General features: G+C 42.8%; 10 protein-coding genes, 3 long non-coding RNA genes and 1 other non-coding gene across 24 annotated transcripts in view; 7 read left to right on the forward strand and 7 right to left on the reverse strand.

Moving 5' to 3' along the window:
• Nucleotides 1-35,846, forward strand: part of LOC125466291 (protein AF-10-like) — a 177,229-nt gene extending 141,383 nt beyond the window's left edge. For 3 of the 4 annotated variants that reach the window (XM_048560605.2, XM_059638737.1, XM_059638738.1), the window contains 9 exons: nucleotides 2,802-2,919; nucleotides 11,660-11,732; nucleotides 12,760-12,890; nucleotides 13,728-13,916; nucleotides 15,804-15,892; nucleotides 20,932-21,320; nucleotides 30,190-30,298; nucleotides 33,025-33,231; nucleotides 34,195-35,846. In XM_048560605.2, the coding sequence (XP_048416562.1) occupies nucleotides 2,802-2,919; nucleotides 11,660-11,732; nucleotides 12,760-12,890; nucleotides 13,728-13,916; nucleotides 15,804-15,892; nucleotides 20,932-21,320; nucleotides 30,190-30,298; nucleotides 33,025-33,231; nucleotides 34,195-34,230 (1,341 nt within the window). In that variant the 3' untranslated portion in view covers nucleotides 34,231-35,846. The remainder of the gene's footprint in view (nucleotides 1-2,801; nucleotides 2,920-11,659; nucleotides 11,733-12,759; nucleotides 12,891-13,727; nucleotides 13,917-15,803; nucleotides 15,893-20,931; nucleotides 21,321-30,189; nucleotides 30,299-33,024; nucleotides 33,232-34,194) is intronic. The other variant, XM_059638736.1, reaches the window with a different exon arrangement.
• A 15,966-nt stretch (nucleotides 35,847-51,812) lies between these two features.
• LOC125466460 (CDGSH iron-sulfur domain-containing protein 3, mitochondrial-like) lies at nucleotides 51,813-110,069 on the forward strand. Its single transcript, XM_048560983.2, has 3 exons — nucleotides 51,813-52,079; nucleotides 82,115-82,246; nucleotides 106,276-110,069. The coding sequence occupies exons 1-3, from the start codon at nucleotides 52,029-52,031 to the stop codon at nucleotides 106,456-106,458; spliced, it is 366 nt and encodes a 121-aa protein (XP_048416940.1). The 5' UTR covers nucleotides 51,813-52,028; the 3' UTR covers nucleotides 106,459-110,069.
• Nucleotides 110,070-146,635: 36,566 nt separating this feature from the next.
• Nucleotides 146,636-172,211, reverse strand: LOC125466095 (polycomb complex protein BMI-1-like). Its single transcript, XM_048560228.2, has 10 exons — nucleotides 172,113-172,211; nucleotides 162,566-162,694; nucleotides 157,057-157,153; nucleotides 156,512-156,567; nucleotides 156,369-156,419; nucleotides 155,339-155,447; nucleotides 153,813-153,855; nucleotides 151,330-151,428; nucleotides 151,150-151,230; nucleotides 146,636-148,965 (listed from the first exon to the last, which is right to left on the reverse strand). Exons 2-10 carry the CDS (start codon nucleotides 162,675-162,677, stop codon nucleotides 148,645-148,647), a joined length of 969 nt encoding a protein of 322 aa, XP_048416185.1. The 5' UTR covers nucleotides 162,678-162,694; nucleotides 172,113-172,211; the 3' UTR covers nucleotides 146,636-148,644.
• An 11,308-nt stretch (nucleotides 172,212-183,519) lies between these two features.
• On the reverse strand, nucleotides 183,520-198,844 carry LOC125466132 (uncharacterized). The gene is made up of 3 exons (XR_007250387.2): nucleotides 198,651-198,844; nucleotides 186,683-186,836; nucleotides 183,520-184,000 (listed from the first exon to the last, which is right to left on the reverse strand). It is a non-coding gene; the product is annotated as an uncharacterized LOC125466132 (long non-coding RNA).
• Nucleotides 198,845-199,160: 316 nt separating this feature from the next.
• On the forward strand, nucleotides 199,161-199,234 carry trnan-guu (transfer RNA asparagine (anticodon GUU)). The gene has a single exon. It is a non-coding gene; the product is annotated as a tRNA-Asn (tRNA).
• Nucleotides 199,235-214,627: 15,393 nt separating this feature from the next.
• On the forward strand, nucleotides 214,628-226,318 carry psmb3 (proteasome 20S subunit beta 3). Its single transcript, XM_048560598.1, has 6 exons — nucleotides 214,628-214,774; nucleotides 216,093-216,277; nucleotides 219,675-219,782; nucleotides 220,577-220,754; nucleotides 221,925-222,019; nucleotides 226,065-226,318. The coding sequence occupies exons 1-6, from the start codon at nucleotides 214,772-214,774 to the stop codon at nucleotides 226,111-226,113; spliced, it is 618 nt and encodes a 205-aa protein (XP_048416555.1). The 5' UTR covers nucleotides 214,628-214,771; the 3' UTR covers nucleotides 226,114-226,318.
• A 2,282-nt stretch (nucleotides 226,319-228,600) lies between these two features.
• On the reverse strand, nucleotides 228,601-340,392 carry LOC125466287 (phosphatidylinositol 5-phosphate 4-kinase type-2 beta). 4 transcript variants are annotated; one of them, XM_048560595.2, is made up of 11 exons: nucleotides 339,995-340,392; nucleotides 320,447-320,544; nucleotides 317,753-317,849; nucleotides 291,564-291,632; nucleotides 269,686-269,838; nucleotides 267,350-267,496; nucleotides 258,841-258,879; nucleotides 245,522-245,635; nucleotides 243,667-243,922; nucleotides 234,115-234,218; nucleotides 228,601-230,119 (listed from the first exon to the last, which is right to left on the reverse strand). In XM_048560595.2, exons 1-11 carry the CDS (start codon nucleotides 340,124-340,126, stop codon nucleotides 230,039-230,041), a joined length of 1,290 nt encoding a protein of 429 aa, XP_048416552.1. In that variant the 5' UTR covers nucleotides 340,127-340,392; the 3' UTR covers nucleotides 228,601-230,038. The 4 variants fall into 4 exon arrangements, with proteins under 4 accessions (XP_048416552.1, XP_048416550.1, XP_048416554.1 ...); XM_048560593.2 differs by having other exon boundaries at nucleotides 234,115-234,239; XM_048560597.2 differs by lacking the exon at nucleotides 291,564-291,632 and having other exon boundaries at nucleotides 339,995-340,391.
• Nucleotides 340,393-368,143: 27,751 nt separating this feature from the next.
• Nucleotides 368,144-387,965, reverse strand: cwc25 (CWC25 spliceosome associated protein homolog). 2 transcript variants are annotated; one of them, XM_048560906.2, is made up of 10 exons: nucleotides 387,836-387,965; nucleotides 386,376-386,548; nucleotides 383,841-384,077; nucleotides 382,647-382,716; nucleotides 380,945-381,048; nucleotides 380,250-380,319; nucleotides 377,668-377,885; nucleotides 376,511-376,600; nucleotides 373,757-373,918; nucleotides 368,144-369,864 (listed from the first exon to the last, which is right to left on the reverse strand). In XM_048560906.2, the coding sequence occupies exons 1-10, from the start codon at nucleotides 387,851-387,853 to the stop codon at nucleotides 369,750-369,752; spliced, it is 1,257 nt and encodes a 418-aa protein (XP_048416863.1). In that variant the 5' UTR covers nucleotides 387,854-387,965; the 3' UTR covers nucleotides 368,144-369,749. The 2 variants fall into 2 exon arrangements, with proteins under 2 accessions (XP_048416863.1, XP_048416864.1); XM_048560907.2 differs by lacking the exon at nucleotides 387,836-387,965 and adding an exon at nucleotides 386,048-386,103 and having other exon boundaries at nucleotides 386,376-386,419.
• A 1,441-nt stretch (nucleotides 387,966-389,406) lies between these two features.
• Nucleotides 389,407-397,674, reverse strand: LOC125466150 (uncharacterized protein C17orf98-like). The gene is made up of 3 exons (XM_048560335.2): nucleotides 397,438-397,674; nucleotides 394,640-394,739; nucleotides 389,407-390,150 (listed from the first exon to the last, which is right to left on the reverse strand). Exons 1-3 carry the CDS (start codon nucleotides 397,672-397,674, stop codon nucleotides 389,993-389,995), a joined length of 495 nt encoding a protein of 164 aa, XP_048416292.1. The 3' UTR covers nucleotides 389,407-389,992.
• Nucleotides 397,675-403,154: 5,480 nt separating this feature from the next.
• Nucleotides 403,155-408,992, reverse strand: rpl23 (ribosomal protein L23). Its single transcript, XM_048560996.2, has 5 exons — nucleotides 408,883-408,992; nucleotides 407,891-407,974; nucleotides 406,862-406,990; nucleotides 404,861-404,974; nucleotides 403,155-403,296 (listed from the first exon to the last, which is right to left on the reverse strand). Exons 1-5 carry the CDS (start codon nucleotides 408,893-408,895, stop codon nucleotides 403,214-403,216), a joined length of 423 nt encoding a protein of 140 aa, XP_048416953.1. The 5' UTR covers nucleotides 408,896-408,992; the 3' UTR covers nucleotides 403,155-403,213.
• A 16,728-nt stretch (nucleotides 408,993-425,720) lies between these two features.
• lasp1 (LIM and SH3 protein 1) lies at nucleotides 425,721-596,443 on the forward strand. Its single transcript, XM_048560575.2, has 7 exons — nucleotides 425,721-426,064; nucleotides 476,023-476,117; nucleotides 506,087-506,171; nucleotides 559,489-559,596; nucleotides 589,283-589,394; nucleotides 591,839-591,918; nucleotides 593,114-596,443. The coding sequence occupies exons 1-7, from the start codon at nucleotides 425,996-425,998 to the stop codon at nucleotides 593,285-593,287; spliced, it is 723 nt and encodes a 240-aa protein (XP_048416532.1). The 5' UTR covers nucleotides 425,721-425,995; the 3' UTR covers nucleotides 593,288-596,443.
• Nucleotides 542,417-974,878, reverse strand: LOC125466320 (plexin domain-containing protein 1-like). Of its 4 annotated transcripts, none has more exons than XM_059638864.1 (15): nucleotides 974,496-974,878; nucleotides 907,655-907,845; nucleotides 861,138-861,281; nucleotides 858,253-858,322; nucleotides 832,507-832,629; nucleotides 822,087-822,205; nucleotides 819,771-819,870; nucleotides 799,947-800,042; nucleotides 790,542-790,623; nucleotides 763,860-763,920; nucleotides 761,174-761,309; nucleotides 754,886-754,921; nucleotides 718,957-719,114; nucleotides 702,722-702,787; nucleotides 542,417-542,496 (listed from the first exon to the last, which is right to left on the reverse strand). In XM_059638864.1, exons 1-15 carry the CDS (start codon nucleotides 974,566-974,568, stop codon nucleotides 542,446-542,448), a joined length of 1,506 nt encoding a protein of 501 aa, XP_059494847.1. In that variant the 5' UTR covers nucleotides 974,569-974,878; the 3' UTR covers nucleotides 542,417-542,445. The 4 variants fall into 4 exon arrangements, with proteins under 4 accessions (XP_059494847.1, XP_048416632.2, XP_048416633.2 ...); XM_048560675.2 differs by lacking the exon at nucleotides 542,417-542,496 and adding an exon at nucleotides 691,816-693,268; XM_048560676.2 differs by lacking the exons at nucleotides 542,417-542,496; nucleotides 702,722-702,787 and adding an exon at nucleotides 691,816-693,268.
• Nucleotides 605,311-609,937, forward strand: LOC125466278 (uncharacterized). The gene is made up of 2 exons (XR_007250423.1): nucleotides 605,311-605,676; nucleotides 607,939-609,937. It is a non-coding gene; the product is annotated as an uncharacterized LOC125466278 (long non-coding RNA).
• On the forward strand, nucleotides 641,538-649,819 carry LOC125466448 (uncharacterized). Its single transcript, XR_007250455.1, has 3 exons — nucleotides 641,538-641,873; nucleotides 642,215-642,353; nucleotides 649,730-649,819. It is a non-coding gene; the product is annotated as an uncharacterized LOC125466448 (long non-coding RNA).
• Nucleotides 974,879-1,074,759: the final 99,881 nt, after the last annotated feature.

Below are 1,074,759 nucleotides of genomic sequence, written 5' to 3' on the forward strand. Positions count from 1 at the left end.
ATGGTGCCGGGGACCCGGGTTCAAATCCAGTCTCGGGCGACTACCTGTGTTTGCACGTTCTCCTCGTGTCCGTATGAGTTTCCTCCGGGTGCTCCAGTTTCCTCCCGCAGTCCAAAGATGTGCAGATTGGGTGGATTTGCCATGCTAAATTGCCTCTAGTTTCCAAAGATAGGTGGATGAGCCATGGGAAATTCGGGGTCACAGGGATAGGGTAGTGGAGTAAGTCTGGGTGGGATACTCTTTGGAGTGTCAGCGTGTACTTGTTGGACTGAATGGCCTGCTTCCACAGTCTAGGAATTTTATGAATTAAAAGGTGTTGGGACAGTGTATGGGGATTAAACCAGGCTTGGTATTTGAATGGCCTCTTCTCACTCCCAAATTCCCACTCTTTCTGAATGAAATTGCCTGGAACTGTTACATTAAGTCAGTTATGATTTCTATGTTTTATCACTTAGTAATTTGAACACAAACCGTTCCAGCTCCTTTTCCCTGCACACAGATAATTTGTGATTCTATTGGGAAATAATTCAGAACTTCAATTGGAGACCTCGTTTTTTTTTTGAACACGTAGCTAGTACACAGTGTAATTAAATGTTTATATCAGATGAGATTTATAACCTCGTTATGTAGCTTGTGCAAGCATGTTCTGTTTTTATTGGCGAGCTACTGAACATGAAGCCGAGACACTGCAGCAATGGGGGAAACCTTTGCTTGGGAACAGTCCACCCTTTACAGGGGAATTCATTCTGAACCAGGCTCTTAAAGGGGAAGGCTCACTGAGGGGTTTCCACAGAAAAGTCAACCTAACAGGAACACATTTTAAATAAGCTCATCAATGCTAAGTGAATTAAATGGGCCAACCCTTTATTGTGAAATTATGCCATCGGGTCCTAAACCATCCCATAAAGGAAAACAACTTCCCAGTTTTGAACTAATATATGAAGGAACAGTTGCTGCTTCTGATCGTTTCTGTACAGAAAGGACCGTGATGGATTAGCTGGGTTCATTACTACTTGGGAATGGATGTGTGGGGATGGTGCAGCTGGCTCCTCATCATTTACTGACTACTACTACCAACCAGTAATCAACAATCATTGATTGATGAAGGGAGGATGTGATGCAGTGCTTAGTTGAATAGCCCACTGTCAGTTGCTTTCACTCATGGAGGAGTTTGGATCAAAGGGCGTAATCAAAGAAATAACATTTCTTCTCTGAGCAGTAAATCTGTGAAATGCTTTGCCACAGAGAATTGTCACAGCTAGTCATAAAGCATATTCAGGACTGAGATAGACAGATCTTTAATCAGGAAGGGAATCGAGGGTTATAAGGAAAAGGCAAGAAAGTGCAGTCGTGGATAATCAGATCAGTGCTGATCTCATTGAACGGTGGAGCAAACGAGACAGCTCGCATGGCGTATTTCTGCTCCTACATTCTATGGTTGAAACCTACAAACTAAAGCCACTCAATTGCATAACCCCATAGCAAAGAGAAGTAAAAGAACTTAATGACATTATAATAAATGTTGAAACCTTTTTTCAAGTTCCGTTTTTTTTGTCATGAAATTAGAAATTTTCAAACTGCAAAAGCTGGACAATTGAGGGTTGAGAGTATCAGTAAGGAAATATAGACAGGATGGTTAAAAGGCATTTGGCATGCTTACCTTTACTGCTGAGTCCTTTTGAGTACGGGAGTTGGGACATTATGTTGAGGTTGTACAGGACATTGGTGAGGCCTCTTCTGGAATACTGTGTCCAGTTCTGTTCACCCAGTTATAGGAAGGTTATTATAAAGCTGGAGAAGGTTTGGAAGAGATTTACCAGGATGGTGCTGGGTATGAAAGGTTTGACTTATAAGGAAATGTTGGATTGTCGGGGGCTTTTACCACTGGAGCGTAGGAGGTTGAGAGATGACCTGATAGAAGTTTCTAAAATAATGAGAGGTATAGATAGAGTTGATGGTAGTTGTGTTTTCCTGAAGATGGGGATTTTCACGACTAGGGGACACATTTTTAAGGTGAGAGGAGAGAGATCTTAAAAACACATGAGGGAAGTTTTTTACATAGAGGGTGGTTCACATGTGGAATGAACTTCCTGATGAAGTGGTGGATGCGGATACAATTGCAACATGTAAAAGACATTTGGATGAGTACATGAAAAGGAAAAATTTGGAGGATATGTGCCAGGAGCAGACAATGGGACTAGTTTAGTTTGAGATTATGTTCAGCGTGGACTGGTTGGACCAAAAGGTCTGTTTCCGTGCTGTATGACTGTGAGTCTAAGAAAGGAAGTGCGCTATCTCCCAGCGATTTGGGAATGCAGCTATTACATTGTCTGTTTTATTGTCTTTGTTCAGTTTATGCCTTTTGGGTTTTTCTTTAATTTATAAAATGGTGGCAAACTTTGGAACTGTTTCCTAAACTTGCTCCACAGAGCCATTTAGTGGCAAGAGATTACAATTACACTTTGTTTGGCAAAACAAAATGAACTGAGAAGTTCTGACACAAATTTGACGATAGAAAGTGTTGACAGAAATATAGCAACAAGATCTCAACAGGAAGTCATTTTTACGAACATTATATATAATGCACGCAGAGATTTAAATAGTGTCTTGGTTTTAAAGTGCTTACAAAAGAGCTGTACTTAATGAAAGTATGTTGTCCATTAAAGCAGAATAAAGATTTGTTTAAGAGCCAAATGGAAAATGCAAACTGTCACGAACTCCACTTTAAAGATCAAATAAAAAGAGATCTTCCTCACATGGTATTGTCGCTCTTCCAACATTGTGCTGCTTTCTCTATACAGGTGCTATCTTTACCTGGTTCATCATATAATCTCACTCCTTCCAATGTCTTTGGAGGACCGATTACACCTGGTACATCCATTACTTCGCTGTTAAACCCAGTGGAAACCAGTCAAACAGGTAGGTGGCAATCATTAGGTGCTTATTTTTCCTGAGTGCTTTGTTGGTAGGTCTCAAAAGAGAGACTGTTGGGCTGGATTATACACTCCTTTGTCAAGGGGTTTAAAGTCAGGACAGTACATAACACAGAGCAGGCTTTGTGACTTATACCTGCCTGCCTGCTTCTTCCCCCAAACCAATTAAATGGGGACGTGAGCTCTTTGGTGTCCCACTCACACTGAGCTAATTAAGGCCCTTAAGTAGGCAATCACTGACCATTTAAAGGTCCTCCAGTATCCAAACTGCAGTCGGGGTAGGTTTAAGCCATCTGGGATGTGCAGCAACTTCAGCTTCATGGTCTAGTTCTGGGGGAGGAGGTTTGCAGAGGGGTCCTTAAATTAACAACCACAAGTACTGGAAATATGCAACATTTGTGGAAGTGGGTAAGAAGCAAGAGCTAATGTTCCATGTTGAAGACAAAACTTCAGAACACCCCAGGCTGATTATAGGCTCCCCACCTTCCACAGGGTCATTTTAGCTCCCATCCCTTCCTTGGTCAGCCACCTGACTTCTTGAATCTGGACCCCGTGCAGACCTCATCACAGAAGACAAGATGGAAGTCTTGCCTGTTCTCAGTATTGAATCGTTATGGAGGAGCTGTTAGTATGCTAGGTAGGGTCCTCACTGAGACAGCCTCATTGAATCTAGCCTTGTGGAGCAGAAATGTCATAGTCATAGAGATGTACAGCATGGAAATGGACTCTTTGTCCAACTCGTCCATGTTGACTAGCTATCCTAAATTAATTTAGCCTCATTTGCCAGCGTGTGGCCCATATCCCTCTAGACAGTTCTATTCTAATACATATCCAGATGCCTTTTAAATGTTGTAACTGTATTAGCCTCCACCTCTCAATCTGGCAGCTCGTTCTGTATACACACACACCACCCTCTGTGTGGGGTAAAAGTTGCCCCTTGGCTCCCTTCTCTTCACTAAGTGTGTTTCAAAGTGAACAGACAGCTCAGTCCTGTTCAGAGTTATTATTCATAATTTGTGGCTTGTCCTAATTTGAATTCCACAGGCCTGGAGGTTTGGATTAAATTCATTTGTGAATAAATCCTAAATGAGAACATCAGTTATTATAGGGAACTAGAGATGTCTACTTACATGCAATAACATGAATTTAATCCTTAGATGCAATTAATTAACCTCCCCTCCTTCTCCCTTCTTCCTACCTTCCGCCTTCACTCACCACATTCCTTGCCTTCTTGTCTCCTGTCCACTTCTCTGTTCATCTCCATTCCTTTTTGTGTCACTTTTTGTCTATCCTCCCGTCCTAAAGGTACCACTGCCTGCTAAGATTTGGCTATCCACTTGTAAACAGTTACATTATAAATCCCTATATCCATTAAGACTACTTCTGCAACTGTATCACTTTGAATACCTATTTCCTATCAGTAGCTGTGCAGGAAAAGGTACAATAGTGGTGTAGGAGACAGTAGGAACTACAGATGCTGGAGAATCTGAGATAACAAGGTGTAGAGCTGGATGAACACAGCAGGTCAAGCAGCATCACAGGAGCAGGAAAGCTGACGTTTCGGGCCTAGACACTTAAACAAGTTTACATAAGGAAATTCCATTCTGAGTTGGAACCTGGAAATACAGAAAGTATTGACTGTGTGACATGAAAATAGGGTTTGATTTGCATTTTTTATTTCTAGAACAATGAACCACCCCAAATATCCCCTCCACTCCATTCCAACTGTTCCAGCAGAGGGCATACACTTTGTTTTGACCATGTGACAGCACCACAGAGATCAGCTGGAAAAAGTATTATGAAAACTACATCAGTTCATTGATCCTTACAAGATCAAGGGGTGGCATGGAGGTTAGCATAGCTGCCTCACAGCACCAGAGACCTGGGTTCGATTCCAGCCTTGGGCAACTGTCTGTGTGGTGTTTGCACATTCTCCCCGTGACTGCATGAGTTTCCACTGGGTGCTGTGGTTTCCTCCCACAGACCAAAGGTAGGACATGCTTAAAAAAAAGTCACTCTGGAGTGCCCAGGGATGAGCAAGTTAGGTAGGCTAGCCATGTTAAAAGCCCCATGCAGAGTTAGAGTGGAGTAGGATGCTCTTCAGAGCGTCGTTGTAGACTCAGTGGGCTGAATGGCCTCTTTTTGCACTGTAGGGATTTTAAGAATCTATCATACGTTATAAAATAGACATGGGAATTTATCACGTGAAATGCTTACTTATGCATGTCATGATGTAATTACATTCTTCTGCCAGTGATGGCACTGTAGCATCATAGAGATAGTAAAAACTGCTGATGCTGGAGTCAGAGGTAACTGTGGAATGGGAGGAACACAGCAGGCCGGGCAGCATTATAGGAGCAAAAAGTTGATGTTTCAGGTCAGTACCCTTCTTCAGAAATGGGGAAATTCGTATATCGTTTCTGAAGAAGGGTTCTGACCCGAAACGTCAACTTTCCTGCTCCCCTAATGCTGCCTGGCCTGCTGTGTTCCTCCAGCCCCACACTGTGTTATCTCTATTTATATAAATTGCAGCGTCACAGTTGTCCATCCTTAGCTTGGACTCCAGTACTTTAGTTAACTCTGTATCTACACTGTCAGGCTCACTATTTAAAAATCAAAACATCATACAATCAATATTTGATTTGAAAATGGAAACTAAATTACATCTGAATGGCCAGATAAAATTGAACTCCAAACTTCACTGGAGATTTGGAGACCAAAGTGTCACTGCAAGACAGTTCTGTACTAAAATTGAAAAGATGAGCAGAGGTATAAGCTAGCAGATATTAAAGGATCAATTAAGGGTTATGGTGTAAAGGTGGTTGTTTAGCATTACATCATGGATCAGCCATCATTTGAACAGTAGAACAAACACATGGGGTTAAATAGACTTGCCCCTCTTCTGATGTTCCTATTTGAATAAGTTGGGTCATCGCATTTAGGTGATATCAACTTTTGTGTTTTTAAAATCTGCAAGTTGTAGGGCGGAAAAGATGGCAATTATATGATAGAGAGTAATATAGCTCAGTACCAGGAAATGAAACATTTGGCATTGAATTTGGAATTGACAACCTGCCTTTGTTTTCTTTAAAATAAACAAAATAACATCTTCAGGGACTGGGAAGGTGGAGGCAGAACTTCAGGAATTAAGGTCCTCTGGTTGAAGAGAAAACATTGGAGACTGTTTGGGGAACCACAGCATGTGAATTTGGGAGTGGCTGTTGAGGCTGATTTACTGATCTGTTGCAATGGCCAGAGAAAGTAAACAGCATGTAGGTTGGAAAGTGTTTGGAGAGAAAGATAAATGATAAATTTCAATAGAGCAGAGATCAAACACACATAATGGGCACTAAAATTGTTTAGGAATTGTAAACCCTGTGTACACAGGACAATCATTTAGCTATTTCTTCACATCAGTGATTCTTAGAAGGGAACTACACATGGAATCCCTGTAGTGCGGAAACAGGCCATTTGGCCCATTGACTCCATACTGACCCTCCAAAGAGCATCCGCTGTGGCTAGCCCACCTAGCCTGCACATTCCTGGGCACTTTGGGCAATTTAACTCAGGTGGTCTATCTAACCTGCATATCTTTGGACTGTGGGAGGAAACTGGAGCACCCAGAGGAAAGCCGCGCAGACACAAGGAGAATGTGTGAACTCCACACAGGAAGTCACCCTAGAGTGGAATCGATCCTGGATCCCTGGTGCTGTGAGGCAGCAGTGCCTAACCACTGAGCCACTGTGCCACCAAGGAAATAATTGGGAACTTTTTTTTTCCAATTACAAAAACCCACTTTTGTTAATTAATTTCTAGTTTTATTTGCCCAGGCACATGATCAAACAAAAGTTGCTGGCAACACTCAACAGGTCTGGCAGCATCTGCAAAGAAAAGAATCAGAGTTAACTTTTCTGAGGAAAGGTCACTAGATCCAAAATGTTAACTCTCATTTCTCTATGGAAATGCTGCCAGACCTGCTGAGCTTTTCCAGCAACTTTTGTTTTTGTCTGTGATTTACAGCTTCCTCAGTTCTTTCGGTCTTGCATTATCAAACAATTGTTTTGGAATTTGGTAGGTCGTGGGCTTTTCGATTTAAAAAATATTGATTTGTTGCTTCTAAGAGAAACCGGATTGTGGACAGTTGAGTAGAAGTAACAAGGCTGTAATGTACAACAGGATCTGAAATAATGGCATCGACCAGAAGCGGGGAGAGCTATTTTTTCCTCAAAGTATTATTTCAAAGAATTTTTAAGCAAAACATTTCGTTTCGAATATTACAGGATGTGCAAAAAAAATCAATTTATGACAATTACAACAGTTTTCATATTTAGCAAATATATTCCACATCCGTCACCTATTCAGAGAGCTAAAGAATGCAAATTACAAATTGCATTAAATGCAATAGATATAAACTTCTCTATACAACATGTTTCATTCTGACATGCCTTTCAGTACTCTTAATTTGTATCATACATTGTTGGTAAGGCGTAGAGCCTGAGAGGTTGTACAGTTTCCAGGCCCCTGGTATGCTACGGTTGAAAAGACTTGGACAATGTCAATGGCTGCCCCCAGCTTTAATGTGTCCCTGAGCACATAGTCCTGAACCTTGGACCTGTGCCAGTCTGCAATACTCAGTCAAGGATGACTCCTTGCAGTGGACAACCAGAGAAACTTTAACCTCCTGTAGCAGTTTTGGAATATCTGCATTTCTCTAACTCAAGCCTCTTGCATATCCCCAGTTTCCATTGATTCCAGTTTTGCTATGGCAAATCAGTGAATCAGTAGGAATCGGGAGCAAACTCTCCGGTGGCTGGAGTCATTACCTGACACATAGGAGGATGGTTGTGGTTGTTGGAGATCAGTCATCTCGGCCTCAGGACATCTCTGCAGGAGTTCCTCAGGGTAGTGTCCTAAGCTCCACCATCTTCAGCTACTTCAGCAATGACCTTCCCTTTATCAGAAAGTCACGGATGGGGATATTTGTCGAGGATTATACAGTATTCGGCGCCATTCTTGACACCTCAGACACTGAAGCACTTTGTATTCAGATGCAACAAGATTTGGACAATATTCAGGCTTGGGCAGACAAGTGGCAAGTAATATTCGCACCACAGCAATGCCAGGCAATGACCATCTTCAATAAGTGACTATTTGCCACCACCACCTTTGACATTCAACGATGTTGCCGTCACTGAATAATCCACTTTCAATGTCTTGGACATTACCATTGACCAGAAACTCAACTTGATTTGCCAAGTAAACACAGAGCCTACTACAGCAGGTCAGAAGCTAGGAATACTGTGATGAGTAACTCACCTCCTGACTCCCCAGAGCCTGTTCACTGTCTACAAGGCACAAGTCAGGAGTGCGATGGAATAATCCCCATTTGGCTGGATGGGTGAAGCTAAAAACACTCAAGACCTTGACACCATCCAGGACAAAGCAACCCACATGATTTGCACTGCATTCAGAAGCAGTCGCACCCTTCCTCCACTGACAGTCAGTAGCAGCAGTGTGTATTACCTACAAGATACATTTCAGAAGTTCACCAAGGATCCTTAGATGGTACCTCTCAAACCCACAACCACTTCTATTTAGAAGGACAGGGCAGGAGATACCTGGGAACATGGCCACCACCACCTGTGAGTTCCCCAAGTCACACTCTATCCTTACTTGGAAACATTGCCATTCTTTCACTGCCATGAGGTCAAAATCCTGGAATTCTGACCCAAAGGCAATTGTGAGTCTACTCCAGCATGTGAGCTTACAGCAGTTCATGAAGGCAGCTCACCATCATTTTTCTCCAGGGCAACTAGGGACAGGCAATAAATGCTGCACAGCCAGTGATGCCCACATCCCACAAATGAATATCTAAAAGAAAAGCTTTGGTGGCCATTCACTCATTCACCTGGGCTCTAAACTTCGGGATTTCTTCTGAAACAAAACTGCCACGCTGCCTCTCCATTAACGCACCCCTGAAACCTACCTGTTTGACCGAGCTTTTGAACTCTTGTCCCTCTGTGGCTTGATGTGTCAAACTTTAATTAATCATGGTTCTTTGGAGTATTTTGGAATATTTACCACATTAAAAGCACATTAAAAGTCCGTTGGTATTTTGTTCAAAGTAGTTACTCAGCCTTCCTTTCTATTGTCCATTTGTATTCTCTCTCTTTGTCCACGTTAGCAATGGTGCTGCCTATGCTGTGAGTTATGGTGGACAGACTGAGAGATTCCAGAATCTGCTCTGAACACTTGAACGTTATCCCAATTGTCACACTAGTGCATTACTGAGGGAGCGATCCCTTGTCAGTCAGGCCATTCTTCAGATGAGACATATAACCAAGGTCCTACTACCTCCTTGGGTGTTTGGAAAAGATTCCATGGCGCTTCATAAAAATGAACAACATCTTCCTCACTGGTGCCCTGGGTAATGCTTAAAAGCATGTTATTCTGTTGGTCTGTCATTGTTGCTGGTGAGAACTCACATCTACTGGCATCTATTTCCTACATTACAGTAGCGGTTATAGGATTGCCCAATTTTCCGGAATGCACTATGGAGATATCGTGAGGTAGTGAAAGGGGCTATACGGATGCACACTGATCATTTAATAGACTATATACAATTGAACAAAAGAAAGGGGGGAGAAAACACCCAAAGTGGTTCCTCTCAAGCACGGTGTCTTCTCCCAGGAAGTTTATTCGAAAATTAATTCCTGATTATTTAACAAGGCTTAGGAAGGGAAATGGAGTCATGCAGCATGGAAACAGGCCCTTCGGTTCATGCCAACCACGTTCCCAAACTAAACTAGTCCCATTTGCCTGTGTTTGACCCAGATCTCTCTAAATATTTCCTATTCATTAACTTATCCAAATGGCTTTTTAAGAGTTGTAACTGTACCTGCATTGACCTCTTCCTGTGAAAATGTTGTTGCCAGGTCCCTTTTAAATCTTTCTCCTCTCACCTTAAAAATATGCACCCTGGTTTTGAACTTTCCTGCCCGAGGGAAAAGGCCTTTGCTTTTCACCTTATGTATACCCCTAATGATTTTATAAATCTCTGAGGTCACCCCTCAAACTCCTAAGCTCGGGGGTGGGGGGAGGGGGGAGGGAGGGGGCGGGGTGCAGTGGGGAGGGAGGGGGGGGGGGGAGGGAGGAGGAGGAGAGGAAATCTGAACGTGTCCTTGTAACTTAAACCCTCCAGTCCTGGCAACATCCTGGCAAAACTTGTCTGAACCCCTCTCCAATTTAGTAATATCCTTCCTATACCCTGTACTCCAAAAGTGGCTTCACTAATATCCTGTACAACTTCAACTCTTATACTCGTGCGGCTGGAACAATGAAGTACAGTGTACTGAATGCATTCTTAACCAGTCTACCTGTGATGCAAATTTCAATTAACTATGTATCCAAACCCGTGGATCTCTCTCTTCGACAATGCTACCCAGGCTCTTATCGTTAACTGTATAAGTCCTGCATTGTTCGTTTTATCAAAATGCAATACCTTGCATTTATCCAAATTAAACTGCATCTGCCGCTCATCATCCTGTTGTCCCAATTGATCAAGATTCCATTTTAATCTTAGATAACCTTCTGTTGACTATTCCACTAATTTTGGTGTCATCCGCAAACTTTTTATCCATGGCTCCGATGTTCTCATCCAAGTCATTTTATATAAATGACAAATGACAGTGGATTCAGCACCAAACCCTGTGGAACACTCCTCTACCATCATGCTCTGTCTCCTGTCATCAAGCCAACTCACAAGCTCTTCCTGACTCCCGTAATGATCTGACTTTACTAAGCAGTCTACCGTGTGGAACCTTGTCAAAGACTTTACTAAAGTCAATGTAAACAACATCCACTGCTCTGCCCTCATCAAGCTTTTTCCTTGCGTCCTCCAAAAACTCAAATTAGTGAGACACAGTTTCCCACACACACACCCCTGTTAGCTGTGCCTAATCAGTCCTTGCCTCTCCAAATGCACGTAAATCCTATCTTTCAGATCCCCTCCAATAATTTACCGACCACTACTATCAGAATCTCAGGTCTGTAGTTTCCAGGTTTATCTGTATTGACATGCCCACCATTATTAACCGTGTACATTGGCAGTCCTTAACTGATTCAGCATAGAAACGTGAACAGCTGTGCTGGTTTCCACCTGGTGTAGACATCAGAACAGTTCTGAAGAAGGGTCATATCTGACTGGAAATATTGACTCTGTTTCTCTCTCAACAGATGCTGCCAGATCCTCTGAGTTTCTCTGGCATTTTGTGTGTTTGTTTCAGATTTCCAGCATTTGCAGTATTTTGCCAGTATTCAGGGCACCTTTAAGCTTTCACATAACCTCCTTTATAATACTTTTGGTGGAATAAATTGTTTTAAAGGCACACCAGACGAGAGTAATGGGGAGAAAAGAAAATGATTCTGAGCCAAAAGAACGTTTGGGCAGGTGCCCAAAAGGTGTGTCAAAAAAATTGATTTCAGGAAGAGAGGGAGGTTTAGGGAAGGGATTTCTGAACTTGTGTCCATATGGTGGGCACAGGTAATGGTGATGGGGTGAAAGAAGTAGGAGGTACTCTAAGAACAAGGAGGAAGAGAGTTCTCAAATGTTTGTAAGACTGGAGCTGTGATAGAGCTGTAATAGGCTTAAGATCAAAAGCTGGCTATGTGTACAGACTTTTGTTGTAAGAACCTGACTTTCCTTACCAATCATGTTTGTTTTTCAGAACCAGATCTGGATGACAACGATTGCAGTTTTGTCTGCAGGGGCAGTTCTTCCAGGGGAAGCCTATCTCCAACGTAAATCTTTCTTTACTTTACATTCCTTTCTTTTACTACAGAAAGATTTGTGTTGAGCAAAACCACCTCCCAATAAATATTGGGAAAATCTAGGCCTTTGACTTTGATTCCCAACTACAAGGTTCATGCCCTCAGTGCTGGCTCATCCTCCAACCCAGAAAATGTCTGAAATTGCCGGCTTCATTGGTACCCAACATCCACAAATGCCAACATTCAGGAGCAACAGTGTGCACTTTCTCCAAGATGCACTACAGAAATTCATCAAAGCTCCCTAGGCAGCACCTTTCAAACCCATGACCACTTCCATCTTGAATGACAAGGGCAGCAGATTAATGGATACAGCATCATCTGTGAGTTCCCCTCCAGGTAACTCACTATCCTGACTTGGAAATATATTGCCATTCCTTCACTGTTGCCTGGTGACAATTCAGAATTCCCTCCCTGAAGGAATTGTGGGTCAGCTTCCAGCATGTGGACTGCAGCAGGTCAAGATGACAGCTAACCGTCACCACCTTGAGAGGTTTATGGAGATATGGCTGGAGAATGGGACTAGCTAGATAATTCTTATGGGAGCTGATGCAGATATGATAGGTTGAATGGCCTCCTTCTATACTGTAAAATCTAATGATTCTCAAAAGCAACAAGGGACAGATAATAAATGCTGGTTCACCATCAATGCCCACGTCCCATAAATGACTTAAAAGAAAAATTAGAGCAGACTGTTTTCAATCTGTCAACCAAGAGACTGGATTCCAAATACATGTTCATGTCATTGCCCTTATTTCCACCTCTACAATATTGGCAACTGAGCTTCTGCCTCAGCTTATTTGTTGATACTGTTATCTTTGACTTTAGTTATTCTAGACTTGACAATTTCAATGAAACCGTGGCCAGCCTTCCATCATTCACCAGCCACTCCACTCTCCCAAACTTGAGTTTGTCCAAAATCCCATTTGCTCATTCCTTAACTTGTTTCTTTGGAGGTTCAATTCCAGCTCTCACCTCTTTCCTTCCCCCAACGTTACAGCTCTCCCATTGGCGGCTTGTCTACATTATATGATCAGACCATACCCAGTCAGCTGGAGAATGTACCACAAACAACGTCTAACATAGAGGAGCTCCTGGACAAGCATTGGAGTGGAGAGGGAGGCATTGACAGTAAGTACTGACTCATTGCATTGGGGGGTGGGAATGTGTGTACCCTTTGAGCCCCGCTGTACACTCTGCCAGCATGTGATGTCGGGTGAGAACATGTCATGTTGGTGCTTTTTGTAACCATACTGTCTGGAAGGTTAAGGCGAGGTATATTGGGAGCATTGAAAATCATGACTGATTTTGATAACAAAGATGAGAAGAAACTCTTTCACCGAGTGGAAGGATTGATGACCAGAATGTTTGGCTTGATGGTTTTTAGCGAAAAATGGCTAGAAGCAGACCCAGAACTGACACTGGAAAAGATTGAAATACCTATCAACAGGCTATTGGTAAAGAGCAGGGGAATAATGAATCGAATAGCTTTTCTTGTGTTCATTGTACGAATACACCCAAATTTCTGTGAACATCAATGTGTACAGATTTTGCACTTTTTAAATTATATTCTGTTATTCAATTTTTACCACCCAAATGAATAACTTCACACTTCCCTGTTACTCACCATCCTACTCCTTGCCGCCCGCTACTTTAATAATTCTGTATCAGGGTGCAATTCTTGTGTGCCCTCCAGCTTACATTCCCACCTCATTTCATATATTGTGATACACTTGGAAATATTTATTTGGTTGAAGATACCATCCAAATGCAAGTTCTTTTTGTCAGTATTCACCCCCCTAGGTGCGCGCGTGGTCACTTGAGCAAGCTGGGTTTTATATCTTCAGGAATGTGAAAGATAAAATACAGTGAAGATGTATAACATGGTGGCTTTTATTGCTTTGGGTGGAATTTGTTCCATTTTTGGAGGGAGAAACAAGATGCTGATTGTTGTTTTTCATCCTCTAGTTGTGGACATGTTAAAATCATTGCACCTGCTTCAGTTAGATAATCAGCGCTTACAGGAACAGATCATGAATCTCTCTGCAAAGAAGGAGCGTCTTCAGCTGCTGAATGTCCAGCTCTCCATTCCTTTTGCTAGTGTGACACCCAGCAATGGTCCATCCTCGCAGGCACATTTAATGACCTCCCAGAACGGTAAGAGTGCTTCTCTGTGGTGAGTAACACAAGAGCACAACTGGATGAGGCACTTCACCATTGACCCAGTCAGGGTTATTGTTAGGTACTCTTAGCCAGTGTCAGTTGAGATTTCATTTGTGCCAGGGTAATCCTTTACTGCACCTTTGGCCAAAGAGAAACAACCAAACTTGCAAACAGTAACAAAAACAAAGTTGCTGGAAAAGCTCAGCAGGTCTGGCAGCATCTGTGGAGGAGAAAACAGAGTTAATGTTTCGGGTCTGGTGACCCTTCCTCAGAACTGATGAATCAGAGGAATTTCTTCACTCCAGAGGTTGGTGAAACTTTTGGAATTCTGGATGGCTTTACAAGGGACATATTTGGAGAGAGGGTACAGGAGAGATTGACCAGAATGGCAGGCAGGGTAAGCAATCTCATTTGTGAAGCCAGGAGACAGAAGCTGACATTGGTTTCCTTTAAACAGGGAAGTTAAAGAGAGGTTTAATTGAAACAGTCTGAATTATGAAGAGTTTTGTTTGTTACTATTTAGCAAATCACGTCGAACTGTTTCCATTGGCCAGTGGGGACGGGGGGGGGCGTGTGGTTTACTAATGAGAGGGACAAAGATACAAGATAATTAGAAAAAGAACCAGAGAAAATTTCCTGAACAAGTGTCTAGGCCCGCAACATCAGTTTTCCTGCTCCTCTGATGCTGCTTGGCCTGCTGTGTTCATCCAGCTCTACACCTTGTTATCTCAGAGAAAAGATGAGGTTTTTCTTTTTTTAAGTACTCATAGTTATGATGATTTGCAATGTGTACTGTGTTTAAGAGCGGTGAAAGAAATTCCTTCATAATGTGCAAAAGGGAATAAACTATTCAAAACAGGAAATATTGCTGGGAAAGCAAGGGAGTGGGACAACTTGAAAAACTCTTAAGGGGCAACATCAGCAAGATGGGCTCAATCACCTCTAGTGCTGTCTGCCTGTATAAATCTAGAACACGTAACGGAATTTAATGAAAATAAGCGGCTTTTAATGCTAATAGCACTGGTTCTGGGGGTTTTCATATAGCAATGCATAGAATAGAAGATTGTGGCTAAGTAAAACGGTGGCAAAATTGGCATATCATAGAAATGTAATTGATCTTATTGAGGACAGTAAACTGCAAAGGTCCCTGAAATAGTGATGATCCATTATAATATTATAAGCAAGACATAGAACTTTGAACTGTACAACACAGGAAGACTGCCACCTTGTAATTTTCACATGCATGTGAATGGAATGGTTTGAATGTGAAACTCAAAACCCTGATTAGCAGAACGGCCCATCGCCAAAAGACACAGATTAAGTTCCATTGGCAAAAGAACCAAAAGTGAGGATTTTATTTGGGAATCCAGATCAGAAAGGCTGGTTACTTGATCTTACACCAAAGTTGATGGTGTGACTTTGAAAGAAGATTTTAAACTCAGGGGCCTGTTGACTTTTTTCCAACATTAAAGACCTCGTGGTTTTATTTAAACCAAGGGTGTTTTCCAGATCCACGTTTCACCCATGCTACACACCACATTTCAACAAACAGCAGATTTTCCGGTGTCTGTTGATTGCCTGCAGGATCTTGCAATGCACAAATTGGTCCATGTTACAACATAGTAACAACAGCTGTACTTTAAAGATATGTTTCGCAGATATGCAGCACTTTGGAACATCCCAACAGATGTAATGCAGGGTTTGTCTCAATGGAAGATTATTCTTCATTGGTTTCTTTGCAATTGAACTGAGTTTTTGCTTCCGTTGGATGGGTTCTACTGCGTTGTTGTAAGCAGAGTGGGAAGAGAGACACGGTCTGATCGATAAGTTGTTTCGGTTGACTGTTAATCAGTATCTTTCTCCTCTTTTCCCTGGATGCAGCTTGCAGCCCTGAGCTGCTGAACAGCAGTAAAAGTCCCCCTTCAAAGAGCAGCTTCATAACAGAGAACTCGCTCTCCGCATCATCAGAGGTATTTAATATGCAGCCTAAGGGTGTCGGACGTTTCCTGCACCTTCAGGTCGAATCGTTTGCAATATTCTGCTCAGTTAGATGCCTTTTGCTGCAGCTGCAGCAGACCATTTTGTATATAATTAACCAAATTTCACAGTGACGTCCAGGGACCCCCGAACATGGGGGCATAACCTTAAACTGAGAAGCTGTTTGGGGGGTGGATGCAATATCAGGAAGATCTACATCACACAAAGGGTAGTGGAAATCTGAGGCAGGAGTGGGAGCACGGAACTCAATTGATGAAATGAAAACTGAGATTGGACTTTTGTTAAGCAAGTGAACGAGAACCAAAGCGGGGTGTGAAGAGTAAAGATGCAAATTAGTGATGATCTAACTAAATGATGATAGTACAGATAGTAGAGGGTAGGCAATGGCCTAATGATTTTACCACTAGAATATTAACCCAGAAGCTCAGCTAATGTTCTGGAGACCCAGGTTCGATGGATGGTGTGATTTGAATTCAATTTTTAAAAGAATCTACTGATCACCATGAAATAATTGTCAGTAAAACCCATCTGGTTCACTGATGTACTTCAGGAAAGGACATCTGCCACCCTTACCTCGTCCAGCCTACATGTGACTCCAGATCCACAGCAACATGGTTGGCTCTCAATTGTCCTCTGAAATGGCCGAGCCAGCCATTCAATTGTACCAATCGCTACAAAGTCTCAAAGCAATGAAACTGAACAAATTACTGGCATCGACCTAGGTACCAGAAAAGGCAACTGCAGAAACAGCCCTGACCATCTTGGGACAAGGAAACTTTGTGTTGATTACCACATACGATCCTCCCTCGGCTGATGAATTGGGACTCCTTCATGTTGAACAGCACTTGGAGGAGGCACTGAGGATGGAAAAAAGCACAAACTGTGTATTCTGGGTCGCTCAGCAGCAGTACTACAGATCGAGCTGGTTGGTACCTAAAGGACACAGCTGCTAGAATGGGTCTGCAGCAGGTAGTGAGGGAATCAACGAGGGAAAAATATACCTGACCTCATCCTTACCAATCTGCCAGCTGCAGTTGTATCTGTCCATGATAGTATCAGTAAGAATGACCATCATGCTGTCCTCGTGGAGAAGTCGTCCCCCCTTCACGTTGAGAATACCCTCCATCCTGTTGTGTGGCACTATCACCGTGCTAAATGGGACAGACTTCACACAGATCTAGCAACTCGAGACTGGGCATCCGTGAGGTGCTGTGGGTCATCAACAGCAGCAGAGTTGTACTCCAGCACCTCCTGGCCTGGCATATCCCCCACTCGACCATTACCATCAAGCCAGGGGATCAATCCTAGTTCAATGGAGAGTGTAGGAGGGCATGCCAGGAGCAGCACCAGGCACACCTGAAGAAGAGGTGTCAACCTGGTGAAGTCACCAAACAGGACTACTTGCATGCCAAACAGCGAAAGCAGCAAGTGACAGACAGAGCTAAGCGATTACATAACCAACAGATCAGATTTAAGCCTGCTTCCTGCCACATCCAGTCGTGAATAGTGGTGGACAAATAAACAACTCACTGGAGGAGGAAGCTCCACAAATGTCCCCATCCTCAATGATGGAAGAGCCCAGTACATCAGTGCAAAAGATAAGGCTGAAGCTTTCGCAGAAATCTTCAGCCAGATGTGCCAAGTGAATGATCCATCAGCATCACAGATACCAGTCTTCAGCCAATTCAGTTCACTCCACATGATGTCAAGAAACGGTTGGTGACACTGGAAACTGCAAAGGCTGTGGGCCCTGACAGCATTTTGGCAAGAGTACTCCAGAACTTTTTTTCCCTAGCCAAACTGTAACAGGTCATCAATTTCGCTGACACCCTCCACTACACCCTCAAATTCAACTGGACCATTTCTGACCCCTCCCTCCCCTTCCTGGATCCCTCCGTCTCTATCTCTGGTAACTGATTCATCTCTGACATCCATTTGAAACCAACTAACTCCCACAATTACCTCAACTACACCTCCTCTCTCCCATAATCCCAATTCCTCTGCCTCAGCCACATCTGCTCTCAGGATGAGGCATTCTATTCTAGGACTTCGCGGATATCCTCCTACTTTAGAGACTGTCATTCCCCTCTATAATTAAGGATGCCCTAAACTGCATCTTACCCATTTCCTGCACTTCTGACCTCAAATCCTCTCACCCACCCCCTGCCTCCACAACAATAAGGATAGAGTTCGCTTAGACTTCACATACCACACCACCAAACTCTAAATCCAACACATCACCCTCTGACATTTCCACCACCAAAAAGATATTCACACCACCCCTCCCCCATCCCCGTATGCTTTCCGCAGGGACAGTTCATTCCCCAACTCCCTTGTCAGCTCCACACTCCCCACTAACCTCTTCACCACACCCGGTACCTTACCCTGCAACCACAGGAACTGCTACGCCTGCCCCTACACCTCCCCCTCACCTCTGTCCATGGCACCAAACAACCCTTCCAGATCCGGCAGAGATTCACCTGCATTTCATCCAACCTGATCTACTGATCCATCACTCCTGACGTGGTCTCCTCTATTTTGGGAAACCAAACACAGACTCGGGGACTGTTTTGTGGAGCCCCTGCGCTCTGCAAGCACCAACCAATCCGACCCTCTGCTTTCCATCCACTTTAACCCCCCGCGACTCCCCTGGTGACATGTCCATCCTCGGCCTCCTTCACTGTCAGACTGAGACCAAACGTAAACTGGAGGAATAACACCTCATATTTCACCTTGGGAGCTTACAGCCCAATGACCTGAATATTGACTTCACCTGCTTCAAAATCTCTCTACCCCCAACATGGCCATCTTCCTACTCACCCATCCATTCCACCCTTCCCACCAACCAACCACAATAATCATCAACCTGCAACCAACCATCTCCATCCCTCCCACTTTCCCCCCCAGCCCCACTATTTCCCCCCTATTTATTTGTAGGCTACCCTTGCCCTCCTCAGTGCTGACAGAGAGCTTCGGCCTAAAACATTGATTTCCCTGCTCCTCGGATGCCGTCTGACCTACTTGTTTTTCGCTGCCACTGGCTCGCAATCCTGGAATTCCCTCCCTAAAGGCATTGTGGGTCACCACCACCTTTTCAAGGGCAACTAGGGATGGGCAATAAATGCTGGCACAGTCAGCGATCCCACATCCCATGAAATGAACTTTTAAAAATTCGAAGGACAGCATGGCAGAATCCAATTTCCGTTTCCATGAAGTGGAGAGTGGTCAGAAATTTGATTCATGACATTTAAGGAGATTGTAGCAGCAATTCTGTAGTTGAATTTAATATGACATTCTATTTGTTTGAAGCCAGAACTTTGGTGTAATACTGAAGGAATGCACAGTGTTCAAGGAACAAAGATAAAACATTAAACTCTGCTCCCTTCTGCTGTTTTTGAGAGATGAACCATTTTCAGTGTCTTCCCCTGGAGAACAGTGTTTAATGGAAAGATTTGTGGGGTTGTAAATAATCTTACAGCAACAACAACTTCCACTAGTCTCGTGCTTTTAACTTGCAAAATATGAAAAGGTACCTTGAGCAGCGTTTTCAAACAGAATTTGATGCCGAATCATCTAACGAGCTAGATGGATAGGCAACCAAAAGCTTGGTCCAAGAGTATGTTTTGATGTGCACCTCACATGAAGAGAGATAGTTGGAAAGACTGTGAGCTTTGTAGAAGGATTCATAGGTCAGGGCCCAGGCAGCTCAAGGCATGTCCATCAGTGATGGAGAAAGAAACTTGTGGACATGCAAGAGGTTCGAGTTCAATGTGTGGAGAAATCTTATTCTCTGGTGCTCTGGTCATTTTTGAGAGTCCCATCCTATCATCCATCTGTAATAGAATACCAAATTATTAGGTCCTCCAGCCTTGCTGTGCATAAAATTTTGCCTACATAAAAGTAATTGGCCTTCGGATGAAATCATTATGTTTGACTTTTTTTTAAAATTTGGGTTTGGGTGCGGCTGGCTGGAGCAGCATTTATTACCCATTCTTAACTGCTCGTTGAGAAGGTGATAGTGAGCTGTTTTCTTGAACCACTGGAGTTTTTGGGGTGAAGGGACACCCACAGTGCTGTTAGGGAGGGAGTTTCAACACTAGGGAGGGAATGACAATATATTTGGGCAGCACGGTGGCTCAGTGGTTAGCATTGTTGCCTCGTGGCACCAGGGCCCCAGGTTCGATTCCACCCTTGGGCGACTGCCTGTGTGGAGTTTGCACGTTCTCCCCTTGTCTGTGTGGGTTTCCTCCCACAGTCCAGAGATATGCAGGCTAGGTGGATTGGCTGTGCTTAGTTGCCAATAGTGTTCAGGGATGTGTAGGTTAGGCGGGTTATAGGAGTTGGGTAGGATGCTTTGAGGATTGGTGTGGACTTGTTGAGCCGAAGGGCCTGTTTCCACAATGTAGGGATTCTAAAAAAAATATTTCCTGGTCTGACCAGTGTGTGACCTTAGCGGAGAACTCTGTTCCCATACGTCATCTGGCTTGACCTTCTGCATAGTAACTGGCCGTTCAGCCCAGCAATCCTGTACTGGTATTTATATTCTGCACAAGTCTTCTGCCTTGTGTTGTCTCAGGCCAACTGCAAAACCTCCTGTTCCTTTCTCCTGCATTTAGCATACTTCCCTCTGAGTGTCACTAGGCCATGCCCCATGGTGGCACATTCCACATCCTTATCAGGCACAGCGTAAGGACATTTCTCCTGAATTCCTTGTTGGATTTATTAAGGACTGTTTTATATAGATGACCCAGGGTTGTAGACTTCCCACAAATTGAAAGATTTGTACATCAGCTGTTTGATTTGCTTTGATCACTTTATGGACCTTGATCAGGTCTCTTCTCAATGTTCTCTGTTGTGGGATGTAGAGGCTGTTTCTTAATAGGGAAACTTAATTGTGATAATGTGTCCTGGTAACACGTTGATTCTGAATATTTCTTTTCGAGGGCTCAGTCAGGTAATTGACTCAGTCCCACCATGGAGTTTAATTGGATCTTTCTTTCTCTTTCTGTAGGATCTCCGCTTTGGTTGCCACAGTCGAAGCAGTTCGTCTTCCTCCTTACAGAGTACCCCACCTATTCCCCTCCCTCCACTTCAACAAAGTGCAGTCTCACTCCAGATCCCAGGCATGACTGGAATTCAGCAGCAGATCAATGGCCTAACCAGGACCTGTGTAGGAAGCCTGGGCGCTGGAGTTTCCATGGCAACAGCCGCCTTCTCTTCCACGCTAACAATGGGCGGGATGATGGGATGCCCTCCGGGGAACCAGTTGGCCAGCAACGGTATTGTCGGTCCATTGAATGGTGTCAACCAATCGTCTGCATCTGTGGCATCGATCCATAACTCCCTCCCACATACATCTGCATCCCTTAATGTTCCACCGCTAACCAGCCTCTCTAACAGGTCAGATTACCTCGATTTTCTGTGGACAAATAGGCCTCACTCTCAGGCTGCTGCCAAACATGTGTCTGTATCTAATCAGATAACCATGTGTTCATTCTGTAGACAGGATCAAGTGGACCGTGGAACAGGACATTCATGAGAAGCTGTGCCATTGAGCCAGGAGGAAAGCATATTTTGTAATGACATCCTTGTGCATCCCAAAGTTTAGTCACTGTTGTAATCTTAAAATCAGACTAGGAGCAGGATTAGACTGTTTAGGTTCTCTAGCCTGCTCTGGGAAGGTTGTAACATTTGATATTGTCACTGCAGAAGCCCGGGTTAATAATGTGGTGATGTGGATTCCAATCCCACTCTGGCAAATAGTGAAATTTGAATTCAATCAAAACTGCACCAAAAAAAAAACTGGCAACCACTCTGCTTTGTCGCAGAAATGCCCCTAGTTCACTAATGACATTTATGGAGGGAAATTTGCCTTCCTTGCCCAGTCTAGCCTATGTGTATAATTCTAGATCCACAACAGGATCTGCCCTCTGTCCAATTATGTTTAGGCAATAAACTGGTCCAGCTGGTGTCACCAAGATCCCTTGATCATGTCTGGTTAACTTTAGCCTTGCCTCCACCTACAGTCATTGACTGCCTTTTCAATCAAGAATGACTGTTGCCGATCCTTCGAATGAATTCACTGACAAGCCTCCATTGCCCTCTCAGGAAGAGAATTCCAAAGTCTAATGACCCTCTGAGAGGGGGGAAAAAAGTCTTTTGCATCTCCATCATTAATCTATGACCCCTTATTTTGAAATCTTGCTCCCTAGATGCTAGACTCCCCCCACCAGGGGCAACCTCCTCCCACCATTTACCTTGTGAAGTCCCCACAGAATTTTAACGGTTTCAGTAAGATTCCCCTCTCATTTCACTAAACTCTTAATGGTTATAGGCCTAACGAACTCAACATCTCCTCATAAACCTTTTCTTGAGATTTCCCTACTTTGTAGAGAAATGGCCAACCAGTTTCCGCACAGCAAGTTCCCACAAACAGCAATGAGGCATTGACCAAGATATGTCATTTTTAATGCTGGTGAGGATTGGTAGTTGACTGAAGGTTTTGGGGTAAACATCCTGGACCATTAGATTTTGTGGAATTGGTAGCGCAGATATTTGCTGCGCCTCAGTGGGTAGCGGTCAGTCATGAGTTAAAAAAATTGTGGGTTCAAGTCACACATCTGCGGATTGAGCACAGAAATCTCACCATTCATAGTGATACAGCTTATGGTATCAGCCTGTTTTGACCTTGGATTTCCCAGGTTGAATTCCTGGCTAGTATTCCGTTAGGGCACCAGTAAGAATGCTGTAATTAATCTCGATAGTCCTGGGCCAATGTGTTCGACGTGTTAACCGGATTCTGTGCACTCTGCAATGACTGTTGCAGGAAAATGTGACTGTATGGAGTGTGAATAGGGATACTATCAGGCCTACCAACCAAGTACTCTCTAGCAGTAACAGCACGTTTGTTAAAACCCAAGGTCTCTTCTTGAGATTTCCATGAGGGTTACTTTGAGTTTTGGGGGGGTTGCATTTTGGTTTTGGAGAGCTCCTTTCTCATTCTCACAAACTCATTTGTTAGGATACTCAGTTATAATGTGTTCAGCATTGGTTTTGTCTATTCTTGCACTGAATACAGTGTTGGACTGTCACAAAAGCAGAATTAGAAGAATTCGTTAACAGCCTCAATAGTTGCCACAACACGTGCGGAAAGCACTCATTTCTTAGACACTATAGTATTTGAATTGGTACAAGACAACAATATAAGTTAGCAAAATATTTCGAAATATCTGACACAGTTATGCATGCAAAAAGCAATTATCCTAAACACACCTTCCGCAGCTGTCACAGTTAATGCATACAGTTCAAACACTTGCATATTGCAGTCGTTTGCCAATTTTACTGCATCTCAGATTTAGATTTAAGAACTGACCATGTTTACACCCCCCATAAAGACCTTGCAACCTGCCTCTTTCCCTAAACTCTACAAGCAGCCTATTTCTTTCCACTAGCCCCCTTCCAGCCTCTACCTCACCATTTTCCCATCCCATCCCCACTCCCCGCAGACAAAATTGAGGTCCTGAAAAGTGGCTCTGTGGTCTTTGTACACTAGCAACAGTTTGCTCACTTCCTTCCCTCCCTAACCTGCTCATTGCTTCTCTCCCACTTAACTCGCTGTCAGCAGCAAATGCAAGACAGAACCATCCTGTGATTGGAGCTGCAATTCTTCAGAGAGTCTCTCCATTCTGACTATGCGTGTGACTCTTCTATGAATGTATGCCGCTGTGATTAAATTGTCTGTGGCATTTGGGTATTTTGGGGGTGAATTTGCCGCTGTGTACTTTGAACAAAGCTTTCTAACGTATTAATCTACTGTCTAACTGCCTACTCGAAGGACAGATAGTTGGGTGATTCACAGTTAGAGGCAAGCGCACACAATTTGGTGGAAGATCAACACAATATTTGAAGCTTCTGAGTTTGGGAATATTAAAACATTTGAGATTTTTGCTCTAGGTTTAGAACAACAGAGGGTCCATCTTGATACTGTACGTTAGAGATGGGGCCAAGTCGGTTTAACAGAAACAGGATGTTGCCAACCCTTGGTAAATGATCCCTGGAGCTTTATTACATGAACCCTTCTCTCCAACTTGGAGCTGTGCCCAGAGATTAATAAGTAGAAAAAGACATTGTGGCATTGCCTGAGTGAAGTGTTTGTCAAAACTTTTGTTCTCGAAACTGTAAAGATTGACTCAAATCCACAGCCTTTTGACTCAGAGGTGAGTGTGTAACGCACTGAGGCACAGCTGACATATGTAGAACTTGTAGAACAGTCCTGTAAGTTTGACAAAGCTAGCTGGGAGCATAACAAACGTCCAGGCATCAGTATGCACAGGCCCACCACTCTGGGCTTAACTGGCCTTATGTTTCAGTTTGTCTCTTCCCACTTCCTCCTCGCATGGAAGTTCACATTCATCAGTTGCTTAGTTGCTCTGTGTGATCTCTGACCATATCATCTCTCTCTGCCTCATTTAATGTTGGAAAATGATTGTGTAGATGGACAAGGAAGTCAGGATGGTCCGACTGCCACTCATTGCTTTTTCCTGGATGTGGCAACAACAGCTTGCTTTTACATACTGCCTTTGACCTAGCACACTGAAATCGGACACCCTCATGTTGGATGCCATGTTGGAAAATCTCTAGTTTTGAGGTTTAGTGGAAGGCTTTAGGTAGTCTGGGTCAAGCAGGATTGGAGAGGTGGGGTGCTGATGTTAATGGTAGTTGGTTGGAACCATGCACAAAGCAGAAAAGAGGGTAACTCGTCTGAAGCGACTCTGCGCCATTGCAGCTCCTGACCACTCTGCCCAGGGAAGTTTTTGTCTCATTTAGATTCCATTCAATTAAAATTGCTGCATGGAAGGTCACAGAAATATCCATATTTTAGAAACTGCCAATTTTTGGACAGATACTTCTGCAGTACTGTACAAATAAAACATATGGTGCTTCGTATGAGCATAATCTGACAAAAGAAATTGACATTGGACCAACAAAGGGGATATTAGGATAGGGAGCAAATGCTTAGGTAAAGGATTAATCTTTCATCAAGGTTTTGAACAAAGGCAGAGAACATTCGTGAGGGAGTTGAGAGTCATATTCAGCAGCTTGGGCCACCAGAGATTGAGAAAAGGGAACGATGAACATGAATATGAAAGGCAAGAATGGGATGGTTGTACGACTAGACAAGGTTACATCGATAGGAAAGATGAGACAGTGGAGGACTTTGAAAGCATAGATGAGAATTTTAACAATGAGGCTGGATGGGGATGTCTCTGTTGGTTTATGAGGACAGAGCTGTTAAGCGAATGGAATATGGGATAATTTTGGAATATTCATATTGAGAGCATGTAAGTAACTTTTTAATCTGAATTAATAGATGGATTTATTAGGAGGCTTGAATGTTTGATCGTAGTTCCCAAAGATAGTCCAGTATTTATAATCAGCAAGCTAACCTGATGATTCAGTATTTAATATAGAATTGTGATCTGTCTTTCTCAGTCTTGCTGCTAGCTTAGGGTGTTTTAATTTGAATTTTTATTAGGAGTGAGTAATTGTTGCCCTTTGGCAAGTTGGGTGATGTCATATTGTGCAAATAAGGCTCCCTATGATTTAAAATAAATGATGGTCTGGGAGACCAGGATTCAGAACAGCTGAACCCCTCACTGTTTGCTGTCACCGTGGATAGGTATCTGAATGAAATATGTAAAAGATTCAGAAATGGTCTCTCCTGTCATATGTGAGACAGTCTGCCTGGCCTTGTGCTGTAATGAAGAGTGTATGTAGAATGATGCAGCACAAAAGAAGATCGATCATCCAACCTCCTGTCTGCGCCAGTTCTTTTAAAGTGCTACCCGATCAGTCCCACTCCCCTGCTCCTTCCTCTCAGAATTGTGATTTTTTTTTCTCTCCTTCAAGTGTTTACCCAATTTTCTTTCATATGTTATTCCTGCAACTGATTCCATTACTGGTTTAGAAAGTGAGTTCCTGTTCACAACTGCTCACTGTGTCAAAAATGTTTATCTCATGCCACCACTAGCTTTTTTGCCAGACGCCTATAATTCTGTGACAAACAGAAATTGCTGGAAAAGCTCAGCAGGGCTGACAGCATCTGTGAAGAGAAATCAGAGTTGACGTTTTGGGTTGAGTGACCCTTCCTCAGAACTGATATATTTATCTTTGTTCCCCCATTCATTTCAAGAGCTTCTCAAGGAGCCTCGTGCAGTGATTTACTTTAGAATCACAGTGGCCTAATGTGTTACAACAGAATCTGGTAACATTAACAGAAATGAGCACTGAATCCAGAAGAGTTGGAAGGAACTGTTGGGAGTAACAGCAGGCAGATACCCAGCTCTTAATGAGAGCACTGAGACGTTTAAGTAACAGCACATAGCCTTTAGAACTTGGCTTAGGAACAAAGAACCTTGGCTTAAAGTTTTGCCTGAAATTTGGAAGTCTTCATCCTGCAGCTAGGGTGGGTATGTTACTAAATGAGCAATCCAGAAGCCTAGGCAAGCAATGTGATCGTATAAGTACAAATCCCATCATGGCAGATGAAAGTGGAATGTAAATATAATTGATTTAGTGCATATGGAATAAAAAGCTAGAAACACTGCCAATGACCAACTTTCAAGAAGCCAAGATTTCCCTCTTGAGAAGGAAATCTGCCATCCTTGATTAGTCTGAGCTGTATGTGACTCCAGACCCTCAGCAACATGGTTGACCCTTAAATTCCCTACAAAACCGTCAGCCAAGCTATTAAGTCATATCAAAAATGAGAATCAGCAGCAGTTGCCGTGATTCAAGAGGTCAACTTACCATCTCATTCAGGAGAACAGTTGGTACAAGAAACAAATATTGGCCTTGCCAGCGACAATCCTCCCCCCAATAAGTGAAAGTTTTAAAATACCTACTTGACTGATTGGAACTTCTTGAAGTACCTGATTCCTGTAGAGAGGCTCCTATCCCTGTGGTCAACAGCGCGACTGACTGAACCAAGCTCACCTAGTGCGTGTTCTCTTATGAGCCCTGATGTATTTACCTTGTGCCATTATTGTTGGCACTTCATTGAGAATAGGGTGAGGTGAACTATGGAGTATATGGTGCAGTATGAGTGTGCTGGGACACAGCACTCCAGAGAAAATTTAACACACAAGGCTTCTACTTTTACAGTGATTATCATAACCTTAAGGTGCCCCAACATGTTTTCCATTCAATCACATGCTCCTGAAGTGGAGACATTGTTGTGACGGAGAAAAAGCAGCTGCCAATTTGTAAGCAGTGTGTTGATGAAGTATCTTCTGTTATTGATTGTGTGGTAAATATTGGCCAGGACCGTCTAGAGAACTGTTTTTGAATATTGCTATGGGATCTTCTAAATCTGGAATTTAATGAATTGCTCGAGAGGCTATAATTGTGACAATTCAGCAGCCCTCAGCACTGCATTAAAGTGGTAGTTGACTTACCTGCAAGGTTTCCTGCTTTCAAGCAGCCTTTTGCAGTTGCCTGCCAAGGTTTGTCATCGTAGTCCACTCTCCTGAGCCGGTATGAGAGGATTTTGATTTTGATGGGGTATTGCAATGCTGCAGTACCTGCTGCAACCACCAGAGGTTCATAATGAGCTATCTGGCAAGCAGACCTCCCTAATGGAAATGAATAGACATGGTAACGTGTTCAGTTCTCAAAAACTGTTCTTCGCGTGTTAAACTGCGTCTCAACTCTTGTGGCGATCCTAGTTTCTGCCTTTAAACCCTTCAAACTACAGTTTCAACTGACAATCCATTTCTTTAACGCTTTTGTTTCTTTTCTGCTCCACTTAATGCCAGCAATGGCTGTGACAGGAGGGTTATCGTTATGTTAACTGGATTAATAATCCAAAAGTTTTTGCATTAATGACCCCAAAAGACAAATTCCAATTCTACCAGGACAGCAGAGGAATTTAAGTTCCATTAATTGAATAAATATGAAATAAAAGATTGGTATTCATTAGTGGTAACAGCTGAATTGTCATAAAGACCCATCTTTAAAGCCCTTTGTGGAAGGAAATCTGCTAACCTTACCAAGTTTAGCCTCCATGTGACTCCAAATTCTCAGCAACGTGGTTAATCCTGAAACACGGCTGCAATACCAAGCTAGTAGCACCTTTTCGAGTTGGCAGTAATTGTTGGCTTTGTCGATGATGTTGCCATCCCACAACATTGAAGTTCTATAATGAATAATTTCAAACCAACCTGAAGTCTGTGCTGAGATAGTGGGAACTGCAGATGCTGGAGAATCTGAGATAACGAGGTGTAGAACTGGATGAACACAGCAGGAAAGCTGACTTTTCGGGCCTAGACCCTTCCAACATCAGCTTTCCTGCTCCTCTGATGCTGCTTGGCCAGCTGTGTTCATCCAGCTCTACACCTTGTTATCTTGAAGTCTGTAGCTGCTTGATTACTGATTTCTTCACTTGAAGCAGCCTACAGAGGGCGATCTATACATTCACTGAACTGTGTGCTTACATAAAATGAGAAATCTGTCATCTGCTACAGTGGTGCTTCTCACCAAAATATCTGTGCTCCTTTGAATTCTGACCCCATGAGCATTCTCAATTATAACTGCTTCACAGTTGTTGTACCTTCAGCTGCCAATGTCCTGAACTCTGGAATTCCCTGTCTAAATTTTCCTGCCTCTACCTCTTTTTTTTGTTTTAAGGCAGCTCCTTAAGACCTAGCTTTCAATCATCTGTCCTAAGATGGCCTTTGTGAATTGTTGTCAAATCTTATCCAAAAATACTACCCGAGAGCACCTTTTGTTGAGAGGTGCTACATAGATGAAGGTTGTTGCAGCTGCTCAGCTTTTTGAAATGGGTGGGAGCCAGGGAAGGCTGGTCTCTTCTCAATTAGTGGAATCATAGTCTACTCTTAATTCAAACCTACCTTCAACATACTCGATAACTCCAAAATAGTTCCTTCTTTCAAAAGTTGCTACATCAAAGTTAGTTCCATTGTTTAATTCACTTCTGGTACTTTTAGTTACCAGAAGTATTCCCATTAAAGACTTACTTCTGTTTAGTGTCTTTAACAATCTCAGGACATCACAAAGCCATTGACATAGCTTTGAAGTGTAGTCATGGTTGAAATGTTGGAAAATTATGCAGTTAGTTTGTGAACATCAAGCTGTCACATCACGGTAATTAAGAAGATCGGTGTTGGTTCGGGGTAAATCTTGACCAGGCATCAGGGAGATCTCCACTGCTGAACTTTGAATAGGGTGAGGGATCGTTCATATGTTTCACATTAATAAATGTGGTCAGGATCCTCTATTTGATACCACTTCTGAGTTATTATACAACTGATCAGCATCAGGCGTTCAAGGGTCTGAAGTGGGACTTGAACCTGCAACCTTCTGACTGAGTAACCCCAAAGCCAAGGTTGACAGTTGATGTGCTGCACAAATGGACATTCCATAACACTGCATGCACTCCAACACTTGTGGGAACAAAGGGAGAATTCCTTTCAGTCCTTATTGAATGGGCAGATAGCTAATTTTGCTTCTTCTGCATTGTTTTGTTTGTGAGATTCTGTGTGAGGGCCAGAGCAGAGAATGGGGATGAATGTTGTTCTGCTGGTGGCTTTACAAGAAGATTGTAGGAAGGGCATGCAGCTGGTGGATTAAAGTGTTTGGTTGGAATTTGAGGTTCTCCAATCGTCTCTTGAACTATGACAAAGCTCTTGTTTTGTCATTTGAATAATTTATGCATTTTAACAGGCTCAGTAAATGGGCTAGGAGCAACATGGCATTTGTATGAAATACTAACAGCTAATGGCAAAGAACATTGAGTTCAATAATAAAGCGTGCTCGCTGTCTTGCACACATCTTCCTTTTCATGTCCTCACTCTCCCACACTTCCCATTGCACTTGTCCATTTGCTCTTGCTGTCCCTGTACTTTGCCCTTGCTCATCACCCCCTTCCCACTCTCCCTCAGTTTGCCCCTCATCAACCCTGTACCTCCCCTTCATTCCCACCCTGTTCATCACTCTCACTTTCGCTTTATTTGTCTTTCTGAGCCCTTTGCGAAGAAAATTTGGCTCAGGCACTTGATGTAAATGCTGCAGATCTCTGCTGTACCAGAGCTATTGTTCACTGTCATTACAACAGTCATATTCTCCCCAAAGTCCGCACTTGTGTTGTTGCAATCCGATAAGTCATGCACCCAAGGTCAGATTGTATCGCTATTATTATTGCCTCTTCGTTCTCACCAAAATGCTGAGCATTTTCTCTGTGTTCACACAGCAGCGTCTCCAGATTGGGCCAAATACCTGACCAGCAAAGACAGTTCCTGTACCAACAGCAACAGCAGCAGCAGTTACAACAGTTACTGACCTCTCAGCAACTCACTCCGGTAAGATTTGGTGTGTTTCTGAGTCGTGATAAAGAAGCCGAGATTTCTTAGTTGCGAATTTGTTGGAAATCTGACTCGAGGTCATGGTATAGCTAAGAATGGACTTTGGGATAATGTTGCCAAAATGCAGCAGGGTGACTGAAACAGAGTCATAAACACCTTATTCTGGATCTGGCCATGTCACATCCCAAGTCAGATCTTTGTTGATAACATTAGAAGGTCAAAGGATCATTGGCATCTTCATTTGTGGGAGGCCTTTAATTTGCTAAAACAAGCCAATGTACTTTCACCAGGTTTTGTTGGAAAATGAAACATTGAGCCTATTGTGACGGTACTAGGGGGAGAGCCTAGATGCATGAATTAAAATTTGGCCAAAATGATCAGCTTTTAAGGAGGAGTTTCAATGGTGGGGTGGGGTGGAGAGAGAGAGAGACAGTTGGAGAGGCAGAAGAGTGTAGAGATGCAGAGCATGGTGCTCGGGAGTAGATGGTGGCATATTGGTCATATCACTGGTTAAGTAATCTGGGCTATTGTTCTGGGGTCACGGGTTATAGAGTCATACAACACAGAAGCAGGCTCTTTGGTCCATCTAGTCCATGTTGACCATGTTCTCAAATTAAACTAATCTCATTTGCCTGCATTTGGCCCATAATTCTCAAAACTTTTCCTATTCATGTTCCTGTCCAAATGCCTTCTAAATGTTGTAACTGAACCTGTATCCATCACTTCCTCTAGCAGTTTATTCCACATATGAGCCACCTGCTGTTTGGAAAAGTTGCCCCTCATGTCCTTTTTTTAAAACTTTTTCTCCTCTCACCTTAAAAAATGTCCCCTGGTTTTGAACTCCACCCACACCCTGGGGAAAAAACTCTTGTCATTCACTGTATCTATGCCCCTTAAGATCTTCTCAATCTCGTTACAATCACCCCTCAACCTCCTACGTTCCAGTGAAAAATGTCCCAGCCTATTTTTATCATGAAATATGAATTCAATTTAAAAACTGGCCTAATAAACACGATGTATCAATTGTCATTAAAAAAACCCATCTGATTCACCAATGTCATTGCAAGAAGGAAAGCTGCCATCCTTATCTGGTTGAGGGGCTGAATGTCCTACTCCTGTTCCTATGTCTTATGATCTATATATGACTGTAGACCCATAGCAACGTGATTGACTCTTAACTGCCCTCTGGGTAATTAGAAATGAACCATTCAGCCTGGCCAGTGAGCCTAAAATCCCATTAATACATTTTTTAACAAGTGACAAAAGTATGCATATCCAAGGTGGGATAGGAGCGGGGTTGGTATATGTGACTTCAGAAGAAAAGAGATCTGGGGGAGCTAGTTTGTAATCTGCCACAAAGTAGAGAAGGGGCTGTGAAGTCATGATGGGGTGTAATCACTAGACCGAGAATTTTAAACCTGCATTATGGAAGTAAGGTTCAACGTAGGTCTGTGAAGATGGGAGTAATGGGTCAATGGAAAACTAGAATGTAGACAGTAGAGTTCTGGATAAAGTGAAGTTTACAAAGGCTAGGAGACCAGCTGAGGGGACAGGGAAATAGTCTGAAGTTGACAAATGAATGAGGAACTCTGCCAAAGATGGAGAAACACCAGCCATTGTAAAAACATGCACTGAAGTGGAGGTAGCAAAGATGTAGCTGTCAGGAAAAGCTGAATAGGCTGGATCTGTTCACCTGAGATGCTTAACAGTTTTGAGAACGATGGCATTGGCTATTTCCATTTTCAGTGGGGAGGGGTGTAATAATTAGGTGCTACACGCGTGGAACCAATTGAATAAGGTAGTCAAGGGAATCACCCTTAAGAATAGGGTGGTTAAGATTTGGAATTTCCTCTTCTCGGGTAGAGTGATCACATTGAACAATAGCGAGGCTGTGTGGACAAAAATGGATCACCAGAAAGGAATCATAGAAGATCTACAGACAAAGTCAAATAAGGAGGATGGAAGGAGGCTGTTATCAATCATTCGACACTGGGACAGACCAGTTGGGGCAAATAACCAATTCCTGTGCTGTAAAATTACTAAATAATCATATCATTGAGACATGGATGGTTTGTGACTATGAATTTTAGGAAGATATAACAGCCTTCCTGGGAGCTAAAGATAATTTTTTTTCGTCGCTGAGTGGATGTGGACTTTGTTGGCTGGGCCAGTATTTATTGCACGTCCCTAGTTGCCCCTTGATAAGGTGGTAGTGAGCTGCTGCCTTGAACTGCTGCAGTCCACGTGCTGCAGGTAGACCCTCGATGCTGTTAGGGAGGTAGATCCAGAATTTTAACCCAGCAATAGAGAAGGAACAGCGACATATTTCCAAGTCAGGATGGTGAGTGGCTTGGAGGGAACTTGCAGGTAATGGTGATCCCATACTGCTCTTGTCTTTCAAGGTGGTAGTGACTGTGGGTTTGGAAAATGATGTCTAAGGCTCTTTAGTAAATTTCTGCAGTGCATCTTGCTGATAGTACACACTGCTGCTACCGAGCGTCGGTGATGGAGGAAGTGGATGCTTGTGATATTGATGGTATTATGGCTTCACTGAGTTCAGAATAGGCTGCAGCTTGAAGTTGGCAACTTTATAGTCTTTGTTATTGAATCCCGTACTGGCCAACCTGCTAGGACAGCTTAAAAACTATTCTTGACCATGTTGGTCAGCCTTGAGCCATAGCTGAATGGGTTTTATATGTAATGTCTCCTGTACCCTGACCCAGGACCAGCAAGCATTGATTTATCAGATGATGCAACAGCAGCAGCAGCAGCAGCACAGACAGAGGGAGCTCCAGCGGCTACAAATGTCTGGAACGTCACAACTCCCTGTCAACAACCTCGTACAAGGAACTCCGTCCCTGCCTGTCCATTCAGGCCCAAATAACTCTTTCCTTTCTGTTCATGCTGATAGCAGTGTACAGAAAGCACAGGTAAGCAGACAGCTTTCGTACTTAGTGTGCACATAATCCACCACTTCCCCATGGCCTCCGATCCTGTCTCTGTAAAGGTCTCTCTCATGCTCTCTTTTTCTCTTGCACTCATCCTCTCCTTTTCTCACATGCTCTCTTTCTCCTACACATCTTTTCTCTGCTCCCCTCTTCTTTTCCTTTCCTGTCTCCCCTTGTCTCCTCTGTCATCTCATTTTTCCCCATTCCTCCTGCCCTTCCCCACCCTCGCCCCATGCTCTTCTCCCCGCCTCCCCGCCGCTCGCCTTTCTCCCTGCCTCCCCGCCTTTCTCCCCCCACCCTCGCCGTTCTCTTCTTCCCTCACCTTGCGTCCCCTCACCGCCGCTCGTCTCTTCCCGCTCCCGCCCCTCGCCTTTCTCCCCTCCACCCCTAGCCTCTCCTCACCCTCCCCCCTTGCTTTCCCACCCTAGCTCAGTTTCTTTTGTCTTTTTCTCGTTTCATCTCTTCCCTCTCTCAGCACAATGTCCCTCTAATTTGTTTTGTCTCTCTGCTGAACTCCCATTGCTACAACATTGTACAGATTGACCTGTGATAAACATGTTCTGTTTTTAAACATTCAAAAATCTGTCACAATTTTGTGAGACACTTCAAAAACTCACTCCTAATGACCAGGACCTGCAACTATATTGTGATAGTTGACATTATAAAATGAAACAGGAACTATCGTCATGGTTTACAGTCATACTTCTCTGTCACCGGTTCTTTTCGGACAGGAAGTGTGCCTTAAATGTTCTTGCTATTAATATGTGTGATTATTTTTAACAATGACATAATGTAAATCACATTTTGTTTAAAAAAAATACGGGTCTGTCAGTCTGAAAGACATTAATGTTGGCATGTCTAGTTTTACAATGAATGTTCTGTCAGTCAATCACAGTGCTAGTATAAATCTTACAGGTACTTAATAATCATCTTTTTGCACTTAAGAGATTGAATGACAAAGTCAACCAAGAGAAGAGCTGACGTCCTACATTGCAGTGTGATGGTGCATTGAGGGCAATGATCCTGGACTTTCTCCTTCACAACTTCTCTTGACGTCAAAGGCCGTGGGTCAAGAGTTGAACAGCCTTGGATATCTGCTGCTGACTGACAGGCTCTTGCACACGGAGGCAAAATGAAACAACCTGGAAGGAAGAGGACTCTATGCATCCTCCTGGGACATGACAAATTATGCTTCTTTGCAGAGTGGGGGTGTGGGAGCTACTGGAACTTTTGGTATCTTTAATCAAACAGCAGTTCCCTAATCCATAGTGAGTCATTGGAATCACAAGCAGTGGAAATTTGACTTTGCCACTGTGGTGGAAATTAGGAAAATGGATTGTTGCTGCTGTATAGAACTTCAAAGAACCACCTCTAGACACAGAGGCTTGGAGAAACATTTAGGATACCATCCATCTGTCTGAATTTGTGGTTAGCAATATCCTTGGAATCTTCCCCTGGCATTGTCTTCTGTGTCAGCTATTGCAATCTTATTTTTCTCTTTGTTTTGTGTGTATGTGTGTGCGTATTTGTGTTCAGTCGATATACAAAACAGGCAACTGTCTGAAGAATTATGATCTTTAAGTAGACAAAGCTGTGAGGCAAAGGATGGTTTGGGCTTGCTGAAGAAGTAAGTTGCTGCTGGAGGCACCCCTGCACATGGACAGTGTAAACCTCCCCTCTCTTTCCCAAACTGGCCGAGTGGAAATGTCTGGTGCTCACAGTGCGTGAACCATCAGACCAAAGTGTGCCAGACTTAGGCTTCTGCCTGTACATGTACCATGAGCTCCAGAGATTTTGCCTGGGATATGACGAGCAATATTTTTGTGCAGGTTTTTTTTTTAATCTATAATGTTATTCATTCAGGATTTGTAGCCTTTCATATTGACAAGGTGTTGGTGTGCTGCCTTCTTGAAGTGTAGTAATCCAGGCAATGATGGTGCTTGCCAGTGTGGTAGGTATTGCATTCCAGTGTGTTTACCCACTGATGCTCCATTCCCTCACCTCACTGGGTGACTTGTAATTCAGACCAGCTTAAGCAGAAGCCCAGTGTTTCGTCACCTGTTCCTTTTGATTTGGGAAACAAAGCAGCCATTGAGAGGTGAGAGCAAGGGGCCTGGAATTAAATAACGAAAATTTGTAAAATAAGGAAAAATTGGTTTCCTCACACTGAGTATGATGAAAACTTGAAATAAAGCTAGGAAATGCACTGTCGGAAGGAGAAAGTCTGTTTTAACCTAGAATCTCAATCAAAAGCTGACCTGTGCTTTCTCTTTCAGACACTGAGCAGCCTGTAACATGTTTTATTGCTGTGCAATCTGAGCCCAGATCGGCTAAGTTTTTCCCACTGTGGTTTGTTCTTCATCACAAGGAGACAGTGAAGAGTAGACCATAACTTTGAGGGGATCATTATCCACGTCACAGATTTATCCTGTGGCTCTCCACTCATCTCACAGTGAAGATTTAATGTTGACCTCTGTGAAGCCATGGGCTTACCTTTACACCCCACCTCCCTTTACACCCCACCTCCCTTTACACCCCACCTCCCTTTACACCCCACCTCCCTTTACACCCCACCTCCCTTTACACCCCACCTCCCTTTACACCCCACCTCCCTTTACACCCCACCTCCCTTTACACCCCACCTCCCTTTACACCCCACCTCCCTTTACACCCCACCTCCCTTTACACCCCACCTCCCTTTACACCCCACCTCCCTTTACACCCCACCTCCCTTTACACCCCACCTCCCTTTACACCCCACCTCCCTTTACACCCCACCTCCCTTTACACCCCACCTCCCTTTACACCCCACCTCCCTTTACACCCCACCTCCCTTTACACCCCACCTCCCTTTACACCCCACCTCCCTTTACACCCCACCTCCCTTTACACCCCACCTCCCTTTACACCCCACCTCCCTTTACACCCCACCTCCCTTTACACCCCACCTCCCTTTACACCCCACCTCCTTTTTCTCAACAGACTGAGACCAGTAAGCCACTGCCGTTAACTCTCATTGAAACAGTTTATTCAGCCTGGCACTTCACTGCACTTGATTGACTGCAGTGTCTCTGTGGGACTGTCCTGTGATTTTTTTGAAACGTTTCATGCACTGGGTCAGTTCAGGTCGATGTGTCAGCCAGTCAGAAATTACCTTGTCTGCTTGAACGTTTTCTCAATGTTGTGGAGACCTGGCGCTTGGGAGGCCCACCTGGGACTCGAATCTGGGTGAGGAACGCCCAAGGGATTGAGTATCTCAGGGCCCCTGCCAGCGATCTGGTGTCCGGAATGCTTTGTCAAGTCGGCAAAGGTCCACGGCATTTTTGAGAGGTGGAGCCTGATCTTTGCCAGCTGACCTTTGAATCGGAACAAAGCTACAACTAGTATGTAACATTCTACTGTCGCAATAACGTCACCTTTACCCGTTGACTACATTGTACTTCTAACTGGCCGAGTCTCGCCAGTTCCAATCCCACTGCCTGCCCCTTAAGCCAGTGGCAGTTCGGGAGAGTGATTGGCTGGCTGGCCAGGAATTCCTGCTATTTTATTGGGAGACAAAAACCATTCCAACACTGCCTCATCTGTGAATGATGGTGGACAGTAGACTGATCTGTTCCAGGCGATTTAACTCCATATGGCACAACTTTGCTGACAGCTGAAGGGACCAGTCTTTCAGGACAAGCTTCTGCCTCGAGTGTCGCACCTAGAGCTTCCTCATTGTGTTGGGTTGTTGCTTTTGGCGCTGGTGTCCTGTTGCCAAGCTGCTGTGGCCAATGATCATCCTGGTGTTACACAGACAGACAGTGTAGCCACTTTCTGCTTCCATCACTGCTAAATCCTGGGGACGAGGGGGAGGGAGCGACAGTCGACATCTAGAACCTTCACAACATCCTTGCGGTGGAACTCTGAGTGTCCAGCAGGTCATGTGACTCCAGCCACCCCACCATATTTAGCATCCTGCTGTCATGCCTGAGCTAACAAAATCCTTGATGAGCACCACCATGCTTGGGGCGGACTCCGCGTACGAGGGAACAAATGCATCCTCATCTGTGTGACCTTTCTTTTGATTAATTTCCAAGTATTGCCATCAAAACGTCTCAGGCCGACCTGTCAAGTTTGCTTTCTTTGGTGGTGGCCAGTGTCCAAGACTCGGTTTGTACCATGGGCCTCCTTCAGTAGAAACACTGCTCCAGTCCACTAACAAAAACAGCTACAGCAAGGAAAATGAAGGCTTGTGTTCCTACAGCGCAGAATTTCCATCCAACCGGACCAGCTAGCAATGATTAGGTTTTGGACAATCTGAGCCAAATATGTCTTGGAGGTTAGAGTGGAAGGCTGATTTGTGATACATCTTGCAATACCTTGCACTTTATATGGAAATCAGATTGCTATGCGTCATTGATTTGAGAATAATTTCTTCCCAGGTTTTTTGCTCTGAAGCCCCAACCCAAGGGACAACTCCCAACAGGTTTCAATCTCATGCTGTTGCAATTCGAAGCATGAATATACCCTGCCCTGTAGGTGCTTTGGCTGATGCTAAGTATAGCTGACAGTATATTTCCTCTTCTTGTGCCATCATCTTTGAGGTTAATGGGGGGCTTGTCTCAATTGCCAACCCACCAGGATTACCCTGAAGTTTCCAGGATTATTCAAGGCTGCATGCAAACCTTAGTGGGGTGGGGGTGACAAAAATTCATAGGAAGCAACAGAAAGTTGTGTTTTTTTGTCCTCAAATTCATTTTATCTGCATACTAGCTATCAAAACAATATCGATGTGGGAATAAAAGACCGTTTGTCTGAAGATCAAGACTCACCCAATTGGGTAACAGGCAGGCTATTAGTTTTTCTACTGCCATGGGCAAGTGAGCGGTCACCGTGATGGACCTGTCAAGCATCAATCGTGGGAGTTTGGGGGCTGGTGACCCAAGAATGGAACCTCCAGGAAAATGTCCAAGCAGAGTTAGCAACTTCAGTGAAACGCATCCCAATTTCTGCTCAACATGCTAAAAGGATCAAAAGAATTGCAGATGCTGTAAATCAGAAACAAAAACAGAAGTTGCTGGAAAAGCTCAGCAGGTCTGGCAGCATCTGTGAATAGAAATCTGTTAACGTTTCAGGTCCTATGTCCCTTCCTCACAAACCGTTAACTCTAATTTCTTTTCACAGATGCTGCCAGACCTGCTGAGCTTTTCCAGCAACTTCTGTTTTTGATGCTAAAATGATCATTTGGAGTGTGGCAATTTCTGCCGAAGGAATTTCCACTGTTTTTCAAGAAAAGCAATTTTAAACAAAAATAGCGGCTTTATTCTAAACCCTTTGTAAACAAAATATGCAGGAACTGTACAAAAGAGGAGGTGCTATGGAGGGATGCTGCAATAATGAAGCAGCGGTTTGTGTGGCTCGTCCTGTAGATGAGGAAGGCAGTCAGCTAGATCTTGGTTTTATATTGATAGAAAACTTCTAACTGAAAACGAGAAAAAGCTTAACATGTATTCAGTCAAAGAAAGCTATATGTTCTCAGGATCCCTAACCATCTGCCATGCTTTGCAATTGCCCAAATAACTGGGGTTCACACAGTTGAATGTTTCCCACACACTAACCCAGCTCTGTGGTGTCGGTAACACCAGCCAAGCTGTTCTGTAATGGGCCCCTCCACTTTCATTTACACTCTGAATAAAGGGTTATATCTGGGACGCTGGACTTTTGTTTAATTTCACTGTGTGATTGGGCAGATTCTGTGTTGTTCCTTTGGAGTTATTAGCTGGGACGTTGGGGTTCTCATGGGAATGGGGTGTGGAAGCTGGGGAAGAAGCTGGATGTTGGGATGTGGTGACTGGGAGATGTGATATCTGGAAGTGAGTGTCAGTGGCTGAATTCCATATGCTGATAGGACACTACTAAATGAAGAGAGAGCTTAATGTTTTAATGAAAATCTGCCACTTGGGTTGTGACTGGCGTTGTTGGTTGGTTTGCTGAGCTGACTGGTTTTAGCGCAAATGTTTCATCTCCCTTTTAGGTGACACAGCAGTGCTGTGTGGCCTCAGTTGAAGCACTGTTGTTCTGTCCTACTCTGAATTTATATAGACTGGTCTGTCATGGTGGGCAGTCTACTGTAGTGATACGTAGATGGGGTCTATTTCAACATATTTGATAATTGCATCAGTGGTTGAAAACCAGGCCTCCAGGAATTCTCGTGCTTGTCTTTGACTCATTTGTCCCAATACTGTAATTCTGTCCCAGTCAAACTGATGTCTTTCTGTGTCAGAGTGTATTGAAACGAGGGAGAATTGGCTGTTTTGTTTTGCTGCGAGCTGGTGTCCATGTATCCTGGTGGCGAGTTTCATGGCCATCTGTCCTACATAGTGTCCTACACAAACCAACGACACCATTACACCAGTTACTCTCTAAGACGAAAGACTCCATACCCACAATGAACAGGACAAATGTGATATATAAAATACCATGCAGCAACTGTGAGCAACACTATGTAGGACAGATGGCCATGAAACTCGTCACCAGGATACATGGACACCAGCTCGCAGCAAAACGACACGACTAATTCTCCCTCGTTCAATACACTCTGATGTAGAAGGACATCAGTTTGACTGGGAAAAAGTTACAGTACTGGGACAAATGAGACAAAAGACAAGCACAAGAATTCCTGGAGGCCTGGTTTTCAACTACCGATGCAATTAACAGATATGTTGAAATAGACCCCATCTACGTAACACTATGATAGACTGGACCATATAAATACAGAGCAGGACAGAACAACAGCACTTCAACGGAGGCTGCACTGCACTTACAATTTCACGTAGAAGGGAGATGAAAAGTTTGCACAAAAGCCAGTCAGCTCAGCGAACCAACCAACAACCCAAAAGGAGAGTTGGAAAGACCACGGTTCATCGCTTTCAGTGGTGCACATTTATTGTGTAAACATTATGGATTTTTATTTTCTGTTTCCCCAAGCCTGAGACTCAATCCTTGGTCTCAATCTTATCCACAGTTGGGGCTTGAATTGTGTGGAGGTCCCTGGATTGTTGAGCGGGTCATGGTTGGAGTTAAATTGAGATCGTACACTTGATCATCATCTAACAGCTGCTGCTGTGAAGGGCACATGTGTGTCTGTGCAGAAGATGGACCTTAAACCCCTTCAGGTGGAAATAGGATTTCAGAAAATTCCATGCTGTGACTGCTTCTACCATCATGCCATCGATTGCATTGGCTTTGAATCTAGTCCAGTGGATCATGCTGTAATTAAATGAGCGCTATCTTTCCCTTTTAGCTATTTGAACATTTCATGGTGCTCAGAGTGTCATGTGTTTACAAACCCAGTTTAATAATTTGGAGCTTGATCCCAAGATACTTTGCTGACAAATCAAAACTTTCATTGTTTCAATTTCTAAGAAAATTGATAAATTGGCAACTGCACCCCTTTCTGAGTAAAACATTGCAAATTTATCATATAATGACTAACCTTTTATATATGGAAGTCATGTAACCTATACTTCATTGTCTCAACGATGGACTGATGGTAGTATGATTTTGTGTGGAGCTTTTTGATTTTATACTGAGAGGAATGAAACTTGAGGGGCAGTTGAGGGAAGCTTTCTTCCACATGCTTACTGCACCTGAACCATAAAGGCAATCTGTAGAAAAAGGATCTTTTAATATTTGTTCTGGGATGTCGGTGCCGCGAGTTAATGCAGCATTTATTCACCATTCCTAATTGCCTGGGAGAAGATGGTGTGAACTGTCTTCTAGAACCACTGCAGTCTTGGGGTATGTGAACACCCAGAGCACTATTAGGATGGGAGTTTCAAGATTTTCACACAGTGATAGAGAATTTCATTATGATTTGCTTAAGTATAACTAGGGTCTAGGATAGGTCCAGGAATTATAGGTAATCCACTGCAGTGAGTTTAACTCCTGAGAAGAATTATAGGAGCATTAAAGTAAAACTTTTCAAATTTATTTATCCCATTTTCTCTAAAGTTGTTTTGTTTTATTTAGTTGCAAAAGCCTTGGAAATTGAGTGGGGTGAAACTCAATGACCAAGAGTCGAGAGTCATCCAGTTGAATGGCAAAGAGTTTATTTGTTTCTCCAATTAGTTGGGGAAAGGGGAATGTCATGGGGGACAGACTTGTGCAAAAACCAGTTGTGGGAAAGTGGAGGGGCAGTTGGACTTTGAAGGTCATGAAAGGCATCCACCCAGGAATATATCTAATCAGAATTGGCCAGCTCATATGTACCAGGCAGCGCAGTACCTTGTGTGGCCAGGCTGTAGATGGTGAGGCATGTTTTCAGGCAGTATACATTGTCATCAACATGATGAATGACCACCAGTTCAGTCAATACCATGTGTCGGTTTGGTTCACAATAGCTCTGATTGTTTGGTTTGTTTTAGAAATAGGTGACTTAACAATAAAAGTATCAGAGTGGGGATTGACTCGGATGACCTAGTTTTCGTCTTCATTGTAATTGTTTTTTTTCTTTTCCTATGCACTTTTTAAATGTGGGAGCAGTGGGCGTCTTGTGATTGACCGTCATGTGGCACACCGTAGACTGGTTTCGCTGTTTTTGGTAGAGTTTGTAGCATCTTGTATAAACCGGTGTTAAACCGTAGCTACAGACACTTCGACACATGGTGTAGCATCAGGATTCTGTGCAAGTATTGTAAATAATCAAAGACAAAACATCATTGTAAAAATGTCTCCTTTTAGAGTACAGCACATTTATAAAATGTACCATGCATTTTTGGGGAAAAAAATTTCTTTTTTTTAATGTTCAACTTGTTAAACTTGTGTAGAGGCTTATCTTAGGATAACACAACACCTACCGTGGATTCGTGTAATGCTGAGCGTGTAACTTGAGTCACGCACATACCTAGAAGATCCCAATTTTGGGTGACCCATCTGTTTCCAGTCAACTAATTGCAGTTGGTATGCAGATGGAGGGATGCTGCAATTTCTCTCGTGCACAATCCAGAGGGTTCTTGCCTCAGACGCCACCCGGAGAAACGTTCTTGAGTGACCTTTGGGAGGAGGATGGGATTTCTCAACGGCGAAGCTTTCCACAGTTGAATTGCCGTCCAACCCCCTCCCTCACGGATCACGCACTAGTTTGCATGAGTGGGTTGCCCATCAGATGTCTGCAGAGGAGCAAGTCACATTTGAGGGAGAAATCCGCTGGCCGATCAAGACAAGGAATGAAAGGATTACCCTGCAGCTGTGCCCTGTTTGTTCATGCATTTTTTTTAAAAATAGTCTGATGTTCGTAACTCTGAGTGGAAGTTGTACAGGTGCTTCATTCAATTTGTAAATAAACTCATTTCAAATATTATTTGTCAAAAGTAGAAAAAGACGAAAAATATCTAAATATTCTCATTTGTAATATTTCTATGGGAACATTTTGCCTTAGAAAGAGATTTATCTGTCTGGGTTTATTTATTTGTTTTTTAAAATAACTTTACAATTATACACAGAACTGTTTAGAGATTGCTGATGGTCATGTTGCCTGTGTGCAACGTGTGAATTGAGTAAATGTAAGAGAGATATTTTACTATGAAGGATTACATTTTTACTAAAAAGCAAATTGTTCAAAAAAAAGTTTATCTTGTTTATTTGCTTCGGTGTCGTCTCTATTTTGGTGTCGGCTGTAGCTCAGGCAGTGTGGTGCTCACTTCTGAGTCAAAAGGTGATGGATTTGACTCTCTCTGCACGAAATTTGAACACATAATCCAGATTGACACTGCACTGCAGTACTTCAGTATTGTCAGAAATGCAGCCTTTCAGATGAGACATTAAACTGAGGCCCTCCTTCCTTGGTACATAGCATTGGTCATCTGGCACTAATTGGCAGAAGAGCAGAGGAGTTATCCCATGTACCCTGACAATATTCATCCCTCAATGCACATCACAACAAAGGAGATTATTCTAATATTCTCAATTATGTATTGCTCAAGAATAATTACAGTATCTGCTGAGGTAAGGAAAATTTTATCTCTATTTAAGAGACCTCTTATTGTGGCTTCATTTTGCTACAAGGCTGTGAGAGATCAAAATTACATAAAATTGCATTAACTTCCTGTAAAGATGTTTGCTCTATCTCATCACCATATCACATGGCCAGATTTAACCCCTTAACCGATCAGATAATAATAGAATGTCACATTGGTGCATGCGCATTAACTTCCACATCTGTTACTTTACAATAGTGACTACACTTGGAAAGTATTTTATTAGCTGGGAAGTGTTTCTGCTTTTCACCTCTGGACAGCTCAATGTGAATACAATCTCTTTTCCCCATATATTTAAATTAATCCAGGCCTGGATAATGATTAATAAGAGATATTCTTTAACACATTGCTAGATTTCTTTTGTATTCAGGAATGTGCCCTGAATTCCAATTTCTATGAGTACGATTAGACAGAATCTACTAATGTGGTGCCTTCATAATCTAAACTAATTGTAATCTGAAGCCATTGCCCTATTTTTGTTGGTGACAAGGAGAACCTGAAGCCCGATCAGTTGCACAGAATTACATGTGGTATATCTCCAAGAAACAGGTCATTTGGCTCAGCCATATGGGTCTCATCCTGTCACCCAGTTTATCTAGGTTTTTGTTGACATCTGTTTTGTTGTTAGTTCTTCAAATTGTTATGCCTGAGCAACTGAGAGCAACAGTTAGGATCGGTCGCAGGTCACTTGATCAGTGTATGTTGCCCTGTGGAGTGGCTCAGTGGTTAGCACTGCTGCCTCACAGTGCCAGGGACCCAGGTTCAGTTCCACCCTTTTCCCCAAACTAAGGGTCCTGGATGACTGAACTGACATCTTTTCTTTGCTTTACTGTCTGTGTGGAGTTTGCACATTCTCCCTGCGTCTGTGTGGGTTTCCTCCCAAGATCCAAAGATGTGCCATTCAGATAGATTGACTATGCTAAATTGCCCATAGTGTCTAGGGTGGGAAATGTAGGGATAGGGTAGGGGGTGGGTCTGGGTGAGATATTCTTTGGAGGGGCTATGTGGACTCTGGACCGAAGGGCCTGCTTCTACACTGTAGGGATTCTATGATTTTTGTGTAATGACACAGAAATAACAAAGATGCTGTGTTATACCACATTACAGGTTCGTGGGGCTTAGCTTGAAGCACAATAACTTCTACAAATTTCTAACTAACTAAATTCTTTAGCCTGAGCAGAACCACTAAAGGAATGGTGATAGGTGCTGAGATTTATTTCATAAAAAGAATGAGCTTGTACTTCGGTGTCTGTGCAGCTGGTTTGATCCAATAAATACTGGCACCTGTAGACTGCCAGTTGTTAAAAATTGACAATGTAATGCTTGTTGATACAGTGAGGTACTGAGTGTGCTGTGTGTAAAGTGCAACAATCTTTCATACAGTGCAGGCCTGGACAAAAGGAATATCTCCTCTGTTTATGGCCAGAACATCATCTAATCTGTCACCCCCTTTATGTCCATAACACACACGGGTCTGGAGCTTGCTAACTTTCACTCCCTTTTTCCTCACTGTCCTTTTCCTACATCCTTCCCTTCCCAAAATCCAACTGCACCCACCTCCAACAAGTCACTACTGCTCTGCCTTCCTGCTCCTTTCAGCTAAGATTCAGGTTGAATATCCTTTGATTAAGAATATAACTCTGGTCTTCGAGATGGTTACCTCTGTTTCTCTTGGAGCAGAAAACCCCAGGTTTCCCCAACATTTTCATCATCTTGTACCTGCGCAAGAGAACTGTTGACTCTAAGTTTCACCATAATATATTGTTAATTCCCCAAACTAAGGGTCCTGGATGACTGAACTGACATCTTTTCTTTCCTTTACTGATTGCCAATAAGGGAGAAGTCCTGGCATTGGGGTAACATCACTGAACTATTAATCCAGACCCCCAGGATCACCAATGGTATATCTCTCCACCTCTTCATCTCTCTTCACAAACACACTTGGAACACTGGCCTTTAAGGCTAGACAACTGGAGTACAAGGAGATAAAGTCATACTGCAGTTACGCAAAATCCTGTTTGGTGTATTGTGAGCAGATCTGGACGCTACACTTCAGGAAGGATATATTAGCCATGGAGAGATTACAGTGTAGGTTTACAAAAAAAATGATACCTAAATTTCAGGGGTTATGAGGAGAGATAATACAAAGTAGGCCTGTTTTCTCTCGAATTTATAAGGTTGCAATCTTAGAAGCAAAGATAACTTTGGGATTCTTCAGTACTTGACATGGCAGGAAAACCAGTCATAAACCATGGACTATAACCTACTAGCTTCAAAATAATCAGGAAAAGACTATTTGAAAAGAAATAGTAGCACTGAAGACAGGCAGGATGTAGATGTGCTAAAGAAGATTCATAAAAGCATCACCTTGTGTTCTGGATTTGTCAGAGGATGTAACTAACAGGAAAGATTGGTGATCTACCAGAAAAGGCAAGGCTGGGGTTTATCTATTATAAGTTTTTTAACCTTATGAAGCATTATGTAGAGGAGATTTTGAAAAGTGTTTCAGCTTGGGGAGCTCTTGAGATAGTTATTTATTAATCCAAAGGGAATTCAGAACAATATTCTTTACCCACAGAGCAGAGAGAATGTGAGCCCCCTACCCACAGCTACAGTGGAGACACTTAGCCTTGATACATTTAAGTTAGGTCTTCCCAAGGTCGGGGAAGGGTGTGGTTCCAAGGCAGCATTGGCCAAACTCCAAGCCCTCCCCGCACATACCAGATGAAATAGTTCTTCTCCTCTCACTCCCACAGTTCACTGAACGGTCAGGGCAGTCTTCAAGCCTTGGAATGAGGTCACAATGGGAACAAGTCTGGGAAGCACGGGTGTAAGGGGAAGCTACGTACATACATGAGGAAGAAAGGAATGGAAACGAGATTAAGATAATGACCTTGGAAGAAACTAGAATCTAATGCCAGGATACACCAGTAAGGCTGGAAGATTTGTTTTGTATGGCGTTGTTTCCACACTCTGTGCCACCCATCTCTATAAATTTCTTTCTCCTGCCACCACCCCATCCAATTTCAACAACCAATGCAAGGAGCTCATTGGCCACATCTTAATAAGTTTGATGTCATTCATTCATGTGCCCTTAACCCTACACCTCTGGAGTGATCGGTACCACGTGAATCTTATTGAACATGGGCTCCTTGATTGGGGCTAATCAGGAAGCCCTGGCTGACCAGCATAAACAGAGAGTTCAGCACCCCCTTAGTTCAGGGGACTGACTCCAAGTTGGCTATGCACAAGTAAATAAAGGGTGAGTTGGTGACATGATACTGATCTCTGTGCAGTTGTTTCAGCCTCTCTGCTTGTTGTGTCAAACCACCCAATATTCCAAAATGCTGCAACATGCCTCCCACAAGTACTGAACTTACTTTTCTTCTATTTACATCCTAAAGGAAAGTAACTGACATGAGCATCTGCAGAGTATTTCTGGTCAGACAACTGCACCTGTTAACAACTAACATCAACTAGCAGAATGAGGGGAGAGAAATGTGAAGGTTATTAACATTCAAAGGGTTATTTTTGCTCAGAGAAAATTTGTAAAAGTTCGAAGATGCCTTCCATGTGAACGTCCTGGTTGCAGACCCATTCATTCCTCATTCCTGGCTCTGAATTAAGGGATTATTTCAGAATCTTGCTGCACTAGATGATAATCTTTCATTTCAAGGTCTTGCTTCTGCATGTATAAAAGGGGGAGAAAAAAGGTGTGGTTTGAAACTCTGCCAGCAATTATTTGAGAAACCTCTTGCCCTGTGGAAGACAGCCAATAAATATGAGATAATGCCCTTTGATCCTGGCATTTGTCATCCTGACAAATGAGGCATGAATGAAAATAGGAGTAAGTCAGTGCCCTCTCAGTTATCTGCATTTGGAATCAACATTTGCTGGTTTTGTGAACTCTGGCTGCAGCAATCGGGTCATTTTAAAAATCTATTTCACAAACTGAATAAAAATCTATTTATATTGTAGTTTTAAAAATATATATGTGTTTTACCCTGCAATTTTATGTTTGCCTGAAGATAGCCTTTAGTCAATGTTTTTCTCTTGGAATGCAATGAGTTATGCAGATTATTTGCCCAATATTAATAATAACAACATTTATTTATAAAGCCCCTGTATATTAATAAAATGCTCCAAGGCACTTCACAGGACGTTTTAAAGCAAGATTTAACACCAGGCTGTATAAAGTAGCATTAAAAATGGAAATGGAAATTGCTGGAAGAACTCAACTTGTCTAGCAACAACGGTGGGAAGAAAACAAAATTAACGTTTCAAGCCCAGAGATTCTTCAACATATTTGTATTTGTAGTTTTTATCAAAGTGAGTGGACAAGACCCAAGATAAGAACTCAGGCTGTCTTTTTGTGACCTTAAGACCAGTTTTGATAATATTTGCATTGCATTGAGTTAAATCAAGCAGCATAATTCTGTTTAAGTACAAAGGCTGGAAATTTCTTGATCTAACTCACTCAGTGCCACATGATGTGACTGATTATTTTATCGATTCATATGGGCAGCTAGAATTAAATTAATGTTATTTTCTTTTTCTTTGTTGTTACAAAATAATGGTCATGATCCAAGTCCCACTCTGGTGGTTTATAATCTTGGCTAATGCTCCAGTGCATTACTGAGTGGTGCACAGTTAGAGGTGGCACTTCCCAGTTGAAATGTTAACCGAGGTCCTTCCGCTTTCTTACATGGAATTAAAAGATTGCCTTGAACAAATTTGAAGGAAAGTAGGGGATATCCCCCTGTGACCTAGCCAATAGTTTATGCACCAGGCAACATTCTGAAAGCAGATTATTTGGCCATTATCACATTTCTGTGAGAGCTTGCTGTGTACAAAGTGGATGGTGTGTTTCCAGCATTTAAACAGTGATTACACTTCAAAAATGACTTCATTATCTACAAAGCACTTGGGGAGATCCTAGTGTCAAGAAAAGCACAACATAAATTATCATCCTTCTCTCATAACCAAAACGCAACAGTAACTGTGAAAACTGAAGTTGACTTCTGCCATTATGCAGAATTGAAAAGCAATTCCTATAACTCCAGTGTGCAGCAGGCCATTCAAACCTTCCTGTGTGCACTAGCTCCCTGCTACAGATTAATCCCACACCCCTGTTCATTCCCCACAGCCTGGAAAAAGTTTCTTTTTCGTGCTTTTAACCAATTCCCTTATTTATTTGACCTTTCTTTTCACTCATATCATTAATAATATTCAAAATCTACAATTTCAATGCATAGAAACATAGAGAATAGGAGCAGAAGTAGGCCATTTGGCCATTCAAGCCACCTCCACCATTCATTATGGTCATGGCTGATCATACAACTCAATAGCTTACTCCCATTTCCCCCCCTCCTTTGATCCCTTTAGCCCTAAGTGCTATAGCCACCTCCTTAAAACCATGCACCATTTTAGCCTTCACTGCTTTCTGTGGTAGAGAATTCCACAGGTTTATGTTCTCTCGATGAGCAAAATTTTCTTCATCTCAGTCGCAGGTCAAACTATAATATAGGGATATCAGGGAAGAACCTCATTCCTTAGCTTTTAAATCATTGAGTTCCTGACCTCTGTACCCTTAACTCATTTTCAACAAGTGATGGTCTTATTCATCAGTCACATTTCTGTTGGATGATTTTCTTCTCAGGGTCTTCACAGGTCTTTTCTGGGTTGCTGTTGGGAAGTTTCAGGAAGAGGAAGAGTGGAAGAGAGAGGCAGGATTCTCTGGGCTGTATGGTGTAGTGACCTCCCATTGGTTATTCTAAGTGAAAGCATTGTGGCTGAAAGTGAAAGATGTTGAAGCTTGCAGACTGCCATATCCGAGCAAAAGGAAGCAGCACAGAGATGGGGAAATGATACCTTTACGAAAGACAATTGGACCTGCCTTAATAAAACCCCTTTGTTTTATATTTGCTCATGGAATGTGGAGTTAGGTCTATGAATAACAGAATAGCTCCAAGGTCTGAATGGCCTACCCCATCTCCTTTGGCATGAGGGTGTTGCTGGCCTCACCAACATTTATTGCCCATTCTTGGTTAACTAGAGGGTAATTAAGTGTCAGCCACATTGCTGTGGGTCTGGAGTCACATGTCGGCCAGGCCCGGTAAGATTGGCAGTTTTCCTTCCCTAAAGGGCATCAGTGAACCAGATGGGTTTTTTTAATGACAATCAACAATATTTACATGTCATGATTAGCCCATCTTTCATTTTTATTGAATTAAAATCTGCCATGGCGGCATTTGAATCCTTCCACCCAGAAGATTAGCATGGTTCTACAATACTAGACAAATTGCATTGCCACTATTTCCTTTCACCCTTGCAGGGCATCACAAGGAGTGAACTATTACAATCAACACAATATTTTTAAATATGCTGATTGACTCCTTTGAAGTGGCCTGCAAGTTTTTTTTTTAAATAATCAACCTATTTGGACATGCTTTAACACGACTAAATCACAAGCTCCAGACAGACTCAAAACTGGATCTTCTGGCCCAGAGTCATGCACTCTCTCACTGCACTACTAGACCCCCTTTCCCTGTGAGCTTTTTTGTATAAAACTGTACCCTAGCATCCATTTTGCAACCATTCAATCAGACAGTCCACTACCAAGCCCAGGAATGGGTCACTATGAATGGCAGCAAATTCTTGCCCTGCCAATGAAGCACTGATCCCAAGAATGAAAAAAATTCAAACCACTTGTCTTTAGATCAACTCACCTCATTTCTGTTCTTTACATGAAAGCAAATCACTGTAGGTGCTGGGATAATCCAATGGTGCCCTCATTTAAGGGGATAGCATATTGAAGCAGTATCCTTCATTTAAACAGGACTTGGTGTCTTGGTCTGCTGTAGAGTTTAACCTTTACATCTAGTGTTTAGGTGTTTACAGTGCCAGCCAAAAGATTCTACACAATTATTTTAAGGATCCCCTTCAGTAAGTGAACTAGAAATGCTTGGGGAATTATGCTTGCTTTAAAAGACTTTTACTCAACTGTTCTTGAAATCATTTTCAAAAATTAAACTATTCAGTTATTCCAGTATTTTTGTCATTGTTCAGGTTTAGTACAGATATCTTCATCAATGGCTTTTTAAGAACATTGTGTAAATCAATTTGAATTCAGCAGGTATACTTGCCCACATTTTCTTCCCCATTTCCAATTTCTGTCAATTTACACTCTCTTCTCTCCTGATTTGTTATGAGGAATAGTTCCAGTCATCCACAATGTGCTCTGGTGCTCAGCTAAATGGTGATCCAGCATATGGAAGCCTCAACTGTGAATGGTCAGGAGATTATTCAACAACATTGGGCATCACTGTCAGGTGATGTATGATTTTGCTTTCATCCCTGTTCATTCATGTCCCCATTCAGCAGAGGTTGACAGCAAGAACCTTGGCTCCTATCCTTTTGCTGTCACCTAAGGGTAATTGCAGAAACCCACCACCCAACACCACTCACGCCGACTGAAATCCCTATGGCAGAAAAATATTTGCATTTATATAGTGTCGTCATTAATCTCAGGACATTTCAACAGCACCAATACCAACCATTAGTGTAGACAATATAGCTGGTAGAATCACATAAACTCACCAGGACACAGGGCAGCTCTCCCATTAGAGAAAACCAGCTGGTAGCGGAATGCCCTGAGGTTCATCACACTTCAGATCAGGAGAGAGATTGAAAAGGATCATCCTTCATGGTAACTTCAGCCGGCATGGGAATTGAACCAATGCTTTTGGCATTACTCTGTATTGCAGACTAGCTTTCCAGCCAGCTAGGCTAACCGACATGGAATACTTTCAGGATTCGTGAAGTGTCTGGAATCCATCAGGACCTTTAGAAGCTCAGAGACAAGCGTTGCTTTACCACCCACACACAGCTACCAATTCGACAGGAATCTTGTTTCTGGTGTTAGAGCTAATAGGAACTGCAGATGCTGGAGAATCCGCTGGGCCTGCTGTGTTCATCCAGCTCTACACCTTGCTTCTGGTGTTGACTGCCTGAGGAGCATGGACTTTGTAGTAGAAATCGGGCTGCGTGCAAAAAATGAAGCTGCAAATTTGCCTGAAAGCAAATTATAATTTGTAATTTGTTCTGAGGAAGGGTCATTCGACCCGAAACGTGAACTGTGATTTCTCTCCACAGATGAATTGAATCATTTAGTGTGACGTGTATTCAATGTAAAAATACAGTCTGCATACATTAACAGAATAAGACAGAAAGAAAAACTTGAGAATTCAACTTTCCACTGCCAGAGTCCCGCTCCGGGTCTGGCTGCTGAGTATTTCCAGCAATCTCTATTTTTGTTTCTGATTTACAGCATTCACAGTTCTTTCGGTTTTTAATAATTTGTAAGACAGACACTGTACTGAAATTAGAGGGGAAATACTTTCATAAATACAGCTAATAATAGTGCAAACTAATTGGGCTGATGACATATATTTGAGCTAGACCAGGTAGGTGTTGAATGAAGAATATTTTGACCGACAGTTGGAGAAATAACATATTTAAGTAGTGGTGGGGACTGCAAATATTTTTTTAAAGGAAAAAGATCTCGGGAAACACCTTTCTACCTTCGAGTTCCACTTGGTGACCCGGGAACCAAAATTGAAAAGGGGCGGACATTGCAGCTTTTTCTTCCGGCTGCAGTTTAATCTTTTTAGATCTTACTGGCCGATCCTAGGACCACCGCATAGAGAAAAATCCTTCAAGAACAAAGCGGGTGAAGTGAGTTTGCACGGCGCCTCTGCAATGTATGAGCTTGTAACGCGGTGTGTGGGTCTGCGGACTCTGTCATTGCAGGTAAGTGTGTGGTGCAAATTAGTGACTGCAACTGCTCTGTCGGGGCATTATTTACCTGGTCGGTACCTAAACGTTGTTAACTCCATCCTGTTTGTGTTTCCCCACCCTCTTTCACGTTTGAGAATTATTCTAAATTCACGTCCCTTTGCTTGTTTATGATAAGACTCAGCACCAGCAGTTTGGGTGTTTACAAAGTTCTTCACTGAAACAGCACTAGACTGAATTTCAGATAAAAAAGAACTTTAAACGGAGGCCCTCTCAGGTGGTTGTAAAAAATCCCTTCACCTTCCTTGCGAGAGAACAAGACTTATCACTGGTGTTGTTGCTGTTTATAGGAGCTTATTCTGTGCAAGTAGGCTGCTACTTTCCGACATGAACCAGTGACTTAATGCTGAATCTCAACCACCTCTTTCATCTCTGACTCTGTAATACCCTCTCCACCCACTCCCCAACCGCTAAACCTCTGCCTCCTGCTCAGCTGTTTCCTTCTCTCCTTCTCCACATCTCATCTTCACATTCTTTTCCTCCACACTCCTTCCTCCCACCCCGTCTCATTTCTGCCTGCCCCTCAGTTAAACTTCTCAGTCCTTGATTTCAAGTTCTTATCTCTGTATGTCCTCAGAAATGCTATGAGATCCCATTGCTGCTCCAATTCTGGGTTTTCATGTATTCTTCATAATAATTACCACTCTACCACCGGGAGCTGTACCTTCAGTGACAAGGCTCTCAGCTCTGGAATAACACAGTGTGGAGCTGGAGGAACACAGGCAGCATCAGAGGAGCAGGAAAGTTGACGTTTGGGGTCAGAACCCTTCTTCAGAAATGGGGAGGGGGGAGGGGGAAGGGAGCTCAAATAAATAGAGAGGAGTGGTGGGGCAGAGGAAAGGTAAGTGTGATGGTGATCTCCTCCTCTAAGCTCTGGAATTCCCTCTCACTTTGAGGAACTCCTTAACACCCACCTCCGCAGTTGCCCCAATTTCTCCTCCTGTGGATAGATGCTAATTCACCGTCCTCTGAATCAAAACATGACAATTGCAGTATAAATGCAACGTGTTGCAAAGTTTTGTTCACCTCCATTTAGAGTCTAGTGTAGAATGGATGTACACAATGTTCAGACACTGCCAGTTTTAATACCGTCTGTTCAGAATGATTTAATAAATTAATAAGTTAATGTCCAATTATTATAATTCTATAATACACTTCACTCCATTTTTTTGAGAATTTTACATCGCAAGCCTTTTCTGCTTAGAAGTTTAGTCTGAAAATATCTCACTGAATGGTAGAACAGACTCAGTGGGTTGAATGGCCTACTTTGAGTCCTACATGTTATGGTCTTATTGGCAACAATGTTCCCTTTAATTTCAGTTTGCTCTGCATGCCTGAATCTAAAGTGATCCTTGGCTACGAGCAGCGTGTTATATGCTGAACTGCTGTTCAGCAATACCCACTCAACATTGAGACAATATTGGTTGCCAGTGCTCCACAATTGGCCTGTAGCTTCCAGGAATTAAAGATTAAACTCCAGTGTGTTGTTGATGAAAAATGATGGGGGCATGTAAAATATTGAATGTTTCTTTTCATTTTCTTTGAACATTTGTGTTCTTTATTTACTGACTCTCCTAAAGATGCGATAGTACAGAAGGAGGTCATTCAGCCTGCCCTGGCTCTCCAAATGAGTTACCTGTTATTATCTACTACCTATTCATTATCTATTCTCCTGCCCTGCACATTGGATGATTGTTTGAATAGAAGCAAAGCAACCTTTAATTGACTCTACTGTCACACACTTCCAGGCAGTCAATTACAAACCTGAACCACTTATGTCCTCCTTTTCTACTCTCACAAATCACTTCACATCTGTGCTTTCCTCATACCCAATCCTTTGACGAGCAAGAACAGTTTCTCCTTAACTGTTCTATCGAGACCTCTTGTCTGAGAACTTCTAAGAGATCTCCTCTTAGCCTTCATCTCTCCAAGGAGAGCAATCCCAAACTCTTCAATCTGTCCTCATGACTGATGTTTCTCAAATACTACCATTGCCCCACAACAGCCCTGACACTAATTGAATTTACATCCCACTAGCTGCTGTAGTGGGATTTGAACTCGAATTGCTCCAAAGTACGAACCTGGGCCTCTACTTTACTAGTTTGGTGATAATACTATTTTACCACCATCTCCTCTCTACTTGTGATGCAGTGGTAATTTTCCTCCCTCTGAACCTGGAGCCCACGGTTCAAGTCCCACCTGCTCCAGACCTGTGTAATATCTTTTCTGAAGAGGTTGGTCAGAAAACAAATCTACAATCCTTCCAAGTATTTCCCTAAGTAACCTGTTTAGATAGTTATTACACATCTCTAGGGAAGGTGGGACTTTAAACCCAAGCCTCCTGATCCAGAGGTAAGCTGGTTATCTATTACTATGATTGTTGGGCTAGTCAGAGGAGCTGTGATCCAAATATTAGTTTTTAAATAGTTTGTGAACCCATATCTTGAACTGTTGAACAGAGGATGCTTTGCTCAGGAAAAGGTAGAGGATGCAAAAGCAACAGCATGCAATCTGAAGGAGCAGGGAGCTCAGAAGAAGTCTTACAGCCTAGAAAACGTTCAGGGAAAAGTCACAAAGGTCCACTGTGCCACAAGAGCCCTTTACAACTGTTCTAGGTAATTGATTAAGTAGCGCCCTACCTCTGTAATGTGAGAATGTATGTAAGTTATTGAGGAATCCTTTGAATTTGTTTGAGTGTGACAAGAATTGTCATTATGCACTTAGAATAGATCTAATGGGTAAGGGTGGTTTGACTATTTGCCTGTCTTACTAGAATTTGTGTGTGTACATGTTATCTTTGAGTGGAATCACCTCACCCACTATTCAATCTGTCATAATTATGCAGCACGCATGCGTTAGCTTGTTTGTTCCAGTCAATTATTTCAGTTAATGCCATTTTGTAGAAAAGCACACTTGCCATATACTGGTGGTTGTTACTGGGCACTGAAGGAACTTGATGCTATTCTTAATTCCAGTGAAATTGGTGCTTAGGGTCACTGCTCCATCCTGCTGCTTGTCTTCCTGGCCCAACCAGCCTCTGTTTATCTATTACTATGATTGTTGGACTATTCTGAGGAGCTGTGATCCAAATATTAGTTTTTAAATAGTTCGTGAACCCATATCTTGAACTGTTGAACAGAGGATGCTTTGCTCAGGAAAAGGTAGAGGATGCAAAAGCAACAGCATGCAATCTGAAGGAGCAGGGAGCTCAGATGGAGTCTTACAGCCTAGAAAATGTTCAGGGAGAAATCACAAAGGTCCAGTTGTGGGTGGAATAAGACTGTGTTCAATTTTTAACTCACAGAGAACTTAACCTGCCTGAAAATCAGCAGCCTATTGCTCTCTCCTTCTTTGCAACTGTGTTGGTTTGGAACCCACTGAAAGTCATCTTTATCACCTGTGGAGAATTCTGTCATCTGGAGTCAAGGGAACTCAGCTACCTACAACTGTTTCAGGAATATACCCCAGTATCTATGTGCAGAATAACCTTGGAATCAGAACAGTATTTGGGACAATCCATAGCTTACTGTTTTTTTCATGAGTTTAACTATTACTTGGCCAAATGCTTTGAAGTTGACACTTTGCAGAGTTTTCAATATTGTTGTTTCTCCTCAGCACAGTGTGGGTGTGTTAAGTTTGATTGTTGTGTGTGTGTGTATTTGTGGAGTCTAAGTGGTTAATCATAATCTTTGCATCTTTGTTTTGGTAAGTTTGTGTTTGTTTGTGAACCAATAAATTATCGTTCACTAAAGAAAACAGGCTGACACAGGTGGGATTAGTTTAGTTTGGGATTGTTTTTGACATGGACTGGTTGGACCAGAGGGTCTGTCTTCAGTGCTGTATGACTCTATAACACCAAGCCTTGCACAGACTGACACCTATATAATGGGAGATCACCAACCTAATAACAATGAAATTTTTTTGTGACCAATAGAGAACCAGAACTAGAAAAGGAAGCAGTGACCCCTTCAACCTCCATCATAATAGGACCATAAGTAATTCTGTTTTTCAGAACAGTCTGTCACAATGTACAAGTGCCTGTAACCTTTAGTCCCTTTTTTTTATCTGATAAACATTCAAGTATAGAGGGTGAGACCATAAAGAGGTTTGTTGACATACCAGTACTTATTTCAGAATTCCATTTTCTTACCACCGAGCGGAAGTGAAATTTACTGATGCCATAAATCATAACATTTGGCTGTATAATGGATGGATGATGTCACTCAGTGACCCATACACATTGGGACGTTCCAATGGATTGACAACAACAGGGTTGAAGGTTCTTCCTTATTCAACCCTGTCATGTGCTGAAAGACTAACATTTGCCTATGTCCATAAAGACCAATACTTGTAAGCCAAACAGCAGTTGTTGTATTTAGTTTCTTCAGCTTCAGGGACTGAATTCTTGGAATACACTTTACATAGAATTTCCAGCAAAGAGTCAGACCATTTGACCCAGCCACTCCATGGCATGGGGATATTCATCGTGCCTTCCAGTGTGTACAAGTTATTCGCTGAATCAGATGTTTGTTCTGATTGCTGTTTAGATATATTAGTGGCCAATATTCCCTACATTTGTTTTCAGTAAACAAACTTCTGAGATTGTGTGGGACAGCAACTTCCAAAGTTGGAAGTCAATGCAACGGTGCACTGTACACACCAATTGGGTATGCACAGATCCTCACAGCAGCAGCACAACTTAGAAGGAAGATTGTAGAGTGATGGACTTATACTGATGGTCCCAGTCTTGTCTTTTCCCTCAAGTGGAAACATCCTCTTTATATCTATCTGTCAAACACCATAGAGTTATAGATTCATACAGCACGGAAACAATTCATTCATGCTGACCAGGTATCCCAAACTTGTGCCATTAGCCGGTGCTTGGTCCATATCCTTCTAAACCTTTCCTATCAATGGACCTGTCCAGATGTAAGTGTTAAATGTTGTAATTGTACCTGCTTCTATCACTTTCCCTTGCAGGTCATTCGATACGTTCACCACCCTCTGTGTGGAAAATGTTGCCCCTTATGTCCCTTTTACATCTTTCCCCTCGCACCTTAAACTTATGCCATCAATTTTGGACTCCCCTATCCTTGGAAGACGACTGTGGCCATTCACCTTCTCTATGCCTTTCACGATTTATAAACCTCTATAAGATCGCCCACAGCCTCCAATGCCTCAGGGGAGAAAGGTCCTAGTCTATCCAGGCTGTCTTTCTAATTCAAAGCCTCCAGTCTGGGCAATATCCTTGCAAATTTTTTCTGTACCCTTTCTAATTTAACAACATTTTTCCCATAGCAGGACAGCCAGAATTGCAAGCAGTATTCCAAAAATAGTCTCACGGCCACCTGTACGGCCCCAACATGATGTTCCAACTCCTGTACTCAGTGCTCTGACCAATGAGGTAGGCATGCCAAAAACGTTCTTCACCCTCTGTCTACCAAGGAACTTAAAATATGCATCAGTGCTTCAAAGCATTCAGCACCTCTTCTTCTGTAATGTGGACTGCTTTCAAGACATCACAGTTTGTTTCGCCAGTTTTCCTGGCTTCCATGACTTTCTGCATAGTAAATATTGAGGTGAAATATTAGTTTAGTATCTCACCCATCTCCTGTGGTTTCATGCACAGACAGCCCTGTTGATCATTAAGAGGCCCTATTCTGTCCCTAGTTGCTCTTTTGTCCTAATGTACTTATAGAATCTCTTAGGATTCTCCTCAAACTTATTTGCCAAAGCTAATTCAGGTCCCCTTTATGCCCTCCTGATTTCCATCTTAAGTGTACTCCTCCAGGGATCACAGCTGTCTATACCTGACACAGAGATAATGGGAACTGCAGATGCTGGAGAATCCAAGATAACAAAAAGTGTGAAGCTGGATGAACACAGCAGGCCAAGCAGCATCTCAGGAGCACAAAAGCTGACGTTTCGGGCTTAGACCCTTCAGATATCTTGTATACCTGACACATGCGTCCTTCTTCTTCTTGACTAGTTCCTTTATTATCTCTAGTCGTCTGGTGTTCCTTGCACCTACCAGCCTCGCCCTTCACACCAACAGGAATATATTGTTGCTGAACTCTCATTATCTCATTTTTGAAAGCCTTCCATATGCCAGACATCTCTTTAGGTGCAAGTAACCTCCTCCAGTCAAACTTTTGACAGTTCCTGTCTAATACCATCAAAGCTGGCCCTCACTCTAATTTAGAAGTTTAACTTTCAGATTAGGCTTATACTTTTCCATATCTATTTTAAAACTAATAAAATTGAAATCACCAGCCTCAAAATGCCCACCCATTTATACCTTAGTCACTTGCCCTGCCTTATTTCCCAAGCAAAGGTCAAGCATTGCCCCTTTTCTAGTAGGTACATCCATATATTGAATAAGAAACTTTTCTTGAACACACTGAACAAATTCCTCCTCATGCAAGCCCCTTGCACTCTGGCAATCCCAGTCCATGTTTGGAACGTTAAAAATCCCCGACCATTAAAACTCTGTCATTCTTAGAATTTATCTGAGATCTCCCTACATATTTGCTCTTGAATTTCCTGCTGACTATTCGGAGGGGGGTGCCACTGAAAAGAATTTCTGAAAGGACCAGGTAACCTCTGCAAGGATGCCTCTTTTTCAAGTCTTTTCAATATGTTTTTTACTGCCTGGGATTTGGTTAGTTTAGATGGCCAATTTGCGATGCAGAATGACACCAACAGCGTGGGTTCGATTCCCACACCAGCTGAGGCTACCACGAAGGACTCTATTTCTCAACCTCTCCCTTTGCCTGTGGTGCCGTGACCCTTGAGTTAAACTACCACCAGTTGTGTGTCTCTCTACTTACTATGGTGACTTTACCTTTACTAGACATAATCTTCTCTGGGACCGGCCTTCTAAATCTTTTTATATCGTGCTGTTGCGCCTCCATATTTATTTCTATGACTAGGAGACCAGAATTTTGGGAGTTAGGTGAATAAGCTTATTCTGTTCCACATCTCACGTTGTTCAACATAAGAAAAACACTTCGTTTGTAACCTGTTATTTCATGTTATTCTATGCTGCTATTTGTATGTCTCGAGGTCGACAAGGAAGTGGAGTTGTGGAAATTTCATTCAAAAATAAGAAAAAAATGCCAGGGAAAATATCATGGGAATACCTATTGAATGGCAGGACACTAGGAAGATCAGAGAGATAGTGTTCTTGGGGTGCTTGTCCACAAATCCCTGAAGGTGCCAGGGCAGGCTAATAGGGTAGTTAAGAATGCGTAAGGGACACTTGTCATTATCATTCAAGGCACAAATTGTAAAGAGCAAGGAGGTTATGTTGGAGCAGTGTTGGACATCGGTTAGGCCTCAGCTTGTGTACTGTGTGCAGTTCTGGTCACCACACTGTAGGAAGGATGTGATTCCACTGGAGAGGGGAGATTCACCAGGATGTTGCCTGGGATGGAGTATTTCAGCAATGAAGCAAGGCAGGATAAACACACATAAACAAAGCATGGACCTGGAGGAACACAGCAGGCCAGGCAGCAACAGGGTCCCGACCCAAAACCCAAAAGCTTTCCTGCTCCTCTGATGCTGCCTGGCCTGCTGTGTTCCTCTAGCTCCACACATTGTTATCTATGACTCCAGCATCGGCTGTTCTTGCTGTCTCAGGGTAAACTCGGGTTGTTTTCTCTGGAGCAGAGAATGTTGAGGGGGACCAGAGAGAGGTGTATAAGAATATGAAGGACATGAACAGGGTGGATAAAAAGTGGTTGTGCTCCTTAGTTGAATGGTCAGGAACAAGGGGGCATAATTTTAAAGTGAAAGGCAGGAAGTTTAGAGGGGATTTGAGGAAAACATTTTTCATCCCCGTGCCCATGTACACAGATCCTTGAAAGTTGCCACCCAGGTTGACAGGGCTGTTAAGAAGGCATACAGTGTTTTAGCTTTTATTAATAGAGGGATCGAGTTCTGGAACCAAGAGGTTATGTTGCAGCTGTACAAAACTCTGGTGCGGCCGCACTTGGAGTATTGTGTACAGTTCTGGTCACCGCATTATAAGAAGGATGTGGAAACTTTGGAAAGGGTGCAGAGGAGATTTACTAGGATGTTGCCTGGTATGGAGGGAAGGTCTTACGAGGAAAGGCTGAGGGACTTGAGGCTGTTTTCATTAGAGAGAAGAAGGTTGAGTGATGACTTAATTGAAACGTATAAAATAATCAGAGGGTTAGATAGGGTGGATAGGGAGAGCCATTTTCCTAGGATGGTGACGGCCAGCACGAGGGGGCATAGCTTTAAATTGAGGGGTGAAAGGTATAGGACGGATGTCGGAGCTAGTTTCTTTATTCAGAGAGTAGTAAGGGAATGGAACGCGTTGCCTGCAACGGTAGTAGATTCGCCAACTTCAGGTACATTTAAGTCATCATTGGATAAGCATATGGACGTACATGGCATAATTTAGGTTAGATGGGCTTCAGATCGGTATGACAGGTTGGCACAACATCGAGGGCCGAAGGGCCTGTGCTGTGCTGTAATGTTCTATGTTCTATCAGTGGGTGATCTGGAATGCACTGTCTGGGAGGGTAGCTGAGGCAGGTAACTTCACAACCTTTAAAATTTAGTTAGATAAGCAGTTGAAGTGTCTTAAGTTGCAAGAGTATGGGCCTCGTGTTGGAAAAAGAAACTAGTATAGATTTAGTGTACCTTTGATAGCACAGACTTGATGGGCTGAAGGGACTCTTCTGTACTGTATGATTCTATTAAGAAGGACTTAAAGTTGCTGACAATCGCAACGCTGAAGGAGGTTTTTGATAAGTGAGTCAGAAATGATAGGTGGGCATTTCAAATTTCAGATGACCTGTATGGTTTGACAGGTAGTTCTGCTATAATGTGTGCTTTGTTAATGCAAATTGGCTGTAACTGTTGGGATAACGCAAACTTTCTGCTGTACAGGTATAGCGATTTTTTTATTAATAGCAATTTCCATATAACACAATTTTCTATGGTACGATTTTCTATAGCGCGAGGTCACATAGGAATGCAACTATCACATTGTAGGAGAACTGTCTCTGTATCTGATTCTATTCAAGTCATCTATGAGCACGTGTCAGCATTTACTAAACAAGGCCTTAATCATACCACGACATTATCTAGCGTTTGTAACAACAAAATTGCTTGTTTTATGAACAGGTTTGCATCAGCCTTATTTCAGTCAGCATTGTCAATTCTGACTCAGGCACTTCTGATCCCAATCCAGCAGGATGACCACACAGAATCATAGTCATACAGCATGGACAGTTTAGTGCACTACTGAAGGAGTGCAGCGCTGTCAAAGGTATTATCTTTGAAATAAGGCATCAAACCAGACTTTAAAATCTGCCCTTTCGGCAGCAGCAATTTCTAGGATCAAAAATTACTCATTTTACTGTACAATCTAAGTGGACTGTTTTTAAATAGATTATTGCACTATGCACGAGTTACCGCTAAGTTTCAGTCAAGATAAGTGCATTATTGCCTTCCCTATTGAGTAGTTTTACACCAGGTATTATTTGAATGTCAAGGTCAGTCATTTAGCATTTTGTACTAGCTATCAGATTAGCAGCCATACATAGGAGAATAGCAAATAAACAACAGAATGAAGGAATAAAATTCTGTAAACAAGTTTGTTTTTTGTGTAGCAGAGCATCAGATGGAACCTATCAATAGTTGGACTTACCCTTTTGCATTTAGGTTTTAGATTCTTTTGTGACTGAGTTGGTGAAAAGTGAGCTGATAAGATCGCAGGCTGGTAACTGGAACATCCAGGACCTGAGTGACCAGGCTAAATAAGTCTGTTTCTTCTGAACCAAGTGGATGAAACGTTGTGAAATTAATAGCACCAGGTTTGAGAAGGAAATAAAACTTCGGCGTTGTTTAATTCATTATCAGATCAGGCCTCAAAATAGAAATGGAGAGGGGGAGAGAGATTGGATAAGGAGTGAGGAAAAACACACCAAGTAATATTTGAAAAAAAGGCCATTTAACGTTTTAAAAATTTCCCACAATTAAAATACCTTGAAAGGGTAAAATATTTCAAAAAAGATTTTAGATTTTATTATCACATACAGGAGTACAGTGAGAAGTGTGTAATGTCGCCACATGTGGTGCTGTTTTTGGTACCAAGGTGCAAAAAAAAGCTTGGGTACAAAGTTTTAAAGGGAACAAGAGTTAAAAAGTTGAGCATCACTTCGTAGAATATCACACAAATAAAGAAATAGGCAATAGTTTAAACTAGGAAAATAAAGGAATAAGTTAAAATTTCACAATAGTTGAAGTGTCACGTTACAGCAACAGTAATAATAAATATCACAGATAAGATAAAATGTGATACAGGAATTTCTGTGCTGATGTGACATCATTTAGGGGATGGGCATCTTGCATCAAATAGCATGACCCTTCGGCTGTTTGCAACAGGCAGAGAGCTGATCATGCTCAACCAGCCCATTTCTTACAAAACTCAGAACATAATGTCTAATTTTACACGTGATTCTGCAATTGGACAGCATATGATGAACAATCACAAGTGTACTAAAAATTATACCAAGAACCAATTTAATTTTTTTTTGAGTTTGGCTCTGATTAGATTACTAATAAATCAGTTAGGCTCACTTGTGCTTACTGGAGACTGTATATATTCACATGCAGGGCTGTCTCCTCTGCAGGCAAAGTTGAATTAAACAAAAGGATGGAAGAGAAACTTTCTGGGTGCATTTTCTGTGGAAAGAAAATTAACCAAGGAGTATCAATTGCCAACCACTCAGAATTCTTTTCTCATGCAGTGTAAATTGTTGATCGCTTTTAAATCTGGCATTCTTGCATCTGCCCTGATGAGTGCAAGACTTGAAGCTTTGACAGCATGTCATTTTCTTGGTAGTGCTCAAGTTCTGTACTACCAAGTGACTACTTTTCACGTTATTAAAATGATGTTTGTGAATAAAGCTCCTTGATTTCTGAGGCAAATTTATACATTTATATCTGCTGTACAATTGCACCAACTTCTCACCATTCAATGGTGAGGCATAGAGCAAGTTACTGTTTCTCTGGAGCAACTACTGGAATGGGGAATTTCAACATCAGCATTATGGAAATCTGTAGTCAACAGTGCATCTGCCCTAGCCTGACATTGCAGTACCATTTACACATAAATAACTCTAATTTTGATAGAAAAATCTGGGTCACTATGCAAAAATTGAAATCCTGAAGTTTGAGAGTCATTAGAAAACAGTGATATAATTTCTGAGAGGTAGTAAGAACTGCCGATGCTGGAATCAGACATAACAACGTGTGGAGCTGGAGGAACACAGCAGACCAGGCAGCATCAGAGGAGCAGGAAAGCTGACATTTCAGGTTGGGACCCATTTCTGAAGAAGAGTCCAGACCTGAAATGTCAGCTTTCCTACTCTTCTGGTTCCGCCTGGCCTGCTGTGTTCCTCCAGCCCCACACTGTGTTATTGGTGATATAATTTCTGGTTCATGAGGATAGTAAAATCTTTTTTTGTGATTACACCTGTTCTGCACATGAGCAATATTCCATCTCCAACAAACAAAATTTTCCTGAAAATTATAACACACACTTTTTCCTGGCAGCTGGATTAAAGAAAAGAAAATAGCACCATAGGGAGCTACACAGTTCCATGCAGTAGTCACAATGATTATGGTCATTGGTACGGGTGAGAATTGGCAACAGTTCCAGATAGAAGCTTAAGTGTGAGAGTATTTTGTGTGCTCCAGATTCAAATGCAGCCGTGATTTGGCTGAAGTTTATAAACTGCTTGATCTTTCTTTCTTGTTGTTTATGGAGGTCATCCAAAGCCCTCTGGTGCGTTAGACGTGAAACTCGCTCCTAGCCATCTGTTCTCTCCTTAGTGCACCAGTCAACATACCCCATCTGTGAGATATTACATTTTATATCGGTCACAATTTTTGTAGAAAAATATGCATATACAGTTATGAGCCTTGAATCAGTGTTAAAACGGACAGCTCTGACATGCTTCAAATAACACAAACTTAGAATTTTATATTAAGAAGGATGAGATTGCAATTGCACATTACATTACTGTCTAATTATGTACTATCAATCTCTATTTATCAACATAAACCACTGAAAGCTCACAGAAGTGTGCATCGGGGAGGCCATTTGGCCCATCATACCTGCAACAGTTCTTCATATGACCATCTTTACCTAGTACCAATTTCCTGCTTTTTCTCCATACCTTTGCACGTCATTTCTATTCCTATAATCATTCAATTCCCTCTCGAATTCCTCAATTGAACATGCTTCCACCAAGCAGCATATTGTTATTTTTTCACATCACATTTGTGCCTTTCGAAAATCACTTTAAATCTGTGCCCTCTCATTCCTTTTACCAGGAGGAAAACTTTCTCCCTATGCACTTCATCGCGCCCACTTATGATCTTGAAAATCTCAATTGAATCAAATTCTTTGTTTTTAATACAGAATTGGCCACGGGACAAAAATACAAATCTACTAACATTTTTTACTACTTTGAACACTTATAACCATAGATTTTTCAAGCAGAAATTCTGCACTTTTTTTGAACAAGCACTGGAAAGAAAAATTTTCAGAAGTACTTCTTTTGAGATCTTCCTACATATGTTTAGAACAGGGTACTGATGCCTGCCACTTGATAAATTGTGCCTAAGAATAGAGCTATTCATACAACTCACAGTGGAACGTAACTTTCCCCAAGCATTTCCAAAACAGTGCAAAACCTACGCATTTACCCTATGCAAATTTTTATACTCTATTCTTGGTCACTCATTTTTACTGTTTTTGAATTTTGTAGTTGCATAGATTCGTAAAATGTTATTTGTCCCAATGGTTCCATTGATAAGTAACTCCTAATGTTGGTTTGCTGGCAGTTTAAGATGTATCGGAGTATTAATGGTAGTATCCTTTAGAACTTTGCATCTGCAAGTTACAACCTACTCTCACATGGCATACTTAACCCCAGAAAGCATTCCACAAACATAGCTCTGTTACCTAAAGACAGCTGTTTTGTCATCAAACATTTGCTGATGCAAATGTGGTCAGGGATTTCAATGCACTCTTTCATTCGTTTTGATGAGTACTTTTGTTGTGGGCGTGTAACTTTGGTAAGTTACAGTAAGAAGGCATTTAATTTCTATCATCATTCTTGATTCTTCTAAGCCAGTTGTCTTGCTGAAATATATCACGCACGAGCTGGATAATCAGAGAACCTTTGCTTTACATGTGCCACTAACAGTAGTGCGACACTACAGTTTGAACATGGCACCAAACAGTAACAGCTGTCATCACATTACCATTACCCGGGAATGCCTGATCATTTAATGTTTGTGAATTTGATCACCCATCTTTTTAAAAAAATCTCCAAATAAGCAATTTCAAGTGTGCATTCATTAATGTTGAATTTTCTGTTTTCAGTTCTTCTTCTAAAGTTTATTTGAATATCCCAAAGGTGCTTCCTCATGTCTTCCCAGTAATGGGAGATTTACAGGAGACAAATACAGGAAGCACTTGGACTTAATCTTGGGGGACTAGTGAGTGGGAGAGCTTTAGGGGTTAATTTCTTTCGAAAGCCTAGTTTTTCTTACTTTCTGCTTAATTCCTAAATTAATCTTTAATTTAAGAGAAGTCAAATTTTGTTTTAGCCTTAAAACAGGGATAAACAAGCTCTAAGAGCAGCTGCTGCAGATTAATGAGGTATTGTTTAATATGAGTTTTCAGAACCTTGAGTGCAGTTGTTTTTCAGTAAACATAGAAAAAGGCCTCCCTTAGTGACGAGAGGTAATGGGAACTGCAGATGCTGGAGAATCCTTGATAACAAAATGTGAAGCTGGATGAACACAGCAGGCCAAGCAGCATCTCAGGAGCACGAAAGCTGATGTTTCAGGCCTAGACCCTTCATCTGATGAAGGGTCTAGGCCCGAAACATCAGCTTTTGTGCTCCTGAGATGCTGCTTGGCCTGCTGTGTTCATCCAGCTCCACACTTTGTTATATCCCTTAGTGACGTTTTGGTTTTCGCTGACTGTTGCTTTGAATGCAGAGTGGAAATTGCGAGTTTGGTGACTGGAGGAGTTTGAAGAGGAAAAAAAGGTGTGCTTTTTTTATTTTCTAGCTTTATCAGCCCCCAGTAATTGGCAGTTATTTTGATATAGGGAGAGAAGCTGGTGAATAACTGAAGTTAAGCTACTTATTCTAACTGTGATTAATAGTTTTTAAAGGTTCATTACAGCAGAGCAGCTCAATTGAGTAGAACAGATATATTGTAGCGTATGGGAAGTTATGAACGCACCATGTCTCCAAGACGTATCATTATAAAGTATCACTGGCTATGCAAGCTTGAGCTCCAGGTTTGGAAACTCGAGTGCAGATGGAGTCTCGGTTGTGTATCTGAAAGCAGAAAACTGCATGGATAGCCCTTTTAGGGAGATGGTCTCACCGCTGGATAAGGTGACCATAGGCAGTCTAAGAGATCCAGACATGCCGTACAGGAGCCCCCTGAGTTTCTTGTGCTGACTTAGCTGGCTTTCCATTTTGAAGGTTATTGGTTGCGGTGGTTCCTCGGGAGACTCAATTTGCTTTATTTTTAAAGAAATGGACTTTATGGATATGTGAAAACGAAATATTTGGCTAAGACAAATGTGGATCCGTTACAAGCAGAGTCAGGAGAATTTATAACAAGGAATAGAGAAATGGCAAAGAGGTGAAGTACTTATTTTGTGGTTGTCTGCACTGATGAAGATGCAAGAAATGTCCCAGAATTAGAAATCCAAGGGAGCACGAGGAATTGAATGAAATGAGTATTAATGAGAAGGTTGTGGCAAAATGGACTGGAGAAACAAACTGAACTGAAGCTTAAGTCTGTGGTAGCTATGGAGATAGCAGATGTGTTGGCAATCATCTTTCAAAATTCTGTAGATTGTGGAATGGTTCCACAGATTGGAAAGTAGTAAAATGTCACCCTTCTATTTAAGGAGGGAGGGAGAGAGAAATTGAGGAACTACTGTCCTTTTAGCTCTGCATCCATTGTTGGGAAAAAAATCTAGAATCTATTACAAAGGATCTTTTGAGAAATGAATTCTTGGATAATAATTAACTGGATGGGCACAGTCAACATGGATTTGTGAATAATATATTGTGTTTGACTAACTTTGTTGGAATTTTTGAGGATGTTACTAACAGAATTGATAAAGGGAAATCGGTCAACAGAGTATACTTGGATTTTCAGAAGGCTTTACCCCACAGGAAGAGCGTCATCCAAATTAAAGCATATGGGAGAGGCGGTAATGTGCATGGATTAAGAATTGGCTAATATGCAGAAAGCAGTCGGGAGGAAGAAACAGATCATTCGCACCTTGACAGGTTGTGACTACTGGTGAACCACATAGATCAGTACTTGAGGCCCCAGCTGTACACGTTGTGTATCAATGATTTGAAAGTAGAGACCAAATGTAATGTTTCTAAATTTGCAGTTGACATAAAACTAAGTGAGAATGTGTGCTATGATGAAGATGCAAAGTGGCTTCAAGAGGATGGCATGGTGTCTGTGAGCAAGCAAGTACGTGGCAGATGGAATGTAAGGTGGACAAATGTGAGGTTGTCCCATTTGGTGAGAAATAGATTGCTCAGCACATTCCCTGAAATTTTCTTGGTACTGCGCTCACCTTCATGATTCACGCAACTTTGCAGCTTATAGAAGTGGAAGCCATTCATTGACGTGCTGATTGAGCTTCTCAGTGATTGAACAGTTTAGGGAAAACATTTGGTGTTGGATATTTCTTAACTGGTAAGAGATGAGATATGTAAAGGTATCTAGGTGTACACGTCAACATGTCACTGAAGGCTGATGTGCAGATGCAACAAGCAATTAGGAAGGTTACTGACATGTTAGTTTGTTTTTAGCAACAGGGTTCGAGTACAGGAATAGCAGAACTTTACCTCAGTTGTGTAGAACGTTGGTTAAATTGCATCTTGAATATGATAGTGCGGTTTTGATCCCCTTAGCATAGGAAGGATATTATTGCCATTGAGAGAGTTTAACAAAGGATCACCAGACTTGTTCCTGGGACGATAAGACTCACTGTCGAAGAGAGATTGGGGAAATTGAGCCCGTATTCTCTAGATTTTCAAAGAATGAGAAGTGATCTTCTTGAAACCCACAAAATTTAGGTAAGATATTTCCCCAGGTTGGAAATGAGGCGAGGTAAAGGGAGCCGGAATAGTCTGGGGAAAAAAGGCATTGGAATAGATTGACTATGATTAAATTGAATAGTGCAGCAGGTTTGACAGGCTGGATGGCCTACTCCTGTTACTATGTTCCCACATACCTGTGAGATTTCTGTTTTGTCCATCTCAAATGCTGCATATTTCCATGTTTAGTGACATGGAGTTATCCAGGAACATGTTTATCACTGCGGCTCCATTACCTGACCCATCATTGAGCCTCACTTGAATATCATTGGTGCTTTACATTTAAGGTTAGAAGTCAGATGACACTAGGTTATAGTCCAACAGGTTTACTAGAAATCACAAACTTTCTAAGCTCTGCCCCTTTTACCTGATGAAGGGGCAGTGCTTGGAAAGCTTGTGATTTCAAGTAAATCTGTTGGATTAACCTGGTGTCATCTTCCACCCCGGTTCAACACCAGCACCTCCACATTATACATTTAACTTTACAAGAGAACATTCATTTGCCAAATGATTCAGTGGGTTAATGAGTTTTGCATTGATGTTAATATGTCCCGAGCGATAAAAGTGTGAAACTCACTGTGATGTGGAATACAATCACAAGTTCATTGAAAAACTCAAATGGTGATTTGTCACAAATGGAAAACAGTGCTGACTGTGCAGACATTCTATCCAGGAATGTCTTCAGCACCTCTGATGTAGTGCAAAAGTGCCCAGTATGTTTTATGCAGATAAGGGGCAGCACGGTGGCTCAGTGGTTAGCACTGCAGCCTCACAGCACCAGGGACCCAGGTTCAATTCCGGCCTTGGGTGTCTGTCTGTGTGGAGTTTGCACGTTCTCCCCGTGTCTGCGTGGGTTTCCTCCGGTTTCCTCCCACAGTCCAAAGGTGTGCAGGTTAGGTGGATTGGCCGTGTAAATTGCCCGTAGTGTCCAGGGGTGTGTAACTTAGGTGGGTTATAGCGGGGGATGGATCTGGTGGGACGCACTGAGTTTCAGTGTGGACTTGTTGGGCCAAACGGCCTGTTTCCACACTGTAGGGATTCTAATTCTAATTCTAATAAGCAAATTTGTGAAAGGCAGACATGCAAATTTAACTGCAGTTGAAATGAATAGGCAATACATATTTAAAGTGAAGCTAGACCAGCCCATTCAGAAGAAGAATAGATGAGGTGAATTGAGGGAGGACAGCTCATTTGGACCAGACACACACCAATACTCTGATTCAGCAATTTAGTGCTATGCTGACTAAACTGAATGCACTCCTCATTGATCATTTTTACACAGAAACATTGAAAATCAGAGCAGGAGGAGGCCATTCATCACGATCATATCTGATCGTCCAACCCAATAGTCTAATCCTGCTTTCTCCCCATAACCTTTCCTCCGATTTGGCCCAAGTGCTATATTGCCTTTTGAATATATTCAATGTTTTGACATCAACTACTTCCTGTGGTAATAAATTCCACAGGCTCACCACTTTGGTTGAAGAAATGTTTCCCTATCTTCTTCCTAAATGGTTTACCCAGAATCCACAGACTGCAACCCCTAGTTCTGGACACACCCATCATCAGGAACATCCTCCCTGCATCTACCCTGTCCAGTCCAGTTGGAATTTTACAGGATCTATGGGAACCTCCTTAATTGTCTGAACTCTAGCGAAAACAATCCCAACCTAATCAATCTCTCCTCATATGTCAGTCCCATCATCCCCAGAATCAGCCTGGATAACCTTCGCTGCACTTCCTTGAGTGAGAGCATCCTTCCTTTGAAACGGAGACCAAAACTGCACACAATATTCTAGGTGGGACCTCACCAATGCGCTGTATAACTGCTACAACACATCCCTGCTCCTGTATTCACTACTTCTTTCTTTGCTTGTGTTTCTTTCAAGAACAGGTAGTTCTCCTGTAACAGGATAGTTCCTTTCTTGTGCAACCTTGTGCTATTGCAAATTGCTATAGAAAATCCCGTTATAGGGAAATCGCTGTAGAAAATTGCTGTACTGTAAAGTAGAAAGTTTCTGTGATCCAAACAGCATCTGTTATTTATCAATCAGCCAATGTGCGTTAATGAAACTTGTGTTTATAGCAGAAGTACCTGACCTTAGGAGGGGACTGTTTGCCCATTGCACATTTCATGAAACTGACATTGCCTTTAAATATCAGTAATTGACAAAGGTTATAACCAATGTTGAAAAAGTTTGATTTGGAGGCATTGCCTTCCTCCTCTTTAGGAAATATTTGCAATGTTTTTCTAGCTTTCTATTAACCTACCCCTATATCCAGAGGATTTTTTTAAAAATTGCATTTTTTATATTTTTTTCAGTACAGGGATCACACACTGATTAGCGTTTCTCTACGGCTATATAATTTATTTTGACATAAAAGTCTCTTAAATAAAATACATCACATGTCACTTTAATATGAAGCAGCATGGATTAACATGGTTGCAACGCAGGGTACCACAATCCAAACGGGATATTAAGATTGGGCTATTTTGTTTGTAAAATGGGATTTAGTGATGTTTTCTCAGTTGCTACTGATGATGAAAGTTTCCGTGATTATATTTCATCCTATCCCTCTGAACATTAGATTTGTTTCCAATGAACATTACATTTATCATTTCTAAAACTGCAGTTATTGTCCCAAATTCTTGCTGGATTACATCCTTCCTTGCTGCAGGAATAGGACTGATCCCTCAAAAATTCTAACTGAAAACCCAGTCCTAAGATTTTCCCAGTGCTGTCTATTCGCTTGATGTCCCTATGATTATTTTTCGCCTTTAAACTACATAATTACAACTTACTTTCTTTTTCCTAAAAACAAAACCTGCCTTACCACTTATCCTGACAGATCACTTGCAAGCGTTGATAACTGATCGATTAGTTCAGTTTGGAGCACTATTAGAATTTCTGACACCCGAGCCTGCAGGCACACCAGATTTTTGGAAGGAAAGTCAGGAAATATAAAGCTGTACCCTGATAAACATATAGATTATACCATAAAGTGGTCCTTTGAGAAAGTGGTACAATAAAATTTGTAACTTGTCAGCAACATCTTCCAATTAGTTCCATCAAGCTATTCAATAACCTTCACTATAATCCGCTCAGCCTCCTGCAAGTATTGATCTAATTCCCTCTTCAAAGGCGCAAATTGAACCCGCTTCCAACTTCCTTGTAGGCAGGGTTCCAGATCTTCATAAATTGTTCCTTTTGCCTGGCCTTTTGTCAACTACCTTTTAAATCTGTGCCTTGCAGGGGAGAAAGTAGTGCTGGTTATTCTCCTTGATTTGCAAGGCAGTAAAGTGATCTGTCTCTTTCTCTCAATCAAATTTTTAAATGGTCATGGAATATTTGGTAAATGTATTGCCCCTGAATTGAGTGGCTTGCTGGAGTTAGCCATATTACGTTAAGAATGACAGATTCCCTTCCACAAAGGATATTAATCAAGACTAGGGTATTTATAAAAGATTTTTTTTCTTTATTCATTCACAGGATGAGGGCGTCGCTGACCAGGAAACATTTATTGCCCATCCCTAATTGCCCAGAGGGCAGTTAAGAGTTAACCACATTGCTGTGGGTCTGGAGTCACATGTAGGCCAGACCAGGTAAGGATGGCAGTTTCCTTCCATAAAGGACATTAGTGAACCAGATGGGTTTTTCCAACAATCGACAATGAATTCCTATCTGTCATTAGATTCTTAAATCCAGATATTTATTGAAACAAATTATTCAAACATATGGTTTGGAAACCTGGGTGACAAGATCAGTGAGTTAACCACTATGACATAACATTCAAAAACACAGATGATGCTGGAAATCTGAAACAAAGACAGAAATTGCTGGAGAAACTCAGCAGATCTATGAAATGAGAAAGCTGAGTTAATATTTCCAGTCCAGTGACCCCTCAGAACCTCTCCATTCTCTCCACTTTCCATTTTTATGGTATCACCACTCCAAAGCACCTATCGAAGCTTTCCAGGAGATTTGGTAGAAGTATATAAAATTGAGGCATGGACAGTCGATAGTCTTGATAAGGTGGGCTGAAGGGCCTGTTCCTGTGCATACTGCTCTACATTCTATCAGTGCACACTCACCCCCTTAAGGAAATTGAAATAGAATAAAATAGAGCAGATGTTGGAAATCTGAAACAAAAATAGAAATTGCCGGAGAAACTCAGCAGGTCTGGCAGTATCATGAAGAGAGAAAGCACCTTTCACTTCTGAAGTAAGGACTTGAAACATTAACTATTCTCTGTCCATAGCGTCAGAACTTCTCCAGCAGTTTCTGTTTTGTTTTCAAGAAATTGAAAACTTGGCCATGGAGGGAGAGAGAGAATTGATTGCTATATTTTTGTTCACAAATTACCGTTGCTATTCCTCAACGCGCATGTGGCCTGCGTTTTTCCAGCTACGATACAAACAGCAGGTGGTGAGGTCAAGGAGACGCTGGAAACCTCTCTCCATTTCGATGGGGAAAAATAATCCATCGATTTGAAAATGTTAACGTCCTCATCCTGTCTGTAGCAACGTTGTCTGATCGACTGAATATTTCCCACTTTCTCTCCGATCATAACTGGCGCTTTCCTGCCTTGTGGGTCCATTTTTCATGCATTTTTAATGGTTTTTGTTTGGGAATTTCCCACTTGCAGACTGAACAGTGGTTTGTCGGATCAGGTTTGTCAATGAATTCGGATCATCAGCCTTATCTCTAACTAGGGACTGGGGACATTTGAATTGGGGTGTTTTTATTGTGACTGAGAAGGTGGAGTAAAACAGGACCCCCACTCTGCTCAAAGTGCAGACAGCATGTAAGATCCCCCCCACTGTGCACTCTTATAAGGGCAGGAATGTGGATTGAGGAATGTTGGATCAGCCTACACCATTTCCTACTTCTTACAGTCTTAACAACCTATATTATTTTTCACCTTAAGCTACATTATTATGACTTATTTTTTTAAAAAGAACCTGCCTGATCATTTATCCTGATCGTGTATCTAGACACCTCTACCAACGGGTCAGGTTGCCCACAATAGAAACACATTTGATATGTTATTGTAGCTAGGTACAGTGAAAAGTTCTGTTTTGCATGCTGTATAAGGCAGATCATACTTTACAAAGTACACTCCTTGTTCTCTTCTAATCCCTAATGCAATGTTACAGCTGCAGAGAAGGTGCACAAAGAGTGAGGTCAACATTAAATTTTGAAGTTTGAGATTTGGATGACTGGTGCTAAACATCCCTTAACTGTAGAGCCCCTAACCCCGCACAGCGATAGAGAGATCTCGTTTCACAGAACAGCTAGACACTCGCACTCAACGAACCCCCCCCCCCCCCCCCAACTAAATTCAAAGCGGTCTGAGCACGAGATTGTCGGGTTCCCTCACACCCCTTGATGCAGGGGCAAAGGCTGGTGCACAAGAAGTGAACTTGCTCACAGCGTTTGAAACGCAGGCCAGAGATAATGAAAAGCAGACCGTGTCTACTTGGCACAATAAATATAAACATTGCTGTCTGGGACCCCCAGCCCCCTCTCTTTAAGGCTCACCGACGCACACAAATTGAGAAAAGGGGTTTCAGATGTTGTCAAGAAGATTAGGTCGAAGAGGTCACGAAAAGCACACTCCCTCAAAACTCTTTCCAATTCTTCATGCTCCTAGACTGGATTCCCTTTTGATTTAAATACATCTCCCCCCTCTTTCTCTAATGTACATTGCTACCTCATTTACAAAGCACTTCTTTTGCTCCACGTCCCAGTTCAAAGCAGGAAATCCAATCAATTCCTTCTCATATTTATGATCTGAACAAGAAAAGTAGTTTCTGTAGATCATCCATCAACAAAGCATTCAGTTCATGGTCGAAAGGAAAACCCTTAGTCCGCGGTAGTCTGTGAACTGTATTGAATTGCTCCGGCGCCTATTGGGGTGTCAGTTTTGTTGCATTCAGTGAATTAAGTTTCAACACGTTCAAGGGCCTTGAACAACGTTTCAAAATTGGATGTTCAATGGGGGAGAAATTACAACTCTTTAAGTCAGTTTTGGAAACAATGCCGATTGCTTTCGGCCTCCACTGATTAGGAACATGCCGACATTATTCCTTGAATGTGTGTGTACAGGACAATCTGAATTGTCAGTAAATGCCTACCTCACTTAGAATGATAATTGTGCCAATGACAGCATGGGCCTCCTCAGTTTGAGCATGTTTTAGTGTTCTTCACGGCTTACGCAATGTCATTTCCTTTCAACTTAGTAAGATAAACAGAAACCCCTGTCGACTCCAAAACCTTTACTAGTGGCCCAGTAGATCGAGCTGTGACATTGCTCAGGGTGTAACTTGGCAGGAACGAGAGGCAGACTTGGCACAGGTTTAAAGAGTGTGCTTCGCCCATTAATTGCAACAATAAAAACTTCAACAACCATTTGTTCTCCATAATATTTAATCGTGGGTCACAAAGAACCAGGAAGGCCATTGGCCAGTCCTTAATCTGATGTACACTTTGAAAAAGCTCTCCAATTCTTTCCACTTCCTTGCATTCATTGCATAGCCCTGCATTTATTTTTGCTGTTTCAACGTTTTCTCCAATTCCTATATGAATGTTACTATGGAATACACTTCTATTTTTCTGACAAATTATCTTAAATACAGCCATTAACAGGCAATTACTGGATGTTTAGATCTCTCCCACAGAATCACATAAAAACATCTGACATTTCTTACATGAAAATGCACTTCTACAAATACTTGAAATGCTGCAAATTTCTTAGGAACATCCTGAGTTATTGACGTGTACTACATAAATGCAGGCCTTTCTTTATACTGTAGTGCCTAATGCACCCATTGTTGGTATTTATCCTGCAACCATCATTAGTTCTGATATTGTATGTAAATCCTGGTCCCAATCCGTTTACCCAGCTAACTGTATAAGCTTTTACTGAAATGTTGACATGGTCTCCTGTGATGGGAAACAAATTCTTCTGAGCTAGTTTCATACTCCTACCAATCACCCAACCAGCAGGCTGTTTAAGTAACTACTTATTTGTGAAAATAATGTCGCATCACATGTTTGCTATCAAAGATGCTAATTGCAACTGAGGAATGATACCTTTTATATATAAATACAATGGTAAAGTCACCATTGTACTATTGTCTCATTCAAGAAAGGTGACCAGTAGTGGTTTAATATATATTGATAAATTGAGAATTGCTGTTTTAAAGGGATGATGGCAATAGCAAACATGTTAAAAAGCACATAGGCAACCTGCAAAAGTTATTCAACCCAGCCTGGCACAAAAAAAATGTAGTTGGCTACTGAGGGAAATCTGTGATAGTATTAAATCCAAACAAGATACAAATAAATTGGCTGAAGAAAGCAACAGACCTGAGGATTGGAACACTTAAGATTCCAGCACAGGGAGACAAGGACTGATTAATAGGGAGAAAACAGTATGATAGCAGGCTTTCAGGGCATGTAGAAATCAACAGTAAAAGCTGCTATAGGTACATGAAGAGAAAACAGTTAGTAATGATGAATTTGTGTGCATTATAGTCAGAAATGGAAGGATTTATAATGGGGAACAAAGAGACCGTATTTTAATTAAATATATCCGTTTCTTCTGTCTTCTCAAGGGAAGACAAAAATAACATAGCTGATAGGAAGGTGGAATAAAAATAAATTAATATTTAAAAGGCAGCTAAATCCCCAGGGTCTGATATTCTACATCCCAGAGTACTTAACAAAGTGGCCATAGAAATAGCAGATGCACACATGGCCATCTTCTAAAATTCCAGATACGTTGGAACAGTTTCTGTGGATTGAAAGGTAGCTAATGCAACCCCACTATTGAAAAAGGGAAGCAGAAAGAAAACTGCAAAATTATAGACTGGCTAACTTTACATTGGTAGTGGGGAGAAATGCTAAAGCCCATTATAAAATATGCAATAGCAAACCCCTTGGAAAATAGTGACAAGATTGGATGGAGTCAGCACAGATTTGGGTGGATGGGGATATCATGCTTGACAGATCTGCTGGAATGCTTTGAGAATGTGAAGTGGATAAGAGGGAGCCAGCAGATGTGGTTTACTTGGATTTTCAGAAGAGTTTGGATGAGGTCCCACACAACAGGTTAGTATTTAAATTAAAGCAAATTGAATTGGAAGGCATGTATTGAAATGTGTTAAGAACTGTTTGGCACATAGGAATAAACAGGCAGGCAGTGACTAGTGAGTAGCACAGGGCTCACTGCTTGAACTCGGTAGGTGAAGGAGCTACATTTAGGGGAGGCAATGGCCTAGTCGTATTATCGATGGACAGTTAATCCAGAGACCCAGGTAATGTGTCTCACAGGGACCTAGGTTCAAATCCCATCATGGCAGTTGTTGTAATTTGAATTACATAAAAATCTGGAACTAAGACTCTAATTATGACCATGAATCCATTGTCGATTGTTTGAAAAACCCAACTCGTTCATGACTGTCCTTCTGGAAAGGAAACTGCAGTCCTTATGGCCGAGATGTGACTCCAGATCCACAGCAATGTGTTTGACTCTTACCTGTACTGTGGTCAATTAGGGATGGGCAATAAATGCTGGACTAGCGAACAACACCCTCATTCTACAAATGATTTTTTAAAAAATATCATATCTCCAAGTTTGTCAATGACACACAGCTGGGTGGGAGGGTATGCTGTGGGGAGGATAGAGAGAAGCTTCAGCGTGATTTGGATGCGTAAGTTCGGAAGTTGCAGATGTAGTTCAAAAACAAATTGCTAGAGAAACTCAGCTGGTTCAGTAGCACCCGAGAAGAGAAAGTAACGTTTCAGGTCCAGTGATCCTTCTTCAGAGCTGTAAATATAGTTATAGATTCAGAGTTAAATAGCATGGAAACAGACCCTTTGGTCCAACTTGTCCATGCCAACCAGGTTTTCCAAACTAAACTAATCCCGTCTGCCTGCGTTTGGCCCATATCCCTCTAAGTCATTCCTATTCGTGCACCTGTTCAAATGTAGAAACATAGAAAATGGGAGCAGAAGTAGGCCATTCAGCCCTTTGAATCTGTGCCACCATTCAATATGATCATGCTGATCAGCAATTTCAGTATCCCACACCCATTATCTCTCCATCCAGCTGGATCCCTTTTAGTTGCAAGGGCCTCGCCCAGCTCCCTCTTGAATATATCTAACAAACTGTCCCCAACAGGGAGAGAATTCCACCGGTTCACAACTCTGAGTGACAAAGTTCTTCCTCATCTCATTCCTGAATGGCTTGCCCCTTATTTTTAGACTGTGACCCCCATTTCTGGACTCCCCCCAACATCAGAAGCATTCTTCCTTCATCTAGCCTGTCCAGTCCCATCAGGCTTTTATATGCTTCTATGCAATTTCCCCCCCATTATTCTTCTAAATTCCAGTGAGTACAAGCTTTTCAAATGTTGCAACTGTACCTGCATCTACCACTTCAACTGGTAGTTCATTCCACACACGAACCTGTCTCTGTGAAAAAGTTACCCGAGGAAATTTCTCCTCCTCTCAACCCAAGTATTATGTTCCTTATCCTGAGATTATATCTCCTGGTTCCAGAATTCCCACAGCCGGGAGAAATATCCCTCCTACATCTACCCTATCAATGCCTTTAAGAATTATGTAGGTTTCAGTGAGATCACCATTCATTCTTCCAAACACTTCGGAATGCAGACCCTATCTCCACTGTCTTCCCTCACAGGACAGTCTTGCCCCCACCCCAGGCATTAGTCTGGTGAACCTCTGCTACACTCCATCTATGGAAATTATATCCTTCTTTAGGTAAGGGGACCAAAACTGCACACAGTGCAGTCACACTGAGGCTCTCTACAATTGACGTAAGATAGCTTTATTCCTACATTCAAATCCTCTAGCAACAAAGAACGACAAAACATATGCCTTTCTAACTGATTATTGTACCCCAGGTTAGATTTCAGTGATTTATGAACAAGGACACCCAGGTTCCTTCAGACATCCACATTTCCCAATATCTCATCATTAAAGAAATAAGCTGTATCTCTACCCCTCCTACCAAAGTGGATAACTTTATATTGTGCTCCATCTGTCATGTTCTTACCCATTTACTCTCCTGTCCTCATTCACTTGAAGCCTCCTTCCATCACCCCTGCTTTATTTTGTTTCCACACACTTGGAAATACTGCATCACTGTATTTAGACCCCACCCAAATCATTGGTATAGATTGTGAACAGCTGAGGCCCAAGCATTGATCCTTGGGATACCCCCACTGGTCACAGTCTGCCAACTGAGAATAACCCGTTTTATTCATGCTGTACTGTACCCTTTAATTAATCACCAAACAAACGTGCTCTGATTTTGTTTAATTGTGATTATTATTTAGTCACTAAAGAAATCAAGTGATATGTGGATTGGGAAGGAAAATGGGAGTTGAGGTCAAAAAACAACAGTGGTCTTATTGGTGGATAGGCTGTGGCTGAGAGGCCAACTCTGGCTCTTTGTGATTGTTTTGATTGGCATAATTCCCACACTGCAAATTGTATACAAAATAAATGAAAAAGCTTTTAACAATGACGTCAAATAATTACTTAAAGACAAGCGTCTTGAATCTACAGAAAATAAAATTGGAACGCTGGAGTAAGTACAGACAGTAACTTAACCATACTAAATGAAATGTCCCTTGATTGAAGCGCAGTTTTCTGGCTGCAGCAGCAGGTAGCAAATACAGAATTGTAATCTCAGAAAAGATCAGGTAACGTGTTTTATCTATGCCTGGACTAATGTAGAAGTAATCTACTTTGGCAGAAACTCATAGGTTCTCTTGTAACATCATTCTAGCCTACAACAGTTGCATTTTGGGTGCTGGGTTGCAATTACAAACAGAAGCACCAAACTGAAGTTGTTTCCAAGATATTTAGGAAAGGCTATGTTGCATCAATATGCTTTAATGTTTATGGGACATAAATTTATTGGGAAGTTTCCAAAATTAATATCGAAATCATTTCATGTTAATTTAAAACTGCTGCATTTTATTTGGGGGAAAAAGATTTAAATGAGTGGATGAGGAAGATTTTGGAATTATAAAGAGTAAAACAACGGATTTGTAGACTACCCTCCATTTTAAACAAATATTCAGTATGGTAGAAAATTTTATTTTGCCAAGTTATTGTTGTACAATAAGAACTAAGTGCAATAAGTGGTTACTCTAGCAGAAAACAGAAGCAGTATCAAAGTTGGATCATAGAAAGTATAGTAAATTAGTGTAAATATTTAAGATAACAACAGTCTAGGAGAGGGAGGTAATAAATACAAAATTATGTAAATGTGTTTTGGGAAATATAAAATGCTCGAAATATATCCAAATGGTGTAGTTGCCAATGAATTTGGTAGTCTCTTGAATATGAAGTGTGGGAGGTGCTGTACAAAATATTGGGCATAGCGTTGTTGGAGAATGGAGTACACATTTGGACCATGGAATAGCAAGGGGCAAGGACATGAGTTATGGTGAGAAACTTCAAAACTGAAGAATGTATTTATCACAACAGAACCAGTTCAAATGGATGTACAAAGTCAATGAATTGCACCATACAAATATTAGTCAAAATAGAAAATGCTTGATTCAATAATGATTTATCAGCTTAGTTTCAATTCAAAAGTTGAAGTTATAAAACAGGAATTTATTTTACCAACACTTCTCCAGCACACCAAAGCCACATAATCTTTTGCTAAGCAGGCAGTTCAAAGATAATGTGATTAATTTGCTCTGAACTTAGGAGATCACTCCAACAAAAATAGTGCAAATAGGAACCTACAAATAAACACAGTGTTACACCAAAATAAGTTGTATTATCAGCTTTTACAAAAAGGATTTTTGTGCTGTTAAATTCTTGTTACAGCCATATCTGATGCATGATACTGTCACTAATCATTGGCTATAGCAATATTGACCCTTGCCGTATCTCATAAGAATTTATAATGTGAATGTAAGAGAATTTTCAGCATCTACCACTGACATTCTGAAAATTCCACAATCTATTGAGTGATTTTTAATTTTATAATGATTTATAAAATGGATGAAGACAGTTCTCACTGCTGGACAGTGTTTTAAATCAAGCAAATGCAGTGGGATTGGAAAGGTGGTTTTCATGAGACACGTGGAACTAAACGACACTGTAAAGCAAAGCAAGAAGCAGAGTTTCAAATTATTTCTGACATAATATAGGCAGAATTTTAAAATTGGGTTTGGCAAATGAAGATCATGACTGAAATTGCCTGAATCCATCTCTTTCCACACTCCTTTTAATGTAGAATAATCTAAAGGTGATTCAGAGGAGGAAGGGAAATGAATATCTAAGGAGAAAATAAAATAGGTAACTGAATGAAAAGTTATTCAAAATTAGTTGCTGAGAAGGCTTTTTTAAAACAGATCCAGACAGGATAGGGATAAGAGATGTAGTTCTAGAATTCAGAGCCCAGGCAAAATATAAATACCAAGATACAGAAGGAGTTCATAAAGCAAAGTATGATAATGCCTAACCTTTGCTAACATAAATTAAGCAAACAAGTTACAGGCTGTATCAACACAGCCAATTTTTTGGGCACCAATTAGATCAGAAAGTAGATTCATATAAAATGGCCTGATCTGCACATAGCAAAAGAATCAAAAATGTGAGAGAACAACCACAAGGTAAGATTCACTAGTTATTCAATATACATTAATATTTAATTTACAGAGACTGGCAGTAATCCAATACTGTGAACACAAAAATACATGAGCTGTTTTTTTCTTGGGGAATTAGAAGGCTTATTCCAAAAGGTAATGATTTATGGTCTTATAGTTCTTAGGACTAAAAGGATCAAAGAGTTTGTGGAGAAAGCAGGAGCAACATAGAGTTATGATCAGCCATGATTCTATTGAGTGAAACAGCAAGCTTGAGATGCTGAATGGCCTACTTTTGCTCCCGTATTCTATGTTTCTGATTTCATCAGGGTATTCCAACTTTTTCCTGACTTCCGTACAGGTCTGTCTTACCCAGGATGTAGAGTTTTTCATTGTTACATTGATCACCTGCACAGCCGGATTTTATTAAACAGTTAGGATCCCACCTCTGTTCTTACTGAATTATTTGCTGATGTGGCTATATAATCGAAATGTATAGAAATTTCCTCCGAGGAATACTGCATACAATTTGGGAAGGTAAACCTTAGCTGACTCTGGTCTGGCCATACCTCAAACCTAAATTCTCACCTTTCTTTGAAATTCCTTCCTAGCTTTCCTCCTTCCTATCCGTGTAATTTCCACCAACCCCACAACCCTCTGATTTAGTGAGCATCCTACACCTTCATTGCGTCGCCACTTATACATGTGCCTGCATCCTATACAACAGCAACAACAGAATCTGTGCTTCTTCAGAATTTGCTGTTAAAATCTGGAATTCTGTCAAAGCAATATTTTCACAACCTAACTAAGACCAATATTTGAGTAAACCTGCAAAATAAACAGCTGGTTGTAAATACAGCAGCATTCTTTAAAGCTTTGTTCTGAGGAAGTTTCTATACATTTCTAATATATCGCCACATCAGTAAATAATTCAGTAAGAACAGAGGTGGGATCCGAACTGTTTTGTAAAGTCTGGCTGTGCAGGCGATCGTTGTAACAAGGAAAAGCTCTACATCCTGGGTACCGAACATTGGCTGCCAGTTGGTAAATGTGCTGGTAAATGTGCTAAACAAAAGTAATTAGAATTCTTTCAACATCAACCAGCATTTCACTTCCTTTTTTTCGCCTTCTATGCACAGATCAGAAGTCACAGGTACTACACCTCTAATGCATCAAAGAAAGCTGTCATTGCAGCCAAACACCCCTTTGAGGCAGAGCTTCAGGCAGCGAAACTCTATGCTTGGTGTGCTTGTGGGCATAGCAAAAAGCAGGTATTTATTCACCATTCTTATTTAAAACTGTTTAGTTACCTGTGGCATTGGTTATGGGCAAAGGCGCTTTTTTGAGTTTGGTGTAGATTGGACAAAACTCTACACATGTGCATATTCGACATAACATGATATAAGCTGCCTGGGTAGTTTTTCAAGTTTGTGCAGCCTTACTAATTGCCTGTGCAATGCAGGAATTCCTAGGTTTTTCATCCACAATTTTCCATCCATTAAAATGAGCGTGGTCCAAGTGTAGCACCAGGCTCTTAGAATTGACCCTTAAATAGAACAAGGTTGAATATTTAACTCACTCTCTACTAACCTCTTTCACTTTAACAAGCATGAAAATTAACTTCAACCCTCAAAATTAGCCTGGTGTGAACTCTCAGACTTCCCTGCAGCCAGCCCTCAGTGCTTGCTTCAAAGAATTTCTACTGAAATGACAAGCCACCTTTTCTGACAAAATAACAGTTTACGTTTTAGCACTCCAAGAAACAGAATATTTTTGATCAGGGCTCATGACATCACTGCTTTTATTTAACTCGTACCACAACAGTGCTTTTTTTGTCTGTATGTTTTCTGGATGTGGGCAAATTTATGGCTTTGGGCCTTCTAGCACCTGTTTGCTAGGCCTTTTCAGAAACCATTTGGAGACAGCCACATTGCTTTGGGACATTTTCCAGCTTAAATGTGCTATGTAAATGGAACTTATCATTGCTATAGAGGGAGTTATATGTGGAGCCCAACTAAATAGAGGTGACAGATTCCATTCCTTGGAAGAGAGGAACGTGAACAAGTTGAGTTTAATTTTATAATGTTTTATTCTCACTGTCTCTCATTCACTCTGTGTAGATGTCTGTCTGTTTGTCTCTCGCACTCACTCTCTACAGCTGTATTCTCAATACTCATGGTATGTCCTCAATCTCTGAATGATCTTTATATGTGACAAATGATTTAAATTCACTACTATGTTTGTAAAACATTTTGGAGACATATGTTGTTTCTCAAAGAAGAAATCTCATTCACTTTGTTCTACTACTATTTTAACCTGAAGGTATTTCAGGAGATTTATGTCCTCCTACATGGTAATAATATGACAGAGCAGTTTACTCATTCTTTAGAGAAAACATCTGGAGAAATTAAGAGAACGGGCATTCAATGGTTTTTTTTGCACAAAAAGCACTGAATTGCTCCAGCAGATGGTCACGTTGTTTCCTCTCAATGAACAAACTGTTGAATGAGATTGAATAGAACACGTCTATGTTCTCGGAACTTTGGAAGACTGAGTGTTAATATCCTTGAGATGTATAACATTATTACAGTACTTGACAAATAAATGCTGGGAGATGGTTTCCCCTGGTTGAACAGTCATAAATGTTATGTATTATAGTCTCAGGGTACAGAAATGGAAGGGAAATTCCTGAACTCAGATGTTTGTGAATACTTAGTTGGTGAATACTTTCAGGGCAAACATTGGATTTTTTGACAACATGGAAATATGGATGTATGATAGGCAAGCAGATTGATAGAGAAATTCAACTTTGACTGAGGGATTAGTCTCGAGATACCATACAACCAACTCCAATTCATGTTTATATTGACTTGTGTGGTGAAGATACAACTCCACCCATTGTGTTCCAGTTGGGAATGGGTAACCATCTGTTTGATTTTCCTCCCAAATGTTCATTCATTAAGAGTAAACCCTGACTGATGGTATCAGCAGCTATTAGTTGGCAAGGGAGCACCACATCTCCAATGAACCCACCACCATGTTTCTGGTATCTGGCTCAGAGGACAAGGATCAAGCTGCATTTCTTCCTCTTCTAGTGTCTCAGTGGTTAGCACTGCTGCCTCACACTGTCAGGGACCAGGGTTCAATTCGACCCTCGGGCAACTGTCTGCGTGGGGTTTCCACATTCTCCCCGTGTCTGCATGGGCTTCCTTCGGGTGCTCCGGTTTCCTCCCACAGTCCAGGGATGTGCAGGCTAGGTGGATTTGCTATTGGAAATGCAGGGTTACAGGATAGGTTGGGGGGGGGTGAATCTGGGTGGAATGCACTTCAGAGGGCTGGTGTAGACTGGATGGGCTGAATGGCCTGCTGCCCACAGTGCAGGGATTCTATGACTCAGATTTTATATTGCACAGTTACACAATTGAGCCAATTTTAAATTGGTGTGTAAAATTCTCTCTGAGTTAGAAGGTTGTGGACTCAATGCCCCGGTCACTGAATCCTAGGCACAATACCGGACCTTTTATGCTGCAAGTTTGCCAATTCTATCAACCCTCAGCTTATTCAACAGCACAAAGACTAACTAACTCCAATCTAAAACAACTCCTCTGGTATTCTGAAGCAACACCTGTGATTTTTGTGCTTCTGCACACTTCTGTGGCAGTGAGACTAGGAGTTCAAACTTGGACACGTGCCAGATGCTGAATGACAACAGCAGAGATTGATCAGTATCTTAATTTTGCTCCTTGACTCTGGGTCACTGATAGTTTGAATGAGAATGGCAAATGTCACTCTATAAATAATTTTTTGGTAGTATGGAACTTAAACATCATTAAAAGGAGACGCAGAGAAAAGCATTTTGCCTATTGCTCATAGAACACAGAACTGTGCAGCAAGGAACAGGCCCTTCAGCCCACTATGTTGTGCTGAACACACCAACAAATTAAACTAACCCCTTCTGCCTGCCCTTGTCCATACCCCTCCATTCCTTGCATATTCATGTGCTCATCTAAAAGTCCCTTAAACGTTGGTATTGTTTCTGCCTCCCACCACCCCCAGCAATGTTTTCCAGACTCCTACCACTCTTTTTGTGTTTTAAAAAAAACTTGCCCCTCACATCTCCTTTGAACATTCCCCGTTTCCCCCCCCCCCCCCCTTTCACTTTACGTGCATGCCCCCTTGTTTTAGACATTTCAGCTCTGGGTAAAAGATTCTGGCAGTCAACACTGTCTATGCATCTCATAGACTTTATAGACTTCTATCAAGTCTCCCATCAGCCTCCACTGCTCCAGAGAAAACAACCCAACTTTTTCCAGCCTCTCCTTATGGCTCATACCCTCTAATCCAGGCAACATCCTTGTAAATCTCTTGTGCACCCTCTCTAAAGCATCCACATCCTTCCTGTAATGTGGCGACCAGAATTGAACGCTTTTGGGACTAGGATGCCAAAAACCTCACTTTTAAAAAAAAACACCAGTCTATATAACAGGTGCATACATTGCACCGTTTTTTCATCGGGAAAAGAGGCCAAGGTATCTGCAGATCTCTGCTGTATTCCCATGGCAGAGTCTACCTGTCTACTCGGAGTACAGAAATTGACAGTTAACTGTTCTTGCTGCATCTCCACATCTTTATTCATGGAATAATTAGAATGTAGGACTCACTATCATGAACAGTTAAGGCAAAAGATGCATTTAAGGCACATCTTATTAACAGAAGGGAGGAAGGATTGGAAGGTGATGCTGACTGGATGAGATGAAGAGGAGGAGCACATGTGGAATATAAACAGCAGCATGGATCCGATAGGTCAAATTGCCTGAGCATCCACCTTCAAATCAGCGTGGAAAATTTTATGGTATGACAGACTGAATAGAAATAATATCTCGTATGTTTTTTTTTCAAGAAATAACAAGAATTGGAAATTGTATTTCCGTGAATAGAATAGTGCTACACATAGCAGTTAGAAAATTGTATCTTGAAGTTTCTGAATCGTGTTGGCTTTATGGTATATGCTTTTAACAAGTGCCTCTGGAAACAGTGGAAATGGCGATCAATCCTCCTGCATCTCTCCATGACCAAGAACAGTGGGAACCCATGAAATTAGTTCATCCGGCCCAGATGGAAAAGCAATTTGTGCCTTTTGCTAATTGGTGTAATCTGTAATTGAGGACGTCACAAAAATAACATCATATGCAAGGAATTAAAACTCTTATTAGATCTCTAGCTACTGTGGTGCTGGAATTCTGGTGTTCCCACTTTTCTGTTCTCTTGAATTTCCTAATAGGAAGTAGGTTCAGCATGCATGTAGTGCTGATTCAAGTAGAGCAAAAAGACTCATTATTTTCTCTTGTGTCTAAAAGAAAATGCATTTTAAAGCTCCTTCCATAATTTCCAAAAGCAAATCACAGCCAATTAAATAGTGTTGTAATGTAAGAAATGGGGAGCATTAAAAATGCATTTATAAAGCTCCTTTCATAATTTCCAAAAGCAAATCACAGCCAATTAAACAGAGTTGTAATGTAAGAAATATGGAAGCCAATTTTCACACAGCAAGCTCCCATAGTGACAATGTAATTATAACCAGAACGGTGTTAGTTAGGTTGAATGATGAGTAAGTGTTAGACAGGACAGCAGGGAGAACACTTTTTTGCTTTTAAAAATCATGCCACATGATCTTTTACATTCAACTGAGAGGAGACTTGGGATCTTGGTTTATTGACTTGGCTGAAATATGTTGATGCCAGATAGCAGCAATCTCTCACTGTTTGGCTGGGACAATCAGCGTTTGATTAGATGCTTAAGCTCCTGCAGTGGGATTGAAGCTAACCACACTTTGATTTGGAGGGAAGAATTCTACTGACTTGAGCCACAGGTTACATGCGAGTTGGGAAACCATAAAGGGATGTGTGAGATCAGTAGGAGGACTGGAATTTAACTCATTGTTTCTGCACCAGAGAAATATGGTTTAAAAAAAAATCTGAGAATCTCTGTCTTCATTGCTAATCAATGGCCTGTGCTGAAAATGTACTATTGTGGATGATGGGCGAGATTGGCATTGGATTGTTCAGATAGCCTGGTCATCCTGCTAGCTGCAGTCATTTGTGATGAATGGTCACTTGGTCAAGGTGACAAGATTGCTCTGGTCACCCATGGATCTCTCCGTCATGCGCCAATGTGGACAGGGATTGAAAACTAAACCTCATCCATGTATTACCTTAGGAGCAGGAAAGCTGACGTTTTGAGCCTAGACCCTTCATCCGAAATGGGGGAGGGGAAGCGGGTTCTGAAATAAATAGGGAGAGAGGGGGAGGTGGATCGAAGATAGTTAGAGGAGAAGGTAGGTGGAGAAGAGACAGACAAGTTAAAGAGGCAGGGATGACAAGAGAGTTGCAGTGGGAGAGAGATCCCCTGAGGTTTGTCTGGAGGGAGAAGGGTAACTTCTTCAGGTTAGGCATCCTTAGAAGAGGCCTCGCAGTGATGTTAAAATTGTGATCAGAGATAATGGGAACTGCAGATGCTGGAGATAACAAGGTGTGGAGCTGGATGAACACAGCAGGCCAAGCAGTATCTTAGGAGCAGGAAAGCTGATGTTTCAGGCCTAGACCCTTCATCAGAGAGGGGGGAGGGGAAGAGGCCCAAAACCTCAGCTTTCCTGCTTCTAAGATACTTGGTGGCCTGCTGTGTTCATCCAGCTCCACACCTTGCTGTCTCAGTTTGTCCAGCATCTGCAGTTCCCATTATCTCAGGCATGTACTGTGTGGGTTTAAAAAAAATTCTGTTCCCTGGAAGTGCAGAGGTCATTTTTTATTAAAAATGACTCTGAAGTAATTTGTTATTCTCAACGTTTTGTTGACCTGCGTAGCTCTGGACAATGCAATAGAATTTTATGTTTAATAGTTTTGATTAGTACAAAACTAGAGCACTTCTAAGGCTTTATTTCATTGCACAGAACCCTGACGGTATTGTTTAAAAAGACCCATTTTGTCAAGGCATTTTGATTTGTGCTCATGAGGACAACTCATAAGAAAACCAATGGCTAGCATGAATGCAAAAATGGCTGTAAAAATGGCCACCAACAATGGTAAAATAGACCCAATGATGTCAGTCCCTGGCAACAGACACCCCCAAGCTAGAATGAAACTGTGAAAATGTCACTACATTCTGTGCATAATTGCATCAAGCTGGTCCCCATATGTCTTACTGAGACGAAAGTTCCAGGAGCAAAGTCAAAGGTGATGGGTTAGTGCCAGCTGTCCAGCTGACTGCTCCACATGGTGGATAAAAGAGAGTTGGTGGCTCCAGCCTGAATTTGGATATTGAAGTTAGTGGTGGCATGGAATGGTGGCAAAACTGAGGACCTTCCCCTTGCTCCACTGAAATAGCCAGGGCTGGCTCTGGTTGGAAAACAATATATCATACCTTAGCAGGAACATAGCACTGCTAGGTGAAGTTTGTGCCCCTGTACACTTTAGTGCCACTCCAGAGGTGGTGTTCCTACAAAAAAGCTGTAAGGAATATCACTGTTAAGGGGAAACAACCCGGTCGCACCATATCAGAAGGTGTGCTGACCTGTTGACAAGTAGATTCTGATTAGTAGAGGCGTTGCATGGAGAAAGCACCAGTTAAATGATGATTGACTGTTAAAGACCAAGCTTTAGATTTTTTAAAACAAGCAGATTGAGCATTTGTGGTGAAGCGACAATGCCCCTACCATAGGTCGGAATGCCCCTACCATATGCCCCAGAAGTATATCATAGCAGATTGATTTGAATAACCGCCACAAGTTCTTTTAAAAAGTTCTTGTGGCAATTGATAGTGGCCCTAGCTCTGAGCTAGGAGGTCCAGTTTCAAGTACCATCTGCATCAGAGGAGTGTAATAACAAATATGAATGGACTGATTCATGTGTTTTTAAAACCGAAACTGGGCAAGTTGACTATGGTCAGGGCATTGCCCTGAAAAGTGGGCTAGTGAACGGCTGTCGCCAATTTTGTTGAGTTGAAACTAGCTCAGTGGGCACACATGTTCTTTATGTTTGTAATGAACAGACCCCTATGTATTAATGTGTAGCCTCAATTTTTGAGGCCCACTGACAATCTTAAATTGGTTATCAGTGTATTTTTTAGCACATTCAAGATCACTTAGCAAATCTTCTCATCATGGAATCACATCTTACATTGGACAGTGTGATTTAAGTTTTACAAATATGGGCTGGTTGGATAAGGTCAATATCTTTTCTTATTGAGAACAATCAAAAGGATATTCTGTTTAATACAATCTGCCAATCTTTGGGATGTGCAACCTGCACATGCAAAGCAGCACACCAGCACCAAAATTCATACACAACAATACTCAGTTGTGTGATAGGAAGAGTATCTCTTTGGCTTGGTGGCCTGTACCAGTCATTTGCTAACCAATGCCTTCTCATACAGTATAAATGTCATTTCCCTTTACTTTGGTATTCTTGTCAATTGTCCTGATGGTTGCAAGATGTAAAAATTGAACAATTTGTGTCTTTTTTTGCTGAAACTCATCTATGTGTTGCCAAATGATTCAGCATAATGATGTTAAATATATCTTAACACAATGTAGCATTCTTGTAAAACAAAGTTTTAAAACCCAAACTCTTGATAAGTTCAGGGGATTACCACTAGAATCACCATATTGAAGCTTTTGACTCATTTTGGTATTTACTGTAATGACTCCCTAACCACACAATGCACAATGTTCGGCACTGTTCGTGACTCGTCAGATACTGAAGCAGTCCATGTTCACATGCAACAAGATCTGGACAATATCTAGGCTTGAGCTCACAAGAGGCAAGTAACATTTGCACCACGCAAATACCAGGCAATAATCACCTCCAATAAGAGATGATCAAACCACTGCCTTTGACGTTTAATGGTGTTTACCGCCACTGAATGCCCCACTCAATATTTTGGTATCAATATCAATACCACTGACTGGAAACTCAACTGGACTTGTCACTTAAACATAGTGGCTATGAGTGGAGGTCAGAGGCTAGTAATATTGTGGCAAGTAACTCACCTCCTGACTTCCCAAAACCTGTCCACCATCTATAATGCATAAGTCAAGAGTGTGATGGAATACTCCCCACATGCCTGAATGGGTACTGCTCCAACAACACTCAAGAAGCTCGAAACCATCCAGGCCAAAGCAGTCTGCTTGACTGGCAGCACATTCACTCCCTCCACCACCAACATTCAGTAGCAGCAGTGTTTATTACCTACAAGATGCACTTTAGAAATTCACCGAAGATCCTTGGACAGCACCAACCAAATCCAGGACCACTTCAGTTTTGAAGGACAGGCCCAGCAGGTACATAGGAACACCACTATGTGTATGTTCTGCTCCAAGCTGCTCACCATCCTGACTTGGAAACATACCACTGTTCCTGTCACTGGTTCAGAATCCTGGAATTCCCCCCCTAAGGGCTTTGTGGGTCTAACTACAGCAAGTGGAATGGAGCAGTTTAAGAAGGCAGTGCATCACCACCTACTCAAAGGAAAGTAGGAATGAGCAATAACAGCTGACCAGCCAGTGACGCCCGTGCCAAATGAGTAAATTGAAAGTAACTCCTCTTAAGTGCACCGTGAGAGTTTAGCCTATTGCAAGTGTGGACAGCTGTGTAGCTCCAATCCATGCACACTTTAATGCTACTGGGTTCATCTGTTCACTTCCTTGAGGCATGCAAGCAAGTCATTACCTCCTCTAATATTTTTGCTTTGGGTTATTTGCAAACCTCTATTTGAGCCAAGGTCATTTGCTTGTCCACCATTTCATTATAATAGTGGTTTGGGAGCCATATTGCTAAAGAATCAATTAGGGGAAAAATACTAAACGATGCAAGAAATATGCACTTACCACAATTACCAACCATGCGTTGAAGCACTCTCAGATCTAATTTTCTGCTGATCAATGCAGGAGTGTTAGTGACTGGGAATCAAGCACTTTCCATTTTGGGCATTAGGATGTGAACATTGATATGTTGTAGTGGGACAAGATAGTAATATATAGTATTTCCAGCCCTCAAAAAACAGGTCATTTAGCCAAATGGCTCTAAGCTGCTTCTCGGTTGGCCTCCTTGCACCTTTGCTTCATCTCACCGCAACCATTTCTTTTCTTTTATTCTTTTCTCATCTACATATCTAGCTTCTCCTGATGTATTTCTCTGCTATTCTTCTCAGCTAGAGTGTGTGATTACAGTTGCCACATTCTAACCATTCTTGCAGATAAGATGTAAAAGACTCTAACCTCAGAAATAAGCATTTCTCAACCTGACTTAGTCAGTAGCACTCTGGTCTCAGTATGAGTCACAGGATTTTGGTTTCAGACCTTGCCCCAGAGGGTTGAATACCAAAGTCTAGGCTGAAGCTCCAGTGCATCATTGAGGGAGCTCTGCACTGTCAAAGAAGCCATTGAAGTAAGACCTTAAGAACATTAACAGTATAGCACAGTACAGGCCATTTGGCCCACCATGTTGTGCCGACCTATTATCCTACTAAGATCAAATTACCCTCCATGCCCTACATTATGTTATCATCCATGTGCCTATCCAAGAGTCGCTTAAAAGTTTCTAAAGTATCGGACTCCACTACCACTACCGGCAGAGCATTCCACATGCCCACCACACTCTGTCATCTCCCCTATACCTTCCTCCAATCACCTTACAATTATGCCCCCTTGTAATAGTCATTTCTACTCTGGGAACAAGTCGCTGGCTATCCACTCTATCTATGCTTCTCACCATCTTGTACACCTCTATCAAGTCACCTCTCATCCTTCTTCGTTCCAAAGAAAAAATCCCTAGCTCTCTCAACCTTTCCTCATAAGACCTGCCCTCCTGTCCAGGCAGCATCCTGGTAAATCTCATCTACACCCTGTCTTAAACTTCTACATCCTTCTTATAATGAGGCAATGAGACCTGAACACAATATTCCAAGTCTGGTCTAACCAGAGTTTTATAGAGCTGCAGCATAACCTCCTGGCTCTTTAGCCTAGTTCCCCTGCCAATGAAAGCCAACACACCATACACCTTCTTTACAATCCTATCAACTTGGGTAGCAATTTTGAGGGATCTATAGACGTGGACTCCAAGATCCCTCTGTTCCTCCACACTGCCAAGAAAATTAAACTAGTCCTATTTGCCTGCATTTGGCCCATTTCTCACCAAACATTTCTCCAAACAACCTTCCTGGAAGTTATAGATCCCATATTACTGTTTTGACGACAAGGAAGGGAGTTACTCCCTCATGTCTTGGCCAAAATTTAAACCTTAGTCAACATCATCATTCACTAGTCTTATACGAGGTATGAAAGGACTGTCTTTTGAGGAGACGCTGAGTGGGTGGGCTTGTACCCCTTGGAAGAGAGAAGAATGAAAAGTGACCTTATTGAAAAATACAAGGTTCTTAAAGGACTGGACAGGGTAGATTAATAAAAGTTGTTTCCTCTTGTGGGAAAGTCAAGGACCAGAGGGCGTAATCCTAGAGTAAGGGGACATCCATTTAAAATGGAGTTGAAGAGAATTTTCTTCTGAAGTTCGTGAATCTGTTGTATTCTTTTCAACAGAGGGCTGTTGAAGCTGACACATTTAATATATTCAAGGCTGAGATACACAAATTTTCAATTGACAATGCAATCAAGAGTTACGGGGGGAAAGCAGGAAAGTGAAGTTGAGGATTGTCAGATTAGTTATGATCTCATTGAATGGCAGAGCAGACTTTATGGGCTGAATGGCCTACTTCTGCTCCTATGTCTTATGGCCTTATTAAAATAGGTTAACTGTTGCCATTTGTAGGACCATGCTATGTCCTGTTTCACACTTTGCAGCATTGACTACTCTTCTAAACTACTTAATTGACTGTAAAATGCAACGGGACATCCTGACGTTGTGAATGGCATCATAGAAATGCAAGACTTCACTCACCTCCTGTATAGCTGTGATATTTCCCACAATATGCAAGAATGGCTTCAGTAAAATTGCTTGTTTAATGCAGATATGGGTCCTTTCTGCATGGGAGCCCCACTGACAGTGACATTTTTATCTATTCAGTGCTGGATTGGAGCCTTGGATCTAGAAACCAAAGAAAGTGTCTGATAAGCTATCCCACCCTGTAGCTTCGAGAGATTTTAAATTTTGATAGCCTGCTAAACTGGAACCTTTTTGTGGTTATTTATTTAACTGTCCTCAATATCAGCTGCAGGAAGGGATATCAAGAGTTTGATATATTTAAAAAAAAGGAGGAATCATATATCTGGTACAGCGCATTAAAAACGGAAGGCCCTTCAAAAATATAGAACGTGTCGGAGTTTGCGTAAAAAAGAAATTAGGAGGACAAAGGGAGGCCATGGAATATCGTTGGCAGATGGGATCAAGGAAAACCCCAAGGCTTTTTGTAAGTATATGAAGAATAAGAGGATTGTCAAGGAAAGAGTGGGACCCGTTTGAAATAACTCTACATAGACTGGTATCCCGCCACCAAGTCACCCTTGGCTTCTATATGTACAGTCCTTGACTATAGTAACGCTTCATAGCAAGTTGGGCACCAGAGTGACACTCAGCTTTTCATGTCAGCCAGGGTCCGTGATTGGGGCCGTTGATCTCGTCCAGTCAGGGAACTCATATTCTGTGACATCCAGCTAGCTGACCTCTTTGTAATCACTACAATGGGAGAGACTAAAGGGGTAACCTGTGTGCAGAGCCAGTGAATGTGGATGAGGTTTTTAAATGAATGCTTCACATTTGTATTCACAGAGCATAAGGACATTTAGCCTGGGATTTCAGCTAGAACAGTGAGGATCTAGAACATGCTGTGATTGATTGGTTCGCCGAGCTGGATTGTTGTTCTGCAGACTACCTCTGTATTTTAAACACTTCCCAATTGTTTAGAATTCTTCCATTCATGGCCCTCTAACTTTGCTGCAAAGAATTGAGCCCCATCTTTCATAGGTTTGTTTGAAAACAGTGCTGGATCTGATGTCAGTAGTCAGAAAATTATTGGAAATAGCTCTGAAGAATCAGTACTTGGAAAAGCGGGGATAATCAGCACTGATTTGTAAGAGGGGGATCCTGTCTGACTAATTTAATTATTTTGAAAGGGTGAGTAAATATATTGAGGGTAGTTGATGTGCTTTACATAGACTTCAGTCAGGACTTTGCTAAGACCTGACATGGAAGACTGGTCCAAAGGGTAAGAGTCTATGGGATTCAAGGCAAGTTGGTAAACTGTGTCCAAAAGTGGCTGACACATAGAGAGAAAGTATGATGATAGAAGGTTGCTTTGTTATGTAGATACAACTTGGATATGAATGTGGAAGGCAATTAGGTAACCCAGTTTGTAAATTTGCAAATGACATGAAGATTGGGGTTATTGTTGAAATTGAGGAGCACAGTCCCAGGCTACAGTCTGATATTGATCAGCTATTAAATTGGGCAGAGTAATGGCAGATAGGATTTAATCTTGATAAGTGTGAATTGATGCATTTTGGGAAATCTAATAAGGGAAGGATATACACAATGAATGGTAGGTCCCTAGGGAGTACTGAGGAGCAAAAGGACATTGGCATACAAGTCCATGGATCCCAGAAGTTGTTAGCACAGGCAAACAGGGTGGTGAAGAAGGTGTACGGGAAGCTTACCTTCATTAGGTGGGCCATAGAATATAAGAGCAAGAAAGTCTTGTTACAATTTTGTACAACATTGTTTAGACTACGGACAAATTACTTAGGGCAGTTCTGGTTGCCACACTATCAGAAGGATGTGATTTCACTAGAGAGGGTGCAAAGGAGTTTCACCAGGATATTGCCTGGGATGAAAAGTCTCAGTTATGAGGAAGACCGGCCAGGCTGCGTTTTTTTATTATCCTTGGAGCAGATGCGGTTGAAGGGGGGAGTCTGTTTGAGGTATACAAAATTATGTGAGGCACAGAGTAGATTGTGGGAATCTCTTCCCCATAGCAGACAAGTCTAAGACCAGAGGGTATAGATTTAAGGTGAGGAGCAAGTTGTTTAGTGGAGATCCGAGAGAACAACATTTTTTCATCCAAAGGGTGGTAGAAACATGGATCATGCTGCCTGAGAGGATGGTGGTTGCAGGTATTCTTGCAACATTTAAGAAGCATCTAGATAAGCACTTAAAATGCCAGTGCATAGTAGGCTATGGACCCAGGTAATTGGGATTGGTGTAGATTGGTGTTTGTTGGTCAGCAGAGACATGGTGGGCTGAAGAACCTGTTTCTATGCTGTTTGACTAAGGAAAAAGAAAAGCATTAAATGGTCATTTAATCTGCACAGTTAATAATGTGTAGATATTAAAAATTAGCTATTGTCACACAGTTTGAAAAATTCATCTCAGAAGGATGTTGTTTATATTTGCCTGATGTCAGTCCAGTAATACTATCTAATCAAATTTCCCTTCTATTCGGTATGTTTTAAAATATTTTTCCCCCAAGTGTTCTGTGTAATTTTTTTAACGCACTGTGATTGATTTAGCTTCAAGAATCAGTTGTGTTTAATCATTCCATTATTCTAATATCGTTTGTGTGGAACACTGTCCTCCTCAATGTCGCTTTTTTAAGGTTTTAACTCTAAATGTACGCCTCTATTGCTGATGATTTTAACAAGTAAGACAAATAATATTATCTGTATTTTAAACACTTGCCAATTTTTTTAGAATTCTTCCATTCATTCCCCTTTAACTTGCTGCAAAAAATTGAGTCCCACCCTTCAGAGGTTTATTTGAAAATAGTGTTGCATCTTTGTTCTCCTAGTGAGTGTCTTACAAGTCACAGAGGATGGGGGAGAATGCTTTGTTCCAGTCCAGCAGTCTGCTGATACGTATTTTACACGTGACCACCAACAAATTGTTTCTCGACAGGGATCCAGCCTTTATTAACTGAGAGAAGTCAGTGTTGCTGGGACAGGCCACACCTGATGCTGAATAGGAGACAACGGAAGGATGATTGTCTGTTGGTGTGGTCACTAAGGGTGCTTGGGCCCAGACAGGCAGGACCCAGTGAGCTGACTGTGAGGGGTTTGGTGAGGGCAGGCAACAGCATTGGCCAGTAGCAATGGGACCCTCTCTGTGGGCCAAAGTGTGCCTGGTTTTAAGAGGTTCCACTGGTTCCAGGCCAACTGGGAGGCCATAGGTAAAAATAAGATAGGTGAAAAAGCCAAAACAATGGTAAAAAGCCAATGGCAGTGGGAGGAGACCGTTAATTGGCCACTTTAAGCAACCTTTGATGAGGGAGGGATCAATTACCAGCTTCCCCAGAAAGGCATGGTATTCCACGCCTCATCTTCCCACACTATTCTACAGATTCACACACTCCACTTCCCTGCCAGACACAAGATGGTTTTAAAGCCTAGCTCAATACTTTTCACTGTGACTACAACTGAGTCTACTTTGCAATTTTGTTTATGACTCCAATATCCTTTATTATAATGGAATTTTATGGGTACGGAGGGCGCTGTGACAGATCACTAATCTTACTAATCCAGAACTCCAGGCTAGTGTTCTGAGGCCGTGGATTCGAATCCTGCCATGGCAGATAGTGACATTTGAACTCAGTAAGAGTTTGGAATAAAATGTTAGCCTCATGGTGGCCACGTAACCTCTGACAGTTGTCACAAAAATCCATCTGCTTCACTAATGTCCTTTTTTAGGAAAGGAAACTGTCATCCTTACTTGGTAAGGACTACATGTGACTCCAGACCCACAGCAATGTGGTTGACTCTTAAACTGACCCGTGTATAATTAGGGATGGGCAATAAATGTTTGCTTAGCCAGCAACACCCACATTCTTTGAGCAATAACTTGTGAAGATCCGTAGCTATTTTTGTTTCTATGCCTCTGCAAAGTCTCAATTTTTATTTTCAAATTAAGAGTGGTTTACATAAGAAATCAAGCATTTAACATTGTCTTACATCTTTTTATTCCACTCCATTAATTTTTCAAATGTGGTATATTTGTCTCACTATAATGTCAATCTTCAAGATAGCTCTTATCATCCTCATCATAGTTCATCATACCTCTTTTTTCATCAATAAACTACATGTTACATTTCACATTCCCTCCCACTCTAAAAGAATTTGTGATCGGAGATAATGGGAACTGCAGATGCTGGAGAATCCAAGATAACAAAGTGTGGAGCTGGATGAATACAGCAGGCCAAGCAGCATCTCAAGAGCACAAAAGATGACGTTTCGGACCTAGTCAGCTTTTGTGCTCCTAAGATGCTGCTTGGCCTGCTGTGTTCATCCAGCTCCACACTTTGTTATGTAAAAGAATTTGACTTGTTTTAGCTTCACGGGTGTCAAACATCGCCTTGGTATTAAATCTGCCTTTCCCTGGTGATACAAACCTGGCTGTCTATTCAAGTCTTGGCCGTTCCCTATGTTTCTGACTTTCTCCAGACTTGCCATCCTCCAACATATCTGAACTTCTTCAATTCTGGTCTCTTTTGTGTCCCATGTTTCAATTGCCCCATTGTATTTTCACCCTACTTAGACTCTTAAACTCACCAATCAGTTCAAGAAGGCATCTCACCATCAGCTTCTCAAGGGAAATTAGGGACTGACGATAAGTGCTGTCCTAGCCAGCCACTCCACATCACCTAAACAAAGAAAGCAATGACCCTCTAGACCCCTTCAGTTCTCTATTTACAAAGAACAAAGAAAATTACAGCACAGGAACAGGCCTTTCGGCCCTCCAAGCCTGCCCTGATCGAGATCCTCTGTCTAACCTGTCATCTATTTTCTAAGGGTCTGTGTCCATTTGCTCCCCGCCCATCCATGTACCTGTCCAAATATATCTTAAAAGACGCTAACGTGTCTGCGTCTACCACCTCCACTGGCAACGCATTCCAGGCACCCACCACCCTCTGCGTAAAGAACTTTCTACGCATATCTCCCTTAAACTTTCCTCCTCTCACTTTGAACTCATGACCCCTAGTAATTGAGTCCCCCACTCTGGGAAAAAGCTTCTTGCTATCCACCCTGTCTATACCCCTCATGATTTTGTAGACCTCAATCAGGTCCCCCTCAATCTCCGTCTTTCTAATGAAAATAATCCTAATCTACTCAACCTCTCTTCATAGCTAGCTTTAAGGCACTCCTTAAAATCTAACCCTTTGACCTGTGAACCCCAATTTCCATTTATTTGGCTCAGGGCCAAGTTTTGTCTTATAATGCTTCGGTGCAGTGCCTTGGGACATTTTAAGGCATCAAAGGACAATTTAACTGCGTGTTGTTAATAACACCCTGGAGGTTGACAAATTCCATCCCCATGACAAAGCTTGACACCACACGCTGGACTGATTTTTTTTTTTGATGAGATCCCATACGAAGAAGGGTCACTGGACATTAACTCTCTTTTTCCTCCACAGATGAAGCCTGTCCTGCTGAGTTTCTTTCGCAATTTCTGTTTCTGTTTGTTCCCATTCACATATTGTTCTGGTTCCTGGCTGTTTAAAATGCATCATCACTGGGTGGAAAGTAGTTGAGAATTCATCCAGTGTCCTGACATCATTCCTATCTCAAATAGTACCATGAAAAACCGATGAATACACTTGAGGACAGTTCAGAGACCTGATGAACATAAAACGTTAAGAAATTGGAGTAATGTAAATCACACACCCATCGAGACTGTGTTCTACCATTCAATTCAAACTGATCTTCACCTAAACTGCTGCGCCAAACCCACTTTCCTGAACCACTCAGCAAAATCCCTTTCCCCATCCCTGAAAATCTACCAAAACCTAACGACTGGGAGTCCATAGCTCCAGAGACTTCCAAAGATCCACAACCTTCTGTGTGAAGAAGCCCCACCACAAGATCATGACCATGCCAAATTCCAGAACTCTCAGCAAAAGGAAATACCCCTCCCATTCCACATTTTATCCCCCTTTCAGGTGCCCACAAAATGTTACCTACTTGAATATGTGATAATGGGAACTGCAGATGCTGGAGAATCCAAGATAACAAAGTGTGGAGCTGGATGAACACAGCAGGCCAAGCAGCGTCTCAGGAGCACTTGAATTACCCACTTGAATATGATCATCCTCCATCCTTCCAAGGCCTAGGCTCCTTAACCATTCCTAACAGGATGGTGATTTAGTGATGGTTTCACTTGACTGACATGGTAAGTAATTTTGACAGTAACTTTTGGGGAGAGTGAGTCAGACAATGTCTTACTCCATATGAAAACCATGCCTCACCATCCCAGCCAAAATCAGGTAAAACTCAAGCAATTTGCCACAAATATGTCTTCATTATCAACTAACCCATGTTATTTGAACTTTGCAGCTAAGAGGCACATCTAAAAGCTCTTGAGCAACCAGATGCAACCAAGGTCATTTTTCTTTTCACAGTTTTTAATCTATTTTTTGACAGTTCCACTTTTGAGTAGGAATGTGAAGCAGATCAACTTTAAATTTATAACATTGACCTCCCCAATCTGGACAAGTAGGTGATACTTTTTTTTAGAGAAAAAAAGCATGCTGCAGCCTTAAGGGGCCTTTTTGCATAATCCATTTGAGCTTCAACACATACTTGTATAAGAATAATTACAATATGTAGAGAAGAAAAGCGGTTATTCAGCTTTCTTTATGTTTCTTGAGCAAGGCTGATAGTCTGATAGTGAGACAGTTGTGACAGCAAAGTTGGGAAATATTCCTGAATTGGAAAAGGGCTACTGTCCCTCCCCCTCATCTGCTTCAGTCAATCTGTCAATTTCTGATGAAAATTTAATACTGATGGGAGAACTATCAGTTGCAACTTGATTAATGTCCTCAGACTAGTATCTTTAAAGTAAAACCGAAACCGTGTTCAGACAGGTTTTACCTTTAATCTACAACAAGTGACATATTGAGTGTCTTGCAAAGTCGTACACTTACCTCTTTTTATTCCTCCCCCTCCAATTTTTTTAAAAATCTATTTTCTCTCCCCTTACCTGGAAACTTTGAGTCCTTCCTGCAGGATAGTTCCACACACAAAAGCAGTGCCTAATAGCGTAGCCAAGTGACTTCTTTTGTTAGTTTTTAGCAATGTGTGGGAAGTTTTACAGCAGAGCTATATTATAATTTCAGCCCAGATCCATCCAAAAGAATGTGTGCTTGGTTGCTTTCTCTTTCTCTCTGTTTCTCTTTTCCTGGTTACATCCTCTTTAGAAATAGTTGCTGGATGGTAGCCACCAGTGACAAACAGCTCACCCTCCTTGTGCCGAGGGTGAGATTATTTGATAGTGATTCTACCACAAAGTGGACAAATCTGTCAGAACATGAACCACAGAGTAGCCTTTCCTGGTCTTTAGGCTTCAGTAATCTCTCACTAACCGAACAAATGAGGGAGCTTGAGAAGTTATCTCAGTAGCAAATGAAACTGTTACAGAGTCATAGATCTTTGCAAGAGCAATGTGATTTTTTGTGTGAACAAGTAGCAAGGTTTAATCTAATCATCAGAATTCAAAAATGTGTATTGGAATATTTTGTGTAATTATAATTCCATCATTCCACGTTCATTAGATTTATAAGGAAGCCAATCTGCTCAAATTTTCATTATTAGAGAGTATGAACTGGAATGATTACTGATGAAAATTATTGCCAAAATGTGTAAATTGTCCATTAGCTCAGATATTAATAACTAAAACACATTTCCATGTAAATGTGAGTAAGTTGCATGTAGTGGATACTCCTTGTTTAATCCAAAAATCAAAACAAGCCACATTTAGATATTCCTGTGAAACATTTCAAGGTTGTCCTTTAAGTGATGAAGTAAATAATGGATAGCGCAACAGATTTCCTCTTACAACATCCTGTGACATATCTAGCAAATTTCTACCATGTACCATAAATTTTGCACAGAGGCTTGGTTCCATAGTCTGCCTGGTTTTGGCCTTGACAAAACAGATTTCATCACCAGGAGGTTTAGGAAATTGCAAAGGATTAATGTTTAATGTGACTTATACGCCTGTGCCACAAGTTCATTCAAGAGCACATACTATTTTTCAGTGGGAATAACTTTAAAAACATGCTCAGAAAATTGAAATTAGAATGTCAGAAAAAATAATTTTGTTTCTTGGCTGCATTTGAAGACCTGTTTGTAACAGTGTGACGTAGCCCACTCAGACTCCCCGTGCAGACAGGAAAGTGACAGCCTAGTGGTTTTGTGGACTGTTAAGCCACAGACCCAGCTAATGTTCAGTAATGTCCTTGAGGGAAGGAAACTGTCATCTTTACTTGGTCTGGCCTGCATGTGACTCCAGACCCACAGCAATGGACAATTAGCGATGGGCAATAAACGCTGGCCTAGTCAGCGACACCCTCATCCCATGAGTGAACTTTTTTAAAAACGGAGTGTAATTAGTGGATACTCACGTTTGAGGGTCAGGAGCATGGTCAGATCAGTGGGTGGAGACTTGTTCAAAAAGAGGATTTGATGGATTGGTATAAAATATTCAGATGCTGTGTCGTCACTTTTTGCCCATAATTCCACCCACCCGTTAATTCTGTGTGATGGGCTTACGCTCACGATTTGAACATATCCGCGTGCACCAGAGATTATAGTCACCAGATCAGAGGTCGCCCATGTTGCACTGAGATGAAGAGAAATGTCTGCACTCAAAGGATTGTGAATCTTTGGAATTATCTACCCCAGAAAACGGTTCATGTTCAATCATCTTCTATTCAAGGAAGGCATTGGTAAAAGAGCTAAAGCTACTCCTTACACACTTTTATATTTGTTTTCAGAATTATCTATTAGAAGCATATGTCTCCAAACCCAATAGCCACTGTTGTAGTCTCAGTCCATTTTTAGAAGGGCTCAGGTGAATCTCCAGTTCATGCCCACCACCTGCATAAAATTAAACAATTTATATACAATTAACAATTGTTAAATGGATTCAAGACTGAGGTTGCTATGTTTTGGACACTAAGGGAATTAAGAGATAAAGGGCAGGGCAGGACTGTGGAGTTGAGTAGAAGATTAACTGTGATTATTTAGTAGCAGAGCAGGGCCTGTAGAGCCGTGGAACAGATTTCCCTCCCTAAGTGGCATTAATGAACCAGTTGGGTTTTCACAGCAATCCAGTAATTTCATGGTCACCATTGTTGATGCTACCATTTTTATTTCGGGGTGTTTGTTCCCAATGGAGGTGAAAGAGTGCTGCCTTTAACAGTGACTGCCATGCTGAATCTGTGCATGCACGTTTGCACTGTTCATCGCCTTGTGAAGTTAGTGAATATTAGTTCTCAATGTGTGTCTTACATGGTTCTGTCATTGCTGATGGAGGAAATCTATCCAAGTGCCTTATAGTAAATGGCTAAGTGTTTTACCTCTGCGCAACCAAAGAGGGGGAGGTTGGACCAAGAGTAACTAAAGGGGCTGCCTATCTACAAAAGAACAAAAAAGAACAGAAGAGAAGCACAGCACAGGAACAGGCCTTTCGGCCCTCCAATCCTGTGCTGATCATTATGCCCAACTAATCTGAAAAACAAACTTGCCCTTAGTTGGTCCATATCCTTCTATTTCCTCCCTGTTCATGTAACTATCCAGATGCCTCTTAAGTATCACCAGCATGTCTGTTTCCACCACCACCTCTTGTGGCAGTGCGTTCCAGGTTCCAATGACTCTGTGTGAAAACTTTCCCTCGTACATGTCCCTTAAACTTTCTCTCGCTCACCTTGGACCTGCCCTCCCTTGTAATTGAAGCTCCAATCCTGGGAAAAAGCCTCTGACTATCCACCATATCTGTGACTCTCATAGTTTTGTAGATCTCTATCAGGTCTCCTCTCAGCCACCGTCTTTCCAGTGAAAACGATCCGAGCCTTTTTTGACCTTTCCTCATAACCAGTGTCCTTGAAACCAGGCAACATCCTGGTGAATCTTCTCTCCATTCTCTCCAAAGCTTCCACATTCTTCTGGTAGTGTGGTGACCAACACTGCACACGATACCCCAAATGCGGCCTAACAAGGGTTTTACGTCGTTGCAACATGGTTTGCCGACTCTTGTACTTCATGCCCTGGCCAACTAAGGCAAACATGCCATGTGCCTTCCTAATCACCTTGGGCAGCTGTGTTGCTGCTTTTAGGGAACTGTGGACCTGAACACCCAGATCCATCTGTATGTGAATTTTCCTAAGGGTTCTGCCACTTACATAATAATTCATACTTTGATCCTCCAAAACATCACCTCACGTTTGTCTGGATTAAACTCCATCTGCCATTTCTATGCCAAGTTGCCAATTTATTTATATCCTGTTGTCTCCTTTCATAATTGTTGGCACTTTCAGCAAATCCACCAATCTTTGTGTCATCTGCAAACTTACTAATCAGATCACCCACCAGATCATTTATAAAGACTACAAACAACAGAGGACCTAAGACTGATCCCTGTGGAACATCACGAGTTACCAGTCTCCATTCTGAAAAACACCCTTCAACTGCTACCCTCTGTCTTCTGTGACCAAGCCAAATTTTGTAGCTATCTAGCCGGTCCACCATGAATCCCATGTGATTTTAGTTTTTATATCAATCTGCCATGTGGGACTTCATCAAATGCCTTACTAAAATCCATGTAAACTACATCCACAGCCCTTCCCTCATCAATTATCTTTGTAACCGTCTCAAAAAATTGAATCTGGTTGGTGAGACATGACCTTCCCCATACGAAGCCATGCTGCCTGTCACTAACTAGTGTATTTTCTTCCAAATGTGCATAAAACCTATCCCTCAATATCTTCTCCAAGAGCTTACCCACCACAGATGTCAGGCCCACCAACCTATAATTTCCTGGATTATCCCTGCTTCCTTTCTTAAACAAGGGAATGGCATTGGTTAATCTCCTGTCCTCTGGAACTTCTCCTATGGTCAAAGAAGATGTGAAGATATATGCTAATGCCCCAGCTATTTCTTCCCTTGCCTCTCACAAACACCTGGGACAGATCCCATCTGGCCCTTGGAACTTATCCACCTTGTTACAATTTAGAATATCCAAAACATCCTTCTTTAATATATTGACATTTGTAAAGCATTCACACACTCATCCCTGACCTCACCATCAGCCATGTCCTTCTCCTTGGTGAATACCAATACAAAGTACTCATTAAGGATCTCCCCCACGTCCTGTGGCTCCACGCTAACCTCCCTCCTTTGTCCTTGCGTGGGCTTACTCTTTCCCTTATTACTCTTTTTCTTCAAATTTATGCATAAATAGCCTTGGTATTCACTTTGACAGTCAATAAGACGAAAGTTGAAGTCACCCACCACAAGTACCCTGTTATTTTTTCCACACCTTTCCAGTATCTGACTACATTTCTGCTTCGCTGTCTCTCCTGGGCACTTGGGAGGTCTATAGAAAACTGCCAACATTGTGATTTCACCCTTCATATTCCTGAGCTCCACCATAATGCCTCACTGCACGATTCCTCCAATGTGTCCTCCCTCAATACAACTGTGATGTGTTCCCTAATCAGCAATGCAACTCCCCCACCCCTTTTGTTTCCTTTCATGTCCCATCTAAAGCAACAATATCCTGGAATATTAAGCTGCCAGTCCTGTCTCCTCCTTTTAACCATGTCTCTATAATGACAATAACATCATAATACCATGCAGTAATCTATGCTCTTAGTTCTGCTATGCTCTTATCTGCTATACTTGCATTGAAGTAAATACGCTATAGACCTCCTGTCCCTCTGAGCCCCGTGACTTCCCTCTGCCTGCTCTTACTTTGTGCTATGCATATCTCAGTCTCACGTTTGTTCCCAGTCCCTACACTTAGTGACCTGTTATTCTAGTTGTCACCCCCTGCCATTCTTCTTGTTTAAACCTCTCCACAGAGCTCTAGCAAACCTCCCACCCAGCTGCCCTCCAGTTCTGGTGCAACCTGTCCTTGTACAGGTCCCACTTTGCCCAGAAGACATCCTGATGATCCATATATCTAAAGCCCTCCCTCCTACACCAGCTCTGTAGCCACCTGTTCAACTGTACTCTTTTGTTGTTCCTAGCCTCACTAACCCGTGGCATGGATAGTAATCCTGAGATTATTATCCTGGTAGTCCTACTTTTTAGTTCCCTGCCTAACTCCCTGAATTATCTTCACAGGATCTCTTCCTTCTTCCTACTTGTGTTACTTGTGCCAGTGAGGACAATGAGTTCTGTGTTCTTCCATCCTGTTTCATGATGTCATGTACCCGCTCAGAGACACCCAGGACCCTGGCACCAGGGAGGCAACACACATTCCTAGAGTCTCATTCACCGCTTCAGAAATGCCTGTCTCAGCCCCTGACTATTGAGTCACCTACTACTATCACTTACCTGGACCTTGCCCTATCCCGCTCTATACCAGAGATAACAAGGTGTGGAGTTGGATGAACACAGCAGGAAGGCTGACGTTTCGGGCCTTGACTCTTGGTTTATGAAGTAGGGTCTAGGCCCGAAACGTCAGCCTTCCTGCTCCTCTGATGCTGCTTGGCCTGCTGTGTTCATCCAGCTCTACTCCTTGTTATCTCAGATTCTCCAGCATCAGCAGTTCCTACTATTTCTGTAACAATGTTATCATACCTGCTGACATAACATGGAATGCTGCACAAATTTGCATGTCATTCTTTTGTTGGGTTCAAGCCAATATAAACCATTGAACAGGGAGAGATATTACCAAAAGCTTTCCTTCTTGCTCCAAACAGGACAAACACAGAAATTTCCAAGTTTCAATGGGGAGGAAATGGCCAAGTGGTATTATCGCTGGATTGTTAATCCAGAGACCCAGATAATGCGCCAGGGGATCTGGGTTCAAATCCCACCACTGCCAATAGCAGAATTTGAATTCAACAAAAATATCTGGAATTAATAGTCTAATGATGATCATGAATCCATTGTCAATTGTTGGGGAAAAATCCGTCTGGTTCACTAATGCCCTTTAGGGAAGGAAACTGCCATCCTTACCTGGTCTGGCCTACATGTGACTCCAGGCCCACAGCAATGTGGTTGACTCTTAACTGCAATTAGGGATGGACAATAAATGCTGCCAAGCTAGCAATGCCCTCATCCTGTGAATGAAAAAAGGGGAAAAAAAACCAAATGCAACAATATTACATCCCTCTCCTCATCCTCCTGTAGTATAAATTGTTGTGATTATTCATTATTTGGCATTCTTGCAAATTGTTCTGCTAAACACAGGGTGACAAGCTTCTGTAATCTGTCTCCCTTATCAATAATACCTTTTACTGCCAGAGGATGTTATAATTTTACATTTTTTTTAACCAAATAGCTTTTCTTTCTTGTCTTTAGCCTTTCTGCGATGGGAGCCACAGGTCTATCCCCTCAGCTCCCACTCCACAGAGGTTCAAACTGCAAGAGGCAAAGAAGGTGTGGTTGTGTGGCTGCAAACACTCCAAGAGTCCTCCGTACTGCGATGGCACTCACAAAGAGAGCTGGATTCAACAGGCTGATCTGCGAACAAGCCCTCTTTAGAAACTCCTTATCGCCCTGTGTCCCAAAAGGGTCACGCAAGCAATTTACCCACACTGCAACAAAAAAAAATCATTTGCTGTAATTCTTTTTCTTGGAAAGCAGTTAAGGGTCAGGAATTTCTGGCTGCTGTCAGTTTATGGGAGTCTGTGTTAAATTTACCAGTTATTCGGGGTGATCAGGGAGAAATGTCCAAATGAGATTTAAGGATTTTCTGTAAAGAAAATAACCAAGGCAATTGAGATTTTTGCTGTTATGCTTTAATGCTTACTTCTAGCTTGGTAACCAGCTTGTAAAAATGTTTAAAAAGCACAGAACACTGCCTCCTGCAAGTTTGAATTCTGTCTTGTATTGAAAGTGTAGATGACTAGTTTACAAATGCATAATGGAACACATTAAAATTCTTTCAGCAAGGTTTACAGTTCATGTGAAACACTGGATACTGGATCTTTGACAGAATCCCAAGCTGCATTTTCACTTTTGATAGTTTGCAACTTCCTCGTAACTATTTCTGCAGGATCTCTGCTGGACCCCTGAGAGTCATGCCCACAGGAGATGAGGAAAGTCTTCCTATCCTGCAAATTTTCAGGGCCAAGAAAAGAGACGAAACGATTAATCTTCTGGATGGCAATTATATTCCCTCTCACCCAGTGTATCCTCTTCAATTGACCCACTCAATTTCCAAGTAATTGTTTTGTGTAAAGAAGTAAGGTGGGGACAATAAGCCAACCTGCGATTTACCGATCACGCAGCCTTTGAGCCGTACAGCACGAAAACAGACCCTTCAGCCCAACATGCCCACACCGATTCTATGCACCTGTCCAAATGTCTTTTAATAGAACGTAGAACAATACAGTGCAGAACAGGCCCTTCGGCCCTCGACGTTGCGCCGACCTGTGAACTAATCATGTTGTAATTGTACCCACCTCTACCATTTCCTCTGGCAGCCCAGTATATGCATCACCCTTGTGTGAAAATGTTGCCTCTCAGATCACTTCTAAATCTTTTCCCTCTCACCTTAAACCTATGTCTGATAGTTTTGGACTCCCCAGCCCTTGGAAAAAGACTTCGGCTAATCATCTTATCTACGCCTGTCATGGCTTTGTAAACCTCTATAAGGTCACCCATCAGTCTCCGACACACCAGGGAAAGTAGCTCCAGCCTATTCAGCATTTGCCCATAGCTCTAACCTTCCAGCCTCGGCAACGTCCTTGTGATTCTGATCTGCACCCTTTCAAACTTAACAACATCCTTCCTATAGCTGGACAACCAGAATTGTGTGCAGTATTCTAAAAGTGGCCTCACCAATGTCTTGTACAGCTGCAACAACCACCCCATAATTGGAAAATTACAAAATTCAGAGCCCCAATTTTAAGCTGACCTGCCACCCCAGTCCAGGATTGGGCCCACATTCTTTGGACAGTGTCACAGTCCGTTTGGAGATGGTATTTCTTGTCATCAACACACTGCATACCTTCAAACTAGCAAATTATAGTTAGGATTATCTCCCTGCAAGATGATACAATGCCTTATTTAAGATCACTATCTAAAAAATGTGAGTAATGAAACAAATCATTATATATTTCCCAAGGGATTTCCCTCAGCAAGAAGTACACCAAACCACCTATTCAGTAATATATGCAGATGGTGGGTGGCCAAAGCTACCAGTGTCGACAGCTTAATCCTTGCAAGAAACAGTTTTAATATTTCAGAGATCTCTGCCTAAACCCAACCCATTTTCAAATCCTACCTAAAACACTAATCTTTTCAAATAGAATATTTACTAAATTGCTAATACAGTACTCCAGTGTGTCATAAAGAACAGTGAGGGCATTAATTAACTCTTCATGTGATTTTTTGACTGCAGTGTTTAAGGTGTTCGATTTAAGTTCCTGCCTGCAGGATGCAATACATTTGTTAACCTTACTGCTGATTAATGATCTACGGTTAGTGTACACAAAGTATTGAAGGAAACTTTGAGAGCACTAATTTTCTATTTATTTTCCCTTAAACAGTTGATATGAGGAAAGAAATAACTTGCATTTATGTCATGACTTTACAAATGTTAGTAAATCCCAAAACACTTCCCAACCAATCAAGTATTTTTGAAGTGCCTTTGCTGTTGTCATGTGGCAGAACACAGCAAGAGAGACAGCACTTCAAAAGCACTTTACTTGCATTAACAACTCTTGCGAAACAGTCAATGAAGTGCTTTTGAATTGTGGTACAAATATTTGTTAGTATTTTGTTACCTTTACTACATTATAAAATAGCCCAAAAATAGTTTTGAATTGTACGAATGCTTGTTACTGCATCATGATCAATGGAACTAAGGCCATGAGTCACTGAGATGGCCGTGTTCTACCAAGACGTTGTGCTCTGACTGCTCAGCACTGAGGACCTGATTCATGAAACAGTGTTCCCTGGCCCAATGGAGCTGCTTGCATTTACTAATGCTATTATGGAGTCCAGTTTATCAATTAAACTCAGCATTGTACTGTGAAACCAAAAGGCATGAAAATGTTTAGGAAGCGACTGGATGCTTTGAAGGGATTGACTGTGAGTCCTTTCAGCATTCATGAGTTATGGGCTGAATGGCCTTTCTCATATAAGTCTTTCCTGTGAATAGCTGATTGCTAAAGTAAGATTTAAAAACAAACCTGCCTTTGCATATTATGTTACAATGTGCTGATCTCCCTCAGTAGGCAATTTCTGAATCAAAAAATTTGTAAATTCAAGCCCCGTGCCAGAGAACTGGTACGCCCAGTGTATCATGTAGAGAGTGCAATACTATCAGAGGGACCATCTTTCAGACAAGATGTTAAACAAAATTACACCTGAACTTTCTCAGGTAGATGTAAAGAATCCCATGGGGATACTTTGAAGAAAAGCAAGAAATTCACCCCAGTGTTCTGATCAATATGAAATGCCACAATGAGCACCAGTAGAAAAGTTTGTCTGATTATCAACACACTGGTCATTTTGGAAGTATGCTGTGTGAAAATTGGATGCCATGCCTCCTGCATTACAACAGTGATGACATTCCAAACTACTTTGCTGTATTGAGCACGACACTATATAGATGCAAGTCTTTTTTCTTATACTTTGTCTTCCCAATGAATAAGACTTAGCTGCAGGAAATGAGATCTACAAGCATGTTTCAACAAACGTGTGTGTCATCTGTTAGTGGTGATGAACAAGAAGTGTGGTTCAGTTTCCCCTCTATACACTGGAACTCTTAGGCCGTTAGGTTAGCCACTCTTACAACCAGTGCTTGCTACAACGAGAGGTGAAGACATGGGACCTTTCTTCTCTATCTATGTTGCACAACAAGTTATTTGCACAGTCACCAGGCTACTGACTTTCACTGCCACTGACACTGACATTTCCTGTAAGCTCTTGAGCCGGACACTATCCATATGGCAGGGTAATCTGTTTTAGTTTCATACAATTTATCTTATGTTACTGTAAGAAGTTTTGTGACATGATAAGCATTTGTCTGATGTGAACTGAATCCATCCAGCCTAAACCAAGGTCCATAAATCTCAAAGTAATTTTGTTGATGTTGTGAATGTGTTTACTTGAAAATAATAAACGTATAACACAATCTGTGTTAGTTGATGAAAAAAGTTATTTTTGGTGCTTGATTGTTTAGTTTAGAAATATCACTGCTCCGCAAGGTTGATTGCCAATCAGATCAAGTTTTTGAACCCCCTCGTTAAAGCCGAGATAATGGAACAAACAAAATACTGGAAGCACTCAACGAGTCTGACACCATCTGTGGAAACAGAAGCAAAATTAATGTTTCAGGTCGGATGTGACTGCTCTTTAGATAATAATAAAGAATCTAAAACGTCAAGGAAAGTCAATATGGACTCATGACTCAGAGATCTTATCAATCTGACCTTTTTTGTTAAGGATGTGACAAAGGAGCTTCTTACAGATAAAGCAGTGGGATGGAGTACAGTTTGATTTCAATGAGGCCTTTGACTTTGAAAAGGTTGTTCTGAAAGTCAAGTAGATCATGGAATCCCTACAGGTTAGAAGCAGGCCATTCAGTCCACACCAACTCTCCCAAGGGCACTAGCCCGACCAATCCCATCCCTTGTATTTCACAATCACAACCTTGTATTTCTCATGGCCGATCCACCTAGTCTGCACATTCCTTGATACAATGGGTAGTTTAGTATAGCCAATCCACCTAACCTGCACATCATTGGACTGTGGGAGGAATCCCAAGTACCTGGTAGAAACCCATGGAGACATTGTGTCAAAAGCACTTTATTTCGCAAGAGTTGTTAATGCAAGTAGTCAATGGAGTGCTTTTGAACTGCTGCCTGAAGATGGAATTGAACCCAGGTCTCTGGCACTGTGAGGCAGTTGAGCCACTGTGTCAACCTTATCAGTGGAGAATTTTTTAAGAATTTAATAATTAATTGACTAATAATGCTCCGAGGAGGCAGTGGTAGTGGTGCTGAAGAGATCTTCATCAATCTGGGGAAATGTCAGCAGTGGGGCCCCACTGGGATCTACCTTTGGGACTTCAGAATCTTTTCAATATCTTCACAAGTGATCTGGAGTTAGAAATTGCAAGCACATAGACAGAGGTTATAGAGCTAATGATGGTTATAGACTCCATTGCTGAACATGGTGTCCATATTTTGAGTCATCAGTTCAATACCTCCATGTTGCACAGTGTTAAATATGATGCTCATTTGAAGCGTGTTGCAGACAGGATGAACTGAATGGCCTCCTGCAGCCCTATAACACCTGGGTGATTCTGAGATGCAACAACCAATATGAACACAGGCAGTGACCATGGTAAGGGCACTGTAGTTTCTGTGGGAGCAGAGTCCTTGAATATATTGAAGGCTGAGTTAGATAGATTCTTGAATAGTAAGGGAGTCAAAGGTTATGCGAAAAAGGCAGGAAAATGGACATGAGGAATGTTGTTTCAGCCACGATACTATTGAATGGCGGAGAAAGCTTGAGGGCAGGATAGCCTACATGAGTAGGTCTTATGGTCTTAGCTAATTAAAAGGTAGACCAGGCTGGTGAATTGAATGCCCTTCATTTGTTCCTTTATTCTCAAGACTTTTAACATTGATTAAAAAGAGAGAATTTTTTTGCATCAATTTCCTAAGAGGTTGTATCAGATGTTATAAGAAACTTCTGGGGGGGAGAAGGAGGAAAGAGACCATTGGTTTTTGGATATAGTTGAATCATTCATGAAAGATAACAATATAACAAATCAGGAAGCAATGTTATCTTAAAGAGGTTCTTTCTCCCGATACGGCTTTTAACCCAACTTTTTTACCCATTTTCATGCATTGCGTTCCATATAAAGAGTGGTTTTCGTAACTTTCCTGTCAACTAAATATATTCAATTTCTAAATTACCGTAATTACATTAGTTCAAATGTGATTGCTGATGATAATGAGAGGGGAGCAAATTGGATGGTCACATTTTTCGTCCCCATATCAAATCAGCTAAGATCTCATTGAATAACAGAACAGAGTTGGGATGTGGGGTGTTGGGGTGAGGTGTTGAATGATGTCCTTATAGTCCAATGTGCCCGTATTAATTCTAACAGGTCGTCCATGTGTACAATACAGAGCTATGAGATCTTGCTTATGACATCTTGGCGCTGGAGTTTGCGAACAGTGACTAAATGAAAACGGCCAAAAGAATTCCAAGTCCAGTATAAGTTATGCTGTCACATTGCTCATTTCAGAACATTCTGGGCATAAAGTACAATGATTGAAACAGCCAGCTTCATATGTTCCCTGCTTTGCTCACCAGTACCATCTATGGGAACAGCAATAAAAGCTGTCAGTGCTGCAGATTTCCCAAGCATTTGCCAAAACAGTATCAGGGACTGAGCTGTTTTTTTTACCAGCCTCTGATAATCCATGTACTGTTAGAATGTCAGCAAGCTTTTTCTTTGATGTTAAGTTTGATTTTCTCTTTCTGTTGTTTTTTTAAAACAATAGAATTGTCCTACTATAGAAGACAAGTTATTGTTGTGGGTGTGAATTTATTTTAATCAAAAACTTGCCATCAGTAAATGTTTTTCAGGAGCTGACAAATATGCAGTGCACTTCCACTATTAAATCATTGTGTTTCCTTTGAATGGTCAGACAAAAAAAAACAGTGAAAGAGAAGGTGTGCTTTTTAGTAAATTTACCAATCACTTGGTGTTATCACTTGACCAGTCATCCAAAGACCCAGTTAATCTTCTGGGGACCAGGGTTGGAATCCGGCCATGCCAAATGAACACAAATCCTGAATTAAGAGCCCAATGATGATCATGAAACTGGTCAATTGTGGGGAAAAACCCATCTGTTTCACTGATAACTTTCTGGTAAAGCAACTTATGTCCTTACCTCACTGAAAATAAAACGTGCTGGAAATCACAGCGTGTCAGGCAGTATCCATGGAGAGACCAGCTAGTGTTTCAAGTCTAGATGACTCTTCATCAGAGCTGATGTCCTCTCCTGTTTTGTCTACATGTGACTCCAGACCTACAGTAAATGTGGTTGACACTTAACTGCCCTTTTGGTAATTAGGGATTGGCAGTAAATACTGGCCTAGCCAGTGATGCCCATATACCATGAAAATAAAGCAAACACCATTCCATACATGTACACCCCTAATTAAACATCTTGCACATATTTATAATGGCATGCTAGAGTTCTGATGACTCCCATTTTAATACCATAAAACATAGGAGCATAATTAGGCAAGTCAGTTCTTTGAATCTGCACCACCATGCAATCATGGCTGATATTTTTCTCAAACCCATTCTCCTGCCTTTTCACTAACTTTTTTTCCCTGTAACCCTCAATCCCCTTATTAATCAAGAAGCTGTCTATCTCTGTTTTCTGTACTCTCAATGAGCTGACCTCCCACAGCCTTCGTGGGAAAGTGTGAGGTTGTGTGCTTTGGTAGGAAGAATAGAGGCAAAGATTATTTTTAAAATGGGGAAAACCTCCCAACTTATGGCTGAAGAATTTCCTCCTGATCTCAGTTTTAAAGGAGTCATCCCTTCACTCTGAGATTTCTGTACAAGAGGAATGGTGCTAGTGGTGCTAGTGTCTCCTCCCAGTGGAAACATCTTCTCCACATCCACTGTCTCAAGTCTGTCAGTGCTCTGAAAGTTTCAGTGAGACTCCCTCCTCATCTTTGTAAATACCATTGAGTACAGACACAGGACCCTCAACCATATGACAAGCTCTTCAATCCCGGGATCATTCTTGTAAACCTCCTCCGGACCTGCTTTGACCTTAGAATCAGAGAACCTAAATTGCTCACAATACTCTAAAAGCAATCCAACCAGAGCCTTATACAGCCTCAGAACTCTGCTCTCGTATTCCAGCCTCTTGACATGCTAACATCCCATTTGCCTTCCTGCCAAATGAACCTACATGTTAACCTTAAGAGAATCCTGCATGAATCCTAAGTCCCTTTGCGGTTCAGAGTTCCAAAAGCTTTCCCATTTAGAAAATAGCCTGTGCCTCTATCCTTCCTACCAAAGTGCATAATCTCACACTTTCCCAAAGAATTACATACACAAACAGATAGGCACCAAAGGCACGGCTGAAGGAGGGGCTCATTGTGTAATGCATCATTGTTACAGAATCATCCAAATATTCTTCCTTTGTGCCACTTCAGATATAATTTTTTAAAAATTACTTCTAATAAATTTAATAAATTGAAACCTCAACTCTTACAGATTGAAGTTGCTTAAAAAATTCTCCATTTGAGACACATCTCAGGAGCTGCCTTCACCTAAGCTCTCATAATCAATGTTTCGACATCCTTACACCTCCAATCAATCATGCAACAAACTCAGTCATGTCCAGATAAATCCAGATTTGATTGTGACACAATTCAAATGCATTACTGCTGCTGCTCATTCCTCTTGTACAGAAATCTCAATACAGCGATAATCTCCAAAGTATAAAATATTGTGTGACAAGGCTCAGTTACAGACTTGACAGGAGTACATTATGTTGAACGTTGTCATATGTTGAAAACATTGGCCATAGTAAAAAGAGTTAGAAGTTACACTTTTTCTTCTTGTAAAAATAATATTGGGGATTTTCTTTTTTTCTTAATTACGGTTTACATAATAAGATTTACGTTTGATCAAAAAAGTGTTTTAAGTGACGATTACTCAAATCAATGGCACGTGTAGTCCACACAGATAAGTATATTAGCCAGAAAATGCCACATTGAAGATAAGTTTGGAGAGTGTCTGAGACTGGAGTCTGTTAAAAGGAAGAAGACAAGCCTCGTTACACTCTGATGACTATTTGGTGAAGGACAAAACCAGGGATGATCTTCATTTAGTGTAAATGGGATAAATTTCAAACAGATCCAACAGCTCAAGATTGGGGGTCCACAAGATACAGTGGACCAACTGCAGCAGAATTGTGCTCCAACACAATCTGCAACCTCATGGCCTGGCGTATTCCCCACTGTACCATACCATAAAGACAGGGGATCAACCCTAGTTCGATAATGAATACAAGAATGCATGGTCAGAACTGCACCAGGCATATATAAAAACAAAGTGTCAACCTGGTGAAGCTACCAAGGAGGATGACTTGCATGTTAAGCAGCACGTGATAGACTGGCTAAGTGATTTAGAATCATAGAACCTCTAAAGTGCAGAACAAGGCCACTCGGACCATTGAGCCTGCATTGACCCCCTCCTCCAACTCTCCAAAGAGCACCCCACCCAGACTTAGACCTCAACCCTATCCCTGTAACACCATAATTCCCATGGCTAATCCACCTAGGCTGCACATCCCTGGACACTGAGGGGCAATTTAGCACAGCAAATCCACTTAACCTACACATCTTTGATTCCACAACCAGCAGATCAGAGTTAGATTCTGCCTCATCCAATCGGTACACAAATCCACATGATATCAAGAAATGGCTGGAGTTGCTGGATTCTGCAATAACATTCTGGTAACATTCCAGCAATAGCACTGAAGCTCTGGTCCAGAATTTGCCATGCCTTAGACAAGTTGTCCATGCACAACCAGAATACTGGCATCAATCCTATCTGTGGAAAATTGCCCGGGTGTCCCATGTATACAAAAAAGACAAACCCAATCTGACCTATTATCACCCCAACAATTTACTTGCAATCATTTGTAAAGATATGAAAAGCATCATCAACAGTGCTATTAATCAGCACTTGCTTAACAACAACCCCCTCACTGATGTTCAGTTTGGGCACTCTCAGCTCCTGACCCCATTACAGCCTTGGCTCAAACATGGACAGAAGAGCTGAATTCTAGAGGTTAGGTAAGAGTGACAGCCCTTGATATCAAGGCTTCACTTGATTGAGTATGGTATGAAGGAGCCTTAGCAAAACTGGAATTAATGAGAATCAGGGGAAAACTCTCACTGGCGAGAGTCATAATAGCACAAGAAGTAGTTGTGGTTCTTGGAGGTCAGTCATCTCAGCCCCAGGACATCTCTGCAGGAGTTCCTCAGGATGGTGACTAGGCTCAACTATCTTCAGCAGTTCATCAATGACTTTCCCTTCATTATAATGCCAGAAGAGAGGACATGCGCTGATAATTCCACAATGTTCAGCAACATTCATGACTCTTCAGATGCTGGAGCGGCCTATGTCCAAATGCAACAACATCTGGACAATATCCTGCCTTGTTCTGACAGGTAGGAAGTAACATTCATGCTATACAAATGCGAGGCAATGACAATCTCCAAGACAATCTAACAATCATTTATTGACATTCAATGACATTACCACAGCTGAATCCCCCACTATCAATATCTTGAAGGTTACCATTGACCAGAAACTGAACTGGACTAGTCGTATAAATAGTGTGGCGACAACAGCTGCTCAGAGGCTAGCAATCCTGCAATGAATAACGCACCTCCTGAATTGCCAAAAGCCTGCCCACCATCTCCAAAGCACAAGCAACACTCCTGTTAAGCCTTATACCTGCACATCCACTCAGAGATTCACTGGGTTAAAATCCAGGAATTGCCTCTCTAACAGCATTTTGGGTTTACCAGCACCAAATGGACTGCAGCAGTTCAAGAAACCAGCTCACAACCACCCTCTCTAGGGCAACTAAGGATGAGGGAATAAGCTCTGGACCAACAAGTGACACCCACATCACATGAAGGAATAAAAATGCATTCAAAACTGAAAAATGTCAGAGCTGCAGAATGTTTCATGCAAGTTAAGAGACTGGTGAGCACGATACGCAGGGACACGGACAAAACATTTAGGGTGTAACTAGACTGTAAAATGTGACATTTCACATAACACACAGACTGGAGCAATTTATGCAATAAACACAATGCTGGAGAGTTTTGCTAAAGAATAACAAAAGAACCAGAAGCATGATGAGCAGGACTTTTTCTTACACAGCAAGTTGTGATGATCTGAAATGCACTTCCATAAATTCTGATAGCAGATGCAATAGAAACTTTCAAAAAATGCAATTGTACAAAGGAGAAAAAGAAATTACATTGCTATGGGGCAAGTGCAGGGAGAGTGGGATGATTTGAATAGCTTTCTCAAAGAAATAAATACAGAAAGTAGTGGAAAAGCTCAGCAGATCTGACAGTATCGGTGGAGGAAAAACGGAGGTAACATTTTAAGTCCAATATAACACTACTTCAGACCTCTTTCAAAGAGCCAGCACATTCACAGTTGGCTGACTGAGTCTCACAGCACAGAATGACGCCAATAATAATGCTCCAGTTCAGTTACACTATCCTACCAATCAGTGACTGACAGACATTAGCATGTGATTTGCAGGAAGCAAGATGCTTTGGTATAATCCACAGTTCCAAATTGTATTCTCCTTCAGGAGAAATGTGAGTAGGCAGGCTACAAGTCCTGTTCTCAACCAATACATTTCTAATCAACATCCCATGAAATACAATTCCTCCAACATACGTATCTTAACTCTGTTGTTGATTATTGGTCAAATTTTAGAGTTAACATTTACTGTTGTATGTTCCTATGTCAACAGTTCTCAATCAATTTGACAACAGCAAATCAGTTGTAGGTTCTGGCCACTAGATGGCCTTAAGGGATGAATCTCTGACATCTGTCATTGTCTTCTGCCTTTTAAAAAATCAACCTGTGGACTCTGGGACACACCAGGGAGGGGCAGATGTGCCTGGACACCCTGTCTCAGAGGCAGTCACACCCCTTAGATTAATTATTATCAAATCTGCCCAAAGTCAGGGCAGGGCAGTATGACTGCAAGTGACACAGATGTGGGATCTAGAATTTAACTTTGCAGGAGCCTCAGCCAGTGTCTTTGCCCAAAAGGTGTGAGGTTCTTACTACCAGTGTGAATGAGGGCACAGACTGCATGTAGGATGTGCAAACTGATTACAGCACCATGTTGCAGAGTGCCATTACGGTGGGGGAGTAAACAGATATTTAGTATTAATGGGGATAGTATCACAAGAGGCATAGACACTGTTCTGTGCTGGAAAGACAGAGAGTTCCAAAGGCTGTATTGCCAACATGGTTCCAAGGTTCAGGAGTAATGGGAACTGCAGATGCTGGAGAATTCCAAGATAATAAAATGTGAGGCTGGATGAACACAGCAGGCCAAGCAGCATCTCAGGAGCACAAAAGCTCCTGAGATGCTGCTTGGCCTGCTGTGTTCATCCAGCCTCACATTTTATTATCCAAGGTTCAGGACATGTTTTCTGGGCTGGAAACGAAACTTGGGAGTGGGAGGTGGTGGATCCAGTTGGCATGATCTGGATAGGCACCAATGAGGTATGTAGAATTAGGAAATAGAATCTGCTGAAGAATTGGCAAGCAGCTCATGACTACATTAAAATGTTGAATCATTAGGATAATTGTCTCTGCTTTAATGCACAAACCATGAGCAAATTGGAGTAAGATAAGTTGATGGCACAAGTAGAAATAACTTCATATTACTTGATAGCTATGATGAAGCATGGTTCTTGGTGATCAAGACTGAGGACCTGTATTCAAGGGTATTTGGTGTTCAGGAAGAAAAGGCAAAAAGGAAACAGTGATAGAGTAGCTTTGGTAACAAAGAAAGGTATATGTGTGGTGGAAAGGAGTGATATAGAATCAGATGGGTGGAAATAAAAATAGCAAGGGAGTCTTTGGAGTCATCTGCAGGCCTACAAAGAGTTGCCTCACTGTAGGACAAAGTTTAAATGGGGAAATAATGAAGGGTTGTAAGAAGGATACTACAATGTCATGGGTGATTTTAATCCATGTGTTTAATTCACAAACCAGGTGGACAAAAGTAACATTGAAGACAAATTTATAGAGTGCAGAAAGGGTTGTTTTTTGAGGCATTAGTTATCAGAATCCATCCTGGGCAGGATATTTTAGATCCAATTATGGGTAATCAGATAGGATTTGTTAGAAAAAAAACTTGTAGTTAAGGTTCCTCCAGGAAATAGTGATCATAACACGATAGCATTTCAAATTTAATTTGAGGGAGTGCATTTCAGTTTTATGTATTAATCAGTATCCTTGACTATTGTCTAAAATGGGCTGGAGAAATAGACAAAGGGAAAAGTGAGTTGATGAAAAGTGGTAAGCATTCAGGCAGATATTTCATAATGTTCAGCCAAAATTTATTCCTGTCAAAGGAAGAACCCAAAGTGAACGATGGTTAAAAGAGGCAATCAGGGAGGGTATCCATTTAAAAATAAAGGCATACAAAACGGTGAAATCTAGCAGTCAGCAAGAGGATTGAGGATTTTTAGCACCCAGCAGTGGATGACTAGAAAGCAAATAAAGAGGGATAAAATTGATTAAAAAGACAAACTGGCAAGAGATATAAAATCAAACAACAAGAGCTTTCATAGATGTATAAAAAAAGAAAAGCTAAAATAAGTGTAGGACCATGAAGGATGCAACTGAGGAATTAATAATGGCGATCATGGAAATGGAAGATAATTTAAACTGATATTTTACATGGCTTATCTCAGTGGAGGACACTATAAATACCTTAATGAAGGAAAGGTCTTGTAACAGTCTCTATCACAAGGGACAGTTTTTGACAAACTCTTGGGACTAAAGGCAGACAAGTGACCTGGACCTGGTAGCCTGCATCCAATGATTTTAAAGGAAGGGGCTGTAGAGATAATGGAGACATTGGTTCAAGTCCTCTCGAAGACCTTGGAATCCGGAGGGTACCAGTTGATTAGATAGGCACTATTGTGGCATACCTGTTCAAGAAGGAAGGCAGAATGAAAATAGAAAGCTATAGGCCAGTTAACTTAATATCTATAGTTGGGAAAATGCCAGAATTCATTATGAAGGGAAAAATAACAGGACATTTAGAAAAGCTTAAAGCAATCAAACAGGGTCAACATTGTTTTGTGAAAGGGTCATCATTTTTGACAAATGTGCTAGAGTTCTTTCAGGATATAACAAGCAAGATTGGTAAAGGGGAACCAGTAAATGCAATGTATTTGGATTTCCAGAAAGTATTTGATAAAGTACCACATAAAAGATTATTGCACGAGCCAGATTTGTGCAGTTTATGATCAAAAAGACAAATGGAATATTGATGGGAATTGGAACTTGAAGCAAGAGATATTTCAATTCTACAGGGTGTTGGTGAGGCTGCATCTGCAGAATGGTTTGTCGAATTTTGGAATCAAAGTTAAGAATGGATATAATTGCAGTTGAAAAGAAATTCACTCGGCTGAAATTTCTTTGCATTTCAGTTTTAAATGAGGAATCTCATATTCTGTAACCTAATCTGCACCTAGTTCTAGATTCCACTGCAACTGGAAACATCTTCTCAACATTGCCCTGCCAAGCCCCTTCAGAAACTTGCGCATTTCAATAAGATTGTCCCTCATATTCTAAACAATGACAAAAACAAAAGTCCAGCATGTCTGGCAGCATCTGTGAAGGTTAAAAACGGAGTTAACATTTCGGGTCCGGTGACCCTTCCTCAGAACTCAGTTATATCCTTTCTGAAGTACAGGGACCAAAGCTGTACACGGTATTTCAGGTTTGGCCTTATCAATGACTGTACAGTTATAACAAGTCTTCTCTAATTTTAAATTCTGATGCTGTAGCAATAAAAACCAAAGTTTCATTTGCTACCCTTGAATGCTAATGTTTTACATTTCATGCACAAGAACACTCAGATGTGATACACATTTTTGGAGTCTCGCTCAATATAATTAATGGTCTGCTTTTTGATTCTCCCTATCAAAGTACATAACCTCATATTTCCCTACAGTAAATTCCATCTGCCAAGATTTTGCCCACTCACTCAACCTGCCTATAAACCCTTGCAAATTCCAATGTTTTCATCACAATATACCCTTCCATTTTTGTACCATCAACAAATGTGGATAGATTACAATCTGCTCCTTCCTTCAAGTCATTATTATAGATGGTAAATGATCGAAGTCTTGAGACTGATCCGCGTGGCACTCCACGAGATATGTCTTTCCAACCTTGAAGAGGACTCATTAACCCTGACTTACTGTTCCTACCAAGAAAATTGGTAATATAATTTGGTTAATTGACTAATTGGTTTTGCCTCTGGAAATTAAAGCTTAGACTGAATGGTGGGATGTTTTTGCTTGTTTTAAGGATAAACTATGATATGGATCTTATGGTGGGATATTGTCCTTCAAACAAGTTCAGGATTAGTTGCAAATTTTACTCAGTGAAACTGATTTGGCAAATCACAACAATGTTAAACTCGGGATGCATCATTAAAGTTGGGCTGAGTAGAGGAATTTTATCCTATGTCAGGCTGTCGTGCTCCTAATTTGGGGGAGCTTGATCTTTAAGTGGGAAACATTCCATTTCTCGGGCTTTCAGAGTCTATAATACCCTAATAGCTCTATGTACGTACACCCTAAAGACTGCAGCAACTCAAGAAATTAGCTCACCACCACCTTCTTAAGGGTGATTAAGGATGAGTGTACATATCACATGAGTAATATTTTAAAATTGATAGGGACTGATCGGCATTAATATTCTGTTCTTATTGTGTCATGGGGCTACCAGTCTTACAGAAAATAGATAAACCTTAATGACTTTTTTCTCTCCTGCATCCCAAAATACCTAAAAGTCTCACACCTTCATGAGCATGCAAAAATATGAAATTACATGCATTATCCCATTAAATTATTTGCAATTTCCTCTCCAACTGTCCAACAACTTTTCAACGATGGGTGACTAGGAATCTTGACACCACAAAGTTTCCAAGTTTTTGCACTTCCAGCGAGTAGAAGAATTAGCTGTCTTGAATTCATTAAAAATGTATATATACTTATGAATCATTCTTTCCAACCATCAGGCATTCCCTGTGCACCCAGCAAACTCCAACAAACTGCAAAGTGGTAATCACCAGATAATGTATTTTTGATTTGTGTTTTAGTGGTGTTGGTTGAGGGATAAATATGGGCCAGGATACAAGAGATAACTTGTTTTCTGTTCTATGAAATTAATAGTACGACTTCACGTATTGACATTAGCTTTTTGTCATGTCTACTTAAGAAGGCAGACAGGGCCTTATCTTAAAGCCTATTGAAAGATGATATCTCTGAAAGTGCAATGTAGTACTGAGCTAGTGTCAGCCTAGGCTCAAACTCAAAATTACAACATCATAACTCAAAGGCAAGATTGCTACCAATTAAACCTTGGCTGAAAGTCTTAAAAAGCGGTGGAACTTGTTATGACTTAATTGGAAAGATTACACTAATAATCGTGCCCTATAAGCTATTCCACAGTCATGACAATGTATGAAATCCTAACAAGACCACCAAAATGACTAAATTGCTTGACTGATTTCTAATCAGAGCAAAAGCAATTCACTTCAGGTTTCATCATTAACAGAAAACTAACTCTAATTATTATAATAGAAGGGTCCCGACCCGAAACGTCAAACTTTCCTGCTCCTCTGATGCTGCTTGGCCTGCTGTGTTCATCCAGCTTCACACTGTGTTATCTGAGATTCTCCAGCATCAGCAGTTCCTAGTATCTCTCTAATTATTATAGTATACTTTAACAAAAAGTCAGAGAAGAGTAAGGATTTAAAATTTACTATTACATCACGTAAACTATACCCTTTACAAATAGCCAAATATGCCTACACTCCATCATGATCAAGATAAACTAAGTCAAACAAATCAACACATATTATGGATGGAAAAAGAATATACTCAATTCTCAAGGTCAAAAATCCAGATCACAAAGTAGAAAGTTATTTTCTTATAATCTTCTGATTTTAGCAATGATTACACACTGTTATATGGAGGATGATGTTCCTCCTTTGATTTCTGAACCTTTCTTGCTTAAAAATTCTTTCATTTATTCTTTCTTGGTTTTTGTTTTTTTTTACCCACATGTAGAGAGAGAGAAGAGATGAATGCTTTCTGTGTGCAGGTTCTGGATGAGTTTCTTTCCACTGTATTGCCATGTGCGGCTGTTAACGCTCTACAATTTAACATCTCAGAGGACCTTCGACTGCAGAAAATCTTTAACTTAAAGGGCTCTCAATGGCACTGACTGTGGAATCCTGCCTCTCACTGCTTCAAAAAGCAACATTGCTTGGCACAGCTAATAATTTGTAACACTTGATTTTCAGTTTGCAAAACTTTCCCCATATTTGAGTTATAACAGTTCAACTTACATTTCAGTTTATTGTTCCAAAGAAGTAAATATATGGTCCCTTACCAACTACATCTTTCTGTTGCTCACATCTAAAACTCATATCACCGATTGCATGCTTCAAGAAGAGTGTAGACGAGTTGTTTCTGATGGCCTGGCCAACTTTTCTCTTAATCAACATCATTAAAGCAGATTATCTAAGTTAGGAGTTGTTGTGTACACATGTGTCACATGAAAGATGGGTCATTGAAATTGCAATGGAGAAGGCTCCTTGTACATCGGGCTATCACACTCCTACCATGGGAGAACTTGATCCTTAAATGGGAAGAATTCTATTGCTGGATCTTTCTGAGCTCTGTAATGAACAATGGGGATTGATTAGTATGAATAATCAACAAATTTGTTATTGTTACATCATGTCATGACCAAGATGTGCAAATTGGATGGTACTTTTGCTTCAACACTTCATAGATATCTTATTGACTGTAAAGCAGTTTGAAAGGCCCTAAAGAAAAGTTCTAATCACCTTCTTCTTAAAAAAAAATCAGGAATGCTACATTTAAACAACATGCTGAATTTGAGTTAGCTAACACTTATCAATAGAAAATATTGATTTATCATAAAAATGGCTGCAGCTACATTGTTTTCCACATGTGCTAATGTTAGTAGAATTCTCTTTACATGCACACATAAGGCAGATAAAATGTTCATGCATATATTTATTTAACCAACATCTACTACCATGAGATAACCAAACACGTTTAGGACTTACAACAGCCAACAAAAATGATTACACACGCTGCTTTATGTTTTACCAATTTACCATGGAAGTATGTAAGGGTAAACTTGATATGTTTATGCCTTGCAAAGAATTGAGGATATATTTCCAATGACGATGTCTATTAGTCTTTTTATTAATTAATTGGGAATGCTACCAGCTGTATTTGGATTAATTCTGATTATATATAATTCAGATTCTGTGTATTTAACTAGGGAACACTCATTCAAATCTGCAAAGTGTTAACTAAAACTGGTACCAGAAAATGTTTGTTTGCAAATCAAGTGATCTTTCTGGAATGAACATGCATTTGACTTTAGATCAAGTAATTCCTGATTCAAATCCAGGAGTTTTACAAAAAATGTATGTAAGGTACCTTTAGCATAATAAAATATCCCAAGGTACCTCACAAGAACAATAGAAACCAACATAAGATAACAGGCAGGTAACTAAAGGCTTGGCCAGAAGTGTAGTTTTAAGAGGTGTCCTAAGGGAGCAAAGTGAGGTGGAGAGATGGAGAGGAAGGGAATTCAAGAGTTTGGGGACTGGCAACTGGTAGTACAGCCATTAATGGTGGGGCAATTAAGATTGTGAATGAGGCCAGAATTAAAGGAGTGCAGTTATCTCAAAGGAAAAGGCAAGGAGAGATTTGAAAACATGGATGAGAATTTGAAAATCAAGGTGTTTTTTGAACAAGAGCCAAAGTAGCTCAAAAGAGCGAAAGATGTGCCATGAAATCTATAATTGTTATATCTAAGCTGAATGAGAAATTTTGGAACAATAGCAATTTGACTCAGTACACCAAAGTACAACTCCACCCTGCTAGAGGACTCAGCGCACTCCTCTACAATGGTGAAACCTTACACTAGGCAGGAGAAAAGGTTCACAGCATTTCACTTTTGTTACAATACTTAAGGAGGCTATTCAAACCATCACGTCTGCGCTGACTCTCCAAATGAGCATCTCATCTACTGCTATTCTTCTGGCTTCTCCCCTTAAAATGGTTCACTTCTAATAATCATGTGATTCCTATCAAAATGTCTCAGTTGAGGCTGTCCCTGCCACACTGTCAGGCAGTGCATTGCAGACCTTAATCACTCACTGCTTGAGAGATAATGGGAACTGCAGATGCTGGAGAATCCGAGATAACAAAGTGTGGGGCTGGATGAACACAGCAGGCCAAGCAGCATCTTAGGAGCACAAAAGCTGATGTTTCGGGCCTAGACCCTTCATCAGAAAAGGATGATGAAGGGTTTAATGAAGGGTCTAGGCCCGAAACATCAGCTTTTGTGCTCCTGAGATGCTGCTTGGCCTGCTGTGTTCATCCAGCTCCACACTTTGTTATCTCACTCACTGCTTTTCCTCGTGTCACTTTGTTTCTTTTACAAACTAAATTAAATCTGTCCCTTCTTATTCTTGCTCCTTCCACAAATGGGAACATTTTCTCCCTGCTTGTGGTATCCAGGCTGCTTATGATTTTGAATACTTCAATCAGATGTCTTCTCAGACTTCATTTCCTCAAGGAACAGTCAGAAGTTTCTCATCCCTGGACTCATTCTTGTAAGTGTTTTGTGCACTATCTCTAGTGCCTCCACACTTTACCAAATGTGGCAACCAGAACTGTACACAATGCACAGCTGAGGCCAAACCAGTGCCTTAAATAAGTTCGACGTAAATTTCTCACTCTTCTAATTTATACCTCAATGAATAAAGCTTGGGATACCGTATGATATATGAACTGCTCTGTCAATCTGAGATAACAAGGTGTAGAGCTGGATGAACACAGCAGGCCAAGCAGCAACGTAGGAGCAGGAAAGCTGACCCTTCATCAGAAATGGGGAAGGGGAAGGGCGTTCTGAAATAAATATGGACAGAGGGGGAGGCGGATCAAAGATGGGTAGAGGAGAAGATAGATGGAGAGGGGACAGACAAGTCAAAGGGGCAGGGATGGAGCCTGTAGAGGTGGGTTTAGGTGGGGGGTGAGGTAGGGAGGAGATAGGTCAGTCCAGGGAAGACAGACGGGTCAAGGGGGTGGGATGAGGTTAGTAACGAGGAAATGGAGGTGCCCTACACCTCCTCCCTCACCCCCGTCCTAGGCCCCAAAAAGACTTTCTGGTCCTGCCCCACTGAACTTATCTCCACCTATCTCGACTGCATTTTCTCCCCCTTGGTCCAGGAACTCCCTCCTATGTCCGTGACACAACCCATGCCCTCCACCTCCTCCAGAACTTCCAATGCCCCGGTCTCCAACACTTCATTTTTCCTATGGATGCCCAGTCCCTATACACCTGCATTCCCCATGCAGATGGCCTAAAGGCCCTCCACTTCTTCCTGTCCTGCAGGTCTGACCAATCCCCCTCCAATAACACCCTCATCCACTTAGCCGAACTCGTCCTCACCCTCAACAACTTATCTTTCAATTCCTCCCAATTCCTACAGACAAAAGGGGTGGCCATGGGTTCCCGCCTGGGCCCAAGCTATGCCTGCCTCTTTGTAGGTTGCATGGAACAATCCCTCTTCTGTACCTACACTGGCCCAAAACCCCACTTCTTCCTCCGTTACATTGATGGCTGTATCGCACCGCGTCGTGCTCCCTCGAGGCACTCAAACATTTCATCCGCTTCACCAACACTTCCCACCCCAACCATAAGTTCACCTAGACCATCTCTAATACCTCTCTCACCTTCCTGGACCTCTCTGTCTCCATCTTGGGCAACCACCTAGAAACCAATATCCATTTCAAGCTCACCCACGCCCATGACTACCTAGAATACACCTTCTCCCACCCGTCTTCCTTCAAAAGTGCCATCCCCTTTTCCCAATTCCTTCGCCTCTGCCGCATCTGCTCCCAGGATGAGGCATTCCACTCCCAGACGTCTCAGATGTCCTCGTTTCTCACGGAGCTCAACTTCCCCCTTGCAGTGGTCAAGAACGCCTTCAACCATGTCTCCCGCATTTCCCACAACTCATCCCTCACACCCCATCCCCCCAATAACAACCAACTCAGAATCCCCCTTATCCTCACGTACCACCCCACCAACATCCGGATCCAACGCATCATCCTCCGACACTTCCACCATCTACAATCCGACCCCACTACCAAAGACATTTTTCCATCCCCACCCTTATCTGCTTTCTGGAGGGACCACTCTCTCCATGACTCCCATGTCCGCTCCACACTCCCCTGCAACCCCACCACACCCAGCACTTTCCACTGAAACCACAGGAAGTGCTACACCTGCCCCTACACCTCCTCCCTCACCCCCGTCCTAGGCCCCAAGAAGACTTTCCACATCAAGCAGGTGTTCACCTGCACATCTGCTAATGTGGTATACTGCATCCGTTGTACCTGGTGTGGCCTCCTCTACATTGGGGAAACCAAACGGAGGCTTGGGGACCACTTTGCAGAACACCTCGCCTCGATTCGCAATAAACAACAGCATCAGCCAGTCACAAACCATTTCAACTCCCCCTTCCATTCTGCAGACGACATGTCCATCCTGGGCCTCCTGCATAACCACAATGATGCCACCCGAACGTTGTCAGAACAGCAACTCATATTCCGCTTGGGAACCCTGCAGCCCAATGTTATCAATGTGGACTTCACAAACTTCAAAATCTACCCCCCACCCACCACATCCCAAAACCAGCCCTGCTCATCCCAGCCTCTCTAACCTGTCCTTCTCTCACCTACCCTCTCCTCCCACCTCAAGCCGCAACCTCATTTCCTACCTACTAACCCCATCCCACCCCCTTGACCTGTCCGTCCTTCCTGGACTGACCTATTTCCTCCCTATCTCCCCAGCTACACTCACCTTTACTGGCTCCATCCCCGTCTCTTTGACTTGTCTGTCTCCTCTCCACCTATCTTCTCCTCTATTCATCTTCGAACCGCCTCCTCCCCTCTCCCTATTTATTTCAGAAACTCCTTCCCCCCCCCCATTTCTGATGAAGGGCCTAGGCCCAAAACATCAGCTCTTGTGGTCCTAAGATGCTGCGTGGCCTGCTGTGTTCATCCAGCTCTACACCTTGTTATCTCGGATTCTCCAGCATCTGCAGTTCCTATTATCTCTGCTCTGTCAATCTGTTCTGTTATCTTTATTGGCTTATACACATCAAAACCCAGTTCCCTCTGCTCACGCACTCCTTCTTTATTTTATATTGCCTCTCTACTTTCTTCCTCTCAAAATACTTCACTTAACTCTGCATTGACAAATTTGCTGTCTTAGATATATTATTGGCATTCCTTGGCAAGGAAATCCTTGCATGAGACCACCATCTTGGAATGAACTAATTCCATCAGCATACATTCACTGTTCAGGCAGTGATACTATGCCAAGTCAGCAGCATTCTTTGTATGGATCATGATCATATCTACAACAATCTTCAGTACAGTGAACTAGGCATTGGGCCACCATCACCTGGGCTTCTATATATTCACTGCAAGAACAGCTGAAAGTGAGCTACAAAAGTAGTGCACAGTGATACTGATAAACGGGAAACTGCTACTGATGGCTGTGCCTCTGGAAGCTGACTGCTTGGCGGACTTGGAAGAGGCAAGGAGAATTGAGAAGCTCAAGTGGTCGCAAAGAGAGCCCAGAGACCAGTGGTTTTCCCACATTTTCAACCCACCATATCTCCCAATGCAGGAACAACAGAATGTGCCATGCCAGAGTGGGGCCTGTGAGCTACAGAAGATGACAATGAACACGGTTTATCTCCAGGAGCAAACCGGAATCTTAATTTTCTGTTGTAGGTGTAAAATAACCATTTCTTGAAGAACTTAGTATGTCTTGGGAGGAATGGCTTACGTTAGCCTTCTAAGCCCATCTCTGCCTTGTGATTTTGAGGAGAAGAAACCATGTGAAGGGAGAAATGAACATCAGGTCAACAAGCTTTGACACAAAGGCCATTCTAAGAGACTCCACAACCAGGTTGCAGAATTCACCAGGAAAATAATCACTTGGTCTGAACATTGCACATCTTCCAAAAACAGCACCAGGTACAAAATGCTAGTGATAATTACCTGTTTTCCTCATCTTAATGTAGGACATGTTTCACAGATTATAAAATGCATCAGTGGAAAACATAGTGAAAACAATCCTGAAAACTCATCAACCGAGTCTTAGTTACATTCAAGAAAATCAAGGCGAAGAATTGCAAAGCACAGTAAAACTGCACAAGAATGTAAGCTCTTCATCTGAAGTCTCAGGAGTCCCACCAAAATCTTTCAAAACTTGTAAAACCTTTCAAATGTCTGCACAGCCAGAAGTAGACTGGAACATCTGAAATGGATTTGTGTCAATCTGCATCAAAGAATTAAGTTCTTGAAGATTTCTTTTGGCCTTATTAAAATATCAAGAATCTGAGGTCTCCATGAGCTCTCCCGTGACCCTCCGCTCCCAGTTGGCAGGAATCCTAGACTAATGTGCGACTCAGAAACTGCAGTGTAGGATTCTAGTGGCAGCAGATTGCTTTCAGAATTAACTATTCGCTATTCCATGTAAAACACCAGTAAAAAAATGACTACTGGATGTTTTCATAAAATTATGTTTACCTTACTCTACGGTTATTTGATAGCATTCCAGTACTGTCCCTAACCCCTTCAGCTCCTGCTGCTGCACTGATCTTTCCAGCTGCTTTAGAGAAAATTAACAGCTGCTGTGTTCAGCAGCAGATGCACAGTAAACACAGGCTACAACTTTAAGAGTCTTTTTGGATCCCCATTCTTAGCTCAGTGGTATCCCTCTGGCATCCAAGTCAGAAGGCAATGGGTTCATAAACCCACTTCAGAAATGTGAGCACATAATTCAGGTTCATACTCTGGTGCAAAACTAAGGGAATAGTGCATTGCCGGAGGTGGTGTTTCATTGGATGAGCCTTTAAATTGGTTAGGTTTTGGAATGAATAGACATTTGTTTGTAGATATTTGTCAGCTACCACAGATATGATGCATTGAGTGGTCTTCTTCTGTGGCATAATGTTTCTATATTTCTTTCTAGGCCAAAATATGGCCTTCATGTGAACATCAAATTTATTACAACAGCATTTGAATGTCTAACAAAGGTCAAGAAACTATTACTTCAGTCTTCAGGGCAAGGAGAAAATTTGGAATCAGTAAATATCACAAACCACAGGGAATTAGTGCCTGTTTACTGCATATTTCAAACTTATGCACTTGGGTCATTATATGAAAATTCAAATGTCTCCTTCAAAGACATTGTATGAAATATTCAACTCATTTTGTGAAATAGGTGCCTTGGCAGCTTTGCATTATCTCAACAAGTCCAACTGTAAGCTTCAACAATGAATCCTAAAAGGCAAATCAACTCAATAGAGTTAGTTAGAACTGCCAATGCTGGAGTCTGAGATAACACAGTGTGGGGCTGGAAGCCAGGCAGCATCAGAGAAGCAGGAAAGCTGATGTTTCAAAGGGTCCTGACCCGATGGTTGCCCAGCAATCATCCAATCAACCAATTAGTATTTAAAACAATATGGAGGAGGAAAGCTAACAAAATTCTCCCTCCTTTTCTTCTTCCAGGTTTTCTGATGGTGAGTGCAGATTCCCCATTGTGTCAAGATGACATCAGCAACTGCAGCCTTAATGGAAATTGATTGCAATCCACATGTCAACACCGAGGGAGAAATCTCTTTACAACTGAATAATTTATTTAGTGCGCCCTTCTGGCTTAGTGGTATTGTCCCCGATCTCTGGACTAGAAAGCCTGCTCCAGATAGCTAACAGGTTTATTAATATATGTTCAGTACTTCATGTGCTGAGTTTGTGAGGTACTGTTATCTCAAGTGATGTTCTAGAGGTTTTCTATCAAAATGGATGAGCTCATGAGTACAAGCACAACATGGTGCAAAGAAGTAATGGTAAATTTGCAGCCTATTACTATGTTTACTGCACACAGTGTACTTTCCCAAGCATGAAATCGCTGCATATAATGCACAAGTCAAGCCTATCTATGCTCCTAATTTTCTTCCATTTTTAGATGATATTGCATCGCGCAATTGGCCCTTCACTAACATAATCATTTCATTCATTTCAAGAGGTGATGTTTGACAGGTTACAATTTGTCCTTGTCAAACTTTGTGGGAAAATGAAGACAACTTGGTCTATTCTAGTTCCTCAATTCTACCCGCACCAAATCATGCATAGAAACGTAGAAGATAGGAGCTGGAAGAGGCCATTCAGCCCTTCAGCCTGCTCCTCCATTCATCATGATCATGGTTGCTCATACAACTCAATAGCCCAATCTGCTTTCTCCCCGTAACCTTTGATCCCATTTGCCCCGACGTGCTATATCGAGCCACCTTTTTAATACATTCAATGTTTGGGCAACAACTACTTCCTGTGGTAATGAATTCCACCAACTCACCACTCTCTGGGTGAAGAAATGTCTCCTCATCTCAGTTTTAAATGGTCTACCCCAAATCCTCAGACTGTGGCCCCTGGCTCTGGACACACCCACCAACAGGAATATCCTCCCTACATCTACCCTGTCTAGTGCTGTTGGAATTTTATAAGTCTCTGATATCTCCCCCTCATTTGTGAAAACAATCCTAACCTAGTCAATCTCTCCTCATACGTCAGACCCACCATCCCTGGAACCAGCCTGGTAAACCTTCGCTGCACTCCCTCAAAAGCAAGACCATCCTTCCTCAGAAAAGGAGACCAGAACTGCACACAACATTCTAGTTGTGGCCTCACCAAGGCCCTGTATAACTGCAACAACACATCCCTACTCCTGTCCTCAAAACATCTTACAATGAAAGGCAACATACCATTTGCCTGCTTTACCACCTACTGCACCTACATGCTTACCTTCAGCAACTGGTGCACAAGGATACCCAGGTCCTGCTGCACACTTCCCTCTCCCAATTTACAGCCTTTCAGGTAACAATCTGCCTCCTTGTTTTTGTTTCCAAAGTGAATAACTCACATTTATCCAAAGTGTACTGCACCTGCCATTGATTTGCAGATTCACCCAAACTGCCCAGATCATGCTGAAGGATCTCTGCATTCTTGTCACAGTTCACCCTCCCACCCAACTTGGTATCATCTGCAAACTTTGAGATGTTTCATTTTGTTCCCTCATCCAAATCATTGATATATATTGTGAATAACTAGGGTCCCAGCACTGATTCCAATGGCATCCCACTAGTTACTGCCTGCCAATTTGAAAAGGACCCATTAATTCCTATTGTTTTGTTTCCTCTCTGCCAACCAGTTTTCTATCCATCTCTATACATTTCCCCCAATTCCATGCACTTTAATCATGCACATTAATTTCTTAAGCAGGACTTTGAAAGTCCAAATAAATCACATTGACAGACTTCCCCATTGTCAATTCTATTGGTTACATCTTCATAGAATTCCAAAAGATCTGTCAAGCATGATTTCCTCTTCATAAATCCAAGCTGATCCTGCCACTGCTTTCTAAATGCTCCATTGTAAAGATTTGAGTATTTTCCCCACTGCCAATGTTAGGCTCATTGGTATTTAATTCCCTGTTTTCTGTCTACCTCTCTTTTGAGGCATTAGCTACCGTCCAACCTGCAGGGACTGTTCCAGAGTCTATAGAATCCTGGAAGATGACCACCAATGCATCCACTAATTCTAGAGCCACTTCCTGAAGTACTCTGGGATATAGGTGTGGGGATTTATCAGTCTTCAATCCCAATTAATTTTCCCAGCACCATTTCTCTACTAATTTTGATCTCCCTCAATCCTTCCCTCTCACTAAATCTTGCATCCCCCAATAATTCTGGCATCTGATTTGTGGCTTCTTTTGTGAAGACTGAACCAAAGTATGTATTCAGTTGCTCAGCCATTTCTTTGCCCCCTACTTTACATTCCCCAATTTCTATCTGTAAGGGACCTACATTTGTCTTCACCAATCTCCTTCTTTTCACATATCTATAGAAACTCTTAGCTTCAGTCTTTACGTCTTGCAAGCTTACTGTCATTTTGAATTTCCCCCTTTCTTAATCAATCCCTTGGCTCTTCTTTGCTGAATTCTAAACTGTAGTTTTTAAACTTAGCCCACAGTGGCTGCCTCAGGAGGCCTTGGATCATTTGTTAAATGGATAATGTTCTTGCTAACAATCATAAAGCTACTTTTTTTGCTAGCTTGAGCCCAGTCCTACCCTTCATTTGAAAGAGTTTTCTAGATATTGTTTTCTCTTAATAGTATTTTGTTTAGGTGCCTGGGTTATAACTGAATAGAAGATCATTTAAGTCCCGATTTAAATGTCCTAGCTCAAGTTCATGGTGCCATCATACCTCTGAAGTGTAGATTTTTGGAGAAGAGGAAATGAAGGGATTTGGGGATAATTTAGAAAGGCAGAGCTGAGGCAATGGATCAGCCATGATCTTGATGAAGAATATCATAGGCTTAAGGAGCCAAATGGCCTACACCATCTCTTTTCTCTTATACCTCCATGAGGTTCCCTATCCGTTACCTATGTTTAAAGCTTAGACATTTAAGTTTTCTAGGCTTTTTTAGGTTCCAGTTCCAGCAACTTTTCTCCATCTTGGAATTCAAGATTTGAATTTCAGTGCCAAGAAATTGAAATATATTCAAGTTATCCATGGACCAGAACAAGGTGCATTTTGTGCTCAGGTTCCATTGGTTTATTGTTCTGTACAGATAAATGAGTATTGTATTTGTGTTAAATGTCAATGCTCCACAGTATCTGAACAAATGAAGTGCAAGTTGACTAAAACAAAAGCAAAATGTGCAGGAAACTTGAAACAAAAATAAAAAATTCTGAAAATACATGCCAGATCTGGCAATATCTATGGAGAGAGAGAGAGAGAAAGAGGGACAGAGTTAATGTTTCAGGTTAAGATCTTTTATCAGAAGTTTATAAACACGTACAAAAGCAAGGAAATGACAGAAGGGAAGGAAAAGAATTAAAGTCTGTGACTAACTAGAGGGCAAAATGACAAAGCAAGGGGTTATGATACCAACAAATGATTAAAAGTCAGTTCCAGAAGAATTGAAACTGCAACAAGAGAACTACTGGGAGAAAAGGACCAGTGATCATAACTTGAATTTGTTGAAATCAATGTTTAAGTTTGATAGGTTGCTAAGTTAAAAACGTTGAATTAACATACCTGCATCTCTTTCAGTTTGCCATTCAAATATACTAACACTATTCATGACAATTTTATTCAGTGTGTAATATTTTATACTTACCTACTTAAGTTTAATGTGCCATTTTCCCAGCCACTCATAAACTCTATCTGACTCATTTTCTGCTTCATATTGCCAATTTCATTTACAATTCTCTCTTTCCAGTTTAATATTAATTACAAATTTGTTGTGTTTACAGTGCAAGTTTGAATAAAAATTTTGTATAATACAGTTCTGAGAAAGGGTCAGCAGACCCAAAACATTAACTGTGTTTTCTCCTCCACAGATGCTGCCAGACCTGCTGAGCTTTTCCAGGAACTTTGTGTTTGTTCCAGATTTACAGCATCCGCAGTTCTTTTGGTTTTTTATGTTGTAAAACTTTACCTGTAGGAATGCCGAAATTAATTCTTGTGGAACAAAACTCATCACTTCCCCAACTCATACAGTATCAGTATTTTAACAGGTAATTTTTGGGTTTTAAAATTGTCGGCAACAACTTTTTACTTCAGTTTCCCACCCCAATTAATCTGAACTGCGTAGAATTTAATGTTGTTAAAAAAATACCCTTTGGATGTGTAAATGTACAATACCCTCAGGTTCACTTCCACAAAGTTTGAAAGATGCTAGTCAGACAAAATTCTCTCAAGTTGGATCTAAAGATACCCATGTTCATTAGCAGTAATCCATAGGTTTACATTATTCCATCATTTTATTCGCTATTGAAGCAAGAAAACCTTGTGTATTTATTGAAATAGCTTCTTTTATATTTTTAACATTTTATCAGTGTTCTTCCATATGTCTGTAATGACCATCAGCTCCTCAGAAATCCCATTGCATTAAAGAAAGGTCACTTGACCCAAAACATTAACTCTGATTTCTCTCCACAGATGCTGGCAGACTGACTGAGACTTTCCCTTATCTCGCACAAGATAGAAGAGAATACATTTGTTTTCAGTCTTTTAACCTCTCTGATGAGCTGTAACTGATGAGCTGTAATCTGGTGAATACCAGTAATTGAAGACATTGTACTCATGTCTTCCGACATTATTATTTTGTTCTGTTCTCTCTTAATATCGCAATTATTTCATTATCATTCAGTTTCAAACCCATTGGCATCTTTTAGATTGCCACTTCCTTTCTCAATGTTCTTTTTTTATAATTGTTTCTTATGAATTGCTTAACATCTCCAGCTGGTCTCACTTACCAATCCTTCTTTGCATGTCTACAATGTCTTTTAATGCATTTATGAATATTCTTACATTTGTCCTAGTTTACGTTTCACTCTTCTCCTTTTAGTATTTGCAGAATTTGTTTTTACCTTATTTGCTTTTGATGGTCTTGTTGATCTGTTTAAATTTATACAGTCTGTGCTTGTTAATTCTAGAATAATTTGACTTTGCATGCTCAGTAGCATGCCTTTTAGGAAATACTGCTTGACGTTAACTTTCGTTATAAGTTAATCTCCCAAAACAGGTTTTTACACATTTGTAGTTTATTTTCCTGAAGTTGGCCTTTTCTTAAAAAAAATTGTATTTTTGGCTCAATGTTGTTGAATCCCATATTATGTTGAACCTGAGTGTTCTCTGTTTGGTGTCACCCAGGGACCTATGACTTCTGTTTGCAATATCAGCCAACCATTGTAAAGTCAAGATGTGCACTCCTTCTCATGGTGCCTTAAATATTTGGGGCCATGAATCCCTCAAGCAAACTGTTTGCTAATTTTATCTTCCCAGATTATATTAAATTGCTCAGAATCTCCCACTCAGCTAAAAATGCAGGATAAAAATGAGGTTAAAACCTCCCATTTAGCTGAAAATGCAAGATAAGAATAGGTCACATTTAAGCATATTTTGTGCTGAAGCCACTAGAATGGAGTTTGTGAACACACAGCCTCTTAATTTGGAGTTAATTGTGCTCGCTTCTGAGCCACTGCTGAGTCTGCCTAACAAGTATTTGTTCATTGCTAATCTAGCCATACCATTTCCAGACAAAATTACTTTCCCATAGAATAAATTGTAGACTTTCCAATTTCAATCTGCTGGCCCACTGTATCCTTTTATGTTTAACTTGTCCCCATATATACCTTTCCACCTCTGTTAGATCAACTTCTTTAAATTCTATGGGATGCAGGGCTTCATCACATCTACAGTACCTTCCAGTCCTATATTAACATCCTGATCTCTCAGATTTTATACATTATCTGTTACCATTGTCTGAGTTTTCTGATTCTGCAGTTTTCAATGTTCGTATGTGTACTAGATATATAGCATACTCTGTTTGCTCCAAATCAGTTCTTATATTTCACAAACGTACATCCATCCATTCAGAGAATCTTATTTGGGACATAATTTGCTCTCCATCCCTTCCAAACATCCTCCCCTGATATTCAAATGATTCTTTTTAGCTGTTTAGTATTTTTCTCATAAATTTCACACTCTGTACGGATGCAATTCTTCTTCATTTTAACAGAGATGTCTAAAAGTGACATTTACATAAATTCTCAATTTTTTTGGCGATTTCTTGACTTTTACCAAGGATGTGAAATATGCCAGAAATCATTGCTTTGCTTTCTTTCTGTCTGAGTTTTACAATAATTAATTGCTTTTGAAGCGTAGTCTCTGTTGCTACGCGAACAATGTGTCAGCCAGTTTACTCATTCTGGGTGATCTTCACACAGACATCTTTCAAGCTCTTGTATAATTTCTCCCTTTGCTCACTGGTAGAGCCCCTTGCCCCACAGTCAGATTATCTATTTAAATCCATTTCCAGAGATGTGAGCACGTAATCTAGGTTGGCACTGTTAGGCAGTCCTAAGGGGGTAATGCACTGTTGGAGATGCTACCTTTTGAGAGAGACATTATAGCAAGGCCCTGCCTACCCTCTGAGATGGATATAAAGAGACCATGGGGTCTATTTCAAAGAGGAGGAAGGAGATTCACTTTGATGCACTGGCCAATATTTATCTTTCAACCAACTTCTCTGGGACTGATTATTTGGCCATTACTTTATTGCCACGAGTGGGAGTTTGCTATGTGCAAATCGGTGGCTGTTAATTACAACAATGACAACACTTCAGAAGTACTTACTCAGCTGTAAATCACTTTGGAACATCCTGAGGTCGTGAAGACAATCATATAAATTCATATTCCTATCAATCCGCACCATCTTCCTCCTTCACATTTTCTGCATAATACCCTTATAAGACCCTACTTTGCTGAGCTCATTAATTGTGAGCTTACTCTCCATTGCATTAATTCACCAAGTTAGAAGTGATTAGAATCCTTTTTCAAAAGACACAATTACCTTTTCTGTATAGTTATTTTATCTTATTTGTGTACACAGTAAACAGTTTATTGTGGGGACTAGTTTGAAGGAGTCACAAACCCAACGAAGCAAAAGAGCCTAATTAACATTCACAGATGAAGCAGACACTTCTGAGGTTAATCTCTTCCCTACTGATGTCAGTTCAGCTTCCCTGCAATGTCAGACTTGGTAATAAGGCCAGAACAGTTCCCTTGATAATATTATTGGCATTTCCTGTTTAAGCAAAACATTAAATAGATAGACGGCAAAGAGCAGAAGAATGCTTAATAATTAATGGCAATTCCTTGTAAATGACTTGTGAAAGAATATTGATGGTGACACCTGCTCTTTAAGCAAAAAAATTCTCATATAATAAAAATGTTAATCATAATACATTGTCAGCATTAGATTTTTGAAGGGATAAGTGAGAGAAACCTTCTAGCAAATCAAGCAAAATGCAGAGTAGCACAACATTTCACTGCCTAGTTAAATAGATTACCTGTAGTGTACTGAGTCATATAATTCAGTAAAGTCACAGATCTTACTGAGTTAGTCAGCATCAGTTAAATAACATCGTATGGGTTTGCTGGTAACATGGTTATTTTACTGGACTAATAATACAATGACCTGGACTTATAGCTGAAATAAATTAGTTAAAATCCAAACACATCAGCCAGGAATTTATCTTCAATTAATTGAACAAAGTATGGAATAAAAAGCTAACATCCATCATGGTAACCATTAGATTTACTGGTTTGTGGTACAAGACAGAGGGATTTGGAAGTCCTTATCCATGAACCACACAAAACTAGCATCCAAGTATAGCAGGTAATAGGGAAGGCAAATTCAACATTGGCCTTTATTTTATAGGGAATGGGGTATAATTAGGGAGGTTTTGCTAAAATGAAGCAAAGCACTAGTCAGACCGCAGCTAGAAAACTGTGAACAATTTTGGGCTCCTTAGCTAAGGGAAGATATAATAGCACTAGAGTCAGTTCAGAGAAGGTTCATTGGGCTGATACCAGGTATGGAAAACAGATTGAGTAAGTTGAGCTTGTTCTCATTGGAATTATTAGAATTGTTCTCATTGGAACAAGTTAGGGGTAACCGTATTGAAACATGCAAGATTCTTAGGGAACTTGATGGGATGGGTGCAAAAAGATTGTTTACCCTCTTGAAGAGTCTAGGACCATAGGGCATAATTTCAGAATAAAGGGTCACACATTTAAGGCAGAGATGAGAAGGAATTTCCTCTCTCAGAAGGTAATGAATCTGTGGAATTCTTTATTGCAGCGGGCTGTCAAGGTTGTTTCATTGATTACATTCAAGGCTGAGTTAGACAGATTTTTAATATGTAAGAGAATCAAGGGTTATAAGGAAAAGGCAGGAAGGTAGAGTGTGGATTGTCAGATCAGCCATGAACTCATTGAATGAAAGAGCAGGTTCGTAAATTGAATGGCCTACCTCTGCTCCTATGCCTACAGTTTTAACAAACACGTTCTGGTTTGTCAATGATTATTCAGGGAGGAATGTTTCTGCCTGTTCCTGATCTGGCCTATACATGATTCCGCATGTAGTTGCCTTTTAACTGCTGTCTAAGCCGCCATTTCATACCATTCATTTATGTTTAGGACGTGGCTTTTCAATCCAATTTCAAGGGTAATTGTGAATGATCAATGAACGCTGTCTTTACCATTGTCAACATCCTATGTATGAACTAAGTTAGTGCTGGAGTACTGCAAGGAACATATGTTAGAAAGGTACAAACAAAAACGCAAGAGTTTCAACTTCTAATTCCATTTTCACCATCTCTGTCAGAGCTTGAATACTCTGCATTTACCCAGGTGGGAGCAGCTCAAACAACACCCAAACTACCCAGGATAAAACAGCCAGCTAGATCGGCACCTATTCATCACTTCCAACAATAACTTCATCCATCACCGGTGCACAATGACAGCAGTATGTACCATCTACAAGATGTACTGCAGGAACACACCATGGCTCCTTTGACAACAACTTGCAAGTCTGCCACCTAGAAGAACAAAAGCAGCAGCTGCATTGGAATATCATCACTTGCACATTCCCCTGTAAGTCACACACAAGCCTGATATTTATATACTGGGACTCTGGATTCAATCAAGTCTCAGCACATGATATCCTGCAAAGCCCAATAGGCTGCGGATGCACTTACTTGCTGACTAAACTCATGAACAAAGAATTTTCATTGAGTAAGCTGGCAAAAGAAAATGTATTGTGTCTTAGCATGAATCATTGTCTTCAGAGATAAGAGGAGAAAGCAGCAGCTACACAGTGAATTCACTTAAATGATTAATAACTGTTTTGTTATGCTCACAAAGAGATGTGAATGCATTCAATGATGTGATCAGTGTGAGCTTGTGCTGTGTTCACGTGTGCTACTATCGCAACACATTTAATATTCCAAACTTTTCATACACCAGTTACTCATCCGTTGTTTTACCTTCAGAAATACTTGCACACACCAAGCACTGATTGACATATGTTTTTCTGTAATTTTTGTAAACAATCAATGTAAGCTTCAAATGTTGAAAAGATCATCGAATTTGATAATCCTTTCTTGGCTTATTTATGAATATCAAAAATAGAAATTATATTGATAGCAGCAATTACCTGATCGACTTATGTTTGCCAAAAATAACCTACAGACTTTTCTTTTCTTTCAAATTCTTTTTCTTCCCTTTGAAGAAGTCAAAGGGATTTCAATAAATATATTTCAATGCACTGAGGTCTGGCTTCCGATGAAGTGTCTTGTAGGTTTGAAACTTGAAAAAACACAACAGGTAAACTTTCTCAGCAGTTTGTCTCATTCATCCAATGTAACTTTGATGGAAGTGGCGCAAGAATGCTGCAGATAACAACCATTTAAATAGAGTTTCTTTGGCTTTGCCTGCAAAGTTACAACAAATAATTAGGAAAAAACCTATACAGAAATTCATCCACAATGGTCAAGTGTGACATGGCAGTTTAATCATGAAATAGAACTGCATTGCTAGTGGTGCCATTTCTCGTACAAGGCATTCATCCAAGGCTTACTTTATTGACCTGGTAGTTGATGTGGGAATAGGAGAAAGTTCGGAATGGAAGCAACACATTCAGTTCCACAGGCTTGTTCCAACATTCAATGAGATTATCGCTGAGCTGTCCCTCGAATCCATCTTCCAACCTTCACCCCATCTTTCTTGATGTCCTTCCCTAACAAAAAAAAATTGAGCCATTTCAGTTATGTCCTCAGCTTTTTGGGGCAAGGGAGTGCCAAATTCCTATATTGTTTGTTTGAAAAAAAAGTCCCGATTTTGTTCCTGCATTATCAAGCTCTAAATTTACTATTGTGTCAACTGGATCTGAATCTCCCACCAGAGCCAGTAATTTATTTATATTTATCCAATCTGTTCAAATATTTTAAATGCCTACTTATCTCTATTCAGGGGAACAAATGACAGCAAGATTCAATGGTATAATTTGAAAAAGAGCAAGTCATTTTACACTGTACTTTGAAATCATTCTCCTTCTTCCAGTGTCTTACAAAGAAAGGTTATTTTACATTTAAATTCAGAAGGCGATTCTTGCGCTTCTTTGGATAATGATCCATGACATGCCACTTGTAGATAAATGGGAAGAGGATCTCATTCTGGTGTGTTATCACTGTCAGCCTGCTACCATTATTATTCACATCTGGTCATGTCATCAAAATGTCTCAAAGTATTTCACACAATAAATTACTTATGAAAGGTAGGGGATGTCAGACATGTTAGTAACCAGAGGATACAAGTTTAAGATAATCGGTAAAATTGAAAGGGGAAAATGTGGAGAAATATTTTTATGTACCTAGTTATGATTTAGGTGGATTGCTGAAAGAATGGTAGAAACACATTAATGAGAAATTTTCAAGAGGAAATTAAACAGTACTGGAAAAAGTAACATGTAGGACAATGGGGAAAGAGTTGGAGATTTGTATTAATTGTATAGTTCATTTATTAAAAAGAGTCACGATGTGCATGAGGACCAAATGGCCTTGTTTTCTGCTATATAATTCTATAAAATTGTTTCACAGAGCATAAGATTGTGAAAGGTACTCATAAAGAGGAGTACCTGGAAAATTCTATCAAGGACCAATCATGTTGTGTTGAGAGATAATCTATGGATGATATTTATGTAATTTGCCCTGCCTGTTGGTGAATTTCTGCAGTAGATCCAAAGGTCTGTTCTTGGTATAAAGCAGTTGACTCTACCAGTCATTATTGATTAAAATGAATGAATGCACATGTTCTTTGCCTATGTATACACTAACACACACATATCAGCAGATTCCCAAGGGAGGACTTAAAAGGTAATGCAAAGCTTTTGTTCAAATAAAAAGCTGGAAGTCTGAAAGAAAAGCAGGAAATGAAAGAAAAGCTCAGCAGGTCATGCAGCATATAGAGGGAGAGAGAGTTAAGATTTCAAACTTCGAACCAGAAGTAGGAATTTAAAAACGTAGATGTTTCATCAAGTATGGAGAGGTGAGAGAAAAGGTAGCTCAAAAGGGAAGGCCTGTGATAAGATGATAAAAAGGAGATTTTGTTACCTGTTCATTAACTACTGAAAATTACATCGGGCAGCTAGGCACAAAACCAATCCCATTGCTTCACCTTCATAACAGTGGCCAATGGACGTACAAACTGAGGTTGCGAATATCAAACAGACTCCTTGGCAAAGGGCCAAACATTTTAGGCCAGGATCGTACGTTGTCTTTTTCCTTGTGGAACTATTCACAGTTAAAAGCCTCTATTCATCCATCTTTCCTTTCACCGAACATAGATTCACGCACTTGCCTAAGCCCAGCATTTCCTAGATTTGTTTCTCATAATTATGAGAATTATGTTGTTACTGTTTAAAAGATCGGGAAACGTGGCGGGAATCTGTGAACAATTGAAACAGGGAATTGGACAGCGTACTTGAGAATCAGGGATTTGAAGGGTTACAGACAAAAATGGAAGCACGGGTGTGGGAGTAAGGGCAAGAGCTCTTTCAGAATACAACAGCAGGGAGGACGGCGGGCCGAATGGCCGCAATCTGTGCTGTGGTGTCTGCGATTCTGGAAGGTTTGCTGAGCTGATGTATTAATGTTTCTGACATAAATATTTGGGCAGGTAATCTAGCCCGGCCCCCTGTACCCGCAGTGACAATTACTGGCTGCTGACGAGATATAAAGCCGTCTCCGCACCTCTCAATGGAACTGTCGGGTACAGCCGATATAATCGGCCGCCCACTGGCTAATAGTTCCAGCTGGTGACGCGGTGTTGTTCCTCATCACACTCCTCGTCCTCTGGAGCTTCCTGGGGTCCGAGCACTTATTTGCTAGAAACACGAATAATTGCTAAAAAAAAACAAGCTTTGCGATTTGTTTTTGAGAGAGCGATGGAAATCTTGTAACGTTTTTGGAAAAGTTCAACACTAAGAAAAATGCACTTTTCTGAAATGTCCGGGGAAATCTGATTTATGCAAATTCATTGCAACTGGAAATGTAATGTGCTCAGTTGATTGTTGGTGTTTAAAGCCAACCAGAATGAAACTTACCAACCTTTACCTATTCGTTTGGTAAAGGGTCTTTTTTTGTTTTAAACGGTGGTGTGTAAGAGTTATTTATTCCCTATCTTGTAAACGGATTGGCTTATTGATGACCCGGCAAATGGAAGTGAAGAAGCGCGGTGCCTGGAATAAAGGGCATTTGGGGAATTGTTCATTTTCTTCAGTTTGCGCAGAGTTTGGGTTGTTTTTTTTTGTGTACCCGTTCTAGAACAACCTCCGAAACCTAGACAGACGGCAGCGAGTTTCTCGTTCAACTGGGCAAAATAAAAGCAACAGAACCCCTGTATATGGGAGACATATTTAGATGAGGTTAAACTTCTGTATATCTACATTTGCCCAGCCTAACTTGAATTGAATCTCGCACATATTTGTTTAAAATGTCACCATTTCGAATGTACATCAAAACGGGAAAAATCTCCACAAATTTAAATAGGAACCTGCGACACCCCTCGATCTGCTTGACCATAAATCTCTGACCTCTCCCCATTGTTGATAGATCTGTCCCAGAGCCTCTGTTTGAAATAAACATTATCTTGATGAACATTTTGACGGAAATCTGCCATCGTTATCTGGTCTGACCTACCTGTCAAATGACTCTTAACTGCCGATTTAATGGCCCTAACAAACCACTCACTCCAAGGGGCAATTAGGGGTGGGGAATAAATGATGACCCAGACAGCGACGCCCACGTCCCATGAACGAATAAACAAAAAGAATGTATAGAGTAATTAACAAGAACTGCAAGTGTGCCTTAAGCTTACAATTCTCAGCACAGTGGCAATTAATTACACAATCTTTACCCAGAAGAACGAATTGTTGGAGGGAGGAAGCAACCGACAGAAGTTCCCAAGTTTCGTTCCTCATTCTCTCTTTTTGTTCTCGAAAGGTGACCATATTTAAAGGTTTAATACCGCCTCTGCAGACCAACCCAATTCGAATTCTAGTTCAAAAATGGTCTGCAATCGTTGTAATCGTGCAGATCAGAAATTCCGCCTTCACCCTTTTCCTACTACTGATGATTCGACTGTAAACTCTTCGATGAGAACTGGACAAATAAAATCGAAAGATTCGCTTCGGATCGAGCAGTGGAAAACCACATGTGGATTCGTGTTTTAAATCCTGGGTCAGGCCAACAACAGTGTAGCAGCTATACAGGTCTGGAGCCATTAATACAGCCCCTTCCACGACTGACCATCCTGAAAGATACCACCTCCTCCCTAACAGTAACTAACTAATCTACCCAAATGATCACCTTTCACCCACATGCTGACAGGCATCTCGGGGACTTTGAGTCCTTCACTTTCAGAGACGGGTCTATTTGATAGATCTCAGTCTGTCTGCGGCGGCAAGTGGCTGAGATGCTGACTCGTGACAATAGATAACACTGTCTACCCAACCCGTGTGTTTAAATCTAATCCCACTTAAAATTTCCAGCTTCCAATTTTGCCAGGCTTTCTTCCTCTTATGGGCCATGTGTAATAGATAACATCCGGCTGGCCTCTGGCCACGATTCACATCCAATTCTTGCGGTTTCAGTCTATGTCCTGAGGGAGAGAGAAAAAGATGTTTGGAATGCCCGCGGCGTTTTTCACGAGAAATGTGGAACATTTCTGTTGTCAGCAGCGCCTGGGAGAGCCACAATAATGAAACCAGTTGGGGGATGTGGAACCTGTGTACAGTCCTAGTCTCTGTAAGAGAACATTAGCCGCCGTCTGTAGGTTTGAATGCTGGAAGGTTTCCGCAATTCTACCTGTTGAAATTTGTTTTTCAATTAAAGATCTGAAATGGACACTTTGGGATTGGCGGGGGAGGGGAAGTTGGGAGGCGGGGGGGTTGGTGGAGATGACCCAGCATCGAGGGTTACCATAGCGACCCTCCTAAAAGGTGTATGATGCGCGGAGCTTGATGGGTAGGTCTGTTAGCTGCTCTTGTTCACTGATTTTGTTGCATTTCGGTCGGAGCGGGTTTAAAATCTCAGCCCAGTCGCTTTCCTCGCCCGGCAGCTCCCCCCACCCCTTACCACCGACCCCCGCCCCCATCTTCCCCGCCGTTCCCCTCGCCATATCCTGGCTCTGAGCACAATACCGGCGCTGCCAGTCTTTAAGCCAACACAAAGCCCCTGTATCTGTGGGAGAGAGACAGAGAGAGAGGGAGGGAGGGAGGCGGCGGCTTGGGGGTCGGTGGTAACGACAGCCCGTGAGCGCTGAGTCAAATTGGTTAAGTTTCAAGGCGGTGGGCAGAAGGAATTTGGGCATCAAAGCAGTGAGGATTTTCATCAACAGAGAATCACGGCATCGGGAGGGGGAGGGGGCCACCGTTCATGCCCAGACCGACTCTCCGAATAAGCAGTTCACCTGATGCTACCATTTCCCCTCTCAACCTGCACACTCCTTTTCTTTACAGATTATAGTCCAATTCCCTCTTGAATACCTCGGCTAGACCTGTCTCCACCACATTCTGGTCAGGAAGTGACAATTATCCCCTAAAAAACACACACACAAATAGGCAATTGCTATTGACACCCCAGTTATATGAATCAGCTCCAAACACAGCTGGCAGCTCCAATGCATGAATTTGGTGGCTTCATATTCACACACGATTCTGGGATCAATGCCGTATCCCTCTCCCCCCAGCCCCCGTTTGCCTTTTTAAAGGCATTTCCAGCTCAGCCCTGAGCACCTCTTGTGGTGTCCGTCTGTCAACAAAAACAAAACCAGAAATTGCTGGAAAAGCTCAGCAGATCTGGCAGCATCTGTGGAGAGAAAAATCAGAGTTAACATTTCGGGTCAGGTGACCCGTCCTCAGGACTGGACCGGGTCAGTGGACCGGAAACGTTAATTCTGATTTTTCTCTCCACAGATGCTGCCAGACCGGCTGAGCTTTTCCAGCAATTTCTGGTTTTGTTTTCGATTTCCAGCATCCACAGTTTTATTTTGCCTGGTGCCCTTCTGTATATGTTTCCCCAGGTGACTCCCTCCCCAGGACAAACCACAGCTGGGGGACGGACGGCTCCACTCCCTCGAAAACAAAACCGTTCCAGATCAACGGCGTCAACAACCCAATATTCAGAACTGAATTTCAATCAAGTTGCGTGCGAAAGAGACTAGAATTCTCCGGATTGTGACAATGGCGAAAGAGTGGAGAGATTTTCGCAGTACTCGGTTCCGTAACAACATAGACCTTCAACTAAAAAGACGTAGCAAATATATAAACGTTTCGCGGACGAATCCATGAGGAACACATTGAGCATATACGGAGACCGTAACTGGGTCTATAATAAGTCCTTATGAAATTAAAGCAGTTGCATTCCTATAGCGCCTTCACGATCTCGGGGTCTCCCGAAGCGCCTGATCGCCACCTTTGCGTGGCTGAAACTGAAGCACTTACTAGGGTTTCAGCCGAAAAGGCGGGACGCAAATGCTGAAAATCTAAACAGGTTAGAAAGCGACGGAAAAATATATCGGAGTTATTCAGCCCCATTGAAACCATAAACCTACCTTTCTCTTTCAGCTGCTGACAGGGCGCTGTGCATTCTCCACATTCTTTTGTTTATAGAAAGAATTTTTGGTCTGTCCCCTCAAAAACAAGACCAATTGGCGCACAATCGTTTACAATCGCTAAATAAGGCAATGTTGTGTTACCCATGTCCATTCCTTTCAAAAATTTATTCAATATTTTTTTCGCTTTAGAAAATAAATGGATATTGTCAATATTTTAACGGAATAGCTGCATACCATTCTCCAGTCTACAATCGAAAGGTTATTTTTAAACACTGGAAGATGTTTATAATTAATGTAAATAGGCTTCTAGATTGGTTTAATAGGTTTATCAAAACATAAAATAAAATTGATGCAACATTATTAATTCTGATCTCATTTCCTTTGTGCTGTTGTGTCGTAGCAAATCGTAAGCAGGACAGAGATACCATTTAGTTGCTAAGGTCCGTGTTTCATTCAGTCTCAGACTTTTTCTCTCTCTCGATAACATACACACCACGTTAAGAAAATGTTAGATTGTACAGTAGACTCCAGTTAATGGATTAAATAGAGAGGAAAAAAATCACAATTTGTATGAAGCAGCAAAACCAGTTTGTCTGAACTATCTTAATTCTTTTGCAGTGATTATTTGATTATCGTTGTCAGTGTTTAAAAACATCACATCTTCTACGAAGAAAATGATGGAGGGCAAAGAATCAGGAAAAAAATAATTAAAAACAATCGACTATATACAACCTTGGCATCATTCTAACCATTGTAGCTGAGAACTTGCAGCATAGGTTCCAATCCAGTTACTCTCAATTGCATTTCGTGTGTTTTCCACACAGTCAAACCATTCACATAAAACAGCTTCGCCGCCTCTGAACCGTCCCCCCTTTGTCATTCTAACCATAGCTGTTGAAGAGATTCCAGAAGGTCTAGCTGGAAATGTAGCAATACCCAGGAACGCCACAATGAATAGCGTTTCCAAAGGCGTTTGGATGATGGTTAAAAGTATCCCTGAGATTGGAAAGATTCCACCCAACTCTTACTTTGAGGGATACTGATTCCCACTGGGTGTAGTGAAGAAGACTCAAGGTGACCAATTTCTCTGGCGTGAGTAAGGGATCCGCTTTTTCCTCTTGCGTTAATTGAGATCAGAAACTGTTGGCTTCGTAACCCTTAATTAATTTATTAGCCCACAAATGATGTTGAAACCCAAATGAGTGAAACACAGCACTAGTTTGTAGTGTGTACTGAACGTGTTTCCCCAAAAAGTACAAAATGTTCCTTCGACCACGTCAAGTCCTATCGAGGACATTTTTGTTTAGAAAAGAATTCTCTGCGTAATGATGAACAACAGCTCTCAGGCTTCCAGTCGTTTTGTCGGCCTGATACCAAAAGACACACGTGAAATAAAACAATTTTTTTTTTAATATTCAGAGAAAAGCTTTGCATCTTCCAACACGTGTCTCTCCTGGACCTGGTCAACTCGAATTGACTACACCACCATCCAATCTGAACGGAGATTAAAATCAGTCAAGATCACTTTGTCACAATACCAGTTGGGAGTCTGGGGGCTGGGGGAGGTCTTGTGGCGTAGGGTAGTGTCCCTACCTCTGAGACAGGAAACCGGGTTCTAAATCCCACCTGTTCCAGAGGTATGAAGTAGCATTTCCGAGCAGATTGGTTAGAGAATATCGACCACAATACCGTGACTACAATGTCCCCCTTTTAACAACTGCCATGAATGAGGCTAGTTTTAAGGCAATTCTTTGTTAAATGTACAGGATTTTCGAAGAAACAAAATCTACGCCTGATTTCTCAGTAAACACAGTAGCGACCCAATAGTATCCTACGGCCCAATAATCCTTCATTAAAGATGAATCGACTATACTCGACATTTGCAATTAGAGGAAATGAACAGCGACGTGTGGGACCCCAACCTGGAGGCGTCTGTGTCTGTGTTATATTCGTTTACCTTTACAAATCTGCGTAGGGAATACAAATGTTTCTGACAATAACCATATTGCTAAACAGAATATATATATATGTATATATATATATATATATATATATATATATACACACACACACATATATATATAACATTTAATAAACGGCGCAGGAGCCAGTGTGGTGGTGGCCGCGCCGTGTTTAATATACAGGCGAGTCCCTTCTCCTTTGTTGGTTGAAAATTCAGTTCGGATCCGGCTTTCAGCAGGAAGCCGGGGCCGCCGAGCCGTTAACAGTCACTTTGCGGCCTCTACCGACAGATGGAGGCATCTGGTGACAGTTTGTGTTGCCGTTCACCACGGAGGCAGCGACGGCTGGGTACTGCGGGTTGGGAGAGACCGCCGGCGTGCCGGGGCTCGGCAGCGACGAAGATGTGGAGGGGACGGCGGCTGGGCTGCCTTTGTCACTCACTGAGTCACTCTCCGAGTTTATGCTGGTGTTAGCGAAGTCCTCGTTCGGGTGACTGAGTTTTAACCGTTTGCAGGCAGGCTGGACCTTGTATTTCAGAGGCAAAGGACCATTCTGCAAATGGAATGCAAAACAGAGATGATAAAGCCTATAAGGTTTGTAGTCAATCGGACTTGTAAATAACATGCAATGCAACACACACATCCTCCAGAACAAGTCTTTCTCGTGATGGCAATCTTTTGGAAGTCTTATCTCCTGTTATATTACCGACTTATTCAAAAGTGACTTATAAATGTCAAGGGGGCGCTTAGTTACAATTATCTGGATGCCTCATTATTTTGTGCTTCTGATAAAGCACTGTAATGAGTTTCTCTCAAATAAAAATCTCAATGCTTAAAAGATAGCGTTCTTCCAGTTTTCTCAACCTCTCTCCTACTCTTTTCAACATGGTTGTGTCCTTCACGATAGGCCCTGGGATTTGGCAGAGGTTTCCTAAAAAGCTATTGTTTCTGTCTTCTTAAGAAGACCAATTCTCACACCCAGTATCTCTTCTTAACTTCTAAAACCTTCTGTACTCAAACAGCAAAGCATTAACCCAAATACTGCCAGAGCATCAAATGTGTATATAATACATGAACTTTCAAACACAGTGCTACTACATAAGCTGACGCGTTATGGCCGTATGGGACAAGCTTTTTGGGAAAGGGGTAAGCAAGTGCAAAGGGTCACATCTGTGGAAGTTTTATCTGTATTACACAATATTCCTTTGTATATTTGACTTTCCAGTATTGAGTGTTTATATTTGAAATTAATTGGATACTTTATTATTTCCCACTCTGGTAAAACTTAGAAATGAATCAGTTCTGATATAACTGAAGGCCACAGAGTCGGCACAGATACATGTGGATTTGTCAACTTCAATAATCAACGTAATGGGCAACGTGGGAAAAGATCGCACAACACTCCGGTTGTTGCTTAAATATCATATTAATATCACGTTAAACATTTGCATTAAAAGACAGAACAGTTGGGCATTACATATATTGCAATTTTAGCTCAACCCATACACGAGTGTTTCCAAAAATCTGCAAGATTAGTACTTAACATCTGCAAAGTATTTGTATGTTCTCCAACGTTAACATAGCTTGTAGGGACAGATTCTATAAAATTTGAGAGCGCCTGTCTGGCATTTTTTTCAAGAGTAAAGGGCAAGGTGAGATAACATATGCACATACACCTTTTCATTGGCTCAGCACGAGGTACCTGGCTCCATATAGTGCAGCTAATGAAACGAACAGATTGACGTGGATTACCACTTTAACCACGACTAAACTACCCGTTTTATTTGGACTAGATAAATGAAGGCAGGATACCTGTTAAAGACATAGACTGCAACTCCAGCTATAAGCGTCTGTTAAAATACCCTGTATCTGAGTTCCCAACCTGGCCACGGGCCCAAATCTACTGCTGACAAAAACAACTCATTTCCTATCAATAGGCACCATACACCAAGGACTTGCCATATCCTCTTGTTCACGCCTGGCTGAAGAGCCGAAACCCGATTGGCTGTTTCTCTGTCTCTCAGATCACCTGAGGATTACCTAGAACAAGCGCCACTGGGAGCGGACAGAACCTAGCAAACATTGCTAAGAGCTAAAAAGGATTTATATATTTGGGAGTGGACAGCTACATTTAAGTTTTGCCAATATGTGAAATGGCAATAACATTTTTTGGCACACACAGAAGTTAGACTCTATTTTGTCAGCCGTTTACAAGAATGAGGTGGATTCATTGAAACGTATAGGATTCTTAAGGGGCTTGACAGGGTAAATGTTGAAAGGATGTTTCCCCTCATGGGAAAGTCCAGCACCAGAGGGCATGGTCTCACAATAAGGGGGCACCAATTTCAGACTGAGATGAGGAGACATTTCTTCTCTCAGAGGGTTAAGAGTTTTTGGAACTCCTTGCCGCAGAGAGATGTGGGACAAGAGTCCTTGTGCATAAGTAAAGTTGAGACAGATTCTTGATCAGTTGGGAGTCAAGGTTTCCGGGGAAATCGCGGGAAAATGGACGAAGGGATTGTCGTATCATCCATAATCCTATTGAACGGCAGAGTCGGCTGGAAGGGCTGTCTACTCCAGTTCCTATTTCTTACTGTCTTATGGTCTATTCTCCTCATTGCCTATGTTCAACATGGATACACTGCCATGTACACGCGCATGCGCAGACCAGAGCCATTTGTAAGCAATTTCATCTGAATGTAGGATTGCTTGGACCCATAACAAAAAGCTGAATTACCCGTCTCCATGTATAAATATATGCTATATCCATAAGTGTGTAGTAATCTTTGAGCGGTTCATCTTCGTACATAACGTCAATCTAAAATCAAAATAGACAGATCTCAGTCAAGGTTTTCAGTCAAGGAAATAAGTTTTGGTTTGATTTCTTTTTTTCGGTTTTAGAAAGTTACACACTTACTCGGAAATTGCTGGGAATATCCATTTTATTCCGTAGAAATTTTCCCAAATGCATCACCGTCATTGCAGCGGGACACCGCAGATACCGTACACTGTTAGCCTACAGAGAGGAAACAGACACAGGCTGTGATAACTTTCTGGATAAGGGAATGTAATTGGTTGATAGGTATCCTCAGATACTGAGGTGCAGGTTGTGGATCTCAGAACTTCGACAGTCCCGGTGAAGGCCAAGCAAGAGAAAACATTCTTCAAGTCATAATATCATGAGGGGCATGGATAAGGTGAATAGTCAAACTCTTTTCCCCAGGGTAGGGGAGTACAAAACTAGAGGGCATAGTTTTAAGGTCAGAGGCTTCACGCAGAGGGTGGTGCGTGTATGGAATGAACTGCCAACGGAAGTGGTGGAGGCTGGCACAATTACAACATTTGAAAGGCATCTGGATGGGTACATAGATAGGAAGGGTTTAGAAGGATATGGGCCAAATACTGGCATAAGGAACTGGACTTATTTATGATGTCTGGTCGGCATGGACGAGTTGGACTGAAGGTTCTTTTACCATGCTGTGCATCACTATGACTCTGTGACTCTAATCACTGAAATAAAACCAATAAACTGAATATACTGGAGATATGGAATATTGGACTTGAAACGTTAACTTTGCTTCTCTCTCTCCACACGGGTGCTGAATTTCCCCAGCACTTTCTGTTCTTATTATTGTTGGACTGCTTTGGTCAGCTTTGATAAACTTGTAACAGAGGTATAACAGAGTTATAACTTTGATTGCACGGCGCTAATGGATAAAAATATCCATTATTGTGCAGCGTCTTGCTTAACCAAAAGAGCTCACTGCAGCAGCTGTCGACGGTCAGTAATATCATCTAGCGCACCATAGTTTTGCACTGTGAGTTACAGAACACGAATTAGGGTAGGTTCTTTCCAAGACGGGAGAACTTAACCTGAAGGCAACTGTACACACAGGTTATTTTCAAAAGGAAAGATCCCAGAACAAATTAAACCCAATTTGCATGATTGTACGGTCAACAAATAACATGAGCATACTTCCTGCTCGGTCCTCATCGTTGCTGAAACCATTAGGGGCGGTCAAAGATAGGGTTTTGAGATTAGCAAATTTATACTTCGTTTAAACTCACTTAGCAACAGTGATTTAAGATTGCGACTTTCTTCTAAACGGCAAATTTATATGCACGACTGTACTTCCTTAAAGGGGCAAGGAATAGATAAGACAGAAGCAGGGAGGTTGATTCCACTGGTGGGTGAAACTAGAACGAGGGGGCATAGCCTCAAAATAAGGGGGAGCAGATTTAGGGCTGAGTCGAGGAGGAACGTCTTCACCCAAAGGGTTGTGAATCCATGGAATTCCACGCCCAGTGAAGCACTTGAGGCTACCTCCGTTGAACGTTTCTAAGGTACAGGTAGATTTTTGAACAGTAAAGGAATTAAGGTTTATGGTGGGCAGGCGGGTAATTGGGGTTGAGTCCATGAAAAGATTAGTCATGATCTTTTACTGAATGGCCTAGCAGGCTCAAGGGGCCAGACTCCTGCTCCCCTAATATTCTCATGGAACTGACATCTACATGCAGAGGAGTTTTCCAGAACTTCGCTGCTCAGTTATGATCAGGGAGCTCCAAAGATTAAAAGGGGGATGTAAGGCACTTTTACTTTAAAATGCTACAGGGTCTTTAGTTGAACAGAACAAGTAAATATTGTACTGAAGGCTAATAATCGATTTAACTACAGCTACACGTATGGCCACAAACATTTTGTGAATCCAACCCATAAAATTGCCTCTAAAAATACCCACTGTTGTGTTTGCAAAATATCATTAGCATGTTAGCAGCCGCCGACCAGGTATCCTAAATTAATCTAGTCCCATTTGCGAGCACTTGGCTCGTATCCTTCGAAATCCTCCCCTATTCATGTACCCATTCAGAGGCATTTCAAATGTTGCAATAATACCAAAATTATAGCGAAAAAAGGGGTCTAATTAGATATTGCTTTCAAAGAGCTGACACCACTTTGATGGGCCGAACGGCTCCTCCCATGCTATAAGCTGCTGTGATGTTGATTCTGACTTTCCAACCTAATATTTGAAACCTCAACCACGGAAGTGGTTTTCTGCTCTCAGACACTGCCAGCTGGAATTGAGTTTACTGAATATTTTAGACTCTCACGGAAGTGATCTGTTTATTGAGTTACTGATACTCTGAAGAAAACGGAACTGTGAAAAGGAGATCTTGCTACATTCAGTTCGGACCAATAAATGAATTAATAAAATTATAAACGTTTGCCTCTGCTAATATCAACAATCGCCCCTGTAGCCTATTAGAGAATTGCTCAAAACAATTCATCTAGACTGGAAACGTCAGGTGCTCTCTCTCCACGGATGCTGCCTGATCCACTGTGATTCCCAGCGTTTATTTTTGCTTTCACAACTTAATTTTACAAGTTAAACAGTAAATTACCTTATCCGTGTCTTCAGTCTGCAGGACCTCTTTCTTTTCTGATCTAGAACGACACAAGTTGAAAAGGATTGATTAAACGTGCCTTTTTAACAAAACAATTACTAGATTTCCAGAAATACGTCTGTAAAGCACGTTGAGTTCTTGATAAGCGCGCAAGAAACACATTTTTTCTTTCATTAATTACAAGGTCGTGTCGTCATTAATTTTCATTCCGATTTATAATCCTTTACTGACTCAACTGAGTGCTCGCTAACTTCCTCGTGGCCTGCAGAGTCAGACATTGTTAATTACAGTGACTTCGTCTCTCCAAAAATAGTAACTAGAATGTTCTTACAACTCTGTAGAATTTCGGCTCCTCATAAACACAATGCAGAATAGATGGAATTTGCGAGAATTTGGATAGAAACCCAATTGTTCTTGTTCGTCGTATTTAATCTCTCGTACCCTGCTTTCAATAAACTTTCCGATAACTTAAGTTGAAAGTTATAAAATGGAAAGCTCTCCACAGGAAACTGCGTCCTCGGGCAGTTTAGCGATGAATCAATAAATAAATAGAACATGGTGTTCATTAAATATGCAAATTGTAAAGGAATATAATGACCAACGTAAATATGACAATTGATGAACATGCAAATCCGTCAGTTTTACCAAATTTAATAATCCCTTATGCTTAAAATTAGTGAAACAATGTACATGTAACGTGGTTTTGTATTGACATAAAGATGGCTGCATAATTATTAAATATTTCATCATTAATCTATATCAAATGGAGGATCTGTTAGTAACAGATGGGTTTTTGAACATACATTGACTTGTGTTAAGGTGAAGCATTGGGGCACAGATGGAACAAGGACTGAGGAACTCTTCCCCAGCAACCTATCCAATATTAATCCGCCAACAAAACGTCACCAACGCGAGAGAAACTACTGGTCATTGTTTCACTGCTCATTGTAGGGTCTTGTTGAATGCAAATTCATGCCGTTCTACCCCCTTACAGTCAAAGAGGTTCTAATACAAACGGTACACCTAATGCGAGGTGATGCGGATTCAATTATATTGCACTAGCAAAATGTCATAATTGCACGGTAGACCAATTATTATCTTAAAGAGATTTGTAATTCCCGCCAACACAATATAATGGAGGACAGCTGTTCACAGACGCCGACCCTTCCACTTTAGACAAGGAAAATCGCCGAACTAATGGATTGCTGGGAATCCGATGACCAAGACTTTTTTTTTAAACAGGATGAGTATCTTTCATCTGATGTCCCGCAACATTGGCATGCTTTGTTTTCACTCCAGAGTTTGTACTTATACCCGGTCATACATAGTGGCTATGTCCAATATTCTAGTGGTCCCTGGTTACTTGTTAAACGGTATTTAGTGTCACGTTAATTCAAATAGATAAACGCGCTTTTGTTTCTGTAAATTACAGTGAAATGCTATGAAAATCAATACTGCAGTCAAGTTAAGACTTAAAGAAGGTTCAAATTAATCGTTGCGTTGCCAAAGACGATTCAACTTACTTGTTGCCCTCGTAAAACTCTAAAGACAAACTAATGATTTCGTCGTCTGTAATAATTCTCTTCTCCTCTTCAGTGACTTCCCCACGATCTTCGTTTGAACCATTTGTGACTGTTTAGGCAGGGAAGAAGTGCAGATATACTTGAATTGATAACTGGAAGATGGAAAACCCTGAACTATTCAATTAATTGAACCCGAGTTTATAGAAAGTCAAGTGTACAAATACTGGAGATCGAACGGCCAGAGGGTACATTCTCCGTTTCCCCGTAATTGTCATCTCTGCTTTACGCAACAGCCGGTCTAGGATTCGCCGGTTTATTTAACCCTTTCAAACTTCGCTGGTACATTCGGCTTCTTAAAGCAAGTTGGATTTTTAAAAACAAACTCTATTATGTTGACTGCACAGCCATCAGTATGTATGCAATAAATGTACTGCTTGGAGGCAGACTGGACAGAAAATGACTTCATGTAACCACATTAATTAATGTCCCAGTCCCATTTTTTTAAAAAAAATCATTAACGAGGTGAGGGTATTGTTTGCTATGGCAGCATTTATTGCCCACCCCTAATTACCCAGACGGTCTGGAGTCACATGTAGGCCAGACCAGGTAAGTGGCTTCCTTTCTAAAGGACATCAGTGAACCAGATGGGTTTTTTCCCCTGACAATTGGCTTATGGTTATCAACTGATCATTAATTCCGGATATTTACTGAATTCAAATTCCACCATCTGCCGTGGTGAGATTCAAACCCAGGTCCCTAGAACGTTATCCGAGTCTCTAGACTAAAAGCCCAGCGATAATACCACTGGGTTGCCTCCTCCAACCCCGTAAATAGAGGGCAACCCTCTGGTGTTTCTGAATTATCAGTAGAAGTATTGTGTTGTGTGATTCTGATATTCGACTGAAGTTGATCATGTAGCATTGAGTTCTAAGGGAGGCAGATTTGCTGCTGAAATAAGAAGGCTTTGTTCCCAAGACGGTCTCAAATTTACAGGCGACGTTAATCTCCTTTTTTTCACATTAACACTTACCATCTGCGGAGGGGTGTGCCGCGTAGAAATCTCTCCGTCTCTTCATCTCATCTGTAAGAGAAATAAAAGCAGCAAAATGAGTAGAAGTGCTCTACTTTAACCTTTGCAAAAACTGAGGCAAAACGTGAAGAGAAGTTACTTACCTTTGAAAAGGCCCGGAACTAATTTATAAACTATGTCTTGTAACGTTTTATCGCCCCTGGAACAGAGGGGAGGACAATGGTTGAAAGTACACGGGCGGCAATCTCAAGTTACGCCACATTTAACTATGTCTAGTAAATATGAAGATGCGCTCAACAGAAAAGGCCTCAGTAATCCAGTTAATCACATGATTTGAGGGGAGATTACATTATTACCAAAGGAGGAACAAGGGCTACCTTACGAGGGTGAACTTGGAAACAACAGTTTATACACATACACTGTGAGCTCGGCTCACTTTAGCGCCGTTTATGTTATAATTCTAGGTCAAAACATGACTTTCCGCACGTTGCTACCAGTTCTTAAAGGGGAATGGTCAGAGGGGGAGTCGGAACTCGCCAGCGTTCAAAAATCAGATGTTTGCCTGGAGCTACTTAAGGGATAGCGTTGATGAAGTTTGGTTATACATATCCAATTCTTCGGAGAGTAAAAAGCTTGCTAAGACTGATAATCACAACCAAAGGTTCCAGAAGGTTCCAACAGAACTCACCTGATGCTAAGTAGGGGTCTAGTTTTGTGAACTTGTACGTCACATATGGGACAATATTTGTTGGTCTCCAAGTAGCGAACGATACAAGTTTTACAAACTGCCAGGGTTTAAAGAAAAAAAGATAATTGTTAGACCATTTGACAATAGATAGTGGACGAGCGAAACTTCGAACTTTCTGATCACTTTGCGCAAATGTCCAAGAACTTGGTTTACGACACCTCAGTATTGCATATTATTTCTGAACATATGGAATGTAAAGCCCTGATATTGAGTTTACAAATATCTGAGCAGTCGAGATAAACTTGAGATGCATTAATGCTGGTTAGGTTTTTTTTGGTTTCGAATAGAACGCGGCTATAACTCAACGTCCAGATTGGCGATCATTTCAATTGTTTCAGCGGACACAATATAATTGGTTGATATAGCACTAGAAATGGATCTCTCTCAGGGTGGCATCTCAGGATGTGGATGATGGACTGACTGGGACAACCATAGTTACACTTGAACTGCCCCTCGCGTTTCAGTTCTGGAGGCCCCATCTTCCCTGGCTTGCCCTCAAGCGCTTGAGGATCTTGCAGAGTTCGCGTGGGCAGTCGAAGACTGTAGAAACATACTTCCACAGATGCAGGCAGACCTAACTCGAACAATGTGTCCCTTTGAGTGATATTTTACAGCACCCTGGTGCATGAGACCACTTGCAATGATGGGCATGTCGAGTTCATATTGGGGCCATTCGTATCTTCTTCAAAATGTCTTTTAAGCATATAGCAACAAGTAGAGGCTGTTGAGTCCTCCACCTTACACCCAGACAATGAGAACATGGCTGATCGGTATTGCTCAACAACATATCCTGGCTACTTATCCCACTCTCACCGACGCCACCTTTACCGAACAAAACACTGTCAATTTCACCTTTGAAGTTTCCAATTGGTCCACAGTTTTTTCGTGGAGACAACTCCTAACTTCAATTCCTCTCAAGTCTTAGAATACTCAAAATGTAAGTGCTTTCAAACAGGAAGTTTGCTGCATCAAGTGGCCTTTAGCTTTCCTTTTGTTGGTTTACGCCAAGTAACCTATTTCCAGAGACTTAGGGATGCCATTAAGTTTAAGTTTTTCTGGGCCTATTCTTCAGACAAACGCAGGCCGTTGTTGCTGCGGGTGGTGCCTAACTCCAGGAATAAAGTTTGATAGATCTGTTTACGTCAGAATATTATAACGAAACAGCAAGCCTCCCCCAAACCAGCAATAAAATCAATTTCTGTAAAATAAAACGATTGCGTAGCGAATGGCCCCCTTCACAACAACCCCACGCTAAATTCTGCAACACTGCAGGATCCACAGAGACACTAAGATACTCTAGTTTTCACATTAGCTAATAAAGCCTTCCAGGTTTTGCTGTCACGGTTTAAGCGTCATCTCATTTCATTCAATCAGTTATTGCTTTGCAACATACTACAGTTTTTGTTAACCTTGCTTGAAACGGTGATACAAAACGCCAACTTTTCACAACCTAATCCCGGATTAATTTATTAGTGAGGTCAATTATTTTTGAAAATGTTCTTCGCGGTTATTACGCAGGTTAACGCAGCCAAAACTAGAAACAATGTCAATACCAACCAGTGTGATTTAGAAATCCAGAGATGTGCAGGTTGGCTGGATTGGCCATGGTAAATTATCCATAGCGTCCAGGCTAAGTGAATTAGCCATGGGTAATGCAGGGTTACAGGGCAGGGGATGGGATGGGACTGGGTGAGGTGCTGTTCAGGGGGGTTAGTGTGGATTTGGTAGGCCGAATTGCCGTTTCCACACTGTGGGGATTCTATGAAATAGACATTGCAGGTATCGGGGTACAAATGATTAGTGAACTGGGTTTGGAAATTTTGATATACTCCTGCCAGGACATCTACTGCATAGTTTGTCACACTTATGCTCTATTCAAACACCAGCTCTAGCTCGTCTGAAACAGTTCTGTGATATCAGTCTTCCAACAATGCCTCGGTGAACTCCTCTTTCTGCTGCCATCTGCTTTGCCCTCTAGGAGAGTTTCCTGTAGCATTTCAGCTCTGATCAAATAGTTGAAATACTGACATTCTTTGATGTCACTGTTTGGAGTATATCTTGCTTTTGCAATTCCAAGTAACCCTTCATTCATTCTATGGTCTGTATGTGGAGTTTTTAGCATACATCTTAACATTCACATTTCAAAGGCACCTACCTTCTTCCACAGATTTTTATTTATTGTCTATGTTTCTGTGCCATACAAAACAATTGATATAATGCAGAATCCTGAGATTCCACAACCACCCACCACACCCCCCACCCCACCACCATGGTAAAAGTTTGAGTTTTCTTTTTGTTAACACACCCTTCGCCTTCACAAAATTATTTCTATCTACCTCTATCTGACTTTGGCATCCTATGTGCCACCATTTGTTCTGATAAACAAACTTGCCCACTCGTTTCAGTGTAACACCATCTATTTCAATTTCACTATAGTTTATTTCCCTACATATTCCTTCTGACTACCATTTTCATTTTTTTTTGCTATTCATGATCACATTCAATCCATGCAGCAAACTTGCAGATTTTGCTGATAAAAGATATTTTGTTAGGTCAAAATACTGGAATTCCTTTCTTAACAGCATTTTGGGCTAGCTACATCAAATAGACTACAGTGGCTCAAACAGGGGCCTCACATCACTTTCACAAGGGCAACTAGGGATAGGCAATAAATGCTGGCCCAGCCAGCAACACCCACATTCTGTGAAAGAAAAAAAACAAAGGACTCTTCTGATTCTGCAAGTAGTGCTCTTGGCACTGTTTGTTAAGTTCTGGCCTCTAATATTTCCCCTGAAGGACATCTAATTCACTAAATATTTGTTTTGTGTACAGACTGAATAACATTGGTTCCAGTTCACAGCCTTGTTGTACAGTTCTCTTCACTTAAATCATGTTAACATCCAGTCTGCTTCTGACATACATACAAAGCAATTTGTAATCTTTATAAGCCATGACAAAAATAAAGTTTTATTTCCAAACAAAACTCCTTCAACTTACTGAACAAACTGAAAAGACAAAAGAATTGAGACAAAGAATACATCTTTATATTTTTTTGCCTGGTTAGATTAATTTTCAACCAGGGTAACATGATTTGTTTTTGTTTTGAAACAATTTCAGGACAATAATGTGCTTTGTTTGGATAAAAATAAATTTGACTGAACGATAGTTAATTGTAACTGAGTATTTATAGAGCATTATAGGATGAAAATAGCTCCATGTAAAGCCTTTTTGATGTCTTGAAGAATTACACAGACAGTTTTCATGATTGGATGCAGATAAAATTAAATAAATGGTGATTGATTACAAACAGAAAAATGCACAGATGATATTGTGAGGCATTTATTTGATTAATAGGCTCAGATGATTTATATACGGGACAGAATACAAATGTACTCTTAACAGGGATATAATCTCATTATGCATTCAGGTTTTTAAAAATATTTAATGGACAACTTGTATGAGTTATTACAAACTTGTAATTTACTTTAGAGTCCACATTATTTACACAGAATTAAGGCTTACAGATGTTTGAGTTTCTATCTTTTCTCAATGTGTAAAGTTAGCCTGAATGACAAAGGCAATTGGGAGGAGGCTCAAAATCAATATTTGTAACTGATTTATGCAGAAAATTTTGCATGTGTACCATTGCTTATAAAGCTACAATTCAAACAAGAGACTGAGTGATATATTAATGAATAGCTGGAGTTTCTTGCTTGCTGGTAATGTAATCAAATTAATTATGTAGAGAATAGTATGATTGCAAAATACATGTATTGTCTATGACGGTTTTCAAGCATTAATGTTATCACAGGTGTTATATAGAGTGAAAGAGTCACAGAGCTATACAGTATGGAAACAGACCCTTCAGTCCAACTTATCCGCACTAATCAAATATCCCAAATTAATCTAAACCCGCATGTCAGTATTTGGCTCTAAACTCTTCCCATTCATGTATCCATCCAAATGTTTTCTAAATGTTGTATTTTTTGTGAATAATAGATCATGATAGTGGATACAAAATAACAATTCATTCAAAATTCTGCACTTTCCGAATGGTCATTTAAATTCTGAAGGCTCCTGCCTTCAATTAATCACCTTCCTGTTATGATTTTCAATCTTAATTCTTATTTTTGTCTGAACTGCCCTGCAGAAGGAAGTTAACAACAATAAAACTGTTTCACAGCTTCCATTCTGATCTATGCTGTATACCTTAATACTGTTAAGTACATCAATAACTAATTCCAACTGATTGCTCAAGTATTTATTTGCAATAATTAGTCTGTTCCTGATTCATTACACATAGGGTTGAAACAAAATAATTTAGCAAATAGGCAATAAATGATCAATTACATTTGCATAAAATGAACTGAAGTTACAAGGATGAAATGTTACAATCAGAAAGGAATATTACAATTACATATAATTAACATGTAATTTCCCAATAATAATTAATAGAATAATTTATGTTTCAAAAATAGTAACTGGATGGAGTATATTTAATTTAAAATAACAAGCAGATAAAATAACTTCAAATCCCAGTAGTATTGTAGCTGTCATACTGAAATCGTTTTTAACAAATTTGTGTGATTAAAAAGCTATAATGAAATTGCACTCATGATTGAAAACAACATTTTACTAATTATTTTGTGTCTTGTCTAACTCATGCATTAGCTACAATGGAACAAGCATATAGCGAAAAGCTCCTGGATACCTTGTTGGGGTTGGGGCTTTAACATAATGAAGGGATTACTATGACCTCAGCAACAAGCTGAACAAAGCTCCAGCTGTTCAGAAACGTCACATGAACCGTCAGATTGGGTTACAGCCTTTCGTCCAGAAGAGGTGCGTGTTATATTACAATCAAAGGTACTTGTACGATTCATGAACATTGGAGCGAGTTTGAGAGGACCAAAGGTTAAAGTTAAAGGGGCGCTAAACGGATATCTTGGCAAAGCATAACACCTGATTTCACTTCCGACCCTGGCACCTCGCGATGCAGAGAATGGCACTAATACAATACTCCCTGGGTTCCATCTGGTTTGGGGTTAGCAATGATGCGGGTTAGGCTTCGCCGCAAACAAAGACACATATTGATTATCACGAGGAAGCAGGTGAAGTGAAAGACCCCAGCGTGACAGAAAATGTCACGAGTTGAAATTGAGTTATTCAGGGTTCGGTACCTTTTACAAGTGAAAATCTAAAGCCCGGTAGCGACTAAGCGAAGTAAAATCGGATAGTGTTTACATCTTTGCAATGAACCCAAACTCTGTTCACTGGCCACGTTTTCTGAGTAAGAGACGTGAAAAGATGGCTGAGGTGAACATTACCATTAGAATTCACATGACTGGAGAGATACATGACGGCAAAAGGTAGTGATGGGCATGCTTTAGGTTTAAGCATTAAGCGTTCACATTAAGCATGATTAAACTCACGATTAAAATAAACTCACATGAGTGTAGACATTCAATGATGGTTGTCGCATCTATGAAATATCCCCCGCAAAGCGCACACATCAGGTGAGGGTTGAGTTCTGTGATTTTGATCCGAGTAGTTCTGTGCATTTTAGCTGCAGTAGACTCTGCAAAGTTAATAAAAGATTATTAATTGTTAAGGGTATTGAAACTCCTATACAAGTTTACTGAGATGTTCCAAACAGTTCAATTTTATAAAGAAACAAAGCACCGGAAGTAGGACCTTATGGAAACGAACAATTTCACTCTAACTTTAGTAGTCACTTTTCCATTATCAACATGTCCGAAATCCCAACATTTTTGAATAGAGTTCGAGGGCGTATTTAGGAAATATAATTAAGAAGGATTTTAAATTATATTCCATGGAATACATAAAGAACCCAGGAGTGCATTGTTTGAAAAGCGAAGCCCCAGGGAAGGCCCAAGAATGAGGTGACATACCAAACACTGGGAGTGTCAACGCTAGAAATACATAACCCGTGTTTATGCATTGTCACAATGACTCATCTCTATTTACTTCAACGTACAGGACCCTAAACTGCTAGAAGAGACAGCAACCTCAACGTTGGGGCTGCAAATTGAATCATTTAGTAATGAGTTGGGGACCCTGCATTATTACAAATACTAACAGCTGAAAGCTTGGAGAATGTGATGCGAGGCACCCCACTGTTAATCTAATCAGAAAACATAACAGTAAGCAGAAATGACAAAAAAAGGCGAGCAGAAGGTGTGGTGGAGTTGGGGCGTTACTCTGTTAACCCACTCATTTCTTAACCATTGAGTTCAATACGAGATTGGCAAAGTTATTTGTGAAAAGTTAAAGCTTTCAACGTTGCAGCAGTATCACGGGGATCATTTTGGCTTGAGGAGGCTATCTTGATACATTAACATTAAACAGCAACTTGCTATATTCCAACTTTAAAAATCCTAATCGACACAATTGTCTAGAAACTTGGGACGGGTGAAAGAATTACTCTTGTCGTTCCGTTCTGTGAAATTGCAAACAAATCCATTTGGAATCTGCAGACATAAGTCTAATGAACAGTATTAATCCTGCCCCAAGATGTTTTAATGTGGAGCTGTTCGTTGGGCACGCATTTCGGAACATCAATTCCTACGTCTAATGAACAGTATTAATCCTTCCTCAGTATAGTTTAATGTGGAGCTAATCACTGGGTGAACATTTTCATTTTGTAACATGTCGTGGTTGTGAAGGATCGTGTTAAGTAACTAGCGTTTCGCCACCATATATTGAGATTTATTGATTGCTTTTTCTTCAGCACTTCAGAATGAACAATTGGTTTGTTCAATGCTTGCGACTCGGTCATTGAGCAACTGGGAGCAAAAGCAATGTACTTTGGAAAGATGACTTCACATTGGATGCTTGAGGTCTCGATCTTAAATCATGTATCAAATGAGAGATAACTTTTTTTCCGTTAGTCTTTTACACGTGTATACGCCAGATTTACCCCAAATGCCTCCTTATATGTAAACGCTGTTACTGAGCAACTATCTTAAAAGGTAGGTATAAATATCCTTAATATATTTAACGCATATTTCTCAAATACTTCGCATAAATATGAGGTCTGGCTACTTTGAAAAGTTGAGCGTGCTGGGGGGAAATAAAACAATGTTAGTCAGAAGGTTGGTAATCAATTCTGCACATAGCCCATTGGTGTATTGTGCCTTTTAATCATCCCTCAACAAAGAAAGTCAGTGATTATGTGACAATTGGGATCCTATCTTTAATACATGAACAGACGATAGGTTTTGGGGATGGGAGTGCAGGTGGAAGGTTGGGTGTTTTTCACGATAAATTACGGGTGTGACGTAAAAAAGCTTTCCAATGTTTAGCAGGCGGCTTGCGCGTCCCAATCTAAAAGTGCATATACATTGCACCAGCAGCTTCAGAGAGTTGCGTCAGTGTTGGTGACCGCAGCAAAACCCAGGAAGATGCGACCATCACCGGCGCACAAGGGCTCCTCTCCTCTCCCCTACTGCACCTTCTTCATGGCCCTGTTTACAGACGGGGCAAAAGCCGCAACCTGCGGGCAGGAGGACACCCATGGAAAACACTTTGGGAAGCCTCCTGCTCAATGATTGGTATCGATTATGGTAAAGATCTGCCCTAATCAGAAACATCGAGCGCTCACTGCAGTTGGCGTCCTGGTATATAGGCGCCACTGAACTACTGAGAAATGAAAGGAAGAGGTAATGTTCCATTTCTGGTGTCTAAACTTTTATAAGATAGTTTCCCTCATTAAACTACTCATATTTTAAATGATAAATTCTAAAAACTTTATGGGCAGAGGAAAGGGAGAGAAAGAAAAGTCTGAAAATTACAGGCGGCCCATAACAGGTCATAAATATTCATTAATCTAGTTTACAGTCGAATTAGAATGTTCGTTATATATCACACGCAGACAGTATATGGGTGTGAAGCCATTTGGAGACTGGAAAGAGTGAGGCCCTGAGAGGTATAGCTTTTTGAAAGCAAGTGAGGGATGTACCACATTCTGTGCTCACTTGATTTGTAATGAACCATTTCAGGGACCTGTGCCAGTGAATCATTTCTGAAAGGAATCTGGTGTATGTTGCGTGGATTATATCGGGAAACACGTAAATGCATCTAAACAAAACACGGCTGGAGACGCTGTGAGACCATGTCTCTTTGTCAATCCATTCGGCCTCGGTAAATTTTCAATCGGGGAATGTCAACTTTTCCGGGTTTGCAGAACCCAGCGGCCTTTCCCGGGAGCGGCACTATGCCAACAGGTCATTACACACATCATACTCACGACAAGTCTAGATTCGTAGGAGACGCACGTCGTTTTGAGGTGGAAAAGAAACCCGATTCCGACAGAGAAAATGCACATTTCGATAACAAGAGAAGACTCAACTAATGTGAAAATAGACAGGATTGACGCAGGTTGCTGCATTCGATCCCACTGCACCCCATTTTCCAATTTACCTGTCCGTACGTCGCAAACCACCGAGCGTACGGCGCCTCGCTAAACAAACGGTACACGTTAAAGGCCATAGTCCTGCGCGTATTCTCGGGAATATTCCTAATCTCTTTTGGACGGTTGGTCTGCTACCGCTTCTGCAAAGCATGCACGCGTCCTATCAGCAGACTGCTGACACCGAATGTTTTATCTACAATCTCTCGCCCCCTCTCAGCTTACACTCACTGTTATTTTTACTGGGAAACCATACTCTTTCTCTCGTTCTACTACCTCTCTCCATCTCACACAACCGCACACCCCCCCCACCCCGCCATCCACCAACACAAACACACACACGCATACACATACGTTTTCATAGGCATTGATCCGTACAAAATCAGATAAATGGTCCGATGAGCATTTAACACGCATTTCATTCTGTAGAGTATTGCCTGCATTGGGGCACATACGCGGTTACTTAAATCGATGCTGGAGAAAGTTAATATCCCTTTGAAAATGCAGCATCACGCCCCCGCGGCCGGAGAGTGACACTACCACGCGAAAAAAAAGTATATGAAAAGAAGATTTAAAAAAACGCGCAGCCAGCAGACTTTCCGAATTAAAAACAACCGCATAGACATTACATCGGCTTGTACGTGTTATGACGTGGTTAGCGGCTGTAGTACCCACTTCTGGTTACTATAGCGACCGTCTTTACACTTGGTAAGATTCCTCCCTTCCCCCTCCGCAAAAAGAGATGGAAACAAATCCATCTTGCGAGAAGTGAAGAAACCCACCCAACTGTACCTGATATTTAAATCAGTTCTTTTGGAAACGACACAAAGTGGACTCACGATGCAAATAAGTTGAAAGGATCTCCAGCCTCCTGGGTGCTGTTTGTGGTGTGTTTGAGTGTGCGTGTGTTTGTATTTGGCTACATTCGCCTGTGTCTGTGTTGTCTATGTGTGTTTGAGTGTATGTGAGTGTCTTGTGTTTAGCTGCATGTGTCTGTGTGTCGTCTGTTATATGTATCTATTTCTTAGTGTGTGCTTGAGTGAATGCGTTAAAGGGCATTTGAATACGTACGTATTTGGGTAGGAGAGTATGTGTCTGCTGACTGTCTGCGTCTATTTAAACGTGTATATTTGAGTGTGCTTGTATTTGAGTGTGTGAGGTTATGTACATTCACGTGCGTATTTGACTGTGTGAATGAGTGCGCTTACTTGAGAATATGTAAATATGAGTGCATTTATATTGGTGCGTGTTTCTGATGGTGTGGAGTTGAGTGCGTGTTTCTGTGTGCATTTGTGTGTACTTCAACGTGTGCGCGTTTGCGCACGTACTTGAGTGTGTATATGAATGAATGTGTGCACTTGAGTCAGTGTGCAGTTGTGCGCATCTGTGTGTTGGTGAATTTACTTGCGTGTGTGTGTTTGAGCATGTACTTGATTGAATATGCGCACTTGAATGCGCGTGTGTATATGAGTGTGTCTGTGTTTGTGTGCGTTTGAGTGAATGTGTGTGCTTGCATGTATATGATCTGCAGATGACGCTCTTGGTCGACCACGTGACTGAATTACATTGAAATATCTTTTATTGCAACTGGAGACAGACAGTTCGATACAGCCACCAACCGACCTTGTTGCTGCATTTGTCGGTAGCAAAACGGGAGAGTGAGGGGGCGATGCATTTTGCTTTTTATCTGTATACTGGGCCTTGGTTGAGTCAAGCTTGTGATTGGGCGAAGGAAACAATACTTTTGCATCACGTCCCATTAATGCTCCATTTCTCTGGGAAATCATTGCAACGGCAAGCATTGGATTTGTAATTGTGGATGGGGACAGGGAAGATTACAAGTCGACCCACGCCTCCACCCCGCAAAAAGTTTCAGTTGCAATAAAGTATGACCCATGATTTTGGAATAAAGAGCTGGTGATGAACATCTGAAATAAACAAAGTGTCAATCAAACATATTTGAAGATAAATCCCACTGCTTGGAAGTAATCGACAAGCATTGCTCGTTTATTTTAAAGGCAGTGGTTTATCTGATGAAGTTACTAAACAGAAGAACTCTCCTGGGATGTTAGGCACACAGTCTTAGCGGACGCAAATTACATTACACGTGACACTCTCTTAATTATAGTTCTCCCCACCGTCACACTCTATCTCCACCTTTCAAAAAAATGGATTTCAGTATTCATTCGCTACTAGATCTTTGGCCAGCAGTCGGACACTCAAAGGTTGGAGGTCAGAGAGCTTCACCCGAGTGTTCCTGTCAGAGTCAACACATTACTTAACTCTCACGGTGGATTAGATTTCTTGCTTGTGCTATCTCGTAATTACAACCAACAACGAGTCAGCTTTTCTTTTCTGATTTTTGAGGCGATCAGACTGACATTATTACAGCAAAAAAAAGAGAAAAAAGTTTGAAGACAAATTGCACAGGATAACTGAAAGAATCCGGCTGCATCTTTAAAACTGAGATTATTTGCAGTGTATATTTTTTTTAAAAAACATAAGCCAAACTTTGAGAATCTCTCTTTAACGCTTCAGTTCAGTTCGCGGTAGACTACTTCAAATTCAGCCTATCTCAGAGCACAAACTAGTTAGGGTCTTTCTCTCCAAGGTAACGCCACTTAAATCTGCACATTAAAAATGCAACAAAACGCCAGGGTTATTACAAGCGCAGTAGCAACAATGCCGGCTTCTAGCTGACATTTCCGGTATAAAGGTTTTGTTCCCTAAATTAGAGCAACTTGCTTGTCTGAGCTTCTAATTTTTTAAAACCTAGATTGCACACTGTGTAATGTGTGCATCCCTTATCGATAAGGCCGCACATAAACAAAGCTAGGCAGCTCCTAAAACTGAACATCTAAATTTCACCCAAGTAAACCATGTGGGCCTTATGATAGGGGCGATAATGGTCAGAAGATTATTGTAATAGACTGGGACTTTGAAGCAATCTGGCTTGTTGCGAAGGCTTTGTTACATAAACCATCAGATAAATTCAACTCGGGTCAATATTACAAATGCCAGTTGAAAGGGTTAACCATGGGGTTCGAAAATGGATCCCTCAGGATCTAAAGCTGTTCGGGCTTTCTCCAGCATTTCCAATGAAGTTGGGAGATCCCCCTACGTTTCATTCCTTGTCCCCATGACCCGTGAACTTGCTTTTCAGAGCAAGGGCAGGCCATACTTTTGAATTGCAGCAGGCCTGGTGGGATGGTGGGAATCGCAATAAATTAAAGCTGCGGTTCCTCAGTCCAGTTGTCACTTTCAAACCCACTACCAAAACTCCCAGCTAAATGTTTGTTCACATCTTATTGCGATTGCATCTGTCTATAAACAAGTTCGTTACGTCTTTTTTTTTAAAAAGCACAAATCATTGAAATAAAACCGACTCTACCGCTATGTTTAATACAGGGCAAATGATTATAATTCTTGGATCTTTTTAAAGAGGATATTTTGGGCCCTGAACGATACAAAGCCCTATCTCATCTAATGGCCAACTTGCTGAATAATTACTGTTGCCAAGTGTACGGGTTACCGAATGCGTCAGAAAGTTGCTTTGGACTGGCCTGCGTGCGATTTCATTTCGACAGCGAAGTGTAATTTACTTCTCATTCAAATTCACAAAACCGGCAGCTTATGTCACCGCCGCGGACTCACGAGAGGCAGGTTTTGCTGAAAGGAGACTGGCGGGGCCAAAGTCAGAGAGAAGGAGAGAGAGAGACTTTAAAAATAAACTTTGCAAGTGCCCAGGTTGAAGTCCACAGAACAGGTCTACAATGTCATAAAGCGACCATTTGAAGAAGGGTCACTGGACACAATTGTTTCTCTCTCCACTGATGCTGCCAAACCTGCTGAGTTTCCCCAGCACTTTCTGTTTTTGCTAATTTGACAATGCATTAGCAATGTGTGTGTTGCTTGCAGTCACTGAGACATAGAAACACAAACCACCAAGTATAATTCTGCTGTGGGTTGGGGAATAGGAAATTCTACTGATCGGGAATCCGTTACCTACAGATGACACTTTTAACCGATAACTCTCCGAGATCCAGGAGGGCTAAGCCACACAACTCACATCGGCTACCATTCCCGTATTTTCACTCAGCGCAAATAAAACGGGTTATTATCGGTCAGACCCCCGAGCTCGTAAGGATTTCAGTCACCGATATCGATCTACACTTTCGCCATCGGGCGTTTCTATAACCCGGTGATGCGAACGTTTCATATGGCAATGAACCAGCACCGCGGTCGGATTCACGCCAGAATCTATCGGTGAATCCACAGCAGCCTGGCGACTGTAGTAGCAGCGGCTGGAACCCGGATATAGCAGACAACACGCACACACGTGATTTTTGTCAAGATTTTTTGCCGTTATTTTTGTTTTTTTCTAGAAAAAGACCCAAGATCACATGACTTTCAGTCATAGGAGACACCGGGACGAGTCAGGTAGTGAAAATGCAGAGCAAACGGTAACTTCCTCAAAAATGCGTAGAGATCATTAACTCGTTCCTCACACATAATGTCAACTCAAATCATCGTGGGTAGGTGCGTGTGGAAAATAACACCAGTGACAGAGTAATGCCGCCCGGCTTTTCTAGGCACATTTTGGATGAGTTTGGTCTGAGCTGTGTTCCTCCCCTCTGCCCTGGGTTAATAAACAATTATCCTAACTTGGACCGACTCGACCTCTCTCTAGGCTCATGTGAAGTCGCCAATGAGCGGTTCTTGTACTTGTGCGCTGGGGGCAGGCGGGGATGGGGGGTTATTGAAAGGGGGCGAGGGTTCGGGGGCTGGGGTGACCGCCGCACGCAAGTACTGAGATTAAGTTACGAGGCATCAACACGTAAACTCACTGGCTCCATCTCTAATGCGAATACTTCTCTCTCTCTGGAAAAATACATATTTTAAAAATAAACAAACAATCTCCTCAGCTGCACGAAATCCCCAACCCAGCCCCACCTGCCCCTCCGAGACAAATATTCACCATTTTTCAAAGACGTAACTGTTCTGATCGTCGCTTCACACCCAGATTTCAGTCTTTAATTATAGTTATCCGCTGTTGTTACATACAGACTGGAGAAGAACTGTCACTGCCGAAACCAGGCAGTGGTTTAAAAAAAAGTTAAAAAAAAAACACGCCGAGGAAACTCCAAAATGACATGTACTACCACCGCTGACCATTACAAAGAAGGGCATTAACTTCATAAAATGTAAACTAAAAACAGATTAAAATTCAATTTCATACCGTCTCCCAGATTAATTACCGAGATATACAATTGTAACAATTCAATGCTATCCACATTTTCACACAAATACACTCTTAGCATTACGCTGTAAAAGTCCAAACCTTTTGAACAGGGTGCAAATCTCGGAAAGGTTTCGCGTGTTTAAAACACATACATCAAGGGGGAAAAATATGTGCCATCAGTCCAAGACACGCAACATGCCAAATCTAAAATAAAATCACGATTCAGTTTAGTTTCGTTCTAACGTCCCTGCAACCCCTTTGCGTATCGACACAAGGCTCCTTGTTCTGCTCTTATTTGTGTTAAACAGGAGCCGTCCTGAGACCTTCACACACAAATAAAAATAAGGGATAAATGAGACCAGTGTCTCCCCTAACTCGCCATCCCCCTTGATCCGGCTTTCTCTGTGAAAACTGCGACAGACTAATTTCAATGCAGCCGCGGGGACGAGTCCAGTTTGTGAACTGGGGCCAGAGCCCTCCCGACTCACGAGTATTCCAGAAAAGAGAAGCTGGGGGAAATAAGTTCGTAAAATGCCCGGGCTCGGTCAGATCAACACGGGACCCTGACGGAGACAACCCGTACACTGTGCACTTTCCGATCCTATAAAATCATCTCGCTGACACCCGGGGGATAAACTGAAATCGGGGCCAATGTAGAGATGGTGACTGCCATCTGACCGCACGAGGTTGGCGGAGTCGAGCGCACCGTCTTTTCGAAAGCTCTCCCCGGTGTTTCGAGAGCGAACCGGAGTTCAGAGACAGCAAGGATCCGAAGCTGGAAGTCTGAGTTTTCCAGCGGTGCCGGGAGAGTGTCGCACGCCTCGGAGCAAGCAACGGTTTCGAACTTAATTCGGCGTGGAGAGAGTAGGGAAAGTGGCCCAGCGTCAGTATGAGAAAGGCAGAGAGAGAGAGAGAGAGAGAGGCAGCAGACAGGCACTGTGTGTGTGCGTGTGTGTGTGTGTGTGTGTGTGAGAGAGAGAGAGAGAGAGAGAGGAACCCAACTCCAATTCTGCAACAATTGAGAGCCCCGAGTGCTCTCTCAGGAACCCGGGCGGCAGGCGAAGGTAACACTAGGGCTCAGGACGAGAGCCCCGTGCCCCAATGAGTACCGGAGCAACGGAGACAATCTAGCAGCAACAATGAAAAGTAGCAGTTCAGTGGAAATGAATTCAAGGCAAGCCGCCATCTTGAAATAGAAACAGCAATAAGGATGTCAACCGAGCTCGCAGCTCTAATTTCGTTCAACTGTCGACAGCTGCCGGAGCCCCAACCCAGTCCCCCAGGCCGGTCGCAAAGTAGAGTATTTTTTAAAGCGGTCCCTACCTGGTCTTCGGGCCCCCGCCGTCTCTGGTGCGAGTAATCGAGCGAAGAAACAGTGTTTGGTTGGAGCTGTTACTACAGGCTCCTCGCACAAAATGGCTTTTTTTTTCAGCTCCTGATCGACCGCCCCGTTTGGTCACGTGGGTTCATTCCTTCAGGGTGTCCAGAGGCAGAAATACTGAGAGAAAGACAGTGAGACACACACACACAGAGACACACATACACACAGAAACAGAGAAACAAGCATACACATACACACACACATGCATACACACACACACCGACCGGGAAGAGATAAGCTAGGAGGGTGCACAGACAGACAGAGAGAAACACAGACAGACACACAGGGGGAGAGAGAGAAAGAGAGAGAGAGAGAGAGACAGTCCGCCCCACACACACAGATACACACACAGACGGAGGGAGAGACACTCCGGTTGAGACAGATAGCGAGATGTAAACCGAGCGAAGCACAAAGGCAGGGAAAGACTGAAAGAGAGACAGAGAAAGACACGGCGGAAGGGGAGGACGGTTGCTGTGGGTAGTCAGTTAAAAGGGTCAAAGAATAAAATGCGGATTTTTATAAAAATAGATGTACAAAACATTAATTATAAAATAAGAAAACGCGAGTGTATGACCCCTTTACTGTAAGAGTATTATTCACTTCAAAACCTCAAGTGACTTGGGACGTGTGGGTTTATTAATCAGACGTTTGAATCTTGGCGCTTTTGAGGTGGTACTTTTTTGCTCTTATTGGGGTGGACCATATGTTGCCCGCGATCCTAGTACAGATGTGCAGCTCAGGATTCCACCTTCTTTGCTGACTCTTCAAATAAAACTGCATACGACTTAATCAGCAACATAAAGAATTACTAACCATTCTACAATCCTGTCTTCCTTTATTGCAGCCACACTCCGACCAACGGGGTCTTTTGCAGTAAGCTTGGTCTAAATATTTGTATTAATATTTTTCCATTTTATAATTTTGATAAGTAATCTACCCCCAGACGATTTATTAGTAATGTGGAAAGGGATACCATGAAACCCTCTAAAGGTCAACGCCCAAGCCACACAATGCGTGCCGATAGATTGTCATTTCTATCCGATTTTTATTCGTGTTTGTTTCCAAGGCAGAAGTCGAGATCCAATCCCCGCCAATTTCCTCCCGGAGGTATTGCTGATCGGGTTGATGGTTTTATCACACGGCACTTCAGAGTTTCAGGGGCGCTACCAGCCAACTTCTGCCCGCAGCCATATATTATACTGAAATATCACACATATATAATATTGTACGTGGAGAGACAGAGGCAGCGAGCGAGGGAAAAACTGACTCAATCGTTTCTGTGTAACTTTACCGCTTGATATCAAAAGGAACTGAGGCAGAACAAATCCATTTTCAAAAATCAGAAGTGTGTTCGCTAGCCCGAGATTCGAAACAAAATAAGCATTTGAAATCTGCCTCAAAATTATCTGTCCTCGGATCATACACTAATTGTATTCTGCATTCACTCCCTGAAAATGGTAGGATTCCGCCTCCTGTCCTTCCGCCAACTCAATTTCACCCGTTCACCTGCCTTCCCCCTACTCCACGATCCCACAGAATCTGCGAGCCCAGGGAACAACAAAAATCATCTCAGTTTTCAGTGAGGATTGTGGAGTGAGATGAGGGGTGAACGTGACGGGGGGTGGGGGTGTGTTGTGGGTAGAGGAAGAGGGGGAGACGGGTAAAATATGATTTTAAATTTGCAACAGGTATTCCAATTCTCAAATGAGCGAGCAAGGGGAGGTTCACCTGAATGAACTGGTTGGTATCTGTCAGTAGATCCGAATTACATAATTGTTCACACTGTGGATTTAGGATTAAAACTAGGATCGCGTGTCCAGAAACGGGATGATTTTTACTCTTGGAGGGGCTGGGATAGGGGGATTTTCTAGCGCACAAATTCGGTTCAAAACAGTGAAAAGTGAAATTATTTGAAGAAATCATTGGGACATTGGTTTCATTGTAAAATCCTCAGCAGTGCGCCCTTGTCCCGGCAATATTTTAATATTGTGAGGAAGGGTCAACTCTGATTTCTCCCGATAGATGCTACCAGACCTGCTGAGCTTTTCCAGCAATTTCTGCACTCGTTTTACAGTTTATTTACGTTTATCAGTCCTGTTTGAACTGATTGAAATGAAGGCGGCTTCTCACAACTTGCGTCTTTAAACAAAAATCAAAGATAAAAAGTGATGTTCGGCAAAATGCCTTTTGATAAGCTCTAGAATTCGAGAGGTCAGATTCTCAGACTGTCAGAAGGGGATTTAAAATCCTCCATTGTTCTCAACCACTCCAACAAGGCAAAGACGCTTCTGAAAAGCTTAATGTAACAATATACGCCAAATAATGGAGACGCCGGGAATCTTAAATAATAAACCAAACAGAAATTGCTCGAGAAACTCAGCAGGTCTAGCAGCCTCTGTGGAGAGAGAAACAAAGCTATGTTTTGGACCCATTGAGCTGCTGGAGAATCTTTAACGCTTATACCTCACACTTGGTCATCGGGTTGTTCGAGTATCAAAATGATTCTTGTTGTACTGTAAGGTTCCATCCGAATTCAGGAGCACAAGGATCTAGCGGGAGACCGCGCGTTCGACGCCTCTGCAAGTCAGTGTCTGAGAAGCCCCTTCATTCCCCATCTCGGATGATAAATCCAACCCGAGACTGTGCGAACCTACTAGGTTATGCAAGTCATTTTGTTGATAAGTGACAGGGGTCCTTTTCTCTCAACCAACAACGTGGGTGGAGGAATATTTAAAAAGTCATTTATGACGTTAATTTTTATTCAAGTTGTAATTGAATGTAACAACTACAAAATATTACAATGGGTAATGGTTCCCTTCTCTGTGTCTCAACTGGGAATGCCGTTTTTTCACGTTATTCCTCATTATCAAGTGGTTTGATTGAAGTATAATTTCACACTTTAATCGCAGAATTCTGTTGCTTAATGGCCTCGTCTGCGGGTCTTTACCAATGAAAAGGAGCCTGCAGTCTCTTTAATCTGAGTGTTGCCTGGCGGGAGTGAAATGCCGAGGGATTCAAAGAAGGATGGGTCAGTTAAAGTGCTCACTCCCGCTCCACACTGTGACGTGAAGTAAAAGCTGAGTGGGGTTTTCAACTTCACTGCTCCTTCCTTCCTTTGTCTGCCAGACGAAATATTTATGTTTCTGCTTTGGCTTTTCCCGCATCTGTATCCTTACTGGTAAAGGGAACTGATGATGCAATCGTCAGTGAGGTCACCTCACAAAGTGAAAAATTCAAGAACGATTAACCCAACATCCTCCAATCATTAGTAAATCAGCAACTCACCATCACCATCAAGAGCTAAAAGGAAACGTCGCCGAGTGTTTAGCAACATAGCCCTCAAATCAAGTCAATTCCAATTCATATTTACCTCTCACCTCACCTCACTGAAAAAACAACAGATGGCCTGGCCACCTTCTCACTGTTGCACACATGCTTTATGGTAGTTACATTACAACAGTGTCTACAATTTAAAATGTGTTTCAATTGCTGTAAAACTTTTGAGGCCGTAGCAGTGAGGGGCCCCGCAGAAATTCAAATTAGTTAAGAGAGAGAGAAAAATTTCACAACTTGAAAATTGCCGGTCTTACTGAACCTGGTTAATGGGAATTTGGAATCGTTTCAAGCGACGCTTACTTTGAGTGGTGGGCGAGCGGAAAATTATGGAGTTCTATTGCCCCATTCTTGCTTCTTTCAGAATGTGCCATGGCCCTGGAAGTTCCCCGGGAATATTCATTCGCTTACGGAAATTCTGCCAGCCTCCAGTAGAAAACAAATTAAAACGTAACTCCATAAGAATCGTGCATTATTATCACAACGCTGTCTCTTCCAATACTTGCTGCTTTCCTCATGAGTTTGAGGAACACACTTTGAATAACCCTCGACTTCTTACTAATATTGGAATCAAACAAATCACCGATTGTTTCCTGTTAACCTTTCTGGAGCTTCAGAATTATTTCTGTCTTTATTTGTATAAATGTATACATTGTTCCTTCGCGGGATGTGAGCGTCGCTGGAAGTGTCAACCCGTTCCTACCAGTAGTAGCGGAACTGTACGGATTGCTAGACCATTTCAGGAGGCGGTTAAAAGACTCAAACACGTAGATATGACCATGGAGTCACATGTAGGCCAGGCAGAGTAGAGGCGGCAGATTTCCTTCCCTGAAGTGGACCTGGGCTTTTTTTCATTACAATCTGATCCTTACATGGTCTCAAATAGTAATATTTTATTCCGATGTATTTAATGGTTGATTTTAAGTTCCCAACCGACCTGAAGTGATATCAAGTCGTTACTAAAGAGACGTTTCTGCTTTAAAATTTCAACATCCTCACCACTGGTGTTACCATCCTTCCTGAAACTATCGACCTTTGTAAAATAAAACCGTACTGTTGCATGTGCTAAGTTTCAGATTCAGTTTTGCTTGAATTTATCAAACATTTATCCCTTATTGGTGTTGACTTTAGCACATATATTCTAGTTCCTGTCAGGTCATGACCTAACTGCAGTGTGTGTGCGTGTGTGTGTGTGTGTGTGTATGTATTTGGGGTTGGGAACGGAGTGGTGTCGCAGAACGATTCGGTGTGAATGACACAGAGTGACAGGGGGCGGGAGCAAGAGTTTAGCCATGAAGCTGAAGCCTTCACTGTATGGGAGCAAGATTGATGGGTCAGCAAGTCTCTCCCAGTCCTTCGATTTCGAAAGTTTGTGTGTGCTATTGGCTTCTCGGTAGCCTCTCCACCCTACTTGACCTGCTAAACTCTAATTTTTTTTAAAAAAGGCACGATATCATCACATGATTTAAACTAGAAAACAAATTCTACGCAACATGACATCAACCAGCTATGACAACTTTACCTTGAATTTAAATGGTCCTATATTTCGAGACAGAACAAGTCAATGGACTGAAATGCGTCAGAATCGCGCTGTTTACAAATATGATACATTTTAAAATTACTAGTTCTGTTTGCCCTGTCAGAAATCTAGTAGTGCGTCTATCCAGCTGCATTGCTGGGCGTTTGTTTGACACTTTCCCACGTGTTTCCGTACAATGTTACTCGGGTAACCGTGAAATTTGCAACCTTTACCCATCACCTTGTACACTGATGGGGATTTTTGATGCTGTTTATGTGCCCCAGTGGTCCATCATCTTTGAAAAGGAGGTAGCAACTGTCAGAGCCAATAATTTAACCGTGTGGGCATTTGAAACGCAGTTATCACAGTTCGAGGGGCTGCTCCGTTTTAATTAGATTATTCCCACGGCGTGTGTTTTTTTTCAACTCGAACATTAACAGAAGGGGAGTAATGACCCTCGTGGCAAGTAAACGACATATCAAAATGATAATTTTTTTAAAAAATCTTACTCCTGGGAGACGAGGGAGAGCTGAGGGCGGGAAAAATATTGTCGAAACTTTCCCTCGCCCCTCCCACGCTCTGTGGGCAGTTCCACTGGATGCGGTAACGTGTTTTAACCTGAGAGGGGAAAATGGAGGAATGCCGGTATATTTCAACAGTGCTTCGCCATTTTCTATTGATTTCCAATGTCGTACAAAGCCACAATATATAGTAAATGGTGAATGTTCTTGCTGATATAGTCGGTGCACACCTATGGGGCTTCTGCAATAGCTTGGTTCGCTTCTCTCAATGCCAGTCTAAAGGGGGGAGGGATTTAAAGTACAAAATAATGATTTCCTTCGCGAATAAATCCCTGCTCTATTGTCATTCGTTATAAATATTCGACGTCTATTTTGGTTATCTTGTTACAAGCAAAGTATAACTCCACCCTGCTAACGCGCACACAGTAATAATTGTCTGTTTTAAACTTTTATAACTTTCAAATCAATAGCAAAGCCTCATAGAGGCCGCATTCCAGTGGCTATCCTTCCAAAATGCCAACAAGGAATGCAAAACACTCCTCTTCTGTTTCATGGGCGCTGGATTTCAAACGGTCAATAGGTCGGGCTCCTTTTAAGATTTCCACCTCATGTGAAATCTATTCTATTTGATTGGTTTTCATTAACATCGCAATAACTCTTAATATTTTTCCAGACCTCCTACGATGTTTTTCCCGCAAGAATATTTGCTTTATTTTGTAGCTCGCCCAGCACACAATCGCCACCCCCACCCCCCAGATTTAATTGGCTCTCCGGCAAAAGGGATATTACCTCAAATGAATGCTTCCCCCTCCAGACAGGAGCCACTTGCTCCTGATCTATTCCTCAGTATTTGCTGATCAGGAGCAAGAAAAAAGGACCCGGCTATTTGCTGCTAGTTTTGCAAAGGGCCATTCTTCTCCGTTAAACAAACTGCTAGATCTCAGTGCTCATAAATGGACGACTGTTGGAGGTTGGAATAAAAAAGATTTTTTTAAGGAAAAAGAGGAGCTAGGGTGTCACTAGTGGCGCATGCCTGTCACAGGGGGACTGTTTTCATGACCCCAAGTGACTCCACAAGCAGGCAAATTCCTCCATTGTTGACAGCAGGTATTTAAAGCTTCATTCATTCCATTTTCTTCTCGTCTCCAATCCGTCCAAAACATTTACATTTCTCCCGCATTACTTCCAGTTGATTTGCTGTCACTGCTTCTTTCCCCCAACCCCGCCCCCGCCCCCCGCCCCCACCCCCACCCCGTGTTGTATAATAGCTTTCTCTCTCTCACTCTCTCTCTCCCTTCGCCCTTTCAGCGGCAACTCGGCTTAAGACTGTTTCAGAGGCAAGTTCCGCCTCTCTCAGCCTGATTTGTCCGTATTTCAGCTCTGTATGGCTAAGCACAGCGTCACTCTCACCCTCCCCCGTCTTCCCGGAATACTCCAGCGTTTTAGCAAAGAAAATGGATTGGAATGGCTCGCCACTTACATAATGCGGGCTTCGAATTCTTTCGAACTTAGTCCAGTTACAAGGAAATGGAAGAATAAAATTGAGCTTGCACTCGTCTACCATAAACACCAAGAATTGGAATAAGGGTCTTAAAATACATCCCATCAGCAATCTTCACGTTGAAAATTAAACCCTGAGTTGGATTTCAGGAAGTGGCCTAAGTAATGTATTAACTAGCACCTAGCCTTGTACTGTAGGGGCTCCCTGTCTGTTTTGGAAAACGTACTAAATGACACTTCGAACATTGCTTCAATAATTGCAGCCGCACTGCACAAACCTAGACCCGCGTGTGCCAGCGTGTGCCCCTTTCAATCCGCTTGGACAACTGCCCCTCTCCCATGCCGTTGATTCACTCCTTTCCCTTGCCCCAGTTCCAGGTCGCTCTGTTTCCCTCCCTCCGTCGACGCTCGTTCCACGTCCACTCCCCTTCCACTCAACCCGATGCCGTTGTTTCCCTGTCCGTCTCTTCTCCGGCCCATGATCAGCCGATATGTTTTTTCTGTTTCACTCCCCGGCGAAGCTGATCCTTTCCCGGAAACCATTCGCAAGATCGGTCGCCTCCTTTTCTGAGGCCTCCTGTCTACAAGGAGCGTCTCTCAGCTGCAAGAACCTACTAACTAAAATAGCAGCACTGTTGATTATTAACAACTGTCCTAAGAACTCAATAATCCCGTCGGCCTCAATTATAAAAATGCAATTCCAGTTTACTGCAGGAGTCCACAGTATAAACGTTCACTATTTTAAATATGAATTCATCCTTACAGTCAATGAAATGCCAATGAAAAGACTACTTTCAACTATTAAAAGTGCTCTGGAACTCTAAAACAGGAAGCAGCTCTGACATTACTATATTTTTTAAAAAGCCAACCAAAGCTCGTACAATAAGAGTGCTGACGCTGGATGAACAGTATACTATAATCAGTGCTCTGACTGCACACACGCGCGGCTCCAACAGATACAACAATTTAACCAGGATAACTGTTCCAACTGACTAACACAGCAACCTGCGAGATGACAAATCTCACGATTGAGAGAAAATTGAAACACGCCAGCAGCCCTCTACTTTCTCCCAAATTCTATTCGCCTCTACGAACACACATGCAATTTAACATGTAGGATTCCGACTAGGATTCTTCCTCAAGCCAGATCTGCTTAGGTCCGTATTTCCTAAGCTTTTATTGTCTCTGAGGAAGTCCTGAGACTTGAAAGGCACTATAGAAACACAGACACAGCTTCATCCTCTTCCCTCCTTTGAAACAGGAGCTACAGTATTGTCTGACAATCCAACCTCAGATCGCGGGTTGGAGGAATACTCCCTCGTTCATTTTCCAATTGTTCTTTAATTCTGGGCATTTATTTTCAGATTATCAAATGTTTGCCCCGGGCAGACTCAAAATAAAGCAACTGCCAGGGCGACTTAAGCATTACCTCACTAAGGAAGGACGTAGTGACCTATGCATCAGTAGTTTTTCTAAAAACAAATATAATTTATGGAGGATTCCGATGACGTCAGTATAGTAAACAGAACCTTATGTGAAGACAGCTCATAAAACCTTTATATCTGAAAGCAGACCGCATTAACCCTTCAGGAGTTTCTGCGCTGTCTGCAATCTGAAATCTACTGGTCTAATTTTCACTTTTTGAGCATGACCGAAGTTAATTTCTCCACTGTTAGCGGCCGCGCCTTTAGCCGCATGGTCGCCGAGTTCTACCTATCCCTCCTCAAACTTTACCAAAAACTCCACATCTCTTTCTTCCTTGATGATGCCCCTTGAAACCAATCCTGACCGAGCTTTGGCCATCTGCCGTAGTATCGTCTGATCTAGCTGGGTGCTCCTGTGAAAGGTCCCGTGGCGTTTCATTACGATCAGAGGCGCTATAGACATAGGTGTAGCTCAAACTTCTACATGTGCATACAGCACATACCACACTTCCTTGGTTCTCCAGTTGCTATTGCGTCCTTACTACTTGCGGTCAAACAGCTAGAAATATGCGCATACTTTCCCATAGAGAAACTTCTTGATTCTGGTCCAGCTTAGGCTGTGACTCTATGAAAGGGAGAATCCGGAGTAATGACGAGCCCCTAAAACATATCCTGGTGTGTCCTTAGTTTAGTTATTATTGAACGTAAGGCGCAATATACTCCACTACCTATAACAGAGCAAACAAGACTGCGCTCCATTATAAAACCACGATGTGTAATAATATTTCAGGCATTCTGGAATAAGATTTGACATATTTTCTATGTTTCTATAGGTTGTTCGCGTGAAATATTCAAGGATGTTCCTACCAACATGTGAAATTGATGGGCTGGAGAGGACCAGCTGCTCCATCAAATCTGCCCCATTAAATACTATCAACAGCCTAACTGTATTTAAACTTTAAGTCGACTGCTAACACCCCCATCCATCATTCCAACCAAGCCCCCAACCCACCCCACACTTACCCATATCCCTGGTATTTCCGCGCGGTTTCTCGGGACTGTGCACAACAACATGACATATTTGAACTAAAAAACAACCGTACATTAAATGGCTCATTTCATCATCTATAAGTATTAATTATAATTTTGCTGCTTGAACTCCAGATAGCGTTCAAACCACAGCACCGTGTTGTTATTGTGGTGATGAACTGTTTGCAAGTTTCAGGTGAAAATGTTAAATGATATAAAGAATTCATAGACCAACGATTAAAGATCGAGGTTGATTCCCAGTGGATCTCATCGTCATAGCTAGTCACACCATAGGCTGTGACAAGTATTGTACAATGAAGCACCGGGTTAGGTATTTCCATGGCTGTAAGGTTCCTAGTTAGTCTTGTACTTTGAGTCATGAAATAATCCCTCTATCGTTATCTAGCCCGGTTGGTCGTGCTGCGACACACCTCCAAGGAAATTGGGATGTAAACCTGATATGCTGGTCCCACAGCAAAAACACTCCGAGTCCCACTAACCGATTAGATCCCATGCCCGAGAGCATTAACCTACTTATGTCACAGATGACTAAATCAGTGATATTACCGATGAGCTATCACCTCACAGCATCATTGCCGTTCTGTTAAGTAACACTCAGTTTAGTCGACATCAATTGTGAAACCTCTTAGAACTTAACAACTGAGGAATGTAAGGAGGTGGTAGCCTTAGTAGCATTATCACAAGACTATTAATCCAGCAACGCAGGCAATGTTCTGCGGGCATTGGCTCGAAACCTGAAATTTATTTTTTTCAAAATCTGGAACTAAGTGTTCAATGATGACCTCGAGTCTGTTGTCGGTTGTCGGCGCGTGGGGGGGAACACATCTGGTTCGCTAATGTCCTTTAGGGAAGGAAACTTCAATCCTTACCTACATGTGACTCCAGACCCACAACGATGTGGTTGCCTCAACTGTCTTCTGAGCAGTTAGGGATGGACAACAAATGTTAGTCTAGCCAGCGACGCCTACATGCCGTGAAGGTTTTTTTAAAAAATACCTTACCTCGACGTTGCTCTTTGTACTCAATCTTCTTTCTATTAATGTCCTCCCTTCATATCTCACTAGCTGTTGAGAACATGGGGTAGCGCATAGCAATCTTTTCTTATAAATACGTACTTCATTATTTTTTAAACATTTATATTCTCCACGTTGTCGTCCTGTCATGTTCTTCATTACAATGACTATACTTGAGACACATTGTTAAGATTTGCTCTTCTGTCATGCCTCATGTTCCTGGGCAGGCGAATTGTCTGATTCAACAAAGTTTAGATCCAAACCCCAAGCAAAGGAGCCACAGAGAACAATCCGAGAATGCATGAATTTTAAAAAAGGTTAAGTAGATCTGGTTTTGATTGCCCTTTGCCTGGAGGGAAATAAAACGAGCCACAACATCTCAAACTCAATAGTGGTTCGTGGGAGTCGCAAAATCCCTAATGCTCAGTCGTATTGTCGAGTAGAGTCCCATCCATCCCACTTATCCAAGCATTCGGAAAAAGCAGATATCCCTTTCAATTAGTGGTAGTATACTTCATTATGATTTCACATACATGTTCTAACTGGATGAGGTGATGGTGAAGCACCTTCTGTATGGGGTTCCAGGTGAGTGGCGGGGATGGGTGACGCTGTGTTAGTTCGAAACAAAGCTGCCAGAGACCGTTTGTCTTAACCTCTCCAATAAACAATCTCCAAACTATTTCCCATTTATATGACATTCGAGAGAACATCTTCGATCAGCAAACAGTAACAATAATGGTGTCGAACAAATGAAAACGGATTAATTGATGCCAATTGTTCTTCTTTGTCAAACTTTAACACACAACGCAGGCGGTGAAGCCATTGTAGCATTTGGTCCTTCTCATTGTATTTTTACATTGAATACACGTGACAATAAATGATTCAATTCCCTACAGCCATGTAAATCTGGCTAATGGATGTTGTTTAATTTGTGCCAAACTGTGCCCACAAAGACATATTCATATATACGGAAATACATGTGCATTAGTTGTCGCACTAATGAAATCACAATTACCAACAGTCATAAACGTTACAATACAAATCTTTTTCGTGATTTCAGAAGTATCTGACAACTTGAGTTCAACTTTTTTTTTGTTTGATTGATGTGGGTGATGTTCCAAGACTGACAATAACAGGCACAAATACTGGGCAAGGGCAACCTTTAAAACCATACAGTTGTTTCGAATCTCCGACGACCATCCCGGCCCAAACCACCATCTCCCCCCAACTCAGAATAGAGGCAGTACAAATGCAGACCAAGATCATAAATGCAGCTGCTGTAAATTTGGGTCTCTCCATTCGAAAAGGACATCTAACAGACCCACATTTTGGGCACGCTGATAAAGACGATTAAAAGTCAATGTTTTGGAGTAGAAACAAAGGTTATTATTTGCGTTTGTACATAATTATTACCAGCCACAGAATAAACGATCCGGAGTCCGGAATAACCAACATTCTACCGAGTAAAACCTTTGTAGAGAATAGAAAAAAATGATGAAAGTAACACGAACAAAACATCTACTATTAACATGTTGCATAACTTTGATACAAAAGAAACAGTTTATATTTGTATGGCGCCTATCAGGACTCAAGAACACCACTATATGGCTTTACAGCGATTTGGGAAGTTTCAAAGTTCACTCACAGCTGAAGTTCAGAAACGGGCAGTCACGATGTGCACGCTATGCTCCCATAGGCAACAATGATATAGTGACCAGACATCTTTCTAAAAAAATGTCAATATGGGGATAAATATCAGCCTGAATTCCGAGTGAATTACTTTACTATTCTTTGAGATACAGTTAGATCTTGACGATACTCCCAGAAAGGGCAGAGGAAGACTGGAGTTAAACCTCTCAGCCAACAAACGGCGTTTGTCTCCAACAGTGTAGCACTCTGACAGAGCCTCTTTACGAAGTCTCAGCGCTCTGGTGTGGGCCTTCCAACCCAGATACAATGTTCTTTAAGGAAGGAAACTGCCATCCTTACCTGGTCTGGCCTACATGTGACTCCAGACCCAAAGCAATATGGTTGATTCTTAACTCCGCTCTGGGCAATTAGGGATGGGCAATAAATGCTGCCCAGCCAGCGACGCCCTCATCCAGTGAATGCATTTAACAAAATACAAATGTCACACTATTCACGAATAACACAGTGTGGAGCTGGAGGACCACAACAGGCCTGGTAGCATCAGAGGAGCAAGAAATTTGACGTTTCGGGTCGGGATTTCTGAAGAAGGGTCCCAACCCGAAACGTCCACTTTCCTGCTCCTCTGATGCTACCAGGCCTGTTGTTGTCCTCCAGCTCCACACTCTGTTATCTCTGACTCCAGCATCGGCAGTTCTTATTTTCTTACTGTTCAGGAAGCACGGTTTAATTTTAGAATTTATATTGGAAAAAAAACCCAAACTCTAGAGAGACAGACTACGCTGAGACTGAAAGTATATAAGAAAGAAGGAAAAAATAAAACTTTATTTTTAAATGCTGAATGATACCGGTCTCGGGTTTTAAGAATTTATCGACTGTGGGAGAAAGCATGGAATATAAAAGTGGAAGAACTCGTTGATGTAAAGTCATAAAAGAGTTTTTTTTAAGTTAAGCTTCGATGAGTTCAATGAGACTACTTGAATAGTATAATTATAATGTTGAATTCTTGAATGCTTCCCTTCATAACTGAAGTTACAATCAACTACTCTACAAATGTAATCGGTGATGACCTCCGCTCCACGTCCCGGTAAAATAGGCTAGATATTCACCACACTAACAAAACACAAATTGGGGAAATCAGACAGCTGCGGTTGAGCAAGGTGTGAGTAAAACTGCTCTGAGTAACGTTACAAGGAACAGGGGACGGTATAGAAATTTAAAGGGAAAATTGGCAATGTTTGCACAGTGACTCATAACGGATTGATCTTTACCTGTAGCATAAAGTACACAGCCAGACAGGACGATTTTAGAATGCGAGTCATGCCAGAGTGAGTGAGGCAGCGTACTAAAACCGTTGGGTTTTCACAAATTGATTTGAGAATAGGGCAGTTTGCCACAGAAGATTATTGTCCACTTTGTGGTTTGAATTGCCATTGCAATTGTATAGCGCCTGACGACCATTGAACATGCCAAAGTACTTCACACGAAATGAAACACTTTTCTGAAGAGTTGCTGTTATTCAATCTGCGATAGGCAGCAGGCAATTTGTACACAGCAAGGCAAGAACAGCCAAATAATTTTCTTTTGTGATGTTGAGTGAGTTGAATAAATGTTGGCCAGGATGACGCTCTCCTTTTCTTCCACATTGAGAGCCCAGAAGGCAGACAGGGGCTTATTTTAAACGTAATAAAATGTGAGGCTGGATGAGCACAGCAGGCCAAGCAGCATCTCAGGTGCTCCTGAGATGCTGCTTGGCCTGCTGTGTTCATCCAGCCTCACATTTTATTATCTTGGAATTCTCCAGCATCTGCAGTTCCCATTATCCCCGCTTATTTTAAACGTCTCTTCTAAAAGATGGCACCTCAGACGGCGGCGGCGCAGCACTGCCTCACTTTTACACTGGGTGGGTGGGGGGAGGGTCATAAATTTGGGTTCAGTCCCTGCTGTGAACCGCGAACTCGCGGCCATCTGAGAGAACGCAGCCAAAATGTTGCGCCAGTTGTGCAAAAGAATTTATCTTGGCTGTGTTCCATCCCTGTATTTGCCTTCTAGAGATAAGTGACCTTGCACGAAGTTGACACAGGAGGCAGCAAGGAAGGGGAAACACATGTTCATTCACGTAGTAAACGTTTTCACTTTAAATAAACTCGAGCTGCCAACGTCATTTTGTGAGTGAGGAAAGGCACAAGGCTTATCTATAGTCAGACCCACTTTCGAAACCCTTGCTCCTTAATAACACGTCGGATTGCGAGTTCCTTCTGTATAAACAATAGGTAGTAATGCAATATAAAAACCGAAAGAACTGCGGATGCTGTAAATCTGGAACAAGAACACAGTTGCTGGGAAAGCTCAGTTCTGAGGAAGGGTCACCAGACCCGAAACGTTAACTCTGTTTTCTCCTTCACAGATGCTGCAGACCTGCTGAGCTTTTCCAGCAACTTTGTTTTTGTGTCAGTAATGCAATAGTGCATAATGCTAAACCATAACTTCTTTATGTAATATTACCTTCTTAAAGAGGGAGATACTTCTCTGCCTTGCCTCAATACCTCCTCAACTTATTGACTGATATTTTTCGTAGCTTCTAATCATCGTCGGAATCAAAGTTATCGAGCAATAAAAAGCTGGAAGCGCCGGGGAAACTCAGCAGGTTTTGCTGCTCCTGCAGAGAGAGAGAAACAGAATTAACGTTTTCAGTCAATTAACCTTTCGTCAGCAGCTGGGTCAGGTGGTATTTATACTGGTGACAGTGAGTAGGGGAAACGGTCAACATTTTTTGTATGGATTGGTTCCAGCACAGCCAACACACTTTCAAACATGCACTGTTCTCGTTAGCACGCTATCCAGCATTTATCTCCTTCTGGACTTATCATAGCCAATTTCTTTGGTCTCTTTTTTTCCTTTCCGTCTCTATGCATTCTATTCCTCGTCCCCCCACCCCCCCCCCCCGACATCACCGTAAATGCCACCCTGTCCATAGATACTGCCAGGCCTGTGGAGTTTCTCCAGCACTTTCTATTTTTGTTTCGGATCTCCAGATCCGCAGTTCTGTGTTTTATCAAAGTTCCTAGGGTTTGCTGCTGCACCAGCTTAAACCCTCCCGCACCGAGAACGCTTGAAGATTCTGATGCTAGGCACACTTTCGCCAGGACAGTGAACTGTCAGATGCCTTACACTTTCCTAACGGTGGCAGTCATTTCCTCCAATCTGTGTTCTAGGGTGTGACTATGCGTTTTGAAAGAAAAATGCAAATTCGCACGAACACACACTTTATGAGTTTCCGGTCTGTTGCGAAAGGGGTATATCTCCGGCAGAGACCAGAAACTGTCTGTAGTCCAATAGCGTGAGTTTATTTCTTGATATGTAAGGAGTTAGTTTTATTCGTGTTGCGCACACAGAGTTATTTCTAGCAATAGGTACCAAAGGAATAAGATGAAGTATCATTTGATGTAGCTCTATTTCTTCTTCGGGCCCAATTACTAAGAAGCTTCCGTGTAAATGAACACTGGTCAGGACACTGCTGACAGAGACCTTTTGAACACATTTCTTCAAAAGCCTGAGCGCTTGCCACGCAAGAATGGAACAGCAGGCGCCAAAATAAAATCATTGCTGTATAAGATAACTCAGGTCAAAGGGTTTTAAAACTGCATGAGTCACAGAGAGTTAGTTCAATTAGATGTGATGGAGGGGACTAATCTCCCGAGATAACGGTTATGTTCTGCAGTGTAGCATCTTAATGAGATCAGATAACATGCCAAACAATTTCATATTATCATATGAGAGTGAGGCTGCGATTTGGATGTTGGTACCAGGTGGAAGATGCATTTTTTTAATATCCAGTTCTTTATAATAATAACGCTATTAACGCCGACGTTAGACCGGGTGTATTTCGGGATCATAATCACGACGCCAGTTTCCGTTTTGAGTCTTGCACCTCGAGTCGGTTGACCTTTCCCTACTTTTTGAAGAACTTGGATTATCGATGGAGGAATAAAGGACTTTTTTATCTGAGGGAGGGGCACAGTGTAGGTTATGATAATGGTTCGCAAATCTGAATACCAGGCGAAACCCTGCCAGCCAACATCCACAGGTATGTGAATGGGAAAATCACTATAACCTATTCCATAAATATTCATACGCAGGGAATGAAAAACAAGGTGGTAAGAAACTAGAACCGTCACGAAACAAATAGTTTTCGGCTCAGTCACCAGCCTCACAATCTGCAATTAGAATCAACGTGCCAATTGGAGGATTGCATTTTTAACTATGGTCACCCAGTGTATACTTTTTCACCATCATTTGTACAACACACACAATGCACATATCGTGCTTCTGGGTCATCAGCAATTGGGTAAATATAATGTCTTCCCAACAAACTATCATAATTTTAAGGCTCGGTAGGGTCATTATTTCGTTTTGGATTTTTAAGATTTAAGTTTACTGTTTAAGTCATAAAATAGAAGTGCAGTTGAAAGATCAGACTCAGAAGCATGTGAAAATGTTAAACATCAGATCTCACTATTTCCACATCGACTTTCCATCCGCACACCACCATCCCCACCCCCCGCTGCCCAGAAATTCCATGGTTTCATGACATCTCCACGGCAACAAAGATTATTAAAATATTTCAACTGGTAAGCCAATGGATTCAAACGTTCAAAAGCATTTGGTTGGATTTTAAGATGAAACCAGTTTCCCTGCCTTACCCATTTTTACAGAGGGTTCTGGTTACACAATGGTAGCGTCTCTATCTCTGAGCCTGGGGGGGTTCAAATCCCAACTCCAGAGGTGTGTAAAAACATCTCTGAACAGGGTGGTTAAGATGATTTACTCTTTATCATATATTTACGCTTATATCAGCAAATGCAAGCAGCAAAAGTACACATTAAACTTCAAAAATATTATACTTTACTCCTAACAAAAAAGTCATGTTAGTCGAAAGAAATTCGGTGCATCAGGCCAGCGCCGTGGTTTCCGACAGAGGGATGTCCTATCTAAGACCACGGTCCTGTTCTCTTCCTTTCTCCTCTACTTCAAACAGCTTTCCCTTAAATAATTCAATATTCTGAGGCAGAGAATCCCACGTTCTAATCACCTTATGTGTATTTCTTTTTTGTTTGCTTCTTCTTGGCTGTTTTTCCAGTTCACATGCCGTGGAACTTGTTGAGGAACAGTTGGAAATTTAATGGGAATATGTGTAATCTATTGGAAACGCCGTAATCGCCTTTACCACAATCATAAAACATTAACAGCAGTAATCACAAAGTGAACACAAAGCAATGCCAGTCAAATAATCCATATGGAAAAAGAAAATGTGTGGTTTGCATAGATACTAACGCTAGGTGAAAAATATGCTCGCAACGTATAAAAAATCGTTAAATTCTATGTTAAACTTGCAGTAAATTATGCGGTTACTCTCCATAAAGATTGTACATACAGTTCATTGGAAGCATCTGCAAGACCACTCGACTATGGTTAGAATAGGAGATCACATGGCGTGAAGGCTGTGTGGGACCACTAGCTGAACATCAGGCAATTAAATAGCGTACTATTAAGGGAACATACTTTACTTATTTAATCAACCTACACAGACATATCACAATCATACCTCTTAAAAAGAGACCAGAACAGAGGCCTCCTGGCTCAAAGGTAGAGACACTGCGACTATGCCATTGATGCCCCTTACATCTTGCTTCTTCAATATCCAACTCAAGTCATGCATTCATTGGCACTGTGGATAACAATAGAGTGCTCGACATCTTATTCCCTTCAAATCCAACGCGATGCAAACATTGAGAGGGATTTCAGTGATGTATTAGAGTGTGACAGGCAGTACCTATTCAATTAAAGGGAAGCGCCTCTAATGTCAGGTTTCATGATATCGACCACATTACCAAGTCTATATGAATCAATTTCAGCGAAGGTCCAGGTAGGTTATCAAAGTAACATTTTCAATTAAATTGGATGAATTTGTTAGCTGAGTTGCGTATTCCAAAAACCTCTTCTTTGTGACACGGCATTTCTCCAATTCTACCTCGTGATAACTGACTATTGGATGTCAAATTCAATTTCTTCAGGTACACATTGTCACGTACTCTCTATAGGCTGCCAGGAATTTAACTTTTAGTGGTTACACCACGGTAGATATGAAATCTTATTTTCAAACTCCTGCGCATTGCATCACGACCAGGTATAAAAGTGCTTCTTTGGCTAAAATTTTGCTTGTTCCACCAAAAGCTGCCGCTCTTAATTCTTGTTGCCTTCAAGAATACATCTTTGGAACACAAGAATTTATTGGGTCGGTATGAAATCTTCAATAGCTCGTAATTTGGACAACATTCCTATTAGTTCACAATTAAAACCAGTGTGTTCCAATTCCGGAGCCCAGGGGAGAACTTTCCTTGTTTTCCCCGAGACCCTGATAAAGTAACAGCCTCATTAGAAAGGCGAGTTATGATGGACGTTTGAAGAACTGAGTAATAATGCTTTGCCCTGGATCGACAATCAATGTTCCTAAAGGAAGCCAAGTGTCTATTTTAATGTTCTGGCATCTTAACAAGTGCTTACAAGCTGGAACATTCAAAGCATGTGAAAGCCATTAGTTTGTTGGGAATAAAAATAACTAACTTTGACATTTATAGCCATTAAATTTTGAAATTGACATTTTCATAAACTACCTGGGCCTTCGCGTAAACTGTTGTAAAAATCAAAAGATTCATATAGACTTGGTAATGTGGTCAATAACATGAAACCTGACAGTAGAGGCGCTTCCACTTAATTGAATAAGTACCTCTCAATGTTTGCATCAATATTCCTATTTTCGCGTTGGATTTGAAGGGAATAAGATGTCTAGCACTCTGTTGTTATCCACTGTGTTGTGGAAAGTAGGTATTTGGATCTGTTGCTGCACTTTGGAAACTTACACCTAAAATTAACGCTAATGACAGATTTATTGAAGTCAGTCAAAAGAGGCGCCTCGCAGACAGAGTCAATGTGCTGCATAACCGATTGTCACAAAAACAACCAATTTTACTCTATTCCAGTTATGTATAAGCGTGGTTGGGTGGGTCTTCGTGAATAGGTTACCTTTGGCATGATCATCCCTTTACCAGGGAATAAAAAAGTCCAATGGAAGAAGAAGCCAAAGAACGACAGATGCTGGAAATCAGAAACAAAAGCAGAAATTATTGGGAAAACTCGGCAGGTCTGGTAGCATCTGTGCAGAGAAAGCAGAGTTAAGTTGCAACTCCAGTGACCCTTCTTCAGAACTGTTCTTCAGGGGAAAAAAAGTATCCAGGACGCCAGTATTCGATGAAAAGCTTGTCAAACGTTTGCTTAATTCAGCTGTTCAGATATCCAACTGGAAGGGATTTGTTAGAGAGATTAAAGTGTATGTTACTCAGTCGAACTCACATGTCACTTACAATAAACAAAACATTCCATGCAACGTCTAAGTTTGAAACCCCAATAATATACAAACTAGTGTGAGTTGGTAGGTCAATTCCCCTCAGACAACGTGTGTAAGAACACTGGCCAAGTATAAGGACATTCGGCTCTTGAAATTCACCCACCTCTGTCATTGTAACATTGTACACACACTCATGCCTGAACATGTTTCCGTGCATGGTTAACCAATCACATAGCTTCACTAATCTTGCTTCCTTTGCAAACAAGATATCACAATTAGAATGGGAGATTCCAAACTTTTCTCTTTCAGAGATAAACCAACGAAGGATACACACCCAATTCCATTGAGCTATAACAGTCCCATGTTTGAACCTTCCTGTTTCAGTTTTACGGAATGTTGATATCCCAATTCCTACCTCAAACTTGTTTTGCCAATAGTTGAATTCCTTATCCACTTCCACTGGAACATCAAGAGTTGGGTTGAGCAATGTTGTGCAGTGAAAGGGGGCAGTTAGATCATTTAGACTGCCAGGCATTCATTCCACTTCCAAATATATTCCCACTGTTTCAGTGAGATCACATGGAAATGTGAGAACTTGGCATTGTCCCGGGTGTTATAAGTTCAACCGTCCGAGACCCAAGAGCAGATCAATCTGCACTTCTCGTCAGGTAGATCTCTCTTTTTGCGAGAACTGAGCAGTCTAAAGCCCAGCTGAAGTCTAGAGCCTGTGCTGGATCCAACAAACAAGAGTTACTGTCTCACAGGCGAACAGATCATGTACTGTAAAGCACGATGTTAGCCCAGGGACAGCCTCCAGCTCGCTAGCCTTCTCTGATGTGCTGACCAATTGTTTTTTTAATTGCAAGAACTTTTAAATAGACATCTACAATTATATAAAACATGTTTATACAGCCTAAACTCGGACACCGATCAGAGAACTGAACTCCACCTACTCAATAAGTCCATCCATTAATACTTTCTGACTCTAGCCATAAGCCAATGAAAAGCAGACAAAATGGCAGGTTAACGGAAAATTGCCTCTTCGTTTCCCAAGACCTGTTAACGTAGAAAATCCTTCCAATATTATCCACGCCCTAATTTCTATACAGTAACAAATTTTCACAAACTCTGAAATTTCAGTCCTGCCAACTCTACTAACATAATTTTACCGACACTAATCTTTGGATGTGTGTTTAAAAGTTTAAAGTTTAAAGACCTGATTCTTTCGCACTGAGTTCTACATGTATTTTTTAAGGATATTTGTAGATATTCAATACAGACAAGGAAACATTCACCATATTTTGCTACAGAGGTCTGATGTCGATACCGAAGGATGTTGACTGCATAATATTAGATATTGGGACGTTTTGCCATTATACGACATGACTTGGAGTTTTAAATTCTCAACTCACTTCGAATCTTGGACGAAAAGCTAATGATTGAAGCGGAGTACATGAACAGTGACTTATTTTGCTTTATAGAGAATAATTGCCGATTCCAATTGCGCATTCATCAGTGTGAAAGACGCACCTACGCGTTGATTTACGACTTTTGTATGCCGTTATAGGCTGCACGTTATTGGACATCTCTAGAGTACGTGGGACTTAAAGGCCTCCTCGCTCAGAGATAGGGACGTCATCACTGCATCACAAAATCCCATACCTTTTGACTTGTAGGATGTCGTGTACCTTGCAGGAGTTACTGAGCGGACAATAGAAACAATTGTCAAATTGCAACACATCTTTCCCAGCGATTCCATCAACAAGTACTTCAATAAACAAAGATTATTTCACCAACCTGGTTCTTCAATAGAGAGTTGAGGATTACGAAACAAATATAGAAAATGCTGGAGAAACTCAGCAGATCTTCTTCAGAACTTCAAATTTCTTCTGCTGAAGAACCGGACTCAAAACATTATCTCTCGTTCTCCCTCCAAGGGTGCTGCCAGACCTACTGAGCTTCTCCACGATTTTCTATATTGCTTTCAGATTTTCAGAAGTTGCCTTTATTATAGTTGCTGCCTCAGTCCAGCACAACGGCGTCATTGCTACTTTGTCAGCAAAGAACTTCTCTCCCCGCAGGCCAGTACAGTATCCACGTTTTGTAGATCTCGAGTATCCCATACTTTTGGGCAAGATTTTGTTCAGAGATGGGAGTCAGTGTTAGATCGGAAGCAATGATATAGAGCAATTATTTAATGATTGTCCTCAAACCTTATTGGGAGTTCGCAGCGCTATGTCTTCTGATTTGACTAAGGAGACCTGCTACTGTACTACCAAGCTTGCCCGGGATCCTTTCAAAAATCAATAAAAGCCACCCAAGGTGATGCAGACGGTTAATCTCCAAAATTGAACAGTTCAAAGGATTCAGCTCGAAAGAAAACGTACGGAATAGCAAATGATAAAAGTCATGAGCTCTCGCTTTAGGGCTTTTTCAGAGAGTAAATTGAGAAGCGAGGTAGATAATTGGACTGGCGACTATTAGCAACATTTCCTTCTCAGTTCTCAATTCATCCCCAAGGACAGCTACAAGGCAATCGCTTAGTTTATATAATCGCACACGACTGAGATGTTTCGTTTAGAAATAGTGCTAATTATAGGTCCCTTACAAATAGTATTTGATCTTCAATTCGCTATAAAGTAAATTGCGATTTGTCCTTCCGCCTTCAAAGGTGAGAATTTTAATGCATCTTTTATTCCATTGAGAAGTTAAGCAGCTGTTAATAATTATATGGACGAAGATGCAAAGCAAAATTTTTTTAAAAAATCGGGGAACCTTTACACTCAACAGAGTGGAAATTATATTAAAGTATAAAGGGAAATTAGGGAGATAGCCGAGAGACAAATAGAAGAATGTGTTGATATGATAAATATTTGAGTACAGCAGAGCCGAGCAACTTGTACATAATACAGTAAGGATAAAGTAGCCGTTGTCGAGAGCAGGTTTAACCTGAGGTGAGGGGAGGAACTTGAAAATGAGAATCGTTCATGACACCCTCAGCCGGTACAGGGAATTGAAAACACACTGCTAGCTTCACTTCGCATTGCAGACCGGCCAACGGAGCTAACCAACTACAATGCAGCAATTGCAGGGAGCATTGACAGACTGTACTTGCTGAAGAATGGCAATTCTACCAAGCCATGCCAAGCGGATTGTAACACTTCGTTTCTGACTAGGACTATTTGCCCCCTCCCCAAGTCAACACAGTTATTGCAACAACAACTCCCTATGGGTATTTTTTAAAAAGTGATGGGGAATAAAAGTTGGTGTAACAAGTGACACTCTCATCCTATGAATGTGTTTTCTTTAAAAAAAACCAATCAGCCCATTGAAAAGCCTAAAACCGAGGAAGCAGCAATTCTGTGAAAGTTGGAAAAATAAAGGAAATTCCTGAAAAACTGGAGAAACAGTCCGCGATGAATCTGAATTGTGACTCTCTCCACCGATGATGCCAGACCTGCTGAGGATTTTCTGCTGAAAGCAGAAAAAAAATGCTGGGGATCACAGCAGGTCAGGCAGCATCCGTGGAGAGAGAGAGAGCAAGCTAACCTTTCGAGTCTAAGTGACTCTTTAATTTCTTTCCCTCGAAGACCACCAGGTCGTGTTGCCTGTTCTCGGATCCTAACACCACTAGACTCTCCCTGTATCTTATCCCACTGTCTCAAATGAAGCTGGCAGCGCTGCGAACAAATTCAGCCTGGCCATGTCGATATCTGCAGTGGACTCCGGGCTAACCACTTGGCTGGTCGCTAGATCTCGGAACCTCGTCGCGCTGCCGCCACCTCGGTCAACGCAGGACAGATTCACGGCGAATTCGCAAACCAGCCAGCGGTGCTGGTTCTCTCATTTTTGTGGGATCATTCCGTGCACAATTTATCTGCTTCATTTCCGCTAAAGCAAACTATTTCCGCGTCGCATTATGAGGTGCCGTACAAATGCAGTTGCTTTCATTCTGATCCAGACTTTGCACGTGGAGTGATCTCGGTTTAGGCACCACACCTGGCGACGCGCTTTTGGTTTTCTGCTGAAACATGTGAACACAATAATAACAATAACAGCAACATAAATGGACCTAGACACGGCCAGCAACTGTCTCGAATGTTTCCTCTCAAGCTCGCGGTGTCCAGAGCGCTCAAAGAATTTGTCGGGTGATACGGAATTTGGCTGCGGGACGGACCACACATTCCGCAAAATGAGCGCCGAAGTCCTCAGATTTTTGTGGTCAAAAATGTTTCATGGACAGAGCGAAACTGTATGGCAAACGTTTCCCTCGCATTGCGGACATTTCCTGACGTTTTCTTATCTCCAGCCCCAGCTAATAAACATACGTTAAGTTTTTCCAAAACAAAAATTCTAGTGTTTTACGGGTTCAATGAGTGAGTCAGAAAATCTCTCCTCGATTCCAGAAGCGACTAATTCCAATGGTTTTCAGTTTAATCCACTTCTGGAAGTGACGAAGCGACCAATTAGGATTTGACAAGCCCCATCAACTACTCGTAATCTAGAGACGTCGATTTTTCTTTCATTCTGATATGATCGCATTTTATGAAAGAACGGTACAAGGTGGGCAAACAGAGGACAGAGATTTGCGATCATCGACAAAAAAAGGTCTAGGAAATATTAGGCGATCTTTAAAAAAAGTTATGATATTCTGGAATGTATTGCAAGTGGGAAATATGTTTAAGCTAAAATACAGACATGATTTAGATTTATAGAGCTCATATCAGAATCCCAGTGAAGTAGTAAATACAAAAATAGGTGTAAGACAATTTGCAGTAATGTGGAGGATTTAAATTTAGCCAATAATGGAAACTGCAGCGGAATTATTAACCTCCAAAAATAATATAGATAAATGCACCTCAAAATTGCAGGACTCCTGGCGGGGGGGGGGGGGGAAGTTGGATTCACGGCGAGGGACAAATTGAACAGCTCTCTGAAAGAGCCAGCACAGACTCTACGGGCCGAACAGCCTCTTTCTGCAATCGTAAAACCATTGAGTTCAGAAGTCAACGGACGTAAAATGCATCAAGTTCAGCTCGTTAATATAAGGTACTGATGCCCTTCATAGAAAATAATGGACAATGGGCCCAATGCAGGCTTGAAATGCTTTCACCAGAGCGACTCATTCTTCTGAGCTCATCGGTGGCAAACTGCGTTAAATTTGGCCGAAATTAGCCTTCTACAAACTGCCAACAACGCCGCTGAAAACCCACGTAAACTGGCAGATGATGAGTCCATAGTGATGTGAGTTGAGAGACCCTGGTAAATACATCAACCCAGATCACGTACGCATAACACTCGATGGGGCCCACTGCGTGGGTTCCACAATGTCATCCACCTCTTGTGCCCTTCAGCGTGAGATTGTTTCCTTTTCGGAGGCCACCTAGAACTGAAATGCAAAGCTCATTTCCATGTAGCTAAAAAAAATCCCTCGGACGACGATTTGCGGGTTTAGTTGTTTTTTTTCGCGGTCGGTTGAAATACGACACAGCCATTTCAGCAACAGAGTAGCGATTGGAGGCGAAACTGGGCTTTTAGTGGCACGGAGGAGGCGCGAGAGAGCGAGATACAAGGCAGAATGGTTAACATTTCCGCCGTTATCAGTAGATTTCTTTTTAAGGAAAAAGAAGTGTGAACTGAAAATAGGTCGAAAAGGCACTGAGCAGTAAAGAGCAATCACAGAAAAAACGAGGCGGGCGTCAAGAATTACACAAGGTGGAGTAAAAGTCCCATATAAACAGATTTTCGCCCTTCATAAAATGGAATTCAATGGAGAGTCATGAGATAATCTGTGCCTAACTACATTCTATTTTCAGACTGAATTTTAAAATTACATTTTTATGCAGGTGCGAATGGTTTGTTTTGCAGATTGATGGGTTTTTGTGGTCTTTTGATCGCAGGTAGCAAGAAAACATGACATCAGCTGAAGCGAGCATGTGTGTGTTTGTCCTGAAAGATTTCTTCAATGTTACTAAGTACAGGTACTTGGGGGTTTAATGCGAGGCCCAGGAATATCACCAGGGCAGCCATGATGACGATTCATGATGTAGCACGCATCTGGCGAAATGCTTAATGCTCGAACCGAAATTCAGGATTGAGAAATGTTCCAAGCGCCTGTTTTACACGTGCTTAGTAAGGTAGCGATATATTTAAAGTAAAATATATACATTATGTTCAATTATAGAACTCGTATCAGAATACTAGTGAAGTAGTCAGCAGAAAAATAGGTGTAAGACAAGTTGCGCTAATATGGAGGGAATTAAATTTGACCAATAATGGAAACAGTGCACCCATATTCCAATTGAGATTCCGATTAAAGCGACTGCGGACCACGCCGAGTATTAAAACGTACAATTCTGGTGGGGGAGGGGGGAACACAATGATTCCGTATTTTTTTTCACCTCTCGAAGAGCATGAATCAGGAATGTCGTTGCAATAATTATTTAGGGCATTATTTTGTAGCTTTACTCTCCACCTACTGTCAGTGATCAACTTGCTAGGTTATTAAATTCAAAGAAATGGAATTAGAAGATACAATGCTTTCAGTCACAATCCGGAATGAGTAATTACAATGAGAAACCGATTGCAGATGCTTTTTTAGGCTGCAGCCCGTGGAATCTATTACCTTTACCATTCAGCCAATTATCTCCCCTCCCCCAACAGGCAGATTCATTTCCATCAGCTGAGCAACCCGATCTGTCTGCAGCCGCCGGCTGATTGACAGCTGCAACCGGGCTTTTGCTGGTTTCCTGTTAACCATTTGATGCCTCAGGAAAATAATGCAAAAACAACCCCACTGCAATTTCCCCATCCCCCCCATCGTAGAATCGCAAGCACATCATGTTCTGTGAGATATTTTACTTTCATGTTGTGTTTCCAAAATACAAATTTGACAACACAAACACGTAATCCAGGGCAAAGTTCTACAATGTATTCACCTAATTCTGGACAAATCGCAGGGCAAGACGCTTGGGTTTTCGATTTAAAATCGTAAATCTACACGAAAGAATTGCAAATGAGTTATGAACAGAAAAACAATTGTCTGTTGTTTATAATTAAGTGACTTACTGTTGCTGTTGGAATTTGCTTGACAATCCATATTCATATTTAAAAACATGCTGAAAGGAGGATTATATCCCATGTGGTTTTATCTGCTACGTGACATTTTTCGCAGACTTTAGGCAACATTAATATAAAACAGCGAGACAAGAGCTGCAAAACTGCATCATGATACGATCATTCTTGTTGCAAGTTGCATGTCGCCCTTGCAACGACTCATTATACCTGCTGATTCCTACCAAATCATGAGATGTGCAGGATTTGGGCACAGAATACATGTGAATCCTAACTGCACCGCGCGTCAGAAAAGCTGGAACCTTCACACGGTTGCCGAAAGAGTTAATGCGACATGCAATATTTAAATGTGCGACCATTGAGCGTAATCTCCTTTCTTGTTATTTCTGGACTTTTGTCTTTTTCCCCATGCATTCAATACTAAAGCAAACACCCATTCAGGAAAACGTAAAGGCCAACATAAAATCTACTTCAGCAACAGAACTGGCGGATGGTTGTCAGTCAGTCTCTGTGGCGCAATCGGTTAGCGCGTTCGGCTGTTAACCGAAAGGTTGGTGGTTCGAGCCCACCCAGGGACGTTGTGTTTTGTTTTTCTCGCTACTCGTTCTACAGGAAAAAAATTCTAATCTTCTTTCCTTTTCATTCCACAATTTGTTTTTACATTTCAAAATAATGCTTAGAAAAATTACAGAGAAGGAAAGACTTCATTAATCTCTTCCATTGAATTCTGCTGGCTTGGTTGCTGGGAGACGAGGCAACTTAACAGAAGTGTATTTACATATTAATATTTTAATTAATATTTATATTTACAGGATGCATCCTTACTATAAGCGTTAATTAGGAAATGTTAAAATATTAAATTATTTTCTTAGAAATTATTTAATTATTCAATTAATTGTATGCATTCGAAGCCGCAGCATTTTTATTTTCTGTTTACTCTCTTGTTCTCTCCTGGATCATTAATATAGTCTCAAGGCATATTTCAAATTACCGTTCGATTTATTCAATGGGAAGAGTCTGGCGTTTATGGACGCTGCATCTCACGATGACTGTCAGCACAGCGGCTGTTTTAAAAATATATTCCCCCACCCAAATTCTAATTCCGCAATTGCAAAATTTCTAAAACGTGACCATTTTTAAGAGGCCAGAGTTTGAAGATGTTATACCTTTGGTGCATTTTCTTTTATTTCTCAGCCTCTCGCACCCCCACCACCTATTCAATCTCTATATGCGTTGTCCATCTCTTGAAGTCGAGACTTGGCATTAAAAAAAACAAAAATTCTTCAAACGTTGATTATTGTACCCTACATCCAAGCACAGCCATTTTGAAACTGCCTTGAGAAAATATGCTCACAAAGGCTGCCTGGCACCAAATTTTGTGCCATAGATCTGGGTTTTTCTTTGTCTCGCGGACAGCGTTTCAGGCGTTGGGGGCTTTCACAAATAATGCAACTTCATTTTGACTCAATTACAGTCTTGTTTGGACATCCAAATATTTTTGTGTGCACCATGAATGAAGTGTCTATTACTTGCCTTTACATGATCTCAAACTGCATCCAAACCAAATGCCAAGTGAACCCGATTAGCTGTTAGTATAATGCAGTGATTTCTGATCAAATTTAATGGGTTGCCTTTTACAGACTTTTTAAATTAGTTGATTATAGCTTGATCTTCATGCACTTACTAGGATCCAGTGCTCTGCTCAATGTTTTTATTACTGCACCTCAATGCAATAGGTATTTCTTTCACTGCTACGTTTATTTAACTGGAGCGTCATTCTGAGACCTGTATCAAACAGCGCCTATTACTTTGCTCGACGGCGTGTATATTGCCAAATTTTAAGGGCCTGTTTCTATAGATCGAGTGCATCTTTTAAAAGAAAAATCAGATTACTACAGCCTGTTTTAACCTGCAGAATGTGTTCTATTTTAGTTCATTGAAATAATGAGTAGATACCTGTCATTTCTCAGGCATGGTGACGCTATGGTCACTTATCAAAGCTCGCTACTTTAGCAAATCGGCCCGAGTCCATATACATCTAATACTGTACATCAATGTACATGCTAATATTACAGATTACTTAGAACATATCATGCTGTTTATTATGATATTTCAAAGCAGTATGACTGATTACGTTGCATTGTCATTGTAGGGATAATTCCAAGTGCTACAAACTTGTATTATTAACATAATCATCATTATTGTTATAAGCTGGCACAAATTGCTACATTGTATTCAGTGTTTATCACAGTGTCGAATACAGTATGTACACAATTACTGCGAATTGGGATCTGTCAACAATAGCGCTGATTTAATGGCCTGTCAGTCATAAAGTCTAGTGAACATCATTTATTTTAAAGTCAAACCTATTTCAGAATTCCTGGCCTTTTTTGTATTGGCGCGATATTGGTGAACTATCGCCTAGTGATAAACCTCTGAAATCACTTTTTTCAAGATTTTGTTTTAAGCATCGTCTGTGACAATGTGTTATGCTAAAGATACACATCAGCTGAAACTACTACTGAATATCCAATAGTGCATTTTCTGGAGGCGAAGATATGTAAAGTGTAGTACAGACTATCAAGGGTTTGTAATTACTATGTTGCAATTGTAAATGTTCACTATATTAAACAATGTTATCTACTTTTGTAAATGCATGTGTTTAACCTGTGTGAATACATTCACTTGCCTGGCTTCATTCCTTCAACCTGATTGAATTAGCGTTCAGTCTGCCTCTTTGTCAAACGTTAAATTCCATTTATTTACACAGACTGTCAGTCAAGCGAATATGTTAAGGAAGTAAGTACGATATCCAAGTGAAAATTTAAAAGATTCAACAATAAAACGTTTATCGTCACCGAGTACGCAAATTAACAAGCAGGGTTTACATTTTGCCGTGGATTGGGTCTTAGTGAGCTGGTATGCAACTTTTCTAATATCCCAAGTATTCAGAACATTATACGCCTACTAAGTTCTTTGTGAGGAGTGCCTCAAGATAACATTTCAGATCAAAAAACGATGAATCCAGTAAGTTGTATATTAAATACAAAACATGTATCATTTTTTAATTTTGTGGAAAACCATATCCGAACGTTGATAAAGATCCCGTTTCTCTCCATATTATTGATGCAAGAAAACGCTCCACAATTTTTAACTTTAGCAGTCACAAGAAGTTAAATCAAGTATTTTACTGCTTCTTGAGTTTGTTTTCTTTCCAGATTAATCTCCCTGAGTTTGCAAGCGTATTAAATAAGTTCCGTTTTCCAATAATATCAAGATGTGTACATAGCCTAACAATTAGATTCAAATCAATTCAAAAAGATTGAGAATGTGAAATATTCTCCTTTTCCCAACTGCATCAGACCATTGGCTAATTCACATATTTGAAAGAATAAGATTGAAGAAAGGAACTGATGGCAGAAAAAGAAAAAGAAAGATATAGAGAAAATCCATTGTCGCCCAAAATTACATCAATTAAGTTTCTAATCACTTAGAAGAAAGGAATGGGGGGAAATCATCTCTGTATATATCCTTAACCCCGATTGAATTGTGTTAGTATCTAGGTTAGCAAAATGGCAGACCCAGGTTAAATTTGGTTTATGATTTTAGGTTTGTTCCTTGCAATGGATGATAGAGCAAAGAAGTTATTCTATAATGTTCTGGAACATTTGACTTGATACCAACGCAGTTATACAAATGGCTTTATTTCAATGACTGCCTTATAACGTTTTTATTCTGCTATTCTTTTTCCTTAGAAATCGTTTGAATTTCGAACACTTTCATGAACTATAGAGTCCTTATTTTATGTCCGATTGTGCATAATAATTATCCCAGTCCCTTCTTATAAAAAAAAGAAAGGTGTATTGAATGTTTTCGCCGTACAGTTTGTATGCATGCTGTTTGCAATGGTTGGAGTCTGGAGATATTGCAACGTTCCGATATATATCAAATATTTCATCTTTGGATATGATAGTTATAATTAAACATGGGTAGTTAATATTTTCAGCGAACTATTGACATATTACGATCACAGGGAACCTGCTAGCATCATCCTCCGCTCAAAGAGACGCGGTGAAATAGGTTAGTGCAGGTGAGCAGCTTAAAACATAAATGGACAAGAGCTGCCAGTTTGTGAGTTTGCTGTTGTCCTTATGTGCGAAAGAAAGCGAATAAGATAGATCGATAGATAGATAGATCGATCGATAGCTAGATCGATAGATAGATAGGTAGATAGATAGATAGGTAGATAGATAGGTACTTAAGTACGTCAAAAAGATAATCAGAAAACGAGATAGGCAGAGATAGAGTAACAGATCAATAAGAAAGAAGGGGTTGGTTAAAGAAAACCAAATATATACCAACAGAGAGGCAACGGTAAAGAAAAGGAAAAAAAAAACGGACAGACAGAAAGGGTATGATTGACAGAGAGGGAGAAAAAGAGCCAAATACAGTACAGGGGAACAAAGACAGATGGAGACAGTCACATACAGTGAGACAGAGGGAAGGGGCCAACAGATAGACAGGGAAATGGAGAGTAAATGAGAGACAGGAGACGGATAACTAGGGTGAGGGGCAGGGAGGGACAAAGACTGGTTTTCTGCTCGCTCCTTCTGCATCATTCGGACATGAGCACAGTTTAACTTTCACGGCGTTCTGGTGATTTCGTTCCACCCGCAGCTATCATGTACATCGATCTGTTTCTCCGGTTAGTGATAATGAGATTTAACCCCATCTGACATCTTCTGCCTTCCGTCTGCTTGCTATATTCTTTCTGTTCCCTATTTTCTAAAAAAAAAGTCTTTCCACCAACGCGTGAAAGGCAATGAATGGTCGCAGATTAGCAGAAGCAGTGCAGCCATATTACCATAAATATATTCTCAAATACTGGACAATCGTTCAAACCCCACGAACGCAAATATCAGGCGTATTTCCCGAACGATTTTAAGCAAGCATATTTTTTGCCAAAATACTTGCAACACTAGTATTATACATATAATAAACACAGATTTATGCGTAATCATTGAGCATAGAAGTGCTTGTGAGTGTGTGTGTGAGTGCGTGTGTGTGCACTGGTTGTGAGGGTTGATACATTGCTTTCACTAATGTGACACAGCCTCTTGTCCTCCCTCTCTCCCGTTTCTTTGTTTCACGTAGCTATTATCTCCACGCCATCTATCTCTGTCTCTCATGTTTTCCACTCTCTCCATCTCTCTCGCGCCTTCCCCCCTCCCCACTCCCTCTTGATGGGTAAAGCTGGGGTGGGGGTCGGTTGGTGGTAGTGGGGGAATCGCATTTATGCGGGGGCGAGGAAACCTCAAGGACATGCTGACAATAAGAACGAAATTCCTTTTTCCAGAATTGCGCAGCACCCATTCTGAGGAATCGATCTATTGATTAGCAATGGCTAACTGACTCATTGCTGATTTCTTCTGAATAAACACAGGGATGGAGAGAGTGTGCATGCAGTAAAATACACATTGGTGCATACATTACATGATTTAGTGAGGAAATCGGCCTGTAGTGCTTTACTATAAGCATATTCATTTATTTTAGATTATTGTCAACCATACATTATAATAAGAAATTTAGATGATGCCGCATTTGCGATAAGGCATCGGGATAATAAGAGATATTAATTGTCTGTTATGCATACGGTTTTCTATGGAATGAACTGGATGTCTAATGACACGTGCTGGCTATTTTGACTGTCTGGATCCATACTATCTCCATTGCCCGCACAGCTGAACGGTGAGGACAGCGCCGATCGATATATCCTCTGCTATTAGAGAGGCGACAGAAGGGAGCATATGTCACCGTGGGAGACACTGGCAGCCTGCGAACAAAAGAACACTATTCCAGGCAGGAAAGACGCGGTTACTTAGCAACAGCCAGCCGCCCAGTTTTCCCCAAAGCTGGAGTGCTCTCTGCTGGTTGGGAACAGAATCAATACAATCAAAGCAGGGCGGCGATTTAATCACACATCAGGCCAATGGACATCATGCTTGGCAGCGAGGAAGCCTTGGAGCTGAACGGCTGCTGGGGGAGGGGGATGGATAGATATTTCATAGCGCATTTTTAAATTAAAAAACAACAAATATTCCTGGACTATTGATGTTGCTGGCTGAGCCAGTATTAACTGCCCGAAACGTCAGCCTCCCTGCTCCTCTGACGCTGCTTGGCCAGCTGTGTTCGTCCAGCTCTACACCTTGTTATCGCAGACTCTCCAGCATCTGCCGTTCCCACTATCTCTGCCACTTGAATTGACTGGGCCCATTTCTCAGATGGCAGTTTGGAGTCAACCACATTGCTATGGGTCTAAAGTCACATGTAAACCAGACTTGGTAAGCATGGCAGATTTCCTCCTCTAAAGGACATTAGTGAACGGGATGGGGTTTAACAATAATTGACAATGGTTACATTAGGCTAGTTTCTAATACCAGACATTTTATTGATTCAAATTTCACCATCTGCCATGGTAGGATTCAAACCAGTGCCCCCAGAGCGTAGACCTGGGATTGTGGATTACTAGATCAGTGATCCTCTGAACTAGTATACCATTAACCACTCCCCTTAAAAGAACATGAAAGTCCAATTGAGAAGACTACTGAAGTGGAAGGAAATGGTTTAGAGGGAGTGTAGTTTTCCCTACGTGTGGGTGATTTTCAAGTTGGCAATAGTGTTGGTTAATTTTTTTGTGTGTCCATATTTTGCCATTTCTTCTTTATAAAGTGGGAAGTGTGTGTTTCGGCTCTCACCCTCGCCGTCTATCTTTTTCACCCATTCATCAGATGACTACGATGTTCTAATAACCGAAAGAACTGCAGGCACTGGAAATCAGAAACGAAAACAGAAATTTCCGCAAAAAAGAATCTCGGCTCTTCCGGCAGCATCTGTGGAGCGAAATCATTTCTGGGGAAGGGCTACTGGACCCGAAATGTGAACTGAATTCTCTCCACAGATGCTGCCCGAGGAGCTGAGCTTTTTCCAGCAATTTTTTTCTTTGTTTCTGATTTTTGTTTCTGAGCTGAGCTTTTTTAGCAATTTCCGATGCAATGATGTTACGTTTCCTTAGACAGCAATGCCGGGCGGTGCACGGGTAATCTGACAAACCCCCACAGTAACAGGTCGGAGTTCAGGACACTAACAGTCCCGTGTTAAAGGCTGCATCGTCACAGAAAGGCATCGCGGTCTTCAAATCCGGTGGCAACTATTCTGAGGAAGGGTCACAGGGCCCGAAACGTTAACTCTGTTTTCTCCTCCACAGATGCTGCCAGACCTGCTCAGCTTTTCCAGCAACTTTGTTTTTGTTCCGGTGGCAACTGACTTGGGAGGATCGACTCCATGCCACTGTTGCTTTGTGGTTCATTTGGAAGTTTCTGTAGTGCTTTTCTCATTGTATTCGACAGGCTTATTCATAAAATACTTCATTGCGGTGGCTTCATTTCAACTCCCTTTGTAAATCCAGACCTCACTTTTTCTAGTGTCTCTCCTGTGGGCTTCCTGCCATGTCCCATTATGTCTCCTTAGTCGATCCTAATAGCCTCCAGAACGAACTTACAGGTACAGCGATCCTTAGCTTTGCTTACGAACGAGAAATGCCAACAATGTCTCTTCAGGCATTTGATTTTCAACGTCCCTTTTTTTATTTTCCGACTAAACCGGTAACCTTAAATTCACGCTTACATCTACATGCACATTGCTGTGATGCGACCCAAGGTTTTGGACACCCGAAGGATTGAACTTGGTCGGTGCTATTTACCAGACCCGCGCTTTCCCATTTTGTTTAGTTGAAAGATTCAAATAGATTAATTCCCTGTATGGTGCTTTTTTTTTAGAAATGAGCGATACTCAATACTTGGAAATATCGTAAATACAGAGAAGGTATGAACTTCGAAGAACATGAATAGCTGGTGGAATAGAAAAATGAGAGATAACACAGAATGGAGCCGGAGGCTCAGTCTCCGGCATCGGCAGTTCTTACTATCTCCAAATGCGAGATGCGTTTTCATGAAGGGCTGTTTGAGGTGATTGATTTTGCTCGCAAGAACAATTAGAGGCAATATCACACAGAGGATGATTGTAAAGGGTGGGGGGGGGGTGGTGGGCGGTGGTGTAGGATCAGATAAACCTAGGATTATGTGCTCAAATTATTGCAAGGCCCAGAGCAGGTTATGAATACAGCTTATAAAGCGAATAAAGTTAATAAAGACCAGATGATGGGCTTTGTCAATAGGAGCATGGAGTATAAAAACTAGGAGATTATGATGAACCCATGTTAAACACTTACCCAGCCTCAACTGGAATATTGTGAAGTTTTGGAGTAATGTCATGTAGGACTCAAAACATCAACTCTGTTTCTCGCTCCATAAGTGCCACCAGACCTGTTCGGGTCCTTCACAACCGCCACCCCATCATCTCCCGATTTAATTTTATATCTCCAGCAGCGAGAGTATTTTGGCTTTACTTGTGTTTTTTAAAAAAATTCTTTTGCTGAAGTGAGTGTCGCTGGCAAAGTCTGCATGTGTTATCAATCCCACGCTGCCCTTGAACTGAGGGGCTTGCTAAGCCATTTCGTGGTCAAATGCATTACTGTTGACCTGTAGTCACATGCACTTTCCTTAGAGCAGGGTAGGGACATTCTTGATTGCCAAGGGAGGGTGAAAGATGCAGGAATGTAGAGTTGTGGTTAATATGAGATCAGACAGGAATTTATTGAACCTCGGAGCAGGCTAGAAGGGCCAATTGGCTTACTGTTGTTCCTCGTTCGTATGTTGACTAAGTTGGGTAAGGATGGCAGATTTCCTTTCCTTAAGGACATTAGTGAATCAGATGTGCTTTCAATGATAGCTTCCATCACTATTTCTAGCCTTGGTTTATATTCCAGATCCATTCATTCCAGCAGCTGCTCTCGTGGAATTTGAACCCATGTCCGCAAGGCCTTAGCCTGGGCCTATTCTTCTTAGAGAAGGGAAGATTAAGAGGAGCATTGAAAGTAATGCACAAAGTGGTTAGGGTCTGTCAGGCGCTGCTTGAGAGTATAGTGAAGCCAGATTCAACGTGCCTTTCAAAAGAGAATTGCCCGATAATCTGAAGACACTAAACGTTTGGGGCTACGGAAGAAAGGCGAGGGGAAGGTAGTGTTGTGACAATTGCGCGAAGTTGTAGTTTGAGTGTTGTAAGTTTTTGAGGAATCGAACAGTGGAAACGACAAAAAAAACGATGGAAGTGACGACAAAAATCTGGAAAGAGAGAGGGTTTCGCAGTAAAATTAACGAAATCACATATTTCTCGGACTCTGCAGAGCACAGCCAATGAATCAGTACCATTTTTCCTTGATCTACACTAGAGTGATCTCAAATCTGTCAAAAATCATTCATTCTTCCTACAGTGAAAGATTCCTATTCCTCCATCGACCAAATGCAAGTCATTTCACAAAATTAAAGAGATGTGTCAAATATCAAAGAAACTGAACATTCATCCCTGAAAGCAAATAATTCGTCAATGCTTGCATGTAAAAGTGAGGAATAAGCTCTTAAAATAAGTGGCATGTTAAGAGTAAAACATTACGTGCTGGCCTTTGTCATGAATTCATTGAGAGTATAACATCGACACAGTTTGACTTATCAAGGTGTAAACGGAGCTGAAGAGTCTAGGCCCGAAACGTCAGTTTTTGTGCTCCTGAGACGCTGCTTGACCTGCTGTGTTCATCCAGCTCCACACTTTATTATCTTGGCAACCTACTTCCTCTGTTGTCCATGTCAACCAAGCTTTTGGGGCCTCGGTGACACAGAGAGCAACAGAGACTGGGCAGCTCTTGGAGGAAATGTCACGATTTCAAGCGTGGCGTCATTGCTTTTCAATTTCCTCGTGTCGGGGCATTTGACGAAGAAAGAAACAGATTTGCAATTGTCTAAACGGAAAGTAGACGGCAGGGAAGAGTGAGCTACGGTATGGTTCTAGTTACCTAAGCCTTGAGATCTGCAAGTCACTTTGTAGACCGCTCTACCTCTTTCTGTTGCTTTCCTCCTTCCAGCCCATCCTTGCAACCCACCTCTTTTAACCGACCTTTCAGCTAATGTCTCCTTATTTGTTTACGTGTCAGCCTCGTTTTACAATGCTCCTACTAAGCAACTTCGGACTTTTCATTCAATTAGACGCGTCATGTCAGATGGACGACAAATGTATCAACCAAGCAATTACTGCAAGTGTGTTTTGTGTGTGTGTGTGTGTGTGTGTGTGTGTGTTGTGGGAGCGTGTGTGTGAGGGTGTGTGTGTGTTTGTGTGTGTGTGCTTTGTGTGTGGGAGAGTGTGTGTGTGTGTGTGTGTGTGTGTGTGAGTGTGTGTGTGTTTTGTGTGTGTGTGTGTGGGAGTGTGTGTGTGTGTGGGAGTGTGTGTGTGTGTTGTGGGAGCGTGTGTGTGAGGGAGTGTGTGTGTGTGTGTGTGTGTGTGAGGGAGTGTGTGTGAGGGTGTGTGTGTGTGTGTGTGTGTTGTGGGAGCGTGTGTGTGAGGGTGTGTGTGTTTGTGTGTGTGTGTGTGTGTGTGTGTGTGTGTGTGTGGGAGTGTGTGTGTGAGGGAGTGTGTGTGTGTGTGAGGGAGTGTGTGTGTGTGTGGGGGGGGGAGTGTGTGTGTGGGAGTGTGTGTGTGTGTGGGGGGGAGTGTGTGTGTGTGTGTGTGTGTGGGAGTGTGTGTGTATGTTTTGTGTGTGTGTGTGTGTGGGAGTGTGTGTGTGTGTGGGAGTGTGTGTGTGTTGTGGGAGCGTGTGTGTGAGGGTGTGTGTGTGTGTGTGAGGGAGTGTGTGTGTGTGGGGGGGAGTGTGTGTGTGGGAGTGTGTGTGTGGGGGGGGAGTGTGTGTGTGTGGGAGTGTGTGTGTGTGTGGGAGTGTGTGTGTGTGTGGGAGTGTGTGTGTGTTGTGGGAGCGTGTGTGTGAGGGTGTGTGTGTGTGTGTGAGGGAGTGTGTGTGTGTGGGGGGGAGTGTGTGTGTGGGAGTGTGTGTGTGGGGGGGGAGTGTGTGTGTGTGGGAGTGTGTGTGTGTGTGGGAGTGTGTGTGTGAGGGAGTGTGTGTGTGTGTGTGTGTGTGTGTCTCGGGGCGATGCGGAGGAGGGGGGATGGTGCCGGACACCAATGAGATGAATGATCCCGAGTCCCATCACTACATTCCCACATTGAGAGAATGTTGAAACAATGTGTTGCATTATGAAGTCGATATTTGCGCTCAGGGAGGGGTTTGGGGAGAAGGTGGCATGGGAGGCTCTCACCTATCTAGCCCCCACACATGGCTTGGCTCTGTTACGACACGCTTCGCCTCATCCTCCATTTCAGGGTGCTTACTGGGTGTGGGGTGACACATGAACACTTTCTTTTATACACGGTTCACCCGGATACTTTTCAGATCAACTGTAATGAAAGCCAGAAAATTCCAGCCTTCCATAGAGCCCGAGGACGCAGCAAGCGGGCTGAATGAAACTACACCAACCTGAACGGTGAAAACTCCAACCTAAGACCCTGGATGCATGTCGATGCTTTAATGTGCTGTTTACTGTGTCAAATGCCCAACTTGGTACATAACAATGAAATGTATTTCACATTCAGTACGTGTTAAAGGACTAACATACAGCCAGGATCTTGGCCTGGATTTTGCACGTTTGAAATTGGCCCAGCGTTTGTACCTACTTAAGAATGCTAGTTATTCCTATTTAAACTTGGATCTGGAATATGCATTGAAAAATAAATGAAAATACATTCATAATATCCAATCATTTCAGAGAATCGCTAACGAACTGTGATAATTAATTTGGTTCGAGGAATAAATTGGTTTTGTAATTCCGAGTAGAATAACATCGAGAAAGAGGGGCATGTTTGTATTTTAGAAAGGAAACCTGCGAGGCTTCCCAAATTGTTCGGAAAATTCTGATTGTTGATAGATTGAAAGCCCCAAGGGCAGCGAATAGTCCTTTAATAATCTGGTTGAAAACCCTCATGCGCGACACAAATAGACTCCGTCACAGCGCTTTAAGTCTGACATGTGCTGGAATTCACCGCTGACACTCTCCGGTCATTTTGCTGAGAATGTATCAGTGACGTCTTCGTTGATTTCTTCCAGATTGATGGAAAGCAGCCAGTCGCTGGTTGAAACGACGCTTGGTGTCGATTATTATGACAACCTAATGCAATAACATCCAATTAAAGAACCAAGGTGACCCCACACTTCTCCACAATGTTTAAACAAAACGCCGACCAGCCTGGTGCCTGGAATGGAGCTGCTTTGTGCAATTATGAATCAGTTGGCACTATTCCAAATGTTTCCCAGGGAGCAGTAAGCTAATAGTTCGGGCGTCATTTTGGCGACGATCTGCGTTGCAGTTTTATTTTTGTTGCGTTTATATATAAATACCGCAGGCTACATTCTTTCGCAAGTCCATTACAGAGATGGAATGGAACACCAAACTCGCAACACTTCCTTCACTCGTCTGTTTATACTTTTTCCCCACTGTGCGAAAGTAATTTCCAATGGCAACATTGCCATCAAGGTTGGTTTTAGCGGCAGGTTTTATAATAGGAGTTACATCGGACCAGAAATAACATCTGAAACCAGAACCTGGTATACCAGGCAGGCGAGTTTCTCAGTGGGACGAATATAGCCACCAGGTCAATTTTTTTTTATTGGGCTTGGCTTAAGCATGAAAACGATCCTATTTTGAGGTTACAGTTGATTGGAAAAACGTGGTTATTTTGCAAAATATAGGACCGGAAACGGCTGTCTTTGACAACGATCTTTTTAGTATTATTGATGAATTAAATACTCTCAGAAGCAGCAGCTTCCTGGTGCCCGAGGCACTTTTCGGCCTTTCTGTCCCGCTGGTCAAGGAAATAACGACGATTCTCGACTTCCATTTTTGCAGTGTGGAGATGGAGTAAATGTAAACTCCCTCTCCTGTACCGTACGCACAAGTTTGCAGGTCGTCTGAATCACACACACTGGGGACTTTCCAAATGTGATTTAAGTCGCTTGTTGGAGACAGCAATGGGAAGAAAAGAAGAATCAACTGCACAGGAAATCTGTTGACCAGCAACATAGGGGATCCAAATACATGGTCAATGAATCCCGAATATTTTATGGGCAGATTCTGTGTCTGTTGCTTGTAACTTTCAAACAAAAGTGCAACCTATTGAGTTCTCCGATTTAGTGCATTCACCAACCTTGCAAAATCGACGTATCGATTCCTTGCTACAAATTAATAGCAAAAATAATACAAGGCTCGTACTGGATCAACACATTACAAGTGTGCGTCAGCTCTCAGCACTCTGGCGCTCATGAGGGACCAGAAATGTTCAATTCTGGTGGTGACAAAGCCTAAAAGTCAGTTTAAAACGTTGTATATCTCCCCTCCAGATGATTAGGAAGTATCTTAATTATCTGAGCTTTTATGGTTGTCCTTTGCGATTATTGTCGGTGCATGTTTTTCGTCGATGTTTTAATAAGTCTGCATGATATCGAACCACCATCCAACTTCCCCGATTACATTTGTATAGTTACACTCCGAGAAGAATCCCTATTGGTGCAGCGGTAATAAAAACGCAACATTTCAGAGTGAGACTGGATGGTCGTTCCATCAGGTATTTCAGCACATCTTGCGTTTATTTAAAGTTCTGGTCAGATAGAAAACTGTTTATAAAAACATTTTTCAATGCGCATTTTTTAAGAAAAAGGACATGAATTCTGCCCCTTGGCAAATTATATTTATGTGTTGGAACACCACATTAAACATTTAAATCACAGACTTTAACAATCTAATCACCCTTTCGTCGAGATTAAATGGATAAACATCTCACAATCCTTGTAATCAATGCTCCACATTGCGGTGGTGAAACGACAAACTATAACATGTTATAAAATATTACGGATCTCAGAAACATGCTTGAATCCTGGTTTGGTTCATTTTCCATCAGACAATATTTTCAGTACAAAATGAGCGAATGGAGGGCATAGGCGAAACAAAACGATCATTAAATGTGGCAACGGATAAATAAGATCCTATTTAGTGTAGTCCCTGATCTAACTCTACACCTTTCCCTATTTGCTCCCAATAGAAGCTATCTGCTTCCACAAATATCAGTTCCCCCAATTCAGAGTGTGGGTTAAACTAGTTCTGTACCTTAAGAGAAATCACACTCTCTACTAACCTTACTACGAGAAATGACATCAAGACGGCAGCTAGGAAAACAGCCACTTTAAGCGTGTTCCAATAAGTAGGCCCAAAACCATCACCCAGGATTGAAATAATCATTTTACAGGAATTTATGGTCAATGTCTATTCTGCAAAATGAAAGATCATCAAATCTCTTCAATTTCACTCTCCTGAAATGAAGATCATTATTTCCCAAAGCTCGAAGTACGAGTTAACATTCACAGGATGGTAGTCCTTTCAATAAACCTGCTTCTAAATTAACAAGAGGTTATCTAATTTTAGCATAAATTAGTCAAATAAAAGGGAAAAGCATTCTATATGGATTACTTCCGTCCATGTGTTCTTTGAATTATCTATTAATTCAGTGTGAGTATACATTTTTAACTTGTACAAAGGCAGTGGAGGTAAATATGTTTCTGGGCCAAGGGCAGATTCCAGCGTGCAACTCGATTTCCTTGCATCATTTAGAGGCATTAATTCACAGCCAAACTGAAAATCTAGCTATCAAGCGTGAGTTTGAATTTATTCCAATGATTGACTAAATGGCATTATGCCTGACCTATGATAATTATGTAACTAATTATAATATTATCGCAACTGGACATTGCCAACGAGACGGTTTGATTTTTTTAAAAGAAACTAATGTAAATTAACTCTAAAATGGGCCTGAATATCAACAGGATAAAAATTGTGGATTACTTCTGATACCGTCATCGTTACCGTTTTTTTCCCAACATTGCTGGAACAAATAACTTCTACTTGTTACATTTTATACCTACCTCCATTCACATGGTTCCAATGTAGTTGACTGGTATGACTGCTCAACGGATTTTATTATTATGAATAAACATATACACTGGGTTAGTGCAGTTTCCCTAATTGTCCGTTGTCTCCTTATCTACCGAAATTAAGTGCTAAGTTGTAACTTATTGGCCTACCACTAACATTTGATTTTCTTTTGTTAAACAAGACATATATCGCCGTCTTAATGAAACGTATACACTGTTTTAAAATATCCAGGATTACTCCCGCCAGCCGGAAGGATGCCTCTTTAATGGACAATGAACTTTTCTTTGTCGTGACCAGTCCTGAAGATAGTTTTAGTTTGTGCACCGCCTTTGGAGGATTGCAACAACAAAAAGCTCCCTTTGTATCATAGATATGAAAATGTTACATTTCTCACTCGATTCACCTGATCTGTTTTTTTTTGTCTGGTGCTTCCACACACCAGTGACACTTATTTCTCCGAAACTGGATGGGGACGTGGATGGCTGGCTTTTGGAGAAACGCATCTATGTTCCTCTTTGTCTTCTACATCAGATGTTTCCTATTATTATAACTTCTGGTTAGTAAGTTGGTGCATCTAAGGTTTACAGTTGGCAGTATTTCTTTGTTGGAATTCATGTTCTTTTTCTAAAAAAACCGCGAAATTTTATTGATTGTGATTTGATAGAAATGTCATTTAAAAAAAAAAATCCTCTGCGCATTATAAAGTGTAACAGTCACTGCCTAATTGTTAGTTTTTCCCTTCCCTCCCAATTGGCAACATCAATAATGTTTTCCATCCACTCTGAGCTCCCTTTGTCCTCACTCTTCCAGCTCCGGTCCTCCACTATCCCGGCATGCCTTCCACTTCAGGGCCCGCCCGCATGCCGTGACTGGTCATTTTCCTACCTCTCGCCCGGTTCCGTGCAACCAAACGTGCTTTCGCGGCGGCGCTGACAGACGGCACAATAGACCAATCACAACGGCATCAGAACCGGCGGGCCAATCGTACAGGTCAGGAGGCGGGACCATTTGCCCATTAAGTTTGGATGAACGACAGCCAGAAACTGGAAGTGGAGATTATTTTTAAAATTTTTTTTGCTTTGGAAGTTAGGAAAATATTGTAAAAATTACTGCAATTGGTTCGACTGACAACTATACAGAATGGTGAGTAATAAAAGGAAAGTATTCAAAAATATAACTCCTTTTGCGCCGATTTACAGCTTGTTTAATTTGCACATTAGAATGAGCCAGGCCTGACCTGACTAATGTGGCCTTTACTTTTCTCTTTTAAGGCAAAGACATTTTTTATTATTTAAGTTTCATTTTTAACCTTAAGACGGTTCGGGTAATTTTATTACAATTATTAATGGTCTTCCTTTACCTAAAGGTGTGCCACAGAAATTTTAGATCCCTTTTTAGGTATTAATCCATTACAGGCTAATCCACTCCAGTTTTAGGATGTTATTTTCAAATATAATTTATTTTTCCTTTCTTCATAAGGCTTGCGTTTACTTTAACTTTCCAGTTATGATCCATTTTATCTGAGGAAGGATTCCTTCAGGATTTTAAGGTTTTAATGTCTGGATTCAACAGTAACTCCCTCTACCATATTTACAGTTAGTTGACTTGCATTTTTGCTCCATTTTACAGTTTGATAAACTTCTCTTTTATTTTGACTTTCTGTCTAGACTACTGAATTTAAAAGAAAATTCAGATTTGTATATATTTGCAAGACTTCTTCATAACTTTAACACGGTGTGTTGTGTACTTCTGTAGCAGAATGAAATACCTCCCAGGTTCTTTAGTACAGTCTTCATTCCTGGAAACATTTTTTTTGTAAATCTTCTCTGCATTGTCTTCTTAATGCCTTTGTCTCCTTCCTTAAGCACGGTGCTCAGAAATTGATTTGATTTCTGTTGACCCAAACTCGTATTTTATGAAGTTTTACCATAACCTTCTTGCTTATTTATTCTCTGCCTCTGGTTCTAAAGCCTGGGATCCCATATCCCAGAACTTTCTCAAACTGCCTTATTTACCTGTATTTTTTAATATATTTTGATGGCAGTATCTTGCTGGCTAGTTTAATGCATTAAATGTTATCCACTGGATTTTGTAATTTTTTTGTGATATCTCAAAAATTGTAGTGCTCAGGACAATTTTTTAAATAATAAAGTAGTTGAGTTTAATTTTTTCCTTAATCGTGATTTGGAATTATGGTGAGATGGATTCACCCATCAAATGCTGCAGAGGTTTTGTGGCACAGTGGCAAAGTTCCGAGCATCTGGGCCAGAGGCACTGAGTTCAAGTTACATTTCAGGACTTGTTGACCATGGAAGTTGTATTCCTACACAGTTCAATATGATGATAATCATGCTGGGAATCCTTCCTCACCTCCCCATTCTTCCTCAAAGTATGTGTGATGACATACGAATAAAAAAGCATTGAACTCGTTCCTAACTTGTTTTTCCTTCTCTTCCAACAGTCGCACATGTCATATAATGGTGGGGCTGTTATGGCCATGCGGGGTAAGGATTGTGTGGCAATAGCAGCTGACAGACGGTTTGGAATTCAGGCACAGTTGGTGACGACTGACTTCCAGAAAATCTTTCCAATGGGTGAAAGGTTATTTATTGGACTGGCTGGTCTTGGCACAGATGTACAGACGGTGTAAGTACCCTGGCAGAGGTTAACTGTTTGACCTTTAAGACATAAGATGTCCTCAGGTAGACAGTAGATTAGCCAGTCCAGGTCTGTCTTGGGTTATTCATTTTAATAAAGGGAGCAGGTAAACCAGTTATGTATTTGGAAGTAACAAGGTGCAGAGCCGGTTGAATACAACAGGCCAGGCAGCATCAGAGGAGCAGGAAGGGTGATGTTTCGGGCCTCGAACCTTCTTCAGGAGGTCTTTTTCTGAAGAAGGGTCTAGGCCTGAAATGTCAGCTTTCCTGCTCCTCTGATGCTGCTTGGCCTGCTGTGTTCATCCAGCTCTGCACCTTGTTATCTCAGATTCTCCAGCATCTTCAGTTCCTGCTATCTCTGAAATGGATTTGGAAATACCATGTTTTGTTACCTGTGCTGGTTTTAAGCGATAATCCTCTTCCTGATTCCAATGTAGTGAATCGTGCTGTAAAATTCATGTCTGGTGAAGTGATGTATAAACAAAGTATATGGTTGTATGCGCCACCTGGTATTGGGTACAAAGAACAGCCTCTTCGGTAAGATACTGGCTTTCCAGCAAAAGATACTTTAGAGGGAAGGAGAGTAGGGAGAACTTTGAGAGCTCTTATGTTTAAGTGGCAGAATTTCACAGAATTGTTATGGTGCAGAGTGAGCCCATTCAACCCGCACTGGTTCTATTACCTTGTCCTGTCTGGTTTGATTTCCCCAGAATTTCCTGACAAATGCAAGTATTAACGATGCCAACTCACACTGTTGGCACTTGACCCATATTTTGCACTGAATAGCTCTGTATACACAAGAGAGTTGGCTTATGTGGAGACATTGAGTAGAAAGGGTTTATATTGTCTGGAGTTTAGAATAAGAGGGTGCTGTCATACAGATATTTAGCATACTTTGAATTAATCCCTTCAAGCCCTCTGAGGGGATGTTTCTCCTGCCTGGAAAAACAAGAATCTGAAACGAGGGATTAGGAGGGCGAAGAGTGGACATGAAATATTGCTGGCAACCATGGTTAAGGAAAATCCCAAAGCCTTTTATTCATATATAAAGAGCAAGAGGGTAACTAGAGAAAGGATTGGCCCATTTAAGGACAAAGAAGGAAAGTTATGCGCAGAGTCAGAGAAAATGGGTGACATTCTTAACAAGTACTTTGCAGCGGTATTCACCAAGGAGAGGGACATGACAGATGTTGAGGTTAGGGATAGATGTTTGCTTACTCTAGGTCAAGTTGATATAAGGAAGGAGGGAGTGTTGGGTATCCGAAAAGACATTAAGGTGGACAAGTCCCCTGGTCCGGATGGGATCTATCCCAGGTTATTGAGGGAAGCGAGAGAGGAAATAGCCAGGGCCTTAGCAGATATCTTTGCAGCATCCTTAGACACGGGTGAAGTCCCGGAGGACTGGAGACTTGCCAATGTTGTCCCCTTGTTTAAGAAGGGAAACAAGGATAATCCAGGTAATTATCGACCGGTGAGCTTGACGTCAGTGGTTAAAAAGCTACTGGAGAAGATACTGAGGGATGGGATCTATTCCCATTTGGAAGAAAATGGGCTTATCAGTGATAGGCAACATGGTTTTGTGCAGGGAAGGTCATGTCTTACTAACTTAATAGAATTCTTTGAGGACGTGACAAAGTTGAGTGATGAGGGAAAGGCTGTAGACATCATATACGTGGACTTCAGTAAGGTGTTTAATAAGGTTCCCCATGGCAGGCTGATGGAGAAAGTGAAGTCACATGGGGTCCAGGGTGTGCAAGCTAGATGGATTAAAAAACTGGCTAGGCAACAGGAGTCAGAGAGTAGTAGTAGAAGGGAGTTTCTCAAATTGGAGACCTGTGACTAGTGGTGTTCCACAGGGATCTGTGCTGGGACCACTGTTGTTTGTGATATACGTAAATGATTTGGAGGAAGGTGTAGGTGGTCTGATCAGCAAGTTTGCAGATGACACTACGATTGGTGGAGGAGCAGATAGTGAAGGGGACTATCAGAGATTGCAGCAGAATATAGATAGACTGGAGAGTTGGGCAGATAAATGGCAGATGGAGTTCAATCCGGTCAAATGCGAGGCGATGCATTTTGGAAGATCAAATTCAAGGGCGAACTATACAGTAAATGGAAAAGTCCTAGGGAAAATTGATGAACAGAGAGATCTGGGTGTTCGGGTCCATTGTTCCCTGAAGGTGGCAACGCAGGTCAATAGGGTGGTCAAGAAGGCATACGGTATGCTTTCCTTCATTGGACAGGGTATTGAGTACAAGAGTTGGCAGGTCATGTTACAGTTGTATAAGACTTTGGTTTGGCCACATTTTAGAGTACTGTGTACAGTTCTGGTCACCACATTACCAAGAGGATGTGGACGCTTTGGAGAGGGTGCAGAGGAGGTTCACCAGGATGTTGCCTGGTATGGAGGGTGCTAGCTACGAAGAGAGGTTGAGTAGATTAGGATTATTTTCATTAGAAAGACCGGAGATTGATGGGGGGGACCTGATTGAGGTCTACAAAATCGTGAGGGGTATAGACAGGGTGGATAGCAAGAAGCTTTTTCCCAGAGTGGGGGACTCAATTACTAGGGGTCATGAGTTCAAAGTGAGAGGAGGAAAGTTTAAGGGAGATATGCGTGGAAAGTTCTTTACACAGGCTGGTGGGTGCCTGGAATGCGTTGCCAGCGGAGGTGGTAGATGCAGACATGGTAGCGTCTTTTAAGATATATCTGGACAGGTACATGGATGGGCAGGGAGGAAAGGGACACCGACCCTTAGAAAATACATGACAGGTTAGACAGAGGAACTCGATCGGCACAGGCTTGGAGAGCCGAAGGGCCTGTTCCTGTGCTGTAATTTTCTTTGTTTGTTCTTTGAGAACTGGGCCTCATGTCAGGATGAGATATTAACAATTTAAGACACCGAAGGAGGAGCACTGTTGTGAATCTTTGGAATTCTTCTGCAAATCATCCTGGATACTCAATCTTTGATAAGCATATTCCAGAGTGAGACTGACACTTTCTTGGGTAGTGATCGAACTGTGGGATTGGATAGATTTGGAAAATGGAATTCAGGTAGAACATTGTGTTCAAGGGCATTTTGGTGACGGAACCAGCTATACGAGTGGATATTTTATTTTTAATGAGAATTGCAATTTTGGAATACGCGTGGGAGCTGTTCAGAAATCCGCCAACAGCCTATCAGCTAACATGCTGTTTTTGTCAAAAAGAGTTTACATAAAATCTGGTTTGCTCCATTTCCAACACTATATGCTTCTGCATTTCAGCATAATCTGCCAGATGTCACAAAAGTTAGTGAATGCCTCAGTGCAAGTTAAATACTGTCTCCCTTTATGGGTTGAAGTAGTCCACTACGGCTAATGCACATTTCCGTTTTATCTTATAGATCACAGCGACTCAAATTCAGGTTGAATCTGTATGAATTAAAAGAAGGCAGACAGATCAAACCAAAAACATTTATGAGCATGGTCTCAAATCTCCTCTATGAGCGACGGTAGGTTAAATATTCCAAATTCTTGTCAAGTGGTCGATGCTGTACACCGTAGTATTGTATGATTCTCAAATTTAAGTTTGCATTACTAACTCACACACAAACATATGTTCCATAAACATTTATCAACCTGTCAGGGGAGGTGATAGCCTAGTGGTATCAATGGTAGACTGTTAATCTAGAGACCCAGGTTCAAATCCTGCCATAGCATGGTGGAATTTGAAATGATAATAATAAGACCATCAAACCATTATCGATTGTCAGGAAAAAATCATCTGGTTCACTAATGTTCTTTAGGGAAGGAAAATCTACCATCCTTACCTGACCTGGCCTACATGTGACCCCAGACCAGCAATGTGGTTGATTTTAACTTTCCTCTGGCAATAAATGCTGGCCTAGCCAGTGACACCCATATCCCATGAATGAATAGAAAAAAGGGCCTACAGTTTTTACGCTCTAAGCCGCTTATGTAAACTGTACAGAGTCCTTATTGATTTTTGAGAAATCTTCAAAATCCAGTAACAGATAAGAACCTATTGTGGCCTGTAAATGGTGCAATTTACCAGCATGGTCCTGCTGAGGGTGCAGTCGAGCTATATTGCTGTGGATCTGCCATTGGGCACTGCAATAGTCGACTGAACCAGGACATTAAAACTGTAAATTAGTGTTCTGTGTTGTACGCTGGCCCTCAGTTGCCTTACTCAATTTGATGAGGGCTGGATCTCAAGTGTCTCTCTTATAAGAAATAATTTTTTTGTGATGTGGATTTGTTTTCTTATTACTTTCATCCTTCACAGATTTGGCCCTTACTATGTTGAACCAGTGATTGCAGGTCTTAATCCAAAAACCTACCAGCCATTTATTTGTTCGCTTGACTTAATTGGCTGCCCAATGGAGACCGAAGACTTTGTGGTCAGTGGAACATGCTCAGAACAAATGTACGGGATGTGTGAATCCCTTTGGGAACCAGACATGGTAAGTACTGCTTTCGCACTTTGACCTGTTAATTACCTGGGGTGAATGCAAAGAATGCTAGTTGTATTTTTTGTGTGAATATACTTTCTATTTTCTTTGATCCCAACATGACTTGTGCCTGGTGACGTTATCATTTTTTTTTGTGAAGAGTATGGATCCGATTTTAAAATAACAATGGCATTGTATGATTTTTCAATTGCAGCCATGTGGTTGCCTCTGTGTTTTGTCATTTATTGTGATGTTTCAGGACATTAATGCAACATTAAATCCAGGATTTAATGGCACACCTTCCAACAAAAAGGGTGTCTTTAACTTAGCACCAAAATGACAGTCAAAGGGCTGAGCTGGCACAGAATTTCTCTTGCAGTAAGATTCTTTTAAAGCTGATGTGGTACATGCTGATACTACTTTGTTCCCTAGACCAATGCTGTCTGCTGTTGAAGGCAGTGATTTACACTAAAAACTTGCACTGAAACTGTTACCTTTCCAGTACTTCATCCAACTTGCCACTTTTCTTGTGAAGCTATATATTGTTGAGAAAACATTCATTTGACCTGAGCTTGAACCAACTCCGTACAAGTTTTACACATCTGTAAGGCCACTAGGTTAAAAACCAAATTTGAAACCTTAGTTGATTTCTCGATGCCCCATACACGCAAACCCAAGACAGAAACATTGAGGCAAGAGTACTGTTTCTAATCGTCTGCACTTCAGCTAAATCGACACAGATCTGGCATTGAGCTTGAACTTTTTGTTAATGGTGTGGCTCAGTGACACATCCAATGGGGTCCATTACCAACTGAACCAGTAGATAGATATGGAGTTTTTATATCGATCACAAGAATAAATAATTCACTATTTTATTAAAAGGGGTCTGCCATGCATAGAGTTTCACTATACTGCTGAGAAATCTTGGATGGCTTGGGCTGTTCAACAGGTCCCAAATGCTGTTTCAGTGCACAAATTTCTATTACTCTGGACTTCTATTCTGGGTAACATGAAGCTTCAAAGGGCATGAGTTGGCCTTCGGAGGGGCACTTTATTGCACAATTGGGTGCTCACCCTGAACCTTCAAAGCAAATCAAATAGACCTATTCAGGGAAAAAAAAACTTGTAACGGTACAACAATTGTGTCCAAGCTAACGTACCAAATGAATGTTTCTATTTCAGGAACCAGAAGATCTGTTTGAAACCATTTCTCAGGCTATGCTGAATGCTGTGGATAGAGATGCTGTATCTGGTATGGGTGTCATCGTGCACATCATGTAAGTTTGGAACGCTCTTGTGCAGTTAGTTTCAGTTTGACTGAAAGTTAAGCTTCAGTTTAACAATCATAATATAAGCAGCTTAATAATGGCAGAAGGAAGTTTCCATATGTGTTTAACATTGTGCTGTCAAAAGTATTTACACTGCTGGGTTGCTGAACGGTGCTGCATGAACAAAATCAATCCATTGGATTTGCTGGCTGATGCAGTCCATGGTCAGGAAGGTTATGATATATATCCATGTATGTGACTTAACCAAGTGTAAGTTTGAGTTAGAGCCCCAGTGAGATAGTGAGTCCAACAATCCCTTCTGCAGGAGTTGAGAGGATAGGGGTAGTCTGAATTAATTTTGTGACGATGAAGAATGTGTTAACAGGAGAGCTCCCAAGATGCTACATACTAGCCACTTGCCAGTAAACCCAATAACTTGGCCAGTACGGAAAGCCTGTGGAAGAAAATAGAAGCCTTTGTAATATGAATGCTAAAATTTCAACATACAGATATAAGATGGATGATTCTATTGAATGGCAGACCAGTTGAGAGGCAAAACTCACTCCTGTTCCCGCTTATGGTCTTATTGAAACTGCCAGGTCAAAAGGAACACGTTAAAAATAACATTCAGAAAAATAACTAGTATTTTGTTGTTTTGATCAGAGTTGAAAAGCTACAGCAAGCTCTAAAGGGCAAAGTGGAGGACACTACGTAGAAGGGCCAGGCCAGATATTGTTGACTGATGGATATATTGGAGTGGTTGAAGAAGAGTTACAGTAGTTATGTGAGGATTACACAGAACAGAAGAGTATGTGTTGCAGGAGCAGATACAAACTGTAACAAATTTATTACATGTACGGTACATAGTTTATTGCATGAGGTTCACTAAACTGACTCCGATGAGAACTCTCCTGGGAGAGAAGATTGAGTAGAGTTAGACCTGTATTCTGTTGAGATTAGGAAACAGACAATCTTATCAAAACATAACCTTCTTGATAGTGCCAAGAGGATGTTTCTCTTGCATGGGGACTCTTAGCATTAAGGATCAAAGTATCAGAATAAGGTGTTGATCATTCAGAATTGAGATGAGAAGGAATTTCTTCATCCAGAGGGTGAAGTTTTCCTGGTCTTGCAGTGGTTGGTATAGAGATGTTGGGGTGGTCCAGAATTACTGGAATTGGGGAGCTACATCATGATGATTCCTGACAATGTCCCTGCTGCTAGAAAAGCTTTAAGAGTGGACAACTATCTGCTGTGTTGACATGTTCCCCACATTTACAGGTGGGGAACCCTTTATTTGCATATCTGAAAATCATAGAGACCTAAAAATTAAAAGGTCTTTTGAAAGAAGGCCTGAACTCTTGTTGTAGATACGCATCTGAAAACCAGTTGGCCCCAATATTTATGGATAAAGGATTCCTGACTTGTAAAACAGTTAAGGCCCCAATTGGGACATTTTTCAGCAAATGCTAGGGAAGCATCCACTTGCCATGTGTGGTAGCTAGCTCAACAGAGCAGGCTATAGGACTGTCAGAGCTAGATTCCAGGAAAAGTTATGTGCACAACCTGAGAGATTGCTCCACTTTTCATTCCAATGGCCTACTGGTTTCATCCCTTAGAAATTTTGATCGGACCTGATCCATACCTCTGAGGGTATGGCTATGTTCTGGCAGCCACATCATGGACCCCAAGAACATAAATGTCCATGGCAATGCTTTTACCAAGCAGAGGCCACTTGCCAGTCAGCGTTCTTCTCTCCTAACTCAACATGGTTTTGTCATGAACCGGTATTCTTGTGTATTGTACTCCCAAGTATGTGACAAAGCTCTGATAAAATAGCGTTTCGTCAACAATACCAAAGTAAATAGTTCAGGAACAGTCAACCTGTTTAAGTGAGGGAGGAAAGACAGGAAATTAGAGGGTGGTTAGCCTGACCTTGGTCGTTGGTAAGATTTTAGAATCCATTATTCTTGATGAGATTGCAGAGTACTTGGAAGTGCATGGTAAAATAGGGCTGAGGCATCATGGTTTTGGTAAGGGGAGGTCATGCCTGACAAGTCTGGAATTCTTTGAGGAGGTTATGAGCAAGTTGGACAAAGGAGAGCCAGTGGCTGTAATCTATTTGTATTTCCAGGAGGCTGCTAAATAAGATAAGAGCTCACACTGTTAGGTGCAAGTTGCTGGCATGGATAGAGGATTGGCTGACTTGCAGAAGGCAGAGAATAGAGATAAGGGGTCTCTTTCAAGAGTTCTGCAGGTGTCAGTGGTGCTCACATTATACATGCATGATCTGGAAGGAACTGAGGCAGATAGCACAAAAGTAGGTGGAGGGACAGGTAGCAGTGAGGCTACAGAAAGACTTGAACAGGCTAGGAGACTGACAAAGAAGGGGCAGATGGAGTACAATGTAGGAAAGTGAGAGGCCAGGCACTTTGGTTGTCAGAATGCAGGAGTAGACTTTTCTAAATGGGGAAAGGTTTCAGAAATCTGAAGCACAAAAGGACATGGGAATCCTAGTTCAGGATGCTCCTAAAGTTAATTTGGCAATTAGGAAGGCAAATAGTGTCAGCATTCAAGAGGGTTATACTTATAAGAGCAGGAATGTATTACTGAGGGTCTGGAATATTTAGAATATTGTGAGCTATTTGGACTGAATGTCTAAGGAAGGATATGCCGGTGTTGAAGGGGCCTATTGGAGGATAACAAGGATGATCGCCTTGTCATATGTGGAACGGTTGAGGATTGTGGGTCTATACTGGATTGAGTTTAGGAAGATGACATGGGGCCTGATCAAAAATTACACAATACCGACAGCCTTGGATAGAATGGATGTGGAGAAAGTGTTGTCAGTAGTAGGACAGACTAGGAGCTGAGGGCACAGCCTCAGAGAAGGGATGATACTTTAGAACTGAGATGAGGAAGAATTTCATTAGCCAGAGCGTAATGAATCTGTGGAACTCACCGCTGCAGAGGGCGGTGGAGGCCAAGTCAGTGTATTTAAGACACAGGCTCTTCATAATTAGGGATCAGAGGTTACAGGGAGAAGGCAGGAAAGTGGGGTCAAAAACCACTTCGGACATGATTGGATGGTAGAGCAGAGTCAATGGTTTATGGTCTAATTCTGCTCTTATTGTACAGTCCCTATTCAGTTCAATTGTTCAGGAGCATTTCATTCAGTTGACAGCGAGCAAATAGCGAATTATATAGCACAGAAACAGACCTTCGGTCCAACTTGTCCAGGCTGACCAGATATCCTACTGATCTAGCCCCATTTGCCAACATTTGGTTCACATCTGTCTAAACCCTTCCTATTCAAGTACCCATGCAGATGCCTTTTAAATGTTGTAGTTGTACCCACCACCTCTGGCAGCTCATTCCTTTTTCCCCCTCACCCTAAACCCACGCCTTCTGATTTAGGACTCCCTTACCCTGGGACGATAACGTTAGCTATTCACCTTAGCCGTGTCTCTCATGATTTTATAGATCTCTAAAGGGTCACCCCTCACCCTCTCCCTGTATCTCGAGCCGAAGGGCCTGTACTATGCTGTACTGTTCTATGTTCAATCCTGGTAACATCATTGTAAATCTTTTCTGAACCCTTTCAAGTTTGATAACATCTATCCTATAGCGTCATTTTCTTTGACCTGTCCCAGTTTCAGATTGAATTTGATGTAATCTGGCAAACTGCTTCAGCAGCAACCGGTCATCCTCCTTCAGACAAGGGTGTACATAAAACATTGTTTCCATCAGCATGATACAGAAGTAGGCTATATAGCCCATTGTGCCTGTCCCCACTCTCTGAACAGCTCTACAAGTGGTGTTGAACACTAAGTTTAACTACAGTATCTCCACATCCCTTTCCAAATATGCTCAGTTCTCTGCTGAATGTTAAAAATGAATTTCTACCATTCCTTTTGTATGCCAGATCATGACAACTAATTGACTGTCTCCAACATAATCCCACTGGATCCTTTCCCACCTAGATTATCCTCTAGCTGCCAGCCATCCACCTTGTCATATTTTATTATTTTGTCTTTGTTTTCTTTTGTTGCAGTGAAAAAGACAAGATTACCACCAGAACATTAAAAGCTCGTATGGATTAAAAGCAAAACTTCTGTAACCAACTTTGCAATACAATGTTTTTGTTGAATTGTAGTTTCTCTTCTGACACACCTGAAATAGCAGGAGATCGTCAGCCAATCTAAGAATTTTAATGGAGTAACTTTTCATATTCTGTTCAGCAGTCATTGAGTATTCTGTTTATATGATGTGTGTAATTCCAAAATAAACTAGTTACATAACATGGAACATCTTAAGTACAGATTTGTTTAATATGCCTCTTACCTACTGAGTGTGATATGCCATAAAAGTATGTTGATTTTTATCTTTACAAAGCAATCTTTCTTTGGGGTCAGGGAAAAAAATTCAAGACAAGCCGCCACCCACAATTTTAGTGGGTCCATAATAACCCATTGCTGTTTGGATACATGAATATATAACTTATAATCTCAGAACCTTCCAAAAAGTACTTTAAAGCCAATCTAGTACTTTCTAAATGTTCTAGTTCCCTGTTTTAATGTAGGAAATACAATGAGCAATTCGTGCACATCAAACTCGCACAAATAACAAGCAATAAGATGATCTGTTTTGAGGAATAAACGGGGACCAAGGATGTTAGAGAATTTCTGTACTCCTCTTTAAAAAACAAATGCCACAAAACTTTTTCATCCATGAGGGATAAACTTGGTCTAATGCTTCACCCAGTTCTGCATGATTTGAATCAAGATATTACCCGAAAAGTCCGTGACCTTTGGACATAGGCTAGAGAAGAAATGACAGGGGGCATGAAAGAAAAATCCAGGGACATTTGCAGGGTAATGGAATCTGCTTAAAAACTAAAACATCTCTCAGAATCTCACTGTATTTAGATCTGATCCAGTTGTACTCAGCTTAGTGACTAGTGGGAGAGTTAACCATCATCCGATTGGACCAGTGCAAATTTTACAAAAACATGTTTTTTTATTTGTAAGCTTTGGTATTACTGCAGTGAGTTTAAACACTGTCACCATGACTCCCAAACACAGCGTTACAAATTATTACAGTTAAACCCCTGATAAATGAATAACTGGTCAAACCAAAATCTTTGCATTAACGCTGATAATTTCCACTGTGGAACAGACAGATGTCTACAAATTTGAAAGAGTGTGTGTTGCAACCCAAAGATAAACTGGGTTCAGGTTAATATGCTGACACTTACTGAGATGTAGCACCTGTGGAATTTGGTTTGTTCCTAGTGCTTTCAGTCATAAGTCACAAGATCTTGGCTCTCATTGATTGAGGATATGCTGTTTTGTTTTGGTTTAGACATCTGAAACAAGGAGTGAAATAAGAAACCTGGTGGAAGAACAAAATGATATCTCCACTGGGATGACACTGTCAGATTTATTAAAACCAATAGGAAATGGGAAATGAATGTTTTTTTCATTGACTAGTCAAAAACAAAGTTCTGGTCCTGTAAGACAATAGCACTGTTTGAATGTGGGTGGATATTTTGCCTAATGTGGTAAGGAGACATACAGAACTAGACAGTCCTGAATTAGCCAGCTTCAACATTGATAGTAATGGAAACAAAAGTAAACTTGTTCTCCTTACCGTTGGGAGGGATTAAAACCTTTAAAAAGAGGTGGCTACTACAAGACAGTGCGTATGGTACCATGGCATTCATGGCCAAATTACCTACTCTTCGTCACCATCTGGTCTCACATGTGGAAAATGGTCTATTTGGGTGAGGTATGGGAAGGGAGCCACTATTATAGAATCCCTACAGTGTGAAACAGGCCCTTTGGCCCAACAAGTCCACAACCACTCTCCAAGCATCCCATCCAGACCTATCGTACATAACCCACCTAATCTACACGTCCCTGAACTCAGGCATGGTCTCCAGTGGGCATCCACAGTGACTGAAGCAAGGACAACTTCTTGATTTCAAAAAATTTTAAAAATCCATTAAAAAATTATGATCTTTCTGCTGTTAACTTTTGAAAGTTGGCCTGTCCTCACATCACCAGTGACATGTTGTGAGAGTACCATGAGAACATCCTCCAAATCTTGTAAAATATAACCCCATGGAAATTAACCGACAGCAATGGACTGAACTGAGCAGCTGTTCAGCTGACGTATTTTTTGGTCAGGTCCAGATTCTGTACATGAGTTATGCTTGCATTAGGAACTATCAACGTGTGAAACAAATCATTTGGCACTCTGAAAATCAAAGCCCAGATCAGATGTGCACTTATCCTGATGCAACTGAATTTAGACAGTAATTTTAATGTTCCTTTACAGTTTTGAATTAGCTACAGCTGCACTAGAACTTATATAACATACAGTGCACTAAATTGTACATTTTGTTCCAACAAAGGATGTCAGGTGTTTGTTCAAATAATGTAGTTTACACCTCTAACACTCTGTCTATTGTTCTCAATTACAAACTTGACTGATCACTTGGTAAAATGTCCACTGTCCTTTTAGTGCAGAAGATTTATGTATTAAAAACAATCCATAGAAAATAATAGTTAGTGAGGATTCATACATTAATTTGTAGTCTCTTTACTGATCGGAGGCATGTACATATCTATTAGTGATCACTTAGTCACTGCCAAATGCAGATTAATCTCACCTGCAGTATCCCTCCTTTAATATGTGTTAAGCTATACATAACAGCGATACACAAAATTGTTATTTGAGGGGTTAAAGTGCCAATCAATTCCTTCTAATAGTTCTTGCAAGCAACAATTAAATGGTTCAAATTTGATGCTTGCCTGCTTTAATCATGTTTTCATATACCCAGAATGTTCTTTTAAAACAGCACAAATATTGCTACAGCATTTTCATAATATTTCAGGCTTGTTAAGGATTCAAAAATTGACAAATCGGGTAGTTTTACAAAAGCACTACCAAGTAACATTATTGTCACAGCTACCTCTTTGTAACAAGATTCAACAGCAAATAGCAATACTTTGTTGAGAGAAGTTGAGTCTTTTAAAAAGTCCCTTACAAAGGAGTTAGCTCTTTTTAAAAAAAAATCACTTTTTTACTCATGTCTATTGACCTAGCAGACAAAATGCCACATTGTCCAAATAATTAGCTTAAAGCACAATTACAGACTGTACTCTTTTATAAAGCCAAGTAGCTCACAAAGTAAACGCGAGCCCTCCTGTTGAGTAACAAATAAAAGTAAACTTTTAGAATACATTAGGAATGCCACAAAGCCAAATGATTTACCCAAATCACATCTGATGGATTGATGGCTGTTCCGCACACTGCATAATCAGATGCAGACTCAATCTGGATATGTGGCATCCTACTGTAAATTTTCACTCGAGTAAACATTGTCCCCTCCCTCCCCTACCCACCCACCCTTAACGAACAATAGCTTATATATAGTTGCGTTGGTTTATTGATAAAGTTGCTGAAGTCCTTTTTTTGCGATTAGACAATATGGCAACTTAAAACATTTGAGAAACAGCGTGGCAAAGGCCTGGCAATGGCGAAACCAGGGTTGGGACGAGTGCAGCGTCACAAAGATACACGCAAATAATACCGTGACTTTGCTCCATTAGGACAAAATATGAATTGTTTTTTTTAAAAAAAAAGTGATTCTTGCCATTGTTAAAGTGCCCATCGTCCTTCACTGCGTTCAAGTGCCCACCTTCTGGTTTTAAGATTTATACAGTAAGTCTCACCATGGCTAACGGAGTGCCATTGAAGCTGCCGCCAGTAAAGACACACTCATAATACATGGCCGGGAAAACTTCAAGAGCAATGCAACATTTCAGGCAATGCAGGTTTGCCAGCAAGTATTTTTTTTTGTTGTGTTTTTGTTTTATTTCCAAAGGATGCAATTTTGGAGATTAGTCTCTGCACATCGAATACTGCACGCACCACTACAGCGTCCTCAGTTTTCATGTTCCTGCATTCGCTACACATTGGTAGTCTCGTTGTGCGTGTCATGTGTTGTCTACAGGGGCACTATGTTATGATGTTAGACATAAATTCCAAGAAACGCTTTGAGTACTGTTCGGGGTTAACGGTGGAGATCTCGGCACCAGCCTGCAACACACAAGGAAACAAGGCATTAATCTAAACTAATCCTCTGATGAAGGGTCTAGGCCCGAAACATCAGCTTTTGTGCTCCCGAGATGCTGCTTGGCCTGCTGTGTTCATCCAGCTGCACAATTTGTTATCTGTCACCTTGAGGGATCTGTAGCCAAGCCTCCACAAGATCCATCTATTCCTCTGTGCTTCCTAGTGACCTGTCATTCATTGAATCCGAGATAACAAAGTGTGGAGCTGGATGAACACAGCAGGCCAAGCAGCATCTTAGGAGCACAAACGCTGACAGAAAACCTGATGAAGGGTCTAAGCCCGAAAGGTCAGCTTTTGTGCTCCTGAGATGCTGCTTGGCCTGCTGTGTTCATCCAGCTCCGCACTTTGTTATCTATTAATCTAAAAGATGTCAGTGCTCAAGAAACTATGAATCCTTAACCAGCAAAGAGAAGAAATTGAAAGGTAAAATGGTCACAGCTTCCTTTTCATGAAACCATAACTAGTAGAAACAGAAATGTGAAACAGGTTTGATCATTTATTCACCATGTCCCCAAAGATATTGATCCACAACTGCTTCCCCCATCCAGCTCGCACCACAATATTTAATGCCCAAGCTGCACCCTGAAAGGAAATTGACTCATGCTGTGTACAGTTTGTCAGAATCCTTTGGTATTCTTCAAGTGAGGTTAGACAATGTGTACCAAACATGCTAATCCAATGTGTACAGAATAACAAAATTAGCCTGATCTGATCCACACCTGACATTGCTTAAAATTTATGCAATCTTTCCTCATCTCCGTTATTGAAAAAGAGAAAAGTTTTCTTGAAGTTTCTCATCCAAAATAGGGAGATAAAAATATTCGCTTCGTGGCTGACTCAGTTGTGCCGTTAGCTTTGGTTCATCCTATCAATCTAGATACTGTTAATCTTGAATGTTTATAATAATAGAACAGAATCATAGGAGGTTTTCATTACAGAAAGAAGTCACCTGGACCATCATGTCTGTGTTGGCTGAAAAGTGAGACGTCCAGCCTAATCCCACTTAAAAGCATTTCACCTATAGCCCAGGTTGTTTCATTTGAGATGCATGTTAGGGACTAACTTGTAAAGGCAACAAATTGGAACACTGTTGTTCGTTGGAAAGGGAATGGAATATAAAAGTAGGGAAGTTTTACTTTAACTGTATAGGTCCTTGATGAGACTATATCTGAAGCACTGTGTTCAGTTTTGGTCTCCTTACTTGAGAAAGGAAATAACTACATTAAAAGTAGTTGCGAAAACAGATCAGACTCCCTCAACAGTCACTTCATAACGTAATGCACTAAATTAGGAACAAATTGCTGATCTGACCTGATATGTGCTATTAAAATTAGCAATTGTGTACTTTTGTGTAAAATAACAGTACATTTATCAACCTTTTTGTCTAATGAAATAAATAATTTGGCTGGCAGTTTCCAACTACAGTAATTTGAAATGCTTGTGATTCTGTGAAACTTAAAACATTAGAAGAAAAATATGCATTACAAAATCATGATGAAACAAAGAAAGACGTGGCTGGGCTGCTCTAATGGGCAGTTACAAAATTATACTGTTAAAATGAATTGTTTTATTGTTGTTTCCTCTCCTGATGGCATTGATGGTAAGATTCCCCAAATGTGGTCATTCCTGATACACAAGCTGAGTATGCATCAACCACTCTCTCCACAATTAGTACACTTTGGCTGCACTGTCTACCATTCATATGACACACTGTATCAAGTCACCAAGTGTTATTAGACAATAGTTCCCAAACCCACAACACCTAGAACAACATGGGCAGCAGTAAATGGGAACACCATCACCTCCAGGATCCACGATGGAATACATATTGGGTTGAAGTCCAGGAACACCCCACCAAACATATGCTTATATGCATGTCTAAACAACAGTTTGTGATACAACAGCGTGGAGCTGGAGGAATACAGCAGGCCAGGCAGCATCAGAGGAGCAGGAAAGCTGATGTTTCAGGTTGCGACCCTTCTTCAGAAATCTGGGTTCGGATTTTCTGAAGAAGGGTCCTGACCCGAAACGTCAGCTTTCCAGTTCCTCTGATGCTGCCTGGCCTTCTCTGTGTTCCTCCAGCTCCACACTGTTATCCCTTCCCAATCTCACCTTCGTTCACTTGACCCAAGGACACAACTGGATGCTTCAACACAGGGACATGGAAATACATGAATTACCCTAAGTGCCAAAGCTATTTTTTCTTAAATTAATTGCATTTCCCTCTACCCTCCTCCCAAAAGAAAATTAAGTCACATTCTCCTTAGCCTTCGGGAAGCCAATGGAAGCAGCAACAAATCCATTTCAAAATTGAACCAAGTTCCCAGCGGCTTTGTCCGAACATGAATCTGGCGTTCCACCAATTGTCCAGTGCAGCGTCCCTAGCCACGGCCAGGAGCTACAGCTCACCCCGTCCCTGGTTAGACTCTCCTGTGTTTCTGAAGGGTCCCGACCTGAAACATCAACTTTCCTGTTCCTCTGATGCTGCCTGGCCTGCTGCGTTCCTCCAGCTCCACACTGTGTTGGAGTCTGAGATAACATCGGCAGTTCTTACTATCTCACAGGTTGAAATGTAATGGCCCTACAGAGACTGCAACCCTCCTACTAAGTGGTTAACCACCATGTCGTAAACGCTATTAGGTGTGGGTAATAAATGCTATCTTGTTAGCAACAGCCAAATTCACAGAGTGAATAAAATGTAGTGGTGAAGTTTACCAAGTTATATGATCAGCTTCAGCAAAAGTCACTAATAAAGCCAGTGATGACTTTAGGAGGAATGTCATTTTTTAGAGTGAGACAGAGCTGTTGGTGTGGCAGAGAGATGCATTTAAGGCAAAATTAGATAACTCCACGGGGGAGAATGGAAAAGAAGGACATGTTAATAGGATGGAATTAAGCACTTTGAAAGGAGGCCCGTGTGGAGCACAATGCCTGAACAGATCAAATGGACCAAATGACCTATTCCTGTGCTGCAAGTTTTATGCAATTTTATGTAACTGTGGCTGATCTGTTCCCACCCACTATACAGTGAGAAAGAAGTAGTACATTAAGGATTTTCCTTCAAAGAATCCCTACATTGTGGTGTAGAATCCCTGCAGTGAAGAGCATCCTATCCAGACTCACCTCTCTACTGTATCTCTGTAACTCCACATCTCCCATAGCTAATCCACCTAGTCTGCGCATCCATGGACACCATGGGCAACTTGGCATGGCCAATGAGCCTAACCCGCACATATTTAGACTGTGGGAAGATTAGATTACCTACAGTGTGGAAACAGGCCCTTCGGCCCAACAAGTCCACACTGCCCCTTGAAGCATCCCACCCAAACCCATCCCCATATAACCCACATACCCCTGAACACTGAGCAATTTAGCATGGCCAATCCACCTAGTCTGCACATCTCTGGACTGTGCGAGAGAGACAGCGAGAGCACGAGCCAGAGAGCAAAACAGCAACTAGGAATGCAAAAGGAAAGTTGTGAATGAAAAACTGAGAGACAGAAGAGTGCAGAGAGAAAAGAAAAACTAAGACATTGAATGTATTTCCCAATATAAAAGGATTGGATTTGAACTCTGCTCCTATAAACAACAATTGCATAGATATTCCTCATTTGTCATTAGCCTGACATTGACACCTCAGCTGAAAGACAGCACATCTTAAATAGAGCAGAACTCTGCCAGTTTTGCTCTGAAGTTTTCACATAGATAAAATGCTCATATGTGGCGCGGGACTTGAACCCACAACCTGCTGAGTGAGGAGTGGTATCCACTGAGCCAAAGTAACAGTCATAAACAACGGCCAGATACTGAGCAGCGTTCTTCATTTTGTCAACATAGTGGTAACATCTGTGAATGAATACAAAATTCATATTCTGCTGGTTTAAAATGCTCCCACCTCCTCTCAGTGAATTCTCTCCCCCAAAGCTTTCAGATTTCATTGACACAGGTCATATACTTACTCCATGTTTGACTGTTTTGGCAGCATGGGCAGCTTTCTTCTTTGCATCATAGTGAGTTAAAATGTCGATTATTGCCATAAAGAAAACTTCTTTCCTTGGCGCATCTGGAAAATCAGCCAGTATTACTGACATTAGAGAACAAGACTATTACAATGCAGTTACGATACCAGAATTAGAATGCAAAATGTTTCTTCGAGCAGTTTTGTACACAGTAACTTTGCCCAATTATATACTCAGATCTTCAGAATGCATGCAATTTTGAAGACCCTGGCAGGGAGCAGTGAGAAATGGAACTGAACAGTTAGTACGCTGCAGAATATTTCAGGCACTGACTTAAACATAATTTCTGCAGCAATGGTCAATTAGAGTTTCCAGTCATCACCATGACAATTGTGCCTGCCTCATCAGTAATTACACTGGTTAGGATAATGAAATGCTGACAATGTCACAGTCAAGCCAATAAGCCCATGGCTTGTAAAATTTAAAATAAAATCAACTCACATATTGTACTTCATGTCAAGAACTTCAATTGTAACAGCACCCTCATTACCTAACTCTCTGTAACATCAAAATAAATTGCAAGTAGCCTACTTCCAGTTGGTCATCTGATCTAAATGTTAAAAACATAAGAAACGGAACCAGGAGTAGGTCATCCAGCCCTTCAAGCCTTTACTGCCATTCTTTAAGATCAGGCTTTTCAGCCCCAGACCTCACCTACTCTTCTTTTGTGCCAGCTCATCATTGCCTTACATTACTAGACATTTCAAACAGCTGTCTATTTCCTCTTAAAACATCTTCAGTGATGTAGCTCCACAACTTTCTGAAGCAGAGAACTCCAGACATTCGTAGAGAATAAATTACTTCGCATCTCAATTTTAAATTAGTGTCCCGCTTTATGCGGTAACTAATTTCCCAAGTTCAAGATTCTCTCATTGGTGGAAACATCTGCTGAACATCTGCCATGTCCAGCCCTCGTACAATCTTAAATGTTTAAGAGCTATGTGCATTATGAGATCTAGGCACTTTCTGGATAACTAGAGAACTGAGTCTCTAACTTTACTGCTTTCAAGTGCTTATTTCAAATAGGTTAGTAATCACAAACCCACAACAATCTCCATCCAACAGAGAGCATTATATACTTATCCTGGAACAAAGGAGTTTGAGGGCAGAGGTGATCAGAGTGTACAAGATTATGATAGGTTTGGCTAAAGTAGATAAAGAAAAGATGTTCCCATTAGTTGATAGCACAAGGTCAGAAGGCACATGATACCAGGGATTATAGTCCAACAGGTTTATTTGAAATGACAAACTTTCGGAGCACTGTTCCTTCACCTGACGAAAGAGCAGTGCTCTGAAAGCTTGTCATTTCAAATAAACCTGTTAGACTGTAACCTGGTGTTGTTTGACTTCTGACTTCGGCTACCCCAGACCAACACTGGTACCTCCACATCATTGGTAGTACAAGGATTAGCAGGGTATGAATTGAACATTTTGAGAAGCGCTGTGGATGAGAAAGAAGAATTGGGATGGGACATGAGGAACAATTCTTAAAATTTTTTTCATGCAGTAAATAGGCAACACGCTGGTTCAGTGGTTAGCATTGCTGCCTCTCAGCAACAAAGAACCAGGTTCAACTCCAGCCTTGGCTGACTGTGTGTGGAGTTTGCACATTTCCCCCATTGACTGCGTGGGTCTCCTCCACAGTCCAAAGATGTGCAGGCCATATGTATTAGTCATGGGAAATATGGGGATAGGGTTGAGGGAGGACACTTTGTCACAGTGCAGGCATGATGGGCTGAATGACCTTTTTCTGCACTACTATGACTCAATGATCTGGAACTACACAATGGTTTCAAAAGGAAATCAACGGATGCTTTGAGGAAATTAAATGTGCGGTGTCACAGGGATAGAGTGGGAATATGGGATTGGCTAGCTTTTTCTATCAAGAGCTGGCACAGACTTAATGGGCTGATTAGCTTCCTACTGTGCCATTCTTACTACGATCAGGAAACTCGTAAGCTGCCAACTGAGTCAAGATGTGAGCATAGTAAGACGGGACTATCAAACAATGCCTGCACTTTTTAAACCACTTATTCATTTCACATTAATACAAAAGAGCTTTAACACTTAAGGGAGGTACTTAATGTGTATATTGACATTTTTTAAACAAAACATACATTTAAGTATATTCAATTCTTATAAAACTTTAAAATACAATGCAAGACCACCTAGTTGCAGTGATAATCAAATGGTAGATAAATATTTCAGACGTTAAACACATATTGGAGAGCTATATATTTTTACAACTACAACATCTCCCAAAGGTCACACCCCTCCCCCCCACAACCCTTACAGGCAGGTTGATCCATGCGTTTCTCTGAACTTCCCTTAGTTTCCAAATAGCTTTATTTAATTTAGACCCAATCTTTTCAAACAGGAACAATATACTGGGCATCTGGCTTACAGATGTTCAAAGTAAAATGACTAATTTTACTTAATTTTAACCAATCATGTTATTTGTCCAGTTGTTAATGACTCCCAAATGAGCTAATTTTCAACAGGCTCGGCATATCCATTAGTAACTGCAGAATAGTCAAGTCCACCTGCTACCCTTAATGTTTTTTTAATTACCAGGCCATGCAGTGCACTTGCATTTTTCACAGCATGTTTCTGGTGCTCATATTAAAAACATTTTGTTCTGGAGATTTGGGCTTTTTTGTTTTTTGAAGCAACTGATTTTAAATCTAAGTGGCTCATTTAGCAGGCATTCAGAATCAGCAACATGGCTCATATTTAAGACAGATTTGGAGGGGGCTCCAACTGGAAGGACTTAAGTTACACAGGCAGCAATCCAATTGCTGTTGCAGACATTTTACCAGAACACAATCGAGATTTATTTCACAATTTGCTGTTTTTGAATTCCAAATTGCCAATCCAATACCTTAACCACTGCACTGTCATTGCTTTTTTTTCATTCTTAGTGAAATATCATTGACCAATGCCTGCAAATAAGGATGGGCATTCAACCCACTTTAATTCATTCACAAACATCCCGAAGTTCCTCCGATTGTAGCATTCAATCATTTGTTAAGTACTCCAATGCCTATTGTCTTAATTCACCTCACAATATCATCCGACTTGCTGCTGGCTTAGCTAATCAGCTGCTGAAATCTTCATCTATGCATTTGTTATCTCTAGACTTGATTATTCCAATGCAAGTCTGGGTTTGCCTGCCACATTTCACCCTCTGCAAATTGGAGGTCATTCAAAAATCTGTCAGTTGTTTCAGTATTCAAACCTGCCCTGTCCTCATTCACCTACAGTGGCTCCCAGTCAAGTAATACCTCAATGTAAAAATTCTCATTCTTATTTACAAATCCCTTCATGGTTGCTCTTTTCCCCATCTCCTGCAACCCCACAACTCTTGGAGGTGTTGCTGCTGATTCCAACCACTTGAAAATTCCTGATCTGAAATACTGCACCACTGGGGGCAATGCTTTCAAGTGCGTGGCCCAAAGTTCTAGAATTCCGGCCCAAAGCTCTCCATTCACATTCTTTCCTTAAGATCCTTCCAAAAGCCCAATATTGTCTGATGTGGCTCAGTGTATATTTTTTCCTTAATAATGCCCCTTTGAAGCATCTTGGGATAGTTTATGATGTTAAAATCGCTATGTAAATATTGGGATGGTGTTCATTCCATTACAAACTCGAAATTAATTAGTAGGACAACTACCTCCAGCGGATTTTACTTCTTATGATTGTGCCGACATAAGTAGCCTGTCCAACTGTTCCTCTTTGAATCATTTACAAGTATATCAGTACAAAAACAGAAATTGCTGCAAAAGCTCAGCTGGTCTGGCAGCATCTGTGGATAGAAGTCGGAGTTTGTGTTTCGGGTTGAGTGACTCTTCCTCAGAATTCACTGAGCTTTTCCAGGCACTTCTGTTTTTGTTCCAGATTTACAACATCTTTCAGTTTTTACAAGTATGCAGATGCTTTGGCGACAATGCCATGCTCAAGTGCTATGATTGCTGCTGACCTTGTCATTTAATTGAAGCCAAGTGTTGGCGGTTCACATTGACAAGGGATACTGTTTCTGCAATACAAATATCCACATTACCCAAAAAAGATTATGACGATTGAGAGAACTGTCCTTCCTTATTTGAATTTGCGTGAGCAGCCTTTCACAAATACTGAAAGTGGGCCGGTAGGAGGCAACAAGGAGGGTCGCACCGTCCTGAAATAGTGACCAGATGGAATGATTTAAAACAAAACTCACATCAAGCCCATGAATAATGGTTATAGTATTTGAAATTAGATCCAAGAAAATATACCCAAAGTGAAATTTGAAATTAATGAAGAAAACGCAAATTAACTGCTAGGGATCTGCAAACAAATCATATTGTAATGGTTGCCTTTACCCACCAAACCATCTCTTAAAAAACTTTAGCCCACATTTCTCTCCAACTCTCTTATGCCCCTCAGCTCCATGCAACTCTATTCTGACAATAATTTAAACTGCAAATCTTTGTGCAATGTTAAAAATAGTCAGAACAAATCTATACAATCTCTCTTGTCAGGAAACAAGATATAAATCAAGTGCCACCTTGATCAGCTTCCTTCCTCACAAGTCCCATCCACTTTGCAGTCCCCACCACCCCACACAAACCCCTACAAAAACAAACAGTCTCCATCACATGCAGCAATAGACTCTAAAACAGGAGATGTACAGCATTTGAAATCATCAATTCTCAGGCCTCCAGCACCAAGCATCAAACAAATCTTGCCACCATCTTTGACCTGACATCCCACAGTGACTGATGTTACAGTATAGTAACAAAGACCAAGATAAACAGTATTTCCCATTAGTTCTGACAGTGCACATCATCTTGCTTGCCAACTGTAACAAACTCATGTAAAAGTCAATGAAAACAAATGTACAGCTGGAAGCAATAAGCTTCAATTAACACTTACACCATGCACTGCTGAGCTGTGGTACCAGAAACGTGTCAAATACTAAATAATCAAAAGCTAGGATAAGGTGCTGTATACACAGCCACCTCATTCTTAATCAGATCTCACCTCGTATAATTTAAGAACAGATTACATTTAGAAACCAACTTTAACATGGTAAGCTTCCTAAGGTACCTTATAGAATGTGATCAAACAAAATGCAACATTGAACAATTTATGATGATATTAGGACAGGTGACCAAAAGCTTGGTCTTGTTTGGAGGGGTAGGATTTAATAAATGCCTTAAAAGGGAGAAGAGAGAGCATTGAGGGGTTTACGGAAGGGGTTGCAGATCTGCAGGATTATATTGAAAACCAGAAAGCTTATTTCAGACCAATGTAAATTCTGGGGAGAAACAGAACGATAGTGTTTTTTGTATAATTTTAAGTGAACACAGAAAAAGGCAAAACAGAATGGACACAGAGATCTCTCTGCTCATCTACACTACTAAGAATCTTACCATTAGCCCTGTACTTTGCCTTCTGGTTACTCCTACCAAAGTGCATCACCTCACACTTGGTAAAGTGTTGGAAAAGGTTATAAGGGATAGGATTTATAATCATCTGGAAAAGAATAAATTGATTAGGGATAGTCAGCACGGTTTTGTGAAGGGAAGGTCGTGCCTCACAAACCTTACTGAGTTCTTTGAGAAGGTGACCAAACAGGTAGATGAGAGTAAACCGGTCGATGTGGTGTATATGGATTTCAGCAAAGCGTTCGATAAGGTTCCCCACAATAGGCTATTGTACAAAATGCGGAGGAATAGAATTGTGGGAGATATAGCAGTTTGGGTCGGAAATTGGCTTGCTGAAAGAAGACAGAGGGTGGTCGTTGATGGGAAATGTTCATCCTGGAGACCAGTTACTAGTGGTGTACCGCAAGGGTCAGTGTTGGGTCCACTGCTGTTTGTCATTTTTATAAATGACCTGGATGAGGGCGTAGAAGGATGGGTTAGTAAATTTGCAGACGACACTAAGGTCGCTGGAGTTGTGGTTAGTGACGAAGGATGCTGTAGGTTGCAGAGAGACGTAGATAAGCTGCAGAGCTAGGCTGAGAGGTGGCAAATGGAGTTTAATGCAGACAAGCGTGAGGTGATGCACTTTGGTAGGAGTAACCAGAAGGCAAAGTACAGGGCTAATGGTAAGATTCCTAGCAGTGTAGATGAGCAGAGAGATCTCGGTGTCCACGTACACAGATCCTTGAAAGTTGCCACCCAGGTTGACAGGGCTGTTAAGAAGGCATAGTGTTTTAGCTTTTATTAATAGAGGGATCAAGTTCCGGAACCAAGAGGTTATGGTGAAGCTGTACAAAACTCTGGTGCGGCCGCACTTGGAGTATTGTGTACAGTTCTGGTCACTGCATTATAAGAAGGATGTGGAAACTTTGGAAAGGGTGCAGAGGAGATTTACTAGGATGTTGCCTGGTATGGAGGGAAGGTCTTACGAGGAAAGGCTGAGGGGCTTGAGGCTGTTTTCATTAGAGAGAAGGTGGTTGAGAGGTGACTTAATTGAAACATATAAAACAATCAGAGGGTTAGATAGGGTGGATAGGGAGAGCCTTTTTCCTAGGATGGTGACGGCGAGCACGAGGGGGCATAGCTTTAAATTGAGGGGTGAAAGATATAGGACAGATGACAGAGGTAGTTTCTTTACTCAGAGAGTAGTAAGGGAATGGAACGCTTTGCCTGCAATGGTAGTAGATTCGCCAACTTTGGGTACATTTAAGTCGCCATTGGATAAGCATATGGACATACATGGAATAGTGTAGGTTAGATGGGCTTGAGATCGGTATGACAGGTCGGCACAACATCGAGGGCCGAAGGGCCTGTACTGTGCTGTTATGTTCTATGTTCTAGAAAAGAACAAAGTGACTCAGTTGCTTTATATTGAATGTAACCAGTGCTGGTTTCACCAGCTCTCAACTCAAATTTTGCAGAGTTAGGAAATGAATTTGTCACACTGGTTAGTGCTGGCTGCCAGGAAGGCTCAGAAAAAATAAACACAGGACTTTGGGCTTGCTGGACAATGGGAATTTAATAATTTTATTTTGGGGGCTGTGCATAACCTTGGTAGTTGCAAACCAAGTTTTCAAGGTAAAATCTGGATCAGTGAAAAAAAGCTTTTTAAAAGAGAACAAATTTACAGAATCTCTCTCGTCACAGTGCAAGGTATAAGGAACACCCATTGTCCTTCAATCAAGTTCCACCTTAATTAGCTTCTTACCTACCAAACCCCCAACCCAGCTTGCACTCCTCATCCCCCAATATGTACAAATCCAGTCTCCGTCACACACAGCAAGAGACTCTAAAACAGGAGCAGATATTCAGCATCAATTCTCAGGCCCATCAGCACCAAGCATCAAACAAATCTTGTCACCATCTTTGACCTGACATCGCACAGTGGCTGATGTAACAGTAAAGGAAAACAGACACAAATTAAAAAAGGATTTCTGGAAAACCTGACCTTTGAATAAAGAGCTTGCTACTTTATGGAATAGTTAAGGTGAATCACCGCTGCAGAGGAAGCTGGATGAACGCACAAAGTATGGAATAGCAGAATATGTTGATAGGGTGAGATGGACGTGCAATAATAAGAGGCTCAGGTAGACTCTAAATGCCAGTGAGTTGAAGGCAAATTCTAGACGTCAGGAAGAACTTCTTAAATAGTAAAGAAATTTACATTGATCTTTGTTGTATAACTCAAAAAAACTCCAAGATACAATGTGAAAGATAAAAATAACATCTGACAGCTAGCATTGCAATTCACAGACATGGACAAATAGGGGTGGGCTGCATTAACTCTGGTAAAGAGAACCTGCTCGTTGGCTGGAGAGCTGATGGGAGCCTCACATTACCTCCTTTGGGGAAGCCATGTTGGTATGGGGAGTCCCTCAGGCATTTTTCCATGATCTGATATCACTGGACTGGATTCCCTACCCTGGGGCACAGAGTGTGGGATTCAGGTCTGAGGGACAGCGACGAGTGTCAGCAGCAAGGGCATGTGTGGGGTTCTCACCATCCCCATATCTTGATGCTGGGTCTCTGGTTCAGGCACCAAGTGCATTTCAATGGGGGATTCCCTTCAGACTTTGTACTTCCCAAGCAAGTATAACAGGGTCAGATGTTCGGGCTATTTGGATGGTGACTGTCTGCCTACCATGGTGCGAACAGGGTGGGATGGAGACTTTAGGTTATTTGCATTAATTGCTTATCTTGAGGACCTCACTAACAGCTGGGTAGGAAGGTCATCCAGACATAATCTGAGGAGAGATACACAATTGTAGTGAGACATCTACTCATCATCCTCCTTACGGATTAAATAACACCTCCAGCCTGTGTGACAGCATTTAATTCCACCCAAGGAGCTTGAAAGATGAGGTTTAGAGGAAATGAAATGAACAACTTTGGGATGTAGCGCCTAAGCCATAGGTTTTAGGTTTGGGAATAAGGCACTTTACTGGTACAAAATAGAGGATGCATTACTTTACAGTTAACCTTTATTTCAGTCAAGGATGTGGACATCTCCAGCAAGGCCAGTATTCATTGTCCACCCAAAATGGCACTTGAGAAACTCAAGGGGAGCCACCTCCCTGAACTGCTGCACTCTGTGGCAAATGCGCACCCACAGTGCCCTATTTTACCTGATTTGAGATTGCTTAGCAGTAGTTAGAAACAACAAAATGAAATAATCCTTTTCCACCAACAACTTTCCTTTCTTTTAGATACTCCACAATCCCATAAAAAAAACCTTTAAAATGCTGGACTATGAACTGAGAATAAATAATTATTTCTGTATATTTTCCCAGTAATAATTTCTTTTTTGGTAACGCACAGAAACACTAAATCAAAGAGGAGCAGGGAAATTATATTTACTCACTATACATTCTTATAATATGACAGACATTGGCAAAGTCTCATTAAAAGCCGTTAAATTGTGACAGTAAGCCTTTTCCTATGAAACTATATTTGGTGGTCCTGTTCCCACTCCATGTATCCCTGAAAAGGTCAACATTTACCTGCCTTCTCATGGGAGGTCCTGGGTTGCGACCAGAAAGTACATTCGGGAAGGTAACAAATATGACAGGAACGTGCAGGGGAGAAATCCAAGTATTGGATTATAGGGAGAGCTTAACCCTCCAGATAACCAGTTTACCTTTAATCACCAACTATGCCAAATTGGACTTATGAACCTTACCAGACCCTATTGATCCTGGGTGAAACCCTTGATCCCAAGGGACTGTCCAAGCCAAAGGAGGTGTATTTATAACAGTAAGAAAGCGAAATACTGCAGATGCTGGAAATCTCAAATGAAAAGACAGAATGCTGCAGAAACTCAGCAGATCTGGCAGCATTTGCCAAGACAGAAACAGAGTTATTGTTTTGAGTCAGACAGGACTCTGCTTCAGTTCTGAACGGCAACCAGAGTGGACTCGAACCATTGACTGTTTCTTTCTGCACAGATGCTCCCACAATAGCGTTAGGTATCAAAAGCTTTAAACTAAAGTACCTTTTTAAAAAGAAATGTCAACAATCTGCTTACTGTCATGGCTCTTTATAGCATATACATCAACTGTTGGATCAAACTCTCCTGGTCCAAAAATTCGTGGGAAATTCAGCATGTTTCCAGGACTGTCTGGTGGGGTTCCATACGAGCCAACTGGATGACCCATTCCATCATTTTCACAATCTTCTTCATCACCTTTCTCCTCTACTTCCATTTCTTCTTGCTCAGCACGATCCACATCATGGATGCCGACTAACAAACTGTAATCCATGATCTTCAGCTGCGCTAAAAACTGTTAAAAGGAACCAATTAATAAAGTTAGATTGTCTGAGTACCTGGTCAGAGCTATCACTCTGGCAAAACAATATGACTGATCCGAGAGGTATCAAAACCTATTTATCAGTTTGCAATGAAAAACAAATACACCATGAAAACTCTTTATGTAAAAGAATAAAATTGCAAAGCAGACACACTAGCAAGTACATTCTTGATATAGCAAACTGCACCATCGACAGTAAGATCCAACAGTAGGTCAGTGGAGCTTGCTTCTAAGTGAAAGTAAATTTTCTGGGACCCAAAGTTCATGTCGAGAATACATAGAGTGTGTCCTGACTTTGGTGAATACTGACAGGTCTTCCTTTAGGTGATAGCCATCTGCGACAGAGCTATTGAGAAGCAGCTAACATCACAGGCACAGACCACAGTGCACCACAAAAGCAACATTGGTGCACGTTAATTAGCAGGTTCATTAATACGGATTGCTGAGGAAGGCCACTGTGGAGAACATTTTCAAAAATTAATTCATGGCACGTGGGTTTTTCTGACTAGGCCAGCATTTATTGCCCATTCCTAATTGCTCAAGGGGTTGGTGAGCTGCCTTTGAACTGCTGCAGTCCATTTGGTGTAGGTACCCCCACAACGTTTACAGGGACAGAGTTCTAGGATTTTGACCCAGCAATACTGAAGTATCAGTGACGTATTTCCAAATTAGGATGGTGAATCACTTGGAGGGGACCTTACAGGTGATGTTGTTCCCACTTATCTGCCATCCTTCAAGATCAAAGTGGTTGTCAATTTAGAAATACTGTGTATGCAGCCTTGGTAAACTTCTGTAGTGCATCTTGTAAGTGGTACATACTGCTACAACTGGGCATTGGTGGTGGAGGAAGTAAACGTTTGTGGGTTTGGTACCAATCAAGCAGGGATGTTTCGTCCTGGACGGTGCCAAGCTTCTCGAATGCTGTTGAAGCTACGCTCATCCAGGCAAGTGGGCAGTTAGCACATACGTTACCATTGCAGAATTCCTTGCCTCTTGCCTGCTTTTGTAGCCACAGTATTTCTGTGGTTAGACCAGTTTGATTTCTGGCTAATGGTAATGTCCACGCTATTGATAGTGGGGGGATTCAGTGATGGTAATGCCATTGAATGCCAAAGGAGCATTCAGATAAAGCTGCTGTGGCTTTGCAACGAGACAGCCCAAGTTTCTTTTGTGTAAGGCTGCTAAATCCCAAAATACGAACAACTAGTACATGAACAATACGTTTGCAAATATCAGAGTTTATGGTTAGAAAGGCAGGGATGTTTTAACGAGAGGATGCCATGCAGCCTTTAAATTTAGTTTTGTCAATCAATTAAATCCAGGCTGAAGTCTATGTTAACTCCAACTCATTTTGGAGGTGACACTGAAGCATGCAGTTAGGTGACAATTTCTGAGACTCAAAAACCCAATCAGGGGACAAGTAATCAACCCGCAAAGAAGGCAAACACATTGTTCAAAGTCAAGTCTGCGTATGACCAAACACACATTCAATTATGATTCATCATGGATGCACTGCACTTTACCAGCAGCCTCAGATTTTCTAGAAGTAAAATTACAACAACAAATACCAACCTCAACATCACGCTTGAGTTTGTCCAAAAACATCTTTTTGTTTTCGTCTCCAATGTGAATTCTCTGCCCTTCATTTAGGAAATCATTATCTTTCAGTGTTGGTAATTCCTTGGCCTGCAGCAAAACAAGACAGATCACAATCAAATATAAAACACTGTACATGATGGACTACACACTGGAATTAATTTTTTTTTAAAAAAAACTTGTTTGTGACATGTCCAGGTTACTCTTGCCAATTGCCTTGAATGTAAGATCTTCTAATGAATATTTTCACCCCCCAAGTACGAGGCTCGTTAGAGACAGCAATCTAGTTGGTTTCATGTAATACAAAGGTAACTTTTTAATACCCTTAAATAATGGGCATTTTCCATCGTATTGATCTGTAGGGGTAGCAACATTTTGTTTTCTGGTGTGCATTGCAGAACAAGTAACATTTCTTTTTTGCAGTCTGCTAGTTTAAGATCTTTACGCACTTATTCTAAAGCCTATAGCATCTGAAGTGTGACAAAACATTGTTGGACACAAGATGGCTACATTTGCACTTTTATATAGCACCAATAAATCATTAACACATTCCAAGGAACTATCAAACAAAATTTAACACCAGCTCATACAAAAGGTATTAGGACAGGTGACCTAAAGTTTGGTAGGTTTTAACAAGTATCTTGAAGGAGAAATGGGTGGAGATGAGGAGACAGGGGATTTTATAGTTTAGAGCACAAGTTGCTTAAAGCACTGCAATGAATGGTGAAGTGATTAATATTAGGGATTTGCAAATAATGTGACATATAATAAGGTATTTCCATCTGAAGAAACATATTTTCTATAGTGTGGACCAGGAATTGTGATTATGTTTTGTAAACCTCCAAAATCACGATGGACACCTCGTTTGAGTGCTTATTTTATCAAAACAATGAAACATGCTTGGAATGATAGAATTACAACAGTGCAGAAGAGGCCCTTCATTCTATCAAGTCTGTATTGCCAAAAATACATCATTACCTATACGAGTCCCACTTTCCAATAGCCTCGAACATTACTTTTGTTTAGCTCTAAGTGTTCTCCAGATAGCCATGAGCACATCTTAGAATTTGAAGCCCAAAAAATTCAATATCAACAAGCTCAAGCAATGGAGGTCACCACAATAGACATGAGTTCAATGGGCACCTGTAATGCTTACAACCAAAATTCTGTACCACATCAATCACATAGGAAATGACAGCAGAAATCTGAGTCACACACCCAGGTATAGTTACACAGATACCACTTGAAGTAGCTTGACTAAATCATTGTGCTTTTTCAGTTGGATACTTATCCACCAAATTCCATCTGCATCTTCAAAATTCAGAAAGGTTCTCCCAATTTCCAGTCGGGGCATCAAGTCCAACTTTATCACACATGTAAGCAAACTTAAAATGTGAAGCTGCGACATCAGCACAAGGCAAAGACTGAACTTAAAATGATTCTCACGATCATTGATAACTCAAACTGAGCCCTATGAGCTTTTTTATTTAAATACTACCCACATTTACAGTCAAATCTTTCCACACAAGCATGAATATACAATGTGGGGATGTCAATTGACTTTGGCTTTTTAATTCACTTTGTTGAAAATGACAGAAATTCTGGTGTAACAAATAAAAACTTTATTATTCTTCATTTTCGAAAGCCAATGGCATGTATAATGGTGATAAACCCAGTATTAAACAGTGTCTGCCACATTGCTGCAGAGGAAGAAGATAGTGAGCCAAATTGGTACACGATTTTCTGGCCTGTTTTTACCAGACTCTTCTCAGAATTTATACAACATAGAACACAACAGTACACGCCCTTCGGCCCACCGTGTTGTGCCAACCTATTATCCGACTAAGGTCAAACTACACTGCATACCCTACATTATACTATCATCTATATGCCTACCCAAGAGTCGCTTAAATGTCCCTAAAGTATCTAACTCCACTACCACTGCCAGTAGGGCATTCCACGCACCTACCACTCTCCGTGTGAAGAACCTACCTCTGACATCTCCCCTACACCTTCTTCCAGTCACCTTAACATTATGCTCCCTCACAATAGTCATTTCCACTCTGGGGAAAAATGTCTTTGGCTATCCACTCTATGCCTCTCATCAACTTGAACACCTCTATCAAGTCACCTCTCATCCTTCTTCACTCCGATGAGAAAAGCCCTAGCTCCCTCAACCTTTCCTCCTAAGACCTGCCCTCCACTGCAGGCAAATCTCCTCTGTGCCCTCTCTAAGCTTCCACATCTTTCCTATAATGAGGCGACCAGAACTGATCACAATATTCCAAGGGTGGTCTAACCAGGGTTTTATAGAGCTGCAGCATAACCTCACGGCTCTTAAACTCAATTCCCCTGTCAGTCAATGAAAGCCAACACACCATACACAATCTTTACAACCTTATCAACTTGAGTAGCAACGTTGAGGGATCTGTGGATATGGACCCCAAGATCCCACTGTTCCTCCACTGTCACACAGGGATAGATGCCCAGGCAGTCATGGCCCAGCAGCCAGTTCACCAGAGAGGTGATCTTTGAGCATGCGGTTGTCATCCATCTGATAAACATTGCCCACCCTGCACAAACATTGTTTTTATGTTTCAAATATAAAATCTACACATCTTACGAAGCTGTTTCAGAATATTTCCAACTGAAGAAGCCATCTTTCATCACAGCTCAATCTGAATTTACCTTATGCAATGGAAAAGGCACACAATTCCCATCAGCACCCTAAATTATTATTCAATTTGATTCAGCAAACACTGTGAAGAGAAGTCCCAATCCTTTATTAATGTCAAACTTTGAACTCTACCAGTGTGTTTCAGGATAACAAACTTGTTAGGTTCTTTCTCAAACTTCTGGGACTTTCCCTTCAAATTTATGGCATTTATTCCCACTGTAAAAATATTAGATGCAATGAGGTTCAGAGTGAATTTTACCGTACATATTGAAAATCAAAATGGCTTTGTCAGTTATGACACTTATTTGAGAGGGAAGATCTATCTGAGTGGTTTGCAGGAATCTTCACATTCTGATGCTTCTTTCCCCCGCCGAAATTCTTGTTGTATGTGCCAGTGCTGTATGTTTAATATCCCTTTTGTTTACTTATACCGTATTTTCTGAAGACCTCTTCAATGTGCCAATTATTTCCACCAGTTTACCACTCTACTTCCAACAATTGTGTGGCCCACATCACAGCAATGAAAACATATTTGTTTCTCTACATTACTCTGATTCTGTGTATTATACAATCGACTAACTGGAACAGTTTCTGCCTTCTCTCTGAAACCGGATTCTTACTCCAGCTACCCTATTGGTTTCCATATGACAAAGTTTGAAGATTTATTTGGGCAATAGTGAGAAATGACATATGCATCTCCCACTGCAGCTGCCTCTTTGACCTCAGCTACCTGACATTCATCCAAATAAGAATCTTACTTGTTAATGAAATACTATTCTTGAATTCTTCTGCAGTAATGAAATCCTTTGCATTTTCAAAGGTTTGCTCAAATTATTTAAATTAATTTGAGCCAACAAATGACAACAGGGATCCCATCATGTTTATTTTCCCCTAGAAAATGCAATAAATATTTGACTGGGTTTTGCCTTTAATTTCTAAGTCTTAATTGGCAAGCTTTAGGAATAAACACAACTGCTAGAATTTGAACTGTCTCACAATTTTTGGATAGCTGTTGTAAAACTAGGATACATAAAACACTTTGTAGCTTATCAATGAGATCTTTGGGCACTCAAATTCTTTCACAAATGAGAGAAAATATCTCTGTACCGTTTCTCATTATCAATGGGAGAATGATTTTTGGTTAGATCTTAACTTCTAATTGGATCTTCCTTCCTCATTCAAACTACTATACTCTCCTGATGCCCAAAATCTAAGCAGCTCTTCACCCAAGTCATGCCTCCTGATTTCTTTCTCTCTTTGAAGCTTTAATTCAAACATTTGCCTCTTTTTTTATCTCATGCTGCTTCATCAGTGACAGAATTCCAGCTAACCCGAGCTGCATTCCATCTGGCTTGGTTGCCTCTTCTTCCAATACCAGATGCTATTCTAATGACCTCAAGTGAATCCATCTACTTAGTTTCTATCTTTAATTAAAACTTCAACTTTTCTACTAATGCCATTACCTGGTGAATATTTGCCAATTATTCAGGATCTGATCTTTCTTATTCAAAATAAAAAAGTCATAGCCACTGTGAGACCCGACGATGTAGCATCAGAACTAATCCATTTAGCCCACTGACTCTGCACCACCATTCAATGAGATCATGGCTGAATTAATAATCCTCAATTCCACTTTCCTGCCTTTTACGCATTATCCTTATTTCCCTTACCAATTAAAATCTGTTTATCTCAGCCCTGAATAGTCTTAACAACTCATTTTCAATCCATTTGTGGGGTTGAATTCCAGATTCACTACTCTCAGAGAAGAAATTCTTCATCTCTATCCAAAATGGGCAACAGGTCCAAACCAGTCAAGCTCTTCTCATAAGACAGTCCCTCCTTACCCTGGATCAGCTTAGTGAACCTCCTCTGGACAGCCTTCAAAGCCAGTATATCCTTCCTTAGGTAAGGGGTCCAAAAAACTGTTCACTGTATTCCAGCTGTGATCTGACTAGTGCATTGTATAGTTTTAATCCAACATCCCGACATTTACACTCTATTCCCTTTGAAATAAAGGCCAACATTCCATTTGCCTTCCCCATTACCTGCTGAACTCAGATGCTAGTTTTTTTTATAATTCATGCACAAGGATTCCAAATTCCACTGTTCCATAGCTTTTGGCATCATTTCTCCACTTAAATAACATTCAGCCTCCTCAATTCTTTCTGAGAAAGTTCATAACCTCAGATTTTCCCAAATTATATCCTTTTGTCAAGTTTTTGCCCACTGCCTCAACCTGCTACATTCCCCTCTACAGAATCTTTGCATCTTCCTCATTTCTCGCCTTCCCACCTAATTTGATGCCATTCTTTCATGTACATGAGGCCTCAGGTGACATCTCTGTTTGGAAGGAGGGAAATTTCACTTTTGCACTTATAACATGATCAACACCATTTTTCTTCTGCTGTTAAGTGACATTGTATGCCCCAGTGTCCGAAACAACACATTCCTGACAGACTAAAAAAGTACCACTTCAATTATCTGTAGTTGCCTGCCCTTTAGAACGCATACATTTAATTTTATTCTTCAGATGAGTATCAGGAAGGAAAGCGATTTGCACCTTCCTTGCTCATCCATAAAATATCTACAGAACGCCATCACAGTATCAGCTGTTTTTTTCTTCAATTTCACTGCTTCTATCATCCAATGCTCTGTTGGCTGACCCTTAATTTGTAGATGATGTCTTCTCAGAGTTTATGTTTCAGCTCTGGGTCTTTATGTGACCGAACAGGCCAATTCTCTACCTTCGGGTACCTGTGCACATGGTGTAGGTCACACCAGGAGGTAGTGACCTGGAGTCCAGGATTTGCTTCCCTTTTGTTTCCTCCTTTGCTGCTGTACTGTTTCACTGTTTGGAGGTTGTGATTCAAAGAGTGATGCAGCTTTATGGTCAATTTGCTGCTGCTGTGAACAACAGTGTGAGAGCATCACCCAGTCATTAAATGACACTGCTGCTGAACTTCAGAAAGTGTTTTGGAACATCTCTGAAGCAATTTTTTTGTCTTCCCCTGGAAGCTGGAGATTTGACAGTTGAGAAAACTTGACCTGGAGTGAGACACTTTGCGGCCATCTGGACACAATGTCCAGTCCACTGTGGGTATTTTGGCTGAATGCATGCAAGGCTGGTTTCAAGAAGCTCACTAGAATTCGTTCACCTGTTCTCCTGTTGAATCTGGAACATGTGGCAACAGCATTGCTAACAGAATTTCTTTAGCTTCTCTCATTTCTTTTTACATTATTCACTCATGAGATACATGAATTCATTCACTGTTGCTGTGAATCCAGAATCACATGTAGGCCTGAGCAGGTAAGAACAGCAGAGTTCTATCCTTAAAAGGATATGATGAACCACCTGGGTTTTTATAACAGCTGGCACAGTCATAATTATAAAAACTGAAAAAAAAAAAACTGTGGATCCTGTACATCAAAAACAGAAACAAAAACAAAAATTTCTGGAAAAGCTCAGCAGGTCTGACAGCTTCTGTGGAGAGAAATCAGTGTTAATGTTTGGGTCAAGTGAACCTTCCTCAGAACATGGCCATAATTATATCAGCTTTTACTTCCAGACCATTTTAAAACTAAACTCAAATTTTCAATTGCAATGGTGAAATATGAATCCATATCCCTAGACCATTAGTCTGGAGTTCTAGATTAGTGACATTACCACCACGTCACTACTACCCCCGCCTCCTACTACACAACGTTGGCGCAAGGCAGTACATGAATGCGATAATGAAAAAAAACTGTTCAGTGTGCTACGATTTTTGTTGACCTCCGGTGGTCCTTATTGTCAAATGCTCACTGTCATTGCTGTAGAAGGTTGAGTTATGTTAGCTGATCTCCTCACTAGTGGTGCCCTTTAGAGAGAGAGTTGGCTGCAAAGGTACAGAAAAGTGCTCAACACAGACTATAGTCTCGACTGAAACATGCATGCAAGGTGGAATATTTGACAAACCAGTATCAGCTGTCCTCCTTCTGCTGCCACGTTTTACCATCATGACTCTTATGGTATTGTTCTGAAGTCTTATACCACTTGTTGAACTGTCGATGTATTTCTTCTTTTCTGCCTGCTCTGCTACCTCTCAAATTTTACCAGTCATAACAGATGTTGAACATTTGTCTCTCTGCCAGTTGCAAGGGGCGACTTGACTGAAACATTGGGTGTGGCCTTGCCAGGGTGGATGTGGAAAGGACGTTTTTTCTTGTGGGAGAATCTAGAACAAGATATTACCATTAACATAAAGAAAAGGGTCACCCATTTAAGACAGTGATGCAAACACTTCTTTCTCACACATGGAGATAGTAGGAACTGCAGACGCTGGAGAATCTGACATAACAAGGTGTAGAGCTGGATGAACACAGCAGCCCAAGCAGCATCAGAGCAGCAGGAAAGCTGATGTTTCACGTCTGGACCCTCCTTCAGAAATGGGGGAGGGGAAGTGGATTCTGAACTAAATAGGGAGACGGGGGAGGCATTTAGAAGATAGATAAAGGAGCAGATAGGTGAAGAGGAGATGGACAGGTCAAAGAGACAGTGCGGAGCCAATAAAGGTGAGTGTAGGTGGTGAAATATGGTGGGGGTTGGTCAGTCCAGGGGAGATGGACAGGTCAAGGGGGCAGGGATGAGGTTAGTAGATATGACTAGAGGGTAGGGCTTGAGGTGGGAGGAGTGGATAGGTGGGAGTAAGGATTGACAGGCTAGGGAGGCAGAGATGAGCTGCGCTGGTTTTGGGATGCGGTAGGGGAAGGGGAGATTTTGAAGCTTGTGAAGTCCACATTGATACCAGTGGGCTGCAGGGTTCCCAAGCAAAATATGAGGAGTTGCTGTTCCTGCAACCTTCGGGTGGCATCGTTGTGGCACTGCAGGAGGCCCAGGATGGACATGTCGTCCAAGGAGAAGGAGGGAGAGCTGAAGTGGTTCACAACTAGGAGGTGTAGTCGTTAGTCGTGAACCGAGCGTAGGTGTTCCACAAAGCGGTCTCCAATCTTCCACTTGGTTTTCCCAGATGTACAGGAGGCCACATCAGGAACGACAGATACAGTATACCACATTAGCAGATGTGCAGGTGAACATCTGTTTGATGTTGAAGGTTTTCTTAGGGCATGGGATGGAGGTGAGGGGGGAATACATAGGGGCAGGTGTATCACTTCCTGCCGTTGCAGAGAAAAGTTCCAGGTGTGGTGGGGCTGGAGGGGAGTGTGGAGCAGACAAGGGAGTCGTGGAGACAGTGGTCCCTCCAGCAAGCAAGGGTGGGGATGAAAAAACGTCTTTGGTAGTGAGGTTGGATTGCAGATGGTGGAAATGGCGGAGGATGATGCGTTGGATCCGGAGGTTGGTGGGGTGGTACATGAGGACGAGGGGGATTCTGTTTTGGTTGTTATTGCAGGGAGGGGGTGTGAGGGATGAGTTGGGGGAAATGGGAGAGACACGGTCGAGGGTGTTTTCAACCACTGTGGAGGGCAAGTTGCGGTCCTTGAAAACGAGGTAACACCAATGCTTGGGTCACAACAAACGACCGCACCTCCCACTCCCAAACCACTTCAACTCCCCCTCCCTCTCCCTCTCCTTGGAGGGCATGTCCATCCTGGGCCTCCACCAGTGCCACAATGATGCCACCCGAAGGTTGCAGGAACAGCAACTCATTCTGCTTGGGAACCCTGCAGCCCAATGGTATCAAAGTGGATTTCACAAACTTCAAAATCTCCCCTCCCCCGACCACATCCCAAAACCAGCCCAGCTTGTCGCTGCCTCCCTAACCTGCCCATCCTTTCTCCCACCTATCCACTCTTCCCACCTCAAACCCCACCCCAACCTCTTACCTCCCAACCTCATTCCTGATCCCCTGACCTGCCAGTCTTCCCTGGACTGACGAACCCCCAGCCTAACTCCCCACCGACACTCACCTTTACTGACTCCATCCCCGCCTCTTTGACCAGTCCATTGCCTCTCCACCAATCTGCTCCTTTATCCATCTTCCACCCGCCTCCCCACTCTCTCTATTTATTTCAGAATCACCTTCCCCTCCCCCATTTCTGAAGAAGGGTCCAGACCCAAAACGTTAGCTTTCCCGCTCCTCTAGTTCTACACCTTGTTTTCTCACATATGGATGTGTATCTTTGGAACTCTCTTCCTTGAAAGATGATGGCTGCACACAGTCTTTTAATATTTTCAAAGCAGAGGTAGGTAGATTCTTGGTAAGCAAATAGGTGAGATGTTATTGTGGGTAGGCAGGAATGTGAAATGATTAGAGTAGCCATAACCTTATGAAATGGCAAGCAGGATCAAGGGGCCGAGTGTCCTACTCCTGCTCCTAATTGTCTGTGCCAAAAGCCGAAAGAATTGCTCTTGTATTTAGGCTATGATCTGCAAACGCTCTTCTCATGTGGCTGCTTTCCTCAAAGCTCCCTAATTAGTAACAGGTAATTTCCAACTATACTTCATCCTGTGTCTCGGAAACCACATCCTTTACTGCCTTTAACCTACCTTTCACCATCATATTTGGATTCCAGCATTTACATTTATATAGTATCACTGATAAGATGTACTTTCCAGAGAAATGTTTTTATTTCTAAAAACAGATTCAAATGTGCGTGAAGGTTTTTTGCAAGCTGTTTTGCAATTGTGCTTCAAAAGGTTTAGACACCCAAGGAACTTCATGTTCATGCAACTGCTTCCAATATTTCCAAATCCATATTATCAAATGATAATTTTGTGCCATAAAAAACCGACATGAGCTCCAGATGTATTTTTTTGCCGATTTTGATCCAATTCTCCTCTCTGATGTCATTGGCCAGTGCTCCACTTTTATTATTTATGTAGCATTTCACGATTTTGACAGTAGTGGCGATTCTGAGACTCCAGCAGGGAAGCCACATTGATTTGGAGCCTAGGCCCTATGATGATAGAGACTCAATCATTCTGACCTACTCCATGTGATCACAGCTTCCTTCTGGGGACATGCAATTGCAGAATCATTCTTTTCAATGTCTTTTCACAGTCACTTTAGTAATAGAAGAGCATAGAATAGAATGTCCTTTATTGCCACTTGTGCTCCAGTACAGGAGTACAGTGAACAGTTATTACAATGGCTGCCTTTTAATGGCACCATCTTCAGTACAGGTGCCTAGATACAAATATTAGAGTAAAAAATATATATAATGTTGTTATACAAGAGGACTAAAAGTTAAGAATTTACATTACAGCCCAGTAAGAGTACCAAACAGCAGCAGTTCAGCATGTGGTGCCGGGCTTAAGTCCAACAATTGTCCCACATGACCCCAGCTTCTAGTTCACTCCTCACTGTCATTCAGCAGCAACAAGCTAAGTCATGCTTTACCAGGATTCCCCTCCCTGGAACCACTCCAGGATTTGGGATTCACTTCACTTAAATGTGGAAAATCCAATTTTAATGCTGTGCTTTCAAACTATTCCTTTGCTTATAGGATTAAAAGTAAATCCATTTTGAGCAACGTGATTAAAAAGTATATATTTTTAAATAGCAGCTACAAATAAATGACCTTCAAAAAGTGCCTCATATTAACAGACTCCCCAAGGAGGAAACAGAAAAATCAATATTTGCAACAGTAATTTTTATTTAAAGCTTCAATATCACGTTGCAATTGGTACATGAGTGATAAAGAATGAATAAAGCATTTCTCTTAGACAGCTTAGGGGAATTCTGATTTGAACACCAGGAGGCGGTCAAAGCAGATACCCTTTGCAAAGAGAGATTCTGTCTCTCCCACTGGATCCAGACATGGCAATTTTCGAGAAGTAAAACTTGGTAGATGGGTCATAATTTTTCTTACATATTTGGTCATGGAGTATGATGACCTTGGCTGTCATTTGCTTCATTTTGATACTACGAAATCATCAACACACACTCCACAATGAATGATCCCTTGCATTGTTTTAATTTTACAAAACTTCAAAGTAAGAGCTCTACATCGCATTCTAAAGATATTTTCCTACAGTGAACTTTTTCAATTGTTCACTATTTAGATACTGCCTGAGCCTAAAGCATGAAGGGACACGTTTCATTGACTCCGCTTGTCTATTGGTTTACATATTGTTATTCCTTGAAGTTGACTTACACTTATGTACTGTCACATGCACCACCAGCTGTGTTGTGCCCTACATAAAGTCAGAAGTCACAGAATATCAGGTTATAGTTCAACAGATTTATTCTAAATCACTCGCGTTTTTGGAGCGCTGTGCGTGTACGTCTCACGCCCCAGCACACGCGCACGCACCCTTAAGGGGTGAATCATTTCATCCAAGATGTTTGTTTACTTGCAGATACATTCTATTTTGTTCAAAAAAACCCACAATTTGTAGTCACAGTCAGCCAGTATGGCATCTGATAAATTCCTGCTTTCGGAATAAAACCCCAGCCTGATTCCAGGTTATAATTCAGAGACAGATTCTGATATTGACTTTATAAATAGCTTACTCACTGTCTAACACACTCTGTCACCTGCAGAGACTTATTATCTGACACTCCACTCACACCAGTTGTATGATCTTTTGATCTCTCTGCCCATAAACTCTGTAGCTATGCTCTCCTTGCTCATTGTGCCTGACAAAGGGGCTGCATTCCGAAAGTGTATTAGGTTTCAAATAAACCTGTTGGACTATAACCTGGTGTCATGTGATTTCTGATTTTGTGCATCCCAGTCCAACATAGACACCTCCACATTGTGCCAATCATAAGAGTCGACTTTTCGTCTGTAAGTACTTACAGTAACAGTCAGCAGGGTATGCAATTAGGGCAGTGTTGTCTGTTAGAAAGTGTGACAAGTGACTGAAGTATGACTAATTTTGAGACATGCATACATTTTAGTAGGAAACACACGTACACAACATAGACAAACTTACACAAATATAGATAATTTAACACATACTTGCTTAAACATCCATCACTAATCAGCAACCACGGAAGCAAAGCACTCAAAATGATTTAAAACAGGTTACACTCTCCAGTTCTCATCATCTTACTGACAAACACAAAAAAGTTCACGTTCATGTGCAAATGCAATGCAAATACAAATCCAATTCAGCTGGTGTCAAATCTGGGTGATTACAATTTATATGGCTTGGTGCCACAGTGAGCCGTGTCTAATGATCATTGTAATTTAATTTTTTATTTTTTGAGTCTGATATAGTTGTTACGTAACAACTATAGAGAGTTGTTGATAAGACGTCAATTACAGAAGAGTTTACAGCATAGAAACAGGTCATTCAGCCCCACTGGGCTATACCAATATTAATGCTCCACTCAAGCCTTTTCCAACCTCTCCTCTTCAACCTGTCAGCAAATTTTTCATTGTTTTAAATCCCCACCATGTGCTTTATCAACTTTCCCACAAATAGATCTGTGCTATGCACATTAACTATTTCAAGTAGCCGAGAGGCTCACAGTTTAAGACTTCCAGCATGGAGGCTTGGAAACCAACCTAAACTGTAAGAATTAAGCTCTAAATGCCTGTTAATATCTTTTGATGGATCGAGTGACTTTGTTCCCTAATAACTCCTACAATAACATACCACACGCATAATGCAATCGTTATTACCCTTCCACTGCAGTGAACCAGCCTGTGGTATAAAGCAAATGATTGATGCATGAAAAATGCACAGCAGCTAAACTCAAACTGACTGCCCATTCATCTCTTTACCATTTGTAAGGCAAAATGGTCACCACCAATGCTGCATCTGTCCCTGTCTAGTAAACAGACAAAATATTTTTCTTTCAGCACACTCTCTTATTGCTGGCTAGGCTTCTAGCTTAGCCTCTAGGAGGTGCACAGAAGTAGCAGCGTGTTTCTTCTTCCCAGTGAGCACACTGACAAGACAGTATGGATGATATTGACAAATTCAACAAAAAGGCAACTGGTGTAGCTCTAATGCAACTGCTTTGAGGCTCAGCAGATTGGAGCTTCACTGCACCACAAAGTATTGCAAACAATTCATTTATTTTCATAGCTGGCATTAGTAATACTTTATAGATTCAGAAGGAACAATGACACACAGATTACAATAGCTCTCTTTACTATTACAGGGCACATAAACACTTATGTCAATAACCACCCTTACATCTTACAATGGGAGTCTGGTCAGCTTCATAAATATCAAATGGTGTAATAATTCAAACAGAAAGAACTGCGGAAGCTGTAAATCAGGAACAAAAACAAAGTTACTAGAAAAGCCCAGCAGGTCTGGCAGCATCTGTGAAGGTAAAAACAGTTAACATTTCGGGTCCGGTGAGCCTTCCTCAGAACAGCAGTTTTGAGGAAGGGTCACCAGACCCAAAACGTTACTGTTTTTTTCCTTCACAGATGCTGCCAGGTTTTTCCAGTAACTTTGGTTTAATAAATTCATTAGGCTGTTTCTTCAATCACAAAATTAAATATATGTTTTGACAATAACAGGCACGTACATAAACACAACACTGCATTATTAAATCCTGATTCTGGTCGATGAATCAGGATTTTCAAATTGACTTTGCTTGTTAATATGTAGTAGGCATATTTTTAAGTCAAAATCAATGCATATAGAAGCAAGAATACTGTTGAAAGCTGAGGGAATAGTCATTCATCTCAAAAATGTAGATATTCTTACCTTTTCTTTTCCACTGGCTTCTCGTGATACTGTTGAGCCCTAAGGAAGCAAACAAGAAAAAAATATTACCAGTGTCCCTTCTTATTTTTAAAACTAATAGCATGAATGAGCCTACTACCAAACCTCTTTATAGCCCAATATTTCATTCACTTTCCCAAACAGAAGCAAAGAGAAACTATGTTGCAGAAATTTGAAATGGAAGAGTTCACCATCCAATTTCCTATCCTTTCCTTTTCTGAAATAAGTAATACTAGGTATTTGCTTGCTGCTTCTGACAGGGCAGATGTGAGACCAGAGCCTGCCTATATAGATAAGTATAGGAGGTGTAACTCCATAACTTGCCTTACCATGGCACAGCATAACTTTATAAAGGTGTAGAAAAATTGATCAAGTACTAAATTAGAAGAGCCAATTGGAACAATTCACCTAACAAGCAGTTTAAGCACTCACATTTTATCTGCTTCTCAGAGATGCAAAATTCACTGTTGTGCAATTTTTAAAAAGTACCCAGCTCCAACATAAGTCCAAAGTTAGGAGGTTTACATGATTAATGCATGCAGTTTGTATGTGGTTCAGCACCTTGCTGAAATAAATGAAATAGGAGAACATGTTGGGTGTTTAATATAATTATTACACATAGAAACATGAAAAGGACTGTCAACCCTTTGACTTTGGTCAATTAAATCATGAACGATCTGTGCCTGAACTCCAGTTACCTGCCTTTCATCCATACATTTCAACATCTGAGCTTACAAATCTATCATGTTCAGTTTTGAGAATTTCATTTGAACCCCAGCATTGTTATACAATGGCATCATAAGGTCTTCATTTATTACAAGCGCAATACCTGAAGGACTCAATTTCCATAAATGTAATTTGCACTAAAAGCTCTCATCCTGGTTTTCAAATCTCTCCATGACCTGACTCCCACTGATCTCTTTCATTGTTTTAGCTTTACAGTCATCTGAAAACTTATCGTTCCTATTGTTAATTAGGTGTTACACCCCCAGTTTTAGTCATTCCTTCATTGCTTTTAGCTACCCTCAAATTCTTAGCATCTCCTTTCAGATGTTCCTTAAAACGCTAGTCTTCACAGATGCTGACAGACCCATTGCATTTCTCTAACACTTTACTTTTGTTCCTTAAAACCCATCTCTTTGGCTATGCTTTTAGTCACCTCTTCTATTATCACCTTAGCTGATTCAATGGCAAATTCTACTTGGTAACAATTCTATAAAAGTACCTTGAAATGTTTTACAATGTTATAAGGCAATATGAATGCAGGTTGTTTCTATTGCTATTGTACTGATCATTATTGTAATAATTGCTGTTATTTGGACACCGAAATCCAAGTTTGATCCATCTCCCATGCACCATTCACATATGCACTTTGAAGCAACCAGGAGCAGGGACACGCATGGATGATCTTCTCCCTCTCTAATTGAGAGCAGCGAGTTCAACAGTAGCGTCCAAATATGGAGAATCAGAAGCAACCCAACCAAAGATCTTCTCATGCAAGAAGTGGTCAAAATTTGTAACACACCACTTGAGAGGTTAGTGATGATAGATGCAACAGTGACTTTCAAAAGCAAATCTTGACAGAGAAATATAGTCCTCTGGGATGGAACTAATGGGATTGCTGTTCTAAAGAGTCAAGCCAGACATGATGGACTGAACATCAATCTCATCTGTTCTATTTTATGGTTCCAAAGTCTTCCAGCTTGCATCACTGAAGTCAAATTTGTTCAGGAGTCAAATGGGGACCAATCTGTTTGCGTAGATCAGTATCAGAATGTGCTGCTTCTGCAGTCAAAGCTTTGGAGGCAATTGTGGGCTTTCAACTTTTATTCATATAAATGGAGAAATTCACTTTCAACAGACTACATTTAAATTGATCCAAATTAAATCTAAATACTTGGTGTTTCATAATTAATTACTCACTTGCTTCAATAATTAAATCACTGAATCCATTCTGTAATTAATTGACTTACTGCCAGCATTTTATTAATTTTACAACTTAATTTAAAGGATACATATGCTGAACACATCAGAATTTGGAAATTGTATAATTATATTTTCACACAACATTAAAGAGTCAACTAGACCTAAAGGTTAGAAAGTATTTTCTCTGTGGCTATTTACTGAGATCTCTCAGCCACTGGGCTATGGTTAAGCGGTAATTTCAGCAATACAGCCTGCCCATTTACACCTAAAATGTCACTCAGTGGTGTGCTTGTAACAGGAGTTTGGGGGAAGCTGGAGACGAGAAACAGTGTAAGCAAGTGCAAGAGACAGTGAGTGTTTGAGTCAGAGATCAGTGTGAGGAGTAGTAGGAGTCAAATTATATTGAAACTCATCCCAATAACACACCTTAACTACATTAATACACTTTCTACATGCAGAAGACATTTTCTTCATGTCCTGGCCAATATTTACCCCTCAACCAACATCACTAAAAGAGATCACCTGACAATTTGTTTTTGAGGGCATTGCTGTGCACACAATACCATATAATATTGCAACAGTATCTCAGCCACTCTATAGTCCAACAGCATAAAGTATCCTACCTATTCTCAAAACGCCAACTGCAAAAATGTAAAAATTGAAGAACACCCCCAAACCTTTCATCACAGACTCCTCAACTACAGGAAATACTCTTTGCCCTTTGTAGTCTGTCAAAACTTGATACTTTTTTCTTTATTTTTCCATGGGGTGTGGGCACTGCTATCAAGACTATTGTATCTCACACTCAAACTGACCGGCTTTGCTAGGACATTTTAGAGGGCGATATAGAATCAATCGGTGGGTCCAGAGTCACATGTAGGTGAGGACCTGGTAAGGATAACTGACTTTTCTCCCTAAAAGGACTTTTTTTTTTAAGAAAGACTTCTCTGGCTAGGCAGCATTTATTGCCCAGAGAGCTGTTAAGTGTCAACCATGTGTGGGTCTGAAGTCACATATCAATCAGACCAGTTAAGAATGGCAGATTGCCATCCCAAAATGACATTAGCGAACCAGAGGGGTTTTTTGAAACAAATGGCAGTGGTCAACAGTAGGCCAGCTCCTTATTTCAGAATTTTATTGAATTCAAATTTTATCATCTGCCATGGTGGTATTTATAATTCCCACAACATTGGCTTGGGGATCTGGACTGGTAATGATGCAACACTTGGCCACTGCCCACCTGAACAAACCAGATGGGATTTTACGATGATCAATGAAAGCTTCACAGTCACCATTCCTGAGTCTAGAATTCTATTCAAAGTTTCGTAATTGATAGAATCTGAGTTTCCATCAGCTGTTGTGGTGGGAATTGAACTGGTGTCCCTGCAGCATTAAGCTCAGCCTCCAGACTGGTCCAGTGGCATAACCATTATGTTACTCTGTCCTCTCAGTTTTTACAAAGTTTCAACATTTTATAAGTAGATAGAGACAGTTAGATATAAAATCCGCAGCTTTAAAATATGAATAGGCTGTGTGCCTTCAACATTACTGGTAGTCAGCAGTATTTTGCTAAGAATTCACTTACTGGGGTTTCCTTTAGTTAGGTCATGCTGATAAAAAAAACATCGCCACATCAAAGTTAACTTTGAAATTTGCTTTGACAATAGAAACTTTGAAAAGGGGCAAAGAATCCAGTTTTGCTGTATTTAATCCTTTTCCAAGCCTGTTTTTAGCACAGTTTAAAAGGAAATTAATTATACAGTTGAAAATTACAGGAACTATGTTTTATGGTTCATGTAGCACTTTCACAATGATGCAGTCAGGGGTCTGACTCACAGAACAGGCCAACATTCAAATATGCCACCCACAGCTGTGATGAGTTTTAAACGGAGTGGGGGGTTGGCAGGAAGGCATTGAGAACGAAGCAGGGCTATTTGTCTCAAAGAATGATTACTTAAACGATAATTTCCCCTATTATCAGCATAATTCTGGGGAAAGGGCAAGAGAGAGTGGGTGAACAGCCTTTATTCATTTCTGTCACTTTGAACACCACCTATTACCAAACTGATGGATTGGGGAATCTGCACGTTTAACTTACTTACAGTGCACAATGCCTTTGTGGTTTCAATTGCTCAGTGACAAGAGCAAGGATTTGCAAAAATAATGAAGCTGGCAATGAGCTAAACAGGTTGCCATTTGTAAATCACTGCACAATGGAGTGGCCATGCTGGCTTTACTTGTTATTTTATAGGACAGAAGAATAAAATGGGTAGAAATGGTCCATTTGGCCCATTGTCTCTACCTGTTCTCAATTAGAGTGCTGCCTAGTCCTACTTCCCTATCTTTTTTAGGTCGCTTTGCAATTCTTCGGATAATCTGAAGCTCATCATCGATCATGCTCTCAGTCAGGCAATCTGGAACCTAACCACTCGCTGTGAAAGGCTTTTTTCTCATGTCAGTAACTTATCTCTTGCCTTGATTCTTCCACACATGGAACTGTTTCTCCCCGTTACTCCATCCAAAGTCCTTATGAGTTTGAAAACGCTCAAATCTCCTCCTAATCCTCTCCAACCAAATCATGTAAATTAATGTTCTCATCCCAGGAACTATTCTCAGGAATCTTGTCTGTATTACTTCTTTAATGCATTCATATTCCCTCCTGAAGCACTATGCCCAGGATGGGATACCAAATTTCAGCTGAAGCCAAATGAATGTCATATAGTGGTTTTCTCAACTTCCTTGATTTGGAACCTCTGCCCCCATATATAAAGCCCACGAGACCATGTGTTTCATTAACTGTTCTTAACCTGTTCTGCAACCTTGAATAATCTGATGGCACATATCTTCAGGCTCCTCTACACTTACACCCAGTTGCGATTATACCCTTTATGTTGCGTCTTTCTTCACACCATACTGCATTAAATTTTATCTGTCAATTGATCATATATCCCTGCCTGTGCCCTTCTAAAGTTTCACATGATTTTTCTCAATTCACAAAACTGCCAATCTTTATGTCATCTGAACATTTTAAAATTGCTCCCTACATGCCTAATTCACTGTCATTCATATACAACAAAAGCAGGGGTCACAATGCTAAGCCCTGAGAAAGCCAATTATAACCCCTCACTTCTCTCTGCTTCCTGTCATTTAGATTATCTGGTGTCCATGCTGCTACTGTTCATTTTCTTTTACAAATAACTGTGCTCACAAACTGGTTGTGTAAGTGATACCTAATCAAATGGCCTTTGGACTGTATTTAAAAATCAAATATTCCCAGTTTTCTCACTGTTTCCTTTCTTTAAGGCACAGGCTCAACAGACTTTGGTCCAACCAGTCTATGCTGACCATAATCTCAAACTAAACCAGTCCCACCTGCCTGCCCCTGGCCCATATCCCTCCAAACATTTCCTATTCATGTGCATATCCAAATGTCTTTTAAACACTAACTGTATCTGCATCTGCCACTTTCTCCAGAAGTTCATTCTACATTCAAACCACTCAAAAAATTTGCCCCCCATGTCGTTTTTAAAATCTTTCTCCTTTCACCTTAAAAATATGTCCCCTAGTCTTGAAATTCCCCATCCTAGGGAAAGATACCTGCCATTCACCTTATCCAAACCCCTTGTTATTTTATAAGCCTCTACCATGTCACCCCTCAACCTCCTATGCACCAGTGAAAAATTGCCCCTATCCAGCCTCTCCATATAACTCAAACCCTCCATTTCCAGCAGAATCCCAGTAAGTCCCTGATTCTTGTTGGGGTACAGTTTAATTTGCATCAGTCATTTTCCACTATTGAGTCCAGATTGTGTGGAGCGGCAGACTATTAAACCCGGCAAGTTAGCAAAACCAGGGCCCCTGTTTGGACCATCACAACATCCATGCCCATGTGGTTTTCAGTGGAGACAATCACCCCAGCTGGAATCACTCCTTCCCTAACCCAGGGTACCACGACTGAATTAAATGTCTATCTGCTCTGGTGTAGTAAAACCAGCAAAATGGGCACAGTAACATTGCGGCTTTATTAATGATCTAGTACTTAGAAACCCACAGTTCAAATCCCACCACAGCAATTAAGGAAGGAATTACATTTGGAATGAAAAGTAATGGAAACTATGAAACTAGCAGATTGGTAAATTAGATGGGTTTTTATGACAAAGTCTCTTAAGGAAGGAAACCTTACCCATTTTATTTAAGTGATTGCAGACCCACAGTAATATCAGTGACTCTTAAATGGTTCAATAAACCATTTAAGCCAGTACAAAAAAAACACAAATCTAATACCCTGTATTAGTTTAAAAAAAAGAGGCATCTTAAAGACAATTAGGAATGAGCAATAAACAGTGGCCTCGCCAACACTGTCCCTATCCCATGAATGAATAACTGAGAACAAAAATATCAGAGGTTAAATCTGGACCTTGCTAAGTTATGGCTCAGCTATTCAGTTGACAAACTTGATGGTCCACTGTGGAGTAAGGTAGCTCTTGAGTTTTAATCAGAAGAGAAGATTACAAAGCAAATCCCACCACAGATACCAAAAAATGAGCAAAGGCTTATGCATTTATCAACAGTAAGCAATTTAATGATTGCTTCACCCACCAAGTGACTTCATGTGGGGATTGTGGAAGAATTTGTCTGATTCACCAAAACAGGTTTCTATTCACAGCTGGCATTCTGAATGTTTTAACAGACTGACCTGTGAATCAATTCCATGTCTTAAATATGAACATTCAGCAGTTAATACATATGATTTACTCGTGTAAAAACTAACTCTATTAACAAAACTGTTTACAATTCCTTTCTGGTACATGGTATCTTGATCAAGTAGCTATTATTCATTAGTAAGTTTCATCAGCAAATATCATTAAGGTAAATCAGTATGGTTAACATCATGGACAAGCCTCCAGGTGACATTCATACATGTTAGCTTCAAACAGGTCACTGAAGAGAGATCAGGGAACAAGAATCCCAGCTGATTTATTCTCCTTCCACAGCTCCAGAGCATAAGACTGAAGTAACACTGCCTTTCCCAACTGAGTTAACCTCAGTAGCTCGACACCCCAGGGAATCAATTAAAGATATTCCTTGTGTGTGGGGGCTCACAATGTGTTAAGACTTTGAGGAACTTCAATCTTTTTTAAATGTTTTAAAAATGAATAGTTTTCTTTTTACAACAGTAAAAATTTTTTAAAATGGGATTCTTGTCAATATCCAGATGCCAGCAAAGATGGCAGCATCACATCACCTTGGTATGACAAAGCTGCTGACCATTGAATGCTTCCCTCACAGCAGAGACTTCAAGATGACCCCTCCTGCTTGCTACCCCTTGACCATTCCCAAGCTCCAGCCCCAGTGCTGCACAGCTTACCACTTTTCTCAGGGAGTGGGCAGTGGGAATATTATTTAGATGAAGGAAGATGCAGAAAGCTACAGAACTGAAGGAATAGGGTGTTGGTGACGTGAATCACAAAAGAGCTGGAATCCAAGTTCAGAGGGCAATAGAGAAGGCAAATGAAATGCAATATATAAAAGGAACTAGTCAGATTACAGCTCGAATACTGAAAGCAATTTTAGGCCCTTATCCGAGGAAAGATATGCTGGTTTCGGAGGTCTGCTTCAAATCTCTCTCTTATACTGAGGTACCAAGGCTCTTTCTAAATGTTCCTCTCGATCAACGGTTTGCTTGTCCTTTTCAGAGGAACCAGGCTACTATATGAAAGGAAATATGAAGCCAATAGTCATGCATCATCGCTGGCAGTGACATCAAAGGAATTGTAGCTGCACTAGCACCCCAACATTTATAGCTTTTAAAAAGTCATGGAAGTCTCTTTGCCACAGTGCAAACATGAATGCTGCTGGTTAAGTAAACAGCTGTAGGTACTCAAGACAATAAAAGATTCATTACCTATTCTACATCTCAGGGGTAAGGGTATATTTTGAGAATAAATGGTTAGAACCTAAAGCATTCAGCACTGAAATGCTCACTGGTCCCTCTAGGAACAATCTACAGATGCAACAAAATCTGCTTTCTTGTCACCCCCAACCTGATCAGTTCTTTATTAGCTCCTTATGTCTCCCTATATCGCCTTTTGGCTTCAACCTCTTCAATTTTAATATCTCTCCGTTTACATTATGCCTTATACGGCTGAGCTTTAGTGCACATAGGCCCTACATACACCATTTGGATTCTGTATTATTGCTGGATCACCACCCCATTTCTCCCAGCATCAGAGATGTTCTTCGAGACAAAATCCCTTCCTTTTGGCGTATTCTCCCTGTACCACTTCACATCATTATCACACTCACTTTCTCCAGAAGCTGCCCTATGCTCACTTGCTGATTGCATCGTCCCTCTTTCCCTTTGCCTCGTTTTCATATGTGTTCGTTCTTTGCTTACCACTTGAATCTGAAGATACTTTGTGTGTGAAGAGCTATACAAATCAATTTTTTGCAGCTTCTCCTTCTAACACCAAATACACAAAGCTCCATCAGACTAATTGGCTCTGAAAGAAAAACAGGCAGAGAAATTCTGATGCAGGTCACATATTTCTGTCGGGGACGTTACCTTCAGGTCGTATTTCCTGTGCACCGTGAGTCTGTGACTAAAGACGTTTCTTGTTACAGTCATATAGGTCTCCACTCCATCTACTGTTAATCGGTACATGCCCAGGAATTGAGGAAGAAGTGTGTTGCCATGGCATTCCACAATATACTGGAAAAATAAAACAAGGATGCTTTCACGAACAGAACAAAATTAAATGTGAACATGCAATTTTGGTTACATTCTCAAATAGACTGTGTTTCTCTGGATCCACGAGGGACAAGGGGCAGCAAGGCTCTAGTACAAGACACACTGCACTGCAATCTTTCTCGCTGTTGTGTTAACTGCTATTAATTAAAGACACTATGTTTCCCATATGTTGCAAAAGCTAAAAACTCTTGCTGGGGTTTGATACATTGGGTGCTGGGCATTTTTCATGACAGTTAAGGAGCGTCAGCAGGTCACTCAGCCATGGAGGATAATCACAGATGAGTCTAATCTCACTTTCCAGTAGACATCCTAAAATTAGCAGCAAGAAACCTTGTCAATGTTTCGTCCTCATTCCAGGAGTATGAGTTAATTGCTATTCAAAGCAGGCTAGACTCAAAAACACGAACAAAATTATAGGGGTTTATAAAATCATGAGGGACATGGATAGGGTCTTTTTGCCAGGGTAAGGGAGTCCAAAACTAGAGGGGACAGGTTTAAGGTGAGAGGCGAAAGATCTAAAAGGGACCGGAAGGACAACTTTTTCCACACGGAGGATGGTGTGTGTATGAAACGAGCTGACAGAGGAAGTCGTGGAGGCTGGTACAATTACAACATTTAAAAGGCATCTGGGTGAGTATTTGAACAGGAAGGATTTAAGAGGGATATTGACCAAATGCTGGCAAATGTGACTAGATCAGTTTAGGATATCTGGTCAGCATGGATGAGTAAGACTAAAGGGTCTGTTTCAGTGCTGCAAAATTCCATGACCTTCCAATTCAAATTTAAAAGAAATCTGTTCATGGGATGTTGGCATCGTGACTAACACAGCACTTATTGCCCATCATAACTTGTCCAGAGGGTGGTTAAGTGTCAACCACAATACTATGCATCCATGTGTAGGCCAAACCAAATAAGGATGACAGATGTCCTTCTGTAAAGGACAGTCAACCAAAACTGCTTTTTACAACAACTGACAGTCTGTACATGTTCACCAGATTTTTTTTTTCTTGAACTGAAATTTCACCATCTGCTGTGGTGAGATTTCAAACTCATTTCCCCAGAGCCTGGGTTTCTGGATAACTAGTCCAATGTCATTATTGCTATGCCTTCAACTCCCCTGCAATAGTGGCCAATTATAACAACAGGAAACGATTTCACGTCCTAGACATTCAGTAGAACCCTCATCTACTGTTAATTTTTAATCTTTCTACTATTTCCAACAGAAATGCTGTAACTGAAGTCATACTGTATTTTGGTGCCGACAGCATGTGTCCCCATCTGGGATACTACCTTCGGGTAATAATTTCAGTGGTCAGCAAGTCTGTGACTAAATACATTTCCTGAAACCAACTTTTAATCGTATCTTTCATTGATTCGTAGGATTTCATTGAAACCTATAAAATTTTAACAGGATTGAGCAGGTTAAACACAGGGTGTTCCCAATGACAGACAAGACTGTGACTCCTGGCTCTGGACTAAGGACACATTTAGGACCGAGATGAGGAGAAACTGCTTCACCTGGAGACCGGTTAGCCTGTGGAATTCTCTGCCACTGAAAGTGCATGAGGCCAAAACACTGAATGTTTTCAAGAAAGAGTTAGATACTGTTCTTATGGCTAAAAGGAATTAAAGAGAATGGACAGAAGGCAGGAATAGGGTTACTCAGCTGGGTGAGCCATGATCATATTGAATGGTGGAGCAGGCTCGAAAGGCCAAAAAGTACTCCTGGTCCTAATTTCTACGTTTCTATGATTCATCATTCTGCCCACTTCACTGATTCTGATTTGAACTGTGCTCGTTGCAAGATTTAGCATTCATTTCAAGGTAACAGCCAAAGACTTCAAGTTTTAATTTAAGGTTACTCCCTGCTTAGTTTCAAATCAGTGTATAGTGACTGACCCCACAAGGAATAAAGGTCTTTCCCCCTCCCCCAACTGTCACTTTTCTTGAGGATTTAGTTAAATGTTCACCAACAAATCAAATGTGAAATCTCAACCCATGTTTTATTCCCCCCAGTTCCTGTGTCCTCACCATGTTTCCCATCTCATTTCAACCTGCTGCACATTCAATGCTTCGCAAGCTCTACAACCCAATCTTTGTCACAGCCATGGCCATTAATCCAAATGCACATAATCTGCATCCAAACGTACCTGATGATATTTCTTTAAAATATTGTGCATCTCTGCTACATCTTCACTGGTTATGGTTTTAATGACAAATCTTTTGTCGTATGTGGTGAGGAATCGAGCTCCCATTCGATTCTGCGCATCACTGTTTAAGGGAGCACTCCGTGTTACTGAATTCTGAAAGAAAGAACAGCTCGAGTGAAAATTGCAGGAACAACTTCTCAAACCAATGGTACACAGATTAACACTGTCCGAGTGATGAGTCACAATAAGCAATTAAAAAGTGTGGAACATGCTCCTCAAGGAGTAGGTAGGGCAAAAGATATAGATCAATTTTCCAGAAAACAGGATAAATCGGTGCTGAGAAAGATAGAGGGATTGGGCCAATGCTGCCCGCTGATATAGGTCAAAAGGTTTGCGTGAAGTCTGAAAAATTCATTCTGTTGCACGTCCCACAGATTTGGTGAATAAGTGCAACATTTCTGTCTTTATTGACATAAAGTGCACCTAGTGCACACTGAATGATCTCTGCAATTACATTACAGAACATTTCCAACCCAGAAAGGGGCCACATGTGCCTCTATCTGTGCTGGCTCTTCAAAAGGAGCAACCATTTCATGCCACACCTCTGTTTTTTATCCCCAACAGACCTGCAAAAAAACTTTTCTGAAGAAAAGGATCCAATTCGCTCTTATACAGTCATACAGCATGGAAACATACTGTTTCATTGAACCAGTCCACACCAACCATATTTCCAAACTAAACTAGTTCCACCTGCCTGCATTTGGCCCATATCCTTCCAAACCTTTCTATTCAAGAACTTATCATTGTTTGTTGTGTTTTTCCTAGACTACTAAAAGTTCCAAAATATGAATAAAAATTAAAAATCTTGTGCTTCTGATATAGAAAACCATTTTAAAAAATTTGGCAAGAAAGCCTATAACTCAGGAGCAGCTGCAAGATCCATCCTACTCTCAGTCCACCTGTTTTTTGAATGCCTCAACTAAACCTGGTCTCCAAACTCAAGAAATACCTGCCAGATCCTTACTGTGTAAAACAATTTTCTTCATGTCACTATTAATGCTTTTCCCAATTACAATGAATCTATTTTTCTCATCTCTGGTTTGCAGTTCACTCCGTCACAACAGTTTCCTGCTTTAAATCAATATTACGAAGGCCATTTATTGCTCCTTTTAATATTGGGCTCTTGCTCCTGTCGAGTGTGAAATGAACAAATGAACCAGTCTGCATGCTCTCCAAGATAATAAAAAGTGTGAAGCTGGATGAACACAGCAGGCCAAGCAGCATCTCAGGAGCACAAAAGCTGACATTTCAGGCCTAGACCCTTCATCAGACACACATTACAATTGTGCTCCAATCAAAACTTACCACCACATTAATTCCACTGGTGCAAATGGTTGCAATGAAATTGGGGCAGTAAACACAGAGCATTAAGAACAGAGGTAGAAATTTACCAATACTGAACTAAGAATGCTCGACAATATTAAAACCTATGGACATTAGACATAAGCAGTGATTTTCCTCAATTTCTTAAACTGGCCAGTTGGACCAAGTAAAGCAGTCATAGCCAGTAGGAACAGTAGAATCATTCTACACCTTAACATGTAGATATGTTTAAGGTTAGAGCTCAACAAAATTCAGATGGTGCACCCTGATATCAAAGAGCAGGAGGTCGTGCTCCTACCGGAGTCCAAGCGCAAAACAGCAAGTGCCAATACTCCAGTATTGCAATGTGAGGTAGAGCTACCATTACATGCAAGAAGTGGGAGGAAAGGCCCTATGTTCTTTCACGACATCTCCTTCAATCTGATCATAGTTGATCCTATACTTAGCTCAATTTTCTTGCTCTCCTTTGACATCAAAAACATCTACTGATCTCAGTCTTGAATCCACTCAATGATGGAATATTCAGAGACATCTGGAATATAGATTCCAAAAGTTCCTAATCGTTAAAGATAAGGAATTTCTTTTCACCTCATTTCTAAACAGCTGAACTGAGGTGGACACCCATTGTTCTAGACTCTACAACAAGAGTAGACAGCCTTGCAGCATTTACCCTGTCAAGCAGTCCAACTGAATAACTTTCATGCAGGTACATGCAGTGGAGCCTAGCTCTGCATGTTCAAAGCTAAAATAGTATGGTAGTCAACCACACCTTGAAATTTGGGGTTCACTCAGTTTCTCTGATTGATCTCCCCTCCCTCATTACTAGATGCCACCTTCTTTCAAACTGATGGCTGCAGCCTTTAAGTTGAAAATCCTGGTTTCTTCACGCCACCTTTTAACATGCATTCTCATAAATTCTGCGCAGTACCAAACAACGGCACACCGAAAAGAGACAGAACAAAAAGTCTCGTGTACACTGCCAACATACATATATTTTCTGCCCTCCTTTGTGCTGGCAAACAATGGTGTGCCTATTCAGGCTACAGATCTGACATGCATAACATAGTCCAATTAACAGGTTTGACAGCATACAGGAATTTTGGCATTAATTAATGTTTAAATGCCAGAACTTCCACATGAAATTCTCTCAAAATAGCAGTTTTGCCTAAGGCAACTTCACTTTCACAATTTTAGAAACCAAACTAAGTTAATCAGCATTTTCAGAAGTCTGGATATAAGCACATGCTGAATCTGATACACAGGTAAAAAGGCAGGCTTGCATTTATACACTACTTTATAGTGACTCTCAGAAATATTCTTAAATGATTCACGATCAACAAATTCCTTTGAGGTTCAGCTACTATGATTATGCAGGCTGTAATGAAACCCTTTTGTTTTGTAACTTTTTTTATACGGCAAGTGCCAGCAAGCCATGAACTTTGTAATACTCAGGGAGCTTGACGCTCCAAAATATACTAGCAACAATACTACCCAAGAACAAGGTGGGAGTTTGTTGATAGGTTTTCAACAAGTAATTTAGGACAGTTTAAGGGTTATTGGACATTCAATTTTAGTCAGAGAATCATGGATGCTAAGGAAAGAGGGGAATCAAGTGAGGATATTTTTGACCACATACATATTATTAGACAGTAAGTGTTTGCAGCCTCAGATCGCATTAAAGGTGGATAAATCCCCTGGGCGTGATCAGTCCACCCTCAGAGGTTGTGGGAGGCTCGGGAAGAAATTGCAGAGGCCCTTGCAGAGACTTTTGCTTCATAGTTAGCCATTGAACTTCCGGAAGACTGGAGGGTAGCTAATATTGTTCCATTGTCTAAGAAAGGTAGCAAAGATGAGCCAGGGAATTACAGGCCAGTAAGCCTAACATCAGTGGTAGGCAAGTTATTTGAGAAGATACTGAGGGACAGGATTAACCAACATCTGGATCATCAAGGTCTGATTAGACATAGCCAGCATGGATTTGTGCGTGGGAAGTCATGTCAGACTAATCTTTTAGAGTTTTTTGAAGAGGCAACCAAGAGAATGGATGGAGGTAGAGCAGTGGATGTTGTCTGTGTGGACTTTAGTAAGGCCTTTGACAAGGTCCCACACAGCAGGCTAGTCAAGAAGGTTAGTTTGCATGAGATCTAGGGAAAGCTAGTTAATCAGATTCAAAATTGGCTCGATGGTAGGAAGCAGAGGGTAACAGCTGAAGGTTGTTTCTAGGAGGCCTGTGACTAGTGGTGCGTCTCAGGGATTGGTGCTGGCACCTTTGTTATTTGTTACTTTCATAAATGATCTGGATGTAAACATGACTACAACATGAAACAGGCAGATATGCTTGAACAGGTTGATGTTAGGAATGATGATGTGTTAGAAATGCTGAAAAACATGAGGATAGATAAGTCCCCTGGGCTAGACGGGATATACCCAAGGTTACTACAGGAAGCGAGGGAAGAGCATGCTGCCCCTTTGCGTACTCACTGTCCACTGAAGTAGGACCAGAGGATTGGAGGGTTGCAAATGTCGTTCTTGTCCAAGAAAGGGAATAGGGATAATCCAGTAAATTACAAGCCGGTCAATCTTATTTCTGTGGTGGACAAATTATTGGAGAGGATTCTGAGAGATAGTATTTATGATTATTTGGAAAAGTACAGTTTGATTAGAAATAGTCAGCACGGCTTTGAGAGGGCAGGTCATGCCTCACAAGCCTTACTGACTTCTTTGAGGATGTGTAAAACACATCCACGAAGGTGGAGCAATGGATGTGGTGTATATGGATTTTAGCAAGGCATTCGATAAGGTTCCACATGGTAGGCTCATTTAAAAAGTAAGGAGGCATGGGGATTCAGGGAAATTTGGCTGTCTGGATACAAAACTGGCTGACCAATAGAAGATAGAGGGTGGTAGTAGATGGAAAATATTCAGCCTGGAGCTAGGTGGCCAGTGGTGTGCCACTGGGATCTGTTCTGGGACCTCTGCTCTTTGTGATCTATATAAATGACTTGGATGAGGAAGTGGAAGGGTCGGTATGTAAGTTTGCCGATGATACCAAGGTTGGTGGAGTTATGGACAGTGTAGAGGGCTGTTGTAGGTTGCAACAGGACATTGACAAGATGTAGAGCTGACCAAAGAAGTGGCAGATGGAATTCAACCCAGAAAATTGTGAAGTGATTCATTTTGGAAGGCGGAATTTGAATGCAGAATACAGGGTTTAATGGCAGGATTCTTGGCAGTGTGGAGGAACAGAGGGATCTTGGGGTCCACATCCATAGCTCCCTCAACGTTACAACCCTATCAACTCGGGTAGCAAAGATTGCACATGGTGTGTTGGCTTTCATTGGCAGGAGAATTGAGTTTAAGAGCCATGAGGTTATGCTGCAGTTCTATAAAACCCTGGTTAGACCACACTTGGAATATGGTGTTAAATTTTGGACACCTCATTATAGGGAAGATGGGGAAGCTTTAGACAGGGTGCAGAGGAGATCTACGAGGATTCTGCATGGACTGGAGAGCAGGTTTTATGAGGGAAGGTTGAGGGAGCTAGGGCCCTTTTCATGGAACAAAGGCGGATGAGAGGTGACTTGATAGAGATTTACAATATCATGAGGGGCATAGATAGAATGGATAGTCAGAGACTTTTTCCCAGGGTGGAAATGACTATTATGAGGGGGTATAATTTTAAAGATGATTGGAGGAAGGTAGAAGGGAGATGTCAGAGGTAGGTTCTTTACACGGAGAGTGGTGGGAATGTGAAATGTGCTGCTGGCATTAGTAGTGGAGTCAGATACTTTAGAGGCTTAAGCGACTTTTGGATAGGCACATTGAGGTTAGTAAAATGTAGGGTGTGCAGGGTAGATTGATCTCAGTAGGATAATAGGTCAGCACAACATAGTGGCCAAAGGGCATGTACTGTGCTGCACTGTTCTATGTTCTATACAAGGATGATACAAAATTAGGAGATATCATTGACAGCAAAGAAGGTTATGAAAAATTACAGAAGGATCTTGATCAGATGGGGAAATAGGCTGAGGATTGGCAAATGCACTTCAATACAGATAAAAGTGTGAAGTGTCGCTCTTTGGTAGGACTTATACAATAAATGGTAAAGTCCTGAGGAACCTAGGAATTCAAGTACATAGTTCGTTGAAAGTGGCATCACAGGTACACAGGGTGGTGAAGAAGGCATTTAGCATGTTGGCCTTCATCAGTTGAGGCACTGAGTATAGGAGTTGGGACATTATGTTACAGTTATAGACATCGTTAGTGAGGCTGCACTTGGAGTATTGTGTATACAGTTTTGGCCATTCTGTTATAGGATGGACATAGTTAAACTGGAAAGTGTGCAAAGAAGATTTATAAGGATGTTGCTAGGCCCAAATTAAAGGGAGAGGTTGGCCAGGATAGGACTTTATTCTTTGGAATGCAGGAGAATGAGAGGTGACCTTATTGAGGGGCATAGATAGGATGAATGCATATAGTCTTTTTTTCCCCAGGGATGGGAAATTGAAAACAAGAGGGCATAGGTTTAAGGTGAGAGGGGAAAGATTTAGTAAAGGACCTGAGGGACAACTTCGTCATGCAGAGAGTGGTGCGTATATGGAACGAACTGCGAAAGAAAGTGGTTGAGACAGGTACAACAGCTACATTTTGAATAATTTGGATAGGTACATGGATGGGAAGGGTTTAAGAGTGATATGGACCAAATGCAGGCAATTGGAATTAGCTAAGTGAACATCATGGTCAGCATGGACCAGATGGGGCTGAAGGGCCTGTTTCACTCTGACTCTATGGACACATTCCGAGAAGTTTGCTATCTTTGGATTGCGAGTCAGCCAGGTACTTAGGAGCAGATGGAAGGCAGAAAAGCTGCTGTTGTAACAGGGCCAAGCCATCAGGGCTCAGGAAAAGTCTGTGAGCAGGAGGTCAAGCTAAGTATCTAGGTTAGAATTCAGGAAAAACTGTGGCATCACAATAGAAGCTGTATGCTATTAACAGGTCAGTATAGCTGACAGCAAGCATAACGGAAGCCCACAAGCACTATTGGAGAAATGCAGGGACGGTACCAGTCCGAGAGGGGCTGGTGAGAACAAGTTGAAGCTGTGCCTCCTTGTAGGTACTAGAATGAAAGTAAAGACATCACGGTCCTACCGGAGCACATGACTGGTGGTGGTTTAACCTGAGGGTCACCATGCCCGGGGGAGAAGAGAAGAGAGGAGGAGGAGGAGGAGGAGGCAGAGAGAGACTTTCATGACAAAGCCGGGTAGCTAGCTGAAATGTGAGGAGGATGTTATTAGAATACAGGGTGACTTGGACAGGCTAGGTGAGTAGACAGATGCACGGCAGATGCAGTTTAATGTGGATAAATGTGTGGTTATCCACTTTGGTGGCAAGAGCAGGAAGGCAGATTACTATCTAAATGGAGTCAAGTTAGGTGTTGGGAAGTCCAGTGAGATCTGGGTGTTCTTGTGCATCAGTCAATGAAAGCAAGCATGCAAGTACAGCAGGCAGTGAAGGCGGCTAATGGCATGCTGGCCTTCACAACAAGAGGAATTGAGTATAGGAGCAAAGAGGTCCTTCTGCAGCTGTACAGGACCCTGGTGAGACTGCACCTGGAGTATTGTGTGCAGTTTTGGTCTCCAAATTTGAGGAAGGACATTCTGGCTATTGAGGGAGTGCAGCGTAGGTTCACAAGGTCAATTCCCAGAATGGCGGGACTATCATATGTTGAAGGATTGGAGCGACTGGGCTTGTATACACTAGAGTTTAGGAAGATGAGAGGGGATCTGATTGAGACATAAAATAATTAAAGGATTGGACACTGTGGAGGCAGGAAGTATGTTTCCGTCGATGGGGGAGTCCAAAACCAGAGGACACAGTTTAAAAATAAGGGTAGGCCATTTAGAACAGAGTTGAGGAGAAACTTCTTCACCTAGAGAGAGTGGTGGATATATGGCATGCTCTGCCCCAGAAGGCAGTGGAGGCCAACTCTCTGGATGCTTTCAAGACAGAGATAGACAGAGCTCTTAAAGATAGTGGAATCAAGGGTTATGGGGATAAGGCAGAACAGGATACTGATTGTGGATGATCAGCCATGATCATAATGAATGGTGGTGCTGGCTCAAAGGGCTGAATGGCCTACTCCTGCACCTATTGTCTACTGTCTACTGTCATAACCTCAGCCAACACAGGAACTGAACCTGAACTGTTGGCATGCTCTGCATTGTGAGCCAGCCATCCAGCCAACTGAGCTAGTCCACCCGCAAGGTGCAGCATAGTTTCCAGAATCCAGGAGTGCACTCCTGAGTGTAAAAATTAACTGCTTAACATGGACTGTCATTGATGCACTAAGTGACAGAGAGACTTTTGACAGAGGTCTGAGCCTAGCTCCTTAACAGTGAAGAATTGGAACACCTCAAAAGTTTCAATAGATTAGGTGATCCACAGTATAACTAGCATGTGGATGAATTACTGAGAAACCTGTGGGAATCTGTCTTGTCTGCATGAGCTACTTAATATGTGGTATCAGTTGATCAAAAACAGAATGTCTGTTACCCATATTTACCTCAGGTTAACTGTAATTGGATGTTTGAATCAAGGTTTTAAATACAAACTATATCATAGATTGTATTGCCATTCTGACATTATTTGTATAAAAGCAAAATCCAGCAGATACAGAAATCTGAAAAAAAGTGCTGCAATAACTCAGCAGGTCTAGCAGTGTCAGTAGAGAGAAAGGAAGTGAAGACTGGGAGTCCTTCAGTTCTGAAGAATAATCATGTGGGCTTAAAACATTAGTTCTGTTCCTTTCTCTACAGATGCTGTCAGACCTTGTGCATTGCATAGCTTATTGTTGCTTGTTCAAAACCATGGAACCTCAGTGTTCTTTCTTTAGTAAACACCTGGGACTTCACACTGCCTACTACAAGGAAAAAAAGGAGCCAGACTGTAACATGAATTTGGTGGCCTGGTCCAGAATTGTAATAAGGAAATCAGCAAACAATTTTACACAGAAGATGCCACAAAGATCAGTGAGATGAACAACCATAAAGTTAATTTACATGGCACAGGCTAAGAGAGGCACTGATCTAGAGAATGCTCTGTTTTTCCCTAGACAGTGCTTGGAAATCCAAACAACAACAGGTTGAGGGGTTCAATCTCATTCTCCAACAGGGCAATAGAATACTCAATTAGGCACTGCATTGGGGTGACAGCCTAGATGAGGATCTCAAGTTCAGAACTGGGATTTGAACTCTGATTCAGGAAGCTGCTAACCACTGCAGAGATCATCAGGTCCTTTAGGCAGCTTCTTCCAAACACACACCACTACCACCTAGAAGGTCAAGGGCTTAAGATACAAGGGAAAACCACCATAGACTAGCTCTTCTCAAAACAACTTTCTCTCCTGATTTGGAAATATATTGCCATTCCTTGAATTCACTGGTTTTAAATTGTGGAACTCCCTCCCTAATAGCAATGTGTATCTATCTTCAATCAAACGGACTGCAGTAATTTCCCACCACCTTATTGAGAGTAATAAGGAATAGACAATAAATGCTGCCCCAGCTAGCGATGCCCATATCCCCTGAAGGAATTTTAAAAGTGAAGCTAAGACATCATGTAAAAGCAGTTGAAAACTAAAATACAAAATATTTAATCTCACCATTTAACCAGCTCATTTTCAAATGTCATACTTCATGGATTCAAATCCACACTGACAAACCTTTCTTCCCACTATCCAGGATCTGTAGCACAATGTCTTTTCTCAGAAAGCTGCATATTGTACAGCAATGCTCAACAACATTACAATCTAATGCATTTCACCTTTTATGACCATGATGGATAAAAGCATTAAATGCAAAGACCTACTCTGAAAGGTAGCTTTCATAAGCCTTTAAGAATCCATCTTACAAAACATGTTTTATTTAAATATTTTAATGATTCTCCACTGGACCCTTGGGGACAAAGTAGGGTCTTTCAGCTTTTAAAAAGACAGCCTCTCCTTTCAACACAAGACCTGCAACAAATAAACCCTTTCTCTGAAAGCATCTGAAGATGTGTGGCACAAAGAATTTCAAACCTGAAAAATCAAAAAAAAAATTGTCAATTCATCCTGGTTTTGAACTGTATTAAAATTACCACCTTTTTTTAAAATTATCGTCCACAGTCTCAGAGGGATTTATAATGGAGTAATAAAATTCTTTGTTTTTTTTAAACCAGCTATAAATTTTCAATGTTTTAATTTCGCTGATGGCGGCATTTCGCTCTCAAAGCAAACAGACAAGCAAAGCTCTTGCAGTAAGTTTATGAAGTAGCCCTGAGGCACAGCGCAACCCCTGAGAGCTGTATAAGTGCCATTTTGCACTGTTCCATAGTCCTTTTGGTGTCAAACTCAAGTGGAACTGACTGGCCTCCTCAGACAACATGGTGGGGGGGGGTGGATGGAAGGAGGAATTTGTGTGTTCCTTGCATTTAGTATATCCCAGAACCAAATTGAGACAGAAATCTACACACAAGTTACATGCATTTCAAGTTAGCAAGACAATTTGAATGTGTCTTATATTATAATGTGGACTGATCCACCAGTTTATGGACAAAGGAGGAGTCTAATGGAAAGAAAGAACTTGCTTTTGGAAAGCACGTTTCATGATTTCTGGGTATCCTACTGTCAATATGTAGTAACTAATTTGCACATAAACAGTCTCATGAAAAATAAACGACCAAACGATCTGTGAATTTCTTTCTCTAATTTTGTATCAGGGAGAACACTGATCTGGATACCTAGGGAATTCCCAATTTTTTTTCCCAAACTGTGCCACAGGTCTGTTTATAATAACTTAGGCAGAAGGAGCCTTTAATATAACATCTTCCCAAAGATAATATTCCAAGAATGCAGCAGTTCTTCAGTACTGCACTGTCCATTACCAAGATAACAATGTTCAGGGAACAAAACAGTCGGGGCTCACAATTTCTTCTTGATGAATCACACACAATCAATTCTTGTCAGATCCAGTTCTTTTTACCCCTACCCATCTTCAGCTCTAAACTTACACCAACAGGCAACGTGGATCATTTTTACAACAATGAGGGTCTCAGGTTTTATCCCTGGGCTCCACAAGAAGGGACTTGTGTATTCAGTTTTCCTCACCTTTCACAACAGAGAGCGCAAGCACAAAGGCAGAAAGACAGACACAGAGAGAGTGACAGAATGGACGAAATGAGAAACTAAGAAGCACAGAGAGAGACACAGAGAGACACAGAGAGACACAGAGAGACACAGAGAGACACAGAGAGACACAGAGAGACACAGAGAGACACAGAGAGACACAGAGAGACACAGAGAGACACAGAGAGACACAGAGAGACACAGAGAGACACAGAGAGACACTCATATGAAGGTAGAAAATAAACAAGCTGGAGGGTGTTGTGGTAGAAAAGGCGTAAGGAAGTCAGTTACAAGAGAGATTTTCTGGTAGGTTTTGTGATCAATACCCACATAGAAAAAGCTTGTACTGAAAACAGCAGGTACACTCTAGTTTCTAACCAGTGGATCTCAAATTATTGCATCAGTTATTCTGACTGAAGCCCTAGTTTATAAAAAACTAAATTAATTGTGAAAGAAAGATGTGAAATGGTAGAACCATCAGCAAACAACCATTATGTTCAAATTTTACATCTAGGAGGTTTGCAAAATTGCAATACATTATATTCTTGGCAGCAAGTTGAAAGTGAGTTACCCCCATTAATCCTTCAGGGAGAAAATGACAAGCATGCTGGGCAATGAGAATCTACAGTATGTGAGAAAGAAAGATGAAGAAAAGGCCACTGTTTCCTCATTAGCTACCCCATGTCAACTGTCATCAATCATTAGAGTTTAAAAAGGGACATAAAATGATCGGGGTTATTAGTTGAAAAGACAGCAGAAACCCATAAAGTTTTCTTGGGGTCTAGGGCCCAGTAAACTTCTCAACAAAAGGGTAAGGGTGTACTGGTTTGTAACAGGAAAGGCATTTATAACCTCTAGTGCGATGCAATATTTGTACAAGTAGATCAGACAGCACAACATGCAGAAAATCTTTCAACGGTCTGTCAAAAATAAACAGGTGTATCTTTGTTAAGTTAGATTATACGCACCATAATTTACTGTCCACTGATAGGTGTTTACTCATGCTTCTTGATAGTCCAGTTCTGTTCTCGACTTCTTCCCTTCCCAAACAAAGCAGGTATTCAACTCTGACATTCCCCCAGGTGGACCCCCACCTCTCAAATCTTGACACCCAAGACCTCATGTGCACAGACCCCTAAATGTTCGTATGCTCATTTACAAAAGAGATTAATGGACAGTAATCAGAAATGGGAGCTTTGGCTGACCTTTACCCTGTCCCTAGTTCTGACCAAAATGTAACACACCCCTAATGCTACATGTTACGCACCTTCACAGATTGAGTCAACTTGATCTTCTACTCTGTACTGCTCAGTCTGACACCAGACAGCACAACTCACCAATCTGGTCAACAAGGAACCACATGAGGTTTAAAAGAAAATGGTCATGCGGCTTGATGGCAATTTATAACAGCTCAAACAAATCCAACATTAAGCCTTGCTGATTTAACTTACTAAATTAGTACGCATAAAACCAGATATTTTGAAGATTTGGCAGCATTTTGTCATTACATAAACTAATTCAAGAAAACAAAGTGCAATTAAAGTTTCAATCCAGAACAATGATTGCACTGGAAAACTTTTAACTCATTTGTAAATGTTGTGATAAATGAAGCTAATCTGAACTATAGTGTATTGTGGTTATTGCAGCAGCTGAATATCTTGGCAACTGTTACACAGCTGGGAGATCAAAGCTGTTGTGAGAACACATCTGTGCAGGGGCAGAACCAAAAACTACAAGAAATCAGGCAAGTCTTTCTTTCTAACCACAGTGAAGTCTGTGTGCAGAGGAGAGCTTTGGTAAAACACAACGTAGCAGTAAATTACTGCAGATGCTGGAATCCACACTGTAAACAAAAATTGCTGGAGATCACAGCAGGTCAGGCAGATCCATGGAGAAAGCAAGCTAATGTTTCGAGTTTATGCTTCCTCTTCACGAATGCTGCCTGACCTGTTGTGATCGCCTGCATTTTTTTGTTTTCAGAGCTTTGGTAAAATTCACCACAGAGAAAAGTAGGGTAGAAGTACGAACAATCTGCATTGATGGCAACACTACTTTAGAAATTTGTGTTTTTTTATATTTCCCTATTCTGAAGAGATCTGACCAGCAATCATATTAATGAATGCTCTTCTGCAGGCTGTCACAGTTCTGGGTGGCTGAGATGTGCACATATTCCACTTACTACCATTAGCATCCCTCACCTTGACAGACAAAAAAGTGAACGAAACATAGAAGATAGGCTGAAATCTAGTTAGAGACCCTCCTTCAGAAACTGACATAAGATATTTTATCTAAAAGGCTGCTGTGTTCATTCAGCTCTACACCTTGTTATCTAAAACACAAACTTTTCTTCAGTGTTAAATGCTAATGAACTCACAATGACTTTCCAGTAGTTTCAATTTTGATTTTATAGTGTTTGCAAACTTTGGCTTTCGGCTCTAAAGATTTTTATCAATACCTAATATGTGAATAATTTATGAACTCTGGCATTACGAGGATAACCAAGTCAACGGATCTAACGTTCATTACTGTTAAAGATCGGAAATCAAATTACACAATCAAGAAATTAAATACTGTTGGAATCTTAAGACATGGCACTGAGCCTGAAAAGGTCCCGATGTGAACAATTTGTTAAATGTATTCAAGGATGCTTACTAGCCATTGAGCCACAAGCCTCTCCCAAGACCCTACCTCACCTTCTCACCTCTGCCCCTCCCACTTCAACTCCATCCTATTCCTCTGTTTCCCAGCTCTCTCCTCTGGATCTCCAGACCCATGCCAGTCAGTTTTGCTCCCATTCAGATTCTTTCTGCCTCAACTTAGGCCTGCATCTCTCATCCTTCTGGTCTTACTGTCCCAGTCCATAGCAGCCTTCATAGCATCACTCAACAGTTTTGGAGGCCCAGACTTAGAAAGGAAAGACTGGCCTTGAAGAAATACAACACAAATTTAATGGCATGATGCCAATAAATTAAAAGGTTTAATTAAGAGGGCACATTGATTAAGTTGGCTTGTATTTACTTGAGGTCTGATAGTTCAGGTGTGTAAATGAAAAAGGATATAGAGGAATCACTTTCTCTGGTGGGAGAATATAGAACAAGGAGGTGCAATTTTAGAATTAGACAGATCACTTACAAGTGGAATTAAATAATGGTCAGTGTAATTTAAACACACATTCCTAAAAGGTCTTCATTGCTGGGTTCATTTAAGTTTAAAGACGGAGATGAATGGAGTTTTATCATTAGGAATTGCAAGCAAAATGAGGCAAGATGGATAACTAAAGTAAACAAACCATAACGTTCGTGAATGACAGAACAAGCTTGATGGGCTGAACGACTCACGTCTGTCTCTATGTTCCAAAGGAAAATTGGACTCCACATGAAGTAAAGGGACAGGAAAGGGAACGGACGCTGATAGAAGGTGGAATTACAGAAGATACTTCCAGTGAAAGCTGGGGAGGGAAAGCGCAGAACAAGATTGAAAAGAGGGAAGGAGTTCAATAAAAAGGGCTAAGGGTGGCAAATGATATCTGTAGATCCTGGTCAAATCATTACACGCCACCTGTAACTCAGTAGAAAGGATGAAAAGAGAGAAGCAACCGGAGAGGGAGGCACATGGAGGAAAAGACGGAGAAGAGAGACATGAATTAAAAGAGATGAAAGGAAGACGGCACATAAGAAGTGTATGGAAAAGGAGTGAAATTTAAATACAAAGCAAAAAATGGGCAGTTGAGGAACACACCATATGAATCAATTTACTGCATACAACATTATGGAGACAAACGCTAAGCTACAGCAAGTATTTACATGTGGAATCCATTCTCGATCATACTTATCTACCAACACTGAATTTTCCTAAGGATGATTTGATTCAAATCTCATGTCCATGTGAACTATTAGATGTTCTTCTGTTCATTACATTCACCCCAACTGGTCCCTGCACCATTTGATCAATTTCAGCCATGATTTTCCTAATCCCAAGCTCCTCTACAAGTCAACAATCAATAGAAGGACAAGGGTAGTAGATGCTTAGAAACACCACCAGCTGCCAGTTCACCTCCAAGCTCCTCACCATCCTGACTTGGAAATATATCATTCTTGCAGTGTCGCTATGTCAAAACCCTGAAATCCCTCACTAACAGCATTGTGACTGCCCCTACACACCAAGGGTTGCAACGGTTCAAGTTAATCATTACTTCAAGAGCAACTAGGAACGAGCAAAAGAAAATGCTGGCCCAGTCAATGATCCCCACATCCAATGAATGCATTTTAAAAAAGGCTCGATTTCCAACTCGGTCTTTCGTTCCCAACTTACTACTCCAAAATGACCCGTCAGTTTTGTGCCAGATGCTGGCAGTTTTTTCTTCAGACTTTTATATTCCTTTGATATTGGATGGCAAGCTCCCAGCAGTTTTCAAAGCTATCAAAAGCTTCTTTCTGGCCTCAGCAGGCTTCTGACCATATCCCCATCTGAGAGATGGGAACAGAGTTTCCTACTGTCAGCTGCAAAGGTTTTCATAAAGTACAACCCCTTTTGCTTTCAAGCCCTGCTGGCACAGCTGTTTTGCATAAATCTGTTCCTGCCATGCTTTTCAAGTGCCGCATTGAGACATTACCCCCTCACTCCATGTCTCTCTGGCAGTAATACTGTTTTCCCAGTCCGATTGCTCCCACTTCTATTTTAGAAAAACTGCAGGTGTGAATTTCAAAGCATTTTACCTGTTAAACTTTGAACTTTCCACAGTGCACCCTCCTTTACCAAAAAAATGTGCTTTGCTTGTCCAAATAAATTTTGGGAAGACTGAAGCCATTGTTTTCAGTTCCTGCTCTAAGCTCCATTCCTTATCCACCAATGCCAGACCTCCCCATGTAAACTGAGTGAAATTAAATTGATTTGCTCACAACCTTAGCAGTCTGGGACTACTTTCAGCAGCGGTTTTCATTGGCTTCAGTCTGGGTCTCCTTGAGGCAGCTTTGGTGTCAATCTGTGACTCTATCAGGCTTTCCTTCTGCATCGTGGGAGTCCAGCCTGGGACTCCAGTGGGGGAGACAGGCACAGAGGCCATAGCTGTGAAATGGACTAATTTCTCTTCTCTTTTCTTATACAATCATGGAAGGACTGTTAGTCTGAACTTGTTATGTATTTTTCTGATTTATTACTGTGATTTTGAAGGACTGTAATGCTGGACTTTTTTTTTAAAATCGTTTTTTCCTAAGAAGTAAACTCAAAAAATCTGTACCTAAGCACCTATGTATGTAAAATAGCACTCTAAGTCATGACTTATAAACTTTTCATTGTACTCATCTAGTACATGTGACAGTAAAGCTAATTCAATTCAAATTTGACCCTGTTATAACTTCCTGCCTCATAACTGTGCCATCATGAAGATCACCCACTTCCACCACCATAATGTCATTCACTTTACCCATGTGACAGCTCATCTGTTGCTGAAATCTTTGTTTTTGCTCTTCACTTTATCCATGTATGGCTGTGCCAACACATGCTTGGCAGGCTACCCACATTCCAGGCATTATAAACAAGAGATCAGTTAAAACAGTCCCGAGTCCTAACCTGCAGAAAATGACAGATCAGTTTAATAAACTATCCTCCTTAGTGGAGGAGACAATTACTACAGGGCACAGATTTAACATAACTGTTGTAATGGTTCCCACTTCTACCACCCTTTCTGGCAGAAGGTTTACAGGAGATTTAAGTAAAACATTTTCACAACTCACCACCTGAAAAGGCAATAGTGGGAACCATTACAATATTTAAGATATATTCAGCTTATCACTTGCAATGCCCTTGCACACAAGGCTATGGGCCAAGAGAAATCAGATTAGAGTGGAACCGTGCTTGATGACTGGCACGTTCTTGATGGGCAGAAGGGCTTCTATCCATGCTTTAATGACTGTGTTTCGGTCTCTCCATACAGGTCTCTATTTTCTGATCATCCTTGCGCTCACTAACTTAGTGACTTCTGGTTAAGCCAAATCTTGATTTTATAATAGGAACACAGGAGCTGGAGTAAGCCATCTTTGAACGTGCTGTATCGTTCTAGATTACAGCTGATCATTCATCTCAGTGGCATAATTCCATATCCCTCAATGTCTTTAGCAACTAGGAATCTACCAATCTCTGCTGTGAACTTAGTCAATGGTTAGACTTACACAGATTTCTGCAGGAGAAAGTTCCAAAAAATTCACCACTGAAATGAAGAGGTTTCTCTTCTCCCCAGTCCACAATGCTTGCCTTTTATTCAAAGACTATTTCCTGGTTCTATTCACAACTGCCGGAGGAAAACTGTCTTCCTGCATCTGCTTAGGCATTTTCTACGTTTCTAAGAGATCACCGCTCATCCGTCTAAGCTCCTGAGACTGGTGTGTTCAATCTCCAAAATCTCTCCTCATTCACTCAACCTTGATTTCAAATACCTCCACTGCCTTGCTCCTCTCTATCGCTATACCTTCCCTAGTCTCCAAGGTATCTGCACTCCTCCAACTCTGACCTCTCGAGTACCATTAACAGGAAAAGACAGGATAGATAAACTATTTACACTGGCTGAGGATCCTATAACTACAGGCATAGTCTGCAAATTAGGGCCAGACTGTTCAGGACAGATGTTAGATAGCATTTCTACACACAAAGGGGGTGATGTTTGGAATTCTCTTCCACAGATGGCAGTGGAAGCTGAATTAGTTGTTAATTTTAAATCCAAGATCATTTTTTGTTAAGCAAAAGGTATGCAGGAACATGCACCAAAGGTAGGTTTATGGAATTAAACCATATATTAGGCCATGGTCTCATCGAATAGTAGAATAGGGTTGAGGGGCTAAATGGCCTACTCAAGTTCCTACACCCAATTACAAATGCTTTTGGAATATTGTGAGCAGTTTTGACCTTCATATCAAGGAAAGATGTGCTGACGCTGGAGGAGATCCACAAGAGGAGGTTTACAAGAATGGTCCTGGGGATGAGGGTCTTGTTGCATGAAGAGTGGTTGAGGACAGTTGGTCTGTACTTGGAGTTTAGGAGGCTACGGGAGGAATCTTACAGAATACTGAAAGGCCTGGATAGAGTGTATGTGGAGAAGATGTTTCCACTGATAGGAAAGACTAGGGCCAAAGGGCACAGCCTCAGAGTGAAGAGATGTTTTAGAACTAAGAGGAGGAGGAATTTCTTCAGCCAGAGTGGTGAATCTGTTGCTGCAGAAGGCTGCGGAAGACACATCATTGAGTGTATTTAAGAGATGGTTGGAATTTTGATTAGTGAGGGAATCAAGTGTTATGAGGAGAATGGAGTTGAGAAAACATATGCACCATGACTGAACAGAGCAGGTTCTACAGGTCAAATGGCCTAATGCTGCTCCTATAGTTAAGGCTTTTACTACTGGTGGCTTGATCTTCAGTTGCCTAGGTCCCAACCTAGAGAATACAGTCTGCAAGCCTTTGTGCTTTTCTATCTACTTTCCTCCTTTGAGACATTCCTTAAAATAAGCTCTTTGTCCAAGCTTTTAGGTACCTGGCCTAATATCTTCGATGGCATGGTGGCATTTTGTGTTTTGAAACATTCTTATGAAATCCTTCAGGATGTTTCATTACATTTATCTAGCAACTTTCATGTGAAGTGCTGTTTTCTAAGCCAGTCTATACATAAGAATCCTGTTACCACTGTTGTTTCAAAAGATCTGATTTCCCACCTGATTCGAGATCATCACCTTTCCCCATGTTCCTTCTAAAATATCAACTCCAAGGAACTGAAGGGACCAGCATTGGGCTGTCAACTCAGGTTTGGGGTGGGGGGTGGGAGACAGAGAGGAGGCGGGCCATAGAGGGCGAGGGCGCACGAGCTCGAGCAGAGAAAAAATAGTGATTGAAACAGAAGCAAAAAGTAAAAAAAAAGAGTGAGAAATAATTTAAATAGGGAGCGAGAACCAGCAGAGGAGAATGACATAAGAAGAATGTAATTGCTTACTAATGATAAACAAAAATAGTGAAGGAAGCAAGAGGAAAGGAAACCCACAAAATTGAAACAGCAGAATGAGAGAAACATTGCGATAAAAAAGAGAGGTAAAAGAAGAGAGGTTATTATTTTGTAGACTGGACATTGTCAATATCGCCAGCTTGATAGTGTAACAGGCTCCTCCTTTGCAGGTGATGGAGAGTCCAAAACAAGGCTGAGGACCCTATAAATCAGATAGTTCCATTCAGATCTGCTGCCAAGAATGGCCTGAACTAACCCTTTAATAAAGGTTTGTGATCAAGGTACAGAATCCCAGAGTCCCTAAACCATTGTTACAATGTGCGAAAATAAGGAACAGTATTTACATTTTGTTTCAAGGTCCACTTTCACCATCACTCCGAATGACCTTACTAATCACATCTTGCGTCCTTAAAAGGGATGCAGATTCGCCTCATATTACATGATAATGTTTTGCAGCAAGTTGAATTTAGCAAGTTATGTTAACCTTATACAGAGCACTGGTGCAGCATCAACTAGAGTATTTTGTCTGGTTCTGGGCACCAAAGATATGAAACAATTAGAGAGCATGCAAAAAAAAAAGATTTGAGAGAATCAAATTCTTCATTCCTGGAGCCAGTTCCGTAGTTAGGCTGGAGAAATTAAGAGAAAGTTGAAAGGGGATTAGATACAGGTATTCAAAATCATTAAGGATTTGGATTGAGTTGACAGGTAAAAATATTTCCATTGGTGGAATCAAGAACCAGAGGGCACAGAGTTAAAAGTAATTGGAAAAGGGAGTGCCACTATAAGAGTAAACATTCTCACAGTTAGGATCTGGCACGTGAGGCTTGACAGCATGACTGAATCTGAATTTATCAAGACTTTCCAAGAGATAGTGGATCATTATCTGAAAAGAAAGAGAATGTAGAGATGTGGAGAATGGTGCTACGTGAAATATTCCTTCAGACATGACAGGCTAAGAGGTTTGTTTCCACTCTTGTAACCATTCTGTGATTCTGTGCAATGCAGTATTTATTCTTCACAATAATTTGCACAAACAGAAATGAGATAAATGACCAGCTCATCTACGCTTGGTGGCTCTTATCGGGGAGCAATGTTGGCTGGGATACTGAACTGGTAAGAAAAAAAGTCCTTTGACATCAGTTTAATGTATCTTTTCAAGGACAACTATACCAACAATGCACCTTAATCATTCAGTCACAGGCTGAATTGTCAATATTTGCTGAAGCTCTAGGATGGGGCTTGAAGCCATTTGACGCATGCCTACTGTCAAACAAGCCAAGCTGATGCTCGGCTAAGGACAGATGTCATATTTTTCTTTACGTGCATGGCTTTCCAAAAATCAGTCAAAGTTCAGAAAAGTGCCACAGCAATAGGAAGCTAATGCAGATCAACTACTACTCAGTGTGGTGGTACATATTTACTTTGTCAGACATCGCCCCTACTTGAAAAGACTGGATATCCATCTTTATGCTCACTGGCCTACATGAGCTTCTGGTTCAGTAATGACTCAGTTTTAAAATCCCAACACTTATTTTCAAATACTTACACTTCTCCAGCCCTACACTCCCTTAAGACAAATCAAATCCTCCAACCGTGGTTCAAACTGTATCCCTCATTTTAAATCATCCAACAGTGTCAGCCTTGCTTTCGGCCCTAATCTCAGGAATTCCCTTCCTAATTTCTTCTTTTGTCTCTCCAATTCACCATTTAAAGCTACCTCTCTGACTGAGTTGTTGGTTACTGGTCATACTATTTTTTTTAAAATGAGGCACAGAATCAAATTTTGTTCAATAACACTCATGTGAAGGGGCTTCGGACATTTTTTTAAACATCAAAAGGGACTATATAAAAGCAGGCTGTTGTTGATGCCCACAAAGTGAAACAATTCAGTGATATCCTAACCACAGAGGCAATCTGTCTCTGATTAAATAAAAATTCAGCAATCCAGGGAGCTGGGAACAGTAACATCAGAGAAGTATGTCATCAGTGTCCAATGGTCTTGAATTAAACAAAATTATGGTAGCCTTAGACTCAGTCTAATTCTTTTAGCATGTACATTAATGCCATGCTACTGGGAATCTCCATTACAGGCCTCATGAACTTTTGTGGCAGGCAAGGAAAATATCATTACGGTTCATTAAAGAGAAACCCTCACACTGTTAACGAAGTAAAGTACTCTCACTCATTTACAGTTTTGCATCTGATTAAAACAAAGTGCTTGGTGTATACAATTAATCATTCCACTTCCCATCTCCACTATTCCTCAACTTGATGAACATGAATTTAACTTATTAGTCTCCTATCTTGCAATGATTTGACTCTAATGTAAAACAATGCTATCACTAGCTTTACATTATTCCAAATGTGCTTTCCTAACATGGTGTAAGCAGAAAGTGACTGGCCACATCCTATAATTCCAGTAGATGCTTTCTGCACTAGACTAATAGATGCAGTTAACACATAATATACATCTACCAGCTGGCAATCTTTTCTAATCAGGACTAAGAATTCAGGCATGAATTTAGCAGATGTACATTGTTTGTCTAGCAGTAGTAAGGATTACTTTGACTTTATTGTAGCGATTGTTAACTCAGAGGATGAGAAGCACCAGAGCCAAACTTGCTTCCTGTCCAAAGGCAGCCCCATTCTTTGCCCAGAACAGTCCTATTCTTTCTCCAGACCTGCTTCACTAAGCCCCCACCCTCTCTGCACAAAGCATCGACTGGATGCTTCTTTCCATGCTTGTTACAGCCAACAGTTATTGGATCATTCTGCTTTTCCTGCTGGCCTGGGGTAGTGGTACAGTGATTGATTGAGCTGCCACAGTGACAGCTCCAATCTTGCTGCTGTTTCCATCGTGCTGAAGTCCAGTCTTTTCGTCTGTGGTGGACAGCCTTATGAAGCAGCAAATAATAACCAAGCAAGTTAAGCACAGTCAATGATTAAAATACACATACACTCTAACCTTCTCTTTGCTGGGAAAACAAAAAGCATGTTATGTTATCTTTGTTAAGAAGTTAAACAAGAAATGTCAACACACATGCACCGTGCAATTATGAGTGTCAGGATCACATGCTCAGAGGTTGTGGCTATTACCCGTTCTTCATGTGCTTGTCAGAAATGCAATTAGCCAAATCTGGATTCTTAACTAGGTATTTGCGGCTAGTACTTAACACATTGCACAAAACCGTTCAAAGTAAACTAACAATTCATTTCAGGTTGTGAAATTGCTGTCTTTTTACAGCATGTTAGTCGCAAACCACACAGCACCTACAGCAGTACATGCAGTGCAGCACAAAGGAAATCGTGGTAAAGCATACAGATGCAAGGTATCATTTTATAATCTGACCTGGCGGACTAAACCCATGTTCATTGTTACTTTATCCAGCTCCTGCGATGGAAGCTTTGACAAAGATCGCTATAAACAATAAGAATTGAAAGAAAATAAACACACACCTATGCCTGGGAGCATCAACTGTTATCAGTAACAAAGTCCCCACTTATGAGGCAACAAACAAAACACAAACATAAGAGAAATCAAAACCACATTGCAATCAATTTGATCCAACACAAGCAACACTCATTTCAACAGCCTTATTGTTCACACCAAGAATATCACAAGTGTCATATGTACTGAAGCTAAATGTTACTGAGACAGCAACCCATACTTCACTTAGAAAAGATCAAAAATTAAACCATAAATTATTATTTCATTCATTTCACTCCTTTCTACAAAACATGTGCATATAGTATAATTCAAAAGACTTCAAAATACAGAGCCGCAGTGATGGGTGGAGTGTCCTACATTTGCTACTCACAGTGGAATGTGGAATGATTTCAATATTCAGAGTCAAAAGAGTCATACAGCACAGAAAAAAACCCTTCAATCCAACAAATCCATGTTGGACCATGTTCCCAAACTAAACTACTCCCACCTGCCTGCATTTGGTACATATCCCTCCAAACCATGTATTTATCCAAGATAATAAAATGTGAGGCTGGATGAACACAGCAGGCCAAGCAGCATCTCAGGAGCACAAAAGCTGACGTTTCGGGCCTAGACCCTTCATCAGAGAGGGGGATGGGGGGAGGGAACTGGAATAAATAGGGAGAGAGGGGGAGGCGGACCGAAGATGGAGAGTAAAGAAGATAGGTGGAGAAGGTGTGGGTGGGGAGGTAGGGAGGGGATAGGTCAGTCCAGGGAAGACGGACAGGTCAAGGAGGTGGGATGAGGTTAGTAGGTAGCTGGGGGTGCGGCTTGGGGTGGGAGGAAGGGATGGGTATTTATTTATGTATTTATCCAAATGTCTTTTAAATGTTGTAACTGTACCCATATCCACCACTTTCTCTGGCAGTTTGCTCAACACACTAACCACTCTCCTTGTAAAGGCTGTCTCTCATTTCCTTTTTAAATCTTTATCCTCTCACCTTTGAAATAACTCTACAGAGGCCAAAACAGGTAGTTCTCCTGTAACGTGATAGTTGTGTTCTTGTGTGACCTCGCACTAAAGAAAATCACAATTATAGGTAAATTGCTATAGAAAATTGCTGTACCTATACAACAGAAAGTTCGCATTATCCAAACAGCATCCACTATTCATTCATCGCATGAGAGCCAATTCATGTTAACAAAACACATGTTATAGCAGAACTATCTGTATCTAGTTATCAAGTGACCATTTATGTACACATGCATAACACTTGACACTACTACAGCTTCCTCAGGGCCAGCTCTCAGAGTGAGCAGAACCTCTGACGCCCCTGTTTATCCCTGTCAGCTAGGGCTCCCTGACTGAGTTCCTTGACTGGGGCTGTTAACCTGGTTCATGTTCTTTGAGATCCACCTGGCTACAATCACTACAATCTTTAAAATATGTCCCTTAGTTTTAAGCTCTCCTACTTTAAAGGAGACGATTTTGATAAAAATCACCTTACGTATATCCCTCACGATTTTATAAATCTCTGAAAGGTCACCCCTCAAGTTCTTAAACACCAGAGAAAGAAGTCCAAGCTTATCCAGCTTATTTTACAACAAACTCCTCATTCTTGGCAAAATCCTGATAAATCTTGTCTGAACCTTGTCTACTTTAATAGTTTTCCTATAGCAGCACTGCATACAATATTCCAGGAGAGGCCTCACCAAAATCCAGTGCGACCTCAACATGACATCCTAACTCCTTTATCCAAAGGTCTGAGCAACGAAGCCAAGTGTGATAAGTGTAACCATAGTCTACCTGCGATGCAACTGTCAAAGTATTATGTTCCTAAACCCCCAAGTCTCTGTTCTACTTCAACCCTTTACTATGAAACTGCACACTCATCAGATCACCTCTCCTCCAAACAGCCATGCATCTGGTACAAAAAGCAGATTAACGTTTGGGCCGGTCTTTTTATGCCAAAACAGAGGAAGACAAGATGCCCAACTGTTATCCTGTCCTTTCTCTATTCAAGCAGTGGCTGATCTCTACTATCAATTCAGGTCCTTAGTATGTGTCATTTTCTTTCTGTAACCACAGCATCAACATCCTACTCACAGCCTTAAGCATTCACTCTCTCTACCATCAATGCACAAGCGGCAGTAGTATTACCATCTACAAGATGCACTTCAGCAAATCACCAAGGTCCCCTTCACAGCGATTTCTAAACTCATGGCCTCCACCATCTAGGAGTACAAGGGCAACGGATACCAAAGAATGCCACTATCTGCAATTTTCCTGCCAAGCCAGACATCCAGACTTGGAAATATACTGCCATTCCCTCAGTGGTGAAAATCCTGGAACTCCCCACATGCAACATTGGAGTCCTTAGAGGGTAACAATGACTCAAGAAGGCAACTCACATGCACGTTTTAAAGGGCAATTAGGTATGTACCATAAATGGTGGACTATCCAGCAATGCCCACACCCTTGAAAGACTATACCCACACTCATATTATACAGGTACTTCCATTAACACTACTCCTATGCCACTACCCCAAATTTAGGAAGTCATCACCTCAGTACATAGTTTTTTTTGCTAATTGTATCATATCTCCTTCCATCAGCTGATAAAACTGCATTTTTTTACCCTTGTAATCTGTACCGCATTCATTTTCTAATTTCCCGTTCTGAGGTTTTGCAACAGACACTGGTGTACATTGTAAACTAATTTCATAAACAGGGGCAAGGCTCTCCACAGAAATGGATAGAGACATTTCTCTAAGGTTAGAGGAACAATACAATAACAAGATAATTGAGAATAAAGAAGTGTATTGCTTATTTTATATCACCAATCCGATGGAAGCTCATTCAGTAGTCAATAATTTTTGAAAAGATTCTGCAATTTTGTTTCACTTATCCTTCCTGGAATTCTAGCCTACATAATGACAACACTTACGGAAGAATCTCCAGAAATCAGTTCAAAGTATCTGTCTCTAGTTTGAACACATGTCCTCTTGCCCAGTTTAACATGAAGCAATGGTGGAGAAAGGCCTTCTCCATTTCAGGAAGTAAGGCTCAAGTTTTGCTTGCCCATTGACAAAAAACATTCTTGTAAAGAATGCTTGCTAAAGAATGCTGCATCTCAGTATCTAACCCTGTGCAAAAGGGGATAAATGTTTCGTTCGCCTAAGGTATAGAAATTTAGCATAAATGCTGACAGTATTTGACAAAATACAGAGATATCTAGTGGCAAAATCTGGTACTGCATCTGCTGCCAAAATTGGACTTAAAGTAAGACAATTATGTCCAAATTAAGCATAAAAAGGCAAATATTATTGCACATGCTGACAATCTGAAACAAAATCAAAGTGATCAAGAGATCAAACAATCAATATCATCCAAATTGAGCGTGTTGCTGGCATTTCCTGTTTTATTCCAAACCTTATCAATAGGTTAGAGAATATTAGTCACTATACGATTGCACACTGCAGAACTGTCATTTGTAGGACACTGAAAATGTGGAATTCTGCGCTTCTAAGCTGTTGCAATTTTCCACCGAGCAAGTGACTTTTATCCGTTTTTTCCAAGAATAAAAAAATCTGGTGGATGATTCTATTTTCTCTCTATTCTGCCAAGAATCCTCAACTCTGTCCTTGGATACGCTTTCCAGATATTGGGTACATTCTGAAACAGTCAAATGCAATGAATTACTCATGTACAAACATTCCGGAAGTGCCGGGCAAACCAGCAAAGTGATAGCCCTGTCGTTGCCTAGATCCATGTTTGTCAGGGCAGCAGAAATCCAGCAGCCATGATCAAGAGCAGAAATTCTTGTTGATTGCCCTGTATTCTATCCAAGAACATGTATAGCAGGCATGGCCAAGTTGAATTACACAGCAAAGAAAGGAGGGTCAAACGTGACATGCATGGTTTAGCTACTAAACAGAGGCATTAAGGAGCAAATGTCCTTTATCACCATTCCATTACTAATAAGCCATTGATTACAATGATCCATGTAAGAATGATTTTAAAAAATACAAACAAACAGACTGTGAGATATTCATATCCACTGTTGTTTTTTCTGAAACAAGGTGAACTTAGATAGAAGTGTTCTGATGTCCCAACCTAACTGGGAAGAGTATGACAATAATTGCACCCCACTTTTCCACACGCTGTCATAAAATGGGCAAAATGCCACCAAGATAACTAATTGCTAATCAGAAAAAAATTCAGATCAGGTTCATCATGAACAAACAAAAATATTTATTGTAAAACAAAAAGAATTACTAATGTACTACTACGCATTTTAAAACACACACACACACACACAATCAATTATGACTAAGACAGCAAAAAGTCAGAGCCTTTCGATTTTTAAAAAGTCAGAGGGTTTGATACACATTATGGGCAAGAGAGAAAAAACTAAGATGACAAAATTTTGAAGATTGAAAGTACACATCTCAATGGAGGGTTAAATTGTTTCAATTTTTTTATTTCAGCAATGGCGACACTGTTGGCTGTCAAACAACAGTTGTTCTTCACTTTGACAGTTGAACTAGAAGACCTTTCATCGTTAGGATATTTTTATTCAAGGTTTCTGGTTTGCACCTACGTAAAGGGACAGACAGAGAGCAAGACAGCAAGAGGTGTTTGGTTGGCAGGCTGTGGATGTCTCTGGCTACACAGAACCTCCAGATTTTTAGCAAACTGCAGCCTTCCATCTCAGAATATTCCCTTTGCTGCTTTGAAAAGTAACATTGTCCTACATAGTTAAACTAATGCTTCACTTGATTTTTTTTTAAGTTGCAAAACCCTATGGTATTTGAGCAGTGCAAATTAACATTGCAGTTTGTAATCCTAAGAGCAAAACTGAGATTCCTTATACTGATCTTTCTATTCATCCCAATATTCCTCCAAGGTGCAGGAACACTACAACAAGTTTTCATACAGTGCCTTTATCATAAATCATTCAAAGGACTTTAGAGGGGTGTTATAAGACAGCATTTGATAGAGACACAGAAAGAGCAGTTGTAAATCCAGTGGCAGGATTAGTTCCAATATCAGTAACCTCTCAGGCCAGCATTGAGTGTGACCAGTTCCTCAATCAGTTGCAATTGATGGCCCTCATTATATGCCTGACAAGACTTCTAAAACAAGCTCACTACTTTGGAAGAGTTACGATAAAAAGTTAGCAAGATGGCAGAGGAACTGATATAAAAATATCTTCAAAACCTCCTTGAGAAGAACGCAATATCTCCACCAACCTTTGGGAGTATCTTGCCCAAGGCCACACAAAATAGGAGAAGCAGTATCCATGAGGATGCTAACCTTTTCAAGCATCTCCAAAAAGCCTGGAAAAGCCCTAGTGCAGGCCAAGGTAACTAGCAGAAGCAGTGTGCAAAAAAATTTTAAAAAAAACACAAGCATCCCACTCAACAACCTCATCAAACATCACTTCCTCCATCCGTGGAAGTGTGTAAAGCCAATTTTGGACTGTTTAGTCACTTCAGCACCCACGTCCTCAGTTTTGAGGGACCGCCCAGGGAGGAGAAAATTTTGGGCCATCTGCCCAATCTTTGACAAAGATGAAGGGTTTTGGGAATGTGTTAAAAGGAGAAAGGATAGGTGGAGAGGTTTAAGAGAGGCAATTCTAGAGCTTAGGGTCTATGCAACTAAAGGCATGGCAGTACAATTAAAATTAGAAGTGAGCAAGGTCAGAATTAGAGGAAGGTTTGAGGAAACAGAGGAGGTTGGAGAAATAGAAAGGGGTGGCAGATGAACAGAGCATGTTGGAATAAGGTGATAGTCATCCAACACCCTGTTGCCTAAGTTCACAGAAGGAAGAATTCTGGAGGCTAGCCAGGGTGAGTTGGGCTTGTCTAGTGTGGAGGAACAAAGGAATGCATGATGGTTTCAGGAGCTGATAAAGCAGAGACAGGTAATATAACAGCAGCGCAAGCAGACCAGCTTTGTTGCAGTAAAATATGGCCCAAAGTTCATCTCGGTGTCAAGTATGAAATTAAGGTTCTAAACAGTCTGGATAAGACTCAGTCAATTGCCAGGGAGACAAACAATCAGTTGGTAGAGAACAGGGTTAATAGCCTGTTTAATTTTGGTTAACCAAACTGAATGGTTTCAGCCTTCTCAATATTTAACTTGAAGAAATTTCTGCTCATCCAGTTTTGGATGTTGGACACACACAGTCTAACAGTACAGAGACACATGTTGCTGAGACAGTGCTGGGTATTGTCAGTGATCTCTGTGTGATTAACTGTGTGTAAATAAAGGTGCGTTTTGGAGTGCTTCTATTGTGTGGTAGTGTTCCTATCTCTGAACTAGGTGGCCTGGGTTCAAGTGCCCCCTGTTTCAGTGGTGTGCAATAATATCTCTGACCAGAGTGATTAGAAAATACCTACAATGTAAACAAGCAGTGTGTTTACATACTGTATGTAGCGGGGAGAATGGAAGGGACCAGGGTGGAATCCTTGGGAAACACTAAGGGCAAAAGGAGCAGGAGAAGAAGCTGGTGTAAGTTGCTCTCTGGTTGTGATTAGGTAGGTAGGTAAGAACAGAACCATGTGAGTATTGTCCCACCCAACTGGACATATTGGGAGATGTGGAAGCCGATGGTATGGTCATCATGCAAAGGCTGTAAACAAGTTCATACACAAGCACCTCAGCTACACAACCATGGATACAACAGTTTCACCGTCAGTCACTGGAACAATGATATTTGCTTAACTGACAGCTAAATATTAGTTCAGTTTTAGCAAGTTCGCAATCTAATCTGATTGTGATGTGGGGAGGTATAGAGAACTTATTTTTATTATCATTCTTTCATTGAATGTAGGCATCGCTGTGTGAGGCAGCATATATGACTCGTCCCCAGTTATCCTTGAAAGGTGGGAGTGCGCTGGTTCTTGAACCGCTGCAGCCCACATGATGTAGGTAGACCCACAAAGCCGTTAGGGAGGGTTTTCCAGGATTTCGACCCAGTGACACTGAAGGAACGGCAATATATTTCTATTTCAGGATGGTGAATGGCTTGGAGGGGAAATTGCAGGCAGTGGCCCTCCGCTCCAACCCCAACCTCACCATCAAACCCGCAGACAAGGGTGGCGCAGTGGTAGTATGGCGCACTGACCTCTACATCGCCGAAGCCAGACGCCAACTCTCCGACACCACCTCCTACCGCCCCCTCGATCATGACCCCACACCCGAGCACCAAACCATCATCTCCAACACCATTCACGACCTCATCACCACAGGGGACCTCCCACCCACAGCCTCCAACCTCACTGTTCCCCAACCCCGCACGGCCCGTTTCTATCTCCTTCCCAAAATCCACAAACCTGCCTGCCCTGGTCGACCCATCGTCTCAGCCTGCTCCTGCCCCACCGAACTCATCTCCACCTATCTGGACTCCATTTTCTCCCCTTTGGTCCAGGAACTCCCCACCTACGTCCGTGACACCACCCACGCCCTCCACCTCCTCCAGGACTTCCAATTCCCTGGCCCCCAACACCTCATATTCACCATGGACGTCCAGTCCCTGTACACCTGCATTTCGCATGGAGATGGCCTTAAGGCCCTCCGCTTCTTCCTATCCCGCAGGCCCGACCAGTCCCCCTCCACCGACACTCTCATCCGCCTAGCTGAACTCGTCCTCACACTCAACAACTTCTCTTTTGACTCCTCCCACTTCCTACAGACTAAGGGGGTGGCCATGGGCACCCACATGGGCCCCAGCTATGCCTGCCTCTTTGTAGGTTACGTGGAACAGTCCCTCTTCCGCACCTACACTGGCCCCAAACCCCACCTCTTCCTCCGGTACATTGATGACTGTATCGGCGCCGCCTCTTGCTCCCCAGAGGAGCTCGAACAGTTCATCCAATTCACCAACACCTTCCAGCCCAACCTTCAGTTCACCTGGGCCATCTCCATCACATCCATCACCTTCCTGGCCCTCTCAGTCTCCATCTCAGGCAACCAGCTTGTAACTGATGTCCATTTCAAGCCCACCGACTCCCACAGCTACCTAGAATACACCTCCTCCCACCCACCCTCCTGCAAAAATTCCATCCCCTATTCCCAATTCCTCCGCCTCCGCCACATCTGCTCCCACGAATGACATTCCACTCCCGCACATCCCAGATGTCCAAGTTCTTTAAGAACCGCAACTTTCCCCCCACAGTGATCGAGAACGCCCTTGACCGTGTCTCCCGTATTTCCCGCAACACATCCCTCACACCCCGCCCCCGCCACAACCGCCCCAAGAGGATCCCCCTCGTTCTCACACACCACCCTACCAACCTCCGGATACAACGCATTATCCTCCGACACTTCCGCCATTTACAATCCAACCCCACCACCCAAGACATTTTTCCATCCCCTCCCCTGTCCGCTTTCCGGAGAGACCACTCTCTCCGTGACTCCCTTGTTCGCTCCACACTGCCCTCCAACCCCACCACACCCGGCACCTTCCCCTGCAACTGCAGGAAATGCTACACCTGTCCCCACACCTCCTCCCTCACCCCCATCCCAGGCCCCAAGATGACATTCCACATTAAGCAGAGGTTCACCTGCACATCTGCCAATGTGGTATACTGCATCCACTGTACCCGGTGCGGCTTCCTCTACATTGGGGAAACCAAGCGGAGGCTTGGGGACCGCTTTGCAGAACACCTCCGCTCAGTTCGCAACAAACAACTGCACCTCCCAGTCGCAAACCATTTCCACTCCCCCTCCCATTCTCTAGATGTCATGTCCATCATGGGCCTCCTGCAGTGCCACAATGATGCCACCCGAAGGTTGCAGGAACAGCAACTCATATTCCGCCTGGGAACCCTGCAGCCATATGGTATCAATGTGGACTTCACCAGTTTCAAAATCTCCTCTTCCCCTACTGCATCCCTAAACCAGCCTAGTTCGTCCCCTCCCCCCACTGCACCACACAACCAGTCCAACCTGTCTCTGCCCCCCTAACCGGTTCTTCCTCTCACCCATCCCTTCCTCCCACCCCAAGCCGCACCCCCAGCTACCTACTAACCCCATCCCACCTCCTTGACCTGTCCGTCTTCCCTGGACTGACCTATCCCCTCCCTACCTCCCCACCTACACTCTCTCCACCTATCTTCTTTACTCTCCATCTTCAGTCCGCCTCCCCCTCTCTCCCTATTTATTCCAGTTCCCTCACCCCATCCCCCTCTCTGAAGGGTCTAGGCCCGAAATGTCAGCTTTTGTGCTCCTGAGATGCTGCTTGGCCTGCTGTGTTCATCCAGCCTCACATTTTATTATCTTGGAATTCTCCAGCATCTGCAGTTCCCATTATCTCTGGTACTCCCATCCATCTGCTTCCTTGACTTTCTACATGGTGGTGGTTGTGGGTTTGGCAGGTACTGTTTAAGGAGCCTTGGTGGATTTCTTCAGTACAACACATTCAAAAACCATTGCAGCCTGTTCTATCCAGTCACTGTATCGATATTGGGCCTCTGCAAGCATGAGGGTAAGGTCAAGATTGGATAGAACAGTGATGCTTTGCTAAGGCAGTCATCACTTGCTCCTCGGACTCAAACACAATTAATGATTGCTTTCGAAAGAAGGTACTGAGCACCCAATGATCTGTGCTGCAGAATAGAGTGATTGTCTTTATAAAGCAAGAAATAAGCAATACAAGCTTTTTACCATAATCAACTCTAACTGTGTAAACCACAGGAACCATAAACTTACACTGTGTACGTTGATTTTACTGCTTTCACAACAATTTGCTCTTGGCTGTTTGTTCAGATGTCTCACATTGCATCCTTTAACAAAAATTCCACTCTCAGATGACAGATCAGTAGATTAACTAACCCATTCATTCACTTCAGTTGCATGAAATATTTGGTTCTCAAGTGTCACTTAGAATCATTGAAATAACAAATCGGTCATTCACCTTCATGCAGCTGTGTCAGTGTATAATGAGGGACACTGTACATAGTCCAGGTGGAGATGAGAGATGGGAAAACAGCCAACTCAGTTGGTTGAAAAGCTAGCATGTGGTTCAGAACAACATAAATAGCGAAGAGTTCGACCATCATTCCAGCTAATTAGACTTTGGGCCTGTTTACCTTGTCCTGTCCCAGAATAAAGTAAAGACATATGCTATGGTTTGGTAATCCTTGAATTATCAAGGATGCTACTTGGTAAAGGATTCGACATAAAAAAAGGCAAAAAGGCAAAACAATAAAACAAATTTCATTCCACACCAAACAAAAGTGCCCTTATTTAATCAACTTAATTTTAAATGAGTAAAATCATGAGTGATTGCAAACAGAATCTCAGACCAAATTCCACTTTTTAAACTTGATTTAAACAATTTGCTTTTGAACACATTGAGCACTGATCATCAAACTTCAATGCTATTTTCAACAATTTAAGAAATCGTTGAAGTACCAGCCATCATTTAAACTGTCTGATGACCTCATATGCAAAATTTGTTAAACTAACAATACCATCAATAACCACAACCATATCAAATGATTCGGGGAGTGTTCATTAGATGGAAAATAGCAAATGCAAGTAGTAGATTTATTCAAAAAGGGAGACAGAAGGAAATTAGAGGCCCTTTAGCATATCATCTGTCAAAGGGAAGATGATAGAAGTGGTTATTCAAGATGCTTTAGCAGGACATTTGGAAATATTTGAGGCAGTCAGGAGGAGTCAAGATGGTTTTATGTAAGGGCTAATGGGAACTGCAGATGCTGGAGAATCCAAGATAATAAAATGTGAGGCTGGATGAACACAGCAGGCCCAGCAGCATCTCAGGAGCACAAAGGCTGACGTCTCAGGCCTAGACCCTTCAGAGATGGGGATGGGGTGAGGGCTCTGGAATAAATGGGGGGGGGGGGGGGGGAGGCGGACCGAAGATGGAGAGAAAAGAAGATCGGTGGAGAGGAGAGTATAGGTGGGGAGGTAGGGAGGGGATAGGTCAGTACAGGGAAGACGGACAGGTCAAGGAGGTGGGATGAGGTTAGTAGGTAGGAGATGGAGGTGCGGCTTGGGGTGGGAGGAAGGATGGGTGAGAGGAAGAACAGGTTGGGGAGGCAGAGACAAGTTGGACTGGTTTTGGGATGCAGTGGGTAGAGGGGAAGAGCTGGGCTGGTTGTGTGGTGCAGTGGGGGGAGGGGACGAACTGGACTGGTTTTGGGATGCGGTGGGGGAAGAGGAGATTTTGAAGCTGGTGAAGTCCACATTGATACCATTGGGCTGCAGGGTTCCCAAGCAGAATATGAGTTGCTATTCCTGCAATCTTCGGGTGGCATCATTGTGGCACTGCAGGAGGCCCATGATGGACATGTCATCTAAAGAATGGGAGGGGGAGTGGATGTAAGGGCTATCATGTTTCACCAATTTCTTGGAGTTCTTTGAGGAAGTAACTTGCACTCAAAATAAAAGGGAAGCACTACATTTAGATAGAACATAGAAAACTAGGGCACAGTACAGACCCTTCCGCCCTCGATGTTACGCCAACCTGTGAAACAAAACAAAAGCCCATCTAACCTACACTATTCCATTATTATACATATGTTTATCCAATGACCATTTAAATGCCCTTAACCTTGACGATTTCCAAAAGGCAACATTTGCATGGATTCGGATAGAGGGATCAAAGATGTGGTTGCTAAAATTTGCTCATGACAAATTTAGATAGGAAAGTAATTTATTAAAAGGGCATAAAAATTATAAATGGGTAAACAGAATAGGAAAATACCTGGAAAATGGAGCATAAGCTGAGAAAATGTGAAATTATCCATTTTGGTAGTAATAATAAAAAAACCACAACTAAATGGCAAGAGATTATAGACTCAGATGCTGAGGAATCAGTGTCCTTCGGCATGAATTTCAAATTCAGATACAACAAATAATGAGGAACGCTATCACCTCGTACGAGGAGACTTAAACTTGCTTCAGTTATACAGAGCATTGTTAAAACCACTTCTGCAGTACAGTATACAGCACTGGTCTACACATTTAAAGAAAGATGTAAATGCAGTGGAAGCAGTTCAGAGGTTTACTGGACAGAATGGGGGAGGGGCAGACTGACAGGACACTGTCCTGTGAGGCAAGGTTGAACAGGACAGATTCATATCTGCTTGAGTATAAGACCTAGACCTAACTTGATCGAAACAAATCCTGAGGGATCTTGATGAGGTACATGTGGAAAGCATGTTTCCTTTTGTAGAAGAATCTAGATTTATGGGTCATTTATAAAAATAAGGCATCATCCATTCAGAACAGAAGCGAGGGACTTTTCTCCCCCCTCAGGGATCCTGTATCTTTGGAACTTTGCTCCTCAAAAAGCTGCAAAAAGGAGAATTGTCATCTTTTTAAGGCAGAGTTCGATAGATTTAAGGTAAGCAAGAAGTGAGGTTGTTGACTTGCTCGGTCTCATTCAGACGTTTTGTCACCATGCTATACAAACCCAGACGGATCAAAGCCAAAAATGACACTACTCACCATAATGGACCAGACAGTATAAATTCCAAGCGGAGTGGAATGACATTGCTTCATCTGAGGCTCCACTGATGACGTCACCTAACATGGTGACGAAACACTTGAACAAGAACAAGCCAGTTCAGCGAACAAATCAACAACCTCACGCCACAACCCAAACTACAGATCTTTCCAAAACTTTAAATAAGCAAGAAGGTCAATGATTATTAGAAGAAGCAGAATGCGGAATAAATCAGATTGGCCACGATCTTATTGAATGAAGGACAGATTCGAGTGGACAAGTAGCTGACTTCTGCTCCTAATTCATACATTTGCACTTTCAACCAGAATGACTACCACTGTCACAATCTACTTGGCGGTTCTAAACTGTACATCACGTGAAGTCTTTTGGTGTTTACAAGCATGTGGCCAGAATTGGAGGGTTTGAGCTATTAGGAGAGGCTGAATAAGCTATTTTTTTTTTCCTCCTATAGTGTTGGATGCTGAGAGTTGACTTCATAGAGGTTCATGGTATCATGAGGAGCATGGATAGGGTGAATAACCAAGGTCTTTTTCCCAGTGTAGAGGAGTCCAAAACTAGATGGCTTAAGTTTAAAGGTGAGAGGGGAAAGTTTTTTTTCCCCCTCTATCTATTTATGGGATGTGGGCATTGCTGGCTGGTCAGCATTTATTGCCCATCGGTGCCACTGGGGCACAGTGGTTAGCACTGCCACCTCACAGCGTCAGAGACCTGGGTTCAATTCCACCCTCGGACGACTGTGCGTGTCGAGGCTGCACATTCTCCCGTGTCTGCGTGGATTTCCTTCGGGTGCTCCAGTTTCCTCCCAGAGTTCAAAGATGTGCAGGCCAGGTGGATTGGCCATGCTAAATTGCCCATAGGGTTCGATTAAGTGTGTTATTTGGGGGTGGGGGGGGTGGGTGTTGATCTGGGTGGGATGCTCTGAGGTTCACTGTGGACCTGTTGGGCCAAAGGGCCAGTTCTACACCGTAGGGATTCTATGATTCCTAGCTGCCCTTGCCATAAATACCAAGGAGTAATATTCACAAAATAGTTTGTTGCAAAAATTCCCCAAGGTTGAAATGTCCAAATGACTGACTGGCTCACCATAAGTTTAATTTGTTTCATGTTGTTTAAAATTTCAGTTGTCTGTGGGAAAAAAATAATTAAAGGGCAACTGAGTCGCACAAGACTGAAGGATCAGTCTGACAGATAATATATAACATACAAACTAGACATGGCCTTATGTTTTCGTTACAACAGTGACGACACTTCAAAAAAAATCTAATTGATTCCAGAGATAATGGGAACTGCAGATGCTGGAGAATCCGAGATAACAAAGTGTGGGGCTGGATGAACACAGCAGGCCAAGCAGCATCTCACGAGCACAAAAGCTGGCGTTTCGGGCCTAGACCCTTCATCAGAAAAAGACCCTTTTTCTGATGAAGGGTCTAGGTCCGAAACGCCAGCTTTTGTGCTCCTAAGATGCTGGTTGGCCTGCTGTGTTCATCCAGCCCCACACTTTTATCTTTAATTGATTCCAGGGAGCTGTGGGACACCATGAAGAGGTGCTTTATAAATTTAAATCTTTACGTTCTAAAGCAGTTTAAAAGGTAAAAAGAGCATTGAGAAAAGCACAAATAAAATGAAGCAGTGTTAACTGTATAGTATTTAAGACATTTAAATAAAACACTTAATTTAAATTGATCATTTCTTTATTTCTCTGATGTAGCATGTCAGTAAACCCAGCTGTACTGATTTAACAACTGCGTCTGTCAATCTCAAGGGGGTTATGTTCTAAAGACACATGCCTGTACATAGACACTGAAAATATCTGTGCACGTATAAAACAGGTGGACTTCAGAATGTCAATAAAGGTGATTTACCATAACACTGGTTGAACATCTTAAAATAAACAAACAGGGTTTGCACATTCACCCTTGCACAAACACAAACTCCAATTCAGGGGAACTAATTAAACAAAAGGCTCATGAAACAATTATCTAACTGATCCAAGCTATTGCAAGCCTCAATTTAGGATTTCACTGGCATTACAACCAGGAGTAGCTTATAGCTGTGATTCTTACAGTGTCAGAGGGCACAGGACACAGTCACTGGTGTAGTTTTCAATCATAGCCTAATTTAACACATACACCTTTTCTGATGGTGCCAATACACATTGAAGGCATCAGTGAACTTATGCCAGTTACAGTTCCCCTCCTATACTTCACATATCTGTGTTACTTAAGCTGCAAGTGTTACTGGCAGGTTAGCATCCAGTGGTGGATACCACAAAGCAGCCAAATCCCCCCTCATCCAATGTCCACACACACACATAGTAATGCCCAGTGAACAAAGATCAATTGGCTCAATAGTGAAGCCTTTTGCTTTCAAAATTCCCCAGAGTAGATGAGGCTATTTCTCTGTATCTTCGCCAGCCTTACAATATACTAAAAGAGTAGGCCCCCTTAAGTCTGGTCCCCTATTTAATAAGATCATCACCTACCTAATTACTCCACAATCCCACCTACACCCAAAAAAACCTTTCAACCCTTAGTGATTGTAATGAGGTTAGCCAGGTGGACCTCATAAAATGAGTTCCCTGATTGGGCCAGATTAATAGCCCTAATTAGGGAGCCTTGGTTGACAGACATAAACAGAACTGTCAGGGGTTCTGTTCACTCTGGAGAGTTGGCTCTGAGGAAGCTGGACCTGTGTCAAGTACTATGCACGTGTAAATAAAGGGTAACTTGATGGAGAGATACCAGCTTCTGTGGAGTTACTTCTTCCCTCTTGCTACCTATCTACCCCTGCCTTAAAAAAGAATTCAAAGACTCTGCTTTTACTGAGTTTCGAGGAAGTGTATTCCAAAAACTCAAGTCCCTCAGAGGAGGAAAAAAAATTCTCTCATTTTAGAATTAAATGGGCAATCCTTATTTATTAAGGAGTTCTATATTCCCCACAACAGGAAGTATCCTTGATAATAAAGTGTGAAGCTGAATGAACACAGCAAGCCAAGCAGCATCTCAGGAGCATGAAGTATCCTTGCCACCTTTGCCCTATCATGGCCCCAGAGGATCTTACAAATTTCAATCAAGTTTTCCCCCCTCTTAATCTTCTCAACTCCAGCAGATACCAGTCTAACCTATCCAACTGTGAGATATTTATACTGCTCGAACTCTGGCCTCTTGCGCATTCTTAATTTTAATCCCACTAATCTTGGTGGCCATGCTTTCAGAGGCTGTTAAAGCTATTCATTAAGCTACATAATCACACAGTATGTTAAGTGGTCAAAAATTAAAAGCCACAATCACTGGCTAATTTTCAATAAAGTTTGTCAAAACCTTCCTAGTTACTGAACACACCAACAGTAATCAGTTACAGCAACCATTTACCAAGCTAGAACACTGCCCACAGACTACAGTTCTAATTAAGACTAAAAGCCTCCCAGAATCGATACAAATATTATGAAGTGGGTATCCTGTGGCACAGTGGTAGTGTCCTTACCTCGGAGCCAGAAGATCTGGGTTCAAGCCCCCTGCCAAAGAGACGCATCATACGTGACAATGGTACAAAAGGTGTAATGATTTCTATCAAATTCTCGTTCCCTCCCTCTACTCCTGAACTACCTCGCTGGCAACCATTCTAATGAGGTCTGGCAACTACCAGGAGCTTGCACAATTCATCATTCTGCATATGGTGATACAAGCAATGTCTGCAGATTATTCCACGACAGTAGGAAGGTGGCAATATCCATTTTTGCTCTCCCGACACAATGTGCACTTTCTTCCAATAGTCAATGGATAGTGATTGGAGCTCTCAAAGGATTTTCTGTTTTTCGCTGCATTGCTCCATGCTTTTGAAGGCAACCATTTCACTTTTCAAACAGTTGGTAAATCTCAAGAATTCCTTGCAGATTCCAGTGAAAGGCAACATTATAATCTTGGGAATCACCCCCCGCAACTGTGTCTTTATCTTCTCTCCCCAACCAAAACTAATTTTCTTAGATCTCAATTGGGTTTTACAGTCAACATGTTAAAGTAACATTACTGCTTCAAAGATAAAAAAAGTTTAAAACCCACTTCAGAGATTGACCACAAAATATAAGCCTGGCATTCCACAGCAAACCTCAGGGAGTACTTTGGAGGTACAACAAATTTTGTTTTAACTGGCACCTTATCAATCAGTTCTTGGTAAATCGGCAAAAACAATACACCCCAAATCACTAATGTCTTTTAGGGAAGATAACTGCCATCCTTACCTGGTCTGGCCTACATGTGATTCCAAACTGACAGCAATGTAGTTGACTCTGAACTACCCTCTGGGCAATTAGGAATGGGCAATAAATGCTGGCCTAACTAGTGACATCCACTTCCTGTGAATGAATAAAAAAAAGTTTTAAAACTGCAACCTACCATGATGTCCAAGTACTTACGCTGTAAATAAAGCATAACAGTGATGTGTACAGTCCCAGCATTATGTTTCTATTACCTACAGTGTGTTGTTACATTGATTATAGGAGGTGTTCGTGCTTTTGTTTTTACATAGAACTTTGAAGAATTGGAGGTCTTCAAACTTTACTTGATCAGGGTTTATTGTGTTATATGTACCTCTTGATTATCTAGAATATTTGAACCAACGCATTCCTGGCCCTGTAGGTGTCACTTAATAAAAGGTATGCACTACTATCTTTCCTGTGAATTATTCAAGTGAGATTTGATGATTCCTCCCAGATGGATGTAAGAGATCCAATGACATTATTTCAAAGAATGGGGTGGGGGGGGGTGGGGCAGTGGGGCATTACCCCTAGTAATCCTGGCTAATGTGTCTCTCAATCTCTATCACAGGATCAGACTATCTGCTTGCTCTTGCACTGCTGTTTACAGGAACTTGCTGAGCACAATGCCGGCTGCGTGTTTCCTACATCATAACCAGTGACTAGGCTTCAGAAGTACTTAATAGGCTGTAAATCGCAGAGGCTCCAAAAAAGGTGCTACAAAACTGCAGCAACTCTGCACGAACACTGTCTCACCTGTTGAGTGTTTCCAGCATTTGTTTTTATTACAGCAATAAATCTGAAGTGGCAGAAGCAGATTCATCACACTATTAGCTCAAAGTATTTCTCACAGCATTCGCTCAGAGTATCATCAAGCTTTTATATTTGCCTACCATTGTTCCATTTTTTAACTTTAACTACTTTATTTCTCACATATGACCATTCTGTGCCTGATTTATCTTAAATGAGCTAACCTATAATCTGTATTTGACTTCTTTTACTCCCCCACCATTTTCCACTCAGACTCCAATAACCTAACCTAGATGAGACAGCAATTTAAAAAGTATTTTTGACAACATTTCTCCATCAAAATGCCAACATGTCTGCTCTTTGTAAGGATGTCGCCTGACCTCTTTAGCATTTCAAACATTTACTGCTCTTTTTAATATAAAAAATGTTGCAACAGGCTTAATCACAGCACCAAAACACCAGATTTCAAATAAGTTGAAAGCCAGGTGAAAGCTGGAAGAGTTGAAACTGAACATGATTCGATTCCATAATCACACCAATGTGTTTAATGCTTTAAGCAGGAAGGGATGAGGAAAAAAAACAGAAATTAGTTTTTGACAGTCCATTCTGTAAAAATGGCCTCTGACAAACTCGACAGTTACGACTCAACCAGTTACATACAAACACGTTCTATTCAAAAAGCTTTATGCAATCTCAGTTGGATCGGACTAGATGATTACAAAATCAAAGATCCTACCTCAATACACTGTAAATCACTCTGACTATAAGTTTTCCCTAGTCTCTATGGTCCTGACTTCAAAGATTATGAAGTCATTAGTCATAAAATGATGCTACATTTTAGACTGTAGAGAATTGCAAAAAAAAATAAAAAACCACACAAGTCTCGAGTTCAATTTTTCAGGAAACAAAAAAAAGTTCATTATAAAACTCTGAATTTTAACAGATTATAAACAAAACTATATACGTCAGCATCAAGATGAAGTTCTGTTTGTAAGGCTGTGTTACAGCACTTTCCCAACTCATACCATCCAACCAGCTGAATTAATGCAAAATGCTGCTGACCCTTGTACCCTAACTCTCTCAATTCTGTTCACCCATTACTCCTGTGCTTCTTGACCTATGCTGGTTCTCACTCTTAACATTACTTCAATTTAAACTGCTTATCGCTGTTTTCAAACCTGTCAACAATCAGGGCTGTCCACATCATTAATTGTTTCAACATGCTATATTCTGGCTTTGCAGACATCCTTTGTTTTAATCACTCCAAGATTGACAGCCATGCCTCAACTGGAAATTCCCTCCCTAATCTTGTCTACTTCTGTATTTGTTTCTTCTTTTTTTTTCTGCATAACCCCGCAGCTTTCCTCCTTCAAATCAAAATCCTGAAACTCCCTTCCAATAGCCTACCTATAGCCAATGACTTCAGCAGTTCAAGGAGGCAGCTCACCACCACTTTCTCAAGTAGAACTTGGAAATGGTAATAACTGCTGGTTTAGACAGTGATGCCTACACCCCTGAATGAACAACAAAACAAGGTATTTCTACAATTTCCTCAGGAAGGGTACGGTTGAATCGATATCCACCTCCCCTTCAGGCAGTGGCATTCAAAATCCTAAACACTCCATGGGTCATCTGTTTTTCCTTTGCCATTCACCTTAAATCTTTGTCCTCTATTTATCAATCTCTGAGCCACCGGAAATAGTTTATCTTTAGCTTATTCATCCTGAAGAAGCAAACCAATCTTTTCAACTCTCACTTCCTTCTTTTGAAGGCAAGGAATCGAATGAGGAAACCATGTCCCATACAGAGATACAAGAGGAAATCAAGACAGTCATAATGTAGTTCTTCTACCACACGTCATTTGCAGCCGATTTAGATATTCATTTTAATATGAACATATTAATTAGGAGCAGGAATAGGCCATTTGGCTCCCCAAGCTTGCTCTGCCATTGATGTGAATATGGCATCAACTTCACTTTCCTGTCTACTGACAAAATTCTGACCCTTTTGGTTGTCAAGAGTCAATCTACCTCTGACTAACATGTAATCAATTACCTTGCCTATCTGGGAAGAGGGCTCTACAACCTCCTAAATCAGAAAACCTGCACCCTCATTTCTGTCTTAAATGGGAATCCTCTTATTTTTAAATGGTATCTCCTAGTTCTAGTCTCTCCCCCAGTGGGAGAAATATCCCTTCAGCACCCACCCTGACAAGTCTCCTCAGGAGCTCGTGTGTTTCAGTACAATCATTTTGTAGCAGATTGGCTCAATGCAGGCAGAATGACTCAGAACAGAATGAGAGAAAAAGATGAGGTGTAACCAGCTGTGAGAGGGACGGGAAGTGATCAGTGCATATAAAACAGTTCCCCAAATTTGGATGGGCAGAAATAAAAGAGTCTACACGTAATATTACATCCAATCTCACCATTTCAGCACCCACATTTCTCCAGATACCAGAGTACTTTTCATCGATGCAGATGATTTTTCTTTGTATACGTACATAGTTCATCTGAGATTTTAACAGTTAATTAATAATCACAGATCATGAAGAAATTGTTTTAATAGGGACGTAATGATGTGAGTTGCAACATAATGTGATACAGTGGGATGAAAAGATGCATGATAGTTTTTAAGAACACTTATAGAACCTGAAAAAATGTGATCGCCCTTTCATATAACCACAACACCTCCGTGCACTTATATTTAAAGCAATTCTTCAATTTGTGGGGGCTATTTTTCTATCTCTTCAGCTCACTGTGGTCAGGGTCCACCTCAAATTCAGTCACTGCTGCTAAACATTTCAAAATCTAATCTACTAAACTCAGATAAAGAACACTTGCTGCTGTAGTCTAAGTATACACCAGGGCCGAGTCCCTGGTGAGCCACACCTCAATTATTAATGTTAGGAACTTTAAAGCAGAAGAAGCTGTCATAATTGCAATTGCGAAGTATTTGCTTTGCATACAAATTGGTTTAGAACTGCATTTTAAATCTTGATGTGGGTGGCTGTTCTTAGGTTTTGCTACCTGTGTTGGCTCTGTACCACATTAAGTATGAGGCACAGATTAAACAGAGAAGCAAGGTTCATCAGTACATTGAGATCAATAGTTTTGAATTTAGAGTGCCATGGTAATTAGGCAGATCCCTGGAGGTGAAAATTTGTATCTACTGGAGCCAGTCTGTCTTACTTTCCCCAACATTTGATGCTGTCTCTGTCTGTCTCTCGATGTTGCTTTTCCTCCCCACAACCCCCCAAATGTTTAAATATACGTCAGCTTGGAGCAAAGGATGTGGGGAGATAGGGCGATTGTGGCTGATATGATGAAAATGGTGACTGCAGTGAGATGTTACACACAGTACCAAAACAATACATCCTTAAAAATTTTTTGTGCTGTGAAATTCTAGACATTAAGGACATGGGGGTTCAGGACAATTTCTACAGAATGCCTCACATGAAGCTCTGGGCAGTATGGATGACACTGCCATGTATCTGGATTCAAACTCTACTGGATTTGGACTAGAGAGAAGACTGATCATCAAGGCCATTTATTTCCCACATCATCTTTTCCTCCATTCTGTTCTCACACTGTGATTCAGCAGCATTTGTTCAGCAGTTGCCATGTTTGGTGCTGAGTCAAGAATTCAAAATCAAACAGCCCACAGAGTTTCCACTCAAGTGGCTGCCACGCCCATCTCTCAACCACATGAAATTTTCTCCACAATTACTGATGCAGGGATACAGATCTCCCAGCAGAAAAAGCAGCTGACCTTAGCAATTCATCTAAGTGACCGTGGACCCAGGCCATTAGCAGTATAGTGAATGGTGAAAGGCAAGGTCTGAACAGGGTACTGCAACAAATCCCAGTCCTGCCATCACTTGGCATCTGCATAGCAAGACTCCACAGTACACCAAAACCATTTGATGTCCTCCAGAAACAAGAATACAGGCTGATACCCCAAGTCCTCTCGCATAAAGGAAAACTGCAGCATGCCAACAGCAGAACAGGATCAACAAACCAGGTGCCCAGTTAAAATCAAAGTGGAAATCTTCCAGTCTTTACAGTTTGGACTTAACACAATGCAACAGCTTTATCCATCAGTTGAGAATTTTCCAAATCATGGTCTTGGGCATTAGGCCACAAGAGTTTCTTTTTTCTGTTAATTTGCCAATTCTTGAATTCTATTAGCCTGTAGGATTGCAAAGGGGTACCGTCAGCTGTGCACTAATTGATGTATCCTAAATCAAAATATTAAGATCTTGCTCAGAATTTACCCTACTATAACAGTCCATTTGCTTTAACTGATCAAGTACTATTTGTCACTATAGTGCCACTAAACCTACCAGGATATCCCCCCTCTCATATTTAAAAGGAAGTTTGATAAGCATGTGTTACTTGCACCAAATTGTGTTGTAGCAAGTTCCTTATTCTGAGTAACAACTTTCTCCTGAGTTACATACTGGAATTTATCAGTCACAACTGTACTTCTACGATCGTGTAGCTTTGGGGCTCCCAGCAAGGGACAGCACGTTTTGAGTCTTTCCCATTTAGAGGTGATGTAAAAAAAATTGGAAAATACAAAAAAAAAACTGCATCAAACCACTCAAGAAGCTATCAGATTGTTAATGAACGTCAAATCGTTCACTGATATCCTTCCTGAACAAAGCCTTACTGAGCTGGCTGCACTGACTCAGGTGCCCTCAGAAACAGTTCAGCAAACCAGCCCTCAGTTAGCTTTAAGCGATCACACAGTCGGTAACAGTTCAAGGTGGTGGTTCTCAGAGGAACCAGGATAGGCAATCGATTCTGGCCTTGCCAGCGCTGTCAAAATTCCAAGAATAAGCCAAATAAAACTATAAAAGTTGAAAAGGCATTGATTTAATCATTCTCTGACAGGCATCATGAGACTTTTGCATTAAGGAAGCCACGCTCAAAAAGGTTTTCATCACCCAAACGTGATATACAACAAGCCAATGACCATCTCCAACTCAACACGCAGATTAAACTAGTATCAGAGATAATGGGAACTGCAGATGCTGGAGATTCCAAGATAATAAAATGTGAGGCTGGATGAACACAGCAGGCCAAGCAGCATCTCAGGAGCACAAAAGCTCCTGAGATGCTGCTTGGCCTGCTGTGTTCATCCAGCCTCACATTTTATTAACGCAGATTAAACTCTTTGGTTACACGCATTAGGAGCTGGAATGGGCCACTTGGCTTTTGTATCTGCTTTACCATTCAGAAAGATCACGGTCCATCTGATTTCTCTACAGTCCCACCTCGCCCCCAATAATTCTTCACCCCACCATTACCTATCCTCCCCGTCTTAAAAACAAAATCATCAAAGCCTTTACTCTTCAAAAAGGTGGTGGAAGCAAAGTTCCAAAGATTCACGGCTATCTGAGAGGGGGGAAAAAAAAACAAACAAACAATTCACCTTAACTTGAGCTAAAATGGGGAGAGATGGTGGTATAGTGGCAAATGTCACTGGGCTGTAAAACAGAACTCCAGTTTAATGTTCTGGGGACATGGGTTTGAAATTCACTGGCCCTTCCTCAATGATGGCCTGGCAGCTGTGGTCCAAAGTTTTGTGGTGGAATTTTCAACTCTTCAGATGGGGCTGAGCTGAGGCACTTTCCTGGTCTTCTAACCTGTCCAAGTCACACGCAACTTTGCTGTTGGAGCTTCCAAAACTCCATGGCTGCCAATCCTCGGACAGAAACTCTGATACAGGAGGACATTAGATAATTATTTGACTGGAAACAATGTGCAGGCGTATGCAGAAAGGTCAGGAAGCTGGCGCTGTCAATATGTTCATTCAGACAGCCTGTGCAAACACAATGGGTCAACCAGCTTTCTTACTGTGCCAGGACAATTCTGTGAATCTGCAGAATCAAGAACCTGCCCACCATCCTTCAATTAGGGTAATAATTTGGAAGCTACCTCTCAGAAGATCACTGAGCCAGTCTCATTGCTGCCAACTAAGGGCGTGGACGCCTCCATTAGATCCCAGCATCAGATTCCCAAAATACCACTGGGAATCTAGCCCAATTACACCGCTCTTCCCTCCAGGGAGGATTCTTGACCTGCTAAGTATTTTCAGAATTTCGTCATGGATTATATCACCGATGAAACTAGTCTCAACAGAAGCTGGTTAGTTTGCTCTGTCACGATCACCTGGTCTTCAAGTCAGTGTAACTGAATTTTATTTGTCAATTAGAATTCTATAAATGGAAGTGTCACATTGGAACAGAGAATGAATGTCTTTCAGAAGACAGTGTTCAGGGATCTTACTGTAGTTATTCAGGAGGAGTATTTATGAATGGTGCATGGCACGGCAGTCACCAAAAAAGGAGAAGAATAAGCAATGGAAACACCCATCAAAAGTAAAAAGTAGTAATGCAATCAATACAGGTTTCACATTTCACACAGGAGGTGCTGAGTGTTACTTCAATCCATACTTTTTGCAACCATAAGGTGGCACTCTCAGTTAATCATCAAAAGATCCAGGAAGGGCACACATCCTCTGTATCACACTGCCAACCACCAACGCATCATGTGACACCAATGCCAACACTCAGCATGGGTCCAAAATAATTCTGTTCAATGTAACCCTGCTGTGTATTTTACTGACTTTTCTCATTTTTGTTGCGGTCACTAAAATGCCTTTTGATAATTCTTCTTCACCCATTAGTCAACTACTCCGTCACTAATCCTGCTGCTTCTGCCAAGTGCCTCACGACTGCCTTTTTCTGTCCGGTGTTAGACCTTCCAGTTCTCCCTCATCTCCTCGCAAGTTGTTTCCCTCTCCACAACAAATGACTACAACATTTCAATCTTATCTCATCTACTTTCTTCTAAGTTTTTACAATTGTCACTGACCCTTTGGTGTACTGGTTCCTGATCTTGACCTTTAAAGACTCTGCACAGACATCTCAACAGTGCCCAGTCACTGTTCCTCTCTTCTTGACGTCACCCACATTTTTGCATAATATAAAATGAGACTGGTCTCTCAAGTGGCTTTAGATGCTTTCAATCAGATTCAGTGATGCTTCCCTATTACATGCCACTCTGGTGCACTGCACTCTAAGCAGAGCTAAACCCATTGTTGCATTTCCTTTTCCACACTTCCATCTTCCACTGCCATTGATCCCAGGTATTTGAAATAACATTTTTTCCAGTTTTAATGCAAATTCAATTGGTTTAATTTGCATTGTGTTTAACAATGATGCTCAGTGGGTTTTCCTTACACCCAAATCACTTCAAATCAGTAAAATTCAGCAGAGTTATATTTACGGGCGTATCTGGAATGCACTGCCTGGTAGGGTGAGGAAACAAATCCAATTGTAGCTTTCCAGAGAATTAGAGGAACAGTTGAAAGTCAAAATACTGCAGGGATATGGGGAAAGAACAGCTATGTGAGATTAACTGAATTGCTCTTTGAAAGAGCCAGTACAGACTAGAGGGCCAAACAAACTTTTTCTGTGTTGTACCAGTCTAGGATTCAACGCTTTGCTGTGAAAATATTACACAGTGTAGAATATTTTTGTTTTGTCTCTATTCTGAAACATATTCAGGAACTCTGTCTGCCCAATTCTCTCCTCAGTGCCAAAGGTGTTGTCTCATACTGGAGTATGAAGCCATCAGCACCACCTACATGCCTGCACCTCTCCCATATGCGAGAGCCTACCCATGAGCAGTCAGTATTCATATTCACTCAAGTAGGTGGGGTCACTGGAGAGCTGTTCCAAGCAGATTCTGCCTTGCCTACCCACCCATCCAGCTGAGATCAGCAAGTCAGTAACAGATGAATTCCCGATCTGTATGACTCAGATCCATCTGAGACGGAACATTTAATCAAGCAAGCTTTGTAGTGCTGGAGCTATTCCATTCTTTAAGGCCACTGAAATTCAAAACTTTGTAAAACCCTTAAAGACTTCCTCCCAAAGAAAATATTACTTGCAAAGTGATTAAATCTCAACCAAGCTGATATTAAACACAATGTACAACTGCACAAGGAACACAATTTTGTTCCTGCATTTTGGATCTATATTAGTAAGAAAAACATCAGTTCTTGATGAGTAATTTGGTGGCTGGTTTTGCTGACACCACAAAATGATGTTCTCTCTTTGGGGTATTTCCTTTCACAGAGAAGAAGAAAGTTAGCTGAATATAAACACAATGTTAATGAAGCAGATATCCACAAAAGCAGGGAGCCCTTATCTGCATACTCACAAACTCTAATTGTATTTTAGTACACAGCATGGCCAAACACTGAAGAGAAAACAACGATGAGTCAGAGTAAAGCTGACCAAATATTAAATGCAAACAGGGTGGATTGAAACTACAGAGTATAATGCTTTGTGTTCACTGTCAGAAAAACTAGTATGTATTAAGAAAAATGCCCTTACTGGAAGGTGGAACCTGCTGCAAAGCAAGGTACAAACTTCCGCACAGCCCACCACTGTATGGTTTATTTTCAGACTCCACTTAATGAAATTCGCTCAAAAGAGAATCCTGAATCCATTATTAATATTAACATGATCCATTGTCAGGGTTCAGTGAATGCTGCAGCATCTGATTATCGAAAAAGCAACCAACCTGATAATCCTGATCATCAATGGAAAATCTCTCTCTCAGGTTTCTGAAAACCATTGGACAATATTCCTTAAACTTGAAACGGCTTGGAAGATTCTCTCTGTGAAATAAATAATAAATGGTTTCATCAAGGAAGGGCTTGTAGCTCTGTTTTAATATGATAAAACAGTAAATGCCTAAGAATCAAATGTCTTTTCCTCCCACTCACCATCCTGTAGGAGTCTAGTCATGCACAGTGAATTGCAAAGACTTGGTTGATTCTATTTACATTGCTGTACTACCTAAATTCATTCTCATCTCTCAACTGGAGACAGTGGCCCAAATATTCTAATGGGAAGACCCTATTATCACTGCAGGGACACACCCTCCCTTCCCCCACACTCAAGTCTCCCTTCCAACAAATATCCCACCCCTAAGAGTCAACACCTCAAACTCAACCATGCCCACACCTCCACCCAACTAATTCCGATTCCTTCATCTACTTCTCTGATCCCAACAAAGTATCCACCAGTCGTATCCCAGACCCGAGCCCTATCATCAGCTCCCCACCCACCCTGACTTGGGGGCAACTGATCTCCCCCACCCCCTCCACAGACCTGGCATCCCAATCCCTTAGCCAACTGCTACTCAACTTGTCATCCTACCCACCCACTTATTTTCTTTTGGGAGCTACCTGAGTGACTTCAGGAAACTTGTAATCTGGCAGCCTTCTCATTCATTATTCCAGCTCACCCCTTCAGCACATCCTTCTGTTCCTTCATTCGTCTTGCTTTCCACTCAATCTATGCAACTCACCTCGGTTACATTCCATGTATGCCTTTAATTTGCACTTCCTAAACAATCTCTGGGTGAAGAAGTTTGTATTGGATTTATTATTGACTACTGTATGCTTATGGCTCTTAGCTTTGGTGTCATTTGGAAACTGAAACATTTTCTCTAGATCCACACTATTAAACCATTTCATAATTTCAGAAAACCCTGATACAGTCAGCCCTCAGTTTAACATCTTTGAGAGGGAAAAAAACCCCAGTTCTTGAGCTAATTAAATCTCAAAAATCACTGGACATTGAAATTTGACAATTATATTTACATAGGGAAATTTAAGTAGATTGGCCGTTGTGCACAATGCAACATTTCTTCTCTATCTCCTTTTCCTCATGTCACAAACCATGGTAAGATGGAGAACATGACCCTCTCTACATCAATGCAGCCAAGTTGGAAATGTCGAGAGCATTAAGTTCCTAGGAGCGATGATCACCAACAATCTGTCCTGGTCTATCCACATTGATACTACGGCCATGAAAGCACAACAATGCCTCCAATTTCTCTGGAGACTAAGGAAATTTGGGATGTCTGTAAAGACCATTACCAATTTTTACAGATGCACCATATGCATATCCAGATGCATCGTGGCTTGGATGGCAACTGCTTTTCCCACAACTCTAAGAAATTACGGAGAGTTAGACCATAAGACATAGGAATGGAAGTAAGGCCATTCAGCCCATCAAGTCCACTCCGCCATTTAAATTACGGCTGATGGGCATTTCAACTCCACTTCCCTGCACTCTCCCCGTAGCCCTTGATTCCTTCCGAGATCAAGAATTTGTCGATCTCTGCCTTGAAGGCATCCAATGTCCCGGCCTCCACTGCACTCTGCGGCAATGAATTCCACAAGCCCACCACTCTGTGGCTGAAGAAATGTCATCTCATTTCAGTTTTAATTTTACCCCCTCTAATTTTAAGGCTGTGCCCACGGGTCCTAGTCGCCCCGCCTAACGGAAACAACTTCCTAGCGTCCACCCCTTCTAAACTATAGTCAACATAGTCCAGTCCATCACATAAGCCAAACTTCCATCTGTTAACTTTATCTACACTTCTCACTGCCTTGGGAAGGCAGCCAATGTCAAAGACTCCACACTACCCACATAATCTCCTTTAACCTGTTCCGTCAGGCAGAAGATACAAAAGCTTAAAACACACGCACAAACAGATTCAAGAACAGCTTCTTCCTCGCTGTTATTGGAATTCTGAACGGACCCCTCAAATTTTAAATGTTGATCGCATTCTTTGTGCACCATCTCGGCAGCCACAACATGGTAATCTTCTCTATTATCTATCAGTACTGCATGCAAAACAAAAAACTTTTCAAAACCAAATTAGGCACATGTGACATTTATAAATCAAACCAAAAAAATTCTCATGCAAAATAATTCATAGGATGTTCAGTATCAATGCTGCTCTCACAGGCCATTGCATAGACGGTCAACAAAACAAGTCTAGCTCACTGATTCTTTCTAACATTTTAGAGAAGTGCTTGCCTCTATCATCATCTTCCAACAACCAAGCCCTTTTCTGGAAAAAAAAAAGGCTGTGGGCTAAACTCACAGATGGATTAGATTACTATATCTTCTGAAGACACTGGAAAATCATTCAAATGTTCATAATTTAATCTGAATCCAAAAGCAAACACAATTAACCAAAAATGACTCATTTGAAGGGATTCTACGATTCTATTAAAATTAATCTATTATATTGAAAAAACCTTAAGGCACTGCATGCTGTTTCGAGCTCAATAAAACAAGGTTCAAAGGCAGGATATCATGTATGAATGGTGGACAGCTAAATACGATCAGTTCAAATAATTAAACTCCCTTTTTTGTCTGTTCAATAAAATTAGAAAAAGCAACATCCACCTACTTGTTAAACAGGTGATTGTCCACTTTAATCTTGCTGTATGCTTTGAAGTCATCTGGCATCAACATTACAGGAATCTGAACGTGGCTCAGCTCGTTGATCTGAAAAGGAAACAGTTAATACCGTTAAATTCACTTTTATGGCAGACTGTATTAGGTTCAGTGGGTTGCCTGGCAAGGCACTGTAAATTTAAAGAAGGTTGAAGATGATTGAAGATGATTCACAGAAAACATGCTGATGTGAATCAAAAATAAAAGAAAATTAGTGGAAGCTAGTCAATTTCAGCACTATTCTATTACCCCCACGTCCACTTTTACTGGTTTTTAATACTTCAAAACATTTGAGTCAAATGTAATTTGACAGATTGGTTGCCAAATGCACTGGGCATATAAAGCTGGTCCACACAGAATATCAAAAGATCCCTTGGTCTGATTCCCAGTCTTTGCAAATATAGCCAAAGTGCCTACAATAGCATGGCAATTCACTTCAGCACCCCAGAATGGAAAAAACAATAAGGCGATGTCCCTGAGATAATGGGAACTGCAGATGCTGGAGAACGAGATAACAAAGTGTGGAGCTGGATGAACACAACAGGCCAAGCAGCAGAGGAGGAGGAGAAAAGCCGATGTTTTGGGCCTAGGCCCTTGATTGCTGCTGATAACTTCTATAGGTGTGTGTGTTTCTGCATGCGTGCATTTGTGAGCAAGGTGGGGGTAGTGGTAGTTGGATGGATGCATGTTGGCATGTGGCAAGGGTTGCGTGCGCACTGGTGTGCTCTGGAATTGGACTGTATGTTGGTGCATGCACGTTGCATGGTGTGCACTCTAACCATCCACATTCTAACAACCCTTGTTTGACAAAATTCAATTGAATCCCAAATGAACAACTATTTTGCGGGGAGCAAGTTCGAGATTTCCAACATGACTGGTGAAAAAAATGCTTCCAGACATCTTCCTTAGAAAGAATACCTCTAATTTGTCCTCCATATTCTTGACTACCAGAAAAAAAAAGTTTCTCTCCGTCTACCCTGCCAAACTCCCTAACCAATCCTCAAATAATTTCAAACTCAATTAGATCAGACATTAACCTTCTATTCTTAGTGGAAACAACTGAGAGGAAAGGAGATGTCAAATGTTGCTAAAGATGTTGCATTGGCACATATATTTTTGTGGGTTCCAACCAAATTCATTCTGAAATGAATCTATGTATTCATCTTCATAATCTTACCCTTTCTATCCCTGATAAATTTACCAGGATAAGTTGATGTTGGACACCTCGGCATTGGCAGAAATGATAAGAAGCACTCTCACTAAGCAAGGAAATGAGGGATGCCACAAAACTCTGCCTCAATTGCTAGCACCGATTTCTGGTTGGAAAGGTGTAAATTTTAATTTCATTCTTTATAAACTGACTTTAGTGGGTTACCTCTGCGTTGCAATTCGGAGAAGAAATAGTCAGCCTCAAGGAGAATTTCTAAAATCAAACCATTATAGTCAGAGATTTATTTTTGAAGGAAAAAAAATCACTACATTCCAAATTACAAATTCATTCAAACGACTTTAAAAGAAAACAAAACAGAAATCTGACTTGCAATTTCATGAACAACTGAATTTGTTCAATTATTTCTCAACAGCTTTAGACATCACTGCCATTAAAGAGATGTGCCATAGCAGTTTTTATTCCCTGACATGGGTGTCCTGGTATAAATGAGAAATTACTCCATTTTTGTTTCCATCAGTAAGACCACAGTAAGTTCGTCAGTATCCTGTAAATATTATGCAATGGTGTTATGCAATTTTGCTTCTACGCGTGTTGGAATTCATTCACAAAACCGGACCACCTCTGACAAGACCAGCATTTATTCATCAATCTATATTATCCTCAAGAAGGTGGGTATGAATAGCATTCTTCACTAGGTAAAGCCCATGTAGCACAGGGATGGGATTTTCTGGATTTGTAACCAGCACAAAGGAATAGTGCGTGATATTAAAATCAAGATGAGAGAGAATTGGAGAAAAAATTTCAAGTGGTAGTATTCCCATAAGTTTGCTGTCTTGATTGTTGTTCAGATTAGAAGTTTAGAAGCTGCTGTTGAATAGTTCAAGTGCAGAGCATTTTACAGATGATCAACACCACTGCTAGTGCATCAGTGCTGGAGGAAGTGAATATCGTAGTTATAATGATGCATGTAAGTTAAGTGAGATGCAGCTTCTTAGATGCTGTTGGAGCTGCCCTCAGACAGGCAAGTGGACAGTATGCCCGGTTCGCCTCCCCCTCTCTCCCTATTTATTCCAGAACCCTCACCCCATCCCCCTCTCTGATGAAGGGTCTAGGCCCGAAACGTCAGCTTTTGTGCTCCTGAGATGCTGCTTGGCCTGCTGTGTTCATCCAGCCTCACATTTTATTATCTTGGAATTCTCCAGCATCTGCAGTTCCCATTATCTCTCACATTTTATTATCTTGGATTCTCCAGCATCTGCAGTTCCCATTATCACAGTATTCCCTCATGATTGTGTCTTGCTCATAGTGGTCAGGCACTGGGAAATCGTCAGATTATTTACTTGCCAGAGAATTCCCAGCTCCTCTAGTAGGTATCAGAAACAAATTTCTGGAGAAACTCAGCAAATGCGGCAGCACTTGTAGTGAGAAAGCCGAGTTAATTAAGTTAACCGAGTTTCTAAACTTCTGCATTCTAAAGAAGGGTCACTGCAATTGAAACATTCTCTCCACAGGTGCTGTTGAGTCAAAGCAGAGTTTTTCCAGCAATTTCTGTTTTTGTTGCAGATTTCTGGCATCCACAGTTGTTTGTTTTATGCTGTCGCAGTAGTTGGTCCTATTAGGGTTACAATCAACAGGAATAACAAGGATATTGGTGGCAGAGAATTCAGCAAAGTTAATATCTTTTTATGGTAAGATCTGGTTAGATCTAAATAAGGTAGCCATAGTCCTGTTGTAGCATAGATCTGCTCTCTCAGGGAGAGAGTGCGAGAGAGCACAAATAATGGTTTAACCTGAGAGTTACCACACTTCAGGACAGGGAAGAGTTTGAGAAGGAGAGTCCTCCATGAAAACCATAGTTGTTGCTTGAACCCAAACTGCTGGCATCAAACTGCATCACAATTCAGCCATCCACCAAAGAATGTATGCTGAATTCAAATGCAGTTTGTGCCATTCACGAGCAATAGTGTTCACATGGCAGGGTGTACCACACAGGTGCAGAATCAAGTCGTCCATTTTGTCTAAATCTAACGCAAAAATAATTTGGAATAAATGTAGCACCTTTAATGACCTCAGGATATTGCAAACACTTTTATAGCCTGTGAAATATTTTTGGCCATTATTGGTCTCATGGGCAATGCAAGGGTCAAGTTACATACCACAGTATATTAATCACAAGATAATGCGTTCAATGGCACTAGAGGGAGGGTCACTGAACCCAAAATGTTAACTTTGATTTCTCTTCACCGACACTGCCAGACCTGCAGGGTTAAGAGCATTGCATTACCAAAACACTACATAAATTTTCTCTCTTTTAAATAGAAGATAATTAGCAAATCACTAATTTAACACATGATCATGCCACAAGTACACCCCCCTACACATTTTTGTATGCAAATCTTTACTTAATTCATGTTCCTAAGCCTGCAACTTGCCTCAGGTACACAATTATTAAACCCTACACGTTAGGATGCTACTGCTGCTGCAAAAAAATAAGGTGGTTCCTATATTTATCTGTCACTTCAGGAAACTCTTCAATTAACAACCCAGGTAGTAATCTGAATTACTAAAGCAATAATTCAAAATCAGAGTTGCCAGTAATTTTTATATATCTGATAGCGGAAGTAGTGCTAAATACAACACAATTATTACCCAATCACAGCACTGTACTGTAGCAAATCAAACTGCAGAAACCAAAAATCATTAGCCTACTGCAAGCAGTTCCAAGAGTAACTGTTAAGTTAAGTTATCTCTTAACATAACCTGCATAATTATGATTTTTATGTAAGTGTTTTGTTAACCCAGATGTTTTACAATTAAAAACAGTTATCATTCTTGGCAAGCTTTTTTAAAGAAACCTAACTTCCATTGCAGTTTTTTTTTTCCAAATTCACATGGGACATGGGTGTTACTGACTGGGCCAACATTTATTGCCTATCCCTAGCTACATTTGAGAAGCTAGTGGACTGTCACACTTTCCTACTGATAGAACACAAGAGCAAATTGGATTTTTATACAGCACCCTTTGAATAATTCTTTGTCCTGAGGCAATGTAGCCAGATTAAAAAATACAAATATCAAAGTAAGAGACTTTAGACGAGGTGATTGGTTAAAGAGGTTGGTTTTAAACGAGCACAGTAGAGAAATGCAGAGGGGGTGGTTTTGGGAGGGAGCATTTTTGTGAAGGGTTCTGACGAAGGGTCATTGGACCTGAAACGTTAACTCTGATTTTTTTCTTCATAGAGGCTGCCAGACCTGCTGAGCTTTTCCAGCAACTTTGTTTTTTCCCTATTTACAGCATCTGTAAGTAAAATCTGAAAGAACTGCAAAGTACAAGATGTTTTACACTTGCAACTTCAACTCAACAAGTTATTTCAATCAAGTTTCAAACATTTACAGATAAGTCATTTGCTTTTGCATGTTAAAATGCCAGCAATACTAACTCTTAATGGGCTGTCAGGCACAAGACTAAATATTGAGCCTGTATAGACAGTATGTTCTACTGAGCAATGGATATTCAGACAACTTCTGGATTAACAGCTGACTCAGGGGAAAGTCATCAAGTCAAAACACTCAATTTGATTTGACCTGGTTTATGCAAAATCAACCTCAAATGCCCATGAAAATTCTGTTAGATAATAGAGAGTTAATCAGACGTCTACCATGAACTATTTGAGAGTTTGTTCATGGCTTTCAATTTGGGTTTCTCATACGTGTCCTTGGCTACCAATTAAAAGAAAATCTATTGAACGTAGTCTCCGTGGAACAGGTGGGGAAATGGTCTAGATGTAGACTTTTACCTCAAAACAGCGTCAAATTCAACTCGGCCATTAGGGCAAACATCTAAAGTGCCCGCTGCCTAGAAAGATCCCATACAAAATGGTCCGAATACAGACAGAGGTTTACAAAATAAACAAGAGCAAAAAGTGGGATTCTCATTTGCCAACAACAACTGATAGTAACAGGAAAAGGGCATCCAGGCCCTTGAGCTTGTTCCACCGTAACATTAAACCGCGGCAGTCTTCAGCTCAACTCTAGTTACATGCCCTCCGAAGTGTAGATTTATCCGATTCTGCATTTGACTGTGTTTCTAAATGGGGAAAGGCTTCGGAAATCCAAGCCATAAAGGGAGTTAGGAGTCCTAATTCAGGATTCTCTTAAAATTAACATGCAGATTCAACTGGCAGTTAGGAAGGCAAATACGCAATGTTAGCATTCGTTTCAAGAGGGCGTGAATACAAGAGCAAGGATGTACTGCTGAGGCTGTATAAGGCTCTGGTCAGATCTCATTTGGAACACTGAACAGTCTTGGGCCTCGTTTGTGAAGACAGATGTGCTGGCATTGGAGGGGATCCAAGGGAGACTAGAATAATCCTGGAAAAGAAGGGCTTGTCACATAAAAGGAGTGGTTGAGGACTCTGGGTCTCAACTTAATGGAGTTTAGAAGTATGAGGGGGAATCTCATTGAAACTTACAGAATACTGAGAGGCCTGGGTGGAGTGGACATGAAGAAATTTTTTCCACTAGTAGGAGGGGCCAGGACCTGAGGGCACAGCCTCAGAATGAAGGAACAACTCCTGAGAACTTCAATGAAGCAGAATTGTTTTCTGCCAGAGAGTGATAAATCGTGGAACTCATTGCTGCAGAAGGCTGCGGAGGCCAAGACATTGATTGTCTTTTTGGGGAAAAAAAAATCCCCTTACCAATCAAGAACGTAAGGTTATAGAAGGCAGGAGAATGGGGTTGGGAAACATATCAGCCATGATTGAATGCTGGAGCAGACTCAATGGGCTGAGTGGCCTAATTCTGCTCCTATTCCTTATGGTCATGACAGGAATGCTTGATGTTGAAATGTTTGGCATTCTTTTCTTTAAAAAAAAACAGATACACTGCTGACAATGTTCTCCATCTCCATTTTTCTGAAGTGGCTGGATGGCTCTTTCTGCTCTCTGATGAAGGGGTCTAGGCCCGAAACGTCAGCTTTTGTGCTCCTGAGATGCTGCTTGGCCTGCTGTGTTCATCTAGCTCCACACTTTGTTGTCTCGGATTCTCCAGCATCTGCAGTTCCCATTATCTCCGGTGAAATAACTCCACAGAGGCTGGAGTCCGTCACCAAGACACCTTTTATTTATATACAAATAGCCTTTGACTTTTAGTACTGCCTCATTCAGAGTCAGGTACCAGAGCGTCAGTATCTCTGACACTCATTCTTTTTATGTCAGGCGGGCAGGGCTCCTTCATTGGAGCAGATTAACAGCCCCAATCAGGGAACTCGTATTCTATGATGTCCACCTGGCTGACTTCATTGCAATCACTACAACTAGTATCAGTTTGGATCTAACGTACTGTCCTCATAACAGTTGGTATATCTGCTGTTAGCGATATTATGACAAATTAGGAGCCACTGTTGCGTGTAGATTAAAGCCCGTGCCTTGCTTATATGCACTGGGCCATGACGAGTCTGCGCTGTGTAAAACGAGAAGTGCCCCAGTATCAGCTGTGCCTCAGTGGACAACACTCTCACATCTGGGTTCGAAGTTTGTATTGAGAGAGAATGGCACTTTCAACGCTGGAGTCTTTAGTTAACTGTAAAAGGGAAGTCTTGTCTGCTCTTCCAAGTGAGCCTAAGCAACCACGTTACATTATTCCAAAGAATGGCAGAGCGGTTCTCCCTGGGCAGAACAGAAAATCTGGTCACAATTACGTTCCTGCCTTGCTGCGTGTAAACTGACAGCCATATTTCTTACATTATCATATCACCAGCAGTGTAGTGGCGTGTCATCGGTTCAACTGGAACGTCAGCACTATTTATATACTTAAAGTCTTTTCAGTCGGGTGTGAATCAGTGATATCCAACTCAAAGACAAGACTGCCACCACCTATATATAAATGCTGAGAGTAATGCATCTAGGCTGTGGCAGAGGGTATAGAGACAGGGGTGACAAAACAAGTTTTACACTGGTCAATGTAAAATTTAATAGGCTGTGATCACATGACTACAACAACTGTCAGAGGAGGGAAGAAAGCTGAAGAAAAAGTCTTGAAATTGTTGCTTCTGCCCAGTTCCATACTGCAACCACATTAGAGTTTCATTAAAAGAACAGCATGTTATTTTCTAACTGCATAGGGTGTCAGCCCATGTTATTGGTGTATCACACCCAGAATGTTGGATTACCAAGTATTTCCAGTCTTGCAAGGGCCATTAACTAGAAAGAAAGAAAAAAATGACTGTACAAAAATTAGACTCAATACCCAACAGGTCCTGTAGTGTGTTCTCAGTTCTAGCTCTCTACCTGTTCAAACATTGCACCTACTTGGCTGACTGCATGCCTTGGAAGCTAAGTAATGCTTCACCTAAAGGACAAACAAGTCAGATTTTAATTTCCACTACAACAGCCATAAAACATAAACCATTGTAAAGTATCAATTGTTATTGAGAAACCTAGATGAAGGACTAAAAGGTTCAAAGTAAAGAATACTATCAAGTTTGGAGGAGTGGGAAGAGAGGCAAATCAAGCCATGATTACGTGTCATTAAATTTGTTTCTCTAAGAAGAAGAAGAAATGAGGGGGAAAATTCAGGGGCATTACAATCAGCCCCTTTTCTAATACTGTGAAGCTGCTGAGAATAGGAGAATGTGCAAGGTCATTCAGCTCATCTTAACTTATCCAAAAAGAATATACCCATATTTCTTCCAATTCCTTATCATAATCACAGCATTTAAGTTTCTTAACTGATCAAGTATTTCAGCCTCATACCTTAAAGCTCAAACCACAAATACAAGGAGAAAGAAAAGCCGATAATGGAGACCATAAGTAGGTGAAAATGGGTTGGCTGTGTTGAAGGCCACTGATGTGATGATAAAACCTGGGGCGTAGAGTTGCGTATTGAAAATGAAAAGGAGACAAAAACAGAAATTGCTGGTAAAGCTCAGCAGGTCTGGCAGCATCTGTGAAGAAAAATCAGAGTTAATGTTTTGGATCCGGTGATCATTCCTCAGAACTGAAACATTAACTCTGATTTGTCTTCACAGATGCTGGCAGACCTGCAGAGCTTCATGAGTAACTTCTGTTCTTGTATCTGATTTAAAACATCCGCAGTTCTTTCAGTTTTTACATGGAAGGTGATGTTCAGACCTGAAAATTATTCAGTCCTTAAGGCTGCGGGGTGCTCAAATGGAAAACGAGATGCTCTGTTGCCAATTACTGCTTACTCCTGTTCTCTCACAACCACAATCCTAGCGCATCCCACCCCCAAATGATCCCTGGCCTCCTTCTGCACATATACCACCATTTCCTCACTATTACTCTTTCTGAACGAGAGCCACTGGACCCAACACGCTACCTCTGCTTTCTCTCCACTGACTTTGTTAGGCCTGCCCAGTTTCTTTTGCATTTAAGCCTTGGTATCATTCTGTTGATTCTCTATGCTCTCGCTAACAGAGCTGAACTGAGTTTGGTGACCAAAACTGGACATTCAACACAGCATTCCAGACTGAATCAGATAAAGGCTCTTAGAAACTGAAGCATCACTATTTTTCTGAATTCCATTAGTTTTTTTTAAATTTCTCTTGCAGTGCCCTTTCTTTTACTGATCTGAATACATGACCTTCTAAATTTCTTCGCTCATTTATATTTTTTTTAAAGATCCAAAGTAGATGAATTCACACTTCCCCACACTGAACTTAGCTCATTGACTAACTCAGTCCACAGCTCTTTGTAATTTCCTTCTCCCACCCACACACTTCGCTTTTCCTGCTAACTTAATTTCATCTACAAACTTGGAAATACAAATTTTCAGACCAATTATTAATTTACACACAGTGAAAAGTTAAGCTCCCAGTATAGATTCCTGTGTTGTCACATACCAGCCGAGAACAAACTCTGTTTTAAAACTTAGGCACCTCTGCCCAACCAAATACCAACTTACATCAAAAGATTACCTCAAATTCCATGTGGAATCATTTTTTCCTTGTAATCTTTTGTTTAGAAAATTATCATGTTCCCTTTACGAACTGGTAACCAAACTGAATGCAGCATTGTCGAAGTGTGGCCTACATTAATATCTACAATCATATAGAATCCTTATAGCGTGGAAGCAGGCCAGTTGGCCCACTGAGTCCACATTCACCCCCCTACCTCAGCCCTGCAACCCTGCATTTCCCATGGTTAATCCATCCAGCCTCTGGATGCTACCGGCAATTTAGCATGACCAAACTACCTAACTTGCACATCTTTGGAATGTGTGAGGAAACCCACACGACAAAGGGGAGAATGTACAAACTCCAAACAGACAGTCACCCAAGGGTGGAATTGAACCCAGGTCCCTGGCGCTGTGAGGCAGCAGTGCTAACCACAGAGCTTCTGTGCTGCCTCCATCCTTTTCTTGTATTCCACTGATTTGGTTATATAGTTCAGGATTCTACCCGCTAGATTCTCTGCACATTGAGTAATATCATAGTAAAAGAAAACACCACTGATTTTTAATACACACAATGAAGTAAAAACTACTTGAAGTGAAATCTATGTGCAACATACACACTGCTGCATCTTAAATTTGGCAAAACAGAATGGATTTTCTCATTTCAGAAGTTTCAATAAGCAACGATAATTCTTGTGGTGGTTATTTAATTTTATATAAGAAACTGCTACAGAATAGATTTTGGTAAAATCATTAGCAGTTAGTTATTCGTAAGTAAGTTATTTGCAATTTTATTAGGATGACACTTTGCTAATACATTAACAGAAATTTAAGGACTTGATCAATTTACTTTCCTGCCACAAAGATCCCTTACAACACATTTGAGTTGAACACTTGGCTACAGGGATGGTGCAGGAGGGAGGGTTTTGGATTCCTGGATAATTGGGGGTCTTTCTGGGGTAGGTGGGACCTCTACAAGCAGCTGTACAAAACTCTGGTCAGCCGCTCTTGGAGTATTGCGTACAGTTCTGGTCACCGCATTATAAGAAGGATGTGGAAACTTTGGAAAGGGTGCAGAGGAGATTTACTAGGATGTTGCCTGGTATGGAGGGAAGGTCTTACGAGGAAAGGCTGAGGGACTTGAGGCTGTTTTCGTTAGAGAGAAGAAGGTTGAGAGGTGACTTAATTGAGACATATAAAATAATCAGAGGGTTAGATAGAGTAGATAGGGAGAGCCTTTTTCCTAGGATGGTGACGGCGAGCACGAGGGGGCATAGCTTTAAATTGAGGGGTGAAAGATGTAGGACAGATGTCAGAGGTAGTTTCTTTACTCAGAGAGTAGTAAGGGAATGGAACGCTTTGCCTGCAACGGTAGTAGATTCGCCAACTTTAGGTACATTTAAGTCGTCATGGGACAAGCAAATGGATGTACATGGAATAGCGTAGGTTAGATGGGCTTCAGATCGGTATGACAGGTCGGCACAACATCGAAGGCCAATGGGCCTGTACTGTGCTGTAATGTTCTACGTTCTACATTAAAGGTAATGCTAGAAGGAAGCAGGAGCCCATGGAGTTGCAGATCAGCAAGGACTACTGGTTACAAGAAAATTGGTGGAGAAAGGATTGATACTTGGGTAGGAAAGGGGAAAAAAAAACACAACAAACAAACAGATTTTAAAATTGTCAGAGTTGGAAAATAGAAACAAAATACAAGAAGAAGCAAAGCTTCATGCAAAGCCAAAACTATCTTGCTTAACTCAAATACAGTATTCCATAATGGACTGACAGTACAAAGTGTTGGTGCGAAATGATTTCAGAATTGTATGAAGTTTACACAGCTTACCAGTCTCACATTTGTGTAGAAAGATGGCATCTCTAATTCATTAACGGATGACCAATCTTCAGATGGAGTGGAGAGATTTTAAAAACAACATGTGTTGGATTACCCACCATTAATATATGGATGCAAATTCTAACTCAGAGCAAGGTATTTCCAATAAACCAGATGTAAAGTTTGCCCCTTGGAGTATCAACACATCTGGAGTATCTTACCCAGATAATAAGTTCTAAAGCTGGCCAGATGCTTCAGACATGAACAGAATTCTAATTCCCAAGTGCTGATCAAGTTTAAAGGTGATATTCAGAATCTATTCACAGATTTGTCCAGGGGCAATTTCAGATTACAGAGGTACCATAATAATTCTGATATAAAACGGATTTGATTAACACTAACACTTCTGACCAGTGCCAATTAAAATGAACATACAATTAGGAGTAGGCCAGTCAGCCTCTTAAGCCTAGACTACCATTCAAGATGTTCATGGCTAACAGGATGACTCCACATTCCCACCTACTCCCAAACAGCATCACCTTATCAAGAATCTACCTACCACTGTCTCACAAATACTCAAAGATTCTGTTTCCAGTAAGGCAGTGGATGAAACTGGGGCAAATGAAAGCAGGTTTCGTGATAAGCAGCGCTGTGTGAACTGGTTGGAAAGCAAATGGACTGTAGTGACAAGGTGCAGAGCTGGACGAACACAGCAGGCCAAGCATCAGAGGAGCAGGAAAATCTGGCGTTTCGGGCCAAGGCCTAAAGGTTCATTTCTGAAGAAGGGTCGAGGCTCGAAACGTCAGCTTTCATGCTCCTCTGATGCTGCTTGGCCTGCTGTGTTCATCCAGCTCTGCACCTTGTTGTCTCGGATTCTCCAGATTCTGCAGTTTCTACTATCTTTGGACTGCAGTGGTTGTGTGTATTAGGGCTCAGGAAGAAGTTCCAAGAATAGTTGGATAGGTCTATATTGTGACGTTAACTCTGTTTTCTCCTCCACAGATGCTGTCAGACCTGCTGAGCTTTTCCAGCAACTTTGTTTTTGTTCCTGATTTACAGCATCTGCAATTTTTTTTTCTATACTGAGAACTCAGTGAAGGATTTTAGGCGCTGCTTCGTGCAACTGAGTAAGTTTAGAGCTTGGTGAAAAACACCTTGGGCAGTACTAGTTTGATGAAGCTAACTGTCAGTGAAAAGCTAGCATCTAAATGCTAAAGTGCAGTTTTGAGAAGTCAGGTGAGCACAGGCTCAGAAAAGAAGGGTGATCACCCAGAATATAAGCAGTCAATGAAACAGTCCATCATGGAACATGTCTTAAGGGAGTCGAGACCAGATCAAAGTGTGAATTGTATTCCTCAAGAAGTTTTAACAATTTTATAACCCATTATGTCACTATTATTTTGGGAATGGGTGAGAAAAGATTGCTGATTAATCTGAGATCTGACAATCACATTTGCTAATTGAAGTGTACTGTGGGGTGTTACTTGTAACTTTTAGAATGAAACTTTCATATACTCACATAAACAATATACTAGATCATGTACCTGTACTAAGTCTGCGCAACTGAGTTTAATTTGTTCATTCAGAACCATGAAATCTCATGATTTTTTCCTCTTTTTAAGTATCTGGGATTTCACACTTTGATCCCTAGACTGATCATAACACACATCTGGCAGTCTAGTCCAGGATCATAATATAATTGTGATGTGACTCAGAGTCACACCTGATTTTGAAGGGAGTCAGAATGGAACTCTTTTCTGCTGTGACTGAATCCTTATGAAAAACTCAACAAGATTTAATAGGCAGAATAGTTCTCAAGTCATACCCATTCACTCATCCTGATTATTGATGGCTCCCGGTTAAGAAATGCCTCAATTCTATGGCCCCAGCTCTGGAATCTGCTCCAGTCCCACAACTCTCCAAAATATCTGTACTGCTCTAATTCTGACCTTGTGAAGATCCCCAGCTTCAACTACACCGTCATGGGTGGGGATGCCTTCATTGCCCTAAGTTTTCTTCTTCTCTATTTTTAAAACCTCTGTCTTTCCCAGGCCTTTTGTCATCTGCCTTAACAGGTCATTATGTGTCTTAATGCAAAAAGTGTTCGAGAATGCTCTCATGGATATTATATTATGAAGTTGCTATATGGATGAAGTTGTATTAATTTACATACTGTAAGAAAGCGTTCAACAATCAAATCTGTTTGGACCATTTACTGGATGCTGCAATGACAGCTTTCACAATGCTTCTTTGCAGAGGTAAATATAGAGGTATATACAGGATATCCTGAAATAGCATATGTTCATTCACCGTAAGGCTTGGAAAAAATATATAACATTTATCAGTAACATTCAGATGCAACAAATGAAACAGTTACTGTGACAAAATTGACAATGACAGGTATACTGCAGACAAAGGAAATAGATCAAGAGAATGTGGGTTATGGCAAGTTAATTGTCATTTCATACTGACAACAAAATTAGCATCTATTCCTGAGGAAGTGTAATTGACTTACGTTCTCACCTGCAACACCAGAATCATTGTGTTCATATGGCTGAAGCACAGGGTATACTTTGTTACTGTAAATTCAATTTCTCACCTCCAACGAACACTGAACCAAAACTGGACCAACAACTTTGTACAGCTAATACACACCTGAATTCAAACTTAGAAAGCAGGAAATACTTATTTAGAGTAGTATAACACGAATTAAGTAGAATTTACAGAAAATTCAGCCCAACTCACCTATGCACAGAGATAACAGGAACTGCAGATGCTGGAGAATCCGAGATAACAAGGTGTAGAGGTGGATGAACACAGCTGGCCAAGCAGCATCATAGGAGCAGGAAGGCTGACGTTTTGAGGCTAGACCCTTCACAGTTTTGCTCCACATGAATCTTTCCCATCCTACTTCATATCTCTAACAAGAAATTGTTCTACTCCTTTTTCTCATTTGTGTTTATTTATTGTCTTTTTAATACCTTTATGCTATCTGCCACAATTAGTTCTTGTGTTAATGAGTTCAACATTGCAATCAGTTAAATCTCTAGGTAAAAACAAATTGCCTGTATTCCCAACTGGATTTATTAGTGACTATTGCACACTTATGACCTCAGATTTTAATCTGCCACACAAATGGGGCCATCATCTCTATCGCTACCTTATCAGTGACAACTAGCATTTATGCACTGCATTTTACAGGGTAAAATGTCTTAAGATTGTTTACAGGGATAGGCTGGTACCATGTAAAATCTGACACTCAAGAAGTTTGGCCAAGGTCTAGGCTTAAAGAAGTGCTTAAAAGAAAAGTTCACAGAAGAAACATTTGCTTCCTACATCACCTTTAGTTGACACAGCCATCACAAAAGCACTTTACAACAAGACTGTGATTGAAAATTCACTACCAAACAGTTTCATATTTCACACTTGCTTTCTTTGCCACATCTGATAAACTGCATTCTGCTACATGGCTCTTGAAGAGCATTGTATTTTCGGTCTCAGCTTTGGTTCAGTAGTACTCTCACTGTGGAGACAAAAGGCTCAATGCAAGGTTTCAGCACATAATCCAAGCTGACACTTCAATGTAATACTGATGGAAAGAACATTGGTGCCGTCTTTAAGATGAGATATTAAATCTGAAAACTGCTGCAAGGTGAAACATGTTTCCAAAGCTTTTGATCTTGCATTCCTCAAAAGATCCCAATAATAATTTAACAACAGTTCTTCCAATGTTTATCAATCGACTGGCATTAATAAAACAAAATTAATTTATACTAATTAAAATAAATCTGATCCATTATAACAATGCCGTTTGTGGAACCTTGTTATTTATAAAGTGGCTGTCACATTTTCCCATAACGATTCCATTTCAAAAGTTCATTGATTTCACAGCATTTTGAACAGTCGTGAATGATGGCACATCAATTCAACATTTTTATTTTTCCCTCTCATTTTACCTTAGGCAGAGAAATCACCCTCCGATACACTGTTCCAGCTGCATACATCTTCTGCTATCCATTTCAATTTTACATCCCAATTTTTGACCAATTTCCTTTGGTTTTAATCCCTGACATAGCTGTGATAGTCATGGAACTGTCATTACTTATTAATATTTGGAAACCCTGATATTTATGCATAGAATTTTCAGCATCAGGAATTTGTTACAAATTTTACTTAAGTCTTCTTGATAATTTGATAAGCTTCCCTTGCTCACTTACTTTCATTTACTTCTGCTTTTGCAGTTCTTTGGATGATGTAAACAACACTACATAGTCCTGAAAAATTGTTTTTCCTTCCAAAATATATGAGTTCCACATGGAATTTGAAAGGCAATTTTTATTGAATGCAAATGTAAAATTAACCAACTCCTTACATTACTGTTTAACAAACCGGTTATGCTAAGGAATGTAAAGTTGGTATGTTATGTCGTTATCAATAAACTTAAAGCATAAGCTTCATAGCAACAATTAAATGAATTTTTAAAAAATGGGTGTGGGTTCATATAAGAGGCAACTAGATACTGTCGTGGGGAATTGTTAGAGTCAGTAATCTGTGAATGTGATCAAAGTAACATTAAGAGTTTCTCCAGCTAAACAGCTGCATGAACTTGTAATCAGGCCCCAAATGTAACGAGAGCTACATTCACAAAAAGGAGGAAAAGACATGATAAAACTTACCAATTTTTTTTAAGGGAACACGTTTCACAAAAACAGAATACTAGCCACAAAGGATCAATTTCAAAATAGTACCCCAGATTCAGTAAAGTTATGACTCACACTTATGACGAGGAATGTAGCAATGTGTGTCTTTAGGTGAATTTCATGCATGCCACAGGGTGTCTAAGGCCACACGGTGTTTAAAGCAACATTCTCATCAATCGTATTTCTCAAATTTGTGTTCCTAACCGCCACCAGGGTAAAAACACTAACAACCTTTACCAAATCTTCAGGCCCATAGAGGTTACTGCAAAGGAAAATGACAGCAACAACTCAGGAAGGCTCCATGGCAAGGAAGGGCAGTTGACACATGGGAACATTCCCATCTGAGCCAAGTACCATCCTGACTTGGAACTATAGCGAACATTTCTGGGTCAAAATTTCCTAACAGCACTGTGGGTGTACCTACATTATATGAGCTGTAGCAGTTCAAGAGAACAGCTCACCATCCTCTCATTCTCCTGAGCAATTTACAATCATTTTGGCATTTGACTTCCACAATACATAAATGGTTCCAATAACAATAGCATAAAATCTTGCAATTTCAACCAGAATCTGATGAAATGATAGCAGGGACAATTAACTCCATGGAGTTGTTCTGTCATTTCAATGTGGGAATGGGAGATCCCAGATAAACTTCAAAACTCTTGCACAATTTTCTAATTTCAAAGGACAAAGAGGCCAATTCAATGGGCATTCCTACCCTAACTATTCAGCTGGCAACAGAACAATCTGATGTTTGGCTGAACCATGCACATGTTCTAACTGCAGAATATGGCAAGTTGTAAGAATGAGAAAGGTTTGGTGATAAAACTGGCCTCAGAATGACATGTCTAGCATTCCCATTCTGAATGATTATACAGCTAGAAAGTCTGCACAGTATCAAACTCAGCTGTTTTAGTCCCCCATAATTAAAACACATGTGCATGAAATGGCTACTTGGCTGCGGTACCAGCCAAGCAAAAGCAAGCAAGAAAAAGCAAGCCATTTTTGGAGCTGTAGCCCACGATAGTAAAAAAAGTGAAGAACTTTAACATGGGTTTTGTACTTATTATCCTCCAGGTAAGTTGGCTACATTTTTAAATTTTTGTGCTGAACTGCTCGTAGAAGGTATGAAATAGGATGAATTAAAATGACAGATCAAACTCCACAGCACAAATCAGCCTAGCCAGAAAGCACTGCCCATCTAACTGAGTTAACAAAAGCATTTTTTCACTCGCTTAAAAAGGCCAGTTTTCTTTCCATTCCTTGGTAGATGTGAGTGTCATGCCTAAGGCCAGCAGTAATTGCCCATCCCTAGATCTCTTCAAGATTCTTGAACCACTGCAATCCATGTGGCATAGGCACTCACAATTGCAGGGTGAAATTCTGCAAGCAACATAAACAGGCCATTCTCTCCCGTGCCTGAAATGCTCAAGTATTGTTTAATTAATTCCTGAGGATACTTCACTCAGACAACGATCTGTTGACTTGATTACTATGGATTACAACATTACCACTCCCCTGAAATCCATATTAAAAGAAGTAGACTTTAGGATACAAACTTAATTTACAGAAGTAGCACTGACGTATTCATATTTCTTTCCTTACAGAATTACATGGAATTTAGAGCATAGAGATGGGACATTTTGCCAACTGACGTCTATCTACTGTCTCTACTTTATCCAACACACTTCAATTCTGTCTCTTATATCAGTTATTTGTCTCATCTTCATTAGGAGAGAGATTCACATTCTAACTAACTTATGCATTTAAAAAAATGATTAGTTACTTAGAAGACACTTGTTAGTAACATTCTTATATTATGTCCTGTCGTTTTACAACCCCTCAGAAGTGGAAACATTTATACAGATACAGATGCAGAACTGATTTCGAAACAATATTAAAATAAAGTCACAAACACAGGTTCTTCTGGTGGTTCAATGGGCAAAATAAAACAGATAAAGAAAGACCCAGGTTCAGTTCTCCATCTGTACTGGGGCTGATTGCAGTCTCAGTCCAGTCACTGCATTTGGTGAGAGAAAAGCCAGCCAGGGAGAAGGAAGGATCACAGTGAGTATGTAACTGTGGCGTTCTACTGCATTTCCCAGCCAACATGGGGAACAGGTGAACCAAGAACTTTCCAGAAGGAATAGGTAGATTGTAAAATCACTAGCTAAACCACTACACCACAGTCAGACTTTTTATTCAAAACAAAATCAATTCTTCAAATCCAAACCATCCACCACATATTACTGGGTGAATCCACTTAAACAAGGGCTAGCATTTATAAGGTAGCTCCTGAGCTATCCAAATGGAAACCACAAGTTCTGCCTTCTAACTCCAAATGTACTACTGGCAATGCTCCACCACCCCACAATGAAGGATCCTCAGATGCTCTGCATCAGCATCACTGGAACTGGAGGAGGCCATTCTGTCCCTCAAAACAGTTCCATTATCTACTGAGATAACACAGTCTCCACATACTTGTATTGGCTCATAACCCTCAATATCCTTACCTAGCAAAAATTCATTGACGTTTTATAAAAAAAAAATTGGGTTCACCACTTTGGCATCAAGATGGACATTTGTAGCTTCAGGAACTTTTATTGCCTCTTTATAAACCAGACGGTATCAGGACGCTAAACATGAGCTTCTCCACACACATACATACATACACTCAGTCATAAGCTTGTTTGAAAACGTAACATTACACTAAATGCTGTAATCCCAAAGTGAAATCATCAAATTACGGGAATTACTGGACCCAAAACACAAAACAAATTATAAACCATAACCCACAATTGTGCAAAACTAACACATGCGGCCCCCAAAATAACTAAATACTCGCTTAAATCATTGCCCTGCCTCCTTAAACTCGTGGATTTGTTTGGAAGGGAGATTTTGATGCCCATGAGCATTCTTAAACAATTATTGTGATAGATAAAACCTCAAGCTCGGTCGAGCTAGGCCGCAGAAGCCTCGGATTTGCCTGAGTAGAGAGCTCGACCTGAAGGGACAGTTGCTGGAATCCGGAGATTGCACCCAAAGAGGGGAGGACAATTTTTTTAAAAAATGAGACGACTCCGATAAAGTCAGTTTTATTAATAATAGACGACGATTTTTCCTTTCCACTGGTTTGTAATAAACTTAGTCAGAAATCAAGTCAAATGAGACGAAAAACAAAAAAGACGAAAATCTAGAGAGAAAGCAATCCACCACTGACAATGAGAGATTTAAATATTAATAATTATTATTTATAATTTTAAAATGGAAACTAAATAAAACCACCCCTCTTTGGACCCGAGGGGAAAAAAATGTACACGAGCCCGAAATAATTAAGCCTAAAAGTAGCTCTAAATATTCCAATAAATAAACCCTGCTTTAAAAAAAACTGATCGAAGTAAAATTATTAATTTTGCTTCTTTATTGAAACCCAACTCCTCCCTCCGCCCTAAACTGGATCTTAAACAAGACGAAAAAAATGCATTTCTGCTTTCCATTTTTATTAATGAAAACAATCTAAGTCATTAAAACATTGTTCAGCAACAATATATTTACTTGTCATTCATTATTAGATGAGGTTCCCTCCTAAAAGATCTCCTGTAAATGTAATAGGCCTCCAGCTCCAAACCCTCCCTCCAAAAAGGCTAGATTGATCCTTAAAAATTAAACTGAAAATCATTTTTAAAAGCTTGTTTTCTCTTGCAAAATGCACAATCTTAAATTAAGGTCTAAAAGAAAAAGAATATTAAACGTTTGCGCATCTTAAACCATCACTCTCTCAAGTTCCAGCTCCCCGTATCAAAGTACATTATCCTCTTTAAGATGCATGAATAAATAAATTATAATCATTCCAATAATTAAGACAGATTTGATCTTACTCACGGTGTGGTTGACTCCCCACATCAGGACACTGAGTAGGGGCTCACTGGCCCTGAAGAGCTTCACTTTTTGAGCCACAAAGTGTTTCTTCTTGGTTTTTGTCTTGCTGGCACTAGCAGTACAGTTGGCTGCCATTTTTGTAAAACAAAATTAATCCCCCCCCTCAAAAAACCAAATGCAAGAAGAAAAAGGACCTTAATATTTTCCTTTTGCACCTCCCCTTGCTTCTGGTATTTGTTAATTGTTAGCCTTTAAATTCCTAGGCTTGACGGCACATTGCAAACGTGAGACCAAAATGTCATGGTACCTCCTCATGAGTGGACGAGTGAGAACTAAAAACCCTATGAATGTCTCTTGTTTGTCTGTCTCGGTGTCTCTCTCGCCTTCTTTCTCCAAGCAATAAGGCTGCTCCCCCTGCTGCTATAAGACGTGTCTACAACCCAATGAACACAACTGTTCTTCCACACAGTGGAAGACACTGCCACCTACCAGTACCGGACGACAGTAAGATATGGGAGCAGAATTAGCCCATTCAGCCCATCGGGTTTGCTCTGACATTTGATCATGGCTGATGTTTCTTGACCTCATTCTCCTGCCTTCTGCTCGTATCCCTTGATCACCTTAGTAGTCAAGGATCTACCTATCTCTAGCTTAATACACTCACTGACTTGGCCTCTACAGCTGAAATAACTACACAGAGATTGGTATCTTATCACTAAGTCACCCTTTATTTACATGTGCACAATACATGGGTTGTAACTAGTCAACTCAAAGCTAGTCTGTAGACTGAGTAGACCCTCTGAATCTCCTGTTAATATCCGTCAGCCAGGACTCCCTGATTAACTCAGGTTAACAACCTCAACCAAAGGATCTCATAGTCAATGGGATCCACCTGGCCCTGGTTCTAATCACTACAACAGCCCTCAGTGGCAATGAGTTCTAAAGAGTCACTGTAGCGATTGTAATGAGCTAAACCAGCTGGAGATCATGGAATTATCTACCAATGTGGTATACTGCATCCACTGTACCCGGTGCGGCTTCCTCTACATTGGGGAAACCAAGCGGAGGCTTGGGGACCGCTTTGCAGAACACCTCCGCTCAGTTCGCAAAAAACAACTGCACCTCCCAGTCGCAAACCATTTCCACTCCCCCTCCCATTCTCTTGATGACATGTCCATCATGGGCCTCCTGCACTGCCACAATGATGCCACCCGAAGGTTGCAGGAACAGCAACTCATATTCCGCCTGGGAACCCTGCAGCCATATGGTATCAATGTGGACTTCACCAGTTTCAAAATCTCCCCTTCCCCTACTGCATCCCTCAACCAGCCCAGTTCGTCCCCTCCCCCCACTGCACCACACAACCAGCCCAGCTCTTCCCCCCCACCCACTGCATCCCAAAACCAGTCCAACCGGTCTCTGCCTCCCTAACCGGTTCTTCCTCTCACCCATCCCTTCCTCCCACCCCAAGCCGCACCCCCCGCTACCTACTAACCTCATCCCACCTCCTTGACCTGTCCGTCTTCCCTGGACTGACCTATCCCCTCCCTACCTCCCCACCTACACTCTCTCCACCTATCTTCTTTACTCTCCATCTTCGGTCCGCCTCCCCCTCTCTCCCTATTTATTCCAGTTCCCTCCCCCCATCCCCCTCTCTGATGAAGGGTCTAGGCCCGAAACGTCAGCTTTTGTGCTCCTGAGATGCTGCTTGGCCTGCTGTGTTCATCCAGCCTCACATTTTATTATCCTGGACATCATGGAATATTAGTTCCATGATTGGGGCTGTTAATCTAGTCCGATCAGGGAGCCCTGGCTGACACAAAAATGTTGGGTGTCAGGGATACTGACACTTGTGCCTGACTCTGGATGAGGCAATACTATTAAGGGCTGTTTCAGAGATAGTAGGAACTGCAGAATCTGAGATAACAAAGTGAAGAGCTGGATGAACACAGCAGGCCAAGCAGCATCAGACGAGCAGGAAGGTTGACGTTTCAGACCTAGGCCCTTCTTCAGAAAATCTGCTTGGCCTGCTTTGTTCATCCAGCTCTATGCACTATTAAGGACTGTTCGGATGTAAATAAAGGGTGACTTGGTAATGGGCTACCAGCTTCTGGGAGTTATTTCAGTTACCATCCTCTGGCTGAAGAAATTCATCTTCATCTCAGTTCTAAAAGGTTGTCCCTTCACCCTTAGGCTGTGCCCTGAGTCCTAGCCTCTCCTACTACTGATTTCTGAATAGACATGAAACCTTTCAATCATTCAGAAAGTTGTCTATTCACGGCACCCTCCCACCCTTCCATCCCCCAGCCAGTTGCACAGGCTTGGGCACATAACCTTATGTGGTACTTTAGTACAGTCCTGAGTGTGTGCTGGACTGCTGCAACCCTCTGCTTCAGGTTAAGTGCAGTCTTCATCCACATTGTTAGATAGACATAAAAGATGGTGTGATGCTATTCAAAGAAGAACAGGAAAGTCACCTGTGTCCTTGTCAATATTTCTCCTGTGGAGCTGAGGAAGTCACATTTTGTCAAAGCTTTTCATCTTGTATTTATCAGGATGCTTCGCAAGATTACCAATTCAAGGTGAAAGCCATTATTTGTACTGCATGAGAGGAGAGTGCTGATTGGTTGGCATGTGAACTCAGATTGGTAGAGAGTTGCCACATGGAATACACCCTCTAATGATGTTTGACAGTTAACAGCAGCCTTTATTTATATTTTAAACCAAGCAGGTTGACTCTGATTAGTCAGGGCATTGTCCTGAGAAATGAAGCAGCAAATAGCTATGAGCTATTTGTAGTGTGGAAACAGGGACAGTACATGTACATATTATTTTCTGTCTACAAAGAACAGGGCCTGTGGATTAATATATGCAGCTGCCAATATATGCCAGTGCACCATATTGTGAGCCTGACTGACAAATCTAAATTGCTTGTCAGCATTATTTGTGACATTAAGGGTTATCCACCAAATGGTGTCCTCTTGCAGGATCACATCTAATGTTATTATTTGTGCAATTACGTGTTGATTAAGTGTGCAGCCAGTATCTTACTTGTTGGGAACAACTAAAGAGATACCCTGCATGATATGATCTGCCAGTCCATGGATGTATCACCTACATACTGGCATCCATCTGGCCCTGAAATCCTATACCAAATTACTGATTTGCATGATAGGCAGAATGTGTTCTAATAGAGTCATAGAGATGTACAGCACAAAAACAAACACTTCAGTCCAACTCATCCGTGTTGACTAGATATCCTAAATTAATCTAGTCCCATTTTCCAGCATTTGGTCCATATCCCTCTAAACCCTTTCTATTCATATACCCATCCAGACACCTTTTAATTGTTGTAATTGTGCCAGCCTCCACGACTTCTTCTGATAGCTCTTTCCATACACATAACACCTTTGTGTGAAAAAGTTGCCCCTTAAGTCCCTTTTAAATCTATCCCCTCTGGCTTTGGACTCCCCAACAAAGACTTTGTGTATTTACCCTATCTATGTCATTCATATACTTATAAACCCCTATAAAGTCACCCGTCAGCCTCCGACACTCCAGGGGAAATAGGTTCAGTCTATTCAGCCTCTCCCTATAGCTCAAACTAAAGCTTTTGGCTTTATGACTGCAAATGAAAGAGCCAGTTTCTCCCATTGCTCAAACATTTTAACACCTTATCTTTCCACAGGTAGACTGGTCACTTTTCAATATTAGAGCATTTCGTTGTATGATACACAGCAAGAAATGATCTGAAACAAAAACAAAAATTGCTAATGAAACTAAACAGTCTGGCAACATCAGTGGAGAGGAAGCAGAGTCAAAATTTCAACAGAATGAGAGGCAGAATAGGCAAGGGCTATTTTCTCTGGAGTGTTGGTGGCTGAGGGGTGATGTTATCGAGGTTTATAGTATCGTGAGGGGCGTGAATTGGGTAAATAGACAAGGTCTCTTCCCCAGGGTGGTGGAGTTGAAATCTAGAGGGCACAGGTTTAATGTGAGAGGGGAAAGATTTAAAAGGGAGCCGAGGGGCAACTTTTTCACACATAGGGTGGTGCATATATTGACTGAGCTGCCAGTGGAAGCGGAGGAAGCTGGTGTAATTACAACATTTAAAAGGCATCTGGATGTGTATATGAATAAGTAGGGTTTGAAGGGATATGGCCCAAGTGCTGGCAAATGGGACTAGATTTATCTAGGGTATCTTGGGGGCATGGATGAGTTGGACCAAAGCATCTGTTTCCATGCTATACGTCCCTATGACTCTGGCAGAGTCACCGGACACAAAACATTGATTCTGCTTTCTCTTCACAGATATTGCCAGACCTTCTGAGTTTCTCCAGCTACTTCTGTTTTTACCTCAGGTTTCCAACATCTGCAGTTCTTTGCTTTTTGTTAAGAAATGACTTAATCAAGATAGCCATTATCCAAGGTATACAGTTTGAAAACGCTGAATTAGCTGGAGACCACTTTGGCATTTCCCTACAGCAATGCAAGTCTGACTTTCTTTCTTATAATTCAGTCCTCTGTCAGGAAATATCAGTCTTCCTTCTGTGACTCAATGATTAAAATTTGACAGAACGCTCAAAATGCATTCCAATCGGAGCATCATGTGATTTCCACATAGCGTTCTTCTGGTCTGCTTTGTGAACCATATCCAAAATAGAACTTCCAATGAGATATGCATTTGCAACTGTTTGGAAACCATTTGTCAAAACATTCGGTGGAATAAAATAAAATTGTATGACTCATCAGAAAGATGCAAATTTCTTGAGCTCATTCTGATATCTCTGAGAAACAATCAGCAGCGCTTCATATATGATGAATGACTTTTAAACTGCATGATTTGCTATGCATACATCCCCAACAGTGCAGCATTCCCTTATTGTTGCACTGGACCGTTAACTTGGTTCTCTGTTATCTCTGGATATCTTAAAGTGGGACTTGAACCCATACTGCTGTGACTCAGAAACGAGAGAACAACTAACTGAACCACAGTGATATGCAGGAACATAAAAAGTATAAGCAGAAGTAGGTCATGCTGTCCCTGAGGCTTGCTTGACAATTCAATAACATCAGAAGAACTAGGAGCAGAATAGGGGAGGTGATGGCCCAGTGGTATTATTGCTGGGCTTTTAATCCAGAGACCAAGGTGGATAGAGAAGTTTGAATTCAATAAAACAGAAAATCTGGAATTGAGAGTCTAACGATGACCATGAATCCATTGTCAATTGTCAGAAAAGCCCATCTGGTTCACTAATGTCCTTTAGGGAAGGAAACTGCCATCTTTATCTAGTCTGGTGACTCCAGGTCCACAGCAATGTGGTTGACTCGTAACTGCCCTCTGGGCAATAAATGCTGCCCTAGTCAGTGATGCACATATCCTATGAATGAATTTGAAAGTAGGAGTAGACAACACAGCCCCTTGAGCCTGCTGTGCTATTTGATATGATAAAGGTTGAACTTTTATGTCAACTATGCCTTATTCTTTTATTCTCTTAGTGAAAAATAAGTCAATAACTAAACTAAAATAATTTTAAAAATATATCCGCCTCAGTCTTGAGTATACTTCTCAGCATCCACAATTCTCTGGGCCTGGAGAATTTAAAAGACTCACAACCAGCTGAGGAAAATGGTTCATCTTCATCTCAGCCTGAAATGATCAAGTCTGCTTCCTCGGCTATGACACCTAATCCTGGTCTCTACAGCCAGGGGAAACAGTCTCAGAGCATCTACCCCATCAAGGTCTCTAAGAATTGTACGCAACTCAATTAAACTACTTAAAACCATAGACCTGTGCAGTTTGGAAACAGCCCATTCAGTCCACCTTGTCCATGCCAACCAGATATCCTAAATAAATGGAGTCGCATTTACCAGCATTTAGCCCATATCCCGCTAAACCGTTCTCACTCGTGTACCCAGCAATATGCCTTTTAAGTGTTATAATTATACCAGCCTCCACCACTTCCTCTGGCAGCTCATTCCCTACACGCACCACCCTTCTGTGAAAAAGTTCTCTGTAGGTCCCTTTTAAATCTTAATAAAAACTGAAAGAATGGTGGATGCTGAAAATCAGGGGAAAAAAACAAAGTTTCTGGAAAAGCTCAGCAGGTGTGGCAGCATCTGTGAAGGACAAAACAGAGTTAATGTTTTGGGCCGGTGACTCTTCCTCAGAACTTTGTTTCTGTTTCTGATTTGCAGCATCTGCAATTCTTATGGATTCAATCTCTCCTAATTGTTCAATCCCGCAATCCCAGGAATCAGTTTGCTAACGCTTCACTGCCCTCCTTCTGTAGCAAGAACATCCTTCCTCACACAAGGAGACCAAAGCTGTTCAGAATATTCCAGGTGTATCCTCACCGGTGGCCTGTATAATTGCAGCAAGACATCCTTGTTCTTGTGCTTGGATGTTCTTGCTATGAAGGCCAACATACAATTTGCCTTCTTTACTGCCTGCTCGACATAGAAGAATCATTTCCTCATTAGTATAGTGGTTAGTCTCCCTGCCTGTCACTTGGGGGCCAAGGTTCAATACCTGACGGGAAGACTTTCTTATGTTACTTGCTGAAGGGATTCTAGGGAATCCAAGAAGGAGAATGGGAAAAAACTGTGACGGTAAGAGCTGCACGTTTTTTTGAGGCATTTTCAGTGTTGGAGCTGATTTTCTCAAAATGTAGAGGCTGTTGCATTGTCTTGGAACTTTGGAGTTAAAAATGATCAGAACAGTGGCAGTTTAAAACAGAGGAAGAGAGACAAAGGCAGTGGCCACATGGGAAGTGAATCAAACGAAGAAATAAACCTGCACTGCTGTCTGACCTAGCAGTGAATCTGCACATCTGACTAATTCTGTTGTTTGATTTCAAGTGTATCTGGGCAACAGAGTTCATATAAGGAAAATAAGCAAAGCATTAATTTTAAAAGGCGGTCCTCAAGGGTAGTAATGTTTGGATTACTCCCAATGCTATGAGCTATTGAAGGTAGGAATAGGGAGATAGGGTTAATGAATGTGTGGTTGAGGAAAACAGTGTGTTTGGTTGCAAATCCTATCAGATTGCATGGATCTTGGAGTGGCAGTCAGCAAAATTCACAGCTGATCTTGGAGAAACCTGTGTTGGGGAGCTCACAGTAGGGGACCGGCTAAGTGGCTAAGTATAACCTTGCCGTTTTATTTTGTAAATCTGCCATAGTGAGCAGTTCGTTTTTTTTTTATTATACATTTTTATTGAGATCAGTCTCCTGATTAAACTTTAAAATATAAGAACATAGATCCTAAGTTAGCTTGGAGCAGTGACTTTAGAGCAGTAAGGCTGTGCTATTTTCTGGGTCTGTAGATTGTCAAGGAGCAAAGATGGTATTTTGTAGAGTGATGTGTTCTTCCTGTTGGATGTAGGAGTATAGGGAGAGTTTCCATGTTACTAATGTTTATGTCTGCAGGAAGTGTGTTTGGTTGCAAATCCTGTCGGATTGCATGGATCAGTTGGAATGGTAGTTAGAGGCCATGAGGGGTGCGATGGATGGTGGTTGCAGGAAGGGAGATAAACTGAAGATACAATCAGGTAAATGGGTTACCTCTAAGAGAGGTAGAAGAGGGAGACAGGTCATGTAGGAGTCTCCTGTGACTATCTCAATCTTAAACAAGTGTGCTGTTTTGGAAAATGTAGGGGATAATGGACTCTCAGGGGAATGAAGCACTGACAGCCAGGTTTCTGGTACCGAGACTGGCTCTAAGGTAATGAGGAGTACGCCAGTTTCCAAGCAATCAATTGTGATGGGGGCCTGTCTATTCAAAGGCACTGACAGATGTTTCTGCAGGCAATAGTGAGACATCAGAATGGTGTGTTGCCTCCCTGATGCCAGGATCAGGAATATCTCAGAGATGGTGTAGAATATTCTCAAAGGCAAGAAGGACCAGCAAAAGGTTGTTGTACACATTGGAACTAATTACCTAGGAAAAGATAAGGATGAGATTCTGATGAGAGTATATAGAATGTTAGGCAAGAATTTAAAAAGAAGGCCCTCAAGGGTAGTGATATCTGGATTACTCCCAGTGCTACAAGCTAACGAAGGTAAGAATAGGGGGATAGAGCTAATGAATGTGTGGCTGAGGAGCTGGTTCAGGGGAGAAGGATTTAAATTTTCTCGGATCGTTGGAATTTCTTCCCAGTTAGAAGTGACCTGTGTAAAGAGGTTGGATTGCACCTGAATTGGAAGGCAACTAATATACTGGTGGGGAGATTTATACTGGGAGAGCTGCTCGGGAAGATTTAAACTTGGGGGTTGTGGTTGGTGGTGGTGGGACTGAGGGAGTTATTGAGGAAAGAGATCAGCCTGAGACAGGTACAGTTGGGCAAAGGAGCAAATCAAGCAGTCAGGGCAGGATTGAACAAAGCAGAGAATGAGGTCAGACTGATGAACTAAACAGCATTTATTTAAATGCAGGAAGCCTAATAGGTAAGGCAGATGAAATTTGGGCATGGTTGGGAACATGAGATATCAGAGCTGTTACAGAGACTCGGCTCAGAGGTGGACATGCCTGGCAGCTCAATCTTCCAGGGCGCAGTTGCTATGGGAAAGATAGAAAGGGGACCAAAAGAGGAAAGGGAGTGGCATTTTTGGTTAGGGATAACATTACAGCTGTACTTAGGGAGAATGTTTCTGGAAATATATCCAGGGAAGTTATTTGGGTGGAACTGAGAAATAAAAAAGAGATGATCACATTATCAGTATTGTACTATAGACCACACCCCCATCCCCATAACCAATGGGAAATTGAGAAACAAATTTGTAAGGAGATCTCAGTTATGTGGAAGAATAATTGTGATAATGGGAGGGGATTTTAACTTTCCAAACATGGATTGGGACTGCCACACTTTTAAAGGCTGAGATCGAGAGGAATTTGTTCAAATGTGAACAAGAGAATTTTCTGATTCAGCATGTGGATGTACCTACTACAGAAGGTGCAAAACATAGCCTACTCTTGGGGAATAAAGCAGGGCAAGTGACTGACGTGTCAGTAGGGGAGCACTTCATAGGCAATGACCATAATTCTATTAGTTTTAAAATAGTGATGGAGAAGGATAGACCGATCTAAAAGTTAAAGTTCTAAACTGGAGGAAGGCCAATTTTGATGATATAAGGCAAAAACTTTCAAAAGTTGATTGGGGATGGATGTTAACAGGTAAAGGGACAGCTGAAAAATGGGACACCTTCAAAAACAATATAATGAGAGTCCAGAGACAATATGTCCCTGTTAGGGTGAAGGACAAGACTGGTAGTTCTAGGGAATACTAGATGACTAGTGAAATTGAGGTTTTGGTTAAGAATACGAAGGAAGCATATGCCAGGTATAGACAGCAGGGATCGAGTGATTCCCCAGAAAAGTATAAAGGCAGTAGGAATATATTTAAGAGGGAAATCAGGAGGCCATAAAGGGGACATGAGATAGCTTTGGCAAATAGAGTTAATGAGAATCCAAACGGATTCAACAAATACAATAAGGGCAAAAGAGTAACTAGGGAGAAAATAGGGCCCCTTAAAGATTAGCAAGGCTGTCTATGTGTGGAGCCCTGGGATGGGGGAGGCACTAAATGAGTATTTTGCATCAGTGTTTACTGTGGAGAAGGATATGGAAGATAGAGAACATGGGGAAATAAATAGTGACATCTTGGAAATTGCCCATGTTGCAGAGGAGGAGCGCTGAACATCTTAAAACTCGTAAAGGTGAATAAGTCCCCAGGACCTGATCAGGTGCAGCCAAGAACTCTGTGGGAAACTAGGGAAATGATTGCTGGACCCCTTGCTGAGATATTCGTACCACGGATAGCCATGGGTAAGGTGCCAGAAGACTGGAGTTTGGCTAACGTGGTGCCACTATTTAAGAAAGGTGGTAAGAAAAAGCCTGGGAATAGACCAGTGATCCTGACATCAATGGTGGGCAAGTTGTTATAGGAAATCCTGAGGGACAGAATTTACGTGTATTTGGAAAGCAAGAACTGATTAGGGATAGTCAACATGGCTTAGTACTTGGGAAATCGTGTGTCAATAACTTGATTAAATTTTTTGAAGAAGGAACAAAGAGGATTGATATGGGCAGATTGGGGGACGTGATCTATTTGGACTTCAGCAAGGCATTCAACAAGGTTAAATCACATGGAATACAGGGAAAACTAGCCATTTGGGTACAGAACTACCTTGAAGGTCGAAGATAGAGTGTGGTGATGGAGGGTTATTTTTCGTATTGGAGGCCTGTGACCAGTGGTGTGCTACAAGGATTGGTGCTGGGTCCATTGCTTTTCATCATTTATATAAATGATATGTATGTGAACCTAGCATGTATGGTTAGTAAGTTTGCAGATGACATCAAAATTGGAGGTATAGTAGACAGCGAAAAAGTCTACCTCAGAGTATAAAGGGACCTTGATCAGATCAAATGGGCACATAATTATATTCAGATAAATGTGAATTGCTGAATTCTGGAGAAACAAATCAGGACAGAACTTATGTACTTAATGGTAAGGTCCTGTGGAGTGTTGCTGAACAAAGAGATCTTGGAGTGCAGGTTCATAGTTCCTTGAAAGTGGAGCCACAGGTAGGTAGGATAGTGAGGATGGCATTTGGTATGCTTGACTTTATTGGTCAATACACTGGGTATAGGAGTTGGGAGATCATGTTGCACCTGTACAGGACATTGTTTAGACCACGTTTGGAATACTGCGTGCAATTCTGGTCTCTCTGCTATAGAAATGATGTTGTGAAACTTGCAAGTGTTTAGAAAAGATTTACAAGGATGTTGCCAGGACTGGAGGGTTTGAGCTATAGGGAGAGGTTGAATAGTCTGGGGGCTATTTTCCTTGAAGTGCCAGAGGCTGAGTGGTGACCTCATAGAATTTTATAAAATCATAAGGGCCGTGGATAGGGAAAATAGATGGTCTTTTCCCTGGGGTGGAGTCCAAAACTAGAGGGCATAGGTTGAAGGCGAGGGGGCAAATTTAAAAGGGACCCAAGGGGGAACATTTTCACGCAGACAGCAGTGTGTGTATGGAGTGAGCTGCTGGAGGAAGCGTTGGAGGCTGGTACAATATTTAAAAGGTATCTGGATGTTCATATGAATAGGAAGGGTATAGAGGGATATGGGCCAAACGCTGGAAAATGGGACTGGATTAATTTAGGGTATCTGGTCGGCAAGGTTGAGTTGGACCAAAGTGTCTGGTTCCATGCTGTATGTATCTATGAGCAGTTTCAGCGACTGGTGCACAAGGACACCAACATTTCATTGAATATTCCCTCCCTCACTTTACAGTCATTCAAATAATAATCTGCCTTCCTATTTTGGTTGCCAAAGTGGATACTATCACGTTTGTCCACATCTTACCATTTCTGTTATGCATTCGCCACTCATTCAGCCTGTCCAAATCACACTGAAGCATCTCTGCATCCTTCCCAGAGCTCACCCTTCCATCCAGCTTTGTGTCATGTGCAAATTTGAGATATTACATTTGATTCCCTTGTCTAAACCATAAACAGTTTCGGGAATGCAGAGTCTCCCTCAAAGTCCACTGTTCTGCTGGCCACAACATCTTCCCAGTTCCTGATATGCCCATGTACATACTTTACATTTGGTTCAGAATAACAGGATCCATCCACTAGATTTCTTTAATTAAAGCAAAACAATTGATTCGTGATAAAACTTGACATATTTGATAATAATGCAAAACTTATTATCACACCGTTTGCAGCATGACTATGAATGTAGATGTGTCCAAATAACCCAACATACACACACTAGCTAAAGGAAAAATATGCTGACATTTTCTGTGGAGGTACGCTTTGAAAAAAAAAGTTATTCTGAGAGAATAAAGGAATAAGATATGAAATGTTCCAGATGGCTTTCAGTCTGGCATCTTTGCGCATCTAGACAGGCAACACTAGACACATGCAGTTGTCTCTAGGAAACAGCCATAACTTCTGACAGCCATAAACTCAGACATGTGACAGACAAATGGTTGTTACAATAAGTGTCTTTAGGGAAGTATCCCACACTATCCTTTCCAGTGACTCTTAAAAAATAGAAAGCCCAGTATTCTCCTTGACACTTCATTTGAACAAATTTTCACAATCCTTTAAACATAAATCCTCAAAACATGTAATAATGGAAGTGCATTCATAACACTGTTGATATGTTTCTATCTGAATGATTAACACATTGCATGACTTTTCAGATAGGGCCGCGGAGCCAAAATGTTCTACCAATATTTATGAAAAACCTAGGCACTAGTAGATTGGATGAGATTCCCTTCAGGATGCAATTGGACTATTAGGGATATTAAAGGTTCTTTTTGGACGAGTGAGGTGCCTCCACATCTCTGTCTGGTTTGTGATCTTGGACACTCTTTCCAATGGAACGTTGGCCGTATTTCAAGGAGGTTGAAGTAAAAGAGTATGGAAATCTTACTGCAATTTACAAGGGGCTGGCGAGACCACATCTGGAGTATTGTGAGCAGTTTTAGTCTCCTTTATTGAAGGAAAAATATTATTTACTGGAGTGCAAACAGGGAATGTTGGTGAGGATTATCTCTGCTGTGGAGGAATTGTCTTTTAGGCAAAGGCTGAACAAGTTGGGACTCAACTCACTGGAGTTTAGAAAAATTGGGAGGTGATCTCACTGAAACATAGGATTCTCAGGGGATTGATAGGGTAAATGCTGAGAGCATGTTTCACCTCATGGGAGAGCCTAGAACAAGAGGACATAGTCCCAGAATAAAGGATTGTTAATTTAAGACTGGGCTGAGGAAGAATTCTTTCTCTTAGGTGTTTGTGAATCTTTGGAACTCCTTGTCACAGAAAGCTGTCGGGCAAAGTTCTTGTGTAAATTTAAGGTTGAGATAGATAGGCTCTTGACCAGAATGAGAATCAAAGATTACGGTGGGTGGGAAGCACAGGAAAGTGGACATGAGGAATGTTGAATCAGCCATGTTCCAATTGAATGGAGGAACAGGCTTGTAGGGCCGAATGGCCTATTGCTGTTCATATTTTTGTAAGGCCTTTTCACTCAGTTTCATGAAGGTTATATGGCTTACACTAATTATGTAAAACTTCAGTGGTAAAATATCTGAAGGTGCATTATCAGAAAACAAAATTGACACAGCATCAAGCAAGGAGATATTAGAACAGGGCATCAAAAGTTTGGCCAAAAAGGTGGGTTTTAAAGAGCACCTTAAAGAAGGAAAAAGTGGTAGAGAAACATAATGTTTGGGGCAGAGGAGGAGGTGCAGGCTCAGAGTTTAACGTCCAGATAGCCATAGTCCTGGTTTCTAAAGGCTTAGAAAGGAGATGCGATGCCTTCCAGTTTCTGGGAGTCTGATAATGAAACATTCCCTGATCAACTCAGCAAACTTCAGAACAAAATAAGACTAGGCTACAGTTGCATGAGTTTGTGATGTCTGCAAATTGCTCCAAGACTTGTATTATTCAAGGTTCTAACTATGTGGCGTGAAAGCTAATTGAATACTTTACATATAACAAAACAGGACGCCATTAGGCTGCAGCTGTGGTATCCATACCTTTGGGTCAGAAGGTCTCATGTCAAATCTTACCTACCACAGTTGGTTAAAATTTTTGAGAAGTTTGAAAAGTAGACAGATTCACCATGTAATGTTTTCATTGTGGCAAAGAAAAATTATTGGTTTGACAAAAAATACACATGTGCATTCTATTAAGTAACAATTTTTATTTGGTGAAGTATGCAGGGAGATTAATGGCTTCTGTGCTAAAGGCTGAGACAGCAAAACCGAAACATTTCATCAAGACTGGACAGCAGCTGACTAAGACTGCTACAACTATTGTCCAATACCTTCAGTCCTGATCACTGTTGCACAATTCCCATTTGTTTGCTACAATTCCTCCCTTTAAGGTGCTGACTCATGATGGGGGATATAATCTCATTGGCATTGCAATTTTTTTGTACGTGATCTTTGATGATGATTGTTGGCAGAGCGTCCAAATGTTGGATCCATGATGAGAGTCTGTCCACCCATATCCATTTTCCATCTAATCATAAACAGAAACCTGCCCAACGATCTTTCACTTTCCAAGGTATTGAATACCGATAGCATTGTAGCTCTTACGAAGGCGCAACATAATTTAGTAGAATAATATCAAAACTGAAAGGTTGCATGCAATTCAGTGATAAATTGAGAAGTAACCTCTTTACCTAGAGAATGGTTAGAAAGTTGTAGGTGCGACAAGTGACATAATCATAAAATATTTGAGGGTATGATATAGTAGATATATGGGAAGGAAAGGAATCAAAATGTATGCTGTTGGGTTAGATGAAGAGGGAAGGGAGGAAGCTTGCATGGAACAAAAACATCATTTTGCATGTGTTTTGGTGCTTTAAATCTGTGTAATCCCAAATGCTACTTTAATTTAAGAGTATGCAATGTGATTTGTAGCCAACTGTCTGTTAACTGTTATAGAGTCACACAACATGGAAACAGACACTTCTCTTCCAACACATCCATGCTGATCAGATATCCTAAATTAATCTAGCCTCATTTGCCAACATTTGGCCCATATCCCTCTAAACCCTTCCTATTCAAGTACCCAAGCAAATGATTTTTAAATATTGTAATTGTACCAGCCTCTACCAATTCCTCCGGCAGCTCATTCCATATACGCGCCATTCTTGCATGAAAAGTTGCCCCTTAGGTCCCTTATAAATCTTTCCCCTCTCACCTTAAACTTATGCCTTCTACTTTTGGACTCCACTATACTGGGGAGAAGACCTTGGATATTTACCCTATCTCTGCCCCTCATGATTTTATAAACTTCTATAAGGTCACCCTTTGGCCCCCAAAATTACAGGGAAAATAGCCCCAGCCTACTCAACCTGTCCCAATAACTGAAACCCTCCAACTCTAGCAAGATCCTTATAAACCTTTCCTGAACGTTCTCAAATTTCACATCCTTTCTATAGCAGGGAGACCGGAACTGAATGCAGTATTCCTAACCAATGCCCTGTACAACTGCAACATGGCCTCCCAACTCCTGTATTCAATGCGCTGGCCAATAAAGGCAAACATACCAACCACTTCTTCACTACCCTATCTACCTTAACTCTACTTTCAAGGAACTACGAACCTGTTCTCCAAGGTCTTTTTGTTCAACAACACTCCCCAGGTATGTATGCAAAGAAGTGAAGAGAGATAAAGAGTAAAGAATTTTAAGCCTCAGTGGGAAATTCTCATGAAGATTGGACTGGTCTGCAACATTTGAATAACTGGTTAGTATCAGTGACATTCCGGAATGATTGATTTTATATACAAATGGATGTCCAGTGATACTTACTAAATATTTAATAAATATGGAGCCTTTTAAAACGTCAGGATTTTCCATAGTGTTTTGCAGCCATTGATTCCTCTTGGGTGTAGACGGTGTTGTTATGTTGGAAATGTGGCTGTTAATTAGTGTACACCCAGGTCCCACAATCAGCAATGAGATAAATGGCAAGTTAACATATTTTACTGATGTTGGCTAAAGAACAAATGTTCACCAAGACAATATGATGCAAAAATCCATTAAAGTTATAGATCACACAGTGTTCTGCTTGCATTGCTATTACAAAAACTGGTCTTTATCGTCAGCAACTGATTATATGCTGTCTGAGCTAGCTAAGTGCATGCTGTCTGTCAGTGGCTAGTCTGGTATGATCCCTCACCGTGGGCTGAGGAAATGTGTTTCCACTACTGACCAAAATCAAAAATCAAACTGAATGAATGCATTGAATGAACTGTTTTACTTCAAAATGAAAGTATTGTGAATGGAAAACATATGCAAAGTTTATTCCTTATGGTATTTCACAAGAGACAGGGTTATTACTTCAAGTAGTAATAGCAGGGATGGGGACTCATTAGCATGGGGAAAGTGTGGCACAGGGATAATGGATTCGCTCTGTACACTGGGAGCACTGAAGAGAGGCCCAGCCCTACAGTTTTGGAATGAAGTCAAAGAATCCAACAGTATTTTGAGATGGATTAAATAGGATCAATCACGTGGATTTATGATCAGATATCACCAAATTATAATTGTAATGATGAAGACAGTGCTGTGTGTTGATAAGCTGTTTGACCACCAAAGCTGATGATGTTGCCTCCTATATCTATTCAAACTCTATCAGTTTGCGGGTTAGCAAAGAAGGTCTGGAACCACAAAGCACTGTCTTCCCCTTTATCAACTGGTTTAGAAGAATAGACGTAGACAAGATGTTTCCTCAAGTGGGGCTATCTAGATGAGATATCCTGGTTTTTGGAAAGGGATAGGCCAATTTAAAACAAAGATGTAGGGAAATTAATTCTCTCAAAGAGTTGTGAATTCACTGTCCAGAGTGTGGTGCATGCTGACACATTGGGTAAATTTAAGCAGGAGATAGACAGATTTTCGATTAGTAACAGGTTGAAAGGCTGTGGTGAGTGGGCAGGAAAGTGGTGTTGAGGCTGAGATGACGTCAGCCATGATCATATTAAATGGAGGAGCAGACTCAATGGCTGAGTGGCCTACTCCTACTCCTAGTCCTTATGTTCCCGTAAGGCCAGTCTCAGGTCCTGCTGTCGCCGTAATTGAGATTGAGAAACACAGATTGAGATTTATTTATTTATTGGTTGTAAGGAAGGCTTTCCCAGTGAACAAATGACTGCTTTTATCCATCGTTACATCTTATAAAACCAGCCTCCATTTAAAACACAAAAGATATAAAACAAAGATAGTCAAAATTGACATTTGCATACCTCTTTTTTGCATAGAATAAGATCAAATAAAAGGAAGCCAAAAATATTTATTCAAATTTAAACTTTTATTCTTGTGTATTCCCTTTTTTCCTGCCTTTCATTATTAATTATCATGGAATGATCTGACAGTAAAGCAGGTGTGTGACTTGCACCAGTTTTTGGTCATTAAATATCCATTTGAAAGAATTGCATGCTTCAGCAATATTTCTGGTTACTTTGCTCAATGCTTCTGCATTTGCTGACCCACATTGAGCTATATTTCTGTGCATGCTTTTGATAACAGTTCCCCAAACAATATTCCAATACAATCACATTTTAATATTTAAAAGTTAATGTCATTCCAGATGCCAACACAAACAAAAGCAGCATAGTAACATTTACTTTGTGGTTATTAAACACTCAGACAAAAACAAATTACTTCAGGTGTGGGAGGTAGAAATAAAAACAAATGCCCGAAAAGCTCAGCAGATCTGGCAGCATCTAAGGAGAAAGAAACAGAACTGAGTCCAGTATAACCCCTCTTCATTTCCAAGACGAGTCATGGGCAGCGCGGTATCACAGTGGTTAGCACTGCTGCCTCACAGTGCCAGGTGACTGTTTGTGTAGAGATTGTGCTGTGTCCCTGCATCTGTGTGGGTTTGCTCCAGGCGCTCCAGACTCCTCCCACAGTCCAAAGTTGTGCAGGTTAGATGTATTCGTCATGCTAAATTACTCGTACTGTCCAGTTATTGTTAAGTGGATTAGCCATGGGAAATGCAAGTTATAGGGATAGGGTGGGAATGTAAGTCTCCAAAAATGCTCTTTGAGGGCCCGTGGGGACTTGATGGGCTGAGGGGTCTGCTTCTACACTACAGGGATTCTATGTTGTGCAGGTTAGGTTGATTGACCATGCTAAATTGTCTGATCCAGGGATGTTTAGGGCATGTAGGTTAGCCGTGGGAAATGCATGATTACAGGAAGAGGATAGGGGGCTGGGTATGGCTGAATGACCTGTTTCTGCGCTGTTGGGATTCTACGTTCATAATTAGGAAAGCTAATAAAATTATATCTATTTTCTGAAGGAGCTGAATACATAAGTAGGGAGGATATGGTTCAGTAATACAGAACATTGGTGAGACCATATCTGGAATATGTATGCACTGTTGGTCTTTGGTTTAAGTATGAATGTAAATACATTGGAAGCAGTTCAGAGAAGGTTTACTAGAATAATATCTGGAATGAACGGACTGTCTTATGAGGAAAGAGCAGATGGTTGTATGTGTTGGAGTTTAGAAGTCTAAGAGGCTACTGGATTGAAACATAGAAGCTACTGACAGGCCTTGACAAGTTGATGTGGAAGGGATGTTTCCTCTTGTGGTAAAAATTAGAGCTGGGGGTTATGGTTTAAAAATAAGGAAATGGCCATTTATGACAAAGATGAAAAATTTTTTTTCTTGGAGAGTTGTATAACTTTGGAACTCTGTGTTCCTTAAATTACGATGGAAGCAGCCTTTGAACATTTTCAAAGCAGGGTTTTTCTTGATAATTTACCCAATTTGGGTAAATTTTTCATTAGCAAAGACTTGAAAGGTTTCGGAGGTAGGTATGAATGTGTGGTGGTAGGTCAGCCATGATAATATTGAAAGCAGAACAAGCTCAAGGGGCTGAGTGGCCTATTCCTGCTCCTAATTCATATGTTTGTGTGTAATCTCTTTATTCTGAGTGTGGTGACTCTGTGGAATTCTTTACCCCAGAGGGCTGGTGAGGCTCAGACATTCAGGATGTTCAAGATAGAGACGGGTAGGCACTAACAACATAAAGCATTATGTTGATAGAGTGGGTAAATAGCGTTAAAGTAAACAAAGATCTAGAATGATAAAACGGGCTCTAGGGGCTGAATGGACTTCTCTTGCTCATATGTTCCTATTATAGATAAACGCATAATATAACTTATAAATATGAAGATCTTGATGAAAATCTTGTGCCTCAGTGTTCAGGCTGCTGCTGGTCACTAAATGCACGTTGACCTCTATTGCTGCTGTCCCAGGAAATTGCTGATGTAATTATTTCAATACACACTTATGTCACTGCACTTCTGATCAAAGGTGTCTCAGTGAATCAAAGCATTGAATACTGAGATGTGACCATTTGATTGGTTACTATCCACTGCCAGGACAGTATGAGGGATCAGGCGATTACTTATCATAACCCCATTCTTTCTGAGACTTTAATCAGGATCACAACCCACATTTTGGAGCACTTGTTGTAGACAGTAAGCTACTGAGCTGTCAAGAAGGAGCTACAGATGTACCTCGGGCTAAAGGAATCAATGGTTATTAGGGAAAGCAGGGACAGGGGACTGTGTTGAATGATTAGCCACTGAATGTTACAGCAGATTCAAAAGGCTGAGTGCCCTGATCCTGTTCCTTTTTTTCTATGTTTCTATGTTCTGAGGGGGTCCTGGTCTTCCTTGTTAACATGCCTTCTGATGGAAAGGCATTATTTAGATATAGGAGGAAATGAAGACCAGATCAAACTGTGATACCATCATGGCCAAAGAGCTTATCAACACTTGGCCCAGACTTAAACAAGTTGGCAAATTGGGTAGGTCTGATCACGTGATTAGGTTCAGTCTGACATCCATAGTTTCTATTTATTAGCTAGTGTTCAGAATCAGGAATCAACTGTTGGTGCACCAGACAGAAACGACACTGAGACCTACTGCCTGTTGACTAACTCCAGGGATCTCACTGCACGTCACTTTGTCAATCAGGACTTAAACACGGTTTTGTTAATGCCATATCAAAGAAGCATGACTTTGTAACCAATATTTCAGCTGTGGTACACTGTACATTTTGGTATAAATCAAACTCTGAAGACTTGCAATGGTCTTCCAAAATTGGGAATCAACTTATACAAGGAGCCATGGGTATGGGTATGGGTATGGGTAGTCATCATTTTGAAATATTGGCATCAAATGCAAAGGACGAATGTGCCTTGAACTCCCGTGCATCTTCACACTGCAGCCCACACCACCTTTTTCCTTATTCCTTCATAGGTTGTGGGCACCACTGACTAGGTCAATATTTATTGTCCATCCATAATTGCCCAGAGGACAGTTAAGAGTTAATTACATTATTGCAGGACTGGAGTCACATGCAGGCCAGACCAAGTAAGGACAGCAGCTTCCTTCCCCCAAAGATATTAGTGAACCAATGGGTTTTGCTATTGTTTGACAATGGTTTCATGGCCATTCTTAAACTCAACCCAAAATTTCTACTGAATTCAAATTCTACCATCTGTTACAAATAGGATTTGATCCTGGATCCTAATTACCTGAGTGTCTGTATTAATTGGTCTAAAGATAAGGCCATTAGGCCATTGCTTCCCACAACCTGCTTGATCCCTTTTATAAGCCAGGTTACTTATATGCTGTGATTTATGGTATATGCAACCTACATTTTAGACTGGTGTGTTTTTTACATTCACTTGTGGGGTGTGGGTGTTGCTGGCTGGACTGGCATTTATTGCCCATCCCTAGTTTCCCTGGAGCAGGTGGTGCTTAGCTACCTCCTTAAAGTGTTGTCAGGAGTTTGTAGGCAGGCTTCCCAACGAGTGGATTGCATCTCCCTAACAGGTATGCAAAACAAGATTTTGGGCTCATGACCTCGATAGCAGCAACAGCTGCCATGGGACTCAGACTGATTGCAATTGCTTTCCTTGAAATGCTCAGGTCTTTATGTATTGGAGGGCACAGCCTAATCAGCTGCTCACTGAAGACCACTTGTTGCTGCAAAAAAAATTAGCTTTTGAAAAGGTATGAATTTGTTTTGGAAAAATGCAGCATTTTCATCAGCAGTTTTCCTATGCTCATCTCTTGCTTCTCCATTCCCAGTCAACAACTAAACTCCCTGCACCCCAGTTGCATTGAGTGACTGGCCTGTGTTCATCCAGCTCTATATCTTGTTATCTCAGATTCTCCAGCATCTGCAGTTCCTACTATCTCTGCATTAAGTGTAACCCTCCTATCGTTCACAACTGAAGTTTTCCCACACATCCCAAATCATTGGAAGCCTTGACACTCCCATTCAACAGCTCTTGTGTTTCCAACAGTTTTCATTCTGGGATCACACTAAGTCTAAGGCATTAAAATGCAGTCATTCCAGGAAAAGGTCGAGGAAGCATTGAGGTAGATTGTAAGGAGTATCTTAAGGGATAGGCGGAGGGGTTTAGGGATGGAATTCTAAGGCTTAATGCTGAGCCAATGGAGGGAGTGATAACCAACACTGGAGCTAAAACCCCAGAACTGGTGGACCTCTGGGAGCAGGATAGAGTAAACAACTGAATTATTTCTACTGCATCCTGACTGAGGTCAGTTAGCTTGGCTCACTTGATGGCTAGTCTGTGATGCCAACAGTGAGGGTTCAATTCCCACAATGGCTCAGGTTACCATGAAGGATTCTCTACCTCTTGTGACCTTCAGGTTAGGCCACCACTAGATGTTTCTTACTAATGAGATATTAGGACTATGATAACTTTACTTTTTTTCTAAAAAAAAACCTACCATGGATTTCTCGTTTGGTTCATGAACTTACTTTACCTGCAAAGCACAAAAGTACAAAATGTTTTTGTATGAGTCAGCCACACACTGCCTACAATTTCTGAGCCATAGGAAAGATTTGGAATGAACGGAAGTGGGGGGTATTGCCCTCACCACCCTGTGGTCATTTAAAGGAAAATATAATTTTTGGGACTTGTCGCTTCAGGTCAGTGACACTGTTTAATGCTTGAATCAGTGGCTGTGTGTACAGCAGACACTGCAAGTTGCTTGTCTGGCTGTCTTCTCCAGACTTATGTCATCTGGCGCTGCAACATTGATGAGAGTTGGTCCTGTATTCAGAAAGAACAAATGGTGTCACAGACAGATAATGGAAGATAGTGCAAATAGGGAAAATAAATACCAGAGGGAGAGACTGAAGGTCAGAGATCGCGGACAGAGAAAACGCAGGTGGAGACACTGAGGGCAAAGATCAAGGGAAGATAATCAATAGTGTCAAGAATTCTACAGCCAAACATAATCAGGGCTAGCTTAAGTACACAGGAGACAATCTCAGTTCCTTAAACGCATTGAGGGGCTTATTAATTACTTCTTGCACACCTGATAATGTCCAAATTATGCATAGTCCTGAAACTCACCCTTCTTACCTCAACTACAAATTATTTGTTCATTTAACAACATTTTGTTGTGTGAAATGTTTACTTTAGTCTTTAATAAATCACCTCTCACTACAATACATCCATTAGTAGTAATGTGGAAATTGATTGGTGACGTGTTGCTTTAGCTTTGCAAACAAAAAATTTCATTTCCCCTGATCTCTATTCTGTCATATGACCATTTATCCATAGTCCAGAAAAATCATTCACTATGCAAGGTGGCTCGAGGCACAGTCAAATCACTGAAATGGCAATCTAAGCTCATTCTAAGTTAATGTCTCAGAAATTTGTTTTGATCTCATGTTATATATTAAATTATGGCAGTCTTGAAAGCTACTAAAAGGCATTATGAAAGGAAACTTGCCACAGATATAAAGATCAATAAGAAGAAATTTTATAGTTACATCAAGGGAAAGAGGGTGGTCAGGAGCGATTAGACAGTAGAAACTGCAGATACTGGAGAATCTGAGATAACAAGGTACAGAGCTGGATGAACACAGCAGGCCAAGCAGCATCAGAGCAGGAAGGCTGACGTTTCACGCTTAGACTCTCCTTCAGAAATTCTGAAGGAGGGTCTAGGCCCGAAACATCAGCCTTCCTGCTCCTCTGATGCTGCTTGGCCTGCTATGTTCATCCAGCTCTACACCGCGTTATCTATGGTCAGGAGCAATGTTGGCTCACTAAAGACTGAAAGTCAGGATGTTGTCAATGACTACAGGGAAATGGCACTTACGGTGAAAAATTACCTTGCCTCAGTATTTACAGTAGGAAAGGATAGCTTGCCAGAATCCAGAGGAAATTAATAGTGTATTGGGGATAGGAACTGAATAAAATGAATGCAAGTAACCGATAATTAGAAAATTAATGGAACTAACGTGATAAATCCCCAGGACATGATTGTTTCCATCCAAGGGTGTTAAATGAAGTAGGGGAACACATTGTAGACGCCCTAACTATAAGCTTTTAGAGTTCTCTAGATACAGGAATAGTTCCTCGGCAGCAGAAAATTGCACATAGATTTCCTTTTCTGTCCTTCTAACAAAATGGAATGATAAGGAATTACAGACCAATAATATAACATCTGTGGCAGGGAAATTGTTTGAGTCTGTGTTCAAGGATGGGGGTAAATGAAATCTGAAAATTTTCAGATAAGAGAGTCAGCACGAATTCCTGACTGGTAGGTCATATCTGACAGACTTCACTTGAGAAGGTGACTAAAATAGTGAATAGTTGAATATCTATGGATGTTGTGTATATGGACTTACAGAAGCAATTTAATAATGTTTCATATAAGAGGCTGCTAACTAAGGTAGAGGCCCATAGAATTGCGGCCTACTTGCTGACAGGCTGGGAAATTGGTTGAGTGACAGAATGTAGGGATAATGGGTAGGTACTCAAATTGGCAGGATGTGACCAATGGTGTCCCACAATGATCTGTGTTATTCACATTATTTATTAACAACTTGGACGATAGCATAGAAAGTAATACATTCAAATTTGTTGATGAGACAATTTGGCCAGCATTGAATAAACTGTAGATGACAGCGTAGAATTACAAAGGGATATTAGAGAGACTAAGTGAGTGGGCAAAACTGTGACAGATGGAATTCAATGTAAGTAGGTGTGACGTTATCCATTTGGACCAAAAAAATGATAGATCAGAATACTTTCTCAGTGGTATGAAGTTAAGTACAGTAGATGTCCAAAGAGTCTTGGGGTTTCAGGTTCAAAGATCATTAAAGTGTCACAAACAGGTGCAGAAAATGATCGAGAGCGCTAATGGAATGCTGGGCTTTATAGCTAGAGGACTGGAGTACAAGGATGCACAAGTTACACTGAAATTGTAAAATTCCCTGGTTAAATCCCAGAAGGAATACTGCAAGCAGATCTAGGTACACACCTTTGGAAGGTTATATTGTTCTTGGAGGGAGTTCTGGTAGGTTTAACAGAATGAAGCCTGGATTTCAGAGGTACGAGGAGAGAGTATACAAATTAGGCCTGTTTTCTCTACAATTTACAAAGGTAAGTGGTAATCTGATCAAAGTATTCTGACATAAATAGAGCATTAAACTAATGATGGCTGGGTTCATTTGTGTGGAAAATTAAAAAATCAAAGGTAAAGAAGTTAGTAATATCCTGGGTTAGTATTGCGGCAGATTGTTATCAGAAGATTAGGAAAGAACGTGTCCATGTCCAAGGAACATTGTAAGTCTAAGAAAATTTGATAATAGAGCAACTGTAAGTTTTTTATCTTAATGCATGAATAATTTGGAATCAGGTAAGACAAACTGATGGTGTAAACCTAGATAAACGAATACGATCTCACAACCATTAAGGAAGCACGGTTACAAGGGAAAAAAAACTGGGAACTTCATATTGTGGGAAATTTGATCATTTAGAGAGACAGGAAGGATGCAAAAGGTGGTGGGGTAGCACTGTTAATAAGAGATAAATGGACAATAGTTGTGAGAGATGATCTAAGCTAAGATGATGTAAAGTCCATTTCAGTAGGGATTAATACAAGATGATATTGGTAGTAGTGTACGGAGCCCCAAATGGTAGCCAGTCTGTGGGAAAGACAGTAAATCAACAAATAATAGAACCATATAAAAAGAATGCAGCAATAATTATTTCTTCACGTTGATCAGGTTAATCAAGTTGGAAACAATAGCTACAATAATGAATTCATAGCACGTATTAGGGAATTTCCAAGAGCAGTATGCTATGGAGCCAATTAGGGAGCAAGCTATCTTGGATCTAGCAATATGTAATAAAGCAGGTTTAATAAATAACAGATGCCCTAGGGAGTAGTGATCATAATATGATAGAACATAATATTCAGTCCAAGAATGAGAAACCTGGGTCAGAAACAACAGATTTCATTTAAATTAAAGGAATTACAATGCCATGAGGATAGAGTTAGCTTAAGTGAACTGGGCAGATAGATTAGCAGGAATGACAGTTAACAAGTAATGGCTGTAGGGGGCCCTCTCGTGGTGCAGTGACAGTGTACCTGGACCAGAGGGGCCTGGGCTCAAGGTCCCCCCTCCTCCAGAGGTGTGTAATAACATCCCTGAACAGGTAGGTTAGAAAAATACATGAAATTAAACAAAAGGCAGTGGCAGATATTAGAGGAGGTAATTCATGACTCTCAGCAAAACACATCCCAGTAAGGACTAAAGATTCCAAGAGGGAGATAAGCCAATCATGGCTAAACAAGGAAGTTAAGGAGAATATTAAGTGGAGAGAAAAAGCGTACAAGGAGGTATACAAGGCTTCAAAGACTAAGATAAATTTGGGATCCAGCAAAGAACGATTAAGAAGATAATAAAAACCAAAAAATAAAACTACGAGGGAACACTAGCAAGGAATATAAAAACTGACAAGAGCTTGTTTAAATATATAAAAAGAAGAGAGGTCAAAGTGAACATTCACCCTTTAGAAAATGGATCTGAAGAAAAATAGCAGAGAAGTTAAACATATATTTTGTCCCTGTATGTACAGGTGGAAGATACTTCAAACGTTGTATATACTAAAGAATATCATCACCATCATTAAAGTCGTAACATTAGACCAACTAATGGGGCTAAAGCAGGTAATTACCCTGACCCCAATAACATGCATTCTACAATCCTAAAAGAGGTAGCCGCAGAGAAAGTGCATTCACTGGTTGTATTTTTCCAGACATTTGTTGGATTCTGGAGAAGTAACAGAGGATTGGATATCTAATATGACACCCCTATCCATAAGAGAGTGTGCCAAAAAGTGGCTGACTATAGACCAATTAGCTTAGTCTGTATTGTTGAAGTATCTGAAAATGATTAAGGTAGTAATAGCAGAACATCTGGAATGTAATTAGATTATGAAAAGTCAGTTCTGGCTTTCTGAAAGGGAAATCTAGTCTGACTAATTTAAGAGTTTTCAAAGAACTGCCAGCCAGAGTGGATAGAGGGGAACCAATAGATTTGTTGTATTTGGACTTACAGGTGTACAATAAGGTGCCTCATAAAAAATTTAAGTAAGTGTAAGATCCCCTTGCGTTACAGGCATATACTGCTGTGCGTAGAGAATTGGCTCACAGGGAGGAAACCAAGTGGAGAGAAGGGGTTTGTTTTCAGATTAGCATCTGTGACCAGTGCAGTTTCATAGAAATCAGTGCTGGGATTACAACTGTCTACAATATATATTAATGAATTAGAGTAAGGAAGTGAATGAACTGTAGTCAAGTTTATAGATGCCACAAAAATAGGTGGAAAAGAGATTGAATAGAAGTTCAAAATTCTGAGGTGTTTTGAAGAGAATAAATGAGGAGAAACTATTTGCACTTGCAAGCTAGTTAGTAACTGGAAACCATAAATTTAAGGTATACAGCAAAAAAGAATGGGGGAAGGTGGGAGAGATAATGGGAACTGCGGATGCTGGAGAATCCAAGATAACAAAGTGTGGAGCTGGATGAAAACAGCAGGCCAAGCAGCATCTCAGGAGCACAAAAGCTGACGTTTCGGGCTGAGACCCTTCATCAGAGAGGGGGATGGGGAGAGGGTTCTAAAATAAATAGGGAGAGAGGGGGAGGTGGGCCAAAGATGGATAGAGGAGAAGATAGGTGGAGAGGAGAGTATAAGTGGGGAGGTGATAGGTCAGTCCGGGGAAGACGGACAGGTCAAGGAGTCAGGATGAGGTTAGTAGGTGGGAAATGAAGGTGCGGCTTGAGGTCAGAGGAGGGGATAGGTGAGAGGAAGAACAGGTTAGGGAGGCGGGGATGAGCTGGGCTGGTTTTGGGATGCAGTAGGGGGAGGGGACGAGCTGGGCAGGTTTGGGAGGCAGTGGGGGAAGGGGAGGTTTTGAAGCTTGTGAAGTCCACATTGATACCATTGGACTGCAGGGTTCCCAAGTGGAATGTGAGTTGCTGTTCCTGCAACCTTCGGGTGGCAGCATTGTGGCACTGCAGGAGGCCCATAATGGGCATGTCGTCTAAGGAATGAGAGGGGAAGTTAAAATGGTTCGCGACTGGGAGGTGCAGTTGTTTATTGCAAACTAAGCAGAGGTGTTCTGCAAAGCAGTCCTCAAGCCTCCGCTTGGTTTCCCCAATGTAGAGGAAGCCACAACGGGTACAGAGGATGCAGTACACCACACTGGCAGATGTGCAGGTGAACATCTGCTTAATATGGAAAGTCATCTTGGGGCCTGGGATGGGGGTGAGGGAGGTGGTGTGGGCCAAGTGGAGCACTTCCTGCGGTTGCAGGGGAAGGTAGCGGGTGTAGTGGGGTTGGAGGGGAGTGTGGAGCGAACAAGGGAGTCACGGAGAGTGGTGTCTCTGGAAGACAGACCTGGGCAAACCCTCTCTGATGAAGGTTCTAGGCCCAAAGCGTCAGCTTTTGTGCTCCTGAGATGCTGCCTGGCCTGTGTTCATCCAGCTTCACACTTTGCTATCTTATTATGGGGGAAGGTGGGAATTTATTTTTGAACACTGCAAATTTTATTTGGAATGGACTGAGAAAATGGTGAAAGCAGATTCAATAGTAACTTCAGAAAGAAGTTGGATAGCTATTTAAAGGGAAAATATTTAAGAGGATTACAGGGGTAGGTCAAAGGTGCAGCACTGATTGGTTAGCACTTTCATGCTTGAATAGCGTCCTTCTCAGCTGTATGACTCTAAACTAGTTCAGGTCAAAACAAGCTCAGAAGACGATCCCCCGACGTAGGTTAAAAAACAACTATGGAACCTGTTACATCGTTGGTTAGATAGATTCTACAGGATGGGTAAAACAGGTCAAGGGGATATGCATGAAAACAGAAGTTGCTGGAAAAGCTCAGCAGATCTAGCAGCACCTGTGCTGAAAAAAATCAGAATTAACATTTCAGGTCCGATGACCCTTCCCCAGTCACTGGGTCTGAAACGTTAACTCTGATTTTTTTCTTCACAGATGCTGCCAGACTTGCTCAGCTTTTCCAGCAACTTCTGTTTTTGTTCCTGATTTACAGTATCCACAGTTCTTCCGGTTTTTATAAACGGGATATGCAACTGCTTGACAATTACAAATGTACGCTCCAGAGACATTTCTGATCCATAACAGGGGAATAATACCAATAGAAAGTACCTAAACAATAATACCAAACGGTCATTCTGGATTTTGTACATTTTGTAAGTGATGAAATAATATTAAAAACATTGACGCCAGTTTGAAAATGGGTTTACTAGATTTGAAAAGTACAAAATTACCATGAAATTAGAAACTTCTTTGCCAATAAAATTTCAGTTTTTACTCTTATTCACAAACCTTAATATAAAATATCTAAAGTCATCAGCCACATTTGGTTATTTACAGATTTAATATGTGCAAACCGATGAAAGGTGTCATACTGACAATATACGCTCCAGATCAAATATTGTTCATAACTATTTACACTGGATCCATGTGGATGCAGGCCTGTGTCCATTTTCAGTAAAATTCAGCCTTCTTTACTGCCGTAGTGGCTGAGCGGAAACACACACCATTTGGCGCTGTGGTTACTGAACAACATATTTGAACCTGTGTGAAGAGAGCATTGGGTGTGTCCTATGATGGTTCAATACTTACAATCCTAGGCAGGCTCTACCCCAGCTCCTATTCATATCTTCACCAATCTGAATGTACACAGCAAGTTAAGACCTTAAACTTTCAGAGCAATTGGCACAATGGCAGTTTGACTTGCACTTCCTCAAGCTCACCTGTCCCGATTGGGGTTGAGGAATTCCAAGAAGCCAATCCAATGAAAGAAAGATCAGACACAAAGTTTATGCACTGAGAGCTGGGGGAAAGAAAAGTAATATCTTCAAGAAAAATCACAATGCTGTTAGTCATTCTGCACAGAACACAAGTCCTATCCCTAAATCTTATTTCTTATCACCATGATGTTTTCTAACACTTTATCAACATTTTCTATAATCAAGTTTGCTGCTCATGTCGGATATAATTTTTTTTAATGTCAACTGTCACAATGTCTTCACCTAAAGAAGCTGAGTAGAACCTGAGTATTTCAGGAATCTCTCTCCAAATTCCATCATTTTGTTATATACACACAAAAATGAATCATGTAACAGGAACTCGCTGATCAGTGTGTGAACACTTCAGGTCAAGCATGTCAGAGAAACAAAGTGCTGGAGAAACTTAGCAGGTCCAGCAGCCTCGGTGGAGACAGAAACAAAGTTATGTTCAAGTTAACTCTCTCTCGCTCCACAGGTGCTGCCACCACTCTGTTTTAACGTCAGATTTCCAGCATCTGCAGTATGTTTCTTTTTTCTTAGCATGTGATACCTTAAGTGTCATATCTGCTTACACGTATAAGTTTCAAACAAAAAAATTACAAGCAGTCACAATTCCCTTGGAATTCCCAGCAGTTTGAGTGTGGTGGCTTTAAATGGAACAAACCTAATGTCTAAACACCAACAACTGTCCCTCATCCTGCTCAATCTACAAGAGATTTTATAGTCAGTTTTGGAAGTTTGGCTGTGACAATTTCTTAGGCATAAGCAGGGTGATTTTACTTATCTTAGCCATTTGTGCATCGGGGGACTAAATGATTTTAGTCCTGATTGATCGCATGTAGGGAATTTGAGAGGGGAAAAACTAATCTTAACAAGGTGTTTTCTGTGCATTCAAATCCATTTCCCTGAGTATTGATGATTTATAGCCGTTTCTGTTCAGTTAAGTATTTGTACAAGGAAAGGCAAAATTGGCCACTAACATCATTCAAACACTGTTCCCTTCTACAGGATTTCAGCTCTTTTTCATATTTAATGGCCCAGTTCACTTCTTCATGAAGTTCTTCTCCAGGGCAGCAGGTGTTCGCTGAATGGAATGAATATTGCGTTTCACACGATCTTCTAAGGATGACATTGCAGTGCTTTGTAGCTTAATTTTGCTGCAAGAGGGGGAAAAAACTTTTAAAATGAAGTCTAAATTCACAAATATCTTTTCAGATGAAATAAACAGCTTTTAAAAAATCTCAAGCAAATCTATGAAGTCACTACAATTTTGCGAAATGATAATTACAAGGGAATACACCATTGTACAAACATTCACACAAAGGAATAAAATGCTGTTTGTGGACTTAGATGATTTGAAGACATTCTTTAAGATTCAACCGAAGAACTCCAGGTTTTTGCCAAGTTGAAAAGATTACCCTCCAATCTCACAGCATTTCTTTAACTGGTGTCTGGGAAGACATATGACACTGGTTCATCAGAACCACAAAATCCCAACCTCAGTCTAAAATACATTGCTGTTCTGGAGATGATAATAGTATTTTGTTCACATAAGAATGTCAAATTCTCATGTGGAATGTAGGAAGTAAAGATCATACGTAGTTTTGGGGTAACACAAGCAGGTTTTGAGGAAAGCAAAGAGCTAGACTAACTACGCAGACATGTTAAATCTCACTTTAAAAAATGTAGACTGTTTATGTTTTCACATAGTTGCAGTTTTACAGTTATCAGAAATTTAGACCAACTTGGGAAGAAAACCAGCAGAGGCTGGAGCATTGGAAATTCCCTTCAGTAGGGTGACCTTTTAGAGGTTTATGAAATCATGAACGGCATGGATACAAGATCATTTTCCTAGGGTGGGGGTGTCCAAAACTAGACGGCATAGGTTTAAGGTAAAAGGGGAAAGATTTTAAAATGACCTGAGGGTAACTTTCTCAAGCAGAGGATGATGCATTTATGGAATGAGTTGCCAAAGGAAGTGGTGGAGGTGGGTACAATTACAACAATTAAAAGGCATCTGGATGGGTACATGAATAGGAAAGGTTTAGAGGGATATGGGCCAAGTGCTGGCAAATGGAACTAGGTCAGACAGGGATGCTTAGTCAGCACAGACAAGTTGGACTGAAGAGTGCATTTCTGTGCTGTATAACTCTATGACTAATGAGGAGCTTGGAAACACAAAACCAATTCTACAACACTACAGACAGAAGTATGACAAATTCACATCAAATGCTTTCAATTATGAATTTACACAGAGGAAATTAGAATGACAAAATGTTAACATAAGTGATTAAAAGTTGGACAGTAAGGTGTTATAGATGTAACTAAAAACTGAAGCTGCATTGGAGAAAGAAACAGCAAAGTACACAAAACAATCTGTTCCTTTCTGTTCAAAGGACTCGACCAGCAAATAAAGGAGATGACTCCATATTAAACACAAACTATTTGTGAATTCATAGGAAAAGAGGTCTAATTCCTATTTAAAAGTGATAAATATGGATCCTGTATAAAGTTATAAATGGTATCTACGTACAACTTTGAATCTCTATAAATCACAAATGGACATGTTTCTTTATTCATTCACAGGATGAGGGCTTCACAGGCAGCATTTATTGCCCATACTAATTACGCAGAGGCAGTTGAGGGTCTATCACATTGCTATGGGTGTAGAGTCACCTGTAGGCCATGTAACAATGGCAGTTTCCCTTCCTAAAGGGCATTACTGAACCAGATGGGTTTTTCTGAAAAATCAATAATTAGATTCTTAATTTCAGATATTTTTATTGAATTCAAATTCCACCATCTGCTGTAGTGGGATTCAAACCCGATCCCCAGAACACCATCTGGATCTCCGGATTAATAGTCCAGTGATAATACCACCAGGCCATTGCCTCCCCAGGCATGTATGGAAATGCTAATTCTGAGAAGCAAAGACCATCTTTTAAGGCAAGCCATTTTTTATCACTGTGAAATTTCACTGTTCCGAAGAAATGATCTATGTCTCATCTCATAAATGCACTACCCACACGGGAAAGATCCTCACAAGAGTAGCAGATTTTATTTAGTTTAAGTTGAGAATGCAGAACTGTAATTAGCCTCATTCCCTGAGGCATGGATTGCGTCAACTAGAACTTATAAACTGCTTTTCAGATAAAGTATGGGATTACAAAAGAATAAAACATTCAAAAGGTGCATTACAGAAGTGCTGAGGCTAAATCTGACAATAAGATACATAAAGGAGCAGATTAAAAGGAAAAAAGAGGCAGGAAAGGAAATCCATAACTGGGAGTCAAGAAAACTGCTCTCCCCTTGAGGCACTTTGAGGCTGAAAGGCTGTAATGTTGCCTTGACTAATTTTAGGTCAAACTACTGGTTATGGGTCTGCTGATCCCATTTACATCTCCTCTGACTCGTTTGTTATCCTTTGTTTAGTACCAACATTCCACCGGGATTTAACCCCAGCCACCTTGTAAGACCCTCTTTTTCAATCTTTCTGCACCCCATCCTTCAATCCCTGGCTCTGCACTTGTTTAAAAACTTGAATCTTGCTACTGCATCTATTTTTGATGTGAGATTTTCAAGCTGAAACACACACTGTTTCCCTTGCTGCCTGATCTGCTGAGTGCTTTAAGCATCGTCCCTTTTCATTGCTGTGCCTTCCTGATTGGTTACTACTGACCTCTGCTGGATAGCGTGTAGGTGACAACTGGGCAAAGCTTAAATCAAACTCACATCAAGGAAGCTGCCAACGTTCCTTGTGTGTCTTGGAGGACGGCCAGCTGGCAGTCAGAGCCATATCTAAACATGACATCAGAATAGGAGGGTAAACTTTGACATGACCAAAAACAGAAACGCAAGAACATATCAAAAGTAAATGCCATCTCATAACCTTGAGGGAGATGGTAGTGTAATCTACCTGCAGTAGTAAGCCAGAGCCCCAGGCTAATGTGCTGTAGACTTGGATTTAAATCCCATCATAGCAGCTAGTGGAATTTAAATTTAATTAATAAATCTGGAATATAAATCCAGTACCAGTAATGCTGCCATGAAACTATTACAGATTGCCATAAAAATCTATCCAGCTCACTAATGCCCTTTAGGGAAGGAAATCTGCCATCCTTAGCTGATCTGGCCTACATGTGACTCCAGACTAACAGCAGTATAATTGACTTTTAACTCCCCTCTAAAATAGGCTAACAACCCATTTAGTTGGGGATCACAACAAATGTTGGGTTTCCAGCAATACCCACATCCCTTGAAAGAATAAAAGGAAATAATAAGTAAAAAGTACAAATCAAGAGGTTGACAAAAATCACTCTGCAAATTAATCAACATCCACATGTTGAATTAGGCAACAAAACATTTTCAAGAAAGCTGAAACATTTTTTATTATTATATAGCTCAGAACAAATGCCAATGTGTTCAACCAACCATGATTGTATAGAATGGTGCAGCAGGCTCGATAGGCTGAATGGCTTACTCCTGTTCCGATGTAAGAGTATCCACTGTTCCTTTTTGGATTGTATTCAAAGGCAAATCCCCAGTGGGGAACAACCGAGCTTTAATTTTGGAAAATAAACCTAAACATGTTGTGAAACATTTGAAGCGAGACCTTCTGGCCTAGAGGCAGGGATACTAATACTGTGCCACAAGACACCAAGAACTCAGCTCTTTTTTAAAAAATGAACCACCACAACCATGACCATGGCAACCAAATCACCTGCTTAACAATTTAGCTCCTTTTCCTTATTTTATAACAGCCTGCTCAGACAATTATTACACACCTCTGGATTAGAATTAATCCAGGGGCTAAAATAGGCTTTTTGGCTCAGAGTTTCTGGATGCTACACCGCACCACAGGAGTCCCAACAATGCAGCTCTTTATTTGATAACCAACTTGTTCAGTGACATCATGACCCACTGCTCCAGACAGGTATTCTGCTCTCAGTAAACTCTGAACTTGTTCTTTTAAACGGACTTGCATTTCTGAACTGATATTACTTACTGGTACAACATAACTAACAGATCGCAAACCCATTTATTACTTACTGAAGAAACTTTCCGTCTCTGGTATCCCTTCTCTCCAGTTCCTGCTCCATTTCATCATCCTCTTTGTACCGTCTGATGTTACATTGGCGAGCTTCGTCATTCCATTTTGCATCCTCCATCATTTCCTGACGCCTACGTTCCAGTTCCTCAGCTGAAAGTTTACTGTGAAATCAAAGTATAATCAAATCAGAGCACTGGGGTACCACGATACAGACTGGGTGGGGTGTAATAAACAGATACAAAGTTGCTACATACCAGGACAGGAGAGGTATTTTCCCCTCTGGTCTAAAGCAAGCCCACCTCAGCCAGAACTACAGATTTCTATCATCTGTTAGCGACTTACTTTGATTTCTCATCAACAGATATTGATTTAGCTTTTCTAATGTTAGCAAAAATAATGAGCTGAGCACAAAAAAAATTCCTTTGATAGACAAACACCTGTTGGTATATTTTACCAAGTAAAAATGCTGAGCCAGAAACAGACCATGAAAGTAAACTGAGCTACTTCCCTGTTGCAAAGACAGCAAGGAATCAGATCATGGCCATTGGATTACAGTATAACATCTTTCAGCCACTATAGGCTAACTTCACAAGTAGAACAGATGCAGATGGGTAGAAAGAAATGGGAATCTAAAGTGAAAACTGAAACTTCTGCAGATGCTCAGCACATCAGCTAACTGGAAAAGAACAATGAATTAACATCCTGCAAGTTTTACTGAAAGATCATAGGAGAAACATTGTTTCAGATGGTGATTAACGTGACGTGTCCCCAGTACTTTCCTTTCTCTTTTTACCTACATCAGTTCTCCACAATTTCGAGGCTTTCAAAATGTTTCTACATTGGGCACATGACCTTGTCTGGTACCTCAATGCAGATTTGAGGCAGTGCTGCATTAACAAAAGTACCAGTTTTAAGATGTGTTACGAAATGGAGATCACAGCAGTTTATAGATGTCAAATTGCACTTGCTTTAGAAGCAGATACCGGTTTTAACTTAACTATTGATTTTTCAGGCCTACAGTTCCAGGTAAACAGGGCTGATTACATTGGGGATTTAACTAGTTGAATCAGAATGGGACACTTGCTAACAGTTAGGGTCTAAGAAAAATACAAATTCTTCCCTCACTATTTATTATAGGAGCATTTTGACAGCAACTGCTTTAAAAATAACAATTAGCATGAAGTAGGATAAAATCTCTTCCAAAAATTAACTTTAAATATTAATTGTTATAATCTTATGTTAATATTATATTTACCTCTCTCTTTCTCAACTGAAAAGAAACTTCATGAAAATTTTGAATGCTTTTTTATTCCTCATGAAGTTTTCAGCAAGGTTAAAATTCTAAATTATTTTAAAGATTTCTCAAAGTTATTACCCAAAACAGATATTGAGAAAAAGAATATACACTTGTGTACAGAACATTTGAAAAATGATTTAAAAATAGAAACAAATAGAAAACTAATTTGTTTGGTATATGTACTTTGCAGGGCCAGACACAAATTAGAATAAAACAAGTATAATTTAGCAAACATTTTTCTACTCGAAGTAACTGATTCCCGCTTCTAAACACAAAAAGCCATCACCATAAACACAGCTTCCAGACTGGTAACTAATGCATTTTCATTACATATATGTGAAGCTGGAAGGTTTTAAAGAGATTTTAATAGCCTTTTACCCTGATTCTCAAATCTGAGTCATAAAATTTCAATTTCAAATTTTAATTTAGCAATTGACTAATCATCAATTATAATAGAATCCACAACATTTTTTCTCACACAGTAGCTCCTGACTGATGCAGCTCTAAGCTAGAAATTCCACATTCATTTCCAAGGAATTCATTATCCCAACAATATCAGATTCTTCAGGCTCCTAGTTAGCTGAGTATTCCTTTGTTGACAGATTTAAAACTCTGCTCTCTCATTTGTAGTCTATATCTCTCCCTGTCACTTACAGTTTCCTTCATTCTCCCATCTCTCCCTTGCAGCTTTCCCTACTCACCACATCCCACTGAAACCTCAGCTTGCCTCCCCAGCCCTTTGCAGTGTTGCTTTCTCAAGCCCCATCACAGCCTCTTTCTTCCCCTCACTCCCCTTGTAGCCTCTTGCTCTCCCCAACCCAACCAGAGAAGACAGATTCCCACAGATGGCTTTTCACCGTGGTATCTCCAGCAAAACATTTCACAGTCAAGACCCTGCTTCTGCAGTCAGTACATTCCAGCCTTAGCAACGCAGTGATCCACTCGCTCACCTACTTTCTTTTCTTACCCAAATAGCTGCTTCTCTAATCACAGATTGTTTCTCTCCTGAGTTTAATGCTGATAAGTTTATTATGAAAGCACAGAAAAGAATTAGCCTATGTTTGGAGGAGCAGCTCCTCAGGGATTCTTTCCATTCCACTTACAGAAACGCCTTTCCATCATTAGTCAACTCTGTAATCGATTTTCGAGGACATTCAGGGAAGATTTCAGGGCGAATTCAAATGCTGCTCCCATGTACTCTGAATGCTGCTGAGGACTTGTGTTAATCTGTATCCACTACAACTGTTGCTGCCTACAGTCTTGTATTTGCTGCTCAATCGACTTTAGATATTTTTTCTCTTACTTTGAGGCACATTTACAAGATCAATTAAATGTTAATTTATACTTTTTACTCCTTTGTCTCAGTTAATGATCAACATGCTCTTATTTATGAATCTTGAGAGATTATTTTAATTAAACCTCCCTACCCAACTTTACGAAACTCCCATTTCAATACCTTGACTGATTAGAATAAGGCCTCCTGTGGGATCCTGCTCTTGATAGGGATGACTTTCGAGCTTCGACATTTCCAATTTTGTCATCATACCTTCAAAAACAAAACCTCATTAGAAATGACCTCTACTGGTCCTCCAATAACTGTCTTGCAGGGTATGGCGTACAGTGTTAGCAGTGATTGAGCAGGTAATGTATCCTTACCTCTCAAGCAGAAGATTGACTAGTGAGTTTTGAGAAGATTGACGGTTTGTTACAGACCAGAAACTTAAACACAAAACCTTTATCAATGCCCTTGTGCAAGCCTAAAGGAGCGATGCAGTTAAAGGTGCCTTCTTTCAGATAAGACTTTAAATCAAATTCCCCCACCCCTAGGTCTGCTATTCTAGTTTAATTGTGTCAAAGATTGAGGTTGATTAAGATTGCAGGAGGCTTGATAGTCAGCAAGTTTACATTTTATTTAAACATGGTGAGTACTAACCATGTAATGCTGCTCAATGCTGTTTGCAATCGTATGATCTTGCATTACTTACCATGCCATCTTCTTACACATTCACATTCATACACTGGACCTAACCGAATGCAAGAGATCGCATGCAAGTGCAGGGAATCTCCTCTAATCAATGCTTCCTCTTCAACTAACAGTAAACATGATTATCTGGTCATTATTCACATTCATATGCATAGGATCTTGTTGCATGTAAAAAGCTATGGCTTTTCCTACATTAAAACAGTGACTAGTTTGCTGTAAAGTATCTAACGACATCCTGAGTTTGTGTTAGATGCTATTAAAAGTCAAGTCAGTCTTACTTTCTTTCATAACGACAGAATATACCAGTCTTTATTTCTGAACTGTGTTGTTTTTGTATTGGTAATGTCAGCAGTATTACGAGTCACCTTAACAGCCTGGCTGGATAGGAAATTGTATCTTAATTATCAGCTAGCATTGGAAACTGTGCAGTTATGGACTTCAGGCTGCATCCTTATGTCTTTTACAGTTTAATAGCCTGCCAACACACACTGTTCAGATCTAAACTTGACAGAATGACACGTAAAGGCAATCTAGCCACAAAACTGCAGCATGAATCCTGGAAAGGAGGGGAGAAAATGAAAGTAAAATAATTGAAAACAATATTAATTGAATTAAAAGGATCCCCTCACCGTGGATGCACTTTCGAGTGTCTGGGTGGTGACTGAGATTTTGATCTGGATCTTCTATGACGTGAACCTTCACGTTTGACATCCTTACGAGATTGATGTATCACTGTCCTGGAGCGGCTCCCAGACCGTGACCTGGGTCCTCTGGTCTTGTGAGATACTTTAGCTGGGTCAGAAGATGGGGAATGTTGTTGTTGGATAATGCTGTGAGAATGTTTCACCTGCAGGGCAAAAAGGATGACTGAAGAGGTGAAGAAATAATCTCAGCACCAAAAATTATTAAAATGAAAAATAGCATGTTCCTGAATGCGTCCACTAGATTAAGACAAGATTGAAGATGCTGTCTTGTAAGTGAAAGGTTAGTGCTCCATCACATGGTCCTCTAAAACATGCCAAGAAAATATAACCATTAGTAAGAGAAGTAATTCTGTGTTTAAAATCATGAAAAGTTTTCATAGTTACTGGCAACGGCTGAAGGGTGAACTCGAAGGTCATTAGACAAAGAATCAGAGACAATAGGGTGTCGTAGAGACATACAGCATGGAAACAGGCCCTTTGGTCCAACTTGTCCATGCCGACCAGATATCCTAAATAAATCTAGCCCGATTTGCCAGCATTTGGCTCATTTCCCTCTAAACCCTTCCAATTCATATAGCCATCCAGGTGCCTTTTAAATATTGTAATTATACCAGCCTCCACCACTTCCTCTGGCAGCACATTCCATTCACATACCACCCTCTGCGTGAAAAAGTTGCCTGTTACGTCCCTTTTAAATCTTTTCCCTCTCAGCTTAAATCTACGCCCTCTAGTTTTGGAGTCTTCCACCCCAGGGAAAGGACTTTGTCTATTTACCCTTTCCATGCCGCTCATTTTACAAATCTATATAAGGTCACCTGTCAGTCTCTGACGTTCCATGGAAAATAGCTCCAGCCTATTCAGCCTCTCCCTACTGTTCAAACCCTCCCACCCTAGCAACATCCTTGTAAATATTTTCTGAACACTTTCAAATTTCACAACATCCTTCCTAAAGTAGGGAGACATGAATTACACACAGTATTCTAATGGCCTAATCAATGTTCCGTACAGCTGTGACATGTCCTCCCAACTCCTATACTCAATGCACTGACCAATATAGGCAAGCATACCAAATGCGTTCTTCACTATGCTATCGACCTGTGACTCTACTTTTAAGGAATTATAAACCTGCACTCCAAGGTCTCCCTGTTCAGCAACAGTTCCCAGGACCTTACCAAATCCCGCCCCGAACTGCCTTTCCAAAATACAGTGCCTCATATTTATCGAAATTAAACTCCATCTGCCACTCCTCGGTGCACTGATCGGATCAAAGTCCCGTTGTATTGTGGGGTAACCATCTTTGCTGTTCACTACACGGCCAATGTTGGTGTCATCTGCAAACTTAATTACCATATCTCCTAGTTCACATTCAAATCATTTATATAAATTTATCAAAAGACTTTTTCCCTTTCTGAATGGTTAGGATTTATAATACACTGGCTAATTACAGTGGGTAGATTTAATAGATGCTTTCAAAAATGGATAAATACGAAATAGATTTGCAGGGACATCTGGAAAAATCAAGACAGTGGCTCTAACAGCTCTTCAAGAAAGTTGACAATGATGGGCTGAATGGCTTCCTTTCAACTGGTTCATAAAATCAACAACTGCATGTGTTGTGACGTCCCCAAATGATGCACCAGATCTCGATTACAGAGTGAAGATTGCAGGATGATTTTTTTTTAATGCTTACTCCTACAGTAGTTTAATTATACAGGGCTGTTCAGCAGATTTAAAAATCATTAGGGGGCTGTCCAGTCTAAATAAGAGTTGTGTCAGCTAGGCAGAAAATAAAGTGGTTAATGGAACCACGTTAGAAGAGTAAGGTAATGAAATGATGGTGGCACTTGAATTGGTTGTTTTCTGGAGGAGATTTGATCTGTTATGGACAGATGGTTGAGCAGTTCCAATGTCACTAGATCAGTCATCAAGCAGTCCAATCTAACACTCTGAGGACAGCTCGTGGAATTTAAATTCAACTGACTCATCTAGATTATAAAGCATGTCTCAGTAACAAGGACTATGAAACCATTATCAATTGTTGTAAAAACCATCTGGTTCACAAATGCTCTTTGGGGAAGGAAATCTGCCATTCTTACCTCATCTGGCCTGTGTGAGAGTCCAGATCCCCAGCAATAATTTAAGTGCCTCTGACTGTCTTGCAGGCCTTCACTTCAAGTGAAGCTAAGGACAGGCAACCAATGTTGGCCTTGCTATTGATGCCCGTGTCCCAGAGAAAAGAAATCGGTGAGCTGAATTTGCTGCAATCATGAAAGAATGATAACTGATCATGTTTCTTGACAGATTTAATAATGGTATGGACAGCTACATAAGATGCATCACTGCAATCTTAATAAATGATCCATTCTTAAAATATGAACTGGTTGTGATCAGGAACCTCTGCTAGAAGCTATAATACAAAATGTCATATTGAGAGAATCATTCAATTAAATACTTCTTGTCTCAATCCACTCAAAAACAATACTAAAGAGTCAGAAGTAGCCACGAACCTTTAAGCCATACCCAGGCAGTTTCTTTGGAACAGATGTTGATGATGAATTCCTGGACTTTTCATACTTTCTGCAAAATATTTAACAAAGAAAAGCAAACATTTACATATTTTAAAATAAAAAACGCTTCTTTTTCCCCATTAATTCAATACAAAGTTGCTCTCAACACATGCCTCCCATTTAAACAGGGTCCTTGCACTTCTTGAATTTCACATGCTCTCAACCTCAGATCATTGCACACTTCCCCATAAACCTGTAACCTTTCCCCCTTCATTAATTCAGCTAATTAACTTTTGATGACAATTTTGGATTTGTATTCACCACTCTTGTCAAGTCGTGCATTTCAAAACCTGACTGTTCATTCTGTGCAAGTTCTTCTCTTGCTGCTTCTGGCTCTTTGGTCATTCACTTCAAATCTATTGAATTAACTCTTTAGCCAATGGAAACAATTCCTGTTCAAATATAGTGTAACAGAGCTGTTTATGATTCAATAATCTCCTGTTGGGCTTCTCGGCTTGAAGAAGAACGTACTTAAGCTTCTCCATGTAACTGTCATTTATCATCCCTGGAGCCATTTTAATAACTTTCGTATCCTCTACAAAGGTAGCATGGCCTCCCTATAGTATGGTGCTCAGAATAAGACCACTATCCCATTGCTAGGACAGCCAGACAGCCCTTATTTATTGATCCCTTACTTTGTGTGATGCTCGTTATCACTGGAGCTGGATCGTCGATGCTTTTTGTGCTTCTTCTTCTTGTCCTTTTTCTTCTTATCCGTTTTATCCAAGTTTTTTTGCAGCTTTAAAAAATATGCCATAAACATATTTTTATTACATTATAAAAACTTCTTTGATAACGGTTATAATGCTGAAAGAAGGGTGATAGAATATTCGTAGGAGATTTTGGGGCACAGTGGTAGTAGCCCTCCCTCTGAGCCACGATACCCAGATTCAAGTCCCACCTGCTCCGGAGGTGTGTAATAACATCTCTGAACAGGCTAATGAAAAACTAGAACTTTTTTCAGAATATTCATAGGACGAATGGAAGTGTGTCAAAGGAGGTAGACTAAGTGGAGATATTTTACAAAGAGCCACCTTTTGTGCTCTATGATCTCAACAGTTCATGTCCAGGCTTGCAGATTTGTTTGAGCATTAGCTGGTTAGGGTTTGCCCAAAATGTAACTCTTTACCTGATTCTGAATATAGACTGTAATGGCTTCTCCCACAGTACAGATGTGATAAATAAAACAAGAATAAAAAGCACTATATTTTATTTAACACAATAAATCCCAATTGCTCAGCCACTAAACACAACCTTGCATGAACTCAAGCACATTTACCAGAAATATATGCCACAATCAATCATGGGTCTGTGCAGCGATCCCTTTCATGATCGCCACATGGTTGAGTTCAGAGGATGAGTATCAGATAAAGAAAGATCCTGCTCCATCTGAGATACAGTCCCTGACTGCCCACTTTCCATATCTAAGTCCACATCCAAAGAATGGCACCTGTGGAAAATGCAAGGCAGGGTACATGGCAGTGAAAACCCATCACACTACAACACCTTCAAGACACAAAGGAGGAAAATATCAGGGCAGGAACTAGTAAACGTAAAAATAAGATGCTGAAAAACGTCATATCTTTCAGCACTTCATAGAACTTCAGGGTTTGAAAGAAGATTTGTAGCTTGGGTGCTCATTGTAGATGTTGATGTGTTCACCAAGTTGGGAGGTTTGACAGCAGACGTTTTGTCCCCTTACTAGGTAACAAGCTCAGTGCTGGGGATGAAACGTCTGCTGTCAAACCTCCCAGCTCAGCAAACGCACCAACATCTACCCCTTCACAGAACTGTTCTCAATACAAAACTAAAGTTAATTTTTCACCCTTTGTGACATTAAATCTGAATACAAGTACTTTATTTTTGGAAATCTGCGAAGAATTATATACAAATTTGCCTGACCTCTGTAGCTTGCGTTCATTCAAAATAGCCAGGTGCAATTTTAAAATTAAAACTCAAAAGAATATAGGTAGTTTACTAGTATGAAGAGAAAGAAGATTTGTTGAAATCATATTTTTTTTCTTTTCAGGAACGGCCAATATTTTGAACAATTCTGATTTACAATATTTCAGGTCATTCCTTTTTGTGGAAGAAGATCATTCAGTCACATTCATCATTTAAGGGTGTACTTATTTATATTTGGGTTGCAGATATAATCAGATTGAGGCAAAAGGAATAAATCCTGCTTAAAGCTTATGATTTACCAGTGGAAAGAATCTCATAGGTGATCAGATTAAACACTAGTTTAAAATGTTCACTAGTAAGGTCACTAATAAGTGTGAAGAGGCACAGGATTAGGAAAAGGGTAAATTGAATACATCAAGAAGCTCCACTTACTATCTCCCTGATCATCTTCATTTTCATGGGATTAGATAAAACTTCTCTCTTCTTCTCTTCCTCACGTTTCCTGAAAGAGCCAGTTTAAAAATAAATAATACAAGTAGGTTCTGTTAATGAAGTCAAAATAAAGTGGGTAAAGCAATTACCCAAGAAATTACAGGGTTCTCCATTCTTAGATTCTACACATTTTTATGAAATGATAGGGTAACCTCTTCCTCCTGCTCTGCACGTGAGTCAACAAACGGTTGCTACAGATGACAATGACTTGACACGTCAGATGGTCCCTTCCCTTCTCTGAAGGAAGTCTTTATTAAGTGAGAATACAAACCCAAAACAGCCATGAAAATGCATCCTGCTCACACCTTGCAGCGTGCTACGAGCTACTGACTTTTCTATCACCATTACTTTCAACACTCTCCAAAAGACAGCTCCAGCTGACATGCAGCAATCCCACCGAAGTAGCCAAAAACAATAGACGTAAGGAGGCTATTTGATGGTCAGTTTCAAACATTTCATCTTTCTTTCTAAAACAAAACCATGGGCTCATACATCCTAATTTTGGAATCCCCTCCAGTCTAAATGATCGCTAACATTTCTACATTTCTCCAATTCTGGAAGCTTGCGTATCCGCGATTAGAACTGACCCACCATTAGCAGCCGTGCCTTTCTGCTGCTTGGACTCAAAGCTCTGGAATTCTATCCCCAATTCTTTCCACTTCTCTAACTCTCTCCTGATCAAAGGTGCTTCTTAAGCTCTCTTTCTCTTTGACTACACTTTTGGTGACCTGCTTGTGCATCTCTATGTAGTTTGATGTCAAATTTTGTTTGCAAGGCTCCTGCTAAGAGCATTTGGATATTTTGGGCACATTTTAAATGCAGATTTTTGTTAGAAAGGGCATTCCAATTGATTCCCAGTACCAATATAGGGACTTGTCAAGAGAGAAAATCTTTTTGTATTGAAGTGAACTTTAGGATGTTTTACCAACTCCAACCCACAAAAATATATTGATATTATCCACTACAGTTTTGCAACAGTCAGCTGAGATTAGCTAACACAACACAATGAACATGTCCATTAAGTCTGGGACAAGATAATCTCAATCTGTATACTTCATTTCCATCACTTGACATCTTAGCTTTTATCTCTAAATCTGAGTTAACATGTATTGAGTAGTGAGCAACTTTTCCCACCTGATCATAAACAGTGGATCTTCTCGTATCTTAGATGCCATATCCAATGCAGAGTTAGCCCCTGTTGCGGTAAAAATGGAGCCAGGCAACAGTCCAGTCTCAGAAGAAGGCCCAGACTCTTCATCCACCATCTTGTCTGTGGCATATTTGTCAATGGGTCTACCGAGCAAGTATTCCTCCTTGTTCACCATACTGCTAGGCCCTTGATACATCCAATCAAGCCTGTCTGACTTTTTCCTGCAGACAAAAAAAAGTCAACACTATGTCAGTTTTGCAGCACAAAGCAAATTGAGAAGGCAGCCATATTTCTACAGGAGTCTTTAAATTAAGAGACTGTTCCACTTTACCATGCAGACAACATATATAAATTCACCATGGAAACATTCAAAAATGGAAAGGTCATAGAACTTGCAAAGGAGGTCGTTTTCTAAACTTGCGCTTTCATGGGACATAGGCAACAGGACAAGCCCAGCGTCTGTTGCCCATCTGTACCTGCCCTTAAACTGAGGGCTTTGCTTGGCCATTTTACAGGGCAATTAACAGTCAACCTTACTGATGTTGATCAGAATCTGCACTTAGCTTGACCAGGCAAGGATGGTAAATTTCCTTCCTTCAAGGAAATAAGTGAACTAGAAGGACTTCACAATAACCAATGACAGTATCAGGCTCATTGCTGAGACAAGTCTTACACTACACGTTTAACAATTTGCATTTAAAAATTACCAGCTGCTGTGGTGGAATGTGAACCCACTTCCCTAGAACATTATCCTGGGCCTCTGAATTACTACTCCAATGATATGAACGTGAGACCACCACCTTCACCTTTCCCGTTCCTCTTTTCCTAATCAGTTTATCATGGCTGTATCAAAGGGCTGTCAAAAGAATCACCCTCCCCTCAGCTTTCTCCCTTTACCTGGTGATTCCTTTTGGAATGTAATTTAAAACACTGTACTCTGGATACCAAATGTTCTGACAGTGGAAAGAGTTTAGCCTTATTTATTCTAGTAAAACATTTTATGATATTGAATTGATCAAATCTCCTCTTAACATTCTCTACTCAAAGGAGAATCCCTATTTTTTCAGCGGTATTTGGTCCAATTCTAATAAATCTGACTTGCAATTTTACCCAAGTCACAAAGGAAGGGTGCCCAGCATTGCAAACAATACTCCAGACGAATGGGTCATTCAGATGCCTAAACAGTGACTTATAATGGTTTGACTTAACCTTTTTGGACTTTGATGCTGGTAGGGGTCAATACTTCAAGATTCAAGTACATCTTTTCATAAATGGCTGGATGAGAGTTTATGTATTTTTTTCAATTGTATTACATACTAGAAACAAATCATGGCAAAGAAAGTAAGAGAACTCTTTGTCAAAACATCTTTAGTATGGCAGAAAGTGTTCAGTACAGAGAACTGTTAAGTAAAACACTTTGGGAAGTACATTTTAAGCCGCACAATTTTGCGAGGGGTAGACGATCATTGAGACCTTGTGGTTCATTTGCACACTCTTAAAAGACAGCAGGAAACTTGACAAGGTAGTTCAAAAAGCATTTGTCTTATTTGGATTTCAACATTGAGGACCAGAATATAAATGCAAGGAGATTATGCTAGAAGTTTATAAATTATTAGTTAGGTTGCAGCTGACGTTTTCCAACAGATCTGGGCACCAATATTGGGAAATATATAAAGACCATTGAAAGTGTTTCAATGAGGTTTACAAAACAACAGCAATGATAAGTGATTTCAGTTTTGTAGAGATATCAGAGAAGCTGTGCTTGTTTTCCTTACAGGAGAGATGGGGAAGGGAATAGTGTACAAGAGGTTTCAAAAGGTCAGCAAGTTTTTAACAGAAAAATACAATTCTATCTGACAAGTGGATCAACAATTAGAAGTCACAGATTTATAAGTGTAGCCAAAAAGCTCTAGAGGGAAGCTGAGATGAATATTTTTCACAGGAGCGGGAAACCTGTACATGAATAGGGAGTAGAAGTATGGGATTTGAGGGTAACAAACAACTAGAGCACTGACAAAAAGGAGGGGAGACCAAACAATATTACCGTTAAAACGCCAGCGCAGGTACAACAGGCAGAATGACCTATTGTGCTGTAAGAGTTTATGATTCAACACGTTACAATTGCAAATTATGCAGGATAGTTAGTTATTTTAAGATTTGAGCTTTATGCAAAGTTGAAAGACAGACTTGCATTTTATAAGGAGCCAAAACAAAGTAGGTAGAAAAGCTCAGCAGGTCTGGCAGCATCTGTGAAGGAGAAAACAGAGTTAAGTTTTAAGTCCGGTGAGCCTTCCTCAGAACATTTTATAAAGTGCTTTTCATAACCATCAGACATTTTGAAGCATTCCACTGATTTTTGTTGCAATCCAAAGGAATTCCAAGGGATCTTCTGCATCCATCCAAGCAGGCAGATGGGGCTCCAGTTCAACATCTTGCCCGATATTGCTCTTGAATTTTGAACTCATCCTGTTCCCTATTTTGCAGACCTCTCAAACCTCACAACCATGTCACCAACTTACTTAACAGCACCACTGTCCTCTGCATAGCGCTGCATCTCTTCACGAGCTCGTTCCTCACGAAGCTCCCTCTGAAGCTCCTCGATCTTTTTCTTTTCCGCTTCATGTTTCTGTTCTGCTTTCCACACGCGTTCAACATTTTTTAAAGTCTGCGGGTGCCAACTTTTCTTTAGATTCTGAAAGTGGCAAGCAGAAGAAATTAACCTGATTTTCTTTCATGCATGAAAAAGATATCATACAAACAAAAAGCATAACACCAATGTACAAGCTGAGAGAAGTCAATATGCTTCATGGAACTTTATTTTCTTTCAACAAGGCACTAGGTTTGTTTTCATGTGAACACTTCCCATGTTTTGCTCCAATAGTACTTTCTTCATTCATATTGAAATAAGGGATCAGTGCCAAGCATATTTCATTCTTCCAAACTGCTCCGAGATTGAATAAATTTACTTTACTCTTACTTTCTGCCCCATTTCACCCTCTGCCAATTCATTATTCATCTCTCCCTTAGCCCACACCCCACCTCCCTTACCCCACCCCCATTCCTCCCTTCCTCCCACACCCCTGTCCCCCCTCACCCCCTTCCTCCCACACCCCCGCCCCCCCTCACCCCCTTCCCCCCACACCCCCGTCCCCCCTTCCCCCCCCACCCCCGTCCCCCCTTCCCCCCCTTACCCCCGTCCCCCCTCACCCCCTTCCTCCCACACCCCCTTCCTCCCACACCCCCGTCCCCCCTCACCCCCGTCCCCCCTTACCCCTTCCTCCCACACCCCCGTCCCCCCTTACCCCTTCCTCCCACACCCCCGTCCCCCCTTCCTCCTTCCTCCCACACCCCCGTCCCCCCTTCCTCCTTCCTCCCACACCCCCGTCCCCCCTTCCTCCCACACCCCCGTCCCCCCTCACCCCCTTCCTCCCACACCCCCGTCCCCCCTTCCCCCCCTTACCCCCGTCCCCCCTCACCCCCTTCCTCCCACACCCCCGTCCCCCCTCACCCCCTTCCTCCCACACCCCCGTCCCCCCTCACCCCCTTCCTCCCACACCCCCGTCCCTCCTTCCTCCCACACCCCCGTCCCCCCTTCCTCCCACACCCCCGTCCCCCCTTCCTCCCACACCCCCGTCCCCCCTTCCTCCCACACCCCCGTCCCCCCTTCCTCCCACACCCCCGTCCCCCCTTCCTCCCACACCCCCGTCCCCCCTTCCTCCCACACCCCCGTCCCCCTTCTTCCCTTACCCCACAGACCCCTCACCTCCTTCCTCCCTTAGCCGACACCACTTTCCTCCCTCACCCTTACCCCACCCGACACTCACCCCCTACCCCCCCTCACCCCCATCCCCTCCCCTCCCCTCTTGAAAGAACTGCGCTGCTGCTGTCGGCCTCAGCCTCCAACTAAATTAGACATCGGCTCTCTCAACCCTCAACCTCTCCCTAGTCCAACGTCCCCTCTCACGCCGCTAATACTCACCAAGTCCCCACCGCCCATCGCGCCTCCAACAGACTCTCCGCCGCTTCCAGGCCCCGCTGCTCCTGGATCAGGAACCTCCGCCGCTGCTGCCCCCTGGGCTGGAGGGCGTCAAAACCGTGCAACTACCGCTCACCAACAAAGAGATTCAAAAGGTTTGTCAACTCCGAAAGTCTTTTCTCCCCCAGAGCTGCTGGATGCATTGTCCTCAAAGTTGAGTTCAACGATTTTAACTCATGAACTCTGCTTCATTTTGATTTGCATTAGAAAATAATCTCATTCGACCGTTCAAGCCTCCTTCGCCAGTCAATATAAAAATTGTTGATCTGATATGATCTTAACTTCACTTTCCTTCCTGCCATTCATAACCCATGTCCTCCTTACCCATAAAAATAGCCGCCTACATCAACCTCACATACATTCAATTGTACAACTTCCACTGGTCACTGCAGGCCAGCTACTTTGTACTTGCATTCCAGATGGATGTTGAACCGACAGAATTTTGACAGTGAGAATGCTATCAGGTGAGTTTCTGAAGAAGGGTCCAACCCAGAATGTCAGCTTTCCTGCTCCTCTGATGATGCCTGCCCTGCTGTGTTCCTCCAGCTCCACATCTTGTTATCTCTAACAACAGCAGTGGAAAGCTTCAGAGGAAGATCTTTCTCTGCACCTTTGGAGATGATGGATGGAGAATGTTATGAGAAGCCATGATCCACCCATCTCGGCTCCATATGCTTTTATTGCCTTGATGGTCCAGATTACAACATGCAAACAACTCAGAATCCTCAGGGGGCTAGACTGTTCTGTTGACTGGAAGGCCATTGTGGATCAGATTGCTGTACCATACTAGTATTATATTCAATTCCTGCTCCGCTTGTGATGGATTCAGGTCCTACCTTTCATGGTTGCATGTTGGACCTGCCTTTGGTCATAGAACTCAAGAAGACCAACTGTAGGCCTTGAACCCACAAAATATCCAAGCCAGAAATACACAGTGTTCAATGTGACCATGGCTGATGTATATAATAATTCCATCCATCTGCCTTGATGTTATATCATTTTACACCCTTGTCCAGCAAAGATTGTTGAATGATGATGACAAATGGTGAGGTTAGCATTAGCACCTATTAACCAGACTGAAAGATACTTAAAATAAATGTGTGAGCTCTTCAGGCAGAGATTGTCTTCATATGTCACAACCTATTGATTCCAAATTGAAAATAATAAGCTTATTTTAAAATACCATGCAATGAAAAATTTAAACTTTTCAATTTCTCTTTTATCTTCACCATTTCAGATGGTGCTAAAAGGTCATGATAGGGCACATTTTCACAGGTGTCACCTAGCTCCAAGCAGCTGATCATATGGGAGGCTAGTCAGTATGAGTGGCAACAGTTGAGTATGTCATTGACAACATTGAAAAACAAAACCAGAAATTTCTGAAATAACTCAGCAGGTCTGGCAGCATCTGTGGAGAGAAAAGAGAGTTAATGTTTTGAGTCCAGTGACCCTTTTTCAGAACAGCTCAGATCAATGAAGCAAGTGTCACTCGACTTGAAATGTTAATTCTGCAATTGCTGTTTTTGTTTGTTTCAGAACTCCAACATTTTATTTTATTGACAACATTGACCCTGCCTTATATAGGATTTACAGAACAGAGTAAGATCATTGGCCTGGCTGGTCAGTTTTTATCCAAGCAGTTATTTTTCTGTTTATGTCAGAGTTGTTAACATGACCTGAAGATAACCACAACCGTTCAAAGCAAGAGCTTCCCTTGACAAAAGAGAGGTATCAAACACAGAAATACATGGCTCAAATAAAATACATAGTTGCAAAATCCTGCCCTTACACACACGCTTTATTTTAGGATCTAAGGAGTTCTGTTTTTTTGATCACATACAATATTTTGTTTCCAATGACAGACTTTGCTTGATAGTCACCGAAGGATCGCATTCAATTTGTTTGCTTAAAAGAAGTCACTTGCTTGAAATACCAACTAAATTAAATCCATAGCGATTGATGGATTGATGTTTCATTCCTCCAAAATGTCAAATATCATCTATTGTCCTTGTAAAAAAAATGCACTGCAGCTGATGTTAAAGTTCATGACTTAAAATGTTGCAATCCTTGCTCTTTTGTCTCTTGTAATTTACACATATGCTAATGCAATGGGAGATCAGTAACCTCCCCAAAATTGGAAGGCTTTAGTCTCAGGCCAGGTGTGTTTCTTCTGAATCCAAACCTTCCATTGTATCCATCTATAGGTTTAAGATCTGCCAAAAATCCTCGGTGACCAACTATTTGATCATATGAATGACCTGTAAAATCAATAAATGCAGAATAAAACCAAGTGTCTTATTGAGTTTTACAAAGAACCTATAGCCAGTCAACCTAGTTGTCCATGTCAGCAGTTGTTCTTCAATTTGTTAATTCCACCTATTAACCAGCTCCCAAAGTTTTTTTTCTCTGTGATGTTTGCATCAAGCCTCCTTTTAACTGTGTTAATGCCATCTTTATCAATCGCTGTATCTGGCAGTGAATTTTGCCTTTACCACTTTCTGGGAAAGAAATACCCCCTTGTTTTTTTTTTGCTTGACTTATCAGTAGCTCTTATATTTATGCCGCTACCCCTCATCATCTTGCACTCACCCACAAACGACATAATTCCTCCAAATCCTTTCTACTGAACCTGTCATAGGTAAAGAAGGCCTCTGTCATATCTTTCTGTCTTGTATTCATCAGGATTTAAATGCAAAATAAAACAGACTTGAAAAAGGGCTTTCCTTCATCAGTACCATTAGGACTAGGCCTATAGCTTATTGAATCTGCTTCCATTATTTATGTTAATCATGGCAATGCTACCTGCCTCAGCTGAAATTTCCACCTTTCTTCAAAAACCCTTATTGAACACAGAAAATGTTGGAAATGCATGTTAGTTTGCATTCTTAAGAGAAAGGATGGTTTATAATGATTCAGATGCAGAACATTCCATAATTTTTTGCTCTTGTGGAATAATTTTATCTTTGAGGATTGTTTTAGAAGCTCTCAATATGTTCCAGAATTCTATATATTTCTTTTTACTTCAGATAACTTTTTATATGTCTACACGTCAGTTTGTTCAAAATACTTTTGTGCGAAGGGAGTTCACCTGACATATTCCAATCATTGGTTTTGCTAAGATTCTAAATTATGATCTTAAGGGCAAGGACCTTCTGGAGTGCCATAGTGCTTCTTTTGTCACTGTCTGAAGTCAGCAAACTCAGCACAGATGGGGGTCTGTGTTAGGGATTTTTCTCTTCTCTATGATTCAATTATACACCGGGCAGTGTTATCCTTTGAATCTTAAAAGGAAGACACTTTTGACAAGGCGTCAACAATGAGTGACAGTGATTGGGATTGCCAATATGCTACACGTTGGGCCTTGTTAGTTGTTCATTATTTGTCACTGCAATCTTTCCCAGTTCGCTCCGAGCTACCAGTAATTATCAGGATCAAAAATTATGGGGTAGACGTCTGCAATTTCCCGCAGTTTTATCTCACCTCATTTACAAAAATAAAGTCTTTTCACTGTCTTTGCATGTCACCTTGTTTCCAAAGGGGTGACACAACACCTGACAGAAGCAGATAATGAGACATTTCATGGGACAATGATGATCAGACAGACGCAGTTGCTATGTCATGTTGCTAGGCACCAAATAACCTCATGTGTCATTAAATTCAGTGGCTATTATCTAAACCCCCTGGGAACAACCAACAGGACATTAAAGTGTACACTGGATTCTGTCTGCAGAAAGCAAAGGTATTTTGTTTTTCCCACTCGTAACCTCAGTCTGAGAATGCAATTCTTCTGTATGCAACCACAGGCAATTTTTTGATGCAATATTGCAGTAATTAGATTCTTTCATGCTGTGCTCATCTCTCCACAGAAAATCACAATGAAATTAAAATGTTCCTTGGGACCCACAATTCCTCATCATGGAGAGTCTTCTTAGTTAATTATTTTGTGTTGAAATGAGAATTGAAATGAGAATGTTACAAAATTGAATACTTTCCACTTCAAACCTATCAATATCAACATCCACATTTAGAGCTTTGGTAAAGTTGATTTATCTTGGACATTCTTTATGAACCTTCATTGTAAATGCATTTGTCACATGAATAAAGTGACAAAGTTCTTCAATGTCACTACTCTAGAGGAAGTTCATTTCATCATTAAAGCAAAGGTTTTTGCTTTGACTTATTTTGTTGTGTTCATCCCAGGGTCAAAAAACACTTTGGAAAATTCCTACCGCAGAAAATGCTTTAAGCTCATCATTCATTTGATTTCATTTGACAGAAGCTTCCAGATGGAAGGAACTTTGAAACTAATCAAGCAGCAGTAAAATATTGCAGATGCTGGAAACCTGAAATAAACACAGAAAATGCTGGAAATATTCAGCAAGTTAGATAGCAACTGCAGGGCGAGAAACAGAAACAATGCATCAGGTTGATAAATTTTTAGCAGAATTGCAGCTTTCTTTTCCATATTTCAACTTATTCATTTTCAGAACTGTCATGTTCACTGCACATGGTCTAAATTAAGATGCTGATCACATTTTCATCATTTTCTTTTCACAATCTGTTGTAACCTATCCCATCTGGGAGCACTCTTGACCAAACAGTATTTTAATTATGGATTACATAAGGGACATTAAACATTGATTAGTTAGAAGCTGTAACAAATAGACACAATCAGTATTTTAGTGGTCAGATGTTTTCAGAACTCATGGGGTTAAATTAATTATCAGCTGCCGTGAATCTGAAAGAATATTGCTTTCACCATGGCCATTTAAGCTTAATGTGCTCCTACACCCTCTAGGAATAATTATAGCACACAAACCAACAGCCACACTTCGCCAGCTACTCGCAAAGATGAGAGACCCCATACCTACAATCAGCAGGATGAATATGATATATCAAATACCACGCAGCAACTGTAAGAAGCAATACATTGGAACCTTGGGCAGGAAACTCACCACCAGCATACACAAACACCAACTCATAGCAAAACAGCACAACCAACTTTCGCTCATTTCTATTCACTCCGACAAAGAAAGACCAAGTTTACCTGGGACAATGTAACTGTACCAGGACAAGCAAACCAAAGACAAGCATGAGAATTCCTGGAAGCCTGATTTTCAACCATTGATGCCAATAACAATAATGTTGAAATAGCCCCCATCTACATACCACTACATGGCAAAACCAGAAACAGAACTACCCACCATAGCAGACTGGATCATATAAATTCAGAGCGGAACAGAACAACAGCACTTCAGCAGAGGCTAGACAGCTCTGAGGTTGTCACCCAGAAGGGGGATGAAATGTTTGCATGAAAACCAGTCAGCTCGGCAAACCGTGCAACAATTCCAGCCACAACCAAAGCTACAGATCTTCACTAAAACATTAAAGCTTAATATTTCAGCTGAAGGGCAGGTGTTAAGATATTATAATTTTGGGGGTATTTTAATCCAGTTTTGTCATTTCTATCTGTATCTAAGAGACCTCATCCTTGCGAACTACAGTTTTCCGTCATTCTGACTGTGGTAAAACCAAGGCTCATTATCCTGTCTGTGAATGGATTAAAATTATGCAGTTTCTTGCTTTTCCAGTTTGCCCTCCTGTTTATAATTTCTCGCAATTAAAACGTTAACTTACGTAAGAAGTATTCCATGGAAAACAGGACCACTGTCAACTTGGTTCTACCATCCTGCTAGTCGCATGATACATTGACAGAGTCGTTCACAGATCATAGCAATTAAACACTATCTAGATATTAGTTAGTGATTTATCACATTATCTGTTGAACATTTTTGTCCTTGTAGTATCTTGCCAGGTGGACTGTGGTCCTTTAGTTAAGCTTCTCAAATACTGGAACCTCCCAAAATATTGGACAATTCAGGATAATCTTTCTGTGGGATTCCCCTAACTAGATGGACTGGAACTTTGCTGGGTTAGATGCTGCTCGAAGTCAGATATCATAGAATCCCTACAGTGTGGAAACGGGCCATTCGGTCCAACAAGTGTACACTTCCCCTCTGCACAGCATCCCATCCAGACCCACCCCCACCTCCACATCCCATGTCTACCCCACCTAACCTAAACATCCCTGGACACTATGGGCAATTTAGCATGGCCAATCCATGTACCCTGCACATCTTTGAACGGTGGGAGGAAACTGGAGCACCCAGAGGAAACCCACGCAGACACAGGGAGATGTGTGAACTCCACACTGACAGTCGCCCAAGGGTAGAATCAAACCCAGGTCTCTTGCACTGTGAGGCAGCAGCGCGAATTACTAGGCCACTGTGCCACCCCAGTACTCAATGATTTGAAACACACAGAAAATGAAATTGCCGGAGAAACTCAGTAGGTCTATCAGCAACTGTGGAGAAAAAAGACAGTTAGCATTTCAAGTCTGGTGACCCTTCTTGTTTCTGAAGAAGTGTCATTAGAATCAACGTGTTACCTCTTGTTTTTTTGTCTCCATATTTGCTGCCATTCCTGCTGAGTTTCTCCAGCAATTTTTTTGTGTGTTTCACATCTACATTTCCTTGTTTTATCACTTTCATGATTTTTCTTTGATCTAACCCTTAGTTGTAAATTTTTTCTATAAACAAACAAATCCACTTCCTATCCATATGAACTGTTGGATCCACACTTAAAACAGAATCAATACATTTTATTCTCCGGCATCTGCAGTTCCTATTATCTCCCTCAATACATTTTATAACAAGACTATTTCTAAGAAGGTATAAAATGATGTACCTGCTCCATACATATTTCTTTTGCGAAGGTACCTTTGAGCTGGTCCATATTTGTGAAAATAATCCACAAGCCAGCCACTGCTTGATGTCCCACCGTGATCCTAATAAAAATTATTTATTGATTAAATTGTCAAAATGAGTTGAAATAATAAATGAAATAGCCTTCTGCATTCCAGCCAGCCCGACTGAAAAAGAACAGAAATGTATAACAATGATGGGGAATGGTTAGCAAATTGCATTTGAACCCAATCCGAAGACAAGGGTGAATTCTGTCTGCTGACTGGTCCCATTTACAGTGAATGTAATCCATTCTTTTAATTACCATATCAAATGCATTTAACTGAAGTAAAGAAAAGCTATTGAAATGACAGTGATAATAGGAACTGCAGATGCTGGAAAATCCAAGATAACAAAGTGTGGAGCTGGATGAACACAGCAGGCCAACCAGCATCTCAGAAGCACAAAAGCTGACGTTTCGGGCCTAGACCCTTCATCAGGGTCTAGGCCCGAAACGTCAGCTTTTGTGCTCCTGAGATGCTGCTTGGCCTATTGAAATGACAACTGACATACCAAAAATAGGAGCAAGTTTGTTCAATGTCTCAGAAAATACAGAAATCGAACACCTGAGTGTCACAGACCAGGCAAATTATAGATTTCTTCTTGTTTTGCCCTAGTTTTGGTGACAAGGAGTACTATGCTCGGCTTCACCATTGTGAATTAAGCCAGAAATCTATTCAACAACTGCTGCTAAAAATGTGTATGGGTGGGCTTTCTATGTGGACCACAGCAGTTATTTATTCTAATAATCCAGAGGTTAGATTTATAACCTGACAGACTAATAGTGTAGCATGATGTTATATCATTTAACTACCAATACAACTGGAAATCTAAATTAAATTAATCTGGAACAAAAACCTAGGATCAATAATGACAACTATGTAACCACCAGTCTGTTGGAAAAATCAATTTTTTTGGCTACAGACAGTCTTTGTTCATTCATCAATTGGTGGGTCACTTGGATTAATCACGAGGAGTCCATTGCTGTCCAATCATATCTTTAAGAGTGGGGAAAAAAGTATTTGGCGTCGTTGGTTTTTAACTGAACACAGGGCTAACCCAGAGACAAAGGAACAGAATACGATGTAAAGGAAGAAGAAACACTCGAGGAAGGCTAAACAGGAAGAAATCAGAGTTAACTGAAACAAAAAATAAAAACAAAATAACGACCAGATAACCGGGGCAGCAAGCATATGAGGCAGACGTTAAGGGAAACGTATGAAGATTCATGGTACAGAATGAAGCTATTTCACCTGTCATGTTTGTGTCAGCTGAAAAAGAACTGTACAACTTAACCCCATATTCCAGAAACCAGAAATTGCTGAATAAGCTCAGCAGTTTTGAACTGTTCCGAGGAAGGGTCACTGGATCCGAAACACTAAATCTGATTCCTCTCTGCAGGTGCTACCACATCTGCTGAGCTTTTCCAGCAATTTCTCTTTTTGTCTCTGATTTACAGCATCCGCAAATCTTTTAGTTTTTATTTATTGCTGTCCCTCCAGCCCAAGAGCTGGGTGAATACTTCCCTCTAAATCACCATTTCAAAGAGCAGGGGTATTAACCCCACTGTCCTGCCTAATATTTATTCCTCAATCAACATCGCAGGAAAGCGGATTATATGGTGATTATCACATTGCTGCAGAAAGGAGTTTGCTGAGTGCAAGTTAGCAACCGTGTGCTCCTTACATTACAGCAATGGCTAAACTGCTGACGTTCTTTTGTTGGGTCGTAAAATGCTTTGAAATATCCTGTGATCTTGGATGTGATCTTAATGCGTGTCTTTCTTTTTCCCTTTCTTTAATCGTTCTACCGATTGCAGCACTTTAAATCTGTGTTAAGGTCGCCACAGTCCCAGAGGATCATAGGGCTGCTCTCTCATTACAGAGAGGCAATTCTGGCGGTTTAACCTGAAGGTCACCACGCCTCAGGCGGGGTTGAGGTTGATATGGTGGGACCTCAGCTGGTGCGGGATTTGGACGCACGCTGTTGGCATCCCTCTGCATTGCAAACAAGCTGTCCAACCAATTAAATCTATGTTATCTGGTTATTGATTACCCTGCAAATTAGAATTGATCCTTCCTATCCATTTTATCTACATCCCTAATGTATAAGGTTAAATGCAAAAAATACATTCTTAATATGCCTACATTATTAGACATTACAGTTCTGTGGATGCAGACTCCTCATTGATAGATTATTTATTTCTCCTAAATGAAACGAAGCCAAGTGAATCAATCAACAAAAGATCAAATATCAACCAAATATGGGTTTCTGGTTCTCCTTGGATTCTGTGTGAACAGCTGTCATCTCCAGCATTTGTTGATTTCAGTGGATTTCTGACTTGTTTACACTTGTTTTCAAAATCTACGCATCACCAGTTCACAGAATCCCTACAATATGGAAGCTGGTCATTTGGCCCATCAAGCCCACACCTACACTCCGAAGAGCGTCCCACCTAGACCCACCCCACTACCCATTCCCCGTAACCCTGCATTTCCCATGGCCAAATCCACCTCACCGGCACATCTTTGCACTGTGGGAGGATACCGGAGCACTCGGAGGAAACCCACGGAGAGAATATGCAAACTCCACGCAGATAGTCACTCGACGGTTGAGGGAGCAGTGATGGCTTTCACTGCAATAGCGTTTATACTGTGCAGTCAACTAGACCATTAATGTTGTTTACACCGTGATCGTCAGCTCCTACAACTCAATTGTTCCAAAGAGCAAACCCGAAGATACCTGGTTGGTCCGTTTGAGAAGCTTTCTCATTTGATTGCTGTAGAAATTGTACTTAGTGTAAGGGTCAGCCTGGGCGTTGTACGGCGGAATAACATCACACATTTTGGGATTGACGCTGCCGTACCCCAAAGCGTTGGAGGCGACGGCTACACCATCTAAGATGAACCCTCTTTCTTTTCTGAAGAGGTCAAACTCCAGGCAACAAACCCCAGGAGGACAGGAAGAGTTATTGTTCATGGTGACAGCACGGTTTATGTAAAGCCTCAATCCTGTAAATCAGGCACAACTATCTCAAGCCTACTTGGTAATGTCACTTAATGTCACAGGGCTCACTATTACGTTTCACTAAATATAAAATTTACCTGGCAAAAAAAAAATTTTTCAAACCTCACAACATCGGCGCCAATCAGATAGAAATACAATGAATATTTATTAATAATAGCGTTAGTTTGAAGTTTCTTCACTGATTTACTTTTCCAACCAACACAGATAGATATGTCTGTAGACAATATCTGGTAACACCTGGAATAGATAGGAGTTGGCAGGCACCGTTGTCAGTACCTCGGAACGGGCATGATTACACACGGATTTTTAGAAAAGTAATTTTTTTTCCTCATCACAGCGGCAGGCCTATGGTTACAGTATATTGTTAATCGGTAATGCTAATGTTTAAAGCATCGCCTCGTGCAAGCACCTCTTCAAGACGCACACCAACTTCAGTCGGGACATCGAGGGGCTGAATGGCATGTTCCCGATTCATATGCTGGCCTTGCCAGTTATAACCATATCCCATAAATAAACAAAGACAGTGGAACAATGAGACATCATTAATAATGAAGAGATTACACAGTATGGAGCTGGAGGAGCAGAGCAGGCCGGGCGGCATCAGAGGAGCAGCAAAGTTGACGTTTCGGGTAGGGACTATTAATAATGGTGAAAATACTTCATTGGCTGGAAGCACTATGAGATTTCATCATCGCCTTGCTCCCCAGTACCTGTCCACCATCTTCAAGACACAACATTGTGCTGAAATACTCTCGACTAGCCTGGGTGGATGCAGCTCCAACAACACTCAAAGGAGCTCAATGCCATTCTGTCTAAAACAGTCCACGTGATTTCGATCTATTCCCTCCCTTCATCACCTATGTACGTAGCAGCTATGTGTATGATCCAGAGGAGTCACTACAGCAAGGCTTCCCCAACAACACTTTCTAATCCACAAACTCTTCCATTTATAAATTCCCTTCAAAACCATTCTTGCATTGCCATTCCCTCACCGTCACTACGATAAGATCCTTGACTACCTTACAGCACTTGCTGTCCCTCCAGCCCAAGAACTGTAGCAGTTCGGATTGTACATTTTAACCTAATGATTTGTTTGACAACCTGCAATTGGAGAAATATCCAATTTTGATACATACACTTGTACAAGTTCAAACAGAAAGCATAGATCACACTTCAGTGAGGATAAATACAATTTGATAAGTTCACCCAGAAATATTGCTGTTGTTCTCTGCAGCACTTTTGGATCTCAAGTTTAAATTCTGTAGGAAAAAAAATTGGTGTCAGTTTCAGAGGATGGTGAAGGAACTAACACAGTTACCAAAATAACCAAAAAGGAGCCAATTTTGCATTTAACATCTGTGCTCTCACACTGTAAAAGCAACTCACCTTGACTCAATTAACTGCCTTCTTCCAATAAAACTGGCATTGCAACCTCCTCTCTTCAGGTGCTTACCCAACATATTTTTTCCCCCACAAGGCATCAGTTGAATCTGCCACAACCACACTCTCAAGCAACATATTCCTGATTCAGTCCACTGAGACAAAAGGTTTCTCTCATGTAGCCATTACTGAATTTGAGAATCAACCTCTGGATCTCAATTCTTTTGCCAACAGGAAATTGCTCTCTATTAACATCCAAACTCCTCAAATTCTGAAAGGCTCCATCAAAATGCCTTCAATTCTCCAACCTCTACCTGTAACCGAATCTTTTCACATCCAGGACCATTCTCTGAACCTTTTCAACACCCCAAATGCATCACATCTTTTCTGAAAGATGGTGCCCAATATTGCACACTACATTCCAGTTAAGACCAAACTACTTTTATTCACCCGACTTCTTTTGTACGCTGCTCTTCTTTTTCAATTCATTTGTGTGATGTGGACATCATTGGCTGGGCCAGCATTTCTTGCCCATCCCTAGTTGCCCTTGGGAAAGTGGTAGAGAGCTGCCTTCTTGAACCGCTACAGTCCACCTGCTGAAGGTTGACCCGCAATGCCATTAGAGAGGGAATTGCAGGATATTGACCCAGCGATAGTGAAGTAACGGTGACACACTTCCAAGTCGGGATGCTGAATGGCTTGGAGGTGGTGGTGTTCCCATATATCTGATGCCCTTGTCCTTCTAGATGGAAGTGGTCGCAATTTTGGAAGGTGCTGTCTAAGAATCTTTGGTGAATTTCTGCAGTGCATCTTCTAAATAATACACACTGCTGCTACTGAGCAGAAGTGACGGAGGGAGTGAATGCTTGTAGATGAAGTGCCAATCAAGCACGCTGCATTGCCCTAGAAGGTGTCAATCTTCTTCAGTATTGTCGGGGCTGCACTCATCTTGGCAAGTGGGGAATATTCTATCACACTCCTAACCTGTGCCTCATAGAAGGTGGATAGGCTTGGAAGAGTCAGGAGGTGAGTTACCCGCTGCAGCATTCCTAGGTCTTGTATCCAGTGAGTCCACTTGAGTTTCTAGTCAATGATAAACTCTGGGGCATTGATAATGGGGGGATTCAGTGATGGTAACACTGTTGAATGTCAAAAGAGTGGTGGCGAGATGGTGTCTTCTTGGAGATGGTCAGAGCCTGGCATGAGTGGCACAAATGTCACTTGCCAGCCCAAGCCTGGATATCAAGCAAATCTTGTTGCATTTGAACAAGGATTGCTTCAGTATGAGGAGTCACGAATAATGTTGAACATTGGACAAGTATTGGTGATCTTGTCTACTTCTGATCTTATGATGGACAGAAAGTCATTGATGAAGCAGCTGAAGATGTTTGGGCTGAGGACACTACCCTAAGGAATGCCTGCAGAGATGGCTTTGAGCTAAGATGATCGACCTCCGACAACCATGATTATATTCCTATGTGTCAGGTATGACTCCAACCACCAGTGGGTTTGCCCCCGATTCCCATTGATTCTATTTTTGCTAGGGATCCTTGATGCTACACTCTGTCCAATACAGCTTTGATATCAAGGGCTGTCACTCTGACCTCACCTTTGAAATTCAGCTCTTTTGTTCATATTGAGGTTAGGAGCAGAGTACTCTGGCAGGACCCCAACTGGGCACCAGAGCAGGTGCTGCTCGATAGTACTGTTGATAACACCACCTAGCACTTTGCTGATGACTAAGAGCAGATTGATGCGGTGATAATTGTCCAGGTTGGTTGGACCCTACTTTTTGTGTACAAGACATCCTTGAGTAATTTTCCCACATTTCCAGGTAGAAACCAGTGTTGTAACTGCTGGAACAGCTTGGCTAGGGGAGTAGCAAATTCCAGAGGACAAGTCTTCAATACTATTTCTGTAAAGTTGTCTGGGCCTGTAGCCTTTTCAGTATCCAGTATCTCCCAACTGTTGCTTGATAACACATGGAGGTAATCGAATTGGCTGCAGACTGCTACCTGTAATGCTGAGGACCACTGGAGGAGGCCAAGATGGATCAGCCACTCAGCACTTCTGGCTGAAGATTGCTGCAAATGCTCCAACCTTATCTTTCGTACTGATGTGTTGGATCCTTCCATCATTGAGGGTGGGGATTTGTAGAGCCACCTCCTCTAATGGGAACTGCAGATGCTGGAGAATCCGAGACAACAAAATGTGTCGCTGGATTAACACAGCAGGCCAAACAGCATCTTAGGAGCACAAAAGCTGACGTTTCAGGCCTAGACCCTTCATCAGAAAATGTCCATCAGCATTCATGGCTGCATGTGTCAGACTGCAGAGCTTAGATCTAATCTATTGGTTGTAGGATCACTTAGCTCTGTCTATCACTTGCTACTTTCGCTGGTTGGCATACAAGTAGTCCTGTTTGCTCCTATTCATCTTTATAGATTTACATCAATCTTGCAACTCTTAAAATATCCTGTTTCCTTCTTTGGCAACATTTTTGACACTGAAGTTGAGGAAACATCACTAGACCTGAAACGTTAACTCTGTTTTCTCTTCCACAGATGCTGCCAGACCTGCTGAGATTTTCCACCAACATTAGATTTGTTACCGATTTACAGCATCCACAGTTCCTTTGGTTTTTATCCAATATACACTGACTTGCTCAGCTGCATTGTCTACATTCTTCAAAAAGGTTACAACGCAACTACATGGAAAAGCATTATTATACTTCATCTCTGGTTCAATGCTTTACTCAAGATCTAGTAACATCTATTCAAAGACACTAAACTCACTATGAAAAGATACATGAGATAGCACATCTTTTAACTGAAGGAGAACTATTTAAATACTCAATTTTGCACATTCGACAATGGGCTTGCAGCTAGTGGAATTTCCCCATCTAAATAAAAGGCTTCCATTGAGACACCTATTATCTCAAACTTTGAAAGCCTAATTTGACCAAAGACAAATGATATTGGCACATCATTCAACTGTGAAGAACAAAATCTGACCCTGCCCTTACTCCCTTTTGCACAAGTACACTTTCCAACAAAAATTGCTGATCAGGAACCTACATCATGTTTTCTCTCCATGGACCTCAGAGGTGAACTGTCAACTGAATTGCAACGGCTTGTATTGAAATTTCAATAAGCCTCTGAATTCCAAACAATGATCCACGTAACCACCCTCTTCAAAAATAATCTACTTTAGCTTTTCTCATCAAGGCGCTGCAACATCCGAGGATTCAATTTGTCAGTGCTAAGACGAGCAATCCTAACAAAAGGCCAAGAGCAAAGGTGAAGGGACACATAAATTTCAGTCCAAGTTCTCCTGTTTGAAGATCAGAGAAGATTTGCAAACATTTTCAGAATCACTACATGTCCCAAAGTGCTTCAGTCAATTTGTACACCAATACATATGTTGCATCAACTTGGAGAGAAAACCAGAATTAACATTACGAGTCTGATAGGTCTGTTTCCACACTGTAGGTATTCTATGATCACTCCTTTAGAACTGATTTCTGTTGTGCTCATGTCATTCCAGACTCAAAAATGTAAAACTTTCTCTCTCCACAGATGCTGACAAGTTTTTCCAGCATTTGTGCCAACTGCAGATTTACAGCATCTGCAGTATTTGATTTTATAAATTTTGTATAAACCTAACTTATGTGACGAATTTGGAGGTGGGTGGGGGCAGTGTAAACAATTTTCATTTGTCCTAAGTTAGACTGTCAATCCAGCCTCAAAATTTGCATTTTAACCATCTCCAAACATTCATTCAGGAAATAACATTTTAAATCAACAGATAGATTACAAGTTAACAGCTTGCTTAGCTAAGTCACCTTTTCGGGAGATAAAGACAGTGGAATTTCCCAATTACGTAATCTGCAGAAGAGAGACAGTTGATATCAAAATGTAAGACTTGAGTGAAGATTATCAAATAGAGGTTATTTTATTTACAAACAGCAAGTGCAAACCACATCTGATTACAGAACGTGCTACAGATAAATTAGAGAACAATTAAAAATAAACTCAATGACTTCTCAAATCTCGGAGTAAAAATATTTATTGAATTGTACAGGTGTTGTTATAGAAAGTGTTTATAATTCTTATGCGATGCTCCCAGCATTGGAAGCAATCCTGGGCCACAGATCTGCACACTCCTTGGCAACAGGGCCTGTGATTGCAGAGCCTAGAAACAAAACCAGGTATTATTAGCAAGTCACAAGTTGACCAGGAGACAAATTGCTTAAAATATGACAAATGCAACATAGAAACAGATATCTAACTATTGATTAAAGTTAGAGGGAATAATCATTTCTCTTCTATCTGTAAAAGATCAGTGTTAAAATTGCAACTGTATCAGATGACAGGTAAAATAACAGGCAGCTCTTCCACAGTTCAAGGGGGACCAATCTACATCAAAGACAGGGATGCAGGTCCAATCTACTTCAGGGTAGTGTTAATTACTTGGATGAGGAAAGTGAATGAACTGTCGCCAAGTTTGCAGACGACCAATAGGTGGGAAGGCAAGTGGTGAAGATGATAACTTGTAACGGTAAGCAGGGTAAAAACTTGGCAGATGGTATAGAACATAGGGAAATGTGAGGTTACGCACTTTGGCAGGAGGGTAGAGCTGAATATTATTTAAATGCATAAAAACACAAAGTTACAGAACAGGGGGACTTGGGAGTCCCTGTGCAAATATCAAAAAGGGAATGGAGTATGAAAGAAAGGATTCTCTGCTAAAACTATATGAAGGAAAGATATGCTGAGATTGGAGATTATCCACCCCAAGGTTCACGAGGTTGATACCAGGCGCGGAGGGACTATCTTTTAAGGAGAGGTTGACTCGGTCCATACCCATGGAGTTCAGAAAAATAACGAGTAACCTTATTGAAATACACAATTTTTTTCAATTCTTTGCTGCAGGGAGCTGACTCCGGGTCATTCAGCATATTCAACGGTAAGGCAGGTTTTCCATCAGCGGATTAACAGTCATAGGGAAAAGGCAGGAAAGTGGATTTGAGGATCATCAGATTGGCTGTAATCTCATTGAATGGCAGAGTAGGCTCAACGGGCTGACTCCGACGTATCCTGGTTTTAAGGAAACCAATCTGTTTTACTGGCGTTATTCTTAGCTGCTGGCCAGACATTTAGCCAACTCAGTGCAGCACTGGATGGTTTCAGGATTTTGGAAAAAAATTATTAACAATTAGAATTCAATGAGTGAAACAATTTAAGGGACAGCAGCATTTATAAATGTCAGGTTCTTTAATTCATATTGAAACAGACCCCCAGCAGCTGATTAAAATTGGGTGAAAAAACCCCAGGAAATTCAAGACTGACTACTTCCAGTCAGTAGAGGCACAAGATGGATAAGCATTCCAAATCCAGTTGCAAAACGAACTCACTTGCTTCTCACAACCGGAATAAGCCTTCAGCTCATTGCTGAGATACAATGGGAGAAAAAAAGTGACTGAATCAAGTTTCAGGATTTGCAATGGAGTGTCACACCACTACTTGAGATTGTACAGCACATAGCAGCTGCCACCTCACCCAAAAGCAATGCGTTGCTCTGCCCTTCCGCGACAACTTGATAAGCCATGGAGAAGAGGCAAAGCAAGTGCTTTTAGGAAGGGAACTGTGCAGCGTTCAATACAACAGAGATGAGAATTCTGAACAGCTGGAAAAAGGAAACATAGGAATACAGAAGTGAAACATTAAATTGTAGATTTTTCGACTGTCACCTATACCTTTCATTTCTCCTTTGTTATTTACTATCACCCCTGCATTGTCTTCGAAGTAGAGAAATACTCCATCTTTTCTCCGGTATGCTTTCCGTTGCCGTATCACTACTGCTGGATGCACTGTACCGTGAGGAAACAGAAAAGATGATCGGTATTTGCAATCTCCCATTATGAAACAAGACCTAAATGAGCTAATTGCCATGCTTATTTTGGTTTCAATTTATTCCATTGTAGAGCTATGGAACAGAAAGTCATCTTTGTAGTTGAACAACAAACACACAGCAAACTGCACTGAAGTCAGCCTTGTGAAGCCATTTAAATCACGGCCCCATCTCTTCAAGAATCAGACTGCAAACTGTTTCACTGCGGATTGAGATTCTACAACAATGCAGCTGCAATCTCACCCAAAAGCAATGAATTACTATTCCCATCCCTGACAACTCACTGAGTCACACAGTACAGACAAAGTGCATGCTTTTAGGAGGGTGAACCAGTCAGTAAAATACAATCATGATGAAAATCCAAGGTGCAGACTATTCAGCTTTGAAAGGGAACAAGTTATAGATGGCATGACATGTATGTGATTGCCTGAAATAGAAAATATTAACCCAAGCACCAAATCTGAGGTATAGACAGTCCATAAGTATTACACACATACAAGCACAAAAAAGTGTTCAGACTTCAAATGGCGACACGTTCTTTATTCTTTGAGTTATTATGTATTATCTTAGTATGCACAAAACAGATTTCACAACTTTGCTTTTGGACTATGAAGTTCAGAAATTGTGAGCAAGTGGCAATATTTCACACTAAGCATAAACAAGCAATCTTCTGCACCACTCAACAAAGAGAGACAAATATAAACAGTAACAAAACATTACTATGTACACTGTGGATGCCAATGAGAATATTACACTCAGAGGCACAATATAAAACACATGGAGTCAGTCACTGACAGACCCAAGTAAACCAGGCAATCACATTTAAGCATTATCCAATAATTCCATTACGTTTCGTCACCATACTAGGTAACATCATCAGTGAGCCTCCAACGAAGAGCTGGTGTTATGTCCCGCTTTCTATTTTCTAAATAGAAAGCGGGACATAACACCAGCGCTTCGTCAGAGGCTCACTGATGATGTTACCTAGTATGGTGATGAAACATCTGAAAACGAACCTTCCAGCTCAGTGAGCAAACTCACATCCAGAACCTCAACCTGAGCTACAAATCTTCTCAAAACTCGCTAATTCCATTACGTACTATCCTCCATTCATTTGAGTTCTAGTAGAAAACTGTTGAGAGCAAAAAGTAAAAACACATCTGAAGTGCATGCACTGACTTCCCAAATGACCCCAATGCATCCTGAGTGAAGCAATTCAAATGTTAATTCACAGACAGGTTACTAGTTTTGCTACAGGTTAGTTACAGGTTGTCATTCTAAATGCAGGTGATGCCCACGCTACATTTATAAACTGAATCTAAGGAAAGCAGAATCAGCTTTGAGTTACTTGAATATCAAGGTTCTCAACACAACCTCAACCAGTTATAAACACCCACATCATCCACTTATTTCCAATGATACTTGAGAATAACCCCACAGTATGTGACATTGCTACTTGGTCTTGCAATCCAACACACCCCATTCTCTCCTTGGTGTCAACTGCATCTCTTGTCCACATTCAAGAATCAACTAAGGAAAAGCCTGTCTCCCTGCTACTCTACACCAACTTTATTTAATGAACTGAAGACATGCACAAGATGGAAAAAGGAGATATCCAAATGAACATATGAGTAAAATAGACATCTAGGATTCCTCAGTGTATATAAAGCCCTGGAGATTAAAACATGATTTGATAAAAACAACATTACACCCATAGTGCTGTACTTGAGAATTCCCACTGCTGACAATGGATTGGACAATTTATACTGATTCAAAGCCACACTTACAGGCTGCAAGATCTTCCACTTCACCATTCCGATTCACTAATTTCAAGGAGCTTACTCACCCTTTTTCCGGAGTTCTGGTTTGCCTTTCTTTACAGTTGCCATGACCATGTCACCAACACCAGCAGCTGGTAGTCTGTTCAAACGTCCCTTGATGCCTTTGACAGAGATGATGTACAGGTTCTTGGCCCCTGAAAGCACATGATCAGCAAACAGGTAAAACATCTTCCTACAGTTACCATAGAAAAAAAGCTGACGCCACGCTTCAAAACATACACAGGCATAAACCATTCAAAGCACGTCTTGACAATATGCAAGAATAAATGCACACAATCTCACACAAAGATCATTTTAAAATAAGGCCCCAAATCCCTCTATGCTAAAATATTGAATGCCCAGTAGTAATATAGCTGGACACAATCCTAGAAAAACTACTTAATTTCACCAGAACAGACCTTCCTACCTTTAGGCAGGAGGGCATGAGTCAGTCCTGCCATTCAATATTCTTGTATTCAATCTACCAACTATACTACCTCTATTTCTTAGGAACCAGAAATCTGTCAAGAGCAACCTTCAACACATTCATAAGCATCATCCACAGTTCACCGGGATTTTCAAGAACTACAACTCTATGTGAGGGCATTTCTTCTAAATCCAAAATAATCAACCTCTCACTTTGAACTGACACACCTATATATAGACTCCTCAAAGCAAAGCAAACAACTATTTAACACTCACTCTCTCAAGCCTTAAGGATTTTATACATTTTAGCAGTCTTGCTTATAACATAAAAGCCAGAACAGGTCATTTGGCCCTTTGAGCCTGCTCCACTATTCAACAAAATCATAGCTGATCTGATTTTAAACTTGACACTACATTCTAATAATCGCTCGTCCCCTTTCATCAAAAATCCCATGAATATGCCTTGGCCCCTTAATATTTCCCAAAGGAAACTCCCCACATGCCAGAAATCTGACTAGCAAACTTTTCCTGCATTTCCTTCAAAGGTAATATCCTTTCAGAGACAAAAAGGCCAAATGTAGAATTATTCTGTCTTACCATATAGGACTCAGAGACAAAAACATTCTTACCTGTATTATCAGCGCAGTTAATCACAGCCCCCACGGGGAGACCGAGGGAGATGCGAAACTTCGCTCCGGACGAACCACCACGTCCTGCAACCAAGGAAAATAAAAGATATTTCAGCAGTATGCAACTAATCAAAAGCAACATGGAATTATATTTAGCCAGGACTTGTAACTGCTGGTCACTTCCCACAGGCCGTTCTATGATCTTTACATAGGGTAATGCAGATGTGTAACTGAATTCCCAAACAAAGTAATTAAGTTTTCCAACATCTTCATTAAAGAAAGAGGGCTAGTTTAATGTCAGAAGCTTAGCCAACCTTGTATAATTAGAGGCAGACCTTGTAAACTTGAAATATTAACAGGCAGGTGCAGGACAATTCAGATCTTGTCTATTACTAATTATTTCCAGAATTCTGTGTTTCTGGGGTAATAATTGATACTGCCATCTAAGCAGAACTTCACAATAAGAAAAGGTGGGATGTGGAGCATGCAAACTAATCATTTTTAACACCCATGTGTTCCGTTGCTTTGCCTAAACGTCTCCACACAGCAGGCTGAAGTTACAGCATTAAGACGTCTCCCTTCAAGTGAAAGCCCCAAACAACAGCTTTCTGATAGGGCCTCGCTGCTGAAGTCAACGACATGGAGCGGCCGCCTACGCCTAGAAGGCAGCCTACTCCCGGCTTCACCCAGATAACCGATGTACACCCTTTCCACGGTATTGCAGCGAATGTTAAACCAGTTTCTCGGTAGGGACCGAACTTTGCAAGTCTCTCGGCCCCCACGAGCCGGGTTGGATCCAACATGGCGGCCGCCACGGACACCAGAACAATAAGAGGCTTATTATGTGATAAAGTCCGCTGATTTTTACTAACAGTCACACCAAGCGATAGCTAAGACAATTGTAATAATGATCCAAATACAAAAACAGGAGTGCCGGCGATATGTAACACGGATGGCAGTGGATTCCATTGAGGGTCCCCCCAACCGCTTACCTCTCTTAGACATTGTAATTCAGGGAAAGAGACCTAGCACCTTGAATCATGGGATATATCGCCAACACACGCAACATGACGTAACGACGCACATTACGCGTGAACAGACACCACGTGACAGCATGTCATGTGACAAAACATGCACAATGCGGAAATATTCATATGCAGAAGATTGACAGCATGCGAGGAGGTTATTTACCCTTGAGAATAAAATGTGAGGCTGGATGAACACAGCAGGCCAAGCAGCATCTCAGGAGCACAAAAGCTGACGTTTCGGGCCTAGACCCTTCATCAGAGAGGGGGATGGGGGGAGGGAACTGGAATAAATAGGGAGAGAGGGGGAGGCGGACCGAAGATGGAGAGTAAAGAAGATAGGTGGAGAGAGTGTAGGTGGGGAGGTAGGGAGGGGATAGGTCAGTCCAGGGAAGACGGACAGGTCAAGGAGGTGGGATGAGGTTAGTAGGTAGCTGGGGGTGCGGCTTGGGGTGGGAGGAAGGGATGGGTGAGAGGAAGAACCGGTTAGGGAGGCAGAGACAGGTTGGACTGGTTTTGGGATGCAGTGGGTGGGGGGGAAGAGCTGGGCTGGTTGTGTGGTGCAGTGGGGGGAGTTTTGTCTTCACTGTTGGTTATTTGCAACAGCAATTCTGAAGAAGGGTTACTGGACTTGAAATGTTAACTCTGTTTCTCTCTCTTTGTCTATAGGTGCTGGCAGACCTGCTAAGTTTCATCAGCGCTTTTTGTTTATTTCAGTTCATTTAGTATCACTCTCCTGTCTTCTCCCTATCGCCTGCAAGATATTTCATTTTGAGATAATTATGCAGTTTCTCTTCCCCCGTAAGCCATGCTGCCACAGCCTTCTCACAGTCGAAACAATTTGCTGCAGAAAGTGAAAGCAAAATACAAACAGATGCTGGGAATCTGAAACCAACACAGAGAAGACTGGAGAAATGCAGCAGGTTTGGCAGCATCAGAAAGGGAGAGTTCACATTTAAAGTTTGGAATGATATGAGGCTACATCAAGACTGTTGCTTTCTGCAAAAAATGCTTTCCTCATGGCATCATTGCTTCTTTTGTCAGTAGCCTGAAATCCTTTGATTCTTGGGTTTGCCCAAATGAGAATAGTCTCTCCTTGTCTACTGACTTCCTCAAAGCTCTAACCACTTAAAGGATCTCATTAGCGGTGTTACATGAGTCATTGCAACAAGTTGCAACTTTAAGGATATTGTGCCACCAGATAAGTTGATCTGGAATGAAATCTGGCTGTAATCAGTGCAAAAACTCACTAACAAGTCAAAAATCAACCTACAGCCTGAAGACATTGTGAAACTTACATGCAATGGTCACAGTGGAAAGTGTATTTAAAGTATCATTGCATTTTTAAAAAGCATTTGACTGAAAGCCAAATAGGTACAATGGTTCAATGCAGAGCTGGTGGCATGGTAGCTCAGTGGTTAGCACTGCTGCCTCACAGCATTCGATTCCACTCTCAGGCGACTGTCTATGTGGAGTTTGCATGTTCTCACTGTGTCTGCGTGGGTTTCTGCTGGGTCCTTCGGTTTCCTCCCACAGTCCAAAGATGTACAAGTTAGGTCGATTGGTCATGCTAAATTGCCCCATAGTGTTCAGGGATGTGTAGGTTAGGTACGTTAGCCATGGGAAATGGAGGGTTACAGAACTAGGCTAAGGGGATAGGTCTGGGTGGGATGCTCTTTGGAGAGTCAGTGTGGACTCTTTGGGCTGAATGACCTGTTTCTACATGGAGGGATCATATAAAATAAAACACATTTGACTGTGAATTGAAGCCTGTGGTTCAAATCCTGATGTGAACTTGAAATTTCATCTTAGGGGTTGTTTAACTCAGTTGGTTTGAGATGCAGAGACACGACATTGTGGGTACATTTCCCCACGTCATAAAGTTCCTGCCTTCTCAATCTCACCTCATTATACTCACTGCCAGTTACTGCTCTCTAAGGAGAGAGCTGCCCTCTGGCACTATGGTGACTTTTCAGAAGCTTGTGAGACAGAAGGGAATAGAGGAATATGTGGACAGTGATAAATAAAAATAAGGCTAGAATAAACACAAGTACAGAGAATATTGTAAGCAATCACACCTTGAAATTAACAAGCACAATCTGATCACAGATTAGTAAGAACTTCCAATGCTGGAGTTAGAGCTAACACAGTGTGAGGCTGGAGGAACACAGCAGGCCAGGCAGCAGAGGAGCAGGAAAGTTGACGTTTGAAGGGTCTAGGCCCAAAACAGCAGCTTTTGTGCTCCTGAGATGCTGCTTGGCCTGCTGTGTTCATCCAGCTCCGCACTTTGTTGTTTCACATCAGGACCTTTCTTCAAAAAATCTGCTCTGCAGGGTTCTGTCACCAAGCAAGAGTTTGAATCAAATAAGCCGGTGTTTGATTACCAATATGTCTGCAGAGCTTTAAAAAAAGAGACATTTGAAGAAGACTACTTTGGTTCTGATTTTGCTGTGGAAATAATGGTGAGGTTAGTGGTATTCGCGGCTATTACAGAATAAGTGAGATTCCTGTATTTGGCTCATACTCAGTTAAACACAGACGTGTACAACTTGCAATCTGAGATACTTTAATTTTCTAGAAGCCCTTTTGTACTATCTGACACTTCTGAAATACATGTAAGACATGATGTTGGCTTGTGTATCTTTTACATATCGTAGAAAAAGAGACAGCCTTATTGAATAAAGTGTAAATGAATTTAAATTACATACCAGCTCCTAGTTATGTGCAAACAACATTTGCAACACTAAAAATGAGATTTTAAATGTGTGATATCTTATTGTTACAACAGTTACTGTTAAAGATTTTAAAATAATTTTTAAAAAATTGTTTCAAATTTTATTTTTCTCCAATCTCCCATTTTGGACCAAATTTTCACATCGACGGAGAGGTCCTCCATCTGCATGAAAATGCCAGGCCAGAATCCAGAAGCCCTGTCCCTGGATACAGTCTTTGCAATATCTTGAGTAATTCTTGGAGGAAATGGGGATGAATCCTAATTTGCACATAGAGTCATACAGCACGGAAACAGACCCTTGGGTCCAACTCGCCCATGCTGAGCAAGTATCCTGAACTGAACTGGCCCCATTTGCTTGCATTTGGCTTGCATCCCTCTAAACCATTCCTATTCAGGAACCCATCCAAATGTCTTTTTAATGTTGTAATTGTATTCACCCCAACCGCTTTCTCTGGCAGCTCGTTCCACACACGCATCACCCTCTGTGTGAAAAAGTAACCTTCGGGTCCCCTTTATATCTTTCTCCTTTCCAACCTAAAACTATGCCCTCTACCTTTGGACTGCCTTACCCTGGGGAAAAGACCTTGGCTCCTCACCTTATCTAAGCCCCTCATGATTTTATAAATGTCTTCAATGTCACCCCTCAGCTTTCAACGCTCCAGGGAGGAAAGTCCCAGCCTATCGACATCCTTAATTCCCGTGAAGCACCCCTCGACATAAAGCAGCAGCTGACTCCAAGCATGTGTATTTTGATTGAAAATGTCAGAGATGCTGATGCTCTGGTACCTGACTCTGAATGAAGCAATACTAGTCAAGAACAATTTGTGTATAAATAAAAGGTGACTTGGTGATGGGATATTGGTCTCTGACAAGCTGTTTCAGGCCTAGGCATAGGTGTCTTTAAGGAGGGAACAGGTATCCTTTGCGACTGTTAAACATGGACATGGCTGTGTGTAAACTCATTGTCAAAGAATTGTTAACCAGGACACATTTCTTCTCAAGAGTTACTTTCTGATTTCTGTGTCTATTTCTTGGTTTAAGGAGCTCTATTTTTAATTCTCATTTCTGTTTATTACATGATTAAGTCATGTGGAACATTACCTTCTAGATTTGTGTTGACATGTGGTGAATGGTAATGACTTTTTTTTAAAAACAGTCAGACATTAATTTTACACAGTGACTTCCAAACAGCATTCACAAGAAACTGTGTGATTTTAGCTAAGTGTCCTGGACGCCATCAGGGAGACAGTTCATTTGGTGCTCGCTGTCTTGGGTTACACAACCAGCAGAGAGCAAAGGGGAAGGGGCCAAAAACAGGTTCATGCAAGAGAAGAAACATGATAGGAAAGGTGCTTTTAGCAGCATAAAAACATTTTAAAAAAGCAGAATTAGGCCATTCATCCCTGCCACATAATCCAATGGCTGATCTACTCCAAGCCCTCAACCCCTACATTCATGCCAACTCCTCATAGCCTTCAACTCCACAATACTTAAAAAATCTGTTTACCTCTTCTTTAAATACTTCCAGTGATCAACCTCCACAATTTTATGTCAAAGTCTCCTCAGAATCTTGTATACTCCAATTAGACCTCCAACGACCATCATTTTTTATGCTGGGTGTATGTACAACCTACAGAGACTCTTCCCCTGATTTCCATTGATTCCAGTTTTGCCAGGGCTCTTTGATATCACACTCAGACAAATGCAGCCTTGATGTCAAGGGCTGTCACTCTCACCTCACCGCTGGAATTCAGCTCTTTTGTCCATGTTCGAACCAAGGCTGTAATGAGGTCAGGAGCTGAGTGGCCCTGGTGGAACCCAAACTGGGTGTCACTGGGCAGGTTATTGCTGAGCAGGTGCTGCTAGATAGTGCTGTTAGTGACACTTTCCATCACTTTACTGATGTTCGAGATGTATAAGACATACCAGGACAATTGTCCACATTAGAAACTGAAAGAACTACGGATGCTGTAAATCAGAAATAAAAACAGAAGTTGCTGAAAAAGCTCAGCAGGTCTGGCAGCATCTGTTGTTAGGTAGATATCCCTGTTGTAACTGTACTGAAAAAGCTTGGCAAGCAGCCAAGTCATTGATACAATTATGTCAGCAAAATGACAAAATGAATGTTTAAATGCCAAGTTAATTACAATATACATGAGTGTGAGGTGGTGTGTTTCGATAGACAGCTATGCCTTGAAAAATAAGAGTCTAAATGAGACAGAGGTGGATCCAGGATGATTTTTGAGCCAGAGTATATTAGAAGAATATCAAATCTGTGGAAACGGTGCAGAAGAGATTTAATAGAATGAGACCAAGGATGAATGACAACAGTTATGTGGGGAGAATAGAGATGTTGGGATTATGGTACCTATAGCACAAAAGGCTACAGAAGAATTTGATTGAGGTGTCCAAATTATAGTGGATTTCCTCGAGTCAATGGGTCCTTTGCCAAAATAGAACAGTGTGTAAATGATTGTACCAACTGAATGTAGCATGAAGAAATCACTGTTTTAATGCTGATATTGTTAGTTGAGTTAGATTACACTGAATCAGGTACTCAATAACACTGCACACTTTTGAATTAGTGAGATAACAAGGTGTAGAGCTGGATGAACACTGCAGGCCAAGCTGCATCAGAGGAGCAGGAAAGCTCCTGTGCCCAAAATGTCAGCTTTTCTGCTCCTTTGATGCTGCTTGGCCTGCTGTGTTCATCCAGCTCTACACCTTGTTATCACAGATTGCCCAGCATCTGCAATTCTTACTATCTCTATGTTTGAGTTAGTGACGTTGTCTTTATGTATGGGTCAGTTTCATGGAGACTGTTGGGTGATGAGGAGCTGGACTGATGTTGTTTTAACTATGAATTTCAACTGTCTGCTGGGAAAGATCCAAACAACTTGGTGATTGCTGAACCCCAAAGAGTGTTGTTTTCCTGAGTTTTACCAAAGTGTAAACATCAAGAATCAATATGAGACAGATAGTAGGAACTGCCGATGCTGGAGAATCTGAGATAACAAGGTGTAGAGCTGGATGAACACAGCAGGCCAAGCAGCATCAGAGGAGCAGGAAAGCCATTTCTGAAGAAGGGTCCCGACCCGAAATGGCAACTTTCCTGCTCCTCTGATGCTGCTCAGCCTGCTGTGTTCATCTAACTCTACACTTTGTTATCTAAGAATTAGTGTGATGTTTGATCAAGGGTGCAATGACATAATTGCAACAGCACATTCAGAGGTTTTCCTTTAAGCTACAAGTGTTTCTCAAAACACTATCAATGTGAGGACCAAGAAATTTGCTCAGCCAATATTCCTTTATCTGGCAATAAATAACAACTGCTGATGCTGGAGTCTGAGATAACACAGTGTGGAGCTGGAGGAACACAGCAGGTTAGGCAGCATCAGAGGAGCAGGAAAGCTGCTGTTTCGGGTCAGGACCCATCTTCAGAAATGGGGGAGGGGAAGGGGGCTTTGAAACAAATAGTGAGAGAGTGGGTTGGGCTGGGGAAGGTAGATGGGATGGTGATAGTGATAGTGAGTGCAGGTAGGTAGCAGTGGGGATTAGTCAGTGAGGTGGGAGAGAAGACGGACAGGTCAAGGAGGCAGGGATAAGAGGGGCTGGGGAAGGTAGGTGCAATGGCGATAGATGAGTGCAGGTAGGCATTGACCAATCCCCACCACTGCCAACTTGATAGAATTCTTTGAGGAAGTGACAAAGTTGATGGATGAGGGAAGGGCTGTAGATTTCAAATACATTGACTTCAGTGAGGTGTTTGATAAGCTTCCCCATGGTAGGCTGATGGAGAAAGTGAAGTTGCATGGCGTCCAAGGTGTAGCAGCTGGATGGATAGAGAGTTGGCTGGGCAACAGGAGGCAGAGAGTTGTAGTGGATGGGAGTTTCTCAAAATGGAGAACTGTGACCAGTGGTGTTCCACAGGGGTCTGTGTTGGGACCACTGTTGTTTGTGATATACATAAATGATCTGGAGGAATGTATAGATGTGTGATTAGCACGTTTGCAGATGACACTAAGATTGGTGGAGTAGCAGATAGTGAAGGAAACTGTCAGAGATTACAGCAGAATATAGATAGATTGGAGAGTTGAGCAGATAAATGGCAGATGGAATTCAATCCAGGCAAATGCGAGGTGATGCATTTTGGAAGATCCAATTCAAGAGTGAACTATACAGTAAATGGAAAAGCCCTGGGGAAAACTGATGCATAAAGAGATCTGGGTGTCCAGGTCCATTGTACCCTAAAAGTGACAACGCAGGTCGATAGAGTGGTCAAGAAGGCATACGGCATGCTTTCCTTCAATGAAGGGGAATTGAGTACAAGAGTTGGTCGGTCATGTTACAGTTGTAAAGGACTTTGGTTCGACCACATCTGGAATACTGCGTACAGTTCTGGTTGCCACATTACCAAAAGGATGTGGATGCTTTGGAGAGGGTGCAGAGGAAGTTCACGAGGCTGTTGCCTGGTATGGAGGGTGCTAGCTATAAAGTGAGGTTGAGTAGATTAAGATTATTGACACCAGAAAGATGGAGATTGAGGGGTTCCTGATTGAGGTCTACAAAATCATGAGAGGTATAGACAGGGTGGATAGCAAGAAGCTTTTTCCCAGAGTGGGGTACTCAATTACTACCCGTCACGATTTCAAGATGAGAGGGGAAAAGTTTAAGGGAGATATACTTGGAAAGTTCTTTACACAGAGGGTGGTGGGTGCCTGGAACATGTTGCCAGCGGAGGTGGTAGATGCGGGCACGATAGTGTCATTTAAGATGTATCTAGACAGGCACATGAATGGGCAGAGAGCAGAGGGATAGAGATCCTTGGAAAATAGGTGAAAGGTTTAGATAGAGGATCTGGATCAACGCAGGTTTGGAGTGCCAAAGGGCCTGTTCCTGTGAGGTAATTTTCTTTATTCTTGGTTCTTACCTGCTCCTCTGATGCTGCCCGGCCTGCTGTGTTCCTTCAGATCCACACTGTGTTATCCCTTTACCTGGACATTTTGTTAACCCCTAGAACCTTCAAAGAAGTTAAGAACGTTCATGATAGTTGGGAATTCCGATGTGGCAATTTAGTTTTGGTTTTGGAATGTAGGTGACACCAATAGAGGCATTTACTGCCCATCCGTAATCACTATAGGTCATTAAGAATCAGTCTCTGGGAGCTGAAAGCCTACGTAGGCCAGGCTGGGTAATGTGGCTTCCTTTACTTGAAAGAATTTCATTAATCACTTGGGTTTTTAACGTCAGGTTCATGACAGATTATTTTTCTGCTCCAAAATTTATTGAATCCAATTTCACACTTTCTTACTGTGATAGGATTTTTCTGGCCAAATAATCATAACCATGAGACGAATATGGAGGATGATGGGATAGTGTAGAGGGATGGGCTTAGATTAGTTCACAGGTCGGCGCAACATTGAGGGCCGAAGGGCCTGTTCTGCCCTGTATTGTTCCAAGTTCTATGATATGTCTGAAAATAAAACAAAATCAAACCTTTCAGATTAAAATAGAATAGCAAATGTGGCAGATAGGATGGTGACATGAATAGGGGCATGACAGATGGAGTTAAATGTGGACATGTGCACAGTAATTCACTTTGTGAGGATCAACATCAAAAGACAGTAAACTATAAATGAACTATAAGATGATCCAAAGGGATGATGTGGGGAATTCTGTTCATTCAGGGAATTATCAGGACCTGGAGTGCTGTCTGGAAGTGTGGTAGAAACTGATTCCATTAATGTTTTGAAGCGGGGCATGGAACAGATACTTGAAGCTAAGGAACTTGTAGGAACTTATTGGTCAAAAGGCAGGAATGCGAGACTCAGCACAACTGCACTTGGAAAGAGGTTTGGTTAACTTGGCTAGACAGCCAATGCACCAACAGTGTGGGTTCAATTTCTGTACCCTTTGAGGTTACCATGAAGATCCTGCTTTCTGAGCCTCACCCCTTGCCTGAGGCACAGAGACGCTCAGGTTAAACCAGCATGCATTGTCTCTCTCTGTCTCTCTGAGGAGACAGCAGTCCTCTGGGATTATGATGATTTTACACTCTGTGGAGTCAACCTCTCTCTGGGACAAATTGATCTACTGTAATGCAGCTAAAGTGTACACTATGCAATGGAGGAGGTGTTATAATTTTAGGTATAATTCTATGAAGCTGCTTTGTGTTTATGATCCCTTGCCACTTTCAAACTAAACGTAAACAAACAAAAAGTTACAAGATGCTACTCTCACTTATTCAAAGGGCATCACCAACTGTAGCTTCTGGTCCTGCCAGGTGCCTTTTGTTCTCCCTGTCTCCATTAACCAAACATGGGCCAAAGATGGTCAGCCTGATTCTTTCTACCTGAGTGACAATTCCAGCTTCAATGGTAACTCATTCATCTTGACACAAACTGAAGTCATGTGAGATGAAATAAAAGTGTTAAGGGTTTCATTATTTTTTCTTGGGTTGTGTGAAATTTAGGACGGGATACAACAAGAAACTCTTCATATTTCTAAAACATGGGCAAAGCTTGTCTCATGTGCATCGAAACAGACAGACGTATCTTGAAGGAGCCTCAAACAAAACTTTGTGACTCAAGGATGAGTTATGCCCAGCTAAGCTGTGCACTAGGTTTTGGCCACATTTCCTACATTACATCAGTGACTGGACTTCAATGTACAGGTGGGGTGGTAGGAGTGGGACTTGAATGAACACACAGCTTTCTGACACACAGTCTGTCAAAGTTACTACTGAAACCTGGCTATCTTCCTCCCAAATCATTCATCCGGAAGCCTATACAATGTTGTCACTGGTACAAATTGTGAAGACCGCATCAGTTAATTGCAGCATAGATGGGCCATTAGATCCTTATGACTTGGTAATATGCCAGCCATCATGGTCATTGCTTAACAAGGAAAGCCAACTCATTTAACCAATGCTAACATTGCATGAACTCCCTGGAGAATTATTTTAGGGGAAAGTGCACATTCAGAGTCTGTGTCAGATATCTATGCTTTCAGCTCCTAAGATATTAGTACTTAATCTAGGCTGGCACTCTAGTACAATGCTGAGGGAGTTCTGCAGTGTCAGAGATGCCATCATTCATTAGAAACATTAAACTGAGAGATCCCATCCTCCCAATGGATGTAAATGGCCTCATGACATTATTTCAACAATGAATAGAGTTTTTTTTACCCTTCTATCACAGCCCCAATATGTATCTTTCAATCAACATATCTGAAGGCGGATTACCTAGTCAGTTACCACATGGTTAGTTGTTTTGGGAGTTTGCTGTGACTAAATTGGCTGCCAGGTTTTCCTACATGAGTGATATGTAATTGACTATAAAGTACATTGGGGTATCCTGAAGTCAGTTAAATAATGATTAAACCAGCAGATGGCACCCAAGCACTCCATATAGCAACACCACAGTGTGGAGCTAGATGAGCACATTAGGCCAGGCAGCACATTAGGCCAGGCAGCGTCAGAGGAGCAGGATAGTTGACATTTTAGGTCAGAACCCTCGCTCCGTGTAGTAATCAACAATTGCAATTCTGATCACACTCCTACGGTATGTGGGAAAGTGAACAGTTAAACAAGAGTAACAGCTAGAAGTCAGCATGTTCTGTTCGGTTCTTGCTGTGTTTGTTTTAGGAATCCAGTGTTGATTAAAATCGGATAATAGGTTCATAGATCACATTGATTCTGCAAGTAAATAATCTAGCATTATATGCTAGAACTCAACTCAAGCAGGAAATCCCTTGGTTTAGCTCCAGAGCATCTCAGTTAGCACAGAAAATTCAAATGCTACATTTTGCCATGCATCCTTGGGGAATTGGTGAAAGCCAGATTACAGTATCCAATTACCACCTGCCAACAACACTATGCTTTGATTCCAGCCTCATAGTGCATCCTTTTCCTCCCTTTGTCCCACTATTGAGAGACAATGCCTTTTGCTGCTTGGTCCTCACTTTCTGAAATTCCACTTCCTTCTTAACATTGTCCTGGCGCCTCCAAAAATTAAAGATTAATCTCCAAGATGTGACTACATGTTGTGAGGTGCTTGTAGCGCATTGTCCCAGGGACTAGTAGTGCCTCGGCAGGTTCATCCAAATCTAGGGGCAAGGTCAGTTCCACCACAGTGTTGTTTCCCAGTCTAACCTGGCCAGCATGGAGGCCCTAATCCGATACACAGGGTAGGGATATGTGATTGCCCTACTGACACCTGGCTCCCGAGGCTACTGCTCCATGTGGTGGGAGACTCTCAGAAGGCAATGGAAATGTTTTAGGCATATCCTCAAAGCTAAAGAAGTCAAACATGCCCTGATAACTCATGGGAGTGCTGTGCCCTGTGACCAACCGAAATTAGAGAAGATTCACTCCGGAAGGTACCAAATCCATCAAGGCAGTTTGTTGGGAACAAACAGAAGTGAAATTGATGAGTTACAGGGCATGGTGAAACCTACATGTAATCCAGCTAGCTAGCCCTATGACACGTAGTGCAGTCTGCAGATCATGATTGAACTTATCAGGCATCTCAGAACCCACTGAGATGTTGTGGAATCAAATATTCCTCAATCCGAAAGGATGAAAATAAACATGAGATTTGGAAGGAAAATAAAATTGAAGTGTTTGAGCAAAATTACATGTTTCATTTATTTCCTTCGAACTCCAGATAACTAGTTGTCATCATTTTGGAAATAGAGACAAAAGGCAAATGATTGGAGATCGAACATCATGTGATGAAATCAACAAGAATTCATCTCAACCAAAGTAGGCAGTTCTGTCTCTCTCCCTCCCTCATGGCCTTTTAAATCCCTCTTTAAAACCCATCTCTTTGACAAGGTTTTTTGGATATCTTCTCATTATCTTGCTCACTCTCCATTGTGTCCTCACTCTGTTTAAGAAGTTTTATCCATCTTCAAAATGCTATGAAAATGCATGGTGTTTTTGCTAAAACAGAAACCCTGGTGTATGAGTAAACAAGGAGTGTGTGTACCATTTCTTACTTTCTGCAGAGAAGGATGTTTTGTAACTCGGAGGAATTCATTTCCATTGGTAATTGGGCAAGTGACCAGATAATTAACATAATTGGCAAAACAACTGGGGGAGAAACAAGGCAAAAATTCCAATTTTATGCCTGAAAGGGTAAGTGACAGCACAGCTGTCAGTAACTTTCAAAGGGGAATTGATTAATGACTTAAAGCCTAAAAAAAACTGCATGGGTATGGGTAAAGGGCAGAAAAGTGGGATTAATTGTGTTCAAATTGTCTTTCTTAGAGCTGAGGCAGACATGATGTGTTGACTGATCTCCTCTATATGATTTCAAGATTCTCCCTTCCTCTGTCTACGGGAACATGCATGAGACACAAGGAGACAGCTTACAGTGCACGGTCCAAGTAGCCTTACAAAGAATAAAGAAGAAAGAACGAAGAAAATTACAGCACAGGAACGGGCCCTTTGGCCCTCCAAGCCTGTACCAACATGCTGCCCATTACAACTAAAACCCCCTACCCTTCCAGGAACCGTGTCCCTCTATCCCCATCCTGTTCATATATTTATCAAGAGGCCCTTTAAAAGTCACTATTGTACCTGCTTCCACTACCTCCCCCAACAGCGGGTTCCAGGCACACACCACCCTCTGTGTAAAAAGCTTGCCTCATACATCACCTTTAAACCTTGCCCCTCCCACTTTCAACCTATGTCCCCTAGTAACTGACTCTTCCTCCCTGGGAAAAAGCTACTGACTATCCACACCCTTCATAATCTTGTAGACCTCTATCATGTCCACCCTCAACCTCTGTTGTTTCAGTAAGAACAACCCAAGTTTCTTCAACCTCTCCTTATAGCTAATGCCCTCCATAACGGGCAACATCCTGGTAAAACTTTTCTGTGTCCTTTCCAAAGCTACCCACATCCTTCTGGTAGTATGGGGACCAGAATTGAACACAATATTCCAAACGCAGCCTAACTAAGGTTCTATAAAGCTGCAACATTACCTGCCAAGTTTTAAACTCAATGCCCCAGCTGATGAAAGCAAACATGCCAACTGCCTTGTTGACTACCTTCTCCACTTTCAGTGACCTGTGTATCTGTATACCCAGATCCCTCTGCTTATCAGTATCTTAAGGGTTCTGCCATTTACTGTATATTATCCATCTGGATTAGACCTTCTGAAATGCATTACCTTACAATTTTCACATACTTTGTGTGTGAATGAGTTTAAGCAAATTCTTCAAACATGGGCCTACTGCAGCCGAGGTTGATCTTGTTCTCAACAGATGCTCAAGTATTGTCTTTTGAAAGGGGCCAGTAACCAAATAGCTTGGCTGAGCAGTATTTTCAGATGTTTTGGCGGTATTGTGGCTCAGCTGCAACACCCAGACTGATGAGTCAAAGGTCAAAGGTCTGCTGTAAACTTTCTTCCAGGTTCAGAGGTCAGTGGTGCACTGTTGAAGGTGCACCCTTTCAGACATGTTTAAATCAAAGCTTTGCTACTGTTGGCTTTCTCAGAAACACCTAAAATTTTACACATTTAAAGTACAAAGGAGTTCGCCTCGTGTCCCGGTTAACACTTATCCCTTGACCACCAATTCTGAAGATACAATGTCTGATGAGTTATCTCCCTGCTGTGGACACCATGGCCACTTACATTTCAGGAGTATTTTTTTTAGTGACTGTAAAGTTCTATGGGGCATCCTTTTAACTCTGAGCTGAGCTGTTGCTGGAAGTGGGTGCAATTTCAAGCCACCATTTAAAACAAATAAGTTGAACCCTAAGTGAAGGCAGCTCATGGAAATGTGTAGGGAAAGATTTTCAGTATTGCTGTGAATTTTGCCAAGTGACTCTTTCTGTACAAATTCAGCTTCCTTGTACTTATCTGCATTACTTTAGGATGCAGTATTTATACATCCTCACGATCGAATTTAGAATTTATTTATTAACTGGGAAAGGTAAAAGCTGTTATGCAAATGCAGACACTTTCTCCCACTGTTTTGTGGTAACAGCAATGACCCAGGAATGTTCAATATTAGATTATTAACTAATGTCTTAATGAAAAAAATGCTAACGACCGACAATGAGTTCATAGTTTCTGCAAAAAGTGTTAGTCACATTGTAAAACTGCCAGAATAGTATTTCCACCTTACCACTTTCCAGGTTGATACAGGACTATAGACAAGGATTCAAAGCCTAGTCCTATCTGTATTTATTAGAACAAAATACTGAATGTGCCTGAACTCTGAAATAAAAATAGAAGATGCTAGAAATACTCAGCATCTATGAATAAAGTTAAGAAATGCTTCAGGTCTGTGACCTATTGAATAATTTCAGTATTTGCTGTTTCTACTTCTATTTAAACTATATTTAATTATTTCTTTTATTAAAAGCAGGCTTGCAAACTCCCCAGGCCAGTTTTTGGCATAAATGCCTTATTCTTAATAAATTCAAAATGAGAATGTGTCAATCCATTAAATTCCAGAAAGCTGAGTCGCACAAACTGATGGCAAGGGGAATGTGCAGAGAAGTTGAGAAACTGAAGTGGTAAAGTTCACAACTGAAAGCTTCATGAGCTTCTTCCACATAGTTTGATGCAGAGTTTTAAACAAGAGGCCTAACATGTCAAATTTAAACTGTTAGCTAATATTCCACGTACTGTCATCTGAGGATATTGGTAGCACAATCACTTCCAAGTCAGAAAATGATGGGATCAAGCCCTGCTCCAGAGGTTTGAATGCAATATCTAGGCTAGGGCTCCAGTACTGAGGAGGTGTTGCATTGTTAGAGGTATATTCTTTCACACAAGATGCTTAGATAGCACCTTACACATCCTTGGATCTCCCAATGCCCTTCATGCCCAATGTAGGATTTTTCAATAGAGTCACCGCTAGGTCAAACTTCTGGAATTCCCTTCCTAAGAGCATATGGGTCAACATACAGCACATGGACCATAGTGGTTCAAGAAGGCAGCTTGCCATCACCTTCTCAAGAGAAATCAGAGACAGGCAATACATACATACAGTCCCTACAGTGTAGAAACAGGCCCTTTGGCCCAACAAGTCCACACCGACCCTCATAAAAATGCTGGTCAGCCAGTGACACCCATACCCCATGAGTGAATAAAAACAAAATGCATGGTTGTGCTACTTGTGGCATCTTGCTGTGCAATAAGATCACGGTACCCAAACTTTTTGAAGTGATTTTGTTTGAGGGACAAATATTGGTTCAGGACATTAGAGGGGAAGGGGCGGAATTATACTCTTCTTCAGATGGTATCGTGGGATCTTTAACATCCATCTGAGAGAAACTTTGGTTTAACATCCCAGTCTATAGCCTGTATGCTTCATGTTATATTACTCACCCATGGCAGCAATGAGAAGATTAGTCCTGATTACAACCGTCCCTGCTCAATGCTCTGCACTATGATTTGAAGTATGATGATACAATGGCTATAAAGGGTGTATTTTGTCCTAGTTTTGTTTTGTGAAGTGAGGTTGCGACAAAGGTGATGAGAAGTCTGTTCCAAGCCAAAAAAGTAAACAGCTTATGATGCCTTGGGATTTTTTTTCTATTGGAACAATAGAAGCAGCATAAATGGGTGGAGTCAGCTCCTATAGAACCAGGGTTTTGGTTTAGCTTTCAACAGTTGTTGGGGTTTTGAAGTCACCATATATTTCTTGCTGCTTTAGCAAAACACTTGAGTTCTCTCTCTCTCCACCAGAATTTTCTCTTGATGTACTTTCCTCCTGTACTGGAGAAATATTACATGTGAGACAATCTATTTTACAGAATATACCTTTACCAAGAGGGTGTTTATGGGATGTAACTATATTGGAATAGTTGCTGTTTAGTAGATCTAGAATAAAGTGTGCTTTGCTTAAAGTCGAATAGTGTAACCAATTGAATTACATCTGAAACACAGCACCTTACACTTGCCTTTAAATAAGAAAAAGTTAGGGTCTGCGCTAGTCTCTTGATGTATTTGAAGGAGGTTTGGTCTGGCTCATAACAGAAGCCAGGTCCTTTCACATAATTAGAGTGCAAGGAGGGTGACTTCTGTGGGGTATCAAACTGATTCATAAAACCTGGGCCATGACCTCTTTTTCTGTGCTGTAGACTGGCTGTAACTGGTTTAGTTTCAAATATGAATGTTGGTTTATTAATGTTGCCCTGCTAAATTTCCACTGATGGGAGATTAGGGCTGCAATTCCAATTGCGCATACTTGCCTGGATATCATCATATGACTTCCTGTCACTAGTACAGTCAAAAAACCCTTCTTCCCTCCATGTCTATATTCTTATGCCCATTGAGTCATCTTTTCTCAACTCTCATTGTGGAAAAGGCAAACAAGGACACTGACAATTGTCTTGCTATCCATTATTCAAAAAGATGGCAACTTTTTCATCAAGATGCATCAGGCTTTCAGTCCAAACACTTTCACGATGAGGCAGAGAAAAAAAAAGCCCTGTATTCTGGGCCTCACTGCATGGGATATCCTGCTCCATCTGTTCAATTTAAGACCCACGAGTGAACCAGAGACAACATTATTCACCAAATGAAGGACAGTTGGCTATAAATGAATAAAAACGTTGGAAGAGATTGTGTTGGTAATGCCCTTGTGCGCTCTCTTCTGGGCTGCTACAGTAGTTTTGCCTCTGAAATGTACCTATAGTTCCAGGAAATTCCAGGCCAACTTCTGAAGGTCAAGACAGCTCGGTCTTTGTAAATTTTCAGGTATCAGTGAAGTTGCCCAGCCTACCTCGCGGGTGGGGGAGGGACATCCTGAATAAGACCTTCTCAATTCTCCCGTACGCCCCACCCCAAAAGTTGATTTTCCTTTAAAACGATTCATTGTAGCCACGCACATGTCATTGTCTGCAACTTGTACTTGCAAACATAGCAACGACCTTTAATGCAGTTAAATATGCTGTGTACCTCAAACAGACGCCATACACAGGGCTGATAAACTCTTTCTCTCTCTCGATTGTTTCCAGCGATAAATAGAGCCCTCCTTTAGGTTAATGATTACATACATACATGTTGGACAGAAGTCCCGGTTTCAAATTACTTCTGGCTTCTCGGACGTGCACGCCTTCATCAACGTGCGCGCTTACATACAACCCTTCTCCTCCTCCCGGTCTCCCTCAACCCAACCCCTTGTTGAACGTGTGATTTTCTCCGAGCGGGCTCACAGGGACCCCTCCTGTTTATTCCCTGGTCGGATCAGACAGACAGAGAGAGAAACGAAAAGAGCTTCTAAAAGAAGGACGGAACATACTGTAAGGAGATTGCAGAGAGCGAATTGCGTGCATCTGGAAATCGAGAGACAACAGGGGAAACAAAATCAGCTTCCAAAATGAATCCATCTTGCGCCAGATGTAACAAGATTGTCTACCCGACTGAAAAAGTCAACTGCCTGGACAAGGTGAGTCAGAATCGACACGATGCTTGAAGGTTCTCGGGGCTCTTCCCGATCATTGTAACTCGTCAATTACATTGTTGCCATCTGTAACCCGTTAGTTACATTGTAACTCGTCAATTACATTGTTGGCGATTGTAACTCGTTCGTTACAGTGTTGCAAACCCTAGTTTCAATTTCCGCTTCTTTCTTTTTCTCCTATTTGGTACATTTTGTAACATTCACCGTTGAAGGCGCCAAGGAGGCGGAAGAATATCACTCTCCTCTCTCCCGAACCACCGAATCTACATGTTTCTCTTCAGTTGGACCCAGGGAAACGACTTATTCGGATTTTTAAAATTAGTTTACGTTTCTTGAGATTTTTTTAGAAAAAACTGTCTGCTTGGATGGCTCATTTTTTCCCCAAATTTTGTCGTCGTCGCTTTGTTTCTCGAAAGGCTTCAAAATCTTAGTTAACAATTAGAAACAAATGGTTCAGTGACTGATTTTGTTTCCTGGAAATTTAAACCTATGTCGGTCAGTGGTAAGGTTTGGAAAAGTTGAGTGCATTTTGCTGGAGATAAGGTTGTTTTAAAGGGCGTGGATCGATTGATCACATTCCACTTTCAAAACTAGAGCTGGAGCTGTTTAATTAGAAAGCATGGACTGATTCCACGCCACCCCCCCATTTTCTTCACTATTCTTCTCTATTCTTGTCCACACATGACCGCCCCCGCAAATTTTCTTTCAGCAATTTTCAGAACGGCCATTCTTGAACAACTGAGTTTTCAACTTTCGATTCATTCTCCCTGTAACTCCCAGAAGTTTTCACTTGGCTAGATTAGGAATCAAGAGATATACAATCATCCCTTGTGACACCTGTTGTGATATTGTTATTGGACAGAATATTCATAAATAGCATGCCATTTTTTGAGAACATTAACTTTTTTTAAAGAAAGAAGGAGAAGCAATGTCAATTGAGAAACATAAATTGTTGCTGACTTGGATTACAAAGGAATCTCTTGTAAACTCCGATGAATGGCCGTCTTGAAAGGAAATAACTTATTTACGAAGTCCCCTCATCCTATCAGATCAATGCTGCTGCTGCTGTCTGGGGACAGGTTGGTAGACATTAGGAATGCTCCTCTGATGCTGCTTGGCCTGCTGTGTTCATCCAGCTCTACACCTTGTTATCTCAGATTCTCCAGCGTCAGCAGTTCCTACTGTGTATGAACTACAGGAATATTCAACTGCGGAGTGTGCTGCACAGTGTGTATCAATGTGCTGACTAGCTGTGGAAATTATTGCAAAACAAAATACTGTGGTTGCTGGGAACCTGAAATAAATTGCAGGACATACTTTGACCATTTTTGATGCACAATTATCATCTTGATCTATTCATGTTGTTTCCGTGCCCACTCTCTCTGCTGCTGACCAGCTGAGCTTTTCGAGCTGTTTTACATGTAGATGATGACAATTGAACATGAACCAGCAGAGATCAACGAAAGCATCTGGGGACTCAATCCCTTAATTGAATTTTCCCATTTTTCTACATACATGCTTGAGATCATGTGGCCTGTTGTACCACAGTCATCTTCACTGAGCTCAACTAATTCAGACGTGAAGTAAACTGCACTCCTCTCCAAATAGCTGGACTTCATTTTCTCCCCCTTGGTTCAGGAACTTCCTACCTTTATCTGTGACACCACCCACACCCTCCACCTCCTCCAGAACTTCTAATTCCCCAGTCCCAACACCTCATTTTTACCATGGACTCCCAGTCCCCATACACCTGCATTCCCCATGGCCTAAAGGCCTTCCGCTTCTTCCTGTCCCACAGGCCCAACCAGTCCCCCTCCATCGACACCCTCATTTGCCTAGCCGAACCCATCCTCAACATCTTCTCTTTTGATTTCTCCCACTTCCTACAGACAAAAAAGGTGGCCTTGGGTACCTGCATGGACCCAAGCTATGCCTGCCTCTTTGTAGGTTACGTGGAACAATCCCTCTTCTGTACCCACACAGACCCTAAACCCCACCTCTTCCTCCGTCACATTCATGACTGTATCGGCGCCGCCTCTTGCTCTCATGAGGAGCTCGAACAGTTCATCCACTTCACCAACAGCTTCCAACCCAACCTCAAGTTCACCTGGACCATCTCCAACGCATCCCTCACCTTCCTGGACCCCTCTGTCTCCATCTCAGGCAACCACCTAGAAACCGATATCCATTTCAAGCCCACTGACTCCCACAGCTACCTAGGATATACCTCCTCCCACTCACCTTCCTGCAAAAATTCCATCCCCTATTCCCAATTCTTTTGCCTCTGCCACATCTGCTCCCAGGATGAGGCATTCCACTCCCGCACATCTCCAGATGTCCTCCTTTTTCAAGGACCACAAGTACAACACCCCACCCCCCTCCTCACCCCCCACAGTGGTCAAGAACGCCCTCGACCGTGTCTCCCGCAACTCATCCCTCACAGCCTGATCCCGCAATAACTGCCAAAACAGAATCCCCCTCGTCCTCGCATATCACCCCACCAGCCTCCAGATCTAACGCATCATCCTCCGACACTTCCACCATCTACAATCCAACCCCACCAGCAAAGACATTTTTCCATCCCTACCCTTGTCTGCTTTCCGGAAGGACCACTTTCTCTGTGACTCCCTTGTCAGCTCCACACTCCCCTGCAACCGCAGGAAGTGCTCCACTTGCCCCCAAACCTCCTCCCTCACCCCCATCCCAGACCCCAAGAAGAATTTCCACATCAAGCAGATGTTCATGTGCACATCTGCCAATGTGGTATACTGCATCCGCTGTACCAATTGTGGCCTTCTCTACATTGGGGAAACGAAGCGGAGGCTTGGGGACCGCTTTGCAGAACACCTCCGCTCTGTTCACAATAAACAACTGCACCTCCCAGTCGCGAACCATTTCCACTCCCCCTCCCATTCCTCAGACGACATGTCCATCATGGGCATCCTGCAGTGCCACAATGATGCCACCCGAAGTTTGCAGGAACAGCAACTCATATTCTGCTTGGGAACCCTGCAGCCCAATGGTATCAATGTGGACTTCACCAGCTTCAAAATCTCCCCTTTCCCCCACTGCATCCCAAAACCAGCCCAGCTCGTCCCTGCCTTCCTAAACTGTTCTTCCTCTCATCTTTCCCCTCCTCCCACCTCAAGCTGCACCCCCATTTCCCACCTACTAACCTCATCCCGCCCCCTCGTCCTGTCCGTCCTTCCCGGACTGACTTATCCCCTCCCCACCTCCCCAACTACATTCACCTTTACTGGCTCCATCCCCGCCTCTTTGACTGGTCTGTCTCCCTTCACCTATCTTCTCCTCTATCCATCTTTGAACCGCCTCCCCCCTACCCCGCCCGATTTACTTGAGAACCCTCTTTCTCCCCCCGCCCCCGACTTTTCTGATGAAGGGTCTAGGCTGAAATGTCAGCTTTTGTGCTCCTCCGATGCTGCTTGGCCTGCTGTGTTCACGCAGCTCCGCACTTTGTTATCTAAGTAAATCTGATGTCTTCCTGCTGACATGGCTAATTAACCACATTTTATATTTGCTCACGGTGCCATTGTGAGAAGTGTTGTCACTTCTCTTTACAATAGAGTGAGGCACACAACTATGCGACTTTAGAATATTAGCTACCTTTGATTAGTTGACTTCTCAAACTGATGGCTGTGGTGATTCTGACCTTGGGAGTACCAGATTTGATTGGACTAGATTTCACAGTCAGTGGTGACGCTATCGTTGCAATTGCTGATTGTGAGGTGAACTGCTCAAAACTAACGTGGACTTTCTTTTTCCCATCATCTATTTCAATCTCGGGCCAATAGAGGTGATATCAGCAAGCCTGGTTGGAGGGATAACAAGTCGGGAAGTTAAAAATTGTTTATCTTTCACTTTTTAAAATTTTCAGATAGGGAAACTTGCATTTATATAGCACCTTTTGTGGCTGCCATATGTCTCTAAATGCTTCACTGCCAACTTTTGACTAAATTTTTGTGGTCACTGTCATGTCAGGAAAGAGCGAGCCGATTTTCACTCGCTTCGAAATCCCACAAATGGCAAAGAAATAATGATGACATACTCTGTTTCTGGTTGAGGGATAAATAATGGTTAGGCTCCCAGGTGTAACTCCCATACATTTAACTTCATTATCACTGAGGCAGTGCTGTACAACCAAAGATCTTTGGGACAGATAGCAAACTAAAGCCTTCAATTGCAAATATAAGAAAATTCCAGTAAGTATCAAAGGTTAGAATGGGAGTTACACCTGTTCATCCAGCTCCACACTTTGTTATCCAAGTAAATAGTGTCAACAGTGGCTTTTCTACCACTGTCTTTGAGAAATGAACTCTCAATATTGTGACTTGGATGTGCATTTGTTAGAAACTGAGCCATGGTTGACAGTAAAATAAATTAATTGTGTTTAGAAGCTAAGATATCAACATAAGCTTTCAAACATGTTATAAATATGTGGATGTTTAATTTAACAGAGAAATTGATATTCTATAAGTGCAAAATTAGCTTTAAGTGGCCAGTGAAGGATCTTTTGCAGTGATAATGAAGTTAATACACCATGAAACACTCAGGTACACTTCATTCAACAAGGTGTAAAATTTTCCAGGGTTTTAACAATGAGACTAACGGTGTAGCACTCAAAGTTCACATGAATTCAGAGATTTTGAAGGAAGAAATGCTGGAAAGAGCACTTGGGTGTTGCGTAACAATGAGTCTGGACTTAATTTGTGATGTTCCACCTCCCAGTTTGAATAGCCCACTCTCTGGGAAAGATTCATCTGTCCTTGTTATGGATGATGTCTTGGATGTGGTCATTAGAGAGTGGTTTGTGTCTCTGGAATCATATCCTAGTGTGAGATTACTCTCCTCAAGTTACAAGTAAGGACTTTTGCTGGAATTTGACGGGCAAAGAATTTGTATGTCACCCTGAAGGTGATGATTATTTGCCTTTTGGAAAAGTTGTTGCTGTTCTGTGTGCGGGAAACAGGGGCCAATGGGTGCACAGTAAGATCCCATAAACAGGAATGCTATTAAATGTTTTAAGTATAAATATTGGGTAGGAAGACAAGCCTACACTCTGCTTCCCACCCCCCACCCCCCTTACAGGTGTTATGGGACGTTTTGAAATCACCTGTGAAAACTGGGAGGACTTTGGCTTTACTCTCATCTGAATGAGGTCTCTTCTGACAGTGCTGTGTTTCTTCAGGACTGTATCGATATATCAATCTAGCTCATTGGTTGAGATCTTGAATGATGTTTGAAAGCACAAACATCTGACATTGTGCTACCACTGATCCATCGCTGCATGTGGCTGTACAACAGGCAGAAACATGTGAACATGTAGGCGCTGGTGGATGTCAGATTGCAGCAGAGAATAAAGCCATGGTTTTGACTCTGTGCCCAGAAACTTGGTTGGAAGGTTTGTATGCTTCAATTATTCGTATCATCAAAAGATGAAGTCTGCTATGGGCTTCAGAGAGCGCATTTTGCATTGGAACGTAGGACTTAGGGGCAAGAGAAGACATTTTGATTCTTCAAACCAGCACTGGCCTTCGATAAGATCACCCTTGTGTCCTCAACTCCATTCTCCCTTGTTACCTTAACTGTGAAGAAAAGGAATGTTTTACTCAGGTGTTGCCCAGTACGTTGACGGTATCAACTTTTTATAGTTTTTTAAAAAATTGACCTGTTCAGGCATATTAAGACGCATCTGAAATGTGAAGCCAGGTCTTTCGGCCTAGAGGTTCAGACACTAGCACTGCACTACAAGTGCCCTTCTCACCTTTTGTATTCTTGAGATTACTTCACACACTTTCTCTCAAAGTTTCAAGATTTATACTGGATTATAGCTATTGTTAGACCTCAGGAACATCACCAAGTTGGTTGGTTTTCAGTGTGTTGTCAGCTATTTGCCTTCAAGAGTAATTACTTCAGCCAATTTTCCAAGAAACTGCAATAGAATTATCGAGGAAATTTGCGATTGCTTTTTGACAGCCTCAGGATACTGCTAAGCACCTGACAGGAGGTCACTGATTCATGAATGAGGGTGATGAGGTGGCTCAGTGGTTAACACTGCTGTCTGTCAGTACCAGGAGTCTGGGTTCAATGATTCCCTCGGGCAACTGTCTGTGTGGAATTTGCACTTTCTCCCTGTGTCTGCGTGGGTTTCCTCCAGGTGCTCCAGTTTCCTCCCACAGTCCAAAGATGTGCAGGCTGGGAGGATTGGCCATGCTAAATTGTCTGCAGTGTTCAGGGATGCGTTGATTACATGGGTTATAGGGGGATGGTTCTAGGTGGGATGCTCTGAGGGTCGGTGTGGACTTGTTGGGCCTAAAGGCCTCTCTCCACGCTGTAGGGATTCTATGATTCTGTGAGACACAATTTCTTTCAGAGGTGTAATTTTGAAGATGTGTTGTTCCACACTGTGTTCCAACTTGCGTACAGAATAACTTGCAAAGGAACTCAAGAACAGAATCCATTTGCCACTCAGGGATTGCCTGTACCGATAATGATACACCTTTTATGAGGTACAGTCACTGTTGCGATGTAGGAAAGGCAGCTACAGATTAGCATGCAGCAGGCCACTGTAGAAAGCAATGTGATAATGACCACATCATTCATTAAACAGCATGCTGGGTAGACAATGACCTGGTGGTATTACTGCTAGACTATTAATCCAGAAACACAACTAATGTTCTCAGGACCTGGGTTCAAATCCCACCATGACAAATAGTGGAATTTGAATTCAAATAAATGAATAAGTCTGGATTTAAGAATCTACTGATCTCTATGAAATCATTTCCACTTGTCAGAAAAACCCACCCAGTTCACTGATTCCCTTCAGGGATTGAAATCTGCCATCCTCACCTGGTCCAACCTACATGTGACTCCAGACCCACAGCAAGGTGGTTGACTCTCAGTTACCCTCTGAAAAAGCCCATCAAGCCATTTGATTTTACCAATCGTAAGAAAGTCTCCAAGAAATAAAACCAAATTGACCACTTGGCACCACCCGAGGTAACAGAAACAGCCTTGTCGACTCTGCAAAGCCCTCCTCAGTGACATGCAGGGTCTAGTGCCAAAATTGGGAGGGCCATCTCACAGATTAGTCGAGCAATGGCGTGACATAATCGTATTCCGGGAATCATACCTTACAATATCCCAGACACCGCCATCACCGTCCCTGGATATGGCCTGAACCAATGGCAGGGCAGACACTGCAGAGTTGGTGGTGGCACACTGGTGTGCGGCTGGGAGGGTGTTGCCCTGGGAGTCCCCAACATTGTCTCTGGACCCCAAGACGTCTCATGACTTCAGGTTAAACATGGGCAAGGAAATCTCTTGTTGATTACCACTTACTGTCATCCTTTGCTGATGAATTGGTTACCCTCTATGTTGAACAACACCGAAATCCCCCAGAATACATTTTGTGCCTTTGCTATCCTCAATATTCATCACCAGGGATGGCTTGGCAGCAGTGCTACAGATCGAGCCAATCAGGTCCTAAAGGACCTAGCTGCTAGGCTGGGTCTGCAGTAGGTGATGAGGGAACCAACAAGAGGAAAAACATAGCTGACCTCAACCTTACCAATAGTAGTTGCATCTGTCCATGACAGTATTGGTAAGAGCGACCACCGCACAGTCCCTGAGAGATCAAGTCCCACACTCACATTGAGAATACCCTCCATCATGTTGTGTGGCATATCACCGTGCTAAATGGAACAGACTTTGAACAGATCTAGCAACTCGAGACTGGGCATCCATGAGGCGCTGTGGGTATTCAACAGCAATAGAATTGTATTCCAGCATAATCTGTAACCTCATGGCCAGGCATATTCCTCACTCAACCATTACCATCGAGCCAGGGGATCAATCCTGGTTCAATGGAGAGTGCAGGACAGCATGCTAGGAGCAGCACCAGGCACACCTGAAGATGTGATGTCAACCTGGTGAAGCTTCCAAACAGTGATGAACAGCATACAGAGCTAAGTGATCCTACAACCAATGGATCAGATCTAAGCTCTGCAGTCCTGCCACATCCAGTTATGACTGGTGTGGACAATTAAACAACTCCTTGTAGGAGAAGGCTCCACAAACATCCACAGCCTACATGATTGAAGGGCCCAGCCCATCAGTGCAAAAGATAAGGCTGAAGCTTTTGCAGTAATCTTCAGCCAAAATCATAGCACTCCCAACAGTGTGCAAACAGGTTATTCAGCCCAACAAGTCCACACTGCCCTTCCAAAGAGTATCCCACCTCGACTCATTCCCCTATCCCTGCATTTCTCCAAGTCTAACCCAACTAACCAAAACATCCCTGGACACTAAGGGCATTTAGCATGGCCAATCCACCTAACCTGCACATCTTTGGACTGTGGGAGGAAACTGGGGAGCATGGAGGAAACCCACGCAGATACAGGGGAGAATGTGTAGACTCCACATAGACAGTTGCCTCAAGCCAGATTTGAACACAGGCCCCTGGCGTTGTGTGGCAACAGTGCTAACCACTGAGCTAACGTACCAGTGCCAAGTGGGTGATCAGTCTCAGCCTCCGCCAGTGATCCCCAGCATTACAGATACCAGTCTTCAACCAGTTCAATTCACTCCACGTGATATCAAGAAACAGTTGGAGACACTGGATACTGCAAATGCAATGGGCCCTAATGACATTCCAGCAATAGTATGCTACTCCAGAACCTTCTGCTCCCCTAGCCAAGCTGTTCCAGTACAGTTACAACACTGGCATCTACCCGACAATGTGGAAAATTGCCTAAGTATGTCCTGTACACAAAAAGCAGGACAAACCCAACCTGACCCATCAGCCCATTCCTGATGATCTGAAAGGTGTCATCAACAGTGCTATTGAGCAGCACCTGCTCAGTGATGCCCAGTTTGGGTTCTGCCAGAGCCACTCAGCTCCTGACCTTGTTACAGCCTTGGCTCAAACATGGACAAAAGAGCTGAATTCCAGAAGTGAGGTGAGAGTGACAGCCCTTGACATCAACCAAGTGTGGCATCAAGGGGCCCTATCAAAACCTGAATCAATGGCTGTTGGAACAAACTCTCCAGTGGTTTGAGACATTCCTGACACACAGGAAGTAGCTGTGAGTGTTGGAGGTCAGTCATCTCAGCTCCAAGACACCTCTACAGGAGTTCCTCAGGGTAGTGTCCTCGGCACAAGCATGTTCAGCTGCTTCATCAATGACCTTCCCTCCATCATAAGGTCAGAAGTGGGATAATCACTGCACAATATTCAGCACCATTAATGACTCCTCAGACACTGAAGCAGTCTGTGTTCAAATGCAAAAAGATCTTGGGCTGACAAGTGGCAAGTAACATTCGCTCCACACAAGTGCTGGGCTATGACCATCACAAATAAGAGACCATCTAACCAACGCCCCTTGACTTTCAATGGTGTTACCATTACTAAACCCCCACTATCAACCCCTAGGCGTTACTATTGACCAGAAACTCAGCTGGACTCACCACATAAACACAGTGGCTATTAGAGCAGATCAGAAGCTAGGAATATTGCGGTGAGTAAATCACCACCTGACTCTCCAAAGCCTGTCCGCCATCTACACGGCCCATGTCAGGAGTGTGATGGAATACTCCCCACTTGCTTGGAAGAATGCAGCCCCAACAACACTGAAGAAACTTGACACCGTCCAGGACCAAACAGCCCACTTGACTGGCACTGCATTCACAAGCATCCACTCCCTCCACCACTACTGCTCAAGGGCAGAAGTATGTTCTATCTACAAGATGCAGAAATTCAAAGATGCTCAGACAGCGCTTTGCAAACCCATGACCACTTCCATCTAGAAGGATGAGGGCAGCAGATATATGGGAACACCACAGCCTTCAAGGTTCCCTCCAAGCCACTCACCATCCTGACTTGGAAGAATGATGATGTTCCTTCACTGTCACTGGGTCAAAATCTTGGAATTCCCTCCCTAATGGCATTGTGGGTCAACCCACAGCAGGTGGGTGGCAGCTCACTACCAGCTTCTCAAGGGCAACTGGGGACAGTCAATAAATGCAGGGCCCAGCTAGTGAAGCTCACGTAACAAAAATGAATATTAAAAAGAAACACTGGAGAAGTCCCTGGTCTTATTTAATGATTCAGTATAATACATGAAAAGTAGCATCTCTGTTAGCGTAATCCCTCTATATAGTATTAAAGTGCCACCTGGCTGTACAAGTTGAAGTCTCTGGAATGAACTTGAACCTATGACTTCCTGATTCAGCAGAAAGAAATACAAGTAATAAGGTTAGCTAATTTTTCTTACTCATTCTTGAATCTCAGCTATCACTGTGTGTGACACTCCTGCCTCTGTGACAAACAATGTGGGTTCCATACCCATCTAATTGCTAGATTGTACTGAGTTGTCTGTAATCTAGGCTGGTACTCTAGCATGTTTCTGAAGATACTGTTGTATTGCTAATAAGATGTAAAGATGCCAGTGGCCTTTCCAAAAAGTGTTGGTTAATTCTGAAGAAGTTTCAACCTTCAACCATTGTTACAAATATCAAAAGAAATGGCCATCTACGTTGATGTCTGAAATGGTTGCTTAATTTGTGCACTTAGCATTTTCAATTAACTAATTACATCTGTGTCTGATGCTGAATGGTGGAGTAGACTCAATAGGCTGAAGGAGTAGAATTAGCCAAATGCCTTGTTGTCTGTGTGAAGCCATTGAAGGAGTAGTGATATAATGGTACAGGCACTGCAGTCCAGAACCCCAGTCTAATGCTCTGGTGTTCAAATCCCTCATCTCTGGTGGAATTTGAGTGAAGAAAGGAAAACCAGGATTAAAAATGAGTTCTCATGGTGACAATGCACAGTGGTTACATGATCATAAAAACCCAACTTCAGGGAAGGAAATCTGCCTACTTTACATGTGAGTGAGAGTCTAGATCCCAGTGATATGATTGACTCTTAATGGCTCTCTGGGCAATTAGGGATGGGTAGTAAATGCTGTTCTAGCTGGCAATGCCCACACCCCATGAATGTTATTAGGGTGAGTGAATAATTAAAAACAATTGAAATATGAAGATGTCATAAAACAGTTGAAGGTACAATGTGTATGTGGTATTGTAACATTTAGGCATGGTAAAATGTAATAATGCAGGTGCAGCAAGTTCTAAGAAGGCAAATAGAATTCTGCTACTTGAGGATTGGAATTTAAAAATTGAAATGGTGTTGTGAGACCACTCGTTGGAGTACTGTGTACGATTTGATCTCTGTTTTTAAAAAGGATGCCGTGGCTTTGGAGGTGGTTCAGGAGATTCACTAGCCTGATTCCAGATAAAGTCGTCAACATTCAGAATAGCTAAACAGGTTGTTATGTATTCATTAGCATTTAGAGGAAAGAGTTATCGATGTTATTGAAACCTACACGATTGTGAGGAGGCTGACAGAGGTAGATGCTGAGATGTTTCAACTAGGGGATGTGGTTGCAGAATAAGGGGACGTTTATTCTCCAGTTGAGATGTAGCAGAATTTCTGCTTCCAGAAGTCTGTGAACGTCTGGCATTCTCTACCCCAGACGGTTTGAAGGAGGTTGTTAAATTTTTGAAATAAGAGAATTGAGCAGTGGTGTTTTTTCTTTCATAAAAAAGAGTGTTGAGCCCTGGGACAGATCAGCCATGATTTTATAGAAAGGCTGCACAGGCTTGAGAGGATTAGGCCATGCAGCCTCCTCTCTTTCTTTTTGCTTAACCTATTTTGATAAACAACCTGTTCAGAGATGCTATTACATACCCCTGGAGCAGGTGTATCTTGAACCTTGACCTTGACCCTCCATGTGTAGGGATACTAACACTGTGCCACAAAGGGGGGGGGGGGCGGTGGTGGAGGGGGGTGTCCCTCTTTGCTCTTATCTCAAACAGCTACTCAAACCTGTGCACGTTTGCTCAACACGATGGCTTGGTGTAATGAATATCGAAACCTCGACTAGTGTTGTTAACATACTGATCTGGTTGTCATTGCTATGTTATTTGTGAAATTATTCCCTGCCCAAATGAGCTGCCAATTTCCTACATGTAGCAGTGGATGGATTTCAAAATACTTCTCTGACTGGAAAGCACCTTGGGGCACTCTCTCATCATGAAAGCTGATTTGGAAATGCAAGATTTTTTTTTCTTTCAATCTTGTTTGGGGAAAGAAAAATTGCCGCAGATTTATTTCGAGTGCAAAATGCTGCCTCTGTTCTCGAGCCATTAAAACATTGGAGTAAGGACCTACCACACGCTGCTATAATTGCAATTCAGAATTTGTGTGGACAGTAATTAACAAAAAGTCATGCACAAATTGGAGGGTTGCATAGTGGGCCTGATTAGCTCAAAGGCAATTACTCCAGCTGAATGAAGTTAAATCAGACAGGGGAAAAAGCTTGGTTATCTAGAGGCCCTTCCAACTCAGTAGCTAGATCAAGGCGTTTCATTAGTTTGTGTTTGGGTAATGATTGGCTGATGTGGTGAGCTCACTGCAAAATCTCCTTTTCCTCTAGAACAGTCTGTAGCATAGCCTAACACGTTCGGAGCTGGAAATAAATAACTGGTGGTTTAGGTAAATTACCACAAGTTATTAAGAAATTTCACAGACAAACAAATACTGAAACAATTGTTTACATTTTATTACATGTAGCAACCAAAATGAGACTTCTCAAGTAAACTGGTTTACCTTCGCAATTCAAGTTGGCTAATACCTGATTTAATGGCTGAATTTAGCTGTGATTCCAACCTAGTGCGTCTGTCATTTGGACGTGTCCAGTAATCGATCCTTGCGCAGTGCTGTTCTCTGAAGTTCTGCTCCCGAGGCATCCTGGTGTTGAATTCTTATATGAATTTCTTTCCTTCAAGTTTGAGGTGTGACATTATTGATGATCTTTTTAGATTCTTTCATCCAAAATGTTGCAACCTCGCAGCTTGCCGACTTATCAGAAGTAGCTTCCCTGTTCCTTTTTACATTTTTGGCATTGACTGTCTTTTTGAGGACACAGGTTTCCTGTGATTAACTCCTTTTATTCTTCTGCAGGGAAATCAGTTGCCTTTGTGGCTTAAGGCAGCCGTTTATGAAACAGTTGTGAACACAGATTTGTTTGTGTAGCTTCAACTTCTTTTCCCAGACATGGCGAGTTGCTTTGGTTTCCTGTATAATTTTTTTTTTTCCCCTGTCCCTCTATAGTTGATTCCAGACAGATGCATTGATGCTTCTTTCAATCTATGAACAGTTATTAAAATTCTGAAGTTGACTGTCACACAGGCCAATCGATATTTCTGAACACTTTGGGCCTGGATCTATTGTCAAACCTACTTTGCATGAATGGCAATGATTATTTAACACCAATAAAGGACAGAGAATTGGGTTGTATTGTGAATTACAGTAAGGATTTGATTTACTTTATTGGAGGAGAAAACAAAACTGGAAGCAGAAAATAACTAAATAACTTTTGGTACATCTATGAAATAGAAACATTAAAAAAAAGGAACATGAGTAGGCCATTCAGCCTTCTGAGCCTGCTCCGCTTTTCATTATGTTCACAGCAAATCATCCAAATCAAACCCCTGTTTCTGCTTTCTTCCTATAACCTTTGATTCCTTTAGCCCTAAGAGCTATATCAAATTTCTCCTCAAACGTTCAGTGCTTTGGCCTCGACCATTTTCTGTGGCTGGGAATTCCACAGACTCAACACACTCTCTCTGGGTGAAGAAATTTCTCCTCGTCTCAGTCCTGAACAGCTAAGACTGCATCCTTACACCGTGACCCTGATCCTATACTCTTTAATCATCGGGAATATCCTTCTTGTCATTCCCAGGATGTCCCAAGTGCTTCATAGCTAATGAGTGAATTTGAAAAGTGTAGTTATTGTTCTAAATCTTTTATTCACCCATGGGCATTGCTGGCTGGGCCAGCACTTATTGCCAATCCCTAGGTGTCCTTGAGAAGGTGGTGGCAAGCTGCTTCTTGAACCGCTAAAGTCCATGCTCTGTAGGTTGACGTGTTCCCTGAGTTTATTTTAAACCAAGATAGGCTCTTGATTAGTGAGAAGATCAAGGGTTACGTGGAAGAGGGGGAAAGCAATGTTCCTTCTTGTGTTTGAATACTTGCATTGATCGGTGCTGAAAATTGTTGAGAAACATATAAGCCATGATCTGTTGATGGACCAGATTCGATTTGGCCAATCTGGGCAAGTGGGGAGCATTCTATCCTGATTTATGCATTGTAGATAGTGGACAGGCTTTGGGCAGTCAGGAGGTGAGTTACTCATTGCAGGATTCCTAGTCTCTGATCTACCCTGTAGCTGCTGTATTTATATGGTAAGTCCACTTAAATTTCTGGCCATTGGTAATCTCCAGGATGTTGTAATGAAGAAAAATGTGACATCCAAGATCCTATTAGCAACAATGTAAATGACCTGTAGCTAATGCCAAAGTCAGGTCATTGAGGAATTGATTTGTATTTGAAGCGTGATTGATATCAGTGAGGATTATAATGGATGAATGCTATGATAATTGGATTTTTAGATATTTAGTAGATTAGGTGAAGAATTGCTTAGTTTTGGGCATGTATTCGGAGACAGTGGGTATTAATTGCAACACTGGATGCAAAGAGAAGGGAGAGATTTGGGTGGGTCGAAGCATTGGGGTTTTTAAATTCAGAGATACAGAGTCGTGCATAGAATGAATCTCAGCAAGCAGTGATGAGGCTGTTGGAATTTTGCCAGTAATATGAGGTGAAAACTTGGGAAATAATAACAGCAAAAGAGACAAGCTAGTCTGACCAACAGGGCACAGTTAAGTAACAGCTAATTGCTTCTATGTGGAAAGACCATTTTTAACAACAGGTTGCACCCTATTTCTGGTAAATAACCTGATATTATGTTAGCAACAGCAGCCCTGAAGTAGCTTATTTTTGGGTGGAAGCTGGTGTTGAAGGGAGACAATTGCTTTCTTGCCTTCCTACTTCCAAGTACTAACTCCAAGCCTTTCCATGATCTCAAATGATCACTGGACTGTGCAGATCGCAAACATTCTGACCCAGAGAGGAGTGATCAACAGGCACTACTCGGAGTTATTCCTGGATAACGTTTAGGGTCCATACCACCAGAATTAGTCTTGCTAAACTTGGAATTTCCTGCTCTATACTACTCCTCTTGTTGATAAATTTCCAGGCACAGCTGTGAGAAACCTAGGAGTATTACAGAGAGGGGGAAAGCAATGTTCCTTCTTGTATTTGAATACTTGCGTTGATCGGTGCTGAAAATTGTAGAATGAGTTAGGAGGTTGGCTGGTTGTCAAGTCAAAAATCAATAGTCAGGTCTGTGATAATGGGAACTGCAGATGCTGGAGAATCCAAGATAATAAAATGTGAGGCTGGATGAACACAGCACGCCCAGCAGCATCTCAGGAGCACAAAAGCTGACGTTTCGGGCCTAGACCCTTCAGCAGAGAGGGGGATGGCGTGAGGGTTCTGGAATAAATAGGGAGAGAGGGGGAGGCAGACCGAAGATGGAGAGAAAAGAAGATAGGTGGAGAGGAGAGTATAGGTGGGGAGGTAGGGAGGGGATAGGTCAGTCCAGGGAAGACAGACAGGTCAAGGAGGTGGGATGAGGTTAGTAGCTAGGAGATGGAGGTGCGGCTTGGTGTGGGAGGACGGGATGGGTGAGAGGAAGAACAGGTTAGGGAGGCAGAGACAGGCTGGACTGGTTTTGGGATGCAGTGCGTGGAGGGGAAGAGCTGGGCTGGTTGTGTGGTGCAGTGGGGGGAGGGGACGAACTGCGCTGGTTTTGGGATGGGGTGGGGGAAGGGGAGATTTTGAAGCTGGTGAAGTCCACATTGATACCATTGGGCTGCAGGGTTCCCAAAACACTCGGGGAAGTGCCTTTTCCGAGTCTTTACATCACTCGTCTATGTTTTTGTACTCTCTAGCATCACCACAGACCAAGGGCCAGGTGATACCGGTGTTATTATGAGGCAGGTTGTTGTTGTCATTATCGGATCCCAACTGATGTTACTGGCCACTTTGGTGTTATGTCTCGGTGGAGGATCTTATCTCACCGTTTGCGGTTTTTGCTCACTTGTCACTGAAGAGTTGTAAGAGTTCAAGTGTCAGTGACAAAGTGAGTCTCGAGGTCTTTTGGGCGAACGTGTCATATCTCTCGATGCCGAGGAATGTCATGAGGCGGTTATTCATTTCCGACCACTTGCCTCGTGCGCCCATCACGAAGCCAAAGTAGCTGGGCACCGCGCCTCCTGTCAATTCCGTGATCTCGGCATTCAAGTGTTTATACTTTTCCACTTTCTCACGCCATGCTGTTTCCAGTGCTTTACTGTCATTTTCATACCGCACTGTGACATCTACGGCCGCGATCTTCTGGTCTTCTTTAAATATGAGATCGGGTTTCCATAGGGAGCCCTGTTTGTCGAATAGTCTGGGCTCCACGTGCGATGTCCAGCCGTACTTATGACGTGTTTCTGCAACTGGTCAGCGATCTTGTTATGGCGTTTGAATCGAGCGTTCTTAACGAATGGGCAGTATCCTGAGATGTGTGGTAGGGTCTCATTTGCCATCTCACATCTACGGCATAGCTTGTTTCTGTACGGCCTACCTCTAGATAATGTGGTTCTCATCAGGTATAGATTACACTGCAAGAGCACGCTGTTACTGAATCTAGAGGATTTTTGCTGTACTCCGGCCTTGGTCCAAGAGTTAGAGATCTTGTCATCTCTAAAGTACTGGATGCCTGTTCCCTGACATTCCAGCTTTTGCCACTTTTCGAATTCCCACTCCCTCCAGCCTGCATACCTATTGCGTGGTTTCGGTCGCCCCGCGTTTGCCTTCTGGAGTGCCGGCATCATGTCCTGGATGTCAGTCATCAGGTCTATTTCCCCCTCACCTTTGCCACGGCTGTTGGGTTGGAAATTTTCAATTTCCTTTAGGACCTTGAGTTCACGCAGTCCTGCAACGGTCTCTGTGTTGCTCTCTCTTTTTATATTGAAAGGAGGCCCGAATGACCACATCACTGGACCTGTCTAGTGCTTCGCGTTTGCGGATAATCGCGGAAGGTATTTGCACTTCGAGTTTTGGGACGCCTAGACCACCGTTCCTTCTGTTTGCTTTTTAGTTGGCATGGGGAGCTGGTTCCCTGTAAGGATGTATTTGTCCACCAACCAAAGGCAAGAGCATAGTGGTGAAGTCACGCAGTGAGATTCCTGGAATACTGTTTGCAACCTTACCTCAATGAGCACTTTGAATGGCCTTGTATTTAGGTCTCACTCGCTCTCTGTGTGTGTCTCAGCAATTCTTTTGAATCAATGGTTGATTCAGCTGTGGGTTCTTCTTAAAGAACTGCTGGGAGGAGGAAGAGGAATATGTAGAAACTGAGAGATTAAATCTCAATAGCCCTGAGTCATAACAAACACAAATCCTAAGGCTACACCTATTACAACATTTTTATTGTGTGTGTTGGTGGTGTGAACGCTACAAAGATTGTCACATTGTTTCTCTCCTATATGGACTTTCTGCCACCATTTACATTTAGTAGAAAATGATATATTCTAGATAAATCTTTATTTATCTTTGAAATCCTCGAGGGACTTTCGAACGCAATAAGATGCAATTAAATTCCTTTGTATTTGTTGTCCAATTGTCAATGAGGAAGAAAACGGTCATGTTTAAGGCTACAGTTCAATGTAATATGCATGATCATAACTGACCATTTTAATTTGCTAACCAGTCGCACTGCAGAAAAAGTAATTGTGAGGCAGTGGTAATGAGGGGTGTGTCAGCAAGAAAACCATAAAATCTTTTCTTGGGAAATAAAGTTGGTTTGTTGTCTAATTGATTTTTATACTTTTGCCTCTGACTCAGAAAGTTTTAGGTTCAAGTTCCTGAGACCTGGACTCATGGAAGCTGGCGCTTTGTTGCAGTACTGAGGGAGGGCCGCATTGTCTGAGTGGTGTCTTTCACCTCTGAAGATGGTGTGACATCCAGGTTCCACTTGTCCTTGGGTGAACGCAAATACTTTCATGGACCTGGGTTCGAATCCAGTCTTTGCTGGCTGTGTGGAGTTTGCTTGGTTTCCTCTGGGTGTTGATGTACAAGTTAGGTGGTTTGGCTATGCTACATTGCCCGGTAGTGTGCAGGCTAGGTGGATTAACTATGATAAATGTGTGGATAGGGTGGGATGCTGTTTAGAGGGTTCGTTCAGACGCAATGGGCTGAATGGCCTCCATCTGCACTGTAGGGTTTCTATAATTCTACACCAAGGACAGGAGTTGTTCCTGGCAAATGTTAGTCTCTCAACTGACATTTGAGTGTTACCTGTGAGTTTTGAGAAGATTTGTAGCTCAGGTTGAGGTTCTGGATGTGAGTTTGCTCGCTGAGCTGGAAGGTTCGTTTTCAGACGTTTCATCACCGTTCTAGGTAACATCATCAGTGAGCCTCCAACAAAGCGCTGGTGTTACGTCCCGCTTTCTATTTATCTGGTTAGGTTTCCTTGGGTTGGTGATGTCATTTCCTGTTCTTTTCCTCAGGGGATGGTAGATTGATTTGGAGCCAATGTGTTTGTTGATGGAGTTCCAGTTGGAATGCCATGCTTCTAGGAATTCTCGTGCGTGTCTCTGTTTGGCTTGTCCTAGGATGGATGTGTTGTCCCAATCAAAGTGGTGTCCTTCCTCATCTGTATGTAAGGATACGAGTGATAGTGGGTCATGTCGTTTTGTGGCTAGTTGATGTTCATGTATCCTGGTGGCTAGCTTTCTGCCAGTTTGTCCAATGTAGTGTTTGTCACAGTTCTTGCAAGGTATTTTGTAGATGACGTTTGTTTTATTTGTTGTCTGTATCGGGTCTTTTAAGTTCATTGGCTGCTGTTTTAGTGTGTTGGTGGGTTTGTGGGCTACCCTGATGCCAAGAGGCCCGAGTAGTCTGGCAGTCATTTCGGAAATGTCTTTGATGTAGGGGAGAGTGGTTATGGTTTCTGAGCCCGTTTTGTCTGTTTGTTTGGGTTTGTTGCTGAGGAATCTGCGGACTGTGTTCATTGGGTACCCATTCTTTTTGAATACGCTGTATAGGTGATGTTCCTCTGCTCTGCGTAGTTCCTCTGTGCTGCAGTGTGTGGTGGCTCGTTGGAATAATGTTCTAATGCAGCTTCGTTTGTGGGTGTTGGGATGGTTGCTCCTGTAGTTCAGTATTTGGTCCGTATGTGTTGTTTTCCTGTAGACGCTGGTTTGAAGTTCCCCATTGGCTGTTCGCTCTACTTCAAACCAGCGTCTACAGGAAAACAACACATACGGACCAAATACTGAACTACAGGAGCAACCATCCCAACACCCACAAACGAAGCTGCATTAGAACATTATTCCAACGAGCCACCACACACTGCAGCACAGAGGAACTACGCAGAGCAGAGGAAAATTACCCATACAGCGTATTCAAAAAGAATGGGTACCCTATGAACACAGTCCGCCGATTCCTCAGCAATAAACCCAAACAAACAGACAAAACGGCCCAGAAACCATAACCACTCTCCCCTACATCAAAGACATTTCGGAAATGACTGACAGACTACTCGGACCCCTTGGCATCAGGGTAGCCCACAAACCCACCAACACACTAAAACAGCAGCTAATGAACTTAAAAGACCCTATACAGACAACAAATAAAACGAACGTCATTTACAAAATACCTTGCAAGAACTGTGACAAACACTACATTGGACAAACTGGCAGAAAGCTAGCCACCAGGATACATGAACATCAACTAGCCACAAAACGACATGACCCACTATCACTCGTATCCTCACATACAGATAAGGAAGGACACCACTTTGATTGGGACAACACATCCATCCTAGGACAAGCCAAACAGAGACACGCACGAGAATTCCTAGAAGCATGGCATTCCAACTGGAACTCCATCAACAAACATATTGGCTCCAAATCAATCTACCATCCCCTGAGGAAAAGAACAGGAAATGACATCACCAACCCAAGGAAACCTAACCAGATAAATAGAAAGCGGGACATAACACCAGTGCTTCATCAGAGGCTCACTGATACCTAGAATGGTGACAAAACGTCTGAAAATGAACCTTCCAGCTCAGCGAGCAAACTCACATCCAATGTTACCTGTTTTAATACAATGGTATTTGTGGAAACATGTACAAATTCTTGCCCCGTCTCGTGTGCGTGCATGTGCATGCACGTACACTTTACAACAGTGATAGTTGCTTCTAACATGAAAGGACTTGAACGTGGGAATAAGGACGATTGCTGCAATTTGGTGAGACAACATCTGGAGTATTGTGTGCAATTTTGTTTTCCCTTGTTTAACGAATGATGTTCTGGCTATGGAGAGAGTGCAACAAAGTTTTACTAGACTGACTCTTGGGATAGCAAGACCAGTGAGTGAGGAGAGATTGGATTGATTAGGATTATATGCCACCAACTTTTAGAAGCATTGGGATACGTCATGATATTGTTAAAATTCTGACAGGACGAGACAAGCTAAATACAGAAATGATGTTCCCGATGACTAAGGAATCCAGAATAGCATGTTGGGCTTTAAAAATATATATATTCACTGGTATGAGACATGGGCATCAATAGCTGTCCCTAGTTGCCCTTGAGAAGGTGGTAGTGAGCTGTCTTCTTGAACCACTGCAGCCTACATGCACCTTCCTGGGGAGGCAATTCTAAAACTTTGACCCAGTAACAGTGAAGGAATGATGGTATATTACCAAACCTGAGTGGTGACTGGCTAGGAGAGGAACTTGTCGGGGGTGGTGTTCCCATATACCTGCTGCCTTTGTCCTTCCAGATGGAAGTGGTCATGGGTTTGGCAGGTGCTGTCCGAGCATCTTTGGTGAATTTCCGCAGTGCATCTTGTAGACGGTAGCAGCAGTGTGTACTGAGCATTGGTGGGGGAGGGAGTGGATGCTTGTGGATGTGGCACCAATCAAATAAGTCGCTTTGTCCTAGGTAGTGTCAAGCTGCTTCTGTGTTGTTGGGGCTGCACTCATCCAGGCAAGTGAGGAGTATTCCATCACACTCTTGACTTGTGCCTTGTAGATGGTGAACATGCTTTGAGGAGTCAGGCGGTGAGTTACTCATGGCACTGTTCCTTTGACCTACCCTGTATCTACTGTCAGTATGGTGAGTTCAGTTGAGTTTCTGGTCAATGGTAATACCCAGGATGTTGACAGTGGGATTCAGAGATGGCAACACCATTAAATATCAAGGACTGGTGGTTAAATTGTTGCTTATTGGAGGTGGTCATTGTGTGGGAAGGTCATTAGGACAGAGACGGCAGAACACACAAGACTATAGGCCAAATGCTAGAAAATGGGAATAGAATACTTAAGTGCATGTTTTTGTTTCATTTGCTGTAAATTACTTTTGGGATGTCCCGAAGGTGAGCGAAGCATGAGTGGAAGTCTCTGATTTTATGAATGGATGTTTTGCTTCTTTTATTTTTTCACAGGATATGACTGTCATTGATCAGGCTAGCCTTTGCCCATCCCTAATTGCCCTTTAAGACGGTGATGAGCTATCAACTGCTGCTGCCCATGCAGTGTAGGGAAACCCACAAAGTTGTAAGGGGAAAAACGTTCCAGGAATTTGACGCAGCAACAGTGAAGGAATGGTGGCATAGTTCCAAGTCAGGAATGTGTGGGGCTTGGAGGAGAGTTTGCAGGCAGTGGTCCTCCCATCCATCTGTTGCCCTTGTCCTCTCTCCATCTCAAACTTGCTCTCAATCCTGCCACCAGCAACTCTTGCTCCCTTCCACGAACAGCACAACTCCATCTTGGAGAACTGCTCTGATCTGTGCACCTCCCAACAGAGCCAATTGCCTTCATACATCTTTAATTGTGCAGATATATTACAGTAATTATGCAGTGCTGTAGCCTTATTAAAAGATATAATTATTGCAATTCACACAGGGCTTCCTTACTTCGTGATTTTTAATTTGAAGCTGGAGTATTAACATGTAGTGTTGCATTTCCGTTGAGTGAAATTAACATTTCACCCTGTCAGGCAAGTTTTTAATATTCACAGTGCATAATCTGGCTCCCTTTCCCCACTAATAGGATGGAGACCCAGTTTTGTTTTATTTACAAGGAATTATAAGCCTGGCCCTGGAACAAGGGAGGTTGATTAAGTAGTGTAAATGATGGGAGCTGGCTGACCAACTTCAAACTGATCTGGTGCCAGAAGAATTCTGGAACAAAGCAATGTGGGAGGCCAGCTGGGTGAATTTTCTCTCTATTACTTGGCAGAATCTATCCAGCGTATGAACATTGGCTTGTGACTTTGAGCATGAAAACAGTGAAAAGAAAGGCTGAAACAGTGTACAATGTTTAATCCCACAGTAAAAGCTCCTTCACAGTAGTTTGAAGGCTAGCTGGATGGATTGTTGTGTAATAAACTGGTCAAATTCATGTTGCTTTAGCTTAACATGACATCGTGTGGTACTTTTCGATCACTGAAACAGATCATTTTAGTCTGATAGGGTTCTGCCAGTTTTTAAACTTCATGCGAGCCTCCTTCCAGCTGTGCCTTCTCACATCTTCCACATATCCTATTCAAATTGCTCAACCCTGTCGCTAACCTCTTCCAATCTGACAACTGCCCCTAGATATCTGTGATCCTTCAATTCTCAGCTCATCCAAACTCAAATTTTCTTGGTGCTGACATTGGCTGCTGTGACATCAGCTCGAGTGCTCTCCCATAACCTTTTTTTCACCCCCCCCCCCGCCACCCTATGTTGGTTGGTTGGTTGGTTGGTGGGTCTCCTCAAGATGATTGTCAAACCTCACCTCTTAAACTGAACGTTTTCATGACTGTTGTGTTGTCACCTTCAGCGGCTCTGTGACACTAAATTACTGTGAAGTGACTTTGCACTTGCTGCTTTCTTCCATTTAAGGATATAAAAAAAAAGGAGTATGCTTAGCCCTGAAGTGCTAAAATCATGGCTGATCTGATTGAGGCAGTAAATCCCACTTCTTGCTTCCTCCTTCGTAGCCCTTGACTCCCTGTGAATCAAAAATCCGTCTAACCCAGCCTTGAATAGATTCAGTGACTTTCCTCCACTTCTCTTTGGCAAAGAGGCCTCCAAACACTAACAGCCCTCTAAAGATTAAGTTTCTCCTAACCTCCATTAAATGGAGAAATTTTTATTTCAAACTGTATCCTAGGTCCATAATTCATTAACGAGGGAAACATCCTCTCAGCATCTACGCTGTTAGCCCCTCAGAACTTTTCTTGTACGTTTCTATAAGATCATGGGTTTTAGCCTAGATGGAAAATTAGATATTTCCCTCAACTATTCTTCATTGCATAAATATAACATTTCTCCTGAGCTCCTTCTGAGGTTAATAACTACTGTACAATATAGTTTTCATTCTAGTTTTGAAAGTAAGAATTTATATAATCTCTTACAATCTGTGTTCTTCTGATAACTGCATTTTATTCTCATTGCTCTGTAACAAAACTAATCAAGTACTGAGCCAAATAAAGACATAATTAACTGCTGGGGAACAATTAGCCTCTGTGTTATCTGTGTAAGACACACTGTTACTTATTTTAAGGGCCTTTTTGCTTTGCCTGTTTCCATCCTGTCTACAATGAGCTATCTCCACAAATTAAGTTGTCTTAGTGTTTGCCTGGGGGCTCATCTTGCTGTATGTTGTGGAGAACCAATTGCTTATTTTTGTATTCATTGAAACCAGAACTTTTAACAAGACTCTGATGAAGGGTCTAGGCCCGAAACGTCAGCTTTTGTGCTCCTGAGATGCTGCTTGGCCTGCTGTGTTCATCCAGCCTCACATTTTATTATCTTGGATTCTCCAGCATCTACAGTTCCCATTATCTCTTTTAACAAGACTGTTCCTTCAATGGTAATAGGATGACACTGTCAGCTGTGACTCAGTTGCGAGTGCCATTCCCTGTGAATGCCAGGGCTATGGGAGCAAGTCCCCACCGGAGACTTGAGCAGGTAATCTGGACTCTCACCCTCAAGTGTGCTACGTAGCACTGTTAGAGGTGATATTCGTGGCCAAGAGATTATAGCAAGGTGCTGTCTGTATGCATAAGGTCCTATGACTACGATTTTCAAAAAGATACTTGCACAATTTTCTAGCTGCTATTTATCCTCTGGCCATTATTGCTGGAGAGTCTTGCTTTTCACAATCCCTGCATGTAGTAGAGCACCTTAATAGCTGATATACTTTTTAAGGTATCATTGTGGTAATGTAGAAAACTTGGTAGCCAATCTGTGAGCAACAGTCTCCCACAAACAGCAAAGGTGTAATGGCTGGGCAATTTTTTTTTGTTAATTATTTTAATATAACCTTTGACATGAGAGAATGCTCTTGTTGTTTGAAACAGTAACATTGGACCTTCCGTGTCTGCCAAAGAAGGCGGAAGTGGTTTGGGCTCAGGGTTGCACCTCCTGACAATGCAGCAGTCCCTCAGTTCTGTGTGTCAGCCTGCCATCGTGAAACCATGCTGACTCTTCTTGAATATGTTAAATATTTCTAAATGCTTTAGAATAGATTGAAGTAATTTCCCAGTGACAGAAGTTACACCAAATGATATACGGTTACCAGTTTTAGTGTCCTTCCCTTTTTAGTGAATATGGGCAGTTTTCCAATCCTCTGGATCTTCTCCATAATCTAAACACTTCGGAATTACAACTAGTGCATCCACTATTGCTGTAGTGAAAACTGATGCAAAGCATTTAGTTGACTCCTGCCAATCCTGGTTCCCCATTATTATTTCTGCAGCCTCATTCTCTAAAGGACCTATGTTCACTTTGACTTTTGCCTTCCTTTTCATATATTTAAAGAAGCTCTTGCTGCCTGTTTTAGAACATAGAACATTACAGCACAGTACAGGCCTTTTGGCCCTCGGTGTTGTGCCGACCTGTCATACCGATCTCAAGCTCGTCTAACCTACACTATTCCATCTACGTCCGTATGCTTGTCCAATGACGACTTAAATGTACCTAAAACTACTTTTATCTCAGTTTATCTTCCTCCTCTTTTACTATTCTTTTCATCTTTTGGCTTTTAAAAGTTTGTCAATCCTCTGGGTTACCATTGATCTTTGCCACAGTTTGCCATAAGCTGAAACAAAAAATAACCTATACTATCTTTAACTTCTTTGTTTTAACTGTGGCCAATTTTAGTCCCTTCTGCAAATCCTCCTTCTCACTGAGATAAACATTTGCTGAGTCGTCAGCTATTTTCTTAAACATAAATCATTGTTTCTAAACTGTCAAAATTCTTTTCCCAGTCTTCTGTAGCTGATACCCTTGCCCTGGTGTAATTGCACTTCTTGAAGTTCCGTGCAGTTATTTCTGATCCCAAGTTTCTCCTCCTTTAAACTGAGTGTTCAATTCTACCACGTTATGGTTACTCTTTTTCCTGGGGGATCTTTTACACCATGATCACTTATTAACCCTGCCTCAATTACATATTACCAGATCCAGAGTAGCCCAGTCCCTGGGTGTATGTACAACATATTGTTCTAGAATAAAAGCAAAATACTGCAGATGCCGGAAATCTGAAACAAGCACACAATGCTGGAAAAGCTCAGCAGGCCTGGCAGCAACTGAGAAGAAAGAAAGAGACAAAAAATAAAAAAGTTAATGATTCACACCCAGTATGACTCTTCTTCAGAACAGCTAACTCAAGTTCTCCACAAATATTGTAAAGACTTGCTGAGTTTCTCTAGCATCCTCTTATTTTGTTCAAGGAGAACATTTTGTGAATTCTTGCCTGTGGCTACTTTTATCAATTTGATTTTCCAAATCTTCATGAAGATTTAAAATCACCTATGTTTATTGTACTATCTTTTTCACATGTTCTTGTTAACTTATTTATTCTCTGTTTTCCACAAATCAGCTACTGTTAGCTGACCATGGCCTTCTCCCAACAGTTTCATTTCCTTCTTGTTATTTCACTACACCATCCAATGCTAAATAATTTCTTGCTATTGTATTTATTCCAGCTAATAATAAAGCCACCTCACTGTCTTTCCATTCCCGCCTTTCCTTTCAAAAAGCCACATACCCTTCAATATTCAGTTTCCAAACTTGATCTCCTTGAAATCAAAACAGTGAGAGGATGATAGCTATTTAGCTTTTTTTGCGCAGTTACTTAATTTGTATTTGTTCCCAATATTTCACACATTTAAGCAAAGAGGCATTAACTTTTTTGGTTTTTTAAAAACTTTTTGTTTCCCCTTTAACTCTGTTTTTATGCTTGCACTCTTCATCCTTTCTTGTCTCACTTCTGTATCATAATTAAAATAGTTGCCCTATAATGCTGCTGCATCTTTTTGCTTTGTAAGCCAATGATCCCCCACTCCCTCATTAATTTCAAGCTGCTCTTGAATCTGAACTCAGAGGTGAGACTAATACCAGCTGAGCAGTGCCTTTTGCACAGTTATAATGATTTGTCTTGCTCAAGGTCACATTGGATGGTGCACTTACCAATGAGCCTTTCCAGGTCTCCACACAATGCCTCATTTGGCTGGATGTCATTGGAGAAGGAGCAACAAGGGCCCACCAGTAGCCTCAATGCCTTTTAGGGAGTGGTGGGCACTGCAGGGGAGAGAGTGCTTTATTTCCCCCCTCCAACTACATTTTGATTTAATCCCCCCACTTCTCTCCTTAACCCTCCCCATCTCTCTTTTTTTGACATAAGCATTGCCCTTCTCAGGCTTTGCTTGTTAATGTTTCAGTAGTCACATGGGTGTTTTCCTGGTGGTGGATATCGTAGAATAAAGTTTTTTTTCAATACACCATTGTGCAAAAAGATACCTCATTCGTTCCCCATGGGAAAGAACCGCTGCTCTATGGGCCTGTCCACACTGCCAGAGTGTTTATCTCATGGAGTTACAAAATTCTCACAGAAATCTGCCTTCTCTCTTTAGTTACAGGAAGTTTAAATTGGCTGAGCATAAGTGTTTATTTCAGTGTCTGGATTACTGAATCAATTAAGGCACTCTGAACAGCAGAGCACTGTCATCTGTTCGCTGTTTTGTCACTCAACTCACCAGTCAACAGCTTTTTGCCTTGCATTAAATATTCCTTTAATTATGTTACACTTTTTTTTTGTTTTATTTTTAATGCCATTGTGATTTTTCTCCTAATTGCCTGTAGTAGCGTCCAGGAGAGGAATCCTAATTCCTGGAATCTTTGACAAAGTTGACAGCCTTTAATTCTTTCGTGTTCCTGTGCTGCTCAGTCAGGAGAAGAGCAATTTGGCTGTTGCAATATTATTAGTAATTATTTTCAAGAGTTAAGCTTTTTTTTCATAACCTTTTGAAGTGTCTAACTCTAGAGAAAATCCAATGTTAACATGAGGGATCTCTGGAAATTGTGATTCTCATGACAAAGTTCAGAGAACAAGCAACTTGTCAGATTTTGATGTACTTCGATCTTTATAATGAGTGCTGACATTAGTTGAGTGCCACTGACTGTTAATCCATGTAGTATTAGGTCTACAAAGCTAATTCAGTGCCCTGTTTGCTGAAGCTAATAGTTGGCTTCTAGTCAAGAAACAAACCCAGAGACTGGTAAGGTAGAGATACATGTTGATCAATGGATATAGGCAGTCAGACCATTTGCAGTGAGGGGGAGCTAGCGGTTTTAAGCTTCATACCTCACGTAGTGACTCTTTAAAATGTGTGTCAGCAGTAGGGCCACTTGGGGGTGGCAAGTGGGTACGGGAAGCTAGTGGTTTTAAACTGCATACGTCAATGCTGACTGATTAATTTATTGATCAACCTGCAAGTGATGATTTTAAAGTAATGGCTAACACTAGTTATCTTCTCTAACAAGCTTTGTGATGATTGAAATATTCTAACGTTTCATCTTGAAGGAATGTCATCTCAGCGCAATAGGTTTACAGCTTTGATCCATCATGCCTTCGCCAGCTTGCCAAGATCTATCCTATTTATCCCACTTGTCTTTCTTACCAGATAGTCCTGCAATAATTTTGTTTCTCAGCATCTATCAAATATGCTTTTTGAAAGCCACGATTGAATTGGCTTCTGAGATAGTAGGAACTGCTGATGCTGGAGAATCTGAAACAAAAAAAAGTGTAGAGCTGGATGAATGCAGCAGGCCAAGCAACATCAGAGGAGCAGGAAAGCTGATGTTTCAGGTCTAGACACTTCTTCAGACCCTCTGAAGAAGGGTTTAGACCTGAAACTTGAGCTATCCTGCTGTATTCATCCAGCTCTACACCTTTTCGTCATTGAATTGGCTTCTGTTGCTCTTTCAGACAATGCTGTCTAGACTATAGACTGCTTCATCTATAAAAGAAATAATCTCTATTTCCCAATCATACTATTGCCAATTATCATGTTACTACTTGAATAAAAACAACATGGGATTCTTGTGTAGTGCAATGTCCTTCCTTCTAGACAAGGAGGCCTGTGTTCAGTTCCTATCTGCTCCACACAAGTGTAATCCTCTCTGAGCAGGCTGATGAGAAAATTAATAAAAGAAAAACGCTATGGATGCTAGAAGCTTTGACAAACTGCGAGAATGCCAGAGTAAATCAGCAGGTTTGGCAGCGTCTGTGGAGGGAGAGAAAGAGAGTTAACTTCCGAATCTAGTATGACTCTTCTGAACTTTTTTTTTGTTCAGAATCATACCACACTCAAAATTAATTCACTTTCCCTGTCCACAACTGTGTTCATTTTCCTATGGTCAGTAACCCTTCCTTCTGTTAATGTAGTCAAACTCCCTCCTACTTATCCAAGTATTTCATGTTTTCAAACACTGAATAAACTTCCCTGCAACTCTCTTAGCTCTGATAAACAATCCCAGCTTCCTGTCTCTCCACATAACTGAGATCTCCATAATCCAAGTACCATTCTTTCACAATGGAACCTTCCAAGAATGTTCAGATCCCACAAACCAAGACAAATTCAAAAACAATCAACATTCCTTCCCATTCCAAGGTTACGCACTGAGCAATCAGTAAGTGAGCTGTTAAGTTCCACTGAGAAAGTGTTGATTCTCAACAACCCATCTCCATCCACGCATTCTTCCCCCCCCCACCCGCCAAAAGTGGCCAACACTCCCCGCCACCCACTACTTCCAGAGTCTCCACAAAAGCTAATGATTTAATCCAAATGCGTAAAGTCCCCAATTTACTTGTCTGATGGAATTCAAATACTAACTAGGCACATATACTGCAGAGGCACATTTGTTTAATCCAAATAAATAAGCTCTAGCTACAGGTAACCAACTATGAACACGTAACCTAATAACTTTAACATCCTTTAAACCACTGCGTGCACAAGCAACAAAAAAATGAAGGGAAAGAAAGTTGGGAAAACAGTTCAATAGCGCCAATCCATCAGATTTGATGAGATGTTCTTTTTGTTTCCCTCAGACCTTCTGTTCTTCAATCTTCCTTACATTCTTTCAGTTCTTCATTTGAAGCATGGACTAATTGCACTAATTACAAAATCTCAGTTACCAGTGAAAGGATGCAGCTCACTGAAACTGGTGGACGAAAGTAACTTTCTTTGCTAAAGATTCACCAGCTTTTACAGCAGAGAGATGGAGAAAGAACTTGCTTGTCTAGCTGTCCAAAGGCTTCTCGCCTGCTATTGTAAACATTCAAGCTGTCCATCTGCCCAGGAGCCAATCTGAGCTGTCATCTGGCTGATGACCTCTGGCATCCATACGGTTACAATTGCACAAACCAGCACACTTGCTGGCCAAGCCTTGCTTTGTGTACGCACACAAACACATGTGCACACATTCATTTTACCCTCACCCAGCTTGTAAAGTGACAGTGTAAACCAATTTACAATGAGTTCCAGTAACTTGTGTTCAAAAGTACAGCAATTCCTTTCACAGTTTTAAAAATCTTCTTCAAGTTAGTCCGCAATCAAAAACTAAGAAAAGTAAAAGAAATGCTATTACCAAGAATTTGTATTGTCAAGTGTGGTCATACATAGATTTGGAAAATATTAATCACTTTTCTTTGTCCATTTTTTATTTCCTCCATCCATATAGGCACAGACAAAATCTAAATTGACTTTTTGTACGGGTGATAATGGGAACTGCAGATGCTGGAGAATCCAAGATAATAAAATGTGAGGCTGGATGAACACAGCAGGCCAAGCAGCATCCCAGGAGCACAAAAGCTGACTTTTCGGGCCTAGACCCTTCAGCAGAGAGGGGGATGGGGTGAGGGTTCTGGAATAAATAGGGAGAGAGGGAGAGGCAGACCGAAGATGGAGAGAAAAGAAGATAGGTGGAGAGGAGAGTATAGGTAGGGAGGGGATAGGTCAGTCCAGGGAAGACAGACAGGTCAAGGAGGTGGGATGAGGTTAGTAGGTAGGAGATGGAGGTGCGGCTTGGTGTGGGAGGAAGGGATGGGTGAGAGGAAGAACAGGTTAGGGAGGCAGAGACAGGCTGGACTGGTTTTGGGATGCAGTGGGTGGAGGGGAAGAGCTGGGCTGGTTGTGTGGTGCAGTGGGGGGAGGGGACGAACTGGGCTGGTTTTGGGATGCAGTGGGGGAAGGGGAGATTTTGAAGCTGGTGAAGTCCACATTGATACCGTTGGGCTGCAGGGTTCCCAAGCGGAATATGAGTTGCTGTTCCTGCAACCTTCAGGTGGCATCATTGTGGCGCTGCATGAGGCCCATGATGGACATGTCATCTAAAGAATGGGAGGGGGAGTGGAAATGGTTTGCGACTGGGAGGTGCAGTTGTTTATTGCGAACCAAGCGGAGGTGTTCTGCAAAGCGGTCCCCAAGCCTCCGCTTGGTTTCCCCAAGGTAGAGGAAGCCACACCGGGTGCAATGGATACAGTATATCACATTGGCAGATGTGCAGGTGAACCTCTGCTTAATGTGGAATGTCATCTTGGGGCCTGGGATGGGGGTGAGGGAGGAGGTGTGGGGGCAAGTGTAGCATTTCCTGTGGTTGCAGGGAAGGTGCCGGGTGTGGTGGGGTTGGAGGGCAGTGTGGAGCGAACAAGGGAGTCATGGAGAGAGTGGTCTCTCCGGAAAGCAGACAGGGGTGGGGATGGAAAAATTTCTTGGGTGGTGGGGTCGGATTGTAGATGGCGGAAGTGTCGGAGGATGATGCGTTGTATCCGGAGGTTGGTGGGGTGGTGTGTCAGAACGAGGGGGATCCTCTTTGGGCGGCTGTGGCGGGGGCAGGGTGTGAGGGATGTGTGGCGGGAAATGCGGGAGACGCGGTCAAGGGTGTTCTCCACCACTGTGGGGGTGGGGGGGGGGAGTTGCGGTCCTTGAAGAACTTGGACATCTGGGATGTGCGGGAGTGGAATGCCTCATCGTGGGAGCAGATGCGGTGGAGGCGGAGGAATTGGGAATAGGGGATGGAATTTTTGCAGGAGGGTGGGTGGGAGGTGGTGTATTCTAGGTAGCTGTGTAGTCGGTGGGCTTGAAATGGACACCAGTTCCACGCTGGTTGCCTGAGTTCGAGACTGAGAGGTCCAGGAAGGTGAGGGATGTGCTGGAGATGGCCCAGGTGAACTGAAGGTTGGGGTGGAAGGTGTTGGTGAAGTGGATGAACTGTTCGAGCTCCTCTGGGGAGAAAGAGGTGGCGCCGATACAGTCATCAATGTAACGGAGGAAGAGGTGGGGTTTGGGGCCTGTGTAGGTGCGGAAGAGGGACGTTCCACGTAACCTACAAAGAGGCAGGCATAGCTGGGGCCCATGCGGGTGCCCATGGCCACCCCCTTTGTCTGTAGGAAGTGGGAGGAATGGAAAGAGAAGTTGTTGAGGGTGAGGACAAGTTCGGCTAGGCGGATGAGGGTGTCGGTGGAGGGGGACTGGTCGGGCCTGGGGGACATGAAGAAGCGGAGGGCCTTGAGGCCATCTGCATGCGGAATACAGGTGTATAGGGACTGGACGTCCATGGTGAAAATGAGGTGTTGTGGGCCAGAGAATTGGAATTTCTGGAGGAGGTGGAGGGCGTGGGTGGTGTCTCGGACATAGGTAGGGAGTTCCTGGACCAAAGGAGGGGAAAATGGAGTCCAGATAGGTGGAGATGAATTCGGTGGGGCAGGAACAGGCTGAGACAATGGGTCGACCGGGGCAGGCAGGTTTGTGGATTTTGGGAAGGAGATAGAAATGGGCTGTGCCGGGTTGGGGAACATTGAGGTTGGAGGCTGTGGGTGGGAGGTCCCCTGAGGTGATGAGGTCATGAATGGTGTTGGAGATGATGGTTTGGTGCTCGGGGGTGGGGTGACTTTTTGTATGTGTGTGCAATAGTTTCAAAGAGGGTTAGAGATTCAGCTGATTGTTGTACATCAATAGTTTAACCTGTGGCTCCCTTATTTATAACAGACTCTGGTCTATGCTCAGTTAATTCTATCAGACAGGTAAATTGCAGCTTCGCATACTTTGATTAAATCATTAACTTGTGGCACCTCCTGAGAGTGGTGGGGCTCAAGAATCAGTGCACTTTCCCAAGCTTTCTGTTTGTTGTGTAACCTTGGAATGGGAAGGAATGTTTGTGTTGTTTGACTTTGATTTGATTTGTGGTATCTGAACACTCTTAGAAGGTTGTACCTCCCTGGAATATTAGACAAGGGTGATCCAATTTGCAGGCAACACCCTGGTATTTGACGTTGAGGCTGACCTGTCAGCTTCGTATTTGCATTATCTGTTAATTTCGTTCCATTTGGATTTTTGGACGTTGGGTCTTGGAAAGTTTTTGTTTTCAGGCCACTTGAGTTATTGATTGGTACAACCTAGTATGAAACCCAAGAATACTTCAGATCAGAAGCTTCTTATAGGTTCAAAGTACTAAGACCCTGAATTCCATACTTTATGTGACCGCTTCAGGAAGGATTCATTTCCCCTAATCTAGGTGGTCAATCAGGGTAAAAGTCTTGAATACTTGTGCTACAAAGCAAACATTTATAGACAAGGATGAGATAAGGCTAGAATATTCCTTTTTTTTAAAAAAGAACTTAAGTGCATAGACTGACAGCGATTGGCAGTCACAAACTAAGTTTTATGTTTGAACTGTGACAAACAGTCCATCTATTCATAGTTGGGACACTTTCACTTCCAGTCACTAATCTTTCTGAAGGTTTTTTTCTATATGGGAATCTTTTGCATTGAATTCTGGACAGGTCCCACTGCTGTTTAAACTTAAACACAGCACAAGCGTTCTGTCAGTGGGCCTGTCATCCCAGGAGGAGAAAACATGGATTAATGTTTTGGGGATATACTATTGGTCAGAAGTAATTAGTTTCCATGCTCTGATGAAGGGTTATAACTGAATTTTCTCAGTTGTTGTTTTTCTTTAGTTTTATCTTATCAACTTTAATTTTTTGTGCAATTAAGACCCAAAATATTAAAATAGACGATTGCCAGCGTTGTTGACTGCGAAGGGAATTGTTGCTGTTTTCTGAGAGGAATTACTGATACTGATTTGTAACTATATTCAGTGTAATGTGATGGAGGAAAAGGAGGAAATTTTTTCATGCTATGTACTCTTGGCAAGACGCATTTTTTAATGTATTAAAACCTTTGGGATTGTTAACATTTCCTGTCGGCTTTCCACTTTAAAATTCCAATGTCTGCATTTTCTATGGGTTTTTACGTCGTAAATTAGATTTTTCCCTCTTTGCCCAGGGCAGGGGGTTGTGCTGAACCCACTATGTGAACCCACTTGAGTTATTCCTTTGGTGTGGGGACTGTGTTATTCTGATAATCAGTGACATTTGGCTCTGCCATTTTTGTGATGATGCCTTTCACAAAATAAAGATGATGGGTGAAAAAGTGTAGGACTGCAGAATATAGTTTGTCCTCTGACCATCCCATTACTCTCTCTCATTGTGTTAAAAGAAATGATGCTGGGCTTGTTGACATGCCTGCAGTGCCTTAGTTGGTGATAACCAGGTGAAATTGAGCCATTAGTGAGGTGAGTTCTGAGAATGTTCTGTGATCAATACAGCAGCAGCAATAAAACAATTAATCTTCCAGGTACAGGAATAGGCCATTCTGCGCATGGAATCTGCCATTTATTATGATTATTGCTGACTGAACGTTACAATACCTTTTACCCACACTATCCCCATAACCCTTTTATGCCATTAATGACCAAACATTTATCAACCATACTTGAAATATACTCAAAAACTGAGCTTCCACACATCTCTGCCTCAGTAAACAAAGTATAGAGCTGGATGAAGACAGCAGGCCAAGCAGGAAGGCTGATGTTTTGGACCTAGATGCTTCTTCAGAAATGGTGGAGTGGGGTTGGGGGGGGGGTGGGATCTGACATAAATATGGATGGAGGGAGAGGTAGATAGAAGATGGATAGAGGAGAAGATAGGTGGAGAGGAGACAGACCAGTCAAAGAGACGGGGATGGAGCCAGTAAAGGTGAATGTAGGGGAGGAGATAGGTCAGTCCATGGAGGATGGACAGGTCAAGGGGGCAGGATGAAGTTGGAAGGTAGGAAATTCGGGTCGGGCTTGAGGTGGGAGAAGGGGATAGGTGGGAGGAAGAACAGGTTAGGGAGGCGGGGATGAGCTGGGCTGTTTTTGGGATACGGTGGAGGGAGGGGAGATTTTGAAGCTTGTGAAATCCACATTGATACCATTGGGCTGCAGGGTTCCCAAGCCAAATATGAGTTGCTGTTCCTGCAACCTTTGGGTGGCATAGTTGTGGCACTGCAGGAGGCCCAGGATGGACATGTCATCTGAGGAATGGGCAGGGTGAGTTGAAATGGTTTGCGACTGGGAGGTGCAGTTGTTTAGTATGAACCGAGTGTAGGTGTTCTGCAAAGCAGTCCTGAAGCCTCTGCTTGGTTTCCCTGACGTAGAGGAGGCCACAACGGGTACCATGGATACAGTGTACCACATTAGCAGATGTGCAGGTGAACTTCCAGGTGTTCATCCAGCTCTACACCTTGTAATCTCAGATTATCCAGCATCTGCAGTTCCTACTATCTCTGCCTCAGTAAGCTGGGTTTGCAAGGAGTAAAAGTTCCTGGTCTTAATGGTTTGATTGCTGAATCCTGGCTAAGTGTACTCCTGGTGTTGCCATGCATGTCCCGCCTTGTCCTTCTTGCATCTGTAACTTCCACAATCTAAATTACAAGGGTGGCTGATACGTGGAAACATCAAAACCTACTGCCTTCCAAGGCACACACCGTCCTGATTTTTGAACTCTGTTTCCATACCTTCACTGTGACGGAGTCAAAATCCTGGAACCTGTTTCCTTACAGCACCTTAGGTATACCCACACGCCATGGGCTTCAACTCTTCAATGATGGAAGCTCACCATCATCATCCTAAGGGCAATAAACGCTTGCTTTCAGCAACACCCAAATCCCATTAACCAATTTTTAAAATACAGTTTTAATTGCTCCATGACTGGCTATACCTTCATCTATCAAAAGTCCCCATGTTTTGCAATTTTCTTGCTAAATCTGTCTGACTATATCACACCACAAGAGCCCTTCCTAGCTCTTTAATCTACTCCAGACTTATGAATGTCTGCTTGTCTAATTGTCTCTAGAGCATCCCTGGTTTGATGGTGCCACATTGGTGTTGGTGCCTTCAACTACCTGACTATATCACTTCTCCTTTTAAGATACTCCTTAAAACTGTTCCTTTAACATGCTTTTGTCCATTTGTCATAATCTCCCTTCTGAGGCTCAATGTCGCATTTTGTCACACTCTTGTGAAGTGCCTTGGCATTGTCTGAATGCAGGTTGTTCTCTGTGTAAGCATCTGGGAGGTTTGGCTCATTTTTGGCAATCGATGGTCTATCGTCAAGTAGTCTGCCCACCTACTTTTTTTCAGCTTGTTGATGAAAAGTAGGCAATTGCAGTTATGAAACGTTTGGAATGTTCTCTGCTGATCAGCTATTAACTTTAAACCCAAGATCGACAGATTTTTATTCATCCAAGATGTTAAGGGATTTGGGACAAAGGCAGGTATGTAAAGTTAGGGTCACAGATCAAGCATGAAGCATTGGTTCAAGGGGCAAGATACCAGACTCCTGTTTCATTGTAATGTACAATAAAGTACATGGTGTCAATGTAGACTCCAATCGGGCAAGAACCAGCATTTTTGAAGAAGATTTCATAAGATTAGTCAGTTTAGCAGGGCAGTCATTACACTAGCTCATGAACATACCTTTTGATCTGCTTGTAAGCTGGTGGGAGTTCATTGTTCATCCATCTACTGCTCTACAACTGGGGTATGTGTGATAGTTTCAATTATCTCGCTTTACAGTATGTTTTAACTGAAAAATTCCCATTTTGTATCTGATCCAGAACTATAATTTATCTTTTCCTAAAGATTCAAACCTACTTTCAAGCTTGTGTAAAAGCTGTTGTGAAAGAGACTTGAAACAGTTTTAAATCATTATTATGCATTAGCGTTTCTCCCACACAATCCTACCACTCACAATTAATTGCTACTTTCACATGTTCCCTCTGGCATTATCTCAGCAATTTTGTTGTTTTAAGCAGTTTGAATGCAATAATTGTAAGAACTGGATTTATCTCAAATAACCTTTTGGTAAGAAACTAAACTAATCAGTTTGAATGGAAATTTTTGGTTGCTTATGAAAGTATTAGTTCTGATCTATTGAAATGTCTATTCAACGCTGATTTCAAAAGGAATACAGTCGTCAATGGTGATGCCTTCCCTGCCCAGTTTCTAAAAAATAAAAATGCTTATTTGAGTCAGAAGATTGTGGGTTCAAGTCCACTTCAAGACTTGAGTGCAAAACTAAGGTAGCCACTTTCAAAACAGTACTGAAGAAGTACTGCTCTCCGAGGCACTGTCTTCCAGATGAAATGCTAAAACAAGGCTCAATTTGCTCCCTCAAGTGTGTGCTCTATATCAAAGCAGGCAAGGGGAATAAGCACATAGCCTTGATGAATATTTATTCCTCAATGACATCACAGAGAGATACATTATCTGATCATACAGATTTTTGTGGGAACTTTTAAAAAATTTATTCATTCATTTATTCATGGGGTGTGGGTGTCGCTGGCTGGTCAGCCTTTATTGTTCATTTTGATCCTCCTGCAGGAGGTGGTGATGAGCTGCCATCTTGAACCATGGCAATCCAAATCTTGCAGTTATTCTCAGAAAATTAGTAACAAGGGAGTTTTGAGATTTTAGTACCGAAAAAGTGAAGGACCTCTGAGATAATGCGGTGTAGAGCTGGATGAACGCAGCAGGCCAAGCAGGAAGGCTGACATTTCGGGTCTGGGCCCTTCTGCAGACCCATTTCTGAAGAAGGATCCAGACCCGAAATGTCAACTTTCCTGTTCCTCTGATGCTGCTTGGCCTGGTGTGTTAATCCAGCTCTACACCTTGTTATCCCAGATTCTCCAGCATCGGCAGTTCCTACTCATCTGAACAAAGAACCTCTACGTCCAAGTCAGGACGGTCTGTGACTTGGAGAAGAACTACCTTTTTGGGACGTGGCAGTCACAGGTTTAGGTGTGGGAGGAACTGTGGTCCACTGTTGGAGTGGGCATCTTGTAGATGCCATGCACATGTTACTGCATTGCTGGTGGAGGGTATGAATGTTTAACTTAGTGGCTGTAATGGTAATCAAATGGACTGCTTTGTCTTGGATAGTGTTGAGCTTCTTGAGCCCATTCATCCAGGCAAGTGAAGGATATTCTGTCACACTCCTGACTTGTGCCTTGGAGATGGAGGGCATGCTTTGGGGAGTCCCTTCACAGAATACTTGGTTTCTCACCTCTTGTAGCTAAACATCTAACTTGTCCAATTTGGTTACTTATCTACGGTCACCCTGGGAAATTCACTAGCAATGCTGTTGAATGTCAGGAAGGGAGCTACTTATGTCATCTTTTGTTGCAGATATGATTACCGTCTGTTATCAGCCCAAGGTTGAACCTTGCACATTTCTTCTCTTTCTAGCCAAACAAAACTGACATGTCCAGGCTCTGATTGTGATATGTAGAGTTATTGGGAACTGAGTACATTGGCATGAAGGGATTTTCCTGGCAGCAAAGTTGGGAACAGTGGGATTGGCAGACCAGGAGAGGAAAAGAGGTTGCTTGTCTAGAGGGAACTAACTCTTCATCCTTCTAACCGTAGGGGAAATCACTAGATTTGACCATCTTGACAATGCATGATTATTTGACCAATGAGCCATAATGAATCTAGCATTTAAATTTGGGGATGTTGTTGGCTCTATATAGTATCTGCACAGCATGGGCTATTGGGCTAAACACAATCCTCATTTTTCCAGTATATCATTTCTTTTTCTCAATCTCCGACCACCTCTACACTCTCTTCTGGTTTTGACTTGGGTCAGATTATACTAATTTAGCTGTGTATGTTAACTTGGGACAAGGTGAGTGGATCAACCAAAGAGCCCAGCTTGACTGGGGACTACATTGGTTCTTGATCAAGCAGTGCCTTGATTTTAAAACCGATATTCTTGGTTTCAAATCCCTCCCATTGTCTGTATCCTTCTTACCTCCTTAATTATATTTTCTGATCAACCTGTTCAGAGATGTTATAATTCACCTTTAGGAGCAGATGGGACTTGATTTTTGGCCTCCTGGTTCAGATCTCAGGACTCGACCACAATACCACAAAGCCTTTCCTACCTCTCTTTAATCTCCTCCAACTTTATAGGGCCCTCCTGCCTAATTGTTGACTCTGAAGTATCCCTGGTTTGTATTTCTGCCATATTGGTGATGGTGCCTTCAATTGCCTAGACACTGTCCCTGAGGTGTCTGGGATGCTCCAAGGGTCGATATGGGCTGTTGGGCTGAAGGGCCTGTTTCCACACTCAAGGGATTCTCTTTCTTTCAGGATGCTTCTTCTTGATTGTCTCAATGTTTTTGTATATTGTTTTTGATCTCGGTCCAATAGAAATGCTTCTGTAAAAGGACATGGGATGTTGAAAGTGGTATATAAATGTAGAAGTGTTGACAGAATTTGAAAACTGTCCTTTCATTACAAGGTGTGAGAAACTATCAATTAAGGCCGCTGCAAAACATCACAAATAAAATGAAAGTTTTCACTTTCCACTTTAATTCCCAAATTGTTAGAAATGCCCTTATACTGGTGCTATTTGTCACTCAGGACTGATGAACACTGCACTGAAAGTGGTGACAAATAAGTAGTGACCTTTTAAATTTCTTTAGAGCTTGCCCTTTTTGTGTTTTTGTTTTGTTGGGAGTATTACGCTTTGCGCAATATTTTATTTTCAGTTCATGGTTTACTTTCCCTGAGCATCTTTGTCCCCCATTTGCTCTCTATTATATTGACTCACTACTAGTGGAGTCCAAGATCTTTGGCTCTTGGCAGCAAATGACATTTGTTCCCTGTTGTGTTTCTTTTGAGATCTGACTTGAAGGCTGTAATAGAGCATTTTATTCAATGCAAGATCATATGTTAATATTACATTGGATTTAAAGCAGATCTCTGAGACCACGATGATGTTTATTCACAGCAGGAATCTCCTCCCATCCCACTTTATTCATTGTATTGATACTGTATTTTCTACTCTCAACTCCATCGAAATATTACTGAATGTTCTCTTAAATGCGTCTTTGCTGAATACCCCATGGAAGGTGAATATTGCTTCAATGTCTGAAAGTAAACTGATGGAGGTTGCTGGTGTTATATTGTTTTTTCCTGACATGATGTTGCCTTTTAACAGCACTCTGTTCATAGGTCTTGTACGAAAGGCTCATGCTTCTTTAGATGCTGATTGTTATTGTCAGCTGGGATGTGCCCTCTGCTCTGATGCCAACTGCATTCAGTTCATTTAATGAATGATAAGCTTGGCTGGTGTCTCTGAGGGAAAGAAAAAAGTAAAATTACCATGCCAATAAGTTGGTTTGGACTTCTTACAAATGTTAATGCTGTATAAAATTTAAAATCTGTATTTAACCAATGATTTTCTACTATCCCTATTCTCTCAATCAAACTCTGTCCTATGTTGAACATCTCGAGTCAATGTCGCGTCAGCCTTCTCACATCTTTGTAACATTACAACTTGTCTAGTTTTTCCACGTAACGAAAGCCCTGCATTTCTGATAATAATATGACCACTTTAAGTGCTATGGAACCTTCCTGGGTCCTGCAGGTATTTTTGTCTTGTGCTCTCGCCCTCTCTCATTTACAGTTGAAAATTTAAAAGTCTTTTGCTCTGGGACCAATGCATTTCATTTCTTCAGCTCAAGTTGCATCCTGCAGTTGAGAAAGATGAGCACTTACACTAGTGTTTTTCGCGAGCACTGAATATTTAAAATGGCAAATTAAGTACTTTTGAATTGTAGCTTCTGTTACTGTGTACGGGGGATGGAGGCTGCATGTGCATGGCCAGGTCCCATAAATAGTGATGTGATGATAAGATCTGTTTTAGTGCAGTTCCTTGACAGATGAATATTGCATGTAAAACTTGCCTTTTTGAAATACAGAAATGTTGTTACACCTTTTTTTAAAAAAAAAATGCTTTATCAATGAAGGTGGGGATTTGGTTTTAAAGTGGCATCTGCTAGGCAGCCATCTCTGACGACAGCAAAGTACTCCCTTAATACTGCACTGAAGGTGTCCCAGAAATGAGTTGTAATTCATAACCTTCTGACTGAAGCGCAGTTGGCACCTGATTCTAACAGTGCAAATGCAAGATGGAATTTTAAAAAAAGGCTGCACATTTATTTAGTGCCTTTCACAACCTCAGGATGTCCCAGAATGATTTGCAGATAGTACAGTAATGTAGTCACTAATATAGTACAGGAAATATTGTAGCCAATATGCCTGTAGCAAGCTCTAAAAACAGTACTGCGATAACAACCAGGTAATTTTTTTTTGATCTGCTGTGTAAAAGATAACCGTTTAGCTAAAAAGATTTACTAGTGAATTACAGAGCCCAATGTTGCATTGCCTCTTATATGTTGAGTCGCATATGCTTACTAAATACAATGATGGCACCATGTTTACACGCATTTATTTTTAACATTTTTCTTTCCTGTTCTATTTGTTGCTATCTATGGGTTCTGGATAGTTTCACTTTAACACAACCCAAAGACCATTGTCACAAAAAATTCATCAATTTGCATTACTGATGACATCTTAAAAAAAAAATAGATTTGCAATAACCAAAGGATGAGCTTAACTTTCTGATCTCTTTTAACAAGCAGAGATACTGTATCAATTTGTATGGTTGAGAGTTGATTATCTGACTCAGTGAGTTGTAGATGCTCACAAACGAAGCCATTTGACTTTTTGTACCAGTTCATGACAGGTGTAGTTCACCGAGTGACACTATCTTGCTATTTATTTCCCCATTGAATTTTGCATCTATTAGAACCACATATTGTGGTTTCTTGCTGGTGTTTTGTGCTCTTGATTTTTTAATGGCTTAGTTCAGTGCTTAGCAAACCTATTCCCCCACTGTGTTTTTTCTTTATTCATTCATGGGGTGACAGCATTGCTGGATAGGCATCATTTAGTGTCCATCCCTAATTGCCCAGAGGGCAGTTCAGAGTGAACCACATTGCTGTGGATCTGGAGTCACATGTAGGCCAGACCAAATAAGGATGGCAGTTTTGTTTCCTGAAGGACATTAGTGAACTAGGTGGGTTTCTCCCAACCAGTCAGCAATGGATTTATGATCATCATTAGAATTCTAATTCAGGATATTTATTGAATTCAAATTCTGCCATCTGCTGTGGCAGGATTCGAACCTGGGTCCCCAGAACGTTATCTGGGTCTCTGGATTAACAGTCCAGTGATAATACCACTAGGCCATCGCCTCCCCCATTGGAACCCTGTTTGGATGCTCAAATTTTAATGAATCTTCAGTGAGATCTGGGAGAGTGCTCTGTTATAGAGCAGGAATATGGCTCTTTGTAACTTCTGCTGCATCTCCATGCTGGCCATTATTGCCTTGATCTGTCAACTCCTAGAATTGTAGCTTGCAGCCCGATTTGGGGCCCTGGCCCAACAGTCCAGCCCCCACTTTGGGAAACCCTGCTCTAGTTTGTGCTTTGGTCTGTCACTCTTGTATTGTCTTTGTTTTCATTCATGTTAGGGGCATTCAACTTTAACATTCATGTCAGAAACTGGAAAGTCTCCCATTCCCAAGCACCGCTACACTCATCACTGAGCACAGAAACAGACATGCATATAGATGGACCATTCGTCCCATGAAGTCTGCTCTGCCATTCACAAAGATCATGGCTGCTCTAATAATCCTCAATTCCACTTTGCTGCCTTATCCTATAACTCTTTGATTCCCTCACTGATCAAGTATCTGTATACCCCAGCCATGTACTTAATAACCCATGGTTGAGAGCAGGCACCCAAAGGTAGAGACGATGAGATTAGTAGCAGTGTTCTGGGACCCGTGCTCCCGACCAGTTTGTCTTCTGGGGCCATTGTAGGGCAACCTATTCTCTCACCAGCTGTCGTAAGTCTATTCTGAGTAAGATGGCCTGATTCTGAAGATGTTTCGGCTGGAAGGAACGGTATTTGGGGTGTATGTGCACTGTTTTAAACTGGTGACCAAGTATGCCATTTTTTTTGTAGAATATGTAAAAGGGATGGGGCAGGTAAGAACTTGTAATCCATTACAAAATAAGACTATGAAGCCCTGGAAGAGAACTGAGCTTAATCTATCAGATAGGGGATTTCTTTAATGCCTTGCTGGTTGGATCCTGTCCAGGAAAATTATGGTTTCAATACAGACCTCTTTGATAATATAACCACAGCTTCAACTTCCAAAAGGAACAGTTTTTATTAGTCTTCCGGTCCTCAGTGTGTTCTTTCTCACTCCTCAGCATTCCATCCCTGTTCCATTCATTATTATGAAGCTCCTCCCTCTCCAGTTCCCCTGACAGGCAAACATTCTTTGCATTTTTCTGCTACTGAACCAGTTTCTTTCTGTTGGTTTTTTTTAAAATCACTTCTGACCTCCCATTTGTTACAGCTGTCAGATGCATAGAATTCCATACTTCTGAGTGTAATCTCTGGTTTTGTAGGTCACGATGCTGTTGTATATTATACCACCATCCCGTCCAAGGACTCGATAGACTTGTAACTGTGATGGACTTCTCAAGCTTCAAAATCTCCCCACCCCCCACCAAAATGCCAAAACCAGCCCAGCTTGCCCCTGCCTCCCTAACCTGTCTGTACTTTCTCCCACCTCAAACCTCACCCCCACCTCCTACCTACCAGCCTCATCCCTGCTTTCTTGACCTGTCTGTCCTCCCTGGACTGACCTACCCCCACCCTAACTCCCCACCTACATTCACCTTTATTGACTCCATCTCTGCGTCCTTGGCCTGTCCATCTCCTCTCCACCTATCCTGCTCCCTTTATCCATCTTCCATCCGCCACCCCCCTCCAGTCTCTCTTTATTTCAGAATCCCCTTCCCCTCCCCCATTTCTGAAGAAGGATCCAGACCTGAAACATCAGCCTTCCTGCTCCTCTGATGCCACTTGGCCTGCTGCGTTCATCCAGCTCTACACCTTGTTATCACAGCTTCTCCAGCATCAACATTTGCTACTATCTCAGACTTGTAACCTGCTGTTTCAATGTCCGTCAGAAGGTCCACTCTGGATCATAAGTTCCTGCTGTGGAATTCCTACATATCTAATTCTTGGTTACACAGATTTTGGGCACCTAGGGCAGAACATCCCGTGAGTTGGTGGGATTCAGAGTATAAGATTTGTTTCTCTCTAATTTGCCCACTCTGCATTTTGCCTCATCAGGGTGAACCTGAAACGCGGTGCATTTTGGTAGGAAAGTTGCTTCCGTTCTGAAATGAGTGAATGGGAGTGAGCTTCTCCCAGTTATTACCGCTAAATGTCAAGGAGAGCTTCATTTGTGTCTTTGTTTTCTTTACCCTCCCAAGAACATTGGCCATTGACCAAAATAGGACCAGGCAGGGAAGACATGTCTGGCTGGCTGACAGTTTCCAGACCATTGTAAGCTTGGCCCCTGAATGATGAACTTACAACTTAGGAATGTAGTGTGGAAGATGAGGTAGACTGATACAGAATTTGTAAACAGAAAGGTAACAACCCTAAAAATGGCTCGCTGACTGTGTCCTGTTGAATCTTTAATCAGTTAAAAGGGAGATGCAGATTGCTACTGATTCAAAATGCAAATCCTCAAATTTCTTTCAAGTCATTGTTCAGAGATAATTAAAGGTTTTACCAGTGTATACAAGCAGTGACATCTCCTGGAGCACATCCTCGGAGGGAAGAAAATACACTGCCTTCAACACCTTATCAATGACAACGAACATCTTGCCACAATCTTCCCCACGCCTCCACTTCTCACCTTCAAACAACTGCTAAACTTTAAACAGACCATTGTTTCCAGCAAACTACCCAGCCTTCAGGGCAACATCGACCGTAGCACTATACAACCCTGTCAAAATAACCTCAACAAGACATATCAGATCTTAGACGTGGACACTACCATCACACATGGAAACACCACCCAGCAGCAGCACAGCAGATACTCATGTGAGACAACAAGGTGTAGAGCTGGATGAGCACAGCAGGCCAAGCAGAATCAGAGGAGCAAGAGGGAACATTTCAGCAGTAAAGGGCTTTCAGCCACTGATCTTCTTCAGGTAAGTGGCCTCCAAGGCAGATTTCAAGATGCACAACAATGCAATATCACCAAGCAGAGGCTGGTAGCCAAGTTCCGTACCCATTAGAACAGCCTCCACTGTGATCACACATACGCGCACACTGGCACATGCACTTGGACATGCATGCGCTCACACGCGCATACAAGTCTGTGGGGTGAATTATTTAATCCAAGATGTTTGCGTATTTGCATATGCATTGTGTATTTTGTTCAAAAAAAACAAAACCAGTCTGACTTCAGGCTGCAACACACATTCTAAACATGGCCTCACACACAAAATGCATCACCTCTTGTATACACTGATAAAACTTTTTAATAACTTGAAACAATGACTTGAAAGAAATTGAGATTTGCATTTTAATCATTAGAATCCTGCGTCTACTTTCTAACTGATTAAAGATTCAACAAGAGGTGGTCAGTGAGCCATTTTTAGAGTTATTATCCTTCTACTTAAAAATCCTGTATCGGTATACCTGCTCTTCCACACTACACCTGAAGGAGGAGTGAGGCTCTGAAAGCTAGTGTTTTCCCATAAACCTGTTGGACTGTAACCTGGTGTCATGTGATTTTTGACCTTGTCCACCCCAGTCCAATGCAAGCACCTCCACATCGTGACTTATGAATGCACTTATTTTGGAACAAGATGCCATACCAATTATTTTTAAAGATCTGATGTTTGAATGTTTTCTTGTACTTATGGTTATTTTATGTTATACTGTGGTGTACCAGTTGACATACCAGTGCAGTTGAGAATATTGCCCATTTGTAATCTGGGAGATGCCTTTCATTGATTTCTTTTTTGCAGGTGTGGATACTTGTGGAGTTAGCTTCAGGAGTGTTTGGTCCTCACATTGAATCTGGAGGACACTGGTAAAACTTCTCTGCGGTTCTTGTGTGTTTCTGGAATGCAGTCCAACTTACTGCAGGGTCAATGTGCAGTGATTTACAGCCAGTGTGTCATCCTGTGTTGACTTGCTTAGGCTTTGTTGTCAAGGAATCATTGGTTTAGTTTGTAGAAGACTGAGTTGGTGCTGCATATCCTGCGCTGAATCTTCACAGTAAAAGCAACCTTCTCTGAGAGGTGGCGACCAGGCTACGTGAGGGGCTTAATAGATTCCAGAATCTCACTTTCATCATAGATGGGAGGCGGAATATTTACCGAACAAGGTCTGAGTGGGTACGAGCTTTTTGTTTGACTCAGTGCCCCCCTTCCTCACCTTGTGATCAGATGCAGCTTGAAAATCTAGCGCAGAGCACCCATTGTGGAATATACATGTGCTGGTCAGTTTACTTTTGATATGGAGGCAGCTGATAGACATTGCACTAGAGAGCTACATTTCAAAACCCATGTACAGATGAAAAGAAAGGAGTATTGCAGTACATAGTTAATGAGCTTTACTTTGTGATAAAGGGCACGCAACTTCAGGCGCAGGTTAAGCACAGACACGTCAGCCTGAGATGCTGCAGACAGTATCTCAAAGATAAAAAGGCAGGAGTGATTTAATTGACAAGATAAAACAATAAGATTGCCCACAACAATATTTATTGCTTTTTCTTATCAAGTTGGCCAATGACTAAATTTGGTATTGGTTTACATAGACACCATGCTGACCATGAAGGTCTGGGCATTGAATCCATGAAGTATAGAGCAGGGTTTCCCAAAGTGACCCCAAGTGGGGTGACATTTCGGAATTGTGAGGCAGCAGTAGTCACTTTAGAGCAGTGCCACATATTATAACAGCTGTGCACCCACTCTCTCGGATCTCACTTGATGAGTCAGGACGATTTTCAAACCTACCAAGTGGCTTCACAGTGGGAAAAGGTTTGGGAGCTCTGACAGGAGTGTATGATACGTTTTACTTGTATGACTGAATAAAGAGCAATCTCTCAAACCTCTTTCAACCTGCAAGGGAAAATTCATATTTGTTCACAGTTGCTTATGTTACAATATGAAATTCCTGATTCAACATTGCACTGTGACCCCACTGTCTTTTGAGGTTTACAGAGAGGTTTTGCAGATTATATAAATAGGGTAACAGCTAAGCTACACTTCTTTTGACAAAGCTCCAGTGAATTGTTTTAGTATGTTTTAATCTATTAAGGGTTGACACATAAATGCAAGTTGTTCTTGGCTGATATATTGACAGCATGAGACTGTAAGACTACAAGAACAACAGAGAAGTTTTACCAGTGTTCTCCAGATTCTATATGAGGACCAAACACTCCTGAAGCTAGCTCCACCAGCATCGAGGCAAAACCCCTGCAAAAAGAAATCAATGACTGGCAGATCCCAGATTACGAATGGGTAACATTCTCAAGTGCACTTTGTACACTACAGTATAACATAAAATAACCGCTCATAAATACAAGGTGTGTAGCCCTGGATTAGGTCTAGATGGAGCATTATCATTAGTACAGACCTGCCAGCTGAAATAGTTTGTTTTATCTGTACTTTCTGTATAATGTAAAGCTGAGATTCTAATTTCGCCCAATTTTGCAGTCAGAAAGGCAGCAGTGACAAATGCAGCCGTTTTCTGGGCAAACAGACCAGTGACATTAAATGCTCACCTCCTGCTGCGGTGATGATTGCCTCTTTAGTTTTTCTGCATGCAAAGACCTGTGCCTGGAAGTGGTGGTCACAATTCTATTTTAATATAAGCTGCTAGCCGTTCTACTGAGGCTGTGGGAACTGCCTGATTTTGATGCACAAGCACAAAGCAAGTGGTTTACGCTTTACTCAAGGTATGAAGGGAAATGGACAGTTCAAGTGACCAGACCTGAAAAGTTGGGCTTGTATCTGTGGACTTGGCTCATCAGGATCCAAGCAGGACAGGCAGCCTTTTTGAGCCACTGTAATTCTTCTGGAAGCTCTTTTTGTTTTCTCTCTCATTAGTTCTATCACCCTGCTGTTTCCCAAAAGTCTGTAATTATTTTTCCTTCTCCCTGAATATAATTAAACCTAAGGTCCAACAACTAGTCCTGAAAGGGCTCTTGTGTTTCAATAGTAGTGTTTCTACCTCTGAGCCAGAAAACGCAGATTCAAGTCCTACCTGCTCCACAGGTACGTAGTTACATCTCTGAGCAGTTTCATTTGCAAATGTAAAAGAACAGTCAGCTATGATTTTACAATTGGGCGGCATTTGCTGGACAATCTCAAGTATGTTAAGAATGATACTAATGATCAATGGGGCTTCGGCACTCTCAGTGGTAGTAACACTACCCGAATGCAGGGAGGCCTGGGTTCAAGACCCACCAGCTCCAGAGGTATGTAATAGCATCTTTTTGACCTATTTTTCTAATCAATGTGTTCAATAGAAATAAAAATTGGGTTTCGGACATGGCTGACTTATGCTTATTAGAAGTGTACACACTTATGCTTTGGGGCCTTTGCCCTGTAAAATAAAGAGCTTGTGTGGGTATTTCATGTTTTTTTTTCATAATTTAAACAGAAGCATAAAGGACAATAATTCCCTGGTGTGTTCGCCAGAGCAACGACTATCAAGTCGAATTGCCAAACATTGAGTATCCTTTTCTCGTAGAATGTAAACTGTTGCTTCCTTTGAAACTTGGTATTCTTGCTCTTGTCCTGATGAGAGAGATTTCAACACACCTACTTTTCAAGTTTATTCTATTCTGTGTGACTAAACAACTACCTATCCCATCTAATTTCATCCTCAAAATTATCGCATCTGCTGCAAACCATAGAAAAGATGAGGTGAAGAACACTGCGCTTGAGATCAAAGGCACATTTGACTAAGTGCTATATCAATGGGTCCTATCAAAACTAGAGTCACGGGGAATCGGAGTGATGGTTTTTTGTGCTGACAGCAGTTGTATGTGGCACAAAGGAAGTTGGTTGTGAATGTTGAAGGTCAGTACACCGACTCCAGGATGTTTCTGCAGGAGTTCCTTCAGGTTTTGTCCCACGCCCAACTATCTTTGGATGTTTTCATTATTGACGTTCCCTCTGCCATTGAGTCAGAAGTGGAGATGTGTGCTGATGACTACACAGTGGTCAGCACAGTTTGTGACTCCTCACATACTGAAACAGTCCAAGTCCAAATGAAACAAGATCTGGATGATTCCCAGGTTGGGGCTGACAAGTGGTGAGTAACAGCACATGGCCATCTCCAACAAGAGAGAAACCAAGTATCATTTCTTGATATTCATGCCATTGCCATCATTGAGCCCCCCTCTCTTAACATCCTGGGGGCTTACCATTCACCAGAAACTCAATTGTACCAGGCATATAAGCTGTCACTACAAGAGCAGGTCAGATGCTAGGAATTCTTAGTTAACTCACTTCCTGACACTTTGCCTTGTTGATAGCAAACAGGTTCATTGTTCAGGAGTATGTTGGAGTATTCCCCACTTTCCTGGATGAGTGCAGCTCCAACAACACTCAAGAGACTTGCCACCATCCAGGACAAAGTAGTCTACTTGATATTCTGTGAATGTGGTAACATTCAGTTCCTCCAGCGCGGACATTCAGTAATGGCAGTGTGTAGTATCTATAAGATATGCTGCAGAAATTCACCCAAGATCTTTAGACAACACCTTCAAAACCTGGGATGACTTCCATCTAGAAGGACAAGGGTGACAGATACATGGGAGCACCAGCACTTGTCTTCCAAGCCACTCACCATCTTGACTTGGAAGTATGTTGCTGTTCCTTGATTGTCACTGGGTCAAGATCCTGGAATTCCCTCTAAGCGCATTGTTGGTCTATCTACACCAAGTGGACAGCAGCAGTTTGAGGGGGCAGTTCCTCGCTGACTTCTTGAAGACCACTAGGGACAAGCAATAACTACTGGTTTAGGCAGTGATGTCCACCTCACATTAATGAATAAAGACAAATTTAAATCTTGATTGTTAGCATCTTTCTGCCTCATCCATTGACCTTTCTGAAGATTTGCACAGCCTCACAAATGGATTTTTTTCCTGCTCCTGTCCTCTTTGAAATCTCTCGCCTTTACTCTTGTGTCTGTGCAACTGCTCTGTTCTAGACCCCTGAACCACTAGAAACTCTAATTCTCTCTGTATCCTGTTATGTTCTTCCATAGTTTTAAGTATGGATTTTTCGTTATCTCCCATCAATCTGTATTGATGACAGCCCATGGCAGGATGATTCCACCATGCACTATTCTACTGATTTTGTTTAAGTAATGCCAAGTTATTTTACATTTTATCGACATTTGGGGATGGAAATGAGTGGCGAAGATTACTGTTGTTTGACGGCAAACCTAGTGAACTTATTGCTCTGGTTTTCTGTTCTTGTTCCAGTTCTGGCATAAAGCATGTTTCCAGTGTGAAGTCTGCAAAATGACTTTAAACATGAAGAACTACAAAGGTTATGATAAGAAACCTTACTGCAATGCGTGAGTAGTTTACATTTCTGCATTCCTGTTGCAAATGTTGGATCAAACAGTGATTTGCTTTGCATTGAATGGTGATCTGGCATAAGTCTTGCTGAAATTTAAGCCTAATTGTTTTTCCCCCTCTTAGAAATTGATGCAGATGCTTTGGGAATGGGCACATCTCTAGAAGCAGTGACACCTTGATCTGGGTGTTCTCCGTTTGCCTTGATCCTGATCAGATGGGCAAATGGGCTGACAAGCAGCAGATGGAGTTAGATAAAGGTGAAGTGCTGCATTTTGGAAAGGCAAATCAGGGCAGGATTAAGACACTTAATGGTAAGGTCCAGGGGAGTGTTGCTGAACAGAAAGACCTTGGAGTTCAGGTTCATAGTTCCTTGAAAGTGGAGTTGCAGGTAGATAGCATAGTGAAGAAGGCATTTGGCGTACTTGCCTTTATCGGTCAGTGCATTGAGTATAGGAGCTGGGAGGTCATGTTGCTGCTGTGCAGGACATTGGTTAGGCCACTTGGAATACTGCATTCAATTGTGGCCTCCCAGCTATATAGCAAGGATGTTGTGAAACTTGAGGGTGCAGAAAAAAGTTACAAGGATCTTGCCAGGGTTGGAGGGTTTGAGCTATAGGGAGAGGCTGAATAGGCTGGGGCTATCCTTCCTGGAGGGGTGACCTTTAGAGGTTTATAAAATCATGACGGCCATGGATAGGGTAAATAGACAACATCTTTTTCCCAATGATAGGGGAGTCCAAAACTAGAGTTTTGAGGTGAGAATGGAAAAGTATAGAACAGACCCAAGTGTCAACTTTTTTCATGCAGAGGGTGGTGCATCGATGGAATAAGCTGCCGGAGGAAATGGTGGAGGCTGGTGTGAATACAACATTTAAATGGCACCTGGATGGGTATATGAATAGAAAGGGTTTACTTGAATGTGGGCCAAGTGTTGGCAAATGGGACTACATTTATTTAGGATATCTGGTTGGTATGGGTGAGTTGAACCGAAGGGTCTGTTTCTGTGTTGTGCATCTCAATGACTCTGGTGGTGCACACACTTTTGTAACCTAAGGTTGTGGATTGCTGAAAGTGCCAACTTGCATCATTAGAATGTCTGCTGTAGCTTAGTGGGTTGTATGCCAATGCCAAGTTAGAGTTGTGGTTTCAAGCCCCGATTAGGAGATTATAAAACCTAGACTAACTATAACCCAGTGCACAACAGAGGTAGCAGCGCTGCACGGTCAGACGGGGCCATTGACTCGTATAATCTACTAGTGCAGATTAGCCCAAATTATCAGCACTTTGTCCACATTCTTGCATTAAAGGTGCACAGAGGGAATACAATGAAGATTGCAAGCTGATCCTTACCTTGGCCATACAGTCCAATGAGGAGAATGAGGGGACTGAACTGATATTGTCGAGAGTAGAAAAAATGAGCGATGATCTCATTGAAGTTCACAATTTCTTACAGGACACAAAAGGATAAATGCAGGAAGGATGTTTTGCCTGACTGGCAGGTTCTAGAACCGAGGGAAACAGTGTCAGATAAAGAGAAAGGTCAAGTAGAGTTGAGATGATGAATTTCCTCGCTGGAGCAAAGAACTTCAAAGATCCACCATACTTGAAGGGTTGTTTATTGTGGACAGTGAATTCCAGACTACACGTTTGGGGTGGTGGGGGCGGAAATCCGCATTTCCTTTGTAACTAAATAATTTGAAATCTGTCTTCTCTGCTAATGGAGTAAGCCCTTGCTATCTGCACTCTATCTAGGTCCCTCCTCATTTTATAATCTTTCAACAGTTCCTTGATGTGTTAATGGAATTACCAGTGCAGGATCCCTCTGTGGAACAGAATCCTTGGGGGTTTCCATTGACCAGAAACTGAACTGAACTAGACAAATAAATACCATGACTGCAAGAGTGGGTTAGATATTAGGAAGCCTGCAACAAGTAACTCACTTTCTGATTTCTCTAAAGCCTGTCCACCAAGGCACAAGTCAGAAGTGTGCTGGAATACTCCCCACTTGCCTGCAACACTGTTTATCACCATCCAGGACAAAGCAGTCCAATCAATCAGCATCACATCCACAAATATTCACCCCCTCTGCTGATGACACACAGCACCAGTACCATCTGTGAGATGGTCAAAATCCTGGAATTCCCCTTCTGACAACATGGTTATTGTATCTACTCCAAATAGACTGCAGCAGTTCAAGAAGGCAGCTCATCACCACTTCCTTGGGGACAATTAAGGAGGGGGAATGAATACTGGCCCAGCAACAAAGCCCACATTCCCTGAATAAAAATACTTTACCTTGTTTAACAAAGTGTATTAAAATAACAATTTCAGAGAATTTTGAAAAGGGTAAATAAAGACAAATTGTTTCCACTGCGTGGTAACCGTAGGAGATAGACTTAATGTGATTGCCATCACAGCCAGAAGAGGGATTAAGAATTGTTCGTATCATTGCATGAAAAGGGCCACGGAAACAGATTTATTATTGACTTTTAAAAGAAAATTGGTTCATCTACTTCAAGGAAGAAACTGGGGGAAGAGTAGTGTAGTACAATTAAAAGGAATGCTCTTCCCAAAAATTGGCATTGGCAGGATAGGTTAAATAGCTTTCCCTGCTCTGTACAATACTGTGATAATACATTATCCAAACAGTAATACTGGCAGTGACAAGCCTCCAGGTTACTTTGCATGCAGGGTCCTTAGCCCTTTGTTATTACCATAGAGCCCTGAGGATTTGAGGATTAATCTCCAGGAAATTGCAGAGCAGCCTAGGAACAGAAATCTGTTTTAGTTGAGAAATTTTGGAGAAGGATTAAAAAGGGCCATTGAACTAAATGAGGCATTTGGGTGTGAGGTCAGATGACAGAAGTCCGGGAGGGTGCTCAAATTCTGGTAAAGCTCATCACGGTGAAAGGTCAAGCCTTTCTAGACTCAAGGTTACTACTTTTCAAACTTCTGGAGTCACAGGTGATCAATGAAGTAATGGTCTCTAGCATGGTTTGCTGACTAATCCTGTGCTCTAGCTGCTCGTTCTCTGTGGCTCTTTAGGAAATTGTCTTCAAATATTTTGTCCAATTCCCCACAAATTTCTGAATTTGCTTTATCGATCTGGTCAGGTATTAGATTCTGGGCCGTTCACAGTGTAAGCGGAACAAAAATGCAGATTGTGAAGTGTACAAAAGGGTTAAAGCCAACAGATGCAGTGGAAACAGAACACGTCTTTTGTTAACAGTGAAATACTAAACCGGAAGGGAAAAGAAAATTACCGCGAGAAAGGAAGAAAATAAATCCCTTCAACAAAGAGATGCACAAGAACTGCTGAGTGGGAAGTGAAGTAAAAGACTTTGAAACTAAATAAGACAAGCACAAAGTTTTCTTTCAGAAAGGGGGATAAATAACTTCAACTTCTCGAAGAATCCAATACTGGACAAGGGCCACTTCGCTTGTTTGCCTTTTTATATACACCAACCCAGCAAATAAATAGCAGGCGCTTTCTTTCAGGACTCTGAATGCTGTACTAAATGCCAACAATTAGAGGGCACTGTCTTGAACAAGCTCCTACCCCACAAAATTACCATATAATTAGCAGAGGGTGATGATGGGTATTTCTCAGTTGAGAGCTGCCTTTACATCAGGTTAGCCCAGGGTGTGATTTTGTAAACGTTCCTCTCCGGAAGGTGTATTGTGGGAAAAGGATGTACTCGGGAAGGATGTGAAAGCTTTGGGGAGAGTGCTGAAAAGATTGATGAGGATGGTGGCAGGAATGGGGATTTTTTAGTTAAAATTTGGATAAGCTGGATTGGTTCCCACACAATAACAGGAGGCTGGGGAGAGCTTTATTGCTGTTCACTTGTGGATTATGTAATGATGTTGGATTGGGGTGGACTCAGTCAGAAGACACATGGGATCAGATTATAGTCCAACAGGTTTATTTGAAATCACAAACTTTTGAAGAGCTGACCCTTTGTCAGCTTGACTTGACAAAGGAGCAGTGCTCCAAAAGCTTGTGATTTCAAATAAACCTGTTGGACTATAATTGTGATCAGAGATAATGGGAACTGCAGATGCTGGAGAATCCGAGATAACACAGCGTGGAGCTGGATGAACACAGCAGGCCAAGCAGCATCTAAGATGTGCTCCTAAGATGCTGTTGGACTATAACCTGGTATCATGTGGCTTCTGATGGACTATGTTAAGGTTAGGGTTGCTGATGGGCCAGAAATTATTGCCTATCCTTAATTGCCCTTAAAGATGATGGTGAGTTCTCTTCTTGAACCTTTGCAATCCGCTTGCTTTTTCTAGGGAGAAAGTTCTGGGATTTTGACCCAGCAACACTGAAGGAATGATATGTTTCCAAGTCAAGATAGTGAGTGGCTGGAAGGGGAACTTGCAGGAAGTTATCTGCTACTCTTGTCCTTCTGGGTGTGATTAGTTGTAGATTTGAGAAGTACTGCCTTAAGGACCCTTGATGAATCTCTGCAGTGCATCTTTGTAGCTGGTACATGCTGCCATGACTTGGCGATGGTGGATGGAGTGGACGTTTGTGGATGCGATGTCAATCATGTAGGTTGCTTCTGGAGTGTTGTTGGAGCTGAACCCATCCAGGCCGAAGGGCACTATTCCATCACACTCCTAACTTGTGCCTTACAAATGCGGCTCAGGCTTAGGAAAATCAGGAGTCAGTAACTTGTTGCAAACTTTTACCTGAACTTTTAGCCACTTTGTTTATGTGGAAAGTCTAGTCTCAATCTAATCCAGTCTGGCCACCCTTCAGGAATGTTGGTAGTGGGGGAATTTAGTGATGGTAGTGTCACTAAATGTCATGGACTAATGATTAGATACTCTCTTGCTGGAAATGGTCATTGCCTGACACTGGATTGGTGCAAATATCACTTTCCACTTGTCAGCCCAAACCTGGATTTTGTCCAGGTCCTGCTGCATTCGGACATGGACTGCTTCAGTGTCTGAGGAGACTTGAATGGTGCTGAACATTGTGCAAATAATCAGTAACAGCCCCACTTTTATGATGGAGGGCAGATCGTTGACAAAGCAGCTGTAGATGGTTGAGCCTCGGACCTGAGGAACTCCTGCAGAGATGTCCAACAGCCATGGCCATCTTCCTGTCGGACAGGTGTGACTCCAACCAGTGGAGAGATATACACAGACACCACCCCCACCCCCGGCATATCTACGAATGCCTCCCTCTGCCATGAAGCTCCTGGCCATGTTACAGCTTTTATTTAAATACGTACTAGAGAGTTTAATGACCCGAGCAAAACCCAAACTGAAATCTTTCTGTAATTCTTGAAAAGTTTCTATCCTTTCAGCTGCGTTAAAGTAAAGTCTGCCCTGCAGAACGTTAAAGCTGCACAGCAAATGCAACAAGGCTAGTACAGCTGGTGGGTGGCCTTCATCTCAGCTCCCTATGATTTATGTTCCTCTGTCTCTCAGTCCTAACCGTGATGTGTCTGATATATGTCAATATTTATTCTGATGCCTCCATGGTCTGGCATAAGGCCTTGAATAAGTGTCAGTGACTCAGGAGGCCAAGGTGGGGTTGCAAACAGTTGATGGACAAATTTCCATAGAACTGCGTTTTTTTTTGAATAAAATGTTAATATCTGCTTGGATTAAATGGAGTTGATCAACTTATCTTCCAAAAGTGTAAATATGTGCTGCTTTCTTGAAGAACTTGACTTTGATAAATTACACTTCTAACTTGTTTTATGATGGTTGAGAGTCTCATTAGTTTTTGGCTTTTTTTCTTCATTCATTAACAATTTGAGGGTGTTGCTGCGATGCAACATTTATTGCCCATAGCACAGTTAAGAGTCAACCTCCTTTATTCATTAACATGAGGAGGATGTCGCTGGTTAGGTAGCATTTATTGTCCATCCCTTATAGGGCAGTAAAGTGTCAACCACATTGCTGTGGGTCTGGAGTCACATGTAGGCCATACTAGGTAAGGACGACAGTGTCCTTCTCTAAAGGACATTAGTGAACAAGATTGATTTTTCCAGCAATCGACAATGGATTCATGGTCATCATTAGATTCTTTATTCCAGATATTTTTGTTTAATTGAATTCAAATTCCACCATCTGCCATGGTGGGGTTCTTCGTAAATTAAACACAGGAAATGCTGGAAACGTTCAAAAGGTCCGGCAACGTCTTTTAGGAGAGAAAAAGAGTTAACTTTCTAAGGAAAGTTAAGTGATCTGAAACATGTGACACTGTTTCTCAGCAGAGATGCTGCTTCATCTGCTGAATGTTTAAGTGTTTTCTGATATTAGTTCAAATATCCAGAATCCACACTATTTTGCTTCATCTCTTCGAAGCAAATGTGGAAGAGTGCATCAATTAATCATACCTCAAAGTTCTACGAGCTGTCATAGAGTGTATCCACTCCTAATGTGACTACCAATTTGCCTGCCTGACTCCTGTTCAGGACAAAAGCAATTCACAGCATGTTTTGTCATTAACAGAAAATACATGTATTATCATATCTAATCTACTGCTGTGCGATTTAAGCTATACTTTGCTTAAAAACTCCAACACGCTCGCTCATACATGATCAAGACAAACAAAAAGTGTACAGTTTGATGTGGACACTGGTTGGAAAAATAATATGGAAGGGGTTAACAAAATTCTGGAGATAATAAAAAGGCGGATCTCTTGGGTGAGTTCACTCATCTCTCTCCTGTTTTATTTTAAATTTTTTTCAGCACTGACACGCTCTGTGGTATCATGGGTCATTATAGAGCCAAAGAGTCTAATAATATGGAAATAGACCTTTGTGTTCAACTAGTCTATATAGTCAGGTTTCCCAAACTAAACTAGTCCCATTTTTCCTGCATTTGGGCCATATTCCTTTTAAACCTTTTCAGTTAATGTACCTGTCCGAATGTCTCTTAAATGGTGCAGCTGTGTTTGCATCTACCACTTCTTTGATTTGATGTTGTTGGACCTAATCTTTCCTTGTTGGAATTTTGTCATTCAGGCTTTCCTCATTTTCTGTCCATTTCTGCTGTCACAGCAATGCTCTTTTGACCCCCCCCCCCCTTCCCCAGCAACTGCTTGAACAAATAGCAGTGTAAACTGCGCTTATAATGAGTGTCAGGTAACACACCCTTAAAACGTGCAATCCTTTCCACATTCATCCCCCCCCCCCCCAGGAAAGTTAATGTTCTGTACTTCAGCTCACAATTAAGAAACAGAAATGTAAAAAAATTGTGTAACTGTAAACAACATGAGGAAACATTTTGACTCTATCTGTATTGAGATTCAGAGCTATTTTGCTTTCTCCTCCTACATGCTGCTCCCGCCCCAAACCCTATTCCTTGTGATTATTATTAGATTGGGGGAAGCTAAATAAATTAACTTTTTCTGAATCAATGCCTTTGAACTTGGTACACAAGATAATTAAAGATAAACAATAAATACTGGCCTTGCCAGCATTAACCCACATCATAAAAGAAAAATAAACTGGGTATGTATTGCTAAGATGCTGCTGTGTTTTTGGGCTAGGAATGGAAAAGCTACTTTATTTTTAAGCTCAGAACAGAGGAGATCTTCTGTTCATCTGCCCTGGACCCCTCCGCATCCAGGAAATTTTCCAATCTTGACTTTTTCCAGGCAATACTTCATGTGTGAAGGACTGTGCATCAAACTGTAACTACCTGATGCCAGCACAGTTGTGCCAACAAAAGCAGCCTGAACAGAGTTAGACTGTCTGAATGTAAAGGGAACGAAAATTTCACAAATGAGCAAAGCTTTTTGTAATCCTGATTTTTTTTTTGCCCCTGAAAGGCTACGAATTGTCAAGTGTGATTGACTGTGAGGGTTCAGGTTGTGGAAGTAACGAAATGCGTTACATCTCTGTAGCACAGCAATCTGATATTTGTGGAGGATTATTTGTAGTTTGTATACCATATGCACATTTTAAAAGGGCATTTTTATTGTTTCTTCTCTGCTTGTGGAATGAATTGGTTGTGATGGTGATAATGCCCACTTTGATTATAAGCAGCTCACTGGCATTTTTTAAAAATGAGCCTGGGTTTGGAGCAACTTAATAACTGTTGTGTGGTATTTGGTCGCTTCATCAGGCTTTGTGAAATATATTGAGCAAAAGATTTTCTGGCCCAATTCCTTGTAACTTTTACATTGTGTTTCTTGCCTTAGCTTCTGATACTGTTGAACTTGAACAGCTGTTATGCTTATAAAACCTAAAAGGAAAGGGGGAGCAAATGAAAGAAATTTGCATATGTATGGTGCCTTTTAGAATGTCTCAAAGGATCTTTCTGATGTAAAGTGATTACATAGGATTGTGATGACTTTTGAAGGGGATTAGAATTATTGTCATAACAGCCATCCTAAGATGGGTGATGAACGCTTTTATTCAACCCTGGAGAGACACATACAGAGAAACCATTCCAAATCTTTTAAACCCGGAAAATCCAAAACAAAACAGAACTGCACCTAAAAAGTTCTAAATCCAGGTGGGATTGTGCTGTGATAATGGGAACTGCAGATGCTGGACAATCCCAGATAACAAAGTGTGAAGCTGGATGAACACAGCATGCCAAGCAGCCTATAGGCCCGAAACGTCAGCTTTTGTGCTCCTGAGATGCTGCTTGGCCTGCTGTGTTCATCCAGCTTCACACTTTGTTATCTGGGATTGTGCTGCGTTTTCTTCAGATGGCAAGGTTTGGGGCCATGCGGGTCCCAACAGCTACAGCTCAGCAATCCTTATTCTGGGCATCCATCACAAACTGTACTACGCTGAAGACCATAAATTTTGCCTGGGCTTACTCTTCTCAACAGGCTGATCACGGAAGTACTCGACTTGCATCCAGTGGCTGCAACTCCTGGAGCATTCTGACAGTGGGGAGAGATTCTCTAGTTCTCCATCATCTGGTCCGGGAAAAGTGGGATTTGGAGAGGAGAATATAAATCAAGCGGAGATTGCAGCAGCTGGGATGCAATATTGTAAAAAGTTGATCACCAATGTTTGTTGTCAATTTTTAAAGAGAAGATGAGGAATGCTGACTTGTTTGTACTAATATCTCGGAGCAAATTGCTAGATACTTTCTAAAAATCTTTTGTATTAAACCAGCCAGAGGTGATTTCCAGGGGTGTATAAAGAACAAGAACAAAGAAAATTACAGCACAGGAACAGGCCCTTCGGCCGTCCAAGCCTGCACCGTTCCAGACCCTCTCTCTAAACCTGTCGCCTATTTTCCAAGGATCTGCATCCCTCTGCTCCCTGCCCATTCATGTGTCCGTCTAGGTACATCTTAGTTGACACTATTGTGCCCATCTCTACCACCTCTGTTGGCAATGCGTTCCAGGCACCCACCACCCTCTTCATAAAGAACATTCCAAGTATATCTCCCTTAAACTTTTCCCCTCTCACCTTGAAATCATGAACCCTAATGATTGAGTCCCCCACTCTGTGGGGGTGGGGGGGGGGGGAAAGCTTCTTGCTATCCCCCCTGTCTATACCCCTCATGACTTTGTAGACCTCAATCAGGTCCCCCCTCAACCTCCATCTTTCTAATGAAAATAATCCTAATCTATTCAACCTCTCTTCATAGCTAGCACCCTCCATACCAGGCAACATCCTGATGAACCTCCTCTGCACCCTCTCCAAAGCATCCACGTCCTTTTGGTAATGTGGCGACCAGAATTGTGTACGCAGTATTGCAAATGTGGTCGAACCAAAGTCCTATGCAACTGTAACATGACCTGCCAACTCTTGCACTCAATACCCCATCCAATGAATGAAAGCATGCCGTATGCCGCCTTGACCACCCTATTGACCTGCGTTGTCACCTTCAGGGAACAATGGACCTGAACACCCAGATCTCTCTGTTCATCAATTTTCCCAAGGACTTTTCCATTTACTGTATAGTTCACTCTTGAATTGGATCTTCCAAAATGCGTCACCTCGCATTTACCCGGATTGAACTCCATCTGCCCTTTGTCCGCCCAACTCTCCAGTCTATCTATATTCTGCATTCTCCAACAGTCCCCTTCACTATATGCTACTCCACCAATCTTAGCGTCAAAACCAGACAAAACAAAATCACAATGAAGAAGTAGAACAAGTGACCGAAACCTTGTTTAAAGTTTTATGAAGCTTCTAATAAAGCAGAAAGAGAGGTTAATGGTTAAAGCAGATTGAAGTATGTTGCTAAATTTAAGCTGAGTCAATCAATCCCGACTCAGCTGATGGTAGACATTGCAAGGAACGGAGTCTAATTACGTGACCAGGAAATTGTTACTTGGGATCTCCTGTTCAAAAGGTGAATTAAGGTGGCATCAAGCTTGACCAATCACGGAGCTTCATATTTTTCATGTCCCTCAAGCCGGTAGTATATGGGCAATGAAGTCCCGCTAGTCTACAAAAGTTTTTAAAATTTAAATCAGTGTGCAAAATTTCCCAATTTACTTGTTGGGATTATAGCATCTCACAAGAAGTCTTCAAATGAAAATGAAATTGACCCAGTTATAAACATTTGTGCTTTTTAAACTGTTATAAAATAAGAAAGGGTTGGTGTCTCGATTGTGGATAATTAGCAGTTTTGCCTAGATACTGGGCCTTTGTGGTTGGTTCACGTTGCCATGAAGACAGGATTTGAGAGATGAGGGGCCTAAGATATCCCTGATAATTCTTGGGCATGGTTAGTCTGTTAAGATGTCTGGGAGGAAAGTGGCTATAGGAGAGTGGCCAATGATTCATCTTGCAATCATATGGGTAGGAACACTGACTTGGGTTGAAATCCTGACGAGTCGATAGTGCATTTAGTCATTGTTACAATAAAGTGGAAATTCCTATCAGCTGTTAACTGGAAGTTTATACATCTTTTGAACAGTTGTTGGGGACTCTATCAATCTTAATAAGTCAAATACCCAGGTTTTGAGAATTTATGCAAGTGTGTCACATCTGGCAGCAGTCGTGAAAGGAACCTGTTGAATTGACCAATGGCTACAAGGCACAAACAGAAGCTGTCAGCTTGACGTCCATGTGAAGGTAATGGATATGGATATACACTAAACTTTGGATGTTATTTCCAAGACTTTGTGATGTTTGTGTATTTTGGTAGCTGAAGACCAAATGAAATTGAGGCACAGTTGTCTATTAGGCGAGGTGTGTAGCCACATGTGCTTTCTGTGATTTAGTGAGTAGCAGTTTTCTGTTCCAGTCCTCTTTACACTTGAGTACAAACTGTAGCCTGATAACTCCTTGTGTGATTACTGAAGGTGGATTATATTGTATGAGGTGCTGTCTTAAGAATGCGATGTTGAGCGAATACCACATCTGTTCTCTTGGACCGAAAATTCCAAGGTGCCATTATGGAGGAGAGCAAGGGAGTTTTTCCCACTAACCTGGTTAATGTGTTTCACTCTACCAACATCCTTAAAACAGATATCTGTTCTTTATGGGTGATTGCTGTGCTATGGTGTTGTACATTACAACAGTGACTACTCTTCAGAGTACTTTCTCAGGGGTGTCACATGGACATAAATGATAATATATTAGCTGCAACTTATCTTCAGAGGCATAAACACAGTGGCATTGAATATGGATCCAATGAACAATTGAACGTCATTGGAAATTTGTGCTTGGTTCAGTTCTTGGTATCTGTGGCTAATTCCTTTTTCTGAAGTGAAGATTTTTTCTGTTTACCCACACCCCTGAGAGCGCATCAATGTTCAGCCTGTAAAAGTTCTGACTGATAAACTTAATAACTTTTGTCTGTCAGTTTTCCATGAATAGGGTTGGCTGTTAGTGTGACTGACTATTGAGTTCAAAATCCCAACAGACATGAGTCCAAAGCAGAAGAATGTTTTTGTTTTTGGCTGGGACTCTGCATTCTTAGTTGCAGCTCCTGCACCATATGGCTAGAAAAGTGTGGGAAAGTTTAAAGGGAAAAAAATCCACTGCTGCAGAGGAATTGGCATTCCTGTGATGTGGAATGGGCCCAGCTTTAGAACAATAAAGACATCTCGAAGAATTTTGCCTTCGGCGTCTGCTTGCTATTTATAGCTGATCTGGGAGAAGCCCAAAGCAGTGTTATTAATTTGCTAAAGGGCCCTAAGGGAATAGATGTTGAAATGGAGACCCTTGGCCCCTGTGTTTTACAGTGCCCTGTTTGTTGTAGCAAGAAACTGTCTTCCCTCCACCTGCTTCCCACCCCCTTTCCTTTGCTGCAAGCCTGTGATTCTTGCTCATGTTGAAATGATGAAAGTTTTGACCTTTTTCTATTCCTTTCTGTTGCTGACTATAGAACTTTACATTCAGAGAATCTTTGCAGCACAGAAACAGGCCATTTTAGCATTGTTTGTCCCAAGTTGCATTGAATCCACACTCTGATCATGCCACTAATCCTTTAATAATTCCTCTTTTTGTTTCTCATAAAAGTTATTAGATTCTGTAACTGTTTTGGCCAGTTGTAAACGGAAACTGCTCTGCTGTGTAACAGAATTATCCTTAACCTCCCTCTTTGGATATTATTTAATTACAATTGTGCACTTGTACGGTGCAGAGGCTGTTCAGCCTATCGAGTCTGTACTGGCACTTTCTCCATTACCCTGTAATTCCTTTCCCCTTCAAATATTCATCCAATTTCCTTTTTGGAAGCTACTGTTGGAACTGCTTCCACTACAATTTCAGGCAGTGTATTCCAGATCCTAACCACTAGCTGCAATAAAAGAATTCCCACCCATTTTGTTCTTTTGCCAATTACCTTATGTCTGTCTTCTCTGGCTATTGACCTTTCTGCCAGTGTACGTGATTTCTCCCTATTTACTTGACTCAGAGACATTGTTAATGAAACATAAATGTACTGCAATTAGTTTGAGAAAATATTCTGCCTTTTTCAACACTGTACCCCATGTACATTTTAGCAAATGATGCAACAGAGAGTGCTGGCCATTGATCATTGAGACTCGGGTGTGGGGTCAGACAGCTCTGCAGTACTATCTGCCTATTTAAGGAAATGATTGTACTCTGCTGTCATTGAGAATAGAGCTACTCGTCAGTTACTGTGTGGAGTAAGTATGGTTGGACTGTAGCAATTGAACTGGAGTGGTTTGAAATGTAAAGGTGATGCCACATCTAATAGAAACCTTTTTTAACTGGAGGGCAAATGACAGTTAGACAGAAATTGGTTTGGACTTTGTGTGTTTATGTAAAAAGGAAAACAGCATGTTGTTTTGCAACTAATTCTTAAATGCTACCGTTTCCTTTCAAATCTCTGAAGAACTAAGCACATGTTTCTTTATTCCCCTCCCAAGAACACACACATGACTAATGATTTATGGAAACTTTTAAAAATAAATTGTATCAGTACAGGGTGATGGGCTAGAGGGAGAGAAGACAGTATATTGTTTGTTTGTTGGTTTAGTGTTCTTTTTTCCGAAGGGCTGCAACCTGCCCACATCCCTTGCTGAACATCAGGTGAAAATGGGTTATGAAGCTCTGGGGTGTGCTGCCTGCTTAGATGAAGGATCCAATTGCTTGACATTGTGGAAAATGGGAGCTTATCTCGGGGCCTGGAAGGGTGCCTTTTTTTTAAAATCAGGAAACTCTGAACCCAGAACTGGCGACCAGAATGGTAGAGGCTGGTAGTCAAAATGAGAGATCCAGGAATGTACTGAGAAATAAAAGTGATTTTGAACAAATAACAAAATAACAAAAAATTGCACTTTAAAGCATTCTTACAGCGTAAGATAGTACCAGTTCTGAGGAAGGGGTTACCGGACCCAAAACGTTAACTCTCTTCTTTTTCCTTTATAGATGCTGCCAGACCTGCTGAGCTTTTCCAGCAACTTTGTTTTTGTATACATTGCAATACACGTGCAACTTTGTTTCTAGTAGTATTAATGTATGGTGAGCATGGGTAAAAGTCTCGGATTGTACTCCAACGCTCATTAAAGGACACAACACAAGTATTTCACCAGTAGTTTCACAAGACATCTTGTTTTTTTCTCTAATCTTTCAATCTTGCTCTACATCAAGCACATACTGCTTCTGAGCTTTGAAGACTCTCTCTCAGTAGTACTGAACTTTTATGGGGTGCTTGCTGTCCCATAATGAGATGACCACTGCCAACTACGCCCCGTCCCACTCCACAAGTCGTGGGACATTTCCTGATGCTAACCCTGCCTACTGATTCCTAGAGCTGCTTCTTGAGTCCTAGCAGCACAGAACTATCTTGCTGCTCTTGCCTTCTCTTGGAGACCCTGAGTTGAACCTGTGTGGTTTAGTTGCCTTCCCAGAGGAGCTAAAACCAGCACATTCTAAAAGTATCATGCTTGCTCGTTCACTCTTTTCTCATATTATCCTCCCTACTGCCTGTGTAACCTTTGAGACTCACTGTAGAGGAGTTCAAAATGTCCTGAATAATCTATTGAGGATCTTGTTGTGAGCAGCAGTCATACTGCTGGACAAAACTGAATGTGGAAACTGAAAATATTCTGAATGTTACAATTCACAGGTTTGCTGGCTTTGTGGACAGAAAATGCTTACAAAAACAAAGTTTCATTACAAAATTTGATCTAATGGGAAAGGTCTGAATTACTTTTGTGCCTTCCGCAACTCTCTAGGATGTTTCACTGCACAACCAATGAAGTATTTTCTTTGAAGTATAGTTACTGTTGCATTGTAGGATAAGCAGCTGTTAATTGTGCACAGCCAGCTCCCACAAGCAGAAGTTGGATAAAGACCTTTCTCATTATTTGATTAGCAAACAAAATTGAAGTTCAGGGCACCAGGAAGAATTTGCCCTGATTTTTCTTCCAGTAGTGTTATGGGATTTTATTTATATCTACTGAGAAAGCAGGGGCCCTCTGCTTAACATTGATTCTGAAAGAGCTCACCTGCATTGCAGAAATCGTGCTGTACTGCACTGGACCTTCCAGGATTTTGGATTCAAGGGTCTGGTGAGACTTAATGGTTGAGTGAGTGATTTTGTGGGTGAATGTTCTGCTCACTGCCCATGTGGAAAGCCAAAGCTGCTATGGAACACTACTTAGAGGTGGGAAGTTGGTGTTTACAATTTGCTGAAGATAGGCCATATTTAATTCTGGCGACCTGGACCAATCTAAGGAAAACTTAGCCTCAATACTCTGCAGTGAGGCACAACAGCAATGTACCATGTGCTGTTTTTAATATACTGATGATAATGCATGAGGGCTCCCTGTGATACTAAGGACTTTGTTCTAGACGGGGACAATCTAAACTCAGGGTAGCTTTTCTTTTGCTAATGGACAGAGAGATTACACACCTTTTTTTGTCTTTATTGTGTGACTGTTCTCCTTGCTTGCCAGACATTTCCAGTGTTTTGCAGCCTCTGGGAGTGTTTGTGCGATGATAATCTGTACACATAATTTGATGTAATAGGTTGGCTGGGATGTGAAATTTCAGCTGTCTACTGCCTTATTTGGTATTTAAAGTCAGTTTCTACAGTAGCTCAATTTGGTTTCTACTTACAAAACAGGAAGTGACACGGTCAATTTCCATGTCGGCATGAAGATTTCACTTCCTTTGCTTATTCATACCTCAAATTGTTAAGATGAAACAGCTTGCAAGAAATTCTGTTTGCAGTTAGCATCCCCAAGTCATCTGATTTTTGATTTAGCATTCAGGTTCACTTTGGCTAGGTTGTGTTTTTAAAATAAATAGAATGCACTAACATCTTGTCAAGAAGCTGACTGTATTTTTCCCCTCCATTCCATGCCTTCAAACCAGATTCAATCCAATGTACTATCCAAAACAATTGTGGTATCTTCCATTTGTGTCCTTCACAAATTTGCATGTAAGTTTTGGTTGAGTATTCAAGAGTTGACGCTGGTCCTGGTGTTCTGGTCAGCATTCTGACCTTAAATAACATTCCTTTAAAAGGATACATTGAGTGTCCTGAAATTGTTGGAGAAACTCAGCAGGTCTGTGGAGGAGGCAGACAGGGTGAAAGAGAGGAAGAATGCTTTGAGTCCAGAATGTAGTCTTCCGAAGAAGACTACCCTCCTCATTGATGTCAGGAACAATGGGCTCTCCTTTTTAAGATAATGCCATGAGATATTTTATGTCCATCTGAAATGGCTGAGAAGGCCAGTTGATTTGTGTTAGCCATAGGCTGGCACCTTTTTGCCAGTACAGAACGTGCCCTCAATAACACTCAGAGTCACCCTAGACTTTTGTGCTCAAATTGCTGCAGTGGAACTTGTACTATCCCCAGCCTTCAGAGGTAAGGACTAACTAAGCTACAGCTGAAACCTTGACCACGTCCTCTCTTTGGGCAGGATTGGCTATACCTAGTTGAGCAGATTTTAGTTTGGCCTTTGATTGTATCTAGCAACAACCTCACTGTGTTGTTAGCCTAATGATGACTGGTACATGGTTATTATTGGTAATCATGCTGGCCTGAGTTTGGATCTGGACCCGAAAACCCCTAATTTCCAAACTGCTTGTAACTGCAAAACAAATCTTATGTCAAAGTGAGAGTGACCATGCAGGAGTCCCTGTTCTCTGGGGATATGATAAGAGCTGTTTGAGTTGATCCAATCAAATGCAAATCGCTGAATTTCTTTTGGAAATTGACATTTGGAGGGGGAGAAAAAAAAAAGTAGTTCAGCAAGTTAGTCACTGCACATACTGTCCAGCATCTGCTCTGCCTTGAAGCATTTTACAGGATTGCAGGCCTCATTTTTGCCAATGCTGAGAGTTTTTTTTTGGAAATCGGTCTTCTATCAATGATAGAGTCTTTGTTTATGATTGAAGAGTAAGGTTAAGGTACAGTGGGAGAAGACCTCAGAGGAGCATGTACACCAGTATATTCCTACTGGGCAGAATGGCCTGTTTTTCTATTGTAAGTTCTTGTGCATGTTGTCCCAATGACCAGTTTGAGCTGGTGTCTGCCTTGATTTTTGAGTCTGCAGTTCATTTCCCCCTGTTATCCCACATCACCCTGACACTGGATGGCAAACTAGCAATTCCCATTCTATCACCATGGATCATAGGATGAAAGAGCTACTTGACAGCAACTTTAGCTTGCTTCTTAAAACAAAAAAAAGCTGATTCGCATTTCTGTTTTGAAAGCTGCAACAAATGTTGTGCCCTCCTGAGGGTTGACTGGTCAGATGCCTACAATTTGACTGTTCTCTTGAGGGCTTGATTCAATAATTGTAGAAAAAAAATGCCAGTGCTGAAAAAGAATGGGAAGGGAAATCCTGTATTCTGAGAACCAGCCAAATAGTAAAATAGCTCGAAATGCTTGTGTTCCTTTTATTGTAATTATTAGTTTATTATGCTTCCCGTTAAGGATCTGAACTGAACTAGTTGACACTTTCTATCTGTTCTTGTAAAACAAAGGAACTTCTATTCATCAGTGCTGACTATTTTTTGATTGGAAGTGGGTTTACATCTCTATTTAGAAGTAATCCTCCACTGGGAGTCCAGTTCCAACATCATCTGCACACTCCACATTGGTTTGCCCAATACATCCGTTCGGAGTGCTGCTTCTATCTTATACCAGTGGAAAGGTGAGCTCCTGAATCCAACACAGCAGAAGGAGTAAGATGGAGTTAATATTGAAATGCTAGCTAACCCCCTCTACCAGTACCCACCTGTGCACCACATTTCCAGTACTTTGTCTTTTAACTGAAACTATCCCTTTTTGATCCATTATGTTTTAAGATCATCCCATATCGAATTTCATTTGCCATTGATTCCCTGACTGAGACTAGCTGACTCGGCACAGACCAGAGCTCTTATCTTTCACCAGAGACGCTCATTATGCTTTTGTCTATCCTTTTTTATAAGATTTCATGTGGGGAATAAAAGAGAAGAATTCACTTAATAATTCTCAAGCCAGCAAGACAGAAGTACATGCTTCATGTAGTTCATCTCACTGTCAACCTTGGACTACTTTAACCTGGATAAAGGCAAATCCCTCACTTGTGTAGCAATCCTTCTGACCACAGGATCTCCCAAAGCATCCAGTGAAGCATTTTGAAGAATAGTAATGTCAGAAACCTGTGCACTGTAAGCTCCCCACCAAAAAACAATGTGTTAATGAACAAATTTGCCGGTTTATTTTTTGTGGATAAGTATCAATTGGGACACTGGAAACACTCACCAATTCTCTCTCTTGAAATCCTGCAATTTCATCTGAGGGGACAGACTGAACCTCTGCTCAATATCTTAACCGAAAAGCAACATTCTTTCAACCGTGATGCAGCCTGTTTGTACAGCATTGGAATCCAAGCCTAGATTTTGGAGCTTCATCTCCATATCTGGACCCTTTTTAACTTGGACACACTGTGCTACACACTAAGCCATGGCTGACAGTCACTCTCTCCAAGCTAATCCCTTTTCCCAGCTTTGCAATTTCATAGTGTGGCCTGATTATCTGGCATTGAACAAATGGGCTTGTGATGTTGTTGTATTTTCCAATGTTTGTCTAAATAGAGACTCAGATGTGCGCAACAATGTGTATGACTTACTCCTTTTCTGCAGCTGTTGATAGACTTCAACTGTGAATGTTTAAATTCTTGTAGAAATGTTACTGCTGCAGGTTTTTTTGGATAGTGTGGTTGTTCACAATGTGCAAATTCCCTGCATGCAGGGATGTTTGGAAAATGAGGTGCTGTTCTGATTAAAATAAATAAATCAATTCTAGGTAATTGGAGCAGTCTTGTGTTTGTCCTGATGAATGAAAGATGAAAAGCTTCAGAAATCTGTCTCTCCCTTCAGCAATAGTAAAGTTCTGTTTTTCAGAAAAAAATGTAGAAATTGAGTCTTGAATTGACATAAAAATACTTTTTCTGTGTGTTTCGACATTCAGCTATGCTACATTCTGTCTAGCACAAAGACAAACGGTTTCTGTGATGTAACCCAGCTCCGTACCTGCCTCAGTTCGCCCATTGATAAATCTTCAAGTGTACTTGTTCTGTAGATATATCCATTTCAACATATCCTGACTGAGCTCTCCTCTTCCATCCTCCGGGGCAGAGCAGTGGCTCAGTAGTTAACACCACTGCCTCACCACGTGACGTTGGTCCAATTCTGCCCTCGGGTGACTGTGTGGAGTTTGTACATTCTCTCCCGACGTGTGTGTGGGTTTTGTCCCACAGTCCAAAGATGTGCAATTTATAGGGGTAGAGTAGGAGGTGTGAGTCTGGGTGGGATGCTCTTTTGGAGGGTCGGTGTCGACTCGAAGTGCGGAATTAGGCCATTCAGCCCAGTTGGGATTTTACTCTATAACCCTGAACTCGGTCACAACTCAACTCGCTGTATCCTAACTCATTCCATGTCCTGTTCACCTGTCATTCTTTGTGTGCGCTAGCCCCTGGCTTCTCGTTATGCAATACAGTCGGAAATAGAAACATTGTCCAAGAGTTTTACTTTACACTTAGCACAAGAATGCTAAATTCAAAGGGATCACACCGATTTACATGAAAGGAGAAAAAGATGGTTGGTCGGTGAGTTGATTCTGATTGGGTAAAATCTTGTCATGGGTGAAACAATGGGTAACAATTGGCCAAGTCTGGACCTCCTGTCCCAGAGGTAGGGACAGTCACATAAATGAAATTAACATACTATATTGGTGCAATTGTTGAAACTATGCAGTCTTGTGTTTGTCCTGATGAATGAAAGATGAAAAGCTTCAGAAACCTGTCTCTCCTTTCCTTTCAGCAATAGTAAAGCCCTGCAATGTTCCCATCCCTCATCCACTCCTCCCCGTCTATTGTCAGTTGCAATCTCCCAGCTATCTGTTTTCGGAGGATTAGGTAGAATTTACAGTATAGAATTTGTCCAGTCTACCCAAAGCCCCATCAGTCACTTCCTGTTTTATTTACTTCATCTCTTAGTTTTAAACAGAGTCCCAGCTCTAATTCTGAATTTTTGTGCATTCTGCCTACCAGCTGCTGGATCCTCAACTCTGAAAATCCCTCTTTGAACAACTTTGACTCTCTGCACTTTCTGAAGTTGCCCCAAAAACACACCCAGGCACTTGTGTCAGTTGCAACTTACTAATGTTACACTATGTTTTAAGGACATAAGAAATAGGAATGGTAGGAGAACATTCGACCCCCTAAATCCCACTTCCCCCATTTGATAGGATCATGACTGACTTTCAATCACAACTCCCCTTTTCTGCCCTATCTCCCGATTGTATCAACCTCTGTCCTATGTATATTCATCAATTAAGCATCCAAAACCCCTGTGAGCTGCCTGATAGAAAGTATAAGTTGTTGACTGGTATTGAAATTGCAGAAATCCAAACCTGATTCAATGATACTGGAATCCTTTATGACCATAGGAGATCTGACTTGCTCACTTTGTGCACAAGCCATGAGCCCTGTCCATGACTTCGCCTGATTGTACATCTTTGAAATGATTAAAGAGCAGAAGAAAGCCGTTTGGCCTGTCATGAAAAACGTTTGAAACATCTGTCCAATTTGTCCTGTCCCCTTTGTTCATTTTCCACTGTGTAAGTGTTTATTTTAGAAATAAAATCTGCCGGCTTAGTTGCTACACTGCGGTTGTGATATTTTGTGTAATATGACAAGCCTTGTGGTGGCAAGGGAGGGTTTTTTTTAAGACAGCTAATTTATTGTGCTGAATCTGTTGACTGTTGAAAAACATTGTGATTCTTGGCATGCGTGGTTGTATTCAGTGTTGAGTGCCCAGACTGACAAACATGGGGCAGAATCTAAACACCTGTTTTGACAATTCCAGGGAAAGTTGATATATATTCGAAAGGATTGTGTTTTGCTGCTCTTTGTGCTTCTGAAGTCTACTATCGGGTTCTATGGGTCAAATATGCCCTATCAAGGGGCTGCTCCTTTATATTTTAAATTCTCTTTTTTTTTTGACCAGGGACAGTGTGTCAGAGAAGATGAACAGGACTTATTGTTTAAAGGTGCAGGTCCTCACTATTACTGGATCACTCTGCCATGTAGTTTCAATTAGTGCAAATTCATTTCTTGGACCCTTTTTTTGTTTCTGTCTTCCTTTTGTTGGGCCATCTATCATTCTTGTGCTCTTCCTCATCTTCCAACAACACCCCCCCCCCCCCCCCACGCCCATCCTCTCTCTCTCTCCTCCCCCTGTTGGAACAAAGAACAAAGAAAATTACAGCACAGGAACAGGCCATTCAGCCCTCCAAGCCGGCACCGATCCAGATCTTCTATCTAAATCTGTCGCCTATTTTCCAAGGATCTGTATCCCTCTGCTCCCTGCCCATTCATGTATCTGTCTAGATACATCTTCAATGACACTCTCATGCCCGCCTCTACCACCTCTGCTGGCAATGGAGTTCTTCGCTTAAAGCCATTGAGACGTACAGCACAGAAACAGGCCCTTCGGTCCAACTTATTCATGCGTTCCGTTATCCTAAATAAATCTGGTCCTATTTGCCAGCACTCGGCCCATATTTCTCTGAACCCTTCCTATTTGTATACACATCCAGATGCCTTTTACATGTTGTCATCGTAATTGTACCAGTCTCCTCCACTTCTGGAAGCTTATTCCATACATGCACCACCCTCTGTGTGAAAATGTTGCCCTTTTGATCCCTCTTTAAATCTTTTCCCCTCTCAGCTTAAACCTGTGCCCTCTAGTTTTGAACTCCCCCACCCCAGGGAAAAGACTGTGGCTATTTACTCTATCCATGCTCCTCACGATTTTATAAGCTCCCATAAGGTGACCCCCTCAGCCTCCGATGCTCCAGGCAAAAATAGCCCCAGCCTATTCAGCCTCTCCCTACAGCTCAAACCTTCTGACACTGGCAACATCCTTGTAAATCTTTTCTGAACAATTTCAAGTTTCACAACATCCTTCCCATAGCGGGGAGAAAAGAATTTGCACATGCTTCTGTAACTACTTTATGTTCTGTTTTAAATTGCTGAAAAAAAATTCAACAGTAGCTACTGAAAATCCTGGCTGAAGCTATCTTTTCCCAAAAAAGTTTGCATGACAAGAACTGGACTGATATGTGGGAAGCATCTTGCACTGACATTGTGTTAACTTGGAGTTTGCTGCAATGAGCCTCTAAGCTTACATAATGTAAGCTTAGAAAATGAAGGGAAGTGGGAAATCAAGAAATGGCCAGAACCTGGTTTAGATAATTTCTTCCTTAATGAAGACTTTTTAATGCCTATCTTTATTTTCTACTTCATTCCTGTGGTTGCAGCTGTGTTATGACATTTGTGATGAGTACTAACCAAAAGGAATAGCCCATTCAACCAGTCTAGTGTGCTGTGCCATTTAATATCATCATGGCTGATTCAACAGTTTAGTGTCTTTTAACCACTCTCCCTAAACCCTTTACCCATTGATACTGTTGATTATCAAAGATTCATAAACAATGACTTTTAACTATGCTCAAAGACTGAGCTTCCACAACCCTTTGTGGTAGAGAATTTCAAAGGGCCACCACCCTTTTAGTAAAAAGGGATTTTCCTCCTCTCAGTCCAAAATGACACCTCCCCCCCACCCTTTTTATTTTTAAATATGTGCCCCTTGGTTCTAATCTCTCCATTCTGTTTTGATTTCCCTTTTAAGCATTTTTAAAAATTTCACCGAGATTGTCTGTCTGTCTGTCTGTCTGTCATTCTTTAAAACAGTAGAGAATACAGGCCAAATTAACAAAATCTCTCTTCATAAGAAGTCCTGCTGTTGCTGAAGAAAAGTCTGATGAGCTGCCTTTGCATGCCCTCTATGGCAATAATATCTTTCTAGAAACAAGCAGATCATAACTGCACACTGTACTCTAGGTACAGTCTATTGAAGTTCCTGTACAATTTTAAGCAAGACTTCACTGCTCCCATACTCAAATCCTCTGAAATAAAAGCTAACATTCCATTATTCTTGCCAATACCTTGCTCCTGAATGTTCGCCTTCAGTAGCTTATCAAAAATGACACCCAGGTCCCTCAGTACTGTCTTTATTTAAGAAATTCTGTGCATGTCTGTTCCTTTCGCCTCCATGGATAATCTCACATTTTTCCACATTTGTATTCCATCTGTTATGTTCTTGCCTCCGTCACCTAAGTCTGCCAAAATTATCTCTTATTAGAATATTTCACACTCTGCTGTTTAACTTGTTTTCAAATTGGAAATATTACATCTGGTCTCCCCAATGTCCAAATAATTGGTATGTATTATGAACTGCTGGACCTGCGCACTGATCCTTGTGGTACCCATTAATCACAGTCTGATTTGAGAATGACCTGTTTATTCTTACACACTTTTTTGTTGCTTAGTTAATAATTAATCCATGCCAGTACATTAAAGCCAGTGGCATAGGAGATAATTTGTCTAAACAACGTCCTGAAGGGGCCCCTATCCAAAGTGTTCTGAAATTATGCCACATTCTTTATCAACTACGCTTGATCTATTTTGTTAGGTGCCCTTTTTAAGAATAGAACTCCCAGGTTTGTCAAACATGGTGTTCTATTTGAGACTAACTCCAGAATGATTAATTCAATTTAAATTCCGTTTGCTGCCATAGTGGGTTTGAATGCTTATCCCTGGAGCATTAGCCTGGGCCACTGGATTATGAGTCTCATAACATTATTATTGTATCCCCAAGCCCTTTGAACTATTCTTCTGGACCAACTCTAGCAGAGTTGACTCTCCCTTAAAGTAACGTTGGGAGTATCAAATAAAAGTGGAGGAAGATTGGCAGCCTTGCCAGTGATGACCTTCTGTTGAGAATCAATTATCCTTAGGTTTGCAAATTCTTTAGTTTTGGGTTCCTCTTCTGGTCCTTTTTAACCTTCTCCACTTTTCTTTCTTCCATAACTATTGGATTTGCCCATTGAGGATCTCTACCAAACTTCATGTTTTGTTTATCTTCATTCCTCATCCCACTCTCAATCCCTTCTTCTATCTCACTGTCATGCCCTTTCCTGACATTGTGGACCCACCAGCTCCTGTTATATAGTTTGGTGCCACACTAAGTTTAGACAGAATGGTTAAGAAGAAGGAAATATCAAGAATCGTCTTTAGACTTAGCTTTCAAAGTAACGCCATTTATCATTTATTGCCATTCATCCTAAATACTGTTACAATGGATGTCCTAGATGTAACAGGCTCTGACCATAGAATCCCCACAGTGTGGAAGCAGGCCATTCAGCCCATCGGGTCCATCAAAGAGCGTCTCATCAGATCTATCCTGCTACCCTATTGCCCTATATTTCACAGTCAATCCACCTAATCTGCACATCTGTGGGAGGAAACCAAAGCACCAGAAGGGAACTCTCTCAAATATAGGCAGAATGTGCAAACTCCACACAGTCACCCAAGGCTGGGTTTGAATCCAACTCCCTGGCTCTGAGTCCGCAGTGCTAACCATTGAGCCACCATGCCGTCTTCTTAGATTGGTCCTTGCCTAATGTAACAATATCTTTGTACGGTCATGCCCACATACTGTCAGACTCTTTTTTTTTTTCTTGAGAGTTGTGTAATCTGCACCCAGTGTCAAATATTATACATGTGCCAGAGTGTTCTAACTCTACCCAGACACTCTGTGGCATTTCTATTTGCTGGTGTGTAGCCCGGTGACACCATTGCAAGGTTGCTTCAGGGTCCAGAGCTCTTACAACAACAGTGCCAAATGTTGTCAACTGTTTTCCAGTATCATGCCCAAATAGCCATCATGCAAGGGGGAAATTTGGCACTATGAACAAGTTATTGAATTCTGGAGTCTCTCAGCTGTATCTGATCTTGTATTCCTTTAAATGCCAGGCTCCTAATAGCTACCCTTTGCAACAGCAGCTATAGGATTGCACTTGGGGACAGGAACAATGTCTGATGCTTTTTTTCGCACGGGGATCAAGTACAGCTCTCATCAATGTATTTACTTTCATGAGTGGTTCCATTGGACTTGTAAATTCATGAATATTTCAGTGGACTTCTCAGTAAAGCAGCAATTTAATGATTTATTGATGATCTAATTCAAGCAGCGTGTCGCAGGTGTCGCATCTTCTCATTCTTGTACCTGTATGTGAATATCAGGATGTGCGATCTGTAAGTACGCAGAACACATGGAGAAATATATTAAACCATGACAGGCCTTTTGATGCTTCAGGAACGGTAGCTGAAAAGGCAGTCACTGGAAAACTAAGATCTCTAAATTTAGTTTTGGAATTTCTTGAATTCTGACTAAAACTGGTTTTATTTCACAACTGATGATCAGGGAAACATTATCTGCATCTGAATTTGGTTAGTTGTTTATTATCCCTCCTCCACTATTGCCATCTGTCCAGGGTTTCACTTTTTTTTTAAAAAGGAATTAATGATTAATCTGTTGGCCGCTGCAGAAAACAACCTGGGAGCAAACCCAGGTGCATTTTATTTTTAAAATGTGCTTTTCTTAAACATGTTAGCTATTTTTTTAAAAAAAAATTCTATTTGATAGTACATTGCTTGAATCTTGATTAAAAATGACACATTTTGTTGAAGCCTTTCTAGTTCTTATCAGGATATTTTGCAAGAACTTCAATTCAACGAAAAATCCCATTTTATATATATATATCGCATGAAAGGAGAGCACTGATTGGTTAGCAAGTGGACTTTAATAGAGCCATCACCATGGCAAATACACCCTTTATAATGATTGACAATTAAGTGTCGTGCCTCCCTGGGTCAGCGCGTTGGAAATCGATCCCTGCTATTCTTGCCGTCATTAAAGTTCACAAAATTCCCCAATTTACCTTGCCTTTGGTACTCCAGTAGACAGAAAACACATAGTTACCAAGAATGACTCTTACATATAAATAAATATGTTTTAAAATACAGGTAAACAAACTATTAGAAGCAATTGACACATCTCTACCAGTAAAAACGCTTAACCCATTATAAAACTGCACCCTGCAGATTTAAAAGAAACCATTCTTGTTATGGATGGAGGGAAAATCTGTGAAGGCAATTTTATTGGCCTCTGTTCACGGTTAATTGCAATGGTCCTTCTCGGCTTGCCACGACTTACCATGTCGCTTGTGCTCTCTCGCCCACACTCTCGTGCTTTTTCTTTGTTTTGTGCTCTTGCTTTGTTTCATGTGCTCAAGATTCTTTGAATTTACTGCAGGAGGCACAGAGTGACTGATTTACTGCTTAAAGTCTCTGACTTGGTTAAAAACAGCAGCTTCTAGCCACTGATGTAAAATAAACTGGTTTTCTTTAGGCTTTAGATTTTTTTAACTGCAGAGAAAAACACGGCATCTTTTCCAGAGGTCTAATATGTTCTGATCTTCATGTTCACATCCACAAGCTGCCCAGCTACCTGGGAGCCAATCACATTGTTGGCAGTGAGACGGCCGTTGTCATCAAAAGCTAGTCATTACTTTACAGACCAATCAGCTACTTGTTGCCAGCTGAATTTCATTTTGTTAACATCCTGTGGTGTCAGTTTGTCTGCAATGAGACCACTCCCACTGGTTGAACAAACAACAGGTTAGAAAAAACTGGCAATAAGTGCTGGCAGATTTCTTTTTAAAGGGCATAAATCCTTTCCACATCCTTGGTTTTTTTAAACAGTCCTTTTCCCATTTCTGGCCACAATCAAAAATACAGAAATAAAAAGATACACTTACACTTACAAAACAGCCAGGCTTTGTACAAGATTTTAGCCCAGGCAGGATGATTGTTTTGACTGGTCACAGCATTGCTCTGAGAGATTAGGCAGTGAATGGCTGTCGCCTGTTTTGAGTTGAAACAGGCACAGTCCAGTCTACTTGTTCTTTCTGTCTGCAAAGAATAGAGCCATGTGCATTAATATAACTTCCAGTGTACACAGTGTATTATGCAATGAGGTCAACTGACAATCCTTAATTGGTTGTCAGCAAAATTCTTTGCACAATCAACATTATCTAGCAAATATTGTCCATTTGCAAGATTGCATCTAATGTTAGACAGTTTGTTGTGAGGTGTGCAAGCCCAGTCAGGTTGGGTACGGTCAGTATCTTGTTATGAATAGCCAAAGGATAATGTTATTCAGTATAACCTGCCAATCTTTTAGGATGTATGGCCTACATAACTGCACTGAAATTGCCATGCAACGTTACTCGTTTGTGTGATAGGCAGAGCTGTTGTGATCAGAAGCATGACAGTCACTGAGGATGTACCTGTACCATTAGGCATGATCAGCTGACCAGGTTGGCTTGAACAACTAACATCACTCCTCCAATTTCTGTGGTTGTTCAGTGACTAAACTCGGCGAAAATGAAGCTAAAATGACATTGCACAGCTTTCTTCAATTTTAGGCTGAAGGAGGAAGGGGAAAATTAACATGCATTTAATCTTTATCTTCAAATTGGGAACTTGTGGGGTAACGTTTCTGTCTTACAAACCACAGAAGTTTTTTTTTATTGTTGGGAGGAAGAGAAATTTGTTTTTTTTTTTCTAATAATATCTGTGGTACTTCCTATCCCTGGAATATCTTGAGCGTTGATGTGACTGTCACCAAATCGCACATGTTAGGTGGGTTTGGCACCAGTTTGTCTCTTCCGACTGGCACTAGTCAGCAAAACGTTAACATTGGAAAATTCAAAACTTTCTTCTCCTTTTGACTGTTTTATACAAAGTGGATCCCTTTCAAATCCCTTCCAGTGGGTAGTTTGTGTTCTCAGAAAGCTGGTATGGCTAAAGTTCTATTCTGCTCAGTGGACAGAAAGCTCTCCCTGCCTCTCCTCGGTAGTACATAGGCTACAATGACCTTCCTTGATCAAAGAGTGACTCATATTCTGGTAGGATTTTGCAAATTGTTAATTAAGGGCCTGTTTGGGGCGGCACGGTGGCTCAGTGGTTAGCACTGCAGCCTCACAGCAACAGGGACCCAGGTTCAATTCCAGCCTCGCCCGACTGTCTGTGTGGAGTTTGCACATTCTCCCCGTGTCTGCGTGGGTTTCCTCCGGGTACTCTGGTTTCCTCCCACAGTCCAAAAATGTGCAGGCTCGGTGGATTGGCCGTGCCAAATTGCCCGTAGTGTTCAGGGATGTGTGGGTTATAGGGGGATGGGTCTGGGTGGGATGGTCCAAGGGGCAGTGTGGACTTGTTCGGCCGAAGGGCCTGTTTCCACACTGTAGGGAATCTAATCTAATCTTAAAAAAAACTGTAGTTATATACAGTATAACTACTGCTCGACAATAACAGTACACTCTCTCTCTATAATGGTTTATTTTAAGTATCTCTGTCACCAATACTGACTATCCTGTCCCTCAGTCGCGATTACTGATGCTATAAAATCATGACCTCATTGTCATTTATCCATTCTCATTTATACGACACTGGCAAAGCTCAGCCATTAGGTGCTTTGTTTCCGAAAGCTAAACATTACAAAGTCTACATACAATAATGGAAACAGCGCACTAATGTTAGGGGAGTTGAGACCAAAGCCAGGGAAACCTTTCAATTAGGACTAGGCTATTCATGAGTGCTTTCTGACAACACCTCTTTGCTCACTGATGGTGATGAAAATCTGCAGCTCCTTCCACCTAAAGGCTGCTGAGGTTTGTGCCAATTGAAAATGTCAAAATTTTGACATGGATTTTTGCTTGGTAAGGCTATTGAGGGTTGTGAAACCAAAGCTGCAAGGGGAAGGTGATGGCTTGTCATTATTATTGCTATACTATTGGGGGCAGCACAGTGACTCAATGGTTAGCACTGCTGCCTCACCACAGTGGGAACCTGGGTCCAATTCCACCCTCGGGCGATTGTCTGCGTGGAGTCCGTGTATTTTCCCTGTGGGTTTCCTCCGGGTACTCGTGTTTCCTTCCACAGTGCCGGTTAGGTGGATTGGTAATGCTAAATTGTCCATTGTGTCCTGGGATATGCCGACCAGGTGGATTAGTCATGGGAATTGCAGGATTACATGATAGGGAAGGGGGGTGGGTCTGGGTGAGATGCTTGCCAGAGGTGGAGCCTCAGTGAGCCATCAGGATTCTATAATTCTATAATTCTATGATTAATCTAGAAACACAACTCATGTTCTGATCAAGTTTTGGATCCCACCATAGCAAAATTCTGGAATTAATGGTCTAATAATGACCACGAAACCATTGATTTTCAAGAAAGGTTGCTGTCCAGTCTGGACTACGTGATTTCAGACCCGTAGCAATGTGGTTGATTCTTAACTGCCCTCCATGCAATTAGGGCTGGACAATAAATGCTGGCCTGGCCAGCGACACCCACATCCTGTCATTGAATGAATAAAGCATAGATGGAAATTAAGATATGAATGAGCTATTATCTGAGCAAATGATCAAACAAGCTCCAAGAAGCTGCATGACACACTCCTTTGCCTGATAAATTGATCAATAGAGACATCTGATGAATGGATGAAAGGATTAAGGACACTACCTCTTGGAGAACTGAGGAAGAATGGGATTCCTTCAAGTATTATTTACAACATATTTGACTATTATGACTTGACGCTCACTCAGAAGATTGTGGTTCAAGAGCGATGTTTGAAATGCAACATTCTGTGTTCACTCTGTACATTTTGTCATAGAGTGTGGCACCAAATATCTGCAGGGTCTGTTTGGAGATGGAGAGGTGGTCTATCGAGAGAGACTCATTTACCTTGACAACGGGCACTAAATGGAATTTATTTTTGCTGCAGAGTTGAGCTCCATGTATAATTGGGTGTTTGGCAGAAAGTGGAGGAGCTTGAATTGGAACTATTGTCTGAGCTATCCAGGTGTCATGGGCGGAATGGCTTTTTCTTGCTTTTGGTGATATTTCTGGTTCTCTTTTATTGGGATAGGTCAATGTGTGGCTGAAGTGTCAGTAATTTATGAACTAACATTGTCCTGACATCCTTGATCCTCCTTAAGCTAAATTGCTTTCTGTTTACTTATTTGCTAAATTTCACTGATTCCATTGCTTGTCTTGTTCGTGAAGCTAAATATTGCAGGAATAAATATATAACTTTAACTTTACGTTTTTCTTTTCCAGGCACTACCCAAAGTCATCATTCACTGCTGTGGCAGATACCCCAGAAAACCTACGCCTGAAAAAGCAGAGCAAGTTGCAGAGTCAAGTAAGTAATTTGGGCAGAAACGTATAATGCTGGAAATCTGAAATAAAATCAGAGTGCAGGCATGTTCACCAGGTCAAGGAGGAGCAAAACTAATGTTTTAAGTCTGTGATGCTCCAATAAATATCAGCTTGTCTTTTATTGCTGTGTCAGCTTGGAATATCTCGTTACCATTTTATTCCTGGGCAGCTCATTCCTGGTAGGCTGCTGAAGGATGCCAGTTGTGTCAAGCTGCATGCAAGAGGCTTGGCGAGTGATGCTAGATTTGTAAAGTATTGGTACCTTTTTACTATTACAATTTCGTTTTGAGCATTTGTCGCCAAGTGGAGTCATACATCACGGAAACGGACCCTTGAGTCCAAGCTGTCCACGCCAACCACGTTTTCTTAAATTAAACTAGTCCCATTTGCCTGCATTAAGCCCATATCCCTCTGAACATTTTCTTAATCATATACCTGACCAAATACCTTTTTAAATGTTTTAATTGTACTTGCTGCTAACACCACCTCTGGCAGCGCACGCCACCCTCTAAGTTGCCCCTCGAGTCCCTTTTTTTAAATCTTTCTCCTCTCACCTTATACCTATGCCGTCTAATTTTGGACTCCCCTTTCTAGAGGGGAAAAAACTTTGAGCATTCACTTTATCTATTTCCCTCATGATTTTATAAACTGCTATAAGGTCACTTCTCAGCTTCCGATGCCCCAGGAAGAAAAGTCTCAGCCTAGCCAGGTTCATTTGAGCTGCTGTTGCGCTGGATCCATACTATTGTGTGTAACTTCTGTGACCATCAAAAGTTGCCCAGTTCATATTGCAGTGGGATACTTCATGTAATGACTTGGGCACATCAGTGTAACAATTACATCACTGTATTAGCAACCGAAGTTTTGTGAGTTTAAGATAGCTGAGAATAATTCCCATAAAATAACAGATTATCTGCTTCGTCATTGGTGTGGAAAGGCAGGAATCCATGAGAATTAATGTCAGGAGACCAATGACAGAGGATAGAACAGTTGTGTGATGAAAGCTCTGGGAAATTAGAATTGGAAACCCTAGCTAACAGAGGATTTCATCTATTTGATGTTTGGCTCACCTCTAGAATGACGCTCAGTAAGTACCTCTGTAAATGAATATACGATGCAGTCCATCAAGTCAAAGCAAGTCATAACCTGTTCTGTTGATGTTACTGAAATATGAAAGTGGCAGCAAAACTGGCTAAGTAAATGGAGCTCTGTCTCATTTATGAAGATTTGTGCCTTAATTATAATAAATACAGGAATGAACTTGTTTTTTGTGTAAGGCCTGATGTAAGGGGTTTCAGATCATCTCAAAATGCTTTGAAGTTCTTGTTGTAAGAAATGTGGTGTACACTGTGTGCACACAGCAAGATTCCGCAAACAGTGAGGTGATAATTAGTAGGGTGTTGGTTTTTGTAGAGAATGCTGGGAAAACTTCACAGCTCTTTGCAATCGTATCATGTGGTCTGACGGAGGAATGGGCCCTCTGTTAATTTCACATTTGGAATACAGCACCTTAGTGCTACTTTGGATGCATTGGATCAAAGCTCCAAGGTGAAACCTGAGCCTTAACATGTCTAACGAAGAGGAGAGTGGTACTAACTGTGCCAACCCTGAGGCCATGCAACTTGTGTCACCAGATAACTTGACAACTATTTACTTTACCCTTGGTTCTATATGTGCAGTGCAGTGACAACATTCAGGCTAAACGATTCCACTGGGTACCACCTTTAGACACCATTCTTGCTGAGGTGTGAATTCCAAAGGCTTCTGCAGACCTGAAGCAGAATCAATTAATTGGCCAGCAAGTTTGAGACAAGGCAGTTCTACCACCAGTCCCAACGATCAAGCTAAATCCATGTGACATAATGTATGTGCCTTCATTTGGGGAAATAGCTCAATGTTGGAACATTTGACTGCAGATCAAGAGGTCTTTGGTTCCAGTCCAGGTGCCCTCTTCATTTTGAGAAGGAGGTAGATATAGCTCTTGTGGTGAAAGGGGTCAAGACCGATGGGCGTAGGGCAGGGTTAGCTCAGTGATCTGCCACGATCATATTGAATGACGGTGCAGACTTGAGTCATAGCCTACCCCTGCTCCTATTCTCTGTATTTCAGAATGAACCACAATTAAACAAGGTTGAAATTCCAAATTGAGAACAGAAAATTCTCCCTAATAATGGTACAGTTCTGCTACCGATTTAAAAGCTAGACTTATTGACGAAGCTGACAGCAATTCCAACCTTTTTAGAAACAAATTGAGGCTGTTCTTTAACATTGTGCATTTCTATTGCACCTTCAACATAATGCAATGTTGTTCATTATGAACGCATGTTTTGTTAAAGCTCATATTTGCTTTTTAAGATGCATTTAATCCAAAACCTTCCAAGGGCATTTCTACTTTTTTTTAACGACTTGAAAACGATCACCCAAAAATTGTTTATTTTACAGTTGATAAGTTAAATAGATTAATAGAAATTTCACACTTTATTAGGTGCGCTATTCCATTAGTAAGGAAGCTCTATAATTGAATCAATAGTACTGCACAGACCAGCATTGATTGTACCTTCTAGTAGGTACTGGTGTTTGAATTTCAGCAAATATGTGCACATACGGTAGACTGTAGCATCCTGATCAATTACCAGCAGCACCACTGGATTTGATATTTCGTTGCAGCCTCAAACAGTCTTGGAGGGGGCATGTGTGCAACATGGGCCTTAGTGCCAAACCAGTCTGCTTTGCTTCCCAAGACTAACCTTATCGATGGAGATCTTTTTTTGAGTAAAGCAGTGATGAGATGACATTGTAACCTTAGGGAAGCCAGCAATATAAAGATTTTCCAGACTAGCAAATAACACCAAATAGGCTGCAGAGAGAAATTACTGTCTCTGCTCTCAATCAGTTTGTGGGAGTGTTTGCTGTCGGTGCTTTTTTTTTGCCCCTGTGCTGATTAACGGGGCAGGCAAGAGGTCTGTTCAGTGATTTCAAATCATCATTTGAATGAGATGTTTGAGTGATGTTTGACTCATTGATTCTGAATTTGCAGACCTGGAGGCTGCACTAATGCAAGCAACCAATATTCTGAGTTCAAAGTGTGACCATGGCTATTTCAAGATTATATATAGCTCTTCCAGTGGAGCAGCCTTTTATTTTACAATGACATTAAACTGCTTGGCCATGGGTTTTTAAAATGTAGTTTTCTTTCTTCCTCCCTCAGGACCTGCTTAAGGCAATATTTCCCATAGGAATATGAATAGGCTGGTCAGCCATCAGAAATGTCCACAATTCTAGATCATGCCTTGGCTTCTCAATGCTATTTTCCTGCAATCTCCATTTTTGTTTTCTCAGGTGGTAGTTATTTGCTAATACTAATTTATTTGAATTCTCCATTTAAAGGAGTCCCTAGGCTGCCTAGTGTTTTCTGTATCTTCGTCCATGAATGCAGACTCTAAGTGATGATTAAGTTTCTGTTCTATTTCCCTATTCTCCATAATGACTTCTACTGTTCCCAACAGCAACGGGCTCCGTTTATCCTTGGTAACCTTTTTCCTTTCAAATATGAATAGTTTTTACAACCCATCTTTTAATATTCCTCACCAGATTGCATTCATAGTCCTTCTTTGTATTTTCTGGTAGGTTTCTTTTGTTCTCCTTTTCTGGGTCCTAGGATGCTCCCCATGTCTTTACTAACAGCATTCTTTATAAGCCATTCCTAACTCAACCTTTAACAACTTTTGTTGACCATGGGTGATTCAACTTTTCCTTTTGTGTGTTTGTGCTGTGGAGATATGTATATCTTTATATACTAGCTTACTGTCAAATCTTTCAGTGTATTTTCCTAATCCACCATGGCCAGCTTGCCCTTGTACAGCTGTAATTTCTGAACTTCAATTTAAGAACTCTGGCTCAGAAAGAGCTATGCTGCACTGAAACTTCATATTAAAGTCTGTCATATTGTTGTCACTACTTCTTAAAAGGAAATACAACAAGATTTATTAAATAACCCTTTCTCATGACACCACACACAGTCTAAAATAGCCCAATCCCTATTGGCTCTTCAACATGTTGTTCCAGAATCCATCTCATTACACACTTCAGAGATTCTTCTTCCACAGCATTATTGATGATTTGGTTAACCCAGTTTATAGGCAAACTTAGGTTGTCTCTTAATATTGCATTACTCATATTGCGTGCATCTCTAATTTCCTGATTTATAGTGTGCCTAACATGAGTGCTACAGTTTGGTATTGTGTAAATAACTCCAGCCAGTGTTTGCTTTCCATTGCTGTTTTCTCACTTCATCCAATCCTGAGTTCTGAGGAAGCATGACCGGACCCGAAATGTTAATTCTGTTTTCTCCTCCTCAGATGCTGCCAGACCTGCTGAACTTTTCCAGCAACTTTGTTTATATTCCTGATTTACAACATCCACAGTTCTTTTGGTTCTGATCGTTTGATTGATTGATCATCTATTACTAATTTGCTGATGTCATTCCTTATAAGGAGTGCAACTCCATTTCCTTTTTTCTTTCTTTGCTTATCACGCCTAAGTGTAAAATATCATTGGATATTGAGTTCCCTATCTTGGTCACCCTATCGCTGCTTCTCTAATGGCAATTAACTCCTATTTCCTGAAAATTGTACATTCAGACTATTAGCATTTTGTGATCTGCTATATGACTGTGATGAAGCACCTTTAGTTCAGTCTTTTTAACATTATTGTCCATTTTGGTTCTATCTGATGCTTGCTATTACTCCATCGTTTTGCTTTCCTTGAATTTGAGCACGCTCTTGGTTTCATGGGTTTCCACCCACCTACTAATCTTAGATTTTCTCAAACGTTCCTGTGAGGCTGTTTTTCAAGATGCAAAAATCTTCCTTCTTGTACACATTCCACCTAACTTAGAACTTGGCTTAAATGGGTCAATTTGTCTCCTGTTTCTGCACTCACTAGTACGTGGGACTGGAACTATTCCAGATATTACTGCTTTGCTGATTTTTGCTTTACAGCCTCATTTCCTGTTCCCTGAAATCTGTTTTCACGATTTTATTGCCACTCTTATCCATGTATTTACTACCAATGTGGACCACCACCTCTGGTTGACCCTTCCCCAGAACAATGTCTTGCAGTTGTTCTGTGACATCTTTGACCCTGGTTACAGGATACAACATGCCATTACAGAAGCAGAAGAGCCTGTTTGTTCTTTTAACTGAAGGATCCTTTATGAGTTACTTCCTCCCTCTTGAACAGCTAAACTATCCATGGCATCTTTCACTTCTCTGAGGAACCATCACTCTTACCAATATTAAAGCTGGAAAGCTGATTTGTGAAGAATATTAGGTTCTTGCACTACTTGTCTGGTTATCTTGGACTATCTATTCCTTATCTGTCTGCATTTTCCTGAACTGTGTTGCAACCTAAACATGCTATACATGTGGTCCTCTGTCTTGCAGATAAACAAGTGTTTCTTAGGCCCAAAACATCAGCTTTCCTGCTCCTAAGATGCTGCTTGACCTGCTGTTTCATCCAGCTCTACACCTCGTTGTCTCTTTCTTCAACTGCCACTTGAATTCTGAAATGTGGAGCTCGTTGTACAGGTGGTGACACTTCTAGCAGATTTATTCATCTCTCATGCATGGTGCTTCCATGAGTTTCCAAATGCCAACAGGGTGTACCATGCACTTGGCTGAGCTGCCCTGCCATGTTTTAGTATTTTAATTGTACCCCCAACTAGAATTAGAATCGCTTACCAGTCATATCCAGCTCCTTCCATGGCACCAAAGTAGACACCAAAAACTGATCGTAAAGAAAGTAAGTTTCCACAAAAAAGAGGAGGAGCTAGAAGCGCCAGACCTCTTGCCACCATTTGCTCCCTCGTGTGCTCTCTCGCCCTCCTCTTTCCCCCACCCCCCACCATATCAGGGATGGAGTAACCACTTTTTCTCCCCCTTCAACCCTACTGACAAACCTTTGCCGCGGAGGAGGGCAACTATATTTAGCCTTACCTGGCAGGCATCCCCCTACACAGTACAAGTGTTTTGAGCTTTTGCTGGTCTCATCACTCGGTTGTCGGGGTATAGAGGAAATCTCCTATAATTTTATGGTGCTCCCTCCCTCTCTGCTACAGCTCCAGTTTCAATACTTGTTCAGCTGCCTTGGGAGCACCTACGTTTACTACTTCAGGATCCCTCTATGTGCCATGGGTCATGAGACATGCAAACAGCCACCGTCTGACAACAGATATTTATCTTTTGTAGAGAGGCAGCTGAGTCTTCAACCTTCCTACACAGACCAATAATAATCTTTCCAACTGGCTATCTGTGGTCTCTCTGCCAACCTTGCCATCTTCTGCTACTAGCATTTCAAATGCCACCAAAGGGGCAGGAAAACATGTGAATCATCTGCAACACAGAAATGGACCATTCATCCCGACTAATCTGTGCTGGTCTTTATGCTCTGTGGGAGTCCCCTTCCACCCCTCTATATATTATTTAATATACCTTGCTATTTCCTTTTCACTTAACAAGCTGTCTCTCAAATGCATCGATACTATTTATCTTAACCACTCTCTTCAGAAGTGAGTTCTACATTCTTTAATGAAAGAAGTTTTTCCCACGTTCCCTCCCGGACTTTTTTAGTGAATATCTTGTATTGATCGCTGCTAGTTTTGGTCTCTCGCAAAAGTAGAAACATCCCCACTACACCCAGCCTATCAACCCCTTTTGTAACCTTAAGTGTCCAAGTATGATTAAATCTTTCAACTCGTGGAGCTTGTGTGATGAAGAGGAAGATGCATTGCACTAATGCAAGTTGTTGTTATCAGATTGGCTGATTTCTATTTGCTTCCGGTCCAGGCATGAAAGAAATGCTTGTTTTAAGATTGCATTGTGCAGAATATTGTATATTTTTTTTAAAAATGGAAATATATATGTTTACATTTTTTTTGTGGGATGTGGACATTCCGAACAAGTTCAGCATTTGTTGCCCGTTCCAAATTGAACTGTGTGGTTTGGTTAGGGCCATTTATAAGGACAGTAAGCCTGGAGTCACATGCAGGCCAGACCGAATAGGGATAGCATGTGTGCTCCTGAGATGCTGCTTGGCCTGCTGTGTTCATCCAGCTCCACACTTTGTTATCTTGGATTCTCAAGCATCTGCAGTTCCCATTATCACAGACAGGGATAGCAGATGTTCATCCTGAAAGGGAACCAGAATATGCTAATCAATGCTTTATAGTGCAGAATCTGTGCCTTGCTGACAAAAGATACTTAGTATATAAGCCGTTCATATTAAACTCCTCAGGACAGATGTAAGAATGCTAAATTTCAGCAACAAGTCAGCAAGTGAAAATGCAAGAAAAGTTTCTTTTTTTTAAAAAAAAGATTTTGTTTCTCTCTTTCTCACTCCCTTTAAATGTTTGGTTAGACACGTTTCCAGCTAGGGTTTGTCAGCCTCCTGGTGACATTTATTCAGTCATGTGAGTATTTTCCAGAGCCGGTTTTCTTAAGTGGGAGGAAGCATGAGCTCAGGCATAATGCTAGTGCCTGCAGCTCCTCAAAAATATCTCTGACCCTTTTCATATCCAAGCCGAGAGCACAAATATTAGACTTGGCCAGGATTTCAGAACAGGCTCGTTGGCTATTAATGCACTGGGTGGTTTGTTCAACTGCAGGCCAGTTGATTAGTGCCTGATTTGTAACTATTTCTGAGGAATGGGGAAGGGAGAGAACAAAAACAATTGGTTATAATCTGTAGCAACAGCCCATTGTTGATAACCTGGGCACTGATGGCACAGCTTATTTTACAGAATGCTTGATACATGACAAGGGAGTGTGTGCATATTTGTTCACTGGTGGTTAGGGAAGATTAACCTCTTGGATACTGTGAGCAGGTTAGGGTTGGGGGTTTGGTGGTGGGTGGTGGAAAAGGTCAGTGCGTGTTCTTTTAATATATCCTTTGACCACTTTTCTTGATTGATTAATTGTTTTATCTCTCCATTCATGTAATGTGAGCATCACTTGCTTGGTCAGCATTTATTGTCCATCCCTCATCGTTAAATCAATCGCATCGCTGTGGCTGTAGAGTCCTATGTTGGCCAGACCAGGTATGCCAAAGTATTTCCTTCCCTAAAGTGCCAGGTGGATTTTTATGACATGGTGATGTGGTTGCCATTAAGTTATCTTCTAATTCCAGAAATTATCAAATTCAAATTTCGCCATTTGCCGATTGTAGGATTTGAATCCATGTCTCCAGAAGATAGGCTTGGGGTTCTCAATTTCTAGTCCAGTGACATTAACGCCATGCCACCACCTTCCCAGCGGAACCTAGGGAAAAGACTAACCAACTGAGGGCAGTCTTGTAATGAAACCTCCCAGATTATGCCCCACCAGAGTTGGCAACCTGACTGAGTATAGAGTCAGGTTTGTGTCTCGCTTTCTTCCTGATGAGATGACCTCTGCGTTTTCATTGCTAACAAGATACTAGGGAGTATGTTACTAACAAAAAAAAAACCCCAAAGAACTGCGGGTGCTGGAAATCAGAAATCAGAAACCAGAACAAAAATTGCTGGAGGAACTCAGCAGGTGTGACACATCTGTTGAGAGAAAGCAGAGTTAACGTTTCTGTCCCGAAACATTAACTCTGCTTTTTTTCCTCCACACATGCAACCAGACCTGCTGAATTTTGCCAGCAATTTGTGCTCTTGTTACTAGAGAATAAATGCTGTCTGTAGCCCCAAAATGGTACAAGCCCTAATCTACAGGAAAGGAGTGTGTAAATTTACAGGATATAATGTCAGATGTGATAGTTTAACAACATTATTTTGTAAAGCTCTTTATGGCTGCTTTCTTTAATCCTGTAAATCTTGTAATTTTTTACTGCGTTACAAAACTAGTCGTTTTAATTTTTCTTTCCAGTTGCATTTTGAAAAGAAAAAAAAGTTAGTTTTTAACCTTTGCTTTACATTTTAAAGACAAAATGTCAGGTGTGTAGCCAAGGCTTGGAGGAACAGCAGCACTTTATGGTTAGAACAGCTATCTCCTTGGGTTTGTCAATACTAAGAGTTGAATCACAGGAATTGGAGGAGGTTATTCTGCATCTTGATCCTGTTTTAACCATATAATTAGATAATAGCTTATCTGTGACTTTAATCCGTTTACTGGTGGTTTCTTCAGCAGTTTCACAGAACAGTGGTTTAAAAATGAGCAGCACATTCCTGCACCCAAGTTAATACTTAATCATTAATGCAGCATTATCAAGAATCTACTGAGCACTTAGCACATCTGATATTTGGCTAATTATTTTCTGCTTTTTCTTCCATCTTGTGTACTGACCACATTTGCTCTTCGTCCAACACATCTGAAACACGTTAAACAGTCATGTTTGTGGAATCTTTTTCTTCATTGCTAATTGATCACACAGTTTGCCCAGACAATAGTCACCACAGGTAATAGGTAACTTTTGAAATGTAAAGTGTTTCGGGGTGCCCTTGTGGTGGGGGGGGCAGTGGGTGGGTGGGGAAGCGGAATCCTCTCCATTGCCATAACAACACTTTGTATTTAAATAGAACTGTTTAACACAGTGAACCATGCACTGGGCAGGACAGATCTTAAATCTGGCTGAAAAGAGACAGCTGCTGTTTAAAGCAGTATGTCAATTTCAGATGATTACTTCAATTTATACAATAGGAGAAACCATCTTGTAAGCATTTCAGGGGGCTGTAGTGACAAACTTGACACATCTAAATCACAAATATTGGGATTGGTATTCCAAAGATGGGTGCGTATTAAGATGCCTCTTAAACAATGAGAGAGCTGGAGAGATTTGGCGAAGGAACTTCAGAGTTTCAGTCACATGGAGGCACATGTGTGAATGGTGGAGGCGAATGGGTAGAAGTGGAAGAATTGAAGAATACTTAGAGACCTGCGGGCTTGATGAGCATTTCATTTAGAGGAAGGATTGAAACCATGGGCTCCTTTTTGGAAGATGAGGATGAAAGTGTTCAAATTGTGATGTTTGTGAACTAGGATCCAATGTTGGTCACTGAGCACAAGGGTGATAGGCCAGCAGGTCTTGGTGTGCTTTGGGATACCAGGCAGCAGCTTTGGATGAGCTGGGTTTTAGAGAAGGTGGAAGTTGAGAGGCTAAGCTGGGAGACTATTGGAATTATCAATATTGGAGATAAAAGCTTGGCAGAGGAACTTTGTGGTAAGTGAGCTGAGGCCAGGGTGAAAATATCGACGAGATGGGGGTTAACAGTTCTTTGGGCTAGTAAGAACACCCAAAATGCAAACATTTCTATTTAACCTTTTCAAAAATCTGCTTTGCGTATAGGCATATGTTTTGAGCACCATTAACAACTCTGAATTAGATCAGTGATCTGTCCAGCTGACTGTGATGGATTTGCAATCTCTCTTGCCAAGTATGTTGGGATTATTTTTGCACAATTTGATGGAGTACACACAGGCATGGACCTGGCCCCACTGCAAATCCTTGGCTTTCCTCCCAAGCCCTGACGTGGGTCTCCTCTAGGGGCAGGCTTTCCTGGCATATCTTGGAGAACTTCGTACCCACAACATTCCACTCCTTTTCCCTTATTGACATCCAAATGACCTGTAAGACTTGAAGTTCAGACCAAGCTGGCAGAACGGACATAATGTTGCCTTCCTTTTTTAAGACCCTGGCTACACGCACGCATCCGTGCAAATTACTAACTGATGTTTATTGTTAATTTGGGGCATTCCATCATTTTAATTAGTATTTCCAAAAGTTAATTGCTACATAAAATATTCATAAAGTAGGAAATATGGAACATGATTTGTAGCAAAATAGATTTACAGCTTTGTTCACGTTTATCTAGTCTGGACTCTTTTATCATTGAAGCAATTATAAATTGAAATTCTGTGTGATTTCCTTCCAGATTAAGTTGGAAAAAATGTTGCCTCTAGCACTTTGGAATCAGATATTGTTGTGGTGGATCAGCCTTGCTTATAAGTGCAGAAAATTGTCATGGTGCAGATAGTCATAGAGCTTCACAGCATGGAAACAGACCCTTCAGTCCAATTCGTCTGTGCTGACCAGATATCCTAAATAAAACAAGTCCCATGTTCCAGCATTTGGCCCATATCCATGTAAACCTTTCCTATTCATATACCCATCCCGATGCCGTTCAAAATGTTGTAATTGTACCAGCCTCCACCATTTCCTCTGGCAGCTCATTCAATATACGCACTACTGTGTGGAAAAACTTGCCCCTTAAGTCCTTTTTTATTATCTTTCCCCTCTTACCTTAAACCTATTCCCTACCCTAGGGGAAAGACCTTGTTTATTCACCCTCTCCATGTCCCTCATGATTTTATAAACCTCTATAAGGTCACCCCTCAGCTTCTGATGTTCCAGGGAAAATAGCCCCAGCCTATTCAACCACTCCCTGTAGCTCAAACTGTCCAAACCGACGACAACCCTTTCAAGTTTTACAACATCCTTCCTATAGCAGGGAGGCCAGAATTGAACACCATATTCCAGAAGTGGCCTCACCAATGTCCTGTATAGCTGCAACATGACCTCCCAGCTCCTATACTCGATGTACTGACCGATAAAGGCAAGCATGCCAAATGCTGCCTTCACTATCCTGTCTACCTGCACTCCAAGGTCTCTTTGTTCAGCAAAACTCCCCAAAATCTTAACATTTAAGTGTATAAGTCCTGCCCTGATTTGCCTTTCCAAAATGCAGCACTTCACATTTATCTAAACTAAAATCCATCTGCTGCCACTCGGCTGATTGGCTCATTTTATCAAGATTCCATTGTACTCTGAGGTAACCTTCTTTGCTGTCCAATCTCCAATATTAGTGTCATCTGCAAACTTACTAAACATACCTCCTAGGTTCACATCCAAATCAGTGACATAAATGATGAAAAGCGGTGGACCCAGCACCAATCCTTATGGCACACCACTGGTCACCAGCCTCCAGTGTGAAACGCAACCCTCCACCACCATCCTATCTTCTACTTTTGAGCCAGTTCTGTATCCAAATGGCTAGTTCTCCTGGTATTATATGTGACCTGACCTTCCTTACCAGTCTATCATGAGGAACTCTGTCAAATGCCTTACTGAAGTCTATACAGATCAAGTCCATTGATCTTTCATGATCAATAATCTTTGTTACTTCTTGAAAAATGTCAATCAAGCTCATAAGACACAGTTTCCCATGCAGAAAGCCACACTGACTCCCTAATCAGAGATAATGGGAACTGCAAATGCTGGAGAATGCAAGATAACAAAGTGTGGGGCTGGATGAACACAGCAGGCCAAGCAGCACTCAGGAGCACAAAAGATGGGCCTAAGACCCTTCTTCAGAAAAGGGGGATGGGGAGAGGGGGAAGCGGACCGAAGATGGATAGAGGAGAAGATAGGTGGAGAGCAAAATATAGGTGGGGAGGGGATAGGTCAGTCCGGGGAGGACGGACAGGTCAAGGAGGTGGGATGAGGCTAGAAACTGATGTCCATTTCAAGCCACCGACTCCCACAGCTACCTAGAATACACCTCCTCATCCCCACCCTCCTGCAAAAATTCCATCCCCTATTCCCAATTCCTTTTGCCTCCGCCGCATCTGCTCCCAGGATGAGGCATTCTACTCGCGCACATCCCAGATGTCTGCGTTCTTCAAAGACCACAACATTCTTCCCCACCCCCCCCCACCCTGCAGTGAATGCCCTTGATCATGTCTCCCGCATTTCCCACAACACATCCCTCTCACCCCGCCCCTGCATAACTGCCCCAAGAGAATTCCCCTAGTCCTCACATACCACCCCACCGACCTCCGGATGCAATGCATCATCCTCTGACACTTCCGCCATCTACAATCCGACCCCACCACCCAAGCCATTTTTCCATCCCCACCACTCTCTCCATGACTCCCTTGTCCGCTCCACACTGCCCTCCAACCCCACCACACCCAGCACCTTCCCCTGCAACCGCTGGAAGTGCTACACCTGCCCCTACACCACGTCCCTCACCCCCATCCCAGGCCCCAAGATGACCTTCCACATCAAGCAGAGGTTCACCTGCACATCTGCCAATGTGGTATACTGCATCTGCTGTACCCATTGTGACTTCCTCTACATGGGCGAAACCAAGCGGAGGCTTGGGGACTGCTTTGCAGAACACCTCCGCTCGGTTCGCAATAAACAACTGCACCTCCCAGTCGCGAACCATTTCAACTCCCCCTCTCATTCCTTAGACGACATGTCCATCCTGAGCCTCGTGCAGTGCCACAATGATGCCACCCGAAGGTTGCAGGAACAGCAACTCATATTCTGCTTGGGAACCCTGCAGCCCAATGGTATCAATGTGGATTTCACAAGCTTCAAAATATCCCCTTCCCCACCGCATCCCAAAACCAGCTCAGCTCGTCCCCGCCTCCCTAACCTGTTCTTCCTCTCACCTATCCCTTCCCCACCTCAAGCCGCACCTCCATTTCCCACCTACTAACCACATCCTGCCTCCTTGACCTGTCCGTCCTCCCCGGACTGACCTATCCCCTCCTCACCTCTCCACCTATACTCTCCTCTCCACCTATCTTCTCCTCTATCCATCTTCAGTCCGCCTCCCCCTCTGTCCCTATTTATTTCAGAACCCTCTCCCCATCCCCCTCTCTGATGGGTCTAGGCCTGAAATGTCAGCTTTCGTGCTCCTGAGATGCTGCTTGGCCTGCTGTGTTCATCCAGCTTCACACTTTATCTCTGACTCCCTAATCAGTCCTTGCCTTTACAAATACATAAATGTCTTGTTCCCTCCAACAACGTGCCCACAACTGATGTCAGGCTCACGGGTCTCTAGTTCCCTGGCTTTTCCTTACAACCTTTCTTAAATAGTAGCACCATGTTAGCCACTCTCCAGTCTTCTAACACGTCACCTGTATCATCGAAAGCCACAAATACCTCAGCAAGGTGCCCAGTAATCACTATCTTCCCATTGAGTTCAAGGGAACACCTGATAAGGCTCCAGGAGTTTATCCACCTTTGTGTTTTAAGACTTCCAGTACTACTTCCTGTATATTATGGACATTTTTCAAGATATTACTATTTATTTCCCCACGTTCCCTAATTTCCATATCCTTGTCTACAGTAAACACTGCTAAATACTCATTTAGTATCTTCTCCCATCTCCATTGGTTCCACACATAGGCGGCCCTGCTGATTTTTAAAGGTCTCTATTGGTACTCTTTTGTCCTTAATGTATTTGCAGAATCCCTTTTGGATTCTTGTTAACCCTATTCGCCAAAGCTATCTCATGTCCCCATTTTGCCCTCCTGATTTCCCTCCTAAATATACTCCTACTGCCTTTATACTTTTCCAGGGAATCACTTGATCCCTGCCATCTATATTTGACATATGCTTCCTTCCTATTCTTGACCAAAACTTCAATTTCTCTAGTCATCCACCATTCCCTACACCTGCCAGACTTTCCTTTCACGCCAACAGGAATATAACGTCTCTGGACTCTTACTATCTTGTTTTTGAAGGTTTTTCATTTTTGAAGGCTTCCCATTTTCCAGCCAAGCCTTTACCTGCAAACATCCATCCCCTGATAATAAAATGTGAGGCTGGATGAACACAGCAAGCCCAGCAGCATCTCAGGAGCACAAAAGCTGACGTTTCGGGCCTAGACCCTTCATCAGAGAGGGGGATGGGGAGAGGGAACTGGAATAAATAGGGAGAGAGGGGGAGGCAGACCGAAGATGGAGAGAAGAGGAGAGTATAGGTGGGGAGGTAGGGAGAGGATAGGTCAGTCCAGCGAAGTCCACTGTACCCGGTGCGGCTTTCTCTACATTGGGGAAACCAAGCGGAGGCTTGGGGACCGCTTTGCAGAACACCTCCGCTCAGTTCGCAACAAACAACTGCACCTCCCAGTCGCAAACCATTTCCACTCCCCCTCCCATTCTCTTGATGACATGTCCATCATGGGCCTCCTGCACTGCCACAATGATGCCACCCGAAGGTTGCAGGAACAGCAACTCATATTCCGCCTGGGAACCCTGCAGCCATATGGTATCAATGTGGACTTCACCAGTTTCAAAATCTCCCCTTCCCCCACTGCATCCCTCAACCAGCCCAGTTCATCCCCTCCCCCCACTGCACCACACAACCAGCCCAGCTCTTCCCCCCCACCCACTGCATCCCAAAACCAGTCCAACCTGTCTCTGCCTCCCTAACCGGTTCTTCCTCTCACCCATCCCTTCCTCCCACCCCAAGCCGCACCCCCAGCTACCTACTAACCTCATCCCACCTCCTTGACCTGTCCGTCTTCCCTGGACTGACCTATCCCCTCCCTACCTCCCCACCTACACCCTCTCCACCTATCTTCTTTACTCTCCATCTTCGGTCCGCCTCCCCCTCTCTCCCTATTTATTCCAGTTCCCTCCCCCCATCCCCCTCTCTGATGAAGGGTCTAGGCCCGAAACGTCAGCTTTTGTGCTCCTGAGATGCTGCTTGGCCTGCTGTGTTCATCCAGCCTCACATTTTATTATCTAAGATCCATCCCCTATCAGCTTTTGAAAATTCTTGCCTAATACCATCAAAATTGGCCCTCCTTCAGTTTAGAATGTTAGCTTTTAGATCTGGTCTATCCTTTTCCATCACTATCTTAAAACTGATATAATTATGATCACTTGTCCAAAGTGCTCCCCCACTGACACCTTTGACACCAGCCCTTTCTTATTTCCCAAGAGTAAGACAGGTTTTGCACCTTCTCTAATAGGCACATCCACATCTTGAATCAGAAAATTTTCTTGCACACGCTTAACAAATCCCTCTGCATCCAAGCCTATGACAGTCCCAGTCCATGTTTAGAAAGTTAAATTCCCCTACCATAACCACACTAGTATTCTTAGAGATAACCAAGGTCTACTTACAAATTTGTTTCTCCATTTCCTGCTGACTATTGAGAGATCTATAGTACAATATCAATAATGTGATCATCTCCTCCTTGTTTCCCAGTTCTGTCCAAATAACTTCCATGGACATATTTCTAGGAATATCCTCCTGAAATACAGCCTTAATGGTATCCCTAATTTAAAAAAAAAGCCACTCCTCCTCCTCCTCCTCTCTCGCTCTCTTTCGATCCTTTCTATAGCAGAGGCAGAGGAGATGACGACGTCACTGAGAGATCTTGGGCTGAAATTGCAAACGAGAGACATTGATTGGGAGACTGTTATCCCAGACTTCAACATTGGCAGTTCTTACTCAGTGTGGAGCTGGAGGAACACAGCAGGCCAGGCAGCATCAGAGGAACAGGAAATCTGACATTTAAGGTATGGCCCCTTCTTCAGAAATTCCTTTACTGACCCAAAATCTGCCGATCTCATACTTGAATATATTTCATGATCCAGCCTCAATAGCCCCCTGTGGTAAAGGATTCCGCAGATTCATACCTCTCAGAAGAAAGTTAAATGTATGACTCCTTGTTTTAAGATTATGCCGTCTGGTCTAGATTCTCTTACAAGGGGGAAACAACCATTCCCCACCCTAATTTGTCAAGTCTCCTAAGAATCTGGTATGTTTCATTCTTCTGTAATCTAGCGAATATATGCCCAATCTACTCAACGTCTCACCCAGTACCAGCACAGTGAGTCTTCTCTGCCTCCAATATCATTGTATCTGCCCTGAAATAAAGGGCCCAAAATTGTTCACAGTATTCCTGCTGTGGTCTGACTAAAATCTGAACAGCTTCAGCAAAAGTTCCCTATCATCACACACTGTTCCATTTGAGTTACTTCAACAGTTGCCTTGAGAGAGATGGCAACGTGTATTGCAGTATTCAGGATAAACAGATTCTTGACCCTGAAGGAGGGCCCAGTGTCTCTGATTTGAACTTTCTGTAGCTGGAGGGCGCAGACAATGAATGTATCTGTTATAAGAACAGAAGTTGCTGGAAAGGCCCAGCAGGTCTGGCAGCATCTGCGAAGGAAAGACAGTTAATGTTTTGGGTCCAGTGACCCTTCCTCAGAAATGGACCTAAACCCTCAACTCTGTTTTTTGCTTCTCAGATGCTGCCAGACCTGCTGGGCTTTTCCAGCAACTTTGTTTTTGTTCCCAATTTACAGCATCCACAATTCTTTCACTTTTTTATTTGAATGTATCTGTCTACTGCTGTCTCTTGCCTTAGTTTCATGACCTGGGTTTTATTAGGGTAATCAGTATCTCTATCTAAAAGGTGCATCTGTTGTGAAGATCTCTTTCTGATCGAATGGAGATAGAATTTCAAAGTGATCAGTTGCTGTTTGCCCAATTCCGTAATCTGTGCTTTTGCACGGCAACGTGCAACATTCTCAGAACCTCCCAGCGGAGCTTCCCATGTACTTGTTTACTGAGGGGGTCATCGAAGTAGCTGGGCATCGTGCGAATTTAGATACAGCAAGATCCCACTCAAGCAGTAATGGAATGAATGACCCCATGGACAGTTTTTGTTTTGGTGATGGTTCGAGGGGTGGCCTCTGGTCAGGACACTGGGAGCTTTGCCCAGGTTCCTAGAGCCAAAATTATCAAAAAGCCATGATTGCCTGAAGAGTGTGATTGATAAATGGTGCTTCTGCAGCTCAAATTGGATAACTGCTACTTGTCTGAGCATGGTTAGGACAGGGAGGGGAATAGTGGGGTGGGGAGGGTGGAGATGTTAAGCTTGTTAAAACTGCATGTGGTAGCGAGAGGCTGTTGTTTTGAATTGAGTTGGTAGCGACTGTGTATAAGATTGTTAATAAGTTGGAAGTGGAAAAATGAGGCAAGCTGGGGGAGAAACCACAGCGGATATATTCTACAAAGCAGATTAATGATCTCTTCCCTTGTGGAAAATGCCCTGGTCAATTAAAATAAGGAGGCACTGATCGCTTTTAATAAAACACCAGCCTGTGGAGAGATTACTATGGTAACCATGATGATTCCTCTCCATTGCACATGCAAGGAGCCAAATATAGTTGTGCTAGAAAATATCTGGGGGTTGCAGAAAGAGAGAGAGAGAACAGAGAAAAGGTGCTCTGCACATGCCGCTGAATATGTGTTCCAAGTGTGTTATTCTGCAGGGCAGTGGTAGACTGAGGAAAAGACAAGATCTGAAACAAACAAGAATAAAACAGAAATTGCTGGAAAATCTCAGCAGGTCTGGCAGCATCCATGGAGAGATGAACGGAGTTCGTGTTTTGAGCCCAGCAATCCTTGTACGGAATTGAAAAGACCTGGACCCAACCTCATTCTTCCACAATTTGAGCTGGTTGAATCATTCAGTGAATTGGACAGAGAAAGGGTAGATGTGATTCAGTGAGCAAATAAGTAACGTGAAGTACAAGGAAACTGGATCCAAGCCTGGACAGGTCCCAGGTCAGGGGATTGCAACCACAGCTATTGTTACACTGCTTGTGACTATTGGCAGGAATGGAGAGAAATCAAATAACTGACATTACCTATTCCACTTGTTGCTACTGCGTCTGGTAGCTGTCCATGTGGCATTTTGGGGAGCGCACCTGTGGTATCTGACTTTAAGGCCCCATCACGGTCAACTATTCAGTGGACCTCCGAATTATTTGGGCTCAAAAGAAAAGGGCTGGGAGAGGGGGGTGATGACATATCCAAGTGGAATACAGTCCGCAAGCTATCATACAACAACTTGCATTTGTTTAAAACATTAATAAATGTGCCACGGTGTTACTCTGGAGTGTTTCTTTTAAAAAAAAAGTTACAAAACCTTGTTGGGAGCTATGAGGGCACACATCCAAATATTTGTTCAAAGATGTAGGACGTGGGAGTTTGTGATAGGAAGATGATAGTGTGGGCGGTGAGGAGGAGAAGAGGCAGTGAGCTTTCAGCAAGGAATTCCAGAGCTCAGGACCTGAGTAACTGAAAGAATGACCACCAATTTAAAATCAGGGCTTTGTGTGAGGCCAGATTTAGTGCGTGCAGAGATTTTTGGGCAAGAGGAGGGTATAAAGGTGAATAAGGTTGAGATCATGAGATTGGGAGAGCAGGATCAGAATTTTAAACTCATGGCTGTGCAGGGAACAATGTGTCTAACAACATCGCAGTTTGGTTTACCTGAGATCTGAAGTTGCTTCTTTGTGTGACTTGAACAAAATGTTCCCGTCTAAAAAGGTAAAGAATGTGCTGGCTGGAATGCAGTGTTTAATGCAGAAGGAATGCTGTTAGGAGTGTAGAAATACAATTCCCTATTTCTGGAAATTAATTAGAATTGATGGGAAGTAGGCAGTTGAACTGAAGGATTTGAAATGTTCTTTTCGATGCTTGAATACATATTCATCCCCCCTCTCTTCTCCAACCTTCTCAAATAAAATCTTTCCAAGTATTTTGCCTTCCAATTTACTGTTATTACAAAAGTACCTGTGGTTTCTAGGCAATTATCCAGCAGCACAATGATTTGCTTTGAGTCTTAAATATACCAAGTTGTTTCACACAGGAGTGAAAAAGACGAGGTAACAGCAGAATTGAGCAATCTTTGAAAATGTGACTTGAAAAAGATTTATGTTCGAGGATTTATATTGGAAATTGACAAGGGAACATTCAGGGAGGCTTCTCCAAACTGTTATGATTCCTCTAAGTTGCCTTGCACACAGGTTCTATTCATAGAATGATGTAGAATAGGAACAGACTTGGCCAAAAAAGCACATTGCGTCTGGACTGGCTTTTAAAACAGCAACCAATTATCTTCTTGTCTCTCCCTTAACATTGCACATTTTCCCCCACTTTATGTATTAATTCAATCCTCTTTTGAAAGTTTATCAGTAGACCTACACTGATAGTATGATGTAGGGGTGGTAGTTAGATAGACCTTGGGTTTAGGGTAAAAGTTTGGCACAACATCGTACTGTTGTGCTGTACTGTTCTATATTCTATGCACACGTTCAAATAATGTAGTCTGGATCATCATCCCCTGTTTTGCTGTTTCTTTTGCTATTACTTGTTGTGAAAACATTTTGGTGATTCAAGCTCCAGAGACTGTAAATCCAGCTTAAATTGTCTTTGGTTGAGTCTTTGTCATTGTCGTAGTCATACAGTCAAACAGCATGGGAACAGACCCTTCGGTCCAACCAGTCCATACCGAACATAATCCCAAGCTGAGCTGATCCCACCTGCCTGCTCCTGGCCCATATCCCTCCAATTTTCCTATTCATGTACTTATTCGAATACCTTTTAAGTGTTGTAATTGTACCCATATCCACCACTTCCTCAGGAAGTTCATTCCACACGTGAGCCATCCTTTGTTTTAAAAAATATTGCCCCCATGTCTTTTTTAAATCTCTCTCCACTCACCCTAAAAATCTGTCCTCTGGCCTTGAAATCCCTGTTCTAGGGAAAAGACAACTACCATTAACTCTATCCATACCCCTCATTATTTTATAAACTTCTATCAAGTCGCCTCTCAATCTCCTATACACTAGTGGGGGAAAAGTCCCAGCCTATCCAGGCTTTCTTTGTAACGTAAACTTCCATACCCGGCAACATCCTGGTAAATCTCTCCAGCTTGATAATATTCTTCCTACAACTAGGTGACCAGAACTAGATAGAGTATTCCAGAAGAGGCCTCACCAACATCCTGTACAACCTCAAGATAACGTCCCAACTCCTGTACTCAAAAGGACTGAGCAATGAAGGCAAGCATGCCAAATGCCATTTTAACCACCCTGTCTATATGTGATACAAACTTCAAAGAATTATGTACCTGCACCCCTAGGGCCCTCTGCTCTACAACGTTATCCAAGGCCCTACCATTAACTGTATAAGCCCTATTCTTGTTGTACTTCACATTAATCCAGATTGAACTCCATCTGTTATTTTTCAGCCCATTAACCCATTTCATCAAGATCCTTTTGTAATCTTAATAGATATTGAAGAAGAGATAGCAAGAACAGCAGATGCTGGAGCCAGAGATAACACAGTATGGGGCTGAAGGAACGCAGCAGGCCAGGCAGCATCAGAAGAACAAGAAAGGTGACATTTCAGCTTTGGGACCCCTCTTCAGACATTGAAGAAGGTTTTCTCTGCTGCCAAGTTTGGTGTATTCTGCACCTTAGTAACCTTGTCTTCTCATCCAAATCATATGACGAACAAAAGCGGATCCAGAACCGATCCCTGTGGAACATTGCTGTTCAAAGGCCTCCAATTTGAAAAGCAACCCTCCACCATTACTCAATGTCTCCTTTAGCTGTTAAGCTAATTATGTATCCAATGGCAAGCTCACCCTGTCTTTTGAGGTTATACTTCGGCCTGTAAGGGTTGGTTGTGACCAAATATCTCTTCGCTTCCTTTGGGATCACTTGCCCAGTTGAACAAATGATTTCTCTTCCAATTTCTTCACAGTTTGGTCACAATTGCAGGGAGCCCTCAAAAGAGAGAGAGATTACCTACTCCTTGTTGCATTTGCTGTTTTGCAGGGACACATTGTGCATGTTAGTTGCACTTCCTATATTGTAACATGACTGCACTTTAAATACTCGTTACTTGCTGTCAAGTATCCTGGGGCTACTTACGGTTGTGAAAGATGTTCTTGCTTTCTCTGTGCACCTTGGCAACCTGTCTTCCTCAGTCAGCAACTCTACAAACAGTTGAACTGTTCACTTTTCTCATTGTTGCTTTAGTTAAAAGCCTGCTGCCAAGTTTGCCCAGGTAACCATGGTTGCACAACAAATCTTTGTGCCATTGAAGCATTCTGAGCTGTTAAGACTGACTTGTTTAGGGTGCTATATAAATGCTTGATAGGTGAAGGAAACTAGTTTTCTATCTAGCAGTCCATTTTAGACCGCTCTGTTACTCTTGCATGCTTACCAGAAGAGCCCTTTTGCAATAGGGACTGTAGTGTTAATTGCAGAGAACCTGTTCAAGGCACACAGTTGATCAAACTGGATAGAACAACGAACAGAACTGTAGCTCTGTGACGATGGTCTTGCGAAATTCTAGCTGTTTACAACGTGGGCCACAGTGATTGAGAAATGTTGACAGAAATACTTGACGTTTTTCACTTACATTTCAAGCCAATGTTTGTGGTCCACATAAACCTCCTGACATGCCAAATTCACCTTACACGTAACATAATCTGTTCATCTAGCTTTCCCTTAAAAGTATTGGAGCATTGTAGGTTCTCCTGTATTGTTATAGTGCCTTTATTCCCCAGTGCTCAACTGAGGAAATGAAATATGTAGCTGTGCTCACTATTTGCTGAACAGGTGAAATATCTGTAATAAAAATAAGGAACTTGGATCTAGGGGCCCCTGAGATGTATTTGTAAAGGAAAACAAAATATGTTCCTTTGGCTTTCAGAACTACCCTAAATCTGTCATCTTCTAAAACTTTTCTTGTGGAACTAGTTAATGGCTGTGTTTGTCCACTTTCTCTAACAGCCTGCCTTTTATATTCACATTGTGTTTTGTACATTTACAATTGGAGGCAGGTTCACATTATGTTCCAATGTTCCCGCAAATCTATTGCAAAGACATGCCAGACTCCAGTTCATCTGTCTCTCTCTCTGTGTCTGTCTCCCTCCCGCGCCTTTTTCTCCCTCCCCTTTTTTTCTCCCTCCCCTTTTTTTCTCCCTCCCCTTTTTTTCTCCCTCCCCTTTTTTTCTCCCTCCCCTCTTTTCCTCCCTCCCCTCTTTTCCTCCCTCCCCTCTTTTCCTCCCTCCCCTCTTTACCTCCCTCCCCTTTTTTCCTCCCTCCCCTTTTTTCCTCCCTCCCCGTGTGTTTGCCAATTGGCGACTTAAGCTGAGGCTTGTGTTCAGAAAAGACCATATAAACAGGCAATTCCACATTGTGCTACAGCAGGACTTCCTAGGGTGGGGTCTCTGACTTCGTAATATCCGAGACAGCAATGGCTGCAACAATCCACCTTCCTCCGCTCTTCCCAACATACACCCAATGGCTCTCCATTTCCCATTGATGGGTTGCAACAATTTTCCAGCCATCAACCAGGGATCCCAATGGGGAAAATATTTGTTAGGCACTATACTGAAGCAAATAGCAAGACCTGCATTTATATAGCCCCTTCTGGAGCCAAAGAAAGCCCCAAAGTACTTTAAGTGTAGCCACTGTTGCACTGTAGGAAAACAAGAGAGTGACACTCAGCAAGCTCCCACAATTTTAATTGGGCTAGGTACCGGCCACAACATGAGGAGCACCTCGTTGAACAGTTGGTGAACCTTCTGTGTAATATATTCTGCCTAACCTTCTACTTGAGAAAGCAGACCAGTCTTCATCTAAGTGGTGGTAACACTGATGGAGCAGTAGAGATGTACAGCACAGAAACAGACTTTTTTTTTGGCCCAACTCATCCATGCTGACCAGATATCCTAAATAAATCTAGTCCCATTTTCCAATATTTGGCCCGTATCCCTCCAAACCCTTCCTAATCATACACTCATCTAGATGCCTTTTAAATGTTGTAACTGTATCAGCCTCCATCACTTCCTGTGGCAACTCATTCCATATACGCATCACCCTCTTCATGAGAGAATGTCCCTCAGGTCCCTTTCACATCTTTCCCCTCTCACCTTAAAACTATGCTCTCTAGTTTTGGGCTCCCCTACCCTGAGGAAAAGACTTTGTCTATTTCCCCTGTCCATGCCCCTCATGATTTTATAAACCTCAATAGGAGGAAAGCACTCTGCCTTTGCTCCAGGGAAAATAACCCCAGCATGTTCAGCTTCTGGATGTGAGATTGCTCGCTGAGCTGGAAGGTTAGTTTTCAGACGTTTCGTCACCATTCTGAACATCAACTAGCCACAAAACGACATGACCCACTATCACTCATATCCTTACATACAGATAAGGAAGGACACCACTTTGATTGGGACAACACATCCATCCTAGGACAAGCCAAACAGAGACATGCACGAGAATTCCTAGAAGCATGGCATTCCAACCGGAATTCTATCAACAAACACATTGACTTGGAGCCAATCTACCATCCCCTGAGAAAAAGAACAGGAAATGACATCACCAACCCAAGGAAACCTAACCAGATAAATAGAAAGCGGGACATAACACCAGTGCTTCGTTGGAGGCTCACTGATGATGTTACCTAGAATGGTGACGAAACGTCTGAAAACTAACCTTCCAGCTCAGCAAGCAAACTCACATCCAGAACCTCAACCTGAGCTACAAATCTTCTCAAAACTCGATATTCAGCTTCTCCCCACAGCTCAAACCCTCCAACCCTGGAAACATCCTTGTAAACCTTTTCTGAACCCTTTCAAGTTTTGCAACATACCTGAGGGAATGTCTCTACTTGTGATGACTGAAATACCTTGAATGGGATTTAAGCCCACAATCGTCTGACTTGAGGCGACAATGCTAGCCACTGAGCCACAAATGATACCTAAACTGGTTGATGCAAATACAGAGCAGACTGCGTGGGAGCAAGCAGACGTGGATAGTATTGACAAATTCAAGAAGGCTAGACAGGTGTTGAATGTGACTGAGGTGTAGGAAGAACCTATTTGTCTGTTTGTGTAGCCTGAACTTGGACGGAATGGGTTTTGTTATAAGATTTTCTGAAGATGGCAGCTGTAAACATGATCCTTTCTCAACCATATTACTTTTGGAAGTCAACTGTCAAAATCTGGTCAGATGGAAGAAACTTGCTGGACTCAGTGCTGGAGTGATCCTTCACCCTCCACCTCCCTGACCCTGCCCTCTCCACCCTGGCAGGTCCTTTCCTTTTCTGTTGTAAAATTGCTGTATTCCGTGTCCGAACTTGGAAGCACTCGCTTCACCAAACCATCATCCCTGAGCACTATGATCTATGTTGATTAGTGATCCAGCAATGCCCCACATTTTAAAATCTTTATCTTTCTGTTCACGTCTTAACATTACCTCACTCATACCTAACTCCATAACCTCCCACAATCCTCCTGTAACCATGTGTTCCTCCAGATCTTGTCTGTTGTGTATAAAGGATGAAAGATTTGATGAATGGAGTATAATGTTGGAAATATAAATTTGGCAGGAAGAATATGAAAGAATATTGCCTAAAATGCAGAGAGGATGCAGAGGGATCTGGGTATCCAGTGCATGTACACTACAATGCAGGTACAGTAAGTAATTAGGAAAGTTGATAGACTAATGACTTATTGTGAGGGAAATTGAATGCAAAATTTCTAAGGTTATGCTTCAGTTGTACTGGGCATATACATTTTATACTGATTACACCACAGCTGGAGTGTTATATACAAAATTAATCACGAGGGCTCTTAAGGCACAGGGGTAGTATCCCTACCTTTGAGCCAGGAGGCCTGTTCTAGAGGTATGCAATAACATCTGAACAGGTTGATTAGAAACAAAAATAGATTAATCACTTTCTTAAATATGTAAGACAGTTAAAGATTTATTAGTCTAATATCTGGAATAGTGGTGGAGTTGTGTGTTATGAGGAAAAGTTGGACAGGCCAGGTTGAAATGTGTTGGAGATTAGAAGGAAAGGAGAGAGTTGGTTGAAACTTCTAAGATCCCAAAGGGTTTAGACAGGGGAATGTGGAAAGAATGTTCCCTGTTTATGGTACAAAGGGATGGGTGAGGTGAGCTTGTTTTCTCAAGGGGATACTCCATAAAACTCTAAAACCTCTAACCCCATGATCTAATGTCACTTTCTGTGTGGCTGTGTTAAACATCATTGGTTAATGAAGCATCGTGGGACATTTCACCCCCACATTTTGAGTGATGTATAAATGCAATCGAAGAATGTCGTTTGCTGGTATCACTTTTTTGGATTTATTCAGGAACCTTTAGAGTTGCTAGTTGTTGATGTGAAGGCAAGACTTCATTTGTGTGTGTTCAAGGCCCATTTTAATTTGGAATGGCCTTACTCCATGCACGTCTCCTCATGATAGTGTGAATTGAACAGTGGTGCTACCCAACCCAACCTGCTATTTAGGAAGTCCTGAGTGCTCTTAGGGTGTGGTAGTGTCTCTACCTCTGAGCCAGATGGCCTGGGTTCAAGTCCCATCATGTCTCTGAACAGGTTGGTTGAAGATATTCAGAAGGCCTTGAACTTTCCACTTGTCAATTTTCTTATAGCTGCAAAGCCCCTTTTTTTAATCATTCTGATGCTGTGTGTAATGTAATTTATATGTGATGGACTCCAAAACCCTGTATCTCTGCGTCAATTGCAGACGCATAACTTGAAGTAACTTCCTGATAGAAACAGGGCAGTAATTCTTGCTTGATGACTCGCTGAGTAATTAAAGTCTGTTTAAATTCCGGTTGCAGAGCTGGGGTCATGACCCACTCCTATCTCTTCTTTCCTATTGTATTTTGACCTCTGGCAGCGATTTTGTTGCAAGAATTTGTTGGCATTTAACTCTTGAACGACCAAGAGACTTGGTGAGGGTCTCCAGACTGAACCAACTAGAAATAACCTGTCACCATCTCACCTACCATCCTCAGTCACAACCCCCCTCGTCTCTATTTATTTCAGAGCTCTCTTTTTCCCCCGCCCCCATTTCTGAAGAAGGGTCCTGACCGAAACATCCACTTTCCTGCTCTTCTGTTGCTGCCTGGCCTGCTGTGTTCCTCCAGCTCTCCACTGTTATCTGTGACTCCAGCATCAGCAGTTCTTGCTATCTCATAAAAATAACATAATTATTTTTTGTTGACGTGTAAGGTAGGGCAGAGGCAGAATTTTTCAAATCTTGACAAGTTCTGAATTGCTTCATGTTTTTCACTTCAATGCATTGGTTCTATGACCTATCCACAGGACCATTTATATTGGGAAATGAAAGATGGTTTTGAGTAGATGGTTCTACATTTGAAGCGGAAGTTGGCTGGGCTTTGATTTCATTGGAAGAATAAATACTTTGTCCTCACTCAGTTCTAGCAAAAGCAGGTTCATAGATCGATCGAGAGAGATTTCATAGGTCCATCACCTGAATATCTGTTGTGAGATCTCATCAGGTGACAAAGGAGCAGTGTTCTGAAAACTTGTGATTTCACATAAACTTGTTTGGACAATAGCCTGGTGTCGTCTCACTTCTGACTTCATTCAAAATGTGAATGTGTTGTGTTTTGAGCTGGGGATCTCCCTCATTTGTCAGACTGTCCCATAATCATTAATGTCTACTGCAACTGTATCACCTAGAAGCTTGGTTTTATTTCTATCTCTCTACATCCTCCGCTTCTAGGCGCTCCACCCTTTCCCCTCCTTGTACTTTCTGCTTGTTAGATATAGGCAGTGATGAGATCATTATTCACCCAATGTATCCCCAGTGCAAATGGCCTTTAATTGCTTCAGTGAGTAAACATTCAATTGAGATCCTTTAACAAAAGACTTCCAGTTCCATTTAATTTGATTCTGTCGTCCTGGCAAATGACCCAAACTCAAGTGCTGTGGAAACGCAATGCGATGAGCACCTTATCCTGTGAGACGAGGATGTTTCCCAGTTGCTCGTCAAGTCTGCAGAATGATATGAGTCCCTCTGCACTGATTCAGATTTGAGTTGACATGAGGTTACCCAATGTGCTAGTCAACTTATTAGCAATAGCCTGTGTCAAATGCTGATCAGTTCACACTTCAGTCTTCAGAGATTACTGATGATTTTATGAGTCTTTGTGATGTTGTTTTGTGTTCTCACTTTTCAGTGATTTGAAATTAAAGGGGATATATTCATCCCAAAAACACTGAAGGGATTTCTTCGTAGGATTGTCCTTTATTCATTGTTTGAATCAATGTTACAGCTGCATTTGCGATTGCCGGGGACTGGGAACAGCATACTAGACGACCACTAAGCAAAAAAAAACCTGCAGATGCTGGACTCCAGAAACAAAAGCAGAAATAGCTGGAGGAACTCAGTAGGTCTGGTGTCATCTGTGCAGAGAATGCAGAGTTGATGTTTTGGGTCCATTCTGAAGAAGAGCCACTGGATCCGAAATGTTAACTCTGCTTTCTCTCTCCATAGGTACCACCAGACCTGCTGAGTTGCTCCGGCTATTTTTGTTTTTGTTTCTCAATAGCCATGATTTACTTAGGATTTCAATGTGTTGATAGAACAGGTTATGTATACATTAGAAGTGGCATGTAACACTGATCCAAAATTGTTTTATTTACACTTGGTTAAACTCTCTTTTTATTTCCAATCAAAGGATAAGGGCATGATAATGTGTTTGTGTAAAATGAAGTGAATTGTTCATTTGAATTTTAGTTGCAAAGAGCTTTAGGACTGTTTTTTACAAAACAAATCAATCCTTACAAGTCAGAAGACCTGTGTATGAACAGGGCTGGGAGCACTTGCTTTAATCTTTCTGGCCACTGGACTGTCTGTTTCTGAGCTGAGCAAAAGTTTATGCCATATCCTTGTGATTCTAAATTAAAGGTCACTGGAAACACAAGTGTGGGTGGGGGGTAGCGGGGCACGGGGTGGTTAAGAGAAGAAGTGAAAACTTAGTCAAACCTTGGACAATCTATCTGATTGGCCTGTCCTTCCCTGCCCCTTATTGGAAATGTTCCTTTCTCCCCTGAAGGTGCTGATTGGTACAGCCCAACAGGTGCTTTTCACCTCGGCGACAGCTCATCATGTGCAAATTGGATGTGGTGTTATTTTCACTTGTTCATTGGATGTTGCCCATCCCTAAGTGCCTTTGAGAAATTGGTGGTGAGCTGCTCCCTTGAATCTCTGCAGCACTGGAGATTTAGGGACACCTGTCATACTGTCTGGAAGGGAGTTCCAGATTTCAACCTAGCCACACTGAAAAATGTCACTGTTCCTTCACAGTTGGGATGGTGCATGGGTTGAGGGGGTGCTTGCAGGAAGTGGTGTTCCCATGTGTCTGCTCCGTTTGACCTTGTAGTGGTAGTGTTGTGAATTTGGAAGATGCTGACAAAGAAGAATGGATGCATTGCTGCACTGCCCCTGGGTGGATGGGACACATTACTGCTACTGTGTCTGAGGTGGAGGGAGTGAATGTTTGAAGGTGGCGGATGGGGTACCAGTTAAGTAGAATGCCTAATTTTGCAAGTGTCGAACTCCTTGACTGTTGAAACTGCACCCACTTGGGCAAGTGGCAACTGTTCCATCACACTCCTTGTGGCTGGTAGACAGGCAATGGAGAGATAAGCAGTAAGTTACACACTACACGACTCCGAGCTCTGACTTGCCCTGGTAGCCATCAGATTTATAAACTTAGTCCAGTTTTTAGTTTTGGTTCAATTTTTATTCTTTCATGGGGTACGGGTGTCAACAGCTGGGCCAATATCTATTACCAATCCCTAATTGCCCCGATGTCATAGTCTCAAGTGCCAAAGGTGTGGCATCACATGTAGGCCAGACCAGGAAAGGATGACTGATTTCCCTCACGAAGTGACAATAAAGTTTGTTGACATGGTCAGCATCAAACTAACTTTCTTAAACTTAATTTAAATTTCATCACAGAACATAACGGGATTCAAATTTGCCTCTGGACTTTTATACCAGTGACATGACCATTACACCACTGTTTTTCCCCCTATTGTAACTGAATGTTGATTGTGGGGAATTCAGCGATGGCAATGCCTTTTAAATGTGAAGGTTAGATTCCCACTTGCTGGGCATGCTCACTGCCTGGCATCTCCGTGTCTTGTATCAGCCCTAGACTGGATATTTGTCCCAGTCACGCTGAGTATGGACACAGTATCTATGGAGTTGTGAATGGTGCTCAACCTCGTACAATCAGTAGGAAATCTCCACTTCTAACCTTGTATTGAAAGGAAGGTCACGGATGAAGCAGCTGAAGGATGGTTGGACCTTGAGTAGCACCTTGAAGAACTCCTACAGAGATGCCCTGGGAATGAGGCCAGTGACCTCCAACAATTACTGCCATGGCCTTAACTAGCAGAGAGTTTTCTATTGACTCCACTTCTGCTAGGGCTTCTCGATGCCACACGTGGGCAAAAGTGGGCTAGACATTAAGTCATTCTCTCCTCTGCTCTGGAAATGAGCTCCTTTTGTCCTTGTTTGGACCAAAGTTGTACTGAGTTCAGGAGCAAAAGTGATCCTGGCAGAACACAAGTTGAGTATTGGTCAGCAGATTACTATTGAACAAAAGTCACTTGACAGCACTGTTGATGACCCATTCTAATGCATTTCCGCAGAATTATGAGAAGAGTTAGAAAATATGCTTTTCAACATCTGTCCTTCCCAAACCTCAGTTTGTGAAGATAAGCAACTTCTGCAGTCTAGCTTCCTGCAATATAACAGTGAAGCCTCTTAAATTTTGCTGCTTCACCACTTTGGGACATCTAAGGTCGTGAAGAAAGCGATATAATTGCAAGCTTTCTGCCTACGTTGAAAGCCATTCATTAATCCTCTGTCAAGGTCACACTGTCCAATCTTGATAGGTTGCCGAGATATTTAGCTTCATACCCGTAAAATTTATGGTCTCCATTCAGCCAAGCAACAGCCTGCTCCTTCAAGCATGGTACAAAGAAAAAAGATTCTTTGGAATATGTTCCTTCTCCATCTCTCTAGAAATAATGCAATAATAGCAAGCAAAAAGGCTATTTGACCTATTGTGCCTCTTCTGATTCTAGGATATAGCTTTCCAATTAGTTCCATTCTTCTGCTTTTTCTCCATAACCCTGTCAATGTTTCTCATTTTGAATTGCGATCTAATTCTCTCCAATATGGTATTAATGAACATTTTTCAGGCAGTGCAGTCCAAGCTATCACAACTAGCTGTGTTGCCAAAAAAGATGTCCTCCCTGAAGATTCTGATGTGCATTTTTGTATCCCCCAAACAGACAAAACTATCACTTTTTGAGAAAGTTGTTGCCACCAGCCAGCTCCATGTTTAGTTAAGTGTAGAAAAACTCACAACGAACACATGGTGATGCAACAAGAGTTGGATACCCAGATTGAGTAAATTTGTCTCCCGAGTGAATTTTGTTCAGGAATTCAGGACGCCGCTCTCTGAAGTTGGCTAGTTCAGATTGGGAATGGGATAAGGAATTTCTGATGTGTTTCTCAACAGTGCTGAACAATGCATTTTTATGCAGTGTAAGCCAATAACGAATGGGCTTTGCCCACACTTGTGTTTATTTCTGTGGGATCGGATTGTCATGTTTGCTCTACCAGCTCCTCATGTGCATTTCCCAAACTGATGCCGCACTAAGATAAGCACGTTAGTGCATCCATAAGTGTGGTGATTGACCTGTATGGCACAGCAGAGTTTGTCCTGTCCCAATTAGTCTTGAGGATCACTTAGCTCGTGCTCAGTGCAATCGGGGCATAACTGTGATATCAAGTGAAAAGAGGCTGTTTGTTTCATTGTATCAATCAGCTCTTTGCAGTAATACTTTGTACGTAGACTCTGCAAATGGATATAAAAGGTGTATTTAGCAGGGATATGTTGGTGAATAAAATGTGTGGCTAAACCTTGCAAAATGGGTCTTTCCTGAACGTGCAACATTACCAGTAGGGTCAGTAGGTGAGTGCGCTGCTGTGGACAGGAGGTTCTGAAATGTTTACAGTTTGATAACAAATTTAAACTGCATCTCAGTTACTTGCTGCGAGCTTTGCATAACGGAACAGAAACTTGCTTATATATATCATCTGGAATGACATGTTCCAAGAAACTTGGCAGGAGCAGCTCTAGAAGACTAAACGTGGAACTGAGTCACACCAGGGGATATCGGGGCAGGGTGCTCATTCACTTGGTTAGTGGCGTAGATTTCAAGAAGAGCCTTTAAAGGAGGAGAGCAAAGTTGAGGCTATTATGGAAGACCGGGTGCGAGATAACTTATAAACACAGCTACTGATTCATGGAGTAATTCAGATCAGAAGACCGAAGAGGCCAGCTCTAGGGGAGGTGCAGATATTTGAGGCTTGTTGGGTTCGAGGAGGTTATGGGATGGGAAAGGGCGAGGACCTGAGGGGATTTGAAATTAAGGTGAAAATTTTAAGAGTGGTGATTTCTTTACTAGAAACCAGCCAGCATGCATGGTTACACTGTTTGAGCAGATGTTTTGATAAGCTCAGGTTTACAGAGAGGAGAAAGTTGAAGGTCATCCAGGAGTTCGTTGTAATTGCAAAGCCGAGAGATGCAAAGGCAAGGATGAGGGTTTCGGTGGTAGGTGAGCTGGGGATACATTCAATTGTCATGGTCCATGTAGGTACCAATGATGTAGCTAGAAAGAGAGGAAACAGGCTCTGAGGGAGAATGAGCAGCTAGGTACAAATTGTGAACAGGACCACAAAGGTGGTAATCTCTGAGTTACAAGCAAATTGGCACAGGGTCAACAAGATTAAAGCGGCTCAAAGATTGTGGGAGAAATGAGATCTGAATAAAACTTATAAAATATAGAATATAGGAATATATAGGAATTTCTTCAACTACAGGGCAGTGAATCTGTGGAATTCGTTGCCACAGAGGGCTGTGGAGGTTAAGTCATTAAGTGTATTTAAGACAGAGATAGAGGTAGGTTCCTGATTTATAAAGGGATCTAGGATAATAGGGAGAAGGCAGGAGAATAGGGTTGAGAAACAGTATCAACTATGAATAACACTGCAGACTTAGAATCATAGAATCCCTACAGTATGGAAACAGGCCATTCAGCCGAACAAGTCCACACCCACTCTGCAAAGAGCATCCCACCCAGACCCATTCCCTGATCCCTATATTTCACATGTCTGATCCACCTAAACTAAACATCCCTGGGCACTATGGCCAACTTGATAAATCAACAGAGAGAGGGAGAGAGAGAAAGAGAGAATGAGAATGTCGGGTAATGTTTTGAGAGTGGAACTTGGTGCTTTTGCGATGCTGCAAATATGTGGTCAAAGTAAAACCAGTTGTGCAATTGCAGGCAGCATTTCTTCACCCCTGGGGCATTGTGAATGTGGGACTTCTGCCCCCAGCAGAGGTGTTGAGGGTAGCAGTTGATTGAAAAATCTCAAAACCAAAGAAGACAAATGTTTTGCAGGTTACTGAACTAAAGCAAGTGGACGGAGTTAAGATGCAGACCACAAAGTAATTGAATGGCTGAACTAGTTCGAAGGACTGGTTTTGGCCGTCTCCTGTTTCCCTGTAGGGAAGTGACTCAGAATTGTTAAGAAGCAATTTAGCATTCATACACTTGAATGTGTTCAATGGCATTTCGCTGGAGATGCAGCTTTGAATTCACACTGGGTACATCTGTAGGATTATCCTATACAGAGATACTTCTCTGCATTGCCAGATTATTCAGAGTGTATCAAGCTTGCAGGAAGAATTGGCTGGTCTGATTGCAGACCTGCTGGCCAGCCAGTCAACATGCAAATGAGGAACAAACTGGTGATTTAATGTTCTGCAACAGACATTGGCATTTAAATGTGGATCCTTTGGGCGGAATGAATGACCTTTTTGTGTGAGTGCAGTCTGCTTAGCTGAGCCCTGAAGAGGTCTCTGACTGATGCTCAGACTTGTTACTGTATGAATGTCGGCTTATTATCCATACAGCAGAATTAAAGTGGCAATCCAAATAATTCAAAAAATGTAACTGCAGTTGACACTCATTCAATCAATCTGTTCCTTGCAGGCAAAAGATCTTCACTTTCACAGACATGACATGCCTCTTGTGTTGGCCGAAGATAACTGTGTAGAGCTGGATGAATGTTTGAACATTAAGCCTTCGTGCTTACTTCTTTCTTCTTTAGCCATGAGACTAATGCTCCGTCTACTGACCCCTTCTCCCACCTCCAACTCAAACCTTCCTCCTGGACACCACCCCAAGGCCTCCTACCCTCACTTGACCTCTTCATTTCCAACTGCTGTCAAGACATCAACCTCTCCACCCCTCTCACCCACTCCAACCTCTCCCCTGCAGAACGCGCAGCCCTTTGCTCCAATCCCAAACTCACCAGCAAACCTGCGGACAAGGGAGGCTCAGTTGTAGTATGGCGCACTGACCTTTACATCGCTGAGGCCAGATGCCAACTCTCCGATAGCACCTCCTGCCGCCACCACCACCCCCCCCAGCCAATCATGACCCCATCCCCGAGCACCAAACCATCATCTCCCAAACCATCCACAACTTCACCACCTCAGGTGACCTCCCACCCACAGCCTCCAACCTCATTGTTCCCCAACCCTGCACTGCCCGCTTCCCAAAATCCACAAACCTGCATGCCCTGGCCAACCCATTGTCTCCGCCTCCTCCTACTCCACCGAACTCATCTCCACCTATCTGGACTCCATTTTCTCCCCCTTGGTCCAGGAACTCCCTAGCTACATCCGTGACACCATCCGCACCCTCCACTCCTCCAGAACTTCCAATTTCCCCAGTCCGCAACACCTCATTTTTACTATGGACATCCAGACCCTATACACCTGCATTCCCTATGCAGATGGCCTTAAGGCCCTCCACTTCTTCCTGTCCCACAGGCCCAACTAGTCCCCCTTCACCGACACACTCATCCGCTTAGCCGAACTCGTCCTCACCCTCAACAACTTCTCTTTTGATTCCTCCCACTTCCTACAGGCAAAGGGGGTGCCATGGGTACCTGCATGGTCCCAAGCTCTGCCTGCCTCTTTGTAGGTTACGTGGGACAATCCCTCTTCTGTACTTACACTGACCCTAAACACCAACTCTTCTTCCGTTGCATTGATGACTGTATTGGCACTGCCTCATGTTCCCACGAGGAGCTTGAACAGTTCATCCACTTCAACACCTTCCACCCCAACCTTCAGTTCACCTGGACTATCTCTAACACCTCCCTCACATTCCTGGTCCGCTCTGTCTCCATCTCAGGCAAACACCAAGAAATCAATATTCATTTCAAGCTCACTGACTCCCACAGCTACCTAGAATACACTGCCTCCCACCCACCTACCAGCAAAAATGTCACCGCTATTCCCAATTCCTTCGCCTCCGCCGCATCTGCTCCCAGGATGAGGCATTCCACTCCCATACATCTCAGATGTCCTCATTTTTCAAGGACTGCAACTGCTCCCCTCACCCCACCCATAGTAGTTGAGAACGCCCTCAACCGTGTCTCCTGCATTTCCCACAACTCATCCCCCACACACCCTCCCCGCAATAACAAACAAAACAGAATCCCACTCATCCTCACATACCACCCCACCAACCTCCGCATCCAACACATCATGCTCTGACACTTCCGCCATCTGAAATCCGACCCCACCACCAAAGACATTTTTCCCTCCCCACTCTTGTCTGCTTTCCGGAGGGACCACTCTCTCCGTGACTCCCTTGTCCACTCCAGACTCCCCTCCAGTCCCATCACGCCCGGCACTTTTCCCCTGCAACGACAGGAAGTGCTACACCTGCCCCCATACCTCCTCCCTCTCCCCTATCCCAGACCCCAAGATGACTTTCCACATCAAGCAGATATTCACCTGCATATCCGCCAATGTGGTATACTGCATCCACTGTATCCGTTGTGGCCTCCTCTACATTTGGGAAACCAAGCGGAGGCTTGGGGACCGCTTTGCAGAACACCTCCACTTAGTTCGCAATAAACAACTGCACCTCCCAGTCGCAAACCATTTCAACTTCGCCTCCCGTTCCTCAGACGACATGTCCATCCTGGGCCTCCTGCAGTGCCACAACGATGCCACCCGAAGGTTGCAGGAACAGCAACTCATATTCCGCTTGGGAACCCTGCAGCCCAATGGTATCAATGTGGACTTCACAAGCTTCAAAATCTCCCCTTCCCCCACTGCATCCCAAAACCAGCCCAGCTCGTCCTCTCCCCCCACGGCATCCCAAAACCAGCCCAGCTTGTCCCTGCCTCCCGAACCTGTTCTTCCTCTCACCTATCCCTTCATCCCACCTCAAGCCGCACCCCCATTTCCTTCCTGCTAACCCCATCCCGCCCCTTGACCTGTATGTCCTCCCCGAACTGACTATCGCCTCCCTACCTCCCCACTTACATTGGCTCCATCCCTGCCTCTTTATCTTGTCTGTCTCCTCTCTACCTATCTTCTCCTGTTATCCATCTTCGATCTGCCTCCCCCCTCTCTCCCTGTTTATTTCAGTACCCCTCCCCGTCCCCCTTTTTCATGAAGGCTCCTGGCCCAAAACGTCCGCCTTTGTGCTCCTAAGATGCTGCTTGGCCTGCTGTGTTTATCCAGCTCTACACTTCGTCATCTCGGATTCTTCAGCATCTGCAGTTCCCATTATCTCTTGTGTTGGCCTGTTGATTTGGGTCTCAAAAGTCTAGCTCCCAGCATTTGTACAATTTAATCCTTAACCTTGTGAGAGAATCTGTTTTACCTGAGTCTTCCCCTTGGCTACGACTGCAGTCAATTTAGCTTCAAAGATTCCAGAGACTGGATTAACGGGCTAATAAATATCTGAAAAACAGCACGATCAAAATTAACAGACATGTTATAGCAGGTTTTGGAAAATGGTATGATTAAATACTAGCAATAGAAAGAGCTTCTTTTCTAAAACAGCTATAAAGTTTGCAGGATCTCCCAAACTATATTAGACAATTTCTCTTAAAGTGTAGTCATTCCACGGATTTAACAGCATAAGTAGCTGGCCATTCAGCCCAGTTGCTCTCTGCCGGTGTTTATAGTCTGCACAAACCACTTCCTATTGTATCCTAAGATAATAAAATGTGAGGCTGGATGAACACAGCAGGCCAAGCAGCATCTCAGGAGCACAAAAGCTGACGTTTCGGGCCTAGACCCTTCATCAGAGAGGTGATGAAGGGTCTAGGCTCTCTGATGAAGGGTCTAGGCCCGAAACGTCAGCTTTTGTGCTCCTGAGATGCTGCTTGGCCTGCTGTGTTCATCCAGCCTCACATTTTATTATCTTGGAATTCTCCAGCATCTGCAGTTCCCATTATCTCTCTCCTATTGTATCCTCATTTCTATCTGAGATTCTTCGTACTACTTTCTCTCTCGTGTTTATCCTGATTCTCCCTAAATGTATCTATGCTGTTTGATTCAAAAGCTTCCTGTGGTCATTTCACAGTCAACTCCCTGTTAGTATGTCAGCAAATTGCAAATTTTTATAAACGGAAAGGCCTCACAGACAAATTTCTAGCTCTGTTGAACTCCAAGTGGAACAAGAACAACTTTGGTTTTTATGTAGTTCCTTTTTGTGTGGTGAAATATATTGAGGGATTTTGAAGGAAAGTTGACCAGTAGGACTTGTCTCTGAGCCACTTCAGGCACTTGGACAGATGACTAAATGTTTATTCAAAGTGGTAAGGTTTTAAGAGGTGTCTTAAAAGAGACGAAAGAAGAACAAGTGTTTGAGGGAAAATGCTGGAATTTAAGGGCTCAGTACCTGAAGGAGCAGTTATCTGTGGAGGAGTTGTTGAAAATCAGGGGTATTCAAGAGGTCAGAACAGAACGAGCACAGAAATTGTGCAGTATGGAGCTGGAGGAAGTTCCCCCCATCTCTGCAAAATAAGGCCAAGTTGGGATTTGGAAACTAGGTTGAGAAGTTGTTTTAGAATAACAGCCATCTATTTTGGTGAGGAATATGGCCTTTGTTGGCCTCAGGTTTTTCTGTAAGAAACTAACATTATCAAATAAATTCCACTCCCCTAATTATTCCTCTTCAAAATTGAGAATCTAGACATTTCAAAGGTTGGCTCACCGCATCGTACAACCACTTTCAAGTATACCTACGTTGTTTTATTCATGGGGTGCTCCGAAAGAAGATCTGCAATGAAACTCTGTTCACCCAGGCACACAGTTTCACAGTTCACATGCATAACAATGAGCAGAATTGTTTCTCCCAAAATGCGTATCCTGCTTAACAGGTCATTCTGTAAAGAGAGCTGATGATGGCTGTGCAAACCAGTTGGCCCTAAAAAGTTCAACGTGAAAGCTGTGAAACTGCTCCATCTGCAGATCCTGTGGAAAGGCTAGACAGTGTCATTGGTATTTAGTCAATTCTACAGTCAGTAGTTAATCCTGCACCCAGTATGAGTAAGCCCTGTAGACTAATAGTGCAGGAAGGATTGCTGACAGCAAATCTAAGCAAAGTTGACCTTAACACAACCAAATGCCAACTACTGGCATCCCATACAACTAGTCACGTTTGTGCCCCAGATAGAATTTTAAACGAGAAGTAAAGAACTGTGGTAGCTGGAAATCTGAAACAAGATCAGAAAATGCTGGAGAAACTCAGCAGGTCTAGCACCATCTATGAAGACAGAAGCAGTTAATGTTTTGGATCCAGTGACCCTTTTTCAGCACTTCCGAAGGAGTTTTGTTGGACTTGCATCTCAGGCCTGTGTTCCAGAGGGAGCCCTATAATGCGATCTATTCTCGGGACGTTGAACTGATGCCGATCTGCTCGCTGCTGCAGCTCACGTGGCTTTAAAAATCTCTGGGCACTATTTTTGAGAGAGAGCAGAGAATAGTTAGAGTCTGCTGACCAAAATTCTTCCTTTGGCCAGCATCACCAAAAATGAATCGTCTCTAAAGCAAAGAAATTTTGATGGCAATGGAGTGAGGGACCAATTGACTAACTCTTTAGAAGAACTCGGAAGTTGTTGAGAGGAACTGGACAGTTCTCTCCTTTTGGCATTTATGGGGTCGTGCTGTGTACAAAATGGCTGTCAGATTTAACAATGTTGTAGGCAGTGACCTTCAGAGCAGAGAAAGTAAGAACTGCAGACACTGGAGTCAGACAGGAACACAGCAGACCAGACAGCATCAGAGGAGCAGGAAAGCTGACGTTTGTGCTCCTGAGATGCTGCCTGGCCTGCTGTGTTCAGCCAGCTCCACACTTTGTTATCTCCGATCCTTCGGTATCTGCAGTTCCCATTGTCACTGATCACAGTTTCAGGTCAGGACCCTTCTTCAGTGCAAATGGGTTTACGTGATCATTTGATCTGTTTGCAGACTCCCAGTCGAAATTTTAAAAAGCAGCTGGAAGTGCTTTATCGTCCTGTCCCCCTTTTGCTTTACCCACAGAGCATTAGGCAGCCTTACCTCCTTTTTATTCTGGGACTTCAAAAGCCTTTTGGTGTCTGTTAGTAGTTCGTGACTGTTAGAAGTGCATTTACTATAGCATTTGACTGCTTTACGTGACTTGCCTCAACTGTTCATTCAAATTGGACTTGGAACTTGAGCTGTTTTGCATAAGAAATACCAGGAAATGAAGCATGTGTTGTTTCTGACAGCAAGAGGCCTCTCGCAAACAAAGTGAATAAGCAGGATGTTTTCTGTACTTAGTTTGGCTGCTGTTTTTGTGTTTACCATTTGAAGTTCTGATGCCAACAGAGCCCAACATGCCCCGCCTCTGATCATGTGTTCAAGCCTCGACTTCAGCATGAGATCTCGGCTGATCCTCCAGTACAGTGATGGAGTGCTGCACCATTGGCAGTGCTGTTTCTTAAACGAGATGTTAAATCAAGATAACAAAGAGTGAAGCTGGATGGACACAGCAGGCCAAGCAGCATCTGAGGAGCACAAAAGCTGACGTTTCAGGCCTAGACCCTTCATCAGAACCAAGTCCTGTTCTGTCCTCTCGCGTGGGATTTTGAATGCACTGTGGACTTGGTAAAATTAAAAGGCCATTCATTTTGCAAAGCTTTATTCTTACAGACGTGCAACTGTGTAAATTATTCAAGAGTATTGATTGCTTGCACAGAAATTACTTATCTTAGTCCGTGTAAAAGTATGTGCAAATATCAAGATATTTTTAAGGGCAGGGAAGGGAGTCTCCAAGAATGAATGACAGTTTTTCTCTCACAGTTGCAAACAATCTACAACAAAAATAAGATCATGAAGAAAAATAATGCTTTCAGATTTGAACCTAACTAATCCAGCTTTCTCCAGAAATATTGGGAAACGTGGCCTCTGAGAATTAAGTTCAATTAGAGGTCAGAACAAAAAGTGCTGGGGAAATTCAAGAGAGTTGCAATGGCTCAAAGATTGGTGTGGGGGAAACTGGTTTGAATTAATTGGATATTGGAACCAGTGTTGGGGAAGGAGGGGGCTGTTCCAAAAGGATGGGCTTCACCTGACACCAGCTGGGGCCAGAGTTCTGGCGCATCACATAACTAGGACTCTGCATAGAGCTTTAGACCAAATAGTGGGCGGGGTGGATTCCGTTGCAGTGAAAATTTATGGAAAAGGTTTCGGGGGGAGGAGGTGTCAGGAGAGTCACATAGCACAGAAAAGAACCTTTCAGTCCAACTCGTCCATGCCGACCAGCTAGTCCCATTTGCCTGCGTTTGACCCATATCACTATAAACCTTTCTCATTCATGTACCCATCCAAATGCCTTTTAAATGTTGTAACTGTACCTGACTCTACCATTTCCTCTGGCAGTTCATCCCACATTAGAACCACATCTTCTGCATGAAGAAGTTGCCCATCAGGTCCCTTTTTAAATCTTCCCCACTCACCTTAAACTTATGCCCTCTAGTTTTGAACTCCCCTACTGTTTGCTATTTGTTTTATCTATGCTCCTCATGATTTTATAAACCTTTATAAGGTCACCCCTCAATCTCCTACACTGTAAGGAAAAATGTTCCAGCCCAACAGGACTGGATGAGATACATCCAAGGATGACGAGGGAAGAAAGGATGGAAATTTGGAAGGCACTGAGATTAGCTTACTCATTTTCCTCTGATTTAATGGAGGCCTGGGCACTAGAAAGTAAAAGATAGCAAGCAATCAAGAGAATTGAAATAGCAAGGTAAAACATTAAAAGATTTAAAAATCCAAATCAAGTCAAATTGATTGTGATAAATTTGGGAATCCAATGCCTAAAGCAGACAGGTTCACCACATGTCGGGCCTTTCTCAAATAACTGAGCAGCCAGCTTCAAGTGGTAGAATTATCGAAGGGTTCTTAAAGTTTCCAGCGCGAGTAATTGGGCAGAGAGTGTGGACAGAGTCAGCAATCTAACTTCAGGGACAGCAGCTAAGGAGACAGTTATGAGAATGGGAGGGGCAGCCAGTGCTGGACTGAGGTTGTTGTACTTCAAGGCACACAGTATATGAAACAATTTGTGGGTATTACAGAGTTGTGGCTGCAAGAGAATCAGGGCTGGGAGCTAAATATCCAAGGCTATTTAGTGAACAGTTTAAATATCCACAGCAGAGGGGTAGAGTTGTCTTGTTCGTGCGAAATGAAATTAAATCAATAACCAGAAGTGATATAGAGTCAAGAGGTGTTGAATTCATGTGTGTAGAGTTGAGGAAATGCAAAAGATACAAGACCCTGATGGGGTTTGTGTCCAGGCCTCCTAAAGGAATCAGAATGAGGGGAAGTAAGTAAGCACTAGATAGAAAATGTGTGTAGAAATGGCACTAATACAATAATTATGGAGGGCTTCAATATGTAAGAAACGTAATTCTTACAATATCTACGAGATGGTTATTTGGAGCAGCTTGTGGCAGATCCCACTAGGGAATGGGCAATTCTGGATTTGATGATGTGTAATGAGGCAGAAATGGTTAGGGAGTTGAACATGAAGGAACCTCTAGGAGACTGGCAAGAATATGATAGAATTCACCCTGCAGCTTGAGACTGACAAGCTGAAATCAGGCGTGTCAGTATTACAGTTGAGTAAAGGGAGCTACAAAGATACGAAGGACGAGCTGGCCAGAGTTGGTGGAACGGGAGCCGAGTAGCAGTGGCAGCAGTTTCTGGGGATAATTCAGGAAGCAGAATAGAAATCCTTCCAGAGGAAGAAGCAGCATGCTAAGGGGTGGATGTGTTGGTCACAGCTGACGAGGGAAGTTGTGGACAAAATGAAAGCAAAAGATAAAGCATACAATGTGGTGAAGCCAGAAGGTTGGGAAACCTTAAAAATCCAGCAGATGATAACGGGGGAGGGGGGAAGGATAAAGATGAAATATGAGTAAGCGAATTAGTATAAAAGAAGATTGCAAGAGATTGTTTAGACATCTAAAAGGAAAGATAGAAGCAAGAGTGGACATTGGACGGCTACAAAATGAAGCTAGAAATGTGGAAATGTGGATAAAGAAATGGTGGAGGAACTGAATAGGTGGTTTGTATCAGTCTTCACCATGGAAGATACCAGTAGCATACCAGAATGTTAGGAGAGTCAGGGGTCAGAGGTAAGTGTTATGGCCATTACTAAGGAGAAGGTACTGAGGAAGCTGAAGGCCTAAAGGTGGATAAATCACCAAGGTTAGATGGGCTATAGCCCAAGGTTCTGAAGGAGATCATTGAGACTGTGAAGGCATTAATTTCTGAAAGATCACCACTACTGGAGTCACAGAGAGTCCCAGAGGACTGCAAAATAGCTAATGTAAGAAGGGAGGGAGGCAGAAGACAGGAAACCAAAGGCCAGTTAGCGTTTCCTTGATTGTTGGTAAGATTTTAAAGTCCACTGTTAAGGATGAGATTGCAGAGTACTTGGAAGTGCATTGTAAAATAGGGCTGAGTCAGTATCACTTCATCAAGGGGAGGTCATGCCTGATAAATCTGTTAGAATTCTTCATGGAGATAATGAGCAAATTAGACAAAGGAGAGCCAGTGGATGTGATCTATTAGGATTTCCCGAAGGCCCTTGACAAGATAGCTCCATAGGAGCCTGCTAAACGAGATAAGAGACCACTGTGTTAGAGGCAAAGTACTGGTGTAGATAGAGGATTGGCCTACTGGCAGAAGACAGAGAGTAAGAATAATGAAGTCTTTTTCAGAATGGTAACCAGTGACCAGAGAAGTTTTTGTAAGTGTTTGTTTTAGGACCACAACTGTATGTGATGTATGCTAATGTTTGGGATGAAGGAACTGAGAACATTGTTGATAACTTTGTAGATGATGCAAAGATAACTGGAGGGACAGGTAGTGTTGAGGAAGCAGGGAGGCTGCAGAAGGACTTGTATAGGCTAGGAAAGCGGTCAAGAAGTGGTCGATGGAATACAGTGTGGGAAAGTGTGACCTTATGCACTGTGATAGTAAGAATAGAGGCATAGACTATTTTCTAAATGGGGAAAGGCTTTGAAAATCTGGAACACAAAGGGACTTGGGAATCCTAATTCAGAATTCCTTTAAAGTTAATGTGCAGGTTTGATTGGCAGTTAGAAAGGTAAATGCAGTCAGAGGTACTGGGAACTGCAGATGCTGGACAATCCGAGATAACAAAATGTGGAGCTGGATGAACACAGCAGGCCAAGCAGCATCTTAGGAGCACAAAAGCTGACGTTTTGGGTGACATTCATTTCAAGAAGGTGAGAATACAAGAGCAGGATATCCTGTTGAGACTAAGTCCCTGGTCAGACTGCACTTGGAATATTGTGAACAGTTTTGAGCCCTATATCTATGGAAAAATGTAATATAACCATAGAAGGTTTATACAAAAAAATCCCAGTGATAAAGGGCCTGTCATTTGAGGAGTGGTTGAAGGCTCTGGGTGTGTACTTGAGGGGGTGGGGCGGATTCTTATCAAAACTTACAGAATACTAATAGGCCTGGATAGAGTGGATGTAGGGAGTTTAGGGCTCAGCCTCAGTGAAGGGATGACTGTTTGGAACTGAGGAGAGGGTGAATATCGTCAACCGGACCGTGGTGAATCTGTGGAACGCATTGCTGTAGAGGGCTATGGAGACCCAGTCATTTTGTGTGTGTGTGTGTGTGTGTGTGTGTGTGTGTGTGTGTGTGTGAGTGAGTGAGAGAGGGGTTCTTAACTGGTAAAGGGGTTCAAGGGGAGAAAGCAGGACAATTACATTGCAAAACATATCAGCCAACATTGAATGGCAGAGCAGACTTGCTGGACTGAATGACCTAATTCTGCTTCAATTTCTTTTCTTCTTGTCTTATGGTCTTCTATTGTGAGAGAAACAGACCTAAATGTTTGGAATCCAAGATAGCTAATTGTCAGATTGGACTCAAAACCACCAGACATTTCAGAACTCCTGTGCTTTCTGTTATTATTTCTGGTTTCCAGCATTCATGTTTTTTTTATTAGAGATAATGGGAACTGCAGATGCTGGAGAATTCCAAGATAATAAAATGTGAGGCTGGATGAACACAGCAGGCCAAGCTCCTGAGATGCTGCTTGGCCTGCTGTATTCATCCAGCCTCACATTTTATTATGTTTTTTTTATTTCCAGGTTGAATGAGACTTGACTGATCTTGTGCTCCTAAGATGCTGCTTGGCCTGCTGTGTTCATCCAGCTCCACATTTTGTTATCTCTTGACTGATCATGTTGGGTTCGGAGGGAATCGTGACATTGGGAATGTCTAGGATAGGCATTTCTCAACCACATCACAGCCACCATCTTGGATGTCGTTTGGGGCCTTTCATGCCTAAAATACCATTTTTTTTTTCCTTCCTTCTCACCAAAAAAAAAAGCAGGAAGCAAATACTGCGGTCTCAGTTTAACCAGGGATGTACAATAACAACATTTAAAAGGCACTTGGACAGGTATGTGAATAGGAAAGGTTAAGAGGCATATGGGCCAAATGGGACAAGATTTATATGGAAATCTGGTTGGCATGGATGATTTGGACTGAAGAGTCTATTTCTGTTCCATCTATCTCTACGACTCTAATTGAAGATGTAAGAAATTTCTGAATAATATTGGTTGACCATGTAGGAGTGTGGGTGGGAGCAGTGGGAGAAGATTGGAGGTTTAAAAATGTGACCTATGATCTGTTCTGCCAGAGTTGGTGAACACTGGTCAGTAATAAGTCAGCATGTTACTGACTTATTGACTTTAGTTTGAGTGGGAAATTAGACACATGGGAGCTGGTATGTTGACCATAGAACTTTTTTTACTTTTGGAGACTAGCTTCATTTAAATGTGGTTCAAATGTTGCACTGAAGAAGTGGAAACTATGTGTGTGTAATATGGCGTTAGGGCAATGCTGTCTCACTGTTTACTCCACCACTACACTTCAGATGTGTTAATGAGGCATTGTTTCCGGTTCTGTATGTCATGGTTCCTACATTACACACTGACCAGCCCTTCAAGAGCTTCACTGGTTGCAAGGTCTTTGTTTCCCCTTTAGGTGTTAGCTGTTGTAAAGTTGTCTCTGTGCAATGACTGAGTCAGTGGCCTTTTGGGGGGGGGGAAAAATAGAGTGATGCAGTATGGTATCCATTAGGTAGAGAAATATGTTACTCATTATAGCTTGTTGGCTAAGGACTGAATTCCAGTGAGAGCAGAGTGACCATAAATATTTCATTGCTTTTGTCTAAATAGCTCTTGCTGTGATACTATTGTGTGTGTTCGGATATTGAGATTTGTTTTCAAGACCACTCTGCCGCAGGGACTTAATTAAGGAGAGTAACTACAACTGTTTCCCTTGAAGTGTGATATGGTAGGATTGCACCATTGTGTTGTCTTGTGCTGTGTCTCAACTGTAGAATGTACACCTGAGCAGAAGTTTGTCAAACTCTCTTGTCATGATGAAAACTTAAAAGGCAAAAAGTCTTCATTTGGATTAGTCTTCAGAAGAATCCATTCTCCCAAACACTGCCTTCCCACTCCGTATAGAGTGACCCAACACTGTTACCTGACTGGGTGATTGTCACCTTGTGATTACCCAGACTAATCTCAAATACAATTAAATGAAAGTGTTTAAAGGAAAACGTAAACACTTTTTTTCTCTGCCTTCTTTGTGATTTTTTTTGTTTCAACGATCGTCAGAATAATCTAATAAGTCTGCAAAGGATTAAACTCACCCTGGAAATTTATCTGAATGTAGGCCTCAACTTGGAAAGATTACCAAGTCATCGTCATCTAAGGAATGCAAACACTTTTTCAACAAAAAGACACTGAAGTAAGATGCCAAAATTCTCCACCTCATTTTCAAATCTATTGGTCTTGCTGTTCTCTATCTCTGGAGCTTCCTACAATCATTTGAGTTATCCAAACTTTTCCAATTCTGGTCATTTGGACATTTAACTATGTTTGAATTGCTTGACTGTTGAAGGATGTGCCTTCAGCTGCAAAGGCCTTAGGCTTGAGGATTCCCTTCATGAGCCTGTCTACCATATGTTAGTTAAGAACCTCTTTCAAAATTTGTGCTTATTTTGCACAGCATGGTGTCACATCTCATTTGGGAACTCCACCATGAAATGTCTTGTATAGCTCCATTAATGGTCCCATGTTGGCCATATAGATAGAAGCCGGATAAGGTAATAGATTTATGTGGAGGAAGAATGAACAGTGCAAACTATAAATAGAAGTTGTTGCAGAGATAGCAGGAACTGCTGATGCTGGAGAATCTGAGATAACGCGGTATGAAGCTGGATGAACACAGCAGGCCAAGCAGCATCAGGGGAGAAGAAAAGCTTGATGCTTCAGGTCAGGACCCTTCTTCAGAACCTTTTTCTGAAGAAGGGCCCTGACTCGAAACGTCAAGCTTTCCTGCTCCTCTAATGCTGCTTGTCTTGCTGTGTTCATCCAGCTTCATACGGTGTTATCTATAAATAGAAGTTGTTGTATTCGTTTTGTTTACCCTCTACACCACCTCAAGTTAATTTATAATTAAACCGAAATTCACTGGAGATCAGTTCTTGCTGTATTGTCTCCTCTGGGGCAGGATATGGGTCCTATGATGTTTTTTCTTTTAGTATTACATTGAAGAATTTTGAACTTTTACATACCAAACATAAAAGGCTGAAGCTTTGGTTTCGAATCTATCACAGTGGAATTTATTTTTTGTTTTGAAATATATTCTTTCAGTACCAGCAAAGTTTTTGTTTAAAAGCCATCTGTGTGAAATCAGTTTGGATAATGTCTGAGTTTCCATTGTTGGATGTGTTCGGCAGATTGAATATTCAAAGGTTTAACTAATTGCCCTAGAGGCTTACAAACATTGAAGTCTCACCGGGATCTTGCGTGATACAGCCCACTAGCCTGGGGTTTCTGATGCTGCAAAAGACAACCTGGCTCAGACAGCTGAAAAAATTGTAACCTTTCCTTACATGGAAATGGTTTCCCCTCTAGTTCATATTAGTCTGTTAATGGAGGTGGGTATGACCCGGAAAGAAATCTAAAAGTTCTCAGTTGCTACTTTTAATATTACACTGAATTTGCAGAACAGAAACCTGACGCTTGGGCTTTCTGCCATTTTAATAAATAATTAAGCTCTGTTGCTGGCTGCTGGAGTGATTGAAAAAAGACAATGTGCAAGAGGCCAGAACTGGAGAAACTCTGGAATCTTGGAGGCTTGAGGGAAATTCCGGATCTTGGGCATGATGAGATCATGCAGGGATTTGAAACCACAACTGAGAATTTTAGGATCTCATGGGAAAGTGACAGACTATAGAAGTACACCAGCTTGAACAGATCATTTATTATCACTGACATAAAGGGGCCTGTAAGATACTATACTGGTCCTTTGAAACAACTACAAGCTACTCAATACCAAATTTCAGATTACATAATTTTATACAGAGCATATCTCATGGGAATAGGCCATTCAGCCCACCTATGTGATTGTAATATTCTTCCTCATCTTCACATCAGAAGCATAATCTTCTCCCTCCTAAATAAAAGCAAAATACTGTGGATGCTGGAAATCTGAAACAAACACAGTAAGCACTGGAGAAACTCAGTAGATCTGGCAGCATCAGTGGAGAGGAAACAGTTCAATCTTTAGTGTCTGATATGAACTGTTCTTCTCTTTCAAATGCTCGTTTGGCTTCCGTTTGAATGCATCTGCACTATTCAGCTTTAACTGTTGGTCATCTCTGTTAGAATATTCATTGGGCACAATGAATCAACTATGATTCTTTGTGCCGAGCTCTGGGTTAAGTCTCCAGTGCATTTGATTCTGTGTCAACATGACTTGATGAATTGAAGGGCTTTCTCCCCATTTTCTTCCACAATTTTTCTCTCTCGTTTTCTGCTGCGTATCCTCCTCCGGGTAAAGATGGTGTTTGGTTCTAGTTTGAAATCATCAGCTTAAAATGGACCAATCTAAGCAGCATTTTCTGCCTCTGTCAGTCCAAGCAGGCTGCTTTTATTCTAGATTGTGTCAAGCTTCTTGATTTATTTCTTGCGGCTGCATTCATCCAGGCAAGTGGGGAGTATCCCGTCAAACTCCTGACTTGTGCCTTGTGGGCAGGCTTTGGAAAGTCAGATGTGAGTTACTTCACCACAGGATTCCTGTCCTCTGGTCTGATCTTGTAGCTATTGAAATGGACTTAACAGTTAAATGCTGTTTCTGGTTAATGGTCACCCTCAGGAAGACATTAGTTAGGGATCCAGTGATGATAATGCCATTGAACATCAAAGGACAATGGTGAAGTTTTGTTTTATTGAAGTTGGTCATTACGTGGCATTTGTTTCTTGTAGAGCCAAAAGAACTGTGGATGCTGTCAGTCAGGCACAAAAATAGGAATTGCTCAAAAAGCTCAGCAGGTCTGGCAGCATCTATGGAGAGAAATTAGAATTTAACGTTTCGGGTTGATTGATCCTTCAATTAGGCAATTAGGAAAATGTTGGTTTATGTGGAGAAGATAGGGTGGGGAAGGGGGTAAGGAATAAATGATATGTAAGGATAGAACCCATAGAGAGGAGAGAAGAACAGTTGGACAGACAAAGGAGTGGATTATGATTCTACGAGGTGGATGAATAGCTTTAAAGGGGATTGATAGCAGCTAACAATAGCAGACTATGTGACAACAAGAAACAACCCAAAACAATAACTCTGATTTCTCTTCACCGCTGCCAGTCCTGCTGAGCTTTTCCAGTAATTTCTGTTTTTATTTCTGACTTACAGGTCCACAGTTCTTTCAGTTTTTATTATGTGATAACACAACCTGGTTGTGGGGGTTGGGCTAGGGATATGGGAGAGCTCAAGCCTTAAAGTTATTGAATTCAATAGTGAGTCCGGAAGACTGAAGGGTCCCTAGGTGGAAAATGAGTGGTTGTTCTTCCAGCTTTACTGGAGTTTTCACTTGTGTTTTGTGCATGTTACTTGCCATTAATCAGTCCAAAACTAGAAGTGCACTGAGGAGTTACAGATAGCGCTGAACGTTGTGTAATCATCAGTAAATATCTTCACCTCTGACCTTTTAGTGATAGGTCATAGACGAAGTTGTGAAGCACCCTGCTCTATGAAGCTTCTACAGAGATGCCCTGGGGCTGAGATAATTGATGTCCAAAAACAGCAACCATTTTCCTTTGTGCCAGATATGACTCTGCCCAGCGGTAATATTGCCCTCTGATTCCAGATTTGTGAGGGGCCCCTTGATGCCATGTTTGGTTAAATGGTGTCTTGACATCAAGGCCAGTCACTCTCAACTCATCCCTGGATTTCAGCTGAATTGTAGGTGGTTGACCAATGCCGCAATGGATTCAGGGGTCAAGTGGCCCTGGATTAGTCCAAGCTGAGTGTCAATGAGCAAGTTATCCCTTTGCAAGTGTCACCTAATAGCACTGTAGATGATCTCTTCCATCATGGTACTGTCGATTTTTTGAGAATTTGCTAGGTGGATTTGTGCAGAGGGCAAGTTTCCACATTGTTGAGTGTACAGTATTGTAACTGTTCCATTACAGCTCTGCTAAGGCCATGGTTATTCCTGGAGTGCAAGCCTTCAGGACTATTGCTGTAATTTTTTTGGGTGCTGTAGCCTTTGAAGTGTCTAGTCTCTTCAACTGTTTCTTGATATCACCTGGAACATATAAAATTGGTGTGTCTGTGATGCTCATTACCTCAGGAGCCAGCCGAGATGAGTTATCCATTTGCCACTTCCGAGTGAAGACACTGTTCTAGATAATGTGGCAGTCAACGTGACACAGCAAGCTGCTGTAGTCAGGAAACTAAGTAAGCCATGTGATCTTTTACATACACCTGAACAGAAAGGTGGAGCCACTGTTTTGAAAGAACACAAGAACCAGGAGTAGGAGTAGGCCATTCAGCCCCTCAAGCCTGCTCTGCCATTAAATACAATCATGACTGATCTCATCTTGGCCTCAACTTCACTTTCATGCCTGGTCTCCATCACTAACACATTACCAATTAATATGTTTGTCTCTTCAAATTTATTCAGTGTTCAACCCTTCACTGCACTTTGGGGGTTAGTGATTTCCACAGATTCACAATCTTTTGTGGGAAGTTGTTATTTAATTCATTCACGTAACGTGGGCACTGTCGGCTAGGCCAGCATTTATCGTCCATCCCTAAATGCCCAGAGTCAATCACATTGCTGTGGGTCACATATAGGCCAGACCAGGTACTGATGGTATTTTCCCTCCCCAAGGGCATGGGTTTTTTTTAGACTCCTGAGAACCTTAATTTCAGTTTTTTAAAAAATTATTGAATTCAATATTCCACCATCTGCCATGGTAGGATTTGAACCAGGTTGCCAGAATATTACCTAGGCTTCTGGATTAACAGTCCAGTGATAATACTACTAGGCCATCGCCTCTACAGAGTAATTCCTCCTCATCTCTGTTTTAAATTTTCCACTCCTTGGCCTAAAGCTATGACTTGTCATTCTAGATTGCCCCACAAGAGAAAACTTGCTCTCTACTTCTACTTTGTCAATCCCTTTTGGCATCCTATATACCTCCATTAGATCTATTTTGATTCTTCTAAACTCTCTAGCAAGTACAGGCCTAAACGGCTCAATCTCCACTCATCAAACAAGCCTTTCATCTCTGGAATTAATCTCGTGAAAGACAGAACCTCTGACCATGCTGCAGTCCCTCAACACAGCCTGTTGGTCTAGATTTTCTATTCAAATCACAGGACTGGAACTTGAACCAACATTCTTTTGATTCTGAGTCAAGTGCATTATTGTAACGCAGCACATACAGAAGGAATATCAGAAGCATTATTGTAAGGGGAGGGTTGCTAAGTAAATGGAAGGTGTACATGATGGTGTGGGCAGCTATCGTCATTGTTGCTGCTTTGCCTTCAGATTATTTTAAACCATCGCGGAGGCGTATGCTGCAACTCAATTGCTTTGTGATGTTTCCTCCACAGGCAGTGCTGTACTATAAATAAAGTCTTAAAGTTGGCAATGTAACTGGAACCTCAGCAACCTGTGCTTTTTACTGGCTGTCTTCAGCCTAACATGAGAATGTGCTGAGACACTGACAGCCTTGAAGCCAAAAGTATATTTTGTGTTGTATATAAGACCGTCCAATTCATTTGGTGAAGACAACTGATTGATATCAATAACACCTTTTGGATTACATGGTGATTTAACATTTCTGAAATTTGCTATGGTGCTCCATGGGAGACCTACCAAATAAAACTTGACACTGAGGCGAGGCAGGAGATATAAAGACAGGTGACTAAACACTTGGCCAAAGAGCCTCTTAAAGGAGGCGAGAGATGTGATCTCAGAGTTGAAGAATGGATTGTGGAAAACAGCGCCATCAATGATGGAATAATTCACGTGTGGTATTTATTGCATTCAATTGAGTGTTAACCCTTTTCACATTCTTCCAGCCAGGCCAGAGGGTCCATGCACACTGTGTATGTGTGTGTATGTGTGTGTGTCTGTGTCTGTGTGTGTGTGAGAAAATGCATTCACATCCCATTTCAGAAGGCACTGCCAGACATGGACTTCAAAGTTCCCTGCAATGGCAGGAAAAATGAGAGGGGCTGTAGACTGGGTACACAACAGAATATGCTGGGGCCATTTCAGAGAGCAATGAAGAACATTGCTGTGAGTCTGGAGTCACATTTACAACACTAATGGAGCTAGTAAGATCTCTATCACTATTTGTTCTCCCTCTCTCTTTTGACATTTGTCTTCCATCAGGTCCAGAGGCTTTTGGGCAACCTCTTCCTCCTCTAGATTTTGTATCTACAAAAGTAATAAATCACTTACTGCTTTTTAAATAGAGTAGTGTTTAAGGGATAAAGATTCCAGCGATAGAGATTCTTCTTGAATGATGGCACAGAGGGAGCAGGAATGAAACCAGTGAAACAGAATATTGGGTGCTGATTGACACCCACTTTCCTCCTCTCTGCGCACACCCCTTCCGCCTCTCCGCAGACTAATTTCTGTTCTTTTTTTCCCAAAAAGAAATTGAATTTCTGTGCAGAATATTTATCTGAATGCAAAAACTTTTAACAACAACAAAATCAGTATGTGTGTTAGTTTTTCTTGTGAATGAATCTGGTTACTATGTCAGTATTGCAGAGTTAAACACTGTTCCATCCAGCATGACGTTCTTGTTCTACGCTTGATCCTGGCATGTGCCTGTTAAGTGGGTTCTTTTCTGTTTTCACTTCTTAACAACTCTGCAATGTACTGTCAAAACTGAATTACAGTAAGTGGAGAGGAGAACATGTGCTTAAAAAGAAGAGTTGTTCTCGAGAGAGAATGCACATTTGGCATAAGCAATAGGTCATTTCCGTCCGAGTTCTGAATTGTTTAGATGTTGTGTTAATTTTTTCCATAGCTTGATTCAGTTAAGGAGCAAATTTCCAGCCTATGCTGAGTTTGGTTGCTGCCTCCTCGTTATAGACATGATCACATGACCTCTATTTTCTTCTTCCTTTTTGGCATGGCCACAAGTTGCTATCCATTCCCAATTTTCCTTGAAATTATTGCATGTGCTGCTAGCCATGTCTTCTCAGTCACTAGGTTCTTTAGGAGCATAAATGGTTTATTGTGTGAGAGATTAGTCACCTTCTAGTCTAGTGAGAAGAATATTCTAGAGTAAACATAATGTAGTTTATTGAATTTCTGTAACTACCTTCCAAGAAACTAGGATCACTCAAAACCTTGTAGTCAAAGTGCGGTTTATTTTATTTGTGAGCCAGAACTCATTTTCCACAACAAATTGCCCTGGAGATGGCAGTGATGAGCTGCTGCCTTGAACCATTGGGATGCAGGAGCACCCATAATGTTGCTCGGGAGGGATTACTGGGTGTTGATCCAGCAACAGTGAAAGAATGACACGTATGTTTCTAGATCAGGATGGTGAGTGGTTTGGAAGGGAATTTGCAATTGTTGTTCACATGAATCTGCTACCCTTGTCCTTCTGAATGAAAAAGAGGTCTGGGGTTTGGAAAGTGCTGTCTAAGGGGCCTAGGTGTGTTACTGCATCTTGTCAATGAACAGTGCAGTAACATATACCGTTGGTGGTGTGGGCAGTGAATTTTGAAGGTGGGGGACCAGTGACAGTTGCATTCTGGTCAGACTGCCAAAAGTTACCTCAGCAATCTGTCTCCTACATCCACAGGGATGTCCATAAGGGAGGGAGGGGTAGATGGGGACAAGGCTGGAGAGAGAGGTCATAGGTTCCTCTCAACATTTAAGGCTGTTGTTTCCAATGGGGAAAGAGCTGAATGCCTTGTTTTGTGGTTGATAATACTGTCTAGCCACCCTGATGGCAACCTAGTTTTCATTAAGGGATTGGCAATCTAACACCCTTTTTTTTCTCTCTCCTTTCTCTGCTCCATCAGGTGCAATACAAAGAAGATTTCGAAAAGAACAAAGGGAAAGGATTCAGCGCTGTGGCTAATACTCCTGAACTTGAGCGGATCAAGAAGAATCAAGAACTGGTCAGCAATGTAGGTATCCTTCAGGAACCTTGAAATATGGGTTGTTTGACAGTGTTTGTTCGAAAGAGATTTGTATATCCTTGACACAACTATCTCAAGTAATCAGTGCAGAAACAGTCCATTCATTTCAACCAATCCATACTGAAGTTTATGCACCACTCATGGGAGGAATAGGCCATTCAGCCCCTCAAGCCTGCTGCACCATTCAATTATATCATAGTTGATGTATGGCCGAACTCCGTGTACCTGCCTTTGCCCAGATCTCTCTTTAATTTTTTGTTTAAAGAATTAAATATTTTGAGTCACAGTAATAAAGCACAGAAACAGATACTTTGTTCCAAAGTGTCCATGCCAGACATAATCCCAAATTAAACTATTCCCACTTGCCTGCTCCTGGCCCATGTCCCTCCAAACCTTTCCTATTCATGTACTTGTGCAAATGTCTCTTAAATGTTTTAATTGTACCCGTGTCCACCACTTCCTCAGGATGTTCGTTTCACACGAGAACCACCCTCTGTGTAAAAGAAAAAAAGCCTCTTTTTCTGCTCTCCTTAAAAATGTGTTCCATAGTCTAGAAATCCCCATCATAGGAAAAAGACAACTATCGTTAATTCGTAATCTAAGATAAAGATAGAGTTATCAACTGACTGTGCATCTGCTGTCATTTGTGGAAGACAGCTCCAAACATCTCCCACCCTTTGTGTGTAGAAGCACTTTGTTACATGCTTCTTAAATGGTCTGGCCCTAATTCTCAGACTGTGTCTCTCCCCCCCCTCCCCCAGGTTCTAGAATCCCCAACCAGTGGAAATAGTTTATTTTTATCCTGTTTTTTTTCTGTTAATACTTTGAAGACCCTCAATAAAGTCATGCCTTAGATTTCTAAATTCTAGAGAAAGCAGGCCTAATTTGTCTAATCTCTCCTCATGACGACATCCCTGAAGCCCACATATCATTCTTGTAAACCTACATTGTACTCCCTCCAAGACCAAAATATCCTTCCCAAGGTGTGAAGCCCAGATTTGTTCATAGTACTCTAAGTGGAGCCTAACCAGGGCTTTGTTAACTGCAGCACAACTTCTGCATTTTTGTACTCCAGTCCTTTAGAGACCAATGCCGGCATTCCATCTGTTTTTGTGGCTATTTTCTGCAAATCTTTGTGACAATTTGAACATCAGCACGTTCGAACCCCCAAGTCTGTTTGGACATCCATACTATTTAACTTCAAACCATCTAGAAAGTACCCTGATGCATCCTTCTTGCGTACTTTTGTGTGATTCTTACTTGTTCATCTTCCTGTCTTTCCTCGCGTAACTCAGTCAGTATAACTCTCCTTTTCCTTCTCTCTTGAGCTTACCTATCCTCTCCTTATACACATTATCAATATTCGGAACACAAACAATGACTCTCACTATCACCGGGGAATGATGTCTCTTCGGAATGATCTATTTGATTTCTAGGTGACTGCTAGCTATGTTCTTCCTCTCGTGAAATATCCTCTCTTTGTCCTGTCTATCAAAATCTTTCTTAATGCTAAAGATGTGTATTAGGTTCCCCTTCAGCTTCCTTGTTTGAAAGAGACCCATATGGGTATAAACACAGAGATAATAGGAATTGCAGATGCTGGAGAATCTGAGATAACAAAGTGTGGGGCTGGATAAACACAGCAGGCCAAGCAGCATCTTAGGAGCAGAAGAGTCTAGCCCCGAAACATCGCTTTTCTGTTCCTAAGATGCCGCTTGGCCTGCTGTGTTTATCCAGCTCTACACTTTGTTATCTCTGGGTATAAACTCAGTTCATTTTTGCATTTGACTTTGTGTCTCTAATTCTTTGTTATGACCTGGTGACATGAAGCGAAAACAAAGTCTCAACTCCTATGGCAGAGACCAAGACTGAGGCACTGTCGGGAATGTGATGTATGGGTAGCGCACGTAAAGCATTGTGGTGATGATGATAACTGAAACCTTGTTCTGTGGGATTCCAACAGCAGAATTTCCCCCTCTACCTTCCACTAGCCCCACGATGACTTCTCAAAATTCTGTTGTTTTATCAAGGGCCCTGCTTGAAGAGCTTGGTCTTGTAGGTGCAGGCTGAAGAAGACTGGATTTTGTGCAAAAAAAAAGCAATTAACTGAAGTTAATGTTGACGTAATCTTCCGGGCTCATATGTTTTAGCTTATTTTATTTCGTACATTTTGGAAGGAAGTCAGGGTCCATGTATCTGTGGAAAAATTCTCAAACCTTTGAACCCCCTAACCTTTTCCTCCACACACCCATAACCCTGCAACTTTTGTTTGAAAGCAGCTATTGACTCTGCTTGTGACCTTCTCAGGCACAGTGTTCCAGATCATGGCCAATCCTGAGTTTGGAAACAAAATTCTTATCTTCACTCTTTGAAAGACCCAGTTCTGAAATGTTATTACTTACAGACTTGCTGTTTTTCTTGGCATGAGCAGAAATGTTGTTTCCACAAATGCAATCTGAAATGGATGAGCTCTGACGAAGACCTGCTTTGCAATTTTCCGGTCACCCAGGGCGATATTGCTCACCTGATGCTTGTCCTTCTAATGCACCCAGCCCTGAGGTTAGAATGTCTGACAAAACTAGGTGAAAGGCTAAGGCTCCCAGCCCTGCACTAGCGATGAATTCCAAGGTTGAAATGAGAGAGAGCGCAGCAAATCCAGAAGCAGCAATTAGATTCGGAGAAAATCTGTGATAGGGAGGGAGTGGCTGAGGTATGCAAAACATTCAGTAGTTCTGCAGTCTTGGAATATAATGATTGAGTTGGGTTGCAAATAGGGTGTGTGTGTGTCTGTTTCTGTATGTAGGGAAAATTCAGAGAAGAAATGATAATTGATTTGAATGGAAAGAAATGAGAATGAGGGGGTGGGGAGGGAAAAGTTACCCATGTCCTAATAAACATGCAAAATCCATTTGCAGAAAATCTAATCTTTCTGCAGGTAGGAGGAGCGATTTGGAGGCCATTGTTATCTTGTGCTTTTTATTAATGGTTTAGCTGGGGCATAATGCTTGGAATTTGGCTTAACTCCAGGATAATACTGTTTCTTAGTTAGGGATGTGCCTCTGCCTGAAATCTGTCAGTCATTTAAACAAATAATAGTTACTGAACATTTTTTGGCAATGGAAATTGTTAAAGGACAGTGTGTTGCTGCATCTCTTCCAATAATTCTAAGTGTGCAAAAGCACGGCAAGACAATGCATCCACTTTATGCCTGTGATTATGCAGTCATGTTGAGGTTTATTTCACTATAGAAAATGTAGAGACAGTCACAGCAGAGCACACCATAGTACCTGCCTGCTGCCAGGAGTAGATCAGCACATTCCGAGCCAAAGACAAAGATCTAAACTGGACCTTCCTGTCTTTTCTAAAGTTTGGAGAGCAGAAAGACTCCACGGTGTATTGATCAATGGTCTAATTAATCGTTAGTCTGTTCACTGATTTATGTTCATGGTGCTTGATTCCTTAAGTGTGGTGAAACCTCTGAGGGTTCAGGCAAATGGAAGCTTGCAGGGAGCCAGAGTTCTGGACATCTGTGGATACATTTTGTAATTGAAGAGTCATTTTAGCACGGTGTAAATAAACCTTTGGAACTAGTGTCATTTTGGCCTTGCTGTCAAGTATATCAGACATGAAAAAATATACAGGAACAATTCATTGAATGCATAACATCTGGAAAAATTAAGTAAGTATATAATGGTGATGGGGTGAAGATGAGGTGTGTGCCCTACATTTCCAGAAATTTTCTCAGCTCCCTAATTTGTACTATTCACAAATATCAGAAAGCATCAGAAATGGCTGAATACACGTAGTTTGCGTCCTCCAAATTTAGATTTGGTCTATTCCGGAATACGTCGAAGTAACACCACCGTTCAGTCTACTACTTCGAATGAATCAAAATATTTGTTCCTTCTACCCATCCCCATCCCGACCACCCTCTAATAAAAGGATTGAAGAATGTGGGAATGTTGAAAGCTTTCAGCAAAGAAAGATATAGAGCTAGGCGCGGTGACTAATAATCCAGAAAACTTTAAATGTCAACAGCTACTTAAAGAGCATCCAGAATAGGAGAATATAGAAGTGCGAACAGCAGTACCCCTTGGCACTTAGTTGAGCTTATTCCTTGATTCAATAAGATCTGCTGATCCCTCATGTAAATCCCTCTTCGTTTGATTTTTCATGAGAATGTGAAGATCTGTCAATAGTAAAGGGTGAGAATGCTGAGATACTGTGGGGCAGAAACCCAAAAATGGATGCTCTCTCCACCTTGGTCATAAATGGAAGCTCCTTGTCCTGACAGTACGATACTTTGTTCTTGACTTGCTAACCAGAGGAAGTGATCTCAGCACGAACCCTGTCACATCCCTCACCCTCCGAATGCTAGAGATGATCATGAGTGGATCTATCTGAGTTGGTCTGGAAGAGGCCAGCATGAATGTGATGGAATGAGTGGCCTCCTGTGCTATAAGCATTCTAGGATTCTACAATCACCTGTCATTCTGCTCTTCAGTAGGTAGGGGTTTAAAATCTTTTCTCAGAGTGGGGCATGGGGGACATGGCATCAGTAGAAAGGCATCTTTGGGATTGTTACAAAGAAGAAAGTCACACTTTTGGCCAAAGAGCATGGAAACAGACCCTTCGGTCCAACTAGTCCATGCCAACCAACGCTCCCAAACTAAATTAGTCCCATGTGTCTGCATTTGGTACATATCCCTCTAAACCTTTCTTGTGCACCTGTCCAAAAGACTTTTAAGCATTGTAACTGTGCCTGTATCCACCACTTTGTGTATGAGTTTATTCCATACAAGCACCATCCTGTGTGTGAACACGTTGCCCCTCAGACCCCTTTTAAATCTTTCTCCCAACACCCAGGGAATAACAAAGATGGAATCATTTAAGAATTGTTTGAATGTTACAGTGAAAGGAGAGGGGTAAAATGCCTTGGGAAGTTTGAGTGGTTGAGCTGAGATGGACCATCTGGAATCTCTCAGTCTCAACAATTAGAAAATGTAGGTCATGCTTGTAGAAAGCCTCTTGATTTTGAACGGTTAAGGTCAACAGAGCAGCCTTTGAACGTCTGCTATAAACAATAAGAAAAGGACAAAAGCCACATTGGTGACTTTTAACAGTTAATGCTGATGTCAAATTCCTGTGGGGAATCAGTTGATAGAAGGAGGGGGGAGTGGGGAAAGGAAACCTATTATTGTATTTGGCCATCTCCTGAGACATTTGTTGCAGATTGGGAGGGTGAGGATGATTTGTTACAGGATAATAGATACATCTTGTAGCATTGCTGGTACGTGAGAGGACGCTTGAGAAATAGAATCCCTATAGTGTGGAAGTGGGCCATTCAGCCCATTGAGCCCTCACTGACTCTCTGAAGAATACCTCAGCCTCGCCTTCCCCTGGACCCCCAATTCCTGACATTTCCCTTGGTTAATTCACCTTGCCTGCACATCTTTGGACTGTAGGAGGAAACCCACGTGGACACGGGGATGATGTGCAAACTCCACACAGACAGTTGCCCGAGAATAGGATCAAACCCGGGCCCCTGGCACTGTAAGGCAGCAGTGCTAACCGCTGAGCCACATGCACCCAACTTGACTGACCCCTGTGGCCAAAAACTTTCTCACCTACGCATTTTTAAAACTAATTCTTGGAATTTGACTATCCATGCGTATACATTGCCAGTTATTGACCGACCCGATCTGCCCTCCATAAGGTAGTGGTGGGGTGCCGCATTGAACTGCTACACTTCTTGCAGTGTAGTTATATCCACAGTGCTGTTCGGCAGGGAAGTCCAGGATTTTGACCCAGAAGGAATGCTGATGTATTTTCCATGTCAGTATGTTGGAGGGATAACAGCAGGCAGTGGTGTTACAATGTATTTGCTGCAAGTCTAAGAAGCTAAAAGACGTGGTGGAGATTGCAGATTTGGAGGAGTCTTGGTGAATTGCAGCAGTGTGTCTCATCGATAACACTTGGCTGAGTGATGGGGTGACAGCCTATCCTGATGGAACTGACTATTCTAATCTTTCAATTCCATTTCCAGTTTGCAGTAAGACTGTAGAGAGACATAAAACATGTGAAATCCTCTGACCTTACCATAAAATCACAAGGTAATGGGATAGCATGGTTTGAAAGCTTTTCTCTGATGGATCAAAGGGGCACAGATTAAAAGCCATTGATATAAGCAACAATGACGCCATGAGACAAATGCATTACCTGAGAGACAGTGTGGTAGATGCAGATTCAATCAGGACATTCAAGGCAAAATGGATCCTTATCTGCAAAGCAGAACTTTGCAGGGAGATGGAGAAAAGGCAGGGCAATGGCACTGGATGAATGGCTCTGGCAGAGGTGTTGAATGGGCTTCTGTGCTCTAGCCATTCAACATTTCAACATTTTACTGCTGAAATCCTGCAGCACATGAAGGGATTAAATGAACATGATGTCTCTGAATGTGTTGCTATGTTCACTGAAGTGAAAGCAACAGGAATTCCTGTGTTGTATTTGCTTTCTTAAAAGGTGGCTGAGGGTCTGACAGTACTGAAACACTGTCACCTTTGCATGCTTCCTTAATTCAAAACCAAAAGAACTGCGGATGCTGGTAATTGGAAACAAAAACAGGAGTTGCTGGAAAAATTCAACAGGTCTGGCAGCATCTGTGCGGAGAAATCAGATGTAGCAGGTCAGGTTTGGTGACCCTTCCTCAGCTGTTCTGAATAATATCTCAAGATGTTGATTAGACAATGCTTAATAATAACTGGGAACAGGGATTTCGATTTCCAAACTCCCCTACCTCTTAGTCTCATGTTGCAGTTGGTTACATTACTATGTCCCAGCCCATCAGTTGGAGATTGTGTTCCATCTGAGACTTGAGAACAATGTCTAGGCTAGCACTGCCTGTTCCACACTTAGAAGTAATTTCTTTTGGCTGAGATATTAAATCAAGCTCCCCTCTGCAGTGGATGTAAAAGAACCATTGTGCCATCTTGTAGAAGAATGGAGAGTGAACCCCAATGTACTTATCAATATTCATGCCTCAAGTAAAATTTACTGAAAGATTTTTTTTTTGTTAACACAGTGTGGAGCTGTATCCTTCAGAATGAAGAAGGGTCCCGACCCAAAATGACAGCCTTCCTGCTCCTTTGATGCTGGCTGGCCTGCTGAGTTCCTCCAGCTCTACACTGTGTTATCTCTGACTCCAGCACTGGCAGTTCTTACTATCTCTTTATTTTTGTTACTGTTTTTTGCACAAATTAGGCATCACAGTCTTTTATCATGACAGTGACTATACTTCAACAATACTCTAATAGATTGTCAAGCACTTGGACGTGCCAAGATTGTGAGTGCCGTTATATAAATACAAATGTGTTATATAACACAAACAATAATTTTGGGAGTTGTGACGATCGCTATTTTTATTAATGGCGTAAGATGAGATATTTCTTGTCTGTGCTGTTGTGCGTTTCTTTGCTAACTGCAAAGGAATCACATTTCTGTTATGTGTGATTATCTCCATAGCCATGAAGAAAACCAGGATACTGATTAGTGAGGGTTACTGTCCCTGTAATGAGAGGCTTAACATCCAGTAACAACCAATTCCTGTATAATGTAACTATAAAAATAATCGAGAAAATTGCAACCACATAAGATTAGAGTTGCTGCAGCGTTCTGTGAGATGATCAAACTTCAAAGATTACAGCTTCAATGACTGTCTTGCACCGGGCATCTCTCTTGTACATCAGCTTTGAGGGAAAATGAAGGCTTTGAATATTGCACGTTACTGTGACACAAATCCATGTCTTTCACCTCGTAATGTTTGCGTTGCACTTGATTAGCAGCTTGGAGAGGGAAGCAACCTGAGGAAACACAGACATGTGCTGTACTGTTCTATGTTCTATGTTCTATGAAAGCTCTGTGCAACAAGTTGCATGTTGAATGCATGTCTGTTCTGAGCTCCCTGCTGTGCTGTCTGATTCTCACTCCGTTACATCTCAGAGCCTGTGTTTTTATGGAGTTGGCAAATTTGATGATTAGTGATTCTGGCAATTTCAAGCTGTTCAAGATTAATGATGCATCTGGTGCAACCAAGCAGGCTGCCTTGACACTGCGTAGCCAAGCCATTTAATTGTTGTTCAGGTATTTAGTCTTGGATGGAGATCCCGTCCAGCTTTGATCCTTTTTTAATACAAGCATGATTAATTAATATTGTATTTCAAGTTCTGCCTACATTCTATTCTCGGCCTGAGGAGCCAAAATTCTGAAGATGTATCAAACTTACAAACTTGCTCCTACAGTTATCAAATTATATAGAAGCCCGTAGATGCCTTGTCTGAGTGGGTCTACTTCGTACACTGAATATTACCAGGCTACAGAACGCTGTAGCGCCAAGCTAGAAATTGTCTTCATGTTTAGTAAGGCCACTCAGGATTTTGAGTATCTCCGTGCCATTCCGACAGAGTACCGCAGTGTCTGAGCTGCTCTCGATGAGATAATCATGTAAGGCCCAATCAGACCCCTTTGGTAGACCTCAAGTTCTACTTTTAAAGGTGGGCAGGAGCGCAGCCAATATTTCTCAGTCGGTTAACGTTGTTAAAAGTTGTTTGGTTGTTGTTACATTGTTTTTTTGTGGGATCTCACTGTGCTTAAAATGGCTGCTACGATACAACAGTACCCACGCTTCAAAAGCACCATGATGATGTATAAAGCCAAAATCAGGATAGGTGCTAGAGAAATGCAAATACCACCCTGTTCTAAGCAAAACCGCTTTCTAGCTTATGAAGGAAAGACTCCTTAGTGACAATTGCCGTGTACTAGCTGCGCACCAGGCCACGGCCAGTTAAATCATACAGTATAGAACCATGTCTGATCCCTGTGCTAACTTTCTCCCTTACTTTGACTTCCTGGACTCCAATGCATCTTTTAGTTTTGGTTTCTGTGCTTGCTGCAGACTACATGTTTGCTCGTCACTTAAAGGAGTGGATTCCTGAGCCACTCGCAAATAAGATTTCGAAACAACGGGCAGTCTGAAAGGAATGCGGTGTCGCGTCAAAATGTTAACTCTGATTTCTGTCCACAGATGCTAGCAGTCCTGCAGAACTTTCCCACCTATTACTGTGACTATTTTTGTAATGTTGATTGAGAGATGAATATCGACTAGTTCTTTGAGGAGAACTGTGCCTCACTGCTTTTTGAAGCTGCACACGTTGGGGTCGCTCGCATCCAGCTGTGACAGCAGATCGGGCCTCGGTTCAAAGACTCATCCAAGCCTTGGGAATTGGGTTCCGCCTTGGAGGAGCCATAGATTTCCCGGTTGACACTCAGTGTGCCACAAGTTAGTTCAACACGAACAGCTGCCAATTGTTTTTTGTTAAAATGAGTTTGTGTGGGTTTTGCATTTAGGAAATGTTGATGTCAGAGGGCACCACAGCACAATGACGATTGTGTACTTCAGTGTGAAGTAAACCTAAAGTCTATTACAGCCAAAACTACAAGACTTGATTCTGCTTTTTAGCAGTTGAACCCTTCAGCTGAGACCCGGCCAGTATTTACCCCTCAAGCAAAGTCACAAAAATATAGTATTCTTGGTCATTCATTCATTCATTGACGATTGTAGGATCTCGCTTTACGGGTAGGGAGAAAATGACTCCGAGGGAGTTTTCTTTGTAATTGAAGTGCACGTACTGGAGACTGCTTTGCTTTGAAATTTTTCTGATTTGAATGTTACTGAATCTTGTTCGTTCATGAGATGCCAGCTTTGTTGGCAACACCAGCAGTTATTGCCTGTTCCTGATTGCCCTTAATGAATTAGTGACCAGCTGCCAATCTGAACTGCTGCAATGTGTTAGGCTGTAGGTATTGAGAAGTGATTGATTGGTTGTGCTAAATATCGCACTGTGTCATTCTCAAACACAACATGAATGTCGACTAATAATTTGACCATCTTCAAATTTGGAAGCTGTTGAGAGTTTTTGTAAGACATTGTGCTGCTATCTTATCTTTTTCAGTGGGTCCCAGTTGGCTTGTCGGCTGGTTTGCCAGCCAGAGTGACACCAACGATGAGAGTTCAATTCCCACGCCAGCTGAGGTCACCATCAAAGTTCCTACCTCCTCAATCTTGCCCCTCGCTGCAGACGAGGTAACCAATGTTCCCTCTAAGCTGCTTGGCACAGGCGCTGTGAGGTTCTATTCACACCAATCATTGTACATGTGCTCCCAGAAGGTGTGCACAAGAATAATCACAAGGAACACAAGTGGTGAGCCTCAGGTTAAATTCACCAGCTGTTAAGATTGATGGAAATTGCCTTTTCCCTGGGATGGGAGGTTACAAGACTAGGGGACACACTTTTAAAGTGAGAGGATACGTACTTTTTTAAAAAAGTACATGAGACAAACCTTTTACACAGAGGGTGGTTTGTGTGTGGAATGAACTGCCAGAGGAAGCGGTGGATGTGGGTACAATTACAACATTTTAAAAGACATTTGGATTGATACATGAATAGGAAAGGTTTGGAGGGATGTGGGACTAGTTTAGTTGGGATTATATTTGCCATGAACTAGTTGGACCGAAGGTTCTGTTTCTGTGCTGCATGACTGAGAGCAGCCTGTGACTCCTCTATCAACTTTCATCTTGTAAGCAAATAGATTCTTTTTTTAAAAGAAAACCTACGTGGCTCAGTGTATGTGAGGGGGGGCCTTTTTTTTTAATCCACTCATGGGACGTGAGCATCATTAGCTGAGCCACATTTATCGCCTGACCATAGTTGCCCTTGAGAAGATGGTGGTGAGCTGCTTTCTTGAAATGTTGCTGTTCACATCATGTCACCTCATTGTGATCTAATAAAAAGTCTTTAATAGCAGCGAGGGTGTAGTTTTTATTTACAGATTATAATAATAGACTCTACATTAATACAGAGAATGAGGCCTGTCTCCCACAAGATTCTACTTTTACACTTCTACTTCACACTTCTACTAAGTCCTTATGGTGCCATCACAGTGGGTGAGGTGGTGGATAGGTTCGAAATAGTATTTACAAACACCAACAATCCACTGATAATTGTTAACTGTGTGTGTGCTCCCCTCTGATTTTCCTCATTCTATAGCTGAATTTTTATATTTTGCAATACATACTTTCCTCCAATTCTTTTCAGTTCTACGTCTGATAGCGTTCTGCCCCTCCTCTTTAAATGTGTCCTGGGTGTTGACAGATGCAGCCAGTTTGAAAATCCTGATGAAACTTTTTACAAAAGGAGTGGCTGCTGAATCGGGAACTAAATGCGAACATCTATTGGGTGAACAGGAGTTGGTGTGGATTGGGAGATTTGGATGAATTCGGGCTGAGAGAGAGGGAGAAGGTGGGCTGGAGAGTATTGTGACAGTGAAACATTATTCAGTTAGAAAAGTTAAAATATGGCCAATTTGGAGAATATTAAGTTTCTTGGGCAAATTACAAAACTCTTCCTGTTTCTCACATCTATAATGCAGTGTTAACGGGACCTGTTGCTAGATTGGCTCAAACATGACAAGAGTACAGAGTGTGCTGCTTTAGGTGCAGGGCGACAGCATCTTTTGGCCCCTTTTAATTTTGCAGCTGACACATGAATTGTTCGAACTGGATGTAGATCGCTGGCAGCATCTCTGCTTTTTTTTTTAAAACCACTTCCTCATTGGTTGAAAAATCTTGCGAAAGGCTTATCCAGTGCCTGTCAAATCCAGCCACATTTTATTCTTCGACTATCTCTATGGGGAGGTGCTATCTTCAGATTGGAAACCACATTGTCTCTACTGAAAGGACTGAGTTGTGTTTTTTTTGTGATGTCACAATTACAGCTGACTTGCTCAGACGTCGAAGATTAATTGCTGGTTTTAATGTCTTGGACAATCTGGCAGATTATTATTAAATGGACCTTCTTCCAAGAACCGAGCAAAGAACTGTGTGCCGGAAATCCTAAAACAAAGACTGAAATTGCCGGAGGAACTCAGCAAGTCTGGCAGCAGAGATAGTAGGAACTGCAGATGCTGGAGAATCTGAGATAACAAGGTTTAGAGCTGGAAGAACACAGCAGGCCAAGCAGCATCAGAGGAGCAGGAAAGCTGACGCTTCGGGCCTAGACCCTTCTTCAGAAATGTCAAATGTTCAGATGTCAACTTCCTGCTCCTCTGATGCTGCTTGACCCGCTGTGTTCATCCAGCTCTACACCTTGTTATCTTTAAGTCTGGCAGCATCTTTGGGGAGAAAGCAGAGTTCGTGTTTCGGGTCCAGTGACCTTCCTCCTTTTGCAATGTCCTCCTCTAAGGAAACATTGAATGGGATGAACATTGTTTCCATCTGCAGTTCTGATATCTCCAGCACTTCTGGAATGTTACCATCCTATGTGAATAGCATATCCATGTGTTGTTCACCTCAATCTCACATTTTCTCTTTGATGTTTGCAATCCTTCACAAATCACAGTTGGTGGTTCCACATTCCTAACTCCCCTATTCTTTTTAAACCTCACTAGCCCTCCAAGGTATTGCCCTCAATTTCCATCCCTCCAGTACCTAACCCTCCATTATAGTGGCAGTCTCCACATGCCTAACTTGCCCTGCCTTGGCCTACTTGTATTGAGCAAACTCTTTGACACCTTTTTACCCATTATCTTACAGAAACCTTTACCTTCTGGCCCAGTTTTTGAAAACCATCTTACAATTTCTGCTTTCCCTTCCTCCTGCTTGGGGTCAACTGTTCTTCTGATCTTTTAAGCACTTTGAGACATATTTGCACTCATGAAGCATGTGTTAATGATTGAACCTATTAGCACCATGTTGTACTCACTCCTTGGAACGGGGAGGGCCTGTTTCCCTTGGCAAATGGATTTGTAATGAGAAGACGCACAAATTTAAGATGTTAACTTTATAAAATGAGGTGAGATGAGAGATTTCTTCATGCAGCAATCTTCTACCTTCGAGACATGTAGGGGAAGCAATGGAGTAACATTAATGTCAACAATCCGCAAACGCTGGCCAATGCTCTGGGACCATGTAACACACAAAAAATAGACATTGCTGAAGAAACTCAGCAGGTCTGGCAGCATCTGTGGAGAGAATAAACTTAATGTTTCAGATCTAGTGCCCTTCCTTAGAACTCTGGGTATGTGGATTTAGAATCTGACTGTGTCAGATAGTGAAATTTAGATTCAATAAAATCTGTTATAGAGCTGGCAACCATTATTTTTTGGCTCACTTTTATATCCATTAGGTACCAAAACCTATTGTCCTTAAATGGTCTGGCCTACACAGGACACCAGACCCAAAGCAAGGGGTGGGGGGAGGTCATTCTTAATTGCCCTCTGGGTGATAAATGCAGCGATGTCAACATGCTGGTAATGATACGGGTATATGAGGCAGATTTGTTGGCGGTTTTCAAAATGGAATTGGGTGGACTGGAAAGGGAGGAAAAAAGCTCCAGGAGCAGAGAAATGGGATTAATTGGAAAACTCTTCCAAAAGACTGACAAAGGTGCTGCACTATGCTTCACAACATACTGGCATGAAACAAAACGCTTCCTTAAGCATCATGTTCTGACATTTGCTTAACTGTGGACCACATTGATGTAATTTTTCCTGATGAAAAGTAAAAGAGGCACATGACTTGACTAGTAAGAATTCTCCTGTTGTTTTTGCCCCTGGCAGTATTCTTCCAAGAATTTGTTGAATGAGAATTGTGGTAACCTGTGTCTGAGTTATTCTGCTTGAGGAGATCTGCATGGCCTCCGATATTAATGATTGGATGTAGTTTCTTTTCCATTTCTCAAAAAGTTAGTCGTGAATGCCAGTTTGCCTTTATTACAAACTTTTTGATCTTCAAAATAGGAACAGAAAGTTTTGGAGATGCTGAGCAAATATGGCACCGTCCATTGACAGATTCATGATTGTACATCCGTTTGAAGGACCTGCATATGTACATTGATTTTCTTAATGCTAACACATCCCAAAGCGTGATTTTTTTGAAGTGTAGTTGTTGTTGTAATGTGGAAAATGTAACAGCCAGTTGGTGCACAGCAAGCTGCCACAAACAGCAAAGAAATACATGACCAGCATATTGCTTTAGTTGATAATGGGAACTGCAGATGCTGGAGAATCCAAGATAATAAAGTGTGAAGCTGGATGAACACAGCAGGCCAAGCGGCATCTCATGTGCTCCTGAGATGCTGCTTGGCCTGCTGTGTTCATCCAGCTTCACACTTTATTGTATTGCTTTAGGTGTTGGGTGAGGCATAAAAGGACATTGGTGAGGCTGCATTTAGAATACTGCGTACAATTCAGGTTGTCCTTCTATAGGAAGGATGTTGCTCAACTTGCAAGGGTGCAGAAAAGATTGACAAGGATGATGCCAGGATTGGAGAGTTTGGGCTGTAGGAAGAAGATGAATAAGCTGGGACTATTTTCCCTGGAATGTTGGAGGCTGAGGGGTTTATAAAACAATGAGAGGCATGGATAGGGTGAGTATCCAAGGTCTTTTCCCTAGAGTAAGGGAGTCCATAACTAGATAGCATAGGTTTAAGGTGAGAGGGGAAAGATTTAAAAGGGTCCTAAGGGGTAACTTTTTCACACAGAGGGTGGTGCGTGAAAGGAATGAGCTGCCAGAGAAGGTGGTGGAGGTTGGTATAATTACAAGATTAAAAGGCATCTGGATGGAGTCTATGAATAAGAAGAGTTAAGAGGGATATGGCTGATATCCCAAATGCTGAAAAATGGGATTAGGTCAAATTGGGATGTCTGGTCAGCTTGAATAAGTTGGATTGAAGTATCTGTTTCCGTACTGTATGACTGTGGCTCTAAGTGTTATCTAAGACAATGGGAGAACTATCTTCCTCTTCAAATATCTTTTGCCATGATATCTTTTGCTCCTTCAGTACTGCACTGGCAGAGTCATTCTGGATTGCTAGATTCATTTCTGGAGAGCATGGTTTCTTAATCCCACAGCTGTGTGACTCAAACCCTAGTGCATCAATGCTTAGACAGTTACATTTTCAAAATTATTTTCTGGCAATGAAATCCAGTGTAATTCAATGCTGGGAAACACAGCACAAAATACTGAAGTACCTTCATTCTTAGAGTGACTCATCCCATTTATATGAGATTATTTTATTTAATAATGTGTTTAAAATGGTTCATTACTCTTGATTTTGTCAATGGACGATGATAAGCCAAATTTCTGTTTAACAATTCAAAAATAATTGTTTTAATGGACAAGAATATTAGTGTAGTTTCCAAGAGAGATTTCCAGAACTTTACAACTTGCCTTGAGACCAATACCTCAGCTGCATGAATGCTTTGGTTTCCACCTGAGATGATGTTGGGAACTGGGTCTCATTCACCTCTCTTTCATCCATCTCCTCCACATCTCTTCCCCCCCCCCCACCACCGCTGTTACTTTTTACTTGCTCCTTCAACTAGCTTGCTAAGTCATGGTGGGCCACAGATCCACAATGAGTCAGCAAACCGCACATATTTTGCCCATTACTCTCGCTCCAAACCAAGCGCTGTGTTGTGTCAAATGAAAACCAAAGGCTAAATTGTGCGTACGTTGCTACACTCATATCTGCACGCTGACTAAGCAGGCGTGTGGAGGGTGATGTTTGTTGAGTAGTGGAAGAGCTCGAATTGTAGATGGATACATTCTAAGGACATTAGCTGTCCCCCTCATCTGATGCCTAAACATTAACAATACAATAGGAAGAGGCCATTCAGTACCAGGAGTCTGTTTGCTAACTTTATCAAACCTTTCAGCTAGGACCAGTGTTTTAGGCCGTTCCCTTTTTAAAAAAATTGTTTTAATCCTCTCTCTCTCTCTCTCTCTCTCTCTTCCGCACCCTGCCTTCTCCCTCTGCCTCCACCCCCACCCCCACCAGCTTTCTGCAGTTAGAAACCGGTGGATAGACAGTGTGGAGATGCAGAGCAAAGTACTTTAATGTGGCTTCCTGCAAGCACTTGTGAATACCTTTTATGGTTTTTTTTTGTTGTTTTAGTCGCAGTGTCTGATTTCTAAAAATGGAAGAATACAGTACTTGTGTGATTTTTGTCGGTTGGCTCACCCACTGAGCGGTGTGTTTTATTTTTAAAAGTTTGACGCGCGTTGAGCTTGCACTTTAGGTACAGTCTGAGGAGATGCTGAACTCAACTGGAAATACTATGTTGAAATATTGTACCACGAAGCTCCCTCCCAGAGAACTCCCAGTTCCAATGAGAAACAGAGGGACCATTACATTTCCGCCAGCAGCAATGTTGCATTCCCCAATCAGACATCTCGAAGCCTTGCATTCTGTGATTTTTGAGAGAGTGGGGAAGGGAAGGAAGGGTTCTGGAGGGGATGGAGTGATGCAGAAGGGATTTAGGAGGGGGAAAAGTGTTTCGGGGGAGTTTGTAAAATTGTCCTAAGGAGGGGTGAATAATCAGAATGGCTCCCACGGTGAGATTTTTTGGGGGAGCATGGTGGGTTTGCAATCAGTCCTGTATAACCAGCAACAGGTAGCAGATAATCCTAATTGTTCCAGCTCTCAAATGGGGAGCAGCTTCTGGGAGGATATATTTACGGCTGATAAGTTAGATGAATTAGATTCATGATCAATGGGGGAATCTAGGATCATGGGGAAAGGACAGGAAAGTGAATGGGAGGAGTTTCACTTCACCTGCGATCCTACTGAATGGCATTAGCAAGTTTGAGGAGCAGACCATACAGCCCCCGGTTTTATTTCTTAAGGGTACAGCAGGAATCCCAGTGTGCAGGCTGTTCCTGCAGAAACAACATGAACAAGAGACAGCACCTTGAAAGGAAAGTGATGGAGGAGCAGTGACAAGCTTTTTGGCTAGTTGTCCGATTCAGCGTTCTTGAATCCCATTGTCCATCATTCTAATCAGGAATCCAGCTGTGATTAGTTGCATTTCTAATTCACCAAAGATGAGTAAGAGATGAAATTGTTGGAGTCCAGTGAGCAGTATGTGTGAGACCTAACTTGTTAGTACATTGTTTTTCGACTCAGCATTCTAAGCAGGATGTCTTTAACTGTACTGACTGATTTATCTCGTTGCTGATTACTGAGGGATGTTTAAGTAAATAGACATGTGTCATTTTACGACAAGGGTGTTTCCACACAATTTATTTGCTGTTCAGATACCATTCCCACAAAGTGTATAATCAAACATGGCCTTCCACTGAGCTGGGCCACACTTCATCATAAAGATACTGCAGTGGTTTGTCATTGCTCTCAGTAAAGTGATTGTAATGAAGGCAGCCAGGTGGACCTCATAGAATGAGTTCACTGATTGGACCAGGTTAACAGCCCCGATCAGGGAGCCCTGGCTGACAGATATTAAACAGGAGTGTCAGGAGTTCTACTGTCACTAGGAGCCGCTTCTGTGCTAACAATGCGTGTGTAAATACAGGGTGACTTGGTAACGGGATACCAGCCTTTGTAGAGTTATTTCACCATTCAGAATGGGAAATGCTCTCGCTGTTCTTACAGCCCAGCTTCGAGTCCATTGGAAGGATCTGCAGGGCAGCAATTAAGCTATTTGGCCCTGTTAGCAACTTCACCTCCTTTGGCCATTTGAGTTCTCAATTAAACACGTAGAATGTGGCCCAGATGTAGGAGCATTGCCCAGTCCACCACAAGATCATCCACCCCAACCTAAATTAGTACAAGCTTCTAACATCCTCTTCTGTCAGCTGCAGTCACATAACCCTGACTTCGCTGTTTTGGCGCACACATTCAATGTGGAAGTTTGTGTTCCGAGGAACATTGGAGTAAGCTGCTCAATCCTTTTGAGCCCGCTCCACCATTCAGTATCATCACGACTGGTCTTCTCTCCGGTTTTCAGACTGGCCCCAACCCTCTATCCTGACCATGACCCCATGACCCCCGTCACTGCAATGCAATTGGTTACTGTGTGAGTACAGGATTGGGCTTGAGCACCAAACTGCAGCTTCTCAGGGTTCTGGCTCTCCCTGTGAACCAGGAGCTCACGTCTACAGGAGCCTTTTGTGGTTAGGTACTCCCAAAGCTCTTCCCAACCAATGAAGTAATTTAGAGACGTATGTAGGAAATGCAGCGGACAATTTGGCACAAGTAATAATGTGATAGTGACAACTGTTAATAATAATCTTTGTAGAATTAGCGCCATGAGATCTGTCAGTCCCAACCATCCTCGGTGGGGGGCAGATGGGGGTTGTCTGACATAGAAGACAGAGTTTCCAACAGTTGGGTACCACACTGAAGTGTGAGCATGGAGTTTATACTTCAAATCTTTTGGAGTGGGGCCCTCTAACTCATGGAGCTGAACTGAGCCATGGTTAATACACACAGTGGTTATTTTCATTGAGGCGCACGGGTCTGTGCTTCAGCAGGAAGTGAGAGAGAGGAGGCGTGTCTGGGGATGTGGGTGAGAAAATGAGAGGATAAGAATGGAACACACTTCGGGTCCCCTTGAGCGCAGATATGGGTGTGGTGGCAGTCTGGTGGGAGGATCATTAATTTATGGCATATTCTGCTTCCAATTACCAGCAATAGGTCTGTTCATCATCTTCTGGTCTTCCCGAAAGTAGAAGGCACAGGTGGCTTCAGGTTCTTGCGAAGATTTGTAGCTCAGGTTGTAGATGAGGTTGTTGGCTTGCTCGCTGAGCTGGCTGGTTATAGTTCAGACGTTTTTGTCACCATCTAGGTAGCAACATCAGTGCGGCCTCTGATGAAGCAATGCTGTTCTACTTCGCTTTGTATTTATATGATCCGGTCTGTTAAGTTGGGTTGTTTCATTTCTGGTTCTTTGCATGGTTATGTGATGGAAAGGGTGTAAAATAGAGCTTCTGCTTTTAATGTTTGCTTTCAGACATCTGGGCAGTGAGTTCAACCTCAGCCTGGTAAGGTATTCCAGAAAGTTAAACTGTAAAAAGGAATACACAATCCACATTTATGGTGCTGATACCAATTCTGGTTGCCCTGTTATAAGAAAGATGTTATGTAAACTGGAAAGGGTGCAGAAAAGATTCACAAGGATGTTAGTGAGACTGGATGGTTTGAGTTATAAGGAGAGGCACGACAGACTGGGATCTTCTGCCCTGGAGCGTAAGAGTCTGAGGGTTAATGTTAAAGGTTTATGAAATCGTGAAGGGCATTGATAAGGTGAAGAGCCAAGGGTGGGAGAGTCTTAAAACTAGAGGGTGTAGGTTTAAGGTAAGAGGGGAAAGTTTTAAAAGGACCTGAGGGGCAATTTTTTCACACTGAGGGTGGTGTGTGTATAGAACAAGGTGCCTGAGGAAGTGTAACGGTGGGTACAATTAAAACATTTAAAGGGTATTTGCACAGGTAAATGGATAGGATAGGATTAGAGGGATATGGGCTAAATGCAGACAAATGGGACTAGTTCAGTTTATGAAGTGCGGTCAGCATGGATAAATTGGGCTGAAGGGTCTGTTTCTATGCTGTATGACTCTGACAATAACCAGGAATAGACTGGGTAGGGTAGATGAAGTGAAAGATCTTGGTGTGCAAGTCCACAGATGCCTAAAGGTAACAGTACAGGTAGGTAGGGTTGTAAAGAAAGCATGTGGATGTTGTCGTTCATTGGCAGAGGTATGGAATAGGAAAGTGGGGATATAATAATGAAATTGTACAAGATACTGATGAGGCCACAATGGGAGGACTGTATGCAGTTCTGATTGCCACGTTACAGGAAAGACATAATTGCTCTGGAGCCAGTGCAGAGAGCGTTTGAGAGAATGTTGCCAGGGCTGTAGGGTTGTAGCTGTAACGAGAGATAGGGATTGGTTTCCTTTGAGAGAGATGGCTGAGGGGTGACATGATTGAGCTCTACCAAATTGAGAGGTAGAGAGAGAGGTGAGAAAACAGGGACTTGTTTCCCTAGGCAGAGTGTTCAAACACTAGGGGTCAGATTGTAGCTAAGTCATGGAAGGATATTAGAGGGGACGTGAGGAAAATCTTTTTTACACAGAAGGTGGTGGGCGCCTGGAATTTGCTGCCTGAGTTAGTGTTGGAGTTCTAAACTCTCTTTGAAAAGGTACCTAGATCTGTACCTGAAGTGCTAGAAGATGCAGGGCTTTGAGGTGTGTGCAGAACGGTGAAATTAGAAAGGTTATCTAGGTGTCTTTAGGTCAGCATGGACGAGATGGGCCATGTGGGCCCCTTCTCTGCTGAGATAGTAGGAACTGCCGATGCTGGAGAATCTGAGATAACAAGTTGTAGAACTGGATGAACACAGCAGGCCAAGCAGCATCAGAGGAGCAGGAAAGCTATGTTTGGGCCTAGACCCTTCTTCAGAAATGGGGGAGGGAAAGGGGACTCTGAAATAAACAAGGAGGGGAGGGGGGAGATGGATAAAGGAGAAGATACATGGAAAGGAGACAGACAAGTCAAAGGGGTGGGGTTGGAGCCAGTAAAGGAGAATGCAGGTGGGGAGTTAGGGAGGGAGATAGGTCAGTCCGGGGATGGTGGGGGGTGGGGGGGGGGGGGGCGCGGGGGTGGAGCACAGACATCCTGCAGAAAGGCCACCCCCTATTCCCAATTCCTTCGCCTCTGCCGTATCTGCACCCAAGATGAGGCATTCCATTCCGGGACAACCCAGATGTCCTTGTTTTTCAAGGACTGCAACTTCCCCTCCTCAATGGTCGGGAACGCCCTCAAACATGTCTCTCTCATTTCCCGCAACTCATCCCTCACACCTCGTCCCTGCAATAACAACCAAAACAGAAACCCCCTCATCCTCACATACCACCCCGCCAACCTCTGGATCCAACACATCATTCTCTGACTCTTAGACCATCTGCAATCCAACCCCACCACCAAAGACATTTTCCATCCCCACCCTTGTCTGCTTTCCGGAGAGACCACTCTCTCTGTGACTCCCTTGTCTGCTCCACGCTCCCCTCCAATCCCACCACACCCGGCACCTTCCCCTGCAACCGCAGGAAGTGCTACACTTGCCCCCAAACCTCCTCCCTCACCCCCATCCCAAGCCCCAAGAAGACTCTTCATGTCAAACAGATGTTCACCTGCACATCTGCCAATGTGGTATACGGTATCTGCTGTTGCTGTTGTGACATCCCTACATTGGGGAAACCAAGCAGAGGCTTGGGGACTGCTTTGTGGAACACCTATGCTCAGTTTGCAACAAACAACTGCACCTCCCATTTGTGAACCATTTCAACACCCTCCCACTCCTCGGACGACATGTCCATCCTGGGCCTCCTGCATTGTCACAATTATGCACCAGAAGGCTGCAGGAACAGCATCTCATTTTCTGCTTGGGACCCCTGCAGCCCAATGGTATCAATGTGGACTTCACAAGCTTCAAAATCTCCCCTCCCCCAACTGCATCTTAAAACCAGCCCAGCTCGTCCCTGCCTCCCTAACCATTCCTCCCACCTCAAGCCCCAGCCCCATCTCCTACCCACTAACCTCATCCCGCCTCCTTGACCTGTCCCCTCCCCAACTCCCCACCTCTTTGACCTGTCTGTCTCTTCTCCACCTATCATCTCCTCTCTCTTTATCCACCTACCACTCTCTCCCTATTTATTTCAGAATCCCCTTCCCCTCTCCCATTTCTGAAGAAGGGTCTCGACCCGAAACGTCAGCCTATATAAATGCATGGTTCATTATTGTGGTTAGATATTACCCAGGGTACAGAGGAGGGCAAAAACAGAAATTGCTGGAAAGCCTCAGCAAGTCTGGCAGTATTTGTGAAGAGAAATCAGAGTTAATGTTTTCAGATTCAGTGACCCTTCCTCAGAGCGAATGGTGGTGGGGAAAATGTCTGCTTTTAAGCAGAAGATAGGGTCGGGGGAGGGAGTAAGGAGTGAATGATAGGTGGAGATAGAGCCCAAAGTGAGAGAGAAGCATTGGACACACAGCTGATAGATCCCACCTATCATTTACTCCTTAACCCCTCCCCCCCACCCTATCGTCTGCATAAAGTGAACTATGGAGCGATGAGGGAGGAGCTGGCCAAAGTTCGATGGTACAATGCCCCAGCAGGGATGGCAGTGGAACAACAATGGCAGGTATTTCTGGATATAATGCAGAAGGTGCAGGATCAGTTCATTCCAAAGAGGAAGAAAGATCCTAAGGGGAGGCGGGGGCAGCGTTGGCTGATGAGGGAAGTTAAGGACTGTATAAAAATAAGAGAAGAAGTATAACATAGCAAAGATGAGTGGGAAGCCGGAGGGCTGGGAAGCTTTTAAAGAGCAACAGCGGATAACTAAAAAGGCAATACACAGAGAAAAAATGAGCTATGAAGGAAAACTGGCCAAAAATATAAAGGAGGATAGTAAAAGCTTTTTTAGGTATGTGAAAAGAAAAAAAAATGATTACGAAAAAATTGGGCCCTTGAGGTCAGAAACGGGTGAATTTATTATGGGGAACAAGGAAATGGCAGATGAGTTGAATAGGTACTTTGGATCTGTCTTCACTAGGGAAGACACAAGCAATCTCCCAGATGCAGTAGTGGCTGACGGATCGAGGGTAATGGATGAACTGAAGGGAATTTATATTAGGCAGGAAATAGTGTTGGATAGACTGTTAGGTCTGAAGGCTGATAAATCCCCGGGACCTGATGGTCTGCATCCCAGGGTACTTAAGGAGGTGGCTCTAGAAATTGTGGACGCGTTGGTAATTATTTTCCAAGGTTCTATAGATTCAGGATCAGTTCCTGCAGATTGGAGGGTGGCAAATGTTGTCCCACTTTTCAAGAAAGGAGGGAGAGAGAAAACAGGAAATTACAGACCGGTTAGCCTGACACCAGTGGTGGGAAAGATGCTAGAGTCAATTATAAAAGATGAAATTACGACTCATTTGGATAGCAGTAACAGAATAGGTCAGAGTCAGCATGGATTTACGAAGGGGAAATCGTGCTTGACTAATCTTCTAGAATTTTGAGGATGTATCTATGAAGATGGATAAGGGAGAGCCAGTGGATGTAGTGTACCTGGACTTTCAGAAAGCCTTTGATAAAGTCCCGCATAGGAGATTGGTGAACAAAATTAGGGCATATGGTACTGGGGGAAAAATACTGAGTTGGATTGAAAATTGGCTGGCTGACAGGAAGCAGAGAGTAGTGATAAACGGGTCTCTTTTGGAATGGCAGGCAGTGACTAGTTGGGTACCACAAGGTTCGGTGCTGGGACTGCAACTGTTTACGATATATATTAATGATATAGACGAAGGCATTAGAAGTAATATTAGCAAATTTGCTGATGACACAAAGCTGGGTGGCAGTGTGAAATGTGAGGAGGATGTTATTAGAATACAGGGTGACTTGGACGGGCTAGGTGAGTGGACGGGTGCATGGCAGATGCAGTTTAATGTGGATAAATGTGTGGCACTTTGGTGGCAAGAACAGGAAGGCAGATTACTATCTAAATGCAGTCAAGTTAGGTAAAGGGGAAGCACAACGAGATCTAGGTGTTCTTGTCCATCAGTCAATGAAAGCAAGCATGCAAGTACAGCAGGTAGTGAAGAAAGCTAATAGCATGTTGACCTTCATCACAAGAGGAATTGAGTATAGGAGCAAAGAGGTTCTTCTGCAGCTGTGCAGGGCCCTGGTGAGACCGCACCTGGAGTATTGTGTGCAGTTTTGGTCTCCCAATTTGAGGAAGGACATTCTGGCTATTGAGGGAGTGCAGTGTAGGTTCACGAGGTCAATTCCCGGAATGGCGGGACTATCATATGTTGAAAGATTGGAGCGACTGGGTTTGTATACACTTGAGTTTAGGAGGATGAGAGGGGATCTGATTGAGACGTATAAGATTATTAAGGAATTGGACACTGTGGAGGCAGGAAGCATGTTTTCGCTGATGGGTGAGTCCAGAACCAGAGGACACAGTTTAAAAATAAGGGGTAGGCCATTTAGAACAGAGTTGAGGAGAAACTTCTTCACCCAGAGAGTGGTGGATATATGGAATGCTCTGCCCCAGAAGGCAGTGGAGGCCAACTCTCTGGATGCTTTCAAGAAAGAGATAGAGCTCTTAAAGATAGTGGAATCAAGGGTTATGGGGATAAGGCAGGAACAGGATACTGATTGTGGATGATCAACCATGATCATAATGAATGGTGGTGCTGGCTCGAAGGGCCGAATGGCCTGCTCCAGCACCTATTGTCTATAAAAGCAAACATTTTCCCCACCACCATCAGTTCTGAGGAAGGGCCACTGGACCCCAAAATGTTAACTCTGATTTCTCTTCACAGATGCTGCCAGACCTGCTGAGCTTTTCCAGCAATTTCTGTTTTTGTTCCTGATTTACTGCATCCGTAGTTCTTTCCGTTTTTATACTGGGTTTGATTCCACTCTCAGGTGACTGTCTGCGTGGATTTTGCACACCCTCATGGCGTTTGCGTGGGTTTCCTCCGGTCACCCTGGTTTCCTCCCACTGACCACCGACGTACTGGGTAGGTGGATTGGCCATGCTAAATTGCCCTATAGTATTTAGGGACATGCAGGCTGGGTGGGTTAGCCATGAGAAATGTGAGGTTACAGGGCTTAGGGTAGGTGGCATGGGTCTGGGTGGGCTGCCGTTTGGAAGCTCGGTGTGGGTTCGATGTGGAAGCAGGCCATTCGGCCCACTGCAGGGATCCTGTGGTTCTAAGGGGGCTGACTGGCTTTTGTTCCAACATGTTATGGGAAAGATGCCACTTCTAACAATAATACAGTGGAGTGACCGTCAGCTGGATTTGTGCTTGAGACGCTGCCCTGGGACTTCAATCTGTGAGCCACTTGAATTGAGGTTGGGAAGAGTGCTACCCATTTAGCCACAAGTAAGGCGATAGATGTGGTGTGACTCCTGCCGACCCAAGGTCAAACAGCTTTCCTACGTGGACACAGTAAGGACTGAAGATGCTGCAAGCCAGAGTCAATCGATGTGAGGCTGGAAAAGCACAGCAGGTCAGACAGACTACACCTCCTCTCACCCACCCTCCTGGAAATATGCTATCCCGTACATTCAATTCCTACGCCTCTGCTGCATCTGCTCCCAGGATGAGACGTTTTACTCCAGGACATCCCAGACATCCTCTTACTTTTTAAGGACCAGAATTTCCCCTCCTCTCTTATTAAGGATGTCCTAAACTGTGTCTCCTCCATTTCCTGCACTTCTGTCCTCAAACTCCCTTCCCACAACAACAAGGATAGAGTCCCCTTCGTCCTCACGTACCACACCATCAACCTCTAAATCCAACGCGTCACCCTCCGACATTTCCGCCACCTACAATCAGACCCCGCCACTAAAAAGATACATCTCTCCCCACCCTTGTCTGCTTTCCGTGGGGACCATTCAGCCTTTGACTCCCTCATCAGCTCCACACTCTCCACCACACCTGGTACCTCTCTCTGCAAAAGCAGGAGGTGCTACACCTACACCTTCCCTCTCACTTCCATCCAAGGCCGCTAACATTCCTTCCGGGTCCAGCAGAGATTCACCTGCACTTCATCCATGCTGATCTGTGGTGTCTGTGGTTCCTGGTGTGGTCCCCTGTATATCGGGGAGACCAAACGCAGACCTGACATAGTGATTTGCCGTCCGTTTCATTTCTTCCTCCTACTGCCCTGGTGATAGGTCCATCCTTGGTCTCCTCCACTGCATGAGTGAGGCCAAATGTAAAGTGGAGGAGCAACACCTGATATTTTGCCTTGGGAGCTTACAGCCCAATGGACTCCGTATTGACTTAACAGATAGTAGGAACTGCAGATGCTGGAGCATCTGACATTACAAGGTGTGCAGCTGGATGAACACAGCAGGTCAATCAGCATCAGAGGAGCAGGAGCAGGAATTTTCTGAAGAAGGGCCCAGGCACGAAACGTCTGCTTTCCTGCTCCTCTGATGTTGCTTGACCTGCTGTGTTCATCCAGCTCTACACCTTGTTATCTCCACATTGACTTCACCAGCTTCAAAATCTCTCCACCCCCCAGCCTCATCGCATATCCAGCCCTCACCAACTTGACATAAGCTGTCCATCTTCCTACTTGCCCATCCGCTCCACCCTTCCCACTGACCAATCACAATAACCCCCTACCTGCATCCACTATCATCACCATGAACCCACACCCCCCCTCCCCGGGCTCCCCTCTCCAGTCCAGAAGGTTAGCTTTCCTCTGCAGCCTGGTGTTCTGGGTGAGCTTTGAGGTTCCTGTTCTCCCCCCAGGGCTTGGGTGAGACTCTGGACGGGAACCTTTTTTTTTGAGAGGTGACTCCACTACAGAGGAATCTGAGGGGAATTCATTTTTTGTTTTAAGTGGTCTGGAAATCAACTGAAGGAGTAACAGGTCAGTATAGTTTTCGTTCCAGTTGAATCTGTTAAGAGGCCTAGCCTGTAACATGTGTATGACACACGGTCTGAGCTTGCTTAAGAATAGTTGAAATAACTTGTACTTTGTGCCAGTGCTGGCCTGGGGTGAGGATGGGGGAGGGGGGGGGGGGAGAACCAGTGATTGGATACAGGAGAAGGGAAGTTATATGATTTATTACTCACCTGACCAGGGCGAATGGGCGTGGTTTACAGGCACTTCCTTGTCCACTATTGACTCCCTCCCGCCCCCTGCTGGTTAGAAGATGGATTGGAACTGAACAGCTTTAACAAGACTGCAGTTTGCCTGTGGCTCGCAGTTAACCTTCCCCATGCTGCTCATGTGAACCAATATAACCAGCTGTGTTGCAAATAAAGAGAGATGCCTGTGATCCCTTTGTGAACCTCCCTCCAACACATCACTTAAAAAGCGGAAGAGGACACAACTGAAGTGCAAATCGTCCATGATTTAATGAAACAGTGATGCAGGTTTGAGGGACTGAACAATCTCCTCTGACACTTGTGGAAGATTTTAAATCGTCTTTTCACATTTGATCGGGACTATTTCTTTCAGTTTAGTAATTTTTTGTTCGCAATGCCTTCCCCAATATGTTGGAGGAGTCTAAAGGGCAGATTGAATCTTGGCTTCTGTGTTCATCCAGCTCCACTTGGATGTTATCTTATATTGCTATTTTAGGGCAGATTGAGTGACTTCTTTATAGAACATCTCCACTCAGTCCATAAGCCTGACCTGGAGCCTCTGTAATTTTAAAAAAAAATTAATTTGAATTTTCTGTCTTGCTCCCGCACTGACCCAGTGAAACTTAGGAAAAACCTGTTACTGAGAATGTAGCAGCGTGTGTCTATCATGCACACTCTCTTGACACTTTGTTGGAAGAATAAAAGACCAACCTGTATGCATAATCACTGTGTGTGTTTCTGAGTATACGTGTTAACATCAGGTCTTGTGCACACTGAAGTTAATTGAATGGTTGCGTGTTTGTATTTGAGAAGTATTTCTATAGAAACTGTTGATATCCCCAGAATTTTCACACGTGTGTGTGTGTGTGTGTGTGTGTGTGGGGCATTAATTCATTCCATTTGAGTGCACCCTCTTGTGGAATAGGGTGGAAAAACATTGTCTAAAAGTGTGTATTCTACCCGTCTTGCTGGGTAAATTAAGATGGCAATCACCTTTTTGAGGATCTGGTGTCACATACAGCCCAGCCTGGGGAAAATCAGCTGATTTATTTCCCTGCAACACATTTGTGACAATCTATAGGCTACACAGTCAACATTGCTGATATATTAAATTTAAATTCCTTGGCTGCCAACGTTAGGTGACATTTGGTAACCACTGGGCTGCTGCTTCCATTTACCTTGAGGAAGCTCCACTGGATTGCACCATTTATAAGAGTTCACGGAATAGGAGAGAGAGAGATTTACAGTGCAGAAACAGGTGATACAGCCCGAGTGGCTGATGCTCATGTCTATGCTCCCAAGGAGAATGCTCAAGTTCCTCTTCATCTAACTGTATCTACAGTTCCTTCCTGTATTGTGTACTTATGTGACCCGCCTTGAGCAGCCTCCGAGTCTCTTGTGGAGTCTACACTTTTCACATCGATGTTGTAATCTAGAAAGCTATGAATAGTGGCACAGGCATTGAAAGTGTTTTCAGGATCTACCCTGCATTCACCAACAACTGTGGGGGCATGTTGGAAGGATTTACAACTTAATACTGAACCTGTTTGGCTGCATTATGAGCACACCATTTTTTTGGTATTCAGCCCTGGAGTGGGACTTCTGCTTCAGAGGCACTGATGCTACCCATAGTACTACATGATCTCCTTAACTACATTTTTCTACTGTACCTAGTACCATCTTTTGTCATAGTATCTTCTGGGTCAAAAGTTTTATATTGGATTTATTACTGACGATCTTTAATTATAGTCCCTTATTCTGGTCACCCTGACAGATAAAAACATTTTTGGTTATTCCTGATGAAACCCTTTTAATAATGTTAAAGATAAATTAGGTTACTCACACCCTTTCCTTCTCTATAGGAAACTATCTCTGTTTGTTTGTTTGTTTGGTACTTACCATCACATGAACCCAGTTGCTTCCCATTGTTCCTATAACACTAGAGTAGCATCCACCTTTATGTTTAATCACACATCTGAAACAGATTGAAGTGACTATCTCACTCTCCCAGAATCTCAGAACAGTTATGGTGCACATAGAGGCCATTCAGTCCACCGAGTGTATAAATGACTTCCCTCTTTCCATCTGCCTTTTCGGTATACTCTTGCACCTCACTTCTATTGAAATAATCATCCGATGCTCTCTTGAATACCTCAATTAATTCTGCCTCAGTCACACTTCCAGGCAGTGCATTCCATACTCTAACTACTTACTGCGTGAAAAAGGTTTCATTTCTTGCCTCTAGTTGGCTATGCTGTGAAATTGTCAAGTTCATGCCCTCTTGCTCCTATTCCATTCAGCCTGCTCATAATTTTGAAAACGTCTGTCAGATATGCTTTTAGCTGCTTCTGTCCAAAGAGAACAGTCTAAACTTCTTCAGTCTGTCCTGATAACTGAACTGTCACATCCTTGAACCTCTTCTGCACTATCTCCACAGTATTCACATCCTTCCTAAAATGTGTTGCCTGGAACTGTACACAATATTCCTATCTAATCAGCATTCTATGTGGGTTCAGCACATCTTCCCTGCTCTACAGCCCTATTATTAAAGCCCAAGATTCTTTCTGTGTTATGAAGTGTGCTCTTTACCTGTCCTGCCATATTCAATAGTCTGTGCATTACAAACACTCAGTTCTCTGCATCTGCACGCCCTATTTTACGTTGTTTCTGTCTATGTTCTTCCTAGCAAAACCTTGCACTTCTCTGTATTGCACTTCTTTATCCACTAGAATCAAAGCAAAATACTGCAGATGATGGAAATCTGAAAGAAACACAGAATGCAGGAGTAACTCAGCAGGTCTGGTAGCATTTGCGGAGAGAGAGAAACAGAGCTGATGTGACTTTTTGTTTAAACAGTAGTCAGAATTTCTCTACCTATCCATGCACTCCACTGACTGTGTCAATGTCCTTTTGGAGCTCAGCATTGCACAGACCTTCCAGTTTGCAATGATTCCAAGTTTTGTACAATCCACAAACTTGAATATTATTCTCTTGCACTCCGAGATCTGGATCATGTATATGTATCACAAGAAGGGCCCCTGATACTGACCTCTGGGGATCACTGCTTCAACTGTTCCCAGAGATGAGCTGCAATCGAGATTTAATTTTTAACAGGTAAACATCTTTTTCTGTGTTTTTGTTTTTGCCAGATTAAATATCATGAAGAATTTGAGAAAAGCAAAGGAACTAGTGCGGCGGCTGGTGAACGAAGGCCCTCGAATGATATTCCTCAGTACAACGTCCAGCATGAGATGCATCAAGGTGAGGTGCAAAATACACACTCTTGTGGTAGAAGTCGAGTCAGTCTTCAATTCCGAGTACAACCCCAATAACAACGGCCGGTCATTCTTCTCTGAACTCTCTCTTTCCCTGCTGTAATTATTGTTTCCTTTTGATTCTGAATAAGACCATAAGATACAGGAGCAAAATTAGGCCATTCAGCCCATTGAGTCTGCTCTCTGTCATTCAATCATGGCTGACACTCCGTTCTCCTGCCTTTTCTCCATAACCCTTGATCCCCTTACTGATCAAGAACTTAAACAAATACTCTGTGACTTGGCCTCCACAGACCTTTGTGACAATGAGTTCCACAGATTAACCACCCTCTGACTGAAGAAATTCGCCCTCATAGAACATAGAACATAGAAAGGTAGAGCACAGGCCCTGCGGCCCACTATGTTGTGATGACCTATTATCCTACTAAGATCAATCTACCCTGCATACCCTACATTTTACGATCCTCCATGTGCCTATCCAAGAGTCACTTAAAAATCTCTAAAGTATCTAAACCACTGCTGGTTCAAAAGGGTCTTCCCTTCACTCTGAAGCTGTGCCCATGGGTCTTGGTCTCTCCTACTAGTGGAAACATCTTCTCCATGCCCAATCTGTCCAGGTGTGTCCATATTCTGTAAGTTTCAATGAGATTCTGCCCCCCCATCCTTCTAAACTCCATTGAGTACAGACCCAGAGTCTTCATCTGCTCCTTGGGTGACAAGTCCGTCATCCTGGCATCATTCTTATAAACCTTCTGTGAACCCTCTCCAATAGCAGCACACCCTTCCTTAGATACAGAACCCAAAATATTCCAAATGTGGTCAGACCAAAGTCTTATGCAGCCTCAACAGTACATCTCTGCTCGTGTATTCTAGCCCTCTTGAAATGAAAGCAAATATTGCATTTGCCTTCCAAACTGCCATCTGAAATTACGTGGTAATCTTAAGCGAATCCTGAATGAGGACTCCTGAGTTCCTGTGTGCTTTAGACTTCTGAAGCCTTTCCCCACTTAGAAAGTAGTCTGTGCCTCTATTCTTACTAGCATGGTGTATAACCCCTCACTTTCCCAAGTTGCATTCCATCTGCCACTTCTTTGCCCACTCTCCTAGTCTGTCCAAGTCCTTCTGCAGCCTCCCCACTTCTTCAAGACTACCTGTCCCTCCACCAATCTTTGTGTCATCTGCAAACTTAGTAACAATACTCTGTTCCTTTTTCCAAATCATTAATGTATAACATGAAGAGTTATGTTTCCAACATTTGACACCTGTGGAACTCCACTAGTCACCAGCTACCATCCTGAAAAAGACTCCTTTGTCCCCACTCTCTGCCTTCTGCCAATCTCCTATCAATGCCAGCACCTTGCCCCTACCGTCCTGGCCTCTTATTTTATTTAGCAATCTTCTATGTGGGATCTAGTCAAGGGCCTCCTGGAAATCCAAGTAGATTGCATCCACTGGCTCTCCTTTGCCTAACTTGCTCAAAACATCCTCAAAGATTTCTAACAGGTTTATCAGGCGTTACCTCCCATTGGTGAAGCCCGTGCTGACTCAGCCCTATTTTACTCTGCACTCCTAAGTACTCCACAATCTCATCCTTAATAATGGACTCTAAAATAATACCAATGATCGAGGCAAATGTTATGATCAACCAAGGTCAGGCTAACCAGCCTATAATTTCTCATCGTCCCCCTCTCCCTCCCTTTTAAACAGGGGTGTTACGTTATCTGTGATAATGGGAACTGCAGATGCTGGAGAATCCAAGATAATAAAATGTGAGGCTGGATGAACACAGCAGGCCCAGCAGCATCTCAGGAGCACAAAAGCTGACGTTTCGGGCCTAGACCCTTCATCAGAGGGCTCTGATGAAGGGTCTAGGCCCGAAATGTCAGCTTTTGTGCTCCTGAGATGCTGCTGGGCCTGCTGTGTTCATCCAGCCTCACATTTTATTATCGTTTTACGTTAGCTAGCCATTTTCCAATCCTCTGGGACTCTCTCTGATTTCCAGTAATTCCTGAAAGATCACCAATGCCTCCACAATCTCATTTATCTCCTTGAGAACTCTGGGATGTAGTCTACCAGGTCCACATGATGTATCCACCTTCAGAGCTTTCAGCTTTTCCCAGCACCACCTCATTAATGATGGCCACTACATGTGCCTCTACCCCCTGACTCTCTTCGCTTTTTGGTATGTTTCTGCTGGCTTCCAGCAGTTGATTAATGCTAATCTTCTGATCTCTGGCATTGACCTCTATGGAGAGCTAATGAGTTTGGGTGGTGAGCAGACAGATGCGCAAAGTTTGGGGGGGGGGGGGGGGGGCGCAAAAAAAAATTTCTGGAACATTCTTTCATGTTGAACAGCCTCTTTAAAATCTAGAGGGAAGGCCCATTTAAAATAATTTGCTTTGAAGCCAAAATTATTTTTACCCTATCTAGGCTACCAGCAACGTCAGGAGCCCCAGACCCAAGAATACACTCCACCTGCTGCACCTGGTGCTCCACCTCCCTCCACTGGGGTAAGTTCTTAACCTGTTTTGCCCCTCTAACTGTTCTATTGGTAATTTTGTATGAAACTAAAAGAGCAGAAGTTTCACTTCTATACAGCTGTGCTTATCCTCAGCACCAAAGTTCAGCCCAGCCCATCGATTCCTGTTGTAACATGAACGCATCAGCCATTTTTTTTTTAAGCTTGGCAAGATCCCAAGTTTGGTGGTGGGCTTAAAACTGGCGAGTAAGACCCTGTTCTTACTCAAAGTAGTGCTACGCAATCTTCTCTGTCCACCTGTGAAAACAGTCTGAGGTTTGGTTTATTGTCTCAACTGAAGGATAGTGACTTTGAAAGTGAAGCACCTGATCAGTGCTGCATTGGAGGTGTTTCCCTAGATGCAGCAGTGTGTAACCGTATGTACCAGCTGTTCTGCAGCAATGGCCGGGATTGCTTCAATAGCACCTGCCAAACCCACGACCACTTCTGCTTAGAAAGGCAAAGTCAGTAGCTGTATGTGAACATCAGGCCTCTGGGCAAATTCCCCTCTGAGCCCCACGCCATCCTGATTTTGGAAATATATTACTGTTCTCTCAGGGTTACTGGAACTCCCTCCCTAACCGCATTGCTACTCTCCAAGGACTGCAGCAGTTCAAGAAGGAAAGTGTAGTGATCGGAACCAGGTGGATCTCATTGATTATGAATCCTTGATTGGGTTTGTTAACCTGGGCCAGTCAGGGAGCCCTGCCTGACCGATATAAACCAGGCATTTACACACATAAATAAAGGGTGACTTGGTGATGAGAAATCAGCCTCTGTCAAGTTATTTCAGAAGCCAGTACCACTTTCTCCAGAGAAACTGGGAATTGGCAATAAGTGATAGTCCAGCGACCCACGTTCATGTCCCATGAAAGAGGTTAAAAATTCTCCAGTTTCCAAAACGGGACTTGAACCCACAACCTTCAAATTTAAAGGTGAGAGAGTGCTGCCCACCAAACCTGTGTCTGATCCTTTAGAAGTGTGACGGGTGGTCATTTATTGACCGCACCAAGGTTAACTTCACTGGTCGCTCTGGTTCCATACTGAAAGTATGGGATGATCTGGGTGTGTAGATGTAGGAGGTGGAGGCCAGTGGGTTGTGCCCTGAGGGCTAGAGAGGATTGTGCTTGTTGATGAGGAGCTAATACACCCCTTAACAGTCTCTCTTATTCCGCCTTGTTCTATAGAAGCGTTACAGAGCTGTGTACGACTATGTAGCAGCTGATGATGATGAGATCTCCTTCCTGGATGGTGATTTAATTGTTGATGTACAACAGATTGATGAAGGTTGGATGTATGGTACCGTGGAGAGAACAGGCGACACCGGCATGCTCCCAGCTAACTACGTCGAAGCCGTGTAATGGAGCCCAGATCAAATGCCTGCTTATGCTTTGATTATATATATTATAAATAAAATAAATCACCGTATGGTTCCCAACAGTAAGTTGACAAAAATATTAGGTAAAACAAATGTATTAAATTGTGGTTCCAATTATATAACAAATTTTTTCAGTTTCTCTGATCTTAGTATTACTGGAATACAGTCAAAATTTTCTTTGGCTTGTCTATCTCGAAGGAAAGCTAGTCATTTTTTTGAAAGCTTTTCACTGCTTTGTCCAACTCTCCCTTTTTTTTTAGAAAGGTAACCTCACTCCTTCTAGATCCTTAATTTGAAATTCTCAACTGGATTATTGCCTTTGATTAATCTGGATAATCTCAGATTACACCTTTTAATCACATGTATTTTAGTTTCTCGAGAACATTGTTCTGTATTTGCAAATTGCTGAAATAACTCACTGTGCAGGACCAAAATACAGGGTAGGCAGGAGGAAGAGTGTGAATACTGTTTGTCAAAGTTTCTGTTCTGTTCTTCAACTGTAAACGGCAGAGACAGACAGAGAGAGAGAGAGAGAGAGAGAGAGAGAGAGACTTGATCTGTGATGGATAGAACCCCCACACTCCCACCCCAATTCACGTGCGCACCATACCCACACACCCACCTATCCCACACACTTGTGCAAAGTGAAGACGCACACATTGTGGGTGTACACAGTTACTCTCTCATTCTCTCTACCCTCCATCTCTCCAGCTCACGCTCGCAGTGAGGCACACTGATGAACAGTAAGACTGGATGGTTTTTTGTATTCTAAATGTCACCTTTTCCCCCCAATAGCTTACAGACAATACACAAACATTATTTGACTATGGGTGAAGTATCACCGTAAACAGTTCAGTTAATGGTGTAATTCTTGTAAAACCAGGAATGTCAATGTACGACCTTCCACTAATGCAGACTCTTTTGACTCATGTAAATTTTCAGCTGAGTGAAGCAAGCACTGAAACAGTGTCCCTGTGACCATTTTTCTCAAAAATGGAAGTGATGCAACAGACTGAGTTACTGATATCAGAAGATAAAGGCCCAGTGGAATTGCAGAGGTGGATGAAATCCTACCTGCTGCCATTCTTGCCCCATTCCTAACCCATCTCTACTATTGTGGCAGTCCTTGTTACATGCAAATGTTGTGACACATTTGACTGTACAAGATGAATTTTAGAGCAGGAATGTGGGTAGAGGAGTGAAGTGAGCTGAAAGTGTATTTAAATTTGAAAGTTTGGTAAGTGAGAGCAAAATTCCCTTTCTTTTTGTACTGGTTGCTGCTCAGTCTAGATCCATTCATTTCAAAACTGTGAAGCCTGTAAACTCGGCATAACTTGGTATATTTTTATCCCATTTTAAAGCAGTTTGTGCCATTGAAATAAAGAGAATCTCTTTTTAAAAAAAGCTGGAGGTGGCAACAATATTAAACAACTTGAGGAGTGATGTAATGAGAATGGTTACTTTTACTGGAATTAATACACATTCCTTTTCTGAGTCATTATTGTGTTACATGGCAATATGTGAGGCTTTAGTGAGACTGAGTCCAGTTTAAACCAGTCTGACACAGAAGGAGTTGCATGACCAATGTTTTGCTATTCCTGTCAAGTTGTGGTGACAATGGGAAGCTGTCTCCAAGCAACTCCCTCTATCGTCTGTGTAACGAGTATCCAGTGGTTATTAGTCTGGGGTCTCTTTGTGCACAATTGAGCAGTAACCAGCTGACTGCACCCATGTAAATGCCTTTTATATGTTATATGCATTTGTGTTACAAGCAATGCACCAGGAACCTACCATGATATTGCAGTATGTTTCTTAAAGAAGTGTCATGTCATTAATTTATGAGTTAGCTATTTTTGACTGCAGTTGCGCCAATTAATTGATCGATTCCTGCTGTTGGTGGTAAACATGATGTTGATGGATTAATTAAATCCCTTGGTGCAGATTGTACTGTATCATCTAAAGCTTTGTCTAACAGCTCTCTGCTATTTTGTTCATTGGGAAACTATCCAACATACTTGTTAAGACCATTGTAAATCCCCAGACTGCTTTAAGATGGGGAGCTCGTGTATTGAGACTGGTTACAGTAAAATGAAAATGAAACGGTTCTGCTTCACTAAGAGAATATTGCATTAACAGCCTTCAGTGAAGTGTCAGAATTTAAGCTGGTCTGTGCAGTACTTAAACAGACAAACTGGGTAGAGGTGGGGAGGGGTTTTCACCTCTAGAAGCAGCAAAAAGCAAACATTGGAACCCTGGCCTGAAATGACCTAGGCTTGAAACAACTGGTTAACTGGTAAAGCTGGTGGGCCACAGAAGATTTGTACATTAGCACAAATGTGTAGACATTGCTGTGCCAACATTAATGACTCTCTTAACATTCCATGGTATCAGTACATTATCTGCTTAGTCTTAACATGCTATTTAATTTGAAACTTGCAGTTGTTACCGCTAATTAATTGGTTAAAGAAAATTGTGTTTGTTTACACATCATGCTTATCAAGTTCTGCTTAGAGCTTTTGCTAAAGATGTTATTGAGTTACTCACCTGCAAAAAGACGGCATCTGAAATGACCTTTTGCCTTCTGGGAAGATCTTTTTTAAAGACGAGGCTAAATGCGAAGGGAACAACCATGTTTTGAGCTGTGTTTCACTTGATGTGTGTTGGTTTGTTCAAAAGGCTGGTCAGGCTGGATGAGAGAGAGTATTCTCTTGTGATCTTCCCCAGCAATGGTATATGTCTTGGCAGTCCACCCACCCTCCACAGAACAGCTTACAAGAAATGGGGTTTATTCAGCATGAAGGAACACCCTCCATCTGTCTTCAATTGCCTGGACTGAGAAGTTGCCATTGATTTGTGAGGCATTCTGCATCATTGACCAAGGTCATCATTTTGAAAAGGAGTTGTGGCTATAATTTGGTTGGCTTGGGAATTAATGGTGGATGCAGGCAATGAATAAAAGGTGGTGTTACAGATGTATGTATGTTATTTCATAAAAATACTGGATATCTGTGATTCACATTAAGTATGTCTTTGCATTTCTGAATTCTTCATTACCATGCTTGCAATTTTTAGGAAAAAAATGTATTTTTGGCATGATTCTTACATGACAGATTGTCAATAAACAAACGATGGGAAATAATGTGGAACAATAATATGGAATTTATTTAGAAATGTGTGGTTTATGGATCTATAAATGCGTGTGAAATGCATGGAAAATTAATCTGAATAAATCCATCTTTCCTTGGTACGGGAAAAAGAAGAATTTACATTTGCAAATTGACTATCTCAGGACATCTCCAAGTGGTTCCCAATTGACGATGTCCATTCTTTGAAATGTAATTATTGACATAATTACAAATTGTGACAATTTGCACACAGTAAGCTCCCATAGACCATGACAGAACTGCCAACTCAACTTTAGTGATGTTTGTTAAAGGAAGTATTGCCATGACAACATGGAAAGCTCTGTATTCTTTGATATGGGGTCCTTTTATGGTTACAGAGGAGGAATACAGACGCTTTGTTGAGCACATCTAGAAAGATTGAGGCATGTTAGAATTAATGAAATATAATTTTAGGTTATACACATCGACAAGGTTTGAAGTATTTCAACAGAATCTTAGTAACTTGCAAAAATGTTAATCTCTGTCCCATTTGGGGGAAAAAATTGGAATTGTATGCTTCTGTCCTTCAAAATTTGGGCAGTGCCAATGTATTTGAAGATATTTTCTAATTGTCATGTTCAGTGATGTTATGACACCTCTGGAGCAGGTGGAACTTGAATTTAGGCCTCCTGAATCGGAGGTATGGACGCTGCCAGTGTGCTACAACATTCCTTCTAGATATTTTTGGATATTGTCCTCATCAACCTGTTCAAAGATATTATGACACACTCCTGGAGCAAGCAGGACTTGAACTTGGACCACCTGATTAAAGGTAAGGACACTACCACTACATCAGAAGATCCCCTTTCTAGATATTCCAGTTTTTATATCCAAAGGGTTATTGCCCACGACCGCACGGCTTTCCCCACCACCGAATTAAGGTGACTTTTTAAACTACTAACTACCACCATCACCATCACCAGTACTGTAGAGAATTTAATATTTACGAGCAACGTCTGTTTCTAGGTATTCTAAAGATGATTTTCTAAATGGTGCACGCTTGTCTTGAGTTGCAATCTGTCAACAGTTTAAGAACATCTTAGGAACTGTGCATAAGAATAAACCTTTAGTTTAGGGCTGTCGTGGTGCAGTGATAATGACCTTTCCTCTGGCTGAGATGATCTGGGGTTAAGTCCCACCTACTCTGGAAGTGTCAAAGAACTATCACAAAGATGTTCATCAGCTTCACAAAGCAGGGACAAGGAGCGTATTTTGAAACTGTCCTACTTCTGCCCTCAGCAATACTCAACTAACAGCAATGACACTTGCCCCTCCTTTCCCTAACACCATCCCTTGAACTGACTGCAGCAGTTCTAGAAGGCTGCTCACACTTAACTTTGGCCGTAGCCAAAAATACCCATATCTCATGAAGAAATAAATAATTTAAAAATATGCACTAAACTTCTGATTGCCCTTGACAAACAGGTTTCTGAGGAAGGGTCACCGGACCCCAAACATTTACTCTGTTTTCTCCTCCACAGATGCTGCCAGACCTGCTGAGCTTTTCCAGCAACTTTGTTTTTGTTCCTGATTTACAGCATCTGCAAGTTTTTTTGGTTTTTAAACGGGTTTCAAGATCTTTTCAGTTCTTATTCTACATGGTGGACAGTTTTTAATTTGAAGGGCTTGCTTCTAGTTAGCCTTTTTTTTTTCCTTTCCACTATTCTGATCTGTTCACACAATCCACTGAATAATTGAAATTCCTAGAATTCCTACAGAACAGAATCAGGCCATTTAGCCCATTGAGTCCACACCCACTCTTCTGAACAGCATCCCACCCGATCCCTGCATATCCCATGGCTAATCCACATAACCTGCACATCCCTGGACACTATGGGACAATGTAGCATGGCCAATCCACCCTAATCTGCATACTTTTGGACCATGGGAGGAAGCCCACAAAGATATATGGAGAATGTCTCAAAAGGTGAAACCGAACCCAGCTCCCTAGCAGTGTGAGGCAGCAGTGCTAACCATTGAGCCACCGTAGTGGCCTATCATAAATTAGAGATGCACCACTGAGATCTCCCAATCCATTACTTTAGGATTGAAAATGTCCTTTTCAGCATTCAGACTTTACCATGGCTACTGAAGCTTGTTCACTAACTGTTGGGCAGTTTAATAAACAGTTGCATTTATATTACACCCTTCATGTTCCAGGATGTCTTGAAGTGTTTTACAGCCAATAACAGAAAGAATGCTGGTAATATTTTGCAGGGTCTGGCAGTGTGTGGGAACAGAGAAACAGTTAATATTTCATGTCAATGATTAGGTTCTAATGTAGGTTAATTGAGCTATTATGTGACCTTTCATTCTCACTCCAAAGATGCCATGTTCATTGTCAAGTAGTTGTCAAATACAATAGAAAACAAGGTAGTGATTTGTGTACTGTCAGGTCCCACAAACAGTGGTGAAAATGATTGGAATTTTCTCTGCTGTTGGTTGCATGATTAAATATTAGCAGATCACTGGTCGAGACCTTGATTTCAAAGTACACTATTACATCTACTGAGAGAAAGAGTACCTCTGATTAATGGGTCATTTCAAAAACTGCACTGTCCTTTTTCACAGCACGGTTAGTCAAGTCCACAGTGCTTGCACTCTAAGTATGATTTGTAAAGTAATTTTCCTTAATCCCAAGTAACTGAATCTACCGCAAATTTAAGTGTATTTTTTCTGTGCAATCTTGATTTAAAGAGAATTCACCGAGTTAGTGTGAGTGTGGTGTCAGGGATGTGTAGATAGTGAGTGCGGGGGAAAATTGAAAATGAACGACAAGAAGCTGCTCCGTGGGTTCACTAGAAAGATATGTTTGGAATTGTTACAATGAAGAGCTTCACACATGTGGTCATAGTCATACAACATAGAAACAGACCTTTGAGTCAAACTGGTCCATGCTGACCATGTTTCCAAACCAAACTAGTGCTCCTGAGATGCTGCTTGGCCTGCTGTGTTCATCCAGCCTCACATTTTATTATCTTGGAATCTCCAGCATCTGCAGTTCCCATTATCTCTAGTCCCACTTGTTTGTGTTTGGCCCATAGACCTCTTAAACCTCTCCTATGTCTTTTAAATGCTGTAACTTTACCTGCATCCGTCACTTCCTCTGGACATTCACTGCACACACAACCCACTCTGTTTTTAAAAAATAAGAATTGCCTCTTTACTAAAGTCCATGTAAGTAATGTTTACATTTCTGTCCTCAATCTTTTTGGTTACTTCCTCCAAAAACGCAATCAAGGTTGTGAGATACAATTTCGCTTGCACAAAGCCATGTTGGCTATCCTTAATCAATCTTTGCCTTTCTGAATGCATGGAAATCTTATCTTTGAATAACCTCCAATAACTTACCCATCACCGACGTCAGACTCTCAGGTCTTTGGTCTCAGGCTTCTTACAGCCTTTCTTAAATAAAGACACAACATTAGCCACCCTACAATCCCCTGCCACCTCACCCATGGTTACAGAGGAGGCAAATATCTCTGCTAGAGGCCTGGTAATTTCATCTGTAATTTTCCACTTGATCAGGTCCTGGAGATTTGTCCACCTTTTATGTTTTCTAAGACCTCCAGCACTTCCTCTTTGGTAATGTGAACTGTTCTCAAAGCATCAATATTTATTTCCCTGAGCCTCCATTTCTTTCTCCACAGTAAAGCTGATATGAAATATTCATTTAGTATCTCTTCCATTTCCTGAGGTTCAACACTGAGATGACCTCATTGATCTTTCAAGGACCCCATTCTCTCCCTAGTTGCTCTTAATGAATTTATAGAATCTCCTTGGATTATCCTTAACCTTATCTGCCAAGCCTATCTCATATCTGCTTTTTACCCTCCTGATTTCCCTCTTAAGAATTTCCCTGCTCCTTTTATACTCTTCAAAAGATTCATCTGATCTGAGTTGTTAATATCTAATATATAATTCTTGAGCAGAACCTTGGATGTAGGTGCTGAAACTTTGATCCCAGAATGGAACCTGGCTTGATAGATCATATGTTAATTTTTAAAGTTTCATGAGTGTGGTGGTTAATCACTGAGTGGCTTGAGGCTGCAGATTTTCTTTAACATTGAACAAAGTTTCTAAACACATGTGTTTTCAAACAGGCTATTTAAATATCAGCCGCTGTTGGAATGATCTTATAGAAAAACTCACCCCTTGTGTCTTCTGAACTAAGTTAAATTAACCTGTTTAATTCTATATACCTTTGGAACTGAAAATGAAACTAATGACCTCAATTGTTTATCCTTCCCCATCATAAACCCGACGGTGTAAACATCTTTCCATTAGAGCCACAGGCGTCTGCAGTTACACATTTAACAAATGCTGGATTAGATGTGGAAAGTCCTGGTCTTTTTGTTTTGAAGAAACCACCGCAGAATTAATCCATGCTCATCTACCTCTGTTTTGAATTCCAAATTCCGAAAAGGATTTGTCATAACCTTTGGTCACAAAATTGTGTGCTGCCGAACCTCCTACATTGGTAGCTGCAGATCAATAGAATATATTGAATTCATTAGTAAATCTGTTAATGTGATAACTTTATCCTTTGTAAGTGAGACAACCAGTTAGCTGCAGTACACTAGGTTTAAGAAAGAGGAGTGAAAGATCTTTGAGGCTGTTCTTGATCGCTACTCAGTGATACCAGTTGGAAGGTGATTGTGTGAACGTACAGTGAACTTTCAATGACCCCTTTTACTGATGTAAGTTATCTGAAATTGGATGGGGTGGCACTGTGCATTACATAAATTTGACAGTGTTAGCATGTATGGTATAGGACCTTGAGTGTTAACCTCAGAACTCAGAAATGTTGCTGAATGGATGAATTACGATTAGCCAAATCATCATCTTCATCTGTAAAATAAGTCAAGCTTATTTTTTAAGTCCTAAATAAAAGGAATGCAATTTCTTTGGAGAATAACCTGAATAACTGATCACATTAGACATCTATTTGTGTAATTTTCTGCTCTCGGTTTTGTATGTCTGTAATTTATTTCCCCATTTTTCTCCTAAATCCATTCCCCTCCTCAGCTGAAGCTATTGACTTGTGTTGAGATTTAATCCCACAGAAGCTGCCAGGTCTCCAGTTCTACAGAACATTTCTGTGTTTTGAGACACTGAGAGGCTGTTTAGTTGTAGGGACATCAGCGAAACAACAGATTGCATTTATGTAGCACCTTTAACACGTTAAAATGCTTTGAGTAGCACAATCAAACAGGTGCTGGCAGTGAGGCAAGGAAGAAACTGTCACTCTGAGATGAAAGAGATGGTAAGGTGGTGGGGAGGGGGAGAGCGCTTCCGAGTTTGGATTTTACATGGGCACAGCTGGAACTGAGCTGTGTCGTCGTCTCTGATAATACTTTGATAGATTTTTGTTGCCGTTTTTTATGTTTCTGGTGAGTGTTTTGATTTTAGTTCTATTACAGTGTAACTTAAGGGTTTTTTTTTGAACAAGTACCGTCAAGATGGCTGAAGGCAATACTAGAACTAAGTAAACCTGAATTCACTTAGGGTTACAGTTGGAATAATTTGGAACCAGTATGTTCTGTATCCTGCCAACATCCCTCCCCTTGTTCTTTGGAAGTCCACTGGGCTTGGGATTGGGAATGTGTTGCTTCCAATCCAGGCTAGTAGGTTCTAAAATGGCTGTTAAGTTCAACATAAGGGCGGGTTTGTTTGCAATGCAGAGTGACGCTAACAGTGGCAGACTGAGGTTCCACACTGGCTGAGGTTACCATGAAGGTCCCACATTCTTAACCTTGCCTTCAGTCGTCCGGGGTGACCCTCTGGTTAAACCACCATCAGTTGTCTTTCTCTCTCTCTCTCTCGCGCTCTCTCTCTCTCTCTCTCTCTGATGAGAGAGCAGCCCTGTGATTCTGTTGTCTAATGGCAGGGGCGTGAGCTGCAGCCACCCAGGAATGTGAGAAATACCTAGATAGACAGTACATGCACTCTTGAAAGATGTCTCTGGGGACTCTGGTAACTTTACCAAAGTTGAAGGTATGGACTCTGATACATCTGAGATTGGTGCTGCTGCTGCTGGAACTGGCCGAGGGATTGTTTGAATGTTGGTGCACATTTTCTGAGGCCTCAGCTTTGTCTCTGCTCCTGACAAAGTCTCTTGTGTTTGATGCCTTCCTGAACGAACCTTGTCCAGTTTGATTAGTCATGAGCCCAAGATCTCCCACAGCTGGAGCCAGAACGGAGAGCTGCCCTGGACTTTCTGGGAGTGTCCCCGCTTGGAAGCACCCAATACACAGGCCTTCCTGTACTCTGGGACCTTGCTAATAACACATGTAAATGTGTGCAAACTACCTCCTGTCTCACTCCGTAACTCACCAGATTTGTCTGCATTCACACCACACTTCCATACAAAGGTGTTGCTTCATTTGGTTTTAGGGAGTGAGTTAGCATGGTCAGTGGAAGGTTTGTGATCCAAGGGAATTATGTGTTAGAGGTTTATAAAATCATGAGAGGCATGAATACGGTATGCAGACAAGTTTTTTTTTCCTTTGGGGTGGGTGAGTCCAAAACTAGAGGGTATCGGTTTAATGTGGGTGGAGAAAGGTTTAAAAGGGACCTAAGGGGCAAGTTTTTCATGCAGAGGTGGGTGTGTCTGTAGAATGAGTTGCTAGAGTCCGAGAACCATAGATGTACAACACTGAAACAGACCTTTTGGTCCAACTTATCCATGTTGACTAGAGGAAGTGGTGGATGCTGGCAAGATTACAATATTTAAAAGGTATCTGGATGGGTATACGAATAGATTAGATTCCCTACAGTGTGGACGCAGGCCCTTCGCCCCAACAAGTCCTCACCGCCCCTTGGAGCATCCTACCCAGACCCCATCCCCCTATAACCCACACACTCCTGAACACTACACACAATTTAGCATGGCCAATCCACCTAGCCTGCACATCTTCGGACTGTGGGAGGAAACCAGAGCACCCGGAGGAAACCCACGCAGAGAATGTGCACACTCAAGACAGGCAGTTGCCCGAGGCTGGAATCGAACCTGGGTCCCTGGCGCTGTGAGGCTGCAGTGCTAACCACTGAGCCACCATGCCGCCCAAATAGGAAGGGTTTAGACAGATAAGGGCCAAACGTTGGCAAATGGGATTGGATTAATTTAAGATATTTGGTCAGAATGGACATCTCCATGACTCTATGAATGCTTTGAGGTCATCCTTGAAGAGTGCATATGCCTGGTTGTGAAGTTGGGTGTAGCATTTATGGATTGGGAAGCAGGACATTAGAATTTGGTGTTTGTAAAATTCTGGGGGCGAGGGGTGAAGCATTGCATGATCCCTTTAAAAGATTAAATATAGAAAAAAATACAGAGATGTCTGTGAGCAGCCTGAGTGTTTGCAAGTACAGAGAGCACAAATTGAAACATTTGTATTGAAAGGCCATGCTGTTAGCAGGCCAAGCGGCATTTTTACTAAGACAAGTTTCTGAATTTAGCCAATCAATTTGAACCAAGCACTTAGATACCAAAAAATGATCAAATTTGAATCTGATGGTTTTACAACCTAGGGCCAATCTGATTTGTAAAAATTTGATGCGTCATTGGGAGTATAAAAGAAGGGGGCAGTTGGAAAATTGGCAGAGCTGACTGTTATCTCATAGAGATAGCGAGAGAGAGCGACTTGCAGAGTGAGTGAGAGAGAGAGAGACGCACAGATAACAGCTCTCAGCTCAGAGGAAGCACCATCTATTCACAACTATACAATGGCACTTTCAGCTAAGATCCCTGACAGAAGAATTCACAGAGAAAGCATTTCTGACAGAAGAATTGATGGAGAAGACAGAAAACATTCTGGAAGATGTAACCTGGCTGTAATTTTGAGAGACTAAATTCTATTGTTTTGTTAAGTAAGTGGGACTCATATTTATTGGAACAGCATACCATCAAATCTTGCAATTTTCAGAAACAGTAGATAGAAGGGGTTTTGTTCACTTTGTTAATAGTTTAGTTACTTTGTTCATTTTTAGAGTTAGATAAATAAATTGTTACTTGATGCTTGTAAAGTTGAGTGTCAGGGATTTATTTGATTTAACTACTAGAAGTTGCTGAAAGACAGGTTACACCCTTCTTCACACCATTTTGGATGTTTTGGTTTTAGTTCTCAGAGGGAGATCAACCTCCACTTATAAATAACCACTATGTACATATGGTGTCATAGAGTAGAGTAATGTAACATGGAAATAGGGCCTTTGGCTCAAATTGGTCGATGCTGACCATGGTGCCCACTCAGCTAGTTCCAATTGCCTGCATTTGGTCTACATCTCTCTAAACCCTTCCCATCCATGTTCCTATCCAATTTATTTTTAATGTCGCAATTGTACCTGACTCAACCACTTTCTCTGGTAGCCTATTCCATATATGCAGCACTCTGTGTGAAGAAGTTGCCCCTCTGGTCTCTCTTAAAGCTTTCCCTCTCTCACCTTAAACCTATGCCCTCTAGTTTTCAATTCTTCATCCCTGAGAAAAAGACTTATAAGCATACATCCTATCTATGCCCCAGAGACAGTAGGAACTGGAGATGCTGGAGAATTTGAGATATCGAGGTGTAGAGCTGGATAAACACAGCAGGCCAAGCAGCATCAGAGGAGCAGGAAAGCTGAAGTTTCAGGCCTAGACCTGAAACGTCAGCCTATGTATGCCCCTCTTGATTTTATACACCTCAATAAGGTTACCCCTCATTCTCCTACATTCCAAGGAATAAAGTCCTATCCTGGCCAACCTCTCCCCATAGCTCAGGCTTACTCGTCCTGGCAACTTCCTAGGGATATTCCCACATGGCCCTGCTCTGAGAGGACACAAATTGACAGTGACAGATTTCCTCACTGGAACCATTTCTGAATGCACTACCCTCAGACTGCACTTGGCGTCTCACTTTCTGCACTATTCTTCCGTCTTCATTCTCTTTCTGTGACACTGCTGTAATCTGAGAAATCGAGCCCTGTTTGGAAGGCAGTATACATCGGGGTCCTCTCAGCTTCCTTTTCAGTCTGTTTCGCAATGCTGGACATCTTCCTGCTGATGTTTTTCGCCATTGTGAGTTTAGTGATTCTGTCCTACATCATCTATGTTCTGTAAGGAGAAGGAAGCAGCAGCCGGACCAGCAATAACCAGGGGCTTTCAGAAAGCTGCAAGGCGGAGCCTGTTGGAATCATGAGAGATGGCTGGCATTGCGTTTTTCCTCAGGTTTGCACACGGCATTATTCCTAAAAGCAATCATTTCTGCAATTTTTTAAAAAACATCTTCCACCGGGTGGGTGCAAAGAAAAGAATCTGGATTTGCAATTCCATTCAGTCGAGTTGCAAATTTCTAAAACAAAAAATCCTATAGCTTACGTCTCTTTTTTTTAGATTGAGTTTTGTTTATTTAGATTTTACCTGAAAGACTGTCACCGGGTCTCTCTTCGTCCCATGTTTTGTTGAGATATGGGTTTCACCTGGAAATGCCAATCGACGGTTGTTTATGGAAATAATTAACAACGCAGAGCTGTTGTCGGGTCGAATGGTACTGTGTCGGTCCCGGTCTAATCTGTAGCTGAGAGGTTGGATTCGAAACCTAACGCATTAAATAGTTTGGAAAATGTCTTATGGATTAAATAAAAGCGACTAGCCTGCCCTGGAATCTCATTGCCATTAATCCCCAGCTGTCCTGTTCCAGGAGGTACATCTGGCCAATTCATTTTTCTGTCTCAAGTACATCTTTGGACTTTGCACACGTGATGGACCCCTGCTACTTACTGTTTCTTTCAAACCACCAACTTTGCCTCGTCCCCCTTAACCCTTCTGTTAACTGCTTTACTTATTTCTATTTATAAATGGATGTGTGTGTCATTGGGAATTTTGACTTTCATTGCCCACCCCTACTTTCCTAGAGTCAGCCACATTGCTGTTGCCACAGATAGGCCAGACCACGTAAGGGCAGCCAATTTCCTTCATATTGATGAACGAGCTTGTGTGTAACATCAATCTGCAGATGGGTTGCCATACACATTTAGTTCCAGGTTTTAGTTTAAACTCGACTATCTGCCGTGGTGGGATTCAAACCCATATCTCCAGAACCTTAGCTTCTGGATGACGAGTCCGAAGTCATTGCCATGATGCTGTGGCCTGGCCGTGTTAGCGTTTAGTGCCAGCTTATGGCTTTCCTCTGTTGAAAGATTCTCAGCTGAAGTCTCAGTCCTGAGTCTGAAGCACAAAACCCAGGGGCAGGTCTCAATTTCTAATGGGACTTGGTGTTATGATTTGTTTAATTAGTATCCCATGAAGTGCCTTGAGATATTTAAAGGTGCTTTATAAAAGCAAATGTTTGCTTTAATGATGGCTCCACATTCAACAGCCCCTTGACATCCACTTGACTCACAGAGATAAGGGTTGCACTTGGCAGACCACAGTCACCTGCAGGACTGAATCCCACTTGTGAATTCGATAAATGCAAGTGGTTTCATCAGTTATAGAACAGAAAGAACAAAGAAAATTGCAGCACAGGAACAGGCCCTTCAGCTCTTCAAGCCTGCACCAATCCAGATCCTCTATCTAAATCTGTTGCCTATTTTACAAGGATCTGAATCCCTCTGCTCCCTGCCCATTCATGTACCTGTCTAGATACATCTTAAATGATGCTATCATGCCCACCTCTACCACCTCCGCTGGCAACGTGTTCCAGGCACCCACCGCCCTCTGCAAAAAGAACTTTCCACACATATCTCCCTTAAACTTTCCCCCCCTCACCTTGAAATCGTGACCCCCTAGTAATTGAGTCCCCGACTCTGGGGGGGGGGGGGAAAGCTTCTTGCTATCCACCCTGTCTATACCTCTCATGATTTTGCAGACCTCAATCAGGTTCCCCCCTCAACCTCTGTTTTTCTAATGTAGATGATTCTAATCTACCCAACCTGTCTTCATAGCTGGCACCTTCCATGTATGGATATTTTACTTGAAGAATTTTAAGATCAAATATTAATTGGCTATCTTGCCCCCCCGCTGACCCTGCAGGGCAAACCTGATGGATAAACTGCAAAGATTAATATGTCTACTGTAGCAGCATCGTGGCTAGTGGTTAGCCCTGCTGACTTACAGCAGCAGGGACCCGGGTTTGATTCCACCATCAAGTGACCGTCTGTGTACATGAGTTTGCCTCGGTTTCCTCCCATAGTCCAAAGATGTGCAGCTTAGGTGGGTTGGTTATGCTAAATTGCCCCATGGTGTCCAGGGATGTGTAGGTTAGGTGCCTCAGCCATGGGAAGTGCAGGGTGATGGGTTGGGTCTGGGAGGGATACTCTTTGGAGGGTCATTGTAGACTTGATGGGCCACATGGCTTGCTCCCACACTATAGGGATTCTATACTGTTTTCTCTTAGGACCATAATGGAGTGTTCCAGTAGTAGTTGCATATACTTTACGCAATTGCCTTTGTGCTTTTTGACATGCAACAAAACTTTTCTTCTTCCAGTTGGCCCACAGCAGTGATGGGGGATCCCCATATTGGACTTTAAGCCCGTTTTCCTTGGATTCATCTCCTCAATGGGACAGTGTAGAATCCGAATGAACAGAGGCAACTGCTGAGCTACGTCGACTCACCATCATGAAGATTATAGAACATCGAACATAGAACATTACAGCACAGTACAGGCCCTTCGGCCCTCGATGTTGTGCCAACCTGTCATACCGATCTCAAGCCCATCTAACCTACACTATTCCATGTATGTCCATATGCTTGTCCAATGACGATGATTGATAGGTACCTAGAGTTTTCCTGAAACAAATACCATCCATCCTAGTTTTGTTTCCAGGAGATCTCAAGATGTTGGCAGATGAACACTCCTGGCCATTGTGTTGGACCATGCCTTCTGATGGGAAATTAAAACTGTTGAAATATGGAACCATGTATCTCTCTCTTGGGTTGGTCAGCTGTGTATTCCGACAGTAGATTAGGAAGTGATGTCTGTTCAGTTCAGGGTGGTTTTCAGATACTTCACATTGCACATTTGTAGACATGACTCAGCATCTTCAAACCTGCATTAATTGTGTATACACTAGGTATCATGCTGTGGCCTGACTGTTCGCAAAGAGAAAGTTAGATTAATATACCCACAAGTAGACAGCGAATCTGTTGTACTTTATTCTTGTTTATCAATTAATTCAGTATTGAGACTATGAAGATATTTTGAAGCAAAAGCAGAATATTGCAAATGCTGGATATGTAAAATAGGATTGTGCAATAAGAAAGAAACAGAGTTAGCTTTTCATGTTGTGTTCACCTTTCATCACAACTGGAAGGTTATGAATGACAGGTGGAGGGCAGGAATGATGAAGTGATAAGGGAGCAAACGGCAAATGGAAAAAGTGAAGAAACAAAAGATGGTGCATGGGATGCATATAATGTAGGGCCCTTTGCACAATTTGTTATATTTCGCTGCAACCACACACACGCTGTCTGCATTCAAACCTACTCCTGTTAGTGAAATCTCTTCCCCTGCACCCTACTGTTCTGCTTTGGTTTTGGAACTTGGTAAATATATGCTTATTTTGAAGTAACTCATACATAATATTGTTAAGAATTTAAACTTCATTATCTGTCATGGTAGGATTTGAACCCACAGCACTAGCCTGTAATTCTAGATTACAAGTCCAGCGGTATTAGCGCTGTGCCATGATCTCGCTCTATTATATCTGGTGCCAGCTTCCAATTGAATTGTGCTATTGGTTTGGGACAGTGCTTCATATTGAAACTAATTGAAAACAATAGCTCAAACACTGCAAATGTGGCCCAGCTACCCAGCACTCAGACCCTCGCTTTGATTACCTGGTGGAGCAGACTAGCAACAAAATTTAAACGCAGTGCTAAATAAAACTGAGCTATTGTGGAAATCAGTGAGAGAGCTGAGACATTGGTTTTCAATCACAAAAGTGCAGAAGGTGGCCATTTGGCCCATTGCGCCTGCACAAGCTCATTAAATGAGCATCCCCATTACCTAGTGCCAATCTCCTGCTTTTCCCCCATAAACGTGCACATTATTTTTAACCAAATTGGGCTTCTAAGCAATCTACAGATTTCTGCAGTTATCAAGTTATGTATCAACCTAGCCTTGCGAAGTAAATAGAAATTGTAGCTGGAATTAAATGCCCTCCTGTATGGCAAGATTAATAGCGAAGTAGCAAGTAATTGATTAGGAGGATGGTGCGTAGGTGCCTCACTGCCCTGGTTAAGTTTTTGGTGAATTCTGTCTCAGTGCTAATTGAGACCCTTAAGTGGGCAATTAACTCCCATTTAAGAGCTTTATTCCCATACCGCTGGTAATGTAATTTTGGGATAGTTTGCTAGCATTAGAGGAATCTTAATGTGTAGAGGCTTTTATCTTAACTGCAACGGAGTTTATTGCTTGTAAGAAATCAACAATAAATTACACTCGTAAGATAGACATTCTCACCAAAACTGTGAGCTGACCTAATACGATAGGTCTTAATATCATGTTCTTATTTCATTCAATATTTCTACCACCAGGAAAAACACCCATGTGACCAGGGAACCAGTAACAAGCAGAGCCTGGTAGAGGCAATGTTTCCATGAAAAAAGTGAAGGGGAGGGCAGGGATTAAATTAAAATAAAGCAGTACATCCCCTTCAGTGTCCACCTGTCACTGAAGGCATTGATGGTCACTGTGTGCTCCCTCTCTAAGGACACCCGGGCTTGAACGTAGTCACTGATGCCATTGTTGTTCCTAGTGGTTCTGCCTTATCCTCACCCAACTCAGTAAAACAAATCTCTCCTCCCCCCACTGCATCCCAAAACCATCCCGGCTCATCACCTCCCCCCACTGCATCCCAAAACCAGCGCGGTCCCTGCCTCCCTAACCTGTTCTTCCTCTCACCTATCCCCTCCTCCCACCCCAAGCCGCACCTCCATTTCCTACCTACTACCTCATCCCACCTCCTTGACCTGTCCATCTTCCCTGGACTGACCTATCCCCTCCCTACCTCCCCACCTATACTCTCCTCTCCACCTATCTTCTTTACTCTCCATCTTCGGTCCGCCTCCCCCTCTCTCCCTATTTATTCCAGAACCCCCACCCCATCTCCCTCTCTGATGAAGGGTCTAGGCCTGAAACGTCAGCTTTTGTGCTCCTGAGATGCTGCTTGGCCTGCTGTGTTTATCCAGCTCCACACTTTGTTATCTTGGATTCTCTAACATCTGCAGTTCCCATGATCTCAGTAAAACATTGTCAGGTTGTATGCAGCCTTCAACATTAACCTTTTCAGAACCATTGCTTTATTCCACATGAACCCCCCTCCCCCCATCAAGCTTTTACCCCACAGTTAATATTTAGATAATCATATATATATGGGTACATTGACACAGCCCTGCCTCCCCCTGACATAATATAGTCTGGATGTTTTGCAATTCTTCTAGAACAGAGGGCCTCTGGTTGGCCTCTGTTGATCTTGATTCGGTCCTTGACTCTGTGTGGTCTGTTAAAGTTTCCCTACCCTGGAGGACTTTCCTTCTCTTGGAAGGACATCCTTCTAGACCAGGTGGTCTGTTAGCTTGTCAGGTGACCCTTCATCTCCTGAACCACAATCATTTGGTTGCCCCCTAACATCATCTGAGGGACCTTTAACCTCATTAGTTCACTTCATGTAAACCAGCTGCTTGGTGGAAATGGACACTTCTACATGACAGTGTCCTGGATCTCTGTGACTGGTAGTATTTTCTAGACCGTACCCTGAATCTGTGGATGTCAGTTATCCCATCTTGGAGATGACTTCCATGGAATTATATGCAGCTCATCTTCAATCTGTGCAAACAAATCTTTATCAATTTGCTGACACATCTGCGTTGAAGTGTGTCATTTCCACTTTGCAGCATATAGATTAAGTTGCTTATCTTCAGTCTTCTGTGGTTCTTTCACTAATTAACCAAACATTTACATCCTCAGTCATGCTATTGAGGATACTGATGATGTAGCTCTGTCATTAATATTGATAATTCTTCTTTGGAAGATAAGGAATTGAAATATTTCCTTTGAACTTGTGTCATTTCACCACTGACATCAAATTCAAATCTTCTGTTCTAGTTGGTTCACCAGGGTTTGCTTGTCCCTGGAAGATTTCAGTTAAAGAATTATCATTGAGCTCAGTGGGTCATGCTGCTAATGTTTTTTTCCCCCTTGTTTGCATTTTCTCACAAACTTTGCTGCTTTTTGTTATTGGAATCCAGTTCCGTGATTATAAGAATGGAAAACATTTCTGCCAGCCCTCTCTATTTGCATATTTCTATTCTGTTAACAGTATGAATGTGCCATATTAGTCATTTTATTGGTTCTGACTTCAACTTGGGTTCTGCCATAGGCCCAAAACATACAGTAAAATCTCCAGCAGATGTTCAACAACCCTGTATTCATGAACCAGCTGTTCTACCATAGAGACAAACATGTGAATTAGGAACAGAAGTAGTTCATTCAGCATCTTGACCCTGCTGTCCATCACAGTTGTGGTCTGCTTGTGTTTTGAATCCTCTGAGCATGGACAGACTTGGCATAACCTGATCTCTCTTGCCCTGGTTTGCAATTCATTGAATTGAATCATTTGTTGTCACGTGTATTCAATATAAAATACAAGTGTGTACAGTCACCGTGCATTGGTGCCATTAGTTTAGAATAAAATAAAGATAACTTAAAGAGAGTCCAACTTTTCCTTCCCTGCTGCTACAGTCCCGCTCTGGGCTATGCCAGACCCCACCTTGCTGCTGCCAGAGTCCTGCTCAGGGTTTCCAGCCCACGCCATCCCACCACCAGGGGCCCACGCCATGCGGAAGTGAGTGCCCCACTCCAGGCTTCCCAGGGCAATCGACCGACTCTGTAACCACGCTGCCTGTGAAGGTGCCACCGCTCCGGATCCCATCGAAGCTTCTGAAGAGCTGTCTTCATCAGGTAGGTTGAGAAAAAAGAAGGGGAAGAAGGAAAGAGGAAAAAGAAAGAAAAGCGGACAAAGAGGATGAGCCTGGGCACGAGAGCCCGGATGCTGTATACTCCACCACCGCCTTTATAACCAGTTGTAATGCTGCCACTTCAAGAAGGTTGAGACCAACAATTGCATGCACGTCCAAGAGTGACATTCCTTCATTATGAATTATGTGCACATTTACTACCTTCTTACATCTGTTGGATTGCAGTGTTGCCTATAGCAATTCTTTAATCTGGAGTGCAGTTTCACTGTACTATGTAGTTACATCTGTGTTGGCTGGAACCTCTATTTCTTCACCCATGGTGACCAGTCTGATAAGACAGCAACATTTGCCCCTGTGTCTAACTTGAAGTTAATGAGATCTCCTTTGGTAGGTCAAACATGAGTTGTTTGGATCACCAGTTTCCCCAAGAATGCTTTGGTTATCTTTTCTAATGTTCGTGACTTTACTGCATTAACGTCTTTGTGTGTGTGTGTGTGTGTGTGTGTGTGTGTGTGTGTGTGAGAGAGAGAGAAGAAATTCTGCCACTCTCCTGTGATTAATTTGTCCTTTTCCTCTTAGAATTTGTCTTAGTTTTTCCTTGTTTCTGTTTCCAGCATAATCTGAACTGCTTTCTCCAAAGTTAGATCTTCTTTGGTCAATTCTGTGTCTTAAGAATTCTGATTTCAAAGCTCCATAGTTACATTTTATCACTAATCTGCAGAGATCATTAATGCAGTTATCCATGGATTCTACTGAATGCTGAACCCTACTGTTAAATATTGTTGTTTCAAGAATTTCATGTTTTCATATTTTAAACTGTCATTGAAAGTCTGTAGAACTTCATCAAAAGGATCTGGGACTTGTTTTGAGCAGGTTTAACATAGAATAAAACATACAACACAGAAACAGACCCTTTGGTCCAACTTGTCCATGCCAACCAGACATCCCAATCTGACCTTATCCCATCTGCCAGCATTTGGCCCATGTCCCCCAAGTCCTTCCTATTCACATGTCCATCCAGATGCCTTTTAAATGCTGTAATTGTAAACATTGTCACCACTTCTTTTGGCAGCTCTCTCCATACACACACTGCTCTCTGTGTGAAAACGGTTGCCCCTCAGACTCCACTTAAATCTTTCCCCTCTCACCTTAAACCTATGCCCTCTGGGTTTGGACTCTCCTACTGTCAGAAAATCATCAGCTGTGTAGGTTCCGTTGAATACAATAGTGCATTTCTTTGTTCAGCTTGTGATTTTGTGTGTAGCTTGAAAGCAATTCTGTACAATAGAGCCATTTTCTTAGAAAAATCCAATCCTGCTATAATGTAGGAAGTGATGCAACCAATTTAGACGCAGCAAGGTTCCACCAAGAACAACAAGATATTGTTATTAATAACTGAAACCAGAAATAAAATGGGGTGGATAAATTGGTCACTGAGGAAATGGGCTTGCACCACACTTTTCCTTTTTCTTTTCATTTTAAGCATGCATGATTTTATTTTATAAAGACTTTGTTGGTAAGTATTGAACTCTTCCTGAAGTACAATTCCAGTCTGTTCTATGTTACCCTAGCCATTCTGTTGAATAAGGGCATTGAGAGTTATGGGGCTAAGATGGGGAAATTATAAAGAATGTACAGGTCAGAAACTCACCCAATCTATGTTTATATCCCCTCCATCCCTCTTTGTCTGATCCTATTCACATATCCTCTATTCCTTTCTAACTCATGCTTCAGCTTCTCCTGAAATGCATCAATGTTAATTGACTCAACTGAGGCATATGACTGTCAGTCCCATTGTCTTGGCCACCCACTGGACAAAGAGGTTTCTGCCCAACACTTACTGGAATTATCCCGGTCTGTCCTGTTGTAGCTACTTGTTTTGGTCTGCCCCATATGTGCATTTTGTGGCTTTCGGTGAATTTGAGAGACAGCTCAACATGAGTTAGCTGTTTAAAGGGACCAATCGCTGGGAGTGAGGGTGAATAGTCTAACTCTCAGTGACCACAGGAGCCTGAAAAGTGAATGGCAGCTGGCTGTTTGACCATAGAAGGTAACACAGTGAAGATCCAACCTGTTTCAATTTGCTTGTCGTGGTACACCTTACACAGGGATGACTAACTGGTGATTGGCAGTAAGTGCCAGGGTGGGTTTTTATTTGCTTAAACCCTGTCTGAGCAACCGTGTACCTGGAAGGTACCACATGCACTTCACTGGTGTTGGCAATGCTCACTGTCATTTTTTTCTCAGGACGTCCCATGGCATTGCACATCTGATAGATTACTTTTAAAATGTGGTCATTGTCCTCCACGTGTAAACATCAAATAACAAAATCAACTTGTATTTATATAGTACCTTGTAATCTATTAAAAGATCCCAAGTTGTAACTCACAAACAATTACACTGAACCACATAAAATGTTACGAGGGCAGCTGGCCAAAATCATTGTCGATGAATTGGTCTTTAAGTAGCATCTTAAGGATGAGAGATAGTAACTCAATATCAATTGCTTTTCTGTATGGAGGTAATCTCCTATAAACAAATGGACTGAATCTATGGCTTTTATGTTAGAAAGTGAATGCTTATCATGTGTAACTGTAAATAAATGTTTATAAAAGTGTGCAAAGATTGGCTCCAGTTCTATTCTGCATTTAACATGCAGAACGTTATATGAGAAGAGGGTACAGGTTTAGAAAGAGAATTCCAGATGAACCCAAGCAAACTGAAGGGACACCAGCAAAGGTGGAGGAATTAAATTCAAGGACTTGAGGCTCGAGAGTCCAGAACTGGATTGGCACACAGACCTGACATAGTTGCAGGGCTGAAGTAAACTTCGCATGGTGAGGAAGAGATTACAACCAGAGGGAGACACATTCCAAGTGAGTATATGGTCTGGGAATTTGGAGGTAGCATGGGAATAGAACTGGTAAACCTTTCTTTTCTTTCTTCATTTTAAAAGTTTAAAATTCAGTTGTCTAGTGAAAAGTTTAAAAAGGTAGCTGACTGAGGGACAGTATTTGTAAGTCACCTGGAGTCTGAATAGAAACATAATACTAATGATAGAAATATAGATCAATTACTACTTCCTTTCTCTTTTGTCCTCTTGAATGGTTCCTTGTACCACGGTTCTACAGCAAGGTTGCTCATCCTCCCTACAAACCCCACTCTCACCCACACAAGGAGCAAGAATCTCAAACCTGCCAGACAAGCTCAAGTAGTAAGACAGAAGATAGGAGCAAGAGGAGGCTATTTGGCCCTTCGATCCGACTCCACCATTCATCACAAACATGGCTGATCGTCTAACTCAATAGCCTAATCCTGCTTTCTCCCAAGTACCTTTGATTCATTCCCCCAAGTGCTATATCTGGTTGCCTCTTGACTACATTCAAGGGGCCTTAAAAGGTATTAATTATTGATGAAGCTTAACAAGTGTGAGTCAGCTCAGCTCTATTTGAGAACATGTGCTCTCAGCAGGCTCTATCAATAAGCTTCAGGAAGAAGGGATCATATCCAGAGTGAGCCACAGCCTGTGGGAGTATGGAGTTTGGGGAATTTGGAGTCAATGGGGGAATTTGGTGCAGTGGGGAAGAGGTGCTTTTTGCTGACTTTGTTTTGGTTCAAAGATTGTAAGTTTCTTTTTGCAACAGGATAAATTGAAACCCAGAATTAGCACAAAAGAGTGGCCCAATACAGGTAAACTGTAAGTTCATTGGTTGGTGAGAGCTACTAATTTGAATATCTATTGCAGAATGAAAGTAAACAGGAGACATAGAACATAGAACAATACAGCGCAGAACAGGCCCTTCGGCCCTTGATGTTGCGCCAACCTGTGAACTAATCTAAGCCCCTCCCCCTACACTATCCCATCATCATCCATATGCTTATCCAAGGACTGTTTAAATGCCCCTAATGTGGCTGAGTTAACTACATCGACAGGCAGGGCGTTCCAGGCCCTTACCACTCTGAGTAAAGAACCTGCCTCTGACATCTGTCTTGAATCTATCACCCCTCAATTTGTAGCTCTGCCCCCTTTGTACAAGCTGAGGTCATCATCCTCGGAAAAAGACTCTCACTGTCCACCCTGTCTAATCCTCTGATCATCTTGTATTTAACAAGTGTGAGTCAGCTCAGCTCTATTTGAGAACATGTGCTCTCAGCAGGCTCTATCAATAAGCTTCAGGAAGAAGGGATCATTTGTATGTACTTGTATTAAATCCCCTCTTAGCCTCCTTCTCTCCAATGAGAACAGACCCAAGTCCCTCAGCCTTTCCTCATAAGACCTTCGCTCCAGATCAGGCAACATCCTGGTAAATCTCCTCTGCACCTTTTCCAATGCTTCCACATCCTTCCTGTAATGGGGCGACCAGAACTGCACGCAACATTCCAAATGAGGCCGCACTAGCGTTTTGTACAGTTGCAGCATGACATCAGGGCTCCAGAACTCAATCCCTCTACCAATAAAACCTGACACACTGTAAGCCTTCTTAACAGCACTATCAACCTGGGTGGCAACTTTCAGGGATCTATGTACATGGACACCAAGATCCCTCTGCACATCCACGCTACCAAGTATCTTTCCATTGACCCGGTATTCTGCCTTCCTATTATTCCTCCCAAAGTGAATCACCTCACATTTATCCGTATTAAACTCCATTTGCCACCTTTTGGCCCAATTCTGCAATTTATCCAAGTCTCCCTGCAACATTATTCCACACTGTCCACAACTCCACCGACTTTAGTGTCATCTGCAAACTTACTAACCCATCCACCTATGCCTGCGTCCAAGTCAGTTATAAAAATGACAAACAGCAGTGGTCCCAAAACTGATCCTTGAGGCACACCACTCTGACTCCAGGCTGAATATTTTCCATCAACCACCACTTGTTGCCTCCTTACAGAATGCCAGTTTCTAATCCAAACTGCTAAATCTCCCTCAATCCCGTGCCTCTCCATTTTCTCTAATAGCCTACCATGTGGAATCTTATCAAAAGCTTTACTGAAGTCCATGTACACCACGTCAACTGCCCTTCCCTCATCCACATGCTTGGTCACCTTCTCAGAAAACTCAATGAGATTTGTGAGACATGACCTGCCCTTGACGAGTCCATGTTGACTATCTTCAATCAAATTGTTGCTTGCTAGAAGATTATAAATCCTATCTCTAATAATCCTTTCCAAAACTTTTCCTACAACAGATGTAGGCTGACAGGTCTATAATTACCTGGGTCATCTCTGCTGCCCTTCTTGAACAAGGGCACAACATTTGCAATCCTCTAGTCCTCTGGTACTAAACCTGTAGACAACGAGGACTCAAAGATCAAGGCCAAAGGCTCCGTCACCTCCTCCCTAGCTTCACAGAGAAACCTCGGAAAATCCCATCTGGCCGAGGGGATTTATCTACCTTCACACCTTCTAGAATTGATAATACCTCCTCCTTACTAACCTTAATCCTTTCAATTCTAGTAGCCCGTAACTCAGTCATCTCCTCTACAATATTCTCCTGTTCCTCAGTGAAAACAGATGAGAAATAATCATTTAGCACCTCTCCAATCTCCACAGGGTCCACACACAACTTCCCACTTCTGTCTTTGACTAGCCCTATTCCTACCTTAGTCATCCTCTTATTCCTCACATACCTATAGAAAGCTTTAGGGTTCTCCTTTATTCGACCTGCTAATGTCTGCACATGTCCCCTCCTTGTTCTTCTCAACTCTCTGTTTAAATCCTTCCGAGCTAACCTGTAACTCTCCATCGCCTCATCTGAACCATCTCGTCTCATCGTCACATAAGCCTCCCTCTTCTGCTTAACAAGAGATACAATTTCTTTAGTAAACCACGGTTCCCTTACCTTATCAATTCCTCCCTGTCTGACAGGGACATACCTATCAAGGACACGCAATATCTGTTCCTTAAACCAGCTCCACATTTCGATTGACCCCATCCCCTGCATTTTGCTAACCCATTCTATGCCTCCTAAGCCTTGCCTAATTGCATTATAATTGCCCTTCCCCCATCTGTAACTGTTGTCCTGTGGCATGTTCCTATCCCTTTCCATCGCTAAAGTAAACGTAACCGAATTATGGTCACTCTCGCCAAAGTGCTCACCTACCACCAAATCAAACACCTGGCCTGGTGTTTACATATTTACATGCTACAAATTAAATGACCAGTATGACAATTTTAAAAATCAAGAACTGCGTAAGTAATATAGAGACGGTGTGCTAACCAATATGTTGCATTTGCAGGACCTCTTTGTGGTTCATAGAATTGTAGAACCCCTACAGTGCAGAAACAGGCCCTTCAGCCCAACAAGTCCACACTGACCTGCAGAGCATCCCAGCCAGACCCATCCCCCTGTTACCCACCTAATCTACACCTCCCTAAACACTATGGGCAATTTCACATGACCAATCCACCTAACCCACACAACTTTGGACTGTGGGAGGAGCACCCAGAGGAAACCCACACAGACATTGGGAAGAATGTGCAAACTCCACACAGACAGTCACCCGAGGGTGGAATCAAACCCAGGCCCCTGGTGCTGTGATGCGGCAGTGCTAATCACTGAGCCACCACGCTGCTCATTGGTTGTTTGAGGAACTCCAGCTCAGAGCTGATGAGCTGGAGTCTGAGCTCTGAACATTGCGACACATCAGGGAGGGGGGAGAGTTACCTGGACACAATGTTTAAGGAGGCATTCACACCCCTTAGAGTAACTACTTTAAATTTGGTCCGGGACAGCATGGTGTGACTACAAATAAGGTAGAGGGATTCACAAGGTAGTGCTTAAGGAATCTGAGCCCTTGAGCTTGTCTGGCAGGTTTGAGATTCTTGCTCTCTGTGTGGGTGAGAGTGGAGTTTGTAGGGAGGATGAGCAAACTTGCTGTAGCGCTGTGGTATAGGGAACCATTCATGAGGGAGGTCAAAAGAGAAATGTAGTAGTAATCAGGGAAAGTATAGGCCAGGGAATAGATTGTCCACAGAGAAGGCTATGTCGAGAGTGCTGAAGGCTGTGTTACGTGGCAGGTTCAGGATATTGCATCTAGGCTACTGAGGGACTTGGAGTGGGAGGGGAAAGACCTACTTGTCATGGTCCACATCGATATCAATGAGAGAAGGAAGTGGTTCAGCTGAGGGAATATGAACAGCTCGGTGCTAAATTTAAAAAAAAGCAGAACCATAAAGTTTCTGGATTACTACCCGAGCCATGAGCAAATTGACACAAGGTCAACAAGACAAAAGGGGTAAAAAGTGTGGCTCAAAGATCAGTGTGGGAGAAACAGGTTTGGATTCATGGGACCTTGGTGCTAGTCCTGGGAAAGAAGGGAGCTGTTCCCTACCTGAATCATGCTGGGGACCAGAGACCCTGCGAATCATGTAGCCAAGGCTGTGGATAGGGTGTTAAACTTTATAAAGAGGGGAGCAGATGGGTTCAGTTGGAAAATTATGAAAAGGGTAAAGGGGGAGGGGATGAGCTCAGCTGAGATTATTAAAATTTCCAGAACAAGTAATAGAACAGAGAGGATGGAAAGAATCAGGATTCCAACTTCAGGCACGGCAGATAACGGACAACTATAAGAAGCAGGGTAGTCAAAACACAGGGCTGAGTGGTTACACTGAAAATACACGCAATATACAAAAAGTAAATGACACAGATTGAAATTGACAGGTACGATGTTATTGGTGTTGCTATGGAGGGGGAATGGCTGAACCCCTTCAATCATTAAACCAAAACACAAGCCCTAACCTGTTATGATGGGAATAGAGATTCCTTTATAACGCTTAACCCCTAAACACCCAGAGAAGCTCACATTTCCCCTCGCAATCTGTCAACATAATGGTTAAAAGAAAGAAAAATCCCTGATTTCCATTTTACAAATAACAAAAAGCTATTTGTTTAACTCTACCAATGAACAAATTAACAGAATTACTAACAAAGCGAGTATTTCTCTCCAGAGTACTGAATATTTCCTAGCTGGTCTAAATTCTACTTGAATGCTGTTCAAATAGACACAGTCCTTCTTATATAAACTCAGTTAATAAGAAAACAGTAAATTAAAACTTAATCTCTCCAAGTTTGCACAGTTTATGTCTATGTCTTCTCCACTTTGTTTCCACTCTTCTTTCTGTTGCTCATGTCACAAAAGCCTTTCTTCGGATGATTCTGCTGTCTTAGATGTTTTTCTCTTTGATTTCTTCAGCGAGGACTTTGAGCTAAAATGCCGCGGTACTTTTGATGTTTCTTTTCAGAGAGGTCAATAACGTTTATGCGAAAGCCTGTTTTGTATCTCAGATGGTGGACTTGCTTTCGCTGCACCTGAAGTTTGGCTCCTCCGATTTTCCAAATGCCCTCATCTTTATACCCATAATGACACAATAGGATTTCTGATGTAAGATTGGTTTGATGTTGTCAACAACATCAATTTTTAAACTCAATTGATTTTTAATCACTGAGTGCTTGGTTTAAATTTATTGGTTAAATTCAAACTTGTTGCCTTCGTAAAAATGCTGCTTGGCTTTTTGATACAAACATTTTTCATTTTGGGCACTCTCTGTCCACAGTACTTGTAAATGTCCAAGTACAGACAAAGTAAAATGTCTTAAAGGGACCACACACTTCTTCACCCACTATCATTTTTTACCATCCATTCTAACTTCCTGCCTCCCAATTCACAAATACTCAACCCAACTTTGTAACAGTATTAAAGAAATCGGGGAGGGGAACTAAATATCCAAGGATACACATCCTATTGAAAGGTCAGGTAGATGGGTGGGGGGGGGGGTTGACTTCATAGTGAGAAATGAAATTAAATCAATAGCAAGAAATGATATAGAGTTGGAAGGCGTAGAATCTGCGTGGATAGAGCTGAGGAACTGTAAAGGATAAAAGACCCTAATGAGAGTTATGCACGGGTCTCCACGCAGCAGTCAGGATGATAGAAAAGCCATGTAAGAAAGGCACTGTTACAATAATCATGGAGAATTCAATATGCAGGTGGGCTGGAAAAAAAATCAGGTTTGTGGCAGATCTCAACAAGAGGAACTCATGGAATGTCTACAAGCTCTATTTTGGAGCAGCTTCTGGTAGTGCCCACTAGGGATTTGGATCTTGAAACAGAATCTTCAGTCCAACTTGTCCATGCCAACCAGATATCCTAAATTAATCCACTCACAATTGCCAGCGTTTGGCCCATATCTCTCTAAACCCTCCCTAATCATATACCCATCCAGATGCCTTTAGTATTGTAATTATACCAGCCTCCTCCATTTCCTCTGGCAGCTCATTCCAAACACACACCAGCCTCTGTGTGAAAAAGTTGCTCTTCGGGTCCCTTTTAGATCTTTCCCCTCTCACTTTAAATCTATGCCCCTCGAGTTTTGGACTCACCTACCCTGGGGAAAAGCCTTGGGCCACTCAGCCTATCCATGCCCCTCATGATTTTATAAACCTCTGTAAGGTCACCTTGCAGCTTCTGATGCTCCAGGGAAAGTAGCCCCAGTCTATTCAACCTCTCCATATAGCTCAAACCCTCCAACCCTGGCAACATCCTTGTAAATCTTTCCTGGACCACTTCAAGTTTCACAATATCCTTCCTGTGGCAGGGAGACTAGAACTGAACGCATTATTCCAAATGTAGAACAGGCTGTACAGGTCTTCGGGTTTTCTTTCACTCAATCAGCATGACCTCATTGTGCCTTCTCCCTCATATTTGGTTTCTGTTTGCTATTAATACCAATTTTGAAAATCGGGGTCAGTTAGCTGGTGGTCTGGTTCGTGATGCTGAGGTTTAATTCTTGCTCTGCCTAAGGTTAACATGAAGGACTCTCTTTCTCAACTTCTCCCCTCACCCGAGGCACGGCGACCCTCGGGTTAAACCACCACCAGTCAACCCTAATGCAGCCCCATGAGAGTATGGTGGCTTTACATTTACCATTCACATCAAGAAGACTGACATATGTCACTGGCACAGTGTACAACTTAGCTAAAGAGAAAACTCGCTGTTCAACAGCACTAAACTAAATGGAGTTATCAATTGCATTTTTAGAAACTCAACAAGTTTGTTTCCCCTTACATAAGTCGTTTGTCTAATATCAGTTACAAGGAGCCTGACAGAAGCACCAGAGTTTATAGCTAGAGTGAACAGCTTCAACATTAATTTATGTCTGTCCCAGGAAATCTGTAGATGATTTTACCAGATATTTACGAATGCTTGAAAAATCCTTTGATTTAGAAGCCAGGCCTTTGCCACATGTGACCACTTGAGGGCACCACACTCCATGTTTCTTCCACCGCAATACTTCGGAAAAATATTTGAGACTAACTTTGCAATCTCTTCTTTCTCTGAGGTTATTACCCCATCATCGATACGCACCCAGGGCAGGGCAGTTATCGCAGTGGGCTGTTCAGCCCCTCGATACTGCTATGTCTGAAAATTCTCACCCCCACTTTTGTACCCTTTCCCCCCCCCCAACCCCAGATTCTATGTCTGATTATCAATCCATCTATCTTATCTGATCTGTCTGTATAGCTAATTAATTTATCTGTTTTTTAAATCCATCTTTGTTAGCCTAATATTATTCATCTAATCTATCTTGGCCTTAAATATATCCTCCCAGAAGCTGCTCCCCATTTGAGAGCTGGAACAATTAGGATTATCTGCTACCTGTTGCTGGTTGTACAGGACTGATTGGAAACCCACCACCCTCCCCCAAAAAATCTCACCGTGGGAACCATTCTGATTATTCACCCCTCCTTAACACAGTTTGGCAAACTCCCCCGAAACACCATCCCCCTCCTAATTCCTTCTGCATCACTCCATCCCCTCCAGAACCCTTCCTTTCCTTCCCCAATCTCTCTAAAGGGCTAGGGGGAGAGTGCAGGGAAGTGGTGTTGAAATGCCCATCAGCCATGATTTAAATGGCGGAGTGGACTTGATGGGCCGAATGGCCTTACTTCCACTCCTATGTCTTATGGTCTAAAATCACAGAATGCAAGGCTTCGAGATGTCTGACTGGGGAATGCAACATTGCTGCTGGCGGAAATGTAATGGCCCTGAGACTCTTGCATTTGCTTCTAAATGGTAATTTTAAGATTTCTTCACTTTATCCGATCTAGCAAACCTCTTTATTTGTTGATAAAATATGATCAAAACATCCTTCGATCTTGTACACTTGGCAATACATGTCAAGCTGAAGAAACCTTTCCTTGCCAGTGTAGTAACCCTCATCCTGCAGTTGCAGAAAGCTGAGAGTTCGAATTGCACTCCAGCTGCTCAAGCATATAAGCTCAGAAATAGTGGGAACTGCTGATGCTGGGTCTGAGATAACAAGGTGTGGAGCTGGATGAACACAGCAGGCCACGCAGCATCAGAGGAGCAGGAAAGCTGACGTTTCAGGTCTGGACCCTTGCTCAGAAATGTTCACAATGTCATTTCTGAAGAAGGTCCCAGGCCTGAAACATCAGCTTTCCTGCTCCTCTGATGCTGCCTGGCCTGCTGTGTTCATCCAGCTCTACACTTTGTTACCTCCAGCATATAAGCAGTTGTTTCAGTGTGATACTGCTGGGCTGGTTTTTCAGTGAGGTATCAAATCAAGGCGCTGCCTCTTTCTGTGGTAGATGGAAAGGATTGCCTGGCACTGTTTAGAAGAAGAGATTAATGTTCTGAATCAGTTCCTAAACTATATTTGTCCTTCAAGCAACATCACTAAAAGAGATGACCTGATATACAGTAAATGGAAAAGTCCTAGGGAAAATTGATGAACAGAGAGATCTGGGTGTTCAGGTCCATCGTTCCCTGAAGGTGGCAACGCAGGTCAATAGGGTGGCCAAGAAGGCATATGGCATGTTTTCCTTCATTGGGTGGGGTATTGAGTACAAGAGTTGGCAGGTCATGTTACAGTTGTATAAGACTTTAGTTCAGCCACATTTGGAGTACTGCATACAGTTCTGGTTGCCACATTACCAAAAGGATGTGGACACTTTGGAGAGGGTGCAGAGGAGGTTCACCAGGATGTTGCCTGGTATGGAGGGTGCTAGCTATGAATAGAGGTTGTGTAGATTAGGATTATTTTCATTAGAAAGACAGAGATTGAGGGGGAACCTGATTGAGGTCTACAAAATCATGAGGGGTATAGACAGGGTGGATAGCAAGAAGCTTTTTCCCAGAGTGGGGGACTCAATTACTAGGGGTCATGAGTTCAAAGTGAGAGGCGGAAAGTTTAAGGGAGATATGCGAGGAAAGTTCTTTACGCAGAGGGTGGTGGGTGCCTGGAACACGTTGCCAGCGGAGGTGGTAGACGCAGACATGTTAGTGTCTTTTAAGATATATCTGGACAGGTACATGGGTGGGCGGGGAGCAAAGGGACACAGACCCTTAGAAAATAGATGACAGGTTAGACAGAAGCTGGGACTGAAGGTCAATTACTGTTGGTGCTACATACCAGTTTGGGACTGGCTTCATGAGGTAGAATACACATCTAGAAGCAAAATCTGGGAATTTTCTTCCAGCCTGGAGACAGAATCTTGCACAAGCTTGGGGGCAGATTTGAAAATTGACCTCAGTGCTATTAATAGTTGGAACTTTAAGTCTACCAAAACATACCTGTCGATTTTTTGTACTGTTTGGCACTACATTTTGCTGCAAACAGCATTTTTCAAGAACAAAAAACATCAAAAAACAATATTAACATCACCCCTGACAGACTGAAGATCCACTGGGAATATTCCACATTGCTACATCAGATGTGCAGGCAGAAATTGACTTCTTGTGCAAACAAAAACAATGTGCAGAATCTCTCAAAACCTGTTCAATATAGTGATGAGAGGGTAAGCTAATAAATTAGTCTTCTCAGCTGAAATTTGTTCATAAAAATGCATATCCCTGTTGCTTTGATTAGTAGCAAGATAAATTCCTATTGCCAGCTCGATACTCACTGCTCCCATGTCTGGAACAAAACTTCAAAAGTGTCCCCATCCACTTTTGGAAAGATTAGACACCCCTCATTTGTACCCTCTGGCTATCAAATCTTCATTCAGTGAAAACAATTGGGGCGGCACGGTGGCTCAGTGGTTAGCACTACAGCATCACAGGACCGGGGACCCGTGTTCGATTCCAGCTTCGGGCGACTGTCTGTGTGGAGTTTGCACGTTCTCTCCCTGTCTGTGTGGGTTTCCTCCCACAGTCCAAAGATGTGCAGGCTAGGAGGATCAGCCATGCTAAATTGCTCATAGTGTACAGGGGTGTGTGGGTTATAGGGGGATGGGTTTGTTTGGGATGCTCCTAAGGGCAGTGTGGACTTGTTGGGCTGAAGGGCCTATTTCCACACTGTAGGGAATCTAATCTAATCTTTACTTACACCTTTAAGACCTTCCTAATTTGGAATACTTCCATCAAATCTCCTCTGAATCTTCTCCTGTCTAAGAGACACATCATAGCTTCTCCAGTCTCTGCAAAATTGGAGCAGGCACCTTAAAGAGGATAAAATGTTACACTGGACCGCAGAGCAATTTTGAGGTATGTCAGAGCGTGCACTGCTCATTGGCATCCAGCAATCTTTGAGGGAGCACTGGCTGGGGTTACCATGAAGGTTCCTCCCTCTCAACCTCTCTCCTCTCCTGAAGGGGTGGTGACCCTCATGTTAAACCATCACCATTTGTCTCTCACTGAGTACTCCTATGGTCCTCAGTGACAATGGTGACTTTACTTCCACATTTACTATACTATGATTGAATGGCATCATGAGATAGAGGTTGACTGCACACAAGTTTTCACTGAACAGCTGTCTCTCAGTGACCCGGGCTAGCGTGTGTTGACTTCAACCTGACATCTTTTACTCCCCCTTCCTTGCTAACATATTCCTACTGGTAGTCCTTTCCAAAGGCAACTCAGGCTAGGCAATAAAAGCTGGCTGGCCAGCGATGCCTACAGATCATGAGTGAATAATGGAAAAGTTCTGCGAAATGTCCAAACCAGAAACATTTCCCCATATCTTCCTCTGTGCTGATACTGACTAACCTGCTAAATATTTCCAGGAGTAACGGTTTGTATTTCCAATTTCCAGTTGTTTGTCAGTCTCACTCAGACTGACCCCCAGTGGCATCAAGCCAATTTCACCAGGCTCCAAAAGAAGGCTCACCAGACCCGAAGCATTAACTCTGTTTTCTCCTTCACAGATGCTGCCAGACCTGCTGAGCTTTTCCAGCAACTTTGTTTTTGTTCCTGATTTGTGGCATCCGCAGTTCTTTTGGTTTTTATTTTCCAAAAAAAGAACAGGATAGCTGACTGCTCTTGGAAATCTTTCAGCTGAGAGTTGGCCAAGTGAGATTAGACCTCACAGTGATAGTCAGAGCCACTGGGGGAAATATAACTTGCTGTGGTCATCATACAAAATGGAAATTTAATGCAGAAAAAAATTCTAGTGGAAGATTCTGCTCCCCATTGTGTGTTTTTTACTCTATTTAAGACAAATAATCAGTTTTAAGACTATGCAAGTTACATACATAAGATTACAACCAAAAACATTCAATACAGCCCAATGTATCCATGTGTGGAGTTTGCACATTCTCCCCCTGTCTGTGTGGGCTTCCTCCCACAGTCCAAAGATGTGCAGGCTAGGTGAATCAGCCAAGCTAAATTGCCCATAGTGTTCAGGGGTGTGTGGGTTATAGGGGGATGGGTTTGTTTGGGATGCTCCTAAGGGCAGTGTGGACTTGTTGGGCTGAAGGGCCTGTTTCCACACTGTAGGGAATCTAATCTAATCTTTACTTACACCTTTAAGACCTTCCTAATTTGGAATACTTCCATCAAATCTCCTCTGAACCTTCTCTTGTCGAAGAGACACATCATAGCTTCTCCAGTCTCTGCAAAATTGGAGCAGGCACCTTAAAGAGGATAAAATGTTACACTGGACCGCAGAGCAATTTTGAGGTATGACAGAGCGTGCGCTGCTCATTGGCATCCAGCAATCTTGTGTCCCACATGATCTCATTCCATCCACACGATCAGTGTGATCTTTGTTTGCTTTCTGCCTTAAATCCTTATCTAACTTGAGATTATAGAGCCATGGAGTCAATTGACATGGAAACAGACCCTTCAGCCCAATTTCTCCAGGTTTCCTAAACTGAACTAGCCCGATTTGCCTGTGTTTGGCACATATCCCATTAAATCTTTCCTATCCGTGTCCCTGCCCAAATGTCTTAAAAGTGTTATAAAAAGTGTTATAATTGTACCCAACTTCCTCTGGCAGTTCATTCCATTTACGCACTGCACTCTGTGTGTGTGAAAAAGATGCCCCTGAGGTCCCTTTTAAATCTTTCCCCTCTCGCCTTAAACCCCTGGCCCTCTGGTTTTGAACTCCCCTACCCTGGGGAAAAGACCTTTGCTGTTCACTTTCTACCCCTCATGATTTTATAAATCTCTACAAGGTCACCCCTCAACCTTCTATATTCCAGGGCAAAAGTCCCATCCTATCTGATCGTAGGAGGCTAAAGGGGTGGTTGGAAAGTGGAAACTTTTCTCATTACTTACCGTCATAGAGCCACACAGCACAGAAACTGAGATAACAAGAGTCCACAGACAGTATGTTCTGATTAGCGTGAAGGGCAAGGCTGGTAGGTGCAGAGGATACTGGATGACTAGAGAAATTGAGGGTCTGGTCAAGAAGAAGAAGGATACATAGATCATTGATAATAGAATCCCTACAGTGTGGAAACTGGACCTTCAGCCCGACACATCCACACCAACCCTCAGAGCATCCTAGTTGTCCCATCCCCCTATAACCCACCTAAGCTACACATCCCTGAACATATGTCAGGTATAGACAGCTGGGATAAAGTGAATTTCTAGAGGAGTATAAGGGCAGTAGGAGTATACTCAGGAGGGAAATTGGGGGGCAAAAAGGGGACATGAGATAGCTTTGGCAAATAGGGTTGAGGAGGATCAAAAAGACTTTACAACTACAATAAGGGAAAAACAGTAACAAGGGAGAGAATAGGACCCCTTACATTTAAACAAGGCCATCTATCTGTGGAATTTCAGAAGATGGGGGAGATGCTAAATGAATATTTTGCATCAATGTTTACTGCAGAGAAGGATATGGAAGCTAGAGAACTTGAAAAATGTCCATATCACGGAGGAAGAGGTGCTGGATATCTTACAACACACAAATGTGGATAAATCCCTGGGACCTGATCAAGTGTACCCTAGAACTTTGTGGGAAGGTAGGCAAGTGATTACTGAGATATTTCTATCATTAGTAGTCGTAGGTGAGGTTCCAGAAGACTGGAGGTTGGCCAACGTGGTGCCACTATTTAAGAAAGGTAACAAAGTAAAATCAGGGAACTATAGACCAGTCAGCCTTACGTCAGTGATGGATAAGTTGTTGGAGGGGATTCTGAGGGACAGGATCTACACGTATTTGTAAAGACACGGACTGATTAGAGACAGTCAACATAACTTTCTGCCTGGCAAGTCGTGTCTCACTAACTTGATTGAGTTTTTTGAAGAAGTGTCAAAGAAGAATGATGAAGGCAGAGTGATGGACATTGTCTATATGAACTTCAGCAAGGTATTTGACAAGATTCCACATGGTAGATGAGTTAGCAAGGGCAGATCACATGGAGTCCATGTGTTGCCAGAGGAAGTGGTGGAGACAGGTAGAATAATAACACTTAAAAGGTGTCTGGATGGGTACATGAGTAGGAAAGGTTGAGAGGGATACGGGCCAAATGCAGGCAAATGGGACTGAGTCTGATTGGCATGGATGAGTTGGACCAAAGGATCCATTTCTGTGCTGTATGGCTCTATGACGGTAAATAATGAGAAAAGTTAATATATTGTTATTGCTTATTGTGAGAGGACTTGAATATAAGAGTGGAGAGATTATACTTCTGTTGTGTAGGCATTGATGTGATCTGGGATACTGTGTATAGTATTGGTCTCATTTTAAAAAGGGTGGAGATATGTTGGAAACAGTTCAGAGAAGCAGTTCAGTTTGAAGAAGTTGAGGGGGACATGGTGGTGTTTTTGCTCGACTATTTAACTTAGATATCCAGGTAATGATCTGGAGGCATGGGTTCAAGTCCTGCCAAGGAAGATGGTGGAATTTGAACCTTCTTTTAAGGTATCTGAAATAAAGAGTCTAATGAAATCGCTGTTAATTGATGGGGAAAACCTATCTGGTTCAATCATATCCTTACCTTCTCTGATCACATGTGACTCCAGACCCACAGCAAAGTGGTTGATTCTTAACTGCCCAGAAGGAAATTAGGGATGGACAATAAATACTGACTTTGTCAACTGAGCCCACATCTGTGAATGAATAACAGATTCTGGTGGACGAAGACAAGGAATAGATGGCATGTCTTTTGTGGAATGCTTGGATATGTTAGTATGAATTAGTGTTTAGAAAATTAAAACATTCAATACAAATAAGTGTGAGGTGTTTCACTTCGGAAAGTCAAAAGGTAGGACTTATACAGTAAATGGTAAGGACCTAGGAGTACAAGTACATAGTTGGTTAAAAGCAGCGTCACAGGTAGACAGGGTGGTGAAGAAGGCATTTAGCATGCTGCCCTTCATCGGTTGAGGCATTGAATTTGGGAGTTGGGATGTTATGTTACTGTCGTATAAGTCGTTGGTGAGGTCACATTTGGAGAATTGGTCACCCTGATATAGGAAGGACATAGTTAAACTGGAAAGTGTGCAAATAAGATTTACAAGGAATTACCAGGACTAGTAGGCCCAAGTTTCAGGGAGACATTGGCCAGGATAGGACCTTATTCCTTGGAACTGAGGAGAATGAGATGTATCCTTATTGAGGTATATAAAATCATGAGGAGCATAGATAGGATGAATGGCTATAGTCTTTTTCCCAGGAATGGGGAATTGAAAACTAGAGGGCATAGGTTTAAGGTGAGAGGGGAAAGATTTAAGAAGGACCTGAGATTTGAGAGTCTTTGGAACTCCTTGCCACAGAGAACTATGGAGATTGAGTCCTAGTATGTATCTAAGGCTGAAGTAGACAGATTCTTGATCAGTCAGGGAATCAAGGATTACAGGAAAATGCAGGGAAGTGGATTGTGAGGAAAGTCATATCAGCCATGGCCCCTTTGAATGGCTGAGCAATCCCTTGTGGCATTTATCTCATCAGCTGCCAGCACATTTTGCAACATTTGAATCTGGTCCCTAATCCAATGGTCAATTGAAGCACCAGTGTCACTTGCATCTTGGTTGAGATCAGCAAACCTAGCGCTTACGGGGAGTCTTTCTGGGATCTTGCTGACTTTCATGGACAACTGAATATTGTGTCCATGACCACATGACTAACAGTCATGTGACTTTTGAAGACAGGACATCTGATTTGACTTCTGCAAGCAACTATTATTTGAAGGATTCATGAACACTCTGTTCTTTGCTGGGGACAGTGTTATAAATCATTTCAAAATGTTATTTATTGCCAGTGCAGTGACTTTTTTGCCAGACTTTTATTAAGAACAGGAAAAATAGTGGCTTTGAAGCACTTTGGAGTTAATCCTTTGGGAAGGCAGATGCTGAATGTCCACAGGATTGGAAGCTTTAAGAGTTGCTCTCTGTTACAAAAACAATATTTTCCTTAAATACATTATTGATGGAATAGTCCCTGATGCTTTTCAAAACCTAACTGAAAGAGAGGGCCTACATTTCTATAGCACTTTCCAAAAAGTACTCTACGGTCAATGAATTAGTTTTGAAATGAAACTGCAAATTTACATACAGTATGGTCCCCCAACAAGCAATGAGATGAATTACTTTATTAAACATTTCTTTTGGGTTGCAGGATGAATATGGACCAAGACAGTTGGCGGTCTTTTTTCCTGATTGTCTTCAAAATAGAGCCATTGGATCTTTTCAGTCTACTGGAGCAAGGAAGTATGGTTTCCATCGACAATCCTATCCAATAGCCATGCTGTGCTCTGAAGCTCAACTGAGGTTATGTACTCAAGTTCTTTACTGGGTTTTCAACCTCTGACATGTCAAAGAGACACAGCACCACCACTGAGTTAGTGCTGACACTATGTTATTTCATTCAAATGTCTATTCTTCCCCTGAAGTTGATCATTTTCACATGGGAGGGTGTGGGAGTGGCGCAGTTCAACAAATGTAGCTTAGCCTCCAGCGCATGACTCAGATGACTGATCCCTCATCATCTGAAAGTGGAGACAGGATGTTCAACTGGATAGGATAACACTGGTGGGAAATGGCATTGAATCCAAACCAGTTCTTCCTCAATATCTGGACACACACTAGAATTTTCCAACCAGCCTTAATTAGCCATGGGAACCAGTGTTCAATACCAGAAATGCCTATTACAAAACCAGATGCTTTAGCATCCTAAATGAAATCCAGGCTCCAAAGGACAAAATGACAGTGCATATACCCACTTTCTGGCCAGCTTCTTGTGTTTCCTTTGTTACAATGCACAAATGTAGAGGATTCTGACTTTTTCAGCGTGTGACCATGTAAGGAATGGCTAATTAAACTGTTCTGAGGTCTGTTAATGTTCTAATGCTACTGATTTCTCTTAATTGTGTACTAATGGTAACCTTTAGCAGTTTGAAGTTAGTTGAGGTTGTATAAGTCAATTTAGATGCAGTGGCCATTGAACTGTTGATCGAAGATTGACCTTGAAGTAATGACCAGTTTTATATCTAATTAAAAGACTTTTCTGTGCCTACTCAGATATATATTATAAAAAGCAACTCATTGATGAGTTCTACAATGGAAAGTGGGAATACACCATCTGTGGATCGCAAAAAGCTTTTTCCCAGAGTGGGGGACTCAATTACTAGGGGTCATGAGTTCAAAGTGAGAGGAGGAAAATTTAAGGGAGATACGCGTGGAAAGTTCTTTACACAGAGGGTGGAGGGCGCCTGGAACGTGTTACCAGCGGGGGTGGTAGACGCAGACACGTTAGCATCTTTTAAGATATATTTGGACAGGTACATGGATGAACAGGGAGCAAATGGACACAGACCGTTAGAAAATAGATGACAGGTTAGACAGAGGATCTTGATCGGCGCAGGCTTGGAGGGCCGAAGGACCTGTTCCTGTGTAGGTTTCTTTGTTCTTTGTTCTTTGTCTCAAAAACAGGAAAGAAATATGAAATGAATTTATAACGAAGGCTCCAGGGACAGTAGAATGAGTGTGAAAAGGTAACAAAATTGGGGAGCTGCTCTGGTCTATCGCAAATGGATTTATTAAAACACTGGTTATTGATAAATTAAGCTCATTTGAAGCTGTCTTAAGTGAAAGAAAGTTTGGATCGTTACATAGAAGGTAGAAAAAAACTACATAAAGAGTGACTAAAAACAAAGTTGCTGGAAAAGCTCAGCAGGTCTGGCAGCATCTGTGAAGGAGGAAACAGAGTTAACATTACAGGTCTGGTGACCTTTCTGCAGAGCTGATGGTGGCTGGAAAACGTCAGTTTATATGCAGAAAATAGGGAGGTGGGTGAGGTAGGCAGTAAACGAAAGGATAGAACCTGAAGAGAGAGAAATACAGTTGGACAGACAAAGGAGTTGCTAATGATCAGGCTGGGAGGGTGAATAGGGCGGCACGGTGGCTCAGTGGTTAGCACTGCAGCCTCACAGCGCCAGGGACCCGCGTTCGATTCTCACCTCGGGTGACTGTCTGTGTGGAGTTTGTACATTCTCCCTGCGTCTGCGTGGGTTTCCTCCGGGTGCTCCGGTTTCCTCCCACAGTCCAAAGATGTGCAGGCTAGGTGGATTGGCCACGCTAAATTGCCCGTAGTTTTCAGGGGTGTGTGGGTTACAGGGGGATGGGTCTGGGTGGGATGCTTCAAGGGGTGGTGTGGACTTGTTGGGCCAAAGGGCCTGTTTCCACACTGTAGGAAATCTAAGAAATAGTTGTTAATGGGGACTGTTAGTGACTAACAACAGGGGATGCGTAATGGCAGGCCAGGTGGTGTGGTGTGGGGGGGCTTGGACATGGGAGAGTTTAGGCCCTAAAATTATTGAACTCAATATTGAGTCTGGAGGGCTGTAGGGTCTCCAAGTGGAAAATGAGGTGTTGTTCCTCCAGCTTGCATTGGGCTTCAATGGAACACTGTAGCAAGCCAGAGACAGAGATGTTGGCCAGGGAACAGGGTGGTGCATTGAAGTGGCAGGCAATAGGTAGCTCAGGCTCTTTTTTGCGAGCAGAACATAGATGTTACGCGAAGCGGTCACCCAGTCCATGCTTTGTTTTACCAATGTAGAGGAGACCACATTGTGAGGAGCAAATGCAGCAGACTAGATTGTGGGAAGTGCAGATAAAGAGCTGCTTCACCTGGAAGATATGTATGGGCCCTTGGAAACTTGGGAGGGAGGAGGTAAATGGGCAGGTGTTACACCTTTGCTGGTTACAGGGGAAGGTGTTGTGGGGCTGTGGGGAAGTGTTGGGGGTGAAGGAAATGTGGACCAGGGTGTCCCAAAGGGAACAGTCCCTGCGGAAGGCAGACAGAAGAGGGGAAGGGAATATGTATCTAGTGGTGGCATCTTGCTGGAGGTGGTGGAAATGGTGCCTGATGATCTTCTGGATTTGGATGCTGGTGGAACGGTAGGTAAGGATAAGGGGGACCCTATCGCTGTTGCGGAAGGGGTGAGGGCAGAAGTGCGGGAGATGGGTTGGACCTGGTTGAGGGCTCTGTCGACAACAGGAAATCCTCGGTTGAGGAAGACGGTGGACACTTTAGAGGTTCCCTTGTCCAAGTTGGCCTCATCTGAACATATACAATGGAGATGGATGAACTGAGAGAATGGGATGGAGTCTTTACAGGAAGTGACTGCTAGCATGCATTGTTACAGAATGGTAAAGTTAATACAAGTTAATGCAGTGTGTATTGCTATGGCCGTATGGATTCCTGTAGTATCGTGTGTTGTTATGATTGAACTCCTAAGAAGAAAGGTTTAGTGAGGCAGTGGAGTTACTATAGAAGAGTGGGTTGTTATAATGTGGAGCTGTACCCTGAGGATTGCTGAGTTCAAACCCCAGCTGTGGCAAACTGGTGAATCCTATGCTAGTGTGGTAGGCTGGGATTAAAATAAATGACAACAAAAATGGCTGCATTGTGGAAAAGCCTTCTTTTATCTAGTCTGGCCTATACATCTCATTATTTACATTACATACTTACCTCTCTGCAGTGATTGGAACTGGGGCCAAGATATCAGATCACATAGGACTAGGACCTGATGCAAAAGCCACTCAAATCCCTGCTCTTCTATGCATCTCTATCTAGTTATGTGCAGCAACTATTAACTAATTGCTCCAGACTTTTATCCAGTTCTTATGTTTCAAGCTTCTCGAAGGTCCTAGTGATTTTCTGATAAACATTGCCTGTCGGATTGGAGCATTATGCAGCAGGATTAATGTCCTTACTATTTTTTTGGTGTCCTAATTTCTTGCAGTGCCCAGATTTGTGTGTACAATACGTGACAATTTCTGTGCACAGATCCTCTAGGGACTATTAATCAGACTGGAGGTCTCTGTTCTGCATTTCCACTGTGTGATTTCCTGACAGTTTTGTACATAAATCTAGAAGACATTTATCTAAACTTGTAAAAGCAGAGAATGCTGGAATGCTTAGCAGATCAGATAGCATCTGTGGACAGAAAAGCTGAGGAGAGCTCATCATCCTAAAGGACTAACCCTTTTTCTCTCTCTCAATATTTCTCGAATATTCCTTTTTTAACTAGATTTCTAACTGATGCATTGTATTTGATTGAAATTCCTTCCTCAGTTTCTGCAAACAACAACAATAATATGAAATTATGTTGCACTTATAAAATGTCCCAAGGCATTTCCCAGGACTATTATCGAACAATATTCAACTGAGCTGACATGGTGGCTCAGTGGTTAGCATTGCTGCCTCACAGTGCCAGGGACCCGTGTTCAATCCCACCCTTGGGTGACTTCTGTGTGGAGTTTGTATGTTCTCCCTGTGTTTGCGTGGGTACCCTCCGGGTGCTCTGGTTTCCTCCCACAGTCCAAAGATGTGCAGGCTAGGTAGATTGGCCTAAATGGAGCTAAATTGCCCGTAGATTGGGTAGGATGCTCTGAGGGTTGGTGTGGTCTTGTTGGGGCAAAGGGCCTGTTTCCACACTCTAGGGATTCTAAAAATAATGAACCACTAAAGGAGATGCTAGGACAAATTCATAAAAGCCGGACCACAGAGTTTACTGTTGGGGGAGAGTCTCAAAGGAGAAAAGAGGAGAGGTTTAAGAATGGAATTATATCAGTCCAAGCCAGCTGCTAGCAAAGCTGCCTATGCTGCAATACTGAAAACCTACATGGTGTATGACATAAGCTCTTGGAAGGCAAACGCATAACTTATACAGAACTTTTATAGAACAGGTGCAGATGGTGCCACGATAATGTGACTTTTTTATAATTATAATCACCAAAGAAAGAACGTTGTGCATTTATATATTGCCTTTTATGCCCAACAGATGTCTAAATGTAACACAGCTGTTTAATTACTTTTGAATTGTGGTCACCTTATATTGTAGAAAAGGGGCAACCAATTGTGCACAGTAAGCTCCCACAAACAGCAATGTGGTAATGGCCAGAGAATTGGATTTAGTGATATTGATTGCGGGATAAATATCGATGAAGTAATTGGAAAAGACTCATCTGCCTGTCATCAAACTTTCACATCCACTCCAGAAGCCAGACCTGGCCTCGGTTTAACAGCACGCCCAAATGATGGCATCGCCCTCTCAGAATGGTGTAGGTTGCCAACCTGGGTTCTTGTGCTCAAATCTTGAAATGGGAGACAAACCCAGAAACTTCTGACTCAGGGCAAGAGTTGTTCTCACTTGAACCAATCTTTTTCTCCATTTCATTCAGATTTATCCCAGTTTAAGTGCCTTGAATGGGGCAGCACTAAATTGAGTTAACAAAAACGTAAATTGCGGGAGTAACTCAGTGGGTTCAACAGCATCTATGAGGAGAAGAGCAGAGTTAACTTTTTGGGTTTAGTGACTCTTCATCAGAACTGACTTCTGTTTGTCTTTCTATAGATGCCGCCAGACCTGCTGAGTTTCTCCAGCACATTTCTGTTTTTGTTTCAGATCTCCAGCATCTGCAGTTCTTTATTTTATTAAATTGATTCAGTTACCTCTGATGCTCTTGTCTGGCGTGAATGGGCTTTGCGTCTAAATTAATCAGTTGGAAACACAGATGATTTACTGCTGGTAAATAGATGAAAAAGAAACATGGGGTAATAGGGGAGAGAAAGAAAACATTCTGTTGCATATCAGAGCCATTATGAATATGAGAATAAAGAAGAGAATAAACTGAGTTAGTGGACTGTTATGGTACAATGTTATGTCCCCACCTCTGAACAAGGAGTACCTGTGTGCAGGTATGTCATAACATCTTCAGAGCTGGTAGACAAGAAAATATCTTAAATTGAGTTAGCCAACGAAGCGGCTTAGACTGCAGCACGAGTGTTTAACAGAATTATAAAAGCAGATCACCGCAGGTGCTGGATTCTGTGTTGCAAACAACAAATGCTGGAGATCACAGCAGGTCAGACAGCATCCATGGAGAGAGAGAGCAAGCTAATGTTTCAAGCTTAGATGACTCTTTTTCCAAGCTGACAGAAGTTAACAGAATTATACCTGCATACTTGGCCCAGAGGCAAGGGAGGTGTTGTGATGCAGCATTTCCATCTCCGAACTACGTGAACAACTTAAGACCCATCCTGAATATGCAATTCGAATGCAACGTACAGGTTTATGACCAATGTATAATTCATTCCAGCATGCACACCAATGGTGTAAAGCAAGGCCAGGGGAGATTGCAGTGAATTGTAACACATATCACCCACTATTACCTAACATAATTCGATTGATCTCCGTCTTGAAGATTTTTGTTTGATCCGTACCAAGTCCTGGATCTCCATTCCTTGATGAGTTGTTGCCCAATTTCACACCTCAATGGCCACGTTTCATTTTAAAATTGTGTTTTTTGTTAAGTCTCTGTATCTCATAGTATCAGAGCCTGGGATGTTGGGGTTGGGGTAGGGTGTGTTTACATCAGGGACAAATAACCAGGGCTCAGGATTTCTGTAACAAAAACAGAAATTGCCAGAAAAGATGAGATCAGTGACCCTTCCTGCATCCCAAAACATTAACTATGGTTTTTCCTCACCGATGCTGCCGGACCTGCACAGCTTTTCCAGCAATTTCTGTTTCTGTTTCTTATTTACAACATCTGCAGTTCTCTTCGTTTTTACCAGGGAATTCACTACCTACAGAGCTAAGTCGGAATCAAAAACTGAGCTTCCATTTCTCCTTCCAGTTGTCTTCCACAAGCCTAGGAAAAGCATTTGAAGGGGATCTATCAGATTCGGGTGCAGTCAGGGTTGAAATTTTGCTCAAAACTTCACTGGGTATCCAAAAAGATTCCGTTTGAAATTTCAGTTTGAGCGCACTTGCACAATCAAAAGCTTGAAATTACCCGCCAATCAGCAGAAACAGGTGAAATTTTGCAATATGATGCAATTTTCTGGAACTGAAGAATATTCAGTGCTGTTTTGAAGAGTAGTAACCTGATGCAGCTTTGGGGATAGCAGACAGCCAATATTAATGTACATAATGGCCTCTTTTGGGGCTATAGGTGAGTTTTAATGATCCCCTCCAGCAGTGTGTTTCTTGATGGGAGCAAATTTAGTCCATTGGGAGGGGGTACGCATCGGCAGACAGGCCGTCTAGTTGCTTTTCTAGGCCCTTATGCAGGTACTTAATGTAATGGCCTTGTCCCATTGCTGCTGTTATTCAGAAGGTACGGGAGCATGAGGAACCTGAGATAAACAGGCTATATTTGGGATACTAGCTCTGGGCGGCCATGGTTTGGGTGGGGCAAGGGGGTGAGAGAGGATGGTGATGACTCATTTGAAAAAATGGATCAGTACCAGGAACGGAACAGCTTACTGAGGGCCACCCACTTGCATTCTCTTCAGACAGCCCTATGAGTTGTGTTTTTTCAAATTCATTCATGGGATGTAGGCATCTCTGGCTGGACCACCATTTATTGCCCATCCCCCTAATTGCCCAGAAGGCAATTAAGAGTCAACCACATTGCTGTGGGTCTGGAGTCACATGTAGGCCAAACCAGGTAAGGATGGCAGTTTCCATTCATAAAGGATATTGTGAACCAGATGGGTTTTCCCCAACAATTGGCAATGGTTTCATGGTCATCATTAGACTCCTAATTCAAGATTTTTATTGCATTCAAGTTTCACCATCTACCATAGGGGATTCGAATCTGGGTACCTGGAACATAACCTGGGTCTCCAGGTTAACAGTCCAGAGATGATACCATAAGGCTGTCTCCTCCCCACAGCTTGTATACAATGTACCTTTAAAGAACATGGTTGTGATATCATCTCTGCATCATAGCATGTGAGCTGAGGGCAGAAAAGTGTCCATCGTCTTACAGCATAGCACACTGTGGGAAGAGTGGTGCAGTTTACATCCACATTACTTCGATATAACTCAATGCAAGTCTCCGTTTGTAATACATGTATATATGAGGAGCTGTAATAAAAATCTATTGAATCCTTCATCAATATGCTACTCACATCTTGTCCTTGAGATACAGGAGCTAACATAGGCATCACCTCTTCAGGTACAAATACCCTGATGAAGATATAAACCTCATCATTGACAGGACATTGAGGGGCAGAATGGATCTGGGTTAACAATGGTGGCCATTTGTAAATGACTCGCAGATCCTAGATATCACATCATTCCTCTCAACCCTTAGTTAATGATATCCTTCCCATAGCATGCAAAATTAATCCACACGGGATTGGAGGTTGCGATAGAGAACTGGTTGGCAGACAGGAAACAAAGAATAGGAATAAATGAGCTTTATGAGAAGGGGCAATCAGTAACTAGTTGGGAACTGCAGGAGTCAATGCTTGGACCCCAGCTATTTACAATACATTAATGATTTAGATGAGGGGACTAAATTTAATGTCTCCCAGTTGGCAGATGACACTAAACTGGACAGGAGGGTGAACTGGGAGGAGGATGCAAAGATGCTTTTCTGTGATTTGGATAAGTGGGCAAATGCATAGCTGGTGAATAAAAGTGTGGATACATGTGAGGTCATCTGCTTTGGTAGCAAAATCAGGAAGGCAGATTAGTATCAGAAGGGCAATAGTTTGAGAAAATAGATTGACAGTTGGGAAAAGGGGAAGTTCAATAAGATCGGGGTGTCCTTAAACATCACTCAGTGAAGGTTAGCATTCTGGTGCAGCAAGCAGTGAAGAGGGTAAAATGGTATGATGACCTTCATAGTGAGAGAGTTTGAATGCAGGAGCAGGGGTGTCTTGCTGCAATTAAATAGGGGCTTGGTGAGACCACAATTGGAATATTGAATGCAGTGCTGGTCACCGTATCTGAGGAAGGATGTTCTGGCTATGGAGAGGGTGAAACAAAGTTTTACCAGACTGATTCCTGGCAATGACAGGACTGATGTGCAACGATTGATTGAGTCTGCAGGATTATATTCACTGGAGTTCAGAAGAATTAGGAGGGAATCTCATAGAACCCCAAAAACATCTAACAAGACAAGACAGAGTAAACAACAGATGTATGTTTCTGATGACCAAGGAATCCAGAACCAGGGATCGTGGTGGGTCATTTAGGACTGAGAGAATGAGAAATGTCTTCATCCAGAGTGTGGGGAGCCTGTGGAATTCTCTGGCACAGAAAGTGGTAGAGGCCGACACATTGAATACTTTTAAGAGGAAGTTAGATATATTTATTAGAGCTAAAGGGATCAAAGAGTATGGGGAGGAAGTGGGAACGGGGGACTGAGTTGGATGATCAGCCATGATCATACTGAATGGTGGAACAGGCTTGAAGGGCTGAATGGCCTACTCCTGCTCCTGTGTTTCTGTAGACCGTTCATCCTCATTCATTTGAGGCTTGAGACTCTCGGTTTCTAGTAAGTGTATTACCAGCAGCTGTCACTATCAGTAATGGAGAGTGATTAACCTTCAAGCCAGTGGGAAGGTTGAGATTTCAGATCCAGGATCCTAAATTCAAGAATAGTCCCCCATCAGCTCATGAAATACCTTCTCCAGTGGTGATAACACTGTTTGCACCAACAGACAAAAATTAAATTTCACCATATGATTAAAGCCGAAAATGGGTTTTTCACAAAATGTCAGCAGCTCTCTGAGATTTTAAACGATGATTCTGCAGAGTTAGAACAATAGGTATGCTGATGTTCTGAGGAACGGTCACCGGACCCGAAATGTTAACTCTGTTTGTTCCTTCACAGATACTGCCAGACCTGCTGAGCTTTTCCAAAAACTTTGTTTTTAATGCTGATGATAGCCAACAGCTCTGATTATGAAGGTTTCTGAAACAGTCTAGACGATGAAATTTTACTTGTCAAGATAAGTTAAGAAATCAAATTGATTTTCAGACAAAGAATCTTTGGGGAGTTATGATTTTAATTATCTTTAATTAGACTAGTGAACAAAACCAGGCCCGGAGGACCACTTTTAATTCACAATTAGACGTTCTGTGGAACTTTGTCATTCCTATTAACACATGTAAGATTAAAATAAAGGAACAGATTTAGAAGCAAAGAGAAACGACAAGGCTTCTTTGCCATAGTGATTGTTTTCTGAATGTGTAGCGAGCCAGTTTGATATAGGAAGAGCATTTATTTCAATACAAGAGTCTGATTTTAAATATTGTCAGGTTTTCGATGTTTATTGACCATCCCTAATGGTTCCTTGGGAGGGTTGTGGCAGCTGCCTTACTGAATCATTGCAGTCAGTGTGATGACAATGCTGTTAGTGAGCTGTAAGCTGGGAAGCCCCAGGATTACAATTCAATGACCATGCAGGCTCTGGTGATATTAGTCCAACTGGGATCATGTACAACTTATAGAGAAACTTCAAAGTGACAAATGTGCTCATGTTCCTTCAGCCCTTGCTCCATTCTATGGCAGAGGCCACTCGTTTATGGCAGCCTTGGTGGATAGGGCACTTTGAGAATCTTCACTATCAAACATAGAGAATTGGCACGGATGCGGTATTCTGGTTGTGTCAATGAACATTTCCTGAGAGCATTACCCAATGCTGTGGACCAGAGAGTGAAGAGCAGGCAGTTAATGAAATTCTTGTCCACACTAACCATAACGTGACTCACACGGCGGTTTTAAATTCTACATTTTAAGTAAATGCTGGGGCTGATCAGAATTTCTTGTATAACCTCACAGTCATGTTACTACCTTTCATGTCAGGAACTGTCCCCAAGTATAGTTCAACGAGATCGGCGTAGAACAAATCAGAAATGAGGAGCGAGCGTGAGGAAGTTCGAGAATGATTCACGTCCGGTTGCTGCTCGAGTATAAATGTGGCCCTCTTTCCGCGTAAGTAGACAGACAGTGGAAGGAGTACAAATTCTACCACATTGTGTTGATACTATTACAAAATGACAACTTTTACTAGAAGAATTCTCTTTTGGATCTTTGAAAAGATAATTTTCTTATTTCGACACAAAAAGTTGAAACAAGAAGCGTTTGACTGTAAACGAAACACTGGTTCCAATGCTGAAAATTGTAATATCATTCATTCGGGCCGCGGTAGCCTCTCGATATCCATGCCAGTATACATTACAACTATATATGAATATAATAACAGCTGCATAGTGTAGGATACATATACAGAGAAGGAGTAAAGAAAATAATACGATGATTCCTGTTATCAACAGAAACTTGAAAACGGGAAACGCCGAATAAAGAGAAAAGGCTAATCAGCATCGACCGTGTAATTACATTACACAGCCGCAATAGAACGGGTGAATTTTCTGCTACATACAAAAAAGTCACAATGGAAAATTGTAAACCACGGTAAAGCAAACGATGTTGTGTATTTAAAATGCTGTTTTATTTTTAAATGCGATAAATTAATACAATGATAACTAAAACTCTTGTGGATTGGTTATTGGCAAAGTAGCTAAAGCTCAGGGGTTTTCGAGCGTGTGCTGATTCAGTTTCCTGACTGGAGACCGGCGGTAAGAAACTTGGGTGAGACGTGCGCAGTTGGGGTGTTTGGGGAGAAGAAAGTTTCAGTCGCGAGGTGTGGGACAGCCAAATGCGTTAAAGTATTCGTGAGAGGGGATGATCCAAGAGGCAGTAATTGAGACACGGGAATGAGGTGAAATCAGGCCATAAAAAGATAAGAGACCAAGCAGTGAGGTAGAGGGGCGAATGTGATCGCCCAGAGGCCAGCGGAGCGATTCAGCTGAATTCTCCCCCAGCACTGTTGTAATTTCTGTCGCAACTTCACTCCTAGTGTTAGTCTGTTCGCTTTAGACATGACCGAACAGTCTGGTGCTGTCATGTCGGCTATAAATGATAAATGTTACAGCAGAGCGGTGATGCCCCAGGTGTCCCAGGGCACTTGCTTTCTCTGTCAGTTTACGGTGTGGCCTGGCACACGATCTCTGTTGTCTCGGGATGTTCCTGTCCCCAACCGGACAGCAGGATAGCTTCACTTTCAATCAGCTTTTGCAACGTTCACCGCTGAAAGCTGCTGCTTATTAACTTTGCCCACTTGTGAATGTTCCACTTGTCGACAAATTAAAACTCGCCAGTACAAGGGCACAATTTTCTTGAAAGTGGGTATAGCGAGATGAAAATATATCACCTCTATTTTAAGGTGGCACTCTGGATTTAAGCTACATTCGAACTAAACAGGAGCCCCTCAATCTTGCAGATCTACCTCTAAAACATGAAGTTTTCACTTTGCTCACAATGCCATTATGTATTTCTTAGTCAAATGAAGTTAAGATAGGGTACCTGATGTGACGTTCTTAGTAGTTATACATCAGCAGAATCCTTTATTAGATTTATACATGAACAGACGTTTACTCTGTGATTACAACTAAACGATGTCAATTTTGAAATGTTAGTTTCTCTGCTAATCCTACAGCGGGGAATACATATGCAACTATTTCTTAGTTAGTGCGTCACTTTCAGGGAAAGAGTGATCACATGAGAGACGGTTACGGAGATCGACAATGACGGGAACTGAAGATGCTGGAGAATCCAAGATAACAAAAGTGTGGAGCTGGATGAACACAGCAGGCCAAGCAGCATCTCAGGAGCACAAAAGCTCTGATGAAGGGTCTCGGCCCGAAACGTCAGCTTTTGTGCTCCTGAGATGCCGCTTGGCCTGCTGTGTTCATCCAGCTTCACACTTTGCTAACAGAGATTGACAACGACTGGGGAGTTTCCATATCAGGTTTGTCTGACAGTCAGACGCTCTTGTAGATCAGACCGAAGCTGCAGGAAGTTAACTGACGTGTGAAACTTATGTCACTCACCCAGTTTAGTCATTTAATGGTGGCAAAATAGCGTCCTTAAAATTGTGTGTTCTTACAGTAGATGCAAATATAAACCTGAGCAAGCACATCAGTTAGATTTCAGTGTGCTTGCTCAGGTTTATATTTGCATCTACTGTAAGAACACACAATTTTAAGGACGCTATTTTGCCACCATTAAATGACTAAACTGGGTGAGTGACATAAGTTTCACACGTCAGTTAACTTCCTGCAGCTTCGGTCTGATCTACAAGAGCGTCTGCCTGTCAGACAAACCTGATATGGAAACTCCCCAGTCATTGGTAAAATCCAACTGAAATCTAACTGATGTACTTAGCCAAGTTTATATTGCATCTACCTTAATGAGAAACTATGTCAAGGAAACCATTTTGCTACCAACACATGACTGAATTGGGAGCCATTTTGTGTTCTATGTTAATCATTGGCTCAACCCTTCACTCAGCGTGAGAAATACTAGATTGACAGAATGAAAAGTCGAGAGTTTCCTACTACAGTTACTTCAGGTCAGACTTCTGTGTTGCATCTGGGGCAAACTGAGGGTTTTTTTCCCCCGACACAGGGGATTGTCCATGTTAGATTGGCCTGCAATGTGTCCAAGGAATTGCAGGCAGCATGGATTAGGCATGGTTAATATGGGTGCTGATTCTGGGTGGCATACTCTTCAAAGGATCAGTGCAGATTTGTCGGGCCAAACAGTCTCTTTCTGCACTATATGAATTCCATAACTGCACATAACCCCGTTACACTTCTCAGCATTACTCATTTGAGCATTGTGTGTATTATTTTATTTATGTTAACAGTTTAATGTTATTGCTCCACACAAGCTCTTCTTTCTTACTTTATGTTTCTAACAATAAACTCACAATTAAAACTGTGTTCATTCTTGCTTTTCATGTTCTTGCTGAATGAAGAATTTTCGAATCACATACAAATGATGACTTATGTTTCTGAGCTTAAAGGGGGAAGCTTTGCAGGCTGGGACACCTTCTTTGGAATTTTAGGTTAAAAGAAAATATCATCTTTGTTTTTCCTTGCTGGATTGGGGAAATGTGGGAGAGGTTTAGTATCAGCACTGAGCGGGGATGCAGGGAATAATCTGCAAGGAGAGAGAGAGACAGAGGCGGCATCGCAGCTAATACACCTCTGACAGGATTATTCTGTGCTCAGACACAGACCCTGGGCAGGATAAACCTCTCTGGGGAGAGAGATGAGGACAGACATTAAGAAAGAGAGAGCGTGAGGGAGGAAGAGAGAGAGAGAAATAATATACACACAATGAGTGGAAGAGTGAATTGAATTACCCAATTGTTCTGAGGGCAGAGCTGTGAATTCAATGGCTCAACAACAGGCTCTGAAATTACTGCTTCAATCTTTAAATATTGTGGTGGGCACAGAAAATTGACACACTTCCTCACATTTACCTCAGCCCACTGAGGCACGATAAAGTAAAATCACAATACTGTGTTTACACAGAAACGCAACACATAACAACGCCTGTAGAGAGACTAATGGGTAACCTAATAGAGGTTTTAAAAAATAATGAGGGACATAGATAGGGTAAATAGCCAAGGTATTTTACCCAGATTGGGCCAGTCAGAAACTAGACGGCATAGATTTCAGATGAGACTGGAAAGATTTAAAAAGGACCTGTGGGTTAACTTTTCAGGCAAAGCGTGGTGCATGTATGAAATGAGCTGCCAGACGAAGTGGTGGAGGCGGTACATTTTTGACATTAAAGGAGCATCTGGATGGGTATATAAATAGGAAGGGCTGAGAGCGATATGTGTCCAATGTTGGCAAATTGGACCAGGTCAGATTGGGGAGAGATAAAGGGAACTGCAGATGCTGGAGAATCCTAGATAACAAAGTGTGGAGCTGGATGGATTTCACAAGCTTCAAAATCTCCCCTCCCCCTACTGCATCGCAAAACCAGCCCAGCTCATCCCCGCCTCCCTAACCTGTTCTTTCTCTCACCTATCTCCTCCTCCCACCTCAAGCCGCAACCTCATTTCCTACCTACTAACCCCATCCCACCCCCTTGACCTGTCTGTCCTTCCTGGACTGACCTATCCCCTCCCTACCTCCCCAGCTACACTCACCTTTACTGGCTCCATCCCCGCCCCTTTAACTTGTCTATCTCCTCTCCACCTATCTTCACCTCTGTCCACCTTAGATCCTCCTCCCCCTCTCTCCCTATTTATTTCAGAACCCTCTCCCCATCCCCCTCTTTTCTGATGAAGGGTCTAGGCCCGAAACGTCAGTTTTTGTGCTCCTGAGATGCTGCTTGGCCTGCTGTGCTCATCCAGCTCCACGCTTTGTTATCTCAGGTCAGATTGGGATGTCTGGTCAATATGGACTGTTGGGTCATTTTCTGTGCTGTATGACTCAATGATTTCTCCAGCCATTTTGAGGGCAGGATGCAGTTTTGGAGAATATGCGGGTGTGCATGAAGAATCTGATAGGCAGTTTCCTTCTCACCTCCAGTCAAGCGATGTCTTGGTGCTGGTTGGAAAGTTCTGATGAAGAGGCATTCTGCCAAATGTCTTTGCAAGTCTGATCAGGGATCAACCCAACAGGTCTACCTTCTCCCTTGCCTGCTGGGTCTCAAGGATATGACGTACTAATCACTGCCTGATGGCTTAGTGGTCAAAAGTATTTTTCTTCACAGAGTTTTCCATGAGGGACAGGTGATACGCAACCTTCTAACTACTTGCAGCATTTCGCGGAACGAGACCAGGCCTATCTATGCAATACCGGGGTTAGGTCAAACCTTAACATAAGGTGACATGTGATGTTTGTGTACCGAGAGCCTAAGTATGTCTTGATGCAGCAACACGCAAACGTGGCCATAAGGATGATGATGGTGTTGTGTACGGTCTTCATTCCCCCCACCCCTATGCAGAACATTGGACATGCGTTCCTACACTGTCTACCTTTGCCCTGCAGATGAAATGGATGATGGCTTGGATGACTGTAAAGGCTCAGGTTTGAGGAATAGGCCAGATGTGGTGTAACTCACACCTGATGACCTGCAGTAGTCCGCTGCCTGGAATAATTACCCCTCTCAGGCTCGCATCCTTCCTGATGTACTCGGCCAAAGGCTCTATACAACCCACAAACAAGACAGGAGAGAGCGGGCTTGACTCTGGATCCTGATTGGGAAGCTTTCTAATTCTCATCTGTTGATTGAGACTGCACGAACAATGCTGATGTAGTACAGTCAGATATAATTGTGGATTTTGTCCTCCACACCCAATTTGGAGAGCATATCCCACCCCTAAGTATGCGATATCGATGAGGCATTCCAGTCCCGCACATCCCAGATGTCCAAGTTCTTCAAGGACCGCAACTTTCCCCACACAGTGGTCGAGAATACCCTTGACCGCGTCTCCCGCATTTCCCGCAACACATCCCTCACACCCCGCCACGCCACAACCGCCCTAAGAGGATCCCCCTCGTTCTCACACACCACCCCACCAACCTCCGGATACAACGCATCATCCTCCAACACTTCTGCCATCTACAATCCGACCCCACCACCAAGACATTTTTCCATCCCCACCCCTGTCTGCTTTCCGGACAGACCACTCTCTCCGTGACTCCCTTGTTCGCTCCATACTGCCCTCCAACCCTACCACACCCGGCACCTTCCCCTGCAACCGCAGGAAGTGCTACACTTGGCCCCACACCTCCTCCCTCACCCCTATCCCAGGCTCCAAGATGACTTTCCACATTAAGCAGAGGTTCACCTGCACATCTGCCAATGTGGTATACTGCATCCACTGTACCCGGTGTGGCTTCCTCTACCTTGGGGAAACCAAGCGGAGGCTTGGGGACCGCTTTGCAGAACACCTCTGCTTGGTTTGCAATAAACAACTGCACCTCCCAGTTGCAAACCATTTCAACTCCCCCTCCCATTCTTTAGATGACATGTCCATCATAGGCCTCCTGCAGTGCCACGAGGATACCACCCGAAGGTTGCAGGAACAGCAACTCATATTCTGCCTGGGAACCCTGCAGCCCAATGGTATCAATGTGGACTTCACCAGCTTCAAAATCTCCCCTTCCCCCACCGCATCCCAAAACCAGCCCAGTTTGTCTCCTCCCCCCACTGCACCACACAACCAGCCCAGCTCTTCCCCTCCACCCACTGCATCCCAAAACCAGTCCAACCTGTCTCTGCCTCCCTAATCTGTTCTTCCTCTCACCCATCCCTTCCTCCCACCCCAAGCCGCACCTCCATTTCCTACCTACTAACCTCATCCCACCTACTTGACTTGTCTGTCTTCCCTGGACTGACCTATCCCCTCCCTACCTCCCCACCTATACTCTCCTCTCCACCTATCTTCTTTTCTCTCCATCTTCAGTCCGCCTCCCCCTCTCTCCCTATTTATTCCAGTTCCCTCCCCCCATCCCCCTCTCTGATGAAGGGTCTAGGCCCGAAACGTCAGCTTTTGTGCTCCTGAGATGCTGCTTGGCCTGCTGTGTTCATCCAGCCTCACATTTTATTATCTTGGATTCTCCAGCATCTGCAGTTCCCATTATCACTGAAACAAGTTATTATACATTCTTGATTATGATCTCACCTTGTAGCCCCTCAAACTCACCACGTGCCCTCTCACCTCATGGTCCACTTACAGAACTCAAACACCCACCCCGCCCTGTGTAGGGGCACATCACATCTAAACTCCATACATGACGGACACCCAAAGCTGGAGCTGAACCTAGGTGCCTATCACTATGAGGTGCCACTGCTGACTACTGATCTACCATGTTGCTCAGGACCATGTGGACTTGGCAAATCTTGATATGAAATCTATTTGACAGTGACCTCATAACCCCAATCCACACCCTACTTAACACCCTAACTCCACGACCGCATAGCCACCATCCCCACCTCTGGAATACCCAACTTTCCTGTGCTCATCAATTCCACGCCCTCACAGTTCGTGTGACACCCAATGTTCCATCATTACATGTACAGTCCCCGAACTAACCACACTCAGATTTCTACTCAGACCCTCCAATCCTCACATCCCTGCACCTATCATGGATATCTGCAACCACAGTCCCTGTTCCCCAGATATCCCCGCTCACACCCCAAATTCCCCCTTCACCCCCCAAATATCCACACTGACACCCCCCAAATATTTCCCTCACCCCTCCAATGTCCCCCCTCACTCCCCCAAAATCCTTACTCACACTCCCTAAATATCCCCCCTCAGTTCCCCAAATATCCCTTCTCACCCCACAAATATCCCCCCTTACGCCTCAAATATCCCTTCTCACCCCACAAATATCCACACTGACACCCCCCCAAATATTTCCCTCACCCCTCCAATGTCCCCCCTCACTCCCCCAAAATCCTTACTCACACCCCCCAAATATCTCCCCTCAGTTCCCCACTTACCCCCCAAATATCCCTTCTCACCCCAAAATATCCCCCCAGACCCCCAAATAGCCCCCCTCACATCCCCAAAATATCCACCCTCACAACCCTCAAGTGTCCCCCCTCATAGCCCCCAAATAGCCATTGTCACAGAACTCAAACATGCCCCCTTCACATTCCCCCAAATATCTACCCTCTCAGCCCCCCCAAATATCTATCTACAAAGCCCTCAAATATGTGCCCCATATCCCCACAGATATGTCCCCTCACATGTCCTCAAATATCCCCACTCACACACCATGCCTCCCCGCCCAAAATATCCACCTTCAGAGCTCCTGTACCCACAGCTGCGCCCCACCCTGACCCCTAACTCCCTGCTTTCACACTCCCTGGCTACATCACCTCCTCTACCATTTAAATTGTTGCAGTAAACTCTCAATGTAAACTCTTCTCAGTAACATGTTCATTGCTGTTTTTTCATTTGCTTACAGATTGGAGATGTGAAGGATAATATGACAGTGAAGAAACATGTTTTGCTGTGTGAACATTCCAACATATATACACAACATCCTCATAACTGCAAACATTTAAGTATGTTAATGTACAATTTGTGCTGGTGGCTAGAGCTTCGTTGGTTCCTTGTTCTGTTTACAAGCAACTGCTAAAATGTAATAAAATACATTGTGACTTTGATCTCAGAGCTGATTTCAATCTCAGGGGTTTACAATTCCCTGACGCCCACCATGCATTCTGTAGTAATTGCTGGGCTGAGCAGGATGGAGTTCCAGAGATCAGCAAACCACTGTAAAAAATTTTCTCCCCAACAACGAGCCAGAGTAGAAAAGAAGGAATAGGCAGGTTAAATGAGTGGCTTGAGAGATGGTGCAGGAGGGAGGGGTTCAGATTTTTGAGACATTGGAACCGGTTCTGGGGGAGTTGGGACAATTATAAATCGGACGGTCTACACCTGAACAAGACTGGAACCAATGTCCTAGGGACTGCTTTTGCTGATGCTGTTGGGGAGGGTTTAAACTAAAGTAGCAGGGGAACGGGAACCAAATGAGGAGGTTAGTGGACACCTAAGGAGGTAGTAATTAAAGCCTGTAAGGAACAGATAATGAAGTCAGTGTAACTAAGGGGAAGAGTAGGCAGAGAGCAGATGATGAATGCAAAGGGACAGATGGTCTGAGGTGCATTTGTTTCAATGCGAGTAAAGTGTAGTAGGTAACGCAGATGAGCTTAGGGCTTGGATTAGTACCTGGGGGTATGATGCTATTGCTATTATTGAGACTTGGTTGAGGGGAGGGCATGATTGGCAGTGAAATATCCCAGGGTACAGATGCTTCAGGCGGGATAGAGAGGGAGGTAAAAGGGGTGGAGGAGTTGCATTTCTGGTCAAAGAGGACATCACAACTGTGCTGAAGGAGGGCACAATGGAGGACCCGAGCAGTGAGGCGATATGGGCAGAGCTCAGAAATAGGAAGGGTGCGGTAACAATGTTGGGGCTGTACTACAGGCCTCCCAGCAGTGAGTGTGAGATAGAGGTACAAATATATAGACAGATTATGGAAAGATGGAGGAGAAACAGGGTGGTGGTGATGGGAGATTTTAATTTTCCCAACATTGACTGGGATTCACTTAGTGTTAGGGGTTTAGATGGAGGAGAATTTGTAAGGAGCATCCAGGAGGGTTTTATTGAGCAATATGTAAATAGTACAACTCGGGAAGGGGCCATACTGGACTTAGTGTTGGGAAATGAGCCCTGCCAGGTGGCTGAAGTTTCAGTTTGGGATTTCTTTGGGAATAGTGATCACAATTCCGTAAGTTTTAGAATACACATGGACAAAGACAAACGTGGCCCTAAAGGAAGAGTGCTAAATTGGGGGAAGGCCAAATGTAGCAAAATTTGGCAGGAGCTGGGGAATGTGGATTGGGAGCAGCTTTTTGAGGGTAAATCTGCATTTGATATGTGGGAGACTTTTAAAGAGAGGTTAATTAGAGTGCAGGACAGACATGTCTCTGTGAAAATGAGGGATAGAAAGGGCAAGATTAGGGAACCATGGATAACAAGTGGAATTGTGAGACTAGCAAAGAGGAAAAAGGAAGCACACATAAGGTCTAGGCAAATGAAAACAGGCAAAGTTTTGGAATAATGTCGGGAAAGTGGGATCAGTTTGAAACGAGGAATTAAAAGGGCTAAAAGAGGTCATGAAATATCTTTAGCAAACAGGGTTAAGGAAAATCTCAAAGCCTTTTATTCGTACATAAGGAGCAAGAGGGTAACTGGAGAAAGGGATGGCCCACTCAAGGACAAAGGAGGGAAGTTATCTGAAGTGTCAGAGAAAATGGGTGAGATTCTTAATGAGTACTTTGCATCGGTATTCACCGAGGAGAGGGACATGACGGATGTTGAGGCTAGGGATAGATGTTTGATGACTCTAGGTCAAATCATCATAAGGAGGGGGAAAGTGTTGGGTATTCTAAAAGGCTTTAGGGTGGACAAGTCCCAAGGTCCGGATGGGATCTATCCAGGTTTACTGAGGGAAGCGAGAGAGGAAATAGCTGAGGCCTTAACAGATATCTTTGCAGCATCCTTGAGCACAGGTGAGGTCCCGGAGGGCTGGATAATTGTTAATGTTGTCCCGTTGTTTAAGAAGGGTAGCAAGAATAATCCAGGTAATTATAGACCGGTGAGCCAGTGGTGCAGAAGCTGCTGGAGAAGATACTGAGGGATAGGATCTATTTACATATGGAAGAAAATGGGCTTATTAGTGATAGGCAGCATGGTTTTGAGCAGGGAAGATCGTGTTTTACCAACTTGATAGAATTCTTTGAGGAAGTGACAAAGTTGATCGATAAGGGAAGGGCTGTGGATGTCATATACATGGACTTCAGTAAGGCGTTTGATAAGGCTTCCCATGGTAGGCTGATGGAGAAAGTGAAGTTGCATGGGGTCCAGGGTGTACTAGCTAGATGGATAGAGAGCTGGCTGGGCAACAGGAGACAGAGAGTTGAAGTGGATGGGAGTTTCTCAAAATGGAGAACTGTGACCAGTGGTGTTCCACAGGGATCTGCGTTAGGACCACTATTGTTTATGAAATACATAAATGATCTGGAGAAAGGTATAGATGGTCTGATTAGAAAGTTTGCAGATGACACTAAGATTGGTGGAGTAGCAGACAGTGGAGAGGACTGTCGGAGAATGCAGTAGAATATGGAGTTCAATCCAGCAAATGCAAGACAATGTATTTTGGAAGATCCAATTCAAGAGCGAACTACACTGCGAATGAAAAAACCCTGGGAAAAATTGATGCAGAGAGATCTGGGTGTCCAGGTCCATTGTACCATGAAGGTGGCAACGCAGGTCAATAGAGTGGCCAAGAAGGCATATGGCAACCTTTCCTTCATCAGATGGGGTATTGAGTACAAGAGTTGGCAGGTCATGTTACGGTTATATAGGACTTTTGTTTGACCACATTTGGAAATACTGTGTACATTTCTGGTTGCCACATTACCAAAAGGATGTGGGTGCTTTGGAGAGGGTGCAGAGGAGGTTCACCAGGATGTTGCCTGGTATGGAGGGCGCTAGCTATGAAGAGAGGTTGAGTAGATTAGGATTATTTTCATTAGAAAGATGGAGATTGAGGGACGACCTGATTGAGGTCTACAAAATCATGAGGGGTATAGACAGGGGGGATAGCAAGAAGCTTTTTCCCAGAGTGGGGGACTCAATTACTAGGGGTCATGAGTTCAAAGTGAGAGGAGGAAAGATTAAGGGAGATAAGCGTGGAACCATCTTTACACAGAGGGTGGTGGATGCCTGGAATGTGTTGCCTGCGGAAAAGGTAGAGGCAGGCACCATAGTGTCATTTAAGATGTATCTAGACAGACACATGAATGGGCAGGGAGCAGAGGGATACAGATCCTTGTAAAATAGGTGACAGGTTTAGACAGAGGATCTGGATCAGCGCAGGCTTGGAGGGCCGAAGGGCCTGTTCCTGTGCTGTAATTTTCTTTGTTCTTTGTTCTTTGTTCGAGTTACAAGTGTAGGCCAGTGCTGTGCAGAGTTGGGGGAGAGTTTGGATCTGATGGTCAGAAATCTGCAATGACATATGTCTGGTTTACAGCTACAATATTCGAGAAACATGTGACTTTACATCTATGACGAGGCTGCATTTTGACACAGGATGATTGCCTGGATGTCCGGAAGGTTTGGTGCAAAGGTACATAAATGTGTGACAATGCATGGTGTTTTGCCCTGTGCTGCCTCTGGGCCCTCCTGCTGCTGTTGTATTTTGTTCTCCACTGTTTCAGGTTCAAGCTGTACCATGTCACATTGCTGACCTTCCCCAGCTTTGACATCTGTGTCCAGTCCCATCGGTCTCCACCAATAGAGGCTTGAGCCTGCTTCATGTATTGACCCCTTCAATGTCCTGATGTCTGGCGGATATGGATGATGTGATAGCGTTAGGGTTAGACTGCGGAATCGAGATTCCCCTGACTGCTGGGGTTGGACCTACAGGACAGAGCGCTGCCCACTGCCCACAGTGTAGTCAGACACAGCACGATCTGGAACATTCCTTCTCTCCCTCTGACTCGAGAAAGTCAACTCCACCTCCTGTTGTGTATTTCACCCATCAAACTGACACTGACTCCTCCTATATAAAAACCTAAAGAACTGTGAAAACAAGGTGTAGAGCTGGATGAACACAGCAGGCCGAGCAGCATCAGAGGAGCAGGAAAGCTGACGTTTCGGGCCTAGGCCCTTCTTCAGAAATGGCGTGGTCTAGGCCCAAAACGTCAGCTTTCCTGCTCCTCTGATGCTGCTCGGCCTGCTGTGTTCATCCAGCTCTACACCTTGTTATCTCAGACTCTCCGGCATTGGCAGTTCCTACTATCTTCAAAAGAACTGCGGATGCCGTAAATCAGGAACAAAAACAGAAGTTGCTGGAAAAGCACAGCAGGTCTGGCGGCATATGTGAGGAAAATATCAGAGTTAGCGTTTCGGGTCCGTTGACCCTTCCTCAGAACTGACTCCTCCAAGCCTGGGCATTGTGAGGCATTGTGTGTATTTAGAGAACAGCAGGGAGGGAATGCAGCTCGCATCAGGCTCTGCCTGGTCCTTACGCACTCATTTACCTTATGCTACTCCCACAGACCGTATACACAAGTCCCCCCACACTGAACTTAGACTCACGCTGTCCTTCCTGCCCCTTGTGACCTAACATTGCCCTTTAATGATACCCACCCTCGGCCTGCATCCTCCCTCTGTGCAGGCCACAATGCTGCTGGTTGTTAACAGGCTCCCTTCACATTCCTGTGGCCTACCATGCCTCTATGGTGCTGTTCTGGCTATCCTTCTTACATCTCTATTCCACCCAATAGTGAACTTGCCCCACATTGAATTATGTCTCTGATTTTGCCACCCCTCCCCACACCCCCACCTTGATTGCCACACATCTTTTTGGCAGTGAACCCTCTGTTGCCCTCACAGAGCGGCCTCTTCCTCTCTCCTCAGCAATCAGTGCATGAATCCAACCCCCCACTGTCCCCGACACGGGACTGCATTCACCCCTTACCCTTGAGCAACTTTGCTGAGAAGCCTGAAGACGTGACCGAGCAAAGACCTGACCGTTGTGTTACGTAGCTCCCTGACTGCAGAAACGAGATTCCCCTGACTGCTGGGGTTGGACCTACAGGACAGAGCGCTGCCCACTGCCCAGGGTGTAGTCAGGCACACCCCGATCTGGAACATTGCTTCTCTCCCTCTGACTCCAGAAAGCCAACTCCACCTCCTGTCGTGTATTTACCATCCTTGCTGACTTTCTGCTCTACAATGCTGAAAATTCTGTTTTCAGCAAAGGTTTCAGTTTTATCCCTCCGCGTGCCCACCTGGTCTCTGTGGCCATTTCTTTGGACAGGAGTAGTCTCCAGTACTGTCCCTCCTGCTCGAACTCTCCGTCCAGTCTTTTACCTGCTTTCAACCTGTTCATTGAGAACTGTTGACATGACACTGGTTGCCTGTATTTCTCTGTTCACCTTCCCCATTCCAGCCTATCCGCCAATGAACTGATCGCACTTTGTGCTCTCAGATTCAACCCTGACTTTGTTCTCAGGCCTGCTGATGATGGTAAGAACCAAAAGAACTGCAGATGCTGTAAATCAGGAATAAAAACAAAGTTGCTGGAAAAGCTCAGCAGGTCTGGCAACATCTGTGGAGGAGAGAAAAAGAGTTAATGTTTCGGGTCGGGTGACCCTTCCTCAGAACTGATGCTGCTAGACCTGCTGAGCTATACCAGCAAATTTGTTTTTCCTGCTGATGATGGTGGTCCTGTTGTCTGGCAGACTGACCTCTACGTTGTGGAAGCTGAGTGCCCGCTCTCAGATACCTCCTCACACTCCCACCCCCCATCTCAGGACCATGACCCCATCATCAAATACCAGGCTACCGTGTCCACGACCATCGCTAATCTCAGTGCGTGGGGTGATGTCCACTCCCCACTGCCTCCAAGCTCACAGTCCCCCAACCCCATACAGCTCACTTCCACCTAATTCACAAAGTCCACAAACAGGAATGCCTGGGCAGAGCCATTGTTTCTGCTTGTGAATGCCCATGGACCTCATCTTGTCTTGCCCCGACTGAATTTCTTCTCCCCTTGTCTAGTTCCTTTGCAGTTACATGCGTGATTCTTCTGATGATTTACATCAGTTTCAGAATTTCCAGTTCAGGGCCTCCAACTACCTCCTCTTCACCATGGACATGCAATCCCTTTACACATCCATCAGGATGGTCTTTGCTTCTTCCTGGAATAAAGGCCTGAATTGTCCCCACCCACCTCTGACTTCCTTTGCCTGGCTAATCTCGTCCTCGCTTTTGAGCAATTTTTCTTTTAACTCCGCTCACTTTCTCCAGATGAAAGGGGTGGCCATGTACCCATATAGGCCCCAGTTATGTCTGTCTCTTTGTGAGGTATGTGGGTCATTCCATTTTCCAATCCTATACTGGCCCCCACCCACAACTCTTTCTACTGTATATTGAAAACATGATCAGCGCTGCTTTCTTCTCTCATCAGGAATTGGAAAAACTTTATCTATTGCATTTCTAATTTTCACCCAGCTCTCACCTTCACCGAGTTCGCATGTGACCCCTCCCTTTTCTTCCTTGACAGCTGTTTCCAATTTTGGGGTTGGACTGGCCACTGATATCCACTTCAAACCCACCAACTCTCACAGTTACCTTGACTATACATCCTCACATTCTGCTTCCTGTAAAGATTCCATTCTATTCTTCCCCCATTTTCATCGCATCTGTTCTGATGATGTCAACTTGGAAGGGATCCTCAGAAATGTCCACCTTCTTCCTCACCCAAGGATTCTCCAGCACTCAGCCATGTCTGATCATTTTCCAAACTTCTGCCCTCATCTCTTCTCTTCCCTCCCACAACAGCGATAGGGTGCCCCTAGCCCGCTCCTACCATCTCACCAGACTCCGCATCCAAAAGAACATTAGCTGCCATTTCTGCCACCCCCAGCAGGATGCCACTACTGGACACATGTTCCCCTCCCCTGCCTTGCCAGACATCTGCAGATATCGTTCCCTCTGTGTCGTCTTGGCTCATTCCTTCTCCACTCCAAACGCCTCCCATATCCTGATGGGACTTACCCATGTAATCACAGAAAGTGTAACTCCTTCCCATTTACTTCCTCCCTCCTCACTAGCCAAGGCCCTAGCCACACCATCCAGGTGAAGCAGCAAATTATCTGCACTTCATTTAATCGAGTCTAACGTATACACCGCACACAATGGGGTCTCTATATTGAGGAACCTTTATGCAGACTGGGTGACTGCTGTACAGAATGCCCAATTCTTTCTACAAAAATGACCCCAAGCTTCCTGTTGCCTGCCATTTCAAGAACCCACTGTGTTCCCTGGCCAGTATCTTTGCTTCAGTCTTACTGCAGTGCACCACCAAAGCTCAGCACAAGCTGGAAGAACAGCACCTCACTTTCCGCTTGGGGACCCTGCAGCCTTCTGCACTCAACATCAAGCTCAATAGTTTTAAAACCTGACCACCTTCCTCCATGTCCTTTACCCAGACCCCCACACTCCGGAACCTGTCATCACACTGACGGGCCTTCAGCTCAGCCAATGGATACATACTTATAGTCTCCATAATCAGCTTTTCTTTCTGAGGTTGATGGCTTGCTCGCTGAGCTGCCTGGTTATCATACAGACATTTCTTCTCCCTGCTAGGTAACATTATCAGTATGGCCTCTGATGAAATGATGGTATTCTCCCCTGCTTGGTGTTTATATGATCCAGTCTGTTAAGGGGAGCTAGCAAGCCAACAAGCCAATCATAATCACGCACAGGAATTCCTCGAGACCTTGTTTTCAACCTGTAATGCAATCAACAAACATGTGGAATTAGAGCCCATGTACAAACCCATGCAGAACAGAACTGGAAATGAAACGGCCCAATTTAACAGACCAGATCACATAAATACCCAGTGAAGTAGAACAATATCGCTTCATCGGAGGCCACACTGACGGTGTTACCTAGCATGGTGACAAAACGTTACGATAACCAGCCAGCTCAGTGAGCAAGCCAACAACCTCATCTACAACCCGAGCGACAAATCTATGCAAAAACCTTAAGCTTTTCTTTCTTCCTGGACTACCATTATTTATCCCATTGTGTGCCTATCTGTCTTCATCTCCGTCTGGGCTCCGTCTACACCTTTAGCCTAGCCCCTGTCTTCCTCCCTGTTATCAGTTCTGAAGAAGAGTCACTAGACCCAAAACATTAACCCTGCTTTCTCTCTTCATAGGAGCTGCCAGACCTGCAGTGTTTCTCCAGCAAATTTCTATTTTTGTTTCTTATAAGCAGCTTGCCTGTGCTTCTGAGCAAAACCGGACATCAAAGCATCAGAACATGAGGGCTGAATGGTCAACTCCTGTTCCTACTTACTGATGGACACACATGAGCAGCTGGTGGTCCTGGCACAACTGCTTGAGCTGTCCTGCTCAGGATCCTCCCCTACTGTCACCAACCTGTTGCTGGGGTGAGCCCATTACACTCAACCAGGCTTGAAAGAGTCTCTAAGATAATAAAGTGTGAAGCTGGATGAACACAGCAGGCCCAGCAGCATCTCAGGAACACAAAAGCTGACGTTTCGGGCCTAGACCCTTCATCAAAGAGGGGGATGGGGTGAGCGTTCTGGAATAAATAGGGAGAGAGGGGAAGGTTGACCGAAGATGGAGAGAAAAGAAGATAGGTGGAGAGGAGAGTATAGGTGGGGAGGTAGGGAGGGGATAGGTCAGTCCAGGGAAGACGGACAGGTCAAGGAGGTGGGATGAGGTTAGTAGGTAGGAAATGGAGGTGCGGCTTGGGGTGGGAGGAAGGGATGGGTGAGAGGAAGAACAGGTTAGGGAGGCAGAGACAGGCTGGGCTGGTTGTGTGGTGCAGTGGGGGGAGGGGACGAACTGGGCTGGTTTTGGGATGCAGTGGGGGAAGGGGAGATTTTGAAGCTGGTGAAGTCCACATTGATACCATTGGGCTGCAGGGTTCCCAAGCAGAATATGAGTTGCTGTTCCTGCAACCTTCGGGTGGCATCATTGTGGCACTGCAGAAGGTCCATGATGGACATGTCATCTAAAGAATGGGAGGGGCAGTTGAAATGGTTCGCGACTGGGAGGTGCAGTTGTTTATTGTGAACCGAGCGGAGGTGTTCTGCAAAGTGGTCCCCAAGCCTCCGCTTGGTTTCCCCAATGTAGAGGAAGCCACACCGGGTACAATGGATGCAGTATACCACATTGGCAGATGTGCAGGTGAACCTCTGCTTAATATGGAAAGTCATCTTGGGGCCTGGGATAGGGGTGAGGGAGGAGGTGTGGGGCCAAGTGTAGCACTTCCTGCGGTTGCAGGGGAATGTGCTGGGTGTGGTGGGGTTGGAAGGCAGTATGGAGCGAACAAGGGAGTCACGGAGAGAGAGGTCTCTCCGGAAAGCAGACAAGGGTGGGGATGGAAAAATGTCTTGGGTGGTGGGGTTGGATTGTAGATGGTGGAAGTGTCGGAGGATGATGCGTTGTATCGGGAGGTTGGTGGGGTGGTGTGAGAGAACGAGGGGGATCCTCTTTGGGCGGTTGTGGCAGGGGCGGGGCATGAGGGATGTGTTGCGGGAAATGCGGGAGACATGGTCAAGGGCATTCTCGACCACTGTGGGGGGAAAGTTGCGGTCCTTGAAGAACTTGGGCATCTGGGATGTGCAGGAGTGGAATGCCTCATTGTGGGAGCAGATGCGGTGGAGGCGGAGGAATTGGGAACCCCCAACAGCTCATTTTCACCATGGACGTCCAGTCCCTATACACCTGTATTCTGCATGCAGATGGCCTCAAGGCCCTCCACTTCTTCCTGTCATGCAGGCCCGACCAGTCCCCCTCCACCGACACCCTCATCCGCCTAGCCGAACTTGTCCTCACCCTCAACTTCTCTTTCGATTCCTCCCACTTCCTACAGACAAAGGGGATGGCCATGGGTACCCGCATGGGCCCCAGCTATGCCTGCCTCTTTGTAGGTTACGTGGAACAGTCCCTCTTCCGCACCTACACAGGCCTCAAACCCCACCTCTTCCTCCGTTACATTGATGACTGTATCGGCGCCGCCTCTTGCTCCCCAGAGGAGCTCGAACAGTTCATCCACTTCACCAACACCTTCCACCCCAACCTTCAGTTCACCTGTGCCATCTCCAGCACGTCCCTCACCTTCCTGGACCTCTCAGTCTCCATCTCAGGCAACCTGCTTGTAACTGATGTCCATTTCAAGCCCACCGACTCTCACAGCTACCTAGAATACACCTCCTCCCACCCACCCTCCTGCAAAAATTCCATCCCCTATTCCCAATTCCTCCGCCTCCGCTGCATCTGCTCCCACAATGAGGCATTCCACTCCCGCACATCCCAGATGTCCAAGATCTTCAAGGACCGCAACTTCCCCCCACAGTGGTTGAGAACGCCCTTGACCGCGTCTCCTGCATTTCCCGCAACGCATCCCTCACACCCCGCCCCCGCCACAACTGCCCAAAGAGGATCCCCCTTGTTCTCACACACCACCCCACCAACCTCCGGATACAACGCATCATCCTCCGACACTTCCGCCATCTACAATCTGACCCCACCACCCAAGACATTTTTCCATCCCCACCCTTGTCTGCTTTCCAGAGAGACCACTCTCTCCGTGACTCCCTTGTTCGCTCCATACTGCCCTCCAACCCCACCACACCCAGCACCTTCCACTGCAACCGCAGGAAGTGCTACACTTGGCCCCACACCTCCTCCCTCACCCCTATCCCAGGCCCCAAGATGACTTTCCATATTAAGCAGAGGTTCACCTGCACATCTGCCAATGTGGTATACTGTATCCATTGTACCCGGTGTGGCTTCCTCTACATTGGGGAAACCAAGCAGAGGCTTGGGGACCGCTTTGCAGAACACCTCCGCTTGGTTTGCAATAAACAACTGCACCTCCCAGTCGCAAACCATTTCAACTCCCCCTCCCATTCTTTAGATGACATGTCCATCATGAGCCTCCTGCAGTGCCACAATGATGCCACCCGAAGGTTGCAGGAACAGCAACTCATATTCCGCTTGGGAACCCTGCAGCCCAATGGTATCAATGTGGACTTCACCAGCTTCAAAATCTCCCCTTCCCCCACTGCATCCCAAAACCAGCCCAGTTCGTCCCCTCCCCCCACTGCACCAAACAACCAGCCCAGCTCTTCCCCTTCCCCCACTGCATCCCAAAACCAGCTCAGCCTGTCTCTGCCTCCCTAATCTGTTCTTCCTCTCACCCATCCCTTCCTCCCACCTCAAGCCACACCTCTATTTCCTACCTACTAACCTCATCCCACCTCCTTGACCTGTCCGTCTTCCCTGGACTGACCTATCCCCTCCCTACCTCCCCACCTATACTCTCCTCTCCACCTATCTTTTTTTCTCTCCATCTTCGGTCCGCCTCCCCCTCACTCCCTATTTATTCCAGAACCCTCACCCCATCCCCCTCTCTGATGAAGGGTCTAGTCCCCAAACGTCAGCTTTTGTGCTCCTGAGATGCTGCTTGGCCGTTTGTGTTCCTCCAGCTTCACACTTTATTATCTTGGATTCTCCAGCATCTGCAGTTCCCATTATCTTTGAAGGAGTCTCTTAAAGCTGGACAGAAGCGGAAAGGTTTACAGAGAGGATTCCAGATCTTATGGTCTAGTCAGCCGAATGCATAGTGTCAGATGACGAACAAGCATGCAATATTGGAGCAAATCCGTGATCTGGGAGGATGGTAGAGATGGAGCGCACTACATAGAAAATGAGGAGGGAGTCGAAAATTTGAGAAGCAAGATGATGCTACATAGGAATATAGCATCAGGAGTAGGCCATTCAGCCTTCAAGTCTGTTCTGTCATTTATTGAGATTATAGCTGATCTGTGGCCAGCCTCATTTGCCAGACTTTGGACCACATCCATTCAAACCTTAGCTTAACAATAATTGATCTATCTCAGATTGAAAACTGGCAACTGATCCAGCATCAGCTGTCCTTTGTGGATGGGAGTTCCAAACCTCAGCCACGCTTTGCGAGTAGAAGCGTGGAGGGCTCTGATCCGTGCTGGACTCTTGATGTTTGTGAGGTATATAAAGGTTTGGATGGAAATGTAGGTGGTCTGATTAATAAGTTTGCAGGCAACACTGAAATTGATGAAGTTTTGGATTGTGATGAACATTGCCAAAGATAAAACAGCAAATGGACTTTAATTGGGCCAAGATTGACGTGATGCATTTGGGAGATCAAATTCAAGATTATTTTATTTACAGCCTTTGCCCGACCAACTGTTAATTTCTTCGGGATTACCGGCGAGCTACCTTCCTTACCTACTGTAAATACTGACCCCACAGTCATTGATGGCATCCCCACTTTCAGTCTTTAGCTGGACAACATTGCTCCTGACTACCCACTTTCCCTTTATGTAACAGTAACGTTTCTTCTAACTGATTTTGATGTTTCTTGCAAGTTTGCTTTCATAATTCCTTCCCGTTGCTCCTTTAAGCTGCTTTGTGTCTCTTTGCTGATCTTTGTATCTTTCCCATTCAGTAGCATCGCTGTTTATTTTTGCATTTTTGCAAGCCGTTTCTGTTAGTTTTATGCTGGTTTTTATCTCTTTAGTTGACACCTTAGAATGGTTGAAAACTTCTTCCTGTGAAGTGAAGCTTTTCCCTCTCAGGGGTATAAACTGTTTTCATGTTCTGTTAAATATTTCTTTTTTATTGCAAAAATATACTTCATTCATAAAAAGGAGTCTTGATGTACATCACAGGTACTAAAACAATATTTGCATATAAAAACAAAACTGAACGTTGGAATTTGACATTCCCTGCAGTTGCAAAAGCAAACGCATTTCCTCCTCGTGCAGGACACTATTTACATACATTTTGGAGCAAAGAGAGGGTGGCATAACTAAACAGACCCTCATTGTACTTTGGCAGAAAGTTCTTAGTTTTAAAGATTTCTTTAAACATCACCCATTGTTCGTCAATTGTCTTACCCATTAGCAGACTTTTCCAGCCTCCTGCAGGTAGTTGCTGTGTCATTTTGTCCAAGTTGACATTATCTACATCTTAAATTCTAGCAGCTCCTTTATACATTTAGCTTTCAAATGCGACATTGAACTTGATCATGTTGTGATTGCTATTTGATTCACCCTTACAATTAGATTACTGATTAAATCTGGCTTGTTACTAAATCCACTACTGTTTGTTACCTATTTGCATCCAAGACATACTGCTGCAGTAAGCTATCACTGACAAGTCTCCAAAAATTCACTTCCTTTGTGACAGGTGATTGTCTGCCTCTCCTACTCCATGTTGAGTTAAAACCCTTCATAAAACTACCCTGGTTTTGCTACATACTTGCCTAATTTCCGCATTTATATAATCTAGCACTTCAGAGATGCTACCAGGGGTTCTATATAGTTTTAGATTATTTAGCATTCCTCAGTTCCACCCATTAGGTCTCCACTGAATGATTTCCCTCATTATATCCTCCCTCACTATTGAAGTGACTTGTTTCTAATCTGTAAGGCTACTTCACCCCCTCTGCCAATTTCCACATCTCTCCTGAAAATCTTATCTTTTGGTACATTTAATCCTCAACTAAATCATGAATCTACAGTGAGAATGAGGCAACGAGCAATGGGAGTAGGGCTTTAAAAAAGCTTTGTAAAGATTTCAAAACATTAGAAAAAATGAGACAAAATCCAATTGGGGTCAGGTGTTTCCTTTATTCCTGCTTAAAAATCCCACAGAAAATTCTACTCAGCGAGAAATTACACTCTTCAATGGTATTGTATGAATGCTGAACACAATACCATTAAATTTCTCTGCCAAGTGGCTTGTCTCTTTTATTCAAATCAGCAATTTGATATGAATATGTGAAGTAATACTATCACAGTCTAATTTTCAGGCCTTGTTGCTTTGATTATCCCACAGTGCAATACATTTCACAGTCCAATTCCTTCCAATGCTGTTGTTAGTCATTGGTGGTAGGGAATTATATTTTTCCCATCACTTCATCAGGTCCTCAAGCCATCATAGTTAATTAAACTATTTAAATAAACTCCAGCACAGGGAACCCAATTAAATAGAATCATTCTAGTGCTTTATGTTGTTCCAATTTTTATATATATTAATTGTAAGAATGCTTAAATTCCAGAAAGGGGCATGAGTCAAAATAAGATCTACCTGTAGCTTCTGTACCACATTCTGAAATCTCCAAGAGAGTTTGAGAAATGTTAACACCACCACACCACACTCAGAGGCTGGTGAACCATGGAATTTTCTACCACAGAAGGCTGTGGAGGCCAAGACACAAAATTTATTTAAAAATAGAAATGGCATTCTGGAGGGTGAGAGCTCAAGCGGTAAGCAGAGAGTGCAGGCATATTGCACTAAGATAGAGGATTGGTCATGACAATGTTGACTGGTGGAGTGGGATTGATGGGCCAAACGACTCACTCATTTTCTATGCTCCTATGCGCTGAATTCTCCCGAAAATTGGCTAAGTGTCAATTTCTTGGAGTTTCATGAAGCTTTCTCCCAGGCTGACCTGTGCACATTCCTTTGTCTGTCCAATTGTTTTTCTCTGTCTCGGGGCTCCATCTCTCCACCTACTGTTTACTCCACCCAGCGCACATGCCACCCCACCTTTAGCACCTTGTTCTAGCTACAATCAGCTCTGAAGAAGAGTCACTGGACCTGAAATATTAACACTGCTTTCTCTCCACAGATGTTGCCAGATCTGCGAAGTATGTTCTGGCAATTTCTGTCTTTGGTCCACCCAGTGAATGTGTTATGTATCTGTGTCATTTTAGCTCATAGATTAACCCTGTCACATCCATTACTTTCTACAACAGTTTGGAATCCAGCAGGCCACTTACTGAGGGGGATGGTTATAAATTCATACAAAATATACCAACAGATTCAATAATGGAGTACCACTCTGTTGATATTGGTTAAACTTCAGCAAAAACCTTTGATTCTTCCATTATTTTGACTTCTCCTCGGTTTGTTCATTTTATTTCAAATAATTGCAATGAATACATCTCTTTGGTCAATGTTGTCACGGTAACGGAACATTAATAAACAAGGAAGTTGGTGAGATAATAATCTCTGTCCTTTCTCAATAAATGCTGCTGTCAGGTGAAAGAGTACATCATTAAGCAAATGCTGAGCTATAACTTTATCAATGTTTTGTGGAGGCAATCAGATGCTTCTCTGGACTGTAGCTTTGACCTCCTACTGTGTACTTTGAACAGTGAGGCCAACTTCAAAGTCACAATGCCATCTAATGAATTTGAAGTTTGTTTTGATTGATTGAGACAAAGTGTATTCTGCTGAGTTAAACAAATGACCCCAACATTTCCTAAAGGGAGCAACTCTCAGCTTTTCCTGTCATTGTGTTTTCTATTTCATAATTGGTCAGAGCCTCTGTTCGTCTTCATGGATGGATTGCGCCTACTGTAGGAAAGTGGGACTAATGTAGGTAGTAAAGTACATTTGGTGGTACGCACTTGATGGGCCAAAGGGCCGTGTCTGTACTGTACAATTCAATGAATATCTGCACACAAGCTACCTCTAGACAGTAATAATAAAATACAGGGGACATGTGAAAGGAAAACATATGATGGCTTTGGTCATTGCACAACTAGGATATTCCAGGCAATTAATAGGTTAATAATCAAATAACCATGTATCTTGGGGGAACAATACAATAAGTGATATAAAGGGTATATTGATCAAGACCTTAGACATTCAGACCCTCACCCTTTGCTGCAGCATGCCTGCAGTGTTGACCTCAACAAGATACATTGTATCAGCTCAACAAGTAGGAGTAATTTCATTGCATGGGATGCAACGTTTAAGAAAGTAGCTCACCACCACCTTTCCAAGGGCAGTTAAGGATGGGGAATAAATATTGCTCTTCTCAGCCACCTGCGAATGAATGAATAAGCAAACAATAATCTTGTGAGTGCTGTTACCAAAACTTGGTTTATCTTCTATATTGGACTTTCAGGGTGGCAAAGTGACACAGTGATTAGCACTGCTGCCTCACAGCACTAGGGACCTGGGTTCAATTCCACCCTTAGGTGACTGTATGTGTAGGTTTCCTCCAAACAGTCCAACAATGTGCAGGTTAGGTGGGTTGGCCATGCATGGCTACAGGGATGGAGAAGGGGGGTGAATTTGGGTTGGATGCTCTTTGGAAGTTCACTATGGGCTGAATGGCCTGCTTCCACATTGTAGGGATTCTTTGGTTCTAAAATAAATGCTTGTAGAAGAAAACACAATTGAAGATATCAACCAGGAGTAATTAAGTATAATTTTAGAGACTAATTCAATAAACATCGACTAAGGATTTTTAAAATTGGATCACAGGATGTAGATGTGACTGGCTAGCTTATTGTCCATTTCTAATTGCCAAGGGCTGTTAAGGGTTACCCACATTGCTGGAGTCTGGAGTGGGGCATGTAGGTCAGACCAGGCTAAGATGGCAGATTTCCTTCCCTAAAGGACTTTAGTGAGACAAAGATTTTGTTTTATTAACAACAGTTGATGGCAGGTTACACGCCGCCATTGGCTAGCACTCCACTCCACTAAATCAGTCTGTGCTGACACCGCACCTCACTTATCCAGAGGAAACAGCTGATCATTTGTGGGTCATGCTGTACCCACTATGCATCCTGAGCGGATCTTCAGCTGGGACATCTTCATACGGTGTTTGCTCAGCATTCACTTCACATTGCTGCGGGCCCTGGGCTTGCTGGTACATCTGTACCTCCTCCATTTCTCCGCGCCTCCATAACACTGCAGCCATAGTCACAATGTCTGCCAGTGGCTGGATCCATTGGCTGCAGTTTGAATGAAACTGTGTGAGGAATATCAGAAACACAGCAATAGTAATGTGAACAGTCAGCATTCACATCACTCACAAGTGAAAATTGACTGTAGTCCTCTAGACAGAGGGGACAGAGGACTGCACCAAGGAGGGCCATGGAATGCTCCTAACCTTGGATGGATTCAGTACAAACCATGTTGCACTAATACAGAAAGAGATGGTGAGCGCTGTTTGGTCACTGACACTTCATTGCCACATCACCTGGGAATGGCAGCATTGCATAGAAGAGCATTTTAGTCAATACTTACAGTTTAAGGTAAGAGGAGACCATTTTTGTGCCCTGGTGAAATCTGTGAGATCTTTGAGATAGCATGAACTGTCGATGTAGGAGTCTGAGACAACAGTGTGGAGCTGGAGGAACACAGCAGGCCAGGCAGCATCAGAGGAGCAGGAAAGCTGACCTTTTGGGTGGAAGAAAGGTCCTGACCCAAAACGTCTGCTTTCCTGCTCCTCTGATGCTGCCTGCTGTGTTCATCCAACCCCACACTGTGTTATCTATGAGATCTTTGATTGTCTTTGTGAATTGTCACCTGCATGTGACATTGTTCAGGTAGTTTGTGATTATTGTGGCTTCACAGAAATGACTATGATCCATCTGCAACGAGGAATGAAATGGTCAAGATTGCGACCAGGATTTGCATCCCAGATTGTTGGACTTTGCACCAATTTTTTCTTGAAATCTAACTTCTCCGACCTGGCCATATTTTTCCAACTGACTTACCATTGCTGACATTGTTCAGGGGTTGGGTAGATTCCACACAAAGTCACAGCTTCTGTGCCATGGATACTCACAGTGTGGTACTGAGGGAGAGCAGTGCTGTTGGTGCTTTTTTTTGGCATGCACTATTCAATTGAGATGTATAGAAAAGAGGACATGCAACTTTCTGAAGTAGAACAGGGGAGATTCTTCTGGTGTCTTGGTCAACATTTATCCTTAACTCACTGTTTCTAAAATAGATTGTTGGGTTGCCATGAATTTGCAGTCTGGGTGTTTTCGCTATGCCTAAATCGGCTTACATGACAATGGTAACTATACTTCAATAAATATTTCATTGGCTGCAAAGCACTTTGAGGTGTCATGGGGTGAAATGTATATGCAAGTCTTGCTTACATTGTTGGAGTGTAAAAAATCAGCTCCAACTGGAAGTTCACACTGACCTTCAATGGAGCTTCATGCCTGACCTTAGCTGTGATCGCCTCAGAATGACTATTTAATTTAACTTCAAATGTACTCATAACATCCTTTAAAAGATATGCAGAAGAAATCAATGAAATAAGTCATTTGAGGTGAAGTAGAATTGTCAATCAAACATATTATCAAAACTTTATAAAAGGTGTTTGTATTTAACTTGAATGTCTTGGACCTTTTCTGAGAGCTAATTAACCCATACTATCTGATAGCTGCTGGAACCATTCAAACATGAAGTGTTTTGATGGACTACATGAGGAAATCTATTCAGACTGGTGAGTGGGTCAGTCATCCAAAGGCTCAGATTCAAAGATATTGTCAAAAGAATCAAGTGTAGTTTATTCTTAAAACTGGTAATTCACTGCCTGAAAGGGTGGTGGAAGCAAATTCAATACTAACTTTCAAAAAAGTGAAGGCCAGGAGAGGGAAACCTGTAGATACTTCTTCTAAAGGAACTAAGAGTATACACGATGTACTGAATTGCCCTTTTCTGTGTTGCATGATTAGGTAAAGAAGAAAGAAAGCTCAAATAAATCTAGTTGTAGGATAATTAATTAAAAAGGACAGCAGTTGATTGTAGAATCTTCCAATTTAAAAAGAACATAAACAGGATATGCTGCACAAAGCAAAATAATTTTGGTAAATTAGCTGAGTATTTAGAATTGGGCTATAATCATTCTGTAAAGTGTGTAAGTGTATGCATAAGGTCATTAAATGATCTTAGACTCATTTATGCAAGAGCTAATTTGCTAATTGTTTCTGTAAAGGGATAATTTAACATCACCCATTTCATCTCATTACTAAAGTATAGGCAGTGTTAACTGTTTTACTTCTAAATTATTTGAAATACTTGGAACCAGATCTTTTCTTGGTGTGGGGGCATGTTTCAGTGCGATTGGCCGCACTATCTCCTTTGGAGGAAATCTGATTTACCTTTACATTCCCAACCCCTCAAACACTTCCTCTGGTTTATCCTGGTCCTGCTGATGGCGAGTTTCCTGCATGAAATGGAGGACGGGAATCATGCGTTCTCCTGTACACAGGTTTTGCCTAGTTATTGTAGAATTTTGGAAATCTGCTCAAGCCCATCCAGGCTTGGCAGCTTCTTAAGAAATTGAAAAGTCTGCTGTGGTGCTAGGGTCATTCTGAAAAATAAATATCAAACATTTCAACTCCTCCAGATGCTAGGTGCTGCATTATAATGTGGATGTGCTTTTAATGCACTGATTGTTCATCGAGATTTTTAAAAAATTCATTTCTGGCCATCGCTGTCATGGTCCACATTTGATGTCCAAACCTAGTTGCCCTCGAACTAGGGCTTGATTGACATTTCTAAGGACTGTTAAGGTTCAACCACATTGTTGTTGGTCTGGACTTCCATGCAGGTCAGAGCGTTTACAGAATAGTGAACCACCTGGACATGTACAATAGTCGATGTAGTGATTAGAACAAGGGCCAGGTGGATCTCAGTGACTATGAGATCTTTAACTGGGGCTGTTAACCTGGGTCAATCAGTGACCACTGGTTAACAGATAGAAACAGGAGTCTCAGGGAATTTTCTCACTGTCGGGACTGGCTCTGAGCTCATGTTACGGTGCATGTGTAAATAAAGGGTAAGTTGGTACAGGATACAGGCTTCTGTGCAGGTATTTTAGTCTCCTATAGTTTCACGATCATCATCAGACGTCTCATTCCAGATTTTAATTTATTTTAAAAAGTTTTTAGTTATTTATTTAGAGTTTTAAAAAAATAAATAATTAATTAATTGAATTAAAAATCTGGCATCATGCATGGTTGGATTCAAACTCAGCTCTCCACGGCGTTACCTGGGTTATACGTCCAGCGACAATGTACAATCACCTCGCGGTACACTCCTAGAAGGGTAAGCTGACCTTTACATTGTAGGCTGGATCTCATACCACTAAGAGACTAAATACAGGAAAGAGATCGAATGCTTGGTGGCATGGTGTAAAGTTAACAATCTCTCCCTCAACATCAGCAAAACTGAAGAGCTGGTCATTGGCTTCAAGAAGCAGGTTGAAGGAAACTTCACTGAGGTGGAGATGCTCAAGTGGGTCAAGATCCTGGGAGTGATGATCACCTAAGATCTGTCCTGGTCCACCAACATTGATGCTATGATCAGGAAAGGACAACAATGCATCTACTTCCTCAGGACTGTAAATAAATTTGGCATAGAGACCGTTACCAATTTTTATAGATGCTCCATAGAAAGCATTCTATTCAGATGCGTCATGGCTTGGTACAGCAACTGCTCTTCCCATGACTATAAGAAACTACAGAGCTGTGACTATAGCCCAGTCCATCACACAAGCCAACCTTCCATCCTTTGACTCCATCCATACTTCCAGCTGCATCGGGAAGGCAGCCAACGTAATCAAAGACCCCTCCCAACCTGGTTACTATCTCTTCCAGCCTCTTCCACCAGGCAGAACATGCAAACGTTTAAACACACGATCCAACAGATTCTTTAATGCTGATCTCGCTTTTTGTGCACTTTCTTTGCAGCCACAATATTGTATTCTTCACTCTGTTCTATTACTCTGATGCACTTTGTATGGTCTGATCTGCCTGTACTGCACACAAAACAAAGCTTTTCACTGTACCTGGGTACATGTGACTATAATAAATCAAACAGAATCAAAATCAAATCAAACACTAAGCTGCATTGTGGAATTGTTCACATACATTACATCATCTTTCCAATGGACAAAGCGCCATAAGAGTGAATAATGTAAAAAACATCCTTTCAGTCCTCGTTATCAGTTTTTGTAGTATAATATAACTAGGATAACATCTCCATGACAGATGAAGAAAGAACTTTTAGACTTTGGAAGATATCTAACCACCTGCTTCCATCTACTGATTTTTCAGGTCTCCTGCTTTTAAGTTCAAATGAGCACCTGTTGTTCTTCGTATCTCACAGAGCAATGTATTGCCTGCATCGTCTTGGAGATTATAAATGTGGGGCTGAGCTTCAAGTGCTAATGGGTTTCTACGCAGACTGTGTTGCATTCATCTGAGAGTGATTAACAGTTCTAAGAGTTTGTAGATTGTGCTTTTAATGTGTTTTCTGGTTTGTCCACACAGCTAATAGATATAATATACATTTCTTTTATTTCATACACCAGCCAGAATATTTTCTTTCCCAGTATTAATGATTCTGTGATTAATGGGGGCTTTTACTGGGTGATGAGAGGCTAATCATATTCCCAAGAAACTTGACATATTTCACTTTGATATTACGTGGAATTGAGGACAGTACATAACAGATACTGAGTGAGTGGCTATGGAGGAGGTATGGAGGTGCCTTGAGTGGCATGGGAGTGGGCAAGGGTGATGAGGAATAAGGTTCATAGAGCCTTTAAACAATATTAGGAAACAGTTTGCTGTCCCTGAGGACAGCGCTTGGTCTACAGAACACTTCCCTCAGTACCTAAACTTGTTCAAGAGTTTGCAAATTGCGCTCGCAGTCTAAATCCTGCAGGAGGAACAAAGGTCCCAGGTGAAACACACTTCCATGGGAAAAATACAGTCCTCACTGTGAATAACACACAGTGATTTGTAGGAACAGGAATTCGCTTTCACTTGGGCACATTCAAATTAGGAGTTGAACAAAATTTCTTAGTCCTGTTGCTGGGAAAATCCATAGAGGCAGACCAAATAAATGGATGCAGTTTCAATTTGATTAGTGCTTGGGAGTGGGGTATGCAAAAGATGAAGGGATATGGTCAGATTTCAGGTTGATGTTCACCATAAATGCAAAATGATTTAGATGCGGGATCTAAATGTAATATCTCCAAGTTTGGAGGTGACATAAAGCTGGATGGGAGAGTGAGCTGTGAGGGGGATGCAGAGATGTTTTATGTGAATAACTTGAACAAGTTGACTGAGTGGATAAATGTAAGGCAGATGCATGAAAATGTGGATAAATATGAGATTAAACACTTTGGTAACAAAAACAATAAGACACATTACTGACTGAATGGCGATAGATTGGGAGGTGCAACAAGACTTGGATGTCCTTTCACATCAGTCACTGAAGGTGAGCATGCAGATGCAGCAGGCAGAGCAGAAGGTAAATGTTATTTGGCCTCCATAGTGACAGCATTCAAGTTGAGGAGCAGGGATGACTTGCTAACTGCACAGGGCATTGGCGAGACCACACGTGGATCATTGGGCGCAATTTTGGTCTCCTTATCGCGGGAAGGGTGTTCTGCCTATGGAGACAAAAGTCTGCCAGACTGATTCCTGGGATAGCATGACTGGCATATATGGAGAGACCAGATCAGTTAGAACTAAATTCACTGGAGTTTAGAAGAATTGGGGTGGGGAGGTGTTTTCATAGAGACCTATCACATTCAAGCAGGACTTGACAGGGTAATTGCAGGAAGGATATTTCGAGTGACCAGGAAGTCCAGGACCAGGGGTCACAGTCTAAGGATATAGGGTAGACCATTTAGGGCTTGACGCAGTGAAATCTCTTCACCCAAAGAGAGCTGAGCCTGGGGAATTCTCTGCCACAGAATGCAGTTGACGCCAAAATGTTGAATGTTTACAGGGAGGAGTTAGGTCTAGTTCCTAAGGCTATAGGGATCTAGGTATTTGGGGAGAAGGTGCAAGCAGGGCACTGAGTTGGAAGACTGGCCATCATCAAATTCAATGGCAAAACAAGCTCCAAGTGCTAAATGGCCTACTTCTACTCCTAGTTTCTACATTTCTCTGATGGTGTTGAGATTGGTTGAGAAGCAAGATCAGCCTTTTTCAAACAAGACATCTTTCATTCCTTCTCCATGTCAGCCATTGTATTGATGGTTTATATAGGTCCTGAGTTCAAATCAGCTCTAGTGCATTGAGTGCTACAGAAGGCCCAGTGCAGTACTGAGGGAATGCTGAGCACCTTGGGGCTGGCATGCTTCCAAAGCTGTATCAGTGAATAATATTAAAAATGTTTTCAAAGTGCTGGGGGACACCTTAAGCTTGAGAAAAGCATGAAATAATGTAGGTTCAGAGATAATGGGAACTGCGGATGCTGGAGAATCCAAGATAACAAAGTGTGAAGTTGGATGAACACAGCAGGCCAAGCAGCATCTCAGGAGCACAAATGCTGACGTTTTGGACTTAGAGTAGGTTTCTGTTCTTCCTTTCCTTATCCAGTGATGCCCACATCCCAAGAAGGAATGAAGAAGAAAGAAATTCCATTTGGGAAAACAAAATCATTCCAAGAATGTTGTCATGAGACAAACCCTATGCCACTGTCACCTTTGGGTCTGGCAGAGAGATGCTGCTGTTACTAATGGGCTGAATCATTCTGATTATTGCTGGTTGTAATGGCCTTAAATAAAATGATCCTCATCAGTAATTATTGGGTCTCAATAGCTCAGGACAGAAAATAAGGTTGACTATAATTTTACAGTAATTAGCAATCTCAGTTATTGCTCTTTTTCATCTGACAGAATTGCTTCAATACGCAATGAGGAACACAGGCCCTAATTTCCCTTTCATAGCAACAAAGGAAGCATTTCTTTAAGCTTCTGTTTCTGAAATTTGCTCCTGATTGTCAAAGATTGTCGGAGTAGAACTACAGATCAAGAGGTCCCTGGTTCAAATCCATATGCTCCCTATATTCTTTTTTAATAGCTTCCTCTTGGGTTCATTCAGTAAACTGCATTTCCCCGCAGCTGCAGGATTGTTATTCAGTTGATGGCTTTGTCTGTAGCCAATCGTGGTGCAAACTACATTCATACCACATGTAACAGAACAACGTTTCCAGCTGGAAACAGTGACTGCTTGTTTTGGTAAGTCCCAAAAATGCCAACATCTATACACTACGTGGATCAGTTTCTCCAATTCTGGTCAAACTTTGCAACAGCTGTGGAGATAGCACTTACTATAAACGCATTTCGTTGCCTGTCAAGAAATTCCCTGGTTCAAATCTCAGCCTCTACTTTGTTCCATTGGTCTTTCTGTAACTTTGATGGGCAGAGGAACAGAATAGATTTTTAACATTGTGAGTTTTTCTAATCTGCAATGAACTGCCTGATAGACTCAGAAATAACCTCAAAAAGGGAACTTGATAAATATTCAAAAATGAAAACAAATTACAGGATTGTGAGGGCAGAACAGGAAGTAGAGTTAGTTGGATAGCTCTTACAAAGAGCTATCATAGTACAGTAGAGGCTATGGTCTGTCTTCAAACAGTATCAGAGTCAGGAGTCAGAAGTCCGAATGTCAGCTTTCCTCCTCCTCTGATGCTGCTGTGTCCATTTGGCTCTACACTTTCTTATCTCTGGAGGCAGGAAGATTTTCTTTCATGTCCAGGATGTGGGAATCACTGATTAGGCTAGTACTTAGTGCCCATTCCTAACTACACTGGAGAAGGTGGGTGCAGTATTCTTGAACTGCTACAGAACTCAAAGATGTAGGAATTTCTAAAGTGTAGTTATATAGCAAGGGTATCCAAGATTTGACCCAGCGACACTAACAGAACAGCAGTAGAGTTCCAAGTTAGGACAGTGAGAGGTTGGAGGGGATCTTGTAGGTGATGGCGTTCCCATGCACTTACTGCAATTGTCCTTTCACGAGATAGAGATCGCAGGTTTAGAACATGCTGTCAAAAGGGATTTGGTGAAACGCTGCAGCTTGTGTTGTAGATGCGACATACGGCTGCCACTATGCATTTGTGGTGAAGGAAGTAAACATTGAAGATGGTGGATGGGGATGCTAAACAAACAGAAAGCTTTCTTGGAATGATTTCAGGCTTTTAAGAGATGCTGAAGCTACACCTATCCAGCAAGTGGAGAGGATTGCACCACACTGCTGCCTTGTGCCTTGTTGATGGTAGACAGACACTGAGAAGGAGGTGATTTATTCACTGCATAACTCCCAATATTTGACCTCCTCTTGTCGCAACCAAATTTACATGGTTATACTTGTCCAGTTTCTGGTCAATAATAACCCCCAAGATGTTGAAAGTCGGGGATTCAGCGATAGTCAAGGGTAAAGGTTGGATTCCTTCTTGTTGGAAACGGTCATTCAGTGGCTTTGGTGTGACAAAAATGTTATTTGCCACATGTCAGTTCAAGCCTGGATATTGTTTACATTTTCCTCCATGTACCCATGAAATAGCCCAAGCTGGTAACTGCCTATTGAATATATTCAAGGATCTTTGGCAAAGTCCTATTTTAAAAAGAGAGTCTTCTAGCCAACATCTCTTGCAAAATAAAACACCTCACACCCGTGCCTTGCAATAAACAACAAAGACAGAATTCCCCTTGTCCTCATGAATTAACCCCATTAATCTCTGGATTTAATGCATCATTCTCTGCCATTTCCACCACCTGCAATCTGACCCCACTACCGAGGATATATTTCTCTCCCCCACCATTATCTGCCTTCCAGAGGGACCACTCTCTCTGCAACTCCCTTGTCCGCTCCACAATCCCCACTAGCCCCACCACCCCCAGCACCTTACCCTGCAACTGCAGGAAGTGCTACACCTGCCCCTACACCTCCCCCCTCACTCCCATCCCAGGCCCCAAAAACACTTCCACATTAAACAGATGTTCACTTGCACATCTGCTAATGTGATATATTGTATCCGCTGTTCCCGATGTGGCTTCCTCTGCATCGGGAAGGCCAAGCGGAGGCTTGGAGACAGCTTTGTAGAGCAGCTGCGCTCAGTTCGTGACAAACGACAATATCTCCCAGTCCCTCTCCCAGTCCTTGTACGACATGTCCATCCTGGGCCTCCTCCAGTGCCACAATGATGCCACCTGAATGCTGGAGTAACAGCACCACTTTTTCCACCTTGGAACCCTAGAGCCCAATGGTCTCAATGTGGACTTCACCAGCTTCAAAATCTCCCCAGCCCCGACCTCATCCCAAGACCAGCCCATCTCGTCCCCACCTCCTTGATCTGTTCGTCTTCCCTCCCACCTACATCTCTCCCTCTTCACTGACCAATCCCCATCCCAACTCCCTACCTACACTCACCTTTACTGGCTTCATTCCTGCCTCCTTGATCTGTCCGACTTCTTCTCCGCCTATCTGCTCCCCTATCCACCTTCTGTCACCACCTCCCCCTCTCTCTATTTATTTCAGAGCCCCCTTCCCCTCTCCCATTTCTGAAGAAGGTCCCAGACCCGAAATGTCAGCTTTCCTGCTCCTCTGATTCTGCCTGGACTGTTGTGTTCATTCAGCTTTACATCTTGTTATCTCAGTCTCCAGCATCGGCAGTTCCTACTTTCTCCGAGATCACGTGATATAACTTGGGGCCTTGCTGTGCTCAGATTAACTGCTACAGTTCCTGTATTACAGCTATAACCACACCATCGAACCATTTAACTGATGTGATGTACTATGGGACAAACCATCAAAAAAATGCCCAATTTTTTCCCTTCTCCTGGCCTCCTGACTGTCCACATCAAAGCTTTCCTCACTGCTGACATCAGCAGATTTTCTGCCTGATCACGGTTATGATTAGATAGAGTTCCTTTTTTGGCGTTTATCTCAGAGTAAGTCAGAAGTGACACAACACCAGGTTATAGTCCAACAGGTTTATTCAGCATCACAAGCTTTTGGAACACTGCACCTTCATCAGGCTCTAAAAGCTTGTGATGTGAGTAAATCTGTTGGACTATAACCTGGTGTTGTGTCACTTCTGACTTTGACCACCCCAGTCCAACACCAGCACCTCCATTTCATCTGAGAGTAATGCAGAGGAAGTCCCAATTCATACAGTGTATTTACAGAACTTTAAACATACATGTTACCTCAGCTCAGAATTCCAGGTCTTTTTACACACCTCTCTGCTTGGGGCCAATCACTTGACTCTTTGGGGCTCCACCAAATTGCTAAAGCAATCAAGCACCATGCAAAGGTCACTGATCAGACTGACTTAATCAAACACAGATGAAACTATTGAACACAACAGACTGAATCCATTAATATCTGAGTTTAACTCAGATCATGAATCAACTGAACCAGCAAGGCCTGGATGTTTAATGTGTGAGATTTATAATTATGAAAGGATTATAGAATTGTTACAGTATTCCTGAGCTGAAAGAAGTTTACCTTTCACAGCTATTCATTTTCTTTGCAGTTATTCTCACACATTCTTACATTTATCTCTTTCAAATAGTTACCTACTTCCTTTACAAATGCCAAAATGGATTCAGTTTGCTTCCAGTTTCTGATTAGAGGGATTTTTCTATCCTTTGGTTTCAGAATGATCAAGGCTGAATGACAGCACTTTTGCTTCAGAACCGTAATATTTTCCTTTTCCACCAACATTCAGTAAACAAGGAAGACAAATGCTCATAAATAATTGAGAAAACACTCGCACAGTCTGCTTTCTGTTGTTCCATTTTGCCAACAAACTCACCAGAAGTCAATGCTTGCATGTGCCCACCATGCAAATATGAATATTGCGATCACTTTCCTAACTTTGAAATCTAGTGCGTGTTATTTTCAGATCAGATGTTGCAACCACCCACATCTGGATTCACGTATAACTAATAATTGTCTTAAATTGAGGGGTCAAATCTGGAGTGGGTCTTTAGCTCACAGATTCTGTTCTCTGCAATAACAGTGTTACGAGCTGAGCCAGGTTTCCAAGAGTGAGATGGAACAAGCATCTCAGCAGATTTTTAATTTCTGTTTTGCTTGCTGGATTGCAATGGCCTGTATTTCTACGTGCCCATAAAAGTTTTTATTGGTTTTGTTGTACAGCTGCATCACTATCACTAAGTTTTCTAGTTTTCTGCTGAGTTTCAAATGTTCCATGGACACCTTCTCCTGCCTAATGCAAAAGCGCACCCTCTCTCTTACATTGTCTACCAATATGAAAGGCACTCAAGAGCTAGCAAACTTGATGGGATCTCTTTTGTCGTCAACTGCCAACTGGAGTTTTCAGCATTCCTGGATTTTCCAGAAATTGTAGATTAATTTCCCAAGATTCTGCTGCAGGAAACACCAGCAGAAATATTGTCAGAAAAATGCTGTTTTACTTATCATTTGCTTTGAAAATTTATTTCTTAAAACATGTTGCAGATGGTATAAGAAGAAAATCAGTCTGTGATTGACTGTCAAGCGTAGAATCCCTATAGTGCAGAAAGAGGTCATTTGGCCCATTGAGTCTGCACCAACCCTCCGGAGACCCTGTCCCTGTAAACCCACATTTACTACAGTTAACTCACCTAGCCTGCACACTTCAGGACAATTTAACACGGTCAAACCACCTAACCTGTATATCCCTGGACTGTGGAAGGAAACCAGAGCATCTGAAGGAAAGCTGCACAGTCACAGGGAGAATGTGCAAACTCCACACAGTCACCCAAGGGTGAAATCAAACCCATGCCATTGCGAGACAGCAGCACTAACTACTGAGTCATCTTCCACCCTATCCATAGCATCATCTAGTTAGTCAATTACAATTCTATCTGCTTTCTAATTAGCCTGGGAGGTCAGATGAGGGCAAGAGGAACAAGGAAGGAGGTGGCAAATAATGTGAGCATGGGAGCAGAGTTGTTGGAGACAGGAAAACGTAGTGAAACTCCAAGCATGTGTACCATTACAGTCAGCAACCAAAGGTGGCATTGTCTCAGTATTGAGGTCATGGGGGTGTTGGGGGAGGAGTGCATCGGATCCATCAACTTCCCTCAGCAAAGTCTGACACAAATTAATTTGAAGAGGTCGAACTGAGATCCTTGTCATGAGTGCACCACAGATCAGTTCCTGTACAATGTCAAAAACGTGTTAACCGAATACTGCCGTCACTTTCTTATTTCTGATCTGATATTCCAACTGTGTTAATGTCAGACACAAAACATGGCCTAGATCAATTCAGTACACGTGTTAGATACTGTATTGATAGTTAGCTACAAATGATTGAAGGGATCAATAAACCATGTCAAGACTCAACTACAAAGCATCGAATGCTCAATACTCTCACAAAGACACTGCAAAGAGGAAGCAGGCTGCATTATTTTGATGCTTTTGCTGTGGAAAGTATACAACTGAATTTAAACCAATCTCCTGCATGCCACTTTGATCCCACATTGTAGAAAGTGTGATCCGCATTGTATATTTTGTGATCCCTCATTATACTGGATGAGATCCCAGGGTGTGCTCCCACATTGTATAGTGTGAGGTTTACGCAAACATTATTCAGCTCAGACATGCTATGGCACACCTCTGGAGCAGGAGGATATGAATCTTCACTTAGAGAGGCACAGTTTAATCAGACTTGGTCAGGGGGACGTCATGCCTAACAAATCAGGTTGAACTTTTTGAGGAGGTGACCAATTGTGTCAATGAAGATAGGACACTTGATGTGACTTATTTGCATTTTAATAAGGCATTTGAACAAGGAACGTGATAAAGAAAATTAAAGACACATGGAATCCAGAGTAACTTGGCAAGTTGGATCCAAAAGTGGCACAGTGTCAGGAGACAGAGGGTAGTGGTAGATTGTTGTTTGTGTGACTAGAGCCTGTTGCAGAGTGACATACCACAGCAATCAGTGCTGGGCCCCTTCCTGATTATGACATTCATAAAGGATGTAGATAAGAATGTGAGAGGATAATATGTAAGTTTATGGATGACACAAAGATTGACCGGATGGTTGATACTGAGGAGGAAAGTTTTAGGTTACAGGAGGACATAGACAGATTGGCTCGGCACGCAAGTCAGTGGCAAATGGAATTTAACCCTGACAAATGTGAGATGGTGCATTTGGAAGGAGGAAAAAGACAAGGGAGTACTTAATGTATAGCAGGACACTAGGGAGTTCAGAGTAACAGCAGGATCTTGGAGCATTTGTTTACAGATCCCTGAAGGTGGCAGGACAGGTTAATAGGATAGTTAAGAAGGTATATGCGACGCTTGACTTTATCAGTTGAGCAGAGATTATAAGAGTAGGGAGGTATTTTGGACCTGTATAGAACTTTGATTAGGCCACTACTAAAGCACTGATTGCAGTTCAGGTCTCCATACAATAGGAAGGAACAAACCTCTAACCTCTAGTCTATTCTCAACGTAAAACCCTTTAGTCACTGACTCACTAAGCAGTAGAAAAAAGTTTATCTCTCTTTAGGATTTCTTCATCTTTGTTTTATTGGTTTAATGAAAAGATTCCCTGTTTCTCTGGATCTTCTTAGAACTAAAACCACACACCTTAGCAAATCTCTTTCCTTCTGCATAAAGATCATCATGAATTCTGGCACCCTGCATCACTGACAGGAACAAAGTTAATGGAGCTTAAGATTAGTCCTTTCTTGCTTGCATGGTACAGCTGGTTCAATCAATGTTCCCACTGAGTCAGTTGTGAAGTTTTGTTTCTCTATTACGCCCAAATTTATGCTACTGGGAGGCTGGCATCTCTTTTACACCTTCAACGGGAACTAATAAAATTCTTATTTGATAGAAAGCGATGATTTTACACAAACCGCTGACAATATTCCCTCGAATTTTAGTTTGGTTTGTGAGTTGCGGACTTGCCTGCTTCATGCTAAAGATTTAGGAAACTGAACGCACAGATGCTGCCAATGAACGAACAATGAAAACCAAGGGAAACTGGGACTGAGCACAGGAGACATCTCGGAAAGTTGTGTGACTGTAGGGCATCAATAAAGATGTGTTTCCATCTGTTGTTAATGTCATAGCTTTGAGTAGAGGGACCATTTTCGCTAGTGAGCTTATGTCTGTTGTGCCTCGGTGTCTCTGTAGTTGCTGTTGGAATTTGGAAGCTGGTAGATGAAAAACAAACATGCATAAGGCCTTACAACACAGTGTGGAGCTGGAGGACCACAGCAGGCCAGGCAGCATTAGAGGAGAAGGAAAGCTGATGTTTTGGGTCGGGATCCTTCCTCAGAAATGGGAAGGGGGAAAGGAGCTGGGAAGTAAATAGAGAGAGGAGGAGTTGGTTGGGGAAGGTAGGTGGGATGGTGATAGGTGAATGCAGGTAGGCAGTGGTGCGAATTGGTCAGTGAGGTGAGAGGAGCGGATAGGTGGGAGAGAAGATGGACAGGTTGTGTCACATCAAGGAGGCGGGGATGAGAGGGAGGGTTGGTCATGGGATGAAGCTGGGGATGGGGAGATTTTAAAACAGGTGAATCCCACATTTAGGCCATTGGGCTGTAGGCTCCTGAGGTGGAATATGAGGTGCAGCTCCTCCAGTTTGCAGGTGGTGTTATTGTGGCATGTCCTGGGATGCCTAGCAGGGTTGGAAGTAACTTGTGCCTGACAAGTATTCTAATGATAATGAAATATTCCTCAAGACATAGGCAGAACGTGCTTCCTACAAGTGTGCAGGGTCTATTTATACATTGCATTACCGGGCGCATCTGCATGACTTGCTTTCGGTTCTCTAATCTTTAGTTAATAGGGTGGTCTCACCAGCAAAAACAAAATAACTGTTATACAAAATGCTATTACATATTGCTTGAAAAAATATTTTCCTGTTATGCTATAATAAAAGTAATTCTTTTGAGTGAATTAGAAATGGGCTGTGCACATTAAAGTGACCACTGGGTGAATTTTATTTTTGCCAGAATACATTAATTACAGTCGCGTGTACAACAGATGGGATGATGTTAGTATCATTGCCAGATAATAAAAACAGCCACCTAAACTCTACCTCGACCTTGATGACAACAAGAAAGAGTTAGGTTTGTTTCAAGGATTGTTGAAGTACAGGCTGTGTGAACATGGACTGCAAGACACCCAATAAATTTAAGTTATCCTAATATTTGTATTTTTTAAAACTCAACCTGTTCTGATGCACTTTTGGAACAATCAGCTTTGAACCCAGGCCTTCCTGGCCTAGAGGGAAGGGCACTACCACTGTGCAACAAGAACTCTAGCTATCCTAATATATACTTGGTAGTTAACAGTTGCTGATGCATTACCATGCAGATTGCATTCTCATTCTGTAAAAATTAGTGTTCCATTTCAAAGTTTGGTTTTCTTGCATCCCAGTGCACAAAACTGCAAGATGAAAAGCTTTGACTTTGTAACTCTTTTTATCAATGTTATCCAAACATTTTGAGAGAAAGAGAGAGAGGCTTTTCTTTTGCTAGAAAGTGGAGATGGGCTTGGACTGTTCAGGATCAGACACTTCTGTCATGCTCATTGTATCTGCATTTCTTGCTCACTCTGTGATTTGTTTGGAACAGTTGCATGGAAGGACGAGACCAGAGGTGCTTGGGAACACCGTCACTTCCAAAACTCGGCTCCAACTGACACACCAGCTCGTGTTGAGTTATATATTGCCGACCCAATGCCACAACTCAGTCAAAAGCCTGCAAAATCCTTCTGCAAATTTTCTAGCACACCCCACCCACCACCAAAACACCACACACATATATAAATGTCACAGGTCTGTAATACTCGAGCCCGTTCCAGCATTTTAATCGAGGGTTATCTGCACACTGTATGTGAGATGTATCTCCACTTAACTGTCTGTGTTGAACTTTTGCGATAAATATCAGTCTTAAACATTTTGATTGAGCAAGCATCTACAAGTTTCAAATTTCCAGTCCTCATTATGTACAAAATGGTCCTTCTCAATTTCACTCATGGTTGGTCCATCTGTTAATTTTAAGGTTATCTTCCCTCATCCCTGATTCTCACATTAGAGGAGATGTTAAAAAATTTTATTCATTCACAAGATGAGGGTGTCACTGGCTAGTCCAGCATTTATTACCCATCCCTAATTGCCCAGAGGGCAGTTAAGAGTCAACCACATTGCTGTTGGCCTGACCAAGTCAGGGTGGCAGTTCCCTTCCTTGAAGGACATTAGTGAACCAAATGGGTTATTCTGACAATTGATTCATGGTCATCATTAGACTCTTAATTCCAGGCCTTTTTTTAAATTGAATTCAAATTCCACCATCTGCCATGGTGGGATTTGAACCCAGGCTCATTATCATTGAACGCAGAATATTATCGGGGTCTCTGAATTAACAGTCCAGCAATAATACCACTGGGCCATCGCCTCCCCATCAGTTCATTTCTCTGGATTTACCTTAGCTACCTTCTCAGATGCCTTTTACTTTTTAAATACTGCAACTAGATCACCCTTTAGCCATTAACATGCAAGTAAGGACAAAAGATATGAGCTGTGCAAACTGTTCACATAGTTTATTTAAATGTGACTATAATTTTCATGAGTTTCCTCCAAGACCAATTTCTGAGGTGCCACGTCCAAAGCAGAACCTAATTCTCCAGCCAGTATCTAATCTGTTAGACGAACCATAAAACTGAAGCAAAAATTCTACATTTTAATATTCCAACTCTCTTAGGGTAAAGGACAATATTCCACTAGTTTTTTTTTATTTATTATTTCTTCTGTCTGTGCACCCACCATGAGTGAATTGTGTACTGCTCCTATAATGTCTTACTGTTAAGAAAATGTTCCAATTTGTCTGTCTGAGATTGAGCCTCACACATACCACAACATTTTTTACCCAGTTTGCAATGTCCTTCTACCATCTACACCACTTTATGAGCCTCTGAGCTTAATGTGCCCAGGAAGGAGGAGGAGAAAGAACCAATGAGAGACAGAAATGGACAGGCAAGAGATATAAAAGAATGGGATACCGAGGGTAATCTGCTGAGGATCCAGTGAACGTTACAATGGATTTGTAGAGTTTGCTTGACTCACAGATGTTGAGATGCGTTTGCTTTAAGAGTCAGGAGTGTGGACAGGGGAACAGAAGAGGCCCTTTGCCGCATTGAATCTGTGCTGCTCAGGATATACTAATACTCACGCTGGTCCCACATTCCTGCACTAGGGTTGCAGACTTGAATGTTATGATGTTTTAAGAGCTCATTCATATATTTTTAAAGGCTGAGAGGTTTTCTGCTTCAACTAACTCCCAGGCAATGCATTCCAGATTCAACCACCTTCTGGTTGAAAAGCTTTTTCCTCAAATCCCTTCTAACCTTCCTGCCATTTTCTTTAAAGTTATGCCTTCTTGTTATTGAATCTTTAACCAAGGGGAATAGCTTCTTTCTATCCATCCTGTCCATACCCCTCATATTATCTGATACTCCTCTTATACACTCTTATATTAGGACCCCTCCTTGACCTTCTCTGCTCCAAAGTAAACAACCCAAGCTTACCCAGCCTCTCCTCATTCGCTGAAATGCTCTGTCCCAGGCAACATGCTGGAAAATAAATGTGGAGCTGGAAAATAAATGTGGAGCTGGAAAAGCACAGCTGGTCAGACAGCATCTGGGGAGCAGAAGAAGTCAACATTTCAGGCCAAAACCCTTTGTCAGGACTAGGGAGAGGGAGGGGAGCCCAGAAATAAATAGAGGGAGTGGGGGTGGGGCTGGGTGGGAAGGTAGGATGGATGGAGATAGATGGATGCGGGTAAGGGGTAATTGTGGTTGGTCAGTGGGATGGGTGGAGAGGATGGGTGAGTAGGAAGATGGACATGTTGGGAATAAAGATTTTGAAGCAGGTGAAATCAATATTCTGGCCATTGAGCTGTAACCTCCCCAGGTGAAATATGGGGGAGGTGATGGCCTAATGGTATTATCATTGGACTGTTAATCCAGAGACCCAGATAATGTTCTGGGGACCTAGGTTCGAATCCTGCCACGGCAGACGGTGGAATTTAAATTCAATAAATATCTGGAATTAAGAATCTAATGATGACCATGAGCCCATTGTCAATTGTTTTGGGGGAGGCGGTGGGGCGTGGAAATCTAATGTCCTTCAGGGAAGGTAATTGCCATCCTTACCTGGTCTAGCCTATGTGTGACTGCAGACCCACAGCAATGTGGTTGACTTTTAACTGCCCTCTGGGCAATAAATGCTGCCTGGTCAGCAATACCCTCATCCCATGAATGGATCAAGAGGGGGGAAAATGTTGAGGTGTTGCTCCTTCAGTTTACGTTTGGCCTCAGTCTGACAGTGGAGGAGGCCAAGGATGGACATCTCACCAGGGGAGTGGGAGGGGGAGTTAAAGTGGATGGCAACCAGAGGGTCAGGTGGGTTTGTGCTTGCAGGCCTTGGTTGGCCTTCACAAAACAGTCCTTGAGTCTGAGTTTGAAATCCCTGATATAGAGGAGACCACATCGAAAGTAACTGATGCAGTAGATAAGGTTAGATACAGTGCATGTGAATTTACTTCTGGGTTTCCCTCCCCCTCCCCAGCTCTGACAAAGGGTTTCGGCCTGACAGGTTGACTTTCCCTGCTCCTCGGCTGCTGTCTGACCTGCTGTGCTTTTCCAGCTCCACATTTATTGACTCTAGCTTCCAGCATCTTCAGTCCTTACTGTCTCCAACATCTGGTAAATCTCCTCTGCACCCCCTCCAATGCCATGACAACCTTCCTATGGAGTGGTGAGCAAAACTGCCCCTGGTGCTCCAGCTGTGGCCTAACCAAAGTCCTGAACTCTAACATAACCTTCCTGTTCTTATAATCAATGCCATGATGATAAAAGCAAGTGTCCTGTATGTCGACTTTTTTTTCCCAATATGAATAAAAATAGCTCAAGAACTATCCAAGCCTTAGTTTCTTGTGTCAGCTAGAGGCAAAATGCAACAGCAAGTAATTTCCAGGGAATACCTGTTTGGACTCATCCTGAAAACTTGATTCTCAGCCTTAACTGAGATATTTATCCGATTCCTTTGCTCCAGGCTTGTTAACATCACAGAAGCTTCCAGCCTGAGGGTACCCTATAGGGCCATTTACTAGAACAGCTGTTTGGCAGGGAGTGGGCAGTTGAAAGTGAGTTAAATCTTTGTTGTTGTAATGTTGCTGACATTAAAGTAAATCTGAAACAATGCCTTGCTTATTGATGCCTTTCGAAGATGTTGCAATACATAGCACTAAGGAATAATGGGATACAGATTGTGTATTTGAATCCTGCACACAAAGTTTAGATTCCAATTTTGTGTAGTTACCAAGTGAGAACTGACTATTAGCCTATGGTGTGAAGTAGCCAACTAATCTCTCCAACGGTTCTCTTTTTATCTGGCTGTTTCACTTGAGTGAAAGGTGACAAATCTGAGCTTGACCATCAATTCAGTCTGCTTTCATTCGATGGAGATAGTACTGAAATCCACCCAATGTAATAAATCCGCCCACACCTCCCCAGGGTAACTTTCCCTTCCAGCTGTGCAGACTATGTGGAATTCTAATGACACACAGAGAAGGAAATCGAATAAAAGCCACAGGTTAGGGCCAGGAAGTCTGAATTTGCCGGCACAGTCAGTACTAATACATGACAGAGTAGGATTGAGCCAGGATCATGAATCAATCGGGTTGAGTGTTCTAGTTCCAGAATGAAGTATGGTAAACATCCTTCACTATCATGATGGTGGTTTTAAGGAGACACTTACATATTGTGTATGATAACCAAAAACAGATCCCAAACCCAAAACAAGAGCAATTTAAGGTAATTTTAGAGTTTGCCCAACACTTTCACCTCTTTTTCCTCCGACAATGCAGACACACAGAGTCTTATGAACAAATAGATACATTGATCTGATGCACAGAAAGTGACATATCTAACGATTTCAAAACAATATCTATGCGAGGAGTCGTTGTCTGTCCCAGATAATATTCTGGAGAATGAAATTATTCAGAATATCTGGGAATAAAACAAGTTATGTGGCTCATCTGGTCATGAAAACACAAACACATATATTGATTCTATATAAAAAGAGTCAATGAACTGCAAATGCTTTAAATCAGAAACAAAAACAGAAATTGCTGGAAAAACTCAGCAGGTCTGGCAGCATCTGTGGACAGAAAGCAAAATTAAGGTTTTGCATCTAGCAGCAGTTTTGAAGAAGAGTCGTTGGACCCCAAACATTAATTCTGTTTTCTCATAGAATCAGAGATACTTGGAGATGTATGGCACAGAAACAGACCCTTCGGTCCAACTCATCCATGCTGACCAGATATCCTAAATTAATCTAGCCCCATTTGCCAGCATTTGGCCCATATCCCTCTAAACCCTTCCAATTCATGTACCCATCCAGATGCCTTTTAAATGTTATAGTTGCACCAGCCTTCACAACCTCCTGTGGCAGGTTGTTTGATACACACCTCACCCTCTCTGTGAAAAAGTTGCCCCTTAGATCCCTTTTAAATCTTTCCCTTCTCACTTTAAACCTATGGCCTCTGGGACTTCCCTACCCTGGGAAAAAGACCTTGGCTATTCACCCTACCCATGCCCCTGTCCTCCACAGATGCTGCCAGACCCGTTGAGTTTTTTCAGTAATTTCTGTTTTTGTACATTGACACTACCACACAGGTATGATATAGAGACTTTATAAAGCTCTGGTTAGGCCTCATTTAGAATACTGTGTCCAATTTTGGGCCCCACACCTCAGGAAGGACATACTAACCCTGGAGCACGTCCAGCCGAGATTCACATGGATGATCCCTGAAAGAGTAGGTTTAACGTACGATGAATGGCTAAGGATCCTGGGATAGTATTCATTAGAGTTTAGAAGGTTGAGGGGAGATCTAATAGAAACTTACAAGATAATGTATGGCTTAGAAAGGTTGGACGCTGGGAAGTTGTTTCTGTTAGGCGGGGAGACTGGGACCCGTGGGCACAGCCTTGGAATTAGAGGGGGTAAATTTAAAACGGAAATGAGGAGACATTTCTTCAGCCAGAGAGTGGTGGGCCTGTGGAATGCATTGCCACGGAGTGCAGCGGAGGCTGGGACATTAGATGCCTTCAAGGCAGAGATCACTAAATTCTTGATCTCACAAGGAATCAAGGGCTATGGGCAGAGTGCAGGGAAGTGAAGGTAAAATGTCCATCAGCCATGATTTAAATGGCAGAGTGGACTCGATGGGCTGAATGGCCTTACTTCCACTCCTATGTCTTATAGTCTTATGGTTTTATAACTGGTCATAAAGGAACTTGTGCTTCCAATCAGATATCAGTGCAAAACAAATATTTGGAAAATTCCCTGAATCTGAAGTGGTGAGCCAGGTAACTGAGAGAATTGAAAGTCAGGATTATGTTGCATAGTTGCCTCGGCAAGCAGCTTGAACTGAAAGCCCTGCTCTTTTTTCAGAGGCGTACTAATTTCCTCCCCCTTATCAGCTCAGAAGGAGATTCTACAAACTATCCTCTCAGTCTCCAAGACTAGACTAGCACCTACAAGAAGCAAAGCAAGGTTTACTGCTTGTGGCATTTGGTCTTGCTGTGCAGAATGCCTCTCTTATTGAGCACGGTGCATGTTATCAAGAGAGCACTCCAAGAGATGTAGGTTTCATGGCTGCTGCAAAGCCCCTTACTGTAGAGGTTGAGATCACATGACCACAGCAAGCCAGCACACTAAAGGCTCTTGAGTTTTAATTGATTTACAGCATGTGGGCGTCACTGGCCAGACCAGCAGTTATTGCCCGTCCCTAATTGCCTAGAGGTCACTTAAGAGTCAACCACATTCATGTGAGACTGGAGTCATGTGTAGGCCAGACAAGTAAGGATGGCAGTTTCCTTCCCTAAAGGGCATCAATGAGCCATATGGATTTTTTCAACAATCAATAATGGTTTCATGATCATTATTAGACTCTTAGCTCCATTTTTTAAAATTGACTTCAAATCCCACCATCTGCCACAGCAGGATTTGAACCCATATCCCCAGAGCATTAATACAACTAATAATCAAGCAATAATGCCACTAGACCATTACCTCCTTTCACCGAGAGTACCCTATCTGTGAGCCAGAAAGTCTGGGCTCAAGTCCCACCTGCTCCAGAGTCTGACATAAGATGCCTCAACATGTTGATGAATAAAAATCTCTCATTGCTTTCCTCCAACAAATTGCCAAATTCGCTGTTAATTGCACGTCTGGTGTTTTCTTTACATTCAGTAGGCTAAGGGTTAATTTAAAATCACTTAACAACTGAATCAATTCTTTTGTGAACATAATTGCACTTGAGAAGTACTTCTGATGACAGCATTAGTGTGCAAGGATGGAAACAAAGTCTGACTGAAGAAGTTCAGGTGCTGAAAGCAATCTCTGCCCAACAATATGATGGTGGCTTCCAGATAGTTGGTTGACTGAAGTAAAAAGCTGCAAATGCTTAGAGGATTCAGCCCAACATCTGTGTTTGCTTGATAAGCTGATTATCTCTTTCCTTATGGCTCTACTCTGGTATTAAGTCATAGAGACTCGAGTAGGGTTAGGGATATTTGAGGTGGGGTCGGGGTTGTCATTCCTGTCCTGTTATCGGTCAAGTGGGTAAATCAGAGTTCTAGTTCTTGGCTGCTGACCAATTGCTTCTGTTTGCAAATGCTGCTCTAAAGCTGAGTCTTTACATGAATCAGGCCTTTAGAGAAAGACAGAAAAATGTCCTGCGTCATATGAATGTGAGATTCTGCTCTGTATTCCAGGCAAGAGATAAAAAGTCGATCATTTACCTGCTGCCATCAAAGTACCTAAAAGAAGTCTAACTGGAATTAATGCCCTTTGAAAAGTGCACAACAGCGTTGCAATTTTCATTGGAAAACTTTGGAATCAAAATTTAAACAACATGGAACGAGATACGGAGGTTCCCCTGGGAACAGGGCTATGTTAGGATGGAATTAATATGCCTTTTATGAGTTTGTCAAGGTGAGGTGCTGACAGAATCAGGGATTGGAAAACAGTATTTTCTTCCTTCAATGGATTTTGTTCTATAAACAATCTCATCTGGCACTGGAAGCATGAAAATCTGGTCCCCTCACTGGCCAGCTAGTAGTTTTGACTCCATAACAAATAGTGGAAACTCTTTGATTGGAATCCAGCCCTGGATTCCACAGAAATGAATTTAATTTGATTTGCCACTCAACCATAAGATGCTATATATACCCATCATGCAGAATGTGGATCTGATTTTGCTGGAAACAGTAAACATGGGACACCTCAAAACATCTTTTCCCTGGGTCAGTAAAGAAAGCCTTTACAATGTAGCAACTCTTGGCCTTTCTTTGTTCCTGGGGTAAGGAAGGATTAATCTGCTGTAAAGTTTAATGGTACTGCTTTCATGTAATGGCCTAATATAGTCTGCTGTTACTGTGTAGAGAAAGGCCAGCTATCTGTACCTTTTTAGCGAGGGGTATGGCTCTTAGCTACAATTTTAGGAAGGCAGGATATGATCAGAAGCTTGACTGGTGCAGGTTTGTGTGTAAGATAACGTGACCGGAGTGGGAACGTTGAGGGCATCCTAACCCCCCTTTGAAACATTCACTGCACCTATCCTGACTGGCGTACAGTGGCAGCAGTGCGCACCATCAGCAATTTGCCAAAGTTCCTTCTGAAGTGCTTTCCAAGCCCTCCACCTGTACCTTCCTGAAGAACAAGTGTGGCAAGTGCGTGAGAGGATTTGAACTGATATTCTATAGTTTATTTGCTCAGTGACATAACTGTGATGCTACCACATCCTCTTGTGGCTATCAATCACGTCAATCAGTACGAGATAGGCCACACAAGGTATGCACATTCCTGCATCAGTTTATTTCAGTATTGTCTTAGATGGGCTGAATGGCTTCCTTCTGCGCTGTACGATTCTGTGATTGTATATAAACTGGGACTGAGTTGGAAAGTTGACCTTTTCGTTCGTAATATTAATATTAACAGGAAGATTCAAAACATACTGACAACATGACTGACCTTGAACAAGTTTGAATGGGGCTCCAGGGTACAGAATCAGAATTGATGTCAATGTGACAAATGCAGATGGTGTAAAACAGAGTCTCAATTTGACAGCAAGGAGCTGTGTTTATCTCAGTTCTTTTTGTTGGTAGTGGGTATCCCATCAACATATCTGATTATATTACTCTTAAGAACAACTGTATCACATCACAATTTATCTCCCTGTCAAACCACGTCTGCTAAGGTTCAGTGAGGGGAGCAGTTAATGAGAGAAATTTTGTTTCTGTATCACTTGCAGCTGGGAGGAGTCCTGAATCCAGCTAAAATTTTGGGTTCTAAAATTTTTACCCAACTAGGGAAATAGCAGAGTTGAGAGCATGTCCTGGCTTTTCCAAAAATATACCCATATGATGTGAGCATCAGTTGCCCGCCCAGCATTTCTTACCCTTCCCTAACTGTCCTGGACAATCTGGCGAAGTGACTTCTTGAATCGCTGTGGTCCATGTGATGTAGGAGCATCCAGAATGTTGTAAGGGAAGGTGCTCCAGGAATTTGACCCACTGTAAAGGAGTGTGGATATAGTTCCAAGTCAGGATAGTGAGTGGCTTTAGGGGAATTTGCAGGATCTGGTGATGCTCTGAATGAATAGCTTTCTAATTTTATCCTCTTCCTAATGTCCTCTGATTTCCCCAGCCACTCTCTTCCTCAGTTGGCAACGCAGCAGAAGTTACTGAAAACCCCCACTGGAGGGCACAATTAGAGTCGTTTGAAGAGGTTAGCTCACACATTCAAAAAATAGGTAACATGGTTCAAGAACAAAGGAGTGGTGACTGCCTACAGAACACAAGTATGAACCAGCACCTCCAGAGCAGGAATACTGCATTAGATGGGTGTCAAGTGGAATTCAATGAGTAGCGCTGTGACCTCTGGGTCAGCATTTCATCAGTTATGGTGCTATCGCCTTGGCTGATCAGCCAGTGCAGTCCCATGGGAGTGCTGCACTGTTGGAGGTGCCTGACTTTAATGAGAGGCCTCCTGTGTCCTTTCAGGCAGGCAGAAAACATCCCACTGTACTTCTTCAGGGAAGAACAGTACCAAATATTTATTTCAAACAACCAAAATCAGTGGAACTGATTACCTGTGGGACCTTGCATTGTCCAAACAGACTGCTACAATTCCTACATGACAACAGGTGATTGTACTTTAAAAAGCAGACAGATACAAAGTGACTTTCTCAAGCTATATTTTGCACAAGAACAAGTGAGACATGAGGCAATTACAGCAATGATCAATTCCGATAACAAGATGCGTGGAATCTGCACTCGAATTTTACAAATGCTATTTGAATGCAAATACTAGCCTTTTTTGCTGTTCCTTATTGAAGGCTACAACTAATTAAAAGTGCACTCCCCAGTGGTTCAGTGGGTAAATGCATTGTGTGGTTTGGTACATTGATTATGATGGGCCCACTTTCAATTCCCGGACTCTAGCATGTCATCTGATCTCAGCTGAGGGTGGCAGGACAAGCACAGGAATTGGCCAGACAGCCTTTTGACCAGCAGGAGAGGTCACAGAGTGAAGCAAGCCTCCTGCTCTTGCTAAATCCCCAGTGATCGTTGCTGAGAAAATGGCCCTTTGTGTTCCCATTTAATAGTCTGTATATTGTGCATTTAAGTAGGTGCGTGTATTTATAATTGCTTTTGTGTGTATCTGCATCTATATAAATGTGTATGTGCTTCCACATGTGGAGTCAATGCATGCTTATTATGTGTGATTGCACATATGCATGTGCATGTGTGAGTGTGTGTCTCTGTGTATGAGTTTGTATGTATGTGTGTTTGTGTGTGTGTGTGTGTGTGTGTGTGTATAAGTTAGTGTACCAGTGCATGTGTGACTGTTGAGCAAGAATAGAATGGTTTCAGCTGCGCTCCTGCCAACATGTTGTTGAATACCCGTCAGACCCATGAAGCACACACATCAAACACAAGCACTGATGGGGCATTGCAGATCTGTGGACTGTAGCCCAGTGTGAGGTGTTACTTTCAGTGGCATGGGTTGGGGGAGCTGGTTGGCACTGGTCATGCCACACGTGTGAATTGTTTGTCAAATTACCTGCATCAGAACAGCGCACAGCCTGTGTCGCTGGGTGGGGAGGGAGGGATGAGGCACAAGATGTATTCACTGTACTATATAAATTATACAAATCAAATTAAAATTCCACCCACTTCCCCAGCAAAGTGGATGAAGATGTTCCATTGTATAAGGTCCACCTATACCCTGGTAAGTCTCATATATAATATATATATGTGTGGATCTGAACACAACTGATTTTCAAAGAAATAAATGTACATATACTCAGTTGTAACTTATTCTTCATATATACTATAATAAATGTCTCTTACTGACATGGATACAATTGCCTGTTAACAGTGTGACAAGTTTCCATCATTGGTGTGGGGCTGGTTTGCAAGGTAATCCTCCACAGGCAGTAACTGAGAAATGAGTAGGGCACAGCACTGTACGTCATGGTTTGGAAATCCATGGCATTTTTGTCCAGCCAAAGGTTTGATCCCACATGGGTTTCAGCACTGTTCAGCTTCTAGGAATCCCTCTTTGTCGTGACCCATTGGCTCCACCTCGGTATAGCTAGGATGTCCAGTGTTGTTTCTGAACTTCATTGCTGGCCATCTATGGGACCGGCGCTGGGTCAAGATAAAAGAAAAACATACAAAACTTGCAATTAGTATGAAAACCAAATGCCATGGATTCGGAAATCTGAAATACCGAAGATAAAAATGCTGGAAATGCTTTTCAGATCAGGCAGCATTTGTGAAGTGAGAGAAGACAGTCCAATCAATGAGGTAGATCCCTTTCTGTCATTTACTATATGGGTTCCTTAAACTTGGAATCATCTGAGTAGCCGAATGAGTTAAAGAGTCAATGGTGAAGTTGAAATGAATGCTAACATGAATGAAATAGAGAAGTTATAGCAACCAGAAAAGATTGAGTAAGGGAGACAGAGAGAAAGATAATAGGGACTGAGGATGCTGGAGAATCTGAGATAACAAAGTGTGAAGCGAGATGAACACAGCAGGCCAAGCAGCATTTCAGGAGCACAAAAGCTGACGTTTCGGGCCTAGACCCTTCATCAGAGAGGGGGATGGGGAGAAGGTTCCAAAATAAATACGGAGAGAGGGGGAGGCGGACTGAAGATGAATAGAGGAGAAGATAGATGGAGAGGAGAGTATAGGTGGGGAGGTGGGGAAGGGATAGGTCAGTCCGGGGAGGACGGACAGGTCAAGGAGGCGGGATGAGGTTGGCAGTTGGGAAATGGAGATGCGGCTTGAGGTGGGAGGCGGGGATAGGTGAGAGGAAGAACAGGTTAGGGAGACGGGAACGAGCTGGGCTGGTATTGGGATGCAGTGGGGGAGGGGGAGATTTTGAAGCTTGTGAAGTCCACATTGATACCATTGGGCTGCAGGGTTTCAAGTGGAATATGAGTTGCTGTTCCTGCAACCTTCGGGTGGCATCATTGTGGTACTGCAGGATGCCCAGGGTGGACATGTCGTCTAAGGAATGGGAGGGGGAGTTAAAATGGTTCACGACTGGGAGGTGCAGTTGTTTATTGTGAACCGAGTGGAGGTGTTCTGCAAAGCGGTCCCCAAGCCTCCAAGATAATAAAGTGTGAAGCTGGATGAACACAGCAGCCCAGCAGCATCTCAGGAGCACAAAAGCTGCTTGGCCTGCTGTGTTTATCCAGCTTCACACTTTATTATCTTGGATTCTCCAGCATCTGCAGTTCCCATTATCTCTGGTCCCCAAGCCTCCGCTTGGTTTCTTCAATGTAGAGGAAGCCACATCGGGTACAGTGGATTACTGCCTGGAGAAATGAAGACCTTGGTGCAGACGGGGTTCTTTAAAATAATGGAAGAGTATTCAATAAGGTAAACACATATTTCACACTTGTGGAGATGCCAAAACTAGAAGCTATAAATGCAAGTTGGATACTGACAAAGCAAATTTGGAACTGAGGATAAACTTCTGTACCTAGACAGTGGTTAGCACATCGATTCCACTGCTATGTAGAGTGATTGACTGGGGGAGGCAGTAATGTAATAGTACTGTCACTAAGCTATTAACCAACAGGTTAATGCTCTGAAATGAGCTCAAATCCCATCAAAACTTTACCTGGTCTGGCCTACATGCTTTGACAGTAAAGTGCATAACTCTCAAAATATCATCTGGGCAATTAGGGATGAACAATATATGCTGTCCTAGCCAGTAGTGCTCCACATCCTGTGAGTGAATTTTAAAATTAAAAAATGCATGCATTTAAGAAGGAAGATAAACATATGGGTGTGAAAGGAATAGAAAGTTATCCTGGAGTGGTTGGATAAAGTGGAATGGGAGGAGGCTTATATGGAGCACAAGCACTGGCATGGCCCAGCTGAGTTAGGAAGTTGATGCTATTCAATGTCAATGTGAAACTTTGGGAGCTTCCACTGCTGTTTGTCAAGGGACCAGAAATGAGGTATTACAATTATGAAGGAGGATTTTTAAAACTTCTGTCACTGGAATATAGAGCCATCTGATAGAATTTTTTAAAAAATCATGAAAGGATTGAGATTTTAAATATTGAAAAACTGCTTCTGGTGTTCTGAAGAATCAATAACCAGGGACATCATCACCAGAAGAATATAAAGAAGATCATTCTGCATGGAGGGTTTCCAGAATGTAGAAAACCTTGTAATAAATGATGCAGAGCCGAGAACTTAATTTAAAAGGGAATTGGATCAGTATTTGACAGTAAGTGCAAATGAATACTGAGAATGGGAAGGCAGATGAGCTAGAGCAGATGAGGCACATTTTTCTCTTTAGTATATGTGTAAAGCTTGAACTGCATGAAACATAAGTTGGAAGCTGCATTAGAAGTGTGGGCTCTCTGAATCCCAAATTTCATTTTGCACTTCATTCAGATAGTCTGTCTTCAGAAGAAAACTCTTTGCACCTTATAAATATAGCAGGGCATCCCACAGGATGTAGCAATGGTGAGGGACAGCACACCTGTTCATCTGGGACTGTTCCTAAAGGGAGCAGTATCCTTGGCAAGGTTGGGGGAGGTGGAGACAGAGGTCATGAGTAAAGGATATTGAATGGAAGAAGGAAAGGCCAGGATTTCTGAATAGGAAACTTCTGAAAGTGTGTGAAGAACTAGGTAGGGGAATTGGAGCAGATATTGCTGGATCTGTAACCAGAATGAGTGGCCAGACCAAGTTCCCTGAGCTGGGGAAATCTCATGGGGAGAGATAGGGCAAAACACCTGCCAGGATATGGAGCAGAGTTGCAGACTGGTTGGTTAGCATTGAACAGCCAGGCCTGCAAATAGTCAAACTGTAGCCACTGAATGTGGCCAGTCAGCTGGGAATTGGTAGTAGATTGAACCAACACTACAAGGGATCTAGGTAGACCATCTGGGAAACAAAAACTTTGGTTTCAATACGACACAAGGAAAGAAAGAGTCTGGGGAGTGAGGTAACTGGTGTTATATGTCCACAGCAGGAACTTTCTCAGCTCAACTCATTGCTTAGCTGATTAGATATCAGGGCTTAAGTTCTGATGGATCTGTAACATCAAGCAAGTATCCATTGTAAATAGTTCATTTTTCTAAGTTATGTTTTTTGATTAATGTTTATAAGATTCATTTTTTTTTAATCTTTGTGCTGTGAATTTGTTACAATCATCTGTTACATAAGGTTAACAGAAAGGAAAATGTAAAACATGCTACTAATTAACTCCTCTCACTGTTCCAAAACAAGTGGTCAGCTATTTTTGATAGAGATACAGTCGGAGATGTACAGCATGGAAACAGACTCTTCAGTCCAACTTGTCCATGCCGACCAGATATTCTACATTAATATAGATCCATTTTCCCTCTCAACCCTTCCTATTCATATACCCGTCCAGATGCCTTTTAAATGTTGTAATTGTCCCAAGCTCCACCACTTCCTCTGGCTGCTCACTCCATACACACACCACTCTCTATGTGAAAAGGCTGTCCCTTTGGTCCCTCTTAAATCATTCCCCTCTTACCATAAACCTTTGCCCTCTAATTTTGGATTCCCCTAAGAAGGGGAAAAGACCTTGTCTATTAAAATAGCCCTAGTCTGTCCAGCCTCTCCCTATAGCTCAAACCCCCCAACTCTGAGAACATTCTTGTAATTCTTTTCTGAACCCTTTCAAGTTTAATTCTGAACCTATTCTCTGAAAGGGTCGTGAGCCTTTGGAACTCTCATCTTCAAAAGGCAGTGGAAACAAAACCTCTGATTTTTTTAAAAGGCAGAATTGGATTCTTAATGAGCAAAAGAGTGAAAGGTTGTTGGGGATAGGTACGAATGTGGAGTAATCAGAGCTACCATGATCTATTGAGTGGTGGAACAGCCTGAAGTGGCTGTTTGGACCTTTCCTATTCCTGATTCATGTGTTGTACGAGTACCCCAGGACAAGCTCCAGCCTATTCTCAGCTTCTGCAATACAGTGGGTTAACTGGGAATCAAATAACTGCTTTCAAACTCATTGAAAATTTTTGGAAAATTAATGAAAGGTTATTTTATTCAGTGCTCAGTCATTACTTCTTGTGTTTCAGTAAAAACGAGCTCCAGTCCTCTGAGCTTTGTTTTATAACACTTACTAGACTTTCTAGGTATCACTGTTCAGAATATAATTATATGTTTTTCTAAAGTTCTGATAGCATTTCAACAATGAGATGACTGGAGCTGCACATAATATTATTGGAATTCTGACCTTATATATCTCATATAACATGTATGCAAATCTCAGAATCCCCTGGATCAAATAGGATATTTGAGGAAGAAAGGAACGAAAGGTTACACTGACATGGTGAGTTGACTGTGGGTTGGAAGCGGTCCATATGAAGCATCAGCATTATTACAGACCTGAATATCTTTGCTTCTGGTCTCCTATGCATTTCTAATTTTAATTGCTCCACCATTGGCAGGTGTTCCTTCAGCTGCTGAGGCCTTAGGTTTTGAAATTCCCTTCATAAAACTTCTGCTGCTTCTCTCCCATTTTCTTTTTCCTTTTCCTTAAACCTTCCCCCACCCCTTGACCAAGTTTTTGGACACCTGCCCCAAATACCCTTATGCAGCTTAGTTTCAAATTCTGTTTGATCTCACACCTATTAGAGCGTCTTGCAATGGTTTACTATAAAAATGTTATTGTTGGGCTGGGATTACCACGATGCTATATTTTCAATTATTTGATTCCTGATCTCAAAGACAATGCAGGGACAGAGTGGAGATCAATTTGAATAACTGTGAATGATGGATTCCCTGATCATTCCAGCTCATAGAGCCTGTGTCCTTTTAAACATTATTGGCTGTGGTGCCATGAAGGAATAAGCTACATCATCTGATTGACCTTTACATACATGTAGAACTGAAACTATATAAAATAATTCATTCAGGGGAGGCAGTGCTGCAGCATTAATGTCACCGGATTTATAATCCCAAGCCCTAGGGCAATATTTGGTGGAAATCGGTTTGAGTCCCATCATGGCAGACGAATTCAATAAAAATCTGGAATGTAAACCTTGTCTAATGCTGATGAGATGATCATTTGTCAACTGTTGTAGAACTTCATCTGCTCCACTAATGGCTTTTAGGGAAAGCAATCTGTCATCCTTACCTAGTCTGTCCTACATGTGACTCCAGACCCCCAACAATGTGGTTGACTCGTAACTGCCCTCTGAGTAATTAGGGATGGGCAATAGCTGCTGACCTGTCAGCCATGCCTACATCCCATGCACGATTAAAAAGTAATCAACAGAACAATTATTGTTCAAGAACAGTAACAGAAATTGGTGGAGAAAATCTACCAGTCTGGCAGCATCTGTGGAGAGACAGCAGACTTAATGTTTCTGGTCCGGCGGTCCTGCTTCAGAATGAGTTCCTAAGGGTCACTGGATCTGAAACACTAACTCGGATTTTTCCCAACAGATGCTGCCAGGCCTGCTGACTTTTTCCAGCAATTTCTGCTTTCGTTTCTGATTTCCAACATCCGCGGTTCATTAGTTTTTTTTATTGCTGATTGTGTGCAAGCAGTGAGTGCTGTCGTTAGAAATTGCCTGTCCCTCCGAAGTTTCATGGGCTGCTAAAGGTAGGCTCATGATGACAATGAACTCAGTAGCTATGGTGACTATAACAATGTGACTTTAGGAACAGTGTGACTGCAGGTTCAAATCAGAGCAAGGTAGCTTCCTAGTTTAATTTTATCCAGTCACATTAAAAATGAGATAACTGATGGAGATAATTGACCTGACAAAAGGAACAAGAAATACATCTAAACTTTTGAATGGTGAGCTTAAAAGTGAGAGTAACAAAATCCCTCCAGTCAGATGCTGGCATCTAAAACTCACCAAAATAAAACTGAATATGGAGGATACTGAAATTTTTGGCAATTGTCTCTGGGGCGTGGGAAGGGAAGGTGGGAATGAATGGGTCAAAGATGGCATGCCTTACTGTGAGCTAAACTGTGTTCCACAAGGAATGCCTGGGAGAAATGGAAGGGGTTAGGGTCAATTCTTCAGGAATTAAAGGTTGATCTCTAGATATGGCTGCATATGCATCAGGTGCAAGATTACTCAAGGAGTTTTACTGTAACATCTTCAAGATTTTTTCTTTATCATTTATAAAGATATTGGAAATGCAACAGAAAGCACCGGAGAAACTGGCAACATCTGCGGAGAGAGAAACTGAGTTAAGGCTCTGAGTCCAATATTTGTGCAAAAGTAGAGTTGTACTGAGCTTGAAACATTCACTCTATTACTCTCTCCACAGATGATGCCAGTTTCTCCGGTGCTTTCTACTTTTATTTCAGATTTCCACTATTTACAGTACTTTTCTTTTACAAAAAAAAAATTGGAGATCACAAAAATAGTTGTTTGGCTAAAGAGAAAGGTGCAGGGAATCAATAAATGCTAAAATCTCCAACAAACGTATATAATGTTGAAACCAAAAAAAGATAGGAACTAACTATTGGATTTATAGTTCAAGCTAAAGATTCCCGAAGGAAGATTTTCTATGTGGTTACTTTATTTATAGGGCTGTCCCCATGGGAGAAAACAAAGTAAAATATTGACAGTGCATGTTCTAGATTCATTAATTGTTAGTCTCTCCAATTATTTGTCTCTCAAACAGATACTGTTTCCCAGCTACATGTTGAAGTGACCAGCCTTTTAAATGGAATAATATAGAATGTACTGCGACAGAAACAGGCCATTCATCCCCACTGACCTATACTAGCATTTATGCTCCTCTTTTCATCTATCAGTATCTTCTTTGATTCCATTGTTTTTTATGCATTTGCTCTGCTTCCACTTACTTTTCTCATGAGTATAACCAATGGATGCTTCTCCGACAATGGGTTGATTCATACAGTCCTTTCTCTCCTCGGTATCTATACACCTATCCAACTTCCACCGTGGCTCACTGGATAATGATCAGGACCTGTTTTCTCCCTTCCTGAGCCAACAGCAACAACTCTAACTGCAGAGCTGTCACTGCCCTTTTATCTGCAAACTAATGACCGGAGTTAGTACTCGTTGTTAATGCATAACATGCACTAACTTCAAAAGACCAACATTAAAGCAAAAAATCTTTAATACCAATCTCTACTAGAGATTTTCAGAATGGCTATAACTAAAAACATTTCGTGCGGGACTTCCCCGCTGCCAAAATATGTGGTTGTTATAAACATAGACCAGTAATAAGTAGAATGATACATGACTTAATACTCTGTTTTAGAAAGAATGGAAAAAGTGATTTGGGAATGAAGGAGGTTTCCTTGGAATCATCTGCCTTTGTGATGCTCACTTTTCATTTTGCTTTAAAGTCCAACAAAGCTGCTGGGGAGCTAGGAAATTTATAATTTTAGCAACTGATATTTCTTAGCCTTTCGTTCCCACATGCACCCATCACCACATCATGTTGAAAGACAGATGTATATTGTAACAGAGTGCTGGAGAGACTCAGCAAGTCTGGAAGCATCTGTGGAGAGAGAAACACAGTTAACTTTTTGAGTTTGGAATGACTCTTCTTCAGAATTAGAGGTCTCTGCTGTGTCTCTCCAGCATTCATTGTGTTCATTTGAGATTTCTAGCATGCGCAATATTTTGTCTTTGTGGAAGGATCATGCATGTTCACGGTGCTGTATTCTGAAGGTAGGCCTGATGCATGGTCATAGTTAGTACATCTGCACCTGGTAAAGACACGAGAGAGTAATTTAGGGACACCAACTCATGGGTGGTCATATATCACCAGACCTCCAATATGTATAAGCTCCTGTTGTTGCTCTTTTGTTGTCAGGTGCCTGATATGTCTATATTTGCCTTCTGCCAATCAGTAATCAGACACTGAAAAGAAAACAAAGAACCGTGGATGCTGGAAATCAGCAACAAATCAGAAATTGCTGGAAAAGCTCAGCAGGTCTGGCAGCATTTGAGGAGAAAAAGCAGAGTTAACATGTTGGGTCCAGTGATTCTTCCTCAGAACTGATTCTGAACAAGGGTAATAAAACCCAAAAATTAACACTGCTTTCTGTCCATAGACGCTGCTAAACCTGCAGAGCTTTTCTAGCAACTTCTGTTTTTGTTTCATATCATTACCAGGATTAATGTTTCTTGACAGTCAATCAAGTGGCATTTCTTTATCTCTGTATCTGCAGCTGTTCAAAGAAAATTTTAGATAAAGATTTTAAGCAGGCACCTATAATTTTTCTCATGAATTGGTTACAAGAGTGTCCTGGAAATTAAGTTTCAACTCGTACAGTCTAAGCTCAATCTAAGAAACGTAGAAAATAGGAACAGGAATGGGCCATTTGGTTCTTTGAGCACGCTCTGCTGCTCAATGTAATTTTGGCTGATCAGTATTTGGTTTCCTCTTTCTCCCCCACATCTTTTGACCATTTCAGCCCCAAGAACTATATCTAATTCCTTCTTGAAAACATTCAATATTTTGGCCTCACCACTTTCTGTGGCAGAGAATTCCCCAAGCTCACACTCTCTGGGTGAAGGCATTTCTCCTCATCTCCTCATTCAAGAGTGTTGGCAACAATTGTGGGGCATACTTTGGGGGATTCTGCTACATGTCCATTCAGCACAAGACTCACAGAATCCCTGTAAGTAAACCTCCCAAGATTTAGTTATCAGTGTAGTACACAGTCTTGGTAATGTGGCAATTACATCTTTCTTAAACTCTTGAGTGACAATTAAGGAAGAGATCTTAATAATTAATTTGGCCACCGAAAGGTTGAATCACTTAATATTCATGATTTTTTCAGTGCACATTTCAAAGAAGACCCCCGTTATGCAGTCCTCAGTGTCGATTTAATTTACCACCTGAATTCCTGTTGTATACCAGGTAGAGCATATGTTGGCACTGTTACAGGACAGACTTATGTGGAACATCAGTCTCATAGTACAACTCCTTTCACCTGCTTTTCATCAACCTTTCTTGGCGAATTAAATATTTCTTTCATTTGCATTCTCATCATCCTCATTCCTGTGCCCCACAAAAGTAGGATCATGACTCAGAGAAAAGTGGTTAACTGCCAATTCCTATGAGACAACAAGAAAGAAAGAACTTACATTCATTTATCGCCTTCTAGAACCACATTCCCAATTGCTTTACAGTCAATGAAATACGTTTTTAAGTGTGGTTCCCATTACGCTACAGGAAGCACTGCAGTCAATTTGTAATAAGCACAGCTCCACAAACAATCAGGTAAATCTGTCTTTGTGATGTTGCTTGGTAGATAGCTGGGGAAACTTTCCCTGCTTACCTGCAAAGGAGTGCCACAGGATCACTTGCACTCACCAGAGGGAGCAGGTGTGGGCCACAGCTGAATGGTACATGCAGAATATGACACCTCCTAAAAGTGCAGCACTTCCTCAGAACTGCCAGGGGTCACAACTGACCAGGGTTCACATGCTGCTGCACGCTGCAACCCCCAGCACACCCACCACCCACCCTCGCCACCCTATCACCGCCCAGGGCCCAACGACTCGCACAAAAGCAAGTGATCCTTCTGAGAAAAAAACTACACAGCTCCAAAAGAGCCCCCTGGTGGAATCTCAGTACCTCAGTCTCAACATTGAACGACCCTCTGGTTTTAGAGTAGTAGGACGTTCTCTCCAAATGCTCCAACTGTAATAGAACATAGAACATAGAACATAGAACATAGAACAGTACAGCACAGAACAGGCCCTTCAGCCCATGATGTTGTGCCGACCATTGATCCTCATGTCTGCACCCTCAAATTTCTGTGACCATATGCATGTCCAGCAGTCTCTTAAATGACCCCAATGACCTTGCTTCCACAACTGCTATGGCAACGCATTCCATGCTCTCACAACTCTCTGTGTAAAGAACCCGCCTCTGACATCCCCTCTATACTTTCCTCCAACCAGCTTAAAACTATGACCCCTCGTGTTAGCCATTTCTGCCCTGGGAAATAGTCTCTGGCTATCAACTCTATCTATGCCTCTCATTATCTTGCATACCTCAATTAGGTCCCCTCTCCTCCTCCTTTTCTCCAATGAAAAAAGTCCGAGCTCAGTCAACCTCTCTTCATAAGATAAGCCCTCCAGTCCAGGCAGCATCCTGGTAAACCTCCTCTGAACCCTCTCCAAAGCATCCACATCTTTCCTATAATAGGGCGACCAGAACTGGATGCAATATTCCAAGTGCGAGCTAACCAAAGTTTTATAGAGCTGCAACAAGATCTCACGACTCTTAAACTCAATTCCCCTGTTAATGAAAGCCAAAACATCATATGCTTTCTTAACAACCCTGTCCACTTGGGTGGTCATTTTAAGGGATCTATGTATCTGCACACCAAGATCCCTCTGTTCCTCCACACTGCCAAGAATCCTATCCTTAATCCTGTACTCAGCTTTCAAATTCGACCTTCCAAAATGCATCACCTCGCATTTATCCAGGTTGAACTCCATCTGCCACCTCTCAGCCCATCTCTGCATCCTGTCAATGTCCCGCTGCAGCCTACAACAGCCCTCTACACTGTCAACGACACCTCCAACCTTTGTGTCGTCTGCAAACTTGCTGACCCATCCTTCAATCCCCTCATCCAAGTCATTAATAAAAATTACAAACAGTAGAGGCCCAAGGACAGAGCCCTGTGGAACACCACTCACCACTGACTTCCAGGCAGAATATTTTCCTTCTACTACACTCGCTGTCTTCTGTTGGCCAGCCAATTCTGTATCCAGACAGCTAAGTTCCCCTGTATCCCATTCCTCCTGACCTTCTGAATGAGCCTACCATGGGGAACCTTATCAAATGCCTTACTGAAGTCCATATACACCACATCCAACGCTCGACTCTAATCAACTTTTCTAGTCACATCCTCAAAGAACTCAATAAGGTTTGTGAGGCATGACCTGCCCCTCACAAAGCCGTGTTGACTGCATTTGATCAAGCCATGCTCTTCCAGATGGTCATAAATCCTATCCCTCAGAATCCTTTCTAACACCTTGCAGACGACAGACGGGAGACTCACTGGTCTGTAATTGCCGGGGATTTCCCTATTTCCTTTCTTGAAGAGAGGAATTACATTTGCCTCTCTCCAGCCGTCAGGTATGACTCCAGTGGAGAGCGAGGATGCAAAGATCCTCGGAAGTGGCGAAGCAATTGCATTTCTCGCTTCCCAAAGCAGCTGAGGACAAATCTGGTCCGGGCCTGGTGACTTGTCAATCTTAATGTTTGACAAAATTTTCAGCACATCAGCTTCCTCTATCTCTATCCATTCCAGCATGCACACCTGCTCTTGAAAGGTTTCATTCACTACAAAGTTTGTTTCTTTCGTAAAGACAGAAGCAAAAAACTCATTTAGGGCTTCCCCTACCTCCTCAGACTCCACACACAAGTTCCCTATGCTATCCCTGATCGGCCCTACTCTTTCTTTGACCATTCTCTTATTCCTCACATAAGTGTAAAATGCCTTTGTGTTTTCCCTAATTCGTTCTGCCAAGCCTTTCTCGTGCCCCCTCCTGGCTCTCCTCAGACCATTTTCGAGCTCCATCCTTGCCTGCGTGTAATCCTCTCGAGCTGAACTTGACCCTAGCTTCCTCCACCTTATGTAAGATACCTTCTTCCTTTTCACAAGAAGCTCCACCGCTCTCGTCATCCAAGGTTCCTTTATCTTACCCCTTCTTGCCTGTCTCAGAGGGACATATTTACTCATCACTCGCAACAACTGTTCCTTAAACAGTCTCCACATGTCTATAGTGCCCTTGCCATGGAACAATTGCTCCCAGTCCATGCTTCCTAACTCATGTCTAATCGCGTCATAGTTTCCTCTTCCCCAATTAAATATCCTCCCATTTTGCCTAATCCTCTCCTTCTCCATAGCTATGTAGAACGTGAGGCAGTTATGGTCACTATCACCAAAATGCTCTCCCACCACAAGATCTGATACCTGCCCTGGCTCGTTTCCGAGCACCAAGTCTAGAATGGCCTCTCCCCTCGTCGGCCTGTCAACGTACTGAGTTAGGAAACCCTCCTGAACACACCTTACAAAAACAGCTCCATTCAAATCTTCTGCTCGAAGGAGGTTCCAATCAATATTGGGAAAGTTAAAGTCACCCATTACAACAACCCTACTACGTCCACACTTTTCCAAAATCTGTTGACCTATGCTTTCTTCAATCTCCCTGCTGCTATTGGGGGGCCTGTAGTAAACCCCTAACGAGGTGACTACTCCCTTGCTGTTCCTAATTTCCACCCACACTGACTCGGTAGGCAGATCTTCCTCGACAATGGAAGCTTCTGTAGCTGTGATACCCTCTCTGATTAGTAGTGCTACACCCCCTCCTCTTTTTCCCCCCTCCCTATTCTTTTTAAATGTTCTAAACCCTGGAACATCCAGCAACCATTCCTGCCCATGAGAAACCCATGTCTCTGTTATGGCCACAACATCATAGCACCAGGTACTGATCCATGCTCTAAGTTCATCACTTTTATTCCTGATACTCCTTGCGTTAAAGCAAACACACTTTAACTGATCCCTTGGTTCCTTCCCACTAGCTGGTCTACCTCTTGCTACTGCCTCACCTGCATCAACTCTCACCTCCGGTATACAGCTCAGGTTCCCACCCCCCTGCCATACTAGTTTAAACCCTCTCGAACTACTCGAGCAAACCTTCCACCCAGGACATTGGTCCCCTTCCAGTTCAGATGCAACCCGTCCTTCTTGTACAGGTCCCACCTTCCCCAGAAGGCATCCCAATTATCTACATATCTGAAGCCCTCCCTCCTACACCAGCTGCGTAGCCACGTGTTAAGCTGTGCCCGCTCCCTGTTCCTTGCCTCGCTATCTCGTGGCACCGGTAGTAAACCAGAGAACACTACTCTGTTCGTCCTGCTTTGCAGCTTCCATCATAACTCCCTGAAATCACTTTTTATATCCTCAATCCTATTTCTGGCTATATCATTAGTGCCAATATGTAACACGATTTCTGGCTGTTCGCCAATGGTGAGCACTTATCAGCCACCAAGTGAAAATTCATCGGATGTCTTCCACTTAATGCTCCACTGAAACGAAGAGGATTTGAGTATCAGAGCAGAGATGACTTGCTGTAAATGTACAGGGCCTCAATGAGACTACACATGGAGTATTGTGTACAGTTGTGGTCTCCTTATCTGAGGAAGAATATTCTGGATGTCGATGGCATGGAATGAAGCTGTACCAGACTGATTCCTGAGATAAAAAACTGAAAGAACCGCAGATACTGTGAATCAGAGACAAATACAGCAGTTGGAGATAGTAATAACTGCAGATGCTGGAAGTCAGAGTCGATACAGCGTGGAGCTGGAGGAACAGGAGGTCAGGGAGCATCAGAGGGGCAGGAAAGTCGACGTTTCGGGTTGGGACCCTTCATTGATGAACTATTCTGAGGAAGGGTCATCAGGCCTGAAACATTAATTTTGAATTCTCTTCACAGATGCTGCCAGACGTGCTGACTCCTGGGATGGCAGGACTGATATACAAAGGTCTGACAGACTGGATCAGTTAGGATTATATCCATTAGAGTTTAAAAGAATGAGTGGGTATTTCATAGAAACCCTTAAAATTCTAACAGGTCTATACAGGATAAACTCTGGAAGGATGTTCCCAATTACTGGGGAGGCCAGGACCAAAGGTCACAGTCTCAGGATACAGGATGACCCGTTTAAGACAGAGATGAGGAGAAATATCTTCACTCAAAGAGTAGTGAGCCTGTGGAATTCTCCACCACAGAATCTGTCTAATGCAAAACATTGAATGTTTTCAAGAGGAGTTAGATATAGTTCTTATGGCTAAAGGGGTCAAAGGGTACGTCGAGAAAGTGGAAACAGGCGGCTGAGTTAGATAATCATATTTAATGGTGGATCAGGCTCAAAGGGCAGAATGGCCTACTCCTGCTCCTATTTTCTATGTTTCTAAGACACCATTTGCTTCCAAGAGATCCACATTGGAGGAGAAGGAACAGGCTGCTATTATGTCAAAGCTTACTGTGCTGCTCTCCTCACACTAAACACCAATGTTTAACCATGCCACCTATACACTATCCATCATTCCGGCAGAATGGCAGGCTTTGAACTCTGAAGGTGAGAGTGGCCCTTGTTTAAATTAGCTCGGGACACGTCAGGGCCTCTATCACTGGAAGTGGGGGAGTGGGGGGGTGTGGAAGAGGGGCATGATTTCTATATATAGGAGTGACACAAACAATGCTGCACCTAACTGAGGAGTGTCCACTCTTCAGAGTGAGCAGAGGACTGATCACCTCAGTCTCAGCAAAATGTGGAAAGACATCACTTGGCTTCAGGGATTTGCATTGGCGAAGTAAATAACAGAACAGTAGAATGATGCATCAGTCGCTACCCTGTGCTCAGATCTCAGGATTGTGATTGGAAACTACAACCTATTGATTCCAAGGCTCGAGGTAGCAATAGCCAATCACCTCCATGAAGATTCTATTCAATTTAAGTTGAATCTAAATTTCATGAGCTCTGCGTGTACAGCGATTCTTGTCATTAGCTCTTGAGCTGTGGTTGTCTGGATATTACAATGTTGCACACTTATTTCCCTGGCATTGATATCCAGGAAGACCTCTGTGCGCCATATGTAGCCACACTAAATGGTACTTTATAAAGCTGGTTACAATTTTACCACTCGGCATGAGCAGTAATGGAAATAATTGGTTAATTAAAAGGATTTTAATTGGGCTTGATTCTTGGAATAAGATATAAAATAGAAAAAATATGGAACAAGTCCATCAAAGCTCACTTTAGTTTTGACCACAGCGGCAGCTCACCACCACCTTCCCTAGGGTAATTAGGGTTGGGTAATAAATGCTGATCTAGCCAATGATGCCCACATCCTGTGAACAAATAAAAACAAGGGAGAAATGATTCACTCCATCACAGACTCTGTCTGAAGAAGGGTCACTGAACTCGAAACATTAACTCGTGACTTTCTCTCCACAGATAGTCCTAGACCCACCGAGTTTTTCCAGAAATTTCTTTTTATTTTTTGGTTCCAGATTCTGTCTACACCAGTCCAATAATCTCCTAACAGGAAGTTCAATCTGGATAATATAAGAATCCTAAAGGCAATGAAGCAATGATGCCAGAATAGACATATAGCCTCATATCAACAAATCAAAGTTGATAACCTGTCTTCCATAAAAAAACCCATGGTCCTTTTATCCAGTCTCAATGAAAGTATTTTGTTGGATGTCTAAGAATTGGTCTTAGTCAAAAGGAAACTGCATTTATATAACCCCTTTAACTTAGTAAATATTATGGGGCGTTCCTTAGAGAAGAAATAGTTAATCAGTAATGGAGTAAAGGGAGACAGGTAATAGTTTATACTCATCTCCAGAACCTCTAAGCCTGTTCTCAACCAGAGCCTTTTCCAACTAGATTTTGAACCAATTAATTGCTGTGGCATTGATTTTTGTTTTCACGAGTTTCGTTGACTTATCAACCAACAATCTTTCTGAAGATCACGAGTCGAATTGTACTTGAAACTATGCCACCAATTCAGGTACAGGTCATTGATATACAACGGCCTTGTTCTTCTCTGAGGAATCTTCTGGTGGCGATATCGACAAACCTTTAGGACCAAAATCTTGTGCAACACAAACTTATACACCACAGCGAGTGTGTATTTTCAGTCTAGTTTGTACAAGTGAGAAAAATGTACAAGGAGAACAACTATTGTGGATGCAACAATGTCCCCTGATTCTTATTCACTAAATTGCCTTGCAGATGAGAGTCTATAAACAAAGTACTCAGAGGACAGAAAATCAATCCTGGATATCTCCAAACTGAAACTGTGATCTGAAATAAAAAGTTAATCATACAAAATTGATTTATAGGTGATAAATAACAATACTGTGAGAAAATGAAGTTTTCCATTGGTTTGAATTCTTCTTAGAAGTGCTCTGAAGAGGTCTCTGTTGTGCTGAAACCCTTACAGCTGAGCCACTGTGTAATGATACTCACTTATCTGTGCTTTGGAAAATGAATGAAACTGATTATAGTTATGTGCCTTGTGAGATAACAAGGTGTAGAGCTGGATGAATGCAGCAGGCCAAATAGCATCTTAGGACCAGGAAAGCTGACGTCTGATGAAGGGTCTAGGCCTCAAACATCAATTTTCCTGCCCCTAAGATGCTGCTTTGCCTGCTGTGTTCATCCAGCTCCACACCTTGTTATCTCCGATTCTCCAGCATCTGCAGTTCCTATTACATCTAAACAGCTATGTGCCATGTGCTTTTTAGAAATGATGATAATATTCCACATCACAAAATGGTTTCACCTCTCCCAAGCAACATGGTTTTAAAAAAAGGGCCATTTGAACGTGCAGCACTTTGGAATGAAAATGATTGAGAGTGACAAATAATTGGAAAGTGACTGTACATAACAGCTGCTGTGTTGCTAACATGCTCTCTTCTCAGTTTGTGCTTCTAATCAGAGTTACTATGTGCAGTTTCATGGGTTGAATTTAAAATGAATAAACATTCATGTCCATTGCTTTTCTCTTCAGATCACAGCTTGATTCACTGCACTTTCTCATTATATAAGCTGATTTCTCAAAAGCACCAAATCTAGTCCAGTGTCAGCTGTAACGCTGATTTCAATGAGATGAAAGCCAAGGGAATGCATTGTGTCTTTTGTCATAATGCTACAGCAGTAATGCAGCTTTCAGAACGATCTTTGTGCGATATTGCAATCCCACTGAGTTCCAGATTAGCTTGTGATCTTAACAACGTATTTCATATGTTTACACAGGATACATGGTCCAGCAAAAGGCTAGGTAGCCCAAACAGTGCTATGTGCATTTGGGGTTTGGTTAGCTCAGTTGGCTGGATGGCCAGTCTCTAATGCAGAGCAGTACCAACAGTCCAGGTTCAATTCCTACACCATTTGAGGTTGCCATGAAAGACTCTCCTTCTCAACTTTGCCCCTTGTGTGGTGGCCCTTAGGTTAAACCACCACCAGGCACTGCTTTCCAATGAGAAAATGGGACTACAGTGACCCTAAATGCTTCATTTGAGATTTCTTAGCTAGATTCACCACTGTAAGCACATATGTTTGTCCAGTTTCTCCTTAAATGTGTTTATATTAATCACTTCCATTACTCCCTGTAGGAGCCAGTTCTACATTGTGGGTGAAGAAGTATACTCCCTGGATGTGAGTTTGTTCGCTGAGGTGGAAGGTTAGTTTTCAGATGTTTCGTCACCATTCTAGGTAACATCATCAGTGAGCCTCCGATGAAGCGGAGGCTCACTGATGATGTTACCTAGAATGGTGACGAAACATCTGAAAACTAACCTTCCAGCTCATCGAGCAAACTCACATCCAGAAACTCAACCTGAGCTACAAATCTTCTCAAAACTCGCAAGTATACTCCCTGTTTGAAATTTCTCAGTGGTTTTCTTGTGTTTATAGCCTCAAGTTATGCTCATCCACACAACAGGATAAATTCTCTGCGTATCCACTCTATCAAAACCTCTCATCATCTTAAAGGTCTCTATTAGGTCAGCCTTCAGTCTACTTTTTCTCAGGAGAACAGAGACCTGGTCTGTCAATCCTTTCCTGATACTTACGCCCACACATTTCTGCTGTCATCCTGTAAGTTTCTAAATCCTCTCAGTGCTTCTGTATTGTGAAAATACTATTGCTTTAAGTGATGTAGTTTTCTCCCAGATTTCTCTTATGAAGAAACGTTGAGATCAGAAGTGCTGATCAGTATACTTCAAAGCCCATAAATAAACAGTTTGTGAAGACTTGTTCTTTTTTTCAAAAAGTTGGAACAATAGACACAGCCTGAATGAGTGGGGCCAAGCTCCCAAACAGCCAGGATTTTTAGTTTTAGTTTTTCAGCAGCAGTTACTGGGGTCTTGAAGCTGGATTTGGAATCTGCAGTTGAGGCCAAAACATTGAATATTTTGGCCTCAAATGCTTTCTGTGGTAGAGAATTCGACAGGCTCGCCATTCTTTACGTGGAAACATTTCTCATTCTCTCAGCCCTAAATGGTTGATTCTGTATTCTTAGATAGTGACTCCTGCTTCTGAGCTTACAGCTTTTATTTAACAGAGTGAATAATAACCATCTAGAGGAGAAGGCTCGCACAAAGGTCAGGGGAGAAACAGCTCACAGTGGTCAGATGCTCTTTCTCTGTTGATGCAGACTATCTTATGTACATCATATGACATTTTATGGCCTTGTCAACCTGTGGTCCAACCTATGATGATATATTGCTTTCAATGGAGCAAGACATCCCAAAGCACTTCTTGGGACCTCTTGGTCTCTACTATGTGTGACGTCTCTAAGGAGATGTTAGTTCAGGTGACCAAAACCTTGGTCAAAGGGGTCGTTTTTTAAAGCAGCGACTTGAAAGAGAAGAGACAGAGAGAGGCAGATCAGGGAGGAAGTTTAGAATTTAGGCAGCTGAAGGTATAGCTACCAATTGTAAAACAACTAGATCAGGGAACCCACAAGGTGCAATTATTAGAGGGGAACATGGATTCTACTCACATTGTTAACAGAGATCAGCAGATTTCTTTTAAACTAAATCTCAAATTCTCAAAACAAGGCTTGACATTACCTAGGTAAATTGCTAAACCTCATGGATTACCAATAGAACCACAATAATAATCCATTCTTAAGGATGTTGTTCCATTGCATTATCCAGAGCCTAGTACCCTATTTACTTGTGACAGAGCTATCCCTCCAGGTTCCACTAGCGAGTTTAGCTGGTGGTGAGGAGTGAAAATTGGCTAAATGCCCTGAGGCAAATTCCCTGCCCTGGTATCTACCTCTGAAAATAAAAAAAATGCTAGACATCACAGCAGGCCAGGCAGTATTCACAGTGAGAAAGCAAACTAACGGTTTAAGTCTAGAAGGCTTGTTATCAGACTCGATATCATGCCAGCTAGTCATCTAGACTCGAAACATTAGCTTGCTTTCTCTGCATGGATGCTGTCTGACCTGCTCTGACCTCCAGCATTTTCAATACAGATTCCAGCATCTGCAGTAATTCGATCCTACCTGTCATCTGCCTCATTTAGTTCAAGTCATGCTTGCTTCTGATATTGTGTAGATGCTAACAAAGAACTGAACTAAAACAGGTTACCATTCATAATGGGGATATCCAGGTCAAAGAAACCATGTCCTCTGTGGTTCAGTCAGAGACTCTTTCACCTCTGAGCCACAAAGCTCTGAGTTCATGTCCTCCTCTGAGGCTTGTGCTCAAAAGTTGAGGCTGCCCCTCCCTGCACTACTGTGGGAGCAGTACACTGTCAGTGGTACTGTCCTATGGATGAGCTGTTAAACAAGGCTCTGTGTAGGTGGACAAAAACAATTCCATGGCACTATATCAAAATTAGAGCAAGGGAATTCTTCCCTGCTGACTTGATCAATATTTATCTCTCAATCAACATTACAAAAAAAACGTTATGGTCATTGTAACACTGCTGTTTGTGGGAACTCGCTGTCATGTTTCCTACATTGCAACAGTGACCTCCCTTCAAAAAATACTTAAAATTGGTTGCAAAGTGTGTTGAGATGAAAGGCGCTACATAAATGCAAGTCTTCCTGTTTTTCAAACAGTGAGCCATGCCTGATTCAGTCTGCAATATTGGTGAGAGTGAAACTGCAACCTCATTAGAGAACCCAGAAGATTATAGTTCCCATTGGATCAGTTTTATATTTAGAATCTAAGCATCAGGATTATTGAAAATGCCAGTGTTCTTTCATTAAGCATCTGAGTGCTATAACGGAAGAATTACGACCCAGTTGCAAATGTATTAAAATTCAAAATTAGAAGCAATAACTTCCCCAGGGTCCTTTTCACATGAAGCTTTTTAATTCTATAATGGTACATTCTATCACAGCAGAAAAGTCATGTAGGCTGTCGATCTTTAGAAACGCTGTCGATCTTTAGAAACAACACTAGCTTCCAGACAAATTGGTTTGGAACATGATGATTGGTGCTCCTAGCATTTGCAATACTGAAATAAGAGTGATGTCAGCATTTTGAAGGAGCTGTCCCCTTGATTCATGTCCGTTTGAAATTTTCAAACATTCATCCACTTGACATTCTAGAAGTGACTGTGGATTTTACTTCTGTCAACCACCTGTGTTCACTGAAAATCCTCTTCCTTTGAATTTTTGTTTTATTGACTTGTAGGATGTGGCTGTTGATGGTTGAGCCAGCATTTCATGCTATTTCTAGTTGCCCTTGAGAAGGTCATAGTGAGCTTCCTTCTTGAACCACTGCAGTCCATGTGCTGCAGGTTGACCCACAATGCCCCTAAGGAAGGAATTCCAGGATTTTGACCGATGATAGTGAAGGAATTGTGATATATTTCCAAGCCAGGATGGTGAGGGACATGGAGGGGATTTTGCATGTGGTGGTGTTCTCATGTATCTGCACCCTTGTCGTTCTAGATGGAAGAGGTCATGGGTTTGGAAGCTGCTGTCTGACGATACATAGTTAATTTCTGCAGTGCATCTTATAGATAGTACATATGCTGCTACTGAGCTTCAGTTCAGAATGTTTGTGGGTTTGGTATCAATCAAGCAGGCTGCTTTGTCCTGGATGGTATCAGGCTTCTTGAGTGTTGTTGGAGCTGTACTCATCCAGACAAATGGGGAGTATTTCATCACACTTCTGCCTTGTGCCTTGTAGATGGTGGAAAGTCATTGAGCAGTCAGGAGATGAGTTACTTATTATAGTATTCCTAGTCTCTGCGGTAATTTTTAATTATGTTAAATTCATGTCCTCTAGTCAGTGACTCACTGCCCAGCAGAATCATTACTCCAATGATGCCTTTGTAATTTTTCATACTTTTAACAGTGTTAAATGTTTATATTAATACATTACCTCCCTTTCTCCTCTAGTTCTGCCACATTGTGGTAAAATTGCTATTTTTCCAAACTGCTCTTTACTTTCCATTCTGATAGATTACCATTCCTGGAAAGTTCCTAATTCTCCTGACTATGGTTTGTTTCTTTATTCTTGGAGATGGTCCACTTTTAAACACAACCAATTTCAAAACAAAAACACAGGGGCTTGAATCATTTTTAACTCTCATACATGTGTGATGAACGTGTACAAGGTTGCATTATCATTTTTGGAATTCTCTACAATGGAGGCAGATGGATTTTAATTTCAGGTCTGTGAAAGTAACTGATTTTGTTAAGGGGTCAGAAAGTCATTTGAAACAGTGACCTAAATACATCATTTCAAAGGAAGCATGTGTTTCAGTTAAATGTCTGTGCGGTATATGTGTTAATGGATGAAATGTTTATATCGTTGAGTGTATAACAGGCAAACAGGTGCACTAGTTTAACTTTCACTTCCATTCAGAAGAATTAGGAACAAAAACAAAGTTGCAGGAAAAGCTCAGCAGGTCTGGCAGCATCTGTGAAGGTAAAAACAGAGTTAATGCTTCAGGTCCAGTGACCTTTCCTCAGAGGACCCAAAACATTAACTCTGTTTTTTCCTTCACAGACTCTGCCAGACCTGCCGAATTTTTCCAGCAACTTCATTTTTGTTCCTGATTTACAGCATCTGCAGTTCTTTAGGTTTTATTCAGAAGAATTAGGACTTCAGTTCAGGACAACAGTTTCATTAGCAGTAGGCTTTTAGTTTGACAGTTTTCCAAATTGTGAGAATTTGCACAAATGTTTTCAAATGGTCAGAACGGGAAGGGAGTTCAGGGCAGCAAAACTGGAAAGATGTCATTAAACTGTCTCAGCAGGAGATCTGGAAAGGGACAGCTGAATAAAAAAGCGAAGGATTGAGATAGGGATTTCTCTGGGATTAAGGATCAGTAATGGATTTTGCTTAAGATCTTTCTACACTGTACTCTACATAGCATTGTTTGATTTTGTGAAATAAACCTGCCTTGTTATAGAATATTTGGAGCCTCCCATGAATATGTTTCAGTGCCTAACCACCACAGGTGACCGGGCTTGCCTAGTATTACCATCAACTTGAACCAGAACACAAACACAGGTGCCCAATAGTTTGGGCAGTATTGAGCTGCACTGGATCAAACTCTTTTTAGTGCGTTTTGTTCAGTTGCTAATAGAGCTGTAAAAGGCTGAAAAGATTGCTGCTTAGCTCTTAGCAAACTGGTTTGCAATCAAAGAGCTATCTAAATAGAGAGGGCAACACATTCATCGATACTTAACCTGCCCACTTCTATACCAATCTTGAAAATGGGAGAAGACCATACCATATAGAGGTAAAATGAGGCCATTCAGCCCATTCAGTCTGCTTCATCATTCAATTATGGCTGATGTATTTCTCAACTACATTCTCCTTCCTTCTCCCTGTAACCTTTGATCTCCCTACCAATCAGGAATCTCCATCTTAAATACACTCAATGACTTAATCTCCACACCCCTCTGTGGCAATGAGTTCCGCAGATTCACCACTGTCTGGCTAAAGAAATTCCTCCTCATCTTAGTTCTAAAGAGTCGTCACTTCATTCTGAGGCTGTGCTCTCAGCTCCGAGTGGAAACATCTCTCCATGCCCACTCAATTCAGGCCTCTCAGTATTCTGTAAGTTTCAATCAGATCCCCCCTCATCCTTCTAAACTCCATTGAGTACATAACCAGAGACCTCAACTGCTCCTCATGTGAGGAGCTCTTCATTCCTGTAAACCTCCTTTAGACACCCTCCACCACCAGCACATTCTTCTGTAAATACGCAGCCCAAAGCTGCTCATAATATACAAAACGCAGTCTGACCAGGGCCTTATACAATTTCAGCAGTACACCTCTGCTCTTGTTTTCTAACCCTCTCCAAATGAATGCTACATTGCACTTGCCTTCCTAACTGCCAACTGAATCTGCATGTTAACTTTAAGACAGTGCTGAATCATGGTCACTGGACCAGGCATTAGGATCTTTGCAACCTGCACATTTCAAAAAGATTACAATTGAACCATATCCTACACCATTCAAACATCTTGGATCCTCATCTTCCACTATCTTTGGAACGAAAAAAAAACCTGATCTCAGGTTTACAAGAATCTGTTGAGATGGACATTAGAAATCTGAAACTCAAGCAGAAAGTTACACCCTGTGTTTTTGATTGTGTCTTGATCCCTAGCAAAATATCACTAGCTTTAAACATTAAAGCTGTCTGTCTCTTGACAGATGCTACCAAGTCTGCTGAGTATTTCTAGCATTCTCTGTTACAAGACACTATAAACCTATCAAGCCTGCTGTGTCATCCAACAGGATGGTAGCTGACACTCTGTCTCAGATTTACTCTCCTGCCTTCTCCCAGAGGGATTAAAACCCTGAGTATATTGAATGATGGAGCATCTGCAACTCTTTGGGTCAGAAACTATGTGAATTTTTTTTTGATTTGCTTGGCATCTCTAGTTAGCTAGCATTAATTTCTCATCCCTAATTGCCCAGAGGGCAGTTGAGAGTCAACCACATTGCTGTGAGTCTGGAGTCACATGTAGGCCAGACTAGGTCAGGATGGCAGATTTCCATCCTTAAAGGATATTAGTGAACCAGATGGGTTTATACTACAATCCAACAAATGGTTACATGGTCACCGTTAGACCAGCCTTTCAATTCCAGATTTTTAATGAATTCAAATATCACCATCTGCCATGGTGGGATTTGAACCTGTGTCAACGGAATATTCATCTGTAACTCTGCATTACTGGCCCAGTGACAGACTCTGCCTCCCCAGTTCCATAAATTTACAATCATTTGTACAGAGATATTGCTTTCTATCCCATTACAAAGGTAAGGCTGAAAGTTACACAATTTTGATGGAAATATGCATGATAAGGAGAACCTTTCAAAAAAAGTCACATAAATTTTAATTCATCAGTTTCAAAGCAGGCTATAGGTCCAACAATCTGTTGTGGAACTTTTATGGGTTTCACGTGCTTTTGGATTAGACAGCGAAGAGGAGCTCAGCTTACTTCAATTTAAAATTGTGACTCATTTCAATGGCGATTTTATTTCCTCACAGAAGCCAGTAATTTACTGTCTCCCTTCTTTCTGCTTTGCTGTACTAAATCCTCACCTTCCTGTTTTGACTTACATTACTGGAACTGTCATATTCCATCTCAAAATGTCAAGTCCTGGTTGATGAGCAGTAATTTATTCCTATTGTAATTACAAAAACATTGGACTTGACTGGAATTTTACATGTGCATTAGAGGAACAGAGCTTGGAAAAGCCTGTGGAATGAGTGCTGCCTCCCAGAACATATTCTGCGAATATTTAAATGCTGTTGCTGCTATGTTAGAGACTTTTCTTCGTGCATGGCCTGGATATTGAGTGTCAATAAACTATCTAACCATGAAGATAAAGTCTGATGAGTTTTTATCATTAGGTGATGTCAGTTGAGGTAGATGGCAATGCAATATCATCACCAAAAACAAAAAATAAGTGAGTACGTCACCTCATTTCCCCCTTTGGTTCAGATTTTGATTGACTTGTGGAGATGGTGGCACACAATCATAGACATCTACAGGACAGAAAGAGGCTCTTTGGCCCATCAACTCTTCACTAGTCAGAAACAACCACCTAACCATTCTAAGCCCATTTTCCATAGGCCCATAGCCTTATGTGCTTTGATATCACAAGTGCACATTGAAATACTTCTCAAATATTATGAGGTTTTCTCTTCTATCAACTTTTCAGGCAGTGAGTTCCTGATTCTCATTACCCTCTGGGTGAAAAACATTTTCCTCACATCTCCTCTAAACTCATATCCCTTAGATCTATGTCCTCAGGCCACTGATCCCTCTACCAAGGGAAAAAAGTTTCCTCCTGTCAATGCCTCCTTCATTTATACATCTCAATCTTGCCCTTCTCAATCTCCTCTGCTTTAAGTCTCAGTATTAACTTCAGTGGACCAGTGGTGTATGCTAAAGCTATGGAGAAAAGTTCAGTTCCGACCACGGCAACTTGTAGAATGTGTATTTGCCGAATAAATTTAGAATATAAGGCTAATCTCAGCAATGGTGACCATGAAAATTATCACTGGCTGTTGAACAAAAACACACCTGGTTCACTAATGTCTTTCAGGGAATGAAATTTACTGTCCTCACTTGCTCTGTTGTACAGGGGACTCCAAGCGTGGTTGAGTCCTGACTGCCCTCTGATATAACTGAGCAAACCACATAGTTCAAGGACAATTAGAGATGGGCAACAAATGCTGGCCTGGCAAGCAATTGCACGACAGAGCAAAGGAATTGGGGCCCCTGGATGTCAGGAACTGATGGGTATACCTAAGATAGAGACATAGTCATAGTGATGCACAGCATGAAAACAGACCCTTCTGTCCAACTTGTTCATACTGAACAGATATCTGAAATTAATCTCGTCCCATTTACCAGCATTTGGCTCATATCCCTGCCAACCTTTCCTGTTCATGTGCCCATCCAGCCCCCTTTTAAATGTTGTAATTGTACCAGCCTCCACCACTTCCTCCAGCAATTCATTCGCTACATGCATCAGCCTCTCTGTGAAAAAGTTACCCCTTAGGTTCCTCTTAAATCTTTCCCCTCTCACCTTAAACCTGTGCCCTTTGGGACTTGCCTACCCTCGGGAAAAGATCTTGTCTATTTACCCTATACATATCCCTCATCTTTTTATAAACTTCTATGAGGGCACCCCTCAGCCTCCAGCATGCCTGAGAAAATAGCCCTGGCCTATTCAGCCTTCCCCATCGCTCAAACCCTCCAACCCTGCCAACAGATATTTATCTATTTCATTTTAATTGGTATCATAAAAGAAATTGCAGCTCACCTCAATAAAAAATAAGGCAGCGGGAGACAGGGGATGACTGCTAATGTAGATGATGCCCAGAATAATGACAGCGATGACAATAACTGCCAGCACAATGCCCACTACCACACCGGTGTGCAGCGGACCTTTCTTATCCGAGGGACTGTCATCTGTGATATCTGTAAGAAAACACAGGGAACCGGGGTGGGGTGGGGTGGGGGGGGGGAAGGAGTGAATAATTAGCTACAGGGTCATATGCTGAGATTCAACCATCCTAACAACACAAGATTCGCATTAAATATTTAAACATTTACAACAGCAACTACACTTCAAAGATACTGCATCAGCGGCAAACCAGTTTAGAATGTCATGAGGTTGTCAATGCATTTCTCTTTTGTTTTATTTGGAAAATGGCTCATTAAATGGCTGAATGGATATGCAGCATGCTGCATTCAATAGACCATCTGCACTGAAAGCACAGGCCTGAATGGTCCCAATGAAGGAAGTCTAGGGGATTTTTTTTATTAGATCTGCAAAATCTCAGCATCTATTTGTTTCTTAAATATCTCTGGTTTCCAGGCCTCATTCGTGCTTTCTGGCTGATTGGGATTTTGTTTTGCTTTCTCCTGTATGTGGAATTGAAGTCAAATGTGAGCATACACACCAGCTTCACACTGAATGACCCAGCTACGCTTACCAGTTACAATGGGTTGGCTGCTGCTGGGTGCTGTTCACTCCTTCAGCTTCCTGGGGCAACCAGAACTGGGAAGTCACACATGATGCTGGAATCACAGAATTGCTACGACACAGTGGGAGGCCGTTCGGTCCATCATGGCCACACCAGTTCTATTACCTAGTGCCAATCTTCTCCTTTATTCCCACATCCCTGTACAGTATTTGAGTCTGAATAATAATCCAGTGCCTCTCCTGAATGCCTTAAATGAACCTGCTTCCACCACATTTCCAGGCAGTGCATTCCAAACCCTAGCTACTTGCTGTGTGAAAAAAATTATCTTTGATCATCCTTGTTTTATTTGCAGATTACTTTAAACCAATTCCCCTTTGTTCTTACTTCCCTTATGAGTGGGTACAGCTTCTCTTGATTTAATCTATCCAGTCTGCTCATAATTTCCGAAACCTTTCTTCTTAGCATTTTTCTCCCCAGTGCAAAACAATCTCAACTACTTCAATCCAGTCTGATTGCTGACGTTTCTCATTCCTAGAATCATTCTTGTAAATCATTTCTGCACTCTCTCTCTCTCTCTCTCTCTCCCCAATGTATCTGCACCTTTCTCGCAATATGGCACCCTCAACTTTACACAATACTCCAGGTGGGGTCTAACAAGTATCTTGAACATGTTCATCATCACCTCACTGCTCTGGTACTCTATGACCTTATTAATAAAGCTGAGCACATTGTATGATTTATTAACTGCTCTCTGCATCTGCCTTGCCACCTTCAATGATCTGTGCACATATGCACTCAAGTCCTCCTGCTTCTGTACACCCTCCTGGAGCCTGGGTTATGTACACCTTCTGCATGGGGAGTTTGTCAGTGCTGACACAGGAGGCCAGGGGTCTTTGGACTGGTGAGGGAGTCTGATGGGTGAAAGGGCAGTGGAGGAGCAGGTTTTGGCCAGTGATGAGTAACAGTGGTTTAGTCTGGGTTGTGCCAGATAAAGGTAACTGAGTTCCTGGTCACTGTCTCCTAGGTCAGGTTTCTCGCGGGCATAGAGCGTTTCCTCTGAAGTTGTGGCAAGATCACATATTGCCTTTGATCACAGTCATTCATCATCCAGTTATGAGTGTAACCTGTTTCAATTGACGATTTCACTAAATTTTTCTTTTCCATTCCTGACTGCCTTCAAGCTCTGCTCTCCTGCTGTATTGGCAAAGTATCATTTGGGTTAACTTATGAAGCTCTGTAATCTTTCATGTGTCTTCTTTTGATGAACCTCATTTTGAGATGATCTAACATTTTTTGTTCCTCATTCCTAATATCCCCAGTACTTTTTAAGGGCTGTTAGTGTTTTCTTAGTTGTACGCTTATTGAGCTGTGCAAGGACAGACCAGGGACTAGATCATTGATCAGTGACACACCTGAATGAATTTATTCCTCTGTGATTAGCTGCAACTTTTGGATGGCATGATTTCTTCTCTTATCCAGTCTTCAGTTCCTTCACCAATTGATGCCTAAAATTTTGTAACTCCAGATCGATTGATCAGCACTTCATGTTCAGGTTTCAAAAAGATTGGGAGGAATCTGAGGGTGTCTCCATACTATGTAGGGCTCGCAGCAGTTGGTGCTATGGAAGGTACCAGCTCATTGGACAGAAAATTACCAAGAAGGTAATAGAACACCAAGCTGATGTTTACAGAACCACGTGTGGAGCAAATGCAGCAAGATGTGCCTTTGGAACACTTTTTGAACTTTAGTCCGTACTGAGGACGTGTTGATCTGAGAAGACTAGTATTTATTTCCCTATCCCTTGTTAACCCGAAAACCAAGTGGCCCACTGGGGGTCCTCGCAGGGACATTTTGAATCAATCATACTCTAGTTAAATCCGAAGTCTAGTTACAGTATCTATCCCAAGTCCAGGGCCTGTTTCAGACTCACAGCCACATATCAGAAATTGTGGAGTCTTGTATCAGATAGAGTATCAGTGTCTGATTAGCAGACATTGTTGAGCAGGAATGCTGGATTCAAAGGAATGATGTTGTGAATCCCAGGATTTTATTCGCGAGATTTTAAGTCTTTTGCATGATCGAACTTCGTGAAAAGCAAAGTTAAATCAAACTTTCACATAAAATAATGACATTCTAAGACATCTGTGGCCTTTAGGAATTGATTGAATCTTCCATGACACCACAGCTTTGGACATGAACCCTCCTTCTCACTGGATTCATTTATAACAGACACTAACAAGCCGAGGGTCAAGACATTTTAATCATTGAGCTGAAAGACCCTGACCTTAGTTTACTCATTAAAAATTCCAGAAGGATTCCAAAGGGATTTTTAGCTTAGGGTCTCATTAGAGTAAATTGTAGCATTTTATATTCGGCTGCAATCCATATCCAATATGCCTCACTGTTATCTAGTTTGGTTGAGATCAAGGTTGAGGGTTTGATTTTTGAGCCTTTAGGCACATTTCTCTGATGGATTCTCTGGAAGACTGTGTATTGTGTTTCTGGCTGAACAGTATTTAATTCTGATCTCGACAGATCCTCCGGAGCTTGAGGTCTTTCGAAATTCTTTTCCCCACATCCTGGCTCACACCGACTGTCGCTCCTTGCTTGCAGGCTATTCTCAAGAAAGGCCTTGATTTTAAACATTGCACTTTCATTTTCAGGTCTTGCCATGGCTTTGCCCCTTTCTATCTCTGTAATCTCCTCCAACTATAAAATATCAGTGCCCAACCAATTCCATCACCATTTGGCAGTCATGTCTTCAGCTAACAGGACCCGAAGGCTCTGGAATTCCTTCCCAAACATCTATTTTGCCCTCCCTCACCATCCCTCATGATGCTCTCAGCTGTGCTACATCATGCTGTCAGTACATGAGAAACAGGAGCAGAGTAAAATGGTTAGCCCTTCAAACCTGCCCTGACATTTAATAAAGTCATGGTTGATCTGCCTAAGCCTCAGCTCCTCTTTCCTGCTAGCTCCTCACAGCTGATATTTTACAAACCTATCTATCGCCTTATAGAATTCCAACAATGTGGAAGCAGGCCATTTAGCCCATCAAGTCCACATCAGCCCTCTAAAGAGCACACCATCCTGATGCACTCCCTTACCCTATCCCTGCATTTTCCATGGCTAATCCACCTAGCCTGCATATCCTTGGACACCACATGGAAATTTACCACAGTCAATCCACCTAACCTGAATTCTTGTAGGAGGAAACCAGAGCATCCAGAGGAAGACACACAGACTCAGGAAGAATGTGAAAATTCCTCACAGACTGTCACCCAAGGTTGGAATCGAGCCTGGGTCCCTGGTGCAGCAGCACTAACCACTGAAACATCATACCTCTTCTTTAACGACTTTAGTGATGTAGCGTTCACGAGTCTCTAGGGTAGAGAATTTCAGGCATTCACTGCTACCTGGGATAAGAAATTCCTTTGCAAATAACTTTTAAATGAATCTCCCCTTATTTTGTCAATGTGACCACTAGTTTGAGATTTCCCACAAGGGGAAACATCTGCTCAACCCTTACTCTATCATACATCAATAATATTTCAATTTTCTAAACTCAAATGAGTAAAGGCATAACCTGCTTAACCATTATTGGTGAATCAACCTCTTCATCCCAGGAATCAGTTGAGTGAATCTCTTTTAAAGTGCCTCCAATACCAGCCTTTCTTAAATATGGGAACCAAAACTATGCATGGTATTCCAGATACACCCTCACCAATACCCTGAACAGTTACAAGAAAATTTCCCTTTCTTTTAACTTCAAACCCATAGCAATAAAGGTTAACATTTTATTTGTCTTCTTAATGACTTGCTACATGTGCATCCCAAGTTATTTTATGCACAAGAATACCCAGATCCCTCTGTGCTGCAGATTTTTGAAGTTGCTCTCCAGTTAAACAATTGTTGAACTTTTTGACCCTTCCTATGAAAATATATAACATCACACGTTCCTACAATAAACTCCACCTGCAAAGCTTTTGCTCACTCACTCAGCCTGTCAATATACCCTTGCAGATTGCTGATGTCCTCATCAGAACATGACCTCCAACCTGTTTTTGTATCATGAGCAAATCTGACTACATTACATTCTGCTCCTCTTACAAGTCATTATTATAGACAATAAATAACTGAAGACCTAGGACTGATCCTTGTGGAACTCCACCAGTTATGTCTTTCTAACCTGAAAAAATGCTCATTAATCATGATTCTCAGTCTTCTGTGTGTTAACCAATCACCAGTTCATTATTTGAATACCTTGAGTTCCTAACTTGCACAATAACCTTTTATATTATGCCTTGTCACACACCCTTTGGAAATCCAGATACTCTACCAGGCCCCTGTTAGCAAACTCTGCTTGTTCTATCCTCAAGGACTCTAGAAAATATGCCAAACATGAGTTCCATTTCACAAACCCATTTTGACCCTGTTTAATTGCATTGAGTTTTTCTAATGGTCCTACTATTTTTTTCCCTTAACAATAGACTCTAGCATTTTCCCCAATGACAGATGCTAGGCTAACTAGCCTATGGTGTCCCGCGTTCTGTCCCCTACCCTTCTTGAACAGGATTGTCATATTGATGGTTATCCATCAGGTTAGCCCTCCTGAAATCCAATGAGTTCTGGGATATTACAACCATTGCCTCCACTATCTCGGCAGCCACTTCCTTTAAAAGTCTGTCGGTATACCTTTAAGAGACACAGTTTATCAGCATTCTTTTAAGACACATGCTCATGTTATCATCACAGCATCATATCATGTAACCTGAAGAGATAAAACTCTCAGACTCTGTCTTAGCCCAGATATTGCATCCAGGTTGTCTTTTTTAAGAAGGGATAACATAAGCATTGCAACATCAGTAAAGATTCCTTGCTGAACATACAGCACACACCACTCTTTGACTAATCTTTTGGTCACCTTTCCTGATATTTCCTTCTGTGGCCCAGTGTCAAAGCATGTTTTTGGTACAGCTCTGGTGAGACACCTTACCACACTGAAGGCGCAATATAAATGCTGTTGCCTCATAGCTAGAGCCCTAAGTTCTGAAGAAGGGTCACCGGACCCAAAACGTTAACTCTGATGTTTTTCTTCATTGCTGCTGCCAGACCTGCTGAAATTTTCCAACAACTTCTGATTTTGTTCCTGATTTACAGCATCCACAGTTCTTTTGGTTTTTATTTGGAAGATGTAGAGTATTTGTATCTCCAGAGAGTAAGTGGCAAAGTGCCACATAAAAGGTCATCGTACAAGATAAGAACTCAAGGTAAATGTAAACTCAAGATAATGTAATCGCATGGATTGACAATTGGTTGACACACTGAAGACCAAGAGTTGTGATGAATAGGTCTTTTTCACAAGGACTAGTTCTCGGGCTTCAATTATTTGCTATTGATATTTGTTACCTAGAGGTAGGGGCAGAATATAATATGTTCAAATTTTCAGATGGTGCAATAATAGGCTGGAAGTCATATTCTGATGCAGACATCACCAATCTGCAAGGGTCAATCTGCATCCAGATAAAAATAGCAGGATATCAGTGAACCAGGTGGGTCTTGTCAACAGTGGCTTCATGATCATCATTCAACCCTTAACTACATTCTGAAATTTTATTAAATTTTAGGGTGGCATGGTGGCTCAGTGGTTAGCACTGCAGCCTCACAGCACCAGGGATCCAGGTTCAATTTCATCCTCGGGTAACTGTCTGTGTGGAGGTTGCACATTCTCCCTGTGTCTGCATGGGTTTCGTCCGGGTCTCCAGTTTCCTCCCACAGTCCAAAGATGCGTGGGCTAGGTGCATAGGCCATCTAAATTGCCCATACTATTCAGAGGTGTGTGTGTTATACGGTTATAAGGGTATGGATCTGCGTGGAATGCTCCAAGGGTCTGTATGAATGTATGGGGCCGAAGGGCCTGTTTCCACACTGTAAGGATTCTAAGTTCTAAATTCAAATGCCGGGCGTCTGCCATGGTGGGATTCAAACCCAGGCCCCAGAACATTACCTGGATTAATAGGCTAGCAACAACACCACGAGGCTATGGAAAGAGCGTGAGACAGGTACATGCACGATGCCTTGTGATCTATCAGTACTCCCATCTCAGTGGTCTCGGGTGGAAGGAATGTCGAAAAATCATGTTTAACTTTGTCAAGGTTCCTAAAAATACAGGGAATGGGATGGGGGTGTGGTGGTAATGTCTTGTGGGGGTGAGGGGACGGAGAATAATTAAACTCTCGTGGTAGCCAGTCAACAGGGTGAGAAAGATTATTTTTGTGCTTGTTTAAGTATGAGGATAAAATGTTAACTTACATTTATGACAGTCACTGAATGAATAATTTCTGCATGTGACATTTAATAACCATTCGTATTCTCAGAAGAGCACTGAGTTCCTTGAGTTACCATATCTAACTAATTACTCTTGATTTTCTTCATGAATTCCTTCAGCTGCATCAAAGAGCTCATCAGCTCAATCAGTTTACTCTCCTCACCCAGAACGATTGTGGGAGGTTTTACATATTCATTTAAGGCCTGTTTGATTGTGCTCAGCCTTGCCGCTCACTTGTAGGACAGAAATATCTGGAGGTGGCCAAGGTGCACTGGGGAGAATGGGTGTTCGATCAGTAATATCACCATTGTTCCGTATAGTCTAGAAGATAGGTCCTCACACTGCAAATCACACACTGGCCGTAATGGCAGGACAGGTGTCTGCTGACTCTCCTCCCCACGATGTGAGGACAGAACAGGCCCTGAGATAACAAGGTGTAGCGCTGGATGAACACAGCAGCCAAGCAGCATCAGACGAGCAGGAAAGCTGATGTTTGGGTCGAGACCCTTCTTCAGAAATGGCCCTAAGCTTTGTTTGTTCAAAACAATGCAAACATCAAGGGATTCAATTCAATACCAGCCTGTCAAATCTCAAGCAGGCATTTCTGGTGAAAGAAAATGGAGTTAATGAGTCTCATTTTGAGTTAATTCTGTCAGAAACACATCCCCAGCCTTCTAAATGAGTTTGCACAGGTTTGTTTGAATCAATCTTTGCGCTGCCTGTTTACATAATCTTTTTCTGTCCTGAGGGATAGACAGAGAGATGGACAGTGTTTGTTAGGAGTGAGGAGGTCCTATTTGATCCCAAGGTATGAGCAATACTGCAAAGTCTGCATTCATTACCTATTCTGAGGCAAACATAAGATTTTGCTTAGAGTGAAATAACACAGTTTTATTTGAAAAAGGCTTCAAAAAATCAAGAGATCAAAGTTAATCAAAGTGGAATGAGATACAAATCACTGGGCAGAACTGGCTCAAATAGGTTGAGTGGTCCAGACCTGTTTCGATGACTCAGCATTCTCACTTCTAACATCTCCCTGGTGTAGAATGTTAATCTAGCAATGAATTCACTTCCTTTAGAAAGTGAGCGATAGACTGTTTAAAAGCTTTTGCAAATTGAACAGTTCAATCTTGAGTGATTTGAAACTACATTCTTGTGAAGCTTTTGAATTCTGAAGATGTTTTTTAGCCAGCCCCATACAGGATCTATAGCATAAAGTTTATTGCCTCGGCATTCCAGACCTATTAAAATGCTAAGTTTAATTAAAATGCATTAGCTCACTGCCAAAAGTTTTATTGTCACATATTACCCTGTTGGGCCTTGCCTCAGGCCTGACTATTCCATATAAGTCAGGAAAGCTTCTACCTCTTGGCTGATGATTTAACTGAGTTTACTCATTGACTGTAGAACAGTAGGTAGATTCTCCCGGGAAACCAGACCAATATCAATCCTTAAACCAATATTACCATAAGTGACTATCTAAATATCATCATATCACTGTTTATGGGATCATACTGTGCACAAATTGGCTGTGTGCGGGGCTTAAAATTTGCATTCCTGGAGGTCTGCATCTCAAAGTGCCTGAATTTCACTGCTATTTTTAGATGGAGGGTGGAGATGGAGAGCGGGGAATCTGGTTGCCCTCTGAATAATGGCTCATTATTCTTGTAGAGGAGCTCATCATTGTCCTGGGATGTTGTTGTTGGGGTTTACAATTGGTCACCTGGACATTCTAGACATGCCAGAGCCCAGTTGCCAGGTTTATTATCCAAATGTTTTGCTTTTGATTGATGAGTAGTGTCAGGTGATGAGCAACCTTATACAAGATGAAGCACATCATCTTTATTCTGGCTGCATGGCCATTCTTCTTCTCCTTAATTCTGCTTCTCTTCTAAGGAGTTGTTAGAATCATAGAGCCATACATATGTACATCTTGGAAACAGAGCCTTCAGTTCACTTCATCCATGCCAAGCAGATATCCTAAATTAATCTAATCCCATTTGTCAGCATTTGGCCCATATTCCTCTAAACCCTTCTTATTCATGTACCCATCCAGATGCCTTTTAAATGTTGTAACTGTACCAGCCTCCACTACTTCCTCTGTCAGCTCATTCCATACCCGCACCACCCTCTGCGTGAAAAGATTGTCCCTTAGGAATCTTTAAGCTTTCCTCTCTCACCTGGAACTTCTGCCGTCCAGTCTTGGACTTCTCTAACCTGGGGAAAAGACCTGTCTATTTACCCTATCCATGCCCCTCATGATGTTATACACTTCTATATGGTCACCCCTCAGCCACTGATGCTCCAGTGAAATTAACCCAGCCAGTCCAGCCTTGTCCTAAGGCTCAAAACTTCCAATCCTGGCAAAATCCTTGCAAATCTTTTCTGAACTCTTTCAAGTTTAACAACATCTTTGCTACTGCAGAGAGACCTGATATGAACGTTGTATTCCAGAAATGGCCTATCCAATGTCCTCAATAGCCACAACATGGCTTCCTAACTCCTACATTCAATATTTGCTTTTAATCAGCAAGGCAGTGGCCAGTCTACTTTAATGCTGCCATCTGCCTTTGACAGAAGCGCAAAGCACACAACTCCTGCATCCTGAAGATTCTTGCTGCAACTGAGTGGAGCTTGAGCTTATCTCTTGTGCAATGCAGCAGTTCAAAGGAGCGTCATATCACTGATGCAATGGCGGCACAGAATTGGGATCTAGGTTTCATCCAGGCATGGGGTTCTTGACTCTATTCTGGCCTGACGTTTCATAGACATTTAATTCGCTGTAGAATGCTTTGGAACATCCCAAGGTTGTGAAAGGTGCAGTAGAAATGCAGGTCTTCCTTTCTTTCCCAGTCTAGCTACTTTATAAATGCTGCATTAACAAATCAATGGGTCTTGAGATAGAAGTATCTATCAAAATCAAGAAGTGGATTTCATATTTCAGAGAAGAACAGGACTAACAAACAAAGCACATTGTATAGAAACCAGTCAATTTAACATGCAGAGACCATTGCAGGAGCAGTTCCTGCATTTCAATGTGACTATGTTTCTAAAGTCCTGCAACAAGAGAAGGTAAGAAAATACAGATGACAAGGTGTGAAGCTGGATGAACACAGCAGGCCAAGCAGCATCAGAGGAGCAGGAAAACTGACAATTTGGGTCTAGACCCATGCTACCTGGCCTGCTGTGTTCATCCAGCTCTACACCTTGTTAACTCAAATTCTCCACCATCGGCAGTTCCTACTATCAAAGTGAGAGAACAATTGGATTTAATTCACAACTGCCAAACCTTTTGAAAGGAGTCTTCATTAAAACCAGAATTAATCAGTGCAAATGTATATTATTCAATAAACTTTCAAGATTCATTTTTTATTTTCAATTAAGGAACCCTATTATCACCTTCAACAGAGTCCACAATAAACAGTGAGAGCCCACAACATCTGGTTTGTCTGATATGGAGCAAATCCTTTATCTTCATAGTGTCATAACCCAATTCATGAAACCTTCAGCATTTAGGTGCATAGTGTCAAAGGCAAAAGCTGCCTGGAGACCTGCTGGCTGTATCCATTGCAGGAGATAAATTGGGAAAATATATTATAAAAGCATAACGGGACTGAGGCAATGGTAGTCTTTAAGGAGCTACTGCATGACTTCCAACAAATATACATTCCTTCATAGTGCAAAATCTCAAAGGAAGTCAGTCAACCATTCGCAACTGAAGTTCAAAATTAAATAAGGTTAAAAGATAATGCCTATAAACGTGGCAGAAATTTCGTTAATTCTAGGGATAGGAAGGTTTATAGCTTACAGCAAAGGAGCACCAAGGAACTGATAAGGAAAGGGAAAACCAGCCCAGCTCATCCCCTCCCTCCACTGCATCCCAAAACCAGCCCAGCCTGTCTCCGCTTCCCTAACCTGTTCTTCCTCTCACCCATCCTTTCCTCCCACCTCAAGCCGCACCTCCATTTCCTACCTACCACCTCATCCCACCTCCTTGACCTGTCTGTCTTCCCTGGACTGACCTATCCCCTCCCTACCTCCCCACCTATACTCTCCTCTCCACCTATCTTCTTTTCTCTCCATCTTCGGTCCGCCTCCCCCTCTCTTCCTATTTATTCCAGAACCCTCACCCCATCCCCCTCTCTGATGAAGGGTCTAGGCCCGAAACGTCAGCTTTTGTGCTCCTGAGATGCTGCTTGGCCTGCTGTTCATCCAGCTCCACACTTTGTTATCTTGGTTTCTCCAGCATCTGCAGTTCCCATTATCATAGATTATCAATGCATTCCAGTAAAATCCATAAAAAAGGCCCGTTAAAGCTTCTAGAGGTATATAAAAAGAAAACACTTGGCTAAAATGAATGTAGGTCCATTATAGACAGTCAGAAGGATTTATATTTTGTGTTTGTATTCATTGAGAAAGATACTAGAAATCTCCCAGAACTAGAGATCCAAGAATGGAGTATGAGGAGTATTAGTGCGCTGAATAGCCTACTCCTCTTCCTATGTTCCTATTAACAGGATAAAGCCATAGAATATGGTCTGGTACTGGTCCGGTAATGATGAGGCAGGATATTCTGATGACTTGCAACAATCAAGCTATGATACTTGTGCTACTCTTGTGACATAAGGACGAAACATGGGACATATAGTTGTGAAGATTTCAATGATGTTTTATTATAGCTCATGGTATTTATAAACATCTTTACAATCACTCTTTGCATTCAATTCAATGTGCTTTGCAGTGACTGTAATGAGGTCAGTAGGGTGGATCTCCTAGAATATGAGTTGTCTCACAGAGGCTGTTCAATTGGTCCAATCAGGGAGCCCTGGCTGACAGATAAGAACAAGCATGTCAGACATTCTGGTCTCTCTGACAGCTGGCTCTGAGGGAGCTGGATCAGTGTCAAGAACTCTCCATGTGTAAATAACGGGTGACTTGGTGACAGTACCCCAGCCTCTGTGGGAGTTATTTCATGCTGAGCATGGCTCTCTCAGCATGTCATGCTGCAAAAGAGCTCAATATGATGGAGACTAAGAGCTTTATAGAATTAGGTCACACTTCTCGACATGATGATGAGATTATGGGCATACCCCATACCTGTAGACTTTATATCTGCTATGAGATATAACACAACAGGCCCTGTTGCTATGACACGTCTGGCTTGGCTCATCCTGTCTTAGAAGCATTTACTTGCTGGAGCTGATTGGGAATAAATACCCATTTACTCATTACCATGCCTTCTCTACCAGTCTATGAGATATGTTGGCCATCAGTCACCTCTCCTTAGACAGGCAGAGTGCTTTACCCTTCGTAGCTGCATTTCCAATTCGACCCAACTCCACTCAATTCCTTGTGGAGCTGGAGGAACACAGCAGACCAGGCAGCATCAGAGGAGTGGGAAAGTTGATATCTCGGGTCGGGACACTTCTTCTGAAATTTCTGTTATCTCTGACTCCAGCATCTGCAGTACTTGCTATCTCCACTCAATTCCTTTGCAGTTTTAGCGTGGAGACAGCTCAATCTTAAGGAGAACTATCAATGTCTGGATTTAAAAATTATTATCTCCAGTTTCAAATCACTCCATGGCCTTAACTCAACTGATTTCCTTCAGCTCTGACTTCTTTTCATTTCTCCTTGCAGTCTGTTCTCTTGCACATCGAAGATTTTAACTGCTGCACCATTGATGGTTCTGCCTTCAGCTGACCAGGCATTAAGTTCTAAAATTTGAAACAAAGACAGGAATTGCTGGAGAAACTGACCTAGCAGCATCTGTGCAGAGAAAACAGAGTTAACTTTTTGAGTTGGGTGACTTTTCATCAGAACTTGAGAACAGTTGTGATAAAGAATTGTATTGGACTCGAAACATTAATTCCGTTTTCTCTCCAATGATGAGTTTCTCCAGCAATTTCTAATTTGTTTACAGATCGCCAGCGTTTGCAGTACTTCCTTTAAGTTAAACACAAGTGTTTTCTAAGTCACTTTTAACTCAATACATTCCTCTTCTTTTACAAAATACTTCTCAAAATATAACTCATTAGTCTTACAAAACAAACTTTGCTTGATAACAGAGATAATGGGAACTGCAGATGCTGGAGAATCCAAGATAACAAAGTGTGAAGCTGGATGAACACAGCAGGCCAAGCAGGGCCCTGCTGTGTTCATCCAGCTTCACACTTTGTTTGCTTGATAACAGTCCAGTGAAGTGCCTTGAAACATGGAACAATGTTAAGGGCGCTATATAAATGCACATTTTGTCATTTTGGAGGCAGTAAAATTAGCTCAGGGGGTATTAATGGTCCTGCAACCTTCTGAAACTACACCATTAATTCAGCGGGAAAGTTCTGTATCTGAAATATCAACCGCATTGTGCCCTCCAAACTTGGCTTGTTGTGTACCTTCAGAGCTTTCAGATTTATGCCACTCCTTTAGTGCCAAGTTTCTTATTCTATTATCAAAGGCCATGTCCAGTCTCCCTATTAACAAACAGCACAAACATTTCTCAGATGGAAGGCTCACCGAGAATTCTGGGCTGTTCTCGATATTGGATATTCATTTGGAAGCTTAAGTGTCGTGACAATGGTGCCTGAGGCAACAGCATAGTAATTAATCGTCAATGAATCACAATCCCTTGTGATTAAATTTTCTGGTCTAAATCTGTCCTTAACCCAATTTACTGTAAGGTAACTAAATTCCGAAAGAAGAACTAGTATTAGTATCGATTAACTGACCGACCTGCTTCGTTGGTCAGATAACTGATTTTATAACTGGCTTGAAATGTTAACTTCTCTTCGGGAAGAGATATGTTAAAGGCAAATTTGAAGTCAGTATGGCTTTACAGTTGAAAGGATTGGAATAGATATGGTGACATGGTGGTCATGTCACTAGTGTAGTCATCCTGAGGCCCAGGGGGAAATAGGTTCAAATCCCACCATGACAGCTGCTTCAGTTTAAATTCAGTTACAAATAAATTGCAATTCATGAAGGACAAACACAACAGATATATGGAACACAACCACCTCCTCTTTCCCCTCCAAGCCACTCACCATCCAGGCTTGGAAATATATCACTGTTCCTTCACCACCGCTGGGTCAAAATCCTGGAACAGCCTAACGGCATTGTAGGTCAGCCCACAGCGCATGGACTGCAGTGGTTCAAAAAGGCAGCTCTCCACCACCTACTCAAGGGGCAACTGGTGATGTGCAATACATGTTGACCCAGCCAGTGACACCCACATCCCTCAAGTGAGCTAAAATAAAAGAAACCTTGAATTGAAAGATAGTGCTGACCATAAGACTAACTTATAAAAACAGGACCAGATGAAAATCTGCTGTCCTTACTTGGTCTGAATTATATGTGACTCCAGGCCCACAGCTAGAAGGTTGACTCTTCACTGCCTTCTGAAATGGTCCAGAAAGTCGCTCAAATGGAGGGCAATTGGGATAGGTCACAAAGAAAGCTGGTTTCATCACTGATGTCCACACCACAATAAAGAATGAGAATCACTGCAGGGAAATCCTCTGCTGGGTACAGACAGACTGTTTCAATATCACTCATAGCATGGCTTTCCAACCCAATGTACTTCTCCCCCCAGCAATTCTTCGGCAATCTACCCTGTCTTCATCTATTGTCCTCTAAGGATTGGCCATTCTCCATACGTTCAGCTGTCGATTCAGGCTGTTCCCTCTCATTTGTGTGTTCTTTGGCAACAGAAGGCAAGGAAATGTTTTTCGGAGCCAGGGCTATTCCAGCCAAGTAAAAGGCCCTACTATTGGCACACTAGTTATTTTTTCCTTCTCTGTGTATGGCGAAATGCCTGTTTGACATTTAAGTGCAGTGCTATGTTTCAAATTAAGAGTCGATTATGTGGGAAATCCCACGAAGAGGTCTATCTGGCACCTGGGGCACAAACGTGAGATGGTTTTTTGAACAGGATTTTAGTTGGGATTGTACGTCTTATGAGTTAATGAGTAACATGGTTGTAATTACATTGATTATCTGACATGGCGCATTGTAAAAAGACCGATAAACTCTGACTCAACAGCATCAACTTGCATTAAGCAGTAGCTTTAAAGTCATAAAATGCCCCGTTGTGATTCACAGGAGAGTTATTAAGCACAATTTGATAGTCTCCTCAGGAGATTTCAGGAAAGCTTCATCAAAAAGATACATTTTAAGGAGCGTCTTAAAAGGCAACAGAGAAGTAGCAATGCAGAGAGATGCAATGAGGGAATTCCGGAATTTGGGATTCAAGGACTGAAGCCACAGACACCATTGCTGGAGTGATGAAAACTGGTGATATACAAGAGACCACAAATGGAGGAGGTACAGAGATCTTAGACAGTTTTCAGTCTTAAGGAAACTTCTGAGACAGAAAGGTCATGGAGGGGAATGGAGAAGAAGGTCAAATGTTTTAAAAGTTTTGATATTGCGAGACTGGAAGCAGCCTGACTGAGGTCAATGGGCATAGGAATGAGAAGCAGATGGGTTTCCGAGTGAGATAGCACGGTGTGGAGCTGGAGGAACACAACAGGCCAGGCAGCATCAGATGAGCAAGAAAGTTGACATTTCAGGTCGGGCTCCTTCTTCTGCTTTGCCAGCTTTCCAGCTCCTTTGATGCTGCCTGGCCTGCTGTGTTCATCCAGCTCCACACTGACTCCAGAATCGGCAGTTCTTGCTATCTCAGTGTTTCTGAGTGAGTTAGGAAACAGGCAGCAAGGTTTCAGATGAGTTTATATGGAAGCTGCAAGGTTGGACATCAGTCACGAGCGTACAAGAATAGCTGAAGATAGATCAGCCATGACATATTAATGTAGTTAGAGGCTGAGGGGTGGTCTTCCTGAGGTTTATAAAATCAAGAGGGTCATGGATAGGGTAAATAAGGTTTTTCCCCAGGGGTGGGGGAGTCCAAAACCAGACGGAATAAGTTTAAAGCGAGAGGGGAAAAGCCTTAAATGGGACGTAATGGGCAACATTTTTCTGCAGAGGGTGGTGTGTGTATGGAATGAGCTGCCACAGGATGTGGTGGAGGCTGGTTTAAAACATCGAAAAGGCATCCGGATGGGTATATAAATTGGAAGGGTTTAGAGGGATACGGGCCAAATGCTGGCAAACAGGACTCGATTTATTTAGGATATCTGATCGGCATGACGGTCTGTTTCCATTCTGTGTATCCCTATGACTCTTATGTGCCTTCTAATGAAGTTGGGTCTCAGTCTCAAGTAAGCTGCATGCAGAATGGTACTAAACTGAGAGTGTAGAAGTGTTGGTGCAGGGATAGATCTGTGTTTGTTGGGGGAATTATATTTAAGAGGAAGTAGAACATGCTCAATGGGGTAACTGAAGTATCAGAGCTGGGACTCTTCCCGTCTTCCATTGCCAGGTACAACCTGAATTCAAATTTACAGTTGATAGGGTCTTAGGAAGGCAGCTGAATCTAAGGAGGTGCTTCAGAAACAACAAACTGGCTCAAACAAGCTACATCAGTTGGCTGATGAAATTTAACACGGACCATTATAAAGTTGGTCCTAGACTAAAAAGCTTTCAGAAGGTTTATCACCAACTTCACAGTGAAACTAGGGCAAGGGGTAAATTATTTTTTTCTCCACAAGCCTAAGAATTAATATGTATTATTTTTTAATATGTGCTCACACTTAATGTCATTTGGGGAAGGGGATCTGCCAGGCTAACTTGGTCTGGCCCATGTGACTCCAGGCCCACGGCAATGTGGTTGATTCTTAATTGCTCTCTGAAATAGCTCAGTAAAGCCGCTCACTTCAAGAGCAATTAGGGATGTGCAACAAATACTGGCTTCACCAGTCATACCCAAACCCCAAGAACGACAAAGAACGGAGGTCACCTGCTGGGAGTAGAGACAAATTTTACAAACAGCAGTCAAATGAGACTCTTGAATAAAAACCAACAGAACTGCGGATGCTGTAAATCAGGAACAAAACAAAAGTTGCTGGAAAAGCTCAGCAGGTCTGGCAGCATCTGTGAAGGAAAAAACAGAGTTAACATTTCGTGGTTAACCCGAAATGATAACTCTTGTCTCACTTGACTGCTATGTTTAAAATTAGTCTCTACCCTCAGAGCACTCTTGCCTCACCGGTCTTTGTTTGGATTTTAGCCCAATTCCTTAAAGTACAACACCAGTGTGTTAAGTCATGAGTTAACACCCTCGATCCCTACCAATCGACATTCTACCTGCCCAACTCCTTGCTTTTTGAGACATTCCCAGCTTCATGTTTAGTCCAAAGAAAACTCTGCTTGAAAACCACGAAATTTGGGAGATAAATGAACAAACAATTACAGAGGTGTAATTCCTCCTCATGCTAGCCCCACACACACGTAGATGAATTTGGCTTCCACCAAGCCTAGAAACAACACCACTTGGTGAAATTACACAAAAATAGCCTGGTCGACAGAGTTCCTGGCACATGGATCTGATGGCTGCCAAGAAAAACAAGGATTATCGGGAACAGGGATTTATCAGATATTGCACAGCTGTGGTCACAATCCTCCAGTAGGAATTTCTCCAGTAAAAGATTGCATCTGCAGATAGAATGAAGCCAAATCAGCCTTTGCATCCAGTTGGTTTTAGTTTTAGGTTTTTTACTTACTGCATATGATCAGAGTTGGGAGAAAAGAAATCACTAAGGAGGTAAGAGCTTAAAGCCAGTTGTTGGCACCTACATCCTTGAAATTATGATGCATTTTCCTTGCCCTGAAGCTTTCTTCGGTCCCTTAAGTTATTCTGAAATCACTAGTTTCTGCAATGATCTTATCATTCATCTTTAGGAACTCTCACCCCTTTACTCCTTCAGAAGATGGAAGTCATGATGTGGAGGTGCCAGTGTTGGCCTGGGATAGACGAAGTCAGAAATCACATAACAGAAGTCAGTGCTCTGAAAGCTTAGACCATAAGATATAGGAGTGGAAGTAAGGCCATTCAGCCCATCAAGTCCACTCCGCCATTTAAATCATGGCTGATGGGCATTTCAACTCCACTTCCCTATAAAACCATAAGATATAGGAGTAAATTATTTGTGATTTCAAATAAACCTGTTAAGCTATAACCTGGTGTCATGTGACTTCTGAATTCTTCAGAAGATGCAGATCTTTCCTTTATGTATCTGAAATTTTCTTTCATCAACTTAACTGATGTCCTTGTATTCTGGTATACCCTGAAGTAGTGCTCCACATTAACCTTATCTCGGCCAATCTTTGTTAGTTTCTCTCTCCATGTTGCTTTCTTTCAATGCGAACCCACCTCTGCCTTTTCCAAAATGCTCTCATCACTCAATTCTTCCCTATTGAGGTGTGACCTTTTACCTTTCTCCACATAGGGGAGAGGATCGTATGCTTTAACACGATTCTGAAGATTGGAGCTGCTGGAGGCAGGGTGACTCTCAATCATAGAAACCGAAAGAACTGCGGATGCTGTAAATCAGGAACAAAAACAGAAGTTGCTAGAATAGCTCAGCAGGTCTGGCAGCATCTGTGAAGAAAATCGGAGTTAATGTTTTGGGTCTGGTTTTGAGGCAGGGTCACAGGACCCAAAATGTTAACTCTGATTTCTCTTCACTGAACTTTCCCAGCAACTTCTGTTTTTGATTCTTAATCATGATTCGCATTTCTTAAACAATTAAGTTACAGCCCAACGCAGCCACAGGTGCTGATCTTTCCAATTTATATTGTTCCTCACAATCAGACTCAGGCAAGTGAATCAGATAGAGTGGAAATAAGTCTAATGTTGTACTTGTGGCACTGTGGTATGTCCTGCCTCTAAGTCATGAGGCTGGGGTTCAGGTCCTGCCTGCTCCACACATGTAGCATAGCACACTTGAACAGGTTGATTAAAACTATCAAATTAAGTACTGATTTATTCTAATCCAGCAGGAACTGCCTACAGAGTGGTAGAGGCAGTAACTTTGAAAAAAGGAACCACTTTTGTTGAAAAGCAACAATTTGCAGGACCATAGGATAGGACAGGTGCCGACTACCAATTTTTAAAAAATCCAATCCCAAAGATGTGCAGGTCATGAACTTGCAGTGCTAAATTGCCCACAGCATCCAGGGTTGTGCAGGTTGGGTGGATGAGCCATGGGAAATGCGGGGTTACAGGAATAAGGTGGAGAGGTGGGCTGCTCTTTGGACGGGGTTTGAGACTTGATATGCCAAATAGCCACTTTCTACACTGTAGGGTTTCCAGGAAGGCAGATAAATTAAGACCAATAGACTGTAAGACTTGCAGCAGAAGTAGGCCATTCAGCCCATCGAGTCTCAACCACTATTCAATGAGGTCATGACTGATCTGATAATACTCAACTCCTGGCATGTGGGCCTCACTGAAAATGCCAGCATTTGTTGCCCACCTCTCATTGCCCTTGAGATCAGATGAGAGTCAACCACCTTGCCCTGGGTCTGGAGTCGTATGTTGGCCAGATCAGGTTAAGACAGAAGATTTCCATCCCTCAAGGAAGACAGCATTTTATTTTAAACAATCGATGGCAACATAACAGCTACAATTGCTGAGACCAACTTTCAGTTCCAGATTTTTTAATTCACTGAATTTTGATTTGAATCCACATCTCCATCATTAGTCTGGATTTAGGATTACTAGGCCAGTATCACTGTAACACCATGATGTCACCTGTAAAGAAATGGAATAATTATGATAACCCTGGACTCCATGAGTGCAGTATGAATGATCATAGAATCCCAGTGTGGGAACCGTCCCTTTGGTCCAGAAATCTACACTGACCCTCAGAGCATCCCTTCCAGACCCATCCTTCATAACCCACCTAACTGATGCATCCCTAGACACTATGGGCAATTTTGCACAGCCAATCCATCTAGCCTGCACATCTTTGGCCAGAACCCCTGCAGACACTGGAAGAATGCGTAAACTCTGCACAGACAGTCACCTGAGGTGGAATTGAACCTGGGACCCTGGTGCTATGAAGCACCAGTGCTAACCACTGAGCCACTGTGCTGCCCTCTATGCTATGCTATACTATGCATCTATGCAATGAATCAGAATCAATATCTTCAACTAATGGAGACTTTTCCATGACCTAAAAAAGAAGTTGGCTAGGTGGAACAATACATTAAGCAGCAGTGGTTTTACATTAGATATTTGCCTGTTACATGTCCATGAGGATACAAGAAAAAGGAGCTTGAGAAGATCAATACAGCTCCTCAAACCGTTGCAGCCATTTCAATAATATCAAGCCAAACTCCACTTCTCCACATTACCTCCATCTCTTAGAATCAAAATAAGTCTATCGATTCCATCCCTTAATATTTCCGATGACCTGGGCATGCACTGACATCTGGGGAGTGGAGAATTCCCAAAAAAAGAACAAGCCTCTGAGTGATGGAACTTCTCCTAAACCCAACCTTGACTGGACAACTCCTTATCCCACAGTTTGAAGCTCTGCAGCCAGGGAAGGCTCAGAGTCAAGGATCCAACTCTGAATTAGCAACTTTTTAAAAAAATGAATATAAGTCGGTGCGAGCATGAAAAGAAAAATATTGCAAGATGAAAAGATAAACTTCAAAAGGGCAGTTCTTGAAGCAGTTCCATCAATATAAATTTCAGCTTTAAAGTATTTTTCTCCCATATCCATCACGTTTAGGTTTCTTTGACCTTTGATTAGTAATCTTTGCATTAAAAATGTATACATGATCTTTTTGCTAGCATGCTGTCAAGTTTGCAATGAAAGAATCATATGATCAATTTGAAAGAACTGAGGCTTAAAAGGGATCTTATTATCAATTTAAAACATCATGCAAGACAGCTGCACTGGTAGTGTTCAGAGATCAGTAAAGTCACTGGTTCCTGGCATCACCTCAGCCTGAAGGAAGCCACATGTGATTAAAGTTTCCACTTTTATTTCAAACATGATTAATACAAGCTTCCACAATTTGGCAATTCTCCGTAAACATAAGTTTTCTGTTTGCAAATCTTAATGAGTAGGTTCTACTGCTTCTGTCACAGTTTTCCCTATGAGACAGTTATTAATAAGCCAAACCATTAATAGCAATGGAAAGAGAGAGACATATGGGATAGAGAAACAAAGTGGGTATATGTCAACTTCAGAATCTTAAGCAATGCTTTGAAGTGCACAATTTCAAACTGATTAGCTATTATACACCGCATTCAATTTCCTCTACCTTTTCACAGGCTAGTGTGTCAGTTCATTGACATTTTACTGTTACTTGAGTCTTTGTGCTCTTCAAGCCAAGATCATGTATAGACTAGAACAATGCAAATTAATTAATTTACAAACCAATTCACATCATTGCGAGAGGCGAAGATGTGGATTTGATTTTATTTTTTTCATGAATATTTTGCCACAAAAATTAAGTATCTGAATACTAAAATAGAAATGTATTGAACACCATTGGGAGCTGATCTGTCTAACATCTTGCTGAGCCAATTTCTTCACTTCCAAAAAAAAGTGTCTCTTTTGTTTTTGTAAACTCCTTCCTATAATTTAATTTGTTTCTTCAAAAACAAATCCCTTCTAATCTGAGATAACACGGTGTGAAGCTGGATGAACACAGCAGGCCAAGCAGCATCACAGGAGCAGGAAAGCTTGATGTTTCGTGTCGGGACCCTTCTAATCTGTTTCTTTTTGTCCAGTTATTCATCTCTTTGTCCTCTCTGTTCATGTTCCTCAATATTTAATGTGTTGAATAAGGCAGGAAAAGACTTGCAGAAATTTACAATCTATAGTTTAGCACGAACACCATTTTTCACCTTCCCCAGAAGCCCAGAAGTTAACTTCCCACCAAGGAATCTCAGCTTTTTCTTAAAGTGAATAAACCCAATCACTAGTTTAACAAATGATAAGCACAGTTGGTGTGACAGGAACCAACCTGACTCTTAGTGGGCTCTTGTGGTCCTGTAGTAGTGCTTCTACTGCTGGGCTGGGAGACCCAGGACTGAGTTCCACCTGCTCTAGAGGCTTACATTAACATCTCTGAGCACATTAATTAGAAAGTGTCTTCCATTTGATCCCTAAAGGGAATTGCATTTCTAACTCTTAAGGAAAAAGTAATTGTATTTACACAAGAGTGCATACATATAAAAAGACACAGTTTCTGATTCCACTGTTACACAGCAAGACATCATTGTTCTCAAACTTTCAAGAATTTCTTTGAAGAAGACTTTCTCTTGTTGAAACATCCAGTAGTGGATGGCCATTATTTCCCCACCTCTCCTCTCCTGCATCTGCTCCAAACTGGCTTTATCTATTCAAAGATAATAAAATGTGAGGCTGGATGAACACAGCAGGCCAAGCAGCATCTCAGGAGCACAAAAGCTGACGTTTCGGGCCTAGACCCTTCATCAGAGAGGGGGATGGGGGGAGGGAACTGGAATAAATAGGGAGAGAGGGGGAGGCGGACCGAAGATGGAGAGTAAAGAAGATAGGTGGAGAGGGTGTAGGTGGGGAGGTAGGGAGGGGATAGGTCAGTCCAGGGAAGACGGACAGGTCAAGGAGGTGGGATGAGGTTAGTAGGTAGCTGGGGGTGCGGCTTGGGGTGGGAGGAAGGGATGGGTGAGAGGAAGAACCGGTTAGGGAGGCAGAGACAGGTTGGACTGGTTTTGGGATGCAGTGGGTGGGGGGGAAGAGCTGGGCTGGTTGTGTGGTGCAGTGGGGGGAGGGGATGAACTGGGCTGGTTTAGGGATGCAGTGGGGGAAGGGGAGATTTTGAAACTGGTGAAGTCCACATTGATACCATATGGCTGCAGGGTTCCCAGGCGGAATATGAGTTGCTGTTCCTGCAACCTTCGGGTGGCATCATTGTGGCAGTGCAGGAGGCCCATGATGGACATGTCATCAAGAGAATGGGAGGGGGAGTGGAAATGGTTTGCGACTGGGAGGTGCAGTTGTTTGTTGCGAACTGAGCGGAGGTGTTCTGCAAAGCGGTCCCCAAGCCTCCGCTTGGTTTCCCCAATGTAGAGAAAGCCGCACCGGGTACAGTGGATGCAGTATACCACATTGGCAGATGTGCAGGTGAACCTCTGCTTAATGTGGAATGTCATCTTGGGGCCTGGGATGGGGGTGAGGGAGGAGGTGTGGGGACAAGTGTAGCATTTCCTGCGGTTGCAGGGGAAGGTGCCGGGTGTGGTGGGGTTGGAGGGCAGTGTGGAGCGAACAAGGGAGTCACGGAGAGAGTGGTCTCTCCGGAAAGCAGACAGGGGTGGGGATGGAAAAATGTCTTGGGTGGTGGGGTCGGATTGTAAATGGCGGAAGTGTCGGAGGATAATGCGTTGTATCCGGAGGTTGGTAGGGTGGTGTGTGAGAACGAGGGGGATCCTCTTGGGGCGGTTGTGGCGGGGGCGGGGTGTGAGGGATGTGTCGCGGGAAATGCGGGAGACGTGGTCAAGGGCGTTCTCAATCACCGTGGGGGGGAAGTTGCGGTCCTTAAAGAACTTGGACATCTGGGATGTGCGGGAGTGGAATGTCTTATCGTGGGAGCAGATGCGGCGGAGGCGGAGGAATTGGGAATAGGGGATGGAATTTTTGCAGGAGGGTGGGTGGGAGGAGGTGTATTCTAGGTAGCTGTGGGAGTCGGTGGGCTTGAAATGGACATCAGTTACAAGCTGGTTGCCTGAGATGGAGACTGAGAGGTCCAGGAAGGTGAGGGATGTGCTGGAGATGGCCCAGGTGAACTGAAGGTTGGGGTGGAAGGTGTTGGTGAAGTGGATGAACTGTTCGAGCTCCTCTGGGGAGCAAGAGGCGGCGCCGATACAGTCATCAATGTACCGGAGGAAGAGGTGGGGTTTGGGGCCTGTGTAGGTGCGGAAGATGGACTGTTCCACGTAACCTACAAAGAGGCAGGCATAGCTGGGGCCCATGCGGGTGCCCATGGCCACCCCCTTAGTCTGTAGGAAGTGGGAGGAGTCAAAAGAGAAGTTGTTGAGTGTGAGGACGAGTTCCGCTAGGCGGATGAGAGTGTCGGTGGAGGGGGCCTGGTCGGGCCTGCGGGACAGGAAGAAGCGGAGGGCCTTGAGGCCATCTCCATGCGGAATGCAGGTGTACAGGGACTGGACGTCCATGGTGAATATGAGGTGTTGGGGGCCAGGGAATTGGAAGTCCTGGAGGAGGTGGAGGGCGTGGGTGGTGTCACGGACATAGGTGGGGAGTTCCTGGACCAAAGGGGAGAAAATGGAGTCCAGATAGGTGGAGATGAGTTCGGTGGGGCAGGAGCAGGCTGAGACGATGGGTCGACCAGGGCAGGCAGGTTTGTGGATTTTGGGAAGGAGATAGAAACGGGCCGTGCGGGGTTGGGGAACAATGAGGTTGGAGGCTGTGGGTGGGAGGTCCCCTGAGGTGATGAGGTCATGAATGGTGTTGGAGATGATGGTTTGGTGCTCGGGTGTGGGGTCATGATCGAGGAGGCGGTAGGAGGTGGTGTCGGAGAGTTGGCGTCTGGCCTCGGCGATGTAGAGGTCAGTACGCCATACTACCACTGCGCCACCCTTGTCTGCGGGTTTGATGGTGAGGTTGGGGTTGGAGCGGAGGGAGCGGAGGGCTGCCCGTTCTGCGGGGGAGAGGTTGGAGTGGGTGAGAGGGGTGGAGAGGTTGAGGCGGTTAATGTCTCGACGGCAGGTGGAGATGAAGAGGTCGAGGGAGGGTAGTGTCCGTGACACCACCCACGCCCTCCACCTCCTCCAGGACTTCCAATTCCCTGGCCCCCAACACCTCATATTCACCATGGACGTCCAGTCCCTGTACACCTGCATTCCGCATGGAGATGGCCTCAAGGCCCTCCGCTTCTTCCTGTCCCGCAGGCCCGACCAGGCCCCCTCCACCGACACTCTCATCCGCCTAGCGGAACTCGTCCTCACACTCAACAACTTCTCTTTTGACTCCTCCCACTTCCTACAGACTAAGTGGGTGGCCATGGGCACCCGCATGGGCCCCAGCTATGCCTGCCTCTTTGTAGGTTACGTGGAACAGTCCATCTTCCGCACCTACACAGGCCCCAAACCCCACCTCTTCCTCCGGTACATTGATGACTGTATCGGCGCCGCCTCTTGCTCCCCAGAGGAGCTCGAACAGTTCATCCACTTCACCAACACCTTCCACCCCAACCTTCAGTTCACCTGGGCCATCTCCAGCACATCCCTCACCTTCCTGGACCTCTCAGTCTCCATCTCAGGCAACCAGCTTGTAACTGATGTCCATTTCAAGCCCACCGACTCCCACAGCTACCTAGAATACACCTCCTCCCACCCACCCTCCTGCAAAAATTCCATCCCCTATTCCCAATTCCTCCGCCTCCGCCGCATCTGCTCCCACGATAAGACATTCCACTCCCGCACATCCCAGATGTCCAAGTTCTTTAAGGACCGCAACTTCCCCCCCACGGTGATTGAGAACGCCCTTGACCGCGTCTCCCGCATTTCCCGCGACACATCCCTCACACCCCGCCCCCGCCACAACCGCCCCAAGAGGATCCCCCTCGTTCTCACACACCACCCTACCAACCTCCGGATACAACGCATTATCCTCCGACACTTCCGCCATTTACAATCCGACCCCACCACCCAAGACATTTTTCCATCCCCACCCCTGTCTGCTTTCCGGAGAGACCACTCTCTCCGTGACTCCCTTGTTCGCTCCACACTGCCCTCCAACCCCACCACACCCGGCACCTTCCCCTGCAACCGCAGGAAATGCTACACTTGTCCCCACACCTCCTCCCTCACCCCCATCCCAGGCCCCAAGATGACATTCCACATTAAGCAGAGGTTCACCTGCACATCTGCCAATGTGGTATACTGCATCCACTGTACCCGGTGCGGCTTTCTCTACATTGGGGAAACCAAGCGGAGGCTTGGGGACCGCTTTGCAGAACACCTCCGCTCAGTTCGCAACAAACAACTGCACCTCCCAGTCGCAAACCATTTCCACTCCCCCTCCCATTCTCTTGATGACATGTCCATCATGGGCCTCCTGCACTGCCACAATGATGCCACCCGAAGGTTGCAGGAACAGCAACTCATATTCCGCCTGGGAACCCTGCAGCCATATGGTATCAATGTGGACTTCACCAGTTTCAAAATCTCCCCTTCCCCCACTGCATCCCTAAACCAGCCCAGTTCATCCCCTCCCCCCACTGCACCACACAACCAGCCCAGCTCTTCCCCCCCACCCACTGCATCCCAAAACCAGTCCAACCTGTCTCTGCCTCCCTAACCGGTTCTTCCTCTCACCCATCCCTTCCTCCCACCCCAAGCCGCACCCCCAGCTACCTACTAACCTCATCCCACCTCCTTGACCTGTCCGTCTTCCCTGGACTGACCTATCCCCTCCCTACCTCCCCACCTATACTCTCTCCACCTATCTTCTTTACTCTCCATCTTCGGTCCGCCTCCCCCTCTCTCCCTATTTATTCCAGTTCCCTCCCCCCATCCCCCTCTCTGATGAAGGGTCTAGGCCCGAAACGTCAGCTTTTGTGCTCCTGAGATGCTGCTTGGCCTGCTGTGTTCATCCAGCCTCACATTTTATTATCTTGGAATCTCCAGCATCTGCAGTTCCCATTATCTCTGGCTTTATCTATTCAAAGTTTGCTTTCTCTTACACTTTCTGTAGAATGTACATCACCCAACAAAGTCCGATTATCTATCTAACATTTATTGGCATTGTTCCACCACGATCTTTGTCAAGGGAAGTGGGCTGGTGTAGAGGCCAAGGAGGGGAGTGAAGAGGTGGGGGAGAAGAGAGGCAAAGAAAACAGTTTGTGTCCTTTTCAATTTGTCTTGTGCTCATTTCAATTTGATCTGTTTTGTGCTGCTGTCAGCAGTCATCATTTTTCTCTTTGTACTTCCCTGTGCACTGTGGTCTTTTGGAGAGATTACATCTGCCATTCTGATTCTACCTTAGGGAGTTCTGCAAAATATCTCCGAGACCAGGTACATTGACTGTGTCCATTGCAAACTGTTGGACAGACACTGACACAAAGCTATCAATGAATCTTGCTTCAGAGATAAGAAATAAAGGATTTTTTTTTGCCCATCACTCACTGTCCAATCTCTCTGTAGCCAGAGATTAATAATCAAAAACATTAGTGGAAATTCCAAGCTGCCTGAACGTGATGTACTACACTGAACAGCATACAGCAGGAATCCAAAACATAATTATCAAGGGAGCTAATCTCACCATTCTTCCTGACAGCAGCTATGTATACCTACAAGGTTGTTCAATTAGCCACACTGTTTTGGGCTGGGCAGCAGTGTAGAAGACTTGAGTTAACAAAAATATACTGTCTGCAAAGGGCAAAAAAAGCTCATTAACTAACCTAATATGTGACAAGAAAAACTAGCATTAGAAATGTAATTAAAGCATTTATCTACTTTGGCTAGAGATGGTTTAAACGTGCGCTAAAAAAACAGTGCATCCAAAATAAGGTACAGTCAATTTCTGCACTGCAATCATTTATTATCATGAACATCACCAAAGCCATTAAAACAGGCAATATGCATATTAGTGTTGGGGCCGCAGCTGTTCCCCTTATATTTTAATGATCTGGATGAAGGGACTGGGGTCATTCTGGCGAAGTTTGCCGATGATACCAAGATAGGTAGACAGGCAGGTAATACTGAGGAGGTGGGGAGGCTGCAGAAAGATTTAGACAGTTTAGGACAGTCGTCAAGGAAATGGTTGATGAAACTCAACGTGAGCAAATGCGAGGTTTTGCACTTTGGAAAAAAGAATACAGGCATGGACTATTTTCTAAACAGTGAGAAAATTTGTAAAGCAGAAGTACAAAGGGATCTGGAGTGTTGGTCCAGGATTCTCTAAAAGTTAACTTGCAGGTAGAGTCCGTGATTAAGAAAGCGAACGTAATGTTGTCATTAATCTCAAGCGGGTTGTAATATAAAAGCAGTGATGTGATTCTGAGACTTTATAAAGCTCTAGTTAGGCCCCATTTAGAATACTGTGTCCAATTTTGGGCCCCACACCTCAGGAAGGACATACTGGCCCTGGAGTGTGTCCAGCGGAGATTCGCACAGATGATCCCTGGAATGGTAGGTTTAACGTATGATGAGCGGCTAAGGATCCTGGGATTGTACTCATTAGAGTTTCTAAGGTTGAAGGGAGATCTAATAGAAACTTACAAGATAATGTATGGTTTAGAAGGGGTGGATGCTGGGAAGTTGTTTCTGTTAGGCGGGGAGACTAGGACCCGTGGGCACAGCCTTAAAATTAGAGGGGGTAAATTTAAAACGGAAATGAGGAGACATTTCTTCAGCCAGAGTGGTGGGCTTGTGGAATTCATTGCCACGGAGTGCAGTGGAGGCCAGGACATTAGATGCCTTCAAGGCAGAGATCGACAAATTCTTGATCTCTGAAGGAATCAAGTGCTACGGGGAGAGTGCAGAGAAGTGGTGTTGAAATGCCCATCAGCCATGATTTAAATGGTGGAGTGGACTCGATGGGCCAAATGGCCTTACTTCCACTCCTATGTCTTATGGTCTTATATTAACAACAGGATTGATTAGGCACAATAATGGTAAAATACTGTGAAATCTGAAACAAGCATGGGGAACACTGGAGAAACCCGGCCGGTCTGACAGCATGTATGGAGAGAAAATGGAGTTAATATTTCAAATCCAGGAGTCATATACTATTTCTCTCTCCACTGATGCTGCCAGACCTGCTGAGTTTCTCCAGCATTCTATATGTTTTTTGAGTAGATATAAAAATAGACAAGAGTGAAGTGCAGACTTACCCTATTTATAACTTTAAAAATTGACTCTATGTTCAAATAGAAGCTTCTGGAATTGTTTTTTACATTATAAAATTGACTCTGAGGAAATGCTAAGGTGGTTGCCAAGGATCGGGTGACCTTTCCAATGCCAACATAGACAATCAAGCTTCCGGAAAGTTCCTAATTAGATTGCCTTGCATGCGATGGCCTCCCCTGAGAGAGTACACAATTAGACACATCCTATTTATGGAATTTATACTTGCAATTGTTTGGAGAGTTGCCCAAGATGCACCTGCAGACTCCATGGCTCTGAATTGGAGGCCTAAGATCTCATCCATTATCTCCATCGTACGGCAATTGCTTTTAGTTAAATCATTCCAAGTGGATAAGACCCTGTACTGGCCTTATGACTGAGACCTGTCTGAGATAATGAGTTTTAACTTCAAGACCCATAAAGGAGCAGAGCAGTCTGCAACTGAATAATGAAAGCTGTAAGAGCATCAGCATAACAAGGCTGTACCGTTCTTGTATTTTAAGATCTAGGAGCTCGTGAAGTCTTCAATGGTCTACCATTCAGATTTCAAAGCTCCAGGTCCATCTGTAAAAACCGGAATGTCCTGGTACAAAAGCCACATGTGCCTATCTTCTTTGATAATGGGAACTGCAGATGCTGGAGAATCCAAGATAACAAAGTGTGGAGCTGGATGAACACAGCAGGCCAAGCAGCATCTCAGGAGCACAAAAGCTGACGTTTTGGGTCTAGACCCTTCATGATGAAGGGTCTAGGCCTGAAACGTAAGCTTTTGTGCTCCTGAGATGCAGCTTGGCCTGCTGTGTTCATCCAGCTCCACACTTTGTTATCTTGTGCCTATTTTCATAATCTGCTGAACATTCACATCAGAGAAGGAATCCCACCATTACCCTGAGATTCCAATTCCAGCTATCTGATCTCATCTAAACTAAAATTTTGAAGTCCAAATGAATTCCATCCTCATCAGACCTGCAAACACTGCTTTTTTGTTTATATGACAAGTTAAATACTGGCAGCTCTCCCTTTGCACCACACCTTGTAGAAGTGGGACTAGGGGATGGCCTCACCCTAACTTCATATTCACATTTAATAAGCTCATCATGCCCAGAGAAAATCAGCCTGAGGGAAATGACCACGTCAGAGGTTCAAAGACCTATCAATATTCTTAAGACAGTCAGATCACCTGAGATCATCAAGGTACCAGCAGAGCTACTGAAACACGGCAAGAACTCCATCCTAACTGAACTCATTCATTTAGATCTGAACTGCAGAGGATGGTCATGATGACTAGAGATGAGGAATACATCTGCAACAAATAGAGCAGATCAAGAGGCCCCCCAGTCCAAATCTGAGCTCCCCCATCTTCTCGGCTCCTGACTTCAACTTGAGCTGTGTTTCGTCAGATACTTTAGAGACTTTTAAGTGACTCTTAGACAGGCACATGGAGGATAGTAAAATGTAGGGTGGTCAGGGTAGTTTGATCTTAGTAGGATAATAGGTCAGCACAACATCGTGGGCCGAAGGGCCTGTACTGTGCTGTCCTGTTGTATGTTCTATGTCCTTGGCACAGACTGGAAACAGAAATGGACACTATCCATCATAATGACCAGGCAGGCTTCTGGGAAGCAGATCATATCGTGGAATCATATTTGCATTCAGGACCAGCAGAGTTTTGGATATCTGAAGTCGTTTGTTATAAACCTAATTTGTTTTAAGGAAGTTTTGGATAGCATCAATTGACAGTCACTCTAATACATTATAACGGTGTTCTGGAGCAGTATGTGAACATCTTCAAAGGCTTACGCCTAGCCTTCAGCAGATCCATCAAGAGCAGAGCAGTCACCTTGAGAAGTATGGCAAGACTGCAAACTCTCACCATTTCTTTCCTTCTCACTGATCACCTTCAACATGAGGAAAACTTGCTACCGTGTTTGGAATCCCATGGTGATAGTCACCAACCTGGATTTTGCAGAAAACCTCACCTTCCTGGCAGAAGAACTGTATTTGCTCCAAAGCACGACCAATAGTTTTGAGAGTAGCAGTCTATGGTCTATGCATCAGCTGCACTAAAACTAAGGCAATAATGACTGGATGGTAAGAAGATGATCCCATCACTGTTGGGCAAGAGAATATTGAGGACAGCCAACACTTCCCCTCCTGAGGATGCAACATCTTCAAGGAGGGTGATGTAGGCACAAATTTTCACGCAAAAACTGGCAGAGTTACATCAACTTTCCAATGTCTCCACATGGCGTGAGCACCCAACACCATCAAGATGGTCCTAGAGCTGGAATTATATATGCATTGGATGCCAGTGAGGCATGGAAGGGGAACAACAAAAGTGCCACATAAAATGGACCAGCATTCATTACATTAGACAACATCATCAGTGAGGAAGTACCACTCAGCATTGGTCAGCAGTGCCTACAGGTTATCATGGCAGAGAGAGAGAGAGAGAGAGAGAGAGAGAGAGAGAGAGAAAGAGAGAGAAAGAGAGAGAAAGAGACAGATGAGTGAAACTGCCAGGACATGTGTTCAAACTCCCAGAGACATGGCTGCACAACATTGTTGGCTAAGTAGACATCACGGGATGGGAATTTTTTTTCTCCTTTATTCGTTAATGGGAGGAGGACATCACTGGCAAGGTCAGCATTTATTGTCCAGGCCCAATTGCCCAGAGGGCAGTTCAGAGTCAACCACACTACTGTAGGTCTGGAGTCACATGTAGGCCAGACCAGGTAAGGATGGCAGTTTCCTTCCCTAAAGGACATTCGTGAACCGCATAAGTTTTTCCCGACAATCGGCAATGGATTCATGGTCATCATTAGATTCTTAATTCCAGAATTTTTTTAAATTGAATTCAAATTCCACCATCTGCCATGGCAGGATTCAAACCCAGGGCCTCAGAATGTTATCCAGGTCTCTGGATTAACAGTCCAGTGATAATACCACTAGGCCATCACCTCGCCATGAAGAAATGAAGAAAGGGCCAGTCAAAGAAGAACTGGAAATGTACTTTTAGAAGGGACACCCTCTGGGCAGCAGCAATAGAGATTGTGATGGACTGGGTCTGGTGATGGAGTCTTGCTGTGCATTGTCCTGCTCAGAACGGGAGGTACTAAATCTCAGTCTACAACTTGTAGAAGTGCACTGGCTTCTTTGCCCACATCTTTCTTCAGTGTGTCAGGGTGAGTGTAGGGATGGAAATCCTCCATCAAATCCACTAAAGTCTGCTCTTGTTCTACAAAGTAAAGGGCTAAAATGCACAAAGCCCACCTTCCCAAAACAAAACATAAAGGAATTGGGATTTTGACTTCATTTATTCACCGTTATGTACAACAGAACAAATTGAGGGATATGGCGAGGAAGACAGTAGGAGAGGTGACCTACATAAAAACCATGCTTCAAACTTCCATAATGCTCCTTTACATATAAAGAGAAATCCCAAAGAGCTTTACACTGGAGAGAAAATAAAACATTGCGAGGAAGGGATGAACAGCAAAGGGGAATGGCAAATATTCAGAGTTCAGTAAAAGGAGAGAGGGAAGGGAAAAAATAGAATTAGTGAGGGATTTGCAAAGTCAGCATTGCTGGAGTGCGAATAACCTTTGTCCGTCAAGGAGGTAAATAAAATTCCCTGTGCAACAAGGCCATCTCTCTGTTCCCAATGTTTTTAATGCTTCATTCTTGTAAAGAAATACCAGATCTGCACAACTAATGAGCAGATAACAACTCAAATCCACCCAGCCAGGTCTTGGCCTGCAGTATTTGAATGATAGTAATTGGTGCTTTTATATCCAGTGTTGCCCCACCTTGAATGAAAAACAAAAATTCAACTCATTTCATTTGGTAATGAAGATAAAACCTAGATTCTTCTTGCTCATCAATCCCAGTATCTTGTTACATCCCAACAATTTCACCAATGACTGACAATGATTCTGTAACACACCCCACCTCTATACCTACCACTGCACCGTGAGGAGCATTTAATCGAGGTCATGGGATGTCACTCACTGGCAGGAGAGCTGGAAAATGCCTCCCATTTTGGAGAGAGCTGCCAGGCACTTCAGCAGCCAATGCTGACCCTTCCCCTGGGCACAAGGTGCAAAGCCTTACCCCCTCAGGGCTGCTGTCTAATCAAGGCTGGAGGCTCTCCTCTGTAGGTACAGACAGCAGAAGCAGTGGCACCGATCAGTAATATACCCACCCAAAGGACTGGGCCACCGGTGAGTGAGGGTGGGAGGGAGGTCGTGGAGCGGGACTCAGGGACATGGGGGCTGGTTGACAGTGACGGTAGTAGCGTGACTGTTAGCAGATCATGCCCTTCCTAACATTGGGTCCCTCAATCAAGCACTGACTCTAATGGGGAACTCAGACAAAGGCTGTGTTCCCATTTCAATAGTGATGCTCTGCCCTACCTGTTCCTGGGCGCATACGAATGGCAATAGGATGGGCGTTAATTCTCCATTTAAAAGGGCCTCAGCTGGCAGTGTGGTGGACATGGCAGAAGTGGAAAGGTGGTTGCATCCCCACCTGGCACCCAATCACCCTGCCTCATGTCTGCATTCATTTCGAGGGAGGGCAGTAAATTCTGCCCATGTTTGTCATCTCACTAGGTCACGGTCATCTGGAAGAAACAGGGATTCATATAAAGATACAATCCCAAGGCCAACCACTCCAAGCTGGGTTGAAGCTGAACTCAGTCAATGTCTCTGAACATAGTGAGCAGACTGGGCTTCCCTAAGGGGTATAGGATCCTTGGCGATTCCCAGGGGGATTGTGGTGGGGTCTATAATAGTGTCAAATGAACCATGGAAGGCGTTATGTTATGTCCACAGTCATAATATGTTTAAGAACCACAAACCCCAATTAACAGACATGCTCATGATATCATCACCATATCATAGCATATGACCTAAGGGTACAACGGTTACCATCACATCTGAATTCAGGCCACTTGAAGCATGTCACTCTGAGGTTAAATGTGCTGTTCTTTGTCACTGAACACCTTAATGTTTGCCCAGACATGATGCGCTCATGAATGCAATATTTGGATACATATAAGTGAGCTATAATAAACATATGTTGGATCTTTCAATATCACGTTATCTACGTCTTAATTTCTTATGCTACAGGGGATAAAATACGGTCTGTCACCTCAGGTAAACACACCCTGCTGGGGCCAACATATACATCAGGAGGCGTGATCGGGAAAATGTTGAACCTGTCCTGAGAGATGGAGTAAAAATTATAGATAGCACAAAGGAAAATGAAAAAAAAGCAACAAGTCTCAGTGTTTGGTATAAAATGCTGTCAAAATTGAAGAAGGAAACAAAAGAGAAATCATTTTGACTTTTTGGAAATAGCCCAATACAGGTGTACAAGAAGTCACCTCCTTCCTCAGGTTTACACCCTTTAGCAATGTCACCATGTCCAGAGAACAAATAAAAAAAGTGCGTCTCCACAAACACTGACGATTGAGAAACTTCAACTGCAAATTTGTATTCCTTTTTTGTTTAGAAAGGCCATTATATTTTGCAGAATCTTAATGTACAGCTCTTTGCTAGCTAAGATAGAAACCTAGACAAATAAACACCAGCTACAGTTATATCATCACAGTCTCCCTGCCCATGGGGGCTACTCTCTTATCGGAGAGAACTTACTGGCGGTGGTTTACTCTGAGGGTCACCATGCTTCAGTTGAGGGGAAGAGATTGAGAAGGAGGACCCTTCATAGTAACCTCAGCTGGTACAGGAATAGAACCTGTACTTTTAGTATCACTCTGCATTAACTAACCCCCGCGCCACCAACTGCAATACCCAAATACAAATACTGATAGCAGTAACTAAAGTTAAACTGGAAGCACAAATGCTGCCAGACCTGCCGGGTTTTTCCAGCAACTTTATTTTTGTTCCTGATTTATAGCATTCGCGGTTCTTTCTGTTTCTATTTTGCCTGCGACGGGAACCAGTGCTGTCAGAAGGAGGACAAAGGTCATTGTCTCCTACTTAGTGTTGTATCCATTCACTGATTCAAAGCCTCAATTTGCATCAACACAGTATGACGTAACATAGACAATGTGCTCTGGAGCTGGCCCTTTGGAACACCTATGCAATAAGATGCACTCTCTTCCTGTTGGGCTGTTAATTTCTCCACCCCAGATATATATCCTACTCCCTGTTGAAATATACTCGGGCAGTGGCTCCCAAACTTTTCAATAACATAGCACATTTCAATGAAGCAAACAATTCCACAGAACATCCACGTTCTTAGCAGAATGAATTGCTCATAAACATCATGTTTACCAGCATTCACTGTGCTCATGGCCTTACTCAACAGGTTTGCACTATTGTCCTTACACCAAGCTAAAGAAAGGTCAAATGCATTAAAGTTCAAATCTAACAGAAAGAAAAACCTTTCACTGCGAGCTCAGACACATTTTCAAAATCTGCTCAATTCAACTATTTCAAACTATTCATGGCCCTAAATCTGATGCATTCAGTTCAGTGACTGACAGTTTGTTTGTTTTTTAATTTGACGATTAATTTTCATAAGTTTTATGAGTTGTCATTTTGGTTGCAATAAGTATGTTTAAGATGAAATGATGCCTGTTTCACATTGATTTTCATTACTTTTGCACAAAATTTCACAGCACGCTTGGGGCAGTCCTCACAGCACAACCAGTCTATGACGGCACATTGGTGGAAAGCAGCTGTACTAGAGAATCCTGTTTTGACTGTCCCTTAGTGTAGCAGACTACAGATGATAACAACAGTCAAAACAGTGTGGAGCTGAGGGAACACAGCAGGTCAGGCAGCATCAGAGGAGCAGGAGACCCTGATGAAGATTCTAGGCATGAAATGTCGACTCTCCTGCTCCTCTGATTGCTGCCTGGCCTGCTGTGATCCTCCAGCTCCACACTGTATTGATTCTGACTCCAGCTTCCACAGTTCTTGCTATCTTCAAGATGATAACAACAAGTTGCTCTTTAAACAAGGCTATGCTTGCTGACACCCAGCAGCATGACTGCCAGCAGCGATATCTGTCATTAATATTTTTAAATAAAGCCTGAGAAATAGTTAAAAAAAAACCTAAATTGAGAAAACAATTAATGGAAGAACATATACTGTTAAAGCAAACTAAAAATATAAATCTTTATAAAACTTACCATTATCCTTCAGATGAAAAATGAGTTTCGTGTCATCTAAAGGAAAGAGAAAATTGGAATTAGTGATACTACACTGCACATTGATGACAGATAATAAGTTCAGTTCTGTGATATGACACCCTTTTATAATCTTGTTAAATATTCCTATTCATTAATCTCGCTTTGGGTCTAATTTCTCCCTTTCTCCTTGCATTTTTTTTTGTTTTCTGTCTGACTTTAAAGTCCTAACTGTAGGGGCATTATTACTGCTTGAGAGAACAGCAAACTGTGGTAAAAGGTAACTCACAGTGGGTGTGTCAACAAAAGAGGTGCCTGCTATTTTACCAAAAACAAAATTGGTTATAAAATATAGAAGGCAGCTGAGCCATCACTGTGGGATTGAGTGGGGAGGGTAATCGCTCTATCACAGTGCTTTGTACTACCTAGGCAGGAAGGTCTGTATGCATGCCTACAGGCTTCGTCGGAGGCTCACTGATGATGTTACCTAGAATGGTGACGAAACGTCTGAAAACTAACCTTCCAGCTCAGCGAGCAAACTCACATCCAGAACCTCAACCTGAGCTACAAATCTTCTCAAAACTCGCTACAGCATTGGTCACTCAGCTTGGAATTGGCTGCCCACCCACTTTAGGCAGTTGAACTTCAGATGCTCCAGTGCAGTACAGAGGGAGTGCTGCACTGTTGGAGATGCTGTCTTTCTGATGAGGTGTCAAACTCAGGCCCCATCTGCCTACTGGTTGGTTGTCAAAGACCACGAGGCTTTCTTTCGAGAAAGGAGGGAGGGGAGTTAATTCCTTGTCATATTTAGCCTTCAGTCAGCATCAGATAAGCAGATTATCTGATCATTATTACATTGATGCTTGTGGAACCTAACTGTGCATAATGTAGGTTTCTACTTTACAACTTTAAAGAGTGCGTCTTTGAGTGACTTTTGCCATGTCTGGTGGATGTGGAAAATGCTATATAAATACAAACCTCTCCCATCAAATAATACAAACTTCTCATGAGAGAGATTTAGAGATGGAAAGCTAATTTTTAGGTAAATGACCTTTTCACAGGATTCTTGATAAATGAGAGGTGAAAGGTGATTGAGGGCAGCCTGGAACAAGGAGTAATCAAATCAGCCATGATGGCACGGTGGCTCAGTGGTTAGCAATGCTGCCCCACAGCACCACAGACCTGGGTTCAATTCCATCCTTGGGTGACTCTCTGTGTGGAGTTTCCACATTCTCCCTATGTCTGTGTAGGTTTTCTCTGGCTTCCTCCCACAGTTCTAAGATGTGCAGGTTAGGTGGACTGGCTATGCCAAATTTCCCCGTAGTGTCAAGGGATGTTCTGGTTAGGTGGACTAGCCATGGGGAAATACCGGAATAGGTTAGAGGTATGGGATGTTCTGGGGAGGGTTGGAATATACTGGTACTGTACTGTAGGGATCCTATAAAGCAGACTCAAGCAGCCCACTGGCCCATTCCTACTCCTAATACCTACCTTCAAAGACAATGGCCTGAAATATTAATTCTTCCCTCCACAGATACCACCAGACTTCATCAGCATCTTCAACACTTTCTGTTTTATTTCAGATTTCCAGCATCTGCGGTATTTTCTTAATGGCGTGGGTATAGCTCAATTTTTGGTGGAGGTGAGGACAGTTTGATGGTGTGTTTAGTTAATATAATTTCAAAAGCACATGTGATTTCAATTCTGTTTTTGTTGAAATAGCAACAGATTGTTATCGAGGTTATTTTCCTAAGTTACATATTAACTAAAGACAATTCCAACATTCTATACTTTAGCTCCAACTGGCCTCAGTAAGTACACAGGATGTCACATTATAGCCTTAGACTGTTAACTACTGCAATGTTTACTCATACAGTGAAGACACTTCGAAAAAATTGTGTTTCCTGTTATCAACACTTACTAAGTGTGAATTGTAGCAAAATCCTTAAATGTTTAAGCTCAGACATACTGTACTGATTTATAAGGCAGATGTATAATGTTTAATGAACTGTGAGTCACTGAAATCAGATTGAGAACTAAGTTTCAAAGTAGCCTAGGGATAGTGTGGTAGGACTTTTATTACTGGTGGTGTAGATTACTTTAACAAGCCTGCATTTTTCTCTCTGATCATTTTCTAATTATTTCCAACACTTGCCATAAAGTAGACAAATCCGTTTGCTGCACACTTCAATATTACACATCAGTTACAGTTGAAGGACTGGTTTCACAGAGACTTGAAGTCTCTGCCAACTATTTGAAAGCGCTCTCCAATTCATCCCAGCCTGCTGCTGTTACCTCACAACTCTGCAATTTCAATTCCTTTTTAAGAATTTATTCAATTCCCTTTTGAAGTTTCTTGTTGATTTGGCTGTCACTAGCCTTCTTAGCCAGATTGGGACTGCTTACTGCTTTAAAAAAATGCTCTTATCTGTTTCAACAAAAACCGAAAGAACTGCAGATGCTGTAAATCAGAAACACATAAACAGAAATTACTGGCAAAGCTCAGCAGAGCTGATGGCATCTGCGGAGAGAAATCAGATTTAATGCTACAGGTTGAGTGAGGAAGCGTCTGAGGGAGGTTCACTCAACCCAAAATGTTAACTCTGATTTCTCTCCACAGATGTTGACAGATCTGCTGAGCTTTTGCAGCAATTTCTGTTTTTGTTTCCTCTGATTCTGCTGGTACTTCCCTTTTATCTTCAGTTCCTAATCTTTCCCAACAGTGGAAATGATTTCTTCCTATTTTATATCCTGACAAGCTTTTCAACAAGTAGATGATCTAATCAGTTGATTTATTGCCAAATGTTCAAACTTCATTCATTTCACTATTACATTTGTGGAATTACTGTTAGAAATGGCAATAAGAAAATGGTTTATCAAGATTTCTAACTCCCAACTGAATTAAGGTGCTCCAAACAGCACCATAAGATGTAGGAACAAATGTAGGCCATTCTGCCCATTGAATCTGCTTTGCCGTTCAGTGAGATCATTGTTAATCTGATAATCCTTGTTGAAGGTTGCCTTAAAACAGAATTTTCCTGGTATTTATTGTGCATGGGATTTAGTTTAGCAGCTACTACAGCAGTACCTAACTTTCCAAAATTTTTGCTTATGAAAACAAAGGGAAGAATTGCAAAAAGCACACAAGTCACAAAGGCCAAGACTAACATCAGCAGTTCGTCAGGTGGCAAACACAGTTTATTATCAGTGTTGTTTCTGAAAATAAGTTTGCACAGAATGATAAACCAGCCCTCAGATGACAGCAGCTAATGGGGCGATGATCATCTGACACCATGAATGGCTGTTCCATGACCACTGAGCAACATGGTGTAGCCTACCTGCCTCGAGAAATACAAAGACAACAATAAGTGTCAGGCTCAGAGAGAGGAGTATTCACAATAGTGGGCACCAGAACGAGGTCAGTATCACACTGGAGCCAAGGGAGTCAGAGAAACAAAATCTGCACTGGAAAAGCCACACAATGACCAAGTGAGTTAAGGAGTCAGATTCTGCACTGGAGTATTCACTTTGGAGCTAAGTCACATCTGCATTGAAGAACCCAAACAGGAATAAGAGTAGAGTTGGCTCAGGGCAGGGGGAACATTTCCCAGAGAGCAGTTTTCATCGAGCAGTCCTCACCAGGCAAAAGGAGGGTGGATCACAAGGAGAGGTAGATTGAGGGAAGAGTTCCCTGCTGCCTCCACTTTAAAGAGACTGAAACACTCTGCACTGACAGCCTGTTTGTCCTAGCAGTGAAACATCCCTAGTTGTCACCATTATGTACTGTCTTTATCTAACTAACTGATGTATCATACCTAGACTACTGCTTCTTAGCAAACTCAATACACCAGGGGAAAATTGCAATAAATCATCAGTTGCCTAACTGATCACAAACCCCTGAAACAAATCCTCAACTTCATTTTGATCAGAAATAATGCGAACTGCAGATGCTGGAGAATCCGAGATAACAAAGTGTGGAGCTGGATGAACGCAGCAGGCCAAGCAGCATCTTAGGAGCACAAAAGCTGACATTTCTGAATTTTCTGATGAAGAATCTAGGCCCGAAACGTCAGCTTTTGTGCTCATAAGATGCTGCTTGGCCTGCTGTGTTCATCCAGCTCCACACTTTGTTATCTCAACTCCATTTTCCTGCCTTTTCCCTGTCAGCCTTGATTTCCTCACTGATTAAATATCTATCTATCTCAAAAATATCTATCTCTTCTTAAAAAGGAATATTCTTAACAACCCAGCCCGGACAGCTCTCGGTAGTAAAGAATTCCATAGATTTGCTCCCCTCTGAGAGAAGAGGCTGTTCCTCATCTCTGTCTTAAATGTATTCTGAGATGATGACCTCTGGCCCTAGACTCTTCCACAAGAGGAAGCAACCTTTCCACACTTACTCTTGCAAGTGCCCTGATAATCTTGTTTCAATACAATGTGCAACCTTGAGTAAATTTTGGGCCTTTAATATTACTGGCAGGGTAATTGAGAAATTCAGCTTGCATCCATGTGGTCCTGATATTTAAACTTGTGTAACATGAGCACCAAGACTGACATTTAATAACAATTGATACATGAATCAGTAGATGTCCAAAGTCAGACAGCTCAGTATAACTGCAAGAATTGTCAATTATCAGGGCCAAGGTTGTTAGTGAGCATAAAAATGAGAGGAACGTATTTTGAAAAGAGCTCTACCACAATTACTCCCATGAGGGTTCAGTAATTCTGTGTAAATATTTCTCAAAAAGCATTCAAGCACAATTCCAGGATATTAATCCATATTTTCATCTTTGTTGTAATTGAGTGATTTATGATCTAATTAACATTACGGAATTATTAAATTTTGAGAGAGAGGGCAAACTTTCTTTTAAGCTCATGGTAATGCTTTCAATGTCCACTCCTGGGCAGGTCAAACTGCAAGCTAGAAACACGAATTTGCAATTTCAGAGCTATTAAACTTGCAACAGTTCTTTTCTAATCCCTCCATTCTGCATAAAATCCAAACCGTGCACTCATGCAGCTCAAAGCAATTAAAGTAATTATACTGTTACAGTTATTGCACATCAGTGAGAGATAACAAAAGCCTTGCAATTGAATTTCCAGCAGCAGAATATTGATTAGGCTAAACAATTGACCTGCCAGTTGGCATTAGTAAAAAGCAGTACTTGACCTCAGTTTACACTTGATGCAGCTTGTTCAAAGTTAGCGGCACCATTAGGATGGTACCGGGCTGTGTTATGAAACTTTTGTTCTGATAGATTACGTTCTGGCTAATAAGGAAAGATTAGTGCCTGTTTTTCAGAAGTAGGACTGGAGCAGGGGAGGCCAATTTTGCAGATGGAGACACAACTGCCAATGGTGATGGAAACTGAGTGATGCAGAGAAGACTGGTCAGCCCAGAGGGTTAAAAAAAACAGTCAATCATGGAAATTTTGAAGGACACAAGACAAGTCAGACAAGTGTATGTCATTCACAAGTTTTACTGGGTTTTTCTTTTTGGAAGGATTTGTAAACAAGGAGGAGAATTTAAAAGCTGCTTCTAAACTGCTTCAACTGAGGATTTATAATGTTGGAAAAAACAGCAGAGGGGATAGAGACAGCACTCACATTTTAGCGACTCCTTCATCTTAAATGGCCTTAATGGGGCAACAAATATGACATAAACTGAGCAATGTTACAAAAGCGAAACTCCCACTTTGGAGTCGTGACCAGTGGGAGAGCTGACGATCAGAATTTGTGCACAACCTTGGCATGGTTTCCCGGGAAAGCACAGCTTAGATCCCAGAAACACTCTTCTAACTGACAAAGCTTCAAGGCAGAAGCAAGAACTCCATAAATCACCTCTTTGATTTTCATACCAAGGGGACTATTCAGCAGTTACATCTGCAAGCACAATGTAGAAGTCAGCATCAAAATCAATTCCTGTCACCAAGGAGCGTGTCAGCCTGGATACAAAAGACATGGCCTCTGTTTCCTCCCCATTTCTCTACAATGTCCACCATCCTCACTCGTGATTGTGATTTTCAGAAGCATATGTCACACAGCACCTTCCCTGACATTCTTCAGTTTTTAAGTAATTAATTTGTTTTTTTTCATCACTCCTGTGGAGCTCTGCCTGTGCACATTGAGAGTTACACACTAAGCTTTCCTTTCAGCAGATTTTCTTTAATGGGCCAATTTCAGAGGGCCCACACAGTAGGAGAGGCAATTTTATATGAATCAGTTTACTTTGAGTTACTTCTCATCCTTTTATATAAACAGGTTGGAGAGGAAACAGGTTGATGTGTTTACCTTCCATAGTGAGACTGCTTGAGAGTAGCACTGATGTGGTGGTGGTAACTTCACTTTCCAATGAATTTACAAAGACCACTGTGGAGGAGACATCAGGGAAATGTTCAGGATGGTCCTCGCAGAGCTCACCACTGTGCTGGAATATTGCAAAGATAGTAACGGAAACATTAACAACATGGGATGGAGTTAACATCTAATAGTTATTTGAAAGAGGATTTAATCATGGGCAAAGTTAAGCTGCTAACTTAGAATTGAAGACTAAGTGAACTCATTCCACAGACAGCAAATAGAGCAGACTTCATAGCTTTCAAACTGGAACGGGTTTGAACACTGAAATGTTCAGTGCCTAACCCCCATTGTGATATTATCAGAGGGTCTTATAGGGCGGTAATGCTGCTGCTACTATTTCAGCAGAAACACTGAAGAGGAATTTTTGTGTTTTCTAAGTGGAACCTTGCCTGCTAAGGTTCAGGAGCTGAGGGATGGTTGGGGCAGATGAGGCTGTGGATGGAAGGAGGGCTCCAATTTTCCAATGTGCATTCTTGTTGGGTGTCATTCTACGTGAAATTATGAAATTGAGCATTGAAGAGTAAAAGGCTGCTGGTCCAGATTGGCCAGTCCAATGAACTGCCTGACAGTTATTGTACCAGGTCCCTGAACACAGTGAGGGAGGAAACAAAATCTGACATGCAAAGCCCCTTCATGGAGGTGTCTCGAATAAAGGCAAAATACTGCTGATGTTGGAAATTTGAAGCAAACCACAGAGAATGCTGGAGAAACTCAACAGGTCTGGCAGCATCCATGGAGAAAACAAAATACAGAGAAGTATGTTATACTGGTCTCAAAAAGTCAACTCTGTTTTCTCTCCAGATGCTGTCAGACCTGCTGAGTGTCTCGTGCAAGCTTGATGCTTGTTTCTAGGAGGGGTCTCTAACCCTTTAACAAAGAGGATTTTAGCTTTGATTTAGTTCATGCCAGCAAAGCTGCCAGCCCGACTTGGAATTTACAAGAATATAGGAATAAAAGTAGGCCATTCAGTCCCTTCAGCTGCTCCACCATTCAATGAGCTGATCTCCTACCTCTCTTGTACTTCCATGCATAATTTCCTTATTCCTTCATTATCTCAGAAACTAAATATCTGTTGATCTCTGACTCGAACATTACTCAACAACTGTAAATTTCACAATTCTCTGGGGTGGAGAATTCTAAATGTTTACAATCTTTGAATGAGAAATAATCTCCACATCTCAGTCTTAACTCTGAAACTCTGTCCCAAGGTTCTTGACTTGACAGCAAGGGCAAATACCACTCCACATTCTACCCAATAGTCCCCTTGTGTATATTCCAATGAGATCACCTCTTATTATTCTAAACTTGAGGAAATAGAAGCCTAGTTTACTCAATGTCTTCAACCAAGGAACCAATCAAATGAATCTTTGCACCCTTTCTAAGGCAAATATATCCTCCCTTTCAATGGGGATATCAACTATATGCTAAGGTACAGTTGAACTAAAGACAGCCTTAATTCTCAGAATGATATCAGGGTTGAGGAACTTCAGTAATGTAGGGAAGTTTGTTCAAAATTATGAAGGATGCTTGATAGTGTTTACAACTGGTAGGGGTGTCAGTAACCAGAGGTCACAGATTTAAGATGATTTACAAAGGGAACAGGTAGGATAGGAGGAAATAATAGTATCGAGATTTGCTGACTATTCAAAACATGATGGGAATGTAAGCAGTGGGGAGGACAAGTGAATGAGCTACAAGAGAATGATAAAGCAAAGTGTGAAATTATTCATTCAGAACAGAAAAATCAGATCTTCTTTAAGAAATGTGAACCTGTTAAATGTTGATGGTCAAAGGAGCATGTGTGTACTTATTTAAAGAACACAAAGCATGCAGGTACGGTAAGTAATTAGGAAGACAAATGACATGTTGACATTTATCCCAAAGGATAATTAGGTCTCATTATTGGTGTCCAGGACTTTGTTGAGAACACATCTGCAATACTGTGTGCAGTTTTAGCTTCCACATTGAAGAAGGATATTCTTGCTTTGAGGCAGTGCAAATAAGGTTCGCTGGGTTGACTGTGATTAAAGGCCAAATAAACTGCCCCTACATTCGCTGGTATTTACATGATTGACTGATGACCTCATTGACACTATGGGAAGGGGCTTGACAAGGTGAATAACGAGGTTTTATCCCCAGGTGGAGAGTCTGGAACACAGAGAAACATCTGAGATGAGGAGGAAATGCTTCACTCTAAGGGTTTGAATCTTTGAAATTCTTTATCCCTGATAACTGGAGCAAACTTGATAAGGTTTATGGACAACCGTTGCTCCTATTTCTTAAGTTTTGAAGACAGAATATTTTGTAGTGAGTTATCATGAGCTGGAAGGTTGGTCAAAACAAATTCGACAAGAACTTTCAAAACTGATTCAAACTGCAGAGCTACAGGAAAGGATAGGCCGTGGGACAAATTGGATAGCACGATCAAAGAACTTCCTCATGAGCCCGTCATTTAATTTACCCCAAAATGTTGTCAGATTATTTTTGATTTAACATGCCATCAAATTGTTGTAGACTATCAAACAGGGACATAATTATTAAAAAAAATTAAATGTTAAGAAAATGGAAATGTAAAGGAGACTGATGGGATCAGTGCTGAGGTAAGTATTTACTGTACCTCCTCCATGCAGCGATAGTCCAGCCATTCCTGTCGATGACGGTCAAACCCATTGGAACATCTAAATACCAAACAAAAGAACAGAGGACTGAATCTTCCCACTTTTTGGGCTGTGTCATTTGAGTTATGTTTCACAGAGCCTTGCTTTTCGCGGGTTCTCTTGTACTAGAGTCCCAAACCCGTCTCAATCACAGCCTACTCACCCCTATCCCGTCCAATTTCAGCCCGATTCCAATTCCTATCATTCTCAGAATTACTCACCAGTTCCAGGATATTCCAGAATAGAATGTCCTCCCTAGCACCAATGCCAGCGTTGGAAGTCTTTGAGCACACAGACGAGACTTGGAGTCTAGAGTTGCGCCATCTGGTTTGGGACATTTGTCCCAGACTTGGCAGACGAGGAGGAATTGGCTTTCAGTTCTGCATGCAGGGACCTTGGTGTCCTGGTGGGTCAGGAGGCGCAAAGGGAGATCCTTTTAACCCAACGCCAGCAGAAGAGGATGAGACCCTGCCAGCCTGGTCTGAGGTTTGCCGCTCAGGTCAGTGTCTCCTGAGTCACCTGGAGGAGTGGCCAGCAGTGCAAGATAAAGCTCAATGACCTTCTCCACTCTGACAGGTTATATTTCACCATCTTCTCACTGATCCCTCGCACTCACTCTATCTCTGCACCGCACCCACCACCCTCCTAGGCTTATGCCCTACCTCACACTCACTGATGCATGCAGCATCTTCCCTCATCTCACCCACCCTCATCTCACCCCCTCTGCACCCCTAACCCACCCCCCTGACCTCCAGACTTCTCAGTCATTCACCACCTTTCCCCAAAGTTACCAGCTGTGCCAGCCACTTTCATCTCACCCAGTGCCTTCCTTTGCCCTGTTGTAGGAGAGGTCATCCCATTATACAACAGGCAGCAACAAGGCAGGGACCTGGGGTGCGTGTGGCATTTCGTTCCTCACCCTCCTAGAGGCTCCTGACCCTGATGGCCTCAAACATTTGAATGACCATGTCCACACCCCTGGACTGCCCAGTGCAGGCTCTCTGTGCCTGAAGAGTGTCTCCCTTGGATGTGACTGAGCACTCCCCACCTCTGACTTCAGCATGTGGCCTTTGAATGGAATTGTGTCAGCCCCGTCTGCCTGCTGGCACACAGTGCAGCTGTAGCACTGATGTAGCACTGTGCCATGCAACAAGTTGCCCACCCCTTTGGATGGTCACAGCTGGCAACCAAGGCAAGCTGCCTAGCTTTGTGTTTGTGCTAAAAGACAACGAATGCCAGGACAAGGGAAAGTGTGTGAGCAGTGAGACAGCAAGTGATGCAGCTCTGAGATGGATCCTGGGTGAGGTCCGGGAGCTGGGGTGCATGTCCCTTTGGCCAAAGTGTCCTTGCCATCGCATTCCCAACGATAACTGGCTCTACACTCCAAAGCACAGCCCTCAAAGGCAGAAAAATACAATTCGTGCATCATGTTGGGGTGGCTCAGTGGTTAGCACTGCAGCCTCCCAGCACCAGGAGCCCAGGTTCAATTCTAGTCTTGTACGACTGTCTGTGTGGAGTTTGCACATTCTCCCCTTGTCTGTGTGGGTTTCCTCTGGGTGGTCTGATTTCTTCCCACTCGCTAACCTTCCCTGTAGGGATGTGTAGGCTAGGTGGATAAGCCACGGAAAATCCAGGGTTACGGGGATAGGGTGAGGTCTAAGTGGGATACTCTCTAGCCAGTCTGTGCAGAATCGATGGGCTGAATGGGCTGTGTAGAATGAATCTAAGCAGATATGAGATACCACATTCCGAAAACTGCATGTGTGCAGCCACTCCAAGGTTCTGCTCAGGACAATTGGTGCTGGCACACGGATTGTCTTCCGGTTCCAGGAGTGGACTCCAGAGGCTCAGAAAGCCAGAATAAGAGGGAACGTTGATGTGATGTACCATGATGGTAGAGGGAAGCTGGCAGGTGTTGGATGACAGTGTTTGGGGTAACTCAGAAACTGTCCATGGAGCATGAGATGTTGCATCCAGATGTTCAAGTTGGTGACCTGGAGCAGCAAATGGTGAACTGTCCAGACTTTCACTTTGGGAATTCTTATCTCCAAGCAGCAGATGGTAAAATCAGAGCTCACATATTAACGAGTTGTGATCCAGTATCAATGAAAGCAATAACAAACAGTAATACACACTATTGGGCATCGCACCACTTCGTGGTGAGAATTTCATCTCGATGCCAGGAACTCTGCTGGAAAATACAATGACTTCCTCCCAACGTCAAGAAAGCCCTCACCCCATGTCTCACACGATTCTCCCAGATTCCTGCCCCACAGCCCACCTGGTTCATGGTGCTACAGGATTCCATCCAGACAGTTTGTTTCAATGATCACACATTGGGAGTACGGAAGGCGAGTACTATCTAGCAGTAGGTCACAGGAGAAGAAAATCAAAGCGTATTGTTTAATGAAAGAATTGGGAATGGAGGGTGTATCTCTCTCCAAATTGCAACCATCTGATGGATGACACACTGTCTTTTCCCCAGCTTGCTGCCTTCTGTGGGGTACTGGAAGCAACTGTTGCCTTTGGTTGAAATTTTCTGTGGTTGCGCCAAGCTGGCAGGATAGCCACTGCTCAGGATAGGGAACAGAAACAGACCTGTAGCTTTTTGGTGGCTTGCTGATTGGTGCTACAGCAGAAGGTGGTCCATTCATGATTCTCATAGCTCCAGCCTTTGGATCTGGCTACAGCCTGAGTGCTGGCAGGAAGGAAGCTGTAGACTTGGACAGCACTGTTCTAAAACTTTGAAAGATGGAGATCACTGTGACATGGGGCAAACCTCAGTGCCACCTTCTTGCTTGAGAGGATGACAAGCATAGTTACAGAATGGTTGGATGTGAAGCAGATACATAGAAGATTGAAGATCTATTCATAGCGGATCATAGAAAATAGGAGCAAGAACAGGCCATTCAGTCCATTCAATATGATCATGACTGACCATCCAATTCAGTTCCTGCTTTGCCCGAAACCTTGTGATCCCTTTAGCCTTAAGAACTATATCAAACTCTTTGAAAACATTTGCCATTTTCTGTGGCAAAGGATTCCACTGGCTCCCCCTCCCTGGGTGAAGCCATTTCTCCTCATCTCAGGAGGAGGAGAAAGTGTAAGCAGATGAAGAGGAGTAGGAGGAAGAGGAGGATAGGAAAGGGAAAGGACAGGCTTGACAATCAGGGCTATGACCAGGCACTGGAAGCTTGAGCCGTGAGGGGAAATAAATTTTTGAACTAGATACTGTCCACTTCTAAACCCCAACAGAAGAAAAGATTGGCTACTATCTATAGATATTTGCAAATGTCTTCCTTCAGTGTGCATGCAAAATATTCACATCTTCATGCAAAATGCTCATGCTTTTCTCTTCAATATCCTTTCCATCATAAATGATATTAATGAATGGTTATTTGATGGGCCAAGTGCCTCTTAAGAACATGAGCATGAGTAGGAAATAACTGAGAGTAGAGTCAATAGTTCAAATTGAAGAGCTGGTACTGTCATGGTGGGCTGAATGGCCTCCTGTGCAGTAATTTAAGCACATATTTTTACTGCGTAAGATTAATATTACAGATTTGAATGCCATTTATATTTGAATAGTTTCATTACTATGAAATATTAGTGTTTGTTTTACTGCTGCAGTGGTAACAAGAACAGGCCAATCTGGAGATGATAATCTTCACAGCAGTTCCTGAGAGGGTGGTCGAATTAGATTCACTAATGACTTTCAAAGGTCATTGGATAAAGAAATGGAGGGAAAAGCGTAGAGGATTACATTGCGGGAAAGGTGGATGAGGGGGTGGCGGTGGTCTGTAGGATTGAGGCAAATTGGATAGCACGTTCAGTCAGCAGACAGGAAACATGGAGTGGGTGAATGAGTGCTGCAAGATTCTATAATCCTTAAAGTTGAAGTATTAATAACCTCCAGTTGAGCCCAGAGAACACGCACATTACATGCATGCAATCCCGTGACATGCGAAAAACAAAGGAATGCTGCTCGACATGAATGGCATGTTTCCAGCATCTGCTCAGCAAATAATACATTTGCCAAACACTTCTGCGAAGACTGTCTCCCTTTAAGTAAAAAAAACAAGGGACCTCAAAGCTTGTTTATCTTGTATAGATATACATAGATAATTGCTGAAATGCTGAAAAACATTCAACAAACAAGAGGTGACAAGGAACCCATGTTAATCAGTTCCAGAATTCTCCATTACACCATCTTCATCACTCTTCTGAAACCACATCTGAAGATTACATCAAGTCAGGAAACAGCATCAAAAATAAAATGTCTTTTAAATATGCTCTTTGTAAAACCTGTTAACTGTTTATTAAAGTGTGTGGATAAAAAAGGAGAAAGACTATGAGTCAAGATTTCTAAAGAATTGTGGAGATTCTGTGGGCCTTTAAAAATGGCAGTTAGTATTTACAGATCCCGCACGTGTCTGTGAGTCGAAACAAATTTTGCAAACAGTTTTAGTTATTGATTGCTACCAGTGACAGCCCACTTGCCACCAATCAGAATTCTCCTCTCAAAAATGTTAGTTTTCCCCTTGAATTGGTATTTTTGTAAATTGTCCTGATGCATGCAATGTGGAAAGCTTTCACAAATACTTTTTTCATAAATAAGTAAATGATTACTGACATAACCCAAGTGCTATAATTAAAATATTATTAATACTTGCTGCTTTCCACAATCTGTCATCATCACAGTGAGGTTTCCAAGTTCAGAGTTTTACTGGCAGCTAAAAGAAGTTATTAAGGAATTGGCTGTCTGTTACATAGGGTTATGGAGACCAATGCTTATTTCAAAAAGGGAATAATTATGTGAGGAGGTTTAAATGGATTGAATGGACTTCCGTGAATGGGAGACTTTCTCTATATAGTGAAGTCCGTCATAAATACTTTGAACTTTATTTCGACTTTGGAAGAGTCCTGCAGTCTGCTTGTGGTATTGGGCAGTTGTGCAAATGTTGGCACTAAACTGGCTACAAGGGGCTGTGGGGTGTTTGGACTTCATGAATTAATATGTATGGGCATGGGGAAAAGTGATGGGGGGGAGTGAGATGTGGCCTGTATCAAAGCACCGAAAAATCAAGAAAAATCAACCAGGCAAAATCCCAGAGAACTGAGGCATGCCTTTTAACTTTCCTGTCTTCGTATGTGGTAGACCTTCCGCCTGATGCAAGTCAATGCTGAGTTTCTCCAGCATTCCCTGTGTTTGTTTCAGATTTTTAGTGTCTGCAGGATTTTGCTTTAATCTGCGCCTGGGGATGATGGATCCAACTCCATCCCAACAGTCCCATCACTGTATGACAATCTTGTCTTTTGGGGCATTTTGCTTTCCCAGAGACAGGTGTAGCAAGCTGGAAAATTTCTCGACATTGGACACCCTTAACCTTCCTTGTGCTGTATGTCGACAGCAATATGCTTAGCACTGCTGCCTCAGACTGCCAGGAGCGGGGCTCAATTCCAGTCTTGGGTGACTGTCTATGTTGAGTTTGCATATTCCCCCCATGTCTGCATGGGTTTCCACCAGGTGCTCCAGTTTCCTCCCACAGTCAATATGTGCGCAGGTCAGGGTGGATTGGCCAAGCTAAATTGCCCATAGAGTCCAGGATGTGCAGGCTAGATGGGTTAGCCATGTGAAATGCAGGGTTATGGGGATAGGGTGGATGTGTTTGGGATGTTCTTTGGAGGATCGGTGCAGACTTAATGGCCTGTATGCACATTATAGGGATTCTACACTTCAGTATCATCAATGTATGAATAAAAGCTTTCTCTCCCTGTTACTGTACCCAACTTGTGTTTGTGATAACTTATGCCTCACCATATATACATGCCCTACCCACAAGAAATGGCTTCCAGCAGGTAAACTGGAGCAAGGGTTCTCAGCAAAGCAGCCAACTCAAATTGAGTGGTCTTGAACAGACATTGCCAAATGATCAATAGAAGCTCATCAATTAGTGATTAGTAGATGGTCATTTCACTTTGACAAGGTGATGGAGGGTAAATAGATAAAGACGTTGGATTAGTTTCCTGGTTGTAATTGAATTGTATGATATCCGCGATCAATCAAAATAGGGGTCATGTCGATTGGGCTTCTAAGGATTATTATATTCTCCACGTTGCAATAATGACTGAAATTCATAAGTACTTTATCAGCTGAATGGCATCCTGAGGTCTGTAAATGCAAGTCTTTGTTTGCGTTCACAACTCATGGGGACCATGAATCCAGAAACATCTAGATTTTCCTTCTGACTTTCCAAGTCTTTGATCTCAGTTTGCAAATGTTCCCCCAACTTGCACACCTTGAAGCTGGCTTCCTCCTTTGAGTAAGGAGGAGCACACACACACTGATCAGGGACTTCACCACCTTTAGCAGAGATGCAATGTTCAACCTGACAGCACCACAGTCACCAGAGTGCCATGGGTCTCCCTGTTTTTATTTCCTTTTCCCAAGTGAGAAGACTGTCAGAGTCCCATAGCGACTCGACAGAGCTGGCCCAGTGCATTCTAAGCAATTTAAATTGGGCTTAACAACATCTTTGGGACCTTAAAATGTCCCCAGAGCAGCAGAACAATATAACAAACAATTTCACATCCTCAGCAAGGCTGGTAAGTTAATATACTGACCAAGTCTTCCATTGCCCAGTGTAAACTTTGCTGTCTTAAAGAGGCCCTTGCTTAAATATCAATTCAAAGTAACCTCTTCTTTTAAAAATAATTATTGGATGTTGGCATCTCTTGCTTGGCTAGGATTTAGAGGGCAGTTAAGAATCAACATTGCTGTGGGACTGGAGGTCAATTTAAGACTAATTTAAGGAGGAGGAGAGGGGACCTAATTGAGGTATACAAGATAATGAGAGGCATAGATAGAGTTGATAGCCAGAGACTATTTCCCAGGGCAGAAATGGCTAGCACGAGGGGTCATAGTTTTAAGCTGGTTGGTGGAAAGTATAGAGGGGATGTCAGAGGCAGGTTCTTTACGCAGAGAGTTGTGAGAGCATGGAATGCGTTGCCAGCAGCAGTTGTGGAAGCAAGGTCATTGGGGTCATTTAAGAGACTGCTGGACATGTATATGGTCACAGAAATTTGAGGGTGCATACATGAGGATCAATGGTCGGCACAACATTGTGGGCTGAAGGGCCTGTTCTGTGCTGTACTGTTCTATGTTCTATGTTCTATGTTCTAAGACAGCAGATTATCTTCTATAAAAAGAAATGGAAACAGATTATTTTCCCCCCGAAACAGTAATCAGCAGCATTCTAAATTCTGGTTAAATTTTTGTTGCACCACTGGCCGTAGTCAGAGAAGGACTCCCACACCCAGAATGTTTGCCCGGAGTTCTGGATCATTAATCCAGTTAAACAACCACCACCACTTCCTCTGGTTAACATGGACTTGCGAACTCAATTCCATAGAATCCCGAGTGTGGAAACAGGCCCTTCAGCCTAACAAGTCCACACCAACTGTAAGAGCATCCCACCCAGACCCATCTAACCTACACCTCCCTGAACACTACAGGTAATTTAGCACGGCCAATCCACTTAGCCTGCACATCTTTGGGACTGTGGGAGGAAACCGGAGCGCCTGGAGGAAACCCACGCAGACACGGGGAGAAAGTGCAAACTCCACACAGACAGAAGACTGAAACAAAAGTGAAGAAATCTGTGGTGTTCACAGGGAAGGTTTAATGGGCAGGAATCACCACGGATCATCAATGTGTTCTGTTCTGTTTATGTGTATCAAAGTGCTAGAAGCAGCAATGAAAATCTTCTGTTAGAATTGTCAAACATTAGTTCTGTGCTGACGGCTTTCTGTATATGAGCCATCCTTCTGCTCATCCACCATGCCTTTCAATTTTCCTCCTTTTCAAACAGTTGTCTGATTACCGCTTAAAATAATTTCCATAGTTCATCACATCGGAGTGTGGATAATCCCAGGCAGTCTCCCTGCTTCCACCCCATGTGAGCCTTCAGAAATCTACCTCAGTATACCCTAACTCACACTGAGTCCCATTTCCCAATTACCCTCTGATTGTTGACCTGCTTTGTACACTGGTCTGGCAATGCCTTGGGTGTAAAATTCCTTGTCTTTTACACAGCAATGAGCTCGCCAACATTTACAGGGCATCTGGAGGGGTATTTGAATAGGAAGGGTTTAAAGGGACATGGGGCATGCTGGCAAATGGGACTAGATTAATTTAGGATATCATGTTCTCATGCTATACATCTCTATGACTTTGGAGGAACATGGTGGCTAATGGTTAGCAGAACTGCCTCACAGTGCCAGTGACCAGGGTTCAATTGCATTCTCGGGCGACTATCTGTGCGGAGTTTGTACATTCTCCCCGTGTCTGTGTGGGTCTCCTCTGGGTTCTCTGCTTTCCTCTCACAGTCCAAAGATGTGCAGATTAGTTGGATTGACCATGCTAAATTACCCCATAGTGTCCAGGGATGTGTGTCTTAGGTGGGTTATAGCGGGATGGGTCTGGGTGGGATGCTCCAAGCATCACGTGGGCCAAAGGGCCTGTTTCCACACTGTAGGAATTCTGTGAGATCAATATCTATAACTCTCCATGTCTCTACGAATTCATCCAGCCTTTTAACCCACCAAAGCTATCTGCAATCTTCAAATCTTGGCTCTTTGTCATTCCCTACCTTAAAATGCTCCACCACAGCAGTTTGTGCCTTTAGCTGCCTGACCTCTAAACTCTGGAATTCCCCTCCATAAGTCTCTCTGTCTCTCCATGTATCTTTCCCCCTTCAATAGCATTCTTAAACCTACTTCTCACTGATTGTAACGTCTCCATATGTGGTTCTGTGTCATTTGATAACACTCCCGTGAAGCACTTTTTGGGTGCGCAATGATGTCAAAGGTGCTATGTAAATACATGTTGTTGTCTGGTGTATGCTGCGTAAACCCCTTATTGCAGCAGTCACCTGTGTGTGTGGAGGGCCACTGGAGTGGTAAAGAAATCAAAGCAATTGGGGTTTAGCTAATGTTGAAAGTTAGTCAATGTGACCAACCTGCCAGCAGTAAGGGACAAATGCAGCAGAAGACAAACCGAGCATCACCAGTCGCTGTAATTTTAAAAATAAAAGAAATCCTAGCTTGCTGATGACATCACATTAACAGGACTTTCTCATAGCTACGTCCCGTGAACCAAACAAAACTGGTTTGAACCAGAAGTGGTTCTGGAATGTTTGCCACACGCCAGAAAAGTTTGGTCTGGTACAATTACATGAAAGGAGACACAACATGTCGTAATCTGGAAAATGAATGGCACTGGGAGTTGGGAGACAATTAAGCAATTAAAAATGTTTTACCCCTGTAAAAGGGAGCAGGGTTAATTTTCCTGGCACAGGAATTCAGCCCTGGTCCACTCATTGTGCACAAAACAAAAGTGACAAAATGGAAACACAAATCAGACTTTAAGAAATGTTGCCATGGTAACTGCTTTGAAAAGCAGCAGGAGTTGCCAACAGCTCAGAGCTGATCAAGCCCACAAAAGCTCACCGTTGTATTGAAGATGAGATGCCATCTGACTGGCTGAACAAAAGTAAAAATCTCTCAACAGTTGAAACCAGAGTTCAAAATTCCAACCTTTCTTTTCTGTTGTAATTGCTCCAAGTTCCTTTTTATTGATATTATGATCATTCACTCTGATCTTTCTACCTCCTGAGCTCTCATAGTTCTACCAGCATGACAATAATACCATCTGCCAGTCTCACCTTCACCAGCTTGATCTACTGCAAGGTCTCGGACCTTAGGATTAGGGCCTGTCCATTGCTCCTTCCTGCTATAATCTCAGGCTTTTCAAACTCAAATCTGCACCACTGCTCCTCATTGTATGCATCTCTCTGCCTTTGACTTTGATAGTAGAGGGCCATTTATTCCCTCTTACTGAATAGGCTGGGGCTATTTTTCCTGGAGTATCGGAGGCTGAGGGGTGACATTATAGAAGTTTATAAAATCATGAGGGGCACAGATATGGTGAATAGCCAAGGTCTTTTTCCCAGATTCTGAGGAAGGGTCACGGGACCCAGGAGGTCAACTCTAATTTCTCTTCACATGTGCTGTCAGACCTGCAGAGCTTTTTGAGTAACATCTGGTTTTGTTTCTTTTCCCTGGGATAGGGGACTCCAAAACTAGAGGGCACAGGTTTAATGTGAGAGGGGAAAGATATAAAGTGACCTAAGGGGCAAGTTTTTCATACAGAGGATGGTGCGTGCATGGAATGAACTGCCAGAGGAAGTGATGGAGGCTGGACGATTGCAACATTTAAGAGGCATTTAGATGGGTACATGAATAGGAATGGTTTAGAGGGATATGGGTCAAATGCTGGCAAATGGGACTAGATTAATTTCGGGTATCTGCTCAGCATGGACGAGTTGGACCAAACAGTCAGTTCCCATGCTATACAACTGTATGACTCTATGACTTAGGATTTACATTAAATCCAATTTTGCTTGTCATTGGTAAATAAATATGGTAATGAAAACTAAAGTGGACTTGGTAACCCATCTATCAGAGGGTGTGTGCAATAAATTATTCTTGCATTTATATAGCTTAGCTGGCCAAAAGGAAGTTCCCAGAGAATACAGAGGTCAGACAACGTAATATTCTGAAGGGTCACTAGATCCAAAACAGTTACTCTGCTTTCTTTCCACAGATGGTGCCAGACCTGATAGCAACTTCTGATTTTGCTTCAGCAAATGTAATGCCTTCTCAGCCCATTGCCTCCATCCCATAGTGGTGATGGCATACCATTAATGCGACTAACTACGGACAAATCCCACCACAACGCTTGGTGAAATCAATAGAAAAATAATCTGTGACAAAAATGAGCTAGTCTAATGATGACACTGTAAACACTTCCAATTTTAGTTTTTAAAAAAACCCCTGGTGGCATCCTTATCTGGTCTGACTTACATGTGACTCCACACCCACAGAAATGTGGTTGGCTTTTAACAATTGGGAATGGGAAATAAATGCTGTGAATGGCTCTTGTTGGAGAGATTGAGGGTCTTTCTTGCTGATGTGGTGAAACTCTCTGCCTGAACGCACCAGACATTGTATAAAACTAAGATCTTCAGCAGGTGGCAGCAGGCAAGCAAGCATCACTCACTGACTCTGGGAGTGTGACCACAGTTTGAAAGAGAATTGCAGAAGGGAGAACTGGAGTTTCCGAAATTAATCGAACTTGTTACCCTATCAGTGCTCCGAACAGAGGCTCTGTGGTTTCAACTGGTAGGTTTATGCATAGAGTCCCAAATACAATTTAAAACCATGGGCAGGATTTTCCCCCTCCCTAAAAGAGATGGGGGCAGCTGGCAGGAAGAGTATGTGATCAGAGATAGAGGAGCTGCAGATGCTGGAGAATCTGAGTTAACAAGGTGTAGAGCTGGATGAATACAGCAGGCCAAGCAGCATCATAGGAGCAGGAAAGCTGACGTTTCGGGCCTAGGCCCTTAAACGGGTTGCCATTGAAGACTTAACTGTGCCCCCCACCCCAACTCCTTTTCCTGACACCTGAGCAAATAGTTTGGGCCAGAAAACTCCACGGGCAATCTTTCCAACCCACCACCAATTAATGCCGAAAAATGACCATCTAACGGGCATTTAAGGATCCGAACTTATTAAATGCTTGGTTACCTACCTTGACAACAGGCAAGGGAAATGGTGGCTTTCCCAGCCGACCTGCCTGTTTGGAGGGTCTCCATTTTCCCCAATCTGGGGCAAATTTGGGGCACTAATTGCGGAGGAGGGGGAGACACTGAAAGCCACCCCATTAAGTTGCCTCTGACTCACTACTCCCATGGCCAACATCCTGTGATCCCCACTTCCAAAAGAAAAGACTTCCCTTCCATCATGTGATGCTCTTCATGGCGGAGTAGCCTGGGCTTCTGATGGCTTTCCGCAGGCTCCCAGTGGGCTTCTAGCCTCTGATTGGCTGGCTGCTTCGGGTGGCGCAGAATTTCTCAGCTGCAACGCCCTGATTGGTGAATTTGCCCATCATTAGGCTCCAAAGGGTGTGCCTGGCACTTGATCTGCCAGGCTTTCCTCACTGTCGGAGCTGAGAGGTTACCCACCCTAAACTCTCGACACTTCATGCAAAAGGCAGAAAATCCCAGGTGGAACCTTCCCAATCCCTGAGTGGTGTGGGCATTGGGGAGTCAGTTGGGATAATAAGGGATGATTGGCAGATAGGAAATTCTTGGAGCAGAGAGGGGAAGATGGCTAATTCCCAAAGCAAAGTGTTGAACGGTGAGGTGAGAACTTGCTGACTGAGAAGTGAGAGACCTATGTGTAAACATTCTGCATCACTAGCACGCTGTTATTACCTAATCTCAATTGTCTAATTGATATGCCGGTTCCTAATCACCCAATAACACCAGATAGCAACCTGGCAGAGACAATTCCTGACCGGAGAGTGGGTGTGAGTATTTGGATGCTACACATTGGACAGCAATCACCAACATCTCAGGGCATGAATCATTGGCAGTGACTGCTTATACACCCTGTTCTAGGATCCCTACAGTGTGAAAGCAGGCCATTCGGCCCATTGAGTCTTCACTGAGCCTCTGAAGAACATCCCATTCAGACTCATTCCCTTACCTTATCTCTGTAACCCTGCATTTCCCATGGCTAATCCACCTAGCCTGCACATCCCTGGACACTACAGGCAATTTCCCATAGCCAATTCACCTAACCGGCACACCTTTGGACTATGGGAGGAAACTTGAGCACTCGGAAGAAACCCACTGCAGACAGAGGGACAACGCACAAACTCCACACAGACAGTTGCCCGAGGATAGAACTGAAGCTGGGTCCCTGGCACTGAGAGGCATCAGTGTTAAACAGTGAGCCACTGTGCTGCTACAGCTATCTGCAGATGTTGGCATCATTCAAGTATCAGCCTCTCCTCATGCTCATGACACAACTCTGTCCCACTTAAAATTCAGTCCTGCACTCACCACTACACTTTGCACTGGCACCCATCATTGTAATGCTGTTGCCAGGCTTTGCAGGGACATGCATCTGCCTCATGGGTCAGACCAGAGTGCGTCTCAGGACTCTTGGTTTGCTCTCCTAACACTCACTCCCAAGATGCAATCTGAAGACCAACAGTGGCTCTGTGGTGTCCTGGCCAGTAACTGTCTCTTGACTAACATCACATCACTGTCTGGGATCTAGCTGTGTGCAAATTGGTTGCTTCACTTCAAAAGTGTTTCTTTGGATATTGAACATTTTGGACACAAGAGCGGTTCTGACAATCACTATATAAGTGCAAGACTTCCATCCAATCCTATTGGTGCAAAGACAAGGGTCCTTTGGATATTCTTGATGCACCTGGCTCAGTTCCATGCATTTAGTGAGAGAGCCATCAGGAGAGGTCGCCACATATTCTTGAAAACAACATGGATTTCCATTGAGATTTGATGGATGACTTGAAAATCAAAATGCTATGCAATCCTGAAATACTTTGGCTGCTATGAATTCACCTGAAGGCCAGCTTGCCTGTGCTGGTGGAATTTGAAACATGGAGAGATGAAGTCTCAGCACACGTGACTGCAAACCCAAGCTGCTCAAAATTCCCTGTCTCTCCATGGCACCTTTTAAATCAGAGCATCTGATGGAAAAGGCCCAAAGTTAAAATGTTGCGAGCATCTGTCAGCTGTTTTGCAGCATACTGATGATAATAACTTCTGGCAGCTCGCCGCTGTTTGATATTTCTAGTATGAGTCTGAGACTGTCCTCTCCATCCCTCCCACCCCAGTCACAAATATCCTCCCAAAAAACAACTTACAAAGCATCTCTTCTCACTAACATCCGTGTCTTGATGGTTCAAGCAAATAAGAACAGATAAATTTGTCGGAAGTTTTTTATTCAAAAGATGTGGGTGTTACTGGCCTGGCCAGCATTTATTGCCTCTTCCTAATTGCCCAAAGGGCAGTGAAGAGTCAAGCACATTGCTTGAGTCACATGTAACCCAGACCAGGTAGGCAGAGCAGTTACCCTTCCCAAAGGACATCAGTGAGCCAGATGGGTTTTTCCTGACAATCAACCGTAGTCATGATGAGATTCTTAATTCCAAATATTCACTGGGTTCAAATTCCACAAATTTACTGTGGCAGGATTTGAACCCAGGTCACCAGAAAACTACTTGGGTCTGTCCAATGGCATGGTCCTCAGTCCCTTTTCTGGGAGTATTACTGGATGTTTGTGAACAGTGCAGGGGCAATTAAAAGAAAATGGAGGCATTAGATATGGTGCAACAATAATTTGCAAGGATGATACCAGAGCTGGGAGGTTATTGCTAATTGGAAAGGCTCAAAAAACATGAGTTACTCTTCCTTAAAAAGAAAAGTCTGAGGGGTACTTTAGTGGCGAGGTGTTGAATACTTTGAAGAGGTTTTAACAGCTTAGATGTAGAGAAGATGTTTCCACTGCTGGGGGAGGTCCAAACTAGTAACTATAAATTAATAATAAGCACTAACAAATCGAAAGAAGGGTTTGGAAGCAACATTTTTTTAAATCCAGAGAGCAGTGAGAATGGAATTTTTAAAAAATAGTTCATGGGATGTGGGCAACATTGGCTGGGCCAGCATTTATTGCCCATCTTCAATTGCCCTGGAAAAAGTAGTAATGTGTTGCCTTCTTGAACAAATGCAGTATGTGGGTGTGGGTGCACCCACTGTAGCATTTAGGAGGGAATTCCAGGATTTTGACCAGTGGCCGTAAAGGAAGAAAGATATATTTTCAAGTCAGGATGTTGGGTGGCTTGGAGGGGAGCTTGGTGCTCCATGTACCTGCTGCCCTTGTGGTAGAAGTCATAGGTTTGGAAGGTGCTGTCTAAACAGCCTTAGGGAATGACTGCAGTTCACCTGTCAATGATACATACTGTCACAGTTTTGAGCAGTGATGAAGGGAAAGTGTATATTGAGTAATAGAATCCCTACAGTGAAAATGGAGGCCATTTGGCCCATCGAGTCTGCACTGACCCTTTAAAGACTAAAACCCCCAAACCCTATGGTATTACCCTACAGTTACTATGGCTAATCCACCTAGCCTGCCCATCCCCGGACACAACAGAACAATTTAGCATGAATGTGGTGCCATTCAAGTGGGCTGTCTGGTCCTGGATGGTGTCAAGCTGCCTGAGTGTTGCTGGAGCTGCACCCATCCAGGCGAGATACGATTATTTCATCACACACCTGACTTGTGCCTTGTAGATGGCTTGCATGCTTTGGAGAGTCAGGAGGTGAGTGACTACCAAAGAATTCCTCTCGCCTGCTCTCGTGGTCACAGTTTTGGTATGGCTGTTCAGTTTCTGGTCAGTGGTAACTTCAGAATGGTGATAATGAGGGACTTGGTGATGTCATTGAATGTGGAGAGAATATCTTTCAATTCTCTCTTGCTGGAGACGGTCATTGAATTGCAAAAGTGTAGTGCAAATGTTAGTTGCCACTTAACAGCCCAAGCCTAGGTCTACCAAATGGAGTAGCTGTGGAAAATGATATTTATGTATTTAAAGGAAAACAGGCTAAGTATATGAAGGAGGATAGACAAGTATTGATAAGGTTACATGAAATACCAGAGGTGGAGGGGGGAAAACATGGCAGAGGTTCGTGTAGAACATAAATATGGTTATGGGCCTGTCACTTTGAGTCTCATATTCCAATGTTGCAATAATGATGTAGACTTGTGTAAGTGTCTGGGGCTCTTCACAATGTGAACAAGCAGAGGACTTTTGCTCTTCTCAAGTGTGCAATCCGATCTCACACCACAATCTCCAGTATAAAATTGGCGCTTAAATATTCTGCCATCTTGACTTTCCCCATCACATTCCCCTTTCTCTATCCTATGCTCTTTCTTGGCCATTATATCTTGTCGTTCTCCTTAATTAATTTTGCTTTGTTCTGCATTCCCTCCTCACTGTTGGAGTGAACGTAGTTTTCAGTGGTAGCTAATGTGGGTGGCAGTGCAGGGGCGGTACAGTTTACACCTGATTCCTGTTCCCAGTGAAGAAAATTGGCAAGGTTTTAACACAAAACCTATTGAACGACAAGGAGTTCAAATCATAGATTTATAGGTTTAAAACAGGCATTAGCATCAAAGGTCAATTTCACACACCTCTGCAGAGTATTCTTTACATGACTTAGAAGGTTTTTCAATGGATCGAAGGATCAAGTTGATATACTCCCTCAGTGAAGAGAGGGAAGTGAACAGAATATTTTATAGAATACTTTCAATACCCTGTGAGATTTATTAGTGATTAGAAAGGCAAATGGGATGCTGATGTTTCATTGCAAGGGGAATGGAATATAGATGTGTGTATGTTTTGCTCCAGCTAAAGGGAATTGAAGAGAGCACATCTGGAATACTGTGTACAGTTTTTGTTTTGTGTTTAAGAAAGGATATTACTGCATTAGAAACAAACAGTTCAGTGAAGGTTCACCCAGCTCATTCTTACAATGAGGAGGTTTCTCATTGAGGAAAGCTTGAGTCCAAATCTATTCGAGTTTAGAAGAATGAGAGTTAATCCCATTTAAACATACAAGTCAAATGACTTAACATTGTGACACCTCCCTGGGGTAGTGTACTGGAAATCAGGTCTCGCTAGCCCTGAAGCTGTCACAAAAGTTAACAAGATTTTAATCAAAATATGTTGCATTCTCCAACTTACTGGCCAGGTGGACCCAGCAAATAAAATACAGGCCAGGTTTTTGTACCTAATTAAACTCCTATTTATTAGAAATAAAGACTCTAACCACAGATAAAAAACGATGAATAGTCAGCATATCACTCTTCTAGTCAAAACTCTAACCGTCCCCCTCTTAAAACTCCATTACACACACACGTACAGTGAAACACAGACAGACAGACAAAACAACACTGGCGTTATGGATAAGGGAAAATAAAAACTGGCAGCAGTTCAATGGCCCTAATCCACAGGCTTTGCTGAGATGATCCTTTTGTTTGCCAGGATTTTCTGTTCTTCAATCTCACTTCTCTAGACTCTCTTCACTTCTTTTCGAGAGGCATAGGCGCCTGGTGTACTAACTACAAATTGTCTCAGATATGGTGAAAGTTGACAGCTTACGACAACAGGTGAGGGAAAATAAACTGGCTGTCTTCAGTCTTTGGGCATTTTGTTGGAGAGGAAGACATACCATCTGCCCTCGCAGCAGTCCAAAGGCCATTATTGCTCACACCCACAAGTTATTCAGCTCCCCAGGAGCGAATCACAGAGTTGTTATCATGCTGATGTTCTTTGCTCTCTGGTATTCTTTGTTGAGGACATTGAAGCCTCGGGTGAGGTTGTACAAACTGTTTCCTGATCGATAAGATGTGCTCCTGAGTTCCCCATGCTCCCCAGACAAAGAGAGGCATCAGAAGTTCTGGGCTTGTGATCTGCCCAGATTCTGATGCACTGTGTGCATATTTCTACCAATCTGGAAAATCAGCCCTCGTAACATATAAACTTACAAATTAGGCACCTCCCCTGAGCCTGCTCCCTCATTTAATAAGATCACGCTGGTATAATGGGTAACATATTAGTATGGAATGAAGACTGGCTGGCTAACAGAAAACAGGAGGTTCCGCTGCCCACCAACATACCCTCACAAACTCTGGTTTGTTTCTCTTTCTTCCATCCTTTCATCTGAGGTTGCTCCTTCAGTCAAGCATCTGTGACATGCTCCCTCAACAACTCTGCATTTCTGTCTCCTTCCCCAGAAGTTTCACTTCCCTCTGGCTTTCGAGTATCTTTATTTCTCCTTCTCTCTCCTACTCTGTGCTGTAAAGCATTTGCAGACACCTGAATGTGAGGGAACTATATAGAATCATAGAGTGCCTACAGTGTGGAAACAGGCTATTCAGCCCAACAACTACCCCTCTGAAGAGCATCCAGGCACATTCCCCTATCCCTGCATTTCCCATGTCCAACCCACCTAACCTAAACATCCTTGGGCACTATGGGCAATTTAGCGTGCATAAGTTATCTTTGAGAAATAATTGAATTTCTCTGTAAATATGGATATAGCGGTGGATGAGACAGTAGCAGGCTTTGATAAATTCATAGGGTGTGATGACCTGTGCACTTATTCACCTGTTTTATTCCCTGGAGTATACAGGGATAGCCATGTGGATCAGAATGATAGCAACAAGTGAAACAAAACAATATGGTATAATCAATGGCAGTGTGCTAGATTTTATCTGCAGTCAGTATTTTTAGACAGGCTAACATCTGCTTCTTCTTAATGACAACACATCTGGCTGTTGCCAATTAGGATTTGCTTGTATTACAGACAATGCTTCATCAATTTTTAAATTTTCTAGTGTCTATCTACTTGCTTCCTGGTATATGTTCTGGCAGATTAAATGGCTGTTCAGTTGTTTGAATGATGAAGAATGAACTAATTTGGACCTGCGCCTCTGTTCCAAATACTTTGCAGTTTTAACATGTCCTCACTTTGTTTAAACTGTCTAAAAGAAATTACATGTGGTTTTGACAACTCCCTTTTCAGTTTTGCTCTGGCTGCCAGCTTCTTTTGAAATGACCGGAAGTTGGCAGTTCTATTTTCTTGGCAGTAATGTCAGGAAAGCTGAGCTTCTGAATGGCTGACTGATCTGTCAATCAACAGATGGGGGTACTGAACAGTGCTGAAAATGCATTCACGATGTTGATTAACATCCAATTTCTTAGATGGTTGCAGCTCCAAGAAAATATATCTCAAAGCTATCCAGGACAAAGCAGCAAACTTAACTGAGATGCATCCATCATCTCAAACATTCAGTGGTTTCACTATTCCTCCCCCAACCTACCACTCCATACCCCAGATTATTGTGGCTGCAGGATCCACCAATGAACTCCAGAAGCAAGGGGAGGCAATGGTCTCGTGGCATTATTGCTAGACTGTTAATCCAGAGAGCCAGGTAATGTTCTGGCGAGCAAGGTTTGAATCCCGCCGCGGTAGATGCTAAACATTTGGAATTAAGAGTCTACTGATGACTACGAATCCATTGTTAATTGTTGGAAAAGCCCATCTAATTCACTAAGGTCCTTTAGAGAGGGAAAATGCCATCCTTACCTGGTCTGGCCTACATATGACACCAGATCCTCAGCAATGTGGTTGACTCTTAACTGCCCTTTGAGCAATTAGGGATGGGCAATAAATGCTGCCTGGCCAGGAATATTTCCATCTGTGAATGAATTATTTAAAAAAAATCCTAAGTGAGCTATGTGGTCAATGGAAAGGCACTGGGGAAAAGTGATGCGCAGAGACATCTGGGTGTCCAGGTCCATTGTACACTGAAGGTAGCAACACAGGTCGATAGAGTGGTCAAGGAGGTATACGGCATGCTTTCATTCATTTTATGGGGTATTGAGTACAATAGTTGGCAGGTCATGTTACAGTTGTATAGGACTTTGGTTTGACCGCATTTAGAATACTGTGCACATTTCTGGTCGCCACATTACCAAAAGGATGTGGATGCATTGGAGACTGTGCAGAGGAGGTTCACCAGAATGTTGCCTGGTATGGAGGGTGCTAGCTATGAAGAGAGGTTGAGTAGATTAGGATTATGGACATGAGAAAGACAGAGATTGAGGGGGGGACCTTATTGAGGTCTACAAAATCATGAGAGGTATAGACAGGGTGGATAGCAAGAAGCTTTTTCCCAGAGTGGGGTACTCAATTACTACCCGTCACAATTTCAAGGTGAGAGGGTAAAAGTTTAAGGGAGATATGAGTGGAAAGTTCTTTACTCAGAGGGTGGTGGGTGCCTGGAACATGTTGCCAGCGGAGGTGGTAGAGTTGGGCACGATAGTGTCATTTAAGATGTATTTAGACAGATACATGAATGGACAGAGAGCAGAGGAATACAGATCCTTGGAAAATAGATGACAGGTTTAGGTAGAGGATCTGGATCAGTGCAGGCTTGGAGGGCTGAAGGGCCTGTTCCTGTGCTGTAATTTTCTTTGTTCTTTGTTCTTTCTGTGCAGTTATTGGTGATTGTGAATCCAGAGGCAGGCTGATGATAGATCTGTCTTAGTTCTCTAGGACTTTGTCCCTGTTGTTTTACAAACTGTTGGAATGCATTATTCATGCTCTCTCACATATCCCCTACACCTATGCTACCCCCAATAGCCTTACAATGCCAAATCACACCCCACTTGCACTCATGGCTCTGAATGCAATTTTCATAGCCAATCACAAGTGCCCAGAAGGGTAGAATCCAGCAGCCATGTGGAGATGAAATAAAAATACATTTTTAAATATCTAATATGTCTCTCACTCACTCACAGAAGCTGGGTGGCAAAAAAATCCTTTCATGAGATCCATTCAATGTCTTAAATCTTAGGTGACTAATCTTGTATTGAAAAACAAAACTTCTTTTCAGACCTATACCAAAAAAAACTGATTCTTTCATAATCTCCTTAAATTTTCAATTATACTGTAGACTCAGAAGTCTCTGCTTAGCTATTTTGAGCTTTTGAAACTCAGCCAAGCGTTCATTTTGACACACTGCTAACCCTTTGGAAATATCAACAAAGGCATCAATTAAAACTGCCCAGATATGGCAACATTTTTATCTAACGTAGGCCAGACAGCCACTCGATCATAGCAATCTAATAAAGGACATTTTTTAACACTCATGGGCAGTTTCAGTTATTTTCTTCCATGTTTTAAGAATGGAGAATTGTAAGACTTAAGATCATGGTCCTAAAAGAGACCTGGTGACTCCCACACTCTCAAAATGGGGTCTGTTAGTAGTGAATTCAATAGCTCTTCTAAGCTGGGTCATCGACTTGACTGAATCAAACCCTGCTCCCTTTCCCCTGCTGGCAAATATAATGTTATTGAAAATAGGGATGTGACATCTGAATCCGAGTCTCACATTCCATTTTTATAAGAGAATGGTGTCTTCCTGACTGCAAAACCGGTTCATCTATCACTGATTGTAGAACAGGAGGAGGGAGATACGGAGAAAGCCAGAGATGGAAGGGATGAAACCATGAGCCAGGTCATTGGACTGTAGAGGAGTTCAGGTACAAAGTGGCACGGGGCTATGGAGGGTTTTGTAAATAAGGAACAATATGTTGGAATTAAAGACTTTGGAGCATGTGAAGCAACGAGGTGAGTAAATAACAGACTAAGAGAGAGAACGAGAGTACGGAAGGGAAACTAAAAATGCAAGAGAAATTAGAAAAGCAAGAAAAATTAGAAAAACAACAGAAATAGACAAGAAAAACTTATAATGAGGTAAACAAAGGGAGAGGTTAAAGGAGAGAGAATAAGAGACTGCAACTAAAAGCAAAAATTAGGGGTAAGAAAATGAAAGAGAAAGGTAAAAACAGCAATTAACACTTTGTATAAACAGAGTGTCAGGGAGTAAGTGACAGGAAGGGAGAGAAAGAAAGAATGCAAAAGTATGGACAAGGGACAGAAAATGATGAAGTGGATGAAATGGGAAAGAACCATAAGATGGAGGTGGATTTCTGACTGAAAATGTATTAATAAAGTATTGAAAGAAATGCAAGGATAAAGAAAATGACAAGCTGTGGAGACAGACAAGAGCACATTCTGGATGGCCACAGCTGTCTCTCTAATTGGAAATTTCTTTCAATGTTTAATTTTGGAGCATAATGACAACTTGAGTAAGAAATACAATCACATGCTACAACACAGGGCAGGCAAAGTCAGTAATCACTCATTGGTATCAACCCTATGGGCAGAAATGATTTTGATTTTGGTTTCATTTAGTTCATAAGCTTTCCTTTAAATTCCTGTTGCCGTCTGTAGCGACAGCTGCACTGGTCTGTTCCGTGAGAGATGAGAATGAAGCTATGGGACGGGACTCAATGCTAACAGAAAGCTTGGTTTGACAATGCACCATCTGTCACCGTCACTTATAGCAATATGACCACAGTGTTCAATGTGAAAACATTTAGGATCCTCAGGGTCTGGGTCTACTCTGCTCGAGTCATCCAGATATCAGCAAGTTCTCTGACTCTACATCCAAAGTTGGAACTGAACGTCTGTGAACTCAGGCTCCTAGTCCACAAAGTATTTTTACACAAACTGCCCTCAGGTGCTTGGTGCTCATCATAGACAGCAGCCACTATTCTTAGCTTGTGTGGGAATGGGCTATGCTACACCATCTTTGCAGGGAATGTGTTACAGTAATTCCCTGTATCTGAAGAAGGGGCACCAGGCCCAAAATGTTAACTCTGATGTCTTTTCACATATGCTGCCAGACCTGTGAGTGTTTCCAGCAACTTCTGTTCTTGTTTATTCCTTGTATCCATTCTGAGCTGGATAACAGAATTTACATTCATTCACCAACAGAAGCATAGGAACAGGATGCGACCATTGAGCCCCTCAGACTGTACTGTCATCGTCGCTAACTTGCTACTCAGCTCAACTTTGCTGCCTTAATTCCAAAACTTCTGATAAATAACTTTATCCCATCCATGAAAGCTCCCAGAATCCACAGCTTTTTGAGGGCAGAGGACCAAACTTTCACTTCGTGTGAAAAAGTACATCCTGGTTTCAAGTTTGAAGATTTTGACCCTTTTTATTTGATTGCCTTACCAGAAGAAAAAGTTTCTCTGTTACCCACCTTTGTAAATCCTTATAGCATTTTCAACACCATGATTGGATCACACCCTCAAATTTTCCTCCACTATAGAATGCAGCCATATTTACATCCTTGTAATTTAAACCTCTAATCCCTCGTATTGTTTTGTTGAAACTCTAATCTAACTTCCTTAATGGTGTCTATGTACAGCAGGCTAGATGGGCATGGTCAAGACTGTGGTTTTATGTTGGACTTAAACGCTTTGTAATTCTTTCTAACTGGAGGTAAGACAATGTTATTAAAGTGTGAAGGAAGTGATTTAATGCACTGATTCTGTGTTTATTTGATCATTTTCAGTTTGATAAAGTAACAGTATTAACTCACACTCATCGACTTTGTACTTATCCTGCTCACGGTAGGTAAATAATTGACATCTAATGAGGAATGGAAGATGGAACTAGATACCGAGAACTTCAAAGGCATTGAACTGAGAATGCACAATCATAGCAAGAACACAGGGGAAGAAAAACAGCAACGCACCAAAATTCTCCCAACTTCTCCTCTTCCTCAGCCTCTCCTGAAGGTTGATGTTTGCTGATGAATGCTTGACTGGTTTCCAGCACCTCATCTTAATCCATTTACCATAACTCTATGAACTCGGATATACTTCATGCTTTTACTGAAATGTCTTAAAACCCTTGAAAGGAAGGTTTTTAATTGACATTTTACGTCAAGTTATGAAAGGAGTTCTTGGGACAAGCTGATCAAAGAGGTAGGTTGTAAGGAGTGTCTTAAAGAATGAATAACTCTTGGGTAGTAAATTAAGGGAGTGTCTGGAAACATGGAAACATAAAATCAGAGCAGGGGTAGGCTATTTGACCCTACAAGCTTCTACACCATTCAATATGATCATGGCTGATCTTCTAACTCAGTTCCCCATTTCTGTTTTCTCCCCAAACCCTTTTATCCCTTTAGCGCTTAGAACTACCTCTAACTTACTGTTGAAACATACAATGTCTTGGCCTCAACCACTTTCTGTGGCAGAGAATTCTACAGGTTCATCACTGTCTGGGTGAAGACATTTTCCCTCAACTCAGCATCGGACCTGACAGTGTTGAATGACGAGGACGATAAAGTAGGTCACCGAAAAGAGTGTACACATGCAGAGATGTACTGCACATGCACAAAGAACAAAACCAAAGGGCAGTATGAACAGCATCTTGGTAAGAGTCAATCTGAAACAGGAAACTGGTCTTCAGGTACAGAATGGTCCCAGATAATCCAGGAAGCCACACCACCTTGCAAATGGCAGCTCCTTTGATAGATCCTTCCACACCCACAACATTCATTATCTAGAAGGACAAAAGCAGCAGATATTTGGGAACATGACCGCCTGCAAGTTCCCCTTCAAAACACTCACCATTAGGTTTTTCTTCGCTGTTTCTGGTCCAAATCCTGGTACTTCCTCCTTAATAGCATTGGGATACATCAACATCCCAAGGACTATGGTGTTTCAAGAAGGTGGCTCACCTCCTAGCAATTATGGATGGGCTATATGACATTCAATTCCAGGAATAAATACAAAAAAATGAGGTAGAGACACAGAGATAATGGGAACTGCAGATGCTGGAGAATCCGAGATAACAAAGTGTGGAGCTGGATGAACACAGCAGGCAAAACAGCATCTCAGGAGCACAAAAACTGACGTTTCAGGCCTGGACCCTTCATCATTTCCTGCTCCTAAGATGCTGCTTGGCCTGCTGTGTTCATCCAGCTCCACACTTAGTTATCTCGGTACAGGCACAGGCCTGTTTACAGAGGCAATTTCAGGGCTTAACCTTTAAGCAACTGGTAATATAGTTACCAATGATAGGTTGATGTTCCAGCTTGGAGGGCCAGACTTCTGCAGCAGCTTGTGGGTTAGAAGAGTTTGCAGGTATTGTCAGAAGTCACACAATTCCAAGTTATTGTCCAACAGGTTCATTGAAAATCACAAGCTTTCACAGCACTGCTCCTTTGTCCGGTGAAGTGAGGAATACTCCAAAAGCTTGTGATTTCAAATCAACCTGTTGGACTATAAACTGGTGTCATGTGACTTCTGACTTTGTCCGCTCCAGTTCGACACTGGCACTTCCAAACATTGCAGACTTTAGGAGGGGCATGGTTAATGAGAGTTTTGAAAAAAAAGATACAAGTTTTAAAACCAAGGTGCTTCCAGAAAGATAAACCCTGTAGGCTTGAGAGCACGTTAATAATTAATATGAGTTAACAACAGCACGCATACTCTTGGACATAGCCAGTGGAAATGGAAATACAAATTGATTTGGTCTCTGTTTGAATCAGGAGATATGGGGTTGATTTTAGATAACTTACTACTAAGCTGACTGACATCAATCAAAGCCCAGAGAGCAAGAACTTCTCAAAATCCAAAATGGAAGGTGCCATTAGCCATTGAGCTACTGAAGAGATTTTATACTTGAACTAGTGGCGTTGGATACAAATGAGCATTTAAAGAGAATGATACGCAAATAACATGATTAAACTCTGAGAATGTCTGAGTGACGTTTTTTAAAACTGCACACCAGCATGTGTAGGCATAACCCGAGATGCCACACTGAAAGAAATATCACAGCCCCATTCCACTGCCCCCCACACACACTGATTACCTCCTTCTCCCTCTTCAATTGCTGCTAACTTAATACCATCTGAGTTCCAAGAGGAACCCTGCAGGATTAAAATGCACAATCAAATCATGAATAAAATCATAATTAAGCAAAAAGACCACTAGGATCATTAGTTACGGTGAGATTCCCACAGGAATAGGGAAAGGCAGAAACCATTCCTGTCTAAAAGGACAGAGTCCTCTCATTGATCAAAATGTTTATCTAGAGCCCACTGAACTCTCTTGACAAGGTGATAGGGGAGCCAAAAGTGAGGGGCCATTCTGTGTTCTTGATAGTGCTCTAGGCTGAGGCAGAAGTTCAGGTCCCAACTCAGAGATTTGAGCTCACACTGCAGGTGAACTGTAGCATGAGGACTGCACTGTCAGAGGAGCCGTCTTTCAAACAAATCCTTGCCTGCCCTCCCGAGTGGATGTTGAAGGTCCCGTGACACAATTCGACAAAATGCTGGCAAATTCTGCTCATGGCCTGGCCAACTTTCACACCTCTACCAATAACCACTGTCTCATTATTGCTTGCTATGTGCAAACTGGCTGCTGCATTACTTATTCTAAAATCGTGACTAAACTTGAAAGTACTTAATTGGCTGCAAAGTGCCTTCAGACATTGGCAGACGTTTGAACAGACCTCTCAAATGTTAATTCTGATCTCTCTCTATGGCTGTAACACTGTATTCTCTACTCTGTTCTTCTACCCTGGTGCACTATGTACAGTACCATTCACCATGCAAAATAACATGTTTCACTGTATCTCAGTACACGTAAAAAAAAAGTCCTGAAAGTGTGAAAGGTGCCACAAAAATATATTCCTTTGTTTCTCCTACTTTCATCAACATCAAGGTAAAGGGTATCCTAGGAGAGCCTTTTGGATCTGTCCAGTATGAGCTGGGCCTTTCCAGATTGGTTACCAGGCCAATAAGTAAAAATGAGTGAAGCCCATTAAGCAAAGAAAATGGAAAGAACTGCAGATGCTGTAAATCAGAAACAGGAATAGAAATTGCTGGAAAAGCTCAGCAGGACTGGCAGCATCTGTGGACAGGAATCAGAGGGAGCCAAAAAGGACCTGAAAGGGTAACTCTGATTTCTCTCCACAGATGCTGCTGGACCTGCTGTGCTTTTCCAGCAATCTCTATTTTTGTTTCCCACTAAATGAAGGGCAGGTCTCTCCACATGGTTGTTGCCAATTTTGCCCAATGACTTTGAAAGAGACCCAAAGTGAGAGATGAGCTTGGAGCATTTCAAAGATTATTTCTTCTCTAAACGGGTAATGCTTTTCTCATTAGAAGAGGAGATATTGGCAGTGTGCCCTGATAGAAAGTGCTCTTCCTAAACGCTGTTTGGGTTTGAAGTGAGCTGTGCACATGTCAGGTCGCCTCACCTCTGAAGAACAGCACACCAGCTGCAGTTGAATCGAACCTCAGCGTTGACACATGCATTACAACTCAGGTGCTGCAAACACACTGCGAAACAAAGAAAGGAAATGATGGTCTGAATTCAGTGAATTATTGGAGAAAGCAGTCAGAACAGTACAGAATTCCTGGAATTAATTACAGAGCTTTAATAGTCAAAAGGAAACTGCCCAAAACCAGCCTGGAATCATTAAATGACTGAGTTAGAGAGAGCTTCAAAACATCAGCTTCTTCCGCTATAGACCTTTGATGCAAAAAGCTTTCATAAATGAGATGGAATGTTCTCCAGCTTAATGTCTGTAGAATTTAAGCTAAACACTCTGGCTGATCCCCTCCACATTTCTATGTCTCTGGCCTTGACTTCATCAAGCTTCTTGGCTGCCACCTGAAACTGAATTTCCTTCCTATTAGCAGCACCATTTATTTCAGGGTCTCAGATGTGCGCCTTCAGATCTAGCTCTTCCTCTGCCAATGCAGAGACTGTGCTTATATCATTCTGAGGATTGCCAACTCAAATACGTATGGTCAAGGAGCAGAATTAGGCCAATATTTGCCATTTAATAAAGGTATGCAAGGGGAGGGGATAGCCTAGTGGTATTATTGCTAGACTACTGATCCAGAGACCGCGGGTAATGTTCTGGAAACCCAGGTCTGAATCCTGCCAAGGCTGATGGTGGGATTTGAATTCAATAAAATTTAGAATTAGAGATATAATGATGGCCATGAAACCACTGTTAATTGTCAAAGAAAACCAATCAGGTTCACTATTACCCTTTAGGAGAGGAGCCTATCGTCCATGTGGACTACATGTGACTCCAGACACACAACAATGTGGTTAACACTTATCTGCCCTCTGGGCAATTAAGAATGGCTACTAAATGCTTGCCTGGCCAGTGATACCCACTTCTGATGAATGAATACAAAAAAAGTCACCATAATCGCAGAAGCTGCAGTCTCATTAACGAGAGAGAGAGCGATGACTGGTAGTGACTTTAACTTGAGGGTCACCAAGCCTCAGAGAAAGGGAGAGAGGTTGAGGAGGAGAGTCCTTCGTGGCATCTTCAGCTGGTGTGGGAATTGAACCTACTATTGATGTCACTCTGCATCACAGACCAGCGATCCAACAACTGAACATGGCTGATCTGATTATAATCTTAAATCCACATTCCCACCTATCCCTGACAACATTCCAAACCCCACCCCCCCCACCCTCATATTCCAAGAATCTACCTGCCCCTGCCTTAAAATGATACAGGGGTCTGCGTTCACCACTTATTTCATGATCAGAACTCCAAAGGCACACGACCCTCTGAGAGGGGGCATGGGGGGAGGAGGGTGGGCAGGAAGTGAGAGAGACAGAGATAGAGTGAGAGTGAAAGAGATTGTTTGAGAGGGAGAGAGTGAGGGGGGGAGAGAGAGAGAGACAGGAAGAGAGAGTGAGGGGGAAGGAGAGAGAGAGGGGGGAGAGAGAGTGAGGAGGGACAGAGAGAGGTGCAGGGAGACAGAGACAGGGAGAGGGAGGGGGTTGAGATAGTAAACAGCTTTCCTCTTTGGCTTCCGCTCTCCAAAATTTGAACTTATTTAGAATCCCTTGGGTGTCATGGTCACTATCCATAACCTTCCCTTCACAGTTCCATTTTATGCTCCATTAAATTGCCTTTGTGAATCTTTCCTTGATGTGTATGTCCTTGACACACTGTACCCCCACCAATCTGAATCAGTCTTAAGTCCCTGCACATTTGCTGCTCCCACATCACCAAATTGTTTGATTTGATTTGATTTTACTTGTGTCACATGTATCAAGATACAGTGAAAGGTATTGTTTTGTGTGCAATACAGGCAAATAATACCTTGGCATCTTTCTCCTCCATTCCATCATTGGTGGCCATCCCTTACCTCATTTATCCTTACCGACTGACCGCTCCATACCCATCACCCCCATCGATCCCCTCATCTCCAATAGCCTCCCTGAAAGCTTTCTCCTTCACTTCAGTCCCTCTACATAAAATTTAACACAGTTCAGAATCTCGCTTTATGCAAGGAATGTTACCGCGATACTATACACTTTGTCAGAATGAATCATGTGAATGCTCAGTAAAGATGAACAAATGTCAGTGTGAGCATGTTTGATCAAGACAACATGAGTCATTAGGGCAAGCATTAGATAATGGGAGCTGGAAGTCTCACTCTCACATTCTGTTTACTCCAAGTTCAGAAGGAATAAAAGTCAAAGGGGTCTGTTGTAGATTTTTAAAATGTTAGGTTTTAAGTATTTTTTACTTACAGCTGTCTCTAGAGGAAACACTACAATTAACAAAATGAGACATGTTACAAATGGTTGACCGCAATCCCACCAGCAGTTCCATTTCAAGAGTGAAACAAGAAATGCCATACTTGTCTGGAACGAGTCTGCTTCCCAACACTCTCACTAAAGGACAATCTGTACTCTTAGGAGACCAGATGAGGGGGTGGCACAAGTTACCACTTCAAAAAAGAAACCGCTGTCATAAAACCAACAGTAAGGATTAAAGCTTGGAAATTCCCTTAAAAATGCAAACATTAGGTCTCGAGGGTAAAGTCCAGCAAGTGACTCACAGGAAATCTACATTCCGTTACAGGCTATTGCCACTCACTCAGTCAACAGAGCAAAGGTTTTGCAAAATTACTCCCTGCACCTAAATTTAAGTCAGGTGCACTCATATCTTACATACCACACCACAAATCCTAGACCTACTGCACGACAATCCCAGCACCAAAGGAATCCATCATATTGCTCACAACATTCAATTATCTCTAGCTTTGTTTATTCTTTAGGACTCTCTGGCCTCTTGCTGCCTATATATTTGCCAGCTTTAAAGGTATCAATCAACACTGTTCCATCTGAGAGTCCCTTCCACTGATGTACAACGCCAGAAACAAATCCTTCCAGTCCCAAATTGTCTATTTTCAAACTGGACCACCTAATGCACAAGAGATAATGGGAACTGCAGATGCTGGAGAATCCAAGACAACAAAATGTGAGGCTGGATGAACACAGCAGGCCAAGCAGCATCTCAGGAGCACAAAAGCTGACGTTTCGGGCCTAGACCCTTCATCAGAGAGGGGGATGGGGTGAGGGTTCTGGAATAAATAGGGAGAGGGGGGAGGCGGACTGAAGATGGAGAGAAAAGAAGATAGGTGGAGAGAGTATAGGTTGGGAGGTAGGGAGGGGATAGGTCAGTCCAGGGAAGACGGACAGGTCAAGGAGGTGGAATGAGGTTAGTAGGTAGATGGGGGTGCGGCTTGGGGTGGGAGGAAGGGATGGGTGAGAAGAAGAACAGGTTAGGGAGGCGGAGACAGGTTGGACTGGTTTTGGGATGCAGTGGGTGGAGGGGAAGAGCTGGGCTGGTTGTGTGGTGCAGTGGGGGGAGGGGACAAACTGGGCTGGTTTAGGGATGCAGTTGGGGAAGGGGAGATTGTGAAACTGGTGAAGTCCACATTGATACCATTAGGCTGCAGGGTTCCCAGGCGGAATATGAGTTGCTGTTCCTGCAACCTTCGGGTGGCATCATTGTGGCACTGCAGGAGGCCCATGATGGACATGTCATCTAAAGAATGGGAGGGGGAGTGGAAATGGTTTGCGACTGGGAGGTGCAGTAGTTTGTTGCGAACTGAGCGGAGGTGTTCTGCAAAGCGGTCTCCAAGCCTCCGCTTGGTTTCCCCAATGTAGAGGAAGGCACACCAGGTACAGTGGATGCAGTATACCACATTGGCAGATGTGCAGGTGAACCTCTGCTTAATGTGGAATGTCATCTTGGGGCCTGGGATAGGGGTGAGGGGGGAGGTGTGGGGGCAAGTGTAGCATTTCCTGCGGTTGCAGGGGAAGGTGCCGGGTGTGGTGGGGTTGGAGGGCAGTGTGGAGCGAACAAGGGAGTCACGGAGAGAGTGGTCTCTCCGGAAAGCAGACAGGGGCGGGGATGGAAAAATGTCTTGGGTGGTGGGGTCGGATTGTAGATGGCGCAAGTGTCGGAGGATGATGCGTTGTATCCGGAGGTTGGTAGGGTGGTGTGTGAGAACGAGGGGGATCCTCTTTGGGCGGTTGTGGCAGGGGCGGGGTGTGAGGCACGTGTTGCGGGAAATACGGGAGACGCGGTCGAGGGCGTTCTCGATCACTGTGGGGGGAAAGTTGCGATCTTTGAAGAACTTGGACATCCTGGATGTGCGGGAGTGGAATGTCTTGTCGTGGGAGCAGATGCGGCGGAGGCGGAGGAATTGGGAATAGGGGATGGAATTTTTGCAGGAGGGTGGGTGGGAGGAGGTGTATTCTAGGTAGCTGTGGGAGTCGGTGGGCTTGAAATGGACATCAGTTACAAGCTGGTTGCCTGAGATGGAGACTGAGAGGTCCAGGAAGGTGAGGGATGTGCTGGAGATGGCCCAGGTGAACTGAAGGTTGGGGTGGAAGGTGTTGGTGAAGTGGATGAACTGTTCGAGCTCCTCTGGGGAGCAAGAGGCGGCGCCGATACAGTCATCAATGTACCGGAGGAAGAGGTGGGGTTTGGGGCCTGTGTAGGTGCGGAAGAGGGACTGTTCCATGTGACCTACAAAGAGGCAGGCATAGCTGGGGCCCATGCGGGTGCCCATGGCCACCCCCTTAGTCTGTAGGAAGTGGGACGAGTCAAAAGAGAAGTTGTTGAGGGTGAGGACGAGTTCGGCTAGGCAGATGGGGGTGTCGGTGGAGGGGGACTGGTCGGGCCTGCGGGACAGGAAGAAGCGGTGGGCCTTGAGGCCATCTGCATGCGGAATGCAGGTGTATAGGGACTGGACGTCCATGGTGAAGATGAGGTGTTGGGGGCCAGGGAATTGGAAGTCCTGGAGGAGGTGGAGGGCATGGGTGGTGTCACGGACGTAGGTGAGGAGTTCCTGGACCAAAGGGGAGAAAATGGAGTCCAGATAGGTGGAGATGAGTTCGGTGGGGCAGGAGCAGGCTGAGACGATTGGTCGACCAGGGCAGGCAGGTTTGTGGATTTTGGGAATGAGATAGAAACGGGCCGTGCGGGGTTGGGGAACAATGAGGTTGGAGGCTGTGGGTGGGAGGCCCCCTGAGGTGATGAGGTCATGAATGGTGTTGGCGATGATGGTTTGGTGCTCGGGTGTGGGGTCATGATCGAGGAGGCGGTAGGAGGTGGTGTCGGAGAGTTGGTGTCTGGCCTCGGCGATGTAGTGGTCAGTGCGCCATACTACCACTGCGCCTCCCTTGTCTGCAGGTTTGATGGTGAGGTTGGGGTTGGAGCGGAGGGAGCGGAGGGCTGCCCGTTCTGAGGGGGAGAGGTTGGAGTGGGTGAGAGGGGTGGAGAGGTTCAGGCGGTTAATGTCTCGACGGCAGTTGGAGATGAAGAGGTCGAGGGAGGGTAGGAGGCCTGGGGGTGGTGTCCAGGAGGAGGACTTGTGTTGGAAGCGGGTGAAGGGGTCAGTGGAGGGAGGGTTAAGCTCCCGGTTGAAGAAGTAGGCATGGAGGCGAAGGCGGCAGAAAAACTGCTCGATGTCCAATCGTGACATCGAACAGAGGAGCTCGAACAGTTCATCCACTTCACCAACACCTTCCACCCCAACCTTCAGTTCACCTGGGCCATCTCCAGCACATCCCTCACCTTCCTGGATCTCTCAGTCTCCATCTCAGGCAACCAGCTTGTAACTGATGTCCATTTCAAGCCCACCGACTCCCACAGCTACCTAGAATACACCTCCTCACCCCCACCCTCCTGCAAAAATTCCATCCCCTATTCCCAATTCCTCCACCTCCGCCGCATCTGCTCCCACGACAAGACATTCCACTCCCGCACATCCCAGATGTCCAAGTTCTTCAAAGATGGCAACTTTCCCCCCACAGTGATTGAGAACGCCCTAGACCATGTCTCCCGCATTTCCCGCAACACATCCCTCACGCCCCGCCCCTGCAACAACCGCCCAAAGAGGATCCCCCTCGTTCTCACACACCACCCCACCAACCTCCGGGTACAACGCATCATCCTCCGACACTTCCGCCATTTACAATCCGACCCCACCACCCAAGACATTTTTCTATCCCCACCCCTGTCTGCTTTCCGGAAAGACCACTCTCTCCGTGACTCCCTTGTTCGCTCCACACTGCCCTCCAACCCCACCACACCTGGCACCTTCCCCTGCAACAGCAGGAAGTGCTAAACTTGCCCCCACACCTCCCCTCTGACCCCTATCCCAGGCCCCAAGATGACATTCCACATTAAGCAGAGGTTCACCTGCACATCTGCCAATGTGGTATACTGCATCCACTGTACCCGGTATGGCTTCCTCTACATTGGGGAAACCAATTCTTTAGATGACATGTCCATCATGGGCCTCCTGCAGTGCCACAATGATGCCACCCGAAGGTTGCAGGAACAGCAACTCATATTCCGCTTGGGAACCCTGCAGCCCAATGGTATCAATGTGGACTTCACCAGTTTCAAAATCTCCCCTTCCCCTACTGCATCCCTAAACCAGCCTAGTTCGTCCCCTCCCCCCACTGCACCACACAACCAGCCCAGCTCTTCCCCCCCACCCACTGCATCCCAAAACCAGTCCAACCTGTCTCTGCCTCCCTAACCGGTTCTTCCTCTCACCCATCCCTTCCTCCCACCCCAAGCCGCACCCCCATCTACCTACTAACCTCATCCCACCTCCTTGACCTGTCCGTCTTCCCTGGACTGACCTATCCCCTCCCTACCTCCCCACCTACACTCTCTCCACCTATCTTCTTTACTCTCCATCTTCGGTCCGCCTCCCCCTCTCTCCCTATTTATTCCACTTCCCTCTCCCCATCCCCCTCTCTGGTGAAGGGTCTAGGCCCGAAACGTCAGCTTTTGTGCTCCTGAGATGCTGCTTGGCCTGCTGTGTTCATCCAGCCTCACATTTTGTTGTCACCTAATGCACAATTTCTGCACTCACAGATTACCAATTGCAGAAGCACAGTCAACATCACCTCTGCCTGACTGCACTGTATCATTGCATCCAGCTGGTTGGCCTGAGAAGGGATCAGCACAGCAATTAACAGAGTCCAAGTCTGGTCCTGTCACAGTGAAGTGGATGGATAGCCCTCAGTCCCCAAGTCAGACAGGTAGTTCTTAGACACACCTTACAGACATAGTGGTAATGCGAACAGCTGCAAGCAAAGGTAGGAAAATCTTCTAGGACTTGGACACTTTGACAATGGGCAAGGCCTAAGTGACAGTTACATCAGGGTGGGAAAATAATCCTGGACATCATAAGACAAGGAGCAGAAGTTGGCCATTCGGCCCATCAAGTCTGCTTCACCATTTAGAGGCACAAGAGCTATAGAGTTGTACAGCATGGAAACAGACCTCTTGGTCCAACAGGTCCATGCTGACAAGATATCCTAAATTAATCTAGCCCCATGTGCCAGCATTTGGCCCATATCCCTCTAAACCTTTCCCAGTCATGTACTCATCTGAATGCCTTTTAAATGTTGTAATCATACCTGACTCCACCACTTCCTCTGGCAACTCATTCCATACACTTACCACCCTCTGTGTGAAAAAGTTGCCCCTTAGGTCCCTTTTAAATCTTTCCTCCCTTGCCTTAAACCAAGCCCTTCAGTTTTGGAATTCCCTACCCTGTGTAAAAGACCTTGTCTATTCACCCTATCCATGTCCCTTATGATTTATAAACCTCTATAACATCACCCCTCAGCCTCCAACGCTCCAGGGAAAATAACCCCAGCCTAATGAGATCATGGCTGATCTGGTAATCCTCAGTTTTATTTTCTGCCTCTTTATATTTTGGTCATCTTGTCGTGGTTTTTAAAACTTTCCCAAACTGCTGTCTTACAATCTTTGTGATGTTGCAATTTTTTCTTTCAATTTGATACAATCCTTAACTTAACTTGTTAACCATGCTCAGTTTATACTATTTCTACATTCCTTCTTCCTCACAGAGATGTGTCTTTGTTAGGAGCAATGAGTTTTTTTCTGCCACTGATCATCAACCACCTTTTCTGCTAAACTCCTTTCCCACACACTAGGATTAAACAACAATTTGAAAACTTTTGGAACTTCCCATCTGGAAATTTGAAATGATTCTTGTGCCTGAACTGGGCTGCACCACAGGGCTTGTGGGGAACGATTCCAAGCTATTTCAGAAATTCTCATCTTCCGTTTCTTTACTTTATCCACTACCAGTTTCTTTTGTACCAGGAAACCTTTCACCATTTAAACTCTCCTGTCCTCTAATGCAGACTTTCCCTTTTGTCCTTCCTCCTACTCCCCTTCCTCTGTTTATGTTTTCAAGACAGGTTGATACCATCTGCAGTATTTTTCATTTGTCCAAAGCACCGACAAATTTTCTACCATATGTTTGTCTGGATTTAAGTGTGGATACAAGAATTGAGAAGACTTCCTGAGAAACTGGTGGATTTGGGTATAATTACAATGTTTAAAAGACGTTTGGATCGTTACATGAGTATGAAACATTTAGAGAGATGTGGACCAGGAGCAGGCAGGTGGGACTAGATTATTTTGAGATTATATCGAGCATGAACTGGTTCATCCGAGGAGTCTGTTTCCATGCTGCATGACTCAATGACAATGCGCTAAATAGCAATCCTGTAGGAATGATGTTGTTGAATTTAAAAGGGTTCAGAAAAGTTTTACAAGGATGTTGCCAGGGTTGGCAGGTTTGAGTGTCAGGAGAGGCTAAATAGGCTGACCTATTTTCCCTGGAGTGCCAGAGGATGAGGGGTACACTTTAGAGAAGTTATAAAATCATGAGGGGCATGGATAGGGTGAATAGCCAAGGAATATTTCCCAGGGTAGGGAAGTCCAAAACTCGGGGGCATTGTTTTAAGGTGAGGGTGAGAAAGATTTAAAAGGGACCTGAGGGGCAACTTTTTCACACAGAGGGTGGTGCATGTATAAATCAAGCTGCCAGTGGAAGTGGTGGAGGCTGACACAATTACAACATTTAAAAGATCTCTGGTTGGGTACATGAATAGGAAGGGTTGAGAGGGATATGGGCCAAATGTTGACAAATGGGACTAGGCTAATTTAGGATATCTGGTCGGCATGGATGAAGGCTGAAGGGTCTGGTTCTGTTCTTTACAACTCAATGACTATTACTCTACCTAGTCCCACTCCCTCATCACTTCTGTGACCTTGCTCTAAGTTTAGTCATGTCCATGTCAGCTCCTGAATGTGATAAGAATACAACGTTCAGCCAGGGACTAGACAGAGCAACAAGGATCGCTCCCAACAAATCAACAGAGGGAGGTCAGTCACGGTAGCATAGTGAATACAAAACATACCCTCCCTGACCCTTAAAGCGATCGCACATAAAACTCAAACTCTGTAGAAGTCACAACTTACTGGAAACTGGAGTGAACTCCAAAGCTGAGCTGTTGCTGATCTTTGTCATGTCTATTTCCACCCTGTGATATTCATAAATCATTCTTCTTTGACCATCTGAAAATAAAAACACAATGTAATATTATGCGAGCATTGGCCGACAGACTGCAAGAAATTTAATCAGAAACGCACATCTCTGTATCCACTACAGTGCCTCACAGTGTGTGTACTGGGTGTCAGTTAGTTCAGTTGGCTGGCTAGCTGGTTTAAGATGTATGGTGATGTTACTGGGTGGGGCACTGGCTACTATGGACTCACATTTTCCCCTCACCTGAGATGAGCCTCACATTTGACTGCAATCAGTTGTCTCTCTCCCTCTCTTTATGGCGACTTTACCTTTATTTTGTATACACCCTGTTTGAGCCAACAAGATTTGTGTCTGTAATGTAAATCCATACATCTTTTATTCTATACCTAAAACATCCAATAAATCAGGCTCTATAAATCTGCTTTAGGCATTTATTATTTTACATATAAACAATTTAAATTTTTTAATTAGATTTTAGCTTGAAGCTGCCTCCCAGACATCTGATTTCTATTTTCAAATTCAACACTGTTCTGCAATAGCCCACTGAGTACTCGAGTAATGTTCATTGTACATTTTATTACATTACTGCATCATATGCTAGCTTTGATGGGCAATGCTCGCTTCAAAATCTCTATCCTTCTGTTTAGTTTCTGATTTTAATGTAATTACAGTTTACAAAAAATGTTTCTTATTGTTAAGTGCAGTCACTGTAAATTAATTTTTAAAAATTCATTGATCAATGGTCTCTATCTAGCTTCCTAAAGCAGTTTCAAAACTGTGGTTTTTAGTACTTTAAAAATAGCTTGCTCCTGGATGCTAAAAATTAGATACCACAGCTCTGTTTTGAAGGAAAGCTAGAAAGAGAGTACTTTCTGTTGTCCAGTCAATATTTATTGTTGAACTAGCTTTAATAAAACACTGGTCAGTATCACATTTGTTTTGAAGCTTGTGTCAACACAAATTGGCTGCCATGCTTCCCCCATTACAACAGGGGCACCAGAAACATCAAATCCCTCTACCACCAACAGTCAATAGCAAGCTCAATACTGTGTATCTGCTACAATGGTACAAATTAACCAAAGATCTTCAGGCAGCCCCTTTCAAACACACAGTCAGTTCCACCTAGAAGGACTAAGGTTGGATAAACATGGGAACACCACCCCCTGCAAGTTCCCCTCCAAGCCGCTCACTATCCTGACTTGGAAATATATTGCCGTACCTTCACTGTAGTTCGGTCAAAATTCTGTAGCTCCCTCCCCAACCACATTGTGGATCTACCTGTGGGTGGTACCATGGCCAGGTGGTTAGCACTGCAGCCTCATAGCACAAGGGACCCAGGTCTGATTTCAGCCTCAGGAGAGTGTCTGTGTGGAGTTTGCACATTCTCCCCGTGTCTGCATGGGTTTCCTCTGGATGTACCAGTTTTCTCCCACAGTCAAAAGAAGAGCAGGTTAGATGGATTGGCCATGGGAAATGCAGAGTTACAGGAATAGGGTAGGGCGTTGGATCTGGGTGGGATGGTCTTCGGAGGGGTGGTGTAGACTCGACGGGCCTGTAGGGGTCAAGGGGGTAGGTCACCACCACCTTCTTAAAGGGAATGAGGGAAAGGCAATAAATGCTGGCTGAGCCAGAGACACTCGCACCCCAAGAGGGAATTAAACAAAAACCTTCAAAAGAATTTAAGATATAAAATATTTTGGAACTATCTTGTGTTGCAAAAGATGTCATATAATTGAAACTAAAATGTGAGGCTGGATGAACACAGCAGGCCAAGCAGCATCTCAGGAGCACAAAAGCTGACGTTTCAGGCCCGAAACGTCAGCTTTTGTGCTCCTGAGATGCTGCTGGGCCTGCTGTGTTCATCCAGCCTCACATTTTATTATCTTGGAATCTCCAGCATCTGCAGTTCCCATTATCTCTGATATAATTGAAACTTCTTCCTTTTATGCTGATGGTGAGTGATCATTAATAGGGTGGATTTTCATACTTATTCAAAATCTCCTGATCTCCCCAGTGAATACTTACACTAGGTTTTATTTCCTAATATTATCCTGAGTAATGAGTACTGTGAAATTTGGCTGCGACAGTGAATTTGAAGATAGAAATGTGTAGATTCAAGGGTTAACGTTAACTATATAGATAGCAGAAGTATGTCAGTGACGGCATGATAGATCACATGATGACAGACAGACTCTGAAGAGAAACGCACCAAGCTGGTGCTAAGTTTGAAGTGTATATAGTGTAGCATAGTGACGTATAGTTTAACATGAATAAACAGTTATACTGAAATGACCTTTGTCTTCAGCAGCCTCTCTGCAGTTGTATCAGGCACCCGAGCTCCTCCAGGATCATCCACACAATAGCAGAAATTGCAGTCTTTCAACATTTAATGAGGAACTAAGACAGATGGACAAGGATCTTGAGGTGAACATGTATATTGAGTCTCATCATGATATCTGGTGATGTGTAAAGAATATGAGTGAAGCATCTCAGTTCAATGAGTGCCAGAATTATTCACTGGCAAAAGATAAAATAATGATGAAAATAATTGTTATACCCGATGTCAATCAATACTTCATAATCACATTATAATGAACGTAATTTACTTGTTATGTTTCAAGTCCTTACTGTGGAAATTAAGTGTCTGGGGAAGTAAAACAGCATTTGCTGCTGATTCATTTCCTGGTTGATGCTTCGGCTGGACAACTGCAAGTAGAAGGACAGAACTAATAGCTTTCTTTTCAATGCTTGATACAATACCAGCTCGTAAGAAGGGAGTACTTGCTTTTTCCACACTTTGGGCTTTGACATGTGTTTAGTGCCCATTATATAGCTAGGCAGATACAGAAGTAGGCTGTTTCACTCATCAAGCCTACTCCACCATTCAATATGACCTTACAGCTGATTATCCACTTCAATACCTTTCTCCCCATGCTAACCCCAGAATTTCCCCATGTTTCTTTATATCATGGACATGTTTATAAAGGTCAATCTATAGAGGAATAGAATCATAAAGACATATAACATGGAAACGACCCTTTAGTTCCACTCATCCATGCCAACCAGATATCCTAAATTGATCTAGTCCCATTGGACAGCATTTGGCCCACATCTCTCCAAACCCCTCCTATTCATGTACCCATCCAGATGTCTTTTAAATGTTATAATACTACCAGCATCCACCACTTCCTCATTCCATACATGCACCACCGTCTGCGTGGAAAAGTTGCCCCTTAGGTCCCTTTTAGAGCTTTCCTCGCTCAATTCAACCTATGCCCCCTTGTTTTGAATTCTGCTACTCTGGGGAAAAGACCTTGGCTATTCACTATATCCATGCCCCTCATGATTTTAGAAACCTCTAAAAGGTCACCCCTCAGCTTTAGACACTCCAGGGAAAATAATCCCAGCCTATTCGACCTCTCCCTTTGGCTCAAGCCTTCCAAACCCTGACAGCCTCCTTGTAAATTTCTTCTGAGCCCTTTTAATTTTTACAACATCTTTCCTTTAGCAGGGAAACCAGAATTGAATACAATATTCCAAATGTGGCCTCACAACATCCTGTACAGCCACAACATGACCTCCCTTATGTGGAATGTACTGGCCAATAAAGACGTACATTTCCAAGCACCTTCTTCACTATCCTATCTACTTGCAACTCCACTTTCAAGGAACTATGAACCTATACTCCAAGGTGTCTTTGCTTGGCAGCACTCCCCAAGGCCTTACCATTAAGTGTATAAGTTCTGCCCTGATTTGCCTTTCCAAAATGCAGCACCTCACATTAATCTAAGCTAAACTCCACCTGCCACTCCTCAGCCCGTTGGCCCATCTGATCAAGATCCCGCTGTACTCTGAGGTAACCTTCTTCACTGTCCACTCTACCTCCAATTTTGGTGTCATCTGCAAACTTACTAACCCTACCGCCTAGTTCACATCCAAATCATTTGTATAAATGACAAAAAGCAGTGGACCCAGCACTGATCCTTACAACACATCACTGATCACAGGCCTTCAGTCAGTCTTAAACATTCGCAATGCTTGAGTTTCCACAAATCTCTGGGTTAATGAATTCCAAAGATTCACAATCCTCTGGGTAAAAGAGTTAATCCAATTTTGCTCATAAGTGGCATCCCCCTTATTTTTAAATAGTGCTCCCTGGTTCTAGACTCCCCACCCAGGGAAAACATCTGACCTGCATCCACCCGGTCCACCCCCTTAAGTATTTTGCATGTTTATGTGTGATCACCTCCCAATCTTTGAAACTTGAGACAGTACAGACCCAAATTCCCCAAACTCTTCAGAAGACAGTCCCTCCATCCTAGGGATAAGTCTGGAGAACCTTTGTGACACTCCCTCTATGGTAATGCTATCCTTCCTAAAGTAAAGGAACAAATTGCACACAATATTCTAGGTATGGTTTAACCAAAGTTCTACACAACTTAAGGAAGATTTTATTTAGTGTTGGCAAAACAAAAGAACTGATCATTGACTTCGAGAAGAAAGGAAGAGGACACTCCCCCATCTACATCAATGGAGCTGAGTTGGACAGGGTTGACAGCATCAAGTTCCTAGGAGTGACATTCACCAAAAGTCTCTCCTGGGCTCCCCACATAAATGTGACAGTAAAGAAGGAACAACAATACCTCTTCTTCCTCAGATGGCTCAGGAAATTTGGCATGTCGATAAGGACCCTCACCAACTTCCACAGATGCAACATTGAAATCATACTGTATGGTGCATAACAGCCTGGTACGGCAACTGCTCTGCCCAGGACCCTAAGAAACTACAGAATGTCGTGTGCACATCCCAGACCATCACGGAAGCCAACCTCCCACCCATGGACTCTGTTTACACTCTTGTTGCTACAGAATGGCTACCAACATCATTGAGGACCCCTCCCAACCCCATAATGTTCTCTTCCAACCTCTTCCATCAGGCAGAAGATACAGAACACACACACGCCAACTGGTTCAAGAACAGCTTCTTGCCTGCTGTCATTAGACTACTAAACGGGCCTCTCTAACTTCAAATAATGTTGATCTTGCTCATTTTGATCATGCTTTGAGCACCTCCTGTGCAGCTATAACATCGTAAACCTCGCTCTGTCTAAGCACCCTATGATCTGTATGCCCTTGTTTGCTATGATCTGCCTGTACTGCTCACACAACAAAGCTTTTCACTGTACTTAGGTGCATGTGATTACAATGGATCAAATCAAAATCAAGTCTATGCCTGCACTCCTATTATCTTGCAATAAAGGTTAACGTACAATTAGCTTCCTGAACTGCTAGCTGCATTGGCACATTAGCTTTCAGTTACTTATTGAAGAGGATACCTAGATCCCTTCATACATCTACATTTTCCAACCTCTTGCCATTTAAGAAAACCTGTGCACGTCTGTTCTTCCTACAAACGTGGATAACCTTTAAATTCTACTACATTATGTTCCATTTTCTTTCCCCTCGATTAGCCTGCCCAAATCCTTGTAAAGATGCTATAGAGGCCTCCTGGTAACTAAAACACAGATAGATTGCTAACTTGACCAAACAGCAAGGGTTGTTGGGTATATCGACCAAGTAAAACTCTGAAGACACAAAACCTAGACACCAGACACAGTGCAAACACAGCACCCTGGTATTAATGACATCAGCATAATGTAAAAGCGTGGACACACATATCCCAACAACTTATCTACTAAAAGGTGGAGGGCCCAGACAGAAAGGCGCCGGGTCATGCTGCACAAAGAAACTAACAGTGGCATCCAAATAATTGACAATGCTTCAAACTACCAAGTGAGACTCCCTGACTGGCCAGAAATATAGAAAACTCCAGAAAATCATCCAAAAAGATATAAAAACAGGATTCATCTGCAGACAGATCTCCTGAATCTTCTGCAGGCCTTCCAAGGAGACCAACCTGGCAAGAGGCAGAGACCAGCTGACTATCCAGGCCGAGAGAGAGAGAGAAAGGGCCAGAGAGAGAGGAAGCAGCTTAACAGACCCAGAGACAAAGCCAGAGACAGACAGAGAGAGAGAGCAACAGCACAAATCTACAAAGAAAATATTGTAAGCTTAAGGGGCTAAAGAAGATCAGAGATAGTATGTTTAGTAATAAAGGTTATTGTAACTTGTTTCCTGACAAAGTTGGGACTGTTTTGCATTGGTACTGGCTTGTGTTTGTAATAGTTGGACGACCGCAGTATTGTGGGACACCTGAGTAAATTCATTCATAACATTCTGATCAGAGTTGTCTAACTTGTTTAAGAAGGAATGAGACAACAATGCGAGACATTTTCCGTTTAGCACACACTCCTGCCTTGCTCTGTGTCATCTTTTGACTTGGAAACAGTACATTTGGTTGCCACATCTAATTTAAAAAAAAATCTATTTTTCCTAATCAGCCTGTGAGGGGATTTTATTCCACACCGCTGGAGCAGGTGGGACTGGAACCAGGCCTCCTGGTCTAGGGGTACAGATGTTACCACTGCATTGCCAGGAGGGCCCTTTTGATTGTTACATTTTTTTTTTGTTTCTAATCACACTGTTCAGAGATGTTACAGCACTTGTCTGGAGCATGTGGGGCTTGAACCTGGGCCTCCTGGTCCAGGGATATGGACACTACCTCTGCAACATAACAGGGCTGTATGGTTGCTACATCTCCATTACCTCCTGCCCCACAAGCTTTAATTTTGCTAACCGAGTTGTACTAGCAAATTGGGTGTTGTGTCCAAACTGTCAGCTGATTGTTCTAAGAAATTATAATTGGTGCATTCTCCACGTCAACCCCTTTACCAATCAGAGTCCAAATATTAGTCAATCAGCACTCTCCTCTCCTGCGATAGGGATGTCGGTTTTCTCCTTGAATTAGTAATTTTTGCAAAGTGCCCTGATGAGTACAAGATGAAAAGTTTTGACAAGAATGAATAAATTGTCCCAATCTCATTCTAGGAATTGGTGATAATGGCTCTCTGATGAAGGGCCTAGGCCCGAAAGGTCAGCTTTTGTGCTCCTGAGATGCTGCTTGGCCTGCTGTGTTCATCCAGCTTCACACTTTGTTCTCTCATTCTAGGAATTCACTGGTTTTACTCTGTCAGCTGCTTGGCTTCTCCCAGTCAAGGTGATAAATCAAGTCTATTATTCTAGTCACTTTGCCTTGCTGCAAAATTTTTGATCTCTACAAGCTTACAGCTACACCCTCCAAACATCTCAACAATCAGGAACTCTGATGGTGAATACTTAAGTCTTGAATCTTTTGTTATTCTTTCACTTCAGCCATCATGATTCCATTGCTTAGGGATAGTAGGAACTGCCAATGCTGGAGTCTGAGATAACAAGGCATGGAGCTGGATGAATGTAGCAGGCCAGGCAGCATCAGAGGAGCAGAAAAGCCAACGCTTTGGGTCTCGACCTTTCTTCAGAGTATCCAGCTCCACTCCCTGTTATCTATAGTTCCATTGCTTGCCTGATGGCCTCCCTGAAACTTCTTTGACGTACTGTTATAATTGTGTCATTTTTTGATTACTTTTTTCATTGAAGAGATGTAGACATACAGAGTCCTAGAGATGTACAGCATGGAAACAGACCCTTTGGTCCAACTTCGCCCATGCTGACGAGATATCCAAATTAACCTAGCCCCATTTGCCAGCATTTGGCCCATATCCCGCTAAACCCTTCCTACTCGTTTACCCATCCATAGTACTTGTACCAGCCTCCACCTCTCCCTTTGGCAGTTCATTCCATACATGCACCACCCTCTGTGTGAAAAAGTTGCCCCTTAGATTCCTTTTAAATCTTTCCCCTCTCACTTTAAATGCTTGGAAAGGCAACAATTATTGCTCATCCCTAACTTCCATCCTTTCTGAATTTCAATGTTAGCAAGGATCCTGTATCCTGGAATATTAATTTCCCAATTTAGGTTTAAATGCTCAGCAGGTGAAAGTGATAGCTAATATATCAAACTGCACAGCTGTCAGGGGTAGTCATTAAAACAAGTAAAAGGATTAGCTCACAGTCATTTGTGTTTTTACATTTTCGCTTTTAATGTAATTGAAGAATTAAGCATTCATCACAAATCATCAATAGAAACTGACCTGACCCTGCATTTTAGTGAGTAAGTTTAGCAGCTGAGAAATAAAGATTTGTTCTCCAAATTATTTTTGTTTTAGACAGTCAGGAACAGATGTTTCCTGCTAATCTTCTTACATTAGCTGACCTGTTGTCACTAATTTTCTCACCTTTAAATATGCACAGTCTTCGTGCAGCGGGCAGATCTCTTGCCTAGTCAGAATGTTATGCGTTCAAATCCTACTCCAAGGACTTGAAAACATCATCTAGCCTGACACTCCCGCGCAGCAGTGTGAAAGCGTTGGGAGTGCTATAGCTCAAATGAGATGTCAGACCTGAGGGACTACCTACAGGCTTAAGTGATGTAAAACATTTCACTATTTGAATAATATTTTCACCATTTGAACAAAAGTAGGAGTTCTTCCTGGGTCTTGGCAAATACTTATTCCTTAAGTAACAACTCAAAACAGACTGTCTGCTTATTATCACAGCTTAGGGAGTTATCAATATGCAAACCAGTGGCTGAGTTTCTGACATGACATGAGAGACAAACTTCAAAAGTAAGTCATTGTAAAATGCTTTGAGATGCTCTATGGTCTGAAAATATTATACGTAAATGAAAATCTTAGGGCAGTGATCCATGAGCATAAGCACATCTGGTGTAAAAGCTGTGTCTTTTTGTGTTTTGTACCTATAAAAACCATGGGCTGTAATAAGAGAGTGTAAAACCGAGATTTACCAGGATTGATGTATAATTTCACAGGAAGGAGTTTGATATCTACTGTGAATTCTATTTTGTGATTTCCAGCAATGTGCTGACAATCAGGAGCTAAGAAGCTGTTCATAATTGGAGCCAATTGTTGCTCAGTTAACTGAGCAGGTTGGAACTGAAAACAAGTTACAAAGACACTGACTGCATGTGAGAGAGAGGGAGAGAGAGAGAGAGAGAGAGAGAGAGAGACAGAGTGAGCAAGAGAGAGACACACAGAAGAATGTGCAGGTTTTCTCCCTAGCAGAAGCTGCGTGTTCTCTACAGTAAATAAAACTCAGTTTAAACTGGAAGGAAATCTTTCCTACTGTAGTTGCTGTGTGCTGTGACTTTAGAATGGATAAATCAGAGCTATTTTCCAATGATTCAGTTGATTTGTACTTAAAAATCAGAGGAAGTTTCCATAAAATAAAAAAATTGGACACGGTGCCTGGCTAGCCAAAGAATGACCATCTCAAGATCAGAATTGGGACACAAAGTTCACTGAACGAACTTTCTAGTTTTTAACGCCTTCTCCAATAATCTATTTTCCCTATTTGTGTGTATGTGTGTGTGTGTGTGTGTGTGTGTGTGTGTGTGTGTGTGTGTCTGCCTGCGTGTGTGTGTGTCTGCCCGTGTGTGTGTGTGTGTGTGTGTGTGTGTGTGTGTGTGTGTGTGTGTGTGTGTCTGCGTGTGTGTGTGTGTCTGCGTGCGTGTGTGTGCGTGCGTGTGTTTGTACGTAAGGAGGAGTTTATAAGTGGATTAGCAGTCTTATATACTAATAGTTTATAGCTGTTTGGGTATCTACAGTCTAATTGCTTATAATAAATAATAAATTTTGTTTAGTCTGGAAACATGGTCCATGCTTTCTCTCAACCTTAGTTTAAAAGTTGGGCAATTTGGTGTACTATGGATACCGTAAGAACAAACTAACATTTGGCACAATTCTGGAAATAGTGAGAGTCAATTTACAGCATGCTATCTCAGTGAGTCTTAATAGTTGCTGTATGAGCAAAGAGACTATTACACAATATGTATTAATCAAATCGAGTTTTATTGATAAGCTTTTGCTAAGCATCATATATCTGAAATGAGTACAAGATGGTAGTCTCAGTTTGACAAGAATAGATCTACAACACAGATCTGGTCAGAAGTGGCAATAATTAGCCAACTCGAGCCAACAGAATGGCCAGAGTGGAAAATGAAAAAGTTATACACATATGTATTAAAGTTTGTTTCTCTGAGACTGGTACTTGGAGAGAGCAGAAAGAACATTACTCTTTGCTTATTCCTGCACTGGGTTTGCTTAATACTGGACCTGAAGGAGAAAGTTTTTCATAGCCCAACACTGATATGACGACATTCTGACAGGTGCGAGAATTTGCACATAACAGTAAAAAAGGGGAGAAACTAGCAAAATGGAATAATTTGTCAGGTAAGTGCCTGTCACTCTCAAGAAGATTTTCTCAACTCAAACTGACTGATCACAGCACCAAACCTGCAGCTACACACATTTACCACTTGGCAGAACTTCACCAGTTGCCAATCTGCACGGTATTAATTTATTAATAGTTAATTTTCTAAAATAAGACAATTGCTTGTGGAATTTCTAAGTTTTCACCTGGTAAAATTTATCCACTGGTGAATATCTATATACATCCCTACAATACTACAAACAGTAAAACAGGTCTGTGGAAAATTCAGGTTAATTCAAAAAAAATTTGCAAGTGATGCTAGCTCCCTGGATGTCTGTAGTTCACAGGTTTCATTGTATTTCTTATCATCTTACATTGCACACTGAGCAATGTTCTTTCAAAACAAGGCTGGTATATGGCCTAAAAGGAGTTTGGAATGCACTGTGCTGTGCGATAAACATGATGCAAGGGAACTCTGAGGCTAATTTACTTTGTCTAGACTTTTCATAGATGTTACCACAAGAGGTCCATTAACATTTCAGTTCAAGTGTCATACAGCATTTATCTTTTAAGTTAGTCTTAGTCCTCCCTTAGCTTCCCTGAGCATGCTATCTTTAATCGCAATTACATTCACTCTGAACTCATGTTTCCTGTTTCATTCAAAACCACGCTGTGACCTCAATTCTCCTTGTTTTCGCCTTCAAATCCATTACTTTTCCAAATCTTAATGATTAGACTGCAAGTTTTTTTTCATTGTTTTGGAAATCCAAGCAATATTCGCTTGCAATTGTTCCAATCCAATGCTGCCTAACTCAATGTATTTTGACATTATTTTACTCAACTGTCCAAAGTGCACCATCTAAGTACTCAAAATAATGTAAGCCTTATTTCCCACAAAGAGGAGAAACTTTGTCCCATCAGTCTCAACTATCAGTTCCCATTTGTCACAGAGGAGAATGTCTGTTCCTGTGAGAAGGATGCATTCTCTTACTTTTCATTAAGAGTTGAGCTTTACTGTGTATAGGAGGGTGCAAGCAAAGAGGTGACCTTCACCCATATGTTCAGGGGCAACTCACAGTAAATAATCAAGTATTCACTTGGCACAGCATAAGATTAGAGAAGAACACAAGAAGACAAGAAGTAGGAGTTGAAGTAGATCATTTGGCCCATCAAAGCTCTGCAATTCAATGAGATTGTCTCAGATCTTCTTCCTCAGCTCCATTCCCCCACCTACTCCCCATAACTATGAGGCATAAAAAAATGTCTCTCCCAGTCTTGAACATTGGAACATCCTCAGCTCTCTGAGAAAAAGAGTCTCAAACACACACAACCTTCAATTGGAGAAAGTTCTCTTCATCTCAGTCCTAACCGATTGATCTTGCGTCCTGAGACTGTACCTTTTGGGTTTTCAGGAACTTTTGAGATGCACTCAGTCTTGTTGAATGGGAAAACCAGAAAAATAGTTTTCACACTGCAACATTGTACGAAGAGCAATGAGATGAGAATGCAGCTAAAATGATCTGGTATTACTGAGGAGGAATACATACTGGGCAGGGCACTGCAGAGTTATCCTAACTCTGACCTGGCTGGTTCGCTGCGGTCTTTGATGCCCCACTGAGCAGTGACCTGTTTAACATCATGTCTGGAAGACTACCTCATCCAGAAGGCTGTGTTCAGTTTTGGGGAGCACATCTCAATGGGGAGAACAGGGAGCCTGTCAGTCTACTCTAGGGAGTTAGTGTGGGAGGGGGAGGGTTGGGGGGAGATGGATGGTGCTGGGAGGTTTATTCTTCTGGAGCATTTCCAGCCTCATGTCTTATGACACTGTGTGCATGGACGGTTTTGTACTGCTCTGTACCCCATACACTACTGCATTACGGCTGCTGGATACCACACCATTGGCTTCTTGCATTTTAATGCTAGACTGAAAAGACAGTAACAGAAGGCAAGGATTAGGCTTCATTCCAGGTGATTCAGTTGTGTGCTTCTAACATTTACACATAACAGTACTGTTAATTGGCTGAAATTGTAAAAAATGAGCACTTGCTTTTGTGTATTTGAATATCAAGAGGAAAAAAACATTAAAACGTTAAACAGCCCAGCAAAAGATTTTCAACTTTAGGCTCAATAGATCAAATGATTTCCTTCTGTGCTGCTCTAATCCAACACCAGCAAATGGTTTGGAGTCAAACTACGGTTTTTGTTTGGCTACAAAGTGCTCAGTGATTAGAACTTGAAATTTGCTGAATGTCTTAATTTAAGAGAAGAACATTCTGATCTTTGGCACTGGGTCACTGAAGCTGAATCTCTTTAGCATTCTGATGATTTAAACATTAGGTTCAAGGGAAATGAGCTAACCCTACCTTCCTCAATAGCATCATCCAAACCCACAAACTCTAATGCCTAGAAGGACAATGGCAGCGGGCTTAAAGAATCACGCCACCTCCAAATTCTCCTCTAAACCCCTGACTTGGAAATATAGTGTCATCCCTCATTATTGCTGGAGGAAAATATTGGAACGCCCTTCCTAATAGCACTATGGCTATATCCACACCACATGGAATGCAGCAGTTCAACAAGGCAATTTAATGCCACATTCTCAAGGGCAATTAAGGATGGACAATAAGCACTGTCATTCCCAACAACTGCAATATTCTATAAATAAATAAAAAGAAGCTGATTTTTTTTGATCTCTGCCCATTTATTTTCAAGCCTTGCTTTCTTAAAGGCACTTGCTTAAGATGGGGCTAAGGTTCAATCAGCAGCAATCATCCTCTGGAACCTTACTTGAGTGAAAACTCATGCACTACCCTAATTGTCAACAGGCTACGTGATTGTAAAGACCATTACAACGAGATGTGATTTTATTCGCATCCACAAATTGAACAGCTTTCAGAACACTGTATTGCTGTTAGAAAACTGTTGGAAATGGGCAAATCGCTATGGCTCATCTCAGACCACTCCCTGCTGAGAACTTAAAATTGCCTCACACTTGTTTGAGTAGAGGCCACGTGATACTTACTAGGCAGGAGCCATTGCTGACTTTACTTCTAATTCACCTGCATTTATATAGCAACCTTAGAAAGGTAAACGGTGTTTCACAGGAGCATTATCATACAAAATGTTAGAAGCAGACACTAAACAACATATTTGCATAAGCGAGAGAAGGACATGGGGTTGTTGAGGAAGGGAATTCAAGAGCTTTGGGCAACTGATAGCATAGCCACTAATGTTAGAGTGATTAAGATTGGAGTTATCAAGGGCTGGGGTTAGAGGAGCAGAGATTTCAGACTACTGTTCTGTCGTGGAAGGATATAGAAACTGCACACAGGGATCTGAAAACACAGTGCAGAGGACTCTGTCCTGTAGCTACAGCCCACACAACTGAAGGAATGAAAAACAGTGGGGACCAGCAGTCAAATTGAATTCATGTGGCTGAGTTCCATATTGGCAGGGCATGTCCCAGTTTGGACAGACAGGGTATCCCAGTTGGCAAGTCAAGTCAAAAGTGAATCATCTTAAACCTTATTTAGGGGAAATGTCACAGTCAAACAAATGGAGGCAGAGAAGGCAATCAATGGGCCAGTCCCCATAACAAGACCACAATAACTTAAATGGCGTGGGTGCAGAGAGAGATAGAATTTTTAATTGGAGACTGCCTCCCTGCAGTCACCAATTTTCCTGTATGAAACAGGGCATTAGCAACAGAGGTTGGCGGGAGAGAAAACTTTTGTAATTCCTTGCATTGTAATGGCACCCATGACACCATTTTCAGGTGGGACTTTAATTATAGAATCCTTAGAAGCAGGCCATTCAGCCCATCAAGTTCCCACCAACCTGCCAAAGATCCTCCCAGCATTCCCCATGGCAAATCCACCCAGCCCACACATCCCTGTGGCACTATAGGAAACTTTGCATGGCCAACACTGCAGGCCAGGCAGCATCAGTTGAGCAGGAAAGCTGATGTTTCGGGTCGGGACTCTTCTTCAGAAAAATGAAGGGTCCCAAACCAAAATGTCAACTTTCCTGCTCCGTTCCTTCTGCTCCACACTGTGTTATCTCTGACTCCAGCATCGGCAGCTCTTGCTATCTCTTGGCATGGTCAATGCACTCAACTTCCACATCTTTGTACAAAGGGGTGAAACTGGAACACCTGGAAGAAACCCACATAGGTGCAGGGCAAATGCGCAAATTCCACACAGACAATCACCTGAGGCTGGAATTGAACCCAGGAACCCTACCCCTGTAATGCAACATGGCTACCCATTGAGCCAACACACCTATTTCAGGTTAAAAGCTGTTTAAATATGGAAATCAAAATCTGAGGATATAAACACAATCCTCTCACATTTGGGATAACAAGGTGTAGAGCTGGATGAACACAGCAGGCCAAGCAGCATCAGAGGGGCAGGAAGGCTGATGTTTCGGGCCAAGACCCTTCTTCAGAAATGGGGGACGGGAATGGATTTCTGAAATAAATAGGGAGGGGAGGAGGCGGAAAGAAGATGGATAGAGGAGAAGATGGGTGTTGAGGCGACAGACAGGTCAAGGAGGCAGGGATGAAGCCAGTAAAGGTGAGTGTAGGTGGGGAGGTAGGGAAGAGATAGGTCAGGCCAGGGAGGACGGACAGGTCAAGGGGGCAGGATGAGGTTAGTAGGTTGGAGATAGGGGTGGGGCTTGAGGTGGGAGGAGGGGATAGGTGGGAGGAAGAACAGGTTAAGGAGACGGGGACGCGCTGGCTGGTTTTGGGATGTGATGGGGGGGAGGGGAGATTTTGAAGCTTGTGAAACCCATATTGATACCATTGGGCTGCAGCGTTCCCAAGCGGAATATGAGTTGCTGTTCCTGCAACCTTCGGGTGGCATCATTGTGGCGCTGCAGGAGGCCCAGGATGGACATGTTGTCTAAGGAATGGAAGGGGTGTTGAAATGGTTCACTACTGGGAGGTGCAGTTGTTTAGTGTAAACTGAGCACTGGTATTCTGCAAAGTGGTCCCCAAGCCTCCGTGTGGTTTCCCCGATGTAGAGGAGGCCACAATGGGAACAGCGGATGCAATATACCACATTGACAGATGTGCAGGTAAACATCTGCTTGATGTGGAAAGTCTTTTTGGGGCCTGGGATGGGGTGAGGGAGGAGGTTTGGGTGCAGGTGTAACACTTCCTGCAGTTGCAGGGCAAAGTGCCGGGTGTGTTGGGGCTGGAGGGGAGTGTGGAGTGGACAAGGGACTCACGGAGAGAGTGGTCCCTCTGGAATGCAGATAAAGGTGGGGAGGGAAAAATGTCTTTGGTGGTGGTGTTGGATTGCAGATAGTGGAAGTGTCGGAGGATGACGCATTAGATCCGGAGGGTGGTGGGGTGGTATGTGACGATGAGGGGGATTCTGTTTTGGTTGTTATTGTGGGGACAGGATGTGAGGGATGAGTTGTGGGAAATGTGGGAGACACGGTCGAGGGCATTCTCGACCACTGCGGAGGGAATGTTGTGCTCCTTGAAAAATGAGGACATCTGAGATGTACGGGAGTGGAACGCCTCATCCTGGGAGCAGATGCAGCGGAGGTGAAGGAATAGGGGATGGCATTTTTGCAGGAAGGTGGGTGGGAGGAGGTGTATTCTATATAGCTGTGGGAGTCGGTGGGCTTGAAATGGATATTGGTTTCTAGGTGGTTGCCTGAGATGGAGACAGAGAGGTCCAGGAAGGACAGAGAGGTGTTGGAGATGGTCCAGGTGAACTTAAGGTTGGGGTGGAAGATGTTGGTGAAGTGGATGGACTATTCGAGCTCCTCATGGGAGCACGAGGCATCGCCGATACAGTCATCAATGTAACGGAGGAAGAGGTGGGGTTTCAGGCCAGAGTAGGTACAGAAAAGGGATTGTTCCACGGAACCTACAAAAAGGCAGGCGTAGCTTGGGCCCATGTGGGTACCCATAGCCACCCCTTTGTCTGCAGGAAGTGGGAGGAATCGAAAGAGAAGTTGTTGAGGGTGAGGATGAGTTTGGCGAGGCGGATGAAGGTGTCAGTGGAAGCGCACTGGTCGGGTCTGCGGGACAGGAAGAAGCAGAGGGCCTTTAGACCATCTATGTGGGGAATGCAGGTGTATATAGACTGGACATCCATGGTGAAAATGAAGTGTTGAGGACGGGGAATTGGAAGTTCTGGAGGAGGTGGAGGGCATGAGTGGTGTCATGGACGTAGGTGGGGAGTTCCCAGACCAAGAGGGAGAAAATGGAGTCCAAATAGGTGGAGATAGGTTCGGTGGGGCAGGAACAGGCTGAGACAATGGGGTGACCAGGGAAGTCAGGTTTGTGGATTTTGGGAAAGAGATAGAAGCTGGCGGTGCGGGGTTGGGGAACGATGAAGTTGGAGGCTGTGGGTGAGAGGTCACCTGAAGTGATGAGGTTGTGGATGGTTTGGGAGATGATGGTTTGGTGGTCAGGGGTGGGGTCATGATCCTGGGGCAGTAGGAGGAGGAGTCGGACAGTTGGCACCTGGCCTCGAAGCCTCTCACATTTGGTCTGGATGTGAAATCTTTATAAAGGCACCACTGGTGGCAGCTCCAAAAAAGGGTTAAAAACCATTTCTGTATCTTTTTTGCTTCACTGGGACAGGAGCAATTGGATGTTCTCTTTGCTGTGTACAGGTAGTTCTCCTACAACACGATAATTGCGTTCTTACGTGACCTCACGCTATAGAAAACCACTACAGAAAATCGCATTTTAGGGAAATCGCTACAGAAAATCGTTATACTGTACAGGAGAAAGTTTGCAATATCCAAACAGTATCCACTATTCATCAATTGTGTAACAGCCAATTTGTGTTAACAAAACGCATATTATAGCATAACTCCCTATAAGTGGAATTATTCAATCCATTTTCTTTTCTTATGTGTTGCCTGTGTGCCTACCAGTGTTTATACATAAATAATATATAATTACACATAAAATATAGTAAAGCATTCAACTTCTTTGATCTCAACCGTTTTCACTGACCCACACCCAACAGTGCATTTTGTTGCAAAGGCTATTGGAACCCAAAGGCAGTGAGTTCTCTCTTGTCCAGTGTTACCCAACCTCAACTGGATCCAATCCTCTGGTGGAATGCAACCCACTTGGGACTTTCCCCACATTTCCCCTCAACTCCCAAAACTGTGTCTCGAAGAGTTTCCTGAGCAGGTTGAGATCACTGATGAACTAATTCCTCGTTATAGTGGCAGGGGGTACTGCAAACCAACACAAAATAAATAACAGTAAGAGGTATCTTGAAGCTTGCAAATTTCATAGATAAAATCGTAAAACCCTAAAGTGAATGGTTTTGTTCTGCAGAAGCATTTCAAGCTTCATGTGACCTGTCAGTCTAGTCTGGGTTACTTTGCTCCCTGGCAGCGCTCACAATTTGCAATGGGTCTCGAGCAATAAAAAGCAATAAAAGCTGACTTTAATGCATCTCAAATGTTATGGTCAGACACGGAAAATAAAAACAACATGTAGTCCCAACGGATAAGAAAAATGCTGATGGCTGCAAACTGGGAGAAGTCTGAAGCCACCCTGTTGATTAACAGAGAATGTGCAAATAACTGGGTCACGATGGAGCTTTGCCAAAGAAAGCAAATTAGGATAATAGAATTGTTTTTCAACAAGACACTTTCTATAAGATGACTGTTATGAGAATCATTTCATCAGAAAGGTCTCAAAAGCCAATGAACCAGCAAAGTCTCACTGCACAAAAGGTACAGCAAAATATTCCTGAGAGCAACATTTCAATTCATTCATTTCCTACTTGCAATATTTTTATGAGGTACAAAGAAACGGTGGAAAAGAGGACATGTGATCCAATTGCGTTTTTTTTCAAAACAGGTGATCAAACAGGAGTTCCTTATCTGATGAAGAATGAGATCCACCATGAACACATAACAAAATGACAGAAAATGACGTGCTACAATACTCAATGGAAAACTAAATCAACACGAGATCTGTAGAAGTGACTGACTCTGAACTTCTCAAAGCCTGCCCACTATGTACAAGGCACAAGATTGTAATTCAATAATGTCCACTTGAATGGATGAGTGCAGCTCCAACTGCAAACTGCACAACAGGAGCCAACTTGATTGAACTCCAACCCATCACCTTAATCATTCACTCCCTTCACCATTGGTGCACCAAGTCTGCAATATATACCATCTACAAGGCGCACTGCAGCAACTCATTAAAGCTTTACTGACAGAGTCTCACAAGCCCCTTACCACTAAAAGGGCAAGGACAGCAACAACATCCCCAGAAAGTTCCTGAAAAAGTCACAAGCCACCTTGACCTGAAAAGCGAATGTCTTCTTTTATTCATCATTGGGTTAAAATCCTGCAACACCATCCTTAACTGCATTAACGGACTTCATAATCCTGCATTGTGTTCCTTCCCTTGCCAAGCCCAGAGATCACTGGGAAAAAGCTACAGAACATATTTGGGTTCTTGCAGAAGATGCTTTCTTTAAAATTCCCTTTTGGAAGGGAAGAGTATTTTTATCTTACTCTGCGGGTCACCAGTTGTACTATTTGTTCCTTACAGGATTGAGTTATGTCAGATAATTCTGGTCCACTTGAGAAAAAAAGATTTCAAACGAGAAACTTGTGTGGTTAATGAACTTGTTTCCACTTGGATTTGCAAATCTAAAATGTCAGTGTGTACAGCAAAAACAAAGTGCAAGTTCGTTCTGCTCTTCATGCTCCCCACTTCACTACTCCAACATTCTCGCATCCTAGAAGCACCTGAAACTTTAGCTTTTCCAAAGCTTTGTTGCTGTCACTCTATTATACGCCAGTTTTGAATGCTACCACCTTTGTTCCCAGTTCCATGGCCTTAAATTTACTTTCTTGTGTTTAGATTGCTTCATGGTCGCATCGTCTTTCTCTTGGTAACCTCCTCCAGTACCATCACCTCCCTACAATCATTCTAACCCACTGCGTCTGGCCCCAACATCCCACCAATGATGACAATAGCTTCACCTTCTAAAACATCACAAGGACCAACATCCTCCCCCCTCCCACCCCACCCCACCCCCAACCCTGCCCCACATTACTACCTACCTCTCCAACTTCAAAATCCACCTTAAAATCCACCTTTTTAATTCCTGCATTTCATAGTCTAGCCTTTAAGGAATTTAAATACAATAGTAAGCCACTTAGCCACAAAGTTGAACCTCCAAAAAATTGCAAGTGTTTCATTTTCCTTTTGTACAACATATCTGCTTTCACTCAAACCTTACAAAGTATCTGAGAACACTCACTGCATTAAATGCTCAACAGACATGTAAAAATTGTTTCTCTTCTCACCTGTGCACAAAATACTTACACAAAAAGGCTTGCTGTTTCCTCTGCAGGAGGAACCACCAGATAAACACTTGTTCACAAAGCTCAAAGGAAATGTGCATTGGGGCAATGCTAAAAACGTTGCCTTTTGACAGCGAGTCGAATTGACTCTGGCGTCTTGATTTCATTTGCTGCATTAATTTATTGGGCAGGCTTGAAAGGCAATTTACTTACCAGGAACATGTGGTGCTTTGTGATCTATCATGAAGGCATCAGATAGCCCAACTTTAACAGGGTGCTCTGCAGAATTTATCTGAGTCACAGTTATTGGAACCTAAAAAACAGATTAAACAGCAACATTAATGCCCATCCACTTGTTTCATCTACATAAACAGGTAATGGTGTGAAATGGCCATTCTGTTCTCCCTGACACTTTGCCCATGGAGCTATGAACCTTCATAGCTTTCTTTCTCTCCCTATAGTTGGTGCCACAGAAGTCAAGAAAAAGACCTTAAAGTCAGTTACTCCATGATTTAGGAACAATATTTTGAATCAAGCATTTTTTTTACTTATTCATCTTTTAATTTACAGGGCATTGTCCTTTCATGTGTCTGTGTGCACGTGCCTGTTTGAGTCCAATGAAGGTTTCTCATCACAGAATAGCTAACAGAAGCTCTGTTGAACTGCCAAAGAAAAATGATTGGTAAAATACTGATGGACGTCTCATTGAAATGAATCTTAACTCAACAAGCAATTGTTTCCACACTGAAGATTTCCTACGAAGAAGCTGGAAGTAAAAAGGATTTGAAATTGAGTGCTTGCTAGCACACTTCATCTTCTGTCATGGCTTAGCCTTCAAGATTGATGTGCCAGTTTGCTCTTCCTACTGACTGTGGAATTCCGAGCAAAATAAATTGTCAAAGTTTGGATCCAGTGCCAATTCGTCATGAATCCAGAGTGCGAATCTATCCACAAATTAAACTGGCAGACATTGACTTCTTACTATGGAGGCAAGGTGTCAATCCTCTAATATTGGGATACCTTGAAAGACAAAGAACATACATCTACAATTGTGAGGTCTTTTGGTACCGTGGTAAAATATCTACTCTGAGTTAGTGGTTTCAAGTTCAAGTCCCACTCCAGACCTTGATAAAAGAGCCAAAAAGTTGAGGATTGGCTTGTAAATCCTTCCAACACACAACACTGGTAAGTGAAAATAATGGGGTAGATTCCTGTTCAGCCATCTTCAGAAGTTCTTGTGCTATTCTCCCAAGCATAACCATTGGCCAACTCAAGTCCATGCTTGCCAATGTCCTTTTCAAGGCATGGTGCCTGAAAAGTGAATGAGGTAGATCTTCACTCAATATCATCAACCAGCTTCCCAATGACTGCAAAATGACCCCTTCTCCCTGGTACCCAGCCCCCAAATACCCTAGTCTCTCAGTCCCATTTGAGTTTTTTTTGCTAACTTTATCCTGCTTGACTGGAGGCTTGACAAGGGACAGTTTTTTAAAATCTACTAGACCATTGCTAAATCAGAATATCAAAAGATTAAGATACATGCAAATTTGATGTTGTTTTGTGGATAATCCATGTTATTATCTACCAAGATAAAATCTTAGAACTTTGCTGTTCTATATCTAACCTGTTCTACAGCCAGTCTGGGAGTTCTTGGTTCTAACACATTCTACTAAATAATTCAATCCCCAGTACATTTTGTCATGGAAACAAAATGCTTCAGACTTTTGGTTCTTTAATTCTACTGTAAAGAATACTTTAAAAAAAACTAAGAATGAATCAGTGAACAAGTACTTCTACAAATTTCTTTGGAATAAACCGTCAATATTAATTTATGACCATTTTAATTACAATTGTCTCATTCCAAATCCACAGAACAGCTCATGGAGTGCAGGTCTATTGAGGAAAATGAACAACAAATCTTTTCACATGAAGTAATGTCTCCAGAATCAAATCACAGTGATCAGTTCTGAACATGGACATATTGTCATTGTATCCAAAATTTGCCAAAGGCACAAAGTTAGGTAGCACTATAAAAAATGTAGGTGATCAACTATTGTTAGAGTCAATGAATAGGCAAAATAGTGGCAGATGGAATTCATTGTAAGCAAGTGTGAGATTATCCATTTTGGACCAAAAAGGATTGATCAGGATACTTTGTACTGTATGAATGCTGCAGGCCTGGCAACATTTGTAGAGAGAGAAATAGAGTTATCATTTCAGTAGCCTTTCAGCTGAAGTGAGGAAAGTTTGAAAAATAACAGGTTTTAAGCAAGTGAGGGTCTACTGTTTTCAGAAGACCTTTGTTCCTGTAATAAATACAAAAAGTGCTGGTGACCCTTCATCTGTTCTTTCTCATCAGATAAAGCGGAGTTGTTAAAAAGCTTGTCAACAGAATAACCATTGAAATCAAGGTATAATTAGATTTACTTTCTTTGTACTCCATCTCATCTTGTTTTTCAAGTTTTTAGGTTTATGTTTGAGCGAGGAGGAATTTGCTATCCCATTCCAGCTTATCCCTGACATACTCACATCCTTATAGCTGAAAACAATCCGTCCTTCTTGACACAACATGGCCTGAAAGGTGAAACTTCCAATATCCTCCCGGTCTGGCAGGAAGACCTTATCCCACTGGACGACAAAAGCAGTCCCTAAAGATTACAAAGAGGATGATAAATGTGATGTTTGAACATTCACACGCAAAGCTTAAATGAACTAGAACTCTATCTGTTTAACTTTTGCGGGCTGCTGATACGAAGAGTTCAGAATCCAACAGACTATCTCTTACATGTCTGTTCCACATGACATGCTTTTCCAGACGCAGCTGAGAAATGCTCCCTACTGATACACTTACACATTACAGTTTAGTTCCTAGCTGTAATATATACCATCGGAACAGTGAGAATCAGTATAGAAAAATACAGTGTGAGACTGAAAACTGCTTCCTCAATCTTGAAAGGAACTGAGATACTCAAGATTGAGAGTACGATAGTAACAGTTTTATGTGCAATTGAGAGAATCTATGTGCAAATCCCACGGCAGCTTTCGAATTTAAATTCAGTTTGAAATGAACTGGAAGTCTGGTATCAGTGAAAATATCACAAAGCTGTCAGAGTACCACAGAAGAACAAATTATCTTTTAAGGAAGGAGATGAGATGTTCTTACTCCTTTGGGCTAGATTGAATTATAATCTGACATTAGTGCATTTGACTCCTGATGTGACTCAGCAAATCACGTTATTGTATCAATTCATGCACAGCGATTCAAAAAGGCACAGCACAATTGTCACCTTCACTGGGCAACCAGGAATGTGATATGAATATCAAATGCCCCAACGATACCAATGGGATCCATTTTTGAAATTATCCTAGAGGTATGTTAACGTGCGAAATCTCACGGGAGCAAGTAGACTTGAAGAAACTCATAACTAGTTAAGAAAAATAATTGAAGATTAAAATGTGGAACTGGAAATCAACATTGTTCGATGAGACGAATGGAGAAAACGCCCAAACTGGTTTGTTGCAAAGGTCACAATACTGGTAAAAACATAGACAACGAATTTTAAACTTCGATCGTCTGATTTTAGGAACTGGGACCTTCACAGACTAAAATGCGTTCTAAAAGGAAGAAATATGGATCTAAAATGACTACAGCATTCACCTGATCACAGACTGAGGCAAGCTCAGGAAAAAACAAACTCGTCTAAGCCAAAGTTACCATTTTATCTCATGACTTTGAAACTAGTCACTGAGTTAGGAATCTAGAAATGCACATCTTCTATTTCAATTTACAGCTGGCTGACAAGTTGCATGAAAGGTTGACTGCAACAATCTAGCTTAGAAAGACAATGAAATCACACTTGCAAATGTATAAATGAAGATATTTCCATAGTCACTTGCCACATCCATAGACAAAAAAATGTGCTGGTAATAGAAAAGACTAGAAGGCTCTCTGTCTCTTCCTGTTTCTTTCTCATCATCTCAAAACCCAGCACCAGTGATAACACAGAGCAAAGAAACATCCTTTTTCTAAGAACTCAAGGATCCTACATATTTAGGTCCTGCTGAGGATATGAGATGTCAGCTATTCAGCAATGGTCTCAGGTTCAGCTCCAACAACACAAAGCCTCAAGAAATATTGAAACTGCATACCCTTTATCTTCTTGCTGTACCTGTCACTGTCCTCCTTTAAAAACTTTATACCTGTCCTTTTATGTGTCAGATTTTATTATTTTTCTGGGGCATAGTAGGGAATACAATTCCTCTCTCATTCACTCAGGAAAATCTTGCAGTTGATTCCTTAAGTCTGATTGAGTGATGATATGTTTTCATCGACATGTCGCACAGCTGTGCACAAAAAACAATTACATTTTCACCAACCACCTGGAGGTGGGAGTTCAGAATGGAAACTGGGAGCTGATTCACCCCTCCTCACCTGGTTGTAACACTGGAAATAAAATCATAGAATCCTTGCAGCGTGGAAGCAGGCCATTTCACAGTCCAGACTGAGCCTCCAAAGAGCATGGCACCCGTACCCACCACATCACCCTGCATTTCCCACAGCCAATCCACCCTAACCTGCATATCGTTGGACCATAAGAGGAAACCAGAGTACCCACACGGACAGAGGGAGAATATGCAAACTCCACACAGACAGTCACCTGAGGCTAGAATCAAACCCAAGCCCCTAGTACTTTGAGGTGGCAGTGTTAACCACTGAGCCACCACATCACTCCACAATAGGAGGAAATTCTTACCTGACTGTCTACAGTTTTAACATAATTATAAAAGAAGATTTACTGTTTTTAACATTGTGATCTTATCATTGTACAGATACTCGTTGCATTCTTTAAAGAAGCTATTCCCTATTCCTCAAGATTATTGTAATTCTCGCTTGATAGCCGTGAAAGATTTTGAGAAGAAGCAGCACTCAATTAAAATCTGACAAAAATCTTACTATTTTACTTGGATAGAACTCAAAATTAGAATTCTATCACACTGGGATTTGACTTCTAATCTAACACAAATTCTTTTTAATGTGAAACCCAAGTTTTTAACAAAATTGATTACAGGGATAATAACATTTAGACAGATGAAATATTGTAACTCTTACTTGAAAGAAAAATGTTCTAATTCCTAGCAATTGTTGCTGGGTAAGATTGCTGCTAAAGAAATAAGGTGCATTGTTCTGTTTAAAGGATCAAATGATAAATACAAATGAAAGGATTACAATTCAATTTAGCTTACCCATCCAGACAAATCTTCAATCTTCACACCATCCAAATGTGCCTTAGATATTTATATTGCAATTTGTGAGTTGCTACTCTGAATGCTAAACACTGATGTAGAACTGACTCTTAAATGAAGTGGAGTAAGATTTTCTCCTCCTGATTGCCCAACATATCATACTTAAGCACATCTGAATATAATACAGGCTTTACAATGAACCACTGCATAAACTGCACCAATATACTGGGGGATGGTGGTGGTTAGAAATGTCACTAGACTAGAAATCCAGAGGCCAGACTAAAGCTGTGAGGACCTGGCTCATACCCCACCAGAAATAGTCTGAAATGTAAAGCTTGTTTCAGTGATAGTGGCCAGAAAACTCTCTCTGATTGCTGCAAAAGCCCATCTGGTTCATTAATATCCTTTAGGGATGGAAATATGCCACCTCTATCAGGTCTGTCCTCACAAGTGGCGCCTGACCCCTAGCAATGCCCTCTGAAATTACCTAACAAGGGCAATTAGGGATGGGCAACAAATGTTTCCTAGCCAGTGGCACTCAAATCCCATGAAAGATTAAAAAGAAACTATCTCATAACAGTAATCAATGTTATTGGGCAAAGTCAGCAGTCACACAATTCCAGGTGTCATAATCCAATAGATTTATTTGAAATTATAAGCTTTAGAGTGCTGCTCCTTTGTCAGGTTCACATGACCAAGGAGCTACACTCCGAAAGCTTGTGTTTTCAAACCAACCTGTTGGACTATAACCTGGTGTCATCTGACTTCTGACTTTGTCCAACACTGGCACCTCCACATCAATGTTTTTTGGGTCATTCTATTCTGAAGAGGATGCTGCCAATGCAGCGAGCTCATTGGGTTATTATACTCTTTTCCTGCCAATTTTGTCATCTCTTGAAGACACTGAATTTTACCAGTTAATCCAAATCTCCAGGCTATTCCGCTGGGACATGAGCTCAAATCACACCACATTCTCTGTAGTAGTGACCATGAAACTACCATCGATTGCTGTGATAACCAATCTGGTTCACTAATGTCCTATTGGGAGGGAAAGCTATCATCATCACCTGATGATGAGTTTAAACAGGAGTTTCAGATCCACAACAATGTGGGTGACTCTTAACTACTCTCTGAAATGACCCTGGTGAGACACGCAGTTCATGGGCAGTGAGGAATGGGCAACAAAGAAGGTTCTAGCGATTAGAAAAGAATATTTAAAAAATAAAGTGCAATTGTCCATTACCTATGGCCTACATAAATACATCGTATTTATCCTGCATTGTGACAATTTGTAAACATCATCGGGAGGGTTTGCAGAATGAAATGACAGCAGCATCAGTATCAAATCTAATCTTGAAATCACCAAAGCTCAGCAGGTACATCACATGCTGAACAATGATCAGTAAAAGGCACACAGAGTGGTTTCTCCAGCAGCTTAACCCAAAGGTTTTACAGCAACTCATTTCCCTCTGTTGATAGGGTGACTCAACATGGAATGGGGACTGAACTCAGGAAGTTCTCAGCCTTCATAGCTTAGCTGCTCCCTGCCTTAACCAGTTGAGAGACTACGCCACTTATAATTAGCGCACTGATCTCAACACATGGTTTTAATATCTCACAGATGTAGTGGAGCAATTAGGCAAGAGCTTTAGGGATTACACAACTTGAAAAAAAAATTTGTTTTTTTGGAAAGTTCCAGGATTGTGCAATTATATCTACTGAAATCGATATTACTCAAAAAAATGCCCTGTCCTTTAAAAGAAAAATATTCAAATACATCGCAATCATTCTGTTTTTTTGGAACTGGGGAAATGGCAGACTCACTGAACCCAGTTAGAGCGGCTGTTCATTTCTTTTTTCACTTTATTGACCACTTTTCGCTCTCCAACCCCTTCGGTCATGGTGATGTCATCGCGCTCCTGGCCAGGGAATGTGGCCCTCTTTGTTCAAAGAGTAAAATATGAGTCAGTCTCTGGAGCGTTTCAATGCTCTTTGCAGGTGGAACAAACTTGTTATGACAAGAGACTCAGCGGGAGAGAAAATAAAATGTTCCTTGAGGAGATTATTTAAGAAGATATTTTAGCCATTTGAGGTTTGTTTTCACCTGAGGTGCTGATTTTTGTTAATTATAACCAGTTCCTATTTTTTGATTATGATCCAGTGCATGGGAACTCAGGAAGTGTAGAGTTTTGGTCAATTTGCATCAATTTTTGTTTTTGGGCATTTGTACTTCAGGAAGGGTGTACCAGCTTTTCAGTGGGACAACCCAAAAGTTCCAATAATATTGGCATGGTTTCTAGAGACAGGTTATGAGAACAGGTTGCATAAATTGGCTTGTATTTCTTCGAGCGTTGCAAATTGAGGCAGCGATCCGATTGAACTGTTTGAAGAGTTTAAAAAGTTTTGACAAGGGAGATATGCATCAACTATTTTCTCTGATGGGAAATCAAAACCGCAGGAGCTTCATTACAAAATGAACGTCTGTTCAGGAGTGAATTCAGGAAACCTGTTTCCAAACAAAGGCGAGGGGAAATCTGGAATTAACTGCTCCAAATGGCTGTGGATACTAGACAATTGGAGCTTTCAAGGGATTGAATTCGAACAAGTTTTGTTAGATAACAACATTGAAAACAAGGAACCTGGATTTGATTTTCAGGTCTATCATAAAGCACTCAATGATAGAACTGGCTTGAGAGGTCAAATGATCTGTGTTTGTTCTTATATTTCAAAGTTCGTGAGATTTTGTCCTTACAGCAAAGTCCTTCCTTCGTAGTTTTTCAGTTGGGAGATCTGAGTTGAGGAATTTAATTAATAAATTGGCATTTTCTCAATTTCCTTCCTCTCATCTGTCCATGAAGGGACACAACTAATAAAACTACAATGTATTAAATGACTGCCAATGGACAACAGCTCATAATGTTTACAATTTTTGAAAACAGGAATTTTGAAAATATAAAAGGATGATTATTTTTGCATTTGCATTTCTTCAGGGGGCAATGCCACAATCAGGAATCATTGAGAGGTTACATGAGAATTTCCAATTTGCCCTCGCCTCAGGCGATGTTCCATGCCAGATGTGAAATTCCTAAAATTCCTGATCAAGCCATTGCAAATGGCCATTGTTAGTTGCATTGATGCTAATCACAGAGCATGGACTTGTAGGCGTGGTAGGTTTGGTTCCCTTATGTAGAGGACATTAGTGAACAATCTGGGTTTTGTGCTAGCGCTAACCAGATTTAGTGAGTTGGATATTGAATGGCCGCACAAGTGGATAGGGAATATGGCATGCTTGCCTTTATTGGTCAGGGAATTGAGTAGAAGAGTCAGGCTGTCATGTTCAGTTTTATAAGACTTTGGCTCGGCCACGCTTACAGTTGGTTGCCTCACTACAGGAAGGACGTGGAGTCTTCGGAGAGGGAGCAGAAGAGGTTTACCAGGAAGCTACCTACATCACAGGATATGAACTGTAAGGAGAGGCTAGAAAAACTCAGGTTGTTTTCCCCGAAGCAGCAAGGGCCGAGGGGGACACTTGATAGAAGTCCATAAAATTCTGAGATGCATAGATGTGTTGATGGTCAGAATCTTTTCCCCAGCATTGAAATGCCTAATACGAGGGGGTGTGCATTTAAGCTGAGAGGAGAAAGTTCAAACGAGATGTGAGGGGCAATGTTTTTTTATAGCACGTGGAAGGAATCTGGAACGCGCTGCCAGGGATGGTTGTGGGGGCAGATATGATAAGGGTATTTTAGGGTCTTTTAGATAAGACCATTAGACATAGGAGTGGAAGTAAGGCCATTCGGCCCATCAAGTCCACTCCGCCATTTAAATCATGGCTGATGGGCATTTCAACTCCACTTCCCTGCACTCTTCCCGTAGCCCTTGATTCCTTGTGAGATCAAGAATTTGTTGATCTCTGCCTTGAAGGCATCCAACGTCCCGGCCTCCACTGCACTCCGTGGCAATGAATTCCACAAGCCCACCACTCTCTGGCCGAAGAAATGTCGTCTCATTTCCGTTTTACATTTACCCCCTCTAATTCTAAGGCTGTGCCCACGGGTCCTAGTCTCCCTGCCTAACGGAAACAACTTCCTAGCGTCCACCCTTTCTAAGCCATACATTATCTTGTAAGTTTCTATTAGATCTCCCCTAAGCACATTGCACATGGATACGCAAGTAATGGAGGATGCGGACTAACGGAAAGCAGAATGGAGTAGTTTAACTTGGCATCATGTTCGGCACAATATTGTGCCGTACTGTTTTATTTCTATTACATGTTAGAGGTTAAACTAATAGCATCTGGTATGTTGTTCCAAAACAACAGGCACTAAGCTCATGTACGTTTTGTTTTCCTCCATTTTTGACATGCTTGTACTTTCTCGTCATTGTCATGAAGACTGACTGGATTCCACATTCTCCCTCCTTCCCTCACCAAGAAGGGCTGAGGACAGTGACAGCAGTCACCAATCACTGTCAGCAAACAACTGGCGGGTAGCAGGGAAGGCAACCTGGGATTATGTGAGATAACAAGGTGTAGAGCTGGATGCACGCAGCAGGCCAAGCAGCATCAGAGGAGCAGGAAGGCTGACGTTTCGAGTCTAGACACTTCTTCAGATTTTCTGAAGAAGGGTCCAGGCCCGAAACATCAGCTTTCCTGCTCCTCTGATGCTGCCTGGCCTGCTGCGTTCATCCAGCTCTTTCCCTTGTTATCTCAGCTTCTCCAGCATCTGCAGTTCCTACTATCTCTGGGATTATGTGGACCTGTTCCACAAGGACTATATAGAAACATTGTTTATTCCCCAGACCCATGCTAGCACACATAATGGTCCAACTCATTGCACCGATGTTTTTAAGCAACCAGCTCAGACACGTGAGGACATGCCTCTGGAGCAGATGGGATTTGAACCTCCCAGCCCTGAGGTATGTGGCCCCTCAAACATTGTTCTGATGTCAAAATGAAGCTCCAGTATGACCAATGCATTCGTAGAATCCCTAAGGTGTGTAAGCAAGCCATTCAGCCCATCGAAGAGCATCCCACCCAAATCCAAACCCCAACCCTGTCCCTGTAACTCTGCATTTCCAATGGCTAATCTACCTAACCTTCACATTCGAGGACACCATCAGCAATTTAGCATGGCCAATCCACCTAATCTGCACGCATTTGAACTACATTTCTAAGCATCATTGTTTATCACCATTTTCTCCATCTGCAGAGTTGGTAAACTTTTTCATTCTCTCTGAGAGTCATTCATTTTGAACAGGATACTGGCTAAATCTGGAAAACTCAGTAGAGTTTCAATACCTGCCCATTCTGCCTCAAAGTCTCACAGCTTATTTCACTCCTAAAATGTCACTTGGGACTAAAAGGAGGGGCTGCTGATTGGCACAGAGTAGTTTATTGAGAGAGAGGCACAACCGCACACCAACAAAACAATCTCTTGTGTAGCTTGTAGACAAAATGGGTGAGGTTTAAGAGTCAAAATGCAAATCTCACCAACACGTCTGGTTTCTCCTTTCCTGAATAAGTCTCCCTAGTCTAAAAGGAGGTAGGATTACATCTCGCAAACTGTACTCAGACAATAATTGCTCTGCCTGTCTCTCTAGTCATGTCTAGAGTGTGGTAACCAGTTAACGCTGAAGCAGTTGTTTCTATGGGATCCACAAAACACCAGACGGACGAGTGAGAGAGTGGGGCTATGTTGCTCTTTAGTCAACCATAACACATACAGAAATACAGACGCAGAGAGATTTCACTGGCGTGGATTGTTCTGATCACAGGCACTGTTGAGACATCACAGCTAGCAACAGGCAGGTGGCAAGTAAATGCCCATTTATAACTTGTGCCTTTGTTATGTTTCCAGCCAAAAATAAAACTGCACATGAAACTCAAAACTTTGCATCTATTGGCTTGGTAATAAATAATTCCAAACTGATTTTATGCTTGTCTTTCCTTCAGCTCACGCACTCAGTTTTCTAACCATCTGCTCAACACAATCCCATCTCTCAGTTACAATCAGACAGTCCCACATCCCGATTCAAGTTTTGTACATCTCGCCAGATTCTTGGCCCCAATACCCTCCACACATAATTCCCTCCCCAAACATTCATATGGATCATTTTTTAAAAGTTAATTTGTGGGACGTGGGCAGTGCTGGCTGGGCCCAGCATTTATTGCCCATTTCTAGCTGCCCTTAAGAAGGTGGTGGTGGGCTGGCTTCTTGAACTGCTGCAGTCCATGTGCTGTAGGTTGACCCACAATGCCCTTAGGGAGAGAATTCCAGGATTTGGACCCAGCGACAGAGAAGGAGCGGTGATATATTTCTAAGACAGAATGGTGGGTGGCTTGGAGGGGAACTTGCAGCTGGAGGTGCTCCTACATATCTGCCATTCATGTCTTCCATGATGGAAGTGGTCATGGGTTTGGAAGGTGCTGTCTGAGGGGCCTTGGTGAATTTCTGCAGTGCATCTTGTAGATAGTACACACTGCTGCTACTGAGTGTCCGTGGTGGGGGGAACGGATGCTTTTGAATGTGGTGCCAAACAAATCGGCTGCTTTTTCCTGAATGGTGTCAAGCTTCTTGTGTGTTGTTGGAACTATACCCATTCAGGTAAGTGGAGACTATTTCATTGCAGTCCTAACTTGTAGTTTGTAGTTAGTGAACTGGTTTTGGGAAGTCAGGTGGTGAGTTACTTCATGCAGTATTCGTAGCCTCTGGCCTGCTCTTGTAGTCACTGTGTTAATGTGGTGAGTCTAGTTGAGTTTCTGGTCACTGATAGTCCCCAGGATGTTGATAGCAGGGGATTCAGTGATGGTAACACCTTTGAATGTCAAGGCACGGTGATTAGATTGCCTGTTATTGGAGATGGTTATTGTCTGTCATTTGCGTGGCATGAATGTTACCTGCCACTTATCAGCCCAAGCCTGGGTATTGTCCAGATCTTGTTGCATTTGAACCTGGGCTGCTTCAGTGTCTGAAGAGTCGTGAATGGTGCTGAACATTGTGCAATCATCAACAAACATCCCCACTTCTGACCTTATGATAGAGTGAAGGTCATTGATAAAATAGTTGCAGACCGTTGGGCTGAAGACACCACCCCGAGGAACTTTTGCACAAATGTCCTGGAATCAGATGACTAACCTCCAACAACCACAATTATCATCCTTTGCAAGACTTCAACCAGTGGAGAATTTGCCCACTGATACCCACTGATTTCAGTTTTGCTCCAATCGATCGAATGTAGCCTTGATGTCAAGGGCTATCACTCTCATCTCTCCTCTGGAAATGAGCTCCTATGTCATACTGTATCCTGGTCAGTGGTCTGCTCTGAAATACTGGATCTCAGTTAGTGGTGTTTCACTGTCCATAAATGCTAACCTCTTGACTGTTCCTCACATTTCCTCTCTTACCTTAGAATCTCTGTTCCTGGCAATATCTGGAATGTTACCGAGAGTTGTGTAGAAGTTGGGTTCGAATTGGATCCAGCCAGAATATAATAAGCTGCAGGATAAACATTAAGTGTCTAGACTGAAGAGAGAAGAATGAGCATTGGCTTGAGGCATGAGTGTTTGCCTGGAAAACTCTGGTTGTGTGGCCAATGAATGAGGCTCAGAGAAGTAAATCAAAAAAGAATTCTAATGGGCACATATCTGTGGCCATTAGATCCTGCACATCCCCATACCGGTAATAAAGTGGTAATAAAAATCTACCATTATCGAAGTATCTGATGGTGGAATTCCTGGAGTAACTGGGATCGAAGTTTGCCATGAGTGGGGCTATGTACTGAGTTGCCGTCAGCATCCTGTGGATAACCTCCCCAGTGAATATAAAACCTGAAAATAAAAAGAATGAGATACATTAGAGGCCATCGTAATTCCTGATGTTTCTCAGAGTCTTTGCTTTACAGGAGTTGGTTTGTTCAGGAAAGCGTGGGGTGACAGCAGCATAGAACAGATTTCACCCTCTCTGGGCACCAATGCATACATTTCAAGCATTTCTATTCTGGGACTGGATATTTTGCTTTTGCTTGTTCTCTGTTTTCTGCATCATCCCTAAATCAGCTTAGCATAAAGCTTCCCAGAAATGCAATTTTGGTTTGTCCCCATATCTGCGGATAGAGGAGCAAGTGTCAAATATTTATAGGACCATAGAGTCATACAGCATGGAAACAGACCCTTCAGTCCAACCAGTCTACGCTGACCATAATCCCAAACAAAACTAGTCACATATGCCTGTGCTTGGCGCATATTCCTCCAAACATTCCTTATTCATATATTTATCTAAATGTCTTTTAAATGTTGTAAATTTACCCTCATCCACCACTTTCTCTGGAATTTCATTCCACACATGAACCATTCCCTGTGTAAAAAAATTGCCTCTCATGTCGTTTTTAAAATCTTTCTCCTCTCACCTTTAAAATATGTCCCCCAGGCTTGAAATCCCCCACCCTAGGGAAAAGAAACCAGCCATTCACCTTATACACACCCTTCATTATTGTATAAACCTCTCAATATCACTTCACAACTTTTTACACTCCAGTGAAAAAAGTCCCAGCTTTTAATTTTTTTTATATTTTACATTTGTGGGATATGGGAGTCACGGGAAAGACCAGCATCTGTTGTCCGCCCCTAATGCCGCTTAATGAAATACTTCAGCTGTTTCAGAGGCAGGTAAGAGTCAACTCATCCTTTTGGGTCTGGAGTCACATATCAACCAGACAAGGTAATGATGGCAGATTTCTCTCCCTCAAGCCCTGTCATGAACCAAATGGTCTTGTGCAACAATTGACAATAGTTTCATGATATAATTACAGAGATGATTTAAATTGTGTTTATAGGTTCCAAGTTCCATTCACTAAAGATGGTGCAGTTGTGGTAATATGAACCTGTGTCTCTCGAACATTAACTGTGGCCTCTGGATGACTAGTCCCATGAGATGAGGGGAAATTTCTTCACCTAGAGAGTGGTGAACCTATAGAATATATCACCACAGAAAGGAGTCAAGGCCAAAATATTGGTATGATATCATGAAAGAATTCCATATTGCACATTGAGCTAATATGGGAGATAAGCAGGAGGCTTTTAAATTGGATGATCAGCCATGATCATAATAAATGGAAGAGCAGGGTGAAAGGGCTGAATGGCCTAATCCTGCTCCTGTTTTCTATTTTCCTGTGTAATTGCACCACCAACTCCGAGTTTATTTGGTGATGTTCATTGCACAGAGCGCAGGTAGTGGGGGTTCTAGACGAATATGAACCGGCGAAGCCTAACAAGCAATGCTCACAGACCAGAGCTGAGAGGGCATCAAGGTAAGTGAGAATGGGCAGCATGTCGTATATTGGCTGGGTGAACTATTCATTTTAAATCATGTATCCGCTTTAATGTGTGTCCCCAAGTGACATTAGGAAAGAAAGAAAGACTTGCAAATACACAGCGCTTCACAACCATTGGGGTGCTTTAGAACCAATGAAGTAATTCTTGAATTGTAGTCACTGCTGTAACGTAATGTAACCACAGCAACCAATTGGCACATAGCAAGCTCCCAGAAGCAATATGATAATGATCAGTAATAATGGGAACTGCAGACGCTGGAGAATCCAAGATAACAAAGTGTGAAGCTGCATGAACACAGCAGGCCAAGCAGCAATCTCAGGAGCACAAAAGCTCTTGTGCTCCTGAGATGCTGCTTGGCCTGCTGTGTTCATCCAGCTTCACACTTTGTTATCTCTGATAATGATCAGTAATCTGTTTTATGGTGTTGACTGGGGGATAAATAATGATCCAGGACAGCTTTGTTGCTCTCTTTCTAAACAGAGCCATGGGATCATTTGTCTCTTCCTCAATCAGGCAGTCGGGGAATCAGCTTAACATCTCTTTTCAGAGATGGCATTTCCGACTGGTACTATCTCAATGCTACACTGGGGGAGGCAGCGTGGCAATGTCACTGGGTTAGGAGTTCACAGGCCCAAATTAATGCTCTGGGGCTATGGATTCAAATCCAGTGATGGTGGATGATGAAATTTAAGTTCAATGAAATATGGAGCTAAAAGCTAGTCGAATGACAACCTTGCAGCCATTGCAAATACCCACCTGGTTTTCTTGTGACCTTTAAGGAAGCAAATCTGCCATCCTTACCCAGTCTGCCTTGCAAGTGGATCCAAACCATACAGTAATGTGGTTGACTCTCAAATGCCCTCCGAAGTGGCTCAGGCAAGCTACTCAGTTCAAGGGCACCTATGATGGGCAATGAATGCCAGCCCTCTTAGTGATGCACACGTCACATGAAAAAATAAAGAAATCTTCAATTCTGCACTGAAACTGTAGAATGGGGCTTGAACTTAGAAACTTGTGACTCAGAGATGAGAGTGTCACTCACTGAGAACAGTGACCCCCATTGATTTTTACAGCAAGACCAAACACTGCCTACTGCAGAACTGACAATGCCATGGAGTTCACATGAATAAGCCTGAAAGGTTAACAGGAATAGTCTACATTGAAATGTTGAAACACTTATGCATTCATACAGATGTAAAGATTTTTAATTGTAGACCTCTAACCAATGTCATGACCACAAAGTCCCTAAAGCTGCCAACTTTTCATTCTTTTCAGAATGCAGTTATTTTAAGATGAGACTATTTGCTAAATGGTCTCTGTTTTACATTTTGGTAAATGCGGCTGTATTACATCGAAAGCAGCATTTCAAAAACCCTTCTCCAAATTAAATAATGGTTTGGGATTCCACCCAGCAAAAAGGGGCTGACATTCCTCTGGAATCAGCATTAATGTCGCCCATCTGTGGAGAGTGCACCACCTTTGGTGAGTTGCAGGCGATTCGGAGTGGCTGGCAGCTCTGTAGGCTCAGCAGCGTCTTCTTCATGCAGTGGCCACAGCTGGAACTGCAGGCAGAGCCCAAACAAGAGGACTACATGGACCTAAGATAATAAAGTGTGAAGCTGGATGAACATAGCAGGCCAAGCAGCATCTCAGGAGCACAAAAGCTGACGTTTCGGACCTAGACCCTTCATCAGAGAGGGAGATGGGGTGAGGGAACTGGAATAAATAGGGAGAGAGAGGGAGGCGGACCGAAGATGGAGAGAAAAGAAGATCGGTGGAGAGGAGAGTAAAGGTGGGGAGGTAGGGAGGGGATAGGTCAGTCCGGGAAAGACGGACAGGTTAAGGAGGTGGGATGAGGCTAGTAGGTAGGAAATGGAGGTGCAGCTTGGGGTGGGTGGAAGGGATGGGTGAGAGGAAGAACAGGTTAGGGAGGCAGAGACAGGCTGGGCTGGTTTTGGGATGCAGTGAGGGGAGGGGATGAGCTGGGCTGGTTGTGTGATGCAGTGGGGGGAGGGGAGATTTTGAAGCTGGTGAAGTCCACATTAATACCAATGGGCTGCAGAGTTTCCAAGCGGAATATGAGTTGCTGTTCCTGCAACCTTTGGGTGGCATCATTGTGGCACTGCAGGAGGCCCATGATGGACATGTCATCTAAAGAATGAGAGGGGGAGTTGAAATAGTTTGCGACTGGGAGGTGCAGTTGTTTGTTGCGAACCGAGCGGAGGTGTTCTGCAAAGCAGTCCTTAAGCCTCCGCTTGGTTTCCCCTCGTTTTCACACACCACCCCACCAACCTCCGGATACAACGCATCATCCTCCGACACTTCCACCATCTACAATCTGACCCTACTACCCAAGACATTTTTCCATCCCCACCCTTGTCTGCTTTCCGGAGAGACCACTCTCTCCATGACTCCCTTGTTCACTCCACACTGCCCTCCAACCCCACCACACCCGGCACCTTCCCTGCAACCGCAGGAAGTGCTACACTTGCCCCCACACCTCCTCCCTCACCCCTATCCCAAGCCCGAAGATGACTTTCCATATTAAGCAGAGGTTCACCTGCACATCTGCCAATGTGGTATACTGCATCCATTGTACCCGGTGTGGCTTCCTCTACACTGGGGAAACCAAGCGGAGGCTTGGGGACCGCTTTGCAGAACACCTCCGCTCGGTTCGCAATAAACAACTGCACCTCCCAGTCGCAAACCATTTCCACTCCCCCTCCCATTCTTTAGATGACATGTCCATCATGGGCCTCCTGCAGCGCCACAATGATGCCACCCAAAGGATGCAGGAACAGCAACTCATATTCCACTTGGGAACCCTGCAGCCCAATGGTATCAATGTGGACTTCACCAGCTTCAAAATCTCCCCTTCCCCCACCGCATCCCAAAACCAGCCCAGTTCGTCCCCTCCCCCCACTGCATCACACAACCAGCCCAGCTCATCCCCTCCACCCACTGCATCCCAAAACCAGCCCAGCCTGTCTCTGCATCCCTAATCTGTTCTTCCTCTCACCCATCCCTTCCTCCCACCCCAAGCTGCACCTCCATTTCCTACCTACTAACCTCATCCCACCTCCTTGACCTGTCTGTCTTCCCTGGACTGACCTATCCCCTCCCTACCTCCCCACCTATATTCTCCTCTCCACCTATCTTCCTTTCTCTCCATCTTCGGTCCGCCTACCCCTCTCTCCCTATTTATTCCAGACCCTCACCCCATCCCCATCTCTGATGAAGGGTCTCGGCCCGAAACGTCAGCCTTTGTGCTCCTGAGATGCTGCTTGGCCTGCTGTGTTCATCCAGCTTCACACTTTATTATCTTGGATTCTCCAGCATCTGAAGTTCCCATTATCTCTGACTACATGGACCTAGCATTCAAGGGAAGGCAGGGTAGCATTCCACAGGTCTACAGAACAGAAAAAGGTCCTTCAGCCCATCTAGTTCACATCAGTCACAAACAAGCACCAACTGTTCTAACCACTAATTCTAGCTTGCTTTATTTTGAACTGATGCTGGTTGATCAGAGCCCAGCTTTCGGATCTCAGCAAGGGCATTCAGAGAGGCGGGAGCTGAGTTTGAGAGGCTGGCAGGGTCGATTACCAAAGGAGCGGCAATGACCTTAGCAGTGTAGCACCTACAAAGGGAAAGGAGGTAGGCCTAGTTTCCCTTCTATTAACTCCTTTACCCTTACCCAGCGCCCTGTAGACAGCAGCAGTAAAAGTTGTCTGCCTTTCCACGTTCCCTGATGCTCATAATACAACAGAGTGAGCCCTTAAATGGCTGCCAATTAACTGCTTAAGAGCCTCAATGAGCCAAATGGTGAATGGATTCTTTAACACCACCCCCACCCATCACAATGTGGGAGAAAGGTCAGAGGTGGGCAGTAGGTGGTGCAAAGGCCGCACGTTTGATTTTATGGGTCCCCCAAATCTGAAACTCTGGAAGAAAAGCTTTAACATTTAGCTCTACATCCTAACCACACTCCTGTAGTGATTGGAACAAGGTCAGCCAGGAGAATCTCATAGAATATGAGTTCCCTGATTGGGGCTGTTAATCTACTCCGATCAGGGAGCCCTGGCTGACGGATATGAACAGGAGTGTCAGGGGTTCTGCTCGCTCTAGGAGCCAGCTGTGCACTAGCTCGGTCAGCCTCACATATTATACACTACATGTAAATATAAGGGGACTTGGTGACTGGATACCAGCCTTCGTGGAGTTCTTTCAGCCACAGAGTGCATTAAAACCGCAACTCAGTGGTTAAAAAAGCAATCTCCACAGTTTCATGCTGAATGCTATTAATAAGGATGATCCCTGCTTTGATGTTGGATCTGTGCTAGGTAATTTGGGCGTTATATTTAGTCTTCTTGAACTGAAGAGAGTCAAAGTAATCAGACTGGAATTCCTACTCCTGAGGACAATTCAGTGATTCCAAAATTCACATTCTTTTCTTTATTCTAGTGAAGCCATTACAGACAGCAGTTAACAATCTCAAGTCACATATGGGCCTGACTAGATAAAGATGGCAGAGTTCCTTCCCAAAAGGGTTTTTAGCAACACTCGATGACAGCTGTCACCAAAACAGCGACTATTTTTGTGTTAATAAAGTGTGAGGCTGGATGAACACAGCAGGCCAAGCAGCATCACAGGAGCACAAAAGCTGACGTTTCGGGCCTAGACCCTTCATCAGAGAGTGTTCCAGATTTATGTTCCAGATTTACTAATTGGATTTGAATTCCATCAGCTGTTATGATTGAGTCGATCTCCTGTTCCCCGGGAATTACGATGGCCCTCTGGATTATACAGCCTCAGACATCGCCACTGATCCATCATCCCCAAAGCTACTGCACTCAGGCACTGATTGAGAGAACATTCAGATCTGATGTTACATGTGTTACATTGGACAGTTTCTTAATGGTCAATAATTAGGTTGCCCTTTCCGCTTCCAAAGTTCTGACACAGGCACAAATCAGCCTGACTGCCTGACAGTGCACTGTTGGTGCCTTGAAAATGGAATCTGAACATCGCATCAACGTTAAAACAGGAGGAAAAAAGTCTTCATGACTCTAAGTGATCAGTAAACCTTGTCTTAAGCACCACATCTTTGTTTTCAAGAAAACCAATTTCACGCTTTAGGGCGTCTCACTATAAACACAATGCTGACAATTAAATCAATGTTTTTGCTCACAGCACATTGCTTCTGATGGCAATTCTCCCAGTATGCAACACAACAGGTATTCTCTAATGTAGAGCATGTGGCTGGTTGGCAGGCTATCAGCAGGATCTAGCCTTAGGCCACCAATTAATGACAAAGGAAGACATGATGCAGGAGAACAAGACTCATATTGAAGTCCTGTAAAGTTTTCGTTGCTTTACTGCCGGCTAGTAAAACTTTAACTGCCCTGTCAAACTGCTCTCGTATCTGTAACTACAAAGAAGCAAAGTTGTTGAAGCTGTTGAGATGAATAGGGACTTCATTCACAAAACGTGAGATGACGTGAAACGTGCATTTAAATAGAGCTCAGAAACTAGCAAAAAAAAACACACCCCCAAGGCATTTCACAGCAGCATTACCAGACAAAACGCCACACCGATCCACTTGCAAGGCATTTTAACAGCCTTCAGGGTTCCTAATCCCAACAGTTTATGAGGCTCACATAGAGCTCTCTAACCTTCCCCAAGATGACCAATGAACTGGCCACCTCCAAGATTCCAGTCAGAGGTAGTAGGAACCGCTGATGCTGGACAATCTGAGATAACAAGGTGTAGAGCAGGATGAACACAACAGGCCCGGCAACATCAGAGGAGCAAGAGGGCTGATGTTTCAGGTTGGGGCCCTTTTTCAGAAATGGGGGAGGGGAAGGGTGCTCTGAAATAATTGGGGCGGGGGGGTGGTGATAGCAGGTAGATAGTGGAGAGGATAGGTGGAGAGAAGACGGATGGGTCAAGGAGACGGGGATGAAGCCAGTAAAGGTGAGTGCAGGTAGGTAGTGGTGAGGATTGGTCAGTGAGGTGGGAGGAGTGGATAGGTGGGAGAGAAGACAGACAGGTCAATGAGGTGGGGATGAGGTCGGGAGATTTTGAAGCCAGTAAAGTCCACTTTGAGACCATTGGGCTGTAGGCTTCCAGGTTTCCGAGTGGCATCGTTGTGACACTGGAGGAGGCCCAGGATGGACATGTCACCCAGGGAGTGGGAGGGGGAGTTGAGGTAGTTCGCAACTGGATGGGTCAAGGAGGTGCCTTCCAGAGGGATCGCTCTCTCCACGACTCCCTCATCTGCTCCACACTACCCACTAGCCGTACCACCCCCAGCACCTTTCCCTGCAACTGCAGGAAGTACTACACCTGCCCCCACACCTCCCCCCCACCCCATCCCAGGCAGCAAAAACACTTTCCACATTAATCAGATGTTCATCTGCACATCTGCTAGTGGCCTAGTGTATCCCTGTTCCCGCTGTGGCCTGGTCTACATTGGTAGGACCAAGCGGAGGCTTAGAGACGGCTTTGCGGAACACCTACGCTCAGTTCGTGAGAAATGGCAACATCTTCCAGTGGCGAACCACTTCAACTCCCCCTCCCACTCCCTGGATGGCATGTCCATCCTGGGCCTCCTCCAGTGCCACAACGATGCCATCCGGAAACTGGAGGAACAGCACCTCATATTCGGCCTTGGAACCCAATGGCCTCACTGTGGACTTTACTAGCTTCAAACTCTCCCCACTCTGGCCTCATCCCAAGGACAGAAAACACTCAGCCCTGCCTCATTGACCTGTCCATCTTCTCTCCCACCTACCCGCCCCACCCACCTCTTAACCAATCCCATCCGAACTTCCTACCTACACTCACCTTCACTAGCCTCATCCCTGCTTCCTTGACCCATACGTCTTCTCGCCACCAATCCGCTCCACTATCCACCTGCTATACCACGCCCCCCCCACCCTCTCCATTTATTACAGAGCCCCCTTCCACTCTCCCATTTCTAAAGGGCCCCAACCCGAAACATCAGCTTTCCTGCTCCTCTGATGCTGCCTGGCCTGCTGTGTTCATCCTGCTCTACACCTTGTTATCTCCAAGATTCCTTTCCAGTTCAGAATGCACAGGTGGGGAGAGCTCAGGGTAGAATGAGGCTTTGGGAGACCAAAGGGAGATTTGGGGGATGTGGGAGAGCTAAAGGGAATATGCGGGGCTGTGGGAGAGCTAAGGGGAGAATGCGGGGCAGTGGGAGAGCGAAGGGGAGAATGCGGGGCAGTGGGAGAGCGAAGGGGAGAATGCGGGGCTGTGGGAGAGCGAAGGGGAGAATGCGGGGCTGTGGGAGAGCGAAGGGGAGAATGCGGGGCTGTGGGAGAGCGAAGGGGAGAATGCGGGGCTGTGGGAGAGCGAACGGGAGAATGCGGGGCTGTGGGAGAGCGAACGGGAGAATGCGGGGCTGTGGGAGAGCGAAGGGGAGAATGCGGGGCTGTGGGAGAGCGAAGGGGAGAATGCGGGGCTGTGGGAGAGCGAAGGGGAGAATGCGGGGCTGTGGGAGAGCGAAGGGGAGAATGCGGGGCTGTGGGAGAGCAAAGGGGAGAATGCGGCGCTGTGGGAGAGTGAAGGGGAGAATGCGGGGCTGTGGGAGAGCGAAGGGGAGAACATGGGACAGTGAAGGGGAGAATGTGGGGCAGTGGGAGAGCGAAGGGGAGAATGCGGGGCTGTGGGAGAGCGAAGGGGAGAATGCGGGGCTGTGGGAGAGCGAAGGGGAGAATGCGGGGCTGTGGGAGAGCGAAGGGGAGAATGCGGGGCTGTGGGAGAGAGAAGGGGAGAATGCGGGAGAGCGAAGGGGAGAATGTGGGGCTGTGGACAACCAGTTTTCTATTTGGAGAGATGGTACTGCTACTATAGGTGGGAGAGTGTGAGGGCACCTCAAGATAAAGGCCACTTTCAAAAAGAAAGTGCTAAAATAAGAGAGGTCTTAGCTTCTGGAAGTCAATGTGGCAGGGGGTGTCCCATTTCCACAGGGGCCCATCCTCAGGTTCCAGCTGAGGGTGGGGGCAGTAACTTGAGCTGAACTGGTACCTGCTGTCCTCACCCTGACCCTCCCCAGCCAGAAGCACCATGTCCTCAGCAGAGGCACAGTGTGGGCTTGGCAGCTCCCTTCTGGAAGATTGCAGGACATCATAAAGTTGACCCTGTGGCAAAATAATTGCCTTTAATTGGTTACCCACCACAGCCTGAGCCCCAGCTTCAGCAACTTGCTCAGAGGTGGGGTGAAACCACACTGTCCTCAGGGAGGGGTTTGTTGAACTACATACCCTCCAACTCTCACACACCCTCTGTGAGTTGGATAAGATTGCCCCTTGCAGGGGAGGTTCTAGCAAGAATCTTAGAATCTCTACAGTTTGGAAGCAGCCCATTTGGCTCATCTAATCCACACTGACCCTTCTAAGACAATCCAACCCAGAACCACCCTGCATTTCCCCTGGCTAATTCACCCAGCCTCCACGTCCCTGGGCAATTTAGCATAGTCAATCCACCTAACATGCTGATCTTTGGACTGTGGGAGGAAGCTGGAGCACCTGGAGGAAACCCACCCAGTCAGCGGGAGAACATGCAAACTCCAGACAGATAGTTACCTGAGGCTCGATTCAAACCTGGGTCCCTGGCCTTTTGAGGCAGCAGTACTAACCGCTGAGCCAGCATACCATTGAAAGGAGCAAGGCATTAGCAAATAATCTTATAAAAAGTAGGAAGAGAAGCTAAGACGTTTGAGAGGGGTGTTCCAGAGTTTAGGACCAGGGCAACTGCAGGCACTGAACATTAATAAAGACCGAAAGAACTGCTGTTGCTGTAAACCAGGAACAAAAACAAAGTTGCCGGAAAAGCTCAGCAGGTCTGGCAGCATCTGTGGTGGAGAAAACTAGGTTAACATTCCGGTCCGGTGTCTGAGTTCTAAGGAAGGCTCACTGGACACTTTGTTTTATTCCTTCAGTGTACATTAATGATGGGTTGAGGAATACCAGGACTTGCAATTGCGATTGGATTTGAAGGGGTGAAGAGGCCCTGGAAGTTGCTGGGGGCTGTAGGATGTTAGAGAAATGGGACGGAGTGCCATGGTGGGATTTTGAACAAGAAATTGTCTTGACCTATCAGATATCTAATCTTCACAGTTTATCGTCATCCTTGTAATTGTAACCTTGCAATGAACAATATATTCCTTTCCCTCCTAATCAGATTTGGTTTTTCTACCTCCTGCGGCTTTGACGGGAGTTTAATGGAATTGTTGGTTTATCTCCGTGAGCAAATGTGTGTTTATGTGTGCAGGTTGGCACTTTCAGTCTGCCCACTTCCATTGCTACTGCTGACCACAGAAGCTTCTGCTGAAGGGGGCTTGCCAGGTGTGTGAAGGAAATACAGTTACAGCACACAGTTGAACAGCTGTAGGAGGAGCTTGAATTGGGAGGGGCTGGTGTTGGAGGGGGTTGGGGAGGTCGGAGTGTGGGAGACAAAATGAGTGAGTTGCTCCTCCTCAGCGCTGATCGTAGCAATTTGACTTGCCAATCAAGAAGACTTGGGGAGGATTGGTGTGCAGCTGGAAACTGAGGACCTTACATCTTGGGATCCCAATGAGTTATCGGCTCGATTCTCATTCTAGTGTTCAATTCCTTCAATCCCAAGCACATCTGTTTTTGTATTCATGACCTCCTTCGGCCCTGTGTCCTTCTGACAAGGCCACAATCCTCAGATCCTGGTCTCTCATGCATCTTCTGGCTTGGACACCACACCGGTGCCATACCTGCCTTCTGGTATCTTCCTAAGCTCTGGAATTCCCTCCCTGAAACTTCTACATCTTTCAGCTCTCTCACAGGGTCGGTGCTGGGTCCACTGTTGTTTGTCATTTATGTAAACGGTTCAGATGATAATTTAAAGCCATCGTTGGTAAGTTTGTGGATGACAACAAAATTGGTGGTAAACTCGACAGTGAAGAAGGTTATCTAAGATCATAAACAGATTTTGATCAATTGGGCCAATGGGTTGATGAGTAGCATGTGGAGTTGAATTTGGATAAAAATGAGGTATTGCATTTTGGTAAAACAAGCAAAGGTAGGCTTATATGGTTAATAGTAGGGCCCTGGGTGGTGTTGTCAAACATAGAGATGTGGGAGTTCAGGTACATGATTCTTTTGGAAGTTGCATCAATGGGAAACAGCATGGTTATGAAGGCATTTAGCATGCTGGCCTTCATTGCTCAGACCATTGAGTACAGGAGTTGGGATGTCATGTTGAGATTGTATAGGATGTTGGTGAGGCCACTTTTGGAGTACTGTCTGCAGTTCTGGCCACCGTTCTATAGGAAAGATATTATTAAATTGGAGAGGGTTCAGAAGAGATTTACAAGGATGTTGCATGGCCTGGAGAATTTGAGGTATATGGAGAAGAGTTGGATCGGGTGGGACTTTTTTCACCGAAGCATAGGAGGTTGAGGGGTGACCTTAGTTTATAAAATCATATGGGGCATAGTTAAGGTGAATAGCAAAGGTCTTTTCCTGAGGGTGGGGGAGTTCAAAACTAGAGGGCATAATTTAAGTTTCGTGGAGAAAGATTTAGATGGGACCTGAGGGGCAATGCTTTCACTCAAAGGGTGGTTCATGTGTCAGATTAGCTGACAGAGGAAGTGCGAGGTACAGATACGGTTACAACATTTAAAAGACATTTAGACAGGTGGATGAACAGGAATGGTTTAGAGGGATATGTTCCAAAGGTGGAACTAGTTTAGTTTAGGAAACTTGGTCGGCGTGGACAAGTTGGATCAAATGGTCTCTTTCTGTGCTGTATGGCTCTACGACTTAAAACCTACCGCTGTGACCAGCCTTTTTGGTCAATGATTCAATGTAGCCTTCTTTGGTTCACTGTCAATTACACTCCTAGTGGCATTGTGCTTTTGTGCCAAACGCACTACAGAAATGCAGGTTGTTGTTGTTGAATTACAACCCCACCCTGCAGTGAAATTATCCTTTGTACCCATAGAAATGTTTCAGATGAATGAAGTACAGAAAGTGCACTCAGATTTTAATAGCTATGGGATTGCATCACTAAGCTTGATTCAAGTGAATTCAGGTGTTGACTGCTCATGGGCCAAATTTTAACTGAGTTAATGCATATCAGCATTGGAAATTTGGGATGTGTTTCCTGTCACTGTTGGGAGCCATGAAAGGGAAGAGAAATCTGAACAATTTATATCAAGTTGGCATGATCCTAAACAGTGTTTATCCTCATGAATAACAGGCATCCAGTAGGTTGGCAACTAGCAAACAGATCCCAGGTTTAAGGCTATTAGAGTCATTGAGTTCAATGGCAACCGAAACTAATCCATGCCGGCCAAAATCTCCATCCACGCTAATCCCATTTCCCTGCACTTGGCCCATATCCTTCAAAACCTTTGCTATCCATGTACTTGCCCAAATGCCTTTCAAATGTTGTTTATGCACCTGTTTCAACCACTTCTGCTGGCAGCACATTCTGTATGCATACCACCCTCTGTGTAAAAAGGTTGCCCCTCGGGTTCCCATGTATTCTTTCTCCTCTTACCTTAAACGGATGTCCTCTACTCCCTGATTACCCAATCCTGGGAAAAAGACTGATGCATTCACACTATCCACGTCTCTCATGACATTATACACTTCTATAAGATCCCGCCTCAGTCTCCTACACTCTAAAGATAAAAGTCCTAGCTTGTCCAACCTCTCCCTATAACTCAGTCTCTTAAGTCCTGACAACATTCTTGAAAAATCTCTTCTGCACTCTTTCCAATTTAATAACATCTTTAAGGTGACCAAAACTGAAAACAATACTCTAAGTGCAGTGTCACCAACATCCTGTACAACTGTAACACAACTTCCCAACTTCTGTACTCAGTGCCCTGACTGATGAAGGCCAGTGTGCCAAAAGCCTTCTTCACTGCCCTGTCTACCTGTGAATCCATTTTCAGAGAATCGTGCACCTGAAATCCAAGGTCTTTCTGTTCCAGCATACTCCTTAAGGCCCTACCATTCACCATTAAACTCCTGCCTCGATATGACTGTCCAAAATGCAACACCTCACACTAATCTATATTAAACTCCATTTGCCATTTCACTTCCCCAGCTGATCAGGATCCTGCTGCAATTTCTGATAACCTTCCTCATTGTCCAAAATGCCGCTTATTTTAGTATCATCTTCAAACTTACTTATCATGCCTTGTACACTCTCATCTAAAACATTGATTTCGATAACAAACAGCAATGGGCCTAGCATCAACCCCAAAGCACACCACTAGTCGCAGGCCTCCAGTCCAAGAAGCTATTCCACCATTACTCTCTGCTTCCGACCCTCAAGCCAATTGTGTACCCAATCTGCCAGTTCTCCCTGGATTCTGTGCGATCTGACCTTCCAGAGTAGACTACTATATGGAACCTTATCACAGGCCTTACTGAAATACATATAGATTACATCTACGGCCCTACCCTCATCAATCTTTCTGGTCACTTCACGAAGAACTCATTGTGAGGCATGATCTCCCACGCACGAAGCCATACCGACTATTCCGAATCAAACCCTGTCTTTCCAAATGCATGTATATCTTATCCCTCAGAATCTTCTCAAGTAACTCACCTACCCCTGACGTTAAGCTTACCAGCCTATAGTTCCGAGGTTTTTCTATGCAGCCCTTCTTGAATAAGTGTACAACATTTGCTACCCTCCAGTCTTCCGGGACTTTACCCGTGGCAAACGATGATGCAAACTACAATCATTAAGATACCCCTTAGCCAAAGAATAAACATGAAAAATCACCAGACTCAGAATGTTCACTCGGCTTTCTCTCCATGGATGCTGAGTTTCTCCAGCGACTTCTGTTTTTGTTTCAGATCTCCAGCTTCGGCAGTTCTCGTTTTATAATATGGTGAAACGTGACATACTTTGAAACACAAAAGACATCAAAGTCTTGGCTGCACTTTAGCCTCTAAATCAGAAGGTCATGGCATCAAACCACTCTCCAGGGAATTGAGCCCACAATCTGGATTGCCACTCAGAGTACTGTACTGAGGGTGGGGCAGTGCACTAATCAGTGTGCCATCCTCCAGGTGAGGTATTAGCCACAGGCCCTACCTCTGTTGCACATACACAAACCCGTAGTATTTGTCAATGAAGGACAGGGAATTCGTCTTAGTGTCCCTAATAACATTGATTGCTCAAAGTGCATCAATGTGAAACAAGCTGTTTAGTCCTTCTCAAGTTTTTGTTTTTGAGAGCTTGCTCTGCACAAAATGGCTGCTGCATTTCCTGCAATGCAATAGACTTCATTGGCCGTGAAATCTGCCAAGATCATGGAGGGAATTATATAAACACAGGTTTCTATTCTCTCGGTTGGTCTTAGGGTGCCTCTAAAAAAAAAGTGGCCTTAATTTTAAATAAAAATGTCTTTGACATCATACTAAGCAGGAGCAGGAGTTGGCATGTGGGCCCTTGATTAAAAGCAAAATAATGCCATAGCTAGAAACCTGAAAGAATGCTGGAGAAACCCAACAGGTCTGGCAGGGTCTGGGGAGAGAAGAACAACTCGAGCCTGGCATGACTATTCTACAGAACATTGTGGAGGAGTTTGAAATATCAAGTCTCTCTCTCTCTCTCTCCACAGATGCTGTCAGACCTGCCATGTTTCCATGTCAGTGTACCTTGAGGTTGCTCAAGTGTTCCATAAGACCATTGCTGATCATTTACTTTAATTGCGCTCTCTTGCCCTACCTTCATATCCATTGATTCTCTTGTGACAGAATCTTCCTCACTCTCTCTCTCTCTCAAGGTGATGAGAAAAGTAAATAATTGGGTGAGTTGGCTCTGGTGAAAACCTGCCATTTTTAGCGTGACTTTTGGCGTGAGAAGTTCCAAGGGTGCACTTTGCATCCCATCACCAAATAAAGTCCTGAAGTGGTCAACTAACGGCCAGTCAAGGGTCTCAGTTCAGCACCAGCCAGATGCTGGCCTTAATCCTGGCAGGTGAGGAACGGAAGCTGGGAAAGCACTACGACTCAATGAAAACCGAAAGAACTGCAGATGCTGTAAATCAGGAAGAAAAGCTAAGAAGGGGGTGCTAATCAATGGGCCTTAGGACCCAGAACCAGCCACGCTCTGATTGGCCTGCAGCATCTGTCGACCTGGCATTCTGGTATCGAGGCCTGTGATTATTGGAGAAACTTGCTGAGACTTGTAGTGAGCTTATTCGGTGTGGCATAGGTTGGATTTTCTCAGCAGTGGGGCTGGTATAGAATCCATACACTGTGGAGAGAGGCCATTCCACCCGAGTCTCCACTGACCCTTCCGAAGAGCATCCCAACCAATCCCATCCCACCAGCTCTGCAGTTACCATGGCTAGCCCATCTAACCTGAACATCCCTGGACACTATGGGGCAATTTACCATGGTCAATCCAACTAACCTTGCAGAACTTTGGACGTGTTCATCAGCACTTCACACATTTCCCACACCCAACCTCCACAGAAAGAAAGAAAGTTCAGCTTTTGTTGTCAAACATCTATCACTCTCCTGAAAATATCAGTCTCCAAGCATTAATCACCATCAGGTTTCAAGAGTTCAAAAGATTCATGGCCCTTTGAGTAAAGGAACTCTCCTCAATTTGTTTCTAAATGACCGACCTTTTATCAAGAGTTTGTTTACTTCTATTTCTACAGCTAGGGGACCAGCCTCTCAGTCTCTAGGTGGCCTCTAGGCCTCTAAGAATCTGCTTCGACTACTGCCCCCTTGGAGTGAGATCATTTCACCACTATCACAAGTTTGAGACTGGATCATCCCCCCTAAACACAAGAGATTGATATTGTCTATAAAATCCCTGAAAGTTATCTCAAATTTTTTTTATTGCTTACACTTGCAGCACAAAGGCATTTTCTGAACTGAAGCAAAGGTCTGACGAGCAAAAGGAAGATGCACTGAGTGATTGGAATCTACTTTACAGATGCACAGACATTTTCCATTGCTTTTTTTAATTGGATTTCCATAATGTCATAGGCACAGACTGCTTTGTGCTCACATGACTCTGGGGCTCTTTGCAATGGCCTTTTATATTTATTTGGCGTTCTGCACCAAAGCTCATTTGATGGATCTGCTGGGGCTCAGGCTATACAGTTGAGCTAATGTGCAGCTCCTGTTGATTAGTAAATACAGCGATGGGGAGAGGGAGACTCCTCGCTCATGCACGTACCTCCATTCAATCAGATCATGGTTAGTCTGTACCTTAACTCTACTTACCAGCCATGCTTGTCTAATGAAAATCTATATTTTATTGTATGGGTCACATTCCCACCCCTCTGTACTTCAAACCGTTTCGTCTGTCTTTTACCTTCTTCCTGAATATACTGCTCCATATAAGACCAGTAAATAAGGATTCTCACCAGGTCTTTGATGGTACTGGAAGGTGTGTAATTACAGTGGAACTTAAACATTCACACAATTACCCAGGGTCCAGACCTGAAACGTCAGCTCTCCTGCTCCTCTGATGCTGCCTATCCTGCTGTGTTCATCCAGCTCCACACCTTGTTATCTCAGACTCTCCAGCATCGGCAGTTCCTACTATCTCTCACACAGTTACTCCAGATCTTTCAAGGACATGGGCTTTTATTGTCCCTGATTGAGGACAGATAAGGACAATTGCAATTAAATCGAGCCCTGGTTTTCATAAGGCCTCATGTGAATGGGAGCCAAGTGAAAATTAAAATGGCGAAGGGTGATTGGGAGGGTTGAAAATTGACCCTGTAGTAATCGAATTTCTATGTGAAGTTGTGAGGGCAGCATTCGTTCTGATAGCCCGGGGTTAAGAACACACTTTGTAAATCAATTCCCAATCTTTGAGCAACTCGATTGGTGGAATGTTCAATGCCTGAGCCAAAATAACAGTTGGCCTAGGAATGTAAAAACTTTCTTAGGTCTGGCAACATTGTAGGGCTATATGCCATTGTTAATGAGAAATTTCACTGAGTTTCAGATTAACTCTCTGCGGTTGCTGCAGAATTAGCACTGTCGTCTCTTTTCTTGGGAACCGTTTGAACAAATACTGTATGCAATTTCTCACTGTATTTGCCTGCCTGCCTTCAAAGATCATACATTGCATTATACAGTTCAGCACACACATGCATTTCACAAATCTTTTGATAACTAAACATTACTCTGGGAGCTTTATCCTGGTCTCTGGCATCACCCTGCCGAGAGAAACTGCCAGTTACATTTTAGTAAAATTGTCACCATAAAGAAAAACACAGAGAAATTTAACTCTTGCCTTCCCGCATCCTCCTCGTTTTCCCCTAACCTCTCCCACTAGCATTGGGAAACAGATCTGGATCTGATAATTCAGAAACACTTCAGAAGAGGTGGGATGGTTCCACTTTCAGGATTCCCAATCCAATTTCCTGGGACTTCCAATTTATGGGAAGAGTGTGAGCCGGGTTTGGATCATGAGCCCACGCTCCATACTCCTGATCCAGTCGATTCCATTGCAGAGATTGGGATGTTGTAATCCTCCACAATTTCCATGAAATTGGGCCAACTCTTCCAACAGTCATAGCCTGTGCCACCTCAGAGGTGTCATTGACAATAGATTGCATGGAGAGGCCCAACTGAAATTACAAAAAGATCCTCTTCATCCACACCCCCCACTTCCCAAGCTAGGTTATGCCTCCTCAACATCATCCCTCATGACCCCCAATGTCACAATCAAGTTAGACCAGAGCTCAGAAATCCATTAGTGTGTTGGAACACCTGAGATCCACAGGAAGCGTAGCCTAATTGAGAGCTCTGGGGCTCTCTGACTCCTTTCCTAAGTCAGCAGGCAACAATGTAGCCTGCATCTAATACCTATCGTTGTCCTCCCCCGAACAGTAATTAAAGCCACATCTCTAGAACTCAAGATGAGTAGCTTAAGCCAAGAGTTTCATCAACTTCAGCTACCTGTTCCGAGAGCAGAAAGCCCAGATCACAGTTTCCAAAGGGCTAGCATCTCTCAGACAAGTTTTTTCACATGCCTATGCATCATGCCAGTGGACAGGCAGCGAATGTTGGCAGATCTTTTGTCTACATAAGCCCTGTGTTAGCCCTATCTAAGGTGCACATGATTATTGGTTCAGACAGGGCTCTCTGTGTGTTGAGCTCCTTTCCTAATTCTAACTACTTATCTCACTGCCACATCTCTTCCAAGCATGCTCACCTTGAAGAAGTTCTGTTCCTCTCTCCAAAAGGATTTCCGTTCCAATCTCTCTTTTTGCCCACAGACTTTAATTTCACTGTCACTCCTGGTGTTTGCTCCTTTCTCTGTCCAACTGTCTCTCTCTCTCTCTTTGGGGTCTATCCTATTGTTTACTCCCTAGCCCACCCACCTCCCCTTTTGTCTGCATATAAACTGACGTTTTCCCAGCCACCATCAGTTCTGAGGAAGGGTCACCGGACCCGAAACGTTAACTTTGTTTTCTCCTTCACAGATGCTGCCTGATCTGCTGAGCTTTTCCAGCAACTTTGTTTTTGTTTCCTAACCTATAATTGCTCAGGTCAACTGTAACACCGCTTCATGTAGAGCAGTGCTAGAACAAGCAAGGAGAAGCCTCTTCCTCTGGCAAGTCAGCTCATAACCAGAGATGATGGGTATAAAATAACGTCCAAACAAACTAGAGAGGAAGTGAAAGGAAAGCATTTTGACATAGATGGTTGACAAGGTGTGGAGCACATTGCCTAAAATGTTTGTGGTTCAGATTTCAGAGAAAACTGAAATAGCCAACTGGTTATGACCTAAAAACAACACATTCAGAAAGCTGTATCAGAGATAATGGGAACTGCAGATGCTGGAGAATTCGAGACAACAAGGTATGGAGCTGGATGAACACAGCAGGTCAAGCAGCATCTTGTGCTCCTAAGATGCTGCTTGGTCTGCTGTGTTCATTCAGAAAGCTTTCAGGTAAAGAACTGATGGGTGGGACCAATAGGCAGATCTTTCAAAGAGATCCAATTTGCCGAATAGCTTCCTTCAGTGCTGAAGGATTGTGCTGTTCATTCACTGCAATGGTTGATGATTGACCGAAAGCAGAAATGGGAATCATCATTCTTATTGCCAATTCTGAGCATAGTGAGTTATGTAATCTCCTTCATGAATCAGTGGGATTGCACAATGTAACAGTTTATTTTTTTTCTCATTTCCATTAAAAATAATTCCTCAATGAATTTAAGTGTGCCAACCTGCTGCGCCTATATAAACACAGCTGAAAATGGGTTTATCACCAAAAATAAGTATTTTAATTCGAGTTTGCAAACCACCACCTGAGAGGAAGATGATTTTAAGTCACAGAGAAGGAGCTTTTAAAAAAATTATCCTGAACTGTCCACTTCTTTCATTGATATACACCAACCATTTAAATATTTTTGACAAGAAAATGTGTTAAAATACACTAATGGTTTTGGAATTGTTCAATTAACCACCCTATGATGAGTGAATTTCTTTCCAAAAATCACAGACACACACAGTTGAATACATTTCATGAAAACAGAAACTGCTGGAGAAACTCAGTAAGATTGACATCATCTGTGAAGAGACAAACAGTTAACATTGAGTCCAGGATAAGAGATAATGTGAACTGCAGATGCTGGAGAATCCAAGAAACAAAATGTGGAGCTGGATGAACACAGCAGGCCAAGCAGCATCTCAGGAGCACAAAAGCTGACGTTTCGTGCCTAGACCCTTCATCAGAGAGGGGGATTGGGAGAGGATTCTGAAATAAATAGTGAGAGAGGGGGAGGTGGACCTAGGATGGATAGAGGAGAAGATAGGTGGAGAGGACAGTATAGATCAGGAGGTGGGGAGGGGATAGGTCAGTCAGGGGAGGATGGGCAGGTCAAGGAGAATCGTACTAGACTCAATGTTAACTGTTTGTGTCTTTACAGATGATGTCAACCTTGCTGAGTTTCTCCAGCACTTTCTGATTTTATTTGAAATCTCTAGTAGTTTTTTGACTTTCATTTACTTTTTCACAAAGGGGATGGTTCATGGAATGAACTGCCAGAGGAGTGGAAGATGCTGGTACAGTTACAACAATAAAAGACATTTGGATAGATACATGAAAAGGAAATGCTTAGAAGGCTATGAGCCTGGGTGGCACAATGGTTAGCACGGCTGCCTCACAGCGCCAGAGACCCAGGTTCAATTCTAGCCTTGGGTGACTGTCTGTGTAGAGTTTGCATGTTTTCCCTGTGTCTGTATCGGTTTCCTTCCTGTTCTCTGGTTTTGTCCCACAATCCCAAGATGTGCAGGCTAGGTGGACTGGCCATGCTAAATTGCCTGTGGTGTCTAGGGTGAAAAATATAGGGTAAGAGGTGGATCTGGGTGGAATGTTGTTTGGAGAGTTGCTGTGGATTTGATGGGCTGAATGGCCTGATTCCACACCATAGGAATTCTATAAAATGCAGGCAAGGCGGACTAGTTTAGTTTGAGAAACTTGGTCGGTGTGACCAAGTTGGACTGAAGGGTCATTTTCGGTGCTGTACTACTCCACGACCCTCACTCCTTGTTAGGGACAGAATCAGCCTACTCCCCTGCAATTTGTTACTTTGCCCTCCAATCATTTATTGAACTTTCATGTCTCTATCGCATTCACTGTGACCATTCTGATCCTGAACTTTCACCTGACAGTCAAATAAATTCATTTTTGCACTGTTTCCGTTTCTCCCTCAGGACTCAGTTCCTAACTTTTCAGTTCATTCTTGCTTTGGATATCAAAAAATGAAAGAGCTTTTTAGTTCCTTCACTATTCATTTCATTCTATTCTATTTTCGCAGCAATCTTTAAAACACAATCTTGTTACCAACTATCTGGCACATCTAAGATTAGCTTCTTTTCTCCTCTTTCCCTGACGTCATCTTGAACAAGGGATGAATATGAACTACATTTAGGTCTTCAAAGGTAACAGATGTTGAATAGGTCAATAAATTAAGACAAATTCAAAGCACAACAGTAAGTAAGTTTTGCTGTCAAAATAGGATGCATCAGTAACTACAATATAGGATTTTACAAATGAATATAAATATTGACTATTGCATGCAACAATGATAAATGATGGAACCACACTTGTGTTAATAATGCTTTTAAAAGTGCTTGGTATGCAGCTCTTAAGTCAATTTATACCCACACTCTGGGCTCCTGGACATTATCAATCCATGGAAATACTCTGAGGAGAAACATGCTGAAGAACCCATGAAAGGTTTCATCCATTACAGAGGTTCTTCACAAGATGCTTCTTTTTATGCAAACTAGAGATGGAGGTCTAAGCTTAACTCCGTCTATGTTAAAAGGTTTTAAGTGAGGTAAAATTGGATCTACTACTGCACTTAACACTGTCTCACCTACCTCCTACACCCCCAATCATAAAACACAGCATATTTTCAGATCTACAGGGGGTCCCCGATTATGAACATCCTATTATGAATGTCCATATGTACAAACACAATCCCATACAGGGATGCAATTTTAGTCATGTCCTGTGCTTCTAATTTATATTGTCCTGTATTGTGTCCCAACTTCCATACAAATCAACTCACAAACGGTCTTAAGAACATTACCCACTCCCGACCCACAAATTGTCTGTAATCCTGGCATGACCCATCAGGAGGCATGCATGTTGAAACTAACCAACTTTGACTCTAACATGTTCCATGAAATTTTGGCTTCCTTCATCAGTTGGTTTTAATAACTTTCAGTTTGCACTGGATGACAGTAGCTTAAAAAATGAGACCACACGTTGTGATCTCTGAGTTCTCTTTTCCACTTTGTTTCTACATTAAACATTTAGATGGACTTTTTCTTAATGGCTGTTATTCCATAACATTTGATCCCAGATAAATAGTTTACTTTCAATATTGTGGGATGGTTGCTGCTTCCCAATTTTGCAATTGCAGCCAAACTGTGTTCAAAATTGCACTTACAGGTTACACACCAAGTTTCCTCCAACAACGATGGGAACAACCAGAAACGCAAAATATTCTATGGAGCAGTGCAATAAAATGCAATTTTCCATTCCGTTAAGACAAATTTCTCAATGTATCCAGGTGCACTAATATGATGCAGCATTAATAATGAACTGAAAATGCATTTATAACAAAAAGTAGGCTTTAAATTGAAGTTTCCAGTTCGCTACCTGTGAGCAACCATATTGTAAATGTCTGAAAATAACTCTTTAAACAAGTTATACTCAACCTTTTGCTACTGTAATGAGTATACATTAATTGACTTGTGGTAAATTAATTCCTGGCCCCCAGATGGCACAAATCAGGAGTGCGATGGAATATTCTCTACTTACCCGAATGGGTGCAGTTCCAACAACACTCAAAACACTTGACACCATTCAGGACAAAAAGCCACTTGATGGACAACCCCTCTACCAACCTACACACTCATTCCCTCTGTCACTGATGCACAGCATGTGCCATTTACAAGATACAAACATCCTTAAATAGCACCTTCCAAATTCACAACCCATACCTTCAAGAGGGTTGAGGGCTACAGATGCATGTGATCACCAACATCTGCAAGTTCATCTCCAAGCAGCATACTATCCTAATTTGGAAAGATATATTGCTGTTCTTTCACTGTCACTGAGTCAAAATCCTTGCTAGCAACAGATTGGGTGTCTCTCCACCAAACGGGCTGTAGTGGTGCAAGAAGGCAGCTTACCACCATACTCCTCTCAAGTACAATTAGAGATGTAATTAGGGAAGTGCGATCAAGGGGAGGTGATGGCCTAGTGGTATTATAGCTGGACTGTTAATCCAGAGACCCAGATAACAGTCTGGGGACGCAGGTTCAAACCCTGCTATGGCAGATGGTGGAATTTGAATTCAATAAATATCTGAAATTAAGAGTCTAACGATGACCATGAATCCGTTGCTGATTGTCGGGAAAAAACCCATCTTGGTCACTAATGTCCTTTAGGGAAAGAAACTGCCATCCTTACCCAGTCTGGCCTACATGTGACCGCAGACCCACAGCAATGTGGTTGACTCTTAACTTCTCTCTGGGCAATTAGGGATGGGCAATAAATGCTGCCTGGCCAGTGATGCCCTCATCCTGTGAATGAATAAAGAAAGAAAAAGTGCAGGTCTAGCCTGTGAGACACACATCTTGTGAAAGAATACAAAAAAAATTGACAAGAGGAAATGTCAATAAAATGCTGACCAGTGCCTAAGGAAATGAAGATGATTTGAGAAACCTTCCTGAGCCAATGCTGGCTTGTATCAGCAACTTGGCAGTGTGGTCAGAAGGAGGTGAATAGCAGCATTTTTTTCAAGATGGCGGCCACTGGCATGGTTGAGAGTGTTTGGGCTCAGGAGCCCATCAATTCAGACTGGAGGTATTTTTTCCTTTTTGTCCTTTGTCTTTTTCTTTTCTTTCTTCATCATCGGGGACAGAGTGGTGTCTGCAGGGCAGTAGCTGTAGCTTTTGCAGCATGGATAGGGATTCCCAGTGACAGCAACAGTGCCCAGAGCAGGGGCCTCTGGCTTCAGTAGGCCCAGAACCTGGACCTGAGGTCGTAGCAGTGCCTGGGGCAGGGACTCCTGGCAGCAGTAGGCCTGAAGTGGGGACTCCTGGCAGTGACAGGCCCGAAGTGGGGACTCCTAGCAGTGGTAAGCCCGAAGTGGGGACTCCTGGCAGCAGTAGGCCTGAAGTGGGGACTCCTGGCAGTGGTAAGCCCGAAGTGGGGACTCCTGGCAGCAGTAGGCCTGAAGTGGGGACTCCTGGCAGTGGTAAGCCCGAAGTGGGGTCTCCTGGCAGCAGTAGGCCTGAAGTGGGGACTCCTGGCAGTGGTAAGCCCGAAGTGGGGTCTCCTGGCAGCGGCAGGCCCAAAGTGGGGACTCCTGGCAGTGGCAGGCCCAAAGTGGGGACTCCTGGCAGCGGCAGGCCCAAAGTGGGGACTCCTGGCAGCGGCAGGCCCAAAGTGGGGACTCCTGCCATTGGTAGGCCTAGAGCAGACTCTCTTACCAGTTTTGGTGAAGTGGCAGTGGCAGCAGTGGAGCCTGGGCCTCATCGGGCATTGGCATTGCCATTGCTGTGCCTGGAGCAGAGCTCCTTGAGGACCAAAATACCTTGCAGAAGCCCTGGAGCCGAACCTGACATCCCAGTTTGAACAGAAGATGAAGGTTTATTTAAGTAATTTCTTTTTATCCTTTTTGTAACTCATAATAGCACCAGATTGTAGTGATAAAATGCCTGCCACTATATCTTGTGTTCTGAGGACCTAAAGCGTTAACTCTGATTTCTCTGCACAGAGGTTGCCAGACCTGCTGAGCTTTTCCAGCAGTCTCTGTGTTTGTTTCTGAATTACAGCGTCAGCTGTTCATTTTTTTTTGTCCACTGTGTCTTTCTTGATACATGTGACAATAAAATCGCTCATTCAATTGAAGTAGATCTTGAAATATGCCCAATAATTATTGGAAAACTCATGCGCAAGTAGCTGAGCTGGCTCATTTTTGATTGCACTGACGTGACTGATCCCCTTTACATTTTTCACAGCCTCTCACAGCTGTGAATATGGGCAGAGAGGATGGGGCGCGCAGGGAGGCTGCCAGAGGGGCCATAGAGGTCTGCAGCACAGAATAAAAGGACTTTTCTGCCCATCGACCCTGCACTGGTCAACAACAAGCGCCTAACTTATCTAATCCCGCATGGTGTGCTTAGCTCACCAGTAAAAAAGCCAAACCCAAAACAAGCTTCTCCCGCTCCCCCTTTTCTGATGAAGGATCTAGGCCCGACACGTCAGCTTTTGTGCTCCTGAGATGCTGCTTGGCCTGCTGTGTTCATCCAGCCCCACACTTTGTTCTCTTGCCTTCCAGCACTAGGTTCCAAACGGCTGCGCTGACTTTGCTTGTAATTTGGAATGGGAGTCAATCATGATCCTGTCTGTAATTATTCTGAAGCAGAATTCTTTTCCACAACACATCAGCAGTCAGTGACTCCACTGTTATTTGGAGAGATCAAACTCAATCCCAGTCCTGTACCTGACAGAAATTCTGATTCCTTATAAGAAACTACATTGTGACAATGTACTCTCTGTCAGTAATGCCAGCCACTTACCTCCTGTTGCTATGGTGATCTGGCGCAAATAATGGCCATAGAAAGGGAAATCGAAGGACAAAATTACTCTCTGCGGAAAGAATTGAAATGACAAGTGATTTCATCACAAGCTGCATAATCACAATGATGCGTGCATTGTATTATTGAAATAAGACGGCCAACTTTAAAAAAATACTCTTCAGCTTAAAGTTATAGAGATGTACAGTGCAGAAATAGGCCCTTCAGCCCAGCACATCCATTCCGTCCAGATATCCTCATTAATCTAGTCCCATTGGATGCAGTGGAGGCCGAGACGTTAAATGCCTTCACGGCAGAGATTGATAAATTCTTCATTTCACAAGGAATCAAGGGCTACGGGGTGAGTGCAGGGAAGTGGAGTTGAAATGCCCATCGGCCATGTTTTAAATGGCGGAGTGGACTCGAGGGGCTGAATGGCCTTATTTCCACTCCTATATCTTATGGTCTTATTTGCCAGCATTTGGCCCATATCCCTCTAAACGCTTCTTATTCACATATCCATCCAGATGCCAGTGCCTGTACTCACCTCCACCACTTCCTCTGGCAGTTTATTCCATACATGCACCACCCTCTGCATGAAAAAGTTGCCCCTTAGGTCTTTTAAATCTTTCCCCTCTCTCCTTAAACCTATGCCCTCTAGTTTTGGCTCCCTTACCCTGAGAAAAAGACCGTGGTAATTCACCGTATACATGCCCCTTCTGATTTTATAAGCGTCTATAAGCTGTCTGACACTCCAGGGAAAATAGTCCCAGTCTATTCATCCTCTCCCTATAAATCAAACCTTTCAATCCTGGCAATATCTTTGAAAATATTTTCTAAACCCTTTGAAATTTACAACATCTTTCCTAGAGCAGGGAGACCAGAATTGACACTGTATTCCAAAAGCGGCCTCACCAATGGTCTGTACAGCCACAACATGACCACTAGACTTAAACTCCTACACTTAAACTGCATGGTTTAAATGGAGTGAAACGTGGTTAACTCCAATTTAGCTGAGGCCTGTTGGAGGAAAATTCAGCGCACAAAGTGTGCTTTAACCAAGCACACACTACACATCTCTGTCACCATCAATCCCTTGCCCATTACCCGCCCAGCACCAGCCCTCCAGCATCACCCTGGAGCCTTCTAGAATCAAAGACTTAATTCCAGGAACATAGGGGCAAGTAATTTCCTGAGGGGGCAAGAGTATATGTATTCTCAAACAGATTTTATTTCATTTTGTGGCTCTAGTGATACTGGATGGAGGAAAACAATTGCCTGACAGACAATCAGGAATACAAGAATATGGATAGGGGAGGCCATTAAACCTCTTCAGCCAGTTTGCCTCACGAACTAACTCCACATTGCCTCATTGCTCCATTTTCATTAACATCTCTGGCTAACAAAATCAGCTTTAAAATGATCTACTGCTATTTGTGCAAGATGGTCTCAATTTTCTACCACCACTTGTGTGTAGACACATTTCCCAATTTCTCTCCCAAGAGGTCTGATTCTAGACTTCACCCCATTAACCTAAATTCACAAGACAGCCAATTAATTTCTCTCTGTCTAACCTCGGTGGACCTCTTATATCTTGAAAACTATGATGGATTCACCTCTTAAATTTTCTAAATTCCCAAGAGTACAGCCCTGGATTTTGTAAAATCTCCCTGTAAGTAGAGTTCTTGTATCACTCTGGTTAATATATACCGCACACCTTTAAGATCTCCACCCGCAAGGGACGATGCCCCAAACTGCTCACGGTGCTGCAGGTATGGTCAGAGGGTGTGGACTGTGTACTGCATTGCTGCAGTGTTACCTTAATTGATCCTTTTGCATTCTACTCCTCTACGCACAAAGGCCAGTATCTGGACAAGGAAGGATCAGTTCATTTGAAGAAAGTGGGTGACTTGAGGACAGATATATTGGCCATCAATGACATGGCTGTGGTTATTGGGTGGTTGTGGATTGGAAGTCATATGATCTATCCTCCAAAACATGGCCATCTAGAGTTAGCAACCTTATTGGTGCATACCATTGAAGACATGTCAAAGGACAACAAAAAGATAAATAAGTTGCTTGATTTGTAAAACAGAGGAAGACCGCACAAAATGAGAGGATATTGTATTACTCTAATAAGGATTGGTTAGATCCTATAGAGCACTGTGAAATTCCACTTGGACTCACTCAAACATTGCTTCCTTGTGCATCTCATTAGCTCTCTCTCATTATTGGTGGTATCCATAATTATGGAAATGGTACCTTCACATAAACATCTCAACTGAAAAGGAGAAAACCTGCAGAATGATTCCTGAGCATGGACTACACCATTGAACAATTGTACAACACAGAGCACATTCATATCAATCCATGCTAATGGCTTTAGTTACAAGCCATTAGACTGTTTATGTTGGGGTTTCCTAAAGTACACATCGGGACCTCCACGTGGGGCTACAAATCCTGAGGCAGCAATTGCTTCCATAGAGCTCTAATTGAGTTATAACAGCTGAGACCCGTCTCTAACATGGCCCCGCTCTCACTAAACCTTCCCCAACATACCTAACCCTCGTTTATCACACTCTCACAACTCTCACAGTTCTTCAAAAGTTGACTTGAAATGTTAATCTATTCCTCCCTGCACAGATATTGCTAGAACCTGCTGACTATTTGTGTATTTTTGCTTTTATATGACAATTTTCAAAACTTATTACACAAGTCAGGGAGGGGAAATGTTTGAGAAACACTGACCAATATCTTCTAATATTATGGACCACACTAGAGTAACATACAAATATAACAAGTTGGGATGGGCTATATGGCTAGGTGTGAAAAATTCATCACACTACATAGACCATTCTCAAAACAGAAAAAGAAACTGAGGAACTTACTGAAGCTTGTCGGTGAGTGTTTGAGAGAATTCCATGGACCCTCACTTTGCTCTTGTCTACGGTTGCAAAGTCCACCCAGAGTTCCTTTGTTCTGAAGTCATTTGGCCCATAGCTTCTGGATATGTAATAGTTATGGTGGTCTTCCTGAAAGACAATAATCTCATTTACAGCCAAAGCAGCGAGCAATGCTGCAAAAACAGTCCAGATAAGTTTTGCTCATTCATAGTCTCCTTAGTTCATGTTTCAACCTACTCTTGGTTATTAACACTACTTCAAATACTCCAAACAGTTCAACTCATAGCAAGGTAATGACAGAGTAAAACTGGTCTCCATAGGCTTTGCTGTTTGGCAAGGGTTTGAGAGAGGGTGCAGCCTGAGCGCTGAACCAGAAGTTTGGGAAAATCCTTCAGATGAATATTGGAATGAATGTGGGAACCACACATAGACGTGTCACATTGACTGTCGTGATGGTGCTGTGAACTTATAGATGTACAGCAGGGTTACAGACCCTTCAGTGCAACTCAACCATTTCAGTTGTCCATATCATTCACAAGTTTTACTGTTTTCCTCGTCCAGGCAAGGACCATATCGAACCGATGTGTTACTCCCATGCACCTGTTTGGTGTTCACTGCTTATCTAAACCAGGATGAGACTTGAAGCAGAATTATGATGAACTTTGGGCCGTCAGTTTCTGGTCAGCATTTGGAGCATGTCGAGCCTGAAAATAATGTGTAGCCAATTCCCATCTCAAATAGTACCTACTATCTGATAACTTTAAGCTAAAATCATCTCAGTGGTGAACTCATAAAAGGTTCTATAGTTGTGTAAAGCAGTTGGCTTGAAACGGTTAACGCTGAAGATTTGTACTGCTCCTCCCACCAGGATATAAATAACTCTCTAGGAGGAGCTAGTCAGTTCTAGCTGTCTGTTGTAGTTGTTCCAGTTTGTTAGCCTTTCCTTGAATGATAGCTATCCTAGAACTTAGCTTAGCTGGGGCTGTCTTAAGAGATACAAGTGTTCCCTATCATATGTAATGTAATTAACTAGTCTAAAGCTAACATAACCTGTATTTAAGTTAGAATGTAACAATCTACTTTTTGCTACTCAAGTCACTTCTACCAATACTTTATTGGTAATTCCTCCATGACCACTGAATACAAATATGCCCCTTAGGCAAGTATTATAAGAACAACTGGAGACACCACATCCAAGCAAAGGATTAGTACCAACTAAGAACATCTTAACAACACCTACAATCAAACAGTACGAAGCATTTTCAATATAAAATTTGACATTTCCCAAGGAGTATTCTCAAGCACTCTCAGTTCCAACCCCGTATGAAGAAATATATTGGGTGGAGTTTGGAGGGTGTGTATACCATTCTACAAGACATTTGTTGTTGTGAGAATGTTGGGGCAGCTCAGGAACCAAGTATCATAGGACTGTTGCTGGTTTCTAATAAAAGCTTGGATTTTCAGAAATGCAGCAACATTGACCAGTCATGGAAGACCAGGAGAGATTGAGGAATGTGGTGAGACATACAGCTTTAATCCTGGCTGGAAAAGACAACAGTTGGTATTCCATTGGGACTATAACCTTCTCAACTGGCAAACCCTAAAAGCAAGTTAACGCCATGTTTCATCTCTAATGTTTTAATCTAGTTCTCCAAATACCCAGCTGGTAAGAAATGAATAGAGTCCAATTTGCATCATTTGACCATTTAAGCATTACTCTCTAGTTTGTGAAAGATACGTTCAATAATTTTTAAGAATAGATTTGTGGTTGTTTCATAGTAAAACTTTCTCTCCCTTGTTTTGATTCCAAAATAATATACACAGCAAGAGACAATAATTGCAGAAAGTTTACCAGAATTAGCATCCCAACTTGTAAAAGGGTATAATTTCCCACATTTATTTTCAGGCATATCACCAAATTTGTCCATTTCCTGAGGAGCACCATTTCCTCTAATAACATCAATGTGGTTGAGGGGAAAATGCATTAGTCTTGCATTAAGTAAAAAAATGTTCCTTATGAACCATAAAATGCATTAACATTAGTGCTGTGAAAGGTTGTGCTTAACTTTAAAGTCTAACATTAATGTGGTGCTCAGCCACTGAGCTCAGGGCAATGAGGAGAAATGCTGTGAAGCCCCAGCAATTGGAGTGGTACAAATTGATTAACATTTCCTTCGCACATACAGCATCTTTCTCTCAACCTCCCTGTTATTTTAAAAATTAACTAGTTCTGCACATTAATTGCCCATTAAACTCAGGACAGAAAGTTATATCTTATATTTAATTTCAAAGGTATGCTTTTAACATGCAATGATATGTTAATAACTTTAAATAGCAAGAGGTCACAATCCAGAAGACAGTGCCTGAAAGGGATGCAGTAACGGGTTTCAGAAGGGAATTGGAAAAGTACCAGGGAGTTTTCCTTTTTAATCTATCCTTCAGTTGAATTCTCCCCCTTTCTCAATCCCTCCCGCTATCCCCAGCTATTTGTTTCTGAAGATTTCAATCACTTCAGCCACCTATAACGTGATGAGTTCAGATACTGAGTGGGTCTGTCACTTGTCTTCAGCGTCAGGTCTATACCAAATCCCCTCCCTACTTACCTCCTCCAAATCTCTTCTCAGCCTTTGGTTGATAATAGATGGTTGGTGAGACCCCTTGGAGAATGTGAGAGTTTCTGCTGCCAGGTTGCAGCTCTTCTCCTTTAGTTTGCTGGCCCAAGGCAGGTCTGACCCTCAGCACCCATTGGCATCCACAATTGTTGATGCAAAGGAGGTGAAATCATAAGTCCATCCCTGCTGAACCAGGCTGTTGGCACCAACCTGATCATTCTGACATCCAGCCACTTGAAGTCCCAGAGTCACAGGCCCTTCACCGTTTTGTAACATTTCCCCATTAACTGATTCCAACACTTTCCGATCAGTCTGCACAGAGATTTTCTCCTCTGTTACAGGGCACCTCTCAAGATTCACTCCAAATCTATGCCTGAGGTTTTGCAAATAGGCTGACCCAGGAAAACAAGGTATAAATGGTTCACAAAAACTGAGAAAACAGCTTTGCAGAGGGGTCACCGAACTCAAAACATTATCTCGATTTTCTCTCCACAGATGCAGCTAGACCTGCTGAGTTTCTCCAGCAATTTCTGTTTTTGTGTGTTCCAGATCACCACAATCCCTTGTTTTATCTTAAGCGCAAATACCCAACTTTTCATTACTAAATCAAAGACTCATTAATGACCAACCTGACAGCAATATTGCCAAAAACGGAAAGTCACTTCAGTATTTAAAGGGTTAATAAATACCTGTTAACTTGAAGGTGTACTCTTGCACTAGGGTATATGTGACAATAAAATCCAGTCTTATCTAATCTAACAAGTGATTGCGAAGAGCTTAAATCTCTGTCTTAATAAAAAAAGTACAATTTTATTCCAAATCATCTGTTCAGCCTTATCTGGTCTCAGGTCAAGAAAGCAGCCAGATTCATTCCTTTAATTTTAGGGGTAAATGTTACTTTTTGACAATCACTTTGGATAATTTCAGTAATGTCAGATTGCCATTATTATTCTTCAAACACTTCTGTGCAGAGATTCCTCGGATCTTACAACTACAACAGCTGACAGCTTATTGTCAACGGGTTTAGAACTCATTGAGTCAGTTTAAGGGGGAGGCAATGGTGTAGTAGTATTATTGCTGGACTGTTAATCCCGTAACTCAGGTAATGTCCTGGAGAGAGATAGTAGGAACTGCAGATGCTGGAGAATCTGAGATAACAAGGTGTGGAGCTAGATGAACACAGCAGGCCAAGCAGCATCATAGGAGCAGGAAAGCTGACGTTCAGGCCTAGACCCTTCTTCAGAAATGGGGAAGGGGAAGAGGTTCTGAAATAAATAAGGAGTGGGGGGAGGCAGATAGAAGATAGATAGAGGAGAAGATAGGTGGAGAGGAGACAGACAGGTCAAACAGGCGGGGATGGAGCCAGTAAAGGTGAGTGTAGGTGGGAGGGTAGTGAGGAGATAGTTCAGCCTAGGGAGGATGGACAGGTTAAGGGGGCAGGATGAGGTTAGTAGGTAGGAGATGAGGGTGGGGCTTGAGGTGGGAGGAGGGGATAGGTGGGAGGACAGGTTAGGGAGGTGGGGACGAGCTGGACTGGATTTGGGATGCGATGGGGGAGGGGAGATTTTGAAGCTTGTGATGTCCACATTGATACCATTGGGCTGAAGGGGTTCCCAAGCGGAATATGAGTTGCATGAGTTCGGGTGGCATCATTGTGGCACTGCAGGAGGCCCAGGATCAACATTCCATCTGAGCAATGGGAGGGGGAGTGGAAATAGTTTGCAACTGGTAGGTGCAGTTGTTTATTGTGAATCAAGGGGAGATGTTCTGCAAAGCGGTCCCCAAGCCTCCGCTTGGTTTCCCCGATGTAGAGGAAGCCACACCGGGTACAATGGATACAGTATACCACATTGGCAGATGTGCAGGTGAACATCTGCTTGATGTGGAAAGTTTTCTTGGGGCCTGGGATGGGGGTGGGGGTGTCGGTGTAGGGGCAGGTGTAGATCTTCCTGCGGTTGCAGAGGAAAGTGCCGGGTGTGGTGGGGTTGGAGAGGAGTGTGGAGCGGACAAGGGAATCACAGAGAGACCGGTCCCTCCTGAAGGCAGATAAGGGTGGGGACGGAAAATGCCTTTGATGGTGGGGTCGGATTGCAGATGGCAGAAGTGTCGGAGGATGATACGTTGTATCCGGAGGTTGGTGGGGTGGTGTGTGAGGACGAGGGGCAGATGTGAAGTTTGAATTAAATTAAAAGAAAACTCTGGAATTAAGAGTCTAATGATGATCATCCTGCTTGTCAGGCAAAACCCATCTGGTTCAGTAAGTTCTTTAGGGACGGAAACTGCCATCCTTATCTGTGGTTGACTCTTAACTGCCCTCTGGGCATTTCGGAATGGGTCATAAATACTGGTCTACCCAGCAACAATCACATCCTGTGAATGAATTGAAAAACGTCTGCAGAGAGGTGACTTGTTTTCAAAATCCCGAAAGGATGCTGCTAAAATCATAATATCAGTAAATTAGTTAATCATAATGTCATCAGAGGCCTACAATCACCATCTGGAGGCATGGTTCAATCCCGTCAGCAGAAATTGATGGAATTTAAAATAATTGAATTTAAATTTAGTGAATACGATCTAAGAGATTAAGCAAGGCTCAGTCCTGTTGATCAGGAGGCCTAACATTGATTGCCTTCAAAACTTATCTTGTTCTCTGCTGTTTAGGAAAGAAAATCTGCCATCCTTCCCTGGTCTGCCCTACGTGTGACTCTAAACCCACAGCAAAGTGCTTGGCTCTTAACTGCCCTGAGAAATTGTTGAACAAACACTCAGTTCAAGGGCAATTGGGGATCGACATCCCACAGAAGGATAAATAAAAAAAAGGAACTTGTTTTGTGTTTGTTCTCCAGAGCTTGAGCAGGAGGCTTACTGCAGCCAATGCTGATTAGATGTTAGGGGTCAATTGTATATTTTCTGTCGCCAGGTGCCACCTCATACCTTTGCAACTGTCCATGATTTCAAGGGCGAGATAACAGAAGGTGTGGAGCTGGAGGAACACAGCAGGCCTGGCAACATCAGAGGAGCAGGAAAGCTGATGTTTTGGGTCAGGTCTCTGAAGAAGGGACCTGGCCTGCTGTGTTCCTCCAGCTCCATACCTTGCTATCTCAGACTCCAGCATCAGCAGTTCATACTACCCCTAAATTCTGTAGTGAGTTACTCACCTCCTGACTCCATAATGCCTGTCCATCATCTGAAAGGTGTAAGTCAGATGTTTGTTGGAATGCTCTTCACTTGTCTGGATAGATACAGCTCCAACAACAATCAAGAAGGAAATCAAAGCAGCCCATTTGATTGACAATGCATCCACCATCTTTACTGTTCACTCCCTACACCACAAGCACCCACTAACTACAATAAGTGTCACATAACGAAATCTCTATTGACAGCACCTTCCAAAGCTCTGACCTCTATCACCTTGAAGGATCAAGGCAGTTGATGCATAGGAACACCACTGCCTGTAAGTGTTCATTCACAAAATACATCACAAAACATTTTCACTTGAATATTCCAGAATCTGCAATAAAATTCAACTTGTCTCCACGCAACATGTTTCACTGTTGGTACCTCAGTACAATTGTAATACCTTTCATACTTACAATAGAAATTCCATGCCTTGCATGCAGCAAAACATTTCAAATTCAAAAAGTGCAATCAAAATAAAATTTTCACTATGTCCCACGATCGACTCTCAGGTGCCTCAGTGCAATGTTGTTACTCTGATGTTTAGTTTCCATGCTTGGTTAGGCACGGAGCCCAAGGGATATTCCAGTTTCCAGCTTCTCACTGCACTATGGCTGAAGGACCTTAGACAGTGACCCTTCCTCATGGTGCCTCCGCAGCAGATTAGAATTAGAATTGGCTCTAATATCACATGTACTTACACGAGTACATTGACAAGTTTACAAGCTGTCACTTACAACAATATCTATGGTACAAAGATACCTTGGTACAGATACTTAAGCACCCTGGCCTTTAATGTGCCCTTGTGCATACAGTCCTGCACCCTGGAATGTGTCATGTTTAGACCAAATCTTCACACTGCATGGCCCACAGGTTTCAGGGAGGCAGAAGGACATCTTTTGCTCAGTTGATAGTCCTCCAGGCACAATCGATGTTTCTCTCACTGGGTGTCCTGGGAATGATCCAACAGAGCAGAGTCCCGTGTCATGGAGCTACTCGGGATGAACCTTGTCAAGATCAAACAAATCTCCCTCCAGACCTCCTCACAAAGGCACATTCCAATGTGAGGTGGACAATGGTCTCTTCCTCACAAAATAAAACTTCATGGTCAAAGTGCCGGGGTGGAAGGAGAAACTGCATGAGTTGGCTATGAAGGATCTGACGGGGAGGATCTCTCTCACCAGCAGCCAGACTACACCTTGGTGCTCATTTGTAAGTTTTGGCAATAAGACGTTCTGCTGAATCTCTTTGACAGTCTGCTCAGTGAACCACCTGGCAGGACCTGCTATCTCCTTTTCTCACACGGCCTTGAGGATGTTACATGTCGACCTCTCCCTCACGGCTTTGTGCTCAAAGATGTCATTCTGTGCAATCTCCTTTGCAGCATGGCATGGTGTAGCAGTATGGAGCATTGCACAGCAATATCACCAGACACATCCTTCACAACACTAGGAACAGGTAGAACCTCAGCTTGCAGTAACATGTGGTATTTGCAAACAAAGGTCAACATACAACTTGATACAGCAACACAAAGAGGTATCCATCAGCATGAGGCTGAGGATGTATTTTTCCCATTTATCTAGAGACTTGTATGTAATAAAAATCAGACCATTTTCAACATCCAGGTAAAGTGGAAGCAAATGGGATGGTTGCCACGGTGCAGGAGTGAATAATGGACCAGACCCATGTTTTGTACAGCTCCAGCAGGAGCAACCCACACTACATGATCAGGTTCTTGCCTACAAGAGACACTTTCACATGTTCAGTTTATGCCAGAACATGGCTACTTGCTCCTTCTTGTTCTTATCGCATGCCCGACCCTGTGTGAATCATATCCTAAGCACGTTCATGCAATCGGACCTGAGAGTGAAGGGGATAAAGGTTCCTTTGGCCCAGTTCCTGAACAACGTCACCTTGCTGTTGCCTCAATTTACCTTGGCTCATCAGGCTAGTTAGAACTGGCTGCGAATGCTAACCATTTCAACCTACTGTCAGCAGAAGACAGAGACAATGTCCATGTGCAGGGAGCCTTGACCTGAGTACCTTCGCTGTCTAGGATAGCCACCTAACTTGTACCCACACATCATTGCTGATGGGCCCAGCAAGGAATTCTATTGAACCCATGCACAGGACACAGGAGAGTGTGCACACCTGCTTGACTCCAGGATTGAACAGAAAGATTTCTAATTCCTGCCCATTCACTGGAAGTACCTTACTGACATTTGGGTAGAGCAGCTGAATCCAATTTTAATTCTCTCCCCATATGCCATTTTGTACAGCATGCTCTTCATGTAGGCGTGGGATATTCTGACAAAGGTCCAGGATGATGAGGTGGGTTTCCATCTCCCATTGCCTATCGGTGCTGACGTGCAGTATCTCACACTCCTGCAGAAACGTGATATCAAGAAATGGAACTGGTTATGGGCCCTGACAACATTCTGGCAAAACAACTGAAGACTTGTGCTGCAGAATTTGCTGCGCCTCTAGCCAAGCTGTTCCACTACAGTTACCACACTGGCATCCATCGACAATGTGTAAAATTATCCAGGTGTGTCCTGTACACAAAAAGCAGGACAAATCTAACCCATCCAATTACCGCCCCATCAGTCTCCTCTCGATCATCAGTAAAGTGATGGAAGGTGTTAGTAACAGCCCTATCAAGAAGCACCTGCTCAGCAATAACCTGCTCAGTGATGTCCAATTTGGGTTCCACCAGGGCCACTCAGCTCCTGACCTTATTACAGCCTTGGTTCAAACATGGGCATAAGAGCTGAATCCTAGAGATGAGATGAGGTGAGAGTGACAGCTGACTGAGTGTGGCATCATGGAGCCCTAGCAAAACTGGAATGAATGGGGATCGGGGGTATACTCTCGGCTGGTTAGAGTCATACCTGGCACAGAGGAAGGTTGCTGAGGTTATTGGAGATTAGTAATCTCAGCTCCTGGGCACCTTTACATGAATTCCTCAGAATAGTGTCCTAAGCTCAACCATCTTCAGCTGCTTCATCAATGGCCTTCTGTCAATCATGAGGTCAGAAGAGGGGATTTTTGCTGATGATTACAAAATGGTGAGCACCATTTGCGACTCCTTAGATACTGAAGCAGTCCATGTCCAAATGCAGAGAGATCTGGACGATATCCAGGCTTAAGCAGACAAGAGGCAAATAACAGTTGCACCACACAAATGCCAGGCAATGGCCATCATCAATAAGAGACAATCTAACCAATGCCCTTTGACATTCAATAAGGTTACCAACACTGAATCCCTCACAATCAACATCATCAGGGTTACCATTGACCAGAAACTCAACCAGTCAAATAGTAGCTGCAAGAATAGGTCCGGAGGCTAGGAATTCTGTGTGAATAACTCACCTCCTGACTCCCCAGAGCCTGTCCACCATCTGCAAGGTATAAGTCAGGAGTGTGATGGAATACACCCCACTTGCCTGGATGGGTGCAGCCCCAACAACAATTAAGAAGCTTAACATGACCCAGAAAAAGCAGCCCGCTTGATTAGCATTTTATCCACAAGTATCCCCTCTCTCCCACCACTGACACTCAGTAACAGCTGTGTATTCTACTTACAAGACATACTGCAGAAATTCACCAAAGTGCACCTAGCTACAGCTCCTTGAAAACCGTGTTAGGGAAATGGAGCTGGAGCTGGATGAACTACGGATCATTCGGGAGGCAGAGGGGGTAATTGAGAGGAGTTATCGGGAGTTGGTCACTCCTAAGGCTCAGGACGAGGATAGATGGGTTACAGTTAGGGGGAGGAAAGGGGACAGACAGACAGTGCAGAGATCCCCTGTGGGCATTCCCCTCAGCAATAAGTATACCGTTTTGGATACTGCTGGGGGGGATGACCTACCAGAGGAAAGCCATAGTAGTCAGTTCTCTGGCACTGAGCCTGACACTGTGGCAAAGAAGGGAAGGGGGCAGAATAGAAAAGTACTCGTGGTAGGGGACTCGATAGTTAGGGGAATCGACAGGAGATTTTGTGGGCAAGATCGGGATTCCCGGAAGGTATGTTGCCTCCCTGGTGCCAGGGTCCGGGACGTATCCGATCGGGTGTATAAAGTTCTAAAAGGGGAGGGCGAACAGCCAGAAATCGTGTTACATATTGGCACAAATGATATAGCCAGAAATAGGTTTGAGGATATAAAAAGTGATTTCAGGGAGTTAGGATGGAAGCTGCAGAGCAGGACGAACAGAGTAGTGTTCTCTGGTTTACTACCGGTGCCACGAGATAGCGAGGTGAGGAACAGGGAGCGGGCGCAGCTGAACACGTGGCTACGCAGCTGGTGTAGGAGGGAGGGCTTCAGATATGTTGATAATTGGGATGCCTTCTGGGGAAGGTGGGACCTGTACAAGAAGGACGGGTTGCATCTGAACTGGAAGGGGACCAATGTCCTGGGTGGAAGGTTTGCTCGAGTAGTTCGAGAGGGTTTAAACTAGTATGGCAGGGGGGTGGGAACCTGAGCTGTATACCAGAGGTGAGCATTGATGCAGGTGAGGCAGTAGCAAGAGGTAGACCAGCTAGTGGGAAGGATTTTCCTGGGAAGGAACCAAGGGATCGGTTAAAGTGTGTTTGCTTTCATGCAAGGAGTATCAGGAATAAAAGTGATGAACTTAGAGCATGGATCAGTACCTGGTGCTATGATGTTGTGGCCATAACAGAGACATGGGTTTCTCATGGGCAGGAATGGTTGCTGGATGTTCCAGGGTTTAGAACATTTAAAAAGAATAGGGAGGGGGGAAAAAGAGGAGGGGGTGTAGCACTACTAATCAGAGAGGGTATCACAGCTACAGAAGCTTCCTTTGTCGAGGAAGATCTGCCTACTGAGTCAGTATGGGTGGAAATTAGGAACAGCAAGGGAGCAGTCACCTCGTTAGGGGTTTACTACAGGCCCCCCAATAGCAGCAGGGAGATTGAAGAAAGCATAGGTCGACAGATTTTGGAAAAGTGTGCACGCAGTAGGGTTGTTGTAATGGGTGACTTTAACTTTCCTAATATTGATTGGAACCTCCTTCGAGCAGAAGATTTGAATGGAGCTGTTTTTGTAAGGTGTGTTCAGGAGGGTTTCCTAACGCAGTACGTTGACAGGCCGACGAGGGGAGAGGCCATTCTAGACTTGGTGCTCGGAAACGAGCCGGGGCAGGTATCAGATCTTGTGGTGGGAGAGCATTTTGGTGATAGTGACCATAACTGCCTCACATTCTACATAGCTATGGAGAAGGAGAGGATTAGGCAGAATGGGAGGATATTTAATTGGGGAAGAGGAAACAATGATGCGATTAGACATGAGTTAGGAAGCATGGACTGGGAGCAGTTGTTCCATGGTAAGGGAACTATAGACATGTGAAGACGGTTTAAGGAACAGTTGTTGGGAGTGATGAGTAAATATGTCCCTCTGAGACAGGCAAGAAGGGGTAAGATTAAGGAACCTTGGATGACGAGAGCGGTCGAGCTTCTAGTGAAAAGGAAGAAGGTAGCTTACATAAGGTGGAGGAAGCTAGGGTCAAGTTCAGCTAGAGAGGATTACATGCAGGCAAGGAAGGAGCTCAAAAATGGTCTGAGGAGAGCCAGGAGGGGGCACGAGAAAGGCTTGGCAGAAGGAATCCGGGAAAACACAAAGGCATTTTACACTTATGTGAGGAATAAGAGAATGGTCAAAGAAAGAGTAGGGCCGATCAGGGATAGCATAGGGAACTTGTGTGTGGAGCCTGAGGAGGTAGGGGAAGCCCTAAATGAGTTTTTTGCTTCTGTCTTTACGAAAGAAACCAACTTTGTAGTGAATGAAACCTTTGAAGAGCAGGTGTGCATGCTGGAATGGATAGAGATAGATGAAGCTGATGTGCTGAAAATTTTGTCAAACATTAAGATTGACAAGTCGCCAGGCCCGGATCAGATTTGTCCTCGGCTGCTTTGGGAAGCGAGAAATGCAATTGCTTCGCCACTTGCGAAGATCTTTGCATCCTCGCTCTCCACTGGAGTCGTACCTGAGGACTGGAGAGAGGCAAATGTAATTCCTCTCTTCAAGAAAGGAAATAGGGAAATCCCCGGCAATTATAGACCGGTAAGTCTCACGTCTGTCGTCTGCAAGGTGTTAGAAAGGATTCTGAGGGATAAGATTTATGACCATCTGGAAGAGCATGGCTTGATCAAATACAGTCAACACGGCTTTGTGAGGGGTAGGTCATGCCTTACAAACCTTATCGAGTTTTTTGAGGATGTGACTAGAAAGGTTGATGAGGGTCGAGCTGTGGATGTGGTGTATATGGACTTCAGTAAGGCATTTGATAAGGTTCCCCATGGTAGGCTCATTCAGAAGGTCAGGAGGAATGGGATACAGGGGAACTTAGCTGCTTGGATACAGAATTGGCTAGCCAACAGAAGACAGCGAGTGGTAGTAGAAGGAAAATATTCTGCCTGGAAGTCAGTGGTGAGTGGAGTTGCACAGGGCTCTGTCCTTGGGCCTCTACTGTTTGTAATTTTTATTAATGACTTGGACGAGGGAATTGAAGGATGGGTCAGCAAGTTTGCAGACGACACAAAGGTCGGAGGTGTCGTTGACAGTGTAGAGGGCTGTTGTAGGCTGCAGCGGGACATTGACAGGATGCAGAGATGGGCTGAGAGGTGGCAGATGGAGTTCAACCTGGATAAATGCGAGGTGATGCATTTTGGAAGGTCGAATTTGAAAGCTGAGTACAGGATTAAGGATAGGATTCTTGGCAGCGTGGAGGAACAGAGGGATCTTGGTGTGCAGATACATAGATCCCTTAAAATGGCCACCCAAGTGGACAGGGTTGTTAAGAAAGCATATGGTGTTTTGGCTTTCATTAACAGGGGGATTGAGTTTAAGAGTCGTGAGATCTTGTTGCAGCTCTATAAAACTTTGGTTAGACCGCACTTGGAATACTGCGTCCAGTTCTGGGCGCCCTATTATAGGAAAGATGTGGATGCTTTGGAGAGGGTTCAGAGGAGGTTTACCAGGATGCTGCCTGGACTGGAGGGCTTATCTTATGAAGAGAGGTTGACTGAGCTCGGTCTCTTTTCATTGGAGAAAAGGAGGAGGAGAGGGGACCTAATTGAGGTATACAAGATAATGAGAGGCATAGATAGAGTTGATAGCCAGAGACTATTTCCCAGGGCAGAAATGGCTAGCACGAGGGGTCATAGTTTTAAGCTGGTTGGTGGAAAGTATAGAGGGGATGTCAGAGGCAGGTTCTTTACGCAGAGAGTTGTGAGAGCATGGAATGCGTTGCCAGCAGCAGTTGTGGAAGCAAGGTCATTGGGGTCATTTAAGAGACTGCTGGACATGTATATGGTCACAGAAATTTGAGGGTGCTTACATGAGGATCAATGGTCGGCACAACATTGTGGGCTGAAGGGCCTGTTCTGTGCCGTACTGTTCTATGTTCTATGTTCTATCCTTTGGCAGCGCCTTCCAAACCCACCGCCATTTCTATCTAGAAGGACAAGGGCAACAGATATATGGAAATACCACCCCCTAAAAATTCCCTTCCAAACCACTTACCATCCTGACTTGGAAATATATTGCCGTTGCTTCACTGTCACAAGGTCAAAATCCTGGAATTCCCTCCCTAAGGGCATTGTGGGCCAACCTACACCCATGGATAGCAGGCAACTCACAACCATTTCTCCCAATTTACAGCCATTCTGTAGATCTAAACAGAGTAATAAATTATTCATGTGCTGTTTTCACTCAAGTTGTAAATCTGGGACATTCTCATTTCCGAACTTTGATCAATTCATTGACAAAGACAGTTAGATTTAAATAATTACAAGTAGACATTCTCAAAATTGGCAGTCTACAAACCAGAATTGTCCAGAAACTGGGTATTTTTGAATGTGCATGGCATTTTTTTTGTTACTCAGTTGAAATTGACTTATCTGGATGATGCATAAATGTATTTGTTAGTTTGCTTGCTCACTAGTTTATTCTTATGTTCCAAGTGACCCAATCTGAATTGGCCTGAACATCCACTGTCCAAAACAGCAGAAATCCAAATCCAAGATCCAGTACAACCTCAAGGGAGTGTACTGTTGAAGGATCCAATAGATGCTTATTTCAACTGGTTATCATGTATAATTATTGAATCACAAACACGTAAGAGTTACAGATAAGTGTTACACTAATGTTATAGCTGAGCATCATACTTCTAGTAGCAATTCATACTTCAAGTGATCTACTTAAGGTGGAGTATGCAGTGTTTATACAATTAGGTCATATTCTATGATACAATGATGATATCACAAGCTCATCTTTTAAAAGTATACTGATGTACTGTGTCTCAAAATATATTCTGATTTTTCAGACTGAGAATAAGTAAGGAAATTATTATTAAGGAAATTATGGATTTCAGCAAGGCGTTCGATAAGGTTCCCCACAATAGGCTATTGTACAAAATGCGGAGGAATGGAATTGTGGGAGATATAGCAGTTTGGATTGGAAATTGGCTTGCTGAAAGAAGACAGAGGGTGGTAGTTGATGGGAAATGTTCATCCTGGAGACCAGTTACTAGTGGTGTACCGCAAGGGTCGGTGTTGGGTCCACTGCTGTTTGTCATTTTTATAAATGACCTGGATGAGGGCGTAGAAGGATGGGTTAGTAAATTTGCAGACAACACTAAGGTCGGTGGAGTTGTGGATAGTGACGAAGGATGCTGTAGGTTGTAGAGAGACATAGATAAGCTGCAGAGCTGGGCTGAGAGGTGGCAAATGGAGTTTAATGCAGACAAGTGTGAGGTGATGCACTTTGGTAGGAGTAACCGGAAGGCAAAGTACAGGGCTAATGGTAAGATTCTTAGTGGTGTAGATGAGCAGAGAGATCTCGGTGTCTATGTACACAGATCCTTGAAAGTTGCCACCCAGGTTGACAGGGCTGTTAAGAAGGCATACAGTGTTTTAGCTTTTATTAATAGAGGGATCGAGTTCCGGAGCCAAGAGGTTATGGTGAAGCTGTACAAAACTCTGGTGCGGCCGCACTTGGAGTATTGTGTACAGTTCTGGTCACCACATTATAAGAAGGATGTGGAAGCTTTGGAAAGGGTGCAGAGGAGATTTACTAGGATGTTGCCTGGTATGGAGGGAAGGTCTTACGAGGAAAGGCTGAGGGACTTGAGGCTGTTTTCATTAGAGAGAAGAAGGTTGAGAGGTGACTTAATTGAGACACATAAGATAATCAGAGGGTTAGATAGGGTGGATAGGGAGAGCCTTTTTCCTAGGATGGTGATGGCGACCACGAGGGGGCATAGCTTTAAATTGAGGGGTGAAAGATATAGGACAGATGTCAGAGGTAGTTTCTTTACTCAGAGAGTAGTAAGGGAATGGAACGCTTTGCCTGCAACAGTAGTAGATTTGCCCACTTTAGGTACATTTAAGTCGTCATTGGATAAGCATATGGACGTACGTGCAATAGTGCAGGTTAGATGGGCTTTAGATCGGTATGACAGGTCGGCACAACATCGAGGGCCGAAGGGCCTGTACTGTGCTGTTATGTTCTATGTTCTATGTTCTAATGGCAAATAGGGGTAAATAATGAACAGTGGCCCAGGCAGCATCGCCCAGGTCCTGTGAAAGAACTAAAAAAAACGATGCCTCTCCTTTTAGCAACAACTGAAAAATCAAAAAAATTCTTAATAAGAGAAAGGAAGAACTGCAGATGCTGGAGTCAGAGATAACACAGTGTGGAACTGGAGGGGCACTGCAGGCTGGGCAGTATCAGAGGAGCAGGAAAGTTGACGTTTCGGGTCAGGACCCTTCTTCAGAAATGGGGAGGGGGAAGGGAGCTCAGATATAAATAGAGAGAGGAGGGATGCTCCGTGGGGAAGGGGGGGTGGGATGATGATAAGTGGGCGCAGGTAAGGAGTGGTGGGGATTAGTCAGTGGGATGGAAGGGGCAGATAGTGGGAGAGAAGATGGACAGGTTGTGTCAGGCTAAGGAGGTGGGGATGAGAGGGAGGGATGGTCATGGGATGAGGTCAGGGATGGCGAGATTTTAAAATGGCTGGTGAATTCCATGTTTAGGCCATTGGGCTGTAGGCTCCCGAGGTGGAATATGAGATATTGCTCCTCCAGTTCATGGGTGGTGTCATTGTGACACTGGGGGAGGCCCAAGATCGACACGTCATCCAGGGAGTGTCAGGGGTTGTTAAAATGGTTGGCAACCAGAAGGTGTTGTTGTTTGTTGCATACAGAGCGCAAGTGCTCTACAAAACCATCTCCATGTCTCTGCTTGGTCTCAAGGTAGGGAAGGGCACATTGGGAGCAGCAGACGCGCATCACCCCCTTACTTCCATTCAAGGCACAAAACAAACCTTCCACATTAGACAGGGGTTTACCTACACATATGTCAACTTGGCCTACTGCATCCGCTGCTCCCCATGTGGCCTCCTCTACATCGGAGAGACCAAGCAGTGACTCGGAGACCATTTTGTAGAGGATCTGCACTCTGTACATGGCAGACAACAACACCTTCTGGTTGCCAACCATTTTAACAACCCCTGACACTCCCTGGATGACATGTCCATCCTAGGCCTCCTCCAGTGTCATAATAACATCTCCTGCAAACTGGAGGAGCAATGTCTCATATTCTGCCTCAGGGCCCTACAGCTCGATGGCCTAAACCTGGAATTCACCAGTTTTAAAATCTCCCCGTCCCTGGTCTCATTCCATGTCCAACCCTCCCTCTCAACCCACCTTCTTGACCTGACACAACCTGTCTACCTTCTCTTCCACCTATCCGCCCACCCACCCCACTGACCGATCCCCACCACTGCCTATCTCCACTCACCTATCACCATCCCACCTATATTGTCCAACCCCACCCTTCCTCTCTCTATTTATTTCTGAGATCCCTTCCCTGTCCCCATTTCTGAAGAAGGGTCCTGACCTGCAACGTCAGCTTTCCTGCTCCTCTGATGCTGCCTGGCCTGCTGTATTCCTCCAGCTGCACCTGTAATGTAGATTGCAGAATAGCACACCACATGTGTGTGCAACGAGATATGTGCATGCCTCTAATCCGGAGCTCTTTAGATTCCCTGGTTTTAATTGCTCCATAATTGGTGGCAGTGCCTTCAGTTGCCTGGACCCACTGCTCTGCCATTCCTTCCACAGTCCTCTCTGCAACAATTCTGACCTCCTGTAAGGCACTCGCTGAAAACAAACCTTATGAACATGTTTGATTTTTCTTTCTTTATTCATTCATGGGATGTGGATTTTGTTGGCTAAGCTAGCATTTATTGCCCAGCTGTAACTGGCCAAAGGGCAATTGAGAATCAACCACATTGCCTTGGGTCTGGAGTCACATGTAGGCCCGACCAGGTAAGGATGGCAGTTTCCTTCCCTTAAGATCATTAGCAAAGTAGATGTGTTTTCCCCTGACAATCAGTAATGGTTTCAAGGTCATCATTAGACTCCTAATTCGAGGTTTTTATCGGATTCAAATTCTACCATCTGACAAGATGGGATTCAAACCTGGGACCCCATGTCATTACCTGGGTCTCTGGATTAACACACCAGCAATAATACCACTAGGACATCACCTCCACCTCCTTTGATGTTGACCTGAGAGATAGTGCATTAACAAAGCAAAGTAAGCCTCTCAACACCACATGATTGTTATTCATTTGTGATTGGCATTACAGAAAATAAGTCAGATGGTTTCCATCTTGTATCTGGTGCCTATGGATTTGCAAAGGAAGCATCAACATTAAAGTCTGAAATTGAGCTAACGTCTGGCAAACCTGATGCACAGAATGGAATGAGATGCAGTCACACTGCAAATACATCTCATACAATGTGTGGCAGAGCACATGGGCTTGACCTGGACATTGAAAAACACTTTGGATTCTCCAGTCAAAAAGAATTCTTGGGTTCAAATTGCTCTTAGGCCACTGCTGCTGTTTCACTGGTGCCAGCCGATCCATAAATTTGATAAACAGCTGGAAACTTCGCCCCAGAGGAGGGTCGTGAAAAGGGATTATCTTTGAGGTAGAGCAATCTGTCTGCCCAACAGCTACTTGCTTCTTAATGGGACTTACAAACATAAGACAGATGCAGTCCAAAGAGGGAGGAGAAAAAGAAGCAACATGTGTTTACAATAAGTATCGCATGCGAATATTCAGTAACTTATGAGGGTAGCTTGCTTTATTTTCTAAAGTTATATTCTCCTGGCATTTCACCTGGTAAGTCAGAAGCAGGTGTGGTCTTTAAGTAGAACAAATGGATTACTTAAACATGGTCTACACCTGTAATTGAGTCATCGTTTAACCTAACTGGACCAGGCCCATAAACATTGTGATTACAAGGGCAGTTCAAATGGTGGATATTCAAAGACAACTGATGTATCTCCTCCGAGATTGGAAGAACTGCAGAAGCTGGAGTCAGAGATAACACAGTGTGGAGCTGGAGGAACACAGCAGGCCAGGAAGCATCAGAGGAGCAGGAAAGCTGACGTTTCAGGTCGGGATCCTTCTTCAGATGTATATGCTGTCTCGCTAAAACTTTACAATCACCCATAAGGCACAAGGGGGTCTGACAGAATCTGATGAATGTAGCCCCAACAATATTCAGGAAACATATAACCATCCAGGACAAAGTAGGCCACCTGGAGTGGCACCTATCCACCACTTTAAACTTTAGTAGAAGTTGCTGGAAAAGCTCAGGAGGTCTGGCAACATTTGTGGAGAGAAATCAAAGTTAACTTTCCAGATCAAGTGACCCTTCCTCAGAGTTCTGCCAGACCTGCTCAGCTTTTCCAGCAACTTCTACTTTTGTTTCTGATTTACAGCATCCACTAGCTCTTTTGGTTTTTACCTTAAACATTAACTCTGTGTACATCTGGTGGATAGTGGCAATAATGTGTACAATGTTCTAGATGCATTGTAGCAACTCACCACAGACTTTTGACAGCAACTCCCAACCCTTGACCATCGTTACAACAGATTCATAGGAACAACACCACTTCCAGTGTTCCCTCTAAATTATGCACCATCCTACATTGGTAATATAGTACCATTCTTTCATTATGACAAGTCCAAGATTTGTCTCCCCAAAACAACACTGCGGAAACAACTTCATGTGCACTACAGCCATTCAAGAAAACAGCTCACTAGCAACTTCTGGAGGGCAATTAGAAACAAGTTATGCGACAAAGTTAACATCTTTTTTTAGCTTCCAATATCATGATGAAAACAGCGTGACAATGCTATGGCTTTCAGAGCTTATTGCGTCCTGGTTTTGTTTTGAAGGGTGGTTGTGTGGCCGAGGCAACAAGCAGTCTACCAGACCCACTGGAGTAAACAGCTTGTGAGGCCTTAGGCTTTTTGAATGGTGAAACAATGGAGGCAGCCTGGCTGGGTGTGGCCAGCATTCTCAGACCAGGATTTCTAGTTTTGTTTTTAGTTTTTGGTTTTTGCTTTGAGCAGTTGCTGTCGTGGGCTTGAAGAAACAGAAAATATCTTCTTCCTTTCTCCGTTACAGTTAGAAGCTGGGGTTTCGCTCTGCTGCTGGGATCCCAATGAGACAAATTTTTTTTTTTGGTATTTGCCTTTTTGCCATGTGCTGTTTATGGGATGTTACTATATTGGAACAGTTAATTAGAAATAGTTACAATATCTATTATTCAGTTAAATTTTCCAATAGAGTTAAGTTATTCTAAATTCCTTCTTCTTTGGATGTATTTTAGCAATAGTGTTTAAATAAGTTGTGTTTTGCTTTATGTTGAATAGTTTGACCAGTTGTATTACATCTGGAACACTGCACTTCACTTTTGCCTTTACAATGAGAAGCATTAGGGTCTTAGCAATATTTTTAAATATTTTGAAGGGTCTGGTCTGGTCCATAACAATAGGAACATCTAAACATTGATAGGAAATATGGGCAGATGCAACATCTTCAATATATTACCTGTCAATCTCTCATCTGTTTGACTGTAGATTAAGGTGTTCCCTTATCATTTCCATTCCTTATCTGTCTTAGTATCTCCATTCTATTCTATCCCCGTTCCCTCCTAACTTTTCACTTTTGACTCTGCTTTCTTTTCTGTTCTCTTACAGGAAGATGATGGGTGGTAAAGACAATGAAACATGGAAAATTAAGCTATCAGGAGAGATTACTTTTGGATGGGAATAGCAGAGGCAATATCCCCAGATCCCTATCCCATTTTTCTGGTCCCTACCTGACCATGTGTCTCTTTCCCTTAAAGAATTTCTGTTTGTCTTCAAATTTCAATTTGCCTTTCAAGTAAAAATAAATCAACTCAGGAGGAGGAAAGAACCTGCCTGTCTTTCTCTTTATTTGTATCTTTTCTACTGTCTCTTCCTCTCTGTCTCCTAGTGATAGAAATAAGAATGTCTGTCTCACAGGTTAATGAATTACCACACATTGTTCTGAGCCATTAACAAAATGCAGGGGAGGCAAAGGCCTAGTGGTATTATTACTGGACTGTTAATGCAGAGATCCAGGTAATGTTCTGGGGACCAGGGTTTGAATCCTGCCGCAGCAGATGGAGAAATTTGAATTCAATAAAAATCTGGAATGAAGAGTCAAATGATGACCATGAATCCATTGTCAATTGTTGGTTCATTAATGTCCTTCAGGGTAGGGATCTGCCATCCTTACCTGGTCTGTCCTACATGTGATTCCAGACTCACAGCAATGTGGTTGATTCTAAACTGCCCTCTGGGCAATTAGGGATGAGCAATAAATGCTGCTGAGCCAGCAACATCCTCACCCTATGAATTAAATTTTAAAAAGTTAGACTTTCAAAATCTTTATCTGAAATTGGAGCAATTTAGCTTCTCTACAGCCAGTTTCAATTTATTTTAAATTTAATTCTAAGGTAACATGCTGTTATTCTGGACTTGCTCATTAGCAGAGTTTATCTGCAACTACACTATCAGTTCCTTTAATCATTTTATACATCTCAGTTAGACAGATACTTGATCTTCCATGTTTAAGGGAATACAAGCCTAGATTAGAGAAGGCACCCTCAGAACTTGGCAATACAGGACCTGATTGGAAACCTGGCATAATGTGCCAGTTCGACTGCATCCAAGGAGCAGGAAATTCAACATTTTGGGTTGGGAGAACAAAGGTTCCAACCCAAAGCATTGATTTCCTGTTCCTTGGATGCTGTTGAACTGGCATATTATTGCCAGGTTTGCAATCAGATCCTGTACTGACGAGTTCTGACTTGCTGTGCTTTTCCAGCTCCACATTTTTTAAAAAATCTAGCTTCCAGCATCTGCAGTGCTATCTATTTCCACAACATACTGGTTGCTGAAGTTAGTGATAATGGGAACTGCAGATCCTGGAGAATCCAAGACAATGAAATGTGAGGCTGGATGAACACAGCAGGCCAAGCAGCATCTCAGGAGCACAAAAGCTGACGTTTCGGGCCTAGACCCTTCATCAGAGAGGGGGATGGGGTGAGGGTTCTGGAATAAATAGGGAGAGAGGGGGAGGTGGACCGAAGATGGAGAGAAAAGAAGATAGGTGGAGAGGAGAGTATAGGTGGGGAGGTAGGGAGGGGATAGGCCAGTCCAGGGAAGACGGACAGGTCAAGGAGGTGGGATGAGGTTAGTAGGTAGGAGATGGAGGTGCGGCTTGGGGTGGGAGGAAGGGATGGGTGAGAGGAAGAACAGGTTAGGGAGGCAGAGACAGGTTGGACTGGTTTTGGGATGCAGTGGGTGGAGGGGAGATTTTGAAGCTGGTGAAGTCCACATTGGTACCTCTGCACCTCCCAGTCGCAAACCATTTCCACTCCCCCTCCCATTCTTTAGATGACATGTCCATCATGGGCCTCCTGCAGTGCCACAATGATGCCACCCGAAGGTTGCAGAACAGCAACTCATATTCCGCCTGGGAACCCTGCAGCCCAATGGTATCAATGTGGACTTCACCAGCTTCTAAATCTCCCCTTCCCCCACCGCATCCCAAAACCAGCCCAGTTCGCCCCCTCCCCCCACTGCACCACACAACCAGCCCAGCTCTTTCCCCCCCCCACCCACTGCATCCCAAAACCAGTCCAACCTGTCTCTGCCTCCCTAACCTGTTCTTCCTCTCACCCATCCCTTCCTCCCACCCCAAGCCGCACCTCCATCTCCTACCTACTAACCTCATCCCACCTCCTTGACCTGGGGGGGGGGGGGAGAGAGGGAGGGGAGGGGGGGGGGCGGAGGAATGGGGTACTTGCCTCTTTGCAGTTATTTCAGTCTCTGAAGGGAAACCATTTTGGTCAAATAAATTTTAGTTTCATGCTTTCTGGCCCCCTTGCATTTTATAAATAAAGGAGTTAATTTCGTTGTTTTCCAATCCAATGGAGACCTCAGCCTAGGTAATTTTGAAAAACTCAAACCCAATGCATCGACTCTAACAATAACCCTAAGGATAAAGTCTGACAGGACCCAGGCACTTATCAGCTCACACCACTTTGCTCAGTGCTACTTGCCTGGTGGTTATAATATTCTTGAGTTCCTTCCCTCTTTCCATTTCCTGATTTGTAGCTTTTTCTGAAATGTCCCTTGCATCCTCGATACTGAACACTGCTCTTTCACACTGTAATTTACAGATACTCTTGTGCCACATCGCTGCTCATCGATCTCATACCGATACAATGTAAAGTGCTGCTTCAACCCTAACTATATACTTTGTTAAATGGATACAGATGAACAATGCACACATCTGTTTGAAAAGCAAGCCTGCTGTTCTGTTAGGAGAATTGCCTTCCTACATGCTGCCTCCCCCCTTTCTTGTAGTTTTTCTTCATGCCAGGCGTGTTCTGTTGAATTGTATTGCTGCAGCATCATTAAGTTATGATCGTGGAACTATACATGGAGCCCCAAGCACAAAGCCAAGCTGAACTTCAATGCATCACAACAAAGGGGGCATGACAGCAAATGTTTTTCTCTGCTCAGCAATTTAACCATGAACTATGGTAAAAGGAAAGGATCCCAATTTGGTCCTGGCAGTTTACAAGGGTGTGGAGCTGCTAACACAGTTTGCTCTCATATAGTAAAACCCTTGCTGCTGTAAAAGGAGTTTTTTTGCTCTGGAGGTTAATTACTCATAAAAACAAAGTAATCCAACTTTAATGAGATGCCTGTGTTGAAAATAATCAGAGTTTTAAAAATCAGAGTTGTCTCTGTAATTGATGTTCGTGAATTGAAAATCTCTACAAGAGCCTAGAAATTATTGCCCACAACAACAATGAGGAGTATAAACGGCAGGTTTGTAATTGTACAGAAAGTCATGGCAATTTCAGAGAGCAAAAAAATGAAGAAAAAACTGTGCATGCTGTACATCGGAAACAAAAACAGAAATTGCTGGAAAAGCCCACAAGCAGCTGTGGAGAGAAATCAGAGTTAACATTTCGGATCGAGTTGTACAGAGGAGGGGTGAGTCGAACCGAAACATTAAATCTTATTTCTCTCCACTGATGCTTCCAGGTCTGCTGAGCTTTTTCAGCAATTTCAGAGAAGGCATGCTTTGATGATTCTCCGCAAACACTCACTAACTCTGCAACCTCTTTCAGGCCTACAACCATCTAAAGAGTTCAGCATTCTTCAACACTGGTGTCTTGTAAATCCCTCATTTCCATGCCTTTTCACTGACAGATGTTTGGGTGTTAAACTCTGAATGTTTCTCTCTACGCTTTTCCTTTCTTTGTCTTCAGTATTACTGGCCACGCTGTCAGAAATTTAACTCAGAGCACTCAGCTGAGAAATCTCCTCTCTAATCCTTTCCATTTCTTTCCTCCTTTAAAATGCTTAAGACCCATCTTGCGAAGCAAGCTTTTGGTCATCTGCTCTCAGTGTCAAAATATTTTTTGAAAATTTGTTCAGGGGGCATTGGTATCATTTAGCACTGTATTTCCCCCAGAGGACAGTTAAGAGTTAAACACTATGGCTCTGGAGCTACACAGAGGCCAGACCACTGAGAGATGGCAGGCTTCATCATGGAATGCCTTTAGGATGGAATCAGGTCATTCAGCCCATCTAGTCCACACCTACTCTTTGAAGATCATCCCATCTAGACCCACCCCCTTACCCTATAACTCCACAGTTCCCATGGCTAATCCACCTAGCCTACATACCCCTGGACACTTTGGCATGGCTAATCCACCTAACCTGTACACCTTTGGACTGTGGGAGGAAACTGGAGAGCCCAGAGGAAACCCACGCAGACACAAGGAGAACGTGCCAACTCTACATAGACAGTCACTCATGGATGGAATCGAACCCAGGTCCCTAGCGCTGTGAGGCAGCAGTGCTAACCACTGAGCCACCGTGCTACCTGCTTTCCCTCTGTAAAGGATATTCATGAACTGGAATGGGGTTTTTATAGCAATCAAAAATACTTACATGATAGCTATTAGGCCAGATTTTTATTCCAGATATTTTAATTGAATTTAAATTTCATTATCTGATGGAATCCAAAATCATGTCCTCAGAACATTACCCAGGGTTTCTGGATTATGACAAACAGGAGGCTGGAAGAACACAGCAGGCCAGGCAGCATCTGGAGGAAAGGAGCAGTCAATGTTTCGGGTATTACCCTTCTTCAGGAGGGCATTACCACCATGTCGCTGCCTCCCCTTGTGAAGTGCCTCAAAATATGTTGCTATGTTAAAGGTGCTGTATAAGTGCAATTTGTTGTTGAGAAAACATTAGCCCTTTCGAGCAACAGAAAACTTCAGACTGACATAGAACTCCAGATTTGGCACCGGCGCTGTGGCATGCCGACGCTGGTGACACCTGGGAGTGCAAGTTTTTTTTAATCATCCACAGGATCTGAAAGTTGCTGGCTGGGTATACTTTTATTGCCCATCCTTAGTTGCTCTTGAGGAAGTGATGGGGAGCTGCCCTCTTGAGCTGCTGCGCTCCATTTGGTTTCAGTCCATCTACAATGCTGTTAGGGAGAGAGTTCCAGGATTTTAATGTAGTGACACCAATGGAATGCCTATATATTTTCACATCTGGATAATGAGTAGCTGAGTGTGTCTGCTGTAGTTCAAATGATAGCTTCTGATTCTCAAGATTAGGTAGTCAGTTCCTAATCCAGGAATCCTGCACAGGCATATTGGGTAGTGCAGTCACTATGGACCAACTAGAGAGAGACAGCTGGTGGTGAGCTTAACCTGAGTGTTACCTCACGTCAGACGAAGCCTGAGGATGAGAAGATAGGACCTGCATGGTGACCTCAGTTGTAGGATTTGGATACACACTGCTGACTTCGCAAACCAACTGTCCACCAAACTGAGCTAACCTGCAGCACTGTGGGTGGCAATGGCCTGGTGGTGTTATTGCTGGACTATTGATCCAAAGACTCAGATGGTCAGATGTTTGAATCCTACATGGCAGGGGGTGAATTTGAATTCAATAAAAAAAGGTGTGATTTGGAATAGAATGATGATCATGAATCAATTGATCGCTAATGCCCTTCAGAGAAGGAAGCTGCATTCCTTACCTGGTCTGGCCGACGTGTGATTCCAGACCCAGCGCAATGTGATTGACCTTTAACTGCCGTTTGGGAAATTATGGATGGTCAATAAATACTGCCTAGCCAGTGACACCCTCAACCCAGGGATGAATTTTTTTTTCAAAAAGCGAGAGATTGCCATACTGTTGGAGTTGCTCTATTTCAGCTGGGCACAAGAATGCTTATCCCTATTTTGAAAGTTAGAGGCCATCACCTTTGTATACTGGCAAATATTTATTCCTCGATTATTTGCTCGTCATTACCTTGCTGATTGTGGGAATTCACTGAGTACCAAGTCTCTGTCATGTTTCTTACTTTACAATGGTGACTGCGTGTCACAGCCTGTTGGCTACGAAGCATTTTGGAGCCTCCAGAGATTATGAAAATGCACTGCAGAAACAAAAGTTCGTTCTTTCTTTTCTTTCTGAGGTAACTTTGTTTGGAAGCTTTCCCTAAAAAAAATGGTTCAAATTAACACTTTGATTCGACACACAATGAAACCTGTAACCACATCCTTCCCAGACTCAGGAAACAATGTGGGAGGCAGTACTCAACCAGAAATTCATCGGTTTCTTCAATAAGGACAACCTGCATTTCGATCTACCCCATTCCCTGCTCTCCCATATTCCCAATGGAAATCCATCCTGAAAATTCACATGTAACCTGGATCTTAGGAATTATTAGTTCTTCAAGGATGCCCTGTATTTTTCTATTTATGACAGCACCCTGCAGAGTTGGTTAGCTCAGCTGGCTGGTTGGCTAGTTCAGCTGGTGATTCCTGCACTGGCTAAGGTCACAATGAAGATCGCACCTTCTTGGCTTTGCCTCTCATCCTGAGGTCTGGCAACTGTCAGGTTAAAACTGCCACAAGTTGTGTCTCTTTCAAACGATAGAGTTTTTGGGACTATGGCTGCTATTGTTACTCTAACTTCACTCTCAAATGACGGCACAAAAGTCAAAGTGGTAACAATATCAGTCGACCTCATCTTCACCCCTACACTCGACATTTAAACCCAAGCCACCACACTCTCATAGATCTCCATCCTGGTACTCATAGCTGTCATCCTGGTGAGCTCTGCTCTTACCTTCCAGCTGAAACATTAGAAAAAGGAATCCTGGCTCCTGTTTCTCCCACTCAGCTGGTAAAACACTGAGGCTCGATATCCCACCTCCCCGCCTCAGTACCGTGACTAACTGGTAAACTGCTCACAGTGTCTGTGCAAGACATATTTCCAACAAAAGTCACTTTACCAAAACAGCCAATGGCAGAGAAGAGATTTGGCAGCTAGGGGAGGGCTCTCCATCACCACAGAATCATAGGGGTTTGTGGAACATAACGGAACCCAAGAACAAGGCTGACACCATGGATGGCAGTGCTGTCCCATGTGGAGAGATTGGTTCAACTGTACCTGGAGCCTAAAAGGATGAGAGGGGATCTGATTGAAATGGAAAAAATTGTAACAGGTTTGGACAAAATAGATGCAGGGAAGATGCTTGCCCTGGTTAGGGAGACTAGAATGAGGGAATGTGGTCTCAGGATACAAAATAAGCCACTTAGGACTGAGATGAGGAAATAGCTCTTCTCTCAAAGAGTTGTGGGCCTGCCGAATTCTCTACTATGGCAGGCTGTGGAGGCTGCGTCACTAAGTATATTCAAAGAAACAGGATTATATTTGAGATTTTAAAGGTATCTGGGGTGTGTGAAGAGAGCAGGAATATGTATTGAGATAGAGGATCAGCCATGGTCATATTGAATGGTAGAGCAGGCTTGAAGGGCCGAACAGCCTACTTTTGCTCCAAGTGTCTATGTTGAACACAAGAAGAAGGGCCCTTTGTCCTTCTGAACCTGCCCCATCACCAGTGGAATAAACCAGTTGGCTCAGAGGTCTCTTTTATTACTAGATGTTGCTACACACAGGGATGAAAGGTCAGCAATTCCTGCAACTCTTCAAATGCATTTTAATTTGTTTGTGCCCCAGTTGGAACAATATTCCCTGTCCAGCACCTCTAAGAACACAGCTCCTCATTTCTTGTAATCTTGCTTGGGACCAGTTAGTAACTATGAGTCTCACACACATATGCTTGTGGTTAGGCTGTGGTGTTTATAAGCTGCTCTTGTAAATCTGTGGTCTGTTTTAAAGATTTCCATCACTGGCATGCTGCTTTCTGTAATTGCTAACATACTTTTTTGTTTTGACTTATTTAGAATATCTATTGAAAGTGTCGGCCAGTTGGCACTGCTAGGAAGGTGAGTTTGTTGCTTACAGTCTTTGTATTCTTGAAGTGCCACTTGTAACACTGGCAGAAGCTTGAGGCACTCAAACATGCCAGGATTGCAAAAATTCCTTGCATGTTCATACTCCATTGGGCATAATGCTAAATTCATTCAGAATACCAGCCTTCTGACTCAGTCAAAAACTTACATTTATATAGCACCTATATCATGAAAACAACTGATCCCAAGATACCTCAAAGGGATTAGTCAGACAAGGGTTGCTTCTTTTCCAAAGAATTGTAGTTGCAGTGTGCAGGTGTCAGTGTTCAACATTGTGCATGGGACTTGCAAAGTTGAAATCTTGCCCCAACATCTGGAGACCCTTTTTCCTAATTGCTGTGCATCCTAGCATAGATCACATGAGAAGATCTGACCAGAAGTTCACCTTTGCTTGACTGTAAGCTCATATCCATTCTGAGGAAGTGTCGCTGGACACTAAACATTAACTCTGATTTTTCTTCGCAGATGCTGCCAAACTGCTCAGCTTTTCCGGCAACCTCTGTTTTAGTTTCTGATTTCCAGCATCCACAGTTCTTTCAGTTTTTATCTCATTCACATCCCTTCCTTTTATCATAGATCATGGTACATACCTCAACTAAGTGTGTGAGCAAACCACATTTTTCAATTTGGTTAATAGATCTACACACTTTTTCTGGCAAGAAATGCTGTGCGCACAACAGGAGATGGTCAACTTTTCGTCTCTGAAATGCACATTGTACTCATCTTACACGTCAGTGCAAGGGATCAAGCAGACTTTCCGGGTCCTGTCGTCAAGAGGATTTAAGTCATTTTAAGACACCTATGCAGACAGACCACTCATGATGAAGAACAAATGGAGATGGGTCCTCCAGAAAAAATAATGAAGTTTGAAGCCAACTCCAAGCTCAAAGTTGCAATATTTGATAACTTGTCAAATAACTGCTCTGCGGTGAAGCATGCTGGGTTTGGTGATTTTTTTGTAGAGAGAAGAATCTGCACCTGAAAGGACAATCAGGCCCAAAGTGGGATCCTGATGTAAACAACAGAGCCAAAATGACTCAGAAAGAATTCGATAAATTCTTTGCGTCAGATGCCAAAATATTTGTCGCTTTTGAAAATTTTTGTTTGTGCTTAAACATACTCTTGAAGAATAAATTTATTGAACACAGCGTGTCATATTGAATGGATTTGAATCACCAGTGCTTTCTTTTCTCGCATTTCAAACCTACACCTACACTAACACCAGTGCTTCACATTCTAAAATTTCTTGTATTTTTGGACTTTTGAAGTTTTAAAAGTCAACTCATACGCTATGATCCATTGTAAACCAAGTGGGGTATATAACACTGCTTGACATGATTGACATCCATAACAACTAGCCTTTCCAAAGGAACACTGAGATATAAGAATATCTTTTTCCTCCCTCCTGCTTTCTAAGGTTTCATGTTTCTTGTACATGTACAACTGCACCTGATTTGGCCAACACTCAACATCTACAAAGAGATAACTCAAACATGAGTGAGTGTTCCAGCTTATGTTTTCCATGTCCAACACTGTTTAGCAGACCATATCCATGTGTTGAATTCAGCAGCAAAAGATTTTGAAAAATTTTAAAGGGCTTTATTTTAAATCGATAGTTTAGCACAAAAATCAGTTTCCACATTTCTCTTCTGAACCCTTTCCCTCTCTAGAAACTAACTCCTCCCTGAGGAAGGACCCGGTTCTTGGTATTTTCCAAACAGCTTGTTCAGAGATGTTCAGACTTGTGTTCCAATGTTGAGGGCGGCACGGTGGCTCAGTGGCTAGCACTGTTACCTCATACAGCCGGGGACCCGGTTTGATTCCACCCTGGGATTTGCACATTTTCCCCATGTGTGTGCAAGTTTTCTCCGGGAGCTCCGGCTTCCCCCCACAGTCCAAAGATCTGCAGGTAAGGTGGATTAGCCGTGCTAAATTGACGTTAGTGTCCAGGGGTGTGCAGGCTCGGTAGATTAGCCAAGAGAAATGCAGGGTTTCAGGGATAGGCTCAGGGTGTGGTTCTGTGACCCTCATTGCAGGGTCGGCGTGGACTCAATGGGCCAAATGATACATCCCTGAGGCGGATGGGACTTGAATCTGGGTTTCCTAGCCCAGAGGTAAGAGGCTGTATCACTGCACTGTAAAAGTCATCTGTAAAGGACCTAGTTCCTCCTTTTCTTCTTTACAAGGGAGGTCAGACGCTATTTCTCAGTCAAATTCCTTTGTTTCTCTTATGAAGTTATTTGCAGTTATTGATTGCCAACAATATTTTGAAAACCAACAAAAATATCCAAAAGTATTTTAAGTAGTTATATATCTTCTCAATAGTTGCTTTTTTAAAGAAAATATGATGGCAATTTGCATGAGACAACAAGGTGTAGAGCTGGATAAACACAGCAGACCAGACAGCATCAGAGGAGCAGGAAGCTGACATTTCGGGCCTAGACCCTTCAGCTTTCCTGCTCCTCTGATGCTGCTTGGCCTGCTGTGTTTATCCAGCTCTGCACCTTGTCATTTCAGATTCTCCAGCATCGGCACTTCCCAAGATCTCATGGTAAGTTGCATGATCTTTTGAGAATAACTGTTATCCACCATTACTAAATCACCCCTGTCTCCAATTAATTAAATTCTGAGCAACGATCAGACAGAGAAATACAGTTCACCAAAGTTGAGGGAAAGGTAAGGGATACAGGGAGGGAGTTAAGTCGAAATGGAGTTGGAGGGGGAGATAAAGCACTCTATCCCCTGCGGTGCCCACCTCTTCCTAAAGACATTGATAGAATTGATGGACACCATGTGCTACCTTTCAAGGATACCTGGGCACTAATGTACCCGCAGAAGAGGGGCAGACAGTCAGCAGCTATGACCCCCCGGCAAAGCCCACTGCCTGAACCCTGTTAATGGCCAACTTGGCCAGGCCCAGGAGCAGATCCATGAAGTTGCCCTACATTTGCCTGCACCCCTTGGCACTGATTGTCCAAAGATCAGGAACATAGGGTTGAAGTGCAACCAAAAGCACAAGAAAGATTTTTCAAACAACCAAAAAGGAAAGGACGCCGTTTTTTAAATCCAAAAGTGTGTACTCTTACATACAACTGAATGTTTCTTCCCCCGTCACTAAACCACCCACGGTATATTTTTATTTCATCTATTAACCACCATCAGTCAAGTACCCATGTTCCCAATTGAATAATTTACACACAGAGCCTGTTAAGTACAATTCAAACCACCAAAGGTGAGGGACAGGAAGATCCTTGTTTTTAAATACACCTGGTATTCCCAGACAGACTCCCATCTAACCAGGCCTGAGTCAAGTTCAGTTCTAAGATGAGACAAGACTGAATGTTTTCAGATTAGTATGGCCGTACACAGGGCCCAGTTTATTTTTTTAAATTAAATCAGCCTTTTCAGAGATGCAATTACACAACTCTCGAGCAAGTGGGACTTGAACCCAGGCTTTCGTAGCTCAGAGGTAGGGACACTGTGCCACAAGGATCCTACCCCAGGCCACAGTCCTTATATTTTCTAAGTAACCTGTTCAGTAGTGCTGTGCACATCTCCTCAACAGGTGGGACCTGAACCCAAGTTCTCCTGGTTCAGAGGTAGGTATACTACCGTTTCACCACAGAAACCCAGGACGCAGTTCCGAAATGCAAACTGTAATGACCATCACCTACTCTTGATCAACTCTACAGTTATTTTGGTTGAACCTTATAGGGACTGCACTGATTTCTACACAGCAGGCTGGTTATATCAAACCATCATCACCTTGACTGAGCTTGCCTGCCTCAGCACTGACACAAAACAGAAACCAGTAGCTCCTGGGTTTTGTAAAATTTGCCAGCACATCAACCAGTGTATGCTCGGAGATTTGGGGTGTCAGCAATGGGTCAGTTCGAAGCAACTGCCTCTGAATCGGAAACTTGTGGGTGAGCACAAACCTCAATGTTAACACAGCAATGGAGTACAGAGGGAGCACTGTGATGTTGGAGATACTGCTTCCTACATTAAATGTTAAACCGAGGCCTTTCAGGAATCCCACGTATCCATTATGAAGAGTAACACTGGAACTTTCCCTTGTGTCCTAGCTTGTATTAATTATTCATTCAACATCATTGAAAATTGTGTTTATTGTACATTAGCCATTGCCATTATGGGAGCTTGCTGAGGACAAATTGGCTGCACTGTTTCCTACATTACAATAGCAGTTTTACTAAGACAGTAATAGTATAGGAAATAGGAACAGGAGGAGGTCATTCGATCACTCAAGCCTGCTCTGCCATTTAATAGGATCTAACGTTCTCCATGTTCATTTTCCTCTCCTCTCCTCACAACCAATTGAATCACCCAACTGATCCGTATGAACTTCAGTAAGGCGTTCAACATGTTTCTCATGGTAGCAAGGTTAGATCATGTGGAATACAGGGGGAGTGAGCTATCTGGATATAGAACTGACTCAAAGGTAGAAGACCCAAACGTGGCTCAAAGATGATGGTGGAGGGTTGCTTTTCAGACTGGAGACCTGTCACCAGTGGTGTGTTACAAGGATCAGTGGTTGGTTGACTGTTTTTTGTCACTTACATAAATGATTTGGATGTAAGCCTAGGAGGTATGGTTATTAAGTTTGCAGATGACACCAGAACTGGAGGTGTAGTGGACAGCAAAGAAAGTTATCACAGAGTACAATGGGACCTTGATCAAATGGGTAAATGAGCTGAGGAGCGGCTGATGGAGTTTAATTTAGATAAAATGTCAGGTGCTGAATTTTGGAGAAACAAATCAGGACAGAACTTATGTACTTAATGGTAAGGTCCTGTGGAGTGTTGCTGAACAAAGAGATCTTGGAGTGCAGGTTCATAGATCCTTGAAAGTGGATTCCCAGGTAAACAGGGCGGTGAAGAAGGTGTTTGCTATGCTTGCCTTTATTGCCTATATAGCAGTTAAGAGCTTATGTTGCAGCTGTGTAGGAGATTGGTTAGGCCACTTTTGGAATATTGCATGCTACTCGAGTCTCCCTGTGACAAGAAGGATGCTATGGAACGTGAAAGGGTTCAGAAAAGATAGACAGGGATGTTGCCAGGGTTGGAGGGTTTGAGCTAGAGGGGGAGGCTGAGTAGACTTGGAGCTATTTTCCCTGGAGCATTGGAGGCTGAGGGGGAAACTTATGGAAGTTTACAAAATCATGAGGGATATGGATAGGATAAATAGGCAAGGTCTTTTCCCTGGGGCATAGGTTTAAGGTGAGAGGAGAAAGATTTAAAAGGGACCTAAGGGGCAATGATTTCCAACAGAGGGTGGTGCGATTATGGAATGAGCTGCCAGAGGAACTGATGGAGGCTGATGCAATTACTACATTTAAAAGGCATTTGGATTGGGTATATGATTAGGAAGGGTTCAGAGGAATATGGGCCAAATACTGGCAAATGGGACTAGATTGATTTAAGATATCTGATCAGCATGGATGGATGGGACCCAAAGGTCCTTTTCTGCGCTGTATATCTCTATGACTAAGAATCTAGCAATATCAGCCTTAAATATACACAAAGAGTCTGCCCTGACTACTCTCTGTCACAAGGAGCTCCAAAAGACTCACAATCCTCTGACAGAAGAAATTCCTCCTCATCTCAGTCTTAAATTGGCACCTCTTTACTCTGAGGCTATCCCCTCTGTTTTAGACTCTCCCATGAGGGGGAATATCCTCTCAGCATTGACTCTGTCAAGCCCCTTAAGAATTTTCTCTGCTTCAATGAGATCGTCTCTCAATCTTCTAAACTTCAGTGAGTAGAATCTGCGTTGTGTACTTCATTTTGTGTGAAATGCTTTGAGTATGTGGTCGTCCCAAGAGGCACCATAAAAAAGCAAGCCTTTCATTTGTTGGCAATGCATTCATTTTGAAGAAGAAGCGGGGTGGACGGGAAGAGAGAGAGAGAGAAGCAGTTAGGAGCAGGAGGTGTTAGGGCAGAACAGGGATTGTCCACAACCTCATCAAGAAGATTCTGAAGTGAACAGGGGCAGGCCAATACAAATGTCGCCACACCAGTCCAGTTCTAGTCTGCTCACAATCAGTCTCAGAGTATATACATTGCAAAAAGATGCTAACTGAGCACAAACCTCTCATATTAAAATCTGGGACTAAACATTAGTTTTGGTAATGGCCAATGATTGCTGTAAACTTCAATTTGATTCACTAATGTCCTTCTGGGAAGGAATTCTGTGTCCTTACCTGGTCGGGCCAACTCCAGACCCACATCAATGATTCTTAGCTGCCCTTGGAAATGGCCCAGGAAAACAGTGAATCCAAGTGTAATTCGGATGGTTAACAAATACTGGCCTTGCCAAAAACACCCACATCCTATGAAAGAATATCAAAAAGTAATATTTCCTGGAGAGTATAGCAGTTGCTGTTCCAGCATGCAGGCCTTCATTAGTCTGGATTATCTGAACTGAACACTATATCCCAGGATTTACAGCGAGAGCTTCCCTCAAAATTATTTGTTACATTGGAAGCAGGCACCAATTTTCTGGGGTTAAGGCTCGTCAGCACCACCTTTGTGCCTCCATAGTGGGAGCATTCAACCTCAGAGGGTAGAAGAATGAAAGGATAAGATGTGGGAACTTTTAGTCCTGAGCATTACATCTCAATTATTTATCCTGAGCAGCAAAATCCTATCTGTTTCAATCTCAGAACCGAGGCACATTGTCAGTCCAATATAAATGGGAACAAGTGTCAATTGCTAGAAATGTATCAAAACTTGGGGCAGTGATTGCACTTAAGACCACAACTAGGCCATTCGGCCCACTGAGTCTGTCGCACCATTCAGTGGGATCATGGTCTTTCCAACAATCCTCCACTTTACTTTTCTGCTATTTCCCTTGATTCACTTACTGGCTAACAATCTACCTACCTCAACCTTGAATATTCTTAAAGCCCCAGCCTCGGCAGTTCCCTGCAATAAAGAATTCCAAAGAATTCTCTACCCTCTGAGAGAAGTAATCTTCCTCATCTGTGTCTTAAATGGGCAGCCCCTTACTTTGAGATTATGCCCTCTGGTCCAAGATTCCCACCAGGGGAAACAACTTCTCTACATCTATCAAATCAAGTCCCCTAAGAATCTTGGATGTTTCCATAAGGTCGCCTCCCATACTTCTAAACTCCAATGAATACACGCCTAACCTACTCACCTCACCTCACGAGAAATCCCACCAAGCCTGGACTCAATTTAGTGAACCTTCTCTAGACTGCCTCCAATGACAGTATGTCTTTCCTTAGTTGAGGGGATCAAAAATGCTCACAACAGTCTAGGTATTACATGGGTAAGGAAGTCTTCAAAATATTAATGGGAAAAGACAGAGTCGATAAAGATAAACTATTTCCACTGTTTGGAGCTTCTAGAACTAAGGAGTATAGTCTGAAAATTAGGGCCAGAGCATTTAGGAGAGATATTAGGAAGCACTTAGAGTCATAGAGTCATACAGCACAGGAACAAACCCTTCAGTCCTATTTGTCCGCACCGACTAGATTCCTAAATTAATCTAGTCCCATTTGCCAGCATTTGGCCCATACCTCTCTAAACCTTTCTATTCATATACCCATCCAGATGCCTTTTAAATGCTGTAATTGTACCAGTCTTCAATAATTCCTCTGAGAGCTTGTTCCATACACACACCACCCTCTGTGTGAAAACATTGCTCCTTAGATCCCTTTTAAATCCTTCCTCTCTCACACTAAACCCATGCCCTCTAATTTTGGATTCCTCTACACCAGGGAAAAGACCATGCCTATTTATCATATCTACACCCCTCATGATTTTATAAACTTCTAAAAAGGTAATCCCTCAGCCTCCGACGCTCCAGGGAAAAGATCCCCAGCCTATTCAGCCTCTCCCTATAGCTCAAACCCTCCCACCCTGGCAACATCCTCATAAATCTTTTCTGTACCCTTTCGAGTTTCACAACATCCTTCCTATGGCACTTCTACACACGAAGGGTGTTAGAGATTTGGAACCCTCTTCCACAAATGGCAGTCAATGCAGGAACAGTTGCTAGTGATAAATCTGCGATAGATATTTTTTGTTAGGCAAAGGTATTAGGGATGTGGGCCGAAGAGAGGAAATAGAATTGGGGCAGAGATCCGCCATGACCTCATTGAGTGGTGGAACAGACTTGAGGGGATGAATGGCCCACTCCTATGTGTGACTTGACTGGATTCAAGGTACTTCAAAACATTCTGAAGTCAGGAAAGGCATTACTGAAATGCAAATAATTTCTTCAGTGGCAATCGCTGCATTAACTTAGTTGTTAGTTACAGAATTGTACAGAATGTAGTGTAAGGACTTCAGGACCCTGGGGAAGCCCTGCAATGATGTCACAGAGCTGTTAATCACTGGGTATAAATAGAACAATGTAGGGAGTGATAAAGCACACTAGAGCAAATTAGACCGGCATGGACTCTTGAAGAGTCACATGAGCACACTGGGGACAAACACATGAAAATATGTTGATTAGTCCTTAATAATGTATCTATAAGATCAGAATATTGTGTGTCTATGAGTCCCATGTACAGCAGTATTAAGTATTAATATTTAATAAATAATGTTATTTTGAAGTCTAAACCTACAGACAGTTCTTGACCGTCCCTTCTCCAATCTGTCCTGAGCCCAAACTCAGAACGTGGCATCAACAATCACAAAATAAAAGACACAGCAAGACATTTTATTTTGAATTTGAAGAATTGTCACATTCTGAATTGGTCTGATTGACCTCCACCTGTGTAAAGACCCTTCCCTTTTTTCCAATCAGCTGACAATTTGTGCCTTTGCTGACTTGTGTACTCACTGACAATCAATTCCTTATCCTGGGGTTCTGATGAGAGATTCTCAATCTGTCCTGTAGAAAAGTCAGCAGGCTTGAGACATTAACTCTGCTTCTCTTTCTGCAGGCAGTATTGAACCTGGTGGGTATTAATAAGTGCCCATGTGACAGGCAGTGGCCCACTAGTGGAGTATTTCAATGACATTTTGAAAAGGTCCCCATACCACTGCTCGTTAATGACTTTCAACATGAAATGATTCAAGGTCACAGTGAATACTATCAGGTACTGGTTGGGCCAAATGGCCTGTTTTACTGCTGTAAGTAATCCTATTCTTTCCTTGACAAATTAACAAAGGGCCTTATTTGAGCGAATGCAATGAGTGCCACCCACCAAGAGATCAAATTTCATACTGGAGTCGGAATCACTCAAACAACGACAATATTGATTCCTACTGAACTGCACCATATGGGAAAACACTTCCAACATGTTGGGAGACTTTATGACATCCCATTATGGGTCAAAACAGTTAGTACTGAAAAGAAATGGTTAAGTGAATGGCATCATCTGAAGAACCATTAAGCCCAGCTTGTTTTGGTTTGAAATCTGGAGAATGCGCGGCACATCAACTTATCAATTTCTGCTGCTTTGCCTGAGAACTTAAAGTCTCTTAAATGCTGTCTTTACAAGTGAACTCGGAGGCCTGGATATGCTAGCAGAGGACTGGAGCCAGGAAAAGGAATTCAGTCTCTAATTGACGAAGGGAGATCAAACCCTTTGGAAAATGTGCATGAACGTGTGTCATCTCAGCAACATGACACTGAAGCTGAAGGAAAATATTCCTCCCTGCGATCCAACTATATAGCCCACACAAGTTGGGTTACTGTTTTTTTCCATTGTTTCAGGCTGCACACATTTGCTCTGTTTTAACTGCGCCTAGCAGCTATTGTCCTGTAACTGTACTAACACAGCAGCAGCAGCAACAGCAGCAGCACAGCTGTTAGGACGTGTGAGAGTGAGAAACATACAGTGTTTAATGTCTCTTGCAATCTGCTCCCGCTTGTAACTATGGAGAAGTCATTAGTGGGTTGTGTTTCGTGGATGCTGACTATCTGAGGAATTCTGTTTTAGACTCCACCCCATTCCAGCATCTCCTTGAATATTAAAACTTCCTGATTTGCCGCTGGAACTTGCTTTCCTTTCACTGATGCTTAACTCTGGCAAAATACCAAATCTGGCTCTGAAATACCGCTCTTATTTACTGGGGTTTGGTGGTGGCATTGTGGTAATGTGGTAATGTCACTGGATTACTAACCTAGAACCTCAAGCTAATGTTGGAGGGACATGTGTTTGAGTCCTGCCACAGCGAATGGTGAAATTTGAATTCAACAAAAATACGGGATTATAAAGTTGGACTAAGTAGAAACTATTGTGGATTTTAGCAAAAGCCTATTTGGTTCACTAACATCCTTTATGGAGGGAAATTTGACCTTCATGTGACTCCAGACCCACAGCCACGTGGGTGCCCTCTGGTTGGTTAGAAATGGACAATAAATGCTGGCCTTTCAAGTGACACCTTTATCTTATGCATGAGAGAAAGAAAAGAGCCTCTCATTTAGGTAGGATGCTCTAGAATCAGAGAATCACAACAGAGTGGAAGGCCATTCAGTTCATCAGGTCATTGCAGGCCCTCTGCAAGAGCAACTCACGTTGTCTGTCTTTCTTGCCTTTTTGCCGCAAGATTTTTCTTCTCGGTCTTTATAGATCTTGATGAAATTTACATTAACTACAACCTCAAGCAGTGCATTTGAAATCCTTGCCACATGCTCCAAGAGCTTTTCCCCCTAACATTTTTGCTTCTTTTGTCAATCTTCTTAAAGAGGTGTTCCCAATCCTTCTGCCAACAGAAATAATTTCTCTTCATGTACGCAGTCCAGACCCTTCATCACATGAATGCCTCTACTCTCTTAATCTCATCTTCTCCAAAAAATATTACCCCAGTTTCTCCAATCTCTCGACATAACTGAATTCTTCCATGCAACCATTTTCATGAATCTTTTCTTGACTCTTTCTAAAGCCTTTAGATCATTTCTAAGGCGCAGTGCCTTTACTCACCTACAACCCCACTTTCCCTGTTCTCTTGTTGTATATTTTTTGTTTCATTTTGAAACTGTTACCAATCTCTGCATTCAACTGAAACTTTGTCTCTCAAATTTTTGTTTTTCTGGAATTCCCCTTCTAATGGCATTGCAGGTCTACCTACAGCAACAGTACAAGAAGGTAGATCACCTCCATCTTCTCAAGCAGTTACAGATGGGCGATAAATGCTGGACAATTCATTGGTGGTCATGCCCCGAAAGAGATTTTACAAAACTTCTCCCCAAGTTCTAGATCAGATGTCCTCAACTAACTTACCTTCTCAGCATTGAGACCAAACACAGGCAAGAGGGACTAGTTCCATTTGGGAAACTAGGTCAGCGTGGATGAGTTAAACCGAAGGGTCTGTTTCCTTGCTGTATGACCCTATGACTCGATCCCACCCATGCTGATAAGTGAGATTCCTTACAATGACATAAAAGTTCTAGCATCCATCTTTCAGATTTGAAATGGCCTCCAGGCTTTCAATATTGTGGTCAGAAAGTGTAGACACACAATGAGCTAACATTGACACCTCTACTATATTGAGTAAAAGTCAAAAACAAACTGACTGTGCCCTGTTCACACCTGGAACTATTCACAGATCCCCATAAACAGGCTCAATGCATCATTTCTCCTGAAGTATATTGCACTAGCTGAAAACCAGGTCTACAGTTCCTTAAAAGAAATTATTCATATAATGTGTAAAAGCACACAGGTTTCAGTTCAAATTTGATGTTACCTCGAGTGCAAGTCTTGCCATACAGTTCATGGCACTCTTAAAATGTCTTACCACACCTCCAACTGCAACAATGAACATTTGCCTTTCATGTGGTGCTGTTATTCCAAGGGATTTTCACAGGTTCTAGTGCAATCGTACACAACGGCAAGAGAACATCTCTAGCCTTTTCCCATTTGGGCCTAACAAGTGATCCTTAGATGGTTGGAAAGAAAATGATATGATTTCAAAAATAATGGCCAAGATATGAAGTTAGTAAGGAAGAAATGACTCAATGCCGTGGAAGGGTCAATTAACCTGAAAAGTCAACTCTTGATTTCTCTCTGTAGATGCTGCCAGACCTGCTGGGCCTTTCCAGTGATTTCTGTTTTTGTTTCTGATTTACAGAATTTTCTGTTCTTTTGGCTTTTAGAAATGACTCCATGTTCGATTGGAGAACCTGACTTTCTGAGCCTCTTGGACCTATTCCAGTGTAGTTAAGAACCTGGTAGAGCAACAATACTCATCCATCACCCTTTTACAATTCACAGGTATCGGATTTCTTCTTGATTTAGCTTGTCGTCTCTCCTATCTCTTTCAAGCTTTCAAACTCACGGAAATAACAAGGTGTAGAGCTGGATGACCACAGCAGCATCAGAGGAACAGGAAGGCTGACGTTTCGGGCCTAGGCCCTTCTGGTATCCTTTGACTCTTCATCTGTCCCAACAATAAAACACTCAATATGGCCTGGTGCAGTGTGACAGTGAAAATTATGGCCCGTGCACCACATCATCTTGACAATAAAATGCCAACAGACTTCTCCAAACAAGGCAACATTTGATAAATTATTTTCTTTCATGAAAACAGATTCCCTCAAACCATTTCGTATTTTATTAGCTCTGAGCTGTTGAGACTTAAAAGCAGTGGCAGTCCTTTTTCTCATTGAAAGGAATCACTGAACCCACAGGCAAGCGCAGGGACTGAACTACATTCGGAAACTCATGTGAACTTCTGTTATCTGTGCTCCAATTATCAATCTCCACAATTACCTGACAGAGTTTGTGCTGGATAAATGCCTTTGTAGAACACAAATCATATCTGCTTCACCAATCTCCTCTATATCTGACGCAAATCAACCACACAGAGCAAGAAATGTTCACCTCAATTTATGCTTTTTGCTGTTATACTTGTCTTCATTCTTCTGTCAAAATAGTTGATGTACAACCAGGGTCAGATTCTTAATCACTCACCCAGGGGATTCCCTTCAAATTGTTGTTATGTGGAGGCGTTGGTGGTGGGAGGGGATTTGGTGGCAGATAAGAAAGAGTTGTTGCTACAAAATTTCCTAATCTGTGTTTTATGCATCTTTAGAGATTTGTAATTATGAGCCATAAATTTGCTAAGATCCCTGGCAACGCGAGATACAATCATCAGTGAAGCAGTGCGATCAAGAGTTGATCGCGAGTCAATGTACCAGAGATTGGGAGAAACATTTTATTGGCAGAATGTTACCTGATGGATACACATTTCAACAGTGATCTGGTGACCCAGGTAGCAGAATTACAAAAACATAGAACATAGAACATAACAGGGACAAAAACAAAGTTGCTGGAAAAGCACAACAGGTCTGGCAGCATCTGTGAAGGAAGAAACAGAGTTAACGTTTCGGGTTCAGTGACCCTTCCTCAGAAATACAGGCTGGCTGAGAGACAGATAGGTCATTATGTTTGACCGGGTTAAACTAGGTGGTCCGAAGGATGTTTTTCTGTGCAATGGCCATGACTATGGTGAAGACACAGCTGAAACCTGCGATCCAAAGCAGCAGTAATACAGTAATCAAACACTAGGGTGCAATGTATAAAATACACTCAACTGGCTCAGGCAAACCTTCTCACATTAGTCCCCAGTTCTGAACTTTTTATTGAAGAACCTGCACCTAGGTACCTTTGTACCGAAGATGGTGCTGTAACTGGTCACTTGTAAACTGTTCATTGTAACTCACGCGAGTACATGGGACAATAAAGACATTTTAATTCAATTCAATAATGTGCCATTTCCATCTTGTCTTATTTGGTTGGATTACAGGAGGTGCTTATTTTGGGAAACTGGGATTTATGGTCGTTGATCTATCCATCAGCCTAGATTTCACACTCAGGTCTGTTTAGTGTCACTTGAACTCACAACTTTCTGGCTCAGAGACAAGAATGTGAATGATGATGCTGGGATGCACTTGTGATGCCAGGTATACATGGCTGTATGCCTGCAAGCAGGGAGAGGGAGTTTTGAGACAGAGAAGGAGTGCAACTACTTGCTAGGAGCACCACTTTATCCAACCACTCATGAGGAGCCTCCCTTGGGTCAAGTCAGCAGCAGCACTCTTCCTTCCAAGTTAGAAGATCATGTGTTCAAATCTCAGGAGTGGCACGAAGTTGGGCTGATACTCCAATGCAGCCCTGAGGCAGTGAATGTAGAGCTGGCAAAGCACAGCAGGTCAGACAGCATCCAAGGAGCAGAGAAATCAACATCTCAAGCCGAAACCCTGTGTCAGCAGTTCCATATGCCCTCCAAGGTAAAAGCAAAACATTCTGGCCCTTTGGTCAATATTTATTGCTTAACATCACCTAAGTAAGAAGATCATAACTGCACTGCTGTTCGAAGGTACTAATTAGTTATAAAGACATCCAAAGGCAATGAAGATTCTACATTGATGAAAATTCTCTCTTTAATTCATGACAAGCTTTCCTGGAATTCCCAACTGGATGGGGAACAGGCATATTGTAGAAACAATTACTGACTTCAGGGTATTTAGAAATCAGTACATCTAAATCCCAAAATTAATTTGGAAAACTCTTGACGCTTCATTATGTTGCTTTTCCAGAACCCTGGTTATTTACTTTATTTCTGGGTGTTTTCTGAATAAGTCTGGCCAGAAACTGAATTTAAGTAAAGGCTCACTGCAAGAAAGTGTCAGCGTTTTAAAAAATGTTATATTCCATTTCACTCTCACACCAAGCCTCCGCCTTCTGGTGTCTATCACTTTAGACATTAAACCCCCTCCACCCAGAGGGAGAAATCATAAACTCTGATGCTTCTTCTGTTTTGGGTCCCTTCCTCCGCCACACCCTCTACTTTTAACCCTGGTCATCTTCTGTCACGCATCTTCATAATGCGCTTTGGATTGTACAGAATATAAGGAGACCATTGAGATCATTGGGTCTTCTACAGTGTTCCAATCAGTCCTATCACCAACCACCCTTCACAACCCATTATTTCCCTTGATTATCACCAAGAATGATCCAATTTCCTTCAGGACATTCATTTGAACCTACATCCACCTCAATATCAGAGAGGGCACGCATTCCAAATCCTAAGCACTCTTTGTCTAAAGGTTTTTCTTTAGGTTACCTCTGAATCTTTTGCCAATCGTTGTATGTATGCCAGTTGATCATCGATCTTTCCATTATTGAAACAGCTTCTTTTGATTCTATCCAAAGCCTTCATAATTTTATATATTTCCATCAAGTCTCCTCCACCTCCTTGTTTTTCTGGAGAACAACCTCTGCACTTCTGCAATCTTTCATCCGCGAGACTGTTCTAGTACATTGCTTCTGTCATTTCTACAAAACATTCATTTCCTCATGGCGTCCAGAACTGGAAGCCTTAGACACAGTGGAGTTGAACATTTTTTGTACAACATCAGCAAAAAGAATTCCTGCTTCTGTATTCAATGCCACTGCGTTTAAAGATCCTCAAAATTGCTGGTTTTAATATGATACATCTCACTGTTATGACACAGCAGACTGTTGCACACAATGTGATTGTACGTCATTTACAAACAGTAAACTGTGTCTATTATTTTTCTGAGGGATTTTTCTAAAATTTTCTGAAATGTTACCTTTTCATTTTCAAGGGTTGCAATTCATTCTTATTTATCTTAACTTATTTTTCAGGCGCTGCAGTCAACAAGCAACAATACCTCCTACATTTTTGTTCACATAAGAAGCTTTGGACTCACAAACGAGCAGAATTAGAATATTTTTTTTTGTTAAGCAAATGTATTAAGGGATATGGACCATTGGAGATAGGCACACACCTGACATGATCTCATTGAATGGTAGAAGGGGCTTGAGGGGCTGAATGGTGGTATGGAGATACATATCCTTACATGTCAAATCCTATTTGGCTTTAGAAAATACTCAAATTCCCTGCGAGTAGACGATGGACCATCATCTGTGACCAACACCTCCGGGGGTCTGTGTATTGCAAAAGGTGTGCGCAGTTTTTCTATCATCATCCCCATGTTGGACAAATGAACTCTGTGCACATCCAGCTAATTTGAGTGCACGCCCATGATGACTAATAACATTGAGCCCATGAAAGGACCTGCTTCATCAACATGTAATCAAGTCCAACATTTACCGGCCCATTCCCATGCATGTGGTGGAGCTGCTGGCAATAATTTTTGGCCTTGTTGGCACTCTGGGCCCTGCTCCACCCATGCAGCCATGTCTGCATCCAATCCTGGCCACCAGACATAACCTCTCACCGACGTCTTCATTTTGGAAACCCCTCGATGACCCTGGTGGAGTTCCTGGAAGCGACCTTTGCTCGGGGCAGTCACTATAATAATATGCCATCCTCTCCTGCAATCTAGTCTCTCCAGGTCCAAAAATGGTTCACTTCTGGTTGTGATGGCCCTTTAATTTCCCCCATCACCACCAGCTGTATCTGTTTTGCCAGGATCGGATCTTTCTGCGTCCAAAGTCTGATATTGTCAGCTGTGACTAGGAGTGCGTCCAATAAATTTCAAACCAGAATGGAATCTTCCTCCTCAAAAGATTTGCTTGTCTTTGAGTTGGGCTAAGCATGTCTGGCATCATGCTGCTAATGGGGAAGCTTGATTCATTTGACCTGGCCATCGAATACTAGACCCAGATAGAGAAGGAAGGTTTGGCGATCATATTTGCAGTTAGGAAGTTCCTCCAATACCTTTAAGGACGCAAATTTGTAATAATAATGAACCGTAAATCTCTGCTAGGTCTACTTCAAGAGAACAAGGCAGGGTCACCCATAGCTTCAGGCCGAATTCAGTGGTGGGCTCTAATATTAAGTGCATATAATTACAAATTGGAACACCAACTGGGAGGCCAATTAGCAAATGTGGATGCATTGAACTGCCTCACGTGACAGATACACAACTGATGGTATTGCCACTGGAAGATTCCATTCTGGTTTGAAATTTATTGGACGCACTCCTAGTCACAGCTGACAATATCAGACTTTGGACGCAGAAAGATCCGATCCTGGCAAAACAGATACAGCTGGTGGTGATGGGGGAAATTAAAGGGCCATCACAACCAGAAGTGAACCATTTTTGGACCTGGAGAGACTAGATTGCAGGAGAGGATGGCATATTATTATAGTGACTGCCCCGAGCAAAGGTCGCTTCCAGGAACTCCACCAGGGTCATCGAGGGGTTTCCAAAATGAAGACGTCGGTGAGAGGTTATGTCTGGTGGCCAGGATTGGATGCAGACATGGCTGCATGGGTGGAGCAGGGCCCAGAGTGCCAACAAGGCCAAAAATTATTGCCAGCAGCTCCACCACATGCATGGGAATGGGCCGGTAAATGTTGGACTTGATTATATGTTGATGAAGCAGGTCCTTTCATGGGCTCAATGTTATTAGTCATCATGGGCGTGCACTCAAAGTAGCTGGACATGCACAGAGTTCATTTGTCCAACATGGGGATGATGATAGAAAAACTGCGCACACCTTTTGCAATACACAGACTCCCAGAGGTGTTGGTCACAGATGATGGTCCATCGTCTACTCGCAGGGAATTTGAGTATTTTCTAAAGCCAAATAGAATTTGACATGTAAGGATATGTATCTCCATACCACCATCATCCAATGATCTGGCAGAACAGGCAGTTCAAATTTTGAAGGCAGGCTTAGAGAAACAGCCTACAGCTTCACTCAATGCCAAACTGTCCCTGCTCCTATTCAATTATAGGACCAGCCCTCACGCGGCTACAGGGATAGCTCCAGCTGCTAATGGGGAGACTACTCCATACCAGGTTAAATCTGATCATCCCCGAGCTGAGTGGGTTGGGGGAGAGTGAAGTTGCATCAGGAATGCTAATACCAGACACAAGGCTTCACTAAGCAAGAGAGGCAGCTTTCTTCAGAGGACCAGGTTTGGTGTACGAACCATGGGAATGGCCCTACATGGATAAGAGGCATGGTCTACATCAGGTCAGATCCAGTGATGTATAAAGTTTGGGTAGGTGCAACAGTCCTGAACAAGCACGTGGGCCACATAAAAGCTGCAAACTTGCAAACGGTGCAGGGAAAAATATATGCCCGTCCTGTCGACAGCCTGTCAGACCATTCCGGAACCCATGGGTTCTCCTTCTCTATCAAGCACTGAAGAAACCTCAGAATCTGAGATGGACACAGCACATGTTGCCCCCTCAATGCCTCTGCCCCTGAAGCAGAGAATACATTTCTTCCGAGACGCAATGGGTGCAAGAAGCAAACTATTGTGCGTTACACACTGCCATATCAGAAGCTGAAACAGAGGAACCTTAATATGGTGCTGAAATGACCCAGGAGGGGCTACAATTGGCCGACGTCCTTGGACTCAAATGGGGGAGGGCTGCAGTGATTGTAATGAGGTCAGTCAGAATACGAGTTCCCTGATTGGGGCCATTAATCTGGTCCAATCAGGGAGCCTTGGCTGACAGATGTGGTCAGGAGCATCAAAGTTCTGTTCACTCAGAGAGCTGGCTCTGAGGAGGTTGGATCAGTGTCAATGATTCTCCATGTGCAAATAAAGGGTGACTTGGTGATGGGATACAGGCGGCTGTGCTGTTATTTCAGTACCCTGAAATACAATTACTTCACCTTGCTGACCATGCTGTGGAGCTTCCTTCTTAAGCCGCTCTATCTCTTGCCTCTCTATCCTCCTTGACATGTTACTTAAAACCTACCCCTCAGATCACACAAGGGAGCAACATCACCTGCAAGTTCACGGGCCATCCCTCAGTATTCTCTTTTCGAGATAAAAAGACGCAGTCTGTTCAATGTTTCCTGATGTATATGACTTCTTCATTCTGGTATTGTTTAACAGATCTTTTCTGCACCTTTTCTGGTAGATACAAAATAAACTACAGACGTGTGCAGTACTCACGTGTAATCTAACCAAGGTTGGCATAACATCGATCCTAGTCAATTTCAGATGATGTTACAAAGAAAATGACTGACCACAATTTGGGTTCCATTGTCGGGCAGGGTGTCGATGGCGAGACTGGCCCCCTCTAAATCTAGGCTCAAGCGGTCTCCTTCAGTCTCCAATGTTGTAATGGAGTCAATATTGACAGCAGAACTTCGCCTCCAGCGCTGGCCTTTTGGGTTCACGTCGATTGTGCTTCCAATCGGTAATTGGTAAGTGAAATCTATGAAATTGTGCAAAACACAAATTAGTGGAGCAATAATCACTGCAAGATTTCCAGTCTTCTGCAGAAAATAAATACAGGGATAATGGTAATAAACCAATATGGAGAGGTTTTCCACTGAGACCCATCCCACGTGCAAAGTAAAACAATATGGAAGACACTAATGCTAATCCTAAAAATAGTAAGAACAGCAGATGCTGGAGTCAGGGATAACACAGCGTGGAGCTGGAGGAACACAGCAGGCCAGGCAGCATCAGAGGAGCAGGAAAGCTTCTTCGAAGGGCCCTAATCCGAAACGTCAGCTTTCCTGCTCCTCTGTTGCTGCCTGGCCTGCTGTGTTCCTCCAGCTCCACACTGTAATCCTAGTTAGTTTTAATGATAAAAATGGGAGTTGGTTAGTTCAGTGAGCTGGATGGCCAGTTTGCAAGGCAGAGTGACAACAACAGCACGGGTTCAATTCCCACATCAGCTGAGGTTATCTGCTCAACCTCTCCCCTCACCTAAGGTGTGGAAACCCTCAGGTTAAACCACCACCATTTCTCTCTTTCTAATGAGACAGAAGCCCAATGGTCTGGTAGGATGATGATGACTTTACCTTTCTTATTGATTTAATCTTTAGAAGTTGTGCTGACGGCTGGATTTTGCTTTATTTAACTGTTGAGACTTCTTGTTTTATTGGTACTTTTGTTGAATGCTGCACTGTGTGAGAGACGGTGCTAGAGCTAAGAAACAGAACACACTTTAACATGAGCATCCAGAAAATTATGCCGTTAGAAATTTCAGAATCCATAGAAGCAGAACAAGAGGGCGCAATTTTAAAATTAAAATAAAGAGTGAACTCAGGAAGCACACAAAGGGTCGAGAAAATCTGGAAAGCTGTCCCCAAAATGTTAGCGACAATGAGTCAATTGATAGTTTGACAATGGAGATGGGACAGATTTGTGTTAGCTCTGAGTACCAAATGATTAAAGCAAGTGAGAGGACTTAAGCCACAGATCAGGAACAATCTAATTGAACTACAGAACAGGCAAGAGGGATTGCCCTACTGGCATTGCAATGTGGAGAGATCATGGTTGATCCTGTTTTGTTTTTGTTGACATCAGATACATTTTGTTTGTGAAGGAAGTGGCAATGAGATGTGATTATGTTTGGATAATGTGGGTTTTTTTCGAATGGTGATTCAGAGACAAGCCAAAGACACTCGCATGCTCTCTTCAAAATAGTGCCATGGGTGTAAGGCTTTGAAAGCATTAATATGGAGGAGTGCCTTAAACACCACTCCCTATAATGATGATTAATGATTGGAACAAGGTCAGTGAGGCAGATCTCACTGAGTAGGAGTTCCCCGATAGGGGCTATTAACCTGGGCCAATCAGCAGAATGAGCTGACAGATACAAACAGAAGTCAGGCTGGCTCTGAGCTGGCTGGTCAGAGTCTATGTGCTATGCATGCGTACACAAAGGGTGACTTGTTGATGGAATACCAGCCTCTGTGGAATTCTTTTAGATGATAAATGGGTGTGCTGGGGGAACAGTTGAGGGTGTCAACAGTTCGGTTGGGCCTTCCCCACAGTCTCCATAACAATTTCATGGCAATATCACTGTAATTTGCACCTGTACGCTAACATGCATCTTGTTCAAAACTTCCCGTTCGCCTAGCAATTGCTTTTCCTAAGCCATGCCAGACCATGTGTGAGCTGTCTAGATTCTTACCCTAAAAGAGGTTTGAAACAGCAAACCTATCCTACAGTGTGCAGATGCCTCATACAACACAGCGGTCTGCAGTGAACTTTCCAACAACAGGGGTTTTCTTTCATTAACATTCACCCAACCTCAGGTCATGTTCCACTGATGGCACTTGGCGCGTCCGGCAGCGAAATGTTCCCTCAGGGCACAACTGAAGTGAGAGCTTTGATTTCTGTGCTCATGGCCTCGAGTCAGTCTTGAACCTGAAACCCAGCTCAGAACCGAGTGCACTAACAACTCAGCTACGGTTGACACTTGTGATTTCTTATTCCCTAAATCACATTCCCTCAGCAGTTATCTGCCGTAATGTTTCGGTGACTCAAAGAATCTTTCCTCACATCAAGCCTTCACACGGAGGCTCGCCAGGGAAACAACAGCAGCGTCTGTACATTGCTGCTTTCCTCCTTTCAGTTTCTATTTCCAGCAGGTGCAATGGATATTGAGAATAAAACATATTTTACAGGTAAGGAGAATGCAGTTGCTTAATAATTAAAACTGAAACTTTAATTAAAATCGATAATTCATCTATTATTTTAAGTTGGAAGCAATATGCCAAGGAATAGGTCGCACAAAAGCCTTGAGGCTGTCCTGACATTCAATTAAATTGTGGCCTGTTTCTACCTTAAATCCTACTGTGCACCCTAGTTCCAAAGTCATTAATACCTTGGCTGAAACAAAATCTATAAATTCAATTTTAAAATGTATAATTGCCCCATAACAAACTTTGTGGTGATTGGTGGCGGGGTTGGGAATAAAAATTCTAAATATCCACTACCCCCTTATGAAGTGGTTCAGGAATCCCCTCCCCTCTCCTCTCCACCTATCTTCTCCTCTATCCATCTTCGGTCCGCCTCCCCCTCTCTCCCTATTTATTTCAGAACCCTCTCCCTATCCCCCTTTTCTAATGAAGAGCCTAGGCCCGAAACATCAGCTTTTGTGCTCCTAAGATGTTGCTTGACCTGCTGTGTTCATCCAGCTCCACACTTTGTTATCTTGGAATCTCCCCTGACTGATGTTCAAAGATTTTTAAACATGAATTGATTTGTTGGATTTCTGTTTGAAGGGGAACTTGCCAGAATTGGCCTATCAGCTGCAGCAGAAAGGAAAATCAGCTCAGGAAGCTTTTGGATCCTCCGAGACAAATGAGAAGGCTTATTTAAAGCAAACCGTACAATTCCTGACAGTAAGTGTTTAACTGTTATCCTGCAGTTGAGTTCATACAAATGAGACTCGGGAAGAGTAAAATCCCCTTCAATCTACATTTCTACCTGTCAATGCAATCTCAGTCATCACAGATGCAACTGTGTTGCTATGACCACGCTGATAGCAATGCACCATTTGTCCATTCTTACTAGAACTTAACTGTCCACAACAGACCAAATGGCCTGGGTTCAATCCCACCTGCTCCAGAGATGTGTAACACTATTTCCGGAAAATATAAAGCTCTGGTATCTTAGCGATGGCTCTTATGGTGCTGTGTTAGTGTCTCTACCTCTGAGCTAGGTGGCCTGGGTTCAAGTCTTACTTGGTCAAGAGGTCCCCAATAAAGGTCTTAAAATCATGCAGCATGGAAACAGGCCCTTCAGCCCAACTCATCCATGCTGTCCAGATTTCCTAAACTGTTTGAGTCCCGTTTGGCCCATGTCACTCAAAACCTTTCCTAAATATGTACCTATCCAAACATCTGATAAATGTTGTCTTTGTATCTGGCGCTATTACTTCCTCTGACAATTTGCTCTGTATAGCACCATCCTCTGTGTGAAAAAGTTGCCCCTCTTTTAAATCTTTCCCCTCTTACCTTAAACCTATGCCGTCTAGTTTTGGACTCCCCTGCCTCATGGAAAAGACCCCATTCACCCTATCCATGCCCCTGATGATTTTATAAACCTCTGTAAGGTTGCTCCTCAGTCTCCTACGCTCCAGGGAAAAAAAAAGCCCCAGCCTATCCAGCCCCTCCATATAACTCAAACCCTCCAGGCTTGGCAACATCCTTGTAAAACTTTTCTGTACCCTTTCCAGTTTAATAACATCTTTCCTACAGCAGGGTGCCCAGAACAGTGTGCAGACTGTGGCCTTGGATTGGAAAGTATCTAAACTCCACAATCAGGTTCTTTTGTCTCCATGCCTGGGTTCAAGTCCTATTTGTTCCAGGTGACACAGCATATCTGAACAGTTTGTTTCAAAATATCTAAACTCCACAGTCGCTTCCAGTGCAATGTCATGGAACTGCTATAAATGGCATGAATGAGGATGGAACTGCCCCATTAGCTCCTTACATGGTAAAAACTCAGATTTTGTGAAAGGCCTTGTGGTGTTTTGCTACATTAAAGGAGCTGCAGAAATGCAAATTATTCTTTTCAATGGAAACATAAGTTCTGGTGTACTTGGCATTGTGGTATTATCCATTAGTTCAGAGAGGCAGGTAATGTTGCAGGACCTGAGTTTGAATCCCGCCATGCGACTAGGTAAAATTTGGATTCAATAATAATCTGGAAATAAGAGTCTAACGATCACCACGAAACCATTGCTGATTGTCAGGGGAAAATATTTACCAGCTTCACTAACATAGTTTAGGGAAGGAAATTGGCCAACCTTACCTGGTCTGGCCATCAAGTGACTTCAGACCTACAGCAACGTGGTTAACTCTTACCTACCTTCTGGGCAATTCAGGATGGGCAATAAATGCTGCCTAGCTAGTGATGCCCTCGTCCCATAGATATAAAAATGCTGACAGGTTTATTCTGAAGACTGAGGCAATAGAGGAGATAACATCTAATGTCATGTCTGGCAAAACAACTCCATATTTGGGCAAAAGTACATAGTGAGGAATTTAAGAGAGTGAGGATGATATTTGTTCCTTTATTGAATCAACCATCAGTTGCCAAAATAATGTGACTGTTAGGCAAGACAGCAGTACAGTGATTGTAGCAAGGTCAGCCAGGTGGACCTCATGGAATATGAGTTCCCTGATTGAGGCTGTTACTCTGGTCCAATCAGCGAGCCCTGGCTGACTTATAAAAAGGGTGAGAGTCAGAGATACTGCATATCTGATACCTGACTCTGAATGTGGCAGTACTAAAGTCAAGGACTGTTCATGTGTAAATAAACGGTGACTTGGTGATAGGAAACCAGCTTCTGTGGAGTTATTTCAAGGTAGTGTAATCAATGTTAATTAGAAAAATAGGATGGTACACCAGGAGGCTGTTAGGCCCATCATGCTTATGCAGGCTGTAAAGACTATCCAACAGTGAATAGGACCCACCCATTTTACTCTAAAATTTAATGAATTGCAGTATTTGTTTAAAGAAGGCAATATAGAGACAACAAAGCCAACAGGAATATAGAACCATGAAATAATACAGCACAGAATGAGGCCATGTGGCCCAACATACTTGTAGTGGCTCCTTGAAAGAGACAATCATTTAGCCCAGAGATAGTGGGAACTGCAGATGCTGGAGAATCCGAGATAACAAAGTGTGAAGCCGGATGAACACAGCAGGCCAAGCAGCCTCTTAGGAGCACAAAAGCTGACGTTTCGGGCCTAGACCCTTCATCATTTAGCCTTGCTGTAGTGCACTTTCCCCTTAGCCTTGCAAATTTTTCCCCTTCCTGAATTTACTGAATTCTATTTTGAAAGTTCCTGCGGAATTGGTGCCCTTGATCCTTTAGGGCAGCACATTCCAGACCATGTCAGGCCACTTCTTCATCTTTCAAATATTTCTCATGCTCAAAAATCACTTTTGCTATCTATCTCAGTTGTTTTATTCATATTCATTCATGGGATGAGGGCACCACTGACCAGGCAGTATTTATTGTCCATCCCTAATTGCCCAGAGGGCAGTTAAGAGTCAACCACATTACAGTGGGTCTGGAGTCACATGTAGCCCAGACCAGGTAAGGGTGACAGTTACCTTCCCTCAAGGGCATTAGTGAATCAGATGGGCTTTTCTATCAATTGACAGTGGATTCATGGTCATCATTAGCCTCTTGATTCCATATGTTTATTAAATTCAAATTCTACCATCTGATGAGTAGAATTTGAACCCAGGTCGCAGGTCCCTGGATTAACAGTCCAGTGGTAAGACCACTAGACCATCACTGACTCAGTCAACAATCTCAAATGCTGCAGTCCTTGTGACAAGGTTCATCTGAGGTAGTGAAATCCAACATATTGTTTCATCAATGATAACGTCCAAGACATGTGACTTGGGTGGAGTTTGGAAATGATAGTGATGTCGCAGCATTGGTGCTCCTTTGTTTCTTGATGATCAAGGAAGCTGTTGATAAATTCATCTTTACGGGTTTACATGCAATTTAAGCCTACTATTGTTGACAACTGCAAGCTGCTTTCTGAATGTTTTGGGAAAAAGTGTCTAAAAGTTTTCAATTTGCCTGTAGCATGTGCAAAATGATCTGACAAAGACTCAGTGAATCCTTGAGCCGATCAAATATTTTTTTCAGAATAAAATAAAAGCAGCAAAGGAGAAAACAACTTTTCATCCCACTATCCCCCCAACCCGTCCCCTCACCACCTTCGAAGAGCTCCTCCACGAGTCCATTACCTGCCTGGTGTGAAGCATGTGTCTTTTTATTCATTCAGAAGAAGTGGGCATCGTCGGCTGAGCCAGCCTTTATTACCTGCCTCTAGGTGCCCTTGAGAAGGCGGTAGTGAGCTGTTTTCTTAAACCAATGTAATCCATTTGGTGTCGGTAGACCCACATGCTGTTGTAGAGGGTGTTACAGGATGTCAGGGATTCCTAGTCACAGAGTCCGAGACCTTTCACTCATTGACACATCCCAAACGTGGGGTGTGTCACCCAAAGAAAGCACATCTGATGAAATAGTGCACTGAGCTGCCAACATTGTTAAATCAATTCACCTCAAGGCGAGCTGCCTGCTCAGTTTATGTCTCATTGCTATCATCCCTTGTTTTAGATGGACAACACTTTATTCCTTTTGTTGAAAAGTTTTGTGTTTCAGAACTATTTCAGAAACCTCAGCACAGTCTAATCAAACATTCCAGTGCTGAGGGAGTGCTGCACTGTTAGGAGTACCATCTTTCTGCTGAGATATTGCACCAAAGCCCCATCAGCCCTCTTGAGGTAGACTGAAAAGATTCTGTGGCATTATTTCCAAAAACAAGGGACTTCTCCCTGTATCCTGGACAATATTTAGGTCTAAAGCACCATCACTAAAACAGATGATCTGGTATTCTCTCGTTGCTACATCTGGAAGCTTGATGGGCACAAATTTGATGTCACAGTTCCTACATTACAACAGTGGCCAAGTAGTTAATTGGCTATAAAGTGCTTGCGTTCTTGGTTCATTTTTATCTTATGTTCAAGATGTGCTTTAAAGGCAGAAAGAGAAATCTTAGCATGAAAACTGAGAACTTTCATCCAGTATTTGCTGAAACTTCCTAAATTAAGAAACAGCTCGCCTTTATACCCAGTGCTGCTTGATGGGTAGCAAGACAGTGTGTTAGTGCTAGATGCCAGTCTAATGGTCAATTAACTCACTGGCAATCTCTGCATAGACTGAAATATCTGTGGAACTGGTCTCCCTCAAATATTTACACCTTTCACGGGGATGGAGAGAAATGGAGAGATTAGGACAAAAAGGACAAACGGCGAGAATGGCAGTTCCTCGTCATCTGTGATACACATTTCTCCGACTCCAGATAACAGTGGTCAATATTCTCTCACGTGGAGAATTTTACGCCTGCTACTTGTGAAGGTGTATCAATCAAAGGCTCCAAACTCAATTAAAACCAGCTCTAAAAAAATTATTGAAAAGGAAAGACCAAAAGGCAAAGATAGCAAAGTGTGGAGCTGAATGAACACAGCAGGCCAACCATCATCTTAGGACCACAAAATCTGACGTTTTGGGCCTAGACCCTTCTTCAGAAAAGGGTCTAGGCCAGAAACGTCAGCTTTTGTGCTCCTAAGATGCTGCTTGGCCTGCTGTGTTCATCCAGCTCCACACTTTGTTATCTCGGGTTCTCCAGCATCTGCAGTTCCCATGATCTCTCACCAAAAGGCAAAGAATTGTTCAACATATTTGCACATTCAGCAAATAAAACCTTGTTCTCCATCAAGATATAATTTCTGACCTGCTTACAGCAAACACTGTGGGCTGACAAATGATATTTAATTAACTCATAATTAATGACAATTGTAGGGTTTTTTGTGAAGATGAAATTGGCATGTAAGAGTCAGTAATGCAGTGATGGATAGCTCCAACTGCATTCAGGCACACAGGCCAATCAATCATGATGGAGTCCTAGAGTGCAAGCAGCTACCTGACTAGATTTCAGAGAGTGCATCATTTTTCATCCCATCAAACTCAATCAAGCATCTGATCAGAATTGCACCTTTTATAATTCATTAACTCTTTGGGCTGCTTTGCAACTGCTGACTCCCATTAAAAACAAGGCGCTCAACGTCTTCCTGGTGACTCAGTTAGCGACATGACTGATTAACCTGAAACCGGCTCACTCTCTATTGAGATTCCAGTGGCAGAACTGACCCCTGTGCTGGGCCAAAGCCAAGTGATGGGCCGGGGAGGGGGGAAATTGAAGAACCCTTTTGATCATTACTCTCAATCTGATACGAATGAAGAACAGGAGTAGGGCACTCAGTCCTTTCAGGCTGCCCTGCCATTCAATAAAATCATGGCTGATCTGATTTTACCATCAACTCTCCATTCCTGCATATCCCTGATAGTCTTTCATCTCCTTGGTAATCTCCTGTTAGCAAGTACAGAAGGATGGACATCAGGTAAGGAAACCATTGAATGATTCCTCCCATGACCAAATGACATTTGAGATCTAAGCTCTGTGTGGACTTGATGGACTGAAGTGCCTGTTTCCACTCTGTAGGAATTCTACGATCTATGATCTTATACATGAAGCACACCCATTCAAGGAAGACATGAGAGAGGTCTTTCATGTGTCAGAGCAGGAGGATAAGAACACTAAAAGAACAATATTTGTGCACGAGATAGTAGAAACTGCCGATGCTGGATTATCTGAGGTAACAAGGTGTAGAGCTGGATAATCTGAGATAACAAGATGTAGAGCTGGATAATCTGAGATAACAAAGTGTGGGGCTGGATGAACACAGCAGGCCCAGCAGCATCTTAGGAGCACAAGAATTGACGTTTCAGGCCTAGATCCTTCATCCGAATAGGGTCTGGTGAAGGGTCCAGGCCCGAAACGTCAGCTCCAGTGCACCTAAGATGTTGCTTGGCCTGCTGTGTTCATCTGGCCCCACACTTTGCTATCTTGGATTCTCCAGCATCTGCAGTTCCCATTATTTCTGATAACAAGGTGTAGAGCTGGATTTGTGCATGATGTGGAGATGCCAGTGTCAGACTGGGGTGGATAAAGTCTGAAGTCCCATAGCAACAGGTTATAGTCCAACAGGTTTATTTAAAATCACAAGCTTCCCGAGCGCTGCTCCTTTGTCAGACTTTAAACAAACCCGTTGGGCTATACCTTGATGTCATGTGACTTCTGACTCAGTATTTGTGTAGTTTAACCTCACAAATTTTATTGGTTAATTCAAAATGGCCTAAAAATTGTCCTTGGCTTGCTCAGAGCTAGAAAGGTCAGACACAAAAAGTGACAGTGGTGACATCATATGGGTCAAGTAGCATATCAAACCCGAGATTCGCTTTCCCACTGTTTCATTGCATAGAGTGAATAGTTTCCATTGATCGGACGGTGTATATCCAGAGTACCAGGAATGGAGGTAAATTAGTGACTCGGATCTGATGGGTGGTGAATATGTTTTGCACAGCCACCTGCTGTGATGTGGGAATGCACAGTCTGAGAGACCGATGGGAGAAAATTCAACCATAACATTCAAAAGAGAATTGAATAGATTGCTGAAAAGGTAAGAAAGGAGGGAGGATTCTGGGGAATCAGCCAGCATTGAGGCCCATTAATCAAAAGAGATGACCCAGGCACAATGCAGCAAACTGTGGGCTGTGTACTGCACTGATAGATTCTTTTTTTCATTCTTGTCTGGAAGATGGGCATCACTGGCAAGGCTAGGATATTATTGCCCGTCCCCAGATTTCCTTCCATGCATTGGCTTTCTAGGCCATTTCAGAGTCAGTTACATCACTGTGAGTCTGGAGTCATACGTAGGTAAGGACAGCAGGTTCTTCATGACTAGATGGGTTTTTACGACAATTAACAGTGGTCACCATTAGATTAGCTTTTAATTCCAGATTTCATTAATTCAAATTTCACCAGCTGACATAGTGGGATTTGATACCATAGTCCCAGAACTTTAGCCCAGGTTTTTCTATTGCTAGTTACATTACCACTGCTTCCATGTCTCAACCCTTATTTTAATGGCAAATTATACCCATACACTGAAGTATGCTAACCCATACTTGGCAATGATTAAAGTTACAAGTGTATCTTCTAAGCCCCAGTCCTCTTAAGAAAACCATTGCCTAGCCATGAAAACAAGGGAGCTTTGCAGCAAGATAAGCATGTAACAGCTTGCTCTACATAGCAGTACAAATCAAAAGACTTTCTCCCTTCCTCTACTGCAGGGTGCTACCTACCACAGCACATTTCCAAGAACAGCACAATTGTTTACTACCCTTTGCAGGGTTCATTCTTTGTACGTATATTTTTGGAGTAGGGAAAGAAAGGGAAAATAGGACAATCCTTTTACCAGCCCATCAGCTGGGATGAAGGATTAAATCCAATGCATTATTCTTTCCATCAGATACTGAGCCAGTAATTGCAGATTTCTAGAACACAATGTTTATTTGTTGCATTTCCAATCCCAGCTGAGATTTTCCCACAGCTTTAGTCAAAATGACGAGTTTTGAGTTGATGAGGGATGCCTCGTTTTGCCAGCACATACAAAAATATCTATCTGTACAGGAAGACTGTGACTCCCAAAGGCTGTGAGTTAACCCTTGATTGGCAGTTCTGTCTGAATTACCTCATTTCCAGACAGTGGAAAGCATGTCCTTTGCAAGCTGCAGAATCTGAATTTGGCTTGGGACTTGGGGAGTTGGCTCATATTCTATCACCATTCACGCTTTGTAATTATCATTGTGTTTCAGCAGACATAACCCATGAGTCCCAATCCCTCATCCTTTCTTCACATAATCTCTCCCCAGTATTAGTCCTATCAATCTTCAGTTAATAGTGATATCAAATAGGATTCAACATTTATTCATTTGCTCAATCATACATTTCCTCATGGTAGAAGTCAAAATCCTTTCAGTTAGGAGTCTTCAGCATACATTAGGGAAAATATTCTTGCCTCTAAATCAAAACATTGTGAATTCATGATCCCCTACAGAATATAAAATCTCTTTTTTAAATTTATTCATTTATGTAATGTGTACATTGCTGATTAGTCCAGCACTTATAGCCCATTCCAAATTGGCCTTAAGAAGATGAGTCGCCTACTTCAACAGTCCTTTGGTTGTAAGGGCACCCACGTTTTTGTTAAGAAAGGAGTTCCAGGTGACAATGAGGAAACAGAGATATATTTTCAAGTCAGGACAGCAAACTTGCAAGTGGTGACATTCTTATGTATCTACTGCCCTCGTCTCTCTGTATTTTACAGGTTGTGGGTTTGGAAGGTGCTGTTAGCAGAGCATTGGTCAGTTACTGCATTGCATCTTGTAGATTGTTTTATTCATTTGTGGGATGTGGGCGTCGCTAGCTGGCCAGCATTTCTTGCCCATCCCTAGTTGCCCTTCAGAAGGTGGTGCTGGGCTGCCTTTTTGAACCGCTGCAGTCCTCCTGCTGTGGGTTGACCCACAATGCTATTAGGAAGGGAATTCCAGGATTTTTGGCCCAGCGACAGTGAAGGAACGGTGATATACTTCCAAGTCAGGAATTTCTGCAGTGCATCTTGTAGATAGTACACACTGTTGCTGCTGAGCGTCAGTGGTGGAAGGAGTGAATGCTTGTGGATGTAGTGCCAATCAAGCAGCTTGCTTTTTCCTGGATAGTGGCAAGCTTCTTAAGTGTTGTTGGGGCTGCATTTATCCAGGGGCAAGTGGGGACTATGCACTGTCACAGTATATGGTAGAGATGGAGGGGGTGGATGTTAAAGATGATGGATGGGCACCAATAAGTGTAGGCTGTTTTATTTCTTGACTCTTGTTGGAGCTGCAGTCATTCAGGTATGTTTAGTTGTTCCTCATATTCTTGGCTTGTACCTTGTAGATGGTGAATAGAACATTAGTTACTCGCCACAGGATTCTTAGCCTCTGACTTGCTCTTGTAGCCACAGTATTTATATGGTTGTTCAGTTCAGCTGATTGGTAACCCCACTCCCAAAATGTAAACAGTGGAGGATTCAGTGATGCTAATGCCAATGAATATCAAGAGGCGATGGTTGGATTCTCTCTTGTTAGGGTTGGTCATTTTCTGGCACTCGCATGGCACGAATGCTATTTGTAATTTATCAGGCCAAGCCCAGAATAACAATCCACCGCAATGCTGAGGCAGTGTTTCACTTTAGCTTTTTGAATGAGATGTTAAAGCAAGGTGTTCTGAAGGAAAGTCACTTGACCTGAAATGCTAACTCTGATTTCTGACCATAGACTCTGCCAGGCCTGTTGAGTTCTTCCAGCAATTTATGTTACGGTTTCCATTAAAGCAAGGGACTGACTTCAACAGACATTCAAAGATACCACAGCACAATTCTGCAGAAGAGTAGAGGAGCTCACACTGATGCACTGGTCAAGATTAAGCACTAGGCAACAGTAAAAGCAATCAGTTCTAAAGAATAGGCATATTGGCCTTGAAATGTTAGCTTTGTTTATCTCTCCACTGATGCTGCCAGACCTGCTGTGCTTCTCTAGTATTCTCTGCAATGTTTCATATTTTGAACATCTACAATATTTTGCTTTTACTAAAACAAATCATATGGACATGGCTGCTTGTGGGAACTTTCTGTGCATAAATTGGTTGCTATGTTTTCTGCATTATATCAAGGACTACACTTCAGAAGCAATTTACTGACTAAAACACATTTTTGGGACAATCCCTCCCAAACGAAGAGATTATTTGGCAAAATATCAAAACTGAAACTTCTCATCTTTTTCATTTAAAATCTTGTAAAATCTAAAGCAATGACTATGGGGGTCTGGGCCCAAAATGTCAGCTTTTGTGCTCCTAAGATGCTGCTTGGCCTGCTGTGTTCATCCAGCCCCACACTTTGTTATCTTGGCTACCCATTGTTTGCCGTTTTATTCAATTACATGCATACATTTTTTCTGTCTTGTGATGGTTTGGTGCTATGGCTCTTCTCCTGGATTTGGCAAAAAGTTAGGTTTCAACATACAATTCTACAATATCAATGTGAACTGTGCCGTACACAAAACATTCCTTTAGCAGTTTTGTGGTGCTTCAGTGGAGTGTTATCAAATAAAATTTGACACCAAACCACATGAAGATATCTCATGACAGGTGACTGAAGGCTGAGATAAAGAAGGATATTTTAAGGGAGTATTTCAAACGTTAAACATTAATAATCTGGAAGGAAGAATTGAAGAATTATGAATAAGCTTTCAGGTGACATAAAGATCAGTGGAGGGACAGGTAATGTTGAAGTAGCAGGAAGGACTCTTGATAGGGTGGGAGAGTGGGCAAACAAGTAGCAAAAGGAATACAGTGTGGGAAGGTATGAGGTTATGCACTATGGTAGGAAGCATAGAGGCATAGAATATTTTTGAAATGGGTAAAGGTTTCAGAAACCTGAAACTCAAAGGGACACGGGAATCTTAGTTCTTGATTCCCTTGAGGTTAAAATGCAGGCACAGTCGGCAGATAGAAAGGCAAATGCGATGCTAAGCATTCATTTCAAAGGAGCTAGAATCCAAGAGCGGGGATGTACTGCTGAGGGTGTATAAGGCTTTGGTCAGACTGCATTTGGAATATTATGATATAGGACTTTAGGCCCTATATCTAAGGGAAGATGTACTAACATTGGAGGAGGTCATGAGGAGTTTTACAAGGATGATCCTGGGAATGAAGAGCTTGTCATATGAGGAATGTTGAGGGTTTTGGGTCTGTACTCGATGGAGTCTAAAAGGATAAGGGAGCATGTCATTGAAAATTATAGAATACTGAGAGCCCTGGATAGAGTGGATAGAGTGTCTGTGGAAAAGATGTTTCTACCAGTAGGATAGACTAGGACTTGATAGCACATCCTCAGAATGTATGAACGACCCTTTAGAACTGAGGTGGTGAACCTGAGAAGCTCATTGCTGCAGAAGGCTGTAGAGGCCAAGTCATTGGATTTATTTAAGACAGAGTTAGACAGGTTCTTGATTAGTAAGGGAATCAAAGGGTACGGAGAGAAAGCAGGAGAATGGAGTTATGAAATATATCGGTCACGATCGAATGGCAAAGCAGTGGGTGTAAAAACCTAATTCTGCTCCTCTATCCTATGGTCTTATGGTCTAAAGGAGGAACAAGTGAAAATATAGTTTAGGAAAGCGATTCCACATTGTAGGACCTAACAGCTAGCCAAGTCACTCTAAGCAAGCAACAAAAATCAGGATATGCAAGAGACCAGAGATCAGAGTGCAGAGATCTTGCAAGGTTTTTGGGCTGAAGGAGGTTATAGAGATAGGGAGAGGTGGCCTCATTCAAACAACACTATACGGAAGGACAACTGATCTAAAACAGTGCATGCCTCATTCCATGCAGCAAGAAAAATTGAAACCAAAAGAAGGTGGTTGAAAAGTGAGCATTAGGGAGAAAATGTTATGCTGTAGACCCCAGTGAGACTGCTTGATCTCTGGGCCAGGAAAGCATTCTGACCTCTGCTCTAGCTTGCAGTGTTTTTGGAAAAGTTGCATCCATTTTTGTATGAGAATCTAGAACTAGGAGTCAGCACTCAAAATTAAGGGATCGTCAATTTAGGAGAGAGATGAGAACTGAGCCCTAAAAGAACTGAGTGTTGAGAATCTTTACAATTGCCTTCCTCAAAAAGCAATGGATGCAGAACTTTTCAAATATTTAATGCAGAGATAAGTAGATTTTTGATCACCAAGCAGATGAAAAATTATACAAGATGTTCAAGAATGTAGAATTGATGTTAAAATCAGATCAGCCATGATCTTATTGAATAATGGAGCAGGCTGAAAGGGCTGAATGGCCTATTCTTTCCTTGGTTGCACGCATGTTGTAAAAGACCTCATGTTATATGTGATTGACTCCGAAGGAATGTCAAGAACTCCAACGACACATAATATCACATTACATTTACTGCACAGATACAGTTCATACAGCCATCTTGGTTCATTCTGGTGTGATTCCTCCACTTCTCCTCACATCATTACCCACTCTTACTTCCTTCACCCACCCATCCCCCAAATACAAGAATTATTTTAATTCGTTCACGGGACGATGTTATTTATCTCAACTGCAACATTTATAAGGCCTCTGGAGGGGTATATGAATAGGAAAGATTTAGAGGGACATAGGCCAAATGGGACTGGCTCATAGAATAGAAGCCTACTGTGTGGAAACAGGCCTTCGGTCCAATAAGTCTACACTGACTCTCAGAGCATCTCACCCAGACCCATCCCCCTACAACCCACCTAACCCACATATCCCTGAACACTGTAAGCAATTTAGCATGGCCAATCGACCTAGCCTGCCCATCTCTGGACTGTGGGAGGAAGCCCACACAGACACAGGAAGAATTTACAAACTCCACACAGACAGTCACCTCAGGGTGGAATCAAACCCAGGTCCCTAGCGCTGTGAGGCAGCAGTGCGAACCACTGAACCGCCAACTCTTCTGGCAAGATGGTGGCTGAGTAAATTGTTCCAGTCGGAGCTCCTCTGTTCTGTCCATTCTTTTTCCTTTGTGTCCTTCTTCTCTTTTCAAACTTCTAACTTCAACTTACCTAAAATGAATGGTGGAGGCTAGAGATGGTGGTGAAACCCAGAGGCAGTCCCCAGGTATGGGAGCAGGGAGTGCCAGGCCGGTCTCAAAATCAAGGGCTTTTTAAAAAAGAAAACATCTCTTTCTTTGTTCTAATGCTGAACTTTATGTATGATTCTCTGTACAGGTCTACAGTAAACACTTAAGTATTCTGTGATAATAAAATGTGAGGCTGGACGAACACAGCAGGCCAAGCAGCATCTCAGGAGCACAAAAGCTGACGTTTCGGGCCTAGACCCTTCATCCCGAAACGTCAGCTTTTGTGCTCCTGAGATGCTGCTTGGCCTGCTGTGTTCGTCCAGCCTCACATTTTATTATCTTGGAATCTCCAGCATCTGCAGTTCCCATTATCTCTGACACTTAAGTATTCTGTACCTGGGTTCTTAGCACCTAACATGCTGCCAAAGCAGTGACATTACAAATTTTTCACTGCACACATTCGCGTGCACTTGACTATAAAGGCCATTCTATAGATTAATTTAGGACATCTGCTTGGCATGGAGGAGTTGGACTGAAGGGTCTGTTTCCAAGCTGTATGACTCTACTCCATATTGTACGGATTTCCATGTTCTCACCACACTCTGAGTAATGAAACTGCCCTTGAATTTTTAATTGGAATCATTTGCAATGACTTTATAACTAACTTTCATGGGTCCCACAGGCAGACGCCTCACAATTTTAAAGCCTCAATCAGGTCACCCCTCAGCCTTCAAGAAAAGTGCAGATACCACCCAGTATTTTCCGATTTCATACTTCGGGCATTGCCATTGTAATCATTTTTGTTTTACATTCTCTTTAGGGTGCTTCTTTTATATTATGGAATTATGCTCAAAGTATTCTCTGAGCTGATACCTCTTTCCAGCATCTTGGGTTTCAAATTTGCCTTTTAACACAAGATGCTGTGCTCCCAGCCCATAAGAGCTAAATTTGAACGGAGCACAGAATCAATGCTGCAGCTCCTGGTTCCTGCTGCAGAGAACTGAGAGTGTCAATATATACTCAGTTACACTTGGGTCCTGGCAACAATGTCCTGATGTCTTTAAAGAGTGATTGTGGAGCCTCTGTGGCTCAGTGGTTAACACTGCTGCCTCACAGCACCAGGGACCTGGGTTTGAGTCCAGCCTTGGGTGACTGGAGTTTGCACATTCTCCCTGTGTCTGCGCGGGTTTGCTCCTGTTTTCTCCCATAGTCCAAAGATGTGCGGCACAGGTGGATTGACCGTGCTAAATTAACCGGAGATGTTTGGGTTAGAATTGGGAAGTTAGGGGTAGGATCATGGTCTAGGTGGGATGCTCTTCGGAGAGGCCGTGTGGATTTGTTGGGCTGAATGGCCTGTTTCTACACTATAGGGATTCTATGAATCTATTCTATGAACCTGTGCTGGATGGACATATTTTCTGAGTTATTTGTACTAATGGAAAACTTTAACCATAATTGGCATTCTCAGACTAAGGAGTTGTCCAGTTTGGAAAAAGTCAAGGAGGGGTTCCTTCTCTCTGAGGGAAACAGTTTGTGGAATTCTTTCCATTGGAGAGCTGTCAAGGTTGTGTCATTACACATGTTCAAAGGTGAGATAGACGATAAAGGAACCATGGGTTATTGGGACAAGTGAAGTTGAGGGTTATCATATCAGCCATGATCACATTGAATGGTGGAGCAGACTAAATGGGCTGAATGGCCAACACTGCTTCCATGTATTATGCATTGCTCATGATTTGAGGGGGTATAGCTTAGTGGTAAAGCATTTGACTGCAGATCAAGACATTTCCCCAGTTCAAATGTGGGTGCCCCCTTTACAAAAGCACCTTGCCTGAATGTGAGCTGTGTTATAAACTGTGTTTCAACATGCTTAAATCAAACCGGGGTGGGGTGGGGTGGGTGGTAGTGGGGGCGCATGTCAGGTTGGAGTGCTCTTGCCGGTAAAAAGTTGTTTTGGGACAGCACGGTGGCTCAGTGGTTAGCACTGCCGCCTCACAGTGCTTGGAACCTGGGTTCAATTCCAGCCTAGGGTGACTGTCTGTGTGGCGTATTTATGTTCTTGCCGTGTCTGCATGGGATTCCCCCCACAGCCCAAAGGTGTACAGGTTAGGTGGATTGGCCATGCTAAATTGCCCCGTTAGTGTGCAGGCGAGGTGCGTTAATATGGTAAATGCGGGTTTACGGGGATAGAGTGAAGGGTTGGGTCTGGATAGGATATTGTTTTGAGGGTCAATGTAAACTTGATGAGTCAAATGGCCTTTTTCTACATTGTAGGGATTCTGTGATTCTATACCAAGAAGGTAGTCAGAGATACTTTTACAAGAAAGGCAAGCGCAGCTAAATACTCTTACTAGATATTTTTAATTGACCTGTTCAGATGCATAATGACACATTTCTGGTACCATTGGGTCTTAAACCCAGGCCTGCTGGTTCAGAGGTAGCACCACAGGGGCTTTTCTGTTATTTGTATGCTTGCTTCATTGGCCTACACTTGCTTTATTGCTCCCTGACTTCATCATTTTTGATGTTCCACTGAGATTTGAACACTGATCTTCGTGAAGTTTCAATCAGTGCATCTCTCGCAGTATCTCTGTGCCTAAGAGATGATCCGATGTCAGCATTTCTTTGTGCATTGAGGGCTTTCCTTCTTTAACTGACAAATATATCATGACTTACTTCAATTCACAAATGTCAGGTGCATGGAGAGGACTGCACACAGCGACTCAGCACTCTTCTGGATGACAAATTAATGCTGGGACGAAGGATTAAAGCAGGTTCAACATGCAGGAGATCTAATGGATTGCTCCTAATTGTGAGGTGCTGACTGACTCACTCTCTCTGAGATGCTCTAACTTGTATTCCTTACAGCTTGAAAAAAAGGTTTCTGTTAATTGTATATTAATTCTCTTTAATTAAATTCAGGTCATAAACATTGACTGTGTCCCTATAAATAGGAACAAATGTCAGTTGTTGAATTACCATGGCTTTTCAACTCGTTCATGCCCCTCATTTTTTCTGTTAATCTGTGGGATGTGGGTATTGTTGGCTGGGCCAGTACTTATCGCCCATCCCTAGTTGCCCTTGAGAGGGTGGTGGCGAACTGCCTTCTTGAACCGCTCTCATCCGTGTGCTGTAGGCTGACCCACAATGCCATTGGGGGGGAATTCCAGGTTTTTGATCCAGTGACAGTGAAGGAACAGTGATATATTTCCAAGTCAGGATGGTGAGTGATTTTATAAATCCCTATAAGGTCACCCCTCACCCTCCTCTGTTCCAGGGGAAAAAAGTTCCAACCTATCCAGCCCCTCATAGAATCCCTTCAGTGTGAAAGCAGGCCATTCAGCCTATTGAGTCCACACTACCCTCTGAGGATTGGTTGTTGATTTGCCCAGCGAGCTGGTAAGTCACCATACTAGGCAATGCCATCAGTGTGCCTCCAGTGAACTATCAGCGTTCTGTCCCACTTGCTGTTTATGTATCTTGGTTTGATGGTTGGGGAGGGGCATCATTTCTGGATTTGTTTCTCAGTGGTGGCTCTGCAAACAGGCATGTAGAACTGGGCCCCATGTACCAAATACTAAGAAACAAATCCAGAAGTGATGCCACCCGCCCCAGCAAACTGTGAGAGATAAATAGCAAGTGGGACAGAAAGCTGATGCTTCACCAGAGGCGCACTAATCATCTTGCCAATCACGGTGACGAAATGTTTGCAAACAAACTTACCAGCAAATCAACAACCCGAGCTACAAATCTTCTCAAAAACCTCTGAAGAGCATCCTACCCAGACCCACTCCCTCATGCCTGCGTTCGACATGGTCAAAACCACTTAGCCTGCACGTTCCTGGACGCAGTGGGGAATTCAGCAATGCCAACCCACTTAACATGCACATCTTCGGACTGTGAGAGGAAACCCACACAGACGCAGGGAAAATGTGTAAAGTCCACATGAACAGTCACCTGAGAGTGGAATCCAACCTGGGTCCCTGGACACCACAGGGCAGCAGTGCTAACTACTGAGCCGCCGTGCTATCCTTATAACTCAAACTCTCTAGTCTCAGTAACTTCTTGTAAATCTTTTTCACACCCTTTTCAGTTTAATGCCATCCTTCCTATAGCAGGGGCAGCCAGGATTTGCACTGTTCTCCAAAGGTGGCCTCACCAATGTATTGTACAGCTGTAACATGATGTACCAACTACTGTGCTCAATGCTCTGACTGATGAAGGCAAGTGTGCCTTTCTACGACTCTCTGTTGCATTTTGCTGGCATGTGCTTCAGTGCTTCATATAGTCATGGAGTCAAGCTACGGATAAAAAGCCTCTCTTTCCTAGAGCCAGCAAAGGCTTGATGGGATGATCTTGACCTCTGCTGTAAGATTCTATGACAAGCCTGAAGACTGGATTTGCCCGAGACACTCATCCAAATGGCAAGTGTTTAGAAACAAAGAAAATTCCATTATCTCCTCATGCAACTGTCCTCAATCCATGAACAGTAGCCCAGGCCTGGCACAGATACCACTTCCTATTTGAAGCATGGTAACACCCATTATCTGCAAGTTCCTTCCAAACCACTTACCATCCTAACTTGGGAAAACTACTGCTCTTCCTTTGCTGTCACTGTCAAATTCCTGGAATTCCCTCATAAGGGCATCGTGGATGTATCTAATACTCATGGACTACAGCGGTTCAAGAAGGCAGCTCATAATTATCTTCTCAAGGGCAACTAGAAATGGACAATAAATGCTGGACCAGCCAGAAATGCCCATATCTTATACGTGAATAAAACTAAGCATGAAAGCACTCAGGATATTGAGACAAATTTATTTGCACTTCATTTTGCAGTCAGAATCTGCTAGAACAGACATCACTGCTTGAAACTTTTGCAAAGTGACACACTACTGTGGGCGCCCAGAGACCAATTCAGAATCTGTTTGGAAGAAAATTGCAAAGAAAGTACAGTAGACAGGGGCTGAAGGAAAGTTTACACAGTAAACGGAGGCGAGATTTTACACAGAGTAATAGAGAGAAAGCAACTGGAAGCAAATGTTTTCTATTTCCAGCCACTGTAACAGAGACAATGAAAAGGTTTTGCATGATCTACCAGAGCACTTTAAAGGATCATTTAGCTCAGCATTTGTTTTTAATGTCTTGTAAATAAAATTGAAACTTCTTCACCATCCCTCCTGCCCAATCCCATAATCCTATTACTAACAAGTAATATAATCTTAAATAAAATGCAATTTTGATTCTTCATAGTTCTGCTCCATTATCTTATATTAATGTTGGAAGCGCAGTGGGATTTGACTTAGCTTGGTGCAACAGTTCAAAGAAATTCCTTGTTTGTGAAGCTTATTAAAATATTTCTGCAAGATGTGATAAAGAAGGGTTACATGAAACTTTCCTTTCAGCAGCTGGCAGAAATGCAACTGAGATTTTTGAAATTGATTTACGATAGTGCTTGGATCCTTGGCACAGCAGAGAAGAACCACACAACGTAAAAGGAGATCATTCAGCCCATTGCTCCTGTGTTCATAGAATCCCTACCATGCAGAGAGATTCCATTTGGACCACTAGGGGTCTGCGCTGACCCTCCAAAGAGCATCCCACCCTATCCCTGTAGTGCTGTGTTTACCATGGCCTATCAACATAACCTGCACATCTTTGGGAGGAAACTGGAATATAGGTTGCTAATCAACGACTGCTAGTAGCTTCATTAGAGTAACAGGGGTAAAAAAAAACCTAGAAATAATGTCTGGCCTAAATTGTAAAGAAGAAAAAGGAAAAAGAAAGAGCTATGTCCTTTGCCGAGGGCTTTTACGGTACAGTGATAGTGTCTCTACCTCTGGGAAATTGTCCAGGTTCAAGTCACATCTGCTCCAGAAATGTGTCATAACATCCCTGAGCAGGTTGATCAGAAACATCTAAGAACTGGGTCTTACAGTGTTCTTGTGGCGCAACGGTAGTGTCCCTATCGCTAAGCCAGAAGAGCTGGGTTCAAGTTTTATTTTCTCCAGAGGTATGCATCCACAGAATGATAGAATCCCGACAGTGAATCCCTGGAAACAGGCCACTTGGCCCATTGAACCTCCAAAAAGCATCCTTCCCAGACTCACACACCTAACACTCGGGGAGGAAATGGCTTAGCGGTGTTATCACTGAACTGTTAATATCGAGACCCAGGTAATATTCTGGAACTTGAGTTCAAATCCTGCCAAGGCAAATGACAGAATTTGAATTCAATTAACTTCTGGAATTAAAAGTCTAATGGCGATCATAAAATGATCATCTGGTTCACTAATGCCCTTTAGGAAAAGAAATCTGCCATCCTTGCCTATGTGTGACTCCAGATCCATAGCAATGTGGTTGACTCATAACTGCCCTCTCGGGGCAGATAGGGATGAATGCTGGCCTAACCAATGCCACCTACAGCCTGTGAATGATTTAAAAGGAAGCCCATGTGGATAGAGGGAGAGTTGTCTGAGGCTGTGGTTATACTCGCAGTTGAAAATGGATCAAAATTGAACAGGTGTCTGGAAAGGCAAATGACAAAACAACTGTAAGGGAACAGGGTGGGGCAAATAGGATTGGAAGTCACACCAAGGGTCTCAACAATGACAGGGTCAAGATGGGCCAAATAGCTTATTTCTATCTTGTAGCTTTTAAGTGTTTATGAACAGTGAAGAGGAGAAAGATGTTTGACTGATTCTCTTCCCCCTCCTCTGTCACTGATGTTATTTTAAAGCAAGGACTAGCACATGGTTCTAGAACCTGTACTCCACCCCAGCTGGAATCTGGAATACCTCATGGAAAGGAGTAAACCATTCAGCCCTTCGAACCTGGTCTGCCATTCAATGCAGTCGCGACCAATGTTCAGCTTTAATGCCACATTCCAGCCCATTCCCAATCTCCTTCGATTCTCTGAGATGGAGACTGTCAATCTCAGCCTTAATGATATTCACAGATGGAGCAGAGATGGCATGGAGAATTCTGTACAGTTCATTGGCTGGGACTGAGGGGCTTATGTACAAGTGCTTTTCAAATGTATCGTTTCCATCTACAAATAAAGTCAATCGTACCTGAACCATTAGCTAAACTCAGTAAAGTTTAAGTATTATATCCTTACAGCCATTTCACTAAGAGAACCATAAAAAAATCAGAACAAGGAAATAGGGCTTGCAGTCTCTCTCCTCTGGCCCACCATTTAACTCCACATACAGGATCAGCCCAAGTGCATCTGGTCTCTGTCTTGGCACCAAGTTTATATCATATTCCTTCCTACCTAGACAACAAAGTTTGGAGCTGGATGAACGCAGCAGACTTACCTTGTCGGATTAGAATCTGTCCATTTAATTTTGAATGTCTCAGCCAAGCTTGTCTTCACTGAAGTGGTTTTCTAACTATTCCAGTCAACCTGGAGTCAGCTGCTCCTTTGTCATGAAATATGATGAGACTATGGCATTAGCTCACGGCCAGTCCTGCCTGTCTGGCAGAGGCCATAGCTAGGAGGGGCTGGTGCTTCATCTCGACATCATGTCATGTGTTCGGTGCCTGAACTTGGAGTTATCCAGCAGATGGATAGTGTCGGGTTCTGCTGCTAGGTCCAGGTTAAATCTGGGATGATCCAAATATTACCTGTATAGATCTGTCACACACTACACTTTGCAGCAATGCATTTTACTAAATCCATTTGACACTGTGTTATTAGGAATCCAATGCAGCATTTTAACGGGGTGGAACTTGAGACCATATGGAGTAGTTCAGGTAATGGATCTGAGAAGGAGCTACTGGGATTAAACACAAGGGGGAAAGGATTAGAAAGATACGTTGAGAGGATGAGATAAAAATAAGCAGAGGCTCATATAGAAGACAAGCACTGCTTTTGGCCACTAAGGCAAAAGGCCTTTTTCTGAGCTGTACATGTTGAGTAAAACTGTGCTGGAAGTGTGCAACGTCAGTTATATTAAGCAAAGCTTTAACTAAAATTTTATGTACAAAAATCCTCATGGACCAATGTCTGTTTATGCACAGATGTGTTGTTTTCCTGCCAACTATTTTCAATCAGAAAATGGCACTTGGATGCTGATAAATGTGACTTTAGATGGCCACTCACCTCAATAATAGAAAGTTGCTTGGTAATAATTTGCATAACCATCATGGATTAAAACATTTGGAGAAGCAGTGCCTTATGTCAAAGAGGCGCCTGCATAGCACACTGGAAAAGTAAATGGTACGGCATTGCATTGAGCCATATAAAGTACTGGAGTTAGTCCTTGGTCAATACGAAGTTAACGGAGTTAAATCAGGGCGCAGTAATCGAGGTCCTGCCATTGGTCTCAACTACCCAGTGGTTAAGAATGGAGAACTCTATCAGGGTTTCTGTTGTTGATCCCTGTCCAGTGATGTCCACTGTGTATAACTGTGGGAGTGTCTGGCAACACACTAGCTCAGCTGTGAAGCCTCTAATGCTGACTACTATGAAGTCCTTGCCTGCTACATCTGGCCATTTGGACAGGGGATGAACGGACTGCAGATACTCTGAGAAATATACATGACTGAAATCAACATTTCTGGAGGAGAGAGAAAAGTCTTCTGAATTTTTTAAAATTTTTAGGTTATAGAAATCCTCAGCATTGTCAGAAATTATTGAACAGCCTTCCTTGCCCTAAGAAGGTGACAGATCAATTTTCTACTTGAGCTACATCATACAACTGAATGGCTTGCCAGGCTGTTCCAGTGAGTAGCTAGTATACTGCAACAAAGTGTCTGTGTTGATAGAATGGTATATTTCCTTCTCAAAAGTTTAGTGGTAAATCTATTGGGTGTTTACAGAAAGCTAACAGCTTGATACTCACTTTATAAACTGACTAAAATTCTCAAAGGCAGATATTAAGTACCATTCGCTGGGATTACCAGCATTGCAGCACAAAACGCACATTTGTATGTCTAGGATTAGAGTAAATCTTCTTCCTGTTATTAAGTAAATTCTTGTAATACACTGCATTGTTGTCATAGAGTGCGAGCAAGTAGCACACAGCATTATAGATGTTTTCTGATCAACTGTTCAGGGCTGTTATTATACATCTATGAAGCAGGTGGGCCTCTAATCTGAGTCACCTAGCTCAGAAGCAGGGGCGCTACCACCACTTCACAAAAAGCCTAACACACAGCATTGTACAAGAGGAGCACTGAGCAGACTTTCAGATGCAAGCTTGTTGGGTCTGTTTGGGGACACATCAAAGCCTTCTCCTCATTGGCTGAACAGCTTAGGATGCTCAATTGCTACCCATTCAACCAGGGCTCACCTCGCAAATGATGTGCGACTAAGCGGAAATTGGAAATCCACACAAAGCTGAGCACAGCTGCAGGATGCTGAGTGCCGCAGTGAAAATTAATTACGCAAAGGATTACAGATTGTGTTTCTTTTTCTCCTCTCTCAGAACTCGTTTAGCCAGGCAAGCAATTGGACCACGTTGTCTAAATGAACTGTTAAGTGAGAACAAAATAGTCTTTCTCCTACGAAACAAATTTCCCACTCAAGCTTCCAGTCGCACAACACAATCTCAATTAACAGAGCCACAGGAAACACATGTTGACACTGGTTGTTGCTAGAGGCCAAATGATGAATGGCTCCAGTTAACTGCCAACAATTTGCATTGCTAAAGTTCACATCAGGGAAGAAATAGATTTTAGTTTTGGATAAGGAGTCGCTACGCAGGTGTCCTTCCATCTTAAGTTATTAGAATGAAGAAAACGAAAACCACGGTGGAATCTTTCCAGCTCTTGAACACTGTGGGCTCTGGCAAGAAATTTGGGAAATTTCAAGCCCTTCTTGACTTTGAGTCCAAAACATCAGATGTTCCAACCAAGCCCTGGATGTCGATTCAAGATTCTCACTAGTGAGCAGCAAGAAGCCTATTAGTGTTACTGAGATAGTAGGAAGTGCCGATGCTGGAGAATCTGAGATAACATGATGTAGAGCTGGATGAACACAGCAGGCCAAGCAGCATCAGAGGAGCAGGAAGGCTGACATTTTGGGTCTAGCCCCTTCTTCAGAAAATATTGTTTGGGAAAAAATTGAGTTCATTTTCTGAAGAAAGGTCTAGACCCGAAACATCAGCTTTCCTGCTCCTCAGATGCTGCTTGGCCTACTGCGTTCATCCAGCTCTACACCTTGTTATATCAGTCTATTAGTGCAGTTTATCACTGATTATCATTTTCATCAACCTTACCTCACTAATATGCAGTCTCTCATTCTCCCACTCAACAAATAAAAAGAAGATGCCAACAATTACTGGCATGAAAGACTATTTGGGAACCTAGTGACTCCAGCTCACCACTTGCTTGTCCAGGAGTTCACATTGGAAATCCTGATCCAAAATTCTGGGTGCACTTCACGGGCAGCGAAGGGAACCACCCCATTTCCACAGAACCCCAACATGAACCAGCCTCACCACACTATGGCACACCTCCAATCTATTACTTTGAAGTGTGCTGGCACCTTACATTCAAAGGCTTGCTGTTCATAGCGGCAGGCACCCGGCTTACAGATTGGACCAATAGGTATCACAGAATCCCTGCAGTGGAAGTTGGCCATTCAACCCATTGAGTTCACACTGATCCTCCAAAGAACACCCCACACAGACTCACCCTCCTATCTCTGTAACCCTCCATTTCCAAGGTTAATCAACCCAGCCTGCACATCCCACTGTGGGCAATTTAGCATGGCCAATCCACCCTAACCTGCACATCTTTGGTCTGTGGGAGGAAACCAGGGCGCCTAGAGGAGATATGCACGGTCATGAAAAAAATATACAAACTCCACATTCCAAGGCTGGAATCAACTCGGATCCCTGGCACTGTGATGCACCATCTCACCCTCTGGGCTGCTCGCTCATTCGCTCTCTTACAGCACACTCACTTTGCATCTGCCTGGATGTTCAAAGTATCCCTGCCCTTGTCCAATACTGCCTTGCCTTGCTGCTCAGTGCAGGCACAAAGCCAGGCAGCTTATGGTTACAGTGCGCAGCCATCAGTCAGCAGGGTGGTTCGTTCACTGAATGGTACTGTCCCATCGCAGTCTCACACCTACAGCGTGAACCAGCAAACATACTGTATCAACCAAATGGCCTTGGCTCACTGCGATTGGCCCTCAGTCAAGTCAGGGTGGGTGATGTCAGTCAGGCGTCCGGTACAGTCAGTTCAGGACTTTGTTCAGTCTCAGTCGATGGCCTTGGACATAGTCAGCTGACCCCTCCCCCTTCCCCCTGAACACCTCCCATGGTGGTCAGGGTCAGAATCCTCTCCTTGTAGATGGTTATCTGCTGATTGTTAGATACCCACCACCCACCTTGCCCCTTTCTGTCCTATTGGGAGCTGCTTTCTCCTGGAATGAGGCAAAGGGGGAGATTGAGTGAGACAGAGAAGGTGGCACAGCCATTAGTGTGGATGGTGATGCTTCCTGAGTGTGAGAATGGGCAGCACAGAGACCCCGTGGGGAAGGTTTGGGCGGGTATGAGTGAGTGTGGGAAGATGTTGCATGTGAGAGTGGGAACATGAGCCTTGGCAGAAAGTGGGAACAGTAAGATAGATAGAGTGAGGGTGAGGCTCCAGAGAGAGAGAGAGAGAGAGAGAGAAAGAATGGTGGCACTTGCCCTGGCACACAGTGGAGAAGTTTACAAGTCTATCTGTAGGATTGCTGGGCATTCCTCCAGATGACTGAGGCTGTACTGATGTGGGGGGTAGGGAGAAATGAGGAGCGGCCAACTTCAAAGTAGGCTGACAGGATCTGACGTAGCCACCTCCTCTGCCAGTCCTGGGGGAAGTGGGAATGCCCTTCCTCTGTACTATCCCATTCACCAGGATCTCCAGCTCCTTGTCCACTCAGTGATGAGCCATTGTCCCCATATCTGTTACGACCAGGGAAATGTGACAAACTGTGCAGGGCAACTCAGGAACGACAATGCTTTGTCCAGGACCACTATGTCCTTTTAAAGATGGCAGTGGTGCACAGAATCCTGGGATATCCTGGCAGTGGCAGCATGTACCTCTGCCTGTTGTGACTGGGAGAATTGGGTTAACACTGGGCAAGACTGATACCACCGGGGCTGCCGTGAGTTTGGGATGATAGTGTGAGAAATCTCACTGGGCCTCACAGGGAGAAACCTCCCACAAAACCTGAGGAAAAAGGATACTCAGCTGCTTTCATGTAAGATTCAACCTAAGGCTTCCATTCATCCAAGAGACCAAGTGAGGTGGGGAGGGGGGGATCAAAATGTTTGGTCCATTTTTCTTCCAAAATTTACCCTTTTTTAAAACTCTTTATTCTAGTATGGGAATTGGGCGTCACTGGGAAGATGGATATTTATCCTCATCCCTAATTGCCCAGTGGGCAGTTAAGGGTCAACCCTGTAAACAGGTCAGGCAGGTGGACCTCATAGGATATGAGTTCCCTAATTGAGGCTGCTGACCTGGTCCAATCAGGCAGCCCTGGCTGACAGATAAAGAGTGTCAGAGATACTGTTCACTCTGAAAGCTGACTCTGATGGAGCTGGACCAGCGTCAAGGACTCTCCGCGTGTAAGTTAAGGGTGACGTGATAGCAGCCTCTGCAGAGTTATTTCAAACAGCACTGCGGTGGGGCTAAAGTCCTACAAATGCCAGACTGGGTAAGGATAGCAGACAGTGTTCCCTCTAAGCCACACAGTGAATGCTCTGTGCTCAGCGGTTGGCGCTGCATGCAAGAATGGGAGTTTGAACCTTGGTTGGCACAGGAAGACTGTGACCTCTGATTTTGGAAATCGCTGCCAAACACAAACCTTCGACTCCTGTGCAACCATTAAGAAAATGAGAGGGAACGTTCATGGTAGAATTCCTACCCACGTTTATAAATCAACAACATTGACAAGGTCATTAGACCAGCTTTTAACAAATTCAGATCCCACTATCTGCCATGGTGAGAATTGAACGCATGTTCTCCATACCATTATCCCCTGACATTTCCACCATGCCACTGCCTATTGTAGGAAAATAACAAAATTAACCATCTCTGCTTAGAGATCCAATTCGTGATTGGGTTCCATGCAACCATCTTGAATAGCTATGTTAATTTCACCATGAAATAAGCTATACAAAAGCCTGGTTCGGCCACATCTGGAGTATTGTGCCCAGTTCTGGTCACCTCATTACAGAAAAGATGTGGAAGCGTTGGAAAAGGTGCATGGGAGATTTACCAGGATGTTGCCTGGGATAGAGGTCTTATGAGGAAAGGTTGAGAGAGCTAGGGCTTTTCTCTATAGAACAATGAAGGATGAGAGGTGACTTGATAGAGGTGTACAATATGACAGAGATATAGGCAGAGTGGACAGCCAGAGACTTTTTCCTCAGGTAGTGGTAGCCATTACGAGGGTACCTAGTTTTCAAATGAGTGGAGGTAGATACAGGGGAGACGTCACAGGTAGGTTCTTTATTCAGAGAGTGGTCAGGGCATGGAATGCATTGCTGGACAGGCTAATGGAGTCGGCCTCATTAGGGGCATTTAAGCGGCTATTAGATAGGCAAATGGATGATAGTATAAGGTAGCAGAGGAGGTTAGATAGACATTAGGTTTAGTGTAAAAGTTTGGCACAACATCATGGGCCAAAGGGCCTGTACTGCTTTGTACTGTTCTATGTTCTATGTGTTCTATGTTCTATGAACCCTGGAAGGGAGTTTCACAGATATACAATTTTTGTAAAGATGTTTCTCTTATCCTGGCTTCAAACCTTTGTACATTTCACTGTAGATCTATGTGTCTATGTTCTTGTCATTTAAATCTGTCTATTTCCACCGCTCCTGAGGCGAGTTGCTTCAATGAAATTTTATCAAAACTTGAGCTATGATGTCTGAGAACAATCAGCATGTCAGCAGTTATGATTTAAGTCTACTGCCCTTTAAAACCTTAACATTCCTTCGTCAATTTTGATTTGACCTTTCAAAATAAGTATGAAAGATAGTCGGCAATCAGGTCGTAAAAGAGGTTTCATTATTGATTTTCTGCTGTCTGTTTCAAGATCAATAATGTAAACAAATTATAAAAGCTCTAATGCTTATGTATACCATTCTCACTGTAGGTTTCACATATAGCAAATCAGCAGCAAATACTTCAAACCTGGGCACCTATTCAATTTGATCCCTGGCAAGATCAAAAGTCACAAGTCATGGCAAAGCTGTGCGTGTTTCGAAGGGAAATCTATTTATCCTATAGGATGGAGATTAAAGTACCATCAACACTAGCATCACTGAGGGAGTTATTCAAATAAACCATCGTAAAATGTATTGATCACTGAGTCATTGAGTGCAAATTTTCCTCAATGCCTGGGGAAAACCCGAAACAGGAGATAAATGCAGTTTGGCTGGGAGCTTAGATAACATGGTGTGGAGCTGGAGGAACACAGCAGGCCGGGCAGCATCAGAGGAGCAGGGAAGCTAATGTTTCGGGTCAGGACCCTTCTTCCGAATTTAGCTGGTTTGTAACCTGCGAAATGGACACAGAAACCCACAGCATCAAGAAGACATTGTTTCTCTTTGAATTCAGAGATCAGCTGGTAATCTACTCGATGGAGTGGATGTCCAGCGACATCCGACTTCTCTTGCAATGTTGTCCCAGAATGTAGATGAACTCAACTGTCAAAGCATAAACCTTCCATTGATAGGAATGCACTGTTGAAATGGTGACATAATAACATAATAACTATCGAAAGGAAATTGAATAAATATCCTCGAAGAGGAGAGGAGGAAACTTTTGCTGGGCTATGGGGAAAGGGCATGTTGCAAGTGTGAGACTAACTGGATATTTCCCTGGTATTACGATTGTAGTGGAGATAGACTATTAAAACTTAACCTTTCATTATGTGACGTTAAAGTCTGAGATTTTCATGCATTAATAATAGTTCTAAAATGGACAGTGATTACCCAAGATGGCAACTGTGATCACCTGAGAAAACCAGGCAAGTTCAACGGAATTTACAAAGCCAGCTTCCTTGGAGTTACCACTTTAATTAGAGGCACTGAAGCAGTGAATTGTCAAGAAATTCTTGTTTCATGTTTAACTCACACTTTCATGATAACAGCATTTATTGGAGATGTTCTGTTTGGAAAAAGACAGCGTAGCTAGACTTAGAATATGCATATGAGCCACATTTTAGTAATTTTCTTTGAGATCAAAGCAGAAAGATACCATGGACTGATAACAGCAAGGATACAGAAATCCCTTGTCTCCTATTCTCTCTTAAACTTCCTGAAGCTGAGAAACGAGCTAATGAAAAGCAACTTAGAACAACAATTCACCAACAAGTCCAGGACATCTGCAGCTTTCTCATTAAGAAGGAAATAAGATGGCAGTTAACAGACTCTTGCAACTTAAAGAAAAATATAGACTTCTGCTGCCTTTACCTTGTCTATACCTCCCCACAACTGAACACTTCCACCATCACCTGCCCCTCAAACCCCCAAACCTTCCCCCCCCCCATGTCCTTTGTAAGCTCACAATCTATTTCTTTTGTATGTGTTTGATGTCATGTTTTAATATTTTTGTGAGTTAGTAAGTCCTAAAACCCCAATTTTTCGCTCAAGAAAACTTCGGAATTGATTCTCCATTGTTTTTGATCTGTTTAACTAAGTTTAAATGCACTGGCCAATATTGCAATTTCAGTGAGCACACATTCTGCTGTTTCACTGAAAATGGCAAGGAATGGCCTTTTTTGGTCAATATGGAACTCATGACGACTAGCCACTAGCCTGACTTTCAACCGCAGAATTATACATTTACTTCAAATAGTTCACTTTTAAGCCATTTTAAAGACTTTTAAATACAGAAAGCAATCTGATGGCTTTTTAATGTAAGAATAAATAAGTCAGTAGCAGTTATTTCTTTCAATGCAGAGTACAGTTACAGCTGTTGTACTTAAGTAGATGGTTCTCTGAAGATTAGGCACAACTGAGCTATATTTCTGTAAACTAATTATCCATCAATCTGAAAGCATATGGGAGTGCTGCAAATGTTTGAAAATTACAAGGTGTTTCACAAATAAAGTGAATCATTAAATACAGTAGGTAAATGTACCAGACTTTTGTCATGTTGATATCCTACTCCATAGAATGTACAGGGTATTGGGTTTAATTCTTATTCAAAAGACTGCACCTTCAACATTGCAGCTCCCCCTCAATACTGCACTGGGCTGTCAGTCTAGATTAGTTAATATCGCTAGACATAACGGTTCAGTGGCAAGTCAAGGTTTAAAATGACCAGAATAAAAGCTATGTGCCAGAATTGGATGATATTTCTTTCACCTTTCTAGGTGAAGGGTCCCGCTGAGAAATCAGGGCAGCACAAACATCAATATGAGGAGCAGAAACCTTTTCTTAGGTCGGTCAATAAAGTTTGCCAAATTAAAAGCTGGATATGGTAATGGCCTAATTAATTGCAATGTGATCTCATGGGAAGCCAGCTGAAGTCAGCAACCAGCTGCCAAAGCAGATAAAGACAAAACATTTGGCCTCTGGTTTTGATTATGAGACAGAAAGGATTTCAGATCCAACAATTCAAGGCCTAAATTAATAAGTTCTTCCAGACCATTGGCTTAACCACAGAAACATATTCTGAACCAATCTGACCCTCACCTTGAAGAAATTAGTCTGCCCTGTCTACACATCTAACACAGCATATTAGTGGTGAATCAGTTGGTAACATCCTTGCCTTAAGTGGAGACCAGTGGGTTAATATGCTCAGTGCCACCTTCAGCAGTACTCAGGGCGGTTGTTTGAAGTGCCATCTTTTGACTGAGGATTTCAGCTGGGGTCATACATGCCCTCTGAGGGGAAATACTCTTGGAATATTTCACAGATTACAAGGGTAGTTATCATGTTCAATATAACAAGTAATCTACCCATTGTTGGACTCAGTTTGTACTGACAAATTGCCTGTTGTACCACTTCAAATTCTGAAGAGGAGTCACCGGATGTGAAATGTTCACTCTACTTTCTCTCCACAGATGCTGCCAGATCTGCTGAGGTTTTCCAGCAATTTCTGTTTTTGTTTCAGATTTTCAGCACTTACAGTTCCTTGTCTTTTTGTCAAAATTACTTCTTTGGTTGTAAAGTGCTTTGGGAATTCTTCGATTACACAAGGTGCTATAGAAATGCAAGTCCTCCTTCCATCAGGAGCTAATATCTAAGACATTGGTATCAGAACTTTTCTGTAGGGCTTGGAAATATTTGCACACTTTCATGTTTAGGTCACCAAACCTAGCTTTGGCCAGGGAAACCAATGCCAAAATGTTGGAAAGTGTAGATATGCAGGAGGATCTGGGTGTCCTTGTCAATATGTCACTGAAGACTAACATGCAAGAGCAGCAAGTGACTCTGAATTTTAATGGATTGTTGACCTTTATCACAAGGAAATTTGAGTACAGTTGGTTCTGCTATAATGCGATAGTTGCACTCGTGTGCAACATTGTGTTACAGAAAATTGCACTACAGAAATAATAGGGGCTATTGGAAAAGCAGGGTTGGGGCACCAAAAAAAATCACTCAAAACTCGCTCTAAAGTCTAACACAAAGGATAGCATAATTTGAATAAATGTTTAATTCATATCTAATCATGAAATTAAAGTAAATTTGACACATTACCTTGAAAAAATGTCAAGATGACTTTATGGGGGAGGATGATGTACTGTACCTCTCACAGAAAGCAGTTCACAACAAAGCCCATGAAATGATCACGTGATGCTGGTGCAGAGACTCGTTCGATGCAAACTTTGCACATATTCACAACAAAGCGCGTGAAACAATCATGTGGTGTCAACGCCTACTCCTCCACGCACGGACGGAATCGCGTTATAGCCAACACAAGTTTGTGTTTTAGAAACACTGTTCCCCTACTTGTCAAGTGCATTATGGCTAATTCGCATTGCCAGAACATGTGTTATTGCAGAGCCACTGCACAGAAGTAGTTTTCTGAAGAAGGGTCCCGATCCGAAACGTCAAGCTTTCCTGCTCCTCTGATGCTGCTTGGCCTGCTGTGTTCATCCAGCTTCACACCATGTTATCTCAGATTCTCCAGCATCAGCAGTTCCTACCATCTCTGCACAGAAGTAGTGAAGCCTTTCTTCAATTGTGTAGGAGCTTAGTCAGACCGCACCTGGAGTACTGTGTGCAGTTTTGATCTCTTTATCTCAGGAAAGATATTATTTTCATTAAGTAAGAGTGGAATAAAGGTTGAGGGTGACAGGTCTGTCCCCAGACGGGGTGGTGGGTCTCTCCTGTGAACTGGAATTGGGCAAACTGGGCCTATGTTTTCGAGAATTTCATAGAATGAGAGGTGATTTCATGAAACTTAGAAATACTTAAAGAGATAGGCAGAAGAGATATAGATAAGAGTTTTTTTTCCTGGCTGTGGAGGTTCAAAACATGGGGCAAAACTTCAAAATAAAGGGGATGCCACTTAGATCTAAGATAAGGAGATTGTGAACCATTGAAATTCCCAACTGCAGAGGGTAGTGGAAGTTTAGATGTTGAGTATATATGAAGTAAATATTGACACATTTTTGATTACCAATGGTGCACTGGGCTATGTGATGGGATACACGTTCCATGTTATACTCCTTCCATTCCATTTCATCGCACCCTATCACTATACTGTTCTATTCATTTCTCCACTCCCACAAGCTTATCTAGCTTCCTCTTAAATACGTCCATACTATTTCCCCATGCTAGTGAGCTTACCATTCCAACTACTCTCTGGGTAAAGTCTCTGTTGAATACTTGACTGGATTTATCAATGAACAATATCATTCTTATAGCCCTGAGCTTCGGATTTCTCCCACCCCCACCAGAAATGGAAACAGATTTTCTGTGTCTGTAAGATCCATTTTGGAAGGTTGAATTTAAATGCAGAATACAGGGTTAATGGCAGGATTCTTGGCAGTGTGAAGGAACTGAGAGATCTTGGGGTCCATATCCACAGATCCCTAAAAGTTGCAACCCAAGTTGTTAAGAAGGTCTAAGGTGTGTTGGCTTTCATCAGCAGGGGAATTGAGCTTAAGAGTCAAAAGGTTATGCTGCAGCTCTAAAAAACTCTGGTTAGACCACACTTGGAATATTGTGTTCAATTCTGGTTGCCTCATTATAGGAAGGATGTAGAAACTTTAGAAAGGGTGCAGAGGAGATTTACCAGGATGCTGCCTGGACTGGAGGGCAGGTCATTTGAGGAAAGGTTGAGGGAGCTAGGGCTTTTCTCATTAGAGTGAAGAAGGATGAAAGGTGACTTGATAGAGGTGTACAAGATGATGAGGCATAGATAGAGTGGAAAGCCAGGGATTTTTTCCCAGGGCAGAAATGGCTGTTAGGAGGGGGCATAATGTTAAGGTGATTGGAGGACGGTATAGGGGAGATGTCAGAGGTAGGTTCTTCACACAGAGAGTGGTGGATGTGTGAAATTTGCTGTCGGCAGCGCGAGTGAAGTCAGATACATTAGGGACATTTAAGCGACTCTTGGATAGACACTTGGAGGATAGTAAAATGTAGAGTATACACAGTAGATTGACTTTAGAGTAGGATAATAGGTCAGCACAACACCATGGGCCAAAGGGCCTGTACTGTGCTGTACTGTTCCATGTTCCATATCCTATGTTCTAACCCCGTCTGCTCCAGATATGTGTAAAAACATCTCGGAACAAGTTCATTAGAAAACTACCTGTAATTATAGAGGTGGGATCAAGGCACACATTGGTAGAAAGGAGAGGCCAAATAGTTTGGCTTGCAAAATAAACTGAACTTCAAAATATTTCAGCACCAATCATTACTGTATAACAGCTAGCCAGTAAACCAATGTAAAACAAAAATAAATTTTCAGCAGTAATAAGCCATCTGGAAACACAGCATCAAGTCTCTTTGTCACATTTAATAAGTGGCTCACACCCAGAGGAGAATTTAAGCACTTCTTTTTTAGTGCTTTGGCTCACTCATTGCCATCTGTCCTGGTTACGTCAGGCAACTTGTGGACTTTAGTCAACAATTGTGGAGCTGGAAATGTACAGCAGGTCAGTCAGCATCCGAGCAGCAGGCATGTCAACATTTCGGGCCAAAACCCTTCGTCAGGACTGGGGAGGGGGAGGGGACCCCAGAAATAAATAGGGAGAGTGGGGGATGGGGCTGGAGGGAGGGTAGGTGAAATGGAGATAGGTGGATGCAGGTAGAGAGTTCTTGTGATTGGTCAGCGGGAAGGTTAGAGCAGGTAGGTGAGCAGAAAGATGGAAAGGTTGGGGTAGGGAGATTCTGCGAGCACCAACCAACCTGACTTTGTGGTTGCCATCCACTTTAACTCCCCCTCCCACTCCCCGGTGACATGTCCATCCTCGGCCTCCTTCACTGTCAGACTGAGGCCAAACGTAAACTGGAGGAACAACACCTCACATTTACCTTGGCAGGTCACAGCCCAAACACCTCACTATTGACTTCACCTACTTCAAAATCTCTCTACATCCAACATGGCCATCTTCCTACTCACCCATCCGCTCCACCCTTCCCACTGACCAACCACAGTAACTCCCTTCCTGCATCCACCTATCACCATCCTTCTACCGCCCCCTAGCCCCGTCCCCCCTCCCTCTAATTATTTCTGGGCTTGCCCCTCCACCCCCTCCCCAGTCCTGAAGAACAGTTTCGGCCCAGAACATTGACTTTCCTGCTGCTTGGATGCTGTCTGACCTGCTGTGCTTTTCCAGCTTCACATTTATTAATCTAGCTTCCAGCAACTGCACTCCTTACTGTCTCTCAACTTGTGGGCCTTAACTGTGGCTATTTTCCATTTGGTGAAAAAAAAAAATCTGTGGCTATAAAAGTAAAACAGACCTGTACATAATCCATTTCCCAAGCAGTGGAACACAGCTTGGGCTAGGCAGAGAGGAATGCGCTCAACTTCCTTGCTCTGCATTTTATCATGGTATGACCTGGTTTGGAAAGAGTTTGGTATAGATAATGCATGAGGATAAATTGGGACCAATGATGATACTTCCACTCAAGATGTTTGCCAGCCGAAATCTGTCAAGACTGACATATGAAGTGAAGTTGTGTTAAGACTGTACGGAATATTACTAAGATGACACTTGGAGTGTGCATTTCTGGTCTCCATGTTATAGAAATTATATGAAGGCACTGGAGGAGATAAAAACAAAATACTGAAGTGCCAGAAATGAGAGATTACACCTTTAAGGAAAGGCTAAATGAGGTGGGGCTGTTTTCTAAAGAAAAGAGAAGATTGAAAAGTGGCCAGCAGAGGTCATTGAGATTATGAAAGGGTTTGATAGATTGATATAGAAAAGGGGTTTTGTGGGGTAAGAAGTAACCTTACAGCCATAAACATGAGATAATCATGAATAAATCCCAAAGAAACCTCAGGAGAAAAATCTTCACCTGGAAACAGATGAGAATATCGCCTCATTATAACGAGAAGCAGTTGAGGTGAACAGCATTGGTGTTTTCAATGGGGAGCTAGATAAACCCATGAGTGGGAAAAGAATTAACAGGGCATATTGATGGGGTTGATGATGGAGAGTGGGAGAAAGCCAATGTGAATTTAAATACTGGCATGGATCAGTTGTCTGGATTAGTTCTGCATTCTAAATACAATGATATATGAGAAAAATTTCCAATTAGTTACGGGACTAGAACTTTCAATTGGATAAGATACTGGAGTTTCCAACTGGATACAGGGCTGGAGTTCCTAATTGGATACAGGGCTGGAGTTTCCAATTGGATACAGGGCTGGAGTTTCCAATTGGAAAAGCTACTGGAGTTTGAAAGGACTTATGAACTTAACTCCAAAGAGGAAAAATCATGAAGAATAAATAGGAACAACTGTCGAGACAAAGCTCAAAAGAAATTAAAATATTTCATGCTTTATCATCAAGGGATCCCAGTATTTGACATGGCATTAATTATGTTTGTCCAATAATATTGGCTAACTTTTGACAGTTCTCCTGTTCTTGGGAACTATTCATAATGTCTGGCAGTGTATAGCAGCTGCTGGACTTGATTGATGTTCATATTATTGATCACAGTATTTCAGGAAGCTATTGATGAGAAACTGTCCCTTGTGAATGAAAGTGAGAACATCATTGCTGGCAATCATTAGAATATTCCTCACTTTTTGTCCCCGTCAAATAGTTCAAGACCAAATAGAAACATAAATTTGACATAAACCTTGCTCTGTGCTGTTCTACTAATACCCCTGAGCTCAGTGCAGTTGAACACTTCACCTTGTTGACACTTTTAATTTTCAAAACAGCCACCTTATAGATTTTGTTGTTACAACCCCAGTGTGATGAAAAATGCGATACTGACATGGATGGTAATGTGTTGAGCTTCTATTCCCCAAGGACAACACTGAAGCTGCCCAAAGTTCTTTTAGCTAGGACACCAGTCAGAAGTCTGGGCATGTACATCCTTCATGACAGTACGTACAACACAAGTTTAAAATCAGCATTTTTATTTAAAAATTTATTCATGGGATGAGGTCATTGCAGGATAGGCCCATCCCTAATTACCCAGAGGGCAGTTAAGGGTCAACCGCATTGCTGTGGACCTGGAGTCACATAGAGGCCATACCAGGCAAGGAAGGCAGTTTCCTTCCCTAAAGGGCGATAGTGAACCAGATGGATTTTTCCAACAATCAACAATGGCTTCATGGTCATCAACAGACTCTTAATTCCAGATTTTTATTGAGCCCAATTTCTACCATCTGCCATGGCAAGATTCAAAACCAGGTACCCAGGACATTACCTGGTTTAACAGTACAGCGATTATACCACCAAGCTGTCACCTCCCCTAAATAACCACTAGTTTCATGTATCTCCAGGTGAGGAGACTAACAGATTTTGGTGCCTTGGTTTAGGACTCCATTAGTGAAGCCTTGGTGCTAAATAGAAGCTCCTGGGCCATGAAGTTCAAAAAGGATGATCTTGAAAATAATAAGCCCCAGTGAAGACAGGACTGCGTGGTCAGGGACTTAGTGGGCATGAGGTCATTTTTGGTGAGAGGGTGTGAGAATTCATGAGCCAAAATTGCTATTGGGCTCGATGGAAACCCGTCCTGCCTTTCATGGATGAAGGGAGGTGGGAAAACAATATCTGCAAAGTCAGTGAGCAGAGGAACTTTACACCAGGCGAGGTCGATGGTTTCGTCTTGGTGTGAGGACACTGATTGTTGCATCTTATGCTGTAGAGGCTGTGCTGCGTTAAGGTCTGCAATGGAACTGGCTTATGTGGTAGGAAGTGAGTTTGTCATTTAGAATCAGACGCTTGCTCCTCTGCCCCAATTCAGCAGTGGGGGGGGGGGCAGTTAAGGCAAAGAGGGTATGTGAGCCGCAACGCAGCATAAACCCAGCAATTCGCTTCCCATCAATCATGCTCTATTTTCAGTGGGTAGGTGGAAAGAGTGATATCAGCTCTACATTATATTGCTGTAGACAATATTGACGGAGTGACGAACATTCTGAGGTGTTATCATATGAATCAAAGCTTTGTCCAGTGGGATCAGACAGATTTAGCAGAACTGTTGGATTATTGAAGAGTAGGAGCCATCCCAATGCTCCAATTTATATTTGTCTCTCAAATGAGGTTAAGAAAAACTAAAGAACTGCATTTTCATCTCACAGCTACGGTTTCAAAGTAGAAAACAAAAGCCGAAAGAACTGCAGATGCTGTAAATCAGAAACAAATGCAGAAAGTGATGGAAAAGCTCAGCAGGTCTGGCAGCATGTGTGAAGAGAAAACAGAGTTAATATTTTGGGTCTGGTGACCTTTCTCAGAAAATGTTTCTTATGCAGAAGATAGGGTGGGGGGAGGGGGTAGGGACTAAATGGTAGGTAGGGATAGAGCCCAAAGAAAGAGCAGAACTGTTGTATAGATGCAGGAGTTGATAACAATCTGGCTTGGAGAATGAATAGCTGCTAATGCAGGCTGTTAGTGCCTATAAATGGGTTGTGTGTAATAGCAGACTATGTGATAACAAGGCCTAGTGGGTGGGGTAGGGGGCTAGGACATAATAGAGTTCAAACCCTAAAGTTATTTCACTTGATCTTGAATCCAGAAGGGTGCAGGATCCCCAAGCAGAAAAGGCTGTTCCTCTAGCTTACGCTGAGCATGAGGGGAACATTGCAGCAAGCTCGAGACAGGGATATTGGCCAGGGAACGGGGTGGTGTGTTCAAGAAGCAGGCAATTGGAAGCTCAGTGATAATGGGAACTGCAGATGCTGGAGAATCCAAGATAATAAAGTGTGAGGCTGGATGAACACAGCAGGCCAAGCAGCATCTCAGGAGCACAAAAGCTGACATTTCAGGCCTAGACCCTTCATCAGAGAGGAAGCTCAGGGTCTTTTTGCAGACAGACATAGATGCTCTGCGAAGCAGTCACCCAGTTTACACTTTGTTTCCCCAATATAAGGGAGACCACATTGTGAGCAGCAGTAGACTAGATTCTGGGAAGCGCAGGTAAAGTGCTGCTTCACCTGGAAGGTATGTATGGGGCCTTGGATACTGAGTTGCAGTGGATGGTGCTGTGGGGGGATGTTAGGAATGAAGAAGAGTGGACCAGGGTGTCCTGGAGTGACAATCCCTACAGAAGGCAGGCAAGGTGGGGAGATGCAGAATGTGTATCTGGAGGTGGCGGAAATGGCAGCTGATGATTTTCTGGATGTGGATGCTGATGGGATGGTAGACAAGGGAACCCTACTGCTGTTGCAGGAGGGAAGAGAGGGGGGTGAGGGTCACATCACTGGCACAATCCTGGACACTATGGATCATTTATCATCGCCAATCCACCTACCCTGCACATCTTTGACTTGGGAGGAAACCCACACTGACACGGGGAGAATGTGCAAACTCCACACAGACAATCACCTGAGGCTGGAATCGAATCCAGGTCCCTGGTGCCGTGAGGCTGCAGTGCTAACCACTGAGCCACTGTGCTGCCCTCCGGGCTGCTCACCCATGCTCTTGCAGCACACTTACTTTGCACCAACCTGAATGCTAGCAGCATCCTTACCCGTACTTTTTATCACCTTACTGCTTTAACGAGAGCTTTAGGTCACAGTGGTTCAGTGATTTCCAGGGGCTTGGGTTTGAATCCAGCCTTGGGCGACTGTCTGTGTGGAGCCCGCACATTCTCCTCATGTCTGCATGGGATTCCTCTGGGTGTTCTGCTGGGTTTCCTCCCACAGTCTGAAGATGTATGGGTTTGGTGTATTAGCCATGCTAACTTGCTCCGTAGTGCTCAATGATGAGCAGGTTATGTGGGTTAGCCATGGGGTTGCAGGGATAGGGTAAGGGGATGAGTCTGGGTGGGATGCTGTCTGGAGAGTCGGTGTGGACATGTTAGGCTTAATGGTGGAGATGGGGTGGACCCAACTGGGGGCCATGTCAACAATGGAGCTGAGGACATTTCAGAGTTGGCATCATCAGAACATACGTGATGAAGACAGGAGAAGGAAATAGAGCGTGACTTTGTTATTAAGCCTACCGATAAGGGTGGTGCTGTTGTAGTCTAGTGTACTGACCTCTACATTGCAGAGGCTGAGTGGCCAGCTCTCAGATACCTCCTCCTACCTTCCCCTGGACCATGGCTCCACCATGATGCATCAGGTCATTGTATCAACTACAGTAACTGATCCCATTTCATCTGGTGACCTCCCACCCACTGCTTCAAAGTTGATAGTCCCCCAGTCCCGCACTGATCACTTCTACATCCTTCCAAAAATCCACAAACAGGACTGTCCAGGCAGGCCCATTGTCTCTGCCTGCTCCTGCCCCACAAAACACATTGCTTCTTTCCTTGATTCAGTCTTTTCTCTCCTGGTCTAGTCATTACCCACATACATCCAGGATTCCTTTGATGTTTTACTCTAATTTCAGAGTTTCCAGTTTGCAGGTTCCAGCCACCTTCGCTTTCCCATGGATGTGCAATCCCTTTATACCTCCATCGCTCACCAGGATGGTCTCAGAGCTCTCCGCTTCTTCTTGCAGCAAAGGCCTGGCCTGTCCCCACCCACCGCCACCCTCCTCCCCTTGGCCAAGCTTGTCCTCACCCTCAACAGTTTCTTTCTTAGCTCCTTGGGTCAGAGCGGTGGCCATGGGTACCCGCATGGGCCCCGGTTATGACTGTCTCTTTGTGGAGTATGTGGAACATTCCTTGTTCCAGTCCTATTCCAAACACCACTCACATCTCTTTCTCTGACATATCGATGATATCATTTATGGTACTTCCCTCTCTCATCCAGAATTGAAAAGGTTTATCAATTTCGCCTCCAATTTCTACCCTACCCTCACTTTCCCCTGGTCTGTCACTGACTCCTCCCTTCTTCAACATTTCTGTTTCCATTTCTAGTGATAGACTGGCCACTAATATCCACTACACACCCACCGACTCCCATGGTTACCTGGGCTACAAATCCTCACACTATGTTTCCTGTAAAGACTCCATCCTATTTTCTCAGTTCATCTGTCTCCATCACATATGTTCCAAAGATGTCAACTTTGACAAGTCAGCCTCTGAAATGTCCATCTTCCTCCACAACCGATGATTCCCTCGCACCATTGTTAACTGGTCTCTCAACCAGGTCTGACCCATCTCCTACACTTCTGCCCTCACCCCATCTCTTCCCTCCTGCAACTATGATCAGGACTCCTTGTCCTCACCCAGCATCCCACCAGAGTCCAAATCCAGAAAGTCATTAACCACCATTTCTGCCACTTCCAGCAAGATGCCACCATCAAGCCCTCCCTTGTCTGCCTTCTGCAGGGACTGTTTGCTCTAGGACACCCTGCTCCACTTTTACTTCACTCCATCCAACAGCCTCACGGCACTCTTCCCTGCAACCGGAGAAGGTGTAACACCTGCCCATTTACCTCCTCCCTCCCAAGTTTCCAAGGGCCCATACATATCTTCCAGGTGAAGCAGCTCTTTATCTGCACTTCCCACAATCTAGTCTACTGCATTTGCTCCTCACAATGTGGTCTCCTCTACATTGGTAAAACAAAGCATGGACTGGGTGACTGCTTCGCATAACATCAAGTTCTGCTCACAAAAAAGACCCTGAGCTATGTATTGCCTGCCACTTCAATGCACCACCCTGTTCCCTGGCCAACATCTCTGTCTCTGGCTTGCTACAGTGTTCCAGTGAAGCCCAATGCAAGCTGGAGGAACAACACCTCATTGTCCACTTGGGGACCCTACAGCCCTCCGGACTCAATATTGAGTTCAATAATTTTAGGGCCTAAACTGTCCCATGTCCCAGGCCCCCACCCCACTCACCAGGCCTTGTTACCACCTGGCCTGCCATTACACACCCCCTATTGTTAGTCACTAACAGTCCCCATTAACAACTATTCACCCTCCCAGCCTGATCATTACCAACTCCTTTATCTGTCCAACTGTCTGTCTCTCTCTCTTTGGGCTCTATCCTATTGTTTACTCCCTGCCCCACCCACCTCCCCATTTTTGGATATAAACTGATGTTTCCCCAGCCACCATAATTTCTGAGGAAGGGTCACCGGGCCCGAAGTGTTAACTCTGTTTTCTCCTTCACAGATGCTGCCAGACTTTTCCAGCAACTTTGTTTTTGTTCCTGATTTGCAGTTCTTTTGGTTTTTACTGACAAAAGGCACACCAGCCAACCGTACCACGGTAATCTGGATCTTCATTTACTGCACATATTGGAGAGGGAAGAAATAATTACCTGCAATATAATTTTCACTTTTTGCTGAGAGAGGCTTTTTTCTGGCGCTGTTTAGTGCGTTATCAGCCATTTGAAAATTGCGTCAGATTCCTTATCTGGCTTCATTCAATGTGAATCTGAGAGTGACAATGATGCGTTGCTTGTCTAAAGCCCAGAGTCCACAAAGTTCACATATGGATCAAGGAATGGTTCTCAAGCTGCTCACAATTCTGAGACCAAAGCAGCTTATGTCCATATGCAGCAGGACGTGGCAAAATTCACTCCATCGAAGTGCCAAACTACGACCATCGTCAATAAGAGATCCCTACTTCTCTAACCTAACAGAGTATTTTAAAACCCTAATGTCATTAACAATTCTGAACTTCCTGCAGAATCACGATACCAATTCCATTCAGCAGAAACTGAACTGGATTAGCCACATAAATACCTGGCTACTGTGAGCAAATCAAAGGCCAGGAATTCTGTGGAAAGTAACTGACTCCCCATTGCCTGTTCAGAACCCACAAAATACAGATAAGGAGTGTCAGGGAATACTCCGCACTTGCCTGGATGAGTGAAGCTCCAAAGACATCAAAAAAGCTTGATGCCATCCGTGTGAAAGCAGCCCACTTCATCAGCATTATCTTAAATATTCAATCCTTCCATCACAAGTGCACAGTGGTTCTACGTACCATCTGCAAGATGCAGTGCGAGAACCTGCCAAGGCTTTCTGAAAGCACCTTTTCAACCCATAACCTCTACCAACTGAAAGGACAATAGAAACAGGCATATCACTACGTGCAAGTTCTCCACCAAGCCACACACTACCCTAGCTTGGAATTAGATCACTGCTCCTTCACTGTCACTGGATCAAAGTCCTGAACTCCCTCCCTAACTGCATTGTAGCTGTATATCACCACCATGGACTGCAGTGGTTCAAAAAGAAAACAACTCACTACCATGTCCACCAACTCAGAATAAAATGACCAATAAATATGAGACTTGCAGACATCAAAGAATGAACACATTTTCTAAAAAATCTTAAGTTCACTTTCTACAAAGGTCCCTTCATGAAGTTACTTCATCACGTCTCAAACTAACTTCTATCTAGAAGCCTATCAGGAATCAGGAACAACTAGACACAGACATATTGTAAACAACAAAATTGTTATTCAACTATGACATGCTTCGGGGCAGCAAGCTGAAATCTTTTCATGCCCCATAACCCTCCGAAAACTCCGCCTTCCTTTGTGCATCCCCAAATCCACCACTGGCAGTTTCGGCCTTTTCTGATGAAGGGTCTAGGCTCGAAACATCAGCCTTTATGCTCCTGAGATGCTGCTTGGCCTGCTGTGCTCATCCAGCTCCACACTTTGTTATCTCGGATTCTTCAGCATCTGCAGTTCCCATTATCACTGACAGTTTCGGGTTGAGTTGGCTGGAAGACCCTTCCTGAACCTTCCCATCTCCCAGTCGCTCTCGTACAAAGTTCTCCTTGGAATCTCTCACCAGTTACCCTATCTCAGTGGCCTAAAAATAGCTACATGACTCGGTATTAAATTTAATCTGAACGCTTTCCTGTGAAGCTCCATACAATGTTAGACTCCAAAGCTGAAGAAAATTTGTATCTTGGGTTGTGGATGAGGTTGTAGACATGCTCGCCGAGCTGGTGGGTTTGGTAGCAAACATTTTGTCACTCTGCTAGGTATATCATCAGTGCACCTCTGGTGAAACATTGGTGTTCTGTCCCACTTGTTATCTATACGCCTCAGTTTGTTGGAGTGGGTGCTGTCACTTCCGGCTCTGTTTATCAGTGGTTTGTATATTCATTGTGTTTGTTAATGGAGTTCCAGTTGGAATACCAAGCCTCCAGGAATTCCCTGGTGTGTCTTGTGCAATTATGGACGTGTGGTTCCAATCGAATTCGCGTCCCTCATTGTCCATGTGTATTGAGACCAGTGAGACCTTGTCTCTTGGTCGCTAGTTTGTGTTCATCTATCCTTATTGTCAGTTTTCTTCCAGTTTGGCCTACACAGTGTTTCTCACAGTCCTTGCATGGTATTTTGTATATTGCACCAGTTTTGCTGGTTTTACAAGGTATCCTTTACGTTCATCAGTAGCTGTCGCAGCATGGTTGTTGGCTTGTGGGCTACCCTGATACCCAGGTGTCTACTACTCAGACAATATACAAAATACCATGCAAGGACTGTGAGATACGCTACATCAGCCAAGCCAGAAGAAAACTGACCATAAGGATACATGAACATGAAATAGCCACCAACAAACACAACCAATTCTCACTTGACTCACTACACACAGACCACCAGGGACACAAATTTGATTGGGACAACACATTGATAATCACACAAGCCAAAAAGAGACATGCCAGGGAATTCCTGGAGGCCTGGTATTCTAACTAGCAATCTATCAACTAACACATTGAATTAGACCCTGTGTACAAACCACTGAGGAACAGAACCAGAAATGGTACCAAACACTCCAACAAACCAAGACATAAATATCAAGCGGGACAGAACATCGACGCTTCACTGGAGGTGCACTGACTATGTTACCCAGCAGGGTAACGAAACATTTGCAGCCAAACCCACCGGCTCAGCAAGCACATAGACATCATTGTCATACTTCATTAAAAGTTGTGCCATAAACATGGTTTTATACTAAAAGGACACTGTAGTACATAAACAGAATACAGACATCTTCCTAATGGGACACAGGGATTATCGCTATTTTAGGAGCCATGCCAATGACAGTCCTCTTTGGAGAACTTGTGTCTCCTGTAAACCTTTTATCATCACATAAAGCTTTGTCATATTTCCCTTTCATTACTCAGTATGCCCATTACCTTCATCGCACATGTGTAAAGATTAGGTTGTTGATCTCCTCACAGTCAATACTCTGTAAGCCATCTCACTTATATAGGGCAGTATCTTTCCAACGGCTATAGTGCTACACCTGCCCCCACACCACCTCCCTCACCCCCATCCCAGGCCCCAAGAAGACTTTCCACATTAAGCAGAGGTTCACCTGCACATCTGCCAATGTGGTATACTGTATCCATTGTATCCGGTGTGGCTTCCTCGACATCGGGGAAACCAAGCGGAGGCTTGGGGACCGCTTTGCAGAACACCTCTGCTCGGTTCACAATAAACAACTGCACCTCCCAGTCGCAAACCATTTCAACTCCCTCTCCCATTCCTCAGATGACACATCCATCCTGGGCCTCCTGCAGTGCCACAATGATGCCACCCGAAGGTTGCAGGAACAGCAACTCATATTCTGCTTGGGAACCCTGCAGCCCAATGGTATCAATGTGGATTTCACAAGCTTCAAAATCTCCCCTTCCCCCACCCCCACTGCATCCCAAAACTAGCCCAGCGCGTCCCTGCCTCCCTAACCTGTTCTTCCTCTCACCTATCCCCTCCTCCCACCTTAAGCTGCACCTCCATTTCCCACCTACTAACCTCATCCCGCCCCCTTGACCTGTCCATCCTCCCCAGACTGACCTATCCTTCCCCACCTGCCCACCTACACTCACCTCTACTGGCTCCATCCCCACCTCTTTAACTTGTCTCCTTTCCACCTACCTTCTCTTCTATCCATCTTCAATCCGCCTCCCCCTCTCTCCCTATTAATTCCAGAACCCTCTCCCCCTCCCCCATTTCTGATGAAGCGTCCAGGCCTAAAACGTCAGTTTTTGTGCTCCTGAGATGCTGCTTGACCTGCTGTGTTCATCCAGCTTCCGCTGTTTTTGCTGCTACTCATCTATGTTTGCCAACTCAGGCTGCCTTCTTGGACTGAAATGACTGAAGTTTTCATTAGCAATTCCAAAATATTAAGGCCGAAACCTGCATCAGTTTTCACTTCCATGCAGCCACACGGTACTCTAAAACAATGCAAAACAACCTCTCCTATTTACTCAGATGGACCCTTGCCATGCTATATTAACTCTAAAGTTACTACCCAATTCACAACCCATCTGACTCCCACCACAAGGTCAAGAGAACCCAGCTTCTGGAGTCAGGTCACACTCCAAATGAACAGATAGCTGAGTAATCATCTACTCATTCTCAATATGAAGCAGATCATGTGCTGTGTACATTTTAGGCTTTCTTTTAAAAAAGCCAAAATTTAAAATGATAGATATTGGCACTGAAATAAACTGGCACACAATTTGTGACTACCAGTGGGAGTTCAGAACTCAATGGTCCTTTTAATTTCCCCTGTGCAAAGCTGTGTGACTTTATAAAGTGTTTGCCATTTATCAAAGTCTTCACATCCCTCAACAAATGCTTAGAATGCATCTCAGACTAGTTTTTAAATTCATTGCAAATTTTATACAAGACGCATGTTAGCACCAGAAAGAAATCATAAGTGGTCAGGTTTGTCAGTTTGGACAGAATCACAACATAGGGATAAGGGGTGAGCCATTAGAACCCAGAGGGTGGAACTTTCTGCACAACATTGATTGCTTTCAAGAAAGAAATTGATACCAATCTTAGGTTAATTGGAATCAAAGGGTAGGGGGGGAAAGCAGGAAGTGGGTACTGAGTTAAATGATCAATTATGATCATATTGAATAGTGGAGTAGACTTAAAGGGCTGAATGGCCCTAGACCCACACCAAATTTCTATGTTTCTACATCATTGCTTTTAGTCTATTACACAAAAAGATATACAGCTAAATTCATGCTGAAAAGCTAGCCCAACCATACAGGGAACAGCATAATGGGTATGGTGTGGTCAAATGGTCACCATGTACTGCTGCATGCAATTTACCTACTCACCCAATCATAGAACACAAATACTGTGACAATACCATAATTTCCTACAAACCTTGTTCCAGCACTGAGAATCCCATGGGGAAATAGAAGAATTTTACAAATTTAATTGAAAAAGGATCATTGCAATGCAAAGGCTAATTCTTTTTCATTTAAAATTTTAACATGGCTTAACATTTTCATTATGTTACTAGCTTAAAGCCTGGTACTCTGTTCTTGTTACAATAAAATCAAACAAAACGCACAGCCTTGGATTATCAGGGCAGAAATAATTCTGTAATTGCAAAAGCTGTGGGGGGGGTCTGAGCTCCAATGTGTTTTGTTTTCAGTTTTTTGAATTGTGCGTTGGATGGGCAGAGTTGATAGCAGTTCCTATCAGTAAAAGCAAACTGTAACATGTCAGGTTGTCATGAAAATCTGCAAATAGTTTATTAATATTCTTCTATCATTTGGAGTTTAAAGGAGTTAAGTGTCTTTCATTCTGCCTTTTAGAGGCCTGTGTCCTTTATGTTACCTTTTTACATCCTAGATCATTTTAAAAGTGCTGCATTCCCTTTTTTATGCCTTCAGATCTTATTCTGCTTTTAACTAGTTGGAACAATAGCCATGCCACCTGAGTTCTGAATACCCTCTACAATATCTCCTGATCACCGAGGCAGAGGAGGGGTGTTGCAAATCGCTTGCGGGGGGAGCACTGCAATGAATGACACCCTTCACAAGAGGCAGGCTTCCCACAAACGCCAATTGGCTGGTGGGAAGGATACAGATGGATAATGTCCAAACTGACTGCTCCAAAGGATAATGATCATCACTGAGAGGGAAGGCTGTCGGAATTAGCCCAGGCTCATGCTTTGGTGGCGCTCAAATCCCAACACCGCAGTTAGTGGAATTTCAGATCAATTAATACACAATCTAAAATTCAAAGTGAATAATGGTGACCAAGAAGCTATCTTTAAGAGTCTTAAAAACAAATCTGGTTCATTAATGTCTTTGAGGGAAGGAAACCTGCTGTTCTTATCTAATCTGACCAACATGTGACTCCAGACCCCAACAATGTGGTTGGCTTTGAACTACCCCCTGAAGTGCCATGCAGCTCATGGAAAATGAGGGGTGGGTAATAAAGGCTGGCCTTGCCAGTGATGCCCAAATGCCACTAAAGAATAAACTGAGATAAAGGGCAACCCTCAGTGAAAATATTCTCTCAAAGGACAATGTACTTTCTAGATTAAAATAACCTGAAAGAACTACAGATTCTGGAACTCAGAAACAAAAACAAAAATTGGTGGAAAAGCTCAGCAGGTCTGGCGGAGAGAAAGTAGAATCAACTTTTCAGATCTAGTGACCCTTCCTCAGAGCTTTCTAGCTCCTAGCACCATTCTGCCAGCAAAGAGTTTATCCAAATTATCTCCAATTAACAGGCATAATTTTCAGAGTTTATCATTGAATACATGTTATTTGAGAAGCGGGACCCATATTCATGGTGTGCATTTTGCAATGTGTTACTTTCCTTGTCTTCTGCCAAACATTCTCTCCTGTTTTCTTGGAAGTTCCCACTCAAATAAGAGACATAGACTGTCTACATTGTCCCTCTGGTCTAATGAGCTTTCCTCAAAGTGAATTTTTACTGTTTGTGCCAATTCTATACAGCCATGAACTACACCCTGCTTTCTTGTGTTCTTCCCCTCTTCCAGTGTCACTGACTTCCCCAGGTAATAGGTGCTGTAGCTCTTATCATGGTCGCGATTGGTAGCAGCTAACTCCATGCAAAGTATTGAATCAAAGCAGGATCTTGTTGATCTCAAATAGCTGGATTCTAATCTCAGCAATCAGCAAAAGGAATTAAAGGTATTAGAAACTGCCAAGGAAGCTCACTCATTAATCTTGTAATGTTCCGTATCGCAAAGTATAAACATCACACCCACACACTGGGAGACAGTCCTTGGACAACACTTTCCATTAACAGACTGACTTACCACATGCATTAGAAACTGCACACTAAGTGACAAGAACGTAAGCTTGTTCTTTGAAATACTTTGTTTTAAATCGTAAAACGGCAGAAAGGCATTGAATTAAAAGTAGCCACAGTCCCATTCTTGCATTAGACGGAGACAACGAGAGGTTGTCCTGCCTCAGACACGGGGAGAGGTTGAGACAGAAGGATCTTCTTGGTAGCCTCAGCTGGAATAGGAATTGAACTTGTGCTGCGGGTTTCACTGTGCATTACTAGCCAGCCTTCCAAGCTAACAGAACCCCCACTGAACTGATGACCCACTCTGTGGGGAATTATTTCTTATACACAGTTGCTCTGCAATAACACATGTTCTGGCAATGCGAATTGGCCATGACACGATTGACAAATAGGGGAACGGTGTTTCTAAAACGTGAACTTGTGTTGGCTATAACGCGATTCCGTCAGTGCGCGGAGGAGTACGCGTTGGCATCACATGATTGTTTCACACGCTTTGTTGTGAATATGTACAATGTTAGCATCGAATGAGTCTCTGCGCCAGCATCACGTGATCATTTCATGGGCTTTGTCGTGAAGTGCTTTCTGTGAGAGGTACAGTACAACCACCTCCCCCATCAAATCTTCTTTTCATTTTTTCAAGGTAAAGTGTTAGATTTACTTTTATTTCATTATTCAAATTGTGGTATCCTTTGCGTTAGGCTTTTTTTTTGGTGGTCTGTCCCTAATCCCGCTTTTCCCATCAGCCCCGTTATTGCTACTGCGTGATTTTCCATAATGCAACGTTGTGCAGGAATGCAACCGGATGTGTTTTATTGACTGTAATTATTTTCTATATAAAGCACAACAACACTGCAAGGCTATCTGACCTTGAGGAAAACTTTCTCAGACGTATCAGTCTGGTGGTCGCTTCACAGATCTAAAACCAATCGCAGTTCTAATCCCTGAGACACAAGTAACAGGTCAGAAGCAGAGCAAAGGCTTTGCCCTAGTGTCAGAGGCACAAGAAAGCCAAAAATATTTTGGGTTTTGCAGCCTGAAAGAAAGGTGTCTACAATACATCAATGACTAACCTCAAAAATACTTCATTGCCTGTAAATTGCCTGTAGTTATGGTACAGCTTTGAAACAGCAGGCAAGCTCCAGGTGGACAGAGGAAGTGCTTCAGCACTACCCTCAAGGCCTCACTGGCTGAGTGCAGCATTCCTACAGACTCCTGAGAAAGACCATCCACAAAGTGGAGGAGGAGCATCCAGGAAGGTGTTAAGCACCTGGAGACAGCTGTCGGGAAAAAGCGGAGGCCCGGTGATAACAGAGAAAGGGGCATGCTGCTAACGAAATGACCCACCCATTACCTTCCCATGACCACCTTCTGCCCCCAAGTATAACAGAGCCTGTGGTAGCTGCATTGGTCTGTACAGCCACCTACAGATTCACTCTGAGCGTGGGAGAGAGTCATCCTTGTCTGTGTGGGACTGCTGATGACGCCTTATAAATTCGAGTTGTTAACTGCATACCAACTCTAGCAGCCTATGAGCTGGGAGGTTGAGCTGGACTTTGGGAGAAAGTAGTACATTTTAAAGTAAAGTCTACTTATTCAGTTCACAGAATCTGCTTCTTACGTTACATTCCAAAATATACAACACTCTCATGTCAAAAGTGAATTGAATATTGCAATCATGGTGTAAGACTTAAAAGGGTATAAAGCGAAACAGTATGGAGCCAGAGGAACACAGCAAGTCAGGCAGCACCAAAGGAGCAGGAATGTTGATGTTTCAGATCAGAAAGGGTCGACTCTCTTGGTCCTCTGATGCTGCCTGACGTGCTGTGATCCTCCAGCTCCACACTGTCGGCTCTAGCGCCTGCAGTTCTTGCTTTCTCTGAAACACAGATATGGATACCTACTTGGATATAATAACTCATTTGTCAACTGATCATTGAATCCCAACAATGTGGAAGCAGGCCATTTGTCCCATCGAGTCCACACTGACCCTCTGAAGAATATCTGACTCTGACCCACCCCCATTATCCTATCCCTGTAACCCTGCACTTGCCGTGGCTAATCCACCTAGCCTGCATCTCTCTGGAACGCTATGAACAATTTAGCACAGTCAATCCACCTAACCTGCACATACTTGGACAGTGGGACACAGACATGGAGAGAATGTGCAAACTCCACATAAACAGTTGCCTGAAGCTGGAATGAAACCCGAGTCCCTGGCGCTGTGAGGCGGCAGTGCTAACCTTTGAGCCACCGTGCTGCAATGGGAATACACGGCGAATCAAATAAACAGAACATTTCTGAGTATGGTGCTCCTTTGGTGGGTTAATTATTACAAATTCCCTTGTGAATCTTATTGCCTGGAGTGATATATGAGAAAGAAAGGCACTGCTGTGATCACCACTGTTGCTTACACTTGGCCTGATATTGATTGTTACATTTTTGCAAAACCTAAAGTTCTCAGCTGCCTACACAGAAGTCTACTTTCTGAACTCTGTCATGTGAACAGTTAATTAAGGGTTACTGTGAACTGAAAGTGTTATCAATCAATCTTCTGAGCTATATCAAGGTTAAGGAAAGATTGTGGACAGACTGGAGGAACACAGTAGGCTGATGAATGACCTGACTGAGATTGTCAAGATTACCAAAGCATTTAATAGGCTAGACATAGTTCACTTGAGGATAGACGGACATGGTAGTCATAAATCCAAGATAATCATTAATATATCCAATCAGGAATTCAGGGGAAGGTCCGGCCTCCTGCAGTGCCACAATGATGCCACCCGAAGGTTGCAGGAACAGCAACTCATATTCCGCTTGGGAACCCTGCAGCCCAATGCTATCAATGTGGACTTCACCAGTTTCAAAATCTCCCCTTCCCCTACCGCATCCCTAAACCAGCCCAGTTCGTCCCCTCCCCCCACTGCACCACACAACCAGCTCAGGTCTTCCCCCCCACCCACTGCATCCCAAAACCAGTCCAACCTGTCTCTGCCTCCCTAAACTGTTCTTCCTCTCACCCATCCCTTCCTCTCACCCCAAGCCGCATCCCCATCTACCTACTAACCTCATCCCACCTCCTTGACCTGTCCGTCTTCCCTGGACTGACCTATCCCCTCCCTACCTCCCCACCTATACTCTCTCCACCTATCTTCTTTTCTCTCCATCTTCGGTCCGCCTCCCCCTCTCTCCCTATTTATTCCAGAACCCTCACCCCATCCCCCTCTCTGATGAAGGGTCTAGGCCCGAAACGTCAGCTTTTGTACTCCTGAGATGCTGCTTGGCCTGCTGTGTTCATCCAGCCTCACATTTTATTATCAGGGATTCAGGGGAATCTTCCTTCTCAGAGAGCAGTGATGTTGTGGAATTGTCTGGTACACAGTTGTGGCAAATATAATAGATATTAAGAGGGAATTGGATAAACAGATGAAAGAATGGAATAAAAGGGTATTTTAATGAGGTGAGTGAGGAGGGCTGGAAGGAGTATAAAGACCAGCAGTCATCCACTGGGCCAAAGGGCCTATTTCAGCATTGTGTCTGTGAGTGTGTGTCTGTGAGTGTGTGGATGGTTGTGAGATTGTGTGTGTGTGTGTGTGTGTGTGTGTGTGTGTGTCTGTGTGTGTGTGTGTGTGTGTGTGTGTGTGTGTGTGTGTGTGTGTGTCTGTGTGTGTCTGTGTGTGTCTGTGATGCCTGATGGGTATTAGTTACATGAAAATTATGAGTGTAAAATTGAATCTGGGTGGTGTCTTAGAGCAGTGCAGTTCCCAGGCATAATCGACAAGGGAGAATTACCCAACACATCTGGGCTTGGGCAGTAACTATCATGGGCATTCTTGGCATACTGCTGGCCATTCCTCTGGACTGTGCCAAGGCACTGACAGACAGAATGCTAGGAACCTTCAAGACCATCAATAATACCCTTTACTGGCATAACATTCACAAAAGAGGAGGAAAACAACAACAAGCTGCCATTCCTAGATGTCACAGTAGAGCGAACAGCCAATGGGGAACTTCAAACCAGCGTCTACAGGAAAACAACACATACGGACCAAATACTGAACTACAGGAGCAACCATCCCAACACCCACAAACGAAGCTGCATTAGAACATTATTCCAACGAGCCACCACACACTGCAGCACAGAGGAACTACGAAGAGCAGAGGAAAATCACCTATAGAGCGTATTCAAAAAGAATGGGTACCCAATGAACACAGTCCGCCGATTTCTCAGCAATAAACCCAAACAAACAGACATAACGGGCTCAGAAACCATAACCACTCTCCCCTACATCAAAGACATTTCCGAAATGACTGCCAGGCTACTCGGACCTCTTGGCATCAGGGTAGCCCACAAACCCACCAACACACTAAAACAGCAGCTAATGAACTTAAAAGACCCTATACAGACAACAAATAAAACGAACGTCATCTACAAAATACGTTGCAAGAACTGTGACAAACACTACATTGGACAAACTGGCAGAAAGCTAGCCACCAGGATACATGAACATCAACTAGCCACAAAACGACATGACCCACTATCACTCGTATCCTTACATACAGATAAGGAAGGACACCACTTTGATTGGGACAACACCTCCATCCTAGGACAAGCCAAACAGAGACACGCACGAGAATTCCTAGAGGCATGGCATTCCAACCGGAACTCCATCAACAAACACATTGATTTGGAGCCAATCTGCCATCCCCTGAGAAAAAGAACAGGAAATGACATCACCAATGCAGGAAATGACATCACCAACCCAAGGAAACCTAACCAGATAAATAGAAAGCAGGATATAACACCAGAGCTCTTGTCGGAGGCTCACTGATGATGTTACCTAGAATGGTGACGAAACGTCTGAAAATGAACCTTCCAGCTCAGCGAGCAAACTCACATCCAGAAGTCTAGGACCTGGAAGTCTGGCATCCCCTGCAAGCCCCTCAGGAAGAGGACAACCCATCTCTGCTCTACCGCCTTCTACCAGGAGCTCCAGATTTCAGGCAGAGAACTGCACCATCATTTCCCCCTACTCCAACATCTTTGGAAAGCCTGTTCTTCAATGAGCAGGAACAGGTTTGGAATGCTACTGCTGGTCTGGGCATACAACATTCTCTTAAAGATGGTGCAGGTGCAGGGGACGGTGGGGTCTTTCAGCTGATATCTTGTGAGTGATGTAGTGTTCTGGGATCAGTGGGTGATAGGATGGGTCTAGAGTTTGTTAAAAGGTGCATGGTAGTGGTGGGATCGGTGTTGATGAGGTCACTGTGGTAAAATATGATGTGAGATCATGTCAGAGCCCAAGGCAAAAAATCTTCCATGAAACTAAACAAACCTGACAAACCAAAATACCATACGTTTTACCCTTAGTTACTATTATAGCATAGCAATCAATTTGCACACAGCAAGCTTATGCACAGCAATGATCAGGTCATATGAACATATGAATATAAACTAGAAACAAGAGAAGGCCATTCAGCCCCTCAAGTATCCTCTGCTCAACTCTAAATTCGCATCTTCGCCCATCAGTGTTTGACTTCCCTTGTTAGTCAAGGATCTTCTTATCTTCTCCTTAAAAATATTCAATGGTCCTGCCTCCATTGCTCTCTGCCAGAGGGAGTTTCAAAGCCTCACAACACTCAGAAAAAAAAATCCCTCGACATCCATCCATAATGGGAGACTGCTTATTTTGAAACGGTGTCTTCTCATTGTAGACCCTGTGAGAACATCCATTCAGCATCCACCCTGACAAGGATCTGATATGTCTCAACATGATCACCTGTTATTCTAAACTCCAATGGCCACAGGCATAACCTGCCCAACCTTTACTCATAAAATAACCTTCAATCCAAAGTACCAGTCGAATTGCTTCTATCATATTTATTTCCTTTCTTAAATAAGGAGGCCTAAAGAATTCAGAGTATGCCATTTGTGATCTCTGCGCAATGACAGCAAAACTTCAGCCTTTTTAATATTTTATTCCTTACAGTATATTGCAGCACTCCGTGCGCATTCCTGACCACTGTGGTACCTGCATCACAACGTTTTGTGATTCATCTACTTCAGAGTTCTGTTTTGCTACAGTAGCGTTGGGTCTTTTAAATCCAACCAAGAGTTTTAGTGTCTCGGATAAGCAGCAGAGCATCTGACAGTAAATTACTGGAGGAAGTTAGCAGTTGCGCGACACCTGGTTATAGTCCAACAGGTTTATTTAAAATCACAAGCTTTCAGAGCTGCATAATAAAGCAGTCTAAGAGGGCATGGAATTGGCAAGCACCCTAAGACAGGATTACCTCTGTAGAGACAATTAGGGCTAACATTGCTTGTATTGAGTGAGTTAGGCTGAGTATGATTCTCATTGTGCCTACAACCTAAACTGGCCGCATTCAGAACTAATTCTCACATCATCCATGTAGATCGAAAGACAAAAAGAAAATCATTGTTTAGCTAGCTTGCAAAAATGAAGGATGGATTCCAAGAGAATGTTAGCTACAACATTGTTGCCAAGTCTCACGGGAGCCGCAGAAAGGCCTGAGTGAAGCCAGTCCTGAGGTCCACAATCAGATCTTGGTCCTGAAAATCTGTTAATACTGCACTGGTACCCAATAATAACACACATGTAATGTATCACTAACCAAGTAACAATTCATGATATACACACAACACATACCCTTAATTCCTTTTCCAAAGAAAGCTTTGAAGATAGATTTCTTAAAAGAGCCATGCACCAGATTCTGTTTAGGATTTTTAGAATGGAGATGGTATATGTCAAAAGCACTTAATTGGCAGCAAAAAGATTTGGAACATCTTGAAAGGCACCATAGAAATGCAGGATTTCTTGTAGTGTTGACCCTTCTTAAAGTTAAATAAACTTTTTAAAGCATTAATTCATGGGATGTTGGTATCATTGGCCAGACCAGCATTTATTACCCATCCCTACTTGCCCAACAAGCAGGTAGGTGTCAATCACATTGCTGTGAGTCTGGAGTCACATGTGGGCCAAACCAGGAAACAATGGCAGCTTCCTTCCCTAAAGGATATTATAGAACCGGGTGGGTTTATCCTGAAAACAGTTTCCTAAAGTTTCAACCATGAGACTCTTAAATTCCAGATTGTTTAACTGAATTCAAATTCCACCATGTTAGGAATCAAACCCAGGTCCCCAGTACATTAACAGGGTCTTTGGATTAATTGGTTAGTGACAATGCCACCAGGCCATCACCTCCCCAGTGGGATGTAACTACTGGTACAGATGTGAATATGCTCTGAATCCATCGGCACAATTCAACTGATGTTAACTCCATATGGCCAGGAATTCTAATATACTTCAGGGGGCAAAACAAAAAGCACATTCTTTTATGTTTAATCCCTCAAGTGGTGGTTGAAACAAGCAAGACCATACTTACTGAGCTGGGAGAGTTCAGAGAATGGTTGGGACAGTCACATGGCACGCTGGGCTCACTCTTCAAGCCCTTTTAATCACATAAGACTATAAGACATTGGAGCAGAAATTAGGCCATTCAGCCCATTGAGTCTACTCTGCCGGTCAATCATGGCTGATAAGTTCCTCAACACCATGCTCCTGCTTCCTCCCTGTAACCCTTCACCCCCTTGATAATCAAGAACATATCTATCTCAGTCTTAAATGTACTCAATGACCTGGTCTCCACAGCTTTCTGTGGCAGTGAATTCCATAGATTCACTGCTCTCTGGCTGTAGATGTTTCTCCTTATATCCATTCTAAAAGGTCTTCCCTTTACTCTAAGGCTGTGCCCTCGGATCCTGGACTCTCCTACCAATGGAAACATCTTCCCAACATCCACTTCGTACAGGCCATTCCGCACCTTGGAGAGGTGAGGAAATAGTCAGAGTTTTATTTTTCTAAATTGATCTGTGGGTTTTTCCTTCTCTTGCCTCAAGACAGCACAAGGCAGAGAGGAAGCAGATCCTGGAGGAAAAGAAATTTACTTTAATTCTTTCCTGAGCTGGGGATGTGGCTGGAAGGGCTAGCCTTTATTGATCGTGCCTGATTGCTGATGAACCCAGTGTATAATGCAGCTATTTCCAAGGGGCGTTAAAGGTAAACTACATGAATGTGTCTTCTGGAGTCACATATAACCCAGACTGGGGTCAGGACGGCACGTTCTTTCTCTAAGGGGCATTAATGAACCAGATGGCTTTTTACAACAATCAACAGTTTCGTTGAAGCTGATTTTTAATTCAAGGTTTTTACGATTTAATTGAATTTAAATTCCATTAGCTACTTTTGTGCAATTTGAACCCATGTCCCCAAAATATTAGGCCAAGCTTTGAATATTAGCCCAAGAACATGGACACCATCATACTATCTATAGGTATAAGGTTACACCTTGACAGATAGAACAGACGTTTTGGTTGCACTGGCCTGTAACCTCACCATTCTTTGGAGAAGGGGGATACGGTGGCTCAGTGGCTAGCACTGATGCCTCACAGTGCCAGGGGCCCCAGGTTCAATTCCACCCACCGGGAACAGTCTGTGTGGAGTTTGCACGTTCTCCCCACTTCTGCATGGGTTTCCTACAAGTGCTCTAGTTTTCTCCCACAGCTCAAAGATGTGCGGGTTAGGAGGATTGGACCTGGGAAGTTGCCCATCACACCCAGGGATGTGCAAGCTGGCTGGGTTAGCCATGGGGAATGAAGTGTTACAGGAGTTGGGGTGGGTCTGGGTGGGATGCTGTTTGGAGGGTCAGTGTGGACTCAAGGGGCCAAACAGCCTGCTTCCGCACTGCAGGGAATCCATAATGTTCACAAGATTGTAGCCCCTGTGTCTATTGTCTTTGAGATACTAGTAACAGGTCTTCTCCTGAATGGCAATGTATGCTGTAATAGTACTAATCCGTATCATTCTGCAATATAAAGGAAAAGGCCATGAAAAGATGGAGCATCAAACCCAACGGGAGAAAATATCTGATCCATATCAAATCAACTACTCTTATAATACCACGTGAGAAAAAGCCTTCAACCCAAAAATCTTAACTCACTTTCTCTCTCCATACTGGTTGTCAGACCTGCTGAGCATTTTCCAGCAATTTATTTTATTTCAGTAAGCCAACAGCAAGACTACCTGGCTTCAGTTTTACTGTATTGATAATCCACGCTTAACAAAACCTTCAACCCTCCTCTAAAGGGTCTGACAGGATCCTGTGGGTTTCTATAATGTGAATGTGACTGTACTTATTAATGTATACTCTTTATCTTCTCTCAGCTCCGGTTCACCTTGTTTTAATGAGGTCTCTGTGCCTCTTATGATGTACGTTTGCCTTCATGCATTAGAGCCACCTGAGTGTTTCAACCCACTGACAGTTCAGCTTTAATTCCTTCACTTCCTTGAAATAGGGTCACAAAATTGGGTGAAATCAGCTGCAAGAAAATATATGCCGGAAAACCATATGTTTATAAATCATCAGCACAAACCTGTGAAGAGCAAATTAAACAGCACAAGTAAATAATAAACACAAGACTTTTCACAATGCGTCATGCTAAGAGCAGTTAGCATAGATCATTAACTGAACCATTAGTGTCTCCTCCCTCTGTGAAACTTCAGCCAACTGTCAGTATGTGGCACAGTCAACTGAAGGTGGGTATTTGCATCCAGGCTGCCTGACAGTAAACTGTATCCATTGTACCCGGTGTGGCTCCCTCTACATTGGGGAAACCAAGCGGAGGCTTGGGGACCGCTTTGCAGAACACCTCCGCTCAGTTCGCAACAAACAACTGCACCTCCCAGTCGCAAACCATTTCCACTCCCCCTCCCATTCTCTAGATGACATGTCCATCATGGGCCTCCTGCAGTGCCACAAGGATGCCACCCAAAGGTTGCAGGAACAGCAACTCATATTCCGCTTGGGAACCCTGCAGCCCAATGGCATCAATGTGGACTTCACCAGCTTCAAAATCTCCCCTTCCCCCACCGCATCCCAAAACCAGCCCAGTTCGTCCCCTCCCCCCACTGCATCACACAACCAGCCCAGCTCATCCCCTCCACCCACTGCATCCCAAAACCAGCCCAGCCTGTCTCTGCCTCCCTAACCTGTTCTTCCTCTCACCCATCCCTTCCTCCCACCTCAAGCCGCACCTCCAATTCCTACCTACTAACCTCATCCGACCTTCTTGACCTGTCGTCTTCCCTGGACTGACCTATCCCCTCCCTACCTCCCCACCTATACTCTCCTCTCCACCTATCTTCTTTTCTCTCCATCTTCGGTCCACATCCCCCTCTCTCCCTATTTATTCCAGAACGCTCTCCCCATCCCCTTCTCTGATGAAGGGTCTAGGCCCGAAACGTCAGCTTTGGTGCTCCTGAGATGCTGCTTGGCCTGCTGTGTTCATCCAGCTCCACACTTTGTTATCTTGGATTCTCCAGCATCTGCAGTTCCCATTATGCCTGACAGTAAGGGAGGGCTGAGTGTTCTCTATACCAGAGGAGACAGCTGCACACATTAACAGTTTGTCAGAATTTGACATTTTTAAAATACATTGTTTTGGGTCTGGGAGATCATGGTATCGAACATGCTCCTCCTTTGGAATTCTGAGCCACAACTCCCCTTATATTTAACCTGCATCCACTCACAGAGCTCGCCCAGCAGAAGCTGGCAAATTATGTACGCAGCGTAACTGAGGAAATGGAAAATTCTAATAAGAACGTGAGATCTGACAGCACAGAGCCAGTCCTTCAGCTCAGTGAGCCTGTGCTGGCTACTTAAATGAACCATCCAATTAGGTCCACGCTATTTATATGCCTATATATGCATATGTTGAGTTGGGCAGAGATTTACAAAGGCTTTATTGTAAATCCGTAGTTGAGTACAATCACCCGTTTTCCCCTTCCCCTTCTGGACCCTTTCCCTGTCCAGCATCCAACATCCCACAAGGGGAGATCCCTGTCTTTTTCAAAGAAAGAAACTCATCATAAAATTAGCTAATCATTCAGTGAATAAATTAGAATCACTGCTTACCCAGAGCTGTATATTAATAATAAATATCAAAATATGCGTAAACACCGTGGGGGTGGGTAGGGGGAGTCAGGATTTTATTATGTGCAGGCTGACCTTGCCAAATTTATTACCCGATGCATGCAGCTATGGTTAAAGACTCAGGGAATCCAGCTCTTTTGTTTGTAAAATATACCCACCGCCAATTCTTCCAGTTAACAAATTACACATACAGTTCATCAGGGGCTGTGTGCCAGGAACGAGGAAAATCAAGGAAGGAGGAAACAAGGTGGTTTTTTGGGGGAAGGGGTGAACTAAATGAAGATGATGTTACTTTGGACCCCATATCTAGGGAAGGATTTGCTGTTGTTGGAGCGGGGTCTGGGGAGATTTACAACAATGTTCTTGGGGATGAAAAGCTTGTCATATGACAAGCAATTGAGGAATCTGGGTCCATGCTTGATGGAGTTCAGAAGGATGAAGGGGGGGTGGGATCTGACTGAAACTTGTAGAATACTAAGCAGCCTGGATAGAGTGGGCATGGAGAGGATGCTTCCACTCGTCGGAGAGACTAGGGCTCAAAGGCACATGACCTTTAAAACCGAGATGGAGAGGAATTTCTTCAGCCAGAGACGGGTGAATCTGTGGAAATCATTCCCGTTGAGGGTTGTGGAGGCCAAGTCACTGAGTGTACTTAATAGTGTTAGGTTTTTGATTAGTAAGGGAATCAAGGGTTATCGGGAGAAGGCAGGAGAATGGGGTTGAGAAACATATCAGCCATGGTCGAATGGCAGATCAGAGTCAATGGGCTAAATGACCTCATTCTGCTCCTGTCTTATGATTATTGGGGGAAAGTGATGCCTTCCCAGCCCTGCAGTGCCTGATGCCACTAAGTGCTATGAGGCTGCTGGTGGAAGAAGCCAGGTCTTTTATCAAATAACCCAATCACCAAAGAGCCCAGCTTCACTTTTTAAAATATATAAATAAACCCACAACAAAATTGACAAAGCACCAAAATAATCAAATAAGGAATGTACTTGATTTTCTTTTACTTCACAAATGCACCAAGTTAACAAACAGAATACCAGCTGTACTGAGTAGTGGTAGTGTAGGAACTACAAAAACAGGAAAAGAGGAGGGGAAAGCATAGGTTAGGAGGGGTTGCGATTACATCAAAATCATATGGAGTGAGGGAGGAGAGAGGAATAATACAGTCGCCTCATGACCCACTCCAAAGAACCCAGGTGCTTTTTTTCTTAATATTTTGGAAGACTCACCATTAAATCACTTCAGTAACTACTTATCCAATAACAGCTAACACCCTCGCCACTAGTGTACTATAGATCTCTACAATTTATGAATCTGATCAGGAGCAGTGTAAGAACCCCAGCTATGTAGATTTTATATCAACCTGTTTAAATGGGTTTTAGCATGTGGCTGGAGCAAACGTGGCTTAAGCTCAGATCCTGCTGTGACAGAAATAGGGACATGAGTGCTGCATCTCAAGACCTTTAGAACCCAGCTTACTCTAGGAACTACTATCAGATCAACAAGTTAGGAGGAAAAGGAGGAAAACAGGAAGGGGACGAAATTAAAATGGAATCGGAGAGTGAAATAGTGCTCCCCAGAAGTGACTCTCTGAAGGTGTTGTAGCGGTTAATGGACACTGCGTTCTCTCTCCCAGGCACTCAGGTCTATAACCAGATTCCAAGACCTGCTTCCTGGGCCTGTTAATGTGAGACACTTCTTTCCAGTTCTTTTTTCCATGTTCTAAAGTGCTATCACACACAAGCGAAAAGCTCTCTTTTCCATCACTGAATCACCCATTCTGTTAACCACCATCAGCAATTCAACCATGTCCCAGTTTATAAGTTTGTCTGCAAAGCATGTTAAGGGCAATGCAAAGACATTAAAGATGAGGAAGAGGTAGGGAGGGATGGAATTGGAGAAAGGACTTCAAACAAACCACCCACCCCGATGCCCAGCCTGGTCTAAAGGCTTTGAGTGTATCAGTGGGCACCGCATGTTCCCTCTCCAAGGGCACTGGGCACAAACATATCCATGGACAAGGGGAAGGCTCAGTTACCATGACCCCTTCCACTTTCCGAGTCAACCTGTGCAGAGATGTTAGTACACACCCCTGCAACAGGTGTGACATAAACTTGAGACCGTTGGCTCAAAGGTAGGGACGCTATCACTGTACCACAAAAGCCCTATCAGTTCAAACATCACAGCTGCTATGGTGGGATTTGAAGCCTTGTCCTCAGAAAATTCCCTCAGAGCCCACTGCTTAAGTACCAATGGGCATCATCAGCTCTGTTAGCCCCAGAGTTGGTCTGGTTTACCCTTAGACAGATCGGCATTCCTAACAAAAACAGAAATTGCTGGGAAAACTCAGCAGGTCTGGCAGCATCTGTGGAGAGAGAAAGCAGAGTTAATGTTTCAGAACCAGTGACCATTCTTTAGAACTGATCGTAGCTAGGATATATGCTGAAGATGCGGAGGAATTGAGAAGTAAACCATAGTTGGAGATGGAGCCCAGAGACAGAACAACGGCTGGACAGACAAAGAAATGGCTAAAGGTCAGCCTGGGAGAATAGGTTTCTGCTAATGGGGACTATTAGTATCTGGTGTGGGTTGTGTGTGGTAACAGCCCATGTGATTACAAGGCCTGGTGTGTGGGATTTGGGGTAAGGAGATGGGAGAAAATGCTCATGCCCTAAAATAATTGAACTTGATACTTAGTCCTGAAAGCTCTAGAGTCTCCCAGCAGAAAAATGAACTGCTGTTCTTCCAGTTTGCACTGAGCTTCACTGGAGAAAGCCCAAGACAGAAGTGTTGGCCAGGGGACACAGTGGTACGTTAAAATGGCAGGCAACAGGAAGCTCAGGGTCATTTTATGGATAGAACAACAGTGGTCTGCAAAGCCCCACCCCCTACCCTCCTCACTACCACCAGCCCACCTCCCCTCATCCTGCCCAGAATATAAGACACCACATCGTGAGCAGCATTTTCGCACACTGACATAATCTTCCCCCAAAGCCCTGCAGGCATTTTTCCCTGGTTCCCATCCTATCCTTTATTCTGCCTTGGGCTTTTGTGGGTTCAATTCTCACTCCAGTAAAATGAGCCCATAACCCCAGAATGATAACCCACTGGGTCAGTGTCAAGGCATCATCTTTTGAATGAGACATGAGGCCACAGCTCCTCCTGCCTTCCCAGTTAGATGTGAAAAATCTACTGACAGTGTTTTAAAACAAAGGACATCTCTTGTGCCATATTTATCTCTTAACCAAGCACTAAAAATACAACTCTCTGCTTTCAGTTTTTGTCGCCCTGCTGTAAGAGGATATTATTAAACTGGAGAGGTTTCAGGAGAAAGTGACCAGGATATTGCTGGGACTGGAGGATTTGAGTTATGGGAAGAGTCTGGATAAGTTGGGACTTTCGCTGGAGCATAGAAGTTTGAAAGGTGCCATTATAGACATTTATAAAATCATGAAGGGCAAAGATAAGGTGAGTGACAGGTTTCTTTTCCCCAGGGTGGGTGATTTCAAGACTGGGGGCATATTTTTTAGGGGAGAGGAGAAAGGTTTAAAAAGGACATGGGGACAACTTTGTTTATGAGTGGTTCACGTGTTGAACTATCAGAGGAAGTGATAGATTTGGGTACAGTTACAACATTTAAAAGACATTTAGATAAGTGCATGAATAAGAAATGTTTGAAGGGACATGGTCCAAGTGCAGGCAGGTGGGACTAGGTTAGTTTGGGATTGTGGTTGGCATGGACTGGTTAGACTGAAGGGTCTGTTTCTGTACTGTATGGTCAGTGCCAAAAAAATGGAACAGATGAGTCCAGCTGGGTATATCATGGCTTTACCACTAAATGAAAGAAATCACTGACCTCAGATGTTAACATTTTCTTTTCTCATAGACACTGCCTGAATATCTTTGGCTGTTTTAGGTTTCATTTCGGATTTACAGCATCTGCTGCATTTTAGTTTTTCTTCAAAAAAGACACTGCTTTGGCTGCAAAACGCTCTAGAATATTCTGAGGGGGACAGAAGTGCTTTCCCTGGCTGATGAAGAACGAAATCAAACTGCACTCCCAAAGAAATTGTTGATAGTTTGAGATGTAGGCTGGCCGCTGTTCTGTGTCATAGAGATATACAGCACGGAATCAGACCCCTTGGTCCAACTTGTCCATGCTGACCAGATAACCTAGATAAATCTAGTCTCACTTGTCAGCATTTGGCCCATTTTCCTCTAAATCTTTCCTATTCATAAACCCATCAAGCTGCCTTTCAAATGTTATAATCGTACCAGCCTCCATCACTTCCTCTGGCAGCTCATTCCATACAGTCACCACCCTCTGCATGTTCTGGGTTAATAAAAACAAACTTGAGTTCAGAAGGGCTACTGAACCTGAAACTCTGCTTCTGTCCTCAGATGCCCCTAGATCTGCCGAGTTTCTCCAGTAATTTCTGAGTTTTGTTTACACAAAACTTGGTTGGACACCCAAGCAACAGAGGAATGAGATGAGGATGCAAGCCACTGGTTCGGCTGAATCTTCCTCATTGCTGCTCTCTCACTTCATCCTAATGAGCACACTTCCTCCGACTTGGCAAGGCTGTGCTGCCTCGAGTGTGCACTGCTAATTAACCTGCATTTTCACACGATATATCTGAGAAAACTATGCTAGGGAGCTATAGTACGGCGAGAGATTGGTGTGAGAAGGACATACAGATGGGTTTTTTTTGAGGGACGTTAGTAGAGGAGCGCTGTCAGACACATTTCAGAACATTCTGCTCAGAATTTTTAAGGCATCATCCTCGCTGGTCTCATATCTCTCACGTCGTTCATGCAAATGGCCAAGTCGCCCAGCTGCGGGTCATGGCAGCTTTAAGACTATTTGTTTCAATCCTGTTCGTGTATTCACCTCCCAGCACCCTAGAAACCCAGACAAACAGATAAATACCTTCCCAGCCCTTCACCGCTTTGCAAACCACACCGGCTGTTCCAATAAACAGTGTCTTGCGCTTCCACAACAAAATAAAAGGCATATTTCACTGTTTTGCTACACATTGCTTTGCACGCAGACAGAGTGTTCCCCTTAACATTTACAGCAACTTTTCAGTGTGTGTGCCCGTGAGACCTGATTGACGATAACATCAGCAGGCCATCGCTTTAGTGCCGAATCTACGGATGAAACCAGGACACCGAGATATTAGCGAGACACCTTGGTAATAAGATTTGAAATGAATTGTACTGCAGAGCTGTTTGCGATGAGAAAGACAAAAGAATAACACCCTAAACCCGGAAGCTTGCTCTGTTGTCTGAAGCAGCATCTCTGGAAATGTTGCCCTGGATATTTCAGGAAGGAGGGAGAATTTCTGTTTTAAAAAAGCCCAGCAATTCACAGTTTGCAATTGGTGAAGCTGGGAGGAGAATGACATAAATAAATAAAGGAGGAAGATGAGAATTTGCTTCTTACCTGTCAGCTCCCCAGTTTCCAGCTTGCCAAGTACTGAAGGCAAGTAGAGCAGGAAGAAAGTGCCCAATTCCATGTTGCTGCTCCGGTCGGGAGTGTTGAAAACAGGCAGTCTCCTGGAAGCGGAGAGCGGGCTGAGCGAGGGTGATGCTCCCTCCTATAACAGAATTTTATGTCCAGAGTCCATTAGAAAGAGATGCGAGAGATCGCTGGAAGACTTGATGTTGGGAATATCTCGTGGTCTTTATCTCTTGTCCTCTCTGGCTGCCTATTATTTTGTATCTCTCTCTCTCTCTCTCTCTGGCTGTGTGTTTGCTTAAAAACTGCGCGGAGCTTGCAGAGCACGCCACACTCTGTCAGACTTTCAGCATAACACGAGACAAAGTGAGACGGAGAGAGAGAGGATGTGGGGATTTTACCTGAAACCGTCCAGCTCGCTCCTTGTCCAGTTCCCAACCAGAAAAAGCATCCAATCCCGCTTTAGAAACCCAGCTGCCAATCTTAGCTGCTGAATAATTTATTCAACCAATCCATCAGAATGAAGCTGTTCAAAACCTGCTACATTCTGGATAAGGATAATTTCTTTCTCCCACCAAATGTCACACTAAGAAGCGGCTCTCACATTTATTTTCAATCGGTTTAACTTCAATAACTCGCGCTGCTGAGTGAACGTGGGATAGCTTTAAAGCTGTGGTGTTGAAAAGGAGTTCCAAATATCAGCTGTAACTCCAGAAATGGGGCCAAATGTTTTATTTACGAAGTGACAGACTAGAAGTGAAATTACTGCGGATGCTGAAAATCCGGAATAAACAGCTTCCTGGAGAAACGAAGCGAATCTTATTTGGGAAGAGAAAGGGAGCTAACGTTTCGAGTCCAGTATGTGTCTTTTATCTGAACTAATTCGAAACATTAACTGTTTTTCTCTGTCCACAAATACTGCCAGACCTGCTGAGTTTCTCCAGCATTCTGTGCCTGATGCTGTAACAGAAAATAACACTCTCGCTACCACCCCTTAGAACTTGCTTGCAATAAATTTGGCAAACGAGTGTGCCGATTTAATTGCACTGCAGAAACACCTCTGACTTCCAAGTATTATTCTTGCACATTGTAGATTTCCCATAAAAGCTTTCCCTACCACGCTATTTTATTCGCTTTCTCTATTATCCCTTTTTTTTTGAAAAAAAGGACACCTTTCACATCTTCAGAACGTCCCAAATGTTTTATAACCAGTGAGCCGCCTTTTGCAGTCACACAGTCACACAGCACGGGAACGGACTCTTCGGTCCAACCAGTCCGTGCTGACCGTAATTCCAAAATGTTAACACTGAAGTCTCTTCACAGATGCTGCCAGATCCACTGAGCTTTTCCAAAAACTTCTGTTTGTGTTTCTGATTTACAGCATCCGCAGATCTTGCGGTTTTTATTTTCTATCGTGTCCGTACTGGGGTACAGTATCTGTGTGACACAGAACTTGTGTTCATTCATGTATACTAAGGGACAGAAGCCACATTGTCCATCCATGCTGGGATATACAAGCTCACCTTAAATCCGAGATACATGCATTTCTGTTAAGCAAAAGACTTTAGGGGATATAGGTCAAAGGCAGGTATATGGATCTAGGCCACAGGTCAGCCATGATTGCTTTGAATGGTGGAAAAGACCCAAGGGGCTGAATGGTCTACTCTTCCTATGTCTCTCCATGATGAAGTTGCAAACCACACCGTCAATTTATCACTGCCATTCTTGATAGGTAAGCTTACACAGAGTCTGCTCAACTGGAATGTTCAGAATAAACTCCAAGGTACAAGAAAGCACAAACACAGTCACATGCAAGAGACTAAGATAAAAGTCCCATGAAGTAGGAATGTTGATACTGTGCAATGACATAGAGTGAGTGGAGGGTCCTGTCATGGATCTGACAGGTCTACAACCCGTTATTGTGTTGTACATTGTACGCATGTACAATATAATTCTTTCTAAAGTCTGTAGGCTCAAAAATCACAGAACACCAGGCTATAGTCCAATAGGTGTTAGTGAGAGAGGTGCCATCAGATACAGAATTTATAAGCAAAAGATCAAAGGGTCATAGAACGGATGCGAATGTACCTAACAAACCTAAGGTGGCGTTAAATCTTTAATCAGTTAGAAATGATTAATATGCAACTCCCAGAAATTCTTTCAAGGCACTGCCCTGTGAGAACTAAAGGTTTTATCAGTATACCAGCAGTACCCAACCTCGACTCTCGTTTTTTCACCTTTGCGGTTCCTCAATTCTGCCCACACAGATTCTACACCATCTGACCCTACTTCGTTTCTCCTACTGATTTAATTTCATTTCTCACTAATAAGGCAAACCCACCCCCTCGGCCCACTTGCCTATTTTTTTGATAGGATGTATATCCTTGGATATTCAGCTCCCAATCCTGATCCCTTGCAGCCACATCTCCATGATGCCTACCACATCAGACCTGCCAGTTTTGATCTGCGCCACAAGCTCATTTACCTTGTCCCATATACGGCCAGAAAAAGTCCAAAAGACACATGAGCTGCTCCAATATCAAGAACATATCCTTGAATGAACCTTTTCCTCATGCTGTGGTTATCGATCTTTTAATCAACCTTTTGAGACAATATCTTGACACAACTCTGGAGCATCCAAGATAATAAAATGTGGGGCTGGATGAACACAGCAGGCCAACTCTGACACAACTCTGGAGCAGATGGCATTTAAAAAGGAGCAAATACTAAAGTTATTCCAAACAAGAGATGGGAATTTTCCCACTGGTAAGACTGAGAGGTTTTATACTGTAAATGCATTTCTATTGCCTGAGATGAGGTAGCGCATTCTGTTGAGTTTTAGGCCATGAATTTTATTGAAGTATCACTCACTTTGTTGCCCTAACGTTGACACAAACTCCCAAACATGGACAAATATTTCTACTAGAGTTGATGTTGGAGTAGGAAAAGCCCCGAGAAGAATTGCAGCCCGAGATTCAAAGTCAAAAGCTTTGAGGCCCCAAACAAAACAGAGCAAATTCAGGCCCTTACTTTTTGGAAGTGGATATCCGAGCAGAAATCCACCCTTGTTGCTTTTGTTTCCTAAGTGACAATGGGGAGCAGATGGGACTAATTTTGTAGCACAATATGTCAGACCCAATCAGTGCCCTTTTACAGGTAATAGGATGTATCCATATTCTGACTATTTGCACATCAAACAAGAGTACAGTGAGTTAATTTTGTTATTGCAAAAGTAGCCTAACGTCAATTCGGGAAGATAATGACGAATAGCGTGGTTTGTGTTATCTGCAGTAGGTTAGTTGCTATGAGCATTGTCAGAGAAGTATAAACAGTGGGAATAAAAAGTGTAACCTCCAACCCATTTCTGAAACTTAAAACTTAACGACAGCCTGTCCCATGGGAATAGAGATCTCTAACACGTGGTGCTGCATATTTTACAATACTTGCGAGAGTCTGTCGCCCAATACCTGGCAAAAAATTCTACTAGACTGCACAACCTGATGTGAAAACCCCGGTACTTCAGATTAGAAAGAGAGAGAGCCTACAGGTAACCGCTTCACAATGTCAAACTATTTTGGGAGTGCAAACTTGTGTTTTCATCACAGATAGGTTGACAGGATTGCACTGGAGTTTCCAGGAATTAAAAAATAATTCCCTGGACACTACTGCAAGTAATCCAAAAAAAAAGAAAAATACAGTGGCATTACAAAATGGTGTGTTAAAAAAATCTTTGGAAACTGTATTTAGTTATAAAAATTATTGAGTGACACAATAACTTTTAGCTTAGGTAAACTAATTGGAGTGTAAGAAACACCATGTAAATATTATCAAGCATCTTGATTTGGGATGGATAGATGAGTGGACAAATGAGTGGAAATGTAGATGGATTGGAATGAAATGTGATATACCATAGAATGGTTGATACAACTATGATTTACGTAGTGTGAAATGTGATATAATTTCTGTCAGCATTCAGAACGGATAAAAGAAGCCGAAGTTAAAAAAGAACTTAAATCTCTCTCAAATATTCTTTTTATGCAAAATATAGTGTAACCTTTCTGCTCTAACATGGTTTCAACATATCAGCTGTTTGAGTATTACTGGCTGACAGCTTGATAGAAGAGATATAACAGTAATTTGCAGTTCAAGGAAGCTGAGTTTGAAAATAGTGAATTCTCAACGTTGACTCAAGAAATCTCATGGCTCAGAAGGCAATTTTGTGGTTAGTGTGTCTTTAGGCTCATGAGTTTTGCTGTATATTTCACGCACACAAAAGTAAAATCCCCAACAAGCAATTGCTCCCTGTAGATGAACTGAACTGATTTCCTTTAAGATGCAGGGTAAACATTTCTGATGAACTGTCACAACCTGAAACCTTCACTGTTCGCCCCCCACAGAGGCTGCCAGACCTGCTGAGTAATATGACTATCTTCTGTGTTTCTTTCAGATTTTCAGTGTCTCCAGTATTTGGTTTTTTAGATTTGCTTTGCATTGGCTTTATAGATGACAAATAGCAGATGTTGGTTTAAAAATCAACTTCCCTTGAACTTGTGATCAGAGATAATGGGAACTGCAGATGCTGGAGAATCTGAGATAACAAAGTAATCAGAGATGAAGGGTCTAGGCACGAAACTTCAGCTTTCCCGCTCCTGAGATGCTGCTTGGCCTGCTGTGTTCATCCAGCTTCACACTTTGTTATCTTGTTCGCTTGAACTTGGTCTAGGTCATTAGATTGACCTCTACCCAGATCAATAGACTGCGGGTGGTGAGTTTCCACTATTTGTGCTTGCTCAAGAAAACTCTCCAAATTGAGCTTGCTTTCTTAGGTGCACAAATACTAGTTTGTATGTTTTAAATTTTTAAAAGAAATATTTAAATGATTAAGGAAAAAAAAGGTAGTGTTCAGCAATTAAACCAATGATTTGTCATTTTTAGAATTGCTCAGTTTCCTAAAGTATCAGTCAAAGGTTATGGACTAGACATTGATTTGTTGTGCATTTATGATCTAAACTGATTTAATCTTTCATGCACTGCTGGTGGAATTTATGTAATTTCTGTGGAACACTTTAGTTGCAAATTGATCCAAACATGTTCTCACAGCCTTCCCAGTGCATTTTTTTATTCATTTGTGGGAGATGAGTGTTGGTGGCTGGGCCAGCATTTATTACCCATCCCTAGTTGTCCTCAAGAAAGTGGTGGTGAGCTGCCTTCTTGAATCACTACAGTTTATGTGCTGTGGGTAGACCCATGATGTCATTAGGGGGAGAATTCCAGGATTTTGACTCAACAACAGGGAAGGAATGACAATGCATCTCCAAGCCAGGATGGTGAGTGGCTTGAAGTGGAAGTTGCATTTAGTGGTGTTCCCATATGTCTGCTTCCTTTGTCCTTCTAGATGGAACTGGTCATGAGTTTGGAAGGTGCTGTCTAATGGTCTTTGATGAATTTCTGTAGTGCATCTTGTAGATAGTTCACACTGCTGCTACTGAGTGTCGGAGGTAGAGGGAATAAATGGTTGTGGATGTGTTGGCAACAAGTGATCTACTTTGTCCTGCATGGTATCAAGCTTCTTGAATGTTACCTCATTCAGGCAAATGGGGAGTTTTCCAACACACTCCTGACTTGTGTCCTGTAGATGGTGGACAGGCTTTGGGGAGTCAGAAGGTGAGTTTCTTGCTGCAGTATTCCTATCCTCCAACCTGTTCTTGTAGTCAACCATTTTATGTAGTGAGTTCAGTTGAAGTTTCTGGTCAATGTTAACCACCACCCCCCACACACCCCCGCCCCACCTCCCCCTCCCCCTCCCCCACCAGATGTTACAAAAGCAGAAATTGCTGGAAAAGCTTAGTAGGCCCGGCTACATCTGTGAAGAGAAATCAGAGTTAAAGTTTTGGCTCTAGTGACCTTTCCTCAGAACGGATGTTGATAGTTGGGATTCAGTGACGGTAACACCATCAGATGGCAAAGGATGGTGGTTAGATTGTCTCTTACTGGAGAAGGTCAATGCCTCACACTTGCTTAGCGTGAATGTTACTTGCCACCTGTCAGCCCAAGCCTGGATATTATCCAGACCTTGCTGCACCCGAACATGGGCTGGTTCAGCATGTCAGGAGTGAGCAGTGTTCAGCACCATTTAGGAATCAGCAAGCATCCCCATTACTGACACCTTGACAGAGAAGAGATCATTGGTGAAACAGTTGAAAATGTTTGGGCTGGGAACACTCCCCTGAGGAATTACTGCAGAAAGGTCCTGGAGCTGAGATGACAACCTCCAAAAATCACAATCATCTTCCAACATGCCAGGCATGACTCCACCCAGTGGAGAGTTTGCCCCCTAATGCCCATTGATTCATTTTCCTCAGGGTCCTTGATGTCACACTCAGGCGAATGCAGCCTTGATCTCAAGGGCTGTCACTCTCAACTCCCCTCTGGCATTCAACTCTTTTGTCAATGTTTGAACCAAGGCTGTAATGAGGTCAGGAGCTGAGTGGCCCTGGCAGGACCCAAACTGGGCATTACTAAGCAGGTTATTTCTGAGCAGGTGCTACTCAATAACACTATTAGCGATACCTTCCATCACTTTACTGATGATCGAGAGTAGAATGGTGGGGCAGTAACTGGTTGGGTTCAATTTGTCCTGTTTTTTGTGTGCAGGACTTTCCTCGGCAATTTTCCGCATTGTCAAGTAGATACCAGTGTTGTAACTGTACAGGAATAGCTCGGCTAGGGGAGCAGCAAGTTCTAGAGCACATGTCTTCAGTACTACTGCTAGAATGTTGTCAGGGCCCATAGCCTTTGCAGTATCCAGTATCTCCAACTATTTCTTGATGTCATATGGAGTGAATTGATTGGCTGAAGACTGGCATCTGCGGTTCCAGACGCCGCTAGAAGAGACTGAGATGCATCACCTACTTGGCACTTCTGGCTGAAGATTGCTACAAATTCTTCAGCCTTACATTTTGCACTGATGTGCTGGGCTCTCCCATCATTGAGGATGAAGATATTTGTGGAGCCTCCTCCTCCTTCAGTGAATTATTTAATCATCCACCACCATTCACAACTGGTAAAGTAGGACAGCTGAGATTAAATCTGATCCACTGATTACAGGATTGCTTAGCTGAATCTATGATTTACTCCTCATGCAGTACTGTCAAAGACAGTAGTAGGAAGTTGTGCGTGGAGTCCGAAGAGTCAGGAGAGGCACTAAATGAGTATTTTTCATCAGTATTCACAAAGGAAAAAGACAATGTTGTTGAGAGAATACTGAGATACAGGCTATTAGAGTAGATAAATTGAGGTTTGGAAGGAGGTGTTAGCAATTTTGGAAAATGTGACAATAGATAAGTCCCCTGGGCTGGATGGGATCTATCCTAGGATTCTCTGGGAAGCTAGGGAGGAGATTGCAGAGCCTTTAGATTTGATCTTTATGTCATCATTGTTTACAGGAATAGTGCCAGAAGACTGGAAGATAGCAATGTTGTCCGCTTGTTCAAGAAGGGGAGTAGAGGCAATTAATAGACCACTGGTAATTATAGAACAGTGAGCCTTACTTCGGTTGTTGGTAACATGTTGGAAAGGATTACAAGAGGTAGGATTTATAATCATCTAGAAAGGAATAACTTGCTTAGGGATAGTCAACATGGTTTTGTGAACCTGAGATGCTGCTTGGCCTGCTATGTTCATCCAGCCTCACATTTTATTATCATGGTTTTGTGAAGGGTGGGTTGTGCCTCTCAAGCCTTACTGAGTTCTTTGAGGAGGCGACCAAACAGGTGGATGAGGGTAAAGCAGTTGAAGTGGTGTTTATGGATTTCAGTAAAGCATTTGATAAGGTTCCCCATGGTAGGCTATTGCAGAAAATTTGGAGGCATGGGATTGAGGGTGGTTTAGTGGTTTGGATCAGAAATTGGCTAGCTGGAAGAAGAGAGAGGGTGGTAGTAGATGGGAACTATTCATCGTGGAGTTCAGTTACTAGTGTTGTACCACAAGGATAGGGGCCACTGCTGTTTGTCATTTTTGAGGGCATAGAAGGATGGCTGAGTAAATTTGCGGATGACTCTAAAGTCAATGGAGTTGTAGATAGTGCAGAAGAATATTTCAGGTTACAGAGGGACATAGATAAGCTGCAGAGCTGGGCTGAGAGGTGGCAAATGGAGTTTAATGCAGAAAAGTGTGAGGTGATTCACTTTGGAAGGAGTAACAGGAATACAGAGTTCTGGACTAATGGTAAGATTCTTGGTAGTGCGGATGAGCAGAGAGATCTCGGCGTCCATGTGCATAGATCCCTGAAAGGTGCCGACCAGGTTGATTGGGTTGTTAAGAAGGCATAGGGTGTGTTAGATTTTATTCGTCGAGGGATTGAGTTTCGGAGCCATAAGATCATGTTGCAGCTGTACAAAACTCTGGTGCGGCCGCACTTAGAGTATTGCATACAGTTTTGGTCGACGCTTTATAGGAAGGATATGGAAACATTGGAAAGGGCGCAGAGGAGATTTACCAGGATGTTGCCTGGTCTGGAGCGAAGGTCTTATGAGGAAAGGCTGAGGGACTTGAGGCTGTTTCAGTTCGAGAGAAGAAGGTTAAGAGGTGACTTAATAGAGACATACAAGATGATCAGAGGATTAGATAGGGTGGACAGTGAGAGCCTTTTTCCTCGGATAGAGATGGCTAGCACAAGGGGACATAGCTTTAAATTGAGGGGTGTTGGATATAGGACAGATGTCAGAAGTAGGTTCTTTACTCAGAGAGTAGTAAGGGCATGGAATGCCCTGCCTGCAACAGTAGTAGACTCGACAACTTTAAGAGCATTTAAATGGTCATTGGATAAACATTTGGATGATAATGGAATAGTGTAGGTTAGATGGGCTTCAGTTTGGTTTCACAGGTCGGTGCAACATCGAGGGCTGAAGGGCCTGTACTGCGCTGTAATGTTCTATGTTCTGTGCTGTTTGGATTGCGAGTAGTCCCGTTTGGTGGCTTCACCAGGTTGAAACCTCATCTTCAGGTATGCTTGGTCTCGCTCCCGGCATGCCCTCCTGCACTCTCCATTGAACCAGGGTCGATCTCCTTGATGGTAACGGTTGAGTGAGGGACATGCCTGGCCATGAGGTTACAGATTGTGCTGGAGTACAACTCTGCTGCTGTTGATGGCCCACAGCGCCTCATGGATGCCCAATCTTGAGTTACTAGATCTGTTCAAAGTCTGTCCCATTTAGCACGGTGATATGCCACACAACATGATGGAGGTTATTCTCAATGTGGGACTTTGCCTCCACAAGGAATGTGCACTGGTCACTCTTTCTAATACTAACATGGGCAAATGCATCTGCAACTGGCAGATTGGAAAGGATGAAGAAAAGTATGTTTTTCCCTCATGTTGGTTCCTTCACTACCTGCTGCAGGATCTGTCTAGCAGCTTCTATTCCCTTCCAGCAATCTCCTCTTAATTATGTGACTCTTGTATCATCGCTGCATAATGCACACTTCTAATTAATCCCATTACTCTACAGACACTCATTAAAAGCTTACTTTCAGCAGCAAATCAATCTTCAGCTAAATTCACGAGAAGGTGAAGCTGCCATAGTCCCGCTCCCATCACTAGTGCTGATTTAACTTTGGGGTCTCCACAGGTGAGGAAGAGAAGTTGAGAATGAGAATCCTGCATGCTAACCTTAGCTGGTGTGAGAATCGAACTTATGCTGCTGGTGCTATGATGTATTAGCAAATCAGTCACCCAGTCCAATGAGCTAACCAATCTCCATAAGTCACAAAGCAACATCAGGTTACCACATCTACTTTTGTTTTCCCTCTTTCGCTAGCATTCATTGCCCATGACTAATTGCGTCAATGATTATCTTTGAAGCACCTAAATAAAAACCTTCAATCATGCTGATGGATGGTTCATGGAAGATTTTGTGTTAGGGGTTAGTCAGATAAGTCTAAAGTGAAATTTGAACTGAAACTTAACAAATGCAATTCCAAGTGTGATTTTCACCCAATGAATTTAATACGTTCATTCGGTCTAGAGGCATCTAGTGGCTAAATGAGGCTGTTTCTCTTCTATAAGGGACATTTCAGTTTCCTTTCTCGAAGGAGATAGAGGAAGGATATGATGGGCATTAAACTCTTAATGAGTTTGTCAATCAAACAAGATCAGTGATGGGTAGCTGTCAAACATTTACAGCAGTTACAGCTTGCTGGTTCTACTTCACATGGGGTAGGATTGTAGCTAATACACCGAGCAACAGGAAGCCTGCTGGGATAATTGGTACAGAATACAGAATCATGAAAGGAGGACTAACTGTGTAATACTGTTGGTTTATGTTGGCGTCTACAATCTTTGATGTAGTTCTATTTTGTAACACATCCCTCAAATTATCCTTTCAATAACAACTTGCACTTTACTTTTGGTTCAGTTGGCTGCCCTCTCACTTGAATAATTGTAGTTCAAACCCTATCCCACAGACCTCATGCTGAGACATTAATGTAGTGCAAGGGAGTGTCGCGCTGTCTTCAGACAGCATTGGGGCAGCGCCAAGGGAGCACTGTGCTGCCAGAGGGGCAGTACTGAGGGAACACCACTCTGTCCGAGGGACAGCATCGAAACAGCATTGCTGATGGAAATGCCATCTCTCAGACTTGTTACTAAAGAAGGCTATCCTATTCTCCTTCCCCTGTGGGCATAAAAGGTCCTATGATGTTATATGGAGAACAGCACATGAGTTTGTTTGTTGCCCTGGAAAATGTTAATCTCCACAACCACAACCATCAGAAATGAATGCTGGCACCTGAGTTAATTCCTTGATCCTTTCTCCAACTCTGTCGACACACCCAGCTTTCTGATGGTGCAGAAAAGGGAGAGCTCCTTCACACATACCTGGAACACTTTCATTTAGGGGAACTTGCATTTAGGATAGAGAAGTAGATGAGGAGTGTTAGACCTGATGTACTGATGGTTGTTGCATATTTGGAAGCAATGGATGTTTTTTGTTCGATGATTTCCAAAGCCGTCCATCACTGGGGGTTTTCCTTGTCCATTATCACTTAACAAATGGAGGCCAAGTATCACAGTTTAGGGAAAGCCAGGGATACTGTGCCATGTGGACTCTTGCCTTTCTCATCTGCCCCTTTGTGGGCCATGTTCCATCACCACAGGAACCAGTGATGTCCTCCTCACCTCTGCTTCTGTTGGGGAATATTTGAAGAAGACTAAAAAAATGCAGAGGGGTGCGTTAAGTAAAGAAAAGAAAAAGGGGAGGACTAGTTAGCTCAGTTGGCTAGACAGCTTGAGAGAATTATTCAGAATAACAGCAGCAGCACATCCAATTGTCCAATGCTCCCTCCGTACGGTCCCTCTGACAGCATTACACCCACTCACACTTCTGTCTGATGCTGCAGCATTCCCTCGTTCTGTCCCTCTGGTAGTGCAGCATGTAACTGAAGGAGACTTGGAGGGTCCCTGCCCCTTAGCAAGACCATAGCATAAACCACGGTTCAACATCCCTCAAAACATCAAGAATTCTATCTGAAGGAGAAGCACAGCCATTGTGGCGGAGGAGAGCATTGATTGGAAGCTGACAATCATCTCCACCTATCTTCTTCTCTATCCAGCTTCGGTCTGCCTACCCATCTCTCCCTATTTATTTCAGAACCCTCTCCCCCTCCCCCTTTTCTGATAAAGGGTCTAGGCCCGAAATGTCAGCTTTTGTGCTCCTAAGATGCCGCTTGGCCTGCTGTGTTCATCCAGCTTCACACTTTGTTAGCTGGGAAGATCTGTTGTAATCTGTGTTCCGACATGACCTTTATCATCATTTGGCCCAACCAGTCCATGATAGTCCACATGAGACTTCTTCATGTAACCATAGCTACATAATTATATCCCTTTCTCTCCTGAACAGCTCCCGTTTCCTCTTTGATGCTTCTTTGCTATAACCACCCCCATTATACTCAAGATTTTATTGAATCCCCATGAAAAGAAGAGGTTTATTGTGAATTATCCATTGGAATAATTAATTACTACCTTAAAAGTATGATCCCTAGTTTTGGGCAAGCTGTGAAAATACTCATCCACAATACATCAAGCAAATTTCAGAAAGTTGCCATTATCATAAGTGCCTTATATCTCCAGTGTCCTCCAAAAGACCAAGTTTGAGCAGCCATGCACTCTCACTGAAGTAATCAATCAGTGGAAAGTTGCTGCTAATGTTGCATCTTGATGTGCTGGTGCAGACAAGGTCAGAAGTCACACAACACCAGATTACAGTCCAGCAGGTTGATTTGAAATCGCAAGCTTTCAGAGCCTCACTCCACCTTCGGGTGTTAGTGAGAGGGGTAGAATGAGACACAGAATTTATAAGTGAAAGGTCAAAGGGTCACACCATTGATGAGGATGTACTCAACAAACCTAAGATGCTGCCAAATCTTTAATTAGTTGTAAGGTTAGCGAGTTTTGAGAAGATTTGTTGTAAGGTTTTAACTGATTATTATGTATACGCAAATCCCCGAATTCAATTGAAGTCACAGTCCTGAGAGAACTAAAGGTTTTAACAGTGTGAAGACGGAGTGACATTTTAGATCAGACAATGCATGTTAGATGTGAGACCTTGTTTAGAATCTGTCTGTGTTTTAATTTGGAGTCAGACTGGTTTTATTCTAAAATAAGTATTTATAAAACACCATATTGACCGACTGCCTATAAATTGTACGCTTTTTGAACAAAATAAAATGTATCTGCAAATACAAATTCACCCCATTGTCATGTGTGTGCATGTGTGTGTGTGTGCATGTGTGTGTGAATGTATGTGTGTGTGTGTGTGTGAGAGAGAGAGAGAGAGAGGTGGGAGGGAGAGAGACTGTGTGTGAGTGAGTTTGGGATAATGTGTGTGAAGGAGAGAGATAGTGAGAGAAAGAGTGTGTGTGTGACAGTGTGTGTGTGGGAGAGAGAGAGTGTGCATGTGTGTGAATGTGTGTGTGTGTGTGTGTGTGTGTGTGTGTGTGTGTGTGCGCATATATGAATATGTGTGTGTGTATGTGTGCATGTCGTGTGTATATGAATGTGTGTGTGAATGTGTGTATGCAAGTGTGTGTATATGAATGTGTGTGCATGCGTGTGTGTGTATGTCTGTTTGTGTATGTGTATGTGTATACGTGTGTGTGTGAGTGTATGCATGTGTGTGTGTGAGTGTGTGTATGAGTGTGTGGTGTGTGTGTGTTTGTGTGTGTGTATTAATGTGTGTGGTGGAGCAGACAAGGGAGTCGTGGAGAGCACGGTCCCTACGAAAGGCACATAGAGTGGGGAGAGAAATATCACTTTGGATGTAGGTTTGGACTGGAGGTAGCAGAAGTGGCAGAGAATGATACACCAGATGCAGAAGTTGGTGGGGTGATATGTGAGGACCGGGGGAATTCTGTCCTTATTTTTGTTGGGGGGAGTTGGTGTGAAGGCAGAAGTACAGGAAAGAGGTGCTGTTGAGGGCATTTTTGATCACCAGAGGGGGGAGGTTACAGTCCTCGAAATAGGAGGACATCTGGGATGTTTGGGAGTGGAATACCCCTATCTTGGGACCAGACGCGGTGGAGGAATTGGGAGTATGGGATAGCCTTCCTGCAGGAAGATGGGTGAGAGGAGCTGTATTCTAGGTAGCTGTGGGTGTTGGAGGGCTTGAAAGAGATGTCAGTTTCGAGCCAGTCACCAGAGATGGAGACGGGGAGATCCAGGAAGGAGGGAGGTATCAGAGATGGTTCGGGTATATTTATGGTTGACGTAAAATGTGTTAGTAAAGTCGATGAACTGTTCAAGCTCCTCATGGGAGCAGAAGGCAGCGCCAATACAGGCATCAATGTAATGGAGGAAGAGGTGGGGGATGGGGCCAGTGTAGTTTTGGAAGAAGGATTGTTCCATGTATCTCACAAAGAGGCAGGCATAGCCTGGGCCCATGCGGGTACCCATGGCCACCCCCTTTGTCTGTAGGAAGTGGGAGGAATTGAAGGAGAAGTGTTAAGGGTAAGGACGATTTGGTTAAGTAGATGAAGGTGTCGCTGGAGGGAAACTGGTTGGGCCTGCGGGAACGGAAGAAGCAGAGGGCTTTTAGGCCATCTGCATTGGAATACAAGAGTATAGGGACTGGATGCCCATAGTGAAGATGAGGTGTTGGGGGCCAGGGAATTGGAAGTCTTAGAGAAGGCAGAGGGTGTGGGTGGTGTTCTAGGTATGGGATGGGGAGTTCCTGCACCAGGAGGATAAAGACAGAGTCAAGGTAAAGGAAACAAAAACAGAAGTTGCTGGAAAAGCTCAGCAGGTCTGGCAGCATCTGTGAAGGAAAAAGCAGAGTTAATGTTTCGGGTCCAGTGACCCTTCCTCAGGACAGGACTGAACAGAACAGAACTGAGTTCTGAGAAAGGGTCCCCAACCCAAAATGTTAACACTGTTCTCTCCAGCACAGATACCGCCAGACCTGCTGGGCTTTTCCAGCAACTTTGGTTTTGTTCCTGATTTACAGCATCCGCAGTTCTTTCAGCAGGCAGAAGCACTGGGTCATCTGGGGTAGTCAGGCTTGTGGATTTTGGGAAGGAGATAGAAATGGATGGTGCGGGGTTGGGGAATGATGATGTTGGAGGCTGTGAGTGGGATGTGACGTGAGACGAGGAGGTTATGAATGATCTGAGAGACAACGGTTTGGTTGTCAGGGGTGGGTATCGGGCAGCCTGGTGTCATGTGATTTCTGATGATGTTTCTTCTTGTTTGGTGAGGTGCAAGTTTTTAACAGTTTTCTTGCTTTTCAGTCACAGTTTAAGTTCTTCCCACTTTTGAATTTCCTGAAAACATTGACGATATCTCCCTTCTGCTGCTCAAATATACAAAATCTTTTGACCCTTTATCAGATAAAAGAGATGACCCATCAATCATCATGGTAGGCACAGAAGCAAAATGCAAAATCTTTTGGCATGACAAAATGTAGCCACTGATGGTGTATTTGTCATCATCATCATCCAGGGGTTAAGTTGCTGAGTCACTATAGTTCAGACTGATAGCAGACCCAAGTCCTTCCAAATCTTGAGCCTGCTGGATTTAATCTGCTTAGTTTTTTAAAAATATTAAATCATGGGATGTGGGCTTTGCTGGCTAGGTCAGCATTTATTATGTATCTCTAAGTGCACAGACAGCATTTGAACATCAACCACATTGCTGTGGGTCTGAAGTCACATTTGATCAAATAGGGTAAGGATGGAGGGAACATGAGCATGGAGTAAAATAAGTCCAGGAATGCTGGTATCCTGTCATCAAGTCACTCCCATTTTCTTGTGTATAGTACGTGGCACTGACCCAGCTAGCTCAGAGCTGGCTGTCAGACTGAGCAGAACCCCTGATCCTCCTGTTTATATCTGTCAGCCAGAGCTCCCTGATTGAACCAAATGAACAGCCTCAATCAGGGAACTCAGATTGTATGAGATCCACGCGGCTAACCTTGTTACAATCACTACGTAGAGACCGAGAGAAATGGCTGGAATACGGAGGTGGGGAACTGTTATTGAAGAAATCAATGAGCACATTCAGGAGAGGGAATGGGGAAGGAAATGTTATGTTTGGATGTGTCACCTGAGGAAATGGGAGGCTCTGGATGAAGATCAACAGGAAAAGACAGGTGAGCTAGACTTGGAAAGAAAATTCCAATGTTTCAGATTCATTGTGGAAAACCTCATAGGGAGATGCTCCTATCAATACAAAGGTTTATGTAGATTCAGTTCAGTTTTGGTTTGCTGTTTTTGTCACCCTAGGCAACCATTTTGTAGCTAAACCAGCTCTATCTGTGTGAACGTGGGAATATTGGAGTTGGTTGTTTCTTGATCAAGTGTCTTCTCTTGGTCCCCAAGCCAACAACTTACTAGAGGACTATTGGAGCCTGTGTTCCCAAGCTCCAGTTTAGGCAGCCATCAACGGGAAGCGAGCAGATAAAAATGAGTATTAAAGACCATACAGCTGGAATGAATTAGTTAGGCCCTAGGCCCTGTTAATCAGTAGTAACTTGGGCAAGCAATGTGGTCTGGAACTGTGTTCCCTCTTCTCCCTCCTGAAACTTAAGTGCGGGCACGTTCTGGGTCAGTATATAAAGGGAGCTGTGCATTGGCTCCAATCTGTGCCATTTAAGGATTTTAAGATTTAAGAATTTGGCCCTGAAGGCTGGAATATAAGGAACAAATCCATGTAACACAATCCAGTTTCTCTTTAACAATTATGTAATTCAAAATGTTGCTTAGCAAGTAAACATGGCTGCACTTAGATTGAATTGTGCATGATTAAATAAACTACCTTTAAACAAAGCACATAGCAAGTGAATGAGCTTTGTGAGGAAAGTCTGTGAAATGTCTGACCCAACTATAAAATTGCACTGCGCAGTTTATAGGGAATACATCTGTGTTAGTCCTCTTAACAACAAGCTTTCCTTATACCACAAAAATGTCCTGTTGTGTTCAGCACTGTTATACAGGGCTGTTAAATGAGAGACCAGGTTTATAAACGCTTCAAAGTTTCTGTTTGTACTCATAATTCAGTTTTCTGCACACAAAAGTTTATTTCAAAACTGGAAGCAAATATGTTGAATGATTAAATGACTGGTCTGTGTGGAAAGGTAGCAAACTAAGCAAGTACTTGATTTCCTGTCCAGTTTCCAATGTACATTTGCACATCTGCAGAAAATCATGAGCTGGAAAATGTATTGCAGCACTGAAAAAACTTTTATTTTTCTGAAATTAAATTATTGCATTGATTAAGTGCTGGCAGTGGGATAGGGCGATAGGAACAGAGGATCCAATGTAAATAAATTTGGACCCAAAGCTGCCCTCAACAGTAAGATTAAGATGAATCTGATCTTGTCACAGGCATATTTCATAATGTGAAAATTGGATGCAGTCCTGCTGTTTATCTATTTAACTGACTCTCTCTTTATCTATCACTATCACTGCACATCTCTGTTTTGAATTCATTCCATAATATATATTTATGTAGACATACATTCCCTAAGCTATAGCAATTTTAAAACTTCTATGATTGAAATTTTCACTTCTGATGGATTGTCTCCAGCTGCTGTTGTCTTAAGTCTATGTCATCATCAGATTCCCTCATCCCACAGTTTCTACATAAACAGGTACACAGTTCAAAACCACTGAACCCTTTGCCAGCTTAATCCTTGTGAAATTGTGAAACACCACTTCAAATTAAAGGAAAATGAAATCTTTAGAAATAACAGACAGTCCAGCTTTTGGATTTAAAAGTGAGGAAAAGTGAATTTGACTGGCATCAGGAGGGTAAAGGGGCAATCTAGTAATACCCACACTGTAGCCTCCTGCTTTGATGCTCAACTCTAGTGAAGTCTCAGATTCTAAAAAAGCCCATGTAATTTTGTAGCCGGACGCATATCCTTCACCAATCTTAATTGTCTCAAGGGCAAAGGGAAACAGAAATATGGGCGTGTTCACTGCTAACAGATCTGTCTGGCATTCATGCCGCTGGTGCCATACTTAAAACACTGCTGTAGAAATGGTGCCAGTCATGGAAAACCCTTCACAGTTTACAGAGTGGAATGGTAACAGAAAAAGCATCAAAGCTTCTGAGGTGGTAGGAGTGATAACTCATAGGAAATGCAAGGTCATATTTGTAAAGACTCTGAGGAAGGGTCACTGGACCCGAAACATTAACTCTGTTTTTTTGCCTTCACAGATGCTGCCAGACCTGCTGAACTTTTCCAGCAACTTCTGTTTTTGTTTGTAAGGGTATCACTGGATTACAACATTGTCACCGCAGCCCCCACCCCCTCAAGACCAGCAATCCTTGTAACTGTGGTTGTAATGGGGAAGCCACAGAGACTACCATACAATGACAGAACCCCACCTGGAGAAGTGCTGCTCTTTCTCTTACATGCAACCTAGTGTAATGTCATTGTTGAAGTAGGGAGCAGCACATGTTGCAAAACCTTTAAACAATTGTTAAAATTAATGTTTACTGAACAGCAGGAAAATTGAAGAAAGAGCAATTAAAGGGAACAATTAAAGCGTTTGCCTCTGGCACTAAATGAGGGCCATCTTGCCTTTTGAGTAACATCAAATTTATAATCAGTGAATGATGACTCTACCCACCTCAGACCTGTAGGAAGCATGTGTCCTTTAACCTTCTGTCTGTCTTGCTGTGCCCAATCTGCACCACTTTATCTTGGTGAAGATGGTGCCCCTCATGCTTGATGCCCTCCTCAGAGAACTACCCCTCCCTGCATTTTCAGCATCCACCATATTCCCTCCCTGCCTGCTCTAGTGGGAAAGGTACCACATGTGAAGTCACAAGAGTTTACCATACACAACAGCAACAACAAAAACAAGGTTGCTGGAAAAGCTCAGCAGGTCTGGCGGAATCTGTGAATAATAAAAATAAACATAGTTAACGTTTCGGGTCCAGTGATCCTTCCTCAGAACTGAGTTTATCATAGTCCTCAATACAGTGTGACATGCAGGCCCCCAACATGGAAGATGATAGAATGCCTTATGTGGATCTTTGAATAGTGGACTTTATTCCAACGTATGTAACACAAACCATAAGACAAATTTAGTAAGAGATTCTAAGCACAGAAAGGTTAGTCAAGCCTTTTTCCCCACCCACCTTCACACCCCCTAAGAAACGCAGAAATCCATGTAATTGTGTGTTTTTAAATATTAACAGGTCAGTATGAGAGAGAAGCAATTCCACCCCTTAGCAAGATAACAAGTGTGGAGCTGGATGAACACAGCAGGCCAAGCAGCATCTCAGGAGCACAAAAGCTGACGTTTCGGGCCTAGAACCTACATCAGAGAGGGGGATGGGGTGAGGGTTCTGGAATAAATAGGGAGAGAGAGGGAGGTGGACCGAAGATGGTGAGAAAAGAAGATAGGTGGAGAGGAGAGTATAGGTGGGGAGGTAGGGAGGGGATACGTCAGTCCAGGGAAGACGGACAGGTCAAGGAGGTGGGATGAGGTGGTAGGTAGGAAATGGAGGTGCAGCTTGAGGTGGGAGGAAGGGCTGGGTGAGAGGAAGAACAGGTTAGGGAAGCGGAGACAGGCTAGGCTGGTTTTGGGATGCAGTGGGGGGAGGGGACGAGCTGGGCTGGTTTTGGGATGCAGTGGGGGGAGGGGACGAGCTGGGTTTGTTTTGTGATGCAGTGGGGGGAGGGGAAGAACTGGGCTGGTTTTGGGATGCGGTGGGGGAAGGGGAGATTTTGAAGCTTGTGAAGTCCACATTGATACCATTGGGCTGCAGGGTTCCCAAGCGGAATATGAGTTGCTGTTCCTGCAACCTTCGGGTGGCAGCATTGTGGCACTGCAGGAGGCCCATGATGGACATGTCATCTAAAGAATGGGAGGCGGAGTGGAAATGGTTCGCGACTGGGAGCTGCAGTTGTTTGTTGTGAACAGAGTGGAGGTGTTCCTCTAAGCGGTCCCCAAGCCTTCACTTGGTTTCCCCAATGTAGAGGAAGCCGCACTGGGTGCAATGGATACAGTATACCACATTGGCAGATGTGCAGGTGAACATCTGCTTGATATGGAAGGTCATCTTGGGACCTGGGATAGGGGTGAGGGAGGAGGTGTGGGGGCAAGTGTAGCACTTCCTGTGGTTGCAGGGGAAGGTGCCAGGTGTGGTGGGGTTGGAGGGGAGTGTGGACCGGACAAGGGAGTCTCAGAGAGAGTGGTCTCTCCGGAAGGCAGACAAGGGTGGGGATGGAAAAATAGCTTGGGTGGTGGGGTCGGATTGTAGATGGCGGAAGTGTCGGAGGATGATGCGTTGTATCCGGAGGTTGGTGGGGCGGTATGTTAGAACAAGGGGGATCCTCTGGGGGCGGTTGTGGCGGGGGCGGGGTGTGAGCGATGTGTTGCGGGAAATGTGGGAGATGCAGTCAAGGCCGTTCTCGACCACTGTGGGGGGAAAGTTGCGGTCCTTGAAGAATGTGGACATCTGGGATGTGTGGGAGTGGAACGTCTCATCGTGGGAGCAGATGCAGCGGAGGCGGAGGAATTGGGAATAGGGGATGGAATTTTTGCAGGAGGATGGGTGGGAAGAGGTGTATTCTAGGTAGCTGTGGGAGTCAGTGGGCTTGAAATGGATATCTGTTTCTAGATGGTTGCCTGAGATGGAGACTGAGAGGTCTAGGAAGGTGAGGGATGTGCTGGAGATGGCCCAGGTGAACTTGAGGTTGGGGTGGAAGGTGTTGGTGAAGTGGATGAACTGTTCGAGCTCCTCTGGGGAGCAAGAAGCGGCGCCGATACAGTCATCAATGTAACGGAGGAAGAGGAAGGGTTTGGGCCTGTGTAGTTGCGGAAGAGGGACTGTTCCACGTAACCTACAAAGAGGCAGGCATAGCTGGGGCCCATGCGGATACCTATGGCCACCCCCTTTGTTTGTAGGAAGTGGGAGGAATCGGAAGAGAAGTTGTTGAGGGTGAGGATGAGTTCGGCTAGGCAGATGAGGGTGTCGGTGGAGGGGGATTGGTCGGGCCTGCAGGACAGGAAGAAGCGTAGGGCCTTGAAGCCATCTGCATGACGAATAAAGATGTATAGGGACTGGACGTCCATGGTGAAAATGAGGTGTTGGGGGCCAGGGAATTGGAAGTCCTGGAGGAGGTGGAGGGCGTGGGTGGTGTCATGGATGTAGGTCAGGAGTTCCTGGACCAAAGGGAGAAAATGGAGTCCAGATAGGTGGAGATGAGTTCGGTGGGGCAGGAACAGGCTGAGACAATGGGTCGACCAGGGCAGGCAGGTTTGTGGATTTTGGGAAGGAGATAGAAACGGGCCGTGCGGGGTTGGGGAACAATGAGGTTGGAGGCTGTGGGTGGGAGGTCCCCTGAGGTGATGAGGTCATGGATGGTGTTAGAGATGATGGTTTGGTGCTCGGGGGTGGGGTCATGATCAAGGGGGCGGTAGGAGGAGGTGTCGGAGCGTTGGCGTTTGGCCTCGGCGATGTAGTGGTCAGTGCACCATACTACCACTGCGCCTCCCTTGTCTGTGGGTTTGATGGTGAGGTTGGGGTTGGAGCGGAGGGAGCGGAGGGCTGCCTGTTCTGCGGGGGAGAGGTTGCAGTGGGTGAGAGGGGTGGAGAGGTTGAGGCGGTTGATGTCTCGATGGCAGTTGGAGATGAAGAGGTCAAGGGAGGGCAGGAGGCTTGGGGGTGGTGCCCAGGAGGAGGACTTGTGTTGGAAGTGGGTGAAGGGGTCAGTGGAGGGAGGGTTAGCCTCCCGGTTAGCAGCCTGTGAGACCATGCAATGGCTTTGGGAATTATGAGCCATACATAGTCTTTATAGATCATCTGTTATTACTTCTGCCTCACAAACATATCTAAGCTTAATTACTAATGATCAGTGACATGGTTGAGGTTGTTATAGCTGAGATTGGTATTCAACACATTTTGTCACTGGTGTCTCTCACAAGCAGAATTCAGTGATAATAGATGTCTTCAGGTTGTTTTATGTAAGTACCTGTTTAATGCAACTCTCCTTGAAAGGGCCTTACCATAAGAAACCGGAACAGGAGCAGCCCATTTGACCCTCCAAGTCTGCTCCCCTTTTCAATAGGATCATAGCCAATCCAATATTCCTAATGTCCACCTTTTTGTGTTTACACCGTTGATTCCTCTACTGATCAAGAATCTATTTATCTCAGCCTCAAATATTCACAAGGAGTCTGTCCCCACAGCTCTCTGTGGCAAGGAGCTCCAGTGACTCACAATCCTCCAGGAGAAGAAATTCCTCCTCACCTCAGCCTTAACTTGGTGTCCCTTTTCTCAAAGGCTGTGCCCTCTGGTCCTCGGCTCTCCCATGAGGGGAAACACCCTCTCAGCATTCCCCCTAGGAATCCGACATGGCTCAATATAAAATAGACCGATCCCTCAGGCAGAGAAAAGAACAATTATTACACCAACTCTGAGTGTAGTGGCAACCATTTCAAATTTCCTTTCCTCTTCAGCAATTCTGAATGAGATTTGGATTTGGATTCAGTTTCAAACTTGGATTGAGATTGGGATTCAGATTTGGTTTTGGATTGGGACTATGATTCAGATATGGATAACAATGAAAGGCAACATAGACACCGACTGAGTTGCAGGTTCATCCTGTCAATTTAGGTTATCAACAAAGACACCGTCCCTTCCACCCCATCCCAGCACCATTAAACTTCTATGTTCCTTTCTGCCTTACACATTCTGTCAACTTCTCCAGGACCCCACCCTCCCATCCAACTCTTTCATTTAAACTTCCAACTCCACACTTTACCCTCTGAGGCCCAGGCCCTTCACTTAGTTATGCTAAACATTTTGATACACTCTATCCCCACTAAAGCAAGGCTTTTGGTTACCATTAATGACAATTCTTCCACTCCCTCAGCAGTAACCCATGCCCACCAATGCTTTATTGTCTCTCACCTTTACATTTGCCCCCCTTCACCTCTGCATCCCAGCATGCAGCCTCCATATTGCCACAATTCATTTCCCCAACTTGCCCATGGCCCAATGGCTTCTGATAGCCCACCTGGACTGGCAGTGAGCAGACTGCCTCCACCACCCACCTGACTGACTGACTGGGATCGCTAGTCCTGACTGCTAACTGACCAGACCTCTGTGTGATTCTGCAACTGGTATCCTGCTAATCCCCAGAATGGCAGCGCTGCAGATGCAGGAGTGACCGTGGCTGTAATGACACAGAACTCCTAAACCTGAACACTGCAAGTGGCCAACACACTGTCTCCAAAGCCCTTGGGCTAACATCAAGCTTCCATCTTTGCTACTTCTGGTGGGACCCTTGATTGATGACAGTTGTGAAGGACTTGACTGAGGATTACTCCCACCAGACTTTGACACATGGTTGTTTGGTTGAAGCACAGTGCAGGGCATCCACTGCATAAGCTGCTGATATATGTTGTGGGTCTGACACTGATGTAACACAGTGCAGTATAGTAAAATCTCCACCCTCTTGACTAATCACTACTGACAGCCATGACAAGATGGCTGTCTTTATGTCTGCATGAAGAGACAAGGCACAATTGATCAAACACAATGTAGACCGATCCCTCAGACAAAGAGAAGAACAATTGCTGCACCTACTAGCCACCCTTTTCCCAGAGGGTGCTGGGGGGTCTGGAATGCACTGCCTGGGAGGGAAACCTCGCAGCCTTTTAATAACACTTGCATGAGCACTTGAAGTGTCATAACATTCAAGGCTATGGGCCTAGAGCAGGAATGTAGGACTAGTGTAGGGCCTTTTCACTTGCTGAGTCAGTGCTCACTGCACCTTACCTTGCTTTGCCTTTTTGTATAGTACTGCCTCACTGTACTCTCTCTTGCCTTGCTTTTCTATGAAGATGCCTGATGTTAGCCCAAGGGCTTTGGAGACAGTGTGTTGGCCACTTGCAGTGTTCAGGTTTAGGAGTTCTGTGTCATTACAGCCACGGTCACTCCTGCATCTGCAGCGCTGCCATTCCGTGGATTAGCAGGACACCAGGTGCAGAATCACACAGAGGTCTGGTCAGTTAGCAGTCAGGACGAGCGATCTCAGTCAGTCAGTGAGGTGGGTGGTGGGGTCAGTCTGCTCACTGCCAGTCCAGGTGGGCTATCAGAGGCCATTGGGCCATGGCTAAGTTGGGGAAATGAATTGTGGGAATTTGGAGGCTGCATGCTGGGATGCAGAGGTGAAGGGGGAGCAAATGTAAAGGTGAGAGACAATAAAGCATTGGTGGGCATGGGTTACTGCTGAGGGAGTGGAAGAATTCTCATTAATGGTAAGCAAGACCCTTGCATTGATAGGATGCATCAAAATGTTCAGTATAACTAAGTTATACAATGCACGAGGCGGAGACCAGTCCCTGTACTCAAAGGGGCCTGGCAGCAGCATCGCAACAAAAGGTATTGATGAAGTCCAAAGTGCAGTGCTGAACTGCTGAGCTATTTTGGTAGGGAAGTGCTGTGATGATGTGGTGAGCTTGGTGCTTGTCTGATGCCAAATCTGCGTGGACAAAGTCCTTTATTCCTGCACTAAGCCCATAGACTTGAATGTTATGACGATTCGAGTGCTTGTCCACGTACTTTTGAAAGTCTGTGAGGTTTCACTGCCTATGGAACATGTCCTGAGTTATTAGGAGCTGCTCGGCACGACGGATGCCCAGAGGAGTCAGCAGTGAGCTGTCAGGAACCAATTCTGCTTTCATATTGGGAATTGTTGCTGTCTGGTTTCTGTCCATTGCCTGGGAGAAAAGCAACTTGCATGCAAATGAGTAAAAAATACATAATGATGAGATGTTAATGCATGCAAATAGACCCGTGATTGACAGTGCCGACATTCAGTGTATCATACACGAGAAGCCATTTGGTACATTGAGTCTGTACCTACGACCTACATTAGATCATAGAATCCCTACAGTGTGGAAACAGGCCCTTTGACCCAACAAGCCCACACCAAATCTCATTGCATCCCACCCAGACCATTCCCCCTCTAACCCACTTAATCTACCCATCCCTGAACACTATGGGAAATTTAACATTCCATTCCACCTAGCCTGCACATCTTTGGACCGTGGGAAGAAACTGGAGCAAACCCACACAGACATAGGGAGAATGTGCAAACGCAACACAGATGTCGCCCGAGGGTAGAACCAAACCCAGATTTCTGGCGTTGTGAGGCAGCAGTGCTAACCACTGAGCCACCGTGCCACTCCAGAATGTTTAGAGCCTCCCCAGCAAGGAACTGAACCGCAGCGTCCTGCATGACAGGCAGGGATGCTAACCACTACACTAACAAGGACCCTACAAGATCAAACCACCAACTACCACATTCCTGCACTAGGCCCATTGCTTTGAATGTTATGACACTTCAAGTGCTCATGCAAGAACTTTAGAAAGGCTGTGAGGTTTCCCTCCCAGGCAATGCATTCCAGACCCCCACCACCCTCTGGGTGAAAAACCTTTCCTCAAATCCCCTTTAAACCTCCTACATTTCACTGTGTCACTGGCCCTTCAACTAAGGGGAACAGCTGCTTCCTATCCCCCCTGTCCATGCCCTTCATAATCTGATACACCTCTGGCAGGACCCCCCTCAACCTTCACTGCTCCAAAGAAAATAGCACCAGCTTATCCAACCTCTCTTCATAGCTAAATGGCTCCCACCCAGCCAGCATCTCGGTGAATCATCTTGAGACGTTAAAAGTCTGAGTGGAAAATCAGCCTTTTCTTTCTCAATCTCATTTTTCTGATCGTACTGCATTTCCCACTGACTCAGCACTGCAGGCTTTGGTCTCGGTAAAATTCCAGCCTTGGAATCCTGACCTCTTTACATGGAGGCAGTCATCAATGAGGAATGGATACTTTGAATGAGATATCGTTGATATGAATTACAGGGCCGTGGTCACAGCATCTGAAAGCACTCATGTGGGAGGACAGAAAGGCAAAATTGAAACAAAAACTCAATAATTTAATTGTTTATTCTTGGATACCGATCGCAAGTACTAGTCTCATTAAGAGATTAAACTTCAACCCCAAGAGTGAACATGAATTGGTTTGTAACTTATCATCTGAATCACAATATTGGATTAGTGCCTCAAACGTATTACATTTTTTTTGGATCTCTATGCATATATTTTTGGAAGTGAGTTTTGTGAGGTCTCCTTTTACTTCAGTTCCGGTGCAGGATGTTTGCTTAGACACAAACTGCTGGCACATTGACATTCATTAATGTGCAATGCAATTAGATCCAGACAGTTCATGATGAAGCCATTCTCACTGTGAATAAACAGAGCTAGTCTGCAATTGGCTATCAGCAGTGGGATGGAGATGCATGGGCCATCCACTGGATCACTCAAAACAACACAAACCAGGCCTATATGCAACAGGATAATGTGGAAAGTTTCTACATATTTTGCTCCAGGATGTCCCACACATTGTTAGTGAAAGAACATATGCATCAACAGTGTCATGGGTAGGGCAGTGATGATTGCTGCACTATTTTTTGTTCTAATTTGTTTTGTTACTTTAAACAGCAGATTTCAACTGTGACAGTATGGAATCAGGTCTTTAATGAGCTCATGTGACAGAGTACAGCAGGTAAAATCACCAGAATTCTATTAGACTGTAGGGATGCTGCTTTCTCATTACAGACAGAGAGGTAACCAGAGATGAGATAGAGATAATGGGAACTGCAGATGCTGGAGAATCCAAGATAATAAAGTGTGAAGCTGGATGAACACAGCAGGCCAAGCAGCATCTCAGGAGCACAAAAGCTGACGTTTCGGGCCTAGACCCTTCATCAGAGAGGGGGATGGGGAGAGGGAACTGGAATAAATAGGGAGAGAGGGGGAGGCGGACCGAAGATGGAGAGAAAAGAAGATAGGTGGAGAGGAGAGTATAGGTGGGGAGGTAGGGAGGGGATAGGTCAGTCCAGGGAAGATGGACAGGTCAAAGAGGTGGGATGAGGTTAGTAGGTGGGAAATGGAGGTGCGGCTTGAGGTGGGAGGAGGGGATAGGTGAGAGGAAGAACAGGTTAGGGAGGCGGGGACGAGCTGGACTGGTTTTGGGATACAGTGGGGGAGTGGACGAGCTGAGCTGGTTTTGGGTTGCAGTGGGGGAAGGGGAGATTTTGAAGCTAGTGAAGTCCACATTGATACCATTGGGCTGCAGGGTTCCCAAGCGGAATATGAGTTGCTGTTCCTGCAACCTTCGGGTGGCATCATTGTGGCACTGCAGGAGGCCCATGATGGACATGTCATCTAAGGAATGGGAGAGGGAGTTAAAATAGTTCGCGACTGGGAGGTGCAGTTGTTTATTGCGAACCGAGCGGAGGTGTTCTGCAAAGCGGTCCCCAAGCCTCCGCTTGGTTTCCCTAATGTAGAGGAAGCCAGAACAGGCACAGTGGATACAGTATACCACATTGGCAGATGTGCAGGTTGCAGGAACAGCAACTCATATTCCGCTTGAGAACCCTGCAGCCCAATGGTATCAATGTGGACTTCACACAGTTCAAAATCTCCCCTTCCCCCACTGCAACCCAAAACCAGCTCAGCTCGTCCTCTCCCCCACTGCATCCCAAATCCAGTCCAGCTCGTCCCCGCCTCCCTAACCTGTTCTTCCTCTCACCTATCCCCTCCTCCCACCTCAAGCCGCATCTCTATTTCCCACTTACTTACTTCATCCCGCCTCCTTGACCTGTCCGTCCTCCCCGGACTGACCTACCCCTCCCCACCTCCCCACCTATACTCTCCTCTCCACCTATCTTCTCCTCTATCCATCTTCGGTCCGCCTCCCCCTCTCTCCCTATTTATTTCAGAATCCTCTCTGCATCCCCCTTTTCTGATGAAGGGTCTAGGCCCGAAACATCAGCTTTTATGCTCCTGAGATGCTGCTTGCCCTGCTGTGTTCATCCAGCTTCACACTTTGTTAACCGGAGATGAAGATGCTTTAATGAAGATCTGCCACTTGGGTTGTGGTTGGAGTTATTGCTTGGTCGCCGAGCTGACTGGTTTTCAGATAAACATTTCACCCCTCTTCTAGGTGGTATTGCCAACTGCTGTGTAGTTCTATTGAAGCGCTGTTGTTCTGTCCCATTCTGAATTTATATGGCCCGGTCTGTCATGGTGGGCAGTCTTGTTTCTGGTTTTGTACCATGGTGGTATGTAGATGCTATCTATTTCAACATGTTTGTAAATTGCATTGGTGGTTGAAAACCTGGTTTCCAGGAATTCTTCTGCTTGGCTTTGCCTCACATGCCCCAAGCTAAACGGATGTCCTTCTATGTCAGAGTGGATTGAAATGAGGGAGAGTTGGCCGTGCCATTTTGCTGCGAGTTACTGTTCGTATATTCTCGTGGCCATTTAACCTGAGGCCACCACGGCTCAGGTAAGGGGAGAGGCTAAGAGGGACAGTACTTCATGATAACCTCAACCAGTGCAGGAATTGAAACCATGCTGTTGATGTTACTCTACATTGCAAATCGATCACCAAATTAGTGGGAGGCAATGGCCAAGTGGTTTTATTTCTGCTAATCCAGGAAACTCCAGTTAATGTTCTGAGGACCTAGTTCAAATCCCACTCTGGCAGGCAATGGAATTTGAATTCAAAAGATATCTGGGTTTACAAATCTAATGATAACCATGAACCCATTTTTGGGGAATAACCCATCTGGTTCATTAATGTCCTTTAAGGAAGGAAACTGCTGGTCTGGCCTACATGTGACTCCATACCTGTTAGTGCTACCCATAAATAAGTAAATAGCTGACAGCTGCCCCTAACTGAATAGAAAATGGCAAATAGAATGCAGTAGAGCATAGCTGACAGTATATAGGGTGCCTTGGAAGAATAGTTTCCTAATGTTGCCTCAGCCAGTTGGACAACATCAGGACTGTTTAATCAAGGTTACTGGCTGGGATAGAATGTGTAGCTGCAATTACTTACATCGATGTGAACATTTCATACTGAGTAGTTGTTTCACTTGAATTATTTAATCAATATGGTAAAATATTAAGAGCAAATTTTTGTTAAGATTCTTCAGATAATCATTGATCCAGTTTTGATAGTAGCTACAGATCCACGTATACACAAAAAATCAGCAAAAGAAAAGATGCAAACCAACTTCAGTTAGCAGTTTGCCACGGTGGCTCAGTGATTAGCACTGCTACCTCATAATGCTGGAGGCCTGGGTTCAATTCCAGCTTTAGGCTGTCTGTGTAGTGTTTGCACATTCTCCCTGTGCCTGTATAGTCTTCCTTCAGGTGCTCCAGTTTCCTCCTACAGTCCAAAGATGTGCAAGTTAGGATGGATTGGCCATGCTAAATTACCCATAGTGGCCAGGGATGTTTAGGTTAGGTGGACTAGCCATGGGGAAATGGGGGGTGGTGGATCTGCATGGGATGGTCTTCAGAGAGTCAGTGTGGTCTTGTTGGGCTGAATGGCTGTTTCAACACTGCAGGGGATTATAAATACAGAAGTGGCCTCCCCTACCCCTTATCATTTAAGTCTATGAAAACAGCATGACCATGGATGGACCATGTTGGCCATTAAGTGATACAGAGGGACATCCCGGTACCACTGACCAATTGTATCAAAGTCTGTTATCAAAATTTTTAGTGGTATACAATCTAAGTTTTAGTGTGTCTTAATGCAAAGAAAATTTGAAGCTGTAAGAAAGTTTTGTACCAAAATAAAGTTGTACCTGAATCTACCACCAGGCTCGGACACTCATTGGAAAAATATGAGATCTAACAACATCCAAAACAACTTGGATGACACTTAACTGCCCACTGAGCGACTAGGGATAGCCAACAAATGCTGGCATGGCCAGTGATGCCCAGATCCTGTGAATGAATTTTAAAAACCCATCCAACTGAGTTACCCTCACCATGCTTTGTTGTTTAGTGGAAAGATGTTTTAACTTATTTCTTGCTGGTTTCGCAAAAGCTCTTTTTCCTCAATTTTCACCTACAAAACACCATGCATTCTGGTAGGATGGGATTACTCATTCTTTTTACAACCTACTTGGTTCTTACTTTCTATTGATGTTGACTGCTTCCATATATTCTCCATTTATGGTCTTAATCTGTTGTTGGAGATCACTGGCAGCATTAGCATAGCAATCAAAGCAAAGATATTCAATTAAGTTAATAAGCAAGTCAAGCAGTTAAATAAGACCCCATTGAAGTCCAAAATTAATCTCCTGAAATTGGGTAGGAAATTCTTTGCTTTAACTCATTGGGTGTGGGAAGGCTACAATGCATGTGCATGAGAAATATATCGATCTCAATTTAAGCAGCACATTGATATTAATGCTGAACTGCGTTAATGCAGTTAACTGAAGCTGACCATATAATTAGACCTAAATTCTTTTGTTTTAAAAATATAATGACTCCCCGCATATAAATGAATGTTGCTTTGATTATAATTTGAACAAAACCTTAGTAATTTCTTTTTCATTGCTTCTTGATTGTTACTCCATGACTAACAATACAATTGTATTTATACATTATGAAATCCACAATGAATTTTTACCATTGCAGATGAAATGTTTGAGCATTAAGCAGTCTTAAGTATTAAATTAAGCTCAGAATTGACTATGGTAACACCCATGGTAATCCTTCAATTTGAGAACAGTGGGCTGCTGACTCTCTGAATGATGAGGTGCTTGCTGTATAATTCCATATTCAGTATTTTATTGATCCTACCAATTCTTTGTTTGTTTTCTGCAGCGTATTTTTTCTTGAACCAAATGAAACTGAATTTTATTTGTTACATATAGAGTGCCTCAATAAAAAAATCTGCAGTCTTTTGCAGTCAGGATGAAGAACACAGACAGTGTGGGATTGAGGTAAGAAATTAGTTTTCATTGGAGAAACAGAAAAATCTTGTCACTTGACCTGAAATGGTCTTATTTTACAATTTTGTGGAAGTAATTAATGGAGCAATCAAGCTGTCACTGATATAGGTTCTAAAAATAGAAAAAGTATGATTAGAGCATTGGTTTTGGTGATTCTTGTTCCTGGAATAGAGTTTATACAGGCTAGCAGCAACACACATGACCCTCAAACAACCTTGAGTTTAAATCAGTCAAAATATCATAAGAGGTAAGTGACAATTATGTCATTATTAATAACTCTTCCATCTTGATGAACTGATAATTCTGCATCTCAAGGCAATTAATTTTCTGTCGTTAGATAGTCTGTACAGCTAATACAGTGTCTGAAGCGATGCAGGTTCATGATTCTGGGAGAACCTGACTGATCCCAAAAGACAGATTAAATTCAAGAGCTGAGCAATCAGAAATACTTAGCGAGCGGTTACCTAGAAAAGATTTACTCCTTGTCATAGTTTTTACCCAAACAGTTAATTAAATCTCAATGCATGTTACCTTCAGAAGGCTGACAGTTTACTTCCCTTGGTCACCGTCATGGCGTTGAAGTGCTGAGGTTCGAAATGTCTAGGGTAGTACTTTGGGGGATTAGGTTCATATCCCACCATGACTGTTGGTTGAATTTAAAAGGTTTCAATTAATCAGACTGGAATACAAAGCAAATCCCTAAGATAGGGCCTGTGGTGGTGTTAATGTCCTTACTTCTAGGTTAGAAGGTCTGGGTTGAAGTCCCACCTGCCCTATGTTGTAACATTTCTGATTTAGAATGCTATGCCAAAATAACATTCCCCATTGCAGTATTCCCTGAGGACGGCCATTCGGTAAATGAAATGCATGGAGAATGTTGTTTTGCTGAACGGCAAAACAACATTCCTCATGCATTTCCTTTTGCTGAATGGCCATTCTCAGGGAATACTGTAATAATGGGTAATCAGAAATGATGGGATTCCCTATGTGGTGAATTGATTTCAAGCAAATCTCTACAAGATTTATAACTGAAATTCAAAGATCTTCAAGCAGCACATTCCAAATGCATGACTACTGCCTTTAGGAAGGACAAGGGCAACAGATACATGGGAACGCCACCACTTGCAAGCTCCCCTCCAAGCCATTCACCAGCCTGACTTTGAAGTATATCGCTGTTCCTTCAGTGCTGCTGGGTCAAAATCCTGCAATTCTCCCTCTAAGGGTGTTATGGGTCTACCTACAGCATGTGGACTGCACCAGTTCAATAAGACAGCTCACCACCACCTAGTCAAGGGCATCTAGGGATGGACAATAAGGTTGGCAGGCCAATGACATGCATGCTCCACAAGTGAACAAGGAAAAACACAGTGATTTGATTGCAAACAAATGGAATTGTGGGTTTTAAAAACAGGGGCAAAAAGCACAAAACCCAACACGTTATGCTAAACCTCCTTGATTTGCTGAAAGCCAGGGCAGGACCAGGGGCCTTTAGATCTCTTAGTCTGATGCTCTCCTAAATCAGCTATTTTGATGGGAACCTGTGTAAAATACTGAACTGGCCCCAGCTGGAGCGTTGTGTCAACCCAGTCCTCCATATTTAAAGCTTTGAACAAGCAAGATATTTACCAGAATGATTTCAGGGATGTGAGATCACCGTCTCAGAGATGGGCAAATTTTCAAAGCTGAGGTTATTTTTCTGACAGCAGAGAAAGCTAGGAGGTGATTAAATAATGAATTAAAATCAAGATGTGTTCAGATGGACCTGACAAAGAGTAACTGTGCCTGCTTGCTGATGGATGCTGATTAAGATGATTCCCAAAAGAGCCAGAGATGACTTGAGGAAAAGCCTTCCTTTCTTTACATTTGATGGGATATGGGTGTTACCAGTAAAGTCCAAACTGTCGCCCAGCTCTAACAGCAACTCCTTGAACTAGGCTGCCACTAATGGGAAGCTCAGTCATGAAGTCGTGATCAGTGCGGGCAGCTTGCTTTATTGTTATTCTGAAGCCTGGTTCTGAAATGATCCAACATGAATTTTAAATTCCAGTGCCAATTTACCACATTAGTGTTATCTCTAACTATGAGAGCTCTGTTAGATGTTGGAGTAGTAAGAGCACATTACTACATTTAAGACTGCATTTTTGTCATTTAATTGAATATCATGGATGAGAGATTCATCTGAGTAGCATTGCTTCTATCAACTCATTGGAGAATGCTGTGCAGGTAACAACCAGGTGCTGGCTCCTCATGGGGAATTGAGGTACGCGTTTATGTGGCATTCAGAATGGCTTACTAGGATAATTTCAGTGGGCAGTTAGGAACCAAGCACAATGGTATGAATCTGCAGTCACACGCAGATCAGACTGGGTAAGGATGACAGATTGTGTTCGCCAAAGGCGAAGTTTTTACAACAATCAATGATGGTTTTACTGATACCGTAAAGATTAGCTTTACATTCCACAGTGAATTTAAATTCAGTCACCCATCTTGGTTAGATTTGAAACCATTTCTCCAGTGGATTAACCTAAGCATCAAGAGTGTGTGCCCAGTGGTATCAGCACAACATCATGATGGTGATTAGCATGTGGGATTGTCAAGTGTTGGGCACAGATTCAATAGGAGCCTTTAAAACAGAACTGGAAAAAATGGAGAAGCGAGAAAAGATTTCAGAAACATAAATTAAGCATTTTTGAATGTTGATTTAGTCTTATTGTCACGTATCCAAATGAATCATTGAAAAGCTCACAAGTTGCCACTTATGCGCCATCTTAGGGACCAAGATAGCGAGGTACAGAGACATCAGTACAATTTTTTAGTAAAAATAAACTAGAAAAATAAAGAGATAAAAATCTCAGCATTGTAGATTGTAGGAATAAATAGAAAGTAGAGAAATGAAAAGTTCAGAGCAATGGCTTTTCCAACCCAGTTCATACTTGCACTTCTCACCAAGACCATATGAATTGAGATTGATGCACATTTATTTCAAAGGAACCAGCATTGAAGCTATGGGCTGAATGGTCTGCTTCTGTGCTGCACCAGTCTGTACTTTGAAATATAGTTTGGTAGCAAGTGATAGCAAAGAAAACACTTCGCAATTGCAAGTAAAATGATTCCGAACTCTAGTGTGTCAATCTAGCCCACAGATGAGACAAAATTCTATTAGTCTTTACACTTGTGGATCATTACGTTCCAGATGAGAAGTGCTTGGTGTTAAGAGGTATGAATAATATTAAAGTAAATAGTGATTGATTTTAAGAGGGTTCTGGTTCTGAATAATATTCACCCAAAATTGACTAAAGAGAAAGGAAGGCCCTCTTGTCAGCCCCTTGACCATATCACCAGTAATTCTCTCGAGGCAAAAATATTCTACTTAGACTAGACACCAGCTCATGTCCTATTTTCAAAGGGGGACAAATCAGCGTCAGGGGATCATTGATTGACCAGCCTATCATTCAGTGCTAGAAGGGAGTACAAGATGCTCCTTTATAGTCACAGGGAAATGGAAAAGAAAACCTTTGAAGATTCCCAGCAAGTCTTCTCTGCAAAGAGGTAATGCCTGACAAATTTGATTGAGTTTTGTTTTAACTGAGGAAGTCACTTCAGCAGTGGACGAGGGAAATACATTATTCACCTTGACTAGCAGAAAGTCTTTGATACATCATGAAACTTGATACATCAAGTTAGGTTTTTTCGTGATGGAATCTTCCGTCAATAGCTATTTAAAACAATGGGTTAGAAATGAGAGCTTGTAGCCTACAGATTTGCTTCTGCTTGGAAAAATGTGATCAGCAGGGTCTAAGGATCAGTGTTTGGCTTGTGACTCTTCACCAGCTTTAAAAATGGTCAGGACAGTGGTTTTCAGGGCATGATGACTTGAAGATGACACCAATGTTTTTGCAAAGGCTAAAACAACAGTACATTCAAACACCAGGAGATTTACACATACTAGGGGATTGGGTCGCAGGTTGACAAAGTAATTAATTTGGATAAATACAACGCCATACTTTTTGCTTGGTACCAACAAAGAATACAAATATAACTTACAGGGAATAGCACTGGGCAAACACAAGGGGTGTTGTTGTGTACAGATCATTAAAGGTCCATGAAGAATATTGGAGAAATACAGCTAAAATGAAGAAGGAATAGGATGAATCCATCAAAGTAATCTGTATAAATCAAACAATGCCATTCTGCCCTTGTTACAGGTGGCTGGTCAGGCTACTTCAAGGTTACTGTGCCTAGATTTAATCTCTGCTCACAGTGGGTGACATAATGGCCTTGAAGGAGACCCAGAGGAAAATCACAATCATTGAGTTTAAAGAACTTCAGATTTTCACATTGACTTATGGAGCTTGTTCCATTTGACTTAGAGCAATGTAACTTTAGACTTTACCTGCAACAGGTCCATAAAAAAAAAATAGGCTGTACAACATTCCAGTTGATAGATTGCTGCAGTACAGAGAACATGAAATTAAACTACACAAGATTGAACGGTAGACAATTCTTCTTTTCCCAGAGAGAATTGAGCCTTTGAAATAAATTGCTCACCAATGTGGTGGCCAGGTTCCCATTATCTTTAAGAGGGAACTGGGTTGGTTCCTGACTTGGGCAAAAATCACATCATTCAAAAGCCAGATGAGTAGACCATATAAGTTCTTAGCCAGGTATTGGAGGAATAATGGCATCTAAGACAAGTTAATGCATTTTGACTTAATTGATACCAAGATATACAAGGCTATGCTCCAAAATGCTGGAAATGCAATTTGAATTATTAGATAAATATTTCTGACCAGCACAGGCTTGATGGGTCTAAGGACCTTCTTCTGTGTTGCAGACCTCTGAGACTCTATAACTATAATAAGGTTCATGTCCGTCCAAATTAAAAACTTTTACAAAATCATCTAGCAAATGTTTTCTACTTCTCCGCATGTAATATTACTTGATGTTCACTCAAAAATAATAACTTACATTTTGTTTTATAATGGCTTTGCATAAATATGACTCTGAGCAACATAACAATTAGGTCAGAATCCCAAAAGCTGGGTTAAAAAGGTCAGTTTCAGAAGTGTGGACAGCGAGATAGTGAGTGGGAGAGGTATGGAGATTAAATTCCAGAGTTTCGGATCCCAGAATTGTTGGTGGAGTGAGGCCAAAGGTATGGGATTGCAGAGGTCTTGGAGGGTTATGGGAAGGAAGAGATTATTGAAAAGGTGATGTCTGGAGGGGTTTGAAAGCAAGGATGAGAAATTTAAAATCAAGATGTTGCCTGACCAGGAGCCTATATGAGTCAGCGAGCTAAGGGGTGAATGAGGTTTGGGGTGAAGAATGGAAAAGGGAACAGTAGAATGTGAGTGACCAACCAGGAGCGTATTGATCAGTCAACTATAAGTATATCAAAGGCATGGACAAGGATTTTAGCTGAGCTTAGAATGCCACAAAGTCAGCAACGTGTGAAGGTACCAATAGGCGGCCTCACTGATAACAATAATATAAAGTCAGGAGCTAGCTCAGGTTCTAATGTCAGACCAATCTTGTAAACAGACTGGTTTAATCTCCAAGATAACGAGGTGTGGAGCTGGATGGACACAGCCTTGTAACCTCCTCAACCTATCTTTTTGTTAAAATTTTTACTTCTCAGAACCAAACGCCAATGTCTAAATGAGTGCGAATGAACAACCTACAAGTCCTACTTTCAATAGGGAATTTTGCAAAGGGGGTTAAAACAGATCATGGTTATTTTGTCAACTAAAGAGGAGGACATTCCCATTGGTTTGACTGGTATACTGTAGAGATGTTGCAATTAATGATGTATTAATATACTTTTCTCATGCACAGTTCAGCTTGGTTGTGGGAAATTTTTTGACACAGCAACATGAAAGGCGGGAGAGACAGAAGGTGAGAGTGACTACCCTTGATATCAAAGCCATTTCTGATCAAGTGTGTCATCAAGGTGCCCTAACAAAACTGGAGTCAAGAGGAATCAGGGGAAAATTTTCTGCTGTTTGAGGTCATACCTGGAGCAAAGGAAAATGCTTGAAGCTTTTGGAGTCAGTTATCCAAACGCAAGAACATTTCTGTAGGAGTTCTTCATGTTAATGTCCTAAGCACAACCATCTCCAACTGTTTCATCAATGATCTTGCCTTCATCATAAGGTCAGAGGTGGAGATATTTGCTGATAACTGCACAAGGTTCAGCACCATTCATGACTCCTTAGATACTGAAGTAGTCCTTGTTCAAATGCAGCAAGACGCAAATGATATCCAGGCACTGGCTGATAAATGGCAAGTAACATTCACCCGACACAGACAATGACCATCTCCAGTAAGACAGGTTCTAGCCATTGCCCGTTGCATTTCAAAGGCATTATCATCACTGAATTTCCCACTATCAATATCTTGGGGGTTACCATTGACCAGAATCTGAACTGGACTAACCATGTAAATACAGTGGCTACAAGAGCACATCAGAGGCCAGGGGTCCTGCAGTGAATAGCTCACTTCTTGACTCCTCGAAGTCTGTCCCTATTCTACAAGACACAAGTGAGGGGTGTGATGAAACATTTCCCATTTTCCTGGATGAGTGCATCTCCAACAACATTCAAGAAGCTTGAGACAATCCAGGACAAAGCAGCCCAGCTGATTGGCATCAAATCCACAAGCATTCACACCCTCCACCACCGATGCTCAGTAGTAGCAATGTACTATCTACAAGAAGCACTGCAGAAATTCAATAAGGCTCCTCCGACAGCAGCTTCCAAACCCACAGTCGTTTCCCCCTTGGATGCGAAGGCAGCTGGTACGTGGGAACACCATCACCTGCAAATTCCTGTCCAAGCCACTCAACATCCTGACTTGGAAACTCATATTCTGCTTGGGAAGCCTGCAGCCCAATGGTATCAATGCAGACTTCACAAGCTTCAAAATCTCCCCTCCCCCCCCCCCCCCCCCGACTGCATCCCAAAACGAGCCCAGCTCGTCCCTGCCTCCCTAACCTGTTCTTCCTCTCGCCTATCCCCTCCTCCCACCTCAAGCTGCACCTCCATTTCCTACCTACTAACCTCATCCTGCCCCCCCGACCTGCCCGTCCTCCCCGGACTGACCTATCCCCTCCCCACCTCCCCATCTACACCCACCTCTACTGGCTCCATCTCTGCCCCTTTAACTTGTCTGTCTCCTCTCCACCTCTCTTCTCCTCTATCGATCTTCGATCCGCCTCCCCCTCTCTCCCTATTTATTTCAGAACCCTCTTCCCCCTTCCCCTTTTCTGATGAAGAGTCTAGGCCCGAAACGTCAGCTTTTGTGCTCCTAAGATGCTGCTTGGCCTGCTGTGTTCATCCAGCTCCACACTTTCTTATCTCACATTCTCCATCATGTACAGTTTCCATTATCTCTTGGAAACACATTGCCAATCCTTCATTGTCATTGGATCAAAATCCTTGAGTTCCCACCCTAATGTCATTTTGGGTCTACCTATTAGCAAACAGAACATAGCGGCTGTATACGGCAGTTCACTACTCCCTTCTTAAAGACAACTAGAGATAAGAATTGATGCTGTCCTAGCCAGATATATCCAAATCCCCCGAAAGGATAAAATCTTCCTTACAGCATCCAAAAGACGAAGTACGCGTTTAAGAAACAACTACCTGACAAATACTTATTTTTCTTCCTGTCTGCGGACTGGTGGTTCAATGGTATTACATTTTTCACATTATAAGCTTATTATCTCCTTGTTCATGATCGTTTTGACAGTTCAGTTGAAATATGTTTTATTTCACTTCCTTTTTGTTTCAGTCTTGGGAATAGAATCTCTCATTGCTACATCATTGTTGTAATGGAATCTGATTTTGTCCCCTGAAACCAGGTTTGCCTATTATCTAACTGTGCAATTTATGAAAAGTGTGTTTTTTAATGAAAAACTGTTTTTTTTTAACAGAAGGTATAAGCAACATAATGCGCTGGCTTTACAAAAGGAAATATTATCGACCAGATTTTTACGTTTCAAGTTTGTTTAAATCACAGATTCTCCAAGGAGATATAATTCTGTGCAATATGTCCCAGTCGTTTCGTGGTTATAGGATTGGGTTCTCAATCAGAAAATTGTGGATCTGAAAGTACAGCTGAGGCTTCTCTTCTTCACACCAACAAATGCGGTAGAAATGTTTTTTTAAATAATTATTTATTATTATTTTTATCATTTGAGTTTTGAGGAAGAGTTGCCCAACCTGACATATTAACTCTTAACTCTCCACAGGGGCCGCCAGGCCTGTTGAGCTTTTCCAGCAATTTTTGTTTTTGTTTTTGATTTGTGTAAATCTGGTGGCTGGATGAAAGTTAATGAAATGGTCTTGTTCCTTATGACAGAATCCATTGGTTTCTACCTTTCAAACATCAACAAATGGGTTGAATGATCCATATTGGCTCCCAGTTTCACAACGACTCAATTTTAAAATTTGTCCTTGTTTTCTGAGGAACTGGAAAAGCCAAGTGGCTCTCCTCAAAACCCTGAGCCACCAATAAATTGTGATGGCTTCCGGGATAATTGGTATCAGTTGACTCACTAATGAACTTGATGGGCAGCCCACTGCTGGGAATCCTGTATTTCTGCCAAATATCTTCTGACTAAATGGAGGAGGTCTTCATCAGATGGGGCATTGAGTGCAAGAGTTGGCAGGTCATGTTACAGTTGTATAAGACTTTGGTTCAGCCACATTTGGAATACTGCATACAGTTCTGGTCGCCACATTAACAAAAGGATGTGGATGCTTTGGAGAGGTTGCAGAGGAGGTTCACCAGGATGTTGCCTGGTATGGAGGGTGCTAGCTATGAAGAAAAGTTGAGGAGATTAGGATTATTTTCATTAGAAAGATGGAGATTGAGGGGGGACCTGATTGAGGTCTACAAAATCATGAGGGGTATGGACAGGTTGGATAGCAAAAGTTTTTTTCCCGGAGTGGGGGACTCAATTACTAGGGGTCATGAGTTCAAAGTGAGAGGAGGAAAGTTTGAGAGATATGCGTGGAAAGTTCTTTTCAGAGGGTGGTGGGTGCCCAGAACGCGTTGCCAGCGGAGGTGGTAGACACAGACACAATAGTGTCTTTTAAAATGTATCTGGGCAGGTACATGGTTGGGCAGGGAGCAAATGGACACAGACCCTTAGAAAATAGACGACAGGTTTAGACACAGGATCTGGATCGGCACAGGCTTGGAGGGCCAAAGGACCTGTTCCTGTGCTGTAATTTTCTTTGTTCTTTGTCCTTTGCCCTCCTACTGCCTGGAGACTGACACGGGAGGTCTCCGGTGATTAAATGGGCTCTAACTTGCCATGGTACCCACCTTGACAGGCTGCATCACATCCTGACTTGGAATCCAAATGAGTTCTTGGAGCTATTTCTCACTTTTCAGAAATGCTTTGTGACATCATATAAAGTTGTCTCACCTTTGTAGCTGCTGCCAGTTATCCACGATGATAATGTTTTTTTTTGGCGTGCATTTTCTTTCGAGGGATTTACTGAGATTTGTGAATGGTGCTATACATCTTGTAATATATTTTCCAAGCGTTGAAAGGAAAGCCATTTTTAACCTCCATGAATCCGGGAAGTGTCCCAGCAATACTTCAAAGCTTCCGAATGTAAAATATCGGGCAAATGGTTTGAGGCTATTGGGCAGCGATGCATTCGTTCATTGTGAAAATCCTTCACCATCGCGGGAAAGATTGATTTTTACCAACATGGAAGTAAGCCAAAACATTCTTGCTTTTCCTATATTTTTAACTCTCAATAGTATTACGTGGGAATAACAATTTCCTTAGACTATAATAGAACAAAGTACTACAGAGATTGGAGATCCAAAACAAACAAAAGCAGAAATTTCTGGCGAATTTCAGCAATTCTGGCAGCATCTTTGGAGAGAAAACAGTACAAATATTTCGAGTCCAGTGGCCCTTCATCAGCAAATCCCATCTGTTGCTGATTAATTGCTCTCTTCAAACCCTCCAAACCTCCTCTACACAGAAACCTCTGATGTCTTCCTCCCCAACACTCTCATGTTTCACTCTATGACTGATTACATTGCCCCTGAATCTCAGCTGCAATTTTGCCAGGGTCCCAAAACTAAGGACATCTTTAAATGTACTCAATCTTCCCATTACTTCTTGGCTTAAGGAGGTCAACACTTAACTGGGAATTGAGTGTATGTGAGGTAGGAGTGCAAGGTTGGAGAACAAGGTGGACAGAAGCTGTTCCCTCCTAATTGCCCTGTTCGACATCAGTGTGAATTCCTAGTCTTTATTTGAATATTGGCAAGGTAATCTCACCTGTGGAACCAGGAATGACACAAAGATGGTGGCCAGGGTCAAAGATCTGATAGGATGGGCTCCGGTAAAACGTTAGCTCTGAAACTACTTAGGACAGTGGTTAGCACTGAGCCAGGGACCTGGGTTTGATTCTTGGGCAACTGTCTTTTATGGAGTTTGCACAGTCCCTGCCGTGTCTGTGTGAGTTTCCTTCCACACTCCAAAGATGTGCTGGCTAGGTGGAATGGCCATGCTGAATTGTCCATAGTGTCCAGGGATATACAGACGAGGTGGATTAGCCATGGGAAATGCAGAGTTACAGGGATAGGTTAAGGGGGTGGATCTGGGTGGGATGTTCTTCAGAGAGTTGTTGTGGACTTAATGGCCTGCATGGCCTGCTTCCACACTCCAGGGATTCTATGATTCTACCGGCTTAGGAAGTGCCCTGACTGACAGATTAAGTCAGTGCTGAGACTGAGCTGTGAGGTGAAGAACCCCTGTCCCTCCTCACTCAGAAGGGTTATAGTGAATATGTAATTCTTTAAATGTCCCTCAGGTCAGTATTTTGCACTTTGGGTAAGGATGCCAGTCAATGGGGGAGATACAACATTCAGCAAACATTCACCTGGCCTTGTTCCTTGCTGAACTGACCAATTTGTGGGTGATTGGTAACTCATCCTTACTCAGGTCTGCCGCAACCAAAGTTAAAATGTCTTTGTGGTGCCAACAATGACTTCAGGTTGTGATATTCCAAAGAGGCTCCTGTCCTCTGAGATAGTCCATAACCACTCAAGTTAATGGAAAATGATAGGTGAGGATCTGCATTTGAACACTGATGAAGTGTCTAGGCCTGAAACGTCAGCTTTCCTGCTCCTCTGATGCAACTTAGCCAGCTGTGTTCATCCAGCTCTACACCTTGCTATCTTGGATTCTCTAGCATCTGCAGTTCCTATTATCTTTGAACACTTCTGAGTATCCGTCTTCCATTATGGCCTCCACCTACGCCATCCTAAAAAGGCTGGAAGTTATAAACCGCACAGTATTGTTCCTTAGAAGCTTAAAGCACAGAAAAAAGCCCCATTTAGTCTGCACAGGTTATTTGCCTTCTAACCATTCTAATCCCATCTTCCAGGCCATAGCCTTCTTTGCTTTGTCATCACAAATGCACATCTAAATACTTTCTAAATGTTATGAGAGCTTCTGCCTTTACCACACTTACAGGCAGTGAGTTCCAGATTCCTGTCATGCTTTGGGTGAAAATGGTGGTTCCTTACACAACGTCTACACCTCTTACCCCTTCCCTTAAATCCATAGCTCCTGCTCATTGATCCTTCCACCAAGGGGAGAGACTCCTTACAGTCTACTTTATGTCCCTCATCATCTTATACATCTCAATCATGTACCCTCTCAATCTCCTCGAAGGAAATCAACCCCAGTCTGTCCAATCTTCACAATGTTGAAAAGTAGAAGGGGGCTAAATGTGCCCTGACTAGCCTTGAACAGATTGCAGTACCCCCTTTTCACTCTGGCACTATGCAGTGAGATTAGCAAAGGGGCCAAAAGTCAGTGGAAGGTCCAACATAACTTTATTGAACACTTTATCAAGGAGAAACAATATTCATCATACTTTACCAATGTACTTTAACTGAACTCTAACTAATTTGATGAATTTCTTCACCAGTTCAGTAAAAAAATCTTAAATCTACACTAGTTATGTATTCCGACACATACTTCCAAGAATTCACTACACCCTGTCCATAGCTCCCAACTACTTGTATTTGCCTGAAAGGGCTGGTAATACCCATCCAATAAGGCTGGCCCAGGCTGTTCCTTGGTCTTTGAGGGTTGGCTGATGTTTCAGGATCTGCAGTTGATTTAGGCTTCCCCCTCTTGTCTTGGGCAGGTTCTGGTCAACAGATTATCTTCGCTGAGATGATCCCTCTGGAGACGTTATTGAAGAGCAAAAAGAAGAGAGAGACAGAGAGCACCTGTTTGCCCCTTTTACCTCCCCTTCACATCCTTGTCAAAGATTCTGTGGTCTGTATCCACCGGGAGCAGGAAGATCCACTAAAGTGAGTACTTTCCATATTTGGAGGTCATAGAACATGGTTTTGAACCTTTAACTGTCAAGCGTTATCTTTATCATGCTATACCTCTGGGCTGGGTGCCAACCAGTCCCACGTAGCAATCTTCTAACAAAGCAAGTTCACTATGAGAGTAAACAACAGTTTGTTCTGAAACAATGTGGCCATTAGCCCCTGGCCAGTCAGTTCCAGATCTGTCTGGTTTTGAAAAGAAGTTAATTGTCCAAGACCTGGCTGCATGAATACTGTCCATTCCAGCCCCCCGGTTTGCAAATTGCAGAGTCAAACTTGGCTTCCAAGTTTTGAATTTTTATTCATGTTCATGAAAAGATATTTCTATAACAATCTTGGTGGTCATGGGTCACGTGACATGCAAAACCCTTCAGCTCAGGCCACATGCTGGTAAATTGGAAAGAAAATTAGAAATTGTAGGAGAAACTCAACATGTCTGGAGGCAGCATCTGTGGAGAGAGAAACGGAGGTAACGTTTAAGGTCGAGTTACTTTTTTTTTAGAAATAAATCTCACATGGACCTTCTTCAGTGTAATCACATACTCTCCTATAATGTGAATTCCAAAACAGCACATAATACTCTAACTGTGGCCTAACCCACATTATATGCAGATCTAGAATAATTGACCCGCTCTTAAACTCTGTGCCTTGGCTAATAAAAGCAAGTATCCCTTCGAAATCACCTTCGCAAACTGTTCCTCCACCTTTAAAGAACTATGCACATCAAATTCCTTCTGGTCCTCAGAGCTTTCCAGGCCTGCCTTCTCTCTTATTAATTCTTTCATGCCTTGTAACATGCACTTTGAGTTCTCACCACAATAAAACAAAAATCAATAGGCAGTGTTGGAGGGTTTGAGCAAAAGGGAGAGGCTGAATAAGCTGGGACTATTTTCCCAGGAGTGTTTGAGGCTGAAGGGTGACCTTTATAGAAGTTCATAAAATCATGAGGGGCCTGGATAGGGTGAATAGCCAAGGTCTTTTTCCCAGAGTTGGGGGTTGGGGTGTCCAAAACTAGAGGGCATAGGTTTAAGGTGAGAGGGGAAAGATTTAAAAGGGACCTCAGGGGCAATGTTTTCCCACAGAGGGTGGCGTGTGTATAGAACGAGCTGCCAGAGGAAGTGGTGGAGCCTGGCACAAATACAACATTTAGAAGGCATCTGGATGGGTACTTGAATAGGAAAGATTTAAAGGGACATGGGCCAAATGCTGGCAAAAAGAAACAGATTAATTTAGGATATTTGTTCGGCAATGATGAGTTGGGCCGAAGGGTCTGTTTCCAGTCTGTACACCTCCATGACCCTATGGCTCTATGCTCAGTCTGATTCTGAAGGCTCTGGTGATATCTGAGTAGAAAGGAGAATATGATGGAACAGGCTTGTCACCCAATTGCAGTTAACCCCCAGTGTCCTTAAGCTACCACAAAAATCTTTCAGTTTTCCTCAATCTATCTCATTTTTATTGAGAGTACAGTTGTTCCAACATTAATTTGTTAGAGATTCTACTTAGATGGGGAAGGATTAAATCTCATTTTACGTATTTTCTTCAAACAGCAGTGGTACAAATTCATGTTCCAATTTCCAAGGTGCTGGGGTTAGAATGGAAATAATTGCTTGAGAAAGAAAAGCAATAAGGAATCCCTCAGCATTCAAACAGCAACAAAGCAAACTTCAATTCTGTAGCTTGGGAAGGGGTTAATTTGATTTGTTTTTCTATCAGTGAGAAAAGAAAAGGTGTAAGATTGACTGAAATTGAATTTGATGCAAAAAAAGCATCTAAGACAAAAATAAAACAGTAAACTAGATCTTAATGAAATGACGGGAAGATGGTTAAGTACTCAAGGAGATTTGTTGATGGGAGTGAGTAATGACCTTTGACAAGTTTTCGAGACCGAAGTGTCTGCAGTGTTTGACTGGAGCCTCTACCTTCAATTTACAGATCCTGACAAATAATAAATAACAGTCTGTGTCCCAGACTGTTTCTGTAGATTGCATTAAACAAAGATATAGAGGATGCTCAACAACAGACCAATGAACACTCAACATGCTCACTTGACTATGTAATCCAAATGAAATGGAGTGACACTGCAATCCTGTCATCAGACTTGTAACTTCTGACAGGACTGACAGCTGTGGCCAGCAGTTCACTCTCTTCATTCAAGCATGCACAGGAAGAGGCCTTTCAGCCCATCATATCTGTGCCTTTGCTTTGGTAGTGTTCTCCAACTAATCCTAATTCCCCGCTGGTTCTCACAGCCCTGCAATTTTGTTCCTTTTCAAATATTTGTCCAAAGCACTCAGGGGAGGCATTGAATGTTTCCACCTTGCAGGCCATACATGTTTTTTTTACCCTCTTCATTCACAGATGTGGGCATCACTGTCTAGGTCAGCATTTATTGCTCACCCCTAAATATCTAGAGGGTGAGGAAGGTAAGAACAGTAGCTTCCTTCCCCAACTTGTTGATCCAAATTTGGAGTTGATGTCCAAGTTTGCAGATGATCCAAAAATAAGTGGTAAACTGTTAAGTGGGTGATGAAATTGTGCAGAGGGATATAGAATATTTAAGTGTGTGGGCAAGAGTTTGGCAGATGGAGAACAATGTTGGTAAAAGTGAGGTCATCCATTATGGTAAGAATAAGAGCAAAATAGACTATTATTTAAATGGTGAAACATTACAGCATGCTGCTGTGCAGAGGGATCTGGGTGTCCTTGCGCATGAATTACAAAATTTTGCTTCGTAGATGCAGCAGGTAATTAGGAAGGCAAATAGAATATTGTCCCTCATTATTAGAGGGATGGAGCTTAAAACAGGGGGTTTATGCTGCAGCTGTATGGGATGCTGGTGAGGCCACACCCGGAGTACTGTGTGCCGTTTTGGTCTCCTTACTTGAGAAAGGATGTATTGGCACTGGAGAGGGTGCAAACAAGGTAGGTTAATTCCAGAATTGGGAGGGTTGGCTTCTAAGGAGAGATTGAGGAGACTGGGACTATACCATTTGGAATTTAGAAGAATGTGGGGGGCAATCTAATAGAAACATATAAAATTATGAAGCAAATAAATAAGATAGAAACAAGGAGGTTGTTTACTCTGGAGGGTGAAACTAGAATGAAGGGGCATAGCCTCAAAATAAGGAGGAGCAGATTTAGGACTGAGTCGAGGAGGAACTTCTTCACCCAAAGGGTTGTAAATCTGTGAAATTCCCTGCCCAGTGACATAGTTGAGGCTACCTCATTGAATGTTTTTAAGAAAAAGATAGATGTATTTTTGAACAGCAAAGGAAAGTGGGGGTTCATGGTGAGCGGTGAGCAAATAGAGCTGAGTCCATGAAAAGATCAGCCATGATGTTATTGCAAGGTAGAGCAGCCTCAATGACTGACCCCTGCTCCTTATGTGAAGGACATTAGAGAACCAGGTTTTTTTTTTCTTGACAACTGATGATGATTTTGCCTGGTCACTATTAGAATCCTATTTCCAAATATTTTTTATTGAGTTCAGATTCCACCACCTGCCTTGGCAGCAAACAAACCCATGTCCACAGAACATTACTGAGGTCTCATGATCAATAATCTTGTGATAATATCTAGAGATCTTTGCCTCCCCCTTATTTCAGGTCAAAAATGTTGTATAAATTATTTATTGCCATGCAAATTCTGTTTGCTTTTGTTGTGTTAGTTACCTTAAATCTGTGTTCTTTAGTCGTTGATCCTTCTCCCACCAGAAACAGATTCTCTCTAATTAATCGATGTAAATCCTGCCTGATTTTGCATACATCTATCAAATCTCCACCCACTCGAGGGAGAACAGCCCCAGCTATTCCAGTTTTTCACATCACTGAAGTTCCTCAAACTTGACACTGGTCTTGTAAATTCGTTTTACACCTTTATCCAGAGAGCATCAGTCACCAACTGCGCACAGTATAATTTCTGCTCAGTCACCAAATTTATTCATGGTACTTGAGTACCCGAAGTTAGTTCAAAGTCTCTCCCCGCCTGAAACGAGACAAAGGGTAAAAGCTCCAGACTGCAGACACGTTCTCTATCACACATTCCAAGATGGTGCTCGCATGGTAGGTTGTTTCAGGTTTGTCAGATCTTGCCTGCGCCAGGCCTGCAGCATCTTTTTTCTTCTTCAGTTTTGGGGCCACAGTGATGTTGGTGGGATAGAGGATGCACCATTGGTGGTGAGGTTTGTGACTTCTGGTAGCGGTAGGCCCAGAGCCTGGGCTTCTGGTGGCAGTAGGCCCAGAGCCTGGACTCCTGGTGGCGGTAGGCCCAGAGCCTGGACTCCTGACGTCATCTCCTGGGAGACCTGGACACAATCAGCTGGAGGCAGAGTCTTTGGGAAGGATCCCAGTATTCTGACACCCAGCAATGAGGAAAAGAAGACAAAAAGTTAAAGCATGAAAAGAACAAGCTGATAATAGACAACAAGACATTCCCCCATGACAACAAATGCCCAGCTCACCACTGAGTCTGCAAATCCCAAATTGGCTGCAGCTATTCTTCCCCAAATCAAGCTGTTCAGAGGTGCTATACCACACCACTAGTGCAGGCTAGGACTTAAAACCAGACTAGCTAGCTCAGAGACAGGGACACTACCATTGCGCCATAAGAGCCCTCAGCCTGCCCCAGGCTCGTGGAAAACAATCATTCTTATTGTTCGAGGGATAACCAGTAATAAATTGGTATATTTTAGCAGTATTGACTTTGTGTGGTCACACGCTCGAAAGAAGCTCTGTGTCTAGTGACAATAAACTGAAGTTTACTTTGTTGCTGTGGGAATGCTGAAACATCTATTGCTGCTTTGTTTGTTCCCTCAAGTAATGATCAGCACGAGCAAACCTTACCTTACAGCTGATTCAGTCCTTCTGATTGAAAAGTGAACTGGCTGCTTGAGTGACAATCAAATTGTGGAACAAAATCAGAAAAGCGCTGGAGAAACTCAGCAGCTTTGACGCATCTGTGGAAAGAGAGACAGAGATAACATTTTGAATCTGATATTGTTCTTTTTCAGCCTCTGCAGTAGATTGCTTTAATTCTAGTTAGTTGGTGGTAGTATGCTGCATGCAGATGCTAGCTTGGCATAATGGTGTGGCCACGTGTTCAATTGTTCAAAAGCCAAGCTGAAGAAACAGCACAAAGTCTTTCTAGGAGGCATCTTTCAGCCTCAATATTGAGTAGATCCACTTTAGATCACAACTATTCCTTTTATCTTATTGAACAGCAGATTTTGGTGACGCTCCCATTAACACCACCTCCAACTTGTCATTTTGTTTCCATTTCTGTTCCATCTCCACCTGCTTTTGTCCTATGCATCATCCCACTTGCCATTGAATCTTTGCTGCCATCTACCCCACCACCTCTTTTTGCTCTTTCCTCCCACACAGTTTTCCATGGATATCTCTCCTTGTCCAGAAACCTAAATCTCTGATTTCACAGACCCCCACAAATTTGGAAGAGAGGTGTGCAGGAACGTCAAGGGTAGGAATTATTTTTTATTTGCCACTGAGGCGAAAGAATAGAGTGGTCGGGGCAAAGTTGCCAAAACAGCATGTTGAGCCAGTCCGATGTGTGACTACCTCTCACCAATCTGGCTGAAGATCCAACATAGACAATCCAACTTGTTGATGGGATAACTGGAGGGAAGGAAACGGTGGTGCCAAGGTTCTAGAGGAAAATACACTGAAGAATTGGGACTGTTCTCCTTGGAGAGTAGAAGGCTGAGAGCATTGAGATGTGAAAATTATTATCAGGCTCAATAGAGTAGAAAGGGAGAAGCTGCTGGTAGCAACAAAACTGAGAGGGTGTAGATTTAAAATGATTTGCAAAAGGAGCAAGAGCAAAATGAGAAAAAAAATGCCTTCTCTCATTCACCCCGCTGATTTTCTTTTACATTTATTCATGAGATGGGTGTTGCAGGCTGGGGCAGCTCTTTTCAGACAGCCCTGATTGCCCAGAGCGGAGTACAGAGTCATCCTCATTGCTATTGTTCTAGAGTCACACAGGACGTCGGCTTCCTTCTGTAAAGAGTATTAATGAACCGGATGAGATTTACCAACAATCAACAAGGGATTCATAGTTATCATTTGACTCTTAAATCCAAATTTTCCTATTTTAAAAAATTTAATTCAAACTCCACCATGATAGGGCTTGAACCCAGGCCTCCAGAACATTACCAGCGATCACAGGATTTAACAGTCCAGCAAAAGCACCAGCGGGCCATTGCCAGAGATGTAGCAACAACACAAATTTACCCTCCACAATGATGGCCAGGCTGCTATGAGTGTGTCAGAGATAACAGGAACTGCAGATGCTGGAGAATCCGAGATAACGAAGTGTGGAGCTGGATGAACACAGGCCTGAAACGTCAGCTTTTGTGCTCCTGAGATGCTGCTTGGCCTGCTGTGTTCATCCAGCTCCAGACTTTGTTACCTCTGCTGTGAGTGTGTATGCTTTGTTCCTCTTTGCAAATGCTGCAGGAGCACCCTTCACATTGTGATGTGCTATTTAGTCTCCTGCCTGCCTCAGCAGCACCTACCTCACTCAGTGAGGCTGGAAGTCACTGCAGACCCTTCTGATTGACCTTTCCATTTCCCTGGCCTGCCTGCCGTCTTCAACTGGCTGGCCTCCAGGAAGGGCATGATCAAAGTCCTGCTCTAGCCCTTTCGGGATTACTGACCTATTCCCGTAAGCCCATCCCATTTTTCACTCCCTCTTTCTCAGCAGCTGCTGCTTGACCCCTGTTGAGTGTATTGGCCATTCTCTGGTTAAGTTCAGATTGCAACTCCCTCAGTAATGTAACCCAATGAGTCAGCAACCAGAAGCTAATGATTTAAAATAATCAACAGAACAATTTCAGGATAAATAAGGAGAAACTGCTGTTTTTTTTCTATTCATTCATGGCTAGGCAGTATTTATCGCCCATCCCTAATTGTCCAGAGGGCAGTTAAGAGTCAACCACACTGCTGTGGATCTGGAGTCACAGGTAGGCCAGACCAGGTAAGGATGGCAGCTTCCTTCCCGAAAGGACATTAGCGAGCCAGATGGGATTTTCTTGAGAATCGGCAATGGATTCGTGGTTATTATTAGATTCTTAATTCCAGATATTTCATTGAATTAAAATTCCACTGTTTGCTGTAGCAGGATTCAAACCTGGATTCCCAGGAGATTGTCTGGCTCTCTGAGTTAAGAATCCAGAGACAGTACCACTAGGCCACTGCCTGCCTACAGACAGCCTTCATCACACAGATCTGTAACGGAGAATCTAAAATAGTGGGATCAGAATCTACAAGAGTCTTTGAAAGTAAAACTGGATGTTTACTTGAAAAGGATCAATTTTCAGCATTGAAGGAAAACAGCTGGGTCATGAGATTAATTGGAGGGTTCTGCCAAAGAGCTAGTACAGTTATAACCAGACAAATGGCATCCTTTTTGACAGTTTGATTCTATGATGGTTTCAGAATCAATCAATTTACAGAGGTGGTGTTTTAGTGGAATTATCACAAGGCTATGAACCCAGAGGCACAAACAGAAATTGCTCCAAAAACTCAGCAGGTCTGGCAGCATCTGTGGAGAGAAAACAGAGTTAACATTTTGGGTCCAGTGACAGTTCTTCAGAACTTTCAGCATCTGTAGTTAAACAGTCATAGAGAGTTACAGCACAGAAGCAGGCCCTTCAGTCCAATTTGACCACATTGACCAGACATCCCAATCTGACCAGCATTTGTCCCATATCCTTCTAAACCCTTCCCGTTCATCTACCCATCCAGATGTCATTCAAATGTTCCAGCTTCTACCACTTCCTCTGGCAGCTTGTTCCATCCGTGCACCACCCTCTGCATGAAAAAGTTACCCCTCAGATCCCTTTTAAATCTTTTCCACTTTCACCTTAAACCCGTGCCCTCTAGTTTTGAACTTCCCCATCCTCAGAAAAAGGACCTTGGCTATTCACCTTATCTATGCACCTCATGACTGTAAACTTCTGTAAAATCACTCCCCAGCCTCCAAAGGTTCAGGAAGAAAAGCCCTAGGCTATTTAACCTCTGCCTATAAGCTCAAACCTTCCAACCTGGCAACATCCTTCCAAATCTTTCCTGCACACTCTCAAGTTTAACAACATCCTTTCTATAAAAGGATGCATTGTACACAGTATTCTAAGAGTCTCTGAGTTCTTTTACTCATCCAGAGACACAGGTAATAGTGAGTTTTGAGAAGATTTGTAGCTCAGGTTGAGGTTCTGGATGTGAGTTTGCTCGCTGAGCTGGAAGGTTAGTTTTCAGACGTTTCGTCACCTTTTTTTTATTTCAAAAAATATACTTTATTCGTAAGATGTACAAAAAATAAAACATATTTATACACCTACCCAGTCATGCAAGCCACTCCGGGTTACCCAGTGGGTACGTACACCAACTAAAGGAAAAAACAAAACAGAGAAAAAAAAACAAAGCAAAGAAAATACCCTGGCAGTCGTCACCCCGCACAGTCCCAGTTGGTCCCCTGACCAGTTGGGGAAGGCGCCAGCTGGGCCCAGTTACCAGATAGGGCCCTTTTTTCTAATCTGGACGAGGGGTTTCATGCCGTGGTCTTTCCCTACCGTGCCTTGGCGGCAGCTGCCCCAAGCTTTAGCGCGTCCCTCAGCACGTAGTCCTGGACCTCGGAGTGTGCCAGTCTGCAACACTCGGTCGGGGTCAGTTCTTTCAGCTGGCAGACCAGCAAGTTGCGGGCAGACCAAAGGGCGTCTTTCACCACATTGATGGTCCTCCAGGTGCAGTTGATGTTGGTCTCGGTGTACGTCCCCGGAAACAGCCCGTAGAGCACGGAGTCCCGCGTCACGGAGCTGCTCGGGACGAACCTCGACAAATACCACTGCATCCCCCTCCAGATCTCCTGCGCATAGGCACACTCCAGAAGGAGGTGATCGACAGTCTCGTCCCCCCCCCACAGCCACCTCGAGGGCAGCGTGCAGTGGTGCAGAGATTCCGGGCATGCATAAAGGATCTCACTGGCAGAGCCCCTCTCACCGCCAGCCAAGCAATGTCCTTGTGCTTGTTTGAAAGTTCTGGCGATGAGGCATTCTGCCAAACGACTTTGGCAGTCTGCGTGGGGAACTACACGACGGGATCCACCCTCTCCTTTTCCCGAAGGGTCTTGAGGATACTACGTGCTGACCACTGCCTGACGGCCTTGTGGTCAAAGGTGTTTCCTTTCAAAAATTTCTCCACGAAGGACAGGTGGTATGGAATGGTCCAACTACTTGGAGCGTTCCGCGGCAACGAGGCCAGGCCCATCCTTCGCAACACGGGGGACAGGTAGAACCTCAGTAAGTAGTGACACTTGGTGTTTGCGTACTGAGGATCTACGCACAGCTTGATGCAGCCGCACACAAAGGTAGCCGTCAGGGCGAGGGTGGCGTTCGGTACGCCCTTTCCCCCATTTCCCAGGTCTTTGTACATGGTGTCCCTGCGGACCCGGTCCATCCTCGACCCCCAAATGAAGTGGAAGATGGCCCGGGTGACCGCAGCAGCGCAGGTCCAGGGAATAGGCCAGGCCTGCGCCACATACAACAATACCGAAAGCCCCTCGCACCTGACAACCAGGTTCTTACCCGCGATAGAGAGGGACCGGAATGTCCACCTGCCCAGCTTCTGCTTCAATTTGGTGATACGCTCCTCCCAAGTCTTAGTGCACGCCCCAGCTCCACCGAACCAAACACCCAGCACCTTCAGGTAGTCTGTCCTGACGGTGAAGGGGATGAAGGAGCAGTCATCCCAGTTCCCGAAGAACATGACCTCGCTCTTACCCCTATTGACTTTGGCACCCGAGGCCAGTTCAAACTGGCCGCAGATGTCCAATAGTCTACTCACCGACCGACGATCGGTGCAGAAGACGGCGACATCGTCCATGTACAGGGAGGTCTTGACCTGAAGGCCTCCGCTGCCTGGGATAGTCACGCCCTTCAGGCTCACATCCTTCCTAATGGAGGCAGCGAAGGGCTCCACACAGCACACGAACAAGGCAGGAGAGAGCGGGCAGCCCGCCTGATTCCAGATCTAACAGGAAAACTGTCTGATTCACACCCGTTGATCGAGACTGCGCTAACGATGTTGGCGTAGAGCAGCCAGATCCAATTGCGGATGCCCTCCCCGAACCCCAATTTGGAGAGGACGTCCCTCATGTAAGCATGAGAGACCCTGTCGAAGGCCTTCTCCTGGTCCAGGCTGACGAGGCAGGTGTCCATCCGCCTGTCCTGTACGTAGGCGATCGTATCCCTGATGAGCGCGAGGCTCTCAGCGATCTTCCTGCCCGGCACAGCACAGGTTTGCTCAGGGTGAATCACCGACTCCAGGACAGACCTGACCCGATTGGCTGTGACCTTGGCCAGGATTTTGTAGTCCATGTTCAGTAGTGAAACGGGACGCCAATTCTTAATTTCTTACCTCTCCCCCTTCCTCTTGTAAATGAGGGTGATGATGCCCTTCCTCATGGACTTGCACATTTCCCCTGCCCGAAGCGCACTATCGTACACCTCCAGCAGGTCCTGGCTGACCAGGCCCCACAGAGCAGAATACAGCTCGACCGGTAAGCCGTCGCTTCCGGGAGTCCTATTCCTCTCCAAGGACTTGAGGGCCCTGGTCAGCTCGTCCAGGGATATTGGCCGGTCCAGCCACTCCCTCGTGCCGTCATCTAAGACCTCTGTGATAGATGACAGGAACGACTCAGAGGCCGTGCTGTCCGTGGGCTTCGTGTTGTACAGTCCGGCATAGAAGGATGTGCTGATTCTCAAAATGTCGGGCCGAGACGACGTCACCGAGCCGTCGTCCTCCTTCAGCCGGCTAAGCACAGAGCTCTCTTTGTGCACCTTCTGAAAGAAGAAACGCGAGCACGTCTCGTCTTGCTCCACGGAGTGGACCCTGGACCGGAAGATTATTCTGGAGGCCTCCGCGGCGAAGAGCGAGGCTTGCTGGCCCCTTACCTCGTGGAGGTCCTCCGTGACATCGACCCCCATCAACTGCAGAAGGAGCAGGTTCTGCACCCTTTTCTGGAGTTGCGACAGCTTTCCCCGCCTCTCTCTTGCCTTCCGAACACCCTTGAGGACAAAGAACCTCTTGATGTTCTCCTTCACCGTCTCCCACCAGTCGCCCGGGGACTCAAAGAGGGGTTTCACGGTTCTCCAACCGGCGTACTCCCTCTTAAGCTCCTCAACGTTCTCTGGGGTCAACAGAGTCGTGTTGAGCCTCCACGTCCCCTTGCCGGCCGGCTGGTCGTCCTGTAAGTGACAGTCGGCCAGCAGGAGGCAGTGGTCAGAGAAGAACACCGGCTCGACGCCAGTGGACCTGACTGAGAACGCCTGTGACACAAACAGGAAGTCTATCCTTGAGCGAATAGACCCGTCTGGCCGCGACCAGGTGTACCTCCGCTGCGCTCCGTCTGCAGGGGTGCTGAAGACGTCGAGCAGTTTGGCGTCCTTCACCGTGCCCATCAGGAATCTGGACGTGACGTCCAGTTGACTCTCCCCACCCGCTGTCCCCACGCCGGATCTTCCGTCTGCATCGATGATGCAGTTGAAGTCTCCGCCCAGGATGACCGGCCTGGACGTAGCCAGCAGGGGTGGAAGCCGCTGCAGGATGGCCAACCGCTCACTCCGTACCGCTGGGGCGTACACGTTGATCAGCCTCAGGGGAGGCGTTCCTGTAGGTGACGTCAGCCACGAGGAGGCGCCCCCCCCACAACAACCTCCTGAACTTGAGAGATGGTGAAGTCACGCCCCCGCAGCAGAATAGCTAGGCCCGAGGAGCGATAGTTGTTACCCCCCGACAGGATCGAACGCCCACAGGTCCAGGTGCCGGACCATTTCCCGTACCTGCCGAGGTGCGGTATCCCGCACTCCTGCAGAAACAGGAGGTCCGCCCTGATGGTGGTCAGGTAGGCCAACGTGGACACACATCTCGCGGTTGACCTGACGCTGCACACATTAATGCTCGCAACTCGTACCCCCATTGTGGGCAGTGACCGCAGTACCCTCCCCAAGTCCAAGGTCCAGCCCCTCCATCTGTCCCTTCATGCCCATTGCCCGGGCTAACTGCTGGACGCTCTCCGGGCTGAGGAAACCGCCCATGCTGCCTCCCGGGTGGCATCGCCCCATCGGGGATACGGAGGCAGGAGAGTCTGGCTCAGGGTCAGGCTGGGGACCTGCTGTTTCCTCCTTCCCGCCTGGACATTCCGGGGGGCCCTCCAGTGCCCCAGCGGCACGTGACTGGGTGTCGGAGGGAGCCTCGGAACGCCTCCAGTCACCTGAAAGGGTGGTGTTGCTTTCCTTCTCCCTTGAGATCTTTAACTTCTGCTTCAGGCGGGCCGTCTCCGAATCCTCCTCGTCAGTGGAGCTCTTATAGCCCCCCTGTAGCTGCCTCTTCCCGCCTGATGGTTGCGGTTCCTGGGCCCACCAACGCACCTTCCTCCTCGCTTTCCGGACCGTCGTCCACTCCCCTGGGTCGCCTGTTGCCGCCTCCATCGACTCCAGGTTGTCGGGGGGGAGCGGAGCCTGCAGGAGTGCTTTGCTGGCCTCGGGTCCGTCCTGCGGGGCTGGGCCCTCCTGCACGGCCTGGCCCTCCTGCACATTAGTGGGGTCCTTGCTGGGCCCTGGTGCCTTCCTCTCCGTTGGGGGGGGGGGGGGGGGCGCATTGCCCCTGCCGGCGTAGGTGGTCCCCCGCCGCGGGCATGCCCTATAGAGGTGGCCCGCTTCCCCGCAAAGGTTGCAGCTTTTCTCTTGTGGACAATCCTTTGCAAGGTGTCCCTCCTCCCTGCAGTTCCTGCAGATGGTGGCTTTGCAGTCGGCTGCCACGTGTCCTGACCTACCACAGGCATGGCAGACCTTAGGTTGCCCTGCATAGGTCAGGTAGCCCCTGCTCCCGCCGATCGCGAAGCTGGACGGTGGGTGTACGACGTTCCCGTCCGCGCCCATCCTCAGCGTCACCTTGACCTGCCTCTTCCTGGTCCAGATGCCAAAGGGGTCCATGATGTCGGTTAGGTCCCCTTCCACGTTCACGTACCTTCCAAGGAAGGTCACGACATCAACTGCTGGCTCATGCCGGTTGTACATGTGTACAATCACCATACGGCTCCTCTGCGCTGGCATCGCAAACAGCGGGACAGCGGTCAATACAGAAAGGGGGCCCTCACCTCCTTTCTCCTTGAAAACCTCCAGGAAGCGCTCGCAAAGCTTGGCACTCCTGAAGGTCACATTGTAAAAACCTCCTCCGGGGAAATCCTGCAGGCAGTAAATGTCGGCAGCAGCGAACCCACAACAGTCCAACAGGACCCTCTTCACGAAGAAGGTGCGGTCCACAGGTGCACCTTCATCCACCTTCTTTACGGAAACACGGATGGTGTTCCGGACCCCCTGACCTGGGGCACGAGCACTTGCCGCAGCCGTCGTTGCAGGTTGGCTGCTCCCCTGAACCAGCGTTAGGCCGAAGCCAGCATTAAGATCCACCGGTTGCAAGGGTACACAGCCAACCCGACGTCTTCCTTCCAACTCCAACACAGCGCTCTCCTCCTCTCGGTCCACAGAAGAGTGGGTCTTTATTTTGTTCCAGATGTAAGCTGGTTCACTGAGCTTGAAGGTTTGTTCCCAGACGTTTTGTCACCATTCTAGGTAACATCATCAGTGAGCCTCCGACGAAGCGCTGGTGTTATGTCCCGCTTTCTATTTATCTGGTTAGGTTTCCTTGGGTTGGTGATGTCATTTCCTGTATTAGTGATGCCCTTTCCTGTTCTTTTTCTCAGAGGATGGTAGATTGATTTGAAGCCAATGTGTTTGTTGATGGAGTTCCGGTTGGAATGCCATGCTTCTAGGAATTCTCGTGCATGTCTCTGTTTGGCTTGTCCTATGATGGATGTGTTGTCCCAATCAAAGTGGTGCCCTTCCTTATCTGTATGTAAGGATACGAGTGATAGTGGGTCATGTCGTTTAGTGGCTAGTTGATGTTCATGTATCCTGGTGGCTAGCTTTCTGCCAGTTTGTCCAATGTAGTGTTTGTCACAGTTCTTGCAGGGTATTTTGTAGATGACGTTTGTTTTGTTTGTTGTCTGTGTAGGGTCTTTTAAGTTCATTAGCTGCTGTTTTAGTGTGTTGGTGGGTTTGTGGGCTACCCTGATGCCAAGAGGTCCGAGTAGTCTGGCAGTCATTTCGGAAATGTCTTTGATGTAGGGGAGCGTGGTTATGGTTTCTGAGCCCGTTTTGTCTGTTTGTTTGGGTTTGTTGCTGAGGAATCGGCGGACTGTGTTCATAGGGTCCCCATTCTTTTTGAATACGCTGTATAGGTGATTTTCCTCTGCTCTGCGTAGTTCCTCTGTGCTGCAGTGTGTGGTGGCTCGTTGGAATAATGTTCTAATGCAGCTTCATTTGTGGGTGTTGGGATGGTTGCTCCTGTAGTTCAGTGTTTGGTCCAAACTAGAGGAAACCTTCAAGACCATCAATAATACCCTTTACTGGCATAACATTCACAAAAGAGGAGGAAAACAACAGCAAACTGCCATTCCTAGATGTCACAGTAGAGCGAACAGCCAATGGGGAACTTCAAACCAGCGTCTACAGGAAAACAACACATACGGACCAAATACTGAACTACAGGAGCAACCATCCCAACACCCACAAACGAAGCTGCATTAGAACATTATTCCAACAAGCCACCACACACTGCAGCACAGAGGAACTACGCAGAGCAGAGGAAAATCACCTATACAGCGTATTCAAAAAGAATGAGTACCCTATGAACACAGTCCGCCGATTCCTCAGCAACAAACCCAAACAAACAGACAAAACGGGCTCAGAAACCAGAACCACTCTCCCCTACATCAAAGACATTTCCGAAATGACTGCCAGACTACTCGGACCCCTTGGCATCAGGGTAGCCCACAAACCCACCAACACACTAAAACAGCAGCTAATGAACTTAAAAGACCCTATACAGACAACAAACAAAACAAACGTCATCTACAAAATACCTTGCAAGAACTGTGACAAACACTACATTGGACAAACTGGTAGAAAGCTAGCCACCAGGATACATGAACATCAACTAGCCACAAAACGACATGACCCACTATCACTCGTATCCTTACATACAGATGAGGAAGGAACACCACTTTGATTGGGACAACACGTCCATCCTAGGACAAGCCAAACAGAGACATGCACAAGAATTCCTAGAAGCATGGCATTCCAACCGGAACTCCATCAACAAACACATTGGCTTCAAATCAATCTACCATCCCCTCAGAAAAAGAACAGGAAATGACATCACCAACCCAAGGAAACCTAACCAGATAAATAGAAAGCGGGACATAACACCAGCGCTTCGTCGGAGGCTCACTGATGATGTTACCTGGAATGGTGACGAAACGTCTGAAAACTAACCTTCCAGTTCAGCGAGCAAACTCACACCCAGCCCCAGGTAATGTTCTGGGGACACTGTTTGAATCCCACTATGGCACATAGAAGAATTTGAATTCATTAAAGCTCTGGAATTAATAGTCGAATGATTACCATGAAGCAGTCACTAATTTTTAGGGGAAAGCCCCAGCTGCTTCACTAATGTCCTTTAGGGAAGGAAATCTGCCACCCTAACCCTTCACGTGACTCCAGCCCCACAGCAACGCCTTTGGCTTTTAAATGCACTCTGGGCAATTAGGGATGGGTAATAAATGCTGGCCTAGCCAGCGATGTTCACATCCTGTAAAATGAGCAGGAGAAAAAGAATCAAATGCCTATTTCAGTTGCAGACATAGGATTGTTTCCTCCAATTGATTTGACCAGTTTATTTATGAATAGATGTGAGCAAGAAATAAATTCAGTTCTCAGAGCAATGTTACATTTGTGGTTAACCTATTAACCAAAGCAGTGACAACATGCCAAAATATACAAGCACTCCAACAACTTCCCATCACAAGCAGAACATGTGTGGTTAGATAAATATCATGCTTGTCTTGAAAACAGCATTCCTAAGTGGAACTTAAACTGACGGATAACAATGCAAAAGTGCATTGCGGGATATTGTTTTTTTCACCTCACACTGAAGCTCATAAGCTTCTTGCCAATTGCACATGATCACCAGATAGCAGAAACCCCAGTTTATGCTTTCTGCACTGGCCTCATCATATCAGAATTTCTGAAGAAGGTTCCCGACCCGAAACATCAGCTTTCCTGCCCCTCCTGATGCTACCCCTCCTGCTTGTGTTCATCCAGCTCCACACTGTGTTATCTCTAACTCCAGCATCGGTATTTTTTACTATCAAAACTTACTTGTCCTGTGTTGTCGAGTGTTAACCTCTAATGATGCATAACTTGGAGCCAGCCATATTTCTCAGTGATTAAGGAAAAAGGTAAAGGAGCTGATTAAAAACACAGTGATAATGGGAACTGCAGATGCTGGAGAATCCAAGATAATGAAATGTGAGGCTGGATGAAGGGTCTAGGCCCGAAACATCAGCTTTTGTGCTCCTGAGATGCTGCTGGGCCTGTTGTTCATCCAGCCTCACATTTCGTTATCTTTGATTAAAAACACAGTTGATCTCAACTCCATGAAGTGCTGAAATATATTCTCAACTTGTGGTTGTGTTGGAATAAAAACACTGCAACAGGAATCTTTGTTAATCTAAGTTGGTAAGTGCCCTTTGTAGCATAATACTGTGCCACAGTTTCCAACAAGCTACTGAGTTCAAAGCCAGATCTGCCCTGATTCCACACTTTGAACAGAGCAGACTTTGAAAAGGCTACCAGCTTCAAAGGTAGACAGTGGTGTTATCATAATGTCACTGGGCTAGTGATTCATAAGACCTGGGCTAATGCTGTGGGGGAGATGGGTTCAAATCTCTGACAGCTGCTGGTAGTTGAGCCTATTTCTCACCACTGCCTCTTACTACGTTACTTCAGCTCATTCTATCAGTGTATTCTTCAACTGCTGATGGGCTTATCTAGTTTCCCTTTCTGCTCGATACAGTAGGAGCTGCCGATGCTGGAGTCTGAGATAACACAGTATGGAGCTGGAGGAACACAGCAGGCCAGGCAGCATCAGAGGAACAGGAAAGCTGACGTTTCCTGTTGTGACCCTTCTTCCGGTTTCAGATGATGCTCCTCTGATGCTGCCTGGCTTCCTGTGTCCTTCCCTTTCTGCTATTTGCCTCAACTACTCCATGTGGTAATGGACTTCCCATTTTAGCCATTCTCTGGGCTAAGGAGTTTCTCTTGAGTTTCCTGTGAATGTTAAAGTATTTATTTAATATTTATTAACCCTTATCCTGATCTCCCCCAAAACTGGAAATACCTTCCTTATGCCTACAATGTGAAAATATTTAATTTTCTTAAAGAATTAAATCAGAAAATCACAGTTACTAATTTTCTACAGAAAACAGACTAAGTCAGTTCAATTTTTGATTTTTTTTTACACGTTAGTAGGAGTATGTTACGTAAACTGTGAGAGATTGCAGAAATCTGAGATGCAGGGGTGTCTGTGTGCCTTGAGTGTGAATTGCAAAAGATTAGTGTGCAGATACAGTGAGTAATTAGGAATGCTAAAATAATGTTATCATTTTATCACAAGACAAACTGAATGCAAAAGTTTGGAAGTTAGGCTACACAGGTGACTGGTGAGAACACATCTGATGTATTGTGTAAAGTAGTTACCATCTTATTTAAAAAGTGATATAAATGCACTGGAGGCAGTTAAGGGAACTTTATTAGACTAATACTCAGAAGAGTAGAATGGTTAACTTAGGAGGAAAGTTTGAACACCTAGGCTAGTATCTGCTTCAGTGTAGAAGAGTAAAAGATGACTTGATTGAAACATAAGATTCTGAGGGTTCTTGACAAGATAGATGTGGAAGGGATTTCTTCTCTTACAGAGAATCTAGAGTTAGGGATCATTGTTTAAAAATGGCTATCTAAAACAGAGTTGAGGCAATTGTTATTTCTTTCACAGGGCCATCAATTTTTGGAATTCTCGCCCTGAAAAATTCTGAAAGCAAAACCCTTGTACGTTTTAAAGTAGAAATAAATATAGTGTTGCTAAACAAGGGGTTGAAAGGCTAACATATGTAGACATGAGCGTCTATTTAAGGTTACAGTCAGATCAACCATGTTCCTGAATGACAGAGCAGGCTCGTTGGGCTGAATGGCCTACTCCTGCACTGTATTCATTGGTTCATACTTAAGTTTCTTCTGAAAGTTATAATGTTTCAGTTACCCAGTGTTATCCTTGTAAAACTTCTTTGTACTTTTGCCATTGTTTTTATATTTGTTGTATATTTTTTGGTCAATCACTATTCTATATATACTTATGTTCCTTCGCTTTTAACTGTATACTTTTAAAAATGAACTGCAATGTTTGACGTTTTTTTCTTTATAGTCCTATTAATCTGTGTCATTACTTTTACTGATCAGTGAATTTTACCCCAGATCCCTTTGTTTTATCTTTTTATTATCCAGCCTGTGAGCTGACCTCAGCAGAGCCAAGAAACATAAAAGTATTGGCAGAGCACATCCCTGGGAAAGATAGAAAAAAGTAAGATCCTCATTAGTATCTCGGTAAAGCCTTTAGAAACTTTGCGTGTGTAGATGTTACTTGACAATTAAACAACTCAGTGGAGGAGGAAGCTCCACAAATATCCCCATCCTCAATGATGGAAGAGCCCAGCGCATCAGTGCAAAAGATAAGGCTGAAGCATTCACAGCAATCTCCAGCCAGAAGTGCCGAGTGGATGATCATCTCAGTCTCCTCCAGTGGTGCCCAGCATTATAGATACAAGCCCTTAGCTAAGTCAATTTACTTCAAGTGATGTCAAGAAATGGTTGGAGGCACTGAACACTACAAAGGCTATGGGCCCTGACAACACTCCAGCAATAGTACTGAAGACTTGCGCTCCAACACTTGCTGCCCCTTTATCCAAGGTCTTCCAGTACAGCTACAACGTTGGCATCTACTTGACAATGTGGAAAATTACCCACGTATGTCCTGTACACAAAAATCTGCACAGATCAAAACAGGTCAACTACCACCCCATCAGTCTCCTCTCGATCATCAGTAAAGTGATGGAAGGGGACATTAACACTACTAATAAGCAGCACCTGCTCAGTAATAACCTGTTCAGTGACACGCAGGGCTATTCAGCTCCTGATCTCACTTCAATCACGGTTCAACTACAGACAAGAGAGCTACAATCTAGAAGTGAGTCGAGAGTAACAGCCCTTGGCATCAAGGGCCTACATTCAGCCAAGGTGTGGCATCAAACATCTCTAGCAAAACAGAATCAATGGTTACTGGGAGCAAACTCTCCGGTGATTGGAGTCATGCCTGACACGTAGGAAGATGGCTGGGGCTGTTGGACGTCAGCCATCTCAGCTCCAGGACTACTCTACAGGAGTTCCTCAGGGTAGTGTCCAAGGCGCAACCACCACCAGCTGCTTGATCAATGACCTTCCTTCCGTCATAAGGTCGGAAGTGGGGATGTTCACCGATCATCGCTAAAGCAATCTACGTTCAAATGCAACAAGTTCTTGACAATATCTAGAGTTGAGCTGACAAGGGGCAAGTAACAGTCACATCACAAAAATGCAAGGCAATGACCATCACCAATAAGAAACAATCTAACCACTGCCCCTGGGCTTAGAGTGTTACCATCACTGAATCACCCGCTATCAATATCTTTGGGCTACCAATGACAAGAAACTCGACTGGACTCATCACATAAACACGTGACTATAAGAGCGGGCCAGAGACTAGGAATACTGTGGTGAGTAACTTACCTCCTGACTCCCCAATACCTGTCCACCTTCTACAGGGTACAAGTCAGAAGAATGATGGAGTATTCCCCACTTGCCTGGATGGGTGCTGCCCCAGCAACACTCAAGAAGCTCAACACCAAGCAAGACAAAGCAGCCCGCTTGACTGGCATCACATCTACAAGTATCCATTCCCTTCACCACCGATGCTTAATAGCATACGTGTGTTCTACTTACAAGATGCATTGCAGAAATTCATGAAAGATCCTAATACAACACTTTCCAAATCCACACCCACTTCCATCTAGAAGGACAAGCTCAGGTACATGGGAGCACTACCCCCTGCAAGTTCCTTCCAAGCCACTCACCACCCTGACTTTGAAATATATTGTTGTTCCTTCATCGTCACTGGGTCATAATCCTGAAATTCTATCCCTATTTGGAATTCTGAGATAACCTACAGCATGTGGACTGCTGCAGTTCAAGATGCACCACCTTCTCCAGGGCAAGTAGAGAAGGGCGGTAAATGCTGTAACATCGAAGCCCTACGAGTGAATGAAAATGAAAGTGTTTGGCAAGGCCCTGAAAGGAAGACCCTACAGGCAAAGGAAGAAGGCACCTCAGAACTGGTAATAGAAGCAGAAGCAGGTATGAGAGAGAAGCTTTGTGGAGCTGGCATGCCAGCCGTTCCTGGAAGTTACAGACTACTTTGGGACTATGGAATAAGATAGACTCATAGGCACAAGCAGTGCCCAACTATTAAGTAAGCATATTTATTCTGTAAAACAATGAATCTTTTCCAGAAGGTGTGCACATGTACGTAGTTACGGAGCAGAGGAACTCAAATAGCCACTCTCACAAAATGTTATTGAGGCAGAGCAACCAGTAATACAACAAAGATCCAATGCATTCGTAGCAGAATTGCTGATCCATCCAATCGGTTTTGGCAAGAGACAATCATGTTGATAGACATCTAATTAATGTCACTGTACTATTAGGTCACATACCACAGGTGAAGAAACAAAGATTCCAGCCTAGAGTGTCGGAACTACATGGTTTAGGAGATACAGATCTCAAGTTTAATGGTATGCTACAAGCAACTCCTCAACACAAATGGTGCAAGAAAATAGAAAATGTATATGTTCTTCACAATCAAAAAAAAAATGTGTTGTGACCTTAGCCTTAGTCAAATTGCTAAAGAGATGCTATTAGTTACAATTGACAGAGAACACATCAAAAGACAGCCAACGAAAAACTGAAAGGACTGAGAATGCTGTCAATCTGAAACAGAAACAGCAGCTGCGGGAAAAGCTCCGCAGATCTGGCAGCATGTGAAGAGAAATCAGAGCTAACAAGGGTCACCGGACCTGAAACATTAACTCTGATTTCTCTGCACAGATGCTGTCAGGCCTGCTGAGCTTTTCCAGCATCTTCTGTTTCTGTTTCAACAGACAGCCAGGCATGTCAAGGCTGTCCAAGGAGACACCTTCAAGCAATTTGTCAAGGACCAGACAGTGAAGGAAAGGAAACGTAAATTATTGAAGAACCTGTCAACGGACAGCCCAGAAAAGATTTCGGTAAACTTCCCAGACTTACAAAAGAGCCCAAAAAGAAAAGAGAATCCACTGACATTAACAATTTGGTAACAGAGAATTGCTTCATACTGTCAGCAAGATGGAAAGCCACAACTATTCAGGGTTGGCAGAAATCTTTTCCATTCCTATCATTATTGAAGAAAGTTCAGATGACGGAAATCAGCAACGTTTGCTTGAGAACACAAATGATGAGAAAAATAAAAAGCACTATTTGGGCTCAGTGATGAATCTTTAACTGGGCTTGTTCAGAATGCAACACAAACTGCTAAACAAATTTTTATGGTAAATTTGAATTTGATGTCTGATAATGAGATGGCAGAAGTTCATGAAGAACATTTCAATTCTTCATTTTCCAGAGAGGAATTATCAGTGCCAGTGACAGTGATCATACATGTCATCTACAGCTCTCAAAAAAAACTGAGCAAGTGAACATAGATAACAAAGTGTGAGGCTGGATGAACACAGCAGGCCAAGCAGCATCTCAGGAGCACAAAAGCTGATGTTTCGGGCCTAGACCCTTCATCAGAAAAGGGGGATGGAGTGAGGGTTCTGGAATAAATAGGGAGAGAGGGGGAGGCGGATTGAAGATGGATAGAGGAGAAGATAGGTGGAGAGGAGAGTGTACGTAGGGAGGGGATAGGTCAGTCCGGGGAGGACGGACAGGTCAAGGAGGCGGGATGAGATTAGTAGGTGGGAAATGGAGGTGTGGCTTGAGGTGGGAGGAGGGGATAGGTGAGAGGAAGAACAGGTTAAGGAGGCGGGGATTCAGTGGGGGAAGGGGAGATTTTGAAGCTGGTGAAATCCACATTGATACCATTGGGCTGCAGGGTTCCCAAGCGGAATATGAGTTGCTGCTCCTGCAACCTACAGGTGGCATCATTATGGCACTGCAGGAGGCCCAGGATGGACATGTCATCTAAGGAATGGGAGGGGAGGTTGAAATGGTTCGCGACTGGGAGGTGCAGTTGTTTATTGCGAACTGAGCAGAGGTGTTCTGCAAAGCAGTCCCCAAGCCTCCGCTTGGTTTCCCCAATGTAGAGGAAGCCACAACAGGTACAGCGATTGCAGTATACAACATTGGCGGATGTGCAGGTGAACATCTGCTTGATGTGGAAAGTCCTCTTGGGGCCTCGGATGGGGGTGAAGGAAGAGGTGTGGGGGCAGGTGTAGCATTTCCTGCGCTTGCAAGGGAAAGTGCTAGGTGTGGTGAGGTTGAAGGGGAGTGTGGAGTGGACAAGGGAGTCACAGAGACTGTGGTCTCTCCTGAAGGCAGACAAGGGTGGGGATGGAAAAATGTCTTTGGTGTTGAGGTCGGATTGTAGATGGCGGAAGAGTGATGTTTTCACCAGTAAAGTAATCACAGGGAGCTACCATAAGAGTCCAACTTATTCAACAAGTTGAAGTCCAGAGCCTACAAGTTTCAAAAAAAGATTTCCAGCACATTGGGAAGAAAGGTTTTCTTATACAGCTTGAAGGTCAGATGCATTAGACTCCACAGAAACCACCACTGAGGTAGGATGACCAATGACCACAGATCCACGGTTTGGTCAAAGACCAAGTGCCTGACTCGTTTCATCAGGGCAGTTATCATCCATGAAAGAAATCCATGAGATTAAAGGTCTCCCATATGGTGTTAATGGAAAAATGTGCATTTCAAACAGAAAGAGTTCCTGTGCAAAGGAAATTCAGAAGATTAGGCATTGTCAAAATAAGATAATGGACCAGTTGCCTGGTTTGGTCAGAAAGATATCCCCTACAAAGGACAGACCACAATAAAATGTCCGCCAGTGGTGAGATGTTTTACAGTCTTCATCAGGGTCCAGAACAGAATCTCGGTCAACATCCCTTGGGCCAAAGGCCTAGTAACCCTAAACAAATTGAGTTCTGGAAAAATTAATGAAAGCTCCACTCTGCCTAAGTTTGTGAAGTCAAGGAGTTGGGAGAGACTCAGTAATTAAAAATTTAAGTTTATACGTGTATGTGTAAATGATAGTGATGGGAAAAGCGCTTGTGTGTGGGGAGATGTTGTACATGATAATGGTTACTAAGAGGTTAATTCTGAAGATTGCCTTCAGCTCCATCCAGTCTGATGATATCATAAGGATCTGACTGGGGAAAGACCAAACAGCTCCAGATCTACCAAACATATCTCTTAACAGTGGAAACGAAAAAGAAGTTCTGATGAAAAGTCATCTAGACTCAAAACATTAGCTTGCTCTCTCTCCATTGATGCTGCCTGACCTGGTGTGATCTCCAGCGCTTGTTGTTTTCACTATAAATTCCAGTATCTGCAGTAATTTGCCCCTACAATGTTTCCTCATAGTGTTAATAATAATGTCCACCTGCTGATGTAGCCTGTACCTAAGGATTAACATGCAATAAACTTCCTCTTGTTTAGGATCAAGACCTACTTCTCATGAGGCTGAGTGGGCCCTGTAGTCCCAGTCAGGAAAGGAGATGGTGGAAGATATCTTCCCAACCACATATTGGCAGTGGTTGACTTTGCATGCTCATGCAATAATCTAATGCCCTTAACTGGTTGTTAATTGCCTTCATAAGGGCGTCAATTGGCATCATGTGGGAGCACAGCTCTCAAGCCTCCCACCCTGAACTGAATCAAAGGGAGGCACACATGCATTGAAACCAGCACCCATAACGCACAGGCCCAATCACACACCCAACATGTTCTGGCCCTCCAAGAATCTGCCATGTGCTTCAGCCTCATTCATTTGCCAAGGAGATGAACAGCAATGGTGTCTTGGGAACAGAGTTTGCAGTGAGGATCAGAAAGAATAGCTTTGGTCATCCCAGTATTTAATTAGTGTAAATCATTGCTCATCCAACACAACATGTTGAATAACAGTCTGACAATTAAGAGGCAGTGGAGAGGCCACGAGTGATGGTGGTGAGCTGCAGCTCTGCTTATTAGATACATATTAACCAAAAAATACCAGTACAATCAGATCTGATCAATCCAGCTTATTTTAAATCATTTTTTCCTACTAGGGATGCAAGGTGTAGTGCAATAAACATGAAAGAATTTCAAAAACACGCTGACATTTCCTAATGAAAGTCTTTTGACTGATCTGCTATCTCAAACATTGCAGTCAAAGCTTTGTGCATAATAAATCATTTAGGACATCATGACTATTAGGTAATAAATTCACGCTGATTTACACACTCAGCCAAGCTTCAATTTGACATTTGGCGTGACACATACTCTAATGTATGAAGAACCAATGGTGGCATTTTTTAACTGATATTCTATCTGTGTGGTTTTCTGTCTGAGAGTTCAGTCAGGTACAGCAATGATGCAAAAATATACCTTCAGGCAAAAGTCTTCAGAAAATTACCACTGACTTCTAAGATATATCTACATCGCACAGTGATCTGCAAGGGACAAATGTTCCTGATTCAGACACTGCCCTGTATTGAGGTCCTAGCCTCAGCCGGTTGACCATTGTGGTCTTGGGTCTGGTAAGATACCTATCATTCCTTATGGAAAACAACTCTGAAAATCTTATTCACTCTTAACGTTTAGATTATGTTTTTAATACAACTGCCTGAGATTTACAAACAAAATCAGAAATTGCTGGAAGAACTCAGCAGGTCCGGCAGCATCCATGGAGAGAAAACAGAGTTAATGTTTCAAGCTTTTCTTCAGAACCTGAAGTTTACTGTCAACTTGTAACAAGGGAAGTTGGGTGGGTGGGTGGTACAGCCTTGACACAGAGGATATGAGGGTGTGGGCCGCCAGGTTAAGTGTTGGAGGGGGGTGGGGAGGGGGAAGAGGGAATGGCTATGATATTTTTATTGAATTCAAAATGGCTGCAGATTCGCTTAAGAAATCTGGCACTGGGCTGCTCATATTTGTTAGGATTTTATTCATTTTCTTTCAAGGCAATAAACAGAATATAATTTCTAAACAGAACTGCACAAACATGTTACAACACACCACTGAGTCAGACAGGACTCGAATCTGGAGCTCCTAGCCCAGAGGCAGGGTAACTAATACTGTGTAACAAGTAACCTGTTGTCGATACAAAGGTGAGGATGGAAGGATCAGAGTATTGCCAGCTTTGAGAGAGGCAAGGGGGGAGATGTGGAAAGAGGGCAGAGAACGGGTCCCTGCCCAGCCAACCACCCAGCCACCTTACAGACTGATGAGAATGTGGAAATCAACACAGTATTTGAGTTGAGCATTTAAGGGAAATCTGAATAAGTATTTGAGTGAGAGGCGACATGTAAATGCTGACATGGATATACTGGACTAAATGACCAGTTTCTGTTCTGTACCTTCCGTACACATTGAATTCGTCTGCAACAGAAATGCCAAGAGTACAGTCCTATAAATATGAAACAATCAGGTGCCTTTTTATGTGATGGAAAAATATTTGGTCATCCAAGGTGATGCGGGGTGCCAACGCTGTGGTCTCCTGGAATTAAAGAGTAATATATTGTTCACTGCTGTGAGCAACTCGGGAGGAAAAAAATTCTAGGGTTATTATGAATAAAGGTGTGTTTCATCTTGTGTTGAAAATGTTTCTTATTAATTATTAAATGACAGTGGGGAAAGCAAAATTTTGGAGCCATGCACCTCAAGGTGGGTAATGTTTGATAAACATCATTTTATCGATGTTGTGCCCAAGCCTCTCGAAGAGATCGATGAAGATTCGTCTTTCAAAAGCATCCTACATTCACCTCTGCCAAAGATTAGCAAAGCTTGCATTCACAGACTGCAGTAATCAAAGATAAATGACTAGCTTCTGTCATTTTAGTAAACCGCATACCTATTAAAATCATCGTTAGCTTCAAAATCTGAGCACTGACAATGAATGCCATACGAGTTTCCATTCTCTAATGATGTTGTTAGAAGTACCCTTGGGCTATTTGAATCCTTTTCATTCAGTATTACAGTGTAGCAACCAATAAAGCTTATCAGTCTTTTCAGCAAGATTTTACAAAGGATAAATGAAAACTGAAATAAAGTTGGCTGCTGTTTTCGTAGCGAAGGACTTAACTCTTTGACTACTCATTTCTTTTCAACGTGGTACTTGTGTGCAAGTCCAATTTGTGGTCATTTCAAAGCCTGCACTGATTAGAAAGATGATAAAGAGAAGTCAAGTTTCTATAACATGTTGCGGAAATTCTCAGCCATTCTTTTGTTAACTCCAAACTCAATTATACAATGCTGTCTCTGGGGCCAGTAAAATTTCAAGGCACTTTAAGCTATTACATGTCGCTGTATATACTTTAAAAAATAATAAAACATATTTTAATGGATATTCCTTCCCTTCTGGTCCCTGAATGAATAAAGATTCTTCTTAAAGTCCATGCAACTGTCAGTTCCTGCCCTGTTTCCAATCTCAGTGGATAAGAATAGGATTTGTACTGCCAAGCCTACAGAGTTAAACACATATCTGCTACAATCTAGAGAAATCCAGAGGAAAAAAGGAATTAAAATATAAATTGTACTTCTGAAAATGTATCTTTGTTCGCTATTGATTTGTTATTTCAAAGAATATTGGGCATAGACATAGGAAATCAAGAAATCCCAAACCAGGGAACAAAGGTGGTATAACAAAGCGTGGAGCTGGATGAACACAGCAGGCCAAGCAGCATCTTAGGAGCACAAAAGCTGACGTTTCGGGCCTAGACCCAGGCGGTAACTCACATTCACTTTCCAATGGACATGGGAAGGCACCTGACTTGGAGGACAGACGTATCAAGTGATCAGTTTTGGGGGCAGGTTGACAAAAAGCATGAGGTCATGCAAAATTTTCAAGAATTAGTTAGATCAGTTTTGGTAACGTTACAGCCAGGAAATCTGTGCACCTCCCATTGGGAAATGCCTGGAAATTGACCGTGACAAAAGAAATACCGAGAACAGGAGCTTTGGACAGAAATCTGTGACATAGCTGTCACAACTTAGGCAAAGAGCGCTCAATGGTGAATTATACAAAATGACGACACCTGGACAATTAACTAAACAGCCGTAGAAAATAGTAAAAGGGAGCGCACGCAATTTCTTGGTACACACAAACAGCGGACAAGCCTCCTTGCCAAGAATGTGAATCTGAGCCCAAAACCGAAATTAAATCTGCTTTGCATCATGATGGATGTCCCTTCTGCGTCCAGTTACAGCGGAGTGACCAGTGGAAAGTGCAGGGGAGAGGATGAGCAGGGAGGATAGTAAGTTGAGCACCGTGAGGATACTGAGAGATAGAAAAAGCCTGTAAAATGATACATATTTGGTTCCATTGTAGCACTAGAGAAGGGATTAGATGTTCCCCTTTGATTGGGTTTTTGTTGGGTCATTGGTAAAGTCGGTTTTGCTCCCTCCCCCTGCTCCCACCCACCTGCAGTGCTGCTGACCTATGATCATATCTGGATGAACAGTAGTCAAGTAAGCAGATTACCAGCTATGTCAGGGAGCCCGCTCTAGAAATGATTGAAGATTCTGTGACAAACTCTGGCCATCAGGACAACTAATGTCAGGAGAGAGATACTATTCAGTTTCACAGTTTGCACCAGCTTGATTGTTCATCATATGCTCAATTAAACTCTTTATGAGAAGCTAGAATGTGATTCTTCACAGTTACTGCCAAAATGTCATCAATTCCATTGATGCCTTGTTTGATTATATCTGTTTTCATATTCATTAGAAAATTGTAGAGATGATCTCCAGAAAAGAGAAGGTTGAAGGTGACATACAAAGGTCTTTAAGCTTACCATCGGTTTCAATGAGATACATGTATAGTTAAGTATTGTGAGTGAGACCAAAGCTACAGTCAGAAGTTTAACATCGTGAAAATGATTCCAGCTGGGGATACAGGAAATTCTTCCTTACCAAATAGAGGGACGGTTGACTGGAAATCCGCTTATATCTTTAAGGGGAAGTTTGAAATGTGTATGAGGGGGAGGGAGCATAAAAATTTATCAGAGGTTGTTCAATGACACAGGACAGAAAGTGTGGAATGCGAGTGGAGTATAAGCACCAGCACAAGTCTGGAGATTCCAGCTATACTTCCTGCTGCCTTGGGAAAGCTGCCAAAAAAGATCCCTCCCACCCTGGTTATAATCTCTTCCAACCCCTATCCGTCAGGCAGATGATACAAAAGCTTAAACACATGTAGCAACAGACTCAAGAACAGCATCTCCCTGCTGTCATTAAACTTCTGAACGGGCCTCATAAATTTAAATTTAATGTTGATCTCACTCTCTGTGCACCTCCTCTGCAGCCGTAACATTGTATTCTCACTCAGTTCTATTACCCTAATGCACTTTGTATGGTATGATCTGCCTGTATTGCAAGCAAAACAGAACTTTTCACTGTACCTAGGTACATGGGACAACAATAAATCAAATCAACTCAAATCAAAGTCAAAAATCCCATGATGTCTTCCACCAGTGTTACCAACGTAAGATCCTGGACATCACTTGGAAAGACACCCCCAGTGAGGCAATGCGATACACAAATGGTCCAAGGAAGCAAGACAGAGATATGAGTGACACTGCCAATATACACATTTCACTTTCCAGACATTTGGCTGTGTCAGAGTGCCCGTTGAGTAGAGCCTCCAAATGGGAAAAGAATGCATGGCTGACCACATGAAGACCTGGTAAGGTACATTTAAGGAAGGACATTGCCAAGACTGAAGTGAAGGAATTACGATGGGCTATGGCTGGTGATAGAATCTTATTGCTCATTGTTCTGCGAGGAACCAGAGGAATCAAGTCTAAGAGGGTCAAGAAACCCAATAGAGATATTAATACAGCCTCTTCTCATTTTGGACAATTCTAGAATGGAGTTCTGAGGAAGGGTCACCAGGCCCGAAACGTTAACTCTGTTTTTTCCTTCACAGATGCTGCCAGACTTGCTGAGCTTTTCCAACAACCTCTGTTTTTGTTCCTGATTTGCAGCATCTGTAGTTCTTTCAGTTTTTAATTCTAGAATGGTCTTGAGCTACTCTGTTAATTGTCCCTGAGATTGACACAACCGTACTTTAAACTGAGACATTTACAGTGTTGTGATATAAAGAGCAGCAAGATAAGCTTGATTCCAAATATAACAGTTTCTGGATTCTTAAAGATTCTGCCCAGACCATCATATACCATTGATGTTAACGTCTCAGTAGTTCCAAAAATAAGAAGCTGTTTTAAAAATTAGGAGATATTGACAAATACTTCACATTCCAGGCATATTCTGCTAAATAAAGAACACAGTTACAACAATGCAATTTGGATATAGAGGAAGAAAATAATTGGAGTCAGCATCTTTTTCGTGGCTTTGCCTCGTGCAAATTGGATTAAAGATTTAATGGACAATTTTTCAAGGTTGCTTGTAAACACTGTTTTGCACAGGTGACTTCCATTCCTATTACATTGCAGTTTCCAGGAGTCACCATATTGCTCAATACCAAACAGTAGCTCAGGGCATGATCCCTCAGCCATCCCTTTTCCACCAGTGCTGGCATTGGGTATGGTGTACCTGATAACCATGCAGATCCTTGGTATTGATGATATCCCCACCATCATTTACTGTTAGCCCAGAAGACGTCATTCAATGGGATCATGGCTGATCTAATACCTTTTCTCCTTTATCCATTCATGGAATGAATGTGTCGCTGGCTAATCAGCAGTTATTGCCCAGACAGCAGTTAAGAGTCAACCACATTGCTATGGGTCTGGAGTCACATGTAGAACAGACCAGGTAAGGATGGTAGTTTCCTTCCCTGATGGACATTAGTGAACCAGATGTGCTTTCCTGACAATAGACTCATTAGATTCTTAATTCCAGATTTTTTTAAAATTCAAATTCCACTATCCGCTGTCCCCACTATCCCATATCCCCAGAACATTACCTGGGTCTCTGGATTAACAATCCAGTGATACTAGCACTAGGCCATTGCCTCTTCTACTTAATATCTACTTTGATAACTGTAATTCCACTTGCCAGACATTTCCCCTTAAGCCTTGATTCTCTCACTGATTAAAAATCTGCCAATCTAAGCCTTGAGTATACCTAATGATCTAGCCTCGACAGCTCTCTGCAGTAAAGAATTCCATAGATTCACTACTCTGCACCCCTCTCCCAAGAGAAGAAATTCCTCCTTGTCTCTGTTCTCTACATGTGAAATGTGGCTAGAAAATGGTTGGGACAACACCAGGGGTGGGAAGAGTCAGTGCAGAAATACAAGATCCATGTTTGCTGGATGCTCGGACATTGAAGGGACAAATACATGAAGCAGGCATTTGAAAACTCCAATTACATGTCACTTGCAATCATTTCTTCACCTGTTCACAATTCATAAAGAGTGAACATGCTTAGGCTTCAAATATTAGCCAAAGGTGATCTGCACCAAGTCACAAATCCAATACTGATGTCTGAATGATGCTGCAATTAGCAGTGAGGATGAAAAAGGTGAATGCTGGCCAAAGGCAACCCATAATGTGTACGACTTCCAGGGATTCCATGGGAGCCGCACCCTATTGCTTCATCGTCTGTCATTGTTAGGGCAATAATAGTCTTTAGAAAATGCAATGGTAAGTTTGATGGTTGGTGTGGGCCTGGATGGGAATGTTGTCAGTGTGCAGCAGGTCCCTCAAGGTACATGGGGTCCACAGAAGAACTGGAGTGTGTTGGCCCTGGTTCCATTTCCTAAGATGAGTGAGACACAATGTTGTCCTGGGACACTGTGATGGATCTGTGTAGGACACTGGAGCAGGAGCTGAGGGCTGTAGGAGTAGGTGACCGCCCTCTCTCGGAGCCCGTGAAGGTGACAGCCAGCCCTGAACTTCTACATGACCGACTCCTTCCAGGGAGCAATGGGTGGCCAGTGGGGGATCTCTCAGTCACACTCCAACAAACATATCAGGGCAGTGACTGATACCGCCTGTACAAGATCTCACAGGGTCAGTTCACTCCCCTGTGACAGGGTCAGTGCTACAGGCCAGGCAGGAAGATTCAGGAGCAGAGCTGGTTTCCCCCAGGTACATGGAGCCATTGACTGTACACACAGGGCACTGAGAGGACCACATCACAATGCTACAGGTTCCATCAACAGGGACGGGTTCCATAGGATCAATGTGCCAGTGATCTGTGATCACCATTACCACTTCCTGCAGGTGTGTACCCACTACCCTGGCAACGGCTGTGAACCCTACATCCCAGACCACCCTTGTGTACCTGCTGAGTATGAAGGGGCGAGGGACCTTCCTCAGCTGGATACTGGGAGAGGGTTACCCACTGAGACCATGGCAGTGACACCATTACACAGGCCCCTGACAGACACGGAGCACAGATATAACGCGGCCACACTTCATCCAGGGCCATGGAGGGGCTGCTGAAGATGTGGTTCCCCTGTTCAGACTGGTCTGTGGTGTGGGGTACCCCTCCTGTATAGAGCAGACAGAGTGTGCTGCAGCATCCTGGTGTGCTATGCCCCACACAATCAGAGCAGGCATTCAGGTGTGGTGCTCAATGCTGAGGGACTTGGGAATGAGATCAAGCTTCCTCACCAGGGACCCAGGTTCGATTCCAGCCTCAGGTGACTGTCTGTGTGAAGTTTGCACATTCTCCCTGTGTGTTTCCTCTGCGTGCTCTGGTTTCCTCTCATAGACTAAAGACATGCAGGCTAGTTGGATTGGCCATGCTAAATGCGGGCTTGCAGGGATGGGGCAAAGGATGGGTCTGGATGGGTGCTCTTTGGAGGGGTGGTGCAGACTTGATAGGCCAATTGGCCTGCTTCCACGCTGAAGGGAATCCATGATTCTATAATTCCAAGGTGGAAGAGATGATCACTGAGAGAAGGAAGCTCTCCCTGTCCATGGTAGACCTCAGCTCCAGTTAAAGTTGCACACCAGGCAAGAGCTGATTGACAGCTGGTTCCAGTTGATAGAAACCAAAAGAACTGCGGATACTGTAAATCAGGAACAAAAACAGAAGTTGCTAGAATAGCTCAGCAGGCCTGGCAGCATCTGTGAAGAAAAAAGATCAGAGTTAAGGTTTCAGGTCCGGTGGCCCTTCCTCCGAACCTAGGGACAGCAATTCTGTTCTGAGGAAGGATCACCAGACCTGAAACGTTAACTGTTATACGTTCTTCACAGATGCTGCCAGACCTGCTGCTCTTTACCAGCAACTTCTGTGTGTGTAATTAATGACTCTGTTTGGTAAGATACACTGAGAAATCTCGCTAGTTCTTACGGCAAGAAATTCTACAAAGAAACTAGATGTAACCTGCACTTACCAAAACAAAATGTAAAATGCAGTCCCTAGTGAGAGACTTCTCAAAGTGACAGATCCCAACTTTGCAAAATGGATGATTGTGAGTTGATTTTTGTGAGTTGACTTCACAATGGCACAAAATTACAATCTACATATTCTGTTTTCGCAGAAATCTTGAAAGCCTCCCTTTCCAGTCAATTCCCCTTAGGAACAGTAATTTCGCTGTTCCCATCACTCTGACCGCGGGCTGATCAAGAAAAATACATTTGCCGTGGGTGGAACAAATTATACTGGAATCACGACAAAAGTCCATCTGAATAAATAACAATGTATGAAATTATGTTCAAGTACATTTTATGAAGGGAGCTTGTGGAATAGGATGAAAGTCATTTTGATCTGATATTGACCACTCAATCACTTCAGCTGTTTGTACAATATATAAAGGAAGTTTCCTTGGAACTTAAGCATAGTGTGGGAGACAGAGTGTTTCTCATTATCAGGCAGTTCAACAAAAAAATATAGATTATTTCTACTGGAAAACATAAGAAGATTTCACAGATCTTGTGCCAATGCATGACAGGACAATAACATCCTTTCCTAAAAATTTGTTTGTGGAATGAGAGCCTCTTTGGTTAAGCCAGCATTTATTGCCCATCCCAAATTGCTCAGAGGGCATTTGAGAATCAACCATGTTGCTGTGGCTCTAGAGTCACATGTAGGCCAGACCAGGTTAAGATGCCAGATTCCCTTCCTTAAAGGCCATTAGTGAACAAGGTGAGTTTACATAACAACTGACGATGGTTGTGTAGTCATCATTAGCCCCACTTTTAATTAACTTCAAATTTCATCCTTTGCTAATGTGGAATTCAAACCCAGGTGCCCAGAATATTGGTTTGAGGTTCTGACCTGCTCATCCAGTGACACTACTACTTTCCAGCAATGCCTGCATCCCATGAATGATGGTATTGGGCAATGCAGGCAGGAAGGTGGTTTTGAGGCCATGATAGTATTGAATCACAGAAGCACAGAATTGCTATGGAACTCAAGGAGGCCATTCAGTCTATCGTGTCTGCTCAGGCTCACTGAGCTTTGTAACTCAATGTCAATCTCTTACGTTTTCCTTATCACCTTGCAGGTTGATTTGACATAAATAATCAGCCAATGCGTCTTGAATTCCCCTGTTGAATATCGACCACATTTCCAGCCGGAACAACCCAGACCCAAAATGTAAAATGCCTCGAAACTGTGCCCTCTGGTTCTCAATCCTTGTATAAGTAGGAAACGTTTCTCCTTATCTGCTCTGTCCAGAGGCCCCCCCTTGATTTTGAGAACTCCTATCAAATCTCTCCACGTAGGCCAGAGCTGCCTAACACCTTTTCAATTTCTCATGCTCTTCACTGTGTCTGCAGCTGTACCCCAGCTATCATTTCCTGATTGCCCCTTATCCTATTTTCTTCCCCCAACTTCTGCCTCTTATGAGGTGACATCAATGTCTCCAGCTGGGAGCACACTGGGTCCGAAAAGCATTGATCAGTGGTAGGACGGATATCGAACAATGATGAGTCAGAATCCAGGAAGCATCATGGTGCAATGCTAACAACCACGCTCTCAGTGTTAGCAAAACTAAAGAAACTGATCATTGAGTTCAGGTAGAAAGGAGGAGGACACGCCCCGTCTACATCAATGGAGCTGAGGCGGTGAGGGTCGACGGGGTCACGTTTCTAGGAGTGATGATATCCAATGACTTGTCCTGGACCTCTAAAGTCGATGTGATGGTCAATTAGGCACAACAAATTCCTCAGGTGGCTTAGGAAATTTGGCCCTCACCAACTGTTACAGATGCACCATAAAAAACATACTGTCCGGGAGCATAGCAACCTGGTATGGAAACTGCTCTGCCCAGGACCTGAAGAAACTACAGGAAGTTGTGTTCACGGCCCAGACCATCATGGAACTCAAGTTCCCATCCATGTTGGGACTTTTGTTGTCATGGAAAGGCTGCTAACATCATTAAGGACCCCTCCCACCCCAGTAATGCTCCCTTCCAACCTCTTCCATCAGATGGAAGATACAGAAGCTTGAAGACACACACACCAACAGGTTCAAGAACAGCTTCTACCCTGCCATTACTAGACTGGTGAATGGACTCTCTAACTTCAAATAAAGTTGACTGTGATCATTTTGAACTTGCTTTGTGCACCTCCTGTGTAGCTGTAACCTTGTATGCCTCGCTCTGTCTAAGTACCCATTGATCTATATGTCCTTGTTTGCTATGATCTGCCTGTGCTGCTCGCAAAACAAAGCTTTTCACTGTACTTAGGTACTTGCGACTACAATAAGATAAATCAGGTCAGATGTAATCCAACACCTTAAAGACTGGAAATGGGGCACCCAGATTTGAACTGATGGAACAGCTTGGCCTGCAGTCAATCTGTCACAGCCCAGCACTGCTGCCTCACAGCTATAGGGACCTGGGTTCAATTTAACTGTCTGTGTGGAGTCTGCAAATTCTCCCCATGTCTGTGCGGGTTCACTCTGGTTTCCTCCCACAGTCCAAAGATGAGCAAGTTAAATAGATTAGCCACAGTAAATTGCCCCATATTGTCCAGGCTGTGTCAATTAGTCATGGGGGGTGGGGTGGGATGCCCTTTGGAGGATCAGTAAGGGCTGAATGGCCTGTTTCTATACTGCAAGAATTTTATAAAATGCTCAACAGTGAACTGTACCCCAAACAATGAAGCACTCAGTCATGGATGATACAAGCCTGGGTTATAGAAGTATGTGTAGGCAGGAACCTTTCAATTCCCCAGCCCTGACTTATTTTCCCACTAGGTCTGATAATGACTCTTTTCTAGGAGCTTTCAATTTATTCCCTTGTATTTATTAAATACTTCATTCACAGGCTGGTCTGATGACTCCCTGCAACCTCAGTGCTGGTAAATGCCCCCTTGTTCTGATTTCAGTCTGGACGGATTTTCAGATGCAACATGAACTGAAACATTGACAAGAACAGAAGAAAAAGATGAAAAGCCTGCATTAAACTATCCTGCCCAACTTGGTTGATGTGTTGTTTGTGAGTCGTGACTGGGGACTGGTTTGATCGACAACCTAGCGATTAATTATATACAAAAATACATGTGGCGGAATGCAATCGTTGATTGATTGATTTCTTTTCAAGTGGTACCTGTGTATGAGTTTGGTAATTGTTCTGACGGTGCTGTTCTGAACTGTTTTCTCATTGCAAAGTCAGCAGAAGTGATTTCAGGGAGCGCAGAATGCAGCGATCAATTGAGGTTTGCTGCAAAATGCCTTGGGTAGTTTGAAGGTCCCACCATCCTTGTATGGTGGCAGTGATGTGGGACCTCATGTTGCCTGACATTGAAGTTTCTAGAGACCTAGTGTTGGAAGGCCCTCCAGCTGGGCTTGTCCTGGCTAATGAGCAGCAATTTGTGAGACTCCTTGTTATACAGGAAGGGTACGGCACATTGCAGGAGGTCACACAGAAACATAGAAAGTGGGAGCAGGAGTAGGCTATTCAGCCTTTCAAGCCTGTTCCACCATTCAACATGAGTGTAGCTGATCTAAGTATTGAAATAACTCTATAGAGGCCTATAACCAGTCACCAATCACCCTTTATTTACACGTGGAGAGTCCTTGACACTGGTCCAGCTCCCTCACAGCTGGCTCTTGGAGTGAACAGAACCTCTGACACTCCTGTTTATATCTGTCAGCCAGGGCTCCTGTTTGGACCAGATTAACAGCCCCAATCAAGGAACTCATATTCTATGAAGTCCACTGGCTAACCTCATTACAATTACTACACATACCATGTTCTCATTTTCTCCCTATATCCTTTGACCCCACTTGTCTCTAACTCCTCTAACACTATTCAATGCTTTAGTCTCAAACAGTTTCTGGCAGAGAATTCCACAGGCTCATTACTCTCTCAGTGAAGACATTTCTCCTCATTCTCAGTCCTGAAAGCACCCTCCTCCCCACCATATTCTTAGGCTGTGACCCTCTCATCAAGAGGTTTTTGGGGTGGCTCAGTGGTTAACACAGCTGCCTGACAGCACCAGGGACCCAGGTTCAATTCCACCCTCAGGCGACTGTTTGTGTAGAGTTTCTCACCATGTCTGTGTGGGTTTCCTCTGGGTGCTCTGGTTTCCTCCCACAGCCCAAAGATGGGTAAGCTAGGTGAACTGACCATGCTAAATTTCCCACAGTGTCCAGGGATGTGTAGGTTAGGTGTGTTATTGGGTAATGGGTCTGGGTGGGATGCGCTGTAGGTCGGTGTGGACTTTTTGGGCAGAAGGGCCTGTTTTCACACTTTAGGGATTCTATGACATAGATCAAGAAAGACTCCACGTGCTTTGGTATTTCTTCTTGCAATGAAAGAAGATACTTGTTATAATGAGGTTTAATCAGCACTATACTGTTTGTATTGGCTTTTCCCATCCCTACCCTTCAGTGGTGCTACTCCAGATATTGGAGTGCTGGATAACCCTGGACTTTAAGACTCCCAGTTTCCTTTGAGAAGGCCAGAAGGACTTTGGGAGGAATGATTGCGGGGAGTCAGTGAGGAGATACTAATGGAAAAAAAGACAATGGTGGAGGTACTGCAGGAACCCTCTTTCAGAACCCTCTTCCCGTCCCCCATTTCTGATGAAGGGTCTAGGCCCGAAACGTCAGCTTTCCTGCTCCTGGGATGCTGCGTGGCCTGCTGTGTTCATCCAGCTCCTCATCTTGTTATTGTGGATTCTCCAGCATCTGGAGTTCCCATTATCTGTTATATTAGATCCTGCCACTTGTAGTTTGTTCTTAATTGGCCCCTCACCTGTCAGACCCCAGTCAGCACTCACAAACAAACAGAAACCGAGCCACCCAGAATAAATGTAATCAGATTTTTTTCACATTTTTCTCCTTGGATCATTGCCAGTGTTCTAGTGCCTGTTACACCAATGAATCTGAAAATCCATCCCGATTGAGGTCAGAGCATAGAGTTTGCCAACATTTATATGGTGAGAGTCATCAAGGTAGCCTGTGAGTGGAGTGTTTAATAGATTTTAGGGAATAGGTTTGAAACTTTGCAACTCCCATTGAGGAGTCACATGCAGAGAAAGTGAAAGTGTAGATATTAGAAAGCTCTACTCTTTATTTGAAAATCATGTTCATTAAAGAGGTAACACGGTGTGAAGCTGGATGAACACATCAGGCTAAGCAGCATCAGAGGAGCAGGAAAGCTTGATGTTTTGGGTCGGGACCCTTCTTCAGAAATAGGGGAGGTGAAGAGGATTCTGAAATAAATAGGGAGACAGGGGGAGGCAGAAAGAAGATGGATAAAGGAGATGATAGGGTGAGAGGAGAAAGGCAGGTCAAAGAAATGGGGTTAGAGCCAGTGAAGGTGAATGTAGGTGGGGAGCTGGGGGGGATAGATCAGTCCAGGGAGGACAGACAGGTCAGGGGGTGCGGGATGGGGTTAGTGGGTAGGGGATGGGGGTGGGTCTTGACGTGGGAGGAATGGTTAGGGATGCGGGGACTAGCTGGACTGGATTTGGCATGTGGTCGGGGGAGGGGAGATCTTGAAGCTTGTGAAATCCACGTTGATACCCTTCGGCTGCAGAGTTCCCAAGCGAAATATGAGATGCTGTTCCTGCATCTTTCGAGTGGCATCATTGTGGCAATGCAGGAGGCCCAGGATGGACATGTCGTCCAAGGAGTTGGGGAGGTATGGGGTTGGAATTGAAATGATTTGCGACTGGGAGGTGTAGTTATTTGTTGCGAAGAGAGTGTAGGTGTTCCGCAAAGCGGTCCCCAAGCCTCCGTTTGGTTTCCTCGATGTAGAGGAGGTCACAACGGGAACAGACGATACAGTATATAACATTGACAGATGTGCAGGTGAACATCTGTTTGATGTGAAAAGCCTTCCTAGGGCCTGGGATCGGGGTGAGTGGGGAGGTATAGGGGCAGGTGTAGCACTTGCTTCGCTTGCAGGGAAATGTGCCGGGGTGGTGGGGCTGGAGGGGAGTGTGGAGCGGATAAGTGTGTCACAGAGAGAGTGGTTCCTCCGGAAGGCACATAAGGGTGGGGAGGGAAAAAGGTCTTTGGTGGTGGGGTCAGAATGCAGATGGCGGAAATGTCGGAGGATGATGCATTGGATTTGGAGGTTGGTGACGTGGTACAGGAGGACGAGGGGGATTCTGTTTTGGCTATTATTGCAAATTGTGGGTGTGAGGGATGAGTTGCGGGAAATGTGGGAGACACAGTCGAGGGCATTTTTGATCACTGTGGAGGGGAAGTTGCTGTTTTTGAAAAATGAGGTCATCTGGGATGTTCGGGAGTGGAATGTCTCATCTCGGGAGCAGATGAGGTGGAGGCAAAGGAATTGGGAATAGGTGATGGCATTTTTACAGGAAGGTGGGTGAGAGGAGGAATATTCCAGTTAGTTGTGGGAGTCGGTAGGTTTAAAATGGATACTGGTTTCCAGGCAGATGCCAGAGATGGAGACGGAGGGGTCCAGGAAGGAGAGAGAGGTGTCAGAGATGGTCCAGGTAAACTTAAGGTTGGGTTGGAAGGTGTTAGTGAAGTGGATGAACTGTTTGAGCTCCTCGTGGGAGCACAAGGCAGCGCCGAAACAGTCATCAATGTAACGGAGGAAGGGATGTGGAATAGGGCCAGTGTAGCTAAGGAAGAGGGATTGTTCCACATACCCTATAAAGAGGCAGGCATAGCTTGGGCCCATGCGGGTGCCCATGCCCACCGTTTTTGTCTGTAGGAAGTGGGAGGAATTAAAGGAGAAGTTGTTGAGGGTGGGGACGAGTTCGGATAAGCAGATGAGGGTGTCAGTGGAGGGGGACTGGTCGGGCCTGCAGGACAGGAAGAAGCGGAGGGCCTTGAGGCCATCTGCACGAGGAATACAAGTGTATAGGTACTGCACGTCCATGGTGAAAATGAGGTGTTGGGGGTCAGGGAATTGGAAGTCCTGGAGGATGTGTAGGGCGTGGGTGGTGTCATGGATGTAGGTCAGGAGTTCCTGGACCAAAGGGGAGAAAATGGAGTCCAGGTAGGTGGAGATGAGTTCGGTGGGGCAGGAACAGTCTGACACAATGGGTCAATCAGCGCAGGCGGGTTTGTGGATTTTGGGAAGGAGATAGAAGCAGGCCATGTGGGGTTGGGGAACAATGAGGTTGGAGGCTGTGGGTGGGAGGTCACCTTAGGTGATGAAGTCATGGATGGTTTGGGAGATGATGGTTTGGTGCTTGGGGATGGGGCCATGATCTAGGGGATGATAGGAGGAGGTATCGGAGAGTTGGCGTTTGGCCTCAGTAATGTAGAGATCAGTGCGCCATACTACAACTGCGCCTCCCTTGTCCGCGGGTTTAATGATGAGGTTGGGATTGGAGCTGAGGGAGCAGAGGGCTGCACATTCTGTCGGGGAGAGGTTGGAGTGGGTGAGGGGGTGGAGAGGTTGAGGCGATCGATGTCTCAACGACAATTAGAGATGAAGAGGTTGAGGGAGGGTAGGAGGCCTTGGGGTGGTGTTCAGGAGGAGGGGGTGTGTTGGAGTGGGGAGAAGGGGTCAGTAGAGGGAGGGTTAGTTTCATGATTAAAGAAATAAGCGTGGTGGCAGAAAAACTGCTCAATAGACGAGAGTTATAGTCATCTTTTTTACCTGGTTTGCTTTAGGATGTGGTCGAGCAGTTTCAAGGCTGAAGAAAGTACAAGGGGGTTAATTAAAGAGATAGCGGCTTTCACTCAATCTACAGGTTAACCCCAAAGCCATAAATGATAAATCCATGAATCAGAAGGAGGAATAGACACTAGAATGAAACTAAGAACTGTGAATGCTGGAAATCTGAAAAAAAAATCTGAAATTGCTGGAGAAATTCAGCAGATCTGACAACATCTGTGGAGAAAGATGCAGCGTTAATGTTCCAAGTCCAGAAATGTCACTGGATTCTAAACATTAATGCTGTTTTTCTCTCTCTGCAGATGCTGCTAGAGGTGCTGAGTTTCTCCACTGCTTTCTGTTTTTGGAGGTTGAGGCCAATCAGCCCATTGAACCTGCTCCACCGTGCCTTAAGATTCAACTTTGTACTGCTGTCTACCCGATGACATTTCACCTGCCCTTGCTCAACAAATATTGATAAATGTTCAAGGGCTCTGCTTGCTGCCTCTGTTGTTCTCAGGTGACAGCAGTCCCATTAACTGCAATTTAGGGGTCTATCCTGGTTGAAGGTGTCATTGGGAAGTTAGTTGGGCAGGTGGACAAGAGCAACAGGAGAAGGGATCGATGGTTTTCAGAAGCTCCTATCGAATCAATGCTCAATGTTCCTTTGATTAAAAGACCCCTGCAACTGTATCGCTGTTTGCACTCAGTAACCTACTTCAATCCTCTCCATTCCAGGATGTACCTGAGGGCCATTGCAATGAAGCTCATCAATGATCCTGCAAGCTTATAGAGCATAGAGGTTAGAGCAGTACAGCACATTACAGGCCCTTTGGACCATGATGCTGAGCTGACCTGTTCTAATACTAAGATCAATCCACCCTGCATACCTTACATTTTACTATCCTCCATGTACCTATCCAAGAGTCGCTTGAAAGTCTCTAAATTATCTGACTCCTCCACCACTGCCAGCAGCGCATTCCACACCCGCCACTCTGTGTGTAGGGAACCTCCCTCTGACACCTCCCCTACACCTTCCTCCAATCACCTTAAAATTATGCCCCCTTGTAATAGTCACTTCCGCCCGTTATATCTGCACCAGTCAGTGATCAGTTGTTAGAACTCCCACTTGAGTCACAAGGTTAAAGGCCCACTTCAGAGATCTGAGTACAAAGGCCTGTCCTGATATCCAATGCAATGGCCATGGCAGGATTTGAACCCAGGTCCCCAGAATGTTATCTGGGTTCTCTGGATTAACAGTCCAGCGATAATACCACTAGGCCATTGCCCCCACTCCCCCCTTACTGAGTATTGCCCTGAGTTTAACACTTCATTGAAACAGTAACACATCCAATAATGCAGCACTCTGCCAGTACTGCATGGAGATATTATACCCAATGTTGTGCTTGAGTTGCTGAGTGTGGGGCGATCAGAATCCATATCCCTCGGACTTCAAGATAAGAGTACCACTCACAGAGCCATGTCAACTGTTCTGCCATCCTGCACACACAGCCTCCTGTACAGTTACACTTCAGTACGTGCTTTAAAGTGTATCTCAATACAAGGACAAAACCAATCTTTTATTCCCACTAGCAGCAAAACAGATTTTGCATTCCCCCAGGACCATTGTCATTACCTTGTTTGCTCGTGCTGAACACTGAATTAATCTAAAGCAGCAGTGAATTGGAAACAGAGCTGCCTGAGTTTGTAGCCAAATGCTTTTCTTCAACACATGTTAAGATGTAAATTCACCCAGTATAAAGCCAATGTCATTGCCTACCCTGATAAGTAGCATTTATGACTGAGGAACTGCAGTCGAAAGAATGTCCAGAATATGAATGATGCAGGTGGGAGCTTTCAATTCCACCCTAAGTCATTCTACAAGATCTGTAAGGGAATTCACTAAGTCCAACCTAGCCGCTAGAGAACCACAGTTTTGTTTCTTTTAATATCGGCCAAACATTTCATAACAAAATAACATATAGGCCAGTGAGTTGGGAAGCTATTGGAGAGAATTCTTAGGGATAGAATTTACACACATTTGGAAACGCATGGCCTAATTAGATACAGTCAGCATGGCTTTGTGCAGGGCAGGTCATTTCTTATTCACCTGATTAAATTTTTTGAGGAGGTGACAAAGGTGATTTATGAGGGTAGAGCAGTGGATGTTATCGACATGGATTTTAGAAAGGCTTTCAACAGAATCCCTCATGGTAGGCTCACCCAGAAGATTAAGATGCATGGACTCCATGGTGACTTGGTTGCTGGGATTCAGAGTTGGCTCACCAATAGGAGGCAGAGGGTAGTGGTGGAAGGGTATTTTTCTGGCTGGAGGTCCATAAGTAGTGGTGTTCTGAAGGCATCCATACTGGGATCTCTGTTGTTTGAGACATATATAAGTGACTTGGATAAAAACGTAGATAAGCGTGTTAGTAATTTTGCAGAAGACACAAAGATCAGTGGAGTTGTAGATAACTTAGAAGGTTGTCAAAGAATACAGTAGGATATACATCAGTTGCAGAAATGGGAGGAGAACTAACAGATGGAGTTTTATCTAGATAGGTGTCAGGGGCTGCACTTTGGGAGAGTGAATGTTAAGGAAAAATATACAGTTAATGGCAGGGTCCTGAACAGCATGGATGTACACAAAGCACTTGGGGTTCAAGTCCATAGATCTCTGAAAGTGGCCACATTGGGTGGAAAAGAAAGTGTACGGCATGCTTGCCTTTATTGGTCGGGGAACTGTGTACAGGAGTCAGAATGTCATGTTACAGATTCATAAATTGCTGATTTCTGTGATATGCCAATAATCTACACTAAGCCAAACACATCCAGGATGAGACTTACATTTGGGACTCCTGCCTACAAATTCTAACTTTCTCAGCCTAGACCACATGCACAAATGTTGGAGCAGGGATTGAACTTCAGATTCGGAAGCCACAGAGTGAGTGACTGAGGCAGGATGGAATTTTGAAACCAATACTCAATTTATCTCTCATTCAGATTCACATCCAAGTACAATTCCACATTTATCTCTTGATGCTGAGCTACTTTGCCCAAATATCTATTTGATCACATGGAAGGCAAAGCCAACAATCTCAGATTGTATGACTATGAAGGGTATTAGATTGCCACCTGAACCTGCCCTCATCCAATTTCTTTAAACTGGCAAAAATTCATTCAGAAGCATAACACTGGCTGATGCACCCTTACCCACAGGATCATTATTCGATTTGATTTATTGTAGTCATGGGTACAGTGAGTAGGTACTGTCACCTAATACAGTGAAAAGCTTTGTTTCGCGAGCAGTACAGGCAGATGATAGTAAACAGGGACATACAGGGTGCTTGGACAGAGTGAGGTACACAAGGTTACACTGCACAGGAGGTACCCAAAGCCAGATCGACATTAGCAAGATCAACATTGTTTGAAGCTAGAGAGGCCACAGCGAGAGTATTGCATTCAATTCTGATCGCCACATTACGGCAAAGACACGGAGGCTTTGGAGAGGGTGCAAAAATGGTTTAACAAGATGCTACTAGGATGGAAGGTCTGAGCTATAGGAAGAGGCTAGAAAAACTTGGGTTGTTTTCTCTGGAGTGGCAGAGGCTGACGGAAGACTTGATAGAATTCTATAAAATTATGAGATGCATAGATAGGGTTGACAGTCAGAATCTTTACCCCAGAGTTGAAATATGTAATAATAGAGGACAAGCATTTAAGGTGAGAGGAGGAAAGTTCAACGGAGATGTGATGGTCGAGTTTTTTTACACAGAGAGTGGTAGGAATGTGGAGTGTGCTGCCAGGGGCGGATACAATAGGGCCATTTAAAGGGCTTTTAGATAAGCACATGACTATGCAGGGAATGGACCAAGGGCAGGCAGAAGGGTTAAATTAGGCATCACGTTCAGCACAACATCATGGGCTGAATGGCCTGTTCCTGTACTGAACTCTTCCATGTTCTAAAAGGTTGCCACTTGTTTTATGTTGTGCCTTCAGGTCTCACTAGCAGCAGTAAGTGTGATCGATACTTAAATGGCACAAAGGGACCAACATTGCAATAACTATTGAGTAAACAAAGTCACCAATGTCCCAGCAGAACATCAGGCTGCTTTCACATTACAGAGAGGCTACCAATGGTGGGTTAACTTGAGGTTCACCAAACCTCATGTGGGGAGAGAGGTTGAGAAGGAGGGACCTCAATTAGTATGAGAATTAAACCTGAGCTGTTGGCATCACACTGCTGTCCCTGATAACCAAACCCCTGGCACAGCTATGAAATGTTAAACAAAAAGCAGAAATTGCTGGAGCAAGTCATCAGGTCTGGCAATATCAGCGGAGAGAAAATAGAGTTTATTTAAGTCTAATTTTGATTTGCCAGTCTCAGTGCCATTTCAACAATAGCAATTATTTTGAGCAGCTATGGGTCCACAGAATAAAACAAGATCAAACGGGGCACCAAAGCTACAGTAGTTTGGAATTTCTCCAGAAATACTGGAGCTATTCAGCACCTATGGTGAAACAGAATTAAGTTTCAGGTTGATGAATTGTTTTTATTTCAGACTAATTTCAGGATGGCACAGTGGCTCAGTGGTCAGCCCCACTACCTGACAGAGCTAGGGACCAAACTTCAACTCCACCCTTGGGCACTAACTGTACAGAGTTGCACATTCTCCCTGTATCTGTGTGTGTTTCTTCCCACAGTCCAAAGATGTTTAGGTCAGGTGGATTGACCGTGATAGATTGCCCGTAGTGTCCGGGGTGTGTCAATTAAGTAAGCTAGCCTTGGGAAATGCAGGAATAGGGTAAGGGGGTAGGTCTTGTGCTTTTCAGAGGGTTAGTGTGGACTTGATGGGCTAAATGGACAGCTCCCATGCTATCAGTGTTCTATGATAATAGCATCTGCAGTGTTTGCCTTTCGTATTGAGGATTCTTCGAATTGGCTGCTGTATGTTTAGCAAAGGATTTGTTTAAATGTACATTCAGAATTTACAGTGATCTTCCCTTGAATTTAGGATGGATGATGATCAGCAGAATCACTTGGGAAATTATCCATGTATTAGAAGTTTTCCAGAATTTCTGAAACACAATTGTTTAGGGAATGGTGATAATGGGAATTGCAAGTCGCAAACCATTTCCACTCCCCCTCCCATTCTTTAGATGACATGTCCATCATGGGCCTCCTGCAGTGCCACAATGATGCCACCCGAAGGTTGCAGGAACAACAATCCATATTCCGCTTGGGAACCCTGCAGCCCAATGCTATCAACGTGGACTTCACCAGCTTCAAAATCTCCCCTTCCCCCACCGCATCCCAAAACCAGCCCAGTTCGTCCCCTCTCCCCACTGCACCACACAACCAGCCCAGCTCTTCCCCTCCACCCACTGCATCCCAAAACCAGTCCAACCTGTCTCTGCTTCCCTAACCTGTTCTTCCTCTCACCCATCCCTTCCTCCCACCCCAAGCCGCACCTCCATCTCCTACCTACCAAACTCATCCCACCTCCTTGACCTGTCCGTCTTCCCTGGACTGACCTATCCCCTCCCTACCTCCCCACCTGTACTCTCCTCTCCACCTATCTTCTTTTCTCTCCACCTTCGGTCCGCCTCCCCCTCTCTCCCTATTTATTCCAGAACCCTCACCCATTCCCCCTCTCTGATGAAGGGTCTAGACCCGAAACGTCAGCTTTTGTGCTCCTGAGATGCTGCTGGGCCTGCTGTGTTCACCCAGCCTCACATTTTATTGTTTAGGGAATGGACTGGCATAATGTTCAATCATGGAGCTGCATTAATGAGATAAACTCAAAACAATCGTGTTCAGTTTTCTGGAAAACGAAATCAATAAATCCAGGCAATGATATAAAGTTTAATGTGGCCTGTACATTTCTTTTTTGTAGCAGGATGTGAAGCAATTACTTCTCATTTTGCAACTTACTGTTTTCAGATTGTCATTTTTTCTCTCTCTCCTTGTCCCCCTGTGTCTTTTCTCCTGTTTTGTTCCTGTTTTGGACAGTCTCTGTCTGAAGTCAGGTTGGTTTTTATGTAATTAACCCCTCCCTCACCCTAATTATTTTCAGCCCCATCTCTGAGCATAGTTTTGATCAGCGTGAAATTTCATGGGACCATTACATAATGTTTTTCACATCCAGCTTTTGTTCGCCTGCCTCTTATCTTGAGGCTCCGAGGTCTTATCTCCTAAGAGGGGCCTAAACATTCCAACACTGCGGTTTAACAAGCACAAGCAATTTCCACAGACACCTTCAAGGTCTCAGCTTTTCACTGAGATTGAGGTTTTCTTTTAATAAAACTTAATGGATTTTTTCCACAGCCGCACTACTTATATTATTTAATAACATGCCCTATTTCCAAGTTTTCCCAGTTTACTATAACCACCAAAGACACGTTCCTAATGAAATTAGATGTTAGTTTCTCATAATAAATTTAGCTTTCAACAGTGAGTGTCCTGGTTAATAGCCTAATAATCTTACAGTACGTTGGAAGTCTCCAGGAGGGAGCCCAGCTGGCATGGGAAATGGAATGTATAAAGTGGAGCAGTAGACCGAGGCTGAGGTACGTTGATGGGGCAATGTTGAGAGAGCTTAGTTCTGCTGTAGAAACACACAAGAGAAACAGAAAATACAGAGGACAGTCAGGAAACACCTGTTTTGTTATCCATTGATGTGGCCATTTATGGCCTGTCCCTAATTTCCTAGAGGGCATAGAACATAGAACATTACAGCGCAGTACATGGTCTTCAGCCCTTGATGTTCCAACGACCTGTGAAGCCGATCTAACCTACGCTATTCCATTATCATCCAAATGTTTATCCAATGACCTTTTAAATGCCCTTAAAGTTAGCGAGTCTACTACTGTTGCAGCCAGGGCATTCCACGCCCTTACTACTCTCTGAGTAAAGAACCTACCTCTGACATCTGTCCTATATCTATCACCCCTCAATTTAAAGCTATGTCCCCTCGTGCTAGCCATCACCATCCGAGGGGAAAGGCTCTCACTGTCCACCGTATATAATCCTCTGATCATCTTGTATGTCTCTATTAAGTATCCTCATAATTTTCTTCGCTCTAATGAAAACAGCCTCAAGTCCCTCAGCTTTTCCGCGTAAGACCCTCCCTCCATACCAGACACCATCCTGGTAAATTTCCTCTGCACCCCTTCCAATGCTTCCACAACCTTCCTATAATGCGGCGACCAGAACTGTATGATATATTCCAAGTGTGGCCGCACCAGCATTTTGTACAGCTGTGACATGGCCTCATGGCTCTGAAACTCAATCCCTCTACCAATAAAACCCAACACACCGTACACCTTCTTAACACCCCTATCAATATGGTAAGAATCAACATTCCTGTGGTTCCTGGAATCACATCTAGACCTGATAAGGACAGCCCCTCACCCTCCTGCCCGAGAAGAAATTAGTGGACCTGATGGGATATCCCCCCAGCAATTGGGAATGGTTGTATGGAGCGCAGAACAATTAAAAATTGATCTTGGATGAATTATTTGAGTCTGGAAATGAGATTGAGTCGCAGAATTATTATGGCACAGAAGGAGGCCATTTGGCCCACTGAGTGTGTGCTGGATCTTCGAGTGAGCCCTGGAAAATCTGTTGACACACAATGACAAATTTCATCAAGCAGATGGATGGCCTTAAAGCAATGCTGATTTGGGGACAGGGGCCACCTTGGTTGTTAGCCAAACATTGTGCTGATGCCACGTAACTCACTCACATTCTCCAGCTTCCCCATACATGAAACTGAGAAGGGACATTCAGAGTAAAGTAAAAATTTCAAAACAATTACAAGTTCCAGAATTCAGCAGTTACAAACAGATCAATATCCAGATGTTCGCACACACATGGAAGAGGAGTGATAACTAATAAAAGGAAAATCAATACATGACAATCAGAAATGTAGCTTGGTCTCCGATTCAACAAAGCAATTGTTGGTCTTTTATCTGTACTATCCCTATATCCTGTGATTTCCTCTCCTTTCAAAAATCTTCAATGTATTAACTTACGAAGATTCCACAATCTTCTAGGTTAGAGAATTCTGAAAATTCACAGCACTTTGAGTGAAGAAATTTCTCCTCTCCTCAGTCTGTTACCTTACCCTGATGCTGTGACTCCATGTTCTACATTCCCCATCAAGAAGTAACAATCTCTCAGCATCTACCTTTCAAGGCCCTTCTGAATTATGTGTGCTTTAAATAGATTATCTCAGAGTAAATCCAATCCCCTCAGAGAACAAACCCCTCATCCTTAAGAACAATCGAGCAAACATTTGCTGCCACTGCTTCCAATGGGAGTATATCCTTTCTTAAAGAAAAGACTGCACACAGTATACCAGCTGTGGATTTGCAAAAACCGTCCCAGCTGTAGCACAGCTTTCTCATTCCTATCCTCAACTATCCATGCGATAAATCTCAAAGTGTGATTTGTCTTGCTGATTGTTTGCTGCAACTGCACATTAGCTGAAAGTGCATGTGAGAGAGTGATAATGGGAACTGCAGATGCTGGAGAATCCAAGATAACAAAGTGTGAGGCTGGATGAACACAGCAGGCCAAGCAGCATCTCAGGAGCACAAAAGCTGACGTTTCGGGCCTAGACCCTTCATCAGATGACCCTCTCTGATGAAGGGTCTAGGCCCGAAACGTCAGCTTTTGTGCTCCTGAGATGCTGCTTGGCCTGCTGTGTTCACACACTTTGTTATCTATAGTGCATGTGAGACAGTCTGGATACCTGCATACCTGCCTGTAAGTCAGAAGTCACACGACACCAGGTTATGGAAGTGACTTCACATGACCAAGGAGCTACACTTAGGATCTCAAATAAATCTGCTAGATTATAACTTGGTGTCATGTGGCTTTTAACTTTATCCACCCCAGTCCAATACTGGCATGTTCACATGACGATTTGTCTGGAAGTTAGAGCACATACACGATTACCTCCTCATGTATGTGTATGTGCTAATGTATGGATGCTTTTGCATTTGTATCTGCATGTTTTATTTTGTGTGTTTTTCTGTGTGTGTGTATGTGTGTGTGTGTTGGTGTGTGTGTCTGTCCGTCTGTTTATATGTGCGTGCGTGTATGTTGTGGTGTGAGTGTACGTGTGTGTGTGTGTGTGTGTTCATGTGTGTGTCCGTTTGTTTGCGTGTGTGCATGTGTGTGTTTGTGTGCATGCGCGCACGTGCACGTGTGTGCATGTGTGCGTCTGGAGTTGTGTGTGTGTGTTTGTGTGTACGCATGCGTGCATGTGCATGTGTGCATGTTGTGTTGCGTGTGTCTGTGTGTCTATGTGTGTGTTTGTGTGTATACGTGTGTGCATGTGTGCATGTTGTGTTATGTGTATATGTGCATGTGTATGTGTGTGTGTGTGTGTGTGTATGTGTATGAGTGTGCGTCAGTGTACGTATATGTGTGTGTGTATGTGTGCGCATGCATGTGTGCATGTTGTGTTTTGTGTGTGTGTGTGTGTGTCTGTGTGTCTGTGTGTGTGTGTCTGTGTGTGCATGGGTGTGTGTTTTCGTGCGTGAGTATGTGTGTGTGTTCTTTGTCTCCAGCCAATGTGTTTATGATGATGAACCCTATTACCTTCCTCTACTGATAATGGGAACTGCAGAATCCAAGATAATAAAATGTGAGGCTGGATGAACACAGCAGGCCAAGCAGCATCGCAGGAGCACAAAAGCTGACGTTTCGGGCTTAGACCCTTCAGCAGAGAGGGGGATGGGGTGAGGGTTCTGGAATAAATAGGGAGAGAGGGGGAGGCGGACTGAAGATGGAGAGAAAAGAAGATAGGTGGAGAGGAGAGTATAGGTGGGGAGGTAGGGAGGGGATAGGTCAGTCCAGGGAAGACGGACAGGTCAAGGAGGTGGGATGAGGTTGGTAGGTAGGAGATGGAGGTGCGGCGTGGGGTGGGAGGAAGGGATGGGTGAGAGGAAGAACAGGTTAGGGAGGCAGAGACAGGCTGGACTGGTTTTGGGATGCAGTGGGTGGGAGGGGAAGAGCTGGGCTGGTTGTGTGGTGCAGTGGGGGGAGGGGACGAACTGGGCTGGTTTTGGGATGCGGTGGGGGAAGGGGAGATTTTGAAGCTGGTGAAGTCCACATTGATAGCATTGGGCTGCAGGGTTCCCAAGCGCAATATGAGTTGCTGTTCCTGCAACCTTCGGGTGGCATCATTGTGGCACTGCAGGAGTGCCATGATGGACATGTCATCTAAAGAATGGGAGGGGGAGTGGAAATGGTTTGCGACTGGGAGGTGCAGTTCTTTATTGCGAACCGAGCGGAGGTGTTCTGCAAAGCGATCCCCAAGCCTCCGCTTGGTTTCCCCAATGTAGAGGAAGCCACACCGGGTACAGTGGATGCAGTATACCACATTGGCAGATGTGCAGGTGAACCTCTGCTTAATATGGAAAGTCATGTTGGGGCCTGGGATAGGGGTGAGGGAGGAGGTGTGGGGGCAAGTGTAGCCCTCCCTCCACTGACCCCTTCCCCCGCTTCCAACACAAGTCTTCCTCCTGGACACCACCCCCAGGCCTCCTACCTTCCCTTGAGCTCCTCATCTCTAACTGCCGTCAAGACATTAACTGCCTCAACCTCTCCGCCCCTCTCACTCACTCCAACCTCTCCCCTGCAGAACGGGCAGCCCTCCGCTCCCTCCGCTCCAACCCCAAACTCACCATCAAACCCGCAGACAAGGGCAGCACAGTGGTAGTATGGCGCACTGACCTCTACATCGCCAAGGCCAAACGGCAACTCTCCGACACCACCTCCTACCGCCCCCTCGATCATGACACCACACCCGAGCAACAAACCATTATCTCCAACGCCATTCATGACCTCATCACCTCAGGGGACCTCCCACCCACAGCCTTCAACCTCATTGTTCCCCAACCCCACACGGCCCGTTTCTATCTCCTTCCCAAAATCCACAAACCTGCCTGACCTGGTCGACCCATTGTCTCAGACTGTTCCTGCCCCACTGAACTCATCTCCACCTACCTGGACTCCATTTTCGCTCCTTTGGTCCAGGAACTCCCTACCTACGTCCGTGACACCACCCACACCCTCCACCTCCTCCAGGACTTCCAATTCCCTGGCCCCCAACACCTCATTTTCACCATGGACGTCCAGTCCCTATACACCTGCATTCCGCATGCAGATGGCCTCAAGGCCCTCCGCTTCTTCCTGTCCTGCTAGCCTGACCAGTCCCCCTCCACCGACACCCTCATCTGCCTAGCCAAACTCATCCTCACCCTCAACAACTTCTCTTTCGATTCCTCCCACTTCCTACAGATTAAGGGGGTGGCCATGGGCACCCGCATGGGCCCAAGCTATGCCTGGCTCTTTGTAGGTTACGTGGAACAGTCCCTCTTCCGCACCTACACAGGCCCCAAACCCCACCTCTTCCTCCGGTACATTGATGACTGTATCGGCGCCGCCTCTTGCTCCCCAGAGGAGCTCGAACAGTTCATCCACTTCACCAACACCTTCCACCCCAACCTTCAGTTCACCTGGGCCATCTCCAGCACATCCCTCACCTTCCTGGACCTCTCAGTCTCCATCTCAGGCAACCAGCTTGTAACTGATGTCCATTTCAAGCCCACCGACTCCCACAGCTACCTAGAATACACCTCCTCCCACCCACCCTCCTGCAAAAATTCCATCCCCTATTCCCAATTCCTCCGCCTCCGCCGCATCTGCTCCCACGATGAGGCATTCAACTCCCGCACATCCCAGATGTCCACCTTCTCCAGGACCGCAACTTTCCCCCCACAGTGGTCGAGAACGCCCTTGACCGCGTCTCCCGCATTTCCTGCAACACATCCCTCACACCCTGCCCCCGCCACGACTGCATCAAGAGGATCCCCCTCATTCTCACACACCACCCCACCAACCTCCGGATACAACACATCATCCTCCGAAACCTCTGCCATCTACAATCCGACCCCACCACCCAAGACATTTTTCCATCCCCACCCTTGTCTGCTTTCCGGAGAGACCACTCTCTCCGTGACTCCCTTGTTCGCTCCACACTCCCCTCCAACCCCACTACACCCGGCACCTTCCCCTGCAACTGCAGGAAATGCTACATTGCCCCCACACCTCCTCCCTCACTCCTATCCCAGGCCCCAAGATGACTTTCCATATTAAGCAGAGGTTCACCTGCACATCTGCCAATGTGGTATACTGCATCCACTGTACCCGGTGTGGCTTCCTCTACATTGTGGAAACCAAGCAGAGGCTTGGGGATCGCTTTGCAGAACACCTCCGCTCGGTTCGCAATAAAGAACTGCACCTCCCAGTCGCAAACCATTTCCACTCCCCCTCCCATTCTTTCGATGACATGTCCATCATGGGCCTCCTGCAGTGCCACAATGATGCCACCCGAAGGTTGCAGGAACAGCAACTCATATTGCGCTTGGGAACCCTGCAGCCCAATGCTATCAATGTGGACTTCACCAGCTTCAAAATCTCCCCTTCCCCCACCGCATCCCAAAACCAGCCCAGTTCGTCCCCTCTCCCCACTGCACCACACAACCAGCCCAGCTCTTCCCCTCCACCCACTGCATCCCAAAACCAGTCCAGCCTGTCTCTGCCTCCCTAACCTGTTCTTCCTCTCACCCATCCCTTCCTCCCACACCAAGCCGCACCTCCATCTCCTACCAACCAACCTCATCCCACCTCCTTGACCTGTCCGTCTTCCCTGGACTGACCTATCCCCTCCCTACCTCCCCACCTATACTCTCCTCTCCACCTATCTTCTTTTCTCTCCGCCTCCCCCTCTCTCCCTATTTATTCCAGAACCCTCACCCCATCCCCCTCTCTGATGAAGGGTCTAGGCCCGAAACGTCAGCTTTTGTGCTCCTGGGATGCTCCTGGTCCTGCTGTGTTCATCCAGCCTCACATTTTATTACCTTCCTCTACTATTTGGCAACTGATTGGAACAAGTCAATTTCACCTCCATAACTCAATTGTACAGGAGACTGAAAGAGTCTGTAGCTGATGAGTAATTTCAGTCACTTCATATCAGCTCATTTGCAAAGGTGGATGAGATGGATTCAGACTGATGACCACTTGAGCTGCATTCAAATGTTCTGCAATTTAGCAATGGCTCATGCATGTCAATGCTGCGATCAGTAGGGAGTTTTCAGCTCACTGGAATAAAAGTAGAACAGCAGGATAAAATATGTTTTGTAAGCATGAAACCTTCCACAATTTAATTTTGGAGATGAAAGAAACTGTTACATATCCAGATGGCTCATTTCACACATTTCCTACAGCTTATATCCCAATGGATCTTTGAGGGTTTATTCCTGGCAGATTATATTTTCAGTAATTTTCTGCATGTCAAGTGGAGTGATGCTGGAGATGAAGAGTGGAGCATTTCAGGTTTGATTCTCAGTGTTCAACTTCAGCTCCAGCTCGACTAGATATTGAACTTGATGCTCCATCTGGAAAGCATTAGAATGAGAGCCCATCATTGGGAAATTCAGGCTGTATAGCTCATGTTTAGGCTTTGCTCGGACGTTTGTTGGGGGAGAGGGGTCTTGCTGATCTGGCAGGGAAGGGTTGGTGGTGGTGAAGAGAGGAAGACTGCCTGGCAGGTATACAAAGTCAGCAAATAAACTTCTGTTAATGTGATAATGGGAACGGCAGATGCTGGAGAATCCAAGATAACAAAGTGTGAAGCTGGATGAACACAGCAGGCCAAGCAGCATCTCAGGAGCATAAAAGCTGATGTTTCAGGCCTAGACCCTTCATCAGAGAGGGGGATGGGGTGAGGGTTCTGGAATAAATAGGGAGAGAGAGGGAGGTGGACCGAAGATGGAGAGAAAAGAAGACAGGTGGAGAGGAGAGTATAGGTGGGGAGATAGGCCAGTCCAGGGAAGACGGACAGGTCAAGGAGGTGGGATGAGGTTGGTAGGTAGGAAATGGAGGTGTGGCTTGAAGCGGGAGGAAGGGATGGGTGAGAGAAAGAACAGGTTAGGGAGGCGGAGACAGACTGGGCTGGTTTTGGGATGCAGTGGGAGGAGGGGACGAGCTGGGCTGGTTGTGTGATGCAGTGCGGGGAGGGAACGAACTGGGCTGGTTTTGGGATGCAGTGGGAGAAGGAGAGATTTTGAAGCTTGTGAAGTCCACATTGATAGCATTGGGCTGCAGGGTTCCCAAGCGGAATAGGAGTTGCTGTTCCTGCAACCTTCGGGTGGCATCATTGTGGCACTGCAGGAGGTCCATGATGGACATGTCGTCTGAGGAATGGGAGGGGGAGTTGAAATGGCTCACGACTGGGAGGTGCAGCTGTTTGTTGCGAACCAAGTGGAGGTGATCTGCTAAGCGGTCCCCAAGCCTCCGCTTGGTTTCCACAACATAGAGGAAGCCACGCCGGGTACAATGGATACAATATACCACATTGGCAGATGTGCAGGTGAACCTCTGCTTAATATGGAAGGTCATCTTGGGGCCTGGGATAGGGGTGAGGGAGGAGGTGTGGGGGCAAGTGTAGCATTTCCTGCGGTTGCAGGGAAAGGTGCCGGGTGTGGTGGGGTTGGAGGGGGGAGTGTGGAGCGAACAAGGGAGTCACGGAGAGAGTGGTCTCTCCGGAAAGCAGACAAGGGTGGGGATGGAAAAATGTCTTGGGTGGTGGGGTCGGATTGTAGATGGCGGAAGTGTGGAGGATGATGTGTTGTATCCGGAGGTTGGTGGGGTGGTGTGTGAGAATGAGGGGGATCCTCTTGGTGCAGTTGTGGCGGGGGCGGGGTGTGAGGCATGTGTTGCGGGAAATGCGGGAGACGCGGTCAAGGGCGTTCTCGACCACTGTGGGGGGAAAGTTGCGGTCTTGAAGAACTTGGACATCTGGGATGTGCGGGAGTGGAATGCCTCATCATGGGAGCAGATGTGGCGGAGGCAGAGGAATTGGGAATAGGGGATGGAATTTTTGCAGGAGGATGGGTGGGAGGAGGTGTATTCTAGGTAGCTGTGGGAGTCGGTGGGCTTGAAATGGACATCTGTTTCTAGCTGGTTACCTGAGAAGGAGGCTGAGAGGTCCAGGAAGGTGAGGGATGTGCTGGAGATGGCCCAGGTGAACTGAAGGTTGGGGTGGAAGGTGTTGGTGAAGTGGATGAACTGATTGAGCTCCTCTGGGGAGCAAGTGGCGGCGCCGATACAGTCATCAATGTAACGGAGGAAGAGGTGGGGTTTGGGGCCTGTGTAGGTGCGGAAGAGGGACTGTTCCACATAACCTACAAAGAGGCAGGCATAGCTTGGGCCCATGCGGGTATTTATTTCAGAACCCTCTCCCCATCCCTCTCTCTGATGAAGGGTCTAGGCCGAAATGTCAGCTTTTGTGCTCCTGAGATGCTGCTTGGCCTGCTGTGTTCATCCAGCTTCACACTTTTGTTATCCTAAACTTCTGTTAATGTGTGCTCTACTCTGTGCCAACAACACATCTCTATCCAAAGACTCTGAACAATCCCACACTTAATGTTTCAAATCTGGCTGTGATAGACTCCTTCTTATTTTCATTCTTTTATCTATTGTACTGTCACCGAGGTGTGAGTGACATCCCTACACATCAAGGCCATATTTGGCCAAGCCTGGCATCAAAAGACCTGAGTAGAAGTAGGCTCTTCTTCAGATGTTAACATTGTTTCTCCACAAATCCTGCCAGTCTCTTTGTGTGTTTTTTTTTCAGATTTCCTGTATCCGTAGTAATTTACTTTTCTCTTAACCTATTTTCAAATTACCCTGTTCAGAGGTGTTATTACACACTAGAACTTAAACCTGGGTGTCCTGGCTCAGAGGTAGGAATACTACCACTAACAGCCCTAGTATTCTGCGTTTTTCTTCTCTTTTTATACCCAGAATCGTCATTACACGCAACCGAGTGACTCACCACCAAAATCACCACCCACTTTATAAACACTGACCAAATATTTTGCTTTCCATGAAGACTAATTTTGAATCAACCTTTTCTGAGATATTACTGCACACCTCTGGAGCAGGGGGGATTTGAACCTGTGTCACTTAGTTCAGGAGTAGGAACACTCCTGCTGCACCACAAAAGGATCCTAAAAGTTTTGCTTTTACTATGTGAGTGACAGCTCGTCATTATTAAAGGCTAATTGTGTCAATTGTCATGCAATTAGTTTGCACATTCTAGTCTATAAATTGGTAATAGCATTATTAATGTTCTGCTAATTGCCTTTTATTGCTCATCTCTTAAAACCTTGCAGAATCGATGCTACAACAGAATTGTTGGCATCTCTTATTTAAGATAGTGCACAGAAATAAACCAAGTACAAATTCTTAGATTTGCATCTTTGATTTTAATTGCTGCTGTATTGGCAGCCATGTCTTCAGCAATTCAAGGCCAAAGTGATCAAATTCCCTCCCTTTCTTTCCACTCCATACCTCTCTCTCCTCCTTTAAGATGTTCCTCAAAGTCTTTGGCCAGGCCTTTGGTCACCATGCCTACTATGTCTTTATGTGGCATGGCATCAAATTTCTTTTGACAATTTATTCCCGTGAAGCGCTTTAAAATGCTCGACTTGTTAGAGGCGCGATATAACTGCATAACGCTAAGGTTGAAGAAATGCTGATCACTGCTTCACAAAAGTAAGATCTCCTTGGAGCTGTTCCTATCCTGCCACAACAATTTTGCTAACATTGGCAGCCAGGGTTTCAACGGAATATCTGACAAAACAGTTGAAATTTCAACTAATTCACAGCCATTTCTAATATAGTTAAATGATATAGTTAGTGGTAGCATCTTCATTCTGCATCGTGACATCCTGAGTTTAACTCCAGTTCCAGAGGCCTGAGCACTACCTCTAGGCTGAGACATTGGTGTAATATTGAGGGGGTGGTGAGCTGCCCTCGGTACAACTTTCAGGTGCAATCCAACTTTGAGCCAAAGCACTATCTGGGCTCTTATGTGTATGTAAAGGATCCAGTAGTGCTATTTTGAAAAAGTGCATGGAAGCCCTTCAGAATACCCTGGCTAATATTTGTCACTCCCTGATACCTTGCTGTGTGAAAATTGATTGGTCTGTCACCTACTTTGCAACAGTGACTATTCTTCAAAAGCAAATTATAAAATCAAAGGTTAAGAGGAAGCTGTAGGACATGAAAGGCTCTTTCTTGCTTTCATTCTTTTAACTATCGCACTGTCTCAGTGTGAGTTGTGAGTGGCAGCTTTGGCCGAGTGTACCATTGAGGATCCTAGT

This window comes from Stegostoma tigrinum, chromosome 31 (genome assembly GCF_030684315.1).
Source record: "Stegostoma tigrinum isolate sSteTig4 chromosome 31, sSteTig4.hap1, whole genome shotgun sequence".
Lineage (NCBI taxonomy): Eukaryota > Metazoa > Chordata > Chondrichthyes > Orectolobiformes > Stegostomatidae > Stegostoma > Stegostoma tigrinum.

Coding starts and splice junctions, on each gene's coding strand:
- LOC125466460 (XM_048560983.2), top strand. CDS start 52,029: ATGTATGAGCTTGTAACGCGGTGTGTGGGTCTGCGGACTCTGTCATTG. Junction 52,080..82,114: donor TGCGGACTCTGTCATTGCAG/GTAAGTGTGTGG, acceptor TTCTATGCACAG/ATCAGAAGTCACAGGTACTA. Junction 82,247..106,275: donor GTGGGCATAGCAAAAAGCAG/GTATTTATTCAC, acceptor TCTTGTCTTTAG/CCTTTCTGCGATGGGAGCCA.
- LOC125466095 (XM_048560228.2), bottom strand. CDS start 162,677: ATGCACAGAACTACTCGGATCAAAATCACAGAACTCAACCCTCACCTG. Junction 156,420..156,511: donor AGTTCCGGGCCTTTTCAAAG/GTAAGTAACTTC, acceptor TTTCTCTTACAG/ATGAGATGAAGAGACGGAGA. Junction 151,231..151,329: donor ATATTCCCAGCAATTTCCGA/GTAAGTGTGTAA, acceptor TTTTGATTTTAG/ATTGACGTTATGTACGAAGA.
- psmb3 (XM_048560598.1), top strand. Junction 219,783..220,576: donor AATCTCCTCTATGAGCGACG/GTAGGTTAAATA, acceptor CATCCTTCACAG/ATTTGGCCCTTACTATGTTG. Junction 220,755..221,924: donor CCCTTTGGGAACCAGACATG/GTAAGTACTGCT, acceptor TTTCTATTTCAG/GAACCAGAAGATCTGTTTGA.
- LOC125466287 (XM_048560593.2), bottom strand. CDS start 340,126: ATGGCAGCCAACTGTACTGCTAGTGCCAGCAAGACAAAAACCAAGAAG. Junction 267,497..269,685: donor TTTTAAAGAAATATCATCAG/GTACGTTTGGAT, acceptor TTATTTTTCCAG/TATATTGTGGAATGCCATGG. Junction 258,880..267,349: donor ACAGGAAATACGACCTGAAG/GTAACGTCCCCG, acceptor TTGCTTCCTTAG/GGCTCAACAGTATCACGAGA.
- cwc25 (XM_048560906.2), bottom strand. Junction 381,049..382,646: donor TGAAGATGATCAGGGAGATA/GTAAGTGGAGCT, acceptor TATTTTTTAAAG/CTGCAAAAAAACTTGGATAA. Junction 369,865..373,756: donor AGAGACGGAAAGTTTCTTCA/GTAAGTAATAAA, acceptor CCCCTCTTGCAG/CAAAATTAAGCTACAAAGCA.
- LOC125466150 (XM_048560335.2), bottom strand. CDS start 397,674: ATGAACAATAACTCTTCCTGTCCTCCTGGGGTTTGTTGCCTGGAGTTT. Junction 394,740..397,437: donor TTCTCAAACGGACCAACCAG/GTATCTTCGGGT, acceptor AATTTTTATTAG/GATCACGGTGGGACATCAAG. Junction 390,151..394,639: donor AAGAAATATGTATGGAGCAG/GTACATCATTTT, acceptor TTGATTTTACAG/GTCATTCATATGATCAAATA.
- rpl23 (XM_048560996.2), bottom strand. Junction 406,991..407,890: donor TAACTGCGCTGATAATACAG/GTAAGAATGTTT, acceptor ATGTGCTTTCAG/GGGCCAAGAACCTGTACATC. Junction 403,297..404,860: donor TAACAAAGGAGAAATGAAAG/GTATAGGTGACA, acceptor TTTTGTTTCTAG/GCTCTGCAATCACAGGCCCT.
- lasp1 (XM_048560575.2), top strand. CDS start 425,996: ATGAATCCATCTTGCGCCAGATGTAACAAGATTGTCTACCCGACTGAA. Junction 426,065..476,022: donor AAGTCAACTGCCTGGACAAG/GTGAGTCAGAAT, acceptor TTCTTGTTCCAG/TTCTGGCATAAAGCATGTTT. Junction 589,395..591,838: donor CCAGCATGAGATGCATCAAG/GTGAGGTGCAAA, acceptor TACCCTATCTAG/GCTACCAGCAACGTCAGGAG.
- LOC125466320 (XM_048560675.2), bottom strand. CDS start 974,568: ATGGAATTGGGCACTTTCTTCCTGCTCTACTTGCCTTCAGTACTTGGC. Junction 861,282..907,654: donor ACAATGGAACCCAAATTGTG/GTCAGTCATTTT, acceptor ATTGTCTTTCAG/GAAGACCACCATAACTATTA. Junction 761,310..763,859: donor ACTATCGCTGCATGGAGGAG/GTACAGTAAATA, acceptor GCAATATTCCAG/CACAGTGGTGAGCTCTGCGA.